Source organism: Zalophus californianus, chromosome 17, assembly GCF_009762305.2.
Source record: "Zalophus californianus isolate mZalCal1 chromosome 17, mZalCal1.pri.v2, whole genome shotgun sequence".
Taxonomy (NCBI): Eukaryota; Metazoa; Chordata; class Mammalia; order Carnivora; family Otariidae; genus Zalophus; species Zalophus californianus.
The window spans coordinates 18,187,442-19,304,434 of record NC_045611.1 but is presented as its reverse complement, the minus strand read 5'-3'; the positions used below and the strand labels follow the sequence as shown (position 1 = coordinate 19,304,434).

The 1,116,993-nt window shown below is 48.4% G+C and overlaps 55 protein-coding genes, 6 long non-coding RNA genes, 2 other non-coding genes and 3 pseudogenes across 187 annotated transcripts in view; 37 read left to right on the top strand and 29 right to left on the bottom strand.

Annotated features, from left to right (window-relative positions):
- The window catches only part of LOC113936485 (protein BEAN1), a 34,516-nt gene extending 1,197 nt beyond the window's left edge, over nt 1-33,319 (top strand). The window contains exons 2-5 of one of the 2 annotated variants that reach the window (XM_027619751.2): nt 8,675-8,781; nt 25,140-25,400; nt 31,776-31,926; nt 32,825-33,319. In XM_027619751.2, coding sequence (XP_027475552.1) covers nt 8,757-8,781; nt 25,140-25,400; nt 31,776-31,926; nt 32,825-33,164 — 777 coding nt within the window. In that variant the 5' untranslated portion in view covers nt 8,675-8,756 and the 3' untranslated portion in view covers nt 33,165-33,319. Of the gene's footprint in view, nt 1-8,674; nt 8,782-25,136; nt 25,401-31,775; nt 31,927-32,824 lie in introns of both variants that reach the window. The other variant, XM_027619750.2, reaches the window with a different exon arrangement.
- On the bottom strand, nt 22,719-25,271 carry LOC113936491. Its single transcript, XR_003524272.2, has 3 exons — nt 25,202-25,271; nt 24,303-24,405; nt 22,719-23,769 (listed from the first exon to the last, which is right to left on the bottom strand). It is a non-coding gene; the product is annotated as an uncharacterized LOC113936491 (long non-coding RNA).
- LOC113936492 lies at nt 25,477-30,214 on the bottom strand. Its single transcript, XR_003524273.1, has 3 exons — nt 30,138-30,214; nt 27,141-27,300; nt 25,477-26,207 (listed from the first exon to the last, which is right to left on the bottom strand). It is a non-coding gene; the product is annotated as an uncharacterized LOC113936492 (long non-coding RNA).
- Nucleotides 33,320-38,066: 4,747 nt separating the features above from the next.
- LOC113936490 lies at nt 38,067-41,253 on the bottom strand. 3 transcript variants are annotated; one of them, XR_003524270.2, is made up of 5 exons: nt 41,119-41,253; nt 39,663-39,745; nt 39,157-39,312; nt 38,392-38,513; nt 38,067-38,227 (listed from the first exon to the last, which is right to left on the bottom strand). It is a non-coding gene; the product is annotated as an uncharacterized LOC113936490 (long non-coding RNA). The 3 variants fall into 3 exon arrangements; XR_003524269.2 differs by having other exon boundaries at nt 39,157-39,745; XR_003524271.2 differs by lacking the exon at nt 41,119-41,253 and having other exon boundaries at nt 39,607-39,723.
- On the top strand, nt 40,095-42,313 carry BEAN1 (brain expressed associated with NEDD4 1). The gene is made up of 2 exons (XM_027619747.2): nt 40,095-40,474; nt 41,095-42,313. The coding sequence occupies exons 1-2, from the start codon at nt 40,133-40,135 to the stop codon at nt 42,274-42,276; spliced, it is 1,524 nt and encodes a 507-aa protein (XP_027475548.1). The 5' UTR covers nt 40,095-40,132; the 3' UTR covers nt 42,277-42,313.
- On the bottom strand, nt 41,642-75,648 carry TK2 (thymidine kinase 2). Of its 15 annotated transcripts, XR_003524266.2 has the most exons (11): nt 75,479-75,647; nt 74,523-74,560; nt 72,281-72,355; nt 68,931-68,984; nt 67,833-67,922; nt 65,847-65,920; nt 57,585-57,673; nt 56,963-57,042; nt 54,732-54,812; nt 54,248-54,361; nt 48,847-53,571 (listed from the first exon to the last, which is right to left on the bottom strand). XR_003524266.2 is itself a non-coding variant. In XM_027619766.2 (10 exons), exons 1-10 carry the CDS (start codon nt 75,591-75,593, stop codon nt 53,473-53,475), a joined length of 795 nt encoding a protein of 264 aa, XP_027475567.1. In that variant the 5' UTR covers nt 75,594-75,627; the 3' UTR covers nt 48,847-53,472. The 15 variants fall into 15 exon arrangements, 12 of the variants coding, with proteins under 12 accessions (XP_035581199.1, XP_027475567.1, XP_027475557.1 ...); XR_003524267.1 differs by lacking the exons at nt 48,847-53,571; nt 54,248-54,361; nt 54,732-54,812 and adding exons at nt 41,642-41,767; nt 42,452-42,590 and having other exon boundaries at nt 75,479-75,648; XR_003524268.1 differs by lacking the exons at nt 48,847-53,571; nt 54,248-54,361; nt 54,732-54,812 and adding exons at nt 41,663-41,767; nt 42,405-42,590 and having other exon boundaries at nt 75,479-75,648.
- A 2,570-nt stretch (nt 75,649-78,218) lies between these two features.
- CKLF (chemokine like factor) lies at nt 78,219-90,639 on the top strand. 4 transcript variants are annotated; one of them, XM_027619767.1, is made up of 4 exons: nt 78,223-78,407; nt 82,798-82,956; nt 87,276-87,371; nt 90,458-90,639. In XM_027619767.1, the coding sequence occupies exons 1-4, from the start codon at nt 78,333-78,335 to the stop codon at nt 90,572-90,574; spliced, it is 447 nt and encodes a 148-aa protein (XP_027475568.1). In that variant the 5' UTR covers nt 78,223-78,332; the 3' UTR covers nt 90,575-90,639. The 4 variants fall into 4 exon arrangements, with proteins under 4 accessions (XP_027475570.1, XP_027475568.1, XP_027475569.1 ...); XM_027619768.2 differs by lacking the exon at nt 90,458-90,639 and adding an exon at nt 90,322-90,444; XM_027619769.1 differs by lacking the exon at nt 82,798-82,956 and having other exon boundaries at nt 78,219-78,407.
- Nucleotides 78,284-102,421, top strand: LOC113936484 (CKLF-like MARVEL transmembrane domain-containing protein 1). 2 transcript variants are annotated; one of them, XM_027619748.2, is made up of 5 exons: nt 78,284-78,407; nt 90,659-91,437; nt 93,610-93,768; nt 100,042-100,140; nt 101,904-102,420. In XM_027619748.2, the coding sequence occupies exons 2-5, from the start codon at nt 91,114-91,116 to the stop codon at nt 102,228-102,230; spliced, it is 909 nt and encodes a 302-aa protein (XP_027475549.1). In that variant the 5' UTR covers nt 78,284-78,407; nt 90,659-91,113; the 3' UTR covers nt 102,231-102,420. The 2 variants fall into 2 exon arrangements, with proteins under 2 accessions (XP_027475549.1, XP_027475550.1); XM_027619749.2 differs by lacking the exon at nt 93,610-93,768 and having other exon boundaries at nt 101,904-102,421.
- A 177-nt stretch (nt 102,422-102,598) lies between these two features.
- On the top strand, nt 102,599-120,014 carry CMTM2 (CKLF like MARVEL transmembrane domain containing 2). Of its 2 annotated transcripts, none has more exons than XM_027619753.1 (4): nt 102,599-103,079; nt 103,222-103,383; nt 119,121-119,222; nt 119,652-120,014. In XM_027619753.1, the coding sequence occupies exons 1-4, from the start codon at nt 102,807-102,809 to the stop codon at nt 119,865-119,867; spliced, it is 753 nt and encodes a 250-aa protein (XP_027475554.1). In that variant the 5' UTR covers nt 102,599-102,806; the 3' UTR covers nt 119,868-120,014. The 2 variants fall into 2 exon arrangements, with proteins under 2 accessions (XP_027475554.1, XP_027475555.1); XM_027619754.1 differs by having other exon boundaries at nt 102,605-103,079; nt 103,225-103,383.
- On the top strand, nt 109,881-109,987 carry LOC113936826. The gene has a single exon (XR_004819782.1). It is a non-coding gene; the product is annotated as a U6 spliceosomal RNA (small nuclear RNA).
- Nucleotides 120,015-136,211: 16,197 nt separating the features above from the next.
- Nucleotides 136,212-143,932, top strand: CMTM3 (CKLF like MARVEL transmembrane domain containing 3). The gene is made up of 5 exons (XM_027618185.2): nt 136,212-136,457; nt 139,591-139,746; nt 140,752-140,847; nt 141,226-141,346; nt 142,863-143,932. The coding sequence occupies exons 1-5, from the start codon at nt 136,299-136,301 to the stop codon at nt 142,889-142,891; spliced, it is 561 nt and encodes a 186-aa protein (XP_027473986.1). The 5' UTR covers nt 136,212-136,298; the 3' UTR covers nt 142,892-143,932.
- Nucleotides 143,933-144,124: 192 nt separating this feature from the next.
- On the bottom strand, nt 144,125-213,404 carry CMTM4 (CKLF like MARVEL transmembrane domain containing 4). Its single transcript, XM_027618184.2, has 4 exons — nt 213,126-213,404; nt 162,136-162,312; nt 153,624-153,722; nt 144,125-152,240 (listed from the first exon to the last, which is right to left on the bottom strand). The coding sequence occupies exons 1-4, from the start codon at nt 213,309-213,311 to the stop codon at nt 152,076-152,078; spliced, it is 627 nt and encodes a 208-aa protein (XP_027473985.1). The 5' UTR covers nt 213,312-213,404; the 3' UTR covers nt 144,125-152,075.
- On the bottom strand, nt 168,863-169,320 carry LOC113935768 (annotated as a pseudogene).
- An 18,078-nt stretch (nt 213,405-231,482) lies between the features above and the next one.
- Nucleotides 231,483-255,716, bottom strand: DYNC1LI2 (dynein cytoplasmic 1 light intermediate chain 2). Its single transcript, XM_027618823.2, has 13 exons — nt 255,451-255,716; nt 255,202-255,275; nt 253,044-253,160; nt 248,743-248,973; nt 243,495-243,664; nt 242,326-242,419; nt 241,193-241,328; nt 238,954-239,065; nt 238,326-238,385; nt 237,512-237,553; nt 236,992-237,109; nt 235,809-235,925; nt 231,483-234,455 (listed from the first exon to the last, which is right to left on the bottom strand). The coding sequence occupies exons 1-13, from the start codon at nt 255,555-255,557 to the stop codon at nt 234,355-234,357; spliced, it is 1,479 nt and encodes a 492-aa protein (XP_027474624.1). The 5' UTR covers nt 255,558-255,716; the 3' UTR covers nt 231,483-234,354.
- Nucleotides 255,717-259,108: 3,392 nt separating this feature from the next.
- TERB1 (telomere repeat binding bouquet formation protein 1) lies at nt 259,109-305,181 on the bottom strand. Of its 14 annotated transcripts, none has more exons than XM_027619265.2 (20): nt 304,665-304,812; nt 304,173-304,252; nt 301,486-301,548; nt 292,403-292,513; nt 292,087-292,215; nt 289,589-289,720; nt 288,816-288,876; nt 288,606-288,721; nt 288,386-288,508; nt 282,792-282,944; nt 282,026-282,157; nt 280,688-280,813; nt 279,159-279,316; nt 271,524-271,873; nt 269,841-269,905; nt 269,435-269,545; nt 265,123-265,272; nt 264,758-264,823; nt 263,035-263,036; nt 259,923-260,104 (listed from the first exon to the last, which is right to left on the bottom strand). In XM_027619265.2, exons 3-20 carry the CDS (start codon nt 301,514-301,516, stop codon nt 260,063-260,065), a joined length of 2,058 nt encoding a protein of 685 aa, XP_027475066.1. In that variant the 5' UTR covers nt 301,517-301,548; nt 304,173-304,252; nt 304,665-304,812; the 3' UTR covers nt 259,923-260,062. The 14 variants fall into 14 exon arrangements, with proteins under 14 accessions (XP_027475058.1, XP_027475057.1, XP_027475056.1 ...); XM_027619266.1 differs by lacking the exon at nt 263,035-263,036 and adding an exon at nt 260,443-260,480 and having other exon boundaries at nt 259,966-260,104; XM_027619257.1 differs by lacking the exons at nt 263,035-263,036; nt 304,665-304,812 and adding an exon at nt 304,879-305,181 and having other exon boundaries at nt 259,109-260,104.
- Nucleotides 305,182-305,575: 394 nt separating this feature from the next.
- NAE1 (NEDD8 activating enzyme E1 subunit 1) lies at nt 305,576-330,710 on the bottom strand. 2 transcript variants are annotated; one of them, XM_027619309.1, is made up of 20 exons: nt 330,556-330,710; nt 327,750-327,853; nt 327,601-327,661; nt 326,209-326,239; nt 325,430-325,501; nt 324,987-325,066; nt 323,645-323,754; nt 320,190-320,299; nt 319,067-319,129; nt 318,605-318,668; nt 318,030-318,121; nt 315,931-315,990; nt 315,709-315,842; nt 313,648-313,723; nt 313,296-313,335; nt 311,757-311,843; nt 311,150-311,242; nt 308,267-308,381; nt 308,132-308,181; nt 305,576-305,815 (listed from the first exon to the last, which is right to left on the bottom strand). In XM_027619309.1, exons 1-20 carry the CDS (start codon nt 330,606-330,608, stop codon nt 305,706-305,708), a joined length of 1,605 nt encoding a protein of 534 aa, XP_027475110.1. In that variant the 5' UTR covers nt 330,609-330,710; the 3' UTR covers nt 305,576-305,705. The 2 variants fall into 2 exon arrangements, with proteins under 2 accessions (XP_027475110.1, XP_027475111.1); XM_027619310.1 differs by lacking the exons at nt 326,209-326,239; nt 330,556-330,710 and having other exon boundaries at nt 305,620-305,815; nt 327,750-327,825.
- LOC113936220 lies at nt 320,353-320,769 on the top strand (annotated as a pseudogene).
- A 6,609-nt stretch (nt 330,711-337,319) lies between the features above and the next one.
- On the top strand, nt 337,320-346,417 carry CA7 (carbonic anhydrase 7). The gene is made up of 7 exons (XM_027619311.1): nt 337,320-337,567; nt 340,173-340,370; nt 343,131-343,249; nt 344,028-344,123; nt 344,227-344,289; nt 344,818-344,973; nt 345,654-346,417. The coding sequence occupies exons 1-7, from the start codon at nt 337,528-337,530 to the stop codon at nt 345,774-345,776; spliced, it is 795 nt and encodes a 264-aa protein (XP_027475112.1). The 5' UTR covers nt 337,320-337,527; the 3' UTR covers nt 345,777-346,417.
- Nucleotides 346,418-359,820: 13,403 nt separating this feature from the next.
- Nucleotides 359,821-368,159, top strand: PDP2 (pyruvate dehyrogenase phosphatase catalytic subunit 2). Of its 5 annotated transcripts, none has more exons than XM_027619732.1 (3): nt 359,821-359,878; nt 360,850-361,072; nt 363,231-368,159. In XM_027619732.1, the coding sequence occupies exon 3, from the start codon at nt 363,285-363,287 to the stop codon at nt 364,878-364,880; it is 1,596 nt and encodes a 531-aa protein (XP_027475533.1). In that variant the 5' UTR covers nt 359,821-359,878; nt 360,850-361,072; nt 363,231-363,284; the 3' UTR covers nt 364,881-368,159. The 5 variants fall into 5 exon arrangements, with proteins under 5 accessions (XP_027475533.1, XP_035581195.1, XP_027475535.1 ...); XM_035725302.1 differs by having other exon boundaries at nt 359,846-359,878; nt 360,893-361,072; XM_027619734.1 differs by having other exon boundaries at nt 359,847-359,878; nt 360,879-361,072.
- A 12,918-nt stretch (nt 368,160-381,077) lies between these two features.
- CDH16 (cadherin 16) lies at nt 381,078-390,621 on the bottom strand. Of its 2 annotated transcripts, none has more exons than XM_027617033.1 (18): nt 390,487-390,621; nt 389,440-389,497; nt 389,070-389,153; nt 388,498-388,653; nt 388,289-388,427; nt 387,745-387,903; nt 386,778-386,974; nt 386,034-386,156; nt 385,673-385,823; nt 385,263-385,490; nt 385,104-385,180; nt 384,842-385,030; nt 384,504-384,745; nt 383,883-384,016; nt 382,864-383,106; nt 382,628-382,735; nt 382,209-382,325; nt 381,078-381,440 (listed from the first exon to the last, which is right to left on the bottom strand). In XM_027617033.1, exons 1-18 carry the CDS (start codon nt 390,618-390,620, stop codon nt 381,343-381,345), a joined length of 2,637 nt encoding a protein of 878 aa, XP_027472834.1. In that variant the 5' UTR covers nt 390,621; the 3' UTR covers nt 381,078-381,342. The 2 variants fall into 2 exon arrangements, with proteins under 2 accessions (XP_027472834.1, XP_027472835.1); XM_027617034.1 differs by having other exon boundaries at nt 390,465-390,565.
- A 2,529-nt stretch (nt 390,622-393,150) lies between these two features.
- On the bottom strand, nt 393,151-396,519 carry RRAD (RRAD, Ras related glycolysis inhibitor and calcium channel regulator). Its single transcript, XM_027620294.1, has 5 exons — nt 396,359-396,519; nt 395,719-396,103; nt 394,986-395,059; nt 394,651-394,855; nt 393,151-393,798 (listed from the first exon to the last, which is right to left on the bottom strand). The coding sequence occupies exons 2-5, from the start codon at nt 396,086-396,088 to the stop codon at nt 393,521-393,523; spliced, it is 927 nt and encodes a 308-aa protein (XP_027476095.1). The 5' UTR covers nt 396,089-396,103; nt 396,359-396,519; the 3' UTR covers nt 393,151-393,520.
- Nucleotides 396,520-402,300: 5,781 nt separating this feature from the next.
- Nucleotides 402,301-404,200, bottom strand: CIAO2B (cytosolic iron-sulfur assembly component 2B). The gene is made up of 5 exons (XM_027619840.2): nt 404,000-404,200; nt 403,761-403,840; nt 403,401-403,526; nt 402,901-402,946; nt 402,301-402,509 (listed from the first exon to the last, which is right to left on the bottom strand). The coding sequence occupies exons 1-5, from the start codon at nt 404,148-404,150 to the stop codon at nt 402,412-402,414; spliced, it is 501 nt and encodes a 166-aa protein (XP_027475641.1). The 5' UTR covers nt 404,151-404,200; the 3' UTR covers nt 402,301-402,411.
- Nucleotides 404,201-405,341: 1,141 nt separating this feature from the next.
- CES2 (carboxylesterase 2) lies at nt 405,342-416,973 on the top strand. Its single transcript, XM_027619839.1, has 12 exons — nt 405,342-405,417; nt 409,326-409,530; nt 410,402-410,543; nt 411,373-411,506; nt 411,587-411,845; nt 412,115-412,213; nt 412,480-412,620; nt 412,749-412,829; nt 413,081-413,225; nt 413,641-413,778; nt 414,303-414,375; nt 414,834-416,973. The coding sequence occupies exons 1-12, from the start codon at nt 405,342-405,344 to the stop codon at nt 415,018-415,020; spliced, it is 1,680 nt and encodes a 559-aa protein (XP_027475640.1). The 3' UTR covers nt 415,021-416,973.
- A 2,745-nt stretch (nt 416,974-419,718) lies between these two features.
- On the top strand, nt 419,719-431,452 carry CES3 (carboxylesterase 3). Of its 7 annotated transcripts, none has more exons than XM_027620361.1 (13): nt 419,719-420,017; nt 421,099-421,303; nt 421,407-421,545; nt 421,711-421,844; nt 422,351-422,504; nt 422,608-422,712; nt 423,219-423,320; nt 423,684-423,821; nt 428,494-428,574; nt 429,649-429,796; nt 430,444-430,593; nt 430,732-430,810; nt 430,890-431,452. In XM_027620361.1, the coding sequence occupies exons 1-13, from the start codon at nt 419,936-419,938 to the stop codon at nt 431,098-431,100; spliced, it is 1,728 nt and encodes a 575-aa protein (XP_027476162.1). In that variant the 5' UTR covers nt 419,719-419,935; the 3' UTR covers nt 431,101-431,452. The 7 variants fall into 7 exon arrangements, with proteins under 7 accessions (XP_027476162.1, XP_027476160.1, XP_027476164.1 ...); XM_027620359.1 differs by having other exon boundaries at nt 423,219-423,413; XM_027620363.2 differs by having other exon boundaries at nt 419,720-420,017; nt 430,914-431,452.
- Nucleotides 431,453-437,153: 5,701 nt separating this feature from the next.
- Nucleotides 437,154-450,222, top strand: LOC113935447 (carboxylesterase 4A-like). The gene is given in 9 exon segments (XM_035725264.1): nt 437,154-437,163; nt 443,888-443,929; nt 443,932-444,080; nt 447,034-447,159; nt 447,226-447,380; nt 447,718-447,793; nt 447,795-448,008; nt 449,049-449,109; nt 450,054-450,222. Coding segments are annotated over 9 exon segments (1,002 nt in total).
- A 16,233-nt stretch (nt 450,223-466,455) lies between these two features.
- Nucleotides 466,456-522,604, top strand: CBFB (core-binding factor subunit beta). The gene is given in 7 exon segments (XM_027618791.2): nt 466,456-466,776; nt 466,778-466,837; nt 467,064-467,150; nt 471,704-471,820; nt 498,012-498,128; nt 507,062-507,157; nt 520,343-522,604. Coding segments are annotated over 7 exon segments (564 nt in total). The 5' UTR covers nt 466,456-466,758; the 3' UTR covers nt 520,412-522,604.
- On the top strand, nt 500,415-500,487 carry TRNAN-GUU. Its single transcript has one exon. It is a non-coding gene; the product is annotated as a tRNA-Asn (tRNA).
- An 8,731-nt stretch (nt 522,605-531,335) lies between the features above and the next one.
- Nucleotides 531,336-560,900, top strand: C17H16orf70 (chromosome 17 C16orf70 homolog). 2 transcript variants are annotated; one of them, XM_027618252.2, is made up of 17 exons: nt 531,336-531,453; nt 531,574-531,668; nt 537,762-537,844; nt 542,479-542,562; nt 546,341-546,384; nt 549,682-549,761; nt 550,039-550,133; nt 550,714-550,811; nt 550,898-551,010; nt 554,051-554,184; nt 554,654-554,737; nt 556,052-556,134; nt 556,508-556,551; nt 557,006-557,049; nt 557,195-557,253; nt 557,852-557,924; nt 558,659-560,900. In XM_027618252.2, exons 2-17 carry the CDS (start codon nt 531,605-531,607, stop codon nt 558,743-558,745), a joined length of 1,269 nt encoding a protein of 422 aa, XP_027474053.1. In that variant the 5' UTR covers nt 531,336-531,453; nt 531,574-531,604; the 3' UTR covers nt 558,746-560,900. The 2 variants fall into 2 exon arrangements, with proteins under 2 accessions (XP_027474053.1, XP_027474052.1); XM_027618251.2 differs by having other exon boundaries at nt 531,376-531,668.
- B3GNT9 (UDP-GlcNAc:betaGal beta-1,3-N-acetylglucosaminyltransferase 9) lies at nt 559,732-569,895 on the bottom strand. Of its 3 annotated transcripts, none has more exons than XM_027618250.1 (2): nt 569,865-569,895; nt 559,732-562,190 (listed from the first exon to the last, which is right to left on the bottom strand). In XM_027618250.1, exon 2 carries the CDS (start codon nt 562,162-562,164, stop codon nt 560,950-560,952), a length of 1,215 nt encoding a protein of 404 aa, XP_027474051.1. In that variant the 5' UTR covers nt 562,165-562,190; nt 569,865-569,895; the 3' UTR covers nt 559,732-560,949. The 3 variants fall into 3 exon arrangements, with proteins under 3 accessions (XP_027474051.1, XP_035580953.1, XP_035580954.1); XM_035725060.1 differs by lacking the exon at nt 569,865-569,895 and adding an exon at nt 562,449-563,212; XM_035725061.1 differs by lacking the exon at nt 569,865-569,895 and adding an exon at nt 562,568-563,212.
- TRADD (TNFRSF1A associated via death domain) lies at nt 563,969-570,184 on the bottom strand. 2 transcript variants are annotated; one of them, XM_035725063.1, is made up of 5 exons: nt 570,068-570,184; nt 566,704-566,862; nt 565,536-565,813; nt 565,252-565,453; nt 563,969-565,083 (listed from the first exon to the last, which is right to left on the bottom strand). In XM_035725063.1, exons 2-5 carry the CDS (start codon nt 566,852-566,854, stop codon nt 564,773-564,775), a joined length of 942 nt encoding a protein of 313 aa, XP_035580956.1. In that variant the 5' UTR covers nt 566,855-566,862; nt 570,068-570,184; the 3' UTR covers nt 563,969-564,772. The 2 variants fall into 2 exon arrangements, with proteins under 2 accessions (XP_035580956.1, XP_035580955.1); XM_035725062.1 differs by lacking the exon at nt 570,068-570,184 and adding an exon at nt 569,865-569,971 and having other exon boundaries at nt 563,971-565,083.
- On the top strand, nt 570,006-574,115 carry FBXL8 (F-box and leucine rich repeat protein 8). 2 transcript variants are annotated; one of them, XM_027618253.1, is made up of 3 exons: nt 570,006-570,083; nt 571,725-571,921; nt 572,500-574,115. In XM_027618253.1, exons 2-3 carry the CDS (start codon nt 571,770-571,772, stop codon nt 573,470-573,472), a joined length of 1,125 nt encoding a protein of 374 aa, XP_027474054.1. In that variant the 5' UTR covers nt 570,006-570,083; nt 571,725-571,769; the 3' UTR covers nt 573,473-574,115. The 2 variants fall into 2 exon arrangements, with proteins under 2 accessions (XP_027474054.1, XP_027474057.1); XM_027618256.1 differs by lacking the exon at nt 570,006-570,083 and adding an exon at nt 570,867-570,975.
- Nucleotides 574,116-574,337: 222 nt separating this feature from the next.
- Nucleotides 574,338-579,890, top strand: HSF4 (heat shock transcription factor 4). 3 transcript variants are annotated; one of them, XM_027620167.1, is made up of 14 exons: nt 574,338-574,527; nt 575,133-575,241; nt 575,334-575,461; nt 575,562-575,686; nt 575,955-576,030; nt 576,176-576,240; nt 576,777-576,879; nt 577,134-577,264; nt 577,386-577,613; nt 578,144-578,249; nt 578,354-578,419; nt 578,540-578,609; nt 579,370-579,457; nt 579,769-579,890. In XM_027620167.1, the coding sequence occupies exons 1-14, from the start codon at nt 574,405-574,407 to the stop codon at nt 579,836-579,838; spliced, it is 1,488 nt and encodes a 495-aa protein (XP_027475968.1). In that variant the 5' UTR covers nt 574,338-574,404; the 3' UTR covers nt 579,839-579,890. The 3 variants fall into 3 exon arrangements, with proteins under 3 accessions (XP_027475968.1, XP_027475969.1, XP_027475970.1); XM_027620168.1 differs by lacking the exons at nt 579,370-579,457; nt 579,769-579,890 and adding an exon at nt 578,862-579,166; XM_027620169.1 differs by lacking the exons at nt 579,370-579,457; nt 579,769-579,890 and adding an exon at nt 578,862-579,166 and having other exon boundaries at nt 577,120-577,264; nt 577,490-577,613.
- On the top strand, nt 579,849-583,403 carry NOL3 (nucleolar protein 3). 2 transcript variants are annotated; one of them, XM_027620170.2, is made up of 4 exons: nt 579,849-579,989; nt 582,378-582,680; nt 582,841-583,158; nt 583,238-583,403. In XM_027620170.2, exons 2-4 carry the CDS (start codon nt 582,386-582,388, stop codon nt 583,243-583,245), a joined length of 621 nt encoding a protein of 206 aa, XP_027475971.1. In that variant the 5' UTR covers nt 579,849-579,989; nt 582,378-582,385; the 3' UTR covers nt 583,246-583,403. The 2 variants fall into 2 exon arrangements, with proteins under 2 accessions (XP_027475971.1, XP_027475972.1); XM_027620171.2 differs by lacking the exon at nt 579,849-579,989 and adding an exon at nt 580,016-580,197.
- Nucleotides 583,404-583,811: 408 nt separating this feature from the next.
- Nucleotides 583,812-591,800, bottom strand: KIAA0895L (KIAA0895 like). 9 transcript variants are annotated; one of them, XM_027618937.1, is made up of 8 exons: nt 591,453-591,463; nt 588,778-588,858; nt 588,234-588,308; nt 588,008-588,151; nt 587,650-587,782; nt 586,393-586,698; nt 586,137-586,234; nt 584,905-585,153 (listed from the first exon to the last, which is right to left on the bottom strand). In XM_027618937.1, exons 3-8 carry the CDS (start codon nt 588,288-588,290, stop codon nt 584,989-584,991), a joined length of 903 nt encoding a protein of 300 aa, XP_027474738.1. In that variant the 5' UTR covers nt 588,291-588,308; nt 588,778-588,858; nt 591,453-591,463; the 3' UTR covers nt 584,905-584,988. The 9 variants fall into 9 exon arrangements, with proteins under 9 accessions (XP_027474732.1, XP_027474738.1, XP_027474731.1 ...); XM_027618930.2 differs by lacking the exon at nt 591,453-591,463 and adding exons at nt 589,604-589,732; nt 590,832-591,186 and having other exon boundaries at nt 588,234-588,858; XM_027618935.2 differs by lacking the exon at nt 591,453-591,463 and adding an exon at nt 590,832-591,186 and having other exon boundaries at nt 588,549-588,858.
- On the top strand, nt 591,748-596,838 carry LOC113936056. The gene is made up of 7 exons (XR_003524187.1): nt 591,748-591,885; nt 591,992-592,253; nt 592,364-592,476; nt 592,563-592,667; nt 593,033-593,598; nt 594,324-594,448; nt 596,237-596,838. It is a non-coding gene; the product is annotated as an uncharacterized LOC113936056 (long non-coding RNA).
- Nucleotides 592,019-597,210, bottom strand: EXOC3L1 (exocyst complex component 3 like 1). 6 transcript variants are annotated; one of them, XM_027618925.2, is made up of 14 exons: nt 597,011-597,210; nt 596,722-596,784; nt 596,336-596,511; nt 596,035-596,254; nt 594,884-595,496; nt 594,687-594,804; nt 594,426-594,551; nt 594,226-594,326; nt 593,908-594,018; nt 593,039-593,168; nt 592,787-592,909; nt 592,554-592,709; nt 592,338-592,462; nt 592,019-592,234 (listed from the first exon to the last, which is right to left on the bottom strand). In XM_027618925.2, exons 2-14 carry the CDS (start codon nt 596,765-596,767, stop codon nt 592,045-592,047), a joined length of 2,235 nt encoding a protein of 744 aa, XP_027474726.1. In that variant the 5' UTR covers nt 596,768-596,784; nt 597,011-597,210; the 3' UTR covers nt 592,019-592,044. The 6 variants fall into 6 exon arrangements, with proteins under 6 accessions (XP_027474726.1, XP_027474724.1, XP_027474727.1 ...); XM_027618923.2 differs by having other exon boundaries at nt 594,226-594,551; nt 596,336-596,427; nt 596,722-596,843; XM_027618926.2 differs by having other exon boundaries at nt 594,226-594,551; nt 596,336-596,404; nt 596,722-596,843.
- A 1,055-nt stretch (nt 597,211-598,265) lies between these two features.
- Nucleotides 598,266-605,280, top strand: E2F4 (E2F transcription factor 4). Its single transcript, XM_027618929.2, is given in 11 exon segments — nt 598,266-598,498; nt 598,500-598,874; nt 599,311-599,420; nt 599,560-599,721; nt 600,054-600,097; nt 600,817-600,878; nt 601,099-601,396; nt 601,891-602,070; nt 603,956-604,003; nt 604,210-604,254; nt 604,359-605,280. Coding segments are annotated over 11 exon segments (1,542 nt in total). The 5' UTR covers nt 598,266-598,396; the 3' UTR covers nt 604,475-605,280.
- Nucleotides 605,281-605,496: 216 nt separating this feature from the next.
- Nucleotides 605,497-610,176, top strand: ELMO3 (engulfment and cell motility 3). Of its 5 annotated transcripts, none has more exons than XM_027620241.2 (20): nt 605,497-605,698; nt 605,831-605,871; nt 605,972-606,044; nt 606,262-606,312; nt 606,489-606,658; nt 606,744-606,843; nt 606,948-607,099; nt 607,190-607,268; nt 607,424-607,474; nt 607,563-607,685; nt 607,781-607,912; nt 608,016-608,129; nt 608,204-608,312; nt 608,420-608,556; nt 608,653-608,816; nt 608,921-609,033; nt 609,125-609,229; nt 609,338-609,420; nt 609,512-609,598; nt 609,687-610,170. In XM_027620241.2, exons 1-20 carry the CDS (start codon nt 605,621-605,623, stop codon nt 609,897-609,899), a joined length of 2,175 nt encoding a protein of 724 aa, XP_027476042.1. In that variant the 5' UTR covers nt 605,497-605,620; the 3' UTR covers nt 609,900-610,170. The 5 variants fall into 5 exon arrangements, with proteins under 5 accessions (XP_027476042.1, XP_027476043.1, XP_027476041.1 ...); XM_027620242.2 differs by having other exon boundaries at nt 608,016-608,117; nt 609,687-610,164; XM_027620240.2 differs by having other exon boundaries at nt 608,016-608,117; nt 609,125-609,420; nt 609,687-610,176.
- Nucleotides 610,177-612,254: 2,078 nt separating this feature from the next.
- Nucleotides 612,255-627,110, bottom strand: LRRC29 (leucine rich repeat containing 29). Its single transcript, XM_027620245.1, is given in 8 exon segments — nt 612,255-612,844; nt 612,926-612,976; nt 612,978-613,122; nt 613,313-613,472; nt 614,975-615,258; nt 618,765-618,771; nt 623,189-623,290; nt 627,053-627,110. Coding segments are annotated over 7 exon segments (918 nt in total). The 5' UTR covers nt 627,053-627,110; the 3' UTR covers nt 612,255-612,675.
- Nucleotides 627,111-627,190: 80 nt separating this feature from the next.
- Nucleotides 627,191-629,981, top strand: TMEM208 (transmembrane protein 208). Of its 2 annotated transcripts, none has more exons than XM_027620246.1 (6): nt 627,191-627,306; nt 627,942-628,037; nt 629,100-629,159; nt 629,238-629,374; nt 629,541-629,625; nt 629,724-629,981. In XM_027620246.1, exons 1-6 carry the CDS (start codon nt 627,301-627,303, stop codon nt 629,859-629,861), a joined length of 522 nt encoding a protein of 173 aa, XP_027476047.1. In that variant the 5' UTR covers nt 627,191-627,300; the 3' UTR covers nt 629,862-629,981. The 2 variants fall into 2 exon arrangements, with proteins under 2 accessions (XP_027476047.1, XP_027476049.1); XM_027620248.2 differs by lacking the exon at nt 627,191-627,306 and adding an exon at nt 627,526-627,734 and having other exon boundaries at nt 629,724-629,974.
- Nucleotides 629,982-630,105: 124 nt separating this feature from the next.
- FHOD1 (formin homology 2 domain containing 1) lies at nt 630,106-646,199 on the bottom strand. 2 transcript variants are annotated; one of them, XM_027620249.2, is made up of 22 exons: nt 645,917-646,199; nt 638,333-638,439; nt 637,902-637,966; nt 637,511-637,578; nt 637,332-637,437; nt 637,161-637,255; nt 636,784-636,895; nt 636,603-636,697; nt 636,352-636,495; nt 636,093-636,238; nt 635,559-636,014; nt 633,949-634,064; nt 633,258-633,862; nt 632,779-632,934; nt 632,393-632,575; nt 632,184-632,303; nt 631,945-632,106; nt 631,347-631,537; nt 631,062-631,254; nt 630,818-630,980; nt 630,542-630,742; nt 630,106-630,467 (listed from the first exon to the last, which is right to left on the bottom strand). In XM_027620249.2, the coding sequence occupies exons 1-22, from the start codon at nt 646,115-646,117 to the stop codon at nt 630,385-630,387; spliced, it is 3,768 nt and encodes a 1,255-aa protein (XP_027476050.1). In that variant the 5' UTR covers nt 646,118-646,199; the 3' UTR covers nt 630,106-630,384. The 2 variants fall into 2 exon arrangements, with proteins under 2 accessions (XP_027476050.1, XP_027476051.1); XM_027620250.2 differs by lacking the exon at nt 645,917-646,199 and having other exon boundaries at nt 637,902-638,016; nt 638,333-638,418.
- A 211-nt stretch (nt 646,200-646,410) lies between these two features.
- Nucleotides 646,411-667,633, top strand: SLC9A5 (solute carrier family 9 member A5). 6 transcript variants are annotated; one of them, XM_027620262.2, is made up of 17 exons: nt 646,411-647,988; nt 651,248-651,550; nt 653,560-653,723; nt 653,914-653,992; nt 654,272-654,449; nt 655,019-655,239; nt 655,460-655,662; nt 655,883-655,972; nt 656,066-656,136; nt 656,853-656,982; nt 657,672-657,760; nt 657,922-658,048; nt 660,071-660,148; nt 662,077-662,247; nt 662,781-662,847; nt 663,489-663,623; nt 666,213-667,633. In XM_027620262.2, exons 1-17 carry the CDS (start codon nt 647,796-647,798, stop codon nt 666,683-666,685), a joined length of 2,772 nt encoding a protein of 923 aa, XP_027476063.1. In that variant the 5' UTR covers nt 646,411-647,795; the 3' UTR covers nt 666,686-667,633. The 6 variants fall into 6 exon arrangements, with proteins under 6 accessions (XP_027476063.1, XP_027476067.1, XP_027476066.1 ...); XM_027620261.2 differs by having other exon boundaries at nt 646,413-647,988; nt 662,778-662,847; XM_027620264.2 differs by lacking the exon at nt 660,071-660,148 and having other exon boundaries at nt 646,413-647,988.
- PLEKHG4 (pleckstrin homology and RhoGEF domain containing G4) lies at nt 666,757-682,015 on the top strand. Of its 3 annotated transcripts, XM_027620253.2 has the most exons (23): nt 666,757-666,818; nt 668,443-668,478; nt 673,253-673,946; nt 674,100-674,195; nt 674,271-674,394; nt 674,486-674,579; nt 674,666-674,740; nt 674,820-674,936; nt 675,094-675,192; nt 675,284-675,432; nt 675,591-675,729; nt 675,824-675,940; nt 677,725-677,907; nt 678,164-678,684; nt 678,760-679,006; nt 679,672-679,761; nt 679,845-680,066; nt 680,159-680,329; nt 680,410-680,587; nt 681,013-681,129; nt 681,276-681,512; nt 681,598-681,713; nt 681,876-682,015. In XM_027620253.2, exons 3-23 carry the CDS (start codon nt 673,433-673,435, stop codon nt 681,879-681,881), a joined length of 3,612 nt encoding a protein of 1,203 aa, XP_027476054.2. In that variant the 5' UTR covers nt 666,757-666,818; nt 668,443-668,478; nt 673,253-673,432; the 3' UTR covers nt 681,882-682,015. The 3 variants fall into 3 exon arrangements, with proteins under 3 accessions (XP_027476054.2, XP_027476052.2, XP_027476053.2); XM_027620251.2 differs by lacking the exons at nt 666,757-666,818; nt 668,443-668,478 and adding an exon at nt 672,556-672,687; XM_027620252.2 differs by lacking the exons at nt 666,757-666,818; nt 668,443-668,478 and adding an exon at nt 672,845-673,016.
- Nucleotides 681,891-715,006, bottom strand: KCTD19 (potassium channel tetramerization domain containing 19). Of its 6 annotated transcripts, none has more exons than XM_027620260.2 (16): nt 714,959-715,006; nt 709,721-710,017; nt 695,438-695,588; nt 694,460-694,651; nt 693,094-693,225; nt 690,963-691,173; nt 689,621-689,781; nt 688,203-688,306; nt 687,574-687,716; nt 687,289-687,372; nt 686,911-687,025; nt 685,894-686,518; nt 684,448-684,639; nt 684,127-684,281; nt 683,696-683,797; nt 681,891-682,754 (listed from the first exon to the last, which is right to left on the bottom strand). In XM_027620260.2, exons 1-16 carry the CDS (start codon nt 714,959-714,961, stop codon nt 682,641-682,643), a joined length of 2,781 nt encoding a protein of 926 aa, XP_027476061.2. In that variant the 5' UTR covers nt 714,962-715,006; the 3' UTR covers nt 681,891-682,640. The 6 variants fall into 6 exon arrangements, with proteins under 6 accessions (XP_027476061.2, XP_027476057.2, XP_027476056.2 ...); XM_027620256.2 differs by adding an exon at nt 710,098-710,148 and having other exon boundaries at nt 682,612-683,797; nt 714,959-714,979; XM_027620255.2 differs by lacking the exon at nt 714,959-715,006 and adding exons at nt 710,098-710,148; nt 714,904-714,954 and having other exon boundaries at nt 682,612-683,797.
- A 102-nt stretch (nt 715,007-715,108) lies between these two features.
- Nucleotides 715,109-763,861, top strand: LRRC36 (leucine rich repeat containing 36). 13 transcript variants are annotated; one of them, XM_027618562.1, is made up of 15 exons: nt 715,109-715,185; nt 727,225-727,352; nt 730,122-730,314; nt 731,093-731,189; nt 732,969-733,057; nt 740,150-740,277; nt 742,286-742,331; nt 745,414-745,854; nt 746,768-746,928; nt 748,614-748,779; nt 749,697-749,884; nt 750,898-751,021; nt 753,762-753,876; nt 755,666-755,832; nt 763,610-763,861. In XM_027618562.1, exons 1-15 carry the CDS (start codon nt 715,116-715,118, stop codon nt 763,822-763,824), a joined length of 2,328 nt encoding a protein of 775 aa, XP_027474363.1. In that variant the 5' UTR covers nt 715,109-715,115; the 3' UTR covers nt 763,825-763,861. The 13 variants fall into 13 exon arrangements, with proteins under 13 accessions (XP_027474363.1, XP_027474361.1, XP_027474360.1 ...); XM_027618560.1 differs by having other exon boundaries at nt 746,639-746,928; nt 749,739-749,884; XM_027618559.1 differs by having other exon boundaries at nt 746,639-746,928.
- Nucleotides 760,181-763,947, bottom strand: TPPP3 (tubulin polymerization promoting protein family member 3). Its single transcript, XM_027618580.1, has 4 exons — nt 763,647-763,947; nt 761,102-761,295; nt 760,836-760,989; nt 760,181-760,718 (listed from the first exon to the last, which is right to left on the bottom strand). Exons 2-4 carry the CDS (start codon nt 761,287-761,289, stop codon nt 760,530-760,532), a joined length of 531 nt encoding a protein of 176 aa, XP_027474381.1. The 5' UTR covers nt 761,290-761,295; nt 763,647-763,947; the 3' UTR covers nt 760,181-760,529.
- Nucleotides 763,948-764,900: 953 nt separating this feature from the next.
- On the bottom strand, nt 764,901-796,430 carry ZDHHC1 (zinc finger DHHC-type containing 1). Of its 6 annotated transcripts, XM_027618574.2 has the most exons (13): nt 796,297-796,430; nt 788,804-789,160; nt 778,569-778,615; nt 776,944-777,186; nt 771,673-771,848; nt 769,979-770,080; nt 769,469-769,593; nt 769,212-769,388; nt 768,758-768,870; nt 765,863-765,945; nt 765,523-765,616; nt 765,311-765,389; nt 764,901-765,211 (listed from the first exon to the last, which is right to left on the bottom strand). In XM_027618574.2, the coding sequence occupies exons 4-13, from the start codon at nt 777,184-777,186 to the stop codon at nt 764,928-764,930; spliced, it is 1,476 nt and encodes a 491-aa protein (XP_027474375.1). In that variant the 5' UTR covers nt 778,569-778,615; nt 788,804-789,160; nt 796,297-796,430; the 3' UTR covers nt 764,901-764,927. The 6 variants fall into 6 exon arrangements, with proteins under 6 accessions (XP_027474375.1, XP_027474374.1, XP_027474378.1 ...); XM_027618573.2 differs by lacking the exons at nt 788,804-789,160; nt 796,297-796,430 and adding an exon at nt 784,806-785,077; XM_027618577.2 differs by lacking the exons at nt 788,804-789,160; nt 796,297-796,430 and adding an exon at nt 784,806-785,077 and having other exon boundaries at nt 769,212-769,370.
- A 207-nt stretch (nt 796,431-796,637) lies between these two features.
- Nucleotides 796,638-802,308, top strand: HSD11B2 (hydroxysteroid 11-beta dehydrogenase 2). The gene is made up of 5 exons (XM_027617159.2): nt 796,638-797,008; nt 800,396-800,608; nt 800,737-800,922; nt 801,008-801,145; nt 801,341-802,308. Exons 1-5 carry the CDS (start codon nt 796,744-796,746, stop codon nt 801,760-801,762), a joined length of 1,224 nt encoding a protein of 407 aa, XP_027472960.1. The 5' UTR covers nt 796,638-796,743; the 3' UTR covers nt 801,763-802,308.
- Nucleotides 802,309-802,765: 457 nt separating this feature from the next.
- On the bottom strand, nt 802,766-841,239 carry ATP6V0D1 (ATPase H+ transporting V0 subunit d1). The gene is made up of 8 exons (XM_027620129.1): nt 840,993-841,239; nt 817,413-817,584; nt 808,770-808,948; nt 807,326-807,405; nt 803,925-804,002; nt 803,621-803,797; nt 803,452-803,529; nt 802,766-803,351 (listed from the first exon to the last, which is right to left on the bottom strand). Exons 1-8 carry the CDS (start codon nt 841,120-841,122, stop codon nt 803,190-803,192), a joined length of 1,056 nt encoding a protein of 351 aa, XP_027475930.1. The 5' UTR covers nt 841,123-841,239; the 3' UTR covers nt 802,766-803,189.
- Nucleotides 841,240-841,422: 183 nt separating this feature from the next.
- On the top strand, nt 841,423-860,585 carry LOC113936341. 3 transcript variants are annotated; one of them, XR_003524234.2, is made up of 5 exons: nt 841,423-841,772; nt 848,546-848,734; nt 857,509-857,630; nt 857,802-857,953; nt 860,319-860,585. It is a non-coding gene; the product is annotated as an uncharacterized LOC113936341 (long non-coding RNA). The 3 variants fall into 3 exon arrangements; XR_003524235.2 differs by having other exon boundaries at nt 857,731-857,953; XR_004819759.1 differs by lacking the exon at nt 848,546-848,734 and having other exon boundaries at nt 857,731-857,953.
- On the bottom strand, nt 841,973-842,751 carry LOC113936340 (agouti related neuropeptide). The gene is made up of 3 exons (XM_027619393.1): nt 842,622-842,751; nt 842,370-842,455; nt 841,973-842,155 (listed from the first exon to the last, which is right to left on the bottom strand). Exons 1-3 carry the CDS (start codon nt 842,749-842,751, stop codon nt 841,973-841,975), a joined length of 399 nt encoding a protein of 132 aa, XP_027475194.1.
- Nucleotides 860,586-863,341: 2,756 nt separating the features above from the next.
- Nucleotides 863,342-886,378, top strand: RIPOR1 (RHO family interacting cell polarization regulator 1). Of its 6 annotated transcripts, none has more exons than XM_027620086.2 (22): nt 863,342-863,468; nt 878,142-878,268; nt 878,386-878,538; nt 878,707-878,785; nt 879,484-879,507; nt 879,603-879,656; nt 879,805-879,957; nt 880,059-880,122; nt 880,218-880,261; nt 880,340-880,465; nt 880,847-880,995; nt 881,071-881,200; nt 881,284-882,846; nt 882,930-883,051; nt 883,915-884,047; nt 884,316-884,451; nt 884,552-884,713; nt 884,980-885,138; nt 885,271-885,467; nt 885,557-885,640; nt 885,756-885,846; nt 885,989-886,378. In XM_027620086.2, exons 2-22 carry the CDS (start codon nt 878,165-878,167, stop codon nt 886,084-886,086), a joined length of 3,825 nt encoding a protein of 1,274 aa, XP_027475887.1. In that variant the 5' UTR covers nt 863,342-863,468; nt 878,142-878,164; the 3' UTR covers nt 886,087-886,378. The 6 variants fall into 6 exon arrangements, with proteins under 6 accessions (XP_027475887.1, XP_027475885.1, XP_027475886.1 ...); XM_027620084.2 differs by lacking the exon at nt 863,342-863,468 and adding an exon at nt 870,364-870,542; XM_027620085.2 differs by lacking the exon at nt 863,342-863,468 and adding an exon at nt 876,245-876,456.
- Nucleotides 871,108-900,178, bottom strand: LOC113936634. The gene is made up of 5 exons (XR_004819779.1): nt 899,220-900,178; nt 894,898-895,010; nt 889,033-889,074; nt 876,113-876,207; nt 871,108-875,669 (listed from the first exon to the last, which is right to left on the bottom strand). It is a non-coding gene; the product is annotated as an uncharacterized LOC113936634 (long non-coding RNA).
- On the top strand, nt 898,422-947,736 carry CTCF (CCCTC-binding factor). 3 transcript variants are annotated; one of them, XM_027620090.2, is made up of 13 exons: nt 898,422-898,664; nt 903,660-903,771; nt 905,012-905,124; nt 926,359-927,148; nt 927,509-927,679; nt 931,802-931,935; nt 933,723-933,843; nt 934,540-934,689; nt 938,870-939,030; nt 939,550-939,732; nt 940,396-940,531; nt 944,916-945,077; nt 946,235-947,736. In XM_027620090.2, exons 4-13 carry the CDS (start codon nt 926,368-926,370, stop codon nt 946,417-946,419), a joined length of 2,184 nt encoding a protein of 727 aa, XP_027475891.1. In that variant the 5' UTR covers nt 898,422-898,664; nt 903,660-903,771; nt 905,012-905,124; nt 926,359-926,367; the 3' UTR covers nt 946,420-947,736. The 3 variants fall into 3 exon arrangements, with proteins under 3 accessions (XP_027475891.1, XP_027475890.1, XP_027475892.1); XM_027620089.2 differs by lacking the exon at nt 905,012-905,124; XM_027620091.2 differs by lacking the exon at nt 905,012-905,124 and having other exon boundaries at nt 898,423-898,664; nt 946,241-947,736.
- Nucleotides 947,737-950,540: 2,804 nt separating this feature from the next.
- On the top strand, nt 950,541-962,873 carry CARMIL2 (capping protein regulator and myosin 1 linker 2). Its single transcript, XM_035724977.1, is given in 43 exon segments — nt 950,541-950,656; nt 951,228-951,382; nt 951,619-951,713; nt 951,809-951,859; nt 952,063-952,125; nt 952,233-952,357; nt 952,492-952,583; nt 952,790-952,860; nt 952,978-953,051; nt 953,165-953,240; nt 953,319-953,407; nt 953,531-953,625; nt 953,703-953,789; nt 953,866-953,978; nt 954,081-954,158; nt 954,276-954,352; nt 954,441-954,545; nt 954,740-954,809; nt 954,951-955,032; nt 955,133-955,229; nt 955,323-955,380; nt 955,529-955,701; nt 955,879-956,041; nt 956,123-956,224; nt 957,266-957,394; nt 957,482-957,595; nt 957,769-957,929; nt 958,016-958,103; nt 958,272-958,424; nt 958,544-958,610; nt 959,078-959,121; nt 959,123-959,215; nt 959,217-959,258; nt 959,260-959,303; nt 960,149-960,256; nt 960,340-960,703; nt 960,786-960,908; nt 961,470-961,506; nt 961,673-961,744; nt 961,847-961,968; nt 961,970-962,069; nt 962,564-962,641; nt 962,732-962,873. Coding segments are annotated over 43 exon segments (4,350 nt in total). The 5' UTR covers nt 950,541-950,549; the 3' UTR covers nt 962,845-962,873.
- Nucleotides 962,853-965,718, bottom strand: ACD (ACD shelterin complex subunit and telomerase recruitment factor). Of its 2 annotated transcripts, none has more exons than XM_027618025.2 (12): nt 965,458-965,718; nt 965,240-965,376; nt 965,008-965,101; nt 964,846-964,922; nt 964,664-964,708; nt 964,518-964,552; nt 964,219-964,445; nt 964,044-964,140; nt 963,882-963,962; nt 963,338-963,711; nt 963,120-963,211; nt 962,853-963,039 (listed from the first exon to the last, which is right to left on the bottom strand). In XM_027618025.2, the coding sequence occupies exons 1-12, from the start codon at nt 965,554-965,556 to the stop codon at nt 962,916-962,918; spliced, it is 1,482 nt and encodes a 493-aa protein (XP_027473826.2). In that variant the 5' UTR covers nt 965,557-965,718; the 3' UTR covers nt 962,853-962,915. The 2 variants fall into 2 exon arrangements, with proteins under 2 accessions (XP_027473826.2, XP_027473827.2); XM_027618026.2 differs by having other exon boundaries at nt 964,219-964,370; nt 965,458-965,717.
- Nucleotides 965,719-965,850: 132 nt separating this feature from the next.
- On the top strand, nt 965,851-968,536 carry PARD6A (par-6 family cell polarity regulator alpha). Of its 3 annotated transcripts, none has more exons than XM_027618033.2 (3): nt 965,851-966,426; nt 966,805-967,027; nt 967,267-968,536. In XM_027618033.2, exons 1-3 carry the CDS (start codon nt 966,364-966,366, stop codon nt 968,019-968,021), a joined length of 1,041 nt encoding a protein of 346 aa, XP_027473834.1. In that variant the 5' UTR covers nt 965,851-966,363; the 3' UTR covers nt 968,022-968,536. The 3 variants fall into 3 exon arrangements, with proteins under 3 accessions (XP_027473834.1, XP_027473835.1, XP_027473836.1); XM_027618034.2 differs by having other exon boundaries at nt 967,270-968,535; XM_027618035.2 differs by having other exon boundaries at nt 965,851-966,414; nt 967,267-968,184.
- ENKD1 (enkurin domain containing 1) lies at nt 968,331-978,398 on the bottom strand. Its single transcript, XM_035724979.1, is given in 12 exon segments — nt 968,331-968,705; nt 968,805-968,941; nt 969,042-969,207; nt 969,310-969,349; nt 969,351-969,434; nt 971,055-971,159; nt 971,161-971,228; nt 971,770-971,809; nt 971,811-971,965; nt 972,078-972,137; nt 972,140-972,176; nt 978,220-978,398. Coding segments are annotated over 12 exon segments (1,086 nt in total). The 5' UTR covers nt 978,253-978,398; the 3' UTR covers nt 968,331-968,544.
- On the top strand, nt 972,420-974,449 carry C17H16orf86 (chromosome 17 C16orf86 homolog). The gene is given in 6 exon segments (XM_027618038.2): nt 972,420-972,772; nt 972,987-973,214; nt 973,584-973,801; nt 973,906-973,988; nt 973,990-974,152; nt 974,155-974,449. Coding segments are annotated over 5 exon segments (675 nt in total). The 5' UTR covers nt 972,420-972,772; nt 972,987-973,164; the 3' UTR covers nt 974,316-974,449.
- A 113-nt stretch (nt 978,399-978,511) lies between the features above and the next one.
- GFOD2 (glucose-fructose oxidoreductase domain containing 2) lies at nt 978,512-1,022,498 on the bottom strand. 3 transcript variants are annotated; one of them, XM_027618029.1, is made up of 3 exons: nt 1,022,317-1,022,498; nt 991,861-992,206; nt 978,512-980,056 (listed from the first exon to the last, which is right to left on the bottom strand). In XM_027618029.1, the coding sequence occupies exons 2-3, from the start codon at nt 992,117-992,119 to the stop codon at nt 979,158-979,160; spliced, it is 1,158 nt and encodes a 385-aa protein (XP_027473830.1). In that variant the 5' UTR covers nt 992,120-992,206; nt 1,022,317-1,022,498; the 3' UTR covers nt 978,512-979,157. The 3 variants fall into 3 exon arrangements, with proteins under 3 accessions (XP_027473830.1, XP_027473831.1, XP_027473832.1); XM_027618030.1 differs by lacking the exon at nt 1,022,317-1,022,498 and adding an exon at nt 1,006,274-1,006,350; XM_027618031.1 differs by lacking the exon at nt 991,861-992,206.
- LOC118356451 lies at nt 982,197-985,239 on the top strand (annotated as a pseudogene).
- On the top strand, nt 986,794-988,094 carry LOC113936221 (platelet-activating factor acetylhydrolase IB subunit beta-like). The gene is given in 2 exon segments (XM_035724978.1): nt 986,794-987,110; nt 987,113-988,094. Coding segments are annotated over 2 exon segments (711 nt in total). The 5' UTR covers nt 986,794-986,827; the 3' UTR covers nt 987,541-988,094.
- A 1,885-nt stretch (nt 1,022,499-1,024,383) lies between the features above and the next one.
- On the bottom strand, nt 1,024,384-1,090,880 carry RANBP10 (RAN binding protein 10). 2 transcript variants are annotated; one of them, XM_027619190.2, is made up of 14 exons: nt 1,090,609-1,090,880; nt 1,089,706-1,089,817; nt 1,066,006-1,066,058; nt 1,041,891-1,042,058; nt 1,037,090-1,037,112; nt 1,034,927-1,035,111; nt 1,032,505-1,032,617; nt 1,030,901-1,031,009; nt 1,030,645-1,030,790; nt 1,030,249-1,030,447; nt 1,029,416-1,029,537; nt 1,028,807-1,028,952; nt 1,028,372-1,028,483; nt 1,024,384-1,027,924 (listed from the first exon to the last, which is right to left on the bottom strand). In XM_027619190.2, the coding sequence occupies exons 1-14, from the start codon at nt 1,090,841-1,090,843 to the stop codon at nt 1,027,794-1,027,796; spliced, it is 1,854 nt and encodes a 617-aa protein (XP_027474991.1). In that variant the 5' UTR covers nt 1,090,844-1,090,880; the 3' UTR covers nt 1,024,384-1,027,793. The 2 variants fall into 2 exon arrangements, with proteins under 2 accessions (XP_027474991.1, XP_027474990.1); XM_027619189.2 differs by having other exon boundaries at nt 1,030,249-1,030,453; nt 1,090,609-1,090,879.
- A 492-nt stretch (nt 1,090,881-1,091,372) lies between these two features.
- Nucleotides 1,091,373-1,107,998, top strand: TSNAXIP1 (translin associated factor X interacting protein 1). 4 transcript variants are annotated; one of them, XM_027619086.2, is made up of 16 exons: nt 1,091,373-1,091,501; nt 1,095,800-1,095,899; nt 1,102,405-1,102,517; nt 1,102,669-1,102,792; nt 1,103,894-1,103,987; nt 1,104,548-1,104,744; nt 1,105,000-1,105,135; nt 1,105,571-1,105,740; nt 1,105,818-1,105,977; nt 1,106,054-1,106,184; nt 1,106,317-1,106,442; nt 1,106,574-1,106,726; nt 1,106,827-1,106,936; nt 1,107,145-1,107,283; nt 1,107,393-1,107,499; nt 1,107,701-1,107,998. In XM_027619086.2, the coding sequence occupies exons 1-16, from the start codon at nt 1,091,455-1,091,457 to the stop codon at nt 1,107,939-1,107,941; spliced, it is 2,148 nt and encodes a 715-aa protein (XP_027474887.2). In that variant the 5' UTR covers nt 1,091,373-1,091,454; the 3' UTR covers nt 1,107,942-1,107,998. The 4 variants fall into 4 exon arrangements, with proteins under 4 accessions (XP_027474887.2, XP_027474888.2, XP_027474886.2 ...); XM_027619087.2 differs by having other exon boundaries at nt 1,102,666-1,102,792; nt 1,107,145-1,107,271; XM_027619085.2 differs by having other exon boundaries at nt 1,102,666-1,102,792.
- Nucleotides 1,091,464-1,093,446, top strand: LOC113936123 (cytochrome c oxidase subunit 6B1-like). Its single transcript, XM_027619089.1, has 2 exons — nt 1,091,464-1,091,501; nt 1,093,061-1,093,446. Exon 2 carries the CDS (start codon nt 1,093,071-1,093,073, stop codon nt 1,093,329-1,093,331), a length of 261 nt encoding a protein of 86 aa, XP_027474890.1. The 5' UTR covers nt 1,091,464-1,091,501; nt 1,093,061-1,093,070; the 3' UTR covers nt 1,093,332-1,093,446.
- Nucleotides 1,107,999-1,108,110: 112 nt separating the features above from the next.
- Nucleotides 1,108,111-1,113,706, bottom strand: CENPT (centromere protein T). 4 transcript variants are annotated; one of them, XM_027619179.2, is made up of 13 exons: nt 1,113,532-1,113,706; nt 1,112,318-1,112,408; nt 1,112,094-1,112,181; nt 1,111,890-1,111,986; nt 1,111,631-1,111,767; nt 1,111,471-1,111,507; nt 1,111,111-1,111,259; nt 1,110,319-1,110,519; nt 1,109,739-1,110,023; nt 1,109,372-1,109,462; nt 1,108,616-1,108,813; nt 1,108,419-1,108,550; nt 1,108,111-1,108,341 (listed from the first exon to the last, which is right to left on the bottom strand). In XM_027619179.2, exons 1-13 carry the CDS (start codon nt 1,113,654-1,113,656, stop codon nt 1,108,218-1,108,220), a joined length of 1,755 nt encoding a protein of 584 aa, XP_027474980.1. In that variant the 5' UTR covers nt 1,113,657-1,113,706; the 3' UTR covers nt 1,108,111-1,108,217. The 4 variants fall into 4 exon arrangements, with proteins under 4 accessions (XP_027474980.1, XP_027474981.1, XP_027474982.1 ...); XM_027619180.2 differs by having other exon boundaries at nt 1,108,419-1,108,523; XM_027619181.2 differs by having other exon boundaries at nt 1,112,318-1,112,372.
- Nucleotides 1,113,707-1,116,993: the final 3,287 nt, after the last annotated feature.

Sequence of the window (1,116,993 nt, the reverse complement as noted above, 5' to 3'; positions counted from 1 at the left end):
AGTAGGCAAGATTCTGTTGTGAGCAGAATGTTTAAGGGCTTTGGTACCGCAGGATGGGCTTGATTGACTTCCTAGTTGTGTGACCTTAGACAAGGCGCTTAACCTCTCTTGAGCCTTAGTTTCCCCCACCTGAAACATGGCGAACGCGTGTTGAAAGGATTCAGTGAAATCCTGCTTGGGGGCGGGGGGCTACCATGGGGCTTGGCACACAGCCAGGACTCAATTCAGGTTGGCTACAGGTGTCATTTTATGAAGTTTCCAGCATCAGTAGATGCCAGGCAGAGTGAGTTCCCCTGAAGTGGTGGGGACATGATCCCCACCAAGCCCCCTTCAAGGAGGCCTTTGAACCCACCAAGGCCTTGATGACATCTAATTGTGATTCAAAACTTAGGGCCTGCCCTTTCTCAGACATCCCCTCCTCCCCAGGCTTTCTACTGCCTGGGCCAGCTTTCTCCTCCCTTATCACACCACATCCATCCAGGAGGGAAAAGACTCTGTCTGACTGACTTTTCCTTTTGCCCTTGGCTCATGTCTGCTGCCCTGGCGGAGGGCTTCTTACGCATTTCTCACAATCTGTGCAAGAGAATTCTGCACACCTCTCTCCACTCTGCAGTTTGGGGGTGGGGGTGGGGAGGACTGCTTTCCCTGAGGAGCCATAGCCTATCAGGTGGCTTGGACGTTCCAGTAGCGATGGCTCAGACAGGCAGCAGAAAGCAGCAGGGGGAGCTACCACCAGGACAAGGAGACAGGAGGAGGTCTGAGGGGTTCCAACCATGTTTTCATGCTGACCGTGGTGTGTTCATCCAGGCCCCTGAGCCAGGAGGCACCAGAAATGATGAACCTTGGGAGGAAATGGAGCCAGTGGCTGACCCAGAGGTTAGGACTTCAGAGCTGGAAGGTCCCCAGGAAGAGATCTGCCTGTCTGTGCATCGGGGGCCTCAGGCTCAGAGCAGAGCAGGCGAGACCCAGCACCTAGGGGAGGACGCTGGCATCTCTGGGGTGGCATGGAGGGTGTAAGTGGCAGGAGCACCGTTGGGAAGAAAACAGAGATCCATCTTGTGGACACCCATGCTAGTCCTGGCCACCTGTGGCGCAGCTGCCCAGAACAGGGCAGGGGAGGGGTGGGTCTGTCCACATGTTGCCTGATGGGGAGCTGGGAAGACAGGCAGAGTGGGCTGCCTCCTCAGGGCTCCTTCTACACAGAAACCCCCTTTCTCTTCTTCTTCCTCTGTACCCCACCCCACCCCCATTCACCCACTAGGATGTCACATCCCTGCATCTTCCATAATCCTCACTCTTCTTCCCAAAGGAGTTAATCAGGAACTAATTAGGGAGGTTTGTGTCTCCTGGTCCACATAAGTTTCTGGAACACAGCCCATAGGGAATGTGATGGGGATATGGGCATTACCTCCAGTCTTTGGGAATAATCAGACACATTCTGGCCTTTTACCTGAAGCCTTTGCCTTGGAAGTGCTCAGAGCACAGGGTAAGGGCCAGGAAGGTCTCAATCTGCTCTCAGCTCCTAAAAGTAGAAACTGAGGCCAGGAGGGCTTCTGGAGCCCCTTGGCAAGTGAGCACAAAATAGAGCTGTGGCTGAGAGCATGGCTACTTGGAGCCAACTGCCTGGGTTTATAGCATATGATTCTGGGCAGGAGATTTACCTTTCAGAGCCTCAATTTTCTCTTGAAAGTGGGAACAAATATTACACACCTCCCAGTAGAGTTGTGAGTCTAGAAGAATAATAGGAAATATCAGGCAATGTCAAATGGACCTCTCCTGGTGGCCTTGCCATGTCTACATTATGAACATACATTGAACACATGCTGTTTTCCAAGCATTTCCCTTTGAATTCTGACAACAGTCCTCTGACTTAGGTACTGAAATTGTCCCCATTTTATAGATGAGAACACTGAGGCTTAGGAAGGTTAAGGGCTATCTAACTTTGCCCAGGTATAGAATACTTAAAACATCCCTATGACTCATCATAATTTTATGAGTTTATAAAATTGATAATTAGCACCTTGTATCTTAGATGATGTGTAATTAGTTATTGGAATGCTTCCTCCAGGAATATCTTCAATCACTTTATACCTCTATATTAATTGTCTACAGGCTAGAGAATTTTTAGAGACATCTTCACTATTCAAACAGTAATCAAAGTGACTTAAAAGAGCACCCCCCCATTTATTCCCTATCCCTCTTCTCTCCATTTTTTTCATAGCACTTATCACCCCCAACATCTCTATATCATATTCATTTGTTTATTGTCTTCCCTCATCAATATAAACTCCCCAAAGGCAGGGACTTTTAACCATTTTGTTCATGATGATATCTCCTATATTCAGAGCCTAAAATAGTACCCAGCACTTAGTATGCTTTGCAAATTATGAAGTGTTTTACAAACATAAGGTCTATTGTTATTATTTTTGCCAAGTATATAGCTTGCCTGAAAATAAAACATTAAGGTTCATGGCAGAAACCATTCCCTCAAAAATTTGGCAAATAGGACTTGCTCAAGTGCCAGGGAAATTTTGATGAAGGTTAAAAACAATGGAATTATTTTCCTAACATTTTAATAAAGCTCCTTATCAGTAAGTTCAAAGACAAGTTATTTTTGTAAATCTTTACAATAACAAATGGCATGTTCAAAGGCAATTGAGTTAGCTTTAAAATTTTTCAATGAGTTAACTATCACTGACTTATTCACTTAATTACTCTTTGTTAGCATGAAAGGTTTTTTCAAATTTTCATTTTAATGATTTTTCAGGTTATAAAAGTAATACATGCTCACTGTAGAAAATTTGGAAAATCATAAAAAATGTAAAAAACAAAAATCCTCCTTAACCCCACTACTGCCCACTGAACACAATGACTGTGAATATTTTCATCTATTTCCTCTCTAATCTTTTTCTATATATGAATATTTTCTCTAGGTTTTTTTTTTTCTTTTACAAAATAAGGATCATGTTGTGCGCAGAGTTCTATAACCTGCTTTTTTAAAAAATATAACCTGGGTTTTTTTTTTCCTCTTAACATTATACTAAAAGTCTTTATCAATGTTATTAAAATGTCTTTAAAAATATGATTTCATGGCTATATATTATTCCATTATAATTTGCTCAGCCTATCCTCTTACTGGACAGTGGGGTTGTCCCCCATGTTTCACTGCCATAAATAATGATTGTGTCCTCTTTGTGGTGTTTCCTGAGCCTTAAATCAGGCTTCTCTACCCACTTGGTCAGACCTATTTGCCAGTTGGTAGGTGGACTGGTTTATGCACTTAGACAATAAATCAAGCCTTAGAGGTTGGGCCTTGGTGGCAGTGAAGAAGGAGGTGGCAGTTGATCCTACAGACGGCTACTTGCCAAGGAATGTTCTTCTCCATTGGGGAAGACACCAGCTGGGTCCCAGCCTCACATAAAGACCTTCCTGCAGAGGAGAAATGTTTCTGCCACCTGGGGACCTCTACCTCCAGCCCCAGGAGTTAGCCCCCTGCCTGATGAGGTAGATACAACCCTTTTATAATTAGTGTGTCTTGCCAAAGTCCAGAATCTCTGACTTTCTTCTCGCTCTGGGCAATGACATGCAAACCCACAGCTTGACGGAACCCCTGTGAGATGGTTTCATTCATTCATTCATTCATTCATTCATTCAGTAAATAGTCCCTGCGCATTTACCGCGGGAAGGACAGAGAGAACCAGTAGTTATCCGGACTGTCTAGACCTAGAGTCTCCACATCACCGTGCATCTCTGGAAGAGTCTCCATTTCTCTACCATCCCCCAGTCACCCAAGCAGAATCATCTTTAACTCCTTCCTCTTCCTCACCCTCTACATCTGATCTCTCTGTCCTGCTTCTTAATTATCCCCTACACAGCCCACCCTGTCCCTCAGAACCACCCAGCACGCTCCTGCCCAGGGGCCTTTACACTTGTCGGCTCCCTCTACCTGGAGTCTTTTCCCAGATCTCTACCCAGCTATTCACCCTGCCAGCTCCCTTCCTCCAGTCTTCGCTTATGGGTCACTCTCTCAACGAGGCCTTCTGCAGCCACTGTACCTAAATGTTCAGTCTCCACCCACACACTGCCTCTGTCCTTCCCTTACTGTTACCTAACCAATCCCACCATTATGTTGGTGTCTCCTCTGCTAGCAAGAAGCTCGGTGAGAACAGGTTTAGTCAGTGTTTCCTTCACTTCTCTTCTCTACCCCCGTCGAACCAATGGATGCGGCCTCTCTTTTTTTCCGTTCACTCTCCCCTTCATTTAGACCCATCATCTCCTGCCACAGCCTCCCTACTCCCCTGCCACCTGCCTCCCACCCTGGTCCACCCTCTACACTCAGCCCGGGGAGACGTTCCTAAAAGAGACCGTGTCGTTCCCCTGCTGAAAATCCTCCACAGGGCGGTCTTGGGGCTGGGGGCTCATTATCTCACCCAGCCCCTCTGAATCTCAGTGTTGACATCTGCAAAATGGGGGGTTTGTTTTGCGATTCCCTGGGCCGACAACACGTGACTGCGGTAGAGCGGGCGCCGCAGCGGCGTCACGACATCACGTGGCCTCCTGCACAGGCCAGCCCACTCCTGCGGCCCCTCGCTGTCCGCCGTCTACCGCGGTGCGGCAGAACCCTCCCGGGTCCGACTGCCGCGCATGCGCCGTGCCGCCCCTGCACACTGTCTGCGCCAGCCCAGCTCCGCCAGCTCGGCTCTGCCCGGCAGGGGCGCGGCGCCGCCCCCCCTCAACCACATACGCATTTGCCCAGGTCTGAGTGTCGCAGTGGGCCCCAGACGAGGTATTCTGGGAGTGGGGACGTGAGGCGGAATGGGAGTGACGTGGACTTGCCGCACACCATTAAGCCACTTCAGAGCCTGGAGTGCCGCCGCCGCCCGCCCTCCGATTCCTAGCCAGACAATACAGTCGCAGATGAGTCACAGGCAGGAACGCGCCTCGCCTCGGATGCCGGGCTCCGAGACAGGCGGGCAGGGGGAGACGTGACCTGAGAGTGGGTCCAATCCCAACCCCCACGCCCGCAGTCCCCGCTTCGGAACTCGTCGCCCAGCAAAGCACAGTCTCAGCCCATCCGTGCCAGACCTGGCCACCCACCACCCCCACCCTACTGTGTCCTCACTGCCGCTCTGGTCACATGTGGGGAAGAGCAGGGTGGGCACTTGCGCACACAGACACCTGACATCCAGCTCCTTTGTCTCCGTGACCCCAACCAAAGCTCCACCCAAGCTACCATGAAATCGTTTTCATGTAGGTCCTCATGTTGAAATCCACAAGTGGGGGAGGGGAGGAGAACACAGTGAGGTTGGGATTGCCGCTTTAGGACCCCCGAAGCCCCTCCTTTTGTTTTCCAAGGGTTTTGTGTGACACACTCTAGGGGCTTGGTAAATATTTGAATAAACTGATGCAAGCCAGAGATCCTGGGAGAATGCAGCAAGATGTGTGTGAGGTGCAGATTGAGTTACATGATGCAGGGAATGGTACCCTAGCTAACGTCAGCATCATTGTCACCCACGATGTCGGCGACCATCTCAGTTCCTTACATGGGCGTCCTTCCCCTCAAGAAGTTGAGTATCATTAAAAGGCAGCCTCAACACTGCAGTCCTATGCTGACATCAGGCCAAGGGAGATTTTTCTAGAATCCACGTACCTTTGAATGTCCCCTCAATGCCCAACACCATGTGAATTCCCAGAAGCCACACTGGCCCGCCATACCCACACAAGAAGCTAATAATCTAGAACAAGTTAGAACCAGAGTTGTCCTGGAAGGATGTCCAGGTGCTTTGGAGGCACAGCCAAAGTGACTCTTCTGTCTCCCGCAGTCAAAGAGGACCTCACTGAAGAGGGATTTTCTTGAGCTGAATGTTGACAGCTAAATGGGAGTTTGCCAGGTAGAGAGGAAGGGAATGACATGCCAGGGAGAGGAAATAGCCTGGAGGTATAAAAAACCCAGGGAAGGTTCAGGAAGCTGACCAGCCAGAGCACCAAGGGTGTCAGATCTCTGTGGGGTGTCCCTGGTGTAACTGGGGAGCACTGGGGGTACAGGACCCTACCCTGCACAGCTCCTTCTCCACCTGTTCTCTGTGACCTTGGGTAGGTCAAGTCACTGAGCCTCAGTTTTCTCACCTGCAAAATGAAAATGATGTTACCCACATCAGGGGACATGTTGCAGTAATGTTGGTGCCATTACCTGGCACATGCAGGTGCCTGGTGAATGTGGGTCCCACCTGAAAGCTCGAGTGCCCATAAGGCTTCCATATGAAGAAATGTCTACCCGACCCAGCCCCTTGCCAGCCTCCTGAGCCATTTGGAAACTTACACATTGCCCACCATACCCCCAGACTGACCACAAAATATGCATTGTGAGGGTTCTTGGTGCCCCCTGCCCTAGACAGCCCATCTCCCACCTCCCCCACGCCCACTGCAGCCTCAGCCTTCTTCTGAGAGTCACAGGGTCCAGCGGGAGGAAAGAGAAGGGAGTACAGGGGGCCTCCTGGAGAAGCAAGACCTTGGGGACAACCACTTGGAGTTTAGGGCGTGCTCAGCACCCTCCATAGCATCAAGAGCCACCAGCGTGCCCCTGTAGGAAGTATACATTCAGCATATTTTTATTAAGCACTCACATTATGCCACTTCACTAGAGAGCTAAGCAGAGCCCCAGGGCTGTGGAGGTAATGGTAGAAGCCAGGTCATTCTCCTAAGGACACTGGGGAGTTATGAAAGGGTTTTCAGCAAGGGAGTGACATAATCCATTTTGCCTTTAAGAAAGACTTCTCTGGAAGCCCCACGAGAGATGACCTGTCAGCCCACTTAAGTCCCCCTCCAGACACACACATGGCCACAGTGCACACAGGCACACCCCCAGACATGAACACAGACCCATGTACACACATGTATTTTTAGAAAGCATAGATCCCAGGCCCTGAGATTCTTCATGAATTTTCTGGTGTGAAATCACAGCTCCCCAAGCAGCCTGTCACAGCAGAGAGACTTCTCTACTAAGCCTTGGGAGATCACATCCTACCCTCACTTCCCCCATCAAAACTCTTGTTGGTTTCTGTGGGGACTGGGAGTGGGCATCAGACCAGCATGGGGTTCACACCCAGAAGGCTGAGCTGGAAGGAGCCATCTGGAAAACGGGATTCCAGGGTCAGGGAGCAGCAATGGCTCCCTCCCTCCCATCCCCTCAGACAGCAGAATGAACATGAGGTACATACCCCTCATCCTTGAAGCCGGTGAAGGGCCTTACCCTGCTTTCCCCTGAGGACACTGCAGCTCAGAGAGGTGAAGTGCTTTGCCCAAAGTCACAGCAGAGGGATTGGACTTCTGAGCTCAGGCCCTCCAAAGATAAGTCTTTGATTCATTTATTAAACAGAAAAAAATATTATTAATCAGTGCAATTTGACCAATGGTCTCCATCAAAACGTGGCTCCCATTGGAGGAAAAAATATATATATAATAAAAAGGATCTCTGTGGGAGACAAGGATGGGAACTTCTGGACCCACCTCTTAAGCAAAAGTTCTGTCCACAGTGTCATCCCCAGAATCAGGTAGGTCAGCCGCCTCCTGGGACCTGGAGGGGCCAGGCTCTTTGCCTGTTGGCTTCTGGCTACAATCTTTCTCCTGCAAGAGCCTACTGAAATCTACATTCAGAGTCCCTGCTCAGCAACCCCCAAAGGTACAGTTTGGTTTCTGCAAGTCTAGTGACCACACTCCCTAGAAAATAAGAATCATATCTCCCTGCTGTTCATACAGCTTCATGTCACTTGGAGCTCAGGAGAGACCGAACCAATTCAGATCTTTAGCAGCATGGGAGGCTGGGTTACTTTTTAAAAATGTTTCCTCTCTCGCAAATTGGTATTAGAGTGACCTGGTGCTCTCTTTCTACAAAGACATTCCAGTATCACACCAAGTTCACGTGGGGGGCAAGGGAGATTGGGGAAGAGACATTTTCATTCTCTTGGCCTTTATTAGGTGCGTTCTAAGTGTGTGCTGGCTGACAGGGGGGGCTTTGGAGTCAAAAAGACCCAGGTTCTAGTCCCCGCCTGTAATTAGAAGCTGTGTGACCTTAGACGAGCTACATTACCTCTCTCTGAGCCTCAACTTCCTTATTTATAAAATGAGAATGAAAAAAGCATCATCCCCTTAAAGGTGTTGGGATAACAGTAATAATAATGTTTCAGTTAAGCAACTCTAAACACCCTTCCAAAGCCAGCTCTGGGACCTTGAACCAGTTCCTCACCCTTTGCAGGTCTGTTCCCCTTCTGTGATATGAGGACCTTGGGCTGGTCTTTAAGGGTCCTTCCAGTTATAAGATGCTCAGAATGCCATGGTCCCTTGCAGTTGTCTCAAGCAGTGGGATCTCACAGGTACATTAGACAGGAGAACTCCAGGGGATTTCTCATTCCTGTTCAGGGGTCCACCCAGAGGAGATTTTTTCCCCCCTCCACCCATCACTGAGACCCCAACATGCTTTTGCCCCACCCCTGCCCCAGAACCCCCATACTCCGCAACCCAGAGCCCCCCCAGCCCCTTCCATGCCCAGAGTGGGCACATGCTATCAAAGTCCCCACCTTTTTGCCAGAGGTGGACAACCCAGGGACGTGAGTGTCCTGGGGGTCGGGGGTGCTGTGTGGGTGTCCCCATCATCATCTGCTTGTTTGTGTCTCTGCAGGTGAGCGGCGGATCCTTCTTCACACGAAGTCAGGACTCTGCACGTGGGCAGGCTGGCTCCGCTGTTCTGCTCCAAGGATTACATGTCCTTCAAACGTCCCTGTCCCTGTAAGTCTCCTCCCCACATCCTCCATGGCTCAGGGCCAGGCAAGGGCTGGGCTTGGAGTCAGGGTTGCAGAGAATGTTTCTAGGATGTTTGGCCAGAGAGCTCCAAGGGTCTGATGAGAGACTGAGGTGCTATGACGGGCAGGGGGGCGGGGGGGGGCGAGGACACAGAAGACCCCTGACATCAGCAAGAGACATCCCCCTTTTTACCTGTCCCTCCGTCTGTCTGTATCAGCACTTCCCAAAGTGTGGGGCGGGTTTCCTCTGAGGGATATTAATGGGATTACTTTTTTGTTTTTTTAATTCCATGGCCAAATGAATGTGGGAAGTGCTGAGTGAGACAAGTTAAGTAGTTTTTGTGACCACAGGACTTTTCAGAGCCTTTAATGTGGTGATGGGTGTTGTGAGGCTGCCATAGGGAAGAGAAAGCCCAATGGCCTTCCCAAATTTAACTGACCACAAGGAATGTCTCACAGGATTGGTGCTCCACAGAACATAACTCGTCAGAGTCCACTGTCCTAAGGAAACCCTCCCTGCAGTATCCCCACCATGAAGCCCCGCATTTACTAATTCATTTCATCTAATGAAGCCTTGCGGTGATTTTGCCCATAACATTCTTCTCATGGCTCCCTGATGTCCATAAGTCCAGGTGATGGGCTCAATCAGGTGTACCCCTGGGGCTGAAGGCTACAGCCCCCTCTGGCTTACTCCCCTAGTCTCCACCAGCGCCACTCACCCCAGGGTCCCCTTCACCTGTCCTCATGGCAGCCACTTGCTTTCTCTCATGGTATCTCCTGTGCCCCCCAAAACCACCATCACTTGGTGCAGTTTGGGAGGACATCCCTTCTCCTTGATGTCTCAGGACTATGAATCTGTGTGAAATCAAGGACCCTGCCTTATCCCCCCCTTATCTATTTGTCATCTCCCCTCTCGCATGCTCACTCTAGCAAATCCCTCACCCCCAATCACCAATGTCTATTCAAACGTGTACCATTGGTTACATGTTACACATCTTGGAGTTGGGGTCCTCTCTTCCAAATAGTCGAAACCTCAGCTGTTGAATCTTTGAACACCAAGGGGCTGCTGCTGTGGGCAGGTAGAGGACACTGGCCTATCCGGTCTGGGTGGGACCGTCACCAGGCATGCCCTGGGGAATATGGCAACGGCGGGATTCACCATCACCAGAGCGGTGTCAAGGGGGAATCGGTACAAGCTCGGTAAGGTCTTGTTACTGTTGTCACCGCTGCTGCGGCATAATCAAGAAATTGAAGCCCAAGCCCCAGGCCAGGTGAGAAGGCTGCCCGTCCAGGAACACCTGCCCCACAGAGGGCTGGAATGGTTATGTCCTCACCCCCTCGAGCAGCTGGGAATGGAGAAGGCTGGTAAAGGGTAAAACTGGGCTGCTCAGTGTAGAGGGCTTTCTAGAACTTTCTGGGGCCAAGCCAGGCCCTGTGAAGCCCTGTCTACACAAATAGAGGCCATCAGCACAGGACAGCCCTCTGCATACCCACCCCCTGAGGATACTAGGATATGGTCGTGGATATTCTGGGCTGTTCAGAAGCGGTTCCTACACAGCCGCCCCTCCCCCTACAGGCCCAGTGCCTGGCATGCAGTGCGCACTCAATAAATGTTTGTTGAATGAATACACGTATAGTCAAACACTGTGGATGAGGAGCTGGAGGCGGTAGGTGGGGGAGCAGCTGCAGCTCCTGACTCTGCCACCAGCTTGGCTCTGTGGCTTTAGGCAGCCAGGCCTCCTCTCTAAGATGAAGGGGTGGTCTGAGGCCAGGGGGCTCCAGGAGCTCGCGGCTGCTGGGAGGCTCCAGGGAAGGCAAGGGGGGGGGCATGGGTGGGCACAGCCCTCGGCCCCTCACTGCCCACTGCCTCAGCCAGAGCAGCTGTGCTTACGTCTACATATAGGTGGGGATCGGCTCAGATTTCATTGCAGGAGCAGTCCCTGGCAATGGTAGGCCAAGTACCGTGGGGCTGTGCAGACCCACCCCTTCCTCCATCCTCCCTCTCCTCCTCTGCCAGATTCTTCTCACGTTTTCCAGTCTGACTCCTTCCCTTTTCTCCAAACATGTCTAAGAAGTATTCACTGTCCCCCCCTTTCAGCGACCCCAGCCTACTTCAGTCTGGTTTGTGTACCCCCACCCCACATCCCATCCACTTCTGTGTCACTAAATCCAGCTTCCAGATCTCCTTGTTGGTCACTTCAGCTTTTTCTGGAGGACTCCTCCTTTGGGTTCCCTGACTCTGAGCCCTCTGGGTTCTCCTTCAGCCCTTCTGGGCATCTGGGCCTCTGACTACCCATGGGTGGTGTCCCTTGGCAGGGGGGGAGGATGGATTCTTGCCACGCTTGTTCTGCCGCTGGTGTCCCCGGGCCTCGAACCCCACCCTGGACTTCCCCCTCCGAACACTCCAGATCTTCTCATCCTCACTCTGCTCTCAGCTGCAGCTTCTAGGCCGGCAGCTACCAAGGCTCTCTCTCCCACCCAGTTTCTGCCTGCCTTCAGATTCCTTCTTCTGTCTTCTCCTGCCTGTCTTCCCTGGGCAGCCCGCACCCCTGCACCTCAAATTCAGCCTGTCCCAGACACAGCTCTTCGTTCCAAGCTGGCTTGCCTTGATTTTGCTCTGTTGCTTTAGGGCACTACCATTGACTCAGTCCCTCGGGCCAAAAATCTGGGAGGGACCCTCAGTTCCCCTCCAACACACCCATCAACTGCCTGAGGAGACCCAGGGGTTTCCAAATTGGGCCGTCAGATTGCCATTCAGGCTTTGCCCCCATCTGGGCCATGCTTCAGATTCAACCTGGAAATCACTGCCTCAGTAAATGTGCATTGAACAACTGGACAAGTAAATGAATCAAGTCGAAGCAGATGCCTTGTGGGCAGCCTCCTCAGCTCACAGACCAGAGACCCTCACACAAGTTGTGCAAGGGACGCAGAACCACGGAACTCCAGACATCCTAAAAACACCTGACACGGGAACATTCTAAAGAATGAAACCCGAAATCCCAGGAGGGCCCTGACATGGACACACACCCTCTTTTTTTTTTAACACCTCCTTTCCTGTACTGTGAATTTAGACATCTAATGAAATTGCCTTAACCTTCTTAGCTCACAAAATTATCTATCCCAGTACATAGGAAGATACCAAAGCCCATTAAAACCTGGAAAACTTAAGGTAGGAGCCATAGCTTGTTCCCATTTAGGTTTCCACACCCCTACCCCCTGCCAATTGAGAAGGTGGCGGGGGAAGGGCCCCAGAAGGAAAAACAAACCCCAGCATTTCCCAAGCAAGACCCCACTCCTAGGAGTCAGAGCTCAGGGGGCCGGGGAGAGTGAGCGGGGAAGGGTAGCCAATGTAGGGGAAGAGCCAGGCAATGGGCAGGGGTCTGCCTGGTTTCCACAGCTTCAGACACTGGGGGAAGCAGGGTTGTCCATTGGCTTCTTGGGAGTCATGCAGGCATTAACCAGACCAGGCTGGGCCGACTCCTCCCAGGCACGGCCCACAACACGGCATCCCTCCCCTGCCCCTGCCCCCATCTCACCTTTCAGGCACTGCAGCTCATCCCTTGCCCCCCAGTGACAGCCCCTCCCCCGAGTTCTGCAGGTGAGAAGACTGAAGGCAGAGAGGGCAGAGGCAAGAACAGGCAAGGGGAAGCCCAGAGGGCTTTGGCCACTGCAAGTGGGAAGTTGGGTCTTCTGCCTGCAAGTGCCAGGCCAGTGAGCCATTTTCCAGCCTTAAGCCATGAGGGAGGTGGAGGAGGACCAGCCTGGCTCCCAAGGAAAGCCGGAGACAGAGGAGCCTTCTCCATCTGGCCCCAGCTGGGCAGAGTGGCCCAGGATTCCCCCAGAACCCAGGCTCCAAGAACAGATGCTTCATAACCTCTTAGCCACTGGCAGATGGCAGTTCCATGGAGTTCCCTGTGACATGGGGGTGGCCTGCCTTCCTCTGGCCGTGGGGAACAGATCTGGGGGAGGAGGGGTTTTGGGGACCCAAGAGAGACTGAGCCTGTATCACAGCAGGAAGGAGCCAGGGAAGGTAGCATCTGCTGATCCACAGAGAAGTCAGCTGGACTTTGTCTCTGCTAAGCTCTTGGGCTGTCCACAGGCTGGCAGGAAATACAGTCTGGCCGAGCCTCTGGCCGGGCTTGGGTCTCCCTCAGAATCAGTGTTATGTGGTAGACAGTGCTTGGGTTCGTGTCCGACCTAGTGCTGACTCTTAGCAGCTGTGCTACCTGGAGCAAGCTACTTAACATCTAGAAGTTCCAATTTGCTCCTCTATAAAATGGAAATAGTCATACCAGCCTTTTGGTGTGATGTCAGATTTAACATGCTCCACAAGGAGAATCAAAGTTGGTGCCAGGCACTGAGAAGATCCTCAAAAACCTTGAAAGTGCCATCCTCCTGACCACCTCCTCGCTACACAGCTTAGTATTCCCCACATCTTTAGTGACAGAGCAGGGAAATGGAGACACACGGGGACTTCGGAGGGAAGTTTGGGGTTCAGACCAGATACTACTGTTTTCTGCTCTGCTCATTGTAACAGTGACCTCTGCAGAGACTTAGCTATCAACAGAAGGAAGGACTTGAGGGCAAGGAACGCAAATGATGGGACACATTCAACATTCGCCACTCCTGTGCCCAGAGCAGATACTGTTAATCAACTGCCGCCCTCTTTCCTACTGAGCCTCCATGCCATCTCAGGCTCTCTCAAACACAAGCGAGCACTACCCAATGATCGCTGGCCTGTGGAATGAAAGAAACCCTTGTTCATTCCTTGCTGTGGTCTGACTTTGGAGTGGGCAAGGGAATAGAAGAAGTGACTTCAGCTAGACATTTTTCTCTGAATCTCAGGTTTCTCATCTGTGAAATGAGAGTGAATAAAAGGCTCCCCCTCAAAGGGCTGCTGCAAGGATCCAACGAGGTATCACAGGTCACGGGCTTACAAGGCCTTAGGATCATCTCTTCACATGGTTTCCTTAAAGCAACCCTGCAAGAGAAGGATGGGTGTGCCCCTTCCACACGTGAAAAAGCTGAGCGTCAAGGACATGCAGAAGCTAGTCTAGGTGACACAGGAAGAAAAAGATGGGGCCAGGGATATACCCCAGGTGAGTCTTTTGGGGGCTCCATTTTAGCTAAACCACAGATGGCCAAACGGACAAGGGTGGAGTCAAGCCCACCCCTTCATCCCCACCCCTTGGATGGAGAGTCCAGTCTGCAGCAGGACTTCAGGGCCCCACGAATGTCTTGGCTGCCCGTCCTCAGAGTTCTCTGGTCTAGCAGAGTCTGACTAGAGCCGCTGCTCAGCATCCGATCACTAATCTTACTTGTAAGTGCACATTTTATATTAGGGTCCCTGGCAGGAAGGTATCCACTTCAGCTTGAACGCCTCATGTAATACTACAGGTGTTCGCCAGTTTTTGAACGTTTGAGCTACGCCACTCCGCTTCCACGTTAAGAGCTATGTTAGTACCTCTTTCCACTAGCCAGAAGAGATCGGAAGACGATTTTGCTTTTGCAAAAAAGTAAAGACTGTTCAGCATTTGTTTCGAAGCCAGCCATTATAATAGAGGCAGCTGACACCCCAGGCAGCAAGAGCAACCCCACCAAGCTCCTTCCCCCAAAACCACGCCCAGCAGCATCTCCACATCCAGCCACCAGAGCCTGAAAATGTGTCTGTGAGCATCTGGGCCTTATCTCGGTTAATTCTGTGCATCTGTTAGCAAGATGTAGCCTAAGGTATCAGAAAAGCCTAAGTGAGGTTATTTTTGGGGTCTGGGAATGCTAGAACTGTTTTCCAAATAAATTGCTGATAATCACTTCTTCACTTTACACCATTTTGGCTTACGAAAGGTTTCGTGGGAACGCTCTACTTTCAGACAGTGGGGGAAACCTGTAATGGCGGCAGTACCCCCCCCCCCCAGCTTTTGCAGTGCACTCCCAGGTGGCAGGGTTCTTGCATTTCACTGCCCACCACCTCCCCCCCACCCGGCAGTGAGCTCCCTGGGTGATGTCATCCAGCCTCATGGCATCGAGTGACACCCATACGCTGACAGCCCCCAAATTTACATCTCCAGCTCCAGACTCTCCCTGAGCTCCAGACTCACATATCCAACCGTCTGCCCCACTCAGATGTATGTCCACTCAGATGTCCACTCAGGGTCTCTAGAGCATCTCAGGTGTAACAGGTCAAGACGTTAAATCTTGACTCGCGGTCCCCCACCAAACCTGCCCATCATCCTCCCCATCTCACTAAATGACAGCTCAGTCCTTCCTTGTGCTCAGGCCCCGAACTTTGTCAGTTTTTACTGCTCTCCATCTCATCCACTGCCAACTCCATTTAGTGGATTCACCTTCAAATCTGACTCCATCTTGCCCCCTGGACCAAGACACTGTCGTCATCACTTGGACCACTGTCCAGCCTCTTCTGCCACAACCAGGGAATGTGGGAAAAGGAAAACTCTAGAAACTGAGCCCCGGGTTGGTGGAGGGGGCAATGGTTTCTGTATCTAGAAATCTTGCCAAGGAAAGCACGATCCTCAGAGTTGTCTCCTGTGCCATCCCAAAGCCAAGTGCACTGAGAGGAGAGGAGGTGGATTTTCCTGCAAACAGGAATGTGTAAGGACACTGGCATCTCTGCCAAGAGCTACCCTAGATTAGCTACCCCGAAATTCAGCTCTGCCTGCACCTGGAACTGTGCCCAGGGTGACTGGGAAAAACTGGTTGTTCTATGACGTCACTGCAGAAGTGGGCAGGCCTGCTTGCTTTCCAGAGAGAAGAGAGAGGCCCCAAGAGAGACAAGTCACATGCCCTGGGACCCACCAGAGGAGGAGACAGGATTCAAAAGCAGGGCTTCTGGATCTAAGCCCAGGGCACTGGCCACACTGACCCCTCTGGGAGCTCGAGTACACTTCAGCTCCCAGAGTCCTCTTTATTCACTTCTTTCTGCTTTTAAACACTGTGTCCTCCATCAGTCCCCTAACGGTCAGCTTCTAGGGGCTACTCCCTCTGCCCACCGGCCCACACCTGGACTCCAGGTCTGCAGGTGATCGCTAGGCCTTGCTAGAGACAGTCATTCCAGAGCTTTCTCTGCCCAGACCCCAGGCTCTTCAGCCCCTGGATGATACTTGTCTCCCCCAGGAATGACGGTAAGGGTGAGGATTGGGGGTGGTGCAATAAAAACAGCGAGAATACAATTTTATAATCGTAAAAGCCAGGGCGGGCCCCTCTTAAGTTGAATGGCAGCCTTATTAAAGAGCTTCTATTTTTGAAATTTCACGTTTTCAGTTCAATGAAATATAAAGGGTTGCTCATGGAATAACTGAAATTTTTTCAAAAATCTCCTTTCTTTTTTTCGAGGTAAAAAGTTACCTCCAACATTTTAAAGTATTGACAGCGGTTCCGACAGTTTCAGGACTGTCACGTAGCTATGGTCCGTGCACCCCGTGGGTCACCGCCACTCCCTAAGCGGTGGGAACCACGGCCCTGGGCACCCCCCCCCCCGCCCCCCAACGCCACCCCCGGGAGGGAGCAGGGTGATAAAAGACAGCTGCTCGATCCGGTGCACTGGCTCATCTACCGAGCGTAAAATCCAATTATCTAAAACAACATGAGTATCAAATTCTCAGACACTATGTAATTTATAACAGGATTTGTATATTCAAAAACCTGTGGAGTGTTCTTTGAATGCTTTTAAAATATAAATTATATTGAGTATTAAATAAAAACACTGAACTTAAGTGTCACCACAATCGGGGCGGAAGTTCAGTGTAGGGTTTAACGCACGTTTACCCATCATTTCAATCTCAATTCCTGCTCAGTCCTAGCACATCCAGCATTTCTCTCACAGTAGGATTTATTTTTAAGTGCACAAGAACGAGAGGCCCAGCTCTACGCTATTGTCTTATTACAAGAGGCACAGGGATGGCAAGGTGATGAACACGTGTAAGAGGAGAAAGGTGCACACGGTGTTTTCCCTTTGTTCAGCACTGGCTTTGACGGAAAACAGAAAGCAAAAACATATCATAAAAACAGAACGAGGGTCTGTTTGTAGGGTTGGTTCAGCACCCAAGGACCATAGTTCTACTGCAGAAATCGCTGCAGGATGGAGATACTAAAGGCACAGGAATATTGAAACATAGGTAATCAGAGGCGCCAAAGGCACTGGTCATGTGAGTCATCATCAAAAGACAGGCCGGGTAGATATCGCACATTTCCTGTCAGCTGCTGCTAAGACTTGCATTTTTTCCAACTGAAAAGGAATCCTGCGGGGCTTTTTACTTATCACTTGTTTGAAGAAATGCTGTTTTATGTCCCCTCATTGAACATGAGGCCTAGGTTGCAAAATTAGTTTTCTTGTATCATCACAAGACGTATTATACTCTGTTAATACTGTTTGACATTGAACTGTTGTACTTGACGGTGCTGCTACTCTCTTGGGTATCTGGCAAAGAACAAACCCCTTACAGGGAAACAACTAATTGTGAAAAAGTGGATTGTTCCACAAAGATGTGAAGAAGGACGCTTTTGTGTCTTGGGATCTCTTAACCACTTCCAGGCACCTGTACAGACATGAACCTCCATGGGAAGCATGTTCCAATGTCCTGGGGCAGGTTGCAAATGATGAATATATTAAGAAAGTCTTTCAAAACCTTTTGCTTACTTCAGCCACGGCCTTGACCCTGTTCACATCTCAGGCCTGTGTAGTTCCTTGACCCCCCTGCCCACCTTGAAGCCCAAATTCCTACCAAAGATCTTTATTTTAATAGAGTCAAACATCAATTTTTTAATGGTATTTTTGTATCTGCTTAAGAAACCCAAGGTCATGAACACATTCTCCAGTGCTTTCCTCTTGAAGCTTTACTGCTTTGCCTTTCACATTTAGATCTCTGTCTAGGGGATATCTTTAAGATTTTAAGGTTTCATTGTCATATTCGGAGCACACACTGTGTGCCAAGCATTCTGCTAGGCAGTGTGCTTTGATTAGTTCATAGCAGAGATTGCTGTTTCCATTTTATAGATGAAGTGATAGAGGTTCAGAGGGGTGAAGTGCTCAGAGGGCACTGCCTGCAAGAAGCAGGGCTAGGCTTTGAACCCAGGACCGTCAGTGTCTTACTTAGCCAGAGCCTAGGACAAGATGCGCTGGTGGAAGATCTCTAGGCTTTCCCCCACACCCCGCCCCGGAAGGTGGCTGAGGAGTGACCCTTCTCAGAATATTGGTGAATAAAGGCCCTGGTACTGGAGCTGGTTTGGGTCCAAAGATCGCTAGGGGCTACAAAGCAATCTTGGGGGTTCAGGGGATAAAAGGCTTTTCTAGACATCCCATGATATTTTTAGGAATCCATGTTCCACAAACCACCACAAACCATGGTGAGAAATGATTCCAAAGCTCCATGGCTCAGTGTGATGTTAACAATCAGTTAGGATCACCAGGATTTATCATGGCCAAGAGGTATCTGGCTTTGCCCCATCTACTAGTTTTTCTCATCCTACCTACGGAAATGACATATTAATAGATTTCCTGGTCTTAAACCATTCTTGCATTCCCAGAAGCCCTGCCTACTTCTGGGACATTATTTTTAATACACTGTTGCCCTGGTGGTTTCCCAGATGGCCTCATAAATTCTGGGAGCTGAGGGAACCTTTGTGGAGCAGGGGACCAAGTCCCATCACCTCTAACATTTCCAGAATCAGAACCCACGAAAGCAAAAGGCCAAAGCAAAACTTGAGGAAGAGAATACTGTGGCCCAAGTACAGAGCTCAGGCCTGGACCAGCTTGTGGTGGGATAGCTGAGGATAATTTGCAGCATTCATAAATTTAACATGTTATATATCAATTATTCATGAACTTCCTAGAAAGTCCATGTTGTTGTAAATGGTCATTTTTCCAAGCCATGATTTTGAGTCTCATAATGCAAGCTGGGATGTAGGAGCTAATCCCCCCAGCTGATGGGTGGGCCAAGCCAGCACCCCGGCATTTGCTTCCCAACACAATTACATGACTTCCTACTCATTGAACATTGACCATGACTCAGCTGGTGTTATAAAAACCTGTGTATTTTGTGGAAAACAACGTAAGAGCCAACTTCAGGTGTTGACAAAAGAGGAGAGAAAATGAGGAGGTCAGGGCCAGTGATGATTCTAGCAAGAAAATGACAGTTTGGTGTGGGCTCAAGTGGAAAGCCTAATTCTGTCATGGCTTTGCTTCTGTAATGTTGGCCAGTTCACCATTTGCTCTGTGGAAGTAGGGAAAAGCAGTTCGTGACACTGTTACAGTGAATTTGCCAGCCAATAAATAAATTATCCATCAAACCAGAGATAAAACCTTGGCAAATGATAACAAAACAGTAAGCTTACAGAATTTAGATATGTAGAAGTGATAGTCCATATGAGTTAATTTTGGTGAGTTTATTTAAGTGGCATCCTAATAGTGGAATAAATCACTTTCATCTTATATTTATGGAATCATGAAAGGCCTATGGGTAGTCACTTAGATTTTCCAGTTATATTTTAATGCAGTGGTTGAGAATCCTCTACTAGGCAGTGGAGCACTCCCCTGGTAAGCCTGATCTGTAAAAACAGATGAAGCAGAGCTACTCTGTGTGAAGGGAGAGCAGTGAGCTCCATCGTGTCCCAAGCTTCTCCTCTCGGCACTGGGGCACCTGCGTGGGACCTCTTGCTTCCCACAGTTGGGGAGGTTCATTATGGTCTGATTCATATCATGTTCCCAGTGTCTAGCACATGTCCAGGCATGGAATATGCACTTAATGAGTATTGGTGAGTGGGTGGATGGGTGGATGGATGGATGGTTGAATATATGGATGGATGCATGATCAAGCGAATGCTGAATAGATGCCCAGGTAAATACATGGGAGGGTGGATGATTGGTTGGCTGAGTGAATTTATAGAGGATTGATAGATGACTTCACATTACAACCCTCCTTTCCACTATAACCTACCCCACTTATAATGCCACAAATGGCCAAGTAAAATGTTTCAGGATCTTGACATGACATTAGCTGACTTCCTGTAGAGACGCATCCCCATTGTAAGAAGAATCCTGACCACCAAGCCACCTTTTCCTCACCTCCATAATCCCAATGTTTAACTACCATCAAGGTGACCTTCCTATAGCCTCACCCAAGGAGTACCTCCTTTTCTGAGCTCTGCTGGGACCTCACCCCTCTGTGCTCCTTCCTCCCTCCTCTGATGTTGCTGGTTTGTCCTCCAAGACCCAGCCCCACCCTGTGGACATCCCTGACTCCGAGCCCCCAGCACTCCGACATCTCTCCATCAGAGACACCTGGCAACCAGAGGTTGGGTATCGGCAAGTGGGCTGAGAGGCTACCCTAAAAAACAGAGGAGGAGACCCAGAAACGCCCAAGCAAGTCAGCCTGCCCTGCCATGTCCCCTGCCCCAGCCCCTCTGCACATCCCTGCCAGGAGGCTGGGACCAACCAACATCAAACAGAGGGAAGATGGCACCTGAATCATCTTCCCCACATTCCCTCCAGTGACCTCACTGGCCTCATCCTGGTGGGCTCAGCAGTGTAGGAAGAAGTGCACTGCTGAGGCCAGACTTGCCAGGGAAGTGGACCTGTGACAAGTGTCCTCAGACTTTCCTGTGACAGGAGCCATCAGTCAGATGTGAGCCGACGGCCCCCCTTTTCCTTCTAGCCAGCCTCTCCGAGGGAGTGGGCAGGCCTAGGGGCCTAAAAATGTTGGCTCAGCACCTCCAGTGTCTCGATGCCCTTCCCTTGCCGACACTCCTCAGGGAGCTTCAGGCTGCAAAGACCGCTGCCCTGTACCCAGACAGAGGGACTGGAGAGCTGCCTGCGTGCTACACTCAACAAGGACTTGGTAGTGATCATCTGCCTCAGTTTCCCTGCCCTGCATGTTCCCCAGACTAGAGCCAGCCCTGACCTCATCCCCCTGACACAGGACTGGATCTTGTCAGCTCCCCTCACACCCACTGGGTGCACCCAGATGCCACCCCCTCCCCATCCCTCTCAGACCCATTCACCCACCCTGGAAGGAGGAATGTTCAAGAATAAGTATCTGTTTGGACAGAGTGCAAGCAGGTCCAGAGAGGGCAGGGGCGTGCCAAAGGTCACACAGCTTGTGAGTGATGGAACCAGAAACAGAACCCAGGTCCCCTGCCTCCACCCCCACCACATCCTGCTCTCTTGAATTATCAGACATGCCTGGGTTCAAATCCCAGATCTGCCACAACACTAGGGCAAATCTTCAGCTCACCAAGAGCCAGCATCCTTATCTATAAATGAGGGTGACAAAGGCATCTGCATGGAGAAGCAGCAGGCCCCAGAAGACCCCGCCCCACATGCAAGCCTGGGTCACGTAGAGCTTTCTGACTCCACTGTGGCTCCCAGTCCCAGCCTGGGACCCGAAGTCTGGAGGCAGAGACTTCCGCCTGGCACAGCAGTGGCCCATGGCCCTGGGTACCACCCCAGCCCCAAAGGGGGCCTTGGGACCCTACCTGCAGAGTAGGGAAGCATCAGGCCTGTCCCTGAGGCCTGCTCGGAGCACATCTTTGCAGAAAGGCAAAGGAACGCTCTGCAGTGGCCTTATGCCCATCAAGTGCATTCACCTGAGCCCGGCTCCGTACTCAGCTCTGCACAGTGTGGGGCTATGGGCCTCAGCCTCCTCCACCCCAACTCCATGCTCCTGTGGACCCTGGCATCAGCCTCCTCCCTGGTCCCCCACTTCCCACTCTGCTCCCCAGTCTGCAGCCAGAGGGCTCTCCTAAAACACTCTGACCACACTCCTTCACCCATGTGTTTCTCTTTGCCCTGGAGATAAAGCACAGTCTCTTGATTCCACGTTCAAGAGCCCTCAGGGTCTGGCCGCTACCAGCTGCTCCGCCTCTCCCATGATTCCTCAGGCGCACCAAGCCTTCACGGGGGCCCCAAGGTTCTCCTATGGTGGAATTTGCCAGACTGATTTAGCATCAATCTGGAGCCCACCCCAGACCCAGACTCCTCAGTTAAGACCTGATCTACTCCCCTAGACAATGATACCTCTTCCATTCCAACAATCTGTCAGTGCTTGTGAATATCTGTGGATCCCGCATTTGGGCTGGATGGTGGGGTGAGGGATGAGCAGAAGGAAGTGCTGGTGGGTGAGTTAGAATGACGTAGCCCGCCCCCACACACCCAAACACACAGAGTAACCCATCCCTGACTTCCCGCCTTGAGATTCAAATGGCTCCCAAGCTCCCTTTCTGTGCTGGCCTGGCCCGAGTCACTGGAGAAACCCAGTGACAAAACAGAGAGGACATGGGTCCTGCCCCCCAGGGGCTCTCATCCCATGTGGAAACAGAGAGAATATGAGTGTAGGCTCGGGAATTGCATAGAACAAGCTGGATCTAAATTTTGGCTCCACCCCTTTTTCTACCTCTGTGCCTCAGCTTCCCCATCTGTAAAATCGGAGGGAAAGACAACACCTACCTCTCAGGTTGCTGTGATGATTAAATGAGATCCTGGTGCTCATAAAGGGTCTAGAGCCTGACCAGTGCTGGTAAATGCTCCATGAGAGCTACCTTAGTATTCACATTGTTCCTCTGTGGAGAAATTGCCCCAGGGCCCCTCCCCACAGTCCCAACCACATCTCTGGAACAGATGCAGAGATGGAGGATACACAGAAGACGGGTCCCCTCCCCCAGCCCTGAACTGTTTGCCCCTCAGCCCTGAATACCTGCTTGCCACAATCTCTCTCTTCCTGACACACGCGGGCTCCCTTCTTCGGAATCCTGGTGTCTTATCAGCAATGTTCAGCTGTTGATACGCCTCCACCCTGCATAAGCCGTAGGTCATGGCCTGCTTTGACTACAATAAAGTGATCCAGAAGAAGCCAAGCATCGTTTTAGAGATAGGAACGTTTTAATTTATCAAGATCCAAAAAAAAAAAAAAAAAAACCCAACACCACAGAGCCTAGTGCCTGGTAGCCACAGAATAGCAGCGAGGGTAAGAGCGTGGGCCTAAGGCTGCCCACTGACCCGGCTCCCTCTCTGTGGGCTACGTGACCTTGGGCAAGTTACTTAACCTATCTAGGGTTCAGTTTCTCCACCTGTTAAATTGGGGATCCCATCTCAGGCCATCATGAGAATTAAGTGTGTGAGGAGTACTAAGCATGGAGTGGGACACACAGTAGGTGTCCCAGAGATGGTAGCTACTCAGGCTGCTCTGTGGAGGGAGGGCGGCCTCTCAGGGAAGAGCTGGTACTGTAAGGCACAATTTCCTCTTGACCGTGGGCACCTTTGTAGAAGAAGCTTGGGAAGAAAGTCCAGAATGGAGGCAAAGCTTGCTTTATCCTCTGTCCTTGCTGCAGCTGGCGTAGGGGGACAGGGAGGCAGAGGGGTGGGAAGGAGGGCTGTCATCGTGTTGTTTCTCTGCCGTCATATATATCTGGTTGATAAAATGGGCCCCGCGTTTAGAAATTGCAAGAGTTTCCCTCATAATTTAAATCAGCACCTACCTCTGCCGGTCACAGTGCCTGGAAGATTAATCCCTCAACTGGCTGTGCAGGTGGACGCTGGTGCCTATGGGCTCCATCTGCAGGCACGGGTGAGGCCATCCCTGCGCCCAGCTGATAATGAGACGGGCACTGCCGGGGGGCGGCGCTCTAGTCTGCAGCCGACACAGCGGAGGCCGGGGCTTCTTCAAGGTGACCCTGAGGGGCCGGCACCTCATGCTGAGCAGGACAGGCATGCACCCTCACATCCAGCTCTAGGTGTCCATGCTGGGCACCTGCAGCCTGGATGGGCCAGCTCTCCAGGAGCACGTCTGCCTTGAGTCATGGGTGACCGATGTGACCCAAGCCATGGCAGCAGCAGGGACACACCGAGCGGGACAGTCCAGAGCCCTGATGGCCGTGTGGACCCCTCCACACTCCTGCCTTCTCTGAGGAGAGCTGATGTCCCTGACACACCCCAGCTCTGCCCTTGACTTCCAAAGTGAGAGGCTACCTGGTGAGGAGGAAAAGGGTGACATCGGTTGGACAGCTGGCCAGTCTGGACTATACTAGAGAGAATCTGGTAGCAGGTCACCATGGCTCAGCTCCAGTCCCAGCCAAAGCCCTGGCTACTGGCTCCAGAGTAGAAGCACAGGGTGCTGTGGTCACACTAGACGAGTGGGGCCAAAAGCTCCATTTCCTGACCAGGAGGAATCACCGTGAGGACCACTGTCACTTAGTAACATCTACCACTGGTCTCAGTTGAGGAAAGAGTGGCAGGCGTGCTTCGTGTCCACAGCCAAGGACTTGAGTCCTCCTAAATTGAGGTTAGATTGGACAATTTAAACAGATCTCTTTTGCCTCAGAGAGAGACAAGGAGGAGCGCCTCCCTTTGCCACCTTTCATCTGTGGGTCTTGAGGAAAAATGGACAACTGGAGCTTAGGGCAGCTAGCTGAGAGCCAAGGGAATAAAAAGAAGCTGGCACTTCCTCAAAAACTCAAGCAGTCACAACCAGTCAAAAGCAGACATGAAACCGAATTCCGTACCTTGTTGAAAGTGGGGTCCTGAAGTCTTGAACTGTTACTGCTGCATGGTTGGTCTCTCCCTTCAGTGCATCAGCCTTCGCTCCCTGCATCTTAGGGCTGTGTTCTTAGGTGCATATAGGTTTATAATTGTTACAACTTCCTGATGGATTGCCCCTTTTGTCATTATAAAATGTCCCTTTTATCTCTAATGACATTTTTTGTTTTAAAGTCTATATATTTTTTAATATTAGTATAGCCACTCTGGGAAGCCTTCTCTGCTCTGATCCAACCTGTTGACATGTCTGGGTCAGTTACCATTTGATTTCCCTGGAACCTCCCTGGGCAGGTTTCACCCCACCCTTTCCATCAGAAAGCCAGTGTCAGAGGCCAACAGAGTTGGTCCTCATACTTTGACACCCCCCCCTCCTGGGTCCATCACCCACCCCTTTCCAAGATCTTGGTAAAGCTGACCTTCCAACCTCAAGTCTTGGCAGAGTAGAGTCCCTGTCTAGTCCTGAGTCTTCAGTTCAAGCCTCAGCTCTGCCACTGATTTGCTGTGTGACCTTGGGTAAGCCTCTTGCCCTCTCTGAGTTTCTCTTTTCCTATCTGGGAGTTAGTTGAGCTCTCGGGCCAGAGCTGGAGAGGAGAGGAGGGGAGGTCAAGCCCCAGTAGTGGAGGCTCCTGAGGCAGGAGAGCAAAGCACTGCTCCCTTCCTCCCTCGCACAGGTAGGCAGGACCCAGTCCGTGGGGCTGAACCCAGACTATCCTCCATTTATGTAGCGACACATCAGTCACAGGGCAGCAGGGCTGGAGGAGGAAGCCCCGAGCCAGTGTCCTCTCTCTCTTTGTTCGCAGTAGCTCGGTACAACCGCACCAGCTATTTCTACCCCACGTTCTCAGAGAGCTCGGAGCACAGCCACCTGCTTGTGTCTCCTGTACTGGTGGCAAGTGCAGTCATAGGTGTGGTCATCATCCTCTCCTGCATCACCATCATCGTGGGCAGTATCCGCAGGGACCGGCAGGCCCGGCTCCAGCGTCACCGCCACCGCCACCGCCGCCACCACCACCACCACCACCGCCACCGCCGCCGTCACCATCGGGAGTACGAGCAAGGATACTGTGAGTTGCCATCTGCCCCGGGGCCCGGCCTCCTGTCTGTGACTGCCACCCAGGGGACGGTGGGGGAGGTGGCAGCCCTGTCATGGGTGGGGCAGCGGGGTCAGGAAGAGACCAGAGGCACTCACCAGAATGCTCTCAGGGGCCCGAGAGGTCCCGGAGTCTGCCAAGGGTGACGCCAAAGGTCAAAGGGAGGGTGTGGTGCTACTCCCCAGCCTTGGTCAGTGTGGGTCTGGTCCAGCTGCAGCCTGGAGGCAGGGACGGAGGGAGAGAGGGATGGGTGAGGGGGATGGGAGGACAGATGGCTAGATAGGAAGGTGGAGGGATGGATAGGTGGGGGGTGGGATGGCTGTATGAATAAGTGGATGGATAAATGACGGCATGAATGATGAGTGAATGAATCTACCCCCAGAGAGCCTGCAAAGTGCACACAGAACTGATTGGAGAGTTTCCCAATTAGGAGAATCTTCCTTACACAGGGCGGGTGGCTAATTCTTGGGCCAACCAGTCCTGGAAGTGTCTGTCTGGCCAGAAGGCCTGAACTTTTTACAGAACGCAGCCACCTCACTCTGTCTTACACTTAGAAGGGGCCCGTTATCCAAAAGCAGCAAGAAGGAGCTCAATTCATTCAATTTCCAAACGGTTGTCAAGAGCAGGAAAAAAACCTGCCCTGAGGCCTGATGGGGCCTCTGCCCAGAGTTGGAGGGTTACATAGGCCCGGAGGTCACCATCACACTGAAGGGGAAGCCATCTGGAGGCTCCAGAGCCATGGCAAGGCCTAGGAGTCTTTCCTCTCCAGGACAGGCAGAGCTTGAGAGAAAGAAAGAAAAGAAAAATGTAAAAACTGGTTAGGTTGGATCTCATCCGCCTGGACCTCAGGAGGCCTGAAATCCACAGCCCCCTCCCAACACGCCCTGATCAACGAGCAGCTTTGTGCTACTTCCTTCCCCTTTCCAGAGTTAACTGGGTGAGGAAGGGATCACCTTTTAGCAATTACGGCTCCCCACAGCGGCAGCCGGGGAGCTGAGGCAGGGAGGAATTGGGCAGTCGGGGCGTCACTGTGCGCCGGGCACTTTTCACACATAATCTCATTTAATCCTTACCGTGGTCCTGGAGGTTGGACTACTTTTTATTACCTTCCCAATTTACAGATAAGCAAGTTGAGGTTGGGGCGTTCAGGCTGCTATAACAGACATACCAGAAACGGAGTGGCTTGTAAACAAGAGAATGTATTTCTCTGTTCTTGGAGGCTGGGGACTCCCGAGATCAAGGCCCCTGCAGATTTCGTATCTTGGTGAGGGCCTGCATCCCTCTCGCTGTGTGCTCACGCAGTAGAAGGGACGAGCTAGCTCTCTAGGGTCTCTTTTGTGAGGGCACTGATCCGCATTATGAGGGCTCCACCCTCACGACCTAATCATCTCCCAAAGGCCTCACCTCGTACTAGCAGCACCTTGGGGGGTCAGATTTCAATATATGAATTGGGGGGCAGGGGGCCACAAACACTCAGACTGTAGCAGGGTGCTGAACCTCCCTAGGGTCACCCAGCCAGGCGGACCCCAGATTTGAGCCCAGGTAGCCCGACCTGGGTTCCTGCAGGCTCCCCACTGCACAGCACTGCCTCAGAGGGGCTGGTGCTCACACCCCTGAGGGAGGCTGAAGCTGCGGGCAAACAGCAGCAGGGGCGCCCCACGCGCCCAGGGCCCCGTCCGGCAGACTCACTCAAGACCCAGGGGCCCGGCAGACCTGATGTTGCTCCTCTGGCAATGTTGTTAGGAGAAGAAGAGCAGGAAGCTGGCCCTCTGAACAAGACACAGAGGGACATCACATGGCAGGGGACAAGTGGCCTCAATGGAAGAAGGGTGCAGCTGGCCAGTGGGTCGCCCTCAGTGCCCAACAAGGGAAGCTAAAGAGAAGAGTCAGCACGAATCAGGCAGGTGCTGAAAGCCCAGCCAGCCCCGTCCCCTCTAGTGTCCCCAGAGGCCGAGGACTCCCCAAGACGACAGCCAGGAGCACTGCCCAGACCCGGCCTGACTTGTTCCTATGCTTGCAGCACCAGCCTGACCTTTGAGGAGTGCAAGGCTCCTGCCTGGGGAATGCCCACCCCCAGTAAGGAGCCTGGGCCCCCCTCTCCACCACCACCCCCGCACCGTAAGGTGCCACTGGTCAGGCCCAGCACAGCCAGCCTGCCCACCTCCAGCTTGTCCCCAAGCACCTCCTTCACACTCCTCCCCCACTCCACACCTTTGCACATGCTCTTCCTAGGCCCACAGTGCCGTTCCTCATACGTCCCCCAACTGACAAAAGCCTACTTGTCTTTCCAGACCCAGTTCAAAATGCCACCTCATCCTGCCCAGGCAGGGTTGAATTGCCCTCCCCTGTACTTGCTTGGCATTTACCCACACTTCTACCAGTGCCCCTGTCGTGGGACGGCTGGGTTGCATCAGGGAAAGCAGGGCCTGTATGTAGCTCTCAGCCGGTGGGGCCCATAGCCCAGCACAGGATCTCACCCAGAGAAGATGCTCCGCGGCCCAGGGAAGGAACCACCCCATTTCCTCCTCAATGCAAGGGCTGTGTTCGCCCATTTTATTTTTTTGGTATTTTTTTTTTTAAGTCATCTCTACACTCAACGCGGGGCTCGAACTCACACCCCCAAGATCAAGAGCCAGCCAGGTGCCCCTAGCCCATATTAAAGACTGGGAAAACCAAGCACCTTGTTGAATAGCCTGAAAGTTCCCGGGCCCAAGCCTGGTACTTAGAGCATGGGAGAGGGGCGCACAGTAAACCCTAAGCTGAGGTTTGAGAGGCCGACCTTGGCCTGGAGGAGAGAGATGAGCCTGGAGGCCGCAGGGCTGGTGCCACGTGAGCAAGGTCCTGGCCCTGATCTCTGGAGTTAGTGGGGTGACAGTAGGTCAGAGCCAGGCCATGCTTGGCATCAGGCCTTTGCTGCCCCATGCTGACTGGTGGCAGCCCTGCATCCCTGTCCCCAGGGGTACCCATTTGGGGGGCTCCCGCCTCCCTGCCCCACTTATGTTCTCAGCTCTTGCCTTGGCGCCTCCCTGGGGCCTCAATGGGGAGCCCAGAGGCACTGACGCCCCCCACCCCACAGCTTCTTCCCGCCTCCTGGAGGGTGCACGGGGGTGCCAGGAGCCTCAGAAGGAGGCCAGGGAAGAGAAGGGAAGCACACTGTGCATAGCTATGGGAAGGACAAAGCAGCAGAGCGCCGACAAGCTCCCGCCTGGTGGCACTGGGGACCCTTCTGTCCTCCAGACAGCCCCTTCCCCTGGCTTCACTGACGAAGGCTCTCCTGGTCTCTCTCCTACCGCTCAGCCGGCTCCTTCTCAGACTTCTTTGTAGATTCCTAGTCTCTGAGGAGAGGAATATCAAGGTCCCTCAGAGTCCAACCCTTGGCCCCGGGTCCTCTCTCTACACGCACTCCTGGCTTCATCTCAGCCACCTGCCAGTTTCGGGCACCACCTGTCACCCTCGGCCGGGATCGCCCAGGCATCTCTCCTCGAGGTCTCACAGGCCCCACAGAACCAGGCATCCAAAACGGCCTTCATCTTCCACGTCTTACTGTATGACCCAGGGAAAGTTGTCTAACCACCCTGTACCTCAGGGGAGTCACCTGCACAATGGGTACCCGGGGACCTACCCCTAAAGTCACTGTGAGGACTAAATAAGCACAGTACCCGGCTTCTGGGTGCGTGCTCAATACACGTTCACTCTTTTCATTCTTTCTCCCCTGAGAAAACCTGAGCCAGGGCCACGTCGGTGATACTGGCCACCGCCCCTTGCCAGCACCTACCTGGCAGCTGCCAGGCATTCTCCACAAGGCAACCAAAGTGACTGACCTGGGAACACTTCCATCCTCTGCTCAACACCCTTCAGTGGCTCCCCATTGCCCTCAGGACAGAATTGGCCCTCCTCCGCCTGCCCACAGAGCCCTTCTACAGTCTAGCCAGGCACAGAGAGAGGAGCCAATAAATGTTTAAGAATGAATGAATGAATGAATGAATGAATGAATGAATGGAATTCTATTTCTAGAAGATGGAAAGATCTCTCGCTTTAGGAGACAGATCTGGTCTCCTCTTACTTGCTGGGGCTTTAGAGCAAGTGGCCCCTCCTCTCAGTTTCCACATCTGAGAGCAGGAGGTGGCCACAATGCTTCTCACAGGTGTGAGGGAGAATGTAGTCACCAGGTTAGAGCACAGTAGGTCCCCGTGGAAGCAAACTCCTTCTCCTCACTCCCGGGCTCGTCAAGGGGTTAAATCATGAGCTGAGGTGTTTCTTGATTTGGGTAGAGAAGGGGATAGGGAGGTCTCACTCCCCATGAGGTGGCTGGAGGGGCTTCCAGAGGCCTGGACCATCAGGGTCTGTGCTGATGTGGAAGTCGGGAAAGGAGAGGGCATAAGAAAGGAATTGGGGTGAGTTGAAATGAGGGGCTGGGGGAGTCTTTCCAGCTGTTCCTTAGGAACTCTGTCTGGACTGAGCTGGGTCAACTCAGGATTGGGGTCTGAGCTAGGTGAGTGCCTCAGGGCAGCCTCAGTTTCCCTAAGCTGCTCAGCCTCTGGGAAGCCCCAGGAAATGAGCCCAAGAAGAGAGGGGAACAGCAGTGTGGCTCACGGTCCAGGACACAGCCTTAGCTTTCCCAAGGTTGAGACAAGCCGCAGCCTCCTGCGTGGTGGATGGGCCCCTCCCGGCACCGTAGCCCAGAGGCCCACCTCCCACCTCTGTCCTCACCCTATTTCATGCTTTTTTCTTTCCTGAGTTTCTTCCTCAAGTTCTTCCAGACATTCTCACCCTTCAGCTGGTACCCTAAAGGGAAACAAATCTCATTTCAGCTCCTTTTTATAGCATGCGTCATTGGGTACCTTTTTCCTAGTAGAAAAGTAATATGTGTTCACTGTGGAAAACCTTTAAAATACAGAAAATATAAAGAAGAAAATAAGGGTCATGATCCTGTCATCAAGACAGAGCCACTGTTAACGTGTCTGGAATATTTTCTTCCGAGAGCTTTCTCGATGTCCATAGATAACCCTGGGATTATACCTACAGTTAGAGTTTCACATCCAAATTTTTCTACTCACTGTTGTAACAGGAGTGGGGAAAAGAGATTAGGGGAGTGGCAAGAATAGTCTTTATGGTTATACCTATTGTGCATGAATTCCAACTCTGTGACCCTGAGCCTCAGCCTGTAGAATGTGGAATGGGGACGGACATCCTCAGTCTGTAAAATGGGGATGGACAGTGCTGCTGACCTCAAAGAAGGGTCATGAGCCCCATCCCAGACAGATAAGCCCCACCCCTGATGTTGAGTCCTGATCTCTGAGGGGAGGAGCCAGCTGAGCGCCCATCATGGGTGGAGGGGATCTCATGACTCAGCCATCTGTCCAGTAGCCCTACTAGAACTGTCAGAAACTGGGAGGTAGAGAGCTTTATAGAGTGAGGAGCCAGGATATCCAGCTGCCCTCTGGGCCTACCAATTATTTGTTGTGTGGCCTCCGGCAAGTCACTGAGCCCCTCTGAACCACACTTGTAGAATGAATGTGCTCTATCAGCACCTCCTAAGCAGTGTTACTAGATCTAAGAAGAGAAGATTCTGTGGTCAAATGCTGCATAAGCGCAGTCAAATGTAATTCTCAACTGCAGGACTTCTCAGGGCCTTCAATGTGCTAATACATGGTAAACATACAGACAAAACAGAGGAGAATACAGTATATGGAGTGACCAGAATTCATTACAGAAGTGCCTTTTCTCCTGGGATAACTAAGGGAATAATGTATGGTTGGGCACAGGGAGTAGGGAGGCCTGACCCCAGAGACCTCCGCAGCCCTCATTCCCTGACTCCCCAGTTTTCATGCCCCAGCCCTTCTCTACATTTTCAAAGCTTCCTTTTCACACCACACTCTTCTTTCTAATCTCCTTCCTTGGTTCAAACTGTTCTGTTCCTTCTGCCTGGCCTGTCCCTCTTCTCTTGGCTAATTCCTAGATAAGACTCAGCTTTAAGAGCCCCTCCTCCAGGAAGGCCTTCCTGACGTCCAGGCTGGGTCAGCTCATCACTGTTCCCACAGGGCCAGTACTGCATCTATCAAATCTCATGACACACTGCTCAGTACCGGACTGTCCTCAGGACGGGCTGCTCACCACCCTGGGAGCCCCACCAGGGCAGAGCCAGCTCTGCTTTCTCTCTGAGAACCCAGCCCAGCACAGCAGTGGTGCTCACAATCTGTGGCTAGCTCTGAGAGAATGATAGGCAGCTGGGCTTGGTGAGGGACCAGATGGTGAGTTGGAGAAAACAGGTTCTCAGTGGGCCCTGAGACACGTCGGACCCTCCCTGCTTCCGGTCTCAAGCCCAGGCTGAATGTCTGTCCCCTGCAGTGTCCGACGGGCACACATACAGCCGCTCGAGCCACAGGATACGCTACACCTGCAGCCCTGCCGAAGACTGGTCCCCACCGCTGGATCTCAGTTCTGATGGGGATGTGGACGCCACAGTGCTTCGAGAGATGTACCCTGATTCCCCACCAGGGTAAGGAGGCTTCGAGGGGAGGAGGGCATGAGCGGCAGGGGCACTGGCTCTGAACCCACTCCCCCCCCCCCGTGGGAAATAGCAACATCTCCCCCAAATGGTGTAAATGCAGAAAATCTCTGGGCGTGGCCATCTCCTGACCAAGCAGGTCCCAGTGACACAGGGCATGATGCAGCAGATGTCGCTGGAGAAGGAAAAGCTCAGCTCCCTCAGGCTGGGGTCAGGGGGTAGGGTGGAGGGTCCAGGCCCCAGCTTCTTAGTATGTACCCCAAAAGCCAAACGCCACGCACTGGGTCAGGCCTCACTGTGTCCAAACTGCACTCATGGCCATCAGGTGGCCCGGTCCCATTGGGGAATTCTTCTCTGGGGGGGGACCTGTGGGTTCTCCCTGGCACCCTCAGGCAGATGACCCACAGGTTAGTAGTTGGAAATAGAAGGGAGGTCAGGGCCTCCATCGCTGCCCTACCAGGAGATCCCTCTGGCCCCACAAACAGCCATACTCCTGTCACCCTGTACCCCCTGCACCCTGGGGGGCAGCAGGTGCTCTTTTGGCCTGCAGCTAAGGGTTTCTGAGGAGCCCCAGGGTCTCCTTCCTAAGCCTGGAAGGGCCACTTTGGTGACTTGAGACCAAGGAGTGTCAGACGGCCCAAGGTTGCTGCCCCCAGCACCACCCACACTCCGGGCGAGCTGTGGAGCCTCTCTATCAGCCGCGGCCACTGCTCTGAGCCATCTGAGACCCGCCGCTCAGTGACAGCACACGGGCTGAGTCAGGACCAGAACCCAGTCGCAGTGGTTCTGGGGTGCCTTTCCCGGGGGGAGTTGAAGGGTCTCATTAGCACCAGCTAATGAAACTGAGGCCAGGTTCCACAGAGCCCTGAGGGAGCCTCTTCTCTTGTAGTTATGAGGAGTGTGTGGGGCCAGGGGCCACTCAGCTGTACGTCCCCACCGATGCACCGCCACCCTACTCGCTGACCGACTCCTACCCCATGCTGGATGGCGCCATGAATGCGGGCCACGGCCACAGCCCCGGCCGACCCCAGCAGGCACAGAGGATCCTGGGCCACGGTGGCCTCCGCACCATCTCCATGGATACCCTGCCCCCTTATGAGGCTGTGTGTGGGGTTAGCCCCCCATCAGGTCTGCTGCCACTGCCGGGACCAGAACCAGGGCCAAGGAGCTCCCAGGGCTCACCCACCCCCACCCGGGCCCCGGCCTCTGGTCCAGAGAGGATTCTGTGAGTGACCCAGCCAGCCAGGTCCTGCCGGTCCCTCGGGCTGAGCCACAAGGGCGTGTACACACACAGACACACACACAGGCTCACAAGGGCATGCGCACACACCTACACACACACAGCTGTGCACACACAGCACTCCCACGTGCACACATTCACACACAGCTGTGCACACACAGCGCTCCCACATGTACACATACACACACACTTTGTACACGTACACACAGATGTGCACACACAGCACTCCCACGTGCACACATTCACACACAGCTGTGCATACACAGCACTCCCACGTGCACACATTCACACACTTTGTACATGTTCACACACACAGATGTGCACACACAGCACTCCCACGTGCACACATACACACAGTTTATACACATACACACACAGATGTGCACACACAGCACTCCCACATGCACACATTCACACACAGATACGCACACACACTTCCACATGCACACATATATAGTTTGTACACACACGTACACACTAACACACCCATGTGCACACACATCCACATATGCACCACACATGTACAGACATGTGAATACACACAAGCCCCCCCACATCCACACAAACCCATCTGCTAAGGTTTCATTAAAAATGAAGCTCTCTTGACCTCCCGTCTCCTCCCCAGCCTATTGGTTATGCCTCTGCAGACAATGCTGGGAGAAGACCGGTGGAGAGGGACAGGGCCTTGCTCCCCCCTCTCCCTGGCCTGTTTGCCTCTGCCCTCACCTGGCAGGCTGTGCCCAAACTCTGATTCTGCCTCCAGAAACTGCTCGACCATCCCAGGGCGGCGTGCCCTCCTGGGCGGTGGGTCAGGCTTCAGTGAGGTTCAGCCACACACTGTACCTCTCCCTCAATTCCAGGGCAGCCACAATATCACCACCCTGCCACTTATGGGGCGAGGGACATGGGTGTGGGGGCTCAGGCGCAGCCTGCAGGCCCTCACCACTCCCCCCCGCCCCCCCCTCACCCAGTGCCCCCGGCCTTGTGGCGCTGGCGGGGTTATTTTGGAGGCCCTCACCCCCAGCGACAGGTGATGAGCAGGGTCTTTGGCGGGCATGCGATGGTGGTGGTGGTGGTGGGTGATGGCTGTCCCCATGTCTGTCCAACCACAGCCCAGGGCTGAGGGTCTTCAAAGAAGAGAAGGGTAGCCTGGGCACAGCTCTGAGGCAGAGACGCGGCCCCTCACTAAGTGTGTGCCCAATTGACCATCAGGGCCCGAGTTTGGGCTGCCCCCCGCCCCGCCCCGGGTGGCAGCTCCTAGCTGGGAATTGTGCGCCGATGCGTTCTGGCCCCTGCCCTCCAGGGTGCAGAGATGAAATACAGGGGAAGTGGGCCCCCTAAATACTAGCATGCCACCATGAGAGGTTGGGTCTGGGCCTCACTGCCATGGGCACACCAGAAGGCGATATATGGGTGTGCCTGCTTAGAGAGTGGCCCACAAATCCCAGCAATTTCCATCCGAGACCATGCAAGTAACAGAGCTGATTTCCGAAGACCCAGCCTGCCAGAGGGTGGCAGCTGAACATCTTTGTAGAGTGTCCCGCCAGCATTGCCAGTGGCAGGGAGTGGAACCCTCAAGTCCACCCTGCCTCCCCCCACCCCCACCCATCCTCTACCCCCCATTTCCATTCCTCTTATGAAGGGCTAAGACATTTCAGTAATCCCTTTCTTGAGAAGAAGGGTGACAAGGATGGCAATCGTGAATTTTATTTTCTGTAGAAATAGGATTTCTTCTGGTGCAGAACTGAAAGGAATCCGTGCAGAGGTTCTGTGGCATCCCGGAGCACCCGACTCCACCAGGAAAGGGACCTTGTTTACAAGCAGTTCTGTCCGCCTCTGTGGTGTACTGTTTTCTAGGCAAAAAATATCTGTCTGTTGTACTGTATAGCCTTTAAATGCACTCCAGGGATGAGACTCTTTTAAGAAATGCATCCTGCTTCTGCAACCCTAGAGAGTACTAGGGGAAAAAAGATAAAAATCCCTAAGTACTCATCAGTGTTTGAGGGATGGAGCTAAACAGCTTTTCTCGCTCCTGGATTAAGCGCTAAATAAGCAACAATGTATCTTTTCTGTGTTCAAAATAAATATATCGTATCAATAAAAATGTTGCAAAAATAACATTCTCGAGGAGTGCATGGGGTGAGGGGCTCGCTCCATCGGACACTTGTAAGTGTAACAAATAGCAGCAAACCGAAAATACCTTCCTTCTCTCAAGATGAGCAGCCCCCGAAACCTTCTCACTTCCCTGTCGACACCGCTATTGGGGTAGTCAGGGACTTCCATGACTCACTTTTTTTCTTAAGCTCCCTGAAACACCACATCATCTCTCTGAGCCGTGACCAGTGTGAATGTCACCAACACGGGCCATCAGGTTTTGGCCCTGACTCCGGAACACCAGGGACTGCACATTTTCCTAGCCCAGCAGTTGACTCTCAGCACCCTGATGTTTTCCACTACCACGAAGGGAGTGGGAGGACTGGTAATTAGAAATGAGTTGTTTCCCTCCCCTTGCAGAAATTCTTTTCTGTGTGCTCGTTGATCCCTTGGCTGACAGAGGCTGGTTCCCTTCCTCTGTCACCCTTCCCTCCCACTCGAACTCAAGTGGCATCCACAAGCAGAGTCCTAGACCCCGGAGTGCCCTGAAAGTGGGGCTCAGTCCTGAAGAAAAAGAAAGGTGCAGCGCCAGGCCCAGGTCCCAGCCGGCCTGCACCCACTCCAAGCCCACACTGCCACCTGCAGGTCGCCTGCTGCCACTGTTCAAAGCCACGCACTTCCCTTCTCACGCTTCCAAACCTACTGTCCACAGACATTAGAAGTTTAGACAGACCTTGTTTGGGTTCTGAGCTGGTCTTCCACCCTGGCGGTGTTCCCTGAGGTTTAACCAGTCAAGCATTCTACTTTCAGGAATCCCTCCTGGGGGCGCCTGGGTGGCTCAGTTGGTTAAGCGACTGCCTTCAGCTCAGGTCATGATCCCGGAGTCCCGGGATCGAGTCCCGCATCGGGCTCCCTGCTCAGCAGGGAGTCTGCTTCTCCCTTTGACTCTCCCCCCCCTCATGCTCTCTCTCTCTCTTTCTCGCTCTCAAATAAAATAAATAAAATCTTAAAAAAAAAAAAAAAGGAATCCCTCCTGCCCCCCAGCATCTCTCTCTGGGCACACAGCCTGATGCCTAAGCGCCCCCCACCCCGATGCGAAATAATCACACCCAACACCTGCTGTGAGTGGCTCAGGTGCCACCTCTGTGCTCTGGGGCCCTCTTGTCCAGAATGAATGTGGCAGCCCTCACGGTGATGGTGTCCAGCCACTCCAGCACGAACCACACCAACACCCAGTTCCAACAACACACAGGACCCCCCGCCCTCCTCCCCCAGCCCAGGAGACTGTTGGGCTAGGCATTTCCTGCCTCCCCCATCCATACACATCCTGGATCTACATACGGCGCCACATGCATGGCCCTTCTGCACACCCCTACAAGGGGACTGGCCTCCTCTCTCTGCCAGGGCCTGCGGGGTGGGGCCGAGGAGGACACCCCAGGCAATGGGGCTCAGCCCAGGGCTCATTAGCGCCCCAGTGATATGGGAGGTGACAATTCAGGATGGTGGGAACAGGAAGGGGCAGGACCAGACCCTGGGACAGGAGGAGGGTGCAGGGGTTGATGAGGGAGGTGACCTGGGGAGCACCCAGAGGGAGTGGGCAGTGAAACAAGGAGGGAAAAGAAGCCAATTCAGGGTGTCGTGGTCACCCAGGTCCCCCTCCGAGGAGGGTGGAGACAGTGGAGAGCACACCTCAAAGTTAGCCACCTGACAGGAAAGGGGAGAGAGCACTCACACTGGCTTGCAGACTCTGAAGGGCCATTGTTTGAGGCTGCCCCTTGGAGAACATTCTCCCTGTCCCTGGTGCAGCCGAGCGGGCTTCTCTAGCCAGAGAAAGTCTTCAGATGGGGGAGTTGCCATAGCCGGCAGGTAAAGTCACCACCACGGCAGGCAGGATCTGCCACCCCGCCGGTACGCACACGCGAGGTGCACTGCAAGGTCTGGGACGGGGCGCCACACAGCTCCTGCCACGCGTGAGCGGCCGAAATCGCCCGAGAGGGTCAGGAGGGCTGATACAAACATGGCAGCCCACAGCCGCCCCTCGGAACATCGACTGGCTGGCACACACAGGGGTCTCTCACACCAAGTTCCTCGGGACGCCCTCAGACACACGCCACGTGTAGCAGCACTCAGCTCACACCACCTGCGGTTGTGTGCTCGCCTGCTCAGCTGGCTTCGGTGCACACACACCAGCGCCCCCACACTCAGAGCGCACACGCGCAGGGGGTCCCACATACACACTCCAAGGCCACCCACTCCTACTCAGGGGTCACCGCTGGTGTCCCCCTGATGACTGACCGGGTTGTGGGCACGCGCGGTGGAAGGACAGGCAGCTCCAGCGTCCGACAGAGCGAATCTTCGGTCATGGGCTCTGCTCTGCTTGACCTCACGCTGAACCTCCCAAGTCAGGTGAACGCTCTCAATCAGAGCCAATTACCTGGGTCAGGCCTGGTATTTCGGGGCTGGGGGCTGGGCACACCCCTGCCTCCAGGGTTACAGCCCAGCTGTGCCTGCTCAGCATCTCGCCACTGAGGAATCCCAGGGCTCCAAGTCCCCGGGCCGTGTTGTCACAGCCCCAGCCTTACCACACTGACCTCTCCCCAGCCTGACCCTGAGGTCCCGGGGCTGGCCAGCCTTCGGCCCCACGGCTGGTGGCTGTCTGGTCCGTGACCCACCATAGGGTGAGGGGAGACAACTTTTGAAAGGGGAACTCTCCACCCCCTGGCAGGTTCTGAGACCCATTACCCACCCCCATGACTCAGTTGCACGAGACAGAAACCCAACTTGAACCTTCTTAAGCAAGAAAGGACATTTATTGACTCATGTAACTAAATAGTCCAAGTGATAATTTTGACTTCAGGCTTGGCTGGATCCAGGAGGTCCAAGAACATAGGCAGCTGTATCGCCTCTCTTGGCTCCGCTGCCCACCGTGTCACCTTCATTCTCCCACGGGAGCAATGGCTGTGGGCACACCAAGTCTATGTCGGCTGGCTCATGACCCAGCCCCAAGGCCTAGCTCACTGCTGGGCTCTGACATCTCGTCCTCTCTCCCGCCCTTCCCTTCCTGGACTGCCCCTGTGTTTGAACCCCCGCTGCCAGACTGGGGGCCCAGGGGCAGGACTCACGCTGGTTCTTCTCTGGGTGGCAAACCCTGGGGGTGGGTGGGGAGTGCCTTGTGCAGCGGACAACTGGCAAGAGCATTCAGTTCAATGATGATGGAAACAAATTCCTCTCTGTGTGTCACGGCCTTGAGGACAGTAAGTGCAGAGTTCCAGACTTGGTAGCCCCTGACCAGACAGCACCCACTCCTGTACTCCCTGTGGCCTCTGAGCTCCTCGGCTTTCCAGGGAACTTGGAAGCCTCTGGGCAGCAGGGAGCGCTGTGAGGGAAGGCTAGGTCCTGGGACCCGGATGTTTGGCTGTCCCTGCTTCTGTCATCAGTTCACCGTGACTTTGAGCCAGAACACAAATTCACACCCCTACACACCTGCCCCATGAGAAGTCCTGAAGCCAAGGGGTCAGGGCACCTTCATTAGCCCAGCAGAATTTATTCGGCCACAGGAAACTGTTACTCACATAAGACTGATTCTGAACACCCAACAAGGGCTCCCTGTGGAGCACACTTTGAGAAATGCTGACCCGCATGGAAGCAGTGAGTCATTGAGTGGCTGAATGAGTGAATCATGGCTTCATTAAGTATTGGGTGAATGAACGGAAGGAAGGAAGGGAAGGAAGGAAGGAGGGAAGGAAGAAAGGAAGGGGGGGAGGAAGCCCAGCTCCGAATACTGCCCCCCACCCATATCTCCCCAAATGCACCTTGCCCCACCAGGTGGTAAGGGGCTCAGACAGTGGGGATGAATCCAGATCCTAAGGGTGCTGCCGTATTTATACCTGGGTCTGTATGAAAAGGAAATATCTCCTCTGTTGTCATTTTAATCTACTTCCTTCTGAGGGAAGGCTGGGATATGGTGAGATTCTAGCATGATCCTCACCCCTCCGGGCCACAGGGCATAATTCGAATCTCAATTCTGAGAATAAACCAGTGAACTGTAAAAGGAGAACAAAAACAAAAACAAAATGGAGGGCAGAAGGCGGGGAGGGAGGGAGATGGTGAGTGCACGGAGGAAGGGTCAAGGGCACGCAGGTCAAGGGTACAGAAGTAACTGCTGGGCTCTGTTACTCCAAAAGCAGTCCAAGGATTTGTGTGCGGTTTCTTTGGGAGGTGACTGCAGGAAGCACAAGAGGAGTAGGGAATGAAGACAAGGGAGGGACGAGAACCATGAAAGCGGGTTATTGCCATGGGCCACCGCTGGGGAGCCTCTGCAAGAGTGGAGAACACACCTCAGAACTGTCCCGCCGCCGCGGAGGGCAAGAAGCCAGGGCTTCTGTGCACTCACCCTCCTGGAGTGGCCGAGGGTTGGCCGGGGGTGTTAGCACGCTGGGCCTTGCAGTTTGTCCCACACACCAGCAGAGCACACTCCTGCAGCCAGAGAACATTCTCCAGCATGAGCATGAGGACGGTGGCCGGTGACATCCGGAGTAGACTGAGGGTTACAGGCCCTGGGGTGCGGACGCATGTGGGTGCCGCTGTATCTGCTTTCCCACTTGTTTGGGGATGGGGCGAGGACGGAGCCTCCACTCGGAGGAGATGGCCCAGCCCCAGCCAGCCTCAGGCCAGAGCCCCCCAGAGCGACAAGCAGTGGAGGAGGCGGGCCGGGCCGGGCTGTGTGCAGCTTTCTCTTTTGCTGGCACACTTCCTCCTCAGCTTCCTGACTGAGCGCTGGGGCGGGCCAGAGGCGGGCCAGCCCGGGCCTGGCCTGGGGAGGCCCACACAGCTCTCCTCGGCACCCAGCCCCTCAGAGCCACCATGAGCCAGCCCCGACCCCCAGGCCTAGAGGAGGCTGCCCTTGAGACCCTCCTGGGCGACCTCATCGGCTACTACAAAGAGGAGGCAGGGGCGGGCTGGCTCCGGGTCTGCAGGCAAGCAGCCCTCATCCACAGGGCCCAGCAGCTCTTGGACACGGGAGCCCCCACTCAGTTCTATCTGCCTGAGCTTCTGGTCCCTCGTCCGGGCGCCACTCACTCCTGGGGGGCACCCAGCCCTGCCCAGAGTGTCCGCCATGAACTGGTGCAGGCGCTAGAGTTCCTGGAGCTCATATCTGTCAACCTACTTCTGTTTCCCTGGAGGAAGGAAATCAGGTCCCTAAAGGTAGGCACCATCATGCCTCTGAGCCAGGGGGTCTGGGGGAGGGGGCCAGAGCTCTGTCTCTGGGGGGAAGAGCATAGCCATCCTGCCCCCTGACTCTGGTCCCATTTTACAGGTGGAGAAACTGAGAGCTGAAGAGGTTAATGCAACTTATCTATGGTCACCAGCTAATAAGTAGCCCAGATAGGCCTCAAACTCAGGCAGTGCAGCCTCCAGCCACTAGACCATACTGCCTCTCAAAAGAAGAGGAACGGAAGAGCTCATAATCAATAAGGGGAAGAGTCTGGCTCTGGAAAGCTTTATTCTCTTCTGGCTCCAGGCCAGGACTGCTGGGTTGGGAGCCAGGATATCGGGGCCTCACCCCAGCTCAGCCCATTCTCTTGCTATGTGACTTGAGACCAGGTCCTGTCCAGTCTCTAGGCCTCAGTGTGCCCTTCTGTAAAATGGGACAGAGGGTAACATGATCATGGACCAGATTTCCATTCTAGCCAAATGCTCCAGCCCAACTGCTTCTCAGGAGTCTCCACTGCCCCCCAGGCATCTGCCCTTGGTCCCGCCTGGCCGCTCCCAGCCACTCTGCTGGGCTGTGTCCCCTCTCTAATAAACACTCCTGTTTGTTCCAGACATACACTGGGAACTTCGCCTACCGGGTGCAGCCTGTACTCTCCGAATACACGCTGCACACCCTTCTGGGCAGGCTGGGCTATGCGGCCACCTCCGAGGCGGAGTTTTTGTTGGTCCAGGCCATCAGCAAGGAGGACGCCAAGCAGATGGTGTTTGAGATCTTCCTGGCGAGAGTTGCATGTGAGGCCATTCTGGAAACCTCGAGCAGGCAGGTGCTGGAACTGGGCAGAGAGAAACTGGCCAGGCCCCACTCCAGGCACAGCTCAGGGAGAAGGCTGGTGAAGGCCCACAACTGTCCCGAGAGGGCCCAGCCAGGCCCAGGGCCCCCAGAAGGGCTGGGGTCTGAAAGGGCCCTGGCCGAGGGCCCTGACCATCAAAGCGCTGTGCCGGTGGCCCTGAGTCCGCCTGAGGTCTCGACGTTCCCCTGCACCCCTCTTGCTGGCCCCCTGCTCCAGCGCCACACCAGCACACGCTCAGACAGTGAGGAGTTCTTGACCTGCTACAGTGACCTTGTTCTGCACCGGACACCCTTGTTCCCCAAGGACCTTCTCCTGAGCAGCTTGAAGGGAGACCAAGTCCAGGACCCAGCCCAGGCTCCCAGCCCCCCTTCAGGTGAAGCAGTCACCTCCTTAGCTAGCAGCGGTGAGTGGTCCCCGGTCCCTGATGCAGCTCCTGAGAACAGAGTGGTCACTGTACCCAGCCAGCTCTGCCTGACACCAAGTCCCCAACTGTCAGGGAAGTCCTTGGACCCAAAGCCAGAAGCCCAGGCAGAGCTGGCCACCCCTGACACTGACACTGTTCCTCCAAAAACTTCCTCTGAGATGCATGAGCTCTGTGAATGCCTCTCCCATCTCCTTGGACCCCCAACTCTAGTGGGCCATCCTCGGGGCTTCCCAGGCCCCGGGCTTGAGGGGAATGGACAACCAGAGCCTCTCAAGGGGCCAGAGCCAGCCGGCGAGGGTGGCAGCCCAGATAGTAGGGTCACTCAGCTCTGGAGGGCGACTCAGACCCCCTCTCATGTACAAGAGCCCCCCAACACTCACTATGTCCCTCCCGTGGGAGCCGGAGGTGCCAATTCCTACCCGAGACCACTACTCAGGCAACAGCTGAAAATGTCACCCCTGGATGGCACAGGGACAGACACCCTGACTGAGCACATGGCTCTGCCACCAGCAAAGTGACTACTTAGAGAGGCGGCAACTCTGGGGCCCACAGCTTGTCAGGTGCAGGGACCAATCTGTTCATCAGTCCCTCTGGTCTCAGGTCCCAGCTCTGTCACCTACTGACTGTGTCACTTCACGCCACTCACTCCCTCTGAGCCTTGTTTCCTCATCGGTAAAGTGAGTGTGGTCAGACCTTCCTCGCAGGAGGCTGGGAAGAGCTGGAGAGACAAGGTGTGCACGGCGCCCCTCAGTGCCTCCCTTGGGCGCTTCCTGTCCCTTCACGTCCCTTGGGCATATCCAAGGGGCAGCTTCCTTCGGCATCCTTCAGTCACCTGTCACAGGGCAGATGAAAAGACAGCTGTGTAGATAACCAGACACATAATATACCCTTAACTTGCTTAGACTCCTGTCAGCCTCCCTTCTCTCTCTACTAACTTCTGGTTAACAGAGAACAAAACGAGGGCGCCTGGGTGGCTCAGTCAGTTAAATGTCTGCCTTCGGTTCAGGTCATGATCTCTGGGTCCTGGGATCAAGTCCCGCATTGGGCTTCCTGCTCAGTGGGGAGTCTGCTTTTCTTTCTCGCACTCTCTCTCCCCCTTCCCCCCCCCCCCACTGCTCGTTCTCGCTCTCCCTCTCTCAAATAAATAAATAGAATCTTAAAAAAAAAAAAGAGAGAGAACAAAACCACACTTGGGAGCTCAGGATCATATGCTGGCTCCCCATCCAGGGATCGGGGCTCCACTCATGTGGGCTGCAGGCCCCCCTCCACCAGCCATCTGTTGCTCCCACATGTGCACACACACACACTTGCACACAAGTGGGTACATCCAGAGGTGCTGCTCTCCCCACAGCATTCGCCACCCAAGCAAATGACCCCATCTATGCACGAGCTAAAGCCAGAGGACCCTGTCTAAGCGAAGTTCCAGGATTCTCTTGCTCAATTTTCTCCAGGGGCTCCCAAGGCCACACCAAGCCCGAAGCTCGGCCCCTCACTATCCTTCTGACCTCACCTCATGCCCCTTCCCTGCCCCCAACCCGCTTCAGACAAGACAGACTGGCGTCTTCTAGATTCCCCAACAACCTAAGCCAACCCCTACGTCCCAGCCTCTGTGTAAACTGTTCACTTCCCCACTCCGCACCCCGTCCCCATCTTTCTTGTTATTCACATCTCACCTCAATGTCACCTTCTTAGAGAGACTTTTCCCTGGCCACCCATCTATCACATCAGCTTAGTTTAATTTTCTACACGAAGACATTTCATTGATTCATTTTCCATTTCCTGCACTAGAACATAAGCTCTCTGAGAAACTTCACCTTTACTCATTCACCATGGTTTCCAAGGATCCATCAAACAAAATCATCAAATGAGTAGAAAACTTAGAAAGTACAGATGAGGGGCGCCTGGGTGGCTCAGTTGGTTGAGTGTCCAACTCTTGATTTCGGCCCAGGTCATGATCTCAGAGTTGTGGGATCAAGCCTCACATTGGGCTCCATGCTCAGCACGGAGTTTGCTCATCCCTCTCCCTCTGTTCTTCTCCCACTCGCGCTCTCCTCTCTAATAAATTAATAAAATCTTTAGAAAGAAAGGAAGAAGGAAAGAAAAGAAAGAAAGAAAGAAAGAAAGAAAGAAAGAAAGAAAGAAAGAAAGAAAGAAAGAAAGAAAGAAAGAAAGAAAGAAAGAGAAAGAAAGAAAGAAAGAAAGAAGAAAGAAAGAAAGAAAGAAAGAAAGAAAGAAAGAAAGAAAGAAAGAAAGAAAGAAAGAAAGAAGAAAGGAAGGAAGAAAGAAAGAAGAAAGGAAGGAAGGAAAGAAAGAAAATACAGATGAATATGAAAACAAAAGCAGAAGTTACTATAATATCTACCACTGGGAGATACTCAGTGTTACGGTATTAGCGTAATTTGGCATGGAGCCCAATGCGGGGCTCAAACTCAGGACTCTGAGATCAAGACCCAAGCTCGTATCAACAGTCAGACACCCATCTGACTGAGCCACCCAGGCACCTCTTGGTCTTTTTTTATAAATGTGGGATTGTAGTATTTATAGTGCTGTGTTCTGCTTTTATTTCCCAGGAAGAGAGTTATTTTAACTAATTTTAGATTTAGAGAAAAGTTGTGAAATAATGCAAGGAATTCCCTTACAGTCCTCCCCCTGCTTCCCCTCAAACTGACATCTTACATAACCATAGTACGATTGTGAAGAACAGGAAATCAACACTGATACAGTATTATTAACTAAACTACAAACCTTTTTTAAATTTTACCGGTTCTCCCATTACTACCCTCTCTCCCTTCCAGGATCCTATCCAGGATTCCACATTGCATTTGTTACTTTTCTTTCAACTCCTCCGATCTGTAACACTGTGTCAGCCTTTTGTCTTTCATGATCTTGATGCTTTGGGTCAAAATTTAATACTGATCAGTTTTATTTTATTGTCACAATTTGGGTTTGTCTGGTGTGGGGGGGGGTTGTTTGTTTTATGGCTGGAGTGAAGTTATGCATTTCTGGCAAAATATGAAAAAATGATGCTGTGTCCTTGGTGCATCTTTTGATGAGTTCATGATGTCAATACATCTTATTACTGGTGATATTTACCTGCTGCACCCCTGGAATAAACCCCTTGTCCTAGGAGCCCTGGTTCCTTTCACTGGAGAATGATGTTTAGACACCAAGATCCAGGCGCCAGGTGTGCTGTTACTGGCTGTCACTGTCTTCAAGCCTAGTCAGGGGACAGTCAGGAAACACACGGACATGTACTAACCCATGCATATACACACGTGGTTCTATTTCCATATCTATATAGAATTTTAAAACCGTGAGTTTATAGTGATGCCTCTGCTTCTAATCCAACACCACAGGGTTTATTCTACCTGTGCCCTTTTATTTATAACTTCTTTCTCTAGAAGAGAATGAACCCCAGCTCTCTTAAACTAGAGTCAACTTATTTGTTCAAGACTATTACTAAAATTCCAGAATTGCTGACCACACCTCCATGAGAAACACATTTAAAACTACAGGACAGCATTTAGGAAGAGTGATTTTTGCCTCTACTCTTCCTACCTCCAGTCAAGAACCTGTTTTCCAGTTCCTTAGGCTACTTCTTTATTTTCTTACCCCTCCAATGTGGCCGTTTTTCACGTGGGATGTTGTCAGGGCCACCTGTTTTTGTTTTCTGTGTTCCACTCCCCCTACATCCTCGTTGATCTTATTTATCGAGGGGGGTAATGTGACACATTCCTATGGTTCTAAGAGTCGGTTATACAAAAAGACACATTCACACAAGAATCATTCCCTTCTCGTCCCTGCAACCCCATCCCATCCTTCCCTCTCTCCAGCCTTTGTTCCCCAGTCTGTTCAGTTTCTGGGTTATCCTTCCTGCATTTCCTCTGCTGTTTATGTTCTTAGGTTTATGTTCTTAGGTTTCTCCTTTCTTTTTATATACCCTTTTATATAAAGGGTAGCGTACCACAGATACTCCTTTGGATATTGCTTCTTTTTTCACTCAACGTTGCTTTACATCCTGGAAATCACACCTGTTCAGAGACAGCTTCCTCATTCTTTTTTCTACTCCACTGTGTGGCTGTACCATAATTTAGCCACTCTGTTATGTAAGATCCTTAGGTTGTTTCCAATTATTTTGCAGTTAAAACCAATGCTGCAATAAATAACCTGGGGCATAGATATTTTCCTACTGTAGGAAGTATGTATTAGATCCCAGAAGTGGGATTGGTGGTTCGTGATATAAGTGCAGATGTAGTTTGTTAGCTGTTGCCAAACTTCTCTCCAGAAGGGTTGTACAAATGTATACTCCCACCAGTAATGTATGTGAGTACTTTTCTCCCCCACAGCCTCACCAACAGAATGTGTTTGTTGTTTTGGTTTGGTTTGGTTTGCCAGTCTGGTAGGTGAGAAATGGTATGTCACTGTTCTTTTAATTTGCTTAGTCCATTTGGGCTTTTATAACAAAATACCACACACTGGTGACTTAAACACAACTGAAATTTATTTTTCACAGTTCTGGAGGCTGGAAGTCCAATGTGGTGCCAGTATGGCCGGGTTCTGGCAAAGGCTCTTGGCCAGTTTGCAGACTGCTGACTTCTTGCTGTGTCTTCACATAGAAGAGGCATGGGAGCTCTGTGGGGTCCCTTCTATAACAGCACTGAGTCCATTCATGAGGGCTCTACCCTCATGGCCTAATCCCCCTCCTGAAGGTCCTCCTAAATACCATCGCCCTGGGCATTATGTTTTCAACAAGTGCATTTGGGGGTGGGGGCAAATATTCAGACCATAGCATTTGCATTTCTGAGTGAATTTGAGTGTTTTTCACGTTTACAGACCATTTTTAGATCTTTTTTGTAAATTGTCTTTCACATCTTTTTCTCATTTTTCTATTTGATTTTTGGTCCTTTGTCCTTCATTTTTAAAGACTTCTTCATGGGTAGTTAGGAATATTCACTCTCTGTCTGTTATATAAGTTGCATTTTCTCCCGGTTTCTGGTCTTTTGACTTTGTTCATGATGGGTTTTATCACACAATTTTTAAAATTTTTATTTAGTCAAACTGATTAACCTTTAGTTGCCCCTGGATTTTGAATCATACTTAGGAAGTTTTCCCTAAATCAAGGTACTTGCCTGGTTCCAATTTTTACATTTAGATCCCTAACCACTTGGAGTTTATTCTTGGGTATGGTGTGAGATATGGATCTCTTTATCTTTCCCCAGAGGGTCACTTCGGCACCCTTTGTTAAAAAGTCCATCTTTACCCCAGTGATTGGTGATGACACCTTGTTCATGTACTAAATTTCCACGTGTGCTTAATTAGGTCTATTTCTGGGCTATTCACTCCACTGCTCTGTCTATTCACACAGCAGTACCACACTATTTTGATACTAGAGGTTTTAGAGTATGTTTGAATGTCTGGTAAGGCTGGTCCTCCAACATCGTTTTTCTTTTTCAGTGGTTTCCTGGTTATTCCTGAATGTTCACTTTTCTATATGAACTTTAGGATAACGTGTAGAGTTCCATAAAATAGACTGTGGTATTTCTACTGAGATTGTATTAAATTTGTAATTTAACTTAGGCAGAACTGACATCTTTACGTTGAGTCCTCCTATCCAAGAATGGGATGTCTTTACATTTGTTCAAGTCTTATTTGCTGTCTTTGAGGAGAGTTTTTAGCATTTTTTCTTCTATGTTTTTGTATGTATCTTGTTAAATTTATTCCAAAGTACTTAACCTTCTTTGTTACCACTGTAAATGGGATTTTCACTACCATTATGACGGCTGTTTACTGTTTGCATATGCTAATTTTGTATCCTGCTAGGTCACTAAAATGTTATTGTTTGTGTTAGTTTTATCACTGATTCTTTGGGATATATTATGGTGTTAATTCTTTACCCCAGCAGAAGGGAATGCTGAGGGGCTGCTGGTGCCCTCCGGCCTCAGTGTGCATTTTCTCAGGGGTATTTCAGGACGGGGGCAGCTAGGAGGAGCTAAACTACATGTTTCATGAGTGGAGGGGCTATGTCTGTCCTGTTCACCAGTGTGCACCTGTCACCCAGCACGGGGCCTGGCACAGAGTTGATGCATGCGAAGTGCTGTCGAAAGACAGGGAGAGAAGAGAGGCCTGCTTACAGATGGCCTGAGGACTCTGGGCTAAGCAAATGGCTGGCGAAGGTGCTGAACTACTAGCTCCCCCATAGCACTGATGAAGAAGCAGGTCTTAAAAATGAAAATGCAGCATCTCTACCACCCTGGCCTGGAGCAGCCCACTAACAGCTTCCCCCTCCAGGAAGGTGCAAGAAAGTCTGGTCTCTTCTCCGGCCAACTACAGAGAGCTGGAAGGGGTTTGAAGGACCGGGAGTAGCCAGGTGCTGCTCCAGACCCTCTGTGTCCATCCCTCATTTAACTTACCCCTTCATAGTCTGTGCAGCCTCTCTCCTCGTGAGGGAGAAAACAGAAGCCCGGTGTCCAGGGGAGGAAGAAACAGGACCAGAGAAGTGAGGTGACCTGCCCAGGGTCTTGCACCCAAAAAACAGGGAAATGGGAGCCCAGCCTATATTCTGACCCCAAAGCCCAAGTCCCACCCACAAAGCCAAGTGGATCCCAAAGGTAAGAGTCACTTAAAACTTAACAACTGGCCATTGCCCATTTTTTCTGGGCATTTCCTAAGATGAGCCTGGAGCTACCCACATCTACCCATCTCTGGCTACAAATAAATCTGCTCTGTGCATTAGGGAAAGGACGAGTGAGAGGTCACCTGAGCCCATTGAAAAGGAGATCTCCAAGAAGACATCAGTTTATTGTGTAAGGAATCCAGGGCCTTGTTGGTACAAGTAGTGGTGTCCGTTCCCATGGCCTGAGAAGCAGCTGTGTCTCTCCAGGCCCCTCTCTCATGCCACAGGATGCCAGCTATAGATCCAGAGTCCCCATGAGAAGCAGGAACATTTTTAAAAAGAAAAGAAAGGCCAATTGCCTGCCCCATGCTCTGTTATTCCAGAAGGGCCATGATGCACTTTTCAGAGGTACAGTCCCGAAGGTCAGCCTCAAAGAGGCCCCCAGCTAGTCAGGGGGCCACCTGTGATCTGTACCTACTGAACAGATCAGTCCAGGTGGCCCCCTGACTAGCTGGTAAGAGCACGCATCCACGCCACTCCAATGGAAAGTGCCAGTCCCTGCAGCTGCTGCCATTACTCAGCCAAGTACCTGCTTTACAGCCCCGTTTCCTGGGCCACATCGGATGAACGAACATTTCCAGGGACACTTGCCACATACCGGGCCCTGGTCCAGACCCCTTCCATGTCATGAGAAGTGAGCAATTCTCTCATTTGACAGACAGGACATCCAACACTCACAAGACGTTCAACAACCAACAAGGGGCCAAGTTTTCTTGGGACTCAGGGATGGCCAATTCTAGAAAGTGTCAATCAAGAGAGGTGGCTCTCAAAGGGTGGTCCCTGGACTACAGCCTCGTCGTCACCTGGAACGCTGTCAGAGAACAGATTCTCGGGCACACCCCACACCTGCTCAATTGGAAACTCTGGGGGTGGGTCTCGTAATCCATGTTTTAACATGCCCTCCAGGGAATTCAGATGCACTGAAGGTGGAGAACCAGGAGCTAGAGACTCCCAAAGGGCACAAAAGCTGAGAGTCAGCCACAGGTGCAGGTCCCCTAAAACAGTGCTATTCTCAATGTGTGTTCCGAGGAACATGAGCTTGCTTGGAGACTGTTAATGGCTATTCCCAAAGAGGGGTTCTACTGTCAATGAGTTTGAGAGTCCCTGGATTAAATAAAGTTGAAAAGGTATTTTTATCACTGGACTGCTTGAGTTTAACTAATGTACCTTGTGTGTCTCAGAGAAAGTACCCAGGTGGCGCTTCCCAAACTTCCTGGGCTACGGAACCCTTCTTTCTCAGAACACCTAATATTATCTCCCAGAACACCTGTGTTCCACAGACCCCAGCCTTGAAGAAGAGAAAGCCAAGAAATGCAGAAATTTAGGAAGACGGCAGTAAATGCGGATACCCACTCTGGACTCCACCAGACTGGCTCTCTCTTGGGTTATGTTTAATGACAGCCTTTGGCAAGCTCACTATCTTACATAAAGTAGAGGAACACAGAGTTCACTCGGCCTTAGGGGAGCTGCGGGGTTGGGGTTATGAGGAAAAGAAAGCCCCGTGCCAGTGACCCTGGGGCCCTGGGTGAGTAATCCACTGCCAAAGCCCAGAGGCACCAGGCAGGGTATTATTGTTATTAGATTTTCAACAGGGAGGGCTGACATTTCCAGGAGCTCGTCAATTACTTTAATAACTGTAATTCTTCGGGCTGGAGAGGCCACGGGGATGAATGTTACTCATTCCACAGCTAGGGGAGCATTTGAAATGAGCGCCCTCATCTGGCCCCAGGGCTCTAAGAAAACAAGATGGCATAGATTGAACAGCACCTAGGGGCAGGCAGGTTCTGGAAACATCTACCTGCTCTCAAGGTTGTAAATGCTTCAATCCTTCCCCAGGTCTGGGGTGGGAGTCTGTGGGAGGCCCTGGAAGGGTCTCTGACTGAGGTATTCCACAGGCAGGGAGGGGAAGGGGGCGGGACGGGACTTCGTATCCAGGTAAAGCGCTCAGGTGGAAATGAAAGGGGGTAGGAAGAGAAACGGAAAGGTGACATCATTTCCCAGGGTCCACAGTTAGGAGGGCCTCCTGAGAGCCATGCTGTGGGAGTGCGTCAGCCCAGCGGTCTGTGCCCTCACCCAGCTCCACCCAACACAGGAGGCAGGTTGAGCCTCGGACACCGAGGACACTGTAGCACCAGGCGGTGAGGGAGATGTGATGTGAGGGCAGAAGGGAGGGACAGGTGGGGCCAGAGGGCACCACGGCCCTGACGCTGGACCCATGGTCCAGCCCGTGAATCCCGACTTCCCTCCTGCCTTTGCCCCACCTCCAAGGCCTCTGGCAAAATCTTGCTAGAACCTTCCAGCTTATCTCAGTTGTGCCTTGTAAAGGTCATCATCCACATTAGAATTAACGTGTGAGCGGCGGACAGTATGTCCTGATGCCAGCAGTAGCCGGAGGAGGAGCTCTGGTACCATCTTGGACAGGGAAGTCCCCAGAGGAAGGAAGCCACGAACCAGGAAGTTGAACTGGGAACAGAAAGCCAGCAAGAGCCCAGGACCCTGATGGCCTTGGGGCCACCACACCAGCCCTGAATCACCCACTTCCGCACTTTGATGTGACACAGAAATACACTTCTATCTCATTTTTTTTTTAATCACCAGGTACATGAAATATTTCTGAATGATTCTAATGTCTTTTGCATATAAAATTAAAAAGGTGACGTGTAAATTAGAATTATTTCACTAAAAATGCTGACCAAAACATATGTGCTATTCCAAAAAAATTTTTAATTACCAAGAGTCAAAGCAGCTGGGGCCGCTCTGCGACTTACTCCCATTATGCCCTACGGAACCCCACCTCAGGGTAAGAATGGGGCGACACCAGCCAAGCTGGGATGTCACTGCCCTGGCTTGCTCTGTTGGCAATTTGGAGACGCCAGCCCCGCCATGCTCTTCCCAGCCATTCCTGAGAGCCCCTGCGGCGTGCCTCCCCTCTGCTCTAAAACTAGGCCCCATGCCTACCATGTGCCATCTGCCCTCTTTGTACCCTGGCTTTTAGAGCTGCTCCGCGCCCCCCGGTGCCACCAGCCCTGCCTGCCGCACAGGGAGAGCAACCCGCATCCGTGCAAGCCGGGCACCAGCCGTCTCGTGGGACACAGCTGGCCTGCGAGATCTCGGCCCCCTGCCCTGGCCGCTGCAGACACACGGCATCCGCTCCACATGCCAGAGCAAGAGGATGGTGAGCTCTCCTGGACCCATACATCCCATGTTAGGAAAGATGGAGTTTAAAAAAATGAAAACACATTATCCTACTGGCAAAAGGATGCTGTTGCGGGGGGCTAAAATCACTGGCCTAGGTAGCAAGCCAAGATTAACATCAGGTTTAGGTGAAGGATTTATTGGCGAATACAGGGCAAGACTTTACTTTCTTTCTCTTTTAGTCATATTTCCCCCCCCCCCAAAAAAAAAAAATCACATTTCCCCCAAAACAGATGCTCAAATTGAGCTGTGGGGGAAAATCCTGGACTGTTCACTTACAAATTCCCAAAGACTGCCCTGGCTCGTCAAGACACCGGGCAGCACAGGCCCTCACCTCCCCCCAACTTCTGGTCAGTCCCTGACCTTCGGGCCGAGAGACACGTCCCCGCTGGGCTGCTGCCCCTCATCCTGCCCACGGAGCCCAAGAACTGGTCCAGGAGTCATAGTGCTTGCCTCCCTCTGGGCCAGGACCACCAGGGCTCCGGTCACCCACGTCGAGTCAGAGAGCCGCACGCACAGGTACCACACTCAGGCAGAGGCCGGGACAAGGCCTTCCAACCCTCGTCGATGCCAACCGCTGCTCAGGAGAGGCTGAGGCCTGTTCCCCCAAAGTCACAACTGGCCCTTCGCCATGTTTACAACCAGTCTTCTTGAAGCTCTCTCCACCCACCTCCAAAATATCGGAGCACCAGGGCTCCAAGAGCCTTTGCTTGCAAGCCCTGATCTTTCAGTCCAGACTGCCCCCCTTAAAAGAATGTTCCTTCTTTCTCTCACTTCCCACTTGATTCAAGAGACAGCGGTGGCTTTGATGCATTGTTGCAGCTGAAGGAAGCTAGGATATTTTCCGAACCAATAAAGATGATTTCATGCTGTATGGTCCAAGGGTCTCCTTGGATGGAAAAACATTTCAGAAAGACTTATGGCCACTTGTGTCTCTCCCCGGGGCCCCAAACTCTCAGTAATTCCAAGGGCAAAGCTCTTCACATAAGGCCAGTACAGAGTACGGAGGCCTCAGAAGCCAGGGCTAGCGGGCCCCTTCCCCAGCCTGGCCCTGGGCAAACCACCCAGGCACCAAGACGGAGAAGTGACAGCAGCTCCGGCAAGGCCTTCATCACCAAGGAGACCGAGCACCAGTCAGAAGCCTGCACAGGATTCTCCTAAGGACATGGAAGTGCAGATGCCGAGGTGGTCAATGCCACAGCAGCCTCCTGCTGGGAAACCACTGAACACTGGGCTCAAGCCAAACACGACCCAATTTTGTGAAAGTCTAAGAGCATCGACTGTCCTCGCGAAGTGCTCAGATAATGAGAAAATGATGGCACTGACTCCGTGCACTGCCGACTCTCCCCATACACACAGGAGATCTCTATCAAGGGAAGGCAGGCTCTCAGGAGGAGGCTGAGAATGTCTGAACTGTGCCAATGCCACTGTCCCTGGCTGTGTGACCCTGGCGGAGTCTCTCAGCCTCTCTGAGCTTCGACTTCTTCCCTGGGATGTGAGGCCACTACCTCACCCTCCTGGGTGGTCAGAAGGGTTAGAGACCCTAAGCCCAGCATTACTTCAGGCGGCTCTTCCCTTAATCACAGGGACGCAGCAGCAGGGAAACCAGCAGGAGAGGTGCTGGGGAATGCAAGGCTGCAAACACCAAAGGGCATGACAAACCCATTGGTCCCATTTGTCATTTACCCTCAAGGGCCAGAGACCCAGGATGAAGACACTGGCAAAGAGGAGAAGACCATCAGGAAAACAAATGTGGCCAGATATCAAGCCCTCTTGAGAGTGGATATGTCCAAATTGCTCCTAATAGCTAACTTGGCAGCATTTTTCTGGCATGATCTTCCCCATCCTATGAACCATGTTTCTGATTCTCTGGAGTTAATATTCGGTCCCGGTTTTGTTCAAAGAGTTTTAACATTTTCTGCACGTCGTGGTCAGCCTCAATCACCTGGAAATTAAACACACGGGTCACAGGACTGCGCGTGACCTCAACACCATCCTCCCCTTCACACATGAAGAGGGAGAGAGACGGAGGCACACAGGAGAAGGCAAGGAGTGGCAGAGAAGTCCAAGGTCACAGGCAGATAAAAAGGAGGGTTAGAGCAGAACAGCACCAGGTTCTAGGTCAATTCACATTCTCAGCTACGTTTCCACTTAAGAATCCACTATGGTTGTCCCTGCAGCCAGCCCGTGAATGAGTTTTTTTCCCCATCATTTTATATTATCCAGTAATGGTGGGGGGGGAAACAGATGTTACTTCCTTAAAATTCCAGTACAGTAATATCTCACTTTCCAGCAACCTCATGGCCTGGAAGCACCATGATGAGTAGAATTTTCTGAGCAGCCCACACAGATGTCCCTTAGGCCACGCACAGAAGTTTGTGCATGGCCCTCCCTCAGATCCCACACTGGGCGCACATCGCCAGCCGTCTCGGGACCCATCTGCCTGCCTGAAGAAATTGAGCAGCAGCAAAGCAGGAAAGGAGGGGACAGGGAAGCAGGGAAAGGTGGGGCGGAAACGGCACGCAGTTACAAGTGGCAAGTGTCAGCAGGAGAAGCTGCTACACGAAGCCAACGTACGAACTCAAAGACATTAGTGGTCTGGGGCAAACTGTCCTACACACCTCAGCACCTCCTAAGGGCGCCACTGGGTAACAGCCCAGGACAGCAACTGGTGTTCCTTCAGATGCCCTGGGTCACCGAGGAGAGGGGCAACGAGGCTCCATGGCTTCCATCCACTAGAGAAGGGATGGTTGCATCAGAGAGACCCCCATCCCAAGGGGCTAAAGCCAAAACCCGCGTCTAGAGGCTTCAGCCATCTGGAACGCTCCATCACTAATGATGCTGGGTAAGTGAGATGCTACTGTGGCCACCGGTGTAATGACATGGGGACAGGTCCCCTTCTCTCGGGTCTGTCCAACGGACCGGGAGACTCAGTCCAGAATGGGGACCAGGAGAGAGAAAGGGCCCCTTCTACCCTCCCTGCTTCCTTCTTCTCGATCCTCCAGCTCTGAAGGACCTGGCCCCTCCCCAGACTGCAGAGTGGCTGACATTCCCCGGGTCACTCCTCCTTCCAGAAAAGTCTCCAGCCCTGCCAGAGGGACTTACCAGAACAGGGGCTGCCACAGGGAAAAGGCCCCCATGGATGAGCCACTCCTCATAGAGGTGGTGAATAGCATTCAGGTAGTCCTGCCAGGAAACACACACACACACAGACATACACATGTACCCAGGCCTTCGGGAGCAGGCAGGGGAGCAAACCTCTCCAGCAAGGACCTCGGGCAGGGGGTGTGAACGTCCATGACCACGGGGAGTGGCTTGGACATAGGGGTCTGCAACTGCCAACCTGGCTCAGACGGACAGTCATAAATGCAGCCACTCGCCCCCCACCAGCCAGCCGGGCCATGGCGACAGTTAGAGGAGACCCTCCCGGACCTACTCCCTCCCCCCAGCGCTGCCCTGCTCCGACGGTGCCCTGCACACACTCTCCCACCAGACTTCTCACACTGACGCCCACTTCTCTATCAGCAGGGCCACCAGTTCCTTCATGCTGGGGTCCACAGCTGCTTCCCAGCCCTGGGCAGCCTCTGACACCCCCACTCTGTCCTTCCCAAGAGGCCTGTGACCCTCACTGGCCTAGGAGACCCACTCCTGCTGCTTCCACCCCACCTGACAACTTGTGACCTGTAAGCCCTCTAGACCATGAAGACCAACTTCAGAAAGCCTCACAAGGTGGAAGCCAGGGGAAGAGAGGCCCGGACATGCCCCTAAGCCATCAGCGCCTCCGTACCAGGCAGGACTGGACAGACACTTTCTCACGCGGAGGCCACGGTGCTCTGACCACCCATAGCCACCTTCCCAAGCAGCAATTTACTGCCAGCCCAGAAGCTCCCAGGGAAACCGCAATGCCACCTTTTCATCCACCATCAAGTTATCCCTTGGCAACAACAGACGTGTCCTATAGGCCTTGTCAGAAACACTAAGATAAAGGCCCGGCTAATAATGGCTTGGAGGTACTCCAGACTTGTCATTTCTTCAGAACATCTGGGTCACTGCACAGAGCGGCCCTGCCCCACCACAGCCTAGCCCAGCCCCGCTCCACTGTGCCCTTCCTCCAATCACTCCTGTCTCCGGATTTCAAAGGAGCTACCCAGAAGGAGGCCTACGCCTTCATGGCTGGCATCAACCTTACTGGTACCTGGGGAAAACAAGGCTGGGTGGGCCTCGGGAGCTGGGCGGGTCTTCCAGGGCCCCTAGACCAGCCCATCCTGAGCTGAGACCCATCCCAGGAAATGCCTGCCCAGCCTCTGTCCCAGTGGCATTCACATGGGGCATTCAGGTCAGTATTAACTGAGCAACTCCTTGGTGCCAAGCCCTGGGAAACACGCTGGGGGTGCAGGGAATAAGACCTAATCTTAAAAAGCTCACAATTTGATGAGGGATGGGGAACAAAACATATAAACAAACAGTTTCGGTATGCTTGTCCTTAGGGTTGTGACCATCGTAAGCCCAGAGGTTAGGGGAGCACAATGGCAGGAAGGTCAAGGAAGGCTTCCTGGAGAAGGTGACATCTAAGCTGAACTTGGAAGGCAAAAGAAGCCACTGCACAAAAGCACATTTGTGTAAGTGCAGGGTGAGTGTGAGTGTATGTGTAGCCACGACTAGTCTCTGTGGCCAGAGCATGAGAGGCAGGGGGTGGAGGGAGGTAACACGGATCCAGCAGGATTCGAGGTGGCATGTGCTAGTGGGGACTTTACTCGAGACGGCAGCAAGCCACCGAAGGGTTAGTGGCTGGGAAACTGCATGAGTGGGGCTCTGTGCTGGAAACATCCCCGCGCAGCAGCCCCGTGGAGGCCAGGTACGGGAGGGCACGTGGGGCCAGGATGAGGGGGGCAGTCCAACAATCACAACTGTCCTGACGAGAGGTCCCGTGGCCCTGAGCCAGCACCCGGAAGGGCGAGGCACTGGGCAAGTACCAGAGAGGACAGCCTCAGAGCCCAGCACGGCACTCAGCACGGGGGACGGAGCTGCCAACGGGAGGGAGTGTTCTGGCGAGGCTCCAGAGCTGGGCACAAAGGCAAGCAGTCCTCAGGAGGTGGCTAGGACACGCCCTGGGGGGCGCCTGGCGGGCAGCGGGAGAGGGGATGCCTTTGGGCCCAGAGGGCGCCAACCACAGCGACCCGGGCCTCAGGAGCTTCACACAGCCTCTCGGGCCACAGAGGAAGTCCGAGCTTACCCCGCAGTATGCTCAGTTCCCATTTCCCTGTCTGCGACAGCACAATGATCTCAGGGATGGAAGTAGTTTCCCGGGCATTAAGCGGCTTCAAGGGGGCTCTTACCAAGGGAATGACCGTCTCCTCTTCCCTGCATCTCAGCCGCAATCTCTGGTAACAGGTCTCAGGGGTGGTCCGGAGATACACTGAGATTTAAAAAAAATAGTATGTGGCTCTAATGACTCTGTTTGTGGCTTAGAAGTGGAGGCCAGGGAGAGGGGGAAGGCAGGCCTGTGCACAAGGCGTGGAGAGAAACATCTGCCAACCACTCTGAGCAGGAGACAGAGACCACAGCCAGCCCCCAGCCTGACCACTGCCCAGCTGTGTGGCCTTCAGGCATCTTGACCCTCATGCCCACTTTCATTTTCTTTCCACGTCACCAGCCCCACGGGGTTGCTATGAGGCTGAACGAAGTTCCACATGTGCACAAAGCTTCACACGGGTTCTGGCCTCCTCCCTCCCTTACACACTAAAAAAAAACCCATCGAATCACAATGGACCCAGGGGAGAGCAGCTTGAGGAGGGACCAGAAGCCCCCAGATCCTGTCTGCCCTTGGAGAGAAGGCTGAACTAACGTGGGCAAAGAATCACTAATGGTTGGGGCCTGCCCGCTGCCCCTGCCAGCTGGCAGTCCTGCCAAGCACATGCTCCCTGGGACCCCGGGGGCTGGTCAGGAGGGGTCTCTCACCTATCAAATCAACGGACACGTCGATGTTCCTCACAATCCAGTCAAACCATTCCGACAGAATCACATAGTCCACTTCAGGCATCTTCCCGCTATAATGAGAGGTGTTAGGGTTTTATGCATCAAAAGGATCTGTGGATGGCTTCTGTGTAAAGGGCGTAGCCCGGGGCACCAGGGCATAGCATGATCCATGGGATACTGGGCCCCCAACACCTCTGACCCTCTGCTGCCGGGGGCACAGTTTCCAGTCTAATGCAGCAACTGTCGTGGAAGTGCCCAATGGGAGAGCTCATCTGGGACTTGAACTCCAAGCAGAGAAAGGGGCTTTGAGGACTGACCCCAGAGAACAGGGACAATGCTCAGGTTGGAAGGTGGAGCAGCAAACCAATTTCACCTCTAGAAATCTATTTTGTGCAAATAATCATGGATGCCCACTGCAAGCACCACCAAAAATAATGAAAAATGAAATCTTGGCACACCAATATAACAGCACCCCATGCAGGAACTGAATGATGGTGTCGTAAAATAACATTTAATGACGTGGAAAATGCTCACAATCGAGTGTTCAATGAGAACAGCAGGTATAAAATTGTGTGTAGTATGACCCAACTGTATTTCCTGGAGAAATCATTCACACATTTCGAAAAAAGACTGGAAAGAAAGACAACAAAATGCATCCAGTGCTTTTCTCTGAGCTGTGGGAGTATAGGAGACTTTTTTTTTTTTTAGATTATTTATTTATTTATTTGACAGAGAGAGCAAGAGAACACAAGCTGGGGGAACAGTAGGAGGGAGAGGGAGAAGCAGGCTCCCCGCGGAGCAGGGAGCCCGATACGGGGATCGATCCCAGGACCCTGGGACCATGACCTGAGCCGAAGGCAGACACTCAACCATCTGAGCCACCCAGGCGCCCCCTTTCTTTTTTTTTAAGATTTTTTGGGACTCTAGGAGACTTTAATGTTTTCTTTCTACCTTGTATTTTCCAAAATCAGAGGAGAGGAAATAACTACATATTTAAAATGTTAACTGAAAAAGGAAGGAAGAGGGCACCTGGGTGGCTCAGTCGTTCAGCATCTGCCTTCGGCTCAGGTCATGATCCCACGGTCCTGGGATCGAGCCCCACATCGGGCTCCCTGCTCCGCAGGAAGCCTGCTTCTTCCTCTCCCACTCCCCCTGCTTGTGTTCCCTCTCTCGCTGTGTCTCTCTCTGACAAATAAATAAATAAAATCTTTTAAAAAAGAAAAAGGAAGGAAAAAATCAAGACAAGAGACCAAGAGTGCAAGAGGCCTGGCGTCTCTCCCTGGCTCCTGTGCGTTTCCCCTGCCCCAAAAGGAAACCCACATAAAAGAGCCAGAGGACCGGCAACCAGGGGACACACACCTGTCAAAGGTTGGGTGATCCTCCAAGGTCCAGGAGGGGAATTCTCCCTTTTAACACCCTACCCACCTTGGATACCATCTTGGATCCACTCAGAACAGGGTTTGGCAGGACTGGCTACGAGGACAGGGGCCGTGCCTGGGCCCAGGGTGCATGGTGGGGGGGGGCGGGGGAGGGGGCGGTTCTGACTGCCAATGAACAACGGGGGGTGGTCTGGAGCCGGCCCCCTGCTGGGTGCCGTGAACGGACTTCCACCTGGCAGGGAGGAGCAGTGCAGGGATGGGCATGGAGGGAGGCAAGAAGCTCAGACAGCTGGAGGGGCGTATCTCGGGGATACTAAGGCCACAAGCAGCCCTGCCTGGGGCCCAAATGACAGGGCATGGCATAGACTGAAGAGGGACACCTGCCCCTCATCCTTGAGACCCCCCATGGCGCCCTCAGGGGAGACGGGCTGTGCTCGGGCTGAGTAGCAGGAAAACATATGGTACCCGAGACAGAACAGCAGGGGCAGAAGGCCAGCTGTGGGCACCTTAGAGGTCTTCAGGCATCGGACCTCAGCCAGGAGACAAGAGCAGACCAGAGCAGACTAACATGTGAGGGTGCCCCGAAACAGTGGGGGAGGGCAGTGGGAGGAAGGTGCACAACCCTGCAGAGGGGACCAGAGCCAGTGAAATCCAGGAACTAAAGGTAAGGACTTTAGGACCACGGGCTGGTATGGCATGAGGACAGGTGGCTGCCCAGCCCCTAGTTCTTTCCTCTTATCTCCTGAGAGTAGTCCGTTATTTATTCAGGGTCCATCCACAGACCTGAGTGTTTCAGGGAAACCCGACCTCAAGCCAAGCTTCAGGGGAGGCCCAGTTGGTCGAAGGGAAATACTCTCTTCTCACGAAGCTGAGCCGATCTGGCCACAGGGGCCAGGCCTGTACCAGTGAGACATGAAGGAGGTTTGCAGGGGTTTGCAGGGGTTGATGGAAACCATGCTTCCTCATACTTAGAGGAAAGCCACTGGCAAAACACCTACCCTCTGGCCAGCAGGTGAGAAGGCTGGTTCTGCCACAGCCATTTTGTCACCATGAGGGAATCATATTGAGGACACAAACAAGACACAGAGTAGGAAAACAGGGCCAGAGCCACAGAATGAAATCAACGCTGAAGCCTGCCATTAAGACAGCCAGTAACAATCTTGTTGTTCAGGCTACTCTGAGTTGGGTTTTGGTTAGTTGCAGCTGAGAGTATCTGATTTCAAGAAACCAAACCATTCTCTCTTTACATGCTTTCCTTCTCTGGGAAATAAAGGTTTGTTCTCCAGAACAAAAGTGACTGGGAGGGAATGGGGATTTCCAAAATGGAAGCTGCTCCTCAGCCCCCACCCCCCCCTTCTCCACTACCACACAGACAGAACAGACAAGCAACACAGGGTCGTGGCCCTGTGAAAGCTGCCCAGGGCGGCGGTGTCACAAGTCCTGGACACTGCCTAAGGAACAGGGTGCCCGGCACCACTGCCAAGCCACTGTTGGGAGCAGCGCCTTTCTACAGAAAACCTAGCCACGTGACTCACCACCAGTGGACTGGGCGCACTGAGGGGGTTTCACGGTGCCTCCCCCTGCCCCAGGGTGGCAAAACCGAGGTCCTGGGTCCACACGAATCCTGCTGGCTGTTTTGCTTGGCACGGTTTGCTGTCACCTTCTCCCTGAGGCCCACGGAGTCCCCAGTTTGCACAGCACAGGTCAGAATGGAAACCGCACACTCCAATGCCAGTCCGCCTGTTAACGTTATTTTCTTTTGTTTTCACAAGACCTTTGCGAGGTCACTTTTAGTCCCGATTTACAGATGAGGAAAACTGAGGCCCAGAGCAGTGAAGCCCAACTCAGTCTGAGCCGGAATTTAAGCCTGGCTCTCCGTGGCCCCCAAATCCATATGATCTCCATGACGTCATTCGCCCTCCCTGGTCCGTGCGTGGAGGGGGCTGCTCTGGACGCTCCAGTGCCTCTTTGGCATCCGCCCAGGAAAGGCACAGCTCTCAAGGTCACGACCCAGGCCCGAGGCCCCGGTCTAGACCGGGGCAGGGGAGGAATCCAAGCCCCCAGGCCAGTTAGGGAGGTAGGCGGCCCTGCCTATTGTTCCAAACGCAGGGTCTTAATCAATGTCCACCAGCCCCAGGTGAGTCAGCTGTCATTTCCCAGCTGGGTCCCACTCAATTCTCATACTTCTGTTCTTAGAAAAAGGCAACCAGCAATCTTGTAAAACCTTTGCATTCAATTATTCAGCCCCCGGGGCTTGGGCCACATAATTGCCTGCAAGGCATTCTCGCCTCCTTCAGCTTTTCCTTCCAGCGCAGTGCCCATGCCTCACAAGTTCCCGTCGTTTAGGGGATGATGTAACTGGAATCTTCCCTTTCAGCAATTACCATGCTGCTCTCACACCCCTGGCCAGCATAATTGCACTTACATTCTGTCCGCCCCAAACTTGCTGCAGTGGGGGTGTCCAGAAGAGGCAGGTCTCTCCCTAGGAGACCCAAAAGGCAAGGACGCCTTTGAGAAATTTTGCTTCAGGGGATGCACAACGCCACCATGTGGCCTGCCGTGACCTTCCACCAGGGCCCCTTACCCCAGATTCCAGGCCAAGGATGGAATGTTTCTCAACGGCTTTTGAGAAAGAGGAAAGGACCAACCCCAACACAGGAGGGCAGCAGCAACTTGCCCCCTGCCCTGGGAAAGGGCTCTCCCCATCGGGGCACGGTAGGAAGCCTTGTCCTTGAGCACCTGAGGGTGGGGGGGACAGGAGCTGACAGGCCACACTTGCTATCCTGGGGTTCCCAGCGCCCAGCTGACCTCCCCACAGGTGGGAACCAGAACATCCTATTTTAGGTATGGGCCAAAGATCCAGCCAAGCTCAGTTCTAGCATACCTTTGGTTTAGGCTCAACATGACGGTCATCTGTATTTGGGGGGCAGCAGAAACGTCTCAAAACACCTACTCTGTCAGTAACACTTCGTGGTGGCTGACCCACGGCATCGAGGAAAGCTGGCCTTGTAAGGAGACTGCCGGCAAGGGTAGCCCGCCTTCCATGCTACCCCGCACCCCGTCACTTCCTTAGCTCTGGCTGCAAACATGCTACTGTGTCTCCATGCAGAAAACCTCTGGCCTATGGCCGCACCTTTCCTGGCCCGGGAGTAAACCTGGAGACCCTTCAAACAAAGAAAACACAACAAAACCTAAAACCTGAAGCAACAAATGAGAAATGAACAAACAGCAGGCAGCGCAAGAAACAGGAAGCCCCGCATTGCAGAACTTTCACCAGGATGGGCCGCCTGCCCTCAGAAAAGCCCACAGGACTGGGCTCTTGCTCTCCTGACCCCAGGGAGGCCACAGGAACAAAACTCTCAGGGGAAAGGGCCCGGCATTAGGGCGGAGAGCTCTTTGCGGCTGGCGGCTGGCTTCTTCTGAGGCCTTACTCCTCCAAGTGTGCTCCCCAACCAGCAGGATGGTGGCCGCCCAGGGTTCTTCAGATAGAAATGCAGGTTCTCAGGCCCCGCCCTGGACTCCGCAAAGCAGCTCATGTGTGTTATTAACAAGATATACGGTGATCTGTGGGAGAAGCCCACCATAAGGCCTGGGGGTAAAGAGACAGAGGCCTGGCTCACCCAAGTCGGCGCCTTGGGGCCTCCAGTCTGAAGCCTCTGGCCTGAAGGCGAGAAACCCAGAGGTCTCTCACCACTCCCTCATTCCTGCTGCCCCACCCAGCAGGCCACAGGGCAGCTCCCCCTGCTCAGCCGCCTGCCGGGTCAGGAAGGAGCACTGGCCTTCGGGCCCCATCCCTGCGCCTGCTCTGCCAAAAGGGGCAGCAGTACCTACGCGGCAGGGATGCCTCGAGGGCTGGAAGGGGAGAAGTGTGAAGAACCAGACAGTAACTGCGGCTCCCGGCCTGCCCCTCAACCGCTTGAGTGAATGCTCGCATTGCCACGGAGCACAGATAACCTGGTCCAGGCCACAAGTGAATCACCTGCTCGGGGAAGGTTCTTCTCAGAGCCCCTGCCACCGTGAGTTCTCTCCGCCTCCCAAATCTGGGAACTCTGGGACACGCGGCCGAGGAAGGGGGTACTCTAAGCCACACCTAAGCACGGGGTTTGTTACAGACACAAACAGAAGAACACATTATAGAACAGAATGCAAAGTCCACGTGAATTTCTAAGACAAAAGAGAAGACTTCAAAGCCACTTCTGGTTTGCTAGCTAGGCCTCTTCAGCTGCCCGGGCTCGGAGGGCCGTGCAGAAGCGGCCTCCTGTGCGGGTGGTCCTCGGCCCCTGGAGGACTTCAGTGAAAGGGTGTGTGGAGCACAATAAACAATAAACATCAGGCATAAGGAAGAACAGGGCAGGAAAAAGGCTCAAAAAAATTAAAAGCTATAGTTTTTTTCCTACACTACCCACAAGACAGCCATGTTTTGGGCAAGGGCCATGTTTTCTTGGACCTACGACCTCAACCACAGCCACAGAGATCAGGAAATCAGAACCAGCCATCAGAGGCACTGGAATGAAGGGCTACGAGCATGAGTACCCAAAGGCCACAGACATAAGCTAAAACTGCCTCCTGGGAAAACAGAGACTGATGGCTCCTGGGGAAATCTGCCAGGTGTTGGGCAGCCAGCAGGTAGGGAACGGGGGTGGGGGGTGGGGGGGGTTAACTGGCAAATTTCGTGAAGAGCAGGGTAGGCAAGGACCTGCATAAGGGGCACAAAACCTAAACTAGGTGATTGTTCCATAGGCTCTCCAGAGATGGACGACAGGACTTAGAGATGAGAAGGGTTTGGGGAGCTTTAAGAACTTGGCCGTGCTCACAAAGACAGCAAATTCCAGAGCCAGAAGGGGACTCAGGTTCCCCGAACTCAGCACCTCACTCTCTCCTCTGAGCCTCTGGTCATTCCATTCCAGGTTACCCTCTTCAAAAGGAGCCACTGGCTGCCACACAGAACCAGCCAAGCTGACGGCAACTACAAGACAGCCAGCCTCGCTAGGCGAAGGGCACAGGAAGTCCCACCCTGCCGCCCGGGGTCCACGCGTCAGGCTTCGATACTTTCATCAGAGCAATAAACAAACACCGGTGGGGGCTCGTTTGTTCTTTCTCTTCCCTCCTCCGCCTGTCCCTCCCTCTGGCGGAGGCACTGATGAGCAAAGGAGCAAAGGAGAGCAAAGGGCTGGGTACACCTGAGGTGGACACCTCGGTCCCACTGAAATCCCAGATGGGGCGGGTGGGGGCGGGGAGGACAGGGCTCTAGCATCAGGCCCACTACTGCTGGAAGGTTGGAGGACAAAGCTACAGTCAGGACTTGCCCTGGCTGCTCCTCACCCCATGGCATTAGTCTAATGCTCAGAATGGATGCAAGCAGAGGCTCTCATTTTGGGACCACAAAGCAATGGGCATGATCCATGGCAGCTCAGGACCAAAGGAAGCAGCCTTTTTAGTGGCTCCCTCGAAGGAAGGGGCATGAAGCAGCTGGGGCCAGAGCCTGGAGAACATGTCCAGCTGGAGACCGAAGAGCAGCCCCAAGTCCCATCGCCAAACAATAGCTAACGATACGGCCCAGGTGCTGGCCCCGGGCTGGGTCCATGCTAGGCAAGTACACCTGACGTGGCCGGTCCACCTGTCATCAAGGAGTTTCTGGCCCAGCTGGGGAGCAGGAGGGGACGACACACAGTAGACAGTTGAACAAATAAAAATAGGCTAAGTTGAACCACGTGTAACTGCCATTCTTGTAGGTCAAAATTGGTCAAATGTTAATAATTTCATTGGGTTCAACTTACTTTAAAGTTGTCTTAAATACTATGAAGAAAGGCAACAGGAAGAAGTAATTAAAACTGACAAAGAGGTCCGACCCATCAGACAGGGTGGCTGGGAGGCCTGGGAGAGGTGACACTGAGGACAGTTACAGATGAGAGCGAGCAGGGAGCCGGCATGTGGAGAGTGGCAGGCGGACGTCAGGATAAACCTGACATCAGGACCTCTCGATGAGGGAGCTCAAGGCGGGAAGCAGCAGTAATATGGGGGCTGGCAAGGAGAGGGTGACCAGGCACACGGCTACCGAGGAGGGAGGGGCGTGCAAGGAGCCCATGCTTCAGACCGCAGCCTGTAGCCCATCTCCCCAAGACCCTTAAAATCAGCAGTCCACTGAGCACAGAAAGCAGGAGGGTCCCAAGCCTCTGAGGCCTCAGCACGGTGCACTACCAGAAGTCCCCTAACTGTGCCTACATGACAGAGTCCACACGCATGAAGGCAGAAGACAGTCTGGAGTGAAATTATAACAAACACTGCGCAAGATGTTCTAGACTGAATGCTCTGTGTCTCTGGGTCTTCACCACATCCTCCCACTTTGCCACGTGAGCCACAGGGGCCCCCTCAACCTCTCAACCTGGGGTCGCCTCGTGGGGCCTGCTTCGGCCAATGGGATGTTAGCAAATGGGAAGCTGAGGCCTGAACAGCACTCGTGCGTTCCTGCTGGTGCCTCTGCTCTCCGTCGTCACCATGAGAAGTGTCCAGGCTAGCCTGCTGGTCCCATAGGAGGAGGAGAGGCAAGAAGAGAGAGATGAGCCACCCCAGTCAGCCCTGCTGGAGCCATCCTGGACCAGCCAACCCCCAGACATACCACGAAGCCCGGCCATCGAGGTCAGCAGAGCCACCTGGCCGACCACCCTTGACACCTGAGCAGTCGCTGCGGTAAAACTATCTGCCGCTGAGGGTCTGTGGCTGGTTGTTACAGAGTGTTACTGTGGCCAGGGGCTAACAGATACAACACAGTAGGTACTCAACACCCGTCACATGAATAAACAAGTTCCAATTTCATTTCTACAAAATGAATCGTTTCATAAATTAGCAAGTGTGCAAACCACAGTACCTTCTATATAGGTTTTCTACAAAAATATATCTTGCGCTGTGAATCGACCGCTCCATCAACCGCACAGGTGATGTCTAAAAGAAAACAAAGTGATTCACTGACTCGGGACAGGAAGGCTTGAAGGACGTCTGTGGCTCCCCCTGCCTGCGGTCTATACCAAACAAAAGAGCAGAAAAGCTGTGGGAGAGGGAGGCAGTCACCAGAGCAATGGTGGGGGTCTGACATGGGGCTCAGCTGTGCTCCGCCCTCGGTCCGGGACCCTCCCCACACCCCGAAGCTCAGTGGCCAGTGCAGCAATGCAGGGGCTGCCGCTAGTCAGCAGCAGCCTCTTTCAGAGGAGAGGTGAGACTCACCTGGATTATCGATTTGGGGAAGGGCTAGAAAAACTGCCAAGTGCTGTCCAGCAGAGTGTTGTCAAGTGAAAAGTGTGGTAATTATGGAGCTAAACAGTGTGCACTTGCTTAAGCACAGGGACCTGTATGCCGGAGACAGAGCCCCAAGAGGGCTGGGGTGAGGCTGACATTTGGGAACTCTGCCCTCAGCAACTGAAGGCCTGGTTCTCTGGAACACCGCAAAGATGTGAGACCTTGGTGCCTCCTCACAGGGCTGGCTGGGGACCACTGCAGCCCTTTGGAAACTGGGAAGGACTCTGCCCAACTGGGCACACCCTGCTCTCAGCCTGGCCCACAGCAACCATGGCACCTGGACCGGCAAATCACGGGCCCCTTTGAAGCCATAACCCAGGAATTTCCTGACTCTCTCCTTGCGTTTAACTGTCCGTCCATCTTCCTTTCCATTTTTTCCATCCTCTCCTTACTTAGGACTCTCTGCTGCCCATCTGTTGCTAGCCCTCCACTCATCCATCTCTCCTTCTGCTCCTCTTTTCTTGTCTGTCCATCTCTCTTTCTGTCTCTGCGTCCTTCATGGTCGATTTCTCTAAACAGAGAAACATATATATGTCCCCTCATATTCAGATCTATTAGATACAACTTAGATTTGCAATCCAGTGCCTGCTCAGGGGAAGCAGGATGGGCAAAGGGGGAAAGTGCCAACCTCAGATGCTCTGACCTGTATCATTTAGACAGATACTTGGGGAGACAGAAATGCATATGGTTCTGCTCCTATCTTTCCATTTTTAAAAGATGCAGATTTGTAGAATGATAGCTATCGTCACAACCGCCCAGCCCTGGATCGAACCATCCAGTGGAGCGGCTGTGGCTACATCAATGGCTGTAGGGATCGCCCATCTCCTTTATGGAGAGCATCCAAAGCTGGCCTTTCAGGTTGTGCTTTCAATTGTGAACCACAATCAGGCCCATCAGGCTCTTCTTAGCCAGCCTGTTTTCTAAGAGACTCTGCCGTTGTTCAGAGGCCTGATGGAAGGGGTCTAAGCAGCATGTTTGTGCCCTGTGATCTGTCTCAACACCTGACTGGCCCAGGGCTATGCACAGGACCCAAGCCGAGCCAGGCCAATTCTTTCTCACAAGAATTTGAACCAAGAACCAGATATTGTGAAGGTTAGATCAGTGGTTCTCAAACATGCAAACAAACAAAGCATGCCTTAAAATCACCTGGAGAGAGTGATAAAACACAGACTGCTGGGCCTCATCTCCAGAATTTCTGTTTTGGCAGATCCGGGATGGGGCCCGAAAATGTGCATTTCTAACAAGTTCCCTGCTGCTCCAGGTCCAGGCACACTCGGAGAAGAACTGAGGTAAGTAACGTTGAGCCCAGAAGTAGTCAGGTCGTGAAGACTCGTGGCCTGCCTAGCAACTCTGTGGCTAGCTGAGGTTGCTGGGTGGGGGCGCTGGAGGCTGGACCTGGGAGAGCTGCAGGAACAGGAAACCTTGGCCCCAGACAGAGAGAAGGCTGAACAGGGCTCAAGGTCCCAAGCAGCTTCCTTGTGAGGTTTCCCTTCCTGGCAATCATATAGCCCCCACGTGAAGAACACTTTCAGAAGGCTGAAGCTGAGCATCTGAAACATACCTGAGGACGAGTGTGGTGGTCCAGCATGGTGAGCTGCACGTACGTCTGCAGTGTGAGGCCCCACCGACAGGCATCGCGGTACATCAGACCCTGCACAAGGGAGAACGCAGCATTTTACCTCAAAGAGCTCTAGCTGTAGGACTCTGGTCTCCTCAGTCACTGACAGGTTCTTGTGAAACCCATCTGGGGCTGCGGTGGGGCCAGGAATGAACCCAAAATGGTCACGGGGCCCTGAGGACAGAGTGGACAGGCACTAGGGCAGTGACAGGACAACGAAGTAACAGCTGTGACAGGAGCCTATGTAAAGTCCCCAGGGAACACTCACTTGGTCACTTAACAAGTGTTTGGGGAGCCCCCTGCAGTCACTCTTCCACCCAGCAGTCAACGTGCGCCTGAGAAACCTCAATCAGCTCTTGTTGCTCCTCTACTCACAACCTTCCAGTGGCTTCCCGTTGCATCCAGAGTGAAATCCAAAGCCCTTACCAGGGCCCACAGGGCCCTAGGAAATCACTTGCATCTTCTCTTGTCTCCTACCATCCTTCCTCTGACTCAATGTGCTTCCAACCACAGGAGCCTCCTGAGTGTTCCCCCAAACACCCAAGCATGACCCCACCTCAGGGCCTTTCATTTGCTGTGCCTTCTAAGAGAACACTCTTGCTCCGTTCTCTCCACTGCTCACTCCCTCCCTATGTTTAAGTCTGTGCTCCAATGTCACCTGAGCAGAAATGCCTTCCCCAGATATCTTATCCAAAAGAGCAGCCCCATGCCCATCATTTTCTCTTGCCGGTACATATAAAACAGTCCGTGTTCCATATTCCTCTTGCTAATAATCTTAAATTCTGCTCTTTTCCACATTTTTGCTTTTGTTTTTTTCTCTTGGTGCTAACAAATGAAATTCCAGCGCTCGCCTCAGAGACCCTTGGCCTCAGAACCTGAATATGCTGCCGTTTTCCATGTGTCTCCTTCCCTCTTCTCCGCCAGCCCAGGGAAGAGCCAGGAAAAGGCCTGTGCAGGGAGGAGGCGGGCTCTGGCACCAGCACCACCATTCCCCACGCTTAGGCAGAAGCTGGCTGTGCATGCAGGAGACAACACACCCACCAGAGGATTATGACCGCGGACATTTCTCCACTTGGGCACTGGCTCCTGTAACACCTGCAAGAGAAGAAAACATCAGAGGTCTACCCTCAGGATGCCGGTCCCCAGGGTGGACCGAAAGACAACCCTCTCTGCGAAGCCACAACTCCACCCAGACACTGCTTTCTCACAGGCTTTCCCAAAGTGACCTCAGAACGGTGTCCGTCCCTGCATGCAAGTCTGCACACATGCCACATTTCCGGCTGCCTCAGGAGCTCCCTGAGGGCAAGGCAGTTCTCCCCATCTCTCCTCCGTGTGTGCCATCTCAGCCCTGACTGTCCCCATGTGGGGCTGGGCAGATGGGGGCAGAAAAGGCAAGAAGGAAGCTACCTGAGGCACTTCCAGCCAGCTTCCCCGCTTGGGGGCTCTCCCATGACCCCAGCAATTGGCTCCCCCTGGTCTCTGCATTGGGCATGCTGACAGCTAAGAGTTACGATGCATTAGTTCACTTCCTAAACTGTGCCAGAGCCTCCCTGGGGTACAGGTATGTGCTGGAAAGGATTTAAATGGGGCTCTTGGGGCCAAGATTTTGAGAGTACCTGGATCCATCTGGGGACCTGAAAGTGCACGTAAGCAGGGTCTATAGGTCACAGAAGACCAAAGGAAAGAAATGCGTGGGACCCATGAAAAGTAACCTCCCCCAACCTTCCACACCTCTGTGCCTTTGCTCATACTGTTCCTTCTGCCCAGTATGTTCATGTCACCTCATTTCACATCAACTTCCATGGCATGGAAAACTCCTACACATCCTTCAAACTCCAGCTCAAATATCCATTCCTCTGTGAGTCATTCCCTGCCCCTCCCAAATGCCCTTTCTTTCTGGGTCTTAAGCACTCTATTCCTGTCCCAAGTAGTATGTGTTGCCCCGCCCAGGCCACCAGAGGCTGGGCACAGGCAGCCTTCACCTGCGCCCAGCTAAGGCACGATCAGGCAACACTTAATGAGAACTCACTGTGCCAGCCACCATGCTCAGCAAGAGCCAAACCACCTCGGTCCCTGCTTTTATGGAACTTTAAACTTGGGGCGCCTGGGTGGCTCAATCAGTTGAGCGTCCAACTCGGTTTCGGCTCAGGTCATGATCCCAGGATCCTGGAATTGAGCCCCACATGGAGCTGCGTGCTCAGCAGGGAGTCTACTCAAGATGCACGCAAGCGCACGCGCCCGCTCTCTCTCCCTCTGCCCCTCCCCCTACTCATGTGCCCACACACGCTCTCTCCAAACCTCTCTAAAATAAAGAAATCTGGGGAAAAAAAAACTTATTGGGAGAAGCAGACCTTAATCAGATCATCACAGAAATCACATATTTTTAAGCCCCCAGAAGTAGAATAAAACAAGGTTACAGAGGGACCAGAAGAATCTACACCAAGAAGGGTAACCTAGCTGGGGAGGTCAAAGAGCACTGAGCTGAGATCCAAAAGCTAAGTGAGGTCTTCTGAAAGCCAACAAAGCTCTCCGTATTACAGAAAAACCAAACAAGGGTGTGGTCCCCTAGGGCTGGGGCTGGCTCCACCCCACACCAGCAGCCGGACCCTGGCCATTCATTTACCTCACTAAGCCCATTTCCTGCTCTGCAACCAAGGTAATAATTGTACCTACCTCACAGAGACGACTCTCATAAGGCCAAAATCAATTAGACAATAGAATGAAGCCTCAACATAGTGCCTGGCATACAGTATTACCCTCACTAGGTGCTGACTCTTGTTCTTGTGATTTGGTGGCACTCTATATGGCCTAAAGAGCCATATAGAGTGCCACCACTCAGGACAGATATATCAGGAGTCCCTAAGACCCCTGCCTCCCCAGGTGTGATGACTCACCATAAGGACGCACAGGACACAGCCTAGAATGATATTCACAGCTAAGATTTGTTACAGGGAGAGGATACAAAACAAAATCGGCAAAAAAAAGGGGTGCACAGAGCAAAGTCTACGGGGAGACCAGGCACAAGGTTCCAAGGGGCCTCTTCCAGGGGAGTCACACCGGAAGCACTGAACTCCCCCAGCAGCAAGCTGTGACAACACGTGAGGTGGAGTCTACCGGGGAAGCTGGCCTGAGCCCAGCAGTTCAGGGTTTTTGTCAGAGTTCAGCCACATAGGCAGTCTCTGGCCGGCACATATAAAAATTCCAGACTCCCAGAAAGCAAGCAGGCGTCCAGAATAAACCATATTGTTTGCACAAACAGTTCAGACACAGAGAGCCATTTCTATGAGTTAAGAAATGGTGAACTCTCCCAAAATCTAAGTTCCCACACGCCAGCCAAGGGCTGACCTTGCACACAAGCCGCTCTGAAGACAGCAGCTTGGGCCTGCGAACTCTTTTCTGCACAAGCAAGACAAGGGCTACAGAACATTTATTCTTTTAATCAAACCATGTGTATATCTTTTTTAAAGATTTTATTTATTTTAGAGAGAGAGTTTGAAAGAGAGAGGAGGAGCAGAGGGAGAGGGACAAGCAGACTCCATGCTAAGCAAGGAGCCAACTCGGGGCTCAATCCCAGGACCCTGAGATCAGGACCTGAGCAGAAATCGAGAGCTGGATGCTTAACGGACTGTGCCACCCAGGCGCCCCTCAAACCATATATATGTTTAATAGAAGTAAAAAGCAGGAAGGGAAAGAAGGAAAGAAAATACTTCTAAACATAAGAAAACTGTAGGATCTAGAGTAACAAAAAAGAGACAGAAACAGAAAAAATTACACCACTAAACTCTTCCAGGAAGAAGAGTCAGGGTCTTAGTGTAGAGGCACTTCTCAAATATCTGTGAGGTTATTCTCAGTGACTGGGCTGTAAATAAACTAGAGATTATGTTAACTGGCTACCCATGGTAATATCCCCCAGCTTAGACACAAGTATCTCAGATGTAACACTATAATATTCCAGCCACTCTCAACATGTCTGTAGACCCCTCTAAACCAGACCTCAGGGAAGTCTATACCTGCACAGTCTAACACAGTGGCCATGAGCCACGTGTAGCTCTTACAAACTTCAAATGTGACTAGTCCAAATTGAGATATACCATAAGTATAAACTACATTCCAGATTTCAAAGACTTGGTATGAAAAACAGAATGCAAAATAGCTCATGGATGATTTTTATACTGATTACATGTTGACATGATAACATTTAGAATATACTATGTCAAATTAAATATTCTTTTTGGTTTGTTTTTTTTTGTTTTTTAGCAAAACTGTTAGAAATTTCACATTATATATGTAGCTTGCATTTTATGTCTATGGGATACGGCTGGTCTACACCCTCTGTAAGTCACTCCATCGAGCTTTGACAGGTTCTCTCGAACCCCGTGTGAAGGCCGTACCTCAATGCCTGCTGTGTTGGAGAAGAACTCCAGGCACGTCGTCTTCCCACTTGCAATGTTGCCCTCAACACAGATCTAAGCAAAGACAAATGCCCATGAGAACCAAAAATCAAGCAGCTAGGGGAGTATCCCAGGGAACAATTTCTAGGGAAGGGCTCAGGTGAACAGCATAAGCGATTCAGTCCAAGACTGCAATGTGCACACAAAATTCCCACCACAGGAAATTTCCAAGGTCCCACCGTCAGCAGTAACAAACGATTCTCAGCTCCAGGCCCACCACTGATGGCCACTGAGCCACTGCCCTCCAGGGCAGACCCTCCCTTATGTCATCTCCTAGACCACACACACAGCTTGCCACTGCCCACCCAACTCTGCCCTTCCCTAGCTCCACCCCTCAGACTATTAGATTTTAGGCCCAAGTGTCCTGCCTCCTTAACCAGAGCCTAGGGCTTTGAGGCTGGGAAGCATGTGTATGTTCCGTAGTACCTCACTCACTGCTTTACACAGAAAAACATGGACTGGAAAGTATTCGGACAGGAGAGGACTTAGTGGAGCACCTTGCTGCAGGCCAGGCCATAAGATGGGTAACATTCAACTTTGCCAGCTAAGTAGTGGGTTCCAACACTTTCACAGAAGAGAAAAATGAGGCTTGTAGGAGTGAATAAAGCAGGGAGGACAGTTTGAATCCACACTCTGTGCCTTCCAGGCTGTCCCAGCAGTGCCCCTCAACCCCACCCGTGGTCCACCACCACCATCTCTTCCCGAGAGGCAAACCAGATCACATCCGGTCAAGTCTTTCAGTGGCTCCGGGTGTTGGGATCTGTCTCCGGTCCCTCCTCACCAGCTCTCTGGGGACCAGCCGGAGCCTTGGGCCTGCAGGCTCTCTTCCTTCTATGACTCATATTTGTAGCTCCCTCTGCTCCCCTTTCCCTTTATCTCCCAGGAGGCTTCAAAGCTCCCCAAGGCTCCCCTCAGGTACTGTCCTCTGGAGGCCCTGCCCCCTACTCACAGCCCCCAGAATCACTGCTGTTCTGGGTCCACCACAGTCCTATTTACTGCCATCTCCCCTATCAGACCAGGGACTCATAATGACAGGGGCTGTTTGGTCCCCAGGAACGCAAACGATTTGAATGCTTAAGAATAGCCCTGGGCCTAAATGCACGCTCCATACCTTCTGACAAACCTACCGTGTGCCTAAAAGCACCCAGGATAGGCCCGGCTCCCATCAGTGCTATCTCAATAATTAACAGCACAATAATGCATCAATTCCCAAGCAGCTCAACATAATACCCCTTCCCGTTCTGCAGTGCCTATCGTCAGCACCCACCACACCTCTCATTTCCAACACACTTCCATAAAGCTCAAGTGTTAGAATCGCCAATCCTCTCCATGTGACTTTATTCCTTCCCAGGCCCTCTCTAGCACCCTGAATATCCCAGGGGGCTTGCCCACCTTTCTGCCATCTGCAGACCCCAGCCAAGGTATTCCTGCCACTGCCCGCCAAACCACTCCCCTCTGAGCCACAGAAGCTACCAACTTCTAGCTCCCTCAAGGAACTGAGCCTCTGGATTGATGGTGACCAAAATGTTGCTCCCCACTACAGCTGGCTAAGGGCTCCCACATCTCCATGAACATGTCCAGTTTGGCCTTCAACCTCACACCAGCCCCAGTCCCGCCCCACGGCTGACTAATCTCAAAGTCGCTACTCTGGTTCAACCCATGTCTGTGGACCCCCATGGATTCTCGCAAATACCCTCACGCACCCACTAGTCTCAGCACTGGAGGGCAGAGGCGGCAGTCAGCAGACCTTCCCTCACAGCCAGGCTGCCACCCCCTAACCCGAGGTGAAACCAACCTTCCCCACACAGATGAGGATTTTTTCAAATCCTTCTGTAATCATTCATCAAGCTGACAGTCCAAATCTACCTAAAGGCTTTGAATACATGTGTGCTCCTCGCTGTGCAGACTCTTGATAAGGACATACCAGAACCTGGTAACAGGTGGCCTCTGGGAAGGGGGTCTGAGCCCCAGCGGGGGAGACAGACTTCCTCATCCCTGAAGATCCTCTTATATTTTTGTTTTTTACTATGTGCACATATTCCCTCACTCCCTCAGCTCTTCCCCCTCTGTCTATATAATCCTCCCACTTTATGTGTGTGTGTGTGTGTGTGTGTGTGTGTGTGTGTGTGTGTGTGTGTGTATAATCCCACAGTGGGGAGTGCGCATAAAAAGAGGGACTTACCACTGATTTTTTCTCTTTTTCATTTTCTCTATCATTTTCTACAAAAGAAATGAAATCAATTTTTAAAGTCAGTTTTAAGTAATTCACTCTTCTTTGTCATAATTTTGGAAGCCACCACAAAAACAGTAATGTTTATGCTTACTCCCTGGCCTAAAAATATCTTCCAGTAACATCCGAGTCCCTCCATAGGTGGAGGGAGGCAGACCCGCCACTGCTGTCTACCTCCATGTGACACTGTGCAGCTGCTGCCTGGGTCGGGGTGGCACCTCTGGGCCCCAACTCTGCTCAGCTTTTTTTTTTCCTTCCCCCGCTTAGTATACCACACTTTCCATTTTCCACACATTTCATATTTATGATCCTCACATATGGATCCAGCAAGTTAAAACCCTGGGCAGCCTCCACTGGGACCCCATGGCAAAGAGTGGGCGGCGGGCATGGGTTTTTCAGCCCAGGGCTGACACCCTCGGCCCACCCACCACAAAGGTGGTTCTGAGGCGCCACCCAACAGCCCGCGGCCAAAGAACTCTGTAACTTAGCTATTACGGTTCCCGTTTCTGACAGGGCAAGTCTCCACTCCCAGTGGGAGCAGGAAGGCTAGAGCACCCACCACCCGCTGAGGACTGGTTAACTGCTGCTCCAGGGCCTCTGTCTCCCCCCAGGCCATGCAAATCGGACCTAGAGCGGGACCCGGAAGGGAGCAGCCCCCGCTCGCGGGGGGTGGGAGGGTCTTTCTCCTCCCTAGAGGGATCCCCACGGCCCCACCCGCTCGCGGCCCGCTGGCGTCCGGGGCCGCTGACAACGCCCGCCCTTGCCCCTCCATGGCCCCCGCAGTCGCCGCGACAAAATCCCGGCGCCTAGGAGTAGTTTCGGGTTCAGGCCGGAGGGCGGGGAGTGAGACCGGCGGCCGCTGAGCGCCAGGCGCCGGCCGCCAGAGATGGAACAGAGAGAGGCGTTACCGCGAGGCCAGGCCCGGCGCTGAATCCCCCGCGTACCCCGCCCCGGGGCGGGGCTCCCAGGCCCCTCGCGCCGCAGCGCCCGGGCGGCCCAGCTCAGCAGCGGCCGCAGCAGCATAGCCCGGCGGGCGGATCCGACCGCCCGGCTTCCTTCCTGCGCGAGTCAACGCGACCTCAGCGCGCCGCCTCCGTCCCCGCGCAGGCGGCCGGGGCGCCCGCTGGGGCCGCTCTCTTAAAGAGACCCTGTCGCATTTCACCGTCTCTCCGAGAGGGTAAGCAGTGCAAGGTCCGGGCTGAGCCGGTTGCAGCCAGGAAATCTTCCCGCTGACGGGACGCTGGCTGAATGAACCCCCGACTTGGCAAAGCTTGGGGGATGGATGGCCAAAAATACCTGCAACTGGTTAGTGAATTAATTATTGGAGATTACTTAATTAAGCACGTGTTCTAACCAGGCACCTGGCACACACTTAGGGTGTCATTTATTCTCCTCAACAATGCTGCAGGTAGATATTGTCACTCCCATAATCCTAACTGATTATGAGCGAATCCTCCAAAACTTAGGTAACTTGTTTAAAATGATCAGAAGCATTCATTAAGAGGTGAAGCTGGAATTCAAGACATCTATCTTGCCTCACAGCCTGCACTCTTTCCTCTGAACTTTGACATTTCCGGGTCTAGACTGTAAACGTACTAGGTGCCTCAAGAAAGTGTTAAAACATGGGCGCCTGGGTGGCTCAGTTGGTTAAGCGATTGCCTTCGGATCGAGTCCCGCATCGGAATCCCTGCTCGGCGGGGACTCTGCTTCTCCCTCTGACCCTACCCCCTCTCGTGTGCTCTGTCTCTCTCGTTCTTTCTCTCAAATAAATAAATAAAAATTAAAAAAAAAAAAAAGGGCGCCCGGGTGGCTCAGTTGGTTAAGCGACTGTCAGTTGGTTAAGCGACTGTCAGGTCACGATCCTGGAGTCCCGGGATCGAGTCCCACATCGGGCTCCCTGCTCAGCGGGGAGTCTGCTTCTCCCTCTGACCCTCTTCCCTCTCGTGCTCTCTATCTCTCATTCTCTCTCTCAAATAAATAAATAAATAAAATCTTTAAAAAAAAAAGAAAGTGTTAAAACAAAAACAAAACAAAACACACACACACACAGAAAAAAAAAAACACAGATAAGGGCCCAAAACGGAGTTGCTTATTTAAGCCCCACCCCACCAAACCAAGATTTAATTGTTTTGGCTCTCCCAGAAATGGAAACAGGCCAGTCCATCATGAATATCCTGATCAACAGTGGTTAGGTAAAATCTGCTTGATAGACTCCTGCCATCCCCTAAAGCAAAGTAACCTTGCCACAAACACCCAGCTTCTTTGCCAGTGTAATTTCCTTGTTCCTGCTTCCTTTTGCCTATGAAAGTTTTTCCTTTTGTACGGCTCCTTGGAGAGCCGTATCTGCTACATTGGATGCTGCCCAAATCAAATCAATTTTTGCTCAAACTCTTAAAATGTTTAATATACCTCAGTTTATCTTTTTTTTTTAAAGATTCTATTCATTTATTTGACAGCGAGAGAGGGAACACAAGCAGGGGGAGTGGGAGAGGGAGAAGCAGGCTTCCCGTTGAGCAGGGAGCCCGATGAGGGGCTCCATCCCAGGACCCCGGGATCATGACCTGAGTCGAAGGCAGACGATGCTTAACAACTGAGCCACCCAGGCGCCCCACCTCAGTTTATCTTTTAACAAAGGCACAACTAATATTCCAACTAAACAGACAACTGGGGGTGGAAGGAACAAGGAAGCCTGTAAATCTCATCCATAGGTAGCAAAAATTCAGCCCAGGTGTGAGGTAGACTGGTATATATAATTCAACAGGCCCAGGCCCTGAAACCTAAGCTGCTGCACTTAGAACTGTGTGGGCATGCCCATTCCAGGGCTTGGGTAGAGGGGTTTCCTACCTCTCCCAGGAGTGCAACATGCTAGCAGTCACCTCTAGGACAGAAAAGAGGAAGTCATTGGCAAGAGGGTTCACTCAGTCTCTAGATCTGCTATCAGAAAGCTGCAACCCCATCTAGTGCTTTCTGTATTACCTGCCACAAACACGCCCTCCATAAACTTCAGGATTAAGTTCAACGTTTTTCTGATTTGGGATGAGGCTGTTGGATCAGACTGTGATCCCCTGGGGGCAGGGACAGGGTATGAGGCCCAGGCCGTTGATTCAGACTGCACATATTATACATCTACTATGTGCCAGACCCTGGGAACCCTGCAGGGAGAGAAGCAAAGGCAGGTCCCTGCTTTTGTGCAATTTATATTTTTAAGATATATCAGCTAGTGATAAGTGAAGAGAAGGTGATGGTGGCTGCTCTAGCGGGGGTGTCCAAGGGAAATCCTCTCTGAGGAGTTGGTATTTGAGATGCTCATAGTACGGGGTAGCCCTGCAGCCATTCTTGAACACCCCAACCCCTCCCTGCAACCCCCTCCAGAAGCGCTTCCTGTCCCCTACGGAGAGCTGGAGAGCAGTCGTCTTTGGTGCCTGGAGGGGCGGGGGGGGGGGGGGGGGCGGCGCGGAGAGGGGCCGACCTGCGTGCCCCCCGCTAGGTCCGCAGAAATAAAGCAGGCGAACCCCAGGAGCCCGCAAAGCAAGAGCGGCAAGCGGCAAGCGGCAAGCGGCCAGCGGCCGGCCCCCGGGAAGCTCATGCGCACGAAAGCGGGCCGCAGTGACCTGCGCATGCGCGCGCGAGGGCGGGAATCCTAGCAGGGCGGCGCGCGGCGGGGGTGGCGGTTGCTATCGCCGCGCGAGGCCTGGCAGAGCTGTGAGACGAGGAGAGGGGGTGAGGGAGAGAAGTGCTGCTGCTGCTGCTGAGTCTGCAGGCATGATGTCGACCCTGAAGCCGAAGCATCGCCCCTTCTGCTTCAGCGTAAAAGGCCACGTGAAGATGCTGCGGATGGTGAGGCCGGGCCACCGGCTGGGGGCGGTATTGGGGCGTGCTCAGGGGTAGCGGGGGATGGCTCTCAAGTATAAAGAGGAATCCCCTACCTTCTCTTTCAGCTTAGGCCTCCCCAGAGGCACGGCGGTTCACTGTGCACCCCGGGGGCAGAAGGAGAGAAAGAAGGCACTGCCCTGCCCTTCAGGGGTTCACAGACACATTCATAAAGCCAAGTCAGCATGTGTGCATGAGTCGCCCCACTTGGACCTGCACACCAGGTACCCAGGTTAGCAGGCCAGTCAGCTGCGCTTGTACCCCGTACAGGACAGCCGGGCTTGCCGGCTTCGGGGTGTCAGGCGCGCTGGGCGCGCTGCAGTTAGTTCTGAACAGCGGTCTGGAGAGAATGAGCCATCATTTGGAGGAAGGTGCCCTGGCTAGTTAGAGAAGTGGGGACTGTCACGGGAGACTGTGTTGAAGGAACAAAGAAAGGGGGGGGAGGAGATGGAAAAAATAATTTTTAAATTTTAAAGAGGTGACCTATAGGGGAGGAGATGGAAGTAGTTAAAAGCTACAGGGAAACAGTTCCACTTAATGTGAGGAAGAACTTTCTATTGGGAAAGTTCCCCAAATTAAGGGGCCGCATCACTTGGGAAGGCAGTACCTTCCCAAACAGCAGAGGTAACAGGTGTAGATGAGCACCTACCGAGGATGCTGTAAAAGAGATTCAGATGCAGGTGAGTGCGTAGAACAAACTGCATGCAAGGTCCCTCCCACACCGCAAGTCTGTGATTCTGAGAAATGACTGTAATGTAATACAAGTCAGAGTGCATAAGAGAGGTTTAGGAAACTACTCTGGAGTTGAAAGGACAGAAAGATTGCTTTGGGTTAGGAGTAAATAATCAGGGAAGAAGTGACCTAAGGGTCTGGAGTTTTATGCCCAGTCCTGAAAGCTCTGGAAGAACACTGGAGGAGGAACAAGATCTTGTGAGAAACATTTAGTTTCAGACATATCAATTCCCTCAACAAACATTTAGGGTATTTAGTTGTAGTCTAAGATCTGACTTAGGCCCTGGAACAAGAACAAGCGAGACAAAAGTCCCTGCCTCATGGAGTTCTTCAGTTTAGTCAAAGAGACAGACCGATGAGCAGATAGCTCTACTATGGGGTAAGGCGGGGATAGGCCAAAGAGTGAGACATTTAACCAAGGACCAGAGAAAGAGAGGTATCAGGAAACTTCCTAGAGGAACACAGAGTGGGGTCTCAGGGGTAGCCACCTAAGCAAAGACATGGAGGCAAAAAAACAGCATGATTTATGCAGCAAGTTTTAACAAGATGAGTGTTGCCTTATTTTTTTCATGCAACAAATACTTATTGAAAGCCTACCATGTTCCAGGCACTGTTCTAGCCTCTTGGGAGATATCAGTGAACAAAGCAAAGATCCCTGGCCCTCATGGAGTTTATATATTGGGGTGGGAGGGCAGGGGAGACAGACAGTAAACACAATAAATAAATGATGCAGTATTGTAAGAAGTTGTAAGTGCTATGGAACAAGAGACCAGTAAAGCCAGGGAAAGGAGTGTAAGGGGAGGAGGGCTGCAGATTCCAGTAATAGAGTGGTCAGGTTAGGCCTTGTTGAGATGACAGCTGAGCAAAGAGTGAGTGAGGCTAGGGAGTTAGCTCTGAGAATATCTGGAGGAAAAGTGTTTTAAAAAGGAACATACATTACAATGGCCCTATGACAGGAATGTACCTGAAGGGTTCGAGAAAAAGCAAGGAAACCGGTATGACAGGAGTGGAGTGACTGGGAACACAATGATAGAAGAGGAAGGTTTTGAGTAAGGCTGTATACGATCTGACTAACATTTAAAAAAAAATAGACCAACTGCTATGTTGACAGTAGCTTGGTCAGAGGGCCAGGAGGGGATTGCGGCAAGGGCAAGGGTAGAACCAAGAGGCCAGTTAGAGCTACGGTAATTTGGGCAAGGAGGACAGTGGCTCAGACCAGGGTGTTGGCAGGGTAGGCTACAAGAAATGGTCATATTTGGGATATATTTTGAAAGTAGCCCGAACATGATTTGCTGATGAACTGGATGTGGTGTAAGAAAAAGAGAGGAGTCAAGATAACTTCAAAGTCTTTGGCCTAAGCACTGGAAGGATGGAGTTGCCATCCACTGAAAGCCTGTGGGTAAAGCAAATGGAGGAGGATCAGAAGTTCAATTTGAGAATTAAACATTGGAATTATCCTGTGGATAAACTGTGAAGAAATTCTGCTAGAAAAGTAGACAGGAGCTGAATGATGGCAGGCTGAATACCATGATGAGAGGTAGGCTCTGTTCTAAAGATCACAGGGAGCCGCTGAGAAGTGCATTTGCGTTTTAGAAATTATACTGTAATACCTTTGTCATGGTAGTTCAGGGAAGATACTGAAGGGCAGTAGCTGTAGGGACGAAGAGGAGGGAGTGAGTTCCCAAGATGGTTAGCATTAAATCAGCAGGACCTGATGACTGATCATTTGTGGGGAGTATTAGGAGCACTGATAATAGGTTTCTCAGGTGGGTGATAAGATAGATGGTGGTATCACCAATTGAGATAGTGCATACAGGAGGAACAGGCTAGATGAGTTCAGTTTTGGATATGGTGAATTTGAGATTCCTGTAGGTATTCAGATAAAGATTGCAAATGGCTATTTATGTTTGAGATGTTGAGGATTGATCTGTGATAGGAACCCACTTTCGTCGATTGGGTCGTAAACAGAATCTAAAGGAATACCAGCATTTTAAAAGGAGAGAAGCCCACCAAGGGAGGATAGTTACAGAGTTGTATAAGAACTAGGAAAAGTGACATGCAAGCCAAAGGAGTAGAAAAATAGGAAAAAGATCTCCAGGGGCAATTAAGCTATGGGGGTCCAATAGAATAAAAACTAAAAAATGTTCATTAAATTTAGTAATTCTGAAATCATTGATAATCTGAGCAAAAGCAGTTTCCACAGAGTGGTGAAGAAATGTCTGAGATATTAGTGGGATATTTAAAAGAGAATTGGAGACAAAGGCTAAGAGTAATGATAGAAGAGCTGTAAATAATGGATTGGGGGAGAATCCAGTGTGACTGAAATCATAGGAACTTTTAAGAAAATGGATTAATCACCAATGTCAAATTCCATGGTGCAGAAACTTTACAGAAGATGGGGACTGAAGAAGTGACCCTAGATTTCATAACCCATGAACTCAAGACTGTGGTTCAATAGAGTAAATGAAGTGGTTTGAGGTGAAATGTTGCTAATTGTAATTATATTAATTATAAAGAACGGCTTGTAGAGTGGTTATATTTGCTATATAATCAAACTGATCAATTTAGAAGTTTAAAGGTAGGGTATTTTTATACTACAAAAGTAATTGAAAGAAGTATGAATAGGTAGCCCATATAGATTTAAGGTTAAAAAGAGTGTATGTAAATGCTACTAGCTGACAGACTGATCAGAAGAGTCTAGCCAGGGGAAACTCTTGACAAAACCATTTTCCAAGAACATAGAGACTTTGGATAGAGCTAGAACATGACAGCTCCTAAAAACATGATGTTGACAGACTCATTGGGACCCATCAGCTTATTTTTCCTTTAGGTCACTTAACATTTCTGTGTTTTATATCTTCATTTGTAAATGAGGAGATTGGATTAGATTAATTATCTTTTCAGGGTTTTTTTTTACTTAAAATATTCATCAATTCTGATTGCATTCTATTTAGGTTAGAGAAAATATGTAAAAAGTGAAGCATCAGAATTGTTGGGAGTTTTTTTTTTCCTTTGTTCCCGCACAGGGTTCTTCAGAGAATTGTTTTTCTCTAACAATTTATTTTAAACTTTTCTCCAGTATTTTTCATGGCAACATTCTAAGTTTAAGTTTGACAGTAGATTCCACATTGCTAAGAGTTAAGGCCTGATGAGCAGATGATAAGGAATTATAGCAGTCAGTATACAGATGTTTCTTAAAAGAATTATAGAGAGAAAGAGAAAACAGGAATTTCTTTGGGAGCAGGATGAATGGAAGGGGTGTGTGTGTGTGTGTGTTTTAAGAGAAGACAACTTGGATATATTTATAGTATGATGTGGAAAGGAGCCAGTGAGGAGAGATTGAAGGTCTGAGAGAGAAAAGAAGATATGTAGTGGGAAAATATTAAGGGAACAGATATGGGAAGAGATGGTACTAGGTGTACAAGTGGAATGACAAGAGAGGGACACCTAGTTCCCGAAAACACAAAAAGAAGGCAACATCCATACGTTGTAGTAATTCCTCCTTTAGGTGTGTGTGTATATGGCCTAAACCCATTAATTTAGTACTTTAGAAATGATCATTTTTACAGCTTAAACTGGCATTCAGTAATCGTTGAATAAATCGTGTTTTTTTTTATCCTTATAGGCACTAAATGTGACATCCATGACCTTTTTTATCATTGCACAAGCCCCTGAACCATACATTGTCATCACTGGATTTGAAGTCACTGTTATTTTCTTTTTCATAATTTTATATATACTGAGACTTGATCGATTAATAGACTTTTTATTTTGGCCTTTGCTTGTAAGTGTTCAGTTTTATTGTTAAAATTAACTACTTTTTTCCTGTCATAGTGAGACATTTTAATAAGCTATTCTTTAGTTTTCTTAAGCCTTTAAGAAATGTCTGATAGGCTTAGGAGGGAGGAACTCTACCCACTGCTACTGTATTCTGTATTGTCCCTTAGCAACCACAGAGCATAAATTCTCTGAGCCCCCATCTACCAGTAGATGGGACTGACCCTTCTGTTAGGAGAATTCACTTAAATGTTGATCTTCTAAAGAAATATAAATTCAAGATCATGGCTAAGAAAATTATAGAGCATTCTTAATCTGTACCTCCCTTTTAAGTACATGTTGATATGGCCTCAAAATTGGGGAAAGAGATGGAAGCAGAGACACAAGTATCCACATCTTGCACATCCCTGATCACTAAATGGAAAACCGAAATAATCTGGGAGGCTGAATAAAGCACAATGTTGTCTTAAGAATGTCTGTAATCATTAATGCTAAATAACTCATCTGGTACAACCTTATTTAGTAGCATATGAACTTCACCTGCCATACTTATAGCATTGAGAATAACTGCCCAGTGAAGCGCCTAAATGATTCTGGAAACTGTCCAAATAGGCAAGTTGAAGATGCTAGTTAAGGTGAACGCATCCCTTCAGCCTGGACTGTTCTCCAGTTCTAGGAAAAATTGAGTGGCTTTACCTCGCTCTCCTCTACCAAATTTTATCTCCGGTATTCTGTCTCTGCAGGTCTCCCTCCTAATACCCCCTGTAGCCCTTCCCACTTTTGGCTGGACTGGTAGCTGCACTTAAATCTTCCTCGGCTGCGCTTGTTTCATCCTCCTGGGTTCCAAAGTGCTGATATCCAAGCTGATAACCCCCATTAAGGAGAGAGGACTGTGGAGCTTTAAGCATGCCTTCAAGTGGTACCTTCTAGAGCCAACTTGGAAGGCCAATGATGCACATTTCAAGCTAATCATAAGCTGAAAAAGTCCCAAAAGGAGAAAGCTGGGAAATAGGATCTACATAGCAACTCTCCAGACTCCTACTTGATCACACTTTTAGAGCTGGACCTGGCTGGAGGGAAGTCTAGGAAAAGAGATAACAATGGCTTAGTCAGTTGGCCCTCAGAGTAGATAATGTCATTTAGTAGCAGAAAGGGCTAAGCTAAATTATTCCAGGGGTTTCTTCAAAGACATGAGGGGCATGGTCTATATCCTCTTGACTCAAAAAGTTATATAGTTGCTCTTCACATTCTGCTTTCCAAGGTTAATAAAACTAATACATTTTAGTATAATTTTCTGGAGCTTATTACATGTTGCCGTAATAAACTTGGAGCCCTAAGCTTAACAGAATACACTGGGAGAGAGGGTGGTCTATGTGTAGACTGAAATTTAGTCTCCAAATCTCTGAGGATCAAACTTTGCTGATACTGTAATCTCTGAGAAATGGTGCTATATGGTCAACTATGGGATTATTCCATTATGAAACCCAGATTCCTCTCTGTTCTTGATCTAATGGAATCATTTATTCAACAAGTGTTCAGTGTCTGCTAATCCTAGCTTCCGTAATGGGTTCTTTGATAAAGCACAAGTCTTATACCTGTGAAATTTTCAATATAGCCAGGAAGCAAGATAGATGAGCAATTCAGTGTAATAGGTGTTGGGATAGATGCATACCCAGGAGAGTGTGGAGGCACTGGGTTGGGGGGGGCGGGCAAGAGTGGAGGCTTGGGAGGCAGTAGGAGGTCAGAGCATGCAAGGCTTTATATGCCATGCATTTTAAACCAACTGCATGGGAAGCTTTTAGGGGTTTTTAAGTAGGAGAGTGACATGAGCAGCTTACAGTTTAGGAAACTGTATAATAATGGCTTAAAGAGGAACAAAACTAGAGGTAGTTCTCAGAGACCACTTAAAACTTTGTTTCTGAATCCAGGCATGAAAATTATAAAGGCCTGAACTACGGTCATAACAGTAACTAGAGAGAAAGGGGTGAATGGGGTAGAATTGATAGGACTAGGTAAATAAGAATTAAGAATACCTGCCATTTAAATATCTTGAGATGATAATGAGATAGGAAGTACAGAAAGAAGAATAGGTTTAAGGAAGGGCCAGGGAGAGGAATGCAGTAAGTTCAGTTTGAGAAATACTAGGTTTTAGTTGCTTATGGAATATTCAGATAGAAATGTTCAGAACATGTCTGAAGCTCAGGAGAGTGAGGAGTTAAAACTGCAGCTTTGGAAATCATCACCTTGTGATGGTAGATGAGCTCTGGGACTGGCCTAAATGGCACGGAGAAAATGGAGAGCAAACTGAAGGTAAAACTGGGAAACACCAACATATAGGGTAAAAAGGAGGAGGAGCCAGAGAAGGGAGAGGATGCAAGGGAGACCCGTGCAACAGAAGGTAAGAGAGAAAAGCATCTCAAAAAGGAGTGGTGAATACTGTCACATGTAAAGAGAGAAAAACAAGCCCTGGAAAAAATATATATTCACAGGCTATGTTACTAGAGGCCCCTGTTACCAGAGTGGTGTGCCTCGAGTGGACGGGTGACCGGAAGGAAAGCTGAGGGAATGGTTAGACTGAGCACGGCAAGAGAGACAACTATAATTAGAGGAGCCACAGAGTTGAGGAAAGCTGCCAGGGACAAAGAAAGGTCATGAACAGAATAAGGTTCCTGAAGATGGTGCATGGGAATGGGAGCCGGAGCATAGCCCTGGAGAAGCTGCCTGGGGCTCTTCTACTGTAACAAGAGTGAAGGATACAAAGATGGCTGATGATTTCAATTAATGTGTCAATGGGCAAAGGTAACTTCTGCCTCATGGCCACCATCTTCACTGATGAGGAAAGGGCGTGGTCATCTGCATTCAGATTTATTATGTTTATCACTGTCCCAAAGCTGCAGTGACTGACCGTAGTGCAGGCCTTCTCTGACCGTTCCCCTCAAGTGTTCCAATGACAGAAAGCACAGTGAGCCAACCCAGGGCTTTGCAGTGGTATCCAAGTACAGGCACAAAATTTCTTGAAATCTCTTTCTTTTTTCTTCTTTTTTTTTTTATAATTAACATTCTACTCCATGGTGTATTGATGTTTGGTTTTCATTATAAAAACAATGTTTTAAATGACCATTAAGGGTCACTGATATTTCAGGACAGGTGCATCCTTTTCTTTCCTGTGGTCCTCTGCACTCCCTAGAACACCACTTTTACCAAAAGCCATTCATACACACTTACCTGAATTAGTCACAGGAGGCAGGGCTGTCTGAAGTAGAGGTGTGGCTTGCCTTGAAGCAGAGCAAAATATCCAACACAGAGGAACATTAACCAAGGACAGTTTCAGTATTTCTTGCAAATGAGAGCTTTTTTTCTTTCTACATGCATCTAATCTTGCCTGTCCCCATTGAACGTCTTCCTATTTTTATTTTTTATTTTTTTTTATTTTTGAGAGACTGAGAGTGTGTGAATGGTGGCGGGGAGGAGGGAGAAGGCAGAGGGAGAGAATCTGAAGCTGACTCTGAGCTAAGCACGAAGCCACCAACTTGGGGCTCAATCTCAGGACTCTGAGATCAAGAGTTGAACGCTCAACCGACTGAGCCACTTATGCGCCCCTATTTTCTTTTTAATAACCACATTTCTAAGTTAACCAGGAGTTTGAAGTCTGATATATCTGTTAACAATACCTTCCTGCCTACAGTTATCTGTAAACAGATATAAACCATTCCAGAATAAAGAGATTTACCTTTCTCACACTATACATCCATTCATAATATAAGTTGCACCCCCTAAAGCCATTGTTCAGAAGGCAAATGTTTCGTTCCTAGAAATTATTAAATGAATGAGCTACATCATCTGAAATAATAGTATAATCAGTCAGCCATTGCATGCAGATGTAGGAAAGTTTTTTCCTGAAAATTACCATTGTCTGCCAAGTGTGTGCAGCTTTTTTATTGATTGCATTTTAATAACATTATAAAGTTGTTTGATTTAGAATGTAAACTACTCATTTTCTCTTAGCATTCTGACTTTCCAGTGTACCATTCTATCATAAACCTGCCACACAATACACCGTCCATTCCCAACCAGATGCATTCTCCTTCCAACTCTATTTAAATAAAAAAGAAATAAGTTTAAGTAATCAAATGATTGGTATATCATAGGTTAAGAGACACACTAGGCATCACTGTAGACCAAATACAGTATAGGTGTCATTTTACTGTGGCAGTTGGATTTCAAAAAAAAACAAAAACTAAACTTCAAACTTTCAAAATCTCTAATCAGCTAATTCGTTTTCTGGCAGTCTTCATGTAAAGCTGACCTTTCTATTCTGTGTTTTAGGATATTATCAACTCAATGGTAGCAGCAATATTCATGATAATCATATCTGTGTTGGCACTGTTACCAGAAACCACAACATTTATAGTCCTTGGAGGGGTAAGTGGAGGTCTTTCTGATTTCTTGCTTTAAGTTAGATTAGTATTCACATTTACCTGAAAAACAGATTATAAGAACAGAAATCTACACTGTATTCATCCCTGGGTTTCCTAGGCCAGTGTATGGTCCCTAGTGGCTTAATATTTTTTGTGTGAGTACATGTCCTGATTAACCTGAAGGAATATGATTTCACCCTAAAACGGAAGTGAACCAAATAATAGTTCCTCTATGTTCTGCATCAATATGTAGAGCTAGACTAGACTGAGAAAAGCTACTGGAATCTGTTACACTTAGCTCTGAGATACCTGATGTCAAACAAAAGACCATGGATGAGTTTCATAGCTCTCCCTTTTAAAGACAGGGATACATACCACTTGTTAAGGTGAGACAGATTGCTCTGAGCTCAGTTATTCTTTGTCCAGAGCCTTCTTCAGATAGAATACAAGATGTCTTGTGATAAGGTTGTAGGAAACCTTATAAGTAAAGGATTTGTTTTGAACATTGCTTGAAGAGAAGCAAGCCAGTTTAATCAGAATTTATCCTGGAAGGCAAGCCAAAATAAACAAGAGTCAAATAATTGAATTTTAGTTCCATCTGATTCTCTTCTGAGATTTCTTATAGGAGGTTCAAAATCATTTGACTTTTCTAGATTCTGACCTAGAGATGTGAATCAGAAAGATCTTAAATAAATCTCCCTCCTACTTCCTTGTCTTTCCATAGTATGGGCCACTTAGGAGAACTAACCATTCTCAGACACCCATGTATGTCACAATCCATGGTTTCTCATCTCCTTACTAAGCCCCAAGCAACTTCATGGGGGATGAGAATTATTCTAGAAATAAGATAGTGCTGTAACAGCAATTTCCCCCAGTTATCTTTAAAGATAATCTTATCCCGGGGCTCCTGGGTGGCTCAGTCGGTTAAGCATCTGACTCTTGGTTTCGGCTCAGGTAATGATCTCAGGGTCCTGGGATGAAGCCTTATGTCAGGCTCTGCACTCGGCAGGGAGTCTGCTTGAGGAGTCTCTCACTCTCCCTCTACCCCTCCCCCCCAAAATAAATAAATATTTTTTTAAACTTATAAACAAAAAAAAGATAATCTTATCCCTCTACTATGGAGAAAGAGGGACAAGGCATAGGATTTACAATTGACCCTTGAACAACATCGACTCCCCATACAGCTGAAACTTTTTAAACTCTGACTTCCCAAAAACTTAACTACTAGTAGCCTACTATTGACAAGAAGCACCAAAAACATAAACAGTTAACACATATTTTTTATATCATATGTATTATATACTGTATCTTACAATAAAGTAAGCTAGAGAAAAGAAAATGTTATTAAGAAAATCATAAGGAGGGGCGCCTGGGTGGCTCAGTCGGTTAAGCGACTGCCTTCGGCTCAGGTCATGATCCTGGAGTCCCAGGATCGAGTCCCGCATCGGGCTCCCTGCTCAGCAGGGAGTCTGCTTCTCCCTCTGACCTTCTTCCCTCTCATGCTTTCTCTCTACCATTCTCTCTCTCTCTCCATAAATAAATAAAAAATCTTTTTAAAAAAAAAATCATAAGGAGGAGAAAATACATTTATAGTACTGTACTACTATATTTATCAGAAAAAAATCCATGTGTTAAGTGGACCTATGCAGTTCAAACCCATGTTGTTCAAAAGTCACTCGTACTTTTATTCACGTACTCATTCATTCACTGATTCGTTGTTTACAAAGGTGCACTTTAGCAGATGCTGACAAAGTATAGAGTTGTGCAGTCCCATGCAGTAGTCATTAGTACATGTGGCTACTGAGCACTGGAAATGTGGCTGGTCTGATTGAGATGAGCTATACATGTAAAATACATACTGGATTTCAAAGACTTACCAAAAAATGTATATTATTTCATAATAACTTTATTATATTGATAACAAATTAAAATTATATTTTGGATATACTAGGTTAAACAAAGTATGTTATTAAAATTAATTTCACTTGTTTTTCCTTTTTAATGTGGCTATTAGGAAAAACTATGTGGCTTACATTGGTGACTCACATTCTATTTCTTTTGGACAGCACTGGACTAGAACATGAGTCTACCCTAACCTCAGATTGCTGAGAGCCTAATGCAGGGAAGAGAAATGAAAACAGCTGTATATAAGCTATTGACAGAGTACTCCAGGGCACAGAAAAGAGGAAGCAACTACCTCGCTCTGGCAGTGGAAACTCAGCTTGCCAGGAATAAAGGGGAGATGGGGGGATGGTTCCAGGTAGAGGAACCAGCAACATGCAGAGTACCAGAGTCATGGAAGGATAGGTAGGAAGTACTCAGTGAGGTCAGAACCTAAGAAGCTGAGTTTGAGATTCAGGATGGTAAATGGAGTGATATCCAGAGCCAAGAGGCCAGACTTCCTGGCCATTGGAGGAAAATGACCAAATAGCACGCAAGGAATGATAGCCCTCTTTTCCAGCCCAGGCACCAGCTCTCAAATAGCCATCAGAGTACCTAAAGACCAAGTGTTCTAGTTTATTCCCTTTACTTTATTCCCCCCCCCCCAGGCCTATTTAGAATCCCACCCTTTAAGTAGATGTAGCCCCAGCCTTTAAGAGTTCACTTTGGATCATCTTATCACTCCAGTTCTCTAAAGTGTTTATCACAGCTACTGTTGCTTTGGTTTAATCTTGAGCTGCTGTTAACTTTGACCCTCCAGTAGAGTTTGTAGTAAGAAAGGCAGTTGAACATTGGGGTAGAAACGTTGATTGATAACAAATATCTTCGGTAGGGCTTTAAATCATACATGGGGCGAGCAAGTCAGGAGATCCATGCAAGTATTTATTTCAGAGCCCACACCACTTCAATATTATCTCTGCTCACCTAAGTTATCTTTTCCCTTTTTCTAGGCAGGTATTGGGAAAACTTGGGAATGAGAATGAAATGATCTCTGAAGTCTCTTCCCATTTTAGTAATAGGTGGAAGCGGAGGGAGCAATCTCAGTACCCTGGCAGGAGAGGAAGCCAGTGGGCAGACCGCTTAAAACCTGTGTGAGTGACCAAGCTCCAGACCATGGCCACCACAGTGACAAAGTGTGTTTGTTTCCAGGTGTTTGGACTCCTGACAGCAGTGTGCTGTATTGCCGACGGGGTCCTTATTTACCGGAAGCTTCTATTTAATCCAAGTGGTCCTTATCAGAAACGCACTATTCATGACAAAATATAAGTTTTGTAATTTTATATTACTTTTTAGTTGATGCTAAGTATTAAATATATTAAATATATTTATTCCTCCCCATATTTCCTGTAGTTGTTCTCATTTTAATCTCAATATGGGAACTGGAAGAAGAGATGTGGGAACTCTGTGCCCAGCGCTCCCATACGGTCGTTTCCAAGTCAGCACTGATCCTGATCTGACTGGGTTTTCCTCCTCCTGGGCCTGGGTGGCAAAGAAGAATGCACCCGGACCGCCCTAAATGGTCTCCAGAGTCCCCTTCCTGGCTGGCTGGCAGCACGGAGGGATGGAGTTGCAGGAATAATGAGTTCCCAGGCTAGGCAGTGGCATCTCATCCCAAATGGCGACAAGGGTGGCTGGAGGGCCTGGTTTGTCCGCGGGCAACGAGTGCTGGGTGCGCGCGAGGGACAGGAGGCCAGCAGCCGTTGGGGCACGCCGCTGGTTCCCAGGGTATAGCCTGCCGGCGGCGGCAACCTCAAAACGGCAGGGCCAGCCAGGCCCCGGGGCCCACCAGGACCCCCACCGGGAGCATGCAACAGCAGCAGCGTCCCGCACGCCCAGGGGCTGCCGCAGCTCCGGGGACACCCTCACGCTCAGCTCCCGCACGCCCACGGGCTGCCGCAGCACCGGGGACACCCTCACGCTCAGGGCCGTCTGCGCAACCCAGGAACTTAGCATCCAGTGCGCCGCAAGGTGCAACCTCAAGGACACCCACCCAGGAGCCCAAGAGCGAAGTGGAGAAGGCCGCCATCCAAAAGCGTGCTGAAGGACGGGCCCTAGTCCCGCTCCAATTCAGGGACAGCTTCAAGCATTTTTTCTTCTCGCCCACCGGAGTGTTGAAGATCTTCAGGCTGGTGAGCAGAGAGAGCTGGTGATGCGGGCTGGGTGCGGCCTCGGGGAGTGAGTCCCAGGGGGCGCCAACTCCCAAAAGCTTCCCTACTTCCCTACTTCCCTTTGCCAGCCCGTTTGTTCTGCCTCATCTTTCCTCCCTTCTCACCTTGCTCCTCCCCACACTCAACCGTTATTACTAAACCAGCACTGTTTTTCCTGTCTTACTTTGTATTTCTCAGGTTTTCCCTCACAAAGGGAATTAGGGAAGCAGTGAAGAGCAGAAATGTATAAATTAGCAAACAAAAATAATTGAATTGACCAAAATTGATAAACCAATGGCTAGTATAATAGGGTGAAAAAAGGGTGAAAAGAGAACATATATTTAAAGTTAGACACCAGACAGGGAAAATGATCACAAAGGATGAAGAAACTGAGGATCCCCAAGAGTACTTTACAAAACAAATAAACCTAACTGAAAGAAATAGTTTATTTTCTAGGAAAATATAATTACGAAAACTAACCCCAGAATAGCGAAAAACCTAACCAGACCAATGTAAACACAGAAGAAAATGAGAACTAATCAAATGAGTATCTTTCAAAAATATATCAGGGCCAGACTTTTTTACACATTAACTCTTTCAAACTTTCATGGGATGTAATTCTAATACTATTGAAACTTTTTCAAAGAATGGAGAAAGAAGAAGCCCTTCTGAATTATTTTTTCAAAGTAGTATATATAACACTGATATCAAAACCTGACCAAGTCAGAAAAAGAAAATAGAAATCTCACTTGTATCAAAGCAACAAGTATTAATATATTAGCAGAAAATATTCAGTACTTTTTAAAAAATACACCATGATGATGCAATATTAGGACTCTATTAAAATAACCAACAATATAGGTAAAAGGAGAACAAATTTGGAGACTATATCAAATAAGGAAAAGAACACATTTGACAAAATTCAACATTCATCTCTGCAAAAAAAGATCCATAAAATAGAAATATATAGATATTTTATCGACATTATAAAAATAAACCCCAAAGTCAGCATCATATATAATTAAGCATCAGAAGTATTCCCATTAAATGAGGAAGAAAGAGGATGCCCTCATCAATACCGTTATTCAGTGTTTTTCTAGAACTCCTAATCATCACAATTAGGAAAAATAAATAACAGTTGAAAAGATGAGGCAAAATATCATTTTTTCAGCTGATATCACTGCCTAAAAAACTCAAAATCAACTGCGAACAAAGTTAGAACAAGATAATTTCTACTAACTCATTAGTAGAAATGAACAAACAAGCATTTAAAATAGAAGAAAATATTTCTCTTTACAACAGCAATCAAAATGGTAAACTATCTAAGATTAAATGAAATAAATTTGAAAGACCTATATCAAGAAAACTCAAAAAACTCAGAGATATTTCAAAACTACTAAAAATAACTGGAAAGATATACTTTGTTCTTGAATAGTAAAAGTAAATGTTTTAATCTTTCCAAATTAGAAGCTAAATGAAATCCCAGTGAAAATACCAACAGGCTTAGCCTGGGGAACTTGACCAAGACAAACATGGGAGACACCAACAGTCTGAGGATGAGCACTGAAAGGGGGACTAGGTCAGACAATAACATAAAATAAATTGCCTATAATTGCAAAAGTACTAGAAAAGAAATCAGCACCTCAATGGAAGAGGATAGTCTCAAAAGAGACCCAAATATACCTGGGAATTTAGTACATGATAAAGTCTGGATTTCAGATGAGCGGGGAAAATACTGGTGTTTCCCAATAAATGATGTTGGGATAATCAGCACTGTTTAGAAAGAAAGAAAACCGGAGCTCCACCTCTTTCTATCAAAATCAGTATATATTTACTCTACTTATATATACTTCTTTCCAGTATGAAATAAACACTGTGAACAGTAGTTACTTTTCAGGAGATAGACTAGTGTTGGGTTGAGGGAGAAGAAAGAGACTGGAGTTATTTTTCATTCTTCTCTACTTAATGTACACTTTTATTATTTCCATGTATTTCATTTCTTGGAAATATGAGAAATTTTACAAATAAAATGTCTGTACAAAACAATACAGACAAGTGCAATATAATCAGATTTACATTCTAACAGTTTATGGGTTTGCTTTGTTTTTTACTAGCCCATGTGCATTAAAATAAATCCTGTTTCTTTTATTGCAGGGTCTTCTCATAGGAGCATTAGTTTGTTTTGTCATTGCCAAAGCCAATGAGCCGTTTATAGCCATCACAGTTCTGGAAACCTGCATCGTTCTTTTTTTTATTCTAATATATATGCTAACCCTTCAGCACTTGCTGGTTAATTTAGATTGGCCCTTACTTGTAAGTGTTTATTTTCATAATTCAAATATAAGCTTTGCCCTCGGATCCCAGAGTAAAGTCTCTCCTCAAGTGAAAGCAAAAGAGCTATCTCTCTGGACAAGAACATAATTGAGCTGTGACAGGGTGTTGCCCTAGTCCCAGGGGAGAAACTAGCCTAACACCTAGAAAGATTCCTTGGACACTTCTGTCCATAGCACAACCAACACACACACCTGCTTTCATCTCACTATGGCACTGAACACATGGTACTTTGCAGCTTGTCCTAAAGAAAATTTCAATTAGTATATTCAGTAGGTAAACACACTTCTCATCCATTGCTTGTAAAACAGCACATGCTTCTACTTTTCAAACAGCAGCTACTCTAACATTATAAACATTTCCTCCCCTGCATAAAGCAAGAGTTGGCATGGCGAAGTTGTAGAAAATTGTCACCCACACTCTGAAAGATTGCAGGAGTCAATCTTTTCATGGGTATTAAGGGTCCATACTCCCAAAGAGGTGCCACATGGTGGAGTACTCAAGAAAAGACATTGCATTGCCTTCTTTAGTAGCTTTTTCCAGAACTTCATATTCTTTACCAACTGAAAAATTCCTGAAGCTAATCCCTCAGGTCTCAGATAAATCCTATTTATTGTGGAGCCTGAGGTTCTGCATCCTTGCAGACTGGAGAACTACTGTTCTGTCCAGATACAGACATGGACCCACTTCCTGGCCCTGGCACCTTCCTAGCTGTGTGAACTTTAGCCTCAGTTTCCCCATCTAGGAAATTCAGCAAAGGAAAAGGGTGATAATAACTACCTCATAGGGTTCCTGCAACATTTAAATGTGTTTAAAGCAAACAGCACAATGCTCAGCACAAAGCAAAAGCTAACATTCACTTACAAAGTGTCCATCGGACCCCATAAAGTAGTTAGATGGCTTTTACCATTTTATCTTGCACTGTGAACAATCCTAACTCAGAGGTCAGGCCTCTCCCACATCCCACTTCCTTATAGTACCTTTTTCTAACCTTAACGTAGGATTGGTTGCTATTGAGCTAAAACGCAAAATACATTCTTGAAGTGTGTGAGGGATTTTCAAAAAAAGCTGCGAGCTCTCTCTATCTCACAGAGTGCAGAGCAACAGGAAGCAGACAGAGCAAAATATGAGCAACTCTAATTGGACATATGGGAGACCCTCTTAGTTATGGAGAGCTATAATGATAGAGAGGTTTCTGAGGGGAAACTAAAATCTCTGTCCGTGGAGGTTTTCAAGAAGGGAAGGTAAATGAACTGTTCTGAGCACACAGTATGTGCCAGGTACTTTTTCATACGTGTTACCTTATTTAATCCTCACAACCACCCAGTGAGGTTATAATTTAGCAGATGAGAAGACTTGATGAAAGAGATGAAGTTGCTCATGGCCATAGGCAGTTACTTGGAAACTCAGGCCTGGCTCTAGCCCAAACCCCTTCCAGACTTTTTGCCCTATTGCCTTATGATGGTTTCTCTGTCTCCATCCTCCCTTCATTGTTATCCTCCTCGGAGTCTCTAAATGTGTTGTTCTCTGTATCTTCTCCTGTCTCCTTGTGGTTTCCTTAAAATATGGAGCTAGAGGGGAACAGATTATCCTGGAGGGCGGGTACAGGTCCTTAGGGCAGGTGACTGAGGGCACCACAGCACAAAGGTCAGCTGTGGAGGACTAGAGCCCTCTGAGGAAAGGTCCACTGCTAACAAGCTGGAGGGCTGGATGGAGCCTCAAGGCACCATGCTTTGACGTGTAGGGTCCGGGGAGAATATCTAGGAAGTGTCTCAGACAAAGGCAAGAACTGGGGGCTCCTAAGAATGAACCAGAAAGGTCCTATGAGAGGAACTGTTCTTACAGTGGTCACAGACAGCTCAGGCCAACTTTTGTAGAATTGCAGGCCTTCGGTCAACTCTGATAAAGCCAGGCCCCCTTTTGCTACCTCTATCCTTGGGTCAGAGCATTCTCTTTCCTTTGGATGACTATGGGAGCCCCGAAGCGTGATTCACATGGACATGCCTGCTGAGCTCCCAGGAGCTCCATAGTTGGGAAACTATGAAGGTTGCTCAGTTAGTCTGAGGCACAACTGACTAGCAGCACATATAACCAAGCAGCCACATACTAACCAACACAGTTGGTCAGATGGTGTGTGATCTAATGGACTTGGAAGGTTTTTTAAAAGACCCGTCAAAAAAGGATCCAAAACTGTGTTCTCCTATCCCGTCCCTTCCTTTCTAGTCTTCTCTTCCAGATTCCGTAAGGTGAAGGACGTGCACATATGAGATTGTTCAGAAGGGTAGTTCCACCGGGTAGTAACAGGAAGGCCTTGGCAGGGGAGGCAATGTGCTGGGTTAGGGAGAGTTTGGGTGCCTAGGAGAGGGCTGCTTGTCACTTCAGAGAGTAGGTGGACTTGGAGATGTGTTGGCATCATGCTGCAGAAGTCCCCTGGGACCCAGTGGGACTGGGGAAAGCCAGAGAACACAGACTGTCCCTGTTTTAGGGCTCTGTACAGGCTCGAGGACCCACCCACACACTGGAGGCATCCAGCATGCACAGTCCCTCTCTCCTGGCAAGATGGTTTGGTGCCCCCAAGGTAGATCATTAGGGTAAGTAGTACCGATTTTAAGTGGCGGTTTCCTTAAAGGCTCCCAGGAGTATAGAGTACCTTATTCCTCTATTCCCATTCTTGTCTGGCAAGGGGCTAATGATGAAAACTCCCAGCAGGGAAATAGAAAGTTTGATAAATCAGGGCTTCAGATGCTCAGCGGAGAGCTGAGCCTCACGTACAGACCTGCTGAGATCTATGGACTCGGGATCATATTTTGGCAAGGCCTCCTTCTCTGGGGAGATGATGGAGCCTGGGCTGGGGGATCCATACTCCAGTCTCAAGTGCATCTTCTTGCTTCTGTGAAGACTATGCCAGTGACTCTGATGCCCATGAGTCCACCTCTCAGCCAGCCCTTGACTTGGTGTCATGGGCCTGCATCACATCTAGTGAGGATACAGCTTTCCTTACCCCACCCATGGTGGGGTCACTGTCTTCATTTTTAGACTTCATCATCGATTTTACCCGTGAATCTAGTGTCATCTGTCAACATACCCAAGGAAAGTATGAATTGTAATTATCTTCTGAATAGCCCATATTTTTAACACTTCTACATTATAAAAAATATTATCGAATATGGTCAGAGAAAGAGCTCTGATCAAGCAGATGTTTTTGCCAATAGAAAGCAATTTAAAAAAAGAACATAATAAACATTTTAAACAAAAACTCTACAGAAGTGATGATTCCAAAACTACCAGCAATATCTTTACATTTATAAAGAGGAAGTGTCAGCTTTAGAATGTCCCCCTTCATATAAGGTTAATGAAAAACCACAGTTCTGGTCATCTCTGATCAGGTTATGTCACATGTTTGGAGAACTCCAGGCACAAATGGAATCAGTGGGAGTTGCAGCTAGCTGAATACTATATAATGTTTATTATATATAAATTCTTGTTACAAATACCACATTTTGTGAAACAAATTGTAAATGTTCAAATTTTTTTCTAATATTCAGTGATTTTTAAAAATAAGCATTCACCATTAAAGCATCTTTTTCTTTCCCAGTTAAAATTCTACACGATTTTATCTCAGCAATTTGGGTGCTTTATGGAAAAATAACAGTCAAGTAACAAATCCATCTCTCATTTTAGTCAGAGGAGGTTACCTGAGTCAATAGGGTATTTAGTCAAGGGGGAAAGAAAAAGATGGTAAGTAAAGATGGCACGTGACAAGGCTCAGCTGCAATTTTACTCCATCAGGAAGAAAATCTCTCTCTCTTGCTCCCTCTCCCTCTCCCTCTCTCTCTCTGCCAACGATGAGGCCAACAACAATGATGTGTCTAAGGCGAAAGGTCGGGGTGGGGGGTGTATTACAGAGAAGGCCTCTGGACACTCAAGTCAGGCTGCAGAGGGTCCTAGCCACTTACTGGCTGAGCAACCCCAAGCTGTTGCTTAGCCATCTGTAAATTGAGGATAAGGATAATTTGTTGTGAGAATCAAATGAGATTAACACCCTGGCACAGTATGTGACACACGGGAAGTGCTCAAGAAGTGTGATCTGTGAGAGAACGTGAGATGTAAGGCAAACATGAACTCCAGAGGACAGTTCAGGAGAGCCCTTCCTTGTGAGCAAGGGCCAGAGTAAATTATAGTAAGGACAGAGTAAACGAACATCTAGTATTCCAGTGAGGAGATGGAAATATGACAGGGAGTGAACGACGGGCTAGCGAAGCCTAGTCTACAGTTGATTTATTAGTCTTATCATTGGCTTTCATCTAAATTCTCAACCACCTATGGCCACAGCTAGTTAATTTTTGTTTTGAAAAGTTTACATCCTATTTCTTAGTTGTAAGAGTCCTTGTTCACACTTTTTTACTATCTTGGTTTACATGACCCTAAAGGACTAAGCTTCTTGCAAAACTGTACACCGCTGCACCTGCCCTACTGTGGGCAGACTTTTCATTCAGCCCACAGAACCCAGCTGGATCTCACTTCTAACCCGCAGCAGCCCTGCTCCTTTCCCCCCAGTGTTACCCACCAGGTGTCCAAATAATTAGTGCCCCTCCCTGAGGCAAGTCACATTCCGTGATAGGGACGGGACTCCTTGCTCAGCAATCTCGATGGGAGAACACCTGAAGTCTGCAGAAAGTTCACCGACTGTGTACATTTTGAAGGCAGGTATCACAAGTCCACATTTTGATGCACTCATGACCCACTCGATGCCAGGCACTTATCTGGTATTTTCAGATTCATTATACCATTTAATCCTCAGATCAACCCAGTGAATCCCAATCACTATCCCCATATTTAAAATGAACATGTTGACACAGAGGATGATAAAACATGCCCCGGGTCACACATCTAGGAATTGGCAGGCCAGAAGAGTTCATCAACAAAATACACTCCCACTGTACATGTCCCATACCATTTTGACCCTCCGTGACCCATTATCCACAGAAAATGCCCAAGATGGATGCTGCACTTCCAACCTGGGGGGATGATGGGAGGCAACAGTGAGAGGAGTTCTGACTCCCCTCCTTGGCAGATACCCAATCTTAGGCAATTTAATAAACCTCTCTAAGCCTCTGCTTTGTCCTCTTAAAACAGGGATCATAACAATACTGACTCTGGAGGGTGTTTGTGAGGGTTAAATAAGATAATGACTGGGAAATACTGAGCACACTGAAGAGCTCTATCAGAGCCATTATAATTCTGCACACTGGGTGGCAGGGCTCCTTGCTAGATTTGGGGAGGTGCACCAGACAGGCTGACGCTACCAAGTCAAGACATCAAGACTAAGGACTTAAAATATTCCAATTAGATATCCAGGCCATATCATGGTTCTATCACCCTGAGCTTTTGACCCTCCCCACACTGGGGCCATGGACACACTGAGTATCCACTTTTCCATTATTGCTCTATTACCAAAGCCCAGCCTCTGCTTATCCTCAGGAGTGGCCCCCTCTACTCATCCTCACCCTTTATTTAGCACACAAAGCTGCAGTTTGGGCTAGCAGTTAAAGAACTCAGTACTGGAATCCAGAAGAAAGGACAAAGGCAGCCCACAGATGCTAGGGCAGACTCAATTCCAGCCATTTCTTAGGAAAGAACAAAAGTCAACAGCACAGGCATTCACTCTAGAATACCAGGCCTGCTCCTCAGGTGGGTTCCTGCCTCCCTGGGATATGTGAACCTACAGAATAAATAAGACCCAACTAACTTCCAGAGAATTGGCTCTACCTGCAGATTTGGGAATGCAATTAAATTAGTAAAGTGCTAATCTAAAATTTCATGTTTATATTAAAAAATATGGAACAGAATGCAGAATTTGCATTAATTTAAAATAATAGGATTTTTAAAAAATCATAATTTATAGAGGTCCGATTCGGGTAGGACCCCATGCCTCTAGGTGTTTTTCATGCTCACTTTCTTATGCCCTTTAAGGAGAATATAATGGGAAAGTTGTCAGCTTTTTTTTTTTTTAATGGCACTCTTTAATGAAATTAAACCCATTTCCGCTGACAAAGTCCTATCCAGGACCTTAAAATCATATAAACTCATGTCTTGGAAGATGCAAGAATTTTGCTGCTAATGGTTCCTCTTAATATTAATCAAAGGGAAAGTTTTAAAAAGACATCCATCCTTAGATGGGTAATTGACCAATTTAAATATTTTATGAAATCACATTTTCACATAAAGTTGACAGTTTTCAATTCTGTATTACAGGATCTTGTCAACAGTTTTATTACAGCTGTGTTCCTTTTAATAGTTGCCATCTTGGCAATGCAAGAAATGGAAAGAAGGCACTTATTCTACGTTGGAGGGGTAAGTCGAAACCTTCGTGAGCCCCTTTAAGATTAGTATTTCAGGGGTACCTGGGTGGCTCAGTCAGTTAAGGGTCCAACTCTTGGTTTCGGGTCAAGTTGTGATCTCAGGGTCATGGGATCAAGCCCCTCATCGGTCTCAGTGCTTGGCGCAGAGTCGGCTTGAGATTCTCTTCCTCTCCCTCTGTCCCTCCCACTTGCTCTCACTCTCTCTCAAATAAATAAGTAAATCTTTTTTTAAAAAAATCAGTATTTCAAAACTCTTTGCAAAGGGAAACTAGCAGACCATCATTAAGATGTAAAGTTGCATAAGCTCTAAACTCGTGAAAATCTTCATTCTAATACTCATTCTCCAAATAGGTACAAACTCCCCTTTCGAGAAACGTACACACTATTTTTTGAAATGTTGCAACAAGGTGTTCTTGTCTATAGATAGGACTTTGACTCTTCTGGACTAGAGATTTATATTTTAAAAGCACATGAATAGGAAAAAAAAAAGTACATTGTCCAAAGTGAATGGCCCAGAAGGAAGGAAGGAAGGAAGCTCCCAGCATGTGCCACACACATGGCCAGGCATGTTTTGACTTAATTTTTACAATTCTCATTTTTACAGATATGAGAACTGAGGTTAAATACTTTGCCCTGGCTCACAAGCCTGGGACAAGCTGGGACTCAAATCCCCGTCATATGAAGAGCACAAGAAATGGCAGATTAAATGCTTTGAAGATGGAGGGTGGGAAGCGGGGTGGTGAGACTTTGGTTCAAGAAGTTAAGCAATGCGAACAAAAATATATCCAGAAAAAAAAAAAAAAAAGCTTGACTTCTTTGAATTCATTCCATAATCAGTAAATATTTGCCAATCCCATTGGATTGTGCCAGACCCAGGCTTAGTGTTGGGGATAGAGTCCCTTATCCCTGTAGGAGCCCACAGATTAGCTGGGGCAAGACCTACCTAGGGAAAGTTCATTCAAGCATCCAGGGATTAAGTGACGATGAAGAGAAACATCCAGAGCCGGCAGGATATGGGAGGCACCTAGATTCTTGGGTGCTATGCGCTGCTGGTCCCCATCTGCTAACTCAGACACCAAGCCTTCTCCTACCTGCCAGGGGCTCCCACCATCTGGACCCCATCAATTCTTACTTGGATGACAGGAGCCCCCACCACACCCCACTGGTGTCCCTGCCTCCTCCAGTCCTTTTCACCTCATGGCTTACTGCAAGTGGGCTTTCTGACTCTGGCACCTGATCTCTCCTCTCAATAAAATCCCCAATTCTGCACTTCCTAGCCTCAACTCTGCCCCCTCCCTCACCAGCTCCAGAGGTCTCAGCCACACCACACTCCTCAGAGACCCCTGTCCACGATCTGAAGTTCTCTTCCTCCCAGCTGGTCCCCTTGGGAACTCCTTCCTGCCCTTTTCAAACAAAGCCCAGGAGTCCTTTCTACTGAAGGGCCTTCTCAGGACCTCATACCTATCTGGAGCCTCCTACAGCCAATACTCTTCTCTGGTCCTTTCCTGGTGCCTCAGGCATCAGGCAAGGTCATTACTGACAGCAAAACCCACCATTTCCAAAATCCCTTGCCCTGCGAATCGCAGAATGTGCCACAGCTGTCAGCTAGGCAGACACCAAATAGGCAGTGCTGGGTCAGAGGGGGATAAGCGGCCACCTGCAGCCCCCTGCCCCCTGGGATGGGATAGGGAAGACAGGTTGCTGCTGAGCTGCAGAATAACCCAGGCTTTCCTTCCCGTATCTTGTGTCTGACAGACCCAGTGTCTCACAGCGGCAGTCGTGTGTATCCTGGATGGGATTATGGTCACCAAGAAGATAAGGGATAAAATGAGAAGAATTCTGGGACTCGAATATGAAAGCAGTTCCTCCCTGCTCCTGGAGCCCAAGAAGTCAGGACCCACGCTGGCGCCCGGGAAAGCGGGCACGCCGGGATCCTCCAAACCACCCACGCCGGCAGCCTCAAAAGCTCCCGTGGCGGCACCCGCGAAGGCACCTGCGAAAGCACCCACACAGGCCCCCACGTCGGATGCCTGGCGCACCTCCACCCAGGGATCCTCGAAGGCATCCTCACCGGCATCCTAGCTGCCACCCTCGCGGACAGGAGCGTCTGTGCCTCGTCCCTCCCGCTAATCCCTCCACTGAGCTTGCATGCTGTCACCTGTCCGGCCCACACGCGATCATAAAATCAGGGCTGCTAAATCGGGAACATTTCTGCTTCCTCGTGTTGCCTTGTGTAAAAGTCGAGCTACCTTTTTCCGCGGCCGCTGCGCCCCGCGCGGCGCGGGACGAGGCTGCCCCAGACGGCCGAGGCCAGGGCCTTGACCCCGCGGGGGTTCCCGCCCACGCGACCGGTCCACGGCTGGGGGGGGGGGCGGGGGCTCCCGCGTGGGGGGGTGGGTGGCCCTGGAGGCAGCCGGCCCGGCACCCACTGGGGTCCTCGCGGTGCGACCGGGTCGGCCCGGAGCCAGGTGAGGCGGCGCGAGGAGACGCGGCGCGCGGGGCAGCGCCAGGCACTGGCGTTCGCCGGCTCCTGGCCGTTGGCTGAGCGGGACCTCCGGGCGGGTCGGTGGGCACCAGACTCGCTCAGAGGCCAGGCCTATCCGGGGACAGCAGGAGAGATCCGGCAGCCGGTGAGAAGTTAAGAACTCCCACGGAAAGATGGCTGACAAAGGCAAAAAGGGCAAAGCGGCCGCCCCGGCGCCCGCAGCTGCGCCGCCGGCACCGGCAGCTGCGCCCCCGCCCCCTCCGGCGTCATCGGACCCCAAACCCCAAGACAAGAAAGACCAGGGGCCCAAGAAAAAGGAAAAGTCAGTGCAGCCCAAGGATGAAGTGGGCATGAGGAAGGGGTGTCGCCGCTACAAGTGGGAACTCAAGGACAGCAATAAAGAGTTTTGGGTTATGGGGCACGCTGAGGTCAAGATCCTGAGCTCGGTAAGTTGGTCTGGTATCCCTGGGCGGGGGGATGGGGGTCCGACGATGGGAAGAGGGAGAAGGAGCAGGCTCCAAAGGGGCTCGGGAAGGGTTGTAGAGCCAGTAAGAGCCCTCTGCCATAGCTCAGGTGTATGTCTCCCAGCAGGGCTGCCTAATAGCTGCACTGGTAATGTTCACGGGGACCACCGTGCACCCTCTCCTGACACTCATCATCACCATGGAGTTGTCCGTCTTCTGCTTCTTCTTCATTATCTACACCTTCGCCATCAACAGATACATGCCCTTCATCCTGTGGCCTATTTCCGTAAGTGAGAGGAGGTGGGGAGTGCCTGCGGCTGGGATGCATTCATGCGTATGTTTGGGTACCTGGAAGTGACTGAACAGAGAGACATGCGCCACCTTCCACATTAGTGCCCAGGGCATGGGCTCAGCACGTCGGGTGGGCCAGGGTAGGGGCAGCTGAAGGTAGGTAGAAAAGGCAGCTTGGGGGTTGGGGGGCAGGGTGGGCTTCTTACCTATCTGGTGGTCAAAGGAAGAGGTCTTTGCTTTCTGGAAGCCTTGCTCTCCATGGGAGCAGGGGCCGTATAGCAACCAGCTGTTCCTTCCACTTCTGTGCCAGCTCACACTTGAGTGTGGAGAGATCACCCCAGAACGTAGCCCATCCCCAGGATTCAAAGAAGAAAACCAATCTTCCAATAAATCAGTAAAATAAAATGAGAATTTTAAAGAAATCCCTTCTAAAGCAGTCTTAGATCTCCAGTGACTTTCCCTGTAAAGGATGTTAAGCATAGGGGCACTGGGTGGCTCAGTCGGTTGAGCATCTAACTCTTGATTTCAGCTCAGGTCATGATCTCGGGGTTGTGAGATCGAGCCCCTGTAGTGCTCTGCACTGGGCATGGAGCCTGCTTAAGATTCTCTCTCTCCTTCTCCCTCTGCCCCTCCTCCATGTGAATGTTCTCTCTCTCTCTCTCAAAAAAAAAAAAAAAAAAGGATGTTAAGCCCAAAGCAGTCATCCACTGCCCTCTGTTTCCTTCATCTGTAACATGAGGACAGTAATAACCTCTCATGCGATTGTGCCTGAGAAATAAATGCAAAGTACTTGATGCTGTGCCTGAGGACTCAGGGCCTTGAATCCCTGGCCATCACCTGTGTGATCACAGAGTGCACCCACCTAACTTCCATCTCACTGCACATTCACAGTGTACCTCCAGGGCACTAAACTCGGGGTTTCACTCACCTTACATATGAAAGGTCTCAGGAGGGCCACATCACGTACTCCCAGGTAACTCAGCTAGCAAGTGGCAGAAAAAGGATTCAAACCCAGCTTTGTCTGTAGATTCTGAGTCCCTAACTGCACTCAGTTCTGCTTCCTTATCAAAAGTGACTAAGGCCCAGGGATTCATAGGTCTCAGCAGTGTAGGTGAGGACCCCCAATATAGGGAGAAAGGAGAAGAGGACCAAATACGACTCTTGGGAGAGGGATAAGCAGAGGACAAAGTAAAGGGAAAGCCAAAGAACTTGAGAAGATACTTTTAGTTCCAACAAAATGAAGAATCAATAAACCCTGAAAATCCTCCTACTGCACCTATCTAAAACTACTAGGGAAAATGTAAACACAACTGCAGTAGATGAATGTCTGAGCCGGCAGGAAAAAAAAAAAAAAGGAGACACACAAGTGCCAGAAATGAAAAACAGGAGTGGAGCCCAGTCCGCTGTTGAAGTGTGGGTAGGACTGGCCCATGAAGTATTGCCTCCAGGAAGCAAGAGTGTGGATGTGCATACACTCTTCAGTTAGCAGAGGTGAGGCCTTGGTCCTGAGCAAGATGGGGATTCAGAACTAAGACCCCTGCATAAGCCAGCACCCTGCAAAGACAGGGAGAAGACAGGCAGAGAAGACACAGGAACAAGAAGCCATGTTCATCTCTGTCTGAGCTTTGAGTGGGAAAAGAAAAGGAAAAGGAAAAGGAAAAGAAAGGAAAAAAGAAAGAAAGAAAGAAAAAGAAAAAAGAAAAGAAAGACCACCTTGAGAAATAGAAACCTTGGGCCTGAATTTTGTATGGACTTGGTTTGAACTGTTAACTACTTTCCTCCTGGAAACCTTCATGCAGCCTAGAAAACTTGTGCCTGGGAATTAGCATAAAATCGGATCCTAACTTAGTGATGTTCTAATGATGTCCCTGGGACTCCTGACAGAAACAAATGCAAAGTCCCAGTCAAAGCATAAAGAGGTTCTCACAGGACAGGTGGGGGCAGGGGGCTTGCCAAGAACAAACTCACAGTCCAAAACTACAAGACACCTGATTTTAAAATCCCCATGTCCAGGAATTGAGAATCAGCAAACACAACAAATGGGAGGATTAAAACCCTGAGAATATGAGATTAATAGAAGAGCTGTCTGAAAATAATAAGAAATACACTTAAAATAATCAAAGATATAAACAGAGCTCTAAGAACAGAATAAGACATTCTGAGGACAGAATAAAAAGATCTTTTTTAAAGTATAAAATATAATATCTATATTTTTAAAGATTTTATTTATTTGACAGAGAGACAGAGAGGGAACACCAGAAGGAGAGCGGGAGAGGGGGAAGTAGCCTTCCCACAGAGCAGGGAGCCCGACGCGGGGCTTGATCCCAGGACCCTGGGATCACAACCTGAACCAAAGGCAGACGCTTAACTGAGCCACCCAGGTGCCCCTAAAATATAATATCTAGAATTAAACATACAGTTATTGAAATAAAAATGTCAATAAATGGGTTATAAAGCATATCAGACAAAACTGGAGAATTAGCAAACCAAATGATGTGGGGAAATTACCCAGAATATGGCAATGAGAAATAAAGAGAGAAAATATGAGCGAAGTTGAGATAGAGAAAATGGATTGAGAAAGTCCATCATTAGCCTAATAGGAATTCCAGAAGAAAAGGCTCAAAAGAATGGAAGAGGGGAAATACTCAAAGTGAAAATGACTGAGAACTCTCCAGATTTAATGAGTGACATCACTAAAAATGGCAGAGTTGCGAACGCCAAAACTCTGTCTCTCCACTAAAGCAACACTGACAAAAACTGTCAGAATCAACCTTTTCAGAACTCTGGAATCTAATTTAAAAAAACTTATGGGACGTCTGTGTGGCTCAGTCAGTTAAGCATCCGACTCTTGGTTTCAGCTCAGGTCGTGATCTCAGGGTTGTGAGATTGAGCCCCTTGTCAGACTCCATGTTGGGCATGGTTAAGCATCTGCCTTTTGCTTGGGTCATGATCTCGGTCCTGGGATCAAACCCCATGTTGGGCTCCCTGCTCCCTTCTCCCTCTCCCTCTGCCTATCCCCCAGCTTGTGCTCTCTCTCTCTCTCAAATAAACAAAATAAAAATCTTAAAAAAAACAAACCTTACAACAACTAGGGGAATGCTTAATGAAAAAAGAAGCTGTTGGGCGCCTGGGTGGCTCAGATGGTTAAGCGTCTGCCTTCGGCTCAGGTCATGATCCCAGGGTCCTGGGATCGAGTCCCACACCGGGCTCCCTGCTCCTTGGGAGCCTGCTTCTCCCTCTGCTTCTCTCTCTCTCTCTCTCTCTCTGTCTGTCATGAATAAATAAATAAAATCTTAAAAAGAAAGAAAAAAGAAAAAAGAAGCTGTTGAATTTGGTAAGAGAGTCTTGTGGCATTTTAATGTACCTACCCACCAACCCTCACATCCTAGCTTGTCCATAGCCATGAAGACAATAGCCCACATTCCTGGTCACATTCCTCGCTGGTAGCAGAGGGAACAATAGAGACCTTGTTCTCAAAAAATTATGATTGTGTGTTTTTACCGGTCTGGTGGCTCCTTGAGGGATGGGACCAGGAACTTGACTTTGTTTCACCTGCCACAGAGCTTTTTCAGAGCTGAAGCAGCCTCCTTTAAAGGCATATCTACTAACCATAACCACCTGAGGCAAGGGAAATCAGATGAGGCAAGCAATAGACCAGAAGTTTGGGAAGGAAGAGGCTAGGGAAGGAGATTCAGTGGGGAATAAGAGCTTTGAAAAGCTAGCACACATACCAGGGAATCCAGAAGGCCACACACATGCTGAGGGCTGGACACACACTCACAAAAGACCCTAAACTTTTGCACCTTGCTGACCTTTAGGCTCTGCACAAGCAGCAAGTGAAAACAGAGTTCTAAACAGCCTAGACAAGTGTTGAAGGAGTGCCTCAACACAAAGCCAACTTGCAAAGACTGGGAGAGTATTTTTGTTTGTTTCTGGATATTTAAGGAAATCTCTTTCAAATCACTACCTGACCATTAAGCTAGTGAAACAGGGACTTCAGTGGTAGCACTGGAAGAATTCAGTCTTTTAAAAAAAACAGTTTAGAAAAAAGTCATTAAATATACAAATGCCTATACCTCACAACAATCAGCAACAACAAATCCTGGGGAGGGAGAAGAATATGATTTACAGAGTCACTATATTATAGTAATCAAAATGCCCAGAATTATAAAGCATGCAAAGAAATAAGAAAGTATGGCCCATTCGTGGGGGAAAAAAATTAATAGAGACTGTCTCTGAGAAAGCCCAGATATTAGGCTTACTAGACAAAGAGTTTAAATCTGTTATCTTAAAAATACTTAAAGAACTAAAATCAGGGGAACAATTCATGAACAAGGAGAAAATATCAGTAAAGAGAAATTATAAAAAGGAGCCAAAAGAAATTCTGGAGCTGAAAGTAATATAACTGAAATGAAAAACTGATGAGATTAATTTAACAGTGGATTTGAACAGGCAGAAGAATGAATCTGTGAACTTGAAGATAGGTCAATTGAGATTATCCAGTCTGAGGAACAGAAAGAAAAAAGGAATGAAGAAAATTGAAGAGACCTGTGGGGCACCATCAAGTATATTAAAATATGCTGAATCCCAAAAGAGGAGAGAGATAAAGGGGAAGAAGGAAAATCCGCAGAAATGGTTAAAAACTTTCCAAATTTGATAAAAGATACAAATCTGCACATCCAAAAAGGACCAAGAAGAATAAACTCAAAGGGATACACACTGAGACACATTTTAATCAAACTGTCCAAAGACAAAGACAAGGTCTTGAAAGTCACAAGAGAGAAGCAACTAATTTCGTACAGGGGATCTTAAATAAGATTAACATCTGATTTTTCATCAGAAATCATGGAGCCCTAAGGCAGTGGAATGATGTAAAGTCCTGAAAGAAACAAAACAAAATCCTGTCAACTAAGAATTCTTTTAAATTTTAAAATCTTTTAAATTTGCTACGTGTTATGAGTTGTATTGTGTCCCCTAAAAATATGCTGAAGTCCTAATACCCAGTACCTGTGAACATAACCTTATTTGGAAATAAGGGCCTTTGCAGATGATCTACTTAAGATGAGGTTATTAGAGTGGGTTCTAATCCAGTATGACTAGTATCTTTATAAAAAGGGGAGAGTTGGACACAGAGACAGACATGTTCAGAGGGAAGGTGATGTGAGAAGACACAAGAAGAAGATAGGAAGGCGAAACAACCCAAGGAATGCTTAAAGTTACCAGAAGCTAGAAGAGAGGACAGAAGAGATCATTTCCTAGCACCTTCAGAGGGAGCATGACCCTGCCAACACCTTGATTTCAGACTTCTGGCCTCCAGAACCATGAAACGATAACTTTATATTGTTCTTTTTTTTTTTAATTTACATTGTTCTAAGCCACCTAGTTGGTGGTACTGTTATGGCAACTCCAGGAAATGAATACATACCCTTCAAAATTGAAATTATCCTTCAAAAATTACCATTCAAGGGGCACCTGGGTGGCTCAGTTGGTTAAGTGTCTGCCTTCAGCTCAGGTCATGACCATGGGGTCCTGGGATTGAGCCCCACATCAGGCACCCTGCTCAGTGGGGAGTCTGCTTCTCCCTCTCCTTCTGACCCTCCCCCTTGCTTGTGCTTGCACTTGCGCTCTCTGCCTCTCAAATGAATAAATAAATCTTTTTTTAAAAATTACCATTCAAGGGGCACCCAGGTGGCTCAGTAAGTTGAACACCCGACTCTTGATTTCAGCTCAGGTCATAATCTCAGGATCATGAGACTGAGCCCCGCATTGGGCTCCACGCTCAGTGCAGAGTATGCTTCTTTCTGTCTCTCTCTCCCTCTGTCCCTCTGCCCCTCCCTCTGCTCACACATGCGCTCTCTCGCAAATAAATAAATAAATCTTTTAAAAAAATTATCATTCAAATTATGCAGCCATCAAAAGGAATGAGATCTTGCCATTTGCAATAACATGGATGGAACTGGAGGGTGTTATGCTGAGTGAAATAAGTCAATCAGAGAAAGACATATATCATATGACCTCACTGATATGAGGAATTCTTAATCTCAGGAAACAAACTGAGGGTGCTGGAGTGGTGGGGGGTGGGAGGGATGGGGTAGCTGGGTGATAGACATTGGGGAGGGTATGTGCTATGGTGAGCGCTGTGTATTGTGCAGGACTGTTGAATCACAGATCTATACTTCTGAAACAAATAATGCAATATATGTTAAAAAAAAAAGAAGAAGATAGCAGGAGGGGAAGAATGAAGGGGAGTAAGTCGGAGGGGGAGACGAACCATGAGAGACGATGGACTCTGAAAAACAAACTGAGGGTTCTAGAGGGGAGGGGGGTGGGGGGATGGGTTAGCCTGGTGATGGGTATTAAAGAGGGCACATTCTGCGTGGAGCACTGGGTGTTATGCACAAACAATGAATCATGGAACACTACATCAAAAACTAATGGCATAATGTATGGTGATTAACATAGTAATAAAAAAAGAAAAAAATTATCATTCAAGTGCTCACTTCTGCAGCACATATACTAAAATTGGAACAATACAGAGAAGATTAGCATGACCCCTGCGCAAGGATGACACGCAAATTCGTGAAGCGTTCCATATTTTTAAAACAAAATTATCATTCAAAAATGAAGGAGAAATTAAGACATTCCTAGATAAAACAAAAGTTGAGGAAGTTGGTTGCTAGTAGACCTGCCCTACAAGAAATGCTAAGGAGAGTCCTTCAGGCTCAAATGAGAGGACACTAGACAGTAACTTGAAGCCATAAAAGAATAAAGAACACCAATAACAGTAACTACATAGGTAAATATAAAAGCCAGTATTATTGTATGTTTGGTTTGTAACTTCTTTTTTCTGATATGATTTAAAAGACAAATGCATAAAACAATAATTATAAATCCATGTTAATGGGACTGTATGTAAAGATATAATTTGTGATGATAACAGTTTTTGTGTACTACTGAGGCAAAGTTGGTATCAATTCAAGCTAGACTATTATAAATTTAAGATATTAATTGGAACCCCAATGTAACCACTAGGAAATTAACTAAATAATATGTAGAAAAAGAAATGAGAAGGGAATGAAATTGGTACATTACAAAAAAATTAAACACAAAAGAAGGTAATAATGGAGGAATTGAGGAACAAAAAGATATGATATATAAAAAACAAAAATCAAAATGACAGAAATAAGTCCTTATCAGTAATTACTTTAAGTGCACATGGATTAAACTCTCTAAGAGATTATCAGAATGGATTTCTTAAATGATCCATTTTAAACTGATACAATATGAACATAAGAGACTCACTTTAGTCCAAAGATACAAATAAGTTGAAAGTAAAAATGGGAAGATACTCCATGTAAATAGTGACCAAAAAAGAGCTGAGGTGGCCAGACTAATATTAGATTCAATGAAAGACATGAATCCTCAAAGGTGTACCAAGAAAAATAAATAAACACAAAACCACACCTAGGCATGTCATAGAGGCACCAGAAACAAAGGAAAACTTAAAATTAAACCAAAAGACAACTTACCTTAAAAAAACAAAAAACCAAAGACAACAAAACCCCTCAAACTACTAGACATAACTTCATATATTTCAACAGCAGTAACAGTGGCCAGAAAACACTGGAATAATTTCTTTAAAGGGATGAGGTGGCAAGAGTAAAATAAAGATATTTTTAAACAACGAATGAAACAATTTCTTTTCCCTGACCCTCACTGAAAGAACTACTAAAAGATGTACCTCAGGAAGAAGGAAATTAAACCAAAAAGAAATGTGTGCCATGTAAAAAAGGAACAGTAAGCAAAGAGCCTAGTGAGCGTGTGGATTGACCTAAATAAACATTAAGACAAAATTGGGGTTTTAAAAAATATATTAATAGTTTTGGGAGGTGGGGAGAGAACACTAAAACAAGGTAGAACTGAAGCGGCAGCAACATAGTAACAGGTTAAGACCACAGTAGTGGTGTACGATAAGAATTAAAAGTCGTTGATTTGGAAGGACATTTGGTAATAATGTTAACACTAACATATTAAAACATAATTTTGTATTCTGCCAAAGAACAGAATTTCCGGGTATATAACATCAAACCTATTGAGGGGAAAGAGTGAAAAGAGAATAGAGTTAATTCATAGAAGGGAAAAGCGGGGGGGGGGGGTGGGAGGGATGTGGCATAGTTAAATAGAAAAAATAAAATAAAATGGCAGAAATCCAAATATATCAGAAATGGTGACAAATATAAATGGACTATACTCTTCACTTAACAGACAGAGGACTCTAAGAATAGATATTTTTTAATCCAGCTATAAGAGATGGAAAAAATAATAAAAGGAAAATACTAACTAAAAGAAAAATGGCATAGTTTTAATACCAGATTAAGCCAATTTTATGTTTTTTTTAAGTTTATAAAGATCACCACGTATAGTAATTCTGAACTTGTATGCACCTAACAAGATAGCCCCCAAATATAAAAAAACAAAAATGAACTTATTTATAAGGAAGAACAACATGCTGCAAACAGCAACCATAAGTGGTAGATTAACGTGCCTCCTTCAGCAATTGATAGCCGATCCAATGACATACATAGAACATATGGAACCCTATACCCAACAGAACAGGCTATATATTCTTTTCAAGTACACTTGGAACAATCATAAAAATTAACCTCAGGGCGCCTGGGTGGCTCAGTCAGTTAAATGTCCAACTCTTGATTTTCACTCAGGATGTGATCTCAGGCTCCTGAGATCAAGCCCCATGTTGGGCTCTGCACTCAGTGGGGAGGCTGCTTGAGACGATCCCCCTCCCCCTCCCCCTCTGCCCCTTCCCCTGCTCAGGCTCTCTCTCTCAAATAAGTAAATAAATCTTTAAATAAAAAAATTATCCTCAGGGCACCTGGGTGGCTCAGTCGGTTGGGTGTCTGCCTTTGGCTCAGGTCATAAATCCCAGGGTCCTGGGATGGAGCCCTGCATTGGGCTCTCTACTCAGCGGGGAGTCTGCTTCTCCCTCTTCCTTTATGCACTCTCTCTCTCTCTTTCTCTGTCTCTCTCTCTCTCAAATAAATAAAATCTTTAAAAAATTATCCTCAATAACATCACAAAGTAAATGTAGATAAATAACAAATAATTGATTATCATACAGAACATATTCTCTAATTTCAATGTAATATAATTAGAAATCAATCAGTAAAATTTATCTCAATCCCCAAGTGTTTGGGGGGAAATCTAGTGTGTTCCCCAAACATATGAGGATTTGGTATTTATGTAGTATTCACAAATCCTATCTGTAGAATGTCCCTAAACTATTCAAATTCAAATCTATATAATTAGAAAAGACTGAAAATTAATAGTCGTAAGAAGGTACCAGAACAAAACAATGGAATTAAGAAGGCAATGCCAAAGATAAGAGCTAAAACTAATGAAATAGGAAACAAAGATCCATAGTGAGGACTAATAAAACAAAATATCTAGTTCTTTGAAAAAGACGAATAAAGTAGATGGATCCCAAGGGGGGAAAAAAGAGAATGAACAAAGAAAAATATTAGTATAAAGATCAAAAAGAGGGCACCTGGGTGGCTCAGTTGGTTAAGCACCTGCCTTCTGCTCAGGTCATGATCCCAGGGGTTGCGTCCCACATTGGGATCCCTGCTCCACAAGGAGTCTGCTTCTCCTTCTCCCCCTGCCCCTCCCCCAGTGCTTGTACTCAAGCTCTCTCTCCCTCACTCTCAAATAAATAAATAAAATCTTTTTAAAAAAAGATCAAGAATATATTTTTAAAGATTACAGGGAAAATGTGAATTTTTATGCCCATAAATTGGAAAGTTTAGATAATAATTTCCTGTAAAAAATATAACATAAAATTGACTCAAAAAGAAATAGAAAAACAAGTTATAAAAAATTCATCCATGTTTTCATGTGGCACTTGTTTCACTTTTTACATTCAAATCTTTTGGTTAATTTAGAGTCATTTTGGGAGCCTGGGTGGCTCAGTTGCTTAAGCAACTGCCTTCAGCTCAGGTCATGATCCTGGAGTCCTGGGATTGAGTCCCACATCAGGCTCCCTGCTCAGCAGGGTGTCTGCTTCTCCCTCTGACCCTCTCCCCCCATGTTCTCTCTCTCATTCTCTCTCTCTCTCAAATAAATAAATAAATAAAATCTTAAAAAAAAACTAATTTGGAGTCATTTTGGTATATGGTGTAAAACATGACTTCAGCTTTATATTCTTTTTTTCTTTAAGAGAGAGAGGGCATACACGTGAGTGGGTGGGTGTGTGGGGAAGGGGGGCAGAAGGGGGCAAAGGGAGAGGGTGAGAGACAATCTTAAGCAGAGTGCAGAGCCCAATGTGGGGCTCAGTCTCACAACCCCAAGATCATGAGCTGACCTGAAATCAAGAGTCAGTTAACCAACTGAGCCACCAAGGTGCCCCTCTAGCTTTATATCCTGATGACTATCCAGTTGTTCTACCTTATCACTCAATTTATTCATTTATTAAATAGCATATCTTTTCCCCACTGATTTTATATTTTTTAAGATTTTATTTATTTAGGGGAGAGAGCGCATGTGAGAGAGAGAATGAGAGAGCATGAGTGGGGGGAGGGTCAAGGGGAAGGGAGTAGAAGTAGCCTCCCCATTGAGCAAGGAGCCTGACATGGCGTTCAATCCCAGAACCCTGGGATCATGACCTGAGCCAGAGGCAGATGCTTAACTGACTAGGCCAAGCAGGAGCCCCTCCCCACTGATTTTTTTTTAAAGATTTTATTTATTTATCTGACAGAAAGACAGCAAGAGAGGGAACACAAGCAGGGGGAGTGGGAGAGGGAGAAGCAGGCCTCCCACTGAGCAGGGAGCCCAACGCAGGGCTCGATCCCAGGACCCTAGGATCATGACTGGAGCCGAAGGCAGACACTTAATGACTGAGCCACCCAGGCACCCCCTCCCCACTGATTTTAACTGGCATTTTTGTTAAATGTTAAAATCCCAAATGCAGGGTTTATTTCTAGACTTTACAATCAGTTTCATTGGTCTGTCCCTTTTTTCTTCTTTCTTTCTAAAGGCCTGATAATATGCTGTATTATCTAATAGGCTTTTGATCTTAAAACCAGACATTATAAGGAAAGTAAAGTATATATATAATATAGTATATATAGCTTATCTGAATGTGGCTATAAAAATCCTCAATAAAACATAAGCAAACTGATTCAAGCAATATATAAGGAAGCAATACATCATGATCAAGCAGGGTATGTGTCAGGAATGCAAAGATGGTTTAGTCTGCAAAATTCTATTGATTTACAATCTTGTATCTAAAGGAGAAAACCATGTCATCTCACGGGCTTCAGAAAAACTAATATTCAATACTAATTTTTAGGAAACTCTTAGCAAACTACTTTAAAAGAGAACATCTTTATCTTAATAAGTACCTACCCAAACCAACAATAATCATTGTGTTTCATGGTAAAACTTTAGAAGCATTTCCTTAGCAATGCCTACTATCCCTCCTTCTGTACAGCACTGTGCTGGAGATCTTAAATTAGTCACAGTGTAACAAGAAAAACAAAAAGTGAATGAATTGGGAAGGGGGAAAAAAAACTAGAATCATTCACAGATAATATGATTCTCCACATAGAAAATCTAAAAGAATCTACAGTGAAATTACCAGAACTGCTTGAGTGCCACAGGGCAACCAGAGACCAACACACTATTGTTCCAGAATACCAGCAATGAACAATGAGAAAATGTGACTTTTCAAAGAAACCATTTAAAACAGCAACAGAAACCAGAAGAAACTTAGAATAAACCTGTTCAAAGATGTGTAAGACTTTACACAGAGATCATAATTTATTAATAGACATAAGAAAACTCTACATAAATGAAAAAATACACCACATTCACAGATCTGAAGAACTGCTATCATAAAGATGATGTTCGTTTTATTCCACAGTAATCTATAAATTAAGTAGAAATTTCAACCTGACGGAGGTTGTTCCTAGAACTTTACAAGGTGATTCTAAAATTCTTACAAGGATGGACTCACCCAACAAGATATTGGAATTACTATAAAGCTTTGGTATTAGCTCAGGGATTGACAAAAAGACTAATGGAATTGTTATGGTCTGAATGTGTACTCCCAAAATTTATAGGCTGAAATCTAACCTCCAGAGTGACTAAGCTTGCAGATGGGGCCTCTAGACTAGTACTTAGGATGAAATGAAATCATAAGAGTGGGACCCTGATCCAATAGGATTAGTGTCCCTATAAGAAAAGACAACAGAGCATTCTCTCTCTCCCTCTTCCTCTCCTCCCTCCCTCTCCCCCTGCCTCCTCCCCGTGCCACTGTGCACACCACGGAAAGGCCATGTGGGGACCTAGCAAGAAGGCAGCCGTCTGCAAACCAGGAAGAGAGCCCTCACCAGAAACTGAATATGCTGGCACCTTGATCATGGACATCCAGCCTCCAGAACAATGAGAAAATAAATGTCTGTTGTCTAAGCCACCCAGTCTGTGGTATTTTGCTAAGGTCGCCTGAGAAAACGAATACAGGAATAAAAGAACTCAGAAACAGACCTACATACATATGACAACTTGGTATATAACAGAGGTGGCCATTATAAACCAAATGAACTGAATATTTAATAAATGTTCTTGGGAATGTGTGTGTGAGCGAGAGAGAGGGAGAAACTATGTATCACATGAAAACTTTACAACAGAAGCCATCATAAAGAAAAATTTTAAAACCAGTAGAAAAATGAGATCAGGGATATGATGATACATTTCTTCCTGTCTGACTGCTCTACCCAGGATTTCCCACACTCTGTTGAATAGGATTGGTGAGAGTGGTCCCTCTTGTCTTGTGCCTGATCTTAGAGGAAAAGCTTTCAACCTTTCACCATTGAATATGATGTTAGCTGTGGGCTTGTCATGTATGGTCTTTATTATGTTGAGGTATGTTCCTTCTATGCCTAATTTGTTAAGAGTTTTTATCATGGATGGATATTGAATTTTGTCAAATGCTTTTTTCTTTGTCTATTAAGGTGATCATATGATTCTTTTCTCTCACTGTACTAATGTGACCTACCACACTGATTGATTTGCATATGTTTAAAACATCCCTGCCTCCCAAGGATAAATCCTACTAGATCATGGTGAACGATCCTTTTAATGTGCTGCTAAATTTGGTTTGCTGGCATTTTACTGAGATTTTTTGTATTACTATCCATCAGGGATTGGCCTGAAATTTTCTTTTCCAGTAGTGTCCTTTTCTGGTTTTGGTATCAGGAAAATGATGGCTTTATAAAATGAGTTTGGGAGTGGTTCCCTCCTCTTCGATTTTTTGGAAGAGCTTGAGGATTGGTGTTAATTCTCCTTTAGATGTTTGGTAAAATTCACCAGTAAAGCCATCTGGTTCTGGGCTTTTCTTCATTAGGAGATTTTCTTTTTAAGATTTTATTTATTTGTGAGAGACAGAGAGAACACTAGCAGGGGGAGCAGCAAGCAGAGGGAGAGGGAGAAGCAGGCTCCCCGCTGAGCAAGGAGCCCCATGCGGCACTCGATCCCAGGACCCCGGGATCATGACCTGGGCTGAAGGCACACGCTTAACCAACTGAGTCACCCAGGTGCCCCTGGGAGATTTTCGATTATTGATTCCTACCAGGAGGAAATATGTACAGAAGACACAGACAAGCGTTTTCACTGCAGCAGAGTTTGTAGTAATAATTTCCTAAAAGGTAGAAACAACCTAATGTCTCTAGTTTGGTTTATTCATAGCATACATCAGTTAAAATTTATGAATTCAATATGTATTTCTCAAAATTGATAAATCTCACAAACTTTGTTAAGTTTAAAAAGCCAATACTGGGGGCGGGGCCTGGGTGGCTCAGTCAGTTAAGCATCTGGTCATGATCACAGCATCCTGGGATGAAGACCAGCATCCAGCTCCCTGCTCAGCAGGGAGTCTGCTTCTCCCTCCCCCTGCTCTTGTGCTCTCTCTCTCCCTCTCAAATAAATAAATAAAATCTTTAAAAAAAAAAAAACAAAACAATGCTGGGACACCTGGGTAGCTCAGTCAGTTAAGGAATTGACTCAATTTCAGCTCAAGTCATGATCTCAGGGTTGCAAGATCAAGCCCCATGTCAGGCTCCGCACTCAGCACAGAATCTGTTTGAGATACTCTCCCTCTTCTCCCTTCCTGTCCCCCTCCCTGTGCATGCACATGCTCTCTCTGAATAAATATATAAAATCTTTTTTTTAAAAAGCCAATGCTAGAAGATATCTTTTATTTAAATTTAAATTTGCAAAACACATAAAATAGTACATACTGTTTGTGAATATATAATATGGAGGAAAATATGAATACACTCTTGGGAAAAGTACCCATTAGCTCCAATGTGTGTGGCTGCCTCTGAGTGAGAGGCATGAAAGGGTGACCCTGTGGCTCCACAAAGTTTTACTTCTGGCTTTTTTTTTTTTTTTTTTTTTTTAGTGCTCTAAGCAAATATTGCAAGATGTTAACATCTTCAATCTCAGTGGTTCATGGCTGCTGGAAGTGGGAGTGGGGACAGTATGTTTGAAATGTATTAAAATTCAAAACCCTGAAAAAGAAAAGAAAAGGCCCACAACAAGTAGCCAGGGAAGGACAATTAACAGAAAAACTGCATCACGGAAACCAAGGGGGAAGGGCGGGCCTCGTCCAGGGCTGCCGAGTCAGCTGTTGCCCACATGATGAAGAGAGTGCACAGACTGGGCTACTGCACGAGTGATGGTGGAGGAAGCTGGCTTGCGAGGGCCATGCTTTGGCCAACTCTAAGCTTGGCTATGCCAGGGAGTGGCCATGCATGGTACCTGCAGGGAAAGCAGCCCTCTGCCCAAGCTGGAAACATCTGGACATTTTCAGGAAGGTAAAGGAAATAAGTATGGGGCAAGGTTAAGATTGAGGCCAGAAGGGATAGAAAGGGAGGATGATGATGGAGGAGGTGGTGTGGCCTTGCAAAGAGGGGAGTGTCTAGGAAGTAAGGCAGGAGGGGGGTGGGGGCAGGGGTGGAGGAGGCAGCTGCCGGGCTCCCAAGCAGAGAGGCCAGAATCCAACAGAGCCTCCTGCCAGCGATAATAGCCCACTCTGGATCCAGAGAGGGGAGCTGGCCCTGAGAGCAGAAAGATGATGGAGGGTTGTACTCACCATTAAGTTGAACAGTTGTGCATTTACTTAAATGAGTATTGGAGAAAAAAAAAAGAAAGAAACAATTAGCCACTAAATGTGTGATTTCAGAGGAGATGGCAGCAGAGGGGGCCCATGAAGGCAGTTAAGCAGCCTGAGCTTTGGGTCTCAACACAAAGAGAGCCCAGCCCTGGGAACCAGAGCATGTCCACCCGGCTGATGTATATTTATCTTCATATATATATTTTTAAAATTAGGCAGAAGTTTGGGGTGCCTGGGTGGCTCAGTCGTTAAGCGTCTGCCTTCGGCTCAGGTCATGATCCCGGGGTCCTGGGATGGAGCCCCGCATCGGGCTCCCTGCTCCGCAGGAAGCCTGCTTCTCCCTCTCCCACTCCCCCTGCTTGTGTTCCCTCTCTCGTTGTGTCTCTCTCTGTCAAATAAATAAATAAAATCTTAAAACAAAACAAAAACACAAAATTAGGCAGAAGTTTGGAAACCATCTCCTCTGGAGGAAGCGATGCCGGGCTGGGTGTTGATGGGGGTTTGGTTCTGGTTGTGACCGACTCTCCCATCTCCCACGCTTTCAGGACCTTCTCAATGACCTGTTCGCCTTCATCTTCCTTGTGGGGGCTGTAGTCATAGCTGTGAGAAGCCGACAGACCATGCCCATGCACTACTTCATTGCTGTGGTGAGTCGTGTTGGGAACTTTATTTGCTCAGAAATCACCTCTTCTGGAGAATGGGTGTTTTCCCCTGACTTAAGGAAAGGACTTCTTTTCTTTTCGCAAAATCTTGGGACCCGTGCAAAGTTTAAAAGTAAAGCTGGTCAATGTTCCCAATGAAGAAGCCACTTAAATAAAGATGCTGTCCAGGGAGCCAGCTGAGCTAAGGGCTTCGTCCTCCTAGCTGCCTTGATCCCCAAGGCAATGGGCCACACCCAGGCTGGGTTTTAAGAGAGGGATGCTGAGGTTGGGGGAGGGGCAAAGTCGGAGTGTCGGGTCTGGACGTCTGGGGGAACCAAGGGATGTGTTAACTGGCACCTGCTGACGAATTAGAAACAAGGAGAGACTCTGCCTGCTTTGGAATGAAAAGCAAAAGTTCATTCTTTTGTTTTCCAGATCCTTATTGGCGTGGCTGGACTTTTCGCCTTAATCGATATATGTCTTCAAAGAAAACATTTCAAAGGCAAGAGAGTCAAAAGGAATGTGCTGATTCCCCCTGCAGGAAAGGAGCAAAAGTTAGACAAGCCAAAGGAAGGAGAAAAGCCACCGGAAAATGTACCAGAAAAGGCAGGAGAAAAGCCCAAGGATAAAGGAAAGGGAGGCAAGAAATGATGGGAAGGAGAGTCTGGCTGTCAGAGCGACAGCGTGTTTTACCACAAAACATATGTCCACTGTCCGTCTTGTCTTCTCTCTAGAATGGTTTTCCTTTCCATCCTAATAACCACCTTTCCTTGGAAAAGAAATTCCTCTTTAAATGGATTTTAAAGCTTAGAGTTGACGTAAACATTATTTTGTTCATTCAACAAACAGTACTGAATGTTTTGGTGCAGAGGGCAAGACCAGAGCTGGGCCTCTTGGGGCGCCTGCCAGCCACAGGGCACACGAGGTTTGGGGGACCAGCAGGGTGGGTGACACCGGCTGTGTCAACAGTGATCAGCCGAAAGGGCCAGAGGAGAACCAGAGACTGCAAAACAAAATGAACATTTTGTTCCTATTGATATTTTTATTTTCTATTTTTTTTTTAAGCATCCAGGTACTCCCTATGAGAAAAATCGGTTGTTGGCCTTCCTTACTCTTACTTTGCAGTTTAGCCTTGGTCCTCGTGTGAGGTGCACTCAGGAAGAGGGCAAAGAGGTGGTCTCATCCCCTCAGGGCTCAGGGCCTCCGAGAGCCAGAGTCAGGCTGGTGCATGGGCCAGGCAGGATGGGCACAGGAAGAACCGAGGGGACTCCAGCCAGCCCTCTGGGACCTGCAGTGTCTCCCTCAGTGAGGACCTGAGCATAAGCCCTGAGCCAGGCTCAGCTGGGCCCTGGAGCCACAGTTCCCGCCCAAGTGGCAGGGTCCACCTCTGCCGGGAGAGCACATACTCGGCTGCTACACAGCAGCAAGTGAGGCTGGAAAGAGGCTGCAGCCTGGTGTTCGGCGAGGTGGGGGGGGAAGCCCATGCAGGCTGCGCAGGATGCGGCATAACTCTACCGAAAGTGGGAGCAACTAGAGGGAGGTACCTTGTAGAGAAAAACTCAAAAGTGCAGCCTATCCTGCCATGTGACCCGAAATTCCTCTCCTAGGTATTGAGCCAAGAGGAATGGTGTATTAGAATGTTCATAATAGCCAAAAGGTAAAAAAGAGCCTAAATCTTCAAAAGGAGATAAATTAAACTGTGCTACATTCACAAAACGGAATACTAAAAAGAATGATACAACATGACAATGAATAATGATAAAAATAAAAGATTCATAACGACGACTCTCACACCATATTGAGTGAAAGAAGGCAGACGCAAGAGAAGGACATACCCCATGATTCTATTTCTAAGAAGTTCAAGAACAGAGAAAAATACAGGGAAAGAAATGGACACACTCTTTGCTTCAAGAGGAGTGTGAGGACTGTTTACAAAGGGGCATGAGGGTATGAGAAAGTTCTTTATTTTCACTGGGGGGAGTAGTCACAGGTATATACATCTGTCCAAGCATTCAACTGTATACTCAACACCTGTGTATTTCATCATATGTAAATTTTATCTAAAAATGTAAGCTAAACAGAACTGTGTTCAGAATCTCATGGAACGGGGTAGACCTTGCTGAACTCCTCTGTGTGGCCATTCGTCTCAATCCCTGGAGGCAGCTCTCTGAGCAGGCAGTTCTCCACATCCAGACAGAGAAGGCATGCAGTGGGCCTGGGCTGGGGCTGGAACATAACGATGTAGCCACCTGTCATGCTGAGCCAGGGATCCTGGGACAGGGCTGTGGTCATCAGAGACTTCAGGAAGATGCCCCTTTGGAGCAAAACTACATCAGGTGAAGATCTGCTAGGAGTAGGGAATGTATCACCTATGGATCTGATCAAAATGCAGATTCTGAAAAATCCTAACTAGTACATTCAGAGTAAAGATGGATACTGTGTGCCTAAAACAAAAATCGTAAGGAGGACGATAAGCTAACAACAGTTCTTAGTGGGGGAGGGGTTGGTGGGATTATGAAAAAGATTTTAAAATTTAACAGGAGGGTTGACTAGTAGAATGGACAGTTAGTGATATGGAAAATAAAGTCCACATTGCTTGGTAAAATACAGGAACTTGAAAGATAAAGAGAAAATTCCCAAAGCTTTCAGAGCAAGAGAAACAGCACAAAGATGTTACTGACATGAGAACAAAGCCAAACATCAAATGCTACCTGGATATTAGAAGACAACAAGGCAGGGGCGCCTGGGTGATACAGGTGGTTGAGCATCCTACTCTTGGTTTCAGCTCAGGTCATGATCTCAGGATCCTGAGACTGAGCCCCACGTCACGCTCCACGCTGACTCTCCCTCTGCACCCCCCCAAAACAAATACATCTTTTTTAAAAAAATGGGGGGAGTGCCTGGGTGGTGCAGTTGGTTGAATGATCAACTCTTGGTTTCGGCTCGAGTCATGATCTCAGGGTCACAAGATCGAGCCCTACATTGGGCTCCACGACAAGCGTGAAGCCTACTTAAAAAAAATTTAAAAAATTAAGGGTGGGCGCCTGGGTGGCTCATTTGGTTAAGTGGCTGCCTTTAGCTCAGGTCATGATCCCAGGCTCCTGGGATCTAGCCCTGCGTCGGGCTCCCTGCTCAGCAGAGAGCCTGCTTCTCCTCTCCTTCTGCCTGCCACTCTGCCTATTTGTGCTCTCTCTATATGTCTTTGTCAAATAAATAAAAATTTTAAAAAATCTTTTAAAAATTTTAAATTAAATTAGGGCACCTGGATGGCTCAGTCATTAAGCGTCTGCCTTTGGCTCAGGTCATGGTCCCAGGGTCCTGGGATTGAGCGCCGCATCAGGCTCCCTGCTCCTCGGGAAGCCTGCTTCTCCCTCTCCCACTCCCCCTGCTTGTGTTCCCTCTCTTGCTGTGTCTTTTTCTGTCAAGTAAATAAATAAAATCTTTAAAAAATAAAAATAAAAATTTTAAATTAAATTAAGGTTAAATGAGGTCATAAGGGTGGGGCCCTCATCCAATAGGATTAGTGTCCTTATAAGACATCAGATAGCTCATTTATATTCTCTATACAAGTGCACAGAGGAAAGGTCATGTAAAGACACAGTGAGAAAGTGGCCTTCGACAAACTAGGAAAAGAGCTCTCACCAGAAACCAAATTTGTTGGCACCTCTATCTTGGACTTCTAGCCTCCAGAATTGTGAGAAAATAAATTCTGGTTGTTCAGGCCACCCAGGCTGTGGTATTTTGTTATGGCAGCCCAAAGTGACTAATACACTAGTCCAAGGAACAAGAAACAGAGCCCTTGCAGATAAGGAAGAATGGGATAATTCCCTGGGATTTTGTTTTTACCATTCTCTTCCACCCTAGCCTCCAGACCACACCAAAGCATCAATGGCCGTGATGGCAGCAGCCAAACAAGCAGAAACACAAAATTCCAAGATACAGAAAGCTTCCTCTCTGACCAGAAGAACCGTGGTCCCAAGAGTATGAAGGAAATCCCTTGGTTTTTTTCTCTCTGTATCAGAAGCAGTGGTGGGAAGTATGAAACTGAGTAGAGAAACTAAACAAGCTTTATAGACAGAAGACCCCTCAGAACTTGAAAGTGTCAAGGAGACCATGAAAAGGAAAGATCTCAAGAGAAAGATCCCATCAAGCTGTATATGAACTCCTGGGACCACCCCCAAGCAGTGGATGCATGAATTTCACCCTAGACAGGAAACCAAAGGCCTGGAGAAGTAAACCACGGGGAAGGCCATGACACAGGTCTCAGACTGGAAACTCAGGCACACACAGAACAGATCAGAATAGCACTGCAACAACAACGGATAAGACATCTGGACAGAATGTCAGTAAGGATATAGAGGACTTGAACAACACTATAAACCATCTACTAACATATATGTTGAACATTACACCCAACAACAGCAGAATACACATTCTTCACAAGTGCATATGAAAGCATCTGTAAGATAGACCAGATGTTAGGACACAAACCAAGTCTCAATAAATTTAAAAACACTGAAATCATACAAATTATCTGCTTTGATCATAATGGAATGAAGCTAAAAATGAGTAACAGAAGGAAAACTGGAAAACTGACAAATATGTGGAAAACAACTGATGGGTCAAAGAAGAAATTAGAAAATACCTACGGATGAATGAAACTAAAATACAACATACTAAAACTTATGAGATGCAGCAAAGGCAGTGCTCAGAGAGAAATTTACAGGTGTAAATGCCTACATTTAAAAGGAAGAAAGATCTCAAACAAATAACCTAACTTTACATCTTGATGAACCAGTAAAAGACCAAACTAAACCCAAAGATAGGAGAAGAAAGGAAACAACAGAGATTAAAGCAAAGATAAATAAAACACAGAGTAGAAAAATAATAATCAACAAATCCAAAATTTGGTTCTTTGGAAGTATCAACAAGATCAACAAACCTTTACCTAATGACAAAAAAAAAAAAAAAAGACTAAAGTCAGAAGTGAAAGTGAGGACATTATACTGATGATAGAGAAATAAAAAGAATTACAAGATAATTCTACAATAGTTTTATGCTAAAAAATTAGATGAAAAGACATACACACAAGAAACACACGATTTACCTAAACTGACGCAAGAAGAAATAGAAAATCTCAACAGATCTACAAAAGATCAAAATAGTAACCAAAAATCTCCCAACAAATAAAAGTCCAGTACCACCAAATATTTAAAGAATTACCAACCCTTTTCAAACTCTCCCAAAAAACAAAAGACAAAGGAACACTTTCTAACTCATTTTATGGAGCCAGCATTACAAAAGATACCAAAGCTAGATAAAGATATCACAAAAAAAAGAAAACTATATCCCAGTATTTGTTATGACTATAGATGTAAAAATTCTCAACAAAATATTAGCAAACTAACTCTAACAGGACATCAAACTTATTATACACTTTGACCAAATGGGATTTACCCCAGAATAGTACTGCAAAGTTTTTGAAAACTGAACTGAGGGGGCACCTGGTTGGCTCAGTCATTAAGTGTCTGCCTTCTGCTTAGGTCATGATCCCAGAGTCCTGGGATCGAGCCCCACATCAGGCTCCCTGCTCAGCGGGAAGCCTGCTTCTCCCTCTCCCACTCCCCATGCTTGTGTTCCCTCTCTCACTGTCTCTCTCTCTCTCTCTCTCTCTCTGTCAAATAAATAAGATCTTAAAAAAAAAAAGAATTTACTAAAAAAAGAAAACTGAACTGGGTGGCGCCTGGGTGGCTCAGTTGGTTAAGTGTCTGCCTTCAGCTCAGGTCATGGTCCTGGAATCCTGACATTGAGCCCCACATCGGTCTCCCTGCTCAGCGAGGAGTCTGCTTCTCCCTCTGCCCCTCCCCTCTGCTTGTGCTCTCTCACTCTCACTCTCTCTCTCGAATAAATAAAATCTTTAGAAAATTGTTTTAAAAAAAAGAAAAGAAAACTGAACTGACATTGGAGCCACAGTTCAGTGGTGATAGGATATTGTGGCCTAAATCTAACCAGTTGATTGCCTGCTTAAAAAATAAAAAACAGGGGGCGCCTGGGTGGCTCAGTCATTAAGCAACTGCCTTCGGCTCAGGTCATGATCTTGGAGTCCTGGGATCGAGTCCCGCATCGGGCTCCCTGCTCAGCAGGGAGTTTGCTTCTCCCTCTGACCCTTCCCCCTCTCATGTGCTCTCTCTCTCTCTCTCATTCTCGCTCTCTCAAATAAATAAATAAGATCTTTAAAAAAATAAAAAATTAAAAAAAATTAAAAACGGATGCCTGGGTGGCTCAGTTGTTAAGCATCTGCCTTCGGCTCAGGTCATGATCCCAGGGTCCTGGGATCAAGCCCCACATCGGGCTCCCTGCTCTGCAGGAAGCCTGCTTCTCTCTCTCCCACTCCCCCTGCTTGTGTTCCCTCTCTCTCTGTCTCTCTCTCTCTCTGTCAAAAAATAAAATCTTTTAAAAAACTAATTAATTAAAAATAAAAAACAAAACAAAACCCAATGATCTCTATAGGAATTAAACAAATCCAGAGTTCATAGCATAATATGAAAAATGTCCAAGATACAATCAATATTTAGTTGACATATTCAGAACTAGAAAAATCTCAACATTTTATGAGAGAAAACACAGTCAACATACAGCAACCCAAGAATAACACAAATGGTAGATGATTAGACAAAAACTTGAAAGAGAATATTGTATAAGAATAAGTGAAATAAGTGGATAGAAGGTCTTAGTGAAGAAATATAAGATATAAAAAAATCATATGGAAATTTTAGAACTGAACACAATAACCAAAATACAAATCTCACTGGATGTGCTTAATAGCAGAATAGAAATGGCAGAGGAAGGAGTTAGTGAACGTGAAGATAGATTAAGGGGCGCCTGGGTGGCTCAGTCGGTTAAGCGGTTAAGCGTCTGCCTTCAGCTTGGGTCATGATCCCAGGGTCCTAGGACTGAGTCCTGAGTCAGGCTCCCTGCTCAGCAGGGAGTCTGCTTCTCTCACTGCCCCTCTGCCCCCCGTGATCTCTCTCTCTCTCTCTCTGAAATAAATAAATAAGATAGATCAAGAGAAATTACCCAATTTCAACAAAAGAAAGTAGTAAGATTGAAAAAAATGAACAGAGCCTTGGGAACTTTAGAGACAATATCAAAAGGTCTAATATTTGTTATTTTTTTTTAAAGATTTTATTTGTTTATTTGACAGAGAGAGAGGGAACACAAGCAGAGGGAGTGGGAGAGGGAGAAGCAGGCTTCCCGCAGAGCAGGGAGCCCGATGCGGGGCTTGATCCCAGGACTCCGGGATCACGACCCGAGCTGAAGGCAGACGCTTAACGACTGAGCCACCCAGGCGCCACTCAAAAGGTCTAATATTTGTATCACTGGATTCCCACAAGGAGTGGAATAAGAGTATGGCACAAAAACTTTTTGAAGAAATCATGGCTGACAACTTCCCCAAATTAGCAAAAGACATAAATTACAGATTCAAGAAATTCAGTAAACCTCAAACAGAAGAAACAAAAAATTCATACCCAGATACAGCCTAATCAAAATTCTGAAAACTAAAGATGAAGAAGAAAATATTGTGAGCACCTAGGGAAAAATGATGCAACAATTTGAATGACTGAGGATTTCTCATCAGAGACCATGGAGCCCAGAAAGAAACGGCACAGTTTTCAAGTGTTAAAAGAAAATAACTGTCAGGGCACCTGGGTGGCACAGTTGGTTAAGCGTCTGACTCTTGATTTTGGCTTGGGTCATGATCTCAGGGTCATGAGATCAAGACCTGCATTCGGCTCCACACACAGCATGGACCCTGCTTCAGATTCTCTCTCCCTTTCCCTATGCCCCTCCTGCTCATGTCCCTTCTCTCTCTCTAAAATAAATAAAACTTGGGGTGCCAGGGCGCCTGGGTGGCTCAGTCGTTAAGCGTCTGCCTTCGGCTCAGGTCATGATCACAGGGTCCTGGGATCAAGCCTCACATCGCATCGGGCTCCCTGCTCAGCAGGAGGCCTGCTTCTCCCTCTCCCACTTCCCCTGCTTGTGTTCCTGCTCTCACTATCTCTGTCAAATAAATAAATAAAATCTTAAAAAAAAAAAAAAACCTTTGAAAGAAAAGAACTGTTAAACCCAGAATTCTATATCCAGTTAAAATACGCTTCATCAATGGAGGCCAAAAAAAAAAAAAAAGAAAAAAGACATTCTCAAAAAGAGGAAAACTGGGGACACCTAGGTGGCTTAGTCGGTTGAGTGTCTGCCTTTGGCTCAGGTAATTATCCCAGGGTCCTGGGATCAATCCCCACCCCATATTGGGCTCCCTACTTATGGGGGAGCCTGCTTCTCCTTCTCCCTCTGCCATTCCCCCCCCCCCCATTTGTGCTCTCTGGGTCTCTCAAGCTCTCTGTCAAATAAATAAATAAAATCTGAAGAAAAAAAAAAGAGGAAAACTGGCGTGCCTGGGGGGCTCAGTTGGTTAAGCATCCGGCTCTTGATTTCAGCTCAGATCATGATTTCAGGGTCATGAGATTGAGCCCCGAGTTTGGCTCTGCACTCAGCAGGGAGTCTGCTGGAAAGTCTCTCTGTCCCTCTCCCTCTACCCACCCCCACACCCCCCACCTCCACACATACTCTCTCGCTGAAATAAATAAACAAATCTAAAAAAACAAGAGGAAAACTAAGAGAACACATTGCCAGTAGATCTGCTCTGAAAGAAGTGCCAAAGGAAGTTCTTTAGATAGTAGAGAAAGTATACCAGAAGGAAACATGGAATTTCAAGGATAAAGGATGAACAACAGAAATAGTAAATATCTTAAAAATTAAAAACAGAATTACCATAGGATCCAGCATTCCCGCTTCTGGGTTTATATCTAAAGGAAATAAAAACATCATGTTGAAGAGATATCTGCACCCCCATGTTCATTACAGCATTATTTACAATAGCCAAGACAGGGAAACAATCTAAGTGTCCATCAAAAGATGAATGGATAAAGAAAATAGGGCACATATACACAATGGAATATTATTCAGCCTTAAAAAAGAAGGAAAACCTACCATTTGTGGCAACATGGGGGGCATTATGCTAAGTGAAAAAAGTTAGCGAAAGACAAATACTGTACGATTTCACATATATGTAGAATCTAAATATCAAGAAAAAAAGAAAAAAGTGAAACTCATAGAAAATAAGAGCAGGTTTGTTGTTACCAAAGGCAAGAGGTGGAAGGAGAGGGAATTAGATGAAGGTAGTCAAAAGGTACAAATTTCCAGTGATAAGATAAATAAGTACTGGAAATATAATATACAGCATGATAACTATAGTTAACACTGCTATATGGCATATTTGAAAGTTGATAAGAGAGTAAATCCTAAAAGTTCTCATCACAACTTAAAAACCACTTTTTCTCTTTTTTTGTATCTATATTTGATGATGGATGTTAACTAAACTTACTGTGTTAATCACTTCACAATACACATAAGTCAAATCCTTATGCTGTAGACCTTAAACTTATATGTCAATTATTATCTCAATAAAACTGGAAAAAAAGAAATAGTAAATATCTGGACAAGTAGATTATTCTTCTCAAGTTCTTCAAAATATGTTTGACGTTTGAAAGCAAAAATCTTAACATTATCTGATGGGATTTCCTGTAGAAGTAGAGGTAATACATGTGACAGCCACAGCGTAAAGAAGGAAGGATAAAATGACCTATATGATGGTCAGATTTCTGCATTGCATTTGAAGTGGTAAAATATTTATTCTAAGTAGCCTGAAGAGTTAAGCATATATATATAGTAATCCCTATAGAAAACACTAAAAAACTGTACCAAGAGAGTAAAACCTCAATAGATAAGTTATGAAAGAATACTAAAAAGTATTTAAATAATCCAAAAGAGGGCAGGAAAGAAGAAATGAACAAAAACAGAAGAAGCAAACAAAACAAATACAAGGGGCGCCTGGGTGGGTCAGTCGTGAAGCGTCTGCTTTCAGCTTGGGTCATGATCCCAGGGTCCTGGGATCGAGCCCCGCATCAGGCTCCCTGCTCCGCGGGAAGCCTGCTTCTCCCTCTCCCACTGCCCCTGCTTGTGTTCCTTCTCTCGCTGTGTCTCTCTCTGTCAAATAAATAAAATCTTAAAAAAAAAAACATACAAAACTGTATACCTAAATCCAAATATACAAATAATTACACTAAATATATATACATACCAATTAAAATACATAGATTGTCAGAGGGATTTTTTTTTAAAGACCCAATTATATGTCACCTGCAGAAAACCCACTTTAAATATAATGGTATAGGTAGATTAAAAATAAAAGAATGGGAAAAGATATTCCATGCAAACATCAATCAAAAGAAAACTGGGATAGTTAATACTAATATCATACAAAGATAAAGCAAAGAAAATCAGGGATAAAAGAGACACCACATAATGATAAAATAATCAATTCACCCTACGAAAATACGACAGTCCTAAAGGTTCCTAATAGCAGAGCCTCAAAATGCATAAAGCAAAAACTGACAGAACTGAAGAGAAAAATGGGCAAATCTACACATATTATTGAAGATTTCAACTTTTCTCTCTAGGCAATTGATAAAACATGTACACAGACAATTGGCAAAGATATAAAAGAACTAAATACCACCACTAATCAACCGGATCTAACTGACATTTACAGAACACTTCACTCAACAAATACACTTTCTTTTCTTTTTTTTTTTAAAGATTTTATTTATTTATTTGAGAGAGAGCATGAGAGGGGGGAGGGTCCGAGGGAGAAGCAGACTCCCCGCCGAGCAGGGAGCCCGATGCGGGACTCGATCCCGGGACTCCAGGATCATGACCTGAGCCGAAGGCAGTCGCTTAACCAACTGAGCCACCCAGGCGCCCAATATACTTTCTTTACAAGTGCACATAGAGCATTCAGCAAGAGGGGCCATATCCTGAATCATAAAACAAACCTCCATAAATTTAAAAGAATTAAAATCATACAAAGTGTCTTCTCTGACCATAATGGAATTAAACTGGAAATCAGTAACAGAAACATGATTGAAAAGCACTCAACTGTTTAAAAATTAAATAATATACTGACAAATAATCTGCAGTTCAAAGATACAGTGTTGGGGGAAATTAGAAAATATTTTGAAGTGAACAAAAATGAAAACCCAACATCAACATTTGTAAGATGAAACGAAAATAGTACTTAGATATTTATAGCAGTAGATGCTTATATGAGAAAAGCATAAACAAGACGTGCCAGATAAATGCCAACAAAAAGAAAGTAGGTGTGGTGAAATTAATATTAAATGAAATAGAATTCAAAGCTAAAAGCATTCACTAGGGACAACAGAAATGTCAAAATGATAGTTAATAAAAACTTAATATATGCCAGGCACTATTCTTTTTTTTTTCTTTTGCTAGGTACTGTTCTGATATTTTTATATATTAACTCATTTAAGCCCTACAATAATTATATGACTTAAGTAATACTATTATCGCCATTTGGGGAATGGAGAAACTGAGTACAGAGAAGTTAAGAAAGCAACAGAACTAGGATTTAAACCCAGGATTTAGGGGCGCTTGGGTGGCTCAGATGGTTAAGCGTCTGCCTTCGGCTCAGGTCATGATCCCAGGGTCCTGGGATCGAGTCCCGCATCGGGCTCCCTGCTAGGCAGGGAGCCTGCTTCTCCCTCTGCCTCTGCCTCTCTCTTTCTCTCTCTCTCTCTCTGACTCTCATGAATAAATAAATAAAACATTTTAAAATAAAAATAAATAAATAAATAAACCCAGGATTTAGGCTCTTCATTGCTACACTCTATTGAACAAAACATATGTTAACTTTTGGGGCACCTGGGTGGCTCTGTTTGTTGAGCCTCCAACTCTTGGTTTCCCCTTGGGTGATGATCTCAGGGTTGTGGGACGGGCCTGTAGTCGGGGGTCCACGCTCAGTGGGGAGTCTGCTTGGAATTCTCGCTCTCCCTCTCCTTCTGCCCCTCCCCCACCTCTGTCTCTCAAATAAATAAATCTTAAAAAAAAAAAAACCCATACGTTAACTTTTGTTCATCTAACACCATAATTTCAAAACAAACAAACAAACAAACAACAACAACCCCAAACTATTAGAAATCCAAGGAAAAGTAATAAATCTAAAACATTAGGGAGGAGCTTTACTACATCTGTTTTAGTAAGTCAAAACATCAAGAAAAAGAAGAGTAAGTATAGGAGTGGCTGGGTGGTGCAGTCAGTTGAGCATCGGACGCTCCTGAGATCAAGCCCTGCAGCTGGCTCCTCGCTCAGGGGGGAGTCTGCGGGAGATTCTCCTCTCCCTCTCCCTCTGCCCCTCCCCCTGGCTCCTGTGCGCACGCTCGCTCTCTCTCTCTCTCTCTTTCTCTCTCTCTGAAATAAATAAATAAACCTTAAAAAAAAAGAAGGGTAGGCATACAGAGAGTTTAAATTCCATAATTAACAAGATACATAATGGACATACGGATTTTGTACCCCCCTAAGAGAGAATATTCAATCCTTTTAAGCACACATGGAACCCTTACAACCCCTGACTATCTATTAGGATACAAAGAAAATCTCAACAAATTCCAAAAAGCGGAACATACAGACCTGTTCTCTGAATAAAAGAAATAATAAAATTTGATATTCATCACCAAAGTATAGCCAAAAATTTATCAAATTAAAAATTTTAAAATACCCTTTTAAATTATTCTTAGATTAAAGCGGAAATTTAAAATGGAAACTACAGGCTAATTAGAAGTGGATAAAAACTAGAGCATTATTTTAAGGATGTGTCCTAAGCAGTCCTCAGAGAAAAATTTATAGCTTTAAATGCCTTCATTAGGAAACAAGAAAGACTTAAATAAAGGATAACACAATATACAGCAAATAGAATAAAATGAAACAAAAACTAGAGGTCAATTCTATTTATGAAAATAAAGGCAAAACTCCCAAACAAAATACTAGCAAAATGATTCTAGAGGTTTATCAAAAGAGCAAAGCAACCTGACCATTAAATGCACATCCCACGAATGTAAGGACAGTGAGCCTCGGGAAAACTGCGATTGTCAGTCACCACATTCATAGATTAAAGGAGAAAAACAGCAGGTTCTAAAAGGAGAAACCCGTATGGCAAAAATGCAAAGTAAAAGACAAATGATAAGCCAGGAAAAACTATTCGTAACTCAAATTTCTTTTTTTTTTTTTAAAGATTTTATTTATTTATTTGAGAGAGAGAGAATGAGAGATAGAGAGCACGAGAAGGAAGAGGGTCAGAGGGAGAAGCAGACTTCCTGCTGAGCAGGGAGCCCGATGTGGGACTCGATCCTGGGACTCCAGGATCATGACCTGAGCCGAAGGCAGTCGCTTAACCAACTGAGCCACCCAGGCGCCCCGTAACTCAAATTTCAGAAAAAGGACTAATTTCCTGAATATTTGCATTCTTATGTATCCATTTTTTTAAACCAACAATTAATAGAAAAACATACAAAGTATGTGAAAAGTCAGTTCTTGGAAAAGCAAATGCAAATGGCTGTTACATATGCAAAAAAAAAAGCAACAAAAATACTCCTTAATCCACTCATAACTAGAGAAATGCAAATTAACACTACCCCAAGGGATTTATTTCTAAATACCGTTCTCCAGTAAAAGAGCCAGAGCTTCTTAGAGGAACTCGGATTCTAGGGCCGGGATGGGGAGAAGACAAAATGAACCTGACGCATGTTATAGGGTTAGAAAATAAGGAAATGGGGGGGGGAGATGGGGGATGGGTACCCAGAAGCCCACCAGTAGGAGCTAATAAAGGCCAAAGATGAAAAAATTTAACCAACAAAATCAAGCACAACAGTATTTAATTATGACCCAAAGAATAAAATAAATAAATCAGTGTAGGAGAACAGAAAATATTCCTTACACAGGAATGTACAGGGAATAGAGCCACCCTTCTTCATCCCATAGCAGACACTTCTGGGGCCATCCGAGTGATGGGTTCTGGGCTAGGCTAGGACAGGCTCCCATGGAGCTCACGGCCTGCAGTGGGAGTGACAGCCATCTCGGGCATCCAGGCCCCTCCGGCAGGGGCACCCCTCCAGTTCTCCTTGCCTCTCCCTGGACCCTCTCAGCCACCCCCGCGAGTCACCATATTTTTTTGCGTGAGTTCCCTTTCAGTAAATTGAGATAGAGATTACTTGAAATAAAATGCAATCATTTTCAGTGGAGCGTTTGATGGGTTTTGTTAAATGTATGTTTCTGTGCAGCCACCACCCTCGGCAAAATAAAAAACATTTCCAGCACTCCAGAGAGCTTCCTCCTGCCCCTACCCCAGGTTACCACTGGTCTGATTTCGGTCACCACAGCTGAGTTTCACATGTTCTAGAAATTCATCAAAATGGAATCATACAGCATGTACCCTTTTGAGCCTGGCTTCTTTCATTCAACATAATGTCTACAAAATGCATCCCTGTTGTTGCACCTGTCAATGGTTTATTCCTTCTTCGTGCTGAGAAGTATTCCAGCGAAGGGATGCCCCACGGTTAGTTTATCCACTCAGGTGTAATGAACCACTGGAGTTGTACAGTTTGAGCTACTAAAAATAGAGCCTCAGGAGGCCTGGGTGGCTCTGTCGGTTAAGCCTCTGCCTTCGGCTCAGGTCACGATCCCAGCGATCTGGAATCGAGTCCCCCATTGGGCTCTTTGCTCAGCTTGGAGCCTGCTTCTCCTTCTGCCCCTCCCCCCACTCATGTTCTCACGTGCTCTCTCTCTGATAAATAAATAAATAAAATCTTAAAAAATAATTAAAAATAAATTAAAAAATAAAAATAGAGCCACTGTGGATGCTCAGGTCCAAGCCTTTGCAAAGACATGCGCTTTCATTTCTCTTGGGGAAATACCTACAGATAAAATGTCTGGGTCACACAGTATATCTCTGTCTAATATTTTAGGAAACTGCCAAGCTGTCTTCCGCAGTGGAGGTCATCACTTCCAGCCCCAAGAGGGGTGTATGAGAGTTCCAGTTGCTCCACATCCTCCCCAGCACTTGAATGGTAGAGTCCCCTTTTATGAAGCCATTTTAATAGGTGTAAAATAGTATCTCGGGGCACCTGGGTGGCTCAGTTGGTTAAGCAACTGCCTTCGGCTCAGGTCATGATCCTGGAGTCCCGGGATTGAGTCCCACATCGGGCTCCCTGCTCAGCGGGGAGTCTGCTTCTCCCTCTGAACCTCCCCCTCTCATGCTCTCTTTCTCATTCTCTCTCAAATAAATAAATAAAATCTTTTTAAAAAATTTAAAAAGATAGTATCTCATTGTGGCTCTAATTTGCATTCCTAGATGTCTAACGATATTGAATATAGTTTCGAGTACTTACTGGACATTCATATATCTTCTTTGGGCTGTTCAAAACTTTGGTCAATTAAAAAAAATTGTGTTGTTTTCTACTTACTGAGTTACAGTTTTGAGCCAAATTAACACTGATCAATATCAGGTTGTCCGTGTTCTAACCCTCACCTGGCCTCCTCCCAGGGGATCCAGAGTAAGATCCAAACACCAGGGTCTGGTTCTCTACCATCTGTCTCCTCCCCCCTAGCCCTTTGCTCAGTCCTTTCTTCCACAAAGGCTCCCGCCAACCCTCTGAACCAGCCATAACAAGCCAGACAACTATTACCAAGAATCATCTCGTTCAGGATTCTCTGGACACATTATTGACCCACGCCCCACAAATTAAGCTGATGGGTCCCTTGCATCCTGCAAATGCAATCTTTCTAGCACTGCTGTTGAATGAACAAATAAATGAGTGAACGAATGCCTCTTACCTGGCAGGAGAGGCCATCGAAGTCTTCTTTGAGGAAGTGACACTGGGATGATCACAGAGTAAAGAGAAGTTCGTCGGATAACCAGGTTGGAGAAGAGCATTCCAGGTAGCAGGGTCAGCATGCACAAAGGCCCTGGAGTGGGGAGAGCATGGTTTATTCAAGAAACGGTAAGTTTCTTGAGTGGGAGAGACAGGGAGCAGAAGACACCAAGGGATTATGTTTTTAGTCTCTCTACCAAGACTCTGAGCAAAGATGGGACTCTCCCAAGGTTTGGGGGATAAGGGAAATGCAGGTGACCCTGACTGAGCATTTTAGCATCCTTCTGGCTGCCAAAAGAGGAAGCAGAGAGGCCTCTTAAAGACACCCTCACAGCAGTCCAGGGAGGAGATAGGAGTACTCTGGGGCCTCATGGAGGCTTAGTGGTGGTGAGAAGGGAACAGAGACAAAGAAAGCTTTAGGAGGTGAACATGTGCCCGCCTTGGTGACGGACTGATGGTGAGGGTGAAGGAGGACAAGGACACCCCCGGGTCTCAGATCTTGGGGTAGAAGGATGGATGGCGGTGCCCTTCACTGGGGCCCAGGCGCCAGTGGGAGTCCCCGGAGTATGAATGGGGACAGGGAGCAGAAGGAAGGCTGGGGCAGCCAGTACAGGAGGCAGGGCTGGCCAAAGATGGGAGGGGTGGCCAGGGGAGAGAGAGGGAGTGGGTTGGGGAGCTGACAGCTCCATCAAAAGCGCAGGAGGACGAGACAGGGGTCTTGCCGTTTGGTCGCCTAGGTTCCTGGGTCCCGGACACAGCGCAGGGACACGCGCAGGAAGCTAGACGACGCAGCGAGTGTACACAACCCTTCAGAGCACGCAGAGAAGACTGGAAGCCCCGACGGGGCGTTCAGGGGCAGCAAAAAGAAGGTCTCGGAGCGCCGGGCCGAGGCTGAGGGGAGAGTGCGGGTGTGTATGAGGGGGCCCCACGCCAGCTCGGCGGACAGTCCCGCCCGGCGGGGCCCGGAGCAGCTCCGGCAGCCGGGGTCCGAGGGGAGGAGGGAAGGAGGAGGAAGGCGAGCGGAGGAAACGAGCGGAGCAGCGGGGGAGCAGGAGACAGTGAGGAAGGGAGGAGGGGACGCGGCAGGAGGGGCGGGGCGGGGGCGGGGCGGCGGGGGGATGCGCCCCCGCTCCCATGTCTCGCCTTTTTCTCCTTCCGCACAGCCCCGGGTTTCCGCTTCCCTCCCGGGCGCGGGGTGAGGGAGCGGGCCCGCGCCTCGGTCCCTGCAGCCGCCGCCGCCATGTGGCCCCCAGACCAGGAGCCCGACCCGGAGCCCGGCCCGGCCCCGGCGCGCTCCGGCCGCTCTCCGCCCGGCGCGGCGATGCCCGGGCTCCGCGCCCTCCTGCCGGCGCGCGCCTTCCTCTGCTCGCTCAAAGGCCGCCTCCTGCTGGCCGAGTCGGTGAGTGCGGCGCGGGGCCGGGGCGCGGGGCCGGGGCCCGGGGCGGCGGAGGCGCCGTCGGGACGCCCGGGACCGCCGAGCCCTCGGAGCAGCGGAAGAGCTGCGGGCAGAGCTGGGCGCACTTCCTCAGGCGTCGGGTGGTGCCGAAGCTCAGCGCGCGAGGCAGAGGCGAGGCGGGGCCCGAACCCGGGCCCTCGGGGCTCCCCAACCCAACGTGGGGGGCCGGTCGGGACGCCCGGGCCCGGGGCCCGCCGATGCGGCCGCCGGGCCCCTTGGGAGCTCAGCCTGGCGCTGTGTGACCCTGGGCGTCTCCGTCCTCTCTGGGCCCCCGGAACGGGCTGCAGCCCCACATCCTCTGGCCTCCGTCGCGGGCACTCGGCTCCGCAAACCCTCCCGCCATCCCCGGCTGCGCCCCGGGAGGAATCAGCGCGCTCGGCGCTTCACGACGCCCGGATCGGGGCCAGGGTCGGCTCTCCGCGCCCTTGCCCGCTTTCCTGGGCTCAGGGAGGGCCGGCCGGGCCTCAAGCTGCGGGGCGGAGGCCGGGGTGGACTCCGGCCAGCCGAGACGGGGAACAGCGGGAAGTGGGAAGGGGACCCCCGGGATTGGGTGAGGCCGGGGCCGCACAGTGCGGGGCGCGGAGGCAGACCCCTCCCCCCCGGGTGCAGGGGCGGGAGCCCAGCGGGGTGATTTCATCCCCCTCCTCCCCTCCCTCCCTCGGATCCAGCCGCCCCGCCCCCGCCCCCGCCGAGCTCCTTCCTCCTGCCCGCAACCCCCACCCCGGCCTGTCAGGCCTTTGTCTTGGGGACACTACGAAAACTCCCGCACCATCCGCGGGTGGGGCGGGGGCTTGGTGCTGGGCCTCCGTGCAGGGAAGGGGACGAAGTGGCCGGGCGCAGGGGAGGTGAGATAAGGAACAGCTCTTGTTGCTTAGATCCCTGGCAGTTTGGCAGTCCCTGGCGTTATTCCCACTTTGCAGACAAGAAAGCTGAAGCCAGGGCATCTAGGGAATTTAACAGGTGGGCCACTTGAGGGCCAGGTGACAGCAAGGCTGAGAGTGGAGGTCAGAGGAAGGAAGCTTCTGCCCCAGACCTCTCCTTCCTACTGCCCAGGGCAGATGGCAGGAGGCCATCTTGCCACTTCTTCTACCCCTGGGGTCAGCCCGGAGGTCACCAGCCCAGCTTCCAAGTGAGGCACCAGGACCCAGGACTCAGCCCACACTCCAGGGAGTCGCCTGTGGTTGGCCACCCCAGTCCCACCCTGGAGACTGATGAGAGCCCCTTTTGCACAGAAGCCTTAAATCCACAGGCCGGTGAGGGAAGCCAACTCCAACCCCACTCAGCCCACCTCATAGGGGAGGCCCTTGGTGTAGCTGATCTAGGAGGATGAAGAAGATCTAGTCCCTCTAGATCCAATCCAGATCTAGGAGGATGAAGAAGAAGTAGGGAGGAACAGGTTAGGGTTGATCACAAGGGGAGCCACTCTGGCCACTCTTCCCTCCCTCTGGTCACCTCTGGCTGCCTCCAGGCCCAAGCAAGTGGGGAGGCTGGCAGGGACGGGAAAGGCGAGGAAGTAGCCACCAGGAATCAGGGAATAAGGAAGCAGGAGTGGAGAGGGGGATCCCCAGAATCTGACTTTGGGGGCCGGTGGACAGGAAGGGTGGGACCATGACAGCCTTCCCAGGAGGAGATACAGCAGGAGCTAGGGACAGGGCTGGGTCAGAGTCCTCTGGGCTTGCTGTCCTGGGAGGCCCCTCTCGGCGCCTTAATTTCCCATCTGTTCGAGGTGAACTTGGCTACTTCCCAGGCCATGGTCAAGGCAGATTTGGGTGCCCTGGGGACTCCCGGTGATCTCTGCAGCTCATTTGTCTGAAGCAGCCACAGCATTTCCTGTGGGGCATCTGGGTGTCCCTACAGGGCCCCCTGGGCCCCACTCCAAGCTACTCAGCCGTGGACATGCTCAAACCTGCCCAGCTATAGTGACAGGACAGATAAAGGCCAGCTCCCATAGGGGGGGTTGCTTAAGAACTAGAGCTGTGTGGCCAGCCAGCCCTGGGTTCAAGTTTTGATGCCTTGTTATTAGCCACATGACACTGAGCAACTCACTTCACCTGTGAAGTGTCTGCACCTCGGTCTTCTGATCTGTGAGGTGGGCTGTGAGCAGCACCTGTGCATGGGTGGTTGTGAGGATGCTCCAAGCCTCAGGCCCTGGCCCGGGAAACAGCCCCTCATCTTGGTCTGCCCTGCCCTGCAGGGCACACGGTCTGCAGAACTAGCCGGGGACCTTAGCATCCCCTGGCATCCGTCCCCACCCACAGCATGTGGACAGGGCTGCGGAGAACTCTGATTTGTTCCTTAGCATGGCCTGCCCTTTGCACAAAGGCTGGGTGGATGATGCAGCAGGGCCTGAAGTGTCAGGCCAACACTTCCCCTCCTGGAGGTTTTTTTCTTCATATGAATTGGCAAACATAGAAAACCCAAAGAGTTCTACCATTAACGCCTGTATACCCACCGCCTAGATTGTACAGTTGTTACCCTGTTGCCAGATTTGCTTTATCACATATTTATCCAACTGTCCACCGATTAGTTTTTGATGCAGAATAAATTACCTGCATCAGTAAGTTTCAACTCTGAACACTTCAGCATGCATATCATTAACTAAATTCAAGGTTTGTATATTGTTTTTCAGCTAAAATTCACATTCTTGGGAGTTGGCTGTAATTTTTTGAAATGGTTTCTGCTTCGTGGGCTGCCTTAAGAGACTGCTTAGGTTTGATTTGCCCTGTTGGGCACTATCTGAGTTGGGTGGATCCTGCCATAGAGCCTGCTGGGGTGGGGGGCGGGGTGAGCAGCAGGAGGAAGTAGCCTCCTGGGAGGGCTAGACCCATGTGGGAAGCTGGGGCTTCCTGATTGGGTCCTGGCAGGGTGCTGGCACGGGATCGGGGTGCAGAGCTGTGCCCAGAGGCATTGGGGCAGCACGGGTGTGGGCCAGGGCCCCATAATGGGGTTCTAATCCTGGCAGCTGCAGGACTGTGGGCAGGTCGCCTCCCCTGCTGGAGTGTCTTCTGTGCCTGGCTGCAGAGCCCTGGGCCGGGGGTTGTGCAAAGGTTCTGACTTTACCTTCCTGCACCTCCAGGGTCTCTCGTTCATCACCTTTGTCTGCTATGTGGCATCCTCTGCATCCGCCTTCCTCGCAGCGCCTCTGCTGGAGTTCCTCCTGGCCCTCTACTTCCTCTTTGCGGATGCCATGCAGCTGAATGACAAGTGGCAGGGCTTGTGCTGGCCCATGATGGTGAGGGCCGGGCCCCAGGAGGAAGGGGCTGGCTGCATTTCGGCCCTCACCCTTTATTCAGTGTGCTGGAGGGGCTGTTTGCAGTTGGTAGGAGCCGGGACCCACCACCCGGCAGCCATGTGACCCAGAGCCGGTTGCCTTACCTCCGGGAGCTCTCTGGGTGAGGCAGGGAATCCCCACTGGCATCCTGGCCCCCCCCCCCCGCCACCAGGCGGCGCTGGTGCTCCCAGCTGGGCCTGCCGGAATGAGCCTCAGCCGCAGGAATTCAAGCCATTTCCACAAGGGCAGGACAGGTTAACTGAGGACTTGCAGGGCTTACCCAGACCTCAGCAGTCTGGCAACTTGCTTAAGCAGTCACCTGGGAGGCCTCAGAGCCCCACCTCAAACTTTGCTGTTTGAGAAGGGACAGAAAGGCTGCGATTGGACCCCGGTCTCTTGACTTCATATCCAATATGCTTTCTGCTGGGCTGCACCCTGTGTCCCGATTTTAGGGACAGGTGAGCAGAAACCACGACACATAAATGGATCTGCCACAAGTATGTTGCACAGTGAGGCCCAGGGCCAGATCTCCCCACTGGAGAGCCAGCAGGGAGCAAGTGACCAGGTTTCCAACATCTTTCTCACCAAATGAAATCGGCAGGTGGGCCCGGCCGGAGGGCAAGCTGCAGCCTGGCCCACATCCTGTTGTCCACCGGGCAGGGGACAGCCAGCTGGACCGGGAACAGGGCAGCCTCCAGGGGCACCTGGGCAGGGGCAGGAATGGGGGTGGGAGAAGGACCAGGGAGTGCAAGGTGGGGCCAGGACAGGGCGGGAGCCCCATGGATGCTGGACCTGCGGGCGCCGGGTGTGTGTCCAGCCTGCGGGGCCCATCATCCCCTGGGAACAGTGGATTCCAGCCCCATTCCTGCCGCCTGGTGCCCTTCTGAGCCCCTGCCCCTGTCTGGGCTCCCAGCTGTGCTCCACTCCCGGGAGCCCAGGGCGGTGACCACACCCACCTCTCCCCAGGACTTCTTGCGCTGTGTCACAGCGGCTCTCATCTACTTTGCCATCTCCATCACAGCTGTCGCCAAGTACTCGGACGGGGCTTCCAAAGCAGCTGGGGTGAGTAGGCACCCTGGCCCTGGAAGGGGTTGCCCAGCGATGCCCCCCTCAAGTTCACCCCACCCCTGATGGAGCCCCAGATGCCCCTTGGGCACTCAGTGTCTGGGGCAGAAATCTGTCCCCGCAGAGGCCCCTTGGGCTTTCACGTGGATCTCAGCGATTCCAAAGCCCTCTTATTGGAGATTTAATCTGCCCCGAGTTTTGAAGGCTGTTTGCCCAACCAAGATAACAGCTCATTTTCCTACTTGTCGGTACTGGGACGGGTCTGTGTTTGCCAATCCGAGCTACTTATCCGCGCTGATGGAGCGGGGCGGCAGCTTCTCCGCTGCTCCCAGCTCCCGATGATGGGTCCCATCTGCCCTGTCCCCTATCCCACAGGTGTTTGGCTTCTTTGCCACCATCGTGTTTGCAATCGATTTCTACCTGATCTTTAATGACGTGGCCAAATTCCTCAAGCAAGGAGACTCCGCAGAGGAGAACACAGCCGACAAGGCAGAAGGTGGGTGGCCACCCTGTGGGTTTTCACCTGGGAACACAGCTTCTCAACCCAGGACTGTTGCTGGGGACCCTGCTCTCCCTTAGGGATACTTGGCCAGTTTGAGGCTGGAGGAGCATTTCCTCTCTCCCCATATGGGCAGGAAGTGTGTTCACAGCCTGGTTCTCCTGTCCCTTCGTGGGGCACTGATCATAAAGCAGGCTGGCTCCGCAGGGCCTCTGTCTTTCCAGGAAAGGCATGCTGAGGGCAGGCCCGTGACCTCTTCCTCGGTGAAACCTTCCCTGATGAGCCCCCAAAGCAGCCAGTCCCCGGGCTGCAGAGCGGCCACCTGCCCTGAAACCCACCCCCCTGCCCAGTTTCACCGGCCCATTGCTCAGGGGCCAGAGAACCAGGTTCTCCTTACCCGCGGCACTCGGGCAAGCTCAGGTGTATGAGCTAGCAGAAACCATCCCTCTGCTAAAAATATGTGAGGCTCATCTCGTCCATCCTGTACTTCAGTCACTCCTAGGTTCAATGTCCCTAGACATTTTCCTTAGGCCTTTGGGACCTGCTACCAGTTGCCTGCCCTGGGTGCTCCTAGCCCATCACCCCAGTGAACAAGTAGGAAGCATCAGTGGAGACATGTGTTTGAGTATTGTGGGCTTTGATACTTGGAGATATATGTATGATGATTTTTTTTTTTTTTTTTTTTTTTTTTTTGCTGTAAAATGATTCCTAGCTTGTGTTAGAATGGATACAGCAAACCCACAAAATCATACCAGTCTAGCCCTCAGCACAAGGCTAGGGAGTCAGGGTTTGTGGAGGCTCTCGGAGCTCATCCATGACCCGCAACAGTGTGAGGACAGACTGGGGTTCTAAGAGACCGAGGTTGGCCAGGGAAGGGGTGTCCGTCCCTGAAAATAGCAACTGGCACTGGCGCTGAGGCAGGAGGGTTAGCAACTTGGGTGTCTTTCCTTCCTGGAATGGGGGGGGTGTTCCAGAAGGCTCTACAGAGTACTCTTTGGTATTGGATTTCTAGGAGCCCTTGAGTCATACCTTAGATAGGCCCTTAACGTCATAAAATGGGGCTGATCACCATGTAAAATTAGGATTGGGGGCAAGGGGGATTGAAACTCTAAGTTGGTTAAAAGAAAGCTTCCTGATTTTCTAATATATTTTACTTTCTTGTGCCTGAAAATAGCTGTGCCCACCTTGTCCTGCTGAATTGCAGGGTAGGGTTGAATTTGGGGTGCAGATATATCACGCTAACACCCCCAGGTGAGAACGGCACAGGGCGACTCTGGAGGGGCATGTGGGCTCCCCGCTGCATGCGGCCACGCCCTGGAGGGGACAGCAGCTGCCCCTGCAGGGGCCCAGGCCCGGGGCCAGCCCTCCCACCAAGCTGACACCACCAACAGGAGGGGCCCGAGCCCGGGGCTCCGGCCAACAGTTAGAAACCCAGCCAGTCTCCCCAGAAACAGCTTCCCGGCACCGCTGGCCTGGAAAGTCCCGCCAAGCATCCCCTTTGCTTCGCTTTCAGACGAGAATTCCGACTCCGAGTCTGACTGAAGGCCTGTCTGCCCCGCCCCGGCAACCTGAGCCCCGGGGGCCCCCACTGGCGCTCCCCGGACCAGGCCGGCCGCCGCGGCCAGGGCGCCGCGCGTGTCGGGAGAGCGGCGCCGACTTCTCCAGCGGCAGTGGGAGCTGCTGACGGAGCTGGCCTCCTCGGGGCCCCAGGGTGACACGCCCAAGCCCGGCATCCGACACGGCACCCCTCAGCTGGGGCGTCGTGAATATTCTGCCACGTCTCCTCATTTCTGCCCCCCAGACCTTAAGCCTTATAACCTCTCTGCCAAAAATAAGCACAAGGGGACAGAGCTGATGGAGCCTTGTTGCCTCCGTCACAGGAAGCATTTCATGCTGCGGGGGGACGGGGGCGCGGGCTGGGGTGCGTAGGACCGAAGCCACCACAGGGCCCACCTGCTAGGCCCTAGGGATTTTTGTCTGCATTTGGTATCCCACTCATGCGAGGCACTTTGTCAAGAATGATCCTTCCAAGATTGTCTTGTTCAAGGAGCACCAGTACCTTCTTCATTTTTGAAGCAGGGAGAAAACCGACCTTTGCTCCCATCTAGGAGCGAGCACATCAGGGTGCCTGTTATGGGGAGCCACGTCTTCTCCGGGTGATATGACAGTTGTACCAGGTCCGAAAGATCAAGGGTACCTAACCGTGAAATAACTGACAGCGTTCTGGGGGGCTGGGCAGGCCCAGCCAAACCCTCTTTCCTGGGGGCCCAGGAGCAGGCGAGGGGCTCTCGGGCACTCAGGATGATAGGTTTCTCGACACCTGACTGCCTCTCGAGAGGGGAGCCGTGCCTTCTGTGTTCACCTAAAGACATGTGCTGCGTGTGTATGTTCAATGGGATTTTGTAACTTTATGTAATTTTTTTTTTTTTTTACACAAAAGTAGCTTTTTAAAATGGCATTTCCTCTGACCCAAGAAGCCTCATGAATGAGCCAGATCTGGACCCATGTCTTGGGCATTTGTCACCTTTGTTCTTCTTTTGCATGTGAAAAAAGCCATAATGGATTAAACCAGACTGACTACGTGCTTGGAGTGTATGTGTTTGAAAACACCTCCCACCACCCAGAGCGGTGCAGTCCCGTGTCCTGTCGAACACAGACGGGGCCTACCACTGGTGAGTCCTGACGGCTCCGGGTTTCAGCAGCGGCGCGCACACACTTGCTCCACACCAAGCACCCCTAAGCGTCTGACACATGTGCTCTCCCACACTCCTCACACAATCCTGGCTCACAGTCCAGAAGACTAACAAAAGGTTCAGGAACTTGCCCAGGTCACCAGAGCCCCTTTGAGGGGGCCCTGGGCCCTCTCACTTATGCATCAGGGTAACGACCCAGGCACCTCTGAGGTAGCCAGAACCTGGGGCTCTCGTGGTTTGGAAACTGGTTGCATGAGAGACCTCGGAGTTGACGCCTGGGAGGATCCTGGGTCAGCCTTTGGCCCAGGCATTCTGCCCCGACTTTTGCACACGTTCGAAAACCTGTCTGAAAGTTGAGCGTACAGACGCCGAGAGGGGTACACGGCGGGGGTTTCTGCTCCTCCTTGCCTGCCCAGCTAAGCCAGCCACACTGCCTGTCGACACCCATCCCGTGGCCTCTCTTCGTGGACACGGACTTTGTTCAGCCTCCACCTCCCAGGCCTGTTTCGGGAATGGGGTCCACAGCCTTTGAAGGGACAGAAGGGAAATCAGAGGACAGAGACAATGCCACTTTTACGTGTCCATTTATTAAACAAGAACTCCTTCATGACGATTTAATACAATATTTATTAGCGATTAGTGTTGAGAAAATTATTTCCCTCTACATACAAAAATACAGATTTGAACACTATGAAAACAATCAGGACAAGTACCATGAAAAATAGGTCCTTCAAAAGAAATAAAGGGGCAAAATTGAGGGCAATGTGAGGCTCTATCTGCTGTCAGGGACAAACCACCAGGAGCAAAGACTTTGGGGCCCCAAAACCACTCCAAATGGATAGAGTCAAACCCACGAGCCAGGGTTTGAGAAGCCAGGAGACCCACCAACAGCATAAACCAACATGTGCCAAAAGGGCATCACCTCAGAATGCCCCAAAGCTGTGTCCAAACTAGTAAAGGAAATAGACTTTTAAGAAGCAAAATGTAATAGTTATTAAATTAACATTGCCCCCCAAAGTGCCACCGGGCCAAGTAACAATGAATAATCATATTAGAGTTATTAGCCATCTGACTTGACTTCCTTTGTTAAATTAATTACATATTCTTACCCTTCAAAAGGACAAAAAAGAAGCTACAATCGTATGTTTCAATAAATCCATTCCTTCATGTTGCAACGGCTCAGCTAGTTTACTCGAGATTTTTCTTGACTGGACAGAACCCGGGTCCTATGGGGGTGGGAAAGCCGAAGGAGTAGCTAGAGTGTTAGCCGAGGCTCGATTTCATCAAGCTCCTCATAGCAGGGCATCTATTTTGTCCGGGCAGAAAACCAGAGAGGGCCACGGAACCCACCTGGCACATCCATAATCCAATGTGAGGTCCCAGGAGAAGGCCAGCCGGCGGAGGCCACCCGGGCAGCCTGTCTCTGGCGGGCAGAGGGAAGCCTGCAGCAGAGCGGGAGGGGTGGCCTGAGCAGGTCCCGGAAGACACCAGGCCCGAGAAGGCCCTCGGCCTCACCAGCCCGTTAAAAATGGGGCTCTCTTCGCCGTTTCGGACCCAAAGCGGGGGAAGTCAGAGCACTGCAGGTATCTATTTTTTTTTATGAAACCACTTTCCTCTTTCTGTTTGAGGTGAGGAGTGGCTCGCTCTAGCTGACCAAGTAGTTTAAAAATGCCAAATGCAGTTATACTGATTAATAATTATTTCACAGAAATATACTCTTACTCTCAGACTGTTGAAATAAGCAGAAACAAGTCGTTGGGGAGAGAAAGCAGCAGAGAGGAGACAGGAATAGCCAAGGTGGGGTTTTATCTTTTTCTTTTTTAAAATACCTAACGAAGTTTAAAGGGATAATGGCCAAACCTCAAAACCATCATTGCTAAAAGCAATATTAAAAGGACACAATCGAAAATCATGCTACAAAAATAGTGTCATCTGGTTTAACTAAATGTACATCTTTTTTTTCAATTCCACGATTGACAAGTGTTTATGTGACTGACACACGGAAGGCACCGAAGGTGAAGCGATTATTATTTGTCTTAAAATATACAAAGAGAGAATTATCTACTTTGGGGAAAAAAAAAACATACAGTCATACCTGTAATAAATAGTTAAGTGTTTTTGCCACGGGTTCCTGAACCCCTACAAACTTCAACATATACAAATAGTTTCAATCCCTACATTCTCTCCGAGGGAACCACATCAAAATCAAGTTATTAAAAGCACTGGTTTTATCCACATACGTCAGTTTCATCATGAGGCAGGATTGGAAAACCCATTTTGGGTTACAGAGTGAACTCGCTGGAAGTAGGCAGCCCCTGTGTGGGTCTGGGCCAGCTTGGGGGTCCATCCGGGCCTCCTGCTCTCGTCTTCCCCCAGGGAGCTGGCCCTCCCCCAGCCTTGGACCAGTCAGTTCCCCCTTTAACCCTTAATGATTTGCCTTCCTTGCTTCTGCAGGGGAACAGAGTCTCAAAACTTGCAAAACCGATTCTGGAAAAGGCAGGAAAGCAAAATGGCCCACAGAGGGAGGCAGCCATGAGTTAGACCTGGCCCTAACTGGCATGGACACCAGGCCCCCACACTGTCCTCATTCCCTGGTAAAGCGGGGTGCTTCCTACTGGGATTTAGCAGTGTCCTCCAAAGACAACTCAGATTTGACAGGTTCAAACTATGACCAAGTCCCATACAAACCATCGCCTGAATCAACTGTGTCACATCTTCTCTCCTCTGAGGCATAATTAGGAAAAGAAACTTCGGGCCTCGCCCTAATCCCATCAACAAAGCTGATTAAGGTCGTTTGAGACAAGTTCCACTAGAACCATAAAAGTTCTGATAGTTCAGTACGGTCCAGGCTATTAACCCCTTAATGAAGGCTCTCTGGCCTTTGTGTACAATGCATCCCAAAGAAAACATGCCACTCCCCGGTGTCTAATAAGCAAGTCACCTGAATTAAAGTCTTGGCATAAAAATGTGGACAACAAACTAACCCTATGAAAAAGATGCACTATAAAAGGATCCATAATCTAAATTTTACTCTAGGCAAGTTGCCAGTGATTCAAGCTCAGTGGGCTTGTAGGTAACTTTTTTCTGTACTGTTTATGGAATAAGAAAAACTAGAAAGAGGGAGAAAAAATCCCCAAGGTTGAGCAATGATATCCAAATGGAATAAAAATATAATCTAGACCAAAGAAGGGAAAACACATCAGGACCCATTCCTCTGTTTCAAGCCTAAGAGTGTATAAATGCCATTTACTGGTATAAGGAAAAGTCAACTCGAACATTCATTTTCAGAAGAAAATTCCAGATCTAACAGATATTGAGGGTGTTTTCTGTCAGAGGTGGTTTCTAAATAAAAGCAATGTACAGGGTCAAATATTTCAAATTACCTTTTCAACCAGACAGTTCTTATGGTCTCAGTAATATCTGAGAAGAGAGGAAACAAGATCTTATAAAAAGCCAGGAAGGTTTGCAAAGTTCAAGGCAGGCAGGCGTTAGGCCTGCATCCTCTCTAGGCACCCAAACCAGAATCTGAGTCACCCTGTCCAGACTCAACAAGACACCAAGAGCCCATCCAGAGCGCCAAGGCAGACTGGTCCCAACATCCAGCTTTTGTTCTCAGGCTGATTCCAAACACCAAGACCTCATTTTTTCCCAAAGCTAGAGGACAGGAAGGTAGTTCACCAAGTACATTCTTTCAAAATGTCCTGGGTCAGTCACCACGTGTGGTGTGATGAAGGGTCCCCCAGGACACAGTCTGGGTGTACTGAGCCCCTCTCTCTTCTCAGCTCCCAGACCTGCCTCTGCCCCCACCTCTCCAGCCTGTCGCCCAGCTGGTCCTTAGAGTGGGTGCTGATAAAGTAAGAAAGACTTGAAGACAGAACCCCCGGGTTCTGCAAAGTTCACTAGGAACTAAAAAAAACGTCTGGGGCCCTCACAAACCAATGACAGTTCCAGGGGCAAGAAGCAACTTCTTATTTTGCTAGAGAGAATCAATCAGCAGTAGCCTTCAGCCTAGAAAGTGCTTTTTTTTTTCCTGCCTTTTGCTACCCGTTTAATGTCATTATTTTCCTATAAACAAGATATGGAGAAAATGACAAGCAGTGGCAAGATGACTTCATGGTTGCTTGGTTTTGAACATGGAGGCACAATGGGGACCACTTAAATCATCATTGCCTTCCAGAATCACTGAACTGGCCACACACTGCCTCCACACACTATTCATCTGTTAAGGCCAGTTCTGAGAACCTACAGAAAATCTTCCACAGCCAGAGATTAGAACTTGGTCCACCTCTTAAACACATGGCAGGGTGAGGAATTTCTTCCCAAAGATCACATGAATGTTTACAAGAGAAGGTGAGCTGGGGCCACACAGGACGTGACACACCGAGGCGTTATTCCAGGCTTGCTGGGTGCAAGAATTCACACACATGTGCAGACAAAAGTGCTTCCTCTCCCCAAGGGACTGCCTTTGGCTTAACGAAAGTTTCAATCACTAAGAGAGCTCCACAGAAAGGCAGATGAAACTGAAAACTTCAAGCGAGTAGACATGTTTTCAACGGAGTCAAAAGCTCTCACCAGAAGCATCCGACACATCGGACTGACTTCATGCCTATCCACACGCAAAAGCGTCCGTGCCACGCGACTGTCACGGTGCCCTGAGGGCTGGGGGTGGGGTCTGCCTCCCAGAGCCGAGCCCTCAGAGCCGGGCTGGGGTCTCCCCCTCTCCCCGCTGCCGGCTTCAGCGTGGCCAGGCGGGGCTCTGCCCATACTGGCACTTCAGCTCAGCTTGCCGAGGAAGACGAGGCATTGGGACTGGACAGGCTACTCCATCCCTGCCTTTTGGTAGGCAAAGGTCATCTCTCTTGGATAAGTGTTGCTGCACAGAGTAAAAATCTAAAATAAAATACATCAAACTTCTCCGGTGAGATTTTAATCTGTGACTGCCTTCGTCCTTCCCTGGCTTTCTGTGAGGCCAATGAGTGTCTTTGGGCCTCCATGACTGTCCTGTCTCTGTTTGCAAGGGGAAGACCTCTCCCCCCAATGCCTTCAGCAGTGCGAAAGGATACAGGAGAATCAGAGGGAAAAAAAATACCACATCAACCAAATCAGTGCCAATATCAACTTTCTCTGAAGACGTCAGTGTTTGCACCCATCTCAAACCACCCCAGAGGTTCCACCAAATTTTTGTGGGTTTCAACCATACAGTGTCCAGGAACAAATTCCAATTTACACAGCAACTGCAGTTCCCATCAAGTCTGGCACCCACTATGAACGCCAGCATCATCCTACCAGAAAATTGAGAAACACTAAGATTGCCTCAGCCTTAAAATGCCCCAAACCATAGGGATGTGGTCCATATTGGAACTATTAAATGCACAAATAGGCTTCTTTCAATTTGGGAAAAAAAAAAAAAGTCCTGGTAAGCGCCCCCCCAATCTAGATTGTCCTGTTTGTACACAGAGGCAACACAAGGAAAATGCAAGCGTCGTCACACTCGCCCTAGACAGCCAAATTCCCTCCACGAGCGCTCACGCCACACGAGCGTCACCGGGTCCCCTGGGTTAGAGAGCCAAGAGTGGGCCTGGCCACTGCTGGTTGTCCTGGGAGCTAATTAAATATTAAGAAATATATTTACAAAAACCATGGGGGAGCCTCATGGCACAAAGGATATTAAATAGTTACAGGGACATAAATAATTCCAAAGATTCTACACTACGATGCAAATTGACTGTAAGTCCCTCTGTGGCACAAGGTACCATCACTTTTTATCACCTGTAAGCATTTACAGTTTCGATGGGCTTCAGAACCTTTCTTGCAGCTTTCAACACATCCTCAGGAGACCAATAGGCCCTTTTTCACCGGATGATAAACTGGTTTTATTGCAGTGACTTGGGAAAACTTGGGCAACAATCCTGCCTGAGTGGTATTCTTTTTTTCGATCTCACTTCAAAGGCGGCTTTTTATTGAGGCCAAGTAACATGATTCCCAACAGATTTCTGATAAAGTTCAGGGTGGTCCTTCCAAGTGGGCCCCGCTGAATGCAAGGCTGAGTCTTTGTGACCCTGTTTCTAACTGGAACTCTCAGAGGGAGATGAGCCCATTGTTGATGATGCAGACACACTCAACAAATGCAAAATAAATACACAAAATGAACAGATAAAATCCAGATGTCATAATCTCCTCCAAAGTCACTACATCTACTAAGTTCAAAGTCTGCGACGCACGATTGGCGTGGCCTCACAACACACACACACACACACACACACACACACACACACACACACGGGCAGGGGGTTCGATCGGACCCGCGTGGCGTGGGAGCAGGGGGTCTGCACGGGCAGCCCGCCACCCCGGATGCGGACGAGGAGCTCGCACGTGTGACCTGGGCCGCTGCCCCGGAAAGGAGCCACAGAATTCGGATCGTACCAGGCGGCCGGTCCAAGGGGCTCACCCCTCGCCCCGACCCTTCAGCCGTGGAATCGCAGGCCAAGCAGGGGGACCTGCACTGGGAAATCAGATGCGCTGGACGCCTTCTCACACGCGCTGTGCCCCCCCACCGCCCGGCACACTCACGTTTGCTCCCCTCTTACACAGCGCCCTCCACCACTGCTAGGCGAGGTCCCGGGGGCTCTCCCCGGGCTGCACACTCGTCCCCCGAGCAGGACGGGTCTCCTCCCGGGGGGATGGCTAAACGCAGACTAGTAGAGCGGGAAGGAGCTTTGTAAACATTAACAACAGTTCAGAGAGGGAAAACCCGACAAGGTAAAACCATTTTTCCGTGAAAGATACAATTAGTCTCCAACAGGAAAAATGCAAAGGACAAAAAACACTACAGCATCAGAGGGGCTCGTTGAACACGCTCACCACATAACCTTCACTTTCTCAAGAATCCATCTGAAACCTGACGTAACTAGAATTTTTCCCAACAACTTCCGAGATCAGTGTCCATAGCGCGGACGTTGAGGCACAAAAGCTACAGCCTGTGCCTTCTGAACAGCAGAGAAAGGGTGTGTCGTGGTGGAGATTCAAGTATTTTCAAATCCTACACCAACCTACTCAGAATCACTTTACAACTGTCCTCAGGCATTCAAAAATGAGCACACGTCCCTAAAACAGAGGTGGGTCCCCACCTGTGGTCCATGAAGCCAGCAAATGGGCAAGCATTCTAGCTGCTGGAATGGATTGTATTTTTTTATGTGTGACTTTTACCTGAGAAGGTAAAATTGCAGGAAGTCTGCAATTCAGCCTCCAAGTAGTAAGGGTGGGGAGCAAACTGGAAAACAAGATGCTCCCATATTCCTGGAGGAGGGGACGTGGGAGTCGGGGAGGTGACGCACTGGAGGAACAATCGAGTGATTTCTCAGCAGGGCAGGAAACGAGGGGCGACCTTCCCGCAGGGCAGCAGGCCTGCCGAGCTGTGCCAAGGGCACAGCAGCTCTTCCCATCCCCGTAGAGTCCAGACCCGGCAAACAGCTCCACCAGCACACCCGTGGCCAAGCCCTCAGCGTCTCCCGCGGTGTTCCGGGCCTGTGCTGGCCGTCTCGACGGCCCAGGGATGGAAGACGAGGAGCAGGGGAGGGTCCAGGTAGCAGGACCACGCGCTGCCCTGCGGCCCTCGAGGGGCCTGCCCAGCGATTGCTGCTGACTCTTCCAACCCTGCACCTTCATGCCTTGATTTTTTACCCCTCCTAGCAGCTCCCATTAATCCAAAGTCTTGACTTGTCACAAAAACCTATGACAGGGTGGCTCAGAGCCAGATGTGAAGCCTGTGCTCGGGGACAGTGAGGACCTTGAAGAGACATGGCAGCCTGTGAGGCCCCTCTCTCCCGCCTCTGTCTCAACAGCTGGGTATGGGGCTCCCCGCCTCGCAGACCCACCGACAGGGCCATTCTGAAAACCGTTTCCCAGAAGGAACTTCTACCAAAGAGGACAAAATTCAGCTTAATCACAGGAAAATCTGACGTGACGAGGGAAAGAAAACTTGGTTGAAAGGATGGGCACAAGGATGAGAGGGAGGAGGGCTCTGGCAGGTGGGCTCATGTGTCCAGGCGCTGGATCTCGGGGCGACCGTCCACGTCTCTGGACTCCGTGCGGGCTCGGATGTAGTCACTGGTGCTCTGCTGGTGGACACTGACTCTCCATTTCTGCACTGCCAGGAACGTGTTCACCGCATACACCGCAGTTGCCAAGAAGCCAAATATCTACAAAACACAGGCACCGTTACTCCTCAGACACGTCAGCCTTCGACAGGGTGTCTGGGCGGGACCTGCCCCGAGCAGCTCCCGTCGACCCGAGCTGTACCCACAACGCCCGGACCCACTGATATCTGGCGGTCGGACTGTGGCCAAGTGCGTAGTTAAACATGACTCCCATAAAGTCCTGCCTGACCTGAAAACAGCCTAAGGTTTCTCTTCAAGTATTCTGGATCTATTAAACACACACACACACACACACACACACACACACACACACACACACCACAGAAGTACCTCTTTCTCATGGTCCCAGATAAGAAAGTACCATGTAGCCAAAATACCAAAGAGAAAATGAGGGTCTCATGTGTGGGGTGCTCATCAAGCCACAATGCCTGACATTCCAAATCAAAGCCCCCAAGCCTCCACCTGCTGCCCAGCTTGCCTTGCCCATGGGCAGCTCTGAGGTAAGCAGCAGCAGAATTTTAATGATTTGCTAAAGACAGATCAACCTACTAAGTGACACTTGGGAGAAGAGCTGGTTTCCTGTTTTTTACAAACCTTTATAAACTGCCCTTCACCACTGCAAAAGTGCTGCATATTCATTATAAATAGAGAACAATACAGAAATGCAAAGCACAGAGAATCAAAGTCTTACATGATCTGGTTCCCACCCTACCCCCAAAGGCATTCTACCTTGAAAAGCAAAAAAATGTCATCTGGCTGCTAAATGGTGTCAACACTGCCCTCTCCTTCATTAAGATTCCCACACTGGCAGATAAGGCTCATAAAAGCAACATCACTAACAGACATCCAGGGCTCTGTTAGGAACAGACTAAAGGAGCGATTCTCAAATTGGAGTGTGCACCTGAATCACCTGGAAGGCTTGTTAAAACATATTTCTGATTCAGGGGCTCCTGGGTGGCACAGTCGGTTGAGCTTCCGATTCTTGGTTTTTGGCTCAGGTCAGGATCTTAGGATCGTGAGATCGAGCCCCGAATCAGGCTCTGCGCTCAGCATGGAGTCTGCTTGGGCCTCTCTCTCCCTCTCTCTCTGGCCCTCCCCACAGTGCTCTCTCTCTCTCTCTCTCTCTCTCAAATAGATAAATAAATCTTTAAAGGGGGAGGGGGGCATTTCTGATTCAGTAGCTCTGGGGGAGCCTGGGAATGGGATTTCTAAAAAGTTCCTTGGTGATGCGAAGGCTGGTCTTCTGGGGACCACCCTTTGAGAACCACACCACTGAAGGAAGCAGGACCTCCCTGGCTCAGTAACAACATCATCAGCAAAGAAAAAGTTCAAGCAGAATGAGCAGGACACATGCTAGGGGACAGAGGCGAGCGAGTCATAGGGTGTACAAATCCGCCTGTGTTTTAACCAACGGAGCTCACTTACCACGGCAGCAATTTCTGCTCCGGTCTTGTGGTTTAAAGCAGCCAATACAATCGAAGCAATAAAGAAAAAGAAAGTGCTGAGTCCAGTGTTGACCAAATCCTAAAAAAAAAGATAAAGTCACTTGAAAAGAATTATTTCATGCTTTGCCCTAAAAGCAGTTGAAGGATTTTCCCAAAATAAGGAGCACAATATCCAGCCTCTCTGATGGTTCGGTATTTCAGTCCTGATGGCCCAGGGGTTTTGGACCCATGAAGGAAGGCAAAGATGGTACCAGCCTATGACGTATATCACCTGATATATCACCACGGCAAAATTCACATTTTAATCAACCACGCTGTCATTTCTTAATGAATTATTATAGAAACCCAAACTGGCTAACCCCTCAAGGACATGCCCGTTAATTACTGTTTAGAATTCTATTGTCATGTTTTAAAAATACATTCGAATCACCTTTCATTTGCATGGACAACACTCCCCAGGAGTCCAGAACGTACTGAAACTGGTGAAATCCCCTCCAACATCCCCTCATTCACGTGTGACATGATAAGTGCACTGTTTTCAGGCCTAGACCACACCCTTAGCCAGACCTCATGCTCTTTCTTATTCAAGGCTCTATGTGGCTAAAACCTAGAGGATTTTCTCCTAAGCTTTCTGAAAAGCAAATGAGGTTACATATCCAATGCTTCAAAGATTTAACTCCGGTCATAGTTGTTGAGAGGAACATAAGAACAGTGATTAAGTGTCACAGCCTGACTGGGGCCTAACCAACCATGACTCCAGGACAAGCCACTTCACTTCTTGGGTGTCACATGGGAACAGTACCCCCGCCTCATGGAGTTCTTCTAGGGCCCCAGGGAGCCACGCACATGAAGAGCCAAGCCCTGCGCCTGGCTCCCAGCTAGGGCTCCCTGCACATTTACTGATGCTTCTGTTATTACTAGTGTGACAACGGGTCCCTGACAGCCTGGGTCATACCAGAGTCCCTTTATAATCTCTACAGAGAAGCAGAACCCACAGAACATGCTAAACTGTTGAAGTGCCAGGCGGACCGTGCATCAGCACCAGGTGGGGGTCCTCAAGAGCCATCTCCTCTTTCTATAAGATGCAAAAAAAGCAATGTTCTCATCACGAAGGTGCTGAGCCTGTGCAGCAGGAACCCCAACACACTCCTGGTGTGCGCTTCTGTGGGGGTTCACGGGGAGCTCCAAGTACCCAAGACTACAAAACTCTGTCCAGAAACGTCTCCCAGAAGGACAGTTTTTAGCTGTGGCCAGTGTTCAGCAAGGGCAAATTTTTCACAAATTCAAACCAGGAAGTGTTTAGTTAAAATGCTCAGTTCTGGGTAAGGTGCTGTAGGAATAAAGAAGAAGATAAAACATACTCTCTGAACCAAAAACTATTCAGAAGTGGGGGGAACATTTTATGATTCAGTGCTGAGGCCAGATATCAAACAAAACTGTATATACATTCGGGGTGACTACGTAAAAATATAAATGCAGTCAAGGGCCTGTACGCATCAAAGAGGTTCATGTTGTTTGTCTATGATTTCCACATTTGGAAATTCATCTTAAATACCATACTAGTGCAGAAAGGTCTCAGTGTAAGGATGTTCATCATAGAACTTAAACTAGCAAAAAAATTGGGAAGCAAACAAAATGCTCACAAACAGGGCATTTGTGAAATAAAATGGTATCACCACAGTGGAACACTATGCAGTCATTAAAAATAATGATATAGTTGTACATTTAACATGGAATATACTTAAAATAGTTTAAGTGAGGGGCGCCGGGTGGCTCAGTCATTAAGCGTCTGCCTTCGGCTCAGGTCATGATCCCAGGGTCCTGGGTTTGAGCCCCGCAACGGGCTCCCTGCTCCGCGGGAAGCCTGCTTCTCCCTCTCCCACTCCCCCTGCTTGTGTTCCCTCTCTCACTGTGTCTCTGTCAAATAAATAAATAAAATCTTAAAAAAAAATAGTTTAAGTGAGAAAGCATGATTCTGATGGTTCCATTCTTCCCCTCTCACACATCACAACATACATGCCTATGGAACAGCTAGTTTACATGGTCTAGAAAGTTGTTATACCAAGTAATACAAGTAGTTACCCTGATGGGTTGTATCACGTGTGACTTTTTAACGGCTTTAGTGAGATATAACTCATACGCCATATAATATGCCCAATTAAAATGTACAGTTCAATCACCACAATCTAATTTTAGAACATTTTCGGCACTCCATTAGCAGGTAATTCTTCATCCCTCCCTTAATCCTAGGCAACCACTACTAACCTGCTTTATGGCTCTCTGGATCTTCCTATTCTGGACACTTGATATAAGCAGAATTATATAATATGTGGTCTTTTGTGACTGGCTTCTTCCACTCAGGATGATAGTTCTAAGGATCACTCACGTTGGAGCATGTATCAACACTTCACTCCTTTCTATTACTATGTTGTATTCCACTGTACAGATACGCCACATTTTATCTACCTTTCCATCAGTTTTTGGACATTTGAGTTGTTTCTACTTTCCAGTTGTTTTGAATAACCCTACTATGAACTTACAAGCTTTTGGGTAGACATATGTTTTCACTGGTCTTGGATCATCACATGATTTTATTTTTTTCTTTTATTATCTGCATCTTCCAGCTTTTCTGTAACAGACACTGCTCTGCACAGTTTATAAGGCTTAAACGTGGGGCGCCTGAGTGGCTCAGTCGTTAAGCGTCTGCCTTCGGCTCAGGTCGTGATCCCAGGGTCCTGGGATCGAGCCCCATGTCGGGCTCCCTGCTCCGCAGGAAACCTGCTTCTCCCTCTCCCACTCCCCCTGCCTGTGTTCCCTCTCTGTCTCTGTCAAATAAATAAAATCTTTCTAAAAAAATAAAAACTAAAAGGCTTAAAAGTGGAATACTGCAGGTTTTGGTCAGCATCAACTACTTGAGTTCTGTGTCCATGAAACAAAAACCAAGGCCTGTAGGTTCATCCTTCACGTTAGGGGGAACAAAGACACGCCCTCTGACTGGGCTTTGAGGGTTTGTAGTCAACAACGGTGATTAATCTTTTTTAATGCTTGTACTGGGACGTGTACTCTATCAGCCACATGCTTTCCAGTTTGCCCCAGCTGTCCCCACTCCCTGCGGTCTCACACCCCCCCACACTTCATGCTTCCGGTCTGGCCCCCAGAACACCCAAGGCTGCAGCCCCTCCTTATGCTAGGGGATGAAGAGGAAATCCACCCTCACATATACAAGCTCCCGGCTGTCTCCTTCAGGGACACACCGGGAGGTACAGGGGTGAACCCCTGTAACTCCAATAACAGGTCAACAGGATGTGGCCTAGAGGGTGTGAACCCAAGGCCTACTGGCCGTATCTGGCCCCCAGACGGGTTTGACTTGCACAGCATTCAAAATAAATTTGAACATGCCAACATTTAAATACCAGAAGACTGTACATAAAAAACTGACTTCTTAAAAGAGAAAGAAAAAAAGAAGCTTCTAGCTGCTCTTGAAAAGCTGTTCCAGAAGTACCCTGAAGCAACTACACAGTCAGCTGGGGCTGGGGAAGAGAACGGCCTGCCCCATCGCCCCATCGCCCCATCGCCCCGCCTCCAGCTCATCTTCCCAGCTGCCCAGCCCCAGCAGGCCCCGAGTCTCCAACCCCGCTCCTGTCCCAGAGAATGGGCCATCCAGGAATGTGCCCTGCCCCACCTTCCACACTCCGTACCCAGTGGGCACCCACTCATCTTTCAAGGCCCGGCTGGCATCGGGCTTTTTCTATGAACACCCCCCTGCTGACACCCACTCCAGGCTTCTGCCCCGAGGAATCTACGACCTCCTTGCCTGGGTTCCACCAGACCCCACACAAAACTGGATCTTACGGAGCACATTTACCAAAGCGCAAGCAGCTTGCGTTGACCTGCCCTATGCTTTCGGTTCCCAAATCCTAGCACAAAGCAGGTGTCCGATACACGTCTGCTGGGCTGACCACAGGTGAGACAGCTGTAAAAAGGCTCAGCCCCAGGCTCTCACTGCAATCGCTCCCAAACCACCGGGGTCTGTGGCTGACTCTGGGGTCAGCTCCACACATGGCTGAGACTGGAAGTTCACAGCCACTAGTCCAAGCACGGACTTGTGCTCAAGTGGCCCCAGTGCCACAGGGACAGTCATAATACTGATGACAGTGGCATATACCCTCCGTGGAATCCCTGTCAAGTGTGTGTGTGTGTGTGTGTGTGTGTGCGTGTGTGTGTGTAACATCACCAATCCTAACCTAATTATGATCCAAAATACGTATAAAGTAGGAGATACGTTAGTTTGTTCTACTTTTATGGGTAAGGAAATGGAGTTCTGGAAAAGATGAGTACGGTATGATAGAAAATATGTATTTGGTCTTTGTCCCCAGTTCCTTGGCATTTCCTGAGTGAGTGTCTTTTGTGATTCATAAGGAGCCCCTCTCAACCATTCCTGAGCTTATGGTAATGAGGTGACTCTGGGGAGCCCCTGGATTTCAGTTTCAGGATGGGAGCTGGTTACCAGAAAAACCCAACCAGGCTGTTAGAAGGTTGGAACTTTCAGCCCCACCCCCACCAACCTCCACGGAGGGGAGAGGGGCTAAAGATTGACTTCAACGTCCAAACGGCCAATGATTTTAATTCAATCATGCCTACGTAATGAAATCTCCATGAAAACCCCCGAAGGACGGTGTTCAGGGAGCTCCCAAGCTGGTGACCATATACCTATGCTGGGAGGGTGCTGTACCCCAACTCCGTGAGGACAGAGGCTCCAGCACGTTGAAACTCTTCTGGATCCCGCCCTACACACATATACGCATCTCTTCCATCTGCCTGTTCCTGAGTTGCATCCTTTACAGCAAACCAATAAGCACAGGTAAAGCACTCTTCCCAAATTCTGTAAGTTGCTCTAGAGAATTATGAACCTGAGGAGGCAAATCTGCAGTTGGTGCAGGTCATGTGGGAGCCCCGTTTGTGGCAGGTGTCTGAAGCAGGGGCAGTCTCATGGGACTAAGCCCTTCTCCGTGGGGGTCTGTGCCAACTTTAAGAGTTAGTGTCAGAATGGAGCTGAATTTTTCAACACCTCGTTGGTGTCAGAGAATTGGAGAACTGCTTGGTGTGGAAAAACTACACAGATGCAGTGTCAGGAAAAAAAAGACATAATTTGGTGTGAAAAGTGGTGTCAGGAAACCCTATACCATGAGTCATGGCCAAGGCCTTGTGGCTCTGCAGGTGGCCCCTCTGGGTGACTCAGACTGTCCCCACTCAACACCCAACCTGGGTTCTTGATTGTGAAGGTCTGTGGGGTGAGCAGGGGCCACTGAGGCACTGAGAAGGAGCACCAAGGAGGAAGAAGAACAGCCAGGACAGTGTGGTATCACGGGAGGCAGACTGAGGAGTACAGCAGGAGGGACAGAACATTCCATGGCAGTTCTGCTCACACCATTCGGTGGGGGTGGGGCGGGGGAGAACTGAGGAAGAACCAGGGGATCCAGGAACATGGAGGCCCCAGTGATCCCAACCAGAGGACTTCCAAGGATGTCAAGTTTATCTCTCGACCCAGACGGGTGGCTCCACAATCTTTACCATTCTTTGTTCAACTGTACATTTTAATGAATTTTTCCGAGTGAGCTGTATTTGACAGTAAGAGGTGAGAAAAGAGAAATGAGGAGGAGGGAAGCAGAGAACACAAGTGCAGACCTCCCCCCTTGTTAGGAAGTTCGGCCAAGCAGTCCGTGACGGACTCGGAGTGCTGGCCAAGGAGACCGGGAGCCCCTAGCAGCTTTCGGTGGCAGGCAGGGAATGGAGGGAGAGGGCTGGGGTGAGGGAGGAGGCCTGGGGCACTAACTAAAGTAAACACAGGTGGGGCACAAAGGTGTATGAGCCCCTAATACACAGAGAAAAACAAGTGTCACAGGATAAATCCCATAGATTCATCAAAAACAAGCAAACCCAGAGCTAACAGAAGCTTTCTGCTTGCATCAAATAATGCTTGTATAAAATATATACTTCACATCTTCCTCCTTATTTACCATTTTCCATTATTTTTGTGTCAACATACACTCATGAAATGACCACTTTTCTAATTCTATACCAATCACACCCCATTTCACTCATTAGTTGGTTCTACTGAGGACAAAATATTCCCACCACCTTGTTAGAGAAACACAGCAGAGTCAAGGCCAGCCCTCTATAATAGTGACTCAATGAGCTGTGTCCAGCCCTGAAGAACTCACTTTTTCTCCCCTCCTGGAGAACAGATGACCTGAGCTCCCCTCAGTAAGTACCACTTCCTCAAGTTCATGTACTCATGCATTCTTCTGTTGAATAAGCATACACCTTCATCTGCTCTGAAAGGGTGGAAATCCTGGAAAAGATCCCAAAGGACTGAAACTGTTCTCAAGTGACATCAGCCAGGCGTTTGCCCCACCCAACGCCGTCCAGAAGAAAAAGACGTATGTGAACTTTCCAGTGAAAAAGATGCACTTCAATATGACCCAATAATGTGGTAATCAACAAGTAGGAAGCCCTTCACGTTTAAATTAGAAGAATCAGAATTCCAGAATGCTCACTAAAGAGGTATTTCTGGGGATAGAGACCAGTATGAATTAGTTATTAAGATGCAGAATGAGGTCTTTTAACAGATTTATAGTCAAATCAGTAGATAAGACTGAATCAGGGGAGTGAAGGCAAACTTGGCAGAAGTCTGCAGGGGAAACATGTGGTTGATAGGAAACAAGGGCCCCTCGCTTGCGGTAATACTAACATCTCTCGGACTGGCGGCAGCGCACACTGGCTTGAGGTCCCTTATACACATGGTCTCATTTCATTCTCAAAACAAGCCTGTAAAATACTATCATCTCCACTTTACCAATGGTAGCCTTCAACATGGGGCTCTAAGTGACCTGCCCAGGGTCCCACACAGCCCTTAAGAGCCACCCTGCATTTGAACACAGATCTGACTCAAAGCCCCTGGTCTTAACCTTCCCGGCAGCCACCTCTGTCAGATAGGCCTTCTACCACTCACATTTTGGTTGGAGGAGGTCTGGAAGTGGGAGGAGGTTTATGAGGTTCTCCTATGCTGTCAACTCTGTGGGCAATTTTTTTTTAAAGATTTTATTTTATTTTTTTTTAAGATTTTAGTCATCTATTCATGAGAGACAGAGGGAGAGAGAGAGAGAAGCAGAGGGAGAAGCAGGCTCCCAAGGAGCAAGGAGCCCAATGCAGGACTCGATCCCAGGACCCCGGGATCATGACCCAAGCCGAAGGCAGACTTCCAACCATCTGAGCCACCCAGGTGCCCTTAAAGATTTTATTTTTAAGTAATCTCCACACCCAACGTGGGGCTCGAGCACACAGCCCTGAGATCAAGAGTCACACACTCCACCGACTGAGCCAGCCAGGTATCCGTGTAAGAATTTTTTGATGGAGAACACAAACTTTATCTTAAAAATAGCTGAGATGCTATGGGGCGCCTGGGTGGCACAGTCAGTGGAGTGTCCGACTCTTCATGATCTCGGGGTCATGAGGTCGAGCCCCGCATCAGGCTCTATGCTCAGCACGGAGTCTGCTTGGGTTTCCGTCTCTCTCCCCCTATCCTTCCCACCCCCTCTTGCCCTCCCTGCCCCCTACACGCATGCGCTCTCTCTCTCTCTCAAATAAAATCTTTTTTTTTTCTTAAAGATTTCATTTATTTGACAGAGAGAGAAACAGCGAGAGGGAACACAAGCAGGGGGGAGTGGGAGAGGGAGAAGCAGGCTTCCCGCTGAGCAGGCACCAAAGTGTGAGGCAGCTGATGGTGCTTTCCTGTGACTCTGACTGATCCCCTTTGAGCTCTTGCACATGCTTGTTTGCAAAGAAACGTCAAGAAAACCAAGTGCTACTAAGTTTCCTTTCTCATTTAGCAGGATAAGGAAAAGTACCACAAGATGGGCCAGGACAGGACCAGCCCAGAGCTTCCCGTGCCAATCTGAAGGCTGTCAAAAGGGGGCTGAGAACCCAAACCCTCAAGAGCACACACTTCTGATCAAACCACCAAACCCTCCGCGTCCTCCCCGTTGCTTTGAATTTAATGCTAATCCTAGGCTTTGCAAGTCGCCGGCACTTTCATTCCTATTTTCAATTCTTCCTGAATCAATACTTTTGTAAATGGCTTTTGGGTCCAGTGTGAAAAATATGCAAACGTTTTAATTCCATCTTTCTCTTCCCAAGTTCTATAAATATCAACATTACCAATCTTCTCAGAGGATCATAAAATTGAAATGACATCTTTAAAGGGGTCAAAATAATTGTTATATGATGGTTCTACCATTACTGAAGATTCAATTTACTGTATAGTTTTATTCAACCCAGTAAAGACAGTTAAAATTTCACAGCCGCATTACAGTAAAGTAAGTATCAAAATGAACTGGAACCAAACAAGACTGCAGAGAGATTCCAGCTTGCCCCTGGAGCCGAGGAGCACCCAATCCTTTCAAGGTCAAAGAGTGGTGGTGACTTGTACTCACTGTCAGGTTCCAGTTGATCTGGGGGATCCTCATGTGAAGGTTCAGACTGAACAGAATCAGCAAGACTCCAGTCACCACAAATGCACTACAGCTCACAAACTCAAAAAAGTAGAGGCCTTCACACGGGGAGCACTCCATGATGGTCTCTATGCAGATGAACGCAATCAGGGCCAAAATCTAGGAAGAAAATTGGAAACACACACATGTGTGTATATTTAGTTCATATCCGTGGACATATGTGCCTGCCACATTTAAATAAAACTCCACCTCCACCGCCACCGCCACCACCACCACCACCACCACATGTGGCCAGTATTCCTCTGGGGACGACGGTATCGCCGTCAGCAATATGATCTGATGAAATTCCTATGTAACAACAGCTATGGAGTCCTTAAGGAAAGGATCGAATTCCTAACGTGAACACCTACACCCCACCGCAGTCCCCGGACACTGCTGGGGTGCGGCTCGGCCCTTGGGAGGAAACAGAAAGGAACGGCTCTGCGATGTTTTCGGTTCTTCCTCCGCCACTAGTAAGTTGACGCTGCCGACACACGTTTCTGATTTCTAGTTCCTACCACAATTATGCCAAACACCGAGAGGGCAGGGTCCAAATGGTGTCTGTTTATGCCATCTGCAACTACCCTGGGGGTTCAGGCAGAGGTCACGCAGGCTGACTGGGACCCCAGAGGGCTGTAAGACAGGGAAGAGTATTATCTCCTCTTCTCCCAATTTTAAGAGCCTAAAATCGAGGCCCACCTAATTCATTCACAAGCTATGCTTTTCAAAAGTGATCACGGGACTTAGCCATTAAAAAGCTGAAATGGAGGTTTATAAAAACATCGAAAAATCTACCAATAATGGCACCAATTTCTCCCTGAAGGACCAAAGTAACGTTCCAGCAATATGTCCCAAGAGAATGGAGATCATCGTCAAACAGGTATCGATGGAAATTACCAGGTGAGCTTTTAAAGGAAGATTTCAGGAGAAGGAGGCGGCCCAAAGGCTGAGTTGATGGCCCAGTGAGCAAAGAAAGGTCAAATGGTCTTGCCCCTAAAACCAGATCAGTCTTGGGCTCCTGGCCTCTATTCTAGCACTTCTCTAACCAAGCACCTCGCAGCCCACCACACGTCCAGCCTGGGCCAGAACCCGCAGCGAGCCCCCACTTCAAAGGTCCAGGACGTGTAGGCAGGCAGCTCTGTGGTCCCAGATCTATCCTCAGAGCCAGCAATATCAGCATCACCAGGGAGCCAGAGAGAAGTGCAGAATTTCTGCCTCTCCTCCTTGACCTACAGAGTCAGAATGGTTTGGGGCTTTTTTGACAGGATCCCCAGATGATTCAAATGCGGGAAACATATAAGGCACGGGCTGTTCTGTGGCCTTCCTCCGCCTCCTGGAGTCCCACGCATGCCTTTCAGTGCGCCACTCAAAGCCACCTCCTCCCAACACCTTCCCTGATTGTCTCTCCTCCTGCCAGACATTGATTCCAGTCTCTCCCAAGGAAGCTTACTCATCTATGATTGCATTCTACCCTTTTTTATACTTGCCATTATGCCTCCCTCTGCCTCCTGAGCTTTCTGAGGGCAGCGGCCAGGCCATCTCTCTCCACCCAAGACACCAAGCGCAGTTACTTGCACACCGCCAGCAAATTGGGGGGTGGGGTGGGGTTGGGGGCACTAAAAATCCACACCCACAACTGCTGACATGCTTGGCAGGGTCTCCACGTAAAAGGCAGGGCAGGGCAGCTCCGCTCTATCCATTACCAATACTTCTGCACAGGAATCATAAAGACACCTCTCCCATCAATATGGGGTTCTGTTAAGTCAGCGTATTAGAGGGGCGCCTGGATGGCTCAGTTGGTTGAGCGTCTGCCTTCGGCTCAGGTCGTGATCCCAGGGTCCTGGGATCGAGCCCCGCATCGGGCTCCCTGCTCCGCGGGAAGCCTGCTTCTCCCTCTCCCACTCCCCCTGCTTGTGTTCCCTCTCTCGCTGTGTCTCTCCCTGTCAAATAAATAAAAATCTTTAAAAAAAAAAAAAAAGTCAGCGTATTAGAGACAGGGCTAAGCACACACTTTGTCCCTTTCCTAATGGCTCTTTTAATTTTCTATAGAACCAGAGACTTGAATTCTCCCTCTGAATTACATGGCTGAGTTGCAATCAATTCACAAAGAAGTAGTTCATATAAGGGAAACTCCTAAACTTTTTCTTCCCCCTGTAATTGGATCTAGTAATCTTGGGCAAAAAATAACACGCTGTACTGATGAGTTACAAATGTTTCTGGTATGCTAACTTCAACCATATTTGTGTGGGAAGCTAACACCTACATTCTTAAATATTAAAATAAAAAAGTTTCAAGAATATGCACATCTAATAGGCCACTCAATGCAGCAGTGAACAAAACAGAAATCTGTTCTCTAGCTCATAGTCTGATGAAGGAGAAGCTTTTAAAAATGAAATTAGAAGTACTGTATGATAGGCAGTGTGAACTGCAAAGGGGAAAAAATCAAAGCAGGAAAGGAAAATGCAATGTAACTAGGGCAAAGGTGTTTGAAGTTTTAGGGAGTGACATAGAAGGCCTCACGGAGAAGGTTCTAGATTTATTACAAAGTTTATTACAGTCTATTACAAAGGATGGTCAAGTGAAAGAGAACTTCAACTGCCTCCATTCTGACCTCAGTCTGTAGTCTGATGCGTTCCTTCAAGCTTATCTCTCCACTCAGGAAAAACACCCTGCAGGCAAAGCATTCCCCGTGTTTGAAACCACAACTACCCCCTCAAGCAACACGGACTGCCCAGGGCCAGCAAGAGCCCGTGGGGTTGACCCCAAGAGAATCATGGACCTGACCTTTATGACCCGGCGGCCTGTGCCTACAACCATTGTCCCACATTTTCCTCACCTAAACCTAGAAGAGAGAGAGGTCTGTCTTCCCGGTGTCGGCCTCACTGAAATAAATTCCTTTCTAGTTTCACCACCACTGTCTCTCTGCCTTTGGATTTTGTCAGTGGCCAGTAGCCAAACCGGGTCTGTGTGGAACCCCTGGAGCCAGGTGCTCTGAAACCCGGTTACAAAAGGATATAACTGAACAGCAAATGAAGAGATACACAGGGCAAGGTCCAAAAGGGTCCTGGCAGTGGTCATCTCTTGCGTTCAAGTTTTTATAGAGCTCGTTCTGTAGGCCCTTTCCCCTTCCCAGAGATGAGCTGCGTTGAAAGCTCCAACTCTCTAATCACACGGTTAGTTCCTTGGCAACCAGCCCCCAGCCCGAAAGTCCCCTCATTAACACAAACTCAGATGCGGTTGAAAGTGGGTTGCTGAGAATATCAAAAGACACCTCTTCTCATGTAGGAAATTTCAAGAGTTTTACAAGCTCTGTCCCAGAAATGAGATGAAGAACAAACATATATTTCTTATTTTAAGTGACAATATCACAAGTATTCAGGATGTGGACAGAGATACAGATAGATACGCACGTACGCACACCTATACTCATAATAATTTAATCAGTCCCCTTTTGATGGGTATTTAGGCAGCTTCTAATATTCTGTTTCTAATAAACAGTACCCTTTATTGCCTGCCTTTGGCACAGCAAATGTCAAATTTTTCTCCAGCACAATGAAGCCTAACAATTGTTGCTAAAGTAAAAGTTACCTATTGACCCACAAGAAGAAAATAAGGGCTCAAAATTATACTGGAAGCCAACAACTTCAAGGCCACCCAAGAGTCAAAAGTAATTCAACTTCTAACAGTTTTGCAGTAGACAAATGTCACAATGTAAAATAGCACTGGGTGGCTCAGTCGTTAGGCGTCTGCCTTCGGCTCAGTTCATGATCTCAGGGTCCTGGGATCGAGCCCCACATCGGGCTCCCTGCTCCGCGGGAAGCCTGCTTCTCCCTCTCCCACTCCCCCTGCTTGTGTTCCCTCTCTCGCTATGTCTCTCTCTGTCAAATAAATAAATAAAATCTTAAAAAAAAGTAAAATAGCACAGAGATGTTCAAAGAGATGCAAATAAGTAACAGTTACTATATTTGCTAATTGGAGGATCGTGGGCGTCCTTGGTCAGAGCCCTTTCCATGGGGCACCAACAAAGTGACCAGGAGTATTTTCATAGTTGGTAAGTAAGCTGAGATTAAAAGGTTGTCAGGTTTCCACCACTGCAGCTAATTATGATTGACAACATCAAAAAGCAGGAAGGGAGGGAGAAAAAGAGTTGGCTGATTAAGTTACTATTAAAACTTTTTAAAATTTCTGGGGCGCTTGAGTGGCTGAGTTGGTTAAGTGTCTGCCTTCGGCTCAGGTCATGGTCCCGGGACCCTGGGATCAAGTCTCGCATCAGGCTCCCTGCACAGCGGGCAGCCTGCTTCTCCCTCTGCCTCTGCTGCTCCCCCTGCTTGCGCTCTCTCATGCTCTCTGTCAAATGCATGAATAAGATCTTTAAAAAAAAAACTTTTTAAAATTTCCTAAAACCTTATGTTTCTACTGGTGGGAGTGTCAAGCGGCAAGACCTTTCTGGAGGGCCCAGTAATCAACAGCACTGTCGACCAGTACATCCCATTCTCCTCCTTCCAGGCACACTGCAGCGTTGGAGGTTTGTACTGTGAGATGTTCCCCAGGCAGATTTATTCTTAAAATGATGGAGTTTATGCCTCAGAACTCCACACTTGCCACCCTGGCTTCCTATCCCAACTCCTCTGGGCAGGTGGCAATGGGGGAACAATGGTCGTTGTGGGGAGCAGGCTCATTGGAAGCTGAGTGAGAGACTGGTTTACATTTGGGTTCAGCTGCCACTTCCACCCCCAGCTAGTTACCGTAGCTTTCCCGCTGCAGGCATGGCTTCCAGATAGGCTCTGAGCTGACATCATGGAGAAGAAATGGGCCCTAAATCTCACCAGACAGATCAGGATTATATCCAATAATGCAGAGTATGCAATTATAAATACACTATACATTTTCTCCATTTTGGGTGGAAATCACATGAAATAGAATTGATCAGAAATCCAGGGTCTGTATGGCAGAAGCCTGTGGCGGGACCACAGAGCCCGAGTGTGTGCGTGTGGGAGATTACAACTCCTGCATCCCAGGCAGTCAGATGGTATCTGACAAACCTTGAACTGACAAGGTCAGAGAACACTGCCCCCGCCCCCAAAAAATGGCACACAAAACTGCCTCCAATGCATTGCAACAGACTGAACAAACGTGCCAGTGACAAACTACAACACACTCATCCGTAAGTTGATGGATGTGGTATAAGAGCACCCGGACTGTACAATGGTGTTGTGCTCCATAAAAAATAGTGGCAATCTAAAATTTGAACTGTTCTGGTGTACACCAACATTTCAGATTGATTCTGTATCCTTTTTTTTTTTTTAAGATTTTATTTATTTGTCAGAGAGAGAGAGCATAAGCAGGGGGAGCGGCAGGCAGAGGGAGAAGTGGGCTCCCCGCAGAGCAAGGAGCCCGATGAGGGACTCGATCCCAGGATCCCGGGATCATGACCTGAGCCGAAGGCAGATGCTTAACTGAGCCACCCAGGCATCCCTGTATACTTTTTCAGTATTAAACTGATCATAATAAAAATTCAAATATGACCTGTGTTAGAGGAAGCCAAAAACAAGAACAGAAAGAACACATTTTTTAAAATTTGTAATTTTGTTGTGTTTCTCATTAAAAATACTTTCATACCCACCTTTCTATTTTTAATTTTACATATTTTTCTTACAGTGGGCCTCCAAAATCACTTCAGTCTCAAGCCACTTACAGCCTGGATCTACTCCTGGGTTTGGGTAAACAAAGGTGTGAGTGGGTGAGAGATGTTACTTTTGGCAGTGGCTGGGGGGCAGGCACACTCCCGTCTCCCTACCACAGCTGCCAGCAAAACTCCAGGAGCAGGTGGCCTCTGAATAAGGCTCATGGGAGATGAGTGTGTAACATGCAAGAGAAGGAAACCTCCCATGTGTTAAGCCATTGAGATTTTACGCTTGTTTGTCGCTGCAGCATAATCCAACTCATACTGACTAGACAGGGCACCCTGGCATACCATTAAATTTCATAACATATCCTAGGCATCTAGTACAAAACTGCAAATTTTATAGGATGAGTATGTCACTCACTCTTAAAGACACCAGTCTGACAAACTCTTACTACATCATCAAGGTTAGGATATAGAGATAGCGTTTTAAAACAAAAGAATAAAATATTCGGAATTTCATTTCAGGAATCCTCTATGTGGTAGGACTGTGGATAGATTTTTTTTTTGGTAGGCTTCTTTTATTTTCCAAAATGTTTACAATGAGTATGTGTACTTCTTTAAAAATAAAAAAATTCTCTATATCAACACTTTCTGAAGCACCCAGGTTCATTATGAGTTAAATGTTAGTGACCTCCAAGAATCAATCCTTATTTGTTTTGAAACCATTCATGAATTTTTTAAAATGACATTAAAACCTCTAATGGAAAATGAAAGTCACTCTGCAAGTCCATGTTGGCCCCATTTCTTTATCAGAAGAGTTCATCATTTCTAAAGCCTTTTTTTTTTTTGGTTGCTTAACCAATTTTAATAACATGACATAAAGCCCCTACACTTGATAGAATCATAATGCAAAATACACAGATGAATGTCTTCTTTTAAAAATATAAATAAGCAAGACATGTGAAAATAGGCGTTTCATTAAATAAATGAAAATTTTAAAAAAACTTTTGCTTTCCATATCATTTGAAAAAGGGAAATTATCATTTTAAACAATATTCAAGTTTATTAAACAAATTAAAAAAAAGTATTATAAAATGTTTAACTGTCACCAGCTTCGAGGTTTATATTGCTCCCAAATTTTGCATATAACTGAACTTTCAGATCCGCTAACACTCGCTGAATTGATTCCACTCTGGCCTCTAAGGCGTTGATTTCTTCTTACAAATTTTTCTTTGCTTCTTCTAACATTTCCTGTGTTTCTTCTTGAGAATGGCTAATGAAAACATCACTGATTTGATAAGGTATCATTAAGCAATCATCACCTGCAAGCATGATGTCCTCACAAGCATCTTCTAAATTCTGGGGTTGTTTTCTTTTACTTCTATTTCCTCCTTCAGCTCTGTGATTCTACTTGCATTCTGTGCAAATTTGTTTATCTTTTGTTGATCTTCAAAAGTAACATAGACTTCTTCTGCAGCCGCCTTCTTCATGGTGGCCGCCATCTTGGGACTGGACTGCCATTTCTAAAGCCTTCTTGAGAGCACAATCCTACTTCCTGGGCACCACTGCACTGTAAATGCAGGCCATGGGCACTGAACAGCCTAGAGAGGCCAGCACGTAACAACTCTGACTAACGTGATAGCAAGGATCCCCCCAGAAGGAACAGTGACCCTAAAATCTGTGAAGACATCTTCGAAGATTAAGCAAAATCCTAACCTTCCTTCATCACCAGTTTATCAATGGACCTGATGAAACTCATTTAAAGATATTCATATAAGCAAAAATCACAGTATTTAAAAATAATTTTAAGAAGCCTTAAAACCACCAGATGCAAAAAGGACTGTCCATATGAAGACTGTCCCCAACAATGTGGATCTGCAGTGGCTCCTACGTGGCCAATTTCTTCAGTGACGCTGATCTCTGTGGCACGTGGGGCCTTGCTGGGCTTGGGGTCTCAGTACCAATGCAGCCAACACACCCCATTATACACACAGACAGATAACTATCCAGGTATAAAGGCTTAGTGTCCAGAGAGGTGTTGAGGCTTGGAAGACAGAGGGTCGTCGAGGGCTTGGGCAGCAGCAGAGGGCTTGACAAGTCTTCCTGGAGGGCACTGGACTCAGGTGGTCTTAGAGGAGAAACAGGAGAGAAAGTCGTGTGAGGTGGTGCCTGACTTCCAAACTGAGATGCTTGGTTGGCTTGCGTTTAGGAGCATCAATAACGTAAGGATGCTCGGTGTGCCTGTGTCATTAAGCGTCTGCCTTCGGCTCAGGTCATGATCCCAGGGTCCTGGGATCGAGCCCCGCATTGGGCTCCCTGCTCCACTCTCCCACTCCCCCTGCTTGTGTTCCCTCCCTCGCTGTGTCTCTCTCTGTCAAATAAATAAATAAATAAATAATCTTAAAAAAAAAATAATAGTACTACTGTAAGGATGCTCTCAGGCCCTGTGCTGGGCACCGTCCATTCGCTGTCTGATACTCACACCCGAGTGGGAAGCAGGTGGCATCTCCATTGTGTGGCCAGAAGATTCGTCCAAGGCCCCAAAGCTGTTGTTCCACACACGTTCCCCTATACCAGATGTCTGACCTATAACTGACCTTGGAGAAAAGCATCACTGTATGGTTTCTCTTCAAGGAAAAGAGTGTGAGACCCTCACAACCAGGGCCACGAGGGCCTCTGACAAAGCTCACAACTTGGTTACTCATTTTCAGAGGGGTCTAACTACAGTCACATCTTAGTTTTCCTAAGAAAGGTGATCCACGAGTTGCTCCTCTCTAGGGAGGCCATCCCTTGAGGAAAGCAGATTTAAAATTTTTTCCCTCCTCTCCCAGTACAACGAGTAAATTTTTGTTGTTGTTGTTGTTCTCAAACAAGGGAGCTAACTGCGGTGTCCACAGACCGGAGCTATAAGTTTTTTTTAAGATTTAGTTATTTATTTGACACAGTGAGAGAGGGAACACAAGCAGGGGGTAGTGGGAGAGGGAGAAGCAGGCTTCCTGCCGAGAAGGGAGCCCGATGCAGGACTCGATCCCAGGACCCTGGGATCATGACCCGAGCCGAAGGCAGAGCCACCCAGGTGCCTCACGGAGCTCTGGATTTGAGAGAGGCGGAGAATTAAGAGAAGTACTGGCTCTGGAAGGGCTGAGAGGCCCTCAGGCGCTAAAGCCACCCAGGCGGGCAGGGAGCACTGTTTAGGCAGAAGAATTCGTTAAGTGAAGGAGCCCAGGGGCAGAGGCAAATAAGTGCCTTATTGTTGAGAAGAAAGGGAGAGAGAGCACAGAGAGGGAAGGCTGCCAAAGCCTGGGGCACAAAGCAGCCAGAAGAAAACAGGAGACCGAGGGAGGTGAGGGCACCCGCACCGCTCCACAGGGTATGCCCCACGGGCACCCACATTCCGAGCTGCCTCCAACCCCGAAGGCTTCATTTTCGTTTCTGATGAAGGACAGGAGGGATCAGGCTGTGGTTGCTCTGGGACGCTGTCGGGCCTAGTCTGGTCCGGGTTTGGTCCGGGCTTGGCCCGTGTTACGAGGCCAACTCGGCCAGTGCTCCTGACATATTTTCCAAGCTGGTTTCTGCTGTGTCAATAACTTTGCCATTTTGAAATCCTAATGCCATACGTAAGTCAAGAGCTGAACTCAAGGGACTGCATTTCAACCTCTTTGTTTGGCAAGACTCTCACCTTTAACAGAAATGATTATACTTACAGTGAAAGTGAGCTTGATCTCTCTCTCTCTCTCTCTCTCTCTCTCTCTCTCTCTCACACACACACACACACACACACACACACACACACACACACACACACACACACACACACACACACACGTCACTTGTACACAATGGCTGGCCACAGCATACCGCAGTCTCAGACAAATTAAAATAGGCTTATTTTTGGACATCCAACGACGTAGAGCACATAAACAGTGTTCCCAATGAAGTGCAAAACATTTTCTTGTTTTTTTTTTTAAAAGTTTCGAAAACCTTATTATGTGGTTTGATGATAGAATTGCACATGACTTCAGAAAACCACAAGACGGTCAGCATCTTTCTTGCCAAAAAAATGCCCACAACATTTTCCTGCAAATGCCACCCTGCCCCAAAAGCTACATTTTCAGACCGTTTAAATTAGTAATGGAGCAAAAACAACACACATGTAGAGGACAGAGGAAACAAGCTGCCTTCAAAACGTGTGCATGTGAGGACGGTTAACTATGCTGCCAGCATCCCTCTCCCCCCTGCCTTTCTCATGTCCTTGCTTCATGGATGAAGCTGGAATCCCAGCAAGTAATATCACATCCCTACAGGATTCAAAAGCAAAACCTGCCCCCTTTCGTCCTCCCCCTGCTTTAACTCTGGGGTAGCTCCCCACCAGAGAATCCCCGACCAACCACCTTAAATGACAAGGGCACTGTTTTTCTAATTGAATGAGAAACCAGCCGTCCAAGAGGAGCTTTTTGCTAAAGATCAATTTAGGCCACAGTAGTGAACTGCGTATCCTAAGAGGCCAGGAGGCAGCCTGCCTGGAAAACCCAGCACAGCCCTGAGACCCAGAGTCCTAACAGCCCCAGAACCTCTGCATCATCCAACTGCGGGAGGGCCCGAGAGGAGAGGAACGTACTTAAGTGGCCAAACCCATGGCCCTCAGGGCCTTGCACACACATTCAGGGACTTGCAGATTCAAGTACCTTCCCCCAGACCTTGATATATAAATTTGGGGACTACCATTCAGCAGGCTTTGTAAATGGTGTCCCTAGCTCCAGAGACAATAAGGACAGTGGCCCTCCTAAGAAATTCAACATTTGCTGAGCACTTCTACTGTGGTCCAATGATGTGGTGGGCACTGCCACAAGCATTCACACCTTATTTCATCTTCATTCCACGCTGTCAAGAACACATGGTTGGTTTGCTTGTTTTTAATCGAGATATGATAAAATTCACCCATTTGAAGTATACAATTCAGTGGGTTTTAGTATATTCAAAGTTACACAACCATCGCCATTATGTAATTCCAGAGCATTTTCAGCGTCCTAAGAGGAACATGTTTGTTTGTCCATCTGTTTAGCGGCAGGGGGCAGAGAGAGAACACAGCAGCAGAGCCCAACCCAGAGCTCAATCTCACAACCTTGGGATCATGACCTGAGCCAAAATCAAGAGTGAGACGCTGAACAGACTGAGCCCCCAAGTGCCCCAAGGAACATGGATGGGTTATTAATCCCCATCCGATTGATGAAAAAAAAAAAAATGAGGGCAAGACATTAAGCAACCCATTCAAGATCACCAAGTCTCCAGCAGACTGGGTTGAACCCCGTCCCTGAACGCTCTACAGCACGGGTCACTGCGGATCACCCCTCCAGCCACCCTTGGCTTCCAGTGCTCTGTTCCCCCGCCCCGCCTCCCCGCAAATGGTGGGTGCTCCCCAGAGCTGTTCCTCTGTTGCTTTCTCACCCAACACGTGTACCCAGCAGATCTCCCTGACCCAAGTCCTACTCCCGCATGTACTTCTCTCGTCTGAACATCTACGTAAGCTCCAGATCCAGGCTGCAACACCACTGCCCCCCACGTTGGGCATCTCCACCTCAGTGTCCCCAGGCACCCACAAAAGGGCCACAAAAACCCCATTCCCTGACTCAGTTAATGGCATCACTGGCCATTAGCACAGCCACTGGGCACAGCTCTTCAAGAGCTGGGACTCTTGAGTCTCAGGGCCCTGTGTGCCGATTTCAGCTCCGCCTCAGAGTTCTGCGGCTCCAGGCACCTTGCGTCTCTTCTCTGGACCTCTTTGTACCCACCTGTAAAATGGAGGGCTATCTTGCGGGGTTGCTGCAAAGATTCGATGTAAAATCCTTAGCGCTGTGCCCGGCACAGAGTGAGTGTTGAGTGACCAGCAGCCGTTGTCATTACAGCGTGAAAGGTCCAAGAGAACCTGGACTGTCTTCACCGGATGAGTCCGGCGGGGAATGAGCACATGCTCTAAGTATCAGAATCTTCTTCCTTTTGAAGGCTGAATAATACTCCATCACATGTACACACCACATTTTGTTTGTCCATTCATCTGTTCCTGAACACTTGGGTCGCTCCTGCCTTCTGGCTGTCGTGAATAATGGTGCTGTGAATGCGGGTGTATGCATCCATGTTTGAGTCCCTGCTTTCAATTCCTTTCAGGTCCACCCAGAAGTGGAACTGCCGGATCATGTGATAATTCTACTTTTAGTTCTTAGTAATCAAAAATTTAAAAATAAGAAGTGGAAGCATAAAAATCAAAGTAAATATATAAAACCCTTAAATCATAAATTTGAATAGAAGATACTAATAGGAGCTTTTTTCTTTAAAAAAAAAAAAAAACAGTTGTGGGCACCTGGGTGGCTCACTCTGTTAAGCATCTGCCTTCGGCGCAAGTCATGATCCCAGGGTCCTGGGATCGAGCCCCGCATCAGGCTCCCTGCTCGGCAGGGAGTCTGCTTCTCCCTCAACTGCTCCCCACCGCTTGTGTGCTCGCTTGCTCGCTCTCTCTCTCACACTTGCTTTTGTGCTCTATCTCAAATAAATAAATAAATAAATAAAATCTTTCTTAAAAAATAGCTATATCCACTGAAAAGGCTTAGAAATACAAAGTCGGGAATAATAAGCACCCGTGGTGCCCAGAATGAGGTTTCTAAGTATTATTTTACGCTATCAGGAATAAGAACCTCTAAGAGAAATGAGTGATTTCAGGTCTGGGGCAGGATACACATGACTAGCCTGCTGTCGAAGACCACTGAGGTTTTGTCAAAAGGTCACAGGAGTCAACTTGAAGGGGCTCCCAATGGCCAACAAGACAACACAATATACGTTTGAGTACATTGTATACATTTGAGTAACATTCAAATCTAAAAACTATCATTTTCCAGTGAAAGGAACCTGGGCTCCTTGGAGAATTCCAGGGCCGAGGTAGAAGGATCTAAGATGAGCCTGGAACTCTTGTGTCTGAGAATGAAGGGAACATGTCTGAAGGACATTGCAGATGGTTCAAAGGGACTCCCATTGGCCAAATTTGGGACAATCTGAGCATCAAAATAGATTAATAATCGTTAAATACTAAAGTCCGTGAATAAAATATGAACCCATGAACCCATACTAACATAAATAAACAGGGAAGAAGAGAAAACTCTTCCTTACAGTTGAAAATCCAGCTAATAATACAGAAGGAATGATGGATCCATACAATGGCCATTTGGCAACCATCATAACAACACCTGATTCAAGCAAGAATCAATGGATTTTAAAACTAATGAGTGAAAGTTTGAGGAGTTACAGGATATTTACATACTCTAAAAGTATCTCCCCACAAAAATACTTACTTAAATTATACAGGAAAAAAAGAGTAACTTGAGAGTGGAGAAGCCTGGCTGATAGCACTTTAACCAAGTTAAGATCACCAGTAAGGGAACAAATATCTACGTCATCTGCCTCTGACAGGAGGCACTGAAAAGAATGCATCATTATTTCTGCGGTATTCCTGGCAATACCACAAAATAACCAGAATCTAAACAGGAGAAAACGTCAGACAAACCCAAAATGAGGGACGTGCTACAAAATAACTGGCCTGTATTCCTCCAAAATGTCAATGTCACAAAACACAAAGGCTGAGGAACTATTCCAGACTCAAGGAGATTAAAGAGAAATGACAACTGAATGCAACATATGATCCAGGATGTTCTTGTACTATGTATATAACAGTTTTGAGAAAACCAGAGAAACATGAATAAAGCTACAGTTTAGCTTTAGTATTGTATCAGTGTTAATTTCCTGACTTTGATCATTGTACTGTGGTTTTGTAACAACATGGTCTTGTCTTTAAGGACACTGAAGTATTTAAGGATAAATAGGCGTCAAGTCTGCACTACAGAAGACTTAAAAGACTCAAAAGACTTAAAATACTATATAAATATACACATACCCATGAGTCTATACACACAAAGAGAAAGTATAAAGCAAATGTGGTAAAAAGTGAACATTTGGAGAATCTAGGATAAAGTATGTATTCCTCTGTACTACTCTTGCAACCTTTGTGTAAGTCTGAAATTATTTCAAATTCAAAAGTCTTTTTTAAATGACCACAAAATATTGAAATATATTAAATACATAAAAGCCATGAGTTTTTAATGGACATTTCAAGGGGAAAACCCCTGTTCACCTTTGGGGGTTGCTAAAGCATCAGCTTGTTATTAGGAAAGCTGATAAAGGACACGAACCAAGCAGGTACCTTGCTTGCCTTTCCCATACAAACGGTATTTCAGCGCAATCAAATGGATGGCGAGGAAAAGTTCCTTACAGAATTCCAGCTAGTAAATGCAGAAGGAATGACAGAATTAGAAAATCACCATTTGGTAATGGACCTGGGTCAGAGTTTCTCAATCCACCTGAAAGCCAGACATTAACTTGGTAGGATTCAATCAAAAAATATTCTTTTTTTTGCCTGCCAACTTATCAAAATCCTCCTCCTAACTCCCATTTGTGTCACCCTCCACTAAAGCTTTCTCTGGCTCTTGGGGCACCTGGCTGGCTCAGTTGGTGAAGCATGAGACTATTCATCTTGAGGTTGTGGGTTCGAGTCCCACAACAGGTGTAGAAATTACTTAAAAATAAAAATAAGTAAAAAAAAAAAAAAAGCTTTCTCTGGCTCTTCAGCCCAATTACTCTTAGCTCACTCAGATGTCCTGTAGCTCTTGTTCTAACCACTGGTTCACATACTCGGTTCACATGGGGATCTTTTCAAAATTCTGATACCAATACTGCACTCCAGAACAAAGTTTCCCAAACTCAGCACTATTGACACTTTGGACTGGCTAATCCTTTGTTCAAGGGGCTGTCCTGCGCATCGTGTGATGTTTAGCAGCATCCACAGCCTCAACCCGACCCCCGCGGCAGCAACCAAAAATGTCTCCAGATAGTGTCAGATGTTTCCTGAGGGGAAAAATCTCCCACCTCCAATCAGAACCACTGATCAGGTTATGATCACCATTGGCTGTTAGGCTATTAAGAAAAAGGCCGACGAGGAATTTTGAATAGAGGCATCAGGCTCAAAACACTCGTACCCACCAATCCATCCTAGTGTCACTAAAAGTGAGACAATCAGACACTTTTACCTTCTGATGTTGATGCAACAGGATGGACAGTGCGGCACCGATAAAGCTTTCTTACCGTCCCCCAAAACCAAGCCTCCAGAATGAACGAGTTGAGAAGCATGTGAAATTTACACTGAGGAGGCCATCAGCCAAATTCAAAATGTGGGCAATGCTACACAACAAATTACTTCTTCTCATCAACAAACAGCATAAAAGAAGAGGGGGGGCTGATGCAGATTAAGAGAGACTAAGAAACATTTGAGCATAGGCAATGTGCGGATCATGTTTAGATCCTTTTTTTTTTTTAAGATTTATTTATTTTGAGAGAGAGAGAAAACGAGCAGGAGGAGGGGCAGTGGCAGAGGGAGAAGCAGGCTCTCTGCTGAGCAGGGAGCCCGACGTGGGGCTCGATCCCAGGACCCTGGGATCATGACCTGAGCCGAAGGCAGCTGCTTAACCAGCTGAGCCATCCAGGCGCCCTCTTGTTTAGATCCTAATTCAAACAAACCAAAAAGGTACTTTTGGGTTCCTGGAGAAAAAGAAATACATACTGGATATTAAAGGATATGAAGGAACCATTAATTATTTAGATGTGACAATACTGTGGATGTGTCATTTAGGGAAAAAGGTCCTTAACTGTTACAAATGCATGCTAAGTATTTACAATTGAAATGCTACAGTATCTAAGACAAGTTTTAAAATAGGCCAGAAAAAAGTGGGGGGGGGGGGGGGAGTTGGTAAAAGAAGAACATAAAATGTTGGTAACTGTTGAAGATGGGTGAAGGGGATATGGGGATGCAGGTTAATTTTATGTGTCAACTTGAGTGGGCCACAGGGTGCCCAGATTAAACACTCCTCCTGGGTATGTCTGTGAGGGTGTTTCCAGGTGAGATTAGCGTTTGAATCTAAAGTAAACTCGGTAAAGTAGATAGCCCTCCCCAACGTGGCTGAACACCATCCAGTCCACTGAGGGCTTGAACAGAACAAAAGGGAGAGAAAGGGAGAATTCGCCCCTTTCTTCCTGCCTCACTGCTTGCATCCCATCTTCCCCTGCCCTTGGGTTGGAGTTTACATCATCAGCTCTGGGCTGACAGGACTCTGAATTATACCACTGGCTCTCCTGGATCTCCAGCTTGCAGACAGCAGATCATGGGACTTCTCAGCCTCCACAACCACGTGAGCCCATTTCTCACAATAAATCTCCTTTTATATCCTACTAGTTGTTTCTCTAGAGAACGCTAATTAATACAACTAGTAAATGTTTGTGAAGTTTCCATAATAAAAACCTTAATTTAAAAAGAATGTCAAGGGCGCCTGGGTGACCCAGTTGGTTAAATGTCTGCCTTTGGCTCAGGTCATGATCCTGGGGTCCTGGGACTGAGTCCCGTATCAGGCTCCCTGCTCAGTAGGGAGTCTGCTTCTCCCTCTGCCTCTACCCCTGCTCATGATCTCTCTCCCTCTCTCACGCTTTCTCTCAAATAAATACAATCTTAAAAAAAAAAAATGTTGAAGGACTTATACCCAGAATAATCAAAGAACTCTCCAATCTTTAGAGAAAGAAAACAATCCAATTAAAAAAGTGGGTAGAAGAGGGGTGCCTGGGCGGCTCAGTCGGTTGGGTGTTTGCCTTCGGCTCAGGTCATGATCCCGGTGTCCTGGGATTGAGCCCCACGTCGGGCTCCCTGCTCACCGAGGAGTCTGCTTTTCCCTCTCCCTCTGCCCCTTCCCCGGGCTCGTGCTCGCTCTCTCTCACTGACTCTCTCACTTGCACTCAAATAAATAAAATCTTTCTTTTTTTAAAGATTTTTGTATTTATTTATTTGACAGAGAGAGACACAGCGAGAGAGGGAACACAAGCAGGGGGAGTGGGGGAGGGAGAAGCAGGCTTCCCGCTGAGCAGGGAGCCCGATGCGGGGCTCGATCCCAGGGCCCTGAGATCATGACCTGGGCCAAAGGCAGACCTTAATGACTGAGCCACCCAGGCGCCCAATAAATAAAATCTTAAAAAAAAAAAAATGGGTAGAAGACACCTCATGAAAGAAGATACATACACAGATGGCAAAGAGACACATGAAAAGACCCTTAACATCATTAGTCACTAGAGAAATGCATATTAAGCTCACAATGACATACCACTTCACACTCAACAGAATGGCTACAATTTGGCAAATAACAGACAATTCCCAGAGACGGCAAGAATGCAAAGCCACCAGAACTCTCGTACACTGCTGGTGAGAGTGCAGATGGCATGAAGCCACTCTGCAAATGGTTTGGCAGTTTCTTATAAAGCCAAACATACACTTACTGCCATATGGCCCAGTGACCCCACTCCTAGGCATCTGCCCTAGAGAAATGAAAATTATGATCACACAAGTACCTATACATAATGTTTACTACAGCTCTATTTATAATCACCAAAAACCGGAAACAATATAAGTGGCCTTCAATGAATGGATAAGCAAATAGTGGTATGCCCCTAAAAATGGAACGTTACCTAGCAAAAAAAGAAAAAAAAGATCAAACTATTGAACACACAGCAACATGGAAGAATATTTCAAGTGCATCATGCTAAGTGAAAAAAGCCAGACTCAAAGCCTACAACACTGTATGATTCTACTTATGTGACATCCTGGAAAAGGCTAAACTATAGGGATAGAAGCAAGATATACTGGTTGCCGAGGGTTGGATGGAAGGAGAGGGAATGATGAACAAGAACATGGCAGCACGAGACAATTCTGAGGGCTGATGAAACTATTCTGAACTTTGATTGTAGGGGTGGACAAATGACTACTTAGTTGCCAAAACTCACAGATCAGTATACTTGAAAAAGTGAAATTTACTGTCAAATTAAAAATAATGAAAAACACATTGCGTCAACTTAAAAAATTTTTAAATAAAAATGAAAAACAGAGAAAAGTGCTGGGAAGTCCATTGATAAAGAGAAGCATGCTATCATCATGTTATAAAACAATCTGCATGTGTAAGTTTGTGTACACACCCATCCACACACACACACACACACACACACACACACACACAAGTGTTATGCACAATGTGACTAGTGCTCGTCTCTGATTAGTGATTCCAGGAAATTTGTTTTTTTCTTTTAAGGTACCGGTATTTTCTGATTTTTTTCCTAAAAGTAAATTAGTAGTATTTTTATAATTTCTTTAAAAAGTAATGTTGAAACAAGCAGTTAAACACAAGCTCCTCAGGGAAGCTTTTCCTGATCTCTCCACAATTAGCCTTTCTCCCTCCAGGCTTCCCTTCGATGTCCTCCAAGCAGGCTGCCTTTAGTCTCATTTTCTCCGAAGCCCTTAGCCTCTCCTGCTGACTGAGCTCAAGGAGGAAATGCCTCCAATGTACCTTGCTCCTGTATTCACTCGTTTACTGCATGGTGGTGCCTGTCTCAGGAATCATGTCTCTCTGGTTCCCTGCTCTATCCCCCTGAACAGGCATTCAGTAAACAGCTGGTTAATGACTAACCAGCCCACAAGAAATGAACAGGCATCTAATAAATGACCATTAAACCATACCCACAGGTAACTGGACACTATCCAAAGTGTGATAATTAATGTTTCGTGTCAGCCTAGAACACAGGTTCGGGTGAAAGGCTTTTGGGATGACCCTTGCCCATGTAAGTTTCTAGAAATTATTTGGTAGAAAACACACAAGGCTGGCTTATAACTTGCCATATTTGTGGGTACGAGACTCAGGACTGTTAATTCGTAAAGGTATAAGCTTCAAAATTACCCCAACAGGATAGAGGGCCAGGCTAATGCCATCTGGCATACACTTAAGGGTCAAAGATTCAGCTACAGGAATAAGGAAGAGATCAGACGTGATAATAGCAGTCAAGTGAAAACAGAATTTAGGTGATTTTAGGTGACATCAGTCACAGTGAAGCTGAATGTCAGTAAAGGATGAAGTAAAAGACTTTAATTTTTTGATGGCAGGGTTGAACTGAGTGGTCACAAATCTTTTCTCATCTTGGACGTTCCATTTTCACATCTACAGGATGAAGTCTGTTAGTTTGAAAAGATACTAAGACCAAACTCATTCAAATGTATATTCTTGTGGGGCGCCTAGGTGGCTCAGTTGGTTAAGCATCCAACTCTTGATCTCAGCTCAGGTCTTGATCTCACAGTCATGAGTTCAAGTCCTACACTAGGCTCCACACTGGGTGTGGAGCTTACTTTAATTTTTTTTTTTAAAGATTTTATTTATTTATTTGAGAGAGCGTGCGCACATGAGCGGGGGTGGGGGGGTGGGGGAGGGACAGAAGCAGAGGGAGAAGCAGGCTCCCTGCAGAGCAGGGAGCCCAATGCGGGGCTCAATCCCAGGACCCTGGGATCATGACCTGAGCTGAAGGCAGATGACTGACCAACTGAGCCACTAGGTGCCCCTGGAGCTTACTTTAAAATATATATATATATATATATATATATATATATATTTTTTTTTTTTTTTTTTTTTTTGTGATTCCCTGAACATGCCAGGAAGATCCAGAGCAATATTTTAAACATTTCCTTACATCCAGAACAAAAATAAATAAAAAAATAAAAACACCACAGCATTAGGATTTCTCTCTAGCCTCAGCAGGCCAAGGTCCCTGCAGCCTGCAAGCTAATACTTTTTGCTATAGAAAATAAATATAGGGCACCTGGGTGGCTCAGTCGGTTAAGTGTCCGACTTTTGGCTTTGGCTCAGGTCACAATTTCAAGGTCATGAGACTGAGTCGCATGGAGTCTGCTTGAGATACCCTCTCCCTCTGCTCCTCACCCCTGCTCACATGCTCTCTCCCTCACTAAAATAAATGAATAAATCCTATTTTTAAAAAAAGTAAAGGCAAAACAAATTTAAAAACTTCCAAATATCACAATTTGGGGATTCCAGTGCCAGTTATGGGATTAAGTACAGTGCACCCTGTCCCTCTCACTGAATGTGGCTATAAAATCTGGAAACAATGCATGGAGCAGCTACTTCAGGACACTGACAACTAAACAGTAGTAGGCAGATGAGGGAAGACGACAAGAATTCAAAGTTCACTGAACCAGCAGCCAGTTTCCTATTTCTTCCTCTCAGGATTGCCCAACGTGGAAGCAAGGCAACCTCGGACTCAGAAACGGGAACCAGGTATGGACAGAGGAAGCTCCAGTTCTGCCTAGGGAAGTGGTCGAGGAGATTCTTAACACTATGAATACTGGGGGGAGATCCTGTTCTTAATTTTCCTTAAAAAACTTTTTTTCCTTCACTCTCCTATTCCAGACCCCAGGCCATCCTCAAGCGGCGGAAGCGGCTGCAGCAGCAGGACCCCGCGGACGCCTTCCACCCTGAGGAAGGGGATCTTCCCGTCGGATCCGCGGAAGCAGAGTTCCAAGGGGAGGGAGTCCCACTTCTTTTTCCTGTCTCAGTCCTCCCACTGCTTGCTGCTGGGCAAGGACACAGCTCTGAGAAGAGCAGAGCAGCTCACGTGCCTGCTTCCTGGACACAGGCCTGAAAAGGCAGGGGAGCGGGGCTCCGGGGAACTGGAACGTTCGAAGCAGGTAGCACAAAGGGAAAGCGGTCCATCAGTCGCTGGTAAACTTGGGGGCTCACCCCAAACTGGACATGTGTAGACCTGACCTTAAACAGCACACTGAAGACTTTGAGAACTGAACCATGGGACAGGCCACCACACAGGTCTCAGACTGACCCCTGGGTGGCACACACAAGGGGATGATCCAAATAGCACCACAAAGGCTCTGAATTGACATCAAATCCTCAACCCCACAGACGGCTGGCTTGCCACCTGAATCCAAGCAGGCTGATTGCCTTCTAAAGCAAACCAAAACAAAGATCAACATTCTTCACAGGATTTAAACAAGACCAGAGTTTCAAAACATAATAATCAAACATCCATGATATAATCCAAAATTACTTGGCATACAAAGAACCAGGAAAATCTCAAATCACATGGAAAAAGAAAATCAACAGATGCCATTGCTGAAATGACACAGTGCCGGAATTATCAGGTTACAAAGCAGCTGTAGTAAAAATAATCCAAGGAAAAAGGATGGATGAGTACTCTTGAAAGAAATAGACATAAAGTCTCAGCAAAGAAAATGAGATATTTATATATATTCTTTAGAACCAAGGGGCGGCTGGGTGGCTCAGTCTGTTAAGCATCCAACTCTTGGCTTCAGCTCAGGTTGTGATCTCATGGGTGACGAGATCCAGCATGTGTCGGGCTCCACATTCAACCGGGAGTTGGCTTGAAGATTCTCTCCCTCTGCCCCTCCCCTCCACTCACGCTTGCATGCGCATGCTCTCTAGTAAATAAATCTTTCTTTTTTTAAAAGATTTTTCTTTCTTTATTTGACAGAGAGAGACACAGCGAGAGAGGGAACACAAGCAGGGGGAGTGGGAGAGGGAGAAGCAGGCTTCCCGCCGAGCAGGGAGCCCGATGCGGGGCTTAACGACTGAGCCACCCAGGCACCCCTCTAATAAATAAATCTCAAAAAAAAAAAAAAAAAAAAGGCAGCAGCAACAAGTGGAAATTTTAAAACTCTAAAACACAATATCCTAAATTAAAAACTCAATGGATGGGCTAAAAAGCAGAATGGAGCTGATCAAGTAAAAGAACCTCAAGATAAATCAATAGAAATCACCAAATCTGAACAATAAAGAGAAAAAAATTCAGAGAACCTCAGGGACCTGTGGGATAATACCAAAAGGTCTACTTATTTCTGTCACTGGCGTCCCAAAAGCAGAGAAGAAAAAACGTGAAATAGAAATGAGCATTTAGAGAAATAATGGCAGAGAACTCCCCATATTTGACAAAAGACATAAATTTAAAGACTCGAGAAGCTCAGCAAATCCTAAACAAAAAATTAAAGAAGTCTGTGCCTGGATGCATCATAATCAAACTGCTGAAAACTAAGGAGAAGAAGTCCTAAAAGCAGCCAGAGAAAAAAAGATGCATTCTACATAGGGAAACAATGATTTGAATGATGCAGATTTATCATCAGAAACCATGGAGGCCAGAAAAAAAAGGAATAGCATTTTTAAAGTGCTGAGAAACAAACTGACAACCCAGAACTCTATATCCAGCAAAACTACCCTTCAGGTTTAAAAGTGAAATAAAGACATGCTTAGAAAAAAGAATTAAGAGAATTCATAGCCAGCAGACCTGCTCTAAATGAAATGCTAAAATTTCAAATCTTCAGACAGAATGGATCCCAGAAGAAAACCTGGAATGTCAGGAATGAAAGCAGAGCAACAGAAATGGTAAAAATCTGGGTAAATATAATGGACAATTTTCTCCTCTCAAGTTCTTTAAAATATGTATGATGGTTGAGAGCAAAATTTCTAACATTGTTTAATGGGGTTTCAGTGTATATGACAACTAAAATGAGGGAAAGGGTAAAGAGGTAAATGAACCTATGTGATGGTAAGGTTTCTGTACTTTACCTGAGGTAGTAAAATAGTAATTATAATTAGACTGTAAAATACTATAAAGTAATTCTTAGAGCAAACGCTTTACAAAACCGAAAGACATATATGGTCAAAACTCAGCAGATCAATTACAATGGGATACTAGCAAATATCCAAATAATCCAAAAGAAGAGAGAAAAGGGAAAACCAAGGAACAGAGCACAAAGAGAACACACAGAAAAAAAATAAATCATAAAATGGTAGGCCTAAATCAAAACCTATTAATAATAACATTAAAGGTAAATAGTCTAAACACACACCGATTAAAGATGGATATTGTCAGAATGGATTAAAAACTAGGATCCAACTATATGCTGTCTTTAAGAAACTCACTTCAACTATAATGATATAAGCAGGTTAGAAGGAAAATGACTGAAAAACATATACCATACAAACACCAATTAAGAGAAAGCTAGAATGGTATATTAATACCAAAGGACACTGAGAGCACAGAAAATTGCCATGGATAAAAAGGGATATTAGATAAAAAATAAAAGCTTCAATTCACTAAAAAGGTATAACAATCCTAAATACATATACAATAATAGAGCCTCAATACACATGAAGCAAAAACTGATCCAAATGGGAGAAGAAATGAACAAATACAGTTGAAGACTTCAACATTCCTCTCTCCGAAACTGACAGAAGTAGCAGACAAAAAAATCGGCAAGAACATAGAAAAATGATGGATCAAAGACTGAAACATAAGACCTAAAACAATAAAACTCTTAGAAGAAAGCATAGGGGAAAAGCTTCATGACACCGGACTTAGTAATGATTTCTGGGATATAACAAGAAAAGCACAGGAAACAAAAGTAAAAACACTTAAATTTAACTACATCAAAATTTAAAACTTCTGTACATCAGAGGACACAATTTACAGAGTAAAAAGACAACCTAGAGAATGGGAGAAAATATTTGCAAATTATATCTCTGATAAGGGGTTAACATCCAGAATATATAAAGAACCCCCACAACTCAACAACAACAACCAGATTAAAAAATGGGCAAAGGACTTAAATAGACATATTTCTCCAAAGATGCACAAATGGCCACCAAGCACATGAAAAGATGCTCAACATCACTAATCATTAAGGAAATGCAAATCAAAATCACAATGAGGCATCACCTCCTACCCATCAGGATGGCTACTATCAAACAAAACAAAACACAGAAAATAACAAGTTTTGGGGCGCCTGGGTGGCTCAGTCGTTAAGCGTCTGCCTTTGGCTCAGGTCATGATCCCAGGGCCCTGGGATCGAGCCCCGCATCGGGCTCCCTGCTCCGCAGGAAGCCTGCATCTCCCTCTCCCACTCCCCCTGCTTGTGTTCCCTCTCTCACTGTGTCTCTCTCTGTCAATAAATTAAAAAAATCTTAAAAAAAAAAGAAAATAACAAGTCTTGGGGCGCCTGGATGGCTCAGTCCATTAAGTGGCCGTCTCTTGATTTCAGCTTAGTTCATGATCTCAGGGTCCTAGGATCAAGCTCCACATTGGGCTCCACGCTCAGCAGGGAGTCAGCTTGAGGACTCTCTCTCTCTCAAATGAATAAATAAATCTTAAAAAAAAAAAAGTAATGAGTGTTGGTGAGGATGCAGAGAAACGGAACTCTTGTGCACTGTTGATGAGAACACAAAACAGTGTAGCCACTGTGGAAAAAAGTATGGCAGTTCCTCAGAAAAATTTTTTTTAATATTTTTAATTTTATTTATTTGACAGAGAGAGGAACAGTGAGAGAGGGAACACAAGCAGGGCGAGTGGGAGAGGGAGAAGCAGGCTTCCCACCGAGCAGGGAGCCAGATGCAGGGCTCGATCCCAGGACCCCGGGCTCAGGACCTGAGCCGAAGGCAGACACTTAACGATTGAGGCACCCAGGTGCCCCCGCCTCAGAAAATTTGTTTTAAGATTTTATTTATTTATTTGACAGAGAGAGAGAGAGCACAAGCAGGGGGAGCAGCAGAGGGAGAGGGAGAAGCAGACTCCCCGCCGAGCAGGGAGTCCAATGCGGGCCTCGATCCCAGGACCCTGGGATCATGACCTGAGCTGAAGGCAGTTGCTTAACCAACTGAGCCACCCAGGCGCCCCCGGTTCCTCAGAAATTTTTAAATAAAATTACCACATGATCCAGCAATTCCAATGTTGTGTATATATCCAAAAGAATTAAAAGCACGGTCTATTTTTTCAGACCGTGCTTCTTATTTAATTCTTTTAATTCTTTTAATTTTATTTATTTATCTTTATTTAATTCTTTTAATTCTTTTAATCTGTGCACCCTTGTTCATAGCAGCATTATTTACAACAGCCAAAAGGTGGAAGCAACCCCACTGTCCACTGACAGATGAATGAACAAATAAAATGTGGTATATACATACAATGATTATTCAGCCGTAAAAAGGAAGGAAATTCTGAGATATGCTACAATATGGATGAACTCTGAGGGCATTACGCCAAGTGAAATAAGCCAATCACCAAAATATAAATATTGTATTATTCCAACAAAAAAGTACAATGGTGGTTGCCAGAAGCTAGGGGAGAGGAAAATGGGTAGATGTTTAATGGGTGTAGAGTTTCAGTTTTGCAGGATGGAAAAGTTGTGGAGATTGCTTGTACAATAATGTGAATATACTTAACCCTACTGAACTGTACTTTTAAGAAAATGGTTGTAACAGTAACTTCTATGGCATGCATATTCTATCACAATTTAAAAGTATGTATATAGAAGTACTGAAAAATACCACAACCACCTGAATCTAACTAACATTTACAGAATACTTCACCTGTCAAGAGGATAGTACACGTTCCTCACAGGTACACTTAGAACATCACCAACTGTATCTTGGATCAGAAAACATACCTTAGTACATTTAAGAGAATCAAAATTGCATGAAGTGTGTCAACTATAACTCAACTTAAAAAAACAAAATCAGGGGCGGCTGAGTGGCTCAGTCAGTTAAGCAGCTGCCTTCGGCTCAGGTCATGGTCCCAGGGTCCTGGGATCGAATCCCACGCATCGGGCTCCCTGCTCAGCGGGAAGTCTGCTTCTCCCTCTCCCTCTGCCTGCCACTCTGCCTACTTGTGCCCAGTCTCTCTGTCAAATGAATAAATAAAATCTTAAAAAAAAAAAATCACAAAAAGTATGTTCTCTGACCATAACAGAACTAAACTAGAAATTAATAATGCAACAAAAATTGGAAAAATCTCCAACATGTTAAACAACATATCCTTGAATAATTGATATGTCAAAGAGGAAGTCTCAGGAGAAATTAGAAAATATTTTGAACTGAATGAAACAAACAAACAAAAAAATTGGTATAGTTCATTAGCCAGATGGATACGGGGTGGGGGGAGGAAAAAATTTACCAATTACCATGAATAAAGAAGACGATATACCTATGGACCCCCACAAACATTAAATGAATAATATAGAAATACCACAAACAAATCAATACACACAAATTTGACAGTGATAGGGACCAATTTCGGGAAAGCCACAAACTACCAAAACTCACCCAGGAAGTAAAAGAGAACTTAAATAGTCTAATATCTATCAAATAAATTGGATTAATTTTAAAAATCTTCTAAAAAATAAAATTCCAGGCCCAGATGGTTTCACTGACAAATTCTAGCAAACGTTAAAAACAGAATATGAACTCTACAAAACTCTCTCCCAGCAAATAGAAGAGGAAGGAATACTTTCCATCTCATTCTATAAGGCCAGCATTACCTTGATAACAACCAAAGACAGTTCAAGGAAAGACAACTAGACTTACATTCCTCATGAACATAGACACAAAAATCCTTAGCAAAACACTAGGAAATCAAATCCAGCAATTTGTAAAAAGAATAGTACATCACAACCGACTGTGATTTAATCCAAGAATAAAAGACTGGTTCAATTTTCAAAAATCAACAGATGTAATCCATCATATTAACAGCTTAAATAACAAAAAACACATGATTATGTCAATGGCTGCAGAAAAAACATTTCACAGAATTCAACATTCATTCATGATAAATGCTGCCAGCAAACCAGGAAGAGAAGGGAACCTCCTCAACCCAAAAAAAGAGCATCTACCCAAAATCTACAGTTAACATACTTAGTGGTGAAAATGAATGCTTTCTCCCTAAGGGGACCAAAGCAACAATCTCTACTCTCACCACTGATACTCAACATTGTACTGGAAGCGCTAGCCAGTGCAAGAAAAATAAAAAGAAGGCATACAGACTGGAAAGAAAGAACAACTGTCCCTATTTGCAGATGGCATGATTGTCTATGCAGACAATCCCATGGGAATCTCTAAAGACGCTCCTACAACCAAGTGAGCTAGAACAGTTGCAAGATCCAAGGTCAACACACAAAAATCAATCATATTTCTATATCCTAGCCATATATCACCAGAAACCAAAATTAAAACAACAACAACAATCTGTATCAGTTACAAGAGTGAAAAGACTGAAGCACTTACACACGAATCTAACGAAATGTGTACAGGATCCACATACTGCAAACTACGAAACACTGAAGAAAGAAATCAAAGATGAACTAAATAAGTGGACAGATATACCGCATTCATGGACTGGAAGATTCAAAATAGTTACAATGTCAATTCTGCACAAATTCATCTGTAGGTTTAACACAATTCCAAAATCCCAGCAAGATTTTTTGATAGAAACAGGTTGATTATAAAATTTATATGGAACTAAAATAGTCAAAAGGATTTTGAAAAAGAACTAAGGTAGAAGGATACACATAACCTGATTTAAGAATTACTACACGGGCGCCTGGGTGGCTCAGTCAGTTAAGCATCTGCCTTCAGCTCAGGTCATAATCCTGGGGTCCCTGGGATGAAGTCCCAGCATTGCATCACATCAGGCTCCCTGCTCAGCAGGGAATCTGCTTCTCCCTCTCCCTCTGCCCCTCCCCCCAACCTGAGCTCACTCTCTAGTGCTCTTGCTCTCTATCTCTCTCAAATAAAATCTTAAAAAAAAATTACTATAAAGCTACAGTAATCAAGACAGCATAATATTGATCAAAGGACGCACACACAGATCAATGGAACTGAACCGAGAGCCAGAACAGACACACAAATACAGCCCACTGATTTTTGACCAAGGTGGAAAGGCAATTCAAGGAGAAAGAAAAGCCCTTTCAACAAATAGTACTGGAACAGCTTTATATCAATAGGCATATATATGAACATCAACCTACATTTTTCACCTTGCATAAAAACGAACTCAATAGGGATTATAGATCTAAACGTAAAATATGAAACTGTATTTCTTAGAAAAAAACATGGGAAAAAATCTTCATGACCTAAGATTAATTCTTATTTATGACACCTGAAGCACAATCCCTGAGAAAAAATTGACAAACCAAATCTCATCAAAACTAAAAATTTGTTCTGCAAAAGGCATTGTTAAGAGAATGAAAAGAAAACAGAATGAGTTAAACTATTTACAAGTCATGTATCTAACAAAGGTCTTCTATCCAAAGCACATAAAGAATTCTCAAAATTCCACAGAAAATAAATTGTCAGGGCACCTGGGCGGCTCAGTCGGTTAAGCGTCTGCCTTCGGCTCAGGTCATGATCCTGGGGTCCTGGGATCGAGTCCCACATTGGGCTCCCTGCTCAGCGGGAAGCCTGCTTCTCTCTCTGCCTGCTGCTCCCCCTGCTCGCTCGCTCTCACTCATAAATAAATAGACAGATAGATAGATAAAATCTTTTTTTAAAAAAACCCACAACATGAATGAATCTCGAGTGCATTACACTGAGTGACAGTCTCAAAAGGTTGCATACTCTGTGATTCCACTTATATGGCATTCTGGACTCGACGAAACTACGGTGATGGGGAACAGATGAAGGGCTGTCAAGGGTTGGGTGTGACTACAAGGAGAATGAAAGTTTTGTGGGCTGGTGAAACTGCTGTGTCCTAACTGCGGTAGTGGTTACATACGAATCTAAACAATCACAGAACCGTACACCCAAAAAGTCCATTTTACTGTATTTTAAATGAAAAAACAGAACACGTGGAGAGCACCAAAATCCTTGGCATGTGCCCAAACCTCTAGAGCTCAAATTTGTCAGTTTTCTTATGCTCTAAGAAAGAAATGGTGTGTGCTCCCTAATTAAATATGTTCTTGCTGATTTAATGCAAAACCAGAATGTGACAAATTCTAAATTAGCCTTTAAATGCTGTTTTTCCAGATTCAAATATAGAATAAAAGGCTTCAATTTTGCTATTCAGTCATCAAACAAAACAAAAATAATCTAAAGAAAGAAACAGATTAGGGCGTCTGGGTGGCTCAGTCGGTTAAGCGTCTGCCTTCAGCTCAGGTCATGACCTCAGGGTCCTAGGATCGAGCCCCGCATCAGGGTCCCTCTCCCCCTCCCTCCGCAGTCCCCCCTCAAATAAATGAATGAATAAATCTTTTTAAAAAATTCATTAAAAAAAGAATGAAACAGGGGTACCTGGATGGCTCAGTCGGTTGAGCATCTGCCTTCGGCTCAGGTCATGATCCCAGGGTCCTGGGATCGAGCCCCGCATCGGGCTCCCTGCTTGGCAGGAAGCCTGCTTCTCCCTCTCCCTCTGCCCCTCCCTCTCGCTCATGTTCTTGCTCTCTCAAATAAATAAAATCTTAAAAAAAAAAAAAAAAGAATGAAACAGATCAATTTCCAAAATGGCAACCAAAAAGCAAGTCAGAGTCCACTGGACAGGGACAACCAGAGACAGCGTAAAGCATGATGAAGCGGGCGCCTGGGTGGCTCAGTCGTTGATCGTCTGCCTTCGGCTCAGGTCATGATCCCAGGGTCCTGGGATCGAGCCCCACATCGGGCTCCCTGCTCAGCGGGAAGCCTGCTTCTCCCTCTCCCACTCCCCCTGCTTGTGTTCCTGCTCTTGCTGTGTCTCTCTGTCAAATAAATAAAATCTTTAAAAAAAAAATAAAAAAAAATAAAGCATAATGAAGCATTCGCTCAGATGCTAGCTGTTTCTTTGGACAGAGTGTTCAACATTCACGTGTTCAATATTCAGAGTGTTAATATGAAGATGGAGTATTTTTTGGAGTTATAAATATATCCAAAAGCAAGTTATAGAACTGCATGTATAATACCCCATTTCTACAAGTATGCACATAGGAACAAAGTCTAACACAACGTATACCTGCTAGTGGAAATTCTCTGTAGCTGACTGAGAACAGTATACTGGTGATTTTTACTTTTTTTCCTCATTTTTCTATATTTGTCTGATCTTTTTAAATTTTATTTATTTTTTAAAAGATTTTATGTATTTATTAGAGACAGAGAGCACAAGCAGGGGAGGGGGCAGAGTGGAAAAGGAGAAGCAGACTCCCCGCTGAGCAGGGTGCCAATGCGGGGCTCCCAGGACCCCCAGATCATGACCTGAGCGGAAGGCAGATGCTTAACTCACTGAGCCACCCAGGCGCCCCTGATCTTTTTTTTAAACAACAGATACAAACTAACTTTAAAATCAGAAAATAAGTTTTTTCACTTTGGAAAACAGCATTCAAGTTAAAAATGTGGCATCTGTATTACAGATCAATTTATGTATGACTTAAGACTGTGTGCTTCTTGACATAAAGGAGCTTTGTAAGCCTCATACCGTACCAGATCCCAAAAGACACTTTACCAGATGGGTGGCTGGAGAATAAGGAACAGAAATATAGAAAACTTCTCAACAGAAGCGGTCACCTTCTCTGGTGTCTCTAAATAAAGAAGGGAGAAGAAAGCAGGCCAATGGTAATGGTGTTCAGATGGAAGGAGGCCCGTGAGTGATGGTGAGCAGGCAGAATAGATCCTGATGTGGGACAAAGGCAGGGGAGCGGACCCAGGGGGAGACCAGGAAATGTGGAAGAGGTATGAAGGAAGGGAGAGTTGGAGGAAGGCGTGTGATGGGAGAGTAACAGTAGCTTCACCGGAAAAGATCTGTCTGCTCACCAAAACCTCAGAGAGTTAACTATTCCGTCCCTTTCCCCTCCCCTAGGAGAAGTGACCCCAGGCTGCTGCTTGCACAGGGGTGTCATGCTCAGGACCCTCAGTGCATGAGAGGGGTGGACATCTGAGCCCGGGGCAGCCAGCCCACAGGCCGGCCAGGCACCTCTAATTTGACCTGGCTGGGAAAGCACCACCCAAATAAAGTCAGTGGCAATCAGGCCAATCCGACGCTCTCTGTAATTCAACTGCAGTCAGCAAGCTAGTGGCAGAGACAGCAGACAGACCTGGGATGAACATTTTCAATAGCCTATCAGAGGCAGGGCCCCTGGCTGGCTCAGTCGCTGGAGCATGCGACTCTTGATCTCGGGGTCATGAGTTCAAGTTCCATGGTGGGTGTGGGGTTTACTTAAAAATAAATAAATACAATAAAATCAGAATATATTTTATAATAAGTATCAATATATCTCTATCAGAAAACAACATGACTGCAACTTTCCTAAGCATTCTTTCATGATTCTTTGGACCTTTAAGAGCTGCTTATTGGGTTATGCTATCATTTACAGAAAATACCTAAGTGTACACCCTGCAGAGTCTGAATGCTGTCCTGCACTTATGTGCAGCCATTTAACAGTGAAACGTGGTTTGTTCCATGGGGCCTCTTAATACGGCATTCCTTACAGCCAAAGATGGTGTTTCCCACTACAAACGAGTGAGGCGGCAAGGTTTTTAACATCTCTTCCTTGCAGTCTACTTAGTTTAAAACAGTATTTTCCTCAGCCAGTTTTCTCTTCTTGGAAGCAACCAAGCAGAGCGTTCACTTTCATTAGGAAAACCACCTTCCTTCACCGTGGTTTTCACCTTTTTTTTTTTTAAGATTTTATTTATTTATTTGAGAGAGAGAGAGAGCATGACAGGGGGGAGGTTCAGGGGGAGAAGGAGACTCCCCGCTGAGTGGGAAGCCTGATGCGGGACTCGATCCCAGGACTCCAGGATCATGACCTGAGCCGAAGGCAGTCGCTCAACCAACTGAGCCACCCAGGCGCCCGGTTTTCACCTTTTTCTCGGGTCCTTGACCAGACTTGCTCCTGGAATTCTTGCGGGTCCTTGGCTATGTGAGACAGATGCTGCCCTCCACAGTGGGGTCGTGGCCCCTGGGCCCCACCAAGTTTTTGCCCCCAAGTTCTCAGGCCAAGTTAGCGCTCATAAGCCCCTGCCAGATAAAAGCCCAAGGGACAGATACCTGTCCACAAGCAGCCCCAGGCGGCAGAGGAGGAAGCACTTGGGGGCCTCAGGTTAGAATGGGGCCAACATGAATCTGGGCAGAACCCAGTCCTCTTTCAGATGTGATTAGTCCACAGTCCAGTCTATGAAGGGAGGACATGGGCCCTTTGTGGCCCAGGAGCCACGGGATGCCCTTGACTGGGCAGCTAGAAAGAAACGCTGAGTCCCAGATACTCAGCTCAAGTAAAACCCCCAAGATTCGTGAGGCCCTGCCGCTTGGCCCTCCTAGGGTTCCCTCCAAGGCCTGGCTTACCTGTCCTGCAGCAAAACCCAAAGAACCTATGTGTCTGTTCCTGGCAAATGAGAGCTGACCAACACTGCAGGGATGGGCTCAGCCTCGGGAGCAGCCCGCCCAGCTGGTAACGAGGCAGCTCGGTGCACACACCCCTACGGGAACTCACAGAGGGGAAGTTGTATCCAGTTATCTGCACCAACCCCTACTACCCATCACACGTCATCAACTGTTTGACAGATGCTCTGCGCGGGACTGAAAGCTTTTAATTTCATCGACATGGGAGCTCTTGTCAAAATGAGTCAGCAAATTACTTTTTTATCTGTCTTCATTCAGTCGTGTGGTATTAAATACATCATCATCCACATACCTCACAGAGGACCACACAAGATGCTGGGAGGCCCGGCACACGCACGTGCTTATTAATTCAAAATAAATCTGTTTAAAATACTCTATCTGGAAAATTAAATTTCAAGTTTACATTTGTTGCTTTATTTGGTATTATTTAAAAATACACTTTCCTATCTAGCTTAATATCACAGCTAAGCCATGTCTCAAGTATGTTTCCCAATTAAATAACGAAAACATAAGCTGCTGCCTACAGGATCTTTGTGCCAGTTAGAAACAGATCCCAGTCTGGGTGGGGGCTTGCCCTCTTGGTAAGAGGGCAGCAAATAAAAAATGGCACACACAGGGCGCCTGGGTGGCTGTTAGGCGTCTGCCTTCAGCTCAGGTCATGGTCCCAGGGCCCTGGGATCGAGTCCCACCTCAGGCTCCTTGCTCAGTGAGGAGCCTGCTTCTCCCTCTCCCTCTGCTGCTCCCCCTGCTTGTGCTCTCTCTCTCTCTCTGACAAATAAATAATAAAAATCTTTAAAAAAAAAATAAAAATGGTGCACACACACACACACACACACACACACACCTGGGGCTGATGAACTGGAAGAGGCAACCCTTCCTCCCAGTGGACACTGCCCAGTGCCAGGCATGTGCCGTGACAAGTGCAGCATGCAGGGTGGGTCTCAGCCCCCCTCACCCTCCCAGTTAGACCTACTGTGCAGCACACAACCTGCCCAACTGTACAAAGTAGCTCTGGACAATGGAGATTTACAGCAGGATGATGAAGACTTTCCTTGTTCCTCTAGGACAATAATACTGCTGAACCATTCTGGCTAAATCCTGTATCTGGCAGGTCTTAATGACATCTGTGTTAAGTATTAAGTTTACTGCTGCAGTTGATTAAGTGACCGACTCTTGGTTTCTGCTCAGGTCGTGATCTCATGGTCGTAGGATTGAGCCCCATGTCTGGCTCCGTGCACAGCACGGAGTCTGCTTGGGATGGACTCTCTCTCTTTCTCTCTCTAATAAATAAATAAATCTTAAAAAAAAAAAAAACAAAAAAACAAAAGAAGAAAAGAAGTTCACTGCTGCAAACAGGTAGAATAAAAAAAATTTTTTTAAACTTTGTTTTCATTTATATTGATCTGGTCTAAGACACAATGATAGATTTTACAGTCCATCAAAAAACAAAAAAGAGGGGCATGTGCACCCCAATGTTTATAGCAACAATGTCCACAAGAGCCAAACTATGGAAAGAGCCTAGATGTCCATCAACAGATGAATGGACAAAGAAGATGTGATGTTACGGAATGGAATGGAATATTATGCAGCCATCAAAAATGATATCTTGCCATTTGCAACTGGAGCTAGAGGGTATTATGCTAAGCAAAATAAGTCAATGAGAGAAACAATTATATGATCGTACTGATATGTGGAATTTGAGAAACAAGGGAGAGGATCATAGGGGAAGGGAGGGAAAAATGAAGATGAAACCAGAGAGGGAGACAAACCATAAGAGACTCTTAATCTCAGGAAACAAACTGAGGGTTGCTGGAGTGGAGGGGGTGGGAGGGATGGGGTGGCTGGGTGATGGACATTGGGGAGGGTATGTGCTATGGTGAGCACTGTGAATTGTGTAAGACTGATGAATCACAGACCTGTACCCCTGAAATAATACATATGTTAAACAAACAAACAAACAAAAACAAAAAACAAAAAAGAACTGCAGGCCTCCTACAGAATTCTGTGGAACTAGACATAGAGGAGGGGCTCCACAAACTACTGACCCTACTGGGCACCCCCAGGCTTCCCTCAATCTGGCAATTTGTCATTCTTTGTGGGTTTCACTCACCTAACTAGCTTGGCAGCCCCTGGGGCCCCCAAAGTCCCACCCCAACAGCTGAAACTTTTCTAAAGCATCTAATGCAGATGAGGCATATGCAGGGTCTTCCCAACTACCTCACCAAAACCACCTTGAGCACCGCAATACCAGTAACGCCCTATTACCCCTCCACGGTCATCACACATTTCAGGACTTGTAAAGAGCCATCTGGATGTATCCCCTGTGACAAATGGGGGTCTGTGTTCCCAGTTTCAGCTCCAAAACCATACTCTAAAGGAAGAGAGACCATGCCGGCAAATTATCCTGAGCTCAATTTATTATCAGACAAATGAAGGGACAAAAAAGCAACTTTATTTCTACCAACTTTTGGATTTTGTTATAACCCAAACTTTGGGACCCCCAAGTCAACTGACCGTCCCAGGACATTCACTTGGGCAGTTTGCATGGGCCGGTTAGATACCTGCACTTTCAGCAGGACATCGGAGGCAAAGACCTGATTTGTCCTATGTGGTCTTTACTAAACTACTGACCTAAAAAGCGCCCGAGGATACTTTACTCCTCATCCTCTCCCCCCATAATCACATAAAGGGTAAGAAAGAGGTTCTGAATTTGGACAGCGGTTCAACTGTCTTCACAGAGCGGAAGCAGCTAAGTCACAGGGAAAGAGGTTCAGGGTCCAGGGCCACCAACAAACTAGGTAGCCATAGGTAAGCCACATTCTAGGGGGTCAGATTCGTTACCCATAAAACAAAGGAGGGGCATATATGAATGGCTTCAAGTTTCCTTCTAGTATAAAATTCTGATTTTCTGAATCTCAAGGTGTTGTGAGCCATCTTGAACCTCCACTATTGATTTATACCATGATCTCACCTGGCTACAGACTTATGTCTACCTCCCCCTCCCCAATTCATATGTTAATGATGGTATCTGCTCATGGTATCTGGGGCTGGAGCCTTTGGGAGGTTATCAGGGTTGGATGAAGTCATAAGGATAGAGCCGTCATGATGAGATAAGTGCCCTTATAGGAAGAGGGAGAGAGATCTTGCTCTCTTGCTCTCTCTCCATGCATGCACAAAGAGGCCATGGGAACACACAGCAAGTTGGCTGTCAACTACATGCCAAGAGACCTGAGAACGATGCTTACCTTGCAGGTACCCTGACCTTGGCCCAACCTCCAGAACTGTGAGCAATAAAACTACTATTGTTTAAGCCACCCAATATATGGTATTTTGAACAGCAGATGAAGACACACCCTCAACATGAATTAGTTGTTTTTCATTTCTTCCTGGACTCAAACTCACTAGCACATCAAACTGAACTTGGATGAATTGTTAAGTGCTTACCAAGCAGCCAAGTGTTTGCTACTGTGAACACTAAACAGGAGAAAACTGTGTCTCTGCCTTGCAGGTGTTTACAGACTTACTACAATTAACTCTAAGTATACCCAAATCTGTTCAGAAAGCCAGAAAATCCAGGGGTGCCTGGCTGGCTCAGACAGAGGAGCTGGAGACTCTTGATCTCTGGGTTGTGAGTTCGAGCCCCACACTGGGTGTAGAGATTACTTAAATAAATAAAACGTAAACAAAAAATAAATTTAAAATAAACTTAAAAAAAGAAAGCCAGAGGGGCACCTGGGAGGCACAGTTGGTTAAGTGTCCAACTCTTGGTTTCGGCTCAGGTCATGATCTCAGGGTCATGAGATTAAGCCACACGTTGGGCTCTGTGCTCAGCTCACCAAGTCTGCTTGAGATTCTCTCTCCCTCTCCCTCTGCTCCTCCTGCTCGTGCTCACGCACGCGTTCTCTCTCTCTCAAATAAATAAATCTTTTTTTAAAATAAAGAAAGGAAGGAAGGAAGGAGGGATGGAAGGAAGGAAGGAAGGAATCATAGAGTCCAGAGAGTGAGGGACACATGTAGTTTAGGCTGGTGCTCCATCACAGGACACCAATCAGAACAAAGAAAACCCATGATGGGCACGGCACAGCCAGGAGGAAGAGGGGGAGGGGAGCAAACAGGGAAGAAGATACAGGACCCAGCCCTACCCCAGCCCACTCCCTGCTGGGGTAGCTTCTGGCGGGGCAAAAGGCTGCAGTGCCCTTGCAGGATCAGCGTGTTACTGCGGGAGAACAAGGAGCTTCCAGCCAGGATGAGGTGGCAGATCTAGGTCAAGAGAACCTGAAATGGGAGCGTGATTCAACTAGAACCTAGCTGGAGGAGCCAGGACTCATGGGCATGAAGGGTAACGGCCAGGATTCATCAGGTGCTTCTCTCAGCCAGGTTCCTCTCCAGGCACTTTCTATTCAACCTCACGCCAACCCTGCGGCGGCAGGTGATCCTCCTCCCTGCATACCGTCAGTTCTGGCCTGACTCAGGCCCCTGAAGACCAGGCTGAGGACTAAAGGGCATGGCCCCAAGTGTAGGTGATCAAGATCTATTTCTGTGAAGGAGAGTGACCAGGGAAAAACAAGCAAACAACAGAGACATCCAGAGTGGCGTACAGAAAGCCGTCACGGAGGCCCTTCCAGGGACCCAGCAGCTCAGCTGGAGGAGCAGAGGACGCGGAGAGAAAGGGACAAATGACACTGGGAGGGCCTTAACATGCATGCGGTGGATAAAAATCCAGCCCACACAGGCCCCTCTCCAGACATCCCACATCTCAGACTAAATTGTGAAAGATTTTGAAATGGACCAAAAGGGTTATCGAGTATCTTCAATGCAAGAACGGGCCTTGTTAGAACATAACTTTCCAAGTTATCTGATCCTATGGGATTTGTGCCTTTTATGGCCTTTGAGATATTTTGCAACTCTTTTAAGTTGTACAAAACTGATAAGCCGTGCAAATGACTCTTGTCTGTAGACAGGCAAATTAATTGTCTGGTGGAGAGACAAGTGATCCCCCTTAGAGCCAAAGTTGCGTCTATTGGAAATTCATTTCTTGGGTGTGTGTGGGTGGGTGGGTGTGTGTGTGTGTGTGTGTGTGTGTGTGTGTGTGTGTGTGTGTGTGTGTGTGTGTGTGTGTGTGTGTGTGTAAACCCTTGAATTTTCCTTTGAACAGGTTGTAATCTTACTGCTTGACTCTTACTGGTTCCCTCATTAATTAATAAACTCATATTTGTACGAGAGTTGTGATTTTATCCTTTAAAAATTATCTTTTAAGACCCATAAACCAGCTCAAGTGCAAACGGATGCCAATATTGTGTCGTAGCTGTTCTACGGGGGAAAACAGGTTCCAGAGGTCAACAATTCTTTTAACCCCAAGTACTTTGAAGTGCTGGCTCAAGCAAACAGGAAGACAATCTAGCCCCAATTTTTACCTCTCTACCCCTCTTCCACCAGCAGTCTCCAGCTTCCTCACAACTTTCACTCGCTCTGATCTCAGAAATTCTTAAATTTCAGTGGCAATGCGAGGAGCTAAAAGAGAAGGACTGAGAGGCTCCCCTTTATACCGAAACCAACACCTCTCCAGGCTCTGACAGATGTGACCCCCTTGCTGTGGAAGAATCAGGAGCCGGAAGGGTTCTCAAGGCTGGCAGACCTACCAGGAGCCGTGCGGGCCGAAGAGGGAAACAGAAACGGACTAAGTCCCTGTAGGACGGGAAAGATGCGTGATGTTGGTGCAAGGCTCAAAACCTGCCTAGTGGTTGCAGAAACACACACGAGGGGGTTCCAGGCTGCTCGCTGAAGGTTGGCTGCTGAGCTCCCCACCTCGTAGCCAGGGGACCATCAGCAAGTTAGTGAGATCAAAAAGCCTGTTTTCTCATCTGTAAAGCATCTGCCTCATAGGACTGCTGTAGGCATTAAATGAGAGAACACATGCGTAATACTCAGCAGTCTGGCACATAGTAAATGCGCAATAAATGTTAGCTTCAATAGTTTTCTGACTGAGAATGAACTGAATATAATGTAAAATAAAAACAAGGACTATAATAAAACCTAACTGCCACCTATAAATTGCATTTGTCACATCTTTTCCACTCCCTTTGCCAAAAGACCAACTGGGTCTTCATTTCTCACCTGAATTACTCAACGTCTCCTATCACGCAGCCTGTTCTCATCTCATCCACCTCAAAATCATCCCTCCTCACCCCCTTTAACCCAGCGACAGCCAAGAGAAATAAGAGAACCACTTAAGTGATTTTACATTTTTTAACAGCCAGATTTTTAAGAAGTAAAAAGAAACAGAATTTTCATAGTATATTTACCCAGTTATATCCAAAGTATTATTTCAACATGTGATTAATATAAAAAATAGAGATATTTCACATTTTCTTTTCCTATTACAGCTTCAAAATCTAGCATGTATTTTATACTTACGCACATCTCAATTCGTACTATCCACATTTCAAGCAGCCTCAGCTCCAACTGCTCCCCATCTCTTTCAGGAAATCCAAATCCACTGGCCTCACAAATCAGGCCCTTGCCAACCTGGGTCCTCCTCCCCTTACCCAGGCTTACCTGTCCTCCTTACCTGCCCCCCCTTTGCTGGGATTGCCCCCAGCTCCCAGCACCTGGTATATTTCTCCCCCACAGGACACACCACACCTGTGCCAGCCACTGGCTATTCAACACTCAACACGTAAAGTGCCCGTTTCCCACAAGGGCTTCCTTGCCAAGCTGTCCCCGGCCTCTAGGAGGGTGCCCTTGGCTCTGGTGGTAAGAATGGTTTGTGTGCTTTTCCACCCCATACCAAACCCTCACTCCCAAGCCGACTATGAGCCCATCGGAGGCAAGGACTTTTGTCCTGTTTATGCAGAACAGGAGATGACCCAGCCGAGGGTTTCACACACATATATAGATCTTTTTTTTTAAGGGGAGAATACGTTATCACTTTTACCATTTAGCTACTGATCTTGATCTAACTCTGAAGTCATGCAGCCAACTCTTGAAGTATACACATATACAGGGTTTGGCCCCAAAATGGTTGAGACATAGTAGGCAAGCTAAAGAAGCAACTACCGCTGGGACCGCCATTGTTCCTGGGGCTTGGGTTGTTGGGGTTTTTTTTGTTTTTTTTTTTATTGGCACAAAAATCTTTTAGCCTTAAACTGTTTTTCATAGCTGTGCTGGAATAAACGGGAAACCACAAAAATGAAGGCTTCCACTGCGCCAGTCATCAAATTGTAGTGGTAAGAAAGAAGCCATCCAAAACTATCCACATCTGATTGAACTCTCAACATTTTAAGTGTTTATTAACCCATATACTTCCCAAATTTAACCAATCATTTTAAATGCTCAGAGACAAAATTCTGGGTTTCAGTATTTCCTACAGCCCCCTCCAGCCTCCAGAAGATTGAGGCCTCCCTTCCCAGGGCCCCATGGAACTGCTGTTCTTTTATGTTCATCAGAGAGCTTTATAAAGACAACCACTAGGACCAGCCTCAATCCGAGTTGACTTTTTCTTTACACATGTTAAGTTTCTGTGCTGAGGGCTCTCGAAAGATGCTGGTTTGGCGGATCCTGAGCGATCCTCTCTCTCAACATGTTAATCAGAAAGCAGACAACTTCGATAATAATCGGAGAATCCCTGGTTTTCATCTTACACTTTCCGAAGCAAAAAGCTTGGCGAGGCCTCTTATGGTTTCCCCTCCTTTTACAAAAATCTGCCTTCTAAGCAAAAGCTTCTGTTTCCTAGTAGCAATAGATACCCTTTTCAAACTCACAGTTTAAAAAAAGAAAAAAAAGAATTACAGTGGCATTTTGTTTCCATACTTTTCTCCCCAATATTTTCCACCCAGAATCGAGTCCAGAAGCTTATTTGTAAGTACACAAATATAGGTTATTTTTCCCTCATAGATCCCATGTTTTCAAATAGTTTGACCTTATAAACTACCTTAAGTAATACTCCCTTACTTTTCTCTCTTCATATTCAACTGGCTGACCAGGGCCTTACTATGTGCCAGGCACTGCTTGAGACCCTGGAGATATAGCAGGAAACTTAACACACGACACCTCTGCTCTCAAAGAGCTGAAGTTCTAGTCGGGTGGTCAAAGCTATGAAGAAAAATTAAGCAGGGAGAGGGGATCAAATGTGGGGGTGAGGGGTGCCCTACTTTACACAGGGTGCTCAGGGAAGGTCTCTTTGGAGCAGAACATAAGAACAACAGTGCTGGAGAACAGAGCCAAGTGACATTTTTTGGGAAGGGGGCAGGGAGCGGAGGATGCAAGAATAAATCTCAAATGGGAAGACTCTGAGGCAGGAGTATGTTACTCAAAATGTCAATCAAAGCTTCTGATCAACAAAAAATAATCAGTACCATAAAATCCCAGCCAAAAAAGAAATTGGCCTGATTACTATTTAATGCAGTTATATTAGTCTTTTTGAAATGTAATTAGTACCTAGCCCCCCAGTCTCTCAATCTCCCATTTCTACATTAATAAACTCTAGGGGTCCCGGGGGGACCCCACTCTGAAAACCACTGCCAGACCCCACCGTTTAATGTCTGGAGACAAGACCACACATGAGAGGCGCTGAGATGAACACTGGACCCCACCTCGAGTGAGAATCTTTCACACAAAAATCTTCCCCATCAAGAAGTTAAACTGCTTAAAAATAAAGCAAGATTTCCCAAAGGAGGTGTTGCTTTCTAAATTCTGTACGCTTCCACTCATCTGTCCCTTTTCCAACCAGCTGCAGGCCTGCTCCCCAGCCCTGGACCACTTTGAACGGAGCCTTTGAAAGTTTAAGTTGGCTTTCAGCCACCACACAAGATGCTGAGGCCATCCCCTGGTCCGGGGGTGCCTTGTTCTCTCATTCTCTACCTCTCCCGTTCTATCCTTCTTCCTCCTGGGCTCTCCGAAGTCCCACCTCGCTAATGAATCCAAATCCCAGCTCATCTCGCCCTGCTTTTTACTTCTCGCGCACACACACAGCCTGTCCACCAGCCCCCGCCCCCCCCCGGGATAATCTTATTTTCCAAACAACAATATCAGGACACGTTGTCAGTACATGAGTACTTGTTATATGAATCACTATAATTGCAATGCTTGGAATATTTCATAATTTAAAGTATTTTTTTTTAACTTCAGATGCACTTATACATTGTCTGATGAGACAGCATGGCACGTTGGGACCATCTGGGAAAATTCAGAACCTGTGATCACAGTCACGGGTCTTTGACTACAGCTCTATTCTCTAATAAACAACTGGATTTTCCAGAGAAATCAGATGTCATCCCACAAAAGGATTTGAAGCTACTTCCAGCAATGAGGAGACGAGGCAGTGAGAGCACCTGTGGGGGGAGGGCCAGAATGCTGGCATTCCCAGGTTATTTCAAGAGCCATGGAACTAGCAGAACCACTGTACGAAACAATCAGCCTCAGCGGCCACACAGACCTCAGCCCTTTATGGAGTGGACCACCTATGTGCTGTAGCTCAGGTATCTCCAGAACTCCCTCTAGGCTGGAAATATGCCTCTCCTGAGCACCCAAGCAAGGCATCCGTTTTACCAGGAAGGACAGGCATCACGGATTGGGCAGTGCACATACACTCCCGTCTTAACTCCTCTAAGCATCCTCTGAAGGGCCATGACCTGGGAAAGGCTCTTGCCACGCTCCAATTATGAAAAAAGGCCCTCCTCCAGGGCCATCAAGGAAGAATTGATTTTGCCATGTGACTCTGGAGGAGCCAGAAGGTCTTACTGAGCTCACTGTTCCCCATTGGTAAGCACACTGGAGAACTGGAATAAACTGGGACCTTCAGGCATATTGCAGAGAAATGCTGACAGAGTCCATAATTTTTTTAATGCTCAGACATTTAATGATACTTCCCTTTGACCAGTGAAAGCATTCCTTAAAATGTAACAAAAAATAGTAACAAATCAAAATAAGAGTGCAGGACATTTACTGAGCATTCTTCTTAATAGCAAAAAATTGGAAACCATGATCTTATTGAGCCTCTGGAAGAGAAAAACTCCAAATATCTTTTCATTTGATCTGTCATACTGAGATTTCTTTTTTCCTCATTTCCTATATGCTACAATTTTTAAAAATGGAAATATAATTGACATTTAACAATTTTTTAGTTTCAGGTGTACGACATAATGATTTGATATTTGTTTATATTGGGGAATGATCACCACAATAACTCTAGTTAATATGTGTTATCATCCATTTCTATAAATTTTTTTTCTTATGATGAAAACTTTTAAGATCTACTCTCTTACAACTTTCAAATATGCAATACAGGATTATTAACGTTAGCCACCATGCTACAGCACATTACAACCCCATATAATGTTTTAACTAATAGAATGAGGGTAAATTCCTCTCAAATCAAAGTAATTTTGCCTTTAGCAAATAAATAAATCAAGTGCCCACAATCGTGCAGAATGCTTGTTTTTGTTTTTGTTTTTAAACAGGAAAAGCTACTGAAAAAATGTTTAGGCTTTTAGTTTCTTCAAGAGTTCTGTATTGTCTAAATCGTTCTCCCCAAGGGCCTCCAAATTACAAAGTAGGTAAAAGTAAGTTAAAGGTTATGGTCAGTACCTTAGCTTTCAGGCTAACGTATGTTAAGGTAGAACTTTTTTTTTAATATTTTATTTATTTATTTGAGAGAGAGAATGAGATAGAGCATGAGAGGGGGGAGGGTCAGAGGGAGAAGCAGACTCCTTGCTCAGCAGGGAGCCCCATGCGGGACTCGATCCTGGGACTCTGGGATCATGACCTGAGCCGAAGGCAGTCACTTAACCAACTGAGCCACGCAGGCACCCAAGGTAGAACTTTTAACGGCTACCGTTTTAATAATTTTTTTTAAAGATTTTATTTATTTATTTGAGAGAGAGAATGAGAGATAGAGCACGAGAGGGAAGTGGGTTGGAGGGAGAAGCAGACTCCCCACTGAGCAGGGAGCCCGATGTGGGACTCGATCCCGGGACTCCAGGACCATGACCTGAGCCGAAGGCAGTCGTTTAACCAACTGAGCCACCCAGGCGCCCTTAATAATTTTTTAATAGAAGATATTTGCATGTGGCATACAATTCAAAAAATATAAAAAGTCATACTTAGTAAAACTAAGTCTCCCTTCCACTCTGGCCCTCAGCCACTCATTTCCCAACTTGTGTCATCTTAGAGATATTCTAGAGTGCCAACAGGTCTGTAACACGTTGTATGTGAGGCACTTTGCTCAGGATTTTGTATGCTAGGCTCATCAGGGCAGACAGTACTATCATCAACCCCAATTTATAAGTCAAGAGACCTGCTTGTGGCGTGAAATGAACAAGAAACTGGCCAAACGTCTCATACTCTCAGAACCGTCCCCACCATCTTCCCACTCCCCAAAACACACACACACACGCACACGCGCACACGCACACACACGCACACACACGCGCACACGCACCCGTAACAAAGGTGACTTGATGTTAAGTTGTTCTCCCTATCCCCTAAATATTCTCCCACCAACTTCACCATCTGTTCGCCTGGCTAATTTGACTTTCCATATAAATTTTAGAATCAGGGGCACCTGGCTGGGTCGGTCGGTAGAGTATGCTACTCTTGATTTTGAGGCTATGGGTTTGAGCCCCACACTGGGTGTAGAGATTACTTAAAAAAATAAAATCCTTTAAAAAAAACCCAAAACTTTAGAATCAGTTCGTCTCTATCTAAAGAAATCTTGCAGGGATTTTGGGATTGTGTTAAACCTACTGATGGATTTGTGGAGAATATTAAACCTATACTGAGTCTTCTGTGGGGCACCTGGGTGGCTCAGTCGTTAAGCCTTAAGCATCTGCTTTCGGCTCAGGTCATGATCCCAGGGTCCTGGCCACTCCGCGAGGAGCCTGCTTCTCCCTCTCCCTCTGCTGCTCCCCCTACTTGTGCTCACTCTCTCTAATAAATAAAATCTTAAAAAAAAAAAAAAAACCCTATACTGTCTTCTAAACCATGAACATAGTATATCTGTCCACGTACTTAGGTTGTCTTTAATTTTTTCTTTGGTGTTTTGTAATTTTCAGTGTACAGATCCTGTACATATTTCATTAGATTTATACCTAAGTATTCCATTCTTTTCAGAGCTATTGTAACGGTCAGGGTTTTTTTTTTTTTCCTGTTTCTAATGATTTATTGCTTTTATTGTTAGGATATGGAAATACTGATTTTTATGTCTTGACCTTGTATTTTCTTTTTTTTTTTTTTTTTTTTTTTTTTTTTAAGATTTTATTTTATTATTTATTTGAGAGAGAGAGAATGAGAGATAGAGAGCACGAGAGGGAGAGGGTCAGAGGGAGAAGCAGACTCCCCACAGAGCAGGGAGCCTGATGTGGGACTCGATCCCGGGACTCCAGGATCATGACCTGAGCTGAAGGCAGTTGCTTAACCAACTGAGCCACCCAGGCGCCCTTGACCTTGTATTTTCTAACTGTGCTAACTCACTTATTAGTTCTAGGAGCTTTACCTAGAGATTCCCATGGGATTGTCTACACAGACAATCATGCCATCTGCAAAGAGGGACAGTTTTCTTTCTTTTCAGTCTGTATGCCTTCCATTTATTTTTCCTGCACTGGCTAGCACTTCCAGTACAATGCTGGATATCAGTGGCGAGAGTACAGATCATTGTTTTGTTCCCCATCATAGGGGGAAAACTTTCATTTTCACCACTAAGTATGTTAGCTGTAGATTTATTTTATTTTATTCTATTTATTTATTGACAGAGAGAGGCACAGCAAGAGAGGGAACATAATCAGGGGGAGTGGAAGAGGGAGAAGCAGGCTTCCCTTGGAGCAGGGAGCCCCATGCAGGGCTCGATCCCAGGACCCTGGGATCATGACCCGAGCGGAGAGCAGACTCTTAACGACTGAGGCACTCCTGTAGATTTTTGATAGACCTTTTTTGGGCTGAGGAAGTTCCCTTCTCTTCCTAGTTTGCTGGCAGCATTTATCCTGAATGAATGAATGTTGAATTCTGTGAAATGTTTTTTCTGCAGCCATTGACATAATGTGTTTTTTGTTATTTAAGCTGTTCATATGGTGGATTACGTCTATTGATTTTGGAAAACTGAACCAGTCTTTTAAACCTGGGATAAATCACAATGGGTGGTGGTGTACTATTCTTCCTACATAATATCCCTGGATTTGATTTCCTAGTATTTTGTGGAGGATTTTTGAGTCTGTGTTCACGAGAATGATTGGTTTATAGTATTCTTTTCTTGAACTGTCTTCGTCTGGCTTTATAAAATGGATGTGTACTTACACTTTCCTGAGGTCTGGGATGATAATTTTATTATTTTGAACACCAAAAAAGTTAAGAGTGGTTTTAACTTTGCTTTTCTGTTAGAATTAATTTGATTTTAAGTCTTTGTACATGTACAACTTCCAAAGATAACAATAATTTCCTAAGTGAAAGTGAGACTGTTTTACAAGGAGCCACTTTAAGGTAGACCTGAGAACCCGCTGCAGTGAAACCCACGACTTCACCCACAGGCCCTGTCACATCCCCACACAGAGCAGAAATAGTGAGGGGTTTTGCCCGCTGGCTTGAGATAAAGAGCAGACAAGGTTTCCATCAAATAAAAGATATGTTATTACTCAACCCTGAAATGTAAATACTCATATTTGCCTTTGAATTACCTAAGAAAGCACCTATCAGACACTAACTTCATAGTTCTTACGATTCCTAAAATGCTTGGTCATTACTAACCACATTATACTATTGAGGAAGCCAAGACAAGGATAGGTTTAAGAGATTTCAAGATCAGCGGAACTAAAATCTGAATTTATTTATTCATGAGAGTCAGAGAGAGAGAGAGAGAGAGAGAGAGAGAGAGAGAGAGAGAGGCAGAGGCAGAGGGAGAAGCAGGCTTCCCGCCTAGCAGGGAGCCCGATGAGGGACTCGATCCCAGGACCCTGGGATCATGACCTGAGCCGAAGGCAGACGCTTAACCATCTGAGCCACCCAGGCGCCCTTAAAATCCGAATTTAAATACCTCATATCACCCAACTTGGTTATAAAAAGTTCTAAAATAACGACAATGCAATGTCAGAAAGTCGATCAGGCATGGGAGAGGCTTAAGTAAAGGATCTGAGGCAAAAGAGCTTCCTGAGGGTCTTTTTAGAACTGAAATACTAGGGGCGCCTGGGTGGCTCAGTCGGTTAAGCGTCTGCCTTCGGCTCAGGTCACGATCCCAGGGTCCTGGGATTGGGCCCCGCGTCGGGATCCCTGCTCCGCGGGGAGTCTGCTTGTCCCTCTGCCACCCCGCCCCATGCTCATGCTCCCTCTCTCTCTCTCTAATAAAATCTTTACTAAAAAAAAAATAGAAGTGAAACGCTGACTCTCTTGGCACTTTTGAGAAGGCCCATCCCACTGAGGAAGTGGACGGACCTGTTGGGTGAGGGGCAGGACCCCACACAGGAACGGCACACCGGCACAATGGCCACTGAGAAATCGAAACCCTTGTAAGTCTCTTAAGCATGCAAAAGTCACCCAAGCCATCACCAGGCTGGCCAAAAACCACAGAAATGTCCTTGGACTCAAGGTCGCCTGCTCTGTGCAACTCAAAATGACGTGTTCAGGAGGCAGTAAAGAGCGCACTCTGAAACGAGACTGCCGCAGGGTTCAAATCCCAGCACTACCACCCACCAGCCATGGGACCTTGAATGAGTGTGCCTCAATTTCCTCATCCATAACATAGGGGTAACAACAGCAGAGTAAGCTCTCACTAAATAATGCCTACTGGGGCCTGGCCTCTTCTGACCCTGTCCTAAATCATGGTATAAATGACAGTATGCCTTCCCCAACCACCCAACCCCCAACCCACGAGCAAAACTCTGCTTTCAACCAAGCTGATGAGAAAAAGCAAAAGGCCTACATTAACTATTTCATTAACCAATGTTTGGAAGCTAAAAACCAATAAGCACTCACAGAATCCACATTCACAAGGAAGGAAGGAAGTACTGGGGGCACCTGGGTGGCTCAGTTGCTAAGCGTCTTGTCGGCCTTCAGCTCAAGTCATGATCTCAGGGTCCTGGGATCGAAACCCCGCATCGGGCTCCCTGCTCAGAGGGGAGCCTGCTTCTCCCTCTCCCACTCCCCCTGCTTGTGTTCCCTCTCTCGCTGTGTCTCTCTCTGTCAAATAAATAAATAAAATCTCAAAAAAAGAAAGGAAGTATTAAAATCAATAGTTGAAACTAAGTCTTTTTCCACAAAGTACATTTTTATTGTTTTATATAACCATGAGACATTCTTCCCAGCTAAGAGATAGATATAAATTTCATTTTTAAAAATTTATAGGGGTACCTGCGTGGCTCAGTTAAGCATCTGCCTTCGGCTCAGGTCATGATCCCAGGGTGCTTGGATCAAGCCCCACGTCGGGCTCCCTGCTCAGCGGGGAGTCTGCTTTTCCCTCTCCCTCTGCCCCTCTCCCAGCTCATGCTTACATGCTCTCTCTCTCTCTAAGTAAATAAAACCTTTTAAAAAAAATTTAATTTATGGGGGCTCCTGAGTGGCTCAGTCGTTAAGCGACTGCCTTCGGCTCAGGTCATGATCCTGGAGTCCCGGGATCGAGTCCCACATCGGGCTCCCTGCTCAGCAGAGTCTGCTTCTCCCTCTGACCCTTCTCCCTCTGACCCTCCCCCCTCTCATGCTCTCTCTCTCTCATTCTCTCTATCAAATAAATAAATAAAATCTTTAAAAAAAAAAAGCTTACTGGACTGAGCTACCCAGGAGCCCCAACAATTTAACTTTTAAATCACTAGGAAGTTGGGGCACCTGGGTGGCTCAGTTGGTTATGTGAAGGACTGTTGATTTCAGCTCAGGTCATGATCTCAGGGTCCTGAGATTGCTTAGGGTTCTGTGCTCAGCAGGGAGTCTGCCTCTCTCTCTCCGTCTTCCTCTGCCCCTCCCCTGCACTAGCTCTCTTTTTAACCTCTCTAAAATAAATAAATAAATTTAAAAAAAATAAATCACTAGGAAGTAAACTATTTTTAATTCAAATATATAATTGTAATTTGGGGATGGCAATTTCACCAAGTTTCTTTAAAGACAGGAAATATTAATTAGCAGCAATGATATCTTTTATTACACACTAAGCACCTAAAATGCTAGGTGCTAATTACTACATCACTTCATTCTCTTAATCCTTTTAGGAGGCATAGGCTCGTTTTACAGTAAAACCTCAGCCTTGAGGTTGAGTATAATGGTTCTGATAGAGAACTGATTGCTAGGACCTGTGTGAAGCTTTAATATTAAAATGATATAGAGGGGCGCCTGGGTGGCTCATTCGGTTAAGTGTCTGAGTCGAGTTGGGCTCCTTGCTCGGCCGGGAGCCTGCCTCCCCCTCTCCCTGCCTCTCCCTCTGCTTGTGCGTGCTTGCTCTCTCTCTCTCTCTCTCTCAAATGCATAAATAAAATCTTTAAAATAAATAAATAAAATGATATAGAAAGATAAGTTCAGGGGGTGGCTCAGTCAGTTAAGTGTCTGCCTTTGCTCAGGTCATGATCCTGGGGTCCTGGGTTCCAGCCCCGCATCTGGTTCCTGCTCAGCAGGGAGCCTGCTTCTCCCTCTCCCCCTGCTCACGCTGTCTCTTTCTCTCTCTCTCTCAAACAAATAAAATCTTAAAAAAAAATAATAAGTCTGAAACTTGAATGTGCATGTGAATCACAGGAGGAATCCTGTTAAAGTGCAGATTATGATTCAGAAGGTCTAGGGTTGGCTCTCCAAGTCTGCATTTCCAACAAGCTCTCGGATGCTGGTAATGGTGCTGTTCTATGGACCACACTTGGAGTAGCAAGGATTGCTACAGGTTCCAAGAGGCCACAAACCACAAAAAACATCCATGAAACAACTAAAATGAAAAAGTGAGATTTTTCTCAAAAACAATATGTTAGCCATAATACAAGCTCTAAGGTAAGAATTATAACTTATCCATATTTCCTGATGGGATTTTGAACTTTGTAAACATCTTAAAAATATCTTCATGATGACTTCTTGTTTAAATCTAGAGTCCAGGGGCGCTTGGGTGGCTCAGTTGGTTAAGCGACTGCCTTCAGCTCAGGTCATGATCCTGGAGTCCCTGGATCCAGTCCCGTATCGGGCTCCCTGCCCGGCAGGGAGTCTGCTTCTCCCTCTGACCCTCCCCCCCTCATGTGCTTTCTCTCTCTCCTTCTCTCGCTCTCTCAAATAAATAAATAAAATCTTTAAAAATAAATAAATAAAATAAATCTAGAGTCCAATTTCTCGGAGCTTTGTGGGGGATCCCCCCTGCAAAAAACCCTGACTTGATATCAAGGCTGAGAAGCCAAGTACATGGAAGACTGTTTCAAGTTGCCATACCCTTCAAGCAGGTTCCTTTTTTTCACTCACCCACACATCCTCTTACTGTTTAAATTCAAACATGGGACAAATGGCAGAGTTACGCGAGATTTTGGGGGCTGGGCCCGCAAGTTTTTCCAGATGAAAAGCAAATTTCTACAAGAAAACAGCATCTTACCAAAAGGCAATGACAAATACCACCGGCTTCCATTTCTGGCCTTAGGTGACAAAGTCCCAGCGATGAGATGGCAATCAGCACTTTATACAAACTACTGATTTTCATTCTTTTACCAGATCCTTTGAGTGGCTAGTTCTCTTTACTTTCAAAAGTCCACAGAATAAACAAAGCAAGGTACTTAGCAAGGCCCTTTTTTCCACCTGGGTCCAAGTTCACGCCCTGCTCTTTTTTACTCATTTCTGATTATCTGTGCTGTATTCAAACATTGGCTAGCTGCCTCTTTTAAAAGGCAGTTATACACCACTCTCCTCCCTCCCCCACCTCCTCCATTCTCTTTGCTAACAGCGATGCCTAACTACAGAACCAACATATCCCTGAAAACATTCCAGCTTACCGGAAAAGGTCAGTTTAAAATTCTAGATAGGGGTAACCTATTCCATTTGCCTTTTTTAGAGTCCTTCAAAAATATCCCCTGGCCATCAGCAGAACAAGCCGAAGAGAGAGAGAAAATAGTCTACGATTCTGCAATTTACAAACACTGAGACCTTCATTTAAAGGGTGTCCACATTTTATATTGTTCCCAAGGGATGTTTATCTATGTACTCAACTAAGCATAAGCCCAGTGCCTGGAAGAAACAATGTACACACATTGCAGCTCTAAGCAAATGGCTTCTCTGGCCGAGAAGGCTATAAAGTTTTGCTGCCGGGCCTCAGAGGAAGGCCTACCTGTGACAGGGAATATGGGGACACGTTTTTTTTTTCCTGAATTGGAGCATGCCTTGTCCACAAGAGAGCTAAGCAACTGCCCAGAGAGGCCTGTTACAAAACCATAAAAGAGGGGCAGAGGTGGCAGGCCCCTGCCCTGAATAACCTGGAAGCTGAAAAGAATTCTGAGACATGAGCTCTACTATCGGCAAGTCTGACAGAAAGTTCTGTTTCTGTTGCCTCCAACACTGGCTGCCCTCCTCCAGTGATTTAACTCTGGGTACCAATTGGGCAATGCCAGCCACTGTGCTGGGGCAGAGGATTCAGGGATGCTGGTTGGGTCTTCTAGGTTAATTAGCGGGAATCAAACCTCTGCGGTACAAACTGGAGACTTTGGGGGGCAGATCTGGGCACCCCCCCTGCATCTAGGCTACATGCCTCCATTCAACACATTTATTGAGTGTCTACCCTATGCCCTGCACTCTGCTAGGTGCGGAGGAGGAAATCAAGCCACAATCCCCAGTGGTGGAAGCAGACAGAGAAGGGCCTTCAGCGGAGGTGGAGGTTGTGAGGGCCCCGAAAACCTGCCACAAATTGCTGTGACCAGTAGTCACCCAGGGGACAGCATGACCTCCGCGCCGGCTTCGCTGACCACCAAGCCCAATAATGAAAAAGGCTCGCGACCGCGAAGGCGGGAGTGAACAGGTAGGCCCGGGGGGCAGGTGTTCAGGTAGGAGGCGCACAGCTGAGGCTGCAGGGCTGGAGAGGGCAGGGTCCCCCGGGAAGGTGGGAGGGCGGCCCAGGACCCCGCGAGGGAGAGGGGGCGCGAGCAGATGGGGTCTGGCCCGGGGAGGCGAGTGCGCGGCGGCGGCCGGCAGGGCCTGCGCCCCCGAAGCGGGAGCGGGGAGTGAAGGCGCCCGGCTAGGCCGCCCGCCCGCACCTGGGTCCCCGCCCGGCACCTACCACTTGGGCGACCTTGAGGCAGCCGAGCGCGCCGCGCAGGTAGTCGGGGTCGCAGCGCAGGCCGGCCAGCCCGCGGCGCTGGCTCACCGGCTCGGTGGTGGGTTGGTACGGGCTGCTGGCGCCCGAGATCATGGAGGTGCTCGAGGCCTCGCCCTCGAAGCCGTCCAGCTCCTCGCCGCTCCGCATGCTGCCGCCCGGCCCGGGCCGCCTCGCGCGGCCGGCCCCCGGCGCCCGGAGCTGGCGGGCTCAGCGGGGCCGCCGCATCGCCGCCGCCGCCTGCCTGACCGCCCGCGGCCCGCCCCGCCGCCGCCGCCGCCGCCTCCTCTGCGCCTGCCGCCGGCTGCAGCCGCGGCTCGGTCCGCTCGGGCTCGGCTCCCGCCGCCTCGGCAGCGGAAAGGGAGGGAGGCGGGAGCAGGAGGAGAGGGAAGGAGGCGGGAGCCGGCGCAGCGGGCCGGGAGGGGGCGGAGCGAGTGCCCACCCGCCGGCCTCTCGGCGGCGCTCCGCGGCTGGGGCGAGACAGAGGCGGTGGCCCGCGCCTAGGGGCCTCGGGGGGCGGGGCCTCGGGGGGCGGGGCGGGCGGGGCGGGGCGCCGTCTCCTCGGACCCCGCCCTCACCTGCCTGTGCGCAGGGGCCGCAGGGGCACGCTCCAGGTCCTGCGATCCCCGCGTACGAGGGCGGGGGTCGTGAGGACAGAGAGGAATGAGGGCTGAGGGAGCGTCAAAGTGGACCTAGAGTACACAGGGTTGCTTTCCCAGGGTGCTGCCGTAGTTTTTCCTCTGGAGAAAGTGGGGTCCTCTGCAGGTAGGCTGGGAGAGTTCCCGCTGAAGACCAAGATGTGCTGTGCGACCCCCTGCTGCGAACGGCGCTTGGTCCAGGGTGGGTTGGACCAGAGGAGGCTAAGGGTCTGGGTTCCCACCCTGGGCGCCTTGCAACATAGCAGAACTGAAGCCAGGGACTGAGCGCGGCGGGAGTGAAAGAATGAGTGAGAGGTCGCTCAGCACGAGGTCTGCAGAACAGACACGATAAATATTTGTAACTCCCAATGTAAAGTTCTAGATCCACCGGCCTGACCGTGGAGGGGCGCTAACACACTGTAGACCCTCGGTAAGCAACGTTAGTTGCCTCTCAGCTGAAAAGATTTTGCAATCTCTGTCTAATCGTCAAGTCAGGTTAAACACAGATTTTTTCCTCTGACGGGCATTAATTAGGGACCAATTTGCAATTCAAGTGTGAAGGCTAATTTTAAGCTCGAGTAAAACACTGACTTTCTAAGAATTGTTGCTTTGGTACTGAACTCTTACACACCAGAAATATTGAGAGCTTCCTATGCTCTAGGCACTGAACAAGACGCTTGAAGAAGGTATTACTGTTCCCATTTTACAGAAGGGCAGATTAAAACTCAAGAGTGGTAGTAGCTTGTCCCCAGCGACACAGTTCCTTGGTGAGCAGAACCTGGGTTCCAACTTTTCACCACGCAGTATTGCCTAATATATAATGTAGAAAGGCTGGTGAACTCCAAGCTGAGATGCAGTAAACACCATAACTAAAAAGATTTCCATTTAAAGGGCTTTCACCTTTAGGTTACCAAAGATGGGAAAGACAAAGATCTCTAATACTCTATCCAACCCTATTGGGCACTTACTGTGTGCTAAGAAATATACTAGGATCTGGAGACAGATTGCCAGGTAAACAAGACAGGTTGGATGTAGGCTTTGGCTTCTGATGTCTCCCAAAATCCCAGTAAAATGACAGTGATGGGGATTTGGGGTGCAGGGCATAAAACCATTGGGACAAAGAATGGGAGACAAGGGCAACAAAGTGTTGGAAACAGAATAGCAAATGGGCCATTGGTAACTGACTTAGCAGACCCAAGAAAGCTAAACCCTACACTGGCACAGGGAAAAGCTGAACTACAACCTAGGTTATATCACAGGACAGAGGGCTCTGGAACAGGCAGCACCAAGCCCATGTCGGAGTAGATCACTAGGCACAGTGGAGGGCGGGGGTACCATACTGAAAATTATGTATTTGTGTGTTTCTGTGTCTCTGTGTATCTCCTTGGATGCCAAATAATATGAAAGCAAAAAAAATTTTTTTAATTCAATAAAAGAATTAGAGAAAAGGAAATCTTACGGGAGGTAGAGCCGAAAGACAAAGAAATGGGAAATGAGAGAAAAGAAAACTAGAAGAATAGTCCAAAAGAATAATAGAATAGTAAGACTTCCATAAAGTTAAAACCAAGAAAATGGAGGGAAGAAACCATAAAATAATAATTCAATAACATTTTCCAGAACCAAACATGAATTTTGGACAGTGCCCAGGACAGTGAATGAACCTGGACTTGCACCCAGGCCCATGGGACTGGCAAGGAGAAGATTCTCAAGGTTACAGAGAGGAACACAGCAGGTTTCACTTTTATAAAGGATCAGGAATCAGAAAGGCATCAGACTTTTCTACAGCAACTTTGGGAGCTACAAGGAAATGAAGCAAACCCTTCCACATCCTGAGGAAAAATGATCCTCACCTCGAAATCTGGTTCTGTCTGGAGTATCAATCAGTTATGAGAGTTGATGTCTCTTTCAGACATGTAGAGACTCCCTTTGTCCTTTTCTCAGGTGGCTGCTGGAGGACACCACCAGAACAAGGATTTAAACCAAGGAAACAAAGGACATGGGATCCAGGAAAGGGTGGATGCTGCCTAGAGAGAGGTGGTGAGAATCCCAGGGTGAGGGGACAGAGGCCCCAGTGCAGCAGGGCTGGGAGTCACCCAGTCCAGACTGGAGCAGCCAGAGCCTCTGAGACTTCTTCAAGATGAAATTCATGTGTTGAATATACAGAAAGAGAGATACATAGTTTTGGGAAAGTTTTGACATAAGGATAAATGCATAGAGAACTAAGCAAAAATTCATATATATTTATTAACTGCAGGGAAAAGAAAATGATGCATAGAAAATAGGTATGGTAAATCTCAAGGCTCAGCTGTCAGTAATATTTGCATAACTATAATAATGTAAACAAGGAATGCTCATCTAACCAGAAGTAACTGTAGCAGAAAAGATAGAGGGACAGGGTGTGTGCAGGTGTGGTAGGGAGAAGGGGAGGGTATGCAAGAGATCTAAATACTCATCATCTATCATGAGAGATCAGTAGATGCTTAAAACTGAAAAATCAAGGGCACCTGGGTGGCTCAGTCGTGAAGCGTCTGCCTTCGGCTCAGGTCATGATCCCAGGGTCCTGGGATCGAGCCCCGCATCGGGCTCCCTGCTCAGCGGAAAGCCTGCTTCTCCCTCTCCCACTCCCCCTGCTTGTGTTCCCTCTCTCGCTGTGTCTCTCTGTCAAATAAATAAAATCTTAAAAAAAAAAAAGCTCAGGGGGGCTCCGGCTGTCTTAGTGGAGCGAGCGTGTGACTCTTGATCTTGGGGTCATGAGTTCGAGCCCCATGTTGGGTGTAGAGATTACTTAAAAAAACAAAATATTTTTAAAAATTTTAAATATTTAAAAATAAAAGCTAAGTTAAATACAGTTTTTTTAAAAAGGAACTTGAGAGTCCGTGGTGAGCAAGGCAGATACAGGCCCTGTCAGCATGGATGTGGAGAGCAAGTATTGAAACCTGTAAGCATGTGCTCTGGGAATTTCCAGCAAGGATTTAATTGAATCTCTGGATCAGAATTTCGGCTGAGATTTGAAATGTGAACAGCAGTCAGCTAAGCAAAAGAGATGATAAGGTTTGATGGAAGTGTGTTCCAGGCAGAAGGAACAAGATGTGCAAAGGCCCAGAGACAAGCAAAAGCAGGGCACTGTGAAGAGGCTCAAATGCAGAATTTAAGGGGAGGAGAATGGCAGACAAGACCTGAAGCTGGAAGGAGGACGGCAGACAAGACCTGGAGCTGGAAGCAAGCCTCCCGCCGGTCCCTCCAAAACTCTTATGGGCCATGTGACAGGGTAGACTCTGAACAGGCAGTGTTAAGCAGGAGAGTGGCCCTGGGGAGGCCTGACTTTAAGAACTCTGACTTCATTGAGGGAGAAGGATTGAGCGGAAGCAAGATTAGAGGCTTCCTCCGGTACTTATTAACTGTTCCCTGTTCCTGGATACTAGCCTAGGTTTATTTTTAGTTCTAGGGACAGACTCAAAATTTTTACTTCTGGTTTTTAACAGAAGTTAAACAGACTTCCAAAGGCTGTTGTTAGGCATCCCACATAGTAATGGTAGGTACAACTTGGTATTATGGTGCCTTCCTCAGTTTTAAATTGTAATATATCATGAGTCTGTGACTGTAGCTGGGCCTCCAAGTGTCTGTTAGTGCTGAGATCAAAATGAGGATGATAAATGTTAGAGAAGTGGGCAGCCTTCTGATAGGTTCCTTGGTTTCAGGGTCTGGTCCACATATCCAGGGCTGACTCAAGGCAACCAGACTCAGAAGAGCCTGATGGACAAACCAGATGTTACTTTATTAATTGCTGCCAGCGGATAGACTCTACCAACAATCATAATGCTAATTCGTATCTCAATCCCCGAACTCATCCTGAAAGAGTTTCTTGGAGCATAGCATCCTTAAATAGGGGCTATTCCCCAGGATACCCTGGCTCACCTGATCCGGCCCGGCCTGGCCCAAGTTCCTCAACCTCTCATTTAGCCCTGAGCTTAGTTCCCTCCAAGGGCAACCATCTCCAAGTCTGGGGGCCTCCTCACTCTAGCCCCACACCACAAACACAGTGATTCCATGGACTCATGGAAAGTTCTAACCTCAAGAGCATTGGTCCTCCAAGGACTTCAGATTCTTAATTCCATGAAGGACTGGGAGCAAAACACCTTCCTGAATGGTGTGGTCCCTGGTGGTCTTTACCTCGAGGCAGTGCCTGGCGTTGTTGAAGCAAAAGGGCGTTCACATCCTGAGGCCACTCCCTAGCGCATCGCTGTGGGTGTTGAAGGTGGGGGTAGCTTTTCCTGTAACTTCAATTAAGCAATAGATCTAATCTACTTTTAATAAGCTCAATAATTAGCAGGATCCCTAGAGACTTCTTCAAACAAAAATATAGACGGTGGTGAGGAACTAGAACATTTCAAGCATTAAGTATATAGTGGGAAGATGAATTAAGTTTAGCATTAACAATGATCGGTGTTAATATCAAAATGAACCAAACGCCCAAGAAAATCTGATGTTTAATGTCACAAGACTAACAAGTTAAGTTTGAAATGATTTCACTTGTAAATGGCCTTTCAAGGAAAAGTCCCCATACAAATTCCTTATGTCTGAAGGATTAGACTCAAAGATGTAAAAATAAACAACCCATTTTTGTGTTTGAAAGAAGCAGATGCCCCTGTCCTCCATGGGGGGACTGACCGGACCCCTCCAGCCTCGTTCCCACACGCCTGGAGGGAGGGGCTGGGCCTGGGCGAATTCCAGGCGGGAGCAGTTCGGGGGTTGGAGTTAACTGCTGCTTCTGAAAAAACTTGTTCTCTTCAGCCAGAAAAATGCTCTCCAAGTCTTCTCTAAAAATAGTACTTGCTGGGATTTTCCAGTTTGACATTCCTTCAGTTCCTATGACCAAGGACAACTCGAGCCAATCCATCTGCACCCCTTCCCAGAGACGCCGGTGGAACCCCACCCTCCGTGGGAGGCCAGTTTGAAGGTCCTGCTGCCACCAAACTTTGTGGGCACTTGACGATTCAGATTCAGGCAAAGATTCGCCCGCTCAGCAGCTGCCTTGCTTCTCCCTGGCGGCCCTCCACCTTCTCTTCTCGTGGCAGAGAAGAGGGAATGGTTTTCTAGGGAAAGTGGAAGGTGTGACCATAAGGAAATGTGGGTGCTGCCTTCACTTACCTCCAGTCCCCGTGGCCATGCCAGGCCAGATGCTGACTACACTAGCCTGGGAAACTCAGGGAGCTGCTGCGGTAGCCAGGGGACAACATACATAAACCCAACCTTTGCCGATGGCCCACTTCCATGTGCCAGCCACTGGGCCACATGCTGCAGCCTCGAGGCTCTCACAGCAGAACTGTGGGCATACTCATTGTGTGGCCAGAGTGCGCATGCTTGCTTCTGTCTGCCTAGCATCCATCCCCCTGCTTCTAATGACAGCATCCCACCTTGTTCTGGACTGCTCCTTTTCAACTCCGATTCCCACCTCTCACCTCCCAGGTGATGCCCACCCAGGGTCTGCCCCTGACCCAAGAATGACCAGTCCTGGTTCCCTTCTACCCTAGATTGGCTAGGGTGGGCTTGGGACATGAGTTGAGCCAATGAGAATCCTACCCTGGGCTTTTTCTCTCTAGAACGCAGGGGTATACAGACTTCAGTGTGCATGGGAATCATTCAAGGGGTAGATTTTCAGGACCTCCTCCCAAGAGTCTGATGCTTAGGCCTAAGGTGGGGACAGGAATCTGCTGCTGCAAATATCTATAGCACTACCAGACCAGTACAATTGCCTGGGGTAGGGGAGGCAGGGAAAGCTTCAAGGAGCTAACCCGAGTCTTGAAGGCTATGTAGGAATTCACTCAGCAGCCTGTGATCCCGCCAACTGTTCTGCCTTCTTGAAGCAGTCTCCTTGCCTGGTATATATGGCCCCAGGCTCTCCTGATTTTTCTCCTACCTCTCTGGTTGCTCTTTTCAATCCTCTTTTTAGGTTTGGTCCCTGGAGTTCAGTATTTCTTGGGGTACTAGCTTCATCACCCTTCTTAACTCCACACCATTCTCCTGAGCTCCAGCTACTTACATCCACTTGCCCATTAGACGTTACCCTTGGGTGTCCTGAATTCCATGAGGCTAAACATAATTCATAATCCCACCTGCTGGCACCCCAACCTTGCAACCCTGCCCATTCCTTTATGAGGCCAATAGGAGGAGGAGGAGAAGGCATTTTTAAAGTACGTTCCATGTGCCCGACACTGCTCTACTGGGTTTTCATATATTACCTAATTTTCAAAACAGACCAATGAAGAGGGCTAACTCCTAGATCTCCTGTAGGGCTCAAGCCAGATGTCACCTCACCCAGGAACACCTTCCTGAGTCCCCAGGCTGGATCAGCTGCTCCTTCCCTGGCTTTCCCAGCCTCTTGCATCAAAGTATCTACCCATCCATCTGCAGCCCTTCCAGACCATGATCTCTGTTGTGTCCTCTGGGTCTGGCCCAGGGCCAGACATGGGGTAAGCACGCAAGGAACCATTTGTGGAACATAAGACCATATTCACTGGCTATGTCACCTCAGACAAGATGTTAACATCTGTGGGCCTCAGCTTCCTCGTCTGTAAATTGAAAAGGGTTTAGAATTGTGTCTGAGACAAAGCAGACACTCAGAAAATGTTCACTCATTATTGTTGTCATTATTCTGAACAAGCAGGGCAAGACATTCTGTAAAGAGGAGATAGCCTAAGCAAAGGCCTGACAGAGAGGCCTGAGGGGTTCAGAAAGAGGTGAGCAGTCTCAGTGTGTGTTCAGACGAGGGTTAAAGGGTCTGTGAGGGGCAGGGGCAGGGATGGATACACAGAGAAGGTTGGGAACACATTCTGAAGGCCCCTGCACTCAGGAGAGCCATCAGAGTTGTACTGGGCTCTTTAAGCAGGGGACTGACATGATCAGATTGGGGTGAAAACAAAAAGTAGAGATGAATAATTCAAAGTCTTATCGTCTCTATCAAATGGGTAGCAGACTCTGTTACCTTAAATAATGTATAGAGCCCTTTATTTTTTATTTATTTATTTATTTAATTTATTTATTTGACAGAGAGACAGCGAGAGAGGGAACACAAGCAGGGAAGTGAGAGAGGAAGAAGCAGGCCTCCCGCGGAGCAGGGAGCCCGATGCGGGGCTCGATCCCAGGACCCTGGGATCATGACCTGAGTCGAAGGCAGATGCCCAACTGACTGAGCCACCCAGGTGCCCCTGTATAGAGCCCTTTAAAAGAAAAAAGTTCATAGAGCACCCAAGAGGACATCTGTGGATGCCTAGGGATCCCCAGACCCATTTGGGGAAACCCTGGTGCAGCCAGAAACACCCCAAGAGTTCAGGGAGCCTGATTCTTGAAGGGGGGACTGGAGGTCACCTGGATCTGTGGGCACCTGAGCTCAGCCTCAAAGGCTGGACAGGCCTTAGGCAAGGGGTCAGAGTGGGCAGGAAAGTATGATAGTAGGACAAGCCAAGGGCAGAGTCCAGGAAGCCAGATTAGAGGAGGGAATGAAGTAGTGGCTGAGGGACTTATTTACTAAAGAAGTCATGGGGGTGGAGAGGTTTTAGGAGCTACTGTCAAAGGCACAAATGTTACATGGCTTTTGCTCTTTAGCCTGTATACATGGGCAGACTTGAAAGCTGTTTGTTTTTTAAGATTTTATTTATTAAATTGAGAGAGAGCAGGGGCGCCTGGGTGACTCAGTTGGTTAAGTGACTGCCTTCGGCTCAGGTCATGATCCTGGAGTCCCGGGATTGGGTCCCGCATCGGGCTCCCTGCTCGGCAGGGAGTCTGCTTCTCCCTCTGACCCTAACCCCTCTCATGTGCTCTCTCTCTCATTCTCTCTCTCTCAAATAAATAAAATCCTTAAAAAAAATTGAGAGAGAGCAAGTGCACAAAGTGGGGGGAGGGGCAGATGGAGAGGGTAAAGCTGACTCTCCACTGAGCAGGGAGCCTGATGCGGGACTTGATCCCAGGATCCTGAAATCATGACCTGAGCTGAAAGCAAACACTTAACTGACTGAGCCACCCAGGCACCTGAAAGTTTTGGGTTTTTTTTTTTAAGATTTATTTATTTTTTTGACAGAGACACAGCGAGAGAGGGAACACAAGCAGGGGGAGTGGGAGAGGGAGAAGCAGGCTTCCCACCGAGCAGGTAGCCCGATGCGGGGCTCGATCCCAGGACCCTGGGATCATGACCTGAGCCGAAGGCAGATGCTTAACAATTGAGCCACCCAGGCACCCCTGAAAGTTTTAATTAAATGTTATTTACTTGGGGTTGCCTGGGTGGCTCACTTGGTTTGGCATCTGACTCTTGATTTCGCCTCTCTTGCTTTGTCTCTCTCTGTCCCCAAAATAAAATCTTTTTTAAATAAATGTATACTTGGAAACAATCTCAAAATTACAAAAAAACCTCCAAAAAACCAAAAGCCTGTAAGTACGGTACAAAGAACTTTTTCCCCCTTGACTATTTGAAAATAAGTTGCCAACCTAATATCCCATCACACCCAAATACCTTAATAGTGCATATGTCCTACAAACAGGGACATTGTCCTCCTTTACCAGAATACAACCATCAAAGCCAGGAAATTACTGATACGTTACTACGTGTAATCCTTGGATCCCATTCAAATTTTGCCAAATGTCCTTATGTCTTCGTAGCAAAGTGATCCCATTAAGGGTCATGTGTTGCCTTAGCTGCCCTATCTCTTTAGTCTCCTTCAGACTAGAACAGTTCCTCAGACTCGTCTTGACTTTCATGACATTCACACTTTTGAAGATTACAGCCAGTATTTTGCAGGAATGTCCTGTAATTTGGGTTTCTCTGATGTTTCCTCAGGATTAGATTCAGGTCATACATTTTTGGCAGAAATATCCTAGAAGCGATGTTGTGTCCTTCTCAGTACAGCCTATCAGGAGGCATATGATTCCTGTTTGTCCTATTACTAATGTTCACTTTGATCAGTAGATGGCTTGTCTACCAGCCTGCTCCATTGTAAGTTACTCTTTCTACCCCTTATAATGAACAAACCTGAGTCACATTGGGCACAAAAATAAATATTGATCATAATGGATAACCCATTGAATAAATCATATAAATTGAAATGATGAGGAATGAGAAATGGAATGCTGTTTCTGATTAAACTTTCAATTTATTTATATCAAATATAGACTCATGATTTCCTATTTTTTTTAATGGGTTATAATCCTTTTACAATCTTTTTTCCCCCCTCAAATTGTGTCTGATTTGACTCTGGGCTCCTGTGGGGGTTTTTTTTGTTTTTCTGTTTTTGACATGTCTCCCTATTCTTTGAGCCCTTTCTTAATTTCTGGCACAGATCTCCCAAGCTCACTTATACTTTCTCTGTCCCAGCCCTAGAATCAGCCATTTCTCCAAGGAGCCCCAATTTATTTTACTGGAGACCAGTATTTAGAAACCAAAATCTAGGCATGAGCTGCGCTCACTCAGGCTGATGCTGCTCCCAGGCCCTCTTGGTACAAATAGCTAGGGAATATACATATGTATACAAACACACACATATATGTGCATATATGTATTTATATCTGTGTGTACTGAAAACCATGAGTTCACACTAATATCTCTAACTCCATTATTCTATTTTTCTCTTTTTTAAAGATTAGAGAGAGAGAACATGAGTGGGGGGAGGGCCAGAGGGAGAGGGACAAGCAGACTCCCCACTGAGCAAGGAGCTCAACGGGGAACTCGATCCCAAGACCCTGAGATCATGACCTGAGCCAAAGTCAGATGCTTAGCCAAATGAGCCACCAGGCACCCCTCTCATTTTCTCTCTTTCCATTATTTGTTACTCCCTTCTCTGGTGGTGAGAAATCTGGCTATTATTTTTCATACATTAATTTACATGATCAATGCCCCTGTATGTAACCACTTTCCAAATCTCCATCACCCCAGGCCCTGCACAGATGCTCTCCTACCACATGACCCCACATTGGGCCCCTCCTCTCATGTGGGGACTCACTTCATCTGACTCAGGTTCTGACACTCCATGTGGATGCCCTCCTTCCCCTCTCTGGACTGATACCTGGAGTTAGGCCAGCTCCCCCATGGGTTTGCCGACTTCACCCCACTTGGGCTCTGATGCCCTATGCCCCTCTCCTCCTGAAGATGTCATCTTCACCCCCCTGAGAAGGGTGAGGAGGGTTTTTTAATGCCAGGCCATTCCCCCATCCCCACTCATAGGGACATTCTCTTCACTCTGCTCAGTTTCCAGAAACCGGCTTTGGGTCACCATAGCTTCTCACTCCAGCCCCAGCCACCTACTCTGCTCTGCCCACCTAAAAACTTTAGGGCCAAATCAGTGGGGAAGAGGAAAAGCATCAATGATCTGAGGTTTTATTTTGAGCAGAGAAGCGGACTGTGGTGGTAACTCACTGCTTGCCCCGTCTGTTGCTCCCAGAAGACTATTAGTCCTGGAGGGGCCGAGCCTACCTTGTTTACCTCCTCCTCATCAGTATCTCAAGTGTCACCCACTCGTGCCCACTGTTCCTTGGAAGATGGCAATGGTTGCTGAGGAGAGGCAGGGGGAGGCCCCAAGAGGCCACATACCCCAAGCACGTATTTGAAAGCCCACGCATGCAGATGGTGGGGAGCGGCCTTGCCCAAGAATCAGGCAGTTGCCCAGGTGATGGAATTTATAGTGTGCTGAAAGCTTGTCTGCCCTAAAATAGCTCTCTTGCTCACTGTCTAAACTAGCAATTTATTTCTTTGTATTTAAGGCCTGGTGTTTAGCACTGCCCCTGGGGGTTGGGGGAAAGTGTACAGATTAGGTACAGGAAGGCAGCCAAGCAGGAGCAATGACACCTGGATTCTCAGTTCCCTTCTGTGGGACAGTGACAAGTAACTTCCCTCCCTGGCCTTCCTCCCCCACCTTGAAAGTGGTGATTTCAAGCTCTAAGGTCTCTCTCTCACACAAATAGGTGAGGGCTGGTTCTGTTTCAGGACCATCTGCACACACGGCACTGCACATGGCATTCACCTCAACGCATCCAGCCTATGAGGTATGAGATGGATTCTCCTCACCACTTTCCAGATGAGGATGCTAAGATACAGAGAGGTTACGTGACTCACTTGTCCACAATTACACAACTCTTAAGCTCTGGAGCGAGGACTCAAAACCCAAGCCTACCTGACAGCCCATGTGTCAGGGCTGGGGCTGTGGGCTATGTTTTTCCTTTTATGTCAGAGAAGTTCCGGTTCAGCTCAATGCCAGAAATACTTATGGTTCCAAGCGTGGGCGAGAACCATCTGGCAGAGTGGCTGGTTTGAGGATGTGTTTGGTGATGCCTCCCTTGAGGACTCGGAGCAAGGAGAAGTGAGGCGTTTGCTGGATTGCCCTTTGTGCCTGTGACCGTGCCGCCCCTGGGAGTTGCAGAGACCTGCTCCCAGGGGTGAAACCTCCTAGGGGTGTCCCTGTAATGCTGATTTCCCTGGGGGCAGGGAAGGTGAGAAGAATAGGTGGGCAGGAGAGAGGAAAGTGAGAGGCCACACAGAAATATCACGAGTCCAAATTCCAAGAGTCATAAAAATAGGGATCCTGACCCAGCCTTAGTAACCCTGCACATGAATGTTCTCAAAGAACATTTTGCAGAACCTAGAGGATGTCCATAGTCAACAGCAAGCTGGGAAAGCCCACACTTGAGCTCTTCTGAAAAGTCACACCTACCCAGTCACCCATGAAACAAATCAAAACAAAAACCCATTTAACCCTGAGTCTTCCAATCCCACTCCACCACCTATAATGATACACACAGAACACATGGTGGGAAACCTAGATTTAGGCATTTATAGATGCGAAGGGGGACATCAAGAGCAAGGCTGCCCAGTGTGGGGCAGCGGCTGCACCGGAACCAGGGGCATGCTTGTGCAGTTACAGCAGTGTGAAGCAAATCTCCCTGCTGTTTGTTCCCTCCCGTGCTGCTATATATGAGACATGTCCTCTAAGATGGGTTTTCAGGGTGCAAACCACCTAAATGCTAATTGGAACCTCTGAAATACTTTCTCAACATGCACATTTCATTTGTATACAAAGTCTAAAGAACCACAGCCTTTAGTTTCCTATATACTCCAGGGTTTAATGCCCGCATTTGTTAGCTGATTCTGAGTAGGTCAAAAACGGATTCACAGTAAAATGGCGCCAAATATTTTAAATATCAAGGACAGATGTAACATGCCACAGACTGCTGACAGATGTACCAAGCACCCCCACTCTTTAAAATAAGTTACTGCCTTAAAAAAAGGAGTTTTAAGCAGTTGAATTCTTCCCCAAATAAAAATTAAGATGCTTATAATCTGAAGTTCACATCTTGCTTGCCTTTTCTAGAACTTTAAAATAGTTCTTTAAAGAAGCTGATTGGGTGAGGTGGGTTTGGAGAGGAGGTAGGGTGGGGAAGACGGAGGAACCTGATGATCATTTCCGAATGTTAATTCAGTTCTATGCAAGAAATAGGTTCAATTAAATGTTCTAGAAAAACATCATATATGAAGCTATCTCGGCGGTCTTGTGATTCATCTTGGTTGATGAAAACAAGATGTAAAACAAAGTTAAGTGTTAACAGTTCTGGAAAAATCTTAACTTTACCCACATTGGAATTTTTTTTTTTTTAAAGATCTTATTTACTTATTTAGAAAGTGAGTGCACGAGCGGGGGGAGGGGCAGAAGGACAGGGGGCTCAGTCTCACGACCCTGAGACCATGACCTGAGTCGAAATCAGGAGTTGGCCAGCCACTTAACTGAGCCACCCACGCGCCCCAACACACTGGAATTTCTTAGGATCGGAAACACTAGAAAGGTTAGGCAACTCCTGTCTAAAATGCTGCCCAAAGTTGCAAAAGGGACCTCATGACCTCAACCCTCCCACACAGAGCCCTGGTCCCCGCTGATCTGTTGCCCACCCTAGACCCCCAATGCTGCCCTCTCAAACCTCTCCTTTCCCTTCAAGCTCCAAGATTCCCTCAGACTCAGAGTCCAGGGAAACTTCTGGGCTGCAGCTCGCCTACGGTCTGGCTTTGTACCAGGAGGGTGCACTGTCCACCCACGGTGGGCGTTTTGGCTTCCTCCTGCTACAGCTGTGTTGTTTCTATCTCCTAATCAGCACACACCACCTGTGCCTCAAGTGGCAGAGCATTGGGATGGCACTCTGCATCCCTGTGGCTATCTGCAGGCCTTGCAGGGTGAGAACTACAGTACTAAACCGCAAGCACTGTCCTTGCCTCCAGAATCCAGGGTCAGGTGTGGCATCCCATGGGAATTGCACCAGGCGGATGCCCACCAGTTATCCATTCCTTCAACCTCTATTTCCTTTATAGATGAGTTATTAAACTACAAAATGTGAGATGCCACAAATGGAAGGTGTAGATTCTACACAGGTACAAATGGGGTTGCTGGAACAATGTTTAAATTATAGTTTCCGAGAGGTATCTTCAGGGCCAACAATCACACTGAAGACCAACCACATGCCAGGCACAGGTGTGCATCGTCTACTGTTCACAATGACTGGAAAGAAATTTTATCCTTCCTTTACAGAGGAAGGAGGCCTAAGAAGGGTGTGAAGGTCCCCAATTTGTGCTGCTTTCTTGTTCTTTTTTTTTTAAAACATTTTATTTTTTAAGATTTTATTTGACAGAGATAGAGAGCACAGATAGGCAGAGCGGCAGGCAGAGGGAGAGGCAGAGGGAGAGGGAGAGGGAGAAGCAGGCTCTCCGCAGAGCAGCGAGCCCAACGCGGGGCCCGATCCCAAGACCCTGGGATCATGACCTGAGCCAAAACCGAGTCAGACACTCAACCGACCGAGCCACCCAGGCGCCCCTCTCATTTTGCTTCTTCATCAGTTCCACATCTGTCTAAACTGTACTTTCCTGATTCAGAAGTAGTGAGACTTCTGTAAGGTCAGAGAAAGCACCCATGCCAGTCCCATCAGGCCAGCTGCCTCCCTCTGTGTGCTGCCACCAATCCAAGGAGAGAGAAGGAATCTAGAGTGGGCTGGTCGTGTGTGTGAGGGCCACCAGGCAGGCTGGCCTTGCATGCACACTCAGGGATATCTACACTCGTGAAAGTTTGTATCTTAGGGCCCGACAAGAGCCCTTACCTAACAGGTGACCCCCAAAACTCTTCATGCCATAAGAGGAAGAGGTCCTTCCAAGATAGGAGAGTGGCAGGCCCCTCAACCCACCTTTCTCAGCAAAGAAACTGTGATTACAGCCCCTTCTCCCTCTGTATAGGTACACTCTATACTTTCTCTTTGGGTGCATTCTCTGCCAGTTTTCCCACCTAACAAGAACGACTTCTCCATCCAGGACAGAAATGGAAAAAGGTTAAAGAGCAAAATACATGCGCTTAGCACCACAGATGAAAACACTTTCAATGAGTAAATTTCCCTCACCCACTTTACAGGAGTACAATACACACCAGCAGAGCACCACAATTAGCTCAAACTCCAAAGCTAGATGTCCTGGGTTCAAATTCTCACTCTGACCTTAGGAGCTGTTCAGCCTTGTTTCCTCTCCTGGAAACTAAGATGGGGATGATGGTAGCACCTGCCTCACTGAGTTGTTATAAAGATTCAGTCAGTGTATACAAAACATCTAGAGTCACTGGTATATAGTGATCTCTAATAGCTTTGCTATTACAATGCTACTGCTAGCACCATGAAATAAAATAAGCCCCCAAGTACGTCTTTATTTACCAAACTTCCAAAACTCAATTTCAAGGCAAAATAGAATGGGTTAATAATTTCTACAACTGACGGTGTTCAGAATGATGTAACCTTTAAAAAAAATGATGTAACCTTCACGGAAGGGATTCTGATAACATCTTTTTTTGGGGGATTCTGATAACATCTAACAAAAACTACAGAGGTACATTTACCTTTGACTAGGCAGTCCCTCCCCACTGTTAGGAATTTACCCTGAAGATACATCCCCACAGATAAAAACAACATATGCACAGTTATTAATTGTAACATTATGTACAAATAAGACCAGATATGTCCTAAATGTCCACCTATGAGATTGGGTGAGTAAGCTGTGATACATGTGCATAACTGACTACTATGCAGCTATAAACAAAAATAAAGACTTGAAGACAGAAGACTGAACTCATAAATCAACTTTTAGGCGATGTTAAGTGAAAAAAGTATATATTGTATGTCCACTGAAACAACCTAGATCCAACAGCATCCAGTTACATTAACCATGCCTACAGTCTAGACTAAAATAAACACCGATTCCCACTAAAAAGAACCAGGACTCCTTGGAAAAAAAAACTAATTCCAGGTCAGAGGCAAGGGAAATGCAAGGTGAGCCTGAAAGATCTTTTTGTGCCAGAAAGTAAGGAAATGCTCCAAGACCAATGGGGGCATATCAAAAGGACACAGCTGTATCTGAGTCTAGTAACCAGTATATATAAAGAACTCTTACAATGCAACAATAAGACAAATTCGTTAATTTAAAAATGGACAAAGGATTTGAATAGACAATTCTCCCAAGATATACAAATGGCCAATAAGTACATGAAAAGATGCTTGACATCATTAGTCACTGATACACTACTTTATGCTCACTAGGATGGCTATAATTAAAAACAAAAAACTCCCAGAAAACAAGTGTTAGCCAAGATGTGGAGAAATCAGAACCTTTATATATTGCTAGTGGGAATGTAAAATGGTTTAGTTGCTGTAGAAAACAATCCGGTGGTTTGTCAGTTAAAACAGAATTGCGATATGACCCAGCACATACTCTTAGGTATGTGTCTACAGAACATGTTTACACACAAACTTACATATGAATGTTCCTAGCAGCATAATTCATAATAACCAACTGAAAACAACCCAAATGCGTATCAACTGATAAGGGGATCAAATGAAATGTAGTTTTTTATCCATGCAATGGGACGGGCATTACTTAGCCACACAAGGAGATGAAGTACTGGTACATGCTACGACATTGATGAACCTAGAAAACATTAGATTCAATAATGGGGGGGGCAGAATTTGGACTAATAGGTATGAGGTTTCTTTTTAGGGTGATGGAAATGTTCTGGAATTGGACAGAGGTAGAGGGTACATAACATAGTGAATATTACTAAAAACCCTTGGACATTTTATTCATTTATTTTTTAAAGATTTTTATTTATGAGAGAGAGAGAATGAGAGAAAGAGAGCACAAGAGGGGGGAGGGTCAGAAAGAGAAGCAGACTCCCCGCCGAACATGGAGCCCGATGCGGGACTTGATCCAGGGACTCCAGGATCATGACCCGAGCCAAAGGCAGTAGCCCAACCAACTGAGCCACCCAGGCACCCTTCTTTTTTTTTTTTTTTAAGATTTTTATTTATCTATGAGAGAGAGAATGAGAGAGAGCCTTGGACATTTTAAAGTGGCAAATTTTATGTTGTGGATTATAGCTCAATAAAAAGGGACACAGCTGGCTGAAGGGGCTCCCACTCATTAACTATCGGGCAATTTGAGCATCAAAAAGAATGAGTTACTAGATTATAACACTCTGAATTAAAAAATTCACAGTGAAAACGACCCAAAAAGGGAGAGGGAAGAAAGAAAACTACTCTTTATAAATGAATGCCAGCTAACGCAGGAGGAATGATGGGATAAGAAAAATGACCATTTAAGACTCCTAATGAGATAACTGATTTAGGCAAGGGTCATCAGTGTGGGTGCTCACAACTGATGTGTAAAAGGTGGCTGAAGACCAAGATACTCAATGGTACCACACACAGTTTATTGGCTAGATCTGGGGGACACCACCTTTACCAAAGAATCAAACCCAACATCACCAATACAGGGACAACCCGATGTGATGCACTAGAACATAGACAACCTCACTTATGTATCCCTGCAAAAAAACATTTAACCTGAATTGAATCATGAGCAAACAATAAGACAAACCCAGAATGTGGGATTTTCTATAAGACAACTGACCTGGACTTAAATATATTTAGGGGTAAAATGCCCTGATGTTTAAAACTTATTTAAATGACTTAGGGAAGGAAAAGTGTATGCGTACATGCGTCTATGTGTGCACGTGAGAGAGAGACAGAGAAATGGAAAGAGAAAGCAAATGTGGCAAAATGTTAAAAACTGGTGAATCTATGTTAAAAAAAAAAGTACATGGGTATTCAATATACTTTCAAATTTTCTGTAGGTTTACAATTTTTCAAAATAAGTTGGGAGAAAATGTGTATAATAAATCAGCTTTAAAGAACAAAAATTTAACATGCTTATTAGTTAAATGTAATAAACTGAAACAATGTATCTCTAATACAACAAATGTGATTTTCTTCAACATATTTTACTGTTCCCCATTTAAATAGGTAAAAAACATTACGGTATAGTTGCTCTGAAATTCCTCTACGAAGCCTGAAGGCTTCTGAATTAAGTAAAAGTTAGCTCAATTCAGTTGATAAAAAAATGTATCTAAGAGGCAAGAAAATATGTTGGATAACTCACAAACCCCACTGTACTGTACCCGCAGCTTAGAACCCTACATACTTCAAAATATGGCTTCAAGATGTTTCTTCTTTAACGGAATTTGTTAATTTTTAGTGAGAGAGGTAAACATTTTTTGCTACACAGACCATATGATTAGCAGACAATTCAACTTTTATCTCCAGTGAGATGATTTATCATAAAGAAAGTCACCAAAAGTTGTAAGCAGTCTGGATTCGTGTTTATTGAAGCCAGTAATTAGAGACATCTTCTTTTCCAGCACTAGAAAGCAAGGTTCCACATGACTGCATAACTGCATCCGGTTAGAGCCACACCCCTGGACTAAGGCTGGTGGGGGAATAATCTGCAGTCCTAATTTTAAATTAAAAACACCAATAAACTTAGTATAGAGACGACAGTGAACTTTCACTTACAGCATCAACATTGTTAAAGGTCATGATGTACAGAGCAGTCACTTTCAACTTTGTTAAACCAATAAAACACGACGTCTTCAGTTTAAATAGTGATTTTAAAATGCCAATCAAAAAAAAAAGTGCAAACAAAATTAAATAATTATAGCAGCATACCCGTTGCATTTTTAGGAAAGACCAATTCATGGCCCTTATCGTGGCCACATCTTCAAGGTTGGGCTTATTTCTTTGATTTTTCCACTTTAAAGACAAAGAGCAGATGTAACCACTACAATATATATAAATAGTCTTAAATTGTCTTTAACAGTCTACCTTACAAGTGTATTCTGCAAATAAAATGAATTTTATTTTAAAAAGTAAAGGCTGTTTACTGTTCGGCCTTTGGTTCCACTGCTTGAAAACCCCGAAATAACAGAAAATATCTCCCCTCCTCCCACCCCCCCAAAATAACCCTGCAGCTCCCCAAAGTTGGTAGACTTTGGCAACCACTGAGCACATGACATTACACGCACCAGTGTCTTCTGCTACTAGGAGCATCCACTTGTCATAAGAAACTAAAAGTGATCTCCAAGAAACCTTCCCTCACAAGACAGGTGTCTAGCATTTCATCAGTTTTAGTACATTTTATATTGACACAAAAGTGCTTATCATATTAAAATGACAAAAAATTTTTAAAAAGTAAAATTCTGCATTAAAATTTGAAATCACACTGTATCCCCTGTAGGCATGTCCCTTTCCAATAATTCTTTCTGGTTTCTGAGGTCACTCATTTTGCCCCCACCCCCACCCCAGCTGCTATAGAGAGAGGGATTAAGTGACCCCACCATCAGTGTGGCCACAGTTGTTGGGCACCTATTGGTCACTACACCACAGCTATCCTTATACAGTGTTTACTGTCATTATCTGGACAATCTAGTAATTGGAAGCCACAATACATTTAAAAACAAAAACTGAATTTAAAAAGGGGTGAAAAAGTGTATTTTTAACAATAAAACTGGCACAAGGAACATGTTTTTGTGTCGGAAAGGCAACTAAATACTCAGCTTTCTCCTTAACAGTGTTCAGACCTTTATAAAAAAGCAATTCAAGACAGTCTTAGAGTCTTGTCTTATTATATAACACAGATTATTAAGTTATGCCCAGTACTATGTTAGTGGTCAGTCAAATGTGGTATGTAAAAGTAATGACATTAGGGAAGTTATGCTCAGACACAGTACAACAAACATTCATATAAAAAAAGTAAACTCCACATAAGTGAACTGTGGTTTTTTTTCCCTTGGTTTGACAACAAATGTTTTATACATTAAATTAATGGTAGTGTTTGCATTCAAATGTTCTGTGTCACGTATAAAATTAAAAGTGCCATTTCAAATCCACAGAAGTCATTTCCAGAATGGTGGTATGACATGACGACGTGTATGAATTTGCCCTAAATGGAAACACTGAAACTCTTATTTCCATAAGAAAAAAATGCTACATTTTATGAAAAACACAAACAAGAAAAATTGTATCATTTCCATGTTCAATATAAAACATTCACACTTATTTGTCCATCTGATAGCACTGATCAGACCAGGGAGCTAGGACAAGACCCTTTTGCATCAATGGAACTCTGTGAAGGTTTCCACAGACCGTAAGGCAGGGATTGGTGCAAGCCAATTCATCAGAGTGCAATTACATTACAAACCTCCCTCAAACTTTCTGTAGCACACTGCATTATGGTAAAATGAGAGGTTGTTACCCATTCTCTATTAGTAGGCCAGCCTGTGGTAGTACAAAAAAATTTTTTTAATTTAAAAAACAAAGCAGGAGCTATTTAGAAAACAATTCAAAGGAAACTAATTTTGTAACTGCTGACTTGAACCACACCGCACAGTGACCGTCTGCCCCCATGCACATCCGTGGAGCCCAGCACAGCCCACGGGGACATGGCCTGGGCCACACACGTGACTCTGAGGCAGCTGCCATCTTCCCCACCTTTGTCAGCTCCACCTGACTCAGGCACCCCCATACTCTACATATCTGTCGTAAGTTAAAGATGCATTCGGAACAAGTCTAATTCCCATTTTCTTAGTGTTTAGCTTGGAAATGCTTTTGATTTTAAGTCTTAAAAATGATTACTGGACTTTCTACTGACCGCACAGTATTTACTCACACTGCTCATCTTCGCCTTCCTCATCTCCTTCGACGTTCAGCTTCCCCACCATCACTTCTCTCATTCTTCCTTTCAGTCTTTCTCTTTCCTGGACTTGCTGCTACTTAATCTGCTTCCCAAGAACAAGTGAATTCACCAAAACACAACCGGTCAGACTAACCACCCTCTGATCAGTGATTTCCTGGTCTCATCTGCTCCACCCTGAAAGCAAGCAGGCCCTCTTTCTCCCACCTACCTTCCCGTCCACAAGAAGCCCAGCTGCACCTGCTTCCCACAGGAGAGCCGCATGCCTGAGAGTCCAAGGGTTATCCTTAACAAAGGGGTCTGACACGTAACCTTCCCAAATGTGCATTTCATACTCGGACGAGTCAATGAAGTATTTTTTAAGTTCATCTCCCCTGCCCCAAAAAACTGATAGCATGTGCCATATCAGAAAAATCCTTGTCTTAGCAGATCAATATACATAGTTATTTGGTCATTTTACATATGTACTTTTTAAGGAGGATCAGGCTTCATTTTCTGTTGAAGAGTTTGTTACCATGGAGTCTGGTTTTCGAGTCATTCTATCCAGTTCTTCCTGAACATTTGTCAACACAGTCTTTTGTCCTTAAAAAAAAAAAAGCAGCAGTGATAGGAAAAATTATTTTTCTAAAAGGAACATTTTAATTTACAGACTACTGTAATCATTTGTGGTGATACCAACCTCAGTAAGAATGAAAGCAAGTCTTTTTTCATTGCAATGATTATAAGGAGATACCCTAATTCAACCCTTCTTAATTCCAAACATCACAGGTCTGTGTTCCTCTGAATACATAACTGCTCCCTGCCTGGGCATGCCTTTGTGCCAAATATAAGAGCCTTCCTGAAAACACTCTCACCACCCAACTCCAACCCCATGCACTGTCATCACTGCCTTCTTAGAGGTGGTATGTGAGTTTCTGGTATACCGCAAACTAGTTTCTGTGCCTCAGACAGAAGAGGTGTTTATGTTTTGTTTTTAATTACAACACTCTAACTCACATGGGTAGTCTGGAAACACCATGTTTCAATAAGAATATAAGGCTAAGGCCAGACATTTCAATACTGCACAAAGTCAGTGCTCATATTCTTTTGTTATCAAATGCTGAGGCCTAGAAATGACCCTTATCTCCTCCTATCAGGGGATATCAGCCCGAAGCCTGGGCCACCAAACCCAATTGAGAGTCTCCAAGAACTCAGGAGCCCCTGAAGGCTTGGCTGACCTGAGGATGGAGTGATCTCCTGCGGACCTCCTTTCATCTGAAAACAGCAATTAGGGAAAATACTCTTATTAACATTCCTTATAATCAGTGGAAAAGTAAAAGCAAAACCCTTTTTAAAATGGCCTCAAACTTCCTGGCAAAATGGGTAATTCCCAAGGAACTTGGCTCTTTTGTTTCACAGGCCTCCAAGATATAGACTGGCCCCACTGCCCACATGGAAGGACAGGAGGGTGGGCTGCCACAGACAGGAGTGTGACAAGTGGGGAGCTTCACAGAGGAGGAAAGGACAACCCTCCAGTGAGACAGGGGGGGTTCACAGGCTCCAGCTCATGGCAAGATTAGGGACAGTGAACAAAAATCTTTATAGAGCATCACAGAATATTAAATATAATAAATAAAATGCCAATGTTACACTCTAGACCATGACCTCCATGAACAGTTCCACACCAGGGTCACATGTACAGTTTAGAATACACCTCAATTCACCCAACAGTCAGTTCCTGACAACCCAACGTACATAAATTCCACCTTAAGTGCGCCAAGGAAACCTACATACTAATAAAGCAATCCTACTGTAAAGTGTACTGCTCGGTATAAGGCTGGGACGTGCTCCGGATCTGCAGGTGCAGATAGGTGAAGGCAGACACTCCTGTTCATCTCCCCACCTCCAGCACTGCTCAACCGCAAGGATCAGAGGTCTCCAAGGGCCCTTCAGTACCTGATTTCTTGGCTGTGCTCTGCACACCACCAGCACCAGGACTTCCGGGAGAACCTGTTTTTTTACTCAGCAGGCTGTTGAAGAAGCTGGCCAACACACCTTCACTTGCTGCATTATCTAAGGAAACATTAAGAAAAATAGTATCACACCACTGAACGACTCAACACCACCACAAAACTAGTTTTCAGCTTGGAATTATCCATTTGTGGCTATCATCTTCCCCAGACACTGAGCACATTCATTTACTATGATTCCTTATACACTGCCACTGCCAAGGCTAATTACATGTTAGCATGATTTATTAAGTGCAAACCTGTTTACATTTTCCATCTGTCTGGGGACATAACTCACCCAGGCGCCCTAAGATTTTTTTATTTTTAAGTAATATCCATACCCAACATGGGACTCAAACTCACAACCTTGAGATCAAGAGTCACATGCTCCACCTAATGAGCCAGACAGGCACCCCTCAAAATACACTTTTTTTTTTTAAAGATTTTATTTCTTTGAGAGAGAGAGAATGAGAGACAGAGAGCACGAGAGGGAAAAGGGTCAGAGGGAGAAGCAGACTCCCCGCTGAGCAGGGAGCCCGATGTGGGACTCGATCCCGGGACTCCAGGATCATGACCTGAGCCGTAGGCAGTCGCTTAACCAACTGAGCCACCCAGGCGCCCCAAAATACACTTTTAGAGTGACTTCTTGGGACGCCTAGGTGGCTCAGTCAGTTAAGTGTCCACCTTCAGCTCAGATCATGATCCCAGAGTCCTGGGATCGAGCCCCATGTCAGGTTCCCTGCTCAGTGGGAAGTCTGCTTCTCTCTCTCCCTCTGCCCCTCCCCCTGCTCATGCTCATGCTCTGTCTCAAGTAAATAAATAAAATCTTTAAAAAATAACAACAACAAAAAAGTGACTTCGTCTTCCTCTCAGAAGGAACCTGCACGGCCTAACTGGGATCTTACACAGAGCAAAATGCAAAGGCCACTGATTCCAACAAAGGGACAGGCCTTGGTCTCTGCCAACTGTTAGCTCCCACCCTTTGAGCGAGGGAAAGGGGAAAGCAGCCCCTTCTTGGGGGAAGAGAACAGCCCAGCTGCCATGAGTCTCCACCTTCCAAACCTAGCCACCCAGGCCTTTCAGGGTTCAGGTCTAAGATTAAACACTCTCCATAGAGACAGGATACATACTTTTGATGTTTGGGTCCGGCTTCTTTACTGATGTGCCTGGGGAGGCGCTTGGCACACTAGCTGGCCCTCCCCGGCCCTGAGTTCTTGGAGAGCCAGAGGGTCCTCTCGCAGGGGATTCCTAAGTCCAAAACCAGCCCAAGTCACACACAGGCATAAAAATAACAGGAAATACATATTCCAAAAATGAAGACATTCTCTGCAGGATGTTTTTCACAGTCTAGGAAGAAGGATGGCAGGACTGGGAGTTTGTTCCAGCTCAGTCTCTTTCTAGACCTTAGTTTCTCCTTAGAGAAATCAAGATAATAAAGCCTGCTCACTCTATTTCCCTAAGCTATATTCCTTCATCAGACATTTCCTGAGTCCCTATTATGTTCCTGGCCCTGGGCCTTCAGGGAAACCAAATTCCCTTGAAAATACAAAAACCCACACAAATATAAGCTCTTAAAAATACTGGCATCAAGAATGAAGACACCTACAACACTGGGCCTTGACCCCCCCCCAATTAGTTTAAGGTACTCACAGAGGCTCTCGTGGGCGTGGCTGGCTGCTTGGCAAGGAGTGACTGCAAAGAGAGGGATGCACTGGCCATTAACCAAGGTCTGCAGTAACACTTACTTCCCAGTGTTCCACTAGAGGGCGCCATTAACAACAACCAAGTCATAGATTTTTATATTATGCATGCAAAAAGTTTAAATTCAGCAATTTGGTATATGGTGAAAAAAATAATCCAAGTAACCGGTTTTGGGGCTAAGGTAGCAAGAAGAGCACAGAAGGGAGGACAGGTTGGCAAAAGAACCATCAATACCCCAGCCTGCTGAGTGGCCCGCACCATCAGGCAGACCCGTGACATGGCTAAGAGACATGTCTAACAACAGTCCTAGTGAAACAGAAAGGTGAGAGTGGGTTTTCATTCCGAACTGTCAGCTTGGGGAAGTTACTCTCCTCACCTACAAAATGGATACGTCAGCTCACCTGCCTTCATGCACAGGAGGCTGTGTGGGGCTATGTAAAATAATGGAAGTGAGGTCAAGGCACTTGGTAAACTGTCAACACAGGAGGTATTAACGTGAGGAAACTTTATTTCCAGAGAGAAAGGTTACTTAAAATGATAATAAACCCCTCATTGCTGAGAATCTGCAGCAGGTAGGGGATTACCTGAGCCAGATGGTCTAACCCCTACTCTGTACCAATGCTAGATATGGGAGGGAACGAGGAGACCTGGTTGCAACCCCTTTGACACTGAAAGCTCTCTGTGATGTCCTCAACCTCACCCAACGGGACTGGCACTTCATGCATGAGAAGGCCTCTGCTCTGGTCTCACAGGTTCATCTTACCTGTTGCTTCATTAGGAACACCTGCTCATCCTCTGCTGCCAACTCTTTGTCATGGACCAGCTGTGAAATGAAATGACATACTCATTTGTGGTCACAGGCCAAGAACACCCGAACTACTATCAAAATTCTCAATGAAAGAAGAATCTTGGGCTCGGGTCTCAACATGGACCTGGGGAGAGTCCCTGCTGCAACTGCACAATTATGTTTTTTCTAGCCTGGAACCAACTCTGTCCCGAGACCAGCCTTGGCATGTGGCCAACTGACATTTTTAAGTCTGGCAGGTTCTAAATGCCTCCCAGATCAGGGCCTGCAGATCAGAGGTGCACAGGAATCTCCTAACAGTTCTCCAGAGGTGTGGCGGCACTGTTAGGACTTAGTGGGAAACTTCAACCCAACTCCATGTGGGCATTCCACCACTCATGCCCTACCACCTGGAGCCATTCACTTAACACCAGACTTGAGCTGACCTTTTTTTTAAACGCCCTTGGATTACTTTTTTCTTCCCCTGAAAGTGGTTCAGTATGTAAAACAGATTTCTTTATACATTTCTTTTCTCATAAAAACAAACAAACAGACAAACCCCCAACAAAACACAAACCCTATAACTCAAAGTGACTGACTTGGCTACCTTTCTCACAGGTGGCTTCACAATAAAATCTTCATATGCATCTTCTGGCTTCACAGTTGTGAAATTTTCATGTAAAATAGCTATTTTCTTTTCATTGTCCCAACCTGCAGGTCTAAAAGCAAGGAAATAAGGATTGATTTGCTTCTCCTGGGACTGCCTCACAGCACACTTTAGAGCACATTCCAGGTTAAGAGGGCTCCTAGATGAGAGCCTTTCTCACAAGATCTGCTCTGTAGTTGCTACGGCTGGCTTCTAGCTTGTGGCAGACAAGCCAAAGTTTAGTGCTGGCAAAACCCATCAGCTTGACATCGCAGGTCCTGCTCCAGACTAAGCTCATGGGGCCCAAGATCTAAGGAACCAGAATGAGATCTTACTGACTACACATGCTAACCCACAGAAGTGTTCAGAGCTTTCACACAACACCATCCAGAAGAGCAAGGACACAATGGGGCCTTATTCCGAGAGAGTGGAGGTTGCAGAGAACAGCACAGAGGACAGAGCTCAGGATGAGACTGTCTTGGGCTTCAGTGTAGAGGAAATCTGAGAACTCTTCTGAAAACAGTTTTCTTATGGACTGCTTTATTAATGTTACTGGTGTGGGAAGATGTGGAGCAAAGGAGGGCATCAGGACCTACACTCTCCTGGGCCCCAAACCAAAGGGACACAGAGAGTCCTTGAGGCTCCTACATGGGTGCTGCCCTCATCGTTGTCACTAATGGCACCCAAGTTCCATTAAGTTGAGCTACAGTAGCCTACATTCCCACCAGACTCTCCTAAAAGAGCAACTGTAAAATGCCCTACACAACACACTTTTGAATTCTACAAGCTGTAAAAAATGCCAACTGATTGTTCTCGCAGGCCTCCCTTTCCCCACATAACCGCTGCTTCACAGCTCTATGACCCAGACAGCGTTCTTAGCCAGGGTGCTCCACCCAAATGGTTTTGCTGACTTCACCAGCTCCCAAATAGCTAAAATACCAACAGGATCAAAGATGCAAAGGGACAGGGTAGGATCAAGATACCATCAGGACTCAGGCAGTCTTCAGAAGCTGTGAGATGCTTCTCTCCAGAACAGCCCCGATCCCCAGACCACCTTCCTCAGCTTCCTGTTCCTCAGAATTCCAAGTGATTTGGGCACTCACATACCACTCACTAAGCTTGTGTCTCTGGTGCCTGCCTGATCACTCTGGACAATTCTCTAAAAATCCATCTAAGGCTCTAGCTTTGCCATCTGTAAGCAGCCTGAATGAGGCTCTCCCTGAATGTTCAGGAAGCAACCCTATTCAGTCCCCAGAGCTCTTGGCTTTCACGTCTTCAGCCTTCTCAGAAACTGTCCCTCCTGCCCCTCCATTCCTTCTGGCCTGCTTAGCACACAAACACTTAGCCTTCTGCCATCACCCCCTCTGCCCTCCCTGCCACAATGCCTCCATTACTCCGTTACTGCCCCATCCCTGCCCTCCCCGTGCTGTGTGCAGGGACCACATCTTGTTTATTTCTGCATCCTTAGCATAGAACCTGGGCACCTAGAAGTACTCAGCAGTTGCTGAAGGAACTGTAATTCCCAAGAATATCTACGCCTACAAACACTAGCACAAGTTCTCTCAGAGGCCACACAGCTTCAACATTCATTCATGCAACCAAACACTCATCATTCTCCAGGGACAGAAAGACACAAACTGGAGGAAACAGGTATCTAAATCTCTGCCCAAGAACATCAGCCCCAGTGGCTCCTAAAATATGAAATGCCAAATATACAGTAAGTATTCAGTATAGCTAAAGCTCATGCTGATGGGTACACCAACGAAGGTGCCTGCCAATGAGCAGAGAAATCAAATGCTTCAACAGAAGATTATCAGGGTCTCCAAAGCCCAATTCCCTACACTTCAACTCCCTCCTCCAGCCAGTATTCTATCAGAGCTGACAATAAGTGGCAAAAATGGCTGGCTTAAGTTTTGGCACCTTGCTCTCAATGAAGAAAGGCAGCACACCTGACCTCAATCCACCTACTTCCCTTAGACTAGAGGCAGAATGACAAGTAATCTAGAGAGGAGCTGGGTCTATCTACCCCCTGTGAGGTCCAGCCCAAGCGCTTCGCCCCATGGCAGCAGAAAACTGGCTGTGTTCGACAGAGACAGAAGGCACCTTACTTGGGAAGGATAAAATGTGAAGAGCAAACGTACTATATAAAAAGAAGCATTAAAAAAAAAAAAGCATTTGAGATAACCTATAAGGAACTCACATAAAAACTGCATCCTTTTCCACAACTAAGGCAGGTGTGATAAAGTGGAAGCCATACGTTTTATGAACAATGTACTTATACAACAAGTCGAGGTTTTTCTCCTCCTTCACTGATGTGTAAATCAAGGCTGCTCCATCTAATCAATCCGCTTAAGGAAAACAAATTCACTGCAGGAGGAGATAAAAACAAACACATACAAGCATAATCCTCAAAGTACTACTCACAGGTGAATCAGTTTTTGCTCAATACATGATCGATAGAAAGTGTTAAAACTTTTAAAACTAAAACGGTAATCGTAACAGATGACCACGTCAAAAGCATAAAGCATGTCAATGCTGGCAGACCATGCACTTCGTTTTTTAACACGTAGATTGCTACCTTTTTACCCATCAGGTTGGTTCCTAAGCAGTCAAGTTAAAGGCTCTGAGGTTAGCCAGAAAAACACACTCGGCAGAACCAAGGTACACAGGTTTGTTCCTAGACAGATGGTTCACAAGGGATCCAGTTTATCATGAAGCCCATCTTTTGTAAGAGATGGATACCTAACATGTATCAGCATCCGCACTGAGCTGGACAAGATAAAAGGCCCAGAGGAAGTGGTAGGAACCTATCCCTCACCCCCACATCCCAGAGTATAGGACCAAAGTACCAACTGCTATTGTATTTTTACAGAAATAAGATTCAAAAGACTGCTGACACAGTATCTTTCTCATGGACAGCACAAAACAAACATATGGGAAAAACTCTGTGGCATCTAAAACAATATTGTGTTGGGTAATTAACCTTTTCTGCAAAAAAGCAAAGTTTAAAAAGATTTCCAAAATATGATAAAAGTAGTTTGGTACTAAGACTATCCATATCAGCTTTCTTCTTAATATGAAAGCCTTATCAAATGTACAGCATTAAAAATAAAAAGTGATGAAAGACAGACACAAATTAGTAAGTCTCAAATTCCAATACAGTAAAATACAAAACTTGTGAAAAGATGTATACAATTTCTCCATGGCAGAAGACTGTTCTGGATTCAGGAAGTACTTTAGCTTTTTGAAGATGCCCCAAATGGAGAGAAGCCTGAATCAGCACAGAGAAGGGAGCCTGCGCTCCTATGCCCTGACACAGCGTCCCAAGGATACACTGGAGGCAGAACCTCCGTAGGTGTGACTGGATGAAGTCAAAGTGCTCGTCCCTGTAATCATGCTCCTTCTCCAGGACACTCACTGCATCACACTGCAGGCAAGACAGAAAGAGAAAGGAGTCATCTTTTTGCTTCTCTCCCTGCTGAGGATGGGAACAGCATCTTCTTTAGAAATAAAGTATCATAGTTCCAAAGAAGAAAGCCGAAGCCAAAGGTCTAAGCATTAATCAGACAAGAGTCAGAAACAACTGGAGAGTTTTCTTTCATCCTGGGCCACAGTTTCCAGAGCTGTAAAGTGGGGATGGAACAGTCTGATCACCTCACAGTTGTTCTAAGAATCAAACACAGTCACATCAGGAAGCAGGCCCATGGGACATGGCTGTGCACTGCACACTCCATAGGACCCGTCTCACAGAATATAATGCGAATGGCACACTCTGTGGTTGAGAATAAAGTACTGAGAATAAAGTACTTTTGAAACCCAAAATGTTTTGTGTGTTTTAAGTCTATTTATTTATTTAAGTAATCTCTACACATAATGTGGAGCTCAAACTCACGCCTCGAGATCTAGAGTCTCTCAGGCTCTTCCAACTGAGCTGGCCAGGCATCCAAAAACCCAAAATGTTTTTAAAGCTACTTTTTTTTCTTTTGCAAGAGAAACAGCTTTATTTCTCTCTGACTGAATTTTCATTCTCACATCATCATTCTATAGGGTAGAAGAAACTGAAACTTTGAGTTCCCTTCCTTTTCTACTGTTATGTTCCTTTCTGAAAATCATCTCAAATTCAACAGATTTTTAAGAGACTAAAACCCTAAAGAATTCTGCTCTTCTATATTATTTTTTATAATCAGCTTGGGCTAGATCAACTGGTTCACAGAGCCTTAAGAAAACTGCTTTTAGTTCCAAGTTTAAATCACTCAATAAAGTTGACAGTGCTTCATGGAGAGATTAACTCAAACTATGAACAAACTGAGTGATGTCATGTTTCCAGCAGCAACATTAGATGACAATATTCTCTAGCCTGACCTATTCAATGTACCTTAATGAATCCCGAATTAGTACAACTCTCCTGTAGGAAGACACACAAGTAAAGCCTCTTAGTTTCTTTCAGATGATGACTGTACACTGGCCAAACCCAGCCATATTTACAATTCCCTGGCACATACCTTTGTGCACACCACCAACACTGGGATTCCCAGGTTATGAGTCAGCATATTGTCACCAAGGGGCAAGGCAACATTTTCTTCATCAGGACCTGAGGTCAAAGGTCCTCTTCTCTGTGGGGAACCTTGACAACCTTCTTCAGGCTCAACATAGTCTTGAAAATCTTTCACAACTACAGGTGAAAAAAGGAAAAGAAAATCACACATAAATAAAAAACACACATGCCAGTTTTAGGAAACCAAAAAAGGCAGTAATAAGCATAAAACATAAAGAGTCATAACAAACTTCCCAACTCTGCTCTACTGCAATATTAGGGATTTGGAGGTACTAATGCAAAATGCCAATTCTGACACATTCAGTCTGAGCACTTATAAATGCAGAGCAGCAAAGACATACCCCTGGACATCTTTAATTATATACAACTCTTAAATAGGTTTTAATTTTTTTATTTACCTACTTCTTTAAGATTTTATTTTTAAGTAATCTCTACACCCAATGTGGGGCTTGAACTCATAACCCCGAGATAAAGAGTTGCATGCTCTACCAACTGAACCAGCCAGAGGTTTTTAAAAAAGAGTAAGTTTTGGGGCACCTGAGTGGCTCAGTCGTTAAGCATCTGCCTTCAGCTCAGGTCATGATCCCAGGGTCCTGGGACGGAGCCCCACATCGGGCTCCCTGCTCGGCGGGAAGGCTGCTTCTCCCTCTCCCTCACCCACTCCCCCTGCTTGTGTTCCCTCTCTCACTGTCTCTCTGTCAAATAAATAAATAAAATCTAAAAAAAAATAAAATAAATTTTTTTAAAAAAGTTTTTAAAAAAGTTGTAAGATTTTAATACTTCCTAATATGAAAAAAGCCCCATTTCTCTCTCTTTTTTTTAAGATTTATTCATTTGAGAGAGAGAGAGAGAGCACAAGCAGTGGGAGAGGCAGAGAGGGAGAAGCAGACTCCCTGCTGAGCTGGGAGCCCGATGTGGGGCTCGATCCCAGGACCCCGGGATGATGACCCCGGGATCATGACCCCAGGTGAAGGCAGATGCTTAACTGACTGAGCCACCCAGCCGCCCCAAGACCCATTTCTTATATATCTAATATTTAAAAAATGAGACTAGTAAAATCATCTGAATTCCACAAGAACATGCTGTTTCCATAGAGCTGACATGTCTGTATTAAGGAGCGAGGCTGAGCTTGGCCAGCCCATCCACGTCTTCACCATCCTCACTCTTGTGGACTGTCTTCATCTTTAGGAGATCCTGAGTCCCTGTGCAGTGCTGACCGACCTGCTCCTGCCTAACACACGAAGGAGTCAGCAGTATAATGTCCACTTCTTGGCACACACAGTCACTACTTCAGGCTAAGAGTGCAATGCCATGGGAGGGCCTTCAAGCTGAGAACAGTCCATGGCCCTGGTTAAGCTAAGTGAACACAAAGCTCACGGACCCATACCTTTTCATGGGTACTTCAAGGCTTACATGTCAGGCCAGAAAATATGCATATGATAATTAAAGCTACTTTGAGCTAGAGCAGCAAACACGCAGCTCTATACCCTTCTACACCCATTAGGACAAAAGGACCAAAATGCCTTTTAGTCTCATCCACAACATGCTCTTTAAGAAAATACAAATAAATGGATTAAAGAGAACCTAGAGAGAGGTCCACATACTCCTCTTCATCCACAGACAGATTTCAAACATTTTTTTAAGGGGGGGGAGGAGCAAAGGGACAGGGAGAGGAAAAGAACTTTTTTTTTTTAAGATTTTATTTGTCAGAGAGAGAGAGAAAGAGAGAGAGACAGCGAGCACGCATGAGCACAAGCAGAGGGAGCAGCAGGCTCCCTGTTGATCAAGGAGCCCGATGTGGGATTCAATTCCAGGACCCTGGGATCATATCCTGAGCCGAAGGCCGACGCTTAGGCGATTGAGTCACCCAGGCGTCCCACAATTTCTCTTTATTAAGCTCATTCATATAATTTCATTGTCAATATAAACACTCAAGAGATCTTCACTGCATTATAAAAAAAAATCCTAAAAAACAGAGAAATGTTTTCTGATAAACTTAGCATGGCTGTTGAAGAATTTTGAAGAAATCAAAGGTTCTCAAATTTTCTTCTTGAAAGCATTTTAACAAATCTTCAGATCAATGGAAAACACAATGGCTTAAGTGTGGGTGATACCTATCACTGTCCAACATCACATGAGGCGCTCAACCAGGAATTCCAAGACAGTGAGCATGGCAGAGCCTGGAGCAAGTTACAGGTAAGCTAAGTGGCTATAGGAAGTGAGGCAGGGGTGCACCAACTCCAACGGGGAGCTCCTCCATCACCCAGTGCACTGCATGTATTCTACATATGCCAGGACGTAAAAATAGTTGGGAAGCCTAGGGTTAGACTAGTCATTCTCTAAAGGAATGACTTAACTATGGCTATCGAACAACTGTAGGAAACACACGTGTTTTTAATAACTCAGCATTTTAGAAAATAAGTTGGAAGGCAGAGTTAAGTGTTCATAATATAGAGACTGGTGAAAAAGGAGGATAAAAACATGACGACTGTGTAATTCAGATAATAAAATTTGTATTTCCCTTAGGGTGCACACATACCACAGTATTAATTTTCCTCCAATGATGGGATGGCCAATATTTCACAGTCCACCTGGGGGATCCCCCTTTGGCATCTCAGGGAGTGGGAGGGAAGGAGATCAGCATGCTCTCCCCTAGCTGCTGCCTCTCTCTCGGGAGTGGGGAGGGAAGGGGATCAGAGTGCTCTCCCCTAGCTGCTGCCTCTCTCTCGTGTTTTCCCTCCTACCTCATTGATCACCCAATGATTCCACAGTCCTGGAAAGATTTCACAGACAGCACCTCATCTTTTTTCTCTATTTCATAAGCAAGGGAAGCCCCAGACATAAAGCAGGAAAGACTAACCTACACAAGTACCATCTTCTAGTAGCTCTGGGGTTGCTCTGCCCTCCCCGGTCACTGCCAGCCAAACAGCTGCCACAGACTCAGGACCCCTGGGGAATCACATCCTGGAAGAGGGGCCCGCTGTGGAACAGCATTCCAAACTCAGCAGACTGGAGACCGGCGCTGGACTGGAACTAGGCTGGGTGATAGCCCTTCACTCACTCAATACAATACCTAGAGTCCAACTGATCTGCAAAGTGGGAGTCTGATGTGCAAGAATGGATGACTGTTTTATGAAAATGTAACCTAAAGCCAGTACTAACAAAGGCATTCCTTCAACAGGCAACACAAAGGCATGACTACCATCCAAACATCTTGGAGGAAGGGCGGTGAAAACAACAGAGGCCTTCAAGGAAGGTTAACCAGAGTCATGAGGCACAGACGTGGTTCCAGCAATCGCTAGTTGCCCTCCCGTGTCCTCTTTCCTCTACTTCCTTAAAACCAAACCCAACCCTAAGACACAGAACATAGGGCCATACAGAACTACATTTCCCAGCCTCCTTAGGAAGACAACAGGCACGCACCCTTCAGCCCCTCTTTCCTCTTCCTCCATGTGCTGCCTGGAACACGGATGTAAAGGCTACAGCTCTAGTTGTCCAGAGAAAGAGAACCACACCCTAGAGATGACAAAGCAATAAGGAGAAGGAGCCAGGATCTTGCAAGTCTGCCTTCCCAGAGCTGCTTTCCAGGCTTGAACTGCCTACCTCTGGATTTCATTTATAGGACAGAGAAATCAACTTCAGTCTTGTTTAAACCACTGTTATTTTGGGTTTTGTGTCACAATCAGCTGAATCTAATCCTAAGTGACAAGACATCAATGACTAAGCACAAAATAAATTCAATAGTTCATGGGAACACAAGCCCCAGGAGCAGGCATCTTATCTGCTGTGTGCATCTCCGATGCCTAGAACAGACCCAGTACAAGACAAACACTTTCCCTATCTGGGAAAGAAAAATATCCTTGGCTTGATCTTTCTTTTTTTTCTGTTTTAAAAATCTTCACAAGGTTATAACACCAAGAAAAAAGATTCAGAGACTGAAATCTCCAGGGCATTAACCCATTAATCTGAGCAAGCCTGGGGTTACCAGTGAATGGGCAGTGAAAGACAAACAGCTCTTCAGCCTCAGAACTATTCTAAGAAGTTGTCTTTAAGTTCTCTATTCCAGGGGAAAAAGAGGCATTATCTAGAAAGGTCAGCGGTTGAAGACAGACAAGCTGAGCTGCATAACAACCACTGTAGCATACATGCGGGTGACCCAGGAAACACACACGCACGCAGCAAACCAAATAATTAGATGTTAAACTCCCTGTTTTAGCTAATGTGGGACAGGAGCAAGAGGAATTTATGATAGGAAAACACACAGTGAGAGATACAATTTAGAAAGCACATCAAAATTTCTGAACCCTTCTGCCAGTAAGTGTGAAGATCCCATGTGCCATGCCCTAGAAGCCCTCATTAATTCACTAAAGGGAATGATGTCATCCTGTGGCAAAAAGCCAGGCTGAGCCCAGCCTGCCCTGGCCAAGACTGCTGCTGCTGCACACGCCACAGCCCCAGCCCCTGCCCCTCCCATTTCCCTGGCAAGTGGACAGAAACTGATGTAAGTGCACAGAAGCAAGGGAAAGGAAAAAAAAGCTTCTGAATCACAGTAAGGAAAAACAAAACAAAACAAACTTTGTTTAATTTGAAAGTTCTCTGTTGTCAAAAGGACTTGGGTGTCCTTAGTCTCAAAATAGCCTCTCATATTAATGACAAAAAAATGACCTTCCTATTTCTAACTAAAATCATACTTGCTGGATCCCAAAATGAACTAAGGTAGAAGCCCAAAGATTTGTCTTTTGTAGGGCTTCCTTTAAACCTCTCAATAAGAGAGTCCATGGGGCCTGAATGGAATCCCAGGGCAATGGACTCAAGCTGCAGATCCCACAGTAGGCCTCCACACCCACTGATGTTAACTCAATAGCCAGAATAACAGAAAAGTGGAAAGACCCACAGAACTGATCCAAATTTGAGGGGTGAGGAAAGAACCCTTATTTTAAAAGAGAACCAATGAAGATAATAAGGAATATGGATTCATTTACTTTCTTCAACTGTGATGCTTGAGAATATGACTGCTTTCAATACTTTTTGACTACTGAATTTACAAGAGCAACTCTGAAATAAATAGTACAAACAAAACCACATATTCCATAAGGGAAGCTTTCTAACCTCCTGACACTATGAAAAGGAAGGTGGCTTGAACCATCCAAAGACACTAGTGAAGTTTCCAAGTAAGAAAATCCTATTTTACTTACACTTCCGTTCCAGCTCCCTCATTTCTTCTGGTGGAATTTTCATTTTATCAATGTGCTCACGTAAAACACTAGCCCATTTCTGTAAAGATTCCATCACGGTCCAAGGCCTAGACATGTCTGCAACAAAAATGACCAGGGTCTCCGGCAAGGATTCAGCAGATACTGCAAACTTCAGCAAGCCTTTGTGGTACAGGTCTCCATCCAGAATCCACACATTGCAGCGTGTGTGATCTAAAAAAAGTAGTAAAGCTAAGTTACTACCTGACAATAACCATCAGCACAGCTGGAAAAAAGCCATATCAAGAAGAACCTGAGGAGTGCCTAGGTGGCTCAGTCAGTTAAGCATCTGCCTTCAGCTCAGGTCATAATCTCAGGGTCCTGGAATCAAGTGCGTCAGGCTCCGTGCTTAGTGGGGGTCTGCTTTTTCCTCTCCCTCCACCCTCCTCCCACTCAGCCGCTCATGTGCACTGTCAAATAAATAAAATCTTAAAAAATAATAATAATAGCTTGAAGGTAACTACCATAGAATTCCAGACAAAACACAAAAAGAAATCCTCTTTGGAAAAGAGTGAGCAGTAACCCTTGGTCAAGGTGCCTAGTGAACTATCTACACTTTAAAAATTTGTAATTACCGTAATATATTATATCCACATCTAAAGAGATTCCAGCAACATCTGAGGAATAAAGAGTGAAGGACACTTTAGCTTTCAACAGGAATCAAACGATACATATAAAAGCTAAAATTCACCAGTTCACTGGTCAACTGCACCATAGTCTATGTAGTCCATTTTCCTCAGCCATCAACAATCCATAGGGCAATGAGCTGTGCCGAAGAGCCTGTGGTTAAACAAGCTCTTCTTCTCAGGCACACTAAGCAGGGAGTTCACATAACTACAAATGGTGTCAAAGACACAGGACCTTTGTGTTTAAATGCCAAGATAAAATCATACATATAAAAATTGAGGTCTAAGAATTACTGGATGCCTGGTGATATTAAGGAATTAGTTATTTTTGGTATAATAAGAATATAGTTATGTTTTAAAAAATCCTTATCTTTTAGGGGCGCCTGGGTGGCTCAGTTGGTTAAGCATCTGCCTTCGGCTCAGGTCATGATCCCAGGGTCCCTGCTTGTGTTCTCACACTCTCTCTCTCAAATGAATAAATAAAAAATCTTAAAAAAAAAAACAAAACAAACTTACCCTTTAAACATACATATGGAAGTATTTTGCAAATGAAATGATATGTCTGAAATTTGCTTCAACATAATCCAGTGTGGAGTGAAAGAAATAAGAGTATAGTTGAAATAAAATTGCTAAAGAACTGTTTAAGGTAACTGTGGCAAATAACACACACTGGGGTTCATGATCCTAAGTCTAGGTTGTACCTATTTTTAAAGGTATTCCATAATAAAAGGTTAAACATACACACAAATGTGCAACTACTGACATTTAATGAAGCACATGGTTCCAAAATCATACCTGGATGATCAAACCATAGAAGATAATTCTCCACAATGATAAGCTATTTTTAAAAGTTTTTAGGTATCATTTTTGAGAAATAGTTTTCTTATAAAAGTGCCTTGAGGGAGAACTCCTACAATCAAAAGTATCATTTCACTAACTTCTTTCCCAACAAATTCCAAAATACACTTAAAAACCTATCTTCTTTCAGCTATGCTTTTTGTGTAATTGATTCATTAAAACATATACTGTTAAAAATTTTATACTCACGACTTTATTTCAACAGTATAATAAGGTATCTCCACTTAACTAAACTTTCAAATTTCTAATACACTTTATTTATTTTTTTAAGATTTTGTTTATTTATTTGACCGAGAGAGATAACGAGAGCAGGAACACAAGCAGGGGGAGAGGGAGAGGAAGAAGCAGGCTTCCCACCGAGCAGGGAGCCCGATGCGGGGCTCGATCCCAGGACCCTGGGATCATGACCTGAGCCGAAGGCAGACGCTTAAAGAATGAGCCACCCAGGCACCCCTCTAATACATTTTAGACAGTGATTTTGGTTTGGGTTCTGTGGATGTCTTGAAAGATACGGCCCTGTACCTGAAGCCCACTGACTTTAATGCCTTCCCCTCACCAGGCATGGTTCCTTTCTTCAGCTTCTCTTCCCACTGCCCACTACACATAATCAGCCATGCGCATGGAGAGCACACACACCACATGTGATGTTAAATGGATGCCCACAACCCTGGAGGCAGTGGTTCTTTGACATGTCATGCCCTACCACAAACCAGGGAGAAACCAGAGACCATTTTCTCTACCTGTGTGATTGTCTGCAAAATGTATTATTTATAACCCACTCACATCACACAATAAAAAAGACTACTGATGAAAGATGTATAACTAACCACTGGTAAGGCAACTCCTCCAACAAAAAAAGACCTGCAAGTAGGTGGCCTAAAAATGCAGAGACCAGGAAATTTTTAAGGCAACCTTAAGGAATCTGAAATAAATGTTATGTTATTCAACTCAAAGGCAAGTGAATATGGTTAATATGATGCTTTGGCATGATATATGCTTATGCCATCTTGACACAAGCAGCTACAGAGATTCACAGAATGTTTACATCAGGTTTTATACTTTCAAAAAGGTACTGGAGCTACCACTGTGTCTCAAGTAGTCGGCCACCTCTCATTCCATCAACCTACAAAATAGGTATTGTTACCCAATTCTACAAATAAGGAAATGGAGGTGTGGAGGGCTTAGGTCAGTCACAACTAGTGATTATAGAAGCAGGTCTCTGAACCAGTTCTGGTGGCTCCAAAACCCAAGTGCTTTCCACAATAACCATACTGCCCAACAAAAACAGGATGCAAAAGACTCAGACAATAATGCAGCCCTCTAAGCCTGGCCCAGTGGCCCCTCAGTCCCAGACTTACCCACACTGATGCTGGTGGGCCCAGCTGAGCACCTGAATGCCTGTCTTCCTTACATAAGAAGAGCCCTCAGCACCAGGCCTACCTCCTACCTCTCTTTCACAACTTTCAGGCAATGTTCAGCATGGTAAAGGAAGCTAGGAGAGGAGCAGGAATCAGGCCTCTGGGGTTCTAAAATGACCATTCATTAACAGAATGCAGGTTTCCAAGGTTTAATAAAAGATCCTTATCCATGACCTCTATTAAATGACTCTTGGAGATTAAAGAATTATATTGCTGGAAAGGACCTGGGTCCATCTTCTTCATTTTAGCACTAAGGAAATGGGGAACCAGAGGTGGTGGGATCTACTCCCTTATATAATCACCCTTATACTGTGATCCTTACTGTTTAAATGGGTAAAGGCAAATATAAAGTAATCTAACACAGGTATTTCACCCTTAGATGAAATAACCTTCTTACAAATGGAAAGACCTAGGCACCAATGATTATTTGTTTTAGAGCCATTCATAAAGCTTAAAAGTTTATAAAAGAGGTATTACTGAGTAGTGGTAACCAAAAACAATTACTCCAATCCAACTCATCATTATACTTATAAGAAAGAATTTTTAAGTAATATCTAAACTTTATAAGAGTGTTTATAATGTACTTTTTTTTTTATCATGTACTTTTAATATTCCCAACTACCCTGTAGGTAGAAACTATTACTATCCATATTCTAGAGATAAGGAATTAAGAGAGAACATCATCACCTCTAGGCCTCTATTTCCTCCACTGAAAGAAACACAGGAAATCAGCATTTCTACATTGTCGCAAAAAGACTCAGAAAACTCTACTGTGAATATCTACTGAGCTGTTATCTCTGAATCATCCGAATTTCAGATTCTCCACTAGGACATGGCAGAGTAACAATGTGCCCAAATCAATCTGCCAAGCATTTCTCTCATAGAAAGGTCCAAAGCGTTGATGTATTTATTTTTTCCAAAGCTTTTAAGAACATCTTTCTTACTACCTTTATGTGCATTTGAAACTTTACCTTCAATATCTCCTTTTAATTGGGGGCTACCCAGAGCAATAGCTAACAGTCCCAATTCCTCATTTTTATTAGCATACTCTAAAAGGGAAAAGTGGGTAGGGGTGCCTGGCAGGCTCAGTCGGAAGAGCATGCGCCTCTTGATCTCAGGGCTGTGAATTTGAGCTCCATGATGGGTGTAGACATTACTTAAAGAAATAAACTTAAAAAAAGTGGTGAAGTCCTGCAAAGATATACATTTCATCTGTTGCCCTGTGACTAACTCTCTTAGAACTAAACAGAAAATTGAGAATGCCTAGACACACTGCAGGAGCCACAACCACGGAGTCTGAGACATGCATATACCCCTTACCACAGATCAACATTTCACTTACCATCTCGGTCCTCATCATGGACGCTGAGGTAGAGATACTCTAGGCCTCTTCCTTTTTTGCCATGCTCAGCTCCTTGAAGTTTAGTCATGAGGGTTGTTTTCCCAGAGCCATCTTCACCTACAAACGATATACAGAAGAAGGCAAAGTGTACTGTTTATTCTAGGCAAGGACGGGGAGTCTTGACACTTACACAAGTGACAACTAAGAATTTCATGCAAAGCCTGCTGCTGAGGTCTGACCTGCATTCATCATAAACAAAGTAGGCTTTGCTCTAAGAGTGGTTGGGGGGATGGTGATAAAGATGGCAAATTCCAAGATCTAAAATGATATTCTACTGCAGTCACCCTTATTTCACAAGGGAAGGAATAAGGCAGGTAGGTCCACAAGCCCTATTTACAATTTGTTAAGACATGCGTCTGGAGAAGTGAAAGTAAAACATGGGGTCAGTTTCTTACAAAATAAACTTTTACTACAAGAAAAGCAAGAAATCTTCAAAATATAATTAACCTTAAAGCCCAGGAACTTGGAACTAAAAAAAGTCTGATCCTGCCTCATAATCATGAAGAACAGAAGCTATTATTCACTTCTGATTTTAGTACCTCTCTTTCATAAGCATCCTGGAGGCTAGAAAACTGATGAAAATAATTACAGACCTGAGCAAAACTCTCAAGTAGTCTCAGTAATTATCAAGCTCCTCATCCCCCTCCCACCAACTAACAACCACCCCCAACCCCAAAAAAGAAACCTTAAACATTAAGACAAACCACCACCCAGAAACATTACTAGGCACCCCTGGGATTTAATAATTTGCAATTACAGGACATGAGAATTGAGAGACATTCCACAGATCAAAGGCCTCTTCTCCATCCCCAGTGCCACTACTGCATTCAGATACTCCACATCCCTTCTGGGCCATGATGAACACTTGTCAGCCTGACTTCAATACCTGCTCATTTTTGCCACCTGCAATTCTGCTGCCAGAATTCCCTTTCTAAAACACAGATCTGGTGACCTTGATACCCCACTTAATGAAGATCTCTAAAGGTCCTCTATTCCTCTATTACCTTCTGTATTGATTACCACCTAAAGACCATAAACCTCCCTCAAAAACAGTGGCAAAATTACCCTAACAGCTATTGCCAGGAGGATTAGGGGATGGAGGGGAAACAAAAGGCCCTTGAAATTGAGGGGCCTCCAGGAAAAAGCATCAACTCTCCAGTCCTCCACAATCTGCCCCAACTTACTTCATCTGTCACCTTCCACAAGGAGCTTCTGGCAGCTTCCAAACCCCCACACCCTCCTGTCACCTCTGTGTTCCTGCAAACACTAACCCTCTGTACCCTTGCATGTTGACACTTATCCTTCAAAACACCGGATGCCAAAAGTACCCTCCCGCAAAACATCAAGCAGTGTGATGCTCCCACAGTCATCTTGCCATGCCAACATGGTGTAGCACAATTACCAACCTATCAGTCTCTCAGCCTGAGATTCTTGTGCAAAGTCTGAAAGATGTCTGTGCTGTCTCTGTGCCCAGCCTACAGGAACCACTCAACAAACAGGTTCTCTGAATGAATGAACCTGATCAAACTCCCTCACTTGTAGAAGGAACTGAGACCAGACACCCTAAGGGACCTGACCCAGCAGTGAGGGCTGGAATAATGCAGGAAAGTCCCCAGTGAGGACTCCACGACCTACTGTCCTCTGCAGGGTCTCCCCGACTGTGCACTACTTATGAAGATGAAGGAATGGCCCCGGTGTCATCTCCAGCCCTGACCCCAAGTCATCTCGTTCCCCCACCTCCTTCACCTAACCTACTCATATTCTCACCCCCCCTCCCCACATCCGCAATTTGGTGAACTTCGAGGCTATGAGCGCAGGGAAGCAGGGACACTTAAAACAAGGTTCATGTTGCGGCCAAATGACTAAGGAATGTGCCGACAACTCCATGCCAGCATCACTGGACTCTCCAAAAGAGATGCCCCAACCTCAGGCACGGTGGACTTCGCCATTCTCCGGCTGTCCAGCCAGGATCTCCAGCCCTCCCGGGAGAGGCTGGCTGCGGGCAGGCGGCAGGGGAGAGAGAGGCTGGGACCTGTGAGAGGGGCGCCCATCTCGCCCACCCCAGCTCCCCGGGCAACGCCCCGCCTCCGGCGCTCACCGAAGACCAGGATGTTCTTGCCGGACGGCAGCTTGGACCTGGCGCGGGTAGACACCTCGCTCAGGATCGAGGACCTATGGGGACAACAGCGAAGCGGTCAGCCTGGGGCTAGCCTAGACCCGACTGGACCTACCCTGCCCGCGACGGCCCGACAGACCGTCCGACGGTCCAGTCCAGTCCGGCCGGCTCCCCGTCCGGCCGCGCCCTCCTGGGCCCAGCCGGCTCGGCCTGGCCGCCTCGCTGTCTTACCATAGGCTCTGGCCTTCTTCCTCCTCACTGGTTAGGTCGCCGGCGGCCGCCACGGCGGGCCCGTTGGGACCCAGCAGCAGCTTCTTCTCCACCCCCACCGGCGCCATCTTGCCAACTGCAGCCACAAAGAGGGCCCTCCCCCGGGCCCGCCGAGGACCCGCGAGGACCCTGGCCGGGCCGCCCGCCGCCCGCCGCCCCCCGCGCCACACCTCACGCCGCCCGCCCTGTAGGGTCCACGCCGCCCGCCGCGCTCCGCCGGGCCCACGATGTCCGCGAGCTCCCACAGGGTCGAGAGGCCGCCGCGGTGGTGGAAGGTGGGCGGCGGTCAGGCGGCGGCCGGGGCAGCCATGCGCAGAGAGGCGACGGCGGCTGGAGGGGGAGCCGCCCGGACGGGGAGCACGCGGGCGGCCTCTGCCGGCCAAGGGGCGCAGCGGCACCCGGCCTGGGGTCCTCGCCCAGCTCTGCGCTCGCGGTGTGCCGTCGGGGGCCAGGAAGCCAAGTGGGCTGACGCGAAAAGTTCAGGCTTTGGAGTGAGACCAATGCACGACAGCGCCATTTATCTGGCGCTTACCTGTGCCACAGTCACACATTATCTCACTGAATGCATCTAACCCTTTCACAGACGAGGAACCTGAAGCTTGGAAAGCTTAAGAAACCTTCCCAAGAACCCCAGTACCAGAAGATAGCATCCCAGTACTTCAATCTTATTCACTGAGGTTAAACTATTATATCATGAACTCTGCCCAATTCTCACCAAGCCCCGCACTGAAAGATCAACCTTAAACTAGATCCTCAAATCCTCATAAATATCCCGCTTTTCAACTCCTCTTTCCTTGACCCTATTCAAACTGCAAGGTAGTGATCTTCGCCGCAGTAAACAATACACTTGAGTTTATTAACGGGTTTTTTTTTAAATGGTATTTCCAGGGAGCCAGCATTTCACACCAGAATAGGCGGCTTTAATTTCCTTTCTTGGGGTGGGGGGTTGAAGGAATGAAAAAGATGTAAAGGATAAAGGTCAAGAAGTGACAAGGGGAAATAAAGTAATGGGGAAAAAACAAGTACATTTCACCTATCCAGCTTAACTTTAGGTGTGGCCTCTGAGGGATCTTGCTATCTTCAAACAGCTCACTTTATAAGGCATTTCTAAATATCACAAGGAAGTGGGATATGGCGGAAAAGCAACCACCTACATGAGTTTCAAAGCAGAATTCTGATCTGGCTCTGCCAAATGTTAGCAGCAAGAGTTACAGGATCCAACAAATGGGCATAGCATCTGCCAACCTGAATGTAAGGTTCAAATAAGACAATGAAAGTGAAAACCCATTAGGAGTTACACCCTTGGAAGTCTGAAAGTGCTACAAGTCATAAATCTGAATTTTCACAGGACAGAAGATGGAGTTTAAAACTACAGACCAGTGAACTTATCAGCCCTAGGTAAAATTCTCTAATGTGACCAGTTGGAAAAGGAAAAGATAGGACTAGATTTACAGTCTTTTTCTTTTTTGCAGGAATACCAGGCAGGAGGATGTTGCAGACACAGCAAATGCAATTTTCAACAGGGCATCTGACAATTCACATCATAGACAAGAAAGTGAAAAATGTAAGCTGAATGATAGCATTGAGGCAAGTTAAAGACCAGGCCCAGAGGGGGCCAATGAGCAGGGACAACCAGAGGCTGCTAGGAGCCTGCCCAACCTCTCATCCTGGCCCAGCCAACTCAAGTTGCCATCAGTGACTTGGATGAGAAAGCAGCAGCACACTCACGCTGTGGATGACCTGAAGCAGGAAGGGATGCCTAATATACTGGATGACAAACTGGGTGCAGATTAAATCTAGCAAGATGGGGCGCCTGGGTGGCTCAGTCGTTAACCGTGTGCCTTGGGCTCAGGTCATGATCCCAGGGTCCTGGGATCGAGCCCCGCATTGGGCTCCCTGCTCCGCAGGAAGCCTGCTTCTCCCTCTCCCACTCCCCCTGCTTGTGTTCCCTCTCTCTGTCAAATAAATAAATAAAATCTTAAAAAAAGAAAGAAGTGTCCAGTGGTCAGTGACTAAGTTCATAGGAGACATGACACTGTTCTGCGGAAGTAACTGGGGCTTATCAGCATGAAGGATAAAGCATGTAAAGGGAAAAGGGGAAAGTGATGGATATCTATCTTTGCCTTTCTCAAAGCTGGCATGTGGAAAAGGAATTCAACTTTTGTGGTTCTACAAAAGGTGCTTGAGGAAAGCACATTTCATTTTAATGTAAGAAAGAAATGACCATCAATTATTACCCTAAGTAGTAAACTCCATGTTTCCGAGGATTTTTGTAAAATTAAGGAGAGCCACCAATGGCCAGGTACAGCAGTTCATGCCTCTGGCAGCAAACTATAACTGAGGTCAGTTCCAACTCCAAAGGTCTGTCATTATTAAAATCATTTTTTATTCCCAGTTGATTTGGCCAGGTCTGAATTCCTAAAGCCATACAGTTCTCTGTCATCATTCTTCGTCTTTCTTTTTGATATGTCATTTATTTTATTACCAAATATTTCCATTTGAAGGAAAAAGAGCAGCTCATGTTAACCAAGTTAGTCAAGGGTTAGGACAAAATTTCAGTATTTCAGAAGGCAATAGAGTATTGGTTATTTTCTTTTCTTTTTATTATTATTATTTGGGGGGGAGAGGCAGAAGTAGAGAGAGAAACTTAAGCAGGCTCCATGCCCAGCACGGAGCCAATGAGGGGCTCGATCTCACAAACCCTGAGATCATGACCTGAGCTGAAACCAAGAGTCAGACACTCAACCAACTGAGCCACTCAGGTGCCCCAATATTAGTTAATTTAAATATAGCCTCAACAACTGACACAAATCAGTGTCTAAGCTACAGTATGTCATATTTCTGGGGATGCTTCCCTAAAGCAGTGTTTGATTTTTCTGTTACATACATAATTTCCAATCAGTAAAAGAACTATTGTGGCACCCGGGTGGCTCAGTTGTTAAGCGTCTGCCTTCGGCTCAGGTCATGATCCCAGGGTCCTGGGATCGAGCCCCGTGTCGGGCTCCCTGCTCAGTGGAGAGTCTGCTTCTCCTTCTCCCACTCCTCCTGCTTGTGTTCCCTCTCTCACTGTCTCTCTCTGTCAAATAAATAAAATCTTTTTAAAAATAAAAAAAAATAAAAGAACTATTACCTGAGACCCAAGTGAAGTGGAAAAATATGTTTATGTTGTATTTGAACAATATTAAGAAATAACTTCTGATTATCTAAACTGGTAAGCCTTAAACAACAGACAAAATGTTTTCCCTTTTGACCCAAAATAACTTGCATAAATCTTGAGAAGTACAAATCGAAATAACCAACCAGACTACTTAAATAATCTCCATAGTGCTTAGGAAATACTGACAGATAATGGACTAGATTCATTCACATTTTAAATGCTTTAAGGAATTTTCCCAATTGTAAATTATTCTTTCCTTTAAAGGAAATTTTGGTAAATAGAAAATTTTCTGCATATTGGCTCTCTGGAATTTTCACTATGGATCAGAAAATTAAAAATTTAATAAAAACTCTTGAGTTTATCAAAGTAGAGAGAGTCATGATGTGAAAAGGTCAAAGAATACAAACTTACAGGGAAATAACTTCTGGGACTGAAGAAATCTACAATGACATGAAGCAGTGAGCCAGTGGCTATATAAGTACATGTGAGGTTTCAGGCCCTGATACTTAATCACCTTGCCACAGCAATAGCATTTTAAGTATAATAAAGGCTGCAACAGCATCCTTTGGGGATCATGATAGAAATATAAAAATAAGAAAAATAGAAAATTGAGATCAAATAGTTTGGTTTTCCACTAGAAGAAAACTAACTTAAAAATGAACAAAAAAATGTTCTCAGTTTTTGAAAAGCAAAACAAATAAACATACACCAAAAAAGAAGTGAACCTGACCATAGAATTTGGGAGTATTCAAAGGAACTACATAATCAGCCTTTAGAAGAGGAACATTTTAGTTAACAAAATGTCAAACATTGATTTAATGTGTGGGAACTTCACTTGAACAGCTTGGGAAACTATTCTAAGTTCCGGGGAAGAACTTTCACTGGGTAAGAATATACTAAAATCCAAATGTCTCACATGGTATCCATTACAATATAATGTCAAATAATGTTTAAAGGCTGATCATTTTTTTTCTCTGACCTGTGTTCCTCTTAAGGAACACAGGTAAGCTTAAGGAAAAATAAAAGCATATTCCTAAATGAATGTTTGACCTTATAAAGGAATTTTGTCTTACTAATCACACATTAAAAATGTATTGTTTTATAAATTAATAATTCGATGAGACAAAGTGTCACAAAAAGTATGTAATTAGAACAGTATTCCTGTTTTTAGATTCCCTGCTTCATGAGAGTTCAGAAGAGTATTTTAAATTGTGTTTTCTCAAGGCATTGTATTTTAAGAGTTCAAACTAAAAGCTGACAAGTATTCCGATCAAGGAGCTGCACACTTGGGACGTTTGGTCAGCTTGTGGTATTTGTGAGCAAGGTCCACAGCCTTCCGTCCTTGCTGAAAGGGGAAAGACCACAAAATTAAATTCCAGTGATTTCCCATTTTCTTAACTCCATTGAAAAGGTAATTTACTTCTTCTTCGGTAAAGTTTTTACGAATTCTTCTTTTTTCTGTAATTAAGAAGAATTGTAGACTATATTAGTACTTGCTGAAAAAAGGGATCTTCTTGAGACCCAAATAAGTGCTTAACTTATTCTAAGGATATGAACTATATAGTGAGAAAGCTTCATGCCTGCGCTACTCATCATGGAGAAATCCATGTCAATTTTAAAAACTGAGTGCCTCCTATGAAGCTAGGCCTTATCACTCTGAATTCTTCAATAACTGTAACTTAATCCTATTGTAATAATACTTGCAACACCTTTCAATCAAGAAACACAAGAATTTATAAACATTTGACTGTTAATTCTCTCAACATTCCTGTGAGGACAATTAACAAAGAGCTTACCTATCTCACAGACACAGTCTTCCCAAAGGGCTCCATTACTTCATAGAATAAAAAAGAATATCAACACTTGTTACTTTACTTAACAGGCCTGATAAATATTTTTAAAGAATAAGGGTCTTTTTTGGAATTCATTTTAAAAAGCACATTCACTACCTATATGGGTGTTCAGTTTGATTAAAACTAAAAAAATAGGCTGCACAAGGGGGGAAGGAAGTTTTCAACTATCTGGCTTTTAGGGATACTTTCTACAACAGAAAGAATAAACAGTTGGGGTTAATAACATAAATGTCTTCTAGTGATGATTACTAGGAAATAGTTTTCTTTTAAGCTTTTTCATTCATTGCTAATTCATGGTATCATTGTAGATAGATGCTGATATGGAGGACTTTTTTTGTATTTCCACTTAAGGCTACTCTTTACTTTAGGAGGACTTGAAATAGGTGTGCTGGGACAACCTTAGAAAATCTTGCCCTTGCAGGTCAAGACTGTTAGCCATTTGTCTACCTCTCCTAGGACAGGAGCCATAGTTCAGATCTTTCAAAACAGAAATAAAAATCCTATCTGAAGGCTGAGAAATCAATAAAAATAATGTGTGATTATTACTTAATGGTATTACTTAGAACGCAAGATCCATGAAGATAAGAATTCTTGTCTGTTTTGGTCACTATCATATCCCAATGCCTAAAACAGTACCTGACACATAGGAGAGGATCAATAAATACTTGTTGAAAGAAAAAACCTATCGGTAAAAAGTGTTTGAAAACTTATCAATGGGGGCGCTTGGCTGGCTCAGCCGGTTAAGCGTCTGCCTTTGGCTCAGGTCATGATCCCAGAGTCCTGGGATAGAGCCCCACATCTCCCTCTCCCTTTGCCGCTCCCCCTGCTTGTGCTCTTTTTCTCAAATAAATAAATAAAATCTTTAAAAACAAAAAAACTTATCAATGAAGTTACTCTTTCCTTTTGGGTCTACTGGAAAACTATTGTTATCCAAGAAATACATGATTTCAACTTCACTTGCTAAATGATTTGAACTCATAATCAGGACGGGACAGGTTATTATAACGTTCAGGATATGGGCATCTGTAAGTTGTTCACAGCCAATTCCCACTTTTCTAATGAAGCTGACATCTCACTGACTCCTACATCTGTGCCCAATTCCTCAAAGGTTTCTGCAGCCGAATACGGGGAGCCTAGAAGGAAGAAGCAGCTCTACCCCACAGGGCTCCCTTCTGTGACTTCTTTAGTGCTCTTCTCAATATTGATCGGGTATTAGGAAAGAGTAGGGGAAAGGAGGCAAGAAGGCTCAATTCTAGAGACCCTTATTTTTCAAACCCTCTCAAGATACCAGTCCATTCTGAACGACAGCCAAGGCTCTTTAAATGCTGAGATGCTGCAATGGTCTCTTCTCAAAAGAATGGTTTCAAATTTGAATGTAACCTATAGCCAAACAAATGGTCATAAATGCCTCTCAAAAAGAAAGGGAAATCAAGGGGGGGGGGAAATGGCAACATATCCAAAATTCCTAGCCTGCTTGTGAAAGCCTGCTTGTGTAAGACCAATTTACTCCATACCCCCTCAAGATGTCTTTATAAATTCTAAAAAAAAAAGCAGGCCAAATTATTAACTATTTGCTTTTAGCTAAAGGAATTCTAACCTACAAAAAAGGTGTATGTATTTATGAGCTGGACATCACTTAATAGTATTTAGGATCTGGGGCTCCTGGGTGGCTCAGTTGGTTGGGCGACTGCCTTCAGATCAGGTCATGATCCTGGAGTCCTGGGATCGAGTACTACATCGGGCTTCCTGCTCAGCGAGGAGCCTGCTTCTCCCTCTAACCCTCCCCCCTCTCATGTACTCTCTCTCTCTCATTCTCACTCTCTCAAAATAAACCTTTTAAAAAAATAGTATTTAGGATCCCTCTGTAGTATCAATGTATAACCATAATTATGTACATTTCATGAGGCTGTGCAAATGAGTTTACTATGTAAAATGATTATAGAATATTTTTAGTTGTTATATATTTGCTTTTAAGTCATGTTGTTGAAAAAAATCCATTATTAACTTGATGCCAACTCCTTGTCAAAAGCAAGTTTTCCAAGTGCAACATGTTTCTATGGAAAAGTTACCATTTTCTAACAGTTTCTACAGGAAATATTTCAAAAAAGTGGGCTGCCCTATAGGAGTACTGTATGTAATTTTAATTTGCATGCAGAACTTTTAACTTAGAAAAAGACCCAGATATAAAAAGTAAATTCAAGGGGCACCTGGCTGGCTCAGTCAGCAGAGCATGGGACTCTTGATCTCAGGGTTTTGAGTTCAAGCCCCACGTTGGATGTAGAGACTACTTAAAAAAAAATATATATATATATATATTTTTTAAGATTTTATTTATTTGTCAGAGAGAGAGAGAGAGAGCGCACAAGCAGGGGGAGAAGCAGGGAGAGGGAGAAGCAGGCTTCCTGCTGAGCAGGGAGCCCAATGTGGGCTTGATCCCAGACCTGAGATCATGACCCGAGCTGAAGGCAGATGGTTAACCAACTGAGCCACCCAGGTGCCCTCCCCCCCAAAATCTTAAAAAAGTAAATTTGAAACTTCTTTTAAGGCTTTGGAAGTGAACATGGCCAATTAAAAGTATATGGCAGTTGAAAATAGAGCTACCATACAATCCAGCAATTGCACTACTGGGTATTTACCCCAAAGATACAAATGTAGGGATCCGAAGGGGTACGTGCACCCCGATGTTTATAGCAGAAATGTCCACAATAGCCACACTGTGGAAAGAGCCAAGATGTCCATCGACAGATGAATGGATAAAGAAGATGTCGTATATATATACACACACATATATATATATATATATATATATATATATACACACATACATACATACAATGGAATATAATGCAGCCATCAAAAGAAATAAGATCTTGCCATTTGCAACAATGTGGATGGAACTGTAGGGTGTTATGCTGAATGAAATAAGTCAATCAGAGAAAGACATGTATCATATGACCTCACTGATATGAGGAATTCTTAATCTCAGGAAACAAACTGAGGGTTGCTGGAGTGGCGGGGGGTGGGAGGGATGGGGTGGCTGGGTGATAGACATTGGGGAGGGTATGTGCTATGGTGAGCGCTGTGAATTGCGCAAGACTGTTGAATCACAGATCTGTACCTCTGAAACAAATAATGCAATATATGTTAAGAAAAAAAAAAGAAGAAGAAGATAGCAGGAGGGGAAGAATGAAGGGGGGGAAATCAGAGGGGGAGACGAACCATGAGAGACAATGGACTCTGAAAAACAAACTGAGGGTTCTAGAGGGGAGGAGGGTGGGGGGATGGATTAGCCTGGTGATGGGTATTAAAGAGGGCACGTACTGCACGGAGCACTGGGTGTTATTCGCAAACAATGAATCATGGAGCACTACATCAAAAACTAATGATATAATGTATGGTGATTCACATAACAATAAAAAAATTTAAAAAAAAGTATATGGCAAAACGTTTCCATATGTATCAAGTCTAAATACCTTTGCAATAAATAAAAGAATAACTCTATAGATACTACTAAATTCCAGGTTATTTTGACAAGTAAGGTTATTCAACTGCTTATTCTTACTCTCCAGGCATTAATTCCATATGAAGAGAATACAGTGATAACGTTCTTTAAGTCTCTGTAATAAATTTGGAATGGTTATAAACCTGAAATGTTAACCCGTAGTTAAAATAAAAATTCTCATAAATTAATTCATCATTTAAGAAGTATTTTGATTTTTAAGCAGGGTTCTATTTGTCTCTTCAATTCTGATGGTGTGAAGTGCTGTAGTTATGAACCAAAACCTTCTGCAAAATCTCTCTGAGGCACTTTTACATAGGAGAATACTTTTGTTCTTAAAATAGAAATGTGATCCAGAGGATAGAACAGGGGCTTCTGAAGAAAGACAGGCTTGCATTTGAATGTAAGCTCTGCCATTTGCCAACTCATTGTACCTTAAAGTGGGAGTAAAATAAAACCTACCTTATAATGTTATTATAAGAATTAAAGGAAATGTCTGTAGAACACCTACCATACAGGAAGTGCTTAATAAATGTTAGTTTCCTCCTGCTTCTTCCCCAGCTGGCAAGCAATGGGTGAGAAAGCAACATGAGGAAGGAAAGTGAGAAGCCTCTTTTCTTAGGAACTATGGCCTTCATCAAAGCCAAGGATTATCATTTAAGAACCATTAATGATGAGACTGAGAACAATCCTTCAGCTGTCCTCTTTTTCTCAGAACAATATGCAATTTAGGTTTATTTAAAAATTAAATATATTCACTTATTTCTCCAGAGGTAGAAGATTCACCACTGAGTTGTCGTCTTCTACGTGGGGTCAGCAGAATTTCTGAAAAATACAGAAAACATTTAGGATACTTAGAGTATCAATCTGAGTAAGAGCACATCAGTTCCATTAACATGGTATTTCCTACCCCACCCCCAATGGGAATTCTTAGATGGATTAGGAAGAATTTTTAAACCACCAGAGACTAAATCTGTTCCCTGGGTACATCTTAAAACACTGGTTGCTCAGAGACATTTTCTTTTCAACATTTTGTCCTCTAGCTTTTTAATATATTTAATGTTCTAGATCACAGTTCAGAAGGCATAGTCATAATTACAGTTTCAAAGCTGTAGAATTATTACTTTTGTTACAGATAAGTGATTTCCTTAGTTCACTTTTATATCTGTCTTCAGCTTCCACAATGACTTTATGACGATCACATTGGTATGGGCAAGAGTGCAAGAGCTTGCTAAAATTTCGGCTATTCAGAGATTTTCCTACTGCTATGCAACCTAAAAGAAAACAAATTAAAGTGATGTATAGATGTTACAAAATATCTAATAACAAAAATCTATGAAAGCAAATATCTTTATGATGGTAACTGAAGTGAAATCAGGAACTTAATTATAAATATGTCAAGAAGCTCAGTCATAGGAGAGATTAAAGACAAGGGATACAATACAGTGAAATAAGTGTTACAAAGAGGTGAACAGTTAGGGTGATATATAAAAGGACCACTTAGCTTGGTTCTGAGCAGGAGTCACTATTAGGAAAGATATCCAAAACAAGTGACCCTTATGCCCGGTTGTCTTTTTCCCCCCAATGTTTTATTATGGAAAATTTTAAACACACAAGAGTAAGGGGAAAAGTATAATGAAGTTTCACATATCCATCATTCACCTTCAATAATTATTAAGTCATGCTCAGTCATATTTTGCCTTCAACCCACTTACTCTGCTCTGCCCCCCATGTATACACTGGATTATGGAGGCTGGAATTGGCATTAAAGTATCATTTCATCTGTAAATACTTCATATGCAACCCTAACAGAAAAGGGCTTCTTTTTCAAACACACAAGACCATTATCAAGCCTAAAAAAATTATGCCTGATATAATCTAATATCCAGTCAGTGTTCAAATTTCCCCATCATTTCAAAACTTTCTTTTCACAGTTAGTTTGTTTAAACCATGATCCAAAGAAGTTCCATCATTACATTCAGTTGAAATGTCTCTTGAGTTTCTTTTAATCTATCAAATCTCCTCTCTTCCTCCTTGTCATTTACTTGATGTAAACACTGGGTCATTTCTACTATGGAGCTACTCAAAGGCTAGGTTTTGTTGACTTTATCCTAGTTAGATGCTTTAAAATGTTCCTGTGTGTCCAATAAACTAGTAATTAGATCTGGATGATTGATAAGATTCAGATTCAATTTTTTTAAAGATCTATCTTATTTTTAAAGATTTTATTTGAGAGAGAGAGCAAGTGAGTGAAGGAGTACGAGTGGGGGGAGGGGCAGAGGGAGAGGGACAAGCAGACTCCTGACTCCTGCTGAGCAGGGAGCCAGATGTGGGGCTCGATGCGCAGGGAGCTGGATGCGGATGCGGGGCTTGATCCCAAGACCCTGAGATCATGACCTGAACCAAAGGCAGATGCTTAACCGAAGGCAGACGCTTAACCGACTGAGCCACTCAGGCACCCTTATTTTATTTTATTTTATTTTAGAGAGAGAGAGAAAGAAAGAGAGGGAGGAGGGGGAGGGGCCAGGGGGAGAATCTCCAAGCAGACTCCCTGCCAAGCCTGACATGGGGCTTGATCCCATGACCCTGAAATCGTGACCCAAGCAGAAATCAAGAGTTGGATGCTCAACCAACTGAGCCACCCAGGCCCTCAGATTCAATTGTTTTTAGTAGAATTCCTCACAGGCAGGATTGAAAACTTCTTTCTGCATCATTTTAAGAGGTACAGAAAGTCTCTCTCTCTCTCTTTTTTTTAAGATTTTATTTATTTATTTGATAGAGAGCAAGAGAGCACAAGCAGGGGGAGCAGTAGAGGGAGAGGGAGAAGCAGGCTCCCCGCGGAGCACGGAGCCCGATGCAGGGCTCGATCCCAGGAGCCTGGGATCATGACCTGAGCCGAAGGCAGACGCTTAACCATCTGAGCCACCCAGGCACCCCGAAAGTCTCTCTTTTTTTAATGTTAAGATTGATCAGTAGGTTCAGGTGACGTTAGCCACTTCCATCCATTATAAAATTCCCCATCTGCCAGTCACCTAATGTTATTAGTGGCCCACTCCTAAAAGACTGTAAGTTAGCCAGGAAGAAAGCTGGCTAAGATAAGGACATTTCAAGTACAATGAACATGTGCAAAAGCCTAAAAAAGTGAAAAAGCACAGCATGGTCAGAGAATTATAGGTACTTTGGTGTGGCTAGAGAGAAATGTGGGAGGAAAGTTGAAGCTAGTGAAGCTTGCAGGGGGCCAGATAAGAATGTCTTGCCATACTAAGTATATCTAACTATCTTCAAGTCAGTGGGCAGGAACTAAAGGATATTTATTAAGCAAGGAAATGATTTTCATTTGTCTCTTAGAAAGCTTAGGTGAAGGTAAGCGGATCAGTTGAGGGGTTACTTCAATAATCCAGAATATAAATGAGAGGATTCCGAAACAGGACATTTACAGGGAGAAGGTAGAGATTTCTGAGGTAAAAACTGGTGAATGATGAGCTGCTGGGGTAAGGGAAAAGCTTAGGATAATTCTTAAGTAATCTAATAGTTGATTGAATGACAAAGTTTGGAATAAGCATGGCAACTTTCTGGCAGACTTAAAGAGAACAAATATGCAATAAAATTTAACAAGTGGAAGCAGAACAAAATTCCACAAAAAGCCAGGCAGAGTTTGAGTCAATGAGTTACAGAGAAGCACTGAGGGTTCTTTTAGCTTGATGACATGATAAAAAGCACATGTTAGAGAAGTTAACAGCAACATGAACATTATAGTTGGGGGTTGGTGAGACTTCAAACTGCAGGACTGCTAGAAAGTTGGTGTAACTGAGCATGAAGCAAAAAGGGCCTATGTGGGAATGAAAGAAAGAGCCAAATTTGACAGACTAGAAATAGGAGATGTAAAGAGGAAAAAATGGTTATAGATAATTGAAATCTGGAAGGCCAGAAGAATAATAACAACGCTAACAGAAATGGAGTGGCTACAGGGAAGGCAATTTAACAGGGAGGAAGATGCTGTTTTATCACAACCACTGAAAGCCCAGCTCCACAAAGACGACATCATCACAAGGAATGTAGCGCAATCTAATGCTGAAACTGTAAATGACTTTGAGCTAGTAGTGCCTGTGGTATCCAAAAGATGTTGACTATTTTGTGTTTCACTTAAAATTTAAAGTATTGTGTAGTGCCCTTGTGAGTTCACTGCACACCTCCAGGGAGCCTGGGTGGACGATCTGGGAAGTTTGTCTTTAAACTACTGAGAGGAGAAGATTTCAAGGAATGGCAGTCAACAGCACAGAGATACTAGAGAGGATAAGAATTTTTTAAAAAGTCTTCGGTTTGGGCAGGAAAAAAAGAGACTTCAGGAAATCTTTAACATTTAGGTTTAGTAGAATGGCAATAAAAGAAGCCAGAGTGCAGGGAGTTAAGAAGGGAGTTCATACAATGAAAGAGAAAGGAGAAAGAGCAGGCTGTCTGGTAATAAATGATGAAAGAAAGAGTGGATGGATACTTGAAGAGATAGCAAGTTACATCAAGTATTTAATACTTTTTCCCTCTCTCTCTTTTTTACATTTTTATTTACTTAAGTAATCTCTAAACACAACGTGGGGCTCAAACACACAACCCTGAGATCAAGAGCCGCATGCTCCTCCAAATGAGCCAGCCAGGAGCCCTTAGATTTTTCTTTTTTAGATGAAGAGAAATGAACATAGTTTAAGGTGGGCCAAAAGGGGTTAATGAATAGAAAGGTAATGAAAAGAAAGATTTCACAAGTATTAAAGTGGGGAGGAAAAAAGAGATAGGATTCAGATGATAGTTAGATGTAGCTAATTTTAGAGTAATAGAGACAAACTCTATATCCAAGACTAAAGAATAGTGTTATTTCAAGCCTACCATAGAATAGCCTCAATTTTGTCCATAGAGCAGAGTGTGACACTAAAAGAGGAAATATCAGGGTATGGAGGAGAAGGGGCTGGGTTAAGCATTGTGGGTTAAGCATTGTGGCACATTTACAGGAGACCTGCAGAAAAAATAAAATAATGGGGCGTGGAACACTAGAAACATTTACACATTAAATATAGACATAAAAATAGATATTGTTTAATACTTAATGTCTTATGTTTAGAGCATTATCCAGAATACATACCTATTGGCTCTCTGAAAATATGAAAAATGTTTACCTTACTCAGAAAAGTTAAACTTGTAGATGGTATTGTGACAAAAATAGAATAATAAAGTAATAAAGTATTAGATGTGCTGATTCATATAAATAAATATTGGAAGCACAGGCTAATGCAGATAGGTACTGATTTGAGTGTTTTAAGATATTCCAGATTGTTATTTTTCCAAAGGAAATGAAGTTTAAATCACACAGGCAGAACTACTACAAATCCTAGTTAACTAATTTCATACAAAGTTTTAATTGCTAAACAAGTGTAATTAAAGAATATTTACCTGAGCATCTATACTTTAACATTTTGGAATGATTGTCAGTTGCTAGAAAACTGATGACTTCTTTATTTATTATATCTGAACATAATGTAAATGGATCTGGAAAAAAAAAAACTGCAACACGTAAGATTCTTCTGATTGATGAAAATGACCTGACATTTACATGATATATTAATTCTCAAGATTTTCATAAACTTTAGCACAGTACTACATATCCAGTCACCCTGGCAGATAAACAGAAAGGTTCTGGTTATCAGTAAAAGGTGACTGAGGCACTTACACCAGAAAGAGAGTCAAAGGTGTGGCTCATATGTTAGAAGGCAAATTTACCAATGTACATTTTTAGCTATATTATCCACCTAAATATGTTTTCTTAAAAAAGTCAAAGAAGAAATATTTTTAATCATACCTGTTACTGGTAACTGCTGCTTTCTATTTTTGACGACGGGAATTGGATGTTTAAAAACATGGTCACTAAAAGAAAATAGACACCAGATATTTAAAAGTAAACATAGTGTTTGGTGTGTGGACAAATGTTTCTGTAGGCAGTGGTGCAATTCTGGGTGTTTGGCAGGCAGAAGGAGATGGAACCAGGGTCTACCAAAGTCTATCAAATTCTGCCCAAGTAGTGTTTGTAATGGTTATAGCCTCCTTTCCAAAAATGGAGTTAAATAAGACTCCGGGGGCGCCTGGGTGGCTTAGTCGGTTGAGCGTTTGCCTTGGGCTCAGATCATGATCCCAGAGTTCAGGGATCGAACCCCACGTCCAACTCCCTGCTTGGTGGGGAGTCTGCTTCTCCCTCTGCCCTTCACCCTGATCATGCTCACTCTCTTTCTCTCAAAAAAGTAAATAAAATCTTAAAAAAAAAAAAAAAACCCACAAGACTCCAAAGGGCAATAATACTGATGCCAGCAGAAACATGGGGGAAAAGTTATAAAAGAGGAAAACATGGGACACCTGGCTGGCTTGGTTGGTAGAGCATGAGACTCTTGATCTCAGGGTCATGGGTTCGAGCCCCACACTGGGTATAGAGATTACTGAAATAAATAAATAAACTTAAAAAAAGAAAAAGGAAAACTGGAAAGAATGAGGCGGGAAAAAAAAAAAAAGGAGAGAACAGAATCAGAGAGCAAGAAGGCTGGCCCAAGAACACATCTCAATGCTTTCCAATTCCATATCCCTGAGAAATCAAGTTAAAATTGACATCAAGAATGGTTTTGCAAAGGAAAAAAGGGGTGATGATGATGTAATCCATCTCCTTAATATCCTGTTCACCCTGCAACCTTCCCAGAATATAGCAGCATACTCTTCAGTTTCCCTCCCGGCACAGTAACCATCAGAGGAGAGAACACAAGTAAGGGTTTAAGATACACTACAATCCCAGGTCTGGCCCCACAAGCTCCCTGAGGGGGAAAGGACATCAACTGGAGGTGAGGTGCAAGGAACAAGTGAAAAGGCAAGCCTAAGCCAGATTTTCATCACACACTCCTCCCTTTTATCAAATTAAATTTAGAAACTGGTTTTTGCTACATTGCTAATGGATTATCAATGTACGCATTGTTACTTCAGGTATAGGGTTTCAGGTTAACTTTTCTGAGTATCCTTTCTAAAATTCAAATCTGATGTCACTCAATTTAAAATCCTCAATGGCTCCCGTGCCCTATGAGGGAAAACCAAAAGTCCTGAGTATGACATGCAAGGCCCTAGATGAACTGGCCTATACCTCCCCAACCAAACTCCCTTCTCAACATTTCCATTTAGGCTCCTCCCAAGACCATGTTTTATCGGGGCGCCTGGGTGGCTCAGTTGGTGAAGCGACTGCCTTCGGCTCAGGTCATGATCCTGGAGTCCCAAGATCAAGTCCCACATCGGGCTCCCTGCTCAGCAGGGAGTCTGCTTCTCCCTCTGACCCTCTTCCCTCTCGTGCTTTCTCTCATTCTCTCTCTCTCTCAAATAAATAAAACCTTTAAAAAAAAAAAAAGACCATGTTTTATCATTTCTATATCCCAGGGCTTAACAGTGTGGCACATAGTACTGCACAAAAAATACTTGAATAAATACATAAAAGTTAGAAACAATTATTAAACTATACCTTGATTGAGAAACAGAATTCTTTTTTTCAAAAGTTGTTCCTTCATGTAAGTTTTGATTAGAGCTTGAATTGGCTTTACATAAAGTCTTACTTTGCCCACTCTCCCTATAACAAGCATTAACTGGATTTGCACTCTTTAACAGGGTTTTCATCTGGTGATCATTTGTACATGCTGAAGACAGAACTCCATGAGACTGATAACTCTGAAGTTTTATCGACTGCCTTTTATCTTTATCTTCTGCCGTAGGACCTCTGCCAATACTATCTGCATGGAGGTGTTTCAATGTATTTTGAATATTTATGTTCATAGATGAAACATTATCCTTATCTTTTTCTCTTTGTGTTTTTTCCTATAATATAAAAATGGCAAGTAAATAATCTCAAGATAATCCATTTGCTTTATAATCCAATTTACATTCCCTTTAAATAGTGTTAAGAAAAATTCATGATTAGCCAAAGAATATACATAATAAAAGGGACAGTTTACATTAGAAGAAAAGGGAATATATTTAATAGATAATCTGGGGACAACTGGGTAGTCATCTGGGGAAAAAATAAATTGGATCCCTATCTCAGAATTTACACAAAAATAAAGTCAAAATGAGCTAAATATTGTCATGTAAAAAATGCAATGTTATGTTTTAAAAGAAAACATAGTATTTTAATACTGTTAAGAGGAAGAAGACCTTTCCAAATATCACAAAGAATCAATAAATCATAAAAGAAAAAAACCAAAAATACTTTTTCAAAGTTCTGCTACAGACCAGAACAGTGTGGGTAGGTGGGGGAGGAACTCAGAAGAAAAGAAGGTCAGAAGTCAAATGATAATCAACCCATACAGAAAGAATATGTAGAAGTCATATCTTAGGGTATGATTTTTTTCTATTAACATTTATAAAAAGCTACTACAATGAAATATAAACAAGATTAACAATAGTGTAGAAAAACAGGAAAAGGAGATGAACAGTTAACAGGAAAGGAAATATAAATAGCTCTTAAACATATGAAAAAATGCCCCATCCCATTTGCAATAAGAGAAATGCACAGTAAAACCACACTGAGACAGCATTCATCTACGACACTGGCAAAGATCAAAAGGGTACAGGGAAACACTCTCATACATTACAGGTGGGAGTACAAATTGTACAACCTCTATGGAGAAACAATTTGACAGTATCTTTCATAATAAAACCTGGGCATATCTTTAAAAAAATCCTATAGGTAGGGCGCCTGGGTGGCTCAGTTGGTTAAGCGACTGCCTTTGGCTCAGGTCATGATCCTGGAGTCCCCGGATTGAGTCCCGCATCGGGCTCCCTGCTCGGCAGGGGGTCTGCTTCTCCCTCTGACCCTCTTCCCTCTCGTGCTCTCTATCTCTCATTCTCTCTCTCAAATAAATAAATAAATAAAATCCTATAGGTATACTTGTGTAAAGGTAAGCATATCTTACTTTTATGTGCAAGTACTCAGGTGAGTACAAAATGTTAATGTTATTAACTGCAACACTGTTTGTAATAGCTAAAAGTTGGAAATAACCTAAATGTTCATAAGAAAGAGAGCTACCATATCTACCAATAGACTATTCTGCAACTGTAAATAAAGAATAAAGCGGGTGCCTGGCAGGCTCAGTTGGTAGAACATGCAACTCTTGATCCCAGGGTCGTGAGTTTAAGCCCCACATTGGGCATGGAGCCTATTTAAAAAAAAAATTTTTTTTTAGAGGCGCCTGGGTGGCTCAGTTGGTTGGGCATCCAACTCTTGATTTCAGCTCTGGTGGTTATCTCAGGGTCCTGAGATTGAGCCCTGGGTAGGCCCCACTCTCAGCAGGGAATCTGTTTGGGATTCTCTCCCCCTCTCTTTCTGCCCCTCCCCCCAACACTTTCTCTTTAAAATAATAAAAATTTTTAAAGATTTTCTTTCTTTACTTATTTGAGATAGAGCAAGAATTAGAGAGAGAGAGAGAGCGGGCACAGGTATGCACACAAGAGGGGGTGGAGGGGCAGGGGCACACAAGAGTGGGGGGGAGAGGCAGAAGGAGAGGGAGAAGCCAGTTCTCCACTGAGCAGGGAGCCCGATGCAGGGTTTGATTCCAGGACCCTGGGATCATGACCTGGGTCAAAGGCACATGCTTAACAGACTGAGCCACCCAGGCACCACTAAAAAATTTTTTTAAATAAAGAGAGATAAGTAAATAAGCAAACAAACAAATAATGAGGTCTTCCGGTAAAGATGTTGAATTTAACACCTCTATTAATTTTTGGTCCTGAGCCCAATGGAGTAAACCAACTGAAGAACAGTTTTCAAAAAGGCATAAACCCACAAGGAGAAGGAGAAATGAAAGAAGAAATAAAGGCAACCCAAGTTTGGAAATTGGAAAGCAGGTAGGTGAATGATAACCTACTTAGCAGTCTTGATAAAGCTGAATCCAAAGCTGATAATGGGAAAAGCTAAGAAACTACCTAGGATGGGGTGCCCAAACTCTCAAAAGACTTAGGAATTGGAGGTGCTGGAACCTCTAGAAGATGGGATGAAGATGGGGCTTAAAAATAGGAAAACTGGATGAAACTCTGTTTAAGAAATAGTTGGATTACAGGGGTGCCTGGGTAGCTCAGTCAGTTGAGTATCCAACGCTTGATCTCAGTTCAGGTCTTGATCTCAGGGTTGTGAGTTCAGACCCAGCATTGGGCTCCAGGATGAGTATGGAGCCTACTTAAAAAAAAAAAAAGTAGTTGCATTATTAGATCTCAACCCGTCTATTTATGCACACTTAACAGGCAGTTGACTGACACCAGAAGGTCCTCTCCTTCCCCAAAGTTGAAAGTTCAATCTCTGGAAGGGATAAAACAGTTTCTACACTGGAGGACACCAAACAAGGCTGAAGGCAGAACACTATTCAAGAAACAAATCTAAGCAAATATTCACATACTGAATACTTAGACCCACAAGCTTTCTTCTCCCATTTTGATTCCAGAAAACTGGTTGACAATCTCTAGGCAGGAGATTAGACATTGGAGGTTCTCCCCAAAAACGACTCATCTAACTGATCCTATGAGAATCCATAATCAACAAATTTTCAGAAAGACTTTCAGTATGTGACTCTTAAATATGAGTAGCAACCAAAGACCACAGAAATATGAAGAAAGCTAGAGACCAAGGAATGAAGGGAGGGAGGGAGGGAGGGAGGGATGGAGAGAGACAGAAAGCAAGCAAGCAAGCAAACAGGCAAGCAAACTCAGAGGAAAAAGATGGAGTAGGAAGAAAAAAAATTTTTTAAAGATTTATTTGAGAGAGGAAGGGAGAGAAAGAGTGAGAGACAGAGTGTGCACATGAGCAAGGGGAGGGGCAGAGGGAGAGGGAGACAAGAAGTCTCCCCGCTCAGCATGGAGCCTAATGTGGGGCTTGATCCCAGGATCCAAAGATCATGACCTAGCCCAAATCAAGAACTGGATGTTCAATCGAATGAGCCACCCAGATGCCCCAGAAGAAAAAAAATTTTAATGAAAGTTATCACTGAGGGGCATCTGGGTGGCTCAGTTGGTTAAGTGGCCTTCTCTTGGTTTTGATTCAGGTCATGATCTCAGGATCTTGGGATCGAGCCCTGCATCATTGGGCTCTGGGCTCAGTGGGGAGACTGCTTCTCTGCCTCTCTTTCCCTTTCCCTCTGCTCACACTCTCTCCTTCAAATAAACAGGTAAAAATTTAAAAAAATATATCATTGATATATTTAAGAGAAGAATGCCAATGATGTCTTAAGTCCATGAAATAAGAGTAAGATTTAAATGGAGTAAAAAAGAGGCTTTGGTAACTACAAATATGAAAGCAGAAGTGAAAAACATATTTGTTTAAAAAGTAAATATGAGGTGCCTGGGTGGCTCAGTCGTTAAGCATCTGCCTTTGGCTTAGGTCATGATCCCAGGGTCCTGGGATCAAGCCCCGCATCAGGCTCCCTGCTTAGCGGGGAGTCTGCTTCTCCCTCTCACACTCCCCTGCTTGTGTTCCCTCTCTCGCTGTGTCTCTCTCTGTCAAATAAATAAATAAAATCTTTAAAAAAAAAATAAAAAGTAAATATGAGAACACTTCCTAAAATGTAGAAAAAAGAGGATGACATGGACTCCAGGAAACAGGAAATCAAACTAGGAAGGATAAAAAGAGCATTATGAGATGACAGTAAAGGAGTATCCCAGGGTAACAGTTGTATACTTGGCCTACAGGGTGTACTAGTTATTAATTTATTGCTCCTCAACTCCCAACCCAACCTTCTTTGCCCTACATTGTAAAACTGAAACTAGGCTCAATGGACTGCTATTCTACAACTAGCAATGATGTTAGTGTCTGTTATTAGCAAGTGCTGGGAAGACAATACAAGACTGCAAGAGAAAGAAGGGACTTTTTCTCCTTTTGGTGTTCTGTTGTTTGAGTGGTGGCAAGTGGAAGTAGATACACTATGAGACAGGTTCATAATTTCTTTAAGGTATAACTGTCCAGTGATTCCACTCCTAGGTATTTACCCAAGAGAAATGAAAATGTAAATTTCACACAAAGAAGTACAAGCCAATGTTCACAGCAACATTATTCATAGTGGCCAAGATCTAGAAGCAATCCAAATACCCATCAACTGGTGAATAAACAAGTTGTAGTACATTCATACTATGGAATATTCAGTCCGCAATAAAAAGGAGCAAATATTAATAAAACAACATTGATGGATCTCAAATACATTACACATTAAGTAAAAGAAGTCAAACACAAAAGATTATATAATATATAATTCCACTCGTGTGAAATTATAGAAAAAGAAAACTAGTGACAGAAAACACATCAATGACTGCCTGGGCGGGAAGATGGGGACTGGGACTGTCTACAAAAGGACACAAGGAAACATTTTAGGGTGAATGAACCTATCTTAATTGTCATGAGAGTTATGCAATGGTATAAAATTATCATAACTCAAACCGTATATTTAAAATGTGTGATTATCACTGTATGTAAATATCTTACTAAAAATATTTCAGAAAAATGATTGTTTAAAGGAAAAATAATATTACTGAGCAGTTTATAACAATGTAGCAGTAAAATAATACATGGCAACAACAGCACAAAGAACAAATGGAAATGTAAGCATGCTATTTCAAGCATCTTTTTTTTTTAAAGATTTTATTTATTTAAGAGAGAGAGAGAAGAGAGAGAGAGAAAGTACATGGGGGGGGAGGGTCAGAGGGAGAAGCAGACTCCCTGCCGAGCAGGGAGCCCGACGCGGGACTCGATCCCGGGACTCCAGGATCATGACCTGAGCCGAAGGCAGTCACTTAACCAACTGAGCCACCAAGCATCTTATAATACACATGAGTGGAATAATACTAGTTGAATATAGACCATGTTCAGTTAAAGATGTATAGTATAAACCCTAACACCACCACTTAAAAAAACAGGAATATTTAGCCAATAATCTAAGGTGAGTTAGAATTTTTAAAATAATATAAATGAAGAAAGGAGAGTAGAAAAAAAGGAACAAAGAACAAATGGTACAAATAGGAAAAAAGTAGCAATATGGTAGACTTAAACCCAAACATACCAATACTTACATTAAACATAAATGAAGAAGTGATCATATCAATTAAAAACTAGCAACTGTCACAAAGGATAAAAAAAGACCAAACTACATGCTGTCTACAAGAAACCCACGCTAACTATAAAGACACAGATTACAAGTAAAGAATATGTCCATCAGGGGGCGCCTGGGTGGCTCAGTCGTTAAGCATCTGCCTTCGGCTCAGGTCATGATTCCAGCGTCCTGGAATGGAGCCCGCACTGGGCTCCCTGCTCAGCAGCCAGTCTGCTTCTCCCTCTCCCACTCCCCCCTGCTTGTGTTCCCTCTCTCGCTGTGTCTCTCTCTGTCAAATAAATAAATATTTAAAAAAAGAATATGTCCATCAAAGAACAGATAAACAAAATGTGATGTATATATATCCATACAATGGAAAATTATTTGGCCATAAAAAGGAATGAAGTGCTGATACACGCTAAAACATGGATGAGTGTTGAAAATATGCTAAGTGAAAGAAGCCCGTCACAAAAGATCACATATTACATAATTCCATTCATATGAAATGTCCAGAATAGGCAAATCTATAGATATCCAAAGAAGATTGTGCATGGCTGGGAATGGGGGATGCAGGGAAATAGCTAAAGGGTACAGAATTTTTTTCTGAGGTGATGAAAATATTCTAAAATTGACTATAGTTGCACATATCTGTAAATACACTAAACACTACTGAATTGCATACTTAAAATGGGCAAATTGTATGGTATATGAATTACATCTCAATAAAGCTTTTTTAAAAGGAATGAAATACTGATATAAACATGCATAAGCCTTGCAAACATTATGCTAAATGAAAGAAGCCAGTCACAAAAGCCCACATATTATATGATTCTTTATATAAGAAGTCTAGAATAGGCAAATATATAGAGACAGAAAATAGTTTAGTGGTTGCCTAGGATGGGGAAGTGGGGAGAATGGATGGGGGAAATAGGAAGGCTGACTGCTAAAATGTATGGGATTTCTTTTGGGGTTGATAAAAATATTCTAAGATTAATTGTGCTAATGGTTGCACAATTCTGTGAGTATACTAAAAACCAATGAAATATATACTTTAAACAGGTCAATTGAATCAAATGTGATTTACATCTCAGTAAAGCTGTTACACACACACACACACACACACACACACAGGTAGCAGGATGTTTATTCTAGAGTTGTCTACACTGGTGACAGATTGAATATAATCTGAATGTGCCTCAACAAAAGACTAGTTAAATAAATTTATGATCATCTATAATAATGAATATTACTCATTTAAAAGAATGAAATTACTATACTATTATACTAAGTTGAGCACTATGCTTTTATTTTTATAAATGCATGCACAGGGGTGCCTGGGTGGCTCAGTCAGTTGAGCATCCAACTCTTGACCTCAGCTCAGGTCTTGATCTCAGGGTCATGAGTTCAAGCTCCATGTTGGGCTCCACAGTGGGCTTGGAGCCTACTTAAAAAATAAATAAAAATGCATGCACATACAAAGACACAAAGTGTACATTCACAGAAAAAATAGTGAAATGTGCATATACACATACATATACATATATGTAAAGAGAGGGATTATTATTTCTCCATCCTTTTTCTAACTCTTATTATACAAACGTTAGATCTCTATTTTCCATGTCTCTTATTTTTTTGTCATCATTTCCACCTTTTAAATTTTTTTTTCCTATGTTCAAAGATGGTTTCTCAAGTATCAGTTGATTAAATTTGAAACCATTAAAATCTGGGGCACCTGGGTGGCTCAGTCGGTTAAGCATAAGACTTGATTTTAGTTCAGGTCATGATCTCCTGGGTAAGGGGACTGAGCCCTGTGTCAGGCTCCAAGCTCAATGGGGAGTCTGCTTGAGATTCTCCCTCTCCCTCTGCCCCTCCCCCCACTCACAAGCTCACTCTCTTTCTCTCACTAGAATAAATCTTTTTAAAAAAATATTAAAATATAAAAAATAACTTAGCAAGAAAAATCTTTTACCCTCCAACCTCTATTGTAGAAAAATACTTGAAAAAAGTTCTATATTCCTTGAAACAAAAAAGCCAACCTCATTTCTTTCTCTTTCAAGCTGTTCTATTCTGTGTAGAATTTCCTTTGCCTTCTTCCAGTACTCTTCAAGGTTCTTCTCTCTCATATTTACGTCTTTTAATTGTTCTTCATTTTCATCAAAAGAGTATTCTCCTAGACTTAGAGATAATTTCTCAGCTTTGTAATATGGGAAAAAATAGTGAATTTATCCATTACTAGAACTGTTTTTTTTTACAGTTTAAATATAATTTTAACACTTTAAATAAGAAATACCTCATACCCCACACCCTCTTCTCTAAATTTTGCCCATGCAGACTATCTTAAATGTCTAGGTGGTACTGAAAATAAATGGAAAGCAAGTACTTGGCAGAAGCCCAAGCTCCAGTCATAAGTTAGACTTTACTCATCAGAGGAGTAGAGGAGAAAGAACATCATGAAAATACATTATGCCAGGTACATAAACATCCCCAAGTATGTAGATACCGGTTTTAGGTTTTTGTTTTGTTTTTTTTTTAACTGTTTTCATAACACAGTTCTTTCCTTTAATCTTTTAAGTTTTATTTTTACATATTTCAGCAGCAATTCTTCTTCCACAAAGACCAATTCAATGGCCATCATTTCTTCCATGAATGCTCCCTCCTATCACAGGGTCTTTGTGCCTCACTGTTGCTTATGGCTGACCGAGTTAACACTATACATCCAGATCTCAGCTCAAGAATCACTTCCTCCGACAAATAATACATTATATGTTTAAAAAAAAAAGATAGTAGGAGGGGAAAAATGAAGGGGGGGAAATCGGAGGGGGAGACGAACCATGAGAGACTATGGACTCTGAGAAACAAACTGAGGGTTCTAGAGGGGAGGGGGGTGGGGGGATGGGTTAGCCTGGTGATGGGTATTAAACAGGGCACATATTGAATGGAGCACTGGGTGTTATATGCAAATAATGAATCATGGAACCCTACATCAAAAAAAAAAAGAAAAAAAAAAAGAATGTCCAATGGAAAAAAGAGGAAAAAAAAAAAGAATCACTTCCTCCAAAGCCTTTTCTGCTCCAAGTCTAGGTCACAGTCTTTTGTTATATGCTAAGATCTATGCTCCATCCATTCCTAACCCTTCAGTTAATATTTAACAATTCATTCATTTTTGAGATTATTCAAGGACTATTTATCTAGTTAAACGAAGCTCTAGGGTGCAGACGCTATCTCTAAAACCTAGCACAGTGCCTGGCAAATAATAGGCGCTCGAACATTCTTTTAAATAAATAAACAAATGCACTTTATAATTTAACCATAAGTCACCTGTAGGCCTCAAATTTAAGTCCTACAACTAAACTGTCCACATTGCATAAAATAAGTGAATTATCTATACTGTTGCCCTCTTCCAGATAGGTTGAAATGCTGAAATACTCTTGCTGTCATGTCCAAATTATATACTCTGCTTTTCAAAATAAGAAGCATCTGGGAACTTAAAGGGTTTGGCTCATTAAAGCAGATATAAATTCCCCTTCATAAACTTTGGTATTTTTTTAAGTAACAATAAACTTACTAATCTTTTTGCAATTGTGAAGCACAAAAGTGGCAGCTTTGTTCAGTTCCTCATTCTGCGATTCAGTTAAGGCTTGTATCATGAGTGGAAGCCCATTGTTTTTAAAAAGATCATACTGATTTTCCTCTGGAAAACATATCAAAAATGAAAGTAGAAAATAGTTATAGTTATTTTTTCATAAACTATCTGCATAAGGTCATAATTCTTCTTTGTGATCATTATGAACATAGTTTAAATCTTTAGAATAAAAAATAGTTTCAAAAGTATTTCCCATTTAGGAAATAATCTTCTGACATAAAATACCTGTCTCATAAGTGATGATCTCTGAAATACAGCCACAGAGTAGTCATACCTCATTAAGAGTAAAAAAACAGCCCTCACCTAGTTTAAAAAAAGGTATCGTTGAAAATAAAAAAGGTATAGTTGTCAGATTAAACCTCAATAAAAAATAAAAATAAAAAATTTAAAAGGTAGAATAAATCCAGAGCACCTGGGTGACTCAGTTAAGCATCCAACTCTTGATTTGGGATCAGGTCATGATCTCAGGGTTGTGAAATGGAGCCCCACAGTGGGGAGCCTGCTTAAGACTCTCTCTCTCCCTCTCCCTTTCCTCCCCCTCTAAAAAAACAAACAAACAAAATGGAGATAGGAGAAGAGGGAACACAAGGAGGAATCTATTCCAATTACATTGGTGAAAGATGTTGAGGGGCTGAGGGCCTAAACTGGAACTGGGCAGAAAGGGATAAGGAGGGTTACGGATGAAGGAGGATGAGGAGCAAAATGACTCGTTTGGGGCCTGAATGACTTAAAGAAAGGCAATACTTTCAAGCCTCTCATATGAAAATAAGGAGAAAACCAAAAGTGGATTTCCACTCCACTGTTTTAATAAGCACACTAAATAAATTCAATACTAGGGGAGCCTGGGTGGCTCAGTTGGTTGAGTGTCTGCCTTCAGCTCAGGTCATGATCCCAGGGTCCTGGGATCGAGCCCCGCATTGGGCTCCCTGCTCTACGGGAAGCCTGCTTCTCCCTCTCCCACTCCCCCTGCTTATGTTCCCTCTCTCGCTGTGTCTCTCCCTGTCAAATAAATAAATAAAATCTTTAAAAATAAATAAATAAAAATAAAATGAAATGAGAACTCTTGGGGCACCTGGGTGGCTCAGGTCATGATCTCAGGATCCTGGGATCAAGCCCCACATCAGGCTCCCTGCTCCGCGGGAAGCCTGCTTCTCCCTCTCCCTCTCCCCCTGCTTGTGTTCCCTCTCTCGTTGTGTCTCTGTCAAATAAATAAATTAAATCTTTAAAAAAATAAAATAATAAAATAAATTCAATACTAACCACAATCCTCTGTGCAATGACCAAGAGTAAGTATAATGCTAAATTTTTCTCCTGAATCCAGACTTTCATGAAGCAGTAATGTCAGAAGTTTTGAAACAATCTGATACTTGGATAGTATTATTCCAAAAGTCGCTATTAGTATAAAATAGGGGGAAAAAAGTAAAAATTTAAAACTTGAAACTATACATATGCTATTTTTCAGATATTATCCTGGGAGAACAATATCATATCAATATAATAACTAATATTCATATCTCATACATATGTGTATGTATGTGTGAATATAAATAAATGTATTGTAATAAGATAATGGCTTATAGAGCCCTCATTAATCCCTGCTTATGGCTGGGTGAGTCAGACCTCATACTTATCAGAAAGAGGCATACCTTAATTCTTCATATAATTTTTAAAAATCTCTAAGTTGGGTTTTCCATTGCTTATGTTTCCAAGATGTCCCTTCATTTCTCATCTAAAGCTTTTCATTTAATACTGTTTTTTCAGTGAAACAAAGGTTTAGAAATGACAGAATCTTATCTTGTTCTATCAGAAGACTTAAAGTCAGAAGACCTCAATTTGAATCCTTAGGGAAATCATAATCTCCACATGAAAATAAGGAGTTGGACCAGATAATTTTTAAGATCCCCTCCTGCTTGTGAGACACTGAAAGTCCAATCTATGTTTGTGTTCAATCTATCATTTCAACACTCACCATGCTGAATTCAAACAAAACTCAATTGTAGAAAAATTACTAAGCATGTTCACTCACGATTATCAGCAATACACGCATCCACTGTCTTTGTCACCACCACCGCAAGCTTAGCACTGGAAAGAGTCTTGTGTGAATCTGATTCCAGTTGCACAAGAACTTGAGACAATACATCCAGTCCACCCACAGATATAAAGTATTTCTGAACATATGCTTAAGGAATAAAGTAGCAAAACTATTAATACCTCAAATAAGACAAGTGTATGGTTCCATTCAATTAATTTGCACTAAATATGACATTCACATGACTTTTTCAAATACTAAAAATCCCAAAATTAAAGAATGAAAAATCCAATCTTTACCTGTGCATACATATAATCATAAAATGGGTCATTTCCTTAGGTAAGAAACGAACTTTTACATAGAACAACTACATATACAGTACAGTGTTTCCTGTTAGATGTGTTTTTTGTTTCATTTAACAAGAACTGGTATATTTTGCAAGAATGACATTAGTAAACTCGAAGTCTTTCAATAGAGTTATGAAGAATAGATTCATTCATTTAGCTTGGTATTGCAATTAGCAAGCTGCCTATTTTCTGAATTCCAACATAACTCATTCCTTAGATTGCTTGAATCTTCAAAGGGCAAAGTAATTATTCCAAAGGAACACATATTTTTGCCATCTTATTTAAACCTAATTCTTTTACTTCTTAGAACATAAAATTATAACATATTATTGAGAGACATAACAACTATTCCAAAAAAATACTCAGTGAAAAATACATTTTTTAAAAAAGTTTGAAGTGTCTTGTTCCACTGTTGAAAAGGATTCTGATGGGAAAGTATCCCATGGGTCTGTGCATTCAATAGTCTTCACAGCCCCTATACAAGCAGTGGGTTTATAACAAATGGATACATGGGTTAGTGATTATAATTCTGCCACAAATCTTCTTTCCAGTCTACCCTAGTATCGCAAATTGAACCAAGATTATTTTTTTTAAGATTTACTTATTTGAGAAAAAGCGAGAGAGAGCACAAGTGGGATGAGGGACAGAGGGAGAAGCAGGCTCTCCACTGAGTAGGGAGCCTGACGCAGGACTTGATCCAGGGACTCCAGGATCATGACCTGAGCTGAAGGCAGGCACTTAACCAACTGAGCCACCCAGGCACCCTGAGCAAAGATGATTTAAATGAAAAAATTACTTGTTATACTGTTTGATAAAACACAAAGATCTTAATCTAAAGAAAAAAAAACCCATCAAGTTCAGGGACACCTGGGTGGCGTGGTAGGTTAAGCTTCCGACTACTGGTTTCAGCTCAGGTCATGATCTCAGGGCTGTGAGAGCAAGCCCTGTGTCAGGCTCCAGGCTCAGTGCAGAGTCAGCTTGGGATTCTCTCTCCTCCCCCTCTGCCCCTCCTGCTCATATTCTCTCTCTCTCAAGTAAATAAACATTTAAAAAATATGTATTGGGGCGCCTGGGTGGCTCAGTCATTAAGCTTCTGCCTTCGGCTCAGGTCATGATCCCAGGGTCCTGGGATCGAGCTCCGCATTGGGCTCCCTGCTCCGTCAAAAGCCTGCCTCTCCCTCTTCTGCTCCCCCTGCTTGTGTTCCCTCTCTAGCTGTCTCTCTCTGTGTGTCAAATAAATAAATAAAATCTTTAAAAATAAATAAATAAATAATATGTATTAAAAAAAAATCAGGTTCAGAATTTTCTCCGTCTGGGAAAGGAGCTGTTAGGAAATGTTACTGAAGGATAAGCAACCATTTTCAATATTATGGAGACTCCAAAACAGGTTTCTTTTCTGCAAAGTATTTTCATTAAAAAACAAAACAAAACAAAAACCTCTTGAAAAAGAAATAATTTTAAATGTTTAGATAAAAATGGCACTGTTACCACATTTTCTAGTAATAGCCTATGTAATAAAAATTCAGGCTTATAAGCACAAGAACATCCTAGTCTACACTTGTACACTGAATATTTCAAATTTTACCTAATCTCTTATTTCATACGAGTTTACTAAGAGTAATGAGGTCCTAAAATTATTACTATTTCAAGTTGACTTTTAGAGAAAAAGGAAATGTCAAAGCGTCATGGAAAGAGAATTTTGGAATTATAGAGATATGTTCCTTTGCATGTGAAACATAACTATTTGCTTTAAATACGTGAATATAGGTACACACCAACAATGTGTGAGAAAGTTCTAGTTGCTCCACATCCTCATCAACGTTTAATATTACTAGCCTTTCTGCTTTTAGGTCTGGTGTGTGTAGTGGTATCCCTGGGGTTTTAGTTTGGATTTCTCTGATGACCAATGATTTTGAGCATCTTTTCAAAAACTTTTTCGATGCTTATTTACAATTTAATATTCGTACCTTCTTTGGTGAAGTATTTGTCCAAATCTTTCCCATTTTTTTAATCATTAGGTTGTTTTTTGTCCTACTAATTTGTAGGAGTTCTCTATATATTTTGGGTACAAGTTCTTTGTCAGATGTACATTTCACAAGTATTTTCTTCCAGCCTATGGTTTTCCGTTTCATTTTAACATGGTCTTGTGAAGAGTTAAAGGTTTCAATTTCACTGAAGTCCAATTTCTCACTTTTTCCTTAGTGGCTCATACTTGTGTCCTAAGAAATCTTTGTCTTCTCCCAAATTATGAAGATTTGCTCCTATGTTTTTGTCTAGAATTTTACAGTTTTAGTTCTTACACTTAGGTCTGTGGATCACTTCAGGTTAATTTTTATAAACAGTATAAAATTAGGGTTGAGATTCATATTATGTGTACAGATATCCACTCTCCAGAAGCATTTTTTGAAAAGACAAATTCCCACATGGAATTATTATGGCACCTTTTTAGAAAACCAGCGACTATATATGTGTGGGTCTATTTCTGGGTTCTCTATTTTGTTCCATTGATCTAGTATGTCTACACTTAAACTAATGCCACACTTTCTTGATTACTGTATGATAAGTACTGAAATCAAGTAATATAAATCCCATAATTTTGACCTTTTTCAAAAGTTTTGACTATCCTGGCCCCTTTCCATTTCCATGTAAATTTAGAATCAGCCTGTCAATTTCTACAGCAATGCCTGCTGGTATTTTGATGGGGAATGCCTTGAATCAAGAGATGAATTTGCGAAGTGACATTCTAATAATATTGAGTCTTACAATCCATGAGTGTAATATATCACCCATTAATTTAGGTTTTCTTTATCTCAGCAATGTTTCATAGTTTTCAGCATATAGACATTGCACATATTTCATTAAATATATCCCTAAGTAGTTTTTTGATATGATTATAAATGATAGTTTAAGTTCCCGATTGCTTGTTGCTACTACATAGAAATACAGTTGATTTCTGTATATGACCCTGTATCCTGCAACCTTGCCAAAATCATTTATTCATTCCTGTAGCTTTATTGTAGATTCTTCAATCATGTCACGTATTAATAAATACTGTATTTTCTTTTCCTTTTCAATCTCTATGCCTTTTATTTTCTTGTCTTATTTCACTGGCCTGAACACCCAGTAAAATGTTAAAGCATTGAGAGTGGCCATCCTTGTTTTTTTCCAATCTTGGGGTTGGTGGAGGGTACATTAAGTCTTTCATCATTGAATATGTTAGCTGTGTTTTGTAGAGGCCCTCCATCCCATTGAGAAGTTCTATCTATTTCTAGTTTACCAAAAGCTTTTGTCACAAATATATGTTGAACTATGTGAAAAGCTTTCCTTGTATCCTTTTAGATTGTATAGTTTTTCTTTTCTGTGATAACCTGTGAATATGGTGAATTTTCCAATGTTCAACCAATCTTGCATTCCTAGGATAAATGTCACTTGGTCATAATATATTATCCTTTCTGGATATTGCTGGATTTGATTTGTTAATATTTTTTAAAATTTTAATAACTTTTTAAAAATTTCTTTAAGTAAGCTCTGCACCCAACATGGGGCTGGAACTCATGACCCCAAGATCAAGAGCCACATGCTCTACAGACTGAGCCAGCCAGGAACCCCTTATTTGTTAATGTTTTGTTAAGGATGTTTGCATCTATATTCATAAAGGATATTGACGTACAGTATTCTTGTAAGGTCTTTTTTCAAGTTTTAGTATGGGAATAATGCTGATCTAAAATGTATGGGGAAAGGGGCGCCTGGCTGGCTCAGACAGTAGAGCATGCGACTCTTGTTCTTGAGTTGTGAGTTCCAGCCCCATGTTGGGCATGAAGATTACTTAAATAAAATAATAATAAAATAAAATAAAATAAAAACATCAAAATGCGTTGGGAAGTGTTTCTTCCACTTCCATTTCCTGGCAATTTATGTAGAATTTATTTTCCTTAAATGTTTGGCATAATTCATCAGTGAACCCATCAGGGCCTGGAAATTCCTGTTTTAGGTTTTCAACTACAAATTCAATTTCTTTAATATATATAATAATATTCAGATTATCTATTTCTTCTGAGAGAGCTTTGGTGGTTGGTGCCTTTCAAAGAATTTATCCAATTCATGTAAGTTGTCAAATTTAGTGGCATAAAGTTGTTTTGATTATTCCTTTATTATCCTTTTAATATTTGTTAGGATCTAGAGTGATGTCACTTCTTATTCCTGATATTAGTAATTTGGGGCCTCTCTTTTTATTTTGTGGTTAGTCTGGCTAAAGGATCCATTTCATTGATCTTTTTAAAGAACTAGCTCTGGTTTCATTGATTTTTCCCTATTCTGTTATTTTTCTATTGCACTGATTTCTTATCTTCTCTTTATTATTTCCTTCTTTACTCTGAGTTTAACTTGATTTATTTTCTAGTTTCTTTGGTGGAAACTAATATAATTGATTGAGAGCTTTCTTCTTTCCTTATACAAACTGTAGTGCTATAAATTTCCCTCCAAACACTGCTTTTGGAATGTTTTTGCAGCAACCCAGCTTTTATTTTTTATTCATTCATTTATTTATTTTTAGCAACCCAGTTTTTTAATGTTGTGCTTTCACTATCATTCAGTTAAAAACATTTCTAATTTCTTCATGACTTACTTTTTTTTTTAAAGATTGTATTTATTTATCTGACAGAGAGATATAGCGAGAGGGAACACAAGCAGGGGGAGTGGGAGAAGGAGAAGCAGGCTTCCCGCGGAGCAGGGAGCCCGATGTGGGGCTTGAATCCAGGACCCTAGGATCATGACCTGAGCCGAAGGCAGACGTTTAATGCCTGAGCCACCCAGGCGCCCCATGACTTACTCTTTTACTCATGGGTTTGCAGGGTTTTTTTTTTTAGTCTCTTTTTTAGCACTAATTTTCAGATATTTGGGACTTTTCTAGATGTTTTATTTTTATTCATTTCTAATTTAATTATGTGTGATCAGAGAATATACTGTGTGGGGCTTTAGTTTTGCTATCTAGTTGCTCTGTTTTGTGAGGGTATCAGGAGAGATTCAAAACTATGCTGCTACCTCCATCTTTCCTATTATCTTCCTAACAATGTCTCCTTTCAAGATTTTCCTATCTGTAATAGTCTAAATGCAACCAAAACGACCCAACTTACTGTAATAAAATTATTTAATTAATTCAATTAACTCCATAATTAACTCATTAGGTTTTTGTTATGCTTTGAACTATGTTTCTTCAAGTAAAACTAGAGAATAATGAATACTTACTGTTATTTGCAAGAGTGAGTCCAATAAATGAGCAAACAGGGCGAATTATCTCAGGTTTGATACAATTTATTAGCCAGTCATTGGCATGTGGAAAAAGTGAACAGCAAAGCATTTGATTTTCATCTGAAAGGAGACAAAGTCAATCATGTTTTAATATATTTGGAAAATATCAGTTCATTTGTTTTATTTTATTTTTATATTTAAATATTTGAGATATTACCATTTTGAGGATTGTTGACACAGACACACAAAGTACTACACACTGAAGACCATAACTGATAGCTCTGGAATGCATTTTTATCCGACAAATTCAACTCATATTTTGAAAGAACAGTCCTATTTGGTTAAAAAAAAAAGGAAGAAGCAAATTAAAACAAATGTGTTAAAGTCTTAAATAATGAATAAAAACAAAAAATTTGTATTTTCTTACCTGAACAACTGTGTCAGAACTGTAATACAACCTGTTTCTCTTACAAGTGTTTGTCCAGTCCCTTAAAAAAACAGACATATAATACACAAATAGGACTTCTGTTTATAAATAATTTTGCAGAAATGAAAAACATTTAAGTAGTATTTTTAATAAATAACTTGTAATCACTTTAAAGTATTGCAATAGATAAAAATCTGTAATCGGGGTTATACACTACCTATGCTCAGAAAAAGACAGCATTCAAATTTCCTCCAAAACTGAAATAAATTTTAGCTAAGAGCTACATGAAATTTAAGGCTATTGTTAGCTGATATAATAAACACTGTAACTAAATGGCTAATTCAGTGGAAAATCAACCAAACTAATCATCAAATGCCTCTTTTGCTTTTAAAGCTGCTCCTTTTCAATGTTATTTAAATAAAACAAATCACTTTACTATTTCTTATAATTAATAAATATCAAACAATTAAATATATGTGATTCTCTTTTCTTTAAAGCTAGTAGTTCTCAGAAGTTAGTAAGATTTTTTAAAAAGACACTGATATAGGGGTGCCTGGGTGGCTCAGTCAGTTAAGTGTCCAACTCTTGATCTCAGCTCAGGTCTTGATCTCAGGATTGTGAGTTCAAGCCCTGCGTTGGGCTCCACGCTAGACGTAGAGTCTACTTAAAAAAAAAAAAAAGACACTAATATAAAGACTAGAATAAAAAGAACAAAGACTATTTCAAATTATTATTTTTTTAAATGTTTCTACACCACAAAAGAATGTACTTACTATTATTTGAAACTAGAACCAAAATAACATAGACAGACATTCTTTTCAAATTTGTGTTTGAATCATCATTAGATAGGAACCAAGTTAAGTCTTCAAATAATTCTGAAGTGCACAAAGTCTGCTGACAGTAAACTGAAAAATAAAAATAAAATTTCAATTTCTATGCATTAGCATAAGTCTTAAAATATGCTGAATAAAATATAAAGTTGCCAAACAGATGGTTCTCAACCAGATCTCATTTCATTGACATTTATTAGTCATGCAACAAAATTTCTGAAAAATTGCTATGTGCTTACTCAATTAGCAGACCAAAAAAGCAGTACCTTAATCAGAAGTACTTGACTGAGGCTCTAAAACATGCACAAAATCTCCTAGAATTTCTAATAAATACCTAACTAGGGATGCCTGGGTGGCTCAGTCGGTTAAGTATCTGCCTTCAGCTCAGGTCATGATCCCGGGGTCCTGGGATCAAGTCCCACATTGGGATCCTTGCTCAGTGGGGAGCCTACTTCTCCCTCTGCCTGCCGCTCCCCCTGCTTGTGCTTGATCGCTCTCTCTCTTGCTCTCTCTCTCTGGCAAATAAATAAATAAAATCTTAAAAAAAAAAACAAAACCCCAAACCTAACTAAACAAAAAAATATGAAAAAAAATTTAAGAGGATGAGTAAGTAACAAAACATAGCAAGAGAAAAAAAATTTTTTTAAAGATTTTATTTAGGGGCGCCTCGCTGGCTCAGTCGTTAAGCGTCTGCCTTCGGCTCAGGTCATGATCCCAGGGTCCTGGGATCAAGCCCCGCATCGGGCTCCCTGCTCGGCAGGGAGCCTGCTTCTCCCTCTCCCACTCCCCCTGCTTGTGTTCCCTCTCTCCCTCTCTCTCTCTCCCACTCCCCTCTCTTGTGTTCGTCTCTCTCTGTCAAATAAATAAATAAAATCTTTAAAAAAATAAATAAAAATAATAATAATTTGAACACAGAGATGTAATTTGTATTTTATCCAGTATTTAGGACAAGCTATTAGACTTTCCCTCAAAGCAAAGGACTGTGTCTCATTTATCCCAATGACTAGCACACAGCTTGGTTCCTACCAAATGATGAAGAAATATTTATGGATAAAAATTTAAGAGGCATCTGGGTGGCTCAATTGGCTAAGCTATTTGACTTTTGATCTCAGCTCAGGTCTTGATCTCAGAGTCAAGTTCAAGCCCCACATTAAAAAAAAAAATGAAAATTTAAGAATAGAAAGTTGTTTGACAAACCAGTACTTTAGATTCAACTTCATTTCGGGTATAATACAGGAACAGTTTTTACCAACATGAATTTCTATACCCAGAGTATATTTATCTATATACAAGATGCTGTAGGTTATCTTTGTTTTTTGACTCAACTACCTAGTTATATAGAGAATGAACGTAACAGAAAAACCAGAGATAGACCCACCACATATGCAAATTCATGAAGCACTAATAGCATCTCAAATCAACATGAAAAAGATCTTTTTAATAAGAAGTGTTAGAATAGCTGGATTGCCACATAAAAAAAGATGAAACTGGAGCATATATCATGCCATACCCCAGGATATTCAAAAGGAATTCAAAAAGGAAAATGTAAACATAAAAAATAAAACCATACTAGGACCAAAAGTCAATGTGGGTGGATTCCCCTAGAATCTTAGAGTACGGAAAACTTTCCTATGACTCAAAATCCAGAAGCAAAAAGAAGAAAGAATGATGAATTTTATTTTTGTAAAAATAAACTTTTGCATGACAAAAAAAAGATAAGCACAGTAGAAGACAAAGTGAAACAAATGTTTCCGACTAACAGGAAGAAAAATTGTGAAAGATTTTGAAATGATTACTGAATGTCCCATCTAGCACACCCTTCTAGATTATCTGTGTCTTTCACTGTCTTTGGGCTATTTTACATCTCTGTAAATTGCAGAAAACTGATAGTAATCCAAGTCATACTTTAAAAAAATATATATATTTATTTATTTTTAGAGAGGGTGCACGCACATGAGCAGGAGGCGCAGAGGAAGAGAGAGAGAGAATCTCACACAGAGCTCCACGCAAGGCTCAGTCTCACAACCCTGAGATCACAACCTGAGCCGAAACCAAGAGTCAAACGCTTAACCAACTGCACCACCCAGGTGCCCTAGGTTACTCTTGATCATAGAAATACAAAACATTTTGGCCAGCAGAACGCAATTGATTGTTGCCCTGCAGATACTGACCAGTTATATGCCTACATACAAATCTATTTTAGTATTCCATAACGCCTAGGTTTTTTTTTTGTCATTGCCTTTCAAACAGTTGTCATATTTTACTGGTTCCTTCATTAGTTAACAAGTGGCATACATGAATTTAAACAAATAAATAAAATAACTAGATAAAACTATTCAGACATGTAAAAAAGGAACTTAATTCTAAAATTACTTTTTAGTAGTTTGTTAAAATATAGCACAGTGCTTGAAGGATAATGAAAAAAAGTTTTCATATATTACCATTTTGTTCTGCAACAGCTCCTAATGTGTATAAGGCTGCTTCTTTTACCATGCTATGTTCACTTGACTTTGCAAGATTTTTTACAAACATCAAACCACCAATTTCCCTAAAATAAACACCTGCATTACCTATAGGGTGTACAGAAAAACAAAACATAAATGATATTAAGAATCTTTTAAGGAGAAAATAAATCACATGAACTTAGTAACAAAGCATATAGAGTAACTGAGTCAAAGAGAAAGAACTATGCATATTTCATATATCACAATACTAAAGAACTAGAATCACAGATAAAAATTCAGTATCATGTCTTACTATTTTGTTGACAAATTGAATGAATAGTGACCAAAGCTTCCTTTTGTGAGAAAGGGTTGTCCATTTGATACTTCAGGCACTCCAATAATAAGTTCAGGTCAGTCTTCATTTCTGAAGAACAAAAATTTCTTCTTTTTTTAAACCAAATGTTTCTTTTCAAAAACTAACCATTTAAATTTCACTTTCTAAATGTATCTTTGTAATGTTTGTTTTTAAAATAATAAGTATATATTCCTTTTATAATCTATCAAACAGTAAAGATATATAAAAGAAAGACGTTCCTTAAATAAAAGAACTTGAAATGAAATTCTTACAACTATTAGATTTTCCCCTTGCATGAAATAGAATACAAAATTCAAATATTATTTTCTTTAAATAAATCTACACTGGTTTAAACATCTGCCATTTAGAAATGAACTGAATGAAAATGAAAATACAACACATTATAACTTGTGGGATGCTACCAAAACAGTATTTGGGAGGAAATTTACAATACTAAATGCTTATATTATAAAAAAAAAAGTTCTTGGGGCGCCTGGGTGGCTCAGTCGGTTAAGCATCTGCCTTCCGCTCAGATCATGATCTCAGGGTCCTGGGATGAAGTCCCAAATCAGGCTCCCTGCTCAGTGGGGAGCCTGTTTCTTCCTCTCCCTCTGCTGCTCCCCCCTGCTTGTGTTTTCTCTCTCTCTGTCAAATAAATAAATAAAATCTTTAAAAAAAAAGGTCTCGAATTAATGACCTCAGCTTCCATCTTAAGAAACTATAAATACAGTAAATTAAACCCAAAATAAGTAGAAGGAAGGAAATAAAGATCAAAGCTAAAAATCAATGAGATTGAAAGCAGAAAAACATTAGAACTGGTTCTTTGAGAAGATCAATAAAACTGATAAATCTCTAGACAAACTGATGAGGAAAAAGGAGCAAAGACACAAGTTACCAATACCAGAATGAGAGATGGCATCATCATAGATTCTATATTCAAAAGATAAATAATAGTTATGCATAACTTCTTATCTATAGATTCAATGACTTAGGTGAAATGGACAAATTGCTTGAAAGACACAAATTAGGGGCACCTGGCTGGCTCAGTCAGTAAAGCATGCAACTCTTGATCTTGGGATTGTAAATTCGAGCCCCACATTGGGTGTAGAGATTACTTAAAAAAATAAAATCATTAAGAGAGACACAAATTGGGCACCTGGGTGGCTCAGTTGGTTAAGCCTCTACCTTTGGCTCAGGTCATGATCCTAGGGTCCTGGGACAGAGCCCCATATGGATCTCCCTGCTCAGCGGGGAGTCTGCTTTTCCTTCTGCCCCTGTCCATCTCCTGCTTCCTGCGGATGCGCAGGCACGCTCTCTCTCTCTCTCTCTTTCAAATAAAATCTTAAAAAAAAAAAGAAAGAATCAAAGACACAAATTATCTAAACTCACCCAAGAAGAAATCAGATAACCTAAATATTCCTATATCTATGAAAGAAATTGAAATCACACTTTAAAAACCTTTTGTAAAGAAAACTCCAGGTTCAGATAGCTTCATTTGTAAACTCTTCCAAATGCTTAAGGAAGAAGTAATACCAATTCTACACAAACTTTTCTAAAAGTTTGGAGAAAAGGAATACTTCCAAACTTATTCTATGAGGCCAGCATTACCCTAATACCAAAACCAAAGCCATTAGAAAGAAAAAAAAGACAACTATAGACCAATATCCCACATGAATATACATGTAAAAAGTCTAAATAATTTTAGCAAACTGAATCTAAAAACATATTAAAATAACAATACATTATGACCAAGTGGGTTTATCCTAAAATTCAGGGTTGGCTTAAGATATGAAAAATCAATTGATGTAATATGACAAACTAACGTGGAAAATCATATGGTTATCTCAATAGATGCAGAAAAAGCATTTGATAAAATTCAACATTCATTTCTGATAAAAAAAAAAAAAGTTCAACAAACTTGGACTAGAAGAAAACCTCCTCAATTTAAAAAAGTGTATCTACAAAAAAAGGCCCTACAGTAAACATAATACTTAACAGAGAAAGACTGAATTCTTTCTCCCTGAGATCAGGAACAAGACAGAGATGTTTAACATTGTACTGGGGAGTCTAGCCAATGTCATTCTATTTAACATTCCATTTAACATTGTACTGGAGAGCTTAGCCAGTGCCATCAGGTGAGAAAAAGAAACAAAAGGCATTCAAATTAGGAAGGAAGTAATAAAACTATCTACCTTCATGTATAACATGACCTTCTATACAGATAATCTGATGGAATCTACAAAAGAGCTACTGACTATAGTAAGGTTTCAGTATATCCATTTAACATACAGAAATCAATTACATTTCTATATATACCAGCAATAAGTAATTGAAAATTGAAATTGAAAAATAATGCCATTTATGGGGAGCCTAGGTGGCTCAGTCAGTTGAGCAACCAACTCTCGATCTCAGCTCAGGTCATGACCTCACCAGTCATGAGTTAGAGCCTTGCACTAGGCTATGCCTTGGGCATGGAGCCAACTTTATTTTATTTTATTTAAGATTTTATTTATTATTTTTTTGACAGGGAGAGACAGAGAGAGAGAGGAAACACAAGTAAGGGGAGTGGGAGAGTGAGAACAGGCTTCTGCGGAGCAGGGCGCCTGATGTGTGGCTCAATCCCAGGAACCTGGGATCATGACCTGAGCCGAAGGCAGATGCTTAACGACTGAGCCACCCAGGCGCCCCTGGAGCCAACTTTATTTTTTTATTTTTTTTAAAGATTTTATTTATTTATTTGACAGAAAGAGACACAGCGAGAGAGGGAACACAAGCAGGGGGAGTGGGAGAGGGAGAAGCAGGCTTCCCACGGAGCAGAGAGCCCGATGCGGGGCTCGATCCCAGAACCCTGGGATCATGACCTGAGCCGAAGGCAGACGTTTAACGACTGAGCCACCCAGGCGTCCCTGGAGCCAACTTAAAAAAAAAACAACAACAATGCTGCTTATAATAGTATCACAAATATGAAATACTTAGGGATAAATCTGACAAAAGATGTGAACAACATGTCTACTAAAACTTAAAAAATACTGTGGAGACATATTAAAGAAGACTGAAATAAAGGGAGTAAAACACCTCTTTCATGGGTTGGAGGACTAAATATTGTTAAAATGTCGATTTTCTTAACTTGATCTATGAATGCAATGTAACCCCAACAGGCTTATTTTTTTACAACGGCAATGCAGAGAAGAAAGGATAGTCTTTCCAACAAATGGTACTGTAACAACTAGATAACCACATTAAAAAACGTAACAAACCAAACTCAAATCAAACCATATACAAAAATTAACTCAAAAGGGATTGCAGACATAATGTAAAATTGGAACTATAAAACTTTTAAGAGGTAACACAGGAAAAAATCTTTGCCATCTTGGTTTAGGTGAAAATTTCGTAGACACAATGTAAATAGCACAATCTGTAGAAAAATAAGGAATAAACTGTATTTCATCAAGATTTAAAACTTCATTTTCTTTTTTTAAGATTTTATTTATTTATTTGAGAGAGAGCGAGCACAAGCAAGGGGAGGGGCACAGGGAGAGGGAGAAGCAGGTTCTCCCCTGAGCAGGAAGCCTGACACAGGGCTTGATCCCAGGACCCTGAGATCATGACCTGAGCCAAAGGCAGATACTTAACCGACTGAGCCAACCAAGCACCCCTTAGCAGTTTCATAAATTGTTAAATATATACCTACCATTTGATCCAGCCATTCCACTCCTAAGAATTTATCCAAAAGAAAAGCAGGTATGTGTCCATACAAAGACTTATACACAAATGTTCATGGCAGCATTATGTGTAATAGCCAAAAACTGAAAACAACTGAAATGTCCATCAACAGATGAATGGAAAATAAATTGTGGTATGACCATACATTATGGCCTAGTATAACAATAAAAAGGAGTTAACTATTGATATATGCAACAACATGGAGGAATCCCAAAATAATTAAACTGAAAGAAACCACAAAAAAAGAATATATACTGTATTACTCCATGTATTGGAAAAAAAATGTAAACTATAGTAAGAAAAGGCAGATCAGTGGTTGCTTGGGGGAAAGGGGTCCAGGAAAGGACAAAAAGAGGTATTAAAAGGGTGCATGAGATATATCCCCTATCCTGATTGTGCTACTGTTTGCATATACATATGTGTGTGTCAAAACTTATGAAAATATAAACTTGAAATATTTATTTGCAACTAAAAATGAAAGACAGTCATTTTCCTATAAAACTTTTCACTACGGCCTTTTAACAATTTCATCTCTTGGTTTTAAATAAAATTGTATGCAGATTTTGACATAATGTTTGAATTAAATTTAAAGTTCTCAAAGATATAGGATGAAGAAAGAACATAAAAATATAGAGGAACACTTTAAAAGAAACTTAGATCTATTATCAATCAATATTTAGTCTTCCTCTTAAAAGAAATTCAACTGACAATTTGGTTCAATAAAATTACTCATGACTCAACTTGTTAGTAAAAAACCATAGTACAAAGGTTATTATTACATTATCTTGAAGCAATAGCAAACATTTATTGATCATTTTCTACATTAATAGAGACTGTAAGAAGGTTAGTTTGACTGTATGGATAGCAATAAGCCACTCATCAACAACAAGCCAAAGAGGATTTTTGATGGGGCATGGTGATTTTCAATTCTAGGTACAACTGCAGAAAACAAGAAACTTCTTTATGTATTCCTCTATTCCCTCCTGTACCCCCTCTCCTACTTTGATATTTTCTATTATAATCCCTCCCTTCCCAGACAAAGCACCTAATAACATCTACAACTCAGTTTTATCTTCTCCAGCCTACACAACCTAGTTCCTTCAGTCATTCCTGAAGAAAATAAAACAAAAACTCAAGTATATACAATACAAAAGCACAAATTATAAAAAAAAATTGGATAAATTGGACCTAAAAATTGAAATTTTTTGAGCTTCAAAAGATATCAAGAATGTGAAAAGACAACTCACAGAAGGGAAGAATAGATCTACAAATCAGATATCTGATAAGGGGCTTGTGTTCAGAAATTATAAAGAACTCTTAAAACTCAATAATAAAAAGATAACCCAAGTAAAAAGCATATAGACACTTTTCCAAGAAAGATACACAAATGGTCAGTTAGACTATGAAAAGACACTCAACATCATTAGTCATTAAGAAAATGCAAACCAAAACCACAATTAAATACCACTTCATAGGGGCGCCTGTTGGTTAAGCAACTGCCTTCAGCTCAGGTCATGATCCTGGAGTCCCAGGATCCAGTCAGCATCAGGATCCCTGCTCAGCAGGAAGTCTGCTTCTCCCTCTGACCCTCCCCCCGCTCTCATTCTTTCTCTCTCAAATAAATAAATAAATAAATAAAATCTTAAATAAAAATAGTTAAAAAAACACCACTTCAAATCCACTAGGATGGCTATAATCAAAAAGACAGATTATGACAAGCATTTACCAAGAATTTGAAGAAAATGGAATCCTTATACATTGCTGTAGGAACGTAAAATGGTACAGCCACTTTGACGAAAAGTCTAGCAATTCCTCAAACGGTTAAATATAAATTTACCAGACTCAATAATTCTACTACTAGATATATACCCAAGAGAAATGAAAACGTCACACAAAAACTTGTACATGAATGTTCACAGCAACATTACTCATGACTGCCAAACAGTGGAAACCCAAATTTCCATCACCTCTTCAATGCATAAACAAAATAAGATATATCCATTCAATGGAATATTATTCGGCAACAAAAAGGAATGAAGATACTGATAAAACTTGACTAATACTTGATAATACTATGCTAAGTGAAAGAAGCCAGCCACAAAAACCCATATACTGTATGATTCAATTTATATGCCCAGAATAGGAAAGTCTAGAGACAGAAAATAGATTAGCAGTTGCCTACAGTTGGGGGGCGGGGTGGTGTGACTGCTAAAGAGTACAGGATTGCTTTGGGGGTGATAAAAAGGCACTAAAATTTATTGTGATGATGGTTGTACAACACTGTGAATATATTAAAAACAACTAAATTATATACTTTAAATGGTTGAATTGTGTGGTATGTCAATTATATTTTAATAAAGCTATTCTATATACAAAAATCAAATTACTGGGGGCGCCTGGGTGGCTCAGTTGTTAAGTGTCTGCCTTCGGCTCAGGTCATGATCCCAGGGTCCTGGGATCGAGCCCTGCATCCGGCTCCCTGCTTGGCGGGAAGGCTGCTTCTCCCTCTCCCACTCCCCCTGCTTGTGTTCCCTCTCTCGCTATCTCTCTCTCTGTCAAATAAATAAATAAAATCTTAAAAAAAAAATCAAATTACTGGTATGCTTTGCAGGTGTCCAAATGACCAAAGTGACCCCAATCTCAGTTCTTTTGGGTGACAGATATGGATACTGGGAAAGAGACAGTCTCTCTTTTCTAAATCTCAAACTGTATGTAAATTTGGCTACTAATTTCCAAGGCCAAACTTTGGAACCCTGTCATTAGTCAGAACAGATCTATCAGTAATATTTTCAAATCTATCATTTTACTTTTGGAACATTATCCCTAATTCTTTCAACTGTCTTACTTTCTTATTCTTATATTTACTCCTTGACCCCTAACATCTCTATAATCCCTTTACTCCTCCTGCACTGAGGCTTCTAGTTTCATTTCCTTCCCTATTCCTCCTAGATCCCATGATTCATCACCTCAACCATTATCTTGCTAAGATTACTTTGACCCCTGTCCTTCTACTAAACATGTCCTATAATTGTAACCATGACTCAAAAACACTTTCCTTTCTCTGCTCCTTCAGCCCAAATTTGGGCATTGCTAAAAGAAAAAAAAATCAAGCAATTATGCCATTACAAATATTTGGTATGCATTCCAAGTTATAACCCCCAAATCTATTCAGCAATCCCATCCAAGGTCAGCTCTATCTCTCACACCCTTCTGCTTCCTCTGCCATTTTCCACAGTGGCTATTCCAAATCTTCAGCTATCTTTAAATCTCCAACCCCTGTCCCACATCTCCTTCTCTTCCACTTTGTTTTATTTTATTTTTTATTTTTTTACAATTTTATTTATTTGAGAGAGTGAGAGAGAGAGAGAGAAAGAGCACGAGCAGGGAGGAGAGACGGGGGGGGGGCACAGACAGAGAGGGAACACAAGCGGGGGGAGTGGGGGAGGGAGAAGGAGGCTCCCAGCTAAGCAGGGAGCCCGATGCGGGACTCGATCCCAGAGCCCTGGGATCACAACCAGAGCCGAAGGCAGATGCTTAACCAACTGAGCCACCCAGAAGCCCCTCTTCCACTTTGTTTTAATTGGGTTTCCCCAGAAGTAGACCAAGAGACAAAGATTTGAGTGTTAAGTACTTTTTTGAGAAAGTGACACAGGACAGGAAGGCAGACAGAAGCAAGTTATTATTAAGGTAACTGGAGCTTCACTCCACAAGGGAACTCTGGGAGCCAGGGTGGAGCCACATGTCTCAGAGATATCCCCACCAAAGGGTGAAGAGTATTTGTCCATCAACTCCAATGAGTCATTTGTTCAGGGCTGCTCCCAGGGAAAGGGCCATTAATTATCTGGCATCTCTGGCTTGCTTTGCTCTCTGGGCAAAAGCAGGTTACAAATGCCAAGATAAATCCTCAAAGACACAGATGTTAGGCCTCACAGAATTCCCCACTTTCCACAACACAGGATTCCTACAAAATATTTACAGCCACACTCATTCTTATCTCTTCCTCTACAATATCAGAACAGGTATCTAGCACCCTTCCTGTTCGTAGTTAATCCATTCACCTGTGTTGTGGGACCCTATAGTGACTACAATTAATATACTTTGGTGGGTTTTTTTCCTGCCCAGAATGATTTCCCTCCTTTTTGTGCTTTTTTTGGAGAACTCTTCCTCACAACTCTGAGTTTCCCAGTGGTATGAACTGATATATTTCCTTTCTTGCTTGTACTAGTTTAACTTGATTTCTCTCACATGCAACTCAAATGGCACAATTACAGGCCCATGACTTCCTTAAAAATCAATTCATTTAACAAATATTTATTGCCTGTCTACTATGCATCCACTCTGTACCAGATGGGGATTCTGATTCCAAGGAACTCAAAATCTGGTGATGGAGACCGAGAAAGATGTGAATAATTCCCATAGTGTAAAAAAGGGTCTGAGAGGGGCATCTACAGTTACCCCTCCTCTCTTTTCAGTTCTCTTCAACCTCTCCCTCTTCAGAATCTCCATTCCCTTTTCATATATTCTCTTGTCTCTACTCCCTTTCAAGGCTCCCTTAACATTACAGTCTCCCTCTACCTATTGCCATATATCTTCAGTCAAACTTTTAAGAAGAGTTAGGTATTCATACTGTCTCCAGATCCTTATTTCCCACCCAAAAGTCAATATACTGCAACCTGGCTGAAATGTATTAAATTTACTGTTAATAAAACAAATGATCTCCTAGATAGAAAATCGAATGATAATTCAGTCATCATCTGTGGACATTTGACACTGATGAGCTCAAGCAATCTTTCTCATGAAGTATTCTCCTAAGGCTGATTTCCAAAATTCCACATTCCTAAACTTCCATTCACCTTTCTGAAATGTTTTTCTCAGTCTTTGAGAGCCCTCTTCCTCAGCCAAACCCTTACGTGGTGTGCATTGAGGAACACTATTTCCCATCCTTTTTTTTTTTAAATATTTCCTCTCTGGTGAATCTCCTCCATGCCCATGGATATAATTTCTATCTTTCTAAGGACAACTCTGAAATCTGTACCTCCATGTATACTTTGGTGGTGGTTCTCTCAGGTTCCCACTGTTCTTATATATATCTCTATTAAATCAGCTATTATGTGGTATTCTAATTATCAGCATGCCTTTACCCATTAGAATGTCAGTGTCCTGAAGTCAGTGTGACAGGCAGGGTGGATGCACAATAAATACGTATGTAAACTGCTGAATAATTCTCTCATTTCCTGGATCCTGTCAGATAATCTGCAGTATATCCCACTAATAGATTATAAAATTAATTCCAGATAAATAATCCATTAATTTCTCACCTTGTATCTTCTTTGTGTCCTCACTTTCCATACTCGTCTGTATTCTTTTTCCTTATATTTCATCTATAAGATAAAGGTATTCTCTCAATTTAAATCAATGTTTGAGAATTCCAGAATTATAAATGCAAAGGGGTAGGGAAAAATAGTTTTCCTGAAGCCAGAGAGCGAGGACTGAATCTACAACTTATTGAATATGTGATAAAGGTTATACTTAAGTTCTCTGAGGCTCAGTTTCCTCATCTGCAAAATAGGAAATTCCTACTTTATAAAGTTGTTACAAGAATTAAATTGAAAAACATACATAAACACACGTGGCATTCTTAAGTACTACAGGCATTCAACACATTTTATTAAATAAACATAAAAATGGTTGATTAACTGAATCTAACTGATCCTCTTCTGGTACTCCTCCCTTATTTTCTCTCCTGTAAATTTTCATCCCATCATTTCTGATTGGTCACCCCTCCATGAATCAGAAATTTAACACACACACACACACACACACACACACACACACACACACACAAGAACTCCATTTCTCTACACAAGCTAAGTTTAATATTAAAATATTTTTTCTAACAACCCATTTTTTTCAACATAGTATTCTACTATTAAGCTAAAATCTTTGTTTATATATCACTTGTTAGAAGAATTTTTAAAATAACCAGCAACCCTGATATGGCATCTCATATGCTAAACTGATTTTTTAGAAAAATCTCTGAGAGTCCGATTAACTTCTTAGAGTCATGAGGACTCACAGAACTCTAGAATTCTTATTTACTCCAACACTATCAGGTTAAAGGGAGATAGCTACTTATCCTTTCTATTTTTTTCTCATCCTCAGAATGGAAATAAAATTCCCAAACAAAAAAATAATAAATGTGAGAATCTTTTATAAGGTAATATATAAATATACACCAGTTTTGCCATTTTTTTAACCTAGATATTCCATAATGATGTAATGTATGGTGATTAACATTTTAAAAAAAAACCTAAATAAAAAAAAGAATGGTTAGGTACATTATGGTACACTCACAGGATACTGTTACAAGAATACTGATGTTTGCTTGAAATGTTTAATAACAAGGCAAAATGCTTATGCTACAATTAATCTAAAAGAACAAAACTCAAACTTTTATCTACAGCACGACCCCAATTTTGTAGAGGCAAACATAAAATAAAACTACATAGAAAACAACAACATATTAACACTTGTCTTTAGCTGGTGGTTCTATGGTGTCTTATCCCACTTTTTTCTATTTTTCACAATTTTTATAATAATAAAAGCTTCTAACATTCAAGTCCTATCATAGGCAAGTTTGTGTTCTGTAAACCTTATAAATATTACCTTTTTAGTTTTTACAACAATCCTAAGAGGGAGCTATTGGGATGAATTCTGATGAGGAGAGGGTAAATAATTTGCCCAAGTTCAAACAGAGAGTATGTGCCAGAGCTGGAATGGGCACCAAGAAAATCTGAGGCCAACCCCCACACTCTTATCCTCTATTATACGGTCTCCCATATGTAAACATGCATTACCTTTGAAAAAATGGGTTAGGATTTGGAAAAGGAAGACTAAATTAAAAAAAAAAAACTTATAAAAACGGACTACTATACCATATGTGGAAATTTTTGCTTTGTGAAGGAATGTAAGGACTATTTCCTTAGTTTTAATTAGTCAGAATTATTCTGCTTTAAATATGATTTTATTTTTAAAAAGGAACATAACTTTAAAATCTAAACATCTTGAAACTGAAACTGACAAAATACACTACCTTCTATTCCCCTTTGTCTTTCCTATACTTTTTTCAAATAAATGGTCACTTTGCACACAAAAAATAGAGTTTTCCAACTACCTTGTAGCATTAATACAAGTCATCTATTTACTAGCTAAATGCTTTAGAAACATCCACAGCAAAGGACAGACTAGAACTTTCAAGGAATTGATAATTATATAATTACATTTTAAATTACATAGTCTCTTCCCCAACACGAAAGTATCTGTTCAATAAAGCAGACAGTGTTTTCAGTAATTTAGTGAAGATGCAAATTGTAATGAACAAGATTTCAAAATTATCTGCTGTGTTCTCACAGAGGGGAGAAATGATTTTTCCAGGTAACAGGAAGAAACCACCCCACTTACAGGTTTAATTTAATCTACTCCCCAAAACAGTGCTGTTAAATTCAAATTTAAGCAAGAAAACTAGCTGAAAATTACTCTTTCCGTAGGCCTAGAAATTGTTAACATGAAAAGCTTTTTTGAAATGTAAATATTACCCCCAAAATATCAGAACGATAAATGGCATCTTCCTGTATAAGGCTGGCAGGCTGAAAAATCCCACCATTAATTGCCATCACTAAGGACAGCAGATACCCAGCTTGGACTCATACAGTGTGAAAATTTTCCTTACAGTAGGAGAAGCGAGGGAGAAAGGGCCAATATGCAAATAAATTAGCTTTTACAATAGTTTAAATAGATTGAGAAATAACAGAGGCAGAAAAGCGAGGGTACCACGAGTGAGTTCACACTACATTTACATTCCCAGACTCAGGAGGTCGAAGCAGCTGTTTCACATTCATCCTCATCACCTCTTCCCAGTTGGCACAGGCGGGCGATGCCCGATCTTTCCAAGGAGGGAAGTCTACCTCCACCCTGTGTGCCTCATTAACACCAAGACCTGGCTCACCTAAAGAGCCGGGAGATCTCCTTTTGAAGGGCAGAGGTCTTTCCCAGGCCCTCTCGTCTTAGGCCAGGGCTCTCCAACTCCTGCCGAGGACAGGATGCTGGTTAAAGGCGCGAGTCCCGGCCCTTCACGGGGGATTCCCCAGCAGCGGGTGCGCCCGTCAAGGGCTGCAGCCCACGTGGCCCGGCCCACGGTCTGAGAAAGGGCCTCACCACTGGTTCCCGCCCCTCCCATAACCGGAATCACCCATTCTCAAGTACAATCAGGGTCGGAAACTGCCGGGCTCCAGACGCCCGACTACATGGTACGTGACAATTCTCTTTCTGCCACCAGCTGCTGTGGGGACTGCAGCCGGGGTCTGCTGCCTCCTCAGGGAGGCCCGTTCCCGCCAGCTCAATCCACTCCCTCACGTCAGGGGGTTGGGAAGGGAAGAGCCGGGCGTCCCGCATCCCAGCCGCTGTGAGGGCAGACCCGGGCCTACCGACGGCGGCCCACCTTCCACAGGAGGCCACAGCCCGATTCCCGCGCGGGACCCGGGCAGGATCCGAACGCGCAGGGGGCAGAGGCCGTGACCTTTACCCTCAAGTCGCAGCGCGCTGGGATTCCGCCCTTTCTCCCTCTCCGCCAGCCTACAACGACGCCAGACTCGGGTTTCCCGCCCAACGGGTCGGGCCCACTTCCGTGGGGCGGGACTTCCGGCCGCGCCTACCCGCTCTCTCTCCGCGGACCGCCGCTCCCCGATATGACCCAGGCGGGTTCCGGGTATGAAGAGGGTGGATGCAGTGTCATTGAGTGGTGGCAAGTCACAATGTGAACGGGAAATCCTCTGATCTCATCGCCCCCAGTTTTTAGGGCTTTGCTCAGAGGGGCGTTGGCAGCAAGGAGTCAAGAGAGCAGGCTCCGGGACGATGAGGCTGGTTCTGGGACAGTGGCTGCACGGCACAACATGGGTTAAGAGGCCATCCGAGCACCAAGCCTGGCCTTATTCCTCTCTCCCAAGCTTCCCGTCCTTTCTAATAAAACTATACATCTGAAATATTTGTCTTTTCAAATAGTGATGGTCCTAAGATGTCCATAGCTAAAATCTATGCATGGCTTAAATTCATTGCTTAAGACCGTAAGAAAAAAACCTATTTTAAACTGTTTTTAATGAAACACAAGAGATTTTTTTTTTTAAGATTTTATTTTTAAGTAATCTCTACACCTAAGGTGGGGCTTGAACCTACAATCCACAGATCAAGAGTCACATGCTTTACGGACTGAGCCAGCCAGGCACCCCACAAGGGATTTTTATAAGTAACTTGGAATTAGCAAACCAGAAATAATGAACTCAATTAAAAATGGATAGCTTTTATTCTCTGAGAAAACGACTGCTTCCTTCCCCCACAAAGAACAAGACTACATTATTACAAATGAGAAAAATGTTTATTAAGGAAACAATTTAACAGTTCTCCCTTACTAGAATTTTACAAACTAGAGCACAAGCTGAAGGCAATTACAGTTTAAATCATTAACACACTACATAGGATGCTTATTCTACAACTGGAAAGTTGCTGAGGTTTGTGACATGCCACTATAAATGTAAGTATTATTAAAAATTACAAATTGTTTGGTGATTATTTTGATAACTTCCTGAGCAGCAGCTCCTGCAAGGAAAAAGGAGAAAAGCAAATCTTTGAAAAAGGTAAATTTCAAGTTATATAAAAATATCCAACTCTGTAAAGAAAACCTTTCCTTTCCAAAAGCAAAGGTGTTTAAAAATAAGCCAAAACAGTCATAGCTTACTGAAGCACATCAAAATCAAGGACTGCAATTTTTTTATAACTATATTATTACAGGAACAAATTTTGTCCTATACATTCACACTTTGGGATATTATGCCACAATTTAAAAGAATGAAGTATTACGGTGGTTTTGAATGGCTGACGATATTTTAAGTAAAGTCAAAACAGTAGTATGGTTGATAGTGCTTTTTAAAAAAATACATATAGACAGAAAAGATTCTGGAAGATGATCCTTATGTTACATTTAAATTTTACCGTGCCTACTTTACTTTAATAAAATGGAATAAAGGTATATTTGTTTTTTTTTTAAGATTTTATTTATTTATTTATTTGAGAGAGAGAGCACATGAGAGGGGGGAGGGTCAGAGGGAGAAGCAGACTCCCTGCTGAGCAGGGAACCCGATGCTGTGGGACTCGATCCCGGGACTCCAGGATCACGACCTGAGCTGAAGGCAGTCACTTAACCAACTGAGCCACCCAGGCGCGCAAAGGTATATCTGTTCTAAATACATTTGTAATTTGGAAACCATCTGTATTAAATACCGCCAGGCTGCTATACTCAGTAACAGTCTTTTTTTTTTTTTAAAGATTTATTTATTTATTTGAGAGAGAGAGAATGAGAGACAGAGAGCATGAGAGGGAAGAAGGTCAGAGGGAGAAGCAGACTCCCCGCTTTAAAAAAAAAAAATTTTTTTTAAAGATTTTATTTATTTATTTGAGAGAGAATGAGAGAGAGAGCACACGAGAGGGGGGAGGGTCAGAGAGAGAAGCAGACTCCCTGCCGAGCAGGGAGCCCGATGCGGGACTCGATTCCGGGACTCGATTCCGGGACTCCAGGATCATGACCGGAGCCGAAGGCAGTTGCCCAACCAACTGAGCCACCCAGGCGCCCTCAGTAACAGTCTTATACAGTAACAAGTTTTGAGTAACTAATCAAAGCAAATAGAAAAAAACAAAACTACAGAGAAAAAAAATTCTTCATCTATTATAATATGAAGCTTCATCTTTCACAAACATTCATTGATTCAATAAAATATGAGACTCTATTATGTACCAGAAACTCTTCTAGGCACTAGGGATAAAGAACAAAAGATACAAATCCTTGCCCTCTTAGATCTTACTTTTTAGCAGTAAGGGAGAGAGAACTTACAAATAAGTAAAATTTATAGTAAGTCAAATGACTCTAAGTGCTAAGGAGAAAAAGCAAGAAAGGGGGATATATATGAGTGCAAGAGGAGTGACGCAGTTTTAAACTGGGGAGTCAGGAATGGCCTCATATAACATTTTAACAAAGGGAAGATAACATTTTAACAAAGACCTGAAAGAAGTGGAATATAACCGTGTTGTGCAGAATATAGAACACGTTATGGACTAAATGTCCTCAAAATTCATGTTAAATCCTTAATACCTAATGTGATAGTATTTGGAAATGAAGATGGTATGGGGGTCTTTGGGAGGTAAATAGGGTCATGGGGTAGGGCCCTCATGATGGGTTTAGTGCCCACATAAGACATCAGGGAGCTTGTGTCCCATCTGTCCTCCCTGAACAAAGACAAGGTTATATAATGGCACACAGCAAGATGGTAGCCACCTACAAGCCACAAACAGGCCTCACCAGAAACCAACTGCCCTGGCCCTGACCTTGGACTTCTAGCCTCCAGGGAGTTTTTATGAAAGAGATGCTAACTTTCATTTGGGCCTTGAAGAACAGGTAGATTTTAGACATGCAAGAAATAGGGAGATTTAAGGCAAATGGGCCCTGAGGGTTAAGGATTGTAGGAGCAGGAAATCATAGGGCATGTCTCCTGGAAAAGGAAATAACTTGAAAAAACCAAGGCCAGAAAGGCTGAGTGGAACCACAACACAGTGTGTTTTTAATGTCAAATCAAGGACTCTGGACTTGTTTTCTGAAGATCATTGTAGTGTGTATGTGTTACTGTCAGGGCAGAGGGTTAGTTAAGCGAGAGACATGATCAGAGCTATGCTTTAGGAAGATCAATGACACTTCACTTTAAGATGGACAGCAGTGGGAGATGAAAAGCAGAGAGATCAGTGAAATAATCTAATAACACAATATCCTGCCTCACTGACTCCCCTAGTTAAAACAGCTCAGAAAACAAAACTTCCTAACTGTATTGTGTTACCACAAATGCCAGTATTCTCATCTGTGGAACTCACCCCCTAAGAACGCAGCAATGGTATGTGGCTCAGCAGCTCCGTATCGGCAACTACAGAAAGAGATGGAGACATGAACTTAGATTAGCCTTTTGACAAGACAGGTATTATCTTTCCTATGCCCTAAAAAATACTCACAATTCATGGACATAGTCATCTTTCACCATTACAGATAATCCATTTTCCTGAAGGAAGCCAGTGAGACAAGACTTCAGCTTTCCTATATCTTCTTCAACTTGGTAGTTAGATACCCCTAAAAATACATATGTAGGTTAATTTTCATTAAAATGAATAATGAAATTCAAAACCAATGGCTATCTACTTTTCTAAATCCAGTTTTAGGTGTTCTAGTCAAAAGAGTAAGGAATGAAACTGAAGTAAGAACAAAAATAAGGGTAAGTACAAGACCAATATTTACAACTATCACAAAGCTGTAACAATCAAAGAAACCACCTGAAACCTATTAAAATTTCAAGTTTGAGGGCGCCTGGGTGGCTCAGTTGGTTAAGCGACTGCCTTCGGCTCAGATCATGATCCTGGAGTCCCGGGATCAAGTCCCGCATCGGGCTCCCTGCTCGGCAGGGAGTCTGCTTCTCTCTCTGACCCTCCCCCCTCTCGTGTGCTCTCTCTCTCTCATTCTCTCTCTCTCAATAAATAAAATCTTTAAAAAAAATTTCAAGTTTGATAAGTCTGCTTTGTTTACTGTTCTATACCCAGTATCTAGAAAAATATCTGACACATAGTTAGTGCTCAATAATTTGACAGAAGAATTGAATGAATAAGAAAGTAATGTCCCATTGGTGCTCGGGGTGCCTTGGTAGCTCAGTCGTTAAGCGTCCAACTCTTGATTTTGGCTCAGGTCATGATCTCAGGTTAAGGTCTTGTTCTTGAGATCAAGCTCCACATCAGTCTCTGTGATGGGCATGGAGCCTGCTTAAGATTCTCTTTCCCTCTCCCTCTGCCCCTCCTGCCCTAAAAAAAAATTACGGTGCTTAAAAAAATTATGGTGTTTATTATCCATTTCCAGAAGACTAAATGACACTGAAGACATAAAGCTATAATAGGTAATAGGTAACATTTATTGAACATTAATAAATGTTCAAATAAATGTTCTAAGTACCATATATATTAATTGATTTAATCCTCACAACAACTCTATGAAGTAGATACTATTATTATCCCCATTTATAGGTGAGAAAACTGAGGCACAGACAGATTAAGTTATTTGCCTGAGTTACTTAGCTCCTAAGTAGCAAAACTGGGATATGGGCCTGGGCAGTTCTTAATGATTATACTGTCTCCAACGGCAAAGCTATTATTATTACTACCGGAAGGAAAAATACAATTGCTGTAATATTCAAGAATTACTAAAACAAATCATATTTTTTAGCCCTTCTAGTTTAAAAACCATCACTACTCTTCCTCATAATAATACCAAGCCTTTACTGAATACTTACAAGGTGCCATGTAGTGTGTTAAGTGATTTTCATACATCACCTACGTAACCCTTACAATCCAAGAGTACATACTATTATCGCCATTCCATGAGAAAACTGAGACTTGGAAATAGTGACCCACCCAAGATCAAGAGATAGTAAGTGACAGAGTTGAGATCTGAACCTAGGTTCAACTCCAAAGCCTGTGCTCTCTGTGGTAGCTAGTCTCCCAAGATGGCTCCCCAATGAATACTCCTTTGTGCCTTCACATAGTCCCCTCCCACTCTTAATCTAAGCTGGCTCTGTGAAGCCAATAGAACATGATGTAAGTGATGTTGTGTGACTTCTGAGGCTAACTCATAAAAAGCCTTGTATGTTCCACCTGGGTCTTTTGGAATGTTAACTTTGGGAGAGCCAGCCACCATGTAAGAAGTCTGCCCTGGGAATACAATGCTAAAAGGAAGCCCCAGTTAGCCATGGAGAGAGATGCCTGACCAGCCCTCAAGCAGTTCCTGCTGTTCCAACTAAAGTGCCAGTCACATGAGTGACAATGTCTTCTTGGATGTCTAGCTCAGTCAAGCCTTCAGATGACCCCAGCCCCAGGCGTCATGCAACTCTGAGAGTGATAACTGCCTAACTGAGCCCAGCCAATCCACAAATTACAAGATAATAATTTACTGTTTTAAACTAGTAAGGTTTGGGATGGTTTGTTATGCAATAAACCAAGAATACAAGCTACTAAACAATACACATAAAGTAATATATATTTGGTTTTTATTCCTTTTCTTTCTGCTGGTAAGCTTGCTCATTAAGACTGTAACTCAGTGGGCATACTACAACAGTTGGGGCAACAGGTTTTATGATACTCCTAGAATGTGCTGCTATGCAGTAATACTGCACAATTAAAATTATCGTCTTAATAAAAATATTCTGGGCAACTGAAGATCTTTGAGATTTACCAATTCTCCAATTAACTACATTTACAGACAACAAAAAATAGATTCTGAGCAAAGAAATCCCTACACCTTCAGAGTTTGGAATTCATGTCACTAGGCATACTTCTTATGGCTTACCTGTTCCACTAAATTAAACTCAGTGTGAGTCTTAGAAGTAAACTATGGAAACTGACAGAAAAGAAAAGTTTTATTCTAGGGGCACCTGGGTGGCTCAGTCGGTTAAGTGTCCAACTCTTGATTTCAGCTCAGGTCATGATCTCAGGGTTGTGAGATCGAGCCCCGAGCAGGGCTCTTTGCTGGGCGTGGAACCTGCTTAAGATTCTCTCTTTCTCTTTCCCTCTACCCCTCCCCCCCAACTCCTCAAAAAAAGAAAAAGTTTTATTCACAGGCATTCAACCAACATTCTCCTGTAATAGTTTAGAATCAAACATTATTTGCAAATACTTATACTTAAAAAACAAATGGTATTTCCTCACTGAGATGAAGTAGGTATAAACTGTTTACAATGTAAAATTCAAGCACCACTACTGTAAACACCCCAAGAACACCCAAGAAACTTTAAGATTTAATTCAATTTAAGTATTTATTCAAGACTTTATTGTATATGATAATGAGATTGCTAGTCTTACCTGGATATCGACCATGTTGTTTATGAAACCTATCAACAGCCCGTAACATTAAATATAATACTATCTCATTATCTGGATTGTCCATGCTGGAAACTGAAAGGGAAAAACAATTCAGTGTAATCTGGATAATTCATTACATAAAAACAATGTAGAACTGAATTTACTATATACTCCAGTTTCAGGATACAAGGCAATTCCATCACAAAATTTAAATATTTTGTGACAATAAAATAGAAAATGATAAATAATAGTAAAATAAAGGGAGAGGGAGATATGTTAAGATGAAACCCGATGTTCTTAAGGACCATTAGCTAGTCACATAATCTCTAATAATGTAGTAACGTTCTGATTTTAGCTCTTCATATCACGTAACTTACTCAGTAACCTAAAGATGATTTCATTATATATTAAGTTTTTATTTCGCAGTTATGATTATTTGGAAGTATGACTACTTCTTGGTTTACAGAATAAAATTTACAAGTACAATATTTACATTATCCTATAAATTATCATCATATACTCACTACTATTAAACACAAAATATTTATTTATACCTCTAAAATTAATTAAAACTAGTAACCTAGCATCAAAGGATTATTATACTTACTTATTTCCTCCTTGTTAATTGTATCCAAGCCATATTCTTCAGCTAAGGATCGACATCTTACCACTCGAAGAAATGCAGAATTGGTGCCTGAATACAGGAAAGACATGGAAGTAAACAGCTGAGATGTGAATATTCCAAATCACAAGTCACTCTAAAACAGGAAATTCTGTATATACTCTTTATAGACATGGAAATGTGAAGAAATGCCTCTTTGGCTCTCATGGTTAGCAGAGAAGGCACTAGAACACAAATCATCTGAAATTCATATCCTTGGCAGTACAACTAGCTCAGCACTGAGTAAGTAGGTGATGGCACCTCTCTGAGCTTGCTTTCATTTGTAAAATGGGGATATTACCTTTGAAAGTTGTTCTGTGGATCAAATGTGCAAGTGTATCAAGTGCATACCTCCCACAATACCTGATAGGACTCAGTGAAGTCATTTTTATCATTATTATGGATAAGTAGTCCTAAAGGAGAGCATTATATATATTGTGCGCTTTATATATGTTAAAACTTTCTTAAAAAAACCCTTTGTATTATGGAAATTTTCAAACATAACCCAAAGTAGACAGAATTAACTTTCAAGTACCCAACATCCAGCTTCTAATCTGGTATCATAAAAGCTAGTAGAGCAAACACAAGTTCAAAAACAAGGTACAAGACTGGTAGTGAAACAAAACATTAAAAATAAGCTTCAACAAGCACTATGGAAGAGTCATTAAAGGAAGAACATGGATAAATACATTTTAAAGCTGGGGAACATACAAAATATAGACTTTTGCAGAAGCTTAGGGCAGTACCTACAGGGAAAAATTCTCAGCATGTAAAACAAATTTTATTATTCTTAAACTGATTCTTTTTTTTTTTTAGATTTTATTTCTTTATTTGAGACAGAGCACAGGGGGAGAGGAAGAGAGCACAGAGGGAGAGGGAGAAGCAGACTCCCCGTTAAGCAGGGAGCCGGACGGACACAGGGCCTAATCCCAGGACCCCAGGATCACGACCTGGACCAAAGGCAGATGCTTAACCAACTGAGCCACTCAGACATCCCTCTTAAACTAATTCTTAAATAAAAGAAAATGTTTTGGGCCTCCTAAGGAGTTATCAAGATTCCAAGAGCCAACCCACTCTGAAACTGAATGGCAAAATTCTTAATTCCATCAGTCATTTAACACAGATCAAAGTGAGTATTTAAACCAATATTTTCAATGTACATGTAACTCAAGATTTCACATCCAAAGTCTTCAGATAAAACTTTCCCAAACTATTTAAAAGTAATAAGCTGAAAATAATTCTGTATTAATGACAATTTTCAACTGAACTTCATGTCTTTTCAGCACTGCCATAGACAGATATGCTCTATCACTGACCATCTTAAAACACCCTCTCCTTTTATTATGAGGGAAAAAAACACCAACTCTTAGTAATTCTTATCTATACCACTGAGGCCATGGAAAATTTTTTTAATTTTAGCCATTTAAAATTCCTGAAAACATTTTGATCAAGCAAAAGTAAGGAAATTGATTCAAGGGGACTTACAGAGTAATTTTAATTCTTTCTCTGAAATGGACTCTGGTGCCTGTAAAGAGAGAAATGCAGGTTTTGCTCCAGTATAAAAGAGGAGATGAACACAGACTGCAGCACAAAGCCAGTCACTGGGAGATGGAGAGGCTTTCCCCAAGCGCTGGAAGAGCACTGTAAAAACACCTTGTTTCCTTAGTGAAGGCCCTTCTCATTAGCCAGGTAAGTAAGAGATCCCTCTAAAGAAGCCCAGAACCAGGCCACACCCTCTATCTCTAAACCACCTTTTTGGCCTCTGGAGTTATACAATCAGGCCAAATGGAGCCCTACTGTCCATGAAAGGCACAGTACGCTCAGATCAGCAGCTTACCTGGCCGATAGACTGCAACAATTTGGCAACATGATTACCCACAGCAGCAGCATCTTTCTTTGCTTTTTCACGGTAACTGGAAAAGAATAACAAACAGCTGTTTTTAACAATTTTTAAAGTTAGCAAAATTTAAATATCACCATGAAGCAAATTTCTTTCCTTTTTCATGAAAAAATACTGGTCTGGTAACACACAAATGTAAAAATGCCATGGAAATGCTAGCAGCAGCCGCAGCTGTTAGTGGCTGGGAATCTCCCCAGTGTTGGTGATGGACTCTTAGAATCTACTAATGCCTGAGCTCCGTCTATAATTAACAGCAATTTAAAAACTACCCTCCTAGAGGGATCCACGATCCATGTTTCTGGGAGGACCTGACTACGTAGGTTACTGAAGAACATGATTTATCTCCTTGAAGTTAAATCCAAGGAAAGTTAAATACTTCAAAACTGTCTACAGGGATGCATGGGTGGCTGAGATGGTTAAGCATCTGACTTCGGCTCAGGTCATGATCCCAGGGTCCTGGGATCAAGCCCCATGTCTTAAAACACCTTCTCCACAGGCTCCCCGCTCAGTGGGGAGCATACTTCTCCCTCTCCCTCTGCTGTTCCCATTGCTTGTGCTCATGCTCTATTTCCAATAAATAAATAAAATCTTTTTTTTTCCAAAGATTTTATTTATTTGACAGAGAGAGACACAGCGAGAGAGGGACACAAGCAGGGGGAGTGGGAGAGGGAGAAGCAGGCCTCCCACGGAGCAGGGAGCCCGATGCAGGGCTCAATCCCAGGACCCTGGGACCATGATCTGAGCCGAAGGCAGATGCTTAACGACTGAGCCACCCAGGCATCCCATAAATAAAATCTTTAAAAAGAAAAAAACTGTCTACAAATTCATGTAAAACCTATAAGGTCTATTTACACTTTCATTCTCTGAAGATGACCAGTGTTAAGCCGACTACCTTGATTGTGAGGTCAGACTTCCGTCTATCCTCAGCTGACTTTCCCCAAGTTTTAAATAGTTGAACTTTTAGGCTAGGACAACAAAGGTGTGTTAGACAGTGGCTGAGGTGAAAAATGCAATGTCTAGGGAACAGAGATCTTCTGTGTGACATCATTTGGTCCTTGAGGAACCCAAGCCAGTGGCCCTGGACTCATCAGCACCAGGCCTAAACTACATAAAGGTAATATCCACTGAGATCCATACTTATGACAGTCTATCTGGGTTCAGGCTAGTGACACCTAGAGAGCTGGTGTCCATCTACAGTCACAAACTCTTTAAATTATGAAACATTATGATAAAAAATTCATCAAACTAAAGACTTCGAAGTTTTAAGTTCCAGATAAAAGTTCCTATAGGGCCACAGTTAAGAGTATAGAGCTGGGGGGCATCTGACTCTTCTTGGTTTCAGCTCAGATCATGATCTCAGGGTCGTGGGATCAAGCCCTGCATTGAGCCCTACCTCAGCCTCTGTGCTCAGCAAGGAGTCTGTTTCAGGTTCTCTCTCTTCCTCACCCTCTGCCCCTACCCTCCGTGCTCGCTCGCTCTCTCTCCCTAAAAATAATAAATCTTAAAAAAAAAAAAAAAAGGAGTATAGAGCTGGGTTTCATGGGTTCGAATTCTGACTCTGCTATTTCCCAGCTATCTGACTCTGAATAAATTACCTTTTCTATGTTTCAGTTTCCTCATCTGTAAAACTGGGACAATAATAGTATCTCTCTCATGGGGCTGTTGTAAACAATAAATTAATTAATACATAGAGCAGTTCATAGCACAGAGTTAAATGCTCAAATATTAGCTTTTTATCATGAAAGATGAAAGAAAAAATCTGCCCCCTAGTCAGTAGATGGGAACTCTCTGTACTTTCTGCTCAATTTAGCTATAAACCTATAACTAGTCTAAAAAATAAAATCTATTTTAAAAAGTCTGCTCCTAAGTTTTTTTAGCTTATTTTTAAAAACTGTTTAACAGATTTGCATTTGATTTCTGATAGAGTGGTAAAATATGTTCATCTGTACTATAAACAGGTTAATTTTTCGTTAAAATAGTTTGAAAACAGTGACTTACACATTTTGCAGCTTTATATATTTGCTTGAATCTGCGATCATATCAGGAATTGTGCCTCGAACAGGTAAATTTCCCTGACCCTCTTTGGCCACAAATTCCTTTAAGGCACGAGCTAAAATCCAAAATGATGGAGTCTAAGAGAGTAAGAAAAAAAATTAGTATTAAATGGCATCTGAATTTGACCCAAAGGTTAAGATGGCACTATTTACTTTTGGTTGTTACCTGTTTGGTGATATTTATGCAGTGATCATCATTAAATATATCTTCAATACTGCTTGGGATCTAACAAAGGAACACAAAACATTTACTTATACTAAGAATGTGCCCATCTGTATTTCCACTCTTTCCCCAAATTCTTTTAATTCCTACACTGTAATCAAATACAAACTTCTGATGTGCTTAGACTTTTTTGGTAAAGATTTTATTTATTTGAGGGAGAGAGAGAGTGGGAGCACTTGTGCACACAAGTGGTGAGGGGGAAAAGAGAGAGAGGGAGAAACAGACTCCCTGTTGAGCAGGGAGCCCCACTCGGGGCTCAATCCCAGGACTCTGGGGTCATGACCTGAGCCGAAGGTAGATGCTTAATTGACTGACCCACCCGGCCGCCACTGCGCTTATTAGACTTTTATTGAGAATCAGTACCAGATAGAGATTTGATGAGGAAAGAGAACGGAAGGAAGTCCCCTCCTGCCCACTGGTGGCAGCATTAAAGGATGACCAGTTCTCTTCCATCATACATGGATTAAAAAGGGAGCTACAGTAAATCTTTTGATATAGTTACATCTGAAGATATAACAAAGATTTCAGATATTACTAGCAAGCTAGATTTGTAGTCCATGTATTTCCAGCTTGTCAAAAATGTGAACTAACTAAATCAGGAACTACTGGAAGAGACAACAACTCTGGCAAAAATTAGATAGTTAAATTAAGTACTTTTAATGCTGGCAAAAATCATCATACATTAATAACAACTATTGAAATTATAGGCTTTGATTCTACAGCTGTGTGGAAAAAAGAAATTTCTTATTGGTAACTTCGTAACTGGTCTCTCTGTTTCTGCTCCCAGTCCCCTACAGTCTATTCTTCTCACCAAGAACCAAAATGATTTTTTAGAAATATAAATCACGTCACTCCACTCCCTGCTAAAAACGCTTGAATGGCCCCCTCCCGATCCTAGAATTCCCCATCCTCATCGTGTTCTACCCCTCTGTTCTGCTCAAATTTTGTTCATAGCACCTAGTGCATTTATCTGTCTGCTTGGTTCACCATACAGAACCTAACTATGAAAACCTTGAGTTTTTCTTAATAGGGGTAAATTTTACATTCAGTGAAATGAATCTTAAATGTACAGTTCGATGCATTTTGATTATTCTGCATGTCCTTTTAACCATCATCTCAATTACAACATAGAAAATTATCATCACCCCAGAAAACTGAGTGATAAAGCACACACTTTTAATTACTCAGCAATATTACCTCATTGTCTCCAAAAAGTTTGTAATGACAGCTTAAGTGCTTTCCTAATGTGAAAGACAGAATTTTTTGCCATTTTAAATTATAAGAAAATTCTTAACTTAAAATACCAGTTGTGTTATTCCAAATTTCCCAAAAAACCTCACTGGTAAGACCTTAACAACAAAACAAAGGGCATCTAAACGGAGTTATCCTCCAAATAATGTTTTACAATGTCATTAAGAACGTCTTCCATAATATCCAAACAACTACTGTCAAAAGCAAACACAGGGTAAGATTTAACTTTCAGGCAACACTATTTTGGGCCAGCAAAATATCACCTTCATTATATATTTCCTACACCCAAACTGTTACTATTCACAAATCATGTACTTCAAATAATGTATATAAATCATTATATCACTAGTATATGCTGAAGCACCGATAACTACTTTAACAAGGACAATACAGTCTTATTAAAACAAGATTCAGTCCATATTATAGATATTAATTTCTAACAACTTTACAGTTTAGGAAATACTAACTTAAATCTAAAATAAGGGCACCTGGTGGCTCAATTAAGCACTTGACTTGTGATTTCAGCTTAGGTCATGATCTCAGGGTGGTGGGATGGAGCCCAGCATCAGGCTCTGCACTCAGTTGGGAGTCTGCTTGGGATTCTCTCCCTCTCCCTCTGCCCCTGCCAAATCATGCACACATGCACACATGTTCTCTCTCTTACTCTTTCACTAAAATAAATAAATGTTTAAAAAATATATATATATATATATATATATAATCAACTATTTCACATGAGGACTTCAGAAAACACCTTTCTTGTATGAATTCCTCAGCAACACTTTTAATACCTGAGTTGTATTTAGTGCTGTGTTCACATTTTTAATAGCTTCTTCAAAATTCTCTTCATCTTCCGGAGCCCCGTTTTCATTCTTTAGAACTCCTAGTAAAATAGAAATTGGTTAGCAAAAAATAGCCCTTTTCTTCTCACCCCTTTGCTCTCCCTAACATTATGGAAATAACCTCATCAGATCTTAAAAGGGAGGATTGGATACCGAAACTTAAGAAGAAACAGGCGTACCATTAGGCATTTTTTTATTAATATTAGCAGCTACCCTTTGTTAAGCTTTTACTTTGTATCAGACACTACTAAGTGTACTTCACATTTTATTGTATGAATGAATCCTCACAACAACCCACAAGGTAGTTATCAGCAGCCCCCAGTTCCTCATTCACAGATGAGGAAACTATCATTAGTTATTTAAAAAACTATATGAGTGGCTCCTAAACCTCCCCTGAGAAAAAATAAAACACAAGCTCATGATGGCATTGTCTGACAAAGCAGCTGACAGAAATCCAATAAACAGCTTCAAGCAATTTGCTTTTCAAACTTTATACAACATTCAATTGTATCCCATCATATTACCTTGTCTAATCAAATCTCTGAAGTCTTCTTTTTCTTTATACGTTTTAGGTATTCGTCCATTTGTCTAAATTGGTTAGAAATTTTTAAATTCTATTATAAAAAATCAAAACATGGAAATTGAGAGTCCCAAGTTTCCCCCATTCTCCCATCCACATGTGATTTCATCAGCAAATACCTCAGTGAAATCAGAGGTTGACTTGAAAGAAAACAAAAACTGTGTGCCATTTCTCTACATTCATTCCCCACTGCCAGTTTCAGAATGACATTTACTGATATTTAATTTTGTTAATAAAAATATCAGTATCAAAAGAGGAACTGCCAGATTTAAACAAAAAAGCACCCACCTCCTCTATAACCACATAAAGAAAAGAATTAATCTCCCACTTTCCTCCAATGAAATCCTTTATAATAAATTGAAAATACAGTCATATATGGAATTTGTGTTTTTAAAAAAGGACGTACTTCACTATACCACTGTGCTAAATATTTAGCTACAATCACAATCCATGGAGTATGGCTATGGTCCTAAAAATGAAAGAAAAATCAAAGAAAATGTCAGTATTAGTTAACATTAATTAGTTTACATTTATTCTTTTTTTTTTGTAGATATTTTTTTTATTTTTTATTGTTATGTTAATCACCATACATTACATCATTAGTTTTTGATGTAGTGTTCCATGATTCATTGTTTGTGCATAACACCCAGTGCTCCACGCAGAACGTGCCCTCTTTAATACCCATCACCAGGCTAACCCATCCCCCCACCCCCCTCCCCTAGTTTACATTTATTCTTTATCACATCATCTCATTTTCAACAAATCCAACAGTAATTATGATCATCTCCCACTATATGTAGTATAATGAATGGAGGGAAATGAACTGGGTTAATGAAAATGGCTTTACAAACTTTTTTTAGAAGCAATATCCAATTTAGTCCTAATATGGCAGGTTTGTACTAAGATTGTCCCCATTTTACCAACAAGAAAAGAGTCTCAGAGATTGCCACCTGAAGAGAAAGCTCAAATCTCTTGATTTCAGATACCAATCCTAGGCTGAGAAAACTCTGTTTTCTGGTCAAATACCTGCATTTTAATTAATACATGGGTAGGAAAAAAACCACATACTTCCTAAGTTACATAGTCTATTATAAATATCATTATTTCTATAATGAAATATGGAGTTGCTTTGGTAACTCTTCAAATACTAAAAGTAACTTTCAAGAGGAATTAATTTCAACACCCACCCACCCCAAATTCACACTATTTTAAAAAGTACATCTAATTGTTTACAAAAGGGTCATGAAGAAGGCTGCTGGGATGTTACTGTCCAATTTCTTGACGTGGGTACTGATCACACAGTTATGTTCAGTTAATGAACGTCTCTTCAAAAAAAAAAAGCTTTCCAAATTTTGGTGGAAAACAAATTTATTTCAAACAAATTAAGTACAATGTTGTTACTATGTAATCTGGAGGACAAGAATATGGATGTTTATAATATTTTCTCACTATGGTGTAATTCAAAAACCTTAGGTTAAAAAAAAATCTTTTAATCTATCTGTAAATGGAAAGTCATACATACTACCAACCTTTTTTTCCATATGATCCAAATCATAAGATTGAAAATGTTCTCTCAGTTCAGGAAAGGGCTTATCCAGTCGTAGATCCTCTAATGCATTATCTGGATGAGATTCTATTACTGTGAAACAAATAATCCCAAAACATAGACTTCTTTAGTGATATTTCTGGAATACATTACATTATAGGGACTTAAGAAATCTATAATTTCTGAGAGAGTGGGACATCCGGCTTGCGAGCAGGCAGATTCGTTTTAGGCGTGACAAAAGAGCAACTTAAAAATGGGTGACGTTGAGAAGGGCAAGAAGATTATTGTTCAGAAGTGTGCCCAGTGCCATACCGTGGAAAAGGGAGGCAAGCACAAGATTGGCCCAAATCTCCATGGTTTATTTGGTCGAAAGACAGGTCAGGCCCCTGGATTTTCTTACACGGATAACAACAAGAACAAAGACATTGCCTGGGGAGAGGAGACACTGATGGGAGTATTTGGAGAATCCCAAGAAGTACATCCCTGGAACAAAAATGATCTTTGCTGGCATTAAGAAGACAGGAGAAAGAGAATTGACAGCTTATCTCAAAAAGGGCTACTAAGGAGTAATAGTGGGCCACTGCCTTATTTATTACAAAACAAAAATGTCTTGACTTTTTCTTATGTGTACCATATTTAAATTGATCTCATACACCAGAATTCGGATCACGAATGGCTGATAGAATATTTCTTTTGGACAGTCCTGATTTAAATAAGATGGGCTCGTGGTTAAATGAATAGGATCAGCTTTTTGAACTTTGATAGTAATTCTGGTTCAGCAAGTGCTGTCACTGTTTTCCCCTTCCAGAGATTCGATTACAATTGATTAGTAATGGTCAGCTTTTCACAGAGATGGTAAATGCCATCTCTAAACTTATACAAGATTAGTTTTATATTTAGATTTATATAACTGGTTATACTAATACATTTAAATACTGAGGAAATCCCTTCACCATCTCATAGAACAGCAAGACTCAGCTGTGTTTCAAGTTGTGTTTGTTAGCCTGTTAAAGGCAAGGGCTGAAGATAAGCTGGCAGTGTCCACTTTACCTTTTTGGTCTTAACTATGCCAATTTAATTAAAATTCCCTGCATCTAAAATGTTGCCTTTTGCTTAATGAAAGACATTTTAGTGTGGTTTATGTACAATATTAAATAAAGACTATTTAACACTTCTCACATTTTATAGATGATCTATAAGGTCAGATGCTTTTAAAATTCTGTGTGACAAGATATAGCAGCAGATTTGGCTTGTGGATTCTTCGCTAAGTCAGACTAAGTTATAATTCAGGATTGTCTTCTAAACAGCTATTCAAAGACACAACTGTGGAATTACCATATAGGTATGACTGGTAATGGTGCTTTTGCCCCAACTAGTTAGAAAGGTTAAAAATGAGAAGATATATCATCAGCACAAGTTTGTAAATTATGTGATAAGGCTTAAGATAATTAAAAACAAAATCACAGATCATGAAAAAAAAAGAAATCTATATTTTCTAAATGGGCATAGGACCTAAAGGTTTTTTTCTGGTTTTTTTTTTTAAACCCAAGGAATTGATTTTATTTTTTAATTTTTTAAAGTAAGCTCCACACCCTATGTGGGGCTCGAACTCACAACCCCAAGATCAAGAGTCACTGCTCCACCAACTGAGCCCGCCAGGCACCCCTTTTCTGTTCATGATTGAGATAAATTTATATACATATACACATATATATATATACACATATATATTTACATTTTTCTAAATGCACAAATCGTAAGTGGACTATAGTTTTAATAAGAGTAAACTCAAAATTCCTCTAGAGCTGAATTTTCTTGCTATTATAATTTTAAAAGATCAAAATTGATAAAATATGTGTTCAGATAGTACTTAACAATCTACCTTTCCCCTCCTATGGTCTTTAATAGACATCATCACCATCTACCTAGACCTCTTCCCTAGAAATCTGATGGTTAAGTAGACATAACAGTATCTACCTTATAAGGATTTTGGAAAGATTACATGAAATAATCCACATTAAGGCAGGAACACAGCCAGCAACGTTAACCCTCATTATTATTTACCCCCTCTTCCCTATCCTTGTAAATGCCTTAGGTCAGGGGCTCAGTCTCTCTCTCACCTAGTTACACCACTGGAAATTTCCTAACAGCAACCCCTGCCTCCAACCTTTGGCCCTTCAAACCCATTCATTCTCCACCCCACTTCAGGGTACACATTTGAAATAAAATTTTCTCCCTGTCACTCTCCCACTTACAACTCTTAAAGGGCCTACTACCACCTGCCGAGAGCTTATGCCCAGAAGCCACCTCCTAACTGCCCAGGCAGATACTACTCCCCCGTGATACTACCAACACCAGTGGCTATCACTACACTAGCAGAGTTCCCTGGCTCAGAGCCATGCAGGAATACTGAATGAAAACTAGATGATGATTTAAGCTTAAAAATTTCTAAGTAGGGGCACGCCTGGGTGGCACAGCCAGTTCAGCATCCGACACTTGGCTCTGGCTCAGGTCATGATCTCGGGGTCATGAGACTGAGTCTCGCGTCGGGCTCCCACTCAGTGTGGAGTCTGCTTGAGATTCTTTCTCTCGCTCTGCCCCTCCTGTGCGTGCTCTCTCTCTCTCTCTCAAATATATAAATAAATAAAATCTTTTTAAAAAAAAATTTGTAAGTAAAGGTCTAATATCATCCTTGAGCTGATGCAAGCTTACCTATGTATGACTTCAGTCTCCTAGAACACTGTTTCCTTGGAGCAGTAGTTAGGTAAATGCCTTGCTTATTGTGTAGAACTGTACCTGAACTGGGGGAGCCTAATGCCTCTATGAGAATGGAATGAAAGATCGGTAGAGAAAAGGTGGTACGACGTCTATGTGTCACTGTGACCCACATACCGTGGCTCTCACCTATAGCAGCCCTACACGCTCCACGTGGGTTAAGAGGCAAAAAAAGGTAGGGACTTGTTTTGCTGCTGGGCCTCCTAATAAGATGAAGAAGCTGTACTTGTTGTATCTCCTGCTTTGTACCCTTCTATAACATTAAGTAAAGGAAATTAGATTAATGACTATTGATTCTGATTGCCACTCTGAACCTGTAACCAGAGTTGTGCTGTTAAAATTTACTTTGTAATTTAATACTGACTTTCTATGGGGCACCTGGATGGCTCAGTCGGGTAAGTGTCTGCCTTCGGCTCAGGTCATGATCCCAGGGTCCTGGGATCGAGCCCTGCATCAGGATTCCTGCTTAGTGGAGAACCTGCTTCTCCCTCTCCCTCTGCTGCTCCCCCCTGCTTGTGCTCTCTGTCTCTCTCCGTGGAATAAATAAATTTAAAAAAAATAAAAAATAAAAATAAAAAACAAAATTGACTTTCTAAATTGTCAGGTTTCTAAAACTGTAGCTAAAGCAACCAATGGCAAGCCCCATAGGTGCAACAGACTTACCTGGATGTTCTTTTATAATGATCCTCATATAACCAACTAGTCCATATGTCCTACAGATCAAAAGAGGTATTTGTGAATTCCAGAGGACATCCGCCAAACGTAGTAATGTACTGTAAAGGAAAGCACAATAAATAAGAACATAAGCAACTGGATATAGGCCAAACATGAAAACACTCTAAAATAAAGCAACTTCCTTACTAAGTAATAAATGCAAAGATATATCTACTACATTTACACAAGCAGATCATGGATACACTGAACAGGATTCCACAAGATTGCAGCCTCACAGAAAGTGTATCTCTCAGACTAGAGGAACATGAAAGCCTCCCCTTTTCTATTAGGGAGAATGTTATTGAAAGACACTTCTTAAACATTTCCATAATAAGGAAGAAAATATTTATAAAACCCTTATCTACACCCCCAAGCACACTCTATAATTCTAACTAGTTTTTTTTAACCAAAAAATAACCAATGTTTAATTAACTGCTCTAAATATAGTTAAGAAAAGTTTCACATCTCAATATTTTTCTCTTCCCCATCTTTTTGATGTTGGAGACTTATAAGCACTTCCATTAAAGGTTTCTGTGGAGTTCAAGAACTTTAAGAACTACAGGGGTACTGGGTAGCTCAGTCGATTAAGCATCTGACTCTTGATTTCGGCCCAGATCAGGATCTCAGTGTCCTGAGATGGAGACCACACCAGGCTCCATGCTCAGTGGGGAGTCTTCTTGAGATTCTCTCTCCCTCTCCCTCTGCACCTCCTCACCTGCTCTCTCTCAAATAAATGTCTTTAAAAAAAAAAAAAAAAGAGGGGCGCCTGAATGGCTCAGTCAGTTAAGTGGCAGCCTTCAGCTCTGGCCACCATCTTGGGGTCCTGGGATTAAGTCCCGCATGAGGCTCCCTGCTCAGCAGCAAGTCGGCTTCTCCCTCTGCCCCTCCCCCTGACTCTAAACTCTCTGTCTCTATCTCTTTCTCTCTCTCAAATAAATAAATAAAATCCTTAGGGGTGTGTGGGTGGCTCAGTTGTTAAGCGTCTGCCTTCGGCTCAAGTCATGATCCCAGGGTCCTGGGATTGAGCCCCGCATCAGGCTCCCTGCTTGGAGGGAAGCCTGCTTCTCCCTCTCCCACTCCCCCTGCTTATGTTCCTGCTCTCGCTATCTCTGTCAAATAAATAAATAAACTCTTTAAAAAAATAAATAAAATAAAATCTTTAAAATAAATATATTAATTTAAAATTTTTTTTAAATGAAGAATTTTAAGAACTATAGTCTTTGCAGAGAAAACAAAACTATGCAAATCTAATAAAAGACTAAAATAAAAATGAATTAACATAAAAATTTACCTTTCAGGAAGCTGAGTTGCAACCACAATGGTAAACCTACAGAAAAACGAAGGATCGTTGTCTAGAAGGTTTTCTGGACTCTAAACAGGACACAGGAAAAAAATTAAACAATTTTATAATCATGTTAAACATGGCAGAAACAGTTAAGCTATTTTAGAACAAATGAGGTAACATGTTAGACTCCAGTGTTAAAGTAATTCAACTCTTAAATATACAAAGATTCAAAATTCTAAATGCTGGGGCACCTGGCTGGCTCAGTCAGTATAACAGGAGTTTCTTGATCTCAGGGTCACCAGTTCAAGCCCCATGTTGGGTGTAGAGATTACTAAAATAAACTCAAAATTCTAAATTTCTAGGGCTTTGAATTATTAAAAAATTACATTTCCACATATACATATGTATATATATAGATACACACACACACATATATACACCATATATACCTCTTCCACAAAACTCCCGGAGACATCGTTATTTAATTCTTGTAAGAATTCCATGGCAGCCTGAGCTCGGTTCTTTTAAAAAAAAAAAGAGCATTTGACTTGAATTAGAAAAAATTTGGTTAAAATATAACCACTCAATTTACAGATCAAGCAAACATAAAACTTCCCAAATTTCATGCATAGATATGACAATTCTGCTTTTCACAGTATTTAAGCTGAGGCTCAACCACAATATTACTTTAAATACTACTTAAATGACTATATTATTTGTACCCAACTTTTCTGAGTAGGCAAATGACCAGAAAACCTTGGGTAGCAGGCAGAGATATTTTGGACCACGTTTAGACTCACTCTAACCTCCCACATTTATAATCCTGTATGAGAGAGGTCAAAGAAACAGTCATTTCCATTCAGAACACTGTATTAAGTTGACTATTATGGCTTTGTAAGAATTTTAATACGGAACATACAAAAATAAAAGATATGCTGGCTAACTCTTAAAAATCTTGTTAACCAGAATATTCCATCCTCCTTATGTTAATCTCAAGGTTTAGCTTTAATACAGGATACAGCATAAAAACACAGACAGTACGTTTAAGTTCTTAAACTACCAAGCATATAAAGATCTGCGAGATTTAAAAAAAATAAAGCTAATTTAACTTTTTTCTCAGAGAAATAAAAGCTCTTTGAACGTCAAAGCTTTTCAAGCAATCAAAATATAGTGTGGCATCATTAGATGCTCAAACACAACTATATTCTATAATAAACCGATGGTTTACCTTGCCGATGCTGCTTCTTTGAAAGAAAAAACTAGAACAGAATTAAAAAAAAAAAATTAAGGGCTTCTTTGACTATAAAGGGAAGGTTATTTGTAACACCAGGTATATTTCATTCATAGTATAAATACTAGCTATATTTTAATAATAGATTTTAACAGCCTTCCTGGAGGAAGATAACAGAATGAAACTTGTAATCAAAGACCAGGCTAATAAATCAATGTTCCCAAAGTGTGTACCACAGAATACAAATTTCATAAGATGCTCTAGGAGCATAAAAGTTCCCTGGCTTTACAAGTTTGGGAAACACCATATGTTATATTTCCCTCTTGGAAATTCATGATAAATATATCACATGATATTAAGGTCTTATATTAGAGAAATGTTTAACTTCATTTGGCCCATTTATGGAATCTATTTGCCCATTTAGCAGCTATTAACATTCCGTAGAGCCAGTGTTCCACAGACCACACTTGAGAAGTGCTATATTGAACTGCTTGCTTTTGCAGGTTAACTAAAACAGCCTTATTCAGGTTTCCTCCCACATACCCTTGTCATGTCTCAAGGCCCATATTTGAGGCTGGGCACCATTTTGTAGCACAAAATCAGTGGCTCCATAAGAAAAAGAAACCTTATTCTTATCACACACTGCTCTAACCAACCAAGTAAGCAAAGATAATAGGACTTTTTCTTTATAGATACCAATAAAAGGGTGCTGTTGTAGATACACTACCCCCCAAAGAAAAGAGATCAAAGCTCAATATGAACTAAATTCTGACTTTTCTTGAACGTACTCATTGTTGTCATATACTAACAAATACAATGAGAGCTTCCAGCCTCCAAGTCTCAAAAAGAACTTGAAATCCAAATCTGGCAATGCTTTGGAAGTCTATATTATGATCATCTTTAAAAAATAATATACACGCCATCTTTAAAACAGCATTTTTATAGAGACAGTGGAGTATACAGAGAGATATACCTGGACTAAGCTCAGAAGAAACACAAATAAAAGGTAATTTTTATTATTCTTGTAATCCAAAAACACAATTTTTCTTCAAAAATACAATTATTTTAAATTATGTACTAACCCCTAGGGATCAATGCAAGGACTTAGGAATTGTCTAGATTTCACAAATCAAGGAATAAGGACTACTCCTTTGCACTAATAACAACAATGAAGACAGTAATGATGGGTACCTTTTATTAATGGTCTATCTGCTGGACACGTGTAATGACTTACTTCATCCTCCCCATAATCCTAAACACAGGGATTATTTCCACCTGAGAGTCAAGTCACCTTGGTTGAGGAGGTGGAGCTGGGATTTAGGCCTTACTCTCCTGTGACAGTGCACTGCCTTCCCTAACATGCATGTGTTTGAAAAGAATAGAACATACTTATTTCCAGCATCTTCTCCGCTGACCTGATTTCCGTCAATAATTGTAAATGAACCAACACCTGGAAGACAAAACAGAGTCAGTCAAGGACACATAATTTCTAGTTCAAAACTGTACGGAGTAAATTTACTACCACAAAACTACATTACCTGGTAGTACCAAGTTTTTAAGAATTTCGGTTCCTGTGGCTGTTGCATTTATTAGGCAAACGTGAGCAGATTCTAAAGCCTCTTGCCCATGATCACCCCACAACCTACAAAACAAGACACAAATTCAACACTTCTAAAACTTCCACACAAATCCAACTTTCTTATTTGGACGGTGATCTTTGATCTTCAAAGTGTTCTTGCATAGAATGGCTGATGATAACCATAGTAAACATGTGAGACAGGAAGAGCAGCAGGTGTTACAGGGACTATATAGCTGAGTAACCTAAGACTCAGACAGGTTGATACTTTGCATGATTAGAAGGGGGGCAAATCAGTACTAAAAACTTGGGTCTTCCAGCTCCTTGTCCATTACTCTTTTCAAGCGAGATAACTTACGGAACAGATATATTAGATATATTCATTAACATTAAAGAACTGCCTTAGACTTAAAACCTATTTGATCCTCTATTTCATTTCTCCTTAAATTACACAGGGCCAGTATATTTACGATCTTGACATAGAATTTATCACTGTGACATCTCCAAGAGTGAGAAAAGCTTTACCAAGAAAACTGAATTATTGTCATCTGGAAAGCCTCATGTTGACTTCTATAGGAGTGCTTTAAAATATAAAACCCAATGCTCATTTTAATAGCATGATTAATAAATGCATACATTATCAAACACAAAGATATAATAAGGATTAGAAATATACGTTAGAACCTGATTCACACTGGCATATCATTAACAGGGCAAGGTGCATGATCACACATGCATCACAGCATCTGGCCCAGTCTGGTTACCTTCACCCAGAAAGCCTTTTATCCTTCCTTGTCAGTATTGGAAGTATGAAAATCATTAGAAAAATGCCACAGTCTGTAGGACTGACAGGCTTTAATGTGCTTTCCCTGTCACCTGATCTAAAACAGATGCCCTGTTATTGTGTAGCCAGTACGTCCTCCAGAGCATATCACAACTATAACTACTTCATTTGGTTTTTTATTTGAGGAACATCCATCTCTCCATTCCACTCTAAACTCCATGAGGGCCCAGATAACTCCCTATGTGCACCGCTGGAGCCGCAAATGCCTGGCACACTGCCTTGCCCAGAGTAAGTGATCACTGAACAGCTGTCAAATGAATGGAGGAATAGCCTAGAAGAACCAGACAGACGGGAAACATCTGTTTGTTTGTTTTTTTTTCTATGAAAGTAGGGCACACAGAAGACACTGACAGATCTGGTTGATGGATGCTTGGGTACTCAGATAGCGAGCCTAAGAGAATACTGGTGCATCTCTAGGTAAGGCGTTTCAAGAAAGAGGCCAGACAAGAAATCAATCCTCTTTGCTCCCATGCTGGCCTAACTATGGAGAGCATGGCCTGGTTGACTCCTGCCCAGCTGTACAACTTTGCTTCTAGCAGCCTCCCTCTGACACTCCAAAACCGATAACCAATTCTCACTATGCAAAGTAAAATTTGGTCCTTAACTGGATAGGACTCAGCAAAAATTCTCTTTTGTCACAGTTACTTAGTAACCTAAAATATCTTCTCAGCTCTTTCTTGTATGGTTATATCTGAATTCAAAACACAAGCAATGCTAAGAATTTACAAAAGAACACAAGTTGGTTACAAGGGCTCTGTCACCTTGCTTCCTTTCCCAGAAGCTTGGGAGGAGAGTGATGTGACTGAGAACAAGCTCTGAAAAAGCCAGAAGGGCCTATGTTTACATCCTGGCTCAAATACATGGGAGACTCTGGACAAGTTATCTAAGTTTCTCCAAGACTCCATTTCCCCATCTATAAAGCCAAGAGAATGTCTGCCTTCAGTGCTGCTCTCAGAATTAAGTGCCTAAAGCCCCTAATACAGAACTAAGCTGTGGGTGCATACGGGAGTTCCAGGGGACATATAGGGACATACTGTAACTTCTCCCGGCTTGGTGGGGGCGGGGGGGGGTTCCAAAAAGGATATGGGCCAAGCATTTGTGTTACTTCCACTGCCTTAGCACAAAGATGATGCTTAATAAATAAGGAATGGGGTGTGTAAGGAGAAAAGGCAAGGTAGAGGAATTAGCCAAGGACCTGACTGATGGCTTAGACCTGCAGTGTCCACTAAGGTAGCCATTAACCACATCTGGCTACTGAGCACTAAAAATGAGGCTAGCTAGTCGGAACTGGGATATGCCTACAAGTGTAAAAATGCCAGATTTCGAAGACGGTATGAAAAAAGAGATTAAAAAAATCCCTAATAAATGTTTATATTAAGTGTTAAAATGGTAATCTTTTGGATATACCGGGTTAAAGAAACTACTAAAATTAATTTCACCTGTTTCTTCTTTTTAATGTGGCTACTAGAAAATGTGTAATTACATATGCGGCTCACAGGACAGGCATTATATTCCTACTGGACAGCGCTGGCTCAGGACAATCCCTAACACTCCGCGCTGCTCTGGGCGGCCGGGAGGGGGTACACCCGATCCCCCAATTCTGCTAAATGAGGGGTAAACGCGCAGCGGGGTGGCGCCGGCTGCCGCCCTGGTCACCCGCCCGACGCTGGGGCCGCGAACCTCGAACTGCACACCGCGTGGCGGGCGGGCGCACCCCTCGGAGGAGAGTTCCGACCCTCAAGGGTCACCCGGGGGCCCCAGGCCGGGGAGCCCCGAGAACCGGCTCCCCAAGCCCAAGACTGCCCGGCCCGGCCCAGCGGGAGGCCTGGAAGAGGCCCGACCGCGCCGCCCGCTCGCTTAGGCCCGGCCGGGACGCGAAGGAGCCCGCCGGCCGGCCCGCCCGACTCGGTGAGCCCTGGCTCACCTCAGCTGCCGGTCGTACTTCTGTTCCTTGAGCAGCTTCCCCGGTTGCGCCATGGCCGCACCCGCCGCGCGAACAGCCGAGCCCCGGCCAACCCCGGCCACCACCTCCACGAGCACGCAGGCGCACTGAGCGCCCCTTCGCCGCCGCTGCCTCCCGCGCGCCGCCCGCAGGGGGCGCCACCGCCTCACTGCGCACGCGTCGCCAGTCCGCCTGGGTGTACGCGACCACAGCCCACAGCCGGAACCCGGACAGAGGCAGGTCTTTAGCCTATGCTGCATCCCTGCTAGTCCGCCAGTCCGTGACTTTGTACTTGAGGTAATCGTGGGGCACTCAGGCTCTGGAATCCGGCAGATCTGGTTTTTAACCACTTACTATTTATGAAAACTACTCTTTACCTCTCAAATCCTCTGTTTGTTCATCTGTGCAGTGGGGATAAATGGGCCTCCAGCACCGGCTCCTATTAGCCTTAAATGAGATCTTGAATACACACAGAGCCAGACTCACAAAAAAATCCTGTGTGGATAATAACTTTCATTATTATGGTCATTATTGTTCACTCATTTCTTCCATCCTCTCATGCAACAAGCCCACACGAGGTCCTGTTTCAAACCACAAAGTTAGCTGCTCCCAGCTGCAGATAAAAAGACAAATATGTCCGCGGCCCTGTTCTTGAGAAGTTCACAGTCTCCAGAGGGGAGAGGGACAGTAAGTAAGGACAATGTGGCCCTCCTATTAATAGAGGGACGCTGGGGTCCCGAAAGGTGCACAGAGGAACTCTACCCACTCCCCTTCCTCCCTCTCCAGGAATGTTTCACATCGTGTGGGCAAGGAAGCATGTTTTAAGCAGGTGGAACAGCAGGTGTCATTCCTGGGAGGCAGAGAAGGCATGGTAGGATGCAGGGTCTAAAGAAAGTTTGGTGTGGTGGGGAGTTAGGTGAAGGGTAGGACGTGGTCAGGCTAGGTTGTGAGGCCCTTGAATATAAAAGCCAGAAGGAAGGTAAAGCCCTCTACTTTCTGAAAAGAGCCACTTTTCAAGAAGAGGATGGCTGCCCGTGGGGATGGGTGCCAAGGAAGAGAGTTACCCCAAGAGAAAGGGGGAGAGGAAACTAGAAGCCAGAAGGGCAGCAGGGAGGGAGATGAAGATTCTCTCCCTTCTATCTCCCAGAGCCTACAGGCACCTTCAGGTTAATAATTGCCTGAAATAAGATGGAAATGAGCACAGATTCCTTCCCCTAACACACCCTGGGATGGGGATGGGAGGAGGGACAGTTTGATGGTAATGATGCAGTGGGATGATGGATGCAATTCCCCTGGGTGCTGTCCCCAGGATCAGGGTGGGGCACAGCCTCTTATGACTTCTCTGGTCCCTACCCAGCACCCATAGAATACACCTGATGGGAAATAAAGGCATGAGGCTTTCCCAGCACATCATGTGCTTATGCTGTCACATTTCCTTTTCCAGTTGGACAGGTGAAATATAAGGGATAATAAAATACACCCAGGGAATGTGGGAAGGTCAAAAGACAACAGGTAAGAGTTCACTGCTTGGCTTCTGATGCTCTGTGCAGTCATGGACTGTATGAAAGGAAATATCCCCAAATTTGGTGGGGGAAGTCATAATGCCTATGAAGAAATGTATGAATTTGACAAAGGTTTGTGTTGGGAGTGTCTGTAAAAAGATACGGCACAGTATTAGATTCCTAGAACTGCTGTAACAAAGTACCACAAACTGGGCGGCTTAAAACTATAGATACGTAGGGGCACCTGGCTGGCTCAGTCGGTAGAGCATGCGACTCTTGGTCTTGGGGTTGTGAGTTCGAGCCCCATGTTGGGTGTGGAGATTACTTAAAAATGAAATCTGTAAAAAAAAAAAAAAGATTCTTACATTAAAAAAAAAACCCTACAGAAATGTATTGTCTCACAGTAAAACTTCAAGTCTGAAATCAAAGTGTGGGCATTATGTTTGTTCCTTCTGCAGCCTGAAGGGAAGAATCCTTCTTGGCCTTTCTAGCTTCTGGTGGTTGGCTGGCAATGCTCGGCTTACAGCTGCAACACTTCAATCTCTGCTTCCATGGTCACATGGTACCTCCTCTCATGTCTCCATCTGGATCTCTCCTCATAAAGACACCAGTCACATTGGATCAGGGCTCACCCTAAGGACCTCATCTTATCTCATCTGCAAAAACCCTATTTCTAAATACTGTCACATTCACAGGTACTAGAGGTTAGGACTTCAGCAACTTTGGGAGGAGGGGAGGACCCAATTCAACCCGTAATAGCATGTAAAGGTGCCTGTGCTGGATCTGTGGAGGTTGATCAGACACAAACCTTGCCACCTGAGAACTGAGGGCCCACTGATGACCTATTCCTATTGTGAAGGTCAGAGAATAAGACTAGGAATCAAACTAGGAAACCATGGCCTCATTCAGTGAAGCCATTGGTTTTCAAAGTGTGGTCCTGGACCAGCAGCATCATCATCATCACCTTGGAACTTGTTAGAAATGCAAATTCTGAGGCCCCATCCCAGATGGGCTGAATCAGAAGCTCTGGGGGTGAGGCCCAGGGAATCGTTTTAACAAGCCCTCCAGGTGATTCTGATGCACACTCAAGTTTAATAACTACTGACCTAGGGGTCCTGGCTCAGTCAGTTAAGCATCTGCCTTGGGCTCAGGTCATGATCCCCAGGGTCCTGGGATCAAGCCCCACATCGGGGCTCTCAGTAGAGAACTTGCTTCTCCCTCTCCCTCCCCTTCTGCCATTCCTCCTGCTTGTGAGCTTTCTCTCTCTCTGTCAAATAAAAAATCTAAAAACAAACAAACAAACAAACAAAAAACCACTGACCTAGACCAACCCCCCACTGAACAAAACAAGTGGGAAAACTGAGCCCTATAACCACAGTATTACCCCCACTTACTGAGCACTTACCATCTTCAGGCAGGCCCTTGCCATGCATCACCTCATTTTGTGCTCACCCAATGCAACAGATACTGTTGCTCACCCCATTTCATAGACAAGAGAGCAGAGGTTTGGAGAGCCTTACGTTAAAAATGAGTACAATTCCAAAGCCTCACAGCTATTAAAAGGTGGTACGAGGATTAGAAACAAACACCCCGACAGATGTGGCCAGACCCCAGCTCAGATCTATTATTTTACCCATCCTGGTTGGTCCTGGCTCGGGGAGACTGGATCCTTGGGCTCCCAGGCAGTCTGGGGCTAGCTCTGCCCTGGAAGAGCTTACAATATGTGGGAAACCAGCCAGAAAGAATGAGTCACACCCCAGGACACCCTCCCTGGCCTCCACCACTATCTCTCCCTTCCCTGTCCTTGCCTATCCTTGCCCTTCTCATCCTGGTGCTCTTTGGCCAATTTCTTGTCTTTCTTGCTTACCCCTCCCCTGAGGCAGGTGTGGCTCTATCATGTTCACAGTTGTATCACCCATGCCTGGCCCAGAATATGGCATTAGTAAGTCTTCAATAAATGCGTATTGAACGAAAGAATAAATTTTGAAAAGTACTTCCACCATACCTTCTCATTTTCAAATGCCTTACTGGCAATATGTGTACCATCGGATTTGGTAATTCCACATTCAGCAATTTGTCGCAAGGAAATTATCAGACACACATGCACCGATGTATAAATAAGAATGTTCGCTGTAGTGCCATTTACCATAGTGAAAACTGTAAATAATCTATACATTAGAGCATTGTGCAGTTACGGAGTGTGAAGTTCTCCAAGGCTGATCGTGCAGGGAAATGCTTACCATAGGGCATCATCCTTGACACCAGGAGTCTCACAGATATCATGTTATCTGACCATCCTATTAGCCTCCTAGACTCTCATTCCCATTTTATAGATGAGAAGTCAGGTTCAGAGAGGTAAATTGCCCCAGGTCCCACAGCCAGGTATGCTGGGAGCCATATCAGGGCTCATTCCATCCCACTGTTTGTACACATATACATACATACATGGAATGGAAATGTTTTTTTAAAAAATACAAAAAGCTATAACTTTGCTTTTAGAGTCTCCAGGCCACAGGGCTTCTGGGCTTGGCCTGTGGATCCTGTGCATAACTTACAGTGACAGAGTCATATACAGTACATAGGACTCTACTTGTTGGAACAGCATTTGACATCTGTTGTCTCAACCAATACTCACAGGATCCCCATGAGGTGGGCAGGGAGGGACAATCTCCTCATTACCTTGTAGAGCAAAGGCATTGTACCTTTGAGAGAGGGAGTGAGAGCTGGTCAAGGTCACTTGATGAATGAGATATGGCTGTGTAAGCTGCTTCTGCCCTCCTCCCCCTTCTCCCCCCCCATTTATCATAGCCCTCATACCACCTACCCCCTGCCCATGCTCCCCCTCCCTTATAAACAACAATGAAATCCAGGAGCCACTAAGGCCAGTAAGACCAAAGAGTAAATTTCTGGGCAGTGAAATCAATTCATTTTTAAAGACAGCACATAATTGAGACAGGAGGCACCTGAATGGGGGTATCATCTTTCCCAAGGTGACCGGAATGGGCTGCTGGGGTAACAGGGGCTTCACCTGAAATGGGCAGAAATGGGCAGAGTGCATCAGCTCCTCTCACCTGCCTGAGTCCCCAGCACTCCAGAACCTGGAGAAAATTGCTGGGTACAGGAAGGAAAGAATTAGATCAACTTGTATTTGGTTGTTAAAGAGGTAATAGTTTCTTCCAGAAGGTACAAAGGAGTAAGCCTTAGTGTCCCTTCCCAACCCCCCCCCCCCCCATTCTGCACCTTCTCCACCCTTCCTGTCTCCCAGTCTCCTTCCGGGAGACAAACACTCTCCCAAGCCTCTCTTAAGTCCTTCCAGAGAAAGTCTTGCATATATGCAAATGACAATCAAATTTAAAATCCACTTCCTCCCCCTCTCCGTGCTTTTAGACATGTTGAATAAGGGACTCAGCAGCACTGGATTTTTGTCTTTGCTCTGTCACTTGCTATTTTCCCTAACTCAACTTCTCTAAGCCTTACTTTCCTCATTTGTAAAAAGGGGCAAAAATCCACCTAGGGTTGGTGTACAGATGAAATTGGATGCAAAGCTATATGAATAATTCCAACTTTTTAATTAAATACTATAAATAAATATGGAGTAGGCCTGGGTCACTCTGAAGAGGTGAATGAATGAAGTAGCTACATTTGGAGCCCCTCCCCAGAACTGAGAGTGTTATAACTCCCCCAGGAGAAGTGTGGCTGCTTCCTCTGGGACTGAGCAAGCTTTTGTCTCCTTGGTCTGAGGATGACAGTTCTGGCTTAGACCTGGGGCCTTGACGACGTTGCATTCTCTGTCACACACTGATTTTGGAGGCCCCATCCCCTGAATCTCTATCGTGAGTCTCCTGCTGCCACCTGACAGTCGTATTTCTAGTGAGGGTGGCTTCCAGCTCCTGGGTCAGAGAAAGGCATCTAGGCAGGGCTGGGAAGTCACTGACTGACCTTGACCCAGCCAACCAGTTGTCGATTAATCTCCACAACTCTAACTTGCGGGAACTGAGGGTCAGGGCCTAGAAGAGGGAAACTGAGATAACCACAGAGATATAGGGGAGTCAGGGAGGAAAAATGGCTGATTCCTTCACAAGGTCGGCCAAGAGCAGGGCCTGAAATAGTCTCCTCTGGTCAAGGTCAAATGGCCCTTCACCTCCTGTTGGGTACAGGTCCCTGGCTGGGATCATTTGTCTGTCCTTCCATCCACCCATCTATTTGTCTCCCCAAAACTGCCTGCTGAGGCCTAGTCAGAGACAAGGCCTATCCTTGGCACAAGGCCACATCCTAAGATGAATCAGATTGGGCGGCCTGAAGCCAGTGGATGGAAGATAGAGGACGCCCGGGCAAAGAGGGAACGACAAAGACCAAGGCTTGCAGGTGGGAAAGTGTTGGGCCAAGGCAGGCAGTGAGGTCGAGTACAGGGTGGAAGGCCTGAGTTCCCAGCAGGTGTGCCAAAGGTCATCAAGAGGCAAGGAGAGGAAGGACAAACAGCAGGCTGTAGAGGGACAGGGAAAGAGTCCTGCAGGGAAGGAGGAAGCAGTGAAGAGAAGAAGAGGGTGGGAGGCAGGGTCTCAGGCTTGGTTCTGTGAGGGAGCTCTTGACCATCTGTCCTCATGCCCGCTGGTTGATGCTACTTCCTCCCCACTCCCCCTGTGGGGTCAGGGGTCTGGATTGCCAGTCCTGTCCCCTCTCCTACCCCAGGCTCCTAGACCCCCATTACCATGGGACCCCTGCCTCAAGCACCAAAGAGAAGTGGTCAAGAGTACAGTGTCTAGAGTGAGACCATCTGGGTGGGAATCCCTTGCAGGCTGCGCAGATCATTTACCTCTCTAGGCTTCAGCCCTCTCTCTGTGAAAGAGGCCTCTTGGAAGTACCACTCAATGTTAGGGTAGCTAAGAGAGTTAGATGGCAGGAAGGACCCACAGCTTGGCCCAGCACCTGCCATAGTGTCTGGTTCCAGTTCTGGACACCTGATGGTCAATGCATTTTGCAGTTTAGAGGGGACTCTCCAATCCCAGAGGACGCAGGACCCAGAGTCCAGGTCCCCGGTAATGGGATTTGCGGCTCAGGGACAAGCCCCGGGATGGGATGGGATGTGGAGAAACCAGAGCAGTCCTCAGCACAGTACAGTTCGGAGCCTGTGCACGTGAAAAGTAGGGAGAGTCGTCTAGCCAGGGCGGGGGAGGGGAGATGGGGAGTAGGGAGAGAGCTTTAGGTCCCCAGACCCCCCCACCTGGACTCAACTCTGGGGTTCAACTGGACTGCGGGCCGGCGCGGGAGGGGCACCGCTGGCCTCTTTAGCCCTGCTGGGGGTTGGGGGGGGCGGGTCCCCGGGGAACTGCTCCTCCCGCGCGCCGCAGCTTTAAGAGGCTGCTCGGCGGTAGCGAGCGGGCCGGAGCCGCAGCCGGGAGTCAGCGGAACTGAGCGGAACAGGCAGGTGCACGGCTGCGGGGACAGCAGCGGCATGACCGGCCACCACGGCTGGGGCTACGGCCAGAACGACGGTAGGTACAGACCCCGCCGGCCCCTACCCTCCGGATCTAACCCCCGACCCTCAAGCCCAGTCGGATTTCCTGGACCCGCAAGCCCCCCACCCTCCGGCCAGACCGGGACCCCGCTCTGGTCCAGCGCCCATAACCCCGGCCACCTGCCGGGCCCGAGCCCTTGCTGCCCGGCTCCTGGCCCAAAGTCCGCGCTGCGACCCGGCCGGCCCCGCCGCCAGCGAGCCACCCCGCGGCTGAGCGCGCGTCCTGCCGCCTCCTCCGCGCAGCCCCTGACTGCCGTTCTCGCCCGGACCTGGGCCCCAAACTCACTCACCCGCGGCGGGCACAGGGGGCGGAGGTGGCCCTGGGCAGCTGGGGGCGGTTGGGGCGGAGCGCTGTGCGCGGGTGTCTATGCGGGGAGCGCGCACGGCGTGTGTGCGGGGACCTCCCGGGAGCCGGGCTCTGCTGGACAAGGGCGCGGTGTCCCCGAGAGAGTTTCCCCGCGGAAGTGTCGGAGCTTTTGTGTCGGCAGGTATGTGAGGGAAGGGGGAATCTGGGGGTGCACGCGTGTGTCTGGGTGTCTACATCAAGTAGGGTGTCTGAGCACGTCCTGGTGTGAAGCGTGGGAGCGCATGGCCCACATCAACCTCCTGTCTGGGAAAATAGCTCCCTGATCCTGCCTCAGTTTCCTTAAGATGCAGAGGAAGGGAGAAGAGGCAGAGGTGAGAGCCAGATGGCTTGAATGTGGGTCTGGGGCAGGTCAATTACATTTTGGGCTATTTTTTACCAAGCTGGGGTGGGGGTGTGGGGTAAGGGCTCCCCGACTCCATCCGGTGAAAAATGAAGACCCAAGATCCATGCTGCCAGAAGGAAACCCCCGTCAGGGTAGGTGGATGTGGGGAGACAGGGAAGTGCTGGTGAGAGGAACACTCCTCATCTCCCCTTTTCTGGGAATCACTCTTTGAGGGAGGGTGGAGGTCCTGGGCTAGTCTCGGGGTTAGGAGGTTGCAGTGGGCCAGAGGGAGCTGGGGAGGTGCAGTGATGTGTCTGGTTCCTTCTTGGACATAGGGACATAGGAGCATACTTTGGAGGGGAGACCCCCAGATCTGGGCATGGAAAAGCTAGAGACATTCAGAAAAAGGCAACAGAGACCAGCAGAGTTGGAGAGAGAGGAAGAGAAGGGGCAGGTGGGGAGAACCCATAGAAGATCATCTTCCCTCTAGCACCTGCTCTGAACTAGGTTCTGGGTGCTTCCTCCAGAAGCAGAGTCCCCTGACTGTTAGTTCTGCCCACCAGCTCTGAGCATACAGTATCCTACATGGCCTGCCCCACGGGCTTGCCACCCTCAGGCCACTGCCCCTCACCCAGCCAGACCTGGGTCATTCAGTCTAGGGGCAACAAGGGAGGGAAGGACAGAAGATAGAGGTGCGGGCATGCAGCATGCTCGCAGGACTTCAAAAATAACCCAGTGGGTCTGGGCCACGATTCTGAGTCATCCACTGGGGACACAGCTCTGTCGGCACCTGCTGCTGTTTTCTCAGGAAAACTTAAGAAGCCAAAAACGGGGAGAAGCACCAGCCGGCAAAAGCTCTAAAAATAGGTTGTATCTCAGGATGTTCCCCAGGGAGATGCCGAGCCTCTCGGCTGCAGATGGAGCCTCTGGGAGGCAGGTGGTGGGCGCTCGTGGGTGTGCACGCAGGTGTGTGTGTGTGTGTGTGTGTGTGTGTGTGCGCGCGCGCGCGTGCTTGCACGAGCATGTGTTTTGCTATAGTCTTTTATTGCAGACCTGGGTTTGCAACAGTGGGTGTTTGTGTGTGATGGTACATATGCGTGTATCAGGTGCAGTCAGCAGGACTGTGTGTGTTTGTACTCATGTATGTTGCTGGGCCTGGCCACTCTGGGCCTGACAAACCCAGGTCACTGTACACATATGTGTGCACATATGAAAATCTCTATAGATCTGTAGGTAGATGCCAGGGGAGGGCAGTTGGGCTGCCCATGCACATGCTGTATGTTTATATCCGTACCCAAGTTTGTGTGTGTGTGTGTGTGTGTGTGCGTGTATGTGTGTGTGTGTGCGCACACGCGTGTGCATGAATGGTCCTCAGTTCTTTCATCTATGAAATGGGGATCATGCTGCTTTCTGCTTCACAGTACGGTTGTGAGGAGCAAGTGCATGTCACAGAGCCAAAGCTAGGTTGACTTTAGCTTTTGTTATTGTTATCACAAACATCAACACGAATGTGCTCAAGGTGTGGGAAGAGGTCAGATACCTGGTACGGTCAGGTCAGGGACTTCGGAGGCCTGGGGTCCACTGTGAGCGTGCACTGGGAGTTGCGGAGGAGTCCCTGCCTAGAGCGGCCCCTGGGCTTGTGGCTATATTGTGCTCCCTTCCATGAATTACCTCTCTGGGCCTCCTATCACCTCTGGGAGGAGAGCTTTAGTGAGGCCATTTTACAGAAAGGAAATGGAGGCAGACAGGGAAGTGGCTGAGCTGGGACTGGACAGCTCCAAAGCAGGGGCTGACATCTGAAGGGATATCAGGAGATGGTCCCCCCCGGGCGTCCTCAGCCTGCAGCCCAGAGATCCCAGCTAGCCCGAGCCCTTGCCCTCTCCCCACCTGCAGGCCCCTCACAGTGGCACAAGCTGTATCCCATTGCCCAGGGAGACCGCCAGTCACCAATCAATATTGTGTCCAGCCAGGCTGTGTACTCGCCCAGCCTGAAGCCACTGGAGCTTTCCTATGAGGCCTGCATATCCCTCAGCATCGCCAACAATGGCCACTCTGTCCAGGTGGACTTCAATGACAGCGATGACCGAACTGGTAAGTGGCCCTTTCCAGAGGCTGGCCCCCCTCCCACTGAGGTCCTCACCCTGCGTAGGGGCAGGCTTAGGAAGGGCAGGTTGTTGTGGTGGGGAAGGAAGGCTCTACCTCTCACCAGCTCTGAAGCCTTGTGCTGAGCCTCAGTCTCCTTATGCAAACAATGGGAGCAAAAAGACCCTCTTTTCCTCTCTGGGGTCATAGAGAGGAAAAATGAAAAACGGAAGTGATGTTTGTAGTGCTGGCATACAGCAGATCCTCAAGAAAAGTGAATTCCCTTCCTTATCTTCCATTTACTGCTTTAGGGCAGGTTTGTTTTCACTCCAGGCCCTGTCACTGACCTGCTGTGTGGCCGAAGGCCAAGCCCTCCTCCCTGTGTGATCTGGCCAAGCCCAGAGACAGAAGGGAGCTAGAGTGTTCTGTGTGCCAGGTCCCTTGCTAAGGTCTTAGGACGCTCTTTTATTCCTCTCAAGAACCCCCCTCTAAGATGGGCAAGCAGAGACTCAATGAGCAGGGAAGCCCAAATCAGCTTGGTCCAACTCCAAAGGTCTTGTCTCCAGACCATCCTCAACCCCAAGATTCCAACCAGCTTGGGCCAGAGGAGGCCAGCAGGAACTTACGACATCTGTTTACCCTGGGTTGAGAGTCTGGCTTCTTTCATAATAAATTCCTAGGCAGAAGCCTCAGGAGTGCTCCTCAGTGAAGAGATTTTATTCTCATGAACAGGTCTATGAAGGGTGGAGTGGAGCAAGGAGGGAAGCTGCTAGAGTTTCTTATGTAAGGAAGTAATTGGTACTCTGCCCCTCTCCACCTCTCCCTCCCCCCCCACACACACACAATGAAAGCACACAAGGGAGCTTAATGTTTCAAGCAGAAAATCAAAAAGCAGAGAAGAGGAGGGAAGCCAGAGAAGAGTGATCTTAGTTGCTTAGCCCTGAGTTCCCTGGTAGGCTAGGAAAAAAGGGAAACAGGACCAGCTATAGTTCTTATTGCAGAAGGGAAGAAATCCAGCAGACCCTCAGAAGAGAGACAAGCCTTCCTGATACAGAATTTTTAATAAAGCCTCTCACCAGAGCTTGGGGGAGGGACATGGGGCTCTTGATGACCCTAAATGACAGTTTTTAAAGGAACAGTTTTCATATGATTGTACCTTGTAACAGCCTTCAGAGGGCATTGAGGCTTCACCTCAGTAGCTTAGTGAAGGCCATTGTTGTCGGGAAGTGGGGAGGGAGTCCAAGGGGGCATGCCTCTGGATCACTGATCCAGTGGCTTACTTTGAGGCCTGACTGGGGCTTCATCTCCTACCAGAATGCCCAGGCTTGAGGGGGCAGGGAGTCAGTGGAAAGAGATTGAGCCTGGGACTGAGACAGATGGGGCTCTGCCACTCGCCAGCTGTGTGACTTTGGGCAGGACACCTGCTTTTCTGAGCCTCAGCCATACATCTGTCCAACGGGGGTGATAACATGTTCCTCTCAAGAACGCTATCGGGTTCGTGCCAGCAGAGTGCTGAATACATGGTGAGTGCAGAGTGAGTGATAGTATATTCTATAGTCAGGACAGAGGGAGAGGGCTAAAGGAGCCAAGTTCAAGGGGTTAGGTAGGGAGTTTACTCCCTGAGAGACCACACTGCAGCATCCCAGTTGGGGCATGCTCAGACGGGTGGTGCCCCAGAGGTCACATCAGGGAGCTCAGCCTGCAGGCCCTCCTGCTACTGCGTCCCCAGGATGGGACAGCCTGATCGGGCCCCTGCCATGGCCACCCTCCCAGACTCCCTTTGTCAACCCTCTAGCAATGCTATGGACAGATCCTGCTTCTTGGGTAAGGCCAGGTGGCAAGGAAGGGCCTTTGGACTGTTAGGTCATCCTCCTCCTCACAGGGCCCACAAGGGGCAAGGCCCTGCCCTGGTCACCCATCCTGGACGGGCCTCAGAGGGGAACTCTGAGCCTAGGGCCGTCACCTGATCCAAGGGTTCACATTCAGGCCTCACCGGGGCTCCCTCCACTGCCAGATCCCTTTCACCTGGAAATTCAATCAGTCCCAGGAGGCCTTGTGCATGGCCCCAGCTCACCAGGTATCAGGGTGAGAAAGTCACAAAACCAGCACAAGTAGGGACCTCCCAAGAGGCCACAGAAGATGGCCTGGGCCTGGCCATCAGAGTGTGGACCCTCAGGAGCTGGTCTCTGGACAACACCAGGTCCTGAGAACGCTCAAGGCTCTAGGGAGACAGTGTGATCCGGCGAGTAGGGGCTTGGGCTCTGGACTTACGAAGGATATACAGGCTTATATCCTAGCTCAGTGCCTTGCTGTGTGACCTTGGCCAAATGCCTTGCCCTTTCTGTGCCTCATTTTCCTCCATTATAAGATAGAGATAACAATAGGTTCTGTCCCTCATGACTTCTATAAGGCTTCTAGAAGGACTAAACACAAGAATCCTTCTAATCTAGCCCTGGTCAGGGATCCAGACACGAGAGGCCTCTTGTTAGCGGAAATGGGGGCCTGGGAGACAAGGTCCCAGCTTCCACGCAAAAGTGGGCGGGAATGGGGAGGATGGCCAAGTGGACCGGTGTACTCTGTCACTACCTCTGCCACCTACAGGGCCCAGGGGACTGGGTGAGGATGGACCCAAGCCTAGTTAGCCCAACGAATTTTCCAAATGAAAACTTTCTCCCGCCCCTGGACACTGGCCTGGGCCTGGCACCACCACCTGCTGGGAGGTCTGGGATCTCTCACATCAGTGACTACACACCCCACTTCTTCCTGCAGTTGTGACTGGGGGGCCCCTGGATGGGCCGTATCGGCTCAAGCAGCTCCATTTCCACTGGGGCAAGAAGCACAGTGTGGGCTCAGAGCACACGGTAGATGGCAAGTCATTCCCCAGTGAGGTAAGGGCCCTCTACCGGAATCCCTGTACTGTTTGGGGAAGGACAGGAGAGTCAGGGACTTGATGGGTGCTTGGTGTGGGGCTCTGGAGAGGGTGAGGAGGGGCACCCAGGGGGTTTGGGAGAGACACCTTCCACCTGCCGCCAGCACAGGGTCTTCCAACTGAACTCTGCCCATGGATATGGTCTGTATATCCAGAAGGAGTTTTCTGAAGGACAAGTCCAGTCCCACCACACGCTTGCTAACAACCCCTTACGGACTGAGCCTGGCATTCAAGGCCCTGCACGTAGTGGCTTTGCCTGGCCTCCTCTTTTCCTGACCTCTCCCCAAATGGGCCGGCATATGATGAATCTCCTGTCCACGCCCAGCTCTTTCAAACCTCCAGGCTTTTGCCTACGCTATTCTCTCTGCCTGGGGTACTTTTCACCAGGGTTCCATCTGATAAGCCCCTACTTACTCTTGGGTCTCAGCGGCAGGCACCGCCTCCTCCAAGATGTGTCACTCGGGAGGGCCATTATCTATCTCACAGCTCACTGACGGCAAGGCCTGAACCAGATTCCTCTGTAGGTCACCTGGGGCTCAGGAAAGGGTTGGGCCCAGAGCAGTGTGGATGTTATCTGTGACCACTGGGGGCTCTGCGGGGCCCTCCCAGAGGCCTGGGAGGTTTAACAGCCTTACCCCTCTTGCAGAGGGGCCAGGAGTCCAGTGGGAGTAAGGGAAGCCTGGCTCTGAGCTCCCATGGCCCCTCGGAGGCGCTAAGCACTGGCCTTGCCCCTGTAGCTGCACCTCGTTCATTGGAACGCCAAGAAGTACAGCACCTTTGGGGAGGCAGCCTCAGCACCTGATGGCCTGGCTGTGGTCGGTGTCTTCTTGGAGGTAAGGGGTGGTCACTTGGGCCAATAGGGGCACAGGAAGCCTGGCGCTGCCCCTCGTTCCAAACATGGTGGGTGCTGGGCTCACTCTGCCCTTTCCCTGACAGACAGGGGATGAGCACCCCAGCATGCACCGTCTGACAGATGCGCTCTACATGGTTCGGTTTAAGGTGAGACTGGGGGTCCATAGCCCTGACCCAGAGCAGCCTGGCGGGAGGGAGGAAGAGGCTGGAGCAGAGGGGGAGCCCAACCACCGCTCCAATCTGACAGCAAACCCCTGCTGAGATGAAGGGTACGGGCGAGCAGCCACAGTGCCCTGCAAATGACTCCTCTTCCCCAGCGTCAGTGGCCTCGCGGAGTGCCCAGCACATCACCCGGTTGGGTATAGGACTGGTAAGATGCTTGTTGAGTCAGTGGCCATCCTACAGGCAGCTAAGGGCAGTTGGAGGACGTGGCAGAGACAGAACGTGGAGACCAGAGGGCTCTAGGAGCCGCAGGGTTTACATACTGGCAAACAGGTGGACAGGGCCCAGGCCCCGGGGGGAGACGGCATCTGGTATCACAGACCTATGCCCACATTTGCATCAGTGGGCGAAGGAAAAGCCTAAATCCTGCCGAAAGCAAAGAGTGGGGAGGATGCTGGTTTGGTCCTAGTGGCAGGTCTATGCTGATTCCTGGGTTTGCCTGCCCTGCCCCAGGGAACCAAAGCCCAGTTCAGCTGCTTCAACCCCGAGTGCCTCCTGCCTGCCAGCCGGCACTACTGGACCTACCCGGGCTCCCTGACGACACCCCCGCTGAGTGAGAGCGTCACCTGGATCGTGCTCCGGGAACCTATCAGCATCTCCGAGAGGCAGGTGAGTTCTCCCAGAGTCCCGGGTGAGATGGGAGGATATGGCACTCAGGGTCCCTCCCAGGGAGTGCGACTCTCCCAACCAGCAAAGCTACAGCTTATGGTCCCACCATCAAGGCTCCCGTCTTTTGCTAATAAACATTTAGATTCCTTTTTTGTTTTGTTTTGTTTTGTTTTAAAGTAGGCTCCATGCCCAACGTGGGCTTTGAACTCATGACCCTGAGATCAAGGGTTGGATGCTCTATGGACTGAGCCAGCCAGGCGCTGCCCCCCCCACCCACTTTTTTTTTTTTTTTTTTTAACATTTAGATTCTTGGTTGGGAGGTCGCTTGATTGTTAGTCATTAGGACATAACCACAGGCTAAGAGGCGAGATCCCTGGATCCTAGGATGATCCCTACTGTGTTAGAATCGGAATCCTGCATCTGTTGATAAGTCTTAGCTAGATGGATTTGGAACTGGAGCTAGGTGGAGCAGGGGCCAGGTTCAGAGGCCCCTTCGTGGGTCGATAACTGAGGTCAGGATCCCAAAGAGAGAACAAGTAGGGAGGAGGGGGAATAGGACCTCGGGGTAAGAGGCGGGAGAGGTGCAGCTGATTGGCCAGGTATGCCAGAAGATGTGTCTGGGATCAGAGAGGACCACAGCACCCCCATTCTGCCCTGAGTATCTCTTCCACCTTCTCAAGATGGAGAAATTCCGGAGCCTGCTTTTCACCTCAGAGGACGACGAGAGGATCCACATGGTGAACAACTTCCGGCCGCCACAGCCACTGAAGGGTCGTGTGGTCAAGGCCTCTTTCCGGGCCTGAGCCGCCCGCCTGCCCAGCCGGCCACTAGAGCACCATTTTCCCAAGGGCTTCCACGTCAGCAGACACCAAACCATCCGAGACTCCCTGCCTGGGGGGTGCTGTGGACCACCCCCTTCAGCTGGCTTGCTCAGTGGCCACCCTGGAGGATTCTTGATGGGACCCTCAAGTCAGGGGACACCCTTCAGCTAAGAACAGGAAGGACAGGAGCTGAGCATGGTCCAAGCCGAAGGCTGCCTCTGCCCTCCAAGACCCAAAGGCCCCTGGGACTCTCCTCCCTTCTTGCCCCACTGGCAGCGGCAGCAGCCCCACCCTGAGCTCACACTGTGATGGACGAGACCCAGCTCTCTGGGGCAGGCAGCTGGCATTGCCAGGAAGACTCAAGCAATAATTAGAGGGGGGCAGGGCTGCCCTCTCAGCGTTACCTCTTTTGCAGGCCTCTGCCATGCACGCACCTCACTGCCGGGCCATTAAAATCAGCACCCAGCCTGCTGGAGATGACATGGCCTTTTCCCTCCAGCCACCTGCTGCCCTGGGCAGACACTGGCTACAGCTTCTGTAGTATCTTCCCTCATCCCCCACCCAGCCACCAAAGCCACCTACATGACAATCCATCCATGCAAAGATTAATAAACTCATTTATTCATGCAACAAATACCCACTGAGTGCCTGTGCTGTATCAAGGACTGTTCTAGGCATTGGAGGAACTGACGGTGGTGAGTCAAGCAGAGTATGTGGGGAGGGACAAGGGTACTGAGCGGGTGAGGGTTATAGAGAGAGCATGGCAGGGGCCATGGGAGCAGAGAAAAGGGGGAGGGCCTACCTCATCTCGTGAAGAAAATTAAATTCCAGCCAGTATTCCAAGGCAGAGAGAAGGGACCAGAAAGTTTGAAGCCAGGCGGAAGCAGGTGTGCAAGCCTAAAGGCGAGAGAGCCCAGAGGTGTGGAGCTGAAAAGGACCAGGGACGCTGGAGCCCTGGGGGAGAGGCTGGGACTCTCCCGAGGCTAATGGGGAGTCACAAAGAGTCTGGGGTGGAGGCGGGGCAGAGCCCCATGTGCAATGGAGGAAGATCCCTGGGGGTGGGGATGAGCAGGCAGGAGTGGCAGCAGGGAGGAGGCAAGGGCCAGTGGCCCAGAAAAAGGGGACAAGATGGTAGAGGTGAGGAGCAGCAGGGCTGGATGAGAAAAGTTTAGGAGGTGCAGCCCAAAGATAGGGTTTGGCTAGCAGGGAAGGAAAGAGGATCCAAGTACCCGGGCCTCCACCCGGACTGGGGAGCCTGCGCAGGAGCTGACCAGGGTGGGCGCGGCACTCACAGGGCCCCGGAGGGGAGTGCTAGGAATGAGTGGGATGTTGCAGTCTTAGCCAGGGGAGAGGTAAGGGGTTGGGCTGCTTTGGCGTACCTTAATTCAAGGTGATAGTGAGGTCTAGGGGCTAGAGGGGAGGGGTACACAGGAAGGAGGGGGCCCAGGATGTCCAGAGGAGGAAAAGCAGGGACCCCTAAGCAGGAGCTGCTGAGAAGTGGCTGAGAAAAGCCACAGAAGAGGGTTCAAAACACCAGGGGAAAGGGACCCACTGGGGGCTGCTGAGGAGTCTGAGGCTGGGCTGGGGCCAGGATGAGGCATGCATGCGCGGGCCAGACCCTGCATTTATAGGAGCCTGAGAGTGGGTGCCTCCTTAAGGTTGCACCCTAAGGGCCTCCTTGCCTCGCCTCAGTCCAGCCCAGATCTGGAGGGCTCCCTAAGGAAAGCGCACAGATGGGTTTAGAGACCCCGCTCACTGTAACCCAGATAGAGGGGCAGGGGCAGGCAGCAGCCAGCCAGGGGGCTAAGGCCCGAGGAGAGGTGACAACTGGGACAGCAAATTTGAAGCAGAAAGATACATTGCTGAGGGGGTGCTGGGTCAGGGCCTTTGCAGAGAAGGGACGGGGCCCCTCGGTGGGAGACCAGGCACAACTTTGCCCCTGCAGGTGCCCCTGGCCAGATATAAAGGGCCATTTTCTCCCTCAGTGTTTCGGGAGACCTTAAGAAGGGTAGTGTCTCGAGGACAGCTTTGGCTCAGCTTGAAGGCAGGCAGTGGCAGAGAAGTAATGCTAGGAAAGCTGACTCTGAAGGCAGGCCAAGGGCCACGGGCAGATGTCTGACTCTCTCCTTAGGATCCAAGAACTGTCTTCACCCCCATTTTACAGATGAGGATGATGAGGCTGGAGGAGGGTAAGTGGGCAAGTGGTAGAGTAGGATTTGAACCTGGATCTGTCCCGTAACTCTCCTGCCCTATGCCAGAGAGAATGGGCCCAAGGGAGGGAGGGTTGGGTATGGTGGTGGCCACGTGGAGTTGGAACAACAGGCCGATGCCACTGGCCATGCCAGGGACCTTGGCCAGCCCTTCCCAGGGATGCTGGCATGACAGGCTTGGCGCCACCGAGGACTTGAGAAATGGGAGCTTGGTGTTACAGTAATTATCCCAAGGCTGCCAAGAATCCTCACCCATTAAATCCTTCCCCCTAATTCGTTTTTTTAATTTAAAACTATTTTAAAATCAAAAGTGGCCTCCTTATAATCACAGCCCAAGATTTGACCCTTTTACATCCAAATGGGATGCCCCAGCAGGATCCCAAATGCCTCCAGCAAACTTGGCCTCAAGGGACCCAGGACTGTGTCCTGAATCCTTACCCAGGGCAAGACTGCCCCCTGGGGCTGATGCAGGGCACATTTGGAGCACTCAAGACAAGATGGGCTCTGTTTGCTCCCAAGATCCCAGAGAGCCCTTCCCTGGCAGCCGGGGTGGCCCTCGAAAACATCTGGGCTGGTGGCCCAGGCCAGTGGCCACAGCATGCTGAATCTGTGCCCAGGCTAGGGGCGTCGCCTTCCCTCCAAACCTGGAGGAGCCAGGCCCTGGGTCTCAGAGCATCTCTTCTCTGCGCCTCAGGAGATGGGGTGGCTGTAGAGACCCGGCCCCCTGAAGTTCTGTCTGCAGAGGACCTGCTCCCGACCTTGTAGTTACCTCTATAGCTGCCTACTGCTGCAGAGGCCTGAGGGGTCCCCATGGGCCTAGGCAGGGACACCCACCGGCCAGAGTGCTCGCCTCTCAGGAGAGTGGCCTGTGGCCTGAGCAAAGGTTGGGGATACAGACAGAAATGGGTCTGAGGTGAAGGTTGCAAGGTAAGCTGACAGCCCCGCTGTCAGAGCTGATGTCTGGGAGGGCGCCTCACTGATGTCCAAGCTGAGAGGTCCTGGAGCAGGACGGAGGCTTTGACTGCTGCTAGGGCTGGCCTGAGGATGGGGTCACACGACAGCATCTGTCCAGCCGGGACATCTTGGGAGCCGCCCATGTCCACGGGTCACGACATCAACTCTGAACTCACCCTCAAAGGCAGAATAAACTGCTGGTTGGTCATGACTCTGAGGGGAGTGGGGAATGTGATTCTGGAGCATGGAAGGTTCTAGTATTTGTCCTGCAGCCAGAGGCAGGGCCTGGGACACACATCCCTTTTGGAGCCTTTTCTGCTCACAAACTTAGGGCAGATGCACCAGCGCCTTCCTACCTGGGCGTTGCACCACATGTCACTCAAGTCCTCGGAAGCTTGTCTTCTCCTCTGTAAAACGGAAATGATAGAATGTGAGTCACATATGTAATTCAAAATTTTCTAGTAGCTCTATTTTAAAAGATAAAAAGAGGGGGGAGGTGCCCAGCTGGCTCAGCTTGTAGGGCATATGACTCTTGATCTTGGGGTTGTGAGTTCAAGCCCCAGGTTGGGTGAAGAGATTTAAGTAAATAAATAAACTTAAAAAAAAGAAAGTGAAGAAATATTAATAAATAGGTAAGTAGTAAAAAGAAATAAGTGCATGTAATTTGAATAATATATTTTATTTAACTTAACTATGTCCAAAGTAATTATCATTTCAACATGTCATCCATGTAAAAAAATTAACAAGATATTTTACATTGTATTTTGTGCTCAGTTTTTGAAATCCACTGTGCATTTTACACTTACAGCATATCTTGATTCAGAGTAGCTACATTTCAAGTGCCTAAGAGCACATGTGGCCAGTGGCTACCATATTGGAGAGCACAGCCCAAAACGGATGTTTCCTTTTGCAGGGCCATCTGCTAGCAAGGTGTCCAAATAGGCCCTCTGGCTGGGCTGGTAGCCAGGCAAGGTGGTGACAGGAACGAGTCAGATCTGCTCCAAGCCTCTGTCCTCCACAAGAGCAGTTTCAGAACATTTGATGCCAAATTGACTCCCTCTGTCAGGGCCTTCCACCTCCAGGAAACCTCCAACCTGGCTGGCCCTGCCCCAGGTCACTCTGCAGGACCTTTGCTGTTCCTCCGGGAGAGAGGCCAAGACCCTCAGCAAGGAGCTGACTGCAAGAGACCATCAAGAGTGGGGGAAGGTGGTCGTGTCCCCGAGAAAGGTCCTGACTTGGTTGAGGAGACTTGAATAGTCTGAGAGGGCTTCCTAGAAGAGGGGTCCAAAGCCAAAGTACTTGGCATCCCAGCAGAAGCACAGAAGCCTCAGCAGCAGTGACCATTTACCAGACCGAGAGGAAGGTCTGGCTATCACCCAGCGTGTGTCAACAAAGGGGGGGGTTGTGGCTGGGGACACAGGGCTCCCCAGGCTCTGGAGGCCTCCAATGCCAGGGAGAAGTTTACCTTTACATCCAGGTGGTGTGAGGAGCTGCTGGAGGTCTGGAGCAAGAGCTGGGGGCCTCCCAGATTGGAGGAAGAGGACTCTCTCAGGCTCAGAAAGCACTAGGCATCATTTGGCCTTACTCCACCTTCCAACCCAGGCTCAAGTGCAAATTCTGGCAGGTACAATTCATCAGGCCCTCCTGCTGCCCCTCGTCAGCCCGGAGGAATGGACTCACACCTGGGCCCTGGCGGCCCTTGGCTTGGCAGTCTGTGAGTCTAATCTAAATCCCTTCAGCTGCAATTCAGTTTTTGTCTTCAGAGGCATGAGAGGGTAAGCAGGTGGCTCTTTAGTCCCACTGAGTTGCTCTCTTGGGACAGGCATTGCGGGCAAAGGTACGGGGGCTATAGGGTCACCTGGGCTCCCAGGGGTCCATCAGGTTTTCAGGAAGGAGCTCTTCCTCCTCGTCTCTTAGCTCCTGCTGGGAGTGGCAAGTCCTTGGTTGGTATGGGCACAGATATCTCCAGAGGGCACACTGTCCTGTCTCTCCAGTTACCCAAGCCTCCCCCAGGGAACTGGGAAGCAGGTCCTTGATGCCGCTGCTACTTCGCCCAAGTGTTCAGGTATAGAGTTTAGAGGGTATAACTTTTTCAGCCCGAGGAAGCCATAATAGGGATCAATAAACTGCCCAGGGAATCCTAGAGGATCCACAGCCATAATAGGGATCCTAGAGTATCCATACCAAAAGAACTCCTGTTCTGACCCCCCTATACAGACAGGACAAGTGAGGCCCAAAGAGGGAACGGAGTCTGCTGAAGTGAGTCGGTGGGAGAGCTAGGATTTATCACTCCTGTCCAGTGCTCTTCACTCCTCAGGAGAGCCTTACATAGCAGAAAGGCCTGTACACAGAATAACTCTGGGCTTGGCTGTCACAGAGCCCCAGAATCTTGCCATTTGAGCTTCAGTGCTCAGTTGACATGGTCCCCTGATGAAATGCAGGTGCCCCTGGGAGGCAGTAACACCTTCTGGGGGAGTGATTTTCATCACCTCCTTTTCAGTCTGTCCTGTGAGCTCTTCGCTGCATCTCGGTTCCACATCTGTACAGTGTGTTAGTGGGAGAGCCAAGGGGTATAAGGGGGGACTTGAGGGAGGAGAGAAAGCAGATTTTCCAGAAGTAGAGCCAAGCTGTGGCTGAGCTGGGGGCCAGGCGACAGCTCTGGATCTCAGGACGTGGGTCACCCCCTGGGCCCCTAAGCTATAAGGGGCCAAGGTGCTGGACCCAAACCGGCAGGGACAGTTGAACGGAAGGGTCTCTCAAGCCCCCCAGACCTTTGCCCATCAGTGTGACAGGAGATTACCTGGGCTGAATTTCCAGCCAGCCCAGGTTATCGGGGCTCAGAGCTGGATTGCAATTGATGTACAGGAAATAAAGATATTCCGTGTGTTTCACATATCCAAGGCCCGTGAACTATGACCCATACAACAATGGTGTCTGAACTTTAGAAGTCAGTGCTTGGAAATGATTTCTCTCCTAGGAGAGCAGAGCTCTAATGGTTTAATTTCAGGCAGAGGCAGGTGAGCTGAAAAGATATTTTGGGGGCAGCCAAGCCTTTGAAGCCTTGACCCCAGCACTAAATCTAGAAGCCTGTGGTTTCTGGGGGCAGTAGAGGGGACCTGGAGGGGAGCTCCTCCCTCCTGTTGCAGCGTGGGTCTACTAGGTGCAGAGCTGCTCACATGGGCCCTATGACCCCAGGCTGGGGGTAGGGGAGCCCTGCATCAACCGGGCTACTTTAGCTCGTGCCGGTAGTGGCTCTAGCAACTCCTGGGGGCTCACATCAGGGCAGCAGCAGCAGCTCTACAGTCTTTGGGGCGCCTGCCTCAATCTCAGTGCCCCCTGAGGTCAGAGGTCATGCTGAGGAAAGAAAGTCAGGTGTCTGGCAGCAGGCAAGAGCTTGACCAACCCCAGCCCACTTTCCTAAGCCCTTCTGCAAGTTGAGACCCCTAGAGATGGATCCTCAGTGCCTGTGGCCCACAAGACTTGGCCGTGCCAGGAAATGTCAGGCTTCAGATTGTTCTTTTTCTGCCCCTGTTCACACTGACACCCAGGAAAACTGGGGTTGCAGCCACGGGAACAGAGATATGAATGGCCAATGTTTTGGGTGCTGCTAGTAGACCCAGAATCCCTTACCCCGAAACCTTTTTAGTTTAGCATAATTTCAGATTTTAGAAAAGTTAAAAAAAATAATACAATGAATATACTGTAGACTGGTCACCAGACCCCCCCCCAATTTTATCACATTTGCTTTCTCTCTCTCTTTTTCTCTCTCCATATGTATACATTTTTCCAGTGCATTTCTTAAAAATGAGGGCATTCTGTTATGTAACCACAGTATAAGAATAAAAAAAGCATGAAATTAACATTGTTATGTTACTATTATCTCATCAACATATCTTATTCATATTTTGTCAATTGTCCCAATAATGTCTTTTGTAACAACAATGACAGAAACTCTCAGATCATGTCCCAGATCATGTACTGCATTCAGTTGTCCAGTGCCCTTAGTGTCCTTTTCTACGGACATTTTCCCCATCTGTCTTTGCCTTTCGTGACACTGAAATGGTCAGAGAGTACAGGCCGGTTTATTAGTAGTAGGATGTCCCTCAATTGGGTTTGTCAAATGTTTCCTCCAAGGAGACTCGGGTTATTCGGTTTTCATAGTCTGAACACACCTATAGAACCAGCATCCAGATCAGCAAAAGTATGTTTCCAGCACTCCCCAAACCCCCTGTCTGCACCAAGTTCCTACCTCCCAAAAGTAATCACCATCTTGACTTCTAATAGTATAAATTACATTTGTCTGGTTTTGAACTTCAAATAAGTGAAATCATTCATTTCAGAAATCATCCTAGTTTCTGGCTTTTTGGCTCATATTGTGTTTGTGAGATTCCCAGAGCCAACTTTCTTTTCAGAGCCTACTTTTTATAATAATAAATGCAATACCTCCCATTATGAGCCTTCAATGAAAATCAAAGAAAATACAATTTATCTACACACCTGATTTCAAAAAATCACTTAAATGCCTTAGTTGTAATATAAAGGACAGCTCTTCATATTACACATTTACATATACAAATAACATAATTTTCAATAAAATAATATGTGTATCAGAATCTAGCTCACAAGGATGTGATGAGGTCTTTTGAGGCTTGTACCCATATACAGAAGCCTCGTAACATGGCAGCTACAAATTCATTCCAGGCAGAGGGACATGAGTATTGTTGCCATCGTGGTGTGATTTTCCTAGATAGTGAACAACTCCTGTACTTTTTAGAACAGACATGAAAATATCCCATCTACTCACTGAACTTGAAAACACATTTATCCACTGTACAATATTTTATAAGTCATCATATTTTAACTCATAGGAGGTGAAATTTTGTCTCTCAAGATTATGAACAGCACAATGCACAAATTATGCATAATTGGTAAAATTCCAAGCAACATCAAGTACAATGATTCGCTATATATTAAAACTGTACAAGCATTACTCTGTGTTTCCAAATAAAATGGAACCGGATTGTATGGAGTGAATAAGTCACGGGGATAAAACATAGAGTATAGGGAATATGGTATTGTAATGGTGTAATATGATGACAGATGGTTCTACACTTGTGGTAAGCATAGCATAACGTATAGATTTGTCCAACACACTGTACACTTGAAGCTAATGTAGCATTGCATATCAACTATGCTTCAGTTTAAAAAAATAATTGGAAAAAAGGAACAGGGTTGTAGGCTCCAATGAAGATAAATCGATCCTTCACCTGTCTGAACATCCAGGTGAGACATTGGAAGGTAGGGCAGGACTCAGACAATTCTTTGTTGGGTGAAACTGCCCTGTAGGACCTCCAGTACCTCTGACAACCCCGAATGCCAGTAGTCTCCCTAACCAAGTGACAAGTGCCCCCCAGATGCCCTAAATGCTCTCCGAGGTGGTACCACAAGTCTAGGGGACAGAAGAGGACCCCGTCTGGAGGTCAAAGAACCACAGGGAGAGGCATGTGAGTAGGGCAGAGGGGAGAGGGTTGGGCATGGCCTGAAGGAGGTGGGGGCCCAGGTGAGAGCACTAATGGGGCGTTTCTAAGGTGGGGCCTCTCCATAGTCAGCTCCTGAGGGAGTAGGCTGGTCTCCAGGGATGGAGGGTTGCAGACCCCATGTGAACCTTGCTGCCTACCACCCAGCTTCTCCCTCAGAGGATGGCACCAGGACCTACACTTTCCTGGGCCCTGCATGTATATCTGCTCAACCACTCTGGGCCCCTCAGGGACTGCACCTCCTAAGACACAGGGGGCCCCATCAGCTGCAGCCCCTATGGGGGCCTCCATGAACTGAAAACCTACCTAAGCCACACACTGAAAGGATTATAGGGCCCTCACATAGGTAATTAAATATAAAAACAGTGCAAGATGTTACTAAAGTGATAGGTAACTATAAAGAAGGTAAACATAATTCTGATTTCTCTCCTCACACTTTTATTTCAATAAAATATTAACTAACAAATTATTTTAAGGCACCTTCCTTTGGACCTCCTCTGAGACCATGCTCCATGTGCCTGTGGGGTGACCCACAAGTAAACACAGTCCATGAATTGACTTTTTTTCATGAATTGACTCATTTAATTAACTCATTTCATGAATTGACCCAAGACATTTTGAAGTGGGTACCATTCTTATTCCCATTTTGCAGATGAGATGCTGAGGATCAGATTGATTAAGACACTTGCCCCAGGTCACATGGTTGGAGCTGGGGCCAGGACTGGCCTACCTCAGAGCCAAGTCTGTACCACCACTCTCTAGGCCCCTTGAAAGGCATTAGCCTCCCCACTGATGACAGTGTCACTTCCCGGTACGAGCATTGTGGAGGGATGCGTATGCATGCGTACAGACACAGACAGACACACACACACATACACACAGAGACACACACACAGACACACAGACACACACACACACACACACATGCACACACACTCCCTCCACCAGCTCTAGGAAGTGAGAGATGCTCAGGCGCTTCCTGCAGTGTGTTTACGCCCCCTTGTGGCCATGTGTGAGGCTGTAGCTTGGTCTCTGGTCCATCCTAGTTGATATTCCCCAGCAGGGGCCCAGGCTAGTTAGCTATGCTAGGAAAGAAACTTGCCCTGGGGGCGGGGGGGGGGGGGGGGGCTAATACTTGTTAAAATATTTAAAATATTTTTGCTGCTGTTTGTGCTCTGGCTTTGCTGAGCACCCTAAGCCCTTGCTTCCTCTGCTGTCCAAGGGGCTCCAGTCCTGGGTGCAGCAGGCAACTGGTCAATGCCACTGAGCACCACCGGGCTATTGGGAAAAGGGCATGTGGAGGCCTGAGGCAATGGCCCCACTGCTCACCAAAGGTATGGAGGAGGGCATTCCAGGCAGGAAAACAGCAGGGGCTTTGCCCTGGAGGTAGGTACATGGAATAGAAGGTAAGCATGAAAAAAAAAGCTGAATTAAATTTGACCCAGTCTCCAGCATAGCCTGGGGATGGGGGTGCCCTGATTACAGTGATGGGTCCTAGTTCTTCAGACAGAAATAGCTCCAGAGTCAAGGAAAGGAGGACATCTCTGCTTCAACACCCCCACATACTCCTCTCTGCCCCCATTCCATAGTCACTATACAGCTAGGAGGAGGGATAGGACCCCACAACATACATGGGAATGACTGGCCCCGTTCAGCACAGGGCAATACAGAGACTCTAAATTTGACCGATGTCCCTTGCCCAAGTCATATATCCAGTCGATGACAGCGCTGGGGTTCTTATGTCTGCCTGACCCACAGCCCAGCCTCTGAAACCACCACATTACTTGGGCTGCCTTGTGCTAGAGGAGGCTCTTGTCTTTTGGAAAAGCAGGTATAAAAAATGCTCAAAAACTTCATAAATGAGCCCCGAGGCCACAGTGCCACCCTGTCCTTAGGCAGGGAAGAAAAAATACCCAGTTCATGGATTCTCAGCCTTCTACAAGAAGTAGGGTGTTCAAGTGGAGGTTTCGATTGTTGCTATTGGCTGATTAAAGTATATTTGCTTTTCCATGAGTGTGTTTGCAATGCACTAGCCCAGCATGCCCACTAAGAGACCAGGCTCAGAAAAGACACATACATTGTTAGCACCCTTAGAGATGAAGGCCCAATTTAAATTAGTCTTTACCTAAAGATGCCTAAATGAGGGGCACCTGCCTGGCTCAGTCGGTAGAGCATGTGACTCGATCTCGGGGTTGTGAGTTCAAGCCCCACATTGGTCCTAGAGCTTACTTAAAAAAAAAAAAAAAAGGTTGGCTAAATAAAGAGGAAGTATGGTGAGTGAGTAACTTTCTTCCTTCAGGGGAACTCTTCCTCTGGCTTCAGAGAAGCTCAAACTGACCTCTTAGGCTATTAAATGTGGATAAAACACTTCTAGAAGCGTGGCTTGGCTGTGAGTCCAGAGAGCAGGGCTTGGACCCTTCTTAGCCACAAGTGTAAAGCGGGACCCCTGGGAACCTGGGGAAGTCAGTTCAGGTCTCTGAACTTTATTTTGCACTTCAAAGAATGGATATGTGGGCCTCTCACGAAGTACATGGGTTCTGCCAGATGTGACTAGATTTTATAGCAAAAAGGAGGTTCACGGTGAAATATTTGGAATTGCTGCAATAAAGTTGGATGATTTCCTTTTGCTGCATGATTTCTCAGTGCCTTGACTAAGTCCCTGTTCATTGTGAATCTGTTCCAGGGGTGGGTAGAGATGGGACTCTTTTCTCTCAGAACTATTTTTCTGGGATGGTGCTCCACGGCACACACTTTCAGAAAGCATGAGTAAATGCTTTCTCCTGTTCTCCTGATGCATTTCCTGATGCAACCCCTGACTCAAGGTTGCAGCCCTGGCCATAAAATTCAAGCCCAAGACCTTTGTCCTTGCTTTTCTCTCTTCATGGAATGCTCTCTCCCAGATAGGCCAGGCTCACTCTCTAACTTCCTTCAGATCTCTCTCCAAAGCCTATCTTATCAGAGAGCCTTCCCTGATTTACCTATATAAAATAGCCCTCTGGTCCCTGCCCCTCCTTTGCCCCAAGACAGCCCACTTGGGCCTTCTCTTCTCCCACTCGTATGTGTTAGTGTGTAGGACAGACATTATTGGGGATTTTCCTGATTATTAAATACGTGCTGCATGTTAAAAAAGGAAAGTGTGTAAAGAAACAAATGGAAAAGGAAAGAATGTGAAAGTTTCATGACCCAGAGATAAGCATTGTTAACTGTTGGGCACGTGTCCTGATGCTCAACTTTTTCTCTGCCTGCAAAGAGGCATGCACAAAGGGGAAAAGAGGAAGAAGAAAAAATGCATAAATTAATGTTACTATCTGCCTCCAGCGAAGGGCAATCTTTAGCTTTGGCTGTATGAGCTAGAAGATTAACACAACCGCTTTGAGGCTTCCTGATGACCTGGCAAACTCTTTTGTTTCAGAGCAGGTTTGAGAAGAGGGCTGAGACAAGACTCGTATTTTTTTTTTTTTTAATTCCCAAGCCTTTGTCACTAGCATCTCCAAGACTTGCTAAATATGTCCTTGAGTTTGCTGCTCTACAGGGATTGTTAACCATTCCCTCTGAAGGAGAGGGGGCCCTGTGGGTTGGGGTGTGTATGTGTGTGTGTGTGTGTGTGTGTGCATGCATACATGCACACACGTGTCCATACGTGTGGTCAGTTTGGGAGAAAATGGCACCAAGAAAAGCCACCTGCTTGGGCAAAGGTGGTGAAGCTGAATTACTTGATTTGGGATGGCACCAGTCTGGGAGACAATTGTCTGAGAGCACAGATGTGCTCGGAGGGGTAGGAAGTGTTTTCTGGGTTTATTCGGCTGGGTTGAGGAGCGCTGATGCCTCAGAACCACTGCACGGATAAGCACATCTGCGCACTGGCAAAGAAGAAAGATACCTGAGGTTTTTACAAACTCTCCCAGATAGCAGGCCTAGATGTTATAGTTTTGGCAGCCGCAAAAAAGACTGGCTGTACCGTCTCAGGTCCCCCTGACACAACAACATCCTCAGATCCAGCTTTCCTAACGTTCCATAGAAGCTCTTATCTGTGTAGCTGGGAAATCAGGGAATTTTGCCAGAATCACTCAAGGGATCTAACTCCCTACCCGGGTCAGGCTGTTTTTTAAAATACAATTTTGCTGCTCCTTCTCCTTCTCCTCCTCCCCCTCCTCCTCCTTCTTGTTCCTGATTATACAAGATGAGCCAGATGGAGTGATAGATATATATGTTTACTGTACAAAATTCATAGTTTACCTTCATCTCTTTTTTTTAAGATTTTATTTATTTATTTATTTATTTATTTATTTGATAGAGAGCACACATGCACACGTGGGTAAGAGGAGAGGGGGAGAGAAAGGGGGAGGGAGAGGGAGGAGAGGGAAAGAATCTCAAGCCGACTCCACGCTGAGCACTGAGTACGGAGGCCAAGGTGGGGATGGATCGCACTACCCTGAGATCACGACCTGAGCCGAAACTAGGAGTCACACGCTTAACCGACTGAGCCACTGAGGTGCCCCTACCTTTGACCGTCTCTTTCGGATAAATTAAAAAAATAGAATAAGTGGATCAAAGATCTGTCCATCGGGTAGCCTCAGTTTACACTCCCAGCTGCCTAGATGGCAATGCCTACTCACCAATATGAAGTACTAATCATGTTTTAATGTTTGTCAGGTTGATTGACAAAAACCAGTATCTCATTTTAATTCATTTGCTTGGTTTTGACTGAGGCTGAATATTTTTACATTTCCTCAAAAAATGACAGCTGATCCGCTGCTTTTCCTTTCCCAAGGAAAGGTAAGTCCTTTTCCTTCATTTTTCTACGTATAAGACCTTGAAACAAAGAAGCCCAGGGAGACTGGCTGGAGTTCTTGGGCTGGCGATTATATGTCAGTGACTAAGCTAGCTATAGCCCTTAAACGAAAGTTCCGGTGCACACAAAATTATCAAGGGTACATTTTTTTACTTTGGAATTGTTGTGTGTGCGGTAACTTAGAAAACCGTTGTGGTTTCAGACTTCGCAGAGTGACATAATTTTTCTCAGGAAAGTGTGGTGGGGACAGCCAGCTGTATGTCTCCAGCAGTCACCTCAGGCACTCATAAATGCTTGCAGATGGAGTAATTAAGCTGTGTCACCCTTTGTCACCCCAAATGAATTATCTATATGAAAAATAAAATTGCACCCATTTCTTTGGAATGCCTTAGAGTTATTTTTAGTTTCAGTCGGAAAATGCCTTCTCAATATCCAGGAAGAGAGATATTGCAAATTCTGACTTACTGGTAAAACTTCCGGAAAGGGCCAAAGGTGAGTGGCAGTATAAATGTCATACCAGGAGCAAGTCTGACAGGAGCAGTTTGATGGCAGCATGTCCTTGGGTCCAGGTGGGCTGGCCAGGCTCTCCAGGTAAGCCGGCATGTCCTCCTTCCCGAAGACCACATTCTCAGGGCTCTCTTAGTGGCCTTTCTGGTCATCTCCTAGTCTTCTCTGCCTCCAGGGAAGCACTGCACTTGCCTTACCACAGTAAGTAGAAGAGTGAGTAAAGCCATTAGTAAGGTGAGGGACTGAGGGATTATCTGGTGTCTTGGTTCTCAGCCTTTCTCGGCCTCCCAGTCACTAACCATTTCTGGTAACTGTCAGTGACCAGACCAATGTAATTGTTTTTTGAAGGCCCAATGGCTCCCTGGGGAACCAGTGAAGATTTCAGAGCAGGAATTTGAGTTTTAGAAGGGTCACTGCCTATTCTGTAGAGGAAGAGCTGCTAAGTTGGCAGCTGAAGTCAGGGAGACCAGATGAGAGGATTGGAATAGGGTAGTGAAGTCGCCGGAGACAAATGCATGCACTGGAGAGATAGTTGGGGGATAAAATGAACAAGATTAGATAACTGACGGGGGGGGGGGGGGGGAGGGGGTTAGCAATCAAGACTCCCAGGCTTCCAAAAAAAAAAAGACTCCCAGGCTTCTGGTTTAGGCTATCTGGGAAGATGGTGGGCCCATTACTGGGTTAGGGTAGGAGAGAAAGAGCAGGTTTGGCAGGAAGATGAGTCCCCGGAAAGATGTGTTAGAGGCGTACGTAGAGCCCCCAGAGGGAGGTGTCCAAGTGGTTGAGAGAGGAGTCTGGACGGGTCGGCAAAGCAATGGAGGGGAAGCCGTGAGGTATTATTAAACAACAGCAAGGAACTGAAGGGGCTGCTAGGTTTAGGGTGTGCATTGTGTGGGAGGTCACGTGGTGGGGTTGCCAGCCACTTGAATGCCGGGTGGAGTAGCCTGCGGGGCGCTCAGCCCACCCACCACCGGAGCCCAGGAGACTGGTGGGGACGGGTGGGGAGGAACCGGATTTGGTCCCTCCCGCCCTGTCCGCCCTCTCGTCCTCCTTAGCCATTGGGCAATTCCTCTGTCCGTCAAAGGCCCGCCTCCGCAGGTAAACCAATAAGAGCCGGCGAGAGGATGCTTCCTTCTCCATCTGGATCTGCACAAGGGGCCGCTTCAAGGAGGTGAGGCGGGAGGAGTGGCAGCCGCGGCACTGTGAGCAGGCGCCGAACTGACGGGACGGACGGCGCGGCGGTGGCGCAAGCTGGTGAGAGGGGAGCGAAGGTCCGAGGTAGGGAAGGGGGCGATCGTGGGTTGGGGACTCCTCCACCCCGCAGGGCGTCGCCGGTGCCTTGGCTCTCCCCGGCCCGCAGGATCGGATCAGGTGATGAGGCAGAGAGCCGGGGTGAGCTGAGGTGAGGGGGCGGGCCCGCAGCCACAGTCACCCCATCGCGCGCACGCGCCACGTGGGTTCGCGGACTTGACAAGGACCCTTGACCTCGGACCCGGGCACCCGCACGAGCTGCTTTAGCCCTTGGAGCACCCCCTGTGAGTTAGGCGCCTCGACTGAATTTGCCTGTTTTTCAGGCTGGGAAGCTGGGGCTCAGGGACGTGGTCGCGCCGGGGCTTGAGGGAGATCGGGCTTGGTGGACTCCGGAGACCGAACTCTTATCTATGAGGCTGTGGGTCAGAGACTTGAACTTGGGACCTGTTTGTTTTTTCGAGGGACACGAAACTGTATCCCGGCTGCGGCTGCGGCTGCGGCTGCGGTTGCGGCTGCGGCGGACCGACTTGCGTCGGACACCATTGCCTGGTTTCTCAGCAGGGCCCCAGAGGGGTGGGAGGTGCCAGGCGCCCTCTGTACTCCTTGACCTAGCGCCCGGGCCCGAGTTCGGGAGTGGGTGGAACTGGGGGGAGGAGGAAGATCCTCAGTTCTGAGAGCTCCCAGTGCCCCAAAGGACAAACTTGGAGGAGGGCAGGTCTCCTGAACGAAATCCGAAAACATGTGGGAAACGCTCCTCTTAGGTCACCGGAGAAAATAGAAAATAGAGCAGTTTTTTGTTTGTTTGTTTGGTTGGTTGGTTGGTTGGTTTTGTCTAAGAAAAAATGCCACCAGAGTCTGTTGAAGATGCTAGGAAACTGTTCCCGTCATGTCCTTGTAGAAGCAGATGTGAATCTTTTGGAAATCAGTTTGGCAGTTATGAGTCTACACGCTTTGACCTACTGATTCCTCCTTTGGGAAATAAGTAGGTTAAAACCTAAGTAGGGAAAAGGTTGGTGTGCAAGGCAGTGCAGTATGGTGTTTCATAAAATGTTAGCCAGTGGAAACGCCCTGTAAATCTACAACGTTAGAGAACAGTTAAGTAAATTGAGATTGTTTATGCCAAAATGGGGTATTGCACATGCATGAAATGTTTATCATGAATAAAATGCTCTTAAGAAGAAAACCACAGTGTACGTTGTGGTTTCAACTATATAAAAATGTATACAGAATGACTAGAGGAGTCACCTAATAATAAAAGTAATAACTACCTTTTTGGAGCAGAAGGGTCAAATTTCGTTAAATCCTCACAAAACCGGGGCGCCTGCGTGGCTCAGTTGGTTAAGCCGCTGCCTTCAGCTCGGGTCATGATCCCAGGGTCCTGGGATCGAGCCCCACGTCGGGCTCCCTGCTCATGCAGGAAGCCTGCTTCTCCCTCTGCCTGCCGCTCCCCCTGCTTGTGCTCTCTTCCTCTCTCGCACGCGCTCTCTCTCTCTGTGTGTCAAATAAATAAATAAAAATCTTTAAAAAAAATAAAATAAATCCTCACAAAACCTCATGAGGCTAGTGTTCTTATCCCACTGTCAGACAGCTGAAGCGCAGGCAAGTGAAGCAGTGTGTCTGATGTCAGACAGCTACAGCTAGGGTCATACCTGGTGTGCTCTTGGACCTTTGGAAATGCTATGTCTAGCCAGTAGTTGAGGGCCTGTTGTGTACCTCGTATAGGCCTGGGCACTGGGAAAGCCACTGGTGAGTAAGGGAGCCTAGGTTCCTGATTTCATGGAGCTTACAGAATAGTGGAGAAGCAGATATTTAAATAAACATTTAAACAGTCTGCTGGAGAAAGTGAACATGGGAGCTAGACCCTGGGCTCTGGCAAAGGAAAGGATTTGGGAAGGAAAAGAGAAAGGGGGGCCCCTGGGTCAGCTGTGAGGAATGAGTAAGCCCTGTGGGGAAGCCTTCAGTGGCTAAGAGTGGAGAGCATATAAAAACCCTGTTTTCTCCATTTTCTGGAACGTTATTTGTGTGTTGTATTGGGAGGTAGGGAGACTTGCTTAAGTATTTTGAATTTAGTCAACTCTTGAAGTTTATCTTAAATCGCTTTTGTTCAGAATGGTAGCAAATGTTTTCAGAAGTCATTGTTTTTAAGAAGTTGAATTTGAGCTTTCTTCAACTCTTTAATTTTCAGGTCTAAAGAAAGCCCCTTTTGCTGAAGGAACACATTTGCTGGTATAGTTTCATAATGTCAAGTACTTTGCCCTTCTGGATCTTAAAAAATTCTGCAAGGAACAGCATTGCCACGTTACAGGGAGGCAGACGTTTATATTCAAGGTGTGCCTCAAATAGAAATAAAGCAAGATGGAGACTCTTTTCCCAGGTACCAGGCACCGGAAAAGTCAGTGTCCCGTGCAGTGACGTTGCTCTGCAGAAAGCCTACAGACACACATCAACAGAGGAAGATGATTTTCAGTTGCAGCTCAGCCCTCAGCAGGTAAGTGAAGTGCTGCGAGCCGGCGAGTCGGCCCACAAGACTCTTGACCTCGTCAGTGGAGTCCCAAATTCAGTGTTACGGTTTGAGAGCAACCAGCTGGCTGCCAATTCCCCAGTGGAAGACCGGCGAGGTATCGCCTCCTGCCTACAGACCAACGGGCTGATGTTTGGCATCTTTGACGGACATGGTGGCCATGCATGTGCTCAAGCAGTGAGCGAGAGGCTCTTCTACTACGTGGCCGTGTCACTGATGTCCCAGCAGACCCTGGAGCAGATGGAGGGAGCCATGGAAAGCATGAAGCCCCTGCTGCCTATCCTGCATTGGCTCAAGCACCCAGGGGACAGTATCTACAAGGATGTCACGTCAGTGCACCTCGATCACCTCCGCGTCTACTGGCAGGAGCTGCTTGACCTGCACATGGAAATGGGACTCAACATTAAGGAAGCATTAATGCACTCCTTCCAGAGACTGGATTCTGACATCTCGCTGGAAGTCCAGGCCCCCCTGGAAGATGAGATGACAAGGAACCTTTCACTCCAGGTTGCCTTCTCCGGGGCAACAGCTTGCATGGCCCATGTGGATGGAGTTCACTTGCATGTGGCAAACGCTGGTGACTGTCGAGCCATCCTTGGGGTCCAGGAAGACAATGGCATGTGGTCTTGTCTGCCTCTCACCTGCGACCACAATGCCTGGAACCCGGCTGAGCTGGCACGGCTGAAGAGGGAGCACCCTGAATCAGAGGATAGGACGGTCATCGTGGACCACAGGCTGCTGGGCGTCCTCATGCCCTGCAGGGCCTTTGGGGACGTGCAGCTGAAGTGGAGTAAAGACCTGCAGCACAGCGTCCTGGAGAGGGGCTTTGACACCGAGGCCCTCAACATTTACCAGTTCACCCCCCCACACTACTATACTCCACCCTACCTGACTGCCGAGCCTGAGGTCACCTACCACCGGCTGAGGCCCCAGGATAAGTTCCTCGTGCTGGCCTCGGACGGCCTGTGGGATGTGCTGGGCAACGAGGAAGTGGTGAGGCTGGTGGTGGAGCACCTGGCCGAAGTGGGTCGGCACAAGCCAGACCTGGCCCAGAGACCTTCCAAGCTGGGGCTCATGCAGAGCCTGCTGCTGCAGCGCAAAGACCAGGGGCGCCACGCAGCCGACCAAAACGCAGCCACGCGTCTCATCAGACACGCCATAGGGACCAATGAGTATGGAGAGATGGAGCCGGAGCGGCTAACGGCGATGCTGACGTTGCCAGAGGACTTGGCGAGGATGTACAGGGATGACATCACTGTCATGGTGGCGTATTTTAACGCAGACTCGATAGATGCATATTACAAGGGGGGCTGAGAGGCTCGCATATGGCCAAGGTCAACTTAAATGCTTTGCTAAGACATGTTCCCGTGGTCTTAAGCTGCCTCTTCAGACAGTAAGGCCAGCGGATGTAGCTTGCTTAATCACAGACTGACATGAGGAAAAAAACAGCGTTGGTTTAAAAGCAGTGGCATGATTTCATGTCCCCATGTGTTTGGTCACCTTTTCTACGTAGAGCGGGCAGAGCATTGAGAGCACATAGGCTTGGGCCCAGAGCCAAAGTCCTTTTATAAAGACACTGTTGTTAGACTGTCAGCCTGAGCCTTCAAAGGGTAAATTTAATTATCGTTCTGAGAATATGAAGAACTTCAGGATTTTCTGAGGTTGTGCCGCAAAATCGGCAGACTTGGCGGTTTTTCCTGATTCACAATCATGGACGTCTAGACTATGAAGGGAGGTTTTATTTTTTATTTTTAAATTACTAAGACCTGGGTTTACAAAACATATTCTAGAACACTTTTCTATGCAATATTTTAACTTTTTTGTGTGATTATACTTGTGAAAGCACTTTGTGATGCTGCATCCTCGTTGTGTTTTAGTTTGTTCTAAAACTGAGCCCTCAAACTTGCAAACAGGCCTGCTGTAAGCATGCTTGGAATGACTCATCTTGATTTTCAGCTGAGGGGGTGGGGGGTGGTGGCTAGGCCTCTGGACCAGCTGAACTCACTTGTGCGGCTTGTGATCCCTTCTGCTGTGTCCCGCCCCTTAAACCTTGAGTCATACTCGGAGGTAACTTCTGTCTCAGCTTTAATTCCTGGCTTTCCCTGCATTAATAAAACACCCTGCGGAGCTTAGCCTCTGCGTGGGTTATTTAGAGCCCTTAGCCTTTCTGATTATACCTCTCAAACGTTCTTCTGTGAATTCCACCTAATCCTCCTACCCGTGCTTTGCTACTGCTGACTGCGCAGTGCTGTCCGGGAGGAAGACTCCCTCTTCAGAGAGTTGCAGGGAAGGAGAAAGTGCGATTACGTAGGATGATTGTTGTGACAGGAGACAGGAGTGGCTGATGCCGTGGATTGTGGACTTAAGTAAGACTCCACCTGAACCTGGACAGATGAAAACACGAAGGACTGAGAAGTCGCTAACCAGGGCTGCCTGTATCCAGAGAGGCAGCGGGGAAGAGGGAGGAGTGAGATTTGTCAGACGGGACACTTGCCGCAAGACTGTGGGCTGAACCGCCGTGGCTACTCCGCAGGGACCAGACCATATTTAGTAGAGGAGTCGGGGCAAAAATAAAAATGTGACCCGTAATGCCTTCTGTGGGCAGCACAGTCTTTGTGTTGATTTCAAATTAAACCACGTGTCTCCTTTCTTGGGGAACAGACTTCATGTTCTCGTGAATTGCGGTGGCATTTAAACAACAGGAAATGTGTCCCTAAACAGAAACACAAATATAATCCCACAAAGCTGACAGTTCTGTCTTCCTGCACTACGTCGAGTGATCCTCTCCTCATCTCCACCTTGTGCCATCCACTGAAATAAATGAGAGTTTGACTTTTCATGTCCCTGTGACATTCATTCACGTGTTGGGGGACTTCTAGCTGGGGGACATTCCCCTGTCCGTTTTCCAGTGTAACTGTTCAGTGATAGGGGCTTCGTCTCTACTCAGTGCTTCAGCCTCGGTCCTTTTATTCTGAAACCATTAGTGTTCCTTTTGATCTCCTAGATTGAGAAATGAAACGTGCATCACCACTGTTGCGCTTGCATGAAGGTTTGTTGCTAGAGCTGAAAACTGCCTGTCTGACATCCTTTGTTCTTGATGCCAGCTAAACCCTGGTGCACCTCGGAGCATTACAGACTGTCTGAATCCTGTTTGAGAGCCTCGCTCTCATGGGTCATAAAATGCATCTGATTCAGTAACTCGGGGGACAGCTGAGAGGATACAGACTTCCCGCCTGCTTCTCCAAGCATATCTGTGTTCTCTCCCTGCCTCATATATTGCCTGCTTTCTAACTGCTATATCGAGATGGAAGAAAGCCCGGTTTATTGTCTGCCTTTTTCCACTGTGAGCTCTCTCAGCTCTTTCCCTCAATGCTCCAAGGAGAGTGTCCTGGTTAAGCCCCAGCATGTCTGTCTCCCAGACCACCCTTCTGGTGTCATTGGCCTTTCTGAGACACACGGGCTATTGCTTGAGGGCACTGGGATTTGAGAGGGGGTTGGTGGCACTTGTCGGTCTTCCAAAGCATTGATCATTTCTTTATGTAAAGCTTTCAATTTTGAGACATCTAAAACTAACTAAAAAATAACATTGACCATTTAATATTTTGGATGTAACTTGAATAAAGTATGCCTTGTTTCTTTAAATTGCGTATTAGTTTAGGTAAGAAACTTTGGTAATATTGGCATAATTTAGATATTGATTTATGTATAAATAATACAGCTCTGCTGATTCTGGGGATTGGTCAAAATAAAGAAGATGGTGTAGTTCTAAATTCAAATCAGTATGCCAGGTCGAGTTACTTAGATTCAGTTTTCTGAAGGATTGTTTGTAACATTAAGGCTAATTTGTTATTTTTTTAAAAAGCTGATTTGTTATAGTGAAAATGTGAACTTTGAGGTACGTTAATACATAATCATGGTTTTCCCAGAAGTGTGATTGGCCTAAAAGATCGTATCGGACACACTGGGTAAAAGTTAGGTTAGACGCAGTTGAGCTGTGGCACCTTTTGTATATAAGTGAAATACAAACAGTTTGAACTTGAGTCAGCGAAAGAAGAGAATAATGAATTGTTGGGAACAAGAAAATGTGTTCAGAAGGAGTCTGGCTTGACTCTTAGGTCCATCAGTTCCTGGTAACCTATCTTCATTTGACAGCTCTTGGGAGGCCTCTACTTCCCAGATTAAACCAGAGGATCCTGGAACTGAGCCATCCTAGTTTCATCTTAAAGTGGTGCATTTGTCTCTGAACATGACTCCTTCCCCTGGCAGAAAAATCCCCAGTGTAGCTTTGGAGCTGGGGTATAAAAGCTGGCAGTACTGTCCTCATGCGAACTGCCTCGCGTATCACCGAGAGGGAACACGGGTGGCCGAGCAGGCTGAGGCTCTGTCCCTTGTGCCTGGGGCACCTGATGTGTAACTTGCTTCCTGGAAAATAATTCTTATCAAGCATTGACTTAGAAAAATGATTAACCCTGTTCTTTAATATTTACTGACATTTGTATTTTAAGCTGTATAGCAATGTTCTTATTTGACATTGATTTTCTAACTCTTAGAGATATTTAAATGAAACTTGTAAATAAAAGAGGCAAAATGAAATTTGGTTTCTTTTGGTGTGAATAGTAATTTCTTTCGGTCCTTAGGGTGCTAGATTAGACCAGTCTTTGATTCACCACCTTTATCTGGCCATGGAAGATTTTAGTCTGTTCAAGGTCTCCCCTCCCCCACCCCCAAAGAAGTTTCCAATGCAAATTTTTGATGGCTGCTGACCACACAGAAAGTCCTCAGTTGGGTGTTAACCGTGTGTGCAGGGGGGGGGGAGGGCGGGGGGGGGGGGGACCTGAAATGAAGGAAAAGGAAATGAAGGCTTTTGTTGTAAGGGACTCCACACACTCCATGCCAAGGCCTGCTGAGCTTGTAAAACCAGCTTGTGTTAAATGCAGGGCCAGCTTTAGGGAAAAGTTCCAGGCAGCTATCTCCAGTGTTGAAGACCCCCTCCATCCCACCTCCAACTCCCTGAGCTCTGTCTCCCTGCCTCTGGAGAGAGAAAACTAAGGACTGCCCCTATGGGTGCTTCTTAAAATGCAACCCAACTATTAAGTCATTAACACTTTAGTGTGGTCTAGGGTGGTTGGTCTGGGCTTGAAGAGGAGCAGATTTGGGGGAGGGAAAGGTAGAAAAGGGAATGTCTGTGGTCTGATGAAGATAACAAGAGGAGCCATTTCCCTCTTTAATATCATAAAACTAAAATACTTGCCCCTGACACCGTGGTAGGGCTGGGATTTGAGCCAAGTCCACAGTCCATCCACTTGTCCCAGTACTGGCCCCTTCAGAAAGGGAACATAACGCATGAAACTCTTTCACTGCACAGTTTTGGCCCAGGGTGGGTGGAGATGGGATGGAGAAGTAGGTGGTGCTGAAAAGGAGCTAGATATACTTAACACATGTGTTCCAATATTCCATCATTTTGGAACACGATAAAAATACAAGGGAAACGGAGAATTAAATTTTCAAGATTGAGCTCTTTGGACTCCTTCCAAGGGAAGAAATAAATTTATGCTGTTTCCTTCATATCTAGAGTTTTTGTTTTTATTTTACTTGATGCTACTAAATGCCCTGAAGTGGTTCCCAGGCTGGTGGCCCTCTGAATCGTGGGTGGCCGGTGCTCCATGCAGCTCCCTCTGGCACGGGTGAATCCTTACCAGACTTATTGGGATCAGAGTGTCTATGTTCCGCTAGCCCCTGACCTTATCTGTTCTGTATGGGAAACTGCCCGGCCGGCCGAGAGGAGCAAGGGGGAAGTAGGCCAGCACACATTCCTTTCCCTCACGTCTGGAAAAGTGGTCTGGAGAGGGACTTTCCCAAACCTGCTCTGTCCCACGTCTTAACTCTTCCTGCCTTTCCAGGATTCTGGAAAGCCCTCACTGGCCCAACCTCGTCCTCCCTACAGCAGATGAACAAAAAAGAATGTCTGTCACCAACTGCTCTCTGTCCAGTCCACCCTGCACAAACCTCGTGTGCCCCGGGTCCAGGCTCCGGGGATGGCCCCTCCCAGTGGGGGGCTGAGCGGTGTGACACTGAGCAAGAGGAGCGAAGCACAGGGGTGGGTCCGGTCCAGTGGGTCTTTATGGAAGTAGGGATGAGAGTGCAATGAGGGTTGGGAGGGGAGGTAGCCAAAGGTGGCTGGGTGGGCAAGGAGGACACCTTAGGGTGGGCTCTGCGGATAGGAAAGTGAGCGCGGCCAGGCAGGGAGCACAGAAAGGACTGTGGGCATGGCTTGCTCTTCAGCAGCGCGGAGGTGGGGGGCAGCCCCCCAGATCCCACCCCCAGCCCTTCACTTCCCTTGCAGGTTGCAACCAGGTGCTTTGGGGACATTTGTCCTTGTTTTTTCCCTCCCCACTCCACTGCTGGAACATCAGGCTTGGCCCCCTGTCCTGTTGATTGTAGAATGAATGAGGAAGGACGGAGGGATGGACAGAGGGATGGATGATTTAAGGAGGAGCAGAGGAAGAGGGATCAACCAGAGAGAGATCAGAGGAGTAGTAGGAAAACCGTGAGCAGTGGTGTGAAGAGGTGTGAGGAAAGGGGGCGAGGAGTGTCTGGTACCAGAAAACCCATGGGTGTGGACGGATGGAAATGCACAAGTGATTTTTTTAAAAGCATATCGCTAAGGGGAGGTGAGAGAGTCTCACGCGGGACTCAGGACACAGGATGGGCCTGGGTGGTGAGGTGGAGGTGAGGGGTTGGCTCTGTGAGAAGAGGCTGGCTGAGCTGCTGGGAAGACCCTTCCTCTGAGATAAAGTGGCGCAGCAGGTAGGGGATGGGGAATGTCACCGAGCCCACAGGTCCTTGGTTGTGGGAGGGGAGAGTATCTCTGGGTTCATTTGGGGCTCCAGGGGCTTTGCCGACTCCAGACTGGGCTTTGGCATGGAGGGACGGAGGAGCCGGGTCTGTCCTGAGCTCTGCATGGTGGTTGGTCACTCAGCCCTGGGGATGACACCACCGGAACACCAATGGGGAAGCCCTCGCCTGGCCCCACCCGTGCAGGCCCTTTGCTGTGAGGTTCTGCCCAGAAGCAGTGTGAGACAGGAGGCTGCCTCTAGATGTCACCATCTGGCCATGTTGGTGCCAGCCACAGCGGGAGCGAGTGGGAGGACAGTATTCCAGAGATAAGACCCTGAGGCACAGCCCTGCCGGAGCAGGGGCTCCCTGGGACTGCAGCCTGGGACACCCTTCAGGGAGCCTCACCAGACCCTGGACATGCCTGGGGCTAGAATGAGTGTGCGGTGGGAGAAGGACCCTGTCCTGTGGTCACTCAGCCCTGTTTGCGGGAACAGGGCTGCTGAAACCCCAAGATTGCAGAGCCCGGTGATGGGCTATAGGTGGTGGGGGATCGGTTGCCACCTTTTCCAGTCTCCCCCAGTGTGGGTGCTCCCCTCAGTGGACTGGCCCACACCTCTGAACCCTTCCCACCTGCTCTTCCTGCTCCCTCTAGCCGGGCCCCACAGATAGCCGCCCAGCTCTGGAGTCTATTCCTCCTGCCCCATCCCCTGTCCCAGCCCCAAGAGTGGTCCAAACCACCTTTACCCCCCACCCTCCCCCCCAAACAACAGCTGCCCCCTCCAGTCGCCTCCACCCAGCACACAGCAGCCAGAGTGATCCTGGTTGGACTCAAATATTATGTATCACTCACCTGCTCCAAACCTTCCAGGCTCCCCCTCACCCTTGGGAGAGAGCTCAGAATCCTCCTCCCCAGCTTCCTCCAACTCCTCCGCAGGTGTGACACAGGAAGAAAGAAGTGAGAGACGAGAAGCAGGTCTTTCCTCCACAAGCTGAGGTCACCTCTTCCATCAGTCAGGCTGCCTCCCTGGTCACCCCTGGGAGGGAGCCTGGAACCCTCCACCTTTTGCTCCTTGTTGGGATTTTAAGGATGACCACAGATTCTCTGCCACTCCTCCCATCAAGCCGTGGGGTCTAATTCTCCTCCTCTTGAATCTGGGCTCAACTTAGCAACTGTTGACACTGGGGATTGACATTCGTGTGCAGCAAGGTCTTGATAAGTGGTCAATCTGACTGATGGTTGTGATGGCTAATTTTCTGTTAACCTGACTGGGCTAAGGGATGCGCAGAAAGCTGGTAGAGTATTATTTCTGGGTGTGTCTGTGAGGCTGTTTCCAGAAGAGATTAGCATTTGAAACAGTAGACTGAGCAAAGAAGTGGGTGGGCATTAGCCCAGGACTGGAATAGAGCAAGGAGACCAGGGAAGAGAAAAATGTGCTGTCCGTTGAGCTGGGACATTCATCTTCTGCTCTGGGACATCTGGTGCTCCTGGTTCTCAGGCCTATGGACTCTGACTGGAGCTTACACCATTGGCTCGGGTGGTTCTTAGGCCTTTGGCTTTGCACTGGACCCACACCGCTGCCTTTCTTGGCCTCCAGCTTGCAGAGAGCAGAGCGTGGGACTTCTCAGCCTCCATAAGCACATGAACCAATCCTTCATAGTAAATCTCACAACCATAGGAAGAGAGTGTCATGAAGCCATTATACAGATGGTGAAACTGAGCCTGGAAAAGGGAACCGATGTGCTCGAGATCACCAAACTAGTCAATGTGGAGCTGAGTTTTGAACCCTGGTGTCTGACTTCAAAACTTCTTCGCTTTCATGTGATTGCCTAAGCAATCGTGCGATTCTGTTGAATTCATCTGATTAAAAAAACAAACAAACATGCCCTCTCTGCTCCCTTAAATTAAAGCCTGGCAGGAAGGAGGGAGCTGTTTGTCTGTGGAAGCATTCTAGCAGAAGCTAGAGGAACATTTGGCAAGATGTGACTTGGACGGACGGTGAGGGGTCCCGCCCTGAGGCTGGGCCTCTGCTTCCGCCTGCCTTGGGGCTGTGTGCATGCAACAGAGGACGCTCCGTGTATGGCCTTTACTTGTGTCTCCAGTCAGCCTGGCCTGTAGGGTTGGGAGGGCAAGAGCAGGTAGAAACCGGGGGAGGAGTTGCTTGCCTCAAGCAGGTAGGAGGGAGCAGCAGATCACAGCCTGCACTGCTTTTCCTGACCTCGGGGCCCCGGACTGGTCTCTGATCCCCCTCCCTGCCTGAGGCTTGTCACCTCTGGCTTGGGGGAGAGCCCAGAACTATTCAGCCACACAGTGAAACCTGCTTTCCTGCCCAGCACCTGTCAGAAGGTATCAGGGAGAGAGAGGACCAGGCAACTGCAGAAAGAGGGTTGGAAAAATATGGCCATGGCCCTGGTGCTGATAAGAAAGAGAAAGTGGGGCGCGTGGGTGGCTCAGTTGGTTGGGCGGCTGCCTTCGGCTCAGGTCATGATCCTGGAGAACCGGGATCGAGTCCCGCATCGGGCTCCCCGCTCAGCAGGGAGTCTGCTTCTCCCTCTGACCCTGTTCCCTCTCGTACTCTCTATCTCTCATCCTCTCTCTATCCAATAAACAAATAAAATCTTAAAAAGAAGAGAGAGAAAGTGGACACCGCTGACATGGCCTTGCTCATCCTACTGGACAAAGAGATTCTGATGCAAAGTCGGGTGGACTTTAAAGAGACAGTGAAAAGAAGTGATGGTGGAAGATCTTTATTATTAGATGGGAAATTGCTAAATGGAAATACTGTAGGTTGGGGGTGGGGTGGGAAATCACATTATGAAACAGAATGTACAGTGTGACCCCAAGTTGAAATGTTTCCCTCCCCCCACCCCCAGTCCTCACACATGCCCCTCCAGCAGCTCCCTCGTGACTTAGCCACGGGCCAGGGGCTGGCAGTGGAGGAGGGGACTGTGACTATATTGGGAAGGGGATGAGATCACCCAGAGGCTGGCTGATTTAGAACCGGGTAACTTTTTCCACCCGTACGGCTCTCAGAGGCTTCTGCACTGGCTCATAAACCTTGGCGCCAGCCTGCAGGGTGGAAGGGAGCCCTGTTCCCCTCCCCAGGGGAGGAGGAGATGGTGGCTGAAGCTGGATAGGGGACAGGTGCTAGGCTGAAGTTGAGATAAAATGACAGAGTGGGCCTGGGGCTCCCCAGGGCCCTGCTGGGACCCTGCAAAAGCTTTGCTCTCAGCCGAGCTCAGTGTCTTATCACCACCGGGGAACTTTGTGGGCAGAAAGTACATTTTGTGGGTGCAGGAATATCCCAGAGGGTGCCTACGTTGTGGCAAAGTGAGCCGGGTGCCCTTGGGCCCAGCTGTAATGCCCTGTTATGCCTTGAGATTCCTATTTGCCAGCCTGGCCCTCCGCACCGAGAGGACCCCACCCTGGCCAGATGCAGGGAAAACCCTGGTGGGGGTAGCTGAGAAGAAAGAGGTCTGGGCTGGGAAAGCAACTGGGTTCCAATTCCCGCTCAACAAATAACTGGGTTCGGTTCAATTCCCACCCTTGACCACAGTGCCCATCAGACTCCCTCAAACCTGTGTTCCAGCCTCACGGAAATGTCACAGCGTGCTACAGCATGTCCCAGTCCTCTGAGGTTTTCCTGGCAGTTGTACCAGCCTGGCTATCCTTCCCTACTCCGGCTGCCTTTGTCAACTCCCACCCCCCGAGCCAGGTCAAGGGCCATCTCTCCCCCAGTCAGCGGCCCCCACGCCGGCTCGTCCATGTCCATCGGGGCTGACCCTGAAGGCAGGGGCCGGCTCCAGGACAAATGCTGGGACACGCTGGATGAAGGAAGGGGAGAGCCCCTGGCAGGGATGAGGGGTCAGGGGAGGACCCTCGAGGGGGACCTCGGGGCCTCAGGCCCCTCACACTCCACGGCAAACAGCAGAAGATTATGGTTTGAGGCACCCTGACCTGGGCTTTGAGGGCAAGGAGTGGGAGTTGGACAGAACCAGAATGAGCCAGAGCATCCCCTCCTTACCCTGAACCCTGGGCAGCAGGGCTGGGAATGGAATTCTCCAGTTGGATGGAGTTTTTTCCTGGAAAATCCCCACAAGCCCTTCCAGAAACGTGCTTTTATGCCTGACTCTGCCTCCTTCAGATTGGTGGGTAAGAGGCCCGTTAGCCTGTGGGCTATGCAGACAACACCCTTGCCTTCTCTGGACCCCTCAGCACTCTGGGACAGCTGAAATGGAGATTCCCACATCAATTTAGCACCATCTATCAGCTTCACAGAGTTCTCTCAACTATCCTGAGAGGCAGGGATCAAGGTCCCTATCATTTGAGAAGGACGCTGATGCTTGGAGATGCCAAGTGGTTTGCCCAAGATCCCATGGCCAAGTCAGGATTCGAAGCCCACCTATTGAGGGTCGGCCTGCATATGACCCCAGTCCCCACACCCCATTCAGGATTCCTGAAAGGGCAGGGTGAGCCTGCAGGCCAAGGATGCCACTTCCAGCTCGGTCCCATTTGAGCAAGCCTGGCCTGGCTCTGTGCCTGCCACTCTCAGAATAACCCTGGCGGTTCTGGGCATGGATCACTGGCCATCACCTGGGACCTATTTCTGTGCTTCGGGTAACGAGGAAGTCTCACCTTGTGCAGTAACCACTTGGGGCAAGGGTGGAACATGTGACCCCCAGTCCCAGCTGACCTTGCTGCCCTGCTGGGAAATGACCCCAGAAGGGAAGTGGGAAGGCTGCTTAGCCACTCTCCCTTTCTCTCCCTTCCCAGCCACTTCCCAGAATCTGGCTTTCTACCCCATCTCCTTTTCCCTTCTTCTCGGCAGCCCACCCCATCACCGCTCCCCACACACAAACTATGACCAGAAGGCTGAGGGCATCTCCATTTCTCTTCATGACCCATTGCCAAATCTTCTGCATCTGAACAGCTAGAAAATTCTTCCTCACCTCTAACTGACCTCTAACTGTAGAAACAAGCCCATTTCCTTAGGTTCCAACCGGAGGGTTCTGGAACCCAGGTGCAGGAGCCATCTGGGGATCCAGCATCTAGAACTTGACTTTCTGTGTCTGGGGCCCTGAAAGCCTACAAGGGCAGGGGTTGATGGCATTTGAGATGACAGAGGCTGTGGGCATACCACAGACATTCTGAAATGTTGAGTACCGTCTCGGGTGTCCAGAATGCACAGAGGAACACCCCAGCCGAGTCGGAGGGGCTCCTTTCTGCGGAAACCAGTTGTGTGGAGGGAGGAGTATTATTACCCAAACTCAGAGACATAAATACATTTTAAATAAAAAGACTGGAAGGAAACCTGATAAAATAATGTTACTGTAACAGCAAAACCAAGAATGACTGTAGCTGTAATGACAACATAAATAATAGTAGCTAGTCCCATTTTCTGAGGGCCAGGGACGTGCCAACCCTACGCTAAGTAAGAGCTTTGCTCTTATTATCTAAGTTAATCCCCACAATGTGCTCTTCTCTTGGCCGCGGTAGCCAGTGGCCTGCATGGTGAGCTCGTAAATGAGGTTGGTTTTTGCCAGGTCTGCAGCTTCCCTGGAGGTGGACGGACAAGCCCTCAGCCCAATACACAGGGGATGCTGTGCTCCCCCTGTAAGCAGTGCTGGGTGTCAGAGGGCGGGGCTGGCCCCCGGGGGCTGCCTTCCAGGAGCCAGCCAGGCCCACTGAACTGACCGCAGCCCCCACTTGGCCCTACTCCTGTAGGCGTTGGGGCTTGAAATAGTGGCCGTTTGAGAGCTGACAATCAAAGGGCTGCTAAAAAAAGTCCCCTCAGTCTGGGCTCTGTCGCGCACGGCTCTTAGGGCCTATTTTGGGGGAGAGGGTGCCGACGTGCCAATGGAAAATCCATGAGGCGGGAGTCTCCAGGGTGGGGAACCTGTGTGCCTCCCTCTCCCCCATTCTGGCGGCCCACCCTAGCGTACGTGCACACACACATCCACAGCCCTCGGCCCAAATTCCTAACCACTGGACTTTGTCGTTCTTACAACAGCTTCGGAAAGGGATGAGGAAACTGAATCTCAGAGAAGGGAAGCAACTTGCCCAAAGTCACACAGCCTAGACGTGGGCAGGACTGTGGCCGACTGGGCTTCTGCAGCTCACGATACAGTGCTCTCCCCCTAGAGGAAGCCCCCGCCTACGGCCTCACCGGGGAACCCAGCACATTGTCTTCTGGGGCAGCAGAAACTCCGGGGTCATGTATTATGGTTGGGACTGGGTAGGAAGCTGAGGATGACCTGCGGGTCTTAATGACCACATAGGAAGTCCCACTCGAAGTCCCACTTCTGATGAGACCTTGCCTGGCTGTGGGAGAGACAGCTGCCGCAGGCCTTGTCCCAAGTGAGCCCATCCCCCCATCCAGACCATGTGACCACCTCATTGCCCCCCCCCCCCCCCCGCCCAGGCCCCCAAAGCCTGGCAGCCCCTGCCAAGTTTCCAGAGAAGGTGTCAGATAAGGGACTGGTGCTTATGACTCCCTCCCACCCAGCCACTATCTTTGACCCTGCGGCCACCACTAAGTAGGTAGGAATAGCAACAGCCCCTGTGACTGGGCATGCCCACGGGGACAACCCAGCGACATCTTCAGGCAAGCACCAGGCCCCCCGCGCAGGCAGTTGTGCCCCATCCAGCTCCCGCACCATCCTGGGCCTGAAGTCCTGCAGCATCTTAGGAGACAGCACCAGGCCTGGTCCTCTGCCTCCGCCGCCTCAGCGGATGGGATCTGGAAGGCATGGCGTCCTGAAGCCTGCCCTCCACTGAGGAGCCGTGTGACCTGGAGCTGCTCACTTGTCCCTCTCTGGGTCGAGAAGCAGGACGAGATGGCACAGCGGCCCCCTGAAGCCTGGCAACCATCCAGCAAGGCCTCTCCTGGGGCTAGAGCCCCTCGTTGTCCTGGTGACCACAGCCTGGCCTGGCTGTCACATACCCCCGCGAACTCTGACCCTTTGACTTCCCAAACAGCGGGGATGTGGACAGGGTAAGGCTGTCGGAGTCCCGACAAGGGAGGGCAGCATGTTGTGACTGAGTCCCCTCTGTGAGTCTCCCTGTGACACTTCTGTGGGTGCTCCACTCTGTCGCACGAGTGTGTGAGGGTGGTGGCATCACTCAGAGGGAAGCGGCTGTTGCCATAGGACCCAGGGTGAGCGTCACCGTGACACCCAGAGTGGGGAGATGGAGGGAGCTTTGTGTCCAAGTTCCTGAGTCACTGCGATACCTGGCGGGGAAGCAACCCTCTCCCGCCCCCACCACCACGTCAGTGGCCCCTGAACCTCCCACAGCCTGACTCACTGCATGGCTCAGACCTGGCCCCGGCCCCTCCCCCAGCTTCCTCAGCCCTCTGCTCCCAGCCCCCTTGCCCTCCTCATCTTCCCCTAGAGCTAACTCCTGTCAGCTTCACTCCCCACCAAACCCCACTGATCCAAGTGGCCTCGGGGAGAGAGATGCTAGGGATGCTAGGGCAGGGGAGGAAGAGAGGGGTTGAGGTGAGATCCTGGCACACTCACACACTGTGACACCATGCAGACCAGACTTTAATATGAACCTACACACCCACAAACAAACACATACACACAACACACACACACACACACAAACACACACACATGCATGTGTGTGTGCCTCATGGAGTGACAGGGTGGCCAAGGGGTCTACAAGCTCAGTCTCTCAACACTAGCCCTGCCAGGTAGGCCCCCATAACCCTTGAAATCCTTTGGGTCCTCCCACATGTCTTAGGTCCTCTCATTAGAAACACGTGATCCCACAGCAGCAGGACCTCTGGAGGTGTGATCAGAGGAAGAACTTCCCTGAGGCCCAAGCTAGAGTCCTGGGGTGGGTACAGGTAGGTGTGGGTGAGATGGAGGTCCCCAGACTCTTTCTTTGTGAGTGAGGGCCAGACCGACCTCTGGGCCTCTCCCTTCAAGAGCCTTAATCTCTGGGGCTGGAAAAAGTTTAAAAATATCCTCATGTTTACATTCTTTCCAAGCCCGCCTCCCAATCCTCAGTGCTGGGTCCCTTTGATCTGGCCCAGTGCCTCTGAAAGGGGCCTGGGAGGGGGGAGCATGAGCTCCCCACTGGGGCAGACCCTGTGACTCCCTGATGCTCCAGACCAGTCTGAACCCTGTGAGACCCCTCAACAACCCCCCAGAGAGAGCTTTAGAGCTGACAAGGAGCCAAGGCCAGAGGGGCTGTCTTGCCCAGGGTCACCCAACAGGGCCACGTGGGGGCTAGAGTTGGGGCTCCTCTTCATACTCCCTCCCGAACACCTGGGCCTCATGGGGCCCCTGGGGAATATGAGAGTAGATGGCTATAGGCATCTGCAGTGGGTACCCCCACAGTCTGTGCACCCGGGAAAGCCACGTGTACTCAACTCCTGCTGTGTGCCCAGAGCTGTGCTAAACACATTTTGTGGGGATCATCTCATGTAGTCCTCTCAACAACTCTACTAGGCTCATTTATTAACAAGTAAACCAGGGCTCAGAGAGGTGAAGTGATTCATCTGGGAACACACAGCAAAGATGAGGCAGAGCATGGATCCACACTGAGCCACTAGTTATTCCTCACCTTGCCTTAGCAGCTAGGCCCTGCCTGCAGAATGAGGCCTGCCTCCTTAGTGTAATCTCTACTAGCACTCACTTAGCCATGGCCAGGTCCACAAACCAGTGCTGTCTCTGTGTTTCTCTCCCTCTGGGACCCAGGAGGAGCCATGGCCCCTCTCTGACCTTCACTTTCCTCTATAGAATAGTCTGTGGATCATGGAGAGGCTTATGTCTACAGACTCTCTGGGAAAGTGAGCCTGTGTCCCTGGGGATTATGCACCTTAGGGTCAGCACCAGAACTGACACCATCAGAGGGTGGCCTGGGGCTTGGGGCCTGGAGGCCAAAGACAAAAAGCCCTCAAACTGGGGCAGGTGCCTTAATTTGCCCTGTCATCATCCACTCCTTCCTTTGTTGGCACCCTACCAACCTGCTTACCAACCCATCCACCTATCCACCCATTTACCCATTTACAATCCACCAACCTGCCCTCCCATCCACTCATTCACTCATCCACCCACCTACCCATCTACCTATCCATCCATCCAGAATAAAGACCCACAGAGTGGGGTGATGCCAGGGTCCCAGCTCAGGTGCTACATCCCACCGGCTGGCTGGACTTGGGAAGGTCCCTTCACCTCTTCGTGATTCACTTTCCCAATTTTACAAGAAGGAGCTGGCCTGATGATCTAAGGCCCTTCTCAGGGATCTCATGGGAGCCGAGGCCGCTGAAGGCTGTGGACACTTGGGGAGAAGTAATTCTAACTTTGGCCAGACAGTCCCACCTCGTCTGCTTTTAAGACTCTCAGCTGCAGCCCTTAACCTCTCTGAACTTCAAGAAACTCCACTGGCAAATGGGGCCAATAATCCTGCCTTCACAGGTTGGTGGGAAGATTAGATGAGATGCCACCTTTGAAGAGCTTTGCACCCTGGAGATTTCAAAGTGGATGCAGGCTGAGTAGAGGATCCTGGGAGAGGGACAGGAAGCTCTGCTTGGACTTCAGTAATCCGCAGAACCTCGTGTGTGTGTGTGTGTGTGTGTGTGTGTGTGTGTGTGTGTGTGTGTGTGTGTGTGTGTGTGCGCGCGCGCGCGCGCGCGCGCGCTGGGCCCAGGATGGCAGGACTGGCCTCAGAGCTCAGCCCGAGGCTGGGGATCCTCTGTGAGTCTCTCAGACTCTTCAGGCCAGCCAGGATGCCCACCCCATCTCTCTTGGTTGAGCTTGGCCCCCATCCCACAGAATCTGCCAGGAGCGGAGAGATTATCTCCTAAAAATAGGGCCTGGGCCCCACAGAGGTTGTTTTTCTCCCTTCCCCGTGATTTACCATCATCAGCTCAAGGTGCCTGGGACAGCAAGTCCCACCCTGGCTCCCCAGAGACGGTTGGGATAGGTGCATGGAGGATCAGCATGTGTCTGGGGTCAGTCAAGGGTCAGGGATTAGAGGTCAGCCTGGAGGTGTGGTCAGGGCTCAGCAGGGCACCAGGACCACGGCTTAATCTTGGGTCAGGGGAAGGGGTTCACTCGGGGCAGGGGCAGCTCCAGGGTGAGCCATGGGGATTCCTGTCTAAGTGAGTCCCCTTCTCTGACTTTCTGTAGACCCCACCCCCCACGCACTCACCATCCTGTATATGAAACCCGGAGGTGTGCTAGGGCCTATGCTAGGGCAAAGGGACCCATCCCCAACCTCACCTCTCCCGTTCCAGCCCTATTAGACCCTCATGATTCCTGTGCAGACCCCTCTTAAGACTATGGGACCTCTGCTCACCCATGTGCAGGTGACTCACAGATACAGCAGTGGCGCACACGTAAGCACAGGACATAGACTCACAGGTGCCCTCCCCTAGCAAAAATGTCCTGGAAAACAGAATGCACTCAAAAGGACACCCTCCTCAATCATCACCTAGTCAGAGTGGACCCATCCAGGGTCTGCAGCCATGGTCTCCAAATGCCCATAGAAATCACCCACCCTGCTCCGACCTCAAGTTCTCACCAAGAACCGACACGATGCCCCCATGTCCCTCCTCATAGGGGACCCAGGCTTGTCCCTCAAGTCCCTAGGCCCTTTCTGCACAGCAGGAGACGGGAAAGGAATGACGGATGACAAGGGTAATGCGCACACGCACGGGACTGAGATGCAGGCACAGCCCACGCCCTGCTCTCTGAGGCTTTATTAGTGGACAGACGTGACCCCATTTGGAGCACTCCCATGCGCAGCCCATAAAGTCAGTGTTCCGGCTCTACAGACTTGTCTGGTGATGTTGATTCCACCCGAGGGCAGGTCAAGGGGCTCCTACTCTGTCCTAGCTCCCAGTGATCAGCAGTGCTGGGCCCTCTCCCGGGGGATTCAGATGGAGGTAGAGGCCAAGCTCCCAGCTAGGGCTGCCTGGACCATTCAAACCGCCGCCTTCAGGGGCACGCTGTCCACTGGCTGATCTAGGTCCTTCTTCCTCGCCAGGGTCAAGTGAGTGAAGATGAGGATGAGGAAGATGCCTGAGGGGCCCAAGAGGGATGGATCAGCTCTCAGAAGGAGCCATGGGACTTGTCCACCACCCTGCTATTGGTATTGATTTAATAAGGAAGCAAGGTTTCCTAGACAGCATCTGCAATGCTGGGTGAGTATGACTGTGGTCCTGGGGCCAGAAGAAGCCTGACTGTTTGGCCTGCAGCTGTCCAGAACACCCCAGCCTCCAAAGCCCCCTTCTCTGGGGAACGGTTCAATGCTAGTCATCTGGGAAACAGCGAGCTATTCCCATGGACTCTGACAAAAAGGCACATGGTAGCATTGTGCTAGAACTAACAAAAACAAAAAAAAAACCAGCCAGGGAAAAATCTAGAGGGCCAAAGAAATCAAGGGGATAAAGAGGGAGGCTTGGACTAAAGGGATGAGGCTAGAAAGACCTGGGCTCTGCCACATTCTGGCTGTGTGACCTTAGACAAGTCACTTAACCTCTCTGAGCCTCAGGGACATCATCTGGAAAATGGGGAGATGCCACAATCTACCTCACAGGGTTGTGGGGAGGATTCAATGTGACAGTCCTATATTACACAGTCAACGTATAATAATGTAACAGTAAATACTGTCATCAGTGATCACGATGACGAGCAGGAAAGTACGAAGCAGGAGCATGATGACTAGGAGTGTTGTGGGGCTCCTTCTCCAGCCCTGGGGACCACCGTCGAGTAGGGCACTGTGCACCTGCAGGCTATCACTCCAACCATCCATCACCCTCTCCCGCTCAAAAGCCCAGCATCCATTACCTATTGCCATCAAGGTGCCCACGAGGATGCCCACTGCCGACAGCTTTGTGGGCATGCCCTTCATGCGGCCCACCTTGCGCATGCACTGCCCCTCCACGTTGCAGCGACACACAATCACTGGAGGGACAGGGGACAAGGGAGGAAGGTACAGGCGGTGGGGGAGGGCTCTCGAGCTGCTGGGAGGCTCCAGCGCAGCCAGCTAATACACACTTTGGGGCACACATGTGTATTTATGTGTACGCAGTACTCCTTTCTGTGCGCGCCTCTGTGTGCCGGCATCTGTGTGCCTGGCCACACACGTGCAGGCACGCACGCGCATTTGTAGCCCCCGTGAACCTGCAGGCGCGTGTACCCAGTCCCTCCTCCTGCATGGCAACGGCTCCCTGGGGAACTGCAGGCACACAGGGCCCTGGCCTTACCTCGGATCTGGAGCTGCCATGTCCGGGCATTGTGGCTGACGACTACGGGCACTGCGTGCTCACGTGGCTCCACCCAATGCAGGGCCAGGGTGAGGTAGGCATGGGAACCTGTGGGACCGTGAGCAGTGACCAGAGCCCCTAGCCTGGACAGACCCGAGGCCCAGCCCCATCTCATTTCCGAGAGCCCCACCGCCTCCCGCCTTGGCCACAGTGTCCCGCATTTCCCCACCACACACCGTTGAGAGCCTGGAGGTGCCAATCCCGCTGTACTGTAGGGTTGGGGCCCAGGGCAAAGCTGTAGGGGCCATGCCCCTCAGCCAGGCCAGGGTCCTCGCCGGGTCCACTGATAACCACGCCATGGTCCTGGCGGGGTGTGCAGAGGTGTCGGGCGGGTACGGGGTGCAGGGTGGGGGCCCAGGCAGCCGGGGCCTTCAGAAAGTAGATCACGAGGGTTGCAGAGGTGCTCAGGGTCGGCTCATCTGCAGAGGCAGTGCTGAGCTAGCCCCAGGCCCGGAGATCTCGCCCTGCGGAGTCTCTGCCACACCTGCTCTACCCCACCCCTCCTCCCCATCCCCAGCAGCATCCTCGCACCTGTCTCTTGCTCACAGTGCACTTGCCCGCTTCACTATCCAAGCGGCTGCCAGGACTTTCTGTGCCTTTCTGGACTCCAGGCTTGCCCTCAGTGCCCCACCCCCTCCCCACCCACTGGTATCAGGGCCCAACAATGCGGAGATGCCCTGATTTGGGGGCGCTCACTTCTGCTGGGTCTGTCGTGCACCACAGGACAGTCCAGCCCAGAGCTGAGACCCGCCTCCCTGACATACCCACCCCGGGGCCAGCTTTTCATTCAGTCAGTGTGGCATTCAGAGCCCTCCATACCTGGCTCCAGTGTCCCACTCAGGCTCACGTCCTGCCTCGCCTGCCATAGACACAGCCCCAGGTACTCCTTCCACCTGCCTGGCCCCACAGCCTCTGCTCCTAGCCTATGTCTGAAGCCAACACCTGAGAGGCCCTCCAGGGCCAAGGGGCAGGGCTGGAGGATTGTAAGTGTCCAGTGAGGAGCGTGGACTGAGAGGGGAAACAGACGCCAAGCATCCCAGAGACCAACATTGGCCCCGGTCCTCATCCCTCCTTCCCGCCTGGGGCAGAGTGGATGCCAGGAAGGACCCTGGGAAGGAAGCTCAGCCCTGCCCATGTCTCTGTCTGCCCGAGGCTTACCCTCCCTCCCAGAGGCCCCACCACTGCCCGGCCATACCTTCATACTGGGCCTCCACGAGCACTCTGTACATGTCCCCAGGCTGGGCGCCTTGCAGGGGCCGGGCTGTGTGCACCTCCCCAGAGACCTCCTTAATGCAGAGCCAGCCCTCTGAGTCATTGACCAGGGAGAACCTGAGGCCCAAAGAAGACAAGGGGGCAGGGAGGCACTGGGACCATATATGGGGTCTTACTCAGAGACCCCCCCCAGGGCCATGTGACCTGCTCAAGTTCCACATCCTCTCTGTGACTCAGGGTGCCCAGTTTCTCTCCCCAGCTTTAGGGACTTGTTGAGGGATAGGGCTTGAATCACAGATACTGGGGCGGGGGGAGCTATCAGAGCCTGGGGGGCCTGACTCAACTCCACTAGTCTCAGGTCACCCCATAAAGGGACAGGATGGGAGGCAGCATCGGAGCTTGCATGGAGTCCTAACTCTCCTCTCCATGCCCTATCCAACTCATCTAGCTCTGACCCAGCCCCAGGAGTCACAGCCTTAGCATTAGCCATGGTTTGAGGAACATGCCAGAACATAGATAATGTGAGTCCCCTCTGAGGCCCTGGGGGTCATCCCTGGGGAGCAGAGGAGGTCCAGCCCAGCTAAGGGCTGGGCTTCTGGCTCACCTGAGGGGACTGCTTCTGGGGTCTGAGGGTTGGACAGTCAGCAGGAGGGAGCCAGCTGGGGTGCTGACTGGAATGCTGGCCTCGTAGCTCTCCTGGTCCAACTTGGGGGGTGGCACCAGCTTTTCCACCAACACAGTCACTGTGGCTGTGGCTCCAGGGCCTGGGCCTGGCCCCACCAATTCTGTCACGCTCCGAACCACTACCACCAACTTGTGCCTTGAAGCTGCCTCATAGCTGAGGTTCTAGAACCAATGGGGTCTGGGTCACTGTTTGGGCCAGGGGATGGCACCCTGGTGCATGCACGTGGGTATATGTGTGCCCTTTCCCCAGCCCCTTACCTTGAGGAGTCGGAGTTGGACATGACTGGAGTCTGGTTCCCAATCCAGGCCGAAGGTGCCCTCCACATCCCCCGCCTCAATGGCAAAGTCCATGAGGCGGAAGGCAGGCTCAAGGTCAGCATCGGTGGCCATGAGCGTGGCCACCAGAGTCCCTGGCTCGGTGTTCTCAGGGAGGCTTACAGGCTCAATCTGGAGAGATGGGGACAGGCCATGAGCCCCTCATCAGTGCCTTCCCAAGATCTCCTCCCCTGTTCCTGCTTACCTGGGAGACGATGAACTCGGGGGCATGGTCATTGATGTCTGTGACTGTGATAGCGACCTCACATGTGCTGCTGAGGCCTGAGGCAGGAGAGGGCGTGTTGGAGAGACCAGGAAAGGAATGGAGAGAGAGAGAGAGCCTAGGTCACCACCGGGCACTTACCGCCCTCAGCTCCTCCTCGGTCAGCAGCCATCACCTGAAGCAGGATGTTCTGGCCAGCTCGGAGTGGGGCATCCCCCAGTGTCACACTGCCTGAGGTGAAGTCCAGCTCGAAGGCTCCTCCGTCTGCTCCCTCCTCAGGCTCAGGGCTCAACAGCTGATACACAATGTGCGAATTGGGAGAACCAGGGGCATCCATGTCCTCTGCCAACAGCCTAGTCACCTCGGTGCCTGTGAAGACAGCACCGTGGGACCACAGCCCAGTCTGGAGGCCTCACCACACCCATTCCTCTTTTGTGCCAGACTGAACCTGAGCTCTTGTGAAGGAGGGGCCCAGCTCAGAGAAGAGCAAAATGGGATGGGTCATAAGGACTTCAACCCTCCCACATCTCCTAACAAGGCCCATAGCCCACCTGGGGGGCTGAGCTCAGGAATGCTGACTGGGGAGTCATGTAGGGGGCAGACAGGTGCATTGTCGTTCTCATCCATCACTACCACACGCAGCTCCAGAGGTTCTGTGTAGTCCTCACCGCGGGTATTCCAAGCCTGCACCTGGAGCAGGTACTGAAGTGGGCAGTGGGGGGCTTCAGATGAAGGCCAAGGGCAGTTCCAGCCTGGCCCGGGTCTGCGTTCCCTTCTGGTGGCCAGCTCCAGCTCTTCTGGGTGCTCTTCCACTGCCTCAGTGCCTGTGGGGGGATGTGACACCCCCAGAAGCCAACCGGACCGTGACCGGGCACCCCTCAGCCTGCCCTCCTGGCTTCCCCCTCACCTCACCTCAGCCTGGGCTTCTCGGTCCAGCTCCTGGGTGACGTAGAGTTTCCCCTCGGCATCCACATCAAAGGGTCCAGGGGGCTGGCTCTCCAGGTGATAATGTATATCTCCCCCACTCCAGTGTACCTGGCAGTGGGACACAGAATGAGGGCACCCCGGGATGAGGGCCAGGAGTAGCCCGTGTCAGCTCTTCTGCCTCATCTCTTCCTGGGTGGGGAGCCTGGGTCCCTGCTGCTGCAAGTTGCTCTCCTCCCTGGGGCCCAGGTAGGGTCCTTTGGTTTGGGACACTTGTTGTTGTAGCAAGTCCCTGGTGGCCCTGGTCCAAGCCTGGTCCCTGGCCAAAGTGCCTGAATGACCAGGTTGTGTTATTCTCTGCCCTCTTGGGCTGGGCCTGCCCCCAGGGCATTCCTCGAGGAGGTCTGAGACATTCCAAGCCCGGGTGACAATCCCCATGGCAGCAGGGAGGTGGCAGCTGTTCTCCCTAGGGAAGCCTGGGGCAGGGGCAGGTCAGGGCCCTGAGCCACGCTGGCCAGAGGAGAGCAGGTGAGGGGCTGTGGGCCTGGTCCCAGGGCCTTGGACACCGTACTCCATGATGGGAACTGATGGGGACAGTAGAGGGAGGAACATAGGTAGGGGAGGAGCAGGGGTCAAGCTGGGCCTCAGACCCACCCACCCCCAAATCTTGAGACTCGGGCCCAGCTGTACCAGCCACGGGGCTACTTCAGCCACTGACAGCCACTCACTTACCTGGGCCATGTGGTGTGGGTATGGAACTTTGAGATTCTCTGCCAGATGGACAGGATCTAGGGGCACCCAGGTGTTCTCTACTATGGAGACGTCTACAGTGGCTGTGGCCTGGTGACCCGAAGCCTGGTCACCCATGTCCTTGACCTGTACCAACAGCTGGTAGAGCCCTTCTGCAGCCTGGTCTAGGCTGGTGCTCCCTAGAAGGGGCAGGGTGGTCAGCTCAGCAGGAGTCCAGGGCATCCTTCTCAGAGAGGCCACAAACACAAAGCCAAGCATGTGGCCAGTGTTTAGGATGCCCTCTGGGCCCAAGAGCAAGAAGTGCTTTTAGCACCAGAGTGAGCACCCAAGCAGGACTTGAAAGTTTGCAAAGTCATTTCTATATCTATCCACACAATGAATGGGTGATGGGTGGATGACGAGGATGAGGGGAGGGGTCCACGGGGGGATGGGGAGATGAGGAGATGACCAGCTGGATGAATGGATGGTTGACTAGGTAAATGGATGGGGAGTTGGGTGTGTGGATGGGTTAGTTTGCGTAGGTATTTGAATAGACGGGCTGTGTATGGGGTTGGGTGGTAGATGGGCGAATGGGTGACTGGCTGGTAGGTGTATGGTTAGCTTTGCTTTGCATCCCCCTCCTGTGCCTCTGGTCTGAACTCCCAGGTCCAGTTCTCCCTTACAATCAGTCCAAAGGTCTCCCAGCAACATCCTAGGCTACAACCCCTCAGGTGTCTCCTATCCTTGCCCCTTAGGCTTGGGTATCCAGAGTATAGGGCTGAGGCTATTCCGTTCATACCATTTTTTCTCTCCAGGAATGGTTCAAGCTTTTTGCCTTGCCACTCTCCACCTAGAATACTCTTTCTCCTTCATCTCTCAAGCTCCAACCCGTCCTACCATTACAGCTCACATGCCGCCTTCCCCAGCTTTCCCTGACCCTCTCCCCTCATCACACCCAGCTTAGGCTCACCCTCAGGGCTGAGGGCCAGAGCCCCCAGCCGAGGCTCCAGCTGGAACATGTCTGGGGAAGGCTGGGCTGGGGCCTGGTTCAGGATGTAGAATCGGAGATCTGAATTGGCTGTGCCTGGCTCATCCTCGTCCAAAGCCTCAAGGAATAGGAAGGGGATGCCTGGCGTGTGTGGAGAGGGCAAACTTTAAGGGGTGCAGGGGGTGGGGAGAGTTTCCCATGCCTCTCCCAACTCTCCCTGGTACTTCCTTCCATATCTGTCATCATATCGGGACACTGGAGGGGAGCCACAGATTAGAAAGGAGGGCAAACTGAGTACTGAGTCCTCTCAGTACTCAGTTTGCAGGGGAGCAAACTGAGGCCAAGAGTGGATGGGACTGGAGGACTCTCAGTGGGGTGGGGGGAACAAGATGGCACAGAAATGGGAGGGGGCAGCTTGGACCCTGGCTGCCCTGTCCTTATGCCGACGGTCAGCCATCTCTTTACTCTCTGTTCTCTCCTCAGGGCCCACCTGACCTGTTGCTCGCTGGTGGCCCTAGGCACTCACCGGGCCGGGTGCCCTGGCTCAGCTGAACTCTGTAGATGGACTGAGAGAAGTGGGGCACATGGTCATTCTCATCCTTCACACGCACAAGCACAGGCTGCGGGCCCCACAAGACACGTGCATCCTCAGTCTCCAGGGTGACCTGGCAGGGAAGGCTCGTCAGCACCCTGGCCCGCCTTCACCATTCTCCCCGACATCGTGCCCGGTCATACCTGTAGCCGGTACTCCGCTTGTTCCTCTCGGTCCAGGGCCCTGGTCACCAGCAAGAAGCCAGACTCGGGATCCACAGCAAAGGGGCCCTCAGCTGCCACGCTTGGGGTCCCCGACAGCACAATCTCGCCCTCAGTCTCCTCAGAGGGCAGTGGCAGCTGTGAGGGAGAGCAGAGGTAAAGGCAGTGGGACCTACGCCTGGGGGATGCCCCTCCACCCAGTGGTCCCATTTTATATGTGGGGAAACTGAGGCTCAGAGAGGGCTAGCACTTGCCTGAAGTCACACAGCCAGTAAATCAGAGAACCAACATTCAAAGCCAGAGCTCTTTCCCCTGTACTTGATGCTCCCCAGTACTCCCTGCCCTCCTTTCTAAAGCCCAAAACCCCACCACCAATAATTTATTAAAACTCCACTTTCTTCTGGAATTGAAATTTTGTTAGTCACTCACGCTATATCACATACTGTCCAGGAAGCAGGATTGAAAGAAAGGCAGAGCAAGAAAGAGAGAGGAATGCCGGAGGTGGCGGAAGTGGGACCTGGGGGGAGGGTAGCCCACCCAGCTCTTAGGCTCACCTTGATCAGGTACATGGGGAAATTTCCACCATAGTTTTCTGGGACTTCCACATACAGTTCTGCAGGCTGGACCTTGGGGAAAACCTGGGGGGAGGACTCTCACCTTGTCTCCAGGCTTTGCCTTCTTGTCATGGGTGCCCGACCAGGACGGGGAATTTCTGCCCCTTCCCTGGGCCTGACCATACCTTAGCCCATCCACCCTCTGGCCTTTGACCTCCTGATCCCACAGGAGGTCTATAGCCAGCTCTGTACACCCTCCCACAGCTAGTCCCTTCCACAGTCGGTGCGGCTGGGGTCCAGGTGGAATGGGAGAGAAGGGCGCCAACCCCCAAGGCCGGGATCCGAAGGGGACGAGCGGGGCCCAGCTCACCTGGGCTACAGAGAGGCAAAACAGCAACAGCCAGACAGGGACCATGGTCAGGATGGGCCTGAGGGACATGGCAGGAAGGATCCAGCCAGATCAATGGGCAAGGGTTCCCTCCCACTACTCTCCTCCTAGAGAGTATCTCTCCCTTCATCCCCACTCAGCCCAAGCCATGGCTTCCCCAGGTCCCACAGGGTGCAACTGTGCCTTCTTCAGTTGGACTTCTGCTACCTGTCACTGCGGGAAAGGCAGCCTAGCCTCCTCCTGTCCCCTGTCCTTCTATACTCTCAGAGCTGCCCCTCCCCACCCCACCCACTTGGACATTGCCCTCCACCCACTCCCACCCTTGTCCCCTGCCTCGGCCCATTTCACACCAGCAGCCAGAGGGACCTCGCGACAGACTGGCCTCCTCTTTCTCCCCTTAGAGGAGCCTGTGACTCCCCACCTCCTGCAGGGTTGAAGGGCATCCAGCTCCTCAAGCAGGCCCACCCAGGCCCCCAGGCCCAGCCATCCTGCCTCTGGTTCTTGCCACCACAAGGACCTCCATGCGAGTTTCACCTCCACACCTTTGGCTCCTTCCTGACATAGCCTCCCCAGCTTGTACAGAGATCCCAAAGTGGTAATTGCCCAGCAGCCCCAAATATCACAAAAGTCTGAAGCTGGAAAGACCCTGATGACCCTGAGGGTCACTTCCTGCAGCCGCCTCATGTTGTAGGCAAAGCCCGAAGGGCAAGGCCTGACCAAGGTCACACAGGACTTGACCATAGGACAATTCCTCCTGGAACAGAGGACCCATGGTTCAGGGTCTTGGGCCCTGTTTTTCCACCCACTGCCATCCCTCAGACACGGAGTCCCCTCGGGGCAGGAACCCTGCCCTCCTCTTGGGATTTGCCAGCCCTCAGCATGGAGCTGGGCATGCAGAGCATGGACGACCACTCCAGCCACTCCTGGGAATTCTTCCCTGAACAAGGGCTGGACAGGCCAGTGTTTTTCCTTCCCCTACCACCAACCCCAGCCTCAGCCCTGCTCACCCCTCCACTCCAGGGCCCTCACCCTCCGGTGCCTAAGGCGGGCTCCCTTGGTCCAGCTGCCTGGAGACAGGGTTCTTTCTCCAGGGAGCGCTGGCCAGGCCAGGATGGGTGGGGTAGGGCAGGGCGGACACTTGAGCAGGTAGGCGGTCCAGCCATGCTTGCTCAGGACTGGAAAACACCACTGGGCCTACAGCAGCAGGCCTGGCCCTGCCCAGCCCCCCAAGTTACTCATTGACTTTGGAAAGCTGGGGGCTGCTCAGCATCCGTGACTGCCAGCCCCGGGAGGTGGGGAGATCATTGGCCTGGCACTTCTCCCGTTCCTATACAGCCCAGTGGGGGACTTCTTGGGCCTCTGGGCTTGGACATTACTTCTTTTTCTGGGGTTCCAGACTCGATCACACTTCTCCCCCATGCACCAGCATCTGCAGCTCTACCTTGGTCCACTCTGTTCCTTTTGTCTGGAATGCCCTTCCCTCCCTTCATCTGTCTGGTGAGCACCTACTCAGACTTCAGTACTCAGCTCAAAGATTCTTTTCTCCGGGAAACCTTCCCTGGGCTCCCAGGCTTGTTCAGGCTTCTTTTCTGGGAATACCCTCTCCGCCATGACACGTGCTATACTTCTATCAAAGCAGAAGAGACAGCAGATTGTCACTGTCTATCTCTTCCATCAGACTGGGACCCCTCCAGGGAAGGTCTCAGGGACCCAGTCATGACCTGGACCTCACTTGGCCCTGGCAGCTTCTCACTGGATCAAAAGCAAGGAGCTAGAGGTTGCACATGAAGGATAAATGAGCATGACCTGAACTGGGTATTTGTGGCTCCAGACCACCCACCAGTGGGACCAGTGGGTAGGGGCACAGAAGCCCGTGAGATCCCCTGAGGCTCCCTGAGGGCTCACACTGGCTGCTGACACGGAAAGGGCTGGGACAACGGACTGTCCCGTGCCTCTGAGAGGGAAGAGCAGATTGAGCCAGCTCAGGTGACCTTGAGGGAATCACAGGGCTGGCCAGAGACCCCTCCCCCACTGAGGGCAGCCAAGTGGAGCCAGGAGAAGCTTCTGGTGCCTGGGAGTCCACGACCAGGGGTGTGTGGGGGCAGGGGCAGGGACCTGTTGCCAGTCCATCCTCGCCCTCGGAGTCTCCCATGGTCTTCCCTGAGTCCTTCTCACCGCATGTCTGCAGGATGGGCGGGGACCCCGCACCCGCCTCCAGCCTTGTCTGCCACAAGTGCAGCGCCTGCCTCAGGGTCACTCAGGCACCCCAGGCACCCCAGTCTGGAGCAGGGCACTGTGGGCTTGTTGAAGGGATCTCCCATGTGTTGAGCTCCTACTATGCACCTGGCACTGCTCTAAGCACATGCCTTCAGTATTCCCCCAACTCCACTTGGAAGGGGCACTGTCCCCATGTCGCATACTAGGGCACAGAGATGCTGAGTGGCTTGCCCAGGGTCACACAGCCAATAAGTAGCAGGGCCAGGAAGGCCTGGATTCTTCTTCAGGCCTCAGAATGTTCACCTGCTCTGAGAAAACCATGCCTTCCACATGCCTCTAAGTATGTTGCAGGGTGGGAGTGGGGAGCGGCAGCAGCTTTGAGCAGTTAACACTGCCCTGGGGGGCATGTGGGTGAGTCAAGACAGGTCCTGCACATTCAGGAGTGGCCCTGACACCTTCTGCCATTGAACAACTGCAATCAGTGTTCTAACCAGGTTGCAAGAGCTCCTAGGGGCCTGTAGAATAAAGGAATCAAACCAATGAAGGAAATGTATGGACCCTTGCCCAGAACCTTCTCAGAAACTGTCCCAGGCCTCGCCACAGGCTGCCTTCAGGCTCTGGAGACCGGCAGACTTATATACCAGTCCCTACTCAGCCACTTCTACCTGTGTGACCTCAACTGCTTCAGTTCCCCATCTGCCATTGCCAAATGTAGGTAGATACTCCTTCCCCAAACACTGTAGGGCAAGTCCCAGCAGTCACCTGTGCCTGGTGTGGGTGGCAGGGAGACAGGCACACCCCCAGCTATCAGCAAACATACACACATCAAACATACACACATTCCCACACAAATATAAAGCCTCTCATTCTAGGCAGGGAGGGCTCCGGGGAGGGGTTCCCGCCAAGACCATGTTAGCCAATGCTGAGCATGGGAGGCTCTGGCCTGGCCCCTCCCAGAGGAGAAAACAGTGAGGCCCTTGCTCTGTAGCCCAGCCCCAGACACTGGCCTTCTCCTTTTCCAGCCAGGGAGTCTCAGAAGTCTTCCACAGCTACCCCACCTCAGCAACTTTCCAGCCCCTCAGGAGGAGGCAGGATGGAGACACCAGCCCAGAAGTCAGACCCAGTGTTTTTGTTTAGCCATGAGATCTGGGGCAGGCCATGGTCCCTCAGACAGACTCAGTTTTCCTTACATACAGTGGGGTGGCTGAACCCTTAATCAGCTGTGCAATGCCAGGCCCCAGGGCAAGAGAAAAATCTGGGAGGGGCTTTTGTCTCCTCCTGTTGCTTGGCTCTCCAATCAGGCCACAACCCACACCTGCCCCTCTGGTCCATCTGGCTAGATCAGAGCCCAAATATTAGGACAGTCAAGGCTGCACACTAGGGTAGGGCAGTGAGGCCCCATCTCTCAACCTCAGGAACCCTTCCTGCTCTTACAGCCCCCTATCGGGAGGAAACACAAAGTCAACAGCCCTGATCTATCAGGAAATAGTCTTTATTACAAAAATTTGCATGTAAACAAATAACCACTGCACTGAACAGCCTCCCTCCAGAGCATGCACACCCCAAGTGTGGAGAAAGCTAGAGTCCTGTCCCCACACACAGGCCTGCCCCAGGGGCTGGGCTCGGGCCGCTGCTTGGGACACACACTGGCCTGTACATGCATCGCTGTGGGCCCAGCCCTTGATGGCCACTGGGAGCTGCCCGGGCAGCCCTGTCTATCTGTCCATAACCATGAGGTGGGGTATGCCCAGAGTCCGAGCCAGCCCTGAGGCACCCAGGGCAGGTGGCTGGGCCAGCCCACCAGTCTGCCCATTTGTATGCACAACGCAGTATGTGCCTGTGGAGTCTAGAGCACAGAGAGATCGTGGCAGGACTTGGACTTGGCACGAAAGGCCATCTTGCGGCTGTTGCGTGCTACGATGCGGCCCAAGAAACGCTTTGCCTTCTTGCCGAGACTCTCTCGCCGCCGGGTACCCGCTTGTCGACGTGCATTGGCCTCTTTGCTGTCCCTGCGCAGGCGTATCTGGCGCACAACACCCTCGAACAAGGCCTGGACATTGTGGTGCAATGCCGCGGATGTCTCAATAAACTTGCAGTCGAAGACCACGGCACAGGCCCGGCCCTCTGGTGGGGACAGGCACATGGCAGTGAAATAAAGGGTGAGGGGGTGAGAAGCCCACTCAGACTCTAGCTACCCCATAGCAGCTACCACTCAGGAATCTGGGCACCAGGGGAGGAGCCCTGGGGGGTCCCCAGAAACACCGACCCCAGCTCCTGTACAGAGGATCCAAGGCATTGCTGGGCCACCCAACTGGCAGAATGTGCCCACCTTTAAGGAGCTCACAAAGGCTCACAAGAGGAAACTCATTTATTGAAATAATTTGAAGCCTGATATTTAAATGGAAATGCTGAAGCAGTCAATACGAGAGAAGGAGGGCTTTGTTAGGCACCTTAGTATTTCATGGTTTGATATTATATTATGATGAATAACCTGTGAAGCTGGGAGGAGGATGTTACTGAGTCACTGCTAGGTTCCTCTGAGGGACTCCGTTCTGAGGGCCACAGAGGAGAATGCTGAGCCGAAGAGGAGCAGACCCTCCCCAGGGTCAAGCCCACGCCGAGACCAGCCCCGGCCCTGAATCCACGCTCGGACCTCCTAGTCCAGTTCCCTGCACTCTCCTCGCTCCTCATCTGTCAGGCCAGGGCCAAAGGGTCCAGGAGAGGAGGGTCCTGAGGTGGCCCAGCTCAGGGCCCAGCAGCTTCTTCCTCCCCAGCACGTCTGGTCCTTCCCCCCAGGCCTCTCAGCCCGCTGTGAGTCCCGTGGGAGGGCAGCAGCTGTACCCCCTCTCCCCCTCAAGTTTTCTTCCTGAACATTTTTAGCCACTTATGATCCCCAGGGACTTGAGCTGAGCCAAGATTGAATGGACCACAGCCCAGCCAGGATGTCCCTCCCTTTCTGACCCACTCCCTGCTCACCATCCAAAGAGACCTCTCGAGAGCGCACCAGGTCGCTCTTGTTGCCCACGAGGATAATGGGCACGTCGTCCATCTGCCGTGCCCGCCGCAGCTGGACCCGCAGCTCTGAGGCTTTCTCGAAGCTTCCCTTATCCGTCACTGAGTACACGATGACGTACGCATCCCCCATAGCCATGCAGTGACCAGGTAGCCAGCGGCTGCTATCCTGGGGAACACATACATATGCATATCTACCAACAGTTCTCATGCCCAGGCTACAAGGCTGCCCCTCTAAGCAGGCCCCTATCCCCAGGTCACCCCTCCCACCCTGGCCTGGGTCTCAGCCTGCAGCCTACCTGCTCCCAAATGTCATAGACCATGAGTGATGCCTCTTCTCCATCCACCACGATGGACCGATCATATGTGTGCCCTAGGCAGGAGACTAGTAGTCAGATGACCTGCTGGCTGCCAAAAGCCTCCCTCCCACACCATGTGCCAGGTTTCCTGTTTTGGCCACACCCTCCATCTCTACCCTAGAACCCCCCTAATCTTTCCCTCCACTGATGGCCACTATGTGACAACAGAAATGACAGGGCTGAGAAGCAAGCCGTACAGGGCGTGGTGTGCCTGACCCTCACCTAGACAGTGCTTTGCCAAGCTGACAATGTCCTGGATTGCCACTCCTGCGTTCCCTGCCCTCCTGTTGCGTGGGCCCCAGGGTAGCTCTGACCACAGTAGCCTGAGTTAGAATAGTGACTGTCACATTCTTTGGAAGCCTTGGTCACCTAGGGCTCTTCTAGAAACTTCCTCTGGCTGTGTTCCTGCCAGCCCTGGCAGGGAGGGATGTCCTATCCCCATCCTACAGGTATGGCCTGGGCATTCTACTCTGGGCATTTCTTCCCCTACCAAGGGCTGGAGATCCCTTCTCCCTTTAGTTTCCCCATCTGTGAAATGGGTAGGTAGAGGCATGATTCTGAAAGTGCCTTCAGAATCCCATGGTACGTGCCGCTTTTAATCCAGGTCCCCAGCCCTGCAGCCCTCAGTCCTGCCCTGACATCTCCCCTCCCTTGAATAGTCCCAGCCCCTCACCTGCGGCCTCTGCTTCAGGCCCATCCTCGACACCACCGAAGATGCGCGCCAGAGCGCTCTTGCCCACGCCAGGCGCCCCCAGCAGCAGCACCTTGTAAACGCTGTCGTCTGAGTCGCTGCCCCCTGAGCTGAGCGACTCGGAGGAGCCCTCGGGCCAGTCGAGCGTCGCACCCTGGGCCCCGGTCCCGGCCCCGGCCGCTGCCAGAGCGCCCGGAGCCAGCGCCGCCTGCAGGTCGCGCTCGTCCACCGGCATGCTTCGGCGGTGCAGCGGGGGCGCCGGGCCCCACGGTGTGCTGCCCCGACGGCGCTCGCGCTCCCGGGCCCCGCCGCGGCTCCCGCCCGCTCCGCTGCCGCCGCCATTCAGAGTCATGGCGCCCGACGCCGTCTGGGGAACGGGAGTGGGGACGGCCGAGTCAGCCGCGGTGCAGACGGTGTGGGAGCCTGGACCACCCCCCCTCCCCGGGGCGCGCCTGCCCGACGCCGGGGTCAGGCCCGACGCTCGGGCCGAGGACCTGCCGCAGTCCCCTCCCGGCCGTGGAGGTCCTGGCGCCCTGACTCGTGAGCCACCCTCCCGACTCGTCCATCCGCACCCCGGACGGACGGTGCGACCACCCGCACCCCGCTCCGCCAGGACACTCACCCAACCGCACACGGACACGGTCCGAAGTAGGTTCCAGGCCCGGATACAGTCCACTCGCAGACCCTGGCTCGGACGCCCGACGCTGCCGCAGCCGCCGCCTCCTCAGTCCGCTCTGGGTCCCGGCTCCAGAGCTGCCTATTTAAGTGCCTGCCCGCCCCCGCCCCCACCCGCGCGCTCGCCCCCACCCCGGCGCTCGCCCACGTCCCCGCTGCTGCGGGGGCTGACGTGTCGGTCCGCCTCCCCCTCGGGGGAATCCCCCGCCCCCGTCCCAGGACCTCGCACCCACCCACCCAGACCCCGCCCCACCCGACTGGGCAGACAAAGCCCGGGTTTGAGCGTGTGAGGTGGGAGGCAGGGAAGGAGGGACCAGGAGGGGGGCTAGGTTGAATGGTGTGGGGGAGGGGCTTGGAGTTGGGGGTACCCTCCTGGGTGGGGTCAAGGGGGAAAGCCGAACTAGCCAACTATGCCAGCTCCCCTCTGGGGAAGAATTAGTCTGGCCCTTTAACAGTGAATTCTCCCTCTTCTCTCCCCCAGCCCTGGCCTGTTGCCCAAGCAAGCCGAGGGATACAGGCTGGACAGACTTCACCCTTCTCTGTTCAGTGGCCGGTGGCCACTCCCCACTGGCCCGTGGCCACTCCCCACTGGCCCATATATGAGGTAAAACTGAAGGGTCCTAAATTTGGGCTTCTAGCCTTGGCACCAAGTCCTCCCTACTCCCCTCCCTGCCCTGGAGAGTTGGAGGTTCTACCTGATGAGGCTGTCCTTCAGGGTGAGGGTTAGTGTAACCATGGGAGCCTCTGGGGCCACGTGGAGAGCTTTCTGGGGGAGGGGGTGAAGGAAGGGAGTTGTTCTGGCAGTGTATTGCAGGTAGGGGTGCATGCTTGGTTCTGGGGGAGGGAATATAGGCCCCGAGAAGGGAAAGGATGAACTCAGCACCGCCTCACCTCCCAGCACCCTCCAGACAGCTGCCAGCAACTCTGCTAAAAATACCTGGTCCTGGCCCTTCCTGGCCCTCCCTGGCCCTTCTGCTCCTGGCCTTTCCGCTCCCAATCATTCTGCTCCTGCGCTGGAGGTTGCTCAAAGCTGGGGAAATCCTGGCAGACGGGTGTCAGATGGCAGCAAGAGTGGCTAGGGGTGGGACTGGACCAGAGTCAGGGCCGGATCCAACAGCTGTAAGAGTCTTCAACGTCTCTCTCCTTCCCTCTAGCCCCAGATGGGCCTGTAGTTCAGGGCCTATGCAGTGCCTGGAAGTTCAGACTCCCACCTAGGAGGGGCATAGGTATAGAGTACAGTTTGCGTCACGGCTGGGGCTGGTGGATGGGATGAGCCACCATTTGGTGCCCCCACTGCCCAGAGCTCACCCACTCCTTAGAACTAGGGTGGATGCCAAGGCAAGAGGGGAGAAGATATAATGGGGGAGCTTGGTTCCTAGACCTGTCTCTGCCTCCAGGCTCCTGGGGCTTGCCTCCCCTCCCAGCCTCAGGGTGCCCAGCTATAAAATGACCTGTTCCCCCCTTCGTTCATGTCTAAGATGTGTGAGGTTTGTTTGGCAGACAGGGATCTGCTATCAGACTCTGACGTTTGATTGTGATGAGTGTGGCGAGGGTGGGGGCGCCCATTCAGGGTGCAGGTGACATCACCGATGGAGATCCTGGTGGGCTGTTGAAGGTTGCCATGGAGACCTGGGTGGGGTTTTCTGGCTGCTCTATCAGTTTCCTTGGCAACAGCTGAGAGGGCCTTGGAGTGAGGAGGGCCTGGCTAGGTAAGTATGAGGGGGTTCATGCAGGACCCTCTGGTCTTGAGGTCCTCAAAGTAGGCAGCAGCTAGGCTGAGGGGTGTCCTGGCCGCTTGTGTCCTTCCCATGGCCCCGGGGTCTTGGGGGCCTGGGCAACCCCAGACTGGCTCCAGCTTACTGGATGAGATCCAGTGGCCAAGAGGGAATTGTGGGTGGAGCCTCCTGCCAGGACACGCGTCTCAAGAGCCAGCAAACCACTTCCCATCAGGAATCCTGGCCTGGGCTGTTTGTGAGCCCTCCTACCCACCTCAGATATGATCTTACCCCTGAAAATAACCCCCGAATGTCCAGCAGAAGGTAGGTATGTGGTGTAGCTGTGACCCTTCCCAGCAGGAGCCATGCAAGGAATTGGGGCTGGGTTTCCCCTCCAGTAATCTGAACTCTTGACTTCAGCAGTGTTTTTTTTCATTGCCAAGCAAACTGCATCCACATTGCGCCAGTCAGGCCCCAGACATTCCCCAACAGGCCAGACGCACTCACCACAAGCCTAGGTATGGCCAGGGGCCCCAGGAGCCAAGACCAGGACGTGACCTTGAGACGTCTCCACTCCCGCTCCTGGTCCTCCCAGCTCTTGGGCTGAGCTTGGTTACCCAGAAGGAGCAAACTGAGTCTGGAACACACCCAGGACAGCCCAGCCTTCAAATCCCAGCTCTGCCACTTACTAGCTGTTTCCCCTCTGCCCATTTATCTTGGGTGAGCCTCAGTTTCCTCCTGTGTGGAACAGGGATAATGTCTGTATGGGGGTTGTTATAAGATATAAAAAACATGAAATGCAGAGGTAAAATGGTTGGCACAGACCTGGCATATAGTCATATCTCAGTACGAACACTTTTACCAACCCTGTGTGGATGGGACAGGTTGAGTGAATCTGGGGCCCCCTCCTGCTTCCTCTTTCCTGCTTCTGTTCCGTTCTCTCCAAAACAGTGGTCTGCCTAGGAGAGGGGCATTGCAGATACCCTTCCTCTCCCCTCCCTACCCACCTTCTCTCTGTGGGACCTCACACCTTTCCCTCTCCCTCCAGGAGCAAAAGGTTGCAAAGGGAACTTGGCTGGGTTTCAGTATCCCCAGCTCTCCTCACACAACAGCCCCTATGCCCCAGTTCCTTTGTTCTAAGGCTCATTTCATTCAAGGGTACCTGGCTGGCTCAGTCAGTAAAGCATGTGACTCTTGATCTTGGAGTCTTGAGTTTGAGCCCCACACTGGGCGTGGAGCCTGCTTAACAAACAAAGTAAAAAATAAAAATAAATAGGGCGCCTGGGTGGCTCAGTCGTTAAGCGTCTGCCTTCGGCTCAGGTCATGATCCCGGGGTCCTGGGATCGAGTCCCGCATCGGGCTCCCTGCTCCGCGGGAGGCCTGCTTCTCCCTCTCGCACTCCCCCTGCTTGTGTTCCTGCTCTCACTATCTCTCTCTCTCTGTCAAATAAATAAATAAAATAAAATCTTTAAAAAATAAAAATAAATAAAAATAAATAAATAAGACTCGATTCATTCATTCATCTCACTGACCTGTACTTAGTACCTACTGTGTGTCAGGCCCTTGTGCTGTGGGCATGATAATAAGCACAAATTGACATAGCTGGGCATGTTCATACATGTCATCTAATCCCTGGGCCAATCTCTCCAGCTATGATTTGTTGTTCCAGTTTTGTAGACATGGTAACCAAAGCCTGAGAAGTCACAGGCCAGAAATAGCAGAGCCAGACACACCTGACAGAGGGCTTCAGAGACCTCAAACCTCACCCCGATCTCATACCCATGTACAAACAGCTGGAGTTCCAGAAAGTTCCCTGGGCACTAGCCCAGGATTCACAGATGGTGTCCCTGCAGGCAGCCAGAGGCCACGCACAGATGAGTCAAGATTGACAAGGGGACTATCTGATATGCCAGCTGTGACAGGAGCAGCTTGATGTCCCTTGCCCACCATGGCCTGGCTGCCAGGAGGGCTAGCTGACTCAGTGACACCTACCTCCCCCATGACTTCCCAGCCCCAGCTGAACACAGACACCACAGACACCTTAGACAGATTGGGGTTGGCAGGGCAGAGGTACACACATGGTGAAGCCCACAGCTGGATACAGGTGGTTGGGAATGCTCCCTGGGCCCAAGGGGCTCTGGTTGGTCACCCTGCCTTTCTGGAAAGGTTGGAGAGAGGGTACAGTGCCTGGAAGATCACCTGAAATGGGTGCAGATCCATTTTAAATCTTCACAGAGCAGTCCCAAGTGATCATCACAGCTATGCCCACATTACACAGGAAGAAACTGGGGAATGTGGGCTGATGACTTCATCTCTCTAAGCGTGGGCAGCCAGATCTTGGTCACTAGGTGGCAAAGCCCCTCCTTCCTGGAATTGGGGCCTGGCAGCTGTGGGGGGACAGTGGGGGCGTAGGCCCTTCCATCCAGGCAACAGCGCCCCCTGCCAGCTGAGGAGTACGTGCCAAACTGCTCAGGTTCCTCTTTACTCCCTGGCTGGAGGTCTTGGGGAGTGAGTTATTTATTTCAGAAGCCCGTTTCCTCATCTGTGAAATAGGGATAATAAAGGCTGGAGGTCTTGGGGAGTGAGTTATTTATTTCAGAAGCCCGTTTCCTCATCTGTGAAATAGGCAACTGCCACGCAGGGCTGGGTGGAAGATTGACCTTCAGCTAGTGCCCACTCTCAGGACAGGCTCAATGTTGTCAGCAACCCTCAACAGATCTGCAAAGAGCCTCTGGAAGTCTCTGCCCACAATCACACCTGAGCCTTCGCAGGGAAGAAGTGGCCAGGGTAAGGCTTAATATTCCTATTTATCCTCAGAGAAAGAAACTGAGGCCGGGAATCACAGCATTATAGTTTCTAATTGGCTGATCCCAGATCCAAACCCATGGTCCATGCTGGTGACCGACTGTGCTCTGGGCACAGGGTTGGGGGAGGCAGAGGGCCCAGACCTCAGCACCTGAAGTGACACACATCTCTGGGGATGCTGGTGAAGAGGGCACTTCAGGGTCCTTTGAACAGAGAAATTGGCTGTCACTGCCCTGACCAGGGGACCAGACCGGGCATCACCAACAGTGAGACAAGCAGGCATCGCACAGCTACTGGTGGATGCTAACGGATACAGACAAAACTCTTGGGCAAGGTTCTCATTAATAAACTCAAATCTCAACTCAATCAACTTCTAGTTTATAGGAAACGTAGCAAAGAAACACGGATTGCAGGACTTCAGGACAACTCATCTGAGTTGACTTTCAAAAAAGTCAATGTCAAAAAAGATCAAAAGATGAGGAGTGGGGTGACAGTTCTAGAAGAGGCTAAAGAGAGATACCAATACAATACATAAAGTATCACTGGAGCCTGATTTTTTTTTTTTTTTTTTTTTAAGTAGGCTCCACACTGGGCATGGAGCCTAATGCAGGGCTCGAGCTTGAGACCTTGAGAGCAAGACCTGAGCTGAGATCAAGAGTCAATTTTTTTTTTTTTTTGGTTTTATTTATTTGACAGAGACACAGCGAGAGAGGGAACACAAGCAGGGGGAACGGGAGAGGGAGAAGCAGGCTTCCCGCAGAGCAGGGAACCCGATGCGGGGCTTGATCCCAGGACCCTGGAATCATGACCTGAGCCGAAGGCAGACGCTTAACGACTGAGCCACCCAGGCGCCCCAAGAGTCAAATGCTTAACTGACTAAGACACACAGGTGCCCCAAAGCCTGATTTAAAGAAAAAACAACAACGATGAACGATATTTTGGGGAAATTTATAAACGATTGGATATTAGATGGTGGTAGAGAATTTTTCAATTTTGGCCAGGTAAGAGTACTATGGTTATACAGGTTTACTCTTAGGAGACCAGGATGAAGTACTTAGGAAGTGAAGGCTCATGTGTCTACAGTTTACTCTCAAATACATTTATATTATACATACACACATAAATAAGGCCAATGTTGCAACACGTTAACAAGTGTTAAATATAGATGATGGATATAGAGGGTGTTCACTACTCTTTCAATTTTTTTGTATACTTGCAACTTTTCCTAATGAAACCATTGGAAGAAATTTTAAAAATGCACTGTATCTCATCATCCCAGCCTGTATAGGAACTTGCACTCACGATTACCATCTCCTCCCAAACCCGGGATGACCCAAGATGAAAGATTCTGAGACACACTGGGAAAATGAATATAAATTAAGGGTTTATTACAAAATGCAAAATGTTAGTTTCTCATTGTCAGTGATTCAAGAAAACAAGGCCATGAGACCTGGGTGTGACTGGGGGCAAGAAGCCAGGCTCAGGAGCGGGCTGACAGGCACTGGTTCACAACCTCCAGCAGGTGGGTATTCTCTAGGGCGGCTGCTACCCGTTCCTTATCTGCAAGCTGCTTGTTCACTGGATGGGAAAGGAATGGAGAAGGATCAAAGCCCGGCTCTGGCCAGCCTGCCAACCAGCTCCACTTCTAACCCTTGTATATATACATACACACTTGCACCAACCTCCTGTCACCTCCTTCCCAGGATCCCAAGCCTCAACCCAGCTACCCAAACCACCTGCTGCCCCCTGTACTATTAAGTCTGACACACCCTGGTCCTGTGTACTTAGAGGGAGAGGGCAGGATTGGAAGAACATGGTAAGCATAGGACACTTAAGCCAGCTTCACTCTAGGCTGCCACCTCCACTGAGGAGTCACCCACCCAGCCCTCCTCCTTCCATCTTGCCCTACAAACCACCATGGCAAGGGGGAAGCCTCAGGGACAACGCCTCAACATCAGCCCACACTTACCTGCATGCTCCGAGGCATGGGTCCCCGGTGTAATGTGCACATCCATCTGGGAGGGAGGGAGGTGGGGTGTGAGGATTTTTCACCTATCTATCCCCTCGTCCCGGTTCCCCCCACTCATCACCTTCCACTGATCCTCCTAATCCTGACTGTGGACTCTGGACCTTCCATTATGCCCCAAACCCACCCACAGCCACTCCATCTCTACCCAAAGAACTGGCTGCTACTGTTGACTTAAAGGCCTGCCTCTGCCCCATCCATGCTCCAAATCTATCTACAGCTTCCTCGTCCCCTTGCTGCCACACTCACTACTTTTCTGCACTTTCCAGCACAGGCCTTTATATTTGTTGTCCCATTCAATTGGAAAGGCTCCTCCCAGTTTCATCACCACTACTTGGGATCCGTGCAGGCTTCACTCTGATGTTCACGTTCATGCTCTCCATGTCTTCCTCAGAAGCAGAAGTTCACCCCTGTCCTACCCCTGGGGCTCAGTTCCAATTTACCTTAAAACGCTGGGGAAGGGATCGAAGAAGCTTGACTTTGATGGACAGGCCAATAAGGGTGGCCATGCTGCAGTGTGGAATGGTGGGTGTGAAGGCCACGGCCACCGTGCTCTCAGGATCGCTCACCTGGTTGAAGAATGGGACCTCAGAAGACGCTCCCTTCTTCTTCCTATGTTACTTCAGGCAAATCGTCTAACCTCCAGGGGCCTGTTTCCTTATCCACGAAATGGGCACAACAATCCACCCCCTTCCGAAGACCCCCTGACGAGTCCGTGAGCCGACAGAACGCCAGTCTCCTGGTACAGATGAGCTTTTCGGACTCTTTCGAACCATCTGCCCCCCTCGGACGCTGTGACTCACCTGAACCCGGACTTGCTCTACTACGTTCAATTCTTCCAGTGTCAGCGGATGCTCCGGGTCATTAATGGAGCGAATCAGATGTGGCAAGTTAAGGAAAAGGGACTCTGTGCCTTGGTTCACTCAGAGCCCTCCGCCGGGAATGCCCGGCCCTGATACAGCGCCACTAACTGCTGGACATCATCACTTCAGCCCCCTCCCAGGACCCCGCGAACCCGCCTGCGCGCGGCAGCGACGGATATCGAAGATCTCGCGCGCGTCGATGCTGTCTGGAACCTGCTCGTCCTCCTCGCCTGCGGTCACCGGTCGCTCCCCAGAGCGCTCGTAGATGAGGGGGTTAGCGTTCTCCAGGAGGCCGCTCCCCACCCCGCCGCCGCCGCCGCCGCCCACCATCCCGAAACCGCCTCAGCCGCTGTAGGCGCGCACTTCCGCTCCTGCAGGAGCACTTCCGGGGAACGGGCAGGGGGCGTGGCGTGGCGGCGGGGTTGCTTGTGGGACAGTCTGCACTGCCCGTACTCGACCTGTGTTTTGAGGCGGAGCGGTGGCCTCGGTGCCCTCTGTACGTTAACCCGGAAAAATGCAGACCGCCCCGGCGAATACACAGAGAAGGCACTTGAGCGGCACGGGGCCGTTCGAGCCCGTAGGTTAGGTGCTGGACGGCGGAGGCCACGGCTGGCTCTCGGGGACACTAAAGACCGGCCAGGCGTATCTTCGGGCACCACTTCCTCCAGGAAGTCGGCCCTCAGGCTGGGCGGGTCCCCGCGTACCAAGGGTCCTGTGTCCTGGCGCCGTTTACTGCATTTCGGAGCCTCCCGGTGACGCACCTCTGCATCGCCCATTCTACCTGGGCCCCAGAGTGCCCTGCAGCGTCCAAAGTGTCCGATCTTTGCGGGAGGTGGGGAGAGGGAAAGCCATAGGATTGGGTTGCGGTTGTCCTTAAGATAATGCCACAGTCATGGGTGCATTTCAAAAGGCAGGCTGTGGCTGAATAGGGAGGAGGCCCGCGGAGACCCTCAGATTAAAGAAAATAGGGCTTGGGGGACCTTGAGGTGGACCCAGAAACTGAGTCCTGAAAGCAAGGAAGAGCTCTCAGGATGGGCAGTCCCACCTCCCTGCCTTTCCTCATACGGTCCCCTTCACCCTGAACAAAGGTCGTTCCCATTTCTACATCTGGGGAAATCCTGATCGTGCACCCCCTCACGGAAGCTCTCCCGGGTTCCCTAGTCAGAGCTTATTGCTCCCGCTCTCCAGCCCGGAACCGTGACCATGAGGACAGTGAACTCAGTGACTCCAGTTTCGAGGAGAGGGTTGTTGGTGTTGCGGAGGGGCTGCAGAAGCCTCGCCGCCCCTTCTGAGGAAGCCCAAGGGGGTCTGGGCAGAGGGGAAATGGCCATGCAGTGCCCGCCTGTCACTGGTTTTTGCTGTTCAGTGCGCCGCCCCGCCCCACCTGCTTTCTCTGCCCAGCTAGCCCCGCCTACTCCCAGACCAGTCCAAACTCTAGACCTGGTTGAGACACTCTGAACTGCCCTGGATGGGCACCAGGGCAGTCTTTGGGTGAAAAGAGCAGTGTGCTGCGAATAGACCATGCTGCTGGACCGACTTCGCGTGCGGCTGAACGCCGTGGTCTGTGGGCTCCTGCTTTTCCTCGTCCTGGGCCAGGGTGAGGCTCTTTCGAGGGGCGGCAAGGACTGGGGTGGGATTTGCCAGATTCTGCAGAGGCAGGACCTGAGGGAAGGCCCCAGGGAGGTGGATGAGGGTGGAGAACCACAGTATGGGGAAACTTGCACCAGACCCAATGCTTCGAAACCCCTGGCTGGGCCCCCTGAGGTGCAGAGAGGGTCGTGGCTGACCAAGGTCACACTGTGCGGAGGGGCAAGCGAGGTCAGGAGCTCTGAGCGGCACCTGGCGATGCAGGCGGGAGTGGTGATTGTGATTCAGGACGTTTCCTTCTTAGTGTTTGTGGTAGAGCTAGCGCTGCCTGCGAAAAATAATAATTATCTTCCTGCCACGGTTTGGCTCTGAGTGTCGCGCCCTTGGCCAGAGGGGTGTCCCAGCACCTGCCAAGTGCCCCTCCAAAGGGGCCCCAGTCAAGATTACTGGCTCTTGAGGAATCTGACTGCTCAAGCCCACACCCCTGCATCCTAAAGCCTGTCTGTTGGAGAGATTGTCATATCCTGTTCACCCCATGCATCTATCGGGTGAGGGCACCTTTTGGTCTCCAGAGCAAAGGGACCGTTAGGATCCCCAGGGCCTTCTACACACTGCTCAGGAATTTACTCCTGAGGATGCACAGAGGATGCACACATCCTTGGTTTTCACCTAAATGATCACAAACTCCCTCCCTTTCTAGCACACAGCTTTTCCACTTCCTGACATAGGGGGTGACCTCCCCACAGCTATACATGCTAGAGCTTCCTCATACCGTCTCCTGCAAGGGTTTCTCTTCAAAGAGGAAGCATCCTTAATGTAACTGGCTTCTGATCAGGACATTTCAACAGGTTGTGTCCTTTGCCATAACAACCTTCAGGCATTGGAGGCCAGTGGCCACAGTGAATTACGTGGACAGATATCCCACCTGTGTAGACAGCATGTTACTGGGGGGAGGGGTGGGCCTTTGACTCGGGAAGACATTGCTCAGTTGCCCTCTGTGGAACCTGTGAGCGGCTGCTGACCTGGCCTTATCCACACGCTCTGGCATCAAGCATGTGCATCAGTGTTGATCCAGTAGGTGATCTGAGCAGGGAATAGGCAGGCGAGCTGCGAAGGGAAAGGTGGGTCTGGCAGGGGAGTGGGCTCTGAACAGGCAAAAACCAGTGACAGGCGAGCACTGCATGGCCACTTCCCCTCTGCCCAGACCCCCTTGGGCTTCCTCAGAAGGGGCGGCGAGGCTTCTGCAGCCCCTCCACAATACCAACAACCCTCTCCTCAAAACTGGAGTCACTGAGTTCACTGTCCTCATGGTCACAGGCCTGATAAGGGTGTTCGGGGCTGGAGAGCGGGAGCAATAAACTGTGACTGGGGAACCCGGGAGAGCTTCCGTGAGGGGGTGCACGATCAGGATTTCCCCAGATGTAGAAATGGGAACGACCTTTGTTCAGGGTGAAGGGGACCGTATGAGGAAAGGCAGGGAGGTGGGACTGCCCATCCTGAGAGCTCTTCCTTGCTTTCAGGACTCAGTTTCTGGGTCCACCTCAAGGTCCCTCATGCCCTGTTGTCTCTGATCTGTAGGTAGTATAGATCTCTGAGGCTGTTTTTTGGTTTTGTTTTTTACTTTTTATTATGAACCAGGCTCAGATTGGCCAAATTCTGCAGAAGCAGAACCTGAACCTGCGGAAGGAAAGCTCCAGGCAGGCAGGAGCTGGTGGAGATGACACCAGGGAAACTGGGAGCCTGACTGCTTATCTCCATGCACCCTGAGGGATAGAGAGGGTTGGTGCTGCCTGCAGTCACACAGCACCAAAGGGTTTCCGGTCTGTGGTAGAACAGTATAACACACCCACTGAATCCATGACGTACCTTCAATGTTTATCAAGACCTGAGCAACGTGGTGTTGTCTAGACTATCACCTCTCCCTTGCACCATTATGTGAAGCAAATTATATCATCTGTAGATGATGTTATATCATCTGTAGATATTTCTGTGTCCTCTTAAAAGGAATATATATACATATAACAATACCATGATTTCTTAATGTAATCAAGTATCTAGCTAAATGTTCCTATTTCATATTATCTCATAAATGATACTAACAGGGTTTTTTTTTTAAATCAGGATTCAAATAAGGTCCATACTTTGAAAATTGGTAGATGTGTTGCAACTTTGAGATATAATCCACATAGTATATGTTCACCTGTTTAAAGTATACAATTCAATGGTTTTTAGTATATTCAAAAGTTCAGCACATCGATTCCTCCTTTCCCCCACCTTGAGCCCTAGGCAACCACCAATCTGCTTTATGTCTCTATGGATATGCCAGTTCTGGGCATTTCATATAAATGAAATCATCCCATATGTGATTCTTTGTGACGGACTTCTTTCACTGAGCGTAAGGTTTTTAAGGTTCATCCATGTTAACATGTTCAGTACTTTTTTCTCTGTATGCTGAATGATGTTCCATTGTACAGGTGGGATACATTTTATTGATCCATTTGTCAGTTGATGGACATTTGGATTGTTTCCACCTTTTGGCTATTGTAAATAATCCTGCTATGAGCATTCACATGCAGGTTTTTGCGTGGATGTATGTTTTCAGTTCTCTTGGGCTTATGCCTAGAAGTAGAATTGCTGGGTCGTATAGTAACTCTATGTTTAACTTTTTGAAAAACTGCCAGATTGCTTTCCAAAACACCTGCACCACTTTACCTTCTCACCAGCAAGGTGTGAAGGTTCCAGTTTTTCTACATCCTTACCAATGTGTGTTATTATCAGCCTTTTTTATGTGACTCTCTTTGAGTCTTCAGTCTCCCTCTGCCTCTCTTTTATTTTCCTTGTAATTTTGTTTTTATATCGAAGAAACCAATTTAGTTGTTCTGGAGAGGATCCCAGAGTTTGGGCTTTGCTGATTACATCCATATGGTGTCTTTTAACTGTTTCCCTGCCCCTGGTATGCGTGGCTGTACATTTGTATTCATTTATTTGTATTCTACAGGCTTGATCAGATTTCAATTTCAGGTTCTGCTTTGTTATGTTTTGGGGCAAGACTACTTCATGTGGGGCTATGGACTTCCATCAGAAAACATACATCATCTGACTGTCTTGCTTTTTGTGACAAAGTCAGTTGTTAACATCACAGTCAGATTCCAGCGAGTCTTTCTCTTAGCATGAGTGAAGTGAACATTTCTTCCTTGGCATATGAGCCATTTATTTGTATTCCTTACTCTGAACGTATTCCCTCACCATTTCATATTCGTTCACCAAATATGCACAACTGGCACACTTCTTATTCATTTGTAGAAATTCTTTGTGTGTTAAGAATCTCACCTGGGCTCCTTGTGTTAGGCGACCTCAGTCACTTCCTCCCTCCCTGATACCCATAGTAGGGCGGGTGGTCCTTCTTACCGTCTAGTTACAGTGGTGCCTCATTTACATAGCTCTCCTCACCATATCATCACTCCTGGTTTGAAAGATGCTTTCTTTATGTCATTTCTTACCACTTAGAGCACGAGATCCCTAGGGACAGGAGCCTTGAGTCTCCAATTCCCACAGTTCTCCTACTGCCTCATGTGATCCACATTGTCAGCAGAAAGGATACTCTCACCCCTTCAAGCTTATGTAACCATTTGTTTGAAGCTCCTGGGGCTCAACAATGGTGCTGGGTCCCAGGAAGCCTCACCGAGTGTGGTGGAAAAGGCTGTGGCCAGACCCAGCGAAGAGAGTTGGGGGAGTGGGCGGGAGCGTGGGGGGAGGTGTGCTGTGGACACCCAGGATTAAAGGCAGGAAGTTTGTAAAGCAAGTGTTTGTAGATCAGAGTTCCTTGAGCTGAGGACCGGAAGCAGCCAGCAACATCAATAGCCTGGGAGGGCAGCTGATGGGTAGACTCAACCCTGATGTCCATTTCTCTGTTCACAGGCCAGGACTCTGCCAGCCCCATCCGGACCACACACACCGGGCAGGTGCAGGGGAGCCTCGTCCATTTAAAAGATACTGATGTGGGAGTCCACACCTTCCTGGGAATTCCCTTTGCCAAGCCGCCTCTAGGGTCCCTGCGATTTGCACCCCCCGAGCCTCCTGAACCTTGGAGTGGTGTAAAGGATGGAACCTCCCACCCAGCCATGTAAGCAGGGAGTCCAAGGAACTCCAGTGGAGGGTGGAGGGTACTCCAAGTTCTGGGCCAGCCTGCAGTTGTCATTGCATCTAAACCCCCAAGGCCAGTCTCCCCTCTGAGTTTAGTGGATCCCCACATGCATTTTTCCCAGGAGCATGCAGACACTTGGAAGGGTAAAGTGACTTGCCCAGGCTCCGGGCTTGACAGTTAAAGCAGAGACATGCATCTGCCTCACTTCTAGCCATGTCAGGTGTTCTCTGCCACCCGGGGAGGCTTGGGTTGGCTCCATGAACCCCGTAATAGCCCTTGACTCCAGCAGCAGGTACTGTAGATCCCTGAGGAGTGGAGGACCCCCTCTGTGTGCAGTTACTGGGCCAGTGACAGGGCCAGCTGCCATGGGCCAAAGGGCATGTGTATGTTCTTGCAACTGGAAACTCAGTAGGAGAGATGAGGTTCCCTGAGAGCCTGAGAGCCTGATTGGAGCTGAGGGCTGTCCCACTGCCCTTCTCATGAGAAGTTAATATCCATTCATTCGGGCAGCACACGGATGTGGGCTACTCCTCTGTTCCACGCCTGTCTGGGTACAGGAATACAGTGCTGAATGTCAACACTTGCAACCCACAGCTCTCACAGAGACCCCCAAGAGTCGAGATTTTCCAGCCTCAGGAGTGTTGGTATGCAAGGCCTTCATAACCTTGAGGCATCCCTGGAAGACGGGGCTCCCTCCCAGCTTCCCCAGAGCCTGCGGCCTGTGACTTGGTGCAGAGGGGCTTTAGGGAAGGACCATGTGTGACAAGGTCTTGGGGGAAGTGGGACTGAAGGTGACAGGGAACAAATCTGGGCCCAGGACCTGGTTTTGACTGTGGTACGGCCCCACTAGGTGTCTGCAGAACATCACTACCATGAATGCAGTGGCTTTGAAACTGTTGAATATGACCCTGCCTTTCACCTCCATGTCCGAAGACTGCCTTTACCTTAACATTTATACACCTGCCCACACCCATGAAGCTTCCAGTCTGCCGGTGAGTGCCAGGCCCCCGCCGGCTGGGGTGTGGGAGCACCCTTCTGCAAGAAGATTCTGCAAGAAGATCAGAAGGGACAGGATCAGCCTGGGCCCCCTGCAGTGTGGACCCTGTTAAGAAGCCTCTCACTGTTGGGTCCAAGAGAGTGTTTCTTACCCAGCATGAGTGGCTGACCCTTGGGCATGGGGTCATAGGACCCTGGTGCTCACAGAGGTCAGAAGCTGTGGCCCTGGGATGGACACAAGACTCACCCAACCAACTCATGCCCAGGAGACCCACTCAGGTGCTGTATCTGTTGGACCAACGAGAATGGAGAAACTTTTAATTAACATGCATGTGGGATGACCCCCCTTTTCTTTTCACCTCAGAGAGAGTTCCAGGAGAGATGGAGCCAGGCTTTGGTACATAGGGTGGGACCCAAAGTATGAGAAGCCCAGTTTTCCTGATAGAAATTGGGTCACCTTCAGCCCAGGTTGTGAAGACACCACCCTCTCCTGCCTGAGCTCTATGTGTTTAGGCAGACAGAGCCAAAGTGGTGGAGAGTCGGGTACCTGGGTGGCTCAGTCGTTGAGCGTCTGCCTTCAGCTCAGGTCATGATCCCAGGGTCCTGGGATCGAGCCCCGCATCGGGCTCCCTGCTCCGCGGGAAGCCTGCTTCTCCCTCTCACACTACCCCCTGCTTGTGTTCCCTCTCTCGCTGTGTCTCTCTCTGTCAAATAAATAAATAAAGTCTTTAAAAAAAAAAAAAGTGGTGGAGAGTTCAGGTAGCAGCCCCAGTGGGGTTTGGGCTGGGTGGGAGCCACATGGTGTCTGTGCCTCAATTTCCCCAGGTGTTGGTGTGGATCCACGGTGGCGGGCTTGTGATGGGCATGGCTTCCGTATATGATGGCTCTGTGCTGGCGGCCTTTGAGAATGTGGTGGTAGTCACTATCCAGTACCGCCTGGGTCTGCTGGGCTTCTTCAGGTGAGACGGGGCTAGGCAGGGCAATGCCGGCTGAATGAAGCCGGGACAGCCCCATCATGCTTGTCCTTGTCACCTCTCAGCACTGGAGACAAGCACGCACCTGGAAATTGGGGCTACCTGGATCAAGTGGCCGCGCTACGCTGGGTCCAGCAAAATATTGCCTATTTTGGAGGAGACCCTGGCCGTGTCACCATTTTTGGTGAGTCCGCGGGTGGCACAAGCGTGTCCTCCCATATCGTGTCCCCCATGTCCCAAGGACTCTTCCATCGTGCCATCATGGAGAGCGGTGTGGCCCTGTTGCCTGGTCTCATTGTCAGCTCATCCAATGAGGTCTCCATGGTGAGTACTCTCTTCCCAACTGTGGGAAGCCAGACTGCTGCCTCATCTCTTAGCTCTCAGCCTCCATTACTCTGTTAAATGGGGATAACAAGGGGCCCTGTCATGGGCAGGACTGTCTAGGCAGGTGGGCCAGCCCCTCTGGCTGAGACCTCCGAATCCACACCTAATACCTTGAGATTTGGGGTGCACCTGCTCCCGGCTGGGACGTTGGGCAAATCCTTCTCCCCTATCTGGAAGGATGAGCCAGCCCCTGCCTGGTCTCTTTACAGATGGTGGCCAACCTGTCTGCCTGTGGCCAGGTTGACTCAGAGGCCCTTGTGGGCTGCCTGCGGGGCAAAACTGAAGAGGAGATTCTGGCCATCAGCCAGGTTGGGCTGAATGGACGTGTGTATGGAAGAAGGGGACCAGTAGGGGTGGGGAGGCTGTCCTTTACATTCTCTGGGCAAGTTACTCCATCTTCACACCTTGGTGTCCTCACAGCCCTGGGTGGAAAGTTGAGGCCAGGCCATGCTAAGCCAATGGCAGGACCTCTTGGGGGAGGGGGTGTGAGCATCCTGGATGAGTTGGGAGGGGGTGAACGGGACTCAGAGCGCATCAGGAATTGTCTGGGACCTCACTTTGTGGGCCCTCTCAGCCCTTCATGGTCATCCCTGGCGTAGTGGATGGGACCTTCCTGCCCAGGCACCCCCAGGAGCTTCTGGCCTCCGCTGACTTTCAACCTGTCCCCAGCATCATTGGTGTCAACAACGATGAGTACGGCTGGTTCATCCCCTCGGTGAGGCCCAGCCCCAAGCTCCCAGGTGCCGGGGGCCCACGGGGGTGGGGGTGGGGGGGAATCAGGGCTCAGGGCGTCAGAGCTCTAGGCCCATCCTACCCTCAACTGGAGATTCCCCCACTACCCAGACCATGAACATCTTTGACACCCAGAAGGAATTGGACAGAGAGACGGTGAAGGCTATCCTGCAGCAAGTGTCGACAATGTTGGTGAGGCTTCTGGGGTCTTGCCCCAATGGAGGGGGACTCCTGTCCTGTCCAGAGGCAAGGGAAAACCCATCCCCAAGATATCTTGTCCATGCATTGTCCCCCATGAGCAAAGGCTGGGGTCACCCCAGAGCTCGGCCCCTTCCTCCCATTCCCTATACCACCCCAGGATCCATCTCCCCAAACCTGACCCTGCTGCCTCCCTCCTGCTGCCAGCCTGCCTAACCTGACTATTTCTGATCCCCCTGGGGTAGACGTTGCCTCCTGAGTCTGTTGACCTGTTGATGGAGGAGTACATGGGGGACAGTGGGGACCCACAGACCCTCCAAGCCCTGTTCTCTGAGATGATGGGGGACTGCATCTTCGTGATCCCTACACTCCAAGTAGCCAATTTTCAGCGTGAGTACATCTATAAGGCCAGACCAGTGAGGGGGCAGCTCAGAGCTATAGGTCCCAGGTGAGGTCTATTGGTGTCCAGGTCCCAACCCATGTCTATGTATTGGGTCCTTAGGTGCCAAGCACTTGATGTCCCTCATCTCAGTAAATCCTCGAAGCTAGTCTAAGAGATGGATGTTTTCCCCATTTTACAGATGAGGACCTTCAGTGACTTGCCCAAAACCACATAGCTAGGAAGCTCCGAGGTGATGATTTGAACCCAGGTCCTTCCTACTGCTCTCGCTCCAGCCAGGGGCTCGCTCACCCCGTTGTTCAGATTCCAACCAGCTTTAGACCTAGCTATCTTGTCACCGTGGGTGATGCAGGAGAGCCCAGGTAAGGGACCACCATGTCATGGCCTATCCACCCCGCCCCCTAGGCTTACACGCCCCGGTCTACTTCTACGAGTTCCAGCATCGGCCCAGCTTCCTCAAGGACAGCAAGCCGCCCCATGTGAGGGCAGACCATGGTGACGAGTTACTCTTTGTTTTCGGAACCCTCTCTTGGAGAGGCTACGGTGAGTGTTCCTGGGAGGGGTCCCTCAGAGACTCCTCGTTCCCAGAATGGGGGACAGGGCCTTGCATGGGTCCCTGCGTGAGGGTGACAGATGAGCAAACCAAGGCTCGGAGAGAGGATGGGACCAGGTGCCCAAGATCTTACAGCTAGAGAGGCTGAGCTAGAATTGGAGTCCAAGACTCTTCAGAATGGGGCCGATGCTCCCTCCACCTCCCCCCACCCCAACCATGGATGCCTGGCATGGGTGCAGAGGAGGGTGTTTCACAGGCATATTTGTTTCTTAAGTCACTTTCCGGTGTCAGGAGGAGGGAGAGAGCCTTCTCAGTCAGGAATGAGCCTTGTTGGGGCGAGAGGGCCTGGTGCCCCAGGGCTGGGGTGGGGAGTGGGCAGAGAGCCAGGCCGGGGGAGGGCAGAAGAGGGCCCAAAGAAAAGCTGCACATGGGCTGGTGAGTGTGGTGGGGGCTGACCCGTGTGCTGGCCTGGGGTTGGCCTTCACCTGGACCCTTTCCCTCTTGCTCTCTGTAGTTGAAGTCACGGAGGAAGAAAAGCTGTTGAGCAGGAAGATGATGAAATACTGGGCTAACTTTGCTCGAAATGGGTGAGATATCACACCCCACCCCAACGTCCAGGGCTGGGGGGGTGCTTGAACCCATTCGCGGGCCCCCCTTTTCTGTTGTGACCTCATTAGCGTACATGTATCCTTAATTCCATGGTGGCTCCTTCCCCAGCTCCAGGTGCCACACAGACAGGGAGGGGCCTTGTGGGTGCTGGGCACTCCATCCATCTCCAGGTGACCTGGAAGAGGGGGACAGTGCTATGTTACCCACAGAGCCTCCCTCTGACGGGAAGGGAAGAAACAGTCCAGGTCGCCCTGCCTCCTGGTGACACTCTAGTGGGAGGTAGTTTCTTTCCACATCTAGAAGCATCCCCCTGTCATTCCCCAAGGCCACCTGGCCCGTTTGGCACCTTGCCTGACCCAAGTCGGGGTGCCAGGTCTGGGCTCAGCAGGGCTCCAAGTGACTCTCCCCCTGCCCTGCCGGGAGGGCATGTCTACAGGGACCCCAACGGCGAGGGTCTGCCCCACTGGCCCGTGTTCGACCAGGAAGAGCAGTACCTGCAGCTGAACACGCAGCCTGCGGTGGGCCGGGCCCTGAAGGCCCAGAGGCTTCAGTTCTGGACGAAGACCCTACCCCAGAAGACACGGGAGCTAATGGAGGCGGAGGGGAAGCACACAGAGCTGTAGCTTCCTGTGTCTGGGGCTGAAGGGCCGGGGAGGGGGGGCTCGAGTGCAGGTGGGGGTCTGCCGGATATACCCACACACACGCACTAAGGAGCCAGGAGCTTTGCCTTCCTTCACTTAGCCATTCATTCGTTCTGCCAGCCAGCCAGCATTTATTAAGAACCTACTGCATCTTGTTAGTTGCCAAGCCCCCACAGGGCCTCTCATGTTAGACACACTCAGTGAATCCCCCCATTGGCAAACCCCGATGGAAATTCACACCGCACTGAGCCTCAGGCCCCACCCCCACCCTCCCTCTCCTCTCCTTTTGAAGGCCGGTGATTTGGGAAATGTTACCCACACCTGGCTCTCAGCAAGCGCCATGTGCTCTCGTATTTGTACGGAGCCAGTAGAAAATCTGGATGACAGGAACCCAGGAGCTCTGAGATCTTGGCCACCGAGGCCACCAACTACTGAGGATGTAGAAGTCCCTGTCCCCACCCGTTGTCCCCTAGACTAAATGTCATCTACCACTGACATTTAAACACCCACCCAGTCACTTACCTGTGTCACACAAGGTGACCGACTCCATTTTTTTGTAAGAAGACTGAGCTTGTCCATGGGCCCTGGAGCCTGGGCGAGCTGTTCAGTGGCCAGGAGAGCCAGATGGGTCCCTCAGCCACCCACCTCCTGAAGTCTGCCTTTATTTTCAGTGGTTCTGTGACACGGCTGGGGGTGGGGGAGGGCAAACGTTACACAACTGCCGCACATCAATACAGATGTTTATCTGTGAGATGTTCCCTGGAAGTAGGATTGGGAGACCAGAAAGTCCAGAAGAGACTCTTGTCTCCTTGCTTCCAAAGGTCTCTCCATCCAAGGAGGTCTCCTCTCGCCTTTTCCCAACTCACCGTGGGCATCCACATGATCAGTTTCCCTGCTTACCCCATTGCCTCCCCTAAACTTTTCCCTCCCTCACCTTATCCGACCCCACCCCCGCCCGCAAAGGAAACCCTCTCGTACACAGGATTTGATCTCAGCCTGCAGAGATACCAAATTGTGTTCACTGGGCCTCTTTGCTCTACCAAAGCACTTTTTCTCTCAGAGGCTGTATCCTTCTTCTCATAGACCTAAGAGTCCTGCTATGGCCCTGCCTCTGCCAACTTGCCCTCTCCAGGCACTAGACTCTCCAGGAGGAAAGCCCCCTTCCTTCCCTCCACTGCCTGTAAGCCCAACCACAGAGCCTCTGGAGGTGGGGTCTGAAGGATGGACACTGGCCACCAGATGGCAGACAAGGGTAACCTTAAGCCTGGGCCCTCTTGAACTAGAGAGAGGGGAGGGGCTTTCCTTTTAAGGGGCACTGGAGCATAATGCTTCTCCTGCATCCTGAAAGCATTTATTGAGCACCCACTGCATGCATGTCTCTGTATGTTTTTCAGTCCTGCAGATGCACAATATACTTTCCAAAAGTGGGTTCCCAGTATTAGTTTTTTAGTCATCTTATTTTTTAAACAGTTTTGTTGTGGAATAATTTACATACAATTGAATTCCTTTAGATGTACGGTTTCACAAAGTTGGCTAAATATATAAGACAGACATGACCTGAGGCGAAGGCAGACGCTCAACCGACTGAGTCATCCAGGTGCCCCTCAAGTTTTAGAATGTTTCTAAACTCCAAAGAGTTCCTTTGTGCCCCTTTGCAGTCAGGCAGTGCCCTGACCCTGGTCCCACACAGCCACCAAACTGCCTTCTATTGCTATAGTTTGCCTTTTCTAGAATGTCATAGAAATGGAATCATTTATTACTGGTTTCTGTCATTTAACATAATGTTTCTGAGATTCAACCAGAATCTTTTTTGCTGCAAAGTAGTATGCCACACATGGTATGCTACATTTTTTTCCCGTTCACCAATTAATGGACATTTGCGTGATTTCTATTTTCTGGCTTTATTAAAGTTGCTGTGAACGTTTTCAGACAGGTCTTTGTGTGGACATGTGTTTTCATTTCTTTTTTTTTAATATTTTTTATTTATTTATTTGACAGATAGAGAGCACAGGTAGGCAGAGGGGCAGGCAGAGGGAAAGGGAGAAGCAGGCTCTCTGCTGAGCAGGGAGCCTGATGCGGGGCTCGATCCCAGGACCCTGGGATCATGACCTGAGCCGAAGGCAGTCGCTTAACCGACTGAGCCACCCAGGCGCCCCTTCATTTCTTTTTTTAAAAAGATTTTATTTCTTAGAGGGTGAGAGAGAGAGCACACGAGCAGGGGGGAGGGGCAGGGGGAGACGGAGAAGCAGGCTCCCCACTGAGCAAGGAGCCCCATGCAACGCAATGCGGGGCTCGATCCCAGGACCCCGGGATCATGACCTGAGCCGAAGGCAGACGCTTAACCGACTGAGCCACTCCCGCGCCCAGTGTTTTCATTTCTTTGGGGAAAATAGCTGAGAGTGGAATTGCTGGGTTATATGGCAAGTGCATGTTTAACTTTTAAAGAAAATGCCAACCTGTCTTCCAAAGTGACTGTACCATGTTTGGTGCCCCCACCAACCACCTATGAGGGTTCTAATTGCTCCATAGCCTTGTCAACACTTGGTCTTATCAGTCTCCTACCGTTGATTAATTGTAGTGGGTGTGTAGTGGTATCTTACTGTGCTTGGTTCCCTGTTTCAGTGTCTTTCTCTCTGTCTCTCTGTCCCTGTCTCTGTCTCTCTCCCCTCCTTGCTCCTGCTCTCCTGCATGTACGTATGGATCAAGGTGCAGGGAGAGGGATGGGCCCCACCTGGGAGGCTGCCAGAGACAATCCGGGAAGGTGCACTGGTTATTTTCCACAGAGAGAAGTTTGACCCTGGGCCTCTCCAGCTCTGAGTGCCAGCTGGAACCCCAGGAGAGAATCTGGCATCTTGTCTAGGCATGACCCTCACCCAGCTCCTCACGGAGCCAGCACTTCTGTTCGAATCGGTAAATATTTGCCAGTGCCCCACACTCCCCACACATCCCCCCCAACCATCCCAACTCCCGGCCAGCCATGCTCCCGACACTGAGGCCCAGAGGTGAGTTCTGCATTTATTTGGGGTAGAGGCTGTCCCAGATAGACAGACACCCTGACAGATGCCTGGCCCGAGGCAAGAACAGGCTTCCAGTGGCTCTGGTTCGGTGTCCTGTGTTTTCACACATGTAACCGCAGACCCTGTGTGGTGCTTCCTAGAATCATCACCGTTTCCCAGACGGCAAAACCGGACCCAGGGCTCTGGGTACAAAATCACACAGCTAGTGCTCGGCAGGGCCCGGATTTGAATGCAGGAGGTCTGGCCCTTAAATCACGTCATCCTGGGATTCGGAGTAGGATTTGAGTTGTGACTAAGAAGCTTCCTGCTCCTCTTCCTCCACTCTCTCTACCCGTAGACCTCAGATCCTCCTGCCAGGAGCCCGACGGCTTCTTGAGGGCAGTGCCCTGCTTCTGCCCTGTCACTTGAGGAGTCTCAAGAGAGAGGGGGCCAACATGAGAAAATCACGCCCAGAATACACCCTGGGCATCCTCAGTCCTGGGGCCCCATGGCAGGGCCGCCTAGGCCCAAGGCCCTGAGGCTTTACAGGAGTATCAGCCAGGGCGCCTGGGTGGCTCAGTCGTTAAGCGTCTGCCTTCGGCTCAGGTCATGATCCCAGGGTCCTGGGATCGAGCCCCGCATCGGGCTCCCTGCTCGGCAGGAAGCCTGCTTCTCCCTCTCCCACTCCCCCTGCTTGTGTTCCCCCTCTCGCTGTGTCTCTCTCTGTCAAATAAATTTAAAAAAAAAGAGTATCAGCCAGCCACGATGGAAAAGAGCTTGCCAGTCCTTCAAGACATTAAACACAGAATTACCAGGTGACCACAAGGCCGTTCCTAAGTGTATGTAGCCAAGAGAAATGAAAACATAGGAACTCACAGAAACTTGTGCACGGGTGTCCGTAGCAGTATTACTCAGAATAATCAAAAGGTAGAAACCACCCAAATGCCCATCATTAAATAAATGGAAAAACAAATTGTGATATAGCCATACAGTGAAATATTATTATTCGGCCATAAAGTGGGACTGAAGGACTGATATGTGCTACAACTTGAAAGAACCTCAGAAACATTATGCGAAGTGAAGGAAGCCAGACACAAAGGGTGTGACCTTTGTGTCTGGCTGGTTATTATTATGTGCTACATCCTGAGTAGGTAAAATCCGGGGAGGCAGAAAGCAGACGAATGGTTATCAGGTTATCAGGGGATGCGGGCGTGTAACAATGGGAGCGATTATTGAACAGGTGTGGGATATTTTGCTGAGGCAATGAAAGAGTTTTGTAACTACAGAGATGTAATTGCACAAAATTGCAAATACGCTTAAGTGCCACCGAATTATATACTTTAAAATAGTTAATTGTACGTTATATAAATTTAATCTCAATTTAAAAACAACAACAACAACAAAGAGCATCACCTTCCGTTCCCTCCATCCAACATCAGGGCTCAGGCACCCCCTTGGCCTGCAGGACTGGACACCAGCTCTGCCCCGAGCCATGGGCTCCCTCGGAACTGCAGCCCAGTCACTGGCCACCAGTCCCTCAGATCAGTGGTGTGTGTCTCTTGTAATGAGCGCACACGGTCTGGTGGAGTTCACTGAACCAGGAGAGCTGGAATTTGAGCCCAGGGCTGCAGAGCTACAAAGCCCAGACTCTTTCTCTTCCCCCCTGCCTGCCCGCCCCTTCCCCCCGCCCCTCACGAAATACCGCATCACCCACGCCCCTGCAGTGCACTCTCTGAGCCCTCCTTCCCCCACCTGGGTACTGGGTCTTAGGGCTGGCCACCAGCCAGATGGGCAGGGCCACTGAGGTTTTTATAACATAACCCTTTAGAGATTGGTTGTGCCAAAGGGCAGGGCCTTCTTATACCTTCCACCACTTCTGCCCCCGGTTAGTTGTGAGGAGCATGGGGACAGTGGTAAGAAGTGGGTCCAGGGTCCTGCTGTGGGTGCCCTGTCTGCTCCTGGCATTCCCTGCTTCAGCCCCTGGTAAGACGTGCCAGCTTAGCCTGCAGAGGTGGGAGCTTCAGGGTTGCTGGGAGGACTTGGGTGGAGGGGGCCAGAGGGAGGCAGGGACGGGGAGTGGTGGGCAGCCTGCTCAGGGAAGAAGCCCTCAGTTCCAAGAAATGCCAGGGATTGTGTGCATCCTCTCCGGGCTGGGGCTCTGCAACTGCGGTCGCGTGTGGTCTCCAGGGCAGGCCTGCCAGGGGACATGATTGTCCTTATGTTTTCAGGGCACCCAGGATTTGATTAATCAGCAAGACACAGACACAGAAGGGAGGGTCACGAAAGGCTTCCTCCCAGGTCCGAGAAACGAGCAGCATGCAGGGAAGCATGGGTCAGTCAGGAGGCAGAGGAGGAGAGGGAAAACCCGTGGGCAAGAGCCTTTATTGTTTGCAGAAGGAAGCGGCCAGGGGGCTAAGCAGGCTCTGGATTGGCTAATTCCAATGTTCTCGGTGGGCTCTGGGGCATGGGCCGGTCCCTCATTATCTGGTATCTGGCCGCTGGGGTGATTAGGGCAGGTGGTTAGTGGTGGGGACTCTGAGAAGCCCAGAGGAGGTGGCTGGGGGCACGGGCTCTGGATGGGTTGGTTCTCATCTGAAAGACACCTTTCAGTGAGTTGTTTACTATCTCTAAGAATTGGCCAGCCCTGGAACCCGCAGTCCCTCCAGAGTCTGCAAGGTGTCAAAATAAAGAAAACGAAAAGACATGGTTATTACATTTAACTTAGCAGATGAGAAATCTGAGGGTGAATGGCTAGCCCAAGGCCCAAAGCCCCACAGCAGGTCTGTGGGTCCCAGGAGAACCTAGTTCGCCCTCGGGGGATTGGTTTGGCCTAGAGGAGAGTGGCAGACCTGCAAGGGGGGAGGAGAAAGTGGGGGGTCATCATAGGGCCCATCTCCCAGGCTTGCTGGGAAGGTTAGTCACAGTGCTGTGTGCAAAGTACTCAGAACAGGGCTCACAGAGTAGGTGCTCCAAGAAACAATGTGTAGTGAGTCCATTTGCCCGGCCCCCACCATCACCTGTGGAGGCTGCAAACTCATTCGCTGGCCATCTGTCCTGCCCGCAGGGCCTGGGGTCACACAGCCTGAAGTGGACACCCCCCTGGGCCGTGTGCGAGGCCGGCAGGTGGCCGTGAAGGGCACAGACCGCCTGGTGAATGTCTTCCTGGGCCTCCCGTTCGCCCAGGCACCTCTGGGGCCTGGCCGATTCTCAGCCGCACGCCCAGCGCAGTCCTGGGAGGGTGTGCGGGATGCCAGCAATGCCCCTGCGATGTGAGTAACCCCTTGGAGGTGGACAAGCCGGTAGGTTGCAGGAATCTAGATGGCGGGGCTGGGGGGCTGACCCCTTGGCCCTTGGGCGCATCCCTGGCCACAGGTGCCTGCAGGATCTGGAGAGAATGGACAACAGCAGATTTGTGTTGAATGGAAAGCACCGGCTCTTCCCCGTTTCAGAGGACTGCCTGATCCTCAACATCTACAGCCCCGCTGAGGCCACTGCAGGGGCCAGGCGGCCGGTGTGCACCTCCGAGGGCCCTGTCTGCACATCCGGCTCCACCTGGCCTGTCCCCTTCCCACCCCGTTCTCATACTGCCTCAGGGGTCCCAAGAATACCCTGGGTTGATGGGAGGGCAGCTGGTGTCCCAGTAGCTGGGGGTCACTGCCCCATGGCCTCTCGGCAGGTCATGGTGTGGATCCATGGAGGCGCTCTGGTGGCGGGTGCTGCCACCTCCCAAGACGGGTCAGCCCTCGCTGCCTACGGGGATGTGGTAGTGGTCACCGTCCAGTACCGCCTGGGGTTTCTTGGCTTCCTCAGGTGAGGTGGCCAGCCTGGGGGAGGGCTTTGCTGGCACTGGGGAGAAGTCAGCTTGTGAGGGCAATTGGGGAACTAGGGTAGGGGTCCAGAGCTTGAATGCAGATTTCTCAGGCAAGCAGGGTGGCTGGAGACCAAAGGACCCTTCCCGCATGCCGTCGGGGCAGAGAAGGAGGCTCCCCATCGCTCCCCTCTGGGGAAGGAGCTCTCCCGGAGCCAGAATCATACAGAGAACTTCGTCCTTTGAACAGGAAGTGTTGACTGCTGGTCTGGGGCCTGGATCCCAGTAAGGGGTGGGGGCAAGGAGCACTAAGCTCTGGCTGACCCCCAGCTAGGCACACCCACACCACATGCTGGGCAGGGGGCTACAAAGCATGCCTCATAGCTAGGCCAGACTTGGGGAAAGGGGAAGGGTCTGCCGTCCTGGCGGCTGGTTCGGAGCAAATCTGCAAAGGCGGAGGAAAAGCCAGGCCGCCTCCTCTAACCACTGCCTCCCCGCTGCCCCCTAGCACTGGGGATGAGCATGCGCCTGGCAACTGGGGCTTCCTAGATGTGGTGGCTGCTTTGAACTGGGTGCAGGGGAACATCTCCCCCTTTGGAGGTGACCTCAACTCTGTCACCATCTTAGGCGCTTCGGCTGGCGCCTGCATCGTCTCTGCCCTGGTGAGTCACCACAGCAGGCTGGCCGGAGTATCTCCCGTGGCCCCAGACCGCCCAGCATTTCTGCCGTCCCCTGACAGCCCCCTGTCCTCCACACTGCACCCAGGTCCTGTCCCCGCTGGCTGCAGGGCTCTTCCACAGGGCCATAGCTCAGAGTGGGATCGTCACCATGCCAACGTTAATGGATTCTAACCCAAGGGTCCTGGCTCAGGTCTGCATTTCTGTGCCTCTCTCACCCCACATGCGCCAGCCACAGCTCACCCTTTGCTTGCCCTGAAGTCCCAGAGGGGTGTCACCAGTAGGGAGCTGACTCCCCGGCCTGACTCAGCCCTCGGCAGCCCCTGTCGTCCCCTCCCTGCCGCACTGGCCGTGTGGAATCCCTCCTCTCTGAACCCTGTCTCATTTCCTTAACTCACTCTGCGAAACTTGACTGAGCCCGCTGGCTCTGGGAATGTGGTTAACTAGATAATGACACTGTTCTCAATAATGACAGCATGATGTAATGGGGGACACACGGGGTGCCTGGGGACCACCCAAGCTGGTGGGCAAAGAAGCCTTCTCAGGGTTGGTGGCAGGTCTCTGGCCAGTCCCGAGGCCCCACCTCTGACATCACTGCCCTGTCTTTCCCACAGAGATGCCCGTTGTGTATGGGAGGCAGAGGGCTAGAAGGTGGGGGTTGATGGGTGAGGGAGAGGCAAGGCTCTCGTCTGTCCCCAGAGCTTCGCGGACTCCCTGGGCTGCAGCTCTGCCTCTTCGGCTGAGATGTTGCAGTGCCTTCGGCAGACGGCAAACAAAGAGCAGATCCTTAACGTGAAGTTGGTATGCCTACCTCTCGGGGGGGCGGTGGCAGGCAATGGCGCAGAGGGGTCCGTCCAGCTCCTGTGGGAGCAGAGAAGCAATCAGCAGTCTGGGGTGAGCGTTGGGGCAGCCACCCCTGAGGGGAAGGGATGGAGGGCCCAAGCAGGCCTGGGAGCATGAATGCAGGGCCAGCTCTTCTAGGAAAGAGGTCTGCTTGGAAGTATCCATTGCCTGGTCTCCCTATTTCTCCTGGTCCTCCAACCCTGGTGACCTCTATCCCCTCTAAGGCTCAGCCACCCAGGGACGCAGCCGGGGGACCCCCGGATGCCATCTTTTAAGGCATGGGCCTTACTGGGAAGACCCGTGCCTTGCTTTCTCCCGCAGAACACTACGGCTTCCTACACCGTTGATGGCACCTTCTTTCCCAAGAGCCCCATGGAACTCTTGAGGGACAGGCACTTCCACTCTGTGCCCTTCCTCGTGGGTGTCAACAATCACGAGTTTGGCTGGCTCATCCCCAGGGTGAGTGTCCTCTGGCTCTTGTGTTTTTAAGGCCCTGCCCTAGCCAATCCTCTGCCACCCCAACATCACACCGCAACCTATGAGCTGACACCCCCATTTGATAGGTGAAAAAGTAAAGCTCAGAAAGGTTTATGGGACTTGCTTAAGGTTACCCAGCTTAATTTTCCCAAAGCAAAAGCTTGGAGACCATGCTTTTGCACAAAGTAGCCTTCTGGGCAGTACTGATTCGCAGCATATTCTTGCCTTGGTGTCTGGTTTATACATCAAACTCTATGAGACTGGTTAGTATGACTCTGTGCCTGAAAGCCTAACCATCATGGCCCAAGTGCCTTCCAGTCCCTTCCAGGTGCACAGAACTCCCCGCACAAAGCGTTAACATCGTGCTTTCCTTCTGAGCATCTTTCCTATCATTCTCCTTCTACTCATCCTCACGGTGATTGACTTTAATGACTGCAAAACCTTCCACAAAGGGAGGGTCCCATCATAATATTCCTTAATTTCCACACTTGGGTACTTTCTAGTTTTTACGACCGAAGCTAATAGGGCACTCTGCACGTCCATAGCTTTTGTCCTTTGATTTCTTCCTTTGGAATTGCTCTCCAGGAAGGACATTTGGGTTTTTGCTGGATGACAGGCTCATGCAATCTTGACACTCAAGGACAAAGCTCTTAGCCCCGCACTGTCAACTTAGAGCCATGAATTGAACGGTGAGAAAGAGCCAACCTGGCTGGCTCCCAAGACCCGGGCAAGCCTGCCTGGTGCAGAATGCTGTGCCTGGGACTTTGTAGCCAAGGATGTTTCTCAGGAATTGGGAGGCTCAGGGGGCTGCTCACCTCCTCGCTGGTGCAGGCATTCTCTTTACTCCCCCTGTCATCCATATGGGCACAACTGTACATTTCTCAGCCAACTAGATGTTTACTAAATGTCCATGGTGGAAGCTTTAGCTATGGAAAGTAATCCATACATCTTATGGAGACCTCTCCATCTCTTATGCATTGCCACTAGCACAGCACTTTGTGAAATTGCTACACCGATTTAAACTGCAGCCAGCAACTTGAGTCTACAGGTTTTATTACAACTTTACCGGCATTTGCAGACCATAATTTTTAAAATATCAACTTTATTGAGATGTAATTTACATACCATAAAACTTACCCTTTTAAAAAGTGTATAATTCGGTGGGTTTCAGTATATCCACAAAGTTGTGCAACCATCACCACTATCTTATTCCAGAACATTTGCATCACCCTAAAACGCAGCCCGTACCTGTTAGCAGTCACTTCCCATCCCGCCTCCCCCCAGCCCCTGGCAACCACTAATGTACTTTTTGTCAAATCTGTGGATTTGCCTGTTCTAGACATTTCAAGCAATCTCTACACCCGAAGTGAGGCTCAGACTCACAACCCCGAGATCAAGAGTCACATGCTCCACCAACTGAGCCAGGCAGGTACCTCCTAGACATTTCAAATAAATAGAATCCTACAATATGTGGGGTTCTTTTGTCTGACCTCTTTCATCTAATAGGATGTTTCCAAGGTTCATCCATGTTGGAGCATATATCAGTACTTCCTTCTTTTTTATGACTGAATAGTGCCTTGTATGGGTATGGTACAATTTGTTTATCCATTCATCAGTTCATAGATATTTGGGTTGTTTCTACCTCTTTGGATATTATGGGTAATCCTACTATGAACATTCATGTACAAGTATATGTTTTAATTTCTCTTGGTTATATACCTAGGAGCGGAATTGCTGGGTCCTATAGTAACTCTGTTTAATTATTTGAGGAACTGCCTGTTTTCCAAAGTGGCTGCACCATTTCACATTCCCACCAGCAATGTATGAGGATTTCAATTACTCCATATCCTCACCAACACTCATTAGCTCTCATTTTGATTATAGTCATCCGAGTGGATGTGAAGTGTTATCTCATTGTGGTTTTGATCTGCACTTCCCTAATGACTTAAGATGTTGAGCATCTTTTTGTGTGATTATTGGCCATTTTTATATCTTCTTTGGAGAAATGTCTTTTAAAATCTTTTGCCCATTTTAAAATTGCATTGTCTTTTTATTGTTGAATTGTAAGAGTTTTTCATATATTCTAGATACAAATCCCTTATCAGATATAAGATTTGCAAATCTTTTTTGCCATTCCGTGGGTTGTCTTTTCACTTTGTTATGGTATCCTTTACAACACAAAAAACTTTCATTTTGGGTTGCCTAGGTGGCTCTCAGGACATGATCCTGGAGTCCCAGGATCTAGTCCCGCATCGGGCTCCCTGTTCAGCAGGGAGTCTGCTTCTCCCTCTGACCCTCCCCCCTCTCGTGCTCTCTCTCTCTCTCAAATAAATAAACAAATAAAATCTTTAAAAAAAACACTTTCGGGCACCTGGGTGGCTCAGTTGGTTAAGCGACTGCCTTCGGCTCAGGTCATGATCCTGGAGTCCCGGGATCGAGTCCCGCATCGGGCTCCCTGCTCAGCGGGGAGTCTGCTTCTCCCTCTGACCCTCTTCTCTCTCGTGCTATCTCTCATTCTCTCTCTCTCTCAAGTAAATAAATAAAATCTTAAAAAATAAATAAATAAATAAAACACTTTCATTTTGATGACGTCTGATTTATTTTCTATTTTGTTGCTTGTGCTTTTGGAGTAATAGCTAAGAAGTGATTGCTTAATCCAAAGTCATCCAGATTTACCTCTATGTTTTGTCCAAAGAATTTTATAGTTTTAGCTCTTATATTTAGGTCTGATTCATTTGAAGTTAATTCTGTATATGGTTTAAGTTAGGGATTCTTTTGCATGTGGTTATCCAGCTGTTCCTGAATCATTTGTTTAAAAAACCTTTCTTCCCTTATTGAATTGTTTTGGTGCCCTTACTGAAAATCATTGACCATAAATGTATTTCTGGACTCTCACTTCTATTCCATTAATTTATATGTCTGTCCTTATGCCAATACCACACTATCCTGATTACTACAGTTTTGTAGTAAGTTTTGAAATGGGGAAGTATAAGTCCTTCAACTTTGTTCTTCTTTTTCAAGATTGCTGCATTACTTTGCTAGGGTTGTCATAACAAAGGACTACAAGGCAGGGGGCGGGGCTTAAACAACAGAAATCAATTGCCTCACAGTTTTAGAGGCTAGAAATCTGAAATCAAGGTGTTAGCCGGACTGGTTCCTTCTGAGTACTGTGAGAATCCATGCCTCTTCTCTAGTTTCTGGCAGCTTCAGGCATTCCTTGGTTTATGGAGGGCATTCTCCCTCTGTCTTTACATTGTCTTCCTTCTGTACCATCCATCTCTGTGTCCGAATTGTCCCTTTTGACAAGGACACTAGTCATATTGGACTAGGGCCCACCCTAATGATTACCTTTGTAATCATCTTGACTACCTCTCTAAAGGCCCTATCTCTAAATAAAGTCACATTCTGCAGTCCTGGGGGTCATGACTGTACACACCCTTTTGTGGACATACAAATCAGTCCCTAACAATTGTTCTGGTTATTCTGAGCCCCTTGCATTTCCAAACGAATTCTGATCAGCTTGTCAACTTCTGCCAAAAAAAAAAAAAGTGGCTGAGATTTGGATAGGGATCACGCTGAATCTATAGATAAGTTTAGGAAGTATGGCCATCTTAACAAGATGAAGTCTTTCACCCACGAACATAGGATGTCTCTCCATTTACATAGGTCCTCTGTAATTTCCCTCAATTATGTTTTTGAGTTTTTAATGTACAAATCTTGCACTTTGTTAATGAAGTAGGTTCTTAAGTATTTTGTTTCTGATGCTATTGTAAATGAAATTGTTTTCTGCACATGATCTTCAGATGTTCGTTGCTGGTGTGTAGAAACACAACTGATTTTGGTCTATTGTTCTTGTAGACCATCATTTTTAAGACATTTGCACCTTTCGCTACTGTGGCCTTTAGTTTAGTCCTTTACTTTTCAGTGCAATTAACATCCCCCTTTAGGTATACACTCGTTGAGCTTACTCATCTGTGGGTTTTCTGTTCCTGTTTTCACAAAGATTAACAAAGAGCCTTGTAGCCATGAAACTAACTTCAATAGCTAATGTTTCCACAGTGTTTACTGAATGTCAGGGTCCTTGTATTTGCTACTTCAGTCTTCATAATCCTATGAGGCAGGTTATTGTCATTTCTGTTTCACAGATTAAGAAACTGAGACACAGAGAATTTAAGTAATAGGCCCAGGTCATGCACCTAGAAAGTGGCAGAGCTGGGATTTGAACCCAGACACTATGCCCTTAAAACTGTAACATATAAAGACAACATTTCATTTTATCTTATTTATTTTTTAAAAAGATTTTATTTATTTATTTGACAGAGAGAGACACAGCAAGAGAGGGAACACAAGCAGGGGGAGTGGTAGAGGGAGAAGCAGGCTTCCCATTGAACAGGGAGCCCGATGCGGGGCTCGATCCCAGGACCCCGGGATCATGACCTGAGCCAAAGGCAGACACTTAACCAACTGAGCCACCCAGGCGCTCCGACAACATTTCATTTTAAAGACAGCATTTTAACTTCCCCTGTGGGCCCTCCTACAGCACCTGGTCACATTTGGCTCTGTTCACCGGGCCGTGAACACTTGTCTGCTCGTGGTTGCACGTGAGGGGTGGCGATGATAAGGCTGTTACGAGAGGACATTGATGTCCCCACAGGGCTGGGGTTTCCTGGATAAGATGCAACAGATGAGCATGGAGGATATATTGGCCATGGTGAAACCCTACTTGGCCAGTATGGTGAGTTAAAAGGGAGGAAGTGGTAGTCCGGTGGGTATCTTATGCAGAATACTAGGGCACCCTCCTCTCCCCTCACCCTCCATCCCCCACAGCTACCCCCACACTGCCAAACCCATTGGTTCAACTGCTGACTTTTAGTTCCACCTAGAAATCCTCTTGCACATGAGTCGGTGTGGTTCTCAAAGAAAGATCATCATCATCATTGTCATCATAGACTGCCTCCTAATGAGCCCATACTATGTGCCAGAGACTGTGCTGAGTCCTAGGACAGGCATTCATCTCCTTCAAACCTCATTATAACCCTGTGAAATAGAAATTTTCATTATCTCCATTTTACAGATGAGGAAACCAAGGTTCCAGGTCTCATGATAAGTAAAGGGCAGAGGCAGAGCTTCTGCCAGGTCTGTGTGATCCCAGAGCTTCAGCTGTTAAGATCATCCTGTCAGATGTGGAGCCAGTTGGACCCGAAGTCCAAACCCAACCCTGGTCACTTGTCCACAGTTAGCTGTTGAGCCCATTTCTTCATCTGTAAATGAGGATATACTTCCCACCCAAGGAAACTGGGTGCTGTATTTGAAAAGTCTACTGGGAGTTAGTATTCAGAGGGTGCTCGATCTAGGCATATTTCGCTCCCTACTTTGGAACCCCCAGAGCTCTCCCCATTCATACAACCTCATTACTGTTCTCTGGAGCTCTGGGGGAGCCCCCATGATCTGTTCTTTCACTAACTTCCTGGTTAACTTCAACCGGGCAATCCCTCAAGACCAGAATCCTTAGCTAGGAACTTCACGTAGGCTGCCAAACAACCCTGCCAGGCAGGAACTAATTTTCGGGGAGGCTCAGCAACCTAGCTGAGATCACACAGCCAAGCAGCAATCGCAGAGCTGGCATTCTGGCTCCAGATCTGACCTGATCCTGCCCAGACACTATCTAGAACCCCCAAGGGAGGGAGGGTTTCTGGGCACATGAGTCTTGGGATATGAAAGAGGCCATGCTGGTGGGTGTGGGGCTTCTTGGGAGGGTCTCCTGGGGCTTCCGGAACCTGAGTGGGACTGAGTCTGGCCTCCTGCCCAGGATGTGCCCCCTGAGGTGATGCCCAGCATCATAGATGAATACCTAGGCAGCAGTTCCGACACAGAAGCCAAACGCAACGCCTTCCAGGACATTCTGGCTGACATCACCATTATCTTACCCTCCTTGAATTTCTCTAGAAACCTCCGAGGTGAGTCTATCCCTGGTCACCTGCCCCACCCTTTCCATTTTGGACCAGGAGCTGGGTTATCACAGGTGACATGGCCCACACCCTGCCGCTGCCTCCATTCCCCGCTTCCTCTCTGGGATGCAGATGGGACTCTGGCAGGTCACTCTGCGGGCGAGTAAACCAAGGCTCAGAGAGGTGCAGTGACTCATCAAAGGTCACCCAGCCGGGCTCATCACCAATTCTCAGGGATTCATTTGACTCATGAGTGATTTTTCCCACATTCAGCACTTCTCCTGGGAGAAAAGTCTTGCTTCCTCCAAGCCTGGTGGCTAGTCCCTGACATAGCCCTCAAACAACTCCAAGCTCCTATCTTTGTGACCTTGAGCAAGATGCCTATCCCCTCTGTACCTCAGTTTCCTCATTTGTAAAATGGCAACAGTAACAGACTCTAATTCGTCTGTTGTCAGGAGGGTGAAATGAGTGGTGACACAGAAAGCACGTGGAATGGTGTGTGGCAGCCAGCAAGTGCTCAGGAAATGCTTGCTGATAATGACATTGTCATCATCAGTATCATTACTGGGATTGGTGTTACTACAAGCCGGGCCTGCCAAAGGCAGGACCCGATCAGGCTGACGATACCTAACCCTGAGGCAGCCCTCTTTCCACAGATTCTGGAGTCCCCATCTTTTTCTATGAGTTCCAGCATCGACCCAGTTCTTTCACGAAGATCAAGCCGGAGTGGGTGAAGGCTGACCATGGGGCTGAGATAGCCTTCATGTTCGGGGGTCCTTTCCTTACGGACGAGAACTCCCTGCTGGGTGAGGACACATAGACAGGCGATCCTTGGGCTGCAGGCTTCAACGGGCTAAGCTGGGGCTTGTAGGCACACATGTCTCCAGTCAGTGCAAGGAACCCTTGGGTTCTCTCCACGACCCACCTGACTGTTCCTTCCCTAGCCTTTCCAGAAGCTACAGAGGAGGAGAAGCAGCTGAGTCTCACCATGATGGCTCAGTGGACCCAGTTTGCCCGGACAGGGTGAGTGACAAGCAGCACATGTGGCTTTGGGCCTCGATGACTCAAATCTTCCCCCAGGGGACAACACGGGAGGCCTCAGCCTTCATTCATTCCTCCCACCCAGGGACCCCAATGGTGAGGGGCTGCCTCCGTGGCCCCCCTTCAACCAGTTGGAGCAATACCTGGAAATCAGCCTGACACCACGAATTGGCCAGAAGCTGAGAGAAGCCCAAATGCAGTTCTGGGCAGAGAGGCTTCCGGCCAAGATCGGCCAGTGGCAGCAGATGCGAAAGGCTCAGGAGGAGCTCTGAGGCGGATCAGAGTCCCAGCAAAGCAGCTTCTTTCTCCCGCTGCTAAGAAACTTTAACTTAAACCAAGCTGATGTATAGACATGTCCCTTAAGGAACCAGCCCCTCTATGAATGGCATTGTGCTCTGTTGAAATGCCACCTGCTTCCTTCTGCAGGGGCCTTTGTACAAACTCCTCCCTCTTCCTGAAATGCCTTTCTCCCTTGCTTCATGGGCAGTCCCAGCTCATTCTTCAAGCTCCCCAGGGGACCCCCCTCCTCCAAGAAACCTTCCCTGCCTTCTCTGGGCCTGAGTCTGTGTCCATTACAGCATAGCCCACTGCAGGCTAGCACCGTCTTTGTCTGTGTCTCTTTCACCTCTCTGAGAGTGGCAGTCAGCCTGACCCCACTCTGCGCCTCCCACACAAGGGTTGGGCAGGATCCGGAGTCAGGGATGTTTGATGAGTGAGTGACAGACAGAGAGCCGGGGAACCACGGCTGCTGCACATGAACCCAGGCTCTTCAGCCACCAAACCTATGCTCAGTCTGGCACAGATGTCTTCCTTAGCCAGGAGGGTGGATGGACAAGGCAGTCCTGGAGTAGAGGGGAGTCCTGAGACCTCAGGGGATCCAGCCTAGAACAGATCGTAGCCTCCCAAGCAGTAATCACCCCCAAAGCCTGACTCAGGCTGAGGGAGGTCGCTTTCTCCATGCTGCCCACACCTGTCTCCTGCACAAGACAAAACAGAATCCAGCTAGGCCAGAGCCCTGACTCTTAGCATGAGATGTGAGTTTCCCAGCCCTAGTGCTTCAACACTTTATGGCCTGGCTGGGCTCCTCCCTCCCCTCCCAGCTTGGGGAGACCAACTTCTAGGGGAGCTCAGCACAGCTCCCACAGTACCTTTCAGGGCACAGAAGAACAGTTGGGGGAGGGTGTCTGGACTAGTGCATCAGTCAGGCTTTTGTCACAGAGAAAAGAAGAGGCCTACCCACTCAGGCTACAACAGGTGAAAAGGAACCAGAGGGTTTTTTTTTGGGGGGGGGGCAAACATTTCTATTTTTGAGGATCCTTGTCCCATTCCCTCGAAACATCTGGATTCTAATCCATATCACAAGGACTTTCCCTGCCCCCACTCTCTCATCCTACAGGTCCAATCCCACAAATACCCTTCCTCAGGCAGACTAAGTTCCTGGCTGCTGAGAGTTACATGAAAAGCACTTGCAGTTGGCACCAGTGCTATTCAGGGAAGTCCATTTTGGGCAGGAAGGAAAGACATAAAGCCAAATGGGCCCTGAGTCATGCCACTCCCCTGCTCAAAAGTTCCATGTGATTCCTTGCCACCCTTAGGGCAAGTCCATGTTCTTCACCTGGCATTGAAGGCCTCCCGTTCCCTTCCCCTTCTCGTCAGCAGGGAAGTTTGTCCCCAGAAGCGAGTGGAGAGCCTGACGAGTAAACAAGCCCCAGTCACCACATGCCATTGGGGACACAGAGGACTGTAGGTACACAGAGGCATAGGCCAGCCCTGACCTGGGGGACATGGGAAGGAAGGAAGGACATCTAAGCTGAGACCTGAAGGACAAGCAGAGATTACTCCAGGGTGCTGGCCAGAGCAGCGGACTCGAGGAATGGGGAGCAGCAGGAAAGGGTGTTCCTGGCAGAGGGAACAGCAGACACAAAGGCCTGGAGGTTGAAATGTACTGAGGAAACAGTTCTAAAGGCTGGAGAGGTCAGCAAAGACCAGACTCTGAGGGGCGTTTTGGGTTGCAATGCGGGTGTGTGCTTGAGGGTAATGGAGGGCCCTGGGAAGGTTTTAACCAGCAGGCAACATGAACTGGTTGGGGTGGTGGTGAGAGTGGGGACAGGGAGAGCAGGGAGGGGACCAGCGTGGCTTCCAGTGAGGTAGAAAGGCACTGGTTGGCTCTAGATTTAGAGTAGACGGTAGACCTGCTGACTGATGGACAGAGAGGTGAGGGGAAAGAAGACTCCCCAGGGGCTGCCTGGAGGCAAGCAAGCCCAGGCTGGGAATCAAGGGCCCAGATCTGACCATGCTGGATGTAGAGAGGCCTCTTCCTCCAGGCCTGAGGGTGCACCAAACCTGGGAGCCATGGGGTGGGGGGAACCATCACCAGCTTTGGGGCCACCATCGCCAGAGGGCTCTGGAGCGTGGGCCTCAGACCCTGTCCCACTGCCATCTTTCCCTCCCTCTCATGCCCCCAACCCCAGCTTCTAGAGTTTTTTCCACACAGGGAGGGAGGGGGATGGCCCGGCCCCACCCCAGTCACTCAGGGGGAGCGCTCATACAAGGTGGGTGCGCTGCTGGGATTTCAGTCCTCCTGTCTTTTTGGTCTCTTCCCTGGGCCATCGATCGTGGAACACCCCTCCCCGGCCTGCCAGGTCATCTGTGACTGACTGATGGCCCTGCCTAAGGATCCAGCAGCTACACAGAGCTGAGGGGAGCAAGCCAGGGGGAACCCACAAACTCAGACAGGCCAGGTCCTGCAGGGAAGGGCTGGTGGGCCCAGGGAGCCTCCCTGTGCGGGGTCACAGGAAGGTCCATGTGAGCAGCGTGTGTGTGCACCAGGGGTGACCGTGGGGTCAGATGCGCACATCTGGGCCCAGCCACCTGGACGAGGTACCAGCAGCCGCTCCAGTAGACACAGACGTGCATGTGTATACCCAGCACCAAACTTAGTTACTCACCCACGTGGCCAGTCCCACACACTCATAGTCACACACCCTAATAGGGGTTCCAGTTCAGTTCTGCAATTTACTGAGTGTGTATCTTTGTGTAAATTATTTAGCTTCTTTGTTTCTTAATTTTTCCATCTATGAAATGGGGACAATGATCATGTCCCCTTTCATAGATCTGCTGTGAGCTCTGAATGATAATTAGCTGTAAAGTGCCTAGCATGGTGCCTGACACACAGCAAGGGCTCAGTAAATGCTCTCTGGCCTAGATACGGACACAGGCTCCACAACCGTACTGTCCTTTGAATCAGATGGCCCCCTTGACTACAGTTTCGACCAGGCTCAGGGCACAAGGCAGCCAGCTGGCCAGGCATCACCACGAGGACACTTGCTAAGCTTGCCTCTGTGTCAGGCTTACTCACATCCATCGTCTCCCTCAGGCGTCTGGACAGTCCTCTGGGGTCCTGAATGGTCTGTCAGGGTCCTGAGTGGACCTCCATCCTACAGATGAGGACACTGAGAATCAGAGGATCAGAGGGGAGGGTGCCTTGCCTGAGGCCACACACACAGAGATGACAGAGCCGGACTCATAGCTAAATCCACTGGCCTCCGAGTTGTCCTTCCCCCTCCAGAACGTGCCCTCATGTCTAGAACGCACTTTGCTGGAGTTGAGAGATCTCAGAGGCTGATGTAGGTGGAGGGACTGGGGTTCTAACGGGCGGCAAGGCCAGCAAGGGATGGCCAGAGGGAGGGGGTCTTGCAGGGTAACAGCTTCAGACTGTGGTAAGAGAGATGACAGGGTCCAGAGCTGCTCTTGGTCGGATGCCACACAAGGCCCCTCCATCCTCGGGCCTGCACTCCAGATGCTATGGCTGGTCCGCGTGCACAGGCCTCCCCCTGACCAGACTCCAGGCCTCACCTGCCGCTGACTCGGCCTCCAGGTATAGTGAAGCTGGCAGGGTAAAGGGCTTGAGGTGTCGAGCCTACCCCCACCATGGAGGGTCAGCATCCAGGCCATCTTTCTCCCTCGTCTCCAGGTCCCATCATACCCCAACACCATTCAGAGCCCCAAGCAAGTGAAGACTCTGAGCCAGGCCATCACTCCCCTTGGATGAGATAAGCAGTGAGGGGGAATTGGGCCCCCAGGCCTCTTAGGAGACCAGGCAGCCCTCCAAGCAGACTTAGAAGCACCACAGGGGCCTCAGAGCAGCAAAGTTGAGTGGGTGGGTGGGTGGTCAGAGTCCTATCACCCCTGCCTGGCCCCCGCCTCCTGAGGGGACCTCTATGTGGCAGGCAAGGTATGAGGCAGAGCCAGGGTGAGCCCCCAGGAGTCCAGTCTCTGTTAGGACCACCCCCTGGGGTGGGTGCTGCCTAAAGTCACCACCTCAAGGGCTGGGAGGAATCTGCCCAGTGTGACTGAGCAAGCCCCTGTCAGGCTCTCTGTGACCCACGACCCAAAACTGGAGGGAGGCTCCTGGCCCTTCCCAGCCTCCCAGAGCTTCACCCACATATCAGTCCTCAGGACCCCATTCCTGCGGGGCTGCACCCTGGCCCCCATGTGGCCAGCTGGAGGCACACCTGGGTCTCAGGCTGGGCCTGGGGAGTGGCACCAGAAATGCCATGGCCAGAGTTCTGGGAAAGGGACAGCATTGCAGGCAGCAGCAAGAGGGCCTGAAGGTATCCTGAAGGTATCCTAGGACCTTTGAAGTCAGGGGTGGGACTGCACTATGTTAGGGCCACCTGAAAAATACAGGTGGGCAGTGGGAATTCCTCAATTGTCTCCTAATTGGACGAGACATCCAGTGACAGCAGGCTCAGGTCAGAGCTTCCCACCCTGCAACCCCAGTCCCAGGCCACCTCCAGGGCATGAGGTGAGCTCACCGGCAGGCAGCCAGGGTAATCCTTGGGAGCCAGTCTCTGGGCTGAGTCTCTCCATGAGTTCAGGCAGGTCCTTCCCTCTCAGGGATTTCAGTTCCCTGTCTATGCACGAAGTCTGGGCAGGTTGGTCTCATGCAAGAAACTGCTGGAATCTGGCTGTATCCTATAGGGGTGTAGCATATCAGAAAGACACCCAGAAGGGGATGAGCTGAGTTTTGGAGGATAGCCAGGAGTTCACCTGGTTGACAATGCAGGGAATGGCATTCCACACAGAGGGAACAGCATGAACAAAGGTCCCATCCTTCTTCTGCTCTTTTCTACTGACAGTAAGCCACCTTCCTTTGTGGGAATGCAAGTCACACTTCCTGTGAGGCCTGGGCCAAGTCATTTCTCCCTTCTGGGTCTCAGTTTCCTTACCTATACAATAGGAATAATGATAACGATGGCAGTGGCAACAATAAAGATGCTTGGAAAGAGTCTTGGCTGGGCCAGAGTGGACATTCTCATATATGGGACTGGATGAGTCCTCTCCTGAGTCACCCAGCATGCTCTGTTTTTGAGAGAATACCAAGGCCCCATTTGGTCCACTGTTGGGCTTTAGATATATGCAGACATGTCTGGCAAGTGGGGTGGGGTGTCCTTAGAGGCCAGATTGCAGGGTAAGGCCAAGGTCCTGGAGAGAGAAGGAGCCTGTGCTCAGAGCCAGCTCAGCGGCTGGGCCTGGGTGAAGGCGGAGAGCATGATTCTGGCCTGGCCTTCCACCCACAGGGGGCAGATAGAACACCCTGGGAGGGGCTCAGCCGGTGCTCCTGGGCTAAGGCTGCATCTGCAGCTGCCTCCTCAATAAAGCATAGCCTCAGCTCAGATGTGGACTTGATGATTACCCCTGGAGGGCCCTCCATACCCTGGGAGCTCCCAAACATACTTCCCAGTGACTTAGATGTGACTCTCCATCCCCAGAGATGCTCCCTGAGCACCCTCAGGTGGCAGACCTCTTAGATCCTCCGTTCCCTTCCTTCCTCTGGAGCCAGCGCTGCTTCATCAGATGGTGACCGAAGGTTACATTTGCAGCAAGTGCTATTTTCTGATTCCCAGCCTTTTTCCCCAAAATAGAATCTCAGCTTTTTCTTGAGTCTGAGTGGTTTCAGCAGCACACTCCTACCTCCAGAGAGCCTCCAGAGATGGTCTGTAGCTCTGTACGTTGCTGAGGTTCCTGCTCTGTCAGGAGTCACTCCTTCCACAAAATTCCGCCCCCCCCCACACCCAGCCACGTCTTTCCTTTATTTTTCTTTTTTAGTAAACTTCTATGTTGAAACATAATGTATGTACTAAAATGTACACAAATTCTAAGTATAAAGCTTGATTAATTTTCACAAAATGAATATTCACATACACACCAGTATGTAACCAGCACCCGGATTAAGAAACAGAATATTATTAGCCCCCGGGACGAGTTCCCCTGTGCCCTTTCCGGGACTCCCCTCCAAAGGTGATGGCTATACTGATTCGCAATGGCGGAGGGTAGTTTTGCCTGCTAAATGGAATCACACAACCTATGATTCCATGAAATGGAATAAAAAGGAATTATATAGTAGATGCTCTTTTGTGTCAGGCTACTTCCCTCCACATTAGGTCTGTGAGATGCATCCAAGGAGTCCTGGGTAGTTGCGGATCATTCAATCTCATTGTCACAGAGGATTTCATCGTGTGAATACACACGGCATGTTTCCCGTTCTCTTAACAGGACTTTGGGTAGTCTCCAATTTGGGGCTTTTATGAATGGTGTTGATAGGAACTTTCTAATACGTCTTCTGGTGAGCATACAGACACGTTCATTCAGTATATATCTACCACGAGGAATTAGGGGAGGGATTTGGAATTGCTGAGTCATGGTGTTGTAGCTTTCAACTCAAGGGATTATACCAAGCAGTTTTCAAAGAGGTTGTACCAATTTACACTCCCACCAGCAACACATCAGAGTTCTGGTCAATCCAAATTCTTGCAAAAATGTTGGTATTGTCCTTCTGTTTCACATCAGCTTTCCCTTTTTCTTAGATTGCTTTCTTGAGATTGTATTCACATACCATATAATTCACCTATTTGAAGTATACAGTGAAATGATTTTTCATATCTAATCTATTTTCTGTCTTTATTAGCTTCTCTGTTCTGTACATTTCGTATTCATAGAATCTTATTAGACATAGTCATCTGTGATTCTTTCACTTAGCATAAGCATGGTGTCACATGTATGAGTACTTCATTCTGTTTGACCAAAGAGTATTCCATTTTATGGATATATCACATTTTGTTTCCCATTCATCAGCTGATTCATCATTTGGGTTGTTTCTACCTGGTAGCTATTAGGAATAATGTTGCTCTAAATGTTTGTGTACAAGTTTTTGTGTGGACATGTTTTTATTTCTCTTGAAGACACACACACACACACACACACACACACACACACACACACACACACACACACACACACACACACACACACACACACACACCCTAGGAGTAAAATTGCTAAGTTACACGCTAACTCTTATGTTTAATCATTGGAGGAACTGCCAGACTATTTTCCAAAGTGGTGGCACATTTTACATTCCTACCAGAAGTCTATGAGGATTTAGATCTTTCCATGTCCTTGGCAACATCTACTATCTGACTTTTCTATTCCAGTCACCCCAGTGGGTGTGAAGTGGGATCTACTTTGGTTTTGATTTGCATTTCCCCTGATGGCTAATGATGTTGAACATCTTTCCATATGTTTATTGGCCTTTAAACATATTCCTTGGAAAAATATCTCTTCATATCCTTTGCCCATTTTTAATTGAGTTGTTTGTCTTTTTTTTATTGAGTTGTAAGAGTCCTTTATATATTCTGAATGCAAGTCCCTTAAAGGCTATATGATTTGCAAATATTTTCTCCTATTCCATGGCTTGTCTTCATTTTCTTCGTTCTTTTGTATGTGGCAATCCAAATGTCCCAACACCATGTTATGGACAAGACCATTCTCCCCACCACCAAATGATCTCGGCACCCTTGGTACCCTTGTTGAAACTCAGCCACGCGTAAACAGGTCTATTTATACATATATACACGGGACTCTCAATTCTGTTCCATTCATTTCTACAGTTGACTTATGTCAGTACATACCACCCTCTCTTGATTACCATTTCTTTGTAGTAAGTTTTGAAGTAGGAAATTATGAGTCTTCCTGTTTTATTCTTGTTCATGAGTCGGCTATTCCAGCTTCCTTGAAATTCCGTATGAAATTTAGAATCCACTTGTCGATTTCTACCAAGAAGTCAGCCAAGAGTCTTACAGGGATGGCACTGAATCTGCAGATCAGTCTGGGGAGTGTTACTTTACCAGCTTAACAATATGAAGTCCTTTCATGCACAAACACAGGGTGTTTTCCCCATTCGTTTGGATCTACTTTAATTTCTTTTTTTTAAATAAATTTATTTTTTTAAGTGGGCTCTAGACCCAACATGGGGCTTGAACTCACAACCCCAAGGGCAAGAGTCACATGCTCTACTGACCGAGCCAGCCAGGCACCCCGATCTGTTTTAATTTCTTACAACAATGTTTTGTAGTTTTCAGAGTATAAGTTTAGGACTTCTTTTGTTTGGGAGCCTCCAGGCCATGAAGGCGCCCCAGAAGTTATCAAGTCCAGAGCTGAACTGAGTCTGTGTTTTCTTGAGCAATGCCTGTAGATGCAGAGGTAGCCAGGCACACTGGCCAAGCCCCTCTTGGGGGGGTCCTAGCTGTATCCACCACCCATGGCTTGGTGTCGGCTATACTCTCCGACCCTCACCCCTGGCACTGGCCTCTAGGCTTCCTCAGGGCTAGTCATCTATGAATCCTTGCTTGCCAGAAGGTCCCAGAGATTCCTTAAGGGTGCGATCCTGACAGACACAAACTCTCCTTGGGTCTGCAGCTACTACCTTTGATGCTGTTTGGAATAGAGAAGCGTACCTCCCCCCGTTTTTGATATACCCTGATGAGAGTCATCCCTGACCAGCCTGGGCACAGGATCTCAGCTCAGTGAGAGGATTCTTCCACCCTCACAGGTACCCTTTACTGCCCCCTGTGGGTGGGAGGTCACAACATCAGAACCCTGGTGGGTCCAGAACTAGGCCCTCTACCTTCACCTCAGGCCCAACATGCTAGGCCAGCTCCAAGCAAGTCTCCTCTCTCCAGGACTGTGACTTCACCCTGTCATCTGGCCTCTAAGAACACTCCACCTCACTTGTTAGACATGTCCATTTATGTGTAAAGCCCAATAGTGGACCAGATGGGGCTTCGGTCTTCCCCCCTCCAAAAACAGAATGCTGGGTGACTCAGAACAGGAGCCACCTCGTGCTACATATCAGAATCACAGATTCTTAACCCTAAGACAGTGTTGCACCAAGGCTACCTGGCTGACCCAGCTCCCCATTCGACATTCCCTGTGCCCCATGTCAACATTGGATGGAGCCCACGTGAGTCCTAGCCCACACTCCTCCCATATGGATGGACCAGGTGAAAGGCTGTTTCTTACTCAGGGAGAAATGACAGGAGTGGAGCCAGGTGTTGGCAGGACCAGACCTTAAGGCCCACCCAGAACTGGCCAAGATGTTGGGCACCTGGGCCTCTCAGTCAGTTAAGCCTCTGTCTTTGACTCAGGTCATGATCTTGGGGTCCTGGGATGCCCCACATCAGCCTCCCTGCTGAACAGGGAGTCTGCATCTCCCTCTCCCTTAGTCCCTCCCCCAACCCCGCTTGTGCACTCGCTCTCTCTCTCAAATAAATAAATAAATAAAATATTTTAAAAAGAGGAGAGAACTGGCCAAGTTGCTGCACAGCTGAGTAGAGTAGTCTCTATGTGACTGGCCCCCAGGCCTGATAGGTAGATTCATAGTCTTGTCTGCCTTCTCTACCACTCCCTTCCCTTGTCCTCCATTCCCCGCTTGGCCCTTGCTTTGAGTGACACATGCTTACTGCATTAGGGTAAACCAAACTTGTCAGATCCTAGGCAGAAGAAACAAGCAGCTCTGTCATCTCCCCTAAATGGGGCTCCATACTCCTATTGATGTGGCTACACACAACCCACAGGGAAGGCTGGTAGAGGTGATGCAGAGGGGAATGTGGTCCAGAAAGAAGATCATGGGTCCAGACCAAATGGAGCTATTGATAGCCCCCACTTCTTGGTCCTGCCTTCCCTGTCCTCCCATCCCTAGTCTCTTGAACCCCACACTGATGGTGAACTCTCCACTGTTTTTTGTTTGTTTGGTTGGGTTTGTTTTTTTTTTAAGTAGGCTCCACACCCAGCATGGAGCCCAACACGGGACTTGAATTCACAACCCAGATCAAAAACCGAGATGAGATTAAGAGTCAGTCGCCCAACTGACTGAGCCTCCCCTCCATTAATGTTGTTAAAGAAAATATGGAAAATACAGAAAAGTTAAAGAAAAAAAATCAAGGTCACTAATGCGTGCAACTCAGAGGGCAACCACTGACACCACTTTGACATTAATCCTTCCTGTTACTTTAGACATCTTTGGAGTGTTTTGGTGTTCACTCTCCATGACCAATATATAATTTCAAATTCTGCCCTTTTCAAGTTCTGGAATGACATCAGCCTTCTCCCAAGTATTGATGACAACAGCTGACATAATGGGTTTTCCCTGTTTTAAGTGCCTTCCCTGCATTGGCCCACTTAACCCTCACTACAACTGTATGAGTTAAGTACTATTATGCTGATTTCACAGATGGAGTAACTGAGGTTCAGAGAAGGTAAGTGATTTTCCCACGGTCACACAGCTTATGAATGGCAAGGGCTGGAATTCAAACCCAGCAGCCTGGCTCAGAACCACCACATTAAGCCCCCTGCTGCTATAGAGTCTTACAGAACATGCCATTACTGACCGTGTAGTATATATTATATAATGTAGATATAACATCCCTTCCTCACCCATCCCTTCTGGTCATGTTGGGCGGGGGAAGACGGTTGCCAACAAGGCTACAGGATACTTACACATAAACAAATTTTTTAAAGATTTTGTTGTTATTTATTTGAGAGAGAGAGAGCATGAACAGGGGCAGCGGCAGGCAGAGGGAGAGGGAGAAGCAGACTCCCCCCACTGAGCAAGGAGCCCGAGGCAGGGCTCAACCCCAGGACCCAGGGATCATGACCTGAGCTGAAGGCAGATGCTTAACCAACTGAGCGCCCCCGCAAGGCATCCCTTAACTCCTGATTTTAATTAACATTTTATGCTACTCAAAAGGTGGAATATTTTCATAAGTGCTTACCTATTGTCTCTGGATACATAGCAAGGCTGTGATGAAGGCCACTCCAAGGGGTGCCTGGGTGGCTCAGTCATTAAGCGTCTGCCTTCGGCTCATGTCATGATCCCAGGGTCCTGGGATCGAGCCCCGCATCGGGCTCCCTGCTCCGCAGGAAGCCTGCTTCTCCCTCTCCCACTCCCCTGCTTGTGTTCCCTCTCTCGCTGTGTCTCTCTCTGTCAAATAAATAAATAAAATCTTTAAAAAAAAAAAAGTGAAGTATCTTTAAAAAAAAAAGACCACTCCAAGGCAGCTCTTGTTCATGGGTATAGAGCACTCTGCTGCATGCTTAGGTGCCCCCAGAGACTGGAGTGAGGACAGCAAAACAACCCTGCTTACAGCAAAACTCTGAGGAGAGCCTCACTGTGTGACCTTGAGAAAGTTATATAACTTCCATTGCCACATATGTATGGTGCAATAATAATAACAATTACCCTCTACATGTTTTAGGAGGACGAGGTGAGAGTCCATGTAAAGTGTCTGGCACAGTGCCAGAGGATCAGTAACTCATGGTTGTTGGCTAGTCAATCAGGAGTGGACCCAGGCTTCAGGGCAAATCCAGATAATGTGGCAGACCTCCGCCTCTGTGCTCTGTCCTGAGACCTCAGGCTGGGCATCGCCCCTCTCTGGGCCCATAGGCCTCCCCCAGCTCTCCCCAGGGCCAGTGAGAAGCTCACATGGCAGGACCATGTGAAAAGGCTTTGTAAACTGCAAAGAACAGCACACATAGGAGATTTGAGATGACCCTTTGCCCGCACTGTCCTGCCTACGTGATTTTGCAGGCTCACCATTACAACCATCCCTCTGCGCTCAGATATTGCTTTCATCAGCCCTGCAGAGACCTGGGGACATGCGCAGAGAGGTACTTTTGGCCACCTGCAGCTAGAGTGTGTCCTCTATCACACCAACTCCAAATGCTATTCCCAAAACCGGGAGGTGTTTGTAAATCACTTTCCTGATGCAACCCTGAGATTCTCATTCAGAGGGTGGGCCTAGGAACCTGGGTTTTAACAATGATTTCCCCCACATGATTCTGATACACAGGCAAGTTCAGTAATACTTGGATCATATTTGCTTTCTGTCATTTGCAGAGTGAGCCCCAGGGGACCAGGGCACAGAACAATTCAGTTTTGATAAAGGAGGGGAAGAAATGACAAGGGTGCTTCAGGAAAGGGCAACAGATGTGAGGCCTAAGTGACACTTGGCAAAGCGAGGGGGGCTGGATGAGAGCCCAGAAGAGGAGGAAGTGCCATAGGCAGAGGTTAAATTCAACTTGGTCTAGTTCATATTCAGTCCAAGAGCTGGCTAAGGTGTAGATCTTCTTGTGGTGTGTCTGTGTGCCTATGTGTAACATGTGAATGAATGTATGCTACATATGGATACACTGTAACCTTTATATAACTGTTCTTACATGCATATGTATGTATGCATATGGTGTGCATTTAGCTCTTGCATTTCTGCATGCTTCGTTGTAAATGAGCTGAGCTTGTATGTTCCTATGTATGTATAGATTTGTATGTACATGTGAGTATTAATTTGAGTAGATATATGAATGAGAATGCCTATATGTGTGATTTCTTCCCAGAAGTATGCCAGGTAAATGTTAGCAATAAGAAAGAGATATGGTAATATCAATATCAGACAAGCAGAATCAAAATGACACAATGATATTGACATTAAATGACGCATTAAATGACAGAAAATAATTTATACAACAGACATGAACCTTTATGCACCTACCAACATAGTGTTGAAATCTTAAATCTTAAATAATGAGAGACGAACATACTGAGAGAAACACAGAAAAAGTGGGCAAGTACACAATTGTGAAAAACTTCCAGCTGCAACGGTGCCATGGCAGATGGACAGAGTTCTTTCAGGGGCCAGAGTGACCCTTCTCCTCTCTTCCTAGGTACCCTGCACACCAAAGAACCTCTAGTGGTTACCAAATATGGACCCTCCAAGGAAAACAGATGCACATGGGAAGACACCCATCAATGTCTTTCCTAGGAGTCTCCTTCTCCAGACCTCTGTGGGTGCCTGCAGGTTCACTGCCCCAGGGGCCCCCAGAATCCTGGGAAGGAATCAGAAATGCCACCACCTATGTCCCCTGCATAGGAGCCAAAGGGACTACTGTCTGGGAGGTGGGCGAACCTTAAGGAGGGCAGTGGCCCAATGCCTGCCTCTGGGTCAGGGTTTGAAACAACACTCTAAAAAGGGTCCACTGTGTGGCCATAGGTGGGCCAGGGGCCCATTCTGGGGCCTCAGTTTCCAAACCTATATAATGAAGTAATTGGCCCAGATGGTGTTTAAGGCACTGATAATTCTGTTCTTGTCTCTCTCATGGGAGAGCTCCAGGTAAGGAGGAGGTGCTCAGTGATGTGCCCCCGGGACCTTCTGGGAGCTGAGTTGTCCTAAAAGTATGTGAGGAGCAGTTCATTTGTGCTTGCTTTCTTTTTCTTTCTTTCTTTCTTTCTTTCTTTCTTTCTTTCTTTCTTTCTTTCTTTCTTTCTTTCTTTCTTTCTTCCTTCCTTCCTTCCTTCCTTCCTTCCTTCCTTCCTTCCTTCCTTCCTCTTTCTTTCTTTCTTTCTCTCTCTCTCCCTCTCTCTCTCTCTCTCTCTCTCTCTCTTCCTCTCTCTCTCTCCCTCTCTCTCTCTCTCTCACACACACACACACACACCATACTCAGTGAACCCTGAGCTCTTCCCTCTCACTTGGGACTTGAGCCCAAGGACAAGCCCACATGGCACATCCAACCCTTCACTGCAGAAGGAGCTCCAAGATGGGGAGGTCACAGGCTCAGGTTCAGTTTTAATGTCCCAGAATCTTAATGCAACCTCTAGCAAGGCTCAAACCCTGAGTCACATGAGCATTGTTGAGATTATGCCTGCCTTTTGAAGCCTTGGGCTTGGGAATTTACCCAGAACAAATGTATTAATTATTTATTCAGATCATTGAGTAATCCACTGTCCAGAATATTCTGTGGCAATCATTAACAATTAGTTGGATAAAGCACTGGGTTTAGAAAAATGTCTACTGTAAGAACCTGAGTGTCAGTTGATATTAAGAAACTACAACCACCAGAGTGCCTGGGTGGCTCAGTGGGTTGAGACTCTGACTCTTGATTTCGGCTCAGGTCGAGATCTCAGTGTTGTGAGATCAAGCCCTGCACTGGACTCCATGCTGGGCTCTGCGCTAGGTGTGAAACCTGCTTGAGATTTTCTCTGTCTCCCTCAGCCCCTCCTCCATCCCACACAAGCACAGGTGCCCTCTCGTTCTCTCTCTAGAAAAAAAGGGGGGAGGGGTGCCTGGGTGGCTTAGTCAGTTGAGTGACCAACTCTTGGTTTCAGCTCAGGTCACGATCTCGGGATCATGAAATCAGGCCCGCCAAGGGCTCTGCACTGTGTGGATTCTGCTTGAGATTCTCTCTCCCTCTCCCTCTGCTCCTTCCGCTGCTCATGCACATTCTCTCTCTCTCTCTCTCTCTCTCTCTCAAATAAATAAATAAATCTTTAAAAAAAGAATGTTTAAAAAAACGATAACCACCACCCTGGGTGTCTAATTGTTGAGAACAGGGCATCCACTGTTAGAACATGAATGGCTGTTACTAGAATGCTGGGGTGTTGGTCATTAGAACAACGACCAGCACTGAGAGAAGCCCAGACATTCTGAACACTCTGTGATTGTTATTTGGAATCCCATGGATCAGGTGACAGAACATGGGATAGCCATTACTAGAGCCCCAAGGATCAGGGGTTTAGAGATTGGAGTATCCACTGCACCGAAGTCTGGGTGTCAGTTGTTGGAACACTGGCCATGAACTGTCAGACAATAGCGCTTTGGAACACAGAGTGTTAGGTATAGGAATTTGTGGATGGCTTAGAACAGACTACGGGGTGGTAGTTAAGAGGGGAAGAAGACCAGTGACTAGTTTGGATAATGACTAGTTTGGGGCCAGAGCAGCAAGGGAACAAGCAGAGAATGGAGCAGAATAGGCAGACAGGATCTCCTGTAGCCAGTCAGATGGACCCAGCCCCAACTATTGAGAACAGCCACTCTCAGGGCTGGGCCAGCAGGGAGAAAAGGTGAGGTGGCCCAAGAGCCAAGCTCCACAAATGTCCACATGGGTGCCAGGACTCAGATAAATCCTCATCCATCCCTGCCCCTTGGGAGTGCATGGTTCAACTCCAACCCAGTGCTGTAGTCAACGTGGTTAGAGCTTTGGGGAAGCACAGAGGGGAAGTGCCCAGCAGAGGGGGAACCACTTGAGCTGAGCCTTAAACATGAGTAGGAGTTTGCCAGGCAGAGGAGAAAGCATTTGGCAGAGGGGACAGAAGCATAGGGAATTGGAGGTGGGAGGCTAGAGTCCATGTGTATCTGCAGGAAGGGGTGGCCAGAAGAAGGCTAGATGAGGAGGGCCTGGGGCAGTGCGGGTGAATCTGGCCCTAATCCTGAACACAGGGGGGCCCAGGAAGGTTTTAAGGAGGGGAGTGAAATGGTCAGGTTTTTGTTTTCTATCAGTCCTCTGAGGAGGATGAGTTGGAAGGGATATAAAGAGGCTGGGGCAGTGTCCTGGCCAGATGTGGTAATGGCCTTGGCAGGGCAGCAGCTCTGGAATAGAGGAGGAGGCCTATTTAAGAGCTGTTTGGGAGGCAGAACAGAGACTGAGGGAGGGGAGGGGACGTGAAAGACAGGGGGGTGCCCAGGGTGCCCAAGTTTCTGGCTTGACAGCACCAACAGCGTCTCCAACAGGAGCAGGGAACCTCTCCCCACAAAGACTCATGGGGCCAGGCTCAAGGCAGAGGGGTGGATCTTGGGGAAGCCAAGCTGAGCTGCCTCCCACCCCTGGACCCTAACGCTAGTGGCAGCCACTCGGACACAGGCAGATAGATACACACACACACACACACACACACACACACACACACACACACACACACAGCCTAAATATTGCTTTTGGTTCTATTCTATTCCCCCAAATGCGGAACCTGGGTTTTCAACCATTCTCCGCTCTGTGGCCACCACATCGGGCCCAAACTCATATCGTGGCCGCAGGAGGTTTCAGGAGGCCTGGGGCAGATCGCCTCCATGTATCCCAGCACGCGAAAACAATACAAGTGGCTGAGCTTCAGCGAGGACGGTCTGTACCTGACCGTGTACCGCCAGCGCGCGCCTGGGGACGCTGTGCTGCGGCTGAGTATTCATCTTCATGCGCGCCACCCGGCTCAGCCACTCCACCGCCCCGCTCAGGCCTCGGCTTTCCGCGCCCGGGTGATGGTCGGCTTCCCAGGAGGCCCCTTCCTCGTGGGCTCCGCTTCCACGTACTATGCGTCTGAACTGGCCGCCCGCGAGAAAGCGGAGCTTGTGCTGCGGCAGCATAGGCTCGGCATCCTGGCCTTCCTGAAGTAGGCGGGGCCGGGGACCGGCGCGGGGGACGAGGGACCCGGCCTCCTCCGGACTTGTGCTCAGGGCGGAGGAGGTGCGGTCCGGGTGGAAGGGGAGGGGAGGGGGCTGTGGGGGCGTGGCTGCAAGAGGTGCGTGCAGGGTCTGCGCCTAACTTCTGCGGACGCTCCGTACTGCGATGGAGAGGGACCTAACTCTAGGGGAAGAGGTGTGGTCCCAAGACCAGGTGTCTCAGGGACGCGGCGAGGCGAGGTGGGGCCAGACAGAACCAGGTAGGATCCCCTGAGCAACCAGACGGTCGGGGCTCGGGACCCTGATTATAAGCCCCGCTCTCCCGAGCGCGGGCGACACGCAGGCCCGCGGGAACTGGGCGCTGTTGGACCAGGTGGCGGCTCAGCGCTGGGTACAAAAAAACCATCGCAGCCTTCGGTGGAGACCCAGACTGCGTAACCCTGTTTGGCCAGTCTTCGTGGGCCATGTGTATCTTGGGACTGGTGAGTGCAGTGCCCGGGCAGACCCAGCACAGACTCAGGTCCACAATCCATGAGTGCATCCTCCACTGCACAAATGCATGTGCAGATGTGTACAGGACCATGCAGGTCCACAGACCTGCCCTCACCCCGGCCAAGGGTACAATTCTGGCCATGGGTTGCACTGATGAGAAAACCAAGCCAGTCCGAGAGAGGACAGTGCTGAGAGTAGGGATACTCAGCATTGTCACCCAGCACCTCCTGCCTCCCTACCTCCCCCCAAAGCTCTATCCCCTGAACAGAGTGCACCATCTGCCCTGTGGGCGAGGCTGGGGTCCAGACCAGGCCTGGGAGTCAGGGGCCTGGGTTGGAGACTGGGGAGCAACCACTGACCTGGAGTGTGCCTGCAGGGTGGGTGTCAGGTCAGGTACCCTCTGAGGGCCACATTTGGGAGGTGAGCTGGGACCACATCACACAGGGCTTTACCTGCCACAGTAATAATACTGAAACGCTTGAACACTTTCTGTGTGCCAGACATTCTTCTAAGCCGTTTCTGTGTATTCATTCAATTCCTTCAACAATCCAGAAAGGGAAGTCTCCTCTTTCTACAGTTCTACAAAAAGAGAAGTTTTCTCCATTCTGCAGATGAAGAAACTGAGGCCCAGAAAAGCTAAACAGCTTTATTCAAAATACCCTGGGAAAGATTTGAAGCAGGGAAGTGACACAGCCAGATGTGCATTTAGAGAGATGGCTCAGTGTGCTGAACTGGGTTAGAAAGAAATAGGAGCAGAGGCCTGGAGGCCAACTGGGAGGGAAGGTGGGGTATATCCCACAGGAGATGATGAGGGCTGGCTCTGAAACAGAGGCAGGAAGAATGGAAAGTGGAAGGTCGCTGCAGAGGGATGCATGAGGCCAGATGGACAGGTGCAGTCTCATCCGAAAGGCCTCGGGGCAGCTGGGTAGACGGGTGGGCAGAGGTGATAGGAAAGGCCCCTAGGCCTGGATGGATAGTGGGGGGTGAGGGATGCCCCCTCTCCATTGACCGACCCTAAGGAGCTACTCAGTTCCTAATCTAGAATGTTCCCGAAAATGAAAGACTTTTGGTATGGAAGCAATAGTGGAAGGAGCAGGGTGGGATGTTAGCCCCCCACGTTCTGTTCCAAATGTCACATCATATTCCGACCCCCGGCCATTCCACAGTTGAGGAGAAGGCGCTGAGCCTCCAGATGATGAAATACTGGGCCGCCTTTGCCCATACAGGGTGAGTCTGGTCCCCCAACACATCTGGGCATCTGACCCACTGGCCAGCTGCATCTGGTATTTGTCCCTGCGTGTCCCAAAGGAAATGCACAATCAGCCCAAGCAGACTGCCCCTTCTCCCTCACCTTTCCCCACTCACCAGGTCCTAAACGTCCCTAGGATGTGTTTCTCTCTGTCCCATGACCACACTCTTCATTCACTCATGCATTCATAATGCTCTGTTTTTTACCCAGCCCTATACTGGGAGCTGGAATTCAAGAATCTTGCAGACATGACCCGCATCCTCCAGCAACTTGTTAATATTATAACAAAAACATTAAGTTGCTGTACTGGGGGGGCGGGAAGCAGAAGGTACTTTGAGAGCACGGAGAAGGGAGTCTGACTGAGACTGGATGGGCAGGAGTGGCTTCCTGGCAGAGGTGACATGTGGTCTGAGCTTTGGCCAGCCTTGTGACTAGTCTCCCATCTCCACATTCTCTCTCCTTACCATCCATCTCCCTTATGACACTCAAGGGATCTTTGTGAAATATCATCAGACCAAGCCACTCACCTGCTTAAAACTCTTCATGGCTTCCCTCTACTCCCAGATTAAAGTCCCAAGCCCTTAGCCTCTTGGCATGAAAATCTTCAAAACCTTTACTGTATCATCCTCTCTCCACATCCATCGTCTTCGCACGCCCCATGTTTTCCTGTAACCTTACACTTGCTTCCTCCAAAAGCCCTGGTCTTTCGTACCTCCAACCCTTTGCACATAGTGTTCCCTCTGCCTGGAAGGCCCTTGCCACCACATAGTCTTCTAATTTTTCTTAAAGGTCTATATATCATCTCTGCAAAGACTTCTTGGACCCCAACTCCCAAAGGGAAGGTGAATCGAGGAAGGGAAAGAGAAGAAGGCAGGGTGAAAACGGGCATGAACAATCCCCTTTCCTTCTTCCTTCCGGGCAGAAACCCCAATGTTGGGAAGCTGACCTACCGGCCACAATACAACAAGGAGGAGAAGTACCTGTGGATGGATTTCACCACGAGGGTGGGTGTGAAGCTCAAGGAGGAGAAGATGGCCTTTCGGATGAGACTGCACCAGCATTGAGGACCTGAGAAGCAGAGGCATTTTTGAGGGTGGTTATGCAGGTAGGGAGCCTAAGGGATTGTCCCACCATCTAAGCCTTAGGGAGAACTGACCATGGACACATCTGAGACAAGCGTCCTGCCTTCCACAATGTAAGACCTGCAGAGGTTCCCTCCTATCTCCAGGCCAGAGCTAGAGCCTTAGCCTGTTGTTTGGGGCCCTGCACTACTTGACATCCCATGATGCCCCCCTGTCTCACTGATGCCATCAGGTTTGGCCAGGTCCTTTTCCTGCTACGCTGTGCCCAGCCTCAGGGCAAGCCCTACTTCTCCGAATCCTCCCACCCTTCAAGGTTGACTTGAAGCCACTTCTTTTGGGAAATCCACCCAGACTGCCACTGCCCCTAGCATATCACCCAGTTTATCATTTACCACTCATCCTGCTCAACTTTGTGCCTGTTCACATCACATTGGCCTGAGGGCTTGGGCAGGTTACTTATTACATGTAGTGAAGCTTTGATTGCTTAGGATCTTCTCTCCCTCCCCTACGCACCTCCCCCCAAGGCCCCTCCAAAGCCTGGACCAAGGAATGGTCCTCAGTAAAAACATGTGGACTTGACCTGAATTTCTCCATCTGTACAATGGTTGAGCAAAGCAGATGGCATCTTGATTTGAGCCCTCAGAGGAAGGGTGCATTGCTGCCTGTTCCTCCTAGGGCTGAGCCTGCTTTGCTACACTCAGGGGCTGTGGCAATTTGCCTGGGTTGCAAAACACCTGGCTTTTTTCTTCACTGTCTCAAGTGTGCCCCTCAAGGACACCCATACCCCATGCTCACTTGTCCATGGGTTTAGGTCTTGGTGCTGCATCCAGACTCCTCACTCTGGCCTCTCCTACAACTCAACCTGGGCATACCCCAACCTGTACCCCAGGTTTTTTTGGTTTAGTTTAGTTTTTTGTTGGTAAAATATATATAACATAATTTACCGTTTTAGTCATATTTAAATGCCCAGTTCAATGGTATTAAGTACATTCATGTTGTTATGTAACCACTGCCACTATCCATCTTCAGAATTTTTTCATCATCCCAAACTGAAAATCCTATATCTATTTAACACTAACTCCCTATTTCCTCTCATCCCCAAACCCTGATACCCACTATTCTACTTTCTTCCCTGTGAATTTGACTATCCCACGTACGTCATAGAAGTGCAATCGTACAATATTTGTCCTTTTGCGTCTGGCTTATTTCGCTTAGCATACTGTCTTCAGATTGCATCCATGTTGTAGCATGGATCGGAATTTCATACCCTTTCTAAGACGGAATAAATAATAAATAAATAATACACACCATATTTTGTTTATCCGTTTATCTGTTGATGGACCTTTGGTTTGTCTCCACCTTTTGGCTATTGTGAATAATGCTCCTATAAACAATAGTGTAGCGTCCCACGGTCTTATGCCCCAAACTACCATGTTGCTTAGTCTCTATTCCTAGGGCTTCCTGAGTTCCTGAGACAACTAGAAGCTGCAGAGAGTGGAGGGGGGGGCCAGAGGCCCCCAACCTTCCATGCCCCAGTATCTGAGCCCCAAAAGCAAAGTGATGGATGGAAGAGGACAAAACCCCTTCCAAGCAAATATTTATCTTCACAGCAACCGTGTCATGGATTTTATTACCCATATTTTACAGATAAGGAAACAGACACAAGACATAAAAGGCCTCGCTCTAGGTCATGACCTAGTAGTGGCAGCGTGGGAATTTGACACAGGCCTGTCTGACTCACCCTGCCACCTCCGTCCAGACCTGGAGCAGTCCCTGAGGGAGGATGGTCCCCAGAGGAGGTGTGGCAGCTCTCCTCTCAGGGGAGGCATAGGCAGCAGAACATCCCTGCCCACCTCTAACCAGGGGACAGTCAACCAAACGACCATTCAGTGGGACCCTGAGTGAGAGCTAGGAACTCAGCCGCCTGGAGGGTGGTCCTGGGCAACCTGAGCAGAACTCCGCAGGGCCTAGCTGGGCTTGAGCGCCGACCTGGAGGTCCAGACGTCTGACTGCAGGTTGGTCCAGGCCTGCTTCTGAGGGTCCCTCGGTTCCCTCCTCAGGCTCTCTCACGTCTGGGGAAGGAGCCTTCTCCAAAGAGCCACCTGCCCAGAGGCTGTTATCTCCCAGACCCGAGGGTGTGCGGCTTAGGAGGAACTAGGGTTCAGTCAGGGCTCAGCCAGGCTGCAGCAGATGCCAGGCTCATAAAGGACTCCCAGGGATACCCTAGGACCTTCTCTCGGAATTGGAGCCTGGAGGAATTCCAGTGGTCCGCCAGGATGGTGGGCTGGCCCCCTGCCCCCCACAGCTCCTGCCCCACACCCACCCTGTCCTCTCAGGAAGACTCCCCTCTCCTTGTGCGCTCCTCCTGGGGAGGCACCACTGGCTGAGGGAGGCGGGGAAAGCTACCTACTGGCCGGCGCCCACCTCGGCTTCCCAGCTGCACCCGAGTCTCCGACGGCCACCCACAGTTGTTCCTAAAGTCCCTGCCAGGCCCCATCCCGCAGGGAGCGGTTCTCAGATCTTGGTGAAGGCCCCAGGGCACTTGAGAGGCTTTTCCCTGGGTTGACCGCGGCGTGCCAGGGCCGCCGCGAAGACTAAGGCGGACGGGCGCAAAGCCGCCGTAGAGCAGCGCGCACACGTGGCCCCCGGCCGCCCCGCGGCTCAGCTCGGGCCGAGCCTCACGCCCGGCTCCGGAGCGGCGCCCGTCCCTCCCCTCCGACACCCCGGCCGCCCCCACCCCGCGAAGCAGCAATTACCTGCGAGGGCGGCGGAGGGAGAGCCAATTAGTGCGGGAGACTCGGCGCGTCCGCGGTGGCGGCGCTGACCGCAGCCCCCGCAGCGCCGCCGCCGCCGCCCTCGCGGCCCGGGCAGACAGCGCCGGCGGCCTGGGAGCCCCGGGGGACCCGCCGACCCGCCTCCTGCCAGCGGCAGTGATGGATCCAGTCGCCTGGCGCGGGGCCAGAGCCCGGGCGGACGCGAGGGCGCCGGGAGCTGAAACTCGCCGCCGTGGGGGCGCGAGGACGGGGGGCCGGGGGGGGGGCAGCGGAACGGGACCTCCCTCCCCTGGAGGACCCCTGCGCCCCTGACGGCCCGTGCCCGTTGAGCCAGCCGTCAGTCGGCGGGCGGCAGGCGGCGCGGTGGGACGGAGCAGCCCTGGTCTCAGGCAGGCGACGCAGGCGTTCCGTGCAGGGGCGGGCTCTGCCCAAGGTCCTTGCGGTCTCGTGGTTCTCCTGGCTTCAGGCTTTCCAGGGCCCCGCTTGGGCTGGCCGCGCCCAGAGCAGTTCCCTGCTGGTGGCCGTGGAAGCCCATGCTGGCTAGTGCCCCCGTGGCCGGGAGGTGGGCAGGAGTTTGGGTGGGCAGCACAGGGCCACAGGTGCTCATCACCGATGGATGAGTCATGGACTTCCTCCCCAGGGTCCCGTGCCGTGACTGGCCACCTGTGGACTCTAGGAGACCCAAAAGGGATCAATCCTGCCTTCCAAGAGCCCACAGGCTGCCAGGGAGGATGCTCCAGGGCCTTGGCCGGGATCCCAAGCTTATGGAAGCTCTGAGGTCCAGGGAGGTATCAGGTGAAGGAGAGGGGCTGGAAGAGGAGCAGTAGGGTCAGGTGCCACCACTTCAAGGCTTCACCTTCCCCAACTGACCCCTTCCCAGCCCAAGCTGGACACACTGGAGCCCTGTAGTGAGGGAAAAGGGAAGCCTATGCCCAAGACACACTAGATGAGGCTGAAGTTTCTAGAAGGGAAGATGCGGTGGGGGAGGGTTCAGGAGAAAGGTTCACAATTCTTCTGTGGGACTCCCCCATCAGTGCCACAGGGGCCTGGGTTAAAGGCTCTGAGGCTCCTGACCAGTGCTGGATGCAGTGGCACGGGGTTCAGAGTGGCCTTTTCTCTGTGCCCTCTGCCCCCAGCCCTCTCATGTCTGGCCTTGGTAGGAACGGCTGATGTGGCCTTTTCTCTGTGCCCTCTGCCCCAGCCCTCTCATGTCTGGCCTGGTAGGAACGGGCTGGCGACCTGCTGTGTGCCCTGAAGCGCCCCACTTCCTGGGAGGGAGAGGACATCGCTTTTCTAAAGGAGTCAGAACTCCCCTTTCCATATACCAAATTCATTAGCTGTGTGGAAAGAGAAAGCGCCTGTGAGAAACTGGCGTATGGGGACTGAGTGAGGAAGGGACGCAAGTGACAAAGACGCCACCTTGAGTCCTTCATGAAATGAGGTGCAAGTATATTAAGGCATGAGGAAGAACAGAGCCAGATAAAAGAGACAGGGGAACAATCCGCCAAGAAAGTCAAGGGCGTGGAGGGAAGAAACAGAAGCAGGTGGACACACATGCAGACAGGCAAATGGACAGAGAGCCAGGGCAGTGCTGAGGCTGTTCCGGCTGCGAAAGAGAAGTACCCGGGTACTCAGACGGTGGCAGTAGGCAGGGATCTGTTTCTCATCCCAGTTGCCTGGCCACTGAGACCTTGGGTGGATGATAGAAAGGGTCAGTGGCAAAGGCTGTGGGAGCACAGTGAGATGCTGATGTAACTTGGGTGAGGTGGTGAGTCAGAGAAGTCTTCTGGAGGAGCATCTGAAAGGACCAGTAGGAAAGAGTGGAGGGTATGGAGACAGCGGGGGGGGGGGGGGGGGAGGAGGAGCTATGTCGGCTAGAGGGCACAGCAGGAGCAAAGGCTTGGAGGTAGGAATTAGCCTGTTCCATCCCAGCAGCTCTGTGTCACTGTGGCCCATACGGGAAGGCTAAGAGGGGAAACGGGCCCAGAACTGGGGCACCAGGTTTGTAAGCCTGGGAGGGAGCATGGACCCTACCTTGAGGCACTGGGGAGCCATGGGAGGGAAATGTTCTGGTCAGATTCACCTTCCAGAAGGATCTTTGGGATTACAGAATCCAGAGGAACCGAAGGAGGAGAGTAGAATTGGAGAAACCAGGGGAGGGCAATGCAGAACTAGACAATGAGTCCTTCATAGAAGACAGCGAGCAAGTTCATAAAGCAGATGGACAGGACTTGGTGACAGATGAGGGAAGGGGAGGTAGAAGCTGGGAGAGACTCCTAGATGTCCTGTTGTTCCAAGGAGCTTTAGACAAAAGCAGGAGGCCAGCTCTGACCACTCCCCCTCCCCCCACACACACCGGAGGGCTCCTGGGGCACTCTGGCTGAGAGCTCTCCCACCCAGCCCGGCCTGGGAACTCATCACCCCTTCCTAGGGCCTGGGAGACCTCAGCCCCTACCCACCAGATCCAGGAAAAGCCCCAAGGGGATGTCCTGTCCAGGGTGGGGACATAGGTAGGGCCAGTGTTGCTGGGGAAGACCCTTCTCTCCTCCTCTCCACCATGGAAAGCTGATCAGGACAGGATTCTGGCCTCCTACTCTCTAAAATCACAATGATAACTTCATGGTCACAAGGAGCTGGGTTTGGGCCCATTGGTCTGTGGGGCAAATGGGAAGGAGAGGAAGACCCATTTGAAGCCTGAAAGAACTCAAGATCAGATGGTCTCACAGAGCAGAGTTCAGCATACCTATTTTCGGATGAATATTCTTATCGGGGCCTGTTCTTCTGTGTGTGTCTTCAGGCAAGCCGCTTGCCTCTCTGGGCCTGCTTCTCCTCATCTGTGCCTCTGGAAACAATCCCAGTGGGACCCTACTCCAGCCCCAGTCTCCTCCGGCTGTGGTCCAGGACTTATCCATTCCCAGCTTTTAGCCACAGGTGCTGGTGGAAGAGCATGCCAGTGACCACCAAGGAGCCACTGCATTATGCATCTACTGTTAAGGAGCAAGAACCCTTTTGAGGGGGAACCTGAAGGTGGAAGAAAAGCCTTTCAGGAAATTAGCATCAGTGGCAGAAATATTCATCAAAAGGTGGTGGAGGCACCTGTGGCTGTTTTATGTCTCTTAACTAAGGAGCAGCTCTTCTGGCCTGGAGGAAGGACTGTAGCTTCCAGGTCCTTCCAGAGACCCTGGACCCAAGACTCTAAAACTCTGGCTCTGTTGCTGGGCCTCTCAGCATCTGCCAGGAATACCACCATCAGTTTGCTACTCCCGACACACAGAGTTCTGCTGTGCTAGGGAAGGCCACTGATGGGCAGGGATCTTGAGTTTTAATACAACTGTTCCTCTGCTGTGTGACCTCAGACATTCAGTTGGCCTCTCTGATCCTCCCTACCAGGAGATATCCTAACTGCCTAGCTTCCAGGCGACCAATACACCTACAAGACTCAGCACATCTGAGAAAAGAATAATTTTCTCAAAGAGGGAGGATACGCAAACAGCTCTTGGCAATGGGAATCTTAAGTGAGAAGCCAGGAAACAGCCAGTAACCCCATTGTCCCAGGTGGCACAGGCTTCCCTTCCACAGTGTCCAGGTAGGGCAGACGGAAGAGCTATTGCAGCACTAACCTCCAGGGGGCACCACTTACCTGGTTTACCATGTGAATGAGAGCCTGGCTGGAACCTGAGCTCCAGCCCTGCCTCCTCTGGGCTTGCCACCTACACACAACCCTTACGCCACACATGGCTCTGACTGGGGGATTGCTTGGTCACCACCTAACCAAAGCAGCCACACTGGGCAGTCTTTGCAGCCCAATGCACTCCCCCCAGCCCATCCTGGGCATCCTTTAGCTCCCAGAGCTGGTCCAGCCAAGTCATTCAATGTTAAAAGAAGCAAGATCCTTCGAGAGAGCTATGGACAGAGCAGCCCCCAGAGCCTCAGGGAATCCCTTCCAGGGTCATACCCTAATTCTGTCATTGCCTCTCCTCTGGCTCAGCTACAAAAGGAGGCAAGCCACAGGCAGCTACCCTCTGCTATAGGAGAGCATGTGTTCCTTTTCAGGCCCCTTCTCAGCTCATTTTATGGTATTTTAACTAGACCTTGTATGAACTCAAACTGTTATCCCAGGCTTCCCTTGACTGCCAACATTTATCGTTGGATTTGTATCAAAGTATAGAGTTATAGACATCCTAGAATTTCAGAGCCAGAAAGGACCTTTAAGATTGTCATAGCCACCATTCTTTGAGAGCTTGTAACTTTGTGCCAGGCACTAACCCAGGTACCGTCTGGTGTTTTTGCCTGCCCAATACATCCATTCCTGCAATATTACCCTCTCGACAGCAATTCAATGTCCACAGTTCAGGGATGATCAGGTAACCCAAACTATTAGAGCCTATTAAAGTCAACCCAAGATTTTTGTGGGAATATCAGGAAAGAGCAGTTCTCCCCATTGGAGGGTAAGTCAGCATGTGAATAAAACTAAAACAGAAAAACAGAACCAAGAGACCAAGAGAGGCAGAGACATAGACAGACAGATTTCCGGTGCCAGTGCTTGAACATGTGGATCCAGCCATGCCTGAAGTCACTTATACACCCAGAGTTTTCAGCTAAATGAGCTAATACATTCCCTTTTTTATGTAAGCCAATTTTTTTAAAGATTTATTTATTTATTTTAGGGGGAGGGGCAGAGGGAAAGGGAGAGAAAAACCCAAGCAGACTTCATGCTAAGTGCGGCACCTGATGTGGGGCTCAGTCCCACAACCCTGAGATCACAACCTGAGCCAAAACCAAGAGTCAGATGCTTAACCGCCTGCGCCACCCAGGCACCCCTGTGTAAGGCAATTTTAATTGGGTTCCTGTCCCCAAAACAGTCCTGACAGACTCAGGTAGATGACTTTGTCCTCAATTTACAGATTAAAAAACTGAGTAACCAATTCTGGGATCTTAGACAAGTCATAAAAGATATTTTATTTATTTATTTGACAGAGAGAGTGAGAGCACATGCCAGGAGACAGAGGGAGAGGGAGAAGCAGGTTCTGCCATCAGGTTACTCTAACAAAGAATAAAGAGACTGAATTTCTTCCACTTCAGGACATCTTTGCTCTTCTGGGATCTCTCTCTGTGCATCTATCTGGCTGTACACTCTTAAATGAGATAGTCACTTGCTCTGAGTCCTGATTTTCTGAGCTGCAAAATAGGACAGTAATTCCTTCTCTCATTACTTTGAAGGAGTTTGGGAAAGTCCAATGACAGAGTGTTTGGAAATTTACTTTTACTAAAGCAAATGTTATATAGTGTCCATATTTTACAAATGAGGCATCTCAACTCATACCAGACAACCACTGTTGTCCCCAAATGGCTCATGTCTCTTCCAAAACAATTTTTTAAAGGCTTTTAAAAATAAAATTTAACAGGGGCGCTTGGGTGGCTCAGTCAGTGGAATATGTGACTCTTGATCTCAGAGTTATAAGTTTGAGCCCCACGTTGGGTGTAGAGATCACTTAAAGATAAAATCTCAAGGGAGCCTGGGTGTCTCAGTCAGTTAAGCATCTGCCTGCAGCTTAGGTTATGATCCCAGGGTCCTGGGATTAAGCCCCGCATTGGGCTCCCTGTTCAATGCGGAGTCTGTTTCTCCCTCTACCCCTCCCCTCAGCTCGTGCTCTCTCTCTCTCTCTCTCTCTCATGCTCTCTCTCTCTCAATAAATAAATAAAATCTTTTTAAAAAATAAAATCTTTAAATAAATAAATAAAACTTAACAAGACCTTAAAACACATTTATAAAGTGACCTCCCCACAGCGCCTCATCGGCCAGAATCTAAGTCAGGTCAGACGCAGGTATACTGAGGGAGATGGCACTGGGTGAAGCTCTCTTGGGAATAACTATTTGTCACTGTTACAGGTCAAGTGCTCTAGGAAGTTTTGCTTGCAAGATGTTTATTAAAGAGTGCCCTTGGGGGGCGCCTGGGTGGCTCAGTGGGTTAAGCGGCGGCCTTAGGCTCAGGTCATGATCCCAGGGTCCTGGGATCGAGTCCCACGTCGGGCTCCCTGCTCATCAAGGAACCTGCTTCTCCCTCTCCCTCTGTCTCCTGGAATGTGCTCTCACTCTCTCTCTGTCAAATAAATAAATAAAATATCTTTTAAAAATAAAAGAAAAAAAGGAGTGCCCTTGGGATCAAAACATGTTGCTGGGAGAGGAAAAAAGGAGAATTGAATAGAGGAAGAAGTCAAGCTATTCTTCAGCCCAGCAAGAGTTTCAGGTGACTCTAGGGAGCCCTAGAGCTCATATGACCCATCAGCATTGCTCTGCTGGGCCTTTACACACCCATCACCAGTCACTGGCTATAAGCTGCCCAGAAAGAAAGAATGACTTGCAGGTAGCTCTCTGTAGCTCAGGGAATTCCAGAAAGGGCTGAGAGCAATCCCGGCTGCTCAGGTAACAAGTCCTTCACTGAAGAGGGATCTAGGTGGCTCATCTCTGTGTCCATCTCAATCACCAACACTACCTAAGCTGCAAGGCTTCCTGGGCGCTCCCCTGGGGCAGGAGGAGCAAGCTTCCCTAGTATCAGGTGGGCTGGGGAAGCTATCAATGGTGCCTTTGAGGAGGTTAGGTCCAGTCTCCAGGTCAGGCATTGGTGTGGGGCAGTCATTCTCCCAGCACAGTTCTCAGAGGCCTCTGACCCCATGTGTTTTGTTGGGGGGGGTTTATTTTATTTTATTTTTATTTTCTTAAAGATTTTATTTATTTATTTGACAGAGAGAGACACACATCGAGAGAAGGAACACAAGCAGGGGAGCTGGAGAGGGAGAAGCAGTCTGCCCGCTGAGCAGGGAACCCAATGCGGGGCTTGATCCCAGGACCCTGGGATCATGACCTGAGCCGAAGGCAGACGCTTAATGACTGAGCCACCCAGGCGCCCCTTGTTGGGGTTTTTTTAAAGACTATTTATTTATTTATTTATTTGAAAAAGAGAGAGAGAGAGAGAGCGCGTGAGAGAGAGCGCATGAGTGCGGGAAGGGGCAGAGGGAGAGGGAAGCAGGCTCCCCGCTAAGCAGAGAGCCCGATGCGGGGCTCAGTCCCAGGACCCTGGGATCATGACCTGAGCTGAAGGCAGACGCTTAACCCACTGAGCCACCCAGGCGTCCCAGACCCCACATTTAATGAAAGAGAATGAATTTGCCTGGCTGAGAAAGGGGGGAAAAAAACAAGCTACACTGAGGAAGTTAACCAGGACTAGAACGGTCTGAAGTCAAATTCACTGTCCATTCACTCAGAAGTATCATCTAGAAGAAGAGAATTATTGTCTGCTTTATTTGTCCCTCTTGTGTTCCTAGAGGGAAGGAGGACTGGTGAGGAGGCTACGGGCTAGTCATTCTGTCTGCCTATTTGCAATACGATATTACAGCATGGTGGGGAACCCTGCCTGCTAGGATGGTTTAGAGCTTGGAAAATCTGGGGAAGAAACCCAGAAGAGGACATGGTGTTGAGGCATCATCAGCACGCAGACAAAAGGAGAGGAGGTAAAAGGGGATGCATTTGGAGTCAAGAGTCGATAATGAGCCAGAAGTGAATGTTGAATTATTCAACCTCCTTTATTGATCCATTGATTTCTACCTGCAGGTCTTGGTTTATTCTTGGTTGGCATTTCCTGTGTCTGAGACACTGAGAAGAGAAATGGAGGGAGGAAGGATTTTTTTTTTTAAGATGTTATTTACTTGACAGAGAGACACAGCGAGAGAGGGAACACAAGCAGGGGGAGTGGGAGAGGGAGAAGCAGGACCCCACCGAGCAGGAGGGAGGGAGGAAGGATTTTTAAGACTCAAGAAGAAAGAAGAGTCAGTGCCAAGAAAAATTTGGCAACAGGTATCAGGAACCTTAAAATTCCCATACCTTTTGACACAGTGGTTCTACTTCTGGAAATTGACCCTAAAAACACTATCTGAAACTTTTAAGAAAAACCCGTAAGCACCATGATGTTCACAGAAGCCTATTTTAAAATAGCAAATAATAGGAAACAACCCGAATAAATGCCCAACAATAGGAGATCAGCCAGGATGTCATTAAGAGTTTTATAGGATTACATGGGAAAATATTTATGCCATAATGTTAGGTGATAACAGAGTATTCAAAACTGTTCCTATAGAACATCATAACTATGTGAAGAAATGTAGATGGAGAGAGGCCAAAGAACATATACTTAAATGTAGCAATGATTGTTCTGAGGTGGTGAGACTCTCTTCCTATATTTCCTAAATTTTCTACAAAAATATGTGCAAGTTTTAAATAATTTAAAAAAAATGGAAGTGTGGGGTGAGAGACACTCATATGAAGGCTGCACAGTAGTAAAATGAACATAAATTAGTGGGAGCCAAATCCTCACAGGGTGCTGCTATGTCCTACATGAGCTGACCCCAATGCATTGACGCATTGTGTGGACCCAAATGACAGAGTGAGGGACTCAGTGGGGTAGTCAGTCTGTGGAGGACAATCAAAGGCTCCTGAACTTGTATTTAAAGAAAAAATGTGAGTTTTCACAGCAGAGAAAGGGGAGGAAGTCATGTTAGACTGAAGGTACAGTAAGAGCAAAGACTCTGAGGCATGTGGGAAGGTAATCAGGTCAGAATGGCTGGATTGCAGCGTGCCAATGGGGATAAATGATGGGAGATGGGATTGGAAAGGAAAGCAAGTCATGAATACTGGGCTGAGGGCCCTAGTCTTCCTGCCATAGGCAAATCAGAGGCTTGGGGGAGGGGCTTGGGGAGAGGGGCAGTGCGGTTAGAGCTCACCACTGCCATTCTCTAGTCCCCTAGACTCGTCTGTTTCCCATCACCAGCCAGAAACTTGGAGAGCAGGGGAGGAGAAGAGGAGCAGTCCCAAATAACCCTCGAAGACTGGTCAGCCAGGCCTCCTGACCCCAGTCTGGCTCTCTTCCCAGATTCAAGGCTCAGTCCCCATCCCCAGGCATCCAGACAAAACCCCTCCGCCTCCCATGACAAAGAGGCTCATTTGGAGCCTGGGCAAGATTTGCAAACGTCAAACTTGTAATTACAAGGATGAAATCATCTGGTTCCTTTTAAGCAAACGGGTTTATTGATCCCAACACTGAAGAAATGCTATTCTAGGGAAACTTGCTCCTCTCGGTTTTCCTCTCCCTCTGGGATGGCTGAGCTAGTGGGGGAGGGTGGCAGGGGAGCTAAGAAGGGGGAGAACCTCCTGGGAGGGGAAATTCTTAAGGGCCTAGGGGTGAATTTTATGGTGTAGATAAATTATATCTCAAAAAAGAATTCTTTAGGGCCCTGGAAACAGCTTAATTTGGCAGATGACACCCTCATTCTGGACTTAGGCCCAACTCCATCCCCAAACTAGAAGCTAGGTAGAGCTGGGGCTTTAGGAGCTGTGCCAGCCATTAATTTCCCTTCTCTCCCACCACCATCAAGTCTCATTTGTGGCTCCAGATCCTATTTCAGCTTCAAGATGGCACAATATTTCCTCAGTAACTGGAGGGAAACAGTTTCCTTAGGGAAAAAAAAAAAAAAAAACGCACTAGAGGCTCAGGGGCCTGGGAAGACTTCACCCTCTCTATGAGGAGAAGCAGATGGGGGGAGCTGCCGACACCACACCTGGATAAAGCCATCCTTTCTGCCAGACTTAAGGAGGCAGGATGTCTAGGCCTTGACCTTCCAAGCCAAGGAAGGACAAACAGTTGGGCTCAGGGGACAGGAATGCACAACCGTCAAGGTCAAGAAACACATCCTGCCACGATAGGATCCCTTCATTCAGCCTGTTGGGGACCCTTTGGGAGCATGGTAGGGTGCCCCAGGAGGAATGACCCCAGTTGCAACTGTCCAACAGTTTGCAGTTCAGCTAGAGAGATGAGCGGCGTTTTTGGCAGCTCTACCAGTGGATGTCTTGGGGTGGAACAGTTAAGAGCACAGTCCTGGGATTGCCAGCCCTTCTGAGCCTCAGTTCCTTCATCTGTAGAATAGGGTCAATTATACCAAAATGCAGGATTATGGTGAAGAGTGAACGAAGATGATCTATCCCAATGCCATTTTGTTATCTCTAATGAGTCAAGGTCTTGTCACTGTCCTATGGTCACTTATTTGTTGTTTCAGAGTCTCTATTTCCTCATCCATCTGATTAGGACAAGAAAACTTGTCTTAGAAAGTGGTTCTCTGAATTAACTGAGATAAGGGACATAAAAGCAGCCAATTCACAGCTTCACAGTTGAGCCGAACAATTGAGAGTTCTCATCCCCTGCTCAGTGTTACTGTGCATTCTCTGCCCACCCATTCGAGATCAGTCGGGGAGTCCTGTAGGAGCAACTGCCCACCCAGGAAGATAAGAGAGAAGAGGCCCTGGGCTGGCTGAATCCTTAGGAAAGGAAGGCTCCAAATGGCAGGGCTTCAGAGAGAATTCAGCCAGGTTTTTGGAATGGGAAGGGTGTTTCTAGGCAAAGAACAGATACCCACAGGCTTCCATCTCTGGACCGACCCTGCTAGAGCTGGCTCTTTGCAAACCCCTCCATAGGGTGGTGCCTGGACCAATCCATACCCAGCCAGACAGAAACACAGGGTTAAATACACCTGACGAGGGTGAACTTTTCCTTTATTAATTTCCTTTCATCTAATTTTTAAAGTAAGTGAAAAAAACTTTCACAACAACAACAAAAAAGGCATACAGAGGTCAGCCGAGGAGATGGCCTCCTCCAGCCTGCGGCTGGTTTCCCAGTCGTCCTGGCTGGTTGGACGCCAGACAATGCCGAGTGGGTTATCCTGTGGCCTGGAGTTGCCAAAGGCTGTCTGTGGTGCTGCTGTTCTGGATTTGCCTGGCAGGCTTTCTCATCCCTTTCCCTCAGGACATCATTCCCCACCCCCATGAGGCTGACAATTCTCGTACTCTGCCCTGCTCTGTACTCCCACCCCTCCGCCAAGATCGGCTGCAGGTCCATGAACCCTACCTGGACCCGCTGGAGTAAGAGTGCTGCCTTGTGGATCATTCTTTAAAGACAGAAATGGAAAATTTTATACTAATGCCTATCTAGACAGAATATGATGGTGCCAAATGGTGTGACATGGGATATACTCTCTTCCTACCACAGAGGCGAACATCAGGAACTCTGCTCCCCGTCTGAAGGCCACATCGTTTTCCTCTCATTTAGACAATGGCTGCATTGTCCTAGTGTCCAAAGGTCTTAGCTGGACTGGGGAAGACTTAAAGTAGACACAGCAGATGGATTGAAAGCTTCTGTTCCTTGTGAGGGACTTAGTTCTGCCTTGGTGCCTTGGTGCCTTGGGGTGGATGCTGCCTCACCCACCTCTCAACATAAGTTGCAGATGTTTTAAGGCTGGATTTGCCTGCGCTTTGCCTGTGCTGATTTGGAGTTTCCCTCTCCAGTTTCATCAGAACCTTTAGGCAGCAAAATAAAGATGGTATCCTTTGCCAGATGTAGCTGATAGAAACTGCTCAGTGGGCCCACAATGCACTCTCATTCCCCCATTTTGGAGAAACTGCTCTTCCCCTCTTTCAATCCATCAGGTTCTATCTGAGGCTGCCTATCCCAGGCCCCCCAACCCCGAGCTCTTCCCTAGGGAGAGCATGTGACATAAGCTAGCCCATGTCATCATATCAGCCTGGACGTGGTGATCTGATAGAGGGAAGAGTATGTGATCCAGACTGGGCCAATCAAAGTCCTTCCCAGAAATTTTATGACTTAGAGATGGAGAAGTGGCTGCTCCCATCCTTTGCCAGGAAATGGCTGCCAATGAAGAAAGCTTGAGAAAGTTAAGCAGTGAGAAGAAATGGAGAAATGGAAAAGAAAAGGAGACTACCCCCTCTGTGTGATTTATTTACTTAAATAAAACAGGCCCCTTTCTACCTTTAAGTTTGCTTGAATTGGGTTTCTGTCACTTGCAATTGAAAGAGACCTGGGGGGGGGGGCGCCTGGGTGGCTCAGTTGGCTAAGCATCTGCCTTCGGCTCAGGTCACGATTCCAGGGTCCTGGGATCCAGCTGGCATCAGGCTCGCAGCTCAGCGGGGTCTGCTTCTCCCTCTGATCCTCTCCCCTCATGCTCTCTCTCTCTCTCTCAAATAAATAAATAAAATCTTAAAAAAGAGAGAGAGAGAGACCTGAGGGAAGATTCTGAGATAGATGGAGGCCCAATGGTAGTGTTTGCTGACATCCGTATCTATACCCTTTCTATTTGCGCACACTCATATATTCACAGGTTTGATATGGACCGGGAAAGAATGCCCTTGGAGACAGTTGATTGTATGTTTGCTATTCAGAAAGTGTGTTTGTTAAAACCACCAGCCTACAGGTTTGACTCTGCTGAAAACTCCCTCCCTGACCTTGGGCAACTGATCCATCTCTGGACCTCAGTGTGACCAACCATCCCAGTTTGCGAGCCAGTGGTTTCTTAGGACATGGGACTTTCACTGTAAAACCAGGATAGTCTCTGGAAAACTGGACACTTGGTCACCCTAACTCCGTTCCCTATCTGCAGAACTGAGATTGAACTAGGCAGGGGTAGGAAATTCTGCCAAACCCTGCATTCAGGCCGACATTGTTATCCTTACAATCCTTTGCAATATGGCCAGCTACTGTCGGTCAGAGTTGGCACCTATTTGCCATCCTTGCACTGAGTTTTGGACACGCTGGAATTTTAAGGATCAGAATTTATTGAGGATCAACTTTGAGTCAACCTCTGCCATAAATCCCATGTCAAACTCTCTCCAGCTTGGGCCAAATGACTTCCCTAAAACTTGTGGATCTTTTTTAGGGTTTGATTGCACATTTGGGTAAATATATGGACTGGCATTAGGTTTACATATAATTCAGCTTTTCTTCTTTAGAGACTTAAACTTACTGAGTGCTCATTACCGTGAGAGCTTGTGTCTGCGTTTTGCAAATAGGCAAACTGAGGCTTAGCGCCCAGGGCTTGTGTAAGGCTTGTGTAAGCAGCGGAGTGAGATCCCAGCCAAGGCCCGTCTGACTCCCAACAGCTCCGACCTTTCCCACCATGGTGCGGATTCAGTTGGATTCTGTGGTCTTTAGTCTTTGATAAGAACAGCCTACATCCCTCCCCGTCCATTGTGGGCGACAAAGTCCCCAAGGACTTAAGTTTCCTCGCGTTCAGGTGACAATTTGGGGTCATTCCGAGCAGCTGAAGAGCCCCAAAGTTCCATACAGCCGACAGAAAGGACCCGCGCGGGCCGCTCCCCGTCTCCGAGGTCCGGGCAGATGCCCGCAGAGCTGTTCTGCACCGAGCAGCCCGCGGGCGGACGAGGGAAAGAGGGCCGCGCCGCGGGAGGAGCTCTGGTTCGCTGCAGCCCAGCCGCTCCGCAAGCGGGCGGGCGGCGCATGCGCGGCGCGGGTCGCAGAGTTGTGAATGGTGCGTTTTGTTTGCCGGAGTTTGGGGCGGGCGGGCGCGCGAGGAGGAGGGGTGGGGCCGACCGGGGCGGGGCGGACGGGCGGGCTTGCGAGGTGGGCGGCAAGAGGAAGTGGCGGTGGTGGCGGCGGCGGCCGGGGGCGGCGAGTGCTGGGTTCGCGCGGGCGGTAGGCAACGGCTGAGGCGACGGCGGCGGCGTGGGCTGGGCTCGAGCGGGCGGCTGCACCTCAGACTCCCGGGATTGGGAGCCCACGCGGGCGGGCGCCTGAAACAAAGGGAAGCCAGAGTCAGGGAGCCGCGGGTGGGCGGTCAGTCGGTCAGCGCGAAGCCGGCCAGCGGGTGCCGCGCAAGCCCGGAGCCCGGCCGGCCGGCGCGGCCTCAGAGCGGGAAGATGCCGCGCGTCGTGCCTCGACCAGAGAAGCAAGTTCGAGAACGAGGAGTTCTTCAGGAAGCTGAGCCGCGAATGCGAGGTGAGGCAGGCGGGCGGCGCGGAGGCCGCGGCGCGCCCCGAGTGGGCCAGGGCGGAGAAAAGTTTGGGCGGCGCGGCCCCGGGCAGCCCGGCGGAGGGGCAATCTCGCCCGGGCAGCCGCCTGCCCGCAGACTCTGCTTGCCCTTATCTGCGCCGCGCGGGGCGGGTGGGCGCGCAGGCGGCGTCGCGGATTTGGCTCCTGATTTCGGGCCGTCTCTGCCTTGCAGATTAAGTACACGGGCTTCAGGGACCGGCCCCACGAGGAGCGCCAGGCGCGCTTCCAGAACGCCTGCCGCGACGGCCGCTCGGAAATCGTAAGTCGGCGGGGCAAGGGCGCGGGGACAGAGGCGCGCGCGGGTCACTTGTTGCGCGGGGGCCGCCGCGGCCCAGGCTGGTTCCGCACGGCGCCGCGGACGCCGCGACTCCCGGAACTGAGCGGGCGCCGTCTCACTTCCTACTCGGGATTCAAAATGCGAAACCAGACACTGGCGGGCCGCGTCCTCGCGGGGACACGCTTCTCTGTGGCCCTGTGCAAGCCGGTTATGTTTCCCAGACGCGACTCGGCAAACAGTTTGCCGCGAGTGGAACTACACCGGAGCCCAACTAAACAAGGAGAGGTCCTTGTGTAGGCTGTGTCACGGATTAAGGGGTTGGGGTATTTTGTAAGGGAGAAAACACCCATTCGGAAAAAGAATTGGGCTTCATTCAAGGATCTGATTCCTGGGCGAGAGTTGGTTTCTCAGGACGCTAGGTTTGTTGGTAAATTTCTATGTGAAGCTGTTTCACCGCGGTATAGCCAATTATACCAGCTATCTATTGTCCTAATAGAGAAAAAGAAGCCCTAAAGAATGAGCCATTTTATTTTCTTAAAATGTTAAGGCTCAGGAGAAACAGAAACCATTATCATCTTTTTTCAAACCTCAAAAACGTCTCCCCCGTTTAGTGCCGCAATTCCTAAAGAATTGCATGGATTTGCGAAACCCACAGTTGATCTTGAGGCCTTGTTTCAGGTGGTAGATTTGGTGCTTCGCCTTCACCAAACCTTACCTTGGGGGGAAAAAATTGAAGTGTCTCATCTCCTTTTTGGTTTGTCCTATTGGAGGTGCTAACGAGGAGGGAATGAAAAAGCCAAAGGGTAAGTAGGAAGAAGCTAAAGAAAAGAGATCTTATTAATTAAAAAAAAGAAAAAAGAAGTTGAAGTACTGTATAGTGGAATCTAGTTATCTACTCTGAACTGGGCCCATTGCGTTTGCAGAGACTTGAAGCTATGGCGGAGTTTGAATTTAGGTTAACAATAAGAGGACATATTGGAACATTTACTTTTCCCACCTCCTTCATGGAGAATATATTTTATTGAAAAACAATGCAAGTACCGTAAAATTCTCCCTTTTCATCACCTACATCAAATTTATTTTTAAGAATATTTTGCTATTTAAAATGAAGACTTTTTAGAATTGTATTACAGATGATGTGAAGATACTGACTAAATTTATTAGGAGCTCTAGAATATTAGGTCATTAGTGCATGTTATGAAAGAAAATCTCCAGCTTTTAGCCCACTTCCAAGTTTCTTGAGTAGTTATAATAGTTATATGATTAAAATGTCTAAGACACATACTTTCGGTTTGGGCCTTGAGTGGTAGAAGAATCATTCATTAGTTGATGCAGCGATTATATCATTCTTTGTCTGAGCTTCCTTTCGAAAAGGTAGATGGCATACCTAACCAATGGATTTCCTGAAGTTAATTGATGTAAGTGTGAAAGATGAGGTACAAAGTACTTAATGATTTTTTAAAGCTGAGGGGTTTTTTTTGGAAACCTAATGAAGTATAGCTATGAGGTTGTTTTCTGTCACATCAGGGACTTTGCTGCATATAATTATGAATTGGAAGTATAATTTAACCCACAGTAGATCTGAATTTTTTTGCTCTGTTATAATATTACTATAATATTATAGCAGTATTATAGGTTGCTTGTATTTATCATAAGTTTCTTTCCAGGGATAAATCAGATATTCTAGGCCTTCCTCTTCCAGATACCTGATCCTACAAATTTTAATAACTTCTTAATATCTGACAAGTATTAAAAATTAAAGGAGGGTAGGTTGAATTCTGTGTAAGATTTGCACTTAATATAGCATATGTGTCTTAATTTGTTGAATAACGTAACTTTGTATTTGGGAAGGAATTTCACTTTTTCTAGTTCCCTCCCCCTTTAATTCAGTATTCTTCACATTTAAATTACAGGATCCCTACCTAGCTCCTAGAGGGTGGAGACCACATTAACTTTGTGGTGTATACATTAATATACTCTCCTCTAAACAGGTACTCTGCATAACGCTTTTTGTATCATCAGTACTTGATTAATTGAATTTAGAGGTTAATATAATGCCTGAAATTTATTTTTTAGTTAAGAACAGGCTGTGGCTTTTACTTATTTTTGGTTGTGGGAAATAGGTGTGTAGAAGGCATTATTTTGCCTCTGTTTTGACAGCAGCTATATACAGTAAAAATATGCATAGTTACCAAAACTATTATCGACCTTTCTCCCCTCTTTTTATTCTTTTAATTTTGAACATCCCCTTAGTGTATCATTGAGGTTAATGAATTTATTTTGTTTTTAGATAGATGTGATCATAACTATAAAACTTACCCAGACTCCTTAATCATAGCATGAATAAAAGTGATTATGGGTAAGGGGTAGAATCTATTTGGTCTGTTTTATTCCTCATGTAAGTTGTTATTGTGGTAAGAGTGTTGGAGAAGTCTTCAACACTAATGGTAAATTAAAGAAAAGAATTCAGGTATGGTGATGACTGTGACAGCCGTAAAAACTATATTTTTAATCCTGAAGATGGAAGGATAAAGGTATGTTGGATTGGCATAAGGTTTGTTATTTTACAATTAGTGAAACCTGTAGAATAATCATTGGGACGATCTGGAAATCTTACATATAGACAGTGATACCACTGTAGCATTTTTATGTTTTTGAACAGAATTTTCCCAATTGTTATGCGTGTGTAGATATTCCGTTAAAAAAAGAGTTCTATGGTCAAATAAATTTGCAAAATGCTATTCTAGAATGATCTGTTTTTACCACTTCTCTCTCAGAGAGAGAGATCTTGATGAGATAATGGGCATGAAGTGATGAAGCAGGAAATCTCTTCTGAGGTTGGTCTTCAGACAGGAGGTGAGGTAATAAGATCTATAGACTGTTTTTACTTAGCAAGGAGCTGATTTGGGGTACACTGGGGGTGGAAGGATTTGTTACTAGGTGAATACTAAAGAAAAATGCCTTGGGGATTTTGATACAAGGCATTCATTCATGGACTGAATCTTACCTGCCACCACTCTACTCTGAGAATTTATTTTATTATCTGAGGCTGAAAAAGTTAGCTTTTTTATCCAGCTCAAAAGTATTTCTCTTATTTAGCAAATACTTAAATGGCATTTACCTGGTACTATTATAAGCACTTTACAAATAATTAGTGGGGAAACTGAGCTACAGCTAAGTAACTTGCTTTGTCATACAGCCTAGGCAGTGTACCTTCTAGAGTCTGCTTTTCATTTGAACTATTGTTGGTTAATTTCACTCCACTTTTCTTTTAAACTTAGTGTTAATGGGGAAAGATTTTTTTTAAAGGTTAATGTTGTTATATTGATGTTTGTTCAGTTCCTATTTATATAAAATTCCACAAGAAAGAGTATCCCACTTGACGAGGTGAATGCCATCAAAGATTTCTATAGAGATTTAGCAGTTAGGTTGACAGTTGTACCTCCAGTACCAATAATAGAAATAGGAAGAATAAATTTTTTGTCTCTAAAGAATCTAAGCTGTTAATCACCAGGGGTACTGGTGGATAGTTGAAGCAGCTGATGGCTTTAAACAAATTGCCCAAAATGTGAACCCCTTCCTTTCAGATGAAGAGTCTTTGATTGGAAACAAAGTATGTTATGGAACTTTAATTAGTAAAGTAAAACAAACCAAAACCTTTTCTCATTTCAACAAAAAAAGAAGAATTTACGTTTAGATGATGAAAAATGTGTGTGTGTGTGTTTTCAAAATGTTTTTTACTTCTTTGTTTCTTTCTGAATTTCCCTTGGGAAGAGGGACAATGCTATGTCCATTTTTTTACTTGGAGGAAATATAGTTAAATTGCTTAGGGGTTACACAGAATACTTTATTGAAATGGTTTTAGATTGTTCTGTCTGTTGAACCATGCATCCAAATCTTATTATAAATATTAGATGAATACTCTTTTGTATAGTCAGATCCACTTCTCCTAAAGTTAAATTTCAGAAAATGCATATTTTTTAAGTCACCTGAGGTTTTAGAGAGATGAGAAGTTCTGTCACATTACATGCTAATGTATCATTTATCAGAAGAGGCAGTCCTGTGCATTTTTAACATAGGTTTAGAACATAGTGTTCCATTAGGCGAGGGAAATCAAGAGAAATTAAAATGCCTCATTTACACATCTTGAAATTGTGGTATGCTTTAAAATTCAAAATGTTTAGATCTTTAGTGATTTTCACATTTAAAAATAGAAGTTTTTAAATTCAGGGATGATGGCTTCTTGTTAGACATTAGCAATGCGAGATCCTAACGTCAGCAAAAAATGACCTGAAAGAAAGTATTGATTCCATGTCTGATTTTATATTTAAGCAGCCAATGGCAAATGTCCTCAAAATGGAATCAGATGTTTGTAACTTAATACTTAAGAAAAATGATGAGTGCATGTTTTTTACTTTTAAGTATTCTCGGTGCTGCCTGGCTTAAGACAGAAACTGATGTAAAAATAAATGACTGCCTGCATAATTTATGTAATGTCCTGCTCCTGATCCTGTTTGTATTGATTTTTCTAAAAGGCTTTTGTGGCCACAGGAACCAATCTGTCTCTCCAGTTTTTTCCGGCCAGCTGGCAGGGAGAACAACGACAGACACCTAGCCGGGAGTATGTCGACTTAGAAAGAGAAGCAGGCAAGGTAGGAATCATTTCTTTGCATTTGAAATACTGTGGATTGTTCTTTTAGAGATTTACAGTTTAATGAAGAGATCTCAGGTGTGATTATATACATATATGGTCAGATTTGTTTTCATATTATGAGGATGTAATACAATTTTTTAAATCAGTGTCAAATTTTTTTGGTATCATTCCATTACTAATTTCATGTATATATTATTCATAGAAACTTGTAGCCCTTAAAGAGAGTAGTGTGCTTTCTTACGTGTAATATTTAAAACTTAATTCCTTTAAAAGTGTTGACAGGATATATTTTTTGTTTTACTAACCCAAGTGATTCCGGTGCTGTAAAAAAAATAAAATTAAGAGAAAAATGGGAGAAGGCTCTGTAGGCATAAAATTTAATAATAAGAAATAGCTCATGGGTAACCTTCTACTTCTGTTAATACTGCAAGTTTAATTTTGATTAAAAACGGTGTGAAAACTTCAACTTGGAAATAATTTGTGTTGAGGAAAAGCTGGGAAAACAAATTGATGCCTTAAAATTTTTTGATATTGGAAGTTTAGGTTGAAGATATGAAATGTTTAAGCTGAGAGCTCTATTAAACACTAACTTAAATGTATTACATAACTTTGTGAAATTTAGTGAAAAATATCTTGAATTGGTTCATTTTTTAATGTAGAAGTTGACTCTTGTTGAAATAAAATATTAAAGAAAAATATTTTTTGGTTTCATCTTATGCTCAGTATTTCTCCTGTTCCCTTTGTGTTTCAGTACCTGTTTTTATCAACTTACTCACTTACTCTTCTGAGTATCGTCATGAATAGCATAACCTCTCACTTTATTTGCAAAACATAATACATATATAATACAAAGATTTTTGTATTAGCCTGTTTTGGGAAAAAGATTCCTGGTTTTGTATATTACAGTGAAGACTTTTTGTTTAAATTTTATGAAATAACCAAAACAAATGATGTAATATATGGTGATTAACATAACAATAAAAAATTAAAAAATTTTATGAAATAAGGTGGGTTTTTTTTTTTTTTAAGATTTACTTATGTATTTGAGAGAGAGGAGATAATCTCAAGCAGACTCCCCACTGAGCAAGAGCCCAACCCAGGGCTCGATCTCACAACCCTGAGATCATGACCTGAGCCAAACCCAAGACTTGGATGCTTAGCCAACTGAGCCACCCAGCCACCCCTGGATTCGATCTCTTGTGGGAGACAAACCAGCTAATCTTTGGAGAGGGAGAAGGGAAAATAGATTACAGAATTTTTAAAAAGAGTAATAAGTGATTTGCTTTTCTCTGTATTAGCTTGCTTGCTGGGAAGACTAAAAGCAAATGTTCCAAGTTTTACTGTTTGGTAATTCTTATGTATAAGGAAGAAGTTGGGAAGTCACTGTAGGATTATGCTTTGTTTTGTGCATGTATGTGTAAGTCAGTGAAGAAATTATTTTTTTCCTTGTTCCAAACACTTTTTTTTTTTTTTAAGACTTTATTTATTTATTTGAGAGAGAGAGAGAGCGTGAGAGGGGGGAGGGTCAGAGGGAGAGGCAGACTCTCTGCTGAGCAGGGAGCCCGATGCGGGACTCGATCCTGGGACTCCAGGATCATGACCTGAGCCGAAGGCAGTCACTTAACCAACTGAGCCACCCAGGTGCCCCAAACACTTTCTTAACGTTCGTTTAACATGGTGGCTCAAATACTACAGACATAAACCAAAAAAAGTCATTTCCTCAACTTTAATGCTAAACTATTTTAACACTTCAAAATGCACATCTCAGTGTTACCCAAGTCTGCCAGTATTTAATAACTAATAAATGGGTATTAACTCTACTAGAAAGTATGTTTGCTTAAATTAATGTAATGATAACTGTTTACCAGATCAAAGACCACATTATTCTTGGACTTACGCCATTGACATGTTTTTAGTTACATGACCAACAATAACAAAAATGTATGGCTTATTTTAGTGTTTAGAAGGTATGTTTTCAAATACAGTTGATAGAACTGATGCAAGTTATCAGGGCACTTACATTTTATTAATATTTGTTTTAGAAGGTTTTTTTCTGTAAAAGGCCACGTATCAAATATTTTTAGTTTTGCAGGCATATGGTCTGTGTTGCAGCTGCTCAAGTCTGCTGTTATAGTGGAAAAGGAGCCATAGACAATATGTAAACAAATGAGTGTGGCTGTGTTCCAAGAATAGTAACAGTGGCAAACTCAGTATCTTTCCCTCAGATTTAAATCAGTAAATGTTTATGTGTAGATTGTGTACTTTTTAAATATAATTTTTCAACACCTGTACTATACCAGTAGGATCCAGAAGAAAAAAACATGTTAACGCACAAAAACCAAAAACAAATAGGAAACTGCTAGTATATTGCTCCTTTCCAGTGGGATAAAGGATACCAGTGAATTTAGACAAAAGGTACTGACCCATGTTTTCTCAACCATGGAGCTCAAGCTATGGGGTCTTTTAATTTTCTACTCCTTTTTTATGGCCTCTTTCTGATAGTCATTAGCTTGTATTTCTGTCCCTACAGGACTAGGACTCGGACTAAAAGCAAAGGAAAAATTGAAGGGATTTCCCCAAATGTTAATTGTTTGCCTCTGCTTCTTATTTTGGATCGCAGATCAGCATCTTTTCTTCCACGTACTCTCAGCCTAGTTATTTTCTGAAGCAGCTAGTTCTCTTCCCCATTCACACCCAACTTTGAGGAACCTAGGGTTAAGGCTTTAGAGTTAGGCATAATTAAGTCCTGGCTTCATTTACTACTATATAACCTTGTGCAAGTTATTTAACCTTTATGGTCCTCAATTTGAACATGAGGTTAATGCATACTTTCCAAGATTTCCCTAGTGATTAAATAGTGTATAAAGTGCTTAGCCAGTATCTGACACAGTTGCTCAAAAATTCATTCATTCCGAAGGTTCTTGTTGAACACCTGTTGTGTATACTGAGCACTGTCCTAGGCACTTGAAATGCATCAGTGAACGAAACAAAGATCCTCCCCTAGAGATTGTTTTTCTTTTAATAATATTTTTTAATAGATTTTATTTATTTCTTTGACAGAGAGAGACACAGAGAGAGAGAACACAAGTAGAGGGAGTGGCAGAGGGAGAGGGAGAAGCAGGCTCCCCACTGAGCAGGAGCCTGATGCGGGGCTTGATCCCAGGACCCTGGGATCATGACCCGAGCCAAAGGCAGACGCTTAATGACTGATGCACCCAGGCACCCTCCCCTAGAGATTGTTTTATGGAAGGAGTGAAGGATAGACAGTATTCATAATAAATAAGTTATGTAGTATTTTACGAAGTGGTAGGTGCTCTGGAAGAAAAGAAAAGTTGAATGAGGATGATCAAGGACCAGAAATGTTTGCAATTTTAAATAGGTTGGTCTGGGTAAAGAAGGTCATGTTTGAGCAGAGACCTCTGAAGGAGGTTAGGGAATGATGAGCCATGTAGGTATCGGGGGGAAAGACAGAGCAGACAGTCACTGTGAAGGTCCTAGAGTGGGAGCATGTTCGTGTGTTTGATAAGCAGCAAGCAGCCCAGTGTGCCTGGAGTAGACTGAGCAAGGAGGAGGGTAATGGGAGAGGAGATCAGGGAGATAACAAGGAGCCAGTTTAGTTGACCTTGCAAACACATGGATTTTTAGTCTGAGTGAAATGGGGAGTAGTTGTAGGTTTTTGAGCAGATGAACAATATGATCTGCCTTGGGTTTCGAAAGGATCACTCTAGGCTGCTGGGTTAATAATAGGCTGTAGGTGGGCAAGAGTGAAAGTAGGGAGACCTGTGTGGCTGTTGCTGTGATCTTGGCGAGAGGCTAGGGTAGTAGCATCGGAGGTGGTGAGAGGTGATCATAGTCTGAATATATTTTGAGATAGAGCCAACAGGATATGCTTATGGATTGGATGTGGGGTGTGAGAGTTGAGAATGACTGCTGCGTTTTTGGCAAGAGCAACTGGAGTATGGGATTGCTGTCATCTGAGATAGGAAAGACTGTGGGTGGAGCAATTCTGAGGAGCAGTTTAGAACATGTGTGTTTGTGGTGGTGGCTTGTTAATGCACTTCTGTTTCTTACCGCCCACCCTTAACTTCTTAAGTTAGGGCACTGCTTTCTCATAAATGATCCTTCATCTGCTTATCCCAAGGGTTCAGTGGCCTGTTAAAAAGAATCAACTTTATTGAAGTATACTTTACATACAATAGAATGCACCCATTTTAATTATATAAATTTGAGTTTTAACAAATGTACGCACCCATGTAAACACTACCCACGATCAAGATAGTGTTTCAGTCACCGCCAAAAGTTCCTTGTGCCCTTTTACAGGAGTCTGGGAGTGGTTTGGCTGGATGGTTCTGCTCAGGGCAGGGACTGTACAGTCTCTGAAGACTTGACTGGAGCTGAAGAATCCACTTCCAGGCTCACTCACGTGACTATTGGTAGGTGGCTTCACTTGCTAGTCATGTGTGCCTCTCCACAGAGAGAGAAAAGAATGAAGTCACCATGCTTTTTATGACCTATTCTCCAATCACTTGTGTCTTATTCCGTTCATTAGAAAGGGAGTCACTAAGTCTAGCCCACATTTGACAGGGAACGGAGGAGTATTTATTCACATACATGGATGTGTGAATACCAGGATGCTGGGATCATTGGGGCTATCTTGGAGGCTGGCTACTGCAATATTCACTTAAATTTAGTGAACTCTGAAATACTAGAATGCTAATAGGAGACAGAACCTGCATATTCTCTTTGATTTGAAATATGGCTTTATGATCTAAGAAAATGGGCTCACGAAAATCAGTCCTTTTATTCATTCTTTCTGCCCTTTGTGTTTATAGGAATGTTTTCAAACCAAGATCTTCAATAAGGAAGGCTGTTAATGGATAACTGACCATAAATAGGTATTTCATGTAAGATCAAATCAGAGCATTCAAGTTTATACCATCTCTCAAATATATTTGAAACTTCTGCACCCAGGTGTCTAGTGAGCTGTCTGCATTGGGCTCTTTTTTTTTTTTTTTAAGATTTTATTTATTTATTTGACAGAGAAGACACAGTGAGAGAGGGAACACAAGCAGGGGGAGTGGGAGAGGGAGAAGCAGGCTTCCCCGCGGAGCAGGGAGCCCGATGCGGGGGCTCGATCCTAGGACCCTGGGATCATGACCTGAGCCGAAGGCAGATGCTTAACGACTGAGCCACCCAGGCGCCCCTGCATTGGCTCTTACAACCATCTTTTTTAGAAGAGGTTTAAAATAATACAATGTAGGGCGCCTGGGTGGCTCAGCTGGTTAAGCGACTGCCTTTGGCTCAGGTCATGATCCGGGAGTCCCGAGATCGAGTCCCACATCGGGCTTCCTGCTCGGCAGGGAGTCTGCTTCTCCCTCTGACCCTCTTCCCTCTCGGTGCTTTCTATCTCTCATCTCTCTCTCTCTCAATAAATAAATAAAATCTTTAAAAAAAAATAAAATAAAATAAAATAAAATAATACAATGTAGTAGAAAGAGCTGTCCTGTCAAAAGACAATCATAGCTATTTTTTTTTTAACCTGGAAATGGGAATCAGAGTGTCTGTCCTCTTCATATACCTCATGTGAGGATTAAATGAAGTACTAGAATATGTGAAAATGCCTTTTAAATTGTAATACCCTGTCCAAAATTAGGTGTTTGATGGTTTTGTAGGGTGAAATTATAGGGTAATTTAATTACGGAGTTCAGTGCTATGGTGTGCCTTAGGTCAGCTTCACTTGTAACTCTACAGTGTTGGAACACCACATCTTTCCCAGGTGTCCTTCCTGTGTATTATAAACCCTGACAGCCAAAGTGTTCGTAATTCTTCCTGAATCTAAACTGCTTTTCTCTGATTCAGCTTTCAGAAGGCAAGGAAAAGCAACCAATCGGAATTTAAGTCATTCTTAGTTAAATTTTTTGTAGCCCAAGCAACTTCCAATTCCTTTGATCTTTCCTCTTAGGACCCATTTCCAATTACTTTTTATTTCAAACAAATGCAAATGATTATGGTTTCACCATAAGTTATTAGTCTTGAATGGTCAGATTAATGGTTTTTGCATGCATTCTTTGTTTTATAAAGCCTGGGTTAGGGTTCAGATTAATTATTATATATGATTACTACATGATCCTAGTTTTTGAGTATAAAGATAAAGGGTATGAAAAATATTTTATAAACTGAAAAAAACGAACTTTTACAGTGCTACTGTTATCATTTTTTCTATAGAAATTGAGTATACTATCTAGTGTTACTACATTGGCCCCAGAGAAAGAGAGGTTAAACTTTTTTTTTTTTTAACAGTTGCATTTCTATTTATAACTTCTGATTTTAGTAGATAGTCAAATAACATTACTAGCACACATTGAGAAGTAGTTATGAAGTATATGTTATTAGAGCAGATGCTTTTAAGGAAATTTGGTGTCTTATTTTTTTCTTCCCTGAACTTTTGTACTTAAAACTGAAATCTTTTATCATTCATTTTCATGAGCATAAGTAAAGCAAAATTAACAGCATTTGACTTAATGAATGAGGACAGACTCTTGTTTTATTTTTTTGTTTTATTTTTATTTTATTTTATTTATTTATTTGACAGAGAGAGACACAGCGAGAGAGGGAAACACAAGCAGAGGAAGTGAGAGAGGGAGAAGCAGGCCCTCCTGCGGAGCAGGGAGCCCGATGCGGGGCTTGATCCCAGGACCCTGGGATCATGACCTGAGCTGAAGGCAGCCGCCTAATGACTGAGCCACCCAGCCGTCCCCAGACTCTGTTTTAAATGGTTTTTCCAGAGGTCTGTGATTCTGCTGCTTCTGGGAGCATTTTGCTTACTTGCTTGCAGGATCTTTGTCCCAAAATAAATATTGTGTCTGTTTATATACCATCCACAATTTGGCAGGGTGTAGAGGACTCCTTGATGTTAGCTTTGAGAAATCCCTATTCAAGCTCAACCAGTTCCTTCTCCTCAGACAGCCCAGTCACTCCAAATAAAAGATAGCTGTGGTAAAGCTTTGGAATGTGATTTTTCCCAAGAGAAATTGAGACAACTTTACAACTAGTTTGTCAGATCTAGATTTAAATATGTCTACTCAACTAAAATATGAAGTATATTTTCCAGTGTTTAGTTATTGGCAATTGGGTGCATTGGAATAAGTAATCTGTTTTTGTTTGTTTGTTTGTTTTAAAGCAGACATTTATTTATTTATATTATTTATTTTTTTATCATTGTAAGTATACTCTTCAGTCCCCATCGTCTGTTTCATCCATCCCCCTTCCAGCCCTTCCGCTCTGATAACTGTCAGTTTGTTCTCTACAGTTAAGAGTCTACTCTTGGTTTGTCTGGTTTTCTAAAATATATTTTAAGTGCACTATAATATTTTTTTAAAGATTTATTTGAGAGAGAGAGAGAGATCATGAGCAGGGGGGAGGGGTAGAGGGAGAAGCAGACTCCCTGCTGAGCAGGAGCCTGATGTGGGACTCTGTCCCAGGACGCCGGAGTTAGGACCTGAGTAGAAGGCAGATGTTTAACCGACTGAGCTACCCAGGGGGCCCCTACTATAATATTTAAATAACTGAATTATAAAGTTTAGAACTGGCAGCCTTACGCTTATATTTTTAAAGAAAAGGTTTTTTTTTTGTTGGTTGGTTTTTTATTTTATTTATTTGACAGAGAGACACAGCGAGAGAGGGAACACAAGCAGGGGGAGTGGGAGAGGGAGAAGCAGGCTTCCCGTGGAGCAGGGAACCTGATGCAGGGACTTGATCCCAGGATCCTGGGATCATGACCTGAGCCGAAGGCAGACACTAATGACTGAGCCACCCAGGCGCCCCCTAAAGAAAAGGTTTTATTTCAATAATTTTTTTAAAGATTTTATTTATTTATTTGAGAGAGAGAGAGCATGAGAGGGGGGAGGGCCAGAGGGAGAAGCAGACTCCCTGCTGAGCGGGGAGCCTGATGTGGGACTCTGATCCCGGAACTCCGGGATCATGGACCTGAGTCGAAGGCAGTCGCTCAACCAACTGAGCCACCCAGGCGCCCCTCAGTAATTTTTTAATCCAGGAGGGAGAGTTGACCGACTTCATGCATAAACAAGATGGTTTAAGAATTATTACCTTCCAGTTAGAGTTACATTAATTTGCAAATATGTAAATATACCTCCACAGTATTTGAAGATTGTGTGTTCTCTTTTTCCCTTCTCTTGAATTGTATTATTTGCCTGAATTTACCTTTTAGCATTAAGGTAAAATTTTAGTCTTGGCCTCATCTGAATTATATATTCCAAGTTAAAGAAGACAGAAATAATATGTCTAGAGGAACATCCTTAATTCTTCCCCTCCTTCCTTCTGCTTTTTTTTTTTTTTTTAAGATCTTATTTATTTGACAGAGAAAGACACAGGTGAAAGAGGGAGCACAAGCAGGGGGGAATGGGAAAGGGAGAAGAAGGCTTCCTGCCTAGCAGGGAGCCTGATGAAGGGCTCGATCCTGGGATTGTGACCTGAGCTGAAGCAGACACTTAACGACTGAGCCACCCAGGCGCCCCTTCCTTCTGCTTCTTACACCCGTGTTTTTTAATGATTAATTCAAAAACTCCCAGGCTAAAGACTGCTGAAACTCACAGTCCTGAGATCAAGAGTCACCGACTGAGCCAGCCAGCCACCCCCTGTGTATTTCCTAATACAGTGTTTCATACAATGTCAAGGCTACCTCAACTTTAAATTTGACTCATAATAAAACTTCAATTGCAGAAATATCTGATAACTTACATTTAGAATACATAAAAAACTCTTACATCTCAATTATAACCTAATACAAAAAAATGGACCAAGGATTTGAATGGACACTTCACCAAAGATATACAAATGGCACATAAAACATGCCCAACACTGTAAGTCACTAGGGAGATGCAAATTAAAACCAAAGAATACCACTATATACTCATTAAAGTGCAAAATGAAAAAGACTGATGGCACAAAATGTTGGTAAAGATGTAAAGTGACTGTAACTCTCATATACAGCTAATGGGAATGCAAAATTATACAGCCACTTTGGAGAATAGTTTGGCAACTTCTTAAAAAGTTATCGTAATGAGATGACCCAGCAATCTGAGTTCTATGTATCTACCCAAGAGAAATGAAAACATATGTCCACATAGACTTGTATGTAAATGTTTAAAGCAGCGTATTAGTAATAACCAAAAAGGGGAAATAACCCCAATGGCTTAACAACTGGTAAATGGATAAACAAAATGTAGCATATCCACACAATGGAATACCACTCAGTGATAAAAAGAAATGGACTATTAATACACACAACATAGATGTATTTCAAAAGCAAGTTGCTAAGTGACAGCTAGACACAGAAGTCTATATACCGTATGACTCTGTTTCTATGAAATTCTAGAAAAGACAAAAACTGTAGTAATAGCAGATCAGTGGTTGCCTGGACCAGGGAGTGAGAGGACTGACTGAATGCAAAGGGGCATGGAAAACTTTCTGAGGTTATGGAAATGTTCCAGTCTTGATTGTAGTGGTGGTTATACCACTGACCATATATATGTGGTTATATAATATATGTATTTTTTAAGATTTATTTTATTTTAGAGAGAGAGGGGAGCACTTGAGTGCCAGGGGGTGGGGTGCAGAGGGAGAAAGAGAGAGTCTTAAGCAGAGTGCTGAGCACGAAGGTGGACTTGAGACTCAATCTCACGACCCGAGCCGAAACCGAGTTGGGTGCTTAACCGACTGCACTACCCAGGCACCCTTGTTTTTTATATATATCTCAATACCAACTGAAAAAATCAATTATGAGGGAAAATGGGAAGCAGTGAAATTAGGATATAGCAGTTCTACCCCAAAATTATAGCTGATATCAATGCATACGACTCTTGATCTCGGGGTTGTAAGTTTAAGCCCCATGTTGGGTACAGAGATTATTTAAAAATAAAATCTTTAAAAATATAATAAAATAACTTTTTTCCTGATGAAGGAAATAGGGAAATTTGGAAAATAAACTTTTAGAAAAGATACCAAAATAAATCATCCATAATGTACCACTTACGAAGTCATTGTTAATTGATACAGGAAATGTTGGGTTTGGAGCAAACAGCCAACAGAGAATTCTTGAGACATCTTCGGTGCAAAAAGATGGTTTATTACAGCACGGGGACAGGGACCCGTGGGCAGAAAGAGCTGCACCAGGGTCATGAGGAGTGGCCAGTTATATACTTTTAAGTTGGGAGGGGGTTAGGGATAGCGTAAGTCTCTAAGGAATTTTGGAAGCAAGGTTTCCAGGACCTTGAGGGGGGCTAGCTATTGTTAGGAAAAGGTCATTTATATGATCTCACTGATAAGTGGAATTTAAGAAACAAGGCAGAGGATCATAGGGGAAGAGAGGAAAAAATGAAACGAAACCAGAGAGGGAGACAAACCATAAGAGACTCTTGTTTTTTTTTTTTTTAAGATTTTATTTATTTGAGAGAGAGAAAGCACATGAGGGGCGGAGGGTCAGAGGGAGAAGCAGACTCCCCTGCCGAGCAGGGAGCCCAATGCGGGACTCGATCCCGGGACTCCAGGATCAGGACCTGAGCCGAAGGCAGTCGCTTAACCAACTGAGCCACCCAGGCGCCCCCATAAGAGACTCTTAATCTTAGGAAACAAATTGAGGTTGCTGGAGGGGAGGGGAGTGGGGGATGGGGTAACTGGGTGATGGACATTGGGGGAGGGTGTGTGTTGTAATGAGCACTGGGTATTATATAAGACTGAATCACAGACCTGTATCCCTGAAACATAATACAGTATATGTTAATTAACTGAATTTACATTTTAAAAAAGTAAATCTTTTTAAAAAAAAAGGTCATTTATTTACTGTCTAATAAAACCCTAGTTGATACCCTTCAGATGTATATCAGTGGGCCATATGCTTGGAGGATGATTACCAACATATATTTGTGTGGGAGGGGTGAGATAAAGGAAGTTTCCAAAGGAATTTTTATGTGTTAAGACCTATTTGATATAGCATTTACTTTTTATTTTACCTTTGAATTTTCTGCACATCTTGTTAGTAATTGTTGGATACTTTTTTTTTTACCTGACTTTACGAAAAAATGTGTTGTCTTTTTTCTTTTTAAGTTTTATTTATTTAAGTAATCTCTGCACCCAGTTGGGGCTCAAACTTACCACCCCAAGATCAAGAGTCGCATGCTCTTCCAACTGAGCCAGCCGGGTGCCCCTGTTATCTTTCTGATCTTACTGTTATTAACTATGAAAGAATAGAAAAATTAGAAATAAGTAGATACCTTTGTATAAGAAAGAAGCAACAAAATGATTATCAGTGTTAATTTTTAGAATAAAAAGATGAGAAATGTAGACGTTGATATACTTAATGAGTACACACACAGTTTCCATCCATCTAGGAAACCTTTGCAAAGTGGCTCAGTTGGTTAAGTGACTGCCTTCGGCTCAGGTCATGATCCTGGAGTCCCGGGATCGAGTCCCGCATCGGGCTCCCTGCTCAGCAGGGAGTCTGCTTCTCCCTCTGACCCTCTTCCCTCTCGTGCTCTCTCTCTCTCATTCTCTCTCTCTCTCAAATAAATAAATAAAAAATCTTTACAAAAAATAATCTAGAAAACAGTAGTCATATTGTACAGGTGGTGATCATGAAAAGTCTTTCACTCCTACAGAACACTTTGAGTATTCTAGTAAAGGCATTTTGGGAGGGCAGAAAGTTTATAGCTACTTCTGAATGGATGGGACTCCCTTTGCTACTGGGTACTTTTATTTCCTCATTTAAGAATTAGAGTAATAGCTAAACAATACTCCACTGCATATATATGCCACATCTTCTATATCCATTCATCAGTTAATGGATATTTGGGCTGTTTCCATAATTTGGGTATTTGTAGATAATGCTGCTATAAACTTCAGGGTGCATCTACCCCTTTGAATTAGTATTTTTGTGTTCTTTGGGTAAATACCCAGTAGTGCAATTGCTAGAATTTTGGATAGTTCTATTTTTAACTTTTTGAGGAACCTCCATACTGTTTTCTGGAGTGGCTGCACGAGTTTGCATTCCCACCAACAGCGCGAGAGGGTTCCCCTTTCTCCACATCCTCGACAACACCTGTTGTTTCTTGTGCTGGTGATTTTAGCAAAGGGGGAGTGGATGGGGGGGATGGGTTAAATTGGTGATGAGGATTAAGGAGTGCATTTGTTGTGATAAGAACTGGGTGTTGTATGGAAGTGTTGATCACTGTATTGTACACCTTAGGTAATAGCATATTGTATGCTAACTGGAATTTAAATTAAAACTTAAAAAAAAAGAATTAGAATAATAATAGCAAACAGTTCTGTAGCACTGGCTATATGCCAGGTGCTGTTTTAATGATACACAGATAATATACACTGATACTTTTATAATTTCCATTTTACTGGTAAGAAAACATTTGTAAATTTTAATACTGTTTAGCCTGAGCAGGCTCAAAGACTTTATTTCTTTCATAACACTTCTTGGATACTTCGTTTTCTACAAAGGATTAGAAGCCCCCCCCCCCCCCCCCCCCCCCGCCCCGGCCTAGCTAACAAGTTCTTCACGTTATAGATACTCTAGACTAGATATTATAGACATTATAGATGCTGCTATGGTAGGGAGTTTAATTATTGTTACCTTCTTTTATGAAAGTATACAATGTAGACAGTTGAAAATTATTATATCATAAGGTTTTCAGTTTAGGATGGGCCCTCTCAAACTGATGTATACTTAGGAACCAAGAATTTAAGATAATACTTAAAATGTGCCTTTTGGTGCTTTAGTACTCGAGCTGTGCTATACTGTGTGTCTGAAGAAGGAAAGGACCAAGTCGGGGAATGTTTGACAGGCTATTTTTGTGGATGAAAACCTTTTTTCCACGTATACAACCAATACTGAGCCCTTTTGTGTTTTAGAACTTCAAATGTAAAGGCAGGTTAATCTTCAGATTAAAACAAAACGATAGCTTAGAACATGTGACTTCAACATTTCCATTAGGAGAATTTAGATGTTTTTCAAGCAAACAATATTCTGCTTATATAAAGTGACAAATTTTAATAAGTATCTGACCTCACTAGAGAATATTGCTTTAAATAATGGCCCTTTTGAAGAATCTTCCAAATTTCTTAGGGTATTGCTTATTTGTGATAGCAGCTTTTCAGTCCTGGTTTGCCATTCCTTTGCTATCCAGAACATTTCTGGGCCATTTTAAAAATTGAAATAAAATTAACATAACAAAATTTGCCATTTTACCCATTTTAAAGTGTACAATTCAGTGGTTTTTAATATATTCACCATGTGCATCCTTCACCACCATCTAATTCCAGAACATTTTCAGAATTTTAGACCATTTTATTTTTATTCTATTTAAAAGATTTATTTATTGGGGGGTGCAAAGGGAGAGAGCATCTTCAAGCAGAAGAATTCCACTGAGTGCAGAGTCTGACTTGGGGCTCATGGGGCTGGCGGGGCTTGATCTCACCACCCATGAGATCATGACCCATGAGATCATGACCTGAGCTGAAACCAAGAGTTGGACACTTAACCAACTGAGCCACCCAGGCACCCCAGAACTTCAGACCATTTTAAATACTTTTTTTTTAAAGATTTTATTTATGTATTTGAGAGAGAGAGACAGTGACAGAGATAGCAAGAGAGAGCACAGGCGGGGAGAGAGGGAGAAGCAGGCTCCCACCGAGCAGGGAGCCCAACGTGGGGGCTCGATCCCAGGACCCTGGGATCATGACCTGAGCCAAAGGCAGACGCTTAATGACTGAGCCACCCAGGCGCCCCGATTTTAAATACGTTTTGAAAATCTGCAGACCAATTTTTAAGGTGATCACCCCCAGGCACTGTGGTAGATGATTTACATTATTACTGATTCTGTTAACCCTGCACTATATAGTGAAATCTTTTATTTGATTTTGGAACACATTTGGTGATAGCTTGATTTTACAGCTCAGGAACCTGAGGCCCAGAGAGGTCAAATAAATCTTCAGAAGTCATGTAATCTGTTTCCTAGGTAGAGCCAGGATCCAGACCCAGGTCTTTTTTACCCCAGAATCTGTGTTGTTTGCAACATACCACACTGCTGCTAATAAATAATCATTAGGTAAGTTGCCAGAAACTCCACATCCTGCCTTCTAAAGGCTTATATTATTTTAGCCCACTAAGTTACTCTTTCCATTACTCTGAATAACCACTAATATTTTAATGTGGTCCCTTTAGACCTCATTTTGATGATTTCACAACAACCTTTAACCTTCATCTTTTTCTTTTTAACCTTTTGACTTGATTTGTTTTTCTAACTTAAAGTGCAAATGATGTTCACTATGGACAGTTGTGCTGATAGACAACTACACATAATTCTTCTGTATTAATAGTATGTTCATAATTTAGTAAAAGTAGTTCCAATATTTTAAAAATAATTCTTACAGAGTTGAATGGATTACAATAAACAGTATCTGCCTCCTTCATTTCATTACCTTTTTGGGGTTTTTTTGGTCTTAAGCGAAGAATTTTGTCATTTAATTTTATAAACTTTTACTTGAAATTGTGCCACTTTGGTCAGAACATTCCAGAACTCTCTTAAATATGCATTGTTTATTTTGTATCATAGAACAAAGATGGCAGAACTAGTAAGTTATTTTGGAGGTGGGGGAAGTATTCATATATATTCTTTAGTCATATAAAGTGTTCATGATATTCTAGGTGTTATGGATTTAAGCATTCAATTGACTATCCAGTCTCTGTTTATTCTTTAGGGAAATAGTCTATTTTCACACTCTCTGAAATACTTAGAAAACATTAATAATGCAGTTCATTAATGCCACTATGGTTTAAGTGAATGTATAGAGTCAGGAGTTCTGGATGCTAACTTCTGCCACCTAACTTTATGACCTTCTGCAAGCGAATTATTTAATATCTCCTACTTTAATTAATTAATTAATTTATATCATCTCTGCACCCAATGTGGGGCTTGAACTTATGACCCCAAGATCAAGAGTCACACGCTCTACTGAGTGTGCCAACCAATCACCCCAATATCTCTCACTTTTAACTTCTTCAATTTCTTCAATTATTATCCTAATTCTTCAATTTCTTCAATGGGTAAAGAACTCAAATAGATGTTTCTCCGAAGATACAAAAATAGCCAATAAGCACATGAAAGATGTTCAGCTTCACTAATCCTTAAGGAAATACAACTACAATGAAAAATACTACCTTACACTTATTAGCATGGCTACTGTCAAAAAAACAGAAGAGATGTTGGCGAGGATGAAAAACAAACCCTTGAGCAGTGCTGGTGGGAGTACAGAAGAGTGTAGCCGCTGTGGGAAACAGTATGGCGGTTCCTCAGAAAAGTGCAGAACTACCATATGATCCAGCAGTTCTACTTCTGGATATACACTCAAAAGAGCTGAAAGGATCTCAAAGACATATGTATACCCATGTTCATAGCAGCATTATTCACAATAGAAACATAGAAACAATCCAAGTGTCCATCCATAGATGAATGGATAAGCAAAGTGTGGTATGTAACATACAGAGGAATATTATTGAGCCTTCTAAGGAAGGAAATTCTACAATATGCTACATGATGGATGAATCTTCAGGACATTATACGAAGTGAAATAAGCCAGTCATAGACGAGTACTGTGATTTCACTTACATGATGAGGTACTTAGAGTAGTCAAATCATAGAGAGTAGAATGGTGGACACGAAGGGCTGGGGGGGAAAGGAGAATAGGAAGTTGTTGTTAAATGGGTTTAGAGTTTTAGTTTTATAAAATGAAAAGAGTTATGGAGAAACTCCTGTGAAAAGGTGGTAGAATCATACAATAGAATAAAAAATACAGAGCAGCCCACTTCCTCTGACCATTATTTCCTCCAGATCTCCAGCAAACTTTGGAAAGTGGCTCACACTGTGCCACATGCCCCAAATCCAGTGTGAGCCTTAGGTTTTCTGCAGCCTACTCATGACTCCTCACAAACTTCCCCAGAGGGTCCCTTCACATTTGTAGGGAAGCTGAAAGTCCATACTTGACTCTCAGACTCTGGTTAGCTTATCTCCTAGGAGCTTTCATGTTAAAAGTGATATTACAGTCCTTTACTGACACTGCCATGAAGTCTGTGCTGCTTATGTTCAGTCTTCAAAACTCAACAGTGCATTGTTTAGAAATACATGCATAGGAAAAAAACACATGCTTAGGAATAAAATGATAAAGCAAGGGAATAAATATAATTGAATTTTATTGAATTAATTAAATTGTTTTTTTGTTGTTGAGTTTTAGGAGTTCTCTATGTTGATTTTGAATATGAGTCCCTTAACAGATCTATGGTTTGCAAATATTTTCTTCCGTTCTGTGGGTTGTTTTTTTACTCTGTTGATAGTATCGGTATTTTTTTAAGATTTATATATATATTTTTTAAGTAATCTCTACACCCAATGTGGGGCTCAAACTCATGACGCTGAGATCAAGAGTCGCATGCTCCACCAGTTGAGCCAACCAGGCGCCCCAGAAGTGTCTTTAGATGAAGAAAAATTTTAAATGTTCATAAAGTCCTATTTGTGTATTTTTTGTTGTTATCTGTGTCTTTGGGGTCATCTCCAAGAAATCATTGTCAGATCCAGTGTCGTGAAGCTTTTATCCTATGTTTCCTTCTAAAAGTTTTATAATTTCAAAATAAAAAATAGAAGAGGGACGCTTGGGTGGCTCAGTCGGTTAAGCGTCTGCCTTCAGCTCAGGTCATGATCCCAAGGTCCTGGGATCGAACCCCTCATTGGGCTCCCTGCTTGGCAGAGAGCCTGCTTCTCCCTCTGCCTGCCCCTCCCCCTGCTTGTGCACGCATGCTCGCTCTCTATCTCTGTCAAATAAAATCTTTTTAAAAAAGTTAAAATTAAAAATTAAAATAAGTTTTATAATTTCAGGTCATACATTTGGGTTTTTGATCCATGTTGAGTTAATTTTTTTTTTTAAGATTTTATTTTATTTATTTGACAGAGACAGCAAGAGAGGGAACACAAGCAGAGGGAGTGGGGGAGGGAGAAGCAGGCTTCCCGCAGAGCAGGGAGCCCAATGGCGGGGCTCGATCTCAGGACCCTGGGATCATAACCTGAGCCAAAGGCAGACGCTTAATGACTGAGCCACCCACGTGCCCCTTTTTTGAGTTAATTTTCATATATAGTGTTAGGTAAGGGTCCAACTTCATTCTTTTGCATGTGGATATCCATTTTCCCAGCACCATTTGTTGAAAAGGCTGTTCTCACACCCTTGTCAAAAATCATTTGCCCATATACAAGAGGGTTTATTTCTGGACTTTCTCTATTCTGTTCCATCAGTCCATATGTTTGTCTTTATTCCAGTATTACACTCTTTTGATTACTGAAGCTTTGTAGTAAGTTTTGAAGTCAGGAATAAGGAGTCCTCAAGTTTCGTTCTTTTTCAAGACTGTTTTGACTGCTCATGGTCCCTTGAGATTCCATATGAATTTTAAAATGGATTTTTCTATTTGGTTAACACATCCATTTATTGAATATGTGTGTGTGTATATATATACAATCTATTAAGTTCCAGGTACATTCTGAATTCATGTTATGATTCTCTTTTGAACTGTAAGGAGTAGATTGGTAAATTACATTAAATCACTTTGGAAGAAGCTATTTTTCACACTTACATGCAACCGAATTATGATTCAGAGGCAAGTGAGATTGAATGACTGTCTTAGTGATTATCCAACAGGCAAGCAGTTGACTGCATTTATGAACAGGGAGGATCATGTGGCTAAAGGAAGATGAGTCAGAACCAAGTATCTTCTAAAGGAATCTGTTAAATAGACTACAGAAATGATTACAACTGAAAGGCAGGGTACATACTTCATTAGCAGAATATCCTGTTTTCATTGGTGTGTGTGCCATCGCAGTATTACTGCATATCTGCTGATTCATTGGTGAGAACAATTGTTCAGTTCTCTCAAAAAAAGGGGGGGGGCTTTTTTCCCTTGCAAAGATTTCACTATGTAAAACACTGGAAATGTGCATGCAAGCAGTCAGTGTTTCTGTGGTGCTCTATGTGTTTCATAAGTTTTATGTATGTTATCTTAACTAATTTTTTTTGAAGATTTTATTTATTTATTTGACAGAGACAGAGATAGCGAGAGCAGGAACACAAGCAGGGGGAATGGGAGAGGGAGAAGCAGGCTCCCCGCAGAGCAGGGAGCCTGATGCGGGGCTCAATCCCAGGACCCTGGGATCACGACCTGAGCCAAAGGCAGACGCTTAACAACTGAGCCACCCAGGTGCCCCTAGAGCTAGAATTTAAACCAGGTTTGATCTGATTCCAAAGCATATTTTTTTCATTCTTCCTGTACTATCTTGGGGCTAAGAATAGTGATAATATTTCTTTTCTTTTAAAAATAATTATATTTGGGGGCACCTCGGTGGCTCAGTCGTTAAGCATCTGCCTTCAGCTCAGGTCATGATCTCACAGTCCTGGGATCAAGTCCCACATCGGGCTCCCTGCTCAGCCAGAAGCCTTCTTCTCCCCCTCCCACTCCCCCTGCTTGTGTTCCCTCTCTCACTGTGTCTCTCTCTGTCAAATAAATAAAATCTTAAAGAACAAATAAATAATAAAAATAAATATATTAATTTATTAATTAAAAAAGAAAATAATAATTACAGTTGATTCTCATTATTTATGATAGTTATCTTCTATAAAGTGGGTGCAGACCCTGACTTAGTACTGAACAGTTTCTTCCAGGGATGTTAAAGAATTAGGTTCCTGCAAGCCCCTGGTCACAACATTTTCCTCAGTCAACTAATACATAATCTTGTTTTATGTGTGTTTCCGTTTAAGGACAACTTTTTTAATATAGTTGATTTATTAACATTGAACAACAGTAAAATGTTGGACAACTAGGTTATCTCTAATCTTTTGCCATTATTAAAAAAAAACTCTTATGGGTGAGCATCCTGTAATCAAGTATTTTGTGTACATCTTTGATTAAATTTTAGGATATATTCATAGGCGTGACATTGTTGAATCAAAGGAAAATTCAGTTACTGCTTAAAAAAAAAAAGTCTTCCCAGAATTGTTAACCAGTTTACACTCCGTCTGACAATGTAGTAGAACCTTGGTTTCTTGCCTTGTAGACATTAAGTTTTTTTTTGTTTTGTTTTGTATTTTAATTTTTATATTTGTTTAGAAATTGGTATAGTTATCTTGTTTTAATTTAATAGATTTGATTGTTAGTGAAATTTTTTTATAGTTTTTGGCCATTTTATCTATCTTGTTTTAAACTTTTTTTTTCATTTTTAAAGTTTAAAAAAAATTTTTTAAAGATTTTATTAGAGAGAGCGCATGCACAAGTGGGGGCAGGGGCAGAGGGAGAAGCAGACTCCCTGCTGAGCAGGGAGCCCAACATGGGGCTCAGTCCCAGGACTCCGGGATCATGACCTGAGCCAAAGGCAGCCGCTAAACCGACTGAGCCACCCAGGCACCCTAAACTCATTTTTTTTTCAAAGGGTTAGCCAGTTTTCTCATTTCCACTGGTTAAATAAAATATTCTTTTACCATTGATTTGATATGTTGCCTTTTTCATTTATTAAAGACTTACTCATTTTTAATTTTTTGTTTATTCCAGTACATTTTTCCTGATTGCCACAGCACTGGTACATGGGTACTGATTGCATTGTTACATGTTTTGATATCCAAAAGGGCAGAAAAATACTTTCTAACATTTTCTTGTCTGGTTCTTTTGTATGAACTGCAGACTTAATTCCAAGTTCCAGAAAACATTAATTTGAGATTTCATTGGAATTTTATTAAAATAAGTATTACTTTGGGATAAATTGGCATTTTTAGTTATACCATTAGAAAATATCGCACCTCACTAGTTATTCAAGTCATTTACTGTTTTTCAAAAATTAGGTGTTGTCTTCTTATAGAGTGTACATGTTTCTTATAAAATTCATTCTTAGTAGTTGATACTTTTATTGCTGTTTTTTTTTAAAGATTTTATTTATTTATTTGACAGAGAAAGAGAGACACAGCGAGAGAGGGAACATAAGCATGAGGAGTGGGAGAGGCTTCCTGCTGAGCAGGGAGTCCGATGCAGGGCTCGATCCCAGGACCCTGGGATCATGACCTGAGTTGAAGGCAGATGCTTAATGACTGAGCCATCCAGGCGCCCCATTGCTGTTTTAAAATAAGCTTTTTTTCATCTTATTTTCTAAAGAGTTACTATTGTAAGATAAGAAAGTTGTTGGTTTTTGTATATTGTTTTTATAACCAGCCACTTTCTTGAATTCATTAATTCAGTTAGTTTTTCAGTTGAGTATTTTGGATTTTTCAGGTAGATAATCTTCAGTCATATTTATATGCAAGTTTGTTAGAACTGTAGTCTTTAAAAGAAGGTTGGAAAGCTGATGGATTCAGACTTCTTACAATTTTACTATCATTTGTACATTCCATTAACCTTCAGAGTTAAGTGAGTCCTACTTAAATGTAAGGAGTGAATTCGATTTTAATTCTTACAGTTCTTTTTTTATGTATTCAGCTCTTCCTCATTAAAGACTGTTAACTGATGTGGGAATCTTTTTTGGGTGGTAGGATGTACACCTTTTTAAAATTCCTGGTATAGTCCCACTGCCTTGGATGATAATACCCTACACAAAATGATAGGTAGTAAACGTTTGTTGGGTAGGTGGATCTTTTTAAATTGAAATTAGAGAGAAGCTACAAGAAACCATTTCTAAATTCCAGCTCTATTTCTGGTCTTTGGTTAATCATTATTCAAATATTTACTGAGGACCTAAGAGGCTGGTTATTCTCTATTACTGTTTTCTCTAATAACTTAATTTCTAGATTAGAGTCACAAGTGTTTAAGCTCTAGAAATTCATTACAGAGAAGTGAAATAGTCTTTCCAATAGAAATGGGTTTTTGACGGTGAAGTACTGTTTCTGTTTTTGTTAATAGCTTTAGACAGTTGCTGTCTATATTGATTTTATGGCTTAGCACTCCTGTGCATGGGAGTGTTGTTTGCAAATCTACTGTTTTTTTGTTTTAATTACCTTGAAATTATTTTCTTTAGAACTGCTCAGAAAAGATAGCTCTTTCTGCTTTCGGTTGTATCCTCAATTTCTATTCCCAGCACAGCTACCTAGGAACTGGAAACACTAAACGTCTATAAATATATAGTATTGTAGAAGAAAGGACAATTGAGGTTGCCACTTCTTATTCCAAATTTAGATATTCTCAGAATAAGTAGACTCCAGACTCAAGATATCAGAGATAGAACTGTTTTGTGTAAGTTGATAAATGAGAGGGCTGGGTTCTCTCATACCCTTTCTCTGACATTTACGTTTCAAAACACAGGTTAACTAATTTTTACCTATTTAGGAAGTTGGGTCCATTTACTAAATGCAAGGTATTTATCATCTCACAGGCTCTGTGCTACAAAGATCTTGGTGCCTATGAGGGAAGAGGAAGAACGAAGTTTTTACTGCCATGATTGAATCCTTTTTGCTTTGTACACACCCTTTTGAGAATCTGATGAAAGTAATGAACTTCTGTAGAAAAATACACATGGACTCAAACAAACACATACATTTTTACATAGAATTTCAAGATGTTTCTAGTCTTTTTGAAACTTAGCCATAAATCCAAACTCCCATATGTTCTTTGAACTCCACAGACTAAGAACTCCTACCTTAAATAAAAACATTGCTAAAAGTTATGAGCGACCTGAGATCCTGTAACATAATACTTAGATATCTGATGCATCCAACAAAGGGGAAGTTTTTACTTGGGGGCCTATAACTTAATCTTTAGCCACTAGGTTCCTTAAATGTTTTTCTCTCTCCTCACTGACTGTTCATAGCAGGCCGGCTTTGCTGGGTTCTTTTCTTCTACCCAGCATATAAACGTTGGATTTCCTCAGAGTTCTTCCTGGGCCCCCTTCCTTTCTCCTACTTATTGTGTGGGGAATCTCTTCCTCTCTCTTCGATTTAAATACCACTGTATGATTGATGGCTGCCAGATTTGTATCATCAGGCCATATCTTCTCAGAGTGCTAGAATCCCATATGCAACTGCCTACTCAGAAATCCATTTCTATAAAAAAAAAAAAAGAAATCCATTTCTATATCTTACAGATATCACCTTTGTAACAAAAAAGTTATTATAGATATTTTTGTAATAGCTTTATTGAGATAAAATTCATATACCCTAAAATTCATGCTTTTAGAGTGTACAGTTCAGGGATTTTTAGTATATTCACAGAGCTGTACAACCATTAGTACTCTTCGAATTCCAAAACATTTTCATCACCCCAGAAAGAAATCCTGTACCATTAGCAATCACTCATTCCCCCCATGCCCTCAGTCCTTGGCAATCACTACTGTCCTTTCTTTTTCTCTCTGTATTTGCCTGTTCTGGACATTACAAATAAATGGAATCCTGTAATATGTGGCCTTTTTCTGGTTTCTTTTCACTTAGCATGATGTTTTCAAGATTCATCCATTATAGCATGTATCAGTACTTTATTCCTTTTTATAGCTGAATAGTATCCCAGTGTGTGGATAATGCCACAGTTGACAGTACATGCATGTTCTTGCTGAAGCTCTGCTGCTGTGATGATGTACTTAAAGCTCCAGAATGTGAAAATAAGGCGATACTATGTATAATTTGGATTGACTATAACATCGCACTTACTGATAAATAGAGCTTGATGTGAATAAAAATTATGTAATACTAACTTTTACCTTATTTCCACAAGAACACAGAATGTGGGGCTGTATTCACTTTTAACTTTCTGTGAAGTCTCACATTCTCTGATACTTTACTTTTGGAAACATAAGCAGGCTTTTTGCTTATTTTGTGTGTGATTAGCTGAATCTGTTTTTTTAAAGGCTTTATAGAATATATTTTGTAGAAAATATTTAATTGTTCAAGGACAATGGGTTTAATCCCAAGGTCACATTCTAATAATACATTTTCTTTTCACTGTTGGAAATAATTATTTTAAGTGAAAGTTATCTTAGTGTTTAAATGACATTATTAAATTACATTACAAAATGCCAAACTGTTAAGAGACAATTTTATTTTCTTCATACTTTGAGGTTAGGTATTCATGAATGTATGAAAATGCCAAACATTTGAAGATCTACACATAAAACTATTTATTTGAATGTGAACATCTAAATAAATCACCAGGATCATCTAAATACTATTTTACATTATGATTACAGGCACTAGCCTTGACTAAGAACTGTAGTCATTTTCTGAATCCATTTAGGAGTTTCCCAAAACAGGTAAGTAGTTGGAACGCCTGGGTAGCTCAGTCAGTTAAGCGTCTGCCTTTGGCTCAGGTCATGATTCCAGGGTCCTGGGAGAGAGCCCCACATTGGGCTCCCTGCTTAGCGGAGAGCCTGCTTCTCTCTCTCCCTCTGCCTGCCGCTCCCCCTGCTTGTGCGTTTTCTCTCTCTCCCTCTCTCTCTCTCTCTCTCTGTCAAATAAGTAAAATCTTCAAAAAATCAGTGGTTTTCTTTGTCATGAGAGAACTTTAAAGAAGTAATGAATGGGCTTTTAAAAAATTCAGTAATTTTATTAGGAAAATATTTTTGATTATAGAACTAATGTGAATAAACTAGATTATGGAATCATTGATTCTAAATGATAAAAATCACTGATGAAAAACATAGAATCTGATCATGAAGGTAGAATCAAAGAATTCTCTTCATGATTAGTGTGAGAATTTAAAATAATGAAGTACTTGGTAGGTGAAATGTTACACTCCTCACTGTGTGGCACCCTACCCCTGCTAGAAAGAGTAGGTGGAGATCTTGATTAGAAGATGTGTTAAGTGGAGTTATATGGATAGGCAGCGAGGAGGGGTATTGTTTTTAGGTTTTGTGAGGTGTCAAAAATGATATCGTCATAGTCACTTGTTTGACGAGGTACACATTAGTGGAGTTTTAAATTCAAGTTTTAAATGTGGAAGAGAATGAGCACTTATCAGAACAGAAGGAAATGTGTGGTTAAACGGTTTCAGCTATAACTGTAGACTATTTCCCTTGGTCCAAATGGGAGGAGAAATGGAACCTTATGTTTTGGGCTTTTTCCCCATTATAAATAGAAATTAGTTCAGTGTGGAGCCTTTTACCAGGAAAAGAGGTTATGTTTAGTAGTAGAGGGGAATGACAAAAATGTGTACTAAGATGGCATGAATCCTGTAGGTTTTATTTTACAAGTGTCTCAGTTGTGATTTTTGAGCATATTGGTAATTATTGACAGTCAATTATTCTTATTAAACCTCTCTAAAAACAAGAATGTCCCAAGATTGTTGAAGGAGCTGATGAATTGAAAAGAAAAAGGTAATGCTTCCAGCTTTTTCCTCAAAATGAAGACTGTCTTAATTTTATATAATTACAGGTAATAAATAATGCTAATTTTAGCTCACAGAAGCACTTGGATTATCCAAATAAAATATATTTGGTACAAATGAAGAACCTTATTTATAAAGATATATTTGATATTTTGAAGAGTCATGGAAGTCCTGCTTTCTCTGCATTTAAAAAATCTTATTAAGGCATTAAATGAAAAAAATCTATGCTGATTTTTATCCTGAAATCCATGTTAAATGAGGTAGAGAAGACTTTTTTTTTTTTCTAAAGTTACTATTAGGATAGTGCAGTATTGGGACGGGGGGAGAATTATAATAAATTTTTTACATTTCTTACAATAAATTTTCACCTTAAGGTGATAGCATGTGCACCTTTCCTTCCTTGATGGATCCTTAATGGCTCTTGAGAACAGTTATACTTTCAGGTACTACGGGAATTTAGTGATTGAAAATGAAACTGGTCTGAATTTACAAATCATACCTAAAGTGATTTTGCTCCAGAATTATTTATATTTACTTGACAAATAATGGTGAATAAATAAATGTTATATCAGTTAAGTTTCTCTGGTTAAAAAGCAGTAGAAATCAACTCTGGCCAACTGAAGTTAAAAAAAAAAAAAGGCAGCATTACTTTACAGGAAGCTATGAGGTAGCTTATAAAACTCAAGGTAAGTATGAAGAGCCTAACCCTGGGTAGCTCTGGGTATCCAAATAGAGGGAAACTGTGTGTACTGTCTTTAGGGGCTGGTGAATTCCAGTTTTCCATCTTTCTGTCTTTTTGCGCAAGGTTCAAAAATCAAGGCAGAGTACTTGATTGTCCTAGCTTCAGCTGGAAGAACAATGATATCTACTGCAAGTATCATTTTACTATAGTTTTTATAAAATCGGCATAACTTTTTTTTTAAAACTAATTTGAGGGGCACCTGGGTGGTTCAGTCAGTTAAGTGTCTGCTTTCAGCTCAGGTCATGATCCCAGAGTCCTGGGATCAAGCCCCATGTCAAGCTCCCTGCCCAGGAGGGAGTCTGCCTGTCACCCTGCCTCTCCCTGAGCTTGTGCTCTGTCTCTCTTCTCACTCATTCTGTCTCTCAAATAAATAAGATCTTAAAAAATAAATAAATAAAACCAATTTGAAAGAATGGTGATTAGAAATAAAGTCCTGGTAAACCAGATTAACTTAACTTACAGAATTTGGTTAGAGGCTATGGTTGATATACTTTCCTACAATTTTTTTTTAAGATTTCTTTATTTATTTTAGAGAGAGAATGTGTGTGAGCGAGTGAGGGAGGAGGGGCAGAGGGGTAGAGAGAGAATCCCAAGCTGACTGTCTGCTGAGCCTGGAGCCCAACGCACTGCTCACGCCCACAACCCTGAGATCATTACCTGCGCAGAAACCAAGAGTTGGACGCTCAACTGACTGAGCCACCCACATGCCCCTACAATTCTTTTTTTTTTTAAGTTTTATTTATTTATTCATGAGAGTCAGAGAGAGAGGCAGAGGCAGAGGGAGAAATAGGCTCCCCGCCTAGCAGGGAGCCCGATGCGGGACTCAATCCCAGGACCCTGGGATCATGACCTGAGCCGAAGGCAGACGCTTAACCATCTGAGCCACCCAGGAGCCCCTGCCCCTACAATTCTTAATTCTATAATTGTATTCATCTTTTTTTTTTCCCCTAGGAAAACCACAGGTTTCCTCAGTAAGCTTGTTCTTCATTTCTTATGTGTGTGATGGCTTATCATTGGTTTTCATCCTTTTTTTCTGTGTCTTAGGTGTATTTGAAGGCTCCTATGATTCTGAATGGAGTCTGTGTTATTTGGAAAGGCTGGATTGACCTCCAGAGACTGGATGGTATGGGCTGCCTGGAGTTTGATGAGGAGCGAGCCCAGGTAGGGTGACATCAGGCTCTACCGACATGGTCTCTTTCTGTACCTCTAATCTTGCCTTCATCTGTGCATCTATTTTATCCCATCTTTAAGAGTAAGTATAAAAAGTCTTATGTTCAAGTAGTATTGAGGAATTCTGAAGATAGATGTTGAGACCCATTCTGGTCCTGGTTTGGGGAAAATTTTTCTTTCAGTGGTTCTAAATTTCATTGGATTATTCCTGTCTGCTCAGTGGGGCACTTCAGAGTCCACTCAGTGGTTCTTTTTAATATTTTTTCTTGATCTTTAGAACATTATCAGGAGGGAGAAACAGTTCAAAGTAAAATGTAACATTTCTGGAGTGGCTCGGTGAGGAATTTGACAAATCCTCTCCCCGAAAAGCAGCGATTAAACTGGACAAAATTGTTTAAAAAAAATTTTTTTTAAGTCTCTGGAAATTAACCGAAGGCCATACATTGAGAGGTTGAATTTCAGTAAGAACCTGACAGTCTGTGGCATTTTAGTCAGTAGGGAGCACTTCCATCTCTTCCCTTAGTTCTGTGGCCTCTCAGTTTAGGCAGGCAGGACAAGCCATGAAGACTGGCAGCTCTACCATCCTGTCAGAAGGAGCTGACTTTATTTAGGGCAACATTTGAAAAAATCCTTGCCCAGGGATGTTATCAAAAACCATAGAGGATTCTGGCAAACCCTCCAGGAAGGCAAATGTTGTGGGAAGCAACAAAATGGCAGACTAGCCAGAAATTTGCAGAGATCTAGGGAAACAGGCTGCTAAAGTGGGCCCTGTTAAAATCACAAATACTTCTCATGGTCCAGAAGACTGTGCATGTGTGAGGCTGCACCTGCTCAGGGGAAAACAAAGTGGGCTCTTGCAAGCTACTAGTGTACACAGGGTAGAGTGATAAACTCCCTGCACTTTGAAAGTATTCAAGCTGCACACAGATCCAATGACAAAAGACAAGCCTTCTGGCTCAAGGTGTTTAAGCAAAACCCCTGAACAGTCATTGGCTGACCACTAAGTTATGCTGACCCAGGGCATAGGCCTAGAAAGCTAGGCCTAAAAAGAAAACAAAACTAAGCAGCGACACCAGAGGCTGCACATTACTGGGGAAACAAATTCTACAGAATTAGTCCAGGTTAAAAAAAAAAAGTCTAGGTAAGTCACTAAACGGACAGATAAAAATAGCAACAACACAGTGGAGACTGGAGTCAGAATTCAGAGTTGCTACAGCATATTATTTAAAAATGTTCCACTTTTGGCGGCCTGGGTGGCTTAGTTGGTTAAGTGGCTGCCTTTGGCTCAGGTCATGATTCCAGGGTCCTTTGAATCCTGCATTGGGCTCCCTGCTCAGCGGGAAGCCTGCTTCTCCCTCTCCCTCTGACTGCCACTTCCCCTGCTTGTGCACACTCTCTCTGTCAAATAAATAAAATCTTAAAAAAAAAAAAAAAGAAACTACCTTTGAGGGAGCCCAATTATTTGTTCTTAGTGACAAAGGCTTAAAAGCAGTTATTTATCAGTATGTTCAAAGAGTTAAAGGAAAATTCTTCCTTTAAATAATTAAAGGAAAATTAAAATGAGAATGACTTATCAAATGGAGAATATCAATAGAGATCACTTAACAGCAGATTTGAGCTGGCAGAAGAAAGAAGTTAGTGAATTTGAACATAGATTAATAGAAATTATCCAGTCTGAAGACCAGAAAGAAAAACAAAGCAGTCGTAGAGACTATGGAACACCAGCATGCATACCAACATGTGTAGGTAATGGAAGTTCCAGAAGGAGAAGAGAGAGGCAGAAAGTTTATTTTAAGAAATAATAACTGATGAAAACTTCCAAATTGATTGAAAATATTCCTCTCCATATCCAGGAAGTTCAGTGAACTTGAAGTAGGATAAAAACAAATCCACACCTAGATGCATCACAGTCAGATTTTAAAAAACAATCTCGAAAGCAGCAATAAAAAGGACTCAACACATGCAAGAGAGCCACAGTAAGATTAACAGCTGATTTGTCTTTTGAAATTATGGAAGCCAGAAGGTAGTGGGATGATAATGACTTTCAAAATGCTAAAAAGAACATGTAAGAATATCTGTTTGTTAGTAGGTGTTGATTTCTTTTGATTGTTTTATATTCATCCTCTCAATAAAGTTAAAATAATGACAAGAATAAAACTTTTTTTGTTGTTTCTTTCTGTTGTCTCTTCTATGCTCTCCACATATGGAAACATGAGAATTTTCTTATCAAAATCAAAACCCAAAACTTTCCTAGTAAAAAATTAAAATTCTTGGGGTGCCTGGCTGGCTCAGTTGGTAGAGCATGTGACTGTTGATCTCAGGGTTGTGAGCTCAAGCCCCATGTTGGGTATAGAGATTACTTTAAAATAAGTAAATAAATAAGCAACAAAATTAAAATTCTTAAGAAAGAATCCCTGCTACCTTGATTTCCACAAAGATAAGGAGTTACCAACTCTTTCAGAAAAATAGTAAATAATCCTCAATTTAGAAGGCTGTTTCTGTGAGAAGTGATACAGCAGATTAAATTTATATAAGGTAAAATTTCAGACTTAATTGATTTCTAAAACTGAAATAGTTTATTAAAATGATAGATAAAAGTTTTAAGTTTAACCCACAGTATCTTCCATACTTAGATTTTTCCAGGTCTTGTTTCTCCAGTCTATAAATTGAGCTTTATCACTACAAAGTTAGTACCATCTGTTGTGATAATAAACTAATATAATAATAGGTCTTACATAGTGTAAAAATTTTAAAGCAGGGGACTCCAAACATTCAATCAGCAATGAGTACTTCTGTATAACCTTCCCTATCCCAGAATCATCTGTAAGATATGTAGAAGTTAGGAATAGGGGCTTTGTTGTCATATAATTGTGAATCCTAACCCCACTGCTTAAATCTGTTACGGACTGAATATTTGTGTTCCCCCAAATTCATATGTTAGAGCCTCAACCCCCAGTGTGACTGTACTTGGAGGGAGGTTAGTTAAGGTTAAATGAAGTCCTAAGAGTGGGGCCCTGATATGGTAGGATTAGTGTCCTGATAAGAGATACACAAGAGAGCTTGCTCATTCTCTTTCTCTGCTATATGAGGATGGTATTCACTAACAGACACTGAGGTACCTGGTACCTGGTAAGGTAAGAGATAAACAGTATGGTTACAATTCCATTTTAACTGAAGTTTGTAAGTATTTCAGTTGATGTATTTTCACCTGCATTGTGCTTTTGCCTTTGTTCAGAGTACTTTTCACCAAACGTTGACAAGGGTATGGAACAGTAGTTTGTGTGGTGGTTATGTAAAATTGACACATTTGGAAAATTGACAATACATACTAAAACTGCAAATGACATATACCTGTGATCCAGCTGTTCTAGTCTAAGTCATGGTATACAAAGGGATTGAATACATATATTCATCAAGAGAAATGTACTGGGCATTTGTAGCAGCTTTATAGCCAGAAACTGCAAACTGCTCAATTGCCAATTAACAGTAGGATGAATAAATTGCTCACTCACACAAAGAAATACAGTGATAATAAAAAACTACAGCTTGCACACCAGTATGGATGGGTTTCAAAAATATATTGATTGTATCCAAAAAGTACATGCTGTATGAATCCATTCATCTGAAAGTAAAGAAATGGGCAAAACTAATCAAGTGCTTTTAGAAATAAGGATAATGGCTTATCCCTGAGAGGAGGCTAGGTACTGGAATGGGGCAGAAGGATACTTGTGAGATGCTGTTAGTGTTCTGTTTCTTCCTATGGATTCTAGTTACATGGAAGGTTCAGTTTAGGACAGTGCTGCCCAGTAGAATTCAGGTATGAACCACATAATACAAGTTTTTCTAGAAGCCACATTAAAAAAATAAAAAGCAGTTATTTAATTTTTATATTATATTTTGTTTAACCCAGTATATCCAAAATATCATACTTGAACATAAAATGAATATAAACATTTACTGAGATGTTTCACATTTTTTTCTTTGTAACAAGTACCTGAAATCCAGTAAATTTCATTTACAGACTCCGACTAGCCACAATTTTCTTTTTTCTTTTTTTTAAGATTTATTTGTTTGAGAGAGAGAGAGCAAACAGGGAGGGGCAGAGGGAGAGAGTCATCGAGCAGAACCCCTGCTGAGTGAGGATGCCAATGTGGGACTCGATCTCGTGACCCTAGATCATGACCTGAGCCAAAACCAAGAGTCGGACACTCAACCTACTGAGACACCCAGGCATCCACAGACTAGCCACATTTCAAGTGTTCAGTAGTCACATGTGGCTAGTTGCTACCATACTGGACAGGAAAGCCTTAATATAAGTGTACACTTTTGTATATATAATATACTACAATAATAAAATGTTTTACAAGTTTGCCACAAATGAATATAATTCTGAATGTAATTGTAGAAGTAATTAACTCATGTTTGCTGATTATATTTTCATCATTCAATTTATTTTCTGTAATTTGTAAGGATAAAATTCAATGTCTTTATGCTTTTGGCTTTCAATAATTGTAACTCTAAAAGCTTAAAGATTTTTGGCACTTCGCCATTGGATACTTTAATCAGAGATTTCCAACTAATTTTGAACAAGGTGTAACTGAGGACTCATTTACCATAGAAAGGTCAGTGCCATTGTAGGACCTATATTGATTTCAGAGTAGTACTTCAAAGGCTCAGTTTTCTAAAATCCAAGGTATGGGTGTACTGTCCTGATGAATTTTTTATATTCAGCATCAGCTTTGTCACATTTTATAGTTCTGTTACTTTGTAGATACATAAATAGATTTCTAATTTATGCAACTATAACTTCTAAATGATTGGCAAACTATCTTTGAATACAGTTATGAATTACATGTGTCACATCTTGTTCCTCATAAATTTCTATTTCATAGGTTTTTAAAGATTTTATTTATTTATTTGAGAGATTGCCGCTGTGCTTGAGGGTGGGGAAAGGGGCAGAGGGAGAGAAAGAGAATCCCAAGCCGACTCCTTGCTGAGCACGGAGCCCAGGCTCGATTCCAGGCGCACAACTGGGAGATCATGACCCAAGCCAAAACCAAGAGCCAGAGGCTCAACTGACTGAGCTACCCAGGCGCCCTTCTGTTTCATTGTCTTTAAAAATTCACTGAGAATGTTACTTTTTTTTTCTTTTTTTCTTCTTTTTAAGAGAGCACAGGTGAGCAGGGAAGGGCAGAGGGAGAGAGAATCAGAAGGAAGCTCCATGCTGGGCATGGAGCCTGACTTGGGGCTGGATCTCACAACCCTGTGGTCATGACCTGAGCTGAAATCAAGAGTCAGACACTTAACTGACTAAGCCAGTCAGGCGCCCTGGGAATGTTAATTTTTATACAGTGTGTGCTCCACCAGCATTTGTATTATCAATATAAGGGAATAATTTTATCTTCACTGTTGTACTTTTTAAATTAATTTGCTTTGGCAGTCACAAAAAAAGATGTTTCAGGGGCCTGGCTGGCTCAGTCATTGGAACACCTGACTCTTGATCTCGGGGTTGTGAGTTAGGGCCCCATGTTTGGTGTAGAGATTACCTAAAAATAAAATCTTAAAAAAGAAAAGTTTCACTTTTAATGTAATGACTTTTTAAAAGTTTAATTTTGGTTCTATGATCAAGTTAGAAAAATTAAACCATTATTTGAATTCACAGATTTTCTATTTGACATCCCTGATGACACTGAGGTAAAACTGATGTCCCTTAGCTGTTTGCAAGGTTTTTGTTAATGAAATCAGCATATAAACAGCTTTGCTTTTTATATGTGTATGATAATATGAATTGAATCACTTGTCATTTGTCAGTGAATTAAATCACTTGATTTAAATGAAGTTGTGTTTTGCAGAGTGATATTAAATGTACCGGTTGCAGCTGCTCATGTTAAATTGTCGCCTTTGAAGTATATGTTGATGCTTCTTCAGCAGTTTATTTCTTTTGGTTTTCATGTGATCAGTGATACCATTCTGGTCCTCACAGAGAATAGTAAATGTCGTTATTTTGTGCAAATTACGTGTTCCATCATCAACTTTCTTGGAAATGAATTTAATTCTTAATTTTTCATAAAACAGGCATTTCCAGTTTTTAAATTCATTGCTGCAGAAAGGTATTACCAAACCATAAAATAAATATAGTTGTAGATTTAGGCAATATAATAAAGACAAAATCACTGCAGCAAGAATGGTCAGAATATTCTATATATGCTCCATGACAGGACTGCAAAGTCTTTATTTGCCACATGGGTTTCACTACACCCACATTTTATGATGACCCCACCTGACTCCTTTGTGCAGATCGTGGTTAAGACCACAGTATAACAAGTAGCTGGCAGGGACGAGAGTGTTTACAGCTGCTCCCACTGCTATCTGAGACTGGATAGAATTAGTTGTCCCTAGCCATCTTGAGCATACTTTATGGGTGAGTGTATCGTTTTATCAGGAGTTGCCCTTTATGCTGCCCTTGAAGGGGGTAGGTGTTAGTTAAGGATAACGCTGGTCATTGCCAATCGTCTTTCAGATTAAAGTGCAAACTGTTCACATACATTTCACATCTTGCTAGAAAGGACCAAGACAGAAGCTGGAGTTAGAAAGCGGAGAGCTACCAAATCTCTCTTGGCTTATTTTACTACAATTATTAGTAATAATACTTTTTCCTTTTAATGAAATAAAAATCTGTGACCATTGCTAGAATACACATTAGTGGCTAATAACTTCCTTAGGGAATTAGATCACATTTCATGTTATATGCTCTTATTTCACCATGTAATATTCCTCTATGATACTGAATCACAGCTGACATATATTGATTTTTTTGTAATTATTTGTTCATCGTCTACCCGCCCCACTAGACCAGACTGTGAGGAGAAGCACCGTTGTTCCCTCACATTGAATCCATGGCACCTTAGCACAGTGACTTGGACATAATAAAGACTCAAGCATTTGTAGAATGAATGAAAAAGTGAATGAATGTACAGGACAGGAGTAATCTGTTAGCAGTATATGTGCCCCAGTTGGTAGCTAACTAAACAACAGAAAGCCCTTGGGAGTTGGGAACAGTGTTCTTGTGCAGGTACCTCAAGCTTATATGGTATATTCTAAGGATACCGTAGGAACGTGTAATGATATTTAGTTAGATGTGTAAATTTGATATATCTGTAAATGCTTGTAAAATAATAGGTAGCACTTACTGAATGCTGTCCGTTAATATGCTTAAGCATGTTTTATATGTTACTTAATCTTTACAGCAGTCTTATAAAGTAGGTATTACTACTATGCCCATTTTACATTTGAGTTTACTGAAGCTTAGAGAAATGAAATGCCCTTCCCTCGGTCATAAAGCTGGTAAATGCATCAAAGGATAGAAATCCAGAAATCTAATTACACCTTTCAAAATTTTTTTAATATTTTATTTATTTATTTGGCAGAGCACAAGCAGGGAGAGCAGCAGCAGAGGTAGAGGGAGAAGCAGGCCCCCGCAGAGCAGGGAGCCCAATGCAGGGTTCTAAGGACCCTGGGATCATGACCTGAGCCGAAGGCAGCCACTTAACTGGCTGAGCCACCCAGGCGCCCCTACACCTTTCAGTTTTAAGTTATAGACATCTTGTCAGTGAAAATTTTAAGTATTAAACAGCCGTACTAATAGTGACAAATAAAACATGCATCACACAGAATACGACACCAAGCAGTATAGGCATAGTCCAGGTAGGTATAGCACTTAATTATATTACAGGGGTCCTGGGTCTTCTCATCTTCTGCTGTGCTATGCTCAGTGTGGGATTGCATCCACATTATTATGTTTGCACAATGGCTGCTGTATCTCTGGGCATTGCATCAGCTCATAGGAAGGAGAAAAGCTGACATGTCTCTTAAATGACTTCTTAGAAGCCCCATTAGGTGACTTATGCTTCTGTCTGGTTAGAACTGAGTTACTGGTCACCCCTTGCTGCGGTGAAGCTAGGAAGTTGAATATTGGTGACTTTTTGGATATTTTTATCTTTTAGTTTCTGGAAGTGTACCATCGAAAAATCCTAGTATTGAAAAGTGTGTGACTGCAAAGGTTGAGCATCCTGTGCTGTAGACAATGAGGGAGCTTTTTTAAGTTGGGGGTATTGTGGTCAGATTGTGCCTCAGGCATGCTCTGATGGCTCTGGTAAATCGGGGATGACAGAATGGAAGCAGGGAGAGGCCGTGTAGGAGATCTTTGCAGTAATTTTAGTAAGAGATCTTAGAAGCCTGAACTAAGAAACTGTAGGAAATAAAAAGAGACTTTAAATTTCCAAAAATATTTAGGAGGTCAGATGGCTAGGACTTGGTGGTTGATAGGCTCTGCAGAGACGGGAGAATGAAGAGTCAAAGGTGGCTCAGACTTCTGGCAGAAATGAGTGAGTGGTGCCATGAATGGAAACTAAAGGGGAATAAAGGAGATAGTTTAAATCGGTTGTCCCTCAGACACAGTGAGTTTGAGGTATCTGGATTTTCTTCATGTGCAGATCTTTATTAATTGGGAAAGGGTTAGGTAGATTTGTTACATGTTACAAATGTTTTTTCTTGATAATATCCCTTGGACTTTTATTTACTTCCTGTTGTTCAGCAGTTTCTCACATTTGTATAATCAATTCTGTTAATATTCTCTTTTATATTTCTGGCTTTCTTGTCCTAATTAGAGGGTCTGGCCCTCTGGGGCCTATTTGGTCTATAATTTGGTCTTACACCCAAATTATAGAAGTATATACCTCTGTGGTTTAAATATTGACTTGTACAGGATTTTATTTTGGTGACTAGGATGAGGTAAGGAAAGAGAAGAGCATTTTCAGTTGTTAGAATTACTCCGCTCTTCATTTCCTCCAAGAAACAAACACTGTCAAATTGTAAGTTTTTATTCTAAATCACAATTAAAATATCCTTTTCATGTATTCCAACAGCAGGAGGATGCATTAGCACAGCAGGCCTTTGAAGAGGCCCGGAGAAGGACGCGTGAATTTGAAGACAGAGACAGGTCTCATCGGGAGGAAATGGAGGTGAGAGTTTCACAGCTGCTGGCAGTAACTGGTTAGTACTTTCCCCCAACCTCTCAGGCTCTCTTTGTCATGTTTGTTGTGCATAATGTGTTTTATAAATAGTTTTATTTTGTCTTTGATTTGTCAAAAGTTATACTGCGTCTTTGTGTTTATTAAATGTAATTGCTCTAAAGAGACTTAGTCTTAATTTTAAGGTTGTACATGAATTCACTGTTTATTGGTCCTCATAAAAATCATTTACTGTCATGTATATATTCTCTTAATTCATTGATCCAAATATCTTCCCTCGTTTTTGTCTTATTTGTAAAAATTACTTTATGTTATCATAGAATACATATTTTTAGAACATTATTAAAACTCTTTGGAAATTATATTACTTTATATTTTTTAATGATTGTCTTGATTTTGTAACAGTGTAATGTTTGGCCATTTGTGTATTCTCTTTACTAGAGGAAAATTTAATATTTTCTTACTAAATGAAATTAACCTAAACCATTTTTTTTTACTTTTTATGGTACAGAGATAGAAATCCTCACAAAAGAAATATGTAGCTTAATTACTGTAAGGCTAACACCCTAATAACACCATCCAGATTTAAAAAAAAGTCAAACTTTGACAACTACCCCAGCAGCCCCCTTCATGTGGGCATCTAATTATGACCTTCTCCCTCCCCTTAAAAGTACTCATTACCTCAGTTTTTATAGTAATCATTTCCTTGTGTCTTTAGTTTGATTACCCATGCCTCCTTCAGTCTTCAACATTTAAGTTTAGTCTTACCCAGTGTTTAAATCTGATAAGACTTTTAATTGACATGGATTTTTTCTATATAAAATTGTACCCTGCTTTAAGCAGACTTTAATTAGATTAATATTTAAAGTGTATATACATTGTTCAAAACCCCAATTTCTACAAATTGTATACGCTAACAAAACAAAAATAATCAAGATCAGAACTAATGTGTTTGAAAAGAATATTGTTAAATGTTAATAAATGCTTCAAGTTTATAAGCTTAATTATCAACATGAGCATTTCACACAAGAAGAAATAGGAAAAAGCACACATTCATCTTTGATAATCAAAAGAAATGGAATTAAAATATAATTATACTACGTGAACTAAATAGAATAATTTCCAGGCATTAAAAAGAGTTCTGCAGATTGGTTGCATAACATCGTAAATGTACTTAATACTTAACACTACTGAACTGTGCACTTAGAAATGGTTAAGATGGTAATTTTTATGTTAAGTGTATTTTAACACATTAAAAATTTTTTTAATCGGTGTTACAGAAAATTTGTGGGTTTTCCATGCACAAAATTATTTGTACACTATTATTTAAATTAACACAAAAGTGTGTGTGTGTGTACGAAGATATTGGTGAAGAGCCCAGACACTAGAGCCAGCCTGTGAGATCTGAATCTGGCTTTGCCACTTTGTCACTTTGAACAAGTTATTTCATCTTTCTGTGGCTGAGTTTCCTCATTGATAAAATGAGGCTAATAATTGTGCCTATCGCATAAGGTCATTTTAAGGATTAAATAAGCAAATACATATGAAAGCACCTCTTGAGTATGTGGCTGAGTAGATGTCAGCTGCTATTATTAGTGTTAGTGTGTGTGTGTGTGTGTGTGTGTGTGTGTGTATCCCTCTATGTGACAATATATATATTTTAGAATAAATGAAAAAAATCAAGCTATTTAGTGGTTAGTGTATAAAATAGAATTATCTTTTAATGATTGAGATTTCGCTTTGTCAGTGAGTGAATTAATCTAATAGACTGATAGCAACTATTGGTGGTGCCCCCGAGAATACAGAACTTTTTAGCTAGGAGAAGAGACAGGAGGAATATTATGCAATGCATTTGTAATTCTTTGAAGCTTTTCAATTCTTGTGATCAGACTTCCCATGACATTTTCTTTCAGAATGCTTGTATCTGTAGTAGTAAGAAGTTTTTAAACCTATACTGTGCATTTATCTTACACTTCTGAACCTTTTTGCTCATGCTGTTTCTCTGACTGATAATGTACCTTTCCACCCATTTGTTAAAACCCAGCTTGAACATTCAGTCAGTCCCTTCTCCAGCCTGCTTCACTGTTATTAGCCTTTCTACTTTGTAGTTTCCAGAGCACTTATTTCTGTTATTGTTCCTACAGAACAGTTATGTTGAAACAATTAAAAACATGTCTGTCCTTTATTGTAGATTCCCAGTGAGATGGGGCCCCTGATTTTTTAGTCCTCACATTACCCACCCCAGTGTTTTGTACATTGTCTAGTTGTCTAATGGAGATTTTCAGAAAACAGTTCTTATCCTGGCTCTCTGAAAACTAAAGTTACAGGGTAGACTAGAGGTTAAAGTAGAGTAATACATATTACTGGTCTCTGGAAAGGTTTTAAATGTTTGTAATTTGTTGGTTTATATTAAGTAATGAACCCCAACTATGTTGTGCTGGATTCTGCATTAGAGACTGGTAAATATATAGATGAAAATGCACAGGGGCACCTGGGTGGCTCAGTCAGTTAAACGTCTGACTCTTGATTTCAGCTCAGGTCATGATCTCAGGGTCCTGGGATAGAGCCCTGAGTCAGGCTCCCTGCTGGGCATGGAGCCTGCTTAAGATTCTCTCTTTCCTTCTCCCTCTGCCACCGCCCCCCCCACCACTCCCCCCACCCCGGCTGCTTGCTCTCACACTCTCTGTCTCTCTCTCTAAAAAAAGAAAAGAAGGAAGAAAGAAGAAAACGTATGGTTTCTGTCCTTGAGCAACTGTCAGACTTGAGGGAAGAGAGATACATAAACACATAATTGGAGACTACTTTACCAGCAGCCACACACAATGGAGGTTCAGAAGGGGAGCAGTGAACAGTGTAGAGGAATGAGTGCTTATGTCTGCCTCTGCCTGGGGAATTCACAGGAAAATACCCTTGCAGGGATTTGAAAGAAGAGTGGGAGTTTGCCCCAAGCTAGGCAAGGCATTCCGGGCAGAAAGAACAGTGTATGCAAAGGCATGAAGCAGTAAGAGATCTTGTCATGTCTGAGAACATGGTTGGTCAGTCTTTCTGGGAACAAGCCAACATGGCTTTAAATGAATATAAGAATTGCTTTATAAAAAGTGCTCTTTGGCTACATTACATTTGAAGAATAACTTTGTTAATTAATGGAACGATTACTAAGTTTTTGTATACGTTTTGCTTTAAATAAAATGGATTAGTTGACACCAAGAGTTGTCTTAAATGCTAACTTGGTTGTTCTTATAAATAATGCTACTTGAAAAACATTCTGGTGTGTGAATTTATATATATGTGTATGTGTTTATATTTGTGTATGAACAAAAGCATAGTCTGTTGATAGAGGTGTTAAATAATTTGTTGTTCAGGTAGATTGTTTTCCATTGGGTTTTATGTCAGTGATTTGAGAGCATGGACTTTGTAGTCAGGCCTAGTTGAGATTCCTGCTTCATCACTTGCCAATCTCTCTTAAGCTTATTTTCTCATAGAAATTGTTGTGAGAATTAAATAGGAAAATGCTTGTAAAAGCACTTAGTATGGTGGTTGGCTGGTGTATGCCTACAGTAAATAATAGCTCTAAAGTACTTCTTTAGCACTAAAAGCTCTACCACAGTGCTGATTCCAGTTAATTGAATTATCCTTTTAGTTCTCTAAAGTGTTATCAGGGCACTTTCCCTGCATTATGACCTGGAGCATAGAAAAAATGGTTAGATTGTCATCAATGATTTAAGATTCCATAGTCCCTGAGGCAATAATTTAAAACATCAGTTCTTATAGAGAACTGTCATCTATAAAATTGGGCTGGAATCTGACTCCAGAGCTTGCACTGGCAGTCCCTTAGGAAGTTTTGGGTATGCATGTCTTTTGGTACTTTGTGCATGTATATTTTGCTTCCCTTTAAAAAAAAACATAATGGGGAGCCTGGGTGGCGCAGCTGGTTAAGTGACCAACTCTTGGTTTCGACTCAGATCGTGAACTTGGGGTTGTGAGGTTGAGCCCCACTTAAGCCTCCCTGCCCAGTCTGTTTGGGACTCTCTCCCTCTGCCCCCCTGCCACCACTGCGCTTTTTCTCCCTCAAAATAAATAAACCTTTAAAAATAAATAAATCCACAAGAAGTTCCTAATCTTATTTTCTTACAGTTTACCTTCTTTTTCCTTTAAAAGGGGAGAACATTAGGAAAAATTATTGTCGTTCCCCCCCCCATAATTCAGACATCTATATGGGACATTATGCCATATACTCTAACATTCTTATTATAGTTGAGGAACCTGAGACTCCGAGAAAAATTGACTTGCTCTCTTTCAAGTAGTTGGTTAATGGAAAGAAGAGTGAAGACTTAAACCAGTTTCCTAACCAAAAGGCCTCTACAAATACAGCCTAGCACTGGGAAATGAATGTCCACATCACCCATAAAGATGATTAAGTTGAAAAATAAAACCTGCCAGGAGAGGTTAGAAACCATTTTGCCTGGAAAAGAAAAAGCTGAGGCAAAAAAGAATAATAATGATTCCAGTGGGTGGTCCTGATGCCTGACTGGAGGCGAGGGCCGAGGAGCAGTGGTAACTCGTGGGTGGCAGTAACCCAGTGAATGGTCCTTGGAAGCTTGAGATGCTGGCAACTCAGCGGCTTAGGGATGTCCCACCCCTGTTTAGATAACCTCTAAGGCCTCTGGCCCCATGGTGCTAACCTTGTAGTGGTGGTGCTTGAGCATTTAATACATGTGTAAGGTTAAGGTTACTAAAGGTTTTGATTTGTACCAGTGTCTTTGAACCTGAAATAAGTTCTAAAACTCCCTGAGCGTGTGTCTATTTTACCATCTGTAAAATTTAGAAAGTTTTCAATCCATCATTTATGGTAGGAATTTAGCATTTTGTTTCTCTGATTTTCTGGAAAAAGGTATTTTACTAGTATGATATTTCTCTTTTTTCTTTTGAAATAATTCTTTTAATTTTAGGCAGAAAGACAATATGGAGACTCAAACAGGATGTTGGCAAGTACAACCTTTCATTTCCACGTCTACCTTAGTGACTAGGTAGTGTTGAATTCTTTCTAACAAAGAAAAATAAATACCATTTTTTTTATAGCTTCATTTTCACTCTCTGCAATAGGCTTATGGCCACACATTGCTTCAATTTTTTTATCTTTTATTTTTCATTGTTACGTTAATCACCATACATTACATCATTAGTTTTTGATGTAGTATTCCATGATTCATTGTGCATAACACCCAGTGCTCCATGCAGAACATGCCCTCTTTAATACCCATCACCAGGCTAACCCATCCTCCCACCCCCCTCCCCTCTAGAACCCTCAGTTTGTTTTTCAGAGTCCATCATCTCTCATGGTTCGTCTCCACCTCCGATTTACCCCCCTTCATTCTTCCCCTCCTGCTATCTTCTTCTTTTTTTTTTCTTAACATATATTGCATTATTTGTTTAGAGGTACAGATCTGTGATTCAACAGTCTTGCACAATTCACAGCGCTCACCATAGCACATACCCTCCCCAGTGTCTATCACCCAGCCACCCCATCCCTCCCACCCCCCCCCCCCGACTCCAGCAACCCTCAGTACATTGCTTCAATTAAATACTTAAGTCCATGTCATGAGACCACTTCCAAGGTTTTTGAGATTATCGAGCTGCTACCTTTCAGAGGCAATAGCAGCTTATTATTAATTTGGCAAGTGAAAAACTATAGTGAAATGAAGAAACTTTATTGTAGTAACCTTGTTGAAATACTGTTAAATCTTTGGTATACAACAAAATGGTCTGTAAAAGCTACATAACACTGTGTATAATATCTTTACCCTCTGGGTAGTTTTTAAAAAGGAGTACATGCACATATTTGTCTCTCTTTAGTAGGAAATGTAGGAAACTAACTGAAAACTGTGGAGGGGAATCTGGTATCTGGGGGCCACATGGGAGGGTGATTACTTTTCACTGTTTATCTTTTAGACCTTTTGAATTTTGTAGCCTGTATATCTGTTACCTCTTTAGAAAAGAAATAAAATTTTAGTGTTAACACAAAATGATGGAAGTAGAAGATTCTAGAACTTACTATCTGTATCTCTGGCATATAGGTTTTTTCTAAAAATGTGAAATCCTTCATTTGAAATTTTATAGAGAACCCCCGTGTATATGGTAGATAAAAGGGGTACTGCTCTGGGTGAAGCAGGGGTGGGAATTACTCTGATTTCCTTCTGTAGTCCCTGGGGTGTTTTCATGGAACCCAGTAGCTGACAATGTAACTTAAGAACCTTTGATGTAGTAAAATGACCATGAGGTTTGTAATAGATTGCTCTGGTTTTAAATCCTGTCTCTCCTATTTGTTGTCTTGTGACATTAGGAAAGTTACGTATCCTTGTGAGCCTCATCTGTAAAATCAGGGCTAGGGTCCTACCTCCCGGGTTGCTGCCAGCATAGTATCTGACTCTTAAATGGGCTCACTTCCTCTTTCTGTTCACTTTGGCTCACAATGTATCTGGAGTGGCAGTAAAAGCAGGCATATCCTAACTTCAGAATGTGAAAATCCAGAGATATTTTGCCAAGATATTTTATATTCTGGTATTGGTTGTTTTGTTTGTTTTTGGTTTGGTTTTTAATAACAGTAAAGGGTTTTTAATTTTTCTGGGTTCTGTTAGAAGTGGAGGTAGTGGTTACCCAGGGGGTGAGTAGTGACGAGGGAGAGGGGAGAGCACAAGGGGAACTTCCCAAGCTTGGGTAGTATTATATTGCTTGATCTGTGTGCTAGTTACATGGGTGTGTTCATTTAATAGGAAATTCATCAAGTTACATATTTATGATCTGTGCACTATCCTGTATTTTAATAAAAAATTAGACATTAAAAAAGAAAAAATAATCAAATTTCTTCTGTGAAGTGCCTGCCCATTGCTATTTGTTGCCACATAGTAGTGGCCAAGTGCCTTTTTACCTGGGATTCCTTCCCTGATTTGAAAATGTTGACGCATTACTGATGGCAGTTCTCTTCATCTGTGTAACTGTAATTCAAATGCCTTACTTTGGGATTTTCTGAAAAACTGAGGTTAATAAAGGACAGAATGAGTGCTGTGGTCATAAATGTATTAGAAAGATGCCTGTGTTATTGATAACAGCTCATGAACGCTCCCTGTGTCTAGAGACTGTCTTCAGCTTGATTGGCCTCTTCACTTTCTAAAACTGTAACATTGTACTGTTGGCTCTTAATGCAGCCGCATGGTGACAGGGTGCTGAAAGAGATTTTCTCTGTCATTGTGTAGAAAATGCTTTCATCTGGTTAGTTTATAAAGTGTTAGCAAATAAATTCTTATCTTTAATGTCAGAGAATGGGTAAATAATTACTGCTTATTTTACTATAGGCAGTTTTAATACAATTCAGCAAATCATAGGAGAGTTTTAGGTGGAAACTTTTTGGAAATAAAACAGGCAAAAGGCTTTATGTGGTTTTTGTATTTGTGTTTTGTATGTTTTTGGAGCCTTCGATTCTGTGTGGTCCGAGAAAAAAACAATCTCAGCCACTATTTTAAATTCCCGCAGACTTCAGTTTTCAAATCACTTTAACTGTACCAACACTCATTTTTGTGTAAGGACAAATGAACATAAAAATCTGTCTATACTGGGCCTTCCTAACATGTCTTTTGGGTAAAGGCAATAGATGAGAGTGAAGGGGGAATATAAACTCAGACTTAAGACTGAGAACCGGAAGAGAATTGATGAGGGAGGAAGAGGATACTAGATCTGCCCTCTCCCATACCAAGAAAGAGTGTCTTTGTGGGGCGCCTGGGGGGCTCAGTCGTTAGGCATCTGCTTTCGGCTCAGGTCATGACCCCGGGGTCCTGGGATCGAGCCCCATGTCATGCTCCCTGCTCAGCAGGAAAGTCTGCTTCTCCCTCTTCCTGTCCCTCTGCTCCTGTGCTCTCTTGCTCGCTCTCTCTCAAATAAGTAAAATCTTTTTTTAAAAGAAGTCTTTGTTCTCTATCATAGGAGATGCAAGCTTCATTAAAATTTATTTTGTCCTAACCTTGTTTTAGTTTGTAAAAATTACATCTTATTGACAGGATGCAGGGTTGTTGTTTTTTTTTAACATTTCAAATGTTCACACACACATATTGGGAGGTGAGGAGCAGCTTTGTTGTAATAATGACAGTGTGAGTACTTCTATATGCCAGGCAGTATACACTACAGTATTTGTTTCACATTTGGTTCTTAAAACACTGAGGCTGAAAGAGAATAAGAAACTTGTCTAAGATCACATAGCTGAAGTGGTAGAGCCATCCCAGTCTACATCTGGAAATGTAGATTATTTGCACTATCTTTTTTATTTTGAAATAACACTTTATATGTAAAGTTTTCCTGAAGTTGTATACTTTATAAGAACTATATTTTTTGACATGCCTGTTAGACCAGCTCTTGCAGTCTCCGTACCTGACAGGTGTTTATGATTGTCTGCTGACCTGGTTTTTACCTTTTTGCATTTGGAGAAAGGACACTCCCTTCTGTCATATTAGGACTTAAAATTTCTGCTTTGTGACTCCTCCAGCTTTAGCAGTTGTGACCAGCTAATGATGAAACCTTGGGGAATCACTTAACCTTCTTGGCTTCGGGCTCACAGTGTGTAAGATTAGAGTTGAGCTAAATCTCTTATGTACTTTGCCACTCTAAAATTCTGTAATTCTGTGCTCTGACATTTAGTCAAGCGTCAGACATAAAGTGTAAGGACAGTGTTTGAACATAGTATATTATACTCAGTAAGTTGGAGCTATTTTTAAGTATTAGAACATTTTCTCGTGAAGAGTTTTCAACAGTTTGATAATCTTGATAACAAAAGAATGGAAATCAACCAAAAGAAGTTTTATTCATTTTCATTTGGGCATCCCTGCTCTTGGCTACTTCTGCACAGCCCTGACCAGGAGTGCCGGGTGACTGTTTTTGTCACTCTATTTTGGGCTCATCTCATGACTGCCTCCTCAAAACTGGATTTGCCATGTTTCTGGACAATAGTATATTGAAAGAAAGAAAGAAAACAGGAGCAACTGGTAGTAAGAGGTCTGTAGTAAAATGTCTAGATTAGGGGCACCTGGGTGGCTCAGTCTGTTGGGCATTTGCCCTCTGCTCAGGTCATGATCTCAGGGTCCTGGGATCGAGTCCCGCATCGGGCTCCTTGCTCAGTGGGGAGCCTGCTTCTCTCCCTCTGCCTGCCACTCCCCCTGCTTGTGCTCTCTCTCTGACAAATAAATATAATCTTTAAAATATATATATTTATAAAGAATTAATCTAGATATTTTAAAAAAGATTTTATTTATTTGAGAGAGAGAGCAAGACAGCACAAGCAGGGGGAGTGGCAGAGGGAGAGGGAGAAGCAGGCTCCCAGCTGAGCAGGGAGCCCAGATGTGGGGCTCGATCCTAGGATCCTGGGATCATGACCTGAGCTGAAGGCAGATGCTTACCGACTAAGCCACCCAGGCGTCCCAAATTCTTTATAAATATTAAAAACAGATTTATATTCTGAACAGGCTTGTGGGTGTCTGCTTTATATTAAACCCCTATTCTGAAATAGCTGTTAATAAGTTAGAATCAAGGGCCCATGTGGATTGACAGAGGAAAATAAACTAGAAATCATGGACTTTATGCTTTTCTAATAATCAGGTTCAAAGAGTTTCTTAGCCACCATCTAGTCTAGCCAATTACTCAGAATTCCTTCTAAAACATCTTGCTTTCGTTAGAAAGATCATCCAGTTGCTGAATACAAGTCCTGTGGAAGCTATTTCACTGAACCTAAGTCTGTTTCTGTGTTTGTTTCCTTCATGTGACAATCTGTACATCTTCCCTCCGAACAGTAAATTTCCTCCCAGTCTCCCAGCTCTTATTCCTCCCTCTTCTGCTCTCACCCTCCGTTGAAGTCCTTCCCCAGCTCTCTCATTTGTCGTATTTTTGTTTTTCCTTCACAGTGTCTTCCATTACATCTTCCTAATTCCTTCTTCACAGTGTAAATAAACTGCAAACACAAGTAAATAACAAGACTTTACTCTTCTCTATGCCTTTACCAAAATACATTTTAAACAAATAAACCCATAGCAACTTTGGCACAGCCATGAACAGAAGGGAGAACTCCAGCTGCTGATTACTACTTATGAAGGCCATCGCTCACTTGAAGTCATCTCATTATTATTTTTTTTAAAGATTTTATTTATTTGACACACAGAGAGAGCGAGAGAGAGAGAGAGGGAGAGAGCACAAGCAGGGGGAGCGGCAGGCAGAGGGAGAAGCAGGCTTCCTGCATGAGCAGGGAGCCCGATGTGGGGCTCGATCCCAGGACCCTGGGATCATGACCTGAGCCGAAGGCAGCGGTTTAACCAACTGAGCCACCCAGGCGCCCCTCATCCCATTATTATTAAAGTAATTTGAAAATTACTCTTATCCCAAGACAAAAGCTGAAATATCCTTTTGACAAAATATTATTGGTAGGTTAATAGTGTTTTGTAAATATATAAATAGGATTGATTTTTCTCAGTGTTTCTTCATTGCTCAGCCCCTTTCTAATCTTCATTGACTGAACCCAGATGCTTATATCACCATCTGTGATTTTGCAGAATTGATCTGTCCTTATACTACATTTAGCATTGATTTTGTATGGAACTTAAAGTGTTTTTTTTTGTTTTTGGGTGGGTGGTTGTTTTTTGGTTTTGTTTTTGGGGTGGGTTTTCTTTTTTTATGAATATGCATTCCATAGCTTTTTCAGTCCATACCATACAGCATAACTTTAACATGACTAGTAATTGAAAGAAATATGCTAAAATTTAGTTAGTGATCAGTATGCTAATAAAAATAATTAAAATCTGCTAGAGGAATGTATCAAAATTTATAAGAGTACAGAAGTTAGTGTTGGGTTTTACTTGATTTGTTTCAAAGTGAACAAGGCAGTGTCCTTTTTATCTAAACAACATAATGCTCTTGAAAAATGACAACATAGCTGGAGCTTCTCACCAAACTTGATCATGCAGTACAAGTGTGACTTGTTGAGATGTTTCTTTGAAGGTCAAGAATGCTTTTTCTTTTGTTTTGTTTTTTTAAGATTGTAGAGAGTGAGAGAGGGAACACAAGCAGGGGGAGTGGGAGAGGGAGAAGCAGGCTTCCCGCGGAGCAGGGAGCCCGATGCGGAACTCAATCCCAGGACTCTGGGATCATGACCTGAGCCGAAGGCAGACGTTTAACGACTGAGCCACCCAAGCGCCCCAAGAATGCTTTTTCTGTAACAACTGTGTCAGATCTTAAGAACTGAAACCAGAATATTTCGATCTTTGGTTAGATTTGTTTCCGAAAACTGACATAGACAATGAAGAATCACTTGGTGATTATAATACACGATTCCATTTAGCTAAAGATTGCACAGGTGATTTCACGGTGGTCTCAATTACTGGCAGGTATATATATCTATTATCAGAGGTGACTACAGACAAGATCCCGATGAAGAATGGTTGTGGCGTGGACTTAGGGTTAGGGGTGGAGGCAGTCAGAAGCACTCAGATTCAGGACATTGTTAATGTAGAGCTGTCAGAGCCCACCATTGAGTGTGAGAGAAAGAGATGTTAGGGTGACTTCAAGCTTTTTTGCCTGAACTACTGGTAAAATGGACTCACCATTGTCTAACATAGGAAAACCATTGCTAAAAGAACCAGGATCTGTAAACGATCAGATGCTTGTACTTGACTCCCATTTATAGTCACTAAAGAAAGCTTATGGAAGAAACACTCATTGGAATTTGTAAAGAGACTGAGAATTAATGTTGTATGTGGACCAAAGGGGCACTTGTTTAAAGAAAAACTTCATAGTAGCAGTGTCTCACACAGAACCTGTTAGTTGTTAGATGTTCTCTATTAAAAATTTGCGATCGGTAGTTTAACTGGAAATGTTTATTCTAAAGTGAACTTGAAAACCTCAGTGTCTATAATTGTCAAACCTCTTAGTTGTTAATTTTGTCGTAAAAATACTTCTGGTTATGTAAGTGGATCAAGGACTGCAATTTTTTCCCCCAGTTTTGCTTTTTTTTTTTTAAGGTTTTATCTAAATTTATTAAGAATTGCTCTTGGTTTTTTGGGAGGGTTTTGTTTGTTTTCTAAGAATTGCACTTGCTAAGTAACAAATTTTTGTGTTGTACTCCAGGTCTTTCTTCCCCTCATATTTATGCAATTATGCAATAAAGGTATCTGTAAAGTACAGTCATGTCCATTATTTCTACTTTGGAGAAATAGAACCTGGCCTTTAACTTTTATGTGTATAAACAAAAGCAGTTAAAAATTCTGTTTATTCTTGCTCTTAGATGGTAGCCTCCCTGAAGTGGTTCTTCTTAGTGGAAGCTCTAAGAGCATCCATTTTTGCTTTTGAGACAATACTTTATCCATAATAATGATTTTATTACATGAGGTAGAAGTTTTTATTTAAAACTTGTGTGGCAGAGATGGCATACTGTAAGATGAAATTCGCTACATTTTTCAATCATACCATTAGTAGACGGTGTACTTTTGTGTGACTGTAAAATAAACAGTAGCACCTATGTTATAGGTTGCTGGCAGGGTTTTAAGATTTTATTCATTTATTTATTTATTAGAGAGAGAGCACACAAGCAGAGGGAGGGGCAGGCAGAGGGAGAGAAGCAGGCTCCCCGCTGAGCAAGGAGCCCGATGCAGGACTCGATCCCAGGACCCTGGGATCATGACCTGAGCCAAAGGCAGACAAACCTACTGAGCCACCCAGGCGTCCCGCTGACAGGGTTTTAATTAGTTCATCCATGGAAAGTGCTTAGAACAGTCCCCAGCATATAGTTGGTGCTCAATAAATGTCAGGTACTATTAAAAGGGAAATTTTGATTCTAAGGTGAATGGATGATGTGTTTAACCCTATAGTCCAAGAACTATAAATGTAGATTTGTTGTTCTTTTATGTATGGTACATATTTTGATCATGCTCTTTTGAATACAATGAGATTTTTATTCTTGGTTTTAATGGAAACTTCAGCAAAATATGTAATACCTAATTTAAATTGTTCTTTTTCCTCTTACATTTGGAGATAGTGGCTGAAAATTTTTTAGTTGTAAACTTTTTTTTTTAAATGCTACTTTATATTTTATTTATCTAGCACTTTGATTTTCAAAACGTGTTTTGACCCCCAATTATGATTTTGTCGTTGCAGGCAAGAAGACAACAAGACCCTAGTCCTGGTTCCAATTTAGGTGGTGGCGATGACCTCAAACTTCGTTAATTAGCAGCACAGCAGATGTGCCCACCCATCTTTACATATACATTGTTTCTAGTTGGCAGAAATAATCATTAAAAGACCAGAAACTGTGATAACTGGAGGTACTGCGGTCTATTTCTCAACCTTAGGCAGTAACAAGACATCAAAAACTGCCATGGTTTTGCACTATGATTATATAATACCTGCATTTCTAATTTTGTATGCATGTAGCCAGTAATTTGAATTTTTTTCTATGCAAGCTTACCTTGTTGGCATTATTTTAGTTAGTTGAAACTATCCATTTGTAAAGCTCTTTTTTTCCTCCATTTTAATTTAAAAGGTTATGTCATTTAAGAACAAGTCAGGAAATTTAAATTTCTATCAGAGGGTTTTCCCCCTAATCAGTTGTTCTAATTATTTTTGGAATTTTACATGTGTTGGTTACACAGCTTCATTTTAGATAGACACTCGTGGTTATTTGTTTTGTTTCTGTGTTTTTATAGTTTATGGCATTTTAAAACTGCTGATGTGTTTGCATTATTTTAAACAAGCTAAAAACCTAGTAGCATAGAGCTGTCTGCCACAGCCTTTTAACACAAAGTTTACAGTTGTTAAAGTTGCAGTATCCTTTTAAATGTTGATAATCACCTTTTTCTTTTTTCCTTAAACATAAAATGTTTTAATTGGTATTAACTCTAATCTGCCCCAGATCTGTTTTACATTCTGTTCTGTAATCATGAGTTTGTGTGGAGATATTCTCCACAGATGGTAATAATACTCTACTGAAATGCCTAAAGAAGTCGCAGGCTGGCTTCTGTTTTATTCAGGGATTTTTTTTTTTTTAAGTCAATCAGAAAAGGGATACTGGAGCTTCTTCATGTATGTAACAGCATATTAAACTGGAGACAGTGACGAATCAGCTACCAAGGTAATATTGTATTAAAATCATGTTTAAGATAGCTGCTTTTATGTGTATTTTATAATGCATGCTTTTGTAAAAACAATGCTGGGTGATGAAAAATGAGTCTTAGAAAATGTTCATCTGTGCAGAGGATACATTTTCTTCATTAATTACTCTGGAAAAAAACTCACAGGTTATATATATGGTATTTTCCAAAAGGACTATTAATAGAACCTTTTGAGATGAATTAGTATGAGAATATTTTTTAAATAGGCTCACTGTCAAATTGGATGCAACTTTTTTTTTTAAATACAAGACTGGAAAAAAGTGCTAAGTCATTTGGCACCTCCTTACAAATATTTTTCATGTCACATTCATTAAATGTTACTACATTTCTGAATTTTTGCAAAAATGTATTTTATCATAATAAAATGGCATTATTTTAAAGAGTTTGAAAAACTGACATGGTCAATTCAGAAGAGAAACTGAAGTCTGAATAAGGTCATTGCATTTAAAACACACACACACACACACACACACACACACATATATACTTGACTGATGAGGGAGGTGTGACTTTCATTGTATATAGGTCTTATAATTCACAAACATATCCTGTATCTCAGAATAAAAATATTTGTTATATATTTGAAGTCATGCATGGTAAGGAGTGTGTTTAAATTGTTATAAACAATAATGCATCATTAAAGACCATGCTGATCTTGTGTAACTAAGTACTATGAATGAATTTGGTTGGTATTTAGTGTTGTGCAGCTCACATGTTTACACACTCAGTGCCCTAACTTCCCCTGAGGGAATCGCCTTTTAAGTGGCCCTTAAAGTGGTGTTTTAAGGTTCCTTTATCACAAAGCTCCTTGGTTTTTGACTTCTGCACTTAATTTTTTTAATAACATGATGATGATGGTACATGTTTCTCTATTGCTTCTAGCTAAGGGCTTTCATTCCACCAGTAACTAAGATCAAATGTTATTAAATGTTCATATTGCCATCCTTCTGTAAATACTCGATTTTTCTTGTCATTCAGCTCAATGCTGCTTCCGTCTTTCTTAATGCTGGCATTAAGATCATGAGCCCCTTTTCTCCAGTAGTGCAGGCTTTGAAAACTTTATTAAGTTATTGATGCAATTTGATATTTTTCCATAATCTATATTTAAGCAAAATTACATCATTGCATCATCTTTTCTAAATTCATCTCCATTAAAACTTGCCTTAAGCTACCAGATTGCTTTTGCCACCATTAGCCATACTGTATGTTTGTATGTTTCATTTACTTTCACAATAAACTTCTGTGTAGTGAAAAAAAGGTCTTGGTTCTTCATTAACATAACCCAACAATTTCTGTTCTGGTGCTCATTATGATATGAGAATTGACTTTTTTGTTTCTAAAATGTTCTTTCATTTTTTTTTTTTAACCTTAAAAAAAACAACAGTGGCATCTAGTGGTCATTTCTGCTAATTCCAAAGAAAACCTTTAATGTAAATATCACAATATCAAACATACTTAGGACTTGGGCTTCTGGGTGGCACAGTAGGTTGAGTGTCTGACTCTTGGTTTCAGCTCAGGTAGTGATCTCAGGGTTGTGATCAAGCCCTGCGCCGGACCCCGTGCTCAGCACGGAGTGAGCTTGGGATTCTCTCTCCCTCTCCTTCTGCCCCTCCTGCTCATGCTTTCTCTCTCTCTCTCAAATAAGTAAATTAAAAAAAAAAAAAGAGAGAGAAGAAAACATACTTAGGATTTTCCTTGGCATTTTTCCTATACCAGCCTTTTACTTTAGAAACATGCCTTAAGCTTGATTCATAATGAAAAAATTTACTTAATCACCACATTTACTGCAAATAACAAATACAAATGGTGAATTGGCACCATTAAGCAAAATTCCAGAGAATAAGATTCATACTCTGAGGGTTAATTTCACAAGTTGTTTCAGCAATAGCATCATGGTTTTAGTAAGTATATCATTTCTAGAAACAGGTATTTGGATATGCTAGTTTGGGGCTGCTTGGGAAAACAAATATCTTAATTGATTTATGCCTTATTTGGCAATGGGGAGCTTTTTCAAGCTATAAGCCCTTGTATGAATTATCCATTACTGGATAACACATTGCTCCAAAGCCTAGCAGCCTAAAAAGTAAACATCATCTCACAGTTTCTGTGGGTCAGAAATCTGGAAGAATCTAAGTTCAGTGGTCTGGTCCAGGGTCTCTCCTGAGGTTAGAGTCAGGTTGTCAGCCCAGGCTACAGTCATCTCAAAGCTTGACTGTGGCTGAAAGACCCTCTTCTAAGCCCACTCGATTGGTCATTGACTGGCCAGTTTTTCAGAGACCATTTGGTGAAAGCCCTTGATTTCTTTTTCTTTTTTTTTTTTTTTTTAAAGATCCTATTTATTTAATTGACAGAGCAAGAGACACACACACAGCAAGAGCAGGAACACAAGCAGTGGGAGAGGGGGAAGCAGGCCTCCTGCCGAGCAGGGAGCCCGATGTGGGGCTCGATCCCAGGACCCCAGGATCATGACCTGAGCCGAAGGCAGTCGCTTAACCGACTGAGCCACCCAGGCACCCCAGCCCTTGATTTCTTGCCAGGTTTTGGAATGGAGACCCTCAGCTTCTTGCCATGTGGGTGTCTCCATAGGGCAGCTCACAGCTTGGCAGCTGGCTTTCCCTAGAGCTAGTGATTCAAGATGGAAGCCACAGTCTTTTTAAAAACCTTGGGTTGGGGTGCCTGGGTGGCTCAGTCAAGATAAGTGTCTGACTTAGGTTCAGGTCATGATCTCAGGGTGCGGAGATGGAGCACTGCCCCCCCCCCCACCTTGGGCTCCATGCTTAGCAGGGATTGTTCCTTTTCCTCTCCCTCTGCCCCTCCCCCTGCCCGTGCTGTCTCTCTCTGAAATGAAATCTTTTTTTTTTCTTTAAAGATTTTATTTATTTGAGAGAGAGAGCATGAGAGGGAAGAGGGTCAGAGGGAGAAGCAGACTCCCCGCTGAGCAGGAAGCCCGATGCAGGACTCGATCCCGGAACTCCAGGATCATGACCTGAGCCGAAGGCAGTCGCCTAATCAGGCACCCATAAGATTTTTTTTTATTTATCTGACAGAGACACAGCAAGAGAGGGAACACAAGCAAGGGGAGTGGGAGAGGGAGAAAGCAGGCTTCCCGCCAAGCAGGGAGCCCAATGCGGGGCTTGATCCCAGGACCCCGGGATCATGACCTGAGCCGAAGGCAGACACTTAACGACTGAGCCACCTAGGCACCCCTGAAATAAATGAACTCAAAAAAAAAAAAAAAAAACCTAATCTCAGGGTGCCATATTCTATGTTAGAAGTGAGTCACAGGGTCAGGCCCACACCCAAATGGAGGAGTATTAAGCTTCATCTCTTCAAGGGTGGTGTGTCAGAGGGGTTGTGGACATATTTTTAAAACCACCACAGCACACTGCCACATCTGTGTGTGTGTATTTACAAGACAACATTGGTGTTTTGATCTCCCAGTATTTGTCTTTTGCAGGCATATTTCAAGGCATGATTACCCCTAGATAGCATCAGTTCTTTTCTTACAGCACCACCACATGTACATACATGGCATTTTTTAAAAAGATTTTATTTTTGGGCGCCTGGGTGGCTCAGTTGGTTGGGTCAGCTCAGGTCATGATCCTGGAGTCCCGGGATCGAGTCCCGCATCGGGCTCCCTGCTCAGCGGGGAGTCTGCTTCTCCCTCTGACCTTCTTCCCTCTCATGCTCTCTGTCTCTCATTCTCTCTCTCTCAAATAAATAAATAAATCTTGAAAAGATTTTATTTATTTGAGTGCGTGAGCTAGTGTGAGTGGTGGAGGGAGAGGGAGAAGCAGACTCCCCACTGAGCAGGGAGCCTGACATGGGGCTCCATCCCAGGACCCTGGCATCATGACCTGAGCCAAAGGCAGATGCCCAACCGACTGAGCCACCCAGGTGCCATATATGGCATTTCAAAACTGTGTCAAGGCCAGAAAATTAAAATTGTAGGGTGGGATCATGGGTGGAAATGGTAGTTTGGTTCTTTTCAATATAGGATACTTTTAAAACAGTTGCTGTCTTAAGTTAAATCTCAACTTTTGGTTAAAATAATTTAAGCAGGGACACCTGGGTGGCTCAGTCGGTTAAGCAGCTGCCTTCGGCCCGGGTCATGATCCCAGGGTCCTGGGATCGAGTCCCACATTGGGCTCCTTGCTCAGCAGGGAGCCTGCTTCTCCCTCTCTCGCTCTCTTGTGCTCTCTCTGTCAAATAAATAAAATCTAAAAAATAATAATTTAAGCAACTTTGGGGCGCCTGGGTGGTTTAGTCGATTGAGCATCCCACTCTTGATTTTGGCTCAGGTCACCATCTCAGAGTCCTGGAATTGAGCCCCACGTTGTGCTCCACACTGAATGTGGAGCCTGCTTGGGATTCTCTCCCTCTCCCTCTGCCCCACCACCCCCCCATAACTCCCTGCCCTGCTTGTGCTCACTCTCTCAAAAAAAAAAAAAACTTAAGCAACTTAGGGTCATTATTGGCCTTATTTGGATTTCAGAAACATTAGGAAATGTGAGTAGATAAGATACAGAGGGAAATTTTTGATTAGAGAAGATAATCTATATCCACAATGTCTCCAGTATGGTAGATACTAACCACATGTGACTATCAAACACTTGAAATGTGGTGAGTACAACCAGGAAACTGATTTTAAAATTTTAATTTTTATTTTTTTATTTGACAAGTATTTACTGTAAGCCAACTATGTGCAGGGCAGTTTTCTAGACATGAATAAAATGGGTGAAGTTCCTCTCCTAGTGAAGTTTACATCTCCTGGGGAAGATGAACAATTAATAAGTAATTAAGTGGGGTGCCTGGGTGGCTCAGTTGGTTAAGCGACTGCCTTCAGCTCAGGTCATGATCCTGGAGTCCTGGGATCGAGTCCCACGTCAGGCTCCCTGCTCAGCAGGGAGTCTGCTTCTCCCTCTGACCCTCTTCCCTCTCGTGCTATCTCTCATTCTCTCTCTCTCAAATAAATAAATAAAATCTTTAAAAAAAAATAAGTAATTAAGTGGTGAAGTGATAGATGGCTGTGAATTAACTAAAATAGCATCATGGGATAAATAGTGATTAGGTCAAATAAAGGAAGAATTAGGGAAGATGTGACAGGAAGTAACGTTTTTGCTGGGACCTAAACAAGTGAGCCAATCAGGGAAATTTCTAAGGGGTTTTAAGCAGAAGGAGAGCTAAAGGCTAAGGCCTTGATGCTTGACCTTGTAGCTGGAACTACTAGACCTGATTTTTTAAATTTTATATTTAAATTTAAAAGCTGAGGCAGTACTAAATATTTTTCTCTTAAACAAAACTTTGTTCTGGAAGTCTATTTCACTTTAGCCCTTGAAAGTTTAGTGTCTGGGACGCCTGAGTGGCTCAGTCAGTTAAGCATCTGCCTTCGGCTCAGGTCATGATGCCAGGGTCCCGGCTCAGCGGGGAGTCTGTTTCTCCCTTTCTCTCTGCCTGCTGCTCCCTGTGCTTGTGCGCTCTCTCTCTCTCTCTCTCTCTGTCAAATAAATGGATAAAATCTTTTCTAAAAAGGACTGGCTGTTACATAGTACATCTAACCTGGTCTAGGTTGTCAAAAAAGGCTTCCTTAAGGCATTTAAGCTGAAATCTCAAGGATGGAAGGAGACACTACCCGAGCAAAAAGAAGGTGACAAAAGTATTACAGGTAGCCAGGTAAGGGCATGGCAAGTTTGAGATACAGAGCAGTTGAGTAAAACCAAAACATGGAATGCAGAAGGCTGCAGCTGTGGAGAAATATGAAAGGATCAGCAGAGGCCAAGGGGAGGGTCCCGAGCAGTGCTGGATGGACTTCTCAGCCATGTTAAAACACTGGGACTGTTCCCATGGGCAAACAGGAAGCCACTGAGGGGTTGTGAGTTTGAGGGTATGGGTGCTGGAAAAAGCTCACTGTGGTTGGAGAGAAGATGAGAAGCAGAAAGTCAGTCTCATTGATCATACAATGAACCAGTAGAGAGTTTTAAGAATAGCTTAGTGGGCCTGGAGACATTTCAAACCTGAGAAAAAAGTACAGGAGGAATAACTGACGATTTTACTGGTTTTGCTTATCAGGCTGGTTGTGTTGCCTTAAAATTTCATTGACCTGGGGCACCTGGGTGGCTCAGTCATTAAGCGTCTGCCTTCAGCTCAGGTCATGATCCGAGGGTCCTGGGATCGAGCCCCGCGTCGGGCTCCTTGCTCAGCGGGAAGCCTGCTTCTCCATCTCCCACTCCCCCTGCTTGTGTTCCCTCCCTCGCTGTGTCTCTGTGAAATAAATAAATAAAATCTTAAAAAAAAAAAATTTCATTGACTTGAAGACTTAATCTCTTAGTTAACTTTCTACTTGGCTGACTTAGGCATACTGTCACTGGAACATAGCCAACCACGTAGGGGGGCCAAGAAGACAGTGTAATGAAAGGGGCACTAGCTTTTAAAACTCAGAAGAATTTGGGCTCCTGGGTGGCTCAGTTGGTTAAGCGACTGCCTTCGCCTCAGGTCATGATCCTGGAGTCCCGGGATCGAGTCCCACATCGGGCTCCCTGCTGAGCAGGGAGTCTGCTTCTCCCTCTGACCCTACCCCCTCTCATACTCTCTCTCTCATTCTCTCTCTCAAATAAATAAATAAAATCTTTAAAAAAAAAAACTCACAGGAATTTGACACACATGACTTCTTTTTACATATCACTGGACCTAGCAAACCACAGGGCTATTCCCGACTTCACCTGAGAACTGCAATCTTACAAAGAGAATATTTGTGCATAGCACTAATGACTATCATAGGCTGCCCTCTCAATTATTCAATATTTAATTTTACCCTCCTTTCCTCAAGAAAATAGATCTACCATAGGAGACAACCAAGAAGTCCCAAGCACTGAGGTAAAATTGTAGGATATGTCATTATCTGCCCTTAACACAGTCAGTTACAATGGTAGAATAGGAACAGGAAAACCGCAGGAAACACTTCCATTCAGAAAAGGGGAGAATAAAGCCACCGTACTAACAGTTATGAAATGTCACTGGGGAGAGAGACTGAGGGCTTTCTACCCTGAGAGAGGGAAGTATTCTTTGTAAGGCTGATTGGGAGGGACTCCCCAATCCATTGTTTTCCACAACTCTTGGGCCCATTCCTGATTTGCTGGATGAAGTTACCCTTCATCTCTGCTTTCAAACTGGCTGTTGGTTCTTCTCTTGACAAATGCAACCAATAGTAACCATGGTACTAAAATTTTCTTTTCTAAGCTTTTCACCTACGTGAACATTTCCCGCCTTCTAAGCTATCACATGTGACCGTTTTAATAGGATTGGTATCCTTCCAGCCCTCCAATGTCAGTTCCCCCAGCCGTTGTCCTGAGAAACACCATCATCCATTCAGCTACCCGAAGCTGGAAACCTGTGTTTTTATTCTTTAATCTTTTTGCCCCTCATCTTCCACATTCATTCTATAGATCCTGCCAAAGGATTCCATCAATTCTGTCACTATCAGGTTTTTTTAAAAATGTTAGTTACACACAAACCATTTACCTGTAAGTCAAAAACCATTTACCTATAAGTGTTACAAAGCTGTGAGGTATGATCGTTTTACAAATGAGGAAACTGAGACACAGAGAATCTAAGTAACTTGCCCAAGGCACAAAATCATTATATGGCAGAACTAGGATTCAAACTTCCAGTCAACGTGTTTAACCAATGTTAACCTTCAAAATAAGTCTGCCAGTTATTTTACCAGCAAAAATGGGCTTGTTTAGGAATAGAGAATTTTAATCCAGGACAAACAAGATACAGGAAAGCCATAAGTAAACCCCCAGAATAAAGGAGAGGACAGCTCTTATATAGGAAAGGGGGAAGTTGGGAAGGCTATTATAAACAAAAAGTCAATTGGAGTAAAATGGGAGCTCAAAGTATGGTGGCTTTGGCTGGGCTGTTGCCCACAGAGGAGGAAACCTTTCTTCCACCTGGCCAGTCAGTAAACTAGTAGCTATCCTAATATGGATTTACAAGGTACATCTGGTCCTGTTGGGCATGCAATCCACCACCAGGAGTAGGATGTCTGAGCTCCCCCTGCTGGTCTCCTGCTTCCATTCGAAAGTTTACTTTTTTTTTTTTTAAGATCTTATTTATTTAATTTTAGAGAGGGAGAAAGAGCACATGGAGGGACAGAGGGAGAGGGAGAGAATCTCAAGCAGAGATAGGCAAGGCTTGATCTCATGACCCCAGTATATGACCTGAGCCAAAATCAAGAGTCGGCTGCTCAACCGAGACACCCAGGTGCCACCCCCCCCCAGGGAATTTCTTAGGGGCTTTCCCACCCTTGTTCTTCCTGTTGCTTGGATTTTCCAGACTAAACATCCTTTTCATGTTGTTATCCAGTGCGGCTTTCTCTGTTGTCTTTCCTCTCCCACACCCCCACGTGACCTGCCCCAACCTCTTTGTTCACCAGAAATAAGTCCCTCCAAATGTTTTTTGAATATAAGAACCAGTCCTAGTCTGGTTGGATTTGAGTTCAATTCAAACATTGTAGATCAACTAAGATTACTCCTCATCAATATTAGATTTCTTTCCAGGTCTACTCCCATGCTATTTAGGCCAGCTGCCCAACTAACCTATCGTAAACCGATCCCATCCACATATAAGGTAATCTATCCACATCTTTAATGCTTGCCATGCATAGTAAGAAGCAAATGTCCACCTTATCCCCACTCCCTGTATTAGGTATTATTGATATTTTTTTGGTTTATCTTTCCAAAAGGTTCTTTTGGTATGGACAATGTTTCTTCTATTTCTGTTTTACATACTACTATACAGTTTACACCTGGCTTTTTTCTATTAGCACTCCTTCCACATCAGCATACAGGGATATACTTTGCTTTTTAAACGTATTCTATTACATATATCACAGTTCAGTCAGCCACTTCCCTACCGGTGGACATCTCAATGACTCAGTTCTATTGTTTGGTATATGATGCGGCAATGGACATCCTTCTCCGTGTTGTTTTAATGCCAGTAGCAGTGACTTCAAGTTTTGATGGAGCCTCCCAAGTTACATTCCTACCAAACCAGTTCGAGAATTTAGCATGTCATTCTCTCCCCTGCTAAAATCCTTCCTCAGAGGGGAATGTAATGGAAAGAACTTGGATTCTACCACTGAGGACCACAGGCCATTTACCTCTCTGGGCCTCATTTTCTTCACTCATAAAGTGAGGTGGAATCTGACATCTCAGGGTGGTTGTGAGAATCAAGAGTCTGCTTCCATGAAGGCTTGGCTCTAAAAGAGGTCTGGTTCCCTTTTAGTTTTTGAGTGCCCCAGGGTATGGGCCGAAAGCTCAGGCCCAACAGGCTAGAGGAGCCCCTCTTCCGACCTGTAGATAATGAGAATGAGGCACAAAGGGCACCAGACGTTTGGTCAAGACCACACAGTGTTGGGGGCAAAGCTGACCGACCTGAGGCTGAGGGGCTGCCAACGACCTCTGGATACCGGCCCCAGGGGGCTGTGCACATCTGGACTAAGTCAGCTGAGGTCTGGCCTAGCTGCCCCCCATTCTACCTATTCCTCTCCCCCAACTCCCCCCTGTCCCTACGCAAACACTCGAGCACATTCCGCACTCACTTGAATGTCGGTGTCCTCCCTCCCAGCAGGGCCTCAGACGTTGCACCCTCGGAACTCGCCTTTTGCACCAATGAGTGTGAGTGGGGCGTACGTACGTGTAGAGGGCAGACGGATTTGTAGAACACGTCACATTTGTGTGTTGCGTGGTGTGCACATCCTTGTGTGGAGATGTGAAACGTGTGCAGTGGGGTGTGCAAATGTGGTGATTCATGGAGTACAGAGGCCCTGTTCCACCAGCACCCACCCCTCCCGGCGGTACAGTCTGACTTCCCTCAGCCTTCGCCGCGACCTTCACAGCATTTTGCGCGTGCGCGACTCCTCTTTGGGCTCCTCCCCCCACCCCACCCCGCGATTGATATCCCGCCTTCGCCCCGCCCCCGCCACGCTTTACGACCCCGCACGCCAGTTTTGCTGCAGACGCTCCGGCTGCCGCCGCTGCCCCTGCCGCGGAGGCTTTTGCCGGTGAGGTGAGCTGAGCTGAGCTCTGCTGACCTGAGGTGTGTTTTTGGGCTGGTGCCGCCGGCGGCCGAGGAGTAGGTGGGGAACCGGGCCAGCGGGGACGGCAGGTCGGTCGCTGCCTTGTTTCCCCAGCTTCGGTTCCGTCTGCGTTGCTGCAGGGAGGCCGCCCCGGCCCGGCGAGCTGAACCAATGCTGGATCTGGAGGTGGTGCCGGAACGCTCTTTGGGGAACGAGCAATGGGAATTCACGCTGGGTGAGTGTGGGATCCTACTTCAGAACCTTACGCTGCTTCTTACTTACCTCCAGGCCTTTACTGCCTCTGGTCTCTGCCCCTTATTCCCCTGCGCCCGCCGGTCCTCGCCTCTTCGGTCCTCTCGGCTCTTTGGGCTCCGGGCACTAAGTTACCCGTTCCTACCGGCCAGACTCGCTAGTCTGTCGCTGGTTCTGACCTTGACGCCCTCGCCTCACGCCTCAGCAGGGCTCCTTCTGGGGCAGTGGTACAGTAGTAATAATAACAACAATGGCCGACACGCCCAAAACACTTATTCAAGGCCAGACCCTGCTTCTTTGCGTAATTATCTCAAGTATGCCTCCTTGGGGTTTGAGGGTCCATACTGTTGTTTTTTCTATTTCCATTTTACAGACTTAATAGCTAAGAAGTGACTGACACCCTTAAACGCCACAGTAGTCCGTCTCCTTTTGCTTTACTGGGCTGTAGGTTGCCTCGTCCGTAGGGGAAAGCTAGGGTCAGATCCCATAATCACATGTTAGGGATGTGGTCAAGGGAGGTAAGAAGAGTTTGTGTATTAAAGGAACTTGTTACTTGTTTCCTTCTCCTTTTCAGTGTGGTCGCTGTGTGGTGTAATCCTAAACCCAGACCATAGCAGAGAGTTGAAGATTTAATGAAATAAGAGTTCAGGGAAAGTAACATTTAGTTTTTATAAAATGCAGTTTGGCCATTTTGGGGGTTTTGGCCCAGTATTAACTATTCCCAACGTCACTACCTTTATATATACAAATATGTGCATTCAGTGACTCCAGTGTATGTTTACACTTATCCAGCACTAGGAAAAGGGGGGTGTGGAGCAGGTGTTGGTGCTCTTTATGCAGACTTAAACTTTTGTCCCACTAATTTGGGCTACTGGACTGAGTGACCTGCTCCTTTGGGTCATTAACTCATCGTTGAATCTGGAAGACTTGTCAGTGGAGACAGGCTAGATGAGAAACTGCACAATAGATCCTGGTAGGACCCTGCTTGTGCTCAGTGTCTCCATGAACTAACTGAACTACAAGCCTCTGGGTTATAGAAGCCAGTTTTATAGAGAGGTCTTAGCCAGTTCCTCTCATAATTTACACCACTCCTGCAGAGTTCTTCCCAAAATTTTAGCTGGTATGAAAAACACTTTGGCCTCTTGTGAAGCACCAAGAGCTTCATTGGGAGGCCAGTAATACATTTGCCTTCAGACCCATTCATATGCTGATGCTGTTTGCCTTCTATTTAAGAAAGAACCTCCCCTACCCACAGCTTCTCATACCAGTACTTCACAGGGCAGAGAGAACCACAACCATAACTTCAAACTGTGCTTGATGGTGCATGCATGTAGTTTGTGAATCTCAGTGTTACAGAGCCTCTTGGCCAAAAGTAATGATTAGAATGTCATTTGAGGGGTGGGTGGCTGGCTTAGTCGGTAGAGCATGCAACTCTTGATCTCGGGAGCTGGGAGTTCCAGCCCCACATTGGGGGTAGAGTTTACTTAAAAATAAAAAGAATGTCAGTTGAGGCCAGGATTTCCCAAAAAAGCTGGGTGGAAGAGCAAGTCTTCTTCTGTCACCTGTTGTTTAGATACCTTAACCCCCACTCCTAACTTTGCCAGTTTCCAGGAATCAAGGGTTTGGGTAGTTCTTTCAAACTGTTTAAACATCTAAATGGCAACAACAGTGAAAAGAGCATTTCCGTACACCGGCCCAGAATTGAACTTTGAGGGAAGCCTCATAGAGGTGGCTTGGCCTTGATGATTCTCTGGTGGGTCTTAAAAATCAGCCTGGTTCTGTTGGTAAAGCATGTGACTCTTGATCTTAGGGTTGTAGGTTCAAGCTCCACTTTGGGTGTAGAGATTACTTAAAAATAAAATCTTTAAAAAAAAATCTGCAGTTTTAAAGCGTGTCTGCCTGAAAGATGACAGTTATTTTGTCTGCCTGAAAGATGACAGTTATTTTAATTTCCTCAAGCTTTTTTAAAAAAAGAAAGAAAAAGATTTTTTTCTTCTCTCTCAGTCTTCTCCCCAACCGTCAACACATGTAAACTGCAATAGGGGCTGATAGGTAGGGATAGATCTAAGAAGTGGATCTATGCTTTAGAATTACATTCCTAGGCTAGAGAACTAGGCAGTGCTTAACTAAAGTCACCACAACCCTGTAAGGTAATCTCCATTTGCCACACGAGGAGCAGGCTCAGAAAGGTAGAGATGATGAAAAGTAGGTACCTGAACAGGGAAATCCTTCTTCCCACTGCTCTGCCCTTCTGAGGATTGGCTCAGCTTTGTCTCTGTTCTTTTTGGAATCTGCAAATGCAGATGCTTCTAGCCCTTGCCATCATCTGCCTGGCATCACAGTGGGGAGTTGCATCCAGCTTCTTCCTTCCTTCCTGACCTTTGTGTCATGTTGGGAGATGAGGGAAATGCCAACAACACGGACAGGAAAACCTAGGCAAAGAGGAATCTCTGAGAATGCCACTGATGGCTTGACTAGTGGTGGAATAAAGGCAGTACAAACTTGAAACGTTTTCAGTAAGACTTGGAGAATGTATTGGTGTGGAGGCATGTGTCTGAACTGTTATAAACTGAAGGCTCACTCCATTTAAGGCGGCATATAGACCTCTGTGGACTCTGCTTACAAACATCAAAAATTGGGGGCCCCTGGGTGGCTCAGTCGTTAGGCGTCTGCCTTCGGCTCGGGTCATGGTCCCAGGACCCTGGGATCGAGCCCCGCTTCGGGCTCCCTGCTGCGTGAGAAGCCTGCTTCTCCCTCTCCCACCGCCCCTGCTTGTGTTCCCTCTCTCACTATGTCAAATAAATAAATAAAATCTAGAAAAAAACAGACAAACATCAAAAATTGAATAAGAAATGGTCATATACCCTGAAGAGTTTAGTGTGAGGAAAGGGTTATAGAAATAGTTCATTATATTAAAATGAGGTAGAGGCTGTATAGGGTGCTTTGGAGGGGAGAAAAGACTTGAGCTGACCTGGGGATTCAGGGAGGGCTTTCTATCTACCTACAGTAGTCAGTGCCATTCCTGGAGCCAGTGAGCACCAGGAAAGCCCTATCAGAAATCTGCCAGATTGCTCTTCTACAGTGTCTCTATAGATACAAATCTTCCAGTCAAATTCAAAACAAAACAAAACAATGGGAAAGATTGTGTGTGTAGGGAACTATAAGCAGTTTGGTATTATAATTAGAGCATGATGTACTAATGGAAGAAAAATGGGTTCTCCAAATTCCCAATACTCTTTGGTGGTAGCTGCCTGGGACACTACCAAGGAGTTTGGGGTCCAATGGAAAAGAGGATGAAGTGAAGATTAGTGAAGTGTCTTGTGGACATGGGTTTAGGAAGAAAGTTAGAGACTAGATTTGGGGAGGTGGAGAAGGAATCTAGAGGTGACTGGGTAGATGTTAGAGGTATTGAGACCCAGAATACAGAAGAGAACTCAGATTGAAAAGAAGATGAAAAAGTCACTGTTACAATCTGTCAACTTTTTATTTGCCTTTAGGTTTATATAGAAAACAGATTGAGATGTGAGTCCAAAACTAAGTGGTTGGTTGGATGAGTGAATGAGGAATGGGCAGAAGGAAATGTTGCCCATCATAGAGACCTGGGAAGTTAGAGGAACAGCAGGAAAGAGTGGTGTTAGTAGAGACAGGATGAGAGTGCTCAGAGTGAGAGCATGGTCACCAGGTTCTATGGTACAGGATTTACGTGTCCCATAATTGCTTTGTTTCACTCCATCAGAGCCCAACAGATACATAGGACCACCTACTGTTGTGCCAGGCACAGTGATTGGGTGCTGGGGATACAGCAGTGAGTAAGACAGATAATGTTTCTGTCCTCGAGGTTTAGAGGAGACTAACAGATAAAGAAACTGGGTGGGAGGCTTTATTAGATAAGGCAGTTGGGGAAGTGAGATGTGATTAAGACCTGAAGAATGAGAAGAAACCAACTATGGGACGAACATTCCAGCAGAGTCTGAGCTAGCACAGAGGCCTAAAGTAGGAAGGAGTTTGACATGTGCTGGGAACAAAGGGAGGCATGATGAGCAGTGGAAAGAAAGATGGAGGTAGACAAGATCCAGAATATTCAGGGACTTTAGGCGATGGCTTGTTGTTTTGAGTTTTATTGCCCCATTGTAATGGGAAACTCTTGGAGGGTTACAAGCAGATAAGTGATGAGATCTATAAGACATAAGATGTATACAGTTGAGAAGGCTGACATCCACTCCGTACCCTTTTTGGGGCTAGGTAGCTCTGTTAGAACTGGGACAGTGCTCTAGTTTCTTTGCCATACATATGGTTGGTTCCCTTTAGAGGACTTTTGTAGCCTTCCTTTATCAGCAGCTGTGTGACAACTGGTCCTTGTAGCTGCTTTGTCTCCTCCAGGTGGGTTCCTCCCCAGGTGACTCAGGACCTGAGAACCCAAAGATTGCAAGGCCAGGGATTTGATGTGGTTAAGTGGAAAAGAATCCTCCCTTGAGAAACTGATTTATGCCATGTGGGTCAGAGAAGCCATGTGGCCTTCTGTTTCTCAGCACCTAACACGTGGATGTTTGCCTATTCTTTTTGGGAGAGACAGCATAGATGCTCCTCCATTTCAGGAATGGCAGAGCTGAGTGATGCGTCCAATTTGTTCATATTCTCAACAAACATTTATTAAGCCTATTAAGCCTTACTATGTACCAGGCCCTATGTTATAGAAGGCGGGAAAGTGCCTTGTGTTAAGGTCTGGTTTCCTCCAACTTTCTTCAAACTGTAAAATGGACCATCAAATGAGGGCAAGGTTAGATCATTGTTTAAATGTAGATAGACCATGTGTTTTTATAACCTTCTGTTATTTGTGTGTAAACTCTTTTCTGCACATCTCTCCTAGAATCAGAGGTAAGTGATCTTGAACGTGAGCCACTGTGCTACTTGAGGTCATATGGTGGTCCCTCCTTCTCCCTTTCTCTTATTACCTTCTCCATTATCCGTCAGCTTGACTGAATAAGTATTTATTCAACAGCCACTATGTGGTAAACCCTGTCCTGGGTGCTGGGGATCCAGAGAGTGGTGAATAATAAAACACTGCCCTTGGAGTAATAAAGCTGTGAGTCTTTGATTTTGGATTTTGTCTGGGACTTTGTTTTGGATTGTCTCTCTGTGAGTTTCTTCTTGTTTGAAATATAATGGACTCTGAAAACATACTTTTTGGTAGTCCCTGGGATATTAGAGATATTGTTGGGATTTGGATTTCTTAAATTGGGGGCATATATAAATTTGTTTATAATGGGCCATGAGTTCAAAGATCGAGTATTAAGACTTAGAGGATTTGTGGGTTGATAAGTAAGGATCCAGTGAAATTCTTAGTAAAGTAAGTTGGTTCTGGTAGATGTGTGTTGTTTTTTTTTTTTTTAAGATTTTATTTTTGTTTTTTTGAGAGAGAGAGCATGAGAGGGGGGAGGGCCAGAGAGAGAAGCAGACTCCCTACTGAGCAGGGAGCCCGATGCGGGACTCGATCTGGGACTCCAGCATCAATAACTGAGCCGAAAGCAGTCGCTTAACCAGCTGAGCCACCCAGGTGCCCAGATGTGTGATTTTTGACTTTTTAAATGAGCCCTTACAAGTCATGTGCTCCTGCAGACTCTCATTTGAGAGATGAGGAGACATGCCAGAAAGAAAGAGAGGAAGGAACGTGCCCTAGGTAATACGTAATTCATGGCAGAGTGAGAACCAGAACCTTGGTCTCCAGATCCAGTCATGCAGTCAGTGCTTTTCTCACTGTTCTTTGGTTCATGCTGACTTTGCCTTCTCTGAGCCCTTTTCCTGCTTGGGATCAGGACAGTAGTTCTCATTTCCAGGAATCTCTTTTATATATTCACTCCCTCCCCTTATACAATCCAGTTGTTCCCTTAGTGCTTGCTGCTAACTTTATTCTAGCTCTTGCTGCTACTGAACTTTTATTTACTCATTTGTTTATAGACCTTAGTGGCCCCCGCCTCCCACCCCAGGCTTTACTGCATGGTCTAATGCCTAGTATGAAGATCGATGTCAGGAAATGGATAGCCCAAGTAACCACACAGGTGTCCTTGCTTTATTTCAGGAATGCCTCTGGCTCAGGCAGTAGCCATTCTTCAGAAGCACTGTCGCATCATCAAAAATGTCCAGGTTCTCTACAGTGAACAGGTGAGTGGTAGCTGCTTTGTTTACTGAAATAGCATTCCTCATCACTGAGTCACATCCAGAGGTTGATGCTCTGGGAGAGACAGACTGGCAGGGATTGCTCGGTCATTGTGTTTGAATGGGAGAATCTCTAGCACTGGTCAGTCCCCAAGTACATTTTCTTTGATTCTGAAACTTTTCGTCTTGATAATCTAGTGCTGCCAGGTTTGGAAGAGCACTAATAACTGAACTTGTTTCTTGATGTGTTTGACTTATCTACTGGTCCTTAGGGATATTTCAGTGGGAGGGCACCTCAGGGACTATCTTGTCTTCTAGGTGCTTGCCTTTCACTTTTGTATTTAAAATAGTCTTTTTTGCTTTGTTTATTGCTTTGGTTTGTGTTCAGAGTTGTTGCAGTGCAAATTTCTAGCCAGCAGAGCACTCCAGACTTGAAAAGAAGCAGGTGTAGCTCACTACTTTAGTGAGAATGATCTGATACATGAGATCATGTGTCAAAATATTGGTCCCAAATTAATGGACATAGTTCCTATTTTGCTTTTTTTTTTGGTCTGATTTATGGTGGTCTCTATTAAATGTTGGTCAGTTTTGCCAGGAAGTAACCCCTATCATATAATGTTGCATGTATCTACAAAGACCTTTTCCATTTCCAGAAAGAATATATATGTTACACCAGAGTACTTTCTGAACATCAGGATTTTTTGTTTGGTTTTGTATGTAAAGTTAGAGACTATTTTTTATGGGCTTTTAGAAATAGGATTCTTTTTTTTTTAAGATTTTATTTATTTATTTGACAGAGATAGAGAGAGCACAGGTAGGCAGAGAGGCAGGCAGAGGGAGAGGGAGAAGCAGGCTCTCCGCCGAGCAGAGAGCCCGATGCAGGACTCGATCACAGGACCCTGGGATCACGACCTGAGCTGAAGGCAGCCGCTTAACCAACTGAGCCACCCAGGCGCCCTAGAAATAGGATTCTTTATCTCTCTAAAAATGCAGTCTGCCTTCCACTGAACTCTCTGAAACCTGTGATTCTTCTGTGACACAGACCATGTGTTGCTGTGTGGAGCAGCCTTCATGGTGCCCTATGTGTCACAAACCTCAGGGAATAAATAGATTCTGTATTGTTTTGTTTTGGGTTTGGGTGTTTTTTTGTTTTTTTTTTTAATATTTGTTTGACAGAGCACAAGCAGGGGGAGCGGCAGAGGGAGAAGCAGGCTCCCCGCTGAGGAAGGAGCCCGATGCGGGGCTCGATCCCAGGACCCTGGGATCATTACCTGAGCTGAAGGCAGACGCTTAACCGACTGAGCCACCCAGGCGCCCCAGGGAATAAATAGTTTTGAGCCTATACATGCTACTGCATGTCCTGACTCGCTTTTCTGAGACCTTCCACGTACTGTTTTGATGATTTTAGTTCCCTTTGTTCCAATTAGTTTAAGATCCTAAAGCAAATGACAGTTTATTTTTGACAGGAAGAATGTTGTGGATTAGAGGTGAGTGTGATTTCTGTGAGGCTTTCCAGTTTGGCCTAGTGTCAGGGTTGAGCCTCTCACATATGTCCACACATTACACTCTGCAGTACAATACTCCTCTTCCAGCCCAATGAGAGAGACCCTATGTGAAGGGTCTTCCTGAGACAGAGAATGCATAATCTCCAAGCAAGTGCTTAGATATTCTTGTGGTGCCTACCACGGAAAAAGGGACTTCTAAGAGTGGGCCAGGGGATTTCTTGAGCCACAGTGTCAAAGTGTTTTCTCATTTATAAAGTGAAGGATGGTGACTTTTCCTCTTTGTCGTACTCGAATGATCCCTAACCTACTCTGACTTTCAGTGTTAGACCATAAGGGAATTACTCATGACGATTAGCAACCATCCAAACAGGGATAATGGGCTTGCTTCTTGAGCTTACAGCTCCTGCATATTCAGTTAAATCAGATTTGGGCACCCCAAAATTAGATATATTTGAAAATAGGCTTAACCGGTTTTTAAGAATGAAGTTTATTTCTTACTTCGCTACCTTTGTTGTCTGTTGTTCCAATCTTTAGGTGCACATAGTAGTTTTAGCATTAAGCTCATTCCCCTGATATCTCCTAAGCAACTGGAATCAGTTGGAAAACATGGGTTTTTGAGTCCAAACCTTCGTTCGGATCCTTGCTTTTCCTATTTCTTAGCCGTGCAACTTTTGGTCAGTTGTGCCAGGAACTAACCCCTGTCATATAATGTTGTATGTATCTGCATGCAACCAGTCTGGTTCTCCTTCTGTAATGTGGATATAGTTTCCTTGTAATAGAATAATCTTTTTTTAAATTTTATATTATTTATTTTAAGTAATCTCTACACCCAATGTGGGGCTTAAACTCAAAACCCCAAAATCAGCAGTCACATGCTCCTCTGACTGAGCCAGCCAGGTGCCCTAGAATAGAATAACCTTTTGATGAGGATCAAGAGGAGGTGGTCTTTCAGAGCTCTGATGTAATGCTTCCTAAATTGGGTCCTGTCCTCCTCTGCCCTCCTTCCCGTCCTTTCCCATCGTCTCCTTGCTCCCATCAAGTGTGAAGAATAGTTTGGCCCCATTAAATGTTTCAGAAATATCTTCTTGTCTCTAGCATATCATACCTTGGAAGTTAAATGTGTGTATCAAGGAGGTCCCATCTTTCTTAGAGGGAAAAGTGTTAACAACTAAGAGCAAACAGCTTTACTAACTGTTTCATATGGAGGACTGTATAGTTTTGGGTCACTGAAAGGGCCTGCTTAAACATAACATAGTACAGGTATACTTTGGTTCTGGAGATATAAAATACTAATAAAATAATGGTTGTGAGGATAATTTGCTTGCTTTTGAAAATTATCTAGTTATGTCCTGAATTGTAACCATGTCAGGAGAAAAATGATCAGATCTTGGGAGAGTGTAAGAAAATTCAGATCCTTCCATCATTCCTCCTCCAAACAAAGATCTTGAAGGATGCTAAAATGTTGCTTCATCCTGCTTACTGCCATGTAATAGCCCTCTCAGAAATGTGTTCCAGGTTGAGAATCAGTGACCTAACGTCAGGGTTCATTGTTGTAGCATCTTGCTTGAGGCCTAAAGGTTTTAGACATTCATACAGGTGTACTAGAAAATTACAACATTCTTTCTTCTAGTGTTTGCCAGGCATGGTGGTGCCACCTGGGCCTGCTACCTTGTGAAAATCATTGGCATAGAAGGGAACAGTCTGAGTTAATCCCAGAAAGCTCTTCGGAGAGAATTTTTCTTTTCTTTCTCTTTCTTTCTTTCTTTAAGATTTTATTTATCTGACAGAAAGAGCGAGAGAGCACAAGCAGGAGGAGTGGCAGAGGGAGAAGGAGAAGCAGGCTGTCCACTGAACAGGGAGCCTGATGTGGGGGGCTCTGTCCCAGGACCCTAGGATCACAACCTGAGCCGAAGGCAGACACTTAACCGACTGAGCCACCCAGGCGCCCCTGGAGAGAATGTTTCCAGTGAGGCCCACGCCAGTGGCACCTGGCCTTCCAGCCTACATCTCTATCTCTGACAGCCACACTTCTGTCATTCACTGTGCCTACCTTGGGTGGCTCTATAAAGAAACTTCTAAACTCTTTTGAGAGCTATGTGCCAGTTTAAAGGAGGGACAGGGTTTTGGATGTTGGGTTTTTTGTGTTTTTTTTTTTTTTTTTTTCTGTTGGGCAGCTCGGTTCAGGGCTATGGAATGGCTTCAGATGTCAGATCCTTGAATTGATTGCATTGGAGCAGAAGCAGGCTGGTGATACAGACATGATGAAAGAGTGCAGTATGCCAAGTGCTGTGCTTGGTGCCCTTTCTCTTTCTCTTGCTATCTAGACCTACTATCTCTGTTCCCACAACAACCCTGGAGGGAAGGGATGATGGTATTCCCATGAAGAAACTAGAGCTCAGAGAAGTTTTGAGAGTCACTTAAGGTCACCAGCTCACCAGTATTCAAGGCTGGCTCTGTCCACTGCTTTGTGCTGCTACTCCCCTCCCCCCAGACTCAGAAGAGGCAAATGTAGAAATATGACTCCTTAGATCTTAGATTTGGGCTTTTCAGAAAGAAGCACATGTGATATGGGATGGTGGGGAGAGGGAAGGAAGGAGTAAGAGTGTCATCTCATATATAAACAGCACAAGGTATTTCTTTGTCCTGGAACATGGCTTAAAGCAGTCAAAGTATAGAATAGATTTCCTGTGGATGGCACAAACAGCCTGGAAGTGAATGGACATAGGTTCAGCTGACATGCACTGAACATTACCTGACAAATTTGGGCCCTAGAGAGGCCCTTTTCCCTGGTCTCTGTTCCTCATTGATTGCTCTGTAGGTTTGATAGGTAAACCCATGCTATAGATGTGGACTCTGAACCTTCCAAAGAAAATGGCCTATATATTCACATAATTTTGGCCCTTTCCCTCAGGTAATATTACTCAAAGCCTAGAAGAAAGAGGCTCTTTTCATCCAGTATTAGGAAGCAGCAGTTTCAGACTGGAAGCAGAGGACACTGCATTCACACAACAGTTTGTTAGTTGGGCGAGGGAGGGGCTATCTGCACTTCCATAATCTCTGTGCATTGCATTTAGATTTGTAAGGTTTTTTAGTTGCTGTTGAGTAAGTTGTTCAGAGTGCTTTACTTTTTTGCAGTCTCCTCTAAGCCATGACCTCATCCTTAACCTGACTCAGGACGGGATCAAACTGCTGTTTGATGCTTTCAATCAGAGACTTAAGGTAACTATGAATGACAACTAAAGTTGCATGTCAAGCTGATTAATATGTGCTATTGTGAGATGTTTCTGAAACTAATAAGTCAGAGTAGACTCCTGTGATTCAGAGTCCCCCACAGTCTAGGGGACTGAAGCTGTACCTGTTCCCCTAAAAAGAGGAAAGCTGCAGGTGGGGTGGGGTGGGGTGGTTGGAAAGAGCCTGGAAAGGACTCCAATCCAAGGCTCCAGAGGTGAAAGGGAAAAAGTTGAAGATTTTTGGGGAATATGCTATGGGGAGGGGACTCTTAAGTTATTCAACTTAAGGAAAGCAAGAGAAGAGCTAAGTATCTGGCAGAGATTATTGCAAGTCTTAAAAGGGATACTAAAAATGGGGCCTAACTGCAGAATAGGACCAAAAGACTTGTTTTTGTATCTTGTTTTACTTCATTCTTAGGTCAAACAGTATGTCTTGGAAGATAAAAAATGGAACTGTTCTTCCTAAAATGCTGGGGCTTAGGGCTTAACACCACCAGCAATGAGTTGATTCTTTAACCCCCTTCAGGATATGTAAACAAACAAATTAGTGGTGTGTAGGCTTTGTCTTAATTGCTGTTCAAGTGCAGTTTATTAACACCTGTTTTCAGTCCAGGATGTTTTTAATACACTATTTATGAATGCCTGAGCTTCACAGATTAGTCATGTGACACCAGACTCATGCCTCAGAGTCACAAGGTTGAATGTGGCTCTGGGCAGTGGCATACCAGAGCGGTTATCCTGGTTAGGTTGTGCCTTTCCAAAAACTTGGGTATTTCCTAGTTCTCATCATCCCATCACAAGTGAGCTGCTAAGGAGACAAGACGGAACATGGAAAAGGAATCTGTACGTTGAATGAGAACTCCTCATTTATGATGATTTTTCAAAAAGCAAATGTTCTTAGCCCCACAGCTACCTTGCCTTTCCTTGTAGACTTAGTCATCCTGTCTTCACTCACCAAAAGATTCACAGTGGGAAAGGGAAGACAATGGTCATTAGTGTGGTTTCATTACAAATTGGGGGAAAAATAATCTGGAAGCACCTTTACAAAGAGTTATTTGTCTCAGCTTGGTAAGTCCACTATAGGAAACATAACCCCAAAAGCTTATGGGGAAGGTAATATTGCCAGGTATTTATAACAGGGCTTTTCATGGTACTGAAAGGCTGGAAATAACCCAAGTGGATAAAAAAGTGGGATGGCTAGGCAGCCCATCGTAGAATCACAGCCTGGTGAGGATAGTGTCATATATTTAGTGAGTACTTGGTACAGGTTAGGCACATGGCTAACTGCTTCCCATATATTTCCTAACTTAACAAGCTTGTGAGCAATACTGTTTACCAGCAAGACAATAGAGGGACAGAGGGTGAGTGGTCTGCTAAGCTTTTAACCCTGAATTACCAGTGTGTGGTGGCCTCTTGGAATAGAAATGACTTAGCTTCTGTTGATGGGTTTGGGAAATAAATGTGATAAAAGCTGAAGAAAATTGAGCACACTATGGAGAAATGTGAGGAATGGGAAGTACATTTGAATGGGAAAGGAAATAAATAGAACCGTTTCTTCTGTTTTCTGTGGGGTCCCTATGAAGAGAGGGGGCTGGGGCCCTGTCTGAGCCTCTGGAAACTGGGGAAGCAATTCTCAGGTGCCCTTGGTCAGCATCAGGTTTGACCTACCCCATCTGCCTGCCCTTCCATCTGAGCACTTAAGAATCCACCTCTCCCTGATGCCTTGACTCCCTATCTGTGAGAAAGCCCTGTGGAATGAGACTTCACAAATCTCATCCTTTACAACTACCTGTCTTTTCATTTCCTGTCTTGGCTGCTGCCATGGCTTCTCCTCTGGGGAATTCAAGGCCTTTTCCAGCCGAGAGGATGGTAAATCATGGACTTCAGACTTCCCCAGCTGGTTGTCCTTGTGGCCCAGCAAGTTCCATGGGCCAAAATCTGCTTGTTGATTCTCCTGGTGACATGAAGGACTCCAAGATGGGTCTCTTGCCACAATTGCTGTCATACATAGGCCCTGTGATTAACTCTGGTCCACTGTTCTCCCATTAGGCAGGCAGGGTTGAAACACCCAAAATGTTGGTCTGGATTATTGGCAGGTGGGTAGTAATGACACAGAAGGAATATCTTCGAGGCCTACCCCACAGGATGAATGGTGGGTCATCATTGGCCAGTTGTAGGGGTGGCAATCAGGGAGGCAGAGTGCCTGCCTGCACCTGCTATATAAGCAAGGCTTCTGGCTAAAGGTTGAGGCTTTCTGCCAGCATGGGGCCCTGGCCTTGGTGAAACGGCATACCAGTTTGGCATGATACAGGCTTTCTGAAGGGGACACTAGGTATCTTTTGAATCACAGCTGTTCCTCTGTCCTTCCTTGTATGACCTCTCTTGGCACCTCTTTTCATGCTTTCTAGCTTCATAGTGCCCGTAGCTAGCTTCATAACAGTCAGACTTGACAGACGTTTTAAGTACCTTTCCTGTGTGAAATAATAAGCCAGACCTTAAAGGGCTTAATTCTGTGGGACTAGTGAACAGCATAAACAGGTAGCATAGGAGAGTTGATTGAAATGCTGTGATGGCCCAGCAGAGGGAGTTACTCTTAGCAGTAAGTAGGATCAGAATAGCTGCATTATAATAAGAGGTGCCCAACTTGTGGTTCAGTGTTAGGATCATTAAACAAAGTTAGGGATAAGGTCTGGCCAAGAGTAAACTGCCTATTATGTCTCATTTTCTTTGGCAGTGCCAGATGCTTCTACACACAGGGTCCCATGGCCCCTTGTAGGATGAGGCCCTCAGGGCAAGTGGACATTGAACCAGCTGTTCTTATTCCTCTACAGTGAAGGCCAGGACTCCCAACTGGAGGATAGTAGCTGGTGCTCTAGGTAAATCCCAGCCAGCCATGCTTCTGGCTACCAAGCCCTTGACACCATTAGCATAGAAGACTTCACAGTGCTCATTACTTGGCACCACTAGTGACTCAGTGTTCAATACTTTTGTCTCTGGCCTGAGTTCTTGGCATTTAATCCAAGGCTGAACCCCTTGAAATGACACAAGGGTCCTGAGGTTCTCCAGGTGCCCTTCAATAGTTGTATCTAGATATAGATGTAGATATATGCATACTGTCACACTTGTCCTAACCTAATGTTATATAACTTCTTTTCTAGCAGGATAGACCCACCCCCAGTCTTTTTGTTTTGTAAACTAAAGTATTTTAAAGTGAATTGATTTGGGGTCTTTCTAATACAGCAAAGTGTGGAATAAAAGGAAGAGGGCTCAACATCCAAAGGTACAGCTCTAACCTTTAAGCTACGTGATTTGTTTCTGTGGAGGGTTTCGTGGTTCTGTATGTGCAGTCCTCTGTATGACCCGGTAGTAGATTAGAGAGAGGAACCTTCACCTGCAGCATCCATGGCCATCTGTTGAGTGATCCACTGGAAGAAGGAAAAGGAGAGGTTATGCTGTGTGTGTGGTATGGGTTTTTCCTCCAGATTTAAAAATGAGAACAAAATATGTGTGGTGCTTCAGGAGAATTCTGACTAGTGATAGATTTTTTTTCTTCACTATTTTGTAAATATCTTTTTTTTTTTTTAAGATTTTATTTTTAAGTGATCTCTACACCCAACAAGGGGCTCAAACTCACAACCCCAAGATCAAGAGTCACATGCTCTACCGACTGAGCCAGCCAGGCATCCCTCTATAAATGTCTTTTTAGTCAGTCTTTTTCAACTGCAGAGCATTACCAATGCTTAAACATTTGATTTTTTTTTTTTTAGGTGATTGAAGTATATGACTTGACTAAAGTAAAGTTAAAATATTGGTAAGTTTACTCCCCCACTGGTATATGTCACAGGATTGGTACAAATGGAGTTTATCTATTACCCTCATTAAGTTAGTGAAGGATTCCCATCCATAGCAGTTCTAGGCTTATAGCCTGGTGCCATGATTTTCTCAGGCAGCCTCCAAATCTACTCAGCTTTCTGGGGAAGAGAAGGAAATCTTATTAAGGACATGCTGTGTGTAAAACACTTCTCATATGTGTCAGCTCATTTAATCCTCACAACAAAGCAGGACCTCAGCTTAGAGGTGATACGACTGTCTTGTGGGTCACAGCTGCCGTCCTCCCCCCACCACAATAGGTCTGACTCCAAAGCCTATGAATGCTAAAGAGAACGCCAAAGGGACTGCTGTTTGGGGGCCAAAAATCGACTTTTTTTTTTTTTAGATTTATTGGAGCGCCTGGGTGGCTCAGGTGGGGAGCTTGCTTTTCCCTCTCCTGCTCTCCCTGCTTGTGCTTGCTCTCTTTCTCTCTCTCTCTGTCAGATGGATAATTAAAATCTTAAAAAAAAAAAATTTACTTATCTTAGAGAGCGAGTGCCTGCAGTGGGGAGGGGCAGAAGAGAGAGAGAGAGACAGACCTAAGCAGACTCTGCACTGAGCATGGAGCCTGACCCAGGGCTCGATCTCACAATCCTGAAATCCTGAGATCATGACCTGAGCTGAAACCAAGAATCACATGCTTGACCAACTGTGCCACCCAGGCACTCTTTTTTTTTTTTTTTAAGATTTTATTTATTTATTTGAGAGAGCAAGCACTGGGGGAGAGGGGCAGAGGGAGAGAGAGAAGCAGACTCCATGCAGAGCATGGAACCCACCATGGGGCTCAAGATCACGACCTGAACCAAAATCAAGAGTTGGACACAACCAACTGAGCCACCCAGGCGCCCCCAAAATCTACTTTTTAGAATGAAAATGGGAATGGTCTGTATCATAAAACAAATATTTGAGCTCCCATTATGGCAAGGCACTGTGCTAGCATCCAGGATACTCCATATAGTAAGCTTCCTTAACAGCTTCCCTTTCCCTTTGTTGGGGCATGAAAGGGCCCAATTCCTGGGGCTGGCTCAAGCAGCATTTACCGACAGAGAAGTGGATCAAGCAAATGTGTAATAGCACTGGTCCCTGCAGATTCTTTTTGTCTTTCAGTTTTGTTGGAGCCTTTGTACCTCAAGGTCTGGTTTCTCTTTTCCCTCTTTTTTATTTTTTTTATTTTTTAAAAGATTGTATTTATTTTTGATGGAGAGAGAGAGTGTACAAGCAGGGGAAGCAGCAGGCAGAGGGAGAGGGAGAAGCAGGCTTCCCGCTGAGCAGGGAGCCCAATGTGGGGCTCAATCCCAGGACCCTAGGATCATGACCCAAGCCAAAGGCAGACACTTAACCATCTGAGCCACCCAGGCGCCCCATCTCTTTTCCCTCTTAAGAGTTAGTGGTAAGTAGGGCGCCTGGGTGGCTCAGTTGGTTAGGCGACTGCCTTCGGCTCGGGTCGTGATCCTGGAGTCCCGGGATCGAGTCCCACATCGGGCTCCCTGCTCGGCAGGGAGTCTGCTTCTCCCTCTGACCCTCTTCCCTCTCGTGTTCTCTATCTCTCATTCTCTCTCTCTCAAATAAAAAAAAAATAAAATCTTTAAAAAAAAAAAAAAGAGTTAGTGGTAAGTAAAAGCATGGGTCTGGGGTCAGCCTGCCCTGGGTTCATCATTCTCTTACCTCTGTGACCTGGGGAGTCATTTAACCTCTCAGAGTTTGTATTACCATCAGAGAAATGAAGCCAGTAATATGGCTGCTGGGTTAGGAAGAGGACATGAGACACTGCTGGCAAAGCATACAGCACCATGCCTGGTTAAAAAACAGGTGTTCTGGGGCGCCTGGGTGGCTCAGTCATTAAGCGTCTGCCTTTGGCTTAGGTCATGATCCCAGGTCCTGGGATGGAGTCCCATATCAGTCTCCTTGCTCCACGAGGAGACTGCTTCTCCCTCTGCCTGCCGCTCCCCCTTGCCTGTGCTCTCTCTCTCTATAAGCAAATAAAAAATCTAAAAACTTACTGCTTTAAAAAAAAAAAAAAAGAGGTGTTCTTGGGCGCCTGGGTGGTACAGTCAGTTGAGTATCCAACTCTTGGTTTCAGCTCAGGTTGTGGTCTCAGGGTTATGGGATTAAGCACTGAGCATGGAGTCTGCTTGAGACTCTCTCTTCCTCTCCCTCTGCCCCTCCCCCATGAGTAAATAAATCTTAAAAAAAAAGGAGGTGTTCCATGAATTATGCTAATTTAAAAAAATATTCTTAACCTTTAAGCATTCTTTTTTTTTTTAAGATTTTATTTATTTATTTCACAGAGAGAGACATCAAGAGAGGAAACACAAGCAGGGGAGTGGGAGAGGGAGAAGCAGGCTTTCCGTCGAGTAGGGAGCCCAACGTGGAGCTCGATCCCAGGACCCTGGGATCATGACCTGAGCCGAAGGCAGACACTTAACGACTGAGCCACCCAGGCGCCCCTTAAGCATTCTTCTTAAAGTCATACGTGCCATATCTTCATGCTCATCATCTGAAATCACGTGTTCCTCTTCATTTCCCAAGCCCCTCCCCCTCAGGTGTTTCCCCTTTGCATGGGATCCATCTCTCCCCCCTCCCCCCATTCACCCAGTCCTTGAGTGCTGGCTGTTAAGAAAACAAGCTGCTTAGGGCACCTGGGTGGCTCAGTTGGTTAAGCATCGGACTCTTGGTTTCGGCTCAGCTCATGATCTTGAGGTCCCATGTGGGGCTCTGTACTCAGAGTGGAGTCTGCTTCAGATTCTTTATCCCTCTCCCTCTTCCCCTCCCTGCTCACCCTGTCTCTCTCAAATAAATAATAAAATCTTAAAAAAGAGAGAAAGAAAGAAAACAAGCTGCCTTGCTTGGCTATACTGTTCTTTTAAGATGTCCATCCCCTTTTAAGAAAGTTCCTTTTGAAGCCAAACTCTTAGTAGGTATCCTAGGAAAACACATTAACACTTTCTATTCCAGTGGCCATTCTTGATCCAAGTCCAAATGCCATGGGGCTGAGACTGAATTTATTTCCTTCTAAACTGCCCAATGACCATACATGTCTTGGGAGGCCCTAAAGATCAATTGTGTCTGTCAGCCTCAGGAGACTTGACTTGTTCTGACTTCATTAATTATTCCTCACTTAAAAGTTCTTTAATTAAACTTGTGTTTTGGCATACTTGTAAACTCACCTGCCTATGTTTTAAGAATAACTCTTCCAGCCACCATCTTCAGTGATTTGAAAAGCATCTTTGTTTTTCAGTGGAGTGCATTTTAACTCTCAGGCCATAGCTCCCACCATTGAGCAGATTGACCAGTCTTTTGGTGCAACCCATCCTGGAGGTAAGCCCAAGTCCATCTGATTCCTTTCATCATCTGTCGCAGCCCATAATGATAAACCTGGCAAATGATCCCATCCCAGCCCCAGCGCCCCTGAAGCCAAGTTCCTGTAGAATTTGAGGATTGATAGTTGGGTGTGAAGGAAAGCTTCTCCCCCCTTGTTTTCAGCCTAGGAGGTCACTTCAGGAACCAGACACAAGGAAGGTGTTGCCAAGCTGGTTTGTGTTCACATCTTCTGATGCCATTCAACCATGTCATTTTCTCCTTCCCATTCCCACAGTGTACAACTCCGCTGAGCAGCTCTTCCACCTCAACTTCAGAGGACTGTCTTTCTCTTTTCAGTTAGACTCATGGACCGAGGCTCCCAAGTACGAGGTTAGCCCTTCCCTTCCTATGGTATTTGTCACCCAGTATCCAGGTAATATGGACCCAACAGACAGTGCCACGGGGGACGCTGGATAGGTAGCCTTTCTTTGGTTTCCTCATCTCTCAGGTCTTCAGAGGCCAGTATGGGCACAGTGGGTGGGATTGATAGCAAGAACAAAGCCCAAGCCGGCATTCCCAGGAAGAGGGCACTTCCCACTGCAGAGTGAGGTCAGGCTCCCTTTTCAGAGAGAAACTCAGTTGTGCCTTGCTTTAAAACTCCAAATCACTGTGGTTTTTAGCAAATTGTTTCGTTTATCCTTAGGTAGCAACATCCTTAGGGTCGTGAAATGATAGATGTTTGTAAAGCTTCCATTTTATTAAAGAAAGCGTTCCTGTAATTTCTTCTTGATGAAAACGAAAAACTAAGTAAAATTAAAGATGAACCTCTATGGATGGGGGGAGTTGATTGACATGGAGCCGGGTTTGATTGTGTGCTTTGACCTGGCCCATGAGGGCTGGGGAAATGCTAGAGCCTGGCTCCCATGGCTTGCAGTATGCTCTTAGTAAAACTGTTGTCTTATGTTTGCAGCCCAATTTTGCCCACGGTCTAGCTTCTCTCCAGATACCCCACGGGGCGACTGTGAAACGAATGTACATCTACAGTGGAAACAGCCTACAGGATACAAAGTATATGTGGGGAGCACAAACTTCATGGGCCCTGGGCTCCCTGGGAGGGAGGGCAAAGCCTCAGCTCATTCTGTGCCTGCCTCCAGGGCTCCCGTGATGCCCCTCAGCTGTTTCCTTGGCAATGTGTATGCTGAGAGTGTGGATGTTCTTCGAGATGGAACTGGACCCTCAGGTTTACGACTTCGGTTACTTGCTGCAGGTCAGTTAACTTGACTTGGGGTGGTGAATTCTCCATTATATCCATGTTGAGACAAGCTAAAATCCCACATGCTTAGAGATAGTTGGTACAAGACAACGTGGATATTTATGGTTAAAGTTTTCATTTAAATTTGTGAAGGGACAAAACATAGTTTTATCATTAGCAAATCTTAATAAATGATAGTAGCACTGCTTCCCCTAGGATGTGCATAAGCCTTCTGTGTGCTTATGTAGTTTTTCAGTGCTTCCCAGGCTGTTTACTGGAGATGTGTCTTATGGGCTGCAATATTGGTCTGTTCTCCCCTTTTCCACCTTTTTTTTTTTTAAGGTTTATTTACCCATTTTAGAGCACACAGCAGGGAGGGCAGAGGGAGTCTCTAGCAGACTCCACACTGAGCACAGAGCGTGACATGGGGCTCATTCCCACGACCCTGAGATCACGACCTGTGCAGAAACCAAGAGTCAGACGCTCAACCAATTGAGCCACCCAGGTGCCCCATTCCCTTTTCCACCCTTTATGCCCAGTTCTCAGTTGGCTGGCAGCAGGGACTTGTTGAATTGTGGTTTGGCCAGACCCTGCTGTGAGTTTTGCTGACTATGAACAAAAAGCTGCTGCCTTCAGTGGCTGGTCTCACCAGGATCCACGCCTTATTTGTGATTTCCTTGTAAGTGACCAGTTTCAGCTACTGTGGACCTTGGGCCATGCTTGGTTAGTACCGGCCATGTCTTTGGCTTCGGAGCCAGCATAGGAGCTGTGCCTTCATGGAGCTCATAGTCTAGCCAGTGTTTGTTCATAAATTGGGGTCTTACATCAGTTTCTAGGGCACTGGTTCTTACCTATGAAGAGTCTGATATATAAACTGTGAGCTCACTCCCCTGAACAATTAGATAGTTTACAACCTCCAGGTTAGGAATTTCTTGAAATGTGGTTTTCTAGCCAAGGAAGAAAACTCTACTTAAAAGAATGTTGCACTTGAGCTATAGTGTTTGAGAGAATTGAGATTGAGAATTGAGATGTAGAAGGTCAAGTGATTTAGGGTCTCTCTTGTCAGGAGGATCACACCTTGAAACAGCAGGGTAGTCAAGGATGATGCAGTATACCAGGTGACAGCAGGAGGAGTCTGTCAGGGTGGGGGATCTCCAATTGTGACTGCCGTCCTGTACAGCACACTCCCAGCAGTCACATCTCACAGGGTCAGTGGGGGAAACACGTGAAGTCAGGGACTCACCAAATTACTGTCCAATCCAGACTCATTGAGAGTTTCCTTTGGCAAGCAGAAAGGTAGCTTGTGTCAGCCAACCCATTTCTCACATGTTTCCTTACGGAGTGTAGCTACTGGGATGTTTTTAAGATAGGAAGTCATTTCAACTGTCTTAGTCCCCACAGTAACTTATAGGAAGATTCACTCCAGGGAATCAGAACCTAAAATAGTCTCCTAAAACTAAGGGTATTTTTCCCTGGGTAGGCTTCAGATAGGGTGAGACAAGAGAGAAGACACACATGAAGAGTGCCTTCCCTGTGGCCCCATCTGGACATTTACAAGTGTCTGGTACTTGGAGACTTTGGGCATACAGTCCAGCTTGACAGGACTTTTGGTGGGTTCTGTAGGTCACCCAAGCTTGCCTAAGCAGCAAGATTTATAGACCAGAGGTTAACGTGGGCTATGCTTTTCCTGCGACCTAGTTAAACACAACCTTTATTTGCCACTCAGTGTATATGTGCTGAGACTAAAGACTCTTGGGTTAGTTGAAGAACTCAGTACCAATTTATTTCAGATGTTGGATCCCTGAGGTCTTCCCTATATAACAAATGGATTGTTATACATGAAAGAGCTTTGTCATCTATAAAGCTCCGCGTAGAGTAAGGTGATGGTGATTATCATGTACCAGGAAATGCAGTCTTCCTCAGGTTCTTGCGTGTGTGTGTGTGTGTGTGTGTGTGTGTGTGTGTGTGTGTGTGTGTGTGTAGGGGAAGTAAAACACTTTGTCTTCCCATCCACAGAGTTGGTGTGTCTGTTGCTATTCCACATCTACTGCTATGTGTGTGTGTTTAACTGGAATTGTTTCCAAAATGTATTAAGAGTCAGGGTTTAAACAGTCTTCCCGAAGAAGAAACTTTTGGCAAATTGGATTTTCTTATCCTCTCACTTTTCTGGTTTGTCATTTTTGAGTGTTACTGGGACTATCAGTGTTTGTAGAATTAGGGAGTGAGTTAATGGATGTTTCACTCTTGGCTTTTCTATAGAGTGATCTTGAGGTCCAGTCTCTGGTTGGGGGTTACCATTGAGAAGCCCCTCTTAACATAAATTCTTGTATCTTGTCAGGACCTGGAAAGTGGCAAGAGATAATAGCACCTCATTATATACTTCCATAGCATCTATGCTGCTGTGTATTGTACCACAGTTGGGTGGCGTCAGATTGGGATCTTCACACCATAAGCTCCAATATGGGCAGAGACTGCACTTGTTTTGCTCAGCATGTTTCTTCAATATCTAACAAAGTGTCTAGCCCATGGTAGTCAATAAGTAAATATTTGGTGAGTGAATGAATGAAGTTTTCAGAGTTCTACCTCACTTTTGTGGGATTGAATGAGTCTCTGGGATTATTTCTTTTTTTTTTTTCTTTTCAGTTTTTTTGTTTGTTTGTTTTAGGTTTTTTTTAGAGAGGGAGACAAGGGAGAGGGGCAGAGGAAGAGGGAAAAAGAGAATCTTAAGCAGCCTCCACGCCCAGCATGAGCCCAACTCGGGGCTCAGTCTCACCACCCTGAGATCATGACTTGAGCCAAAATCAACAGCTGGACGCTTAACCGACTGAGCCACCCAGGCTCCCCTCTCTGGGATTATTTCAAGTAGATAGTTATCTCTTGTAGCATCGCAAGCCCTTGTGACCTGGTATTTCTGTTTTTATGCAGTATATTTTTATTAGCCAGAGCTAATAATGCAGCGTGCAGCCATTGGCCTCTCTGGGGCCCCCTTGGCCCTACACTGCAGGATCTCAGGCTCTGGGTGGGAACCTGACCACCTTTCACTTACTCTCTGCAGGTTGTGGACCTGGCCTATTAGCAGATGCCAAGATGCGGGTATTTGAACGTTCAGTGTATTTTGGTGATTCCTGCCAGGATGTTCTTAGCATGCTTGGCTCTCCGCACAAGGTCTTCTATAAGTCAGAAGACAAGGTAGGGGAAATGTGTTTATAAAGTCAAATAGGCAGTCTCCTTTTAAGTAAATTCTGCCGCCAGGGTGGGATTCGAACTCACAATCCTGAGATCAAGAGTCACATGCTCTACCGACTGAGCCAGCCAGGCGGCGTCCTTCTTTTTTATCAATATTAACTTAATATCAAGTAAATATAAGCTTCATTATTTTTCCATAGAACCTGTTCTATTAAGACTGATAAAGAATTAAATTGAAAGCTCTTTCCTGATACTGTTGGTCAGATTATCCTGCCTTTTCTTGGGAGGCCAGGGCCCAGTCTGTGGTCAGCCAAAGCTGGCTGCATTGTTCAGCAGTAGCAGGGACGGTGACACTCCTGCTTACCCAACAGCTTAATCTTATACCCAAAACACAGTTTGTAGACTTTTAGTTAATCTGAGAACTGTATTAAGGAGTTGGGATTTTAATTTGTTGTTATTTTCTTCCCAACAGATGAAAATTCATTCTCCTTCCCCTCATAAACAAGTTCCATCCAAGTGCAATGACTACTTTTTTAACTACTTCACTCTTGGAGTGGTAAGTTGTGATTCCTTAGAGAAATTTTTCATTTCTGTGGTGGTGGACCATGCACCTGGGCACATCTTTGTGTCCACATGGAGCTGTAACCATGCCTGGCAGCAGGGAAACCAGCTCCAGCTGGCTTTGCCCGGTAGTCTTGCATTGGTACCCTAAAGTGGGCCTTCCCTACCACTGAGATTGCTCAGAAACACTAGGTCCCTGGTATGTCTTGGCTTCTTTATTGAGGGCAACACGCTGCTCAGGTGGAGATTGTGGGAATCATTCAGGGTAACATAGTTTGGGATCTGCCCATTTGTAGAACATAGGATCCTCTTCTGGAGTCACAAAACAGGGAGACTAAAAAAGGGTCAAAGACAGTGGGAATGAGGGCTCCTGGGTGGCTCGGTTGCTTAAGCGTCTGCCTTCGGCTCAGGTCATGATCCCAGGGTCCTGGGATCGAGCCCCATGTCGGGTTCCCTGCTCAGCGGGAAGCCTGCTTCTCTCTCTCTCTGTCAAATAAAAAAAAAAAAGATAGTGGAGCCAGGAGTAGTGGGGGAACAGCAGTGGGGTCATAAACTTTTGAGGGTAGGACAGTAGCAGGAGGGAATGGCACTTTGTAAGTGGAACCTCTCTAGTTCAAGGGCCACTGATGATAAGGGACAAGGAAGATGGAACAAATGGACCAACCCTAATAGGACTTATGTAGCTAATGTAGGGTTGGAGTCAGAGGTAACCCTGAGGTCACAGGCCCAGAAGGCTGGCAGGATGTGAAACTTGGGGAGGGTATGGGGGATAGGAAGAAGTGTTCAGTGGGCAGCATCAAATCCAGATCTGAGTCCTGGTGAGAGGCTGGACCTTTGGTTCTAGGGGTTGCTCACTCCCATAGAGAGGGCCTAATGGCCAGTCATGGCATTCAGAATAGTTAGGTGCCTTGAGGTGCTGGAAATTCAGGTGGTCCCTGAATCTTCTTGGCAGCCTTTAAGCCAAAATCTGTGCTCAGTTAGTTTATAATCAGGTGCTTGTTAGGAAAGGTCTCCATGATGTGTTTGAGTTCCCAGGCAGTAGGAGTTGTAGGCCGTGCGTCTGCTGGGTCTGCTGCTACAAAGTTTGGAATGAGGGGCCTGCAGATAATTGGGTGCCCCCTTCACTGAAAATGTCCAGTTAAGGCTGTTTGGCCTCAGCTATCCTCTTGACTATTGTTTGGGAGAAAGCTCTTGCCCAGACTCATCCGCCTTGTGGAGTGGCTGTCTTTGAGTTGGACATGCTCTTAGAAAGGCCCTTGCCCAGCCTCAGTAACTTTCCCTACTTGGACATCCTTGTTTTCTATCCCAGGATATCCTCTTTGATGCAAATACACACAAAGTGAAGAAGTTTGTCCTACACACCAATTACCCTGGGCATTATAATTTTAACATGTGAGTATACCTGTACCTGCCCCTCCCAAGAACTGAGCTTTGGGTTGAAAATTCCCAGGAAAAGAGAGCTTTGAATGTTCACTAATTTGTACCTGAATTCTTACAGTTTTGTGGGAAATGAACATTTCCTGAGTGTTTGCTCTGTTCCTGGTATAGTGTCAATACCTTACGTCTCTCCATTTGTACCCATTTTACAAATAGGGAAGTAGGTTCAGAGAGCCTGGTATCTTATCCAAGATGACAGGGTCTTCAGACCCCAGAGCAGGGCTTTGGGGGTGGGTTCATTCTGTGTTTCCTGGGGTGCGGGGTTGAGATGCGCGGGTGGTCAGGCCTCTCGGGGCCCAGCCTTTATCCATCTGGCTTCTCTCTCTAGTTATCACCGCTGTGAGTTCAAGATCCCACTAGCCGTAAAGAAAGGTGAGTAGTGAATATCCTCCGCGTAAGAAAAGGGTTTTGAAGTTAGTCTTTCATGATGCAGACACACAGTGATCCAAACAGAAATAGTAGCAGGAACCTTTGCCCACCTGCTTTGCCCATAGCCTCAGCTCCTCTGGGTTGGGCTCTGTGTTCTGGGGCTGCACATTTTTTGGCCTGTAGTCTGCTGGAGGCTCTCAAGGTCTTTTCCTATGATCGTGGGATTGCTGGTCCATGATGGGGAGAGTCTCCTACACATGATTATCCAGGTGCTCCCAGGTCAGCCTTGTGACTGCTGTCTCTACCCTCCTCTATTCGGCAACTCTGAAATAGCCCATCTATCCTCCCTCTGTTGTCCAACCCCAATGCACAGGGTGGCCAGGTCTGGATTCTCCCTAGGGCTAGGGTCACACGTGGGCTGGACCAGCTACCAACCCACTCTGTGTTCTCTTTTCAGAAAATGCAGATGGTCAGACAGAAACATGCACAACCTACAGCAAGGTGAGCTCCTATTTTCCCACCTCATGTAGCCCCAAAATGAGGTGGGTGTGAGCCTGCCAGCAGTCTGGGGCCCATGTCTTCTGGGCCAGCCATTGGTCACAATTAGGTTCCTGCTAACCCCTTGCCGCCCCCATCCCTTTTGCAGTGGGACAACATCCAAGATCTCCTGGGCCACCCTGTGGAGAAGCCTGTTGTCCTGCATAGGTGAGTGGGAGGTTGCCATCTCTGACCACTCCTTCCTTCTCCTCGCAGCCCAGAAGACTTAGGGAAGCCTAGCTGTGCCTATGGCTTAGAAATGACAGAAGTTTCTGTTGTTGCCACAAATATACTTCTCGCCCCCCCCCCTGCACATTACCACAGGGCCAGCTATTCTGCATGTTTACCTGCACCAGAGAGGTTACCCCTTGGGGATAGCTCCCCTCTCCAGGTAGGCGGGCCTTTTACCCCTAGTTATTCAGAAAAGGAAGCACTTTTCACTGGCTGTCCTGGGCTCTTTTTTTCCCATTAAAGTTGCCACATGCTGTAGTGTACAGCTTCCTACCCAGTTGCCATGCTGCCTGAGGCTCCTCCCTCCTAACTTTCCACTCCAATCTAACTGTGTAATAACTTCCTGTGCCTCATTGGGCTGTGTAGGAGTCAGAGCTTGAATGATACCTGTCACTACCCCTGGTACTTCAAGGGCCCGTGTTGGAAACAGCCATGAGAGACCATTGGCCAGTAGCCCCCATCCCAAAAGGGACTGGATGCCCTGCCTAGCCTCAGCTTCTGTCTGCACCTCTAATTCTGGCTTCCCTGGCCTCAGGTCCTCCTCCCCAAACAACACCAACCCATTTGGCTCTACATTCTGCTTTGGTCTTCAGCGGATGATCTTTGAGGTAAGCCCTGGGGGTTGAGGGGCCCATGGCCATGGCAGGGACAGGCAAGTGATGGAGAAAGGTTGGGGAGGGCCTAACAGCCCTGCTCGGTGAGTTAATCCTTCCCCAGTAGCCCTGTCTGCTAAGAATCTGACCTGCCCGCATTGAACAGTAAGAGTACAGAAACTATGTTGGGGAAATTCGAGGTCATGGAGGCTAAAGCAGTAGCCTTATCCAACAAGATGAGAGGTAACGGGGATCCCACATATGTGAGAACGTAAATATGGTAGGAAAGGAAACCCCAGGGAGCAGATGGGGCTCAGCGTGGGACTGTTGGGGTTCTTTGAATGCCGTATGAAGGAATGTGCTATGGGTGAGTGGCTGTAGAGGCCCCGCTGGCTTGGGAGAAGAATGGGCTGTCCCTCTTCTCCCTTTTGGATGCCACACCTTCACTAGGCCCCTAGCAGGTACAGAAGGACTGGGTAAACAGGTATAGTGAAGTATCCCATGAAGAGCAGGCAGTTGCTGGGCCAGGATGACTCCTAGCATGAGTTGGGGGATGTTGAGGGATCAGCCCAGCCCTGTGTGCAGGTGTGTCGCACACACAACGTCCATTCTTTGTGCACAGGAGCTGCCCCAAATCCCTTGTCTGCAGTCACAGCCCTAGTACTGGTGGTTTTTATGGATCTGATTGCCTACCATGCTGCATCCCTTCTACTCCTCCCCTTTGATTCATTGTCCGCTTCTCACACCAGGTCATGCAGAATAACCATATTGCCTCGGTGACCCTGTACGGCCCCCCCAGGCCTGGTGCCCACCTGAGAACAGCGGAGCTCCCCTAAGGACATCACCACCCATGCCCCTCTGCCCCGTGGAGCTGTGCATTGCATCCTGTTCAACGGGCCTCCATGTGCCACCCTGTGGGTTTTCTTGGACACCTTGCCAGTGTTGAAAGGCTGTTGTGATGTTCTGAGTTGGGGCTCAGACTGGGTGCTCTGCCATGGGGTGAGAGGCCCAAATATTCCTCTGTCCGTCCTCAGCCTGCTGGTGCCAACAGAGGACACAGACTGCAAAGAGAAGCACAAACTCTGAGCCTTGATACCTGGACCCAGGCGACCTCGACTAACACATACAGAGGCAGAGTTCTGTCTCTCCTGTTCCACACGCATTGGGAAAAGTTGGGACTCTTTCTGTGGCTGAGGACACAGGCACCCGGGACGAGGACGAGGTCCTGCCTTTGGCCCATCATTACCATGTGACCCTTAAGGCAAGCAGGTAGCATGTCCATAGTACTTGGTTGCGACTTTTGCACTACATCCACTTTAGTTACTTGATGAGCTGGCTGTGGCCAAGGTGGCCCACCTGCCTTTCCCTGTTCCTTCCTTGCACGTGCTCCCTACCAGGCCCAGTAGGCACACCCAACTCATTGAAACACAGCTTTTTACCATCCAGGTATGTGCCCAGGCCTGGTTCCTGCCCCTCTTGGAGCCAGCCTTCAAGGTCACCTGTGCCCCTGCTCTGCCCCAACCTGGCTGGCAGGCTGCATGTTTCCATCCTGTTTGCCTCTTTTATTTAATGCCAAAGTTTTAGCCAAAGACATCTTCCTCCTTTTATTGTTTCAGCATTCTGTTCTGCACTGTGGGCTGGCTCTCTTGCCCCAACCCTGGGCAATGTCCCCTGGCCAGGCCCATTCATGGTTCAAGGCCTCTGGGGGCTCAAGGAAGGCTGGGCTGCTCAGTCTTTTCATGGGTCTTGCTAAGGAAAGTAGCATATGTGCTTTAAAAATAATCCTTTTGAAAAGAATTGAGAAGAGAAATGTATAATTTTACCCCATTTTTAATATTTTGGTCTAGCAACTTGTGATACATAGATGACAATTTTGTGAGTTTTTCAAATGTGTGTACAGACTTTTGTAAATATGACTCTTTTGTAATTAACTCATGTACAGCCTCATCCTGTAGAGTTTAACAATGAATGTGGAGGGGACCTGCCCCAGGCTCCTAGGTGGTTCCTGGGCTTACAGCCAGGCTTGTGTGGCGTTCCCATAATTTTGTGACTGACTGGTGTCTTCCCATTTGGACTGTGGCCTGGCCAGAGACCCACACACACATCCCCCTGTAGGGGCAGCCAGGACTCTCCCCATCTTCCTAGAATAGGGGAACATTCCTCATGCCCTGCCCATACCCCTCCAATAAAAACCTGTGCCCTCAGCAGCTGCTCACCATGTGCTGTTGCTGGGATGTTTGTACTAAAATAAGCATGGAGGTGTTGATTTTTAAGAACGTGGGTGAAGGATATGGGAAATTTTATGGTGGAGTCATCTTAGGTTCCTTGGCTCTTCTGAGTGGGGCAGCACAGCCTCTAGTAAGAGACTGGCACTGTTGTGTGTGTGTAAATTCTTATGTGGTGAGAAAAGACTCTAGGTAGGACCATGCACTTGTTTGTCCCTGTGTGCGTCCATCCCTGGTGTTCCAGCCAGACCAGGGCCCAGGAGGGGTTGGCTTCGGGAAGGGACACCTCAGAAGAAGATCTAAAGATCAGTACAGGGCTGAAAATCCAATTTGGATGGGCAGGTGGGAAGCAAAATGCTTACCTTCAGATTGAGTTGTAGCAAAATGCCTGCCAGTTCCAGGACCCCACACCTCCTCCAGCCTTGAGAGAGACCTGCATTTGCATCACTCTAGGACTTCCAAATCAAGGAGTATGGTCAGATTCCATGAGCCTATGCGACCACCATCCCCAAACCCCAAAAACCTACTTGGTAGTAGGAAGGTCAAACATGTCCACCTGTTTGGCAGAGCCTGCTGCTCTAAGGCCTCAGCCCTGGCTGTCCTAAAGGGCTACCATTCAGGTGGTTCTAGATCAGCTCCGAATAAGGTAGGCCAGCAGGAGCCAAGTTCAATCTTAATTCCCTGGGGACCTGTGGAGGCAGACTTCTGGTGATATGGGCTAGATTTTTGAAATCTTCCGCCTCTGGGGAAGAACTACATACACGGTGATAATCATCCTGGGTCTGAGTGAGGGGAGCTTGGGGCCATGAAGGTGGCTAGGGGCCCCACTGGAAAGAGCCAGCAGCGACAGGCCACGGATGGGCACAGGCTAGCCCTTGGGGCCCATTCAGTAGGTGCCACATAAGCCAGATGTCGGCGGCCGAGAGCCCGTGTACTACAACCAGCTCCCGGTAAAAGCAGGGGTCAAAGGTGCGCAGGTGCGGCGCTGCGGACGGCCGGGGGATGCCAAAAGTCCGGAAAGCAGGGTGGGGCTCGGGTGTGAGCCGAAGGCGCTGCAGACACATGCCCAGAAAGACGTCGTCAATGGGGAAAAGCTCAACTTGCGCGCAGGCGCCGGCCAGGCGACGGAGCGTGGCCCCCGAAAGCACAAAGCCACCACCACCCGCATAGGCCGGGTAGGCGGGCAGGCCGTACACCGCCTCAGGGATGTAGTATTTACTGGTCCGCGCACGGATTGGCCGAGCCTGCACGATCACATCGCCCGCAAGCAGGTCCTGCGCCGGGTCCCGCGGCGCCAGGAACTCCAGCAGGTTCCCCACGTGCACGAACACGTCTGCATCGCCCTTAAACACGAAGCGCACGTCGGGGCAGTAGGCCGTGGCCCAGGCGAGAAAGTGAATCTCCTTGAGCGTTAGGTTGAAGAAAGTGTCGTCGAAAGCCCAGAGCAGGATGTCCGCGTACGCGCGGCTCTCAGCACGCAGCAGGGCAGGCCAGTGGGTTCGCGTGCCCTCCCCCTCCGCGTCTGCCCCGTCTGTGCCCGCGCCCCTGGGCACGCCCAGCAAGAACACGCGGCGCACGAGCGCCCCCTGCACGCGACCCTCAGCACCCCACGTCTGGCGCACGGCTTGGCGCCGCTCGAAGTCCGCCGCCACTGACTTGACAGCGATGAGCAAGTCGGGTCCACCTTCAGGTGCGCCATCTCCTCGGCACTTGTGCGGCTGATTAATGAGCAGGGGGAAGCGCCGCTGGTCCTTGGCGCGCAGGTAGCGGCCAAAGTCAAAGGGCCCCGTGGGTGTGGGCGGCGCCGGTGTGTCCCCTTCGTAGGCCAGCGGGGCCGGGGCTGCGCCTGCGTCCGATGCCTGGAAGACGCGGAGTCCGGGAGTGGGCCCTGGCGCTGCCTTCCCTTTCGTTCGCGGGGCGCTTGTCGTCGGGGCCGCGCCCTCGCGCTGTGCGTAGAGAAGGAGGCCGAGGGCGGCGCCCAGGAGCAGCGTGAGCGACGCGTCCCCGCGGAGGCGCAGCCTCCGCCTCATGTCCGCGTGGCTGGCGCCCGCGCCCCCTGCGGAAAGACTCAGTCAGGGGCTCGCGACGCGGAAGCCATTGGCCGGGAGGAGTTCCCGGCCTCGGTCTCTCCGAGGGGAAGGGGCGGAGGCCAAACGCCGAGGGTCTCAGCTACCGGCCATTCATCCCCCTGCGGCGTTCTCCTGCTCTGGGCCGTGGCACACCCCCACACACTGGGTTGGGTACCCTGAAGGGGCTGGAAGTTTCTCCTAGTAGCCAGTCCCCACCCCCCTCAGCGCCGGCCCGGGACGGTTACCTAAGGCCTGCAGACGCCGAGCTCGGCCCCCGTTCCCTCCCGCCATTCCCGCGCTGAAGCCGAATCCCTTCTACCCCCTCCCTAGCCACCACGTCGGTCCTTGGGATCCCGACACTCACGCTTGTCCCTTGGGAGTGGCGCAGCCCCGGACGCCAGGGCCTCCGGGGCTCAGCGCAGGGTCCCAAGGGCAGCCATGGACCGGGCTTGGGCCAAATGCAGCGTTGGCAGGAAGGGGGAGGCCGGGGCCGCTGCCACGTGACCCTCCAGCTGTGCGCGCCTGGACATCTGGAGCTCAGCTCCGCCCCGGCGCCGCGGGGAGCGCAGTCTCCTAGTGAAGACTAATCTCTGAGAGGGATCCCCACGGGCAGCTCTCTCTGGGAAGGCCGGAGGCGGTGGGTTCTGGCCTCGGTGTGGGCTCAAACTCCCCAACTCTGCCTTTTGGTGGGGGTAGGAAGAAACATTAGCCTCTCTGGTTAATCTCCGCACCCCCACCTCTCCGGAGTGAGGCAGGGCCTGGGCTGGCAGGAGCCCAGGGCTGGCGGGTCCCAAATCCCCCAGGCTGAGCGTCTTAGGCATCTACTTGGCCACCATCCCAGGCTATCCTTGGAAGCGCCTCTCAGCTCACCAGCAGCCCAGGTTCAACCAGGCAGGACCTATAATCATAAATGGCCCTGGACATACGGCTGCCTCCTTACTCCTGGTTCTGTCATGCCCCCCTCCCACCCCAGCAAACACACACACACACACACACACACACACACACACACACACACACACACACACACACTGACCCACAAGATTCAATTCTCACAACTCTGGTAGCAGCTCTCATTGCTCATGCAGATGGGGACACTGCCCCTTAGGGAGTTAAGTGACTTGCCCAGCATCATACAGGCAGAAATTCAGAGCATTGCCCTAGGTCTTCTGGAATTCAGTCTGGGACTCTTTGCTCTGCCCTCCCTTGCCCCTCTCTGCATCTATCCACTAGGATACAGGACAGGGGCCAACCCTCTCTGCTTTAACTTCACAGTGGAGCACTTCAGCCTGTCTCCCCAGAGGTACCTCTGGGCCCCCTGGGCCCTAGTACCCCGCACCAGCATAGTCCAGCATAGCCTCCTACAGGCAGAAATAACCAAGCCTGGGTCACTGCAGGCCAGATTGGACTGGCAGGGATGATTCAGCTGGAGGGATTCCTGAAGTTGGCCAGTGAGTAAAGGGTTTGATCTGGGACCCCAGTGGGCAGAGAGTTGTTCTGGAGATTGAAGGCCTCCTCAATTGAGCAGGCAGCCCCGCCCTCCATCATACTGAAAAAGGCAGAAACTCTGAGGTCCTCCTGCACTCTCACTCCTCATCCAGGGTCACTAGGCCTGTTACCTTTCATCCTAAACAGTTCGTGGTGTTCATCCCTTCCCTCCATCTCTGCTGCCACTGCCCTAGCCTGGGCCTCCACCCCTACCCTCCCACACTCCACCTCTCCCTCTTCTCCCTTAACTCCCCAGACTTTCTAAATGCTTCTCACTGGCCTCAGTGTAAAATCCAAAATCTGTAAAATGGCTTACCAGACCCTGAGCTATCTGCCTCCCACACTCACCAACTGCTCTCTTTGCAAACCCGCCCGCTACCCCTAGATCTAGCCACTCCAAATTTTCTGTTCTTCTAACATCCTCTGTTCTTCTAACTTTCCTCAAGACCTCACCCAAGACTGGCTATGTCCAGAATGTTGCCATTCCCTCAACCCGCCACCCTCATATCTCTCCCTGGAAGCCTAACCTGGGTTAGGCACCTGCTCAGAGCACCCACAACTTTTTGTATTTTTCACATAAAAAAAAATGGGTAATATTTTATTGCTGTTGCTTAAAATCTGCAGTCCAACACTGAGTATGAACTGGGGGCAGGCAGGTTTCGTGTATCTTGTTCACCACAGTATTTGCAGCACCCAGGATGATGGCTAGGACACAGCAAGTGCTTAATGAGTTAGTTGTTCAATGAGTGAAGAGGTAAGGGCTGGCCAGAAGCCCCTCATTTGGGATGGGCAGACCGCTGGAGCAGGTGACCCATGTACTTTGTCTATATCACAGTATCTGGGGCCAAATCCCCAATGGCACCCCAACAGGAATGGTGGGTGCTTGCCCAACTCCTGGAGAAGCCAGTCAACACTACCCAGCAGCTCCAACAGCTGGGCTAAGTGGGGTTATCAGTGTGGTCTCAGAGTCCCGTGGATGGACAGGAGCTCCGCAATAGCAGCAGAAGGGACCCTAGGGTCATCTAGGTGTTCCAAACGCTGCTGGGCAACTGGCCGATCCCCCCTTTTTCTGGTACTCAGGTTAGGCCAGACTGCCATCGGAATTCGCGAGGCCCAGCAAGTCCTCTGCCAGGCTGGTGAGCTCGTTCTCCTCAAGGGCCTCTACCAGGCGCTGCAGCGTGGCGCGGCGGCCCTCGGCCTGCACGAAGCGCCGCAGCAGCTGGAAGGCCTGCTCGTACAGCCCTTCGCGCTCATACTCATAGGCCAGTGAGTCGAGCGCCGGGTCCCGCAGCGCACGACAGCCTCGCTGTAGGGAGCGCCCCACTTTGCGCCATTTAACACCCACTGAGCGCGCGAACGTCTGTTGGTCCTGCAAGCTCAGTGGCCGGTTCACTGCGGAGCGGGGGGGGGGGGGGGGGCGGGAGTGGGAAGCAGAGTGAGCTCGAGGAGACCAAGACCCCTACCCCTCCATTCCCGCCCGGCGACTACCCGGCCCAGACCCTGCTCCTCCCCAAACTCCATCTTCCTGAGGACCCTGCCTTGACTCTGCGCGCGCCTCACCTATGGGCTGGCCCTGGAACAGAAAAGTCTGGCCAGACGGCGGCAGCGGCGGCGGCGGCTTCTCCTCTGAGAGAGAGGTGGCCAGGGACTGCGAGGGCGCTGGAACGACCTCCATGTCGCCACCCTGGCTCCCCGAGCCACATGTCAGATTCCGGAGTGCGTCCTCCAACTCAGAGAGTTCCTCGTCCCGGAGCCGGTCAGGCTAGGGAGGGGAGTGCGGCGTCGGTGGGCGTCTTAACCGCGGATCCCCGCCCCACTCCAACCCGGCCCCAGCCCAGCCGCACCTTCTGAGCGAAGATGCAACTCAAACAGCGCTCCTCATCCGTCAGCAAGGTGTCCAGCCGCTCCGCGCCGGCGCGCAGCTCCAGTTGCAGCGGCACCGAGTGCAGGGCGAGAGCCGCCCCCAAGCACCCCTGCAGCGCGGCGCGCAGCGACCCCTCGCGGTAAGCGCGGAGAAAGCGGCTGCAGGGCTGGCGCCCGCAGAAACGCAACTGCACAATCAGCTGCGGCTCGCTGCGGTGGATCTTGAGCATCTGCAGCACGTCCGGGCTCCCGCCACTCTCTGCGGAGGCGGACAGTCAGGCGACAGGCGGTCCCCATGCGGGGCCGTTCTCCAAGCGGCCATAGTGGAGTGAAGCCCACACAGACTCCCTCCCTGACCCTAGCTCCCAGCTGGGAAACAAAATTGGGATGCACACAGCAACAACCCAAAATGAAGGCCAGAACCTACCACAGGGAGCACCCTAAGACGGGGTGGGTGCCACCCCAGCCCCATCCTTGAAGCCCCAAATGAGCGTAGGCAAAAGGGACGTGGCAAGAGGCTTTGCAGCACAGAGAGGGGCGTGTGCCCAGGGCAGCCAAGCCGTCTGGGTAGGCGGCCCGCGGGGCAGCGGAGGAACAAGAGGTCTCAGGTCTTCAGCCTCTACCAACTGTGGCTCCCGCTGCCCAGGAAGGAGGCGGATACACCAACACGTTTCAGCTTCCTGTGGCCTCTGCCCTGAGATAGGAAAGGGGGGGCCCCCCCGAAAGGCAGGTACTGGGGAGGGGTGTTGGGCAAGGAGTGCTGCAGTGAGAGAGGAAAAGAGAGAAAGGCGTGATTAGTATAAAGCAGTGAGCTGGCTGGTCTGGGGATTGGGGGAGGCATCAAGCGGAGGTGGGGGCGTTAGTGTATACATAGGTAGATCATACACAGACACGGGGACACACGTGCGTAAACAGAGAAGGGCACACATGCGTAAACGCAAGGTCACACATGCGTAAACAGAGAAGACAGAGCCTATGAAACCAGACATCCTTCTCCTCTCCTCCCCCCTCGCCGTCAAATCTTTTCCATAACATGCTGGTTAAGCGCAGGCCCACAGAGTTGAGGAGGTGGGGCCTCAGCCCCTGGTCCCGCCCACAAAAGGCCCAAGCTCCCCCCCTTCCTCTCCAAGTACCCGCCCACCCACACACCTGTCAGTGCAGTCCGCAGAGCCCTGTACACCGGAACCTTCTGCTGGGCGTGAGCATAGGCATCAGATAGGACCACCTTGTCCAGCGAGGACTCCACAAACAGGTATGCGCTGCCCACCCACTCGTCGAGCCCATTTGGCCCAGTCGCCATCTTGCCTCCTGGAGACGCAGATAGGCATCCAGATCACCCCCAACCCAGCCCTGGAGACAACAGTCCAGTCCTGCGTGGCTCAGCTGTCCCCACCCAGCTGGCACACTTGTGAGGGGAAGTTCATCATCTTACAGGCAGCCCCTTGTGCTTCTGAATCTGCACAGCCCAGCCCAGCCCAGCTCAGCCCAGACTTGCAGTGCGAGGACTGTCCCTCCACTATCTTCTCTGAGAAAGCCCAGGGTTACAGTGGCAGAAAAAGGGAGGTACTATCCTGCAGTGGTTCTGCCCCCTCTTCGGGCCAGGATGTCTCTCTTTCAAAGCTGACAGGAGACATCCTTATCCTGGATAGTGCCCATTCCCCACAGCCAACGGAACCCATATCCTGGTATGCCTTCAGCTTAAACTTGAGCTCCCACGATCCCTTTGGGACAACAGCTCCCATTAGGTTTTCTCACCTGCATTCCTACTACATACCTCCTGGCTTCATCGCAAAGGACACCTGTAGTTTTCACCTGCCCAGGTTCCCTCTCCCAATCCTGACTGACCTTTGGGGTCTTCCCTCTTCCCTCTTCTCAATCCACGTCCCTGTTAGGAGCGCTAACTCCACTTCCTAATTCCAGGTGTGCGCAAGTGAACTAGGCCTGGCCAAATCTGCATATTCCACTCCCCTTTCTTGATTAGTTCAGAGTTGGGCATAAGATTTAGGTTGGACCAATCAGAATCAGCCTGCAACTGTGGCTGGACAGATAAGAGAGACCTACTAGTTTCCCTTTCCATGGGACTGAGCCGGAAGAAAGGATAGGACTCCTCAGCCGCTGCCTAGAAAGAGCCTGGCTGAGAATAAAACTGACACAGAAGGATACAGAGCCAAGAGATGAGGAGGTGTATGCCTAACCATATGGCCCTGGCTCTAGCTGCACCCTGAACTTTCCAGTTATGTGAGTTAAATCATTCCTTTTTGTTCTAAAGTCCTTGGAGCTGGGCTCCTGTCTTATGCAACTCAAATTGTTCTATTACAGATTTCCTCCCTGTGCAGACAGAGCCAGGGCCCCTTGGTGCTCGTATCTCCTCCATCTATCTTCTGACAAAATCCTAGCCCTAGACCAGGGGGAGGGCAAAATTCCCAGCCAGGAAACCACTTCATTGACCCTCCTCAGTTTAATTGCCTCCCAGTTACTGCCCCATGAGGCTGCAGATGGAGAACTGCCCTGCCTCTTCCTCCCCACCTCACCTGAGTCAACATCCCATCCTTGTCCTAGAAACATTGGCTCAAGACCCCACCTACTGCCCCACCAGTCACACTTCTTTATCTCTGATCTCCAGCATCTATATACAGTAGGCTAGGAGGGGCTGCTGAGCCCTAGCTGTGAGCACCCTGGATGTCACTGCTCTGGGCAGAACAGATAGGGTGGCCCCAGCTGGCATCCATTTACTTGAGGGACAGGGAAGGGGGGATTGCTGCCAGAGGGAACCAGGACCACAGCCTTGGACCTTTGTGGGGAAGGAGCAGGGATCCTGAGCTAAAGCAGAGGCTGCATTTCAGATCTGCCCCCACACCCTAACCTGAGAGCCAAAGCCGGGACAGTAACTGGGCAGTGGCCCCCCAGTATCACCCAGACCTGGCAAGAGAAATGGTATCTGGTGACGGTCCATCCCACCCTCTGAGCACAGAGGACATGCCTTTTGAGCGCCCCCCCCATAATTTTTTGGTAGAAAACATATTAATACTTGTGTATTTACCGAAAGCAGTAGTCTGGAAATTAACAGAAAGCTAGCTAGCATTGTTTACCTCTGCAGAGGGTTGAGGAAGAGAGTGGGGGGAGGGGAGATTTTTATTTTCACTGTATTTAGCAACATTCTACTTTATGTAAAACTGACCTAGGTCCTTTGTATTAAAAGGCAACATAAAATTGAAGCAAAAAATAAAACATAAACGGGGTAAGACTCTATAGGTGATAAGTGGGACCAAGAGCGGTACAAGACAAGTGAGACAAGTTAGGAGCCCAAAGGGAATGGCCCAGAGGGTAGGAGAGTGTGGGAACCTGTCCTGAAACATTTCCTCTTCCATGTCTTCTTAGCCCCCTGACTTGAGGGTGCTGACCCCATGAATGTGATCGGCCTCAGGGGTGGAAGTGAGGGCAGGATGGGGCCAGAGTCTGACTATCGGGACTGTCAGGGCGGGCACTGGAATCCTGGAGGAAAGAGGGGATGCTCCATCACACCCCCCCTAGTGGACAAATGGGAGAAGTCAAACAGGTCGGCCAGGCTGGAGGTCGAGAGGGTCAGATAACAGGATCCGGACCCTTGGCTCGCGTGGTCCGCTGGAGAACTTCTTCCTACGTGTCCTTCTACAGAAGCCCCTCCTCGGGAAGCCCCGCGCCTCACCCACCGGCAGTCCGCCTCTCTGAGGGTGGGACCCGGATGGGTCCTTCGGGACTCTTGGCTGAGACTGAGCGACTAGCGGGTACCGACTCAAGAAAATAGGGCCCTACCACCAGGGGCCAGACAGGCGCCGCGCCCCATTAATACAGCCTAACAGTCCCCGGGCAGCCCCGCCTCCGGCCGGGTGGCCGCCAATGGCCCGCGGCCGTGGCCCCTCTAGGACTGCATCCATCCTGGAGCGCCCCCTACTCAGCTGGCCCGCTCCCGAGCTCTCGAGGGAAGCTCCCCAGACTCCAGTTGTGTCCACCCTCATGCTGGAGTTTCGCCTGTTCACCTGGCTGGGGCGGGGACAGGTCTTTGCTCACAGACACTTTCAGAACCAGCCCCGCCCCGCCCTCCCACCAGCAGGAATCGAACACCCCTCCAAAGACCTCAGCTGGGACAAGGAACCTGCGAGTGCCAACATCCGTAGGCTCTCTGTCGCCTCCCACGGAAACAGCCCAACAGGCCGCCGCCACCAACTGGCCCGGGCAGCGCGGGTGACAACCGCGCCGCACCCACGCTCCTGAGCCAGGATCCGCCTCTGCTCCCGCCGGCACCGGGAAGCCCACCCACCCTCTGCACTAACCTGGAGGCCTTGGCCCAGCCCGGATTCCCACGCCCGCCCGGCTCCACTGGACCAGAACGCTTCCGGGTGTGCGCGAAGCGCAGGGGCGGCGCCCCAGCCGGAGCAGCCCCGTCAGCCCCGGCGTCCCGCCCCCAATGCTCCCAGCCGTTTCTTCCCGCCCACTGTCCTCCGCCGCCAGTCCCCAGGCCCTGGGCAAAGCCCACCTGGTCCGTTGAGCAGGTAAGACGTTGGCGCCCGAGGTTAGACGGCACGAAGAACTGCCCACGGTAAAAGACTTCGGGCGCTTTCGGCTCTTACGAGCCCGGGGGGCCCCAGGGTGAGAGCTGCCCTGCTTTCTCAAGCAGGGAGCGGACGGATCAACAAAGAGGTACCCCCTGGACACCAGAATTTTCTAGTGACGTCTGGGTGGGGAGGGTTTGAGCTCGATGATCTCTGACCTCTCCTACTCCCTGACACTCAGAACAGGGTGCCAGTGGGTCCAAGTTCAAGCCTGGCCGCGGTATCTGAAGCCCCAGGATATATGAGGCGCAAATTGCAGCAAGGGACCGTTAGCCTGGAAAATATGGAGAAATAGAAAACTGGCAAGTGGTGTGAAACGTTGTGTAGGAAAACCTTCAAGCACCCTAAAATAAAATGGGCAACTTTGAAGAGGACGCACACTTTCCAATAAAGGCCGCGCTCCGGAATGGGTCTGCGGAATCCCAGCTAAACCGAAACTGCCCAACCTGAGCCTGGACTCATCCAGAGTCAGGACTGAAACTTGAACCTAGGGCTCCTCAGGCCCCAGAACCCGAAGCTTTTCTCCGCTCAGCCGGCCTTTCCTTGGAAGCACCCGGGACATCTCCCCAGTGAGGTGGAGGAAAGGAAAGAGCCTCCCCTCTCGGAGCAGATTGAGCGGTGCCCCACCCGCGCCCCTGCTTCCTGATTGGCTGGTGGTCCCCGCCAATTAAAAGTCTTCTCCAGTGCCCCCGCCCTATTAACCCAGTCATCACTCTCTAGTAACTGGCTTGGCTGGGATGCGGGCTCTCAACTAGGGACCTGTGAAGTCAACTGGCACTTGTTGAAATTCAGATTCCTGGGCCCGACTTTTCCGAAGAGCCTGATTTAGTAGGTGGGGCGGTAGAATCTGTATTGTGAACAAGTGTCCGGGTGATTCTGATACCCCCCGCCGTCTGAGAAACCCTCATTTCAATGGCCCTTGAGGCGAGGCTTGAGTCCAGTCCTAACCTGGAACTCAGAGTAGAAGTTGGGAAGAAAGTTCTAGAAGATGTCTGGAAGACTAGTCTGGGTGGTCCTGGTGGCTCTGAGTGTGTGTATAGGAAGGCAGGACGCTCTCTGAGCTGGTGGGCGGGGGGCGGGGGGCGGAAGGAAGGACAGGGTTGTCCCAAGTCCGGGCAGATGCACCCGCCCTCCACCTTCCCCAGCGAAAACTTTAGTGGCTAGGAGAAAGATCCGATAGCATTTTCCAAATCCGGATATTCGGCTTTATCAACCTCGCGCACAGGTCGTGGGTTGCATTCCTTCTAGTATAGCATAAAACGCAGATTTGTTCAAGTGAGGACGTAGTGTAAAGGAGAATCAGAAATCTTTCAGCAACCGGGGCCGATCATGGGTCTGAGACCTGTGCAGTAAGTGAAACAGGGCCTCATGCTTGGTTTAATAATTTGCTTAAATGTTTTGCTGTCACGGTTTTGAAATTATTAATAATATTTTCAGCAAAGAGTCCCACATTTTCATTTTGCCCTGGGCTCTGCAAATTTTCTAGCAACTTCTGGGCCGCAAGCCTTTCCACATATAGGCCCCGGTAGTTCCGTCAACATTTTGGCTTTCTGGAGCCCAGAGACGCCCCTCTCTCTCCAGGCAAGAGCTTCTAGAAGCGGCAGAGCTCCCACCCCGCGCAGGGCCATGGCCGAGCCCGGAGAGCAACTGCCAGAGGAGGTGCTGGTGCTCATCTTTCGCTATCTGCCCCTGCGGGACCGTGTTGCTGCCGCCAGGGTCTGCAGAGCTTGGGCTGTTGCTGCCGCCTGCAGTGTCGTGTGGCGCGACACGACCATCAGGTGAGCGGGCTCCTCACTCTCCTGACGCCCTCCCACCTTCTCCCTTTCTCCATGGAATCGGGGGGTGGATTTAAAAGCATAATCATTACATTTATTGACCGCCTACTATGTACCAACCGGTGTTCGAAGTACCTTACATATTTTAATTTAATCTTCACAAAAACCTTATGTGGTAGATAGGTAGAATTATCTCACAGATAGGAAATTGAGGCAGAGAAATTTAATTACTTCCTACAGGTCACTCAGCTAAGTAGTAGCAGAGGCCGAATGGGAACCTGAGTCTAGAGGCCACGCCCCGCCGCCTTAGAGACCTCAGAGAAAGCTCAGTTCCTAAAATATCATTGGCTCTCCCTGCCAGGGCTTCAGCTCGTGGCAGACGCATCGTACGTCTTCCAAAGGGATAGGGTGGGAGTTCCCTCCTAGTATCAGCGGCTATTTGGGGGCAACCTGGCATGATCAGGACTGGGAGGTATATGTGTGGGGTGTCAGGAAGTGGCTATGGTAGCCGTACTCCAGGGTTAGGGATGGGTAGAGGCTTCTCGCGGCCAATGCCTTTTATTCACCGTTCTAACCACAAGTTGCGACTGTGAGCGAGAAGGCACGCTGCTACCATATCTGTCTGCCTGCCTGGACCACGTTCACAACCTACGGCTGGAATTTGAGCCGTCGAGGGAGCAGAGCCGCCGGGCGGCCACTGAGTTGCTGAACGCACTGGCGGGCCACACCCCGGGGCTTCGAAGCCTGCGCCTGGAGTGCCGCGGAGAAAAGCCGCTCTTCGACGCAGGCCGCGACATCCTGGACGCCGTGCACGCCGTCTGTCGGGCCGCCTGCGCGCTGCGCCACCTCGACCTTCGGCGCTTGCCTTTTACACTGGACGACGCGCTGGTGCTGCAGGCGGCACGCGGCTGCCCCGAGCTCCGCAGCCTTTTCCTGGACAACTGTACGCTGGTGGGCAGCGTGAGGCCCGACTCCGTGCTCGAGCTACTAGAAGCCTGCCCGCGCCTGCGCGCCCTCGGCCTGCACCTAGCCAGCCTGTCGGACACTGCCCTCCAGGTGCTGGCGGCGCCGGACCGCGCGCCTTTCGCTCTCCTAGCCCTACGGTGCGCGTGCCCCGAGGACGCACGCGCGCCACCCCTGCCCGACGAAGCCTGGGCCGCGGTGCGCCGCCGCCACCCAGGACTGGCTGTGGAGCTGGAGCTGGAGCCAGCGCTGCCTGCAGAGAGCGTGACGCGCGTCCTGCAGCCTGCCGTGCCGGTGGCTGCGCTACGCCTCAGCCTCTCTGGGGACACGGTAGGCCCGGTGTGCTTTGCAGCGCGCCACTACGCCGCAACCTTGCGCGCGCTCGAGGTGCGCGCCGCTGCCTCAGCGGAGCTGGACGCCGCGCTGGAGTTGCTGGCGGCGCGCTGCGCGGGCCTGCGTGAAGTACACTGCTTCTGCGTGGTACGACCCTCTGTGCTGCACGCCTTCCGCACGCACTGTCCGCGCCTGCGCAGCTACACGCTCAAACTAACGCGGGAGCCGCATCCCTGGCTGCCCACGCCTGTGGCGTGACTGAGTAGTCGCCTCTCCGGCAGACCTGTGGCCTCTAAGATGCTGGATGCATTTGCCCTAGCGTGCGCCAACGGCTAGCCCGCTCCTTCGGGACTCTGTTGCGTCTTGTGCCTCTGGAAGATTAGGGCTTGTGGGATAGGGATAGTGTCGGGACCATCCCAGGGAGTCCTGAGTCCACCCGGTGGATATCTGTAATGGGATCATCCTCCCCCCAAGCCCACTCCTCTGTGGACGCTATACTAGCTCCGCGGCCCTGGCGTGGGAAGGGGGAAGAGGGGAGGGAGGACACTGGCTCAGGTGGCGAGTCAGGTGTGAGTGTGAAATAAAGAAATCCTGCAGCAACACGGCGTCCTCTGGAAGGCGGGGCGGCTCTGAATGGGGAGGTCGGGGAACCCTCAGAGGCCCAAGGACCCGACGGGGCCGGCGTGGGAGAGATCAGTTGACCGATGCGGCTGCGGAGGTCAGGGGCGGGGCACTCCGCATCCTTGGAATGACAACGCCCCAGAGTTCTGCGGGAGGGCGCCAGCTTCTCTCCTCCGCACCCGCTCTCCACACCCCTCGCTCTCATCTGCCCTCTCCATCCAAGCAATGGCCATCGCCTTCTAGGACGTTACCAGCCCACACCGGGCCGCACACGGGTGATTGCTCCTGAAGAACAAAGGAGGAAACGGCCTGAGAAGGGTGGAACTCAAACCCGGGTCTCCCTCCCCACTGCACCCCTCCATACACATTCGATCCCAGCCTTCCCCTTCAGTCCGCTGGTGCAGCGGCCGCGGTCTGAGCCCCGCCCCGCGGGTTCGCACGTGGCCCCCACCTGACCCGGCGCCCGGAGGCGGAGTAGGGCGGGGCGGGCGGCAAACGCAGCACTTTCCACGGCTTCCACAAGCCCCGCGGCGCCCGGCCCGAGCGCTTAGCCGGGCCGAGACCGCGCCATGCAGGAAGCGCCAGCCGCGCTGCCCACGGAGCCGGGCCCCAGCTCCGTGCCAGCCTTCCTCGGCAAGCTGTGGGCGCTGGTGGGCGACCCGGGGACCGACCACCTGATCCGCTGGAGCCCGGTGAGGGCTGGGGCCCCTCGACTTCCCCAGTGGTCCCCGGGACCCTTCCACGTCAGTGAACATCCATGCCCACCCCACCCCCGCCTGGGACGGGGCTGTGGGTCCCTCGATTCAGCTGTCCAGTGTAGTTTACCTTGGAGGGGGTGTGCGTGAGATGGAGGTGAGGCGACTTCCTCCGGACCGAGGAAAGGGTAGGAGTCTTCTGGAGACCTAGAGCCTGAGGGATCTTCGAGGTCATTTAGTTCCCATCCCACCCCAACAGACAGATAGGAAAACAAGAGACCTGGAGAAGGGAAGGGCTGGGTCTGGTTCTAGCTCAGAGTGGCATCCTGGGTCTGGGACCCGTCCAGGGCTGGGGACTCAAGTCTGGCTTCTGCTCTTTCTTTCCAAGAACCAAGTACGGAGTCTGGGTCGGGCTAGGGTAGGGATTCACTGTGGCCGCCCCAGGCTAGGCCTCAGAGCCGGTTCTGGCCTGGCCTTGCCCCATGTCTCCATGAGCGGCAGGCCGGGTCCCCAGAGCGCGGGCCTGGCCGTGGGCGGGCACGGCTCACTGTGTCGTCCGGTCTCCGCCCGCACGGTGAGTGGGCGGGCGGCGTTCTTGGCAGAGCGGGACCAGTTTCCTCGTAAGCGACCAGAGCCGCTTCGCCAAGGAAGTGCTGCCCCAATACTTCAAGCACAGCAACATGGCGAGCTTTGTGCGGCAGCTCAACATGTGTGAGTCCCTAGGACCGGGGCGGGAAGTGGGTGCGAGTACCTTGGTGCTCCGGGATGGGGCAGTTTACGCCCCCCACGCTTCCCCTCCCTAGACGGTTTTCGGAAGGTGGTGAGCATCGAGCAGGGCGGCCTGCTCAGGCCGGAGCGCGACCACGTCGAGTTCCAACACCCAAGCTTCGTACGCGGCCGAGAACAGCTACTGGAACGTGTGCGGCGCAAGGTGGGGGCGGCCTTCAGGAACCAGCAAACCCGGGTGGAGGTGTCGAGACGGCTGGCCCTGTCCTAGATGACTCTGAATTGATGGTGCCTCCCCCCTGCAGGTGCCTGCGCTGCGCACCGACGACGGCCGCTGGCGCCCCGAGGACTTGGGCCGGCTGCTAGGCGAGGTGCAGGCTTTGCGGGGAGTGCAGGAGAGCACCGAGGCGCGGCTGCGGGAACTCAGGCAGTGCGGGGGAGGGGGCGTAGGAGGGTGGGGAGGGAGAGGGGGAGTCTGGGCGAGAGGACACTGGCCGCCAGGCACTCCTTGTGGACAGCTCCTTCCTCGCTCATGTCTTGGTGCCTCCATCCAGACAAATGGGCTGAGCTGTGGAACTCTGTTCTGCGTGGATGGACGCTCATCCGAGTGGTCGTGGGTTTAGACCTGCCATTCTGTGGGGGGTGGTGACTGGGCGGACTCTCAGATGCCTCAGCACCCTCCCACGCCTTCCCCGCAGGCAGAACGAGATCTTATGGAGGGAGGTGGTGACTCTGCGGCAGAGCCACGGTCAGCAGCACCGGGTCATTGGCAAGGTGTTCTTCTCCCCCTACCCCACTTCTCTCTACCACTCCTGAACACACCCACCTCCTCTGCCCAAGGCGGCAAATCCACCTGGAAGTGCCTTGTTGGGTGGGTACAAGGTCTAAAGTATGAATTAACACTTTGCTTCCTCTTTAGCTGATCCAGTGCCTCTTTGGGCCACTTCAGACAGGGTCCAGCAGCGCAGGAGCTAAGAGAAAGCTGTGAGTGAGAAAGTCAGGGATGTCCACCCTCACTCTCCCCTCCCCCCCCCACACACACTTTCAGGAGCCTCCCTCCCAGAGGCCCCATGCAGGGACTCCTCCTCCAGAAGCCTTCTCTCTCACCAGGAATCCTCATTCTTCTTCCCTGCACTATAGTTTTCCTCAACCCATGGCAATCTCCCCAAGGTCCCTACCCCAGGACTTTCCCTCTCTCCCCTCAATTCGACCACGAAATACCCCCATTCCCAGATCCCTATGTTCTAGGACCTTAGCCCCAAATTTCCCCTCCAGCAGCCCCTTCCCCCTCACCCCAAACCATCCCAACAGCAGAGGGTCTGGGGCTCAGACCATGCTCTCTCCCTCCCCTCTCCATCCCCAAAGGGCCCCCATTTCTGGGGGGAGCCCCTTCTGCCTCCAGCATGTGACTGATACCCTGGCAACAGGCCTCAGCTCTGCTGACTTGGCTGCTGGGGCCTGAGGGAGGGAGGTGCAGGCTGAGAGGCATGGGGGATGAACCTGCCCTGCCCCCTGCACAGGTCTCTGATGCTGGATGAGGGGAGCTCGTGCCCAACACCGGCCAAATTCAATGCCTGTTCTCTACCTGGTGCCCTCGTTCAGGACCCCTACTTTATCCAGTCGGTAGGTTTTTGCTCATCCTCCCTTCCCTAGGGCACAAATAGGCTTATGGAGAGCCTATTCCTTTCCCCCATTCCCTAACAGGAAGAGAAGGTGGAGGCTAGCCTTCCCCGCCCCCCAGACCCAGGCTCCCCATCATGGACTGAGCCTCCCCCCTCAAACCTTACTCCTTAGACCTGGTCCATGTGGGTACTGGTTGGGTTCTGTCTCACCCTGTTGCTTGAGAGAAAGGACTGGGCTTAGTCTTCTACTTACAGCCCCTCCCAGAGACCACCTTGGGCCTCAGCAGTTCTCACAGGGCCAGGGGCCCTATCATCTCTGACATCCACGAAGACTCTCCATCCCCTGATGGGACCAGGCTTTCTCCTTCCAGCAGCAGCGGCAGGAGGTAAGACAGACTAGGCCGCCCTCTGGGGAGCTTGTCGGGGAGGGCCTGGCAGCCCAGATGACTGTGCGGGAAGGGGGGGAGGTCAGTGCCAGGGTCTGGTTGAAGCTTTTCTCTGGTGCAGGGAGAAGGGCCTGGCACTGCTCAAAGAAGAGCCGGCCAGCCCAGGGGGGGAAGGCGAGGCCGGGCTGGCCCTGGCCCCAAACGAGTGTGACTTCTGCGTGACAGCCCCCCCGCCACTGCCCGTGGCTGTGGTGCAGGCCATCCTGGAAGGGAAAGGGAACTTCAGCCCCGAGGGGCCCAGGAATGCCCAACAGCCTGAACCAAGGGGTCCCAGGGAGCTACCTGACAGGTAAGTAGAGTCCATTCTTGACTGTGAGCCCTGTGGGTCACTTTTGCAGATAGACTACTGCTAACTGACTTCCCAGCCTTGCCTGCCTGTTGTGGCTGAGGGGGAGATCAGGCAATATGATCTGACCAGATATCTCAGTTGCTCTAAAGAGTACCAGCATCAGAGTGCCCTGGAAAGTAGAAACTCCCATCAGGTCAATCAGTCTATCTAGGGTAGAGCCCCAGAATCTGTATTGTAACGGAGTTCATTTCGGTGATTGGAAACATTGTAAAGTACACAGTAGTTTAAGAACCAGTGGTGTTAACAATTCCAAAGCAATGGGACATATCCCAAGACCCCAGTTCCATAATCCAAACCTCAGGTCGAGGCTAGGAAGCAGAGGCGTTTTTTAAGCACCCTCTTGTGTGGGGTATCTTCTCCTACCGTTTTGTAGATGTCCGATTTTGATCCTGATGTATACAGGTTCTTTAGGAACCTGATTGGGGGTGGGGGGGGAACACTGCAGGCTGACAGCTGTTCTCTTTGTGCAGGGGAACTCTGGGCCTGGAGAGGGGGCGGCGGAGCCCAGAGCATCTGCTACCTCCCATGCTGCTTCGGGCCCCCCCTGAAAGTGTGGAGCCTGCAGGGCCCCTGGATGTGAGTACACCTTCAGCAGGGCAGGGCATGGGGCGAGGGGTGTGGCCCTCGGTGGGGTCTGTTTAGCCCAGGGGAGGGCGCCACTAACTGAGCTCTTCCCCCAGGTGCTGGGCCCCAGCCACCAAGGGCGAGAATGGACCCTGATGGACTTGGACATGGAGCTGTCCTTGGTAAGATGAAGGTGGGGGAGGGCAGGGGGTTAGAGTTACTGAACCAAGCCCTCAGCCAGAGCCCCAGCTCCCCTCCTCCACTCCCCCCCCCCAGCTGCTTCCTGAGGTTCTCCTTTGCAGATGCAGCCCTTGGGTCCAGAGAGGAGTGAGACTGAGCTGGCGGTCAAGGGGTTAAATTCTCCGGGGCCAGGTAAGAGTTTTAGTGACTCAGGACCTTGGTCTGAGCTGCCAGGATTGGGTGGGCTGGGCAGTTTGTGTTTTGGAGGGAAATCCCCAGAGTTCAGGTGGCCCTTGGGAGAGCTGTCAAGGCTACCCATCCTCTCATCATTGGGTGAGAGTGGGCAGGTTGAGAATGGATGTTTCATCCTGACTGACCGGAGGGCAGGACAGGTGAGGCTCTCCTTCCTGTCTCTCCCTGCTGAGCACGGCCCAATCCTCCTAGGGAAGGACTCCACACTTGGGGCACCACTCCTGCTGGATGTCCAAGCGGCTTTGGGAGGCCCAGCTCTTGGCCTTCCTGGAGCTCTAACCATTTACAGCAACCCTGAGAGCCGAGCCTCCTACCTAGGCCCAGGGGCCAATCCCTCCCCCTGAGACCCGCTTTACTCTGAAGCCAGCCTAGCTGAGGGGCTGGCCTGCAGCAGCACCCCCTTCTGGGCTTCCTGGTGCCCCTGGAAGAGGCTGAACGAAGACCCTGCTACTCTGCAGTCCTCCATTACTGAGCCCTGCACATAAACTGCATTTTTTTTCTGTTTCTGGTCTCTTTTCTCTACCGACCAGGGAGCACAGAAGTTATGGGTTGGCGCAGGGTAGGGGGGCAGGGGGTCGACTTTGCATTCATAGAAATTTCCAGAGGCTAAGGCTTTAATAGCAGAACCCCTGGAGAGTGGAGATGCTTGGGGAACCAGCCCCTAGTTCTGCTTAGGCTCCCATCCTCTGGCCGGATCCAGGGCTAGCACGTGGCCGCTGCAACGTCCGGAACCCAGGGGCTTTTGGGGTCACATCCAGCTCCACAATGCATCTGCTCTGTGATCCTGGGTAAGCCGGTCCCCTTCTCTGAGCCTTATCTGGGATAAACAGAAAGGGCTCAAGGAGAAGATGGATGTAAAGCTCCTGGGAATTGCCAGGCCCCAGCAGGCCCAACTGCCCCCTCCCTGACATATTCGGTGCACCCGGGGTGGGGAGGGAAAGCGGACTACGCGTAGAAGTGCAGGGGTGCGCGGCCCCCGAGGCCTGCCTCCGGGTCCCCACCCCCTCCCAGTTCCCCTTCCCCACCCCCTCCCAGTTCCCGGCAGCCCTGGCCGCCCCGCCCCCGCCGCAGCTGCTGCTCCCACCCCCACCCCGCCCAGCCCTTTCTGCCTCGTCATCTACTGCCCCGCGGAGGCTCGACGCATGAGTGGGGCCGCCCGGAACGCATAGAACCGGGAGCCCCACCCCACCCGGCTGGGGGAGGGAAGAGAAACTAAGATTGGGCAGAATCCGCGCCCCCCCACCACCAGCCGCGCTCGAAGGAGGTCTGTGAGCACCGCCCCTCCGCGGGATTCAAGCAGTGGGACTGGGTGGAGGGGAGGTAAGGGGCGCCTTGTGATCGCACTTTCGCAAAGGCTCCCGCAGTTTCCCACGACCCTCGCTCCTTAGCATGAGAGACCGCGCAGAGAGGTGGGAGGGAGGCCGAGACCTCCCTCGATGCCTCGCACCTGGAGCCGCCTGAAGCTCCGGGAAGGATTTGGTCTGTGACCCTTGAAGGACTGGCCGGGACATAACGTCGGTATTCACTTGTGAGCATTGGCTTGCAGCTGGGGTCTCTGCACCCCAGGCAGGACAAAGTGCAGGACTTGGCGTACTGCAGGGAGGAGGCTAACATGAAAATAACTTGCGGAGCAATGAGGGAGAAGGAGGGGCCAAGGCAATCTGCACCCCCCGCCCCCCCTGCACTTGTACTGAGCAGGTCCTGCACCCCTGACTGGGGGGACAGTCTTTGGACGTCTCAGCTGGAGAGGGCAGGGGGTACATGAACACAATGCAGTGATGTCAGCGTGGTGGTAAGAGTATATGCTGTTACTGGGGCCAGAAGGGAAGGGACCAATCTGTCTTTGGGACACTCAGGCACAAGGGGGCATTTGAGTCTTGGGGGATGGGTTCACAGCATGGAGGAAGGGGAAGGGTATTCCAGGCTTAGGGAACAGCATCTGCAAATGTTTTGATGTGCCAGGGGCTGGCACGGTTCTCCCAGCAGGGAGATGTGGTGGTGGTGGAGAGAAGTAGGTGGGGGAAACCTGGCTGTCCAGAGGGGTGGGAGGTGGTTTGAGTGGCCAGGCCACATAATCTTGATTCTCTCTGAGGGGCAGTGGGGAAAGGAGACAAGTAGTTAGGGCTGATATTCTGCTTGGCAGGAGATCTCGTAGTTCAAGCTAGAGCAAGTCAGATTCCAATTCTGCCACTTGGTCTCTCTGAACCTGTCTCCTCATCTGTAAAATGGGGACAATAAATCCTGTCCCAGAGACTTGTCAAAGTCACTGTGCTGTGAGGGTGATGTGATGGAAGTGAGAAGTACTTACAGAGACTGTCATAGGAGATGAGGTGATGATGCTGGGGCTGAGGGAGGATGCTGATGGAGACCCACTGAGTAGTGGAGGAGTAGCATTTGTCAGAGATGCCACCTGAAGGGAGGGGGGGGCAGGGGGTAGTTCTGGTTTCTGCTCAGTAGTCTGGGGGAAGCGCTGACAATTCAGTATAGCCAGGAGTGGTGAAATGACCAGGGAGGCATAGCATGACACCAGGTGGTAGTGAGAGAGACCTGGGAGGCAAGATGGGGGCTAGGACCACAGCCACTCTCCCAGACCTAGAGCCAGGTAGAGAAGTAGAGGAGTGACCTCAAAAGGAGGATGAAACCCAGGAGGGTGCTTGTGTGGACAAAGCCAAGGCTAGGGGAGATGGGCTGAGAGAAGGAGTGGTCTAGGGCCTCTTTGCCCCTTAATGCCAGGGGCCTTGCTGCCTGCGTCAGGTCACCCCACAAGTGATGGGCCATTGTCCTTGGTTGTTAATAAATGGACAAAGCAGATTAATTTCTGCCTAACACCCGCTGCTTACTACAGTCTCTCAAAATGGGAAGGTCCACGGAAGAAAACAGTAAAAGTTCAGCAAGCACTTGTTGGCAGCTTTTATGAGTTGAGTCCGTGGTACTTAGAGATAAAGCAAGAGAAGATTCCCAGGGCAGCAGGAGACAGTTGGATATCTGTCAGGAGATCTTGGTCAGAGCTAGGACTCAAGAGAATTCAGGTAACCCTGCTCAGGTATTAGGGAACCAGGACACAGTGGTGGCATTGGTGAGGCGCTGCAGGGGCAGAGCCTGTCCTGGCAAGACGAGCCTCAGGGTCAGAATAAGGAGCCTGGACTTCTTTGGTCGGTGAGGAGAGACTCTCAGCACCTGTGCCCTGGGTGCAGAGGGGATTCAGTGCTTCGCAGGGTCTAAGCTGGACATGAAACGCTAGACTAAGTAAGAGGTTAGGATGACAGAAATATTCAGCAGATAGACTGGAAAGGACCCGACTGCAAGCTGGGTGTTGGGTAGCGGGATCAGTTGCGGGTCTTTCTGCCTGTTAAGGTGGGGAAGCAGGCTGGGAAAAAGAAGTTAGTTCGGATAAACTGGGTGTGAATAGAATGTAGGATCCACAGGCAGCCCGGGGCTCAGGAGGAACGTGCTGACTGGGGAGAGGAGTAGAGAATAAATAAGGACCCAGGGAGAGCATAGAGGAGAGGAGAACCACAGCTGACATTTAGGTGCCCAAGGAGAAGCCTGGGGAGGAGACTGGGACAAGCCCTCTGCTGAGGAGCTGTCCGGCTGCCGGGGTCGAGGTGAACTTAAATCCCAACCACGAGTGTTTACTGAGAGCCTGGGAGAGAGGTCAAGGGGGGGGAGTCCCGGCTCCCACTACCTCTTTCCCCCTCCCCCATGCAGCCCCCACCATGGGCAATGCGCAAGAGCGGCCCTCAGAAACGATCGATCGCGAGCGGAAACGCCTGGTGGAGACGCTGCAGGCCGACTCCGGGCTGCTGCTGGATGCACTGTTGGCGCGGGGCGTGCTCACCGGGCCCGAGTACGAGGCGCTGGACGCGCTGCCGGATGCCGAGCGCAGGGTGCGCCGCCTGCTGCTGCTGGTGCAGAGCAAGGGCGAGGCCGCCTGCCAGGAGCTGCTGCATTGCGCCCAGCGGACCACGCGGGCGCCCGACCCCGCCTGGGACTGGCAGCACGTGGGCACCGGTGAGAGCGCGGGGGGCGGGGCCTGAGCCAGAGCACGGGGCGTGGCGTGAAGGGTAGAGTGGGGAACCAAGTAGCAGTCTCCCCGCCCCCCCAATGGGTGTGTGTCAAGGATACCGCAGAAGCGTAAAATGAGCCTCGGATACCCCCACCTCCGCCCCAGGCTACCGGGAACGCAGCTACGACACTCCATGCCCTGGCCACTGGACACCCGAGGCACCTAGCTTGAGGACCACTTGCCCCGAAGTGCCCAGAGCTTCAGACTGCGACGAGGCTGGGGTTCCCGGGGGCTCCGAGGCAGTGCAATCCGGAACGCCCGGGGAACTCAATCCGGAGCTGGAAGCTGGGGCCTCTGATGAGGCTGGGCAGGATTTGGAACCAGAACCAGAGGCAGAGGCAGAACCAGAACCTGAACTGGAGCCAGATCCCGAAGCCGAGCCAGAGGCTGAGGCGGGTGACGAGGCGGATGATGAGTCTGAAGGTGTGAGGCTACCCAAGCCCGGTGCCAGATGGGTGGAAGGGTGGCCCCACCTGACTGACCACTTTTTCTCTATCTCTAGATTCCTGAATGCCTGAGCACTGACAGGCCGCCCCTGCCCAAGCCGGATAGGACCTGGGATCCTGCCCTGGCATTGGGGGGGGGGTGGGGGGGGGTGCCACCAAGTCTCCATCTGACCCGGTACCACTAGAAGTGAATAAACTCCGGAGGGTCAGCCTGGGGTCTCTGTGTGACTCTGGCTTTTTGCCCAGAATTAGGGTGTGGGTCTGTGCCCCTGAGGCTCAGCAACCTGGGCAGCTCTGTGCCCCACTGTCCGGTTCTTAGCCCCATTTCATCCTCAGTACTCCAAGCCGCACCCCCCTGGAGCTCTCAGTCCCAGGCCCCCGTGGGACAAGGGCCAGACCCCTGGGCCCTGCCCTACAGAGCTTTTCCCCTCATGCAGCAGTTGAAGGGGGGAGGGCTATATAGTCACCTGCCCCACTTCATGGAAGCCCTTGGGCCTGGTGCAGAGAGCCAGGGAAGGGAGACTTCTTTCCACTTAGGGCAGGCTAGAGCTCACAGCCTTGGGAAGTGAGATTAGGAGAGAGGAAGAGGAAGGGATCTTGGGTAGACAGAGCCCATACACTTGCGTATAATTGTTTTAATTGTCTGGTTTCTCTCTGGACCGGGAACTCAGTGAGGGTGTTCTGACCAGTAACTGGCACACAGAAGGTGCTCTACACATAGTCACTGACTAAACGAATAAGGACTTTCCAGTTGCATTTCTGAATTTTATAGATGGGAAAACCAAGGGCAAGGGTGAGAGTGGGAATGGGTCAGCATCACACAGCGGAGTCTGAGGTGAAACCGGAAGCAACCACCACCTCTACACCTTCTTGGTCCGGGGGGCTCAGGACTTGAGACAACAGCTAGGGGCTTGCCCCCCAGGCTCAAGTGTGGCTGCTGCCAGCCTCTGGCACCATCTGCCAGAGGCCAGCTGTGAGGGTGTGGGCAAAGACAGGAACAGCACAGGCCACTGGAGGGCTGGGGGCAAGGCCAGGTGAGCTCTTGGGGTTGACCCACAAGGCCTAAAAGACTGTGTGTGTGTGTGTGTGAGAGAGAGAGAGAGAGAGATGAGAGTGGGGCTAGGAGCAGTTCGTGCCTTCCAGAGGAGCTCTGTTCCCTCCACCACACCGTCAGAAGCTGCTACCTCCCAGCCCCAGGAAGCAGAGCACATAAATAGGGTATAAATACATGGCCAGTGGGAGAGGCAAAATGCTAGAAATCACACCCCAGCCCAGCTGGGTCTCTACTGCCAGGACCCCTGCCCCTTGAGTCTCTGTGAAAGCCAGGCCCTCAGACCCAGGCAGTCACCCCAGGAGAAGGGAGATCCCCACCAGGACCCAGTGAGAGGTAGACAGCGTGAAAGCTGAAGGAGCACCGAGGGGCCAGGTGGGGGAAGGGAGAGACTGGAGTATGCAGACACCCAAAGCCATCTCATGCAAGAACAAGTTTCTACTCCCAAACCACCCCCCATCCCCATCATGCTCAGCCTCCCTCCTGCCCCCAGGCTTCCCCTCCACTCAACAGAGAGCTAGAGGTAGGAGGGCAGACTCATTTTGCTTGGCATGCTACTGCTGGTCCCAGGGCCTGAGAGGCTAGCAAGGGACACAAACCCTCTGATGTTGCCACTCCTACCTCCTGGGATGCTCCTGCCCTCCCAATTCCCCAAGAAACACCCAGGCCATGGAAGCACAGAACAGTCAGCTTCATGTTCTGGGAGCTGATCTGGAGCCCTCGTCCAGGGCCTCTGCCTGTAGCCCTCAACCGGCATCAGTCAGGCAGCAGGCGGCCCAACTCTGCCTCATCCAGCCGGTTGGTGGCCATGATGTGCTCCAGCTGCTGCCGGTAGCGCGCCAAGTCTTGCATGAAGTGGGGCACCCGGGTATTGTCCAGCACCCCATGGGGCCGCAGGTGGTCTACATCCTCATAAGACACCTGCAGGAAGGAAGCTGGGCCTCAGGGGCAGCCAGAGGTAGCCATGGCTTTCAGGTAGCTGGTCCCAGCTCTCCACCAATGGCTCATGGCCCTCTGCTCCTGGAATGCCTCCCTCTGGATCCACTCCCAGTGTTATGTACCCTGAGGCTTAGTCCTGGGTGTGTTTGCTCTCCTAACCCCAACCTAGCTTCTTCCCTCACTTCCAAACCTAGGTATCCAGCTGCCTCCTGAACACCTTCCCCCGATCTCCCTCAGGGACCGCAGACCCCACACCCACCACTGAACGCCGGGGTGCCAGCTTCTGCCAGCCCCACGGTTCCCCTCACGGTTCTCTAGGTCAGCTTGAGGGAAGGGACCTGGAATATGTCACCCTCCAACTCAGGGTGGCCACTGGGTTAGAGGAATTCCACTCTCCAAAGAGCTTTCTCCAGCTTGCCCCTCCCGCTGCATGGCCACTGCATGGCGGTGACCAGACCGCCATCAATCCCGCCAGAGTGACTGGAAAGGCAGTTTCCTCCTCCCCCTGCACTCCCTTCCCTAGGCCTCTCTCTCCAATCCACCTCCCATATAACAGCCACAGGGAGTCTTCTAAAGCAAAAGTTACATTTTCTAAAGCTCTCCAGGTACCCCGTTGCTTCAGGTAAAGTCCACCTTCCTCAGCCTGGCACAGATACCCAGAGCCAGAGATTTGGTCCCTGGCCATTTCTCCAGCCTCCTCCCCCAGACTTTCCTGACTGCTCCCCAGGCCTGAATGCTCACCTTCTTTGAGATGTGGTATCTACACATACACCCACAGTCTAGGTCGAGTACCTACTTTTGGCTGCCAGGCTGTCATTTCTTCTTTGTTCACCTCCACCCAGGTCTCCCCACCAGAGAAGCCTGGCACCTAATCCTCAGTCAGGCAGCCATCAGAGGCTCAGGGAACACTGCCGGGACGAGGAAAGCTGGCTGGATCTCTAGAGGTCTGTGGCCTGGCCCCTCACCTTGCCCAGTGAGGTCAGCAATGGGAAATCGATGGTCTGGCGGTGCCGCAGAATGCGCACGATGCCATCCAGGTACACCTGATCCTTGCTGAAGCAGCCTGTGGGGCACGGGAGGGCTGTGAGCCCCTAAGCCCGTGGCCCTCCGCCCCCCCACCCCCCACCGAGGCCACCCCCTGCTCAGGGCACTCCCCCCCCCATCCCGCACACCCCCAGGCCTCATTCAGGGCATCCCCCCCAACCCGGCGCGGGCGCCCACCGGGCAGCGAGGTGTCCGTCTGGCCGCGCTTGGCGCGCACGCAGTACTCCCAGCGCACGTCGGCGTCCTGCACGTAGCGCGCCAGGTCCTGGAAGAGCTGGCGGAAGGACATGCGCGAGGCGCGGTGGATGGTGTAGTAGAGCAGTGCGGCGCGCCACAGAAAGGGCTGCTTGCGGAACAGCACGCTGTGCAGGCTGGCCAAGCCCTCCTCCGTGGGGTTCGCTGGCCGCAGCCCGTACTGCAGCCGGCCCTCGGCGCTGTGCCACGGCTGCCGCGCGTTGTTCACGCCCCGCAGGTAGTGAGTGCCTATGGGGAAGGCGAGGGGAAGGAGGCACTGGGTAGGTCATCCAGGGGACCAGCCTGCCGGCCATGTACTGCTACCTCCTACAGAACCTCTAACCGGTGACAGTGACGGTGACTCATGGTGACTCGCATACTCCAGCCCCTCAACTCAGGCTCTCCCGCAAGTTCTCCCCGCCCACAAAACATACTCACCCAACCCCAGGAGCGGGAAGACCCTCCTCAGGTGAACTCACACCCAAAGGCTGAGAGTCCCACACACCAGAATCCCTCCCCACCCAACCAGGGCTACACACACAAACAACCCTTCCAAACTCACACTGCCCCGCACGCCCCTCGGAGAGGTGCAGGAACTCACAAACCACCCCAGCCCCACATCCTGCATGCCCGTATCAATTTGACAGTCATGCTGATGACCCCAGCGAAAAACACCTTTTGCCCAGAGCTACAGGATTCTTGAGGAGGAGAGACAGACAGAAATGAATGATAATTAGTGTCCCATGCTCCCCTTTTCAGCTCAACCTATCCCCTCCTAAAACCCGGCTTTGTGTCCTCAACTAATTCCATTCCTAGGATCTGGCCTTCCACCCACCCTGGAGGGCCTCCGTGTTGGCAGGGCTAGTGGGACCCTCAGAGTACTCCCTCTGGCCTGTCCGGGCCTCAGCAGCCTTGTCCCCACTGTCAAGGGAAATCAGAGAGGAAGTAGAGAAGTAGAGGGAGGAAAAGATACCCAAAAGGAGCAAGAGATGAGGGTGAGCCCAGAGTGGGCAGGCATGTTCTGGCCTACCTCTGTGAGCCAGAGGGAGGAGGTAGCTGCTCACGAAGGGAAAGGGCCCGTCCTCCGGAAGGAAGGGGAAGAAAGAGAGGGGGTGGGGTTACTGGGGCCCCCTGCTGCCCCCCACCCCGCCCCAGCCCCCCTCTCATCCGACCCACCCACCCACCTACCCACACCCTGACCTATCTCGTGCCGCAGCATGCCCTCCAACCAATACTGGCGGGCTCCAGTCAGGTTGATGGCCAACGTTGGTCGGCTGTTCTCCACCATCATCACTGCCTGGGACAGCAGGTCTTCACTCAGCTGCACCACAACCTGCGGGTGGTAATGAACCTAAGCCATGGCCACCAGCCCTGGGACCAGGGTGCAGGTGAACCCACTGATGGCCACAGGGCAGGCAGGCCACACACCCTTCACCACCTTTGCTCAGAGCCAGCTGCCACCTTATTGGGACAGGGGCTTGCCTGGGATCACAAGCTGGGCCTGGCAGCCTGGTTTGGGGCACACAGAAGAGGGGCCTCGAAGACAGGGCTAGCTCACCTCCCCAACGCAGCCCTCCTTCTGCATGTATTTGCGAACAATGGACCAGATCTGGCACTTGGTCAGCAGCTGGCCCCCCGTTGCAGCTTCAAAGTGTTCATAGGTACCAAACTTCTCCAGGACAGCCTCAATGATGCCAACTGCCTGCACATAGGGTTGCGGTGGCTGGTCAGACCAGGCCTCTTGGGTGATCAGGACCAGGGTGAGGTGGGCAGGCTGAACTGACCTGATGGATGAACTGTCCAGAAGCTTCACAGTACTTCTCCAGCACAGCCGTGGGCATGGGCTCCTGGTACTCGAACTGTGGGTTGTAGGTATAGTGGGACTGGAAGAACTTGTCCCGCTCTCGGTCCATATTGGTTGGCCTCAAGGCCACCAACATGCAAGGGCTCTTGCTGGCACCACGGCCTGCATCCTTTCGAGTCTTAGCAATGTGAGGCAGGGAGGCTGCAGACCGCAGGGTGCCCCCGCCTGGGTCCCGTCCCCGTCCAGGTGGGCCCCGACCCTGGGTGCCACCCCCCCGCCGGCCAGTACTATTTACAGTATAGGTGCTCTCACTGCGACGCATGTGTCCACGGGGGCCCAAGTGCAGCTCTGAGAAGGGCTGCAGCTCAGGCCGGGGCCGCAGGGCTGAGGGGATTGACAGAGCCAGGGGCAAGGCCAGGGACTGAGGCCAGGGGTACAGCAGTGTCCCATCTCGGTCTGAGGGCTTCAGCCTATGGCCCAAGGATGAGGGACTGGCTGGTGGGCTGGGGGGTGCCTGTTCATACACTTGAGCCCCTGAGTCCAGCACCATTCTGTCCTGGGGTCACATCCAGCCGGGTCACTCCAACTCCCCACACTGTCGACTTCTGGGGACACAGAAGGGCATGTGGAGGCCAGTATGAGTGGGTGTGGCCCGAGCACCAACAGGCCTTGTGCTCCACACTGCCCTGGCTGGGTGCTTAGTGGGCTCGGGGCCTGCCACCAGGGGTCTGGGTAACAGCCCCTCACCCCCATCCCCGTGTCCATTCCCTCCAGCAGGCTTACCCAAGGAAGCTGGACTGGGGGAAGGGAGGAGGCAGAATTTATACACTCACCTAGATGGTGGTGCTGGAATCCCCTTAGACTATGAGCTGCTGAGAGCAAGGCCTGAGCCCCTACTCATGATTTTAATCCCTGTGTTCAGCACCCACCCAGACTGGGAGCTGGTATAGTGTAGCCCCAGTCGCTGGGATGAAGGCTGAGGGGGCCTCACCACCTTCTACCTGCCTTCCAACTATGGCGTTTTCTCAGTCTCAGCCCTCCCCTCCCACCTGGCTCCACCACCTCCTCCAGCTCAGTTGGCCTCAGTCAGGTTGAGTGCCTGCATGCCCCTTGCTTATGTTAGTCCCTCCACCTGGAATGATCTCTCTCCCCTCTGGGTCATCTATTTAAATCCGAATTAGAATTGGCTTTTGGGGGAGCAGAGGGAGACTTCAGCAAGTTCAAGCCAATCCTTGGTCTGTCTCCTATCAGAGGCCTCTTTCTAATGGTCATCCAAGGCTGGCATTGGCACGTTCACCCCTTGCTCTGTACTAGGGCTCAGAACAATCCAGTCTCTCCCCAGAGACTGACTGAAGGCTCCAGAATCTGAACTTCTTTGCCTGCTCAGGGACACAATTCCAGCATTTCTCCAACACCATCAATCTCTTCCTCTCTACTGGATTCTTTCCAGCAGCATAAACACATGCTGTTATTTCTGTCCTAAAAAAAAAAACAAAACCAAACCCTCACTTGACCCCACACTCTTTTAGCCCCACCGCATCTCCCACCAGCTGCTCCTTATTGCAGCACAACATCCATCTGTATGCAGTCGGATTCCTTCTTTTCCTCTTAGGTTTCACTCCAGTTAGGCTTCTGTCCCCACTTTCCACTGAAACTGATCTGACCAAAGTCACCAATGATCTTCATATTGATTTGGCACACTTGACATAATTAATCATCTTGGGAACATGTTCTCCACTTGGCTTCTCAAACACACTCAAACATATTCTCCCTACCTCACTGGCTGTTAGTTCTTGGTCTTTCTTGCTCATCATGCCTGTCTTCCTGATCTCCTAACGTTGTAATGCCTCAGGACTTGGAAACTATGAAAACGTCTCTACTTTTCTCCATTTATGCTTACTCCCAGGGTGATCTCATCTGCTTTCATGATTTTAAGTACATCAGCCCAGACTTCTATAAACTTCCGACTAGTGTTGCCAGTTCTCAATTCAACATCTTTACTTGAATGTACTTCACAGGCATCCCAGACTGAACATGTCCCCTATCTGGAATGCTTTCCCCCAGATAACTGCAGGGCTCACTCTCCCATTTTCCTCAGATTTCTGCACAAATATGTTATTAGACAAGTCTCCCTAACACACTCTATATAAAATAGTAAACCTCCTCTTTCCTCGCCACCACAATCTTCCTTTCTCCACATTATTGGTCTCTGAAGCAGTGGTCACCACCTGAAGTACAGTATATGTCATTATTAGCTATCTGCTTTTTCCTTTCGAATGTTCACAGCTGTGTCTCCAGATCCCAGAATAGTACCCGACCCAGAGCAGTTGCTCAATAAATGGATGAACCCAAGAGCACTTCTCCTTCTAGAACTGGAATCATTCCTTCCACGCATTATGTTTCCATATCTAGTTTTGATCCCCTACCCCCACCTCCCTTCCCTCTGCCTAGTGACCAGCTGTTTGAAAAGATTTCAGGCCTCAGACTTCACTCTTCTCAACTAACTACACTTTTCTGGACTCCTCACTGGTCTCTGCGCCCCTCCCTTCATCCCCCCCCCTTCTTTCATTCGACCTACCTCTTCGCAATTACCAAGAATACGCCTGTTTCTTTCACGTCTCAGGTTCTTTTGCCAAGAATGCCCTCGCAATGTCTCCTTGTAGCAAACTCCTAACCATTCCTCAGGTCTCGGTTTAGGTCTCACCTCCTCCGGGAAGCCTTCCTGGCGTCTTGGAGGCTCCCAGGGTCTAGGCGGCTTCTTTACCACCCTAAGCTGTCACTGTCGGAGCCTAGATCCGTGTCCCCACACCACCCCCTTAACTCCCTCAGGGCAGGGACGGATCTGTTTGACCCCCATGTCCCAAGCACCCAGCACTACATGCGGAATGAATGAAAGATGGCCGGGGAGGAGCCCAGACACAAGGCGGAGTCTGGTGACAAATGAGAGGGTGTGGCCTACGCCAATAAAAAACTCTCGGAGAGGTAACGTGGAAGAGGAGCCAATGGGGACGGGGAGCTAGAGGAGGGGCGTGACCTGCAGCCAATAAGTGGCGGAGGATGGGGCAGGGGGCGTGGCCAATGGAGGGCGGAGCCAGAGGACAATGGAGGGGGGGTTCCTGGTTAGATGAGTAGGGGTCGTGTCGCGTGCCTTCGCGGCCTCTCGGGGGTGGGGGGTTCCGTCCGCGTACCGCGCCCCCACCTGTTCGCTCCTCTTCTCACCACCGCCGTTCCCGCTCCGCAACACCAGTCGCCAGCCGCCCAGCCCGCGGGAGCTGACCGCCGGTGACGCACGCACTCGGCCGCGCGCACGCTCACGCGAAGGCGCGCCTATTCACGTCAAATTCGGCGGCGGCGAGCACCCGAGAACACAGCTGTGGGTGGGGCCAGGCAGAGCAGAGGTGGCGGTGTCCTCCACCAAGTCACGCCCCTGGGCGCGGCGTTATCTTAAGCCCGCCCCCTCCATGAGGACCCGGCGGGTTTCCGCGCTTCAGGTACTAGTCGGCCTTCAGAGTCTGGGCCTCGACACACAAGCTCACTGCCCTGGCGCGGATAGATGGGGCTGAAGTCCACCTATGGCGGCAGAAGCTCGGGTACTTGGGAACACAGTCCATACCGGGCTGATGTCAGGATAGGTGAGGTGCAGCTCATATATGAGGACTGGAGCCAGGATACCTTAGGCGTTTCACTGAGCGTGGACCCCCTAATCATCGCACTTTTATTTTATCCCCCTTCCCCCAGTACACAATTCAGGCGTCCGGGGGCCGTCACTGTATCCGGAGGGCAGCCCGGCGTCAGGAACAGGGCCCCGAGGGAAGGCAGGAGGACAGCGCAGGAGCAGGTGCTGGGACGAGGCTGAAGAGTGCGCGGCGACCGACAGAGGGCGAGGGCTGTGGGCCCGCCTGCAAGGAGCTGAGTGCGGCCAGGCGCTGCTCCCGCGACACGTCCCCGCGCAGGTCCAAGATGGCAGAGACGTGATCCTCGCTGCGGGGACACCAGAGAGGTGTGTGTCAGCTCCGCCCCGCTCTTCCCGAATCCATCCTCCCCTCCCTCCGCCCCCTCCCCGCACCAGAACCAGTCTTCGCACCTCACGTCTGGAAATTTTTGTCGCAGGCCTGCCACCTCGAGGCCAAGCAGCACGGGGTCGCGGAGGTTCAGCAGATCCCGCAGAGCGAGGAGCACTGGCGCGCACTGAACACTCTCCTCCAGGCCCTGAGCACCGCAGGGTAGGTCTTGCGTTCGCCCTCGACCTCCACCCAACCACTGATACTCCCGCTCATCTGCTCGCCTAATGAATTCTCACCAAACCAAGGAAAAGTTCCCGAAGCTGGGCCGCGTCGTGCTGCAGGCGCTCGGCCGCCTGGGTCCTCTCGTCGGCTCCTCGGCACACCAGGCGGCCCTGCATCAGCGCACGCAGGTACTGCAGTACCACCGTACGTTCCGCCTCCGCCAGGAGCAGCTGCGGAGAGCGCAGTGGGTTCAGCATGCCTTTCCCATGGGCGCTTCCCTACTCCCCAGCCTTTCCCTTAAATGCACCTGGGCCGCAGGATTCCGCACGCGCCTAAAATCTTGGCAGACGTGCGCCGTCCGCTCGCACACATTGTCCAGCAGCTCTGGGCTCGACAGCCACCGGCGTGAGGGCAGAGCCGCGAACAGGGGCTGGGGGTGAGGGCAGAAATGGGGTTGAAGGAACGATCCAGAACTAGCCGAACGATTCCCCCTGCTGAGACGCACACCCATATATGTTGTATCTCCTCCCCCCACCCCAATCCCCACTTGAAGCCTTACCTGGAGCTCCGCCAGCAGTGCCTCCAACACCAGGCGGCAGATCCTCCTCTGCAACTCGTCCAGCGCTGTCTCCACCGGAGCCAAAGCTCCTGAAGCCGCCCCGTCGGGCTGCAGGACCGACACGGAGGAGCTGGACGGACCAAAAGTTAAGGCTTCAGGACCAAGGCCAAGGCCCTCGCGGTCGTCGGTTGTCTAGCCACTCTGACGCCACCTAGTGGTGCAAGTGTGTGGCGGGAGGGGGCAAGAATGGCGGCTCTCTGCAGTTCTGTACATCTGGGGCTTGGACTGAGGATGGGAGTGGTGGGCTCAGACAGCTAGAAGGAGCCCAACCAGACCTGCCTCTAGTTCGCAATGTGACTTGGAGCAAATCATGTCTTTTGGTTTCTGTTTGGGTAAGGGAAGAGTTTAATCCCAGCCAGGAGGGATTCAAACTCATCATTAACTTGTTTGTTCTCTCTGCCCCCACCCCAAAGAACATAAGACCCAAGAGGAAGGGGATTTTTTTCTGTTTTGTTCACAGCTGTAACCTCAGACATTACGTGGCACAGAGTAGGGCCTTGGTAAGTATGTGTTGGATAAATGAATGAATGAATAAATAATTGGTACTGTCAGGCAAGCACCGATAGGTTTTTCACACCTGTTATATGATTCTCAGAATGTACCATTATTACCCACACATAATACTGATAAGAAAAATGAGATTCAGAAAGATTAGGTAACTCATCCAAGGTCACACTGTTAGCAATTAGTAGAACTAGGATTGGACACTCAGGGCTATGTGAGTCTAAAATTTCTGATGACCTAGTGTGGACTGGGTCCATACCTAATTGGGGTTCAGTCAGGGGTTCTGTGGGGGAGGGTTCTGGTACCTGAGTGCTGATTGGTGGTTGAGGGTGGCCAGCAGGTAGGGCACGTAACGAGGGGCCATTGTTTCCCCCCTGGCGTGGTCTCGGGAGAATCGGATCAGAGCATCACTAAAGCTGCAAAGGGCAGAGGTAGTTCCTGTACCTGTCACCCTGGCGCCCCCACAGCTTGAGTCCCTGGTACTCCAGCCCCACCTCCAAGAAACCCAAGACCCTGTTTTGAAGAAGCCCTTTCCCCCTGGTGTGCCTTATTCACTCAGAGCCCCCTTGGGCTGCCCCAGGAGCAGGGCTAGGGGCCAGACGTGGGTCAGTGCCTTGGCAGACCTCCTCAGGAATGTGCCCAGTTCCGAGAGTGCCATGCCCTGCACCCGCAGCTGCAGTGACTTGCTGACCAGGCTGCTCACGCGAATGTTCTCTTCCAGGATCTGCAGGCAGCAACGGGTGGTCATCAGCAGAGTCCAAGTTCTTTTCTCCTCCCCTTTCCCTCTGGGGGCTTCCCACCTGCCTGGCCTCTTCCCACGCACCTGCAGCACTATGGCCGGCATAGGTGAGTGGTAGAAGCCAGAAGAGTCTGTGCCAGGTTCCTGCTCTCGGTTCCACTCAGCTACCTCGCCATCCAGTGCCTTCTGCAGCCACTGGGTCACATTTGCCTGGGGGAAGGGGCAAAGGGGGGCAGGACGTAGCAGAGCACTGATCTTGCTAGAGACGGGTAGACATGCAACTCTGCAGATACAGGCCCACAGCTGGTGGCAGAGCTTCTCTGTACCTGGGCCCCAGCTACTCACCTGGATTTGGGCCACAAATGTTGCCTCCAGCTGTTCAATGTTCTCTGGGGTCAGGAGGGGCTCCAGCTGAGACACGTCAGCCTCAGGCCCCAACTCTAGGCTCCCCATCATTTCTGGCCTGCAGATGGGCAGCCCAGTGTCACTCTGAGCCCCCAGCCTCTGATCCACCCACTTCCCGATGCCCCGAGGGTACTGACCCCAGGTACACATGCAGTACCCAGTGCAGCAGGGTGAAGGCATCAGCAGCTCCCAGCTCAGGCCCTCCCAGGAGTTGCTGCAGGCAGCGGCGCAGTCCACTGTGCAGGGTGTGGGCCCACAGCTGGACCACCTTGTAGTACGGTGGGCAGCAGGGTGCTACTAGTGCTTCAGCTATAGACAACTCGGCTGGTAAAGCCACCCGCAGAGCCTCCAGCCACCCTGCCAGGGCCCCCGGCTCAGGCAGGAGAGGCGTCCCAAAGTGGGTCCTGTCCAGGCCCTCCTGCAATGCCTGCAGACAGCGCTGCCGCCAGCCCCTGGGGGCCAGCTCCAGGGAGGCTGTGTACCCAGCATCCACTTCCGCCACACGCACGGCAGCCACCAGCTGGGCTGGGTCCTCCCGCGCCAGCTGCCCTGCGGCCCCGGCAGCTGCCTCCACTGCCTGGCCGAGAGCCTCAGCCAGGGGGCCCAGCCCCTCGAAGACTGGCAACTCCAGGCCCCCCAGAGGTGCCCACGTCTCCTCTTGCAGCTTCTCCAGCTCCCGAAGGCACACATATGCCTCCAAGAGCTGCCTGGCATCAATCAGGCTCCGCGCGTGGGCCACTGTGGCTGGCACTAAGCAGGGAGGAGAGGAAACTGCCCTGAGTCTCAAACCTCCCCTCTGTATGACGGGTACAGCAGTGGGTGCTGAGGCCCTAGGGCTGCAGTGAGGTGTAAAGTGTTCAGCAACCAGTACAGCAGAGCACTGACTAATCTGAAAGGACCCAGGGAAGGGTCTAGAGACCCGGCAGGCCAGGTGTAAATTTCTGAGCTGATGGAACAAGAGGAAGCCAGGGATCCTGGAGGCAAGGCAGTGTGGAATTCGTGGGGCCATGCTAGCGGCTATTTAATACTTCAATAAGTTAGCAACCAGGGTGGTCAGAGCCACTTGGCTGAGTCTCAGTCCTGATTCATACAACTCATACTTGAGAATCCCAAATGAGCCAATTTGTATCCTGCTTCATATGCCATTTGAAGCCTGAAATACTCTCTGGAAGGTCCCTGGTGTGGCCCTCCATGCAATCTCCCACTAGTGCGCCAGCCCCTCGGTCAGTGATGGGTGTTTATTGACTAACGGTTGGGGGGCTGAGGACCAGGGCCCCCGCACACTCACCTGCCCAGAGCCGGGGCAGCAGCTGAGACAGGACCTGCAGCTGCTTGTGCTGCGCCACCTGCTCCCGCAGCGGTCTGAGGGTCTGCATGGCCTCTGCCGTACCCTGCAGCAACCCATGGGCCTGGCCCAGGGCCTCACGGGCGCCCTGCACAGCCTCAGAAGCCTGGGCCAGCTGCCACACACCCGTCTTCACGCCCTCCAGGTAGGACTGCACCACCGACTGTGGGAGGGAGGCAGCCAGTGAGGCCTGGCCAGTCCTACAGCCTGTCCCCAGCACTCCTTTCCCCTGACTGATGCCCACCTTGATGCGTGCTTCCAGTGAACAGGTACGCTGAACCTCACGGCTGCGGTACTGGCCCAGTCTGGCCAGCTGCTCTGGCCGGTAGAAGACACCTGAGGCCCATTTGAGTGCTGCTCCTCGGGCCAGCCGCTCCGCCCTCTCTTGCTCTGGCCACCCAGGCCCTGGGCAGGAAGAGCCTGGGCAGCCTCGTCAGTTGGGCAGGGCCTGCAGGAAGTGGCCCGAACCTGCTCCCCTTCCTACTTCTCAGCCTGTCCCCTAGGGCAGTCCGATCCATTCCTCTTGCTGCCCTATAGAGCTCCGGCCAGCCCTGGCAAGGAGGATCCAACCCCACCATTCCCATCTTTCTTGCCACCATCCCTCCCTTAGCACACCCAGAGGGCTCATACCAGGGGGAAGTGAGGGCTGCATTTCATCCTTGGTTGCTGAGTCCATGGCAGTCCCTCGAGGAGCTGGAGATGAGGTAGGAGTGGGGGTGCTCCTGTGAGCTGCAGCCTCAGGCTAGGCCCCTCTGAGAAGGAGGAGGGGGTTCTTGTCCAGCCCCCTCAGGAAATGATGGGGAGACTGGGTTTCTCAGTTTTGCCCCTGCAGACGCCAAGTGAGGCAGGGTAGGCACAGACCTCTGCTAGCCCCAGCTCCTGCTCTGAATTGCAGAGGACAGTTTGGTACAGAACTCACCAGGCTTGACCAGGCATCCAGTTCTTTCTCCTTTGAAAATAGTCTCGGCCTTGAGGATGGCCCTCTCCCCCAGTCTTCAGGGCAGAGCTGGGTATTCTCTTCACTGGCTCACAAGGCCTGGGTGGTTCCAGCCCACACCTCAGCATGTAGCAGAATTCTCCCCAAGGAAGCCTCTGTACCACCTCCCCGCCCAGGAGCACCCTCCTCCATCCAAGGCCAAATGCCCGGAAAGGAAGGAAGCTGAGTCTCTGGCCTTTTATTCCCAACAGGAAAGTGCATCTGCAATGTGGGATGGGGTGGGGAGGGCTGGGCGCAGCTTCCTTGGGGGGAGGGGGTGTACTCCCTGTAATCCCTGAGTCCTGCCCAGCCCATCCAGGACCTCTTCGTGCTCAAGACACAGACGTGAACTAGACGGCTCCAACCTGGGGTGGAGAACGGTGTGCAAATGTGGGTGCAGACACCATCACAGTAGGAAAACTGTGTTGATGGCTCCTCAGAGGAGGGTAATGCATCTCTGCAGAGAAGTGAGAGGCCACAGGCTATTGTGAGGGAGGTGTGTGGTAGGCGATGGTGAGAGAGGGGTAGAAGGGCTAAGAAAGCTGTGTTTGTCTTGAGAGTTAAAGGGGACCATGGAGAGGGCCACCGGGTAGTAATAATATAGTGGACACTTGTTACCACCCAAATCCACCCTTCAGGACAACACCACTTGTTCCCCTAGCTGCCAGGAGTGTAGGTTGCTGAGGTGTCACAGCTGAGTCTCTCGCTCACAGTTAGGGCACAAAGGCCTGGTGAACTTGCCTGAACATGGACCACCTTGGAAGGCCCACCCCAGTTTCAGTGGATGGCCTGAGGCCTCTATTATAACTGCATCACAGTTTAATTCCCCCTTCTACCCAATTTTGCATGTCTTACTCCCTTACAAGGATGGATCCTCATTAAACTTCCCTGCAGGTAGATCCCTGTCTCAAAGTCGGCCTCCCAGAGATCTTGACCTAAAATAAATGATAATAAATAATGATGGTATTAAACATAACAACATGGTACTAGCCAACACATAATCCTTCCTACCTCCCAGGAACTGCTCTAAGTGCTTTACATAGATGTACACCTAGGTAAGCATGTTTGCCTTGGCGGGGAAAATTGTTATGACTCCCTGGTCTCTGAGCACTGCAGTGTTGAGACAAGAGAAAGATGAGGCTGGGATCAGGGAAGGGGAATGGGAATGGAGACAAGTGGGCAAGCTCGATGTAGTTAGTGTTTGCTGTTTGACAGGAAGTGAGGGACGGGAATATAGGGTCAGTAAACCCAAGACACTGGGACAGCTTCTAGGAGCAGGTTTGGGGAAACACATTGGGTTCATCAGGCAGCGTGGTCTCCTCTTCTGAAATGGGGACAGGTTGGCCAGCCAGGAAGGTTCTGGTGGCTCTCCCTTCTCTACTGCCGGGGCTGCCCACCGACTTCCTGCACCTCTCCCTGCACCCTGCCCTCCTCTCCCGGGATCCACGGATTGTTTTCGTCCTCTTCGGCGGTTGGACATTTGCTGATGGTCCCCGAAGTTTTGCTGCCGTGTCCGCTGAGAGGAATTGCGCCCGGTTCCCTGGGAGGGCGCGGAGCGGAAGCGGAAACAGCGACGCTGGCGCCGGCGGCCGGGTGGCCAGGAACGGAAGCGGAAGTGGCGGCGGCGCCGGCCTGGCCTGGCCTGGCTGAGGGGAGGCGGCGGGCGGGAGCGATGGCGGAGGCCGGGCCACAGGCGCCGCCGCCCCCGGGCACCCCAAGCCGGCACGAGAAGAGCTTGGGACTTCTCACCACCAAGTTCGTGTCGCTTCTGCAGGAGGCCAAGGACGGCGTGCTTGACCTCAAGCTGGTGCGGCCTGGGCTAAGAGGCGCCCGGGAGGATGGTGGACCAGGCAGGCCTGGACCGGTAGTGGGAACCCCTGGGGCGGTCCAGCCGAGCCCTCAGGGAGCAAGCCGCCATCGGTGTGCTTTCTCACAGGAGGGAGGCCGGGAACTGTTTCATTCATTCGGTCGAGGCCATTGGGCGTCAGCTATGTGCCAGGCTCTGGGCTGCAGGTGCTGGTCCTCGTGGCCCTCCTCGGCTGGTGTGGGAAGGCATCAGAACATCAGTTCAGACTGTGCCAGGCCTCTTCCTGCCCCGCGGTCCTGATCTGCCGTGGCGCCTGGGAGGAGGGCTGGGACTCAGGCCACCCCTTTTTCAGATCGCTTCCAGACCAGATTTCAAGGTAGCTGGGGGGACACCTGAGAGTGGGGCTGAGTATCCTGCGCTCTGTTCTGTCTGCCAGGCAGCTGACACCCTTGCTGTGCGTCAGAAGCGGCGGATTTACGACATTACCAACGTGCTGGAAGGTATCGGGCTGATCGAGAAAAAATCCAAGAATAGCATCCAGTGGAAGTGAGTGGGGGCACCTGGGAGGGCAGTGGCATCTCTTACCCAGAAGTGTCAGGGGTGTGGGGAGGAGGACACAGGAGAGAGCAGGGGCCATGGGACCCAGAGTTCCTGGTAGCTCCTCAGCCTCACTCCCTGGGCTCAGGGGTGTGGGGCCTGGCTGCAATACCCGGGAGATTGCGGACAAGCTGATTGAGCTCAAGGCTGAGATCGAGTTGCTGCAGCAGCGGGAGCAAGAACTGGACAAGCACAAGGTGTGGGTGCAGCAGAGCATCCGGAATGTCACAGAGGACGTGCAGAACAGCTGATATCCTCCTGGCGGTCCCTGCTCCCGGGGAGTGGGCGAGAGGGGCCCTCTAGTCCAGCTGGGTTTGCTCTGTGGTACCCTAGACACTGTCCTGCTCGGGAGGATGATCCTGCAGCTCCTGGCCAGGTCCCTGCCTTGACCTCCCTCCTCAGACTCAGAGCCCCTTCCCCAACCATTCTTGGCCTGTGATCCTTCTCCATGTAGACCCCAGGCCTCCAGGATTTTCTCTGAAAGCTTGTATGTCAGATCTGTGCTAAAGAGCTGGGTTTTCTCTGTGGTCTGCCATCTGTCACCATAGGCAGGGCATCAGCCGTTCTCCTTAACCCCCACACCTTGGCCTACGTGACTCATGAGGACATCTGCAGATGCTTTGCTGGTGAGCAGAGCCTGGGTAGGGGGCAGTGGGGGTGGGGCTAGGCTGAGCCACAGCCCTGAGCAGTGGGCTCAGTGCCCAAGGAGAGTTTTGTTTCTTAAGAGGGTTCCTTGGGCTTGCCCAAAGAGGAACCAGGCAGGGTAAGTCCTGGGTTTGAGGGTCATTGGGACCCCATGGAGGCAAATCATACTGAAAGGGTACAAGAATTCTGGGCTGGGTCCCTGGGTCAGTCCCCATCTGCAGTGTTTCCTGGGTTTGGCTTCTCAGGCATGACAGAGGCGTAAGGGGGACAGAGCAGGTGTGTACGCTCTTGCATGCTTGTATCCAGAGAACGATGGTGCTCACTTGCAACCTGTAGTTAGTTGCGTTATAGATACAGGAACTGTTCCTTCTTCATCTTGCATCCTCTAGACTGGTTTGGGGAAGGAAAATTGGCCTTGGCCTGAACATCTACACGTAGGGAGCAACCCCATCAATGAAGAAGTGAGATGCCCATGGCCAGCAATCCTTCGATCCACATGTTTGAACCCAGATTTTCTGGTTACTGACCCTTGGGCTCTTGGGGGGAGAAAAGCTTTAGTTTTCTGCCCCAGCCAGTGAGGGGTTGGGTGAGGTTTACTGTCCTAAGACACCATGATTTCCTTCTTTGCTCAAAGGGATAGGCATCCCCATTCTCAGATTAGATTGAGCCCATGGGCCCTGACCCATCCTTGTCATTCTAGGAGATACCCTTCTGGCCATCCGGGCCCCGTCGGGCACCAGCCTCGAGGTGCCCATCCCAGAGGTGGGTGCTCAGCCCAGGCAGGCGGGGTTGATTGAGGGCGGGTGCTGGCTGTGGAGCCCGATAAGTCCCGGGTGGGGCAGGTAGGGGGAGGTCTGGGTTTGGGGGTTATCTAGAAGAATGGGCAGCCTAGGATGGGAGAGGACACTGTAGCCCTGGCCCATGGTCAGGCAGGAGCCAAGCCTGCTTCTAATTCCACCTGTCCCCCATCCCCCACCCCCAGGGCCTCAATGGACAGAAGAAGTACCAGATTCACCTGAAGAGTGTGAGTGGCCCCATTGAGGTGCTGCTGGTGAACAAGGAGGCATGGAGCTCACCGCCTGTGGCAGTGCCTGTGCCGCCACCTGAAGATCTGCTCCAGAGCCCTCCTGCCGTCTCTACCCCTCCACCTCTGCCCAAGCCTACCCTGGCCCAGCCCCAGGACACCTCACGCCCAAGCAGTCCCCAGCTGACCACCCCCACCCCTGTCCCTGGCATCACCGAAGCCCAGGGGGTGCCCGGTCCAGCAGCTGAGATCACAGGTGAGGTATAACAGGCAGCTGGTGATGGGGTGATTTCTGGGGCCCAAAAGGCAGCGCCTCTGTGTTGTGGAATGTGTACTCAGAATTGGAAGAGACCTTGTGGGGGTTGTCCTTTTCCTGGTCTCCAGCTGGCCTCCCCTTGCTACGGTCGTGAATGAGCCCTTTTTTTTTTTTTTAACAGGGAAGTTCTGAACGTATGAAGGGGTTTTAGTGGGGACTGTTTTCCCCGGGTCCACTTGTGTCTCTCTTCCCCTGGCAGCCCCTCTTGAAGCGTGGTCTCAGCAGCCATGTCATCATTGAGTCTCCCTCCTGCAGGCCTGAGGCCTCTGTCTTCGGGGGCTTATTTCTAGGTTATCTCTGTGTGGGGGACTGGCAGTGCCTCTCTCTCCTTGGGAACCGGGGCTCTTGTCATCCCAACTGTGGGTTCTAGCACAAAGCTTCAGTATCCTCCTTCCTGCTCCCAAGTTGACTGGGTTTGGGGGATCTGGTTGCAGTGAGCGGTGGCCCTGGACCGGACAGCAAGGACGGTGGGGAGCTCGGCTCCCTGCCCCCAGGTCTGGCAGCCCTGGACACCCGGCCGCTGCAGTCCTCTGCCCTGCTGGACGGCAGTAGCGGCCCATCTGGACCCAACCCTTCTACCTCCTTTGAGCCCATCAAGGCAGACCCCACAGGAGGTGAGTGCGTGTCCCCTGAGGGGCAGGGAGAACCCAGCCCCAGCCGCAGCCACTGCTAGGTCAGAAACACCTGGGGCTAGAAACCAGCTCGCCTGTCTCCTCAGCCAGAGCTGGCCAGCCCTCCCCCCGCCCCCCCGTCCCCCCTCCCCCCTCCCCATCAACCCTTGCCTTGACCCCAGAGCTCTGCCAGCCTGAGTGAGGAGCCTGGCTGCCAGCTCAGCACCGGTGCCCCTTTGCTCCCCATCCTGGGCTACCCACAACTCCTGGGCCCCTCTCAAGCCTTGCCTGCCCCCCTCTTGCACTCGGGGGTCAGGAAGACATAACTGCCGTCCTGGGGAAGGAGCTCTGGTAAAGGCCCTTGGGCTCCAAAGGTGGGGGCAGTGCCTTCCCAGGGGAGGTGACATCATCTGCCTGGAGTCTTCGTTCCCTCCTGCGATTTGGGTCTTTGCGTCTTCCAGGACTCATTCTCCTTGGCCCACGAGCACTGCTCAGTCTCTTCTCACTAAGTGACCCTCTGTGTTCCCTCTCTCGCGCACGTTCACTGTGTCGTTTCTGTCTGGACTCCTTGGGCAGGTCGTCTCTATTCCATTCCGCGTCTTGGTCTCCTCGTCCCCCTCCAGGTTGCAGCATTCAGGACCCTTGTACCCCCCACCCCACAGGACGCTGGTGCTGCTCTGGAGACATTGCCTCGCCCTGACCGCTGCCTCCAGCAGGTTTCTGGGCTGATTCGCTCTGGTGCTCTCTTGCTCCATGGTGTCGCTTTCTAGCTCCTTTGGCATTTATGATGCCAACTTTGGCTCTTCTCTCTCACCTGCTTTTCTGTCCTTTCCTTCGCATGCCTTTATAAACATTGTGCTTCCTAGGTCTCTGTCTGTTGCACACCTGTGGAGGGCACCCATTCTGGGTAGATGAATCCCTAGCCTCTGGCTTGCCTAGGTCTTTGTCTGAACTCCACACCTGTGTCCATGTGCTTTCCTCTGCACATCTGATGGGCACTTCATTCCTGTATCATTAACTGAAGCTTGCTTTTCTATCTCTGTGTGTACCCTCCTACTGGCCCTGGTCCCTCAGGCCTGACACCTGCATGTCACTCCACTTCCATCTCCTCGCTTCTCCTGCTCTCCACCTGGCATTAATTAAGTGAGTTTTGTCTGAGACATTTCCTGTCACTGGTTTCATGTATCCTCAACACTTAGGGTAACTGCTGGCTACCTCTACCCTAAATTCTTCAGCATCTTTCTCTTTACCCCGACTGATAGGGATCTGTCTGAAACACAGGTTGAGTGTGTCATTTCTGTGTTTGCAAAGTACCTTTAACGCTTCTTAAGGTCTGCTGGATGAAACCACAGCCCCTACGGCTGGTATATGAGATCCTCGTGCGCCGGCACGCCTCTCCAGTTTCGTTTTCCTCTGCTTCCCATGTGCCTCCTCCCGGTCAGAGCTGTGTAGCAGACTTGTCACCCCATAGCACCATTCCCTATTAAGTGTCTGCCTCCTCCTCTGCCAAGTGCCCTGGTCCACGGTGTGGCCTTTGAGCCTGGCATTGAGCAGGTGCTCAACGAGGGCAGGCGTGAGTGGGCATCTGTCGTCAGACAGGGTATACCTACTGAGCCCATCAAGGGAAGGGTCTGCTGCCTTCTAACTTCTGAGTTAGAAGGGCTGTATCAGTCATCTACGATGGGCCTTTCGTACCCCGGGGTCAGCACTAAGGAACTCACATCTAGCGGGGGAGACTGACAATGCCAGCTTGGCCTGGGGCAGGGCCTCCATTTCCTCAGCTGTGTGGAGCCCCAAGACAGGTGGTATAACATCTGAGGAAGGTGGAGGCTAGAGTGGGACCAGACTGGATCTCTGTGCCCTTGAGTATGGCTTTCTTGTCTTTCAGTTCTGGAACTCCCCAGAGAGCTGTCAGAAATCTTTGATCCCACACGAGGTAGGTCTGCATTCTTCCATGGGGTAAGGGCACAGCTCATTGGGTCTTATGGTTGTTTTCTCGCACTTCTGAGGACTTATGATTGTGCTTGGTACCTGGGCAAAGAGTAAAGTTCCTGATGGGTGGCTAGGGGGGTCCTCTTCATGGGCTTTGGTGGGTGGAGAGCCAGGAGCCAAAATGTAACTGAGCTCTCCCTCCCTCCCCAGAATGCATGAGCTCAGAGCTGCTGGAGGAGCTGATGTCCTCAGAAGGTGGGTAGCCCAGGAAGGTGGGAGGTGGGGGGGGGGGCAAGGGGGTTGGGCAACTGCTGGGGGGGCGGCCTTGGCCCAGAGCCTCAGCCTGGTGCTCTCTGCAGTGTTTGCCCCCCTCCTCCGCCTTTCTCCACCCCCTGGAGACCACGATTACATCTACAACCTGGACGAGAGTGAAGGTGTCTGTGACCTCTTCGATGTGCCTGTTCTCAACCTCTGACTGACAGGGACATTCCCTGTGTGGCTGGGACACAGACTGTGTGACCTGGGGGCTGCCTGAGGACCTCCCCCACTCTACCCCTACACAGCTTGAGAGCCACAGACTCCTGGCTTCCCCAGGCTTCCCTCACTGCAGTTCCGACCACGACTCCCACTCCTGCCCGAGCACCTGTACCGTGCTAGGAAAGCAGGGGAAAGGGGCTCAGCCCCCTTCACCATAGAGCCAGAGTGTTTGCCTCTTCTTTTCTGGGGCTTTTCCCCACCTCATGCCCTCTCAGAGCCCAGGCTCTCTGCCACTCAGTGGCACAGAACTGAAGACCTGCCATCGTCTGCATGGGGCAGCTTGTCCAGCCCCACTGCCCTGTTGCAGCCAATGCCTCCCACTCTGAGGAGGGAAGCCTGGGGTGGAGCCAGACGCTTGCCAGCACCACCCCTAGCCTCCTTCACTTCTTTCCACCCTGGACCTCTCCCCTGTACACCCCATCTGCTGGGCCCTTAGCCCAGAGTACCTATAGGTGGTGTGGAGGGTGGGGTGGGGGTCTGCTAACAGGAAGGAACAGAGAGGTCTTTAGAAATCTGGGCGGGTGAGCCCCTGAGGATTGGCCCAATCTCCTGCTGCCCTGTAGCCCCCCCCCCCCGTTTATTCATTTGCCCTCATTTAGAGCCATTTGCAGAGATTTAGAAAGATTTGCAGTAACGAATGGATTCCTATATAAAGATTATTTTTATACTTTTTGCAGCAAAAGGAAATTGTAATATTTGTACAGTATCCAAGTGAATAAAGACCATGCCTAAGGCTATCTCTGATTTGGTTCTTTCAAGGCCCCTCCCTGGAATTCTGCTGGATTGGTGGTGGGACCGGGCGGGTTACCTTTCTTGGAAAGGGAGGTGTGGCTGCTCTGGCATCCCGCCCGCCCCGCCCCCACCTGGCGCACCTTGGGGCGGGGCGGGGCCGCCGGGGTGGGGCGGGGCGGGGCAGGCGCCTACCCACGGGACTCCAACCCGGAACTAGTCTTGGCTCCCTTGGGAAGGCCGCGGCCCCCTGAACAGAGGGACGTCCTCGTTCTCGGAGGCAGCAGACCAGGCGCGCCGTTAGCCGGAGCTTGGACGGTCTGGAAACTACAGGCGCCCCTGCCCTGGCTGGACCATGGCGCCCCCGCGGAACGTGGTGAAGATCGCGGTCCAGATGCCTGATGCCATCCCGCAGCTCATCCAGCTGGACCAGGTCACTCGGCCTGTCTGGCCTCCTCATTCACCCCACCAACCCCCTCCGGGTGGCCGCCTTCCCCTCGGAACCCCCAGGGTCCTCCTCAACTCCTCCCCACACCCGCCCCTTGAGTGACCTGTCCACTTGCAGGCAAAGCCTCTGGCCGCTGTGCTGAAGGAGGTGTGCGACGCGTGAGTGCAGGCTAGCCAGGCCCGGGAGGAGGGTGGGGGATGGGAGGGCAGGAGGGAGGGGCGCCCTCTACCGGCCTCACTGAGCCTCCGCTCCTCGCAGGTGGAGCTTGGTTCACTCAGAACGCTACGCCCTGCAGTTTGCTGATGGACATAGGAGCTACATCACTGAGAACGTGAGTCTCCCCCGCCCCCACCCCCGCCAGGTCCATATCCCACTGTGCGACACCCCCCACTTCTAACCCACCTGATCTTGATCCCTCAGACTCATCCCCCTGTCTGGAATGTGATCTTTCTTTTCCGGACTCCCGAACCCTCCCTCACCAGCAACCCAGATTACCCAATCCTCAGAGCCCTTCTTGACTTCTCCCCCTTTCTCTCCATCTTCTCCAGAACCGCACAGAGATCAAGAATGGCAGCATCCTGTGCCTCAGCACTGCCCCAGTAATGCCCTTCCTGACCCCACCCTCATTCCCTGCCCTTATTTTATGCCTCTTTGCCGCCCACCCTCCTCTCTGCCCAGCTCCGCGGTGCCCCACCTAGTGGACATCTGAGTCCCCACACCTCCTTCCTGCGCCTTACTTCCACCCAGCCTCCTCACCTTTCCCACCCCTGCCCAGGACCTTGAGGCTGAGCGGCTGTTGGGTGGGCTGCAGAGTGGGAGTCGTGAAAGGCGCCGAGAAGCTCTGCAGCACCTCGTCTTGCTGACCCCGGACGTGACCTTTGCCCAGGAGGTCATCAGCCGTGATGGGCTTCAGAGACTAGGCACCATCATTGAGGATGGGGATGAGTGAGCACAGGACTGTGGTTTGTGGTGGACATGGTGGGGCTGGGGGTCCTAGTCTGGCCCTGCTCAGCCCCAGATGTCCCCCCAGCTTAGGGGAGGTGCTGACCCTTGCACTGAGGGCCTTCTTGGAGCTCATGGAACACGGCATGGTGTCCTGGGAGACGCTCAGCATCCCCTTTGTTAGGAAGGTGGGTTGGCTTTTCTAGGGGCAGCAGGTGGGGGCAGTGAGATGGTGTCAGGATCTGGCCTTCCATGGCGGTGAAGTGGTAGCAAGCCCCTACCCCTGTTACAGGTGGTGTGCTACGTGAACATGAACCTGATGGATGCATCTGTGCAGCCTCTGGCCCTCAGGCTGCTAGAGAGTGTGACCTTGAGCAGTCCTGCCCTGGGCCAGCTGGTCAAGAGTGAGGTACCCCTGGATAGGCTGCTGGTCCACCTACAGGTGTAAGTGTCTGGGGGTGGGGGTGGAATACAGGTGAGGGGCATGGAGCCAGACCCTGGATAGCCTGTTGAGCCCTCCTCTTCTTGCCCCAGGATGAACCAGCAGCTACAAACCAAGGCTATGGCATTGCTGACAGCCTTGCTCCAGGGGGCCAGCCCTGCTGAACGCAAGGTGAGTGTCACATCTGGTGGCTGGACTACAGGAGGTGGAGGGTGGGGGGTGGAGCCTGCGCAGGAGCTGGTGGGCACTGTGCTCCATCCCGGAACTGCAGGATGGCTGCTCGTGGTGGGGCTAAATCATCTAAGCCCCCTTCCCACTTACCTCAGCACATGCTTGACTACCTGTGGCAGAGAAACCTTCGCCAGTTCATCTATAAGGTAGGAAGGACTGGGCTAGGCAGACCCCTCCCCACTTTTCCTCCCCCAGTAAGCCTCCGCTCACACCTATGGACTGGCTGTTCTCCAGAATATCATCCACAGTGCAACACCATTGGGCGACGAGATGGCTCACCATTTGTATGTACTGCAGGCCCTTATGTTGGGGCTGCTGGAGCCACGCATGAGGACGCCACTGGACCCCTACAGCCAGGTGGGTGCCTTTGGGGAACACAAAGCTGGGGAAGCTAGAGCGTGGCTTTGAGTGTATGATCCTGACGCCCCCTTACCCCACAACAACGACCCCAGGAACAGCGGGAGCAGCTGCAGGCCCTGCGCCAGGCTGCCTTTGAGTCGGAGGGGGAGTCCCTGGGCACCGGGCTGAGTGCCGACCGCCGCCGTTCCCTGTGTGCCCGCGAGTTCCGAAAACTGGGCTTCTCTGTGAGTGACCCCTCCCTAGCCCCCCACCCCTGCCTCAGCCCACGGCTGCTGTTGTTCCAGAGGCCTGGGGCCCTTACTGAGCTTCCCGTCCTGCTTCCCCCAGAACAGCAACCCTGCACAAGATCTAGAGCGCGTGCCCCCTGGCCTGCTGGCCCTGGACAACATGCTCTACTTCTCCAGACACGCACCTAGTGCCTACAGCCGGGTCGGTAATCGGGTGAGTGGGATATGGCCGGGTCCCCATGGCCTTAGCTGAGCGCCCCGTCACATTTGCTCTTTCTGCCGCCCCAGCTAGTGTTGGAGAACAGCAGCCGTGAGGACAAGCATGAGTGCCCCTTTGCCCGGAGCAGCGTCCAGCTGACCGTGCTGCTGTGCGAGCTGCTCCGCGTCGGGGAGCCCTGTGAGCAGGCTTGGGTGCGGCGCGGCTGGGAGCGGGGGCCGAAGGGCAGAGAGGGCCAGGGGCTGCGCACGCCTTCTCCCTGAGCCCCTCCTGCCCCCCTGCTCCAGGCTCCGAAACAGCCCAGGACTTTTCGCCCATGTTCTTCGGCCAAGACCAGAGTTTCCATGAGCTCTTCTGTGTGAGCATCCAGCTGCTGAATAAGACCTGGAAGGAGATGCGAGCCACCCAGGAGGACTTCGACAAGGTGGCTGGGGTGAAGGGAGGAGACCCGGGCCAGGGCAGGGGCTGTTCTGAGTAGGGACCCCCGAGCGCAGCCCTGAGTGGAACTGGGTGGCTCCAGGTCATGCAGGTGGTGCGGGAGCAGCTGGCCCGTACGCTGGCCCTGAAGCCCAGCTCCCTGGAGCTTTTCCGAACCAAGGTGAATGCGCTCCCCTATGGGGAGGTGCTGCGGCTGAGGCAGACGGAGAGGCTGCATCAGGAGGGCACGCTGGCCCCTCCCATACTGTGAGTTGCTGGGAGTGGGTCCCAGTCCTGGCCCCACCTGCCCCGGTGCCCTACGGGCCTTGCCAGGTCAGTCTCAGTCAGCAAGCCTACCCCTTGCCCCCCAGGGAGCTACGGGAAAAGCTGAAGCCAGAGCTCATGGGCCTGATCCGCCAGCAGCGTTTGCTCCGCCTCTGCGAGGGGACACTCTTCCGCAAAATCAGCAGCCGGAGGCGCCAGGGTGGTTGAATGGGCAGGGGTTGGCAGAGAGCGGCTGGGTTGGGATCAGGGCCCCTCTCGTCACTCCTTCCCTCTTCCCTTTCTGCTCACAGACAAGCTGTGGTTCTGCTGCCTGTCCCCCAACCACAAGATGCTGCAGTACGGGGACGTGGAGGAGGGCGCCAGCCCACCCACCCTGGAGAGCCTGCCTGAGCAGCGTAAGGACGATGGGGCAGGGGTCCGGGTCAGCCACCTGCCCTCCCGAGACCACCCCCTGTCCGGGGACCGCCTGAGTCCCAGTGGTCAGCCTGGCCTTCTTCCCGCAGTCCCTGTGGCCGATATCAAGGCACTGCTCACAGGCAAAGACTGCCCCCACGTCCGGGAGAAGGGCTCAGGGAAGCAGAACAAGGTGAGTGCAGTGGAGGCCAGGGGCTCCTTCCCACCTGCACCTGCCCTGCTCTGTTCCCCGCTCAGCACTCTCTGCTGCCTGCCTCCCCCAGGATCTCTATGAGTTAGCCTTCTCCATCAGCTATGACCACGGGGAGGCGGAGGCATACCTCAACTTCATCGCCCCATCCAAACGGGAGGTGAGTGTCTGGGCCAGGCTGAGCCAAGTGGGGCAGATGGGCCCAGGAAGAGATGGGCAGGCCCTCACGGAGCTGGCCCCATCCCCAGTTCCACCTATGGACAGATGGGCTGAGCGCCCTGCTCGGCGGTCCCATGGGCAGTGAGCAGACTCGGCTGGACCTGGAACAGCTGCTGACGATGGAGACCAAGCTGCGGTTGTTGGAACTGGAGAATGTGCCCATTCCCGAGCAGCCGCCTCCTATCCCCCCGCCCCCCACCAATTTCAACTTCTGCTATGACTGCAGCATCACTGAGCCTTGACAGTGAGGTTGGCCGTGGGCCACAGCTTGCTGGCATCGGTGACCGTGAAGGGTGGAGGGTGGTAAAACCCGGACACGCTGACCAGCAGAGGCTGCCGCAGAAATAAAGTCTGCTTGACTCTTGGGTGTGTGTCGAGCCAGTTCCGCAACTGTGGGCCAAGCCTGCCTTCAAATTTAGCTGGCAAATGAGATGGGGCATCAGACCAAGGTCACTGCTTGGGGCCACAAACCTGGGCGGCCGCAGTTGAGGGGCTGGTGTTGTGAAGGAGGGGCTGGATATAAGCTGACCCTATTGTCCTCCCACAGGATGAGTCGTCAGCCTTCCTCGGTGCTGGGCCTGCAGAGAGGGATGGCCTCTGGTCTGGGTAGCAGCCCGTTGAGGGACGCAGGGCAGAAGATATTGCCCTAAGTGGATGCCTTCCTGGGCCGCATTAACAGGGGCCTAGTTTCCAGAAGGCTCCTGACAGTCTCACTTCAGTCCTCAGTCCTGCTTGGCCCAGTCCTCAGTCCTGCTTGGCCCTGCCTGGTGTCCTTTTCAAGACTCGGAGGCCCTCTGGTGAGAGGTCTGAAGGGACAGATGTGAAGTTGGGTCTGTTTTGTGCTGAATGGCAAACTCTTAAGAGTCCAAACATGTCCCCAGGTGCTGGGAGGATAGGGCTGATGCTGACAAGAGGGAATTCAGTAGCCTGGCATTCTGATTCAAATCTGCTGGAGCATGGGTGTGGTGGGGGCCACAGACAGGCAAGGCCCCTGGGGGCAGAAGTGGCTAGGGGTGCTGGGCCCAGCTGGAGGTCAGTTTCAGAGGCTAGCACACCAACCCACAGGCCCCACAGGCAGGGCAGGCTGAAAGCTGCCACCTCTCTGACCTCCTCCATGCCTCTCACTACTTCTCTTTCTCAACACCTTCGCACATACCTTTTTAAACAGTGTTAACCATCAACATGTTACCTTGAAAACTGATGAAATGGCATCTCCTTTGGAGAATGTGCTGGGGGAGCACCTGCTTCTGACTCGGGCCTCCAGGGGGCCCTGTGTTCAGAGGCTTCTCACCTTGGAATAGTTCAAGTTCAACTTGCTATTGAGTTCAAGATGGCAATCAGGAGCAGGGATCCCCGATGCAGTTAACTCTTCTAATACCATCAGTTCTTCCTCCCCAGTGTCTCCACTCCCTTGTCCAGGCCACCAAGAGTCTCCTGACTTCCTGCCTCCTGTCTTGCCCCTCCAGTCCTTAATACCCCAAGTGCTTTTTCAGACATGAAGCTGATCTGATTACACACTCACATGCACACTACCCCCATCCTGTATTTTTCAGTGTTTCTGTCATCTGTGGGATGAGGGTCACAGTTACCTGCCTGAGCAGTAGAGCCAGATGGATTGGAGACATGTTGTGGTTTAGGACGTCTAACGAAAGGCCTGTGGCTTGCAGAGTTCTCTCTGCTTGATCTAAGCTAGCATCCTCCCTGCGGCCTGGGGGCCCCGGCCTGCCCTCCTAGCACCAGCTCGGGCCTGCCGTGTGTGCCTCCCTGGTCCTTTCTCATCGCCCTCTTTCTTCCCTTCTGCTCCTTTTCAGTACCTCGAGTCTTTCCTTGATCTCCTGGGCTCTGTTCGTTGCTCTCCTAGGCTCCCAGTTCCACCTGCTTGTTTCTGTATTTACGCACACCCCACACACTGGACTGTCCCCATCTGTTGGCTAATTTGCCCTCCCTGCCTGACCTGGGGGCTGGGAGAACTTCGGCACCTCTGAACCCCACAGAAAATGCAGTGCTTGGGGGGCACTCGGGCAGCCATGATAGCTGCTCCTAGAACTGATGGGCAGATGGACAAGAGAGTGGACAGATCGTTTTTCAGAATTGCTGTTGAGAAGTCACTGGCACTGTTCGGGAGGCTGAACTAGGGGACCTCTAAGGGCCCTACCCAGAGATGCTGTCCTCTTTCTTCTTTCTCCCTGAAGACAGCCTCATTGCATCCTTAATCATTGTGCTCCTGGGCCTGGCTGGGACGTGCCTTTGCTGCAGGCCATGCTTGGAGGCTCAGGCAGGGAGAGTCCTCCAGGCTTCTAGTCTCCCACCATACTGGGGAGGAAGTTCGGACTTGCTGGGGGCACCTGTGGGGCTTTGGGTCAGGTGTAAGGAAGAAATTGTCTGTGTGCCTCTGGTGTTTTGTCCGCATTGTCCCTGGGCTAGGCTGGGCCGCTTCAACTGAGGTGGAGGGGAGGAGGGGGCCCTTTAGTCTGAGAACTTCAGACAAGGAGGTAAGATCTGGAATTTTTAATTTTGTTTGGGTTTTAATTTTGTTTGGGTTTACAACAAAGTCTGTGGTCTGGCTGCTGAAGCTCAGTGCCAGTAAGGGCCGGGAGAGCTCCTCAGGCGAGGCACAGGCTTCAGGTGGGAGAAGTGGGCAGGGCAAGAGGCACATGGTCTGCTCCGCAGCCCCCGATGCACCCCGCCTGTGGGCCTGGCCTCCGGACCCAGGCCTGGCCAGGAGAGCAGGAGCCGGCATTTCCAGAGGCCTGTGGCAGCGACGTGTGGCTGGAAAAGGCTCCTGCTGGGCTCTAGGGCAGACTGGGGCAGGAAGCCCCCTTGACTGCCCCAGATTAGCCCTACCCACTGTCCTAGAAAAAGGGGTTTATAGCTTGGGGAGGGGGCTTTGGTGTATGTGGCAGAGGTGGGCAGGAGGCACTGACTCGAATCAGGTCAAGAGGCCAGGGCTGGGGACTCAGGGCTGGGGGGGGGTTGTGCAACGGAGGCTGAGGCACAGGGTTGGTTACTGACTTGGCCCTAGAGTGTTACGGTCAGGTCAGCACCTCCCACGAAGCGGGACTGGACACAGGTCACCTGGGGCAGTTGGGCTTGGAAGTGCCTGACGGCAGCCATGCTGATACGAGGGCACATGGCCACATCTAACATCCGGAGCTGCTTTCGTGCCCGCCCGATGGAACCCAGAGTTCTGTGGGAGGCCTCCAATAAGCGCCAGCCAGCATGGGGACCCAGCCCAGCCCCCGGACCGTGGCATCATCGGACAACTCACTGCTCGGTGAGCTGCCTGCAGCTGGCCAGGTTGAGGTGCTGCAGCCTGGGCCCAGCCCTCGTCACTGAGGAGACTGCAGTGACTCAGCACCAAGCGCTCCAGGCTGGGGCAGCCCCTGGCCACGGCCACCAAGCCCTGGTCTGTGAGTGCTGGCAAGAGGCTCAGCGACAGCTGCCTCAGCTCGGGGAACTGGAGCGCTTGCAAGGACCGGGCTGAGCAGGGGGCGGGGGGGGGCAGTGCTGGTGCCCAGGGCCCTTCCAGGCTCTCCCACCCCCAGCTGGAGGAATGGCCATAAGTAGCAGAAGCCAAAGGGCATGGAACGTCTTCCAAGCAAAAAGCGGGTTGGCTTGGGCCTGGCGCCAGTGCCAGTCTCCTCAGCCTATCCACACCCCCGGCCCCACACCTTGGCCAAACTGGCATCAGTTAGTTTGCTGCAGGCTGTGAGGTCCAACTCCCACAGGGCCCGCAGCTTGAGCAGGGAAGGGCCCTGTGGCTGGGGAGCAGGGTCCTTGGGGCCCGAGGCCTGATGCTCCAGCTCTTGATGTAGCTGTGGGAAGAAGCTCCTGCTTCTCAGGTTCCTCCTGAGTTTGGCCCTCAAATATTCCTAGAGAGAGACACTTAGGAGGGGCAGGAGGGCAGCTGAGCCCAGGGACCACCCTCCCCCCTTCCATGCCCTGCACCGGGGGTTTGTGCATCGGCTCCTCACTAGGTTCCCCTAGCCCCAGCAGCCCCCAGTCTTGGAGCTCCTTGCACCAGGCCAGACGCAGGACTGAGAGGTGAGTTAGGTAGGCACAGATGGCCTGCAGGGTCCTGTTGGTGAGGGCCACACAGGAGGATAAGTCTAGCACCCTGGGGCTCAGGCCCAGCACTGGGATCAGGGAGAACACTGAGGCATCCTAGGAGGGAAGTGGAGAAGGAAGAGAGCAATGGGCAGGTGGCTTGTGCAGGGGTCTCCAAGAAGGTTCTGCCAAGGTTCCAGCCCCACAGGCGACAGGAGGGAGCCACCAGATGGCCCATGGAGGGAAGCAACAATGTCCCTGTGCTGGTAAAAAGGTAGGGGTGGGACGCCAGGAGGAGTTTGCTGGAGGACTAAGGCCTAGATTGACCTCGGCGGGAAGGATACAGGTGCAAGTTTCTAAAGTATCTGTCCTGCCAGTGCTCCCAGACCCTGCTGAAGGTGTGGGCGGAGGCAGCCTTCTGACCATAGCCTATTGGATCATCAGTGGACATCTGACCCTAGTTGATCCAATCAGGTATGCTCCCTCTAGAATTTGAAGCAGAACTGGGAGGTTACCATCGGGGTAGGGCTGCCACCTGCCAGGAGCAGGAGTTAAGGGCAGAGTAGAGGAAGCTGGTTTATAAAGAGGTTTATAAGAGACACAAGAACACGGGGCCCTGGGGAGAGCAGCTAAGAGACACGTCGTGCTAATGGGAAGATGGAGTGGAGCAGGGCAAGGAAAGTGCCTGTGGATGAAAGACTGAGAGACGGTTTTCAGGTTGGGAATGCCCGGGGCACATTGAGAGGTTGAAGGAATAACCCACTAAAGAGGGAGAGGCTGACGTTGCTAAGTTAGGGGCACCACCCAGAGGGACAGGGCTGAGCCCTATTGAAGGGACTGGCTGCAGCCGAGAAATGACCATGACTCCCACATCACATTACCTCTGTCAGACCCTGCCGAGCAACCTCCTTGTGTAGCCTCAGCATCCATTCTCTGCAGACCCCCCTCTGTCATCTTCCCTGCCTCCAGAACACCTGCCATCAGTGCCCCTACCCAGACTACCCAGGGGGCACAGAGCACTTGGTATGTGAGGTGTGGGCTGGGCCGGCCTGGTCCCTTGGGCCTCCCTCTAGCTGGGCCCACAGTAGGGGCCAAGGGGAGGAGTGCTGGCGGGAGCACTGTCTTTCCAGGCGCCTTTCCCCTTGTGTCCTAAGTTCACTTCTCCCTGCTGTTCCTTGGACACCGACACTGGGCAGGGCCTCCCTGCCGCCACGGGTGCAGCGCCCCCAGCCCCAGCCCTGGAAAGGAAGGAAGGGGATGGTGTGCTCACCTTGAGTGAGGAGCAGTAGGCCAGGCTGAGGGAGGCCAAGGGGGCTGGAGCTCGGTGCCCCGAACCCAGACCCTGGGCCAGGCCCCGCCCGCTCACCAGGCAGCACTCTGCCAGGTCCAGGCTGTGCAGCTCCCGCAAGCCCCCCAGGGCGGTGCATCCTGCGTCCATCAGCCGCTGCAGCTTCCTCAGGCGGAGACACTGCAGGTGCCCCAAGTCCCGGCTGATGGCCAGGAGTGCCCCGTCGGCCAGTTCTGAGCAGCCGCTGAGGTCCGGGGCGCTCAGGCCTGATTGCAGATGGCAAAGGGCGGCCACAGCCTCTGTGGAGAGGTCCTGGCAGCCGTGCAGGCTCAGCTCCTGCAGCTGCAGCCCGGCCACCTGACCCAGGGCCTTCAGGGTCTTGGGGAGCAAGCCAGTGCCACTCAGGTCCAGGGCGTGCAGCCCATCAGCCCTTTCCTTCACGAATCACAGCAGGTTGTGGAAGGAGAGGTGGGAGGGGGAGGAGTCTTGGGGGCTAAGGGAGCCCCGGGCTGGGCCTAGTTCAAAAGTGAGGTGACAGTAGGCCAAGGAGAGGCACTCCAGGTTGGGGGCACAGCTGCTGAGCCGGTTGAAACTGAGGTCGGTCAGGTCCCGCAGGTCAGCCAAGTTGAGCTCAGAGAGGCCACGCAACACCTGCCGGACCCACTGTGCCGTCTCGGGCTGGGCTAGCAGCATGCTGCCTGTGAAGAGGCTGTTGCAGCCACTGAGGTCAAAGATACGCAGGGCCAGGCAGCCCAGGATCAAGGCCACAAAGGAGGCCTCCGTGGGGCTGCCCCTACTGAGGCACAAGCTCTGCAGTTTCGGGCCCAAGTGGTAGGCAACAGACTCTAGCACCTGGTGTGAAGCTGGTGAGCCATCCAGGTTGGTCAGGCTGATGCGGGTGATGCCTCTGAGGCCCAGGCTTTTGATGGCCGGGAGTGAGGCAGAGGACACAGGGATGTTGTAGTGCACATTTGGCTAAGGGGCAGCAGGACTGGGCTCAGCCCTCTGGCTTCAGAGGGGGTTGGCCATCATGTCTGGTGGCCAGTCACTGGCAGGTCAGGGAAGGGCCCTGTCCCAATGGGGACCCACTGCAGTGTGTGGTGTCATGTGTGGTTGAGGGGGTGCTGGTGGGAAGTGGGAGGTGGGAAGACAAGTCACTCTGGGGCTCAAAGGGGATGACTGTGAGGGGAGGGCAGGAAGGTTAGCAATGGATGGGACTGGATGCCTATGGAGGGGCGGGGACAGGGTAGGGGGAGCTGGCCTGTTGGGCACAGGGGGCTGGGGCGGCCTGGAGGAGAGCCAGTGAAGCCCCCAGGGGGCAGAAGGACTAAGTATGCTGGATCCCAAACTTTGCGACTTTCAGAAGGTGGCCCCGAGACCCATGGACTCGGCTCCTACTCCAGGGAGTCAGAGCTCAGCATTAGCTAAGCAATCAGCCTCCCCCACTTTTTCAAGAGAATATAAATAGCCCTCAGAACAGCTGAAGGCAGTGAAAAGTGAAGCAGTTGTCACCACCACCATGGGTGGCCCAGGGTGCCAGAGGTCTAGGGCAGGCAGTGAGGCCTAGGTCCCCTGGCGGCCTCCGTAGCTCAGCCACTTGAGTGTTTGCAAAAGGGGTGTGTGTGTGTGTGTGTGTGTGTGTGTACACACCAGTGCATGTGGGCCCTGCAGGCTCCAGAGATGTGCTTGTGATCTTCGGGGCTCATCTCCGGGGGGCCTATCTTGTCTGTCCAGGTAAGGAAGGAGAGGCCTCCCATTTCTGTGGGCAGAACTCTGCTAAGAGAATGAATCTGGAGGTGCCAAGAGTGTGGGGCTGGCCCCGCTGTAGGGCAACAGGGGAACGAGAGTGGGGGTCCATGACTGGTGTGGGATGGAGCCTGGAGGTGAGCCCAGGCCTAGACTGGTGGGGGGACAGCCTGGCTTGTCTAGGAGTTTGGGGAGCCCCCGTTTGCATAGAAGCATCCCTGATTTTGTGCCAAAGGGAAGTTATATCAGGTGTGGGGGAGGGAGAGGAAGGCTTGGCTTCTTCTCTACCCCTGATGGATGGCCAGGCTGCAGGCAAGCAGTACCCAAAGGCTCTTGGTTTAATATATCAACATGATCCTAATGCAGGAAAGCAAGCCCTCTAAAAAACCTGTCCTGTCAGTTACTGCAAGAATGAGCTGATGTCCCCTGCTTCTGCCCCACAGATCATCATCAAAAGGAATTCAGAAAAGTAGGAGTGACACATAAGACACACTGAGGCAAGATACTTAACAGGATTCTCCCAGGAAGACACATGAAACCCATTCCTGGGTGGAGAAACCAGGCTGACTTCTACCACAAAGAGAAGCAGCTCCCTATGGCTGTCATCATGGGAAGGAGTGTGTGGTAAGAAATGGGGGCCAGCTCCTGACCGCTCCCACAGGAATCGGGTCAATTCCCATTCCCGGGATGTGGTCCTTGTGGATGAGAGGAGCACTTTCCGCAGCTCCCCCTCGTGGACACTGGGAGGCAGTGGGGTGGTGGGAACCCCAAGGGCTTGGCTCCCTCTCTCAGATTTAAGGAGAGGGGGAAGATCCCAGTGGGTGGGGAAGGTGATTCAAGGTGATGAAAAGATCAGAAAGGAAAGGTTTTAGAAAGGAAGGCTAAAGCAGACCTCCAGCCGTTTCCAGGCCCTGCTGACAGAGGGGCCAGTCTGAGGATGGAAAGTGGGCTGTGGCTGCAAGTGCAGAGCAGGGCCCGTTGCCGAGGCAGGACCACCCCTGCCGTCATGTCATGTCCCCCACCCCGCAGGCTCCAGCAGCCACGGTCCTTCTTTTCCTTCCTTCCTGAGCCTTGGCGGCCAGGAAATGTTCTCATGTTCTCCCCCTCTCCCACTGCCTCCCTATGAACAAGGTAGATGAACAGCTGAGTGGGGGGGCGGGAGGCACTGGCCGTCAGCCTAGAGTCCAAGTGCAGGGCCAACTGGCAGCAAGAAAACCCACCAAACACAGGGGCAGGGCCTGGTCTGAAGGACTTCCAGCAGCTATTGGGAGATGTGTGAGAGTGTGTGTGTGTTGAGATTTGAGACTGCCTCCCTGCTCCCCACTGTTTTTCTTGATGGGGAGGGGGTAGCCTCTAAGCCATCACCCAGGTGTTCTGCCCTGAACTCAGTGCAGCACCCAGGTGGCCCTTTAGGGATACTGGTCATCCGTGGGGAGCAGAGCAGCAAGCAGAAGAAGCAGCCTCCTGGGTTATGGTCTTTGGCCCCATTGTAGGAGGGTCCCCTTCCCTAGGCCCTAGGAAGATGCTTCTGGAGGTCCAAAGGAGGACTGCAAGGGTATCGGCTCTAGCTTCAGCTGTCCGACCATCCACAGAGGAGCCAACCAGCCCTCATCTCCTCCTCTTCCAATGCTGGCCTCTTAGGAGTAAATGCTAAGTCATTTGGGAAGTACCCCAAATCTGCTAAAAGGGACACATATCCCTTGACTGTGAGAGGCCAGGATTCCATTGTACCTCATGAAGCCCTGCGCTGAGACTGCAGGCTTGGGTGCAGGCTTGGGTGCCGGCTTGGAAAGCATCTGATGGAAAAATGGCTCTCCTGTCTGCTGGCACAGGAATCCAAAGCTAACATGCCTATTCTCCAGAAGAAAATACATGCCCTGACACCCAGGGGCTTTGGTCTCTAGAGAGGAGTTAGACCTCGGGGGTCACTTCCAGAGGCTCCTCTGAGCCTTTATAAATACCCCAGCAGGAGAAGGCATGGAGGGCAGAAGCTGAGCTTCTTTACGGTGACCAGCCCAATGGCAACCAGGGCTCTCCCCGAAATGGGCAGAGCCTGGGTGTGTGTGTAGGGGGGGTTCTGCCTTTGTCTACCTTCTTATTTGAGAAAAGATAGGAGTAAGTGGGAGCAAGTCAGGGGGAATATGAAGTCACTGATCCAGCATCCTAGGCTGGCCTGGTGAGGCATAAACCCCAGCTATGAGCCAGAATCTTCGGTAGCACCTACTAGCAAGAGGCACTACTTCCTTATCAACCTGCCCACATTGGGGCCCTGGGAGATGGTTCCTGCTAATAAATGCTGCAAACTGCTCTCTGGGACATGGCGGGGGTGGAATGTCAGCAGAGCCCCTAATGCCATGTACCTGTGGCCTGGCCTTCGAGGGCTCCTGGCCCAGGTGGGGCTGAGCTCTGCAGAGACACAAACAGGTCTTCGTCAGCGTCCTATCTGGAGCTCATAGCTGGAGCAGCCCCGGTGCTAAAACAGTGGACTCTAGATCTCAAACTCCGACCGTGGCCTCCTTCTCACTCTTACCCCATGCCAATCTACTCCTGACTGCCCACTTCGCTTCTCCTCTCTCCTTCTTGGCTGGACTCCAGGAACCTCTCCCCTGATCGCCTCTCCCTGGGGTCCTGTGGCCCTGGCCCTGTCATGCTGCTGTGCCCATTCTTCTTGCCCTGCCAGGGATGATGAGGGGGCTGTGCTGAGGCTACAGAATTCTGCCCATCGAAGCCATAGTCTCCCCTCTTGCCTCCCCCACTGCCCCCCTGCTCCAAGCCTACCATTGTCTCCAGTCCCTGATGCGAGTGCAGCACCCTCCCCTTACTCCGACCTCAGAGAGGACCTGTTCTGTTTCAAAAAGAAGCCACAGCAGTCAGTGGAAAGGCCCTCCCTTTGCTGTGTTCAGTCCACCAGCCAGCTCCTGGCAGGACCCATCCTAACCTCCTTCCCTCTCCTGCTCCTAATCCCCTTCTTTCGACTACTGGGCCTGCCCCCACCTTCTCCCGTAGGAACCCACAGTCCCTGCCTTCCCACGGCTCCTTCCCCAGTTTACAAATACCTCAGAGTCATAACTAACAAAAGGCCTCCCTTGATCCTGCCCCCCTCCTCACCACTCCTGCTTCTCCCCTTTCCTCTGCGCTCAGGTTTCTTGGGAGCACGTGGGCATGCCCACTCGGCGCTAGCCACCTTGTTAGACCTCTTGCCTCACCCACTCACCCCTCCATCACTGCCCCCACAGAATCTCTCATTCCTGGCAACTGCTCCCCTCCAGCAAGGCCATCAATATCAATTTACTGTCTTACCCCAACGCTGCGCCTTCTCCTAAACTCTCAGTGCCCTCTACCAAGTCACCCATGTCAGAGATCTGGGGCCATTCTAGACCCCTCCCTCACTCCCCACACCCAGTGACCGAAGTCCCTTGCATCTCATGTCTCTGACACACTGTAGCATGTCCCTCCGCTCCCGCCTCCCTGCTCCTGCCCTAGTTCACATGCCCGTACTGTCTCTCAGAAATACATCACAGCAGTTTCCTCTTTATGGGGGTCCCGGCCCCCGGTCTTTCTGGCTCCTATCTAGCCTTGGTACTGTCACCAGGTGATCCTTACAAAAGGCAAACTGACCATGCTCTTTGGACCCCTCGATGGTTCTCCACTCCATGGGATGGAGCTGAGCTTCCGGGCCAGCCCTTCTTCAGCCCAGCTTTCCCATGCCCACCCTCCTTTCTCCCCAGCCCTGGCTCTGGGCATGGCAGCTTCTGATGGTTGTCTCATGCTTCCATGCCTCTGCTTGGCTGTTTTTTCTCTTTGGTCACAGAGCTGGGGCAGGGTGGGGGGGGCAGGGGGGCTGTCTCACCCCTCACCTACTCCTATTATTTAGCAAATACTCCTCTTCTGTCTAGGCCCAGAGCAAGTATCCCCTTCTCCATGAAGTCTTTTCTGAATCTTCTCAGCAACCCCCGTGTGCCACACAAGACTCCAGGTGCAGCACCCCTACTCACTCCTTTTAGCTTATGCTTATCTCCCTCTCACTACCAACTCTCAAGTGCTGGGCCTCCCCCGGCCCTGCAGCCCCAGTGCCCAGCACAGGGCTAGGCAGACAGACAGCATCCCTATCTGAGTGAGCAAGGCCTCTCTGAGCAGCTCTGGTAACCTTCCCACTGCCTTCTGCCCTGTGAATAGCGCAAGCCTCTGTGCCGAGGCCCTGGCCTCTACCTCTCTTCTCATGCCCCTAAGACAACGTGGCCTCCAAATTCACCCAGCAAAGAGGCCACTGGCCTCAGAGGAACTTCCTCAGCAAACCGTTCCACACTGCCACCCGCTCCCCTCCATGTCCTGAGCAGGAGAGGTGACATCCCCTCCACCCTTTCCAAGTCCACGCCTTGTATCACCTCAGGCCGCATCCGCCATTTCCACCATTTCTCGGGTCTCTGCTTCCTGCATTCACATTCACCCCCTCCTCTCTGACTCTCCTCAGCATATGAACACACTCAAAATTTCTCCCAATGAAAACCCTTTGTCGAATCCCCTCAACCTCTCATTATTGCCCTATTTATTTCCTTCCTCTCGTGGGGAAATAAGTCACTCTCTACAAGGCCCTTCTTATCTCATTCACTCTTCCACCCACCTGGCTTTTTCCCCCCAGATGCCAAATGTTGCTGAAGTCACTGGGGACCTCCCTGGACATCAGACATCATGGACACTATCTGTTCTTTATTTTCTGGACTCTTCATGGGATTTGACACTGTTAGTCATCCACTCAACACTGTAAATGCTCTCCACTTCTGATCCTTGGGACCTCCTCTGTAGGCGCCTCCTCCCCTCCATGCCCTTGGACTGGTGTCCTCCCCTGAGGCATTCTGTGGCCTGCTGTTCCTGTGGCTGTTCATGTGCTGCCTGGGGGATGTTACTTGGATCCGTGGTTTTAACCTCCACCCATTCTTGAATGATACCCAACTCTGTATTTATCACCAAGACACTTCTCTTGAATTCCTCACTCAGAAATCCAACAACCAACTGCATCTCACCATCTAGAAGCCTCACACTTCAAATTTTAACAAGTCCAAATCAAATTTCTTTAGACACTAAGCTCAACGACACTGGATAGATAACATGACAGAAGACCCTACTTATATATACACATTTAATATGTGACAAAGGAGGAGTCCAATGCAGCAGGGAAGGGGAAGATTATATATAAGTGGTGTTAGGGCTATTTGAAAACTCATCAATTTAGCTTCTTACCTGAGAGAATAGATTAAAATAAATTTCACCAATTAAGAAAATTACTATAAAAATTCAAGCCATAAAACAGAAGAAAGGATTTTGTTGTGAACCTAAAACCTCTCTGAAAAAATGAGTCTAGTAAAAAAAAAAAAAAAGAAGAGAAATATGAGTGTACATCAAATTACTGAAGAGGCAAGGGGTCTCTCAGTTTAAAAAGCAATGGACGAAATAAGGAAGCAAAAGATGTTCAGAATCAACAACATAGAAATTTAACCTCTGTGTCTCAGAAATAAGCACATATCTACACATCAAATACAAAGGCAAATATGTTAGGAATATATTTCAATAAATATGTAAAAGATCCATCTCTTTAATGTATAAAAGTTCATACAAGCGGATAAGAAAAATACTAAGATACCAATGGTTAAATGGATAAAGAACAGAAACAAGAAAGGGAAATATAAACAGTCAGCTAATGAGAAAACTGTTCAACCTCAGTGGTGATCAAAGAAGTCAGAACGGAAACAAGGAGCTTGCCTTTCAAACTGTCGCAGATGTCTGCATTCACCCCCAAGCTGGGCTGTCTCCCCACACCCCGACTCCCCCTCTCTCCAGTCCACTCAGCACTGGAGTTCTAAGACACATCACACTGTGTCACTCCCCTGCCTTAACATTCCTGTACAGGCTCCATGATGGTAATTACGGTGGAGCCCTGGCACCAGGGCCAGCTTGTGGTCTGGCCCCCCGCTAGCCTCACCTCCCAGCCCTCCTACACACATCTCAGTTCTAGTCGTAGGGAACTTGGGTGGTCGTTGACAGAACCATTTCACACCTTGGTGCCTTTACCTGTGCTATCACTGGTCCTGGAACACCAACCTTCCCCCCCATCCTATTCCATCAGGAAGCCTTCCCTCATGCTGCTGGTCTCCTCTGGACGTCCTTCTTCCTGTTCTTGTTGCACCCTTCATTCGAGTGTCACAGCACCAAGCACACGACATCACCATCACTCATGTACTTGTCTTTCTCCTTCACTGGACTGTGAGTTCCTCGGGGCAGGGGACTCTATCTTACTCCTCTGTAAAGTCCCAGCGCTGTACCCAGAATCGAGTGTGTATGAATGTAACGTATGTATATGTATGCATGGATGAATGGACGATGTGGAAGCAGGGCCATGAGCAAACTGGAGTGAGAGACGGCTGAGGATGCGCCAGGTGAGGGTGGCCACCTTACCTCCCAAAGGGCATTCTGGGCTGCACAGTACCAAGCCCGACTCACGAGGGAGGCCTTTTTCTGATCTGACAGAGGCAGGAAGCTCAGAATATATGTGAGCATCTGAGGGAAAAAGACAGGGCATTGGGAACTGTTAGAACTGGGGGCCTTTGGAACCTTCTCCAGCTGATAGTGCAGTCAGTCCGAGGGGACTGGAACACTGGCTTCTAGTTCATCTTGAATCCTAAGCTTCATGGGGTCTTCACTTCCCCTTTCCAGCCTCCAGGCATCTATACTCTGAACAAACCATTCCTGAGCCTCGCCTGGATGCAGGTTTGTACTGACTGATAAAAAGCAAACTTCCTGCTCAGTTTGGTAAAAAGAGCCTGGGCATTAGGACCAAGTTCAAATCCTTACTCTAGGGCGCCTGGGTGGCTCAGTCGTTAAGCGTCTGCCTTCGGCTCAGGTCATGATCCCAGGGTCCTGGGATCGAGTCCCACATCGGGCTCCCTGCTCAGCAGGAAGCCTGCTTCTCCCTCTCCCACTCCCCCTGCTTGTGTTCCTGCTCTCGCTGTCTCTCTCTGTCAAATAAATAAATAAAAAAACAAACAAACAAAAACAAATCCTTACTCTATCAGCTGACCTCTCTGAGCCTTGTTTTTCTTTTTTTTTTTTTTAAAGATTTTATTTATTTATTTGAGAGAGAGAATGAGAGACAGCATGAGAGGGAGGAGGGTGAGAAGGAGAAGCAGACTCTCTGCTGAGCAGGGAGCCCGATGTGGGACTCGATCCCGGGACTCCAGGATCATGACCTGAGCCGAAGGCAGTCGCTCAACCAACTGAGCCACCCAGGCGCCCTGAGCCTTGTTTTTCTAATCTGTAAAATGGCAATGGTAGTGAGGTTTAAATGGGTTGTGCTGAGAATTTAATAACATAGTAAAGTGTCGGGGCGCCTGGGTGGCTCCGTCGGTTAAGCGTCTGCCTTCGGCTCAGGTCGTGAGCCCAGGGTCCTGGAACTGAGTCCTGCATTGGGCTCCTTGCTCAGTGGGGAGTCTGCTTCCCCCTGCTCTTGCTCTTGCTCTTTCTCTTTCTCTCTCCCTCTCAAATAAATAAAATCTTTTAAAAAAAACCACACATAGTAAAGTGTCTTGCATAAGACCTAGGACAGCAAGTCAGGTGTCCTCCTCTGATCTTTGGAAACCACACCCCTTCCTCCTGCCCTCACAGGTCAGGCTCTGGGTCCTCCCTCTTTCCCCATTTTCTCCACTGTCAACTCGCCTTCTCAGCTGGCTGTTAAGATATGATCCCAGCAGGACCCAGCCCAGGTGCTCACGCCCTCGCTCCACCTATGAGTCTGGGGGTCATGAGGTTGGAGGCCCTATACAGGACTGCTGAGGCCAAGAATGATCTTAATATTAACTATTCTTTTCTTCTGAAATCTTCTCTCTTGGACTCTTGTAACACTGTGTTTTCTAGGGCTCCACTCTCCAACTCCAACTGCCCCGTTTCTGGATTCTTCTGTGGCTCCCATGGCTCAGACTTGGGTCTTTCAATCTGTTTACTTCCTAGGATAGTAAATTCATTTGCATGGCTTCAACAGTTACCTCTACAGCAATAACCAACAATTCAGTATCCGCATATTGTCTCATCATTCATGTGCTAGTCTGGTGTTGCCAATCGTCCACAGGATCCATTATCTAAATGTCTTACTATCACCTTCATCTCAACCAAAATTCATATTCTCAGTCCAAAGCATCCCTTCCTCCCAACTTTCCAGCACCTGAGCTTCAATGCCAATAGTGCATCTCACCTGAAGATCCTTTTTTTTAATCCATTCTTTTTTTTTTTTAAGATCCTAATAATACTTTGTACTCTTCATGCTCTTCTGTCCCTCGCTGTCAGATACAGGTGTACAGCACAGGCTTAGGCCAGGGTAACTAAGACTCATGCAGATCCCAGCTCTACTACTTCCAAGCTGTGTGACCTTTGTGACCTCAGGCAAGGTAACTGATCTCTCTGAGCTTCAGTTTCCATACCATATATAATAGTTACGATGTGCTTGATACCTAGTAGATGTTCCATAAATGGTTGCTGGATTGCTGTTACTAATATTTCTACCTTCGAAATTTTAGCACCTCAGTAGCTCAGATCTTTATCACCCCAGACCTGGATTCTTTCTACAATCTCCCACCTGCCCTCCTTGCCTCCAGGCTCAGTCTTGCTAGTCATTTTGTACACTGTGACAAGGTTAGTTTCCTTAAAAAACAGCTTTTAGTCTTAGCACATCCCTGATGAAAACCTTCATGGTACCCCAGTATCCTCAGGACAAAATCTCTATACTCTTGGGTGAGCAAGACCCTAAGCAAGACCCTGCCAGGCCCTATGCCTGACCGGACCCTTGATCCCAGAGCTTCCCCAGTTCAGTCTTCCCACTGTCCTACAACCATACCATGTCTGTTACCTTTTGCCTATGTAGGCCGATTTCCAGGAATGCCCTTTCTTAACCTTGACCTTACCAGCCCATTCTAACCTCTTCTTCCTTTTGATCCCTAGCACACAAAAGGTACTCAGCCAATACTTACTGGTTTGAATTAAAAATGGACAGTGCTCTATCTCTATTTTCATCAAAGCCCTCTACCTCAATTTTCACCAAAGTTTTGCTCAGGGAAAGCGTGGGGAAGATAAAACATCATTACTGAGAGACCTGGGGAGAACCGCCTCGGGGCTCAAAAGCCAGACAGGGGGAAGAGAACACTGATGGGATTGGGACCGACTAAGGCTCCACCCTGTGGGACGCAGGGAAGCCTGTCTGAGCCAAGTTAAGACTGGCCATCCTATATTCTGGGGCTCGGCAACAGACCCAAAAAGCAACGAGAGAGGGCAAAAAACCTGTCCTCACTGAGGAGAGGGAGCATGATTCTTTGAGCTGAGAAGGGGGTGGCTTTTCTAGGGGGAAGAGGAGGCAATGGTAAGGATGGTGTCACCATCCCATGAACCCCATCCTAAGGGGCTACAACTGAGATTATGACTGGTCATTCCTGGGATCTATGTAGTAGACATCCTCTGGGGCCCAGGAGATAAAGGATGCATGGTAGGGGGCTAAAGGGGGTGGGAGCAGCCCTATTCTTGCTAAGGGGAAGGAGCACCTTCCAGGGCCAATGAGGAAAGGGTGGCTTGTCTCCGGTGGGCAGCAGAAGGGAGCTGCCAACTCTCAAGGCAAAAGGGGCGGAGAGGCCATCCCAAGAGGCCACTGGGAACAAAATCTGTTCTCTCTCTCCGGCCAATGGCGGGAGGGTGGTCTTGTTCCAGGCTAAGGAAAAGGAACAAACATCCCATGGGGTGAAGGAGGTAGGGACAGCCATCACTAGGGACGGAGGCAGTGGGGAGCAGGCCTGTCCTCGGTGAAGTAATCCAGCGACTGTGGCCGGAGTTGATGGGAGGGGCAATCTGTCTCCTACCGCCAGGGGGAGGGGGCAGCCGTCCTTCGCGGCAGAGGGAATGGAGTGATCATCCCAAGGGGCCAAGGAGGATAAGATCGGTTACCCTTCCGGGACGAGGGGATGGAACGGTCATCTTCCAGAACTGAGGGGGAGGGGCGGCCATCGCTAGAGAAGGGAATAGGCAGAGACCCTGTCCTCGCTGAGGTGACAGGGCAGCCATCTCTTGGGGCCGACCGGGAAAGAGAGGATGGTTCCCCCAAGCTAAGGGTACGGGGTGGCCCAAAAGCGGGGCCGTTACCCATAGCCTGCAGCTCCTCGGGCAGGTTGTTTCCGCCAGGCGGGCGGAGCCTGGCGAGCTGTCTGACAGCCCCTCCCCCCAGCCCGAGACCCCCCCCCCGAGGGCGGAGCCTGTCCCAAGCCAGGCCTGAGGGCGGCCTCCTCTCACCTCCAGGGGTTGGCGACTCCGCCATCGCGTCCCCGCCGCCTCCGCCCCCGTGCAAGGCCTTCTGGGAAATGTAGTCCTAGCGACTCCGGGGGGCGGGCCTTGGGAAGGAAGTGGACCCTCCCCACTTCCGTCACAGTTGTGACGATTTGGGTCTGCACCGGAAGTGCCTGTGCTGCCGATGTGGTACCTACTGACCGCGGTTTCGGTCGCTCTCCCTTGTTTTTCTCGCTGGGTGTTTGCGTCGCGCCATGGCGGTAAGGAGGGCGGGTAGGGCGGGGTTCGCAACGGCAGAGGATTCCCGGGGCCGGGAGACTGAAAACAGAGGAAGGATATCAAAGGAAGCGGGTCCGCCAGAGGGGGGCGCCATACAGTGGCCAGACCCTACTAGAGCTAGCGCGGGGGAATGGAGGGGTGCACCGCCATAGCAGAAGCGGTGCGGGAGGGGAGTGGGCGTCAGTACCAGACTGTACCAGACCTGGTCGGAGACCTTAGGGGCCTGAAAGGGGTGGGCGTCAGCCGAGATCTGGACTACTCCAGCAGAGGCCGGAGGGGCGCACCATTCAGCGCCACTCGGGAGTCCCCCTTGAAGGGGTAGTCAACCCAAAGCTGGACCTTATCAGCGGAGCCAGGAGATATCAGCCTAGTGTTGGATTGTTCCAGGGTGAACAGGAGGCGATCATTGGTAGGGGTGTTGCACAGATGGTGTCAGCCTTAAGCAGGATGGACGGGAGGAGGGGTGGGTATCCCAAGGATTGTGCTTGATTTGAGCACATGGGGAACTGGCTTAGGTGCAGGTGTAATAGGGTCTGTACCTAACCAGACTTGGGGGGAGGGTAAGGAGGACCCTGGCTGAGGAGGGCTCTGACAGCATCTTACCATCCCTCTGCAGCCCAAGGGAAAAGTGGGCACGAGAGGGAAGAAGCAGATATTTGAAGAGAACAGAGAGACTCTGAAGTTCTATCTGCGGATCATACTGGGGGCCAATGTAAGTACCTACCTCCTTGCTACTGTGCCCACCCGAGATCCCACAGTCAGCTCTGGTGGGGGTGGGGGTGGGTGGGGGGTGGTGGTATGTGACAACCATGTGTAGTTTTCCAAAAGAAAACTACAATTAAAAAGAAATGAGGGGATGGGGCGCCTGGGTGGCTCAGTTGGTTAAGCAACTGCCTTCGACTCAGGTCATGATCCTGGAGTCCTGGGATCAAGTCCCGCGTTGGGCTCCCTGCTCAGCAGGGAGTCTGCTTCTCCCTCTGACCCTCTCATGCTCTCTCTCTCTCATTCTCTCTCTCTCTCAAATAAATAAAATCTTAAAAAAAAAAAGAAAAGAAATGAGGGGCACCTGGGTGGCTCAGTTGTTAAGCGTCTGCCTTTGGCTTGGGTCATGATCCCAGGGTCCTTTCCTGCTCCTAGGGAAGCATGCTTCTCCCTCTCCCACTCCCCCTGCTTCTGTTCCCTCTCTCTCTGTGTCTCTGTCAAATAAATAAAATCTTGGGGTGCCTGGGTGGCTCAGTTGGTTGAGCGACTGCCTTCAGCTCAGGTCATGGTCCTGGAGTCTTGGGATCGAGTCCCGCATCGGGTTCCCTGCTCAGCGGGGAGTCTGTGTCTCCCTCTGACCCTCGCCCTTCTCATGCTCCCTCTATCTCAAATAAATAAGTAAAATCTTAAAAAAAAATAAATCTTTTAAAAATCTTTAAAAAAAAAAAGAGAATGGATCCCAGCCCAAAGAAAGTGCAGAGTAGTCAAAACAAAACAACCAAAAATGAAAGGAGGGTTTGAGTCTCAGATGGACTTGAGCCCATCCTTCCCATCCCAGATACACAGGGCCTTCTTTCCTGGACTGACATATCAGAGGGGAGTCTGGGGACTCAGGGAACAGACCCCTGGACTGACATATCAGAGGGGAGTCTGGGGACTCAGGGAACAGACCAATCCTATGAGAAACAGCCTGTCTCTTTCCACAGCCTGGCATAACTCTTGGTCAGAGTTGAGGAAGGCCCGTGGTTTAGGGTAGCTTTTGATCCCAGCCTGATCATATATCTGCTTACAGGCCATTTACTGTCTTGTGACCTTGGTGTTCTTCTACTCATCTGCCTCATTTTGGGCCTGGGTAAGTGTCCCCTATCCTGGGAAGTGGATAAGCATATAGGATTACTGGCTGGCCTTTGATACCATTCTTATTCTGCAGATGGCCCTGGCCTTCAGTCTGGCAGTATATGGGGCCAGCTACCACTCTATGAGCTCCATGGCACGGGCAGCCTTTTCTGAGGATGGGGCCCTGATGGATGGTGGAATGGACCTCAACATGGAGCAGGGCATGGCAGAGTGAGTGTCCCCCGCTGCCAGCCCAGGTGAGCGGCCCCAGGGCTGGGGTTTTGGGGCCCAGATAGCCCAAGACCCACAACTGCCCGCAACTTGAAGAGGGTAGAAGGGAGATGAACTGGGGCCCATCTACTATTTTTGGCCCTTGCAGCCTCCCTTCTATCCACAGGCACCTTAAGGATGTGATCCTACTGACAGCCATCGTGCAGGTGCTCAGCTGCTTCTCCCTCTACATCTGGTCCTTCTGGCTTCTGGTGCGTGGACTGTAGGGCTCCCAAGACGGGGCTGGAGCATTTAACCCTTCTCTTCTTTCACTTCCTGCCCTGGCTTCAAGTTACCTTTTTTGTCCTAGGCTCCGGGCCGGGCCCTTTACCTCCTCTGGGTGAATGTGCTGGGCCCTTGGTTCACAGCAGACGGTGGCACCCCAGCACCAGAGCACAATGAGAAACGGCAGCGCCGACAGGAGCGGCGGCAGATGAAGCGGTTATAGCCCCTGACACTTCGGCCACAGGCTGCATGGCCCCCATGCCAGGAGCAAGGAGGGCCTGCCTAGTCCAGGCCCAAAAGCAGTCTAAGGTATAGGATTATTGAATAAATGGCTCAGAATGTGGCTAATGGCTGTGTGGGTGATAATGAAGGGCGAGGCAGGGAGAGCCAGTCCTGCTGTACAGTAGCCAGTATTAGCCTCCTGCTACAGACCAAATGTGGGTACCTCGAAAGCAGGAAAATGCTCGGGTTGGCTAGGAAAACTTTATTATACTCCACATATTCGGGGAGCTCATACAAGTACGTGTGTACACACACACACACACATGCACACACACACATGCACACACACACACACTCTTGCACATAGGCACGCACAGCTAATACTGCTCAAGGCACTGTCCACTGGGCACAAAGTGGCCCTGGGGTTGAGAAGAGGCCCAAATTCTGCTGATCCCTCCTCACTCTCTAGTCTCTTGTACTGCAGGCTGGGGCCCCGACAGGTAGGTGCCCTGGAGGCGGCGCCTTCATACCTCCAGGCCAGGACCCTTGCTCAGTCCCAGTGCCTGCACCAGGTCCTCTCCAAGCCCGCTCTTCAGCGTCCGTCTCACTGCAGGGACAGAGCAGGGTTGGAAGGGGGTTGATGGGATTAAAGTGGGTAGTGGGCATTTGGGGAGTACTCACAAGACTTGCGGTTGCCCCGGGAACGCTTGCGTTCCCGAGCAGCTAAGGCACGGGGACTGCTCTTGGTCACTGATTGCACCAGCAGGTCCATGATCTCATCTGAAGTGTCACTGGGTAAACCGGAGCCTGGGGGTTCTTCTGGGGGTGCAATGGAGGACCCCATTGCTGTCAGCATGACTGGGGAGCCGCTCTGGGCCATGCCTAAGGGAGACCAGATGGGGAAGTCAGGTCAAGGTGACCCCAAAGCCCATTGCTCCCAGTGGCCCCAGGTCCAACCTCTGCTGCGGCGGCCATGTGTGGTGTCTTCAGGCTTGCTGGTCAGCAGACTCTTCATGCTGGCGTGACTGTCGGCATCACCCCGCCCTGGCCCACTGCCCACAGCCACTGGGACAGATGGGTTGCTGGGGGCTTCCCCAGCTACACCTGAGAACTTCTCTGTCTGCAGAGGAGAGAAGGATGAGCTGGGAGCAGGGGAAGGAAGCCACAGGGGGTGGTAGTCCAAACCTGGAAGGGTGCCCACCTCCGTGATCATGCGGCCCCGGGTCTTGTTGCGCTCACGGTACGTGGCACGCTTCTGCTGCTGCTGCAGCACCCGTTCCCGGCAAGTGCGGTACTCCAGTGCAAACTCGCGCAGCGTGTGGCAGAACTGCATGATGCGCACCTCGCGGGCCGCCGGGGCTGTGTACCCCAGGTACAACAGGAAGGCGTGGAACCTAAGCAGGTCGGGGTAAGGAGGGATGGTGAGTCCTGCGTGGGGTTTGAGGGATGGTGGTGGCAGTCCTGCCTCTTTGGCCCGTGTGCCCACCTGTTACAGACACGGCGGTGCACTACCCGCAGCATGGCTACACGACGGCCACATTGGGCCAAGAAGTGGGTGAGGCGGGCACGCAGGGCTGGGGCCAGCTCATGCTTGGCCAAGCTCCGTAGGCTCTCCTCAGCTGCCCGGCTCCGACGCTCCAACTGCCCCAGGTTCTCAGTCAGCTGCTCAAAGTCCACCTGGAAAAGCAGGGGGTATGCATGCTGTCCCCCCCACAGAAGGGCACAACCTGAGGCTGCCTCTGTCAGGCCAGCCAGCTTGGGCCCTAGGGACCCAGATAGCCAAGAACCTGCCTCCTGCCCTCCAAAAGCTCACAGTCTAATGCAGGAGACAAGTCCATTTAATCTAATGGGGAACAGGGAAGCTTTCTTGGGGGAAGTGGTGGCTAAACGGAGACCCAAAAACAGTAGGTGTGTGTAGCCAGGCCAGTAGAGGAAAGAGTGTTTCTGGCCAAGGACACTGCCCACGCAGACACCTAGCTGGGCACACTCCAGCACAACAGCCCAGACAGGGAGAGCCAGCCCCAGGAAGTTGCGCTCCCTCATTGCCGTGGCTGGTCTTAGCCAAGCTTCTGGCTGGTGCTAACCTTGGCACAGCGGGTCAGGGCAGGGATTTCTGAGTAGAGGTCCGAGGAATCAGGCCGGGTCTGGAGCACCAAGGAGCAGAGATGGTGCAGCAGTGACTGCCGGCGCACTGTGTCCTTCACCTCTGACACCTTCTCCAGGTAGCTCAGCTCGAAGCCGCTGCTCTGAAAGGACCCCATCTGAGCCTGGGCCTGGCTGGCTCCAGAGCCCTGGCCACCAGCCCTCGTGTGCTCCCACTCACCTGGGAACCGTTAAGGAAGTTGCCCACAGCCAGGAGAGTGGCCAGGATGCAGCGGAAAGTGGCATTTTGTACCAGCTGTTCCATGCCCACTTTCAGGTCAAATAGTGGTTCTGCGATTTCCTGGAGTGGGAGATGAGAGACTCTCAAACTACCTGGTCCTTGTGCTCACCTGCGCCCGTTCCTGCCCCGCCCCCCCATAATCCAAGTACCCGCTCCATGCTGTCATAGTCCAGCTTGAAGGCCCAGAGTTGTAGGCGGGCGGCCAGGCCCCCAATGGAGGCAAGGGTCATCAGGAAATTCTCAGCTGGGCCCAAGGGTACGTCAGGATTGGCCAGCTGGGCCTCCTCGATCTTCTGCCGCTCCTCTTCCGTGGGCATCATAGTCAGCAGTTTCTGAGGATGCAGCCACCACCCCACATAGTCCCCTCAGTCCTGGCCTGAGGCTTCAGGAGTTGGTTTGGACTCATCCCTAGGTCATCTGGGGGATCCCCAGGGTCTGGGGACTGCTCTGTAGAAATACCAAGCCCATGCCCACTGACTAAAGGAGAGGGCAAAACCTCCCACCTCCCTCCAATACCCCTAGCCGGTATCCCCACCTCAATGCCATCTTTGCTGACAGCAAACTCATCAAAGTTGAGCAGGGCAGCCTTAATGACATGCACAGGTGGCAGGGTGGTTAGGCCAATGTTGATGGCGTTGCTGCGCTTGGGGTCCAGCACTGTGGTCATTGTCCGGCGGCCCTCACCGGCTTTCTTTAAAGTTGAGAAGAGTGGTATGAGATTGGGAAAGGAACTAGCTGGGGCAACAATATAAGAGGGCACTCTTAAAGCCCCTTTGAAATGGCTAGATGGTGCGGTCACCCCACAACCAGGGATCTGGGATGTGTAAGACTTTGGGATGAGCTGAGATTCTAGTTAGGGCTTTGCTGATACCTTGTTGAGAGACCTCAGACAAGACTCGATGCCTTTCTTTGCCTCGGTTCCCCCATGTGGGAAATGAGTGGCAGGTCAGACCCTTAAGCTCTGACTGCCTCCTTCCTCCACTGGGGTTACCCTGCAGACGAGGGTGGGTTTACCTTGGAAGGCAGCACGTCCTTGGCACGGGACTCAAACAGGTGTTCCAGCCGGGCTGTGTCCACCGAGACAGGTTCCAGTGAGGCCCATAGGGTGGGGCAAGGCCCAAAATGGCTCCCAGAGCCTCCATGGCCCCCAGCCAGCTTTAGCTCCCGCCAGAAGAGTTTTACTGTCTTCCTCTTGGTGGGGAGGGCTAGACCATCAGGTGCTGAGGGAGGAAGGGGGGCGGCTGGAGGTGGAGGTGGTGGGAGTGAGCCTTTGATGGGTGGGGGAGGTGGGGGCGGAGGAGGCGGGGGGCCTCCAGAGAGCACAGGCAGTGGGGGTGGTGGGGGTGGGACCCCTTTCACAGCCTCCACAGCCTCCACATTCAGCATGTCCTCGTCTTCGTCCTCCCCCAGATCTGAGAAGTCCAGGTCTCCAATGCAGAGTTTGGGTACACGGATAGGAAACTCCTGAATGGGCTCAGCCTTGGCACTTGGTGGGGCCAGTGGCACCTTGGGTTCTGGCTCAAGGTGCCGCTGGGCCCGGAGCAGACCTCGGGGGGTAGGGCTCTCGGGGGTTCTGGGTGCAGGGCCTGGTTCTGGGGAGCCCCATAGTTCCCGGGTATCTGGAAAAAAGCAGCAGCTGTCAGCATCATGCCCTCTGTGGAGCAAAAGGGCAACATGAATGGATTCTGCCCACCCACCTACTCACCTGGGTGTCCATCGGCCTCATCAGGCATGGCCCCAGCCAATGTCTCTGCCCGGCCCTGGGCCAGTGCAGCCTGCTTCTCTGTTTCTGCCGCTGCCACATTCTCCAGGAATCGGGTTCTGGAGGGAAGCACTTGTCAGTGAGGGTGTCTGACACACCCCAGCCCAGGGTGGTGTACATGCCTTGCTGGGCCCCTGGGCACTGCCCCAAATTGCAGGCACACAGAGACACACAGAGAACAGTCCATGCGCTGAGCAGACCCAGGACTTACCCCCCAAGCCAGCCCCTGTTCAGTCCTCCATATCTGGGGAGGGTCAGTGCCAACCCAGCATCCCCAGTTCAACATATGGAGAGAAGTTCTGCTTAACATCTAACTTGCAACCTTGCTTGCTGCTGTTCCTGTTCACTGTCTTGATTCTAGACAAGGACCCTCAGAGCAGGGGAAGGGGACAGCTGTTCCAGTGGGTACACCAGGCTGTCCCATGTCTGGCAGCTTCTGAGAGCTATGACCCATGCCTAGAAAAGGGCCCAGTAAACAACAGGCTTTAGCTTAAGAGTCTCATGCTTTACTGACTGAGCTACCACAACAGGCACTCAGTTTATGTTAAAATAATGAATGTGATCCCAGTGTCTTTTTTTCAGCCCTCCAGCCTCTGTTGGCCCTCAGTCCCTGCCCTTCCCTCAGTCCTAGGTTGCTCCTTTATCCCGATGCCATACAGCACCCTGGATACCCCCCTGCCCTATTCCTGGGAGACTGGGCCCCAGGTTGGGAGTCTGTGTCCTCATTTTTGGTTAAAGCTGTTAAGGTGTCACTGTTGAAGCACAGGGACCACTATGACCCCAGTGAGCTGCTTCCCTTCCCCTTGGATAACGGAGGAGGCGTATGTCTGGGAGCGGAAGGGCCTGAGAGTCCCCCAGCTCTGGCTGCATGAGGCACATGGAACCCCCGCTGGGGGGAAGCAATGCTGAAGCCCTGAGCACATGGCAAGCCTGGCAGGCTGGCCTCTGTACTTACTCCAGCCTGGCCTGCTCAGTAGGGGACTGAGGGACAGGTGGGCTCTCTGGGGCCCTGGGTGGGGGGGTGAGAGGAAGAGATGGTAATTGTGATGCCTGCTCCACTCCAAAGCCCAGCAGCTCATACCCACACAGAGCTGGGCAGTAGCACCAGGGGTTCCTTCCCAGCCCCAGTGGGAAGAGGAGGCGTGGAGGAGGCAGGACGTGAGGAAACTGGAAATGGAGGGGAGAGACGGACATGAAGCAGGACAGGGTGCAGTAGGAGACAAAGATGGAGCAGAACAAGAGAGTCAAGAGATAGCGGCAGAGAAACAAAGAAGGGGGGCAAGGGCATAGATGACAAAGGGGCAAGGACAGGCAGAATGCCAGGAAAATATGAAGACAAGCAGCAGGACAAAGAGGTCCAGTCAGAGCAGAACCCCACCCCCCAGCAGTCACTTACCAAACAGGAGCAGTTTGGTGAAGTCTGGAAAGAAAGAGAAAGCACGCGTTTGGGCAGAGGAGTTTGGGCAGAGGAGGCGGAGGGCCTGTGGAGGGGCTCAGAGTGGAGGGACAGCTGGAGAGAGGACTCTAGGGGCAGCCTCTATCTCCCTACTTACTTGTAGATGCTCCTCTCGCTGGAGCTGTCGGCTGAGGGCCCCACGGAGATGGCGGGAAAGAGGTTCACCGAGGTACAGAGACCAGAAGCTGGGCCCATGGGGCTGGGAGCCAGGCCCTTCGCCAGGGCCGAGCCAGCGGAGTAGGTGGAGATTACGGTTGAGGCGGGGTCCGAGGGGCTCGAGGCGGGGCCTGTCAGCGAGGCGGGGCCTATGCAGCTAGAGGCAGGGCCTGCAGGGCTGGAGGCGGGGCCGGTCGGCGAGGCGGGGCCTGTGCGGCTAGAGGCAGGGCCTGCAGGGCTGGAGGCGGGGCCGGTCGGCGAGGCGGGGCCTGTGCGGCTAGAGGCAGGGCCTGCAGGGCTGGAGGCGGGGCTGGTCGGTGAGGCGGGGCCTGCAGGGCTGGAGGCGGGGCCGGTCGGCGAGGCGGGGCCTGTGCGGCTAGAGGCAGGGCCTGCAGGGCTGGAGGCGGGGCCTGTCAACGGACCAGGCCACTGCAGGCGGATCCACCCCTCCCCATGTGCAAAGGCACGTTCTTACCCAGGCTCGGAGGAGCGCACAGGGCAGCCCCCGCCTTCTAGAGACCGGCGGCTCCTCTTGCCCTCCTCCGAAGAGGGCTTTCTGCGTTCCCGCCGCCCACCTGCAGCGGCTTCCTCAATGTCTCCATCCTCCAACCGCAGGGCATTCTAGTGGAGGTGGACCCAGATCCAAGCCGCTGAGACTCGCATAGGTAGGGTGGGGTGCTGGGGAACTGCACCTCTTCCCTCCCTTCCAGTCGCGCCCAGATGTCCGAGCCTACCTCATAGAGCACAAGCTGTGTGCGCAGATCGAAATCAGTGCCCGAGGTGCCCAAGTGGCGCTGGACCAGAGCCTCCATGCCCTGCTGCTCCAGCGCATCTGTCACATCATAGAAGGAGTCCTGGTCCGGAAGTGCTGCCAGTGTCTAGAGGATTGGGGATGGGGGGGCGAGGCTAAGGCTGACCGGAAGTTAGGAGCCTTAGGGGCCCAGAATTGGCACCTGGTTCTCCCCCCTTCTCAGGGCCCCCCCACCTTGTTGATGAGGGTGACTGTGTACACCAACAACTCAGGGTCAGCGCCATTCTTCTCCTCTAGGATGGACACCAGATTGGCCCAAGGAAGAGAGCCTGACACACAGAAAGGGGAGCGATCATGCAGGGACAGGTAGGAGAGAGGGCTCTGAATGGTGGGGGAGGAAGGGACAGTCTCTCACCTGTGGAGCTGGCCACAGAGTTGACTGCGCAGATAAACAGCGGTGCGTTGTTCTCAGAGTATTCCACAAACACCAGCAGCAGCTTCAGGGCCGTTTTCACCACCAGGCGGGACTGGGGGAGGGGTCACCACATATGAGTGGGGCATGGGCCAGACTTGTGCTAGCTCCTGCTGGGGAGGGGTAAGGGCTTCTGGGGCTGGACCCGGAGAGGAGAGTCTAGGCAGAAAGACCCTGGCCCTAGGTCCAGGTGTTGGGAGTGCCTCCTAGCCTTAGAGGAGCCTCAGTCTCACTCATTCCAGCCCACTTTGAAGAAGAGCCGACTGAGGTCAGAGCGAGGCAGTGGGGAAGGGTGCATGGCTGTGTGGAAGGCCACTTACCACACTGGCGCACAGTGTGTACAGCCACTGCACAGTCTCACTGTGGGCCACCACGCCCAGCATCCCATCCACAAACAGCATCAGCTGGCCTAGTGCTGGGGACACAGGGACAAGAAAAGGTCAGAAAGGGGTCGCTGAAGGCAGGGGGCATGGGGGAGGGATGGGGCTGACCTCGGAGGATGTAGCTCTGGTAGTTGTGGTCAGCAGCAGCACCCACACGGATCAGGCAACTCAGCCCCTCTGAATGCACAAATTCGGGCACCAGGTCCTTGTCCTCCTGGGGACACCATGGGGGAGTTTAAGCAGGGCTCAGGCTGGACGCCCACCCCCAGCCCACTTCTGGGCCTCACCTGGAAGATCTGCTTTAGTGAGAAGAGAGAGCGACGCAGCTCAGGGCCACTGGAGCCATACAACTTTTCTGCAAGGGGTAGGTGGGCACAGAAGGCTCAAGGGGGCACAGACACCCTCCTCTACTGGGACACAATCCCCCACCAAAGAATATTCTAGCACTCTTGAACCCCCAACCTTCTCCTCCACTCCCTGACTCTGGGCAACCCCCATTGCAGTTTAGCTGCAGCATCAGCCCTGGCCCTGGGGAGAGAGGTCAGGATAGGAATGGGGAGGGCCACGCATCCTGTCTCCCACGCGCCTTGTCCACTGTCCAGCACAGGCCTGAAAGAAACTGAGCCAGCATGGGTGGGGAGGGGGGACTCCTGGACTCCAATGCCCTCATACACTTACCCAGGATGGCACTGACCCTCACAGAGAGTTGAGTACGCAGGATGAGTGTAGGCTTCCTCCCTTTGCTGGAATCAAGCAGCCTCGTCAGCAGTTTCCAGGTCATTCCTCAGAGTCCCTGCTCCCACACCAGGGCAGCTAAAGACCACCCCACCTGCCAACCCTGGCCCAACTCCTTCCCCCCCAACAAGAGGGTTTGTGCAAACATAGGTATCTCAGGTATGGGCAAGAGCGCCCCCACCCCCCCCACACACCTCCCGGGCCTCAGGTAACACTGGCCAGGCCTTGGGATTCCCCTAGCACCATCCCCTGGCAGGAGGTAACCCACAGCCTAGGCTAGAGATCAGGTGTCTTGCCTGCTGACACCTGAGCCAGCCCCTGGTAGAAGCAAGGGTGGGGGCCAGCCTTGCCTTCCTGGTCCCATCAGCTCTGACCTGATCTCTTCATAGAAGCCCTCCAGCATCTCCCGCTGCTCTTCCAGAGACAGCTCAGGGTCCAGGTAGTATCCAGAAGGAGACACTTGCAGGGCACAGTCCTCCAGCTGGGGGAAAGAGGTGGCAGGGTATGTACAGAGACCCCATGCCCTCCCACCTCCCACTCAGAGAGCTGGCAGAGTGGCATACCACAGGGTGTGCACTGCAGCGACACATTCCGTCGACAGCCATCTCTCCCAGGCCTACTATGTGCAGTGCCCACGCACCCCAGGGGCCAGGCTTTCTTGCCCCTTGTACGTGCTATGTCTTCCAGCTAACACCTACCCATTCTGTAGGTTTCAGATCAGGTAATGGTTTTTTGGAACGCTCTCCTGGACTCCTCTAGCCAATGCTAGGCGACCCATTCCACTCCATGTGTATAGCTCCCATGTGTGAGGCCTTCCACACAGCGTGATAATGTCCCATACACTACTCTTCTTCCCCACTAACCATGAGTTCTCTGGGTTCAGGCACCGTGTCTGTCTTGCCCCATGCTGTATCTGCAGAGCCTAGCACAGCTTTTGACTCACAGTAAATGCTCACTAAACACTGTTGAGCTAATGAACATGAATAAGGAAGGGGAATAAAGATGGGCGGGAGCTCCTGCTTTCAAGGACGTTCACAGCCCTGGGGGTGATAAGCTGCATCCACAAAGCAGTCAAGCCCAGGGAGAAAGTGTTAATGCTGGTGAAAACCCAGCTGGGAGGGAGTGTGTGTGTGTGTGTGTGTGTGTGTGTGTGTGTGTGTGTGTGTGTGTGCGTGTGCGTGCTGGGAGTGTGTGTGTGTGTGTGTGTGTGTGTGTGTGTGTGTGTGTGTGTGTGTGTGTGTCGGGGCACAGTGACCCATTCCAGGACAGTGGGCGTGTGTGTGTGTGTGTGTGTGTGTGTGTGTGTGTGTGTGTGGTGTCTCCCTGAATTGAGACCGTGAGGAGCTTTGGGTAATCTATAGGCTGTCAGTCCCTCTAGGCTTCAGGGTCTTTGCCCTGCCCCAAGTGGCCTGGACCTCAGAGGCCTCCAGGTTGAAAACCAGGTTTTAGGGTCTGACGCCATCAGTGTGCACTGGGTCCCTGAAACCTGCATTGTACAAGGCACACGTTCTGTCCGCTTCTCTGCTTCCCAGGTATCCCTACCATGCCTCCAGCCTGGCTCCCATCCACCCCCACCAGGCGTGACACTGCCCTCTTAAGAAGTACCCTAGTGGAGTGACTCCAGAGTCTGAGGGCGGCACTGTGCCCCTTCGAGACACCTCCCCCGTAGCACAAAGCCAGTATGCAGGGCTCAGCAAAGTCCCCTTCAATTGAGCGGGCCTGCTCCTTGCCGTACCATGGCCCAGGGAGAGCCCGCTTCTGGAGAAGCAGGGTGTTTCCTGGCTTCCCTCTTACTGGGGAAGTCAATCCCATCATTCGGCCTGCTGTTCTGCCAGCCCTACCCTGCTCTGGGTCCAGTCCAAGGGCTTCCAGCGGCATTTGGTCCCCTGGGGGGGAAGGGAGTCCAGCTCCTGCCCCTACCCCTGTTTCTGCTTTGCACCCCGGCTCATGCCTGAGAGCCTGACCCCCCTCCTTCCTGGCAGTTCAGCCTTGAGGCCCTTGGGTGACGCCCCCTCTCCTCCCGCCCCCCTCCCCCACCCCGTCTCGCCTGGGACATGGGACATAGGACAAACACTCCGGCCTGTTCTCTGTCCCACTTCCTGCCTGGCTGCCTGCCCTCCCTTGGGCGCCTTGGGCGGGCCTGGCCTCTCTCCCCTCCCTGGGAGCAGAGTTGTCTTCTCCAGGGCCTAACAGGAACAGGCCTGAGATGCGAGGCAAGGCCCCAGGGCTGGGGTACTCCGTCCTGGGCCAGCTCAGCTGAGGGCCGCCCCACATTCCTCCTGATCCCTCTTCCCACACGATGACTCAGCAGCCGGCCCACCCCACCCCCATCCAGGCACAGCTGCATCTCCTTCCACCTTGGACTAGAGGATCCTGGGACCCTAGAGAAACATCTCCACACAACCCTGCCCTAGCCCCAGAGCAACAGATTCCTTCAGGGATCCCCCAGATCACACACACACAGACTAGTTCACTCATTCAAACATTCATGAACCAGGCTGGTTTTAGGTGTTGAAGACATAGTGGGGAAGAAGATACTGCTTCTGCTTTTCCTGCCTTCCAGCCCAGCTGGGGAGGCAGGCAGGCTCGCCTCAGAAAAAGGCTACAAATACATGTAGAAGTACAAGGGCCATGAGTGCTAAGCAAGGAGAGGGGCAGAGTGCTGTAAAGCTAAACACTGGAGGGGTGATCAGATTATACCTGGTATGTACTTCCACACCCAGGTTCATGGTCTGTGCTATACATATATGCTCTGCTGGAGCACAGGTCCAAGAAGCACATCCCCAGAAAGCTCGGCTCTGGCAGGCTCTCTTCCCCTCCTGCAAGCATGCTTGTGTGCTCTAATCCCAAGTGAGCAGAGAATGGCTCTCTCCTTCCAGAAGGCCTGCATGTATTTGGGGTAAGGTCCTGAAGGCCAAGTGCTCCATCATCCAGCCTCCTCAGATGAGCAGGTTTAACCCCTTTCCCTCCATGGTGGCAGCAGTGGCCTCCCTAGAGGAGTCCTGAGGTAACAGCCAGCCCAAAGCCTCCAGGATGATACCCCCCAACCCAGCCGCCTGTCCTGGGTGGAGATGGGGGAGGGTGGGCTAAGGTAGCAAAGAACAGAGACTTACTGCCAGCTGGGTGGTGCTTGTCCCTCACACCCCTGGCCCCTTGCTCGGGTCACCCTTCTGAGAGCCAAACCTCTGGGGTTTGTTTCTCACACCCTGGGGCTGGGCCAGGCCAGAATAAGCCTACTGACAGTGCTGAGGGTCAGCACAGGGCCCGTGTGGGCCCACATCCTTGACTCCCTCCTGGTTCTTGTCTTGCACGCTTCTCTGTTTCTGTTTTGGAGTACAGTCCTCTCCATTCTTCCCAGGCTCAGCCCCTCCCTTCAGCATCCAGCCCACTTTTCTCTTGGTTCTCTGGGCTCAGGCTCTTCTGACAGCCTACACCAACTCATTACATATGGCTTTAAATGCAGGGCCAAACTTAGGGGACCATGGTGTCTACTCCCCAATATTTTTCATAACTGCAAATCAGGAGAGAATGAACACACCAGGGGCAGGGAAAGAAGATGGAGAAGAGGGCAGAATTATATGCTGAAGGACTCCTGTTTTAGGAAATAATTTTGCTAACTGCTTTTTTCTTTTGCTCTCCTATAAACACGAGACCCTTGAGGCACCTGGCTGGCTCATTTGGAGAGCATGTAACTTTTTTTTTTTAATTAAAAAAATATTTTATTTATTTATTTGACAGAGAGAGACACAGCGAGAGAGGGAACACAAGCAGGGGGAAAGGGAGAGGGGCTCGATCCCAGGACCCTGGGATCATGACCTGAGCTGAAGGCAGATGCTTAACGACTGAGCCACCCAGGCACCCCAGAGCATGCAACTCTTGATCTTGGGGTCATGAGTTCAAGCTCCACGTTGGGTGTAGAGATTACTTAAACAAACAAACAAATAAATAAACTTTAAACATGAGACCCTCCTTCTACTGTTATCTTGGGTTTCCAACGAGACCATGACTTCCTGGATGAGACACTATGGATGGGCCTTGAGGAGGGAAACCCATAATAGTTATGCCTCCCCTGGGCGCCTGGGTGGCTCAGTTGGTTAAGCGACTGCCTTCAGCTTGGGTCATGATCCTGGAGTCCTGGGATCGAGTCCCGCAGCGCACTCCCTGCTCAGCGGGGAGTCTGCTTCTCCCTCTGACCCTCCCCCCTCTCAGGCTCTCTCTGTCTCATTCTTTCTCTCTCAAATAAATAAATAAAATCTTAAAAAAAAAAAGTTGGCCTCCCCTGTGTCACATATCAGGTTGCCTAGTTATCTGATTCTCCTGCTATTCCTTTTTTTTTTTTAAGTTTTATCTACGTAAGCAATCTCTGCGCCCAAATTGGGGCTCAAACCCACAAACCTGAGATCAAGAGTCAAATGCTCTACCAACTGAGCCAGCTAGGTGCCCCTCTCCTGACAACCTTTTTACAGGTGAGGAAACCAAGGCTCAGGAACTCAGTGAATATGCCCCAGGCTGCACATCCAGGAATGGAACCAGGGCTACCTGACCTAGGTCTTGGGTGGATGGACTTTGGAAGTGCTCCAGGGAACCCTGGAGGGGAGGTGGAGCGGAGGGCTGGAGCATGTAGTGTTGCCAAGGGCTGAAGACCACCCCTCAGCTTTCTGGACTCAGCAAATACCCCGAACTGGTCCTCCCGGTTGTAGCAAGGGAACACAAATGAACACATACGCACCATACACGCCAAGGTAACAATGCCTACATCTGCAAGGACCTAGGTCCTGGGGTCCCTCACCAGGCTGCATCCCAGCCTGACCCCAGAATGACCAGTAAATTGGACATGGATGGTGGCCCCAGAGAAAGCTGGGAGAAGGCCATAACTCATGTCCGCATCCCAAACTTCTAGTCTCCCCAAAAGACCTCCATATCAGGGAAATAAAGGACTCCGTTCATCACCAGAGCACCCCATCTTACCCTTAAACCTCCTCTGGGATCCCTCCAGTTGGTCCCTGTCCCAGCAGATCAGGTTCACACTTTAGCCCCCTTGCCACAACTGCTCCTGAGAGGTAAACTGAGGCTGGAGTAGGGAGGGTGCAAGGTCAAGAAACATCCCAGGACAGTGCCACCCCTGTTCTCCTCTAATCTTTAGCCACAGCTGGGGAAACAGTTACTGGTCCCAGACAGATTTCTAGGGCTATCCCTGCTGCTAGAAGTAGGGGGCTCCTCGGGCCTTTGCATCAGGGTCAGAGCAGGACTCAGGTCTCTGTGCCCAGAGCCCAGGGAGAAGTCAATGCTATCTCAGACGTGGCAGGGCCTTTAGGTGTCAGAGACGGGTTCCTGAGGCACTGCCCAGAAGACCAAAATGTAGCAGAGCTCTGGGTAAAGAGATGAAATGCAGGGCCAGAGGGTCAGGTTCTCCCCTGGACAGGGGCAGGTCCCTGGGCTGGGAGAGGCTTGTGCAGAGGGAAGACAGATATTCCTAATATTCCCCTGGGGACACCAGGCATGGCCCAAGGCACTGCCAGGACCCTCCCCACCCCCCTCACCCCTCCCACTCCCACCCAAGTCCAGGAGATGAGTCAGAGGCTGTGGCAAGGAGCTTCCTCCTAGACTAGGAGGAAATGAGCAAGGCCTTCTCAGATCTGAAAGCTCTAAACGGTTTAAAAAGGAAGCCCCCAGGGGAACTCTAGTGGCTAGGCCCAGCCCAATGGGGTATGTGGGGGTGGAGCTCCAGAGAGAAAGTAGGCTGGGCCTTCCTATATTCCCAGGGAGGGAGCAGGGTCTGCAGGGATGATGAAGGTCAGTGCCCAGAGTGGGAGGGCAGATGTCGTCACTTGTCTGTGTCCTGTTCCTCTACTGGACAGATGTACAGAGGATAATGTATTGAGTGGTGATCTCCTTCTTATTCCTGCTCTAGGCCTGGGATGGGAATGCCTGAGTTTCTGGGCCACCTCTCCCCTCTATAGGGCTATGTAGGCAGGCTTGAGTCATGTCTGTGCCCCTGGGGCATACACTTATAGGAGGAGGGGAGGAACGAGAGCTGTTGACGTTTCCTGCAAGGAGGAGCCCTGCTCCCCCTCTCTCAGCTCTCTGATGTCCCTGCCCCTACCCTATTCTCAGCCCTTCTTCCTCCAGCCGTCTATTCCGGGGCTGTGGTCACAGTTTATATTTGGGATGAGCACATCACAGTGTATCTGACCATTCCTGGCACAGCTGCCAGCCCCAGGGAATCCTGGCTACAGGCACAGTGGTAACTCAGTGTGCCCACCAGCATATCCTGCCTGTGGGGGATATGGTAGTCCTCAGGTACACCAAGTGGGAGATCCTAAAGGTGGGGAGACCAGGAATGTCTGAGCTGGGGAGTACTTAACACATTCTCCATCTGAGCTCTTTAGTCTTTAGCTAAGAGTACAGAGCACCTGGTGCAGCAGGGAGATGGGTCCCTAAATGAGGGGAAGAAGAGGGGGTTGTTCTTTTCTGTTGCTGACCTCCCAAATCTGCCCCTAATTGGGAAAAGGTCTGTCAGGGCTAAGTCCTGTCCTAGAGTGGGGGCTGGGAGGAATACTATGTTCTCTGTAATGCACCAGGCTTATTTCAGCACCAGGAGTTCCAGGAGCGTGAAGGCAGGAACCTAGACTCGGTTCAACACCCCTTTCCAGCGCCCATCCTGAATTGAAGGTGGCCTCGGGCTGGAGGTGTTCCTTCCAGGCCCACCTCAGATTGCCCTTTACAGGGCAGGACAAAAGGGGTTGCATCAAAACACTAAAGTGGGCAGCGTACTGCAACCTTCAAGCCGTGGCCTTGAAGCCCGGGCTCTGCCCGGACACGCGCCACTCCCCCCGCCAATAATCTCACTAACTCTCCCGCCCGCGCTCAGAGGCGGGGCTGGCCCGCAGAGCGAGGAATGCAGGCTGGGGGCCCGGCGCCCGGGGCACATTCCAGGGGAGACCCCGGGCCTGGGGGGCAAGTTTGCGTAACTCGCCCCCCAGCTAAGGCTGGGAGCAGGGGAGGGCACCCCCGCCAGCTCTCTCCTTTTCCTCACCACTCAGTGTGTACTGGCTGGCGGGGAACCCTGGGGGTGGTAGTGCGCCTCCCAGAGTCCTGGTCCGGAAACCCAGCGCGCCGGAAAGCGCTGCCTGCAGGGGGCTGAGCGCCGGGAGCCGGAGGGGAGGTAGGGCCAACCATCTCAAAAAGGGCCTCTCCCAGCACTGTGCACGAGTCGGCTCCGGGACGCAGGCAAACTAGGGCAGGCTAGCGGTTTAAAATTAGCCTGGCCCGCCCCCTCCCTTCTAGCAGTGGGCCGGCTGCGGCGGGAGTACGGGATGGTGGAGGCGGTGACTCAAAGGGCTTTTCCACCAGTGCAGCCACCAGCTCTCGGCGTGTCCCGGGCCGGACCGCTTCCCAGAGACTCACCTCACCACGAGAAGTCTCTCTTCTACTGGCACTCCCAAGCGGGGCCCCCACCTACAGGGGCAACACTCCATCCGGCAGGACCCAATCCAGCCTCTAGAAACCGCTCGAGGCCTTGGCCGCCCCCAGTGGCCCGCCCCGGGTCCGCCCCTCTTCTTGGTCCCGCCCCACCTCACCTGAAGCAGGTGGAAGCTGGTGCTTCCCCAGCTCCAACTTTTAGTCCGCTACCACCCAAACATCCACCGTCACCTTATCCAGATCGGTTACCCAGGCAGACAGGCAACTAGTGGACCCCGAACATCTCCTCAGGTGGGCCTCACTTCGAGGGGGCAGCCAGAGTGGCGCAGACCACAAATTCCCATCTCCCTTCTTCAGCTTCCCTCAACTTGAGAGGCGTCCCGCGAAAGCGAGGCAGCGTGGACCTTAAGTCCCCAGTCCAAGACTTTCCCGCAGCAGCGCACCCGCTCCAGCCTCTCCCCGAGGGATACCTCCCAAAGGCTTTCATGGCGCCATGAACCTTTGATCGCCCCCAATCTTTCTCCGGGCCCCCTCACCTTCAGCGGCGCCGCCAGCAGGCGGTGCAGCGCGGGTATCTGCGCACCCAGGGGCAGTGCCCCGTCTAGGCTGCAGGTGGGGGCCCGACGCGGCTCCGGGAAGTTGGCACATGCGAAGGGGTCGGTGTCCTCCAAGTACTGCACCCGCACGGTCACCACTGATACCGGGTCCCCGTCTCTGCGGTCTTCCTCGCCCGCCATCGTGTGTCACTGGCTCGCGCCGCGCGCCTCCGAGAGGGTCCCGGCCCCGCCGTGGCGTCTACTCAACTAGCTCGGCTGTCTGGGCCGGGTCTGACCGGACGCTGCTGAAGAGGGGCGGAGCCAGGCGGAGGCGGGGCCGAGGAAGGGGGTGGAGCCAAGAGTAGTCCCTGAAAGCGCCGGGAGGGGCAACCACTGCTGGGGGCGGGGCTTGCCGCAGCCACTCAGAGGGCGCGATCGTGATCCCGTTAGTTCACTGGCTCTGCGGGCGGGAAAACCGGAGCTCACCCCCCCACCCCCCCCACCGCCCCGCCTTCAAGAGCGTGCCCAGAGCGGGGAGGTTTTCACTGAGCTTGGTGGCGGTGAGGCTGCGTTCTTGTTGAGGGGTTATGCGGGCAGGTGGGGCGGGAATTTCTTCAGATAGTGGCCGGCCGGGTCTCCCTGAGTTTAGGGACGAGATGGTCCTGATTCCTTCAGTTTGAGGGATGAAGTGGATGGGATTCCGTCGTTTGGGGAAAGCAGGGCGATGGATCCTTTTCAGTTTGGAGCAAGAAGTGAAAATAGATTCCACTCAGTTTGAAGGAAGAAGTGGAATCATTTCCCTTTAGTTGGGGTAAGAAGAGGGACGGGTGCCCCTCAGTTCTGGGAAAATGATGTAATGACTCAATTTGAGTGAGGAGGTAGAACATGTTTTTCTCAGTCGGGTAAGATGTGGGATGGGTGCCCCTCAGCTTTAATGAAAAATGGAGACGGTCCTCCTCAGTTTGGGGCGAGATAAGCCCAAATGCCCCTCATGTTTGGGGTAAAAGGTGAGGGGATCCCTTTTAGTTTGAAGGGAATCGATAGGCCGGGTTTTCTCATAGTTAAGGGAAAGAAGATAGGTTCCCTTCTGTTTTCATGGAAAAGGTGAGGAGACTTTCCTGTAGTTTGACCGAAAGGGAGGCCGGGTGCTCCTCGGTTTGGGAGATAAAGAGGAACAGCTTCCTTATCAGCCTCGAATGAACTGGGACCAGTTTGGGCCTTGGAGTTTCTGGGGACGTTGAGGAAGGACGGCGTTGTCCCTCACGGCTTTCTGGGAGGGCCCAATGCGCGTGCGCAGTGCTGGTCTGGGCGGGGGCCGAAGGGGGTCCTAGGCTCCGGAGGGCGGCGGCGCACTGCCCCCTGCAGTCTGCACGGGGCAGCGTCGGGGCCCGCGCCTTCAGTACCGGCTGCCGGCGGCTCCAGCGGGTCGGCACTAGCGATGAAGAAGATGCGCCCCTCCGGCCTGGACCCCGCCCCCCGCAGATCCCCTCCGCTCCCGCGACGGGCTACCGCCTCCGGCGGGTGGGATGCGGCCGCGCCTCCGGAGGGCTGTGGCCGCTCGCAGCTCTGAAACCGGGTCAGGGGAGCTTTGGGGAAGGTTTGTGGGAGCGGACTCGAAGGAATAGGTTTCGGGACTTGGAGAGCTCGACTGGGGGATTTCCAGAGCTCAGACTGGTTTAGAGGGGGGGAGGAGCAGGGGTCCAGAGTCCGGACGCCCGGGGCACGGTCTCGGAGTCCGGACCCGGCTTGGGGGTTTCGGAGCTGGGATTGGGGGGAGCGGGCCCCACGTGCTTGTGACGCGGGGGCGGCCGGTAGGCGCGGCGGCGACGCGGGGCCGGCGGCCGTGCGGTGCCGGGAGGGCGGCTAGGCAGGCGGCAGGATGCTGCGCGCCGCACTACCGCTGTTCGGGCTGCCCCTGGCGGGGGCGGCCGCCACCGAAGAGCCCACCCAGGAGCCGAGGTCGTCCGGCGAGCCTCCCGCAGGGCTGGCGCTCTTCCGCTGGCAGTGGCACGAGGTGGAGGCGCCCTACCTGGTAGCCCTGTGGATCCTGGTGGCCAGCCTGGCCAAAATCGGTGAGTGCGTGTGTGTGAGCGCCAGGCCGGCGGCCGGCAGCGGACCCGCCCCCAACCCCTAGTGCCCAGATCTGGGCCGGCTTCTTGCAGTGCCAAGACTCAGGTTCCGATTCCACAAATCCGGGCTCTCACAGAGTTCCTGCGCCCTGTCTCCCTCCTCCCCTCCCCGCGGGGGAGGTCTGAGGATTGGCATTCTCTGAGGGCTGCCCCCAGCTCTTCCCATCCCTACACTCTTTGCCCTCTCTGCCCCCCTCCTCCCCATAAGCCCTTCGGTCTGGCCTCTTCTCCACCAATCTCCAGGCTCCTAGAAACCTCTGTCAGCAACAAAGATGTGTGGAGACATTGTGGAGATAGTGTTCTCCAGCGAATCCAGGCATTCTGGATCTGCAGAAGCAGTCTTCCCAGGAGACCACATACAAGTGTCCACTCTCTTGGGATACTAGATTGCCACTTTTCCTCTAGGCCCCCCTCTGCTCTCCTATAGATGGCACCGTTCTTTAGGTGTGCTTAGCAGGACCCCCCCACCATGATTCAGATCTACATTCTTCCCTTTTCAGGGTAAAAAACAAACAAACAAAAAACCCTTCCATTTCTTTTTTTTTTTTTTAAGATTTTATTTATTTATTTAACAGAGAGACACAGCGAGAGAGGGAACATAACAGGGGCAGTGTGAGAGGGAGAAGCAGGCTTCCCACTGAGCAGGGAGCCCCATGTGGGGCTCGATCCCAGGACCCTGGGGTCATGACCTGAGCCGAAGGCAGACGCTTAACAACTGAGCCACCCAGGCGCCCCAACCCTTCCATTTCTTAGGGCCTTACTATCTGCTGCCTACACTAGGTGCTTTCATACATCCGACCTCCTTCAGTCTGCACATTAAAGGTTGTGCTTCACATTCCTTACCTTGAATAGAGCCGCTTTTCCTTGCCTTTGCCCCTTCTTCCCCACTTCTGAGCAGCCAGTGGTCCCTCCTCCTACCAGAGACCCTCCTCCATCTCCCTGTTGTTCAGGCTCTGCTGTGGGGGTGACTAATTATAGCTGAGCGTTGCTACTCCCCAGCTATGCTGGCACAGGCTGTACTCCAATCTCACCAATACAGTCTTCCTGTAGGAATCACACAGCTTAGAATGTGCCCCTCAACTCCCCCAGGGACTCTGCTGGGGGTGGGGGGTGGGGTTGCTGGGCAGGAACAGAAGAACTTTCCACTCTGTTCTTGCAGCCCATTAATAATGGAAAATGGGGCCTGAAGGCCTTCAGGGAACCGAGTTCTGCCCGAGAACAGGCTTTGGTGATGGGTTTTGGATTGCAGTGCTGGGGTTGATGCATGCTCTGGAAGTGAGGATGGAATGGAGTCCCTGAAGGAGAGGAGAGGGGAACTGAAGGTAGGGATGTGTGTGGGCAGGTCTATGACTGAATTTACCTTAGGGCCTGGCAGCAGTGAGAGCAAGAGGGAGGAGCCCAGATTTGGGAGCCGAGAATTGGGTTTGCTGAGGAGTTTATGAGTTGCAGGAAAGTTCTTGTTTTATTTAGGGTTTATATAGCAACAACTGTAGTTTCCCCAATAAACTGTAGTGCCTTGCCTAGCTTGGATGTCACCTCCTCTGGAGGTAGAAGAAGAGAGCCTCCTCATCAGACACACACACACACACACACACACACACACACACACACACACACACACACACACACACACACACACGAGTCCTCACAGAGGATGGGAGAGATCAGTAGGATGCTCAGGGATACCTTCCCTCAGCTTCATTGCTAGGAGGTTCCCCCCCTTTTTTTAAATTTAATTTTTATTTTATTTTTTTAGATTTTATTTATTTATTTGAGAGAGAGAGACAGAGATAGAGCACAAGTGGGGAGGAGAGGGAGAGGCAGGCTCCCCGCAGAGCAAGGAGCCCGATGCGGGACTTGATCCCAGGACCCTGGGATCATGACCTGAGCCGAAGGCAGATGCTTAACCGACTGAGCCACCCAGGCACCCTCTTTTCCCCTTTTATTCAACAAATATTTATGTAGATCCCACTGTGTGCCAGGAACTGTTCTAAGCCCTTTGCATATAGCTTCCAAAGGGCACTGTCTTGGCATTGGGTCTCACATAGGCTAACACTTCCACTACCTGCCACTCCAGGTATGGGGAGAAGTGTTTACTCAGGATCTCAGGGCCTAGGGGAAAGCCAAAAGAGTTTGTTTTAGTGGGCAAATAGTGGTGATAATGCTAGAAACCCAATTCATAGTTCCTCTTCTTTTCCTGGGGGCAGGTCTGTCATTATTTTCCCCCAGAGTCATTTTTTTAAAGGTTTTTTATTTTTAAGTAATCTCTATACACAACTCAAACTCACAACCCCGAGATCAAGAGTGGCATGCTCTACTGACTGAGCCAGCCAGGCATCCTTCCCCAGAGTTCAGGTAAATTAAATAGCTTGAGATCACACGGTTAGAAAGTGATGGAGCCAGAAAAACTGGAGATCCTCTTACTGCTAAACCCAATGTTTTTTAAGCTATTGTGCCATTAGTTGAGCCTATATAATGAGAAGCACTTTGGGCTAGGAGGTCTACAGTGCTGCTAGGAGATATAATATGTGTTATTGTCTAGATAGGGAGCAAGACGCTATATATTAGGTAATGTTTATTGAGTGCTTATGATAAAGCACTAGGTTAAGTGCTATCAAGTAGATTGTTTTACTTAAACCTTACAACAATTCTATGAGATCATGACTGTTTTTATTTCCATTTTGCTGACAAGAAAACTGAAAGTCAGAGAGGTGAAGTTATGTGCTCCAAGGCCACAGAACTAGTAAATAGAGGAGCTAGTCTTTGAACCCAGGCAGCCTGACTCTAGAGGCCCTGATTTTAATAACTATGTTATGCATAAAAATATACCAGCTAACATTTGCTGAGGCTCAAATAATAGCTATGAATAAGGGAGATCAGAGAAAGGTGAGGTCCCCTGAGGATGAGAGTAGAGAGGAGGGGGCATTTCCAGAATGGAAAGAGCAAGAAAGGCCTAGTTTACCATGACAGAAGCACCAAGAGACAGACAACCTTAGCTGCAGTGGAGGGCTTGTAGCCATGCAAGTTGGAGATTCTAGCAGTCTTGCCTCTCTTTTCTCCTCCTTGGTCCCAGGGTCAGGGTTCCTGACCTTAGATAACCTTTTAAGACTGGGAGGTTAAAGGCCAGTGTGTGTGTGTGTGTGTGTGTGTGTGTGTGTGTGTCCCATAAGCTAATACATCCTGCCCTCTTCTTGCATTGTAGTGTTTCACTTGTCGCGGAAGGTGACATCGCTGGTCCCTGAGAGCTGCCTGCTGATTTTGCTGGGACTGGTGCTTGGAGGCATTGTCTTGGCTGTGGCCAAGAAAGCTGAGTACCAGCTGGAGCCAGGCACATTCTTCCTCTTCCTGCTGCCTCCTATTGTGCTGGACTCGGGCTATTTCATGCCTAGCCGGCTGTTCTTTGACAATTTGGGTGCCATCCTCACCTATGCCGTGGTGGGCACACTCTGGAATGCCTTCACAACAGGTGCTGCCCTCTGGGGCCTGCAGCAGGCTGGACTTGTGGGTGAGTGACACTAGGACCTGGACTGGCAGAGGGAGGCTTTGCCAGATTCATCACCCAACTCCCTTCTCCAGCTCTGGAGATCCCATATTGGCAAGAGCCATGCCCTGAGAGCTCTGTCTTAGGTCCCTCCTACCTGGAGTGCAAGGCAACGCTCCAGATGGGCCTTCAGCCTTCATTTAGGTCTCTGCCAGTTGAGTCTGGGCTTCTGCAGTATGACAGCTGAGCAGAGGCCTGGCTCCCAGCTGTGTGTGGGCTGCCGAGGCTGGGAAGCCTGCATTACTACTCTGCTGCCTCTTGCCCTCTGTTACCACACTGCCACTTGCCAGTCTTGCTCCCCTGAGGCACAATTCACTGTTCCGTGAGGGCCAACCATCCTGGCTCTGCCCAGGTCACATCAGGGTGGTTTTCTATTATTATTTTTTTTAAATTAAGATTTTTTTTAACGATTTTATTTTTAAGCAATCTCTACACCCAACATGGGGCTTGAACCTACAACCCCAAGATCAAGAGTCATGCTTCATTCACTGAGCCAGCCACTGTTCAGCCAGGCACCCCCTTACATTTTTTTTTAAAGATTCATTCATTTATTTGAGAGAGCGTGTACATAGTGGGGAAGGGCAGAGGGAGAAGAGAATCAAGCACACTTGCTGAGCATTGAGCCCGAGGCGCAGCTGCATCTCAAGACGCCATCAGGATGTGAGCCAAAACCAAGTCAGATGCCCAACCGCCACCTAGGGGACCCCTGAATTTTTTTTAAGTAATCTCTACACCCAGCATGGGGCTTGAACTCATGACCTCGAGGTCAAGAGTCACATGCTGTTATGACTGAGCCAGCCAGGCATCCCTGTTGTTGTTATTACTGTTATTATTATTATTATTATAGATAAATCTGTATCATACATCCACAGGATGCAATACATTACACTGAGTGTTCTCTTTTTACTTATCCCATGGACTCTTTATAGCAACCCTGTTGGGGTATAATTTGTCCCACTTAATAGATGAGGAAATAGAAGGCCTTGAACTCATTTGATAACAGGTTCAAGGTTAGTAGGAGAGGTCTGTTTTACTGGGGCTCCTTGTCCTTAGGCTGCCTTCCTACTCCCTTCTTCCTCATTTCCTGTACCCAAATCCATTCAACTCTGAACTTTGATAATTCATACTTCTTCCAAGGTACAAGGGGAGGTGTGCTATTTCTACTTGAGGACTCCAGCCTGGTTTTCCTATGGATGAGTGAACTCTTTGGGGCAGGAAGGGAAGGGAGAACATCAGATAATAATAATAGGAAGGGAAAACATCAGATAATAATAATAACAACAACAACAACAATAATAAGTAATATCTATTAGGTGCTTACTATGTATGAGACTCTGGCTAAATAAAGAAACTTTTGAGGGAGATACTGTTATTATTCCCAATATATACATGAGGAAACAGGCTCACAGAGATTCTATGTCATATTCAAGTTCTCCCCATGCTTTTCCTATCATACTTAGCCCTCGTGGATGGACAGCCCCTGCCCCTCCTGCTGACATCCCTTAGGCTGAGAACCACAAGTGTGGGAGAAAGCACTCTCTTGTTCTTGTCCCTGATAAAGCCAGTCAGCAGCCAGTTTCCACCTGCTAGTGGTTCTTATTACTGCAGTTGCAATTTTTATTCTCAGCGCCACCTTAACTTTTCAGGTTACTTAGACTTTCTTAGCCATCTCCTGGGTTGATTTTGCAGCAATCTCGTGAGGTAGGCAGATGAGGAGGCATGGCTTAAGAGAAGTCATGTGACAGTGACAGCGCCAACATCACAGAGCTGGTAAGTGGCAAAGCCAGGCCTTAGGCTCAAGTCTCCTGACCTGCGGGCTGACACTGTCTTCACCATCCCAAGTCCTCTCTGGGCATCCTTGTTTCCACAATGCGGGGGCAGGGGGTGGTGGTGGGAGCCAGGGCTTGTCACAAGGAATGCTGTGGGAGACCAGATACCTCACCAGCTGCTGTCCCTCATCTGTCCCTCAAAAGCCCCTCGAGTGCAGGCCAGCTTGCTGGACTTTCTGCTGTTTGGGAGCCTCATCTCAGCGGTGGACCCCGTGGCCGTCCTGGCTGTCTTTGAGGAGGTGCACGTCAACGACACTCTCTTTATCATCGTCTTTGGCGAGTCCCTGCTCAATGATGCTGTCACCGTGGTGAGAGTGCTCAGTTGGCTGCCATTCCCTGACTGCCGCTACCATGCTCTGACTAGTTGGGTGTCTGAGCATGCTCATACCCTTCCCTGGGTCCCCTGGGGAAGAAATACAGCCTCAGTTTTCACCTTCTCCTGGCAGTCCCATTTGGGCCTTCCCTCTCCTTGCTCCTGACTCTCCTCTTCTCACTCAGGTGCTGTACAAGGTCTGCAACTCCTTTGTGGAGATGGGCTCTGCCAACGTGCAGGCTGCTGACTACCTGAAAGGAGTCGGTCAGTATTTCCCCCTCTTGGCTGGGTTGCTGAGTCCCTGCCCCCAACTGCATCAGGACAGAGGAGGCTGTTGGGTTGCCTCATTCCCTTCCCTCCACTATGGAGAAATGGGATCCTGAGAACCTGAGAAGGGGGGGCTTTCCCAGGATCCTGGCTCTGGGATCCTGACCCCCGGGGAGTACAGTGGGCATTGTCCTCCACTCCCTGCCAGGCAGCTGTCTTGTCTGCCCAGGTGGGGTCCAGGCCTGGGGTCATGCTGACAACCCACTCCTCCCCCAGCCTCCCTGTTTGTGGTCAGTCTGGGCGGGGCAGCCGTGGGCTTAGTCTTTGCCTTCCTCCTGGCCCTGACCACACGCTTCACCAAGCGGGTCCGCATCATCGAGCCGCTGCTGGTCTTCCTCCTCGCCTATGCAGCCTACCTCACTGCTGAAATGGCCTCGCTTTCTGCTATTCTTGCGTGAGTCGTGGGGGCCTTGCATGTAGGCACCTGGGAGGGGGCATTGGAGATGGTTGCCCCTTACATGGACAGAAGCAGGACCCTGAGGAGGCAATAGGCTTCCCTGAGCCCTTGTGGTAGTGGGAGCCTCAAACTCCCCTGGGGAGACGGCAAACCTCAGGTAATGTTTCAGGATCTGCCTCCAGAACTGCCCTAGGCACCTCAGAACCCAATCTTCCTCTGCCTAAAGCACTCTCTGGGGTATAGGCTGAGCTAGAAGTGGACCTCAGGTCCTGGTGCTACCAGCTCTAATGGCCACAGCACTTTAAAAAGTGCCTCAGAGAGGATGCTAGTCAGAGCATGTTTCTCGCAGCTTCCCTTCCAGGAGGCACTGAGTGGGAACCTGGAGATTGGACCCTTATCCCAAGACCACCCACCACTAGCTATCCTGGGACAGTCTCTTTGCCTCCCTGGGCTTCAGCTCTGACGGTCTGACATCCTGTGATGGGCAGTACCCCTCCTGCAGCACGCTCAAACCCCAGAGGCTGCAACCCCTCCTTACTAGCCCTGTCTGTTCATTCCTCTCCCAGTGTGACTATGTGTGGCCTGGGCTGTAAGAAGTATGTGGAGGCCAACATATCCCATAAGTCACGCACGGCTGTCAAATACACAATGAAGACTCTAGCCAGCTGCGCTGAGACCGTCATCTTCATGCTGCTTGGCATCTCGGCTGTGGACTCTTCTAAGTGGGCCTGGGATTCTGGGCTGGTGCTGGGCACCCTCTTCTTCATCCTGTTCTTCCGAGCCCTCGGTATTGCCAGCACCCTCTGCTTTCCCACTCTCCTTTCTGCCCTGCCCCAGCTCATCCCCCACTTTGAGTCCACATCCTTGTCAATTCCTAAGCACCCCCCCTGTCCCATTGCTCACCCCTCCCAACCCCTCTCAGACCTTAGCCCAGATACTTGGTGTCATCCACTCCTGGGTCCTCCACTCCCAACGCCCTGCTCCCACTGGCCTCCCTCCTGCTGTAGGCGTAGTCCTGCAGACGTGGGTGCTGAATCAGTTCCGGCTGGTCCCTCTGGACAAGATTGACCAGGTGGTGATGTCCTATGGGGGCCTGCGGGGGGCTGTGGCCTTCGCTCTCGTCATCCTACTGGACAGGACCAAGGTCCCTGCCAAGGACTACTTTGTGGCCACCACTATTGTGGTGGTCTTCTTCACAGTCATTGTGCAGGTGGGAGAGCCCATGAGGGTGGGTAGGGAGAGGGTCTGGCAGGCCCTGGGGGAGGCATGGAGCCTTTGGGACCAGGGCTCTTCTCTTTGGGGGATAGGGACCTGACTTCCCAGACCTTGAGTGCAGTAAGGTGGAGGTACAGAAGCTGAGGTGTAATTATGGGGAGAGAAGGGCAGCAGGGAACTGGATAGGGCAGGGCTCACCTGCTGCCTGTCCATAGGGCTTAACCATCAAGCCACTGGTCAAGTGGCTGAAGGTGAAGAGGAGTGAGCATCACAAACCCACCCTGAACCAGGAGCTGCATGAGCACGTGGGTACCAGAACCCCATCCCTCCACCTATACCTCTCTTCCTTCTATTTTGAGCAGAGTCCTGATCCAGTCCCCCTACCCACCCCCTTCTAGACTTTTGACCACATTCTGGCTGCAGTGGAGGACGTTGTGGGGCACCATGGCTATCACTACTGGAGGGACAGGTGAGGGAGCTCCCCCAAGGCTCCTTCAGCAGCTGCAGCCCCACCAGCCAGGGCAGCATTGGGGATGTGCCACACTTCTGAGAAGGGACACAGCCAAACTTGGGCTGGGTGACCTCTGCCAGGAGCTCTTCAGTGGCATCCCAGTACTCTCAGGATAAGACAAGTCTTCCCAGGGAGGCCTGCCTGGCCCTGTGTGGTCTGGCACCTGCCAGACTCCAGCCTCATCGTGTTCTGCTCTGCCTTTGACTCTCTGCCTGCTAATTACACGGATCCTGGTTTAGAACCTCAGGACCCACTCTGCTTCCCCCACCCTGCCACTGGGACCTTTGCCCATATTCTGTGTATTAGAACATTCCCTTACCTCCTTCTCGCCTACTTAACCTGTTCATCCTTCAGATCTCACCATAGGCATCAATTCTCTAAGGAGGACTTCCCTGGCCTCCCTGACTAGGACAAATCCCTATCATACTCTGTGCTTTGTAGTTCTTGTTATGGTTGCAATTTTAGTTGTTGCAATAACTTCAATTTAATGTCAGGCTTTCCCATAAAGCTGTAAGTTCCATAAGGGCCGGGATTAGCTTTGAGATTCTCCCTGGCTGAGGCCCATACCAAGAGAGCCAGGCCAGTGCTGGCAGTGCCCCTGCCCCATCTGAGGAAGGGCCAGCCAGCTGGGCTTTGGGGATGGCGCTCAGGGCTGGGCCTGACGTCCTCTGTAGGTGGGAGCAGTTTGACAAGAAGTACCTGAGTCAGCTGCTGATGCGGCGGTCAGCCTACCGCATCCGGGACCAGATCTGGGATGTGTACTATAGACTCAACATCCGGGATGCCATCAGCTTCGTGGACCAGGTGGGCCAGTAGCCAGTGGTGGGTGGGCAGGTAGCCAGCAGAGCAAGGCAGGAAGGGGTGACAGGCAGGACCTGAGCAGGGAGTTGGGAATTCCCAGCTGACTCCATGGTCTGGTAAAGTGGTAGCTGCAGGCACCAGCCTGACCTGATGCTAAATTCAGAGTCTGGCAGGCAGTAGAGAAAGGTGAGAAAGAGCTGGACTCTCGAGTCAGCAGATGCAGTTCAATTCTTACCACTTACAGGCTTGTGATTTGGGTAAGTCCCTTAGCCTCTCTGAGCCTCAGTTTCCTCAATTGTAAGAAAGCAGGAATAAGAATACCTATGTCACGGAGTTTTGTGGATTCAATATTTATTTATTTATTTATTTATTTTTTAAAGATTTATTTATTTGAGAGAGTGAGAATACATGAGAGGGGGGAGGGTGACAGGGAGAAGCAGGCTCCCCGCCGAGCAGGGAGCCCGATGCGGGACTCGATCCCGGGACTCCGGGATCATGACCCGAGCCGAAGGCAGTCGCTTAACCAACTGAGCCACCCAGGCGCCCTGGATTCAATATTTAAAGTGCGTAGCACAGTACCTGGAAGATCAAAGAGCAGAATAAATGTTAACTATTGTTCTTTTTATTACCCTTTGACTGTCTGGGCCCCCCTCCATCTGATTGCCGTCTCACCTCTGTCTTGGCCCCTGCAGGGAGGCCATATCTTGTCCTCCACAGGGCTCACTCTGCCCTCTATGCCCAGCCGCAATTCTGTGGCAGAGACCTCTGTCACCAACCTGCTGTAAGTCCTTGAGCCCCCTTCCAATTCCTCAAGCTCCTCTCTACTGGGCCCTCTCTGTGCATCCCTTTTGGGGAAGATTTGTGGGCACCTTTGCTTTTTGCCCTCCCCCTGGCCTGTGCCTCCTGGCCCCTCCCCGCACACATGTTCCCTGCCTCCTGCAGGAGGGAGAGTGGCAGTGGAGCGTGTCTGGATCTGCAGGTGATTGACACAGTGCGCAGCGGCCGGGACCGTGAGGATGCTGTGATGCACCATCTGCTCTGTGGAGGCCTCTACAAGCCACGCCGCAGGGTGAGAGCAGGCAGGGTGTGAGAGTTCTAAAGGGAGCTGGGGCGGGGGGGTTGGGGAAGGTTGGTCTGGGGAAGCCATGACTACAGGCTCAAGAGGCAGTTGGCACCAGCTAGTGGAGAGCTAAAAACACCCAGTTGAAGAGTATGGGTTTCATCTTGTTGTAATAACTTTTAGTTTTTTTTTTTTGTTGTTGTTTGTTTGTTTTTTTGAGAAAGGGTTGGCCTGATACAAGCACTGTTTAAAGATGTCTTCTTCTGGTAGCAGAGCACAGACCAAATTGGGGTGAGGTGAGAGACGGGGAGAGCCAGTTGGGAGGCCAGATTGAAACACCAGATCGGACCTGGGTGGTGATAAGGGAGAGGAGCACATAGGATTGGGTGGTTGTCCTGAAGGGGAGAGGAGGGGACAGACTACAGAGGGCTTGATGGGGTCACAGACAGAAGCAGAAGTACTGGAGGAAGCCTGTGGGACCAGCTTAGCATGGGGAAGGCAGGCATCTCTTTTAGGTAATGTTAGTCTAATGCAGGTCAGGAAGCTTTGGGGCTCGAAGGCCCAGCCCATCCGGGAGGGAATCTGCTGCAATCCCACAAGAGGGCAGCAAGCCATTACATTGAACTTTTCTGAACCGGAAAGGCAGCTGTTACGATTCCTGGCAGCTGAAACAGTCCAGGTTATTTCTTTCATTGAGACGGAATTGGCTTCCCTTAACTCGGTGGCACTGGTCCTAATTTGACTCTCTGCAGCTCTGCAGATAAACCTTCAAAGGTTCCAAGACAGTTCCCTTTCACACAGGCCTTCTTGCCCTCAAGTCAGCATTGCCTCTCCCTGGTGTGTCTTCTCTGGTCATTAAGAAACAAGGCCCAGAAGGCTCCTCTAGCTGTGGTTGGTCAGGGCATGGCATAGGGGCTCTCCTACCTTTTTAGCTCTAGAATTTGCCATTCTCTTCCCGCTGCTCAGAATCCCCCCAGCTTTGTTTTACCACTCTGAGGCTCCATATTATCCTTACAATTAGACACACCCCCATAATCTTCCTCAGTTAATGACTGTTGAACTCTGTCTTATCCAACCTGTGGGGTTTTTGTTTCATTTTGTTTACTTTTTTCTCAAGGCAAATTTTACTCATTCACAAAACTAGACAGAATAAAATAACTCTCATGTATCCATCGCTGAGCTCCTCTATCAATGCATGGTTAATCTTGTAACATGCTGTACCCCCACCTCACCCCATCCACACTTTATTATCTTAACTCCAGACATATCATATCATATCACCTCTAAATATTTCAATATGTGTCTCTGTGTGGCAGGAACTCCCTATATGTATTCATGTATATGTATATTATATATATATATACATATATATATAATAGTGCTGTTGTCACTCACAACAAATAACAATAATTCCTTTTCACATGAAATATCCAACCAATGTTCATAAACATCTGTTTTCCAGATGGTTTGTTTAAACCAGGATCCAAATAAAGTCCACACTTTGCGTTTGGTAAATATGTCTCTTTATTAAAGAAGAAATCTCTAATAGTTCCTTTTCCTTTTCACCCACTTGCTTATTTATTTATGAAGAAACTGGATACTTTGTCTCAGAGAATTTCCCATTTTATGGATTCTACTGATTGTAGTCCAGTGGTGGTGTTTAACATGTTTCTCCATCCCCTGTATTTCCTGGTAGTTAAATCTAGAGGCCTGGTCAGATTCAGGAACTTTCACTAGGTATGCTATGTATTTCTTATTGTATCACATCAGGATGTACGTAATGATTGGTTGTCTATGGATGTGTGTACTAAGATTGGTCAATGGGTGCAATTCTTATGTAGTCAATTAAAAAAAAACTGGAGTAAGATTGTGCTTATCCCTGTTAAATGTCATCTTATTTGATTTAGCTTATCATTCCATCGTTTGGATCCCATGTGTGGCACCAAATATCTGTTCAGATTCATATCATGTGAAAATTTACTAAGCCTGTTAACTTTGTATTCATCCAAATCAACATAAAATGTTGAACAGGATAGAGCTGAGGAACAGAGCCCTGTGGCATGCTACCAAAGACTTTCCTCCAGACTGACATGGATCAAGCATTTTTGGGTATGGTTACTCAACTAGTTCTGAGTCCACTTAGTTATACCATAACACAATCTGTAATTCTTCGTGTTCTTCACAGAAATGTCATTAGCGAGAGAGAGAAATGTCATCAGAAAGAGACAGAAGTGTTTAGTATGCAGTTACAAATAGGAGATGATAGTTTAAGAGAGAGATAAGGGCTAGAACTAGCAATTTTTTTAAAAGATTTTATTTACTTAACAGAGAGAAAGAGAGAGACAGAGAGTGAGAGAGGGAACATAAGCAGGGGAAGTGGGAGAGGGAGAAGCAGGCTTCCCACTGAGCAGGGAGCCCGACGTGGGGCTCGATTCCAGGATCCTGGGATCACAACCTGAGCCACCCAGGCGCCCCTAGAACTAACGATTTAATAAGCAATCTTTATCATCAGAGGTTTCCTCACCTGGTGACATCAGAATCCCCTGGGGCAGCTTGCTAGAATATATATTCCTGGCTTCACCTCCTGGAGATTCTGATTTTGTAGTATGGAATGGGACTAAGAATCTGTGGGCTTAGTAAATTGTGCAGGTGACTGAAATGCAGTTGGTCTGATGGCGTCATGGTCTCTATCACGAGGCTAGCTGAAGCTAGGGGAAGGGCTAGTTCACTGCAGAGAACATTTAGAGGGGAGAGAGGAGGGCCAAGGACAACACTGTGAGGAATCCACATGGGAGAAAAGGAAGGGGAGCCAGCAAAGGAGGGGAGAGGAGCTGTAGCAGGTGGTGTCTCGGAGGCCTGGGGCAGGACAGCTGGATGCTCCACAGAGGTCAGGTCAGCGCCTAACCAGAGGCCATGCCATGGCACTGGTGACCAGGGAGAAGGCAGCACCATGGACTCGTGAACCCCGGAGTTATATTTCTGTTTTTAAGAAAGTAAGGGTATGAGGGAAAGTGTCAGAATCATAGTATAAAAGTTTGGCAGCAAAAGGGAAGCAGTGGCTTCAGTGGAAAGGCTTTCTTCAGGGGAATATGGGCAGGAGCATGCTTAAAGGCAGGGGATGGGCATGGTGAGGGGAGGAGTGAAGGTGCTTGGGCAGGGGGAATGGGAGGGAGCCAGGAGCTGATGGAGGCAGGGAGGAGTGGGTTGAGCAAAACGGGCCAGGGTTCAGGGGGAGGCCTGTGAGGGAGCTGATTCCAGCACCCCCAGGAGAGAGGGGTCCCTCTGGATGATTAGGTAGAGGAGGGTAGATGGGAAACTTGAAGGGAGCTCTTAGAACTGGCTCAGGGCAGCAGAAAATAGGAAGCATAGGAAAAGATCTTACTGGGGAGGTGAGCCCAGATGAAACGATTCAGACCAAATGGCAGTACTTCTATCTGGCAGTCTAGGTAGCTACGTAGTGGGCTTGGTCTTTGTGAGAAAGAGTGGGAAGGAACAGATGATGGGGGTGGTCCTGAATTGGGTGCAGGTGGCTTTTGGGACCAAGAGGGTCCAGGGTGTCAGGAGAGATAGTTCTGGAAGTCCAAAGTTTTTGCAGAAATGGCTGGCTGGAGAGTTCATTGTGGAGGGAGAATCCTGTGTACTGGGGGTTGGGGAGGGGAAAGGCACAGGGGACCAGGCTCCTAAATGGAAGTGCTAAGAAGAAAATGTCCCCCACAGTCTCATAGTAGCCCTGAGGGACAAGTTACAGGGTCTCCGGCCTCTTGTTACTTCAAGTCAGGGGATTGGGAAGGGCAGTAGAGGATAGAGACAGCAAGATTTGGGGGGAATGGATTCGTGATAAAAAGTTTTTCCTCCAGTGAATTGAGAATACAGAGTGTCTGGCTGGGTTCCTATTGTATTTTTTGTTTTTTTAATCCATGGTTGGTTCTGGAAAAACTGGACTGGCAGGGACTATGGTGCACATGGTGCTGTGGCCTGGGTTCCTGTGGGAGGCCAAGGCTCCCAGCCTCATGGCAGGGCGGGGCTGTCATTGCCAGTACAAAGCCAGCTGCAGCCGCCACTTCATCTCAGAGGATGCTCAGGAACGGCAGGACAAGGAGATCTTCCAGCAAAACATGAAGCGGCGGCTAGAGTCCTTTAAGTCCACCAAGCACAACATCTGCCTCAACAAGAGCAAGCCACGACCTCGCAAGACCAGTCGCAAGAAGGCATGTGCTTTCTCTGGGACTTCTGTTTGGGCCTGGAGGCTGATGGTGCATAGTTTCAAGCTCCCAAGTATTGGGATCCAGCCCAGGGGGACCCCGAGTTGGATAATCCTCAAGGCCTTGGTGGGTGCAATAGTTTGTGTTCCCTTTTGCATCCTCCTGGAGTCCAAGAAGGGTAAGGTGAGGCCTTCTGGGGGAGATCTGCCTCTTGCTGTGTGGGCGGTGACCTGCTGGGAGGCAGCAGGACCTCCTACCAGAAATGAACCCAGCAAGAGAAAGGCAGGTTCCTGGGGGCAGGGACAGGGGGAGCTCCATGAGTCCCTAATTCAGCCCAGGCTGAGGCATCCCGAGCCCTTGCTGGGGCATAGGTTACTTACACTCCACAACACTTGCCTGGGGTGCCCCGGGTGGATGGAACCACTGGGATTGACACAGATTCCCAGCCCCGCTGTGTGAGGGAGACCCTACCAGACAACAGGGTTGGGGTTTTGAGCCACAATCAGAGGCTTAGGGTTTTTTTTCTTGGTCCTCAGAAGGATGGCTTGGCTAACACTGAGGCCACAAATGGGAAACCTCCTCGAGACCTGGGCTTTCAGGACACAGGCAAGCAGGGAGTGGGGGTGGGGCTGAGGATGGGGTGGGAGGGCAGAGGCCCATCAACCAAAATCTGGAGGATCCCCTCTGTGCTGCATTCAGTGCCATAGGCTGAGGCTCTTCCCTTCAGGGACCTGACGGGCTTACTTGATTTCAAAGCTGACCATGTTCTAAGCAGTTCTTAGTTTGTGGCGGGAGGTGTCTGGTAGCTAACTACAGGTTATAGGCCCTGAGGACTTGGAGAAAGTATCATGGAGAAGGGGGGAGCTTGAAGGATGGGTGTCCCCGAGCCCAGTGTCCTGTCTGCAAAACCAGGAGTTTGGATGAGCTGAGCATTGATGGGCCTTCCACCTCTCCAGATGCGCTCATGTTTTCAGCTGATGACGGGTCCAGGTCTGAGAGAACAGGATGGAGGGGCTGGAAAGTAGGACCTCCCCGCTGGCTTCCTCTGAGGAGGGGCTCTGCAGCCCCACCTCCCTTCCTCTCCAGCCCCAACCCCTAGGCCAGTGCTGAAATAGCCAGAGGAGAAGGTGGGGGGCTGTGCCAGCCATGGGCTCTTGCCTGGGTGGACGGAGAGCTGGCTTGGGCTTAGGCGGCACCAAGAAGCAGCTGCTGGGCTGGCCATCTCCACTCATCTTGTCCCCGTCCAGCTGCTGTGATCTTAACTGTGGAGTCGGAGGAGGAGGAGGAGAGTGACAGTTCAGAGACAGAGAAGGAGGACGACGAGGGGATCATCTTTGTGGCTCGGGCCACCAGTGAGGTTCTTCAAGAGGGCAAGGTCTCAGGTAATGCTTCCCTCCCAGTCTACCTCCCCTGGGGCAGGCTGGGGCTGTGCAGCCACCTTCTTCCCTCTTCCCTCTGGCCTTCCCTCCAGACAACTCCCTTTTCCTACTCATTTATTCACCACGCAGCATTTCCCGAGCATCTCCTTTATAATCAGACATCTGACATGCCTGATCTGATTCAAACCTCACAACAACCAAGATGGGGGAACTGAGCTCATAGAGCCAAAGGGTCTTGGAATCTGTCCATGATCCCACAGCAGTACCAGAATTTGAACCTGACCCATCTGACTCCAAAGCCTGCAGCTTTGTCACTGCCTCCCAGCCTCCCTTTACAGTCTGGCGAGGCATACGAGGCGACAAGCAAACCAAACACCAGGCTCTGTTGTGACCCATGCTCAGCACACCTGCCCTCAGGTAGAGCCCCTGGTGAGGATGGCAGCCTGGCCTGGGGGAGGGGTCTGCATTCATCAGAACGGCATTATTGCGGATAAAAAACAATATATACGTGTTTCCATATGTGGAGACCTAACTTACTCATAATATCACTGCTAGTTGGCTCCAGCATCCTCAGGTGTCATTTCTAAAATGTTTATTATAGAAAATTGCAAAATATACAATAGACAGAATAATAAACTTCCATCTACCCATTACCCAGCTTCAATAATTACCTACTCCGAGTCTCATTTCATCTATCCCCTCTCACCTATGCCCATCTCTTCACTGGGTTCTTTTGAAGCAAATCTCAGATATCATTCACCTTGTCAATAAATACTTAAGTATGTATCTTTAAAAGATAAGGATTCTTCTTAAAAAATATTACTCATAATACCATTATATCTAAAGTCTTTGTCACATGTTCAAATTTCCCTGATTGTCTTAAATTTTTTTTTTTTTGCAGTAGATTTCAAATAAAAATCCATACAAGGCCCACACATGACATTTGGTTGCTAAGTCTCTTTTATCCTACAGCAGTGGTTCTCAAGGGGGTGGTAGTGGAGTGACTTTGCCTGCAGGGGACATTTGGCAATATCTGGAGCCATTTTTGGTTGCCACAACTGGAGAGGCGCGCTTGCATGTAGCGGGTAGAGGCCAGGGACGCTGCTAAATGTCCTCTAATGCATGGGACAGCCTACAACAAAGTATCTGTTCCATCTTGTCAGTGATGTCAAGTTTGAGTAACCCTGATTTACAGGTCCCCCCCTCCTTTTTTCCTTCCCATGTATTTATGGAAATAATCTGGTTATTTGTCCCAGTCTTTCCTTATCTGGATTTTGCTGAAAGAATCCCCAAAGCATCATTTTAATATGTTTCACTGTGCCTTATATTTCTTTTAAACCAGTCATTAAATCTCGATCAGATGTCAGTTTAGATGTTTTGCTAAGAATTTTTGAGTGGCGGTGATGGCGTACTTTGTACCACGTCACATCGGGAAACACATCCCCTCTGGGGTCTGTCTTCTGTGAGGTTACTGTTGATCACTGGGTTCGGATGGTAACCTGGCCCACCCACTGGGAAGTTCACCAATAGCTGTTCGGCAGTGTTAGCAGCCGCTGACGGTCATCGCCAGACCCAGCACTGCATCCAGGGCTGCACAGTGGTCATATTCTCCATCTCCTTTGTCATCTGCGTTATCAGCACTTTTTCTATAAAAACTTCACATCAGTGACTTCATTACTTTGAGGGGCAGTTCATACAGGAAAGAATAGATGAATGCTTGATTTTTTTTTTCCTTTCACTTAACAGTTTTCAGGCCAATGAAGCCTCCTCCAAAGGTGAAGATTGAATTTTGTTGTTGTTTTAGTCTCGTGGTGGTGGTTGTTAAAATTTAATATTCTGGGTCTTTCAAGAGAGGGAGTTTTACTTCCAATCACAGCATCAATACATTTCATAACGTACTCGACTGCGCAGGACTTTATCAATGAGCAGGTACAGACTGAGCACCTGTTATATGCAAGGCATTGTGTTGACTTTGGAGAGCAGGGCGTGGGAGGTGGCCCAGGGGGCTTCTCCTCTTTCAGAACCTCGGACTTCCTGTCACACAGTGGCCCGGCCTCCCATGCCGGCTGCCAGCAGTGCTGGGACTCCTTGGCTCAGGTCCCCTTTGCGGCACAGCGTCTCGCCTGCTATGGGGTTTGCATGAGCTCACTCTCCTGGGCTCTGGTGCACCAAAGGGCTGTAGTGGGTGCTCAGGCAGGGCGTCCAGCACCAAAGCCTTTGGCGTGGAGCCTCGAGGTCTCCCTCACCCTCAATGCTGTCTCCTCTGGGACAGGGCCTGGCAGGATGTGGTTTCTGAGGCCCGTGCTGCAAGTTGGTGAGGACTGATCACAGATGGGCTTTCTTCCTGCCTAGCGCCTCTTCTCTCTTGAGTTACCTTCATTCATTTAGTCAGTATTTGCTGAGCAACTACTCTGTGCCCAGCCATGTGCTAGGTGCTGGGGATATACAATGGAGAGCTTTCCCTCATCAACTAATCGCACATATGGATGTATTAGGGCAAATGTGGAATGAATTTATTTACGACAACGTGGTGATACTTGAAAAGGATTCCACTGTGTTACTAATGAGTGCATATGTACTCTCTGTCCCCAGGGAGCCTTGAGGTGTGCCCAAGCCCACGCATCATCCCCCCCTCCCCAACCTGTGCAGAGAAGGAGCTACCCTGGAAGAGTGGGCAGGGAGATCTGGCAGTGTACGTGTCCTCGGAAACCACCAAGATTGTGCCCGTGGACATGCAGGCGGGCTGGAACCAGAGCATCTCGTCCCTGGAGAGCCTGGCGTCCCCGCCCTGTACCCAGGCCCCGACTATGACCCGCGTGCCTCCTTGCCCGCTGGCCGCTGAAGAGCCCCAGCCCCCTTTCGACCTGCCTTATGATCCACGCCCTAGCTTCGCCTTTCCCCCAAGCCTGGCCAAAGCAGGCCGCTCTCGCAGTGAGAGCAGCGCTGATATCCCCCAGCAGCAGGAGCTGCAGCCCCTCATGGGGCATGAGGACCGCACCCACCTTAGCCCACGCGCAGCCAACTCCCACTGGTGCATCCAGTTCAACAAAGGTGGCCGGCTGTAGCCCACGGACTCAAGGAGGAGCAGGAGGCTGGACGACCATGGGAAGTCTTCCCTGGGCAATGGTCAGAGGAGCCCACTTAGCCTAACAAGGAGCCAGAGGAGCCTGAACTAGCAACTGGGCTTCCCTGGGGCAGGTCAGAAGGGTATCCTGGACTGGTCCTCACAGGGACCCTTTCACCACCTTCCCTTTCAGTAAGGCCCTTACCCTGGCTCAGGACCCAGTCCAGAACTTCTAGGGGCTAGGCCCAGCCACTTGGGAAGCTGATGCCCTTTCCTCAGTGGGTCCCCCTATGGTCACTCTTGTCAGCTGTTCCTGCCCCCAAAGCAAGGGCATCATTCCATAGCTGATGCTGGTCTTTCCTGCCCTCCACCCACTCCCCAGCATCAGCTCAAGGACAGTGCCCTGGCACTGAGGCTCTTCAAGGGGCTGGTCCTCAGAGGGATGGGGGTGGGAGGTGGAGCAGGCCTCAACCTTAGGCTTTGCTGCCCTGTTGGGTCAGCTACCTATAGCCAATTTTGCGGGGGGGGGGGGGGGACAGTGGGAACCTGTGTCCAATTCTTTATCCCCTTCCCTTTGCTGCCAGTTATTGGGGCCATAGTTCTTCCTTTGACAGGATCAAGGCCACAGGGCTGGGCCAGGCTTCAGATCAGGGCTGTTTCTTGGCAGGGGTCACTCTGAAGATCAGCTGCTCTGTATCCAAGTCTGGATCTTTCAGATTCCTGGGTCTGGATTTTCTGAGGAAGGGAGATAGTGGCCTCTGGGCCACGACCACCTTGACATTCCCCAAATAGGAAAGGAGCCAGGTATTAAAGGGCCACCGTCCCACTGCTCTGGGGGCTGCGATGCCTGGCTGCAGTGGGAAGGGGGCTGACTGGGTGGCAGGTAAATTTCCTGGGGTTAGCACCTGCCCTGTGTCTTGTATCTTGAACCTAAGACACATTAAACATCTCTCAGATGAATGGGTGTCCTGTGTCCATCTGTCTGGGGGTCCTAGGGGTGCGGGGGCAACTGGGATATCTAAGGAGGGAAATAGAACCTTACAACTGCCTGCCCTGGGGCTTCTAGGAGAGAGAATGGAGGGGGATCCTGGGAAGGACTGTTAGGCCCTCTGGCCCTCTTTTCCCTCCTCCCTCATACCTTCCCAACATGGTACCCTGAGCGGGGGGCCTGCAGTGGCTGTCCAGGGATCGTTGTATGGGCACAGGGTCACAGAACTGGGAGTCCACTCTAAAATAGGGAGGCCAGCAGGAAAAGAGACCCCAGAAAATAGGTCCCAAGGTACCCAAAGATGTAGCCAGCACATACTGGGACCAGATAAAGCCTTCCTTGAAAACCTGAAGGCAGGTGTAGGACAAATAAACAGAAGTCCTCTGCCCATGGCAGGTGGGAGGCCAATCTCAAGGGAGCTGCTTACCACTCGAGTTTACACTATAAAGTGGGTAGTGTGGGGTCCAGAAACATCTAGGGACCAAAATCCTTAGACAATAGCAGCCCCAGATTCAATTCCCACTGTGTCTAAAGGACTTTTAAGAAGACATCCATCTTTATTGAGATATAACACATATACTACAAAACTCAACCATTTAAAATGTATAGTTCAGTGGTTTTTAATATATTCACAGAGTTGTACAACCTCATCACAATCTAAGTTTAGAACATTTTCATTATCCCCAGGAAACTGTGCGCATTGGCAGGCACTCGTCATCCCCTGCCTGCCCAGCCCTAGGTAATCACTAACCTACTTTCTGTCTCTGTAGATCTGAAGGACTCTCGACACTGCGAAGGTTACACAGGTAGTCAATAAACACTTTACCTTCTCTGGGCTACGAATGGGAAAATGGGAAGAAAAGAGGAGTGACTTGGGCTTTGCCCTCACATTGTTTAGAGCTGGCAGTGACAGGACCTAATAGTTAACAGTCCAGCTGTCACTTACCAGCTATGGCAGCTTAGGCACGTTACATACTGTCTGTGAGCCTCAGTGTCTTCATCTCTTGACGGATTTATAAGTTTGCTGTCAGGATGAAATGAAAAAATGAGAAGAACCTAGTATACAGCATGGCCCACAGTAAGGGATCGTTAATGTTGGCCGTTACAGGTCTTATACTGTAAGGCAAGGAGCAAGGAAAGTGCTGTGGGACTCTCAGGAGATCTGGGGAGGCTTTGTGAAGAGCTAGTGTGTGTGTGTGTGTGTGTGTGTGTGTGTGTGTGTGTGTGTGTGTGTGTGTGTGTGTGTGTGTAGGGGTTCAGACAACACAGGCAAATGTTGGCCGTTACAGGTCTTATACTGTAAGGCAAGGAGCAAGGAAAGTGCTGTGGGACTCTGAGGAGATCTGGGGAGGCTTTGTGAAGAGCTAGTGTGTGTGTGTGTGTGTGTGTGTGTGTGTGTGTGTGTGTGTAGGGGTTCAGACAATACAGGCAAATTTGGGTGGATGCATTCTGGGGAGGCTTTGTGAAGAGCTAGTGTGTGTGTGTGTGTGTGTGTGTGTGTGTGTGTGTGGATGCATTCTGGGGAGGCTTTGTGAAGAGCTAGTGTGTGTGTGTGTGTGTGTGTGTGTGTGTGTGTGTGTGTGTGTGTGTGTAGGGGTTCAGACAATACAGGCAAATTTGGGTGGATGCATTCCAGGTAGAAAGAGCAGCATGCCCAGAGCACACATGGCAAAAAGCTGGGAGCAGTGGGTGATATGCTCTGGAGAAACCAGCCAGGAACACACAGGCTGGGGTGGAGGTGGCAGAGAGCTGGCCTGGGAGAACTGTGATCTGGGGAGTGGTGTGGGCAGTGATACGCTTTAGGGAGCTCAAATGCAGTTGGTGCCAGATGGAATGAAAGAAACCCCGGGTGGAGGATAGACTGGTAGAAGGGAAGGCTGGAGACAGGAGGCTTGTTCTGCTCAAGCAGCCTAGGGATATGAAGAGACTGGAGAGGGCAGGCAGCCATTCTCGGACTTTAGGGTCACAATCACTGAGAGCTGTCAAACATGCAGATTCCTGGAGCACCTGGGTGGCTCGGTCAGCTAAGCATCCGACTCTTGGTTTCGGCTCAGGTTGTGATCTCGGGGTCCTAAGATTGAGCCCCATGTCGGGGCTCTGCACTCAGCGGGAAGTCTGTTTGAGATTCTCTCTCTCCCTCTCCCTCTGCCCCTCCCCCTCCTCACTCCCTCTCTCTCTAAAAATAAATCTTTAAAAAAAAGCCATGTAAATTCCTTGGGCCTGTCCCAAGGTTCTGACTTAGCAAAGCAATGGGGACCCAGAGATCTGGAATCTTAAGCAGCTCCTTGTGAGGGAGATCACAAAGACGACATTCTTTGAGAATTTTTAGATTAGAAAGGTGGTAGAAATTAAATCCACACAATCAGGCAACTCACGGTGTAGGAGGAAGGGGTGCAGAGGGGCTCATGGGCTTGGTGCTGGGTAACTAAGGATAGTTGGACATCTGGGAAGACAGGGTTAGTCAGAGATGGAGGGGGAGAAAGCAGGTGAGCAGAGCTGGGGGAGAGGCAGGCATGTGGGATGCAGGAGACTGAGCAAGTCAGGAGCTTATCCATGGCTCACCACCTGACTGGGCAAGATGATGGACATGGCCTTCAAGGTGACCTAAGCTGCACCCAGGTTTTGAAGGAGGAAGGATTTTGACCAGGGGAGATGAACACGTTTGAGACAAGATTTGTGATCAGATGAGTTTTCTAGACCAGTATGGAGTTTGGAGTTTATTTAGGCCAAAAGTGAGAAAAGTCTGGAAGTCTGGTATTACCACCCTTGCTGTCTGGGGCAGTACTGAAGAGAGTGTGCAAGGTTTGGGGTGGAGTAAGGGCAATGACTTTGGGTGTCTTATCACTAGGCCCACAGCCCCCATCTTATTTTTGATTGATTTATGTTGGCAAGGAATGGGAGACTGAGGGAAGGCTGGGGAAGGGGCAGGGAAGGGAGGCCCAACCCCATTTTATGATCTCAGTGGAAAAGGCTGCTGTGAGTGAATTTTGCTGCCAGCAGAGCCACAGAGATGGGCCCCATGAGTCACTCCTCAGTCCTGCAAGCTCAGCCCTGCAGAGCCTGCTGTGGTCAGCGGCCTGGGTTGGTTCCAGGCCCAGCCCCCAGTGTTCCCCCACTAGGCCTCTGTGTGTCCCCATTTCTATCCGTATCTTTGCCATCCTAGGGCTGTGCGTCAGTTAGCTCTCTGCCTTTTCCATTTTCCTTTCAGACTGAGCCTCTGAATCTGTCTCTATTTGTGACTCTAGTTTACATCTGGCTCAAGGATGGGGAGCCTCAGGAGGGCAGGTGGTAATGTGACCACTCTCAGGCACCCCTAGGCATTTATTCTATGCCAGGCCCTATGTTAAGTGCTGGAAGTACAGAAGTGGACAGTACACTCTGTTTTCATGAAGCTACAATGCACATTCTATGTGGAGTGAACAAATCAAGGCTGCCCCTGACCTTGAATCTATCTGCTGCCCGTGCCCGGCAGTGCTGGGGTCAGCTATGGCCTGTGGCTTGGGACCTCTTACTAGCCTCTGGTATTGGAGGGGATATGTGTACCTGCCAGCAGGTCCCCCCAGATCTTAGCGCTCCTAGGAGGCCTGGCTGGTGGCTGGGGGTGGGCAGACAGTGGGCAGAAGGACAGGGAGGGAGCAGGAGGCAATGACTCAATGGGGCGGCCCTGGGACAGCTGGGGAGGGATCCAAGGTTGGTCCTGATGCTCGCTAAAGCTAGAGGAGGGTGGGGCCAGAGGTCCTGGCTGGGGGTTGGGGACGGAGCAGGACAATCCCAAGGCTCCTCTGGCAGCCAGATCAGCTCAAGAAGAAGGCTCCTAGGTAGCTGGTCTGAGAGTCTGGACTTTGGGTGCTGATGTGGCAGCTGGGAGTGGGGCGGGGGTGGGTTGCTCTTGTTACCACTGTGCCTGCTTTTGATGCCCAGGTTTGCTCCTCTAGCAGCCTCCAGGCTCCTGAGGGGGTGCCTGCTTTAGAGCCAAGGAAGCCATTATGCCCACTGCCCCTCCCCTCCCAGAAACCAAGGGCCTGAGCATGTCGTGGGGCATAGTGCCTTCTTCTGGCTACACAGCCTACCTTCTTACACTTTTCCCACAAATTTTGGGGAATGTCAGGCCAGGCACACATGCCCTAAAGGCACCTCACACCTCAGAGCAGGTACCTTTCACCAGTTCAGGATCCCCTGAATGAAGGTGAAATGATGGGGAGGGCATGAACACAGCCTAAATGCTGGCAGCAACTGGACATCTGACACATGGGGTCTTCCTTCCTTATGGCAACCCCAGGAAAAAAAAATGATTTTTTTTTTTAAACAGGTGAGTAAGGTGACGCTTAAAGAGAACTGAGTTGCTGGAGCTCACCCAGCAGGTAAGTGGAGGAGCAGGCCTGGGTTTGTGTCTCTGGCTTCAGGACCCTGACCTCAGCCCCATCCTCCTTGGCTGGACTTTGTGGGGAGGGGGGTAGGTGAAAGCGCCCAGGAAAGCACCAGAGTGGAGGGTCTGGGCCTGGTGGACTCCGGCAGGCCTGAGTCAGCTCCAGCCCAGATAGGAGTCCCCCACCGGGTCTTGGAATCATACAACCTGTCTTGGTGCCTGGGCCTGGAAGGAAGACTGAAGGCTGCAAGGGAGGGGAGCCCCTTCCTCCTACCCTCCATGAAGATACCCCCACTGGTTCCTAGCAGCCCCAAGCAGCTGGTTTGGGCTTAGAGGGTTTCTCTTTCTAGGGGCCTCCTGGGACCCTGGGCCCACACTTACCTTCTCCCGCGAGGAGTGAGTGCTCCCAGTTTTGAGGAGAGGGTGGGGCAGCAACCCCATACTGCGTGCATTCAAGAACCCCTCCCCCCACCGCAAGCCCCTTCCCTCTATCCCCAGGCCGACCCACTGGATCCCTCACCTCGGGCACTTCCACCGCCTCGCCCAGCAGGGGGCCGCTTCCGGCGCTCTCAGGCAGGCCCGGGGAGTGGGCACAGTGGGACGGCTGGCAGTCGCTGCCCCGCCCCGCCGACAGAGAAGCCAAGTCAAAGTAAGGGGGCCCTGAGGGTGGGAGTGGAGCCGAGCCGCTTGGCCCCCAGGGTGGGAGGGGGGCGGCGGCGGGCAGGGGGGCGCTCCGAGGGCCCACTCCTCGGCGCTTTCCTGGGGGTCCCGGCCGCTGCCGTCGGGCCTGGGAGTGGGCTGCAGGTCCGTCCTCCGGCCCCCAGGGGGCGGCGCGGCGCCGCATCCTCCGCCGCCCTGCGTTCCCTCCACGCCGCCAGGAGGCGGCGCCTGTGGACGCCGGGCGGCGCGCTGTACCCGCCGTCGACGGCGGGGCGGTAGGCTCGAGGACTCCGCTTCACCGTCCCGCGTCCCGGGGACGTGAGTGTGGCCGGCGGGCGAGGGATGGGGCGCGGAGTCTCGTGGCCAAACAAGGCCCAGTTGGGCGGGTGTCAGCACTAGGCAGCACGGCGTCCATGCAATGGCGGCGTCCCATCCGCATGGACGAGCAAAGCGTGGCAGGGAGTGCGCGTCCAAGAGCGGGGGCCCTCTTGGCTGAGGCCCCCGTGAGCGCGGTCTGGCGGGGGCCGACCCCTGCTGTTCTCCCCTCTCTTCAGGTCTGAACTGCCGCCGCGTCTGTGCTCCCTCTGTCTGGGCACCAAGACTGGCCTTCTGCCTGTCTCACGGAGCCGTACTCACGACCATCGTCAACCCATTTCCTGGATGAGCAGAAGCCTCATACTGAGGGCCCAGCCCCTCTCCCACTTGCCCTGAGCAGGCCCACTCTTAAGGAGGGGATGATGGAAGGGCCACCGGAGGTTGGGGATGAGTCCCCAGACTCCCAGGGACACGCCACTGACTGGAGGTTTGCTGTGTGCAGCTTCAGGGATGCCTGGGATGAAGAAGAACCTGTTCCCCGCATGCAGGTTAAGGACCCCAATCCTCTGAGACCTACAGCAGGGACAGCCCAGGGAGAAGGGCTACAGGGCAGCCCCTTGCCTGGGGAGCCTTGGCCTTCCCTAGGACAGACGGCTGTAGATGGGTCGGGGGATGCCCAGGGTTGCACATTAGGAGGTTCCTCACTCCAGTTAGAGGAACCAACCCCTTCTGGAGTGGAGAGCCTCCTGTGCCCAATGTCCTCCCGCCTCAGCCTTGCACAGGGCGAGATTGATAGTCAAGGGGGAGGCTTGGCAAGGGACCAAGTTCCAAAGAGATTAATGCCAGCCCACCTGGGTCCTGAGGGTTTGGACAGTGATCCTGTGGACCCTGGAGGCCCATTATCTGAGACGATGTCAGAGCTACTGGAGGCAGGTAAGGGAGGCGGGGCCGAGGAAGTCTTGGGAGTGGGGGTTCCTGAAGCGGGGGAGGGCTCTGACCCTACTCCACCTGAAGCCCAGGTCCGAGGAGGGGTCTCTGGGGGGGGGGGGTGGCCCAATGCAGACCCAAGCCATTTTCCTTCTGAAGACCCCAGTGGATCTAGCCTCCCTAAGCCTGCTGATGATCTCCTGGCCCAAGACCTTGCCTGGGAGCTGCTGGCCAGTGGCATGGCTACCCTGCCAGGTAGTTGGGAATGACTGGAGGCGGTGGGAGGGGGGTGACTTGATTGGGCAGGTGTTCACTGCCTTCTCCCCACAGGGACTCGGGATGTAGAAGGCCGGGCAGTGCTGCTTCTGTGTGCCCATAGCCCAGCCTGGCTTCATCCCAAGTGCAGTAACCGTGAACTCATCCGCCTCCTGCTCTACCTGCGCGGCATTCCCAGGTTTGGGGAGGAAGTGGGGGGTGGGTTGGAGCCTGAGCTGGGAGATGGCAAGATTGGGGAATTAGATACTGAACTGAAGCCTCTTCTTTAGGCCCGAAGTACAGGCCATGGGACTGACCGTGCTGGTGGACGCCCGGGTTTGTTCCCCATGCTCTTCCCTCTTCTGGGGGCTCAGCCAACTGCAGGTGAGTACACGATAGTAGCTTCTCCTGCCTTCAGTCATTCCTTTTGTGTAGGGTTGGGGACATGGTTGAACTCAAATTCCTTGCAGGAAGCTGCCCCAGGGTCAGTGTACCAGGTGCTGCTACTGGGAAAGATGCCGAAGGAGGTACCTTCCAGGCTGCAGGTACAGAGCCATTTCGGCCAGGGGTGGAGATGGGCTGTTTTCCCCACTAGGCCTCGGTCACCACCTGCTTTTCTGGTAGCTGCAGCAGCTGCCTTCTCATCAGAGCCTGCTGAACCACGTCTCCACCTCCGGGTTGCCAGCTTCAATGGGAGGAGGCCTGCCGTACTGCCACCAGGCCTGGCTGGACTTCCGGATGGTCAGTGCAGTGGGTGGGGCACAGGGTGGGTGGCAGGCAACGTGGCCAGCAGAGGGGCCTTTTCTGGGTTGGCTTGAGTAGTGCAAAGCCGGCCTGGTATCCAGGTTGCCTGGGACCAGCACTGCACTACTCTGGTCATGCCTGCCCCTGCTCACAGCGTCTGGAAGCCCTACTGCAGAGCTGCCAGGTGGTTTGTGCCCTGCTCCAGGGGGCCATCGAGAGCATGAAGGCTGTGCCCCAGCCCATGGAGTCTGGGGTGAGTGTTCCCTCGACACCTCTCCGAGTGCTCCCTGTCTCCCTCCTTTTCTTCCATGCTCACCTCCACTACCTGTTGCACTTAATCACAGGAAGTTGGTCGGCTGTTACGGCAGGCACAGGTCCTGATGCAGCATGTGCTAGACTCACCACGGCTAGCATGGCTACAATGCCAAGGGGGTTTGGAGCTGGCATGGCTGAAGCAAGCAGTCCCAGAGGTGACCCAGAGCCCAGACTACAGGTAGATGCAAACTCAGATCCCAGATCTTGCCCCAGCTCACCATATCCTATGCTAGGGACTCAGCTGGCTGGCTCAGAACCAGCCAGAATTGTGGTCCCAGGATGGGGTGGAGTGGAGCAAGGCAACTAAGAGCTCTAAGACCATGTACCCTATACCAGACCAGCAGTGGATGAGGTTGATGAACTCTATGGCCGTGTAGATGGACTGCTGCACCAACTGACCCTCCAGAGTAACCGGCGGGTACAGGCACTAGAGTTGGTCCAGACTCTGGAGGCCCAGGAGGGTGGACTGCACCAGGTGGGAACTATCTACCCATATGGGCCCTCCCTCTGATCTCAAGCATGACCTCCACCCCACAGCAGCATTCCTTTCCCTGCTTGTGCCCCTCCAGATTGAAGTGTGGCTACAGCAGGTGGGCTGGCCAGCACTTGAGGAGCTAAGGGAGCCCTCACTGGACATGCTGCTCCAGGCCCAAGGTCGTTTTCAGGACTTGGACCAGGTTGCCCAGGTGAGTTTGGTCACTTGTTCATTCCATAGGTATTGGGTCACTTGGCCAAGGACTGAAAATGCAGAATGGGTGAAGGCAAATCTATCCTTTTCTCTCTTGGAATGTACAGTTCAGCAGAGAGGATCACTTGTAATCAAAGGTTCAAAGTCATATATGTGTTTGCAAACCAAGGCAGAAGCTCTGAAGAGAAGTCATGTATGTGGTTCTACCTGAGTGTATTAATAAAGACCTCACCCAGAAAGGGTGTTGGGCTAGCTTTCTTGAGGTAGTGATTTTTGAACTGAAAGCTAAAGAATAGATCAGGGTTAATTAGGAGGAAGAGGGGTTGGGGTTAAGAGACATTCCAGGCTGAGGGAGCAAACAGCATGTGCAAAGGTTCTGTGGCAGGAGGGAGCATGGGTTGCCTGAGGAACCATAAGCAGGACAGTGAGGTTGAAATGCAGTGCAGAAAAGGGAGGGAGAATGGAGTGAGATGAGGTAAAATGAGGCTGGGAAAGTAGTGGCCAAATGACTGGGCCCTGTCTCAATGTAACATCTAAGTGGGAAAGTCACATAATCAGATCCACATTCTAGGAAGATCATCCTTTTTTTTTTTTTTTAAAGATTTTATTTATTTATTTGACAGAGACACAGCAAGAGAGGGAACACAGGGGTGCCTGGGGGGCTCAGTTGGTTAAGTGACTGCCTTCGGCTCAGGTCATGATCCTGGAGTCCCAGGATCGAGCCCCACATCGGGCTCCCTGCTCGGCGGGGAGTCTGCTTCTCCCTCTGACCCTCTTCCCTCTCGTGCTTTCTATCTCTCTCATTCTCTCTCTCTCTGAAATAAATAAATAAAATTAAAAAAAAAAAAAAGAGGGAACACAAGCAGGGGGAGTGGGGGAGGGAGAAGCAGGCTTCCTGCCCCGCTGAGCAGGGAGCCCGATGTGGGGCTCGATCCCGGGACCCTGGGGCCATGACCTGAGCCGAAGGCAGACACTTAACGACTGAGCCACCCAGGCGCCCCGAGGAAGATCATCTTAGGTTCTGGGTAGACGGTGACTTGAAGGATGGATGTGTACAGTCCACAGAGGCAGTTGCAGTGGCCCACCGGGAATGATGCTTTCCCTGACCAGATGGTGGCAGAAGAGATTGATTTTAGAAATTGCTGGGATTTGATGGTGGATACATAGTAAGAAGGAGAGGGAGGTTTCAGGGTTGAATGAGTGCCGTTCCCCGAGAGAGGGGCTGGGAGACAAGGACCTTCTGGGGGAAGGGGATTCATCAGTGGAACTCAGAGGAGAGACCGGGGTGTAGAGGGTCACTTGGTGGATGTGAGTTGTGGATGACATTTGAAGTTGGTCACACGAGACTGCCTGAGGAGAGAGCGTGTGGACTGTGTTCAGGAGCACCAGTGTTTAATGGCCCAGGTGAGGGATGGGGAACAGGAGGAGGAACCACCAGAGAAGGACGAGGAGAATCAGGTGAGTGGAGAGGGGTCGGGGAGCTGGCAGAGAGAGGACTGGAGGCTGCTGAGTGATGGTCAGATGAGGCCTGAGAAGGGCTGGGGATGGCGGTGGCACTGAGGTTGCATGGGGCTCACGGGGAAGAAGCAGTGATGCCAAGGATAACAACTTCTCCGGAAGTTTGGCTGTGGAGAGGGGCACAGAGACAGAGGGGAGTCGGGGGCAAGGGAAGGTCTTCAGTCACAGGGGAGACTTGACAATGACATGTAGATGTCTGTGGAAAAGACTGCTCTGGGCTAGACTACCAGGCCCAGACCTGCTGAGCCCAGGCTCTGTCTCCAGGAGCAGGTCAGGAGAGCGGAGAAGTTTCTACAGCCACTGGCTGGCTGGGAGGCTGCTGAGCTAGGCCCCGCTGGGGCCCGCTTTCTGGCCCTGCAAGCCCAGCTGACTGACTTCTCCAGGGCTTTGGCCCGACAGCGACAGCGGCTGGCAGATGCTGAGAAACTCTCCCATTTTTTCAAGCAGGTAGGTGGGCTGTCCTGACCTTGGCTGCAGGTGGTTGGCGGGGGTGGAGGGGTGGCTGCCTAACCCCAGCATAGCCTGAGCTTTCAGGACATTCTGCCTGTTCTCTCTCCTTGTCTTCAGGTTGACCCCAAAATCCAACCACTGGGGGGCATGGCCTGAGTCATCATCCTGCGGGGTTGGGAAGTGGGTTGAAGGGAAGGCTCGGCGGTCTTGGTGGGCCCCACCTTCACTGCCTCTCTGGCCTTGGTGTTTACAGGCATCGACCTGGGCTGAGGAGGGGCAGCGGCTGTTGGCAGAGCTGGAGCACGAGCACCCAGGGGTTGCGCTGCAACGGCTGCAGCTGCATTGGACCAAGCACCCTGACTTGCCTCCTGCCCACTTCCGAAAAATGTGGGCTCTGGCCACAGGGTTGGGGTCGGAGGGCATCCGCCAGGAGTGCCGCTGGGCCTGGGCACGATGCCAGGACACCTGGCTGGCCCTGGACCAGAAGCTAGAGGCCGCGCTGAAGCCACCACTGACCACAGCCACGACCACGACGGGCAGCACAGCGAGCGTGTGTGTCAGCCGTGTGCCCGCTGCATCTGCCACCCCTCCCCTGAGGAAGGCCGGCAGCCTTGATCAGAATTTGGGGCAGAGTCTCAGAGAGCCTGCCCACCACTGCCACCATGCAGCCACTGCGGCTGCCTGCCACAGACCAGAGGCCGGAGAGGGTGCCCAGCCAGGGTCATCCTCTACCATGCCTCCACCAAGCAGCTCCGATCCCAGGAGCCCCAGCAGGTACAGGCAGTGGGCAGGGCAGGGAGGGCAGTGGCAGGAGAGAGGTCTTGAATCCTGATTCCACTTATCTGGTAGGCTCCAGCTGGTGCTGGCGGAGATGGTGGCTACAGAGCGGGAGTATGTCCGTGCTCTTGACTACACCATGGAGAACTACTTCCCCGAGCTGGATCGCCCCGATGTGCCCCAGGGCCTCCGTGGCCAGCGCGCCCACCTCTTCGGCAACCTGGAGAAGCTGCGGGACTTCCACTGTCATTTCTTCCTGCGTGAGCTGGAGGCCTGTACCCAGCACCCCTCCCGGGTAGCCTATGCCTTCCTGCGCCACGTAAGCCTCCCACAGGCCACATGGCCCCTAGCTGATTCTGCCACTCAACAAAGAGCCCCTGGTGCAGGCTTGGTGCCAGGCTCTGTGCTGGGTACAGCTCTGAGCAAGACCAGCAAGGTCCCTACCCCTCTGGTTGCTCGTGTTTTAGTAGAAGAGACATAAAAGTATAAAAGGGAATTCCAGATTATAGTTGAGGCCAGGAAGAAAATAATCAGGATAGATCGATGGTTGTGAATGAGTGGTGGGCAGGAGTGGGGCAGTTAGAGGCCTCTTTGAGGAGCTGATGTTTAAGCTGGGGCCAGAGAGAGGGACTGGAGTCAGAGTGTTCCATCCAGAGGAAAGATCACGTTTAAAGGAAGAGACAAGTCAAAGTGGCTGAGTGCAGTGAGCAAGAGAAGGGGTAATCCGAGGTGAGGGGTCCCAGAGTGGTGGTCCCAGAGCAGTGGGAGGAGCAAAAGCCCTGTGGGCAAGCCCCGCTCTGCACAGTGCGTGTTCTTGCCAGGTTACCCCTCATTCAAAGCCAGGCAGATTGGATCAGAGGGAGGCTTCCCTGGGAGCTGTTTATTGGCATTTTGGTCCTTTCAAGCTGAGGGAATCTGGCCCATGGGGGCCAGACTTTGGAAGCTGTCCCCCTTGCAACCAGGCTGAGCTGTGTGTCCTCACAGAGGGTGCAGTTTGGGATGTATGCACTCTACAGCAAGAATAAACCTCGCTCCGATGCCCTGATGATCAGCTTCGGTCACGCCTTCTTCAAGGTAGATGAGCCTGAGACTGTAGGGGAGGAGGGGATGGAGGAGGTACCCCGAAGCCACCTGATGGTCTTCCATGCACCTGGCAGGACAAGCAGCAAATGCTGGGGGACCACCTAGACTTGGCCTCCTACCTGCTGAAGCCCATCCAGCGCATGAGCAAGTACGCACTGCTGCTGCAGGAACTGGCGCGGGCCTGTGGGGGCGCCGTGCAGGAGCTGAGTGCCCTGCGGGCCGCCCAGAGCCTCGTGCGCTTCCAGCTGCGACACGGCAATGACCTGCTGGCCATGGACGCCATTCAGGGCTGTGATGTGAGTCATGCCGGGCCCTGGTGGTCAGGTGCAGTGGGTGTGAAGGGAGGGGGTGGCAGAAGCTGGGTACTCACTGGGCCCCAACTTGGCAGGTTAACCTCAAGGAACAGGGGCAGCTGGTGCGACAGGATGAGTTCATGGTGCGCACCCGGCGCCGTAAGTCCTTGCGCCGCGTTTTTCTCTTTGAGGAGCTGCTGCTCTTCAGCAAGCCTCGCCGAGGGCCCACAGGCACCGACACATTTGCCTACAAGCGTTCCTTCAAGGTAGGCCCACCCGACCCCTCCCACGCTCCCTGCCCCCTTCTCCCCCAGCGCCTCACCAAGCCCCTCTCCTGGCCACGCAGATGGCAGACCTGGGCCTCACTGAGTGCTGTGGGGAGAGCAACCTGCGGTTTGAGATCTGGTTCCGCCGTCGCAAGGCCAGGGACACCTTTGTGCTGCAGGCTGCCAGCGTGGCCACCAAGCAGGCTTGGACGGCTGACATTTCTCGTCTGCTCTGGAGGCAGGCCATCCACAACAAGGGTGTGTCCCTGCCCCCTACTTCAATAGAAGGTCCCCTCCTCTGGACAGCTTACAGTGTCCTACTCGGGCCCAGGCAGGGCTTAGGGACCTGGAAATGCTTGGGAGCAGGGAGATCCCGCAGTAGCAGCCAGTGTAGGGGAAAGAACTTCAAAGTCAGGCAGGCCTGCTCTCACTGTCCCTGACTACGGACACAGTATTAACCTCTCTGAGTACCAGAGGCCTTAACTTTAAAAGAGCAGTTATGACACCTGCCCCCAGGATTGTGGGGAGGAGAGCATGGCACCAAGAAAGGCTCTGTGCACAGGACGGCTAATCTGCTGGGTATGGGTGTATAGGAAGGACTTACTCAAGGGAGAGGGTAGACAGAGGCCCAAGGGCAAGGCTCATGTCCAGAGAGGCCCCACGTATGCCCACTGTCCACCCAGAGGTTCGCATGGCTGAGATGGTATCCATGGGTGTGGGGAACAAGGCCTTCCAGGACATCGCCCCCAGCGAGGAAGCTATCAACGACCGCACCGTCAACTACGTCCTGAAGTGCCGAGGTAGCAGGCAGGCTGCCGGGGGTGTGGGGGCGGAAGGCTGCATGCGAGGCAGCGTGGACCTTTTTCAGCCCTTGCCTGTGCTCCCTTCAGGACCCCGGCCCAGGTAGGCTCTGGCCTGTCCCAACCTGACCCTCTTTCTTATGCAGAAGTTCGCTCTCGGGCCTCTATTGCCGTGGCCCCGTTTGACTATGACAGCCCCTACCTGGGAGCCTTGAATTCTCTTCCTGGAGACCCTGCCTCTTGCTCTGTACTGGGGTCCCTCAACCTGCACCTGTACAGAGACCCGGCTCTTCTGGGACTCCGCTGGCCCCTGTATTCTCCCAGCTTCCCAGAGGAAGCAGCACTGGAGGCTGAAGTGGAGCTGGGCAGTCAGCTGTCTTTGAGTAGGTCTGGGCTTAGCCAGAGGCAGGATGGTATCACTTAGGGTCTGGCCCTCCTGTGCTGACAGCTTACCTCCCTCCTCCCTAGCTCCTGAGGACTCCGAGGTCTCATCCCAGTGCCCATCAGCCAGTGGATCCAGTGGGTCTGACAGCAGCTATGTGTCAGCGCAGGCCCTGGGCAGGGGTCTTGAGGACTTGTCCTGTGTGAGTACCATTTTGTCCTGTATCCACCAGTCCCAGCCCAGGCCTATGGCTGCCTTTCCTTTAGGTGGAAATGGGGGTGGGTGGGCCAGGGCCCTACCCTAGAGATGCTACCTGGACCCTGAGTTGAGGAAACAGGCAGTCAGGCCTACCTTTCAACCACAGGTTTGAGCCCGGGCTGGAAGGCAGGCAGTGGACCCAGCAACTTTTGCTCCAGGAAACATCACCTCTCTCAGGATCTGCTGTGACCAGAGTGTGGCTGCCACCTGGGCTACCTTCCAGCCCACATGCACTGCCCTATTGACTACTCTTTCTGATGTCTGTGCCCACTGGCAGACTGGCAGGGACCTCTCCTAGGGAGCCTGGCTGCAAAGCCTGAATGACTACCCTGATCCTGAGCTGCTGGCCCCATGTCCCCTTCTTCTATTCTCTCTGCAGTCCCCTCCCCAGTTAGGGGCTAGGATGAGGCTAGAGCGGAGTGTGGGTGTTGCCATGCTCTAGGCTGGTGGGCACCAAGTGGCTCTGGGCAGCGACTGGGCTGCCCCCACCCTCAGGAGGAACATAGGTGGGTTCCCAGCAGTTGCTTCCCAGTTGGCTTTGAAGCCAACCTTCTCAAACTTAGGGGCAAGCCCACACCTGTTGTACCCTTTACTCTTGACTGCCCTGGCTGCCCAAGCCTAGCTCTTCCTTCCTGAGTCAGTTTGGTTATTTTGACTCAACACCTTTTGAATAGCTTTCAATTAGAGCTGTTATCTAAAATTATTTCCCTGATTGTTAAGTCTTTGGTGTCTCAAAGACAGAGTCCAGGCCCTTGACTCATTACTCTTTATTTATAATAAAAATAGACTGACACACCCTCTGATGGGGACACACATTCTTAAAATGAGCCTTGGCAGGTGGGGGTATGTGAGGGCAGCATTTCTGGTCACCCTAGCCCTCTTGTAAGTACTTGCCCAGGATAGAGTAAGAGACAGACCTAGACAGGCCCCTCTGGATGAGCAGGTCCATGCAGCGACCATATTTCCTGGCGAAAGGCAGTGTGAGCTAGAAGGAAAGTCTCGTCTTATCCCTTACTTCCTGGCTGGTTGCCTACCCTAGTTCTGTGGGTGTGTGGGGGGGTCCTCCCATCTGGGGGTGGCGGCAGGGGTAGGGCAAGGCCTGTTGTTGGGGGACCTTTGATGCTCTTGGGCTCAGTTCTGCCCAAAGGCCTCTCACAAGGCTGTGGCTAGGAGTAGCTACCAGAATGACCAGAGGGTCAAAAATGTATGTTTCGGGCCACTGGTTTTCCATTTTCTAGCTGTAGATGCTGACTTCACCTTTCTAATCAATAGACCAGCCAGGGGCCTAATAGTAACTGGGAACCAGTGTGTTTAGGGTGAAAAGTATTATAATAATGTATTTGATTACAGAAATACCAAATTAAGGAGACATTAGCTAAATCTTTTTCACCTACAATGTTAAAATAAAAACTTAAAACCCTAAAATTATTTTAAGGAATCAAAAAACAAATACAAAAAGACCTGGGTCATTCCTTTGACCTTACTGAACATTTTTTTGGTAAAGAATGCTTTAAAGCAGCTTATATATGAAAGGAATGTGTGAAAGTGATGATGTAGCAAAGTAGGTGAAATTGGTATCACCCATCAAAAAGGTCTGACTTGTAATAGTCTGATTTCAGCACCCCAAAAACTTGGGTTCATGTGATATGCTTCCCAAACATGGCTAGGGGTGTTAGTGATGAAGGCAAAATTGGTACCATTGGAGGAAAACTGCAAAAACCAGTGGCCCGAATGCTGCTTTTTGATCACTCTGGACTGGTTAATTTCAGCCGTTGTTTCTCCCTCCTTGGGACCAGGGACCATAGATAGGTTAGCTGCCCGCCTTGCCTTCTGGGCAGTGTTGGCCTGGCCCCCATGCAGCAAGACAGTGTCCATTTGAGGTGTCCACAGGGTCAGCATTCCCAGTGGGGTACAGGTGGCCCTCACCTCCACCCAGCTGTACAGGCGTTCCTGGGTGTGCCGGTCATCCTTGAAGCCAGTGATGGCCAGCAAGTCCACCACAAACTGCTTGGGGCTGATGTGCAGGGTCTGCAAGGAGAGCCTCTGGTCAGGCAAGACTGGAAGCAGCTGCCCGACACATACTTGCTCCTTGCCTTGCAGAGTGGGATGCAGAACAGGGGCTTCCCTTGGTCTGCAGGAGCTACAGGGATCAGGGGCCACTGTCATGCCAAACTACCTCTTGGTCAAGGCTTGGTTCAGATGACACTGCCCTGTCTTCCTGTCTGTGTGCTTCTTGCCACCCTTGTGCCCCTGACCTATTCCCCTTGACTTGCTTCCCTTTGCCTGGCACCACTGATTGTGGCGATAGGGGGACGACAGGTGGAGAAGCAGCAAGGTCTGGGGCCTGGCAAACATACCCACAGCCGGTTGGTTAGGGAGACCACCTTGGCTGTCATGGCTTTGGGGTCCTTTTGCCTGATGGAATCCAGGATGATGTCAGTCAGGAAGCGGTGACATTTTTGTGCATAAAACATCTCTTCCCAGGATAGAGAGAAACTCAGGAAAGTCACCTCTGTGGAGGAGAGAGTAGATGTGGCCACATCTGCCTGTGGCTAAGGCCTTAGGAAGGGGAGAAGTGTAGGGCTCCTGAGGGAGACTGTTTTCCTGAAGTACCCTGGGTAGGGGCTCAGGCATCTCCACAAGGAAGCGCAGGGCCAGGTATGGCTTCAGAGTCTCACCTCTGGGCTGGGGGCTGGCTGTAGTCGGTGCATGCCTGAGGTTGTCCATCTGTGTGGTATAGATGATGCTGTCCTCAAAGAACATGCAGGAACCATCGCTGCCCACCACGGGCGGATGGGCCACTTTGAGGATGACCCCTGCATTATCCACCTCACTGGCCTCAGGCAGAGGCTGCTCAGGGCCAGGGCTTTCTGTGAAAACAACACGGGGTGGGGTTCCTCCTTAAGCCACTTTGGAGCCCAAGCAGGGAGGGGGTCTCTGGTGACAGACCAGCACAGTCAGTCACCCCAGCCTTCTAGCACCTTCTGCCTCCAGCTTCTCAGAAGTGGCACCCTCTGCTGACAGGGCCCTGTCCTGGCTCTTCTCTCTCCATTGTCCTAGAAGCATTACAAGCCTAATCCTACATTTTGGAACTCCAAGGAACTCTCCCAATTCCCCTTGAACTAAGGCTGGTATTAACTAGAGTTGATAATACCCCAGCTGGGAGACTGGAAATCGTTGGAAAACTGTAAAACGAGAGGAGCTTTTTGGGTGAGCTTTTGATACATGTCCACTCTGAGGAGTACGTTTGACAGACCAACTCACGGCTCACAGGCAGGGCCTGAGAAGACCCTCCAAGGAGGGCCTAAGCCTTTAAAAGGGAAAGCAACAGAATACTGTAGAAAGACTTTGAGGGAACAGAGGAAACAGCCCAACATGGCAGTTCTCAGCATACTCCCCTGGCTTGTCTCCACACTGCTCCTCCACACATAACATGCCTCTCTTCAGCTCCTTCTGTCCATTCCACCTCAGTAATCACCCACCCTCCTGCAGTCACACAAGCCAGAAACCTGGCCTCTCTCTTGCTGGATCCTTTCCTACCTCCTCCCCCAACTGCCTAGCCTGTTTGATCTAGAATGACCTACGCCTCTAACACTCCTGCTTCTGCTGCTATATTTCCTCTACTCCTGGAGCAAGCTCTCTGAATGCACACCTGACTGCTTGCTCCCTTGTTTAAAATTCTTCAGTGGCTGCCCACACCCCACAGGATCAGAACAAAGTACCAGGTCCTAAACTTGGCCCACAAGACCTGTCCTGATTAATTATGTCTTCAGCCCTATTTCCCATCACTTCCCCACATGAAACCTGGCCTCCAGAGCTAGACCAAAGACCTGTGTTTCCACAAGCACCTGAGATTTCTCCTTCCTTCCCCTGCTCACTCCCCAGCCCCTAGCCTTCTTTGTGCTTCTATTATTTCATAGACACCCTCTTCTCATATACTTCATGCACTCTTAGCCCCACAAGTTATGCCAGTGTGCTGGTCATCTCTGCTGCTCGGCAGAGCCGGCGTCAGTAAATAGAGGGTTCTAGTACCCCTTTGTCACTAATTCACTCTGTGGTCTTGGCCAAGGTTTGCCCTCTCTGTTGTTAAATGAGACATAGATCAAGGATGGGATAGGACTCACCATTCTCTCTTGGCTTCTGCTTGCCCCAGTCCTTCAGCGTGACAGCTCTTTTCATGGGGAAGTATGGCTTAAAGGTTGGCTCTGGCCCCTTGTCCTTGGCTCCAGCTCCAGCCCCTGCCTGTGGGCCCAGGTCCTTCTCTGAGCCTGTGGAATGGCCTTTCCAGGAAGCTGAAGTGCTGGGCTGGGAAGGAGCCTCACTTCCCAAAGGAATCTGCAGGGTAGCCTCCTCCATGGAGCTGCTCCGGGGGACGGGCAGTGGCTGGAAATCCCACTGTTTGCAATTGACCATGTCCCATTCCCTCACCAGGGAGATGAGTTTTTGCATGGGGGTGACGGGAGGGTCTTTGGTTTCAGGTTTCTGTGTGAGGTTGACTGTGGTGCATTTCTTCTTGGGAGGACTCTCAGGGTGGGCCCCCCAGTATCTGGGGTTGGCACATAGGCCAGGACAGTGGGAGTATGTGCTAGGATTGCCCGCCCTCTTGGCACCTCGGCACAGGGACACCTGGATGGTCTGGGAGTACTGCTCAGACTCCTCCGTCTGGCTGGATCTGGCCAGGGTCCCCCTGGCGTTCCATGAAGTTCTCTCACTGCAGTCTTGGAAGTCCACGGGCATGCAGGCTGTGGTCTGGGAAAGGAGGACATGGCAGCTCTGGGAATGTTGTGCTTCCACATTGGAGCTTCACCTGAGAATAATAATCTGGGCCTCCAAGACCTCACTTGCTCACCCATCAATCCTATCCTCCACACAGGTCAGCCGTTTGAGCTTTGCTCAGCCTGAGTGGGGGTGTTGCTAGCCCAGGAGCCTCTCATATTCCAAAGGGACATACTATCAGCATCCGAGGCCACAAGTGGCCAACATTTCCCTGTGCTTCCTTCAGTGTTTGGACATAGTTACCATGCTAGGAATCCATGTAGGCCTTGCTCTTTAATTTTGCCATGCCCCTCAGTAGCAGAGCCTACCCCTGAACCCTGTGGTAGCACTCTCAGGACAACAAACCAAACAAGGCTGGGGCTTACTTCTTTGGCGTCCCTACTGAACTCCACCAGTGACCCTGGCCCTTCCGTCACCACATGCAGCCTCCTGATGGGAAAAGCTTCTTCATTTTCAGATTCTTTCTCCTGGGTCCATGACCTGCAGACTCCAAGAGAGGAGTCAGTGAGCAGAAGCTTCTACTAGTTCATCAAGCAGTTGGTCAGGTCTGCCCTTTGGCTAGTTAACTAAACAGGGGCGGAGAAGGGCTCTTAAAAGGTTTCACTTAGGTCATTAGCCAATCCTGGGCCTGCTCCACCCCCTTTGCCCCAAGGAGAACGGGCAGGTGGGACTGAGGACAAGATTCTCAAGAGGACCATAAAGGTCCAAACTCCGGAACATGGTGTCTAGAGCAGTGTCCTTACTTGTATGCCTCACATTGGGCAAGAGCTTCTGAGAGGGATGGGATGTGGTAATCCTCTACCTCCTGGCAGAATAAGGGCCATTCCCTGCAGATGACAAGACGTTGTCAGGCTGGGCAGCTGCGGTGGGGGTGTGGGTGGAGGCATAGCCTTCAGAGCTGCTGCCTTGAACAGCAGTTCACATATTGGAAATAATATAACCTCCTCCCTGAAAGCTACAAACTCAAGATTTTTTCATTGCAGAAGGAAGGGGTTTCATCACATGATTTCCTTCCATTTGTCACTTACTTAAATTCAGATGGTAAAAACAGTTTTCCAAGTCTCAGGAAGTTGAGAATGTGTCGGAACATTTGGCCATCCCCGTGGATCAGCAGGGTCTGCCCGTAAGTGATCCAGTATACTCTTTGAGGGTTGGATAGAAGTTCTGGATACTGCAAGGGGTTGCACACCAGACTCTGTTAGTCTATTAGTTAAAGGGCTGGGTCTTCAGTAAGGGGCAGGTCGGTCTTCTCTTAATTCATTTTCTCAACCATTCTAGAACAGAGGCTTTGGGATTTCCATCTCCCTGTCTTGTTAGCCACAGGGAGCCATAGTGGGGAGCAGAGCATCCAGGGACAAGAACATCCCAGCTTCAAGTTTTGCTGCCTTCTAGACGAGACCACCCTCTCAAGGCATTTGTAACCCCGCCCTGTGTCTTGCTTGGTCCAGACCCCTCAGACTGGTCTCCTCCTGACCCAAACTCTTGCGGGCCTTCCTAGCGTGCTGCTCATACAATAAGAGCACTTTGGGCCATGGAGCAGGGAGAAGATCTTCCTCTAAGCAGGGGCTAGGGCTGTGTGAGGGCCAGGTGACAAGGTTCTAAAGCTGCTCAGCCACAGAAGCCACAAGGAAAGGAGGATGTCCTGGGGCCAGCATACCTTCAGCAAAGTCTGCAGGGTGGTTGCATACCAGTGGCTTCCAACATAAACTTTGATGATCTGTTGGGGGGAATACACAGTGATTTCTGCCGTCCATTCCTCATCTAAGGAAACCAATGAGAAGGAACAGATCACATGACCAGAAGGGAAATTAGGTCGGGCATTTTGGTTAATAACACATGTTAAGACTCAATATCTTCATCAGTCATGTTGTGTTGCCTCCTCTGAGAAGCAGCAGGAACCCCTTAAACCAACCTTCTCTCAGGCCTTCCCTGCAGCTCACCACCTACCTCACTTTCCTGGGTGGTGAGGTGGGTTTGGAATGGCAGCTTGGAGGGTCAGCTGGTGACTCAGAGTGGGAAGGGTGAGCCCTCTAAAATCTCATCAATACCAGGGATCCTGATGCTCTTCCTCTGACCCACTCTCAAGAAAGCTGGACTGATGTTCCTGTCCACCTACAGTGCCAACTGCCTCTGGTTTCTGGCTGGGTGTGTCCTGGGTGTATAACTCTTCATGTGGTGAGCAGTCCTCTGTATGTTTGTGCTTGTGGTTTGGCAAATGTCACATTGCCAGCTCTCATCAAATCACTGTCACTGCTATAGAGACCAAGCCTCTAGGCCTGTCTGGAGAATGGAGCTTTATTTTGAGAAGATGAACCCATGACTCTTTTCCTGGGGGAGACTAGACTTAGGCTTTGTTCTGATGTTTGGGAACCAGTTTCTAATGAGCTTTGTAATGAGTAAAGGGTATATAACTAGGTTACATAATCAAGAGGTAAGAGGTATATCATTAGATTGTGAACTCCATGAAGATAAGGACTGGGTCCGTTTTGCTCACTTCTATACTCCTAGTGTCTACTTCTTTCCTGGTATGTGGTAGGTGCTCAATAAATGTTGACTATTGCTGAATGATAGAATACAGTGGAAACTTGATCCAGAAACTTTTTGTTAATAAGAGGTTATAGGGAAGCTGGTGAAAACAACATTAGTTTTGGACTCAGACTCAAACTCTAGCTCGATCACTATCTCACTGTGTAATCTGAGCAAGTTACCTTCCTGAGCCTCTGCTTCATCTGTTAAATGGACCCAGAGATTGTTCCCCCGTGGGTGGCTGTGAGGATCAAATGAGCACAGCATGTCAGCTCTCAGAGCCAGAGCAGTCATACCCTTGGAGACCCATGCGGCCCCATACCGAGGTCAGTCTGTACTGCCCAGTGAGTACTACTCAAGGCTACTCATCGGCTTGAGGTGAGGAGGCGTACCTTAACATGAAAGTTTCCCTCTAGGAAAACCTACAGATGTTGACTTTCCTCTCCTCTTCCATCTATGGTTCCTGGCCCTGGCCAGCCTTGACTTTCCTTTATGATACCTAAGCCCTCCTCTGATGCTAAATTCAAATAAAGAAGCTTTCTCATTTACTGAGCACATCCATGGGTGCCAGAGTCCTCGGCTCCAGATGAGTCTTCAGGGCTACTTTCATTGGCTCATAGGTGATGTCCCTCTTGTCCAGGAAGGCACAGAGCTCGTACACCTCAGAAATAGTCTCAGTCAGGGGCAGCCGACAAGTCCCCAGCCAGTTCCTGCCCAGAGGAAAGGCCTGTTAGAGAGAACCGCACCCTAAGGGAGTCTAGCCTGCCAACTTTTCATGTCCAGAATGCCTTGCCTTTACCACTGGCTCAAACCCGTGGCCACTACATCATTTCCTGCTTTAACCAGAAATCTGGTGATGTCTTGTGGGAGACTGAACTTGGACACACAGGCTTACCATGTTGGAGCTGAGTTTGACCCACTTCAGCAAAGCCCTCTAAATCAACTAATTGTAAGCTTCTAGGCTCTGCCTAAGGTTCCAGAAGCCAGACCAGGGCCCAGCCACTCCTATCCTACCCCCATAAGTATCTGCCCATGACATCTCAGTCACTATATGGCAGCCTTCCTTGGTCTTGGGAGGTTACTAATACCCTGTGTGCCTAGGAAAGAGGCTGGGGGTTTGAACATCAACCCCCTGCCTCCAAAGGCACATGTCTTTGCCCTCTGTGACATCGGGGATGGGACATCTCTGGGAGAGATGGTTGGTGTGGGCCTCAACGGCCCAAAACACCCAGGGTTGGGGTTGGCTGACCTTCTTCCTAGGGGCTCAGGAAAACCCACTTCTATGTTTAGTTTTGGTATCAATATATTTTGTGACCCTAAGAAAATTGCTCTACTCTGAACATCAGTTTACCGTTCTATAAAACAGGATTAGAATCCATGCTCCTGCACTAATGGGGACATTCAAGAGCTCATCCCCCAAGGCAAAGGCCAGGTATCACCTCCTTTGGAAAGCCTGCCTTGCTTTGCTTCTGGAGCTCACCCCCAGTTCTTGCCTTTTTGTATCTCCAGCAAGCCTCCCAAGGATTGTGGGGTGGGGGAGGACCTTGTAGAAAGGTCTGCATGGAAGGGGAATTATCTAGCACCCTAAGGGTTGTGACTGTGGCCTGCTCATCTCAGACCTAGAACAGGGCCAAAAATAGCAATGGATTGCAGAAAACAGAAGTATGAAACCATCTGAAGACTTTGAACCTTGGGAACCCTTATAACTTGGCACCAGTCCTCTCCTCTAAGGCCTGGGTTTAGGGGTGGTGGTGGGTGTAGCTAACATGATGGGTTTGTTCCCAAGGACACAACTTCCCTCTGGCTCATGGACAGGGCCCCAGGTTGGTTCCTGAGGAAAGGCAAAGACCAGCCTGAGTGGAACCAAGCTGCTCTCTGAGGAGGGCCTTACTTGACATGCTGGAAGAGGACCCCGTTCCCTGTGATGTACAGTCTACTGCCGTCCAGCGTGCTCTCGATGCGGAGCTGTCCCAGTGCGGAGTCTGGGTACTTGACAAGCAGACCCAGGGCCATCATGTACAACGGCTTCACAGACTCCAGGCCTGCTGCACGGTCCCCCTTCCCAGGGCTTGGGGGGGGACAAGAAGTCCGGGAACAGCCACCTGTGCCGGTGAGAATGGGGTGACTCCTAGACCCCTCATGGTCATAACTCTATTAGAAGCTTTGGGTCTTGCTTCCTACTGCTGCCTTAAATTAGTACCAAAGAAGCTTAGAGGGAGATTATTTCCTTGCACAGCCTAATCTGGATCCTCTCAAAATCAGTATAATTTTTTGAATACTTAGTTCGGTTTAGAGGTCAAAGTTATTTGTTGGGAGGTAGGGTTGGGGGGAGATTAATTTGTTGTATCATTAACATTTGATTTTCAGAAATTTCAGTAGAGCTGCCCTTTGGCCCCAGCCTCTTCAGGAATCTCCCTTAGTTCCAAGCTCTGCTCTCATCATCCGTGGGGAAGGACCGGCAACCCTAAGCACAGAACCTGATGTGCATCACAGGGTTCTCAGATTCACAGCCCCTTTCACTCCTGGGCAGAATTTTCCCCAGAGACAAACTATGTGGTGTTACTTTCAGATCGGGTATTTGGGTTGCTGGCTCATGGGCAGGCCCTTGTTCTACTGCAGTGGGCACGATGCACAATCTATAGGATCCTATCCCAGTTGCAACAATGGGCCAGGAGGCAAGCTGCTGGGTGATTCATGGATCATTATAAATGAATTTTTTAAAAAAAGATTTTATTTATTTGAGAGAGAGAGAGCAACGAGCAGAGGGAGAAGCAGGCTCCCCACTGAGCAAGGAGCCCGATATGGGACTCGATCCCAGGACTCTGGGATCATGACCTGAGCCGAAGGCAGACACTGAACTGACTGAGTCACCCAGGTGTCTCTGATTCTCATGGATCTTTTCCAATCCTCTGAGTAACCCTACAGGAGGGGTCATGCCATCCTTATTTTTTTTTTAAAGATTTTATTTATTATTTATTCCTGAGACACAGAGAGAGAGAGAGAGAGAAGCAGAGGGAGAAGCAGGCTCCCCGCCGAGCAGAGAGCCCGATGCGGGACTCGATCCCAGGACTCTGGGATCATGACCTGAGCCGAAGGCAGACGCTTAACCATCTGAGCCACCCAGGCGCCCCCATGCCATCCTTATATCACAGATGAGGAAACTATCCTGAGAGGCTAATTAAGTACCTTGCCCCAGACCACAAAGCTAGGTGGGGCAGAGCTGGGATTTGAGGGCAGCTTTGCCCATCTCTAAGGATACCGGAGCTGTTTCCCTTAGTTACGCGCTTTATAAAAGGCAAAAACCATGCTTTGTATTTGAGGGCTGCTGCATGGTTTACAGAGCCTGACTGCAAACATGCTTTCCCTCCAACTTCACATGGCTCCTGTGCGGCAGGCACCGCCGTACTCATCTCTCAATGACTCACGTTCTCTGAGAAATAGAAGCCCCTGAAGGAGGGATTTGAACTCACTCCCTCTTAAGAGGATTGTAAGACCCTGGAACAGGCTCCTGAGACCTGCGGCAGGATGCCACTACTTGCAGATAGGATAGGACTCCCATTTTGCCTGGGGACGAGGCCGGGGGAGCTGGGCCTAAACACAGCAAAAGACCTTATTCCCATGGGTGAATGTGATGCACAGACCAAACTCCACATGTACAAGACAGTTCTCAGCACGCCAGTTGAGGCCACACTGGGGTAGCTAGTTTCCTGCAACATGCACAGTAGCTTCCACAGATGTAACCTCCCTCCCTAGGACATTCAGGCCTGGTTTCCCCACCCAGGCTGGGCTGAGCTACCTACAGCTCAGTGGGAAGGCTGAGCAGACAGAGGGCACACAAGGGTTCAGGCTGAAATTGTTCTTCTCATATTCTAAGTCAGCCAAAACAGCCACCTCTCTCACCACTGCCCAAAGCCCAAAGTGGTTGTGGGAGGGAGGGGAGATGTTTGTTCTTGGCTTTTCCAGCTCAATCCTGGACTGCCCCAGAATGTCAAGGGGAGGGCAAGTTTCCCCTGGTGACATACCCATGTTCATCCGGTACAACCTTACAGCTTCAGTGAGCTCGGGGATTTCCAGAATTTCCACTTCTGCTTCTAACACATCTATGCTGGAGAAATTATCTGGTAGTAGAATCTTCTGTGAGCGTAGAAAATTCACTTGAAAAGCAAAAGGAAACAAAATGATTTAAGGAGGTTATTTCTGATTCAACTGTAGGTCCAGGTTTTGGCAGGTTTGTGGAACTGCAACATATCCTAGGCTCTCCTTGTTCTGAAACAATTTCTAAACATACCTGGTTAGATTAGCTTTGAGTCTGTGGTTTCAAGGTGAAAGACCCCAAATTACTTTGTTTTCCTGGGTTTGAGTCCATGGGTGTGGCCTCCCTTGGCCTGGCCTGGGGCTTCCAGGCCAGGCCCTCCTGGTGAATATACTGGCCTTGAGACTTACCCTGTGAGTCTTGACCCAAGAGCAGGTCATTCCAAAAGAGGGAGTTGTCTTGCTGCTTACAGAGGAATGGCCCAGCTGAGCTGGGCCGGCAGGTGGCACTTGCAGTTTGTCCCTGCCTGGATTGCAGTGTGGGAGGCAGAGATGGAGCCAATGCTAACGTCCTGTGTGAATCAACTTGGAGATTCAGAAGCACATCAAGACAACTTTCCAGGTGACTATAAGGAAGGGCTGGGGTTCCAGGCATTTGGGCCCCAGTACAATTTGGGTGTTTCCTGCCCTATTCATCTCGGTGGCAACAGCATCTTGGAATCAAAGAGCTCACTCATTTCACACCCTGACCAGAGCATGTCCTAGGGTGGTGGGGGGAAGGAGGTTGTCGCTGTCCAGGATTGAAGATCTCCCTCCTCAGGCCACTAGCTCAAGCAGACAATTTTACAATGATTTTGGGGAACCCTTCACCATACACCCTCCTTCTCTTTTGTTCTGGATTTAGTGGATATGAGAGCAGGTAGGGACCATTCTTTGAAACAAAGGAATAGGAATAGGAAACCCTCTTTCCTCATTTTATGCTGAGAGGAACTGAGGCTGGGAGCCCACCCAGGTGGATACATAAAGGCAAGCTAGAGAGTAGCTGGCTTTTGAGCCCAGCTCAGGGCCTTGCCCTTCACACCAACTCCTGTGGCCCCTGATCACTGCAGGCAGCTTCCAGTGACCCTTTACACCCAGGCCATCCCCAAATGAGCAGGGAATAAAATAGCTCTGAGGTTTGTGGGAGTCTAAAGCTGGGAATCTCCTTGCCTTCCAGAAGGTTCTGTCATGCTTCCACCACCTCAGCCCAAGGAAGCTCCTGAGGCCCTAAGCACCAAGCTGAGCCTCCATGGGATGTGGGATGGGTAGGGGTGGATGGGCCCTATCAGCTCCCCCCGACCAGGACAGAGCAATCACCAATGAAGCGGAACTCGCTGCACTCGCACTCGATTAGGGCCACAGTCTCAGCCAGCCACAGCAGATTGTCTTCAGTCACCAGGCTTGGATACTTGGCCACTAGGTCTAGGGGCAGAAAACAGTAGTGCACTTCCTCTTCCGTGTCTAACAGTGGTGTGTCCATGAGTCCCAAAGGTGCCTTATCATGTAGGCCTGGAAGAGATTGTGCAGAGTGGCATTACCACCTCTCAGAGGCCAGGGGTTCTCACTGATCCCAGGGTCCTGGAGGAAGCTGGGGAGATCACCCCAGAGATGGTCCCTGCCAGGTCCCTCCTTTCCCCATCCCCCTCTCTCTAGCTGTAACCCTAACCCCGAATGCAAGGGTACGGTGGGGAGAAGGACACGGAAATTTATTTTTTCTACAATGAAGGGCAGTAGGACATGTAAGAGTTTGGCTTATGTACTCAAAGTCATTAAATTCATACTTGTTACCTATCTGGTTTTTTTCTAATTGATCAAACCAACCATCGTGACCCATAGACAAAACGGATGCTTTTGGCTCTCCTGGAAGCTCAAAACCCATCAATAATCATGAATGGCTGTTTTGGTATCTCAGATAGGCCAATCTATACTGTAAGTCACCCATCAGATGGTGATCCTTTGGAGACACTTCTAGTGTGGTAGTTAGAGGTGACTTGAAAGGTTGGTGGAATTCTCTGACTACAAGGAGGGGGCAGAATACAGTCCAGCCCAGCCTTGCCCAAATGAAACTAGTATGCAGAGGAATGAACGTGGAAAACGGTGTTTAGTTCCAGTGGGTAAGCAGCCTTGGAGAGGGCATGTGGCAGGGTACAAGATCAAAGAAGATGATGGAGAGGTAGAGAGATCATCCAAAACTAGTTCAGCAATCAGAGTACTCTCTGGAGGAAGCCACTTCTGTTAGGGTGAGGAGAAGGGAAGCTGGTGTGGGCTACAGGAAGGGTCAGCCAGTGGGTATACCTGTGAAGGCGGGGCTTTTTATAGGAAATTCTGAGGGTTTGCTGATACACTTCCATGTTCGCCAGTAGTTCAGAGATGCCCTCTCAGCAACAGGTATGTCTGCAGGCCGTACACGTAGGTGGTGTTTCCCTTCCTTCAGATTATCTAGAGTCTGTCAGATACAGAAAATTACTGCCTGGAAAATTCTAAATCACATAATTATCGATCAGTTCTTGGGCAAAATACCAGGAAAAAATAGCATGTGACTTACTTTGGCAAAGGTTTTTGAAATAAATTTGGTCAAGCACATGAAAATATAAAAATTTAGGTCTATAAGATGATATGCTGATATTCAAAATTTCAATGACTATCTTCTGATTTTTGAAACAATCTTTTTGGGTTATAATTTTATGATTAATAGAAATTTATCTTACATAAGCTAAAGAGTAATTTATATTTAATCATTAAAAACTAGAGATTTTCTACCATTTCCCCTCAACAATTTGTATAATTGCTGTGATCTGCTTATTGTTTGTGTTCATCCTAACCCTGGAATGTGATCTAAGCGGGGAATTGGACGTGGCACAGGGTACCACATTTTTCAAAGCACTTTCATATACATTTGCTCATTTACCCTAACACAACTCTGTGAGATAGATGTGGTAAATGTCTGCATTCCCATTTTACTGATGAAGCAATTGAGGTTAAAGGATTTGGGACTTGCTCAGGCAGTCTTCCACATCCAGAGCTTCTCCACTTGAAGGAGCAGGTGACCAAGTGTGGGTACATAAGCTGGAGCACGCCAGGTAGGCAGGGCTGAAGCTCAAAGCAGAAGGTGGGCTGGTGTTGCGCATCACTCAAGGACCCATTCTCCCTCTAAAGTCCTCTATAGGGGGCAGGTTATCATAACAGCAAGCCCATTTTTCCTGTCCCTGCTCTAGAAGAAAATAGTTTTCCCAAGAAATTTCTGGAGATAGCTAGAAAAGTAGTCTTTGAAAGGCACCATATGACAACTTTTTTTTCTCTAGGAGTCTCAAAATCAACAAAACACCTTAGGTTCAATATGATACTAATAAAAGAACCTGCTTCTAAGCTGAACTATACAGGTGAAGCTCTGGTGAAGCGGCTCATAGGAAGCCTGAGCTTTGAAAGTGCCCTCTGGTGGCTGTGGCTATGAATTGCACCCACATAACTGCAATTATGTAAAAGGAGGGGTCTGTAAAAGGAGGGGACTAGAAATGGGAGAACCTTCCTCACTTTGGGTGACTGGTGGACTTGTGGAAGGACTGGAAAATGTCGGGGTCATGGGGAGTGCTTTCTGGGAGCACTGAGTAATGGGAGGGAGAAACAGTGTGTGTGTGAAACACCAGAAGAGTCTGTCATTCATTCATTTGAGAAATGCTTGTGTATCACCAGGGCCACAGATACTGTGCCTGGGCTCAAGGAGCTCTCAGCTTGGAGGAAAGCTGAGAAAAGACAAGAAAAACAACAATTTACATATACAGAGATTAAGAGCCAGCAACGTTATTGAAGTTTCAGGAGCTCCAGGAACCCTAGAATTTCTTTCCACAGCGTTGGAAGGAAATGTAAGCTTTCTTGTCCCTCTTTGCTCAGGATTGCACACAACTTTAGCTTCTATGTCAAGCTGTCAGCTATCCTGAGGAGGGAAACTGGTGAAAGATCGGTTTCTGTATGAAGTAGTTGATCTCGGTCAAAGAGAAATAAAAATGAGGTGCCAGGAAGGTAACAGAGACACTGGAACAGGTTCTGCATCAGTGGGTGAGCAGGATTACTGAATTAAAATGAGATGATAATGATGATGAAGGTGGTAATAATAATAACAAATTATATTATTATAATGTGGCAGTATTTGTACTAAGTGGAATAAAGAAAACTGCACAGGAGGGACAGGACAGGTGGGAGGATTGTAGGCAGAAATATATACTGAGGCCACCTGCCTCTGTGCCTTGACTGTAGCCTTAAGGTGTGTGGAGGTTGGGGCGCCTGGGTGGTTCAGTTGGTTAAGTGTCTGCCTTCAGCTTGGGTCATGATCTCGAGGTCCTGGGATTGAGCCTCATGTTGGGCTCTCTGCTCAGCAGGGAGTCTGCTTCTTCCTCTCACTCTCCCTCTGAGTTCTCCCAATCTCTCTCTCTCTCTCTCTCAAATAAATAAAATCGTAAAAAAAAAAAAAAAAGTGTATGGAGGTTGGGGGAGTGAGGGAGATGAATCTAGAGCAGTAAACAAGAGCCAGAGAATGAAGAGCTCTGTAAGCTGGGCTGAGGAGATTGATATATCCCCTGGTTAAGAGAAGACATTGAAGGATTTAAAGCAGGGACTGTGACTTGACTGATAGTCACACCATCTCCACCAGTCAGCCAGCCAGCAAGCCCTAAGACTCCATGCCCTGCTCTCTGCTCTACCCTCTGCCTTCGTTCCCCGCCCCCAGTCCGGCTCCTCTCATCGCCAGGCCCTCTCCCTACCGTGATCTTTCAAACATGCACATGAGTCCAAACCACTCTCCATCTTAAAAAGCTTCAGTGCTCCCCACTACTTATAGAACATCCAAATTCTCCTTGGCATTGCATGCAAGGTCCTCCACAATCAATGGAGGCAGCAGGATATACACAAAAAGCACAAGGGACTTGAACTCAGACAGACTGGGCTTTGAATCTTGGTCACTTAAGAGCTGACATTTATTGCCCAGGCACTTTTTTTTTAAGATTTTATTTTTAAGTAATCTCTACACCCAACATGGGGCTCAAACTCACAACCCCAAGAACAAAAGTTGCACATTCTACTGACTGAGCCAGCCAGACACTGCAACGCAGGCATTTTTATTTTTTTTTTTATTCATGAGAGTCAGAGAGAGAGGCAGAGGCAGAGGGAGAAGCAGGCTTCCCGCAGAGCAGGGAGCCCGATGTGGGACTCGATCCCAGGACCCTGGGATCATGACCTGAGCCGAAGGCAAACACTTAACCATTTGAGCCACCCAGGTGCCCCCCAGGCATTTTTAAACTGAATCCTCCTAATGTCCCCCCTTGCCCACATACCAAATAGGCTCTACTATTATCACTCCCTTTTAGCAAATGTGAAACAAGGCCCAAGAAGGGAACAAGTACTCAGTGCCCCGAATAAGTGGAGACGCTAGGAATGGAACCCAGAAATCTAGGGTCCATGCTCTTAACCGTTGCTCTTACCAATTGCCTCCCATCTGTCACTTAACCTCTAGAAGCCTCAGGCTCCTCACATGCAAAGTGGAGAAAGGAAAATCTGGAAGATGTTGTTGTAAGGATTAAAGGAAATAATATGTTAATTTCCTTCCTTTTAGTGGTCAGATTCCAAACTATCTTTCCAGCTTCATCTCCTACCGTTCTTTCTGTCTGTATCCCATCATCAGTGACACTAAACTCCATAAAGCTCCAAAGACATTGTAATGCCTCCTTAACTTTGTATATGCAATTTCCTCTTCCCAGAACGCTTCCTCCTCCCTTCTCTGTCTAAAAAGCCTGGAGCCGGGCGCCTGGGTGGCTCAGTTGGTTAAGAGACTGCCTTCAGCTCAGGTCATGATCCTCAAGTCCCGGGATCGAGTCCCACATCGGGCTCCCTGCTGAGCAGGGAGTCTGCTTCTCCCTCTGACCGTCTTACCTCTCGTGCTCTCTATCTCTCATTCTCTCTCTCTCTCAAATAAATAAATAAAATCTTAAAAAAAAACAAAAGCAAAACGCCTGGAGCCTCCCCTAGCTAGAGTGGGTGATTCTCTTTTGTTCCCACAGACCCCTCCAAACTTCTCTCTCTGGGTCCCTGGCTTGGTTTCAGGCCTGTCCTTTCAGGCTTTGGGAGGAAGGACTGGCTTGATGCATCCCCAGTTTCTAGTCTAGAACCTAATATATAGTAAATGATCAGAATTGCTGTGTTAAAAGAATGCATGTAAATGAAGAGATAGAAAACTGAGTCCTCTGGAAAAAAAGCAAAATGAGACATGAGGAAGCCCAAAATGAGCTGGCAGAGAAGTAGACTGCATTCACAAAAACTGAGAAAGATGCTGAGGATCCAAAGCCATAGGAAAAGTCAGCACAGGATTACAGTGGGCAGAGCCCAGAGAGTTCAGAGGGCAGTGAAGGCAGTGATTCCAACTTGGGACCTAGAGTCCAGAGGGAAGATCTACTAGAGAGAGGGACAAGGATGTAAAGGAGGAGAGGGAGACAGGATGACAGGGCAAAGGGTCTCAACTTGGGTCTCACAGACGCTGGACCATAACATGTTGGGTGAAGTAGAAAGAAATGAGAGTAAAACTAGGGAGAGCCTATAAGAGACAGCGGACCATGCGAAACCCATGCTAAGCTGACTGCATCAGAAGAACTTGAAACTGCCATTTATTTCACTTGCAGATTCAAATCCTGAAATTCTGTCCCAGTGGGGGAAACAACAGTGCCCTTGAACAACTCTAAATTGTGCATTGTGGAAGGGATGTATTGAGGGAGGGAAATCCCTGCCTGGGAAAACAACCTGTTTGAGGGAGGGCCTGGACTCCCTTTCTGGAGGTGCTGTTTGATACCCAGGTATACCCTGTGGGGTGGGTGGGTGTGACAGTCCAACCAGTTTGAGAGATATACTAGCTGACTAGGGAGAATGATCTATTTTGTAGAAATGAAATCTCCATTTCTTGTTACTTCTACAAATGTGAAGTGTGAGCTGTACCATTCTCCAAGAAAGGTATGTTTTTGTTTTTTAAAGATTTTATTTATTTATTTGTCAGAGAAAGAGAGAGAGAGAGAATGCACAAGCAGGGGGAGAGGCAGGCAGAGGGAGAAGCAGACTCCCTACTGAGCAAGGAGCCCGACATGGGACTCGATCCCAGGACCCCAGGATCATGACCTGAGCCGAAGGCAGACGCTTAACCGACTGAACCACCCAGGCATCCCCAAGAAAGGTATGTTTGACAAATCTTAAAAAAGAAAAACATACAAATAAATCCCAAAAGATCACAGTTCCTGCCAGTCAAGTCATGCTGCATGCACTAGGCCCAGAAGCCTTGATTAGGTTGTTTTCTAAACTCTCTCAGTCAATCCTTGCTCTGACTTCTAGAAACACAAGACCTTCTACTCATGGGAAGCCATTTAGGTGCTATGTGAATCCAAAGAATACATTCCCTAACCCCCTCACTTTGCTTTATTTTTCTCAATAACACCTACTTATTTACCATCTGCTAGTCTCCCCTAGTAGATATAACCTCCAAAACCATAAGGATCTTGCCTGTTTTGTTCTCTGCTATATTTGCAGCACCCACAACAGTTTCTGTGGGATCTCAATACATTTTTTTAAGGATTTTATTTATTTATTTGGGAGAGAGAGAGAGCACGAGCTGGGGGAGGGACAGAGGCAGAGGGAGAAGCAGATTCCCTGTTGAGCTGGGAGCCCAATGCGGGGCTCGATCCCAGGACCCAGAGATCATGACCTGAGCCGAAGTCAGATGCTCAGCTGACTGAGCCACCCAGGCGCCCCTCAATACATTTTCATAGAATGAATGAAGTAATGAATTAGTGAAGAGAATTTCAGAGAGCCTAGTTTCCAGCTGTCCTTTGGCTTTGTTGACTGAAGTTGCCACAGAGTATATGGCTGGTCTCTAAGGACTTCAATTCCACTCCTATCTGCCTGAATACTACTTCTATGACTTTTACTATTCACGTGCTATGACCCAGAAAGTTATTAGAGGGAAGATTTCTTTAGGGAAATATAGACCCGAATTCAGATGGCTAGTTACTAGCACAAGGATAATTAATGTTACTTTTGGCCTAGATAGTAGTGAAAAAATATGTCAGAAGCAGTGTAAGACTAATGACATGGGGGGTGCCTGGGTGGCTCAGTTGGTTAAGCGACTGCCTTCAGCTCAGGTCATGATCCTGGAGTCCTGGGATCGAGTCCCACGTCAGGCTCCCTGCTCAGCGGGGAGTCTGCTTCTCTGACCCTCTTCCCTCTCATGTTCTCTGTCTCTCATTCTCTCTCTCTCAAATAAATAAATAAAATCTTTAAAAACAAAAGACTAATGACATGGGGGCAATTATGTATGTGTGTAGGTACGGTCACCAAAAGACAGCTGACAAATGTACTAGTAGAAGAGCTCTGGGACTTAAGGGAGGTTTTCCAAAGCAGAACCAGTGCTCAGAGAAGCCTTTATGCTCTGATGTGGGCTGTGGGAAGGAGCTTGGAGGAGCTCGCAAATCTCCAACTGCCTTGTAGAAACAAGGAAGGCCAACATCAATCTGAAGCTCAAGGGAAGTGAGGCTAGTAGATCAAAAGGATGTGTAGAACAGCTGCAATCCACCAAAGAAGCCAAATAAGATACAACTATCGGGATCTCAAACCTGCCCCTCCTACTGCCACCTCCAGTTTCTTGGCCCTGCAGAAGTAGATTCAACCTTCATAGGTCATCCTGGGTTCATCATTCAGTGTTCTCTCAGTGGATGTTTATTAAACACCTGTTACAGGCTGGGTACTGTGAGAGGCTAGGAATGCAAACATGAAAAGAATACAGGCTAGTGAAGGAGAAAGATATATGAATACCTGATCCAAACAGAATAGTATTGATAGGTGACAGGAATTAACTCTGAGAGCAGGGAAACAAAAACGCTGCCTGGAAATGTCAGGCTAGGCTTCCCTTGGATCATACTTAGGGTAAATCTTAAAGGGGGATCATTTTAGAAAGAAGAAATAGCAAGTTAAAAGGTGTGAAGAGAAGACATTTCGGGTGCTTAGGGACATGGCTGAACTTCAAAGTGTATGTGTATGTAAGTGCCCACACTTGCCCGTAGGTGCGTGTGTGTTGGGAGAGGAGCCAGGGCAAGCAGACGCTATGTCAGGGGTTGTCCACTTACCCATATTTCCACAGACAAGCTACACTGTTGGGATGAGTATCTACTGTTTATATAACCTTCCTTTCCAAGATCACACTGGTAATCTGTCTTCACATCGTGATAGGAAATGTGAGACCCATTACTGGTCTGTTTTCTTAAAAGCATCACTTGTGTCTTCAACATAAAAATTCCCTGGCTCCCTTGAGCGCAAGAATGCAGGTGTATTTGGGTGCTTGCTGGTAGCAGAATGTTCATAGGCAGAATAATATGTTTCTAAATTTAGAAGTCCCCAGGAGGCAATGGAAAAGGAAACACAAGTAGCATGCACTGTCATACTAAGTCCTCAGTGGGCTTCAAGGGACAAGTAAAAGGGAATCGACAGTCTGCCAAAAACTTTGAACCCTTGTGAGTGACCCTGAAGAGAAATTTCACACTGCAGTAGCAGCTGACTCTCAACCAGGCTGATAGCTTGTAAGAGGCTTGAAGCAGTTTACATTTAGGCAAAGGGGACTTCCCAAATTACACGGAAAGTTCTAGTATACACTAAAATGTTAATATACAGACCTGGAATGACTACTCTGTTTTTTCTCTGTGAACATCCAGGTTCATGGATTTACATATCAGCTTTGATGACTCCCAAATTTATACCTCTAGATAGATTGCTCCCATGAATTCCAGACCTTATACATCCTGCTGCCTTTTCACCATTGCCACTTGAATGTTTAATAAATACCCTTTTCTTGCCTCTCAAACTTAACACATTCAAATCCTAACTCCTGATTTCTCTGCCTAAACCTGCAGATTCCTTGGAATCCACCATTCGCCTTACTGCTGAGGATACAAAGGAGTTAACTATTCTCTCTTACACTACCAACAATTCATACCAATAATTCATTAGCAAACCCTCTATCATCAAGACATATCCAGAATTTGAACACTTCTAACTCCACTATTACCACCTTAGGACAAACTACCACTATATTTTATCTGGATGGTATAGGAGCCTCCTAACTGGTCTTCCTGCTTTTCCTGTGCCCCACTAGAGTGTAGGCCAGGGGTTGACACATTGCGGGGCTTGAACTCATGACCTTGAGATCAAAACCTGAGCTGAGATCAAGAGTCGGGTGCCTCACGCATTGAGCCACCCAGGTGCCCTGGCAAATTTTTTTCTGTAAAAGTGCAGATAGTAAATATTTTAGGCTTTGAGAATATGGTCCCTGTTGCAACTGTTCAACTCTGTATTATAGCTCAAGAGCAGCTATAAACAATATATAAACAAATGAGCATGACTGTATTCCAGTAAAACTTAATGGGCACCGACATTTGAATTTCAGAGAATTTTCTTTTTTTTTAAGATTTTATTTATTTATTTGACAGAGAGAGACACAGAGAGAGAGGGAACACAAGCAGGGGGAGAGGGAGAAGCAGGCTTCCTGCTGAGCAGGGAGCCCGATGCGGGGCTCGATCCCAGGACCCTGGGATCATGACCTGAGCCGAAGGCAGACACTTAACGACTGAGCCACCAGGAGCCCCTATTTCAGATAATTTTCATATGCCACAAAATTTTTTTTTTTTTGGTTTTTGTTCAACCATATAAAAATATAAAAACCATTCTTTTTTTTTAAAGATTTTATTTATTTATTTGTGGGGGGGGCACAAGCAGGGGGAGCGGCAGGCAGAGGGAGAAGCAGGCTCCCTGCTGAGCAAGGAGCCCATGCGGGACTTGATCCCAGAACCCTGGGATCATGACCTGAGCTGAAGGCAGATTTTTTTTTTGAAATTTTTATATTTTTTTAATATAAACAAACAAAAGGCTAGCTTTTGACTGTGGGGCATGAAGTTGATAGTCAACCATTAATAAAACAAATTTTCATCCTTACTGATTTTTCTTTTTCTAATTTTTTATTGTTATGTTAATCACCATACATTACATCATTAGTTGTTGATGTAGTGCTCCATGATTCATTGTTTGTCCATAACACCCAGTGGTCCATGCAGAACGTGCCCTCTTTAATACCCATCACCAGGCTAACCCATCCCCCCCTCCTCCCCTCTAGAACCCTCAGTTTGTTTTTCAGAGTCCATCGTCTCTCATGGTTCGTCTCCCCCTCCGACTTACTCCCCTTCATTCTTCCCCTCCTGCTATCTTCTTCTTTTTCTTTTTTCTTAACATATGTTGCATTATTTGTTTCAGAAGTACAGATCTGTGATTCAACACTCTTGCACAATTCACAGCGCTCACCATAGCACATACCCTACCCAATGTCTATCACCCAGCCACCCCATCCCTCCCACCCCCCCACCACTCCAGCAACCCTCAGTTTGTTTCCTGAGATTAAGAATTCCTCATATCAGTGAGGTCATATGATACATGTCTTTCTCTGATTGACTTATTTCACTCAGCATAACACCCTCCAGTTCCATCCATGTCATTGCAAATGGCAAGATCTCATTCCTTTTTATGGCTGCATAATATTCCATTGTGTATATATACCACATCTTCTTTATCCATTCATCTGTCGATGGACATCTTGGCTCTTTCCACAGTTTGGCTACTGTGGACATTGCTGCTATAAACATCGGGGTGCATGTACCCCTTCGGATCCCTACATTTGTATCTTTGGGGTAAATACCCAGTAGTGCAATTGCTGGATCGTATGGTAGCTCTATTTTCAACTGTTTGAGGAAACTCCATACTGTTTTCCAGAGTGGCTGCACCAGCTTGCATTCCCACCAACAGTGTAGGAGGGTTCCCCTTTCTCCGCATCCCTGCCAACATCTGTCGTTTCCTGACTTGTTAATTTTAGCCATTCTGACTGGTGTGAGGTGGTATCTCATTGAGGTTTTGATTTGGATTTCCCTGATGCCGAGCGATGTTGAGCACTTTTTCATGTGTCTGTTGGCCATTTGGATGTCTTCTTTGGAAAAATGTCTGTTCATGTCTGAAGGCAGATTCTTAATGGCCTGAACCACCCAGGCATTCCTGTAAAAACCATTCTTAGCTAACAGGTTGTACAAAAAAGGTAGTGAGCTGGATTTCATCTATAGGCTATAGTTTGATGACTCCTGTTCTAATATTAAGACAGAAGTCAATGATTTTTTTATAGTTTTATTGAAATATATTTAATGTGAAATGCATTCATATTATATATAATATGAATGATAAAATCTCCAATTTAAATTGTACAGTTCAATGGTTTTTAGTATGTTCACAGAGCTGTGCAACCATCATCACAATCTATTTCAACATCCTAAAAAGTAACTCTGTACCCATTAACAGTCATTGCCAATCCTGCCCACCCTGTACCTCAGCTCCAGGCAACAACTAATCTACCTCTGTCTCTATAACTTTGCCTATTATGCACATTTTATATAAATTGAATCATACAATATATGGTCCTCTGTGTCTGGTTTCTTTCGCTTAGCATAATGTTTTGAAGTTCATCCGTGTTGTTACACGTATCAGTACTTCATTCCTCTTTATTGACAAATAATATTCCATTGTATGGATATCCATTTTGTTTGTTTATTCATCAGCTGATGAACATAAGGGTTGTTTCTACTTTTTGGCTACTATGAGTAATGCTGCTTTGAACATTTGTTTACAAGTTTTTGTGTGGACATAAGTTTTAATTTTTCTTGGGTATACACTTAGAAGTGGAATTAACTCGGTCACATAACTCTTTTTGAGGAACTGCCAGACTGTTTTCCAAAGAAGCTTACAAATATACATTCCCATCAGCAGTGTGTGAGGGTTCCAATTTCTCCACATCTTTTCCAACACCTGTTATTGCCTGTCTTTTTGATGATAGCCATCCTATTGGGTGTGAAGTGATATCTCATTGTGGTTTCCATTTGCATTTCCCTGACGGCTAATGATGTTAAACATCTTTTCATGTGCTTATTGCCCTTTTGAATGTATTTTTTGGGGAAATGTCTACTCAAATCCTTTGCACATTTTAAAATTTGATTATCTTTTTGTTGTTTAGTTGTAAGAGTTCTTTATATATTCTGGATATAGGTTCCTTATCAGGTGATTTGCAAATATTTTGTTTCATTCTGTGGGCTGTCGTTTACACTTTTTTGATGGTGGCCTTTGAAGCACAAGAGTTTTCACCTTTGATGAAGTCCAATTTATATTTTTTCTTTGGTTGCTTGCGCTTTTGGTGTTGTACCTGAGAAACCATTGCTTAACCCAAGGTCCACTAATCTTTTTAAAACTTAAATTTGATCATTTTACTTCTTTCTTTAAGCATCTCCCAAAGCTACCTGTAACATTTAGAATAGATCCTATGTCTTTAATGTGGCCTGTAAGACTGCAAGATCTGGCCCCTGGCTTCCTCTGACCTTCCCATCTACCTGTGTCATCTTCCTACCTTTCACTGTGTCAGACAGGGGCCTCTGAGTCTCCCTCTTCCAAGTCACTATAACCTCAGGGCATTTCTATTTGCTGTTCCATATGCCTGGAAGCTCTTTCCTCAGACATCTGCATGACTTACCTTTCTCATGCAGGTTTCTGCTCAAATGCTGCCTTGTCAGTGAGGCCTGAGTAGCTTCCCTGGTCTCAGTCACTTGGGGGGCGGGTGGTCAGAGGGAGAGGGAGAAGCTGGCTTCCCGCTAAGCTGGGAGCTCAGTGCGGGCTCTATCCCAGGACCCTGAGATCATGACCTGAGCTGCGGTTAGACTGAGACACCCAGGTGCCCCACATCTGTACATTTAAAAACAAGCAGATTAGATGTAAATGTTCTGTTCTTTCACCTAAACTTCAGTACTACAAGGGCAGTGGCTGACAGAATAAAAACTATACACGCAAAAAGAAAATCATATAAACACATTGTGAAACCTCCAGAAGTCTTAGAATAGAGAAATGCCCTCCTCTTTCATTATTACACATGAAGCACTGCTTTATTTTTCGTAGCATTGACATTGTATGGCTATATGGTTCCTTCCTATATCTCCAGTGCTTGGCCCTTAATTGGTGCTCAAAACACAATAAATATTACACTTGGAATCAAGACAATAATAGGTATTAAATGTACCCTTTGGACGCCAAAGCTACAGGCTAAAAGGAGGTGGGGTGGGCAGGTGGGAGGGGTGGGAGAAAGGAGGAGTGGAAATGTGGGAGATTAGGAGGGGTGAAGAGTAGAGCAGCAAGGTGAGCCTAGGTGTCTGTCCTCCAGAAGCTTCCCAACGCATTCAGCTTGTTGGCTCTTCTACATGACTTTCCAAAAAAGTCTACTGTGTTACAGAAAATACTGAGTAGGAAATGCAATCTGTTGAGTACATAGTAACTTTAGTTAGCAGGAGGCAAAGTCTCATCTGTATTGCTAGGAGCTAAATCTGAGGGACATTACAGTGAGGGGCAGCAACACTTTAGAAGAGTTTAGATATGTCCTGTCCAATATGGTAGCCTTTAGCCACATGTGGCTACTGAGTACTTGAAATGCAATCATCTGAATCTGAGATGCGTGGTAAGTGTAAAACACACATCAGATTTTGAAGACTTAGTACAAAAAATGTAAAAGATGTCAGTTTTAAAATACTGATTACATGTTGAAATGATAGCATTTTAAATATATTGAGTTAAATAAAATATTATTAAAATTAACGTCACTTTTAAATTTTTTAAAAATATGGCTACTAGAAAATTTGAAAATTACTTGTGGCTCACATTTTATTTTTGTTGGTTCATTCCACATTTTCCTTAAAACCCACAGGAATAATGCCTGGTACCTAAAATGTTTTCAATAAATACTGGCTGAATGCATTAAGTTGGACTACCTGAGAAAAGTCTTTAGACTAATAACTGGAAAACTCCCATTTTCTCCAATGAAAGCGTTCATACATTTATGCAAGAACCTGATTTTTGGACAGGCCTTAGCAGTGGGGGAACTGATGGAAATGTGTGAGGCTGTTGATTTGAGATGGCTATTGATTCTCCAGCTGTATTTACACTATGCTTCACAGAATAAACATCACTTCAATTAGACCAGCCTAAGTGTTTATTTCTTTGAAAACACTATTCCAAAACATAAGCACTTGTTCTACTGTATCTTTAGGGAGGCAGATCCACATGATTCTTCAAATACTTCTGCTCACACAACTTGGAACTTCGTAATTGGACCCACTCATTGGCCTCTGAGTTGCTACCTCCTATTCTGAAGTTGCTTCCCAGATAGATTTTGTTTCAATTTGGAAAGTGAGGATAGGAAAGGAATTAAAGGCTTTATAAACTGTTTGTATAGCGGGCTTGTGTTCTTTAAAACGGTTCTTCAAAAAATTGTCTTGATCTCCTTGATTTTCTGCAATGAACAAGTGACTCCTCCCTTCCCCCCACAATAATGGCGCTTTGGCATAGAGTCATCAGCAATCTTGACATGCCAGGCCATGTAATTAATTTTGAAGCCATTCGTAATCAATTCTAGCACTCCATTCCAGACGTAGTTAAAAAAAAAATTATTTCAGGTGGGTAGCCTTAAAAAAAATAAAAAGAAAAGAATACTACAACTTGTGTTGGAATATGTTAAGGGTTTTTTTTAGGGTTTTGATTTCCAAATATATAATAACTTTTAAGAAGAAGCATTAAATTATTTAGTAAGGATTATCTACAAAAACACTCAGTGTAGGGGCACCTGGGTGGCTCACTCGTTGGGCAACTGCCTTCAGCTCAGGTCATGATACCAGGGTCCTGGGATCGAGCCCCGCATCGGGCTCTCCGCTCTGCGGGAAGCCTGCTTCTCCCTCTCCCACTACCCCTGCTGTGTTCCCTTTCTCGCTGTGTCTCTCTCTGTCAAATAAATAAATAAAATCTTAAAAAAGAAAAAAAGATTTCATCTGTTTAAAAAACAAAACAAAACAAAAAACACTCAGTGTAAAATGTTCTCATTCCTATATGACCCAGATATGCACAATCTACCTCAATTTTCTTCTAAGAGGTGTTCAGGAGGCACAGTTGGTAGTGCACTGAGCTGAACTGTGACTTGTTGGGTCAGTGCTTATGGAGATGGATCCAGTAAACACTTTGTCCAGACAGTGGGATTAATATGGAGCATGGCCAATGGTCCTTTCTAGTCATAATATTTAGCTTTTCTAGGTTAAAAAAAAAAATCATTGTCCAAAAACTAAGAATAAGCTACTTAAGCCATAGAAATTGTTTCTGTAGTTTGGAGAAAAATTAAAATTCAAGAAGAATGTTAAAATAGGATTTCCAAGAGTCAAGGAACCAACTCAGCAGTTGGTTAAGTCCTATCCCAGGTCTGTGGTGGCTACTGGTATAGGTAAGGCAGAGTCAGGATGAAATCCTTTATTCAGTTTATTTATTACTCTAACTCATTCATCACACTTCCCCATTAAGAGGGTCATCTCAGCAACCAATATATGAAAGGACACAACATTTAGTGATTGATATAAGGCCTATGTTACTGATCACTCCTGGAAGACAAGAGTATCTTACCTGCAACAAAGGCATCAGCTGCAAACCCAGTGCTTGCTCATAGAGTAAGTTCAGTTCTGTACAACTGGAGAAGGAGAGTTTGGAAGTGTAGAGGTAATAGTGCACATGCCTAAATGTGGAACCATCTCTGTCGATGAATAGCCTCTGGCTTTCCAAAGAGGTCAAGGCTGAAGCCTCTTTCCACAGCAGGGAGTCTGGAAACTGAGCGAGTTTGCTTCTGGGAACTGAGAAATGCCAGCCCCCAACGTTGAAATGAAACAAATCCTCTGCTGATTCATGAGGCATGCCAGGCTCCTCCTAAAAGGGGAATGAAAACAGAGCTATGCGAGAAAAAGAAATAAAAAGCATCCATCTTGGAAAGGAAGAAGTGAGATTACCTCTATTTGCAGATGATGTGATCTTGCATATAGAAAATCCCAAGGAATTCACTAGGAAATTATTAGAAATGAGTTTAGTAAGGGTGAAAGATATATATCAATTGTATTTTTATTTTTAAATTTATGTATTTGAGAAGGGGAGAGAGAAAGAGTACATAAGAGTGGGGGGGGGCGGTGGACAGAGGGAGAGAGAGAATCTCAAGCAAGCTCCACATGCAGCACAGAGCCTGTTGAGGGGCTTGATCTCTCAACCCTGAGATCATGAACTGAGCTAAAATCAAGAGTCAGATGCTTAACTGACTGGGCCACCCAGGCGCCTTGGATGTTAATATAAGTTGTCAATTTTTTAAAAAGATTTTATTTATTTGCGAGTGAGAGAGAACACAGAGCACGAGTAGGGGGGAGGGGCAGAGGGAGAGGGTGAAGCAGACCCTCCACTGAGCAGGTAGCCTGATGAGGGGTTGGATGTTAATACACAAGCAATGAACAATCCAAAAATGAGATTCAGAAAACAATTCTATTCCAATAGTATCAAAAAGAACAAAATATTTAGGAATAAATTTAACAAAAGAAAGGTAATACTTGTACTCTGAAAAGTTCAAAACATAGTTGAAAGAATTTTAAAGACCTAAGTAAATGGAAAAACATCTCATGTTTACCAATCAGAAGACTTAATACTGTTAAGACTGCAATACTCTCCAGATCTACAGATTGAACACAGTCCCTGTGAAAATTCCAGCTGCCTTTTTTTTTTCTTTTTTTTTTTTGCAAAAATTGACAAGCTGGGGGTGCCTGGGTGGCTCAGTCAGTTAGCGTCTGTCTTCAGCTCGGGTCATGATCCCAGGGTCCCGGAATCGAGCCCCTCATCGGGCTACCTGCTCAGCGGAGGGTCTGCTTCACCCTCTCCCTCTGCCCCTCCCCACTACTCATGCTCTGTGTTCTCTCTCACTCACAAATAAATAAATAAAATCTTTAAAAAAAATTGACAAACTGACGTTAAAATTCATATGGAAATAAAAGGGAATAGTAAAAACAAACAAAAAAACACTCCAACTCTTGAAAAAGGAGAACAAAAAAAATTTTTTAAAGATTAATTAATTAATTTGGGAGAGTGAGGGGAGGGGCAGAGGGAGAGAATCTCAAGCAGACTCCCTGCTGAGCTCAGAGCCCAAGGTGGGGCTTGATCCCATGACCCATGAGATCATAACCTGAGCTGAAATCAAGAGTCAGACACTTAACTGACTGAGCCACCCAGGCGCCCCAAGGAGAACAAAGTTTGATGATTCACACTTCCCATTTTCAAAACTTACTAAAAAGCTATAGTAATCAAGATATAGTGTGCTACTGTATAAGGAAAACATATGGATAAGTGGAATACCATTGAGAGTCCAGAAATAAACCTTGACATTTATGGTTAATTGAATTTGACAAGAGAGCCAAGGCAATCCAATGGGTAAAGAATAGCCTTTTCAAAAAATGGTGCTAGGACACCTGGACATCTAAATGCAAAAAAACAAAAACAAAACAAAACAAAAAGACCCCTACCTCACACCATACATAGAAATTAACACCAGGGTGCCTGGGTGGCTCAGTTGGTTAAGCGACTGCCTTCAGCTCAGGTCATGATCCTGGAGTCCTGGGATCGAGTCCCACGTCAGGCTCCCTGCTCAGCAGGGAGTCTGCTTCTCCCTCTGACCCTCTTCCCTCTCGTGCTATCTCTCATTCTCTCTCTCTCAAATAAATAAATAAAATCTTTAAACTTAAAAAAAAAAGAAAGAAATTAACACCAAAGGGACCAAACCTAAAAATAAAAGCTAAAACTATAAAACCCTTAGAAGAAAACACAAAATCCTCATGATCTTGGATTAGGTAATGCCTTCTTAGATGAGATACAAAAAGCACAAGTGAAACAAATAAACAAATAAAACTTCATCAAAATTGAAAACTTTTGTGCTCCAAAGGACACCATCAAGAAAGTAAAAAGACAACCCATATAATGGAACAAAATATTTGCAGATCACATATCTGATAAAGAACTTGTATTTAGACTACATAAATAACTCTTACAACTCAATAATAAAAATAATAAAAAGATGAACAATCAAATTTAAAAGGCAGTAAAAAATCTAAAAACACATTTCTCTATGCTAAATGAAAGAAGCAGACACAAAAGCCACATATTACATGATTCCATCTATGTGTAATGTGCAGAACAGGCAAATTTATAGAGTAGATTGGTGGTGGCTTAGGGCTAGAGAGGTTGTGGGGGAAATGCACAGTGACTAGTAACAGGTATGGAATTTCTTTTCTTTTTCAAATAATGAAAATGTTGTAAAATTGTACTAGTTGCACACTGTGAATATATTAAAAACCACTGAACTGTAAACTTTAAATGGTAAATTGTAGTATGGGAATTATTTTTTAATAAAGCCATTTAAAAAAATAAAAAAAAAACATTTAAGACAGAGTTATGAGGTCCTGCGTTGGGCTCTGCACTCAGCATGAAGTCTGCTTGGGATTCTTTCCTTCTTCCTCTCCCTCCTCCTCTGCCCCTCCCCCTGCTCTTTCTCTCTCTTAAATAAATAAATAAAATCTTTAATTTAAAAAAAAAAAAAGGAGAGAGAGAGTTATGAGGAGGCGCTCCCTACCCCTCTGAGTGCATGCAGAGCTCTCTTGGGATCATACCCGCAGAGACATTACATTATTGAGACCATAGCAGAATAGCTGAATGTTGTGGTTTCCTTTTTGTGTATACAAAGGCAGCAAAGATCATTAAGCTTCCTCAGCTCATTGTTAAAAGTTCAAGGTTATCTATTCATATAAGTGAACTATTTTGCTTCAAGATGGCCTAGCTTATCAACACTATAGAAAAATAGAACATATGAACATACAAACCATCTGTATCAGATTTTAAAATCAACACTCAAGGACTACTCCTGTAAACAAAATTTAAAAGGTGGTAAATAGTATATAAAATTCTACCTTAAAAAGAACCATAAAAGAATTCTAAATAAAAATTATGCATGGTGAAGCAATTGGGGTGCAATGTAATATTTATAACATTTTGAAATGCATCAAAAAACCAGTATGGATTGGTAAAGGGATGGATAGATGGACATATGATAAAAACAAATACAGCAAAGATGTTCACTGTAGAATCCAGGCAGTGGGTATATAGTTCGTTCAACCTTTCTGAATCTTCCAAAATTTGCATTAAAATGTGGTGGGTGGGAAGAGTGCTAAATAAGAGGTGGTGCTCAAGGGAGGAAAGGCTCACTTTTCCAACAAAACCTGCACCTTCTATTTTGACAGCTGAGGAAGGAAAATAAATGTATGCAACAAAGAAGTGGGTGGAGTTCCTTTCTCTTATAACTGGTCTAAATAATTCAGATGTAAAGAAGAGCAATTATATATGCCACATTTGAGGCTAGAAGAGTTAAAGGGGCCATGAGAAAGATTACAAATTTTTTAAATGGTGTCATGATTCACAGAAGCTGAGGAAGAAAAGCCAATCTAAGGAACTAATCTAGGCTTTTGAGTCCCGGCCCTTTTAAAAATGGCTACAGCTGAGCATGACAAACTGATGGTAAATAAGGGCCCCACCCAAACCAGAAAGCATAAATAAGCAAGAACTCTTGATTCTGCTTTCTGTTCTTCTTAAATATGACTAGCTGGTTGATAGCTCAGTGTAACTGCTCCTACTCTGCAGATTTTTGGCTACCAAAGAAGACCCACTCCCGGAAGGTGAGCCACAGTTCTGTTCTCAGTCCTCTTTTCTTATTAAGGATAGGCTTTGACAAGAGTGTCTTTGCTCAAGAGTTTGCCTCCTTACACATACATGTCCCATCCACAGGTGGGCTCTCAAGAGACGCCTGCTGGAGTGAGGGTAGGGGTTAAGGATGTGGCTGTTCTTTCTAGAGTTTTCTTTCCAAAGACTGCACGAGAGTTTGTTAGAACTATCCCAGCCTGGGGAGAGCCCTCGGTCAGAGGCAAGCTTGGGGATCTGTAGTTCTTGCAGGGCAAAATGCTTCTTGCCAGACTGCCTATAGGAAATGGGGTAGCCCTCGCATAATCTTCTCCAGCCCATTCCAAAGAGTATCTCTCCTTTCCGCACTGATCCTCCCTCCCAAAGGAGCACCTTCCAAATAAATTTCTAGAGCTATAACCATCTCATGATCTAAAGACAGGACTTCAACTCCTCAGAGCCAAGTTCACCAACAGTTCAGATCTGGGGCTCCCTCCCTATCATGCCTCAGAGAGCTGCCCCCGCCCCCATCCCCACCCCCTACCCCTCTCATTCGGATCTGGACACCTCCCTCAGCCCATTTACCCGCCGGCCACTGCCTGGTCTCAGAGTCAACAGTTCCAAATGCTGAGACAAGAAGAGCTTCACCTTGTCAAGAGGCACAACTCCACCTCTCAGACCTGAAGCCCCCCAAAACCTCAGACCTAGAACACTTCATCCCTCAAAATAGGCGCATTCTTGGACGCCTGGGTGGCTCAGTTGGTTAAGCGACTGCCTTCGGCTCAGGTCATGATCCTGGAGTCCCTGGATCGAGTCCCGCATCGGGCTCCCTGCTCAACAGGGAGTCGGCTTCTCCCTCCGACCCTCTTCCCTCTCGTGCTCTCTATCTCTCATTCTCTCTCTCTCTCAAATAAATAAATAAAATCTTAAAAAACAAAACAGGCGCATTCTTCCAATCCCTCAGAGCCAGTCCCCAAACCCTTCAAAGCTGGGACCATATCCCACCCCATGTCCCAGAGCCAGGTCCCTAACCCCATAGCCCTCATCCTTGGCCACATCACCTCCCCATTCGCCGCTTTGGTGTTTTTGGTGCCCCCGCCAGGGCAGGATCCATACCATAGTCCGGACGCCTGAGGCGGGCGGTCGCGTGATCACAGCACTAACGGCCCCGGGAGATCGGCGGCACGCGCGGGGGGCGGGGCCTGCGGCGGGGGCGGGGCCTGGCGTGCGCTAGCCTGTCTCGTGGACCGAGGCAGGTGAGCGGCGGGCGGGGATGGCGGAGCAGTGGGATCTGGACGAGGAAGGCGTCCGCCGCCTGGGGGCGCTGACTCTGGAGCAGCCCGGTAGGGCCAGGCCGGGAGGACCTGGGCAGGGAGCGTGGGGTCTGCGGCTGAGGGGAGAAAACTGAGGTAGAGTTGGGGGAACCGAAGGTAGACGCGGCGGAATGGCGGCGGAGGAGCGGTCCCAGAGACGGAGAAGGGGTTACTGAGGTGGAGGTGAAGGACGTGAAGTAGCCTGAGAGTCTGGGGAGGAGGGCGAGGAATTGAGGGAGACGAACGGAGTCTGAAGTGGAGGAGAAAGTAGATTAACGGGACACTGCGGCCGGAAACAGAACTGGACAGAGTCTGAGCTAGTGGAAGGAAACGGAGCCCCAAGAGGGGCATTGGCGGGAGAAGGGACGTGCTGAGAAGCGCCTTTGAGGTGGCGGTGCCCTTGAGGAAGGCACGAAGGGCGTTCGTTTGGCATTTTCTGAAATTTCAGACCCAGGAGGGCTTTTCCTGTTTGGGATAAAATGGGGAAGGATGTTCCCTTATCAGTCCCTCTCTTCGTCTAGTTTCCGCCTTAAGAACTTGGCCATTTCTTTGATCCGTCCGGATGTGTGGCCTCCTTTTAAGAGACACTCAGAAAGGGGCTTCAATTGTGAAAGCGATAGCAAGCAGCTCGCTGGTCTCTCAAGGCGCTGGAGGGAACTGGCTGAGCCACTGCCGACCCCACCTTTGACCTGGGCTCTGATTCACGGAGCTTGTTTGAGTTTCTAAGGAGTCGGAATGTTTGAAAAGTTTTATCAGCATTCCTAACTCAACTTCTACCCTTGTTAAATTTACTCTATCCTTAATGCCAGGCCCCGTGTTAAATGCTTCCCCCACCCCGCCCCGCAATATTTAATTCCCGTAACAGGCCTGTAAAGCAGATGCTGTTATTGTGCCTATTTTACAGATGGGTTAAAATTAGGTTTAGCCTCCTGCCCAAAGTGACACAGCCAGGGTTTATTAACCCAGGACTCTTGAGTTCAGAGCCTGTGCTTTAACGTTTACAAAAAGTTGCCTTTCTTCCTCTAGTACGATTTATTTGTGGGATATGAAATAATTGGTTTTATTTTGTTTAAAAATTATTTACTATTTACAATTTATAAAAACTAGTGCATGCTAGTACAAACATTACATGAATGAAGAGGTTATTAATCTTTCCTTCCTCTGGAAATCTCTCCACCCCCAACCAAAGGTAGTGCTGTGGTGTGTATATGAATAGACTGCAGGTATTTCAGGTTTATTTTTTCTTTTTCAAACTACTTTGAGCTCTCCTGTTTTACAAGTTAGCTAAGAAAAGCTTTATTGGTTTGACACACTTCTGTACTTTTTTTGCCTTTAAAAAAATATTGATTTAATTTTATTTGGTTGGGGGTAGAGCATATACTCCTTACATTCTCCAGCTATAATGGCACATGGCAGAGTTTTTTGCTTGTTTTTGTTTGCTTGTTTTATTACAGTTGTCTGAATAACAAAATTGTGCTCATTCTGACAACTCAAACAATGCAAAACTAAAAGAATATTCTTCCCTCTCCCTCCTTCCATACCTTTTCCATTACTTATACAAACATATACACATAGGTGTTTTTTTAAATATAAGAGCATATCTATTATTTGGCAATTTGCTTTTTTTTTTACTTATCAATACTTTAATGTGCTGTTATATGCATTATGAAATTAAAAAATCACAGTGGTCATCTTTGGGGAGAAAGGCTTTTACTTTTATTCTGTGCTTTTCTGTACTGTTGGAATTTTCTGGCTATGTAATAAGTGTTATTTTCTTTTTAATGTCCAAAGGGATGATCTTGTGGTGCAGTTATAGACTGTTTTGTATGTTTGTTTTTTTGTTATATTTCCCTGTACTGAAAAATTCCCATAAATGTTTAAATTATCCTTTGTCATGCAGAAAATTTTCATCTTAAAGTAGTCAAGTTTATTTTTCCTTATGATTTGTGATTTTTTGGTCTTATTTTTGAAGTTTTTCCCTACACTGCTGATAACATTTTTTTCTAAAAATTCTGCTGCTTTGCTCTTCACCTTAAGTCTGATCTACCTGGAATTTATTTTTATATACAATGTGTGATTTGGTATAATTGTATTTTTTTTATACTGATCGCCAGTTTCCTCAGAACCTATTTATAGTATCTCTGCTATATTCCAAGTTCCTTTGTAAATTTGTAGGCTCTCTGTTCTGTTCCACTGTTCTGTTTGTCTATTCCTACACCAGTATCACGCTTTTGTATCTACTGTGGCTTAACAGTAGGTTTTGATAACTGGTAAAGTCAGTGCCCTCCTTCACCTCCCTCTTTTTCCTTCAGAGTTGTCTAGGCTATTCTTAGCCCTTTATTCTCTTTTAGAATCTTAGAATCAGCTTGTCAGTTTTCATGAAAGCATTTTAAGCAGGGATGTGTCCTGATCTAATACTTATTTTTAAAACATGACTCTCACCCATTAGAAGCCTGTTACAGTAGTCCAGATAAGAGATAATGAATGGCTTGGACTAGGAGGATGACAGTGGAGATAAAAAGAAGTGGACAGGGCGCCTGGGTGGCTCAGTTGGTTAAGCGACTGCCTTCGGCTCAGGTCATGATCCTGGAGTCCCGGGATCGAGTCCCGCATCGGGCTCCCTGCTCAACAGGGAGTCTGCTTCTCCCTCCGACCCTCTTCCCTCTCGTGCTCTCTATCTCTCATTCTCTCTCTCTCTCAAATAAATAAATAAATAATCTTAAATAAATAAATTCTTAAAAAAAAAAGAAGTGGACAGAGTCAAGGTGTATTTTGTGGGTAGATAGGACAAGACTTACAAAAAAAAATTGAATATGGGAGTTGGGGAAAGGGAAGATTCAACGATAACACTTAAACTTGGTTTAGGTTATTGCTGGCTGGACAATGGTGCTGTTTAGTTAGAGCACAAACACTATGGGAATTATTGGCTTGGGGAAGGCGAATCAAGAGTGCTGTTTTGAACATGTTAAGTTTAAAATACCTACTAGACATTCAAATGTGAAATTTTTAGTAGGCAATTGGAAATACAAGTCTGGATCTCAGGAGAGAGGTCAGGGTTAGAGTTGTGAATTTTGGGAGACATTAGCAAATCAGTAATACTTAGAGTGATAAGAATGGGTGAACTCACCTAACTAGAGAATGTGGATGGAGAATAGAAGAAGGTTTAAGACCCATCTTGGGATATTTCAATGTTTAGATGTTGAATAGAGAAGGAAGAACCTGGTGTCTTAGAATTTAAGAAAGGATAGTATATCAAGGAAGTAATGGTCAGCTGTGCCAAATGCTATTGACAGGCTAAGCAAGCAGAGAAATGTCTGTTAGATTTGGCAACATGGAACTCATGGGTCACTTTAGGGGAATTTCGAGAGAATGGAGGGAAGCCAGGCTGAGTTGGGATGAAAAGGGAATGATATGTGAGGGAGAAGAGCTAGTGAAGGTAAGACCTTTCCTAAGAAATGTGGCCATAAAAGAGAACACAGAAGTGGAATACTAGTTGGGGGATATGATATGGAGTTTTTAGTGGGTTTAAGATTTTATTTATTTATTTATTTATTTATTTATTTAACAGGGAGAAAGAGAGCACAAGCAGGGGGAGGAGTAGAGGGAGAGGGAGAAGCAGGCTCCCCATTGAGCATCACCTGAGCTAAAGGCAGACACTTAACTGAGCCACCCAGGCGCCCCAAGAACAAGTTTTTTAAAGACACAATATACTAGAACATATTTGTATGCTGATGATAATTATTTGGTAAGGAGAGAAAATATATATGTACTTCTTTGGCTTTTAAAAATAATTCAGTTAATTTATTATATGGGTAATATAATTATTGTACAGTGAAGGGTGAGTCTTGACCACCCCCCTTCCCTGTCCCTGACCCAATTCTCCTAAAGACAATCACTATTACCAATATCTTGGATAACTTTCCAGAAATATTCTCTACATATATCACTTATTTTATAATTTTTTATTAATGGCAGTATATAAATATATACAAGAGTAGAGACAACAGAATAATGAACTCCCATCACCCTACCTCAGCTGGTATTGTCAATTCATGGCCAGTCTTCTTTCATCTGCACCTCACCTAACTTCTACCCACGCCTAACCCCCTGCACTGTTTATTTTGAAACAAATCCCTGTCATATGATTTAACCCATATATATTTTAATGTATATATCTTCAAGAGAACTCTTTTAAAAATAATCACTTATAAACCTAAAAATATTTAATAGTAATTTCTTGATATCATCAAATATGCAACCAGTTTTCTCATTTCACCAACTGTCCTATAAAATTTTTCTGATTCAGGATCTATGTACGGTATACTGTAATTGGTTGATATTTGTCTTTTTAAAAAAATTTTAATTCCAATATAGTTAACATACAGTGTTACATTCATTTCAGATGTACAATATAGGGATTCAACAATTTCATGCCTCACCCAGTGCTCATCACGACAATTGCACTCCTTAATCCCCATCACCTGTTTCATCCCTCTGGTAACCATCAGTTCTCAATAGTTAAAGAGTGTTTCTTGGCTTGTCTGTCTTTGTTTTTGTTTTTTTTTTCTCTGCTCATTTGTTTTCTTAAATTTCACATATGAGTGAAATCATAGGTATTTGTCTTTCTTTGACTTACTTTACTTAGCATTATACAGTTGATAATTTGTCTTAAATATTGTTTGATCCATAGGTTCCCCCTTCTTTTTTTCCTTGCATTTTCTATTGTTCTTAGAGAAACTAGGCCATTTGTCCTGAATAGTTTCTTACAATCTGGATTTTGCTCATTACATTCCTAAGACGTTTAACATTTTCCCCAGTTCTTGTTCCTATGAATTGCTAGTTAAGTGAAGCTTGATTTGATTCAGGTTTGTTTGTTTTTTTTGCAAGACTACTTCACAGATGAAGGTATACTGTCATGAAGTATATAATTATCTGGTGTTCTTTTTGTGACGTTATCAGCTATTAAACATGACTATGTAAAGTCCACTAATTCATTAGGGATTGCAAAATGATAATTTTCTATCTTTCATTTCTATGAGTTGTAAGACTTATATAAAAAGACATTTCCTATCACCTCCTTGGTTATCTTGAGGCACAGTTTGTACAGCAAAGACAGGATACTTTTTTTTCCAGCTTATTTATCAGTTCTTGGAAAAATGAGTTGTTTTCTTAGCATCCTCTAAAGGTAACCAATAAGAGAGCTGTTTTGTTTTCTTAGTGTCATTATAAATTCGTAGATTTAAGTGTTTTTGGTGTGTTCTAATCTATTGCAGTTATTATCGTAATTGCTGCTGAACTTGTCCCTACTTTAGCTGGTGGGAAATCTTTCAGGCTGACTCTTGAGGCTTTTTTTCAGTTTTACTTATTTGAAACTCTTTCATCATCCCTATAAATAAGCTTTATTAAAGATTATGAATTCACTTTCCAAATGGGCTATATATAAATGGTTTTCCATACAGAGATTATTTACTTGATTTGTTATTTTCATGAGCAAAACGTGTTTTGACCCATTGGGGTTATGTAGCTTATATATTAAAATTGGAAGATTATTCTGTTGTTCTTGACATCTTTGATGTGCAATGTTTGATTCGATCTCTGATCTACTTGTCTTCACTCTCTTTATAAACGTTGAAACTGAATGCATAATCTCTTAAGACCTTGCACTTCATATGCATCATAAAAGAATATCTGTCACTGTGGCAGTTTATCATTTGAATGATAATTCCGGTTCCTTTAAAAATATTAAAATGGGGCGCCTGGGTGGCTCAGTTGGTTAAGCGACTGCCTTCGGCTCAGGTCATGATCCTGGAGTCCTGGGATCGAGTCCCACATCGGGCTCCCTGCTCAGCGGGGAGTCTGCTTCTCCCTCTGACCCTCTTCCCTCTCGTGCTTTCTATCTCTCATTCTCTCTCTCAAATAAATAAATAATAAAAAATCTTTAAAAAAAATAAAAAAAATAAAAATATTAAAATGTCTGACCTTCAGAACAGAGCGGGGGAGGGGGGAAGGCATGAGAAATGCTTCAGGGCACTGATAGAAATTATAATTGACCTTAGCTTTTGTCCCATGGTAACAGATTCTTAGGGTACCAGACCATTGCATACTACAGGACTACCAATATGCTGCCCTCAAAGTCAGGAAAAAATTTTTTTGAGATATAATTCACATACTATAAAATTTAATGTATATAATCTAGTGCCACTTAGTTCATTGCGCAACCATTACCATTAGTAGTTCCAGAACATTTTTATCAGCCCCACAGGAAACCCTATACCCATTAGGCAGTCACTTCTCATTTCCAGCTTTCCCGAGCCCCTGGCAACCATTAGTCTGCTTTCTGTCCCTATGGATTTGCCTGCTCTGGATATTCCATATAAATAGAATCATACAATATATGGCCTTTTATATCTGGCTCCTTTCACTTAGCATGGTATTTTTAAGGTTCATCCATATTTTATCATGTATGGGTACTTCATTCCTTTTTTTTATTAATAGAATTTATTTTTTAAAGCATTTTTAGGTTTATAGAAAAGCTGAGCAGAGAGTACAGAGAGTTCTATAAAAGCTCCCTCTTCCCCCCTCATACTTCCCCCACATCTCCCCACAGTTTCCCCTATTATTATCTTGCATTTGGTACATTTGTTATGATTGATGAACCAATACCAGTATATTATTATTAACTGAAGTCTGTTGTTTACATTAAGATTCACTCTTTGTGTTGTTTGATTCTGTGGATTTTGACAAATATATAGTGTCATGTGTATACCATTACAGTATCAAACAGAATAGTTTCACTGCCTTAAATATCCTCTGTGCTCCATCTGTTCATCCTTCCCTTTCTACTTAACCCCTAGCAACTACTCATCTTTTTACTACTACTTTCTACAGAATGTCATACAGTTGTAATCATTTAATATGTAATCTCTGGCAACCAGTAACCTTTTTTTTTTTAAGATTTATTTATTTGAGAAAGAGAGCATGAACACATGCAAGGGGGCAAGGGGGGAGGGGCGGAGGGAGAGGAAGAGAGAGAATCCCCCCCCACCACCACCAGCCGGCTCCCAGCTGAGCAGAGTCCAACACAGGGCTGCAAGGCTGAATCCCAGGACACTTGACCTGAGCCAAAATCAAGAGGTGGATGCTTAACTGACTGAGCCACCCAGGCACCCCCATCCACTAAACTTTTAAAAAAAATCTTTTAATTAAAAATATAAAGGACATACAACATATTCATTTCAGATATACAACATAATGATTTGATATTTGTATACATCATGACATGTATACATACAATAAATCTAGTCAACATTTGTTACATTACATAGTTACAAAGAAATGTATTTTCTTGTGATGAGAACAGAACATTTAAGATCTACTTAGTAACTTTCAAATATGCAATAAAGTATTATTAAATAGTGGCCATGCTGTACATCAGTGATCTGTTAACTGTTGCCTTTTTCACAATGTCATATAGTTGGAACCATATAAGTATAACCTTTTCAGACTGGCTACTTTCACTTAGCCATATGTATTTAAGATTCCTCCATGTCTTTCCATAGCTCAATTGATAGCTCATTTCTTTTTATTGCCAAATAATATTCCACCGTGTTGAGGTACCATAGTTAATCCATCCATTTACTTATTGAAGAGCATCTTGGTTGCTTCTAAGTTTTGGTGGTTATAAGTAAAACTGCTATAAACATTCAGGTTTATACATATAAGCCTCTCTGTACAGGTATAGGTGCTATAAATACAGAGGTTTCTGGGTGGACATAAACTTTCACCTCACTTGGGCAAGTATCAAGGCACATGATTGCTAGATCATCTGGTAAGCTATGTCTAGTTTTATAAGACACTGCCAAGCTGTCCCAGGCACCCCTAGAGCCACATAGGTGCCCCTGATCCTCATTTTTTAAATGACCTTTTTTTTTAATTTGCGTTCTGTCTTTATTTTCAAATCTTCCTTTTCTTATAATTTTTCTGAATTTTTCTAATTCTAATTTACATTTTTCAGCAATTTTCAAACTTTTTGGTTTCAGAATATTTAAAAAATATAGGAGTGACATTTTATATTCTTAAAAATAACTTTAATGTCTTAATTGGAGACCTCTAGAGTCTCATATCTGCTTCTGTATTAAATCTCAAGAAATGTATTGGTTGAAAAATATATATTATATATATTATATATTAATATATATATTAAAGATTTTACTTATTTGTCAGAGAGAGAACCTGATGAGTGGGGAGCAGCAGAGGGAGAGGAATAAGCTGGTTCTCCACTGATCAGGGAGCCCGATGTAGGGCTTGATCCCAGGACCCTGGGATCACAACCTGAGCCGAAGGCAGTTGCTTAACCAACTGAGCCACCCAAGCACCCCTGGTTGAAATATATTTTTTAGAAACGGGGCGCCTGGGTGGCTCAGTTGGTTAAGCGACTGCCTTTGGCTCAGGTCATGATCCTGGAGTCCGGGGACAGAGTCCCCACTTTGGGCTCCCAGCTCAGCGGGGAGTCTTCTTCTCCCTCTGACCCTCCTCCCTCTCATGTGTTCTCTCTCTCTCTCATTCTCGCTCTCTCAAATAAATAAAATCTTTAAAAAAATAAAAATAATGCCTCACACAGATAAGAGGTTCAAAAAGAGGGAAGTATTTTAATAGCCTTGCAGAGAATTGTGGATATTCTTCTTTGATATGACATGAAAACTGGACAAATGGTAGTTTCTTAAAGTTTAGTTGTGTGTGGAATCTGAAACTATATCAGCGTACTTTTTGTACTCTGTTGCATTTGAAATCCATTGGTACATCTTGCATTTAAATGGATCTTTTACCCATGCATGATTTTGTGCATCGGTCATTTGAGAGCTATTAATTCACTGAGTTATGTATGTCTTTCAAATGCTGAGAAATGTCATTCTGTATAACATATAAAATAAAAATTTCATTTGTTAATGTCATCAATCTCAGGGCGCCTGGGTGGCTCAGTCAGTTAAGCGTCTGCCTTCAGCTCAGGTCATGATCACAGGTTGTGAGATAGAGCCCCGTTGGCTCTGTGCTCAACTCCGTGCTCAATCTCAGCTTGAGATTTTGTCTCTTTCTCTCTCTCTCCCTCTGCCCCTCCCCTCTGTGTGCATTTTCTCTCTCTAAAATAAATAGATCTTCAAAAAAATTTCACACAAATGTTTTCCCTCAGGGCATCCACCATACTTCATTATGCAGCAGAAGTACTTCATGAATATTTCTCATTTAGTCACACAAATAAAAAACATGTGCTCAACGTTCAAAATTAATAAAGTTAACCATTTTTACTGCTTTTTAAAGGACATTCTTTTTTTTTTTTAAAGATTTTTATTTATTTGCGAGAGAGAGAATGAGAGATAGAGAGAATGAGAGGGAAGAGGGTCAGAGGGAGAAGCAGACTCCCCGCTGAGCAGGGAGCCCGATGCGGGACTCGATCCCAGGACTCCAGGATCATGACCTGAGCCGAAGGCAGTCGCTTAACCAACTGAGCCACCCAGGCGCCCTTTTAAAGGACATTCTTAAGTGAAACTGGCTATTTTTAAAAATTGCAGGTATGTGATGGTAAAGAATACTATGACTGGGTGCCTGGGTGGCTCAGTTGTTAAGCATCTGCCTTCGGTTCTCAGGTTATGATCTCAGGGTCCTGGGATCGAGCCCCATATCGGGCTCCCTGCTCAGCGGGAAGCCTGCTTCTCCCTCTCCCACTCCCCCTGCTTGTGTTCCCTCTCTCGCTGTGTCTCTCTGTTAAATGAATAAAATCTTAAAAAAAAAACAACACAAAACTCTATGACTATGAGTGTTCCTTGAGTCATCCTAAGGCCCCAGTAGTTTTGTTTTTACACCATAATTGCAACAGTGGAAAAGCTAATATTTTTTTAAAGATTTTATTTATTGGGCGCCTAGGTGGCTCAGTCTTTAAGCATCTATCTTCGGCTCAGGTGATCCCAGGGTCCTGCAATCGAGCCCCATACGGGGCTCCCTGCTCCGTGGGAAACTTGCTTCTCCCTCTCCCACTCCTACTGCTTGTGTTCCCTCTCTCACTGTCTCTCTCTCTGTCAAATAAATAAAATCTAAGGATTTTATTTATTTGAGAGAGAGAATGAGAGAGAGAGAGAGCATGAGAGGGGGGAGGGTCAGAGGGAGAAGCAGACTCCCTGCTGAGAAGGGAGCCTGTTGCCGGACTCCATCCTAAGACTCCAGGATCATGACCTGAGCCGAAGGCAGTAGCTTAACCAACTGAGCCACCCAGGTGCCCAGTATTTTAATATTATTATGAAAGTAATTTTTTAAAAATAGTTTTGATTTTGTGGACCCCTGTACATGTCTCAGGGTCCTTCAGGGGTCGAGGAACCACACTTTGAAAACTGCTACATTTTGTTTGTGTATCTTTTAGCTTGTTTTGAAATATTAAGTTACAATTTTCATTTGTGATATATCTTTCTGGAGTGCTTTCACTCTTTAGGGGTAATACTCTCTTTTTTCTTTTATTAACTTCATATAAAATTGGACTGTAATCCTTTCCTGTGGCTCTTTAAGTGCAGTAAGTTTTCCTGTACCTTTACCTGATAAGGGTGGGCCAGAATAGCTTTTCTAGTTTCAGGGTTTTGGAGCTCCCTCTTCTGTTCACATGAAAAAAAAAAAAAGAAAAGATACTTGAGGCTTCCTGGTATCTGTCATCTTTACTTCTCTCCCCACTTGTATCTGGACCTTCTCTTTTTTTTTTTTTTGAACCTGTTGTTTCTGTTCCATTCAATGTGGATTCTCCTCCCAGTAATTTCTCCCTGATGTGGGTCTTATCTTGAAAGCCATCTTCAGTTTATTACTTTTCAGAGTTTATAGGGTCCAGACTGCTCTAGCGCCTTAAACCTTATTTCATTGCAGTTCCTTAGCACTCACCTGCAAATTGGATCTTGCAGAACCTCCTTCCAGTTTTTTTTTTTTTTAAGATTTTATTTATTTGACAGAGAGAGGCACAGTGAGAGAGGGAACACAAGCAGAGAGAGCGGGAGAGGGAGAAGCAGGCTTCCCGCCGAGCAGGGAGCCCGATGTGGGGCTCGATCCCAGGACTCCGGGATCACGACCCGAGCTGAAGGCAGACGCTTAACGACTGAGCCACCCAGGCGCCCCCTCCTTCCAGTTTTGATCGCTATTGTATTTAGCCCACCACACTTGCCAGTGAGTTCCTATTGACAATTTTGAGATTCTCCTCTTTTTAGTGCTATTAGAAGTCTAGTTGACTTTCTTCCATATATATGAGTATATTATATAAATATATATGTATATATATTCTTTAAAACGTACACACAAATGTACTTTTCCCTCACTTACTGTCATGGAGATCTTTCCATATGATCATCTACAAGTCTACCTCATTCTTTTTAATAACTGCATAACAATAATTAACACATATATAGTAATTATCATGTATAAGTACTGTTCTAAGTTTTGTATATATATTCATTTAATCATTACAACATCTTATGAGTTAAATACTGTTATTATCCCCATTTTACAGATAAGGAATCCGAAGTACAGAGAGAGTAAGTGACTTGTAGAAAGCCACAGATCTAGCACTTTGTCCATTGTATCCATCTACTGTTATTTAGGACATCAAGTTCTACTCTTCTGCTGATAGACCCTGTGATTATTTTCTTTTTTTTTTTTCTTTCTCTTTTTTTAAACTATCCTAAAACCTTTCTGCAGTTTATACCCACGTGTATTTATTATATATCCTGGCAAATTTTTTTTAGTATAATCTATAGGGCTAAATCCTAGCATTGGGATTGCTACATTTCTTTTTAAATTTGTTTTGAGAACTTTTGGAGACTTTTATTACATCCTTCAGGGTGAATAGAGAAACACAAGGGTGCTATAAAACCAAGGTTTGGTTTTACTGTATTAGGTGGTATCACTGCTTTTAAAAGGAAAATCTGATCTATGAACCTTGGATGTAGGGCCTTTCACAAATGGATTATGGGAGGAAGGAAGACCTATTTTCACTGACTCTGTTTTTAAGCAGAGTTCATAATATATCTACTGGTGATCTCTTTTCAGAATTGGTGGAGTCTCTTTCATTGCAGGGGTCTTATGCTGGAAAAATTCATTCCATTGGTGATGCCTTCAGAAATTTTAAAAACCTCCGATCCTTAGATTTATCAAGAAATTTGATCACAAGCCTGAAGGTAAGTTCTATATTCTATGACTAGTCAGTTCAGCCCAATTTATTTTGGTGGTGGTGGTGGTGGTGGTGGTGGTGGTGGTGGTGGTGGTGGTGGTGGTAGTAGTAGTTGTTTTAATGGGAAGAAATAAGAGATAATGTCAGCCTGGGGAATATAGGATCTTCCTTTTAAGTGTTTCCAAACTAAATTTTATTATTCGCTGTAAAACTCATTCAGCTTTATTCTCTGTTTGAAATTTTCTGATATAAAATGTTGGGGAAATTTTTTTTGTACTCAGCTAAAATTATATTAAACGATCTAAGGCAACAGGACAAAGTTTTTATGTGTGTAAAAAATTACAAGGAGCACTTGTGAAAGTACATATTCTTAGTTGCTACTCTGAGAGAGATTCTGAGTTAGTCGGTCTGAGTGGGCTCAGGATATACCCAGGGGATTCTGATGATGTTGGTATATAGTAAGAAACATTGGTTTAGATTACTACTGTGGGTTTTTTCAAGGAGGAGGAGGAAATGGTGGCCTTGAACACAAAGAAAAATGTCTAGATGGTAGAGCAGAGGGCAAGACAGGAAGGTGGGCAGGAGCAGGCTTGAGCAGTGTGAGGATTAGCAAATACACAAAGAGCTCTACAAACATAAGTGTGTACACACACAGGTGGAAGTTTTGTTTTCTTTGTGGTAGACCCCCAAACGGTATTTCCTCCACGTGTTCCCATTTTACCTTTATGTGCCTGTCTTGATTAAGCCCTTCTTTGCAAGACTCAAGGTGAAAGACTCACAAATGCTATTCAGGATTAGTTAATGATCTCCTGGATTATGCTGCCAGTTTTGTGCTTTTAAGGGAATACTTGTTCAACAAGACAAGCCAGACCCAAGTCTAAAACAAAGGACCCTAAAAGAGAAGTTCAAGCAAGATTTCCAGCTAGGACTCTAAAAGCGGAAGCTGCAAGTTAAACTAGGTCATTAGACTATTTGGTAGCAGCCATTTATATTTGACCCATCAGTTTCAGAAAGCATTAGTTTACAGTTGCTTAGGTCTCCTCTTTTCAAATGTATGTATGTTTGCTTGCTTGTTAATTTTCAAGTTAAAAAATTGAGCGGACATTGCCATAATTTGTTTATATACTCGCTTTCTTTCTACTTCTGTAAATTGGGCAAAAAACTATTGTGAAGATTAGCATGCGTACACTGGCATATATAGGAAGCACTTAGTAAATGTTTTCTCCATTTTTTTTGCATCTATGATTTATCTGCATATGTTCATCTCTAGCAGTTCTGAATCATTTTACTTAATTTTCTCAGGGGATAAATGTTTTGTGATTATTTCTAGTATAACTTTGGGGAATACGTGAATTCATGCCAAGTGGGAAAAGTGAGAGGAAGACAGAAGTCATTTCCTTGACTTTTACACTGAGAGACATTAAAAGATTACTTGAGCTGGGCCATTAGACACATTTAAAGAGAGTCCTAATGGTGTACTGCCCTGAGAGGTGGGGCCAAAGTCCCTGAAGACCATTCCTAACTGCTAACCCTTTCACAATGTAGAAGTTAATGGAATTGAAAAAATCCAGAAAGAAATGAATCAAAGTGTAAACAGGGTTCTCTATTCAGAAATGCTTTGTGTATATCTCTGAGTTTTCTAAATTTTCTGCAACAAGAGAATGGTAATTTTGAATGACAGAAGAATAAAAAAAATTATTTTGTAAATACATGATGGAAAATCATTTTACTGAAATTACCCTCAATGACAAAGTTCCTTCTATAGTAAGCATTTTTACTACGAAAAGGATATGATTGTACATATATGTACATGTTTTGAATTATTGTCCTGAAATTTAATGTTGGACAAAAGCAGCTAACTAGACAAATACGTGAAAATTAAACAATTGTTTTCAATAGTAGATTTCAGCAAAGGAGGCATACTGTGGCTTTTCCTCTCCAGTATCCCAGAGAAACAGAGGGGTGGGGTAATTCTGAAAGGAGAAACAAGGACAAGAATGGTTCCAGACTGTTCCAAGAGGGAAGACTTAGATATGGTGTTGTTTCGTTTTCCCACATACTCAATTTATCCTAAATGTGAGGCATTGAGATAAAAGAACACAAAACATACACACACCTATTTTTTTTTTTTTTTAATTATACCCTTCTTCCTCACCACTCTCTTTTGCCTACCTCCTTTCCTCTTGAAAATTGAGGTGTATCTTGGGTCAGGAGAGTGGATGTGGCAAGGGTGAGAGAAGGGCAAAAGTGACGTGGCCTAGCCACTGGAAGGGAGGGTAATCGGGGAGCAACAGCAGTAGAGAATTGACTGCAGATACTTCCATGTCAGATTTTGTAAGGAGGAAATGTATATCTATGGATTATTTAATATATAGGACTTCCAGTGCCTATCGGCTGCATTGTTCTTATTCTCAGGCATCTAAGTAAGAGTTTCTTTTTTTTTTTTTTAAGATTTTATTTATTTGACAGAAAGAGACACAGAGAAGGAACACAAGCAGGGGGAGTGGGAGAGGGAGAAGCAGACTCCCCACTGAGCAGGGAGCCTGATGCGGAGCTCGATCCCAGGACCCTGGGATCATGACCTGAGCCGAAGGCAGACGCTTAACAGCTGAGCCACCCAGGTGCCCCTAAGTTAAGAGTTTCAACCCTGCCTTTCTCATGGGTGACTAAGGTAACATGTTTAAGGATGGAAGTAATAGATATATTTCCACCTTTATCTGTGAGATTCCTAGTCCTTACCTATGTGCAGTTTCATAATGTGGTCTTTTCCTTGCAGGGCATCCAGTACTTATGTTCACTCCAAGACCTGAATTTATATTACAACAACATTCCTTCATTAGTGGAGGTGTCCCGCCTACAGCCTTTACCCTTCCTCAAAGAACTAGATTTGAGACTCAATCCTGTTGTCAGGAAAGATACAGATTATAGGCTCTTTGCTGTGTACACGCTACAAACTCTGGAGAAACTGGGTGAGACCCTCCTCCCCTGTTCCTTGCCCTAGACTTTACATTAAACGAGCTGCCTGCAAACCTTTGGGTGTTGGCCCACAGTGTGCACTGGCAGGATATATTTGTTTATTAGTCAATATTTATGTAATTCTTTTGTGTTGGCAGGATGTATGACGAGTCCTTTTTTTATTGAATGACAATCTATGATTTTATCAGTTACTTCCAGCTTTAGTTTTCTTCAGTTGATGGTTTCACCACCACTTCCTCACCAACAAAGAGTTTCCAGGTTGAGATTTATTTTTCAAGGTGCCCCAAATTTACAACTATATTAGCAATAGAAAATGAATACAACAACCTTGGGGGCTTAGTTGGCAAGGAACGATAAATATTCCTTCAAATGAGCTAGTCTGTATTTCTTTATAATTTTATTGTTGAGTATACATTTCTTATTGATACAAACTTGGATTTGCCCCTGGGAAAGTTATTGTGGGGAAACTAATTTCTTTCAGAAACAGTGTAACTTTCAGCAGAATACTAGGCCATTTGGATTGTTTGCTGCCTAAACTACTTTCCTGCAGGGGTAGTTACACCTATGTGGTAGTTGTTGCTATGGTATCCCTGTTATCTCCCTGAGTTACTACCTGCTCCAGTGACAACATAATAGCATTAGTTTGTGACCTGTCTCTAACAAAAGAATATGAGACTGATCTTTAGTTTTTACTCTGTGAATATGGTTTTCTGACCCACTACTGTTTACTCCAAAAAAGAAACATGCTCAGACCTCGGTTTTTGCCTCCAGATGACCGAGCTGTGCGAGAAAGTGAGAGAAAAGCTGCCAAGCTGCATTTTAGTCAGTTGGGCAACAGTGAAAATTTTCTTTTAGAGGTGGAAAAAAGGTAAGACAATTCTTTACAAAAAAAATTTTTTTTTTAGTTTGGTTCGGACAGAGACAGCAGTGAATTCCTACTTAATGTCTTCATTTTCGGCAGAAATCTCCACAAGTTGTAAGAATCCTCAGATCAGGAATAAAAGTATCTCTTCAACATACTGAAATTTATCTGGGATGAGAATCTGGCCCTCAGAGGGAACATTTCTGCTTTCTTGATCTCTTGGGTCTGCTTTGGATATAATTATTTTTTTAAAAAAGATTTTATTTATTTATTTGAGAGAGAGAAAGAGAACAAGCTGGGGGGAAGGGTAGAGGGAGAGGGAGAAGCAGACTCCCTGCTGAGCAGGGAGCCCAGTGAGATGAGGGGCTGGGATCATGACCTGAGCCAAAGGCAGACGCTTAACCAACTAAACCACCCAGGCAACCCAGTTGTCTATTTTTTTAAATCAAGTTTCTTGAGGGTTTTACATAGAGTAAAAATCACCCTGCTATAAAAAGAAACGGAATGTTCCTTAAAAATTATTTGTATATTGGGGTGCCTATGTGGCTCAATTAGTTGGGCGACTGCCTTCAGCTCAGGTCATGATCCTTGAGTCCCAGGATCGAGTCCCACATCCGGCTCCCTGCTCAGAGGGGCGTCTGCTTCTCCCTCTGACCCTCCCTCCTCTCATGTTCTCTCTCTCTCTCAAATAAATAAATAAAATCTTTTTAAAAAATTATTTGTATATATATTTTGTGAACTAATTCATAATTTGTTGGGGGTACCTTGTTTGTTACAGGAATACAGAGATGAATTCATGTATAATTGAATACATTCCCTAGTAAGGCAGATAATTAGCACTCTCGTATTTCCGTTTATCATAGTTACCATGTGATGATTGCGAAAGCAGAGGTAAAATTTTACTCAAGTGCCCAGTCCTAGCATTAATATCTTATAAACTCTCTGACCCTGAGTAAAGATTTTTTTAAGTCTTTCTGAATCTGAGTTCCCCCAACCTATAAAATAGAGATAATGGATAATAGGGGAGCTTTTATAATTAAATGAAATAGTGGGTGTAAAGTGCCTGGCTCGTAGTCTAGGCTGTCTGAACTTCCAGTCTGTACTTACTATATTTACATCTTACTATACTATATCAATCAACGGCAAACATTTACCTCTTATCTTTTTTTTTTAAACTAATGGCTGTAGTTGCTCCCAGTACAATTCTTGGCAGCAGAACCTTCCTTTCTGTGTCCTATGAATTTTTTAATTCAAAAGAAAATATCTTATTCCCTTAATCATTTAGACCTAAGTTTGCATCAAGAAAAGAGTAAGTCCTGAATTTTCTGGCTTTCATACTTTTTTTTTTTAAGATTTTATTTAGATATTTAGAAAGAGAGAGAGAGCACACACATGTGTGAGTAGGGGGAGGGGCAGAGGGAGAGAGAGAATCTCAAGCCAACTCCTGGCTAAGCCCAGAGCCTTATGCAGGGCTCAATCCCATGACCCTGAGATCACGACCTGAGCTGAAATCAAGAGTCAGACGCTCAACCACCTGAGCCTGGCTTTCTTATTTAAAGGCTGAACTATGGTGTCCTTCTCTCTCACTGTTCCCAGTAACAATATTATGGCTTTAAAAAATGGGTTTAACTGAAATATTTGTGAAATTAATATTTTCTAGAACATTTGAAAAGAAATCTGATTACCATGAATTAATGTTTTCTAAATAGCATTTGCTGGTGATCTCAGAAACCTTTTGAGCTTTTTTTTAAATTTGAATTTTAAATAAATTATTCTATGTGGCAGCTCTAGGGAGAAGACAATGAAAAACTGTGTCACAGATGAGAGCTGTGCATCAAAAGTCAGTGCCGATGTTGATCACAGAATTGAAACTGGTAAGCTTTCTCGCTTTGATCGCAAAATGCTTAAAACATTAGTTATTTCAGCTTTTGTGCCCAATGTTGAGTAGGATGAAGACAAAATAGTTGAGAAATAGCAGATTTGAAGTAAGCACCAGATTTACTGACTGTGTTTTTTCTCCTTTCTCTCACTGCCAGAAAAGGCCCTATTTATTGAGCAGGCCTAAACCCATCAAGTACAGAACCCATCAAGTACAAGCTGTACTCAGAATTCAATTTCATTTACATCAGTTTACATCATTAGTACATTCTGAAAATTGCATTGCCAGTCCCCATGGCCCCTGAGCATTGATTGCTAAGGTGATTGATTCATTAGCCAGAGACTCATGACTCATTTGCATCAATGCAGCTCAGACCCTAGGCCTTCTGGGTTTCTCTACCTTGAACCTTTGCAGCTGCAGAATCTCTTGTGTTTGTGCTATATTCCTGGTGAGTGTTGCCTGTAAGCACTGTCGGTAACCTACTAGGATTAGAAGTGGTTATGCCACATTTAATGATCGTGGCACAGACAAGGAGAAAGCTTTTCATGAGAGGAATTGCATACAGTGGACCCTTAGGGATTAACTTGGCACTCATCAGATGACTTTTTACTTGAGGAAACTATTCTATAGAGGCCTCTTTCCCTTTGAAGGATATACCAAATTATTTGCAACGTCTAAAAATTAATCCCTGAAATCCCAGCGATAACTTTAATAGATGGACTATGTAGTTTAGACATTAAGAATTTCCAGTTTATAACATAAAGTATGTTATTTTCTTTACTACTTATCTATCCATGTAGACACTTATTACAAGTTATTTTTATGTGATTTCATGGTAAAATAAGCCATAGTGAAGTATGACTTTTATTTTTCTTTCTTGGAAATCTCAGTGCACATATGTCATGGAGCATGGATTGCTTTATTTCATTTTAAATAGCATTTTTTATATTTAAAGTTTGATGAAATTCTGGGGTACCTGGGTGGCTCAATCAGTTAAGTGTCTGACTCTTGATTTCAGCTTGGGTTGTGGTCTTGGGGTCATGGGTTTGAGTCACTCATCGGGCTCTGTGATCAGCAGGGAGTCTCCTTAAGATTCTCTCTCCCCAAGCACCTGGGTGGCTCAGTTGGTTGAGCGTCTGCCTTTGGCTCAGGTCATGATCCCAGGGTCTTAGGATCGAGTCCAGCGTCAGGCTCCCTGCTTGGCGGGGAGTCTGCGTCTCCCTCTCCCTCTGCCTGCCGCTCCCCCTGTTTATGCTCAGTCTCTCTCTCTCTCAAATAAGTAAAATCTTAAAAAAAAAAATTCTCTCTCCCCCTCTGCCCCTCCCCCAATCAAGCAGTCTCTTAAGTAATTAATTAATTAAAAAATAAATAACACAGCGGGGAGTCTGCTTAGGATTCTCTCAATCTCCCTCTGTCCATCCTCTCCCTGCTCATGTGCTCTGTAAAATAAATAAATCTTTTAAAAAATAAAATTTGATGAAATTCTATTGTGTTTTTTTTTTAAGATTTTATTTATGTATTAGAGAGTGTGCATGTCAGGGGAGGGACAGAGGGGGATGGAGAAGGAAAGAGAATCTCAAGCAGACTCCTTGCTGAGTGTGGAGCCTGTGCAGGGCTTGATCTCACAACCCTGAGATCATGACCTGAGCAGAAACCAAGAGTCGGCACTTAATCTACTGAGCCACCCAGGCACCCCTGATGAAATTCTATTGTAATAATTTTGGAAAATACTAAAAAACATGAAGAACAGCATTTTAATCACTCATAAACCTGTCCCCTAGAGAGAATCCCAATTAATAATTTGGTATACAGCCTTGTGTTTTTTCTAGGTAAAAACATTTATATATCCATTTCCAGAATGATGAAGATACATTGAAGTATAATTTGACTGCTTCTTTTTGTATGAGCTGAGTTAGACTTCATTTATGTCATATTACATCATTAGCTCACATAAAGGTTCACCCCATAAATTAAAATGTTTTAAAGTGCATAGTCTCAAGGCATCTGGGTAGTTCAGTCAATTAAGCGTGTGGGATTCTTGGTTTTGGCTCAGATCCTGATCTCATGGGGCATCGGGCTCGGTTCTCAGCAGGGAGTCTGCTAGAAGATTCTCTCCCTCTGCCCCCACCCCACTCTCCTGTCCACTCTCTGTCTCTCAAATAAATAAATCTTTTTTAAAAAAAGGTGCATAGTCTCTACTGAGAACAAACTACTTTACCAGACACAGGGCACATTTCTAAAGGTTCTTGGAAGCTCAGCTGTTGCCTGGATTTTTTTTTAAATATTAAATTTATGTTGCAACTTTGAAACGTTAAAGAGCTTTGCTTTCTACTGAAAATTATGTTTGTGCTAGACCCCTGGGGAGTGTTGCCTGTAAGCACTGTTGGTAATCCAATATGACTAAAGTGATTATGCCATGTTAATGGTTGTGCCACAGTCTAGGAGAAAGCTTTCTGGAGAACAGTTCCCACTAGCTCAGTTGTTCCAAACAGTGCTTTTCCACCAATCATTTAGAATGATACCCATTAGCATGGCTACTATCAAAAGCCTAGAAAATAACACATGTTGGCAAGGATGTGGAGAATTGGAACTGCTGGTCCAGTTGTTTGGTGGGAATATAAAATGGTACAGATGCCATGGACAACAGTATGGCAGTTCCTGAAAAAATTAAAAATAAAATTACCGTATGATGCAGTGATTCCACTTTGGGCCTATTCCCTTTTCTTTTTTTTTAAGATTTTATTTATTTATTTGACAGAGACGTAGCAAGAGAGGGAACACAAGCAGGGGGAATAGGAGAGGGAGAAGTAGTCTTCCCGCGGAGCAGGGAGCCTGATGTGGGGCTCGATCCCAGGACCCTGGGATCATGACCTGAGCTGAAGGCAGACACTTAACGACTGAGCCACCCAGGCACCCCTATTCCCAAAGAAGTGAAAGCAGGATCTTGAAGAGGTGTTTGTATACCCATGTTCATAGCAGCATTATTCACAATAGCTAAAACATGGAAGCAATCCAAGTGTCCGTCAACAGATGAATGAATAAGCAAAATGTGATATACACAAACAATGGAGTATTATTCAGCCTTAAAAAGGAAGGAAATTCTGACATATGCTACAACATGGATGAACCTTAAGGACATTATGCTAAGCAAAGTTAGCCAGTCACAAAAAGACAAGCACCATATGATCCCACTTACATGAGGTACTTAAAGCAAGCAAAATCACAGAGACAGAAAATAGAATGGTGGTTGCCGGGAGCTACAGGGAGGGGGAAGTAGGGAGTTATCATTTAATGGATATAGTTTCAGTTTTATAAGATGAAAGAGTTCTGGAGATGATGGTGATGGTTGCACAACATTATGAATGCATTTAATACCACTGAACTGTACACTTAAAAATGGTTAAGATGGTAAATTTTGAGTTATGTGTATTACCCACAACAAAAGTGATTGGGAAAAACCCCAAAACTATGGAGACAGCAAAAAGATCAGTGGTTGCCAGGCTAGAGGGGAGGAAGCGATGACTAGGTAAGGGTGTACCTTCATTCTTTTGCACGAGGGGTGGGACATGGGTAGCTGTTACTGAACTGCCAAGAGCTAAAATTGACTGAAGTTAACTTCAGTTTAGCTTCCAGGTCTTCCCCTGGAAATTACAAGCCTTCAGTAGACTCCAGAATTCCAAAAATAGTTACATCAGACAGATTCTGCCAGTGTAATTGTTGCCTCGGTGGAGGACAGATGCTGGGGCTGCTTACTCTGCCATCTTCCCCTGTCTCCATAGTTTTGCCTTTTCCAGAATGGCATATAGTTGGAATCATTAAGTATGTAGCCTTTTTAGATTAGCTTCTTTACTTAGTAATATCCATTTAAGGTTCCTTTATGTCTTTTCATGGTTTGATAGCTCCTTTCTTTCTAGTGCTGAATAATATTCTGTTGTCTGGGTGTACCACACTTTATTTATCCATTCACCTACTGAAGGACATCTTGGTTGCTTCTAAGTTTTGGCAATTTTGAAAAAAGCTGCTATAAACATCCATGTGCAGTGTTTGTGTGGACATAAGTTTTCAACTCCTTTGGGCAAATACCAAGTGTTTAATTTTATAAGAAACTGCCAAACTGTCACCCAATACAATCTGCTTTTTAAAATATCTTTTTATATACTGAGCTTCTTAAATTGAAGTTTCTCAGACTGGATTCATATTCTCAGAGTTTGTGAGAGTATTGAGTTTGAGAAACACTGATGTGGATGGGCACATGCTATAGAAGCTCAGACTGTGCTAAGAGCATACCTGAAAAGATTTTGTGGCAGGTGTGGAAACAAAGTCCTCAGCCATTAAAGGCTGTGGAACTCTGGGATAGCCTGAGAGGTTGATGGGATTGGTGTGAATAGCTGTGTAAAAGTGGTAATGAGTATAGCAGGTCATAGACAGTTGAGTGATCATGTGGTTTGGATAGAAGGTTTATGTTGGGTAGAAGGTCAGATTATTGGAGAACAACGAGTGCCTTACTAAAGATAATTTACATGCAAATAGCGCATATATACTCTGTGAGTTGAAAGGGGTCCTGCTCACTCTTTTAGCCAGTTCCTTTTACCTTTTAGTAGAATTGCACCTAAAATATATTGATCTAATAGGTATTTTATTTTAAAACAGCAAAGAAAGGCAGCACCTGGCTGGCTCAGTTGGTAAAGCATGTGACTCCTGGTCTCAGGGTTGTGAGTTCAAGCCCCACGTTGGGTATAGAGATTACTTAAAATAAAATCTTTAAAAAAATAAAATAGCAAAGAAAAATTCATCACAATCAACCTTGTACAGGAATGAAAGCAGCATTATCTATAGTAGCCCAAAAGTCCATCAGCTGATGAATGGATAAACAAAATATGGTATATCCATAAAAAAAGAATGAAGTACTGATACATCTACAATGTATAGCTTGAAAACATCATGCTTAGTGATAGGTGCCAGACACAAAAAGCCAATATCATGTTATTCCATTTATATGAAATGTCTGGAATAGGAAAGTCCATAGACAGAGAAAGTATATTGATGGTTGCCAGGGGCAGCTTACTTACTATTTTCATTTTCTACTTAGAATCAGGTTAAGACCAGTAATTTCTGCTTTACTTTGTTTTGTTTTGTTTTTTTTTTCTGTGTTACTAGTGCAATAGGAGCCAAAGAGCATAAACTTTGAGAGCTTAAAAGTAGTTCTATCAAATACAATGGTGAAAGAGCATTTTATATTGAAGTAACAAGAAATTTCAGTCCCAGGAGGCAACTCAGAAGTAGGGAGCATTTTATTTTATTTTTAAAGATTTTATTTATTTATTTGACAGAGAGAGAGAGAGCGAGAGCAGGAACACAAGCAGGGGGAGTGGGAGAGGGAGAAGCAGGCTTCCTGCCAAGCAGGGAGCCCGATGTGGGACTCAATCCCAGGACCCTGGGATCATGACCTGAGCCGAAGGCAGACGCTTAACGACTGAGCCACCCAGGCTCCCAAGTAGGGAGCATTTTAGAGCCCCAAATGGACTGAGGGGCTGGATTTCTAAAAACCTGGCTTTATTCACTGTGTATTCTCAGTTGCCTTGGCTTACAGCAGCTTTCTGTTGCCAGAGCCTACAGATGAGAACTAGCAGAAGAGCACATTGTTTGACTAAGGCCCAAGTTTTTGAAACTATCTTAATTCTTACATAATCCTGCTAGGGGAACAAACCTCCCTAAACAAGAAACTCTTATTTTCATCCAAGATCCCCCAGAGGACTCCAGGTCCCAGAATTGTACAATTAATAAGTATTGATCAAGAATGTACAGGGGCGCCTGGGTGGCTCAGTCAGTTGAGTTACTGACACTTGGTTTTGGCTCAGGTCATGATTTCGGTCGAGATGGAGCCCCATGTCAGGCTCCATGCTCAGCGTGGAGTCTGCTTGAGATTCTTTCTCCCTCTCCCTCTGTCCCTCCCCCTCCTCACCTGTGCACACTCTCTCTGTCTCTCTAAAATAAATAAATCTTAAAAAAAAAGAATATGCAAAAACTTCTCTTTTTTTAAAAGATTTTATTTATTTATTTGACAGGGCGAGAGAGCACAAGCAGGGGGAACGTTAGAGGGAGAGGGAGAAGCAGGCTCCCCACCAAGCAGGGAGCCCCATGTGGGGCTCGATCCCAGGACGCTGGGATCGTGACCTGGGCCGAAGGCAGACGCTTAACCATCTGAGCCACCCAGGCGCCCCCAAAAACTTCTCTATAAGCATTCCAATCTAATAAAAATCCTAACTGGCTCTTTTTGATAACAGTTTCTAGGGTGGCCAGGACTTGGATATGGTTTTGTTTGTTTGTTTGTTTGTTTTAATTTTTTATTGTTATGTTAATCACCATATATTACATCATTTGTTTTGGTGTAGTGTTCCATGATTCATTGTTTGTTCATAACACCCAGTGCTCCATGCAGAACGTGCCCTCTTTAATACCCATCACCAGGCTAACCCATCCCCCTACTCTCCTCCCCTCTAGAACCCTCAGTTTGTTTTTCAGAGTCCATCATCTCTCCTGCTGACTTACTCCCCCTCATTCTTCCTCTCCTGCTATCTTCTTCTTTTTCTTTTTTCTTAAAATATGTTGCGTTATTTGTTTCAGAAGTACAGATCTGTGATTCAACCAGTCTTGCACAATTCACAGCGCTCACCGTAGCACATACCCTCCCCAATGTCTATCACCCAGCCACCCCATCCCTCCCACCCCCTGTTTGTTTGTTTTTAAGATTTTATTTTTAAATCTCTATACCCAGTGTGGGGCTCGAACTCACAACCCGAGATCAAGAGTTGCATGCTCCACTGACTGAGCCAGCCAAACACCCCTGATTACCTTGTTTTAACCTTACCTCAACCCTAAGAGATAGGTAGTTTAGATTTTATCATCACTGTTTTACAATGGAGAAAATTAAAGAGGTGAAGCAGTTTGCCCAAGTTCACATGGTTTCCAACTGGTGGCACCAGAACTAGCTCTCAATCTGTGACTTCCCTTCCAGTATCTTTCCATAAGACATGTTGCCTTTGAAGTCTGGTCAGTGCTTCATTGTATTCCTTTTCTTTTAACACAGACTCAAACAAAGGACTTTTTATTCCCTTCCCCAACCGGGAAATAAAGGATTCCCTAATGAGTACCTCTGCAACCCAGGGCAATGGTATACCAGATCAGAAATTAGACACTTTCCCCCTGGGAACACAGGTAATGTATTCACTTTCCTGTTGATCTGTTGACTAGTCAGTGATTAATACTAACAATTCATTGGACTTTCAATTATTTATGAAGGTCTAGGAGGACTTGTTTGATGAAGGCATTTTAGACCCTTTAAGAGGAAAGAAGGGGAGACAGGATGCAGAGGACCTCCTCCATTAATTTCAATCTCCCTTTTCCCTCTCCCCTACTAGGCCATTATCAAAAGTGGTATATTTATACATACAACTTTTAGCACATTTTATGCCAGGTATTTTGGCTCTCAACAGGAATACAACAATTAGAGGTTGTGGCTGGTTTTAAAATTTCTCCTCTCTACCCAATGTCTCCATCTCCTGTTAACTTACTCCTTACATTTTTCTCCTCTGGCTTTTTTTTTTTTTTTTTTTTTTTAAGATTCATTTATTTAGGGCGCCTGGGTGGCTCAGTCGGTTAAGCGACTGCCTTCGGCTCAGGTCATGATCCTGGAGTCCCGGGATCGAGTCCCGCATCGAGCTCCCTGCTCAGCAGGGAGTCTGCTTCTCCCTCTGACTCTCTTCCCTCTCGTGCTCTCTATGTCTCATTCTCTCAAATAAATAAATAAAATCTTTAAAAAAAAAAGATTCATTTATTTATTTGAGAGAGAGAGAAAGAGAGCATGACCTGGTGGGGAGAGAGAGAGAGGAAGCAGACTCCCCGCTGAGCTCGGAGCCCCATGCAGGACCCTGAGATCATGATCTAAGGCGAAACCGAGAGCCGGAGGTTCAACCTGAGCCACCCAGGCGCCCCTACCTCTGACTTTTAATTACTGAATCTTAACATCTCAACTGTGGCTTTCCCAAAGCTGCCTCTTCATTGGAACATAAAAGAAGAAACGTTAAGGGGTGAAGATGGCATAGAAGTTGTGGGCATTGGGGAGGTAGAGATTGTGCAAGATGAGGCAAGAATTGAGTTTTTAGGGACACTCAGTAACTAACGCTCAGTCAGTTAAGCATCGACCTTTGGCTCATGTCTTGATCCCAGGATCCTGGGATTAAGTCACTCATCAGGCTCCTTGCTCAGTGGGGAGCCTGCTGCTCCCTCTGCCTGCTGCTTGCCCTGCTTGTGCTCCCTCTTTATCTCTGACAAATAAATAAATAAATATCTAAAAAAAAAAAGTAAGTTCTTAGTGAAAAAATTGGTGGGAGGGGGATACAACCATTATATAAGACTCATTTGTATGAGTGAGTATGATCAGAAAGCAGAACTATTATATTCAACTTCTCCTTTTTGTCTGCATTTTCTTTGATAAATTATGAGCAATGAAATTGCTGAAAATAGCTAGAAAGAGAAAAAAAAGAATCAGGGTGCCTGGGTGGCTCAGTTGGTTAAGCAACTGCCTTCCACTCAGGTGATGATCCCGGAGTCCCAGGATCAAGTCCCACGTCGGGCTCCCTGCTCAGCAGGGAGTCTGCTTCTCCCTCTGACCCTACCCCCTCTTGGGCTCTCTCTCAAATAAACAAATAAAATCTTAAAAACAAAAAAGAATCAAGGGCTCTGATTAATCCACATTTGGATTATCAACACTGTACTAGTAAAAAGTTAGTAAGATTTTTTTTTCAGTTTGAGTTTACAATACCTTCATTTTATAAAAAGACAGATTAGGGGGTGCCTGGGAAGCTCAGTTATTAAGCATCTGCCTTCGGCTTAGGTCATGGTCCCAGGGTCCTGGGATTGAGCCCGACGTTGGGCTCCCTGCTCAGCAGGAAGCCTACTTCTCCCTCTCCCACTCCCCCCTGCTTGTGTTCCCTCTCTAGCTGTGTCTCTCTCTGTCAAATAAATAAAATCTTAAAAAAAAAAAAAGATTTGTATTTAGTTGATTCCTTTGTTTTTGGATATTCTCTTTAGGTAACTTAGAAACTATCTCAATTACTATTTTAAAATATCTTAGTATTTGTTTTAAAGGAAATGTCTGGTAAGGTCACATCTGGATACCCATCAACTCTCTTTTTCTAAACATTCAAACTTTTTTTCCTTGCAGGAAGTGGCAAGAAGGGAGATCCCAAGTGACAATCACCAGGAAGATGGTAAATATTTTGTTCAGGGAATAGTTTTCTCCACACTAATCAGAGAAACCTAGAAGTGATGAGATTTGGGAGAAGATGGAGATGTCTCAGCCCTGGGGCCCTATAGGGTCAACTAACTCTGCTTTTGTTGGGGGCTGCCCTGGATGCTTAGTGACCTGTGAGGCCTTTCTGATTGAAGAGTGAATATTCTGACTTCCTTTGTTCTTGACTTTTTGTACTGGCTGGCTCTTCCTTGTTTCTTTTTCTTACTTTTCTTGCCCTCTTTTGGATTTATTATGTTTTTATTCATCCATTTTTTTCTCTCTACTGGTTTATTTATAAGTTATACACTGTTTCAATACTTTTATTATTATTATTCCCCAAACTACAATATGTGCCCTTAACTTATATAATTGAAAAATTAATCAATACCTTAACTCTTGTCTTGGATAATTTAAAGACTTTAAAGTACTTTACTCCTTTCAGTCTCTCCTGATGTAAATATTATTATTACAGATTTTAATTCTCTCTATATTTTTAAACCCACATGAAATTGTTCTTATACAGTCAATGTTCATCTAAATTTATCTTTGTATTTACCACTTTGTTCTTCATTTCTTTTTTCATCCTAGATTTCCCTTCTGAGATCAATTTTCTCTAGTTTATAGTATGTCTTTTAGAATTTCCTTTAGTGTGGGTTTATTCTGTTGAAGTCTTTCAGTTTTTGTTTGTGTGAAAATGCCTCTATTCTACCATCATTCTTTTTTTTTAAAGATTTTATTCATTTATTTGATAGAGACACAGCAAGAGAGGGAACATAAGCAGGGGGAGTGGGAGAGAGAGAAGCAGGCTTCCCGGTGAGCAGGGAGCCCAATATGGGGCTTGATCCCAGGACCCTGGGATCATGACCTGAGCCAAAGGCAGATGCTTAACAACTGAGCCACCCAGGCGCCCCTCTACCATCATTCTTAAGGAGTATTTTGGCCAGGTATAAATTTCTAGGTTGGCAGTTATTTCTTTCAGACTATTGAAGGTATTCTGCTGTATTCTTTTGTTTTTGCTTTTGAAAAGTTAGCTGGAGGTCTGTCACTCCTGCAAGGATAATCTATCTTTTTTTCTCTGGCTGCTTTTAAGATTTTCCAATTGTCTTTGGTTTTCTTCAATTTTGGTATGATACGTGGATTTCTTTTTATTTTCTCCTGTTTGGTATTTATTACACTTGAATCTGTGAATTGTGTCTCATTAATTCTGGAAAGAGCTTCAAATATTTTTTGTGTCTCATTCTTTCTATCCGTCCTTCTGGGACTCTTGATTAAAAAAATATATAGTAGAGATCTGTACTTTGTCCTCTTTCTCTTTTTCTCTTATTCTTTTATATTTTTGGGTGGGGGGATTCTGATATGCATTCTGGATAATTCCTTCTGACCCATCTTTCAGTTCACTAATGTTTTCTTCAGCTGTGTCTAATCTGCTGTTAATCTTGTCTGCTGAGTTCTTAATTTCAATAGTTTTATTTCTCAGTTCTCTAAGTTTTATTTTGTTCTTTTTCAAGTCTGCTGTGTCAGTTTTTATAAACAGAAATTTTCCAGCTTGTTTTGTATCTCTTTATACTAGTAAACATAGCTGTTGCATAGGCTATATCTGTTAATTCCAATATTTGAAGTTTATTGTCTTTTTTCCTACTCATACTTACTTACATACTTTTTTGCTCCTTTGCTTTGGCTACCTTTGCTTTGGCTATTTGCTACATATTTGAAAAACTATTTATAGGAATTATTTAAAGTCTTACATAAAGGTATCTTTTCCAGATCAGATTTTCATTTGCTTCTACCAAGTACGTGGGACACTGTCATCCTGGGATCACTTAAATCCAAGCTCAAAGCTTAAGGTTCCCCATTAATCCAGATGATACAAACCTGGATTACCAGTCAGTACAAGGGCTGGCTTACTTCCAGTTTACTTTTACTCTGAAGGTTGCCGTCTGCTTGGGGTTCCATCTTAATGTGTATGTGGGGAGGATGGGGGTAGGGATGGTTTGCCACACTCCTCACTTGGGATGGGTGTTGAACTTCTGTTCCTGTTATCCTAAAACTTCTGACGGTAAGTGTGACTTTCAGTGCTAGTCTTACCGATGTGTGTCCTTGCTGTTTTCTAGATTTTGGCCTAGAAAATCCTCACCAGCTAACAAGCTCTTTGATGCTTTTAAGAACATGTATCATCGCACTTTTTTAATGTCTTCAATAAGAGGCACAGTCTGAATTATCTAACCTCATCACTTGTTAGAATCCTTTTGTTACATAAAAATATTGTTCTACAACCTTTCCCTCACTGTGTAGGCCAGCCCTGGGTAAAACACTGATATTCTGTAGGTCCTACAGAGATAAAGAGTGCTTGGTTCTACGTTTTTGAAGTTAACGTGACTAACTCAGGTATGCTTCCTAAGGAAGACCTTTAAGCGTATGAAACTCTGAAAACTCCAAAGGGCGCAGAGAATTCTTCTACTTGCCCCACTATGACACTCTTTAGAGATGACATACAGCTGTCTGAAAGAAATGCTTTATAGCTGGTTAGGGATTTTCATAGTTTTGGATTCCCTGCCATTTAATTGGCTTAGGATACTGGTTCCCAGTGTATGAACCTAGAACCTCTGAGTGGAGTTTGGGGGTAGGAGTGGGCTTAGCATTATTGTAAAGAGTCTACGAAATCATAAACCTACCAACTATTGTCTATAGACTGAAGACATAAGATCACAACTCTTGTCATATGGGGTACACCAAAATTTTTATATGAAAACAGCATCTAGAAAAACTCTGGTACTATAGTTTTAGGAGGAAATGCCTAGGGGATTAGGTTGACTTGAAATTTATCTCCAGAATGTTAAAGATTCTTTACTGTTTACACAGTGTCCAACATGTTTTGTTGTTGTTCCATGTAAAAGTCCTTTTATCATTTTATGCCACTATTTATCAAAATTATAAACCATCTCTTCCTGAGAACTTTTTCTGGTAGACAGAGGTATGTCTAGTGAACAGAGGTACCCTAACTGAGCCAAGAAGAATTCTCATTGTATTTTGTGTTTCCTTTTCCCCTTGGTGGTGGTTAGAATTTAGACACTACTCTCCTCGTCAGTCCACAGTCCAATCCCCAGAGAAGATGGCTCGAGAAGGCTACCGACTATCTTTTTTGGACAATAAGTCTTCAGGTTCTTCTCCAGAAAAGGATTTCATACTAAAACCTGATACTTACCAGCTTACCCATGATGTCTCATTGGGTAAACGTCTGGATGTGGGTGATTCTAGCCAGATCCATCCCTATCAGTTACCTTCAGATGTTGGTCTAGAAAATTATGATAGTCATTATTCTCACAATCTATCCCTGCACGGAAGTCTTGGAAAAAGGCCTCCGAGAAGCAAGAACTACCGAGAATATAGCATAAAGCCTTCAAATGACATGAAGGCCACCACATCTCATTCCTGTGGAGACTTACTGACTTCTCTGTCAAACCCTGACTCTGGCACCGGAAGGCTTTTGAAGCTTAGTTCAGGTAATAGCTTCCTGTCAGTTTATAGTCCTTTTTCCTAGTCATGAGATAGAGGTATAACTGGAAATTTTGGAGTTAACATTTCTTAAATTATATTAGCATTTCTTAAATTTGATTTTGGGCTATCAGCCAGTGAAACCTCCAGAAATCTCCAGGATATGACTTTAACATGATAGATACATTATTAAAGAAAACTTGTAGAAATGTGAGCTTCATAACTATGTACTATTATAGCTAAATAGAATACCAGGACATATTTCTAGTTATGTCTAGTCTTCTCTGGCCACAGTCAGAGCAATATACTTCACATACTACTTAACAGTGAAGACAGAAGAGATGTATGTTTGTTTGTTTTGTTTTGTTTTAATTATTTATTTGACAGATAGCGAGAGAGGGAACACAAGCAGGGGGAGCGGGAGAGGGAGAAGCAGGCTTCCCGCGGAGCAGGGAGCCCAATGTGGGGCTCGATCCCAGGACCCTGGGATCATGACCTGAGCCGAAGGCAGACGCTTAACGACTGAGCCACCCAGGCACCCCAGAAGAGATGCATGTTACTCTCCAGCCCCTGCTTACTGCTCTCATGTAGGATTGGAGTATGTGGACAGTTAGATTTAGCCAGAGTTGGGGTTTTGTCAGGTGGAGAGGGGGAAGGGAAAGGATCCATAGAGTTGAGGTTATATAGTAGGGAGAGGTTATCATGACCATTGGACTCTAGGTGGGGTAAGGTTGAAGTGAGACAGGAGAGAGTTGAAAGGCAGGGTCATCTCCCAGCCTGTTTCCTTCACAGATCTGTATGCCACAACCCATTTCAACAGTGACCCTGCTCTGCTGGTTAAGGTAGAGCAACAATTATCTACCAGTCTCAGTGATTTAACACCAGCACCTGGTTCTTTCCCAAACAACTCCGCCCTGGGAGACTCTCTACGGACACTGCTGTTGCCTCCTGGGACCTCAGAACACAGAGAGAATCTGACCAAGAGGTCATTAAGCCCATCGAGGAGAGGATTCAAACGGAAGGACAATATCCCTGCCACCCTGAATCCAAAGATTGGTTTCAGAGATGCTACGGGAAGCGAGGCAAGTATTGGTTTGTTTGTGCTTGTGCAACAAACACATCAGATCCAAGACCACAATTGCGTTCTGTTGAGGGTGGCAATGATTCTGACCAAGGGTACTACAAATTCAAAGGGATTTTTAGAGGCCAGTGGTTAATACTGCCAGGCCAAAGCCTGTGACTCTTCTGCCCGTAGGAAAGGCATTCCCCTTCTGCATTTTCTCATTTCTGTCACAGTGAGAACATTCCCTAATCTACTTCCAGAGCGTAAATTTTGTGGGGACTCTGATAATAAGCAGTGACAGAGTTTACCACAGCAAGGAATGCAGAAGTTGCCAGGGGCTCTGGGTTGGCTGAAGAGTGAACTCTGTAGCACTGATGTTTATAATCTTAAAATCTTAAATCTTAAAATTATTCACAGTTGCTTTTTATTCATTCACTCATGAATGAATAAATATATATCTCATATCTAAATGAATACAAAATAATTGTGAGTTTTACTGGACAAATCTACCTATACATTTTTCTATATAAGATTCTTACTAAATAAAAAGTATCTTTAGTAGTGGGTCCAACAATAACATTTAACATATAACATTCAGGGGCACCTGGGTGGCTCATTAAGCGTCTGCCTTTTGCTCAGGTCATGATCCCAGGGTCCTGAGATCGAGCCCCGCCTTTGGGCTCCCTGCTTTGCGGGAAGCCTGCTTCTCCCTCTCCCACTCCCCCTGCTTCTGTTCCCTCTCTCGCTGTGTCTCTGTCAAATGAAAAAAAAAAGTTTTATATAGGGGCGCCTGGGTGGCTCAATCGGTTAAGCATCTGCCTTCAGCTCAGGTTGTGATCCCAGGGTCCTGGGATCCCTGTGTCTAGCTCCTTGCTCAGTGGGGAGTCTGCTTCTCCCTCTTGCTCTTCCCCTCCCCTCCGCCCATGTTCTTTCTCTCTCAAATAAATAAATAAAATCTTTAAAATGTTATAGAACATTTATGTTTATTATATATTAACACACTAAATATAAGCTTATGAGTAAAAATTTTTTAAATACTCCCCAGGGGTGCCTGGGTGGCAAAGTCGGTTAAGCATCTGACTCTTGATTTCATCTCAAGTCATGATCTTGGGGTCATGGGCTCAAGCCCCACATCGGGCTCCACGTTGAGCCTGGAGTGTGCTTGAGATTATCTCTCCCTCTGCCACTCCCTTCGTGCTCTCTCTCTAAAATAAGTAAATCTTTTAAAATACAATACAATAACATACTCCCCATTTTGGGGAGGTCTGGCTGGCTCAGTCAGTAGAGCATGTGACTATTGATCTCAGGGTCATGAGTTTGAGCATCATGTTGGGTATAGAGATTACTTAAACTAAAAATTAAAAAAAATACTCCCCATTTTATGATGTCTAATATGTTTTTAAACTGTTCTGCAAGTTTAGTCTTTTTATACTACATAACTTGATATATTGAGCCATAGATTGGTGTCAAAACTTATTTAATGCTTTCTTCTAAAAATCTCTACAGAAAATTATGAGTATACTGTTATCTTTGAAATTATCCTTGAATAAACTACTATATTTGCTTGGACATAAATAACATTCTATTCAAATCCAAACTGAAAGATGAAACTCCCCCTTTTTTTTAATGTTAACACTTTAAATGTCCAGATTCTTCCCATATTGTGTAAGAATGACAAATGGTTGGTGTTTTTTTTTTCTTGAGCCTCTCTCTAGTGACCTGGGCAGTTTGCATGGTTTGCCAGGAAATCACAGTCCCCCGATCTCTGCCAGAACTTCCCATGTGGCCACTGTCCTCAGACAGCTCTTGGAGCTTGTGGATAAGCACTGGAATGGCTCTGGCTCTCTCCTTCTTAACAAGAAGTTTCTCGGTAAGTGAATGCATTCTCAGCTCCTGGAGAAGGGCTCAGACCTTGCTTCTGTTCTGTGTTCCTATAAAAGCCACTCAGTCCCCTTAACTTGCAAGGAAAAAATTGTTCCCATGATCACCAAAATTTGTCAGCGGCACAGTAATTGACAAATCTGCATTTTTCTAATAATCTTCCCTGTTTCATCAACATTCTTCCCTCGTGTACCAATTGTTTTGTCCCTTTTATGACTTTTTGGTAGTCTTTGAGTAAAATATAGAGTGATGAGATATGTAAAATAGAGTGTGGTGGTATTGGTGGTGGTATTAATGATTATGAAAGGATTTTATGATCCTTGGGACAGTGCCAGTAATAAATACAATAAAAATTGGGTTTGATCATCAGAATTCTAAGATGCCTGTTGAAATGTTATGATTTGAAAAACTTGAATGAATAAATGACTTGGACTCAGGGCTTCTTTTTTAGGAACTTGGAGGAAAAATCATTCTGCAAATATTGCCTTCCACATGTTTATTTGTTGTTTAATGGAAAAAGAGTTCAAGGAGATCTTGGTGGTGGTAAACGTTTAGGAAAAACTAGAAACTTTAAAGTTGTTTGGGCTCAATTTTTTTTAATTCTAAAGGGACACATAGAAAAACTCTTAGTATAGTTTCCTTCCCACATTGACTCTTTGCTCTCATTTTTTAGGAAATTATCCTCAGGAGCCACTCATCAGTGACTAGAGAATAGCACAGGGCTATTGAGGGTCTACTCATGAAGGTCTACTGTTGTTTCTCCATAGAAGGCATGGGATAGAATTTCTTATCCATTATGAAACACCTCTTACAGACACTTTGTAAATTCTTGTAAAAAGGAAATATTAGATTACCATATTTGTCCTACAGAGCTGGTAGTTATTGACTAGGAATTCTGTGCTTTAGCTTTTAAGATTGGCCCGTGTGCCCAACCTGAATTTTTGGCAGGTCCTGCCCGAGATTTACTTCTGACTTTGGTAGTCCCTGCTCCTTCCCAGCAGTGGTGTCACTCACATCCTGAAGATACGTCAAAAACCTTCCGCAGGAGAGAGATGGAACTGAAGGAAGCTGGGCATGTGGTCCCTAATGACATGGTATGCCTCTCTCATCTTCCTTTCCTACTCTTTCTTTACTAGAATAGGACAGAGCATCAAAACTAGAACAGCTTTGTGCCATAAAGATCATCATCACCATGCACCTAGATGTTCGGGAACCAAAATACAGAGAAGTCAGTCAAGGCAAATCAGGAACACAAAACTTGCCAGCATAGGAACAACTTGGAGGTTCTGCAGGATGATTCCCTAATCCTAGTCCTATTCCAAAATTTTTTTTTTTTTAATTTTTATTTTTATTTTTTTTAAAGATTTTATTTATTTATTTGAGAGAGAATGAAAGAGAGAGAAAGGTCAGAGGGAGAAGCAGGCTCCCTGCTGAGCAGGGAGCCCGATGTGGGACTCTATCCCGGGACTCCAGGATCATGACCTGAGCTGAAGGCAGTCGCTTAACCAACTGAGCCACCCAGGCGCCCCTATTCCAAAATTTCTGAAGAAAGACTTGGAGAAAGAAAAAAAGAATGACCTTAGAATGAAAATACTTAGGTTCATATTTTCGAAGGTTATGGTTTAATTCCAATGAGGGAAGGCCAATATCTGTGGGATTGTCTTTCCTCCCTTCTGATGGAACAGAGAGCCCTGAAACAGGGGCCATTCCTAGAACATCAGGCTGCTGACTTTGGGAAAGGAAGAAGGGACTCATATCCTTAGGCTCTTTCCTTCTTTTCTTAACATAAGAGGATTTTCACACACCAACTTGAGTTTCTAGAAACTTTAGATAGCTGATTCAGAATTGCTGGCCACTTGTCAAAAGAAGCACTTGTCCTGCAAGAGTAGTGGATAACTCACAGGAAAGATTGCATCTCCTTGTGCTTTTGTTTGCTGCACTTGAGCTATGTTTACCAATGAATTAAAATTCTAATGAGAAAGTCTGAGAGATGCTGACCTCCTTTTAGTTTATCACAAAACAGAGGAAAACGTCTTTCAGTCTTCTAAAAGCCCTCCACAGAATTTCAGATTCTTAATGTATTTGTATTTTGTTTTCTCATCTAAAGGAAAGTTTGAAGCAAAAACTGGTCAGAGTGCTAGAAGAAAACCTCATTTTGTCAGAAAAAATCAAGCAGTTGGAGGAAGGTGCTGCTACCTTGATTGTGAGTGGGCACCAGTCACACACTTATGGTGAGTTCAGGAAAGCAACATGGGGTGTCCCAAGACAACTGTTTGTTTATAGATGACCCATTTAATAAGCTTCATCATCTAGAGGTCACATGGCTTCCTAAATGGAAACAATCATCTTGCCTCTGAGAGTTGTAATGCCAGTGGCTTGAGTTACCATATGAAGCTCTTTGTCAGTGTAAAGCAAGTACAGATGTTATTATTGTCATTATTTTTGAAATTGACACTTTCTGATTATAGCAGAAGATCATGTTCTATGGGCACCTGGCTGGCTCAGTTGGTAGAGAGTGTGCCTCTTAAGCTCAGGATTGTAAGTTTGAGCCCCACATTGGGTGTAGAGATTACCTATTTTTTTTTTTAAGATTTTATTTATTTATTTGAGAGAGAGAGACAGAGTGACAGAGATAGCGAGAGAGAGAGAGCACAAGCAGAGAGGAGAGGGAGAAGCAGGCTCCCCACTGAATAGGAAACCCAATGTGGGCTTGATCCCAAGACCCTGGGATCATGACCTGAGCCAAAGGCAGAAGCTTAACCGACTGAGCCACCCAGGCGCCCTACATGTAGAAACTACTTAAAATTTTAAAAAGATCATGTTCTTTATAGATAGTTTGAAAAATATAAGGAAAGTATAATCCCATTACCTGCAATAACTGCCATTATTATTTTTGGTATATTTTCTTTCACCATACTCCTATACATATATTTTCAACTTAAAATTTGTGAGGGGCACCCAGCTGGCTCAGTCTGTGGAACTCTCAGTGTTGTGAGTTCTAGCCCCAAGTTAGGTGTAGAGATTACTTAAAAATGAAATCTTTTAGGGATGCCTGGGTGGCTCAGTTGGTTAAGCATCTGATTCTTGATTTCAGCTCAGGTCGTGGTCTCTGGGTTGTGGGATTGAGCCCCACGTTGGGCTCTGCCCTCAGTGCGGAGTCTGCTTGTCCCTCTCCCTCTGCTTCTCTCCCTGCTCGTGCTCTCAATCTCTCTCTCAAATAAATAAATAAATAAAATCTTTAAAAAAAACTTTTAAAAAATAAAATTTGTGACTTGATGTTTTAAAAATAAACAACATACAACAAAATGCACACATTTTAAGTTAGATGAGTTTTGACAAATATATATATTTTTAATTCCATCCCAATCAAAATACAGAACATTTCTTTTACCTCAGACCCTTGTGCAGTGAGTTTACCCTACTATCTACCCTAGGCAATCACTAATCCGATTTTTACATCCTAATATTATTTATTTAATGGCAAAAGCATTTCCTATAATATCACATGAATAATTCTAAAGAATTTCCAAATATTCAGTAGACTTGAAATGAAATGCTTAAATGAAGACCTGAGTAGAAATACTTCTCTGAAATTGTTTCTTCTTTTCTGTTGGAGCTGAGAATCTTAATGTTCATTATGATAAATAATGCAGCTGTTTATGTACATAAATTTCAGACTATTTTCCTAGAAGACATTCCTAGAAGTAGAATCAGTAGCTCAAAAGATGTGGACATTTTTGAGGTTTTTGTTGCATATTGTCATATCACTCCCAAGCAAGGTTATTTCAGTTTACATTTACATCAGCAGTGAATGTATTTGAATGCCCTTTTCATTCCATCCTTGCCCACACTCAGTTTTTTGTTTTTGTTTTTCCCATTGTGATAAGTGAAAAATAGCATCCCATTGACATCTTGATTTGTACTACTTTATTATTAGCGTTTAGGCCAGTATTTTAGATAAAGTCTACCCTTGGCTTTAAACATCTAGCTCAGCACCCCTAAGCAAACATCATGGGCACTTGGATTTATAAGAAAAAGTCGATTTGGAAGTCAGCACTGAATTTCCAGAAGAAACTCATCACTATCTGATTGTCACAAACCTGAATTATCAAGGCATCTCCACTAAGCTACTCTGAAAATAGATGTTTGTTCACTAGATACCTACTTTGAATCGGCCACAAGGCCCAGTACTGTATTTTGGCTTACTCATGCAGGTGGCTTGCCTGAACCAGCTGTTGCAGCTCTGTTTTCCTCCTTCTAGAACCTTGCTACTCAAAGGGTGATCCATAGATCAGAAACGTTAGCATCACCTGGGAGTTTGTTAGACATGTAGAATATTGGGCTTCACCTCAGACCTACTGAATCAGAATCTGTTTTTGACAAAATCCCCAGGTGATTTGTAAGCATATTAAAGTTTAAGAAGTACTGTTCTAGAAGACTGACTTCCTTAGGACCAGAGTTCCTGTGCTTTTACCTATTTCATTATTGCAAGTATCGATAACATATTTGGGGAGCTAGGTATGAGTGTCTTGACTACAAATTCAGTTTCTGCAAGCACTCATTGAGTTATTACTATGTGCCTGACATAGTTCCAGATGTTTTCACAGATTCTACAAGGAGTGAAGTACCTACATTCACAAACTAAAATGGAGAATATAGAGAACCTAATATGTGTTGACTATGCTAAATGAGGATTGAATCCTCACAACCATGGTGGGGCAGGGTTATTAGCCCTAGTGAAACTCAGAAAAATAAACTAATGCACAATATTAAATGGTTGAATTTTAATTCGGGTCTCTCTGTTCCTAAGCCCCATATCTGCTGTCTCTAAGGGAGGGAATGGTGAATGGAGGGCGGAGATGGAGGCAGTGGGGCCCCCAATTCTTTAAGATGGCCACCTGACTACTTAAGCTCTGCTCAAAGATAGTGGCTTGGAATCCTGTTCACACCTGGCCACTGTACCCCTTGTAGATGATCTTCTGCGCAAAAACCAACAGCTGAACATGCAGGTGGCTTGCCTGAACCAGGAGCTTGCCCAGCTGAAAAAGCTGGAGGAGACAGTGGCCCTTCTCCATGAAAGTCAGAGGTAGGAGAGGGCCTATCTAGCTGGCTTCTGGAAGCAGATATTTACTTTCCTTTATCAGCTTTGTCTTATTTGATAATATCTATGTCCTTTTCAAATTAACTCTATTCTGTGTGTAAACCTCATGTATCTAGGTGTATCTGTGTGTAAACCTTCTGTATTCCAGGACACATGAGGGACTAAATGTCTTTGCTGGCTTTGGTGGGTTACAGCCCCCTCAATAATAAGTAGTTTCTCACTAGATCCAACAGGACCCTTGTTTGAGTCAGCTAGCTTTTCTTGGTCACTATGTGCCCCTAAAATCAGCCGTCTGGCTCTTCTGGAAAATGCCTGCCTCCTAATGATCTCAGAAGAGACATCAAGCACTTAGGGAGAGTGACGGAAAGTCCCATGTATTTGTTCTCTTCAGAGGAGCTCAAAAGCATCAGCCTCTTCAAAGAACGGTACCCTCAGGATGCCAGTTAGACAAATCAGAAGAAGCCTCAAGACTATTGGTACATTTACAGAAGCTCTTGACATTTTGATTTGCAAAACACCTTCACTATGACTTTGAATGAAGTTTAAATATAAGAACCCCATCCCCAAACCTTCATCCCCAAACTTTACTTCATGAATACCTAGTGAATTAGGATAGCTTCATATTCAGAGAATTAGACCCAGACCCATTCTAGATGGCTTAAAAAAAAAAAAAAAACAACTTTTCATTATAATTATTTCAAACACAAAAGTAGAGGAAGTAGCATAAAGTCATCCTTCTCAAACTGGGGTATCGGAATCACCTGAAAAACTTAAATGCATATTGCTGGGCCAGAGTTTCTGACTCAGCAGGTCTGATGAGGACAGAGAATTTGCATTTCCAGTAAGTTTCCAGGTGATGCTGTTGTTGCTGATTTGGGGACCACATTTTGAGAACATTAGGGTATATCTCTTTAGGTGATGTACAGTCAAATTGCTATATTTTAAAGTAACTTGAAATAATTCTTCTGTGTGTGGTTAAACCATCAGTTCAATGTACAGCCTCAATTTGTTTCATTTTGCTTTTGATTCATAAGGAATTTAATTGTTCCTATTTAATCTTGTTTTATAATTATATAAAACATTTAAATGGCCCCAAAGTCAAATTACAAAATGTTACCTTATTCAGACAAATATAAAAAACATAATGTTGTTTTAACATTTTATCTTAGAAATCAGTTTACAGTAGTATATAGAGTTAGTTCTCCTTCCTTTTTATAATTGCATAGGACTGCAACCGTGTTTGTTTGCCTTCTATTGATGGACATTTAGGTGGACAGTGTTTTGCTGTTATAAATAGTGTTGCAACGAACAGAATTGTGCATGCATTTTTTTTGGTTAGTCTCTGATAGCTTTTAATATTACATGGTAATACAGAGTCCCAAGAATGCAGTCATGACTAGCACCATTAGTTAATTAGGATAAATTAGATGAAGTAGAAGTTAAGATTTGGGGATAGAAATTGGAGACCTGGTCAGGTGCCAGTCTTCTAATACTTCTACTTACCTCATCATGAAAGTGCTTTGGAAAGAATAGAACAATCACTATAAAAAACGTGAATTGTGTTATTGCTACAGTTAGTCTGGAACATAAACAACTGTAATGAAGAAATAAACTGTCAGCCTGCTTTTAAAATAATCCACTCATAAACCAGTCAGTTCTTTCTATTTAAAGATGTTACTTCATTTTACATTTGTCTTTAGTAAACATTTCAGGTCTGAATAGCATCTACTTTGCTTTTATGATTTCATGACTGTCTTTTTTGCCCGTGCCTCAGATCCCTGGTGGTAACTAATGAGTATCTGCTGCAGCAGCTGAATAAAGAGCAAAAAGGTTATTCTGGGAAAGCACTCCTGCCTCCTGAGAAGAGTCATCATTTGGGGAGATCGTCACCCTTTGGGAAAAGCACGCTGTCTTCCTCCTCACCAGTGGCACATGACACGGGTCAGTATCTAATACAGAGTGTCTCAGACTCTGTTCCAGAGCCTAGTTTATGGAGCTAGCACTGAGCACCTTCTCTGCAGCTTCCTCTCTCTGCCTTCAGGGGGGCTCTCGGTGTCATTGCCACTAGTATGGTGGTATTTACTCACAAGATTAAGAAAAAATTTTATTCCGATTACATTGTATTGGTCCTTTTTATTTTTTTTATCTCCTCCCATCGACTCCTCCTTTCTCCCTGCCCACAGAAATAATTGGCACTTAATCCTAGGCATCATATCACATAGAAACATTTGGCTGAAAATGTTGAAAAGGAAAAAAAATCAGACATTTTTCTGAGTGTCACTTGAAACTAGTAGAAGGTTAAATGTAGAAGGTTAAATGTAGAAGGTTATAAAAGAACATCAATAACCAGTTGTGTTTTATGTTAGAACAAATTTCAGAGACTCTGTATTGATTGGTTCATCAAGCATGTTTTGAGTTTCCTCCCACCATAGTGAAAAGGTGACACTGTCTGGTTTCAGCTTAGGAGCAGCCAACAGTTTAGTTGAGAAAAGCAAAACTCATGTGATGATATTTGGTATTGGTACCAAACAGGTCTAAATACAAGCCCAAAGATGCCCTGGAGAGAGAAAAAGACAGGGAGAGAGAGAGGCAGAGGAAGGAATTCCCACTATGGGAATTGGAGAAGGCATCAATGAGGACTTGTCATTTGAGTGGAAGTTTGCACAATTACAATGGTAACAGATAGAGGGGGCACACAGAGGTTCCCAGACCAAGAATGCAGAGTAGAAGAGTGTGGAGCACCTAGAGGGATTGCAGGGCAGGGAAGATGTGGGTCATGATGCTGGGAGAATATATAACCAGGGGACCTGTCCTAGCCTGAGAGGTATGGTGTCAGGAAATGTCCACTAAAGAAATGATCTTTCTTTTTTAAATTTTATTGTTATTTATGTTAAGGAATCTCTGTGCCCAATGTGGGGCTCAAACTTCTGACACCAAGATCAAGAGTCACACGGTGTTCAAGAAAGAAATGATCTTTCAACTGAGACCTGAAGAATGAATAGGAAGTCACCAGGCAAAGCACAGGGCCAAGGGCAGAGGCAATGGGAAGGAACATGGTCCATTCAGGGAACTGAAGTGCCGAGAGGAGATGAGTTGGAACTAGACTGCACCGTTCCTTGAAGATTTTAGATAGGAAGGCAAAGGAATGACATTTGTGTTTGAGGAGCTTCCTCTGTGAGAGGAATGGGTTGAGGGCCATGTGGAGTGGGGGGAGAATCAAAGAGGAGGTAGAGATGTGAGAGAAGACTGGTGTGGCCCAGACCAGAGATGAAGCTTCCAAATGTTAGCTTTGGGCTCACTTTACACGTGAGTACCCTGTATTTCAGACCCGAGGCATAATTTTTCTTTGACTCGTGATTGTTTGGGCATTTCAAAATCAATGGGAAAGATAAAGAAAGTGGCTCTAAGTATGTTTCTGTTTCAGGATAGCCCAGGCAGCTAATGTTGCCAGAGAGCATGTAGAGGGTGAAGGACTACCAACCTAACTCCATATTGTGCTTCTCTTCATCTCCAGGGTCGTGTCAAAGAGAGACAGACAGGTGGAAAGATTACACACTTATTGCTCCCCTGACCTGGTACTCTGCAGGGAAGGAGAGCTATAGCCAAAATAATGAGACGGGAAGATCACAACCAAGATCACACACTTCTAAGTTATAAATAAAATCCACAGACCTCTGAATTTAATGTGGGTTCCCAAAAGAAGCATGTGCAGCGGAGCTATAAGTTTCTTTGAGGTGCATGGCCCTTTAGGAGCTCGAGTGAGCTCATACTCTGTGGCAATAGTAAGAATCAGCCCCCTTCCTGACTTCTCTAGGCCTGCCTTGGCCCCATTAAGAGGACTCCAAAGAATGTAAGCCTTGCCCAGGTAAGGTAGCCTCAGCCTGTAGCCTTGTAGCCCTGAGTTGTCATATTTCAGGGTCCTGGCACAGTACACAGGCCAACTTACTGGGAAGACCACTGAGGGAAAAATAATGAACTTCTTTTTCAACCCCCGCTCTCCCTTCCTTGCCCTATGGACATCAATAATGCCAGACCCCCAGAACGTATTTAGGGTACCTCTAAGGAGGAGCAGACTGAGTCAGTCACCTTTCACCCTATATTCTATTGTCACTGAAAGTGGCTCGCCCTGCTCCAGGCCAGGCACCTCTCTAGGGTTGCTGGCCATGTCTGGGGAAGTCCCACTGTGTTTCCCAATTTCCCTTTGTCGAGAGGTCGGGCAGGGATGGGGGTGTCAAAGGGCCAAAGAGTTGTGGGGCTAAGTGGGCTCAACATGGAGTGGGGAAGGCTCCTGAAGCAAGTAGAAAGTAAGTGGAGAGGGATTCCTCACCCTAGGCCCAGCACTGTTGGGAGAAAAAAGGAAATAGGGCTGGGATGGAAACTGGATTCTCAGGGAAGTTCTGTGTCCAAAAGGAGGAGCAGGGCCAATCTGACAAGTGTAGCCTTCTTGCCAGCCAAACATAGAGTTTTAATGGCTCCATCCCACAGAACCTAAGCTCTCTTCCTTGCCTGCCTCCTTTCCTAGCAGGGGGACCCAAAGCTTTCCACCGTGAGGAGACTGGAAGATGAAACAGTGGTAACTGAAGGGCTGAAGGGGCATTGTTTGGCCAGTCGATGCCACATACCAGATTCTGCTAGACCCATCAGTCTTTAAGGAGTTTCCCGGCTCTGAGAGGGCCTTGATTGCTCTCAGACTCTATAACTACTTTTCAGGAAGAAGAGGGGCTTTACTCCTATAAGGTGGAGTTTTGGGGCTCAGCTTGTTCTCTCTCTGGGCTCTTCTAAGCCACGCTGCCAGTCACAGGAGGAGCTGAGCTGCTGCTCCCCTCTACATTGGATGGTACTCTCACCTGCAGCTTACTAGCCTGGACCAATTTGCAATGCAGTTAAATTCTTTTCACTATGAGGATATTTTAGCAAATGCAAGCCAGAAGGATTTGGGTTTCACTCTTATTTTGCTCACTTAAGTTTGCAATTCACCAAATTCCACAAGGCTGGAGAAATCATTCCTCTTACTGTTTGCTGATGGGAGAGGTAAAGGTCTCTGAAACTCCTCCCTGGGCAAAGTGATGTGGTCAGCTGAGTCAGGAGGAGCCCACAGCTGTCAGCTGTTAGGCAAGGCTCTGCTGTGGCCAGGTGCTGACCTCCCCCCTGTAATTCCCACCTCATCTCCCCAGCGTCCCTGCCCCAAGCCATACTATTCCTCTCCATCCCCACTCCAAATAGAGTTGGGCTCAAGGGACTCTGGGCATACCTGGGGCAGGAACATCCCAGAACAGTCTGTGGGATGAGGGAGTAAACAGCTGTACTGCTTTGCTGCCTTATCCACATCAGAAAAAAAAAAAAAAGGCATTTGTGAGTGTTTATCTGTTAAGCCTTTTCTGGCACCCTTGGGAGTTGCCCTCTCCTGGGCAGGCCCTAAGTCCCATCCAGCCTGCTTGTCAGCAGGAAGGAAGGAGAGTTGGCCCCAAAGCCTTGGGCTTGGGAATAGCTATGGCCTGACACCCAGAGCCTCAGAAAAGAAAAAAGGTTGATCTGGAAACTTCCAGGACTCCTCAGGGACCAGAGATTTCCCCTCCCTCCTCCCAACCTGGGATGTTGAACAAATGGGAGGGAATCAGAAGCCCCTTCACTGTTGGACACACCGTGTTCACATGCCAAAGGCTGGTGTTGGGTGGCAGGCTCTATCACTGGCCATCCTGTCCCGTTTCTGGAAATCAGTGTTGGGGCTTTCTGTTAGAAAAAGCCTGGCCTGAGGCAAGAGGCATGGTTCTGAGCTTTATTCTGCAGAAGCCCCCTCACTCTCTGGGCCTCAGCTATAAAATTAGGGAGTTGGACTATCTACTCTCTAACATTCTTACTGGTCTTGCATTTTCTGACCTTCTGAGCTAGGCCCCAGAATGACTAACTTTGGTAGCCCCATTGAGGTGGGGACCTGTCAGCAGGCATAGACCTGACGCCTGGCACTGGGCCCTGCCCAACACCTGGCCCAGGCCTAGTCTGCTGTCTCATTCCTCTTTCCTGGAGAGGCCAAGACTGAACCCTAATAGGACGGCAAGCTGTGATGTTAGGACTGTGGGTCAGGGCTGAGGTGAGAGACCTTAGATTTCCCTAAGGAGCATCCTCAGGAAGTGTTGCTCTGTGCTAATGGAAGGGGCCTGGTATGTGTCTTTTTCTGGGCAGGGTTACCAGTGTAATGATCAGCAGAGAGTGACATGCAAGTGAGTGGTAACACAGAGGTCAGCAGGGTGTGAATGTCATTAACCCCATTATTATAAACCTGACCAGGCCATACTGGTACAAAAGGTGTCTTTATTGAGGTCTGGGTAAGAATTAGGCACTTGGCCAGAGCAGCAGCTTAAATATGAGGCAAGCACGCAGGGGTTAGCCATGCCCGGGGCTAGGGTGGGGCAGTGGGGCTACAGGCACAGACTCTCCCCAAACAGCCAGAAGTCAGGGAGGAAAGGGGAAGGGGAGCAGTCTGGGTCAGAGGCCTGGTAGGCTAGCCCTGTGGGGCTGGGCAGAAAGCGCTGGGTGGTAGGTCCAGCAGGGAGGGGACAGGGCTGTCTTGCTCCACGTGCCCTTTAGGCCCAGGCCTGAGGCTCTGCTGGGGGCAGCCGCACTGGGGGCCTCCCCAGGCCTCACTTCTTCACCTTAGCATCATAGGTGCCTGCATTCTTGTAGGCACTCACATAGCCGCTGTCATCCAGGATGTCCTGACGCCCAGCAATGCCCTTGCCCTTGCCGCTCTCATCGAAGCGCTCCTTGTGGGAGCCTGTGTACTTGCTGGTGTCGGTCAGCCGTTCCACAGCACCTCCTGTCTTTGCTTTCTGTTTGGATAGAGTTGTTCCCCCACGGAGGCCTGGTTAGGGAGCCCAGCCTTCCTCCCCAGCCGTGATTCCCTATATCCCCCTCAGTGGCCACCCAAGACCAGCCAGGGTACTTACGGTGACGCCCACATTGGCTGGTTCCTTGCCTGCCACCAGATGGCAGATAGCATCAAAGGCTTCCTCCTTACTCTTCCCTTTGAATCGCTTCATTGCCAGCTCTTCTAGGGCCTTCTTGAACTCCTCATAGTTGATAACCCGAGCAGACTTTCCCCTGCCAGGTATGTGGGCACCATGAGTTTTCCCCCTTCTCCATGTCTTCCCTGGTTCCAGCCCCCCAGTTCCCCACCTGGGAACATCAGAAGCAAGGACTGCCTGGGGCTCACTTGACTTTGGAGAATACGATGTCGACATCTGTCCCCGTCACGGCCTTTCCGTCAGCCACCTTGCAGTCCTTGCACAGCTTGGCCCAGTTCTTGCCATTCATCTCTTGCCCACTGGCCTTGGGGTCACCATGGATGGCAAATTTGCGGAAGCTTTCCTCCAGCCCAGCCACATCTGTGCTCGTTGCCATGCCACCCTGCAGGGGGAACCCACCTCAGTCACCTCGCAGCCAAGCTGCCCCTCCCCTCCCCAAGGCACAGAACATCACTGCCTCTACCTCAAAACCTACCAAGTTCTGAGTTATGGGCACTTATGCCATATACCCTCAGAACTGGAGATGGAGCTGCCTGGGGAGAGGGGCCAGCACTGTGTCCCTGGACCTGAGTCCCGAGAGGAAAGGTGCTGTCACTTAATGCCAGCCCTGGCTTAGAGTGGAGTTAAGAAGATGAAATCATGATGCCCACACCAGGCTGGGACAGAGTGGCACTGTCCAGAAAAACTGTGAGGTCAGCAGCTGGGGCCATGGCTTTGGCCCTGGCACAAGGCCTGCTTGGGTGGAAGTGAGGGTGGCAAGGCTGGCCCCCCTCCCTGGGAGTTCCATGCGAAGCTAGGTCAGGGCCTAGCTGTTGGGCAGGTATTTAGTGAGGACAGGGTCTCTGTCAGGGTCATCAGGACCCAGCAAGACCCAGCCCAGGCTGAGAAGGGAGCCAAAGCATGAGCAGGGGTGCATGCCTTAGGCAGGGGTGCAGCTGGCCCAGCCAGGACCTTGTTACTATTTGCTGTTAAACAAAAACATGAGGGGAGCAGGAGTTTGGGGCTGGCCTGGCCACAGTTTTTGAAGCCTGGAGACAGTTGCTAAGGAAGGGTAGTGCTACTTGGAGAATGTTGCTAAGGCCAGGATGGTGTCAGGGCGGCTGAGAGAGAAGCTCCCAGAGCGGCTGGGCTGGGCTAGGGAACTGGCGCCCACGGGTGCGGCACACCAGCACTCCCAGCGCCTGGGGCACAACCGTGGCCACCTGGCCCCTTGCCATCCATTGGCACTGTAACCTCCCAGTCTGTAGAGTTTAGGAAGAGCAGGTGATTTGGGGACTAGCATGGGTAGGGGTTGTAGAGTTATGAGCCCCCAGAGGCATGTTGGTGACTGGAACACTTCCCCAGTGTCTACACCTTCAGTCTTCCATGGAAGCCCCTGGCCACACCCTGACACCGTCACACCAGTCCCCCACCCCCACAGCTGAATATACTCAGCCCTGGCTCTACATTCTCGGCCTTATACCCCTGACCACACCCTTAACCAGCCCTGGGACTGAGGGCCTGGACCATTACCTCAGCACCCACCCCCACACATCTACTAAGAGCTCTGTACAGAAACTCACCAATAATACCCTCAGCCCTCCACTAAAGTGTCCCTTCTACACCCTCACAGTCCCCCTGCAATCCCCTGACCACACCTACAGCCCTACACTGAAACTCCCTCCATGTAACACAGCCCAGTACTGAGGCCTCCTTGACCACACCTTCAGCCCTCTGCTGCAGCTGTCTCCATCCACACACACCCCAGTCCTGAGATGAGGACCCCCATCCACATACCCACGGCTCTTACTGAGCCCCCTAACCAGAGCTTCCCAACTTACCCCCTCTCCATACACCTGTAGCCTCCGACCACATCCTCAGACCCACCCTTGTCCACATACCCACAGTTTTCTGGCCTCATGCTCAACCCTGCTCTGAAGCCCCCCAGGTGCCCACATCCATAGACTTACACTTCCAGACTCCCAGGTACTACGCTGAGAGCCCCCATGTTAAGACTCTCTAAGCACACTCTGCATCTCCACTGCAGCCTCCTGACCACACCCTCAGTCATGTTCTCAGCAAACATCATCTACCTCTGTCTTTTATTCTAAGGCCTCCAGTGACCACAGCCTGGGCCCCTACAGAACTACACCCCCTTTACATTTACCACTGGCCTTAACATTGAAAACCCTCTCCCAGTGACCATCCTCACCCATACCTAAGTTGCAATTTCTGGTACTGGCGTCCCCACAGCCCCTACATTGTAATGACCCTGTCAGCCCACAATCCCAGTCCACACAGCACTCCCCTTCCCTCTTTCTACACTGCAACCTCCCACCAGGGATCCAGAGACCCAGCCCAAGGGTAAAGTCTGGGGGAGTTTGTGGGACACAGATGCTTGTCCCAGGTGACTGGCAGGCTCCTGCCTCCAATGCTCACTCTTGTCAGTGGGAAGGATTTTTGGTACTAATCAGGTGGAACCAGGTCGCAGGCCGCAGTCCCAGGAGTCTGCAGGCCAAGGATGCAGCAGCCACGCCCAAGAACTGGGGCCACCCGCTGGCTCCCACTGGGACAGCTGGAGTCATCAATCAGCCGGGCGAGGAGGTGGGGGAGGAACGCCTGGGGCCCAGGACAGGGCCGCTCAGTTGGCTCGGTACCATCTGGGGCTGGAACCCCTTCCAGGGCGCTCCCACCCCACCCTCTTCCTTATCATGCAGGATACGGATTAGGGTGGTCGGCGCCCGGGTCTCTTACCTGCTTCTACTTCGTGGCTGTTCCTGCAGTGCGTGTTCGATGGACAGAAGGACGCAAGAACGGACCGGCGGACGCGGGAGACCAGGCGGCTCCAAAGCTCTGCTCCCTGCCGGCTCCGAGGCGGGACTGCAGCCCGGGCGGTTCCGCCGTATTATCCCCTGTTTCTCGGTCTCCATAGAGACAGCGAGTCCCACCCCCAGGGCTGCCTCGGCGGGAGAATGACCAAGGTCACGCTGGCCCCACCCACAGGACCCCGCCCCCTCCGCGCTCCGCGGGGGCGGAGCTACTGCTAAAGCCTGATCCCGCAGCTCCCAGGGCAGCTCCGTGGCCTTCGCGCTGGGGGATACCGGCCCTCTGAAGCTCTGGACGTCCTCGGATGACCCCCTAATAGGAAAACAGCCCCATCCGGGGCTTCGCCCAAAGTTCAAAGCAGGCCCCCACCTCCACGGCAGAGATGAAGCTTTCCAGAGCCGCAACCGAAGGCCATTTGGGAGCTGGAGCGGGCGGGGTGGGAGGGAGGTGGGGCGGGGGGAGTTGGGGCGGGGAGAAGTCCCTTCCCTCAATGACAGTGGGGTCTAGAGCTGGCTCAAGACCACAGCTTTCCAATTAACGTTTGGCATCCCCAGGCCACAACTCGGGAGCACTGGGAGCAGGAGGGAACAATGAGCGCATCACGAGTGCCCAGTCCCAGAATCCTGGTACACCGACCGCCATCCCAACTGCAGGAAAAAGCTCCAGGACCTCTGGGGTCCGCGTACTCCTTTATTCCCATCCTACCCCGGTGTCGGCCTCGCAGTCTCTGCTCCTGCTGCTGCCTCCGGATCTCAAAGCCTGTTTTCCCTCTTCAAGTATAAACCCTATCTTCAAGAAAAACAATCTCCTCCAGGCAGCCTTCCAAGGACTTTTCACAACCAGAAGCCCTGTACCTGAGCGCCTTCGGTCCACGTGTACCTTTCCATATGACAATCTGGGTGGTGACTCAATGTACGAGCCCCTCCCACCCCACCCCTAGGCCGACTGACAGTGGTCCAGCTCCAGCATGGCCTGTGGCCCTTGCCATTAAGAAAGTCTGCACTAAGTCCGCAAAAGCATTAAAAAAAAAAAAAAAAAAAAAGTTTATTGGAGCATCATGGCCGGTGGGGCGGGTATTGCTGAGTCTTGGGGGAAGGGACCCGCCGACCGCAGGGGCTCCCAAAGTGCACTCGGTGCGGCGAGGGTGGGGGTGTTGCATAGAGAATCCGGCTGGCCGCTCCTCCTTGGCCCTCCTGCCTCTCCACCCGACTAAGCCAGGCCGGCCTCCGGGCCACCCCGCGCTCCGGGCTCGCCGCTGCTCGGGCTCACAAAAACCGCGGGTGCACGCACCTGCAGCGCCAGCCCGATCTCTCGGCCCCTGCCCCCTGGGGCAGCCAGAGCGGCGCTGCCCAGGCGCGTCTGGGCCACTGGAATCTCGTCCATGGACTCGGCTGACGCCGAGTGGTAGGCGCCTGCAGGCCCAGCGGCGTGCACTGGGCTGAGGCCCGCGGAGTCCGATGGCGAGCTGGAGCTGCGGCCTGGGGCCCAGGGCACTGCGGGGATGGAGGAAAATGTGAAACTGGGGGCTGTGACACTCTCGGGGCCCTACCTTTCCCTCAGAGCTCAGGATGCGGTCAGGAAGAGACACTCACCCGGCAGCCTGGGCAGCGGCGATTCAGGGTCCAAGGTCCCAGAGGTTGGCACCTTATACACACGCCGCTTCCTCTTTTTCTGCAGAGAGAGGGGAGAACCTGAGCGCCCCTTAGACCGCACATCGCCCAAAGAAGCAGAGGAGTGGGGCAGGGTAGAGGCTTCTTTCCATCCCCTTCCTCCTGGGCGAGGAGGCCAGCACAGTACCCCTTACCTGGGGTTGGATCCGGGGGGGCAGAGCCCGAGTCTCTGGGGAGGAGGGTGGTGGGGGTTCCACTTGGCCTCGGGTGGCAAAGAACTGGGAAAGACTGAGGGGGAAGTGGAAAGGTAATCGCTGGATGGCCATTGTTCCCTCAAATCCCACCCCGCTGGAGGCCCTGAAATAAGCCTCCCTTCCTAGTACATAGAAAGGGGCATTGATTTGTTCAAGGCTTTGCCAGGCTGGACCCAGACCTATATACTTTGGCCTTGGCCTACCCCCTTTCTCCCACCTTAGATGTCCCTGCCATGCCAATGAGAGATGTCCAGGTGGCACATGCCCAGGTTGCACTCACTTGGCATTCACTGTGGCAGGCCTGGCCTGGCCAGGGGGTTCTGGGCGCACGTGGCTGAAGGTCCGCATGTAGAACTCCATCTCCTGGGGAAGGTGGGGGTCAGGGAGGCTGGGGGGCCAGGTGTGGATCCAAGGCCTTCTGGGTCCTGAGCCTACTCCATCCTGTATACAGTACCCCATCCTATACAGAACACCCCCTTCTCACTGGTCTCTGTGCGAAGTCTGGGTGCAGAGGTCTATGACTGTCCTCCAAGCTTCCCAGCTATGCTGGGAAAATCTCTCTGTAGGCCAAGGCTTAAAACACCCATTTCTGGACCTTACCCCATCCCCACCATCTTCCTTACTTCATCTAGTCAAACTCCTCCAGGAAGCCCCTAGCCTCATAGGTCCAATGCACCCAGTCTGCTCTGGCCAAGGTGGGTGGTAGGGAAGAGGCTCTCAGAGCAACCCTCTCCTGGTTCCTCTCTTTTCGCAGGGTTGCAGTCTCTGAACTGATTTTTTCCCTGGTGGGAGACTGGCCAGCAGTTCATATGCCAGAGTGTGCGCCCAAGGCTGTATCACAGCATGACTGGACCGCAGCTGAGTCCTCAAGGTACCAGCCACAATCTTGGCTACCTGGGGGGTGGGGGTGGTGGTGATGGGGGCTAGTGGGACAATGGGAGGTCTCCCCCACCTCAAAAGAGGAGGCAGTAGGAGGTAGGGAAAAAACAGCTCCACAGCCCCATTCGGGATCAGGCTTGTAGGGAAGTTCTGTGTCTACTTTAGTCACTGATCCTCACAGCCACACTGGGAGTGGCAGACCCAACCCCTGAAAGCGCAGGGACCTGAGGTCAGGAGGTCACAGAAGTGGGCTGGGCTGCCACCCAGGACACAGGACACCCATGAGGACTGCAGACCAGGAGACAAAAGCTAGGAAAAAGCCAACCCAGGTACAAAGGGTGTAGGGCAGAGCCAGGACAATGATGCCCTGCCCCCACCGGGTGGGGGAGGGCACCCGGACAGCTGTCGCACGCTGGGAAGTCGTTTCCATGGAGACCCAGGCGTCCTGACTAATGCAGAGATGACACTGTAACAGCAACGCTGTCTCTAAAACAAGCCTATGTTTGGGGCCAACGGCTCCAGAGTGGGGCCCCTCCCGCATTCCTGCTCAGGGTGGGGGTGGGGAGTCTGCCTTCAGGGCCCTGGCAGATCTGGGGGACAGAGCCCAGCCAGCCCCAGGCTGGCTGCACAGATACGGAGACTGATGCCCAACCAATGCCCAAGCTAGCCCTCTGGAAAGTAGTGTGGGGGTGACAGCCTTAGCAGAGGAACACTGGAAAGGAAGGGATCAGAGGCCAGTCGTGAGAACTGGGACCTCAAGGTAATCCGCACCCCACATCTTTCCTCTTCCCCAGTGAGGACTCAGCACCCCTTCAGGGCCCAGCAGAAAGGGGCAAAGCCTACCCTAGTGCCCTGGGGCTCCAGAAGCGGGGTGGGGCAGGATGGGTGGGAGAAGCACCACCAGAGGATGGTCCCAGAAGCCTGAGGGGCCGGGATGAGACAGGAGCCAGGCGCTAGCCAGCTGGAGAAGTCTGAGGGTACGCCGGGGTTCCCCCACTCAAATCCCCCTGGGATCCTCCCCCAGAGACCTGCAAAATGTGCACATTCCTGCGCAGTAAATGGTACCTCTTGGCCTCAGCACTGTCCTCTCTGCAGTGGGACAAGCACACCCCCCCCCCCCACCGGAAGCCTCCCTCAGGTCATGTGCAGATGATACTAACTGCCCTTGCTGCTTCTGCTGCCACACCTGACTCCAGAGCCTAGGCAGGCAGTGACTACAGGGCAGGGGCCAGGAGCCCTCTAGTCTACGCATCCTAGGGCCAGCCCTGCCTCAATGGATACTGACTATGAAGCTTGAGAAAGTCTCCTGCCTACATCTCTGAGGCTGTCTCCTCTGTGAAGTGGGGATAGAGAAGCTGCCCACTCCCAGGATGGCTGCCACTGCACTTACATGTGTTCTGTGCCAGGCACCAATCTCTGTACATGGTGGTGTGGCAGGGGGGCTGCCACCAAAAGTCAGCACTCCCCCAGGCCTCCCAGGCCTGGCAGCCTGGCCCGACCCTGGCAATGACAACAGGAGAGGCGGGGTCCCAAGCCTTCTCCCAATCCGCCCACCAGCCTGTGTTTGTGTCTAGTTGCCATGAGGACTTGGGATCCAGAGTTCAGCCTTCCCAGCAAGGCCTGCCTGGGCCCCCTCCCTTCCCAGTCCCTGGGGGCTCCAAGAACTGGACCACCCCCACCCCCAGCTGCTGACCTCAGGAAGCCACGGGGCGTGGGAATGGGAATAGGCTGGTCAGTAGCTGGGCTGGAGGGTTCCTGCTTCAGAGTGTAAAGACTTTAACTCTTCCCAGACCCAGCTTGTTTAACCGTTCTGGGCCTCAATAGGCTCATCTGCAACATGGGTACAGTTACGTTACCTGCTTCACGGGCTCTTTTAAAGATTAAATAGGGTAATGGGTATACGGGCTCAGGATCACGAGTGGAGAGAACTGATGGCTCCATCCTAGTGACCTATTCGCTGGTCCATCCCTCTCTCTTCTGCAGCCCCAACCTGCCCACTTTCAGGCTCCCACATTCCATGCCCTCCAGCACATGCTTGGAGCCTGGACAGGAATGTACCTGGGGTCAGGGAAACACAGGGCTCCCTTTGGCTGTGCCCACACTTGAGAAGCAGATACGTGCTTAGTATAGGCTTGGCCTTGCTCCTGTTGCCTCCAGCATCCCCGACTCCAGCTGCGGTTCCAGGCCTGCTTCCCTTTGCCCTGTCTCATCACTGCTACTTGCTACACAGCCAACCACTCCTCCCACACCCAGGCCCCATCACCCACCCCCTTAGCCGTCTGAGCCACTTCTATACCTGAATGGGCCGCATCTTGGGGGGACATGACTCGAGCTCCCTGTGGGCCCCCTTTGCCTCCTGTGGCAGGCGATGCTGCACGATGTACTCATAGGTGGTGAGCTTGTGCCACACTGAGGGGGTGAGGAGAGGGCTCAATGCAGTGGAAAGGGGATCCTAGAGTTCAGAAGGTAAGGGAGGGTACCCAGCCCCAGCCTGAAACCACTGTCCCCAAATACACTAACCCATGAAATGAGATCAGGCCACCACAGAAAGCCAGTACTGAGAAGGAGCATGGTTTCAGGGTTCTACAGCACACGGTTCTACCACCCACTGGTACCTCCCTGTGGCCTAAGGACCCCTATACCCTGCAAGGCAGGTGTAGCTGTATGAGTGTGTGTGTCTGTGTGTGTGTGTGTGTGTGTGTGTGTGTGTGTGTGTGTGTGTGTTGGGGCACGGATGGGGAGGGACTTACTGAGATAAATGTGGAAGCAGAACAGGTGGCCCAGCAGGGCTGTGGAAAGCAGGCCCAGAAGGATGAGTAGGGCGGCCAGGGCCAGGATGGCAGGAGCCTGTGTCTCCACAGGGGCAGCGGGCAGGAACACAAACCACACATCTGTGTGATTCTTCAGCACTGCAAGGCACAGGCAGACTGCTCATCTGGGTCTATGACCAGCGACCGGAACAGGCCCAGGGTTGGAGGGTGGGAGTGGGCCTGGAGCTGGAACTGACCTTCAAAGTGGTGATTGGTGCGCAGCCGCATGGGGTTGACAAAGAACTCCACAAAGACATAAGTGGCCACCAGCACGAGGAGCAGGACACCCAGTAAGGCAGATGCCACACTGTGTAGAAAGAGCCTGGGCCCGGCCGTGGGCAGCTATCAGCACCCAGGTGCTCCAGCTGGGTAAGGGCCCAGAACTCAGAAGGGCCGGTGGATGGGATGGGGACCCAGGCCTCTGACCCCACAGCCCAAACTCTTCATGCAGTCAATGGCTTGGGCAAAGATTAATCTGGGCGGCCGCCCCAGCAGGAATAAGACCCCAAACCTGCCCTCAGCAGTCCTGAGCAGCAGCCATCAGGAGCACCACCCTCAGAGCAGCACGCGCTAATGCACACCAGTGCCGGGCCCTCTAAGCACCCCAGCCCCGCCCCGCCCCGCCCCATAGGCAGGCTCAGGATCCCTGGCTCACCCTCACACCCATGCATCCCCAGGCAAACGTGCGGCCCGTGTCCAGCTCTCACCGGTAGTTCCTCTCGCCCACGCAGTTGTTGAGCCACTTGCAGTGGTGGTCAAAACCGCACACGCACTTGTTGCAGGCGCTGCAGTGCTTAGAGCGAGCGCTCCTGCAGGAAGGGGTGGAAGGGGCACAACACGTTTGGTTTAGCTTTTCCTGCACTTCCCCGTGGGCCGCTCGCCGGGCAGCGGAGACGGCGACGGAGGGACCAGTGGCCCGGATGCCGCACCTGGAGCGGGTTACCCACCAAGCCCTCGGCTCCACGGCAGAGCGCGGCGACGGGGAGCGCGCACGCCCTCTGGCGGCACTGCAAAGCAGAGCACCCACAGAAGGCCTCGTTTCTGAACGGCCAGGGGACTCGGAGGCAGGAAGGAGGGGTTGGGAGGCGTTACACTTTCCCACTCTAGGATTGCGCACCTGCATGACGGTGCTATGAAACGGAAATGGGGCTTCCTCTCCAAGCAACGACCCCTGCGCCGCGCCAGGAGACGATGCAGGCGTGCGACCAGGGAGCAGAAGAGAGCAAGGCTGCTGGGTCTAGGGCCTGCATTGGTTTCTCGGACATCTCCATTTTTTGAGTCCCTGTTTCCCTGCCAGTCTATGGGAATTTTACTGGCATTCTTTCAGAAAACCTCAGTCTGTCTGGGCTACCCAAAGGGAGCCAAAGGAAGAGGAGCAAGCTGACATCTAGGTGAGCAGTTTGCTGCAGGGGGTCTGATGAGGTGAGACCACATTAGGAATGCAAGCCCAACGGCGTGTGGAGTGAGCTGCAATCCCTTCCCCCAGAAGAGAACAGAGTGGGTAGCCACTGCCACAGCATCCACTAAAGAACAATGCACTGACCGGTGCCTAGCGAAAGAAAGGATGACCTGACACCAAACTCCTCAGTGCCTTAAGGCCGTTGGCTCTTACTCTGTCCTGTGGACACACCCTCTTCAACAGGCTGCTAGATCACAAGATAAGAAATGTGGAGCTAGCCTTGGACCATACCCCCACCCCCAATCCCCTGCCTGAGGCTGGAAGCTCCAGGAAGGGAGAGAGGGGCCTAGGGAGGCAGTCCCTAACAGCCAAGGGGGTATGAGCTCTGCACATTCTGACTGCCCTTGCCACTAGCAGTGTGATCTGGAGGAAGTCACTTGGCCTCTCTGGGCCTCAGATTCCTCATGGGTAACTGAGGATAACAGTATGGGCTTGGGGGCCAGGCAGGCTGGATTGTGAATCTGGCTCTGCTACCCAATAGCCATATGCAGGCCTCTCTCAGCCTTTTGCAGCATTGGGCTCTTCCTCTTCTGTGAGGTGACAAAGATGCTGCCTACCCTGCAGGGTTGTTCATAAGCACTTAGCACATAATAAGTACTCAAGCATTAATTCTCCTCCCTGCCCCTCTCTGGGAATGCTTGTGAGAAATGGGGGGGGGGGGGGTAACAGAATTAGTCATTAGAAAAGTGTGTGGCAGTGCCAAATGTTTCCTACTTTAACTGTTGGAAATGCCATTCCTCATCTTCTGTTTCCAATCTCCTTGTCCTTCACCCAATTCTCTGTCACTCCATCAAGATTCTTGACTGTGTAAAACACGAGGGTTCTGCGGCATCAGGATAATTCTAAAGCCCTGGGCAGGCGCCTCTCTCCCTGGAGCGCCCACTGGCAGTTTCCCAGGGCACACTCGGCACCCACACACACCCTCAGCCCACACTCACTCACACATCTACGTCACACAGGTTGCAGTGCAGATCTTCAATGACGTGTGCGTGTTGGCTGCGGTTGAAGATGGGCAGGGGCCCTGCATAGCTCTTGTCCCGCACGTTGGCATCTGCTGGATCGATGGAGACAGCGGTCAGGTGAACCACGAGGTGGCCGGCAAAGATGGCGCCCATGCACTGGCCCAGCAGGTTAAAGACTCACTCTGCACTCTGCCGGCTGGAAGCCCCCCTCCCCAACTTTATGGAGCCCAACAACAGCTGGCTACCTCCATGTGACTCCCTCATGCAGAGACTCCGAGTGTGCACCTCCTACCTCCAGTCCCACAAGAGCTTCCTTGTCAGACCGCTTCAGCATACCCATGCCCCAGATGGAAGAGAGGAGCCATCTGGTAACAAAGCTCACAAGCCACTGCCTACTGCCGCTGGGGGGCCCAACCACAGGCCTCTGGCCTCACTCCTCCAGGACTGGCACAGGTGCTGGCTGGTCTGACCTCAGAATCCAGATGATCTGGTTGCAGATTCTAAATGATGAAGTGAGACTGAGGAGATTATCCTCTAAGGCCAAGGGACCCAAAATATAAGTTCTAAGTTTGTTTCTCTTGCCTTCATAGGAAGTCAGCTCTGAGTGGGAAGCAGCCATCCTTTCTCAGCAGCTGGGCCAGATGGAGAATCACTTGTAGACAGCGTCTCATACACCCACCACCTCCCCGACTGGAGTCCAGCTACTTGGAGCCCTAGGGCTCAGGGTTCTGAGGTGACTTGGCATATTCAGGGCCTGGCCAGGGGCAGCATGGCTAATTCTGGAGCTGAAACACAGATCTTCTAGGACCTATCTGCTCAATGACTAGACCAAATGCTGGGAATAAGCATGCTGACAACTTGCTGCAAAGTCTAAATTAGTAAAAATTCACCAAGAGACTCTACCGAGGCAGCCATCCGCCATCTATCCATCTATCCATCCATCCTCTTGCTAACCAGGCAGACATCATCCTTCCATCATTCATCCTCCATCCATTAGCTGCCCAACCTCGTTTTTCCTTCTTCCTCCTCCTCCCAGCGGCCAAACTTCCATACATGTCTGCATGAGCAAGGCTCTGCCCTAAGGTGCTGTACCACAGCGGAATGCGAGTCCCATAGCCCATCACAACCTCTCTGTCCCTACAGCCCTGGCTGTAGGTCAGGCCTTCACCCCTTTCCTGGGTTATTCCCTAGTCTCCTAACTGTTCCTCCTGTCTGCACGCCCTTGAGCCTGCCCTTCACTTGGTCCCGAAGTGAGCTTCGCATAGCTTAAACCTAAAACCTTGTCTGCTTCAATTTCTACAGTGGCTCTCAAACTACAGTCTACTATTCAGTTCAGTGCCAAGGGCCCTTCTGCTCCAGCTCCACAGCTCCTGTCAAAACTGCCTGGTATCAGCAACCACTACTCCTCACCATTCCAGCCTCTCTTCAGACACACTGAATATTTAGCAAACATTTAGCTTCCGGCCTGCCTAACACTTCTTCCCCTCCCCACCCCTTGGTTCATTCACTCAACTGTTCACTGAGGTCTTTCTCTACACCAGGCCCTACAGGCAATGGCAGGAGCAAGACAGACTTGGTCCCTCACCCCAAGGAGCCTGCAGTCAGGTGGGAAACACATATGTTAATCACATAATGGGTTGATTACAAAGAAGGAAGTTCATGGGACTAAGTGAGTAACTGCATGGCCTCATCTAGTCTGATGGGATTCAGAAGGCTGCCCTGAGGAAGTATCATCTCACCTGAGACTTGGAGAGGAAGACAATAGGCACCTGGTATAAAATCGACAGGAGGGTCTTGGCTGGGTACTAGGAGCAAACAGAGTCCCAGCCAGAGGGGTGGCTAATGGATGGTTCCAGCTCAGCTCATTGCTGCCATGCAGGAATGAGGGCACATGTCACCAAATTGTGGCTTTTCAAAAGGAACGAGAAATCTGGATTTTTATGTGAAGTCTCATTTTTTAAATATTGACAATAAATAATTTTTAAAACAAACACACCTGCCAGGGGCACCTGGGTGGCTCAGTCAGTTAAGTGTCTGACTTCGGCTCAGGTCATGATCTCAGGGTCCTGGAATTGAGCCCCACGTAGGGCTCTGTGCTCAGCAGGGAGTCTGCTTGTCCCTCTCCCTCTGCCCCTCCCCCAACTTGTGCATGAGCTAAAAACACACACCTGCCAAAGGAACACTTAAGACTGTCCTTTTTTTGTGTGTTAATTTTCCCCCAATTAAAAAAGAAAATCTCACCTAAAAAAAAATAAAATCTGAGAGCGCCTGGCTGGCTGAGTTGGTAGAGCATGCAACACTTGATCTTGGGGTCGTGAATTCAAGCTGCACAAGGGGCATAGAGACTACTTTAAAAAAAAAGAAAAAAGAAAAAAAGGGGCACCTGGGTGGCTCAGTCGTTAAGCGTCTGCCTTCGGCTCAGGTCATGGTCCCAGGGTCCTGGGATCTAGCTCCTCACTCAGCGGGGAGCCTGCTTCTCCCTCTCCCACTCCCCCTGCTTGTGTTCCCTCTCTCACTGTCTCTCTCTCTCTGTGTCAAATAAATAAATAAAATCTTTTAAAAAAAGAAAAAAAGATCTGTAGGCCAAACAGGCCCATGGGCTGCTAGTTCTGGACTCCTGCCTTAGCTGGTTGTTGGGATAGAGTCAAAAGCCTTCCAGCCAGAGACCAGTGGTGTCACAACAGAGAACACCAGAGGAGAGAACATAAGAGGCAGGGGAAATGGGCAGAACCCAGAGAGCCCTGAGGATCTTCAAAGTCATTCCTTAAGTCAGGAAGAAGCCATCACGGGATGTTAAGCTGGGGAGCAACTTCGGATTTTGAAAGAGCGCTCAGCTGCAGGGACACAGACAGACATAGATGGACTGGCCCAAGTGAGTGTGTGTGTGTGGGGAGACCTGTCTGGAAACGAAACGGTCATGGGCCAGAGGGGCAGACGGCAGTGGGGAGGAATGAGGGCAAGTTTGATAGCTACTTAGGAGGTAACATCAACAGGACTTGCTGACTGACTGGATACAGGTGATGAAGGAAAGGGGCCGAGCCAAGGGTACCTGGAGAAACAGCCGCAGAGAAGGCCGGGTGCGCGTCAGGCGTGCATCTGGGCTCAGGGCGACGCGGGTCTACATGGCCCTCCTCCACCCATAATCTGCTGTAAGGCTCCCACCCTCATACCTACCATGTGACCATCTCCAAGCTACAAGGCTTTCCTCCAGCGGGAGGCTAAGCACCCAGGGCGGGGGCCCTGTCTTACTTCCAGGCCCGAGGTGGGTATGTGGTACACACCATTAGCCTACCTCATTCCTCAGGGGCCCTGAGGAAACCTGCAGAAGAAAGGTCGTTTTGATGGAAGGAAGAAGAGGCATCCGGGCCTAGAAGTGGGAGTGCGGATCTGGGCGGCTCCGAGAGCCTCCCCACCACCCACAGCAGTGACTGTGGAGAGGACAAAACGCTTACACCGCCCCGCTGCCTCATGGTCAGCTTGCCCGAGCAGCTCGTCTGGCCTCAGCTGGTATCAGCTGTGTGACCTCAGGAGGTCAACCTCTCCTAGCACCAATTTCTTCACTAGTAAAGTGGGGAGAACGCCTTCCTTACAGAGTATTATGAGGATCGAATGACATAGTCCATGTACAGGGGATGGCACCGTGCCTGGTACATATATGTGCTCAATAAATGCTGTTATCTTGTTTACTGTGATTTGCCCTAACTGTACTTATTCCCACCATGTGGTTATTAACCTGGCTTCCCAGGTATCCTGGTGGCAGAAACCCAGGTAATCCTGCTGAGGGGTATGCCCATCCCAGACCACGGGAGGAATGTTTCATGAAGCGTTCTACTTAAGAGCACTGACTAAGGCCTGTTAGTCACCTCAGGGAAAGTCCAGTTTTCCATTTACAGAGCTGATGAGGAGGCCCTGGGCCCTAGCGAACCAGGAAGCCCTCCAGTGACGTTGCTGGTGTCTGAGGACAAGAACCTTCTCTAGAGTCCTTCTCCACACACCTGTCCTTGTCACTCACCAGTTTCCTGAGACAGCACGCTTACACTTCTAGCTCACACATTCTGGTGCTCACACACACACCCTTGCATGTTCCTTGTCCTCTGGGAAGCCGGCAGCACTCCTCCTGTCAGAGGAGGCCGAGAACCAGAGAGCTGGCAAAAGCTGCTCAGCCTGGTACAGCCCCGACAGGGCCGAGCTATGGCCCAAGCTCAGCTGCTGACTCTATGCCCAAAGCTTTCAAGTTCATCTCTGCGAACCTCCTTTAGCTCACTGTAGCCTTCCTCCCCCAAGAAGCCCAAGAAATCATTTTCATGAAGCACACATACCAGGGCAACACTCTCCTGGGCACCCTCTGGACAGGGGCACATGGCCACCTGCTGCTCCCCAATCTGCCAGCCTTGTAGCCATGTCCCCTGCTCCTGGGAGCTGTGGCCGAGGCTAGGGCAGTCACACCGCCAGGCTCATGCAAGTTTGTGTTTGTCACTGTTCCCAGGAGCCTCCAGGGCATCTTTATCCCTCCTCTTGTCAATTCAACCTCACCCTAAGAGTGTGATTTACAAAACCAATGAGCTCCTAAACAGTCCCGGGTACAGCATAATTATCTGATCGTACATAAAACCACATTTTAAATATACCAGGAAACTGAGTACGTAAAAGAATTCTACCATGAGTCTTTTTGAAAAGTGAAAAAGGTCTTTTGTAAATGGAATAATTAGGGGCGCCTGGGTGGCTCAGTTGTTAAGGATCTACCTTCGACTCGGGTCATGATCCCGGGGTCCCGGGATCGAGCCCCGCATGGGGCTCCCTGCTCCGCGGGAAGCCTGCGTCTCCCTCTCCCACTCCCCCTGCTTGTGTTCCCTCTCTCGCTGTGTCTCTCTCTGTCAAATAAATAGATAAAATCTTTTAAAAATAGTAATAATAAGTGGAATAATTACTCCTTAACTTATCCCCTGTCGAGCTCTGGACATAATTAGCTTTAAGGCTTTCTTCTGTGATCACCCTTGTGGTACCTCAAGTAATGAGGTTCCCAGCTGTGTGGGCTCTAAATGCTCCAAGGTACATTAGGTCCATCTGCTCGCCCCATCAGGCAGAGAGGTCAAAATAGGGGCTGGAAGCCAGGCCAGCCGCTGGTCCTCCTGGGTAGAGACGGGGCCTGCCTGCCCTCTCTGAGGCTCCAGAGCACAGCCTCAGGCCCCTGCCATGTCCCTGTCCACTGCCCCAGGCCTTCCATGTACTACCCATACTTTCCCAAGGATACAGCATAGCCAGCGGGCACCCAGTGGTGAGGCAGGAGGGGAACAAGGACCCCAAAGCCAATGACAGCAAAGAAGAGGTACAGCAGCCAAGCCACAATCTGGAGAGGGTGAGGGGGCCAGCTCCACCCATTCCGGCGTGACCGCTGGCCCTGCAGCTCGGGGGACGGTCTGCGGGCCTGTGCAGGCGCTGTCCACACACTCTTCTCAGGGGCTGTCTTGTTGGAAGGCTTGTTGCAGATGTTCATCTCCAGAGGAAGAAAAAGTAGAGAGAGAATTAGCCTGAGGAGGCCCGGGCTGGAGCCCAGAGCCCCATGCCTATAGCCAGGTTCCAGCAGGGGGGAGCAGGCTGGGACGTGAGGCCATCTCCCAGCTGCTCTGCAGGAGGACCAGCGCCCTACCATGGCCAAGACAGCCCATGGGGGAGGGTGGTAGTGGAGCGCTCTTCTCGAAGCCCCCAAGCCAGCTCTAGCCCCAGCCCCCACCAGGACAAGGTAGGAGGGGCCAGGGTTTATTCAGGACACAGTGTGGCTGCCTGTTACTCGAAGTGCTCTGTCTCCACAGCCATCAGAGTTAAACCCAGTAAGACATGTTCTCATCTGGTAACAATATCAGGCTGAGGCCAGAGCATTGAGAACACATGCTGATTCTGTTAGTCACCTCCGTCCTGAGGCCCAAATGCAAGTGTCAGAGAGGGGCCCCTTACTCTTTGCGAGGGGAAACAGGGAGTAGGGGTGCTCAGAAGGGGGTCTGGCCTCTGTCCCTGGGCCAGCACATAATCCCTTTAGGACAGGGGCCACTGGGAGACCGTAAACGATCTCCCCTGTGCCTCAGAAGGGCTGCCTGAGACTTCTTGGCTGGGGAGGAGCCAGCATGCAACAGAGAAGGGAGGATCCCTCCTTGCTTCCCTCCAGCCCCAGAAACGACTGTGTTTCTCCAGGTAAATTTGAGCCTGGTGCCCTGGGAACAGAAAGGTGGGCTGATGCTCTTTGACTCACTTGAGATCTCAGAGAAGGCCGGGCCTCCTGCAGAGGCCAACCACCAGGTGGCAGCACTCGCCCAGCCCCCACCCCACCATCCTTCAGTCTGAGACCTGGCCTGGCGGCCAAAATTACAAGCAAGGCAGGCAGGGCGTGCTATCATTCCAGAAGGAAGAGCCCCACCCACAGTATCTTCTGGGCCTGAGGCGGGACTAGAGCCTGGGCAGGCAGCGCCACAACTGGGGAGAACTCATGGTGGGAAGGCCGAGAGCAGGGGACAAAACCCAGGCAGCTGGACTCTCCTTTCGGGAGCCCATGCCCGTGGGCCCAGGAGTCTGACGATGCCAGAAAGTACGGCAGACCCCCTCGGCACATCTGCCAAGAACATCTGCCTCACTTCTCGGCCCAAGAAAATGTGACTTGACCTTCAGAGCCCAGTCTAAGAGTCCAGGAAGCTGTACCTGACGCCCCAAACAGAGTCAGGGGGCTCTCGTGCTTAGTCTTTATTGGGCAAGTCACTTTGCCGCTCAGAACCCTGTGTCCTCCTCATGTCTGCCCCATTACGCCAGTTTCTCCTAAGGGTAGCAACAATACTGTGATTCATTCACCCCCGTTCCCCACATCCCCTCCCCCAAGCAGCCACAACATACCTTGTACCTAGTAGATGCTCAGTAAATGTTTGCCGACTTGAAAACATCTGAAATAAAGGGAGATGTGGGTGCAGTAAATGATGTGGAATCCCGGTCCACCCAAAGCCATCTGGCCCACTCCGCACAGCCACCATGCAGACATACCTCCTGCCCCAGCGCCACCCCGCCGCTGGCTCTTCCCCCGACTGCCGGACAGTCGCACTTTGCCACTGCCCTTCATCCCGCCCAAGGCTCAGAGCCTCCGGCGAGTCAAGTCTGGCATATTCACCTGAGTAGCCTCATCTCAAAGCTAAATGGAATGACCTTAGTTTTCTCTCAGGGACTCAAGTGGAATCCCTTGATCATTTGCTTTGTCTTCAATAAGAAACAGTGAAAGGTGAATAAAGAGCCCCAGCTTTGGAGGAAACAGATTAAGGTTCAAGTCCTGGCACTTACCAGCTGAGTGGTCTGAGTTTCTTCATCTGAAAAACCAGGGGTAGGGACGGCTACCCGGGGTGTGTATAGATCAGCGACCCTGTAAGTAAGGCCCTGACACATAAATGCTCCCTAAATGACAGATATTGTCATTACCCTGAAAATAGCCCTCTGGCTAGTCCCCATCTCTCCAAAGGGAGGCTGCTGCATCTGAAACTCTAATTTTCAAAGTGATGGCGGGGGGAGGGTGAAGCTGTTTTCTTAAACCAGGGGTCCCAAGGAACATGTTGCCATGAGCGCTAGGCCTCTGGATGGTCATTGTAACCATCTCACCTTTGATCAAAAAATGGACAAAGGTGATTGAAAAAAGAAAAAAAAAAAGCTGGCACCACTTCATTTTCAATGTCCCCAGAGGTAGCAAATCTGTCTTTGATTTTTGGAAACATCAAAGGTCATCAGGTGAAGCCCTGTGAACAGCCGAGCTGGGGGACTCTGCTCAGGGGCAAATCCCTGTGGCTTGCACCTCAGTTCTCCAGTGACACCATCACCAGGGTAACTACTTGGAAGAGAACCCATGAATTGGGAGCCCTAAGTTCCAGCTTTCCTTTTGCCATCTTCACACCTCTGCAGCCCTACACCTTGAGGAAGTTTCTAAAGAAAGAAGCAGAGGCACATGGGTGACATGTCCTCGCTGCCTGGAGTGGGCTGGCAGTGGCCACAGGCACCCCCCCCACACCCCATGCTGCTGCCACCCTGATTACCTGAAGCGGGAGGAGTCACCATCTGAGGCTTTGGGGGTGGCTCTGACTCCAAACCTGGAGGGAGGTGGCCCAGGGACATGTCGCTCATATGAGACTGTGGGCAAGGGGATGGGGCTACGGGGCCTAAAGCCCTTGCGGCAGGGGCGGCGCTCCAGAGCGGACACCCAAGCTGGCTTGCCACCTGCCCTGAAAACCTGGGCCGGCCAGCTCTTAACTGATGGCATATTCCCCTGTGGGGCTGGTGGCTACAAATTCTTTTGGCCCAAAAGACTTTGATTAAAAGGGCTGAGGAGTAGGAGAGAATCCAAGATGGGGCCTCTCACGCAGGGATGGGACCAAGCACTGTCACCAGACCCAGGAACTTCTCTGCCTGTCCCTCCCTTTCAGCACTTCTCTAGGAGACCAGACTGAAAGATGCATGGCTCTGCTCCCGGACAACTTGGCCAGAGCACCGCACTCATACATTGGCCCAGGCAGCACTGTGGGGGCCCAGCCCCCTGAGTGCGCTGAAGATGTAAACACAGATGAGACCAGGCTCCTGCTTTCTGGGGGCCCAGACAGACATGAGGGTAGTGGTCATGGGTGGGTGGAGGGTGGGTGAATGGGTCCCACAAGGGCCAGCCATTCAGTGTGACAGAACACAGGGTGCACGGCAGGGCGGGGGTGTGTGTGCAGGGGGCAGATCCAGAGAGAGAGTTGAGCCCTGAGGAGCTGCAGGGTCAGATCCCATGGGGCCTAGGAGGCCAGGAAAGGAAGCTTGGGTACTACTGAAGAGCCACCAGGAGTCACAGGAAGTTTAAAGCAGGGTAATGATACAAAGGTGGTGGGTGTTCTACAAAGCTTTCTAGTCACAGTGGGGAAGAGGGCATGAGCAAGAGGGGAAAGGGTAGGCCAGGGAAGGCCACAGCCCAGCAGCCTTGTGCTTTGGGAGGAATTGGTCAGGAGATGGAGGTCAAACCCACAAGGTCCCTAAATGCCCCCAGCTGCATCTCTGAGAGGTATATGAGCCTTGGTGAAAGATTTTTCATGTACTTTCTGCTGCCACAGAACAAGCCACAGAGTTAAACTGGGGGAGATAGAGGAAAGACAAGAGGGAAGAAGCCCCATGGAGTGTTACAGCCAAAGGTCACCACCACGTTGGTAAGCCAAGGACCCACCTGGCTTCTGAGATGGGCTGGAGGGGCTGTACAGGCCCTTCCCTTGTCCCAGTAAGGTGAAGGTCATTGCCAGGATGACAGTAGTCTCTTCCAGTTAACACTCACTTGCTAAAACTCTAAAATTGTATTTTCAAAAGAAAGTTAGGTGACCTTAATTTATATGCCTGATTTAAATGAGGGAACTCTTAACATTTCAAGTTCTCATTATGAACTGTAGAATAGTTACATGACTGATCCACTTCCCTCTTGCCCACCTCTGCTCTCACAAAAAAAAAAAAAAAAAAAAAAAATTGGGGCATGCTGTTCTGAGATTCATGAATTGCACTGTCAAAACCACCAGACTGAGGTGAAAAGTACCAGCCCTGGAGAGGCTCCGGGCATCCCTGCATTCCTGCAAGAGGTCTGAGAATGTCAGAAAAGAATCAACTTAATTACTAAAGAGGATTTGTAGGGGGAGGCCACTGAACTGGGAGCGTAGAGTGATAGGGTCAGAGGAGAAGAGACAGGGCTGTTGAGGGGGACTGAGGGCCTGGGAACCTGAGCCACTGCCGGAGAGAGGCAGGCTGGAGCTGGGCAAAAGGGCTAGGCCTAGAGACACAGCCCGGTTCTGGTTCCTGCCCTGCCACTCACAGATTGGGTAACCCGGAGGCGAATTTCAGAGCCACCTATTTGGGTACCTCCTTTACTCAGCTTTCAAAAAAGTTAGCTGCGGGGTGCCTGGGTGGCTCAGTTGGTTCAGCGACTGCCTTCGGCTCAGGTCATGATCCTGGAGTCCCGGGATCGAGTCCCGCATCGGGCTCCCTGCTGAGCGGGGAGTCTGCTTCTCCCTCTGACCCTCCCCCCTCTCATGTACTCTCTCTATCTCATTCTGTCTCTCAAATAAATAAATAAATAAAATATTAAAAAAAAAAAGTTAGCTGCGGGGGGGGGCGGGCACCTGCCTGGCTCAGTCAATACAGCATGCAAGCAACTCTTGATCTGAGGTTTGTGAGTTCAAGCCCCGTGTTGGGTGTAGAGCTCACTTACCGGGGGGGGGGGGGGGGGGGGGGGGGGGGGGAAGTTAGCTGGAAGGCAATTTGGCAATGTCTACCAAACTTTAGAACACATATACCCTTGGGCCCAGTCATTCCATTTCTAGATATTTATCTTATACATATGGTCACAAAGTACACAAAGGTTCACTGCAGTCTTGTTTGTAATAATAAAGGACAAAAAACAATGTAAACCGACGGTGGCACATCCACACAATGAAAGGCTGTATAACATCAAAACAGGGAGGGATGGAATGACCTCTGATACACAGTGAAATGGAAAACAAGACGTGGGCCAGTTAGCTGTAGAGTGTGCTACCAAGTGAGTGAAAACAAAGGGGGATGGATAGACGTTTAAGTTTCTATTCGCGCAGATTCTCTCTGGAAAGAAATACAAGAAGGCAAACGCAGGGGCAGCCAGCCTCTGGGAAGGAGCATTAGTGGATGGTGTGAGAGAGATTTGCTTTGTGCACCGTTTGAAATTTTTTTTACCACGTGCATTTAAGGCTTTTGTAAAAAGAATTATGTCAGATAAATAATTGAGGGGTGTCATCTGTTACCCTCCTGGCCCCACTGGGCTGCCATGCAGACCAAATGCGCTTGTGGGCTCCGGAGCCCTGTACCACGCCTGACAAACAAGGAAATCCCACCTAACGACCGTGCAAAAAGAGTGCCCGGTTTTAGTTCAATGCTTTCTCACTCTCGAAAGCAATTCTGAATGGTTCATCTACAAAGCTGTGAGGAAGAACCATAGGGCTCCCTGTGAGTTGTTGGGTGTCTTGTCAAAGCTGGAACCAGACCACCAGGCAGCACAACAGAGGAGTTGCTGGGCAGGACCTTGGTCCAGTCCTCAGCCAAAGGCCAGCTCAGCTTTCCATGGCTCCAGAACCCAAAGGGAAGGTGCACACCACAGGATGGTTTTGCTCATAACCATCTTTTCTTTTTGCTAAGAAAAGCCAGAGGATTTATGGTTGCCACCTGAATGATTTTCCATGGATACTTCTAACCAAATTTTCAGGTTTCTTCCCTGGATCTGCTTTTAAAATAATTTTCACTAAGATTTAACAGATGCCCAATTTAAACCTAAACAGGAGCTGGAAAAAAATGCTACATGGTGCACACTGTTTTACAATGTGAAAAGTCATTTATAACAGAAGTTTTGGGGCAAATACTTTATTAAAATTCCCCACAGGTGCCAGAGAAGTCTCTGGCCTTAAAATTCTGGGAAGTGGCTCTAGTTTGACTAAAAGATGCACATCACCACAATGCCCAGAAAATAAACTGGAACTTCAAGCTGTTCTCATAGTCCTCTCCAGTCACTGGTCTCAGATGCAGCTGGGCTCCTCACACAAACAACATGCAGAAGTTTGATGCTAGAGCAAGAAAAGCCTGAAACCCCAATCATGCCTGAGTTGACACGGTCCAAAAACATTTTCTGTGCCATTCTCCTCCTGAAGCAACCACTGCAAACTGTTTGGGATTCAAGTGTAGCCAGGGAAAGGGGACAAGAAGTGGGGGGAGCAACATGGAATGAAAGCAAGACCAATGAGAGGAGCCAAGGGTTGTTGATTTTAACCAGGAAATCAACTCACATGATTGTAGGAGCAAGCCCTAAGGAACACCCACCAAGAAACAGTCGTTAAGAACAAAGTTGTGACAAAACAAAGTAAGAAAAACAAAAGGGGGGAAAAAAACTGGCTAATTAAGCACCAATGTTGCTTTTATTGCAGGTCATGGTGATTATCTGTTTACAAACCCATCTCCCACAGTCAACCACCAGTTCCACAAAAGCAGAGACCACCCTTCACCTATCTCTAAATCCAACTCTCCTTCAATAAGAAAAATTAAGGCATTTCTTACCATCTATGCTGCCATCACCCTAATCCAAGCCTCCATCATTGGTCCCCTACATCGTTTCAGTGACAATGGTCATCACTAGCATTTAGAGGATGCTTTTTCTGTGCGGGCCACTGCTTTAAGTGCTTTGACAGAATTCACTTATAAACCCTCACAACTCTCTGAGGTAGGTCCTAGCATTTCAAACTGGTCTCCTCCGTCATTGGTCTCCATGGGCTGGTCTCTCACTTTCTCTCTCTCAAACAACATGTGGAACAACATCCCCCTTTCACGGATGAAGACACTGGGTTTCAGAGGGGCTAACTTCTTCTAGGAGACACAGCTAGACTGGCAGAATTAGGATGGCCCTCGACTACCTCACTGGTGTGCAGCCTACAGCTGCCGGAGCAAGGTGAGCTTTTCAAAATGTCAAACTCCTCACAGCTTTTCAAGGGTTTCCTCCTCTTGCTGGGATGCAGTTGAAACCCCATTACGCACTTCAAGGCTCCCCTCCCACTTTCTGTTCCTTAATAGTACTTGCTGTCTCCGGACCTTTGCGTTTGCTTTTCCCTCTTCCAGAAACACCCTTACCCTACTTACCGTGCTGGTTTCTTTTCAACCTTCAGGTCTTAGCTTCAAAGTCACGTTTTACAGCAGACCCTGCCTGACCACCACCCCCGCCCCCTCCATTACATCACCAGAGCACTTATCTCGACCTAAAATCACTTTAGTCTTTTATCTGGCGCCAGCAACCCCCCCCCCCACCTTAATACTCTGTGGGTTCTGGAGATCGCGCCGTTTCTTGGAGTCCTCCGTGGCCCCGCGCCTGGCACACAGGAGGCGCTCAACGCAGATACGTGAACCTGATGAATGCTAGAAGGAAGCCCCGCGCTCTGCCGGGTGCCTGGAGCCCAGGCCGCGGGCTCCAGGCCGAGGTGAGCGCAAAACACGGCCGAGCGGCGGGCAGCCACAGCCACAGCCACAACCCCGTGGCTCAGGCCAGGCTTCCAGGTGAGGACCGCGATGGGGGCTCCTCACCTGCGCGTCGCGGCGACCAAGCCAGATCGGCCCTGCCAAGGTCACCCAGTGGTTCAGCCCCCGCGCCTGGCCGTCCACCCTCCAGGGCGGCAGCACTTCAGACCCTCGCAGCGGAGATGATCCCCGGGACCAGGCGGCGGCGCAGCCCGGAGCGGGGCCCCATCCCGGGCCGCGCGACGGAGGCCGGGCCGGCAAGTCCTCGGGATCCTGCTGGGAGCCGGCTGGCGGTACGGCCCGGCCAGGCCGAGGCGGGCTAGAACTCTTCAGGCGCTGGGCCCGTTCCCCTGGCAACCGCGCGGGCTACGGCGCCCCACAGCGGCCAAACCGCGCTGCGTCACTTCGCCCGGGCATCGAGGCTCAGGGCGGGGCTCACCAGGGACCCCCGGAACCCCGGCCGACCCCTTTCAACTTTTCTCCTCGAAAACCCACTCCCCCCACCTCACTCCACAGCTGTCTTCTCGAAATCCTAACTTGTCCCAAACGCGACCCCCTTCAGTTTCTCCCGAGACCACCACCCTCAGGGAGACCCCCTGTCGGCCTGCACACTTTATACGAGTATGTGCTGGGCACTGGACATTCCGTGGGGAACGCTCACGAGATCCCTGCCCTTCAGGGAGATTACAGGCTAAGGGAAAGACAGATACACACAAATACCCAAATAAATAGGCAGGTTTCCCCATAATATAAAGTGTGAAGTGTAAGAGCAAAATACATAGCACAAAATTATCTTCTTTTTAGATTTCCTTTAAATCAAGTATAAATCCTACTGGGAGCCCCCATCCTCCAGGCTGGTAGGAAATTCAGCCTCGGTCTGCACTGGGCTCCTCTTACCCAGGTTATTCCAAGGACTCAGGATCTCCTACAGCAGCAATCTGAGAAGTCACAGGTCCACCCTCTGGTACTGAGGCCACAGCCATTGTCACAGGACTTTCAGCTTTGGGCTCTGAGGGGTCATGCCTGCTGCCCCAAGGTTGCCAGGGACAGGGGCCGCTGGGTGGCTAAGTCAGTTAAGTCAATGACTCTTGATTTGAGCTCAGGTCATGATCTTAGGATCTTGGGGTCAAGGCCCACATTGGGCTCCATGCTCAGTAGGGAGTCTGCTAGAGATTCTCTCTGCCTCTCCTCTCTCTCTTTAGAAAAAATAAAATAAAAATAAATAAATATTAAAAAAAAAAAAAGGTGCCAGGACAGGAGCCTGCTTCCTGGGTCCCAGGGTCCAAAGACTCTTCCCTTTCCCTGCCTTAGGGACCTCCCTGCTGCACCTGACTTCCCTGAAAGCCAGGGTGCCCTGGAAAGGCACTGTCCCATGAGCTCAGGCTTTTTCAAAAAACAAGCAAAGAACAACAACACAAAACAGGAAGAAACTTTGTCTTCCACCAGCTGTCCTATCCATATCTCCAAGGCCCTAAAATGGTGAGTAGCTGGCTGGCTACCTGCTCAGAACGGGCTCACAGAAAGCATCCCTATGCCTAAAATGTATGAGCCACATGCATATGATAAAAGCAACATAACAACTACTGCTCTGTCAAAAGCCAGTTGTGAGTCCTTGTGCAAGTGATTTAATCTCTCTACCATATAAATTCTTGTTTCCACGTCTGATAAACTCAAACTCAATGTGGAATAAATAGCACTGCTACTCTGGCCTCAGAAATACAAGATGATTTCTCTTGTGGAGATGTCAATCAAGATGACTCTTATCTGGTTGGAGAACTTTAGGGTCCAACAGAGATGGTGACCCAGAAATCAATGTAGAGGATGAGCCCATTTATGCCCACAGAGAGGGGAGGGAATCTGAGAGTCACAGCCTCTAGGCCCTGGGTCCACCTGCTTCCCAGGCACCTCTCCTGGATGTCCCATGGGTATCTAAATGCAACACATCCCTATCTTTGCCCTCTCTGTCTTTGCCACAAACCTGTTCCTCTACTCAAGCCCTCCAAAGGGCACCACTAACTACCCAGTCTCCTCCTGGTCCTTGCCCACCTAACCCAGATAGTCCCCAAGACCAGGCAGTCCTCCTTCTGAAGCATGCCCCGTGTCCATTCCTCCCACTCTACTCCAGCCCAGACCACCACCATCTTCCTTGCTGATTCTGCCCCAGCCTCCTATCTAATATCTGCCTGCCTACTTCCAGGCCATTCTTCTCCCAGCTGCCGGGTTTATCATTCTTTCTCTTAATTTTTTTTTTAAAGATTTTACTTTTAAGTAATCTCTACACCGCACATGGGGCTCAAACTTGCAACCCCAAGATCAAGAGTCACATGCTCTACTGACCGAACCAGCCAGGTGCCCCCTTTCTCTTTGTTAAAGTGGGTTGTAGTCTGAATAATGGCCTCCCAAAGATGTCTACACCCTAATCTCCGAAACTTATGGATATGTCGCTTTACAAGGCAAAAATGACTTTGATTAAATTAAGGAGCTTGAAATGGGCAAGATTATCCTGGATTTTCCAGGTGGCCTCACTGTAGTCACAGGGCCCTTATAAGAGGGAGGCCCGAGGGTCAGAATGGGAGAAGGTGATGTGATAATGAAAGCAAAGGTCAAGAGATACAACTCTGCGCTACCGGCTTTGAAGGTGGAGGAAGAAGCCAGGAGCTGAGGAATGCAGACGGCCTCTAGAAGCTGGAAAAGGCAAGGAAACAGAATGTCCCCGAGAGCCTCCAGAAGGAACCAGCCTGCTGACACCTTGACGTTAGCCCAGTAAGACCCACTTCAAACTTCTGATGTCCAGAACTATAAGGTAAAAAATGTGTATTATTTTTAAATGTGTGCTGTGGCAATAGGTTATTGCAGCAATAGGAAATTAATATAGTGGGTTTCAAATAGGGCTAAATACACATCCATATAATGAATTAAAACTGGTCTCGTTTGAAACAAAAATCCAAGTGGTAGCTCAGGTTCCCTCCACGTCTGTCTGAGTGATTCCAAGCCAAGTTCTCTGAGAAAAGGACTCCCTCTGGCCAAATTTGCTTTTTATTTCATTTATTTATTTATTTTTATTAAGCTCTACACCCAACATGGGGCTCGAACTCATGACCTCAAGATCCAGGGTCCGTGTCTACTGACTGAGCCAGTCAGGCGCCCCTGGTCAAACTTGCTTTTTACAAGCACAGGCAGTTTGATCATATTCTTCTGGAGTCTGTCAACATAGTGTGGTCCCCAGTCCTGAACCTGACACCACCCAGGGCACCACCTACTAAAGAAGGCAACACGTTGCCTGCTCCCAGGGCAGACAAATGGCAGAGAAACCTTCTCAATATGAAAATACCACTGGATCAGTCTTCTGTGTAAGATACTTCCAGGGCTCCCTTTTGCATTTAGGATGAATTGAAACACCAAAGCATGGCTCCCAGGGCTTGCTCAACAAGTTCCTATCCACCTCCCTGTCCCTGTCCTCTCTGAGGATTATGCAGCTCCCGGAATGCACAGCATCTGCTGCCACCCCCAGGCCTTTTCCCACAGGGTTCCCTTTACTTGGAGTGTTGCTTTAGCTCCTCCTGCCACCTGTGGCCAACTTCTGTGAAAATGTGAGGCCCATTTTTCTGGGACAGAAGTCAGCCCCTCGGGCAGGACTTGTTCCTGTCCACGGCAGCTGCCCCTGACCCACAAGATAGGTCTGGGAGGGAGAGCCAGGGTGGGAGAGCCCAGGCTAGGGGGAGAAAAGGCCCAACTGTGGTTTTAAGGGCTTGCACACGCGTGTGTGAAGATTCTGAGCTAGCTTTCATGACTCCTAGAACCTCCGGGGCGGGCAAGAGCAGCTCACTGTGCCCGGTGCAAACCAGCCCATCCTTAGTTAGAGCCATTGAGTGCCTGGGCCCCCTGAGACTTGTCACTCATCCCAGGGCAGGTCAGTAGTTTACCAGTTTCAATCCCAGCCCTGCCATCCCCAGCTGGGCAAACTCCTTAACCTCTGTGAATCTCAATTTGCTCTTTCTGTGAAACGAAGGTAATGAGAGCTACTGCACAAGGGTGAGGAGGACTGGAAATGTGCTCATACTTACAAAGCACACAGAGTGTTCAGCTGATAGTAGACATCAATAGGAATCCTCTAGACCTTGCTTGTCTTTCCGTCAGGAAGATGATGCTATCCATTTCATCAACTAACGAAATTAAATTTTAATTGTCACATCAGCCTGGGTGGGATGTGGTCAGCCACAGCTCTTGTTCTCTGGGTCCACTTTGTCTGGGTCACAGTACCCTTTCCAATGAACCCTGGATGAATCGGTCCATCCACTTGGCTCATCCCCATGGCCACCAGCATTTCTTGCCCGAGCAGGCTCAGTAGCCTCCTGACTGGTCTTTCTGCTTCCACTGTGGGCTCCCCATCCCCATCAGTCCATTATCCTCACAGCTTGCGGCTGTCAAAAAAAAAAAAAAATTTTTTTTTTGTTTTTTAAAGCCAACGTGATTATTTTACTTCCTGCCTACCACCATCAAGACTCTCCCTGCTCCCTAGGGAGCAGTACTTCAATGAAATTAGAATCAAAACCTCCTCCTCACAGTGGCCTCCAAGACCTCCCATGCCCCCTGGCTCCAGTTAATTCCTGCAGCATCACAGCCTCCATTTCCTCGAAGGACCAGGCTCGCAGTCCTACTGGGGCCTTTTGCACTGATGCTGTTGCAACCTGGAGCATCACTTCCTCTGGGCAAGCTTTCCCTGACCCTCAGAATAGAAGACGCCATTACTCCCATAGGGCCATGGGACTCTGGGTTCTGCTGTCAGTGGCTCTTGATTGTGTAGTGATCTGATTAGGGGCTGTCCCTCCAGCCAGCCGGAGAGACCACACGGGGAGGAATGATGCTTATCTAGGGGAGGAATGATGCTTATCTAGCTCCCTAGTACAGAGCCTGCAACACAGCAAGCACTCAATAAATGTTTGCTGAAGAAAGGAAGGGAGGGAGGGAAGAAAGATGGAAGGAATAAATGAAAAGATAGTGCTTCTTACAGGAATTCTTTGGCGAAGCCTTTTGTAAAGTAAATGATACTTGGTGAATTATTTTTGGTGTGAAAATTGACTTTCCTATGTTATCGCCCCTTCAACATAGTAAATCTGTTTTTTTCCATATGCCTCGTAAAGATTCTCAGGACGTTTTCCTCCCATTAATTTTTCCTTGTTAAATGGTTTTTATGACCACTTTGTGCTTTAAGAAAGAAGTACTGCTCGGTATTTAGAATATTCTCTCAGCTTCCTTGATGAGAAGATTTTGGCAGCTTTCCCACTGTTGACTATAACCAGTACAGCTTGGAACACGATGTCACCCCTCCAGAACTCTCTCGGACCTAGATAAAACTTACTCTGTGTCTCTAGTTGGGGACAAGGTTTGGAAACAGCGCTTTATGCAACAGAGTTGCTGCAGGGCTGTCCCTTGGAGGCAAATGTAATAAAAATCATGGTGTGTGAAAAATGTGCCCACAGAGTCCGAGGAACTAAAGATTTTAAAGCTTCTCTGCCAGTAATTCAGTTTTTATTTTATGTTTCTTGGAAAACTGAAGGCTTGTATCTACCACATGCAGGGGAGCGTGGTGGGGGGTGCGTAGTAAAGGGTATTTTGTGCTGGTGAGAATGTCTATGGCAGCCTGGTCAAAGCTGCCCTCTCTGTAAATGACCTCCCCTCCCCGTCCCCAGCCCTGCGCGTGCTCCCCAGGGAGGGTATTTCCACCCTGCATGAAATTTCTCTCTTTGCTTGCTCGCTTCTATGGGGAATGGTACATGCATGCAAAGCTGCTGGCTGTTACTTTATTTCAGAAGTGTGCAGGCCTGAGACACCTGAATTTTTCCTGGAATACTTGAAAGCAAATTATGTGCCGGAACCTCTCAGGCCTGTTCCCAGCGGAATTTCCTTTGAGTGTTCATATCTCGAAACTTTATGTAACCTGACACAATTATCTGAAAAGGCTCGGAATCCAAAAGAACAGTGTTCTGAGCTAGGAATGAAGGTTGGAGCTGGGAAAGAAGTGTTCTCCCCTGCCCGGGGACTGGGTCATACCTCCCTATGACAATACCCAATTCACATTCCAAAGAAAAATGCTAACCCCCTGACACTGTGACCAGTGGGAGCATTTCCTTCATCTCTCCGAAGAAGGAATCGCTTAACGAGGTGCTCGAGGGACATTACAAAAGCCCTAGACCTGGCTGGTGGTTAAAAATATTTTGATAACCACCTTGAGCAACTGGTCTTCCCAGGATGGAAGCCAGAATGGCTTGGGCCCCTTTTGGGGGTTGTAACCCCCTCCGCTCACTCAAAAATCAACCCATCCGAAGAGTTAGTGTCTCATACCAGCAGTTAGCAGTACAAATGGGATATATACAGGGGTCTGGAATCCATATTTTCACCAAGCGCTGGGTCTGGGTGATTCTGACTCAAGCTCAGCCCAAGATTCCACCTCCCCAGCCCAAGCCCCAATTCCAGGGAGAAGGAGAGAGTGAGGACACAAACTCTAAGTGCAGACCTAAAATCGGGGCTCCAGAAGGAGAGGACCCTGCATTCCCGAAAGCCCCTGCCCCAAGAAGCTTCTTTTGCCCCTCCTTTTGTTTCACTTTCTGAAATCCCAACCCTGCTCGCCATTTGCATACCAGCGGTGAGAGACCTCCTAGGAGAACAGGCACCACTCATAGGTGGTTGGCTTTTCAAGGAATTTGCTGGAGAAAATTGTAGGCAAGGCTGTGAACAAACCCCCCCTCCATCTGGTTTCAGTTTATTTAAAAAACAATGCACACAGGCCTCCCCACCAGCAATCAGAAAACAGCCACAGCTTCCCCAGGGCGGGTATTAGCCACCAAGGGTGGGGCTGAAATTTATATATGCAAATAAATTAAACCAGCTAGCCAACAGCAACTAATTTTTGTATCTTTTGCAGTTGTTCTGCCAAAAAAAAAAAAAGGAAGGCCTAAATCAGGGGCGATGGAAGCTGTAAAGAAGCAAGTCTTGGAATTAGTTTTAACAACTTGCCTTAATGTTCCTAATCTAGAAGCAAATAAAAAAAAGGTTGATAGTTTTTTTCACCTGGGTATTGCCAACCCCCTAGGCTGAAGGCCAGGGGCAGTGTGACCAGATGGTTGGGAGCCTAGCGTATGGATGGCTGTGACCTTCAGTGCCTTGTAGCCTCTCTGGATTTGTTTTCTTTCTTGCTTGCTTGCTTAATATTTTATTTATTTATTATTTTAGAGAGAGAGAGAGAGCAGGATGGGGGCGGGAAGCTGAGGGAGAGGGACAGGCAGAGTCTCCGCCGAGCACAGAGCCTGGGGCTGGATCCCAGGACCCTGAGATCATGACCTGAGCAGAAACCAGGAGTGGATCACTTAACTGACCGAGAGACCAGGAGCCCCATGTTTTCTCATGTATAGTACCTACTTCACAGGGATGATATGAAGATAGTAAATAAAATAAAGGACAAGCAAACCGCACACAAGGACTGGCATACAACAAACACACAGGAAATGTGGCAGAGGGTTATGAATGACTCAAAACCGCACTGCTGGATCTGAGACAGCCGGTTTCACCTGGAGTCAGCCAAGCTCTCCTGGCAAGTGTTCTCAACTGGGCTTGCCTCCCCTCCCCGACCCCCGCGGTTGGTCCAGAAAACGTTTCGGAGCACATTCTTGTAGTGTTTCCCAAACTTGAGGACCCTAATCCGCAAATATCTGCCTTCAATCCTAGAGGCAAAAGAAAAGTTCTGAGGAGGGTGCAAGACAGTTTGAAAGTGCCAGTCCGCTTCCCCTGCCTCACCATCCCCCCTGCCTCACCATCCCCCCTCCCCGCTAACAAAAGGGCCCGATTTCCAGATGCACAGCCTAGATGGGGTACCTCTGAAAATAGAGGGATTTCACTTCATGCCCAGGGCACACAAAGGTGAGTCGTCAATCTCCTGGGCTCCTGTGCCAGGGAGCTGTGGGATGTGCTGGAGGCCATGGGCATCCAGGTGCCTCTGGGCTCGGCCCTTGCATGTCCACAAGCCTCTTGGGCTCGGTTAGCCCAAAACAGACCTCTGCTTCTGTCCCTTGTCTGGATGCAGCAAGAGGACTCCCAGCCTCCACTCTTCCCCCATCCCTAAATCCGTTTCCTGGCAATTGGGACAGGTATCTCATTTGCTCAAGACCATTCCCAGCTCTCCTTTGCCCTCAGAATGAAGTTTAAGAGGCTGCAGGTGGCAAACGTGGTCCTGCATTAACACAGTTCTCAAGATCCCAGACTTTGGGCTCAAGTACACCTGAGTCTGAAGTTAGGGCTTAAGTATGCCTGCGCAGTGATTTGTCTATGGTATTTGGGGACTGGGATGTCATTTTCTGGTGGCCTTTGGTGAGGTCAGGAGGGGGAGCCATGCAGAGCTAGAGTCGGGGAGGGGGGAGAGTGGAGATGGTGATTGTAGACAATTTTAAAGAAATGTGGCTGAGTAGGGAGGAGCACAAGAACAGTGCTGGAGGGGAGTGGTATGGGATTGAGGTGAAAGAAGTTCTCCATTGCGGCTACCAGTGGGAGAGGCCAGTTGTTGTTATGAACCCAGGGCATCCAGCACTGGGCCTGGCATGCAGGAGAAACTCGATAAAAGTTGGCTATCTTTGAGGATGGGGAGGGGTGGGGTCTGCAACCCCAGTGGGGGTACTGGCCACGGGCAGGAAGGTGGGCCCTTCTGCCATGTGCTGGGAGGTAGGGGTGGTGGGGTGCCAGGAGAGAGCAGAGGGCAAGGCAGGGCCTCCTTGGGACTTTGCTGCCTCTGAGCTGCACCACAGAGGGAGGAAGACATGACAAGGGAGTCTTGGCTCCAGGAACCCCAGTGTGGGCAGGGGACAGGGGGTGAACTCTTGGAGACTGCGACAGCACCCCACACCTGCTTCTGTTCCCCTCATCCTCAAATCCAGCATTCACCTTCACTCTATCCCCTTCAAAGCCGCGCCCTTCCAAAAAGGCCAGCAGATGGTGCCAGTGAGCTACCAGACTCAGCTGGAGCGGACTGGAGCCAGCCAGCCAGCCAGCCCCCCACCAACCCGTGACCCTCTGGAGCCTGGGGCAAGCTAAGGGTTTGGCTCACTAGATTTCTGACCAAGGGGGAGGAGAGACCACGGGTGGTGGGGGGAGGGGAAGACGGGGGTGTCCGACTAAGGACTAAGGAAGACAATGCGCTGAGGGCTTAGGGGTGGTGTGGCTAGGGGGTTCTGATCCTTCTGGTTGCCCTTCATTCCTTTGCCCCTGCCAGGCCCTGCCTTATCTGCCAGGGCTCCTGCCCTCTGCCCCCCTTCCCTTCTCTTCCCTGGAGGCCCCTGCCAGCCCAGACTCCTGGTTCTGGCAGAGGCTGGTTTTCTGCCCCTGGGCAGGCACAAACTGGCACCAGGCCTCAGACAGGGTTGGGCCAGCCCCTCCCAGCCATGACTGCCTGAACCACTTTCTTTCTACTTCCAGAACATCTCCACCTGATGGGGGCTAAGGGTTCAGCCGCTGAGGAGGCCGCAGGGAGCTGCAGCATAGATCCCAGGAAGGAGGCCTAGCCTCCTGGCCTTGGAAGTAGGATGAATTGGGTGGGCTGGGTGGGCACATATAAAAATGTGCCAGATAATCCAGTCCCACAAGACCCAAATCGCACAAGACTAATGGTTCTGTCCCAGGTGGCAGAGCGTCCCAGAAGATGAGCTGGAAACACCCGCTTCCCATCCCAGCCATCCTATACTCTGCAGCCAAAGGCAATTCCCTATAGCCCCTCTCAGCAGGTTTTCTCCCCACCATAGGCTTCCCAGTAAGTCAGGATCCTTCATGATTCCTTCTCAGGACCGTGTAGGATCCTGCTTCTCAGTCTCTGTTCTCACCTTCTTGTCCCACTGCCACTTCCCCTAGTTTCGATTCCAGTTCAGGCAAGTGCTAGTACTACCTGTGTGGCCTTGACCTTGAAAACTGCCTGGGACCCCCCCACACCACTTCCTCCTCTAAACCCCCTCTTCAGCTCCAAAGGGAAGCCCTTAATAGGCTGAGGCAAGAGAAACCATAGTCAGACTTTCAGTAGGGTGACAGAGTGGGGGTAGGAGCTCCCACAATCCAGGGTCTGCAGCTCAGGTCAGGAAGCCAGGCCAAGGTTGCTGTGTCTACCTGTGAACCTGGGCCATAGATTCAGGGCAACAGAAGTCAGCAGGTTTTAGAAAAGGAAGGTTTCCCTGAGTTTCCAAAGGATGACCCGGATGGAGGGAGAGTCACCAGAAGCACACACAACACACACAAATGTACTCACATTCACATGCAGGGTCATGGCACAGGACATGGACACAAGTGTTTTGCAAATCCTGGCACCAACAGGTACACAACGCCATGTACTCAGTGTAGGCACACATGTCCTCCCCAGGCAAGTCCTGACTCCCAGGGCCAGGGCTAGCCTGCCATCTGTGCTTACAAGTGGAGGAGTACATGAAGGCACAGCAGTGGCTCTGGACAGGAGATGGGCCCTCCACCCAGAGCCCCCCTTCCTAAATGGCTCCCAGCCCCCTCCCTGAGACTCCCCTGGCCCACCAGGGAGCCATGCCTGGGTGGCAGAGAAGGCTTTGGAGGAGGCTTTGCCTCCAAGCCCTGGCACACAGCCTGAGCACCTAAGATAGAGATTGAGCACAGGGCTGGGAGGGGTCCATGACCTCCCAGGACCTAGTTCAGGCATAGATGAGGCTGTGGGCAAGGTCCAGAGGCCCACAGGAAGCAGGTACTCCTTGTGCCATGGACTGCACCTACTGCCCTCAGAATAGGGCCTGGCAGCCAGGTGCTGGCACCAACTCCTAGTGCCTGGCAGAGGCCTAGCATGGATGCCAAACACAGGGTGCCAGACATGGGGGTGGGCAGGATGGGGGGCCGCTGGGCCACACACAAACACAGATCCTCATATGTACAGGCAGGGAAATGCACCCACACGCACAGCACTTATTTTATACCCTGCGGAATCATGGGAGTCGGACAGGGATCACCTTGTCCTAGAGGCTGCCCTCACTGACCCTCCAGGTGTCCCCATTGGCCTGACTCTTGGAGTATCGGTTGGAGGGTGGGCTGGAGGTAATGGAAAGCCTAGACACTTTCTGTGAGCCCCAGCCCCCGCCACACACACACACACACACACCTGCACTCCCACACACGTACACTTGTGTGGCAGAAGGAGGTGGGGTTGGTGCATCCCCAGGACGAGGCCCTGGAGAGAAGGTGGAAGGCGGGGCGAGAGACTCCCAAGAGCCTGGGCAGTCATCTTGCTCCCACCAACCCCCGCCACAAGCCGGTTTTGTGGCCGCGGGCTGCCTAGGTGTGAGCGCGCGCCAGGGCGTGTGTGTGTGCGCGAGGGACCTGCGGCCGCGCACAGCGTGGGAGTGCGGCGCGTGTGCCCGCTGCGGCTGCAGCGGCCGGCCGGGTGAGGGCGGGCTGCTTCCCCGCGGTGTTCCCGCAGGCCGGGAGGCCGCGCCGGTGCTGTCAGTGTGGCAAGCTGATGGAGGCTGTGCGTGTCCTCAGGTGTTCCGAGCAAGTGTGAGCGGGGTGTGCTCACCTGGGAGCGGCGGCTCAGCGGCCCTGGGCGCGTGGTGGTGGGGGAAGGCGAAGGGGTGAGCAGATGCAAGGCACGAGGGCTACACCGACCGGCCCTGTTCCCGGCACGGTCCGCGGCGAGGCGGCTCCTCCTCTAGCAGCAACTTTGGGACTTTGTTCCGGCTTCTTAGAAAGCAGATCGGGCCGCGGGGGCGGGGCGGAGGGGGGGGCACCTGCCCGGAGGAGGGTGCGGGTGAGAAGTGGAGGAAAGCCCCGCCCCCTTCCCCGCCTCCGCTCCGCCCTCTCCCCCGCCCCCGGGGCTCTTTATAAGCTCGGCCCGAGGGCGAACAGAGAAAGCGAGTGTCTCTCCTGCCCTTGGCTGGTGTTCTGCTGCACCCCGCGCCCCTCGCCCCGGACCCGAAGTCCCTCTCCCTGCTCCCCAGCCCGGCCCCTGCCCCGCCCGGCCGCCATGGAGCGCTGGCCTTGGCCGTCGGGCGGCGCCTGGCTGCTCGTGGCGGCCCGCGCGCTGCTGCAGCTGCTGCGCGCAGACCTGCGTCTGGGCCGCCCGCTGCTGGCTGCGCTGGCGCTGCTGGCTGCGCTCGACTGGCTGTGCCAGCGCCTGCTGCCCCCGCCGGCCGCACTCGCCGTGCTGGCCGCCGCCGGCTGGATCGCGTTGTCCCGCCTGGCGCGCCCGCCGCGCCTGCCCGTGGCCACTCGCGCGGTGCTCATCACCGGTGAGTGCGCGGGGCGCGGGGACTCCAAGCTCGAGGGCGGGACCACCCAGAGGGCTCCCCGTGAGCACGCCAAGGCAAGGCGGGACCCCAGCGCAGGAGTGGGAGTGTCGCCTTCCCTTGGGTGCCGGGAGTGAGCCAAGTAGGAAGCGCAAGGCACCTCCCTAAGTCCGGGTTAACTACCTGCCGCTGTGGAGAGTGTTGGAGGGGAAAAGGAGGCCGGGAGTGGGCAGGTGCGCAGGGACAACTGCTGCATGAGAAAGACGGAACCTTCTGGAGTTTGGGGTTTATGCTACGCCCCTCCCCAAGAGAGCAATCTTTGGCCCGGGGCGTGCTCTGAGGGACTTAGAGGATGGTCACCCCTTGAACTCTGCCTAACATCCCCACGTGGCACGCCCCATCTCCTCTTCCCTGGGGTCAGAGGAAGGCGCTTAGATGGGGAGTTGGGGCACCGACCCCCTAGTTGGCTGGGACCGTTGGACTCCAGAAAAGGTTGAGGTCACCATGAGGAGCATCTGGGCGTTCAGCTGCCTCTCAGAACCCCCCACCCACCCTCAAGCTGCTGAGGTAGCTGTCCAGAGTCTGCAACCAGCACCCCACCCCACATTCCTCCTGGTCTTCAGTGCCCAGGAAGGAGGTCTTGGAGAGCTGTACTCAGGTGCCTCTGGCTGCCTGGCGGAGTTCCCTTTGTCTGGAGCAGGGAATAAATCTGTCACCAGAAGGACCGGAGGTGGGGGTTGGGGGGGACTGAGGCCCAGCCGGAAGTGGGGAGGGGGAGAAAGGCCAGGGGTTACTGGCTCCCTTGTATGGGGGAAGGGTAGCCTAGTTCTCCCCCAACCCCCATGGCTTTGGACAGGTTCTCCGAGCTCTGCCCTTACACTGGGCCCTGGGCTGGGGGCTGCCTCTAGACTAGCCCCTCAGAGGCTCGGTCCAGAAGGGGGCCCTGCATGATCAGATGGACCTGGGAGAACTTCCCAGAGGCCATCCTTGAGCTGGGCCTGGGAGGATGAGTGAAGATAGGTGGAGTGTGGAAGGTGTTTTGGATCAGACAAAGTGTGGATATGGGACAAAGGTTTGAGACAGGAATGAGCATGGCCTGGGTAGGGAACAGTAACCAGTAACCAGTAACCAGTAATCAGTAACCAGCCTGGCTGCTGTGATGTGGTGGGATATGAGGTTGTTTCCTCAGAAGAGGCCTTGAATGCCAAGCAAGAAGCCAGACTGCTGAGGTGGGGTGGGAAGAAGGATGGCATGAGGGCTTTTGGGCTTCAGCAAGAGGGTGGAGTTAAAGCAGGGTTCAGGCTGGATGAGTGGGACCTGAGCTCAGGGTACGGTATGAAACTTCAGGGGATTGAGGAAGGAAAGATAGAGACCCTCCTGGTAGGTTGTGAGCTCTGCCTTCTAATTTGTGAGCTGCCTCAACAGGAGCTGGGCTGTCTGCTGGGACTAGGGCCCCAGTGGGCAGTCTTTCCTGAGATCTCCCTTCAGGCCTTCATGCTGCTGCTGTTACTTCTCCTTGCCTTGAGCCTGAGATCGAGGGGAGAGGTGGGACGCCATCTGAGGCTTGGGCTCCCCCATCTCTGGCTATACAGCCCTGCGATGGGAGAGGGGAAGGGTATGGCCCGGGCCGCTCCAGCTTCTCTGCAGTTTCCTCTCTTGCCACCTGACTGCAGACCCTGCCTCACCTGCCAGGAACAGTATCTTGAGCCTGCCCGAACTGCTGGAGAATGTCCCTGAAATCCACTGCCCAAGGCCACTCCAAGAGCTCAGCCCTGGAGTCAGAATTTGGGCTGAATGGCCGAGTGCCTTGTGTGCACATTTGTGCACCAATGGTGGCAGGGGGGCTCTCATGGGAGTGAAACCCTGTGTGAATATGCAGGCAGGTTGGAGGTATATACGTACAGGTGTCTCTGTGTGTACAGGTGAACAAGAGGTTATGCAAGGCATGGGTGACTGTGGGGACCGCAGAGCTGAGGCTCTGGAAGGCCTCCATTTCACTGTGAAGGGCTTGTCTGCTCTGGGAGGGAGCTTAGGTGAGTGGACACACATGTGCTCACTCGCCTCCCCCAGCTGCCACGTGCCCTGGAAGGACCCATCAGCCCAGGGCTGTCTGCAATCCCCCAGCCACCCACATAAAGCCCAGCTCACAGCCCCCTGCCCAGCTTTGTTCTCCGCCTGAGCAGAGGGGGTGGGGCTGAGGTGGGGAGAGCTTCCGATCCCAGAGTGTCCAGAATTGGGGAAGCAGGGCTGCTGTGAAGCTTCTGCTCAGCAGGACCACGAAGGAGGCAGGCCTCAGAAAGCCTCAGTCCTCACAGGCCTCTCCCTGCACTTGCTGACTGCCCACGGAGCCAGGATCAGAATGGGAACAATGAAGAAGGGAGCGTTGCTTATCAGACCCCCACTCTAGCCCTGCCTGGTGGTTCCTATCTCTACATACTGAAGACAGGAAATTAAGTCACCAAAGTGGTAACTGACCTCAGGTCACACTTGTTGGGTGTGGGAAGGGATTCAAATGCAGGTCTGTTCTCTTCCCCATCCAGCATTTTGCTTGTCCTAGGGGCAAGTGGTTCTGAGGCTCAGAGAATGCCCCACTGTTGCCACTGCTTGGAATTCCAAGAGCTGGGGGTCAAGGGTGAGGTGGGGATGGGCCTCCAGCTTGCCTAGAGCCTGGAACAACAGTAGGGGTGTTGGCAGGGAAGGGAGGTGGGGCTCAGGTTGTGATGGCGGGAGCTGAGAGCTTGGGCTTCATCCCGAGGGCTGGGGTGGGGGTGGGGGTGGGGGGGTGGGCTTGGAAAGGTTTTCAGCCGCAGAGTGATACCGTCATTTTTGGAAAGATCCTTCTGATTGCTTAGGTAGAGAATGGATTCAAGGGGGCAGGATGGGACAGGACCAGAGAGGGGGCTGCTTCCTAGGCCAGGTACGAGGAAGAAGCCCGGACAAGGGCAGCTAGGGAGGGAGGGAGGCTGTGCTTCTGCACACGCCAGCTGAGGCCTGAGAGCAAAGGAGGCAGGACGCTGGGGCTGAGACAGGGTCTCACGCTGACCTCCAGGAGCGTCCTGGCCTTCCTCTTTGTTGGCTAAGTGACTTTGGGAAGCGACTTCACATTCCTAGGTCTCAATGTCCTCATCTGTAAAGTGGGAATTGTAAGCCATGTTTGGGGTAGCTATGGGGAGTCAAGGAGTTGGCAGCTGTGAGAGAGCTGGTGCCCAGGTGCTCAGCCAGAGGGGAGAAGCCTGCAGAGGCCAACCCGGGAGAGGAGGGAGGGCTGCTGATTGCTGGAAGATTGGATATCCGGGGGCCTGGATCCTGTCCGGACCCTGGTGATCCTAGAGTTGTCTCAGGCCGGACTGGGCCACAGTGGGAGTTCACTGGCTGCCCTGCCCTGGCCAGGCTGTGACTCTGGTTTTGGCAAGGAGACGGCCAAGAAGCTGGACGCCATGGGCTTCACGGTTCTGGCCACCGTGTTGGAGCTGGATGGCCCCGGCGCCCTAGAGCTGCGTGCCTGCTGTTCCCCTCGCCTAAGGCTGCTGCAGATGGACCTGACCAAGCCAGCAGACATCAGCCGAGCACTGGAGTTCACAAAGGCCCACACCACCAGCACGGGTCAGTGGCCGTAGCTCCCCCAGGAGAGGGTGTGCTTGGGTGGGAGTGAACGGGCAGGGATTAGAGGTTTGCTGCTGGCCTGACCCAGAGCTTCGTCCTTTCTTTCTCCCCCTTCTCCGTGCCCTCAGGCTTGTGGGGCCTGGTCAACAATGCAGGCCACAACGATGTGGTGGCCGATGTGGAGCTGTCTCCAGTGGCCACATTCCGCAGCTGCATGGAGGTGAATTTCTTTGGCGCCCTTGAGCTGACCAAGGGTCTCTTGCCACTGCTGCGCCGTTCTAGGGGTCGTATCGTGACTGTGGGCAGCCCAGCAGGTGAGGGCCCTTCCCCACTGGAGCGGGGAGGGGTGCCAGAGCCTCTGGCCCAGGCTGAGCTGCTTCACTCCCAATTCCTCCCCAGGAGACATGCCATACCCGTGCTTGGCAGCCTATGGGACCTCCAAAGCGGCCATGGCGCTGCTCATGGACACATTCAGCTGTGAACTTCTGCCCTGGGGGGTGAAGGTCAGCATCATCCAGCCTGGCTGCTTTAAGACAGGTGGGGGTCAGGTTTGGGATGGGGGGGTATGTGGGTGTGGTCTTCTCTGGGGTGGGATCAGGTCTGAGAAATGGGCATGGCTCTGGCTGGGGGCAGGGATCGGTTTGGGGGATAGACGGGCCTGAGTCTGGCTTTGGCTTCCCTAACTGACCTCATGCTGACCTTGCCGCTCCTTCTCCCCCCTCCCCGCCCCAGAGTCGGTGCAGAATGTGGGCCAGTGGGAGCAGCGCAAACAGCTGCTGCTGGCCAGCCTGCCCCGAGAGCTGCTACAGGCCTATGGCGAGGACTACATCGAGCACTTACACGGGCAGTTCCTGCACTCACTGCGCCTGGCGCTGCCAGATCTCAGCCCGGTCGTAGACGCCATCACCGACGCTCTGCTGGCCGCCCGGCCACGCCGCCGCTATTACCCGGGCCGCGGCCTGGGGCTCATGTACTTCATCCACTACTACCTGCCTGAGGGCCTGCGGCGCCGCTTCCTGCAGACCTTCTTTATCAGCCACTGTCTGCCGAGAGCGCTGCGGCCTGGCGGGCGTGGCTCTGCCCCAGCCCAGGATGCAGCCCTGGACCCGGACCCGGACCCAAACCCAGGCCCTTCCCCTGTGGCAGCGCAATGAGCAGTGCCTACAGAAGGCCTAGCTGCTCCGGCAGAGGAGGTCCCAGGAGCCCTTGGCCTTCCCCTGGGTATGGTGACCCCCAAGTCTGCCCTAGAGCCTGCCCTAAAGGACCCCAGCCCTACCCACTCGGTCAGTGCCCCAGGCCAGGCCTGGTGAAGCAGAGGCTTCCCAGGCAACCTCCCGGGCTCTCTCCTGCTTCGTGAGCCCACACAGACCCTTCTGGGCGCAAGGTTCCACCATGTAGCTGGGAGAACCCAGCTGGATGGGGAGTTTTGTGCAAGACTTTGCTGTAGACTTTGACAGGATCCCGCAGACAGTGCCTCTGCAAACTAAGGAGTGACTGGGTGGGGTGGGGACCACCACCCCTCAGGATTTTTTCAAGGCACCAGTGCCTCAGTGCTGCAATTCAAAGGGTGAATCCTGTTTCTTGACTGGCTCAAGAATTAGGGCCCTGACCACCCATCCCAAGCCTCCCTAGCCCCAGGGAGGCTGCATACCCCACTTGCCCAACTGCCACCTTTTAAATACAAATTTTTATTTCTCCTAGGATGGAAAGATGCTGTGTTGGGAGAGGGGTGACTGCCTGGGTGACAGGCTGTGGCTGGGTGACAGACTGCGAACTGCCTGGGGAACCCCTGGTGTTTAGCATGGGCCAAGGCTCTGTGGTTCACATCTATCCCCCTTCACTGACTGAGGGTACATCATTTATCCACAGATTTGGGCTTCCTCATAGTGAAATGGGGGTAGTGCCCCTGGCCTAGGGCGTAGTGGGACTCAATGAGGCAAAGAGGGGGGCCTGGGACCCTCCAGGGCCAGGACCCAACTCCACAGGCCTATCTGGGCCTCTAGTGACTTCCCCCACACTGCAGCACCTGGATGCACAGGGAGAGGGCCAGCGAAGGAGGTCGAAAGCTTGGGGTGGGGGCGGGCTCGACAAGGGTGGCACCCAAGGGAAGTTGGGGGTTTGGAAGAGGTACTGGGGCCCAAAGGAGACAACAGACAGTTAGGCTTAGAGAGGGCAGTTTATTGTCTCAGGGGGCAGAGCTGAGGGACAGGGTTGCAGAGCTATGCCTCAAGGACACGTACTCTATCCTTCCCCTGGGCCAACCACAGAGGAAAGAGGAGGCTCACGCTGCCCCAGGGGTTCTCAGGGAAGTGACCACATGCTTCTCAGACATGTCAGTGGCTGTAAACATAGGGCTGAGGGGGCCTCCTTGGGGCGGGGGTAGGGGAGAGGGGGAATTGGTCCATCCTTGGTAGGGAGAGCAGGTGCCCAGCCCCTTTTCAGGCCCAAGAGCCATCTCAGAGAGGGTCAGGGAAACCGAAAGTCACTAAGACAACGTGCTACCCCCCAGGGCAGGCATGTGAACCATGGGCTGTCACAGCACACGTAGACACACACTTGTGGGCATCCTCGGGCCAGGGCACTAGAAGATGGGGATGTAGTTGTCGATCTTGGCGCGGTGGCGCTGGGCAATGCACTCGGCAATCCACACAATGTTGCGACACTCTTGCTCCTTGAGCTTCACAAAGGCGTAGAAGATACCAAAGTGGAACTGGTTCAGGAAGGCCAGCTTGTTCAGTTTCACCTACAGACAGAGGCAGGCGTGGTGTGCAGGTGTCCGTGACCGCAGAGTCAGGCCCAGGCCACCAACCCTCCCTACGATGAGCAGGGGAGCAACCCCTCACCTCATGCTCGAAGAATCGGTCCTCCAGGGTCTTGTCTCCAGGGTTGCTGCCTGCGCCCTCGAAGAGCAGCTTGTACTCCTGGCCCAGGGGAGGGATGGACAGCATGAGTGTGAGGTGGGGATGCAGATGCCTGTATGCCTGCCCATCATGCTGTAGCCAGGGCACTCACCGGGTAGTAGTCGGCCACACTCTTCACCTGCTCATAGTCATCAGCCCGAGCCAGCTGGGCCAGGCCCTCCGGGTAGAGCCTCCCGCAGTGCGGAAAGAGCTTGGCACGGTCCTCCTTGGACAGCTCTGTGTCGAACGAGTTGATGGTGATGATGAAGGCTCGTCGGTCGGCTTCAAACTGTGGGGCCGAGGCACAGGCACAGCGAGAGGGAGGTGGAAGGGGGCAGTTGCCAGTCAGCTGTCAGGGCCTCCCCCAAGACCGGGCTACCAGGGACCGGCAGGTGGGAGGGTGGGCAGGCACTTACCTCCAGGATGGGGCACATGGCATCGGCCGTGGTCCCGCCCAGTAGAGTGCAGAACTTGTAGAAGGACTCCAGGTAGGCCTGTGCAGAGCAGGGGGCTTACTCAACCCAGGCAAGGAACTGGGGGACCTGCCTGGCCTCCTCCTCACAGTTCCCTCTTTCCCTCCCCAGTCCCCTGCATGGTGAGTCCAAACATCACACCCATGGACTGGCCAGGCAGCCCCCATGTCAGAGCCTCGGAAACATCCACAAATTCCAACCGTCAATCAGTTGGCCTGCTGTCTCTCGGCACCCAGGAGTGACAGAGCAATTTCTGGCCGACCACCTGCGTCATGGTGCACTGCCCCCTACACGCCCCTACACCGTCATCCCACAGGAGGCCAGGCTCAGAGGGGGCTCGGTCTGCCCCCAGCTGTTCTGCCTGCCTTTCTCCCAAACCTCCCCTCCTCAGCCTCAGCAAACCACGAGTTGATGGGCTTGGGGAAGGAAGGTGACTCCTGAGAGTTCACGGAGACAGCCCAGCCTGGGTGCCCTGGCCCCTCTTGGCACCCCACCTCACAGAACTCCTTCCATCCCTCAGGTAGCTCCCAGGCATCATGAAGCGGCAAGCAAATTGTCAGCCCCACTCCTGCTGAGGGATGGTTATTGCTTGCACAGACGTCAGCCCTGCAGTGCAATGGCTAGGCCCATGGGCTGTGGTGGGAACGAGCACATCCTGCCCGGACAAATTGGATCTGCTGGGCATGAGGAAAGGACAGGTCAGCTCAGGCCCTAGTTCCCTGCCAGCACCCGTTCATAAAACCAACCAGGCACCTGTCAAGAGAGAGGGGATGGTCTTGCGGCGCCCCCCAGGGAGCTCCCTTCACTCAGATCCTCCTGGGTCCTTTCTGGTGGCCTGGTCACAGGAGCTCCACAGGCTAGAGATTATTCTTCAGGGTTGAGGGTCAGAGCTGGGAGGCGTGGAAAGCTTTCGGCACTGAGGTCTGCCCTCCAAGGTTCGGAGACCTTTCCACCCACCACTAGGTGATTTGGGCCCCAGGCTCTGCTGCCCCAAGGAGGTGAGATGAGACTCAAGAGTCCACAAGCACAGGCAGAGCCTGGCCAGCAGCACGGGGCAAGCCGGGCTCAGGAGGAGGCCTGTGGTGACCACTCGGGTCACAGGAAACAGAAGTCTAGAACACGTCAGGGCGCCAGAAACCTGGAAGGAGAGAGTGGACCCCAGCACAGCAGATCCCCAGGAATCAGAGGGCTTGAGTGGCAGAAACCAATCTGCCAATCCTACCATGCTTGGTGGTGATTTAGTTCCTCTAGGACTGTCCCCAGCCACTTTTCTCCCCACGGCCAGCCAAGCTGGCTGTGCCCAAATCTCCAGGCTTGCCCCGGTGGGGCCTGCAGCTCCAATCTGTGGGGAAGCCACCAGCCTTCCCCGAGCCTTACCAGTCCCTGGAGAGGCTGAGCCCAGGGTCGGGGGAGGTGGTGGGATAGGCCCAGACTCTCTTCAGGATGCTAGGGCAGCTGAAGAAACTGGCAAGACCCCAAAGGCCCAGGTACCAGGGTTACCTCCCCACCCCCACCCCATCCCCTGGAGCCTGCCAGCCCACGGCTGCTGCACCAGCTGCCTACAGTTCCCACCCACCAGGCGGTTGAGGGTCCGTCTAATCTCCAATCTGTGGCCACTGGGCTGGGACACTGCCTGACGAGCGGGCGGTCCTGGCATGGCGCCCTCAGCCTTGGATCCGTGTTTACGAGCTGGTGCCCGAGCAGCCCTCGCCAGTGACTCCAGCTAGAACCAGTCAGGCCCGGTGAGGGTGTGGGTGAGGCTGGGGGGACAGCCGCACCCCTCACCCAGTCTCAGGGCAGGGATCCCGGCAGCAGGCCAGTTGGGCGGGCGGGAGCACTCAGATGGTGTGCGCACGCACAGCCTCGGCTGACTGCCTGGCCTGCCTCCCTGTTAGCGGGGCAGATGAGAGCACGTGCTGTGCAAACAGGCTGAGCCAGGTGTGATCCAGGGCTGCCAGAGTCTAGCAAGTGGCTTCAGGCCACCCACCCTGCTTCTCTGAGCCCTCAGTTTCCTCATCTTACCAGTGTGGATACTGACGCCCCCCCTAGCTCCTAGGGCAGTCCTGAGGATTAAAGAAGTCGGCGATCTTCCTAGCTCAGTCTCACCTCTCCGCTCTGTCCTCCACATCGCAGCCAGAGGGGGCTTTCTGATGACACTCTGCCCTGCTGTGGCAAACCTTCACTGGCTGACCCCGTCCACAGGATACAGTCCAAACTCTGGCCTGGCACCACAGGCCCTGGGTGACTTGATCCTGTGCCTGCCTCTTTTTCCAGACCTATGTCCTGCTGTCCATCTGAAACCTGCACTTCCACGGCAAACCGCTTGCCACTTGGCCCACGTTCCATGCTTGCTTCTGCATGTGCCTACACCACTGCAACCTATAAGCAGGCTCCTCACCTACCCCCAGAGCCTCCCTTGCACTCTAGCCCAGATTCCTGGAAGGAGACTGGAGGGCCTCAGCTCAGGCGGCGGCCCTCTGTTGGTCCCCTAGCTCCAACCCGGGCAGGAGAAGAACATCACTGTAAAGATCCGACCGACAGATGTTCTCAGGGTTAGGTCAGCAGGGCCCTTGGCCTGGGCTATCCTCAGCCTCCACTTCGGGGCCTGATCCATGTTCCTAGCTGCAGCCCATCAGGGGTCCTGGCACCACAGCTCAGTGCCTCACTACAGCCAGAGCCCAGTCTGTCCCAAACGTCCTTCACTGGTCCCTGGCCGGCCCCCTGCCTTGGCTCCCAGCCCTGCTCCTAGCCTCTCTGGGCCAGGGCAGTGCAGACCCATGAATCCCGTGCTCACTCTATCTCCAGGGGTCACCAACCTGTGCCATAGCCTAGGGGGAAGCAGAAGGTGGGTGGGGGATGCGGATGCTGGGACGTGACACTGGTTCTAGGCCTGGAAACCCGAGAAGGACATGGTGACCTGGCTACACCTGGCTGGGTCCCTCCCTCCACCATAACCGAGCACAGTGTTGCCTCTGCTCAAAGCCTGTCCCTGCTGGCAACAGTCCAGGTGGGGTAAACCTGAAAGCTTTGGCCTGGGTGGTGGCCCGTGACCCTCTTGGATGCAGGGGGGAGCGGCCATCCAGGAGCCAGCTCTGACAGGCCAAGCTGTGGGGCACCAGCCACTCCTGCTGATCTTATCAGGGCCTGCTGCAGGCAGCACGAGATGGAGAACCTGTTCCATGCAGCCTGCACCCATCGTGGGAGCCAGCAAGTCAGTGGATAAGCCCCCAGGATAGGAGCCTGGTGCAGCTGCGTCTTGTCCCAGCACCCACCTAAACCACCAGCTCACCACACCAGGGGGCCCCTGCCTAGAGGCCAGCCCCCACCACGGGCAAGGGCATTACCTTGTAGAGCGTGTTGCGGATGATCTCGATGTTCATCTCATCAAGGTCCTGCTCTGAAATGCAGTCCTGGAAAAAGGCCGCTGGGGAAGAAAGACGTGGGGGTGAGGGTGGGTGACTGGATTCAGCCTAGGCCAGAATCCAGCTGCTGTTCAACCACCCCTGCAGGGCACAGAGGGCTCCTGCCACAAGGCCCGACTGCCTGGGGGTTGGGGGCCCCCTCAACCCCACCTGGGCAATTGCTTTAGAAGGGAAGAAGCAATACTCGGGGCCATGTGCACTGACCTGAGCTTCTCCTGCATCCCTGCTCCTAAAACTGATTTATAAAGAGGCGGCCAGCCATAACATGATCTAATCGCCTCTGGGGCAGACCCAAGCTCAGACCATGCCAAAGACAGACTTGCATAAGAGGCCATGACATCCTCCTTCCTTAAGGGGCAGCTGTGGATTTGGGGTCTGATGCCCACAGATCTGCAACCCCCGGGAGGGCCTGGGGCCCACACTTGGGAAACCAGCCTCCTTCTCTTTCAGACAAGGAATGAGCTGGCTGGGCATGGACCAGTGACCCAGAGGGCCACTGTTGGGCTGAAAGTGGAGGCCAGAGCAGGACAGAGCCCCCTCTCCTGACAGGGGCCCTCAAGCTCACTGGTCTGTCTCTTCTTTAAAGATGGAGAAACTGAGAAGCCACAAACAGCCCAGAACCAGCTCAGAGTTACTGGGACAGTCTATGGCAGATATGCCCAGCAGGTAGCGCTCAGGCCTCTTAGTACAGAAACAAGGGCAGCTTGTAACCCAGTGGTTTAACCCTGGAGGCTTCCCGGAGGTGGTGCCCTGCGGACTAGGATTGGGGCTATGAGGGCACTAGCTGGCGACAGCCTTAGTGCCTTCTCCCCAGCCTCCAAGGCAGGCAGGAGCCAGCACTGCCTAGGTGGGGCCCTGCAGGAAGCTCCCAGTTCCCCTTCCTTTCTTGGCCTCTGACACGAACCCTGCATCCTGCCGGACACTGCCTGACCTGGCCCCTGGGACCTGCTCTGCGGAGGCTAGTGAAGCTATTTGCTTCCCTCTTCTGCCTCACAGGCAGCCAGCCACTCTGGCCCAGCTTGGGGCCACAATCGAGCACAGTTTGAGCTCCCAAGACTCTGAGGGACCCGGGCCTCTCCCCTCTCCATGAGCTCCGCCCTCCTCCGCATCCTGAGAAATTGGCCAGTTTCACAAAGTTACATGCTCCGAGTCAGGCCCTGGGGGTAGCCTGCCTGGCCTAGCAAAAGCAACAGGAAAGGAGCAGAAGGCAGGGTGAGAGAATGAGAGGGAAGTCTACGGAAAGAGAAAGATAAGCAGCAGGGGGCAGGCCTCCCTTTCTGGCTCAGCATCACCCCCCAGGGGTCCCCACAGGAACCCCACATGGAGGCACTGCTCCCCACCTCCCCCCTCCGCCCCAGTGGCTCACCCAGGGGCGTGTCCACCAGAATGGCATTGTAGAGCTCGGCAGGTGTCTGCGCAATGTTCACAGCCTCCATCTGCTCAAAGCTGCCTAGCGGGTGGCACTTGGGCACAAGTTCGGCGATAGAGCGCTGGTGCAGCGTGCCCGTGATGAGCAGGATGACATTGTCAATCATGTAGCTGTAACTGCGAGAGGCATACAACAGCAGGGAAGCTGGTCAGGGAGAGGGGTCTGCAAGTCCTTGTCCAGCACTGTGCCCTGCCCCCACCCCGCACAGGTCCCCAGCCCCTCCATGGTGATGCCGCCTCGAGAATGCTGCGGGCCAGCACCATTGGCTCACCTCCCTGCCCAGGTGCACCCCTATATTCCAGCACCAGGAGTCCAGGACACACACGGACCCTCCCCTGGGGGTGTGGCACAGATTCACGCCCCCTTCAGTGGTTGGGAACAGGTAACTACCCCACAGTGTGAACAGTTCCAGCAGGGCACAAGGAGGGGGGGTGCAAGGCCAGCCTGGGGGATGAAAGAACTGGGAGATGAAAGTGTGTTCTGGGAAGGAAGAACAGTGTGTGCAAAGGCCTGGAGGCATTCATGAGTGCCCGCCGCATTCGAGGAACTGGGCACAGATCAGGGCTGCAGAGGGAGGGAACCAGGCCGGTGCAGCCAGCAGGCTGGGGCCTGGACACGGGTACTCCAGGCCAGGCTCAGGGCCCTGACTGCATTTTGAGTGCTAGGGATCCATGAGCAGGATGTAGGCAGGGAGTCCCACAGTCCCATTAGGGTCAATCTGGCTGCTGGGTGGGGAAGGCTGGGGGGGTGGGGGGTGGTTATCAGGGAGAGAAAAGGCTGAGGGGTAGAGTGGGGAGAGAGCAGAGAAGGAGGCAAGGCCAGAAGGAGCCAGTGGGAGGGCCCCTCTGAAGTAGGGCCCCAGGTCAGGCAGAGATGAAACAGGTAGATAGCTGCCCTCTGCAGCCCCGCTCCAAAGGCAGAGCACCGCCTCCTCCCCAGGGCCAGAGGCCGAGGCCAGGTATCCAGCCAGGAGGCCTGGAGGAGACCCAGAGGCCCGGAGGCGGAACTCAGGTCATCCCAGGCCGAGGCTCCCCTGGCTCTGCGCTCTGGAGAGCGCATGGGCAGCAGAGGGGGCTATGGAGCTGGGGAAGGTGGGGCGGCCTGCCGCAGACTTGGCAAGGGGCAAGCTCTGCCTCCGACCTTTAAGACAATGCCACAAAGGAGCTGAGGCAGAGCCGTGTAGTCGCCTATGTGGGCACTGGGTGAAAACGGGGGAAGGCCCCACGCACAGTCAGGTGGCAGTAACCACAACATTTCTCCAGCCTGTCACCAGTGATGAACTCGGGGAACAAGGGAGTAGATGAGGCCCCGGGGGGCGGGGTACCACTGAAGGGTCAGAGCCGGGGTGGAGGCTTCTGCCCTGAACAGCTACTGAGCACAGGCCTGGCCCTAGCTTTTCGGTGGCCCACAGGTAGGCCCCTGTCCTAGGAAGGCTGAAGCTGTCCACAGAAGACCCCTGGTGAGCAGTGGCCCTAAATACCAAGAGAAAAATGGGAAAGGGGTGACCCAGGCCTCAAGTCAGAGCCCAGCCATGTGGGGAGCTCCCACAAGGCCCTCCAGGAAGGCGGCAGGAGGAAGAAGTCACAGCTCCTGTCCTGGCCTGACCCCCACTCCCCCTTCTTACTGCGCCCTCCCCCAGCTCCCACCCAGCCCAGCGCCCCGCTGCGACCTCTGCTCTCCTGGGCTTGGGGCCAGGCAGCTGCCCTCTCTCCGCCCCCAAACCGGCTGGGTCAGCGACAGGATGTGCACTGAAAAGAGACAGGCCCCCCCCTTCTCAAACTGAGGGCTTCAGGCGGGGCCCATTTGTAGCTGCAAGCCAAGAAGTCCAAATGGCCAGCCTTCTGCCCCTGACCTGACAGAGCTGGCAGAGCAGAGGGACCTCAGAGAAAGCTCGCTAGAGCTCTGTGCCTTGGCCTCCAGCCCAAGCCTGCATCCCCTCCACCCCAGACAGCATCCCTCGTTCCCAATGCCTCCAGAATCTCCTGTAGCACAGTACCACAGGACTACAAGTCACCTCCCGCAGCCCTCTACCTGCGCCCCATCCAGCCCCACTCCAGCCGTCCTGTTCCCCAAGACTGCCACAAAGACCCCCGCCCCCCCCGGAAGATGCTCTTCTACACTCGCACAACCCTTTGGACAGGGACAGGGGGAAGAACATACTTCTTAGGCCTTTATTATCCTATTGATCCCAAAACCACCAGCATCAGCAACCCCACTGTCCAAAAAAGGAAGAAAGAGTACAGGCACTCGGCCCTGCCATGCCACTGGGCAGTTGAGCTCTATGTCCCCATTTCCAGGGTTCCCATGCCCCGGCACTACACTCCCCATCTAGCCTTGTCTTCTCAGAGGGATCCCCACAAGCCAGTTTTCTTTCTCTAAACCTCCCCACTCCTTGTGTCCACAACTCAGGGTATCTGTTTATGTTGGGGGTGGGCTGGGGTCAGGGTCCAGGGGAAGCGCTCGTACTCCTCAGGGTCCTGGTGGGGACTCAGGGGAGAGCCCTGCGGGAAGACTCTACCATCCCGGCTTCACTGTTTTCCCTCCAGTGGTGTGGAACAGGCCAGCTGTGATTCACGTTTCAGGCCTGAGAGCAGACGTGGGGGCCACTGGTAGCAGCCCCTAGCTACCCCCAGCCTCTCCTGCTAGAAGTCCTGGCTGGGCACCAAGGAAAATTCTGAGCCAATTAAGGGCCACTTCTGATCACATACCCCAGCCCCTTCCAGGGCCCCATTCTAACCCAGGCTAGGCCAGCCTTGGATAATCCTGTGCCAGGCCCTGCTCTTCCCTCTCCCTGAGTCAATGACAAGGTTGCTGCAGAAGCAGCCCCTGCTTTTCTCCCCGGCCCAGTGAGAGCCAGAATCGTCTTTCCTGGGAGAAAAGAGGCAGAGCAGGCCTGGCAGAGATGGTGCTGGCTGTTTGCTTCTCCCCCAAGGCCAAGGCCTTCAGCAGGCAGGGAAATCCTCCTCCTCCTCTTCGCCTGGCTTCAGCAGCTGCCTCCCTGCCCCCAGAAAGCCACTCCACCAGTCCTCCCCTCATTTGGCCTCAACAGGAGAAAATGAGGTTCCAGCTGGTCAGCATCTCCCTCCAGAGGAAGACAGCTGGGGAGTGGACAGGCGGCTGCCCGCCAGGCCAAAGAGGCCCTTGTGGGGTGGGGAGTAGGGAGTCTGTATTCCTCTGCCCAGAGGCCCTCCCTCACCCTGAGCCTATAAGACTCAGCTTGGGCCCACAGAAGTCTCGGGTTGGGGTTTAGGAAGCCCCTTCTTCCAAGAAGTCTTCAGAGCCCCTAGCCAAGCCTGGTCCCTCTGCTGCACCCTTTGGCGCCACCTGCTGGAGAAGCATGGCTTGCTTCCCTGTTCTCATCATCCTGGCCCTGGGGGCTGGCCTGGCACTGGTGAGGAGCCCCCAACAGCTAGGTACCTCTGCCAGTCTGTCCATCCTACAGCTCCCAGCAGAGGCTGCTCATAAACAGTATTTGTGCTCAATCACATCAGAGTCCTGCAGAGCCCTGCCCAGGGCAAAAGGTGTACAGAGATACCAAGTCGTGGCCTCAGCACACTACCTGTCAAGCCGCAGTCTCCCCTCTGCAAACAGGACAACCGAAATGCAGCCCACAGCAGAGCTAATGAGTCCCTGACCTTATCATCAAAATCCTGCCCCTCCTCCCCCTCCTCAGAGGCCCGGCTGGGTCTTCGCACTTGACCTAAGCCTTCTGGGTCTTGAAGAGCTCCTGTGAGCTCTCCCTCAGTCTCCGGAAAAGAGTCACTGCTAGCTCTCCCTCAAGGCCGGAGACAGGTCTAATGCAGACCCAGAAACCATGGCAGGTCTGGGGCGCCTGGGTGGCTCAGTCGTTAAGTGTCTGCCTTCGGCTCAGGTCATGATCGCAGGGTCCTGGGATCAAGCCCCACGTCAGGCTCCCTGCTTGGCGGGAAGCCTGCTTCTCCCTCTCCCACTCCCCCTGCTTGTGTTCCCTCTCTAGCTGTGTTTCTCTCTGTCAAATAAATAAATAAAACCTTAAAAAAAAACAAAAACAAAACAAAACCATGGCAGGTCTAGAGCCCCAGCTGTAGAGACCCTGCTGGGACCCAAAAACAGTGGTTGTAGAAAGAGAGAGCTAAAGGGCCAGGAGAGGGAGTAACCTGATAGGGAGTAACCTAAGGTAACCTGATGCCTCTGTGGCCCGTGGTGCAAAAAGTTCTGGGGAGAATGGCAGGTATGCTAAAAGGGCCACTGGGTACTGGAGGCCACTGTCCTGGGACAAAGCCTCCTTCCAGCTACCCACTCCAGCTGGTGGCACTGAGGTCCCTGGTACAGAAGAAAGATTGGACCTCACCTCTCCCAGATGGTGCCGCTTACCAGGCCCAAGTTCTGCCAACGGGTACCTGGCTGCTGCTCACGGGGGAAGGCACCCTCCAGGGAGGCTCACATCTAAAGACAAAGCCTCTGAGGCCCACCTGAAACTTCCCAGAGACCAGACTCACCTCCCACAAGCAACTGTCCCAGCTACCCTTTCAGGCCTACTCTCCTCTGGGAAGCCATCACGGAATGGCCCAGACCAAGATGCCCCTCCCAATGCCAAAAGACCCTAATAGAGGCTCCATCCCAAGTCTCAAAGCAAGTTAATGGCTAGGCCCAGAGAGGACCCTTGGTATAGTGACATATTACGTTTATCGCCACAAAATTGAGCTAAATCGTTTCAAGACCACATGACTGATGACAGCCTACTTCACTACTATTCTCGCTTGCTCAAGGCCTGTCTGCCCCCACACAAGACAGCTGCCTCTGCTCTCGCCACCCATTTTCCTGAGCAGCCTCTCTAACCCCACCTGATCCTGGAGTCCTCTTCATGCCGGGACGCCTCCTGTGACCCTGGCTCTGTTTGTAGCAGCTGCCCACAGGCCTCTGCAGGAGCTGTCTACACCACCACCGGCACCCACATCCCACTGCATTCACACGCCCCTCCCTCCTGGCGCCGGGCCTAGCCCAGAGCTGATACTGGTCATGTGTGTTAGCCAAAGGGATCTACAAAACCATGGGACACTGTCTTTCACCAGGGGAGGGCAGAAAAGGCCTTGACCTCCTTCTTTTTGCACACCTTCAGTGACAAGGAACCCATCACCTCCTGGGGAATCCTGTTCCCGCCACTCTGAGGGATGGAGCCAAGTTGATCTCTCATGGTGGTCCCAACCTCCACCCCCGTGGGGCCAGCTTTGTCTGTGGACAGTGATGGCACGGTTCCTTCAAGTAGTCACACTCAGGATGGAGCCACTAGCAGACGCCTCCCCTCCCTGAGGTAACCACACTCTCCTCTCTGGTTACATTCCTCTGGACATCCCTAGGATTGGAGGCTCCATGATCCAGCTGCTCAGGACATGTACGGTTCCCTCAGGCCAGAAGCCCCCCTCCTCTAATTCTTCCTGTAAACACCCTTCCCCTCAGCCACACAGCCACCTCCTCAGAGAAGCCAGGTGTGAGTTCCCTGTCTCGGGGAGCTGCCCTGGACGGGCCCTGGCCCTGACAGAAGGGATCCCCTCTTTCTGCAACACTGTGGGATGACCCAGAAAGGAGGAAGAGGAGGAGGTGGAGTGGAGGAGAAGAGCAGACAGGGAGGCAGGAGTGAAATGGCAGACATGCTGTGGGCGGGAGGGTGAGAGGGCTGTGGCTCCTGATGAGGCCTGGAAATCTTGCCGCATAAAGGTCAGCAGTGACCTTGGTCAGGGCCTTGTGGTGAGTGATGGGAGGGCTGGGAGCAGACTGGGGACGCGAAGGATGGGCAGGGCTGGGGGCAGGGGTGAGAGAACAGATAGTGCATGTAAAATCGTAGGCCCCAGGAGGTGGGTTTTTAACGTGTGAGAGATCTGCGCTGTTCAGATGCTGATGGGAAGAACCTGGAAGGGGAAGGTGGCTGTACAGACAGGTGAGTACAGGTGAGTGGCCAGTCAGGGTCCAGGGAGTGGGGCTCGGGACTCTGGCAGAAGGACCCAAGAGAAGAGGGAGCCTCTGCCTTCGGATCGGGGTTGGGGACACAGATGCAGTGCTGGGAGGTGACTGGTTTCTAGTCTCTCCATGGAGGAGGAAGGTGGGCCATCTGCCCAGGGAGAAGGCTGGGGGCAGGAGGGGAGTGGTGTGCAAGATGGTGAGGTGCTCTCCCAACCTTGGCGGGGGGCTGCGGGGTGCTGGGTAGGGAGGGCAAGCGGCCGGCCCGGCAAAGACAAGCCGAGGCCAGCTGTGATGGTGAGCAGCACGTCTAGCAGCAGGGATCACCGCCCAAGGCCGGCTTCCCCAGCTTTGCTCCAGGCTGTAGAGGTGGGGGAGGGAGCCTCCAGGCCGGAGGCTGCTGGGATTCCTCCAGGGCTGGGGGGCTGCCAGCCAGGGCGGGACCAAAAGACGGGCAGCCAACAGAGCTGCGGACGCTGGCAGAAGAGTGCTCAAATGATGGACCAGGGAACCTCAGCTGGGGAGGGAAGAAAATGAAGACAGAAGGGGCAGCAGGGGAGGAAGCAAGGCCCAGTGTCCTGCTGAGTCCGGAACCCACGTCCCGCAAGGGACTGAGAGTGGGCTGGAGGGCCTGAAGACTGTGGGTGGGTTGGGGGGGAGGCTGACTCAGCGATTTTGGGGTGGAACAGTTCCAGTAGTGACATGGCCTTGGGTAGCCATCAGTGGGGGCGGCTGGAGTGGAGAGCAGAGGAGCGGGTCACCGGAGATGACGAGGTCATGGAACGAACAGCCACAGGCTCAGACAGGCTGACACGTGGCTGCTGAGCTCTTCCTGAGTGAGGGCAGGAGTGAGGAGATGGGAAGACTTAAGCCACGATCACCCATGAATGGAAGGGGCGGGGAAGTGACGGCCTGCCACAGGATAGTGCTTGGCTGCTTTAAGCACGCTTGCTGCTTGCAGCCAACCTCCAGCAAAGAGCTGGCGGCTGTGCGGCCTCAGTCACGCTCGGAGCCCTCTCCAGTTTCATGGCCTGGCAGGCTGCGACCAAGCCTCTAAGGGTACCAAGAAAGGCCAGGAGCTAGCTGCACAGGCAGGTGGCCAAGCGGGCAGTGAGATGGATGACAACTGCCCTCTGACCACTGGCATGGGTCAGGCCTTCTCTGGCCAGCCTAGCTGGCAAAGCCAGAACATTCATCAGGAAGCTGAAAGAGCCTTGTGCAAACAAGGTGAAGGCTGGACTCTGGTAATAAATGCATTGCTTCCTGGTATGTCCCCAGCTCTGGCCTTGGGGCAAGGGATTCGCAGGCCCAGGCCAGGGGGTTGACTGACAGACACATGGGATGCTCCAGCGTGACCCCGACTCAGCAGCACAAGACATGCCCCGTCTCTGGCCTCCCGCCCCAGAAAGACCATGTCATGTAGTCTGTACCCTGACCAGAGCCAGGGAGGTGCAATTCCAGGCCCAGCCAGGACAGCAAGGAGGTCCCAAGAAAGGAGACCTGTGGCTGGGAAAGAGACTGCTTCCCAGCCTGGGCAGGTTCCCTGAGCCCTTCAAGGGTCCCAGCCTGTGGCCTCCACCCAAGGAGGGAGCCCTTCTGGCTGCAGCCCCTCCTTGAGCAAGTGGATCTTGAGTAAGTGGCTTCTCTTTGCTAGGTGTGAGAAGCAGGGCAGGCAGGAAGCACCTAGCCAGGCAGGTGTGCCAGGTGCCAAGGAGGCGGGTGGGAGCACCAAAATCAGGGAATGGTAAAAGCTCGACAGTGCCCATAGAGTACCTGGAAATGCTTCCCCACAACACACACTCACACACTCCACTAACACAGCGCCCACTCATTTAAGCTAGCCACCAATCACACCTCTGGGGCCGTCTCTTTGTTCACCAGGCTTGGCTCCTGGCTCCTGGGCTATCCCGGCAGAGGGAGCCTCTCTAGTTCCGTTTCCACAGGCATACCTGGCAAGCAGGGGCTGCCTCATCCACGTGCCCCTCCCCCTCAGCCTACAGGACCTAGGGGCCTTTCCTCTGCTCAGCTTCTCCAGAAGCCTAGTAGAGGCAGGGCTACACCCAGGGGTTAGACAGTGGGGAAGCCAGGCAGTCAAGGGTCATAAGCATGGGGACCTGGGGAAATGGGAAAGGCAGCCAGGTGTTCAGACTCCCCCTTTTCCCTAAGACCCAAGGCCATGGACAGAGAAGATGGAGAATGGGCCTCAGCCCAGACAGGGCCAGAGCGCCTGACTGGTGCATTCCAAGAACCTGGCTCCCCAGAGCTCTGCCCATTCCCTTAGCCCTGACCCCAGGATGGAAAGTGGGGACCTAGCAAGTGTTCAGTATGCATGCTGCAGGGTGAGGGAGAAAAAGTGCTCCCATCATCCCTGGTCTCCCCACCCCAATTTCTGTAATGCCAGGGGTGCAGGGAAAGGGGCTTCATCCAACACGACAGTGTGGGACACTCTTGCCTGCCCACCAGCTTTCCAGGCAGCACTGAAGTGGCTGGTGGTGGCCTGGAGGTCCAGGGTTGCCGAACGGCCAGTCCAGCCACACGGCCCAGGAAGACCCTGCGGGCAGCTGGCCTGAGCCCATGCTAGACCAGCCGCAGCAGGTATAGCTATGCTGCCCAGTGGGAGGGGAAGGCACTCCAGGCCACACTTACGTAATGAAGTCCAGGAAGCTGGCGAGGGGCTCATAGGCGTGGTTCCTCATGTGGCGGAACTCCACCACCATCTTCTCCTTAAGCCGGTCATCAATAACCGACACGGTCAGCGGCGAGGCCTCATTGGCCAGGAAGTTGCCGTAGTCAGTGCTCTGCAGGTGCAGCTTCAGGTCTGAAAGCCGAGGCAGGGGGTGGGGGCGTGAGGGTCGGCCATGCTGAGCCTCCCCAGCACCCCAAGACCTCATCCCCACCCGGACTCTGGGCCCCAGGCTCTCCCCTGGAGTTGTGGCCTGCTGCTACCCTGCCTTCACCTCCCTGTTGGCTCAGGCCCTACTCCGGGGCAGTCAGGCCAAGGCTCCAGAGATGTCCCAGACCCTTGGGCCATGAGCCAGTACACCGGGCCTCAGAGGCCAAGCACAAGTAGAACAACTGTTCCCCAAAGGACAAGAAGGCCTGGGAAACCCCAACCCGGGTGCCATTTACAGCCCATCGCTTTTGAGGCCCTTCTGTCTGCTGGGCTCTGGGATGGCCTTAACCTAGAGCAGGGTAAGACACGGGCCCCGCCCGCCAGAGCCTCAGGGCTAGCAGAGCAAGCCCACACACTCCGGGCAGAAACAATGCCTATAAAGTAAAGGCGGCAGGAGTTGAGTGAACACCAACATAAGGACCGAGACGGGGAGAGAACATGCCAGGCTGGGCCGCAGCAAAGGGCAGGGGCAGGGACATACAAGGGCAACAGCCAACAGGATGGCCTGAGGGACAAGCGGCCTGGAGGACAAAGGAGTGGCGTGAGGGGAAGATGAGGCTGGGAGGGAAGCCTGGCCTTGCTGTAAGCAGGGCGGGAGGCACACAGGCCCATCCTCCGGGCTCTTCTGAGCAATCAGGGACAGCGTCAGGGAAAAGGGACGAGAGGAACAGCAGAAGGGTCCTGGGTGGGAAGGTCAGCTGAGACCCAGTGGGATAAGGGCAACAACCGAATAGTCGCCTGGCTTTTGCCCTTGTTTCCCACCCCTGGTCTCTTCTCTACCAGCAGCCACAGCGATCTTGACACAAGGAAGAGCATGTCACTCGTCTGCACGGCCTCACCTCAGGGCCTTCCCTGTCCCTCTGCCTAGAGAGTGATGCTCTCTCCTCAGACAGCCCCTCTTCAAAGACCTCTCCTGCAGCCTCACCACCCTGTCCCTTCACGTGTGCTGCTCTTCTTCGTAACACTGTTCCACCTGTCACAGGACCCGGACGCTCCATGATAGCAGGGATCTGGGGCCACTGCAGTGTCCCCGGGGCCTAGAACAGAGTATGCTCTGGTGCGTTTTCATGCTCAGTAAATAACTGGGGAATGGACAAAAGTCTGGGGAGAGTGTTGGGTGAGGACAGCAGGTGGGTTTAGTCCTGGATTTTGAAATGCGGGACACTGTAGCAGCGACGGCAGTATCAAGGACAGTGGCCGAGAAGGTACCCATATGTGCGTGCGTGTACGAAGGCCCAACAGCCAAGGCCGGCTTCTGCTGTAAGGAATGACGTGTTTTCTGTCCCCTGAGGACGCTGTCCAGGGGACGAAAGAGAGGGTAACACTCGTGAACATTTCCACAAGCCCCCCTGATCAAGCCTCCCTTGTGTGTCTGTGGGCCCGGAGGGCCATGCTATCCCGGGCCGCTTCAAAGGAAGGGTCAGTGTGGCACATAATTCCCTTGAAGTCCCTACCCCTGTACCCCATCAAGAGAAGAACGCTCCCAGCCTGGAGTCAGGGGTGCTAAAGGAGAGATGAAGGAGCAGGTGACAGGGGGAGGTGAGAGGGAGGGAGGGGCGTGTGTGCCCCTGGCTGAGATGTCTTCCCCCTGCAGCTCTGGGTGGCACCTGGGTGGCCGCCAGCACTCATGTCCTCTGTGGCTCCCGGGCCCTCACAGAGTGGACTTTAGCCTCGTGAGGGCTGCAGGAGGCCTTCACCTGCTGCTGCTCTTGCCATCGCCCTGCCGCTCACATCTCCTTCTCTCCACAGCCCCCCAAAAGTGGGACAGAACCGAGGGCAAGGTAGGGCAGGGAGAAGCCACCAGCCCCCTGCTCTACCCCATGGACCTTGCTGCCTTTGGCCCAGGAGGTGTGCACACTCCTATGTCCTCACCCCAGGCTGTCTGCCATGAGTCCCTCCCCTGGGTTCCATTCTTCCCCATCCCTACCATGGTCTGGCCAAGGCCCACCTATGCTTAGACTAAGGCATGGGTGAGAGAAGGTGTTTTGCTTAGTGGCACTTGAGTTGTTGCAATGTTTAATTACCCATTTGGTTGTCAAAGAAAAATTCTTAGCCATAACTGATGGTCGCTGGAATAGTACATCACTTTGTATTCCTACCTCTAGTAATGGGCTTTATGTGCCAGATTTTAACATCTTCGACCCTGGAAAAGCACAGAATTCTTTTCAAAAGAAACATGGTTTTACTTGCACACAACTGATCAGTTTTGAGGGATCCTTAATGCTCTCGAAGTGGTTTTTGTGGATGTGAAACAGAGAGCGAGAATATGAACTGATCCCTGTTACTATAGTATTGAAGTTAATATACTTTATCACACATTGTGACGCTTGAAAAACAAAGTGGGCAGGGGGTTCTGGCCAGGGCACAGCAGGTGCTCAAATCCCCACTAGGGGAAGCTGCAGAGCCGACAGCAGCTGGAAGCCGGGGCTGGAATGTGGTGCTCTGGGTCAGACCGCCTAGTGCGGTAGCTGCCAGACCAAACCTGTTCGTTGATCCACCCAGCCACTGCAGCCGGCAGAGAGCCCATCTCAGGCAAGAAGACTCCTTCCTCTCTAGCTCACAGCTGGTCCTGGAGGCCAGGGCAAAACCCAGTCCCCTTAGCAGGGCCCCTCATGCCAGTGACCCCACTATTATCTGGGACAGCAAGTCCAGGCCCCGGGCCCCAGGCCAGCCTCCTGCCTGCTCCTCTCCAAAGCATCCTTGCATGCGCTGCTAGAGGCTTCCCTAAATGCTGTCCGCCTAGCCTCAGCTCTCCGGCAGTGTGCCCTGCTTCTACCTTTCTTTCTTTCTTTTTTTTTTTTTAAAGATTTTATTTATTTATTTGACAGAGAGAGACACAGCGAGAGAAGGAACACAAGCAGGGGGAATGGGAGAGGGAGAAACAGGCTCCCCGCTGAGCAGGGAGCCCGATGCAGGGTTCGATCCCAGGACACTGGGATCATGACCTGAGCCAAAGGCAGACGCTTAACAACTGAGCCACCCAGGCACCCCTGCCTCTGCCTGTCTAAACAGGGCTTCTCTTAGCTGGGAAGGTGCGCTCCACAGCTTCCCCACTGCCAAGTACCCTCCCCGCTCTCCAGCTCCCACTGACTCTCCATCCAATACACTGGTCAAGTGGGAGTCAGCACCCCAACACCAACACTGGTTGAAACCCAGACCCACTCTAACTGGAAACAGAGGGGTCCCTGCTGTGTACTCAGTCCCGTGCCAGGAGCAACCTGTGCGCTGGACCTCCCAGCCATGCCCATTTCACAGACTTAGAACTAAGAGCAATCAGAGGGAACACGAAACCTATCCAGAGTCCCAGTCAGGTGTTGAGGGGCCGGGATGTGGATCAAACCTGGTGGATTCTGGTCTCCAATTCTGGCCTCCTCTCCTCCCCCACCCTTTACATCCTTGACCACGTCCTCCCACGGCCCTTGGCCCAGGGTGGGCCTTGCAACTGCCTAGACAGACTTTAGTCCCAGAAGAGCTGGCAGGGGGCAGGGGGCAGAGGGCATGCCGCCTTCATGAACTTGGAGGCAGCCTGGACACTCACTGCCCACCTGATGTCATGCCTCAGCAAGCCCCTCTGGTATCACCTGTGGCCACGTCTATTCCTAGAGAAGCCAGGAACATGTGCCTGTGAATGAGAGGAGCAAAGCTGAGGGGTGGGCTCTTCCTTGCCTGCTCCCACCCGCGGGGCTCAGCACAGGCCTGACAGCAAAGCCCCCGGGGCCTTGGCCGCTGCGTTCTGCTGACACTGCATCTGGGGAAGCCGCGGCTCCCAGCGGGGCTGGAGCACAGACGGCTGCCTGGTTTCTGCTGGCTTTTGTTGAGATCGTGGCAAACCCGGGAGACTCTACTGAGAATCCTGCCCAAGGCCCAAGGAGTCTTCCTTACCAGGAAACTCATTTTTTAAAGGCCCCCCCAGGGATGATGTCAAAGGGCCGTTCCAGACCACTTTCCCTGGCCAAGCCCTGCGTCTCCCTGTGAACCAGGGAGAGGGGACAGCCTGCCAGCCAAGAAGGCGACTTGGAGGCAGGCAGGCTAGCCGATCCCTCTGCTTGGACCACACAGTGCTTCTGAACCAGCTCTGACCCTGTTTAAGCAACCTGGCGTCCAGGACCAGTTATGGGCAGCCCCAAGCCCTTCAGACAGTCCTCAGGGCTGGGAGGAGGCCCACTAGAACCACCCCCTCCACCACCACCAGCAGCTTCCTGCAGGCTCTGAGGGACGCAGAGAAGGGGGGGTGACTGGGGGGTGGGATCTAAACACAGGAGGAAAGGCCTGGAACTGGTTGAGAGCTTCGTGGGAGACCCAGCCCCCAAGGGCGGCCAAGGAGCCAGCGGCTCTGGGAAGGCAGGGGCTAGTTCTCTGTGCCTTGAGCTCAGCAGCCTGACAGCCTCGGTGACAGCCCCTGAGAGCCCCAGACGTGCCTGGGCTGAGGCATGAGCAGTGTTCTGGTTAGCATACACTCAAGGGACCGCTCTGGTCTACCCACAAGCCCAGCTGTCTACCCCAAATCCTCCCATCCGTGGCCCAGCACCAGGAATGTCTGGCCAGCTTGGGAGCTCTCATAGCAAAAAGACTTCCTCGGAGGCTGATTTCTCATGTCCAAGAGGACGCTGCTGCTATCAGGAAGTTCTCTCTGCAGTCTGACCTAAACCCCTCCTCAGAGGAAGCCCACCAACTCAGTTTCCCAGTGCCTCCAGCCTCCCCTGAGGGCTCTGGGCTTGCTTCTCAGCACCCCTCACCCCACTCAGGACCTTCCCCTACCTCCTCTGCTTCCCAGGGTCGCCTGTCCCAATATTACAGTGACTCTCCCCACAATTCCCATCTTCCGGTGCCAGTCAAGCCTCCTCACCACCATGGTGCCCTTTTGCTGGCCTCCTGCCCCATGTTTTGGCTCCCTGCTCCCAAGTCCACTCTCACACCGTCACTAGAGTGAAGTCGTCCAACTCCAGCGTGTCATTGTCACCTTTACTCAGTGGCCTCTGTGGCCTCAGAGCTAGAGCCCTGCCTCCTCCCTACAGTCTGTGAGGCCCCACGCCTTCAACCCTAGCACCACCTCAGCCTCAGTCATCAACTCTCTGCTCTACTGGTCCCATGCTCTCACTACGGCGACTCGCCTATGATCTCTGACCCAAGCGAGTGCTTCAGGGATGTCTACAGAATGCCCTCGGGAAAAAGCCCCTCAAGTGCAGGAAACAGGGCTGCTTCCTCAGCCAGAGGCCTCTGCCCTCCCTCTTCCATAGGGCGCAACTGTCCGCCTCGAGTCTGCCCTTGTCAAGGATCATTGCCCTGGCTCCAGCAGGCTTCTGCTGAGCTCTCTGACGTCCCCTGGGCAGGCTGCAGCCCCACCCACCCCGCATGGCTGCTCTTCCCCCGGCTCACAGGGTACACCAGAATCGAGCTGGCTCCATAGCTTCCCTGCCCCTTCACCCCCTGCCTACCCCTCAGCCCGTGTCTTCCAGGTCGGGACCCCTCAGCAGCAGAGCCCTGGCTCCAGCTGACACCTCTGATGACCATCCAGCCCCTGATTAGCAAGAGGGCATGGGGACGCCTGGCCTGAACAGCACTCTCTTCTCTGGGTGGGACAAAGTGTGGGCTTGGCAGCCAGTCCTAGCCAGGCCTTGAGAGGTGGCAGCTGGGCAGCCCCATTCCCCATCCACTTCCTGAAACCCTTCCCAGATCCTGCCAGCCCCGAAAGTGATCGTTCAGGCTGTCCAGGACTCCCAGGGGCAGGCAGCACGTGGCCCTTCCAGCACCCGAGCGTCGGGAGCCCCTCCCCAAGGGCCCCAGAGAGACAGGAAGGGAGGGCCTCAGCCCGTGCCAGGGGGTTGGCCCCACACTGGCCCCGGGGCCCAGCAGGCACACAGGCAGCGCCTGGCACAGCACGCCGGGCGGGGCGGCCCCCTGCTCTCCGCTCACCCACGGCCTCACGGCCCATGGAGGGGCCCCGCGGGCCAGCTGGCCGCAGCACAGCGTGAGAGGACAGTGTGTTCCCAGACTTCACTTCTGCTTTTCCAGAGGTCACTCAACGATGCTCTCCTGGGGAGCTCAGGGGTTTTCAGGAATTGCGGCCCGCTGAGTAAAACCAGATGTGCAAATCTGCTCCCTAGAGCCCAGCATGCACCACCCTGCCACTCCCTTCGAGGGTGCTGGGGCCCCTCGGAGCTTGTTCTACCACGGCCCTGCACCCAGGTGAGGGGCCTACTCTGAAGAGACTGAACTGGCTTCTACCTCCAGGGCTTGTTCGGCACCAGACGCTCTCTAAAGCTGCAACTTCCAGGGGCTCAAAGCAGGCAAACTCGGACAGATGGACAGATACGGACAGATGGCCAGGCTGGTGGCCCAATGGAGCCACAGCCCCACCTCAGCAAATGTGCTGTGCCTGAGTCTCCCCCCCAGGCTCTGGGGGTGGCTGAGACCTCTTCTTCATATCAGCTCCAAAGCAGATGTGTGCACTGGCTGGCTCTGCAGGGTCAGAGCACCACATCTGGAACTCCCAGAGTGGGAGCCACAGCACGGAAACCGTTAACCCTGGGTCTACCTGGGACCCGCAGCATAGACTAAGCATCCTTTTCACCCCCAGACCTCTGCCAGGGCCCAGCACAGGCCCCCTGCCAACCTCACGTAACACCAACCAACCAACCCTGAGTTCCAGCTCGTCCTATCAAAGGCCGGCTCTTCCTCCACTCCCTCAGATGCCGCCTGCCGTTCCCCTTCCAGAACCTCCTCCCTGCCCCACCCCTCCACCTGAGATGCCCATGGTCTCTTGGCCTGGCCCAGTACAGACCTACTTATCAGCCATCAGCTGGTGCATGCCGCAGCCCCTGCCCCCTGCCCTGCTCTGCAGCCCAATTTTGCCAGATCACTGGTTTCGGACATTGCTCCTTAGGTGGCTGAGTGGGGCAGGGAAGTGAGAACCTGAGCTTTGGAGGCACAGTGACCTGGGTCCAAATCCTGTCCCACAGCTTGGCTCTGAGCAGCTTGTGGATCCCTCTAGATCCGGGCTCTTGGCCGGTCACCTGGTGAAAGGCTGTGTGGTGCCCACCATCCAGGGCACCAGTGACAGACGCTGAGCAGAGGCAGTGTTAGAACGGAGCGGTACACACATAGTCCGTCTCTCCAGGCAGACAGGATCCCAGCCAGAGCTTCTTAACCAGGACCCTCAGTGCCAGTCAGGTGGTACATGTTCTCGGCCCCAGCCTATTGCTCAGGCTGTCCTACTCGGTACTCTGATGAATGCCCCTGCCCTTCTTCCCCATGGTCTGTCCCGACCCTTTCCATCTGGCATATCCTTCTTCTCACTGTAAAGGCCGTGCGGGGCCTTGTGCAGCATGAGCACACAAACACACAGGCCCCACTCTGCTGTCTCCGATGGAGGGAGGAACAGAGCTGGCTCAACATCTGGGCCTCCTGTCCCCAAGCCCATGTCCCACTTCACCTACCAGCAAGACAATATAGAGCTTTGGGCAGCCCCGCGGACCTGGACAGAGGCTAGGACCCCAGCCTGCACCACCCACCACACCCTGAGCTGCTGTCCTGGGGGCCTTGAGAGCAGGCAGGAGGTGGTGCGGCCAATGGGCAGCTCCTGGTCCATGGGAAGCCCCCAGGCTGGCGGGCCAGCAGTCTCGGGAAGAACCTGGAGTCCACTGCTGGCAGGGCCACATGCAAGTTACTGGGTTTCAGCTGGCGTGCGGCAGAGCCCCTGCAGGGAAAGGACAGAGAGTTCTCCTTCCGTGGTCCCTGCACCAGCATTTTGTTTCATGTTGGAGGCCTTTCAGTGAAGTGAGGCATTCACAGAGGGGGATGGGACTGATCCACAGAAGTGGTCCAGCTGACACCAGTGGCCCGTGGCACTGCTTGCCAGCATACCAGATACACGGATCAAATGGGAGTGTTACTCCCCATGTCCCAGAGCAGCAGGGTGCCCGACCCAGGTTTACTACCCTTCTCTCTGCTCTGAGACAGGTGGCAGGTGGTGGCAGAGCCACATTTAATTACCCTCATGCTCTTAGGAACACCTCGTCCCTGCAGCTGAGAGAATGAAAGCATCCCTCATATCCCATGAGGAAGTCAACCTATCCAACAGTAAGAAGGGTGCCAGGCAGGCGACAGTCCCCTGTGCCAAAGGGAGGGGCAGAACTAGTTACTGCTGCACCCAGGGCAAGTTCCAAGAAACTCTTCTCTGACTGAGCGGAGATCCGCCTGGATATCCCCTCACCAGAACATCCCCACCCAGGCCCTAAGGCTCCACGGGACTGGCCCGTCCCAGGAGACACTGGGCTTAGAAGGCAGCTTCCCTGTGTTTCCCTGCCACAGACCAGCCTGAGAACCAGGCAGCCCAGCCTCGCCCTGGGAGGCGGAGGCCACACCTCAGCTGCTGCCCTGCACTTTGACCTTGAGCCAGCTCTTTCTTGCCACCACAGTTCTAGAACCTGCAGGTGGGAGTGGATCTGGGGCTGCGAGGAAGAGCTTTTCGTTTTACCAAAGATGTGAAGTTTGCCCGGGTATGAGTGAGAGAGGTAAAGTGGTCTGACACAGCCAGGTGCCTGGCAGCCCAGGCAGGGCCAGCTGTGGCGGTGAGCTTGCTCAGAAGCTGGCCCACGCCCATGTCTGGCTCCCAGGCCCACGGGCCTGCACCACCGGAGCAATCCTGTCAGCGCTGGATGCTGGTCTTCTGTTCTACATGCACAGACCACTGGAGGAAGGACGCTAAGGAAAGCTGGAGCTCACCTGGATGGGGACAGGGCAGTTTTAGGGCCTCCAGTGGCTACTATTCACAGTGAGATTAAGCCAGGTTAGGCTGGATCCTGGCTGGAGCATCCTGCCAGCTCCTCAAGGCCTCGAGCCAAAGCTATGGAAATACTCATTTTGCTTAGACTGAGGCCCTATGGCTGGACTCACTGGATCAAGTCTCATTTGGGGCTATGAGCCATGCTGCTTTTAGCACAAAGCCTCATTTACTGCAGCTTATAGAAACTGGACTGAACAACAGCCCAGGCCAGAAGCAGAGTTGACCCATCCCATACCCATGACCAGCAGAGCCAAGAGGCTTAGGCCGGGCAGGAAGTGGCAGGAGCAGTAAGCATCCAGGCTGATCCTGCATAGTACCCTCAGACCCATTTACCCAACCTGCTCAGGGGCCTGGCAGGACACGTACAGGGTAGGCAGTAACATGCCAGACTGAGCATGATCCGTGCTGTGGACTTGGGCCAGCCCCTGGGATAGGTGGTCACCTGCTCAGGGAGCCTCATAGCAGAAGCTACGTCCCAGTGATGGAAGCCAATGGAGAAATGGGGTGAGACATGGAGCGTGGGCCAGGCCTGAAGGATAACATTCCAGGACCCTCACTTCCCCCAGGCCATGCCACATGGTATCTGCCTTGGAGCCTAAAGGGGTTAAGTGGGTGGGGAAGGATGGGTGAGCTATAAGCCATGCCTTGGCTGCCTTAGGGCCCTGTGTGTTAGGTCATGTGTTGCAGTTCATCCATATTCCTCAACTCCCAACCCTTTAATCTCTAAGCTAGATACCGTGTGGCAAGGCCTGAGGGAATGGTGACGGGCCCCCAAAGCAGGCTCTCTTGACCCTGACTACCACTTCCTGAACTGGGGGCCGGGCACACAGAGGCGTAGTTCAGGCATCCTTCAGTGAACATATGCAGGGATAAGAAGGAAACAACCAAAGACCGTATGGTGACGGGGCAGGAGGAGCCAACACGGGTGTCCGGAGATTGGAAGCAAGCCCTTGGCCCTCACCTGGACCCAATTTCCTAGGTAAAATAAAAGGGTTGGATAAGGTTATCTCCAGGAGGCTGGCCGGCTCTGACATTCTCCACCCTGGTCAGGCCTAGATCACACCGACCCTCTACAACTCAGCCCCTAAGGGCCACTCAAGGGCTCAGGGTGAGTCTAGAGGCCTGGGTACCCATGGAGCAGCCTTGGCAGAACTGACAGCAGGTGCAGGGGAGGCCCGGGCTTGTGGAACCTCTGAGCAGCCACCAGAGCAGGGGAAGGCAGGGAAGGCAGAGTTGAAACAGTGAGGACAGCAAGATAATTCCTTAGAGGGGAAAGCCCCGTCCGCCAGCCACATGCAAAGCCTCAGCTGAGGTTAAGGCCTGAAAAAAGCCGCTGCCTGAGTAGCCAAGGAGAGACAAGATCTGGGCAAGTGCCCAGGGCCAGGCAAGAGTTGGCCAGGAAAGCAGTGCCCAGCACGCAGTCAGGGCTGTTCCTCCACACACCCCCTTCCCCTGCCACAAGTCTGCCTGCCGCTCTTCAGGACCACTCAAGTTCCCAGGGGGGCAGCCCCAGTCCAGGCCCTCAAGCTACAGGTGCTGGATGCAGACAGCCAGAGCACGTGTCGGGCTACAGAACAGGAGCCAAACCTACTAAGTGGCCCTTCAGAGTCTTGATCTTCCCGCCTCGAAAAGAGGAGGAAGGCCAGTGCAGAACAACCAAGTAGGTGTTAGACGAGGCAGAAGCCAGGAAGGTCAATGGAAAGGTCCCCCAAATTGGGGTGCGGAGTGGAAGAGAAGAGTTGTCAGCCACCTGCTAACAACCCCTTTCCAGCATGACTGTGTGTACCTACAGTGCCTACAGAGTTTGGGGTGCCTACTTTGGACCTTTCCCAGAGTCACTCTACCCATGTGTACCTGTATGCGTCCCCTAAAGTGCTGAAGGAGACTGGGAGAAAAGGAGTCTGTCCTGAGGATGAATCTTCCCTCTCCTGGAGGGACCAGGGCTGCCTGACAAGAGTGGAGGCCACGTGGGGAAGAGTGGTGCTTCTGGGAGCCTGGGAAGTATCCTGATCCCTCGGCAGCCTCAGACTCCGCTTGGAGCCCCGACGACCCCTGGTTCGTGGCAGGTACACTGTGCTGTAGCTACTGCTCTCAGAGCCGCCTGCACGGCCCGGCTGTGGGGGCGGGGGATGACGACTGCCTGATGGTTAAGGCTGGAGCAGCGTGCACTCAGCACCAAGGCGGAGAGCCTCCGAGTATGTCCCCTGGCCTTCTCCTTCCCAGCCCAGGAAGCTGGGGCACAGGGAGGTAAGGACAGGAAGATATGGACAGACAGGAGACACTGAGCTGTTGAGTCCTGCCTAATCTGAAGAAGGCCAACTAGGACGTGGGTGAGGGAGGTAGGGCCCAGGACGGAGTCCCAAGGGACAGTGGCCACTGTGCAGAGGTGAGGAGAGGCAGCCTAGCTGACTCACTAGTTCCATCAGCCACACACCCCTCCCCTGCTCTCTCCAGCCCAGCGGTCGTGGCACACCCCCTTGTGGCCACAGGGAGGATGGCTTTGTAAACAGCCACGGGGTCCACTCTTCCTCCATCCCTCTCAACACATCCCTGCCTCAGACTTCTGGTCCCTATCTCCCCCCAGCCAGCGATCCCTGGGGGTGGAGGCTGCAGGCACCCACAAAGCCACACAGGAATGTGTCATACAGAGCAAGCAATAGGCCCGAGGTAGACATGAGTCTGGGAAAGCCAGAATGGAGACAACGTGGGCTTGAGTCTGGTCATGAGGGACTGGTCGGTCTTGCATCACTGAAGACAGAACCTGCTGAGTAGCAAGACTGGAGAGACCACAGAGGAAGCGTGGCCATCCTCAGTCCCCCACGCTCTTGTTTCCCAGCTCAACCAGACCCTCCCAAGTCTCCAAAGCCCTTGATCCAGCTTTCTCCCCCACCCTGGCCCCTCCTCTACCGCCTAATGCCATATTTAAAAAAAGAAGGCACGGGCGTGCCTGGCTGCCTCAGTCGGTAGAGCAGGCGACTCTTGATCTCCAGGTTATGAGTTTGAGCCCCACGCTGGGTGCAGCGATTGCTTAAAAATAAAATCTTTAGGGGTGGGTGCCTGGGTGGCTCAGTCAGTTACGGCTCACGTCATGATTCTGGGGTCCTGGGATCAAGCCCTAAGATGGGCTCCCTGCTCAGCGGGGAGCCTGCTTCTCCCTCTCCCTCTCCCTCCCTGCCCCCCACCCCAGCCTGCTTGTGCACACGTACACATTCTCTAACAAATAAAATATTTAAACTTTTTAAAAGATTTTATTTATTTGAGCGAGAGAGAGCGCATGCAAGGACCCTGGGATCATGACCGAAGGCGACGGCTTAACCAACTGAGGCCACCCAGGCACCCCTAAATAAAATCTTTAAAAAAAAATCTTGAGGGGCAACTTGGTGGCTCAGTCGGTTAAGCATCCGACTCTTGATCTCAGCCCAGGTCTTGATCTCTGGGTGGTGAGTTCAAGCCCCGTGTTGGGTTCCATGCTGGGCGTGGAACCTACTTAAAAAAACTAATCTTTACCTCTGACACAGCACACCCCTCCAGGACAGGGGCCTTAGCTTCTCCTCCCCTGTACACCAAAACCTATTCTTCTGCCAGCACCAATACTGAGTCGTCACTCATCTAATCATATAAATACTTACTGTGCATTCACTCTGGCTGGGCACTGTGCTGCTAAATCCTCACAGCCTGCAAGTGATTTCATTTCACAGGCAGGCAAATGAGCTTTGGGGTATTAAATCACATGCTAAGCATCACACAGCTGGCCGGAAAGGAAGCCATGGTCTGCCTGATGCCCCACCTCACACAGAACTCAAGAAAGGTCCTGGTGACCCAGGGGGACCCTGAGGCTCCTGAACCAGAGCAGGCAAAGATGGTTTATAGGAGAGGCCACTACTTCGTGTCCTCACACCTGTTCGCTCTGGATGGAGACCTTCTAACAAGCTGCAGTGTGTCTGACCGCTGAGCCCAAAGCACAAGAATATCTACGAGGTAGAAAAAGGGTGTGGGGTACTGTAGCAGGCACCCTGACTACACTGGGGTGCGCGAGTGGGCAGCCTGACAGGGGGCCAGGAACGAAACTATCCGAAGTGGACTTGGGCTCTCAGGGACAGCGGTTCTTTCCATCTGAAGTCAACAGCCCTGATGTGGGAGAAGCTCTGCTATGCTCAGTGTGTGCCACCAAGAAAGCGGGAAAGGGAGACTAGTACATTCCAGAAGGGTTCCGTGCAAAACATTTAAATTAAGATGTTGGGGCCTTTCCTTCTCTACCATCCAGAAACACTGGCCACCCAGAAAGCCTCTCTTCAAGGGTCCTGGATGCCTCACATTTGCCGATGTGGAGGCCGCCGCAAAAGGCCCTACCGAGGCTTGGGTACAGTCACTGGCTCCATCTCAGAAATCAAGCCCAAGAAATCATTGAGTAAATGGGCGCCTGGGTGGCTCAGTTGGTTAAGCGACTGCCTTCGGCTCAGGTCATGATCCTGGAGTCCCGGGATTGAGTCCCACATCGGGCTCCCTGCTCAGCGGGGAGTCTGCTTCTCCCTCTGACCCTACCCCCTCTCGTGCTCTCTCTCTCTCTCAAATAAATGGATAAATAAAATCTTAAAAAAAAAAAAAGGTAACAATCTTGGGGGGAAAAAAAAAGGGATCATTGAGTAAAATCCGAGAAAAAGTGTGTTATCACCCAGCAGAGCAAGTTCTGACATGACCTCTGGGGCAGGGCTTGTGAAACAGGGGCTAGCGGGTCCTATGCTAAAGTCTATACCCGCGCAAGATGTAATCAGGGAAGGAAAAGCAAGAAGCGGGGGCGGGGGGGGGGGAGAATAAAAGAGAAAGCTGGCCAGGTGAGAGGTGAGCAGGTGAGCTGTACCTGAACAGGAGCCCAGGGGTTCTGGCCTGGTCACCAGCCAGAGGTGTCCAGCCCCGGCCTGGGCCCTCAAGTAACCCCCCGGGCTCTGAGTCTTTAGGTGTAAAGAGAAGGGGCTTGACGGGAGTTCCCGAAGACTCAGACCGGCCCTAGCAGGCTGTGAACCAAAATCTGGAAGTCAAATGTCCAGGGTCACCAGCAGAGGTCTCATCGTGGATGGCTGTTGGGTGTGAGTAGCTTTTCTTGCATATCTATATGTTCTAATTTCCTTTATTCTACATATCTTTATCAGATGTCTTAACTTACAAACTATTTGTTCACTGCAAGAAATCCAAAGAGTACATAAAATAAAAAATGCACATATTCTCCTCCCAGCCTCTTCAATCCCTCCCTCCAGAGGCTGCCATCCGTTCTAGACCACATGGTGTCTAGGCTTACAAACACTTTTCCACGTGCATACAGTATTCTACTAAAGTGGGAATATATTAACAATATATTTTTAAATCAGTCCTTATAGAACTTCACGCTTTTGAGCACTTGCATAGTATTCCACTGTAAAGACAGACCATGGTTTATTTAACCATACCCCTGTCAATGAATATTCTATTGGTTCTAACAGGCTGCGGTTACGAACAAGGCCGACGTGAACATCTCTATACATGCCATCTTGTGCTAATCTAGAGGGACACAATCCTCTAAGCGGGGTTACAGGGACACGGAGTACACACGCATGCAATGTTTTAACAAGGTGGTGAGAACCTGTCCCCCAAAAGGTCCACACTGAGTCACCTGTCCACCAACTTTACTTTTGGGAATTAAAAAAATATAGATGTTTATTCAAAAACAAAAACAAAACCCCACCATGCCCAGTCATGCAGGAGAACGCATGGCAGGGATCATAGGGGAATCCCCGTGCTGCTTGCCAAATTAGGCTCCGTGCCAGGTGTCCTGGTCAGAGCACGCCTGTGTCCGCTTGGCCTGTCCTTAAGGCTGCTCTCCAGCCTCCTGGCAGGACTAGGCTTCTAAGGGAGACTTGCCCTGGCTGCAAGCCTACAGATGGCCGAGTGTGGGCGGAGATGCTGCCAGCCAGCCAGAGCGCTGCTGACTTCCAGTACCTTCAGTGCTACTTCCCCTGTGCTCCAGGCCCACACAGCCGCCTCCCTCAGACACTCCGATTCAGCACATCTGAGACAGAACACCTCCTCTTCCATCAACCTGTTCACACCCCAAACTGTCTCCTCTTCCGCTGGTCCCCATCTCAGAAGCATTTCCAGCACCCACCCAGGCATTTATGAAGTTAGAAGCCTGACTTCTGACCCCTCTCATCCCAGTACCGAATGAAAACTGGACCAACCTTGTGGGTCTCACCCCCTGAGCTGGTGCCTGACTCAGTCCTTCATCTCCCTCCATGCTAGTCCTGCGCAGGTTCAGCCCATGTCTTCTCACCTGGAGAGGTGGAACTGCTGCGTGCCTCCAGCCTGGCTCCGCCTAAATCCATCCTCCAGAGCCTCAGACCAAGCTTCTAACGGCACCCTCCTCCCACCCCCACTCCCTTCACAACCCCCTCCCCTTCATCTACCGAGGGACCAAGTGCGAACTGACTCACGGCAGCAACACCTCTCTCCTGCCCCTCTCAAGCCTCCACCCCCACTCTAGAGCCTCGGCCTCTTGGGCAGCAGCAGCAAGGTGGAGACAACCAACCAAGGTATCAGGTGGCCACGGTCACCACCAATGATCTACGCCACCTGACCCATCACTGGGTATCAGGGGTCTCTTCGCTCAGCGATGCCACCGCCCAGGGCAGTTGGGACAACACGGATCCTCAAACACCGAGGCGAAAATTTCAGGTGTATATGGGGCCAGGCTCTCATCGCTCAGAATCAAGGTGCTCGTTCCCTTCGATCCGCAGTGCAAACTCTTCCAGGTTATCACCTTCTGCACACTCTTCTCCCAATGCCCCCAAGCTCCTCTCTCTCTTGCTCATGGCCAGTGGACTCTCAGAGCTGTGCTACCTCTTCCTTCAGAATACATCCGACCCTGAAGAATTTTGCACTGAGCTAAGCTTGTCTTCCTGTCCAAGCCACGGTCCTCTAACTTCACCAACTCACTAGAGTCTCCTTTGACCAACAAAATGCAATAGACTATATACAGAAACGCAAAAGACCATACACAGAAACTCTTAGACATTTCCCACACACTGGCCTCGACCTAACGCTAAGAATCTCTCCCTTCCCTTCCTTTGTTTTTTTTTTATCATAACATTCATAACATTCATCCCTCCTGAGCTGTGTCCAAGGCGCTCAAAGTCTTTCATGAACCAGCCTGAAGCACCTATCCACATTCAGCCCCTGTACGTCCCTGACATGTGTTCTATTCTCTCTTCCCAGCTCCTGAAGCTCCTCAGACACTCTACGAAGTTTCATGTTTCCGAGACGATAATGCCATTCCTTCTTCCCACCTCCTTGGCCTGGCTGACTTCTTTTGGTAACAGCTCTACTGAGATATAATTCATATGCCATACAACTTTCCCATTTAAAGTGTACAATTCAATGGGTCTTAGTATATTCACAGGATTGTGTGATCATCACCACCATCAATTTTAGAACCCCAAAAAGAAACCCCATACCCTTTTACCCCACCTGCTCCCATCCCCCTAAAATTTACCTTGTGCCTACTATACATTCAATGTTGTCTGCCCATTAGACAGGCACACTTACCCCACAGGCAAGGCCTGCATGACATGTTTTCATTACCCATTCAAGGCCCAGCATGGCGCCTGTCTCTCAGGAGTGACAGCAGCAGGCTTCCCTGACTGTTCACTTGGCACCGGGCCCTGTGCTTACACTTTGTACACATCTCAAAGAGATGCTATTAACATTTCTGACTGTACAGCTGAGGAAAAGCGACCTGCCCAACGTCACGAAGCCAGTAAGTGACTGAGCTGGGATTAGTTGACCAGTGAGCTCTGTTCTGTCTATATGTCATCTCTGCCCATACGCTCCATGCACTGCTCTCACCTTCTAGTCCCACTTTCCTCTCTTCTCATTAAGGTCACCACGACCTCTGAACGGCAAATCCAGTTGAAAAGCTGTCTGACTTTATTTCAATCTCTTGGCCACGTTTGGCATTCATCACCCCTTCTTTTTCAGGTTCTCTGCTGGGGCTGCCCACCTCTCAGGGGATGTCTTTCACCTTTTTGGAAGGACCCCTTGCTTAACTGGACCCTTTCCTGGGGGAGGGTCTCATCTTGGGCCTCTACTCTTCTGACTCTATGCTCCCTCTTGGAGGTAGCAGCCACACTTCTACCCTGATTCCCAAAATTGGCTACGAAGCTCAGACTCACTCCTGAGCACCAAAAATCGCCTCTACGTTGCCACTCAAATGGCTCACAGAGCCCTCAACCCCATTCTTCTCATTCTTTCTCCAACCTTCTCTTCTGCATTCCACTATCATTTCACTCTGCCACCGACACGGTTGCCTACACCAGAGGTGAGGACGTAGGCTTTGACTCTTCCTTCCTCCTCAGCTCCTTATCCAACCCCTCAAGTTCTATCACTTTCTCTTCCTAAGATTCCCTCACGATGATCCTTGCCCATGCCAAAGGCAAGCTGTCAGCACCTCTGACCTGGATTACTTATAATACCCTGCAAGTTGTTCTTCCCACTTCTGGTGTGGCCCCCACTTCCAATCCCCTTTTCACACTGTAGGTGCACTCTAAAGTACAAGTCCAATAGTTTTACTCACCCATCCCCTCACTCAGGACAAAGCACTTCCTCTATGGCTATTGCAGTCCCTCAAGACCTGATCTCTAACTCTCCAGCCACACTCCTTGCCACATCACAGTTAGTGCCGAATGAGTTGCCACTCCTGGAGGACACCATCCACCATTGCATCTGCAGTTTCATCTGACTGGTGATTGGCCAAGCCCAGCCTGGAGTCTTGCTTTCTTCTTCCCATAAGAGACAGTCCCTTGCAAAAAAATGTTGAAATGCAGGAGATGTTGCAATGAACACAAGCAACTCAGAACAGAAAGGATAAAGTATTCTGCAAGACAGCCAGCATACCATACATGTGAGCCCTTCACCATGGTCCCTGAGCATCTAATTTGTGGGCTCTCCCCCTCCTGAACATTAATTATATTTATTTGCAACATAAAGAGATGTCTTGACTGGCCCCATTGTCAGGTAGAGCCTCCATTCCAAATTAGGAAGCTAGCATCAGCCAAATTGTGGCTGCATTACCCAGCTAGCCATATGCTTTTCTCTATTTTCTATGTTTCTGAGTAAGAAGAGAGCTAATCCATAGAAAAATCCTGGAAACATGACCAACCCAGTAGCAATGAGAACCCCTTAGACTCATTATGACCTCTAAATACCATTTTCCAATAAAAAGAACAAGGTCTCCTAAGAGAAATGAGGACTCTCGGTCTGGGTCAGGAAATGTATAAGATAAGATTAGAACATACCGTTATCTCCAAAGTAAAGAAAGCTCTCAAAGGCTACAGGATTGTGTCACAAAAGACTCAATAACCTATTGAATAAGCTCCCACTGGCCAAGGGATAATTTGAGCATCAATAAAAAGATTGAAAGACAAAAATATATCAAAATCCGTATGTGCATTATGATACTATACCAAAAAAAGTAACAAACCTCATTAGTCCTCTCTAGGATTTTGGAGAACCAACTCATTACTTTGAAAACTGATAAATACAGGAAAGAATCAAGCATTTATCCTACCTCACTTATATAGACTGTATTTCAGGGTAACAAAGTGGTTGATTAGTGGAAGTTTCCTAGTATAGAAATATTCAAGGGGCGCCTGGGTGGCTCAGTCGTTAAGCGTCTGCCTTCGGCTCAGGTCATGATCCCAGGGTCCTGGGATCGAGCCCCGCATCGGGTTCCCTGCTCAGCACGGAGTCTGCTTCTCCCTCTCCCACCCTCCCTGCTTGTGTTCCCTCTCTCGCTGTGTCTCTCTCTGTCAAATAAATAAATAAAATCTTAAAAAAAAAGAAATATTCAAGCTAGCAATCAAAGAAGGAAACATAGAATTAGAATATCACCATTTTGCAACACCTAATGAAATAATGATTCTAGGCAATAAACGTCAATGATTTTTTATGTCACAAAAAGAGAAACAGCGAGACGTTATGTGCCTCCCAATGGAAGTACAAAATCACCTATTATTCTTTTTTCCAAAAAAAAAAAAAAATGAACTAGAATCTAATCAAGCCTCTACATCTAACTACCAATTTACAGGAAAAACAAGGGATAGAGGAACATATCCAACTATATGGCAAGGATGTAATCAGCAAAACTGAAATGGAGGGAAAACCCATAAATCAAATGACCCAGTTTCTTCAATAAGTAAAAGGAAAAATAAGAGAGACAAAGAACCTATATATTAAAAGACCAGAGATAGCATCAACCAGCTAAAACGTATGGATCATATTTGGATCCTGATTGAAACAAATCATATTTTAAAAATTTGAGCTCATCAGAGAAATCTGAACACTAAATGGATAGTTGATGACATTAACAAACTATTGTTGTTTCTTTTAAAGGAGGATTAATAGCTTTGCAGTTATTTTCTTAAAATTAGTCATGACCTTTTTCAGAGATATTGAAATATTTACAGCTGAAATTATGCATTGTCTGGGATTTACTTCAAAATAATTTAGGAGCTGGGGGGTAAGTGGAGCTATTTATTGCAACAAGATTGATAACTGTTATAATGACAAGAACTGATCATTGTTATAGTTAAGTGATTATTACTTACAGATTCGTGATACTATTCCTTCTAATTTGTATATATCTGACAGCATCAGTTTGATATAGTTTTAAAGAGGAAAGAGGAAGGGAAAAATTGCTCTTAGGCTGAACCCAGGGTCAAAGCTAAGAGTTGAGGCTCAGAACTATGGGAATGCCTGAAATACCTGTTTGGGTCACTTATAAAGCCCAGGGGCTGGCACACAGTAGGCCTTTAGGAAGTGTTTCTTGGATGAGCAAACAAACATCTGAATATCAAAGTAGCACTACATATGCTCCTAATGCCTGAAATACATCCAACAACCCCAAGTTTGGCAAGCCTTTGTGGCAGGTGGTGCTCCATACCATCACTTTCACCAGTATCACCCTCAGTATGTAATTATATATTAAGTCTACTTTAAAATAACAATAACAGGGCACCTGTCTGGCTCAGTCAGAAGAACATGTGACTCTGGATCTTGGGGTTCAAGAGATTAAATAAATAAAACTTAAAAAAATAAAATAACAATAACAGCCACTAACACACTGACTCAACACTTGCCATGTGCCAAAGTCATGCTAAGTGCTTTATATGAATTATCTTGTTTAACCTTCATAACCAGCCCTTGAAGTAGGTGCCATTATTATTACCACTTTACAGACGATAAAACTCTGGACAGAGAGGTTACATGGCACAGAGCCATGAAGTAGTAAGCCCATATTTGTAACTTCTATGTTACACTGATCTCTTAATGTCTTCCCCCTGCCCACACTGACCTCCACCACCGCATTATGAGGGTCAAAAGAACATCATTCAACAAAATATCTCAGCCCCTATCACAATGCCTGGCAAAAATAGGTGCTTCATAGGTATATGCTAGATGAATGAAAACATTCTAAGTAATACTGTATGATTTCTCTTTGTGTTTCTCTGACCCACCTCATCTTCCCCACAATTTCCAGCACAAGACTCAGCCCCTAGAAGGTACTCTACATATCCAGAAACACTCAAGAGTTAAAAAGTGTTATTGTGACCACCCAAATCTGTCCCCTCAGTTAACCAAAGGATAGGACCTCTCCAGGTTTTCTCTCCTACCTCTGAGTATAAACAATCAAGCAAGATGGACAATGGAGAATATACGAGCCTCGGAGGTCCTGAAAGACTGAGTTCTAGCAGAAGAGGTCAGTAGCAGATGCCCTGCGTGAGTGAGATTCAGGGAGGAAGGCCCGGGGTGTGGTGGAGGGTATGCATTTGCCCTTCCTTAAAGAACAACACCCTCTGCCCAGTGCCCTGTGCCTTCTGGAACATCTTTGGAAATCTTGTTACTTCAGGACACACTTACAGATCTCACTAGGGACCAACGGCTTCCTTGGTCTCCCTTCCCCTCTTTCCTTTCCCCTGGAGATAGGGAAGCAAAAAAACACCCAGCAACAAAGGCCTCTGGTGTCACCTTCGAAGCAGCGAAGGACTTTCTGTAGAGGATAATGGGGTTTCTAGTCACTCCTTCTGCCTGTGGCTATCCCCAGCCCCTGAGAGTCTTCAGCATCTCCAGCATACAGGGTCCCAAGAATCCCAAACTCTATGTCAAGAAACTTCGAGGAAAATAGCACAGACAATCACAGGAGCTGTAACTGGGTGGAGGGGACAACAGTCTAGTCTAGCATGATCACAAAGGGGCTCTTAGATGGCGTGCTACTGAGGCTGGGCCTTGAAGGGTGGGAATCACTGGGCTTCGTGGGGATGAGACGGATAAAGAAGGAATGGCGGGTGCAATGTAGTGAAAGCAAGAGCTAACACTTATCTAGCACATACTCTGGGTTTGTCGCTGGGCTCAGTGCTTACATATAAAAGCTTGTTGATATCTCACCTTATGAAATAGGGGATGACAATATACCAGATGAAGAATCCAAGGCCCAGAGGTGTTAAATAACTTGTCTAAGGTAATCCAGTAATTGGCAGGGCTGGGATTCAGACTGATTTTTCCAACCCAGGGTCCACCATACTATGTGCACCAAGAGTTGGGGCGGGGGAGAGGGGAGATGGCTTGTGTGAGGGAAAGGACTATGTGTGGAAGAGCAAGGGAATCCTTGAATGTGACCCTAAAGGTCTAGATGGGGTGCCACGAGGCAGGCCATGTGCTGAGCCGTGTTGCAGGAGGAATGGCCTAACACATTTATAGAGGATAATGGTGGAGGGGTTGCTGGGAAGATGGAACCTGCTACCCCCGGAAGCTCTACAGGACGAGGAAGGACAGGCAGCAGCATGAGTGAGGAAAACCTAGAAGAGAAACAAGTTTACCAAATGCCAGTTGGTAACCAACGGTGTTCACCTTCAGATTTAAGCAAAGAAAGATCTCCAGTCCCAGTCAGTCCACAAAACTTGTATTAAATGCCAACTGTGTGCCAGGCCCTGCCCTAGGCAGCCTCCCTCTGTTTCTCCTCCTCTTCCCAGTGAGGAAAATCAGGTTGCTGGCAGGCTCCTACAACTCGGCACCCTAAGGTGCTCTCCTCTTCTTCCCATCTCCACTCTCATAAGGCAGACAAACAGCTTTTCTCATATGTTTATGTTAAACTCATAAAGTCCAGGATCCCTGCATTTTAACTTCAATAAGTTTTACAATTTAAAAGTATTTATTTTCACTTTACTGGTCCAGTTTACAAGATAAACAATAACTTACTTTTTAAAAACTAAATCCTCTTTTAACCTCAGTAAGTTTTTTTAAGCACTGGAATATGCTTTAATTAATATTCTAAAAAGAAAAACGCTGGAAAAGTGAACCTCAATAAGTTTTTGATGAGAAAATTTTCACCAGAGGGCAAATCGTCTTCCACTCCAGCTACCAACCATGGAGCCAGCAGTACCTCTGCTCTAGGGTATCTCTTGAGGGTCAGAAATGGGAACTTACATGCCAACCACAATGCCCTTCGCGATCACGAGGGGAAGTGGGGACCCAGCGACATCTCTAATTCAGTAAATCTGATGCAGCTGTACCTCAGGGAGTCAATCCTAGTTTGGAGCTGAAGAAAGGGAAACTTAGCTTCTCATTCTTGTGCTTTAAAAAAAAAAAAATATCCTGGGACGCCTGGGTGGCTCAGTCGGTTAAGTGGCTGCCTTCCGCCCAGGTCATGATCCCAGGGTCCTGGGATCGAGTCCCACATCGGGCTCCTCGCTCAGCAGGGAACCTGCTTCTCCCTCTCTCTCCCTCTGCTTGTGCTCTCTCTGTCAAAAAAAAAAAAAAAAAAAAAATCCTGTCCCAACACACAGCCTTCTCACTGAGGAGGCGGGATTTATTAGCCAAATACAAGTGCAGAAACTTCCAAACTTGGAGGGCAACCTCTTGCTCTCCGAATCACTGACTTCAGGAAACTCTGCTCAGCCAGTGGTTCGGCGATGGAAGCAAACTCTCAGTAGGTTGGCTCAGCAATTCCCCAGGCAGGTTCACCCCGCCGGCCAAGGCTAAGAGACAGTGATCCTAAATGTCTTGGTGTATGTTAGGCGGGAAGCCGGGGACTTTCCCGCTTAGGTTCTCTAAGCGTTGCCACGGGGCCGTTCTTTGACTACTGCGGGGTAAAGAGGTTTGTATGGGCACTTCTCGCACCACCGACAGGCCGCAGCATGAGTGAGGATGCTACTCGAGAGACCCTCTCTCAAGAGACCCTCTTTTTCAAACTATACGACAAGCATAAGGGGGGAAGAGGCGGCCCCAGCAGAAGCTAACCACCGCGGTTCTAAAAGCCTTGGTTGCGTCTGGGCCCATGCGGAGCCGCATCTGGACGGAGATTCCCTTCCGGGACGCCCGCCATCGGCCCCTGGATTCCCAGCAAGGCCCCTCAGGCCCTTCGAGAACCCCCGCCTCCGGCTTCCCCGCCCAGATCTCGGAACCCTCAGGCCCGGGCCAGTCTCTCTGCCGGCCTTCCAAGGCCCAGCCGCCCGGCCCCGCGGCTCACCCTCGAGCGTCTCGCACTGCACCAGATTGAGGTAGTCCGCCTGGCTGAGCACCCCGGCCTTCAGGCCGCGCACCAGTCCCTCCAAGTAGCCATTGTCCACGTTGAAGTAAAGCTCCGGGAAGAACGACATGGCTGCGGCGGGGGAGGCGAGATCGGAGAACCCCGATCGCCCGGTGGACAGCTCGACTCCAAGATCAGCTGACTCGGCGCCAGCAGCGGGCTGTCAAGCGGGTCAGGTGATGCGCGAGCGCCTCACGTGACCATGACGGGGCGGGGCTCTGAGTGGCGCCCGGCTTCCGGGTTGTTTCGTCCGAAAGCATTGCGCAGGTGTGGGCCCTCTGGCGCCTGCGCGACTAGGATATAGGCGTACCTCTCGCTACCAACTTGGAGTGTCTGAGGCCGGCCGCGTGGTGGCGCACGTGGCCGCGGGGATTCGAGTGGGCCCTCTAGTTTTACAACCCCCTCTGGGGTAGCGGGCACCGAGGGGCAGGCGGAGGAAAGATGGGAGTGAGCGGTGCTTCTTATGCTTGGAAATATTCCAGAGTGTTGTGTCAGTCTTCCCCCGAAGGGAACTACGGTTCGAGGGGCAGTCTTCGCCGAAGTCACAGGTCGAGTTAGCTGCAAGCAGGCCCTAGAGCCTAAAGCTTGCGGGCCAGCCAGGAGTTATAAACCCCTATATGCCCTGCGCGCTGCACCCGCATTTACTGTACAAGATTCTGGAGGGCTGGAGCCCGGCCTTTCCGCCTCCCCACCGACGCCTAGCACCGTAAGAGCATGAATGTAAGTGATTCAGATGAATACCCTAGACCCTGGGGAAGGGGTGTGTGTGATTTCTTGGCTTGGCCGCATCCCCATCCCTACCGTGACCTCCATGACCTCCCGCCTCCGACGGCCACGTTCGAAATAATGCCACAGCCTTGGGGTTGGTCCCAGCCTTTATTCGCTACCCCGTGCACAGCCCCGACCCCGACGTCGGCCCACTAGGTACGGCTGCAGGGGTTCATGGCAGTACCCAGCTTGCGGCAGTAGCAGAAGGCGTTGAAGAAACGGCAGTAGCACGTGGCACATGGGTCGCAACATGGTACCTGGTGTCCCAGACAGGATTCATGCAGCCTTACGCAGCGACGTGGGGAGCGTGGCTCGCGGCCCTCCGGGTCTAGAACCTACAGGAGTGAGGGAGCAGGACTGCAGGCATGGGCCTCTGAATGCAGGTCCAGGGATGTCACCTGCCTCAGTGCAGGCAGGATGGCAGCTGAGCATGGAGAGAGTAGTCTGCAGTATCACCCCAGGCGAGGGGGTCATGAGGTGGAGAGAGGGGCTTCTGCCTGACGTCCCCTCCCAAAGCCTGTGGTCATCCCCCTTTTCCTGGGCAGTTACCTCTGCCAAGGCCTCGGCCTCCTGCAGCCGAGCTTCTTCTGACTGTTCCGCAGTTGTCCTTTTCAGCGAGGACTGCAGGCCCAGGCCTGGAACAGATGATGTGAGGGCAGAACCCCCTCCCTCCCCATGCATAAAACACCCACCCCGGAGGCCTGGGACTGGGAAGCGGGAAGGAGGGCTCATACCACGTAGGATACTTCATGGCCAGAGGGTATCCAGGCTCCACCCAGCTCCACCCCTGCCCATACTGACCTGGGAGCTCTGGGAACTGGGCCTGGTCAGGCCTTCTGATGCCTTCCATGGGAGCCAGGCCCATCTGGGCCCCCTGCATGGGGGGCAGTGCTAGCAGCAGGGCACAGCTCAGCAGCACTGCAGGCAGCATGACCTGGCCAGCAGTAAGACACACCACTTAGTCCTTCCTCATCCTTGATGCACCCTCTAGGTGCCCTACCCCAGACAGAGACCTCCCAGAAATCAGGAGTCTCTGCCCAACCTGAGGACTTACGTCTGCTTACTGGATCCTTGCCTGGAGAGTTTCTGGCCACTCCGGCGCCCCCAGCTTATATGGCAGGGTCTAATGAATGCCCCACACGTGACTGCCGCCTGCAACCAGGACATAAGGGGCCCTCCCCAGAGGGTGGGGCACAGCTCAGGCCTCTCTCCCTGAAACCTGGGCTTTTGGATGCTCTGTAAGAGGTGTGCCCATCTCCGATTTGGGGGTGAGGTCCTCAGGTGCCAATCAAAGTTGGGAACAAGATAGGGTAGCCAGAACCCCCAAATTTCTACAGGACAGGGACCTGGGTAGGGGTGGGGAGGTTGGACAGGCAGGAACCATTAGCAGTAACAAGGCAGGCAGCCCTGAGATCTTAATTTAATTTGTGGCCCCGGAGATGCTCACTCAGACCCTGTGTGGCATGTTGTTTCCTTTGCTTCCAGGAACTTTGGTCAAGGGCATTGAAGAGGGTGATGGGCCAGTGGTCAGAGTGGGGTGCAGACTTGGACCCTGGGGTTTTTTTGAAGGGAAAAGAGAGGGGAGAAGCCCACTTAGCCAAAACCAAGCCCTCCTGCCTCCATCTCTAGTCCTTCCTCCCCTCCCCTTTGTCCCTCCAGGCTTCTCCAAGACCCCCACCCTTGCTCCTTCTCCCAAACCCTTTTCCACCCAGGGTTCCTGGAAGCTAAGGAGGCAGAACGGACTGTTCCCTGGGTGGGCGAGCAGCTTCAAAGTAAAAAGCTTTCAGGCTGCCTGTCTCATTAGTGCTAATGGCTGTTGCCTTCCGCCCAGTGTTGTCAGGCCTGTGCCCACGCCTGATCTCATCAGCACGAGGCCAGGGTGAAGACTGCCCTTTTGTGAAGGTGGGAGGACACACAGGACCCCACCTGCCCCTGCCTTCCCTCTCCCCTCTAGAGGACTCTTTAACACACCCTTGCCCATCAGGGAAAGGGGTATAGGCTGAATTACCTTCAAGACCTCAGTGTACAAATTGAGCTGCCTGAGACAGTAGGAAGATGAAGAGGCTGTTGGGGTTTGTGGTCCAGGTTCACACAGACTATTCTGCCCAGGACGAGGCCTGAGGAAGTCCTCCCAGCAGTGGCTGGCAACCCTATGTTGTCATCTGACAGCCTTTGGTCTTCAGCACCAACAGTCAGTCTTGGGGTTCAGTTGCATGGGGAGGGGACACTCTGCAGATGGTGGGGCTGTGGCAACTCCATTCACAGACGGGCACCAATGTCTGTTCTGGTATCAGGCTAGCACTGGCCTCACTTGTGGTTGGCCTAGGGTAACAGTCTTAGGAGCTCGGAGGGTCACATACTACCGCCCAGAGGGAGGAGGCTGGGGAGTGAGGGAAAGCCTCTCTGAGGAGGTGGTCCCAGGATAATCCAGCAAAGGGCCATCCCCGTTTCTCCCCTGACAATGCTACTGGCTATTTTGGTGACAAATAGCCACAAAATGGACCTGGTGTCAAGGCCTCCCTGGCAACTCACTTTGACCTTTCTTCCCCAGAGGCTAGAGCTGGGCCCAGTCGTCTACCCCAGGGCTTTCTCTTCTCAGGGTGGTGCAGGGTGAAGGTATCAAGCACTAGATATGCTTCCATCTTGGTGGGGCCACTGGGGGTTCAAGAAGGACAATGCATCAAAGGTACCCGAGGCACTCTCCCCAAATCCCTGGCCCCCGGCCCCATCCTTGGAGATTCTGGCTGAGGAGATGGAGGTGGGGAGCAGAGACTGCAGGTGGATTTTGGAAAGGTGCCCCAGGTGAGTTGAGGCGGAGGCTGTGAGCACTTGGCTGGGCCTGATTGGCATCCATGCTAAGAACAGTTCATATTTGGGGGTGGTGGGAGTGCTCATCCCACCCAAGACGCTCAGTGTCTTCTCGTCTACAGAGCAGTGACTGTCTTCCCCTGTGTGTGTGCGGGGGATGACATGGGCAGTGATGGACAAGGGCTGAAGCACTCCCAGGGGCAGCCCCGGTCCCTAGTCAGGTCCAGTGGGCAAGACAGTCGAAAAAAAACAACCATCAAAACACAGTAGGATGATGAGAGAAATATAAACGTTGACTATTTGATGACATTAAGGAATAATTGTTAATTTTTTAAGTTGTGATAATGGTTTTGTGGTTTCAAGTAGCTTTTTTTAGAGAAATATAATGAAATATTTACTGATAAAATGATGTGAAATAATCCAAGGGAGGGGGAATAGCGGGACATGATATAGATGAAATAAAATTGTTCATGAGTTGGTAGTTTGTTGAAATCGGGTGATGAATACACGGGCTTCGTTATCCCATGACTGCTATCCTTGTGTATGTTTGAAAATCTTCATAATAAAAATTAAAAACAAAGAGAATTATCTAAAATGCAATGGGATAAATGCTTTGGTAGAAAAATGCCCCAGGAGCTTGTAGGCCTAGGAGGGGCATCTACCCCAGCTGAGGGAGGAGCAGGAAGTTGGCTGGGGAAGGCTTTCTGGTAGAGGAAACTTTTACTCATTGATGAAGCTTGAGTAAGAGTCAAGGGTGGAGCCACACTAGGGACAATGTAAGTTTCCTGGACCCATAATTGGCACATGGTTTACTGAGTTGCCTAGTTCTACAGCTTAACACTGCTACAGGCTCTGCTCCAAGCCTGGTTCCTGCCGGACGAGCCCCAGCCTGGTGAGCAGTCAGTAGACGCTTTTCTCCCCCTTCCCCGACCCGCCCGGGGTCAGAGAGTTGGCTGCTCCCAAAGTTGATTCAGTCAGTGAGTCAATCAGCAAACATCTAGAGCCACATCTAGAGCTACCTCCACATTGTATCACTGCTGTGAGTGTGCACAGGCTCAGACCATAGCCACAAGAGCCCGGGAGCTCTCCTGCCACCCAGCTGCAGTCCAGAAATCGACATTTGTTTATATCCTTTCCCACCCTGCCCTCCTGCCCTCCAGCACTGTGTCACCTAGCCCCCTCCCACCACCACTGAATTAGCCCAAAACATTGCCTGTGGGTTTCTGGTCATAGCTCTTCCTCTGTATCCATGTCCATATCCATATCTGCATCTCCATCTAAAGTGAAATTTCCGTTGACTTACAAATTTTGTTTTTGCAAATAACCAGTCTTTGGCCCGATTTATCAAATTTTGTTCCTGTTAAGTTTCTGCCTTCCTACTATTTTCTATTTCCCTTAGGTTTGTTGATCCTTACATTTATCTTTACTCCTGATGAACACAGTTGCCTACAGCTAGTAGTCTATAAAAGCCCCCCCCCCCCAGCCCATTTCATCTGCTAATGAGTATAAATACTATGGGGGTGGTTTTACTGGTCAGGAACTAATGTTCCCAGGATCATGCTTGTTGACAAAAAGACCTTCAGAAATGTTCTTCGTGTCGGATTTGGGAGACCTGGGGGGAGGCAGTACCTACTTGGTGAGGCTGGGGAGGGACCCAAACGTAGGGGACCCTGACTTCAGGGAGAGGAAGAGGAGAATGTAGTTGCTCTGTGCCAGAGATCAAGTATGAGGACAAGGAGGGGGGCTTGACCCCTACCTCTCCCCTTTTCCCTCCTCAAGGTAGTCCTCACCTCCAAGGGCACTGTTCCTACTTTGTCCAGCAGGGGGCAGCAGAGCACCCACTGGCTCTCCCAATCCAACTTTGTTCTGAAAAACCAGACCCCCTCCCAGCACACTGCCTTGCCCCTGTGGCTCATCTGTAGGACTTCCAAAAGGCAGAGGTTGCCTGGAGAGGTGTGGTCCCCTCAATTATCCAGGGAGGGGGAATCAGGATGGATGGGGGTTATTTCAGGCTGGTGTCTTGAGCCCTAAGCTGGGAGGGATTCCTCCATGATCAGGTGATCCTAGAAGAGAGAGTCATGTTTGCCGCCTGAATACCGAATGCCAGCCCTTGCCATTCTCCCATTCATGCAAGAACAATTTACTGAGTGCCTGCTACATGAAAGGCGTTATGCCAAGGCTTCCAGACTTGGAGGGTAGGTCAGAGACTGTGGTGTCCTGAAACTCCTGATTCTGAGGTCAGACAGGCTTTGTGGGCTTTCCTGTTACAGTTAAAGTGTAGAATGGAGCCAAGCCAAGGGAGAGTGGAGCAAGGTACAGAGCCAGCTGATGGACAGACTGCAAGGGGGCTCAGGCCCAGAGACACCCTTTACCCTCGGGCCTTGCTCTAACTCCCAGTCCCCCTCCCCCTACCATCCTCACTTTCAGTGCTGGGAGTGGGCCCTTCATTAGGGGTCCCCAGAACAACTGAGCTGTGGCTGGAGTGTTTAGAGGAAATTTCACAAAGGCCCAGGGGTGCCAAAGACAAGTAGGCCCAGCTAGTCTGGTTCATAGGATGTGGCTTGGGCGCCTGGGTGGCTCAGTTGTTAAGCGTCTGCCTTTGGCTCAGGTCATGATCCCAGGGTCCTGAGATCAAGCCCCGCATCAGGCTCTCTGCTCAGCGGGAAGCCTGCTTCTCCCTCTCCCACTCCCCCTGCTTGTGTTCCCTCTCTCGCTGTGTCTCTCTCTGTCAAATAAATAAATAAAATCTTAAAAAAAAAAAAAAAAAAGAATTACATAGGATGTGGCTTGCAGTCTGGGTGCTTGGGCCCTGCCGGTATGGCAAAGGCCATCCTAAACTCCAACCCCAGCCCTCTCTGAAGACATCTACAACCCAGCGTCGACTGCCCGATGCCTGCAGAGGTAGCCAGTCCTTCCTCCCATCTGCCAGGCCCCATCTTTCAGTGTGAAGTATTCTGTTTCTAGTGGGGTTGCAGCACGTCACCTTCTGTCTCAGGGTGATTTCTAACTGTCAGCACGTTCAAACAGGTAGACATCAGCCTCCGCACTCACAGGAAGCCCATACAGAGTGGTGAGGGGATTGTTCCATTCCAGGTGATGAGAGGACCCCAGAATTTAAAGATTGATTGATTATTTATTTATTTATTTAATTGACAGAGAGCGAGAGAGAGAGAGCATAAGCAGGTAGAGTGGCAGGCAGAGGGAGAGGGAGAAGCAGGCTCCCCGATGAGCAGAGAGCCCGATGCAGGGCTGGATCCCAGGACTCTGGGATCACGGCCTGAGCCAAAGGCAGATGCTTAACTGACTGAGCCACACAGGCATCCCGAGAGGACCCCTGAATTTAACAGGATCTCTGGGTAAGGGCACTTTGAGTCCCCATCAACCCTTCACAGAGGCGTGGCACTGTTGGGCTGGGAAGGGGGTGCCCAGGATATCCCCTTCATTGTTCCTAATCTATCCCCATAGAATGGAGCAACCCAACTCCCTGGGGATGTTCAGTGGCTCAGCTAAAGTCCGGTCCTAGGAATGACTCCTTTCTTTCTTTTTCTTTCCTTCTTTCCTTCTTTCCTTCTTTCTTTCTTTCTTTCTTTCTTTCTTTCTTTCTTCTTTCTTTCTTTCTTTCTTTCTTTCTTTCTTTCTTTCTTTCTTTCTTTCTTTCTTTCTTTCTTTCTTTCTTTCTTTCTTTCTTCTTTCCTTTCTTTCTTTCTTCTTTCTCTTTCTTTCTTTCTTTCTTTTCTTTCTTCCTTTCTTTCTTTCTTCCTTCCTTCCTTCCTTCCTTCCTTCCTTCCTTCCTTCCTTCCTCCCTCCCTCCCTCCCTCCCTCCCTCCCTCCCTCCCTCCCTCCCTCCCTTCCCTCCTTTCTCTCTCTCTCTCTCTCTCTCTCTCTTTCTTTCTTTCTTTCTTTCTTTCTTTCTGTAGGCTCCACACCAAGCATGGAGCCCAATATGGGGCTCAAACTCACAACCCTGAGATCAAGACACATGCTGAGATCAAGAGTCAGATGCTTAACAACTGAGCCCCCCAGGCACCCCAGGAATTACTGTTTCTGCTAAAGCCCCAGGAGCTATCCAACCTGCTCATCCCTTCTGCCACTCGTGTTCTGTGCAGGTAAGAACAGAGGCTACAGAACTCTAGATATAGGCATGGAGGTGCTGCCTAAGGCACTGGGCACAGTGGTGCACTGGTACCTGGCTTGGCAGACTCAGGGTGAGCCCAGGGTCCACTAGAGAAAGAAGCGAGAGCTACGGCAGCTCCCAGAGTCTTCTGGCCCCCCTCCTTTCTGCTGTTACCCCTTCCCATCCCTTTTGCCTCCAGCTGGGAAGAAGGCCTGGGAGGTAGACATATAAGAGCTGGGAGGGGGTGGAGTCCCACAGGGAGTGGTCATCTGGGGACCTTGGTTGGAAAGGATAACCTTCTTGCTTAAACCTCTGGAGCACAACTCTCACCCCAGCACCAGGCCCAGCCTAGCATGGGAGGAGGAGCTCACAGGGTGCCCCTCCGCGAGCAGCCCTGCTGGCCACTTCCCAATTTTGCCCCTCTAGGCCCTGTGTAAACTGTCTCCACTAAGCCCTACGTAGGGGTTCTCCTCCCCATCTCCGACCAAAACCAGACTTTGTGTCAGGATCTGGCATAGAAGCAAGTTTTCCTCCCTACCTCAGCCCTTTACCTACTACAAGTTTATCCAATGCCTCACAGCAAGACTCCCATCACATACATTTAATTCTCAGCAGAACATTGAAATAAACCATCCCCATTTTCAGAGCTCAGGCTTACAGCCTAAGTGACTTAGTTCTGATCACTCACCTAAGAAGGGGCCGGCCTGCTTTCCTTTCCTCCTTGCATGGCTCTGGGCATATTTTAGAGCTGGAGAAGGATGGTATGTGTATGTGCATGCGCAGGTGCTCAGGGTGGGGTGTGTGTGCGTGCGTGCACACGCGCACATGCACGTGCGCACATGCACGCACATGCTAGGGCCAGGGGGTTATCAGACATGCTGCCCTATGGTGTCTCCCCACACACCTCTTGGTGGTGGAAACCATTCACCCACCTACAGAGCTCCCAGGAGGGGCACAGACAAAAGCAAGCAGCCTCCCCACCCCCACTCGACTCAGCCCCCATGAGGCTGTAGGCTCAGTCGGGTGCCAGAGCTGTGCTAAGTGTCCTTATGCTCTTGGACACATTTCTAAATAATCTATGAATCAAAGAAGTCACAAGGGAAAACTAGAAAATGTTTCAAATTGAATGATAATGAAACACAGTATATCAAAACTAACAGGATGCAACTAAAGTCATGAGTATATTTAAGTGCCTATGTTAGAAAAGAAGAATGGTTGAAAATGAATTCTGCAAACTTATATGGTGAAAGGGTAGTAAGTAAGTGACTATCTGTTTTATCTGTACCTTGAAGCCTTCACAAAAATTAATTTGAGATGAAGCATCAGCATAATTGTAAAGGTAAAACAGTGGAACTTCTAGAGAAACATAGAATATCTTTATAACCTTAGACTAGGCAAAGATTTCTCTTTTTTTAATTTCATTTATCTGACAGAGAGAGAGCACAAGCAGGGGAAGCAGCAGAGGGAGGGGGAGACGCAGGCTCCCAACTGTGGGGCTTGATCCCAGAACCCAGGGATCCTGACCTGAGCTGAAGGCAGCCGCTTAACCGACTGAGCCACCCAGGTGCCCCTAGGCAAAGATATCTTTCTTTCTTTCTTTTTTTAAGATTTTATTTATTTATTTGTCAGAGAGAGAGAGCACGTGCTGGCAGGTGGAGAAGCAGGCAGAGGGAGAAGCAGATTCCCTGCCCAGCAGGGAGCCCGATGCGGGACTTGATCCAGGACCCTGGGATCATAACCTGAGCCAAAGGCAGACGCTTAACTGACTGAGCCACTCAGGTGTTCCCTAGGCAAAGATTTCTTAAACAAGACACAAAGGGGGCCCTTGGCTGGCTCAGTCGGTGAAGTGTGCAATTCTTGATCTCGGGGTCATGAGTTCGGGCCCCATGTTGGGTGTGGAGCCTACTTTCAGAAAAAATAAAATAAAATATTTTAAAACAGAAACAAAAGACTAGACTCAGAAAGCTCTAAGCATCAAAGGTTGTTAAATTAGACTTCATTAAAATTAAGAACTTATGGTCATTAGTTAAAGGTATTTAAGAGGGGTGCCTGGGTGGTTCAGTCGGTTAAGCGGCTGCCTTCCACTCAGGGTCCTGGGATGGAGCCCTGTGTCGGGCTCCGTGCTCAGCGGAGAGCCTGCTTCTCCCTCTCCCTCTGCCTGCTGCTCTGCCTACTTGTGCTCTTTATCGCTCTGTTAAATAAATAAAAACCTTAAAAAAATTTAAAGATATTTAAGAAAATGAAAAGATAAGTTACAAACTGGAAAAAGAATGTTGCGATACATGTATTAAAAAAAAAAAAAACTCCTGCAGAGTATATAAAGAATTCCATAGCCATTATGGAAAAAGAACTAGAACAGGCCCTTCATAAAAGGATTTCCAAATGGCCAACAAGCATGTGGAAAGATGCTCAATATCACTAGAGAAGTTTAATTCACTCAGAAATGTGAATTAAAATAACGAGGGGAACCTGGTTGGCTCAGCTGGTAGAACATCTGACTCTTGATCTTGAGGTTGTAGGTTCAAGCCCCACTTTGGGTGTGGAGATAACTTAAAAAATAAATAAAAATAAAAATGATAAATTAAAAATAAATAAATAAATAAAAATAAAACCAAGTTGTGCCTGGATGGCTCAGTTGGTTAAGCATCCGACTCCTGATTTTGGTTCAGGTCATGTTCTCAGGGTCGTGAGATCAAGCCGCATGTTGGGCTCTGTGCTCAGCATGGAGTCTGCTTGAGATTCTCTCTCTCCCTCTGCCCCTCCCTCCCTTCATGTGTGCTCTCTCTCTCTCAAGATAAATAAATAAAATTCAAAAATAAGTAAAGAAATTTAAATAAAACCATAACGAGATAGTATTATACACTAATTACGTTCGCTAAGATTGAAAAGATTGACAAAACCAAGTGTTGGTGAGGATATGAAGTAACTAGAACTGGTAAGAGGTAAGCTGGAAAACTGCAATATTCACTATAACTGCTACACCTGACCTATGATCCAGCAAGTTCACTCTTTGGTACAAACCCAGGGGAACTGACTGTGATTTCTACTAAAATGCATGTATAGAATGTTCTTGGCAACTTTATTCATAATAGCTAAAAACTGGAAACAATCCAAATATCCAACACCAGGAAAATGGATGAATAATGATATATTCATACTGTGGGAAACTACACAGCAATAAAAACAATGAACTGCTGTACACAACAGGGATGAATCTCCCAAACATAATGTTGGATGAAAGATGACAGCCACAGGGATGCCTGGATGGCTCAGTCGGTTGGGCATCTGCCTTTGGCTCAGGTCATGATCCCAGGGTCCTGGGATCGAGCCCCATGTTTTCCTCCCTGCTCAGCAGGGAGTCTCCTTCTCCCTCTCCCTCTGCTGCTCCCCCTGCTTGTGCTCCCTCCCACTCCCCCTGTCTTCTCTGTCAAATAAATAAATAAAATCTTTAGAAACACACACACACAGGGGCACCTGGGTGGTTCAGTCGGTTAAGCATTTGCCTTCAGCTCAGGTCATGATCCCAGGGTCCTGGGATCAAGCCCCGCATCGGGCTCCCTGCTCGGCGGGAAGCCTGCTTCTCCCTCTCCTACTCCCCCTGCTTGTGTTCCCTCTCCCACTATGTCTCTCTCTGTCAAATAAATAAATACAATCTTTAAAAAGAAAGAAAGAAAGAAAGAAACACACATGCACAGATTGTCTTAAATTATAATAAATATTTATTGGCTCATATAATTGGCTGGTTTCAGATGAGGTTTGGTACCAGGTCTTTTGGTTATATAAGGACTTGGTGTGATAAATACAACTGGTTGCCTCCCTAATACCTATCCCCCTTTCCTCCCAAAAGAAGCCCAGTTTTGTTTGGGACAGTGCCTAGTTAGACTAACTTCCTCAGTTTCCTTAAGAGTTCATGGTGTCCCTGGGACACAGTGTGACCCATGAGACTTATGGTGATGACTTGTGGGAAAGTTTTACTTCCCTGGCACAAGTGTATCCCTTTTCTGCTTCTTTTCCTTTCAACTTCCTGCTCATGACCAACTCATGACCATGGAGGCAAGAATTTTGAGAATGGATTAAGCTGCCAAGGATGGCAGGCAAGAAAAGGAGACTTCCTGGCCGTGTAAACCAGTTGCACCAACCCTGGTCTGCCTGCCCACCTTCTGATATTTTATTGCATGAAACAAACATGAAACGAATATTTATTTAAGCTACTCTTGGGGTGCCTGAGTGGCTCAGTTGGTTAAATGGCTGCCATCAGCTCAGGTCATGATCATGGGGTCCTAGGATCAAGCCCTGCATCGGGCTCCCTGCTCAGCAGAGAGCCTGCTTCTCCCTCTCCCTCTGCCTACTTGTGCTCTCTCTCTCTCTGTCAAATAAATAAATATAATCTTTAAAAAATAATAATAAAGAGTTTTATCTTTTTTTTTTTTTAAGATTTTATTTGTTTGTCAGATAGAGAAAGCACAAGCCGGGGGTGGAGGGAGCGGCAGGCAGAGGGAGAAGCTGTCTCCCAGCCGAGCAAGGAGCCCGACACAGGACTTGATCTAAGGACCCCAGGATCAAGATCCGAGCTGAAGGCATATGCTCAACCAACTGAGCCATCCAGGCATCCCTAAATAAAATCTTAAGAAAAAAAAAAGGCCTTTAAGCTACACTTAGGTTTTCTTTTACTTGCAGCTGAACACATTCCCAACTGATATCTTCAGTTTCTTTATGTCTTTTAAGATTTTATTTATTCATTTGAGAGAGAGAGCATGCAAGCAGTGGGGGGATGGGCAGAGGGAGAGGAAGAAGCAGACCCCCCACTGAGCAGGGAGCCCAACTTGGGACTCGGTTCCAGGACCCTGGGATTGTGACCTGAGCCAAAGGCAGACACTTAATCAACTGAGCCACCCAGGTGCCCCAATAACTCTTGTCCGTGTTTTTTGTGGTCAATGTTTCATTCTAAGGCTTGTTTCCCTTGTGGACCCAAATTGACTTCCAGGAGTCTTTGAGGCTTCTTGCTTCCTCACTCACATCCTACAGGAGAGAGTCATCTTTGTCCCACAGTTCCCTGGTCCTGGTTCTGGAAATCCTGCTGGCGTCTGCAGCTGAGGGTTGTGGCTAGAGTACTCATGGTGGGTTCCTCTGATCTGGGTGGGGCCTGATAGTCCTCCTTGGACTTTAGCTGAATCCTTACAAGCCCTGAACATCCCCAAGGTCAGCTTGTGACTCCCATAGCAGTTCTGACCTCCAGTGGCCTTGCCCCTGGAGTGGCCCTGTGGGTGGAGTGGGTCACATGGGCCAGCATGGGCCATGCCAAAGTCAGGGTCAAAAGCTACCCTTGGGGGGTGAACTGGGTGGCTCAGTCATTAAATGTCTGCCTTCAGCTCAGGTCATGATCCCAGGGTCCTGGGATCGAGCCCCGCATCGGGCTCCCATCTCAGCAGGAAGCCTGCTTCTCCCTCTCCTTCCGTTGCTCCCCCTGCTTGTGGTCTCTTGCTCTCTGTCAAATAAATAAAAGTAAAATCTTAAAAAAAAAAAAAAATGTACCCTTGGGAGCCAGGTCTGGCTTTTGGTTTGGGCAGGTGTTGACCTGGGCAAATTTCCAGCCCAGAAAAAAAGGATTTTTGTTGTGGAATCTTGTTCTTCCTCAAAACAGCCTTGAAAGTCATGTGCTCGGGTGTTTTGTTGGTAGGATAGCAGCCTGTGGTATACAAGGAGTTGAGAGAGGTTTAAACTGCAGAGAAGTCTGAATATTGTCACAGTTTGTCTGAGGTCACCTAACTTGTAAGTGGTGGAGCGGAGAGGAATCTGACACTCTCTTGACCCCCAGCTACAATGATGCTAAGACACTATGACACTTGGGGGTCAATATTGTTTTTAACACAGATTCACCTAAATCACAGTACAAGCGCACAGGAACGTTCTTCAGTTCCACAAAGAAATACGCCTTCTCCCATTTTCCCTGAAGCACAGGGCCCCTAGACCTCTCCTTTATTGTCATCCTTTTTTCAAAGACACAGGTAAAGAAAACACAGCATTGGCAAGGTGAAGGAGCAAGCCTGAAAGCCATACTTGGACTCAGTATTAGGGAAGTGTGGAGTGCGTGCTCAGTCTGAAAGGGGAAGTCGTTGACGCCAGGCAGAGGTGCAAGCCCGATGTTGCCAGAGCTTCAGATTTTCAAAAAAAAAAAAAAAAAGCCAGAAAACTGAATTTTTTAAAAAATATTTTACTTTTAAGTATTCTCTACACCCAATATGGGGCTTGAACTTACAACCCCGAGGTCAAGAGTTACACGCTCCACCCACTGAGCCAGCTACATGCCCCCAGAAAACTTTAAAAATTTTTTAATACGCTGTTTCATTGTTGGCTCAAAAAGCTTTATGCAGGTTGTCATGTTCCCACTGCCAGTGTAATGGGATAGAACTGCCCTTGTGGTGGTTCTAGCCTGAAGTGCTTTGAGAACAGGAGTGAGCGATTTCCTTGTTCCAGCTGTCCTGGTAGGTTTCCTGGAGAAGGTTGTGTTTAGGGGGGTTCCTAAAGGTGGAGGGAGCTTCCTGAAATGAGGAGGATTGGGAGTAATTTTTCTAAAGCTTTTGCATAGTTGCTCACTGCACGAATGCTAACAGGCCTGCAGTTTCCAGCCTTACAAGCCCTTGACCCCCACCTGACCCACACCCTCAGCTTCCTGGTTCCAGCCTCGAGGGACTCAGCCCACTTCTGCCATCTGGTTTCTTCTTCCTGAGAACTAAGGAACAACTGAAGTAGTCACAGGAGTCCTTTCAAGTCTTCCCAGCCAACTGGGGCTAGGGCCTACTCCCTGGGTTTGGCAGAGGGAACCCCCAGCTCTTGGGGCCTTCCCCTTGACCCTTGACAGTGGGAGAGCAAAGAGAAGGGAAGAGGGCCTGAGGACTTACCAGGGGTGAGAGAATCCTTCCCAGGCTGTCTCTGCTTTCCAGAAAGGGTAAGCCAACTAGAGTGGGTGCCTGGGTGCCACTCTTGAGTGGATGGAGCGTGGGAGATGGCACCTCTGTCTTCTCAACTACGTTATCATCCAATTTCAACATCACAAATAGTGCAGCAACTCCATATTATGGACCTCATGATGTGACACAATAATCATCAATGTCATATTCTTATCAAAAATGTTTAATATGAATCTAATATTGCAGAAACAATCCGATAAATCCAGAATGTGATGCTATAAAAGCAGCCTGAACTCTTATAAAAAATAAGAAGGCTGAGTGTGGGGTAGAGAATATTCTTCTATATTAATAGAGACCAAAAAGACCTAACAATCAAAGGCAGTGTGTGAACCTTGCTTCCTGAACTAAAATAAACGTGCTAAAAAGTCGTCCTCAATTGGGGGGCTCCTGGGTGGCTCAGTCGGTTAAGCGTCTGACTCTTGGTTTTGGGTCGGGTCATGATCTCAGGGTCATGGAATGGAGCCTCGCATTGGGCTCTTTGCTCAGCACCGACTCTGCTTATCTCTCTCCCTCTGCTCCTCCCCTCAGACACACTCTCTCTCTCTATCAATCTCTAAAGTGAATTTTAAAAAGGCATCCTTAAAAAAGACCAGTGGGCACGACAGCACTCAATTACTGTTGATGTGCTCAGATGTGATAATGGCACTGTAATTGTGTCGAACGCTGAAAGTTAGGGCTAGATAATGCTCCTGAGAGCTCAGCAGCACTTCTGGTCCCTGCCCACTAGGTGTCAGGAGCACGGCACCCTGTCAGTTGCCACAAGCAGAAATGTCTGAGAAACTTGTGGGATTAGGTAGTACTAACAGTTGCATCACGTCACGAATATACAAAAACACACTGGACTGTACATTTGAAGATGGTTAAAATGGTGAATGTTACATGATGTGAATTTTTTCTCAATAAAGAATATAATTTAAAAATGTCTGCGTTGGGCATTGTCAGATACCCTCTGTGGGACAAAATCTCCCCCAGCAGAGAACCACTGGTGCGGAGAGTACATCGCTTGGTGGGGGGGGTGGGGGGGGTGGGCTGCAGGCTGAAGGCTTTAGGAAGGAAATGTCTTGTTTGTCACCTACTTTCAACGAGCAGAAGTGGTTGGGCACCTGGGTGGCTCAGTTCGTTGAGCGACTGCCTTCGGCTCAGGTCATGATCCCAGAGTCCTGGGATCGAGTCCCACGTCAGGCTCCCGACTCAGCAGGGAGCCTGCTTCTCCTTCTGACCCTCTCCCCTCTCATGCTGTTTCTCTCTCTCAAATAAATAAATAAATAAAATCTCAAAGAGCAGATGTGGCAAAATGTTAACCATTGGTGAAACTAGGTGTCAGGTGTGTGGGTTGTTCATTTTACTATTCTGTGGACTTTGTATAAATTTGAAATTGTTCAAAACCAAAAGAAAATACAGCTTCGAAATTTCTGTTTGCAACATCCCAAGGGACCCATGCTAGGTGCCAATTGTGCGGCCTCCTTTCAGACAGATTTTTTTTTAAATATTTTATTTATTTATTTATTTGAGAGAGAGCATGAGAGGGGGGAGGGTCGGAGGGAGAAGCAGACTCCCTGCTCAGCAGGGAGCCCGATGCGGGACTCGATCCCGGGACTCCAAGATCATGACCTGAGCCGAAGGCAGTCGCTTAACCATCTGAGCCACCCAAGCGCCCTCAGACAGATTTCTAAGTGCCTACATGGGTTGGGTTGCTCAGTCCTCATTCCTTCAAGGGAAGACTCTTTCCTTACCTCTCATCCCCCCTTCTTCTCTGTCTCTTGTCTCTCTCTTCTCTCCTGTCCTATCCCACTCCAAGGCTGCCCTGAACACACTGGCCCTGTGGCACCCACTGACCTGTAGAGAGAAAGGCATCCCATCCTGTGGACGATCATCCACCCAGACTGGGTGCAGATGATGGGCACTGTCAATTTCTTTGTGGTGAGTATTCTCCCCTGTGGTGACTTTAAAACATGATCACAAAATTCTCTAGCACTGGTCCCAGTAAGAGACAGGGGCTCTGTCCCCTCTCCTTAAATAGGAACTGCGACTGCTTAAGGCACAGAATAGTGTGGAAAAGCCTAGCATCTGCCGTTTCCTGTCTCTTTTGAGATACTTGCTCTTGGAACCCAGTCACCATGCTTTAAGGAAGTCCAAGCCACCCTGTGGAGAGAAGCCGCATGCAGCAGCAACTCGAAAGCCCCGTGAATGAGTCATCTTGGAAGTGGCTCTTCCAGCCCCAGCTGATGCCACGTGGGGCAGAGGTGAGCTGTCCCTGCTGAGCTCTCCCTGTCGTACAGCTTTTTGTGCAAACTACATGATTGTGCTGTCTTAAGTCACTAATTTTTGGAGTGGTTTTTTTGCAGCCATAGATAACAGATGCATCCCCTGCTCCCCTCCCCAAACTGGGGGTCACAGGCTTGGGAGGCAGGAAATGGGCCAGCTCGTTGTCCCTGGAGCTGGGACCTAGGTCAGCACTTATTTCTTCAACAAATATTTGTTGAGTGTCCACCAAGTGGTAGACACTGTTCCAAGGGCCGAGGAGTTAGCAGTGAATGAGACGGATGGGGAGAAAGGGGGTTGGAGAGAACCGTCTTCCTGGGGGAGGTTATTTCTAAGCTGAGACCTGTCTAAGGAAGAGGAGTTAGCCACGCACAGAAGCAGAGAAAGGGCAGATGCAATACCATGTGCTAGTTCTGGTTGAGGTTGCAAGATTTGGTGAATAAAAAATAAAAATTTAACACCCAGTTAAACTTGAACTTTAGATAAATAATAAAGACTTTATATATATATATATATATATATATATATATACACGCACACATATGCCCCATGTAGTTTTGGGGACATACTTATATTAAAAAGTTATTCTTCGAATGGAGCACTGGGTGTTATATGCAATGAATCACGGAACACTACATCAAAAACTAATAATGTGATGTATGGTGATTCACATAACATAATAAAATTTTAAAAATGAAAAATGAAAGAGTTATTCATTACATATCTGAAATTCAAATTAACCGGGAGTCCTGCATTTTATCTGGAACCCTGACAGAAAAGAGAGAAAAACTCATGATTTCAAGAGACAGTTCCGGAAGCTGGAGGTAACACAGTGGCAAACAGGACGTAACATCAAAAGTGAAGGTCACAAAAGGCCGCTTGCCAGTGCATTTTGAATTTCATCCTGTAGCAATGGGGAGCCATGAGAGGGTTTAGAGCCAGAGAGTGACACAATCAGATTTGTGTGCTGGAATGATATTCAGGGCCACCATATGGAGGGGATGGGAGAGCCTGCAGGCAAGGAGATCAGAAGCAGTCCTTCGCCCTGCAAGGTTCATACTCTGCACTGTGACCACAAAGCCATGAGAATGTTGAACTAACCCCCACTTTCCACTTTTCTATAATGTGTTTTAAGCTCTTAAGTTTCCCCTTAACTACTGCATCGGTGTATCCCACAAACTTTGATATATTTAGTTTTATCATTCCATTCATGATGTTATCTAATTTCCCTTCAAACGTCTCCTTTGAGCTCTGAATTCTTTAGATGTATGTTGTATTATTTCCAAATATCTGAGATTTTTCTTTATATCTCATTGTTATTTCTTTTAATTTCAATTTCCTTCCATGGTGGTCAGAGAACGTATCCTGTACTTTCTTTAAATTTTATTAGTATTGTTCGATGGGTGAGCATATGGTCTGTCTTGGTGAAGGTGCCACGTCTGCTGGAATTGCAGGTGGGGTGCCACAGCTGTTGAGTTTAGTGTTCTGTAAATGTCAGCTATGGGCGGGGTAGTTGACGACGTTCTTCTTGCATTTTCTTCTCTGCATTTTCTCATTATTCAGTCCAGCTCTTCTATCCACCCATGGCAGTGGGGTGTAAAAATCTTCAGCGATTATTATAGATTAGTCAAGTTTTTCCCTTTCTTGTCAGTTTTTTCCTCAACTATTTTGAAGGTCTGTTGCTCAATATATACACATATATGATTATTATTATGACTTCCCAATACATGGGGCCTTTTATCCATATGGATTTCTCTCCTTAGCTTGGGTCACAGCCATGCTCTTGAAGTTTACTTTTCTGTTATTACTCTGGCCTCTGCAGCTTTCCAACGCTTACTGGTAGCTTGCTATATTTTTATCCAGCCATTTGCTTTCTTATTTATCCCAGATCAAGCCTGGCCAGGCCCAAATAGTACAAGTAATCTGCATAAACAGGTGGCTCGAGCACCAGTGTCGCCTAATGCTGTCACACTGATTGCTTGCGCTCAGCTCACACCCATGCATTGGTGGGGTCCCAGCATATGGCTAACGGAGAGGGAGAAGGCCCAGGCTTGGTTGAAGGATGCTTTGTCTTGGTGTGAAGGAGACACGCTGAAAATGAACTGCTCTCACACTACGCCCCAGCTGTGGGGGGATGTCTTCCCAGTGGACAGAAGGTTGAGCAGTGCACCTGGTTATTCGGAGGTGAAGGCAGGGGCTTCTGCTTCACAGGCCTGACAGCTCTGTCACCACACAGAGCTTTCTGCTCAGAAGTTTCCACACTTGTGCTGTTGCTACCTTGAAATTCATCATAGTTTTGAACAAGATGCTCTGCTTTTTTATTTTACACTGAATCCCACAATGTAGGTCCTGGGCAAAAGGTTCCAAGACCAGCACAGAATAGAGGACCCACAGAAGAAAAGACTGCCTTGACTTGGGTGTGCCATGCTACCTATGTGTGCATGTGTGTGCATGTGCTACATACTACGTACTCAAAGCTGATAGCTGGTCGGGGTGGAGGGCGGCACCTGGGTGGCTCAGTCGTTAAGCGTCTGCCTTCGGCTCGGGTCATGATCCCAGAGTCCTGGGATCGAGCCCCTCATTGGGCTCCCTGCTCCACAGGAAGCCTGCTTCTCCCTCTCCGCCCCCCCCCCCCCCGCTTGTGTTCCCTCTCTCGCTGTGTCTCTCTCTGTCAAATAAATAAATAAAATCTTTAAAAAAACAAAACTGATAACTGTTGTTACTGTGTGTTATTGATGATGATGGTGATAAGTTACTGGACTCCTCCAGAATTGTTTTTCAAACTTCCTGGAAGTCTGGTTAATTCACAATCTACAAGCCGCCCTTCTGCTTTGTTTCATGGATTCATTTGCAAAGCGTTTGTATTTTTTTTAAAGATTTTATTTACTTATTTATTTACTTATTTATTTGACAGAGATATATATATAGAGAGAGAATACAAGCAGGGGAAGCAGCAGGGAGAGGGAGAAGCAGGCTCCCGCCAAGGAGAGAGCACAATGTAGGGCTTCATCCCAGGACCCTGGGACCATGACCCAAGCCGAAAGCAGACGCTCAACCAACTGAGTCACTGAGGCGCCCTGCAAAGGGTTTTTAAGTTTAAGCAGTGCCTCAGGGATATAACACAAATACACACCTAGCCTTTCTAACACCCACTGGTGTTGCATGCCTATATCCAGATGTTACCCCATTCATCCAGTTACATCAACAGTCCCTAAAATCCCACCCCGCAACCCAGCTGCCCCAGATTCTCTCAGAGTTGACATGGACATGCACACTCACACCCTCAGGTCACCTGACTGCATGGGTGACATCAGCATAGTTCCCCTCCCGTTCAGTGTGAAAACCTCCTGCCAGGGACAGCTGATGTGAAGGCTGCTTTTGTGCAGGTGGCAGACTCTATAATTTGCATTTGAAATTTTAAAAAATTATTGCAAATCAGAAAGTATGTGCCTGTGTGATTTCTGGGGGCTAGGAAGGATGAGAAGGCTTGGCATCTTGAAAGCACATTAGTTGTATTCCTATAGTTTTCTAGATTTCCAGGGAGAGCCAGAAGTCGTCATTATGCGGAAACTTGGCAAAGAAACAGAGGTGATTTTATGTTCTTGTGGAGTCTAGGGGTTGGGGGTGTTGGAAGCTCTGCAAACACCCTGGTGTGATCCCCTGGGGTACAGGGCCCTGATTTAATAAGGGCTGCCAGCGTCAGGGGAAAAAATAGCAATTCTCCCGCTTCACATGGTACAACAAATCTGGCCTTCTAGATAAGAAAAGCCAGGGCTGAGGGCGCCTGGGTGGCTCAGTTGGTTAAGCGACTGCCTTCGGCTCAGGTCATGATCCTGGAGTCCCGGAATTGAGTCCCGCATCGGGCTCCCTGCTCGGCAGTGAGTCTGCTTCTCCCTCGGACCCTCCCCCCTCTCATGCTCTCTCTCTCTATCTCATTCTCTCTCTCAAATAAATAAATAAAATCTTAAAAAAAGAAAAGAAAAGAAAAGCCAGGGCTGAGAGGGGGTGGGGTGAAAGACGATGTCACCAGCTCCTCTCAAGTTTCCTGCAAGAAATCCCGGCGGAGAAGAGACTCCTGGCTCAGTGAGTCACTGGCTGTATAAGCCAAGAGAGGTGGAAAGCAGATTCCAGGAAACATGCAAGAGGAATCTTGAGGAAAGTTTTCAGCTTTAGTGTGAAACTGTCAAGCCTCTCTACTCTTGTGGGAACTGGAGGGGAAAAACAAGAGCGAGAGTGATGAGAGAAATAGCAAGGAACCAGACAGAGCTCAGGTGAGAGCCTGTGCCTCTGGGCAATTTGGAATAACCACAGAGATGGCACCAACTCGGCAAATGATCCAGGCAGCTTCAGAGAGGGAGAAAAGCCCCCAGTGTTCCCGGGCCTGCAGTCTTTCCTAATGCAACAGATATTTACACAGCATCTGCATCTGCCAGTCCCTGTGATGGGCGCTGGGCACCGGTAGTGAGTGAGGCACCGCAGTCCCTGGCTCTGTAGAACTTTCAGCCACCGGGCAAGCAATCGCACGTGCTTATGCCAAGTGATGAGGAAGAAGCTTCAGCAGCACGAGGCCACTGTGGGGATCCTACAGGGCTTCTTGACACCTCGGGTAGGATTGTCCAGACCCCAAAAAGGACAGGCTAAATTGCAGTCGGGGGCCTGGAATAGAACAGGGCTGTTTGGAAGAAGTAAAAGGAGAACAGTTTGGGGAACAGAGCCACAAGAAAAGACTGGATGGATCCTTTCTCTTTGCCAATTTTGGGTAATTTGTTTGCTTACAAAATTTGGGGGAGTGTACATCTCCTCAGTGCCAGGCAACCTATTTGGCACTTTCTGTTTATTTACAGAGCAATTCAATTCACCAGTGTTTACTGAGCTCCCTGAGCAAATAGCTGGGCCCAGGCATGAAGTAGGCAGAGGGCACAGCAAAGGCAAAGGCCCAGAGGTGGGACCCCGCCCCAAAGCATCTCAGGGAAAAGTCAGTCACTTGGGTCCGGAGTGCAGTAAGGGAGCTGAGGTCCAAATGGAGCTGATCTTCAGACTTCATCAGATGAGGAGCAGGATGAGTTCTGGAGAGATCCGTGCCCTGAGAAGCCGAGGCTGGGTGGAGGAGGTCCCACCTCAGCACATTCTCTTCTATGTGACGTTGGAGATAATTAACCCCAGGACCCTAGCAGCTGCCACCACCACCCTTCAGGAATTTGGGTCCTCCCTACATGACATCTAGGCCACACTCCCGCCGCACAGCTCTGGGGGAGAAAGGAATCTCATTAATGCCTTTCAGCAGATGTGCTGGCCTGGAGTCACCTGCATGCCAGTCCCCTTGCTGGGACAGTCTCTACCAGCACCCTGGGTTCTCAAGGGCCCAGGCTGATGGCTGCCTTCCCCCCGGGCCATGAACCTGCCAATTCTCTGCCTATCAAGCTCCCATGGGCTCTCAAGGATCCTGACTCGGCTCACAGTGGCATCTGGGGGAACAGGGGTGCCCCAGAGGGGAAGGTAAGAGCCTTGGGCCCCATCCCAGCCCGGCAGCTGGCTTGCTGTGGTGCACTTGGTAACTTTTGAGATCTAGGACGTCTGAGACTGAGAATCAGGCAGAGTGCCCGGACCTGGATCTGGCCTTGGTGTGTGGAGCCCATACAGGAGCAGTTGTCCCTTTCAGAAGGGGAGGCACACAAGGCTGTGGTGGGGAGCAGCATGAGCATTGTAAGCACGACCAAGAGGTTCCTGAACTAGCCTGGAGTCCAGGGAAGGCATTCCAGAGGAAGTGATGTCTGAGCTGAGGCTTCAAGGGTAGGCAGGGGTTAACCTGGTGAAGGAAAGAGGAAAAAAGATGCACAGGACAGCCTGTGGAGGCATGGGGAGCAGGGTGTATTCAGGGAACAAAGAAGTTCAGGCTAACCGGAACCAGGACCTCCTGGGGAGGAACTGGCCAGAGATGAAGGACCAGTGGGGAAGTGGGAAGGGACAGGGTCCAATATGCAGAGGCCATCAGCTGGGTCCTTTTCTCCCTCTCTGAAGCTGCCTGGATCCCCTGTGGAGAATGGACCAGGCTGGGCGAAACCAAGGACACTAAGAGGCCAGGAAGGAGGTGCGGGTGGTGCCCTGGCTGAGGGTGGGGTGGGGAGGTGAGGAGGGACAGGACAGACCTGGTCGCTGGTGGAGGGGTGGGGGTCAGGGAAAAGGCTACCCAGACTACCATGAGAACCCTAGAGGGGGAGCAGTTCTGAGGAGAGGCTATGGGATGGACTTTACACAGTGAGTTTGGGGTACCCAATGGTCATCTTAAGGGGCAAATGGAAGGAGAGATGGGGAGCCGAGACTCAAGGCATCACTGTGGGGATGGGAAGAAGGCCCTGGAAGTTGTCAGGATGGCTTGGAGAAAAATATTAAGGATGAGGGAAGGGAGACCAATACCCTGAGGAGCCCACCAAGGGACATAAAGAGAAACAGCCGGAGAAGCAGCTAGAAATCCAAGAAGAGCAGTCACAGAAGCCAGAGGGAGTTTCAGAAGAGAAGGAGGATTATGTATATTCAGCACACCTGGAACAGGTCCAAGGAAGAGAGGACCTGGGAAGTGGAGGGTCAGGGAGCATTTGGGAATAGTCTTCAGAGCGTGGAGGATGTTTAAATGGTGGTGGTGGGGTTCCCAGTGACCGTGATCTGCCATTAGGTCCGAGTGTGAAGAGAGTCGCCTCTGCATAAGGCTGAACAGGTTGTATGCGGCACACTCCAGGGGCGACCCATTCACAAAAACAGGACTTGGGGCAAGGGGTTGCCCCCTGGAGCTGGGTAGTATTTTGTGGAATGTACAACTGCAGTGTGGCTGCTTCCCACACGGTGGCGCCAAAGACCAACGCTGTACTTCCTAGGCGAGGATGGGGCAAGGCAGGGGTCGGTTCCCGGATGCACCGCCCCAAGATCATCTTCTGATGGGTGGAGGGTGTGACCACATACAGGGTGACTAGGACCTTCCCCACTACAGGGCCCTCCAAATCTGTCAGAACAGTTCTGCTAGTGGTAGGAACTCAGAATAAACTACACATCACTCACTGTAGCCTTTGGCAAGTGGCCTGGCCTGAAAGGGTCCCGGGGGAGCAGCTCATCCCGTGACCTGGGAGAGGGGTGAACGTCCCTCCCTACTTGTCCCTTGGGAGAAGGGAGTCAGGAAGGAAGGAAGGACGCCTGGCCCAGCCTGTGGGACACAATCACCCCACCCCAGCACGGCACTGCTCACAGGCCCCCCTGGAGGCCAAAGCTGGATCAGTGGGGACAATAGCAGAAACTCCACCCCGCCTGGGGCAGAGTCTCCAGGGAAGTCACCTGTGGAGCCTGGCCACCCTGGGCTAGAAACTTAATGCCTACTAGGTGCAGGGGCCAGGATCCGGCCTGGAAATGTCTCAAGAAGAAGTGGCCCTGCTGTCTATGAAAAGTGACCCGTTCACTGCCAACCATTCTTTGTATAAATAAATACAAAGAAAAAAATAAAAGTATTTTTATTGTAAGAGTTGGGGTAACAGAGCCAAAAGAAAAGACTGGATGGATCCTTTCTCTTTGCCAATTTTGGGTAATTTGTTTGCTTACAAAATTTCAATGCCCAGAGGTGATGGCCACTGACAGCTCTCCTGACAGCTCTCGGGGGCTGGTGGAGGCAGGTTTGCCCTGAGGAGACTCCTGCAACAGGATAACAGGCAGCTGTTGTGGTGTTTTCCCCACTCCTCCGTGTTTATTGTGTGGAGCACCTTTCCCTGTGGAGAGATGGAAAGCCCTGACTCCCTACCCTACCCTGACCTGAGCCTGCCGCCTCTCAGACCTCTCCCTCTGCTGCAGCCCACGTGACTCACACACAGCAAGCTCATTGCCACCTCAGAGCGGTTGCCCTGCTGTTCCCTCAGACTGCAATACCCTTTCTCTGGATCATTCCATGACTGTTTCCTTCTTGCCATTCAGTTCTCGGCTCAGAAGAGGCCTTCCCTGACCACCCTGACTAAAGTAGCCCCTCAGCCCCATCCCTCGACATCACATCAACCCTGGTGGTTTTCTCCAGTTCTCTCCTTTCTCTCTGAAGTCATCGTACTTAGGCGCTAACTTAATGATGATCGGTCTCCTTTGGCTGGAGTGTAAACTCCTTGTGAGCAGAGACCTTGCCTGTCTGGTCTGCCACTGTGTCCCCAGCATCCAGAATGATGCCAGGTGCCTCATAAGTGTTTGAGCATCTCCGGGCATACGTGTGCCTCCTCCAGCATTCTGTCACCCACTGATGGGCACGAGAACTGTGTCGTCCATTTATCCCAGGCAAGCAAGCCAGTAATCAACATCCTCAAGCACAGATCTTTTCTTACCTGTACAACTCTTTCTTTGGGATAAATTTCTTTGAAGTGGAACTGAAAGAGGGGTTTGCACTTGACATCCTAAAACATACTGAAAAAACTACGCCTAACCCCTCAAACCATTCCCACTCTCTTGAGAGTGTCCACTCACACATCGTCCCTCACTTCCAATCTCAGAGGCAAAAAAAAAAAAAGTGTTTCTTGTTGTTGTTTATATTTGCATTGTATTGATTATGAATGAGATGGAGTGCATCTTCAAATTGCAGTTTTAATGGGTGAATGGGTTCAGTTAAAGCATCAGAAAAGAGAAGTGGCTCCGGAAACCATGAGGTGAGAGTGGTAAAGCTAGGACTCGAACGTGGTCGAACGTGGCAGCATCCTTGGCCCTTGCCCTTTGACATACACAATGGGAAGTAGAGTCCGGCTTGGGGCTGGAGGGGAGTGGAGGTTGGTCCAGGTACAGACCTACCCACAAGCCCCTCCGTCCTCCGTCCTGAGCTATCATCTGCCCCCACCACTCACCGACTCTCTCTCTCTCTCTCACACACACACATTGGTGACACAGAAGGTACAGAGACTCAGGGCTGTAGATGCCCTGATTGACAGTGAGCCCCCATGAGCAGGGATGAGGTTGCCTCACTGCTCCCCCCCTCCACTTCTGGTCCCTCAGGAGCTGAGCATGCAGCAGCTTCTGCTTCCTGGCGAATGAATGAATGCTGCACACTCTGTCCGAGGCACAGTAAGGGGCAGGCTTCTATTCTGTTCCCTCCCAGAAAGCTGGGGAGTGAAGCTGCATACCAGAGAGAGGTAGCCATGGAGGCTGTGGGGTGGGGTGAGGGAAGCCTCCGTTTTTCTGGGTTTGGGGACTTGAACTGCATTACTTCCAAAAGTGGAACTAGCTACACCCTACACGAGGACCTGGGGTTTGCTGTGGTTCTCACCACCCTCTGCTGTTTAGTTGAGGGACTTTTCTCAGGCTAGAGCCCGTCCCTTCAGGAATGTGGACTCATGGTGCTTATGGTTAGAAATGGTGATGGTTCTGTGCTCTGCCCCGGCTCCCAGCCCGGCTCCCAGCCTGGCGCCAAGCTGGGCATGTGCTCAGGAAACCATGGCTGACTCAAAGCCAAACTGATTAGGACTCAGTGAACTGAGCTGGAGCTCAGACTCTGCCCCTTCCAAAGCACAGGACCATGGAAAGGCCCTGCTTTCCCTGAGCCTCAGGATGGCTTCTCTGTGAAATGGGTTTCAGCTGTGTCCTTCCTCACCTGGCTCATGGTTGTTGGGGAGAAGTCTGAGAGGCCTCCATCACCCCACAGGCCTCAGCTACCATCCCTCCTTCAAGGTGCCTAGGCAAGGGGAGGGGGCCAGGCAAAGGTGTCCCATCTGCTCACTGCAGCCCCATCCATGCCTGGCCCTGGTAGTCACAGGATGGGGAGCCAAGCCTGGTCACAGACAAGGACAATAGGAAGTAATGGGTGTTCAGAAGGGTTGAGTGGGAAGCCAGAGGACACAGGCTTCTTGCAGGAGGTGACAGTTGAATCCTTTTCCAAGTGGATAACGGGGAGGAGCAACCCAAGTAGAAGGGAAGCTGGGAGAAGAGACAGAGGCCAGAGCATGGGGACCACGCTCGGGGAGTCACAGATAGAATGGCGTAGTAGAACCAGAGCACCAAAGACTGGCAGGATGCATGGGAGATGAGATGAGCAGGTGAGGTCATCTTAGACCAGACCTCCCGGGTCTTAGAGGCTCCACGACTGAGTCTGGACTTATCCTGAGGGCAATGGTGACCCGGTATGACCCGATTTATGATTTCAAAATCACCCAAGCTGTTAGGTAGAGAATAACTGTAGGGGATAAAGGTGGAGGGAGGGAGGCCAGAAGAGGTGGTGGGCCAGGCCTAGGTACCAACTGTGACCAGACAGAGACATGAGCACACACAGAATGGAGTGGCTACAAAGGGCAAGGGAATCATCCATTAAAAGTGGAAATTTTCGGGGCACCTGGCTGGCTCAGTCAGTAGAGCATGTGACTCTTGATCTTGGGGTTGTAAGTTCAAACGCCACTGTGGGAGTAGAGTTTACTTAAAAAAAAAAAGGTAGAAATTTTCTGGAAGTGGAATTCCAGAATTCCAGAATAAGAAAGAAATCCTCGGACAGTGCTCTGGTGAGCCCCTGCAATCAATGCTGCCTCATCAGAGCTCCGAGCAATGGGGCAGGGACAGCTCTATGCCCCTGCCACCCCAGGAACCAGCAAGCCGCCCAGCCCTGAGTGCTCAGTGGGTGTTTGTAGAATTAATTAATAAACAGAGTACTTGCAGTGGGAGGTGAGGTACAGGGAGGGAATGAATTTGAAACATGTCTTGGAGGTGGATCAATCAACAGAACTAGAAGGCTGAATGAAGGTGGGGGTAGGAGAGGTGACGTCATGGTTCATGCATTTTCTGATTCGTTCACTTCATTCATTCACTGGCTCATCTGACTATATATATATATTTTTTAAATTTTTTTTAAAAGTAGGCTGCACATCCAGTGTGGAGCCCAATGCGGGGCTTGAACTCATGACCCTGAGATCAAGACCTGAGCTGAGATCTAGAGTCTGACGCTTAACCGCCTGAGCCACCCAGGTGCCCCATCATCTGACAAATATTTCTCGAGCTAGGGACAGTGGTGACGAGGACTTCCATGATCCCTGCCCCCACAGAACTTCAAGACCCACAGTGAGGCAGGTTTAGGTGCATGAGCACACATGGGCGTGCATGCTCCCTGGTGGTGATGAGTGACAGGAAGGTAGTCCACAGGACATGGGGAGAGAGAGTAACAAGGAGAGGCTGTCTTCAGAGAAGGTGGTCAGAGGATGCCTTGCAGAGGAGGTGACTTCAGAGGTGGGCAGGGACCAACTTGTGCCAGTTTTGAGAGCTCCGTAGAGGCCAGGCCTCTGGCTCAGGTGGGAGCCTGAATGGAGGTCAGTGCTTTGCAGAGATAAGACGAAGGAAGAAGAGTCCCCCAGGGGCCGGTCATGAGATCTGGTGGGTCAACGAGAGGCTCTGGAACAGGAGAGGGCTCTGAGCATGGAGGACTGCTTGGTATGCTCAGCAGTGGATGGATGGAAGCCCTGGGACTGGGTGATATTGTAGGGTGGGGAAATAAAGACAACCCTGTCCCTGGAAGCAATCCCCAGGTTCAAGGACTATAGAGAAAGGTGTGCTGCAAAGGAAGGCAAAGAGGAGGGGCTGGGAGGCCAGAGAACTGGAAGAGGGTGGTGTGTCTCTTGGAAGAGCTGGTGATGGAGAGGATATCAGTGGCCCCTGAGGGTCTCTGCCCCCCACCACAACTTCTGGGTTGTGAAGACCAACCCTGGGGGGTGCAGATATTCAAGAACCTCTTAAGGTCCCTCAGCCTGCTTCTGGGTATGTCTGTGCTACCTCTAAAGGTGAAGGACTACAGAGTGAAACCTGAAGGGTGAGGCCCAGAGATCTCAGTTCCACCTCGACCCACTCGAGGGGAGAGGCAGTATTCCAGTCCCCTTATGGGGAAGGACTGGGCTCTGGCCCCCTTGGCCAACATGTGCCCCAAGCCCAGGTACCCAGACCCTGCCAAGCTCTGTGAGCAAGGCCTGAGGCTCCCCAGAAGCCAATAACCAATGAGTGGTGAATGCGCGGCCAGGTGTCCAATGGCTAGGCTTCAGGCCCCCTTGTTCCCCTTCCGGAAACTGTCCCTGATCCTTCCCTCCAACCAACCCAACCCAGCAGGGGCGGTTCCAGGACCTGTTTCAGGCGGTCACAGATAGGAGGGCCTGAAAGATCTCTAGAGACCACAGATTCTGAGGAGCGGGCAGGCAAGCGGGGCCCTTCAGCTCACCCTGTTTTGGGATCTGTGTGGGAAGGAACGGGCTTTGCTAGCAGCTGCCCAGCTCCCGCGGATCCCGAGCGCCGAGAGCTCCCACCGCCCTCGCGTCCTACAGGGCCCCGCCTCCCCGCAGGCTGGTGGAACCCGCGGGCCACTGGCCTGCCCCGTTACCCGAGAGGGCGGAGCGAGCCGTGGGCACCTCCTCCGGTGCGGGAGCCGCTGGAGCGCAGTGGGTGGGGCCCAGCGGCCTGGGGAGGAGCGGGGTGGCTGGGCGGCGGGCGACGGGCGGAAGGAGGGGCGGACGCCGGCAGCGGCGACAGCGGCAGCTGCGGCACGACCAGGCCGGGCAGGGACGAGCGCACGGAGAGCGCGAGGTCCGCGCAGTCCAGCGCAGCCATGTGAGTGTCACCGCCGTTTCCCGGGCCGGCGGGCCGTGCCGGGGATGGGCGCGGCTCTCCGGGTGCCTCCCCATCGGTCCCGGATCTGCTGCCCCGGCTGCGGCCCTGTCCCACATCGCCCCATCCCCGGTACCCGAGCCGCGCGGTGTGGTTCCTCCCCTCCCCCCGGGCGCGGAGGACGCCCACAAAAGCCGCCGCCTCTGGGCCTCCTTCCCTCCCAAGGCAAGGCCCCGGCGGCCCTTGCCCCGGAGCTCTGGGGTGGGCCGGGCCTGACGGCGGGCCCAAGGCGCCAGCCTGGGCGCTGGCAGGGGCGCTCTCCGGGAGCCCCCCTGCCCTCGCCGCGGGGTAGGCTGAGCTGGGAATGGGGAGGGGGCGGTGAGGGTGCAGGCCAGCCTCTGAGATGAGCTAATCTTCCTGGTCCTACCGGCCGGCCTAAGCGGCTTTGGGGCTCGGCCCGAGGTGGCGGATCCTGGCCTGTGGCCGGGCTCTTTGCCCAAACGGCTGAAGCTGGAGATGATCTCCCTGGCCTGGCGGGGTACAGACTCTGTCCCTGGGAATGGGAGGCTGATGCGGGGTCTGTCTGCAAGCAGCCAGGCTTGGGCACCCTGCAGAACTGTTTTGGGGAAGAAGCTGCTCACCAAGGCTAGGGATCGGCTAAGTCTGCCCTGGGCACCCTCTGTCCTCTCCCTGTTGAGGCCTGAGTCCAGTCTCCAGAACTGACCCTTCCTAGCCAGTTCTACTGGACTGGTCCTAATTCGGGTCCAGGCGAGCTGGCGGAGCACCTACTGTGTGCAGTCTCATATAACAAAGGTGCCTTGGCCACCATCTGTGGGACCTCACCCTGGGCCTGCAGCATTCACATCAGCACAGCCTTCTGAGGAGGGTTATAGCAATCTGACAGATGCAGAAGCAGGCCCAGAGAGGTTAAGTAATATTCTCAAGGTCACACATACTGGCTTAGGGAGAAGTGGGAACTAGAACCAGACCTGAATTTTTGCCATGGCCCTACCACCTTTGTGGCACGAAGAGGGTGTGGGGAATGAGAATCGAACAATGAGGTACAAAATACTCCAGCGGGACAAGGAGGCCTGGCTTAGCTTCCACTCCCACCCCCCCTCCCCCTCCTGGGTTCTGTGGGGCAGCAGCCAGAGATGGAGGCCTGATTTGGGTGGGGGTGAGGGGCGCACGCGGGGAGCCAGGCTGGGTGCACCCTGGGTGGAAAGGCAGGTGAGGAGGACGAGGTTCAGTCAACCCTGGCCCTTCACTGCGGCTGGGGACTCCCGACCCTGCCAGGCCCTGCACCAGGCTTCCAGGGCGCCGCCAGCCGGGGAATGTGACCAGCTGACCAGGGAGGGGGCCGGCAGGAAGTGAAGCCACCCGGCCGCCTCCGCCTCGTTCCGGGGTGGGGGGTCCTAGGCTGCGCGCGCGCGCGCGCGTGCGCGCGCTCCCCCCTCCCTCCCGCTCAGGCAGCTGCGGCATGACGTCAGCAGCCGGGGTTGGGGGCAGTCGCCATGGAGACCCGGACAGGTTCGGTTAGGGACCCCATTCTTGCAGCCGCCCCTTGCCCCGGTTATTTTTAGCGTCTGTTTACCTCAGTCTGGGGCAGCCCCGCGCCTGGGCGGGGCTGGACCGGGGACTCCTGGCTAGGCTGCTGGCCTGGCCGGGCATACCGCTGAGCTGGGCAGTGCAGGTGGTGGGACCTCCCGTCCCACACAAGTGCACCACTTTTGGCATAGAGGGTATTGGGGGTGGAGGAATCTGGGGCCATGCAGGCCTCCGGGGCTCCATTCCCTTCTGCCTGGAGCTGGCTGTGCTGCAGGCCCCATAACTTTTGGGACCTGGGATCTTTCCCATGTCCAGAACAGACTTCAGGGCTGCCATGAGTCCAGAGAGTCCCCTGGCTCCCATCATTCAGCCCCTGCCAGTTAAGGTGGGCCCTCTCCCTTAGCTCAGAGGGGTTCAGCTCTTTCTCTCCCCTGCAGCAGGGAAGATCCTGCCTTTCCACCTGCTGAAATGGTCACATTTCAGGTGGATATTCTGATGGTCATTTGGCGAGAGTGCAGACCAACATCCTGGTCCCTGTCAGGGACTAGGGAGTTGGTGGCAGCAGAGCCCTAGTCAGAGAAAGAAAAGTGTTAGGACAGTGAGCCTACTCTGATTCTAGCCTACCCACTCAGTTCCAGAATCCCAGGGTCCCCACCCTGCCTTATGCCCAGGGAGCAGAACGCTACTTGCTGATATAATCAGCAAGTGGGGAAGGGACAAGGAAGATTGTATGCAGGATAGGGGAGTTGGGGTGGGCACAGACTTAAAATCTACCCCTTCAACAGCCCAGGATCTGCTCTTCCTGTGTCCGGGCAGCCCGGTTCACTCAGCCCCCTCCCTCATCTCCCTGGTGTGGGGCCCAGAGGGCACAGCAGTGAACCCCACAAACAGGCCCCTGATTCCAGAGTTCACAGTCTGGTTGGAAGACAGATACTAAAGGAGAACTGACAACTGAGCTATGTGGTCTTAGGGGTCAGAGGAAGGAAGCTATGAGGCGCCTGAAAGGGGGAACCAACCCAGGGCAGGCTTCCGGGAAGAAGTCATAGGGTAAGACATGAAAAAAGAGAGGGAGTTGTTCAGGTTGAGAGTATGGGAGGAGGATACAGGAGCAATGGAGGTTGTTGCTTAAAGGCTGAAGAGCCTTGCAGGTTTTGAGAGGGTCACAGTAGCTGGAACAGAAAGACCATGAGAGGAGCAGGGGGACTGAGTGGAGGACTGGTTGAAGGTATATGTGGGGAGGCACAGAGGCTGAAGGGTGTTGGGGGTCATGTCAGAGAATCTAGACTTTATCCCTGGGGTAGGGAGTCACCCATGGATGTTTCACAAGAGTCAGAGAGAGGGATGTTAAAGACTCAGAGTCCTGGGGTCTGACTGTCTGGATTTGAATCCTGGCCCTCCCACTTACCAGCTGTGTAATCTTGGGCAGATTAGTGATTATTAATAACAGCAGTTAATATTTGTTGTGTGCTCAAAGTGTGGTAGTGTGCCCACCCCAACTTCCCTACCCCACATACAATTTTCCCTTCCCCAAACACTCCCTAGAGAGAGAAGTAGCTAATTTCAAACTCCCAACAGCCCTGGGAGACCATTGTTGTTGTTATTATGCTCATTTAACAGAGGGATATCCGAAGCCCAAAAAGGTTAAGAAATGGCATGCCCGAGGTCACACAGCCAGTTAGTCTCAGGTTTCTCATCTGCAAGATGGGGCTAATAAGATTTACCCCTGTTAGGGTTGTTACCAGAATTAAATGAGATGATGTTTGTTAATTAAGCGCAGGGCCTGGCCTATAGAAAGCACTTGTCAAAGCACGGTTTTTGGCATTGGGAGATGACTGGAATTTTAAGAAGAGCAATGTTGTTATTGAATAAACAGTGCAGGGGGCACCTGTGGGCTCAGTTAGTAGAGCATGCAACTCTTGATCTCGGGGTCTCGAGTTCAAGCCCCACGTTGGGCGCAGAGCTTACTTAAAAAAAAAAAAAATGTAGGCAGTCATGTAAAATAAAGCTTGATACCCTTAAGAAAAAAAAAAGAATGGGTCATCGTGGGTTACAGTGGAGACAGGGAGCCCATTAGGAGGCTGCAGTAGGGTTCTAGATGAGAGGCGGTGACAGCTTGGACTCGAATTCTAACTATGGGAGTGGAGGTGAGGGGAGCAGTTTCCAGAGATGGCAGGAGTGGGCGGCTGAGTGGATGTGGGGGTAACAGAGACAGAGGCATCCAGGATGACTCCTAGTTTCTGTCTTGAACAACTGGGTAAAGAGGGGCTGGGGCTGCCACAGAGAGGTTGACTGGGGAGAGTCAAGTTTGAGAAGGAAATTGGTGGATTCAGCTTGGGGACCTCAAACGCAGCACATCCCCCAATAGCCCACTCTGCATTGTCGCTCAGCTTCCGGGGAGGTGACAAGCAGGCAGTTGGCTACAGAGGCCTGGTGCTCAGAAGAGCCGTTTGGGCAAGGAAGAGATAAGAAAGTTGGCAACGTTTAGATGGTATTGAGGTGTGGGAGATGTACCCAGCCCAAGAGTGAGGAGGCTGAGGCCCATTCTGGGATGATGAGAAAGACAGATCTCCTGTGGGAAAATAAGATGTCCAGCCAGAGAGAGATAGGTAGAAAACCAGGAGCATGTTGTTGCCTCTTGAAATTCAAGGGCTCAAAGAAGAGGAAGAGAGCCACAGAAGTGAAAAGCTTTACTGAGATCAAGCATGATAAGGACTAGGCCTTGGACACTGGATTCAGCAACAGGGAGGTCACTGACCAGTCAGGGGAGTGGTGGGTGTGGAAGGTGGACCAGAGTGGGAAGAGAACTGGCTGGTCATGGAGAGGAAATCGAGGTAGACATCTCTTCAAGAAATTTGACTCTGAAAAGGCCAAATGGAACCATGGGTGGGGTCGCTGGAAAGAGACGTGAGGTCCACAGAAGAGTCATTTCATTTTGGAGTTATTAAAGTCAACTTTATATTAAAATATACCTACAGAGAGGGTGCATGTCCTAAGTGTACAGCTCAGCCCATTTTTCACAAGGGAACACACCCACATAGGATCAGGAAATAGAACCCAGATTAGGAAATACAGAACATTACCAGCACCCTGGAAGCCCCCTTGCGCCCCCTTCCAGTAACGACTCCCAAAGGGTAACTAGTATTCAGACTTTTATCACCATAGATGAGTTCTGCCTGTTTTTGAACTTTCATATCAAGGGAACCATACACATGTCCTCTCTTGTGGTCCTGCTGCTTCTTTATGTCTGTAGGATTCATCCATATTGCTGTGTGCAGTTATATATTGTCCATTCTTTTTGCTGTATAGGTTCCATTATCTACGGATGGGCATTTTGGCAGTTGCCAGGGTTGTTTTCATTTTTTATGTGGCAGTGACTTGAGCTTGTTTGAGGCTTGTGGAGAAAGTCTGAAACACTCATCATCTGTGAGAAGGAAGAAAGCTGAGGAGGGCCACACATGAGGATTTCCCCGGTGGGAAATGAGAGCCTGGCTGAGGTTGAGAGAATTGCTCTGTGGTTCCAGCTCAGTTCCAGCAGGTGCAGGCACAGAGAAGCCTGGGAGGTGGGTTGCCCAGTGGTGGTTTCTGCCAGGTAGGAGAGAAGCACGAGTGCTAGGCATATTAGCAGCAGTGAGCGATGCAGTGGTAGCTGCGGATCTAGGCTGGGGAGAAGGATGTGCAGGGAAGAGAAGGTGGGAGGGAGCTGGCAGAGAGAAAGGAAGCTGGGGCCAATTGTGAGCTCTATGCAGGATGGTGTCTGGAATTCTGGGCTGTATCTCCAGGAGTGACTGACACATGCTTGTCACAGAGTTGTCACTCAGTGAATAGGTGAATAAATGAACTGAGGGCTCAAGAGGTCTCAGGTAGAAGACAGGGAAGGTGGAGGTGATGGAGAAAGACTTAAAGTTGGAGTCACTGTGGTTGCGATTTAGGAAAGGGGCATTCCAGAGCCAGGAGTGTTCCCTTGGAGGGTGGCTGAAGGGAGCAGAAAGGCCAGTGTTGGGCAGGCAATCCGCAGGAATACATACTTGCTAGTGTAGGGTGCACAGCACCAGGTCTTCAAGGAGAGAGAGGAGGTTAAGCACTTCTCAAACTGGGGTCCTTGGGCATCTTGCATCTGAATCTGTAGGGGAGTGGTGGGCTTGTTGGAAATGCTGATCCCTGGGCCCACCCCAGCCTCTCGGGGGAGAAAGTAAGCAGAACTGAGCATCAGGGAGCAGGAGTATTTATGGGATGGGGGAGCACCCAGCCCTTCCAATGCCCACTAGTCCCTGGGCATGGTAGCCTCTATTTAGGCTGGAGGTAGATGAAGGAAATTCAAGGAAAAGATACTGGCGGCGGGAAAGGACCAACACCAGGGAGATTCAGCCATGTGAGTTGGTGGCCAGAAGGAGGGGGCCTCATTCTAGGATGTAGCTTCTACTGGAGAGGAGGCCCTGGCTGGGAAGTGGGACCTGATCCTCTTCCCTAGGGCCTGGGGGTGCCGGGGAGTGTGCCTAGACTGAGCACCCCTGTGGATGGGGGCTGTGTGACTCTGTACCCAGTTCCTTCTCTTCTTCCTTTTTGAGGCAGCAATACATAATATGAGCTTGGTCCAGTCCCCCTTTAGCCCTTCCCTCTTCTCAGCCTCCCAGACCCCTCATGCTCGTGCCTGACTCTGCCCTCCATTGGCATAGACCCTCCACTCCGCACCCACAGCCCTTCCAGTCTTTACATACTCGGAACCCCAATTCCCAGCCCCCTGTGTGCTCAGTCCTCTCTCAGCACCCCTCTACAGCCACTCTATGAGACCCTTATGCTAACTGCATCCAATCCAGTCTCCACTCAGGGTCTTCATTCTGTTTATCCCTCCTTATTCACCGCCGCGCTCAACTCTCTTTACCCAAACGCCTAACCCCACCGAGAGGACCCACTTCAGTCTCCTCCCCCAAGGGAACCCCCAGGCACCCCTCCCAGAGGCCGGCCAGTCCCCGGGCCCGGTACCCCCACCCCCCGCCCCCGTCCAGCCGGTCCCGCCCCATCCATCCCGGCGGGCTGAGTCAGGCGGCAGGAACTGGGCGGGGGGCGGCGCCGGGAGGAGCTGAAGCCGGAGCCGGAGTCGCTGGGAGCGAGCGCGGAGCCCAGCTCGGCCAGCACCTAGTGGCCCTGGGCCTGTGGGGACACAGGGGCGGGAGGGCAAGCGCAGGGGGTGGGGAGCTGTCCTGGACCTACCATGAGTGCCAAGAAGAGAGGTAGGACCCGGCCTGGGGCTGCGAAGGCCCTGGGGCTGGCCCCAGGGGGTGTGGGCCGGACTCTGGGGGCCAGGGGCACATGTTTCTTCGGAGCAGGGTGGGGGTCTGCGGAGGATCCCTTCCGGCTAAGGGCGCGGGCGAAGGCGTCCATCTGTGACTCAGTTTCCAGGTCGGAGCCACAGGAAAGTGGCGGAGGCAGGGCACTTCTTGGCACTGCCCCCCACTCTGGGAATCCCCCGGCTGCTGGCCGCTGGGAGGGCTCTGGCGTCCCGGCGCCTGCGAGTCGGTGGGGGCTGGAGGGGAGCAGTGTACACGGGGCGGGCGGGTCGCAAGAGCCAGTCCCGCGCCTGCCAGGCCTGTCCGGCACCTCCGCTGGGCTCAGAGCGTGCACCCCGCCCGGTGACCTCCGCGGCCTCACGGGGTGGGGGCGCGGGAGCTCCTGGTCACTGTTGCGGGGGGTGGGGGGTGAGTTCAGGGGCAGGGCTGGGGAGCCCGCCCCGCCCCCGGGTAAACAGGCGCTTCCGCACATTCTTCATGCGCCCCGCCCCTTTCCTGCCCCTTCCCAGCCGGGGGAGGGTCCCCGCGCGACCCCCCTTCCTGCCCCGCGACAGGCGGAGCCTGCACCTCTGCAGGAAGTGGGGGCCGAGCCGAGGCCACGCTGAGTCCGAGGCCGAGTCGCCCGGCCGCCCTGTCATTAGCGCCGGGGCCGGCGGGGTTGTCGGACTCCCGGCGTCAGGCGGTGTCCGGGAGGACTAAGAGGCCGGGCCTCCGGAGGGGGCTTCAAAAGCCTGACTGGCGCTGGACACCCGCCCTCGCCACCCCCCAGGGAGCCCCGCGCGGACTCATTCCATGATGTCCCTGTCGGTGCGGCCGCAGCGCCGCCTGCTCAGCGCCCGGGTCAGTAGGAGCCAGTCCTTCGCAGGCGTCCTCGGCAGCCACGAGCGGGGGCCCAGGTACGCAGCCGAGGGGAGCTAATGGGGTCAAGAGAGTATGACGGGGTTGGAGCTGGGTGTGCAGTGAGGGTTTGGGGACTCCTTCTTGTACTTTTCTGAGTGTAGCCTCTTCTTCAGGAGCTTCCCGGCCTTCAGTCCCCCGGGGCCCCCACGGAAGCCCCCAGCGCTCTCCCGAGTCTCCAGGATGTTTTCTGTGGCGCACCCAGCCCCTAAGGTCCCGCAGCCGGAGCGGCTGGACCTAGTGTACACTGCGCTCAAGCAGGGCCTGACGTAAGGAACTCCTCCCAATGCCTTATCCCAGGACCCCTCCCTAAGCCCTCATCCCCTTTCTGCTAGTAGGAAACTTCCCCAGCCTCATATCTTCTTCCTACTGCCTGTACCCTGGGCAGCTGGAGGCTGCAAAGGTAAGCTAATTCTTGTAGTTGCCCCTTTCCCCAGGGCCTATTTGGAAGTGCACCAGCAGGAGCAGGAGAAACTCCAGGGACAGATTAGGGAGTCCAAGAGGAATTCCCGCCTGGTGAGTAAAGGGTTAACAAGGATGCCCTGGACTACTGCTCTTTGCCCTTGTGATCTGGGGGACTGGGTAGCACCAGCTGTGGGTGACATCAGGGCTGTTTTTTAGGGTGACTTAGCCCAGCTGTGACTAGAAAACAGGATATCAGGAAAGGCTGGGGCTGGGCAGGTTTCTAGCCCCACCTTCCCCAGGCTGTGTACACTTTCTGCCTAGGACCCAGTATCTGTCCATGGGAGCTTTCAGTGGGGTGGGTCAGACTCCCACAGATGTGGACAGCAGGAGACTATATTGTAGTAGTACTGACAGAGAGTCCTAGTTCTTCCCCAGGAACAGGTCAGGACTTCCTAGAGGAGGAAGCACCTCTGCTGGGTCTTGAAGAATAAGAGTTCCCTGGTAGAGAGAACCTCTTCCTAAGGGTTGTGGGAAAGGGAGAGGGCCAGGGGAGGGATCCCAGGGGAAGCGGTCAGGGGAAGGGTACAGGAGCGGTCTTGAGGACCAGACCCTATGTCACTAACATCCACCAAAGGCCAGGCATGTGGGAAGGTGGGTCGGTCCATGCTTTGAGTGGAGTGGCTGTGGACTATGGTATGAGGGGGAGGAAGGCTGTGCACGAGAGGAGTTAGCTGGGTCTGGGTAGACAGGTGCCCCTGCTGGAATACTTCCCATGCCTCCTAAGTGCCTCCTCTCATCCTCTCCTGTAGGGCTTCCTGTATGACTTGGACAAGGTGAGTGTGTAGAGAATGGTGTTGGAAGAGGTTAGCTCATGGGGAGGGTAAAGGGCTCTGGTCCTCTGGCCCCTCCTGACATACCTCTCCCTCAGCAAGTCAAGTCCATTGAACGCTTCCTGCGACGGTTGGAGTTCCATGCCAGCAAGGTACGTGTGCAGCATGCATGTGTGCACACAAGTGGGGCGGTAGACTGGTGTCACAGGGAGATTGGGGTGGGGGGAGTGCTAGGCCCTGGGTGAGCAAGCCCGAGAGTAAGTCTCAATTCCACCAGTACCACCCCACTCATCTGCCCAGATTGACGAGCTATATGAGGCATACTGTGTCCAGCGACGTCTCCGGGATGGTGCCTACAACATGGTCCGTGCCTACAGCACTGGGTCCCCGGGGAGCCGCGAGGCCCGGGACAGCCTGGCTGAGGCCACTCGAGGGCATCGCGAGTACACAGAGGTGAGAGAGGGGTGTCCATGAGGCCGAGGCACAGGGTATAGCAGAGCTGGTGAGGGGGGCCTGGTTCTTGACCCCCTCTTGTCCTTGACCACCCCTCTCAGAGCATGTGTCTGCTGGAGAGTGAGCTCGAGGCACAGCTGGGCGAGTTCCATCTCCGGATGAAAGGTACTAAGTGATGGGAGCAGACTGGTGGTGGGGAGAGGGAATTGTGTGCTTGAGACCCCTCAACATGGCTCATCTCCTTCTCCCCCAATTCCCAGGGCTGGCTGGCTTCGCCAGGCTGTGTGTGGGCGATCAGTATGAGGTATGAGAATGTGCAGTGAAGGGCTGGGATGGGAGGGTCGCAACAGCCAGGGCTGCCTCATCCTGCCTGTTCACCTAGATCTGCATGAAATATGGGCGGCAGCGCTGGAAACTACGGGGCCGAATTGAGGGTAGCGGAAAGCAGGTGTGGGACAGTGAGGAAACCGTCTTTCTTCCTCTGCTCACGGAATTCCTGTCCATCAAGGTGATGTATCTGCCCAGGACCACAGGGCAACGTGATCCTGTGACTCCTCTGCGAATATGTGACCCCCGTGACCTTCATGACTCCGGGATTTTCTCATAATCTTTTCATCTTGTGAATGTTGGACCCCCTGGACCCCCATGAGGCTGTGACCCGCATGATCTCAGTGACCCTACAAACTCAGACCTCTGTGATCCCCATGCTCCCAGGCTGCTTTAATCTTCCATGGCCCCGTCACTCAGAAAATTCCAATCCCTGCAACCTTCTCATGGCCCCGTGACCCTTTGACTGTCGTATAACCCCTATAGATATTCAGACTTCTCTACTCTCACAACCTCATGACCCCTATACCCTTGTGACCTCATGATGCATTCTTGGCTACAGGTAACAGAACTAAAGGGTCTGGCCAACCATGTGGTTGTAGGCAGTGTCTCCTGTGAGACCAAGGACCTGTTTGCTGCCCTGCCCCAAGTTGTGGCTGTGGACATCAATGACCTTGGCACCATCAAGCTCAGCTTGGAAGTCACATGGAGGTTGGTGTTGCTGAGTGGCTTGGGGACAGGTCCAGGCGTCCTGTGGCACCTGCTAACAGCCTCTTCCTTCCCCAGCCCCTTCGACAAGGATGACCAGCCCTCAACTGCTTCCACTGTCAATAAGGCCTCAACAGTCACCAAGCGCTTCTCCACCTATAGCCAGAGCCCACCAGACACACCCTCACTTCGGGAACAGGCCTTTTACGTGAGTCACAGGCCAGGCTTAGGCCCCACCATCCCCCAGGGACTCCCTGGGGTGGTCCTGAAATGCCCTTTCCTCTCTCCCAGAATATGCTGAGGCGGCAGGAGGAGCTAGAGAATGGGACGGCATGGTCCCTATCATCTGAATCTTCAGACGACTCATCTAGCCCCCAGCTTTCAGGCACTGCCCGCCACTCTTCAGCCCCCAGGCCTCTGGTGCAGCAGCCTGAACCTCTGCCTCTTCAAGTCGCCTTCCGTAGGCCTGAGACCCCCACCTCTAGGCCCATGGATGAAGAGGGCGCCATGGCCCCAGCCCTGGCCAATGGGCATGCCCCCTACAGCCGGACTCTGAGCCACATCAGTGAGGCCAGTGTGGACGCTGCCTTGGCTGAGGCTTCAGTGGAGGCTCTGGGTCTAGAAAATCTAGCTTGGGGACCTAGCCTGCCTGCACACCCAGATCCCACCCATGGGGAGCCACCTGGTCCTGTTCCTTCTGCTGTGGACCCTTGCCATTCTGCCATAAGCCCCACCCTCAGTACAACAGGCCCTGCCCACACATCTACAGATCCTGCCCTGTCTGCACATCTAGACTTGGTTCACAAGGTCACAGACTCTAGCTCTTCCCAACTGCCAGGCCCCACCCACACCACTACAGGCTCGACCTATAATGCCATTAGCCCTAGCCACAGTGCTCTAAGCGCCACTCACACTACCACAGGTTCCACCCACAAGCCCACGGTCTCTACCCCCTTGACTACGGGCTCTACCCCCAGTGCCACAACCCGAGTCCAGACCACCACAAGACCCACTGATGAAGCAATGCTTTCCGCTCTCACTACCATAGGTCCTACCCCCGATACTACAGGCCCTGTCCAGACCATCACAAGCCCTGTCCACACTGCCGCAAGCCTGACCCATACTACTGCAAGCCCCACCCATACCACTACAAGCCCCACCCATACCACTACAAGCCCCACCCATGCCACTACAAGCCCCACCCACACTACTGCAAGCCCCACCCACACTACCACAAGCCCCCCCAATACCACTGCAGGCACCCCCCATACCACTACAAGCCCTACTCACAAAGCCAGGATGTCAACTCACACTGCTACAAGTCCTACCCCCAAAGCTAAGGGCCCAGTCCAGACCACCAGGATCCCCACCGATCCTGTCACAAGCCCCACTCTACTAACTGTAAGCTCTTCTACTTGCCTAGACCATGCCGTGCTTCCCAGCCTCTCTACAAACACAGACCCCGCCCTCCCAGTTACCCTCACCCTGTCCTGCAGCTACCCAGCCTCCACTCCTTGCACTCAGGCAGACCCTACAGCCCCCAGTACCTCCTACCCAGGCGCCGCCTCATCCAGTTGGGAACCCCGCACAGGTCCTTCCCCAGACCCCCCAGAGCCCATCCTCCAGAGCCCAAGTCCCCCTCCCTCACCTCTAGCCCCTGTGCCCCAGCATTTAGACCTTAGCCCGGCCGTGGCCACCCGGGCCCCAGTTCCAGGGGCAACTGGAGGGGCTGGGGATAGGAGGCTGGAAGAGGCCCTGGGGGCCCTCATGGCTGCTCTGGATGACTATCGTGGCCAGTTCCCTGAGCTGCAGGGCCTGGAGCAGGAGGTGACCCGGCTGGAGAGTCTGCTCATGGTGAGGCGGGCAGGTGGGCTGCAGCAGCACGGGGAGGGTAGTCAGGCAGTGGGGGGTGGCACTGACTCCCTTCATGACCCCAGCAGAGACAAGGCCTGACTCGCAGCCGGGCCTCCAGCCTTAGTATCACTGTGGAACATGCCCTGGAGAGCTTCAGCTTCCTCAACGAGGATGAAGATGACGACATGGATGGTCCTGGAGACAGGTGAGGGGGGCCAAGTGAGGGGGCAGAGGTAAGCTGAGTCCCAGGGGAAGGAGAAAGGCCAGGAGGGGGGAGCAGATGAGGTGGGGGCCAGGTAGAACAAGGAGAGCAGCAAGACTGGAGGGGGGGCAGAAGGGGATGCACCTGCCAGCAGGTGTGTCTGTATTTACCCCCACCCCGTGTAGTCCTCGTGTGTCCTTGATGCCTGTTTCTAACCCCTTCTGTGTCCCCAGTACTTCTGACCTCCCTCCTCCTGGTCCCTGCAATGCCTGCCTCTCCTGCTGGTCCCCATCAACTCATCATGCTCCAGCTCCTCTTTCCCCTGGCCTCACCTTGGATCTCCCCTGTGTACCAGCCCTTTCACTGCCTCCCCATGCATCCTGGGTCCCCCAGCATCAACCCCCTCTGTCTCAACGTAGGCTTTCCTGGAGAACCCAGCCCCGTGGCTCCCTGTCCCAGAGGGGCCTTTGCCAAATCCCGGTTGAGGGTTGTGCCCAGCCCCTCCTCCCTCTGCTGCTGCCCAGGTTAGGGCCCTGTGCCCTGCACTCTTTGGGCCATAACTCCTTGCAGTCCACATCGCGCAGACCATCCCGCCTGCAACCCCGCTCCCACCCGTCCCAGCCCCAGAGGTCCTGGCGGTTGCCGCTGGAGGAGGTAAAAGGCAGACGGACCCTGGACATCCCCACTACCACCTGTTGGTCCCAGTCCCTTCCTCCTTCCGGAAGTCCTCCATGAACTTAACCATTGTCTGTTGTCTGTGCATCGTCTGTTCTTCCATTCTGGGATGGGGTGACCTTAATAAAAGCACACTGGTGACCACATGGTGATGCGTGCTCCTGGGGTGACTGACCCCATTTTTCTCTCAGGCCCCCAAACAGCCTGGAGCCTGGGGCTGAGGACAGCCTTGACTTACCCAGTGCCCGCCCCCTCAGCACGGAGTGTCCAGCTCTGGACGCTGCCTTGGTCCAGCACCTGTACCACTGCAGCCGCCTCCTGCTGGTGAGGCTAGTGGTATTCCCCACACCCTCCTTTTATAGCCCCTTATCCCAGGGAGCCCTGCACTTCGATCCCGGCCCTCCGTACCTCCTCTGACTTCCACTCCCCACTGCCCCCAGGGCCCTAGCATTTGGCTCTTGCTGAGTGGAACACCTCCCGTACTCTGGCTACCCACCCCATCTCCATGCATGCTGGGACTTGTAGTCCCTGGGCTCCACCCTCCCCAGTCTTTATCCTGAGGTCTTAGTTGCTTGGCACCCCTATTCTCCAGAAACTGGGCACATTTGGGCCCCTGCGCTGCCAGGAGGCATGGGCCCTGGAGCGGCTACTGAGGGAGGCCAGAGTGCTGGAGGCCGTATGCGAGCTTAGCAGGCGATGGGAAATCCCTGCCACCTCTGCACAGGAAGGTAAAGGCCCTGCCTGCCCCGAAGCTCCTCCCTTACCTCGCCCCATCTACATGCCCATCTGCCTGTTGGGTTGCTGATGCTCATCTGCACCTCCTCATAGTGGTGCAGTTCTCAGCCTCCCGGCCCGGCTTCCTGACCTTCTGGGACCAGTGCACAGAGGGACTCAGCCCCTTCATCTGCCCTGTGGAGCGAGTGCTCCTCACCTTCTGCAATCAGTACAGTGCCCGTCTCTCCCTGCGCCAGCCAGGCCTAGCTGAGGCTGGTGAGTGGGCTGCCTACCTGCCCCCTCTGCCTCCTTTCTCGGATCCCCAGTGATGGGACCTCAGGAAAAGCCAGGTCAGCCCATACAGACCTGCTGAGCTGAGCACTAGGAAGAACTAGTGAAGGCTATTTCCTTTGCACACAAGGACCCAGAGGGGTAGGGTTTGGACAGGGGGCCCCTGGACCTGAACCTGGGATGGGAGCATTCTTCCCTGTAAGGGCCTGGGTCCATCCAAACCCTGAGGCCTGTGGCACTGCCTCCCACAGTGTGTGTCAAGTTCCTGGAGGATGCCCTGGGGCAGAAGCTGCCCAGGAGGCCCCACCCAGGCCCTGGAGAGCAGTTCACGGTCTTCCAGTTCTGGAGTTACGTCGAAGCCTTGGATAGCCCCTCCATGGAGGCCTATGTGACTGAAACCGCTGAGGAGGGTGAGGCAGAGGCCCTGATCGCAAAGTGGCCTGACCCCGTGGGTGGGTCTGAAGGTGTGGATGAGAGCATGAGTGCACAAAGGACCCCACCCCACGAGTCTCCACCTTGTCCCACCCCTCCCTTTCTTTCAGTGTTACTGGTGCGGAATTTGAACTCAGATGACCAAGCTGTTGTGCTGAAGGCCCTGAGGTTGGCGCCCGAGGGGCGGCTGCAAAAGGATGGGCTTCGGGCCCTCAGCTCCCTGCTGGTCCATGGCAACAACAAGGTCATGGCTGCTGTCAGCACCCAGCTCCGGAGCCTATCACTGGGCCCTGTCTTTCGGGAACGGGTGAGAGGCAGGCAGGCCTTCCTTGAGGCAAAGGCTGGGGCCCCAGGCTCCCAGTGTCTGGCTAAGTCTGCGCTCCCACCCTTACCCAGGCCCTGCTCTGCTTCCTGGACCAGCTCGAGGATGAGGATGTACAGACGAGAGTGGCCGGCTGCCTGGCCCTGGGCTGCATCAAGGTAACCCGTGCCAGCCCATCCCCCGCTTCACACCCCTCGCGGCTCCCTCAGTCCTGGGCCCTGGGCCTTTCCCACCTTTCCCACTGGGCCCACCTCGATGTTCTCTCTCCGGTAGGCTCCTGAGGGCATTGAGCCCCTGGTGTACCTGTGCCAAACGGACACAGAAGCTGTGAGGGAAGCTGCTCGGCAGAGCCTGCAACAGTGTGGTGAGGCTAGGAGATGGGCGATACAGGTCAAGTCGAGTTCGGGAACATTTTGGCTGACGGGAGCTGGAGTGAGATGGAGTCAGGGATGGGAGGGCCGAGATGGGGCTACGATCACTCCTGACCCCATCCTTACCTATTACAGGGGAAGAGGGGCAGTCTGCCCATCGCCGGCTGGAGGAATCACTGGACGCCCTGCCCCACATCTTTGGGCCTGGCAGCATGGCCAGCACGGCATTCTAGATTCCCTCCCCGCTGGCTCCCAGTGCCCCTTCCCCCTCACTTTCAGGGCTTATCAGGCACTGGCAGGGAGGGTGAGGGCTGGCTCCAGACACCTCTCGCCCACAGATTCCCATCAGTGAAAATCTAATATATTCTTCCGTTGCCCTTGGGTTGGCAGTCAGTGCCTGCAGTCAAGTGCCTCCCAGCCTCGGCTCAGCACACTTGCCACAAATCAGTGTCCTACCACATCCCTTGGTTTTATATTTTATTTACAGAGTTTTACAGAAAATAAAAAAGCAAAATGCCTTTCCTACATGGCCTGGCCTGGTGCCTTCCTGACCTCTGCTCCAGCACCCTCTGGCTATGGCGCTTCCTGACACTAGTGTATCTGCACCCCCAGCTGTGACAATGGCATGTGCTTTGGCCCTGGAAATTCAGGCAGAAGAGAGCCCAGAGGCTGGAACTGGGGTTGGGAAAGAGAGCAGAGGAAGACGGTGGTTGGGTGTTGCTGACGAGGCCCAGTCTGGAGACCGGGGGTGCCCTGGGCCTGGAAGCTGTGGGCCCAGGCTGCAGCCAAACTGTGGAGCTGGCCCAGAGAAAGCCCAGAGGTGCCAGTCCTGGTAATGGCTCCCTAGCAGCTAGCTCCAGGCGGCCTGGAGGCAGATGAAGCCGGCTGCAACGACCGTGGGGAAGACTGGAGTTTCTGGCCAGAAGGGGGCAGCAGAACCCCGTCAGCGAACGGCCAGGCTTCTGGGTCTTCCCTTAGCAGCAGCAGCTTCCTACCAAGGTGGCTGAGATGAGAGCAAGGAGCTCCTGGAGGGCTGGATAGGAGGAAAGGGGAGATCCTTGCAGAGGGGGAGAGCTGGGGCCTGGGAAGCAGGAAACATGAATAGCTGCCCCCGTGACCCTAAACAGCAAGTTTTTTCTCTCCCCAAGCTGCCTCTCCTCTCCGTAGTAACAAACCTGACTGAACCCTGAGCTCCCCACCCCTGACAGTGGGCAGACTGCTGCTTCAGGAAGCAGGGCTCCAGGGAGAGGGCTCACCTCTTCCCAGAGTTGCCTGGCACGTGAGTGTGTTAACCCCAGGAGGTTAAGAATTCAGTGGGGGGTAGGCGGACGGCGGGGATGGGATTTCAGGGTGGCAGGCCTGTTCCAAAGAGGGCTGGAGGGGGCCCACGCCCAAGGCTGGACAACAGGCTCTCTACCCTTCCCCTCTCCCTCTGAGCTTTCATTATTACCCAGGGGCAAGGAAAACAGGCCCTCCCTACTTCCGGAGCCCACGCTGGTGTCTCAGTGCCCGTGGTGTCAGCACACAAGTGGGGCACACTGGGGAAAGTGTGTGCGCCTGCACTCAAGAGGAGCCAATGAGCTGCCAACGGCCCCCTCCCAGGAGGCTGGGGGAGGGGGGTGACCCAGATCCCCAGGGAACCCTGCTCCCCCGTGTTTTAGTGCTGTGTATGAGGAGGTTTGGCTGGGCCTTTAACCACCTGCTGGGGAAGCCACGCTGAGCAGAAAAACGGCCAACAGGAAGGAGCACAGGAAACACCTGTGTGTGGAAGCAGGTGGCTCATTCCAGAAGAGTCGGGGCTGAGGTGGGGGTGGGGGCGGGCAGACACTCTCAGCACACCAGCACAGTGCTGTGTTCCCTCTGTAACTACGAAGGGTGGCATGGAGGGGATGGGGGACGATGTGCAGCTCAGCTTTTTGGGTGGTCGGCTAGAGTGGCAGGGGATGGAGAAAGCAAACAAGTCATGGAGACCAAACCAGCACCCAAAGTTGGCTAGAGCTTGGGCCTGCCCCAAGGGCCCCTGCAGGAAGGTTCCGGTCCCAGAACCACCCCAAGGAGCCCCTCAGGCCTGAGGCCCCACAAGAGGCCCACTGGTAGGGCAGGACTGTCGACTTGGATTCGAAGCGTGCGTAGCCTGTGTGGTGGGGAAAGAGGAAGTGAACACTGGCTGACCAGGTCCTGGGAAAGTGCAGACAGGGGTGACGGGGCCATCACGAGCTCACGGCTCAATCCACAGGAGAGGACAGGGCCTGGGCAAGACGTAGAGGATGGAAAAATATCCCAGCCAGAGGTCAAATGGGGCTGTCACCAAAAATCTGAATGGCCTGCTTTCCAGTGCTGAGAAAGAACAGGGCCCCTCTCTGTCCTCTACAAGGAGTATTCAGCTCTAGCTGAGGGTGGGTGTGAGGGTCAGGAGCCAGAAAGAAGACACCGTGAGCAAAGCCAGATACCGGTGAAGGACTGTCAATGCAAAGGCAAGAAGAGTGTCTGGCCTTTGCCTCATCAAGCCTACTTAGCTCAGGGTTATGTGGATCAACCCCAGAACAGCCACTCAGACCGCCCCCCTCAATGCCTTGAGGTCAGGCTGAATGGCCTCCTACACCTAGGCGCATGTCTGTGGGTAGTGGAGGGCAGGGAGAACCCATCCTCCCTCTTGTATCCTCCCCTCCCTACACACACACAGCCTCACAAGTGCTTCCCACAGGGCACTCCCCCTACCTCCTACACTGCAGCCACTGAATAAGGAGCTGAATTGCTATGGCTAACGTGTACGTTTCTAGCTATATCCTCAATCTCCTTACGGCCTTCTCTGCCACCTCCTCCTCAAGGTTCAGGGAGGCACTCATTCCTGCTGCCCCAGGTGATGGGAGTGGGGGGCTGGTGACACCATCAGGAGTCAAAGGCACTGGGGCAGGGAAAGCCTATGCCCAGCTGTCCTGTGGAGCCTGTGCCAGGCTCTGTGAGGAAGAGGAAGTGTGACACATGGAGGAGCACCCCGTCAATCAAGGCCATCAAGGCCACAGCCACACCTTAGCCATCATCGTTGGGGCTCTCCCCGGACAAAACATAAGTCTGCATTGCAAAAAGGGACCAGGCTGTGGTGGTCCAGGACGCAGTTTATTGTATCGGTGGTCACCGGGGCCTCCCGTTTCTCCTCTCCTTCCCTCTTCTAATCTTACCTTTTCTCCTGTCTCCCACTCTTCTTCCTCCTGTTTTCAAAGCTGTAGAGAACAAAAAAAAAAAAAAAAAAAGGGAAAAAAGGCATGTTTGGGAAGGCAAAGAAGCAGATGGGTTGGCACGTGGGAGAAGGACTGCTTCTTTGTCTCACCCACAGAGTGGGGGTGCCTTCCTTGTGTGTTTCTGTGCATGGTGCGTGGGTACAATTTGCTGAACCCTAGGCATATGACATGCGCCCTCCCCCTCCCCCTGCCCCCACCCCCAGACAGCCCTGGAGTGTCCTATTCAGGCCATCTGCCCATCGTGGCTCAGCTGCCGGACCCAGATCTTCTGGGCCTGGGTAATACGGAAGAGTGAGCTTGGTAAGGACTCCAGCTATGGAAAAACAGTCTTTCATTTAGAAAATAAGACGGTCATTGGCCGGCAAGAGAGGGGCCTCTTTTTTCAGAAGGTTGCAATGTGGTGGTGGCCACATTTGAGTTTGATGTCAACAGTCAAGTCTCGCTTGTCTCTGAATACACTCAGGGCATATGGACTCCCAGTAAATGCTGACTTAGGGGCGCCTGGGTGGCTCAGCCAGTTAAGCGTCTGCTTTCAGCTCAGGTCATGATCCCAGGGGCCTGGGATCAAGCCCCGGGCTTCCTGCTCAGTGAGGAGTCTGCTTCTCCCTCTGTCCTTACCCCTGCCCGTGCTCCGTTTCCCTCTCTTTCTCTCTCAAATAAATAAATAGAATCTTTAAAAAAAAAATGCTGACTTAGAGCCACTGAATAAGGAGCTGAATTGCTATGGCTAACATGTACGTTTCTAGCTATATCCTCTGAATCTCCTTACAGCCTTCTCTGCCACCTCCTCCTCAAGGATCCTCTTACAAATATCACTCCCCAGGATTCCATTCCAGGCCCTTTCCTGTTCTCTCTTGAAACACATTCATCTTTTTCTCTGGCTCCATCTATATGCTAAGGCTGTATGCCAATGATTCACATGGCTCTCTCCTCACTCCCATGTCCAACTGCTGACTGGACACCTCCTTTTGAATAGCCAAGGTGTTTCAAACTCAGCATGCTCAAAATCAAACTCAGTATCTCAAAACCTAGTTCTCCTCCAGGTCTCTTGAGGTTACCAGCTACCCAGCCACACAATCTGTCCTCTCATCCCAGCCACCGGAATCCTCTCAATTATCGCCCTAAATATTTCTAAATTCTGTCCACTCTTTATTAACCCCATGGGCACCACTCAGATACGGGACATGTTGACCTCTTACTGAGACACTAAAACTGCCCCCTCACAGGCTTCCTGCCTCTGGTCTTAACCTTCTTCCATCCATTCTCCATGGTTCATCAGAGTGATTTCTAAAACCCACCGCACAGGTTTTCTTTTCTCCTAGGGAAGAGTCCAGGCCCCTCAACCTGGACACAAAGCCAGCTTCAGTTATGCCACCTTTTTTTTTTTTTTTAATTTTATTTCTTTGACAGAGAGAGACACAGCGAGAGAGGGAACACAAGCAGGGGAGTGGGAGAGGGAGAAGCAGGCTTTCCGCCGAGGAGGGAGCCCGGTGCGGGGCTCGATCCCAGGACCCTGGGATCATGACCTGAGCCGAAGGCAGACGCTGAACGACTGAGCCACCCAGGCGCCCCTATGCCACTTAACTTCTTGCTCTGCACTGGAGCCTTCTTGTGGGGCTGGCTTGCCCCTCGTGGTATGCTCTTCCCCCTTCATCTTGCCTTGTTAGTGCCTGTTCACCTGAATAGGCTTCAACCTAGACATCACAGATTTCTTCAGGAGCTTGCTCTTCCACTATGCTCCTGTCATGGGAGCCTGCACTTCCCCTAGTCTAGTACTAATCACACCCCATTGCAATTACTTATTTTATATCCTCATATATATATATATATACACACACACACACACACACACACACACACACACACACACACACACACACACACACACACACACTACCGTGCTTAATGCAGAAAAAGCCTGGACACTCAAAATACCCCCATGTACCCTACAAAGCACAGTGTTTTAGAATGCACTTTTACACTGGGATCCCAATTAAGGAATAAAATGGAAGCCTGAGCATGGTACAATATAGGGAAGGAGAGCTGAGGCTGAACTGGTTGAGGAGGCAAGCAAGTTAAATCCACAGGGGCCAGAGGGAGCCGTTAGAAATGAGGCTGAAGAGGGGCACCTGCTGGCTCAGTCAGTGGAGCGTGCAACTTTTGATCTCGGGATTGTGAGTTCAAGCCCCATATTGGGTGTAGAAATTACTTAAAAATAAAGTCTTAAAAAATGAGGCTGAAGAGGTGGGCAGGGGCTTGTCATAGGGCCTTGTGGAGTGGCTGTGGGGTTTAGAATTTACCCCCAGGGCACTGGAGACCCATCTGTGGGCTGGAAGCAGGGGAATTTTGTGATCACATCTGTTCTTTGGAAAGGTCATTCTAGCAGTTGTGTGGAGAGAGGAAGCAGGAAGCAGCGAGGCATCTGAAGGCATAGTTAGGAGACTGATAGTCTGGGCCAGATGGAGGCAGCAGGGATGGAAAGGCTAGTGAAGAGATGTTCCAAAAGCAAAATGGAAAAACAGTTTGGTGATGATAGGATGTGGGAGGTGAGTGAAGCCCAAGTTTCTGGCCTGGTGATGGCTGGATGGTCATATCTTTCACTAAAAAGGGAGAGCCCTTATATCAGAAGCAGGTTGGGAGGTGAGTAACAAGGTGACGAGGGAGCCTTCCAGCAGGAAGTAACCAGAAAGAAGCTGGAAATGTAGATCCAGGGCAAGAAGATAAGGGCGTGGGCTGGAGGCAGAAGCTTGAGAGTCATCCTTGCTTTACTGTTAAGTCTTACATGACTACTGCGATGGTCAGTGACCAATCTGTTTCCCCCCACACTTGTAGTCATATCTTATACTTGCCTCTCCGTCCTTGACTTTTAGCTACTAATGCTCATGAAGTTTAATCTGGCCTCTATAGGCTAAGACAAAATGTAAAGCATTGAGGGCTAGGGACAGCATCTCTCTCCAGTACTACCCAGCATGGGCATTGATCTGTTATCTCAAGCAGTTGCTCAGAACATACTTCTAGATTAAAAATTCATCAGTCCAAACACTTCTGCTATCTGCCTTCCAAATGCCTGAAATTTTCATCATTAAAGCCCTTCCTTTGAGTTAAGGCAATAGTGTCCAACTTTTTTAGGGGCAGAAACCATTTCCTCTAAACTAATCCCATAACATTTAGGGATGTGGGAGAGCATGAGGGAGCAGAGATGCACAGAGCCTTCCTGATAGACCTCCTTTCCCCTACCTCTTGCCCTTCCAAGGCAAACTGAGCTAAAGCATCATCTCTAGAGGATCCCTATAGAAATGGAAATGTTATCGGACAGTGAGGACTTCTGAGCAGCCATTGAAAGAACTGGAAGAGAGGGGGCTGGGGCTGGAAGATCTGAGCACTCATTTCTGGTTTTTCCAACAAGTTACTGGACGACTCGGAGCAAGTCACATCATTTCTTGAGTTTAGGACAAAACTGTGTCTGGCTCCTCAAACGGAGCTGTGAACATCAACTGAAAGGGCAGACATGAAGATGTTTTGCAAAATGAAAGACGTACAGATGAGATGGATTATTTTTTTTAAAAGATTTAATTTATTTATTTATTTGACAGAGAGAGACAAAGCGAGAGAAGAAACACAAGCAGGGGGGAGTGGAAGAGGGAGAAGCAGGCTTCCCGCTGAGCAGGGAGCCCGATGTGGCGCTCAATCCCAGGACTCTGGGATCATGACCTGAGCTGAAGGCAGACGCTTGACGACTGAGCCACCCAGGCGCCCCGATGAGATGGATTATTAAAAGGTGATCAATGCATGCCTGAAAAATGCAGGTTAGAGCACAGAAAACAAAAGAGCACATCCCCCAGTGTGGGATGTAGGTCTAGGTAAAGTCCTTTAGACTCTAGAAAGCAGTAATTTGAGCTAAGAGGTAAGAAAATAAACATGGCTTTTTACAGGGGTCTAAAGAAAGTAGACATCAGTAAAGAAAAAAATCCTTGTGGTCTGGGTAGGAGATGATAATGAAAGGGCAGGTCTTTAAAATGTTAGGAGAAAGTGGTTCCCCTTGACACTGTGAAAACTTTCCAAATGTCTCGTAAGGTTTAGTGTCCAAAAAAAGGTTTAGTGTCCCTAGTTCAATGGTGTAGAATGACTTGCTGTCTCCCAACATTCTTGTGCCCTTTTATGCTCTTGATTATGGCTCCTTTTCACCTTACATGCCTTTGCCTTGCTTTTTAATGCCTTCTGATCCTTTACCACCCAGTTGAAATGAGAATGATTTACTCCTTTATCTGTGAATCCACTTCTTTCCATTATAACCATTTTCACAATAATTGTTTTTTGTTTTGTTTTGTTTTTTACCAATCTGACCAGTTAAACTTTGAGTTCAAGGACAGGAACACATTTTGGGTCACTTTTATATCCCCAGTGCCTAGAACAGCAGGTACTCAATAAATGTTTGCTACATTGGATTCTATCTCACATAATAGATACAGACACAACAGGGGTATTCAGGTGTAACTTTAGGTCTTACTCCCAAAGTGGGCAAGAAGATTCCTGCCCTTTTTTTTTTTTTTTAAGATTTTATTTATTTATTTGACAGAGAGAGACACAGCGAGAGAGGGAACACAAGCAGGGGGAGTGGGAGAGGGAGAAGCAGGCTTCCCGCCAAGCAGGGAGCCCAATGTGGGGCTCGATCCCAGGACCCTGGGATCATGACCTGAGCCGAAGGCAGACGCTTAACGACTGAGCCACCCAGGCGCCCCGATTCCTGTCCATTTTTACTTAGAAAATCAACACCTCTCCTCCATTGTTGATTTTCTTGCTTAAAGAGTTAAAAACAAAAACAAAACAAAACATAAGTGATCGTAATAATTGCAGACTTTACATGGGGCAACGGGGGGAACCAAGGAAGATCTTGGAAATAGAATTGTTTTCTAAGAATTACAGCAGAAAGTACACCTTTCCCAGAAAGAATGGCTCCCAGGCCAAGGAAAGCCCAGTCAGTAATTGATTCTGTTAATGAATCTAGAAAGACCGTGTCCACTAGAAGGATGATTTGGGAGTGAAGGTAGGTAACAAGAAGCATAACAGTAAAATAATAATAGTTTACATTTTTTGTACGATCACTGGTGTCTAGAATTATGCCAAGAGCTTTACTTGCATTTTCTTGTTTAATCCTGTGTGAAGTACAATTATCATCCTATCTCCTAGAGAAGAAATCTGCAGTTGTTATAATTCACCCAAGATCACACAACTAATAAAGAGCCTAGATAAGATTACAATCCTGGACAATCTGACTCTAGCATCTAGAGAGGGCAATATTAAACATTTAAGTTATATAATTTACATCTCTTAATCTAATCAACTGCTCACCAAGCTTTCTAGTAATTTGGCTTCCCAGGAGGCTCTCCTGTAGGGAAAGAACATGCCTTTTGCCAGCACAAGGACACTGGTCCACTTGCCAGTTAGTAAAGCAGCCCTCTGCTTATCCATCAAGCTCCTGTGAACCCGACAAGTCCCTAAGGAAGGAATACACTCTTACGATACTGACTACATTTCTCGTCCTGCCCATGAGGCTGAGGACTAGATCCTGGAACATGGTGACTTCACGCTGCCATGTGGTAAGCTGACAGCCCCAGCTGGTAATGCCCTGGACTCCTGTGGACTACAAACCGTAGAGTTCATGAGAAGAATTCTTCCTTAAATCACAGAGTGGCTTTAAATCACCCAAAGTTCTCATTGGTGAGGTAGTCTGGAGTAGTACTGCAGGGAACAAATCTGTCCTTATTTTTATTTTCCTAGTGGTTTCACAGGCTCTCTTCATATTACCTTTTGCTCTCAGCTTGTTTCTGTCCAGCCTGAAGCATCCTCTCCTTTTGGTTTGGCTCTCCATTTCTTGGTCTTTGGAGTCAATTCCATGAAATAGGACATATCCCTGTTTCCTACAAGGAGAAGAAAACATTTCCTTTTGTTCCTTTCTAGTGATCCTCAGCATTTTCTCAGCCCTGGGTCAGAATAGCACCTGGGATCTTTGTCTTCAGAAAGCAGGCTCCAAGGCCACTTGGACCCCACTCTTGGCTTCTAACTGATGCTTCAGAGGTCATACAATTGATAGTTTTTTTTTTTTTTAAAGATTTATTTATCAGAGAGTGCGAGCAGGCATGGGGGAAGGGGCAGAGAATCTTCAAGCCGACTTCCCACTTAGCATAGAACCCCGTGCAGGCCCGATCTTGGGACTCATGAGATTACCACCTGAGCGGAAACCAAGAGTCAGACGCCCAACCGACTGAGGCACCTGGGAACCCCTAAAGATTTACTTTCAAGTAATCTCTACACCCAGTGTGGGGCTCCAGCTTTCAACCCTGAGATCAAGAGTCACACGCTCTACTAACTGAGCCAACGAGGCGCCCTTGATATAGTTGTTATAAATACAGTTGTCTCAGGCTGCTATAACAAAATACCACTGGCTCGTGGCTTATAAACAACAAATTTATTGCTCACAGTTCAGGAGCCTGGGTAGTCCAAGATCAAGGTACCAACATGGTTGCTTTCTAATGAAGCCCCCCTTCTTGGTTCACAGCCGTTGCCTTCTGGATATGTCCTTAACATGGTGGAAGGGACTAGGGATCTCTATTAGGCCTCTTTTACAAGGAATTTATTCTATTTATGAGGGTTCCACCCTCATGACTTAGGTACCTCCTAAAGGCCCCATCTACTAATACCATCACATTGAGCATTAGGATTTCAAATATGAATTTTGAGAGGGACACAAATATTCAGGCCATAGCAGCTGTAAATATCATTGTAAATATAGTTGAAGCTTTTTCCATCTAAATACACTGACTTATATTTGCCCATATTAAAGCTTTAGAAGACACTCTTATAGCTTACTCTTAAAGATAAGGAAGATGGTTTGAAGTAAAGTCTTATGGAAAGTTTATTAATCAGATTATTAAAGGTGCCAGAAAGAAAAAGAAGCTAAGAATTTAAGTGCAAGTCAGCCTTGTTGTTCCCAGTACATAGCTTCTAGGTATACCAGGAGGTGTTTGGGGTGGAGGGCTGAAGAAAATGCAAGATGCAAATATTCCAGAGGTATCTGGTAATTTCCACTAAGTTTGCCTTTATTTTTGAGTCCTCGGGTATACGTAAGAGATAAATGGGATCATTTGGTTTCTAGAAAAAGGGGTCACATGTAAATTTTTCAAATATTCACACATTTCTAGAATATTAAGTGATTAATGAGGCAAGTACCTGAGATTAGGAACCAGAAAACTTGGGCCCTGGTGTTGAGAAACGAAATTATCTCTTTCATGCACGTCTGTACCCAAGCAGCTAAATATTGCTGGAAAAAACCACATACTAGGCCAACTGGTTTAACTTTAAATTCATGATCACAAACTTCAAATAGGTACCCAATGCTGCCAAGGCAGTCCTACTAGGAAAGTTGTACACTTGCTCCCCCTACCCTCACCAGCATTTGCGTCAGTCTTCACCTTTATTACCCTAATTATCACAATGGAAGCATCCTGTTCCTATCCAAGGTTAGTCCTCCTAGTTTCCTTATATCCTCTCATGGATTTCACTCCTGTATAGGTCAAGCAAGCCTTCTCTCTCCTGTATCACTCCCAATGGCACATAAACATGCTCCAGAACCCTACCATGTTTTAAAACATCTTTTCCCTTGAGCCCATATCTTTCCACAGTTATCCCTAAATTTCTTTGCTCCCTTCACAGCAAAATTCTCACGTTGCCTACGTGTGCTGTCTCTATTTCCTTACTTTTCCATTCATTCTCAACCCATTCTAGTGAGGTCCAAGTCTCAATTTACCAACATGAATCAAGTCAAATTCGCCAATAATATTCTCCATTGAATTCCAAGGTGACCAATCCAAAAGCCATGTCTCTGGCCCAAGTTGACCTCTCAGCAGCACTAGACACAGTTGACCACTCCCCCCTACAGAAACCTTCTCTGCCCATGGATTCCAAATTCAACACGCTTGTGGATTTTTTTCTGTCTTCCTGGCTGCCCCCTTTCAGTTTCCTTCTCCATTATCCTATTTCTAAATGCTGGAGTGTCTAGGATCTGGCCTTGGAATTTCTCTTCACTCTTTCCTCCAAGTGATAGCCCACACACATATATATGGTTTAATCAGCTCATACAGTTTAAAAACACCTGAGTTGCTAACATCTAAGTACCTGAAGATTTTACATTACAAAAATCTAGATTTCTGATTCCCTTTTTCAACAAAACCCCGAGAAAATGTCAATATTGGACTGGCATCCTCATAATGGAACAATCAGCTGAATGGAGCAAAAACTGTCTCCTTGATGCTGGGTCCGTTTGTTGTCCGTGACATCTAAGGTATGGGAGTTCAGAATACAGTCCTGAGTCAGATTCCCGTAAGTACCAAAGGCTCTCCTATCTGGGTCACCAGAACATCTTCCAGTCTGCGGTCGGTGAACTTCATTGCTGGTTGGGTAGAATCCACAGGTGCTTCCTGGGGAGGGGGAGGGACGACCGCACTGTAAGGCTGAAGGGCTGAAGGGCGCCGCCCACAGAGAACTTAACTCTCGAGCAGAGACAAGAAATGTACGTTTTAAAATACAGCATTAAATCACGCCAAATAAAGTCGTTTTGGCAAAAGACCGGTACGGTGGTGTATAAGCATCACATCTGATCTTCCGTTGGCCTTTCTTGGCTGAAGTGGCCTGGTGACACCAAGGGGAAGCCCATGCCTTCTCTTGCACCCGGTTTTAGGAAGCGGAGAGATCCCTCAAAAGCCGCTGGGCAAGGACAGCCCTTCTCGCTCTCTCTCGCGGGCGCTGTACAGTTCTGAGGAGCTGGGAGTGTACGGGGACCAGTCCGGCCTTAACACCGTGGCTGGCAGCGGTGGGGAGCTGGGAGGGAGGGTCCGGCCCGGCTAGGGCGGAGACTTGGGCGGGGCCCGGCCCAAGAACCGCCTCTGCTCCACCAACTAGCCCGGCGCGCGCTTCCTCCAAACACCCTCCCTCCCACCCCCAACCCCCCTTTACGGGTTCAGGGCGGGAGACTGCGGCTAGAGAACCAGGTCAAACAAGCCTGGGATCCTGTACAGCCCAGAGGCGGCGGCCTCCGCCCAGGAAGCCCCACCCAGCGGGAGCCCGGACGTCGCGGCGCCCGCAGAGCCCACGCGCGACCGGGCGAGGGCGCGGGAGGGCGCGTGCGGCGTGACGCGACTCGCGGCGCGTCCCGTGACGCCATCGCGCCCGCTTTTGAAAGTTGGCGCCCGGGGCCGCCTCCCATGCTGCCCTGCGCCAACCCCTCCCCTCACCTTTCCTCCCCCGCCCTCCACTCGTCGCCCGGCCGGCCCCCCCACCCGTCCCTTCCCTTATCAGCACCCGCGGCCCCGGCAGCGCCGACGCAGGCGCACTGCACCGCGCCGCCGCCATTTTGTGCCCGAGCCTGTGGAGCGATTAAACCGTGCGCGGAGCTGCTTCTTTGGCGGCAGCGGCGGTGGCGGTAGCCGGTGCGGGTGCGCGGAGCTGGCCGGGGACGCCGGGTGGCCGGAGCGGTGGAGCGGCGGCGGAGCGGGCGCTGCAGGGGGTGTGGCGCGGAGGTAAGGGGGCCCGGGGTGGAGGAGGTTTCGCGGGCCGCCTCTAGGTGTCACGATGGGGCCGCTCCGGTCGGCGCTGGCTGCAGCCCGGCGCCAGCGCCGCCGCCGGGGGGTGTTTGTCTCCCTCTACCGTCCCTGCTGCGGCGCGGCCGCCGCCATTGCCCGTCGCCGCCGCGGCCCGGCCGCCCCCCCCCCCCAACACCCTCCCGCTAGGCCTCCCTCCTGGCGGCGCGCTAGGCCTCCGGCGGCGGCGGCGGCAACAGAGGCCCGCGCGCCGGCGACTCCATTTTCCTTCCTTTGTCTCTGCCCTCGAGGCCGGCTCTTGGCCCGACTGATTGCCCGGCCGCGGCCCGCCCTCTGCCCTCCGCCCCTCCCGCGGCGGGTGGCCGCAGCCGAAAGGCGATCTCCGTGTCCCGGCTCCCGCGCCCGCCTTGCTGTAGGGTCCGGACCCACTGCCGCCGTGCGCGCAGCCCGGTTTCCGTGTAGTATGGGTGTCGGGCCCTGGCCGACGCCTCTCGGGCTGCCCCTCCTCCAGCCTGCCCGGTCCCCGGAACCTACCCGGCCGCTTTGCGAGCATACCCCTGCCGCTCGGCTGCTTGGCGGTCGCTCCCAGTCCGCGCACCGCCGCCGCTGGTCTCCGTCTCCGCCGAGTGGCGCAGGCGGCGCTGCTGCGGCTGCGAGCAGAGGGACCCCAGAGCTGTCGAGAGCTCCCTCTGCAAGGGTGGCTGAGCTGCTCGCGCCTCGACGCTGCCTGAGCGGGCGGGGGGACGCGCGCTCGCCGCCCCCGCCGGGCCCGGCTGCGCCCCCAAACTCGCGGCGGGGCTCCTCGCTGGACCTGACCGGTGCGGTCCCCCACGGTGGGCGGAAGAGACTCGAGTTCCGCACCAAGTAGTTTTTCTACAGCCAGGGTCGGACTCCCCTTGTAGTGATAGCCTGACTTTGTGCGCTAAGAGATCTCAAAGGGATCAAAACTTAATTTCGTTCTGATCTCAAGTGACGTGACAAATTCCTGAATTCGGGATTATGGGCTGGCTAAGTTGGTTCAGGCGACCCTTGAGTTTCCTTCCCGCTTTAAAATGTCCTGACGCTAACTTAGTACAGTATTTAGTACCTGATGCTTTAGGGCTAGACGAAGGCAGTTCTGCCCCGAGATTGTGCAACCCGATCTAAAGCGTCAGTAGGGCAGAATGAATTTATTCTTGACTCCACTGGTAATTTGCCCATACGCTGAAATACGAGGGTTGGTGTTGTAATTGAATCCTAGGTCACTAGTTGCAGTTGGTTTATAAATATCTACGCCTAATGTAACTACACTTTAGTAGCTGACTTCCTGTAGCCCAGAGTGCAGCATTAAGTAAACATTCGCATACGTAGTCTTCATGCTTTGAGTTTAAATCAACTAGGAAAGTTAAAAATCTACGTCCCCTATAGGCGGTAAAAGAAGTTAAACAGGGCATGTATATTAAATTTACTGTCTTTAACTGTCTTCTTGAATGATTAAAAAACTTCCTGTTGGATTGCCATAGTTTTTTATTTTCCTGAAATGTTCTAGTACTTTAATACAGTATCCTGCAGTAGTTGATGTGTCAGCTCGGGTTGCTTTGGGGAGAGGAAGGTTTTGATTAATTTTTTTTTTTTGAAGCTATGTTAAGCGTATGAGGAAATTAAAACAGCCTGGTGCTAAGCAAAGTTGTCGGGTCTGCTGTGTGTAATCTCAATCTGTAGGATTTTGCAGGAATCTGCCTCTATAGTTCAGCATCTCTTTTTTGAACCCTACAAAACGTTCCTTCTCCCCCTCCTCTCCGGTAAAAGTAAAATTGCACTAACGAATGCAGTAGTGTTGATGAAGTGTTAGGTTTGGGAATAGAACCATGCTTAATTGTCGAGTAAATTAGTCCATTTGTGTAATTTTTTGCATTTCTTGAGATTTTTGGTTTTATTTTCCTTTTGACATTGTGGATGGCAGGTGGTCTGTTTTACTTATAAAAATAAGCTCTGTTCGGGTTAAAGATTAAAATCCAGAAGATCTGTAATTGATCCAGGGGCAAAGCTTGTTTTCCCTGGTCAGTGTTGTGCTCCACAGACCATGTTTTGTTTCTTCATTCAGTTCTGCCCTATGCAGTCATCATCTTCTTGGTCTTTCATATCATTTATGCTGTTTTAATGGTGTGGGCTTTGTCTACAGAGTTGCTATTCTTTGAGGTTTCCTGTATTTCAGGATTCATACTTTATTGGAAAATGAAATCTACAGAGAATAAATTGAGGATATAAGGTTACGCAAAGGAACTTATTACTTAAATCAGTAATGTGAGAAAGATTACAACAGGAATGTTTGCCCACTTAAGAAAATACTGCTTATTCAGGAGGAATTGTAAAAGTCATCCTTAGGGGTCTATTCAACCAACGTAAGAAAATTTAGAAGTTATAAAAGTCATTCTTAAGGTGCATTCCAATTTTTTTTTTTTTATTCATTTGAGACAGAGAGATACAGAGAGCGAGCGCGAGAGCATGAGCAGGGGAGAGACAGAGGGTGAGGGAGAAGTAGGCTCCCCGCCAAGCCAGGAGCCAGACATGGGGCTCAATCCCAGGACCCTGGGATCATGACCTGAGCCGAAGGCAGATGCTTAACCATCTGAGCCACCCAGATGCCCCAAGATGCATTCCAGTTCTAAGAGCTTTAGGATTTTGCTTTAAACAACAGGCAAAATGAGGGAGATCTTTGGGAGTACAGAGGCCACCTGTGGCTCCTCAAGGAGGAGTCCTGTGGCAGAGCCTTGCACAGTGGTGCCTGCTGGCAAAAAGTCTCCTCTAGAGACTGTTTTGTTTTGTTTTTGTTTTTTGGGGTTTTTTTTAAGATTTTATTTATTAGAGAGCGAGCGAGAGAGAAACAGTATGAGAGGGGAGAAGGTCAGAGGGAGAAGCAGGCTCCCTGCTGAGCCGGGAGCCCGATGCGGGACTCGATCCCAGGACCCTGGGATCATGACCTGAGCCGAAGGCAGTCGCTTAACCAACTGAGCCACCCAGGCACCCTAGAGACTGTTTTGTTTTGTTTTGCTTTAGGGATGGTGCTGGCGTCAAATTCACTCCCCATCATCCATTTTATAGCCTCCATTTCATTTTTTAAGACCAGAAATTTAGTTGATCATCTATCTACCTTATTTACCTATCTTGGTCCCAGATGACTTCAGGCTCTTTTGCTAGAAATCAGGTCTGTCTTCAAACAACTAAAATTTGTCATAATTTAATACTTCGAGAAAGATCATACAGCCTTGGAAAGAACAATAATGGCAAATAATGTGTAACCTTGAAGACCCTGGTTTGCAGTTGGATGTGTGGATTTGGCATACCATATTTGTTTTTCTAAACATCCCTAAACTTCATCTAGTCACTATCTTCAAATCTTCCCTGGCAGTATCTTTGTGCATTTTCTTAGTGATTAGTATTTGAGTGCAAAGATGGAACAATGCGTATAGACTGCTAATATATACACCAAGAATAGTGATTTTTTCCATACTTGATCTTCATTTTTATTCATCCTTAGAATGGTGAGGTACGGGGCACCTGGGTGGCTCTCAGATGGTTAAGCGTCTGCCTTCGGCTCGGGTCATGATCCCAGGGTCCTGGGATCGAGTCCCGCATCGGGCTCCCTGCTGGGCAGGGAGTCTGCTTCTCCCTCTGCCTCTGCCTCTCTCTCTCTCTCTCTGACTCTCATGAATAAATAAATAAAACATTAAAAAAAAAAGATTTGACTACCAAACACCGCTTTAAAAAAAAAAAAAAAAGAATGGTGAGGTACATAAAATCTCATCTCCTTTGAGGCATGCTAGTAACAATATATGGACTCCGATACAAAAGTGTTTCTTGGACTAGATACACTAATCCTCAATTCAAGTTGTAAATTGCCTCAGTGGAGAAGACTTCTTTAGTTTCATCTAAGAAAATATTATATCAGCTTGGTTTTATGGGCTTTAGTTAATTATGAGATGGATTCCCTTCTCGTTTTACCAGATATGCCAGATTCTTTGGAAACTTTTTTTTTTTAAGATTTTATTTATTTATTTGACTGAGAGAGATAGCGAGAGCAGGAACACAAGCAGGGGGAGTGGGAGAGGGAGAAGCAGGCTTACCACTGAGCAGGGATCCCAATGCTGGCCTCGATCCCAGAACCCTGGGATCATTACCTGAGCTGAAGGCAGACGCTTAAAGACTGAGCCACCCCCCTGCCCCTGTTTTGGATACTCTTTAACTCAATTTTAGCACTTTAATTTCACTTGTGAGTCTTCCTTCCTTCCTTCCTTCCTAAAAGTTCCACTCTACTGTTGCCTGAAGCTTAAAGCTTGACAGTTCATTTATTTGTAATTTAAGGAGGAAAATGTCAGCTAACAAAGTATTTTCATTGCTATGCTTCTAGGAATTTCAAGTCAGTGAAAGCTCTCTCCATAGTTATCTTAATTAAACTGAAAAATACAGTCTTGTGGTGTAAACTACCTTAAATCAGTAAAGCCACTACTTGCTGAAGATAAGGCAATGATACTGTTAAAGGACTATTACTATATAAGAATTAATTTTTTGTCAGCTTGAATATACATACATGTGCCATTGTCTGCTTGCAAGATCATAATGGTGTACTTTTTTTTCTTAAGATTTGATTTTTTTTTTTAAATACTCTCTATACCCAACTTGGGGCTCAAACCCAGAACCCTGAGATCAAGAGTCACGTGCTCCACCAACTGAACCAGCCAGGCACCCCACTGGGGTACTGTTCTGATAACTACAGATCCTTTATATATTAAGCAAATGTCTAAAAAATAAGTGTCAGTGTTTTATTGGCTTGATAGAATTTATGGAATGCCTCATTTAGTAATGTGACCTGTTAACAAGTATATTGTTTCTTAACCAATTTTATCAGTTTTCATCTTGCCCTCATTTTGCTTTTCATATTATATGTGCATTTGTGTATATTTGGTATTCATAAAATTATTTGTGTTTCTGTTTTAGAATGATCACACATCTGGAGCCAAAGAACAAGATGCACTAGTGGACAGATTGCTAACCAGGGGCTTGAGAGTTCTGTTTTCCCTCCTCAAACTGACTTTGCAGTCACGGAGAGGTAAATGCTCTTTCCATTTCTTGGTCTCGAAAATAAGAGTAGTACATCCTTTCTGGGGTTGGAGGATTTGCTATATTGTTCTTGGGTATAGGAGATGGAGGACAGTGGGGTGATTGAGGCCATACAGATTTTATAGTTAGAGTCCTTGGTTTGGAACTGTACTGCCATATACTAGCTGGGTGACACTGAGCAAGTTACTTAACCTTTCTACTCCTACGGTCCCCATTTGTTAGAGAACAACACCAGTTACAGAGGCTGTTCTCCAAGTTGATGAGAATGTGTGTAAAGCATTAAGTACCATTCTGAGTGTGTACATAGAAAGACCCCAGGAAATGGTTGTTTTTCTGCAGAAACCCTTGGAATATATTTTTTAACTACTGGCAAATGACCTCAAAAGTCCACGGCCTAGGGCAATTTGAAATTTTGATGGAATCCTGTTCTTGGGGAGACATCTTAGATAAAAGTTGTCTTAGTTAACTTGAGTTAGCCCAGCTGATGACCCATTTTTCCATCAGTTATAGTCATTACGAATAACTTTTAAAAACGTTTTAAAGTGTCACTTAAAATTTACTGTAGCCTACAATGTCTGTTATAAAATATAATGGACATCACAGGGAACTTGAAACAGGCCTTATAAACGTTGAGATATACTAGGCAACAAAGTAGGTTTCTGGGTAGGAAAATTACCTCTTCTCAGGCTATCAGAAAGCACATCTTTCTTATCCCCTAGAAAATGTGAAAATGTTTTAAAAATGTGAAAATAGTTTAATTGCACTTGTGTAACGGCAAAAGAGAGGTGGGAATTAGAAATGCTGACATTAGATAAGCTTGTGTGAATGAATCATCTAAATGATGACTACTAAGATTTTTCTTAAAAGCTGGGCCTGGAGCAAATAGAGAGGAGGAAGGGAACAGGAGTGAAAGCTCTACTATTCTTCATATCTCTGTTTTCCACGGGCAGCTTGGTACATTGATAGATGGGAAGGACAAGGTGCTATGTGCTATTATTCTGTCACTCCAGAAATAATTTGTACCCTGCAGGTTTTTTTTTAGGAGTGTTGACACAGAGTACATATTAATGAGTGCTGAAAAGAAAATACTGATTTGGAAAGCTGTTGAGAAAACTAGCCATAAGAGTTTGGGGAATGGGATTGTAGGGACATGTTGGTCACTTTTAAGTGTTATGGCTATTTAATTGCTTAGATCCCTGTTTCTCAAACTGGGATATGAATACCCTTAGGGTACAAAGTGGTATGATTCCGGGGTACTTGAAGTCACAAGATAAACATGACCCATCTTCTTGGAGCTTCAATTGTGCTCATTGAGGGGGCGGTGAGTTAAGTAATTTGACTGGTAAGTAATTTTTAAATTTTTACATTAAAACAAATACATATTTTAGCATCAGAATGGGAACTCTGTATGACTAAGATAACCCAGGTTTTCAACAAAGTGGGTCATGAGTACCTGGGAATAAGAATTGCTTTTTGTATAGGTACTATAGTGGAAATACTTTTACTTTAGTATTCGAGAAGCAATACTTCTGAGCTATAGAACAGCTCTACCATCCACCTCCTTACTTTGTTCCCTGTAGTATCCTACTATGGAATAGATGTTAAATTGTATTAAATGGTGCTTGCTAGCTTGCATGCATGTTCTTGCACATGTCTAACATGCACAAGAGCTCTGCACAGATTGGTAGGCAGTTTCTAGATGGCTGGACCAAGTCAGAAGTATTAAGACCATTCCAGTGACCTAAGAATTATAATTTTTAAATAAAGCAATGAGCAAAATCAGATCTAAAATTGTAAGTTCTACAGAAGAGAATTTTGAAAGCAAATGTCACATTAACGTGAGTATAATTAACAGTTTATACTGATTTTGTTACCTCCCTCATTCAAGTTGTTATGTAATCAGAGTCATAATAAAATGGCTAAGTCTTAAGCTGGTAGACCTTGTGACTCCTAAGACAGTTATTCAGAAGCATCTAAACTGTTTTAGAATTACTAAGTATTGTTATTAGTGTATTGCTCTTTTTTTTTTAAGATGTTATTTATTTATTTGAGAGAGAGAAAAAGAGAGCATGAGAGGGGGTTGGGTCAGAGGGAGAAGCAGACTCCCTGCTGAGCAGGGAGCCCGATGCGGGACTCGATCCCGGAACTCCAGGATCATGACCTGAGCCGAAGGCAGTCGCTCAACCAACTGAGCCACCCAGGCGCCCTAGTGTATTGCTCTTAATATAAGTGGCACTTAAGAATTATATTTTCTATATTGATAATATCTATTCTTTGAATACAAGTTTTATATTTGAACCTGATTTGTTTTAGATACAATGGAGTGTGACTTTCTCTGAAACATATTTGAATTGGATCAACCAGATGTTTAGATGTGCTCTAAATATTTACAGTATTTATTGAACACTTGTAATGTGTTCTTTCCATTCTTTGAACAGTTGCCTTTCTACTTTATGTCAGGTACTGCATTAGGTACTGGGTATTTGAAGATGAATAAGAAAAAGATTGTTTTCCAGAGGGTGTTGAGTATGGGGCAAGGAATCAGTCATGAAGTGTTATTTGTGCTCTGATAAAAGTGTGTTTCGGATGCAGGGAGGATAGTTACAGGAGTTGGTGAAAGATGTTGAGAAAGGCTTTCTGGAGGAGAAACCCTGATGTAGGTGTATGAGGAAATTCAAAAGGAACATAAAATTTGATTTTAATCCTATTAGGGCACCAAGGTTTAGTCAGTGCAGCTGAATAGCTGTAGGGCCTTGGGCAAGTCCATTAGGGGTGACTTCCTTGTGCCTTCCTTTTCCCATTGATAAAATGACAGGCTTATGGCAGTTAAATGTATTGTTGGGGGGAAATATATATATTTGTAACACTATAATGTGCTATGTAGAAGTAAAGTGATAATCTTTAGACTTTAGAATAGTTGGTCATTGTAGGGGTGCCTGGGTGGCTTAGTCATTAAGCGTCTGCCTTCGGCTCAGGTCATGATCTCAGGGTCCTGGGATTGAGCCCTGCATTGGGCTCCCTGCTCTGCGGGAAGCCTGCTTCTCCCACTCCCCCTGCTTGTGTTCCCTCTCTCGCTGTGTCTCTTTCTGTCAAATAAATAAATAAAATCTTAAAAAAAAAAATAGAATAGTTGGTCATTGTATATATTTTGCATTAAGCTACAGTGATGACTACCAGACTGTACAAAAATTACGTGAACCAAGTAAATTGGGACTTTGTGGATGAGAAAATTATATTAATCAAAATCTGTTGAGCAGTAGAGAAATGGATAAATAAACAGGGCCACACCCATGTTGGGAGTGATGTTTGAGAACCACAAAAAGAAATTGATTGGGGATACTGTTAACCAGCAAAATGCTTATGAAGTTTTTTTTTTGTAATATAATACAAAAAAATAGTTATGGAATAAAAGTAAAGAAAAAAAACCAAAAACCTCGCACATAGCAAGAACTCAGTGAGTAGGGGCGCCTGGGTGGCTCATTTGGTTGAGCATCTGCCTTCAGCTCAGGTCATGATCTTGGTCCTGGGATAGAGTCCTACATTGGGCTCCCTGCTCAGCGGGAGCCTGTTTCTCCCTCTCCCTCTCCCTGTCACTCCCCCTGCTTGTGCTCTCTGTCAAATAAATAAATAAAATCTTAAAAAAAAAAAGAACTCAGTAATGGAATGAATGCCTATGAAAAAGACTAAACAGACATCAAAACACTGGTCAAAATAAAATAAAAAACTAATAGTGCAAGGGTGGCTAGGTCTGGGGTAACTTCCTGGTTTTCTGTAGTTTGTATAACATCTTGTAGCGCAAATAAATTTTTCCGGGGTTTTTGTTTTGTTTTGTTTGTTTTAAATAAAGTAGAATTACCAGAATTTGGGAATGACCATATTCGAAAATGGGGGAGTGATTAAGTTATGAATATCTGTATAATAGGATGTCATGCAACTGTTGTATTATGTATAGTAACATACTGAAAGGTAGATTTGAGATGTATTATATAAAGCAGATTATCAAATAGTATGCACAAATACGTGTGTGTGTATAAGGAGGGGACTGTGGATATAAACCAAAATGTTTATATAAAACCTATAGGGGCGCCAGGGTGTCTCAGTCTGTTAAGCGTCTGCCTTCAGCTCAGGTCATGATCCCAGGGTCCTGGGATTGAGCCCCATGTCCGGCTCCCTGCTCAGTGGGAAGTCGGCTTCTCCTTCTGCCCCGCCCCCCGCTCATGCTCTCTAGCACTCACTCTCTCAAATAAACATATAAGATCTTTAAAAAAATAATACAGGGATGCCAGGGTGACTCTGTCAGTTAGGTGTCTGCCTTCGGCTCAGGTCATGATCCCAGGGTCTTGGGATCGAGCCCCGCATCGGGCTCCCTGCTCAGCGGAAAGCCTGCTCCCTCTGCCGGCTGCTCCCCCTACTTGTGCCACCTCTCTCTGACAAAGAGATAAATGGAATCTTTTTCTTTTTAATTTGACAGAGACACAGCGAGAGAGGGAACACAAGGAGGGGGAGTGGGAGAGGGAGAAGCAGGCTTCCCGCAGAGCAGGGAGCCCGATGCGGGGCTTGATCCCAGGACCCTGGGATCATGACTTGAGCCGAAGGCAGACGCTTAAGGACTGAGCCACTCAGGTGCCCCGATAAATGGAATCTTTAAAAAAAATAAAATAAAACCTATAGATGTATATTCTTGGTTATCTGAATTTTCTCGTATTTACATATATAATTTTTTTTTGAAGATTTTATTTATTTGTCGAGAGAGAGAATGAGAGAGAGCAAGCACAAGCAGGGGGAGCGGCAGGTAGAGGGAGAAGCAGGCTCCCTGCTGAGCTAGGAGCCCCGTGTGGGACTTGATCCCAGGACCCCGGGATCATGACCTGAGCTGAAGGCAGATGCTTAATGGACTGAGCCACCCAGGCATCCCGTGTATTATATAATTTTTAAAGGGAAAAGGAATCCAATATAGTAGGAAGTAGTACTGAAGCTTTCTGATAAATATAATGAAATAAAGGAATTTTTGTCTAGTTTACTCTGGCAGTAAAGTCTAGACTTCCTGAATAGATTCAAAGCCTTGCCAGAACACTGTTGCAGAAGTGCAGGCAGGAGGGAGGGGCCCGGCAGCCATGTATCTGCCCAAGTGTTAGGAGGAATTGAGGTTGCAGAGGCAATTCTTAGAAGTCTCCTCACTTACATTTGGTCTTAAACTTTTTTTATATCATCCTGATACAATGTTTAGTTAGTATCATCCTGAATAATGTTTAGTTTCATTCTTTGGAAGAGTCTAATAGTTGTGGAACTATACTAAAACCTAAAGAACTCTTTATTTTCTTTACACAGAGATAAACCCTATTAACAGTTTGGTGTGTTCCCCTTTGGGTTTTTTCCCTGCACTTCTGTAAATGGGCATGTACATTATAATACAGTTTGGTGTTTTGTTTTGTTTTTGTTTTTGTTTTTAGAGAAGGTGAGGGAGAGGGAGAGAGAATCTTAAGCAGGCTCCATACCCAGCGCAGAGCCCAATGCAGGGCTCAGTCTCACGACTCTCAGATCATGACCTGAGCTGAAATCAAGAGTCAGACACTTAACCGACTGAACCACCCAGGCGCCCCCATATGATACAGTTTTAAAGACAAAATATAATTGTGCTATATAAGTATTTTGTAACTACTACATTAAATAAAAACACGTGGGAATATTTCAAACAGTACAAAATGTGTAGTGGAAAGTAATAACTTCTTCCCACCTCTGATCCCTCAGTTTTCTTTCCCAGAGGTAATAAATACTAATTTTTCATATATCCTTCCAGAGAAAATTCTGTGCATGCGTAAACATATGTGTTTGTGTATCCTTTTAAGAAAACACAGATGGTAGCATACTATATACATAGCTTTGGACATTTGAGTTGTTTTCAGTCTTGCTGTTAGAGAAAGATGTTCTAGTAGATATCCTTGCATATACCTCTTTGGGTACTTGTACTAGTGTATTTATAGGATGAATTCATAGAAGTTTAATTGCTTGTATATTCCTAGAAGAGAGAATGGCATGCACAAAGGCCCAGAGGCAGGAGGAGAGAATCCTAGGAAGTTCTGGCTACTGAAAGCAGTTATGAAAGAGTGTATGGGGCTGGATGCAGCTCTGCTGATAGGACCTTAGAGGACCCTGTAGTCCAGGTGAAGGAGTGTAGACTTAAGCTTACAAGTTTTCACAGGGGAGGTTTCAGAATTGAAGTATCCTTGCTGATAATAAATCAGCAATAATAAATTTCCATCTTAGAAATCTTTGTCCACTGTGTGAAAAATGGTGGTAAGGAAGCAAGAGGGGAAGCAGGAAAACTAGTTGAGAGGCCATTTACATCAGTCCAGGAGAGATGTAATACCTGCCTGACTTAAGGTAGGGGATGTCACCAGAAATGCTATTTGTATAGTTTTTTTTTTTTTAAGATTTTATTTATTTATTCATGAAAGACAGAGAGAGAGAGAGGCAGAGGGAGAAGCAGGCTCCCCAGGAGCAGGGAGCCCGACATGGGACTCGATCCCAGGACCCTGGGATCACGACCTGAGCCGAAGGCAGACGCTTAACCATCTGAGCCACCCAGGCGCCCGTATTTGTATAGTTTTATTTGTTTCATTTGTTAAACTAAGTTAGAATCCTGTCATGCATCCTCTTTTGTAATCTTTCTTCATGTTATATGTTAATGGACATTTTCCCCATTAGATACCCTATGTTATTTCAAATTACTAGGAATGTACTTCCTTATTGCTGATTGTTAAGTTTTCTAACCTGTTCCTTTGGGGATAAGTCTTGGTTTTGGCTCTAGCTTTTTGCCTCTAATACTTCATCTCTCCTCTTCCCCATTGTTTGAACTATTTTTATTATAAGAGTAAATGGACTTTGAGTTAAGAGCCAAGTTAATTGTACATTTGAGTGCATAGATTTTGAGCTGTCTAATAACTATTCAGAGTCCTTTTTTGATTCTGTTCTTGACTGTTCTCAGTAGGAGATTTTTGCTGATTGACTTTCAGATAAATGTGTATCTTAGCTAATGGTTAAGTCAGTTATCCTATCAAGTATATAGCTATGGCTTTAAGCATTTATCACCCTAAAATTAAATCCCCTATTTCTTATTTTGAAGGAGGGTAGGTGCCTCCCCAACAAGAAAGGTGGCAAATAGAGTCCTAAAATGTCCTGGATTGGTAAGGGCTTTTGAAGAGCAGATGTCTTGATGTTCTGTGTGCAGGGAGAGTGGGATATACAAATAGTGATTATACCTTGACTTTGAGCAGCCTTTCTAGCTTAAAATATATCCTAATGGAGGGAGGAAAGAGCCAGTCTGGTAGATTATATCTGATGTTTGTGTTTTTGTCTGACACAAAGATTCCTCATTAAATTTCCTGGACTTGAAGGGTGCCTGGGTGGTTCAGTCAGTTAAGCATCTAACTCTTGATTTTGGCTCAGGTCATGATCTCAGGGTCCTGAGATCGAGCCCTGCATGGGGCCCCTTGCTGAGCGTGGTACTACCTACTTAAGATTCTCTCACTCCCCTTCCCTCTGCCCGCCCCCCCCCCCAAATTTCCTGGACTTCAGATGTAAATGCCACTTAGTAGAGTGGTGTGCATTAGCCATCTTCATCTAAATAGATTTTAGAGACTTCTTCCTGATTCTTGGTTACAGACAAGTGGACTGCGAAGCTAGGGAACTACCTTTTGCTCCATCCTTTTGTACAACTTTGTTGTATGCACTTGTTAAAATTTCTTGTCTGACTTTTTTAGCTGGGAAGTAAGGGTACTTTCTTGTTCCCTTCTTACCTACAAGGATGAATCTGACTGATAACCTAAAAAAAAGTGTAGAATGTTAAAAACCCAGATGAAATTTTAAGTCATCTGGCAGTCTCTTCATTTTACAGAAAAGAAACCTAAGAGGCAAAGTGATTTTCCTGAGGTTATAGATGTAGGACAGGTGCTTCTACCTTTTTTTATTCTTCCCCATACTGTTTCTGAATAGTCTCTGGGTTTCACAGAATATCCTACTGCTTTTGGTTCTGTAGCTAATTATTAGATACTCGTTTTTTTAGATCTCTTTTGACAGAATTATAAATCTGTGTATATCTATAAAAAAACTAAAGACTATACATTGTTACTACTCTTGAGTATAGTATACCTGTGCACTGGCACAAGTTAGGTTTTTAGTATGTGTCAGAATTTTAACATTGTCACCAACTTTAAAGGTTGTCCATGTGTTCAATACACTATTAGACCCTGACTGTCACTAATATTAAAGCTTGGTATCCAGTACTAGCACTGCTTGGATTTTGAGCTTCTTTACTTCTTTCTTTATAACTCAGGACTTTTTCAGAATCCTTCTGTAGTTTCTCTGTGATAACAAACCATCGTTGGAGGTCAGTGTTGGTTAGCACCTATTTTAGTATTGTCCAGTTGGACCATTGAAAGTTAAAAATTATTTCATCCCACTACGTTTATTTCTTTGTAAGCTCTGGTATAACAACTCTGGCATGGCATGGTCATGATCATGTATCATAGAGCAGGTACAAAATATTTTACATTCACAGAGGTATGTATGTAATTATTCTATAATAATAGAGGGTATCCTAATTACTTTCACTGTTTCTTGTGTCTCTGTTTTATTTGTATCTTTAACTTTCTACTCCTACTTAAAATTTTTTGTTGTGAGTATATGTTGAGACTATAAAGTAATATATTATCTTATATATTTTTTTCCTTTCTGGCCCCTTGTCAGACAAGGTCTTTGCTCTTTCTCTCCTTGTCATGTCTTTTGGGTATTTATAAAGATATAATTCCTCCCCCCACCCCCCCACCCCGGTCTCTTGGTCAAGCTCTTGCCTTTATCTGCTTTCCTGTATTTGTTCCCATATTTTTAAGGAATAACCAAATCGACAAATTACTTGTTTTCATAAACTAATATTAGTTTAAAGTAACATTCTGTTTCTTCCATTGTTTAAACTTCTGTATCTCTGTTCCTATACATGTATATCCTTTTTCTGTTTTTCAGATTTCTTCTGTTCTGTTGAGTAGCACTTTAGCTATTATCCATACTTCATGCTATTACACTATTGACTCACTAAGAATATTTTATTTTTTTCAATATAACTATTACTTGATCTTTGTTCACAGACCTCATATTGCCATTTATTATCATTATTATACTTTTAGTATGGGTACATTGTTGGATTTAAGCTGTTGGCTTCTGATTTAACACTGACCTTATAGGAGACCCCATTTACCAAATAAAAATGGTCTTGGTTCCACCAGGTAGCCTTCATGAGTGAGTACTGGGTTATAGAGATACTCAGGCATTGGCCACATGGTCACTGAGACACATTGCAAAACCAGGAGTTCACTCTTGTTATGTATATCCATTTTTCTTCTTTTTACTTTTTTCCTGTGTCATGTGTTAAGCTTGTTCATACCGTGTAGAGAGAGATTTTGTGGCTGGTACCCATGGTAGAGGTAAAGCTTTAGGACTTTTTCTTTTTTTTTTTTAAGATTTTATTTATTTATTTATTTATTTTAATTTATTTATTTGATACAGAGAGATATAGCGAGAGAGGGAACACAAGCAGGGGGAATGGGAGAGGGAGAAGCAGGCTTCCCACGGAGCAGGGAGCCCGACATGGGGCTTGATCCCAGGACCCTGGGATCATGACTTGAGCCGAAGGCAGACGCTTAACGACTGAGCCACCCAGGTGCCCCAAGATTTTATTTATTTGACAGAGAGAGAGAGACAGTGAGAGAAGGAACACAAGCAGGGGGAATGGGAGAGGGAGAAGCAGGCTTCCTGCTGAGCAGGGAGCCCGACGTGGGGCTCGATCTCAGGACCCTGGGATCACGACCTGAGCCGAAGGCAGACGCTTAACGACTGAACCACCCAGGTGCCCCAAAACTTTAGGACTTCTTTTTTGGGTTGTATTTTCCATTACTGCTTATATGGGAATCATACTAGTTTTGAAGTAGACTTTGTAGATTTTTCTCTAAATAAATAAACGAAACAGTTATTTGTTCTAAAGAATGAACCAAAAATTCTCATAGTAGAAAACCATGGGTATTTGAGTAGCTTGGACTTATGTAGACCTGTATTTAGGGTGGATAACTATTGTATTCTAGGTCAGTCACTTCCAAGCCATGGTCCGCGGAGGTTCTATATCAATCACTTGGGGACCTTTTGAAATAAAGTCTCTTCCACCCTAGATCTACTGAATCAGAATCTCTAGGATCTATGTATTTTAAGGCTCACCAGGTGATTCTGATAACCATCCAGGTATGGGAACTACTGCTCCGGTAGAATCTACTCCCAAATCCATAGATGTGCCTATTGCATGTTCTATAAATTCTTATTGTGTGTGTGTGTAATCTGTTCCTTTTTATGACATATTTATTCAAGTTGATAGACTTGCTATAGATCCCAGCCTTTCTCATATTCCCAGCAGTGGAAGACTGTAGGACTGCTCCAAAGACAGTGTAACCCTGAGCTGCTTTTGGGGATATGGGCTTGGAGCAAAGCAAAGAGAGATGTGGTAGTTCCTGACATCGTCACCCTTGGGAGCACAAGAAGTGAGGCATTAAGTTGTTGTATGGCAGCAAAACTGTCATTCGAACTATAAAAAAGCAGAGAGGGGCAGCATGTGCTTGGGAAGCAGCTTTCACTTGGTATTGTGGCACTCGTGTGTTGACTCCCAAATAGACTTTGTCTTCTGTTTCATGTGTAAATGTTCAGTAAGTGAAACAGGCTACCCTTACTGAGGAATCAGAACATGGCCTCTGAAGCCAGGTCACACTAATAAACCTGAGATAATTTAGTATGGTTCCACTTAGTTACGTTGAATTTTTTTGCACAGAATTTGACTAATTCCATACATGTTTTTTTCTCCCACTTAGAGTTTCCTCTTTTACATGTTCCTCTCTACTGTAGTTTGCCTGTCAAGGTCCATCTCATCCTTTAAGATCCAGCGTTAGCAGCCGTCTTTTACCCACTTAAGCCATCCTTTGTGCCGGGGTGGTGGGAAGTATGTTAATCCCTATTACAGCACTCATCACGCTACCCTGGGCCCTTAAACAGTGTGGGGTTAGGGACGCTAGTGCCCTCCACGCCCCAACCTCCCAACTTGAAAATCTGGGTATTACTTATAACTCCCAAAAAACTTAACTACTAACAGCCTACTGTTGACCAAGAGCCTCACTAATGATCTAAACAGTTGATTAACGCATTTTGCATGTTACGTGTGTTATATACTGTGTTCTCAAAATCGTGGGAACTTGGGGTTACTATTTCTTGAGAAGAGTGTATAGCCTTCTAATGTTCTCAGGAAGTAAGTTGGGATTTCTTAGCAATCAGTTGTCCCTTGTAAAGGACAGTAGTATATTAAAAAGTTGTGGTAGTTTGGGCGCCTGGGTGGCTCAGTTGGTTAAGCGACTGCCTTCGGCTCAGGTCATGATCCTGGAGTCCCGGGATCGAGCCCCGCATCGGGCTTCCTGCTCAGCGGGGAGTCTGCTTCTCCCTCTGACCCTCTTCCCTCTCGTGCTTTCTATCTCTCATTCTCTCTCTCTCTCAAATAAATAAATAAAATCTTTAAAAAAAAAAAGTTGTGGTAGTTTTATTTGTAGACTACTAGAAATCATCCTTTTCTACTATCTTATTCTCCATATCCATCTTTTATTCTTAGTACATACGTATTTTATAACTGATCTCCCCAAAGGACTAAACTCTGTATTGAGGAGTATAAAAGGTTATTTTAGTTGATTTCCTTTGGAAAATATCTGACATATTGCCTGTTCAGCCATCATCTAGGTGATAATTACTAAATCTTACTGTCAACACTAGTGTAGTCACAGTTAGCCTTTATTTAAAAAAACTTTTTTTTTCAGCTGGAACATATTTATTGAGTACCTACAGTGCATGATACAAGTGCATTTTATTAGTTTTTAGAATTTTAAGTAAGCTCTGCGTGCATTGTGGGTCTTGAACTCATGACCCTGACATCAAGAGTCACATGCTCTACTGACTGAGCTAGCCAGGTGCCCCTAGCCTTTATTTTTATGTGGCAGGATTTTTTAAATCTAACCTATAATTGTGTTGTTAAGACTTTTTATTTTTCTTGGGCGCCTGGGTGGCTCAGTTGGTTAAGCGACTGCCTTCGGCTCAGGTCATGATCCTGGAGTCCTGGGATCGAGTCCCGCATTGGGCTCCCTGCTAAGCAGGGAGTCTGCTTCTCCCTCTGACCCTCCCCCCTCTCATGTGCTCGCTCTCTCTCTCTCTCTCTCTCTCTCTCTCTCTCATTCTCGCTCTCTCAAATAAATAAATAAAATCTTAAAAAAAAAGACTTTTTATTTTTCTTTAAGAAATGACACACACAAAAGAAATGACACAGACAACAATAAAGGAAATAAATTCATATAATTAAGCTTCCACTTAGCATACAATAGTTTGTTTTTCCATATTCCCTTCCTGCTCTTGTCATGGGCTGGAAACATCGATATGTATTTGATGTGACAGTAAAATCAATATTGAGTGTCTGCTGTTTACATAACACTGTCTTGTATTTATTGCTGTAGAGGATACAGAAGTAAAAGGCATAGTTCCTCCCCTCAACAAGCTAATAAGACTATTTGAGGAAAAGACAAACAGAATAGTGTACTATAGTGAAAACCAGACAAACCTGAAGTCAGTTTGCACTTAAGAAGATGTGATTTAGGGACGCCTGGGTGGCTCAGTTGGTTAAGCTTCTGCCTTCAGCTCAGGTCATGATCCCAGGGTCCTGGGATTGAGCTCTTTGCTCAGTGGGGAGCCTGCTTCTCCCTCTGCCTGCTGCTCCCCCTGCTTGTGCTCTCTTTCTGACAGAATCTTTAAAAAACATGGGGGAGAAAAAAGATGTGATTAGGGGATCACTTGAGCTGGGAGGGGACAAGACAATAGGCACTTGTTTAGAAGATGCCCAGAAGGTGAGGTTGGGTGGGTGGAAAGGATGGGAACAAACTGTATAGAGTTCTGAGAGTGGACCTAAAGAGTTTGGAGTTGACGGGCGCCTGGCTGGCTTAGTCTGTAGAGCATGCAACTTTTTTTTTTTTAAGATTTTATTTATTTATTTGACAGAGCGAGAGACAGTGAAAGAGAGAACACAAGGCAGGGGGAAGTGGGAGAGGGAGAAGCAGGCTTCCCGCTGAGCAGGGAGCCCGATGTGGGGCTTGATCCCAGGACCCTGGGATCGTGACCTGAGCCGAAGGCAGACACTTAACGACTGAGCCACCCAGGCGCCCCGAGCATGCAACTCTTAATGTCAGGGTCATGAGTTTGAGCCCCACATTGGGCATGGAGATTACTTTAGAAGAAAAGAAAGTTTGGAGTGATTCAGTAAGCCTCAACCACCATGAGTTTTTGCACCTCACTTCAGAAAGAAAGTTTGATCAGGCAGCAGTGTGCTGGACAGACTAGTAAAGAGTAAAGTCTGGGATGCTGTTGTTCCTTTTTGGCTCTTTTTCTCTTTCTTTCCTAGAATTGGTTAGTCACCAGGTTCTGTCCATTGGTTGCTACCTTCATCCTATTGAAATTCAGTTATCAGAGAAGACATTTTAGTGGGGAACATTTATGTAAGGTTTGTGATTAGATTTCTAGGAAACTGGGGCACCTGAGTGGCTCATTCGATTAAGTGTCCGCCTTCAGCTTGGATCATGGTCCCAGGGTCCTGGGATCAAGCCCCTCATTGGGCTCCCTGGTTGGTGGGGAGTCTGCTTCTCCCTCTTCCTCTACCCCCCCCCTTATGCGCACACACGCTCTTTCTTTCTCTCTCTCTCAAATAAAATCTTTAAAAAAAGAATTCTAGAAAACTGAAAGGTTATATATTTGTTTGGCTAACATGTATTCATTACCCTCTGGGGTGGAGGATCCAGAGGAGCACAGTAGCCAGGCTTTGTGTGTGCATTGTTCTGTTGAATCTTTATGACAGCCTGTGAAGTGGCTACCATCACTGTCCGTTTTGTACAAAAGGAAACAGAAGCACAGAAGGGTAACATATCTCACTCCATGTCACACTCCTAGTTAAGTAGAGGAACCAAAATTGGGATGCAGGTTTCTGGCTTGGGGTGGGGGGTGGCATAAGCTTTTAATGACTATTCCATTCTGCTTCTCCTGTCCCTTCCCTCCTTTTTTTAATATGGAATGAGCATTTTCCTCATATTAGGCATTATATTGAAATGTAATTTTTCAGTGTCTGCATAATATTCCACTTTGTGGATATGTCATTTTCCAGGTTTTAACTATTCACCTATGGTGGTATGTCTAAGTTGTTTATAATTAGTCCCTTTGATTAATAATATCCTTATAGTCGGGCTCCTGGCTGGCTCAGTCAGAAGAGCATGCGACTCTTGATCTCTTGGGGTCCTGAGTTTGGACCCCACATTGGGTATAGAGATTACTTAAATAAATAAAATGTAAAATAATGTCCTTATAATCTTGATGTTCATCTCTGATTATTTCTGGACATAAAGTGGAGTTACTGGATCACAATTTGAATATTTTAAAAATTCTTGATTCATATCATCAGTTACCTTGCTGATTTCATGGCAGCATGACCAACATTAGGGACTATCCTTTAAAACAGTTGTAGCAGTTTAATAGAGATAATGTTTGTCATATTATCTTAATTTGCTTTTTTGTGTGATTTAGTGTTAAAGAGGTTCTTTCTCCTTTCTCTCTCTATTTTTTTTAATTCATCTGCCCTTTTTTTTTTGGTCATTTATATCTTTTGTCCAGCTTTTTCTTTCAGTGTTCATCTTTTCCTTAGAAATTTGACAATCATATGATAAGGTTGTTAATCCTTTGTCACATATGTTACAAATACTTTTTTTCTGTTGACCATTTTCTTTTTAATTTTGTTCAGTGTTTTTTTTAATAAGAATTTTTTTTAGGGATTTTATTTATTTGACAGAGAGAGACACAGCGAGAGGGGGAACCCAGGTGGGGAAGAGGGAGAAGCAGGCTTCCCACTGAGCAGGGAGCCCGATGCGGGGCTCGATCCCAGGATCATGACCTGAGCCAAAGGCAGACGCTTAACGGCTGAGCCACCCAGGCGCCCCAAGAATTTTTTTTTAAGGTGGTCAAAACTTCAGTAATTTACTCCATTATTTCTGTGTCTTAGCATAAAACCTCCCTCATTCTGAGATCAGAATGATATTCTGATATTCACCTATATCTTTTTTCAAGGTGGGTTTTTTTTGTTGTGTTGTTTTTATTTTTTTTTAAGATTTTTTATTTATTTGTCAGAGAGAAAGAACACAAGCATGGGGAGCATCATGCACAGGGGTAAGCAGGCTCCCCGCTGAGCAAGGAGTCTGACACGGGACTTGATCCCAGGACTCTGGGATCATGACCTGAGCCGAAGGCAGACGCCTAACCAACTGAGCCACTCAGGTGCCCCATGTTTGGCCTTTATGATCATGGATATAGATAGTAGTGTCCCTGTTTAGTGACACTCCCATTCTTGGGAGAGTTTTGTAATCTTCAAATAGGTCTGCAGATTTTTAGTTGAGGATATTTTTATTTTGATAGGTTTCTTAAGAATGGCATAACTCCCTATGTTTCTGTATTTTGTATGTATTAAATGTATATGTATATACAGTTTTAAGTTTATAGCTCATCGTCTTCCACAAAGAATTTAGAGAAAAGTACAGAAAATATAAATAAGAAATGTTAGGGTACCTGGGTGGCTTAGTTGGTTCTCGATTTTGGCTCAGGGTCATGAGCTCCAATTCTGCATCGGGCTCTGCGCTGGACATTGAGCCTGCTTGGGATTCTGTCTCTCTCTCTCTCTGTCCAGCCCCACTCACTCCCTCTCTCTCTTAAAAAAAAAAAAAAGATAAAAGTCAAAACCCTAGAAAGTACAAATTAGAATAGAAAGCTATTATTACATAGCTTGAGAGGAAAAAAACTGATCAAGGTGTGGCCAACTAAAAAAAGTGGTAGCTCACGATCCTGTTACATAGGTCTCAACAATGAAAGAAAAAATTCCTTAGTTGAAGAAAAGCTTTTTCAAGCACGTAACTCGAAAATTTCTCCCATGTATCCTTTAGTGTAAGCCAAGGGCATAATGCCAAAACAGAACTTGGTGAAAGCAGTTCTTCAGGGGATAAGACCATGTGACACAAATATACCCAGCTTTTTTTCTGATGGTCTGGCATAATTCTGGGATAAAGCCTAGACTAGAACGCTGAATTCCACAGAGAGGTCAAGTCAGATCAGGACAGAAAAAGTCTCCTTTGGATTTACCAGTTAAGGGCCATTGCACGCCTTAAGAGAGATTCAGTAGAGAATTTGGGAAACAGAAACCAGACTGGTAAACCAAAGCATGGAAGAGAAATAAAGGAGTGGAGACAGTGTGAGGTTGACCATGAAAGGAATACAGAAATGGCAGATGCTAAATTGTTGAATGCGTTAAAGGAAGTTTTAAGATGTGAAAGATTTGAGCAACAAAGCTGGCAAAGAAGAGACTGAGGCAAGAGGGAGAGGGCTGATCCAGTAGGCTCCCGAGGATGCGGGCCAGGCTGGTGGCTAGGAACAAGGCCAGACCACAAGGGTCCCTGTTACAGGCTAGACCTTTGCATCCTCCCACTCGACCAGTAGGCAGCAAGGGCAGGTAAGTGCTTAGGTGCCAATTTTCCTCTCTGCTGGCCCCGACATTTACAATTGCTAGGATCACCCTGCCACAGTCTGAGGGAACCTTCTCTTTTCCCATCCTAGAAGTTGATCGAATGATTTTTCAAAAAAATGTTCCTGGGGCGCCTGGCTGGCTCAGTTGGTAAAGCATGCACCTCTTATTCTTGGAGTCATGATCAAGTACCATGTTGGGGGTAGAGCTTGCTTGCTTGCTTAATAAATACATACATACATACATACTAAAATTACTGTTTTGTTTTTTTTAAGGTTTTCTTTATTTGAGAGTGAGAGCCCTAGCAGGGGTGAGGGAGAGGGAGGAGCAGGGGAAGAGGGAGAAGCAGACTCCACACTGAGCAGGGAGCCCTATTGGGGTTCCATCCCAGGCCCATGAGATCATGACCCGAGCCAAAAGCAGACACTTAACCAACTGAGTCACCCAGGCACCCCCCAAAATTACTGTTTAAAAATAAGTAAATTGGGGGGAGCACCTGGGTGTCTCAGTTGTTGGATGTCTGCCTTCGGCTTGGGTCGTGATCCCAGGGTCCTGGGATCGAGCCCCGTGTCGGGCTCCCTGCTCAGCGGGAAGCGTGCTTCTCCCTCTCCCATTCCCCCCTGCTTGTGTTCCCTCTCTCACCATCTCTCTCTCTCTCTCTGTCAAATAAATAAAATCTTGGGGCGCCTGGGTGGCTCAGTTGTTAAGTGTCTGCCTTCGGCTCGGGTCATGATCTCAGGGTCCTGGGATCGAGCCCCACATCGGGCTCCCTGCTCGGCAGGAAGCCTGCTTCTCCCTCTCCCACCCCCCCGCTTTTGTTCCCTCTCTCGCTGTGTCTCTGTCAAATAAATAAAATTTTTAATAAATAAAGAAATTAGGGGTGCCTGGGTGGCTCAGTGGTTAAGCGTCTGCCTTCAGCTCAGGTCCTGATCCCAGAGTCCTGGGATCTAGTCCCACATTGGGCTTCTTGCTCAGCAGGGAGCCTGCTTCTCCCTCTGCCTGCAGCTCCCTCCCCCTGCTTGTGCATGTGTGTGTGCTCTCTGACAAATAAATAAATAATATCTTAAAAAATAAATATACTAATTAAACAAATATTTCTAAGCTTCACTTTGTCACCAGGATGACAGAATACAGAAAGGATCTGTTTTTCAGAGGACTAACCTACTTTCTAAGCACCTTTGTTCAGTGATGGATTAGGGACTGCAGTCCAGGTTTCTTTATTCCTTCTCCAGTGCCATTGAGTTGAAGGTGATAGCCACACATCCACATGGAGAGATCTCCTATAGACAGTGAAACTAGGGAATTGCAGATGTGGATTTGAAAGATCTCTGTGGAGACAGCTGAAGTAAAAAGGCTAGCAAATGGGGTGGCTACAGAGAAAGGAACAGAGCCTTGATGTGTTTGGAGGGGTAAGTGGAGTAGTTCTCAGAGACGAAGAGACCTAGGAAAGACAGAGGGAGATAAGAGGCTCATGAAGGAGGAATACAAGTTTCATACTGTCAACTGCCAGAGAAACTGAGATTGGGGATGACGGGAAGGGCTTTGGGTTAGCTGCTGTGGTTCTTGGTACGTGGTGCTTATGGACCAAGCAGAGGGACCACAGAAGGCTAAAGAGGGAATGGAGTCCTTTTTATAAGGATATGTTATGAAGATAGGTGAGCAAAGCCGTATACAAGTGTGTTCAAACTAAATGTATGATGTCATCTCATCCCCCTATATCCATAAGGGGGAAAAACACTGAAAAAAAATAAAAGGGCTAGGTGATTATCTCCAGGTATAGGGATTGTGAATAACTTTTTTTCCTTAAGATTTTATTTTTTAAATAATCTCTACACCCAACATGGGGTTTGAACCCACAACCCCAAGATCAAGAGTCCCATGCCTCACTGACTGAGCCAGCCAGGAACCCCTTGAATAACTTAAAAAATATGTATTTTATGTGCTTCACGTTTCAGATTTCTCTAACTAACCTACTTTGATAATCTAAAAAAAAAAAATTGTGTTCTGAAAGTAAGTGTAAATCCCTTTTTTGTAGCGTTGGTCCATAAAAATGTTTGAAAAATCTAGAAAGCATAGCTGACTGGAGCAAGGGGAGGGGGAGTGTAAGTGTGTTCTTTTTTTTTTTAATTCAGTTTAATATATAGTGTATTATTAGTTTCAGAGGTAATTTAGTGATTCATCACTTGCCTATAACACCCAGTGCTCATTACATCAAGTGCCCTTCTCTGTGCCCATCACCCAGTTACTCCATCCCCCCACCCACCTCCCCTCCAGCTACCCTTAGTTTGTTTCCTATAGTTAAGAGTCTCTTTGTGTGTTCTGTGTGTGTTGTGTGGCTAAGAGAAACAGTGGAGGCAGAGCTGAGTCTGTAGAGGAAGAGAAGAAATGGCTCATAACTGCTAAAGTTGTATGGTATGCTGTAAAGGTACAGGCTAGCAGAGCACAGTCCTTAGGGAGTAGGAAGAGAGACCTGGTCCAGTCTATAGGTTAGTTATTGATTCAGAGGAGAGACTCCCTTCTAAGGGAGAATGTTAGGTAAAGGGATCCACTGCTTGAGGGGATGCTTTTGAGTTTTCTAAGCAGTGTAAGGGAGAGGTGGGTGCCTTTCTACTTTGTAGTTGATTTTTCTCTGTAAAAGCAGCGAAGCTCCTGCTTTAAGACCCTGAGTAGAGGCTGATGTTCAGGAACTCTATGCCATGTGTTTTTTCACAGTGAGAGAATACCTTCAGCTCAGCTCCCTGGCAACACAATTGGTTTCAATTTGTACTCCTTGTACCATTTCTTTTTCTACTTGGTTTATAATTACAGTGATTTCTTTTAGGTTAGACTTGGTTATTTACAAGCAAGTATTTACAAATTATTTATATTTAAAAGTTCTCAAATTCAAGGCAGAGATGGATTTTTTTTTTGTTCTTCAAATTGTTGTATGCCTCCCAACCCAGCAGAGCTCAGAAATTAAATGTTTTTCCTCCACCAGTTTTACATTTGAGGATATCTAAATAGCTTGGGATTATGTAGTGATTCTCTGGCAGGGTCAGCATTAGCATTTATGTCTTATGAATTTTTTGTTCTTTGTGCTTTGGTTTTTTTCCCAAGAATGTCACCAAGGTAGGTGGGCTTTTTCTCTGTTCCCTAACTCCAACATTTGAAATTACCCATCTTTGTTGGGGTACTAATTTTGGGACCTTCCTGGCCTGAAAACGCTTTTAAAAAATCTGTGAAGAGCAATGGTATAAAGTAGTACTTCTCAGACGTTAGTGTAGGAGACCACTTGGAGATCTATTAAATTGCAAATTCTGATTCTGTGGGTTAAGAGGAGAGCCTGAAGAGACACCTAGCTGGCTCATTTGGAAGAGTGTGTGACTCGATCTCAGGGTTGTCAGTTTGAGCCCCATGTTGCGTGTAGAGATTACTTAAATAAATAAAAAACTTAAAAAAAAATAGAATTGCTTAAGAAAAAAGAATAGGGCCTGAAGTTCTGTGCTTCTAACAAGTTCCAGGGTTATGCCATTGCTGCTGGTCCTTGGACCATGCTTCGAGTGACGAAGATATAAAGCAGTGCTGTCCAACACTCCAGCCACATGGGACTGTTGAGAATTTAGTGTGACTAGTTCACACTGGTTATGTAGAGTTCTCCAAACCTACCTACTTTTACCTTAAACATTGTACCTGTTCTGTCCCTTAAGTTAGATAGTAACCCCTTAGGGGCGCCTGGCTGGCTCAGGCAGAAGAGCATGCGACTCTTGATCTTGGGGTTGTGAGTTTGAGCCCCACCTTGGGTATAGAGATTACTTAAATAAACTTTTAAAATAAAATAGATAGTAATTCATTGAATGCAGGACCAGGTCTCACCCGTCCGTCTGTAGTCTTTTTCCTGCCTTTGTAGGTGGTTCTGAGTGCCAACATGTGTACAGTGTTAAGGTGTCCAGACAGAGAATTGGAGACATGTGTCTCTCATAGAAGTAGCAAAATATTTGTGTAAGACTAGGGCAAGGACACAAAACACTTTAATTTTGAATTAATCTTGTATATACTTAAGTTAAATTATTCTGTGAATTAGATGATTGTTCAGACCCATTTTACTGTTAGGTGTCTAGGTACTTTTGGTACTCACAAGATTTAAGAGCCAGAAACTATGAATTGGCTCTTTTTTCTTTTCCAGTTTTTTTAATATGTTCAGTTAGCAGTTGAGTATCTACCAACCTGGGCATAGTGCTGAGGAGCAGAAATGACTTGTTATACATGGTCCCTGTCCTCAAGGAATTCATGATCTCACAGAGGAGAGATGCATGAATGTCAAGTTGATGGTATAACACAGGAGGTAGTGTTGTGTGGTAGCCACAATCAGGACCATTGGAGTCTGGATCCAAGGTCTGATTCTGGCTCGAAAAAAACAGGGTGAGAAAACACTGACAGGGTATTTTCTAAGGTAGAATTTAGCTAAAAATAGCAAGGCCCTCTGCCAGTGTTTTTATTAATAGATACAGGAAATGTAAAGGATTTAAACTAGTTTTGTTAATAATTCTTTAATATCAAATATCCAGAACTGGGAAAAAAAATCCAGAGTTGAATCTAATTGCTCATGTCCTATTTTTTTAAATCGTTTGTTGGTTTGAATCAGGATCCAAAAAGATCCATATGTTGTGATTGCTGTATTTCTTTATTTTTTTTTTAAGATTTTATTTATTTATATGACACACACACAGAGCACAAGCAGGGGGAGTGGCAGGGAGAGGGAGAAGCAGGCTTCCCGCTGAAAGGAGCCTGATACGGGCTTGATCCCAGGACCCTGGGATCATGACCTGAGCCGAAGGCAGACGCTTAACCAACTGAGCCACTCAGGTGCCCCTGCTGTATTCCTTTAAAGATTTATTTATTTGAGAGAGGGAGCACGTGTGCACATTTGCGAGCCAGGGGAGGGGCAGAAGGACACAGAGTCTCAAGCAGACTCCCCACTGAGTGCAGAGCCCTACACCCCGGCTTGATCCCAGGACCCTGAGATCACGACCTGAGTTGAAATCAAGAGCTCAACTGACTGAGCCACCCAGGTGCCCCAGTACTGTATTTCTTACATCTCTTTTGTCAATCAGGGTTTCTCAGCCTCAGCACTATTGACGTTTGCAGACCAATAAATCTTTGTTGTGGAGGACTGAAACTGTGCATAGCAGGATATTTAGTGACATCTTTGGCCTCTACCCACTAGATGCTAGTAGCACACCCACCTTGGTAGTGACAACCAGAAATGTCACAGGCCTTGCCAAATGCCCCCTGGAGGCAAAGTCACCAGGTTGAGAACCATTGATACGTACATTCTCCCTCTATTCTTTCCATTTTTTGTCTTGGTGATTTATCTGCAGAAGAAACTGGGTAGTTAATCCTGCAGAGTTGCCGTACTGATTTCATCCTGGTAGTGTAATTTAACGTACTCTCACACCAGGGCACCTGGGTGGCTCAGTTGGTTAAGCATCTGACTTTGGCTCAGGTCATGATCTCGGGGTGGAATCAAGCCCTTCATCAGGCTCTTTGCTCAGCAGGGAGTCTGCTTCTTCCTCTCCCTTCCCCCTGCTCATATGCACATGCTCTTTCTCTCAAATAAATAATCTTTTAAAAAGAAACATATTCTGTCACCAATTTCCTGTTAATTAGTGGTTGGCTCTAGAGACTTGATGAGTTTCAGATTTTTTGTTTTGTTTAATAAGACTGCTTCATAGGTGGTAGTTTGTTCTTCCATCAGGAGGTACATAATATCTGTTGTGTCTTTTTGAATATTAACAACCATTTATTTCCTAATTCATTTTTCAAGGGTCATTTTCTTTTAAAATGTATGTATTTTCATTTAGACAAGCTTTATTTTAAATAACCGTCTGTGGAATGAATGAATGGATGAATAACAATCTGTGTTCTTCCTTAATAAAGGAAGGGGAAATGGAAGGTGAGGCGGTTGAAGCCATTGTGGAAGAGTCTGAAACTTTCATTAAAGGAAAGGAAAGAAAGACTTACCAGAGACGCCGGGAAGGGGGCCAGGAAGAGGACACTTGTCACCTGCCCCAGAACCAGACTGATGGGGGTGAGGTGGTCCAGGACGTCAATAGCAGTGTACAGATGGTAATGATGGAACAGCTGGATCCCACCCTTCTTCAGATGAAGACTGAAGTAATGGAGGGTACAGTCGCTCCAGAAGCAGAGGCTGCTGTGGACGATACCCAGATCATAACCTTGCAGGTTGTAAATATGGAGGAACAGCCCATAAACATAGGAGAGCTTCAGCTTGTCCAAGTACCCGTTCCCGTGACTGTACCTGTTGCCACCACTTCGGTAGAAGAACTTCAGGGGGCTTACGAGAATGAAGTGTCTAAAGAGGGCCTTGCAGAAAGCGAACCCATGATATGTCATACCTTACCTTTGCCTGAAGGGTTTCAAGTGGTGAAAGTAGGGGCCAATGGAGAGGTGGAGACGCTAGAGCAAGGGGAACTTCCGCCTCAAGAAGATCCTAGTTGGCAAAAAGACCCAGATTATCAGCCGCCAGCCAAAAAAACAAAGAAAACCAAAAAGAGCAAACTGCGTTACACAGAGGAGGGCAAAGATGTGGATGTGTCTGTCTACGATTTTGAGGAAGAGCAGCAGGAGGGTCTGCTATCGGAGGTTAATGCAGAGAAAGTGGTTGGTAACATGAAGCCTCCAAAACCAACAAAAATTAAAAAGAAAGGTAAAATGAGTTTATCCATTATATTCTCATAAAATCATTTTGGGATAAAGCAAATAACACAGGGTATATGCAAATTATTTTATAGTAAATGGGTTTTTTGTTTTGTTTTGTTTTTAAGATCGTGAGCTGGGTACCAGTCCTTTTTAGCCAGTCTAAAAGTTTTTCCAAATTCAGTATTTTTTAAGTCCTGAAGACAAAGAAGTAAATCTATTAGTGGCATGAAATAATAACGATTTAATATGACTTAGATTGGATTTAGTTAAAAAAGGCTAATGAAATTTATTTGTAGAAATTTAACATTAGGATTAAACTTAACAGTTTGAAACCTTGCAAGAAGTAAGTGTTTTGTTTTTCATATAGGTGTAAAGAAGACATTCCAGTGTGAGCTGTGCAGTTATACATGTCCACGGCGTTCAAATTTGGATCGTCACATGAAAAGTCACACTGATGAGAGACCACACAAGTGCCATCTCTGTGGCAGGGCATTCAGAACAGTCACCCTCCTGAGGAATCACCTTAACACACACACAGGTGCTGGATATGAATGTTGGGGGCTACAGCATAGCAAAGGTTAAAACTTGGGTTTTAAGTATCATCCAAGGTGGTTCTGGTGGGAAGTTAAAGAAGAGTGATTTTTGTTCTTTCTTATGTTGTAATCCTGATTTATTATAAGCAGATGAATTTGTAGGCAAATGTAAAGAAAATCTAGTGGAAAATAATCCAAACTGTTTAGGTATGGTGATCCAGAAAAAAATTATGGAGGTTAACCTGTAATATTTCCTAAAGGACATCACCATCCGCGTTGCCAAGGTTTTAACATCAGTGACAAAAAATGACGCCCGAAATTCCCGGGCAACAATTGCCAGGCACTATAAGGATGAACATTAGAAATAGCAATGCAATTCTTTGTAAAAGCCATGGTTTCTGGTTGTTTCACTTCAACAAAGGTAAGTAATTCATAATCTCAGAATGGAAAGTTTAAGGCGTTACTCTAGCAATTCAGACACTTATTCATTTGTGCTCCATACATTAATACTCTTTTTTAAGATTTTATTTATTTATTTGACAGCGCACAAACAGGGGAAGCAGCAGGCAGAGAGGGGGAGAAGCAGACTCCCTGCTGAGCATGGAGCCCAATGTGGGGCTCGATCCCAGGACCCTAGGATCATGACCTGAGCCAAAGGCATACGCTTAACCGACTGAGCCACCCAGGCACCCCCATACTTAATATTCTATGTTCGTGTCATGTTGGCTGTGATCAGGTCTCAGGAGTCACTAAAGTGGAGGGACTGTGCAGGAGCTCTCTTTAGGTTCTCTTCTGGGCTCTTTGCTCTTTCAATATTGGCATTTGGCTCTAAGTGCTGATAGAAACTTCTCTCACACGGTTCTTCATGCAGAGTAGCTTTCCTCTATCCAGATTCTCCACTAAACACAGCTCTTGTTTTTGATTTGATGTGCTGGTAGTCTACTGAGCATGAGCAAGTTGAGTTTGGCCTGTAAGCAATATGTTGTGGATTAGTATATTCTTTGCTAATATGATCTGGTCACTTTTCATTATTTCCCTGCTTTCTACTCAAGACACTTAATAGTATATTTTATTTGGTAGTTTTGAAGACACTGTGAAAGGGCATATGACTAGGTAAAAGCATTTGGCCACATAATAGGACTTCCTAAAATGGGAGTGGTTGATGTGGGCACTGTATGTCATGGTCTAGTCCTCAGCTTTGAAAATAAGAGTGTGGTCTGTCTAGTCACTCAGAGCTAATTTGGCAGGACTGATTCATACTAATCAAACCCTCAAGGGTCAGATGGAATCAGAGTTTATGGTGAGGAATACACCTTTTCCTTTTCTGGATGCAGTTGTATTGCATTCTAGGGGATACCCTTGCCTATATCAAGAAGATGTAGCAATTGAATGATGACTTGGTAAGCATGGATCTGAGTAGAGGGACATACGCAATCATGTGGTACAACCCAGTGGAAATCTCTGTTGTACAGCAATGTCTGCTTCTTTCCTAATTGCCATGCTTATGTCTACCAGTAGCAGGCCTCTTTCTGTCCCCTAGATAGTACTAGGTAAACATGAGAAATTCTTGGTTTTCAGTTCAGTTTATTCTAACAGAAATGGATCCTGCTTTCTTTCTTGTTAATTGTTGTTTCACTTATCGATCTGTGCTGCCAGAATCTTTTTCATAGACAAGAACTCTGTCCATCACTCCTACATCTTCAGTGATAATAAAGCAAACTGAGCAAATGAACATTCCTTGAAATTTCTTAGTTACTATCATACTTCAATCACACTTCCCTCTTGAGGATTCTGTCCATCTCAGAATCATTTCTGCAGATGGCTAGTCCCATTCATTACATTGTGACTCTTTCTAATTCCGTTCTCAGAGGTAACCTTCCTTTGATTTTGGTGTTTGGGATTACTTTGTTGTCATCCGTTACCTGCAGTGCGCAATTACAGATGGTCCCTAGTTTTTCAGTAATGATCTATGAAAACAGCACTGTGTTCTGCTGTCAGCTTATTTCCTTGTCATCATTACCTGGGCATACTTCCAGTGCTATATTTAGAATATAAAGTGACTAGAGAAGATCCAGTAATATAATCAGTCAGTTATGTTATAGGGCTACTATGTGAGGACATACTAAAAACAGTAAGATTCCTTCAGTAAAAGGGAAAAAGAAAGTGGAGTATATTAGTTTGTAAAAATGTTTAAATATTTCATGAATTCACATTGAGATCACAGAATATTAGATACGGATGTTTGAAAGTGATCCGTTTAGGGGTGCCTGGCTGGCTCAGTCAGTAGAGGATGCGACTCTTGATCTCGAGGTTGTAAGTTAAAGCCCCACATTGAGTGTAGAGATTTTTTTTTTTTTTTAAAGGTGATCTTTTGGGGAATCTGGGTGGCTCAGTTGATTAAGTGTCCAACTCTTGATTTCGGCTGAGGTCATGATCTCAGAGGCATGGGATCTCAGAGGCAAGTTGAGCTCTGCTCTCAGCAGGGGAGTCTGATTGTCCTTCTCCCCCTGCTCTTCCCCTGCTTGCACACTCCTCCCCCTCCATTCCCCCAAATAAATAAGTAAAATCTTTTTTGAAAAAAGGGTCATCTGTTTAAATCACATAAAAGGCAGTACTACTTTGTAAATTCTTTGATAAATTTCTGGAATTATCAAAATAAATTTATATAGAAAACAAGCTATTACATTTGGTTTTTGGTTTTTGGGGGTTTTTTTGTTTTGTTTTTTGTTTAGAAAAAAGTATCCGAATATGGACAGCCCAATGTCCCTATATGTACAGTCATAATACAGTAAGATTTGATATGCAGAAGAATCTTGGGTCAAATAACTTTTTTTTAATGTTTTTAATATTTAGTTCTTTATTTATCTGAAATTTATTTTCACGTATGCTGAACTATTTTTATTTCCCAGTCTCCTTTATCTTCTGTTACACTCCTAATGCAATCTATTTCTGAATATCTTTGGGTCAAATAACTATTAATTCTGTGACCTCTGCTTGACAAAACGTTGAGGTTTAAGAGATGTTTTTTTGTTTTTGTTTTTTAAGATTTATTTATTTAGGGGTACCTGGGTGGCTCAGTCGTTAAGCGTCTACCTTCGGCTCAGGTCATGATCCCAGGGTCCTGGGATCGAGCCCCTCATTGGGCTCCCTGCTCTGCGGGAAGCCTGCTTCTCCCTCTCCCACTCCCCCTGCTTGTGTTCCCTCTCTCACTGTGTCTCTCTCTGTCAAATAAATAAAATCTTAAAAAAAAAAACTATTTATTTGAGAGAAAGTGTGCACACATCAGCAGGGGGTGGGGTAGGAGCAGAGGGAGAAAATCTCAAGTAGACTTTCCACAAGCATGGAGCCTGATGTTGGGCTCCATCTCATGATCCTGAGATCATGACTAGAACTGAAATCAAGAGTCAGATGCTCAACCTGCCAAGCCACCCAGGTGCCCCAAGGTGTTCTATATTTTTTTAATCAGGAGTTGAAATAGGGGTGCCTGGGTGGCTCAGTGGCATCTGTCTTGGGCTCAGGTCATGATCCCAGGGTCCTGGGATCGGGCACCCCCCCACCCCAGGCTCCCTGCTCAGCAGGGGAATCTGCTTCTTCCTCTGCCCCTCCCCCTGCTCATGCACATGCTCTCTATCTCAAATAAGTAAAATCTTTTAAAAAATAAAAAAGTTGAAACACTTTTGATCCATAGTGATCAGAATTCATAAACTAGGGGTAAAAAGGATTTTGTATTTTGGCTGGCTGATGAACTCGTAAGTGTAGGTAGTGTGCTCCATGAGGTGCAAGTCTTTTTGATATCACCACAAGGGTCTCTGGCCAATTGAGTAGAGTTTAATAGTAATTCTTGCTACGAGTATTTTAAAAGGGGGGGGGGCGATTTTTGTATTCAAAAGCAGCACTCAAATGGGTAATTAAGAGAAATTAAATGGGTGGCACATGTTCTCCAATATTCTGGGGTTAATGTTAGAAAGTCCGCCGGGCCCCCCTATTGCTTTGGAGTTATTCTCAGGCTAGTGCAAGGTTGTTGAGATGACCAGGGTTCAACCTCATGCTGCAGTTCTCGTCAAATGTTGAACTGTCATTAACTGTGCCCTTGATCTTGTCTTCCTGTTATAACCTCCTTTCTCTAGGTACTCGTCCTCACAAGTGCCCAGACTGTGACATGGCCTTTGTGACTAGTGGAGAATTGGTGCGGCATCGTCGTTATAAACACACCCATGAGAAGCCATTTAAGTGTTCCATGTGCGATTACGCCAGTGTAGAAGTGAGTGTTGAGCAACTTGTTGGTTCCTCTCCTAAGACCATGATTCCAGTATAAGAACTACCCAAACTGACTTAAGATGAGATAGAAAATCTTATGAGATTATTGACACTCCCACTCCCCTTCCCTGCCACCAAAAATACTAAAACTGTAATGAATGTGAAAGACTTACCCATTTTTAAAAAAGCACTAGTACAACATGTTATTATAGGTAGGTTCTACGAAACATCAAAGAAACAAGTAACTGTACCTGGAGCATTTAAAAATGGAAAATTTGGGGGCATCTGGATGGCTCAGTCGGTCAGGTGTCCAACCCTTGATCTCAGCTCAGGTTCTCAATCTCATGGTTGTGAGTTCAGGCCTGGCATTGGAGCCTACTTTAAAAAAAAAAAAAAAAAAGGAAACTGTTATCTCCTTTACTATTTGAGGCTACACTGTTATCAAAACTGGGTAAGAATGCGACCAAAAAGAAAAGTGTATCTTATTCTCACAGAAAACTAAGCTAAATCAAATTATTTACCAAATTGAATAATATATTTTAAAAATAAATGATCACTAAAGAGAATATATCTAAAATACAAGGGGAGTTGAACATTAGGAAATTACTGGTGTGTGCTACATTGAGAAGTTTAAGAAAAACCATATGATCATTTCTGTAGGTTACTGAAAAGCTATAAAATTCAATATTCATTACTGTTTAAAGTCCTAGCAAGTTAAGAGTAGAAGAAAATAGCTTTACTATAAGGAGTGTATACCAGAAACCCGTAGTCAATCCATCCCAGTTAACTGAAGCATTGGGAGTATCCCAATAAAATTTGGAACAAGACAGGTGCCTTGATCTCGGGGTCGTGAGCCCCACACTGGGTGTAGAGATTACTTAAAAATAAGTAAATAAGGGGCGCCTGGGTGGCTCAGTTGTTAAGCATCTGCCTTCACCTCGGGTCATGATCCTGGGGTCCTGGGATCGAGCCCCCGCATCAGGCTCCCTGCTCAGCAGGAAGCCTGCTTCTCCCTCTCCCTCTCCCACTCCCCTTACTTGTGTTCCCTCTCTCACTGTGTCTCTCTCTGTCAAATAAATAAAATCTTTTAAAAAAATAAGTAAATAATAAAAATTTGGAACAAGACATCTGTTCTTACCATTACTGTTTCAACATTGTGATTGTATTGGAAATCCCAGCTAAATAAGAAATTAATTATAAGCGGTAAAACTTATTTATTGCAGATATACTTGCTTACACCAAAAAAATCCAAGAGTATCAGCTGAAAAAAACAGAGAAGTAAGAGTCCATTTGGGTGGCCAGATATAAGACAAATACACAGAAGCCAGTAACTTACTTTATACGATAGATAGCAGGAAATAGGTTCACATTCTAATAGCAATAAAATTATTTAGGGTTAAACTGAACAACAAAAAAACATCTGATACCTATGTATCTGGAAGGAAATTGATCTATAGATAAGCGTGGATTACTTCAACTGTTATGGAAATTTCAAATCTATACAAAAGCAGAAAACATATATAGAAATAGACAAAATAGGATAATACACCCCCATGAATCTATCACCCAGCTTAAGTAGTTATTAATAACCCATCTTGAGTCATCTCTGCCCTATCCATTTATTTATTCTCTTTGGATTATAAGGATTTGAGAAACAAAAATTACAAATAAGGAGGAAGAAATAGTGTATTTTAGACTTTTTCTGTATTCTGAACTTCAGTGCCCAAAAGCTAAGGTTTTGTGCCTGACCCACAGCATTCACATTACAGTCATTGTGCTTTCATGTTTCAGGTCAGCAAATTAAAACGTCACATTCGCTCTCATACTGGGGAGCGTCCGTTCCAGTGCAGCTTGTGCAGTTATGCCAGCAGGGACACATACAAGCTGAAAAGGCACATGAGAACTCATTCAGGTAGGACATCTTCCCTCCTTGTTGTATTAATGAGCTGCTTTTCAGTGGATCCCATGGGACCCTGTAAACCACCTCACACCCCTGTTGCTTACCAGAATGGGAGCTGGCATAAAAGTAATGGAATTGACAAATGCCTCTCTGGCATATCTTCTGAATTCATTGTTCTGAGAATACATTGGAGAATGGAAAGTTTCACTATTAGAAGTCTGGGTAGATTACCTAACCCACTCATTCAGTTTCCCCCATACTGTGTTTCCTAAAAAAGAAAAATTTGTAGGGGCACCTGGCTGGCTCAGTCGGTTGAGTGTGTGACTCTTGATTTCGGGGTCTTGAGTTCGAGCCGCATGTTGGATATAAAGATAACTTAAAAAGAGAAAGAACTTGGAGGTCTTCCTGTTGTCCATCTCCTGTCCCCCAAAGGCAGGCCTTGTAGGAATTGCTCACTCACTTGCTCTCGGGAGTGAGTCTGTGGTGGAGCTGACAGCCAACAGTTTAGGACTTGAGTGCCATCTCTTAAGAGTGGGTGTGAGCCATACAGCAGGCCTTAGGTTTGGGCTCGCTGGGTAACACCTGAGGATTCTCTGTAGCTTAGCTTTTTTGCTACCTGACTGCAGCTGAATTACCACCTGAATTACTCTCCAGTTAAATGATGGTGCTCATTTCATCTAATTTGTTCATTCTGCATTTCCTTTTAAGGGGAAAAACCTTATGAATGTTATATTTGTCATGCTCGGTTTACCCAAAGTGGTACCATGAAGATGCACATTTTACAGAAGCACACAGAAAATGTGGCCAAATTTCACTGTCCCCACTGTGACACTGTCATAGCCCGAAAAAGTGATTTGGGTAAGTAAATTAGCTAGGGGCAAATGAAAAAATATTTTTGAGGATGTGTGAAAGTAGGAGGATGGATCATAAATAACTTCCTTTTCTAAATTACATAAGTTTTGTATAGGTGAATGGCCTACCACTTAATAACAGCCATCACTTAGCATCTGTTTTTATCTTCTTTCTCTCATTGCAGTCAAGCCACAAGATTCTTTCCTGAATATAGCTCATTTATAAATTAACAGGAGCTGTAATGAGAGGAAATAGTAAACCTTTAATTAGTAGTCCTCACTGGTAATGTTCAAATCTCCAAATAGGGAAGTGACATAGTATGATTCAAACTAAGGACTGTCCATTTCATTTTTTCTCAGAGTATAAGTACTTTCTCTAAATAATTAGACTGTTTTATTGGTTGGATGATAACTATATTTCTGTGCATAATTAAACTACAGCTTATACAGAGGCAGAATTTATCAGTAGAAATTATAGTTGGGCCCATAAAGGTATGGTCACCTGGATGTGTCTCCCTTTGTTTTTCCTATTTAAAAGAGATAAAAATACTGCCCCCGTCTGATCTCTATCCAAAATGTATTGCTCCTTGAATATTATTGTTTTTTTCCTTTGAGTATTATTCTTAAAAACAATTTTATATTTGGGTAAATTGTTGTACTTTACAAAACATTTTTTATTACTTTAACTTTTTAACCCATTTGATATTCATAGCAACCATATGAAGTCACCAAGGCATATGTATTTTAGCTGAGTAAAGTTAGGCAATTTAATTTAGCTGGTATCTTAAAACATTGTTATATTGGGGTGCCTGGATGGCTCAAGTCGGTTAAGCAATTGCCTTTGGCTCAGATCATGATCCCGGGATCCTGGGATCAAGCCCCTCATCGGGCTCCCTGCTCAGTGGGGATCCTGCTTCTCCCTCTCTCTCTGCCTGCCACTCCCTGTTTGTGTGCACTCTCTCTCTCTGTCAAATAAATAAATAAAATCTTAAAAAAAAAGACATTGTTATATTAATATGACCATATTGGACAAAATGCAGGCTAGCATACATTTTTTTAAGTTACAAGTGTATGTGTTTATTTTAATATCTAATACACATTTTAAGATGAAATCATGAGTTTGAAGCAGAGAGCTTTGGGCTCCACATAAGATCTGTGGGTTACTTGTTCATCCTAACATGTTAAGAGAACTTTGTTAGAAAGATTTAAGAGAAACTATCCTCTGATAAATGAATTTTACTGTTCTTAAGAGTACAGAAACCTAAAATCTAAATTAATACCTCATGATAGTGTGTGTGAGCTGTTAGGCCACTGTTTGGATTATTTAAATTTTTAAAATTATTCACTTTTATGATGCAGGTATATATTTTGGATGTTCTATACCTGTATGATACCCTTTAGGCCCTACCTAATAAGGACCTTAATTGTTTAGGAGCTGTCAGATAATAGTTATCTCCCAAAACCAATCCCAAAGAAGTTCTCTCTTTAAAGCAGGCCTGATTTCACACTAATATGTTATAATTAAAATTTATCACTTTGTGACACAGGAAAGCATGGGCTTTGGAGACTTGACCTACTGGAGTCAAGATTCACCTCCAGACATTCCTCTAAGCCTCTTTTTGTTTTTTTTTTTCCCCAACTGATTTTTAGGAAAAATAACTACCTTACACAGTTGTTATGAGTATTTATTAAGAACACATGAAAGAAAGTCTTTCACTGTTAGGTCTCTATCACAGGACCAGAAGGGGAAGTTGAGGCCTTTTAAAAATTATTTGGGGGCGCCTGGTGGTTCAGTTATTAAGTGTCTGCCTTCGGCTCAGGTCATGATCCCAGGGTCCTGGGATCGAGCCCCGCATTAGGCTTCCTGCTCCGCAGGGAGCCTGCTTCTCTCCCTCCCGTTCCCCCTGCTTGTGTTCCCTCTCTCACTGTTTCTCTCTCTGTCGAATAAATCTTTAAAGAAAATTGTTTGAAATAATACATGTATGTATGAAAGGCTTTCATATAATGAACATGTGTAGAGAATAAAAAAGAAAAGCCTTCCCTCATTTCTGCTCCCCAGAATTGGCCTTCTTTAATATGACTTTGAATGAAGCAGATTGGTAGCACCATAAATTCATGATCCCAAATGCAGCTGAGCTTTCATTGTTTCTGGGCAGTCCAGCCTTTTGTCCTTGTCAGGTATGCTCCTATTTTCCTCAGTGAGTTCAATCATTCATTCATTCCACAAATGTTTAGGTGCCTGCTATGAGGAAGGCACCATGAAACGAGTCAGAGTTGGGTGAATCATTTGCACTTTCTTTAAAACTCTGATCTTTCCTCCCCTTTTCCCTCCACCTCCATGGTCTCCGTAAGTGACCTCTTTTCCTACTTCCTAAGTAAGTAAAGGCAACAGATTGAAACTCCCAAATTTCTGTTACCAAACCTACAAATCTCTGCATTCATCTTTTCTTTGCCCATTTGCTACAAGAGAGTTGGCATCACTCTTCTTATTTGTGGCCTGTCCCTTTCCTTTTGCCTCAATCCTGCTGTCTTGTCTTCTCTGCAGCTCTTATACCCTCACGTACTGCCTCCTTACCTTCATCTTCACACTTTCTTTCCCCTCAACTCTTAAACATGCTTACATTTTTCCTATCTTAAAAAAGTCTTCCCTGTCTAGATTTGACTTTTTTTTTTAAGTTTCTAATTTTTCCTGTTAAAACATAATTTGGAAACTTGGAAATTTTTGTACATGGAAACTTCCATTCCTAGTTTTTCATTTATTTTTTGTATTAAGAACACTTAAAAAAAGATCTAACTTCTTAGCAAGTTTTTAATATGTAATACAATATTATAAACTATGGGAATGGGACACCTGGGTGGCTCAGTCGGTTAAGTGTCTGCCTTCAGCTCAGGTTGTGATCCCAGGGTCCTGGGATCGAGTCCTGCATCAGTCTCCTTGCTCAGCTGGGAGCCTCCTCCTCCCTCTGCCTGCTACTCTCCCTGCTTGTGCTCTCTCTCAAATAAAATCTTTTAAAAAAATAAACTGGGAATTAGGGGCACCTGACTGGCTCAGTCCATAGAGCATGCGATGCTTGATCTCAGGGTTGTGAGTTCAAGCTCCACATTGGGTGTAGGGATTACTTAAAAATAAAATTTTAAAAAATAAACTATGGGAATTATGCTGTACAGTAGGTCTCTAGGACTTACTCATCTTTGGCTCATTTTTTATTATTATTTTTTATGTTACTTGGGTGTTTGACTCTCATCTCCTTCCCTGCCAATACTCACAAAGAGTTCTATCCCTCACAGTCTTCCTTCCTCAGTTTCTGATTGCCCTCCCATCTTAGCTTACACCCCATTCTGTAAAGTGACTCTTGCTAAGATCACTAAACACCACATTGCTTAATGTGGGGAACATTCCATTTACCATCTTTCTTGATCTCTTAAGAATATTCTTCATAGTGGACTGTGCCATCCTCCTTAAAACACTTCCTTCCCTTGGTTTCCATGGCACGATAGCCTGTTGGCTTTCTTCTCTATTCTTTCTCATCCCTCTCGTTTTAACCCTTTTTCTTTCCACTGGCCTTATCTGTTAGCTTTCTTAAAGTGTGACCCATACTCTTTTTCTTTTTGCCTTAGTGATTTCTTGAACTCCCGTGAGCTAATTAAAATCCCGACAACTCCAGTTCTTACTCTAAATCTTTCCTTTGAGCTAGGCTTATCTAGCCTTTGCCATCCCTAGTTTGATATCATTGGCATTTAATCAAATTTAACAGGTTCAAAACTGAAGGTCTAAAACCCCCCTGCCCCCTTTCCCCAAAACAAAGGGCTTTAGCCCTTTTCCACTGTTCCTTGTCTCAGCAAATGGCCCCAGCCGCCTACCCGGTTTTCAAAGCCAGGAACCTGGAGGTCATCTATTGACACCCACCTTCTTTCTTGTTCTGTATTCAGTGAATAAATCCTGTTGATGCTACTTTCTGGGTCTCTCAGTTCTCCCTGCTCCTTCCAAGCCACCATCTTCTCTCACCTGTCCTGTTTCCATATCTTAGCTAGTCTTTCCACTTCTCTTGTCTTTTTGCCTTTTAATTCACTTTCAGGATAGCAGCCAGAGTAAATATTTTAAGAAGCAGAGAAGAACGTATTATTAACTTAATGAAATGCTTATTTGTTGTTTTCACAAGTTAGACGGATTTGTGTTTTGCTTTCAGGTGTCCACTTGCGAAAGCAGCATTCCTACATTGAGCAAGGCAAGAAATGTCGATACTGCGATGCTGTGTTTCATGAGCGCTATGCCCTCATCCAGCATCAGAAGTCACACAAGAACGAGAAGCGCTTTAAGTGTGACCAGTGTGATTACGCTTGCAGACAGGTAGAGACCTTCATAGTTAGAAAGCAGTTGATTCCCCATCAGTGTCAGGTTTTATCAGAGGGTTTTTAGATTCCTTATATAGTAACTGTTTTTAAGGATGGTATTTTCAAACTGACTTATGAGGAATATCACCAAAGGTCGGTCTCCTCGATGTTATCACCTCAGTCTCCAGCTGATGTTTTTATTCAGTCATAGCTTACCTCCCCCTCAGGCAAACTCCTGGCTGCTTTATCAAAACTGGGAGAATTAAGTCCAGGACCTGAGATAAGAAAAGAATATGGTCCTGGGGCTTAGGGGTGATCTAGACAGGCAGCCTAGCCAGAGGGAGCATATCCGTACTGGGATTTAAGGAAGCAGTTTTGCAGCTCCGTAAAGATAACTTTATCCTCTGGACAAGCAGTTTTGAGCCTAGACCCTTCCGGAGAGAAAGGCCTGTCAACCACATGTGTGCAGATGGTGGCTGGGGTAGCAGCCCTGTGACGGGCTCTGAGGCCTCTTCCCCCACCTGCTGTCTTTCAGGAGAGGCACATGATCATGCACAAGCGCACCCACACTGGGGAGAAGCCTTATGCCTGCAGCCACTGCGACAAGACCTTCCGCCAGAAACAGCTCCTCGACATGCACTTCAAACGCTATCATGACCCCAACTTTGTCCCTGCGGCCTTTGTCTGTTCTAAGTGTGGGAAAACCTTTACACGCCGGGTGAGAGTCAGAACTTTACTTTCCTTATCACGGTTCTTAATATCATGTTCTTGGTCTTCCAGTGCAAAGCAGGGCAGTTTTTTCCACTGAGGTTATAAGCACAGAGATGCCTTATCATTTGGAAAGGGCCACTCCTCCCCACCTCAAGCTTTTCTGTACATGTGTGAACCCTCCTGCTGAAGCGGGGGACTCAGTATCTGAAATAGGTCTTTCTTGGATCTTCCTTTGGGGCCATGTTAGGTCTGCACAGGACAGGGGGCTGGTCTAATCCTCCTGTGTTCCTCTTGCCTGCAGGCTGCTGAGAGTACCCAGCCCCTCCTCTTCTGAGGGACTCTCTTCCCTCCCTCCCTCCCTCCCTCCCTCCCTCCCTTTCTCCCTCTCTCCCTCTCTCCCTCTCTCCCTCTCTCCCTTTCTCTCTCTTTCTCTCTCTCTCTCCCTCCCTCTCCCCCCTCCTTCCTTCTCTCTCCCTCTTCCAGATGGAGACCATTTCCCTTGAATGAGGAGAGCATGTTCAGGATGTGCTTATTAGCACATACTAGAACATTCAGACTAGATAATGAATACCCGAAATTTTTATTTTATTAAAACTAAAGCAAGTGAACTTCTAATTTTTGATACCAGTTTTTTTAGTAACGTGAATGAAGATTTTGTTTCTTCCGTTAGAATACCATGGCAAGACATGCTGACAATTGTGCTGGTCCAGATGGCGTAGAAGGGGAAAATGGAGGGGAAACAAAGAAGAGTAAACGTGGCAGAAAAAGAAAGATGCGTTCCAAAAAAGAAGACTCCTCTGACAGTGGTGAGTAACTTATTTCTTGATTTTGTTACACGTGGTAGATTTTGGTGCCCAGTTGCCAGTACTTTGATGTATGGATGTATTGGGATTGAGAGGCCAATCATTCTTACTTCCTTTATAGCCTCTAGTCTCCCTAATGTATGTTATGTATTTACAGCAGCAGCTAGTTTGTTTCTGGGAAAAGATCGTGTTTTTTGTTTATTTGTGTGTTTTTTTCTCCTGGTATTCCATTGCTTGATAATACATTACATGTTACATGTTCACTTAAAGCCAAAGCAGAATTAGTATGTTGACTCAGTTTCCTCAGATTAGTGATATTCTAAGGCCAGCAGAGTTTCTTTTCTATGTTCATAACTTTTACATTTAGGAATCTGGTCTAGATTTGAGCAATGAATCTAATGGACATGAAGAAGTTTTCTTAAGCATCTTGACCAACTTCTGGTTTGACTGCCTCTGTCAGCCTAGCCTTGAGATGTATCCATGAAGGTCAGCCTTTCTCTTCCTACCTTAATCTCTTCGTTTTATAATGTAACGCTTTGCCTATTTTCCTACCATTGATGCTGTTGGGGTTTTTTTTTTTTACTTTAGTCATGAAATCTAGGCAGAAGGTATGCTTTGAGGTGCTAGACTCATGAAGAGGGAGGGAGAACAAGAGCGTCAATAACGGAGAGTCACATTGGATGGTACACACTTGTCTCATGGTTTTAGGCTCTGTAATGTGGGTGCTTGGGCTGCTGGCCAAGTAGTTGAGAAGGCACATCTGTGACTAAAGATTTAAGCTTTTTATGGTAAAAGGTGTATGTAGAGGGGTTTTGTTTTGGGGAATACACTTCCCCAGAAGCACCATCAGACTGGAGAAATTATAGATGGTGCCTTATGTGTTTCTAAGGCTCCTCATTTTGTTTTGCATTGCTTGTTAGTAATAATGGGGAGGGATTAAAATATTTTGAAGATTGAAAATATTTGAAAAATTCAGTCTCTCCATTGATTTTATGTAAAACTTGCTCATGAAAGCACTAGGTTTTTTTATATTTAGATCTGTAACAAGGTCCCTTTTAGTTTTTGTGTATTTTATTTTAATAAAACCTTTTCTGTTTAGAACTTTTACTTTTTTGGGAGAATATTCATCCAGTAAGTGTAAGAGTAGTTTATTTTTTGCTGCCTTTTTTAGAAAATCTAATTTAAGCATTCTCTTCTTCACTGGGTTTTCAGTAAACATGCCTCCTTTAAAATGTCGGTTTACTTAAAAGCACACCATTCTCTCCTGGGGCACCTGGGTAGCTCGGTTGGGCATCTGTCTTTGGCTCAGGTCATGATCTCAGGGTCCTGGGATTGAGCCCTGGCATCAGGCTCCCTGCTCAGCGGGGAGCCTGATTCTCCCTCTCCTCCTGCCTCTCCTTCCTGCTCGCATGCACACTCTCTCTCAAATAAATAAATAATCTTAAAAAAAACAAACAAACATATGTGCCATTCTGTACTGAGAATCTTTGTGGGACCCTTTGACTAAGAAATTAATGAGTGGGGGCACCTGGGTGACTCAGTCAGTTGAGTGTCCAACTCTTGGTTTCAGCTGAGGTCGTGATCTCAGGGTCCTGAGATCAAGCCCCGCATCAGGCTCCATGCTCAGCAGAGAGTCTGCTTGGGATTCTCTCCCTCTCCCTCTGTCCCTCACCCTGCTCGCATGTGGTCTCTTTTGCTTGCTCGCTCTCGCTCTAAAATAAATCTTTAAAAAAAAAAGAAAATCACAGGGGCACCTGGGTGGCGTCTGCCTTCGGCTTGGGTCATGATCCTGGGGTTCTGGGATCGAGCTCTACATCGGGCTCCCTGCTTGGTGGGAGGTGTGGTTCTCCCTCTCCCTCACTTGTGTTCCCTCTCTCGCTGTGTCTCTCTCTGTCAAATAAAAAAAAAAAAAAAAAAAATCACAGGCCCCAAGTGCTACCAGAGATCCACAGATAACCTTGAGCTGGAGGATCTCTGTAGGTGCTTCTAGTTGCAGAGCCTCCTACTGCCACAGATGTTGGCCCTTACTTAGCCTTCTTGCTTATGGTACCACCTTGGTCACTTCTGTGGTTCATCTCCCAGTAAGATAGGCTTCATTCCCTAATTATGCATCACCAGAGCATCTTTCAGCAGAAGACTTTACTGATGGTTGCTAATAGATGCTGCAACTCCTTCTTTTGTCTTATGCATTGCTGGCTTGTAGAGCACGGTTTGGTTCTGGACCTTGTACCTAGTGTCTTTTTATCCCCCCAGAAAGTCTGGGCTTTCCATCCCACTGCTGACCAAGGCCACACAGTCACATTTGTCTTCTCCCAGAAGTTCTGCCTGTTGGCCACTTGCAGAGATTAACCAGCAGAATCTACTGCTGTTTTCAAGGCTTTTTGCCAAAATCTCTCCAAGCCAATAAGCCTTTGACCCTATTAACCTTCTTTGTGTGCTTCCTTCCCCCCAATTCTGACTGAATTGGCATTGGGCCAACTTAGGCAATAGGGGGCTTGAATAAGTTCAACAGGGAAGTATCTCATCTCGTTCTTGACACACTGCCACATACCAGTGTGTTCCCCACATTCTCACTTAGGATTTGACAAACAAGGCATTTTGTCCTGAAGATGAGGCCTTTACTCCTAGATTTCTAAATGTAAATGTCTGTTCCTAAAGAAAGACAGCATAACCTGTACTTCTCAGAGGCAGAGGCAAGCAGGGAGGGTACTTCGCATGCCGTGTGTGGCAAGGGGCTGGGGTAGCAGGAGCCCCGGAACTGCGGCCCAGGGGTGGGCAGCCGGACAGCCCCAGGCAGAGGCTGGAGGTTGAGTTCTGCCTGCTATAATTTAGCCATGCCTTCCAAATCACTTAGCTTCTCACTTTTTCTATAAAATGAGGGTAGCACCTCTTATTAAATGAAGTAATGAAGCCAAAATGGAATAATGGAGAATGTTAAAAACTGTGACACATGGTGCAAACAAGAAGTGTGTCTGTGTAGTGGAGTCCCAAATTGCAGAGCTTGATTACATGTGTTACAGTTCAATCCTTTTGATCCTCAAATCACTAGTAAGTAGGTTGGGGGTGCTTTAGAGATTATATAAGAAAACTGAGGTTCACTGGTCATTGTCCCAAGTCACACACCTAGTAAGGGATCCAAAGCTCCTTGTCAGTATTCTTTATACAATAGTCCCCTCTATGATGATGGCATCAGGGAGAAAATTAGGGAGTTAAGAATGACCCATTGATTCTGGCATAGCTGAGGATTAAGTTAAAAAACTTGGCCTTAAAAAAAAGCCCATCAGGGGGCGCCTGGGTGGCTCAGTAGGTTGAGTGGCCAGCTCTTGATTTCAGCTCAGGTCATGATCTCAGGGTTGTGGGATTGGGCCCCATGTCAGGCTCCATGCTCAGCAGAGTCAGCTTGAGGATTCTTTCTCCCTCTGCTTCCTCCCCTGCCCCCGTGTGTGTGTGTGTCTCTCTAAATAAATAAATAAATATTTTTTAAAAAAACATCAATCGCAGTCCTAGAAGAATGTTTGCTGCTTATCCTAGTAATAGGACCTCACAATGCAATAGGAATTTATGTTGTGCATGCGCACGTGTACACACACATATCTTCTGCCTACTCAGACTGGCAGGAGCACATCTTCAAGGGTCTGTCTCAGGTTCAGTACCCTGCTTTGTCTTTGCGTAATAGATAGAGGGAATGTATGTTTTCAACTTAAACACTGTGGTATTGTTATATATCTGGCATATGATGGAATTGCCTCTTAAGAGTTTGAAACTTGGGGCACCTGGGTGGCTCAGTTGTTAAGCATCTGCCTTCGGCCCACATCGGGCTCCCTGCTTGGTGGGAAGCCTGGCTTCTCCCTCTCCCACTCCCTCTGCTTGTGTCCCTGCTCTTGCTCTCTCTCTGTCAAATAAATAAAATCTTTATTTTTTTTTTAAGATTTATTTATTTTGAGAGAGAGAGAGAGAGAGTACATGAGAGCGGGGAGGGTTAGAGGGAGAAGCAGGCCCCTTGCTGAGCGGGGAGCCCGATGCGGGACTCGATCCTGGGACTCCAGGATCATGACCTGAGCCAAAGGCAGTTGCTTAACCAACTGAGCCACCCAGGCTCCCAATAAATAAAATCTTTAAAAGAAATTTTTTTGAAACTTAATATTCTGATGTCTAAAGCTAAAAGAAAAAAGTAATAATCCAGTCCACATAAAGTAGGAGTAGTAGTCTTCGAGTTGATTTGTGTATTAATTCTAACAAAAGCATTTTTAAATGGACTTCTGTTGATGAAAATAAATATGTAACTAGACTTAACAGAATATATGATTTTGTGTGTGTGTTATTTTTCTTCTGCTGTACTTCTCCCTGCCCGCCCCCCCCCCCATGTTACTCCTGATTTCATGAGAAGAAAATGCTGAGCCAGACCTGGATGACAATGAGGATGAGGAGGAACCTGCTGTGGAAATTGAACCCGAGCCAGAGCCTCAGCCTGTGACCCCAGCCCCACCCCCTGCCAAGAAGCGGAGAGGACGCCCTCCTGGCAGAACCAACCAGCCCAAACAGACCCAGCGTAAGTTCCTTGTCTCCACCTAGTAGGCTGGAGGCTGGCGGCTGCTCCCAGCGTGGGCAGGAGCCAGATGGGTCCTTGTTTTGGGGGATGATGAGAACAAGTTACGGTCACACCAGGAACAAACTGTCAGGAATCGATTATTTAGTTTTTACTGGGAAACACGTGAGGGAAGACCCGAGAAGGCCTGTTGCACTTCAGGGCAAAGGCCCGAGTAGAAGGTGCGTGCATGTTCACAAGATGGGGACTTTGTGGGAGGGTTCTGCAAAACAACCAACATCCCAGTCAGCTGGCAGCATTGATACGATAATGAATGTAAAAGAGCCAAAGTTTAAGGGATGAAGGATAAAGCAATTTCTGTGCTGAGTGTTCCTCCTAAGAAATCCAGGCCTGTGGATTCAAGGGTTGGCCTTCTGCTGTAGGAGCAGACACGGCAGAGGTGTTCGCCCTCTACCTCACAGCACAAATGGCAGTGGACACGGCCCTTGTGACATCAGGCTCTGGGGGACTTGAGTCTCTGTTCTCTTCTCTGTTGTGGATATCCTGAAAGTTGCCAGGCAGGGTTTTTTCTTTAACAAACGCAAGGTTTTTGTTTTGTTTTGGTTTTTTTTAATGTACTCCCCGAGCCCATGTATAAATGTCGGTTTGAGGGTGGGGGAGTGACTGTAGACCCTGGGAGCCATTTCGCCTACACATACTTGAGTGAAAACACTGGTGGAGGGCCCTGGGTGTGGGAGACTTCAGGGTCAGAAATGGATGTTCTTGCTGTAGGTGGTTCACCTCCAACCCGACCCTGCATCACACGCTTCAGGAGGTCGTTTTAATCGTGTGCTGTCTGCACCATTTGCCTCTCTCATACTAGTGCAAAGCTCAACTTTATGACATAAAGGAAAACTAAGGCTTTTAGTATGGAATTTGGGAGGCATATGAACATGAATGTCAGCATTTTGTTCTTTGATAGCCAAAGAGTATTGGGGCTTTATGAATGGCCATATTTTAGGTCATTAAGTCTTTTTTTTTTTTTAATGACTTTCTCTGTGTCCTTGCTAAAAGGCTTTCCTGCATTGCTGACATCCATTTAGTGTCAAGTCTGACGGGACCCTTGCAATCCTCAGGGGCTTTAATGGAGCATTTGTTTTGTTCATGCTCTTTCTTGCCAGCAACAGCCATCATCCAGGTGGAAGACCAGAATACAGGTGCAATTGAGAACATTATAGTTGAAGTCAAAAAAGAGCCAGACGCAGAGCCCGTGGAGGGGGAGGAAGAGGAGGCCCAGCCAGCCGCCACAGACGCCCCCAACGGAGACCTCACGCCTGAGATGATCCTCAGCATGATGGACCGGTGATGGCGGGGCCTTGCTCATCGCCAGGACTGCTCTGGGCTGTGTTTAAACGGCCCGCATCTTAATTTTTCTCCCTTCTTTCTTCTTTTGGCTTTGGGAAAAGCATCATTTTACACCATTTTACCAAACACACTGAGAACTAAAACTTCAAGGATGATGTTAGAAAAATGTGATTTTACTAGAACTTGCTGTTTGATGTTAGCAAATCATGGAATGTTCTGAGTCCCTGAGGGTTTACTGTGAAGTGCTGAGGACAGTGTTGATGCCTAACTGGTTTTCTTAGATGGAAACAGAGACATTGAACCCTCTCTCTTGCTATGGTAAACCACTCCAGAATGGCCACCGGGTTTCCCAGAGTTCTAGGTCTTCTTCCCAGGAGAGTTTTTAATTGTAAATGCAGACTTGGGAAGGACTTACACTTTTAAACTGGTTTTTGCTTCTGCTTCTCCCTGGCTCCCTTTGCTCGGAGCCAGCTGCACGCCAGTAGTACGGCATGCCGCGGCCGGCGTCTGTCCTGAAGGCTTTGCCTCTTTCTGGGCAGAGTTTCTGGTATGGTCAAGCTTGTAAATAACTTTTTTTACATTTTAATCTTTTCCATTAATTAAGAGGGTGAAAAGAAGTGCAGTGTAAGAAAACCCAGCATTTTAATTACTTGCAAATTAAGTCACCACAGACTCTGTCGTGTGTAAATGTTGACAAGGAAATGGATCACAATCATGTAGCAGAATGGCACCGAGACTGCTGCCCGCTAGTGACGGACGCCCACACGGAAGATCGCGATTTCCAGCCCGTGGAGCCAGCATTTGAACCTTGTACAATTAACTTTCAGTTATGATTTCCCATCTACATTTTCTTTGCTCTGTTTGTAGCTGAATTTTGTGTTTTATAATTCCTCTGTTCAAGCAGAAGGGTGATTATGAGTGGGTCACAGCAGCCCTTAAAAGCTGGGCCAGAAAATTTCACTAGGTCAGTAATTTAAACTTTGGATCTGCAAAACAAAATAATGTGAAACAAAACCAACTCAAAAGTGATTCTTGCACATGAACTGTCACACGTTTGAAATGTGTTTTTTAGAGAGCCTCAGTCTTGCTGATTTCAAACACTTTTTTCTTCTGTGTATTGCTTTTAAAAGAGCCATCAGTTAGCTATCAGACTCTAGGTTGATGCATTTTGTACTTAGCTGTACTGTGTGATATTTTTCATTATTTTAGGACGCCAACATGAGACCTGTAATAAAATATGTAATGGGGTTGAAAGCTGGGGAGGAGGACCTACTGCTGTACAGCTAATAAATCATAACGGATTAACAAGTGCTCCAGACACTCCCGTCACGTGTGATCTCTGCCTGCCGGGGGCCACACAGGTCCGCGTGCATGGCCTCGGGTGCTGCAGTCCTGGTCGCCGTGCAGAGGCGAACTCTATTCCTGGGATGGCCACTTCCTGTCCAGCACTTCCGAGATGATCTTGGCAAATGGTGGGGTTAGTGAATCCCACCACAGGTTTTAACTCCACAGAGGTGTGTGTGAGTAGCAAGGTGTGGATGGACAGCTGCCAGCCTCCGTGATCCACCTTACGGGTGGGTCCCTGCAGCAGAGGGGTGACCACAGAGGTTAGAGAAGAAGGGGGCTCATGGGAAGTTCTGTCAAGTGCAAGACAATGGAAGCTGGGCTCAGTCTGCCCTCGAGAAGGTCATTTGGGAGGGGAGACAGGGTCAGTCACCAGGCTGCAGGGAGAGATTCCTAGACAGCACAGCTTGTTAGTGCCGCGGGAGGCCCCATGGAAAGGCAGTTGGGACAGGAAGCTGGTGCGTTAGTGAAGCGCCCTCTTGCTGCTGCTGGCCATTCTGGGCAGCTAGCTTTGGCAAACCCATCTTAGTTAAAAGCTTCAACCACTAATTCTGGGGCTTTTTAACTAGAATTCTGAGTTAGTGGTTTCAGTGAGAAGTAACAAAAGGTGAGGGGTGTGTGTGACCTTTGGCTGCTAGTACTGTCCACGTAGTCACGTCTCCCAGGAAAATGGGCATCTGAGGCCTCAAGACTCAGAATCTGACAGTCAGCTCCTGGGACGCCATGTGAGCGACCCGAGGCTTTCGGGAGTGTGGGGTCTTTGTCTCAGGCATGGGCCAGCCCCTACATGGGGGCAGAGTACCCCCTACCATAGTGTTTCAGTGGCCATATGATTTTCTAAATTTTTTGGTGTTCGTAATAGAAGATGTCTGCAGAACAGTAAGATCTTTATCTTCAGCATAGCTTTTTATCTCTCACTGTGTAAATGCAGGTTGTTTGAAAGTTTAAAAGATAGTTTTGGATGGAGAGGAGGCAAGAAGAGTCCCATTCTGATGGAGTAGAAACTTAGGATCCCCCATTGCATAGGCCATGATGCACCCTGTGTGACTCCATTATATATAAAACCTTCTGTATAAAATACAGATTTTACATATATAAACATTGAAGTGCAGAAGCCGTTTCTCACTGCACACCAGAGAACTGTGGACGGGGTGGTTCCTGACCTGTCAGCTCTCCCCCGCTGTTAGGCCGTAGCTGGTACTGGAGTAAGATCCTCCCTTTCCTCACCTGGGCCCTCCTCTTGCCGGTGGTCTGGGTCTGGGCTTCTAAACGATCTGCAGGGAACCTGTGGCCGCGGCGGGAGGTGCAGCCCAGCCCCTCCTCCGCTGTGGCAGCAGGAGGCGCTTTTAGCATTTCCTGGGCGCCCCACGGCGCCCCACGGAGCGTCTTGCCGCCTAAAACACAGACGAGCCGAGCCGGAGGCCTCTCCCCCTCGCGCTGAGTCACTCAGCATGTTAGGAGCTGAGTCCCATGTGTTCCCTGGGTCTCTGATAGAGTTGTGGCAATTGGGTCGCTGCTGCCCTGACCAGCAGCAGTTCGGAGGTACGTGGCAAGCCCACAGCCCTGCCCTGGTTTCCGTGCCTTTCTGGTCTGCTCTTGTCAGGGGCAGATGCCACCAGCGTGTTGCTCGCCTCCAGAGTCTCCTCCTGCAGTCCTCTCTTATTTCCCCTCCGAATCCTTCTCAACAGAAAACCCCCGGCGAGGTGCGCTTCCTCTCCGTCTGCTGGGGAGCCCCAGGGTTGCCGTGGTCGACGTGGCCGCTGTGTGTGCACATTCCCAGAGTGCCAGGCCCTGCTGTGAGCACTTAAACAGCATTTCGTAGCCTCATAGCAACACTGAGGTAAGTTAATAGCTCCAGCTTACGAAACGGGAACTGGAAGCCCAAAAAGGTTGTGACTTCTTGAGTGTGGAACACCTGGTAAGAGGTGGAGTCAGGACGAACGTTCAGGCAGTCGGCCTTTAGAACCAGCATTTTCCACCGACCGACCGACCGCTCGGCCTGCTGAGAGTGCGAGAGACCTATTGAGTTCTCACCCTAAAAGCAACTTGTGGGTTCTATGTGGCCTTGGAGTCCTAAATCTTAACCCAAACTCTTCTTCCAAACTGGGAGACATCAGAAGACTGGTGCCTCCGTTTGCAGAAACACCTCTGGCTGAGTCCTCCCGTCCGCCCCAGTCAGTCCTCAGCTTTCACATCATCGGCCTCTTGCTTGAGGGGAGGCTTTGCTCAAGCTGCTACTGTTCAGTTTCTACAGCCACTTTGTCTGTCTTTGGTAGATATGAGATTTTGTTGGGGGTGGGAATGATCACCTGACTGGAGCATGCTCCCACTTCGCTCCAAGCCCTGAGGTAAGGAGGGGTAGCTAGATGGGAAGCAAGCCAAGGGACCCTGCTCACCATCTCTCATCTACTGCTAACAGAGGTTACTTCACCTCTGCCGGGCTGAGCTGTGGGCAGGGCAGAGGGTTGTTCCTAATAAGTGACAGTTTAATTGGATTGTAGTGGAAGAAAAAATAATAAATCTCCTGTGAACCCTCCAGATTCTAGGTCCCTGGTCTTTTATAGGGCAGCATGCTTCCAGTTAGCAGGACCCCACCCTATGACCTCCTGACCCCTTCCAGCCAGCAGAGGTGAGGTCCCGTGGAAGGGAGAGGATGCAGACACGGAGGATCCCCATGTACCTGGCCTTTGCTCATCCCTCCCCAAGGCCCTTGGGGTTTAGGCTTTAGCCCAAGGCTGCTCCCTGAGGGTACTTCCCACCTTCCAGCCTTCGTCCAGCCTGAGCCTGATGAGAGCTGAGGATCCTGCGCAGCAGAGAAGGGTGCTTGAGCCCATCTGGCATTTTTTTCTGCCGTTTCAAAAGCTGGTGGATTTCCGGGACGCCTGCCTGGCTCGGTTGGTAGAGCATGCGACTCTTGATGTCCGGCCCATGGCCCATGAGTTCGAGTCCCCATAGAGATTACTTAAAAAAAAAAAAAAAAAAGTTGGTGGATCTCTGACGGGGTCACAGGCTCCAGGTTAGGAGCAACAGATTAGGTCCTTCAGGTTAGGCCCCGGGTGTTGGGAGAGGTTCTAGGAGAGATCCGATTCTCCTTGCTGAATAGACGCCCCTCCGGGCCGGGCCCCCAATCCCCCGCCCCAGCTGGGTTTTGGAGTGGACCAACGCGGGTGGGCCGCAGGGATCCCCGAGCGGGCAGCGCCCCCTGGTGCTCCCGGCAGGGACTGCGGCGCGGGGTGGAAGTAGGGGGCTAGGAACCCGCAAGAGGCGCGCGCCACACGCGCGACCGTCCCTGCCACCCAACTCCTACCCCGTGCCTGCCCTGCCAGAGTAGCTCCTGCGCGACAGGGCGGGCGGACAGCTGGGACTCTGCCCTCCTCCTACGTCTCCTGGCCCGCGGAGGTTGGGGCGGGGAGGAGCCGGGCTGGGGGCGGCCAGGCAGGAAGCAGAGCGTACCTTCCGCTGCAGGAGGAGCAGGTGGCTGCAGTGCGGGCCAGGGCCCCCAGGCTTCCTGTGTGCGCGCCCGCCCGCAACTGTTTCTCGTCCGAGCTCCTGGGGCCACCCGGCGGCCCGGCCCGGCCCCATGGCCCAGACCCCCGACGGCATATCGTGTGAGCTGAGAGGTGAGCGCTGGCCCTTCCCGCCTACTTGGCTCCAGAGCCGGAGCACACCCAGCGTCCGGGGAGCACCTGCAAGCGGTTCTCTTTGCTCTTCCGAAGAGCTTGGCGCCCCCCACACCCACTCCACTCCTTCCTTGCTGGCCCATAGATGAGCCCAGGCCACAGGCCTAGTACAGACCGTGGGCATGCGTTGCCCTCCGCGGGAGGACCAAATCACCCAGCAGGCTGCCGTTCCACAGGCGAGATCACCAGGTTCCTGTGGCCCAAGGAGGCCGAGCTGCTGCTGAAAACCTGGCTACCAGAGCGGGAGGGTGCTGAGCGAGGTCATGTCCTGGTATGGCAGGGGGCAGAGCCTGGGAGGGCCTCTGGGGCCCAGGCAAAAAGAGCCTCTTGGCCTGCCCAGGGCGTCAGACACTTTCTCCCCCCCAGGCATTGCTACGATGGAGAGCCTACCTGCTCCACACCTGCCTCCCCCTGAGGGTGAGTCCAGGGGCTGACTGCCACCCCACCTTGCCCTCCAGCAGCTTCCTGGGTGAGGGTTGGCCCGTGGGCTCTGCCCTTCGCACAGCCCTGGGCTCCGTCACGGGCAGGGCTGGCTGTGAGCTCCCAGCCGCACAGGGGACTGGGATCCCGGGGCAGGGGGTCCTAGGGCCAGGCTTCCAGCGGACTCCGGCTCTCCGCAGGTGGACTGCACATTCAGCTACCTGGAGGTCCAGGCCATGGCGCTGCAGGAGACGCCCCCTCAGGTGAGACAGCTAACACCCCGCCCCCATGGCCTGCAGCCTGGTTTTCACCTCCCCTTCCACTTGCGCCCCCGAACGTGGAGCCCAACCCAGCCGCCGTCCCGCCCCAGGTGACTTTTGAGCTAGAGTCCCTGCCTGAGCTGGTCCTGGAGTTTCCTGGCGTGGCTGCTCTGGAACAGCTGGCCCAGCACATTGCCGCAGCCATCAAGAAGGTCTTTCCTCGCTCCAGCCTTGGGTGAGGCCCAACACCTACAAGGGGCCGGCAGGAAAGGAGGGCAGCACGGGAGTGCTCTGGATGACACCGGTGGGTTGCCTCCCATCCCAGGGGCTACAAGTCCCTTGTCCCTTCTCCCTTCTGCCCCTCCCCAGCAAGCTATTCCGGAGGCCCACATCCCCCTCCATGCTGGCTCGCCTGGAGAGAAGCAGCCCCTCTGAGGACACTGCACCCAGCAGCCCCTGTGGTGAGGGCCAAGAAAAGGCCACCCAGGACTTCCAGCCTACCCGCCCCCCCCATCCTGCAGCCCCAGACCCCTGAATTGGGGGTCTCCCAAACTGAACAGAATCACTCCAAGCACAGCCACCACCCAGCTCGGGTCTGATCTTCCTCCCTCCCTGACCTTCTGTCTCTCTCCTCCTCACCCCACTATACCCCTGGCACCTCCCTCAGGTGGCTTCTTGGAGACCTATGAGGCTTTGTGTGACTACAATGGCTTCCCTTTCCGAGAGGAGATTCAGTGGGTGAGAGTAGGGCCCTCCCTGGGGGGCTCTGGAGACATCTGATCCCCCCCGTGTGCATCGGGTCCCCTTCCCCCTTGTGACCCCAAGCCCGGTGGGAGACATCTTCTTCCCATCCAGGATGTGGACACTATCTACCATCGCCAAGGCTGCCGCCACTTCAGCCTCTGCGACTTCAGCCATCTGGGCAGTCGGTCTGTGGCCTGCCAAGGGTGGGAAGGGAGGGACATCCCATGACCCACATTGTGGAGCCTCGGCCCCTCCATGGGGAGCCCTGAACTCTGCCCCTGCCCCCTCTGCCACCCAGGGACCTGGCCTTGAGTGTGGCTGCCCTGTCCTACAACCTGTGGTTCCAGTGCCTCTCCTGCGTGGACATGAAGCTGGTGAGCACATAGGGACAGGGAGGGACCAAGGGTGCAGGGACCAGGGTGCAACTCACTGAGCCCCACTCTGGTTCTCAGAGCCTTGAGGTCTCAGAGCAGATTCTGCACATGATGAGCCAGTCGTCCCACCTGGAGGAGCTAGTGCTAGAGAACTGTGGCCTGAGAGGGTAAGGGGGACAGGGTAGGGCTTGGGGACAGGAGTCTGGGAGCTTGGGATGAGGAGGCTTGGGGCCTGGGGAGGAGATGGGAATCCAGGGTCCAGAGTCTCATGCCTGGGGTCTGGTCCCCAGAGACTTTGTCCGGCGACTGGCCCAGGCACTGGCAGGGCACTCAAGCTCTGCCCTCCGGGAGCTTAGCCTCACGGGGAACCTGCTGGATGACCGAGGTATGGCTGAACCTAGGGAACCCCAGGGGGCTGGCGCTGGAGGAGGTGAGAGCCACACAGCTGCCCCCATTCCCTAGGCGTGACTGCTCTCAGCAGACACCTGGAGCATCGTCCTGGAGCCCTAAGGAGACTCAGCCTAGCGCAGACAGGGCTGACACCACGAGGTAGGTGGGGTAGGCCGGGGGCGGGGGGGGGGGGGGTTCTGCCTAGTTGCTGAGCCACTTCCTCCTCCGCCACCAGGAATGAGGTCTCTGGGCCGGGCACTGGCTTCCAATGTGGCCTTTGACACCGCCCTGACCCACTTGGACCTTTCCGGGAACCCTGGGGCGCTGGGGGCCTCGGAGGACAATGGGGTGAGTGGTTGTCTTTGGAGGCAATGACTGGGGGCAGTGGGATGTCAGGGAGCTCTTGGTGAGGTGATCCCTGACTTCCTCCCACCCCTGTCCTCTCATCAGGGCCTCTATAGTTTCCTGAGCCGTCCTAATGTTCTGACGTTCCTGAATCTCGCGGGCACCGACACGGCCCTGGACACTGTGAGAGGGTGGTCGGTGGGGGGTGATCTGTAAGGGCCGGTGGCCGGAGGGTAGACCGGGGGCGGGGGAGGGGGTGCTCTGCCCTCCGTCGGTGTAGCCCACACCCTCCTCCCGCAGCTGTTCGCAGCGCTGGCCCGCGGCTGCTGCACGAGCCTCAGCCACCTGGACGCCTCGAGGAACGTCTTCTCGCGCACGTAAGGGGGGCGGGTCCGGGCGGGGGGAGACTGCCGGGAGCCGCCTCCCTGCGCCCGGAAGCCCACTCCTCCCGCTCGCCCACCCCAGGAAGTCCCGCGCTGCGCCCGCCGCGCTGCAACTCTTCCTCAGCCGCGCGGGGACGCTTCGGCACCTGGGCCTGGCGGGCTGCAAGCTGCCGCCCGACGCGCTCAGGTCAGTGTCGCTGCCCACGGCTACGTGTGCGGCCACCACCCCGGCCGCCCCCCCCCCCCCCCCGCCCCGGAGCTTCACCCCGCTCCTGTCGCCCCCAGTGACCTCCGGCATCCTGGCCCTTCCTTCTTGGTATTCGTTCGCGCCCTGGGGCCCCCTTTCCCAGCTCCCTCACCCCCTGTAACATCCCCTCCCAGGGCCCTTTTGGAAGGCCTCGCGCTCAACACGCACACGGGCGACCTGCACCTGGACCTCAGCGCTTGTGAGGTGAGCGCCCGGCCCGGGACGTGAGCGGGCAGTGGGCCCACAGCGGAGTGGGGCTGCGAGGCGGGAGCGCGGGCCATCGGGCGCCTGAGCCTCGGCACCTGTGGCCCGATGGTCTGAGCGTGCCGCGCCTTCCACCTTCAGCTGCGCTCAGCGGGCGCTCAGGTGATACAAGACTTAGTGTGTGACGCTGGCGCAGTGAGCTCCCTGGACCTGGCGGATAATGGTGAGGCCGCCCCGAAACCCACAATCCCACTGCCCACCCACTTCCCACCCCATCCCCACCCCCTCAGCCTCTCCTGATGCGTGACCCAAGCCACCCCTAGGCTTTGGCTCAGACATGGTGACTCTGGTGCTGGCCATCGGGAGGAGTCGGTCCCTACGACATGTGGCACTTGGAAGGAACTTCAACGTCCGGTGCAAGTGAGCCCCCATCCCACTCCCGGACCTCCCAGACAGCACCCCACCACCCACCACCTACCCAGGTCCTTCCAAACCGCGTCCCCTGCCCCACAGGGAGACCCTGGATGACGTCCTGCACCGGATTGTCCAGCTCATGCAGGATGACGACTGTGTGAGTTCTTGGGACCATGCGGGATCGTCAGGCAATGGACGGACCCCTGTGACTCCTGTTCCCTCAGACCCTGTCACCTGCCCCCCTTGCTGACCGCCGATTCCAAACCCAAATGGCGCTTTTTTTTTTTTTTTTCTTCTAACTCCAGCCCCTGCAGTCTCTGTCCGTGGCTGAGTCGCGGCTGAAGCTGGCCACCAGCGTCCTGCTCCGGGCCCTCGGCACCAATCCTAACCTGACGGCGCTGGATATCAGCGGCAACGCCATGGGGGACGCCGGCGCCAAAATGCTGGCCAAGGCACTTCGGGTCAACACAAGACTCCGGTGGGCGGGGTCTGCGGGGAGGAGGGCGTGGCGGGGGGGCTTACTGGGTTAAGGGACGGGGCTGAATGTGGAGGGGCAAATGCTGGGAACTGGGGCGCTAGGTGAATGGACAAGGCCAGCGGGGTTGGGTGGAGCCTTGTGGAGCTCCGCCCTTGACTGAAGCCAGTTCTGGCCCAGGTCTGTGGTTTGGGACCGGAACCACACATCTGCCCTGGGCCTGCTGGACGTGGCAGAGGCCCTGGAGCAGAACCGCAGCCTAAAGGCCATGCCTCTGCCACTGAACGACGTGGCCCAGGCACATCGCAGCCGCCCGGAACTGACCGCACGTGCAGTGCATCAGGTTGGGTTCCTGTCTCCTCCCCTGCCCTGCTCTGTGTCGTGGCCCCGCCTCCTACCACTTCTCAATATCCCTTATGCCCAGATCCAAGCCTGTCTTTTGAGGAATAACCGTGCGGACCATGCCTCTTCTGACCGCACCGCCCGTCCGCAGCCACCTTGTCTGGTCTCAGACCCCTCGGAGCAGGTTGGTGTCCCCTCCCACAACCTTGAGTCGGTACAGAAGATAGGGGATGGATGGGAAGAGCTGTTGCGCCTGGAGTCCTCCATGAGTTTGAGCGTCTTTCTTGGGGCTAGGGGGCCTGCGTTATGCTCTCCAGGACAAGTCCCGCTTTGATAGCTCCCCCAAATAACACCCCTGGATGCCTTTTAAAAGCATTTAAGTAGACTCTCCTGTTCAAGATGGGAGGTATTTAAAAATCCTTCCTCAATTCTCCCCGCAACCCCCAGCTGATTGTAGCCCCATCTGTGACTTCCCTTTCACAGGGCTCTCCTCTCCACTGACCTCTGCTGGGGCCCAAACCCAGCAACCCTTTCTCTGGCTTCATCTCCCTCCACTACCTTGCCCTTATGAGGTGTTACTACCTATCCTTTCCCAAATCCCACTTCGTTCTCAGGCTTTAAAGCTGAGGCATCTTGACGGCCTTCTGCAGGGGCTTCACATTCTATACACCTTCAAGTGACATCATCACCTCCCACAGACTCTTCTCTCTACCCTAGACCCCATTCTCACCGGTGCTCACACTCACCGAGTGTTGTGCACAGAAGTTTGGGCCGGGTCTCTCCTGGCCACATCGGAACCCCCACAGACCTCCTTGGTCCTATCCCTGCTAACTCTCAACACACTGCTCCTCACTCCCACCCCACATGTCTCCTGCTTCCCAGGTCCTTCGTCCATGGCTCCTCACTCCCATTTCTGCCCACCTCAGTCTGTCCTCTCTGTGGCTAGTGAGCAGACTGAGCTTCTAAAACAGAAAAGACTAACAGCTCCTTTTCTTCCTATTCTGGGCACTTAGGAAGGATATACAAAGTCCCTAAAATGATCCAAAGGGGACACTGCTTGCCCTCCTTGAACAGATAGGGTTCCTGAGGGGCTGGTCTGATAGTATTGGCTTCAGGAGCTCACCCACCCTGTTGGAGACGCTGGGAAGGAAGCAGTCAGAGTCTGGGAGGCTGGAGGGGGCTAGGATGGCACTGATTCTTGATGCATGCCTCCCCCACCCCCCAGGAAGTGAATGAACTGTGTCAGTCAGTGCAGGAGCATGTGGAGCTACTGGGCTGTGGGGCTGGGCCTCAGGGTGAAGCTGCTGTGCACCAGGCGGAGGATGCCATCCAAAATGCCAACTTCTCTCTCAGTGTGAGCACCCCTTCCCCACCGCTGCTGCAAGGACCCTTCCCCTCTTAATTAGGTGTCAACTTGCAGCTCCTCTTCCTTGGCCTCCAGATTCTCCCAATTCTGTATGAGGCTGGGAGCTCCCCAAGTCATCAGTGGCAGCTGCGGCAGAAGCTAGAGGGCCTCCTAGGACGGGTGGGCGAGGTCTGCCGCAAGGATATGCAGGTAAGACGGTACCCTTGCCCCAGCCCCATGTCCATATATATATATATATATATATATATATATATATAGGCTTGATCCCTATTGCATAGGTTTGACTGTGATATCCCTTGTGTCAATGTTCTGTGGGGGTTGGAGCCGCAGGCCACACTCTCCATGCTCTGATCTTTGCCCAGGACTTCACTCAGGCCACACTGGACACAACAAGGAGCCTCTGCCCACAGATGCTACAGGGACCCAGGTGGAGGGAGCAGCTAGAGGCGGTCCTGGTGGGCTCAAGGGGCCTCCCAGAGCTGCTTCCAGAGCACCTGCTGCAACATGCCTTCACTAGGCTCAGGTAGACTGGATGGGCCTTGGCTGGACTGGACTTGAACGGGACTGGGCAGAGATAGCCCATTAATCCTTGCTCTCTGTTGCTCTCAGGGATATGCGGTTGTCAGTCACAGGGACTTTGGCAGAGAGCATTGTGGCTCAGGCTCTGGAGGGGCTGAATGCAGCCCGGGATCGGCTGGTGAGGGAGAATTGTGTGCGAGCGCACACACACTGACCTGGTCACTGCCTTGCAGGGGTTCTATAATGTCTTTGGGGTCATATAGCCCAGGGGTATTTCGGGGTTCCTTTCGGACTGATGGGACTATGACTGAGGCCCAACTGCCCATCTTTTATTGTATTGTTGTAGGTGGAGAGTCTGGCTCAGCAGGCAACAGTGGCAATGCCTCTTGCCATACCAGCACTGGATGGGGGTGAGCCCAGCCCCCTTGGGCCTGGGGAATTGGAAGGTCTTTTCTTCCCTGAGGAGGTGAAGGAAAAGGAGGATGAAGAGGAGCAGAAGGTATGTGGCCCCAGAACGCCGGGCCTAGAGCTCTAGATCTTCCCATCTTACTAGGAAGTGTGGCAGGCTGGGACGCAGCTCGCCTGTGTCCCAGGCTGAGTTTCTGCTCTCCCCACTAGGATGACAATCCTCCACAGAAATGGCCTGAGTCCAGCCAATGTCTTCACCTGGTTCCCTCCACTCACAGTAAGTCAGGGTCTGGGGGGAAAGGGAGTTAACCAGGTTGGGCTGAAAAGTTCTCCATTAGATCTGGGGACCTGGACACGTGGACACATTCATTCAGTCTTGTCCTAGGAACTCCCTGACCCTTGATTGAGCCAGCCCAGGCCCTCTGTGCAGTTCGCAGGTTGCGGTCTGCTATGGTCAGCATGAAGCAGGACCTGAGCAGACTAGGAGCCGGACACTGTCTCCATTCGCCTCCCCCTTTCTCTAACCCCAGGATGCGCATGCTTGGCGGGCAGCGCAGGGCCGCGCCGCTTGGGGCCGCGCTCAGCACCACGGACAGCGGCGGGCGGGGGAGGGGCCCGGGGGGCGGGCGGCGTAGCCGGGCCCCTCCCCGCGCCCTGGGCGGGTCCCCCGCCGCCCTAGCTCCGCTGCCACCACCACCTTCCCGGGTTCGCTGCTCGGTGCTTCTCTGGTGCTCTCCCCCTTAGGTGCTGCTGAGGAACCGGAGCCCGAGCTGGCGGCTCCGGGGGAAGGATGCAGAGCCGCAGGCGGGGCCTTCTGCGCGTGGCTCTCCGAGCCCCGCCACCCCTGGACTCCAGGCCGGCCCACTGCCTCGCATGGACCTGGCCACCCGCTGGACAGCCCCTACGCCATCCGACCCGGGCCCGGGCCGCGGCCACGGCGCCAGTACCACCACCGGCCACCGCCGGGGGGGCCCCCAGGTGAACGCCCTTCCCCCACTCTAGAGCTCGTGGAATTGGGGGTCACGGGTGGCTTTTCCGCTCCTCAGGAGTGATGGCGGCTAGGGAGGTGGATTTTAGGGGCCCGAGACCACCTGGTCGTACTGCCGTGTCTTGGTTTATCCCTGGCCACCCTCTCCCCAGGCCGTTCCCATGCAGGGTCATGACGTGTGTGGATTTCATTGGGGGTACATCTCAGTTTAGGACTGCATCTTGGGTTGGCCCTCTGCATGGATGGATGTGCGAGGGAGGGTGTCCATCTTATCATCCCTCTCCAGGGTTACTTTCAGTCTGATGCTGGGCTGTGGGGCCAAGTCCTGCATCTACCGCCGGTCCAGGGGGTGTTTATGTGGGGAGATGTCTGTGTGTATTGGGTATTGGTGGGGGCAGTGGATACAGGGCAGAAGGCATAGTCAGCCTGAGGCCCCCCCAGAGGGTCTGACGCAGCAGCAGGCGCCGCTGAGCTGCCAGCAGGCCGGGTGGGGTGGGGGTGGAGGGTATTGCGGGGAACTGTTTGGAGAGAGGGGGTGGCAAATGGAAATGTGTGACCCAGGGGGCCTGTGGGTTCTAGCCTGCTGGTTCAGGGTGCATAGATAGTCCACGGGACAAGAACAGGTGTGGGCTGGGTATACGTGTCCAGGGCCAACTACTGGTGAGGGGGATACGTGAAACCATCTCTGCCCACCAGTTGGACGAGAACGTTTGGCAGTAGCCCCTTAGGGTCACTCCAGCTCCCACGTCCTGGAGTTGCCCAGGCCAGGCTGCTAGACAAGGGGTGGAAACAATTCATGGTTGTGCTCAGCCCTGACCCTATGGTGTCCCCCAGGTGCCCCCAGCCCTGCCGCAGGAAGGGAATGGGCTCAGTGCCCGCGTGGACGAGGGCGTGGAGGAATTCTTCTCCAAAAGGCTGATCCAGCAGGATCGCCTGTGAGTGAGGGGCAGTTGTAGGGGGTGGGAGAGGGTGGGCTATTCCATGGGCCTTTCCACTCACTGCTGGCTTATTCCCACAGCTGGGTCCCTGAAGAGGACCCGGCCAACGAGGGGAGTGCCACCCCTGTTCCTCGTACACTGCGAAAGAAGCTGGGTACCCTCTTTGCCTTCAAGAAGCCTCGTTCAACACGGGGGCCACGGCCTGATCTAGAGACCAGCCCTGGGGCAGCTCCCCGCACTCGGAAGACCACACTTGGAGACCTGTTGCGGCCACCAGCCCGTCCCGGCCGTGGTGAGGAGCCTGGTGGGGCTGAGGGGGGCACCAGCAGCCCTGACCCTGCCCGCAGGAGCCGGCCTCGTTACACTCGGGAAAGCAAAGCCTATTCAATGATATTACTACCTGCTGAGGAGGAGGAAGAAACACTGGGTGCCAGACCTGACAAGGTAGGCCTGGGGACAAGGGGCGAGGGCTCTGCAAGGCCTGAGGCAGTGGGCCCTCTCCCCATTTGGGCTTCTCGGTCCGCAGCGCCGGCCCCTGGAGCGGGGAGACACAGAGCTGGCCCCATCCTTTGAACAGCGGGTACAAGTGATGCTGCAGAGGATCGGCGTGAGCAGAGGCAGCGGGAGTACCGAAGGCAAGAGGAAGCAAGTAAGTTGGGAGGGCCACAAGTGCAAAGTGAGGGGGCAGGTGCCATGTGGCAGTCTGTGGGTGACATATGTGACCAGGAGACTCATGACACACAGACGGCTCTATTAGTTCTACCTCCTCCTCCTCGAAATAGTCCTCAGCTTCAGCCTTCTTCCTTCCTGGCTTCTGCCCTGGCCCCTGCTACCCTCCTCCTTGGAGCTGGGACGGTCCTTCCGCTGTAGATCGAACAGAACCCTGACCTTGTCACCTGCATTTGAAACAGCAAATCCTCCAGGGACTTCCTCTCAAGACAGTGCCCTGCCTCCTAACCCCGTCCCAAGGCCTCAGCCCTGGTCACTGCTTTCATCTTGCTGTGCTCCACCCGGTGCATCTCAGGGCCTGTCAGGCGTTCCTCTGTCGGGAGCTGCTTCCAGCCTCTCATCACCACCCCTGGGTTATATCAGCTTCCTCTTCACCCATCCCAGCATCTCCTGGTGGGCACTTACTGGTAGTTACAAGAATGAAGAAAGAACAAGGCTAGAGTGAGGGCACGACTAAGCTTGACTCCCCTGTTTCCTACAGAGCAAGGATGGAGAGATCAAGAAGGCTGGCTCGGATGGTAAGTGGGACCCTGTGCTAGGGCAGTACAGCTTCGGTGAGGGACTGGTCCATAGGGAGCTAGTCTCCAAGGCATCGGCTCTCCTGGGGAACAAGGGAAAGAGGCCAGGCTTTTCTTCCCCTCCCTCCCACGGGCTGGTGCCTGAACCCCCAGCCCTGCCTTGCAGGTGACATTATGGACAGTTCCACAGAGGCCCCTCCCATCTCAATCAAGTCCCGCACCCACTCCGTGTCTGCTGGTGAGTAAGGGCCATGGACTGTGTTGGGGGACATGCAACGGTAGGCAGCGGGGCGGGGGGGTTGTCAGACCACTGGTTAGGCTCATACCATTCTTCCTGCAGACCCCTCGTGCAGACCTGGTCCGGAGGGTCAAGGGCCTGAGTCTACCAGCTGGAAGACACTGGGGCAGCAGCTGAATGCAGAGCTTAGGGGCCGTGGTTGGGGCCAACAGGATGGTCCCGGCCCCCCCCTCACCTTGTCCCAGCCCCAGCCCACGAAGAGCCAGCCCCTCCCCAGACAGCCTGGGCCTCCCCGAGGACCCTTGCTTGGGCCCCAGGAATGAAGGTAAGCGGGCACCTAGGCCCCATTCCAATACAGGGCTGCGGACCCTGACGGGGGAGGCAAGGGCTGGGGTTGGGATAGCTGTCCAGACCATACCCTGATATCCTGGCCTCCCCCAGCTGGCCAGCTGAGGCCGAGGCCTCTCTCAGCAGGGCGACGAGCAGTGTCTGTGCATGAGGACCAGCTCCAGGCCCCTGCTGGTGAGGGGGGACACCGCTCTGTGTGCTTGAGTGCAGGAGGAGAGGGGGGAGGGTAGACTCCAGGTCTCCCTTTGGGGCTCTGGCTCCTTGGAGGGGGCCACCAATGAGGAAGGGGTTGAGAAATTAAGGAGCCCGAAGGGCTGGAGCAAGGGTCTGCCTTCCTCCTAGCCCCTTACTCCACCTCCAGAAGAGCGACCTCTGCCCAGGGGGTGGGAGGATGCACGGGAAGGCTTGGGAACAGGCAGCAAGCCCCTAGCAAATCTGCCCCCTCCTCTGCCAAGTCTTTGTGTGTCTCAGAACGGCCCCTGCGGCTGCAGCGCTCCCCTGTCCTCAAGCGGAGACCAAAGCTTGAGGCACCTTCGTCTCCAAGCCTCGGTAAGAGGAGGCTGGGGCCCGCTGGGAGCGGGGGGCAGGACTGCTTGGTCCGGTCTTGACCCCTCCTCTCCCTTCCTCCTCCCCTTGCAGGATCTGGCCCTGGAGCCCAACCTCTGCCCCCACTGCCCACAGAGTCCTCCAGCCCTGAGCCAAACCCACCCTCCCCAGCCACAGACCAAAGAGGCGGCGGCCCCACCCCCTGACCCTCTCCTTTTCCTGCCGCATGAGATTATTTTATTAAAAAACTCAAAGCAGAGTGTGGAGCACTGTTTGTCTATCCTCGGCATGGATCTGTGTGCTTCATCCTCCCCCATGCTCCCTCACACCTGGTCAGCTCAGAATCCGGCTGTGGTTCCATCAGAAAGTGCAAGGCCCAGGCCACGAGCTGGGGAGGGAGCCTGGGAAGAAAACCATGGCTGTAGGTCAATGAGGATGGGGACTGGTGACTTAAAGCGTAGGGGCAGCCCTAGGCACTCACCTGACAGCTTGGACCTGGGCACACAGGGAGGTGCAGGGTGGCTCGTACTCATATTGGAAGGCAGAACCATCACGATGCCTCTTTGGAGGATCCTAAAGGTGGTGCGGTATCCGGAGAGGGACCAGTAAGGACCCCTAAACCCCATCCAAGGCTACCCCTCCCCATCCCTACTCCCAGCTCCACCCAAGGCCTCCCCCATTCTGTCCATGTATGCTCACCCAAACAGGGCTGGACTCCAGGGCTCCTGTGCTGGTTTTTGTCCTTGCAGAGTGCTGCCATTTCTTGGGGGGCAACCCTAGCTCCTTGAACTCCAGGCTAGGTTTCTGGGCCCTAGTCACAACGGCCTGATGTGGACTGGGTACATGGCCCAGGGGTGACAGACTTGGGGTGCAGCTCAGGAGTGGGGAACTGGGTACATGACTAGGGTGTGGGGAGCTGAGGGGCCGGGGGCCAGGGGCTGAACAGATGCCTGGTACAGCCTGGGAACTGCCCTTCTGCACTGGATCTGAAGCAGCCAAGGACAGGGCAGGCAGAAGGCTGATGCTGGCACCGCTCTCCTCTGAGGACATGTGGCTGGATAAAGCAGGGGTTCCTGGGAAGGAGGGGACTGACTGTGGGCACAGCCCTCTCAGCTCAGTGGCCTGTGAGTTTAGGCAAGCCTACAGGGACTGTGTTCATCCCCCACCTGGGTGTGCAACCTTTGCAGCAGCCTGGGAACCTGGCTGACAGCAGTGAATGCCTGTGGCCTGAGCACCACCTTACCTGAGGAAGTAAGTGAGGAAGGAGAGAGGAGGATCAGCGACAGGTCCTGCAAAGCTGGGTCTGGTGGGGGCAGCTCAGGGCCTGAGGATCAGGGGGAGCTTATTAGCACTGTGAGCACTGGGCCCCCAGGTACTCCCTCTTCCCCTCTCCAGTCCTCCTTACCCTGTGTCCTCTGGCCTGGGCCCAGAGAACTCAGAACTCGCTGGTCATTCTCAGAGATGTGCAGCCATGAGCTGGGGACAGTGTACACAGCTTCTCCCTGTGGGGCATAAACTCTCAGCACAGTCCTTGCCCAACTCCTCACCCTGACACTCCCCAAGGGAAGCCCCAGACTGACCGTGGCCCTAAGGCGGGAGGAGGCCCAGCGGGTGAGGGGGGGTGCTGTGCAAGGGCCTGCCAGCATCAAACAGCTCTCAGCCAGGTGCACTAGCGCCCCCCGATGCTCCTGGTCCTCCTGCACCTCATCCAGAAGTTGGGACAGTGAAAGGCCTGAGGGCAGGGGACCAGAGGATGGGCCAAAACTTAAAGAGAAGGAAGGGAAGGGTGGGGAGGGAGAAGAGCTTACTAAGGAAGCAAGGTGATGACTGGGAGGTCACTCTACGGGAGTTAGGGTCACTGGCCAACCCCTATAATTACCTGCACCGGGGGAGATGGACTCTGAAAGGTGCTCCCTATAGAAACAGAGAGGACAAGCCTGAGGAACAATCCCGAGGCCTGTCTACACACATTTGCCATTCCCTGACACAGCCACACTTGACTGAAGAGCCCAATTCCATACTCACTCCAGACAGTCAAAGAGCTTTTTCTGAACATCCGGGTCCTGGTTGCTGAGGGGAAAAAAAAAAAGCAAAGTAGCAGGCAATGTTGTTACTAGGGGCCTGAGCCCTCCCAACCAAAAGACCTATACTAATGGCAGCCAGGCGTGGGTAGAGAGAAACAGCTGGTGGGGGGAGGCATCACTTACCAACCAATCACCCGTTCCCGGGGCTGCTCCGTGGGCAGCAGGCTGAAGCGGTCCACCTGGAGGTAGAACTCAGCGGGCTGAAGGATTGAGTTCAGGGGCAGGTTTTAGGAGTTGTCACGGAGTCAGGCTCATTAACCCACCCAAGCCAGCCTCACTACTCACCGCGCTGCCTTCGGCGACTCGGACGCGGACTCCACAATCCTGCAGCAGCAGCAGCCGGCCTTCTGCCCCTCGGAAGCCGAACTCCTTCTCCTCCCTGCCGCAAGCGCGACCGTCACGGCCTTAGCCCGCTCGAACACAGCCCCGCCCGCCTGCGGCCCGCGCACCTCCGGCTCGAGCCTCGCGTTCTTCCCGCTAGACCCGGATTTCCCAGGCCCCGCGCCGCCTCTCTCACCAGTCCGAGGCGTTCAGGGCCTCCCGCGTCACTAGGCACCGGACACTGTGAGTCCCGTCAGACACAAGCAGCGCGGCCGCGACTTCAGACGGGTCAGGGGCGCGGGACGGGCCCGGGGCCTCGGCCTCCTGCAGCACCTGACGGCGTCAAGTGGCGTCAGTCCCACCGCCCTCGGGCCCTGCCCTGGTTCCGAGCCCTGAGAATTGTGGGGGACTCACCTCGAGCAGCTGCCCCGCCTGCGGACTTGAGAGTGCATCTGACCCCAGGACCAGCTCTCGAATCCAAGGCCGCAGGACCAAGCTCCCCAAGCCTGCCATTCCCGCAGTGGCCGGGAGCAGAGAACCACCAGCCTGGGTTTCCCGCGGACGCCGGGGCCCCGCCTCTCGTCGGAAGAGGAAGCGCACCAGGCTGGGCGGGACCCAAGGTCAAGGCCCCGCCCACATGCGTGCCCGCGCGTGCGCACGAGCCCGTGTTGTTCGGGCAGTTGCGGCCAGACTCTTGTGGGGTAGAATGGCTTGCCAACCTGCTTGGTTTTACCCCGGTGTCTCCGAGCAGCGGCCCGGCGTTTGGGCCGTTCGCTAAGACTCCCGTGACACCGGGAAGGATGGGGCCAAGGGCTGGCTTGGATGGAGAGGGAGGGATCCGGGGCTTGAGGCTGCGGCCAGGAGTGGTCGAGCGAGTTGGCTCAAAGCCAGTTCAACAACGTGTGAACCCGCGGAGCTCAGCAAATACTTATGGCTCAGTTTACTCATCTAAAACATGCAATCATGTAACGTTGTAAGGTCAATGGAAATAATAGTACATAGACAACACTCAATAAATGTCACTTCCCTCAACCTCCCTTTGGATTGGCCATACCCCTCCCCCAGACTCCAGAGACTTGCGCGCCGTAGCGTAATGACGTAAGAGCACACGAAGACGCCTCCGCCCCATCTCCGTTTCCTAGGAAACGTGGACTCCGCGTTCCACTCTCTGTCGCTGCCCCCTTGACGTCATGGTCCGGATGGGAGGGCGGGGCGAGTGCTACCGTCAGGGGCGGGGCGGCACAAGCCGGCCTGCCGGGGCTGTGCACCTGCGCCTCGGCGGGCCGCCTGGGCACCGTCCCCGGCCCGCCCGGCCCCACCATGGCCAGGCCGCAGAGGACCCCGGCGCGCAGTCCCGACAACATCGTCGAGGTGAAGAGCAAAGTAAGGGCCCCTCTGGCCCCGGCTCCGGCCTCGGCCCTAGGCGCTTCCAATTCCCTTATTCTCTCCTCTCCTAGCTTCTTAGTCCCCACCACCTTTTTTCTCGCCTCCATCATTCATGTCCCATTCTCCGGCCTTTCCTCTCGCTTTCCTCCATCCATCCTCCTTCCACTGCCGGCCTCTAGAGTCCCTCTGTGGCCTTGGTACCTGGAGGGAGGGGAGAAGACCTTGGACAGCGTCCCTTGTACTGGAGCTGAGGCCTGGGCGCAAGGCTGCAGCCGTAGCGACAGCCTTTTCCGACCTCTAACACCCTCGGACCTGTGGTGGGAAAGGGCACGGGCTCTGTCCTGACCCCTCCTCTCACCCACCCCCTGCCTCCAGTTTGATGCTGAGTTCCGACGCTTCGCGCTGCCCCGCGCTTCGGTGAGTGGCTTCCAAGAGTTTTCGCGGTTGCTGCGTGCAGTGCACCAGATCCCAGGCCTGGACGTGCTGCTTGGCTATACAGATGCTCACGGCGACCTACTGCCCCTCACCAACGACGACAGCCTGCACCGGGCCCTGGCCAGCGGGCCCCCACCGCTGCGCCTGCTAGTACAGAAGCGGGGTGAGGAGGATGGGGTACAGTGGGCAGCCTCTGTGGGGTAGGACGGCAGGGCAGGTCTACAAGGGTTAGTCCATGCCCAGGGCGTCCAGGCTTCACCGTCTGCAGTCCCTGCCCTTGGCCTGACCTCCAAGTGGTAGGAAATAGCTACAATGCCCCCTTCCCCAGGCCTGGGCCTGAGGGAAAAGGGCCGACGTGGGAGAGCAGGGTCTCTGATCTCAGCACCCCCCCTTCTCCTGCAGCAGAAGCTGACTCCAGTGGCCTGGCCTTTGCCTCCAACTCTCTGCAGCGGCGCAAGAAAGGGCTTCTACTTCGGCCAGTGGCACCCCTGCGCACCCGGCCACCCCTGCTAATCAGCCTGCCCCAAGATTTCCGCCAGGTTTCTTCAGTCATAGATGTGGACCTACTGCCTGAGACCCACCGACGGGTGCGCCTGCACAAGCACGGCTCCGACCGCCCGCTGGGCTTCTACATCCGAGATGGCATGAGTGTACGTGTAGCTCCCCAGGGCCTGGAGCGGGTTCCAGGCATCTTCATCTCCCGCCTGGTACGAGGGGGCCTGGCTGAGAGTACAGGGCTGCTGGCAGTCAGTGACGAGATCCTCGAGGTCAATGGTATTGAGGTGGCTGGGAAGACCCTGGACCAAGTGACGGACATGATGGTCGCCAACAGCCACAACCTCATTGTCACTGTCAAGCCAGCCAATCAGCGCAATAATGTGGTGCGTGGGGCATCTGGGCGTCTGTCAGGGCCTCCCTCTGCTGGGCCTGGGCCCACTGAGGCTGATAGCGACGATGACAGCAGTGATCTGGTCATTGAGAACCGCCAGCCTCCCTGTTCCAATGGGCTGTCTAAGGGGCCTCCATGCTGGGACCTGCGCCAGGGCCGTCTACTTCCTGGTACCCGAAGCTCTCTGCCCTCCCTGGATGATCAGGAGCGGGCCAGCTCCGGATGGGGGAGTAGCATGCGAGGAGATGGTAGTGGCTTTAGCCTCTGACAGGCAAGGACGCAGCCCCTTGCCACTCCAGGCTGCTGGGCAATGGCAGGGACTTCCTCAGTGGGGGTTTGAAGCTTGCTCACAGGGCCCTCTCAGTCTGGGGAACATTAAAGGTTTTCTACAAATGCAGTCATGGTCTTTCTGTGTCCCAGCATTAACGTCCTCCCTGGTCTCACAATTTTGCCTTCTGCCCTGGACACAAGGCAGGAGTGGTAAGGACAACAGAGAGACCTTCCTGCAGTCAAGCAGCAGGAAGGACACCAGACTTGGCATTTCTAGGGTAAGAAAAAGCTCTTATGGAAACAAACCTCACTGTGTACAAAAGGTTTAATTTTAACAAAGGGGTTAAGAGGCTGGGCTGCCCTTCTACAGCCACCAGTGGCTGGGAAGAGTGCTCTGGGGAAACTGCCCACCCCACTACTCCTGTCTTCAGACTCCATTCTAGGATGGGGCCTCATCCTGCCCTTTGCAACTGCGTGGCAATTCTCAGTGAGGACCCCCATAACTACCCCCATAAAAGCACTCAGGCATCCATCTTCACAAAGACCTTGGGGCGGGAAAAGATCCTGATGGCTTCCTCTACCTGCACCAGCTTCCGGTCCAGCTCAGCACGGTGGCCCTGCGCCTTGAGTGAATCTGCCCCAGCAGGCAGCAGCACCAGCTCACGTAGCAACTGGCTCTGGCCTACAAGGGTCCCAGGAACAGTGAGCGCCAGGCAGGGCTTGCATGGTCCCCACTGGGTTCCCCATCCACTCCCCTCCGACCCCTTGCCCACGAACTCACTCTGGAGCAGATTGCTCAGTGTCTCCAGCCTCTGGTTCTCAGGCATGCGAGTGTGGCCAGGGGGCATGGCAGGGTCCGGCTGGCTCTGCTGGCGGGCCTCAGCCTCCCGCCGCCACAGATCCCTGCGTTCCAATAAGCTGCAGACGCACAGGGTCAGAGTTGATGGTCCTAGGGCAGAGGATGCCTCCCACCCTCCAGAGGCACCCTTCACCCTAGGTATCGGGCAGTGGGACCTACTAATGGGGCACGTGGCCCTTCTGCGTGGCATCATAGTGCGCTTGGGCTTGCCGCTGCTGCTCCAGTACTCGAGCCACGACCTGCAGTGAGCGGGAGTGCCTCCGAGGCGCCCTCTTGGCAGTGCGGGCATTGTGGCTAATGAAGTCCACACCCAGGCCTGGCCCCTGCAGGACACGGCAAGCACGATGGGGTAGACAGCACCGTGATGTGCTCCTGAACCCCTCAAGATCTCTGCCCCCACCCCAGCCCCCACCCATCCTCTCACCCTTAGCACTGGGGCCTGGTGGGGTTAGCTGAGGGCTGGGGACCACGGGGTGGCAGGAGCCCAGGGCCGCAGCGGGAGTGTGCCCGCAGGAAGTGGGCAGGCTCTGTTCTAGAGGCAGGGCTGGGCTCCTGGAGGGCAGGGCACAGCAGAGGAATCAGTCAAGCTGAAGCCAGGGTCTTAAGCCAGCCATAGAGTGAGCTTCTGTTCCTTCTGCCTGTAAGGATACTTCTCTATCTCCAGCCCTATGGGCCTCTTCTCTCTTGAAAGAACACTTCTATCCATGAGCATTTAAATATGTGGGTCTTGGGGCGCCTGGATGGCTCAGTTGGTTGAGCGACTGCCTTCGGCTCAGGTCATGATCCCAGGGTCCTGGGATCGAGCCCCGCATCAGGCTCCCTGCTCGGCGGGAAGCCTGTTTCTCCCTTTCCCACTCCCCCTGCTTGTGTTCCCTCTATCGCTGTCTCTCTGTGAAATAAATAAATAAAATCTTTAAAAAAAAAATACGTGGGTCTCTCATATCTTTAGGAAAACAACAAACCACCCCTCCTTCTCACATTTTTAGGAAAACAACAAACCAGTCCTAGCTCTGGCTACCATTCCCTTTTCTCTCTCCTTCCTGACCAAGCTTCCTATCTCTGTCCCCACCAAGGTCACTCATAACTGGCCTCCAAGCCCTCAAATCCAGGGTCACTTCCCTGGTCTCACTGTCATCAGGCTAATCCTCAATAACTCCTGGGTCTCACTCTTCAGATCCAGGCCTGACTCTCCATCTGTTTCCTGGACACACTCCCAACCCCCTGGGAGTCCCACAAATGCTTCAGTTTCAACAAATTTGCATATGACCTTATTGTCTTTCCTCTCAATCCTGCTCCTCCTTCTGAGGACTCTGGATAGTGATATGGTACTACTATCCACTGAAGAATCCCACCACAGTACCCCTGCCCTTCTCACTGCCCGTAGAAATAAAGGTTGAGGGGCACCTGGGTGGCTCAGTCGTTAAGCGTCTGCCTTCAGCTCAGGTCATGATCCCAGGGTCCTGGGATCGAGCCCCTCATCGGGCTCCCTGCTCCACAGGAAGCCTGCTTCTCCTCTGCCTATTGCCCCCGGCCCCACCCGCCCCGCTCATGCTCTCTCTCTCATACTCTCTCTCAAATAAATAAAATCTTGAAAGAAAGAAAGAAAGAAAGAAAGAAAGAAAGAAAGAAAGAAAGAAAGAAAGAAAAGAAAGAAAGAAAGAAAGAAAAGAAAGAAAGAAAGAAAGAAAGAAAAGAAAGAAAGAAAGAAAGAAAGAAAGAAAGAAAGAAAAAAGAAAGAAAGAAAGAAAGAAAGAAAGAGAAAGAAAGGAAGAAAGGAAGGAAGGAAGGAAGGAAGGTTGAAAAGTGGATTATGTGATCCTTTATGATGTGGGTCCAGCTGACTTCTTAGCCTAGCCTCATGCTCTTCTCCCCTGTACACAACATCCCACTGCACACACTCCCTCTAGCTCTTAGGACTTCTGTGAGGTTCCATCGCAGTAGAATATCTCTTCCATTCTCCCCTTGCCTAATTCCTGCTTGCCCCTCAGGATCACCCAGCCATCGCCACTTCTGAGGAAACCCCCAGCCTGACTCTGCAGCAAATCAGCTATTTCTTAGCCCCTGTTACCCTAGTCCCCTGTGATTTTCATCCTTCCCCATAACTCAGATCTGAGTATAACTGCCTATCAGTCAACAAGATGAACAATGCTTCTGGCTCTCCAAGGTAGGTACCTGCAGCTGGGCCTTGACCCGGGACTCCACTTTGTCATATTTGGGCGATCGCCACAGAGCCTTCAGGGGCCTGGGCTGGCTCTGCTCCCGGCTGCGCTCCTGCTCCACGGAAGCGCCTCTGGATCTCCCTGATCCGCTTCAGGTTCTCCTTCTCATGGTCTTTAGGGTCCTTCCCTGGAAAAAGATGTTGCCAGACTCTACCCTACATAGAGCCCAGGAGATCCAACTCCCACTTGGAGTTCACACACAGGGCCCACACCCTCCCTCCTGCGGAAAGATCTCCCTGACCTCTCCATCTAAGACAGTATACACATCACTACATTCCCTTCCTGACATAGTAATTATCTTCTTCTGTCCTTGATTATTTTCTTACATTTTTACTGTGAAGTACACCAATAATCATCTTGTATATTATATCCATCTCTTCACTTGTTTATCGTTTTTCTAGCACCTACAAGGCGGGCACGCCGTAGGCACTCATCACACAATGTTTCGCTGATGCATGAATTCATTAAGCTGAACTAGGGTTCCAGGGAACTACTTCATTCAGTCCTCTCCCATGAGGAAGTAAGGCATTTTCCCCTCCTTCTATAGTTGGGGAAAATGACACTCAGGGAGGCAAAGCCTGAACCCAGATCTGGGAAGGAGAAGCAATGGTTTTGATCTCAGCGTTTGACCTCATACTGGCCTCATTGCCCCTTCTGTCTGAACTTACTCTTGGGAGAGGCCCCAGGGCCTAGGGAGATGCCCCCGAGTTTGCAGCAGCACTCCCCCGACGCCATGCCGGCCACGCTCCAGGATCTCTCTGGCTCCGGGACCTACGCGGGGGCCGCGCGGAGGGGTGGGGTCCAAATCTAGGGCCGAAGTCAGCAGGTCCAGCTTCAGCGCGTTTCCCTCAAGGCGTCCTTGGGCTGACAAGCCAGACGGGGAGCTCAGTGCGGAGCGCAGTGGTGGAGCGAAGCCAGAACCTCGCTCGGGCCTCGCTCGGGCCTCGCCCCGCAGCGCCGCACCCCTCCAACTCACCCGAGGCCGGCCGCCGGTAGTAGTCAGGGCAGAGCGTAGGGTCTGGAGGGATGGGCCCGAGATGCGGGATGGGCCCTCGCACATGCCGCCGTCGCTGCCCTGCAACGGTGCACCGAGGCCCCTTCCTCAGCCCAGTGCCTCCTCCCCGGTCCTGGGCCCGGATCCTGACCCCAGCGGCGCCCCTCCATTCCCGGTCCCCGCCGCGCAGCCCGACCCCCTCCAGCGCTCGCTGCCTCCGCTCTTAACCCACTTTCCTGCCCAGTTCGCGACCCCTTCCTCACAACACTCGGGCAAGGAGCTCACCGGAGCAGTTTTGCCGCCAGCTGCTGCAACGCCACGGGCTTGCTGTTGCCAGGCAACAGTAGTTTCCGTCCCCGAGGTCAGGGGCCAAGGCCCCCTGGCGCAAAGCCTTCTGGGGCTTGTAGTTCCAGCTGAGGGGTGGGGGGGGAGCGTGAGCCACCGTCAGGTTCCCTTCCCACCCGCCTGCCCTCGCCGGCGGGTCTTTGGTGTCAGCGCCAGGGTCCGCAAGTCCGGCCCCTCGCCCTCCTCCCCGCAAGCAACCTCCGAGGAGGCGCTGACCGCATGCAGCCATGACCTCAGCCAGGGCCGAGAGACGGCCAGGGGCCCAGGAGAGGACCGCCGCGGGGCCGGCACAGCTCGCGGAGTCGTCCGGTGGCCACGCTCAGAACTCTGAGGTGACCGTCAGGCTGTGTAGTCTTCAAACACTTGTCCGGGGCACTCTAGGAGGCCAAACTCTGTGCGACGCCCCCCTAACTGCCAGGACAAGCTCCACGGCAGGGAGGGGCACGGACTGGTGCCCCTCCTCTGCATTTGGTGTTTGTCAGGTGTCTCATGACTGATCCCCTGTATCTTTTGCCTGGTGACCAGTTACCTATGTGTCACCTCTAGTGGCCGGTGATGGCAGACCCTGCCTGGCACCAGCCTATGAGGCCTGCCGAGCCTGGGTGAGGACAAGTGCCCAACAGGACCAGTCTCAGAACCAGGGCTCCAGGAGGAACAACTCAAGCTGGAGGAAGAGAGGCTCAAGCTAGAGGTGGATTCACTAGAGGAGAGAGGCCCCAGGCCTATGGCCTCCATTGTGAGGACCAGTCATGGTCCGAAGAGGAAGCCTGTCAAGTGAGGGAGCTTTCAGAGGGAAGGAACTGCAGGGCTGGCGGAGGGGGTTGGCTGGCTCACACTCCTACAGAGTGCATCCTTGCCCGCTGCCACCACCATCACTCCTCACTCCCTCTGTTCCTGAAGAGCCCTGGCATTGGTGGTGGTGCTGGGGGGGGGGGGTGTTGGGCATCCAGAGGAGGAGTCTCAAGGCCTTGTAGGGTACTGAGCTCACATGAGCTCTAGTCCGCCGTCCAGCCCAGAACCTCACTGACCAGGAAGGGGATGAGAATCTGGGCCCCGGGTGGTGGAGAGGCAGGGCTCTTCCCTATGGTCAGGGAACAGGAGCCAAAGCTGGAGGCTGGCTCCTTAGGCCTCCCTGTCCCCCAGCCTCCCAGGGCCTAGCCACCAAGCCCATCCTAGGGCTGAAGCAGAGATACCACAGGGGCTGCCACTGCAGAAGGAGGAGTCAGAGAGTAGCCAGAGTGAGCCCTTACCATCTGCCAAACAGCACAAAAAAGCCAAGAAGCGCAAGAGTCTGGGGGCTCCAGTGCTCCCAGCTCTGGCCAGCACGGTGTCTGCCCCTTCAGAGACCTTGGGGCTGGAGAGTGAGTGACAGCCCCTGGGCCTTCCCTTTTCCTCCTGCCTGATGGAACCCTGACTTGGCACAGCGTGGGTGTTCCAGCCCCTGCCCTGCCCCGGGTCTTTGCAGGGAAGTCCCAGCGCCTGCGGCCCCTGTACCAGTACATCAACTACTGCAATCCTGAGCTGAATCAGGCAGGGGAGGGGGGACAGGGAAGCTGAGGCAGAGACGGAGCCTGAGTTGGAGCTGGCCCTGGTCCCCGAGGAAGCCGGTGTGGAGCAACTGCAGGCCTTGCTGCCCGTGGCAGGTGAGCTGGCCTCGGGCCTCACTCTGCCTTGCCCCAGTACATCTGTGTCCTCTACCCATGCTCTGGTTCCCCTGGAGAGGAGGTGGGAGAGGAGCCTGGGTGTTTGCCCAGGCTGGGGGGCAGCGGCCGCCTCAAGGCTGAGGTGGATAAGTCAACCCAGGTGGACATCGACAAGATGCTGAGTGTTTGCGCGGCCCCACTTGTACCTCCGCTCTCTCCTCAGTACAAGTGACTTTCCTGCTGCCCCCTCCGCCCCACTCGTGGCTCCCCTTCTCCCAAGTCTGAACCAGAGCAGCAGCCTAGGCCCTGGGGCGCAAGGGAAAATTTGGCCCCTCTCCCTACTTGGGACCTTGGACTTGCTGAAAATAAACATTTTTCCTTTTCTCAGACTTGGTGATTTTGCAAATAAGATGGCTGAAGAGAGGCTGGGAAGGTGGGTGCAGGGTTTGAAGCCTGACTGGTCATCTGGATCACCCAAGAACTTGACAAAAGTACAGGTTCTTGGGCACGACCCCAGACCTAACCAAATCAGAATCTGCAGGGGTGGGGCCTAGTTTTGTGCATTTAAAGGCTCCTCAGGTGAACCTGAAGGTCAGACAGGATAACAGTGTGGATGCAGAGGGAGGTGATAAGGAGAAACTCGGGGCAGAGAAAGGAAAGGGATGGCCAGGTCACGGGAAGCAGCTGCTTGGTTTTGCTGTCTCCCAGGGAAGCCTCCTGCATTTGGTCTGACCTTGAGGGTCCAACTCTTAGGATCTCCCATTGAGGTGTCAGTTCATTTGCCTGCCCCAAGAGTGGAGTCTTTGGAATGCTTTCCACTTACTGTAGGAGACCACAGCTGGACCAGACTTTGCCTCCAAGGTGGCCCTGCTAACAGAGGCATTGGTGCCTTTTTCCTGGCAGCCAGGGCGTGGTGGTGGGTGTGAATGTTCTCCCTGGAGCCTTGCAGCCAAGTCACTGGATAACTGCTGCTTAACAGGCAGCCAGTGCTGGCCATTTTGGAAACCCTCATACCCTGCTGCCTCCTGGTCCTCCTGCATGTCCCTCATATACCTGAAGCATAGGGATCTCCAAATTAAATGAGTAACTTCTCCCTCCAATCTGCTTTTCTTCCCGTGTCCCATCAACAAAATGGTTCAAGCCAAAATCCTGGGTGTCATCCCAGGCCCCATCGTGTTCTTTGCTCCTTCTTTACTCCTACAAGCTAATCAGGTATCAAGGCTGGTTGCATGTACCCTCTAGGCTGAGAGCCTCTCAGATCCCACGGTTCACGCCCCTGCCCTGGGCTCCCTGCTCAGCGGGGAGTCTCCTCCCTCTCCCTCTTCCCCTCACCCCACTCGTGCTTTCTCGCTCTGCTCTCTCTCAAATAAATAAAATCCTAAAAAAAAAAAAAAAATTAACTGAGCTCGACTGCCTCACTTTATGGCGGAGGAAGCAGAGGCCTTGAGGGGGGAATGGCTTCATATGAAATCACACCGTGGGCACCAGAGAGACACTGCCCTTTCCTGAACCCTGCAGATCTGGACCTGAGGACTCTGGCTAAGGCCTGACCCAAGAAGGCCGAGCATCTGCTTTCTGTATGGTCTCCTGGGCTGGAGGTGTGAGCCAGGCCAGCACTGACAAGGAAGCTCTGTTCCTCTCTTCCAACAGGTGACGTAGGAAATAACTCAATAATCACCAAAGAAAGTACTGATCTACATTTGCAGGTCTATCTATTTCCTGACAGGTTTATCTAAGCAGGGTGGGTGAGAGTAGCCACAGAAAGGAACAAGTCACTACTATTGTTCCTAAAGGCTCACTCTAGGGGCGCCTCGGCGGCTCAGTTGGTTAAGTGTCTGCCTTCGGCTCAGGTTATGATTCCAGGGTCCTGGGATTGAGCCCCGCATCAGGCTCCCTGCTAGCAGGGAGTCTGCCTCTCCCTCAGCTCATGCTCTCTCTCAAATAAAATTGTAATAAATAAATAAATAAGTAAATAAATAAATAAAAGCTCACTCTACAGGGGAAACGCTGAGTGTAATGCAAGGAGACAGGTGCCACTGAAGAGCAGAGGACCAAGGCTGCGGGACCTCGGTGAGGGGGAAGACCTGCCATTTTGCCCAGGGAAGCAGGGAAGAGGCACCCCTCCAACTGACTCCTGGAGAGTTGGGTGGCCTTCCAAGCAGAGGATATGCCAGGGAAAAGCCTTGCTTATGTGAAAGATGTCAGCCCCATGCAGGAGGGTCATTTAGCATGGCTGAAGCGGAGGCATGGCCACCAGGACAGCAGGGTGGGCGGTTCTGGGAGCAATGAGAAGGGATGTAGGCAAGCAGGGATCTTGGCCTGGCATTCTGGAGAGGTCACTTGGGCAAGAGTAGGAAGGGCAAAAGGAGGAATGGAGACTGGGGACAGGGAGGTAAGGAGACTGCTGGGCTGATTGCTGATTGCCTGGGTGAGTATGAGGCCTACATTTGGCTGGGGGTTGAGAAATCAGGAATAGGTATTTTGGAAGTTCTTTTCAGTGGCTTGGAAAAATTTAATCTACTCTGACGCAAGGAAGATCCTGAGATTTAGGGAACTGGTCGTGGGAGGTGATGCTGCCTCCCTCCAGGAGGGGGCGCTGCAGGACAAGCCTGGAACCTCATGCAGGCACAGTCACCCGAGGACCAGAACCCTGCTGGCTTCCTTGGCCACAGGCATCTGGGCTACTTCAAGGTGCATCTCCTCCCTGGGACCAACCCAAGAAATATATGATGGTAAAGATGTCTGAGGGATGGCCATGGAGGTAGGCTCTGGGGAGTACCAACAGGAACCCAGGGTCCTCACAAAAGTAGCTCTGTACCAAGCCCACTGCCACCTGCCCGAGGACTTCTGGGAACCTGTCTTTGTAAACAAGGGGTTTGCTGTAGAGCCCCATGAAACTTCGTAAGTGCCACTGTGGGTCAGTAACCTGGCTCTTTCTTAAGTAGGAGCACCTGAGTCATGTACGATGGACACTTGGGCTTTCTTAGTAAATCCCCCAATTTAGGAAGGATCCCATCATCCTTATAACACAGAGGGACTGACCTGGAGCTGATCTGATCATCCCAGGAGGAAGAGAGCAGCCTCTTTCTTTCTTTTCTTCCTTCTTCTTCTTTTTTTTTTTTTTAAGTAGGCTCCTCACCCAGCATGCGGGGCCTAGAACTCACAACTCCCAAGATCAAGACTTAAGCTGAGATCAAATATCTAATGCTCAACTGACTGAGCCACCAAGGCACCCCAAGCAGCCTCTTTCTAAACTCTACCAGCATCCTGCCTTGCAGGTTCTCTCTGCAGTCCACCTCCTAGCTGAGGTCTTGCTGAGATTCCTGCTGCAGAGAGAAGCAGTAACCTGGATGGGGGCCTGAGTGGGGAGGGGCAGTGCCTGGGCACTCAGTCTCTGAGATCTGCAAGTGCTGGGGAAAGAGTAGTTCAGAGTCAGGCTCTGTAGTTGGATGACCCTGCAGGCTCCTCCCTGGCTCCATCACTTCTAACTTACAGGAGGCAAGTAACTTTGCCCCCCCTCTACGTCACTTTTCTGATCTGAATGAGAATATTAATATTGGTACCCCATAGAGTGGTTTGGATATTAAATGAAATAACATGCATGAAGTGTATTACCGGGGTGGGGCAGCATGCAAGAAGCACATTCCCCAACACTAGCCACTGCTATTTTCTCACAAGGACAAGGTTTCAACCAGGGCAACACACAGGAAAATTGACCTGGTGACTTCTAGAAAGGGTGCCAAGAGGAAGAGGGAGACTTCCCTGAGCCTTTCTTTCTCTGGCAAGGAGCCCAGGGCAAGGAAGAGAGAGGGAAGTTCAGAGAAGGGAAGAGTTGGGTCTAGGCCTAATCTGGGAAGGCTGGCAGAGGAACAAAGGGGTGTGTGTCCTTTTCCCCCACCCACCTCACTTCTGACATGGTCAAAAGGCAGTCCCAGCATAGAACAGTGAATAAAAGCAAGGCTGGTGACCAGCTGTCTGGGCCAGGCAGTGCTGGGCTGCACCCACTCCATGGGGCAACAGGTGGAGCCTTCCTCTAGTTCATTCCATCCAGGTTCCCTGAGACCACTCCTCACTTCCCCTCTCCCAGGGCTCCCCAGAGCCAAATCCATGGTTGCAAGAACAGAACTTTTCCTGACCTCCGGCCCAGGAAGGTCCCAAGCTCTCCCCATCTCCCTGAGACAGCAGGCACGACAGGCACAAATCAGGAAGTCTTGAGTCCTGTTGTCTGAGAAAAGACTTTTTCTTGGACAGCTCCTGGGATTCAGTCGCAAGGGGATAAGCCCACTAGACCGTGATGGATCCAAAGCAGGCCAGAGCTGCTGCGGAGCCACAAGGAAAGAGAAAAATATAAACAATCTACAACAATAAACAAGCCTTTCATTATTAAAGAAACCCAACCTACCAAACAAACAACCAGCAACTGTGACATAGTGTCAGACTTTCTGATTTATTTATTAACACTTATCAGATATTCCAGAACCCTATCTCCTCTCCGCCAAGTCGGGGGCCCTTTTCCCCAGGTCAACAGCCCCTGAGAGTTTACCTAATGAAGAACCCCTCCTCCCTGCCAGGGAAGGGACAGCCTAGAGGCTGGAAGGGCCTGGTCATATGGGAAGGAGGGCAGGTGTGGATCCCTGAGGGATGACTCGACACCCTCACCATTCCTGAGATGCCCTAGCCCAGGAAGGGCATGAAAACGAGGCTTCTTGTCATTTTTCCTCAGGCTGAGGAATCAGCCAAGCTGGGTCCTTGCTATGCTTCCTCACCTAGTTAGGACCACAAATAGGCAAAAGCAGCCTCCAAGTCAAGCTCTGGCTGGCTCTGCTCACCAGTGTGACTATGCAGAGACCAGGGGGCAGCCCCACCCCAGGCACACTGTGCTAGCCCTCAGCTATATCACCACCCTGCAAGTCTGAGGAGCAAATGAGCATTGGAGGGGGCGTTTTCCCAGGGCCACCTTGGGCGTCACCTGGACCCTGCCCAAGATGAAAGACACTATGGCCAAGCCCTCCTGTGCCAGCTTCTGGTCCCTCCCCGGCCCCTCGGCCCCATGGCAGGGAGCCCATATGCAGGCTCACAGGTTATTCCGTTGCAGTGCCTCACAGAGGTTCTGGTTGGCGTCGGGTTCTTCTGTCAGCACCTCCACAGCCTCCCACTCCCCGGATCTGCTCGATCTTTTGATGGCATCCACCACACTCTGCATGTACAGCCCATCCTCAAACGAGGCGGCCATCGAGACAGGGGTGTGGTCCCATGTGCGGCGGTCCCCCTGCCCCTGGAAAGACTGGCGCAGGGCCTGCACCATGTAGACCATGCCCTTCAGGTAGAGCAGCGGGACGTCCTGGGGCCGCTGCTCGGGCAGCCCTGCCCCCACGGCCAGCGAGTCCCTCAGGAGCAGCTCCTCTTGCGTGGCAGAGTTCTTCTGCCCATAAAGGTCCGCTCCTCGGGCAACAAGGCGTCCTGCAGAGCCCACCACCATGACCTCATGCACAAAGGCGCCTGGCATGTTGAAGTTAAGTGTTACCGTGCTGCACACCCCGCCACCCATGAGCATCTGGAAGAAGCAGAAGTCATCACTGGTGACATGCCGGATGCCACGGATGGCCGCGTTCTGCCTCACAAAGGTCTTGAGCAGCCCATGCACCTTCTCAGCTCTCCGGCCGGTCAGGTGGGTCAGCAGGTCCACAATGTAGGTGCCCATGGTGTGCAGGCCCCCACCGCCCATGAGCTCGTCACAGATCCAGCCATAGTTGGGGCTGAGCAGGCTGCCTGAGTAGATGCGGGCATCGCAGATCATTACCGCGCCCACGTAGTGCTCCGCTATCAGCTGCTTCATGCGCACAAAGGCAGGCAGGAAGCGCAGCACGTTCCCCACCAGGCTCATCAGCTGCGGGTAGTAGCGTGAGGCAGTCACCATCCGGAAGGCATCCACTGAGGTTGCTGCCTTCTCGCAAACCACATTCTTCCCAATACCTAAGAACAAAACACACCAGAAAATCTCAAAGTTCCAGGAGATTTTACACTGGGGGAAAATCTTTTCTTGAAGGCACACGAACTCTGAAAAGCCTCCTATTATCAGATGGTGGCCTGGGGCAAGAGGAAAGGCAATGGCTTAGATAAAATTGGTACGCTGTGACTGGGACTGGAGAACAAGTTATAGGCTGGAGAAAGATGAGTAAATTCTTACGGGAAAATGAAAGTTCTTAAGGGAAAATGAAAGGAGTAGAGGCAGAAAGTGCAAACCAGGAATGGAAAGTGAACAGAGGAGGTATCATGGGTAATTTTATGTGCCAACCCGGCTAGGCTGTGGTGTCCATCAAAAACCAGTCTGGACACTGCTGAGAAGGTTATTTTTAGGTGTGATTAGCATTTAAACCAGTAGATTTTGAGTACATCAGATCACCCTCCACAATCTGGGTGGGCCTCATCTAATCAGTTGAAGGTTTGGGGATCGGGGTGGGGAAAGACTGAGGTTCCATGGAGAGGAAGGAATTCTGCCTCCAGACTCAAGTTTGCAACACCAACTCTTGCCGGGATTTCCAACCTGTTGTCCTGCCCTGCAGATTTCAGATCTGTCAGCTCCAACAATCACATGAGCTGATTCCTTAAAATAAATTTCTCCCTCTCTATATATACCTTCATTGGTTCTATTTCTCTGGAGAACACTGCCTAATACACGTGGGCTGGAGAGATGGACATGCCTATGTACTTTTATACATTTATTAGATCATCAGCTCAGGGCAAAAGTATCTAATCTGTGTTCTAGGGGATGGGCTTTGTACTCTCAGTTGTAACTGCAGAAAGGGCTCTAAGATTTCCCAAAGACTGTTCTCTAAAAACACTGGTCCAACACGTTAGTGTAGTCAAAAAGTGAGAAAATGTTTTTTTGGCTGTAGTAGGAGGGGAAGGGGAATAAAAATATGCCTTCTGTCGTCAGGACTGTCCTGAGTATACTGTAGTTGGGATGTACTGAGAGAGCAAAACAAGGCTAGAAAAAGCCCTGGAGAGAGAGAGCTAGAAAACTGAGCAGATTCCATATTAGGAAGCAGAAGGATTGATACTCTTCCATGTTTTAAGATGAAAGCTCATGAGGGTATGAGCAGTCACAAGACACCAACACCGGGATACTCCTGTGAGCTTGGGGTGGTTCAAATGGAAGTCCTACGTTAATACCTCCACAGATGTAGGGGTGAGGAGAAAGCAAGGGGAGAGGTCCTTGCACTCAGGTCTGGCAGGAGACGGCCCTGCAAGGAGAGTAGCACCTGGTTGTTATCATGATCTGCTCTTGGACAGTCTCCAATATCCCCCTACACATGTGGGATTTTAGGATTAGGTACTGGAGAATCACAGTATTGGGTGACAATTTGGCCACTTGGCTGCAGAACATTTATGGCTGACCAGGGAAATAATGAAGAAATTAGGTTATCAGACACAAACACCCCATCTGAGGGCTGCAGCTCTGACCAACCCAGAAACTACCCGCTGTAACTGTTCACTGCAGGAATTGGGTGGACACAGCAGCATGGGGCAAAGTGGAGATGGGGTGGGGGGAAAAGGACTCTTGTGACTTCTGGGAGCTTGGTGACGATTAAAATCAGGAGAAGAAATCTCTGTTCCACGCCAAGAGAGGTCAGAGAAGGGGGAGAGACCTCCCTTCTTGAGCCCAAACAATAGGAATGCTTTTGAACTTAGGACCCAATAGTATTATCTGTATGGGAGCTAAAGGCCATCTTGAGTTAAACAGGCTCCTGCAGGCCAAATGTACATGATCTTTAACTTTAGAGAACCTGGGTTGTGCTGAAAGACGTATTTATTTAAGTTATCTAGCATTCCTGCTAGGAAGCCAAAGGAGAGATTAGAGAAGCTGGAAACTGGTTTTTGTTAACAGGGAGTGGGATGCTGAATGCTTATTAGCTCAGATTTTTTGGAATGTGAACAAATTTCAAGCTACAACCCTTTCTCCAGCTCATACTCCCCAGATTTCCCAGGACTGGGTGCCCCTGAACACCAGAGGCCCAGAGAGGCTGCCCCAGAACACCTCTTTGTTTCCTATTAGCACAGCGCCGGTTCAGAGCTCTAGGACCACAGCACTCCTGTTAGCCCATCTAGAGGCATGGGACTAGAGAAAGGAGACTTCAAACAGTAGGTAGAGAAGTAGCTCAGGAAGAGCACGACTTTTATGTTTTACAAAATCCAGGAAGTCTATTTGGGGAGGGGGGTACAAAAAAGGTTCTGCTACTAGAAAAAGAAGTTTGAAAGCCAGAAGACTGAATCGCTCTTGCCTACTCTTTCTTGGGTCACACCACCAGACAGGGCATGCACGAGTAGAATTTGTGTGTCAGGCCCTGTGCTCAGCATTGGGGATACAGCATTGGGTTTGGACTTTACTTTCAGAGAACTTATAGTTTAGGGGGAGAGAGAGCCATTAATCAAATTACCATATAAATACATGTAGAACTGTACTTGTGATAAATGCAGTGAAGATGATATAAATGGTAAAATGAGAGCATATACCCCTTGACTGGGGGTGGTCAGAGAAGATGTCCCCAGGGACCAGTGTTCCAGAGATTAAATTATTTGGGCTAGACTCCTTTTTTTTTTTTTAAGATTTTATTTGACAGAGACACAGTGAGAGGGAACACAAGCAGGAGGAATGGGAGAGGGAGAAGCAGGCTTCCTGAGGAGCAGGGAGCCTCTCACGGGGCTCGATCCCAAAATGCCTGAGCCAAAGGCAGACGCTTAACGACTGAGCCACCCAGGCGCCCCTGGGCTAGACTCTTTGAGTAATAATCTCTTGTTATGTCACAAGCCCATGGGAAAGGGTTGGCAAATTCAGTGTTTTTCTAATGAAGCACACTAGTGCCAAGAACTGGGCACAGAAACCTTTTAGTGACAGATTTTTTTTTTTTTTTTTGAGAGAGAGAGAGAGAGAAACAGCATGAGAGGGGAGAGGGTCAGAGGGAGAAGCAGGCTCCCCACTGAGCCAGGAGCCTGATGTGGGACTTGATCTCAGGACTCCAGGATTATGACCTGAGCCGAAGGCAGTCGCTTAACCAACTGAGCCACCCAGGTGCCCTTTTAGTGACAGATTTAAGAAAACATTCAACTGTGGCAAAAATGTTGGAGCATTTTGCACGCTAGAATACATTTTCCTGAACCACTTCTAAGCTGAGAAATAAAACATGTTAGGGTCCCTCCCTCTCCTTTAAGGAACTCATAGAAAAGCTTTAAGGATGACACTGGAGGTGAAAGAAGATTAAAAAAAAAAGGGGTCAAACAGAAGTAGAAAATAAGATGCCACAAAAAGAGCTGTGATATGAAAAGGACACCTCTGAAGGCTAAGTCCAAGAATGAGTTTTGGGAAACCACCAATAAGAGTGAGGGCAAGAAACAATCTTTATGGAGGCACCTGGTGCCTAAGGTGGCTAGCAACCCAGTTGGCTAAGTGTCTGCCTTCGGCTCAGGTCATGATCCCAGGGTCTTGGGATCGAGCCCCACATCGGGCTCCCTTCTCCGTGGGAAGCCTGCTTCTCCCTCTCCCACTCCCTCTTCTGCTCCCCGCTGGCTTGTGCTCTCTTGCTCACTCTCTCTCTCTAATAAATAGATAAAATCTTAAAAAAAGAAAAAACCTTTATGGCCTCACAGGTGAGGTAACATCTAAAGATGTAACAAGCCAAGGAAAATGTAATTTTTCCTACAGCACTGAGACGTAATGAGATGTAATCCTAATGTTCCTGGGCCTTGATTTCTTTCACTGAAAAGGAAGATGCTGGATTAGAATCAGTGGTTCTCAGTCCCTAGTGTGCATCAGAATCACCTAGAAGGCTTCTTCAACCACAGACTGCTATGCCTTACCTACAGAGATTCAGAATGTCTAGGACGGGTCCTGAGAATCTGGATTTTTTATTTTTTTATTTTTTTTAAGATTTTATTTATTTATTTGAGAGAGAGAGAATGAGAGATAGAGAGCATGAGAGGGGGGAGGGTCAGAGGGAGAAGCAGACTCCCTGCTGAGCAGGGAGCCCGATGCGGGCCTCGATCCCGGGACTCCAGGATCATGACCTGAGCCGAAGGCAGTCGCTTAACCATCTCAGCCACCCAGGCGCCCGAGAATCTGGATTTATAACAAGTTCCCACATGATGCTGATGCTGCTGGTGTGAGAATCACATTCTGAGAACCACTGGACTGGAGGCTCTCTCCAGAGAGCCCGCAGGCCTGACATTTCTACGATTTTATGCATGTGAACGCCAGGAGAAAATACAGTACTACTGACCAGTATGAAAAACTTTAGGAGAATATTATAGTCTGTCATTTTTTTTTTCCTAATGTAATCTCTACATCCAATGTGGGGCTCCAACTCACGACCCCGGGATCAAGAGTGGCATGCTCTCCTGACTGAGCCAGCCAGGCGCCCCATTGTCATATATGTCTTCATAGCTGCAAATCTCTATCGGTATTTCTCAGTCTCTAAGATTTATCTTTTATAATGCTTAGCATAGCATAATGCAAGGAGGATCCTTAACTAGTCTTTAGATGACTGTGATAAATTTCTCACAGGTTCAAGATCTGATCTGATCAAAGCTGATCTAGAATTAAGAGTATGTCTTAAGTATTACTTAGCTATATAGCTAAGTAATTGTATCTTCCCCCCCTAGCTTTAAAGACTTGAGGATTATGCTCTCTGTCTTCTCTGCATTGGGAGCAGCTCTCCTGCCACAGCCCCTCATCCCCTGAAAATGTCCACCTGTGCAAGGGTGTCCCCAACTCCTTCTTGGTCAGGAGCGCCTCTCAGGTGTTGAGCTGATCACTGTCTGCAACAGTATTAACCACCGGCAACACTGACAGATGAGAGCCTCGGCAGCTTGGCAGCCCCACGGCCCCTGGCCTTACTTATTCCTAGCTACAGCTTCTGAACCAGCACCATTTCAAGGGATATCGACACAACAGCCAAATTCATTGGGGCTGGGGCTGCCATGGTAGGCATAGCTGGCCCTGGAGCTGGAACTGGGGCTGTGCTTGGGAGCCTCATCACTGGTTATGCCAGGAACCCTTGAAGCAACAATTCTCCTCCTATGCCATTCTGGGTTTTACCCTCTTGGGGGCCTTAGGGCTCTTTTGCATGATGGTGGCCTTTCTCATCCTCTTCATCACGTGAGGAGCCTTCTCCACCTCCCATTGGTCTTTTGCCTGTGTCTCATCTGCCCTGTATGTTCCTTTTCCTATACCTACCCAGGCAGTCTGGGGAAAGTGGTTGGCTCAGGGTTTGACAGAGGGAAGACAAATAAATACTGTAGTAGTAAGAAAAACTTAAAAGATTTATTTATTTGAGAGAGAAAGAGAAAAAGCATGCACATGAGCGGGGGGTGGGGGGCTGGACAGAGGGAGAGAGATAAATCTCGAGCAGACTCCCTGCTGAGCGCAGAGCCTTGATCTAACCATGAGTGTATGACCTGGCTGAAACCAAGAGTCAGATGTTCAACCAACTGAGCCACTCAGGTGCCCAGAAAATTTTTTTTTTTATTTGACAGAGAGAGACAGCAGGAGAGGGAACACAAGCAGGGGGGCGCCGGAGAGGGAGAAGCAGGCTCTCTGCTGAGCAGGGAGCCCGACATGGGGCTCGATCCCAGGATGCCGGGATCACGACCTGAGCCAAAGGCAGATACCAAACAACTGAGCCACCCAGGTGCCCCACTAGCCTGTATCCTCAATGAACAAGAGACACAGATCCAGTAACAGGGAAACCAAAAAAAAAAAAAAAAAAAAAAAGCGGGGGGGAGATCTATGTGGGAAAAACACAGAAAAATATACTCTCATGCATATATAAAGAGACTCATACATGGGAATACACTGTTAGGTGAAATGGCAGTGAGAGTCTTTTGGGATACTGACTCTGAGGACTTTTAAATATGCTGCATATTTTTGCAATTATCAGTGCATGTGCTGGTCCTGTCTCCCATCTAGGCTGTGTACAAGAACCAGACACTTCCAGAGTTTTATAGGTGGGAAGAATGGGCCCTGCTTTCAAGGCATTAATTTAAACATGATTCACCAACCTACAGAAAAGTTTTTCATATCTGAGATGACTCAGAATGCTTAGTTTCATTTGTACACTACATTCAACTCAGTGAACACTTATTTAATGAATATCCAGAGGAGAATGCTATTATTTATTTATTTTTAAAATGAATTTAACTTAGGGGCAACTGACTGGCTCAGCTGGAAGAGCATACAACTCTTGATCTCGGGGTTGTGAATTCAAGCCCCACATTGGGTATAGAGATTGCTTAAAAATAAAATCTTGACAAATAAAATGAATTTAACTTAAACAAATCTGCTCTTCTGCTTCAGACAACAGGAAGTCCCTTGTGTTGTAATGCCAATGTCTTTCTTGGTCAGCATTTGGAGGCAGTCATACATATATCATGCTGGAAAGGCCAAAAGGGGCAGGAATTGGGACCCCCTATTTAACAGGAGTCCAGAGAGTTTGAAAGAGATAGAAATAAGATCACATCAGATCACAAGGTCTGATGTTGGGCACCTGGCTGGCTCAGAGGGTGGAGTGTGCCACTCTTGATCTCTGGGTTGTGAGTCTGAGCCCCACACTGGGTGTAGAGATTAAAAAATAAAACCTTAGGCTGCCGCTGGTGCTGGGGCCCGAGGAGGGACGCGCCAGAGCGGGGCCGCCGGGACTGAGCGAGCGACAGACGTGCCACCCGCCGACGCTGCAGCCGCTTGGGGTCCGCATGGACCCTCTGCCTGAGTATAGAATGAGCCAAGGGGATTCAAACCCAGCAGCTATTCCACATGCAGCAGAAGATATTCAAGGAGATGACAGATGGATGTCTCAGCACAACAGATTTGTCCTGGACTGTGAAGACAAAGAGCCTGATGTACTGTTTGTGGGGGATTCCATGGTGCAGTTAATGCAGCAATATGAGATATGGCGAGAGCTTTTTTCCCCACTTCATGCACTGAATTTTGGAATTGGGGGAAATACAACAAGACATGTTTTGTGGAGACTAAAGAATGAGAACTGGAGAATATTAAACCTAAGGTCATTGTTGTCTGGGTAGGAACAAACAACCATGAAAATACGGCAGAAGAAGTAGCAGGTGGAATCGAGGCCATCATCCAACTTATTAACACAAGGCAGCCACAGGCCAAAATCATTGTATTGGGTTTGTTACCTCGAGGTGAGAAGCCCAACCCGTTGAGGCAAAAGAATGCCAAGGTGAACCAGCTCCTCAAGGTTGCCCTGCCGAAGCTCACCAACGTCCAGCTCCTGGACACAGACGGGGGCTTCGTGCACTCGGACGGTGCCATCTCCTGCCACGACATGTTTGATTTTCTGCACCTCACGGGAGGGGGCTACGCCAAGATCTGCAAACCCCTGCATGAACTGATCATGCAGTTGTTGGAGGAGACCCCTGAGGAGAAACAAACCACCATCGCCTGACTGGCTCCCATCAGTGTTACTTGCACCCCAGCTTCCTCAGATCAGTTATATCACTGGCACTACAGAATCCTTCTCTTTCCTAAGGCACTTTGCATTGTAGAATGTTCCTGGATGTTCATATCTAGTGTTTGAAGGGGAGGAGGGATTTAAACTGGTCCTGTACATAGAAGGTTGGTTTGACACAGGAGACAAATTAGCCAAGGAAGATTGTTGTTTAAATTCGTTTGAAACCAGAAGGGGACTTTTTAGTTGTATGTGTGGCACACTCATTGAATTATCACAGTTTTTCCTAGGACAACATCGAGACTAAGGACGGAACAAAATGAAGATTTTTTTTTTCATGGCCTTTCTTTCTATGGATTATGTCATATAGAGTAACGATCAGGATCCACACCTACTTGGCTTTAATACAGATGTCTTTTCCAGTTTTTAAAGTTCATAATTTAGCCCTTTGTTTTTAGTTTGCTTTACTCCTATGTATTCGCAACATTTTCTTAACATACAGCATCAGATTGAACGTGCTTGTGATTCAGATATGGGAGATGCTATGGTTAACAAGTGAATTTGTTCCACTCTCTTAATCTTTCCCATGTTTAGCAGTAGAAGAAAGGTTTTGCCCCATTTGGGGGACTCTATGGAAGGTATTATTTTTATGCTGCTGAATATCATGTCTATAATAGACCCACGCATGCAGCCTTTCCTCCCTATTTCCCCTCATCCCCTCTTTGTTTTTTGGGGGGGTCCTTGTTGACATTACAGGCTTTTAACACATTTTTGACCTAGAAGCTCTGTTGCTGGAAGTGTAAGTCCCCAGCCAGTTACTCTCATGATGATAGTACTGATGTGCAGCTCATTCTCGTGTGGTGCTCTGTGCGTAGTCTCTGTAGTGCTGTCCAGGTTCGGAGTTCTGGTTTGGTTTGGTTTGCTTTTCCCTCAAGATGTTTTACACTTTCCTCTTTTGGAAAAAAAAAAAAAAAAGGCAACCAGAACTCTATTTCCCATTCCATAAGCCCTGACATTATTTCAAGTTTTATAGTATCTTAGGGTGTATATTTTATTTTTTTATTGGCTTAGTTTTTAAAATTATATCAGTCCAGAAAAATTTGGCCTTTTTTGTGAGGAAACAAATGGAGCTGCTCTTCAGAATAGGCATTCTACCGTGATCCCACCATTTTAGTGAAAAAGAACTAGGTTGGTTTGACTTTCAGGGTCTGAGGATTTCTTTCGAGAGAGCTCTTTATAATCTTAATGTTTTGCTTGAGCTTTAAGAACGGCCATTTTAAAAATAATGCGACAGTACATGGTTTATTGTTCAGTATACCTTTGGAATATGTACAAATTGGATCTACAAACAAATATTTTAAACTGGACCAGGTGGGTATTGGAGTAACCTATTAAAATGTGCTCTGCACCGATTCTGCTTAACATTCAAGTTCAGTGACTAAGGAATATGTTCGATGTCCTGCTTGCAAGGCAAGTGTCAGTGCTTTTGTGAGTTGGAGGGGGTTGCTGATTTGTGCTAAGAGCCACCTCTGATTGAGAGGGATAGAACTTGGGCTGATGTTTTTCTTGTGAAATGTCTTTCTAGGAATTTTTTTGGTCTTATTTTTAGCCTTTTTTTTTTTAATACATTTCTGAATGTATCATGTCTTCACTAATGACAGAAAGTACATGTGATGTTTACTAGACTCGTTTCTCACATTAAGGTTCCCTCTCTTTTTAGGAGCCCAGATTCTTGAGTTTATCAGGGCAGGTTTTTTCTTAGCTGAGGCATAGTTCTAAGGAGGGCAGAGAAGTTTGTGTGTAAAAAGACCGATTCTTATCCAGGTCTTTTTCCATTTGTCAGAGGGCGGGAATATCGTCCAAACAAACCCGTTAGGTTATTCCTGTAGCATGTGCTTTTAGCTTCCCTCTTGACTAAGGATGAAATAGCCCTTTGTGAGCTGGCCTTCGGCTCCTTTGTTTATGTGTGTAAACCTCGGGTGTTACTACATTTTAATACCTACCAGAGCTATTTGAGCAATAGTATTTGAACCACTGGCCTTTTAAATAAAAGTCTGACCCATTGCTAATGTGCAAAAAAATAAAAAAATTAAAAAAAATAAAACCTTAAAAAAAAATTAGGGTCTGATGTAAAGTTCAGTACGGTGTTCTGTCTACAGCAGTTCCTACACTCACACCCAGTACTTTGGGAAAACTGGAGGAGTTCTCCCCTGGCCATTTCCACATGTGCTTAAGTCAAGTGAGAATCCTCAATTAAAAAAAAAACAAAAAAACAAAACAAAAAAAAACGTGAGGGGCACCTGGGTAGCGCAGTTGGTTAAATGTGGGACTCTTGATTTCAGCTCGTCATGACCTCATGGGTCATGAGATCGAGCCTTGCGTAGGACTCCGTGCTCAGCGGGGTGTCTGTTTGGGATTCTCTCTCCCTCTGCCCCTCCCCCCACCCCATGTTCTCGTGCTCTCTCTCTCGAATAAATGAACAAATCTTTAAAAAAGTGAAGGGACACAGGGAGTGAACTTCATCGTCACAATATGCTCAGCAACTCCTTTGGGGTTTGAGTGCAAGTACCTGAGGGGAGGTCCAGCTGACATGAGCTTTCCCAGACCCACCAACCTGACCCTGGGCCTGTGTGCCTATAATAGACCAAGGACTCTCATTCACACCCTCTACCTCCTGACAACAGAGATGCTGAGAAAAGACAGACAACCCTGCTTCACCAGGGCTGAGACATAAGATCCCACAAGTCTCTGGTCATCCCTGTCCTTCCTGTTTATATGAAAAGCAAGTCCAGCGTTTTCCTGTACCAATAATCAGAAAACAGCAGGTTTTTGGCCAAAAAACCCTGGGGTTTCCTTTCTTCCTACACAGCTTAGCGATGGTTTCTGTGGGAACCCTAGAATCTAAGAAGACTGAGAGCCTCTAGAACACTGCCTCTGGATTACCTGGCCTCACCAGCCTGCATTCATGCTACAGGATGGCAAGAAATCAAATGACTACGGTAGCTTGATCCCCTTGCACTAGCCCTCTGTTAAAGTGTTGGCTTAGACCTACTTCTAAACTAAATCTGAAAGCCATTACCTGCCCTCCTAAGAATCTAGTGACTAGCTCCAGTGTCACACATCTTTAGACACTGCTCTCTGAAAAAGACAAACCATCTACAATATTTGGCCAAATCAACCACCAGACTCATGTTCTTGCTCACTCCAACGAGCATTTATCTTTACCAACACACTGGGCCAGAGGTGACAGACATTCTTTTCTCCTCAGAACAAGGGAGACAAGTAGCAGAAGCTTGGACTCTCCACCATGGTAGTGGCCAGGAGTGGTCAAGCCTGATGGCATACCAGCTCCTGGGCCCCGAGATCTCTGACTGCATCAGAGAAATATTTTGTTCCTATCACCTTACATAAAACAACTTCTCTGTCAATTAATTATATGCCACCTGAATTGTTACCTAAGTCTTTTCTTTTCTACTTTGTAATGTGTGTGATCTCTAGTCTCTTCAACCGAACTGTGAAATCTGAAGGTAGGCAGGGCTCTGATCCAACACTGCTTTGAATGTACAGAAAGACATCCAGACAGTACCTGGCACAGAGGAGGCATTAAAAAAAAAAAAGTAACTGCTGGATGAATATTTACTGGCTTGTTTTCCTATTCAATTTGATTCTGATTTACATAAGAAAAAGAAAAAAAAGTCACCTACAGTTGACAGGGAAGAAAAGCCCAAAAGAAATTGCAGAACACCTCAGTAAGCCCTGCCCTGTCTACTGTTTCCCAAGGGGGCAGAGATGTGAGCAGGCAGACCTGTGGACCCTAGCAGAGAGCCTTCCTGCCTTCCGGCACACAAGATTGCAAAATTTGGCAGGAAGGGTGTGCGCTCTATCTAGCGAAGGACTGACAAAACATGGGAAATGGCAGCCTTGCTACACACCATCCTCTCCTCTGAGGTGCTATGTGCCACGGAAATGGAAGAACAAACATGTCAGTCACAATCAATTTCCTACTGCCCAAGTCTTTGAACTCTGACTTCAAATAGGCCAACTTTACATTGCATGAAATGTCTGTGTTTTGCCAAAGCGAGTACCACACTGCACGACATGTAATAATCTCTAGCCCGTGACAGGCCACCTCTTAAGGCGTTTGCTTCATTTTTGCTCAGGGAGTTACTTATGGAGGTGAGGAAGGCTGGAGCATTTCTTCCCACAGCTGTAACATGCCCCCAGTGTGCCCTCCCCAGCACAGAGGAGAGCAGTGACACACAAGGACCACCCAGAGGGAGACACAGCCTGCCCTTGCTATGGCCTGACTGTCCATACCTAGAGCCTTCACAGATATTTGCCGGGTCAGTGGAGGGGGGATATTGATGCACACAAGATCCACGTCTTGATGCAGCAAGACATCATCGGTCCGGCTGGTGTAGAAGGTGATGTTCATCTCCTCGGCAAGCTGCTTTGCCTCCTCCTCAGTCTTCCCCCACAGGGCCTCCACGGTGAACCCTTCTGCCCTCAGCAGTGGGACCAGAACCCGGGCGGAGCTGCCGGTCCCAAACACGCCCACTCCTGGGAGCATCTTCATGCCGGTTTCTCTGTTCACCAACTCATCTCCTCACAAGAGCCTCCAGCATGAATACGACCTTCCCACAGTCCTGGTCAAATATGGCTCCTGGAACAGCAAGCATTATACTGGCTATTAGTGGATGGCACACTCAGCTGAGGCTACCTTCTGGACTTATTTGGAAGCAACAAGTTCTCTGCCACAAAAGCACAAATGCAATACTGCTCCAAAATGAAAACCTGCAAAACCTTTTCCCATGGAGACTTAAGGATATCAGCAATATCCATCTACTGGAAGAATGAAAAACGAGTAAAGCTGAGTTCCCAAATCTCTGTTCTGTTCTGTCCCTTAATGTTTTGTGTGACTCTGGTCCAATCACTTAACCATCAGGGTCATAACTGTAAAAGTTCATGATTCCATGATATTATATTGGAAAAAGGAAAAGAGGGGAAACAAAAACCAGTACAAGTTGGAAGAAAACTACCTAGGTGCTATGCAGATTATAATTTAAAATTTCATGGTAGAAAGCAGAGGCAAGTATTCATTATAAACAAAAAATAACCAAAAAAAAAAAAAGTTTTCAACTACCAAACTAACAACAATAACAGGAAGTTTAAAATGTTATTTTTTGTATAAAGACACTCAGTCCAACATTGGCTATGCTAAGTGAAAAACTGGGAAACAATCTAGATGTTCAATAACAGTAATGGGGGGCGCCTGGGTGGCTCAGATGGTTAAGCGTCCGCCTTCGGCTCAGGTCATGATCCCAGGGTCCTGGGATCGAGTCCCGCATCGGGCTCCCTGCTCCTTGGGAGCCTGCTTCTCCCTCTGCCTCTCTCTCTCTCTCTCTCATGAATAAAGAAATAAAATCTTTAAAAGCAAAACAAAACAGTAATGGGTAAGATAAATAACACTGTGAAGCAGCTGAAAACTGGGGGAGTAGAATGCCCTCAATGACCTGAAAGACATCACCATATATTCATTGAAAAGGGGGAAAACAAAACAATAGAGGAAGTATGATATCCATTTTTTTAAAGCACAAAAGAAGTATATGTAACAAAAACTAATGATGTAATGTATGGTGATTAACATAACATAATAAAAAAAAGTATATGTGAATGAGAATATACAAGGATATCTATAATATTATTTGTAAGCATATTTTACACATGACATTAGAAGGACCAGAATACACCTGAATTTCATAATGATTACTCAAATTGATGGGATTATAGATTTTTCTTTTTCAAACTGCCCAATTTTCTACAATGAATTGTGGTTTTTCATTCTGATCACAAGGGTTATCAAATGAAATAAAGGGGCTCCTGGGTGGCTCAGTTAGTTAAGCATCTGCCTTTGGCTCAGGTCATGGATCTTGGGGTCCCGGGATCGAGCCCCGAGTCAGGCTCCCTGCTCAGCGGAGAGTCAGCTTCTCCCTCTCCCACTGCCCCTCCCCCTAGCTCGTGCTCTCTCTCTCTCTCTCTCAAATAAATAAAATCTTAAAAAAAATAAATGAAATAAAGAACAAAACTAAAGTCTGGACATTGAGGACGGCATGTGACGCAATGAGCACTGGGTATTATATAATACTGATGAATCAGAGGCCTATACCTCTGAAACCAATAATACATTATACATTAATTAATTGAATTTAAATGAAAAAAGTTAAAAAAAATTAACAAAACAAACAAAACAACAACAAAAAACTAACAAAAGTCAGCCTGGAAACCAAGATGAGATTTGGGTGTGCTCAGGGTTACCCAGTTTCCCCCTACAGCAGCCCATGTGCTAAACCAGGGGTCCCCACTCTGGCTGTGTGTTAGGTAGCAGTAACTCCAGACCCACTGAGTCAGATTATAGGGATGAGGCTGTGTCACTATCATTTTCTTCTCAAGTTTAATTCTTTTTTTTGTGTGTGTGGTAAAATACACATAAAATTTACTATCTTAAACATTTTTAAGTGTACAGGTTCAGTGATATGAAATACAGATTGTGCACCATCTACCTCCAAAAAATCTTCATCTTGCAAACTGAAACTCCATACCCATTAAACACTAATTCCTCATCCCAATCCCTCTTGCCAGCCCCTGGCAACCACCATTCAACTTTCTTGTTGTCTTTAAAAAATATATATATATTTTTAAGTAACCTCTACACCCAGCATGGGGCTGGAACTCATGACGCCAAGATCAAGAGTGACACGCTCTGAGCCAGCCAGGAGTTCCTATGTTCTGTTTTCTGTTGCCATGAATCGGACTATACTCTAGGTACTTTGCAGAAAGGGAATCATACAGTATTTGTCTTTTTGTGATTGGCTTATTTCACTTAGTATAACGTCTTCAAAGTTCATCTATGTTGAAGCATGTGTCAGAATTTCCTCCCCTTTAAGGTCAAATAATATTCCATTCCATGTATATACCATATTTTGTTTATTCATTTATCTGTACACAGACACTTGGGTTGTTTCCATGTTTTAGCTATTGTAAATAATGCTGCTATTAACATGGGTGTTCAAATCTCTCTTCAAGAACCCCCCCCCCCTTTAACACTCTTTCAATTCCTTTGGGTATATACCTGGAAGTAGAATTGCTAGATCATATGATAGATTTTTATTTATTATTTTAAAAAATATTTTATTTATTTATCTGGCAGAGAGAGAGCAAAGCAGGGGGAGCAGCAGGTAGAGGGAGAAGCAGGCTCCCTGCTGAGCAAGAAGCCTGATGAGAGACTCGATCCCAGGACCCTGGGATCATGACCTGAGTCAAAGGCAGACACATAACCGACTGAGCCACCCAGCCATCCCCATATGGTAGATTTTTAATTTTTTGAGGAACCACTACACTGTTTTCCACTGGGTCTGTACCACTTAAAATAATTTTATAAATACTTTCTAGTTCCTTAGTCTTCCAATTACCTTTAAAAAAATCTTGGGTGCCTGGGGGGCTCAGTGAAGTGTCTGCCTTCAGCTCATTCAGCTCAGGTTATGATCCCAGGGTCCTGGGATCAAGTCCTGCACAGGGCTCCCTGTTCCGCAGGGAGCTTGCTTCTCCCTCTGCCTCTCTCTCTCTGATGAATAAATAGAATCTTAAAAAAAAAAACTTACTTGGTCATCGCAAATCCCAAATTTTAACAAGTTTTATCCAAATGTACAACTTTGCTGTTCTACTTTAATCCACATAACACTGCCTCACTTGCATCTCCTCACAGATCAGAGTCAACCTATTTGTCAGGGAGACATGGCATTCCTTTAGTAAATGCACCGTAACTATTTCATTCCTCAACTGCAAGTACTAGGGATATACCTCTCTTCCCTCTCCCTCCATGACATCCACCTTTCTGATCATTTCTGAGTGTCACTTCCGGGCTCCCCACTTCTTTCAATGCTGAAGTTCTTAAGTTCTCTTCTCTTCTTGCTCCACATGCTCTCTTATCTACTCATGTCCAAAGCTTTATCAGTATACCAGTGATTCCCAAATCTGCAGCACAAGCCCAGATTCCCCTCCAGAGCTTCATACCCATATAACCAGGGCCCTGGGTGGCTCAGTCACTTAAGTGCCCAACTCGTGATCTCAGCTCAGGTCTGGACCTCAGGGTCATGAGTTCAAGCCCCACCTTAAGCTCTATGCCTGTGGAGCCTACCTAAAAAAAAAAAAAGTGGTATGTCCATACAACATAGTATTATTCAGCCACAAAAAGTAATGAAGTACTGATACAAACTACAACATGGGTGAACCTTGAAAACATTACCCTAAGTGAAAGACACTAGTCACAGAAAGCCATATATTGTATGATTCCATTTATGTAAAATGTTCAGAACAGGCAAATCCATGGAAATAGAAAGTAAATTAGTGGGAGGGTTAGCGGGGATGAAGAAATTGGGAAGTAGGGGCATCCAAGTTTATTCTTCCCCACGTGGTTATTCAGCACCATTTGTTGAAGAGTTTGTTCTTTCCCCTGAATGATAACTCCTTTGTTGAAAATCAGTTGACCATAAGTGTATGGATTTACTTAGAGACTCTCAATTTTATTTCATTGCTGTATATGTCTATCCTTATGCATACCATGCTTTCTTGATTACTTTAGCTTTACAGTAAGTTCTGAAGTCAGTGTGAGTCTTCCAACTTCATTCTTTTTCAATATTGTTTTGGCTATTCAGGGTCCCTTGCATTTTCCTATGAATTTTAGGTTCAGTTTGTCAATCTGGGATTCTGATAGAGATTGCTTTGAATCTGTAGATCAATTTGGGGAATACGGTCATCTTAACATTAGATTTTATGATCCATGAACATGGGATGCCTTTCCATTTATTTAGGTCTTCTTTAATTTCTTTTAACAATGTTTTGCAGTTTTCAGAGTAAGTTACACACTTTTTGGTTAAATTTATTTCTAAGTATTTGTTTGATTTTTTTTTTTTTTTTTAGATTTTATTTATTTGAGAGAGAGAGCATGAGCGAGCCGGGAAGAGAGGGAAAAGCAGGTTCCCCGCTGAGCAGGGAGCCTGATGCAGGGTTCGATCCCAGGACCCATGACCTGAACCAAAGGCAAACGCTTAACGGTTAACTAAGTCACCCAGTTGCCCGTTTGATGCTATTGTAAATGCAATTGTTCTTTTTTTTTTTTTTAGATTTATTCATTTATTTTAGAGAGAGAGAGTGCATGCAGGAGGAGGTGTAGAGGGAGAGAGGGGAAGAGAAGCAGACTCACCACTGAGCGGGGAGCCTGACATGGGGCTTGATCACACAACTCTGAGATCATGACCTGAGCTGAAATCAAGAGTTAGATGCTCAATTGATTGAGCCACCCAGGTACCCCTGGAATTGTTTTCTTAATTTTATTTTCAGATTGAGCATCTCTTTTGCTTCTAGTGTAGATACAAATGTACTATGTAATTTACATGTCTATCTTAGGGGTTGGTTTGCCAGTATATCCCGCTTGACGCTACCTGAAGGACACCCGTGCCTTTGTGAACCACTGAAATAAGCATGACACGGGCTGTCTCTAACTCCAGACCCTTATCAGCTTCCTGCCCTCCTGTCTCTAACTCTCTGGGGCTGTGGATCTTGGCTTGCCCCCTGCACTCTACCATTGGGTTTTATCCTAATCATCATTCTTTCTAATAATGATGGAATAATGTCTGTGACCTCTCAGCTATGTCTTTTTCCTCCTTGCTGATAATTCTGCCCTTATAGACTTCCGTTCTAGTTAGAAACAGGTCAGTCACATAGTATCTTCTATAATTATCGTGTCCTGGACTTCTCCCCTTCAGCTATTTTGGTCACCTTCTGCATTTGCAGTTTTGTTTTTGTTTTGGCTACTTACATATCATTGACATTCTGGGAGCTTGAGAGTGTCAAATTTGTAGCACTAGACAAGTAAGCTTCTGCGTAAGTTTTGTGGGTCATTAATTACCAACAGCTATGAGAGCCAGAGGAGTGACACGCCACTATAAACAAGGAGATCCATGTTCTCTCAAAATTCACGCCCAGAGCACACTTCCTCCTCTCTCCCACCTCATTTCTTCATGCTCTAGTTATATTTGGGTGTATGTTTGCATTGGTGGCTTAAAATAACAGAACGGATTAGAGGACATTTTAATAACCTCTGTTTTACTGACAGTGACTTAAAGGGCAGCTTCATCAACACCCATAAAGGGGCATCAGCTGGCCTCTGAGGAAGCCAGAAGGCATGAAGCTAGGCAGGCTTGATCACTAGGTATTTCCTGTTCAGGCAGGCAGAGCTGGTTTCCCTTATTTCAGTGACTACCCTTTCTAACCCCTAAAATTTCCCTACTCCCTGCCCTTAACATTCTTGTATATATACCTTTCATATCCTCCAAAGATCTCCATAAAGTCAGCCCTGCCTAGTTCCCATACACTCTAATGACCACATGCTGGTCAGGACTGAAGGGTGGAAAGTGCCCTGACAGGACTTTGCAAGGCTCTGGGGAAGACAGCACAGAGGTTAGAGGCATGGAATTTGCAGCCACTTTGCCTGGCTCAAGTCCTGGCTATACCACTTACCAGCTAGGTAACCTCAGGTAAGTTTTTAAATCATTCTGTGCTTCTGTTTCCTCATCTGTAAAATGGGGATAGTTGTATTGACCTGATAGGGGAGTTAAAGATTAAATGAGTTAATACTTGTAAAGCATTCTTAACAGGGTCTGGGCCCATAGTAAGGCACTGCATACATCATTTTAGAAAAATTTCTCTTAGAGGTCTCCTCTTCAAAACCTGTGTAGGAATATAAAGAATACTCCGAGCTAAAATACAGTAAAGTGTAACAGGCCAAACAATATTTAGTGTAACATACAGTGCATCTAAGTCCACACAATCCCATTCTGCAGATGAGGATACAGAAGCTCAGAGAGGCTAGCTAACTTTTCCAGGGTTCTGTAGCTGGCTGTATATGACAGAGCTGCCATAACCAACTGTGAAACCCTGAGCAGGTTACTTAGCTTCCCCGAGCCTCTGTACAAACAGAGGTTTTGTATGTGTGGAACAACTTTTCTTTCATTTTTTTGTGCTAAGTATGAGCCAGGAAAGTTCATTCTGTTGTCTGGCTTGGCAAGTGCTTGCCTCAGATCCACCACTCAAACCAGTGTTGATACATCATGCCTTTATGGAGGGCCTAACAGGAAGGCTGTGGCCACAAAAGGATGAAAAAAACACAGCCCAAATTTCGGGGGCAACAAGTCAGAAAGGTGTGCAGGAGCCAGAGCTGGTGGCATCAAGCGCTAACTAAGGAATTTGGGCTTTGATAGGTGGGTATGCTTATATGCTTGGTGTGCCCCACCTTCTCCACCTGATCCCCTCTTGGCCCTGCTCTCTCAGGAGTCGGAGGCCAATTCTAAGGCTCCAGGCTATGGGTTCAGCCAATGGGAAGCACCAGGAGGAGAGATAAATGGATGGAAGGATGAACTTATTTATTTTCTGCCTTCTCTCTACCAGGATGTGGTTCTGGCAGGGCCTGTGTTCCTTGACAGGGTCAAAGTACCTACTGAGGACCCCTCTTCTCTGGCCACAGCTTTTACTGAGTTCTGGTATCTCCACCTTTTTCCCATTGTGCCTGAGGTGGCAACACGACTAGTGGTAGTCGGTCCCAGGGTGCTCCACCATCTCTTGTAGGTTGGTTTCCTTTACTGTTCACACCACTGTAAATAATCCCTTCATTAAAGACTTTTCGATGAACCCTTTGAGTGGCTGTTTTCTGCCTGGACCCCAATACAGTAAGCAATGAGAACCATTACATTTTTTTAATGTGAATTAGGTGGAAAAGAATTTAAGAGACTCTAGACAAAGAACCAGTTAGGATATCAACTAAAAGACAAGGAGGGCTTGATGGAGGGAATGAAATGGAGCAGACACCTATCAACAGGATTTGGGGTAATAAGGAGGAAGAGAAGAGCCAAAATCGACACTGAACTATAGACCAACATCTTCCATAAACACAGGCACAGAATCCTCAACAAAGTATTAGCAAGTGGGATCCAACAATGTGTTAGAAGGACAACACATCATGACTAAGAGAATTTAATCCCAGGAAGGCAAGGTTGGTTCAACATTCTAAAATCAATTACTATAATTCTACCATATTAACAGTCATTAGTTATTAGACTGCATTAACTACAAATGCAAATTGAAACTTATTTAATGTAACTTCACACCTATTAAAATGTCCGAAATTCAGAAAACCCGGTATCAAATGCTGGCAAGGCTATAAAGCAACTGTTCATTGTTGGTGAAAATAAAAAATGGTATAGCCACCGTGAAAAACAGTTTGTCATCTTATGAAGTTAAATATATACATATCATATAACCTTGCAGCCCCACTTCTGGTATTTACCAAGAGAAACAAAAACTTATATTCACACAAAAGCCTGTATGTGAATGTCTATTTTTCTAATGTCTAATATTGGCTTTATTTGTAATTGTCAAAACTTGGAAACAACACAAATGTCCTTCAACTGGTGGTGAATGGATAAACAAACAGTATGCCAATGCAACGGAATACTATGCAGTAAAGCAAACGAATGAACTACTGATGCACTCAACTGACAAAATGAATCTCAAGTGCATTATGCTAACTGAAAGATGCCAGACTCAAAAGGCTCCATACAGTGTGATTCCATTTACGTGACATAATGGAAGAGGAAAACAACAGGGACAGAAAATAGTGATTGCCAAGGGTTGGAACTGGGGGCATGCATCAACTGCAATGAGCTACAGGGAATTTTGGGGGTTGGGTGGTAAAGGAACTGTTCTTTATCTTGACTGTGCTGTTAATTACATGACTGTGTGCATTTGTCAAAACCCACAGAACTGTACACTAAAAAGAGTAAATTTACCGATATGTAAGTTATATTTCATGAAATGGAACCCCCTAAAAATGACACTGAAGTTCCAAACATAAAATGACAAGTTGTAGTGTCATTAAGAGAAACAGGGAACCCAAAAGGCCTGACTTATTGAGACTTGTGCAGAAGCTGGGATTTGTGGATTCTGCTCTTCCCAGACTGGTGGAATATTATCTTACTGTATGTATGCCTAGTCCAAGGAGCCACAGCTTCTTCAAAACCATAGGAAGAGACCCACTCCCCAACGTGGAGGGCAAATCCAGTCTGGCCCTCATTTTTCTAAGTTCTGGAACACAGTCACATCCATTTCTTTATTTATGGCTACTTTTGTAATACAACAGTAAAGGAGGTGACACATCGACCATATGGCCCACAAAAATCAAAAATATTTACCATCTGGCCCTTCACAGAAAACGTTTGCTGATCCCTGCCCTATCCCATGGGTTATGAAGCTAGGAGCTCCAAGTGACAGAATATAGTCATGAAGGTAGCCAGGCCTATGATAAAAAGAACACCCTACCCCATTGTGTGTGTGAGGAGTCACAGATTCTGGGAATTCTGGTGTTAGTGCATAACGTATTCCGTAGGCAGCTTGAGTAGGAGTCAGACCCTGGGCAGAAGGTGCCTATGAATCCTTTTCTAGGAGATGCAACACACAGAACTAAAACCTGTATTTCTTAACCTCTCCTGCAAAAAAAGATGTATCTTAAAAAGATAAATATAGGAAGAAGGTAACATTTGGTAGAGCTTCTGGTAATGTTCTTTAAAGGAGGTAATCTCCATTGACAAGCACCTTTTCCCCTCTTTCTCCCTTCTTTCTGTCTGAAATGCAGACAGTATGGCTGGAGTTGCCATAGCCAAATGACCACCAGGAGGCAACCTGAGGATGGAACAGAGTTTCCTGCAGACACTGGCACTGAGATGGTGAATCACCCTCAAGGAAAGGAATTCCATTTCATGGACTAGACAGGCATGTAAACACATTTGTTATTCAGTATAGGTAGAGCAACAGAAATCTGTGTGTAGCATAGAGAATAGCCATCATTACCTGGGCCACAGGTGGTGTGCAAGCAGGAAAGGCTTCCTGAAGACAGGATGTAAGAGGTCAAGCTGATCAGAAAGACAAGAGGTCAAACGACCTCTCCAACACATCCAATGACAAGACCCTCCCTTTATTGGTGGCTCGCTTCTGACCTGGGGCCATTTCAGTTAGAAAACTCTACTGTAGATGGACTTGAAGTCCTCAGTCTTCTACATTGTGGAACTACCTGTGAGGAATGATTCCTTATTTATTTATTTATTAAGATTTATTTATTTCAGAGAGAGAGCACAAGCAAGAGGAGCTGAGGGAGAGAATCTTAAGCAGACTCCATACTTAGCACAGAGCCTGACTCGGGGCTCAATTTCACGACCAGGACATGATCTGAGCCGAAATCAAAAGGCCACTTACCAGACTGAGTGACCCAGGTGCCTCTATCTGTGATGTTTCTAATGAAACTTTTATGTTTCCTTTAAACTTCCTAGGTGGTGGTAGGTCGTTTGCACAATGACTACAGTAACTCCCTTCTTTTGTTTTCATGCCATCAGATAGTGAATCACCTCCCACAATGACTCTGGACTTAATCATGTCACATGCTCTGGCCAATGGCACAAGAGCAAAATGACCCAAGAGGTTTGAAAACTACTTCTGCCTGAAGGCGTCCTCTCTTACTGCTCTTGGGTTGTCTTGGACCATCACCATGTGAATGAGCCTAGACCATCCTGCTGGATCTCAAGACACATGTGACCAAAGTCATCCTCACTGCCCCACCTGACACAAAACCAACTGCTAGTTACATGAGTGAGACCACCCTAGGCCATCCAGTTCCAGTTGAGCTGATCCAGACCAGAACAACCACCCAGATCTCCCAAAGAATCATTAGAAAATAAAACCAGTACATTGTAGACCTTCAACTAACACGAGGTTATATGTCAATTATATACCAATAAACCTGGGCGGAAAAAAAGAATCATGAGAAATAATATTTGTTTTAAGCTACTGAATTGTGATGTTTGTTGTAATTGTTTGTTATATAGCTAAAGCTTACTGATACACTCCTTTACAGAGAGAACTCCCTAATTACCTCAGGCCTTCCTCATACTCTGTATCAGAAGAGTAGCCAAGGTCAAGGCTGCTCTGGTTTGCCCGCTCTCTGGTTTATCAACAACCCCCTGAAATAGGAACCCCGGAACTAAATGCCATATCCTGAGCATACTCTGTCTTGCCTTCTTTCTCTGGTTACTATATTCCTATTACACAGCTTACATTCATTATAGAACTTAGACAGCCATGTCATCCTGACACACAGCAGGATTTTTCACATGGCCTAATAAGTATTCTGTACTTGTGTAATCAGGTTTTTTAGAATTTCTAATGTGGTAAAATACATATTAACATAAAATTTACCATCTTAACCATTTTTAAACATACACTTCAGTGGCGTTAATAACATTCATATTGTTGCACAACCATCACCACCATCCATCCATCCACAGAACTCTTTTTACCTTGTAAAACTGAAACTCTAGATCCATTAGACAACAACACCCTATCCCCAAGCCGCAGCAACCACCAGTCTACTTTCTGTCTCTCTGAGTTTGACTCTCTAGGTAGACTACCTCATATAAGTGGAATCACATAATACTTGTACTTTTGTGACTTGCTTATTTGACTTAGTATCAGATCCTCAAGGTTCACCCATCTTGTAGCATGTGTCAGAATTACCTTCCTTATTAAGGCTGAATAACATTCCATTTGTACATAGATACCACATTTTGCCTGTCCATTCATGTGTCCATGGACACTTGGGTTGCTTCACATTTTAACTACTGTGAATGATGCTGCTATGAACATGGGTGTACCAATTAGCTTTTCTGAACTAAAGTTTAAAACTTTCCTCTAATAAACGTCATTTAACTTGGGCATTTATTTACCAGTTGAGATCTTTCTGAATATTTGTTTACTATTTGTACCAGCTTTGTATCAGATGCAAATTTGATTAGCAGGCTATGTCTTCAAGCCAAAATAACTAACTTAAAATATTATATTGTTATCAAATGCACACACATGGAGTCTGAACTGACCAAAATCTCAAGGCCAGTAACCAACTGTTCACAGTTTAGGCACCCGGCACAATTACCCCTCAATCAATGTTAGATGATGTTGTTCTTTATAAACCCATATACCTTTCAGTGTTCACCAGTTGTCTTTCCCTGTGCTCAGAGGCCATTTGTTTAATAAAATGTTCTAGTATCTTTCTGAGGAATAATAGTATCAGCCTCCCTTTAAAAACTGAGACAGATGTTGCATGTCACCCATCTTCTGGCAACTCCCTCTGCTTCATAATGCCTCAAAAGTTTATTGAATAGTATATGGGGCTATAGGATGGTCACCTGCTAGTTTTCTGAGACCCTAGGGATGTAATTCAAATGGATCAGGAGAACAAAACTGTTCTGAGAACTGGGTATTCTACCTTCCCTGACCCTGCTTTTTCCAGATAGGTACCCCCCTACACACACCACGCAGCTAAGTCTTTGATAAAAGGAGAAATATAATAGAGGAATAGAGTAGTTAATGTTTTCTCTGTCAGATTATTCTCTATTTATCCTAAGTACCTCTCGGTATATCTTTAAGAATTCTTTTGATTAGGGCGCCTGGGTGGCTCAGTTGGTTGGGCGACTGCCTTTGGCACAGGTTATGATCCTGGAGTCCTGGGATCGAGTCCCACATCAGGCTCCCTGCTCAGTGGGGAGTCTGCTTCTCCCTCTGACCTTCCTCCCTCTTGTGCTCTCTATCTCTCATTCTCTCTCTCTCAAATAAATAAATAAAATCTTAAAAAAAAAAAAGAATTCTTTTGATTAGCTGCAGTTTTTTTCAAGTGTCATTACTTGTTCTGAGATTGTCTCCCTGATCCTATTAGAAGCATCCAGCTCTTCAGAAGCTTGCAGATGGATAGAGTGTGGGTGGTTCTAGCCAAGCTATTTAAAAATGTATCTATAATAGTTTGCTCTGTAACTATTCTTTTTTAAAATTACAAATTATGCTTTCTATTTTTCAGCACCAGGCTTCTAAAAGAGCCATTAGGGATTTCTAAAGACAAAGTTACTGCCTTGTAATACTATCTTTACCCTGCAAGTCACACAAATGCAGTCAATTGTTTTTCAGCTAAAGTATTTTTTTTTTTTAAGATTTTACTTATTTGACAGAGAGAGAGAGAGAGGAAGGACATAAGCAGAGGGAACAGCAGAAGGAGAGGGAAAAGCAGACTCTCCGGGGAGCAGGGAGCCCGATGCGGGACTCCATCCCAGGATTCTGGGATCATGACCTGAGCTGAAGGCAGCCGCTTAGCCAACTGAGCCACCCAGGCACCCCTCAGCTAAAGTATTAAATCATTAGTTGAACGGGGGAAAGGAAACTCTTAAAGAAACGGTGTTGGAACAACTGGATGTCCATATAGCAAAGAACCTTGACCCCTCTTTCTCTCACTATTTATACAAAAATTAACTCAAAATAGATGAAACACCTAACTGCAAAAGCCAGAACTACAAAGCTTCTAGAAAAACATATCAGAACATATTTTTAAGACCATAGGTCAGGTAAGGAATTCTTGAACAGGATACAAAAAGCATAATCCATCAATAAGCTGTATTTCAAATGGAAAAAAAAATTCTATTCAAAGACACCATTAGACAAAATGAATAGGCAAGCCAGAGACTAGGAAAAAATACTTGCCAAATATATACTGTATGTAACTTGTATGCAGAAGGACTCCTACAAAACAATAAAAAATGAACAACCCAAACTTGTAAAAATGTTAAAAGACTGGGGCACCTGGGTGTCTCAGTCAGTTGAGCGTCTGCCTTCGGCTCAGGTCATGATCCCAGGCTCCTTGCTCATCGGGGAGCCTGCTTCTCCCTCTCTCTCTGCCTGCCGCTCCCCCTGATTGTGCTCTCTCTCGCACACGCACTCTGTCAAATAAATAAATAAAATCTTTTTTAATTTTATTTATTTTGAGAGAGAGAGAGAGCACAAACAGTGGGGAGGGGCAGACAGAGAGGGGGAAGCAGGCTCCCCAGGGAGGAAGGAGCCTGGGATCATGACCTGAGCCGAAGGCGCTCAACTGACTGAGCCATCGAGGTGCCCCAATAAATAAAATAAAATAAAAAATAAAAATGTTAAAAGACTTAAATAGTCTCTTCAACACCAAAGATACAGGAATGGCCAACAAGCACATGAAAAGGCATTCCATGTCATTAGTCATCAGGAACACATACATCAAAAGCACAATGAGATACCCACTAATGGCAAAAATAAAAAAAAAGTGATAGCACCAAAGTTTGGAGAGGATATGGAGCAAACAGAACTGTCATACATTGTAGGTGGGAGTGTAAGACAGTATAACCATTCACTTTGGAAAACTGTCAGTTTCATATCAAGTTAAACATATATTAACCCAATGACATAGCAACTCCACTTGTTGATATTCACCCAAAAAAACAGAAACATATGTCCACAAAAATGTATAAAAAATGTTCACAGCAGCCTTATTCATCATAGCCCCAAAGTGGAAACAAACCCAAATGTTCATCAATAGGTGAACAGATAAACAAGTTATGGCATAGTCATTCAATGAAATATAGTAAAGCAATAAAAATGAACTATGAATACATGCAATATCTGTGAATCTTAATATGTTGAGTGAAAGATGCCAGGCACACATACAGACCAAAAACCCCACCGTACTATAGGATTCCATTCATATGAAGTATAGAAACAGGCAAACCTTATTTATACTGATAGTAGTCAGAAGGTGTTAGTGGTGGTGGCTGAAGTGGTGGTGGGGGTACAGGACTGAACAGGAAAGGGGCACAAGGAAATGTTCTAGAGTGATGGAAATATTCCATATTCTGTGTTGCATTGTGCTTTCATGGTGATACAACTGTAACAACTCATCAAAAGGAATACTTTAGATCTGTGCATTAATTGTAAGAAAATTATACTTAAATTTTTTTAAAGATTTTATTTATTTATTTGACAGAGAAAGACACAGTGAGAGAGGGAACACAGGCAGGGGGAGTGGGAGAGGGAGAAGCAGGCTCCCCACTGAGCAGGGAGCCCGATGCGGGGCTTGATCCCAGGATCCTGGGATCACGACCTGAGCCTAAGGCAGACGCTTAACAACTGAGCCACCCAGGCGCCCAACTTCAATTTTTAATCACCATAAGTTGTTGTATTTAAGAACATAGAACAAGGTTTTCACATCTTGAAGATTCAGATTCATAAACAAAATGGATTTATGTGAATTAAAAGTCTCTTTTTTCAAAAACAACATAAAAACCTCGTCAGCTTACTTTTGGAGATATCAACAGTATACGAGACAATGGCTGCAGCCAAGAGAGTAAGTTTCCTGAGGAATTAACTTCACGCTAAGGCTAATGATCTAGTCACTCTTAGCATTTCCTAAGGGTTTCTGAAGACAGCAATTCCCACTAACCAATGTCAAACTGAGCAAGCTGCTGAGCTGCAGGTGTTAGGGAAGTAAGTCCTCACCACTCACAAACAACTCATACTAGGGAAGGGGGGTTTCAAAAGGAATTCTTCTGTATTTCTTTATGCAAGTAAAGTTAATAATGGCTTTAAGTAAGAAATGATGTGTAAGTTTGTGGTTATAGCTATATAGGTTGAACAAGACTTGGCATACCACAAGAGTGAGAAGCCTTCACTCAGTGCCCACCCTCACCACGTCTCAGAACCAACTCCACACCTGGAGTTCCCCAGCACAAGCAGCCACCCCAAGCTGTGCATCCTCAGGGCATCCCTCCTTCCTCTGAGCCATCTCTACAGACTGCCACAGACCTCTGACCCTTGAGACATTCCAAAGGGCCAGCCAGTATCAAGAGGCTAGATTTTTCTGTGGATGAATTTTTTCCAGTAATTCTATCCTCATATAAAATATGCTAAGGGGAGGCACCTGGGTGGCTCAGTCGATTAAGCGTCTGTCTTCAGCTCAGGTCATGATCCCAGCATCCTGGGATGGAGCCCCGCATTGGGCTCCCTGCTCAGTGGAGACTCTGCTTCTCCCTCTCCCTCTGCTGCTCCCTCTGCTTGTGCACTCTCTCTCTCTTTCAGAGAAATAAATAAAATATTAAAAACATAATAAAATAAAATATACTAAGGGGCACGTGGGTGGCTCAGTTGGTTAAGCATCCAACTCTTGATTTTGGCTTGCGTCGTGATCTCAGGGTGGTGAGATGGAGCACCACATAGGGCTCCAAGCTCCACATAGAGTCTGCTTGAGATTCTCTTTCTCTCTCTGCCACTCCTGCCAATGCTCTCTAGTTCTCTCTAAAAAGAAAGTAATAAAATCTTTTTAAAAAGCTAAAATAAAGCACTGTGGCCAGAGGGAGGCCAAGACCCTAGTTATTTAGTGAAATGGGCCCTAAACCTAATTAAAAAAAATTTTTTAAGGATTTTATTTATTCATTTGACAGACAGAAAGAGCACGCACATGCATGCACAAGCAGGAGGAGCGGCAGAGGAAGAGGGAGAAGCAGGCTTCCCGCGGAGCAGGGAGCCCGATGCAGGGCTCGATCCCAGGACCCTGGATCACAACCTGAGCTGAAGGCAGATGTCCAACAACTGAGCCACTCAGGGGCCCCCCTCAACCTAATTTTAAAACAGATTGTGACATTAGCTTAGTGAATCACAGCCTGTGTTTCGGGTGCTCATGTATAAAAACGATACCTGTAATTTATGCAAACTGATTCATTAATAAATATTTACTTTAATTACCTACTACTGGCCAGGCCTGGCAAAGCACAGCTTAGGTTGGTGAGCAAAGCAGATAGTTTCTGCCTGCATAGAGTTTACAGTGTAGCAGGAGAGATAACACAATCAAATCATCACATAAATATGTCATTACAATTTGAGATAAACATTATAAAGGCTAAGAACAGGGTACTCAGAGCATTCAACAGGATATGAATTAATCTTATTTAAAGAAATGTTGGGGCACACCTCGGTGGCTCAGTCGGTTAAGTATCTGCCTTTGGCTCAGGTCATGATTCCAGGGTCCTGGGATGGAGCCCCACATCGGGCTCCTTGCTCAGCAGGGAGCCTGCTTCTCCCTCTCCCTCTGCCTGCCACTCCCCCTGCTTGTGCTCTCTCTGACAAATAAATAAATAAAATCTTAAAAAAAATAAAGAAATGTTGGGCGCCTGGGTGGCTTAAGCATCCGACTCCTGATTTCGGCTCAGGTCATGATCTCAGGGTTGTGAGATCGAGCCCCTTGTTGGGCTCCACGAGTGTGCTTAAGATTCTCTCTCTCTCCCTCTCCATCCCCCAACCCCTCTCAAAAGAAGAAGAAGAAATGTTAAATAACACATCTGTAAAGCACTTTGAGTTCCACGTGAGAAAGGCATTACTCAAACTCCAAGACTGAATTACTAAAAAAAAATGGCACGTTGGTAGTTCATTAAAGAAAAGAGCACAGCAGTCCAATGGCATTAAAAAGCCAATTTGTAATTGGCAGACACTGCCTTCTCCCAGAATAGTGTTCAAACCTTACCTAACAATATTTCTTCAGTATAAAACGGGTCCAGGGGCACCTGGCTGGCTCAGTCAGTAGAGCATGCAACTCTTGACCTCAGGTCATGAATTCAAGCCCCAAGATGGGCATAGAGCTCACATTAAAAAAAAAAAGTAAAAAATAAAATAAAATGGGTCCAAAAGAAGTAGAAGAGCGAAACGTTCAGAACTTCAAACTGTAACTGTACAACTATCTTATGTTATGTATTCGAGGCACCATGGCCAACAACCCTACAGTACTGGTCATAAATGCTTTAGCTACCTGATATTTGTCAAATACAATTAAAATGTTGCAAAATCCAACGGCCAATTCCCATCCTCATCGCACTTTGATGCTGACAGCAGCAGCATCTGATAAAGCATGTTCCACCCTCTTAGAAACACTCAACTTCTAGAACACAAATTTCTCCTGCTATTCTCTCTGGCTACTTCTCAATATTCTCTGCTAGTTTCTCCTGATAATGACTGTGGTAACCATAATGATCCTATTCAGTCTCACAGCTTAAATATATATACTATCTATTTTCTGAGGACTCCTAAAGTTTTTAGCCAGGTCCTCTTTCTCAAGCTTCAGACTAGTATAAACAACTGCCTATCTGATATTTCTACTTGGATGTTTATTTTTTTAAGTAGGCCCTTCACCCAATGTGGAGCCCAACGCAGGGCTTGAATTCATGACCCCAAGATGAAGACCCGAGCTGAGATCTAGAGTTGGATACTTAACCGACTGGGCCACCCAGTTGTCCCAGATGTTTATATTAATACACATCACAAACTTAAAATGTCCAGAATTAAGCTCCTGGAATCCCCCCCATTCCTCACCAAACTTGCTTTTCCCACAAGGGCTTCATCTCAGAAACTGGTAACACAAATTTTCCAACAGCTCCATTAAAAATCTTGGGAGTAATCCTTGATTCTTAGTTTTCGCTCATACTTCACATTTGATCCATTAACAAACTGTACTGGCTCTCTACCTTCAAAATACATCCTGAATCCAAGCACTTCCCACAACTCCCATTGCTACCATCTCAGTTCAAGTCACAACCCCCTCTCTTGCCTACATTACTGCAATTGCTTGACTGGCCTCTCAGATTGTACCCTGCCCCAATCTATTCTCAACATAGCACCGAGAGTGGCTCAATTAAAATGTAAGTCAGAGCAAGGCACTCCTCACCCAAGCCCTCCAACAGGCTTCCCATCTCTCTTGGAATAAAAGCCAAATGTTCTTCCACTGACCTACAAGGTCCTACATAGTCTGTCTTCATCCCCTTCTTTTATCTTTCTCACCTTATGTCCTGTTTTTCTTCCCCTCGTTCACTCTGCTCCAGCCACAGTGGTTCAGTACTGAATGTATCTCAAACATGCCAGGTATGCTCCCGTCTCAGGGGCTTTGCACTTACAGTTCCCTTTTCTGTACAGTTATCCACTTGGCTTATTCTCTCCCTCACTTTCTTCAGGCCTGTACTCAAAGGTTATTGTATCAGAAACAAGTTATTTCCTCATTGTTTGTCTCCCCCAACCACCCCTGCTAGAATGTATGCTTCTTTAAGACAGGGAATTTTTTGTCTGTTTTATTTACTGTTGTATCCCTAGTGCCTAGAACAAGGCCTGATATATAGTGGGTGCTCAATAAATATTGCTGAAAAAATTAAATGTTTCAGATCTTGTTCCTGCATGGTTAGTTAATAAACCAAGATATATATACTGAACTCATCAAAATTGTATATAATTCAGTAGTGCCTTGCAATATGTTAACCAATATAATAGAGATGACTTATGTCACTAATCTAAGTAGTTTGGAGCAAAATAATGATTTAATGGTTCAGGAAAGAAAACAAGCATCATATGATAACAGAATAGCTCTGCCTGCCACTTGGGATTAGGAAAATGAGCAGCTGCTCTCAGTCTTAAACTACAACTTGACCTGCTAAGAGGGCGCCCTCACCTAGAACTGTCTCTCCAACAACTCTCCTCCACATAACATGACTCATGCTTACTAGTTAGCTCAATCCCCTTGCAGTCAAGCTTTCTCCCTCTAACAGAGAAGCACACTGTATGTAAAGGGCCTTGGAGGGCAATGACCCAGCACTTAAGAGATTATGCTCAAATACAACGGACAACTGTGAAGGGAAGGCAAGTGAGAGTGGACTCCCTCAGGTGACAAGTTCATAAGGAACCACTCTGGCTGCAGTGAAGCCTGCCTACCCACCCACCCCAGCCAGTCCATCAGTACATTTCACCAACTGGATTCAATGCCCCTGAAATTCATCCGCTGTTCTGGTTCCTTAACAGACACCTAATGTTTCTCCTGGTCATGACCTTTTCTTCCCTAGACTTTAAGTGCCCCTAGGATAAAGCCCAAATTCCTTGATGAGGCTCACAAAGCATCTCCCAGTATGAGTTGGACCCTTCCCCAACTCTCTACCTTACCACTTTCCCTTTACACTGTATTTAACATGCTAGCAGCTACCAAATCTAACTCCTTCAGTCTTGCTCTGAGATTTTGGTCCAAGCTGTTTGCTCTGCTTGGAACAATCTTTTCTAACTTATTCAGGCTAACTCCTTCTGAGATTTCTCTCCACTTAAACACCACTTCTTTAGAGGCCATGCCTAGGCTGGGTTAAGTGATTTGGCTCACAGTTCGCAGCAGCCTGGGGATTTGGTTTTCAAAGTGCCCATCATACTTCACTGGGATCACCTATTTAGTGTCTGTCATGATAGCAGGATCTTGCCTATCTCACACAGTGCTGTCACTAGCACAAAACACAGTGCCTGACACAGAGTAGGTGCTGAGTAATGATTGAAGAATGAATATATGAATGAGTAAGTACGAAAATGAATGAATCAGGAAGTCAGGTTAAAGCCTATATAGATGGTGCAACAGCTTTGCCTGCCTAATTCCTTCTTTGCCTTTCTGATTTTAAATAAATATTTCAAAAATGATTTAAAATATTAAAAATCGTAAGAGTATAAGCTACTTTGTTCTTTTTTTTTTCCCTTCAACGTAAGCTCTATGCTCAACATGGGGCTTGAACTCACGACCCCGAGACATGCTCTGACTGAGCCAGTCAGGCATCCCAATTATAAGCTACTTTGAATGATGCCCCAAAACTGATACTATGGAACATTACCCTAAGAGAAGGGCACTGTGACTTAACACCCAGTTGCAAAGGGATCTGTAACATGAGAGTATAATTCTTGGGCATGATAAAGGAAATAAAACCATGAAGGCCAATTTTAAGTTTAATTGTTGTTTTGCAAAACTCAGGACCTGTTGGGGAAATAAGCAGGAACGCTTTCTATGTGGCCTTCAACATCAGTCATGTACCAAGAATTAATTAGGACGATGCGTCTAATTGTCCCCCAGCCTTCCTTTTGGCAACCCCTGACATCTGGAAATGAGCCAGTATGGCAAATAGGCGGTCAATGTTCGACTAGAAAAGCCAGACGCAAAGAGGAAAGGCAACCACAACCCCCATCATCAGAGCTTGGGCAGGAGAGGCAGGGGGACAGCGGGGCTGGGGTGGGGTGGTGGTCTGCAGCCTGAGTTCGACACTGCATGTTCATAGCCGAGGGAGTACCTACACCATGTACTTAACAGTACGGTACCACCAGCAGCACTGCTTTCTGACAGATGTGAAAGCATCTTTACCTGCATTTATGTTACCACTGAAAAAGCCAGACTAAAGAAGCAGGTGTTGAGTTTTACAAATCAGTTATGATAAATGTTCTGGTCCCTGGGTTTCAAAGATCCAGAGGCTCTCTGGAGAAGGTTTCATTTTCCTGTGATTTGTTTGTTTATTTTAACAGTGCCTACACTGACTCAGCGACATGGTCACAGATTCCTGCCCTCTCATTGAGAGCAAAAACACAAACAGGACAAAGGAAAGAAAAGCTTTTCCCTCAGCTCCACAAGCTGACATGGTAGTAAACTGCTAGGCAGCTACCACAGGATGAGAGCACACCCTGCGCTGGCCAAAGACACCAATTCCCTGTCCCGCTGCCCTAGTCTGCAGTGTCCACACTGGAGGGCACTAATGAAAGACCTAATGACCTGTCCAATGAGGCATAACTACCCAAAGTACAAAAGGGTGAGCTAAATTGAGTCATAAAGGAAAAATTTAGCACCCGCAGAAGTATCTAGATTGCCATTAGGTCTAAAAGTTAGCTTCAGCTGATGATTACAGTAGGAAAAAGTACTTATTTACCTACTATATTAATTCTTCATTGCTTTTGAAAATCTGGCAATAACAAGATTATTTTTTTTCTAAGACTGCTTTAACATCCCTCTGAAAATTCCATCCTCGGACCTACTCTCTGCCAGAGTAACATTAGCTAATTCTTCAACTTCACCATAACCTTCATGCAAACATTCTTAACTTCCAATTTCCAGACTCAACAACATGTTCCAGCTCTAGCTCTACTAAATGTCTGTATCTACTAGAAATCCCCACCTGAGTAACCTACCAGCTGCTCCCATCCCAAATTCGTCTTTCCTCTCAAACATGAACTTCCTTCTGTGCACCCCGCAACCCTTTTAATGGCACACCGTGCAGTCACCATAGTCCTCTTCTCATTTATTGCCCAATATTTATAAGTGCCACAATGAGTCAGGCATTATGCCAGGAGTTGGGGCACAGAGCAGTGAGCCAGACAGGCTCAGTCCCTGGAGTTTAGTTTCCATTTCCTCCTACACCCATAGCTGAATACCAAGGACTGATTTGACACAGGAACACAATGAGTGTTCAGAGATCTTCCACTGTGGCAGGCACGTGAACAAAGACTCTGCCTTTACTTTTAAATCGCTGAGGTAAAGCACATTTGGCCATGATGCATGTGAAACAGCCAACCCTAGAGAGAAGAGTATTACATACTTCGGTTTTGGACTAGGGCCCAAGAAAGAAGAGGGCGAGTTTTTAATGATGATAAACATTTTTCAACGTGCTCACCTAATTTATTGAAGTTTTCTAAGTGTTTTCCACCTTCTACATGGATAAAAGTACTTTTCTGGGAAAACTGGTATTTCTATGGCAGTAAGAGACACTCTAGAGAGTCACCCATCTACCTTCCTTCTGGATTTCAGGTACAGGACATCCTTTTTTTTTTTTTTTTAAGATTTTACTTTTAAATAATCTCCATACCCAACATGGGGCTCGAACTTACTGAGATCAAGAGTTGTATGCTCCACCAACTGAGCGAACCAGGCGCCCCTTGGATAGAGGACATTCGTAGGGCACCCTGGAGCATAGCAACTCTGACTGGCATTCTCTACTCTGTGTTACATGGCCTCTGGTCACCAAAAAGACTAAGTATTAAGTAGTTCACTGGTGACTGGAAATGCCCAATGCCTTTCACAAGCATCTCCCTTTTTTTTTTTTTTAAAGATTTTATTTATTTGACAGAGAGAGACACAGCGAGAGAGAACAAGCAGGGGGAGTGAGAGAGGGAGAAGAAGGCTCCCCACTGAGCAGGGAGCCTCATGCAGGGCTCGATCCCAGGACTCTGGGATCATGACCTGAGCCGAAGGCAGACGCTTAACGACTGAGCCACCCAGGCGCCCCAAGCATCTCCTTCTTATATGCAGCAAACTGCTTACCAGCGAGGCCATGACCACACTCAGCTGTGGTTTCATTTAACGATCTTTTGGCTGTTGAATGTGGATCTAAAATAATCTAATCTCAGGTCTTTGCCACACCATGTTCTTTATTCTTTTTTGGGGGGAGGTTAATGTGCAATGAAGAAGCTGGTTATAAAATACAGGATGTAAATGGGATATGTACTCCTGAAAAGAGCCATTCATTTTATATTTTAGGATTTTCTGATTATTCTTTAAATGATACCAATGTCTTGTCTTGCTACTGAGACCCTAAGCTCTTTAGGGACCAAGACTGGGTTTTATATGGTATTAAGGAGATAATAGGTCCCCAAAACTTCACACTTCATGGTATTTTGGTAATATTTCCATAACACTTTAGAAATTACTTAAAGACATTTAAATGTTTTTTGAATAACAATCTTAGTATATCAGGGCTATAAAGCATTAAAGGAAAGAGAAACAAAGATCATTTTTAAAAACCACCATGACTGAAGCAAGCCCAGGCCTGGAGGAACCAAAACAGTCATTTAAGCACAATGATTTAATTTTGGAAATAACATCAGATAAGGAATACTATGTTCATTTTCTTCCACTGCCCTAAAATACAAGCAACTGGCACAGGAATATCAATGCAAAAAGCTGAAAAGGAACAGGAAATATGACTGATGTCTCCACCACTCCCTTCTCCCTGACAATCAGAGGATGCCTGACAAGACAAACATTCTATCTCACATGCTCCCAGAGCCACTCCAAGAGAGGCCCCCCAGAGATGATAACCATTTCCTAGCAGGAACCACCATCAGGTTGCGGAAAACATTAACCACATGGAACATCCTCTAATATGCTTTGGAATACCGTGCTACAAAAGCATCCATCAAAACACACCAAAGAGACCCTAAGGGTCAAGATTATCTGTCAACAAGCACCAAAAATCCCCAAAAAACAAACACAAACAAACAAACAAAACAACAGTCTTAGGGGCACATGGCTGGCTCAGATGGAAGAGCATGCAACTTAATCTCAGGGTTTTAAGTTTGAGCCCCACACTGGGTGTAAAGATTACTTAAAAATAAAAAATCTTAAAAAGAAATAACAGTCTTCAAAAGCTGCATATGCTGTGTACAGTGTACCCTTCAATTATACACATGTAAATTCATTATCTAGGTAACCACATCACTGTCTGGTTCCGACACCTGGGATAGGAAACAACAGTGCTGCCTTCTGTCAGCCCTCTCCCTCAGCACTTTAATACAGTCATAGCGTGAGAAGGGGTGTGGCCTGCCGAGAGAAAATAAGCTCCAAATCATCTTTTACGCTAGCAAGAAACTCTTAGGAGGGTTTGTATTTTAAAATATATACTCATGGCAGGGCACCTGGGTGGCTCAGTCGTTAAGCATCTGCCTTCAGCTCAGGTCATGATCCTAGGGTCCTGGGATCAAGCCCTGCACTGGGCTCCCTGCTCAGCGGGAGGCCTGCCTTCTCCCTCTCCCACTCTCCCTGCTTGTGTTCCTGCTCTTGCTATCTCTGTCAAATAAATAAATAAAATCTTAAAAAAAAAAAACCTGCCTTAAAAAAACTATACATACATACATACATACATACATACATACATACATACACACACACACACACACACACACACACACACACACACACACACACACACATCCATTCATGGGGCGCCTGGGTGGCTCAGTCGTTAAGCGTCTGCCTTTGGCTCAGGTCATGATCTCAGAGTCCTGGGATCGAGCCCCGCATTGGGCTCCCTGCTCAGCGGGAAGCCTGCTTCTCCCTCTCCCACTCCCCCTGCTTGTGTTCCCTCTCTCGCTCTGTCTCTCTCTGTCAAATAAATCTTTAAAAAAAAAAAAAAATATATATATATATACTCATTATATATATAATGAGTATATATATATATATATATATATATATATATATGATCCTGGAGTCCCAGGATCGAGTCCCACATCGGGCTCCCTGCTCGGCAGGGAGTCTGCTTCTCCCTCTGACACTCCCCTCTCTCATGCTCTCTCTCTCTCTCAAATAATAAATAAATAAAATCTTTAAAAATATATATATATATATATACACTCATTACAGGGGCGCCTGGGTGGCTCAGTTGGTTGAGTGTCCTACTCTTGGTTTCGGCTCAGGACATGATCTCAGGGTCCTGAGATCAAGCCCTGCATCAGGCTCCACACTCAGTGAGGAGTCTGCTTGAGATTCCTTTCTCCCTCTCCCTCTGCTCTCTCCCTCTCTCAAATAAATAAATATCTTTAAAATATATATATACATATATATATATATATACACTCATTATAGAAAATTACTGCTTTTCTCATCTTCTCTTTTAAAAGTTTTTGTATTTGGGGCGCCTGAGTGGCTCAGTCGGTTAAGCGTCTGCCTTCGGCTCAGGTCATGATCTCAGGGTCCTGGGATGGAGCCCCACGTCGGGCTCCCTGCTCAGTGGGGAGTCTGCTTCTCCCTCTTCCCCCCTGCTTGTGCTCGCTTGCTCTCTTTCTCTCAAACGAATAAATATTTTTTAAAAAATTAAAAAAAGTTTTTATATTTAATATATTTGTGATCAAACTGTATTCATAACTTTGTATCCCGATTTTTTTCACGTACCTATTTTGACATAAGCATTTTTCATGTTAACCACAGTTTTTCAGGGTTATGTATTTCATGGACTACCTGAACCAAGCTTTTCATTTCTCTAGTGTTAGACAACCGTACTATTTTCAATTTATTTTGTTATAAATTACACAATAAGAAATTATAGTCCAGAAGTTATATGATTTGCCTAACATTATCATTTTCTTTTAAATTTTTATTTATTTATATATATATTTTAAAGATTTTATTTATTTATTTGAGAGAGAGAATGAGATAGAGAGAGAGCATGACAGGGTCAGAGGGAGAAGCAGACTCCCTGCTGAGCAGGGAGCCCAATGTGGGACTCGATCCCGGGACTCCAGGATCATGACCCAAGCCGAAGGCAGTCACTTAACCAACTGAGCCACCCAGGCGCCCCTATATATATATATTTTTTTTTAAAGATTTTATTTATTTATTTGAGAGAGAGAATGAGAGAGAGAGAGCATGAGAGAGGGGAGGGTCAGAGAGAGAAGCAGACTCCCTGCCGAGCAGGGAGCCCGATGTGGGACTCGATCCCGGGACTCCAGGATCATGACCTGAGCCGAAGGCAGTTGCTTAACCAACTGAGCCACCCAGGCGCCCATATATTTTTTAAGATTTTATTTGACAGAGAGAGACACAGCAAGAGAGAGAACACAAGCAGGGGGAGTGGGAGAGGGAGAAGCAGGCTTCCCGCTGAGCAGGGAGCCCAATGCGGGCCTCAATCCCAGGACCCTGAGAGCACGACCTGAGCCGAAGGCAGATGCTCAACCATCTGAGCCACTCAGGCACCCCAAGATTTTATTTTTAATTAATCTCTACACCCAATGTGGGGCTCGAACTCCGAGAACAAGAGTCGCATGCTCTACCAAATGAGCCAGGCAGGCAAGCCAGCATTCTAAGCAAAATATAATTGTGAAAGTATAAGATTTTGAGGTTGTTAAGTGATATGGTAAATCTCAAAGCCACGTAGAAGTGTTTCCGGTTCTATTTTGGGGTTATCTGCTCTCATGAGAAACTGAGCGCTGACAATTTGAGAGTAGCACAGTTATCCTTGGCCAGAAAGGAGAACTGCATTAGATACTCAGTTCCCATTCTTCAGTCTTCATTCCTGATCCTTCCTCGTAGAGGACGGATAGAAATCCTTATCGAATGGCTGTGAGAGGTGGTGGGAGTGGCAGGGTAGGGGGAGAGCTATCCGTCCAGCAATTTCTGTCTATCCTGGGTCCCAAAGACCGTAGCATTGTGTCACTGGCTACGCTGAGAACTGCCAGTTATCTAGGGCAAAGGTAACTCTCCTACTTGCAACTCTCCTTCTAAGAGAAGGATCTAAAGAACAAGTGCTTGGATGCCTGGGTGGCTCAGTCGGTTAAGCATCTGCCTCCGGTTCAGGTTGTGATCCCAGGGTCCTAGGGTCCTGGGATCAACTCCCGCATCGGGCTCCCTGCTCTGAGGGGAGCCTGCTTCTCCCTCTGCCTCTGCCTCTCTCTGTCTCTCATGAATAAATAAAATCTTAATAAAAAATAAAATAAAATAAAAAACAAGTGCTTAAGGATAGAGTTTGAGTGTGTTCCAAGTAATGCAGGAATATTCATCTCTTCCTTCTGAATGTTTAATCTCTATTTGGTAGGTGTTTATTCCCATCACTGTGAGATAGAAATATTTACTCCAGGGGCGCCTGGGTGGTCAGTTGTTGGGCATCTGCCTTCGGCTCAGGTCATGATCCCAGGGTCCTGGGATCGAGCCCCGCATCGGGCTCCCTGCTCTGAGGGAAGCCTGCTTCTCCCTCTCCCACTACCCCCTGCTTGTGTTCCCTCTCTCGCTGTGTCTCTCTCTGTCAAATAAATAAATAAAATCTTAAGAAAAAAAAAGAAAAGAAATATTTACTCCATTTCTCGTTTCTTTTGTCTCAGCTTAAAGAGATAATACTTTAGTGAGTTCATTCCTGACCTAATGGCTAATTCAGTCTTAGTCGAGGAAGTCTTATTGCTTTCATGTTTTTCTCAGTATCTCTTCCCATTCTGACTTCCATGAGCCCAAGCCTATTTCAATAATCTTTCGATCCCCACTTTTTAAAACACCTGACATTTAAATTTTTCAAATTTGGGTATTTGGACTCTTTTAGAATTTAGAAAAATAATGTCCCATTACTATACTGTATACGAATTCTGAAAAATAGCAAAATCTGCAATTTTTTCCTAGATGTTGTCCAATTCCAACAATGAATTTATTCTGGAATTGGACCTTCTAAAATAAATATGCTTGAGTGACTTGTCAGACATCAGAAAGGCTCCTCTCCTACTTCTAAGTTAGTGGTCTTTGATTGATTCTTGTGTTTTCTGAACACCGTTTGTGTTACAAATGTCAGATGGCACTAGAAAATCAGTTCAGTGAAAGTAGATCCTGTTAGCATTACTGGTTTATCTGGTATGTTGGCCTGTTAAATACTGTTGATTACTTTACTACAGGTCAGATTTGATAACTGCCCTCAGCTGCCCTAGAAAACGAAGTGGATATTAAGTAATTATTTGTCAAAAGTTTCACTGCTATAGCAACGAAGAAATACTTTGAAGAGTCTGTAAGTCCATCCTTCTCTTTTAAAAGCAAGTGTCTTTCTGATTATAGGAGCTCAAAAATTGCACACCAATCAACAGGGCACACTCATCACATTTATGCAGTATCTTCTTTAACGGCTCATTTAAGAAAGTATTTCCACTTATATTTAAAGCAGCCTCCCACACCGTGTCCAGCTCCCAAGACAGTAAATTGCTCCCTTCCATCTTACCTTGATTTTGGCCTACTGGTGTGTCTTCTATCTGGGCCAGTGCTAAAGTAATGAGGGTTTTCATAAAGAATACAATGATTTGGGGCACCTGGGTGGCTCAGTGGGTTAAACAACTGCCTTCGGCTCAGGTCATGGTCCTGGAGTTCCGGGACTGAGTCCTGCATCGGGCTCCCTGCTCAGCAGGGAGTCTGCTTCTCCCTCTGACCCTCCCCCCTCTCATGCTCTCTCTCAAATAAATAAATAAAAATCTATTTTAAAAAAAGAATACAATGATTTTCATAAAGCTTTCTGACAGGATTTGATTACCAGTGCCAATTTCCCCCACAGATTACAAACCCTTCTGATAATACTCCATTATATCTCTTGAGGTATGTATACAAAATATTTCCATAGATAGAGCCACAACATCATAGATATGGTATGGCACTGATTTATGAACCTAAGACGAAATTTTGTTTCTTAAATTAATCTGACCTATTAATATCACCATACATGGTGATAGAAGATACAAGCGTCTGCCTTCAGCTCAGGTCATGATCTCAGGGGCCTGGGAATCGAGTCCCACACCAGGGTCCCTGCTCAGCGGGGAGGCTGCTTCTCCCCCTGCCTGCTGCGCGCTCTCTGACAAATGAAATCTTAAATAAATAAATAAATAAATAAATAAATGTATCTTATCACTCTGAAGGGGAAAGAAAACTTGCTGCAAAATCATATATACATTGAAAATTAGTTTTATCAAGCTAGTAAGAAATTGATTTTATTGATTAGAATCAGAGACCATCTTTTAAAAATCACACACTTCTTTTTACCCACATTACAAATCTTTGTCTTTTTTTGTGGGGGAGGGAGCTGTCATTGCTAATCCTACTACTAGTGGATTCTAGTAATACTACAGCAATCATATATCCGAAGTTTTCCAGAAATAAAAATAAATGATCAGACCCAGACCAATCATTCCATAGGAAAAGTGGGGCAACCAGGTGGTGAGAGAAAGCCTGACAACAGAATTTTTATCCATAAAACGGGGAGCCCACCAACAGAACTGTCTGCTGAAAATTTTCACCTTAGTCCAGTCTCTAAATTCCTAGTCCAAAACCAGTACTTTTTCACATTTTCTGTAAAATGGATGGCCTTAATTGAAACTCTTTTGTTCCCTTGTGTACACAGCTTTTCAGAAGGAGTTTCCTTATGAAGGATCAATCTAGCTTCCCCAACACTTAAAGACAACCATCTCCTCCATACCTCAATAACGTATCTTAAGTGTCTTTTCTAATTTAAATACGGGTTCCCTTTAAGTGAAGGGTCATACACCAACGGCTCTTCCTTCTGAGACCTTTGTGCCCCAGAGTTTACAAAAGTCTTCTGGGGGGTGCCCCAACTTGGTTCCGGATATTCAAAAGGGCACCCACTTTCTTCTATAAGAGGGTTTATAACCTTTCTTGCTGTCTAGTCAACGCAGCTTTAAACTTTTCTCTTCTTGTCCCGTTCTTCAGGTTCAGCTGCAGTTTGGGAGGGAAACTCTTCACACAACCATTCACAAGTCCTGATCTCCCCGCCCCCATTTCCTTCCTCCCCATTCATGTGATAACGTCTTGATGGGAACACCTCACCTCACCTTTTGTCTCCCTAGTCCTTCTGCTTCCTTCCTGAGCTTCAAAGCTAGGCCAGGGCCGTTGAGACGTGGCCAGTGGGCATTCGGTGACTGGCAGAGCCACCCGCACTTTCTGGAGTGTCGTCCCCTCTCCCATCTGCCACCTGAACCCTGTTTCCTTAAATAAAGATTTACCCCCTAAAAGTCCCATCTCCCCCTGAAAGACGATGGACCAGCGCCCTTTGTCTGAGGCTTCCACACCTCACATCCTTGTCCACAAAGCGTCAGTCCACACAGGTACGGTCTGCTCGGGGAAGGGCAGGGGAGCCTAGGTTTCCTCGTCCCGTAAAGGGATGGGTTATGGCCGAGGTCCTTCCAAGAGCCCAAATCCTACAATTATACGACCAAATCTGTAGGTCCTATTTCCGAGGCTGGGAAGACTAACTCCGGGGCGACCCCCAAACTCGGCGACGGCGCTGGCAGTTAGAACGGCCCCCTCCAGCCTAAGCTCTGAGTAGCCCCGCCTCCGACCTCAGGCGCCGGGCCGCAGAGGAGGCCCGGTAGACGCCCGCTGGCTGCCTCGCCCTGCCCTCCTTCATCCTCACCCGCCGCCTCGGGCCCGCCTCTCACCTGGCATGCTGGCATCGCCCGTCCCACACTGCCCTGGAGACCATGGGTCTGGACCGGTCTCGGCAGCCACCCGCCCGCCAAGGGGTGGGTGCTGGCGGGGACGCGCGGGCCCCGGAATCTAAAGCGCAGGCACCGGGAACGCGCCGCCTGGTTTCTAAGGAACCGGGAGCTCTGGAAAGGGAGGGGCGGGACGGCTGGAGGTCTGCGCATGCTCCCTGACGGCGGTGGACCTGCGTGGGGAGGGGCCGTGATCGGAGATTGCGCAGGCTCGCACTTTGGGGGCGGAGATTAAGTAGGTTAGCGGAGGGCTTGGTCATTTATTTCCGGCGGTGGGGGCGGCTGGGCCGGCGTATAACAGCCTCTGCTTCTTTCGGGTCTTCCCGCCCGGCATCAGTAGTGAGGAGGTTCTGGGAACTGTGGTGGGACTTGGTCTGGAATTAAGGAAGGTCTGGTGTTGGACACAACGACCTGTTGTTGCAGAACGGTAGTTCTCTTGAACTCGCTGGACTTCTTGGCCTAACTCCTACAATAATGACTCTTTTTCTGTTCTCTGGTGCCTGTCTGGGCTTCTCTTCCTCTGCATGTTCTTTGGTTGTTCCTTAGATGTTAGTGCTCCTACTGTGACCTCAGTCTCCCAGATCTTGTTACTGGAGTCCGTGTCTCCACAAGTAAATACCATTTTGTAACAAGACTACTCTGGTTCACCATTACTCTGTCCTCCAGGGTAATGAAACCTGTAACCTATAAGCTTTAGTGTAAAGCAGGCTGTTGGAAATGTAGGATTAAGGGTTATTTCTGCATGGGGAGCCCCTCCCCTGCTTTTCTGACTCCTGTGAGAGTCTGGAGCCCCACTCAGCTGGTATTAGAAAGGTGTCCCAGCCATCGTTCCAGAGCAACCAACATGTCAGTTGAGCTGAGGCAGCTGTTCTTGCTGAGAACTGGTGACCAGCAGGGCTATCCCATCTTTGGAAGGAGACAGGACTTCCTGCCACTGCTGCCACCTTCTGAGCATGTAAGGCTCCAAGAGTGTTGAGAAATGGTAACCTCTAATCTCCCTCTTCTGATGGGGTTTTATCCCCCTTAATCTTTCCCCCTGGATTCTGAACAGCCATGCGGAATCAAAGTGTGCTTGTGTTTGATGTTTCTTACCGTCTCAAGATTCACTCTAGAACAGGGTTTTTCGACAGTGGCACTGTTGACATTTTGAGCCTGATAATTCTTTGTTGTGGGGTGCGGTCTGTGCATTGTAGGATGTTTATAACATCCCTGGCCTCTACCCAATAGATGCCAGCAGCACTCCAACCCAAGTTGTGACTACCCAAAATATCTCCAGTCACTGCCAAATGTTCCCTGGGGGGCAAAATCACTCCCTGTAGAAACCACTAGCCTAGAGAGAAATTAAATCTACTCTGGCTTTATTTATGGAACCAGGACTTTTGTCCTTATCTAACATTCCATTCTTCCCTCCACAGTTTTCCATAGGAGAGTTCTGTCGGGTATTAAGTCCTATAAAATAACCAAGGGAAGCACACAGGTACTATATCCCTCTATGTTAAGCCTCCCCTACACATGCTATAATCCTCTGCCTCCATGGGGTAGAAATGAATCACGTTTTAAGAGTGGGGATACTGAAGCTGAGAAAGGTTAATTTTCCAGTTACCCAAGTTAGTAAACAGAACGAGGATTTTGAGCACGAGTACTTTCTCCTCAGAGTGACAGGAAGCTAACCTCAATAAGCCTCAGAAGCCCTCTGACTGTCCAGTGTTTGGGACGAGTGTATTTGGACTACATTAAAATCTTATTTTGAGGACAGGAGGACCTGTGGCCATCTTTTTGAAGGTGAATTTTCTTCTTTGTCTCAGATGAAAGCTGTTTCCGGGGAGAGAATTGAAGCCCAAGTGCCTATCCTCTTTGGGGTCTCACCTGAAGTCTTGAGGGTCCCTGAGGGGTAGCAGGGGCCTGGGAACTTGAGAGGTGAGCTAAGGGCCAAACCCTCAGGACAAAGTGAGCCACACAAGGGGTGCCAACCCTAGTTAAGACTCAAAACAGAGACTAGACACTCGTGACTACTCATGGATGTGTATTTTAATAAAAATAATTCTGTCAAAATACAACAGAAGTTTTTTCATCTCTCAAGTACAATTTAATAGGATGTTTTGTGTTAGAATTCTTTCTAAACCCTCCCATGCCCACAAGTTTCATGCTAATGCCAAGTATCAACTTGCGAGGACAAAGGCAGAACCAGTGTGCACAATGTGGAGGACATCTGTTTCAGCTGTAGTTACTAATGGAGGAAAACCCTATGCAAAGAGGTGGCACCTGAGGCACCCAGAGTCCATGAACCGGCCACAGGTCCGGTGCACAGGACCGGCGGTCAAGTAGGGCTCTGCTGCCTGGCTGCCACACAGCGTGCATACCTGAGTTGTGAGCAACCAAAGGAACTTTCAGCTCTCACAGTTCTCTGCCTCATCTTCTTTGTGCTTGCTTAAGGGGTAGGAAGGCGCTGGGTGGCTGGGCAGTACCCCCTTCTCAATCTCTTGGTGTCCCTGTTCTGGCGGCCTACCCCCAGCCACAGATTCATGTGGGTGAGGATCAGAGGTTCTGGCTTTCTTTGCATGGTCTGCCAGCGTCCACTCTGGAAGGAGTGACCGTTTGGTGGCACAAGGGGGAAAGGTCAATAGGGAAGGCTGCTCCCCCAGGGCTGGACAACCCAACAGAGCCAGGTCTTCTTCCTGTCCCCTCAGGTCAGGTCCAGCCCTTCACTGGGGCTCCTCCCAGGTGCCTTCCCCACTGTTGGCTCCCGAAAGCAGGCTGGTAGGACTGGGTGTGCATAAGGGGCTCCTCTGGCTGGCAGGCAGCCCTGGACTATCAGCAAGATAGTGGACTCAAGCAGCTTGGTTTTGGTCCTCTCCACGGCTTGTGGGGCAAAGGCTTATGTCCCAAAGGCAAGCTGTCCAAGTGGGACAGAGAGCCCCTCTGGAGAGGAACAGAGTAAACAACTTGGACTCAGCTGAAACAGTGAGATAAGGCACAGAAAATGGGGAGGTGGCCACGGGTACTGAGCGCGAGCCAGGAGGACACCCAACCCCAAGCAGCACACAGCTGTCCCAGGCCCTCTCGGGCCCTCTCTCAGACACTCCACAACTCAAGCCCAGGCACCCATCCCCATCCCTGACACACCCCTGAAGGTACCAGCTGCTCAGACACTGCTGGGGTCCTCACCAGCCTAAGCCCTCACTCGCTATTTAGCTTCAGGACTAAACTGTTGCACAACTCACAGGGATGAGGTTAGTCCCAGCTCTGCCACTAATTTGCTGTGTGACTTTGGCTAAGTCATTTAATCTCCCGGGCCTGTTTCCTTATCTGTAAAAGGAAAGGATTGGTGGAGTAGATGTTCTCTGAACCCCATTCCAGCTGCAAAAGCCTCTGGTTTTAATTCCCAATCCTGCTCAGCTCTGGCCATTTTAACAGCTTGATGTATGCAACCTGTGGGTTTGGGAGCTAGACATCCCCAGCCTTGCACAGGATGAGTTTCCTTTACAGACATGACAATACCTCCCCAACAGGCCACGGTCTGTGGGGTGCCAGCTGGGGCCCTGGTGGGGACCAAGCAAAAGCAGCAGCCTGTAGGATCATGTCCCAAGGGAGAACTGTGGGAGAGCACAGGACCAAGGCTCTGACCCCATCACCAGCAGTTGGTCCAACTCAGTAACTTCTGTCCAGCTGTGGGCCTGGCAGGCAATGAACATCTCAGGCCGTACCACCATCCCTGTGTGTCCGCTGCCAGAGAGCAGGAGCTTACCCAGCCCTTGCCTAGGCAGGGACTGGAAGTTCAATTTCTGGCCTTGCCCCTTTGCAAGGGCTGCCTGTGCGCTCCCACTCACTGTGAAGCAGGTAGGGAAATCCCAGCCCCTCCTGGTGCTCCTCTGGGTAGGCCTCCTCCCTTCTTCTTCCTGGGCAGTCAGTCCTCTCCACAGATGGCCTGCCCAAGTCCTAGCAGTCAACTCAGCCCTTCCTCTCTTGATTCCCTGATGGCAGTACCGGGACTGTGTTTGCCCCACCAGCTGTGAGGATCCATCTGAAACAGCTGGTGGGACATTTGCAAAGCCCATGAGGTCCCTTCCTCTGGCCAGCAAATACTCATAATAGTCTTTTCTAAGAGTGGCTGGGGCCAAGCTGCACGGAGCTGCCTGGCACAGCTGCAGTGAAGCCTGGCCTAGTAGGTCAAGAGTGCCATCCACTCCAGGAACTGGCGGCCCAAGAATCTGCCTTCACAAAGTCCTAGCTTCTCAACAGAAAGCATTGATTCCATCAGAGCTGTGCAGAGACGGTGAAGATCCAGGCAGAAAGAAGGCAGCCCCTGTACTCAAGGGCTTCTGTCCTGGAATGGAGAGACAACCTCCCCGCAGCCTGACACACAGCAGCTCTTGGGTCAAAGGCAGGTAGTTTCCAGGCAATCAATTTAGAGTAAATGAATTATTTGGCCATCTTAACGACAAGGGAAAAGAGGATGTTGAAAGGGGGAGAAAGGAAGGGGCAAGGCAGGCAGTGAGAGGCAGGGTAGAATGGTAGATAGCGTGCTGGCCAAGGACTCACTACTCCCCTGCTTTGCTGTATAGGCCTGGGCCAACTCATCCCCTCTCTGAAGCCTCAGCCCCGTAGTTCTCTGCTCAGCCCAGCTCTCAGGGGCCTAGGGACCCACACCTCTCAGATGCTACAAACCAACTTAGCCTGACCTGCCCACTAAGTGGGCCCCAATGCCCACGGGGCTTCCCTAGGCTGCAGCTGGGCCTGTGGCTCAACAAAGGGGAAGCCTGAAATAAACATCACTTGGCTGAGGTGACAGAGATGATTCTTTTTTAATGAGTTGGACTCAAATAGAAACATATGGTGTCTGGACAGCCTCACCCAAGAGGTGCTGGACCACTAACACTACGATAAATACTGTGTCTTTTTTTAATATATATATTTATATATATATATATATAATCTCATTTTTTTTACTTATGAAAATAATAAGCTATCACCAACTTGGATAGGCTTCATCACTAAATTAGCAGAAACCAGCTCAGCACAAGCTCTCCAGAGATAAATACTGGTGGCTCAGTCAGGAGGAAAAAAAAAAAAAAAAAAAGATTAAAAAACCCAACCCCTCCTCCAAACAAAACCCCCCTTTCAAAGTAGAAGGCGCTACATGAGAGTAACCAGCCAATACTGTGTCAGAGGCCGCTCGCTGCACGTGAAGGGGAGAGAGAGAGTCTGAGGACAGGGTAGGAGGAAGAAGGAAAAGAAGGAAGAAAGGAAGGGAGGGATGGAGGGAAGAAAAGGAAGACAGGAAAGGGAGTGGGGGAGGCCAGGCAGGAGGAATGGACTCTGCCCATGGCTTCCAGGTCCCTGCGCCAGATGCCTATGGAGGGCAGGGCTGCTCCAGCCCTGGGGCTGAGGGAGGGCCAGGCGGGGCCAGCCAGCGTGGTCAGCTAGTGCAAGTAGTCGTCAACTCTGGCAAAGGAGCAAGATCCCAGGCCCGCTCGGGCCATGAGCCGTAGACATTCAGATGCCTGACCCAGGGCGAGCATCAGAGGGGGCTGCTTTGGCAGGTTCTGAGACTCTGTGGAGGAGAGACAAGGCCTGGTCATTGCTTTGCCCAGGAGCTGGGCTCAGGTCAAAGTTCCCTTAGGAGCAGAAAGTGGGGGCAGTGGACAGAATCTCTTGGAACACAGTGTTCATGTATCTCTGTGTATGTCCCAGCCACCAGCCTATGGCCCCGTAGCCATGCCAGGAATCTGAGGACCTTAGGTCTCTTCAGAGCCATGGGCTGGCCAGGCCCACAGTCACAGGCCAGGGTCTATCATGATCTAGCCAGCCAACTCAGTTGGGCAGAGGGAGGTCAGGATTTAGTTTCAGCCATGGAAGCCCAAGTCCTGTGGGCTACCAGAGTGCCCGGGCAAAGCTCACTGCCCTGCTTTGGACAAACATCAGCAATTCCTAGGGAGAGAGGGGAGGGGCCACCCCAGGCACTCACGGACCAGCTTCTGTTTTTGTTAGATCCACTTACCTAAAATGGCGCTGTTGAGGGCAGCACACACAGGCTCCCTCTGGATGGGGTCAAGCTGCTGGCCAACTGGGCAGCTCCAGGGGTCTGAGTATGCCAGCAGGCTAAAGGCATCCTAAGGGACAGGGCATTCTTGAGAAGACTGTGGTACATACCACATATACATACACCTCCAGCTCCGGGGGGCATACAGGGCCCTGCATGGTGCCCAATGAGGGCACTGCAAACCCTGAGCATAGAGTCACGAAGGACTGTGCCCTCCCCAGAGCTTAGGGAGGGTTGCATACATCCTGGAAGTCCTGTTTCCCATTTGTGGACTTGACTAGAGTCCATTCTGTCCTGTTGCTGCTGCCCCCAAGCCCCTCCCAGAGTCAATGTGCCCCCACCCCCACACCAAATGGGATCCTGCTCTGTAGGAGCGCCTGGCTTGTTCTATACCTGCAGCATCTCCGTGTGGGCCAAATTCTTGCCGTACTCTCGGCCCAGCTGCTCACTCAGTGCCTGCAACTCTCGACCAAACAGGATAATCCTTTCTGTGGCAGCCTGGTTGCCCCCACAGAGCTGCCGCCGAGGATGCCCATCATCTGCGCCCAGAGCCCAGCAGAGAACAAATCATGAGGGGTAAGGAGAGAAGGGGAGGACTGGGGTGAACACCCCAAAAAGGAGATGGCAAGAAGGACTTTAGGGGCATTGCCAGAGACAAATTAGGTGGACCATCCATAGCTGAGGTGCTTTTAGTCCACCTAGCACATGATCGAGGAGTCTGGACTCAACTTTCCCTCTTCCCACCCTGTACAGTGCTTTTAAGAATGCCCATTCTCACCAACTCTCTCTAGCCTCAGACGCAAGGGCCCTGGTCTCGGGAGCAGGCCAGGGGTCTTCCCACTTCAAGCATCCATTCCTGACTAAGGCAGCAGTAGACCAGGTCCATTTAGAACTTCTCAGGCTGACAAAGCCTGCCCATGCCAACCCCCTCCCATGGGGCAGAAGGCATCTGGACTGAGCCATTACTACCCACGTAACACCATGCTGGGCCATGGTCCTTACCCATGCTGGACTCATCTGTCTGTAGATCCTCGTGCTTGTAGGCGCCATTGACGATGCGTGTGGATACACTCTCCAGCACACCATTGGGGTAATGCTCTGCTTCCATCTCCATCTCACTGTCACTGTGGAGAAGGGTTGAGGTGGGAGTTGGCCAGGGGCATGTGTTTGGGAGCAGCCTGGTTGGGCCTCCATTCAGGCTTTAGCCACAGGTTGCTGTGGGTAAATCAAGAGATCCTAGGAGCATGAAAGGCCTCCCAGGCTCCAACACTTGGCCCCTACTCTGACATCAGCTATTCCCAGAGGCTGTCACCTGATTCTCACTCTTGTCCCAATGCTGCCTCTGTGGCTCTCCCCTCCCTGGCCTTTATCTGGGTTGGCATGCCTCTTCCACCCATTCATCCCCCACCACCAGTGACCAGGGACCCCTGAGAAGTATCTCTAGGCACCAAACTCAGGTCAAACCCTGAGGTATGCCTGGGGGCAACTGAAAGCCACCTGCAGTCTACAGCCTAAAACGTCTGCTGCCCAATCTGTCTGACCTCAAGCCACACCCGGTAAGTCTCTTTGGTGTAGACCCTAAGGGTTCTCCCAGGCCTGCTGGTATCAGTGCTTCTTGAGAAAGTCAGGGCTGAGCAAAGTGGCAGCTGGATCACCGGCAGGGCCCAAAGCTGGAGCCAATGCCCGGCCTGGCAGGTCAGCAGGAACTCCTCCAGGCATAGACCTGGGGTGTAGGTGGGGCTAAGGGCAGGGGGTGGCACTTAAAGGACAGGCTGCAGTGAGCCCACCTGGCGCAGAGCGGAAAGGAGGAGGAGGAAGCAGAGCAGGACAGGCACCTGGTCTCCTGGTTACTGGTGCTGCTGTGGGGCTGGGACTTGGTGGAATCTGTTGAGTTGGACTCGGAGTAATTGACGGAGGACGGGGATGAGGAGGACGAGGAGGACGAGGAGGAGGAGGAGGAGCTGGGTGCAGGGTATTTACTGTGGTTCTGTTTGCTCTTCGTGGATGCGACACCATTGCTGCAGCTGGGACTATCTGCTCCTGGAAACCAGGGGATAGTCAGAAGAGGAGGGGCAGTGTGCCACAATGGGGCCCCAGGAATGGCCACAGTGGTCCCATTTCCCTTCCCCCAAATCCAGCAGCGAGCCCCGAGCCCAGCCCAGGGAAAAGCATGTGGGTGGCCTTTCTTCTCCACACCAGTTCTCCCCCAAGCCCTCTGGAGAGTGGCTGACCTGTGTTGTGCATGTGGGAACTAGGGCCGTGTCGGGGGCTGAGGCTGGGGGAGCCAGGGTAGCTGTCCTGGGACTTGGGGCTTCGGGAGCTCAAGCTGCGGACCTCACTGTCGGTCCCATTCACCATCTCCACAAATTGTCGGCACCTGCAGAGGGAGCAGAGCGGCAATGCTCTGGGCTTGGTCTGGGCTGTATGTTCCCACCACCAGCTGAGAGGGGCTGGGCTAGGGGGTAGCTGGTGGTGCCCAAAACTCACTTGAGCATGAAGAGCAGGTTAGGGTTATGCTCCAGCAGTCCTGGATAGAAGCGCTGTGTGGTCTCAATGGCCTCACCCACACGGCCCTCCAGCACCAGCTTCTGGATCTCTGCAGAGAGCAAGAGTATGGCAGTGAGTGAGGGGCTGTGGACCTTCTTCACCACCACATGCCTGCACACTACCAGCTCCGAGCATGGACTAGCCAATGGTCAGGTGGGCTGGCTCAGAGTGGCATGTCTGGTTGAGATGTTCACAGAAGAGGGTGAAGAAAGAACCTGGCCTCCCAGACCCACAAGAGACCCTGGTTTCTGCCAAGTGTCAGGGAGTCCTCAAAGAACAACAGGGGAAAACAGAGGCGGGGCTCGATGCAGAGGCAGGAGAGCAAATGTAGAGGCCTGCTCCTATAGAGGTCAGTTGCCGGGGACCTGGGCATGGGGAGGGGTCTTGGCTGTGGGAGCATGATCTGGGGTTGGGCCCCCAGGCAGCTTGGTGGCCCTAGGGGCTCCTCTTCAGGCAGATGTCTCTCCTTTCAGGCCTCACAGTGGGGTGGCAATGGGCACACAGTGGTTTCCGGGCCAGGGCCCGAGTCTTGGCAGTCTTCAGGGGCTGTGGTGTGCTCCCTGCTGGGAGAGGAGGTCATCCTCCTCACACGGGCATCTCTGACGTGACACCTCTCAGGCCATCTGCATCTTGCTCTTGCTCTGGGACCTGGTGCATCTTGCGGGGAGCGACTTCTGGGTCTGAGGCTCTCATTCGTAGATCCCAAGTCTGGGATCCCTTTCCATCTGTCTGGCTGGGCGTAGCTTCTCTGGGAGACACAGACACATGCACATACACAGAGACGACAGGCTCAGAGAGACGCCAACAAGCACACACAGACACACACATCCACACATACCCATTCTCCTTCACTCTCCTCTCGTCTTCCTATCTCCTTCCTGGGCTCTGTTTCCTCTTTCCCAACACCCTCCTTCCACAAAAGAGCCCCAAACACACAGTATACAGGCCAGTGTGTACACTAGCAAAGTTTCCTCTGGTTCCTTCCTTTGGTTGTCTGCAAAACGCAGGACCAGAGGTGGGCACAGAGAGAGGGGCTACCACAGCAGCCACTGAGAACCAGCCTTCACCCTGTCTGACTACTTCAGCCCTTTCTCTGGCCAGGAACGGGCAGAACTACTAAAGCTGAGTGAGTAAATGGGAAAGGCAGGACATTGGTCTGCTAAGATGCAAACACACTCTTCCAGAAGACTCTGAACAGAAGGCTGAGTAGAATCCAGGATTCAGGGGAAGGAAACAAGCATGGAGGAGGGGAACCCAGCCATGCCAGGCCCCCGCCTGTGCCGGGCCGTCAGAGTGTGCCGTAGGGAGGCTGCACTGAGGCACTCATTCCCATGCTGCCGGGCTGTCCATCTGGGCAGTGTTGCCTTGAAGGAGGGACAGAAGCAGAGCCTGGGGCGGGGCTGGGGCTGTGGGCTGGTCTCCTCGTGGTAAGGACCAGGGTTGAATGGACTCCTGACAGGTGACCCAAGACTGCCATGGGCCAGAGAGCAGAGTTAGGGACAGGTGAGGGAAGGAGGGAGAAGGGAGAGGAGAATCAACCTTACTTTGTCTGTTCTTTATGGATGCTTGTTCTTCCTGAATCGGGGTTTCAGTCATTCGGGCAAAAGCCGTGGCTGTGGCACAATAACCATGATGCACCAGGTAAGATGAGACCATGCTAGAAGAAAGGAAATGCTCAAGGTGACACTCTAGAACTGCATTTCTCACTCATCACCCGATGGGACAAACTATCTCCCTGTCTGGGCTTCCTTAAACACATCCTGGAGGTGGAACCTCCACAGAATGAGAATAAAGAGGCTGCAACAAAATGAAAACTCCCCCCAGTGCTCATGCAGTCAGGCTGGGGAGGGGCTAGTCACCACAGCTGTCCTCACAGCTTGGAGGACAGGCTGCAGTTTCTCTGGAATATGCCGTCCACAAGCGGGCAAGTATGATAACAAAAATACGCGCACAGGTACATAGCGTCCCTTACAGCAGCAGCTGCCCCCTGTGAACTGCGGCAAGCCCAGAGATGGCCGACAGTCTCTCGGAAGGCTTCCTGGAATGGCAGCCAGCCAAGCCGTCTAGGAGCTGCCCAGAGGCGATGTGTGCCATGTGTGTGCCTTCTAGAGACAGAGCAGCTCCTCTGTAGACGGCCCCACATGCCCGGCATAAGCATTCCAGTTCAGCAGGTGAAACTGGCCCTCAGGAGTGCTGGCTCTAGAGGGTGATGGGGAGCTAACCCGTGACCCAAGTCACTCCGTGATACGCCACGAGTCAGCGGCCCAAGAAGCCAAGATATAGGCAACCACGTGGCCAACAGGAACACAATCTCTGGGGAACGGCCTGGAGAAGCACGACACCCAGGCACCATTTAATCACACCGGCAGCTGGCTGAGCAGTGGCACGTGTGTGTATGTGTGCATGCAGACACATGGAGGGCAGAAGGGTGAGCCCTCACATGTGATGTGCACAGAAGTGAGTACCTTGGTGTAAACATGTGTCTGACGTCATTACTGTAATTGCCAAACACCAGTGTGAAAGGCACAGAAGTTCAGCTGTGTGTCCCTTCGTGTTTTAAGGGGTAAGTGAGATGATACATAGAAAGTGCCTAGCACAGTCAATAAACCTCTGATGATGAAATTATGTATTTATATTATACTCTGGATAATTATAACTACATTATTATAAACACAAGGGCAAACATTTTTGACAAAACATGGTTCAGATGAGTCCATATGCACATCAGATGTCACTAGTATAGATGGCCCATTGACTCAGTAATTCCACTTCTTGAAACGACACCAAGAAAATAATCTTAAATATGAAAAGCTCTTTACTTACAAAAGGGTTGCCTATATAAGCAAAAGAGAAGAAATAACCTGAACCTCCCACCAAGGTGGGTAGGTCTTGGCAAATACTACATATGAACACACACCGGCACACATATACGCACATATAAACACGCTGTAAGCTGAGAGTATCGTTCCCTCCCCAACACGGCTGCGGCAGCTCTACCTCTCCCCTTGCCTGTCCCAGCAAGCCTGCTTCAGGGACTGGCATTATACTGGCTAGCCCTCCAAGGAAGAGCTTCTCAGGAGCTCTGAGGGCTAAAAACAAAACAGTGCTGTTCTTCCTGAGAAGGGTCTGGCCACCTAACCCCCGCCTCAGCCCTCCCTTATGGCCTGTCTCCGTATCAGTCCTTTAAGAAAGGAAGACTGCATGAAGAACCCAGTGTGCAACCCAACCCCCCACCCCGGGGGACCCTGCTACCTGGGTGCCTTTGCAGGGCAATAATCAAGGCTAGTGGAAGCCCAGCCCTTCTCTGCCCACCTGTGGGAGTCAAGCTAACAAGCTAACCCACGTCTTGGCAGAGTGGGTACTGGTATTGCCTCACTCAGGCCAGCAGTTGGCAAGTAGAAGAGAGACCCAAACCTCGCCTCCCTTCAGATTCTCAGCAAGACTGGCTTCCAGGACAGTTTGAAAACTAATCATCCAAGAGCCAGATAGGCTGGCCTCAGGAGGATTCTCTTCCAGCCACCACTGCCATGAATGCATGGGACTTAGATGGATGATGACCCTGAGAGATGACCCCAGGCCAGAGTCACAGCATGACAGATATTCCCTATGGGGCAAAAAAAAAAGTCCACAGATGAAGAGACCACAGGGCATCCTAGTACATCCTCTGCAAAATGACCTGGGGAAGGAAAACAGCTCTGCTGGTGTTATCACATGCAGAGCCTTCCAATCCAGGTGAGGGGGCAAAGGCTTAATTAGGAACAGATCTGGAGAACTGAGCAGAAGCTGTCCATCTGATAAGAGGGAAGCAGGAGAGCAGCAGGCCAAGTCACCCTGGGAGGGCTTTCCAGAAGTAACAGCTATCCACTGGAGTTCATAAGGGCAGCCTGAAGGAGTACAGAGGCCTACAGGAGAGTGAGGCCCCTGGGATGGGCCAGGGCGGGGTAAGGGCGAGAGTGGGGCACTCACTTCTGCAGCACCGCCTGCCATTCGCCAAGCCGAGCACTGATGGGGAAGCAGTGCACAGTGCCTTGGACCTTGGCACGCCACTCCCGCATGTAGTCCTCAATGTCAAACAGGAAGGGCTGCTGCCCAAAGTTGGCGTCCACAATCTCCCCGGGTGTCTGCAGGCCTACGGTGGGGTAGAGGTTGGCCTGAGGAGGAGAATGAAATGTCAGTTGGGCCCTGAGGGCAATGGGGCAGCAGGGCCTCCTCGCCTTACCTCTGGTGCAGGGAGGGAAGGCGCTGGCTCCTGCAGGCCACTACTCCGGCTTTTGAAAGAATTGCAAGGCTGAAGGAGGCAGGGCTAAGCCACGTTCTGCCCACCTCCCTAACAGACACCATTCCCCAAAGCTTAAGGACAGAAAGCAAAAGAAAAGCAAGCCAGGCTCAAAGTGGGGTCTCTTGCCCTGCATCAGAGGCTATGGTGTCCCCAAAACCCAAGGTCCCCTTTTGGGGCTCAGCCAGGGCACAGAGAGGTAGACCAGGCTCCAGAATCCTACAGGGATGCCCATGAAGTTCTGCTACACGGGTGGATAATGGCTCCTTTCAGAATGATCTAGGACCAAGGATCCCTTTGCCACCAAAAAAGGGATATACGACAAGGCAGGAAGGGATGGGGGTGACAGGAAAGGAAGGCGGGGAGGAGGAGAGCAGGGCAAAAGGGGGCAGGTGGATTTGGACCCCCAGATGCTGGCAAAGGATAAAGAGACGCCACTGCCCTTCCTGTCAAAGGCACACTAAGAGGAGGATCTTCTGGCTAGTGAGGTTTGGGCATGTCCCTCCATGGGTGGTGAAGCTCCCCACTTTACCATCTATTCCCTGTCATGGCCAACTTTTGCCCGATCACTCCCTCACTCGTCGCTTCCTGTGGCTCCCCACTGCTACCAAACAGTGTCTTGCTGGCCTCCTCCCCATTGTCACTGGGCCCCCAGTCCTCTCTTCCACCTTCCATCCTCAGGCCATGTGTCACTCCTGAATATCACGTGCCTTTACTGCACGTTGGGTTCAGCCTGCCACAAGCTCTGAATCCTAAGACTTCTTGCTTCCTTCCTTTACCCTCCCAACCTCTGTGCCACAGGCAAAACCCACCCCCTCCAGCAGGCTTTCCCTGTCACTGGTCTCAGTGACACTACCTACCTTGGAGCATCCATACACATCCTAGCACTTGGCGACTGCCTACATTCATGTCTGCTTATCTCATGTCACGTCTCCACAACCAGACCATTCTCTAGCCAGGGTCAGAATTCTCCTGTCTTTTTCTTTGCCTAGGACCACAGCCCCTCTTCTGAGGCTTCCAGGTAGGACAGAAGGATTCTGATCTAAAGATAAGAGTTTCTAACAGGATCCTGGGTCCTGTAGTCTGGGCTTCAGAAGGCCACTCAGATCGCAAGAGCATTTCCTAGGGCATCACAGGGGTGCTCAGGATCCCAAGGCAACCATCAGAGTGAGCAAACCTTTCCTCCTTCCAGAACCCAGCCAGGGCACACAGAGCCAGGCCAGGCTCCCAACAGTCTGGGTGGAGGCCTTGCACATGTGACGAGATCTGTGATGACTCATAATAACAAAGGACTGGGGTACAGAAGATGGGGATGAGCCGTGAACTAAGCCAACAGGAAACCTCACCCTTTTCTAAGAAGAGAAAACCCCACAAAGTGCACCTCTTTGGCTTGGGCATACCCTGTGCGGTAGCAGGCTTAGTCCCCTAGGATAGTGGCCTTCCTTAGGGATCTCTGATGAGTAGTCACCGGGACAGGGCTCCTAAACAGTTCCGAACGATTACCTATACACACCAGTCTACTAGCTGTAAGCCACACAAAACTGGCCCAGAGCAGCCGAGCCATGGAGCTACCCTCCTGTCCCCCCGCTACCAGCCCCCCAGCTGCCTTTGGAAAGGCCACAAATCACTGTCACCTGCTAAGAGTCATGGAGGAAGACCAGGCCCCTTGCTGCTGAGAGAGAGGAAGACCAGGAGGGTCCCCTACTGGTACTCTCAAGCTGACAGCACAGCTTACCACATCCCTGTTTGGGGAAAGGGCCAGACTCCACACCCTGCACTTGCAGGTTCCCCCGTGCTCCATCCCAGTCAGCCCCCAAGAGCCCAGAAGGAGGGGATCCAGTAACAGTACTTACCGGGAGGTCTGTGAAGGCTATACCTGCAGAGGGAAAGAACAGAAGTTAGGCCATTTGGTCTCCCACGCCTCTGTGGGATCACAGAGGGTCCATCAGAATGGCTGGGGAGGGGATGGTCACCACATCTCTCCTATGGTAGAGGCCAAGCATGTGCTAGGGCCTGGTAGGTTTAGACCCTGGCCTTCCCTTTGCTGGGTGGCCTGGCTGGAAGTAAAGTCAAATACTTGAATATTTGTCCACAGCTCTTCCACTCTCCCAGGGAAAGCCTGCTAGAAGGCCTAAACCCAAATAATCTACCCTAAGGCCTCCTCAGGCCTGATCCTTCTTTTGTTCCAACATGTATTTACGGAGACTTACTGTATATGCCAAGCCCTTTTCCATCCATCACCTCATCTGATCTGTATACCAGCTCTGGGGAGCAGGCTTTTTTATTCCTATTTTATAAATGAGGAAAGTAAGCCTCAGAGGTGAAATGATTTGCCAACAGTCATAAAACTAGCAGAAGTGGGAGAACTGGACTCTTTCCTAGTCTGATGCTCCAACGTCATCTCCAAGCTGACAGAAAAGTGGACACAGGGAGGGTTGCAGTGCAGCTCTAGCCCATACCCATCCAGAGTCTCCAGAGGTTTCAAGTTGACAAATCCTAGGTTAACATTGACCCTTCTGCCAGGAGAAAGGGCTGCTTCCAGATTCCTCAACCTTGAGTTGGAAGTGAGAGTGGAGGAAAGCAGGGCCCCAAATATGTGAGCAGAACAGGCATCTCAGAATATCCACCAGAGCACTCATGTTCTGTAGATTGAGAAACGGCTCACAGAGAAAGGAGACCCTTCCAAGGACCCACAGCCCTCACATATTTAGAAAATTTCTTATACCTTCTAGAAGCTCCTCAGCTTTTGGACTGAGAAGTTTCCAAGCCACTCCCTTGGAGGTCCCAGTCTGCTCCCCTAACTCCTACCCAGAAGAGAAACTGAAAGCCAGCAAGAGAGAAGAACAGGTGAGGGTTTGACAGTAGGTCTCCCAGTGAACCTGGGGCCAGAATCCTGTCAGGCAGCTGGCACATACCATGTGCCTGCTCTGTGCTGGGCCCTGGGCTCAGGGCCTCCCAAGGAACCATTTAATCCTCAGAACAACCTTGGAAGGTGGATACCATCCTGAACACTAGTTTACAGATCAAAAACCAAGGGGCAGAGAAACTGTTTACATTCTTTGCCAGGCTATTTTGCTCCCTAGTGAGGGAGGTGCATAAATCCCATGATCTGCATGCCTGAGGCCACTTCTCAGCCCCACAGGCAGAGGGGCAGTCCCAGAGCTGGCAGAATGGAAGCTGGAAACCCCTCTGCATCCATGGGAACACCTCAACATCCACCCCCCAGGTAAGCACAGGAGCAGCCCTTGTGGATCTCAGTGTGGCCAGGTTGCTGTTGCTGCTATACTCCCAGCTCATGGAGAAGACCCATGGGCCCTGGAAGAAGGAGGTCCAGGCTCCATCAGTTATCTGCAGTGTGACCTTGGCAACTGACCCAATCTTTCCAAGCCCATCTGAAATAAGGGGTAACACTAATCCTGACACTTCAAGAAAGAAAGGAGAAACTGAGAAACTCTATAGAGACTGCTTCAAAAACGGTGAGGTCTTGGTACAAGCTGGCTGCAATTGTGCCACAGGGTGAGGCAATTGCCACACTTTTGGGCAGGGGAAGACCTACCCTGGCTTGCCCAGCTCTATCTCACAATGGCACTCAGGAAGGACAAGGCCTTGAGGTGCTTCCAGGAAGATGAGGAAATAGGCTACTCCACCCCCTATTGCACCGGATGGACAAGGACAACACCGCTCCCCCAACCCTGCAGGTCTCTGGGAGCCTCTGCAAGGCCAACGTAGTGGTGAGATGCGGGAAAAGGTCAGGCAAAGATCCAGGATGCAAACAGAACATTCAAACTTGCTGATAAGAAGTGCTCTGAGCCAAAGAGACATAGGTCAGGGGTCAATAAGGCTGAGTGTACAAAGCCTCTAAGAGCACAAGGCTGTATAAAAATGACTCTGCAAGTGCATGGACCACTTGTAGGTGAAACATCAGTTTCCTGTCTCCATTCATTCGCTCATTCATCTTTCCATCAAGTATCTGCTGAGACCTCCCAGGAGCCAGGCCCTCAAAGTGCTGCTGGCTCCACGCAATTAATAATTACAAAGACAACTGACCACTGACACAAGGGCAAGTGCCATGACAAAGGAATGATGGAGCAAAGCAAAGGAGTGGGGAGGTCAGAGGTAGGAAACATCATTCTGCTTCTCTAAAGGGGAGAGGGTTAGAGTTTGGGTTGTGAGGGTAGAGAGCAGCGACTGATCCCAGGTGAGAGTCTGAAGCACATTACTGATAAGCTGACTTGTGGAAAGGAAACAAGGTCATTAGAAGATTCACCAAGTAGTCTAGCAATCCAAGTTCATTGCCTTTCCATTAAATTTAATGATCTAGAAAATGAAAGGGACAGGCCATATACATTTTTCAGTAAGGTCTCAGTAATATCCTTGTGGACAAGACAGAAAAACAAGAGTTTCAAACTAACATAATGAAGTGATTCTCAAATCACTGAAGGATGCAGATCTCAGCCTTGTCCTCTTCCAATATTTTTTATCAAGACCTTGATGAAAACATACATAAACATGTTTATCAAATTTTAGGTTAATAACAGTGCCGACAAGGCTATCAAATATTTGAGAAAGAACAAGCAAAATCACAGAAGATCTGACAGGCTGGAAAAATAAGCGTGTCCTTCTAAATGAGTGAGGTCTTGCATGAGATCTATACAATATATGAAATAGGGAGGTAAGAGTTTAAAAACAATGTGAGGGTTTGAGCTGATATTAAGGTGGCTGAGAGCACCTTATGGACATAGGGACCTGACTGACAAAGAGCTCAGGGGCTTGGCATGCCCACAGGGCTCAGAGGAGGCAGATGAAGGTGCAGAGAGGACAGCAGGGTACATGCCAAACTTCATTCCATGGCAGGTGCCGTGCTCCAGGCAAATGTGGACAACCTGGAGGGATGTGACGAGGGCAGGTATCCAGAGCAGAATGGAAGGAGTGAGACTGGGACAGGTGAAGGGAGGGCATGGGTAAAGAGTGAGAACCCACAACAGAGGCCCTTGGGACTCTAACAGCAGAAAAGGAGCCAGGAAACAGCTGAAGTCAGAGAGCAAAGTGGGTTGCAAGAAGCCATCTTGAGACCATGCCCCTAGCCACCAGCTCACCAGCTGGATGCCAGCAACTACAGCTAGGTAGCTACGGATTTCAGAGGAGGATTTCTCCAGATATGCGCTTGAGTCATCCCCACAGTGTTCATGCTATGCTCTTGGCTGCCCACTATGGGCTGTGGCATCTGACTGTCCCGTTGAGGAATGATGACTCCTGGCCTCTCAGCCCAGCCACCAGCAAACCTGATTCCCACTCATGCACCCTAATTCAGCCCAGGCTCATCTCAGGGAGAACCCACACAGAAGTCATCTCTTACTGCCTCTCAAGCCAGGGGATATAGGCTTCCTAGAAGTTAGGTTCTAAGTAAAATGTCCAATTCCCTTTTCTGGCAAGGCCTGCAGCCAGCCTAGCTGGTAGGGTTCTGCCAGATCAGAGACCTCTGCAAACCCAAACAGGCAGGCCCAGAGGTTAGGCACTACCTCAGGGCCACTTTGGCCAAGGTCTCCTCTCAACTCAAGAGCCAAATACCAGTCAGCCCCAGTAGGGCAAGCGATCACAATAGCCAACGTCTCCCTATCTCCCAGGCTCTTATCCTAAATCTCTCCACATGTACAGGGTTGCTCTTCCAAGAGATCCTTCAGGGTCCCATCACCCTCCACTGCTGCTCCTCCCGGGTTCCTGATCCTGGTTAACAGCACCACTATCCAGCCATTTTCCCATCCTCCCTTCTTACTAGTGCACCCCATCTGTCACTAAACCCTGCTGGGCCACCCTGGCCTTTGTCAGGCTTATTCCCCATGCCCTGTACCAATCACCACAGTCTTGCCTCGGGCTACCTGCCTCTTCCCCAGGCCCTCACTCCAGTCAGTCCCTCCTTTGCAGTTACATCAAAGGACCTTTATTTTTTTTTTTTTAAGATTTTATTTATTTACTTGACAGAGAGATAGAGAACACAGATAGGCAAGAGTGGCAGGCAGAGGCAGAGGGAGAAGCAGGCTCTCCGGACCAGGTAGCCTGACTTGGGGCTCGATCCCAGGATCATGACCTGAGCCGAAGGCAGACGCTTAACTGACTGAGGCACCCAAGCACCCCTCAAAGGACCTTTTTAAGTAGAACTCTGTCCAGGCTGCTGCTGTTAACCAGCGAAAAGGCCAGAAAAGACCTGGCCCCATCTGACTCCAGCCTGTCTATTTACCTCCTATTCTAGACCAGACCTCCTGTTGCTCCACAGCAACTAGCATCTTGCATGTTGGAAGGGCCAGCCAAAGTCAGGGCGCAGGCCACACACATGCAAACCACTACCACTGGCAGGTAGGTAGTTCTCACCAATACCAAATCCTGCTCCAACAAGTGTCACACAGGTGAGGGGCATGACCATGACCTTGCTCTTTTCTCAGCACTGACCTTGCTGCTAAATGGATGGATTAACAAAGGAAGCACCTCTGCTACCTTCCCTTCACTTTGCAGGGCTCCAATGCCTGGAAATGGTTGCAGTTCCCCAGAGCTTGGCAGAGGATCAGTGACACTGCTTTGGCTTTCAAGCCCGCCTGTGGGCCTCTTACCAATCAAAGTGGCTCCACAGGGCAGACCCTCTAAGGTCCCCTAGGCACCCACCAAGGCTGTGGCCATTCTTGGTGTAGAAGCAGGTGCTGTTGATGAGGTTGACACAGCAGCCAATCACGTCTCCTGTGGTGAATGTGGGACCGTAGGGCTGGCCAGTCCCGGAGGAGCAGAATGAGTGCCCATCATCGCCGTGGTAACCATAGGAATGTTTATCCCAACCTGTGGAGGAAGAGAATAGCAACAGGTGAGTGGAGGTACTTGAGACAGCCAGAGACACGGCCTGGGTCTGGGCCCCTCTCCCCAGCCTGATACCACCTCAGTCAGTACTCCTGGCCTCTCAGAGCCAGCTGTGGACAGGGTCTGGCTATGCCAAAGGAACAGTGAGTCCAGCAGCTCACGACACCTGAGTAGCTGAAGCAATCAAGGGGCCCAAGCTGTGGTTAACAAGAACCAAAACCATGAGTGACCTGGAAGGGACTTACCAGAAGGCCATGCATGCAATAAGGAAGCAGTCAGGGAAAGCGTCATGAAGGAGAGGGGGCTTAAACTGACCTCTGAGGGGTTTTTAAACACGTTTTTTAACTGAAGTATAATTTACATGTAAAAAGATTCTCCCTTTTTAATTGACAGTTCAACAAGTTTTTTTATTTTTTTTTAAAGATTTTTTTATTTATTTGAGAGAAAGAATGAGAGAGAGAGAGCACATGAGAGGGGGGAGGGTCAGAGGGAGAAGCAGACTCCCTGCCGAGCAGGGAGCCCGATGCGGGACTCCATCCCAGGACTCCATCCCAGGACTCCAGGATCATGACCTGAGCTGAAGGCAGTTGCTTAACCAACTGAGCCACCCAGGCACCCGACAGTTCAACAAGTTTTAACAAATGTTACCACCACGATCAAGATACAGAAATTTCCATTGTTCCAAAAAGTTCCCTCATGCCTCTTCCTGATCAGCCCCACTCCACCCACCCCCAGTCCCTGGCAACACTGATCTGATTTGTTCCTAAGGTTTCACCTTTTCCAGGATGTCCTATAAATGAAATCACAGAATACAGAGGGTCTTGTGTCTGACTTCTTTCACTTAGCACAACACATCTGAGATTCATCCACATTGTTTAGGTGTACCAGTATTTTGTTTCTTTTTATTGCTGACATAGTGCTCCATTATGTGGATATGCCACAGTTTATCCATTCACTAGTTGAGACATTTGAGTTGTTTCAATTTTTGGCTATTATGAATAAAGCTAATAAATATTTGCATACAGGCCTTTGCGAGGACATATGTTTTCATTTCTCTTGGGTAAATACTTAAGAGGTGGTATTTCTGGCTCATAAGATAAGTATATGTTTAACCTGATAACAAACTGCCAAACTGTTTTCCAAAGTGGCTGTACTATTTGCATTCTCACAGCAATGTATAAGGTCCAGTTTCTCACCAACACTTGGTATGGTCAGATGTTTGGGGTTTTTCTCTTTTGCTTTTAGCCATTTTAGTAGGTATTAGTAGTGTTAATGTCACTGCGGCTTTAATTTGCATTTCCCCAATGACCAAGGATCTTTTGAGCATCTTTTCATATACTGAACCGTCAATTTATTAAAAAATTATTGAACATTCCAAATCTTTAACCAGGTTTTTAAAAAAAGATTTTATTTATTTATGAAAAGAGGAAGGGGAGGGAGAGAGAGTGGGGGAGGGGCAGAAGGAGAAGGAGAAGCAGACTCCCTGCTGAGCAGGGAGCCAGCTGTGGGGCTGGGGTCACAACATGAGCCGAAGGCAGACGTTTAGAAGGCAGACGTTTAACAGACTGAGCCACCCAGGCGCCCCTTTAACCAGTTTTTAAAATTGGGTTGTGTATCTTATTAAGCTGTAAGGATTCTAGATATAGTTTGAATACAAATTCTTTTATGTGTTTTACAAATATTTTCTCCCAGGTTGTGGTGTGTCTTTTCATTTTCTTAAGTATTTTTCAAAGGCCTGCTGGGATTTTGATTGGGATTGGGTTGAATCTACAGATCAATTTGGAGAGAACAGATAGCTTAATAATACTATTTCAATCTCTGAACACGGTGTATCTCTCCTTTTATTTAGGTCTTTAATTTCTCCCAAAAATGTTTTGACAAATTTATCTCTACTTTTTTTTTTTTTAAGATTTTATTTATTTATTTGACAGAAAGAGACATAACGAGAGAAGGAACACAAGCATGGGGAGTGGGAAAGGGAGAAGCAGGCTTCCCGCCAAGCAGGGAGCCCGATGCGGGGCTCGATCCCAGGACGCTGGGATCATAACCTGAGCCAGAGGCAGACGCTTAACGACTGAGCCACCTAGGTGCCCCTCTACTTTACTTTTCATGCTGTTCTAAGTGTTATCTTAAAATTTTAATTCCAATTGTTTCTTGCTATTGTATCAAAATATAATTGATTTTGGGGTGGGGGTATAGAAACTCCCAAAGGTTTCTTTTGGAGTGACAAAATGTTCTAAAATTAGATTAAAATAATGGCTGCACAACTGTGAACATGCTAAAAACCACTGATTTGTATACTTTTTTTTAAAGATTTTTTTTTTTAATCTGACAGAGAGAGAGAGAGCACAAGTAGGGGGAGCAGCAGTCAGAGGGAGAGGGAGAAGCAGGCTCCCCGCTGAGCAAGGAGCCTGATGCAGGGCTCGATCCCAGGATCCTGGGATCATGACCTGAGCCAAAGGCAGACCCCCAACTGACTGAGCCACCCAGGAGCCCCTGATTTGTATACTTTAGATGAGTGGTTTTTATGGCATGTAAATCTTATCTCGATAAAACTATTAAACATATACACATACATTTGACTTTTTATATATTCACCTGGTGTCCTGCAACCTTGTTAAATTCAACAATTAGTTCTGGTAGCTTTTATGAAGATTCTTTGGGATTTTTAAATTTATTGTCTGAGAATACAGACTGTTGCATTCTTCCTATCTATTCTGCATGTCTTCTATTTCTTTTTCCTGCCTTACTGCACTGACTACGGCCTCCAATACAATGCTGAATAGAACTAGTGAGAGCAAAAGTGAGACCTCTGAAGTATACCACAGTTTTGTACAGGGAAAAAGAGTGAAAAAGGTCATTCTAGGAAGGTAAAGGCATGAGCACAGATGGGACCAGAGGGTGTGAGCTGCAGAGGGGACTGCCTGCCTGCTTGGCCAAGGAACAGGAGTAGAGCCCACAGGGCCATAGCAAGCCAGGACCTGCACAGGGTAGGCAAGCCTGACAGGTCTACTCCCCAAAGCAGCCCCTTCAAATAGCTTTCCCAGCCTTTGCTGCCTCCCTGTGGTCTGAGCAGCATGCCCATGTGAAGATGCTTAAACACACCCCTTCCTTCCCAAGTGGCATGGTGGAAGTTCTCCCCTGGAAGGGAAGGTCTCTCCAGAGAGGAAGAGTGGTTGAGGATCTGAGTAGCTGAGAAAGGAAGGCAGGGCTCAAACATTTTCATTGTGTGTGTATAAATGTGTGCGGTGGGAAGAGGAGGTTAGGGCAAGGGCAGGGGGGTGTGGGCAGGCTGTAAGCAGAGGTATGGGGGTGAGAGCAGATGAACGACAAGGACAGTGGTTGGCAAGGGAGACAGAGGGCATGACTGGAGGGATGGAACTGACCAGACCCTGGAGCCCAAACTCTGCCCTGCATTTGGACTGCTGGGCTCAAGGGCAAGTTGCCCCTCCTAATCACATTATCCATCCCAAGCCTTGTGGACCCTGAACTTTCATGTCTTTTCAGCCAGGAACCTTGTGGTTAAACAAAGCTTCCCCGGAACCCATAGTGGGGAACCAGCCAAAGTTGAATGGCTCTCACTACTGAGTACAGGACCCAGAGACCTGCTGCTCCCCTCTCAATGGCTCTCTACCACATCACAAGGAAATGATCTTGAGAACTGCCCAGGGCTGGCTTTAGAAGGCCCAAGGCCTCGAGCCAGGCTCTGTTCCTACCTTCCCCATTCTCCAGAGACATTGGGACTGCCTGGCTCAGGAGACAAGGTGCTACTCTGGGCATCAACCCAACTTCTAACCTCCCCAGGCCCAGGAGTGGGAGGGGCCTTTCCACGGCTGGTGGGTACACAGATCAGCTGACCTCAGGGAAGTGCTCTTCTGGGGCACAGCGATGCCCATTCCTGCCCCAAGAGGCAGGCTGATGAGGCTACCATAGGCAATGCCTCTCCTCAGGCCTCCACACAGGAGGCCCTATGGCTCCCGGCAGCAGCAACTGCTCCTCTGGTCCACAGAAAGCCACAAATGAAGGGGGTCCCGCTGAACAGCAGTGAGGACCAAAGTGACAATCATCCGCCAGATCTGGCTCAGACTGTGCTTTGTGGCTCCAGGCCTGCCCACCACCTTCCCTGCCTCAGGTTCCACATCCACACATCTACAACAGCCACAGCAGTCCTCCCCTCACTCTCCTCCAGGATCCTTTGGATGGAGCAGGGATGCGTCCCACATGTGACACAGTAACACCACACTGTGGCAACCCGTGAGGAGAGCGCCACGATAACCCTGTGTATTTGATCCAACAGGTACTGCCGCTTCCACCTCATCAAGAGACGGGGGGCCTTGCTCACCAGCCCACAAAGCTGAGAAATGGCTGAGCTGGGATTTGCACGCAAACCTTCAGATTCCAAAACCCACATCCTTCCTGTCATGGGTCCTGTCTCATTTGGGGTTGTAACCACCTGGGCAGTAAAACCGTTCCCAAGCCCCTGATCCATCACCAGAAGAGAGTGGTTCGACGCACTGGTTTTAGGGAGCTGTGGACCTCGGATCTCTGACTTGCAGTGAGTCAGGGGGCCTCCAGGCCAGAAATGGGGGAAAGCCCAGACCTCAGCCCTAGAAAAAGACACAGGCCCTGGTGCCTCCTCCCTGAAGGCTGCAGCTGCCCGTCTCTGCTCTCCAGGGTGTCCCCACCTTCCCACCTCACCAGGCAGCCACGGCCAGCTGACCAGAACACACATTTCCACCCAGTGCCCAGTGGAAAAGGGTTCCTAAGCAGGAAGCCACACTTCTCACATACGAAGAACATACACATGATCCAGACAAAAAGACAGGAGCACTTCACTTTGGGCCACGGGCCTAAGTTCTCAGCATGGAATGCCCCAGGAAAGGCTGCTCTGCTGTAGTACCCTGCAGCTGCTCAAACCCAAACTTCTGCTCCAGTGGCCTGGGATGCCAGGGACAGAGGTGTGGCTCTCCTCAATGCTGCTTGAGCAGCAAAGCCTTCCCTAAAGCCAAGGCCCCACCACTCACCACCTCCTGAGGCCACATGGTTGTGGGGGAACACTGTCCAGGAAAGCCACTGCCCATCCTAGCCCTCCCCAAAAAAATCCTTAGGGAGAGCAGCTTGCTGTCCTATGGGACCTCTCAGAACTATGCCCACAGCTGCTAATGCCCACTCGGTCCTCCCTTTGTGCCAGCACATCATGATCCAACCTTAACGCCTGCCCCTTTCAAGGGGCAACCAACATTATTTGGTCCCCCCCAGCACATTGCTCAGATCCCTGATCAATCCTGATTCTTATTGAAACTTTCAAGTCACCAGTTCCTGGGAATGTCCCCGTCTAGCCTCTCTGGACAAGAGAGGAGTTTCTTGGGGCAGGGGCCATATGATCTCATCACCAGTTCCTCCAGGCCCAGCACGTCAGGAGTCTGAGAGGTGGTACACATATGTATGTGTGTACACACACACACACACACACACACACACAAACACACACACACACGTCTGTGTGTTCATGTGCAATGACCAGTCCTAGCCCATTTTTCTCTCACACAAGGATGACCCTGCAGGACAGATTTTTGTATGCAGATTTTACTGTCTAGAAGGTAGAAAACTTGAACTAGAAGATTTTCTTTGTTCTAGCTTTCTCAGATTAAAGCAGTAGGTACTCTAGAAATCCTAATAAAAATGTGGCCATTTGGGGGCGCCTGGGTGGCTCAGTTGGCTGAGTATCTGAGTCTTGGTTTCTGGTTTCAGCTGGGGGTCATGATCTCAGGGTCATGAGATCAAGCCCAGAGTTGGCCTTGCACTCAGCAGGAAGTCGGCTTGGGATTCTCTCTCTCCCTCTGCTCCTCCCCTCCATGCACTCTCTCTCTCTCTAAAATAAATAAGGAAATCTTAAAAAAAGAAAAAGTGGCCATTTGATTTATCAAAAGTAGTGAAATCACCCAGAACTATTTCCTTAATGGTTAAGCCAATGACTCAAGGATATTTGGTAGATATTTTTGTCTCCGTGGATGGGAGCTCGATAACTTATCACCAAAACAGATGCTTACATTTCCAAAGGCCTAAAATAGAAATTTAAGTATTTTTTTTTGAAATTTAAGTATTTTGAATGCTTTTCTTCTAAAATAAACTATGTAATTATTTTGACAAAACTACCATAGAGCTATACAGATTTTAAATTTTTAAAAACTGAAGAGCTCAATTAAAAAAAAAGTATTTATTTAGAATCAATTCAAGAATCACCATCACCTCGGGCTGTCTGGAAAATTGGTGTTTTCCTGTTTTTGTTTTCAATTCCCAAATGATTCATCAATCATATAGATTTACCCAAAGGAAGAAAATTCACAGCCCCTGTGGTACACTGAATAAGGTTTCCCAAAGATGTCCATGTCCTAATTCCAGAACCTGTGAATATGCTATCTTACATGGTAAAAAAGATTTTGCAGGAGTGATTAAGTTAAGCCTCTTGAAATGGGAGACTGGATTGTCCTGGATTATCTGGATGGGGAGACCATGCAATCACAAGGGTCCTTGCAAGAGGGAGGCAAGAGGGCCTACTCAGAAAAGTTATGTGAAAGCAGAGATTGTTAGATGCTATACTGCTGGCTCTGAAGATGGAGGGATGGGGACACAAGTTAAGAAATGCAGGTGGACACCAAAAGCCAGAAAAGGTAAGGAAACAGATTCTCCCCACTAGAGCCTCTGAAAAGAACGCCACCCTGCTGCCATCTGGAATGATCAGCGTAGAAAAGCTCAGCTCCTTGTCTCTTGCTCATCAGAGTGTTAGGAAGTTAAAAGCTTTTGCAAGACAAATACAGAGCTATAATGTATCTTCAACTGAAACTATCATTTTATAACCAATGTTTTTTTCCAAACACAATTAAGAGCCTGTATGTGCATAGAAGGTGCATATGTATGTGTGTGAAAGCTAGCTTGGGGTGAAAAATGGAATGTTAAACACTTCATTTAGTAACAGTGGCTGTGGCAGCGGCTTGGTTTAGAGCCACCGTGCTACCTTCCCATCCTCTGGAAAGGACAAGCAACCAATCCACTTAGTTAGCCAATTAGTTAACAAAGGCCTGCCTACTCCATGGGGCTGATAAATTGGGGGCGGTGGGCGGTGTGAAAGCAGCAGAGAAGACATAATATATAAGTAAACCAATAAGCAAACAAGAAAACACCTGGTAGATAAAATGTGCTCTTAAGGAAACAAAGCCAGGTGATGGGCTAGAAATGGGAGTGGGGATGTGGATAGAATAGTCAAGTTAGTCCTCACCAAGGCGTGACCCCTAAGCAGAGGTGTGCTTAACAAGAGAATCAGAAAAACAGCTTTGGGGGTAAAGGGAATGAGCTCACCACACCTGAGAAACAGGAAAAGACAGCCAGTGGTGCTGGAGCCAGGAGAGACTTACAAAGATTCAGAGCAGAGTCAACAGGACTCACTGGATGTGCGTGCTGCTGGTTTGAGAGCAAACAAGGATGCCCCCCAGGCTTCTGTCCTGGACAAATGGGTGGATGGTGGTACCACCTACTAAGAGAAGGAGCAGGCCTTTCAGAACATTAGGTTTGAGCAGGTGGGTGGCTATACAAGGCCAGTGAAAAGACTGGCTCATCCCAGATGCTCAAGGCTGTGATGGAGAACACTCACTAAACAAACAGTGGTGTAGACAGAAAATTTAAAATGAAGTCACTGGAAGATTTTCCTACTGTGTTGTCCTGATACAATGGCTTTCTGTTTTTTCTTTGGGAGAAAAATTCAGGCCAAAGACTAGAAAGGGCAGAACAAACACAGAGAAAGGCACTGGAAGCCCAAAATAGATGAGATGTTAAAGGGCACGAAGTTACTCTAAATGGATTAAGTTGCCCCACCCATAATGAACCTTCTCCCCAGGCCTTGAGAGGTCGTACGGCAGAGAGGAGCTGGTACTGACACTGCCCTTCTTGAGGAATCAGGCAGACAGGAGAAAAACCGGACGGCCACGGCCTAATTGCAGTTGCACATTCTGTAGAGAGTCTGCTGTCAGTCTCAAGCTAGGGTCCTACAGAGGGCGTGTGGAAGAGACACTGTAGCCCTGGGTCCCAGGGCAGAAGTGTGGCCTGAAGGGCTTCTGCAGTCTGGTCCTGGATACAGCCTTGTCCTTCCAAGATGGCAGGCCCTGGGCAGTCACCTGCCTCCTTGGACCTTGGTTCCCTTCTCTACCAAGTGAGGCAGGGAGGGGAGCAACTGGACAGTGCTGTCAAATAGCCCTAAGGTTTACTTATAAGAAACACTGAGTCTCCAAAACAATCAGCAGGTATGACAAGCCCCATCTGAAAGTTGAGGAAACTGAGGCACTAAGAGGCTACAAGAAGGCTCACGGTCTTATAGATAATACTCTCAGAAGCTCAGGTCTCCTTTCCTCTGAGGGACACTCAGGTGAGCATGAAGCAGATACCTACAAGGGTGAAGCTACTACCTCCTCCTTGAGGTGGCCCCCAATCCAATCTCAGAAAAAAACAAGATGCTCTGAAAGTAGAACACTTGAGTTCCTCAAAGACTGGGCTCCATTAAAAAAACTTGAGGTAACCCCTATAAGGTTTTTGGACCCCAGCCTTAGCTGACCTGACCAATACTACTTCTACCGGTATCTGGCTGAATTCCATCAACTTTGAGAAGGGCCTGGGCACAAAACCTCCTAACACCCCTCCCCTAAGGCTGTAAGAACAAACAGTAGGGTAGGTGCTAGGCTTGACTGTGAGGAGTTTTGTTGTTGTCATTTTTCTTTTTAAGAAAAGAAAAGCAATTAGAGCTGTCTGCTGCATCTTGCCCCCACTTATACAGATTAATGGTGGAGCCACTTCTGGGCCCTGGAAAGAGGCCTGCAGATCGGCTGCAGACCTGGCTCTACACCTGGGTAAGTCATTCACCTTCTCTGAGTGTTTGCTCTTCTACAAAACAAGGCAGCTGATACAAATATCTCTGCCAGCTCTGGAAGAATCCATGGTTCTAAGTCCCCTTTCCCATTAAGAGGGTCCAGCAGCTTTGGTGACTACCACACCTCTGCCTGGGTAAGCCTCCCCTCTAGCCCCACCACCCTCTGCTTCAGAAGAGAACTCCAAACAGAACGCCTACAGCCAAAGTCAGCACTTTCTAAGTTGGTAGCAGGAGCAATCGCCCCCTCTGGGTGTGCCTGGTGCAAGGCTGGAGTCTTAGACCCAGGAATGAGAGTTGTCGCCCTTACCATAGGGCTGAATCCAGCTGTCTGAGAGGACAGTGGGATGTGAGGGCCAGAAGGAAACAAGGGGGCACAGCTGCCTGGGTCAGGCCCTGTAGGAAGTCAGGTCCAGGTGGTTCTGAGTTAGAGGATGGCTGGGACTGCACAGTGGGGACAACACTCTGACAGAAATGCCACCCAACTAACTATTCTTCCCTCTCCAAAGAGATTAAGCCTTGTCATTCCCAGAGAGAAAGAATGAGTAGCCAGCCTGGCACCCACACAGAAAAGCCTGCCACATCAGACACCTATCAGATGCCAATGATGTAAGGGGAAGCCAAGTTTTATTCAGGCCAGGAGGCCCTAGGTGCCCACTTCAGATGCTCTGGCACCACCCACTTCCCGTTCCATTATCACTCAGAAGGGAAGTCACCATCACAGAAATGTGGGGGTGGCTGAGAAAAGGAAATGGTTCATCATCTTGGCACTCTGGGATGCCATCCCAGGTTACAGTGCCCTGGAGGAAGAAGACTCCCATGGAGGGGGGCAGGGACTCCAGTATGATTGCTCCAGGAGCCCACCCCATGCAACTTCCATCCGCCAGGACATGTTGGGGGCCTCAGTCCCAGAAAGCTAGGAAAGGAGAGGACTCCTACTGTCAAGCACAAAGATTTCTGCATCATCACCACATTAGCACAGAACCTGGGAAGGGGGCTGGTGCTGTGCTTGCCCATTAGCTTCTGGCCCTGGCCCATGACTGACCAGCATGAAGAGTCCAGCCCATACTTCACAAAGCTAGCCTAAGCCTTGGCCTCCATGCCACCAAGCCAGCCATCTCTCCCCAACAAATGTGTCCCAGTCACCACTGAGCTTTGGGACTAGACAGGCTTGAGTTTGAATCCCAGTTCTGTCACGTGGCCCTCTGAATTCTCACGAGTGAATTCTTTCAGGGTTGATGAAAGGATTAAATGAGAATGGCTATGGAAGAACAGCCCGCAGGAGGTACTCACCCTCGAGTTTCCCTTCCCTCTCCATTTCTAACACCAGCTTCATGGTCAATCCTGGGCACCTGAGACTTCCTGTTTCCTTTATCCCCGAGGGTGGACCACCCACCTCTCCTAACTAACAGCTCACCAATGGCAGTCCCAGGCCTGCTCCACTCTTGCTTGTCCCCAGTTTCCTGGGGAGGCCACCTGGGCTTCAGAGCACTTGACAGAGCTCAGCAGCCATGCCCAGTGGCTCTCAAAATGTCACTTGTGAGATTGGCTATGGAGGGAAGGTGCTGGGCTAGTTTGGTCAGGGTGCTTAATGAGCCTGAGGTTGCTGTGGAGAGAACACATGTGTCCTGGGAGACCTCCTGGCAGGGCTGCTTCTCAAGGATGGCCACTTACTCAGAGCCATCCCTCCCTGGAAATGCATCAGACAAATGTTTCTTCCCAAACCTCAAATATCTTAAAAAATCTGATAGGACCCACTGCCTGGAGCAGCTCAACAATGGATAATGGGCAAGCAAAAGAGAACTTTTCACTCAACAGCTGCAGCGGAGTGGCATCAGAGAAGGCCCATCATAGTACTCACATGGCTGCTACCCCAAACTCTCAGAACCCCTGGGACCAAGGAACAGGATCTATACAACCCTAAGGCCATGCCTCTGGCAGCTCCAAGCAAAAGGGGTCAAGGGTACCCTGTGAGTCTGCTCAGCATGGAAGCCAAGGTAAGGAGGGCAGGAGAAAAAGGCTCCACAGGTAGTTGGTGACACCAGAAGCTGATACCAGGTGGAGCCTGCCCTCACAGGGGGATCCAGGCACTACACTGAGATAGGAGCAGGTGTCAGCTTGACACCATGGGCAAGGCCAGGGGGTGTATAGCCAGCACCTGCATAAAAGGGGCATTCCATGAGTCATACTCCTTCCCTGCCCCAAAAGAAATAGACACCTGATGGCCAGGGGAGCACAGGGAAGCCAGGAGTCTAGCTAGGTCTGGCTAGGACATGGCTCAAGTAGCATCTGCCATACCTAACAGAGCTACCCGCCTATACCTCAGGCTCTCATAAGACAGACTGGGTCTGTCATCCATGCTGAATCAGGCTAAGGAAAGGGGTGGCGCTGTCCCACAAAACTGAGGGGCAACTTCAGCTTCTAGGCCTTGGTTATCTCTCCTCTAGAGTTGGGTTTGCCTTTTCCTTGTCTCCAGTGAGTTCCTTTTGAACCTCTGGGAAAAGTCAGTGGTTTGCTGACCCCTGGTACTGTAGGAGCCTGTGACTTTGCACACACTGCCAGACCCTGAAGATGGGCATGCGCAGAACCCTTCCCAAAAGGGAGGCCCAGGCATGGTGGTGCAGTATTTCCAGGACACCTAGATACTGACTTCTGCCCAGCACTAGGGAAGCAAGCGATTGAGCAGTAACTAGTCCCCACTCACCTCCACCCTCAGGTAGCCCCAGCCTCCAACCACACCAGAGAACACTTGAGAACCTCTGTTTTCAGAGACTGATAAACTCAGGTTTCAGAACTGGCCCTTCTGCTGTTGATGAAACCTCTTACCTCAAAAGACTTAACTTGTCCTGCAAAATAGTCTTAAATCCAGAATTTTTACCTCTGCTACAGAGGTGGGAGCTGGTATTTGGAAGAAGAAAATAGGATACTGTAGACAAGAAATCTCCAGGACCAGGAATAATAATTTCCATGCCTGACAGAGTTACCTCACTTCAAAAGGCTGCCAAGCAGCCCGGATATGTTATGGGGATATGTTATGGTAATACAGGTCTCCCTGTGGCTGAGGGAAGAGGCCCACAGAAAAGGACCAGGACTCGGCTGGCCATGGGGCCCAGGGCACTGCAGACCCAGGGAGGAGTAGCCCGGAGGCAGAAACATGAAACAAGCTCCGCAGCAGGGACGACGGTGGGTCCTGCAGCACCGGCACCATTAACTACCATGGGAACCACCAGGGATTTTGAACAGCTACCTGGCTCTTGGGCCCCAACTGCCAAACCACCCTCTGCTCTGGACTTCCCAGTGGAACCGGGTATCTACCCCTCCACTCCCAGCCAGGTCATTTCCCAAGGATATCTCAGACAGAGAAAGAACTGATTGAGCAAGGCAGTGAGGGGCTGGGCAGCACCAGGCACACAAATCCCAACCTATTCTTCCCACGACTCTGGTCCTGAGCAGCTGCTCCAGTGGCTTCAGAGAATCTTCTGACTGCCTGCCTTTTCTAGACAGCGCTACTTTGAGGCACTTTATAAGCCTGAACTGCAAGGCCATCACCAGTCGGCTTCTTCCCTTTACCAGCCTAAGCTGGCACTCACTGGGGAGGCTTGTATGGTGCCTACAATCACACCAGTGTTGCTGAGGCCTGTTTCCAGGTGCTCTGCCATGGTTAGGAACAGGTACACCCAGATTCCCAGTGGGGCCCCGATGACTCAATTCACCCAACCGGCCTCATGGAGGAACTGAGCAGCCCCCTGGCAGACTCCTGTGGAGCCCTGTAGATCCTGGGGTGAAAGATATCCAAAGACAGAGGTGTTTACAGGTGGACATGAGGGGGGCTCACCAGCTGGGGGGAACAAGGGTCTTTACACTACATGGAGTGGAACAGAAGCAGTGCCTGCTTAGTGGGTACAGACAAAGAGCACTTCCAGAGTACTGGAAACCCACCTACATGCCAGTAAACTTTAAGACATCCACTGTGCAAAGCCACCTACTATTGGTATTTGCACGGAGCAGACACGTTACACTGCAAGTTATGAGGGTTTATTGTCAGTGCCTGCCACACTGACAGGCGCTAGCCTCGGCACTCACGAACCCGGCACAAACACCCATGTTCTGCCCTCACATATGTCTCTGCTATCTGCTCTTCCTCTCCCATGGCGCGTGCAAATGTGAAATATCGGCTATTTGCAGAATCTGTCCCACCCGGTAGAAGCAGGCCCCAGCCACGAGATCGGGACACAAACACTCCCAGGGGCATGCTCCTAACAAACCATTCAGGGTAGGCTTAGTTAAGGTAAGCTCTAGGGGTAGGAAAAGATGTTCACTTGAACTATCCTGTGGGAGCAGGCAGATAGTTCCCCTACTACCCTCCCACCCCCCCTACCAGGGCCTAGTTGCAAAGTGCCATCTGCTTCAGGAGATATGCACCCTCCCAACGCCCAGTGCCCAGCTGTGGAGCTGCTTCTTTTCCAGCAGCATGAAGCAAGTAAGCCTCAAGGGTTCTCCTTGGAGGGGTTGTAGTAATTAAGGTAATATACGGCACACCAGAAGAGCTGCCTCCTGCTCAGAAATGGCAAGGAGAAAATTATCAGCTACCCAGCTCTGATGTACATGGGGCTACCTATCAACACAGCCTGAGTCTTCCTGGCCCTCTCTGAGGCACAAGGCACAAAAGGAAGATCTGTCTTATCCTCAACCCCTTCAAAGCACCCAAGATTTGGAGAAGCCCAAAACCCTCTCTCTAGCCATGCCCCTGGCTTTTCCTCCCTGCTTCCTCAATCCAGGGATCGGCAGCCCATGCTGCTTGCTGCCAAATCAACAACAGGAGGGCCGGGCTGCAGGAACTCACCTGCCTATAGATTATCCTGCCCTGCTTTCAAGCCATTTGCCCAAAAACTCTGACATTCTTATTTTGGACCACATGTGTTCCTTGGTTTCACATTTAATGGAGGCCAAAAACATCTTACAAAAGGTAAACCATCAAAACTTCTGACCATGCAAGCTGAGACATGCCCATATGTTCCTGGGAAAGTCTGACCACCAGTCTCATACCGAAGGTACTCTGTTAGTGTCTGCTCCCAGGCCCAAGTGAGACCCCGAGAGTGGTTACCCCCTACTCCTGACAGCCCTAGAGGCAAAGACAGCTGTGCTGAGCCAGTACAGGCAAACCCACACGAAAACAGTTGAAACATCGATATCCTGACTTTATTCGCTATGCCATCTTCATCCTCCATAATTCAACTCCGGTTAACATGTACTAACATGGCTACTCAGATACAGAAAACACAAGCACTGGAAAGAAAATGCAGTTCCGATTACACCTAACTCCACTCTGATATACAAACATTCATAAAAGAACTGCATTTATTTACTTACTTATTTACCTAAGAACTTCAAATGTATAGGTACATCCTTCCTCAGGTAGGAAAAAATAATGTTTCTCAATTCCAACAAAAGCTAACATATATGTACACTTTGTTTTATCAGGCACTATTCTAAGCACTTTATAGGAACTCACTAACTTCTCATAACCATTCCATATGTGAGTTACAAACTAGTATTGTTTCCATTTTACAGATGGGGAAAAGAGAGGCACAGAGCAGTTACATAACTTACGTTAGGTAACAAAGCTGCCAGGATGCAAATGCAGATGGTGTGTCTCCAGAGTCCATGCTCTTAACCACTGAGCTGCATACTGCCCCACAAGCTGACCACAACCCTAAAGATCTGTTTCCTCACATGACTAAATGTGAGCCCATAGTTGATTCAACAACACTGAGCCCTAACATACAGAGAAGGGGAGACAGTCATTCCTCTTATAGGTAGAAGGTGGGGGCAGAGCCCCCATGCACAATCAGTGCCGCAATAGTTAGGGCAGAGCAGGGAGGCTAAGCTCCAAATAAAGGCTTCTCCCAGCCACAGGCAGGCTGCAGACCAGCAGGGACCTGACTCAAGACTGGTTCCAGAACCACACTTGGCTTACGGAAGCCACGGTGCTGAGGCAGAGCACAGCAAGATGCAGGAATGGGCCCGAGTGCATTTGTGCTCACTCTGGGAGAGTGGTGATAAAAAGATGTGGTCCAAGTCCCAGCAAGAACATTGTTGGGTAAATATGAAGGAGTCCCATGAGGCAGGGAGGTAAGTGTCATCACCGAAATGTGGTCAGGGCTAAAAGGGTCAGGCAGTATTGCACAGGGGGACACAAGCAGGAAGGACACCCCCACAGCAACAAGGGATCTATCAAGGGGCAGAGCGGGGTATGTTTGCAGTGTATCTGAGACCTCACAAACATGCTGGTGTGCAGCCTTTGTGGAGGGCAGGAGGGGCAGAAGATGCTGAGCAAGGCTCACAGGCCTGTATCCCTGGCAGAGGGGTCAGAAACACAAAACGGGCAAGGGACAGGAAGTGAAGAGCAGAGGCCTGAGATAGAGAGATGAATCAGGAGGCCATGGAAAGAGCCCAATGGGGAGGCAATGACAGTAAGGATAGAGAAGGGGGCCAGATGAAAGACACACTTGGGGAGTGGCAGAACCAAGAGGTGAGGAAAGAGACAGGGCAAAGATTACTCTGAAGAGTGCCACCTGGGGGCTAGGGTGAACAGCAACTGTCAGTGGACACAAGGAAAGCACGAGGATCTGGGTTTTGCAGTCAGATAAACTTAGTTTGGAGCAAGCAGGTTCACTGTGTGCTGGACCTTCAACAAAGCACTGAGGTTTCTGGAGGTGTGACCTGCTCAAAGACAGAGTGGAGACAGAGAGGTGAGTTGTATAATTGCCTGGATGGCTCACTAACTGCCCTTCAACTGCACTTTCAGGCCTTGGCAAAGTACAGTCAACCATCCATAGGCCATAGAATCTTTGGGCCCCTCAAAGAAAGAGAGAACTGCCTCTACTGCCTCCACACCTACTTCACTCAGCTACTGTAAGTTCTAATCAGGAACAAGATACAGGCATCCAGAGAAACAAGCAGCCCAGGGCAGAGGAGAAAGGAAGGGGGGGAGGGAGAGACAGAGAGAGAGACTGAGACAGTGTGTGTATGTGTAAGACAGAGGTTATCTCCTACAGTCAAGAAGTACTTACTTCAGAGAGAGAGGGGTGGAGGCTCTCAGTCAAGTCCATCATCTGTTCTTACTGGTTTCACTCAACCAGATCAGGAACTACAAGAAAAGGGGCTTCAGTTCTACGCTTGGGCCTCCCCTTCCTCATAAGCTTTTCTTCCAAGGACTCATGAAAGGCAGGAATAAGAGCCAAAGACCAGGTACTTCTCGGAAGCAGCACCTGGGTAGGCCAAGGCTGGACTTCCTAAGTTACCTTTTTCTTAGACCGACTCAGACAAGGGCTGTTCAATTTGCAATCTGCTACTTGCTCTGAATGACACTGAGACTTGGCATCTAAAATGGCTATCACCAGGCTACTTTATTAATAAAAGGATTCTTGAAACAAACTATCAGCAAAATCCTGAAAGCACAACACTAGTAGTTTGTAGTCTGTTCACGCACTATGCTGAAGACACCAAGCCAGACGAATTACTCCCACAGGGCCTGTCCTCCTCCCCATCTCTCTAATCCAAGATACCACCATGTTCTCCCGGGCCACTGAGACAGTCTCCCAACTGGCCTCCTTGCCCCTGCTCCTGCCCCTGCCCCCTCTAACCTGGGCCGATCACACCCCTGCTTAAATCTCTCAGTGGCTCCCTGCAATACCCTACCCACTGTCTCCCTGACCCAGCACCAACCGTCAGACCCACAGCTGCTTAAGCCCTCCAACCCGAAGCCCTCAGCCCTTAGGCACAAGGTTGCAGGGGACATTATTTTCAAAATTTCTTTTACCTTCTGGTAACAAATTCATAAAATAGACTGATATATAAATGAATAAGAAAAAACAAATGTATAGGAAACTCTATGGTAGACTGGGAACAAACTCTGTACCTACATATTTCACAAAACCCGATGTGCTGGAGTATAAATCAGCATTAGGTAAATTTTTTAAAAGGTAGACCACATCATATTCCAGATCATGATAGAATAAGGTCAGACTCAACCAATTAAACAAAAATTAAATAGTGCCCAATCATGTGAAAATTACAGAGCACTACTGTCTTGAACACAACCTGGGTCAGGAAGAAAATCAAGAATAAAGAATGTAATAACTATCTTAAAATGAAAAGCTCAAACTAAAACAGTATATCAAAACTTATAAGAAAAGGGGGTGCCTGGGTGGTGTAGCTGGTTAAGTTGTCTGTCTCTTGGTTTCGGCTCAGGTTATGATCTCAGGGTTGTGAGACTGAGCCCCACATCAGGCTCCACGCTCAGCGTGGGGTCTACTTAAGACTCTCTCTCCCTCTGTGACTCTTCAACATGCACTCTCTCTCTTCTCTCTCTCAAATAAATTAATTTAAAAAAAATTTGTGAGGGGCATGTGGGTGGCTCAGTCGCTTAAGTGTCTGCCTTTGGCTCAGGTCATGATCCCAGCATCCTGGGATCAAGTCCTGCATCGGGCTCCCTGCTCAGCAGGGAGTCTGCTTCTCCCTTTCCCTCTGCCCCTCCCACTGCTTGTGCTCTTTTGCTATCTTTCTCTCAAATAAATAAATAAAATCTTAAAAAAAAAATTTTTGTGAGAAGTAATGTAGTACTTAGAAAAAAATATCTAACGGGGTGTCTGGGTGGCTCAGTCCTTAAGTATCTGCCTTTGGCTCAGGTCATGATCCCAGGGTCCTGGGATGGAGCCTCACATCGGGCTCCCTGCTCAGTGAGCCTGCTTCTCCCTCTCCCTCTGCCTGCTCCCCCTGCTTGTGCTCTCTCTCTCTCTCTCTCTGTCAAATACATAAAAATAAAATCTTTAAAAAAAGAAAAAAGTATCTAACAATAAATATCTATCTTTATTAGTGAAAAAATTAAAATACAATGACAAACCTATACTTAAAGAGTATGGGGGGAAATAAACAAACCAAAGGAAAGAAGGGCAAAGGAAATAAAAGTAGAAGCAAAAATCTTCAACAAAATACTAGCAAACTGAATCTAGCATCATACAAAAAGATTATAACACAAGATCAATATACAAAAATCAATTACATTTTATACACTTGCAATGAACAACCTAAAAATGAAATTAATAAAACAATTCCATTCACAGTATCAAAAAGAATAAAACACTTAGGAATAAATTTGACAAAAGAAATGTAAAATTTATGATCTGAAAATTAGAAAATATTGTTGAAGGAAATTAAAGATCTAAACAAATGGAAAAATATTTCACGTTCATGGATCAGAAAATTTAACATTATTAGTATGGCAATACTTCCCAAACTGATCTATAGATTCAGTGCAATCCAATCAAAATCCCAGCTGATTTCTTTATAGTAGTTAACAAGCTGGTTCTAAAATTCATATGGAATTGCAAGGGAACCAGAAGAGTCAGAACAACCCTGAAAAAGAAGAAAGTTGAACGACTCACACTTCCGATTTCAAAACTTACTACAAAGCAACAGTAATCAAGACAGTAGTACAGGCAAGGACAAATATATAGATCAATGGAATAGAACTGAGAATCCAGAAAAAAAATCCATACATCTCCGTCTCAAATGATTTTCAACAAAGGTACCAAGATCATTCAGTAAGGAAAGAATGGTCTTTTCAACAACTGATGCTAGGGCAATTGGATAGCCACATGCAAATGAATGAAGTTGGATCCTTACTGCACACCATAAACAAAAATTAAATGGATCAAAACCCTAAATAAAAGTTGTTACCACATGACCCAGCAATTCCACTCCTTAGGTATATAATCAAATGAAATAAAACATATGTCCACACAAAAACTTCTACACAAATCTTTATAGCATAAATCATAACAGCCAAAAAAGGAAAAACAAGCCAAATATTCATTTAAAAAATCCAAATATTCATCAACAGACACATGGATAAGCAAAATGTGATATATCCATATAATAGAATATTATTTGGCCATAAGAAGGAATGAAGTTCTGATACACACTACAACTTAGATGAACCTCAAGAACCTTATGCTAAGTAAAAGAAGCCATACACAAAAGGCCACCTGTGGGGGCACCTGGGTGGCTCAGTCGGTTAAGCGTCTGCCTTCGGCTCGGGTCATGGTCCAGGGTCCTGGGATCGAGCCCTGCATCGGGCTCCCTGCTCAGCGGGGAGCCTGCTTCTCCCTCTCCCACTCGTCCTGCTTGTGTTCCCTCTCTCTCTGTGTCTCTCTGTCAAATAAATAAATAAAATCTTAAAAAAAAAAAAAAAGCCAGGGGCGCCTGGGTGGCTCATTTGTTAAGCGTCTGCCTTTGGCTCAGGTCATGATTCCAGGGTCCTGGGATCGAGCCCCCACATCGGGCTCCCTGCTCTGCGGGGAGCCTGCTTCTCTCTCTCCCACTCCCCCTGCTTGTGTTCCCTCTCTCTCTGTGTCTCTCTCTGTAGAAAAAATAAAAAAAATCTTTAAAAAAAAAAGGCCACCTGTTATATGACTCCACTGATATGAAAGGTCCAGAAAAGGAAAATCCATGGAGACAGAGAGTAGATTAGTGGTTTTCAGGGGCTACAGGGAAGGAGAATCAGGGAATGACTGCTAATGGGTACAGGGTTTCTTTTTGGGGTGATGAAAATGTTTTGGAACTAGATAGAGGTGATGGTAGCACAACTCTGTGACTACACTAAAACCACTGAAATGTACATTTTAAAGGGGTGAATCTTATGGTCTGCTGAGCAGAGTCTGTTTAAGATTCTCTCCCGCTCCCTCTCTTGTCCCTCCCCCTGCACTCTCTCTCTCTCTCAAATAAAGAGATAAATCTTTTTAAAAAGAAGTTTTATTGATTTAAATAATCTCTATACCCCACATGAGGCTTGAACTCATGACCCCAGAATCAAGAGTCATGTGCTCTACTAACTGAGCCAGCCAGGAGCCCCTTTTTAGGTTTTGGATAATATTAATCATACCCATTTTCCTATAAAGAGAATCAGATGGCCAAAGCAGAATATACTGAAAGTGATGCCATAAGAAAGAAGTTACCTGAACAAGCTAACAAGAGAGGAAGGGAAAGTCTTCAAAAAACGTCCTCTCCAAAAGGCTCTGATAGATTCGCTGATAAATTTTTCTAAACTTACAAATCAAAAGTAATCTACGTGTACAGCCGTGAAAATAAGGAACCCACCCAATGACCTAGTAGGATTCTTCTCAACTAAACAAGATATGCTGAGTTATCTCAATATACACCCATAAGGCACTTATAAATACAACTGTCCACTTATGATTAAATGCTTCCAGTTAAATATTTCAGAATAAGGACAGGGAGTCCTTTTTTTAAGCAAAATCTACCACCTTCTGAAGTTCTATCACAGGCCTAAGCTCTTACAATTCTTACTGCCCAGGCAGCCCATCTTAGCCTCCACCCCTCTGGGAGGCCTCCTCTACACCAGTTCACTCTTGAACTAGTTACTTATTAACAAATCTGATCACATCTTGCCTACAGTCAAAATACTCCTGCAATCCCCACTGCTTAAATAAAGAAGTCCTGGCCCCTTGACATGGAACATAAGACTCTTCCTTCAACTGGGTCATCCTACTGTCCCCAGGAAGCCATCCCATCACACTAGACAACTTATAGATCTACTCACAGGCCTTACTGGACCACCACCCAGACCCACCTGGCAAACTCCTATGTCTCTCAACACCAGGCTGAAACACCCCTGTAAAGCCACAGTAACCAACCACCACTTTCCATGAAACACAACAGTATCTATCAAGAAAATACACCAGCGCTCAAACATCTTATCTGAAGTTGTAACACCAAAGTCTCAAATTCTAGACCCAGCACAGGCCACCATCATCACTCATCTCCCACCAACCATATATCCAAACAGTCCCAACAGTCTTCATCACAACCAAGGGTCTCTTGGAAATCAGAAGCAACAACCAGAAAGGCTTTAGCAGCTGTCATCCTCCATCTCATGTCCCCAGTGGAATACATGCTAGTAGCTTCAGGTCCAACTCTTTATGAATGATGAGACTTTCAGTTTTGGAGAATGTATGCTCATTAAGCCTCCCACACACATACCAAAAAAAGCAACCCCAGAAAATGGAAAGTGCCGCCAAAGGGGATTCTGATCTTCCAAATCCAGCAATGGGATGAACAGTAACAGGCCCACCTTCATTCCTAAGAGGACTGTCTCCCCTCTACCCCTACATCTCTCCTGTGCTAGGTCTTCCCAGCCACTCGGCCAGCCCTGTAACCTGGGAAAGCCAGATGCGGCCATTCTTCCTAGAGAGAATGCCTATCTAGCTGCAATCTGATTCCTACTTTCTACCTTAAGGAATAATCAGGGAGATTATCAGATATGGCAGAAAGGAAAGCCCTCAGAGCTGGCAGGCAGAGTGAAATGAAAAGAGGCATAATACCCACAGAGGCCCCTTTCTCCTGCTGAACAAGAGACGCATCACTCAGGACGTAAAAAAAAGTGCCAACTCTCCTGATATGTTAGTGTGGGAACTAATACCTCATCCACTGTCTCCAAGCCCCTTCTCCTATAGGCCCAAATCTGGGCCTGGACAGGGTCTGACTGCGCAAGGGCCCCAAATGGACTTCCCTACAATGTTACATTCACAACATCAAAGCACATGACCAGCACCTGCCCTCCAACTGGCCGGGAGGGGGTCAAAACCCCATCTTACGAACAAGGCAAACAGACCCGGCCAGCTCCACATGGCTCCATCTCAAAGAGATTCAGGTCAGCCCGGGTAGACCTTGAACCTCCCCCTCCCACTTCATCTGCTCCACTCTATGGATCTCAAACCAAATGAGCCATGAAAAAAACGGTTCCTACTAAAGAAGGATGAGTATGTGGAACTTAGAATACCAAGCCTAGCACATGGTAAAAGGCTATATTCCAAATCCACCTCAAAGACAGATGTGAGGACTCCTTGCTACAAGGCATTGGCTTTTGTTTATTTTGTTTTAATTCTATTTATACTTTTTAAACGAATAATATATTCACAAGAAAGAAAATGTGAAAACTCTGAAAATGAAAAATTTCCTTCCCAGTCCTATCCCTAGCAACCCTGGCCCTTCCCAAGGGATAGCTGATAGTACAAGTTTTTCTGTAGCTTTCCAAAGATGTTCAATGCATGTACAAGCAGGTACAGGTATGTTAGTTTTGCCTTTTTTATTTTTGCACATTTGGTAGCATATTATACACTGTTCTATGCCTTATGTTTTCCATTTAACAATATATCCTAGAGATTACTCCAAATCAGTACCTAAAGAACCTCCTCATTCTCTTCATGGCTGCATAGTATTCTTTTCTGTGGATTAACAAAAATTCACTTAACCAATGTTCAGGGTTGCTTAAAGTGACAGCTAATAACAGATTGTAATAGTTACTTCTATATAATAAGCCTCTTTCCTCAGCCACCAAAGCAGTGCAAAAGTTCAAAGAGAACATTTGGAATAAAAAAAAGATTAAGGGGCACCTGGGTGGCTCAGTTGGTTAAGCTGCCGACTCGATTTCGGCTCAGGTCATGATCTCAGGGTTTTGAGATCGAGCTCCTTGTCCCTCTTCTTCCCCCTCTGTTCCTTCTCCCTGTTGCAGGCATTCTCTCTCTCTCTCTCTCTCTCAAATAAATAAATAAATAAAATCTTTTTTTTTTTTTAAAGATTTTATTTATTTACTTGACAGAGAGAGATGGAGTGGGAGAGGGAGAAGCAGGCTTCCCGCGGAGCAGGGAGCCCGACGCGGGGCTCGATCCCAGGACCCTGGGACCATGACCTGAGCCGAAGGCAGACGCTTAACGACTGAGCCACCCAGGCGCCCCAAATAAATAAAATCTTAAAAAAAAAAAAAGATTAGAGCCACATGCTACACAAAGAAGACAAACATGCCACACATATCCTGATTAATAACTAAAGGCCAGTTTTCACTCAGATCAAAGCTGAAAAATTTCAGACTCCTGACAATTAGCTGAATCCTGAGCAAGTCTAGATTTCAAGTACTTGAAATTAGTCAATTAGAAAAAAAAAAAGTCTGAGGGGCGCCTGGGTGGCTCAGTTGGTTAAGCAACTGCCTTCGGCTCGGGTCAAGCCCCACATCGGGCTCCCTGCTCAGCGGGAGGCCTGCGTCTCCCTCTCCCTCTACCTGTTACTCTACCTGCTTGTGCTCTCTATCAAATAAATAAATAAATATAAAGAAAAGAAAATCTGTGACTGATATTAAGCATAGATGGGAAAAGATGTAACGTTTAAGTGCTGCTCTCTCTTTGGAAAAAGCCAGCTGCCTTCTCTGTGTCTGAGGCACAAAAAGTAGAGAGAGCCAGGGCAAAAACACAGGGACTTTGCCTGCCTTCATGACGGTGCCAGGGCACCTTGCACCATGTCACTTAGGCCACTGAAGGGACAAATGGACTTAGGACCATCTTCTGGAACTCACCAGTTTCTGGTGGAGGCTTCTATCCCTTCAACTGTACACAGCTCAAGAGTGGGCACAAGCCACTGGGCAGAAAGTGGCTGAAAGGGTGCCTGGGTAGTAGCAGAGGACCATCTGCAGGGCCCAGAGATTCCACAAATCTGAGGTTGCTGACTGCCAACCCAAGTCTCACACACTTCCTATTTATTAAAAAATCGCCTCGACCATGTTCCAAATGGGAGGCCACTTAAAGACTGATGGTAAATAATGGTGAAGTAACAGAGAAGCGAGGGTTGGCAGGAGCCTTCTTCTCCATAAATGCTGGAGTCCCAGGCTGGTCAAAGGCCAATGGGAGTAAGGACTACTAAGGCCTATCTCCACTAGGAGCAAGCTCAGGTTGGTTTTCACTGCAAACAGTTCAAATTCCAATTAATTTTTGGAATGGAAGCTCATACCATTCCAGCATGGCCACGTTTTAGGATCTTCCACCCAATGGCCTAGCTTTAGGTAAGGCAGTCAGCAAAATTCCCTCCAGCCTTTCGGCTGCCGCCATGATTCTCATCACAGAATGGATCAGAAGAGCAGAACAAATATTCTCTTAACCGGTGACTCACCAGGAAGTCTGTTCATGTTGACGCCTTGAGCTGAGAGTCCTATTCCCATGTACCTTCAAAAAATCACACACAAAAAATTTTTGGTTAGCAAATGATTATGCATCTCCCTTCTAAAATATTTCTTGGTAAAAGAAAAACAGGAAAAACAATGAATATAGAGATTCTTAACACACTAGTGGTTCTTGGAGAGCCTTCACATTTTGATTTTCTAATGAAAATCATCTCAATGCCTTAAGTAGCTGGAGAAACAAGAGGTAGTGTCTTAACCAGGAACTTCAGTTTCGGACTAAAGTTTCCCGAAATCACTGCTTCCAGTCCTCCCTTGATTTCTGGCTCTGGCTAAGGCAGCGGAATCTATCCTCAAGAAGTACCTAAAGTAAGTAGCTGAATCCTAAGTAGTACTTGGCAGAACAATGCAAGATCAAGCTCACAGGGACAAGCCACTCTTCACCAAGGACCAAGACATGGAAAAAGTATAGCTGTATCCCCTATGCTGTACTTTACATCTCTAATCCAGGCCCATTTTAAACTATTTTTTTTTTAAGATTTTATTTATTTGACAGAGAAAGAGAGAGCGTGAGAGAGAAAAAAAGAGCACAATCGGGGAAAGGGGTAGAGGGAGAGAGAGAAGCCGACTCCTTGCCAAGCAGGGAGCCGGATACAGGACTTGATCCCAGGACCCTGGGATCATGACCTGAGCCGAAGGCAGAAGCTTAACTGACTGAGCCACCCAGGTGCCCCCACACAAAAATGTTTTTTAAAGTAATTACATAGGGTTGCCTTCTTTTGACCATTCCCAAGTGGCTGCACATTTACATTCCAATTGTTCCCTGTTGTAAATGATTCTGCAAGGAACAATTCCACATACATTTCCCTATCTTGGATTATTTCTTTTTTTCCCCCCAACATGCTCCATGAACCTACATTACCTGTTTCCTAACACTACCTGAGTTCCCACAACATGGTGCTCCTGTCTCTGCAAGTCCTTCATCTACAGTAAACGCCCCTTTGCCCTTCTCTGGCTGGCTGTGCCACTGTGTTTTAGGGGAGCAGCCTCTACCATCCAAATAAAGGATCAGACAGGGAAGGAAGGCTCTGACCCACACATCTTCCTCTGAAACCAGCTACCCCATCATGCTGGAAGGAACCAGGAAGACACCAACCAACACATGACCCTGATAACTTGGCCTGCAGGAGTTAGGGGAAAGAGGAGGGAAGGGAAAGGAACAGCACTTCAAAGACGGACTTGCAAGGTTCAAAGGACTGAGACTATCAAACTGCCTGTGACCTCCTGCCAAAAATGGACCTTGAAGAAGCATCAGGGGCAGAAGCAGTGTAAGCCTGCTGGCAGGATTCCCATTAGATTAAAACCTGTACTTTTTCCCAGAAAACCACAGCCCAAATAATCAGCTTCCTTACTTCACATGGTAGAGGCTGCCAAAAGCTGGTCTCCATTCTCTTAATGTCTCGGCTGACCAAGCAGCAAACAACCTCAACTGCTCTGCAGTCATCAATCAACATAATCATGTACAACATAGCCAGGGGTTTCCCTGACTTGGATGTCAGCCCACTCATCCTGCCCTGTTTGGAGGGGCCTGGGTCTCTGCCCAATACCACATGTGATCCTACCCTAGCATACAGGTTTCCTGACACTAAGATGAGGGTTTGTGTTTAGAGCGCATGTTTCCTGGATGACCCTTAACCACTTAAGGTTAATGCAAATAGGGAAGGTCAAGCAGCTTGGCCACCAGCAACAGGGGTCTAATTCCATAAATTTCCATGGGAATGAGGAACTACTAAGGCACATGTATTCAAACACAAGTTGCTTAGGCTTCTACACAGGGGAAGCCTTTTCCACCTCCAGCAGCTAGCCCTCAACACCTTGCTATAAACTCTCTGCCCCATAGGTGGGATAGTGTTTACCCGTGGATGGCCTGGGAGCCTTTACATAAACCCTAGGGTCAATTTGTGAACCCAAGTGGATGAGCTAAGGGTAGACCACCCAGAGGAGATCCAATACCCACACTTGGTTGCCCTGTCACCTGCAGGTGTCAATGATACAGGGAGCAACCCCACAGGAGCCTAAGTTGCATATTCGTAAGAAACTGGAGTTGAGGGCGCCTGGGTGGCTCAGATGGTTAAGTGTCTGCCTTCGGCTCAGGTCGTGATCCCAGGGTCCTGGGATCGAGTCCCGTATCGGGCTCCCTGCTCCTTGGGAGCCTGCTTCTCCCTCTGCTTCTCTCTCTCTCTCTCTCTCCCTCCCTCTCTCTCTCTCCTCCTCTGTCTCTCATGAATAAATAAATAAAATCTTTAAAAAAAAAAAAAGAAATTGGAGTTGAGTCAGTGTTCAAAAGAAATTAGTCCCAACTCTTCTAACAATGGGTGACACTATCTCTTCCAAAAGTATGATGTTATAAAATTCCAAAAACTCACAGCCTTCTACCTTCCAGCACGTCTTTATGCACTTGAAAACTATTATCCAACCAGTTTGTGATAAGCAGAGAGTAAAAAAGCTATAAGGATCCCATGAATATACTAAAAAACGTTGAATTGTACACTTTAAGTGGGGGAATTGTATGGTATGTTAAGTTACATCTCAGTCATACTCAACAAAGTAGGAATAAAAGACAACTGCCTCAACATAATAAAAGCCATATATGATAAGCCCACAGCTAACATCATACCCAATGGTGAAAGACTGAAAGACTTTTCCTAAGATCAGAAACAAGACAAAGATGTCTGTGTTTGCCACTCTATTCAACAGAGTATTAAAAGTTCTAGCCGAAGCAATTAGACAAGAAAAATAAAAGGCACCCAAATTGGAAAATAGGTAAAACTATCTCTTCCAGAGATGACATGATCCTATATGTAGAAAACCCTAAAATGCTATTAGAATAAACAAATTCAGCAAAGTTGAAGGATACAAAATCAACAAATGAAAAGCAGTTGATTTTCTATACACTAACAGTGAACAATGAAAAAGGAAATTAAAATAATTCCATTTAAAAATTACGGGGAGGGGCGCCTTGGTGACTCAGTTAAGCGTCTGCCTTCAGCTCAGGTCAGGATCCCAGGGTGCTGGAATTAAGCCCTGCTTGGTGGGAAGTCTGCTTATCTCTCTCCCTCTGACCCTCTGCCTTGCTGGTGCACTCACGCTCTCTCTCTTAAATAAATAAATAAATTCTTAAAAAAAGAAGAAGAAGAAGAGGAAAATGCCAGGGTGCCTGGGTGGCTCAGTGAGACATCCAACTCTTGGTTTTAGCTCAGGTTGTGATCTCAGGATAAGATCTAGTCCCGCATCGGGTTCCATGATCAGTCAGCTTGACATTCTCTCTCCCTCTCCCCCTGCCCCTCCCCCTCCCCTCTCTAAAATAAATAAATAAATCTTAAAAAACAAAAAAAGGAAAAAATACTTAGGAATAAACTTGACCAAGGAGACAAAAGACTTGTACACTAAAAACTATAAAATGTTGCTGAAAGAAATTAAAGAAGACATAAATAAATGGAAAGACATCTGTGTTCACAATTGGAAAATTTAATATCGTTATGACGCCATACTACCCAGTGCAATACACAGATTTAATGCTATCCATATGGAATCTCAAGGGACAATGAACAGCCAAAACAACCTTGAAAAAAACGAAAAAAAGTTGGAGGACTAACACTTCCTGATTTCAAAACTTTCCACAAAGCTGTGATAATCAAATCAAATCAAAACAGTGTTGGTAAAAAAAAAAAAAAAAAAAAAAAAAAAAAAAAAAAAAAAAAAACAGTGTTGGTACTGGCATAGAGACAGACATATAGACCACAGTAACACAATAGAGAGCACAGAAATATACCCTCCCATATGTGGTCAACTGATTTTGACAAAGATGCTAAGACCATTCAATTGGAAAATGACAATCTCAACAAATGGTGCTGGGACAACTATATCCACATGCAGAAGAATGAGGTTGGGCCCTTACCATACACCATATGCAAAATTAACTTAAAACAGATCAAATAAACAAAGACCTAAAACTGTAAAACTCTTAGAAGAAAACATAGGAGAAAGGTTTACATTGGAATCGGCAATGATTTCTTGGATATTACACTCAAAGCACAGGCAACAAAAGAAAAAAGTAAACTACATCAAAATCTTAAACTTTTGTACCTCAAAGGACACCATCAACACAGTGAAAAGCAACCCATGGTACAGGAGAAAATATGTGCAAGTCATATATGTGATAAGGGTTTAATATCCAGGATATTCAAAGAACTCTTACAACTCAACAAAAAACAAAACCAAACAGAAAACCTATTAAAAATGGGCAAGGACTTGAATAGTTATTTCTCCAAAGAAGAGACAAATGGCTAATAAGCAAATGAAAAGATGTTCAGCATCACTAATCACTAAGGAAATGTAGATCAAAACCACAATGAGATACAACTTCATACCCTTTAGGACAAACAAACAAACAACAGAAAACAGAAAATAACAAGTGTTGGTGAGGATATGAAGATTAGAACCCTTGTGCATCGATGGTACAGCAGCTGTGGAAATCAGTATGGCAGTTAATCATATGGTAATTCTAAGTTTAAAAAATTAAAACTTTGTTGGGGTCCCTGGGTGGCTCAGTCGGTTAAGCATCCGACTCTTGATTTCGACTCAAGTCATGATCTTGGGGTCATGAATCAAGCCCTGTAACAGGCTCCACGCTCACCTCTCCCTCTGTTCCTCCCCCTATTCATGCTCTCTCTCTCTCTCAAATAAATAAATAAAATCTTTAAAAAAATTACACTACGTTTTTAAAATGCTTAATTTTTAACAAAGAATTACCATATGATCCAGCAATTCCACTTTCAGGTATATATCCAAAAGAATTGAAAACAGGGAATTGAACAGGTATTTGTACACTCATGTTCATAGCAGCATTATTCACAACAGCCAAAAGGTGAAAGCAAACCAAACCAAGTGTGTATTGCTGAATGGATGAATGGATAAACCGAATGTGACATATATACACAATGGAAGATTACTCAGCCTTAAAAAGGAAGAAACTATGGGGCGCCTGACTGGCTCAGGTGGAACAGCATGCAACTCTTGGGGTTGAGTTCAAGCCCCATGTTGGGTGTAAAAATTAGTTAAATAAATATAACTTTTTGGGGACGCCTGGGTGGCTCAGTCGTTAAGCGTCTGCCTTCGGCTCAGGTCATGATCCCAGGGTCCCAGGATCGAGCCCCGCGTTGGGCTCCCTACTCAGTGTGAAGCCTGCTTCTCCGTCTCTCCCTCCACCTGTTTGTGTTCCCTCTCTCGCTGTGTCTCTGTCAAATAAATAAATAAAATCTTAAAAAAAAAATAATACAACTTTAAAAAAAAAAGGAAGGAAATTCTGACATATACTACAACATGGATGAACCTTGAAGACATTATACTAAGAGAAATAAGTCAGTCACAAAAAGACAAATTGTGGGGGCACCTGGGTGGCTCAGTTGGTTAAGTATCTGACTTCAGCTCAGGTCATCTCAGGGTCCTGGAATGGAGCCCAGCATAGGGCTCCCGCTCAGGGGAGTCTGCTTGCCCCTCCCCCTGCTCGTGCTCACACTCTCTTTCTCTCTCAAATTAAAAAAAAAAGGGGGGGGTGCCTGGGTGGCTCAGTCGATTGAGCGTCTGCCTTCGGCTCCGGTCATGATCCCAGGATCCTGGGATCGAGTCCCACATCAGGCTCCCTGTTCAGTGGGGAGTCTGCTTCTCCCTCTGACCCTACCGCCCTCATGCTCTCTCGTTCTCTCTCCCTCTGTATTAAATAAAATCTTAAAAAAAAAAAAAAAAAAAAAAGACAAGGGGCGCCTGGGTGGCTCAGTTGGTTAAGCGTCTGCCTTCAGCTCAGGTCATGATCCCAGGGTCCTGGGATCGAGCCCCACGTCTGGGCTCCCTGGTCAAGGGAGGGCCTGCTTCTCCCGCTCCCTCTGCCTGCTGCTCTCCCTGCTTGTGCGCTCTCTCTCTCTGCCAAATAAATAAAATCTTTTTTTTTTTAAATACAAATTCGGCTTGATTCCACTTACACAAGGTATCTAGAGGAGTCAAATTCATAAAAACAGAAAGTAAAATGGTATTTGCCAGGGCCTAGGGGGAGAATCAGGAGTTACTGTTTAATGGGGACAGTTTCAGTTTGGAAAGACGAAAAAAGCTCTGGAGATGGGACGGTGGTGATGGTTGCACAACAATGTGAATGTACTTAATGACACTGAACTGTACACTTAAGAATGATTTAAGCAGTAAATTTTATGTTATTTATGTTTTACCACAATAAATAAATGAATATATATCAATGCAACTGCCTCTTCTCCCCAAAAAAGGTTCAAGTTCACTATTATCAGCTATAATATTTGTTATTACATAAAACCTTTCCCTCTCTTCAAGCTTGGGGATTTAGGGTCCAGGGAGACAATACCTCCACCTGTTCATTCGTTCAGCGGTGTCATTTCTGGCCAAAAATGCAGCATGTGGCTATGTGTTTATTCAGTTCTGATATTCCCCAAAGACCAATCCCCCAAATCATCCAAACCCAAGAGAAGGAGCCTAAGTTTACAGGCTCAAATCCTATGTCTTATGCCACAATGAACAGAACTGATGCAAGGCCTCTTCCCTACCTCAGGATACAGGAGCTATAGGAAGGAGCCCCCAGCGCTCAGAGGAAAAGCACAGAGCCACAGCAGTGCTGGGCACATAATGAACATTCAACAAACCCCTAGTGTTCATCCCCTCATGGTCTGGTGAACTTTATCACCCAAGTCGCAGGGTCTTTCCCAGCCACATTTCAAGGGAACCTAAGTTTCTAGCTAGTATGAAATCATAACAGAGCTACATGATAGGTTAAGTGAGCTCTGAACTCGGTCACAACACCCCCAGTACTATTCTCCCCTCTTGCAGACACTGGACTTCCGCAGTGAGATTAAATGACCTATGCTCACAAAGCTAGTGACGTTACAGGCATAGGGGAAGTCTATTTCTCCATCTACTCATGAAAAATCTAAGGAGGCCTAAGGTTCCCTCTCAATCACCAACAAAGGACATGTGTAGTGTTTTGCCGGGTCGCAGACTCATATGGTCCCAGCTCTCTGACAGGCTGACAAGAATGGGGTAAAACAGTAGGGAAAGAGCATAATGAAAATCCCAAATCCACATATGTTCTCCTGGACACATACAGAAGTATCTTTGCTTCTAAGCTGCACTGACATTACCTCTTCTCTGTGGATCTCTGGTGGCATCTGAAAACGAATGGGTTGTTAGGAGCTGTTGAATCCTTGCTAGAGTTGAGTCATTCAGTAAAAACAGGTGTGGTAAGTTTCTTTTTACAGAGCCCTTGGGATCAGTCACCCACTCCATAAAGCTCTTCTGTGCCCACTGTGGTGCTGGGGACATAGGATGGGGCCGGAATCCGGTCCCCGGTCTCCGACAGTTTCCAGTGGCAAGTCAGGGGCAAGCCAAAGACTCAGAGCGCACTGACTTGGGGATTCCCAAAGGAAGTGAAGGCTGAGCCAAGACGTGGTGAGCAGTGAGGGGAGAAAAAGGAGCACGTTCCACGAAGAAGCAGCAGAACGTACTGAGGTGTGGTGGCAAGAACGCAGCCCCATAATCCAGCAACGGAGAGAAATCAGCGTGGCTGGGTCACAGCTTGGGCAGACCTAAAAAGAGCCAAAGCTGGTGCAGGAAACTGGCTATTCATGCACAGCTTGCATGCTAGCTTGAGGAGTTTGAACTTCATGGAAGGTCAAAAGGAAGCTGCAGAAAGGATTTAGAAAAGGGTGCAGCTGATCAAACCACTGATATTTGTAAAACGGATTGAAGAGGCAAAACTAGAGTCTACCCAAATCAACCCAGTGGAAGATGACAGGGCTGGACAAGGACAGAAGCAGTGAGGATGGCAAGGCACAGAGAGCCAAATGCTCTTTTTTTTTTTTAAAGATTTTATCTTTAAGTAATCTCTACACCCCATGTAGGGCTTGAACTTACAACCCCGAAGTCGAGAGAGTCGCATGCTCTACTGTAAGCCAGCCAGGCGCCCCTCAGCCAAGTGCTCTTTAGAACACAGTGAACTTATGCAAGGGGGAGGAGCTGCCCTGGACACAGCCCAGGACAACCAGCCACCATAGGAAGGGCAACTCTCTGAGACCCACTTGCAAACTTTGGAGCCCGAGTGTTTGGCCTATCAGTAGTAGCCTTTCTCCAGCTCTGCTCCAACCTTAGCGTTTACACTGTGTGCAAACAGCCGAACAAAAAACAAACCTGGATCAGAGCAAATGTACCAGACAAGCCCAGATACAAATCTCACCCCTGCCACTGAGTTCACCATATGCCCAAATCAGTTTGTCAGAGACTATTCCTCAGCTACCACCATCAGTCCAGAGAGGCTTCAGGGTAGCCATCGAACAGGATCCTGGGCATGGTGCTGGCAGGGCTGCTGGTGGACACTGGACAACGCCACTGTGCTTTAGTTCATGCACTAGAGGCTTTTCTAGCATGGGAATCAGGTAAGATAGGCCATTTTTTTAAAAGATTTTATTTATTTTATTTGAGGAAGAGAGAGAGAAAGCACAAGCAGGGGAAGAGGCAGAGGGAGAGTGAGAAGCAGGCTCCCTGAGCCCAACATGGGGCTCGATCCCAGGACCCCGGGATCATGACCTGAGCTGAAGGCAGACACTTAACCGACTGAGCCACCCAGGCACCCCAAAATAGGACATTTTTGAAGGCCTGGATCTTGGGACTTCTAAAAACAAGGGCCTGTTTACTGGGGATTGACGAGGAAAAAGGAGGTGAGCATTTGCTTCCTTCTCAGTAATGTGTCAGACGATGCTAGAACACTAACAGATACAAGCTGCCTTGGTCACCTGGGAGGGAGGCAACTGCGGTTCTCACTCCCTTAGCAGATAACTGGAAGAGACAGAGCTTACCTCCCCTATATTTAGCATCTCCACTAGGGCTTTCTTTTCAAGCAGCAGGATATATCTGAGGAGGCTGGGGGTAAAGTTCTTAGCCCACATCATGACTGAAAGTAGGATAAAGCCATCTGATTTACTCCTTTTTTCCATATGGCAGCAAAATGGAGAATACCATTTGTCATAGAGGTGGGACAGCCAGTAAGTGTAGAGGGACAACAGATGATAAGTTCTTCATGGCAGTGAGACGAGTTGGCCTCTACCTTCTCAGTTTCTACTTCACTGCCAAAACCACAACACAAGCTAGAGCTAGAAGAGCAACTCCGTCTCTCTGTGGGGCTCCAGAGAGAAAAGGGCCGCAAGCGAGCACATCTCTGGCCAAGCTGGAGAGCAGGACAGAGGATGAGCAGCAGCTCTGGCAAGACCCTCAGATGACCACACAGCCAGGTCCGCCCTCAAGCTGTCACCATATCCTGCAGGCAGCAGAGGCAAACTGGGGCCCTGGAAAATGACCTACAATGAAAATGGACTGGTGGCTTCTGGGGCCCATGCTGCCCTCCACCCGCCTATGCTGACTCTCCCACAAAAGCAACAGTCTGCTGAAACCCTGCAGTCATGCGGAGATGTGAGCATAGTCAGCTTGGATTCTTCTTTTTTCTCTTCGGTTTTCCAGATTTTCTACAATTACTTTGATAGTCACAGAAAAATCATTTTCCAGAGCGAGCTGATGGCCACACACTGAGGAGGTTGTTAGCTCTCACCCATCAGACTCTCCCTGGCTTGTCCCAGGGCAACATTTCAGTGCCAGAGGGACACAGTGGGGGACCTGGTTTTCATAGTCAGCTCCTCAGTACACCCACTTCCCTGAGCCTTGACAGAAGGGCAGAGGCTATATGGGAAGAGCACACCTTCAGAAACGGCAGGAAATTGTCAAAATCCCTGCTCAGTAGAGGAACCAGAGCTCTCGCTCACATAGTACCAGGTAAGTCCCAAGCGCAACCCAGAGCACACACCCAGAAAACCCTCTGCTCAGCACAGTGACACTGGCTCAGCACATCTCCAACTGACTGGAGATTCTTCCATGACCCAGACAGGTCTGGTGGTGAACAGAGGACAGGACCTTAGAAACCAGACCTCTGGAGTCTCAAACCCTCCAGAGACATAAAACAAGGCCTGGGGTGAGGAGAACACACTTTGCTGTTATCACCCATCCAGTCCTGAGAGACAGCCTGGAGCACTCTACGCTCTACACAGGGAAGCTCTTTGGCAACGTTTGACACTCCTTGACACTCCCTTCCTGCCTCCTGAAGAGAAGCTCCTGAAGAGTTTTAAAGTGACAGGAATACTTTGCAGCAGGGCTCCAGAGACAACATCCCAGACTCTTGAAGTCTCAGACACTCCAGCCTAATTCAGGACTGTGGGTCTCGGATTTCACCCCACATCTCAAGTTCCCTATCAGAAGAGGAGAGGTTGGACTAAAGGGCTCCTAAGATCCTTCCCTGCTCTGACCTAGAGACTTCAATCCTTGGCAGAATAATGTCTGGATACTGTTACAAATGTGCTGTACCCAGATGCAAGCCCAAGATGGTGTAGACCCTGAAATGGCAATCAAAAAGCCACCAAGAAGACATTAAAAGAAAAGGAAACTACAGACCAATATACTTTATAGATGCAAAAATCCTCAACAAAATTGTAGCAAACCAAATCCAAGAATGTATTAAAAGGATTACACACCATGACCAAGCGGGATTTATCCAATGAAGGGTGGTTCAACATTAAGAAAATCAACCAATATAATAAACCACATTAACAGAACTAAGGAAAAACACTCATATGATCATCTCAATTGATCCAGGAAAAAACAAAATTCAACACTCCTTTATTATACAAGCACACAGAAAAGTAGGAATAAAAGAGAACTTTCTCAACATGATAAAGGCTATTTATGAAAACCCAATGGTGAGAGGCTGAAAGCTTTTCCCCTAAGATTAGAATAAAACAAGTATGCCCACCTTTCACCACTACTATTCAACATTGCACTGGAAGTCCTAGCTAGAGCAATCAGTCAATAAAAACAAATGAAAGGCATTCAAATAAGAAAAGGATAAGTAAAACTATCTCTATTTGCAGATGACATGATCTTGTAAAAAATAAAAAATCTTAAAAAGATCTTATAAAAAATCCCCAACAGTACACAGAAAGCTGTTACAGGATATAAGATCAACACACACAAAACAGATGCGTTTCTATACGCTAACACTGAACAATCTAAAGAGGAAATTAAAAAAATAATTCCATTTATAATATAGCATCAAACAAGTAAAATACTTAGGAATAAATTTAGCCAAGGAAGCAAAAGACTCCTACACTAAAAACTATAAAACACTGCTAAAGGAAATTAAATTAAAGAAGATATGGAAAGACATCATGTGTTCATGGATCAGAAGACTTAATACTGTTAAGATAAGAGTATTGTGAATACTCTCCAAATTGACCCAAAAAGTCAACGCAACCCCTACCAAAATTCCATAGTGTTTTTTTTTTTTAAAGATTTTATTTATTTGAGAGAGAGAATGAGAGATAGCACGAGAGGGAAGAGGGTCAGAGGGAGAAGCAGACTCCCCACTGAGCAGGGAGCCCGATGCGGGACTCGATCCTGGGACTCCAGGATCATGACCTGAGCCGAAGGCAGTGGCTTAACCAACTGAGCCACCCAGGCGCCCCATAGTGTTTTTTGCAGAAATGGAAAAGTCAATCCTCAAAATCATATGAATATGCAAGGGACCCCAAGTAGCTAAAACAACCTTGAAAAAGGAAGAACAAAGTTAAAGGAGTCACACTTCCTGAGGTTAGAACTTACTACAATACTACAGTAATCAAAACAGTATGGTACTGGCATAAGGTAGACGCATAGACAAATGGAATAGAATTTAAATTAAACATTAAATATATATAGAATTAAATATAAACAGAATTCATATCCAGATATAAACCCGTATCTATCACCAAATTACTTTCAACAAGGGCGCTGAGTCCATTCAATGGGAAAAGAACTATCTTTTCAACAACTGGTGCCAGGGGGCACCTGGGTGGCTCAGTTGGTGAAGTATCTGACTCCTGATTTTGGAGTCATGATCTCAGGGTTGTGGGATGGAGCCTCACCTCAGGCTTCACACTGGGCTGGGAGCCCGCTTGGGATTCTCTTTCCCGCTCCCTCTGCCCCTCCCCCATTCTCGGGGGTGGGGAACACAATTGGTGCTAGGACAACTGGACTTCTACATGCAATGAAGTTGAACCCCTCCTTCATACCATATGTAAAAATTAACAAAAAATGGATCAACAATCTAAATTTAAGAGCCAAAAACTATAAAATTCTTAGAAGAAAACAGGGAAAAGCTTCATGACCTTGGATCTGGCAATGGATTCTTAGACAAGACACAGAAAGCATGAGCAACAGAAGAAAAAATTAGATAAACTGGATTTCATCAAAATTAAAACTTTTAGGGAGCCTGGCTGGCTCAGTCAGTACAACACACAACTCTTGATCTCAGGGTTATGAGTTCAAGCCCCACATTAGGCGTGGAACCTAGTTAAAAAAAATTTTTTTTGCATTAAAAAAAATTAAAACTTTTGTGCATCAAAAAACGTCAAGAAAGTGAAAAAGATAACCTAGAAAATGGGAGAAAATATTTGCAAATCATTTATCTGATAAGGGTTTAATATCTAAAATATAAAGAGGGACTCAAGGGACACCTGGGTGGCTCAGTTGGTTAAGTGACTGACTCCTGATTTCAGCTCAGTACATGATCTCAGGGTCGTGAGATGGAGCCCTGTGTCGAGCTGTGTTCTGTACTCAGCAGGGAGTCTGCTTCTCTCCCTCTCCCTCTGCCCCTACCCCGCTTCACATGCTCGTGCACTTTCTAAAATAAATAAACAAATCTTAAAAAAAAAAGGGGGGGTGGGAGGATGGGTTAGCCTGGTGATGGGTATTAAAGAAGGCACGTTCTGCATGGAGCACTGGGTGTTATACGCAAACAATGAATCATGGAACACTACATCAAAAACTAATGATGTAATGTATGGTGATTAACATAATAAAAAAAAAGAGGGACTCAAACAAATACTTCTATGCCAATGTTCACTTCTATGCACCATTATTCACAATAGCCAACAGATGGGGAAAAGAACCCAAGTGTCCATCAACAGATGAACAGATAAACAAAATGTGGTACATACAAACAACCATAAAAAGGAATGATTCTGATACAGATCACAACATAAACCTTAAAAACATTACGCTAAGTGAAATAAACAAGACATAAAAGGACAATATTGTACAATTCCAGTAATATGAAATATCTAGAATAGGCAGATTCATAAAAACAGAAGGTTACCAGGGGCTGGGAAGAGGAGGAAATAGGGAATTATTGCTTAATGGGTACAGAGTTTCTGTTTGGGTGATGAAAAAATTTTGGAAAATAGATAGTGGTAACGATTGCATAAGACTGTGAATGTAATTAATAGCAATGAATTGTACACTTAAAAATTGTTAAAATGACACATTTTATGTCATATGTATATATACACGTGTATGGTATGATATATATATATATATATATATATATATATATATATCATAACACACACGCACACACGCACGCACACAGTCACCAAGAACACCCCCCAGGGCCCTGCATGCCAGCATTAGCCTGATCTGGCTTTTCCAGATGAGACAAGGAAACCTTGGCACACAGCACAGTGGAAAGCATCAGAGTATTCTGGCCTCATGTCAGGGCCAGAAGAAAGCAAACAGCAGATGACAAGAGCAAAAAACACACACCTAGCTCTTTTTTATTTTCTTTTTTTTTTTTTAAAGATTTTATTTATTTATTTGAGAGAGAGAGAATGAGAGAGAGAGAAAGCACATGAGGGGGAGAAGGGTCAGAGGGAGAAGCAGACTCCCTGCTGAGCAGGGAGCCCAATGTGGGACTCGATCCAGGGACTCCAGGATCATGACCTGAGCCGAAGGCAGTCGCGTAACCAACTGAGCCACCCAGGCGCCCTCTTTTTTATTTTCTATCAACTTCATCTTAGAAAGTGGATTTTACAGGCTGGCAAGCCCCCAGGCACTTTTAATAAATAACTGCTTAGGATATATGAACCAATGACCATGGGACCTGAACTTTTTCTTTTTTTTAAAGATTTTATTTATTCATTTGTCAGAGAGAGAGAGAGCGCGCACACAAGCAGGGGTAGTGGCAGGCAGAGAGAGAAGCAGGCTCCCTGCTGAGCAAAGAGCCCAATGTGGGACTCGATCCCAGGACCCTGGGATCATAACCAGAGCCAAAGGCAGACGCTTAACTGACTGAGCCACCCAGGCGTCCCAAGGACCTTCAGAACATTTTAAATTTAAGCTCCATCAACTGAATGTCTCCAGGCCCACAGAACCCTGGTAGGGTGTGACAAAAAAGGAGAGAAAAAAGACAAGCTCCTCAGCCTTAGAGCTGAGATAGCTCTTGGGGGCTGAGGGAAGACACCAGCTCTGCTGCCAATCCTCTCAGTCACCAATGCCCCTGTCCCTTACCCCAGACCCCCAAGGAGCTACTGACAGTTTCATCTTGACATCTAACACCTTAGCCAGAGCTCAGTAGGCTGGCTATCTTGTTCCTATCAGAACCTGCCCTAAATAAAGAAATCAACAGCCTCCATAACAGAGGAGATCTTTGGGATCGTGGTTACAAAATGGTCCCTGGGGTCTGAAATAAGGGCTAACATTTGGTGCGGGGGATTTTATTTCATACTCTGATGGGCCTGCTTAAAACCACAGTCCATCAGGACGCTGGCTGCTGTGTACAAGCTACTCCTCCCAGCAACCACATCCCCACTTGGCAGAGAATACCAGTTACCCACTGAGCCCAAATCTGTGCAGGCCCCCCATTGAAAGACGGGCCATTATAGAGACAAAGGAACCCAGCTCGGCACCATCCAAAGAAGAACAGGCCTGAAGGAAAAGGGGCCTAGAGTCAGAATGTGCTTGTAGGGAGGAAGGTGGTTCTGAATGTGGGTCTGGAGACCCTCATACATCCACTGTCAAGAGTACCATCAAAATACCCAGAGAGGGGTGCCTGGGTGGCTCAGTCATTAAGCATCTGCCTTCAGCTCAGGTCATGATCCCAGGGTCCTGGGATCGAGCCCCGCATCGGTCTCCCTGCTCAGCGGGAAGCCTGCTTCTCCCTCTCTCATTCCCCCTGCCTGTGTTCCCTCTCTCTGTCAAACAAATAAATAAAATCTTAAAAAAAAAAAAGAGAGAGAGAGAGCCCACAAGACAGGAAGAGGAAGAATAGTCCCCATGGGTGGCTTTAGACAGGTTACTCACACACTCTGGGTTCTGGCTTCTTCCCTAAGAATCTTGGGAATCTCAAGTACCAAGACTTTCCAGAACCTGTCACATTCAGAAACCAAATATATAGCCTGTCCTTAACCAGACAGTATAGCTATTGGTACCCCAGATTAACATGAAAGCTTAATATGAGTTTGGGCACAGCAAATGCCCTTAGTTACTGAGACATTACCCTTAACTTTCTAGTTATAGGTATTCATCCAGAAACTGGCCTTGAGTTTCCTGGTTTGTAACTTAGCATCTTTCATTATTTTCTATAGGGGATCTTATTCAAGTAACCTAGCCCACCATTACCTGAAAACTCTAAGTCCCAATGAGTTTGAAAACATCAAATTCCATGTATTAAACCCTTTCCTGCTTAAAATATCTGGAATGGTTTCTGCTTTCTGCACTAGCCTCAACTGATACACATAATGGCAATAAACCAGATTTGTTTAAAAAAAAAAAACTACATTTGTTTAAACCTGCATCTGTCCCTCTGCTATTTTTTTTTTTTAAGATTTTATTTATTTATTTGACAGACAGACACAGCGAGAGCAGGAACACAAGCAGAGGGAGTGGGAGAGGGAGAAGCAGGCTGCCCGCGGAGCAGGGAGCCCCATGCGGGGCTCGATCCCAGGACCCTGGGATCATGACCTGAGCCGAAGACAGACGCTTAAGGACTGAGCCACCCAGGCGCACCCCTCTGCTATTTTTTTAAATATTTCATTTATTGATTGATTGAGAGCGTGTGTGCACATGCGCACGCACACAGGTGCACAAGTTGAGGGAGGGACAGAGGGAGAAGCAGAGAGAAACTCAAGCAGACTCTTCGGGGAGCCTGTCCCAGGGCTTGATCCCGTGACCCCGAGATCACGACCCAAGCCAAAACCAAGAGTGGGACGCTCAACCAACCAAGCCATCCAGGTGCCCCTGTCTCTCTACTCTTTTTTAAATGTCCACTGTGTCAGGTATTGAAAAATCCTATGTATTATTTACATTTTGGCCAAAAAAAAAAGCAAATACAACTACTAATAAACTCCTGGCACAATAGCTGTTATTAAAAGAGAACATTCTATAAAATAGCCATGTCAATTTCAGATACATGGCTTTGTAAATTGGATTATAACCTGTTCTACCCAGCAAACCATCCCCTCTGCTTCTTTCCTTTTGGTTCAGCTCCACCTCGGCAATGTTGGTGGAGCTGAACCAAAGAGACGAGCTGAGCCCTTAGACCACCTGGGCACAACTGCCTTTCTCCTCTCTCCATTGGTTCTCATTTTCCATCTTCCAACTGCCTCCGCCCCTCTGACCAAAAAATAGCAGCTGCCTGATGCAATGCACATTAAGAAAATTTCTGGGGCTCTGTCTGGATAAGGATGAGCACTGTTATCAATCAGTAACATGTGCCACGGAAGTTGAGCAGGCAGATGAGGTATCTGAGCCCTGACACTTAACATCCCCATAACCTAAAATAAATTTCTCTGGAATCCCAGGCCACCCCTAAGGTCCAAGAGGTAGGAGAGGAAGAGAGCACAAGAGTGCAAAAGACTTACCCAGCCCCTCCCCACTTCCCTACACAGTCCAGAGCTGTTCTTTCTGGCCCCTTCATGATAGAGGGGCTGGGTTCTGTTCCATCACTAAGTTCTCCAGCCTCATTTCCAGCAATAAAGCCATGACCTCACATTTCAACAAAACGCCAGGATCCTGGAGCTACAAAGACATTTCATATGGATTTTGAGCAGTTTCTGGAGAGGAAGAGTGACATCCTTGCATTTAGACATGGTGTTATCCACCCCTCTCCCAGTGATCAGTCCTTTCTTTCCAATTTGACCCCTGACCACAGAGACCCACACAGGGAACCTTGCTTCTTTCCCAATGGCCCCAGAACAGGATGACACACCATGCTTGCCATGCAGAGCTACTGAGTCCATCCTCCTGCGCTCTACTCTGATGAGCTCCTGCTTCCCCTCTAACAGGGAATCTCCTCTACATGGTGACCCATTTAGGGAAAAGAACAAACATTCCAGGGGTGCCTGGGTGGCTCAGTCGTTAAGCATCTGCCTTCGGCTCAGGTCATGATCCCAGCATCCTGGGATAGAGCCCTGCATCAGGCTCCCTGCTTGGCGGGAAGCCTGCTTCTCCCTCTCCCACTCCCCCTGCTGTGTTCCCTCTCGTGCTATGTCTCTCTCTGTCAAATAAATAAAGAAATAAAATCTTTTGAAAAGAAAAGAACATTCCAGAAAACACAAAAACAGTGAGGGCAGGAATTGGGGAGAAGGGATATGCAGTGAATTTTAGGAATTTCTCCAGAGGCTGATGCTCGATTAAGGAAGTCCCCAGTTACAAAGAAGGAAGTCATACTTCTCACTCTCAGCTCCCAGCTTGGAGCCTGGGGGGTGACACACAGTGAGCAGGGAGGTCCCAGGGAGCCCAGATGTGCTCAGTGCAGGAACAAGTCCTTCCAGAAAAGTGGACATCATGTGGACTTCAGTACTCTCACCCTGTATCAGAGCTACACCACAGTAAGCCCAGCTAGACCTGGGCTTTAACCCCCAACACAGGTAAGCAATACAAACACTCCAAGATGTTCCAGAGTCCAAATACTCCATGTCTCCAGAAATAGTGCAATGTGTTACCAGGGAGAGACACAGCCCACAGCTCAGCATCTGCCCATGATGCCATTATAATTGGAGGGCAGTCAGGAAGAACAGGGCACAACCACCATCTGTATCTGCCTTGGGCAAAGACAGAACCTACTTCTCAGGGCAGGCAGGACAAAGCCTTCCCCAGGTCCACAGATGAGCACCTACTTCTCAATGGCACTGCACAATGCACAGACTGGAACAAGGGAACCCAGGGTGAGGGGCCAGGCACATGCTGTCTCTAGATTGGAGGGCCTGAGCTCAAGTTGCTCTCCAGATCAGGAACACGGCAGGTGAGATCCTGATTGAGTGAGTGGCTCTCTGGGTCTCCATGGGAAATTATGATGGACAATGTTGTCTTTTAGGTGGAACTTGGAAAAAACCAAGCATAGGCCAAGTCCTTTCACCCCCAGGAAGCCTCTCTGGACACCAGTCTTCAACATCCCTCCTCTATATTTTACCATACAGGAAAAAGACCAGCCAAGAGAGAGAAGACATATGCTTTGGGAAAACCAGGCCTAGAGTGTGAGACCTAAAGCTACTGGCCCACACTAGACAGGGCTCTCAGCCTGAGAAGCTAACTGAACCAGAGCAGCAATCTCTTCTGCCCTATCCACTCTCAGAAGTGTGGGCAGATCCAAAGTCCTCAAACACTGCTACTGCCCTTTGGATAAAGGCCACGCTCCTTGGCTGAAGCCATACAAGGTATTTCCAATCTGGCCCTTGCTTACCTCATGCTCTGTGCTCCTCATCCTTTTCTACACTACTCCTTCTGCCTGGATCATCTGCTTCTCAACAAAGTGAAAACCTGGAACCCTCTAATTCATCCTTCCAGATTTAGCATCATCACCTCTTCTATGAAGGTTTCCCCAAACTTTCAAGACCAACCTCTGGGCCACCCCTGGGTAAAGCGCACACTATGGACTGGCCTTTTCTACACCACCCTGTAAGGTTGTATGTGTAGGCATATCTGCCTCCTCTCTGGATGAGCCTCATGCCTGTGCTCCTGAGGCCCAGCCTGGCATTGGGACTTAACTATGGGTACCTCACTGTGGTGTACAGAATTAATGAAGAGTGCTTTGCTGCCTGGCCAAAGGAAGTCAGCTTGCAAGTTCAAGCAAAGGCAGACTAGCTGTGGCCAGGGCCTGGGCCTGGGCCCCAGCTACAGAGAAGAGCCCCCCACCCCTGCCAACTCCATCCAGTGCTCCAGCCCAGGCTTGCTGTTCTTGGGTAGAGCCACCCATCACATGTCAGGAGGCTGCTGCTGCCGGGATGATGTTACAGTCTATTTTGAGGGTCACACTGGAGCATCTGTCAGCCTGGCCAGACACACCCTCCGTGTGTCATCACTAAGAGCTGGGGACACCCACAGGTCCACAAACTCTGCCTGAGCAAGTCATTTCCCCTAGAGACCCTCAGCTGAGGGTCTCCACTGGCTTTCCAACAAGATCAACGCGGATGCCCTTATCTCTTGGCACCCCTGGCAGGGCTCTGATGTCTCCTCACCCTGCCAGACTCAACTCCTGACGTTCCCAGCTCTGGTGACTCGGCAAAACGCAGCTGAAGTCCATCAGCTTGTACCAAGCTGTTAGCTCAAATGTAGCTCCTCCTTCTTTAGCTCTCTTATATTTAAGGAGTGCCCAGAAAGCCCAGCACCCTGACTGCAAGCCAGTTACCAAGCAGACTCATTTTAGGTCCAACAGGTCTCACCTGCTGAGAAACTCCTACTCATCCCTCAAAACCAAACCCACACTCTGCCTCCTCTTGCAGAGAATATTTCAGTATACTCTCTGATGAGTGCCCAAAGGCCTCCTGAGGACAAAGCTGGCCTGTGCTGGCTTTACCTTTATTCTCCCTGCACCCAGCCTGGCAAATAGTAGGTATGAATAAATACTCCATGAACCCCTGAAATGAAACTTTCTAACTAGACTAGATTAGTATGTTCTTCTACAAAAGCCATCATCAGAACAAAGGCTGATAACCGGGTTCATAAAAAATGATAACCGGGTTCATAAACACCTTTTACAAATGTACTCAAATCTACAGAAAAACAAGTTTACAGATTCAGTAAATCAAGCCCAGTACAGAGTATGCCACATTTCTCTGGTCCCACTCAGCACCAAACACCTTGGAGCTCTGTCTCCTAAGAACACTGTGATCCCCTAAGAATCCAAGTGGACGTTCCTTCACTCTACCCAAGGAATGAACTCAATGGGGAAAGGCAGCAGCAGCATGGACACATATGTCTGGAATCAGGCAAGGGCATCTAACAAGTTAGGCTACTCCACTGCAAACCCAAAGCCATGCTGCCAGAGCAGGTCACCAAACATCCTAGGGGTTCAGGACTCACTCACAAAACAGACACATTATCAAGGCGCCTGGGTGGCTCAGTCAGTTGAGTGGCTGACTCTTGATTTAGACTCAGGTCATGATCTTGGGGTCCTGGGATCAAGCCCTGCTTCGAGTCAGCTTCTGCTTCTCCCTCGCCCTCTACCCCTCCCCCAACCCAGGTCATACCCCCTCTCAACTAAATAAAATCCTTTTTTTTTAAGATTTTATTTATTTATTTGACAGAGAGAGAGAGCACAAGCAGGGAGAGCGGAGGGCAGAGGGAGAGGGAGAAGCAGGCTTCCCACTGAGCAAGGAGCCCAATGCGGGACTCCATCCCAGGACCCTGGGACCATGACCCGAGCTGAAGGCAGACGCTTGACCAAATGAGCCACCCAGGTACCCAAATAAGATCTTTTTTAAAAAAAGGGGCGCCTGGGTGGCTCAGTCGGTTAAGGGACTGCCTTTGGCTCAGGTCATGATCCCAGGGTCCTGGGATCGAGCACCGCATCTGGCTCTCTGCTTGGCGGGGAGCCTGCTTCTCCCTCTCCCCTGCCTGCCGCTCTGCCTACTTGTGTGCTCTCTCTCTAATAAATAAATAAAATCTGGGCGCCTGGGTGGCTCAGTTGGTTGAGCGACTGCCGTCGGCTCAGGTCATGATCCTGGAGTCCCGGGATCGAGTCCCGCATCGGGCTCCCTGCTTGGCGGGGAGTCTGCTTCTCCCTCTGATCTCCCCCGTCTCATGCTCTCTCTCTCTCATTCTATCTCTCAAATAAATAAAATCATTAAAATAAATAAATAAAATCTTTAAAAAAAAAATAAAATCTTTTAAAAAAATTAAAAAGATATTTTTTAAAGAAAGGATTTTCTCTCTCTCCCTCCTCCCTCTAAAACAAATCTTTAAAAAATAAAATCTAAAAACAAACAAACAGGGGCGCCTGGGTGGCTCAGTCGGTTGAGTGGCTGCCTTTGGCTCAGGTCATGATCCCGGGGTCCTGGGATTGAGCCCACATCGGGCTCCATGCTCAGCAGAAGCCTGCTTCTCCCTCTCCCACTCCCCCTAGTCTCTCTCTCTCACTGTTTCTCTCTCTGTCAAATAAATAAATAAAATCTTTAAAAACAAACAAACAAACAAATAAAAAAAGATACATTATCATCTGCTCCAGGGACTTTCCAGAGATGCCGTGAGGCTGGAACTAGATCATAAAGGAAAGCTATACAACTAGTTAACACCTGGGTCATGGACCAAACCCAGGTCAGAAACACACCTCCAATACTGATGGAAAACAAAAAATGAGCTGATCATTTCCTGCCCTATAACTACCCTTGGCCTCCTCAAAACCACATCTGACCCATACTAATATCTGGCTACATTCTAGCCATGAGACAGCTTTCAGGGATTCCATAAAGAGGCCACAAGGAGACATTCATTGACAGTGGTCAATTGGAGCAGGCCACTACAAGCATACAGGACCTGAGGCCTTGCTAAAACAGGTTTCCAGGGGCACCTGGGTGGCTCAGTTGTTAAGCATCTGCCTTTGGCTCAGGTCATGATCCCAGGGTCCTGGGATCGAGCCCTGCGTCAGGCTCCCTGCTCTGCGGGAAGCCTGCTTCTTCCTCTCCCACTTCCCCTGCTTGTGTTCCCTCTCTGTCTCTGTCAAATAAATAAATAAATAATCTTTTAAAAAAATAAATAAATAAAACTGAGGTTTCCAGGTCAGCCTAATGGCTATATTTACCAGGTATAAAAATGCTGGGTATAGAAGCTGGGAGAAGATGCCCAACTTTCTTTAAATTTGCAGACAAAAACTGCAGTAAGGACAACTAACAAGACACAGGGCCTCTTCCAGCAAGAGCCACTTACAACTGAAACGTGAAAAGCCAGTTGAAGAAATCCAGGTCTCTACATTTAAACACTCCCCTTCTGAAAAAGTGTTCTCTTTTCTCACTAGAAAGCTGGGAACGTCAGGAGTGATTGTCTATGATTAGGACTACAGAGAAAACAACCGATTTTCCTCCCTAAAGTCTAAGAAATGCCCCTCAGTCTCTCTGGCAATATGAGACTCCAGCCACTGCCATTTCAGTCTCTACCAAAACTATTTTTGCACTGTTTGTTTTAAGAGGCCATTCTCATTTACACTAGTTCAAGCACATTATATGTATGTATGTGCTTTGATCAGATGGTGGGAAGGGAAAATAGAAACTTTAAAGCCCTCCAATAATATGTTTCCTATCTGTAAATTAAGTAGATAGGGATAAAAGTGAAAAGATATTGTAATAGCATGCCATGATCAGAACTTCAGAATCATACAATTCTGGGGTTAAAGGCAGCTTAGGTGCTGGCCTAGCTCCACATAATATAGACAAAGAGATTGAAGCTGCACCATCTACCCATGGCCACACAACTGTCCCAGGCAAGGATGATACAACTTCACCGAGGAAGCAGGCAAAGCTCCGACTATAGCAGTCCTCCCCCAGCACAGCCCCTTGGCTGGGCATTTTGCATGCACCACAAGAGGGACAGTCCCTAAGACAGAGGAAGTACTTTGAATACTCAAGAATACATATTCAGGGTTGGCACGAAGGTCACTGGTGTAACTGGCAAACTTCCCACATCAGACCTAAGGTCTGATGAGGAAAGCCTTTCCAAGACAGCTGAAATCATGTTATTTCATAAGTTAAACACCTGGCTTTGTCACAATCAATGGGGAAAAGGGCGACTAGGAGAAAAATGAAAAAAAAGAAAAATGAGAAATCTCCCCCTCTGACTTCCGGGTATCTGCTTAGATCACCCTAAAATAAGGAGCCTCCCTAATGCTGACTTTAATGAGGACCTTCTTAAAGCTGGTCCAACTGGTGTTCAAGTCCCTGGACTGAAAAACAAGTTTATGAGCAGCAAGGTCACCTGATCCTGACCATGTGCATGCTGTTTACCCTGAGATGACAGGCCAGTGGCTGCCACAGCTCTGATGAATGCTGTGAAGACTCTACTATCCCTTTGAAGCCTACAGGGGCCCCTATGTGACTAAATGCCATAAAAAAAGAACCCTGAATGCGGCAAAAGTGTGAAAGGAGGGAAGTCACAAATGCCATAGGACAGTAGGGGAAATCCCATTCTGGACACTGAATTGTTAATGTAAACTTGTTACTTGTTTCCCTGACCTGTGAGGTATCTCATTACATAATCACTAAAGAGAAGTCTTGTTCTCTACCCGCAATGCACCTACTTGCCATCAAGGGCTGCTGCTTAGACCAGGCCATGCCCACAGTCAGGTAACAGAGGCAGCCCCACTATTCAACCCTCTGCAGCCCAGACCCATGCAGCTCAGCAGCTCACACCAGTCACAAGTGTCAGCCAGGAGACCTCGGACTCTGACCACAAGGAACAGCTCAGTGCTGGGGAAAAGAAGGTGGTAAGAAGGGGCTTACCCATCTCTTCCTTTGCTGACAATCTTCACCTCAAAGTAATAAATGCCACAGGCAGCAGGTATGGGGTGGGTGGCACGCACTGAGGCAGCATCTTTGTGATTTTTGCCATGACCTAGTAAGAGAGAGCAAGGAAGAAATTTCAGCAGAAAGAAATTCAGATAAAAGCCTCGTTCTTTTCTGCTCCATGGCAACTTCACCCCTTCATGGCCAGAGGAAGCCCTTACACTGTTTGAAGAATAACTAAACAACAACTGAGCAAACACATAAACCTCCCCACCTTTGGCTCACCTCCTCCTGTGAATAGCAGCCCTGCCAGAGACACTTTCTCCCATACAAACTAAAGGAGGGTACAGGCAATGTGGATGCATCTGAGAGATTCCCAAGTGCTGCTGGCAGTCTCTCCAGAACACAGCGAGCCCACCTGGGAGATCAGGGGAGGAGGCAGCTCTGGGAGTCCACCCCCCTCAACTTTAGTAAAGAACTCCAAGCTCTGTCTGTGATATCTGGCAGGTGAGCAAGCCCATAGGCCTCTGGCTAATGGAGGGGATGTGACCACCCCCTTCTTCTGACACTCCCAAAACTAAGCAGTGATGAAAGGCCCAACTGGAATTGGAGCTATCCCAGGATAAGCAAGAAGGTCCTCGGGAGGAAGGTCCAGCCCAGTAGTGGGTTTGGACACCTGTTGCAGTTCTCTTGACATCGGGTGTCTCAGGACACAGCAGTCTAGGCAGTCGACCCTCGGCCTGGTCAGCCTCAAAACCTTGGACACCCCGCAGGGGCCAAGGCCTAACTCGGAGCACCCAGGACGGGGAAGGGACGTGATGGGGCAGGGGCCGGGCATCACAGAGCCTGGCAGATGCTCTGGTCTTCCCCTCCACCCCCCTGGGCCAAACAGGGCGATACCTTTGTAGTGGACGCGGAGGTTGCCCTGGGAGAGGCCGATGTAGTTGTACTTGTCCTTGGGGCTCCAAGAGCGAGGCAGTGGCGTCTCATGCTGGTTGACCGCGGGGTACAGGCGCTGAAGGCGCCGGCTCAGCTCCTGCTCCCCCGGGGACGGGAGCCCGCCCCCAGCGCCCCCGCCAGAGGAATCTCCAGCCTGCGGGCTCCCAGCTCCCGGGTCCGCCGCTGCCGCCGCCATCTTGGAGGGAGCTGCTATTGTGTCACTGGGGGCGGGGAGGAGCGGGACCAGATCCTCCCCGATCAGCCAATGGCCGACGAGCCTACCGAGGCCGCAGGGAAACCGAGTCCGTGTCCGACACCTCTCTTTGGACACTGCCACGCCTCGCCACATTTCGGACTCCATATCCCACAATGCAGAGCCCCCCAGAGGCGGGACAACCCGAGCTCGTACGGAACTTTGGAAGATGTAGTACAAATCTGTTCAGTCGTAAGCCTGTTTGGCGGAGACTTCGGGAAACCAAAAACTACAATTCCCGCTGGCAACGCGGCTCCAGGCCTTCAGTTCACCGCACTCCCCCATGGCCTCTGTTTATCCCCCCCGCCTCAGTTTTAATAGCTAGGGTCAAATCCACTGTAGTGATTGACTGAGGGGACCCTGCTCCCGGGTCCGAGGCCACCTTTGCTAATTAGCTTTCCTCCCAGCCTGCGGGCTCGGGGAGCGGGGGCGTGGCACAACCTTGGCCCCGCCCCCGCCGCTGGGATGCTGGGGCCTGGTCGCCATAGCGACGGGCTGTACACTACCACAGCTTTCCCGGCCGCAGGTGCAGGCTGCTTGGCTGCGAGAGGGTCATGGCCTCCCCGAAGTCGCGGTGCTCCAGCTTCGCGACCACGTCGAGGTAGGCGCTGGCCAGACTGAGGGTGGAGAGGACGGTTTGACAACTTCCAGAAAGAGAAATGCCTCTGTCAATTTGTCCGGGGCTTCAGGCCCCACAGGATCTGTGGTGCAGAAACGGAATGAGGACTGACTTAGCCCCTGAGGACATTTCGCGCTAGCAAAAGGCCGGCGCACTTTATCATTAGTTAAGAGCCAGCATGTATTAAGCATATACTATGTGCCAAATGCTTTATATATGGCACATTTAACCTCGCAACTCTATGAGGTAGTAATATCTTCATTTTACAAATGAGTAGAAGCCTGGAGAGAGCATGTGTTTTACACGTTTATAAGTGGTGGAACTGGAATTTGAACCCAGCTACGTGAGACTTCTGAACCTGAGCTCTTAGCCACAGGGTTAATAAACTGCCTCTTCACCCTTTGGTTTATGGTAAAAATGCTTGTCGAATTGCTGTCTATTCGGGGGTTGCAGCCTCTGGGCACTGCAAAATATGACAACAAGCTCTATTAGCCAGGAAAGCCACAACGTGTACATATTAAAACAAAAATTTGGGGCTCCTGAGTGGCTCAGGTGGTTGAGGGTCTGCCTTCGGCTCAGGTCATGATCTCCCGGTCCTGGGATCTGCTCCAGGTGGGGCTCCCCGCTCAGTGGGGAGTCGGCTTCTCTCTCTCCCTCTGCCCCTCCCCCGCTCGTGCTCTCTTTCTATCTCGCTGTCTCTAATAAAAATCTTTTTAAAAAATTTAAAAAAATTTAAAATTTGGCTAAATATCTTTCTAGCTTTGGGAACCCAGAGAAGTCTCTTAAGTGCTGGGCCTCTGCTTCTGTATCTCAAACATGGGGATGATACAACCCACTTCACAAACATTGTTGGGAAAATTTAGGCAGAATAAGTGAAGCTGTCATCACAGCCTTTGCATATACTAAGCATTCAGTAAGTGTTTAATGAATGTGGTTTCTCCCTTTTACTCATTACCAGTGCAAAAACCTGATCTCACCTAAACTCTAATCCTTCAGGGTTTGCTGCCCCAACAAAGAAAGCCTACAAAAGTCAGGAGGGGCGCCTAGGTGGCTCATTCAGTTGAGCGTCTGACTCTTGATTTCGGCTCAGGTCATGATCGTGGGGCTGTGGGATCCAGCCCCGCATCAGCTCTGTGCTGGGCATGGAGACTGCTTAAGATTCTCTCGCTGTCCCTCCTCTCCTCCCTCTCTTAAAAAAAAAAGGAAATTATTTGCCAATTTAATTATTTTATCCAGAGCTAAAATAAATCTACAGGAACCATGCAGCAGGCTTGAGAAAGAGTGTCGTTACCCAGCACAGGAATGATTTAGGGAACTGCAGTCATGTTTGAAAGGGATATGAAACAGATTCTGGAGAATAAATGCACATCTGTTTTAAGAAGGAAGCAAAATGGGGGCACTTGGTTGGCTCAGTTGTGACTCTGTGACTCTTGATCTCCAGGTTGTGAGTTTGGGCCCCACATTGGGTGTAGAGATTACTTATAAAATAAAATCTTTAGAGGGTCACATTGAGCTGTGAGGTGCTGCTGTGGTGTGTTTAGAATCAGCACCATGGCAGAAGACATCAAGACCAAAATCAAGAACTACCAGACTGCCCCTTTTGGCAGCCGCTTCCCCAACCATAACCAGACCAGGAACTGCTGGCAGAACTACCTGGACTTCCACTGCTGTGAGAAGGCAATGACTGCTAAAGGGGGTGATGTCTCCATGTGCGAATGGTACCGTCGTGTGTACAAGTCCCTCTGCCCCATATCCTGGGTATCAGCCTGGGACGACTGGCGGGCAGAAGACACATTTCCTGGGAAGATCTGAACTGGCTTCACCCACATCTCCTCTGTCCTCCCTCCTTCTCCCAGGGAGGTGAAGGGGGACCTGGGTGCATGGTGATCCCCACCCTGGGATTCTGAATCATGGCTTAACTAATAATAAATATTCATTGGAAAAGTGTAAGACTGCGTGTGTATAAAAGAGCCAGGTGATCGGGCAAGAAGCTGTGGTGGGAATTAATACCTTGACCAGTAAGAGGGGCTTCAAGGTGACTGTTTTTTTCTGTTTTGTTTAAGTTTTATGTTATTAAACTGACCACCTTCTCTATACCAGACAATAGAGTGAGTGATACAAAACAGCCTCAAGCCCCTGGATGTGCTAAAATTTATCTGTGTGCTCCCCTTTATTATCTATACAATTTCAAAAAACTTCTCTTATGTAATTTTTGAACCACATGAAAATAGTATAATAAAAATTCCTATATACCCAAAGAAGAGGAAGAGGAAGGAGGAGAAGGAGAAGAAGAAGAAGAAGAAGGTAATTGCTGAGGCTGAATTTGGTAGCAGTACAAAATATCATTGATTCCTGTCCATATTCTTCACCAGTATTTAGTAATGTACATTGGACATTGGGCCAAGCTGTTTGCCTTAGAGGCACAGTATGTGTGTCCTCCTCCAGCTCCCCTTAGAGCAAGGCCAGGATGATGAAGGATAGGCTAGACCTTGTACTATAAATGTGTGAGCAGATCCTCTACAAGGGACCTTCAAATTGTGTATTTCCCAGGGTGCCCGGGTGGCTCCATCAGTTGAGCATCTGCCTGTGGCTTGGGTCATGATCCCAGAGTCCCAGGATTGAGTCCCAGGATCGAGTCCCAGGATCGAACCGGCATCGGGGCTCCTTGCTCAGCGGGGAGCCTGCTTCTCCCTCTGCCCCTCACTCTGCTCATGCTCTCTCTCTCTCGTTCTTTCAAATAAATAAATAAAATCTTTTTAAAAATTGTGTATTTTTTTCCGTGAGGGAGGTTTCTGTTCCCCATTGGCTTTCTCCTTTCATCCTCACCTCCCTGCCACAGTAGCTTTGTAGATAGAACTCAGCAGCTTGATTTCACTCAATACCAGGACATATCCCCGTCAAACCCATTGCCTTACATCTGTTAGATGACTTGAGTTTTCTCCACCTTTAAAGTAGAAATATAGGGGGGGTTGCCCGGCTGGCTCCAGTCAGTAGGGCATGTGACTCTTGATCTTGGGGTTATAAGTTTGAGCCCCACATTGGGTGTAAAGATTACTTAAAAATAAAATCTTTAAAAAAATAAAATAGAGGGGCACCTGGAGGCGCCTGGGTGGCTCAATCGGTTAAGTGTCTGCCTTCAGCTCAGGTCATGATCCCGGGGTCCTGGAATTGAGTCCTCCATTGGGCTCCCTGCTCAGCTGGGAGCCTGCTTCTCCCTCTATCTGCCACTCCCCTGCTTGTGCTCTCTCTGTCTCTATCTTTCTCTGTCTCTCTCTCTCTGTCAAATAAATAAATAAAATCTTTTTAAAAATTTAAAAATACAGCGTAAAGTGTTAGAGGGGCACCTGGGTAACTCAGTTAAGCGACTGCCTTCAGCTCAGGTCATGGTCTCAGGATCGTGTGATGTCAGGCTCCCTGCTCAGCGGGGAGTCTGCTTCTCCCTCTGCCCCTCCCCCCACTCATGCTTGCTTGGGCACTCTCGCTCTCTCACTCTCTCTCAAATAAATAAAATCTTTTTTTTTTTTAAAAAGACTTGTCTCGGGCACCTGGGTGGCTCAGTTGGTTAGGCGACTGCCTTCGGCTCAGGTCATGATCCTGGAGTTCCGGGATCAAGTCCCGCATCGGGCTCCCTGCTCAGCGGGGAGTCTGTTTCTCCCTCTGACCCTCCCTCCTCTCATGTGCTCTCTCTCTCTCATTCTCTCTCTCAAATAAATAAATAAAATCTTTAAAAAAAAAAAAAGACTTGTCTCCATTTCCTTATGAGCAAACTAGGCTGAGAGAGGTTAAGTGACTTGCCCAGGGGTTCCTCTTGGAACTCCAGATGTCAGCCCCCACGCCCTTCAGCCAATAAGTGCAGGTTGGGGACTCACACCCCAGCTCATGGACCCCAGGCCCTGTGCTTCTTGTCCTATAGCACCTGCCTTTGGTATCACACCCCCAGAATGTGTCAGAGTCACAAACATGAAACTTATCTGAACATTGAATGAAAGTGTAAGCCCACAGAGTTTTCTGGGCTCATGGTGAGGCTTTCCTGTCACTGCAGGAATTGGTGAGATTCTCAGCATGAGAAGGTTTCCGGGGAATGTTGGAAAATGTTTTGGACCCAGGGCCAGGAGCTTGTTGGCAGCATCTCTGGGAATCTGTAGGCAGTACTGGGAAGACCCAGAGCCTAGATCTGCAGCAGAGAGAAGAGGCCATGTCTTGTAGATCTGGGAAGGGTGGGGGTGCTCTCCCCACTCAGGGCTCTGTCACCTACCACTGTCTTCCCCTTTTCTGTGCAGAACACACATGCGGACTTCAGGATGGACCATAGATGACTCCTTCCTCACAGAAACCAAGAACACCCAGAATCGCAAGCTTTCTCAGAAACGGAAGACACTGGTTAGTGCCAATGTCTTGTTGGAAACCCAAATTTCAGCTCTTGGACCCTATCTGCCTCCCTCTCTGCAACCCAAAAGCACCATGCATCTGAAACATGCCTCCTAGAGTGGCTTCTCCCCAGTTAAGGGAGTGTGGCTCACAGAAGCCAGGTCCATCAAGCTCTGAGGTAGGGGTGTGCACACTGGCTGGACCTCATCTGAAAAGCCCTTCCAGACCTCCCCTGGCAGAGAGAGAAGCAGCTGCTGTCCATGGACACCCTTCCCCTGCAACTCAGCATTCTGGAGTGGACCTCATTTTTTCATTCAGCCTAATGTATTCCAGACATTGTGCTAGGTGCTGGGATGCTCACACCAGATCTGCCAGGATCCTTCAGGGCTATGACTGTATCTTTTTTTCTGTATGGCCTTGGTTCCTGATAGTATACTTGAGTGGTGGGCATATGTTGAGAGCTCCATAATGCTGTGAGTATATATGTGAAGGCAGGAGTAAAGGGTTGTTCTCCCCTCGTGTTGCTGGCTCTGGGTTGGAAGTAGAGACGCTACTAGTCTCAGGAAATGTCCTTCCTCCAGTCCTGTTCTTTTAAGTTTTTATATAACAATGAATGCTGTCTCTATCTTGGGGCACCTGGCTGGCTCAGTCGGTAGAGCATGTGACTCTTGATCTCTGGGTGGTGAGTTCAACCCCCACATGGGGCGTAGAGCTTACTTTTTTAAAAAATGAATGCTGTCTCATTAAGTACTTTTAGGTTTTTGTTGATATGATCATAGGATTAGCAAACACAGCCGTTATGGGAATCAGATGAAAAAGCACATTTTATTTTTTTTGAAAAAACAGTTTAGCAGACTTCTAACTCCAGCTCACAGTGGAGCATTATGGACTGTGTGGTGGTTTTCTTTGTGTGTGTCCTGTATGGGTAATTTAGGGACACATGGGCCCCACACATTGTTAGGATGGAGACTCCCAAAATGGTGATCCCGACTCCAGAGAGGGAAAGGGGGTCAGCGTGGACTCTTCGTGGAGACCAAGCGCAGCCACGGCTCCAGAACGCCGGATGACTTGGGGTACATTCTCCCCACTCCACTCAGCTGCCACCCACTCCATGTAGCTGGGTTCCAGCTCTTTCGTGCAGCGGCAACACCGCCACTCTTCACCACTAGGGGGCATTGTTCTCTCCCACCGACCTGCAACCCTTCCCCACCCTCTACCCCTGCCCCGCCCTGTGGCCGCCCTTCCCGTTTCCACCTGCAGGGAGTAGCAGAGAGCATGGAGCGCCGGGGAACACCTCTTTCCACCCACCTCCTGGTGGAGCCCTGCTGGTAATGATAGCTAAGACCTGGAAGCCGCACCTGCCCAGGAATCAGTGTAGGGTGACCACATTTTCTCTCCACAGAAACGGCAGACAGAACGTAAGGACTGGCCTTTTGAAAGTCTGAAAAATGTATTAATTCACTAGGGTCAGGCGCTTGTTTGTCACATTCCCCGGTGTCTTTCAGGGTTACTTGGTACTTTTATAAAAATCACATCCCTCCCCCCCAAAAAATCACATCAATTTTGACCAATTTCAAAAACATTTTTTTTTCCGGCCTGATGTTTAACAGTTTGATTTCTCTCGTTTTTCCAATTTGTCTATTTATACTTTTATTTATTTTTTTTAAAGATTTTATTTACTTATTTGAGAGAGAGACAGATAGTGATAGAGATAGCGAGAGAGCGCAAGTGGGGAGAAGAGGGAGAGGCAGGCTCCTGCTAAGCAGGGAGCCCAACGTGGGGCTCGATCCCCGGACCCTGGGATCGTGACCTGAGCCGAAAGTAGATGCTTAACTGCCTGAGCCACCCAGGCACCCCATCTTTGTTTTTTGTTGTTGTTTTAATTTGAGAGACAGTGCACAAGTGGGGAGGGGAGCAGAGAGAGAGAGGGACAAGCAGACTCTGTGTTGAGCGCAGAGCCTGGGACAAGGCAAGGGGCTGGGGGCTGGAGGCTCAAACCCACCACCCTGAGATCATGACCTGAGCTGAAATCAAGAGTGGGGCACTTAACTGAGCCATCCAGGCGCCCCCATAGTTCTTCTCAAACAGAAAGAAAACTTAAGGCTTTCTTTCCTAAGAGCAAAAGTATTTTATTTTATTTTTTTATTTTTATTTTTTAAAGATTTTATTTATTTATTTGAGGGAGAGAATGAGAGATAGAGAGCACGAGACAGAAGAGGATCAGAGGGAGAAGCAGACTCCCCGCTGAACAGGGAGCCTGATGCAGGCCTCGATCCCGGGACTCCAGGATCATGACGTGAGCCGAAGGCAGTCGCTTAACCAACTGAGCCACCCAGGCACCCACAGCAAAAGTATTTTAACCAATTAAAATAAATATCCGGGCGGGCGCCTGTGTGGCTCAGTCGGTGAAGCGTCCGCCTTCAGCTCCGGTCATGTTCCCGGACTCCTGGGATCGAGCCCCGCATTGAGCGCCCTAAGCGGGAAGCCTGCTTCTCCCTCTCCCTCTGCCTGCCGCTCCTGCTTGTTGTGTTCTCCTTTCTTTGTCAAATAACTAAAATCTTAAAAAAAAATCTTTAATAAATAAATAAATACATACATTCCAGGGCACCTGGCAGTTTTAGTCAGTAGAGCATACGATTGGAGCCCCACATTGGGGGGTAGATATTACTTAAAAAATAATTAAAAGGGTGCCTGGGTGGCTCAGTCCATTAAGCACCTTACTCTTATCAGAGCTCAGGTCTTGATCTTAGGTCACGTGGAGCCTACTTAAAATTAAATAAATAATTTAAAAATTGTTTTAAATTAAAATGAATAAAATAAATACCTTGTGAGCGCTGCTCTGATCATGTCGCAAACATTTTGAACATGTAATTTTAACATTCTTTTTTTTTAAGGTTTATTTATTTTTAGTAATTTCTTTTTTTAAACTCTTTTTTTTTAAGATTTTATTTATTTATTCATGACAGACAGAGAGAGAGAGAGAGAGAAGCAGAGGGAGAAGCAGTCTCCCAAGGAGCAGGAGCCCGATGCAGGACTCAATCCCAGGACCCCGGGATCACGACCTGAGCCGAAGGCAGATGCTTAACCATCTGAGCCACCCAGGTGCCCTATTTTTAGTAATTTCTACACCCAACCTGGGACCCAAACTTACAACCCTGATATCAAGAGTCCCATGCTCCTCCAACTGAGCCAGCCAGATGCCCCCAACATTATTTCTATAACATGTTGTATTCTAAGAAGTTAATGGGTCAAGAAAAATAGAAATTTCTTGTTCAATTTCGAAATAGTTAAGGGCCATGGAGGGGGCTCTAATATTGAATTAAACATTGAACTCTAATTCAATTTTCTTTTCTTTTCTTTCTTTATTAAATATTTTATTTTTAAGTAATCTCTACACCCCAACGTGGTGCCGAGATTAGGAGTCGCAGGCTCTACCAATTGAGCCAGTCAGGCGCCCCCAATTTTCTTTTTTTTTTAAAGATTTTATTTATTTATTTGACAGAGAGAGACACAGCGAGAGAGGGAACACAAGCAGGGGGAGTGGGAGAGGGAGAAGCAAGCTTCCTGCCGAGCAGGGAGCCCGATGCGGGGCTCGATCCCAGGACCCTGGGATCATGACCTGAGCTGAAGGCAGATGCTTAACGACTGAGCCACCCAGGCGCCCCCCCAATTTTCTTTTAAATTGGATAGTAATCTACTTGCATTGTAGAAAATTTTGAAAAATGTTCAATTACAGAAAAATAAGCACCTAATGGCCTATCATAGAGGATAATAATTACTGATAACCTCTTAGATTATTTTTTCTGTCTTCTGGACATCCGTTTTGTTTTTTGGTTGTTTTAAGATTTTATTTATTTATTTAATTGACAGAGAGAGACACAGAGTGAGAAGAAACACAAGCAGGGGGAGTGAGAGAGGGAGAAGCAGGCTTCTAGCCAAGCAGGGACCTTGATGTGGTGTTCGATCCCAGGACCCTGGGATCATGACCTGAGCCGAAGGCAGTTGCTTAACCAACTGAGCCACCCATATGCTCCGGACATCTGTTTTTACCTACTTGTGCTTATTCCCTAATTTCAGGCTTTACTTAACCCTTAGAGATATATCATTAGCATATTTCTATGTTAAGCCTTTATGTAATCATTTCATGACTGCTTTTAATTTTAAATACTTAGGAGTTTTCTAATTTCTAGACATTTAGGAATTTTCTAATTTTTTCACAGTTATAAGGCGGTAAGGACTACCCCTTCTGCCTAAAGCTCCTGCTCCATCTCTGTCTCCCTCTACACTGACCACCTCAGGCCTCAGCCTCAGGCGGCCTGCTGTCCTTGGGCATTCACCTCTATTCATAGCTCTTTAAAGATTTTTTTTTAATTTTTTAATTTTTTTTTCTTGACAGAGAAAGACACAGCGAGAGAGGGAACACAAGCAGGGCGAGTGGGAGAGGGAGAAGAAGACCTCCCGCCGAGCAGGGAGCCCAATGCAGGGCTCGATCCCAGGACCCTGGGACCACGACCGAAGCCGAAGGCAGACGCCCAACAACTGGGCCACCCAGGTGCCCCTATTCATAGCTCTTTAAAACATGTGCTGTTTCCCTGAGGTTTTGGTGCTACCCAGGATGTCTTTGTGCCCCACCTCTAACCCTACGACACACACCCTCTCCCACACGACCTCAGCTCCTCTTATATACTCATTCAAGCTTTACTGAATGAACATCACAGACATCACCACCTCCTACAAGATGATTAGCTTCCCCTGGTCCCCTGGTCCCTTCTAGTCAGGGTTTGTCCCCTCCTGGTAATCTGCATTGGCTTTAGTCACTACCTGCTGACTTGTGATTATCAGTTCGCTTGTCATCCCACCTCCATCATACCCCTAGCTTCCCTCATGTCCCTAGAACCCAGCAGGGGTTCAAGAATGTACTATGGCCCCAGGAATATCTGATGAACAAATGGATGACTGAATGGATGAACTACAGAAGTGAGCTTCGCTGGGTCAGAAGCTCATTTTTTTCCCCTTAAGTTTTGAGTATTTCATGAAAAGGTTAAAAAACCAGCCCATGGGGCTCCTGGGTGGCTTAGTCATTAAGCATCTTCCTTCGGCTCAGGTCATGATCCCAGGGTCCTGGGATCAAGCCCTGCATTGGGCTCCCTGCTCAGCAGGGAACTTGCTTCTCCCTCTCCTCCCCACTTGTGCTCTCTCTCGCTATCTCTGTCACTTCTCCATCTCTCTCTCTCAAATAAATAAATAAAATCTTTAAAAAACTAAAACAGCCCATACATATTAACTGCTTCTACTCCCTACCCCTGCTCAAGGTTCAAAATGAGATCCCACTGCTTCAGGGCACTCCCACCTATCTTCCCCCAGCTCAGGGGTTACAGCTTAGTCTCCTCCTAGGGTCCACAGCTCCCCATGCTGCATCTCTGCAGTCCTATATGTGTGTCAGTCCAGGCATGAGGCTGGGCCTGCCCTCCTCTATCTCTCTCTGTCCCTGGACTGTGCTGTGGGGCAAGGGCTGGTACATATCAGGACTCACATCTGTTTTCATACATGCAATACTCACTGACACACAGAAGAGAAGAATAGCTCACCTTTACTGAATTCCAAGGAGGTGTCTGAGTCTGTGTAAACCAACTTCATGTTTTCTCACTGCACCCTCACATTAATACAGTGCAATGGGAACTAAAACCATCCCCATTTTACAAATGCAGAGACTGAAGTTCAGAGAAGTTAAGCCTGTGGTCACACAGCCAATAAGGGATATCTGGCTTTTTAACCTAAACTCTACCTCTAGGGCCCATAGTCTTAATTATGAACCATATTAAGAAATGCTAGGGAGGGGCACCTGGCTGGCTCAGTTGGTAGGGCATGCGACTCTTGATCTCAGGGCCATGAGTTCAAGCTCCATGTTGGGAGTGGAGCCTGCTTAAAAAAGAGAGAGAGAGAGATGTTGGGGAAAAAATCAAGAGTAGACGGAGGTGGGGTGCCTGGGTGGCTCAGTTGGTTAAGCGGTTAAGTGTCTGACTCTTGGTTTCAGCTCAGGTCATGATCTCAGGGTCTTGGGATTGAGCCCTGCATCTGGCTCCACACTTGGTGTGGCACCTGCTCAAGATTCTCTCTCCCTTTCCCTCCTCCTCTGACCCTCCCCTGTGTGTACGTACTCTTTCTCTTGCTCTCAAATAAATAAATAAATAAATAAATAAAATCTTAAAAAAAAAAAAGAGTAGGGGCTCCTAGGTGGCTCAGTTGGTCAGGCTTCCAACTCTTCATTTTAGCTCAGGTCATGATCTCGGGGTCATGGGATTGAGCCCCATGTGGGCTCTGCACTCAGCAGGGGTCTGCTTGAGATTCTCTCCATGTGCCCTCCCTATGCTTGCACATGCATGTGTGCTCTCTCCCCACCGCCACCTCAAATAAATCAATCTCAAAAAAAAAAAAAAAGTAGAAGGAAGAAGATGGAGAGGAGCATCAGGAAAGGGAGCAGTGTTACCATGGTAACCCCACCTGTCTCTTCCTGCAGTCCTGTCAGTTCTCCAGTGGTGACCAACTATCCCCATGGCCCACATACACCAGTGGTCAGACCATTCTGCATAATCGAAAGCCCTGTTCATATGATTATCGGAAACGAGCAGGGTAAGCTAGGGTGAGCCCCGTGGTGGATGGGCTGGTAACAGACCCAGCATTGGACCCAGAGACAGCACAGGGGTGTGTGCTGCCCCAGATTAATGATGCAAGAGCACTGTGGGGTGCCCATCACATCTCATCCCGCCATCCCCTGCAGTAGCTGGCTGAAGCAGCCCCTGGGCATTACTAAGCCGAGGTACCTGGAGCGGCTAGAGAACTACCTACGCAAGGAGCTCCTCCTGCTGGACCTGAGCACAGATTCTACCCAGGAGCTGAGGCTGCAGGTTAGAACCACAGAATAACTGTGGGGAGGGTGGGAGGACAGGTGGGAGGAAACCTTACTCACTAGGACTGAGCACTTCAGACTTCAGGAGAGACCAGCCTCTCTCAGCTCTTTGGGGTCCCCATTCCTGGTAGGGGAAACATGTTCTATGACAAAGTTAGTGAGCAGGCAAACCTCTCCTGAGGTTTGATTTTCCACACCTGAGTCAGGTAGTAGACTGGATGCTGTCTCCAGTCCCTTCAGCTCTGTGATCAGTGCCTTGCATGGGTTGTTGGACATCAGTCAATGGAGCCTGAATCCTGGCAGTTGGGCAAGAAGGGGTCATGCAGGGTTCACCAGCCTAGGGATGACAGACCCAAGCTTGAGGAACTCAGCCCAGATACATAGAAAAACCTAGATGCACATTAGATTCTAATACATATTAAGGAGGGAATCACCAAATTCGTGCTCAGACAGGGATGATGACAGGGAATCCCTCACTTCCGACTTAGTCACTGAAAGAAGCATTTGCTGAGCATCATCTGTTTGCCAGGACCTGAATGGGGCCTTGAATACAATCTCACAGGCTGAAGGTACTTCATCAAGGAAGCAGAACTTCAGAGAAGGCATATAGCTATGAAGTGGTGGGGCTGGGATATGAACTCAGGGCTGATTCCAGAGCCTATGCTAATTCCAGTACATAATGCTGCCTCCAAAAACTTCTGTGTCCAAATGGAACAGGAAATGACACTTCTATTTGGTCAGAATACAAGGCTAGAACATTTGATCTCCTCCTGCCTCCACAGGTCTATAAGATAGCAAGAGGTGAGAGGCCAACTGAGGCACAGTGCTTGGAGAAGGTTGGCTGCCTGGAGAGCCAGAGTGGGGTGGCCCTGACCCAGGTCATCTGCCAGGCTTCAGAGATAGTATCAGGAGAGACCTCCAGAAAATTGTTGAGAGGGACAGAGCTGCCCCTCAGCTTCCTGGCACTGAGAGACCCAGGTGGTGCCCTGGGACATTTATTTGAATATGGGTCACCTGGCAGCTTCTTGCCACAATACTTCTAAGCTTAAGAGAGTGGCAGCCATAGGCCAGGAGGTGACAGGTCCCCTTTTCTTGCCAGCCTTACAGAGAAATCTTTGAGTTCTTCATAGAGGACTTTAAAACGTACAAGCCATTGCTATCCTCCATCAAGAATGCGTATGAGGTGATGCTGGGTAAGACTGCAGCTTCTGTGCCTGGATCCAGTCTGGAAGGCATGGAGAGGATCCTACTCTGACCTTCTGGGGCTGCGCAGAAGTATTGGGGCAACTACTAACTGGGCCTTGAGGTCACTAGGCCTTGCTCAGCTTTTTTGCTTACACTGTCCTGTGTGATAGAGCACCTGACTACCTCCTGTCCTTGGGAAACATGGTAAAGTTGTGTCTGTAGGAAAGGAAGCAACTTTACTATTGAGAGTGAAGCCCAGGAGGGAGTGAGTACCTCCGGGAAATGATGAGCCTCCCCAACCAGGTACGGGAGGTGCTGGGCATGGTACAGCTGCAGGACTAAAGGCTATAGGGAGAAAGGGCATTGATGAAACCCCAGCCAGACTCTGTCTCTGGTTTAAAAGCAAATGTAGGAAGGCCTTAAACAGGGGTGATGCTTTGAACAAGGCAAGCATAGACACCTGGAGTTTGCAAAAGACATAGCCCCTCACTGTGACCTTAGGATCAGTGTCTCCTGACTCTTTGTTCTCTATGGTCCCAAAGGGACTCTCCCACCTGTCCCTGCTTAGCCCACCAGAGGGAGAAGATTCGGGCTCTGGAGCCCCTGAAGGCCAAGCTTGTCACTGTGAATGAGGACTGCAATGAGAGGATCCTGGCCATGCGGGCTGAGGAGAGATATGAAATCTCCATGCTGAAGAGAGAGAAGATGAATTTGCTAAAACTCATTGACAAAAAGAATGAGGAGAAAATCTCATTGCAGAGTGAGGTGAATGGGAGTAGTGTGGTGACCAACTCTCTGAATTCCTGCTCCCCCACCCTAGGGATGATCTGAGGTCTTGGTCACTAAGGTGTCTCCTTAACTCTCTACCCTTCTGCCTGGATTGATATATTGAGCCACCACCTTGTCTCCTCCCTCCACCTTTCCTGTTTCCAGGCCCTGATGGGCCACTCAGCACCCATCCCATCCCCTTTGATGGCTAGCTATGTACAGGCCCCGACCACACAGCAACCTTCCCAACAGGTATCCAAACTGAGAAAGAATTTGGCAGAAGAGTACCTGCGCTACCTCAGTGAGCGAGATGCCCGCAAGATCCTCACTGCAGACCTGAATGAGCTGCGGTACCAGAGGGAGGACATGTCATTAGCCCAGTCCCCAGGTAAGCCTGAGGTGGGTTTCTCTCCCCTGAGGAGGTGTTAGAGAGGAGTCTTGCCACTCATTCCCATTTGTTCAACTCTCTTAATATCTGTTTGTTCCATCCCCATTCACAAAGTGGGGATGTTCCTGCTGCTGCCTGGGTCTATTTATCTTTTGAGTTGGACTGAGAGTCATAGACTCATTGTTTAAGTAGGAAACAATTATTGTCTGCTGAGGCAGCCTAGACTCCCTCAGAGCAGGACAGGCCTGGTACCCCATGTCCTCGGCTTCTCTATTTAAGCCTGAAGTTCTAAGCTGTTAGTGCTGTGGGAAAGACCCAGGGGTTCCCAATCAGGGAGAGAAGGACCTAGGACCAGGCCCTGAGGAACACTCTAAACCTGCCCTGGGCTATAGGCCCTAGAGCCAGGGTGATGCAAGCTGGCGGGTACTCTGGCAGGCATCTGGGGGGAGGACCCTGTGAAGTTAACACTGGCTCTGAAGATGGCCCGGCAAGACCTGACCCGCACGCAGATGGAACTCAACACCATGAAGGCCAACTTTGGAGATGTGGTGCCCAGGAGGGACTTTGAAATGCAAGAGAAGACCAACAAAGAACTGCAGGAGCAGGTACAGGTACTGGTGGGTGGGCAGGGCAGGGCAGGGCCATGCAGGTAGGTAGCAAGGATCAATCATCTTGTCCACAGCTGGACAGCCTGAGAGGTGACTATGAAGAGGTCTGCAAGGAGCACGAGATACTGCTGCAGTTGCATATGACCACACTGAGGGAGCGGGACCAGTTTCATTCTGAGCTCCAGGAGATCCAGCGCACCTCTACACCACGGCCTGACTGGAGCAAGTGCGAAGGTAATGATGGCCACTGTGCTCCCAGGGACTGCTCAAGGATGTGGTTTGGACTCCAGCTCCCTCTCTGCACCTGCAGATGTGGTGGCTGGGGGCCCAGATCGCTGGCAAATGCTGGCTGAGGGCAAGAACAGTGACCAGCTGGTGGATGTGCTCCTGGAGGAGATTGGCGAGGGGCTGCTCCGGGAGAAAGACTTCTTTCCTGCTCTGGTAGGGGTCCCTGGGCTCGGAAGGCTTGGGGCCAGAGTCAGAACAGCCAGACCTTGCTAAGACTTGAGGTTCTGGGGAAACCATCTGGGGCTCTGCCTGGGCCCCGAGATGAACTGACACTCTCCCTTCCAGGGCTATGGGGAAGACATCCCTCCCTTGCTTCGATTTGATGGCCTTGTGGAGAACAAGAAACCATCCAAGAAGGATGTGGTAAACCTCCTCAAGGATGCCTGGAAGCTACGTCTTGTTGAGGAGCAGGTCAGATCTCATGGGCCATTTTGGCTTGGTGTGGCCTCCAGAGTCTTCCAGGAGGTTCCATTGGGGTGTTAGGGAGAAGGGCCAACCCACCATGGGGTAGGCTTACCAAACATTCATTTCCCACCCTGCAGAAAGAGAAATTCCCAGATTTCTTCTTCAGTTTCCTGGAGCATCGCTTTGGACCTGGTGAAGCCATGGCCTGGGCTTACACCATTTTTGAAAATATTAAGCTCTTCCGGTCTAATGAGGTCATGAGTCAGTTCTATGCAGTCTTGATGGGAAAGGTGAGGTTGGGCCTGGCCCTCCCTTTGTCCCCGGCATAGGCCAGCTCTATCCCTACCACTCCAGGAAGCAGCAAGTTAGTCAATGCTTCCTTCCCTGTAGAGGAGTGAGAGTGTATACATCAAGCAGAAGGAGACAGTGGCACAGCTGCTGAAGGAGATGACAAATGCTGACAGTCAGAATGAGGGGCTGATAACCATGGAGAACTTAAGGTGAGAGGCTGGTCCAGCCACCCCAAACTCCTGTCCAACATTTCATCTGGCCAGGCTCCCAGATGTGCAGGGGAAAGTGGAGCCTGGCAGGAAGGCCTCACAGCCTCAGCACTTGTCCTTTTTGAGCACTAGTGGGGCTGGCAAAGGGGTATAGGAAGATGGGTGAGCAGGCCTCAGCCAGGTCTGTTGGTCCTTGTGTCTCCCACAGCACTGTCCTCAAGAGCACCTTCCCCTTCAAGAAGGAAGAGAAAATTCAGGAGTTGATGGAGGCAGGAGGCTGGCATCCCAACAGCAGCAATGCAGACTTGATCAACTACCCCTCGTTATTTATAGAGGTACCCACCTCTGTACGTGTATGTGGTGGGTGGGGGTTGTCCAGGAACTTGCCCAGCTCTGCCCTAGCCTCTGCTGGACCCCAACCAACATGTTCTCACCCTGCCTTGTGGCCCCTCCCAGGATGAAGAGGGCCAGAGTATGCCCTTTGTACAAAAGCTGTGGGAACAGTATGTGGATGAAAAGGATGAGTATTTACAGGAACTAAAACAGGAGCTGGGCCTGGAACTGTGAGTACCTCCTGAGGCCCTTAGGCCCACTTAGCCATAGGCAAGTCCCTATGCCACAGGGTGGCATCTCAAGGCCTTGGATCTCCCTGTGTACTGAGCTTGCCACTGGGCACTATATACTGCTCAAGCTCAGCAGAGGGCACCTTGGCATCTGGGGTGCAGAAAGGAGTCAAGGCCTATCTCTCTTTCTTTGTGCGGTAGCCGTGATGAGGTAACCCTACCCAAGGTACGTGAAGCCCTGATGAACATCGATCCCGGCCTGGACAAGCAGACCCTAAATGGCTACTTGAGCAGGGCCTTCCAGGTCCCCAGGACAGAATTGCCTGAGGAGGGTGAAGAGAAGGAAGATGGCATTGTGGTACAGCTCAAGATTGCCCTGGAACGGCTTCAGATGACTGACATCAGGCGCATGGGGTCTCGAGAGCAGGAGCCTGCAAGCTAGGGCCACTGTGGGCAGCCTTAGTGCTCCAGTGCTGCTAACCTCTGACTTTTAATATAAAATTATTTGTCTGAACCTATTCTCCAGGTTATGCTGGGGAATTGAGGGGAGGGAGGGAGGGGAATTGGTCCTGGCCTGGCTGGCCACAGGATATACACCAAAACACAGCACATTCTGTTTGTGACACTTTATTGATGCTGGGGAGGTGGGGAAGAGACCTGGAAGAATATGTGTGGCTGTCCCCAAGGTGGGGACTGGGCAGGTGTTGAGGCCTGGCCACTACTGGGCAGGGAAGACAGAGTTGCCACTGAATGCACAAGGGATGAGCAGCTGCCGGTACTCCAGGGGCAGGTGCCGCTCCACAAGCACATGCAGTGAGACTTGGTCGTTGACCAGGCCCTGCCTGTAGCAGAGGAGGATAGAGATAGAATCAGGGCCAACACTCCCACACCCAGCACCTCCCTGCTTCTGCCCACTTACCTTCGCATCAGCAGTTCCAGGTCCTCTGGCCTCACAGTCTTGCGGCCGGCATGAGCAGCAAATACCTCCAGGTCGTCACAAAGATGCTGGAAATACTTGTCCAGGCTGCCAAAAGGGTTGGGGTAGAACAGACTGAACAGAACAGTCTATTGATGATCTGAGGGCTCCTCTCCCCACCCAGAGTGTCCAGGACTCACCACTTCTCCACCATCTCAAGAGCTGCCTTCTCCATGGGCATCTTGGCATAGAAGCTAAAGAGTTTCACATAGTGGCTCAATCCAGTCTTGTGGGGATCTTGACGGGGCCTGGGGCCAGGGGTTCGGGCCCTGGGGCCAGGGGTTCGGGCCCTGGGAGGAAGCCTGGTTGATAGAGGCTCCAGAGGCTCTGAAGATAAGCTAGGAGCAGGAGTGGATAGTTAGCTAAAATGCTGCCCAAAGAGGCTCCTAATCAAAAACAAGTCTTATTGGCTCCTGCGAAGACTAGGGCCCATGTGCTCCTTGGCTAATGTGGACCAATAGCTCTAACTGTCTGCTGGGAGGCAGTGCGGACAGGGGCCACACAGAGGCCTGGTCTTTTCCTGAGGCCCTGACCCAAAGTCCCAGTCTAGACTCATTACACAAGCTAGTACTTGCTCAGGCCCTAGACCCTCAGGTCCTAGACCCTCAGTCTGTTGCTGCCTATCTGATTCTGCTAATCGTCTTCCAGGAAGCCTTCTCTGACTACATACTGACTTAGGCACTTCCCCCTACCCAGGTTCCTCTAAGAACCTGGATGTATGCACCAAGATGACACATGTGCTCAGTGAGCCCCACCCAGCCCACCTCAGGGTGCTCTCTTGAGTGATCATCTGCATACCAACAGGAAGGGGGATAACCCTTTGGTGCTCAATGCCAAGCTCAGAAGCCTGCCCCCTTCCCAAGAGGCCCATGCAGAACAAGGTCATGGGATCTTACACTGCAGTGCTAGGTGGTGGGGCTGGCTCAAGAAACTGAGGTTGCCTGGCCTGAAGAAACTCAGTGGTGCTGGAGGCCAACTCTGGACTTGCTGTAGAGAAAGGGCAGGATTAGAGGGGGCTCAGGCTTGATTATCTCACCCAACTGTCAAGGCCCACAGCTTCCTTTTCCTGTTCCTCAAGGGCCCCATTTAGCTCTGGCCAGTCAAGCAATGGGCCCCTCAGAGTCTCCCTGACCCACCACTTGTGCCCAGAAACACAACCTAGGGGTACAACTCCTCAGATTAGAGACTGAACACAGCTGTCACCCACTCACTCCCTCATCCCTGCATTGGGCCCCTTACCTGTCCTACCAGAGATGTCCTCACCTCCTGAAGATCCTTCCGGCTCCTTGGCCTCAGCAGCTTCTGTCATTTCTCTATGTCCCTTAGACTTTTCCATCCTGACAGATCCTTGTGTTCCTGTTGTGGCCATCACTTTGCTCACACTCAAACTTTCCTCCATCCTTTCCTCTGCCTCCTCACCAACTCCATCCTGTAAGGGCTCTACTCCATCTTCTCCAGAAACAGCACTGCTGTTGTTTGGGAAGCTCACAGCAAGGGCATCAACCTTCTTTGCCTTTCCTGCCAGAAGTTGGGTTGGTTTTCCAGGATCTGAATCAAGGGAGAGAATACAGGTTAGAGAAGCAGTAGGCCAAGGCTGCAGCTCTGAGAAGGATAAAGGTAGAGTAGTAAACCCAGTCTAGGTCACTGAGGAGAAATGTCCAGAGGCAGACCCAGGGTACTTGTTTGGAGTATTCTGGTCCAAAACCGACTCTGCTCTGACATGTAAGAGGAATCAACAACCAAGGGACTCTGCAGGGCACACACATAGGCCTGAGGAGGGAAAAGCACAAATGCCAATTTTCATCCAAGGCTTAGCTCTGGGCCATAGGCCCCACATACTCACTGTGGTTCTGCAGCCTAGGCCCACTGCTCTGTATCCTGTGACTGACAGCCCTCTCAGCATCTTCAGCCTCAGTGTGAGAGAGACAGGGTAGGGAGTGGTACACACTGGGGGAACGACCAATCAAGGGCTGGGAGAAGGGCTGAGTATCCTCCAACACGGTATCCGTTGGCAGGGTGGCAACGGGGGTTCTGAGGCTGTCGCCTGGAAATGAAAGGCCAGTTGACACTGTTTTCCAGACCTACCTGCTGCTACCCACTCACCAGACGCCATGGGTCTGCCCCAAGTGGCCTTCAGAAAAAACTACCTAGTACTCTAAGCCTTATCCTCCTTCCATAGGTCTCTTTGCTTACCTTCCCACTTCTTAGCCTGGCATTCACACTCTCCACAGCTTGTCCCACCAAAACTGCTCACCTATGCCTCCACACTTCTCACTCTGCTAAGAACCCTCCTCTTACTCTGGTGAACTTGACTTGTTTTCTGAAATCAGGCTGTTTTCTGAAATCAGTTCTGACTGGCCAGCTATCCTGAAACCTGACCCTTATCTATCTCCCAAGAAGATCCAGCCACCACACCATACCTTTCCTACCCTCAGCCCTGTAGCTTCTCAAGAATATGGGATCCTAGAAGATACTGGGACCGAGACTGGCACCAGCACTTTGGAGAAAGAAAGCAGAAACTCCTCATAGACCTACTAGCAAGCTTGCTCACTGTCCTTGACTTGACAGAGAGAGGAGTAATCCTGGACTCAGCAGCACCTCCTACAGGGGAGGGAGACGGAAATCTCAACCTTACCTGGAGAAGCCAAGGCCAAAGAAGTATCTCGCAGATCCTGCAAAAATGCACCCACATCTACAGCTCGGCGGGTAGGAGGTCTGCGAGCCAAACCAGGCCTCTGCACTGATTGGGGCTGGAGAGGTGTGGCAAAGGTCAAATTGAGGGAGCTGGTGGGAGGGAGGAGGCACAAAGGAAAGTCAGGTATCTGAGGCCCAATTTTCAGGAGAATTCCCCCATCCGCCCTGGGGCTCTCATCTCTTAGTACACAGCCATGATGCTATGAAGCTAAAACTGGCAGGGACCAGTAGGCCAGATTCCATCACAATCAATACCTCCCTCTCCAAGCCTTTCCACCAACCCCAGGATAGGCAACAGCACCTGGTGAGGGAGGAGGCACTGCCATTCCCACGAGGCTCTGCAAGAGAATTCAAAAATAAACTATGGTAAGTTACCAGGCTCATGAGAGCCCACTCTCAGGCCTCCTCAGCCTCTCTAGAGGGCAAGAGAGTGTGGCCAAAGGTGTTGTCCAGGGTCTTACCTTGGGAGAGAGGCAGTCCCTGGTCCATTCCTTGCTGAAACACTGACAATCTTTGCCTCTGCTTCCTCCTGCCAGGAGCCAGAAGACCTAGAGCCAGGGTTGTGGGGGGCTCAAGCTCAGGAAGTTGCAGCTCCAGGCTACAAGGATGGAACTTATCTCAGACAGGCCAGGAAGCCCAATACTGGCTTCTGGGGCCCTCAAGAGACTCCCTGATCAGAGCTGCCCAATATCCCAGTGAAGGGAAGAATTCACTGTGCACCTGCCCCGACTGCTTTCCCGTCTAGAGGACTGGACCACTTGCGGTGTCGGCACTGGCTTCACCACAGACTCTGGCATCATGACGGAAGATTCTGGGGCTGCAGAGACAGCAAGGAGAGGGTAGGGATGGCAGGGCAGTCTGCCCTGAATGAGGGATACCAAGGAACTGGTGTCTAACCCTGATCAGCAAGTTAGGTTCACTCACCAGTTAGAAGGATGTTCTTCAGCAGAGTCCGGGGTGTCTGTTCCTCCAGGTTCCCACTGGTATGAACATGGGCCAATCTGCCAATAGACTGGGTAAAAGCACCAAGCAATCCTTCTGTTCCTTTGCCTTGAGATTCCCTCAAGGTGGGCTCCAGAGCAGAGCTAGACCTCAGAGCCCCCTGAAGGCAGCCAGAGCCTGTAGTGGTCAGTGGGCTGGGCACTTACCCTGGCTCTATGGGAACGCCGCCTCACATTCATCTTTGTTGGGCTGCTCAGCCTCCTGGAGGAAGGTGTTTCAAGTAAGGCTTTCTGGGCACTGCGTAAAGACCAACAGCTCTAAGAATTAAGTAGGGAGAGGGAACTAGAGAATGCAGAGATGTGCTTTCATCAGGGATCTTGGCTTGAAGCCCTTTTCCCTCAAGGCCAGGGATCCAGCCCCTCCCACAGCCTGTTTCTAGCTCTATATCAACAGCTCTGTGGATGAAGGGGAACCTAAGGGATAGGGGAAGAAAGGGAGACCATAATGATCCAGCCAGAGGGAGGGGCTGAGGAAGGCTTTACAGAACTGACTCTGTTAGAAGTAGAGGCCACACAGACAAAAGGAGCAATTAGAAGAATATTCACTCCTGACATTAACATAACAAAAAAGGATATTTAAATATTTTGAAACCTTTTTAGTACTTGTCAGGGTTTCACAGCAACTTCTACATTGGTCACTCCAGCCCTGGTCTCCGTTCCAGTCCCTCTAAGATTCCCAAAGCACAGCTCCCACCTCATCACTTATAGGTCTAAAACCTACAATGAATAGCTTCCCAGGGCCTATAAGAGAACGGCACTGCACCAGTCTGGCAGATGCCAACTCCCACACCCTCTGCACCAGGAGGAGCTCACCATAGCCCTCATCCACTGACACTGCCCCCAGGTCAGGCCAAATTCCCTGCTCCCTAGCAAAGCATCTTTCTAGTTCTGCCCGTCCTGCCTCCCGAATTCTGCCCAGACTGTGCTCTCTAACTCCTTTCCCATCTTCCAGCTGGGCGTTACAGGGAAAGGGGACTGAATGTGCAGGGAAAAGTGCGGACCACAGAGGAGGCAGTTCAGGGCAGATGCCTGGACACTCTTTGGGCTGGTGTGGGGGGAAGGTGTGGCCCAGAGAACAGTAGAGAAGGCCAGATTCTGAGCGCCTAGAGGCAGAAACCAAAGACGCGAGCAGAGTTGAGCTTTGTAGTCCTGAGACGTGGCAGCCTGGAGTCCCGGGGGTGGGGGCACAAACAGCTCACCCGAACCCAGTAAAGGGTGGACCCAGTTCTCAGAACCCGGGGCCCTGCGGCTCTCCGAGACTCAGTTTCCCTCTCCAAACAGGGTCAGCGCTGGATCCCGCCGAAGCCTGACCCCCCTAATTCCGATGGTTGTTCACACGCTCGGGCAGCGCCCTCCCATACCTAACTCTAGCACTTCGGCGTCGCCGCGGGGTGCGCGTATCCGCAGTATCCAGCACGCGCCGCAACAGCGTGCGAGTCGTAGGCTCGCTATCACGGTTGTAACTCTCCGCCATCGCCTCAGCCATCCCCTTCTAACCGCTGAGGTAGCTGAAGCCGCCGCCTTCCCGCCGCAGCATTTAAGCCAACTCTCGCGAGGCTGCCGCACAGCCTCACGGGAGTTGCAGTTCTAACCCTACCGCCCAGAGGCGCGTGGTGTGTGTAGTGGTGGTTCGTTGTAAGCTCCGGATTTGGAGGCACTTTTACCTGGGAGTGCACCTGGACAAATGTGTGCAACCAGTCGAAGCCTTGGTTTCTGTAAGTTGAGGATGATACCCACCTAATAAGGGGCTTGTACTGATTCAATGAAATATATATATTTTTAAAGTTTATTTAAGTAATCTCTACACCCAAGGTGGGACTGGAACTCAACACCCCGAGATCAAGAGTCCTCTGCACTACAGACTGAGCCAGCCGGGCGCCCCTCAATGAGATAATATTTAACTCAGCATCTGACATATAGTAAGCCCATCCTCAATAAATAACAGTCATTATTATTAGAATGTCTTATTCCTATCTCTCTCTGGAGTTGAGGAGAGACGCTTGGGCCAGGAAAAAATAATTTTATCCTATATGTGACCTGGTCAGAGTTGCATTTGTGAACACCACTCTGCCTTAGAAGAGACCAGTTTGAAGACCCAAAGGCTAGTGTGCTGTTTGTGATCCAGTAGAAATGATCTCTAAACATGCAATTTTGAGATGAATTTTGGCCCTCAAAAGTTCTGATAATGTAGAGACTCTATTACCATATTTTCACCAAGATAGCGTCCCCACCTTTTTTTTTTTAATAAAGATTTATTTATTTGAGAGAGCGAGAATGAGAGTACATGAGAGGGGGGAGGATTAGACGGAGAAGCAGGCTCCTCGCTGAGCAAGGAGCCTGATGCGGGACTCAATCCTGGGACTCCAGGATCATGACCTGAGCCGAGGGTAGTCGCTTAACCAACTGAGCCACTCAGGCACCCCCTCCCCACCTTTCTTAAATTTTCATGGAAACTTAATTAGAACTTGAGTTCTGAGTCTCCCGTGGAGTTATGCTTTTGTTCCTAGATCAGATGCCTATGTGTTTTACATAACTGATAAAATTTTCTATTTGCTACTTGTTAAAAAAAAAAATACTGGGTGCATGAAGTGAGGGAGGGCGGAATGAGAGACTAGCAAGGACCAGACCATGTGGTGTCTCACAGGCTCTGGAAAGGAGTATGGACATTATAAATGCAATAGGCCATTGGAGGGATTTAAGCAGAGGAATCACATAAATATATATATATATATATATATTTTGGTAGCCATATAAACAACAGATTTTTGTAGAGGAGGCAAGATTGGAAGCAGGGAGGCATGTGTCAAGGTTCTAGCCTTTCTCCAGAGGTGACAAGATAGAGGGTGGGCAGGGCCGTGGGGGTGGGGAGAAAGCTACGCATTCTTGATATGTTTTAAGTGTAAAGGATTAAGTGTAGATTTGATGTGATTTTATGTACTGGAAGGTAGAATTTTTAAAGATTTTATTTATTTATTTGAGATAAAGAGAGCATGAGCGGGTTGAAGGGCAGAAGAAGCAGACTCCCCACTGAGCAGGGAGCCTGATGGGGGACTCGATCCAGGCACTCTGGGATCCTGACCTGAGCCAAAGGTAGATGCTTAACCGACTGAGCCACCCAGGCACCCTGGAAGGTAGAATTTTATTGAGCGTAATCTTCACTGTCTGTACATGAAGAAATTATATAAATTTGATCTCTCATTAATATGTTTTGTAAGGTAGATTTTGAGACAGGGAGGAACAGAACTCTATCAGTAATAGTATGACAATGAAAATACAAAATAACAAATAACAATGATCTTTTGCTTAATTTTGTCCCTACTGCACACATTTTATAAACATTTAATCATATAACAGTGTGTATTCATGTTTTAACTATTGTATATGCACTTCTTTCACCATGGACTGCATTTCTGAGTTTGAAGGGGTTCAAGCTGTGGATCTCAGCTGCATAGGCCAGGAGGAATGGGACTTTTTCCTGTTATGGGTCTGTGAAGCCCATGCCAATAACCATGGAGCACATTAATTGTAAATAGAAAATGCAATGGTGATGTTGGGATTAGACAAATAGTGCACTTCCCATTGTCCTGTATTTTCCCAAAACATTTTTTTTATTTTTTTAAAGACTTTATTTATTTATTTGAGAGAGAGAGAATGAGAGACAGCACAAGAGGGAAGAGGGTCAGAGGGAGAAGCAGACTCCCTGCTGAGCAGGGAGCCCGATGCGGGACTCGATCCCGGGACTCCAGGATCATGACCTGAGCCAAAGGCAGTTGCTTAACCAACTGAGCCACCCAGGCGCCCTCCAAAACACTTTTTTAAATGTTTTATTTATTTATTCATGAGAGTCAGAGAGAGAGAGAGGCAGAGGCAGAGGGAGAGGCAGGCTCCCCGCCCAGCAGGGAGCCTGATGCGGGACTCAATCCCAGCACCCTGGGATCATGACCTGAGCCAAAGGCAGACGCTAACCATCTGAGCTACCCAGGCGCCCCTCCCCAAAACATTTTAAGTATGGTTCCTTTTATAATAAAGCACTTAAAAAAAATAAAAAGTAACAGTTAACTTGGGGTGTTATATTTTTTCTTTCACAAGCTTTTAAATTGCCAGGTCTTTTTTTGTTTTTATGTCAAATAATTAGAAATAGCATATACTAGGCTTCAATTTCATACCCATGGTCTGTAATCAGGAGGAAAAAAAAATGTGAAGGGAGAGTCTGGAGAAGGGGTGAAGGCAGGAAGTGGGAGAAAGGAGGAACTCAGCAAAGGAGGGCTAGCAGGTAGATCCCCGGAACAACTGCCAGGCCTTCCCCTGGTTTTCCAAAGCCTCTCTTGCCCTTCAGAACGTTTTTTCCATAGAAGTCGGGGATTGGGAAGGTGTCTTGTTACAATCCAAATTCTGTCCATCCTCTGGTTCAACACTCTTCAACAGCTCCCAGTCGTCTGCAGAATTAAATCCCGAATCTTTTAACTTAGCCCAGTTTGGTATCTTTCAGCGCTTCAACTACCCTGCCTGTCCTCTTCCAGGCTCTTTGAGGACCTAGCCTAGTTCTTTCCTCAGGACCAGCTACTCCCTCCTCACTCAAGGTTTCACCATTTTTTTTCTTTCTTGGCCTCCAAGTCCCATTTTCTCCTCTGTCCTGTTCATTAGTCTGTAGCATTTATTTCTGTGATTAGACATCCATTCGGGTGCATTCACATCTATTATCCAAAAGTCGGACCCTCAACCCTCAAGGTAGTCAGGTCGACCTCCTTTTAGCAAGTTCCCAACTCACTGCACTGTACCGGCCACACAGTAGGCACCTACTGGTGACTGTGTTTAGGTAAGTG

What these genes read in the sequence shown, in the direction of transcription:
- BEAN1 (XM_027619747.2), top strand. Translation starts at nt 40,133, where the DNA reads ATGAGCCAGCCCCGACCCCCAGGCCTAGAGGAGGCTGCCCTTGAGACC. An exon ending in AGGAAATCAGGTCCCTAAAG is followed by an intron (nt 40,475 to 41,094) that starts GTAGGCACCATC and finishes TGTTTGTTCCAG; the next exon opens with ACATACACTGGGAACTTCGC.
- TK2 (XM_027619766.2), bottom strand. Translation starts at nt 75,593, where the DNA reads ATGCTGCTGCGGCCGCTGCTGAGCTGGGCCGCCCGGGCGCTGCGGCGC. An exon ending in CGTGTCCGTTGATTTGATAG is followed by an intron (nt 57,043 to 57,584) that starts GTGAGAGACCCC and finishes TTTAAATCTCAG; the next exon opens with TGTATCTCCGGACCACCCCT. An exon ending in CTGTGGCAGCCCCTGTTCTG is followed by an intron (nt 53,572 to 54,731) that starts GTAAGTCCCTCT and finishes TTTAATTTCCAG; the next exon opens with GTGATTGAGGCTGACCACGA.
- CKLF (XM_027619767.1), top strand. Translation starts at nt 78,333, where the DNA reads ATGATGTCGACCCTGAAGCCGAAGCATCGCCCCTTCTGCTTCAGCGTA. An exon ending in ACGTGAAGATGCTGCGGATG is followed by an intron (nt 78,408 to 82,797) that starts GTGAGGCCGGGC and finishes TTATCCTTATAG; the next exon opens with GCACTAAATGTGACATCCAT. An exon ending in TTTTATTTTGGCCTTTGCTT is followed by an intron (nt 82,957 to 87,275) that starts GTAAGTGTTCAG and finishes TCTGTGTTTTAG; the next exon opens with GATATTATCAACTCAATGGT.
- LOC113936484 (XM_027619748.2), top strand. Translation starts at nt 91,114, where the DNA reads ATGCAACAGCAGCAGCGTCCCGCACGCCCAGGGGCTGCCGCAGCTCCG. An exon ending in ATTTAGATTGGCCCTTACTT is followed by an intron (nt 93,769 to 100,041) that starts GTAAGTGTTTAT and finishes TCTGTATTACAG; the next exon opens with GATCTTGTCAACAGTTTTAT. An exon ending in ACTTATTCTACGTTGGAGGG is followed by an intron (nt 100,141 to 101,903) that starts GTAAGTCGAAAC and finishes TGTGTCTGACAG; the next exon opens with ACCCAGTGTCTCACAGCGGC.
- CMTM2 (XM_027619753.1), top strand. Translation starts at nt 102,807, where the DNA reads ATGGCTGACAAAGGCAAAAAGGGCAAAGCGGCCGCCCCGGCGCCCGCA. An exon ending in AGGTCAAGATCCTGAGCTCG is followed by an intron (nt 103,080 to 103,221) that starts GTAAGTTGGTCT and finishes TATGTCTCCCAG; the next exon opens with CAGGGCTGCCTAATAGCTGC. An exon ending in TCATCCTGTGGCCTATTTCC is followed by an intron (nt 103,384 to 119,120) that starts GTAAGTGAGAGG and finishes CCACGCTTTCAG; the next exon opens with GACCTTCTCAATGACCTGTT.
- CMTM3 (XM_027618185.2), top strand. Translation starts at nt 136,299, where the DNA reads ATGTGGCCCCCAGACCAGGAGCCCGACCCGGAGCCCGGCCCGGCCCCG. An exon ending in GCCTCCTGCTGGCCGAGTCG is followed by an intron (nt 136,458 to 139,590) that starts GTGAGTGCGGCG and finishes CTGCACCTCCAG; the next exon opens with GGTCTCTCGTTCATCACCTT. An exon ending in CACAGCCGACAAGGCAGAAG is followed by an intron (nt 141,347 to 142,862) that starts GTGGGTGGCCAC and finishes CTTCGCTTTCAG; the next exon opens with ACGAGAATTCCGACTCCGAG.
- CMTM4 (XM_027618184.2), bottom strand. Translation starts at nt 213,311, where the DNA reads ATGCGGAGCGGCGAGGAGCTGGACGGCTTCGAGGGCGAGGCCTCGAGC. An exon ending in GCCTCAAGGTCGCCCAAGTG is followed by an intron (nt 162,313 to 213,125) that starts GTAGGTGCCGGG and finishes TTTTCTTCCTAG; the next exon opens with ATTTTGGCCCTGATTGCGTT. An exon ending in GAGCAGAAATTGCTGCCGTG is followed by an intron (nt 152,241 to 153,623) that starts GTAAGTGAGCTC and finishes TGTGTTTTGTAG; the next exon opens with ATATTTGGCTTCTTGGCAAC.
- DYNC1LI2 (XM_027618823.2), bottom strand. Translation starts at nt 255,557, where the DNA reads ATGGCGCCGGTGGGGGTGGAGAAGAAGCTGCTGCTGGGTCCCAACGGG. An exon ending in GAAGAAGGCCAGAGCCTATG is followed by an intron (nt 255,276 to 255,450) that starts GTAAGACAGCGA and finishes TTGTCCCCATAG; the next exon opens with GTCCTCGATCCTGAGCGAGG. An exon ending in TGTTGGTGGTGTGCACAAAG is followed by an intron (nt 242,420 to 243,494) that starts GTATGTGCCAGG and finishes TCTTGCCTGCAG; the next exon opens with TGTGATGCAGTGAGTGTCCT.
- TERB1 (XM_027619257.1), bottom strand. Translation starts at nt 301,516, where the DNA reads ATGGAAAGTGAGGACACAAAGAAGATACAAG. An exon ending in AATTCTGTTTCTCAATCAAG is followed by an intron (nt 269,906 to 271,523) that starts GTATAGTTTAAT and finishes ATTTTCTTTTAG; the next exon opens with TGACCATGTTTTTAAACATC. An exon ending in GTTAAAGTATAGATGCTCAG is followed by an intron (nt 265,273 to 269,434) that starts GTAAATATTCTT and finishes GTTTTCTTTTAG; the next exon opens with GTTGCATAGCAGTAGGAAAA.
- NAE1 (XM_027619309.1), bottom strand. Translation starts at nt 330,608, where the DNA reads ATGGCGCAACCGGGGAAGCTGCTCAAGGAACAGAAGTACGACCGGCAG. An exon ending in CCGGGAGTTTTGTGGAAGAG is followed by an intron (nt 325,067 to 325,429) that starts GTATATATGGTG and finishes TGTCCTGTTTAG; the next exon opens with AGTCCAGAAAACCTTCTAGA. An exon ending in CATTATAAAAGAACATCCAG is followed by an intron (nt 320,300 to 323,644) that starts GTAAGTCTGTTG and finishes TTTGTTTCACAG; the next exon opens with TAATAGAATCTCATCCAGAT.
- CA7 (XM_027619311.1), top strand. Translation starts at nt 337,528, where the DNA reads ATGACCGGCCACCACGGCTGGGGCTACGGCCAGAACGACG. An exon ending in GGGCTACGGCCAGAACGACG is followed by an intron (nt 337,568 to 340,172) that starts GTAGGTACAGAC and finishes CCCCACCTGCAG; the next exon opens with GCCCCTCACAGTGGCACAAG. An exon ending in TCTACATGGTTCGGTTTAAG is followed by an intron (nt 344,290 to 344,817) that starts GTGAGACTGGGG and finishes GCCCTGCCCCAG; the next exon opens with GGAACCAAAGCCCAGTTCAG.
- PDP2 (XM_027619732.1), top strand. Translation starts at nt 363,285, where the DNA reads ATGTCAAGTACTTTGCCCTTCTGGATCTTAAAAAATTCTGCAAGGAAC.
- CDH16 (XM_027617033.1), bottom strand. Translation starts at nt 390,620, where the DNA reads ATGGCTGGACCGCCTACCTGCTCAAGTGTCCGCCCTGCCCTACCCCAC. An exon ending in TCTGGCCCTCAGCCCTGAGG is followed by an intron (nt 386,975 to 387,744) that starts GTGAGCCTAAGC and finishes TGCCCCTTCTAG; the next exon opens with GGAGCACCAGCCTAGACCAG. An exon ending in GGGCACCTTGATGGCAATAG is followed by an intron (nt 381,441 to 382,208) that starts GTAATGGATGCT and finishes TGGGCCCCTCAG; the next exon opens with GCATCTTCCTCATCCTCATC.
- RRAD (XM_027620294.1), bottom strand. Translation starts at nt 396,088, where the DNA reads ATGACTCTGAATGGCGGCGGCAGCGGAGCGGGCGGGAGCCGCGGCGGG. An exon ending in GCCTGAAGCAGAGGCCGCAG is followed by an intron (nt 395,060 to 395,718) that starts GTGAGGGGCTGG and finishes TCTCCTGCCTAG; the next exon opens with GGCACACATATGATCGGTCC. An exon ending in TCGAGAGGTCTCTTTGGATG is followed by an intron (nt 393,799 to 394,650) that starts GTGAGCAGGGAG and finishes TGTCCCCACCAG; the next exon opens with AGGGCCGGGCCTGTGCCGTG.
- CIAO2B (XM_027619840.2), bottom strand. Translation starts at nt 404,150, where the DNA reads ATGGTGGGCGGCGGCGGCGGCGGCGGGGTGGGGAGCGGCCTCCTGGAG. An exon ending in TAGAGCAAGTCCGGGTTCAG is followed by an intron (nt 403,527 to 403,760) that starts GTGAGTCACAGC and finishes TTCTTCAACCAG; the next exon opens with GTGAGCGATCCTGAGAGCAC. An exon ending in CCATGCCTCGGAGCATGCAG is followed by an intron (nt 402,510 to 402,900) that starts GTAAGTGTGGGC and finishes TTTCCCATCCAG; the next exon opens with TGAACAAGCAGCTTGCAGAT.
- CES2 (XM_027619839.1), top strand. Translation starts at nt 405,342, where the DNA reads ATGCTGCTGGACCGACTTCGCGTGCGGCTGAACGCCGTGGTCTGTGGG. An exon ending in ACGGCTGGTTCATCCCCTCG is followed by an intron (nt 412,621 to 412,748) that starts GTGAGGCCCAGC and finishes CCCACTACCCAG; the next exon opens with ACCATGAACATCTTTGACAC. An exon ending in AGCAAGTGTCGACAATGTTG is followed by an intron (nt 412,830 to 413,080) that starts GTGAGGCTTCTG and finishes CCCCTGGGGTAG; the next exon opens with ACGTTGCCTCCTGAGTCTGT.
- CES3 (XM_027620359.1), top strand. Translation starts at nt 419,936, where the DNA reads ATGGGGACAGTGGTAAGAAGTGGGTCCAGGGTCCTGCTGTGGGTGCCC. An exon ending in GCCAGCAATGCCCCTGCGAT is followed by an intron (nt 421,304 to 421,406) that starts GTGAGTAACCCC and finishes CCCTGGCCACAG; the next exon opens with GTGCCTGCAGGATCTGGAGA. An exon ending in GGACGAGAACTCCCTGCTGG is followed by an intron (nt 430,594 to 430,731) that starts GTGAGGACACAT and finishes TTCCTTCCCTAG; the next exon opens with CCTTTCCAGAAGCTACAGAG.
- C17H16orf70 (XM_027618252.2), top strand. Translation starts at nt 531,605, where the DNA reads ATGCTGGATCTGGAGGTGGTGCCGGAACGCTCTTTGGGGAACGAGCAA. An exon ending in CTTTCAATCAGAGACTTAAG is followed by an intron (nt 542,563 to 546,340) that starts GTAACTATGAAT and finishes TTTTTTTTTTAG; the next exon opens with GTGATTGAAGTATATGACTT. An exon ending in CCGAGGCTCCCAAGTACGAG is followed by an intron (nt 550,134 to 550,713) that starts GTTAGCCCTTCC and finishes TTATGTTTGCAG; the next exon opens with CCCAATTTTGCCCACGGTCT.
- B3GNT9 (XM_035725060.1), bottom strand. Translation starts at nt 562,494, where the DNA reads ATGGCGGGAGGGAACGGGGGCCGAGCTCGGCGTCTGCAGGCCTTAG. An exon ending in TCGGCGTCTGCAGGCCTTAG is followed by an intron (nt 562,191 to 562,448) that starts GTAACCGTCCCG and finishes GTCTTTCCGCAG; the next exon opens with GGGGCGCGGGCGCCAGCCAC.
- TRADD (XM_035725063.1), bottom strand. Translation starts at nt 566,854, where the DNA reads ATGGCGACTGGGCCAAATGGGCTCGACGAGTGGGTGGGCAGCGCATAC. An exon ending in TCTGCGGACTGCACTGACAG is followed by an intron (nt 565,814 to 566,703) that starts GTGTGTGGGTGG and finishes CCGCCTCCGCAG; the next exon opens with AGAGTGGCGGGAGCCCGGAC. An exon ending in GTTCCAGGGCCAGCCCATAG is followed by an intron (nt 565,084 to 565,251) that starts GTGAGGCGCGCG and finishes CCCGCTCCGCAG; the next exon opens with TGAACCGGCCACTGAGCTTG.
- FBXL8 (XM_027618253.1), top strand. Translation starts at nt 571,770, where the DNA reads ATGGCCGAGCCCGGAGAGCAACTGCCAGAGGAGGTGCTGGTGCTCATC. An exon ending in TGGCGCGACACGACCATCAG is followed by an intron (nt 571,922 to 572,499) that starts GTGAGCGGGCTC and finishes TCTAACCACAAG; the next exon opens with TTGCGACTGTGAGCGAGAAG.
- HSF4 (XM_027620167.1), top strand. Translation starts at nt 574,405, where the DNA reads ATGCAGGAAGCGCCAGCCGCGCTGCCCACGGAGCCGGGCCCCAGCTCC. An exon ending in ACCTGATCCGCTGGAGCCCG is followed by an intron (nt 574,528 to 575,132) that starts GTGAGGGCTGGG and finishes CGTTCTTGGCAG; the next exon opens with AGCGGGACCAGTTTCCTCGT. An exon ending in CGGCTGCGGGAACTCAGGCA is followed by an intron (nt 575,687 to 575,954) that starts GTGCGGGGGAGG and finishes CCTTCCCCGCAG; the next exon opens with GCAGAACGAGATCTTATGGA.
- NOL3 (XM_027620170.2), top strand. Translation starts at nt 582,386, where the DNA reads ATGGGCAATGCGCAAGAGCGGCCCTCAGAAACGATCGATCGCGAGCGG. An exon ending in CTGGCAGCACGTGGGCACCG is followed by an intron (nt 582,681 to 582,840) that starts GTGAGAGCGCGG and finishes CCTCCGCCCCAG; the next exon opens with GCTACCGGGAACGCAGCTAC.
- KIAA0895L (XM_027618933.2), bottom strand. Translation starts at nt 588,803, where the DNA reads ATGGTGCTGGACTCAGGGGCTCAAGTGTATGAACAGGCACCCCCCAGC. An exon ending in AGGAGGGCTGCGTTGGGGAG is followed by an intron (nt 587,783 to 588,007) that starts GTGAGCTAGCCC and finishes TACCACCCGCAG; the next exon opens with GTTGTGGTGCAGCTGAGTGA. An exon ending in GACGGACACCTCGCTGCCCG is followed by an intron (nt 586,235 to 586,392) that starts GTGGGCGCCCGC and finishes CGTGCCCCACAG; the next exon opens with GCTGCTTCAGCAAGGATCAG.
- EXOC3L1 (XM_027618922.2), bottom strand. Translation starts at nt 596,767, where the DNA reads ATGGACTCAGCAACCAAGGATGAAATGCAGCCCTCACTTCCCCCTG. An exon ending in GTACTGCATGTGTACCTGGG is followed by an intron (nt 594,805 to 594,883) that starts GTCAGTACCCTC and finishes GCCCATCTGCAG; the next exon opens with GCCAGAAATGATGGGGAGCC. An exon ending in CAAAAATTTCCAGACGTGAG is followed by an intron (nt 592,235 to 592,337) that starts GTGCGAAGACTG and finishes GTGTCCCCGCAG; the next exon opens with CGAGGATCACGTCTCTGCCA.
- ELMO3 (XM_027620240.2), top strand. Translation starts at nt 605,621, where the DNA reads ATGGCGCCCCCGCGGAACGTGGTGAAGATCGCGGTCCAGATGCCTGAT. An exon ending in CCCAGGAGGACTTCGACAAG is followed by an intron (nt 608,557 to 608,652) that starts GTGGCTGGGGTG and finishes GGGTGGCTCCAG; the next exon opens with GTCATGCAGGTGGTGCGGGA. An exon ending in GCTCAGGGAAGCAGAACAAG is followed by an intron (nt 609,421 to 609,511) that starts GTGAGTGCAGTG and finishes TGCCTCCCCCAG; the next exon opens with GATCTCTATGAGTTAGCCTT.
- TMEM208 (XM_027620246.1), top strand. An exon ending in CTGCCTCATTTTGGGCCTGG is followed by an intron (nt 629,160 to 629,237) that starts GTAAGTGTCCCC and finishes CTTATTCTGCAG; the next exon opens with ATGGCCCTGGCCTTCAGTCT. An exon ending in ATGGAGCAGGGCATGGCAGA is followed by an intron (nt 629,375 to 629,540) that starts GTGAGTGTCCCC and finishes TTCTATCCACAG; the next exon opens with GCACCTTAAGGATGTGATCC.
- FHOD1 (XM_027620249.2), bottom strand. Translation starts at nt 646,117, where the DNA reads ATGGCGGGCGAGGAAGACCGCAGAGACGGGGACCCGGTATCAGTGGTG. An exon ending in CCAGAGCTACATCCTCCGAG is followed by an intron (nt 637,256 to 637,331) that starts GTCAGCCCCATC and finishes CTGTGTCCCCAG; the next exon opens with CACTAGGCCAGCTGATGCTG. An exon ending in ACTTCCTTAACGGTTCCCAG is followed by an intron (nt 632,107 to 632,183) that starts GTGAGTGGGAGC and finishes GGGTCCTTTCAG; the next exon opens with AGCAGCGGCTTCGAGCTGAG.
- SLC9A5 (XM_027620261.2), top strand. Translation starts at nt 647,796, where the DNA reads ATGCTGCGCGCCGCACTACCGCTGTTCGGGCTGCCCCTGGCGGGGGCG. An exon ending in TGACTACCTGAAAGGAGTCG is followed by an intron (nt 653,993 to 654,271) that starts GTCAGTATTTCC and finishes CTCCTCCCCCAG; the next exon opens with CCTCCCTGTTTGTGGTCAGT. An exon ending in CCTGGGCTTTCAGGACACAG is followed by an intron (nt 662,848 to 663,488) that starts GCAAGCAGGGAG and finishes GTCCCCGTCCAG; the next exon opens with CTGCTGTGATCTTAACTGTG.
- PLEKHG4 (XM_027620253.2), top strand. Translation starts at nt 673,433, where the DNA reads ATGATGGAAGGGCCACCGGAGGTTGGGGATGAGTCCCCAGACTCCCAG. An exon ending in AGGAGGGTGGACTGCACCAG is followed by an intron (nt 675,730 to 675,823) that starts GTGGGAACTATC and finishes GTGCCCCTCCAG; the next exon opens with ATTGAAGTGTGGCTACAGCA. An exon ending in TCTCCCATTTTTTCAAGCAG is followed by an intron (nt 677,908 to 678,163) that starts GTAGGTGGGCTG and finishes TGGTGTTTACAG; the next exon opens with GCATCGACCTGGGCTGAGGA.
- KCTD19 (XM_027620254.2), bottom strand. An exon ending in AGCTGATGCCTTTGTTGCAG is followed by an intron (nt 695,589 to 709,720) that starts GTAAGATACTCT and finishes TGTATCTGACAG; the next exon opens with ACTCTAGATAATCTGAAGGA. An exon ending in TCAGTAGGGACGCCAAAGAA is followed by an intron (nt 686,519 to 686,910) that starts GTAAGCCCCAGC and finishes CTCCTTTCCCAG; the next exon opens with ACCACAGCCTGCATGCCCGT.
- LRRC36 (XM_027618559.1), top strand. Translation starts at nt 715,116, where the DNA reads ATGGCGGAGCAGTGGGATCTGGACGAGGAAGGCGTCCGCCGCCTGGGG. An exon ending in ACAAACTCTGGAGAAACTGG is followed by an intron (nt 730,315 to 731,092) that starts GTGAGACCCTCC and finishes TTTTGCCTCCAG; the next exon opens with ATGACCGAGCTGTGCGAGAA. An exon ending in CTTCTCCATGAAAGTCAGAG is followed by an intron (nt 753,877 to 755,665) that starts GTAGGAGAGGGC and finishes CCCGTGCCTCAG; the next exon opens with ATCCCTGGTGGTAACTAATG.
- TPPP3 (XM_027618580.1), bottom strand. Translation starts at nt 761,289, where the DNA reads ATGGCAACGAGCACAGATGTGGCTGGGCTGGAGGAAAGCTTCCGCAAA. An exon ending in ATCGTATTCTCCAAAGTCAA is followed by an intron (nt 760,990 to 761,101) that starts GTGAGCCCCAGG and finishes CATACCTGGCAG; the next exon opens with GGGAAAGTCTGCTCGGGTTA. An exon ending in CAGCCAATGTGGGCGTCACC is followed by an intron (nt 760,719 to 760,835) that starts GTAAGTACCCTG and finishes CTATCCAAACAG; the next exon opens with AAAGCAAAGACAGGAGGTGC.
- ZDHHC1 (XM_027618574.2), bottom strand. Translation starts at nt 777,186, where the DNA reads ATGAACATCTGCAACAAGCCTTCCAACAAGACAGCCCCTGAGAAGAGT. An exon ending in GTGGGCGAGAGGAACTACCG is followed by an intron (nt 769,594 to 769,978) that starts GTGAGAGCTGGA and finishes GGCCGGGCCCAG; the next exon opens with GCTCTTTCTACACAGTGTGG. An exon ending in CCTGCCACAGTGAATGCCAA is followed by an intron (nt 765,617 to 765,862) that starts GTGAGTGCAACC and finishes CTTCCCCCTCAG; the next exon opens with TCTTTCCCAGTTCTTTGCCA.
- HSD11B2 (XM_027617159.2), top strand. Translation starts at nt 796,744, where the DNA reads ATGGAGCGCTGGCCTTGGCCGTCGGGCGGCGCCTGGCTGCTCGTGGCG. An exon ending in TCGCGCGGTGCTCATCACCG is followed by an intron (nt 797,009 to 800,395) that starts GTGAGTGCGCGG and finishes TGCCCTGGCCAG; the next exon opens with GCTGTGACTCTGGTTTTGGC. An exon ending in GGCCCACACCACCAGCACGG is followed by an intron (nt 800,609 to 800,736) that starts GTCAGTGGCCGT and finishes CCGTGCCCTCAG; the next exon opens with GCTTGTGGGGCCTGGTCAAC.
- ATP6V0D1 (XM_027620129.1), bottom strand. Translation starts at nt 841,122, where the DNA reads ATGTCGTTCTTCCCGGAGCTTTACTTCAACGTGGACAATGGCTACTTG. An exon ending in AGCTTCCTGGACTTCATTAC is followed by an intron (nt 808,949 to 817,412) that starts GTAAGTGTGGCC and finishes TGCCTCTCGCAG; the next exon opens with TTACAGCTACATGATTGACA. An exon ending in TCCGCAACACGCTCTACAAG is followed by an intron (nt 804,003 to 807,325) that starts GTAATGCCCTTG and finishes TGCTCTGCACAG; the next exon opens with GCCTACCTGGAGTCCTTCTA.
- LOC113936340 (XM_027619393.1), bottom strand. Translation starts at nt 842,751, where the DNA reads ATGCTGCCTGCAGTGCTGCTGAGCTGTGCCCTGCTGCTAGCACTGCCC. An exon ending in CCAGTTCCCAGAGCTCCCAG is followed by an intron (nt 842,456 to 842,621) that starts GTCAGTATGGGC and finishes CATCTGTTCCAG; the next exon opens with GCCTGGGCCTGCAGTCCTCG. An exon ending in AGGCCGAGGCCTTGGCAGAG is followed by an intron (nt 842,156 to 842,369) that starts GTAACTGCCCAG and finishes TCACTCCTGTAG; the next exon opens with GTTCTAGACCCGGAGGGCCG.
- RIPOR1 (XM_027620082.2), top strand. An exon ending in GCCAGGCCTAGCTGAGGCTG is followed by an intron (nt 884,714 to 884,979) that starts GTGAGTGGGCTG and finishes TGCCTCCCACAG; the next exon opens with TGTGTGTCAAGTTCCTGGAG. An exon ending in GACTGAAACCGCTGAGGAGG is followed by an intron (nt 885,139 to 885,270) that starts GTGAGGCAGAGG and finishes CCTTTCTTTCAG; the next exon opens with TGTTACTGGTGCGGAATTTG.
- CTCF (XM_027620089.2), top strand. Translation starts at nt 926,368, where the DNA reads ATGGAAGGTGAGGCGGTTGAAGCCATTGTGGAAGAGTCTGAAACTTTC. An exon ending in GCGATTACGCCAGTGTAGAA is followed by an intron (nt 931,936 to 933,722) that starts GTGAGTGTTGAG and finishes TTCATGTTTCAG; the next exon opens with GTCAGCAAATTAAAACGTCA. An exon ending in AGCCCGAAAAAGTGATTTGG is followed by an intron (nt 934,690 to 938,869) that starts GTAAGTAAATTA and finishes TTTTGCTTTCAG; the next exon opens with GTGTCCACTTGCGAAAGCAG.
- ACD (XM_027618025.2), bottom strand. Translation starts at nt 965,556, where the DNA reads ATGGCAGGCTTGGGGAGCTTGGTCCTGCGGCCTTGGATTCGAGAGCTG. An exon ending in AGGCGGGGCAGCTGCTCGAG is followed by an intron (nt 965,377 to 965,457) that starts GTGAGTCCCCCA and finishes TGACGCCGTCAG; the next exon opens with GTGCTGCAGGAGGCCGAGGC. An exon ending in TTCCTCACTTACTTCCTCAG is followed by an intron (nt 963,712 to 963,881) that starts GTAAGGTGGTGC and finishes CCTCCTTCCCAG; the next exon opens with GAACCCCTGCTTTATCCAGC.
- PARD6A (XM_027618033.2), top strand. Translation starts at nt 966,364, where the DNA reads ATGGCCAGGCCGCAGAGGACCCCGGCGCGCAGTCCCGACAACATCGTC. An exon ending in TCGTCGAGGTGAAGAGCAAA is followed by an intron (nt 966,427 to 966,804) that starts GTAAGGGCCCCT and finishes CCCTGCCTCCAG; the next exon opens with TTTGATGCTGAGTTCCGACG. An exon ending in CCTGCTAGTACAGAAGCGGG is followed by an intron (nt 967,028 to 967,266) that starts GTGAGGAGGATG and finishes CTTCTCCTGCAG; the next exon opens with CAGAAGCTGACTCCAGTGGC.
- GFOD2 (XM_027618029.1), bottom strand. Translation starts at nt 992,119, where the DNA reads ATGAAGATGCTCCCAGGAGTGGGCGTGTTTGGGACCGGCAGCTCCGCC. An exon ending in AATATCTGTGAAGGCTCTAG is followed by an intron (nt 980,057 to 991,860) that starts GTATGGACAGTC and finishes TTTTGTTCTTAG; the next exon opens with GTATTGGGAAGAATGTGGTT.
- RANBP10 (XM_027619189.2), bottom strand. Translation starts at nt 1,090,843, where the DNA reads ATGGCGGCGGCAGCGGCGGACCCGGGAGCTGGGAGCCCGCAGGCTGGA. An exon ending in CAACATGAACAGACTTCCTG is followed by an intron (nt 1,042,059 to 1,066,005) that starts GTGAGTCACCGG and finishes CTTCCTCCACAG; the next exon opens with GTTGGGATAAACATTCCTAT. An exon ending in CAAGAATGGCCACAGCCTTG is followed by an intron (nt 1,037,113 to 1,041,890) that starts GTGGGTGCCTAG and finishes TTCCCTCTGCAG; the next exon opens with GTATAGCCTTCACAGACCTC.
- TSNAXIP1 (XM_027619085.2), top strand. Translation starts at nt 1,091,455, where the DNA reads ATGGCCTCCCCGAAGTCGCGGTGCTCCAGCTTCGCGACCACGTCGAG. An exon ending in AAGACTTCTTTCCTGCTCTG is followed by an intron (nt 1,106,185 to 1,106,316) that starts GTAGGGGTCCCT and finishes TCTCCCTTCCAG; the next exon opens with GGCTATGGGGAAGACATCCC. An exon ending in ATGCAGTCTTGATGGGAAAG is followed by an intron (nt 1,106,727 to 1,106,826) that starts GTGAGGTTGGGC and finishes CCTTCCCTGTAG; the next exon opens with AGGAGTGAGAGTGTATACAT.
- LOC113936123 (XM_027619089.1), top strand. Translation starts at nt 1,093,071, where the DNA reads ATGGCAGAAGACATCAAGACCAAAATCAAGAACTACCAGACTGCCCCT.
- CENPT (XM_027619179.2), bottom strand. Translation starts at nt 1,113,656, where the DNA reads ATGGCTGAGGCGATGGCGGAGAGTTACAACCGTGATAGCGAGCCTACG. An exon ending in GGCGTTCCCATAGAGCCAGG is followed by an intron (nt 1,112,182 to 1,112,317) that starts GTAAGTGCCCAG and finishes GCTTTTACCCAG; the next exon opens with TCTATTGGCAGATTGGCCCA. An exon ending in GCCGGAAGGATCTTCAGGAG is followed by an intron (nt 1,109,463 to 1,109,738) that starts GTGAGGACATCT and finishes CTTTCTCTACAG; the next exon opens with CAAGTCCAGAGTTGGCCTCC.